Raw genomic sequence first — 1096466 nt, 5'->3', positions numbered from 1 at the left:
ATTATGTGCCCTATCAGAACTAATATTTTACTACTTCATGCATCTCAATTTCTTTTGTTATTTCAATGAAAATAAAATGCAATTCAATAAAAAATATGAATTTCTCATCGATTTTATGTTTAATAATGAACTTTCTTTTAACCTTTGCTGACATCTTTTCAATTAATACTTTAAAACAAAAAACCCTTTAATTTTGATGTTCTAGATCTGTGAGCTATCCTAATGATATGCACATGTGGTAGCATGGCCGAGCGGTCTAAAGCGCTGGATTAAGGCTTTGGAGGCGTGGGTTCAAATCCCTCTGCTGCCATATTTATTATACAAAGAGTAGGCCAGTTATTGATGTCAAACTGATTCTTTTTTTCCATTAGAAAGGATATTACCCAGCTGAAATTTGTTGGTGGAAGATTCCTCTAGCTACTCAACTGTTCATCATTGTTACAAGAGACTTCCCAAATGTTTTAAAAATGTTATCTGCTACCAGTCAAGATGAGCCAAAATTAAGTTGGCATGAAGTAATTAGAAGTAATATCATAACTAATATTTAATTACTGAGTTGTCTTATCATACAATTAGAGATGGAAATGTTGGCAACGTGACTCATTGGTATAAATTGATGGATTTATATTCCGATTTCTCTAACTTTCCTATCACTCTGGATTTTAATCTCAAAGCTGTCTATTTTAGGCATTTGAATAATACTTCAAAGTTGTTTGGATTCATCAGTTGCGCTAAATGAAGGAAATTTGAAGTCAAATATAATCATTACTTGTTAAATGTACCTGGCTAATTTTGCATTTTATCTCAGCTTTTCCTGACTTTGGGTAAAGTTTTGAATGACATTCCAGATATGAGAGCTAAAATATTTTAAAGTGTACTGCAGGTTGTAGGATGACAGAGGTATTCAAGCCGTTGGAATCAAATCCCACTGCTGCCATATTTATTCTCCAAGGAGAAGATCCAGTGATATATACCAAAGTGGTTTCCTAAAGTAGATAAGGTATAAAAGAAGCTAAATTTGGTTGCTGGAAGCACACCTTAAGCTGTCACATGCAGTAGTTTAAAACAATTTATCATCAACTGATGATTGATCAGATATTAACCAACTGAAAAGGAGAAGATCCAGTGACTTATATCAAAGTGGTTTCCTAAAGTATATAAGGTATGAAAGAAGCTACATTTGGTTGGTGGAAGCACACCTTAAGCTGTCACATGCAGTAGTTCAAAACAATTTATCATCAATTCATGATTGATCAGATATTAACCAACTGAAAAAGAATGGTGATAGTATCCTGCATTAGTCACCGAGTTCTAAACAGTTCATCATAGTTGCAACAGTCTTCTCAAACCTTTAAAATAATGATATCTGCTAACAGTAAAGATATTCAAATTTTAATTTTGCATGAAGTAATTATGTGCCCAATCAGAACTAATATTTTACTACTTCATGCATCTCAATTTCTTTTGTTATTTCAATGAAAATAAACAAAATGCAATTCAATAAAAAATATGAATTTCTCATCGATTTTATGTTTAATAATGAACTTTCTTTTAACCTTTGCTGACATCTTTTCAATTAATACTTTAAAACAAAAAACCCTTTAATTTTGATGTTCTAGATCTGTGAGCTATCCTAATGATATGCACATGTGGTAGCATGGCTGAGCGGTCTAAGGCGCTGGATTAAGGCTCCAGTCTCTTCGGAGGCATGGGTTCAAATCCCTCTGCTGCCATATTTATTATACAAAGAGTAGGCCAGTTATTGATGTCAAAGTGATTCTTTTTTTCCATTAGATAGGATATTACCCAGCTGAAATTTGTTGGTGAAAGATTCCTCTAGCTACTCAACAGTTCATCATTGTTACAAGAGACTTCCCAAATGTTTTAAAAATGTTATCTGCTAACAGTCAAGATGAGCCAAAATTAAGTTGGCATGAAGTAATTAGAAGTAATATCATAACTAATATTTAATTACTGAGTTGTCTTATCATACAATTAGAGATGGAAATGGTGGCAACGTGACTCATTGGTATAAATTGATGGATTTATATTCCGATTTCTCTAACTTTCCTATCACTCTGGATTTTAATCTCACAGCTGTCTATTTTAGGCATTTGAATAATACTTCAAAGTTGTTTGGATTCATCAGTTGCGCTAAATGAAGGAAATTTGAAGTCAAATATAATCATTACTTGTTAAATGTACCTGGCTTCTTTTGCATTTTATCTCAGCTTTTCCTGACTTTGGGTAAAGTTTTGAATGACATTCCAGATATGAGAGCTAAAATAATTTAAAGTGTACTTCAGGTTGTAGGATGACAGAGCTATTCAAGCTGTTGGAATCAAATCCCACTGCTGCCATATTTATTCTCCAAGGAGAAGATCCAGTGATGTATATCAAAGTGGTTTGCTAAAGTAGATAAGGTATAAAAGAAGCTAAATTTGGTTGGTGGAAGCACACCTAAAGCTGTCACATGCAGTAGTTTAAAACAATTTATCATCAACTGATGATTGATCAGATATTAACCAACTGAAAAGGACAAGATCCAGTGACTTATATCAAAGTGGTTTCCTAAAGTAGATAAGGTATAAAAGAAGCTACATTTGGTTGGTGGAAGCACACCTTAAGCTGTCACATGCAGTAGTTCAAAACAATTTATCATTAATTCATGATTGATCAGATATTAACCAACTGAAAAAGGATGGTGATAGTATCCTGCATTAGTCACCGAGTTCTAAACCGTTCATCATAGTTGCAACAGTCTTCTCAAACCTTTAAAATAATGATATCTGCTAACAGTAAAGATATTCAAATTTTAATTTTGCATGAATTAATTATGTGCCCTATCAGAACTAATATTTTACTACTTCATGCATCTCAATTTCTTTTGTTATTTCAATGAAAATAAAATGCAATTCAATAAAAAATATGAATTTCTCATCGATTTTATGTTTAATAATGAACTTTCTTTTAACCTTTGCTGACATCTTTTCAATTAATACTTTAAAACAAAAAACCCTTTAATTTTGATGTTCTAGATCTGTGAGCTATCCTAATGATATGCACATGTGGTAGCATGGCCAAGCGGTCTAAAGCGCTGGATTAAGACTCCAGTCTCTTCGGAGGCGTGGGTTCAAATCCCTCTGCTGCCATATTTATTATACAAAGAGTAGGCCAGTTATTGATGTCAAACTGATTCTTTTTTTCCATTAGAAAGGATATTACCCAGCTGAAATTTGTTGGTGGAAGATTCCTCTAGCTACTCAACTGTTCATCATTGTTACAAGAGACTTCCCAAATGTTTTAAAAATGTTATCTGCTAACAGTCAAGATGAGCCAAAATTAAGTTGGCATGAAGTAATTAGAAGTAATATCATAACTAATATTTAATTACTGAGTTGTCTTATCATACAATTAGAGATGGAAATGTTGGCAACGTGACTCATTGGTATAAATTGTTGGATTTATATTCCGATTTCTCTAACTTTTCTATCACTCTGGATTTTAATCTCACAGCTGTCTATTTTAGGCATTTGAATAATACTTCAAAGTTGTTTGGATACATCAGTTGCGCTAAATGAAGGAAATTTGAAGTCAAATATAATCATTACTTGTTAAATGTACCTGGCTTCTTTTGCATTTTATCTCAGCTTTTCCTGACTTTGGGTAAAGTTTTGAATGACATTCCAGATATGAGAGCTAAAATATTTTAAAGTGTACAGCAGGTTGTAGGATGACAGAGCTATTCAAGCTGTTGGAATCAAATCCCACTGCTGCCATATTTATTCTCCAAGGAGAAGATCCAGTGATGTATATCAAAGTGGTTTCCTAAAGTAGATAATGTATAAAAGAAGCTAAATTTGGTTGGTGGAAGCACACCTTAAGCTGTCACATGCAGTAGTTTAAAACAATTTATCATCAACTGATGATTGATCAGATATTAACCAACTGAAAAGGAGAAGATCCAGTGACTTATATCAAAGTGGTTTCCTAAAGTAGATAAGGTATAAAAGAAGCTACATTTGGTTGGTGGAAGCACACCTTAAGCTGTCACATGCAGTAGTTCAAAACAATTTATCATCAATTCATGATTGATCAGATATTAACCAACTGAAAAAGGATGGTGATAGTATCCTGCATTAGTCACCGAGTTCTAAACCGTTCATCATAGTTGCAACAGTCTTCTCAAACCTTTAAAATAATGATATCTGCTAACAGTAAAGATATTCAAATTTTAATTTTGCATGAATTAATTATGTGCCCAATCAGAACTAATATTTTACTACTTCATGCATCTCAATTTCTTTTGTTATTTCAATGAAAATAAACGAAATGCAATTCAATAAAAAATATGAATTTCTCATCGATTTTATGTTTAATAATGAACTTTCTTTTAACCTTTGCTGACATCTTTTCAATTAATACTTTAAAACAAAAAACCCTTTAATTTTGATGTTCTAGATCTGTGAGCTATCCTAATGATATGCACATGTGGTAGCATGGCCGAGTGGTCTAAGGCACTGGATTAAGGCTCCAGTCTCTTCGGAGGCGTGGGTTCAAATCCCTCTGCTGCCATATTTATTATACAAAGAGTAGGCCAGTTATTGATGTCAAAGTGATTCTTTTTTTCCATTAGATAGGATATTACCCAGCTGAAATTTGTTGGTGAAAGATTCCTCTAGCTACTCAACAGTTCATCATTGTTACAAGAGACTTCCCAAATGTTTTAAAAATGTTATCTGCTAACAGTCAAGATGAGCCAAAATTAAGTTGGCATGAAGTAATTAGAAGTAATATCATAACTAATATTTAATTACTGAGTTGTCTTATCATACAATTAGAGATGGAAATGTTGGCAACGTGACTCATTGGTATAAATTGATGGATTTATATTCCGATTTCTCTAACTTTCCTATCACTCTGGATTTTAATCTCACAGCTGTCTATTTTAGGCATTTGAATAATACTTCAAAGTTGTTTGGATTCATCAGTTGCGCTAAATGAAGGAAATTTGAAGTCAAATATAATCATTACTTGTTAAATGTACCTGGCTAATTTTGCATTTTATCTCAGCTTTTCCTGACTTTGGGTAAAGTTTTGAATGACATTCCAGATATGAGAGCTAAAATATTTTAAAGTGTACTGCAGGTTGTAGGATGACAGAGGTATTCAAGCCGTTGGAATCAAATCCCACTGCTGCCATATTTATTCTCCAAGGAGAAGATCCAGTGATATATACCAAAGTGGTTTCCTAAAGTAGATAAGGTATAAAAGAAGCTAAATTTGGTTGCTGGAAGCACACCTTAAGCTGTCACATGCAGTAGTTTAAAACAATTTATCATCAACTGATGATTGATCAGATATTAACCAACTGAAAAGGAGAAGATCCAGTGACTTATATCAAAGTGGTTTCCTAAAGTATATAAGGTATGAAAGAAGCTACATTTGGTTGGTGGAAGCACACCTTAAGCTGTCACATGCAGTAGTTCAAAACAATTTATCATCAATTCATGATTGATCAGATATTAACCAACTGAAAAAGAATGGTGATAGTATCCTGCATTAGTCACCGAGTTCTAAACAGTTCATCATAGTTGCAACAGTCTTCTCAAACCTTTAAAATAATGATATCTGCTAACAGTAAAGATATTCAAATTTTAATTTTGCATGAATTAATTATGTGCCCTATCAGAACTAATATTTTACTACTTCATGCATCTCAATTTCTTTTGTTATTTCAATGAAAATAAAATGCAATTCAATAAAAAATATGAATTTCTCATCGATTTTATGTTTAATAATGAACTTTCTTTTAACCTTTGCTGACATCTTTTCAATTAATACTTTAAAACAAAAAACCCTTTAATTTTGATGTTCTAGATCTGTGAGCTATCCTAATGATATGCACATGTGGTAGCATGGCCAAGCGGTCTAAAGCGCTGGATTAAGACTCCAGTCTCTTCGGAGGCGTGGGTTCAAATCCCTCTGCTGCCATATTTATTATACAAAGAGTAGGCCAGTTATTGATGTCAAACTGATTCTTTTTTTCCATTAGAAAGGATATTACCCAGCTGAAATTTGTTGGTGGAAGATTCCTCTAGCTACTCAACTGTTCATCATTGTTACAAGAGACTTCCCAAATGTTTTAAAAATGTTATCTGCTAACAGTCAAGATGAGCCAAAATTAAGTTGGCATGAAGTAATTAGAAGTAATATCATAACTAATATTTAATTACTGAGTTGTCTTATCATACAATTAGAGATGGAAATGTTGGCAACGTGACTCATTGGTATAAATTGTTGGATTTATATTCCGATTTCTCTAACTTTTCTATCACTCTGGATTTTAATCTCACAGCTGTCTATTTTAGGCATTTGAATAATACTTCAAAGTTGTTTGGATACATCAGTTGCGCTAAATGAAGGAAATTTGAAGTCAAATATAATCATTACTTGTTAAATGTACCTGGCTTCTTTTGCATTTTATCTCAGCTTTTCCTGACTTTGGGTAAAGTTTTGAATGACATTCCAGATATGAGAGCTAAAATATTTTAAAGTGTACTGCAGGTTGTAGGATGACAGAGGTATTCAAGCCGTTGGAATCAAATCCCACTGCTGCCATATTTATTCTCCAAGGAGAAGATCCAGTGATATATACCAAAGTGGTTTCCTAAAGTAGATAAGGTATAAAAGAAGCTAAATTTGGTTGCTGGAAGCACACCTTAAGCTGTCACATGCAGTAGTTTAAAACAATTTATCATCAACTGATGATTGATCAGATATTAACCAACTGAAAAGGAGAAGATCCAGTGACTTATATCAAAGTGGTTTCCTAAAGTATATAAGGTATGAAAGAAGCTACATTTGGTTGGTGGAAGCACACCTTAAGCTGTCACATGCAGTAGTTCAAAACAATTTATCATCAATTCATGATTGATCAGATATTAACCAACTGAAAAAGAATGGTGATAGTATCCTGCATTAGTCACCGAGTTCTAAACAGTTCATCATAGTTGCAACAGTCTTCTCAAACCTTTAAAATAATGATATCTGCTAACAGTAAAGATATTCAAATTTTAATTTTGCATGAAGTAATTATGTGCCCAATCAGAACTAATATTTTACTACTTCATGCATCTCAATTTCTTTTGTTATTTCAATGAAAATAAACAAAATGCAATTCAATAAAAAATATGAATTTCTCATCGATTTTATGTTTAATAATGAACTTTCTTTTAACCTTTGCTGACATCTTTTCAATTAATACTTTAAAACAAAAAACCCTTTAATTTTGATGTTCTAGATCTGTGAGCTATCCTAATGATATGCACATGTGGTAGCATGGCTGAGCGGTCTAAGGCGCTGGATTAAGGCTCCAGTCTCTTCGGAGGCATGGGTTCAAATCCCTCTGCTGCCATATTTATTATACAAAGAGTAGGCCAGTTATTGATGTCAAAGTGATTCTTTTTTTCCATTAGATAGGATATTACCCAGCTGAAATTTGTTGGTGAAAGATTCCTCTAGCTACTCAACAGTTCATCATTGTTACAAGAGACTTCCCAAATGTTTTAAAAATGTTATCTGCTAACAGTCAAGATGAGCCAAAATTAAGTTGGCATGAAGTAATTAGAAGTAATATCATAACTAATATTTAATTACTGAGTTGTCTTATCATACAATTAGAGATGGAAATGGTGGCAACGTGACTCATTGGTATAAATTGATGGATTTATATTCCGATTTCTCTAACTTTCCTATCACTCTGGATTTTAATCTCACAGCTGTCTATTTTAGGCATTTGAATAATACTTCAAAGTTGTTTGGATTCATCAGTTGCGCTAAATGAAGGAAATTTGAAGTCAAATATAATCATTACTTGTTAAATGTACCTGGCTTCTTTTGCATTTTATCTCAGCTTTTCCTGACTTTGGGTAAAGTTTTGAATGACATTCCAGATATGAGAGCTAAAATAATTTAAAGTGTACTTCAGGTTGTAGGATGACAGAGCTATTCAAGCTGTTGGAATCAAATCCCACTGCTGCCATATTTATTCTCCAAGGAGAAGATCCAGTGATGTATATCAAAGTGGTTTGCTAAAGTAGATAAGGTATAAAAGAAGCTAAATTTGGTTGGTGGAAGCACACCTAAAGCTGTCACATGCAGTAGTTTAAAACAATTTATCATCAACTGATGATTGATCAGATATTAACCAACTGAAAAGGACAAGATCCAGTGACTTATATCAAAGTGGTTTCCTAAAGTAGATAAGGTATAAAAGAAGCTACATTTGGTTGGTGGAAGCACACCTTAAGCTGTCACATGCAGTAGTTCAAAACAATTTATCATTAATTCATGATTGATCAGATATTAACCAACTGAAAAAGGATGGTGATAGTATCCTGCATTAGTCACCGAGTTCTAAACCGTTCATCATAGTTGCAACAGTCTTCTCAAACCTTTAAAATAATGATATCTGCTAACAGTAAAGATATTCAAATTTTAATTTTGCATGAATTAATTATGTGCCCTATCAGAACTAATATTTTACTACTTCATGCATCTCAATTTCTTTTGTTATTTCAATGAAAATAAAATGCAATTCAATAAAAAATATGAATTTCTCATCGATTTTATGTTTAATAATGAACTTTCTTTTAACCTTTGCTGACATCTTTTCAATTAATACTTTAAAACAAAAAACCCTTTAATTTTGATGTTCTAGATCTGTGAGCTATCCTAATGATATGCACATGTGGTAGCATGGCCAAGCGGTCTAAAGCGCTGGATTAAGACTCCAGTCTCTTCGGAGGCGTGGGTTCAAATCCCTCTGCTGCCATATTTATTATACAAAGAGTAGGCCAGTTATTGATGTCAAACTGATTGTTTTTTTCCATTAGAAAGGATATTACCCAGCTGAAATTTGTTGGTGGAAGATTCCTCTAGCTACTCAACTGTTCATCATTGTTACAAGAGACTTCCCAAATGTTTTAAAAATGTTATCTGCTAACAGTCAAGATGAGCCAAAATTAAGTTGGCATGAAGTAATTAGAAGTAATATCATAACTAATATTTAATTACTGAGTTGTCTTATCATACAATTAGAGATGGAAATGTTGGCAACGTGACTCATTGGTATAAATTGTTGGATTTATATTCCGATTTCTCTAACTTTTCTATCACTCTGGATTTTAATCTCACAGCTGTCTATTTTAGGCATTTGAATAATACTTCAAAGTTGTTTGGATACATCAGTTGCGCTAAATGAAGGAAATTTGAAGTCAAATATAATCATTACTTGTTAAATGTACCTGGCTTCTTTTGCATTTTATCTCAGCTTTTCCTGACTTTGGGTAAAGTTTTGAATGACATTCCAGATATGAGAGCTAAAATATTTTAAAGTGTACAGCAGGTTGTAGGATGACAGAGCTATTCAAGCTGTTGGAATCAAATCCCACTGCTGCCATATTTATTCTCCAAGGAGAAGATCCAGTGATGTATATCAAAGTGGTTTCCTAAAGTAGATAATGTATAAAAGAAGCTAAATTTGGTTGGTGGAAGCACACCTTAAGCTGTCACATGCAGTAGTTTAAAACAATTTATCATCAACTGATGATTGATCAGATATTAACCAACTGAAAAGGAGAAGATCCAGTGACTTATATCAAAGTGGTTTCCTAAAGTAGATAAGGTATAAAAGAAGCTACATTTGGTTGGTGGAAGCACACCTTAAGCTGTCACATGCAGTAGTTCAAAACAATTTATCATCAATTCATGATTGATCAGATATTAACCAACTGAAAAAGGATGGTGATAGTATCCTGCATTAGTCACCGAGTTCTAAACCGTTCATCATAGTTGCAACAGTCTTCTCAAACCTTTAAAATAATGATATCTGCTAACAGTAAAGATATTCAAATTTTAATTTTGCATGAATTAATTATGTGCCCAATCAGAACTAATATTTTACTACTTCATGCATCTCAATTTCTTTTGTTATTTCAATGAAAATAAACGAAATGCAATTCAATAAAAAATATGAATTTCTCATCGATTTTATGTTTAATAATGAACTTTCTTTTAACCTTTGCTGACATCTTTTCAATTAATACTTTAAAACAAAAAACCCTTTAATTTTGATGTTCTAGATCTGTGAGCTATCCTAATGATATGCACATGTGGTAGCATGGCCGAGTGGTCTAAGGCACTGGATTAAGGCTCCAGTCTCTTCGGAGGCGTGGGTTCAAATCCCTCTGCTGCCATATTTATTATACAAAGAGTAGGCCAGTTATTGATGTCAAAGTGATTCTTTTTTTCCATTAGATAGGATATTACCCAGCTGAAATTTGTTGGTGAAAGATTCCTCTAGCTACTCAACAGTTCATCATTGTTACAAGAGACTTCCCAAATGTTTTAAAAATGTTATCTGCTAACAGTCAAGATGAGCCAAAATTAAGTTGGCATGAAGTAATTAGAAGTAATATCATAACTAATATTTAATTACTGAGTTGTCTTATCATACAATTAGAGATGGAAATGTTGGCAACGTGACTCATTGGTATAAATTGATGGATTTATATTCCGATTTCTCTAACTTTCCTATCACTCTGGATTTTAATCTCACAGCTGTCTATTTTAGGCATTTGAATAATACTTCAAAGTTGTTTGGATTCATCAGTTGCGCTAAATGAAGGAAATTTGAAGTCAAATATAATCATTACTTGTTAAATGTACCTGGCTAATTTTGCATTTTATCTCAGCTTTTCCTGACTTTGGGTAAAGTTTTGAATGACATTCCAGATATGAGAGCTAAAATATTTTAAAGTGTACTGCAGGTTGTAGGATGACAGAGGTATTCAAGCCGTTGGAATCAAATCCCACTGCTGCCATATTTATTCTCCAAGGAGAAGATCCAGTGATATATACCAAAGTGGTTTCCTAAAGTAGATAAGGTATAAAAGAAGCTAAATTTGGTTGCTGGAAGCACACCTTAAGCTGTCACATGCAGTAGTTTAAAACAATTTATCATCAACTGATGATTGATCAGATATTAACCAACTGAAAAGGAGAAGATCCAGTGACTTATATCAAAGTGGTTTCCTAAAGTATATAAGGTATGAAAGAAGCTACATTTGGTTGGTGGAAGCACACCTTAAGCTGTCACATGCAGTAGTTCAAAACAATTTATCATCAATTCATGATTGATCAGATATTAACCAACTGAAAAAGAATGGTGATAGTATCCTGCATTAGTCACCGAGTTCTAAACAGTTCATCATAGTTGCAACAGTCTTCTCAAACCTTTAAAATAATGATATCTGCTAACAGTAAAGATATTCAAATTTTAATTTTGCATGAATTAATTATGTGCCCTATCAGAACTAATATTTTACTACTTCATGCATCTCAATTTCTTTTGTTATTTCAATGAAAATAAAATGCAATTCAATAAAAAATATGAATTTCTCATCGATTTTATGTTTAATAATGAACTTTCTTTTAACCTTTGCTGACATCTTTTCAATTAATACTTTAAAACAAAAAACCCTTTAATTTTGATGTTCTAGATCTGTGAGCTATCCTAATGATATGCACATGTGGTAGCATGGCCAAGCGGTCTAAAGCGCTGGATTAAGACTCCAGTCTCTTCGGAGGCGTGGGTTCAAATCCCTCTGCTGCCATATTTATTATACAAAGAGTAGGCCAGTTATTGATGTCAAACTGATTCTTTTTTTCCATTAGAAAGGATATTACCCAGCTGAAATTTGTTGGTGGAAGATTCCTCTAGCTACTCAACTGTTCATCATTGTTACAAGAGACTTCCCAAATGTTTTAAAAATGTTATCTGCTAACAGTCAAGATGAGCCAAAATTAAGTTGGCATGAAGTAATTAGAAGTAATATCATAACTAATATTTAATTACTGAGTTGTCTTATCATACAATTAGAGATGGAAATGTTGGCAACGTGACTCATTGGTATAAATTGTTGGATTTATATTCCGATTTCTCTAACTTTTCTATCACTCTGGATTTTAATCTCACAGCTGTCTATTTTAGGCATTTGAATAATACTTCAAAGTTGTTTGGATACATCAGTTGCGCTAAATGAAGGAAATTTGAAGTCAAATATAATCATTACTTGTTAAATGTACCTGGCTTCTTTTGCATTTTATCTCAGCTTTTCCTGACTTTGGGTAAAGTTTTGAATGACATTCCAGATATGAGAGCTAAAATATTTTAAAGTGTACAGCAGGTTGTAGGATGACAGAGCTATTCAAGCTGTTGGAATCAAATCCCACTGCTGCCATATTTATTCTCCAAGGAGAAGATCCAGTGATGTATATCAAAGTGGTTTCCTAAAGTAGATAATGTATAAAAGAAGCTAAATTTGGTTGGTGGAAGCACACCTTAAGCTGTCACATGCAGTAGTTTAAAACAATTTATCATCAACTGATGATTGATCAGATATTAACCAACTGAAAAGGAGAAGATCCAGTGACTTATATCAAAGTGGTTTCCTAAAGTAGATAAGGTATAAAAGAAGCTACATTTGGTTGGTGGAAGCACACCTTAAGCTGTCACATGCAGTAGTTCAAAACAATTTATCATCAATTCATGATTGATCAGATATTAACCAACTGAAAAAGGATGGTGATAGTATCCTGCATTAGTCACCGAGTTCTAAACCGTTCATCATAGTTGCAACAGTCTTCTCAAACCTTTAAAATAATGATATCTGCTAACAGTAAAGATATTCAAATTTTAATTTTGCATGAATTAATTATGTGCCCAATCAGAACTAATATTTTACTACTTCATGCATCTCAATTTCTTTTGTTATTTCAATGAAAATAAACGAAATGCAATTCAATAAAAAATATGAATTTCTCATCGATTTTATGTTTAATAATGAACTTTCTTTTAACCTTTGCTGACATCTTTTCAATTAATACTTTAAAACAAAAAACCCTTTAATTTTGATGTTCTAGATCTGTGAGCTATCCTAATGATATGCACATGTGGTAGCATGGCCGAGCGGTCTAAGGCGCTGGATTAAGGCTCCAGTCTCTTCGGAGGCGTGGGTTCAAATCCCTCTGCTGCCATATTTATTATACAAAGAGTAGGTCAGTTATTGATGTCAAACTGATTCTTTTTTTCGATTAGAAAGGATATTACCCTGCTGAAATTTGTTGGTGGAAGATTCCTCTAGCTACTCAACAGTTCATCATTGTTACAAGAGACTTCCCAAATGTTTTAAAAATGTTATCTGCTAACAGTCAAGATGAGCCAAAATTAAGTTGGCATGAAGTAATTAGAAGTAATATCATAACTAATATTTAATTACTGAGTTGTCTTATCATACAATTAGAGATGGAAATGTTGGCAACGTGACTCATTGGTATAAATTGATGGATTTATATTCCGATTTCTCTAACTTTTCTATCACTCTGGATTTTAATCTCACAGCTGTCTATTTTAGGCATTTGAATAATACTTCAAAGTTGTTTGGATACATCAGTTGCGCTAAATGAAGGAAATTTGAAGTCAAATATAATCATTACTTGTTAAATGTACCTGGCTTCTTTTGCATTTTATCTCAGCTTTTCCTGTCTTTGGGTAAAGTTTTGAATGACATTCCAGATATGAGAGCTAAAATATTTTAAAGTGTACAGCAGGTTGTAGGATGACAGAGCTATTCAAGCCACTGGAATCAATTCCCACTGCTGCCATATTTATTCTCCAAGGAGAAGATCCAGTGATATATACCAAAGTGGTTTCCTAAAGTAGATAAGGTATAAAAGAAGCTAAATTTGGTTGGTGGAAGCACACCTTAAGCTGTCACATGCAGTAGTTTAAAACAATTTATCATCAACTGATGATTGATCAGATATTAACCAACTGAAAAGGACAAGATCCAGTGACTTATATCAAAGTGGTTTCCTAAAGTATATAAGGTATGAAAGAAGCTACATTTGGTTGGTGGAAGCACACCTTAAGCTGTCACATGCAGTAGTTCAAAACAATTTATCATCAATTCATGATTGATCAGATATTAACCAACTGAAAAAGGATGGTGATAGTATCCTGCATTAGTCACCGAGTTCTAAACAGTTCATCATAGTTGCAACAGTCTTCTCAGACCTTTAAAATAATGATATCTGCTAACAGTAAAGATATTCAAATTTTAATTTTGTATGAAGTAATTATGTGCCCAATCAGAACTAATATTTTACTACTTCATGCATCTCAATTTCTTTTGTTATTTCAATGAAAATAAACAAAATGCAATTCAATAAAAAATATGAATTTCTCATCGATTTTATGTTTAATAATGAACTTTCTTTTAACCTTTGCTGACATCTTTTCAATTAATACTTTAAAACAAAAAACCCTTTAATTTTGATGTTCTAGATCTGTGAGCTATCCTAATGATATGCACATGTGGTAGCATGGCCAAGCGGTCTAAAGCGCTGGATTAAGACTCCAGTCTCTTCGGAGGCGTGGGTTCAAATCCCTCTGCTGCCATATTTATTATACAAAGAGTAGGCCAGTTATTGATGTCAAACTGATTCTTTTTTTCCATTAGAAAGGATATTACCCAGCTGAAATTTGTTGGTGGAAGATTCCTCTAGCTACTCAACTGTTCATCATTGTTACAAGAGACTTCCCAAATGTTTTAAAAATGTTATCTGCTAACAGTCAAGATGAGCCAAAATTAAGTTGGCATGAAGTAATTAGAAGTAATATCATAACTAATATTTAATTACTGAGTTGTCTTATCATACAATTAGAGATGGAAATGTTGGCAACGTGACTCATTGGTATAAATTGTTGGATTTATATTCCGATTTCTCTAACTTTTCTATCACTCTGGATTTTAATCTCACAGCTGTCTATTTTAGGCATTTGAATAATACTTCAAAGTTGTTTGGATACATCAGTTGCGCTAAATGAAGGAAATTTGAAGTCAAATATAATCATTACTTGTTAAATGTACCTGGCTTCTTTTGCATTTTATCTCAGCTTTTCCTGACTTTGGGTAAAGTTTTGAATGACATTCCAGATATGAGAGCTAAAATATTTTAAAGTGTACAGCAGGTTGTAGGATGACAGAGCTATTCAAGCTGTTGGAATCAAATCCCACTGCTGCCATATTTATTCTCCAAGGAGAAGATCCAGTGATGTATATCAAAGTGGTTTCCTAAAGTAGATAATGTATAAAAGAAGCTAAATTTGGTTGGTGGAAGCACACCTTAAGCTGTCACATGCAGTAGTTTAAAACAATTTATCATCAACTGATGATTGATCAGATATTAACCAACTGAAAAGGAGAAGATCCAGTGACTTATATCAAAGTGGTTTCCTAAAGTAGATAAGGTATAAAAGAAGCTACATTTGGTTGGTGGAAGCACACCTTAAGCTGTCACATGCAGTAGTTCAAAACAATTTATCATCAATTCATGATTGATCAGATATTAACCAACTGAAAAAGGATGGTGATAGTATCCTGCATTAGTCACCGAGTTCTAAACCGTTCATCATAGTTGCAACAGTCTTCTCAAACCTTTAAAATAATGATATCTGCTAACAGTAAAGATATTCAAATTTTAATTTTGCATGAATTAATTATGTGCCCAATCAGAACTAATATTTTACTACTTCATGCATCTCAATTTCTTTTGTTATTTCAATGAAAATAAACGAAATGCAATTCAATAAAAAATATGAATTTCTCATCGATTTTATGTTTAATAATGAACTTTCTTTTAACCTTTGCTGACATCTTTTCAATTAATACTTTAAAACAAAAAACCCTTTAATTTTGATGTTCTAGATCTGTGAGCTATCCTAATGATATGCACATGTGGTAGCATGGCCGAGCGGTCTAAGGCGCTGGATTAAGGCTCCAGTCTCTTCGGAGGCGTGGGTTCAAATCCCTCTGCTGCCATATTTATTATACAAAGAGTAGGTCAGTTATTGATGTCAAACTGATTCTTTTTTTCGATTAGAAAGGATATTACCCTGCTGAAATTTGTTGGTGGAAGATTCCTCTAGCTACTCAACAGTTCATCATTGTTACAAGAGACTTCCCAAATGTTTTAAAAATGTTATCTGCTAACAGTCAAGATGAGCCAAAATTAAGTTGGCATGAAGTAATTAGAAGTAATATCATAACTAATATTTAATTACTGAGTTGTCTTATCATACAATTAGAGATGGAAATGTTGGCAACGTGACTCATTGGTATAAATTGATGGATTTATATTCCGATTTCTCTAACTTTTCTATCACTCTGGATTTTAATCTCACAGCTGTCTATTTTAGGCATTTGAATAATACTTCAAAGTTGTTTGGATACATCAGTTGCGCTAAATGAAGGAAATTTGAAGTCAAATATAATCATTACTTGTTAAATGTACCTGGCTTCTTTTGCATTTTATCTCAGCTTTTCCTGTCTTTGGGTAAAGTTTTGAATGACATTCCAGATATGAGAGCTAAAATATTTTAAAGTGTACAGCAGGTTGTAGGATGACAGAGCTATTCAAGCCACTGGAATCAATTCCCACTGCTGCCATATTTATTCTCCAAGGAGAAGATCCAGTGATATATACCAAAGTGGTTTCCTAAAGTAGATAAGGTATAAAAGAAGCTAAATTTGGTTGGTGGAAGCACACCTTAAGCTGTCACATGCAGTAGTTTAAAACAATTTATCATCAACTGATGATTGATCAGATATTAACCAACTGAAAAGGACAAGATCCAGTGACTTATATCAAAGTGGTTTCCTAAAGTATATAAGGTATGAAAGAAGCTACATTTGGTTGGTGGAAGCACACCTTAAGCTGTCACATGCAGTAGTTCAAAACAATTTATCATCAATTCATGATTGATCAGATATTAACCAACTGAAAAAGGATGGTGATAGTATCCTGCATTAGTCACCGAGTTCTAAACAGTTCATCATAGTTGCAACAGTCTTCTCAGACCTTTAAAATAATGATATCTGCTAACAGTAAAGATATTCAAATTTTAATTTTGTATGAAGTAATTATGTGCCCAATCAGAACTAATATTTTACTACTTCATGCATCTCAATTTCTTTTGTTATTTCAATGAAAATAAACAAAATGCAATTCAATAAAAAATATGAATTTCTCATCGATTTTATGTTTAATAATGAACTTTCTTTTAACCTTTGCTTACATCTTTTCAATTAATACTTTAAAACAAAAAACCCTTTAATTTTGATGTTCTAGATCTGTGAGCTATCCTAATGATATGCACATGTGGTAGCATGGCTGAGCGGTCTAAGGCGCTGGATTAAGGCTCCAGTCTCTTCGGAGGCGTGGGTTCAAATCCCTCTGCTGCCATATTTATTATACAAAGAGTAGGCCTGTTATTGATGTCAAAGTGATTCTTTTTTTCCATTAGATAGGATATTACCCAGCTGAAATTTGTTGGTGAAAGATTCCTCTAGCTACTCAACAGTTCATCATTGTTACAAGAGACTTCCCAAATGTTTTAAAAATGTTATCTGCTAACAGTCAAGATGAGCCAAAATTAAGTTGGCATGAAGTAATTAGAAGTAATATCATAACTAATATTTAATTACTGAGTTGTATTATCATACAATTAGAGATGGAAATGTTGGCAACGTGACTCATTGGTATAAATTGTTGGATTTATATTCCGATTTCTCTAACTTTTCTATCACTCTGGATTTTAATCTCACAGCTGTCTATTTTAGGCATTTGAATAATACTTCAAAGTTGTTTGGATACATCAGTTGCGCTAAATGAAGGAAATTTGAAGTCAAATATAATCATTACTTGTTAAATGTACCTGGCTTCTTTTGCATTTTATCTCAGCTTTTCCTGACTTTGGGTAAAGTTTTGAATGACATTCCAGATATGAGAGCTAAAATATTTTAAAGTGTACAGCAGGTTGTAGGATGACAGAGCTATTCAAGCCACTGGAATCAAATCCCACTGCTGCCATATTTATTCTCCAAGGAGAAGATCCAGTGATGTATATCAAAGTGGTTTCCTAAAGTAGATAAGGTATAAAAGAAGCTAAATTTGGTTGGTGGAAGCACACCTTAAGCTGTCACATGCAGTAGTTTAAAACAATTTATCATCAACTGATGATTGATCAGATATTAACCAACTGAAAAGGACAAGATCCAGTGACTTATATCAAAGTGGTTTCCTAAAGTAGATAAGGTATAAAAGAAGCTACATTTGGTTGGTGGAAGCACACCTTAAGCTGTCACATGCAGTAGTTCAAAACAATTTATCATCAATTCATGATTGATCAGATATTAACCAACTGAAAAAGGATGGTGATAGTATCCTGCATTAGTCACCGAGTTCTAAACCGTTCATCATAGTTGCAACAGTCTTCTCAAACCTTTAAAATAATGATATCTGCTAACAGTAAAGATATTCAAATTTTAATTTTGCATGAATTAATTATGTGCCCTATCAGAACTAATATTTTACTACTTCATGCATCTCAATTTCTTTTGTTATTTCAATGAAAATAAACAAAATGCAATTCAATAAAAAATATGAATTTCTCATCGATTTTATGTTTAATAATGAACTTTCTTTTAACCTTTGCTGACATCTTTTCAATTAATACTTTAAAACAAAAAACCCTTTAATTTTGATGTTCTAGATCTGTGAGCTATCCTAATAATATGCACATGTGGTAGCATGGCCGAGCAGTCTAAGGCGCTGGATTAAGGCTCCAGTCTCTTCGGAGGCGTGAGTTCAAATCCCTCTTCTGCCATATTTATTATACAAAGAGTAGGTCAGTTATTGATGTCAAACTGATTCTTTTTTTCCATTAGAAAGGATATTACCCAGCTGAAATTTGTTGGTGGAAGATTCCTCTAGCTACTCAACAGTTCATCATTGTTACAAGAGACTTCCCAAATGTTTTAAAAATGTTATCTGCTAACAGTCAAGATGAGCCAAAATTAAGTTGGCATGAAGTAATTAGAAGTAATATCATAACTAATATTTAATTACTGAGTTGTCTTATCATACAATTAGAGATGGAAATGTTGGCAACGTGACTCATTGGTATAAATTGATGGATTTATATTCCGATTTCTCTAACTTTTCTATCACTCTGGATTTTAATCTCACAGCTGTCTATTTTAGGCATTTGAATAATACTTCAAAGTTGTTTGGATACATCAGTTGCGCTAAATGAAGGAAATTTGAAGTCAAATATAATCATTACTTGTTAAATGTACCTGGCTTCTTTTGCATTTTATCTCAGCTTTTCCTGACTTTGGGTAAAGTTTTGAATGACATTCCAGATATGAGAGCTAAAATATTTTAAAGTGTACAGCAGGTTGTAGGATGACAGAGCTATTCAAGCTGTTGGAATCAAATCCCATTGCTGCCATATTTATTCTCCAAGGAGAAGATCCAGTGATGTATATCAAAGTGGTTTCCTAAAGTAGATAAGGTATAAAAGAAGCTAAATTTGGTTGGTGGAAGCACACCTTAAGCTGTCACATGCAGTAGTTTAAAACAATTTATCATCAACTGATGATTGATCAGATATTAACCAACTGAAAAGGACAAGATCCAGTGACTTATATCAAAGTGGTTTCCTAAAGTAGATAAGGTATAAAAGAAGCTACATTTGGTTGGTGGAAGCACACCTTAAGCTGTCACATGCAGTAGTTCAAAACAATTTATCATCAATTCATGATTGATCAGATATTAACCAACTGAAAAAGGATTTTGATAGTATCCTGCATTAGTCACCGAGATCTAAACCGTTCATCATAGTTGCAACAGTCTTCTCAAACCTTTAAAATAATGATATCTGCTAACAGTAAAGATATTCAAATTTTAATTTTGCATGAATTAATTATGTGCCCTATCAGAACTAATATTTTACTACTTCATGCATCTCAATTTCTTTTGTTATTTCAATGAAAATAAACAAAATGCAATTCAATAAAAAATATGAATTTCTCATCGATTTTATGTTTAATAATGAACTTTCTTTTAACCTTTGCTGACATCTTTTCAATTAATACTTTAAAACAAAAAACCCTTTAATTTTGATGTTCTACATCTGTGAGCTATCCTAATGATATGCACATGTGGTAGCATGGCCGAGCGGTCTAAGGCGCTGGATTAAGGCTCCAGTCTCTTCGGAGGTGTGGGTTCAAATCCCTCTGCTGCCATATTTATTATACAAAGAGTAGGCCAGTTATTGATGTCAAACTGATTCTTTTTTTCCATTAGAAAGGATATTACCCAGCTGAAATTTGTTGGTGGAAGATTCCTCTAGCTACTCAACTGTTCATCATTGTTACAAGAGACTTCCCAAATGTTTTAAAAATGTTATCTGCTAACAGTCAAGATGAGCCAAAATTAAGTTGGCATGAAGTAATTAGAAGTAATATCATAACTAATATTTAATTACTGAGTTGTCTTATCATACAATTAGAGATGGAAATGGTGGCAACGTGACTCATTGGTATAAATTGATGGATTTATATTCCGATTTCTCTAACTTTTCTATCACTCTGGATTTTAATCTCACAGCTGTCTATTTTAGGCATTTGAATAATACTTCAAAGTTGTTTGGATACATCAGTTGCGCTAAATGAAGGAAATTTGAAGTCAAATATAATCATTACTTGTTAAATGTACCTGGCTTCTTTTGCATTTTATCTCAGCTTTTCCTGACTTTGGGTAAAGTTTTGAATGACATTCCAGATATGAGAGCTAAAATATTTTAAAGTGTACAGCAGGTTGTAGGATGACAGAGCTATTCAAGCTGTTGGAATCAAATCCCATTGCTGCCATATTTATTCTCCAAGGAGAAGATCCAGTGATGTATATCAAAGTGGTTTCCTAAAGTAGATAAGGTATAAAAGAAGCTAAATTTGGTTGGTGGAAGCACACCTTAAGCTGTCACATGCAGTAGTTTAAAACAATTTATCATCAACTGATGATTGATCAGATATTAACCAACTGAAAAGGACAAGATCCAGTGACTTATATCAAAGTGGTTTCCTAAAGTAGATAAGGTATAAAAGAAGCTACATTTGGTTGGTGGAAGCACACCTTAAGCTGTCACATGCAGTAGTTCAAAACAATTTATCATCAATTCATGATTGATCAGATATTAACCAACTGAAAAAGGATGGTGATAGTATCCTGCATTAGTCACCGAGATCTAAACCGTTCATCATAGTTGCAACAGTCTTCTCAAACCTTTAAAATAATGATATCTGCTAACAGTAAAGATATTAAAATTTTAATTTTGCATGAATTAATTATGTGCCCTATCAGAACTAATATTTTACTACTTCATGCATCTCAATTTCTTTTGTTATTTCAATGAAAATAAACAAAATGCAATTCAATAAAAAATATGAATTTCTCATCGATTTTATGTTTAATAATGAACTTTCTTTTAACCTTTGCTGACATCTTTTCAATTAATACTTTAAAACAAAAAACCCTTTAATTTTGATGTTCTAGATCTGTGAGCTATCCTAATGATATGCACATGTGGTAGCATGGCCGAGCGGTCTAAGGCGCTGGATTAAGGCTCCAGTCTCTTCGGAGGCGTGGGTTCAAATCCCTCTGCTGCCATATTTATTATACAAAGAGTAGGCCAGTTATTGATGTCAAACTGATTCTTTTTTTCCATTAGAAAGGATATTACCCAGCTGAAATTTGTTGGTGGAAGATTCCTCTAGCTACTCAACTGTTCATCATTGTTACAAGAGACTTCCCAAATGTTTTAAAAATGTTATCTGCTAACAGTCAAGATGAGCCAAAATTAAGTTGGCATGAAGTAATTAGAAGTAATATCATAACTAATATTTAATTACTGAGTTGTCTTATCATACAATTAGAGATGGAAATGGTGGCAACGTGACTCATTGGTATAAATTGATGGATTTATATTCCGATTTCTCTAACTTTCCTATCACTCTGGATTTTAATCTCACAGCTGTCTATTTTAGGCATTTGAATAATACTTCAAAGTTGTTTGGATTCATCAGTTGCGCTAAATGAAGGAAATTTGAAGTCAAATATAATCATTACTTGTTAAATGTACCTGGCTAATTTTGCATTTTATCTCAGCTTTTCCTGACTTTGGGTAAAGTTTTGAATGACATTCCAGATATGAGAGCTAAAATATTTTAAAGTGTACTGCAGGTTGTAGGATGACAGAGCTATTCAAGCCGTTGGAATCAAATCCCACTGCTGCCATATTTATTCTCCAAGGAGAAGATCCAGTGATATATACCAAAGTGGTTTCCTAAAGTAGATAAGGTATAAAAGAAGCTAAATTTGGTTGGTGGAAGCACACCTTAAGCTGTCACATGCAGTAGTTTAAAACAATTTATCATCAACTGATGATTGATCAGATATTAACCAACTGAAAAGGAGAAGATCCAGTGACTTATATCAAAGTGGTTTCCTAAAGTATATAAGGTATGAAAGAAGCTACATTTGGTTGGTGGAAGCACACCTTAAGCTGTCACATGCAGTAGTTCAAAACAATTTATCATCAATTCATGATTGATCAGATATTAACCAACTGAAAAAGGATGGTGATAGTATCCCTCATTAGTCACCGAGTTCTAAACAGTTCATCATAGTTGCAACAGTCTTCTCAGACATTTAAAATAATGATATCTGCTAACAGTAAAGATATTCAAATTTTAATTTTGCATGAAGTAATTATGTGCCCAATCAGAACTAATATTTTACTACTTCATGCATCTCAATTTCTTTTGTTATTTCAATGAAAATAAACAAAATGCAATTCAATAAAAAATATGAATTTCTCATCGATTTTATGTTTAATAATGAACTTTCTTTTAACCTTTGCTGACATCTTTTCAATTAATACTTTAAAACAAAAAAACCTTTAATTTTGATGTTCTAGATCTGTGAGCTATCCTAATGATAAGCACATGTGGTAGCATGGCCGAGCGGTCTAAGGTGCTGGATTAAGGCTCCTGTCTCTTCGGAGGCGTGGGTTCAAATCCCTCTGCTGCCATATTTATTATACAAAGAGTAGGCCAGTTAATGATGTCAAACTAATTCTTTTTTTCCATTAGAAAGGATATTACCCAGCTGAAATTTGTTGGTGGAAGATTCCTCTAGCTACTCAACAGTTCATCATTGTTACAAGAGACTTCCCAAATGTTTTAAAAATGTTATCTGCTAACAGTCAAGATGAGCCAAAATTAAGTTGGCATGAAGTAATTAGAAGTAATATCATAACTAATATTTAATTACTGAGTTGTCTTATCATACAATTAGAGATGGAAATGTTGGCAACGTGACTCATTGGTATAAATTGATGGATTTATATTCCGATTTCTCTAACTTTTCTATCACTCTGGATTTTAATCTCACAGCTGTCTATTTTAGGCATTTGAATAATACTTCAAAGTTGTTTGGATACATCAGTTGCGCTAAATGAAGGAAATTTGAAGTCAAATATAATCATTACTTGTTAAATGTACCTGGCTTCTTTTGCATTTTATCTCAGCTTTTCCTGACTTTGGGTAAAGTTTTGAATGACATTCCAGATATGAGAGCTAAAATATTTTAAAGTGTACAGCAGGTTGTAGGATGACAGAGCTATTCAAGCTGTTGGAATCAAATCCCATTGCTGCCATATTTATTCTCCAAGGAGAAGATCCAGTGATGTATATCAAAGTGGTTTCCTAAAGTAGATAAGGTATAAAAGAAGCTAAATTTGGTTGGTGGAAGCACACCTTAAGCTGTCACATGCAGTAGTTTAAAACAATTTATCATCAACTGATGATTGATCAGATATTAACCAACTGAAAAGGACAAGATCCAGTGACTTATATCAAAGTGGTTTCCTAAAGTAGATAAGGTATAAAAGAAGCTACATTTGGTTGGTGGAAGCACACCTTAAGCTGTCACATGCAGTAGTTCAAAACAATTTATCATCAATTCATGATTGATCAGATATTAACCAACTGAAAAAGGATGGTGATAGTATCCTGCATTAGTCACCGAGATCTAAACCGTTCATCATAGTTGCAACAGTCTTCTCAAACCTTTAAAATAATGATATCTGCTAACAGTAAAGATATTCAAATTTTAATTTTGCATGAATTAATTATGTGCCCTATCAGAACTAATATTTTACTACTTCATGCATCTCAATTTCTTTTGTTATTTCAATGAAAATAAACAAAATGCAATTCAATAAAAAATATGAATTTCTCATCGATTTTATGTTTAATAATGAACTTTCTTTTAACCTTTGCTGACATCTTTTCAATTAATACTTTAAAACAAAAAACCCTTTAATTTTGATGTTCTAGATCTGTGAGCTATCCTAATGATATGCACATGTGGTAGCATGGCCGAGCGGTCTAAGGCGCTGGATTAAGGCTCCAGTCTCTTCGGAGGCGTGGGTTCAAATCCCTCTGCTGCCATATTTATTATACAAAGAGTAGGCCAGTTATTGATGTCAAACTGATTCTTTTTTTCCATTAGAAAGGATATTACCCAGCTGAAATTTGTTGGTGGAAGATTCCTCTAGCTACTCAACTGTTCATCATTGTTACAAGAGACTTCCCAAATGTTTTAAAAATGTTATCTGCTAACAGTCAAGATGAGCCAAAATTAAGTTGGCATGAAGTAATTAGAAGTAATATCATAACTAATATTTAATTACTGAGTTGTCTTATCATACAATTAGAGATGGAAATGGTGGCAACGTGACTCATTGGTATAAATTGATGGATTTATATTCCGATTTCTCTAACTTTTCTATCACTCTGGATTTTAATCTCACAGCTGTCTATTTTAGGCATTTGAATAATACTTCAAAGTTGTTTGGATACATCAGTTGCGCTAAATGAAGGAAATTTGAAGTCAAATATAATCATTACTTGTTAAATGTACCTGGCTTCTTTTGCATTTTATCTCAGCTTTTCCTGACTTTGGGTAAAGTTTTGAATGACATTCCAGATATGAGAGCTAAAATATTTTAAAGTGTACAGCAGGTTGTAGGATGACAGAGCTATTCAAGCTGTTGGAATCAAATCCCATTGCTGCCATATTTATTCTCCAAGGAGAAGATCCAGTGATGTATATCAAAGTGGTTTCCTAAAGTAGATAAGGTATAAAAGAAGCTAAATTTGGTTGGTGGAAGCACACCTTAAGCTGTCACATGCAGTAGTTTAAAACAATTTATCATCAACTGATGATTGATCAGATATTAACCAACTGAAAAGGACAAGATCCAGTGACTTATATCAAAGTGGTTTCCTAAAGTAGATAAGGTATAAAAGAAGCTACATTTGGTTGGTGGAAGCACACCTTAAGCTGTCACATGCAGTAGTTCAAAACAATTTATCATCAATTCATGATTGATCAGATATTAACCAACTGAAAAAGGATGGTGATAGTATCCTGCATTAGTCACCGAGATCTAAACCGTTCATCATAGTTGCAACAGTCTTCTCAAACCTTTAAAATAATGATATCTGCTAACAGTAAAGATATTCAAATTTTAATTTTGCATGAATTAATTATGTGCCCTATCAGAACTAATATTTTACTACTTCATGCATCTCAATTTCTTTTGTTATTTCAATGAAAATAAACAAAATGCAATTCAATAAAAAATATGAATTTCTCATCGATTTTATGTTTAATAATGAACTTTCTTTTAACCTTTGCTGACATCTTTTCAATTAATACTTTAAAACAAAAAACCCTTTAATTTTGATGTTCTAGATCTGTGAGCTATCCTAAAGATATGCACATGTGGTAGCATGGCCGAGTGGTCTAAGGCGCTGGATTAAGGCTCCAGTCTCTTCGGAGGCGTGGGTTCAAATCCCTCTGCTGCCATATTTATTATACAAAGAGTAGGCCAGTTATTGATGTCAAACTGATTCTTTTTTTCCATTAGAAAGGATATTACCCAGCTGAAATTTGTTGGTGGAAGATTCCTCTAGCTACTCAACTGTTCATCATTGTTACAAGAGACTTCCCAAATGTTTTAAAAATGTTATCTGCTAACAGTCAAGATGAGCCAAAATTAAGTTGGCATGAAGTAATTAGAAGTAATATCATAACTAATATTTTAATTACTGAGTTGTCTTATCATACAATTAGAGATGGAAATGGTGGCAACGTGACTCATTGGTATAAATTGATGGATTTATATTCCGATTTCTCTAACTTTCCTATCACTCTGGATTTTAATCTCACAGCTGTCTATTTTAGGCATTTGAATAATACTTCAAAGTTGTTTGGATTCATCAGTTGCGCTAAATGAAGGAAATTTGAAGTCAAATATAATCATTACTTGTTAAATGTACCTGGCTAATTTTGCATTTTATCTCAGCTTTTCCTGACTTTGGGTAAAGTTTTGAATGACATTCCAGATATGAGAGCTAAAATATTTTAAAGTGTACTGCAGGTTGTAGGATGACAGAGCTATTCAAGCCGTTGGAATCAAATCCCACTGCTGCCATATTTATTCTCCAAGGAGAAGATCCAGTGATATATACCAAAGTGGTTTCCTAAAGTAGATAAGGTATAAAAGAAGCTAAATTTGGTTGGTGGAAGCACACCTTAAGCTGTCACATGCAGTAGTTTAAAACAATTTATCATCAACTGATGATTGATCAGATATTAACCAACTGAAAAGGAGAAGATCCAGTGACTTATATCAAAGTGGTTTCCTAAAGTATATAAGGTATGAAAGAAGCTACATTTGGTTGGTGGAAGCACACCTTAAGCTGTCACATGCAGTAGTTCAAAACAATTTATCATCAATTCATGATTGATCAGATATTAACCAACTGAAAAAGGATGGTGATAGTATCCCTCATTAGTCACCGAGTTCTAAACAGTTCATCATAGTTGCAACAGTCTTCTCAGACATTTAAAATAATGATATCTGCTAACAGTAAAGATATTCAAATTTTAATTTTGCATGAAGTAATTATGTGCCCAATCAGAACTAATATTTTACTACTTCATGCATCTCAATTTCTTTTGTTATTTCAATGAAAATAAACAAAATGCAATTCAATAAAAAATTTGAATTTCTCATCGATTTTATGTTTAATAATGAACTTTCTTTTAACCTTTGCTGACATCTTTTCAATTAATACTTTAAAACAAAAAAACCTTTAATTTTGATGTTCTAGATCTGTGAGCTATCCTAATGATAAGCACATGTGGTAGCATGGCCGAGCGGTCTAAGGCGCTGGATTAAGGCTCCAGTCTCTTCGGAGGCGTGGGTTCAAATCCCTCTGCTGCCATATTTATTATACAAAGAGTAGGCCAGTTAATGATGTCAAACTAATTCTTTTTTTCCATTAGAAAGGATATTACCCAGCTGAAATTTGTTGGTGGAAGATTCCTCTAGCTACTCAACAGTTCATCATTGTTACAAGAGACTTCCCAAATGTTTTAAAAATGTTATCTGCTAACAGTCAAGATGAGCCAAAATTAAGTTGGCATGAAGTAATTAGAAGTAATATCATAACTAATATTTAATTACTGAGTTGTCTTATCATACAATTAGAGATGGAAATGTTGGCAACGTGACTCATTGGTATAAATTGATGGATTTATATTCCGATTTCTCTAACTTTTCTATCACTCTGGATTTTAATCTCACAGCTGTCTATTTTAGGCATTTGAATAATACTTCAAAGTTGTTTGGATACATCAGTTGCGCTAAATGAAGGAAATTTGAAGTCAAATATAATCATTACTTGTTAAATGTACCTGGCTTCTTTTGCATTTTATCTCAGCTTTTCCTGACTGGGTAAAGTTTTGAATGACATTCCAGATATGAGAGCTAAAATATTTTAAAGTGTACAGCAGGTTGTAGGATGACAGAGCTATTCAAGCTGTTGGAATCAAATCCCATTGCTGCCATATTTATTCTCCAAGGAGAAGATCCAGTGATGTATATCAAAGTGGTTTCCTAAAGTAGATAAGGTATAAAAGAAGCTAAATTTGGTTGGTGGAAGCACACCTTAAGCTGTCACATGCAGTAGTTTAAAACAATTTATCATCAACTGATGATTGATCAGATATTAACCAACTGAAAAGGAGCAGATCCAGTGACTTATATCAAAGTGGTTTCCTAAAGTAGATAAGGTATAAAAGAAGCTACATTTGGTTGGTGGAAGCACACCTTAAGCTGTCACATGCAGTAGTTCAAAACAATTTATCATCAATTCATGATTGATCAGATATTAACCAACTGAAAAAGGATGGTGATAGTATCCTGCATTAGTCACCGAGTTCTAAACCGTTCATCATAGTTGCAACAGTCTTCTCAAACCTTTAAAATAATGATATCTGCTAACAGTAAAGATATTCAAATTTTAATTTTGCATGAATTAATTATGTGCCCTATCAGAACTAATATTTTACTACTTCATGCATCTCAATTTCTTTTGTTATTTCAATGAAAATAAACAAAATGCAATTCAATAAAAAATATGAATTTCTCATCGATTTTATGTTTAATAATGAACTTTCTTTTAACCTTTGCTGACATCTTTTCAATTAATACTTTAAAACAAAAAACCCTTTAATTTTGATGTTCTAGATCTGTGAGCTATCCTAATTATATGCACATGAGGTAGCATGGCCGAGCGGTCTAAGGCGCTGGATTAAGGCTCCAGTCTCTTCGGAGGCGTGGGTTCAAATCCCTCTGCTGCCATATTTATTATACAAAGAGTAGGCCAGTTATTGATGTCAAACTAGTTCTTTTTTTCCATTAGAAAGGATATTACCCAGCTGAAATTTGTTGGTGGAAGATTCCTCTAGCTACTCAACAGTTCATCATTGTTACAAGAGACTTCCCAAATGTTTTAAAAATGTTATCTGCTAACAGTCAAGATGAGCCAAAATTAAGTTGGCATGAAGTAATTAGAAGTAATATCATAACTAATATTTAATTACTGAGTTGTCTTATCATACAATTAGAGATGGAAATGTTGGCAACGTGACTCATTGGTATAAATTGATGGATTTATATTCCGATTTCTCTAACTTTTCTATCACTCTGGATTTTAATCTCACAGCTGTCTATTTTAGGTATTTGAATAATACTTCAAAGTTGTTTGGATACATCAGTTGCGCTAAATGAAGGAAATTTGAAGTCAAATATAATCATTACTTGTTAAATGTACCTGGCTTCTTTTGCATTTTATCTCAGCTTTTCCTGACTTTGGGTAAAGTTTTGAATGACATTCCAGATATGAGAGCTAAAATATTTTAAAGTGTACAGCAGGTTGTAGGATGACAGAGCTATTCAAGCTGTTGGAATCAAATCCCACTGCTGCCATATTTATTCTCCAAGGAGAAGATCCAGTGATGTATATCAAAGTGGTTTGCTAAAGTAGATAAGGTATAAAAGAAGCTAAATTTGGTTGGTGGAAGCACACCTTAAGCTGTCACATGCAGTAGTTTAAAACAATTTATCATCAACTGATGATTGATCAGATATTAACCAACTGAAAAGGACAAGATCCAGTGACTTATATCAAAGTGGTTTCCTAAAGTAGATAAGGTATAAAAGAAGCTACATTTGGTTGGTGGAAGCACACCTTAAGCTGTCACATGCAGTAGTTCAAAACAATTTATCATCAATTCATGATTGATCAGATATTAACCAACTGAAAAAGGATGGTGATAGTATCCCTCATTAGTCACCGAGTTCTAAACAGTTCATCATAGTTGCAACAGTCTTCTCAGACATTTAAAATAATGATATCTGCTAACAGTAAAGATATTCAAATTTTAATTTTGCATGAAGTAATTATGTGCCCAATCAGAACTAATATTTTACTACTTCATGCATCTCAATTTCTTTTGTTATTTCAATGAAAATAAACAAAATGCAATTCAATAAAAAATATGAATTTCTCATCGATTTTATGTTTAATAATGAACTTTCTTTTAACCTTTGCTGACATCTTTTCAATTAATACTTTAAAACAAAAAACCCTTTAATTTTGATGTTCTAGATCTGTGAGCTATCCTAATTATATGCACATGAGGTAGCATGGCCGAGCGGTCTAAGGCGCTGGATTAAGACTCCAGTCTCTTCGGAGGCGTGGGTTCAAATCCCTCTGCTGCCATATTTATTATACAAAGAGTAGGCCAGTTATTGATGTCAAACTAGTTCTTTTTTTCCATTAGAAAGGATATTACCCAGCTGAAATTTGTTGGTGGAAGATTCCTCTAGCTACTCAACAGTTCATCATTGTTACAAGAGACTTCCCAAATGTTTTAAAAATGTTATCTGCTAACAGTCAAGATGAGCCAAAATTAAGTTGGCATGAAGTAATTAGAAGTAATATCATAACTAATATTTAATTACTGAGTTGTCTTATCATACAATTAGAGATGGAAATGTTGGCAACGTGACTCATTGGTATAAATTGATGGATTTATATTCCGATTTCTCTAACTTTTCTATCACTCTGGATTTTAATCTCACAGCTGTCTATTTTAGGCATTTGAATAATACTTCAAAGTTGTTTGGATACATCAGTTGCGCTAAATGAAGGAAATTTGAAGTCAAATATAATCATTACTTGTTAAATGTACCTGGCTTCTTTTGCATTTTATCTCAGCTTTTCCTGACTGGGTAAAGTTTTGAATGACATTCCAGATATGAGAGCTAAAATATTTTAAAGTGTACAGCAGGTTGTAGGATGACAGAGCTATTCAAGCTGTTGGAATCAAATCCCATTGCTGCCATATTTATTCTCCAAGGAGAAGATCCAGTGATGTATATCAAAGTGGTTTCCTAAAGTAGATAAGGTATAAAAGAAGCTAAATTTGGTTGGTGGAAGCACACCTTAAGCTGTCACATGCAGTAGTTTAAAACAATTTATCATCAACTGATGATTGATCAGATATTAACCAACTGAAAAGGAGCAGATCCAGTGACTTATATCAAAGTGGTTTCCTAAAGTAGATAAGGTATAAAAGAAGCTACATTTGGTTGGTGGAAGCACACCTTAAGCTGTCACATGCAGTAGTTCAAAACAATTTATCATCAATTCATGATTGATCAGATATTAACCAACTGAAAAAGGATGGTGATAGTATCCTGCATTAGTCACCGAGTTCTAAACCGTTCATCATAGTTGCAACAGTCTTCTCAAACCTTTAAAATAATGATATCTGCTAACAGTAAAGATATTCAAATTTTAATTTTGCATGAATTAATTATGTGCCCTATCAGAACTAAAATTTTACTACTTCATGCATCTCAATTTCTTTTGTTATTTCAATGAAAATAAACAAAATGCAATTCAATAAAAAATATGAATTTCTCATCGATTTTATGTTTAATAATGAACTTTCTTTTAACCTTTGCTGACATCTTTTCAATTAATACTTTAAAACAAAAAACCCTTTAATTTTGATGTTCTAGATCTGTGAGCTATCCTAATTATATGCACATGAGGTAGCATGGCCGAGCGGTCTAAGGCGCTGGATTAAGGCTCCAGTCTCTTCGGAGGCGTGGGTTCAAATCCCTCTGCTGCCATATTTATTATACAAAGAGTAGGCCAGTTATTGATGTCAAACTAGTTCTTTTTTTCCATTAGAAAGGATATTACCCAGCTGAAATTTGTTGGTGGAAGATTCCTCTAGCTACTCAACAGTTCATCATTGTTACAAGAGACTTCCCAAATGTTTTAAAAATGTTATCTGCTAACAGTCAAGATGAGCCAAAATTAAGTTGGCATGAAGTAATTAGAAGTAATATCATAACTAATATTTAATTACTGAGTTGTCTTATCATACAATTAGAGATGGAAATGTTGGCAACGTGACTCATTGGTATAAATTGATGGATTTATATTCCGATTTCTCTAACTTTTCTATCACTCTGGATTTTAATCTCACAGCTGTCTATTTTAGGTATTTGAATAATACTTCAAAGTTGTTTGGATACATCAGTTGCGCTAAATGAAGGAAATTTGAAGTCAAATATAATCATTACTTGTTAAATGTACCTGGCTTCTTTTGCATTTTATCTCAGCTTTTCCTGACTTTGGGTAAAGTTTTGAATGACATTCCAGATATGAGAGCTAAAATATTTTAAAGTGTACAGCAGGTTGTAGGATGACAGAGCTATTCAAGCTGTTGGAATCAAATCCCACTGCTGCCATATTTATTCTCCAAGGAGAAGATCCAGTGATGTATATCAAAGTGGTTTGCTAAAGTAGATAAGGTATAAAAGAAGCTAAATTTGGTTGGTGGAAGCACACCTTAAGCTGTCACATGCAGTAGTTTAAAACAATTTATCATCAACTGATGATTGATCAGATATTAACCAACTGAAAAGGACAAGATCCAGTGACTTATATCAAAGTGGTTTCCTAAAGTAGATAAGGTATAAAAGAAGCTACATTTGGTTGGTGGAAGCACACCTTAAGCTGTCACATGCAGTAGTTCAAAACAATTTATCATCAATTCATGATTGATCAGATATTAACCAACTGAAAAAGGATGGTGATAGTATCCCTCATTAGTCACCGAGTTCTAAACAGTTCATCATAGTTGCAACAGTCTTCTCAGACATTTAAAATAATGATATCTGCTAACAGTAAAGATATTCAAATTTTAATTTTGCATGAAGTAATTATGTGCCCAATCAGAACTAATATTTTACTACTTCATGCATCTCAATTTCTTTTGTTATTTCAATGAAAATAAACAAAATGCAATTCAATAAAAAATATGAATTTCTCATCGATTTTATGTTTAATAATGAACTTTCTTTTAACCTTTGCTGACATCTTTTCAATTAATACTTTAAAACAAAAAACCCTTTAATTTTGATGTTCTAGATCTGTGAGCTATCCTAATAATATGCACATGAGGTAGCATGGCCGAGCGGTCTAAGGCGCTGGATTAAGACTCCAGTCTCTTCGGAGGCGTGGGTTCAAATCCCTCTGCTGCCATATTTATTATACAAAGAGTAGGCCAGTTATTGATGTCAAACTAGTTCTTTTTTTCCATTAGAAAGGATATTACCCAGCTGAAATTTGTTGGTGGAAGATTCCTCTAGCTACTCAACAGTTCATCATTGTTACAAGAGACTTCCCAAATGTTTTAAAAATGTTATCTGCTAACAGTCAAGATGAGCCAAAATTAAGTTGGCATGAAGTAATTAGAAGTAATATCATAACTAATATTTAATTACTGAGTTGTCTTATCATACAATTAGAGATGGAAATGTTGGCAACGTGACTCATTGGTATAAATTGATGGATTTATATTCCGATTTCTCTAACTTTTCTATCACTCTGGATTTTAATCTCACAGCTGTCTATTTTAGGCATTTGAATAATACTTCAAAGTTGTTTGGATACATCAGTTGCGCTAAATGAAGGAAATTTGAAGTCAAATATAATCATTACTTGTTAAATGTACCTGGCTTCTTTTGCATTTTATCTCAGCTTTTCCTGACTGGGTAAAGTTTTGAATGACATTCCAGATATGAGAGCTAAAATATTTTAAAGTGTACAGCAGGTTGTAGGATGACAGAGCTATTCAAGCTGTTGGAATCAAATCCCATTGCTGCCATATTTATTCTCCAAGGAGAAGATCCAGTGATGTATATCAAAGTGGTTTCCTAAAGTAGATAAGGTATAAAAGAAGCTAAATTTGGTTGGTGGAAGCACACCTTAAGCTGTCACATGCAGTAGTTTAAAACAATTTATCATCAACTGATGATTGATCAGATATTAACCAACTGAAAAGGAGCAGATCCAGTGACTTATATCAAAGTGGTTTCCTAAAGTAGATAAGGTATAAAAGAAGCTACATTTGGTTGGTGGAAGCACACCTTAAGCTGTCACATGCAGTAGTTCAAAACAATTTATCATCAATTCATGATTGATCAGATATTAACCAACTGAAAAAGGATGGTGATAGTATCCTGCATTAGTCACCGAGTTCTAAACCGTTCATCATAGTTGCAACAGTCTTCTCAAACCTTTAAAATAATGATATCTGCTAACAGTAAAGATATTCAAATTTTAATTTTGCATGAATTAATTATGTGCCCTATCAGAACTAAAATTTTACTACTTCATGCATCTCAATTTCTTTTGTTATTTCAATGAAAATAAACAAAATGCAATTCAATAAAAAATATGAATTTCTCATCGATTTTATGTTTAATAATGAACTTTCTTTTAACCTTTGCTGACATCTTTTCAATTAATACTTTAAAACAAAAAACCCTTTAATTTTGATGTTCTAGATCTGTGAGCTATCCTAATTATATGCACATGAGGTAGCATGGCCGAGCGGTCTAAGGCGCTGGATTAAGGCTCCAGTCTCTTCGGAGGCGTGGGTTCAAATCCCTCTGCTGCCATATTTATTATACAAAGAGTAGGCAAGTTATTTATGTCAAACTAGTTCTTTTTTTCCATTAGAAAGGATATTACCCAGCTGAAATTTGTTGGTGGAAGATTCCTCTAGCTACTCAACAGGTCATCATTGTTACAAGAGACTTCCCAAATGTTTTAAAAATGTTATCTGCTAACAGTCAAGATGAGCCAAAATTAAGTTGGCATGAAGTAATTAGAAGTAATATCATAACTAATATTTAATTACTGAGTTGTCTTATCATACAATTAGAGATGGAAATGTTGGCAACGTGACTCATTGGTATAAATTGATGGATTTATATTCCGATTTCTCTAACTTTTCTATCACTCTGGATTTTAATCTCACAGCTGTCTATTTTAGGTATTTGAATAATACTTCAAAGTTGTTTGGATACATCAGTTGCGCTAAATGAAGGAAATTTGAAGTCAAATATAATCATTACTTGTTAAATGTACCTGGCTTCTTTTGCATTTTATCTCAGCTTTTCCTGACTTTGGGTAAAGTTTTGAATGACATTCCAGATATGAGAGCTAAAATATTTTAAAGTGTACAGCAGGTTGTAGGATGACAGAGCTATTCAAGCTGTTGGAATCAAATCCCACTGCTGCCATATTTATTCTCCAAGGAGAAGATCCAGTGATGTATATCAAAGTGGTTTGCTAAAGTAGATAAGGTATAAAAGAAGCTAAATTTGGTTGGTGGAAGCACACCTTAAGCTGTCACATGCAGTAGTTTAAAACAATTTATCATCAACTGATGATTGATCAGATATTAACCAACTGAAAAGGACAAGATCCAGTGACTTATATCAAAGTGGTTTCCTAAAGTAGATAAGGTATAAAAGAAGCTACATTTGGTTGGTGGAAGCACACCTTAAGCTGTCACATGCAGTAGTTCAAAACAATTTATCATCAATTCATGATTGATCAGATATTAACCAACTGAAAAAGGATGGTGATAGTATCCCTCATTAGTCACCGAGTTCTAAACAGTTCATCATAGTTGCAACAGTCTTCTCAGACATTTAAAATAATGATATCTGCTAACAGTAAAGATATTCAAATTTTAATTTTGCATGAAGTAATTATGTGCCCAATCAGAACTAATATTTTACTACTTCATGCATCTCAATTTCTTTTGTTATTTCAATGAAAATAAACAAAATGCAATTCAATAAAAAATATGAATTTCTCATCGATTTTATGTTTAATAATGAACTTTCTTTTAACCTTTGCTGACATCTTTTCAATTAATACTTTAAAACAAAAAAACCTTTAATTTTGATGTTCTAGATCTGTGAGCTATCCTAATGATAAGCACATGTGGTAGCATGGCCGAGCGGTCTAAGGCGCTGGATTAAGGCTCCAGTCTCTTCGGAGGCGTGGGTTCAAATCCCTCTGCTGCCATATTTATTATACAAAGAGTAGGCCAGTTAATGATGTCAAACTAATTCTTTTTTTCCATTAGAAAGGATATTACCCAGCTGAAATTTGTTGGTGGAAGATTCCTCTAGCTACTCAACAGTTCATCATTGTTACAAGAGACTTCCCAAATGTTTTAAAAATGTTATCTGCTAACAGTCAAGATGAGCCAAAATTAAGTTGGCATGAAGTAATTAGAAGTAATATCATAACTAATATTTAATTACTGAGTTGTCTTATCATACAATTAGAGATGGAAATGTTGGCAACGTGACTCATTGGTATAAATTGATGGATTTATATTCCGATTTCTCTAACTTTTCTATCACTCTGGATTTTAATCTCACAGCTGTCTATTTTAGGCATTTGAATAATACTTCAAAGTTGTTTGGATACATCAGTTGCGCTAAATGAAGGAAATTTGAAGTCAAATATAATCATTACTTGTTAAATGTACCTGGCTTCTTTTGCATTTTATCTCAGCTTTTCCTGACTTTGGGTAAAGTTTTGAATGACATTCCAGATATGAGAGCTAAAATATTTTAAAGTGTACAGCAGGTTGTAGGATGACAGAGCTATTCAAGCTGTTGGAATCAAATCCCACTGCTGCCATATTTATTCTCCAAGGAGAAGATCCAGTGATGTATATCAAAGTGGTTTGCTAAAGTAGATAAGGTATAAAAGAAGCTAAATTTGGTTGGTGGAAGCACACCTTAAGCTGTCACATGCAGTAGTTTAAAACAATTTATCATCAACTGATGATTGATCAGATATTAACCAACTGAAAAGGACAAGATCCAGTGACTTATATCAAAGTGGTTTCCTAAAGTAGATAAGGTATAAAAGAAGCTACATTTGGTTGGTGGAAGCACACCTTAAGCTGTCACATGCAGTAGTTCAAAACAATTTATCATCAATTCATGATTGATCAGATATTAACCAACTGAAAAAGGATGGTGATAGTATCCCTCATTAGTCACCGAGTTCTAAACAGTTCATCATAGTTGCAACAGTCTTCTCAGACATTTAAAATAATGATATCTGCTAACAGTAAAGATATTCAAATTTTAATTTTGCATGAAGTAATTATGTGCCCAATCAGAACTAATATTTTACTACTTCATGCATCTCAATTTCTTTTGTTATTTCAATGAAAATAAACAAAATGCAATTCAATAAAAAATATGAATTTCTCATCGATTTTATGTTTAATAATGAACTTTCTTTGAACCTTTGCTGACATCTTTTCAATTAATACTTTAAAACAAAAAAACTTTTAATTTTGATGTTCTAGATCTGTGAGCTATCCTAATTATAAGCACATGTGGTAGCATGGCCGAGCGGTCTAAGGCGCTGGATTAAGGCTCCAGTCTCTTCGGAGGCGTGGGTTCAAATCCCTCTGCTGCCATATTTATTATACAAAGAGTAGGCCAGTTATTGATGTCAAACTGATTCTTTTTTTCCATTAGAAAGGATATTACCCAGCTGAAATTTGTTGGTGGAAGATTCCTCTAGCTACTCAACTGTTCATCATTGTTACAAGAGACTTCCCAAATGTTTTAAAAATGTTATCTGCTAACAGTCAAGATGAGCCAAAATTAAGTTGGCATGAAGTAATTAGAAGTAATATCATAACTAATATTTAATTACTGAGTTGTCTTATCATACAATTAGAGATGGCAATGGTGGCAACGTGACTCATTGGTATAAATTGATGGATTTATATTCCGACTTCTCTAACTTTCCTATCACTCTGGATTTTAATCTCACAGCTGTCTATTTTAGGCATTTGAATAATACTTCAAAGTTGTTTGGATTCATCAGTTGCGCTAAATGAAGGAAATTTGAAGTCAAATATAATCATTACTTGTTAAATGTACCTGGCTTTTTTTGCATTTTATCTCAGCTTTTCCTGACTTTGGGTAAAGTTTTGAATGACATTCCAGATATGAGAGCTAAAATATTTTAAAGTGTACAGCAGGTTGTAGGATGACAGAGCTATTCAAGCCGTTGGAATCAAATCCCACTGCTGCCATATTTATTCTCCAAGGAGAAGATCCAGTGATATATATCAAAGTGGTTTCCTAAAGTAGATAAGGTATAAAAGAAGCTAAATTTGGTTGGTGGAAGCACACCTTAAGCTGTCACATGCAGTATTTTAAAACAATTTATCATCAACTGATGATTGATCAGATATTAACCAACTGAAAAGGAGAAGATCCAGTGACTTATATCAAAGTGGTTTCCTAAAGTAGATAAGGTATAAAAGAAGCTACATTTGGTTGGTGGAAGCACACCTTAAGCTGTCACATGCAGTAGTTCAAAACAATTTATCATCAATTCATGATTGATCAGATATTAACCAACTGAAAAAGGATGGTGATAGTATCCTGCATTAGTCACCGAGTTCTAAACCGTTCATCATAGTTGCAACAGTCTTCTCAAACCTTTAAAATAATGATATCTGCTAACAGTAAAGATATTCAAATTTTAATTTTGCATGAATTAATTATGTGCCCTATCAGAACTAATATTTTACTACTTCATGCATCTCAATTTCTTTTGTTATTTCAATGAAAATAAACAAAATGCAATTCAATAAAAAATATGAATTTCTCATCGATTTTATGTTTAATAATGAACTTTCTTTTAACCTTTGCTGACATCTTTTCAATTAATACTTTAAAACAAAAAAACCTTTAATTTTGATGTTCTAGATCTGTGAGCTATCCTAATGATAAGCACATGTGGTAGCATGGCCGAGCGGTCTAAGGCGCTGGATTAAGGCTCCAGTCTCTTCGGAAGCGTGGGTTCAAATCCCTCTGCTGCCATATTTATTATACAAAGAGTAGGCCAGTTATTGATGTCAAACTAGTTCTTTTTTTCCATTAGAAAGGATGAAATTTATTGGTGGAAGATTCCTCTAGCTACTCAACAGTTCATCATTGTTACAAGAGACTTCCCAAATGTTTTAAAAATGTTATCTGCTAACAGTCAAGATGAGCCAAAATTAAGTTGGCATGAAGTAATTAGAAGTAATATCATAACTAATATTTAATTACTGAGTTGTCTTATTATACAATTAGAGATGGAAATGTTGGCAACGTGACTCATTGGTATAAATTGATGGATTTATATTCCGATTTCTCTAACTTTCCTATCACTCTGGATTTTAATCTCACAGCTGTCTATTTTAGGCATTTGAATAATACTTCAAAGTTGTTTGGATTCATCAGTTGCGCTAAATGAAGGAAATTTGAAGTCAAATATAATCATTACTTGTTAAATGTACCTGGCTTTTTTTGCATTTTATCTCAGCTTTTCCTGACTTTGGGTAAAGTTTTGAATGACATTCCAGATATGAGAGCTAAAATATTTTAAAGTGTACAGCAGGTTGTAGGATGACAGAGCTATTCAAGCCGTTGGAATCAAATCCCACTGCTGCCATATTTATTCTCCAAGGAGAAGATCCAGTGATATATATCAAAGTGGTTTCCTAAAGTAGATAAGGTATAAAAGAAGCTAAATTTGGTTGGTGGAAGCACACCTTAAGCTGTCACATGCAGTATTTTAAAACAATTTATCATCAACTGATGATTGATCAGATATTAACCAACTGAAAAGGAGAAGATCCAGTGACTTATATCAAAGTGGTTTCCTAAAGTAGATAAGGTATAAAAGAAGCTACATTTGGTTGGTGGAAGCACACCTTAAGCTGTCACATGCAGTAGTTCAAAACAATTTATCATCAATTCATAATTGATCAGATATTAACCAACTGAAAAAGGATGGTGATAGTATCCTACATTAGTCACCGAGTTCTAAACCGTTCATCATAGTTGCAACAGTCTTCTCAAACCTTTAAAATAATGATATCTGCTAACAGTAAAGATATTCAAATTTTAATTTTGCATGAATTAATTATGTGCCCTATCAGAACTAATATTTTACTACTTCATGCATCTCAATTTCTTTTGTTATTTCAATGAAAATAAACAAAATGCAATTCAATAAAAAATATGAATTTCTCATCGATTTTATGTTTAATAATGAACTTTCTTTTAACCTTTGCTGACATCTTTTCAATTAATACTTTAAAACAAAAAAACCTTTAATTTTGATGTTCTAGATCTGTGAGCTATCCTAATGATAAGCACATGTGGTAGCATGGCCGAGCGGTCTAAGGCGCTGGATTAAGGCTCCAGTCTCTTCGGAGGTGTGGGTTCAAATCCCTCTGCTGCCATATTTATTATACAAAGAGTAGGCCAGTTATTGATGTCAAACTAGTTCTTTTTTTTCCATTAGAAAGGATATTACCCAGCTGAAATTTGTTGGTGGAAGATTCCTCTAGCTACTCAACAGTTCATCATTGTTACAAGAGACTTCCCAAATGTTTTAAAAATGTTATCTGCTAACAGTCAAGATGAGCCAAAATTAAGTTGGCATGAAGTAATTAGAAGTAATATCATAACTAATATTTAATTACTGAGTTGTCTTATTATACAATTAGAGTTGGAAATGTTGGCAACGTGACTCATTGGTATAAATTGATGGATTTATATTCCGATTTCTCTAACTCTCATATCACTCTGGATTTTAATCTCACAGCTGTCTATTTTAGGCATTTGAATAATACTTCAAAGTTGTTTGGATTCATCAGTTGCGCTAAATGAAGGAAATTTGAAGTCAAATATAATCATTACTTGTTAAATGTACCTGGCTTCTTTTGCATTTTATCTCAGCTTTTCCTGACTTTGGGTAAAGTTTTGAATGACATTCCAGATATGAGAGCTAAAATATTTTAAAGTGTACAGCAGGTTGTAGGATGACAGAGCTATTCAAGCCACTGGAATCAAATCCCACTGCTGCCATATTTATTCTCCAAGGAGAAGATCCAGTGATATATACCAAAGTGGTTATCTAAAGTAGATAAGGTATAAAAGAAGCTAAATTTGGTTGGTGGAAGCACACCTTAAGCTGTCACATGCAGTAGTTTAAAACAATTTATCATCAACTGATGATTGATCAGATATTAACCAACTGAAAAGGAGAAGATCCAGTGACTTATATCAAAGTGGTTTCCTAAAGTATATAAGTTATGAAAGAAGCTACATTTGGTTGGTGGAAGCACACCTTAAGCTGTCACATGCAGTAGTTCAAAACAATTTATCATCAATTCATGATTGATCAGATATTAACCAACTGAAAAAGGATGGTGATAGTATCCTGCATTAGTCACCGAGTTCTAAACCGTTCATCATAGTTGCAACAGTCTTCTCAAACCTTTAAAATAATGATATCTGCTAACAGTAAAGATATTCAAATTTTACTTTTGCATGAACTAATTATGTGCCCTATCAGAACTAATATTTTACTACTTCATGCATCTCAATTTCTTTTTATTATTTCAATGAAAATAAACAAAATGCAATTCAATAAAAAATATGAATTTCTCATCGATTTTATGTTTAATAATGAACTTTCTTTTAACCTTTGCTGACATCTTTTCAATTAATACTTTAAAACAAAAAACCCTTTAATTTTGATGTTCTAGATCTGTGAGCTATCCTAATGATATACACATGTGGTAGCATGGCCGAGCGGTCTAAGGCGCTGGATTAAGGCTCCAGTCTCTTCGGAGGCGTGGGTTCAAATCCCTCTGCTGCCATATTTATTATACAAAGAGTAGGCCAGTTATTGATGTCAAACTGATTCTTTTTTTCCATTAGAAAGGATATTACCCAGCTGAAATTTGTTGGTGGAAGATTCCTCTAGCTACTCAACTGTTCATCATTGTTACAAGAGACTTCCCAAATGTTTTAAAAATGTTATCTGCTAACAGTCAAGATGAGCCAAAATTAAGTTGGCATGAAGTAATTAGAAGTAATATCATAACTAATATTTAATTACTGAGTTGTCTTATCATACAATTAGAGATGGAAATGTTGGCAACGTGACTCATTGGTATAAATTGATGGATTTATATTCCGATTTCTCTAACTTTCCTATCACTCTGGATTTTAATCTCACAGCTGTCTATTTTAGGCATTTGAATAATACTTCAAAGTTGTTTGGATTCATCAGTTGCGCTAAATGAAGGAAATTTGAAGTCAAATATAATCATTACTTGTTAAATGTACCTGGCTTCTTTTGCATTTTATCTCAGCTTTTCCTGACTTTGGGTAAAGTTTTGAATGACATTCCAGATATGAGAGCTAAAATATTTTAAAGTGTACAGCAGGTTGTAGGATGACAGAGCTATTCAAGCCACTGGAATCAAATCCCACTGCTGCCATATTTATTCTCCAAGGAGAAGATCCAGTGATATATACCAAAGTGGTTTCCTAAAGTAGATAAGGTATAAAAGAAGCTAAATTTGGTTGGTGGAAGCACACCTTAAGCTGTCACATGCAGTAGTTTAAAACAATTTATCATCAACTGATGATTGATCAGATATTAACCAACTGAAAAGGAGAAGATCCAGTGACTTATATCAAAGTGGTTTCCTAAAGTATATAAGGTATGAAAGAAGCTACATTTGGTTGGTGGAAGCACACCTTAAGCTGTCACATGCAGTAGTTCAAAACAATTTATCATCAATTCATGATTGATCAGATATTAACCAACTGAAAAAGAATGGTGATAGTATCCTGCATTAGTCACCGAGTTCTAAACAGTTCATCATAGTTGCAACAGTCTTCTCAAACCTTTAAAATAATGATATCTGCTAACAGTAAAGATATTCAAATTTTAATTTTGCATGAAGTAATTATGTGCCCAATCAGAACTAATATTTTACTACTTCATGCATCTCAATTTCTTTTGTTATTTCAATGAAAATAAACAAAATGCAATTCAATAAAAAATATGAATTTCTCATCGATTTTATGTTTAATAATGAACTTTATTTAACCGTTGCTGACATCTTTTCAATTAATACTTTAAAACAAAAAAACCTTTAATTTTGATGTTCTAGATCTGTGAGCTATCCTAATGATATGCACTTGTGGTAGCATGGCTGAGCGGTCTAAGGCACTGGATTAAGGCTCCAGTCTCTTTGGAGGTGTGGGTTCAAATCCCTCTGCTGCCATATTTATTATACAAAGAGTAGGCCAGTTATTGATGTCAAAGTGATTCTTTTTTTCCATTAGATAGGATATTACCCAGCTGAAATTTGTTGGTGAAAGATTCCTCTAGCTACTCAACAGTTCATCATTGTTGCAAGAGACTTCCCAAATGTTTTAAAAATGTTATCTGCTAACAGTCAAGATGAGCCAAAATTAAGTTGGCATGAAGTAATTAGAAGTAATATCATAACTAATATTTAATTACTGAGTTGTCTTATCATACAATTAGAGATGGAAATGTTGGCAACGTGACTCATTGGTATAAATTGAAGGATTTATATTTCGATTTCTCTAACTTTTCTATCACTCTGAATTTTAATCTCACAGCTGTCTATTTTAGGCATTTGAATAATACTTCAAAGTTGTTTGGATACATCAGTTGCGCTAAATGAAGGAAATTTGAAGTCAAATATAATCATTACTTGTTAAATGTACCTGGCTTTTTTTGCATTTTATCTCAGCTTTTCCTGACTTTGGGTAAAGTTTTGAATGACATTCCAGATATGAGAGCTAAAATATTTTAAAGTGTACAGCAGGTTGTAGGATGACAGAGCTATTCAAGCCGTTGGAATCAAATCCCACTGCTGCCATATTTATTCTCCAAGGAGAAGATCCAGTGATATATATCAAAGTGGTTTCCTAAAGTAGATAAGGTATAAAAGAAGCTAAATTTGGTTGGTGGAAACACACCTTAAGCTGTCACATGCAGTATTTTAAAACAATTTATCATCAACTGATGATTGATCAGATATTAACCAACTGAAAAGGAGAAGATCCAGTGACTTATATCAAAGTGGTTTCCTAAAGTAGATAAGGTATAAAAGAAGCTACATTTGGTTGGTGGAAGCACACCTTAAGCTGTCACATGCAGTAGTTCAAAACAATTTATCATCAATTCATGATTGATCAGATATTAACCAACTGAAAAAGGATGGTGATAGTATCCTGCATTAGTCACCGAGTTCTAAACCATTCATCATAGTTGCAACAGTCTTCTCAAACCTTTAAAATAATGATATCTGCTAACAGTAAAGATATTCAAATTTTAATTTTGCATGAATTAATTATGTGCCCTATCAGAACTAATATTTTACTACTTCATGCATCTCAATTTCTTTTGTTATTTCAATGAAAATAAACAAAATGCAATTCAATAAAAAATATGAATTTCTCATCGATTTTATGTTTAATAATGAACTTTCTTTTAACCTTTGCTGACATCTTTTCAATTAATACTTTAAAACAAAAAAACCTTTAATTTTGATGTTCTAGATCTGTGAGCTATCCTAATGATAAGCACATGTGGTAGCATGGCCGAGCGGTCTAAGGCGCTGGATTAAGGCTCCAGTCTCTTCGGAGGCGTGGGTTCAAATCCCTCTGCTGCCATATTTATTATACAAAGAGTAGGCCAGTTATTGATGTCAAACTAGTTCTTTTTTTCCATTAGAAAGGATATTACCCAGCTGAAATTTGTTGGTGGAAGATTCCTCTAGCTACTCAACAGTTCATCATTGTTACAAGAGACTTCCCAAATGTTTTAAAAATGTTATCTGCTAACAGTCAAGATGAGCCAAAATTAAGTTGGCATGAAGTAATTAGAAGTAATATCATAACTAATATTTAATTACTGAGTTGTCTTATCATACAATTAGAGATGGAAATGTTGGCAACGTGACTCATTGGTATAAATTGATGGATTTATATTCCGATTTCTCTAACTTTTCTATCACTCTGGATTTTAATCTCACAGCTGTCTATTTTAGGTATTTGAATAATACTTCAAAGTTGTTTGGATACATCAGTTGCGCTAAATGAAGGAAATTTGAAGTCAAATATAATCATTACTTGTTAAATGTACCTGGCTTCTTTTGCATTTTATCTCAGCTTTTCCTGACTTTGGGTAAAGTTTTGAATGACATTCCAGATATGAGAGCTAAAATATTTTAAAGTGTACAGCAGGTTGTAGGATGACAGAGCTATTCAAGCTGTTGGAATCAAATCCCACTGCTGCCATATTTATTCTCCAAGGAGAAGATCCAGTGATGTATATCAAAGTGGTTTGCTAAAGTAGATAAGGTATAAAAGAAGCTAAATTTGGTTGGTGGAAGCACACCTTAAGCTGTCACATGCAGTAGTTTAAAACAATTTATCATCAACTGATGATTGATCAGATATTAACCAACTGAAAAGGACAAGATCCAGTGACTTATATCAAAGTGGTTTCCTAAAGTAGATAAGGTATAAAAGAAGCTACATTTGGTTGGTGGAAGCACACCTTAAGCTGTCACATGCAGTAGTTCAAAACAATTTATCATCAATTCATGATTGATCAGATATTAACCAACTGAAAAAGGATGGTGATAGTATCCCTCATTAGTCACCGAGTTCTAAACAGTTCATCATAGTTGCAACAGTCTTCTCAGACATTTAAAATAATGATATCTGCTAACAGTAAAGATATTCAAATTTTAATTTTGCATGAAGTAATTATGTGCCCAATCAGAACTAATATTTTACTACTTCATGCATCTCAATTTCTTTTGTTATTTCAATGAAAATAAACAAAATGCAATTCAATAAAAAATATGAATTTCTCATCGATTTTATGTTTAATAATGAACTTTCTTTTAACCTTTGCTGACATCTTTTCAATTAATACTTTAAAACAAAAAACCCTTTAATTTTGATGTTCTAGATCTGTGAGCTATCCTAATTATATGCACATGAGGTAGCATGGCCGAGCGGTCTAAGGCGCTGGATTAAGACTCCAGTCTCTTCGGAGGCGTGGGTTCAAATCCCTCTGCTGCCATATTTATTATACAAAGAGTAGGCCAGTTATTGATGTCAAACTAGTTCTTTTTTTCCATTAGAAAGGATATTACCCAGCTGAAATTTGTTGGTGGAAGATTCCTCTAGCTACTCAACAGTTCATCATTGTTACAAGAGACTTCCCAAATGTTTTAAAAATGTTATCTGCTAACAGTCAAGATGAGCCAAAATTAAGTTGGCATGAAGTAATTAGAAGTAATATCATAACTAATATTTAATTACTGAGTTGTCTTATCATACAATTAGAGATGGAAATGTTGGCAACGTGACTCATTGGTATAAATTGATGGATTTATATTCCGATTTCTCTAACTTTTCTATCACTCTGGATTTTAATCTCACAGCTGTCTATTTTAGGCATTTGAATAATACTTCAAAGTTGTTTGGATACATCAGTTGCGCTAAATGAAGGAAATTTGAAGTCAAATATAATCATTACTTGTTAAATGTACCTGGCTTCTTTTGCATTTTATCTCAGCTTTTCCTGACTGGGTAAAGTTTTGAATGACATTCCAGATATGAGAGCTAAAATATTTTAAAGTGTACAGCAGGTTGTAGGATGACAGAGCTATTCAAGCTGTTGGAATCAAATCCCATTGTTGCCATATTTATTCTCCAAGGAGAAGATCCAGTGATGTATATCAAAGTGGTTTCCTAAAGTAGATAAGGTATAAAAGAAGCTAAATTTGGTTGGTGGAAGCACACCTTAAGCTGTCACATGCAGTAGTTTAAAACAATTTATCATCAACTGATGATTGATCAGATATTAACCAACTGAAAAGGAGAAGATCCAGTGACTTATATCAAAGTGGTTTCCTAAAGTAGATAAGGTATAAAAGAAGCTACATTTGGTTGGTGGAAGCACACCTTAAGCTGTCACATGCAGTAGTTCAAAACAATTTATCATCAATTCATGATTGATCAGATATTAACCAACTGAAAAAGGATGGTGATAGTATCCTGCATTAGTCACCGAGTTCTAAACCGTTCATCATAGTTGCAACAGTCTTCTCAAACCTTTAAAATAATGATATCTGCTAACAGTAAAGATATTCAAATTTTAATTTTGCATGAATTAATTATGTGCCCTATCAGAACTAAAATTTTACTACTTCATGCATCTCAATTTCTTTTGTTATTTCAATGAAAATAAACAAAATGCAATTCAATAAAAAATATGAATTTCTCATCGATTTTATGTTTAATAATGAACTTTCTTTTAACCTTTGCTGACATCTTTTCAATTAATACTTTAAAACAAAAAACCCTTTAATTTTGATGTTCTAGATCTGTGAGCTATCCTAATTATATGCACATGAGGTAGCATGGCCGAGCGGTCTAAGGCGCTGGATTAAGGCTCCAGTCTCTTCGGAGGCGTGGGTTCAAATCCCTCTGCTGCCATATTTATTATACAAAGAGTAGGCAAGTTATTTATGTCAAACTAGTTCTTTTTTTCCATTAGAAAGGATATTACCCAGCTGAAATTTGTTGGTGGAAGATTCCTCTAGCTACTCAACAGTTCATCATTGTTACAAGAGACTTCCCAAATGTTTTAAAAATGTTATCTGCTAACAGTCAAGATGAGCCAAAATTAAGTTGGCATGAAGTAATTAGAAGTAATATCATAACTAATATTTAATTACTGAGTTGTCTTATCATACAATTAGAGATGGAAATGTTGGCAACGTGACTCATTGGTATAAATTGATGGATTTATATTCCGATTTCTCTAACTTTTCTATCACTCTGGATTTTAATCTCACAGCTGTCTATTTTAGGTATTTGAATAATACTTCAAAGTTGTTTGGATACATCAGTTGCGCTAAATGAAGGAAATTTGAAGTCAAATATAATCATTACTTGTTAAATGTACCTGGCTTCTTTTGCATTTTATCTCAGCTTTTCCTGACTTTGGGTAAAGTTTTGAATGACATTCCAGATATGAGAGCTAAAATATTTTAAAGTGTACAGCAGGTTGTAGGATGACAGAGCTATTCAAGCTGTTGGAATCAAATCCCACTGCTGCCATATTTATTCTCCAAGGAGAAGATCCAGTGATGTATATCAAAGTGGTTTGCTAAAGTAGATAAGGTATAAAAGAAGCTAAATTTGGTTGGTGGAAGCACACCTTAAGCTGTCACATGCAGTAGTTTAAAACAATTTATCATCAACTGATGATTGATCAGATATTAACCAACTGAAAAGGACAAGATCCAGTGACTTATATCAAAGTGGTTTCCTAAAGTAGATAAGGTATAAAAGAAGCTACATTTGGTTGGTGGAAGCACACCTTAAGCTGTCACATGCAGTAGTTCAAAACAATTTATCATCAATTCATGATTGATCAGATATTAACCAACTGAAAAAGGATGGTGATAGTATCCCTCATTAGTCACCGAGTTCTAAACAGTTCATCATAGTTGCAACAGTCTTCTCAGACATTTAAAATAATGATATCTGCTAACAGTAAAGATATTCAAATTTTAATTTTGCATGAAGTAATTATGTGCCCAATCAGAACTAATATTTTACTACTTCATGCATCTCAATTTCTTTTGTTATTTCAATGAAAATAAACAAAATGCAATTCAATAAAAAATATGAATTTCTCATCGATTTTATGTTTAATAATGAACTTTCTTTTAACCTTTGCTGACATCTTTTCAATTAATACTTTAAAACAAAAAAACCTTTAATTTTGATGTTCTAGATCTGTGAGCTATCCTAATGATAAGCACATGTGGTAGCATGGCCGAGCGGTCTAAGGCGCTGGATTAAGGCTCCAGTCTCTTCGGAGGCGTGGGTTCAAATCCCTCTGCTGCCATATTTATTATACAAAGAGTAGGCCAGTTAATGATGTCAAAAAAATTCTTTTTTTCCATTAGAAAGGATATTACCCAGCTGAAATTTGTTGGTGGAAGATTCCTCTAGCTACTCAACAGTTCATCATTGTTACAAGAGACTTCCCAAATGTTTTAAAAATGTTATCTGCTAACAGTCAAGATGAGCCAAAATTAAGTTGGCATGAAGTAATTAGAAGTAATATCATAACTAATATTTAATTACTGAGTTGTCTTATCATACAATTAGAGATGGAAATGTTGGCAACGTGACTCATTGGTATAAATTGATGGATTTATATTCCGATTTCTCTAACTTTTCTATCACTCTGGATTTTAATCTCACAGCTGTCTATTTTAGGCATTTGAATAATACTTCAAAGTTGTTTGGATACATCAGTTGCGCTAAATGAAGGAAATTTGAAGTCAAATATAATCATTACTTGTTAAATGTACCTGGCTTCTTTTGCATTTTATCTCAGCTTTTCCTGACTTTGGGTAAAGTTTTGAATGACATTCCAGATATGAGAGCTAAAATATTTTAAAGTGTACAGCAGGTTGTAGGATGACAGAGCTATTCAAGCTGTTGGAATCAAATCCCACTGCTGCCATATTTATTCTCCAAGGAGAAGATCCAGTGATGTATATCAAAGTGGTTTGCTAAAGTAGATAAGGTATAAAAGAAGCTAAATTTGGTTGGTGGAAGCACACCTTAAGCTGTCACATGCAGTAGTTTAAAACAATTTATCATCAACTGATGATTGATCAGATATTAACCAACTGAAAAGGACAAGATCCAGTGACTTATATCAAAGTGGTTTCCTAAAGTAGATAAGGTATAAAAGAAGCTACATTTGGTTGGTGGAAGCACACCTTAAGCTGTCACATGCAGTAGTTCAAAACAATTTATCATCAATTCATGATTGATCAGATATTAACCAACTGAAAAAGGATGGTGATAGTATCCTGCATTAGTCACCGAGTTCTAAACCGTTCATCATAGTTGCAACAGTCTTCTCAAACCTTTAAAATAATGATATCTGCTAACAGTAAAGATATTCAAATTTTAATTTTGCATGAATTAATTATGTGCCCTATCAGAACTAATATTTTACTACTTCATGCATCTCAATTTCTTTTGTTATTTCAATGAAAATAAACAAAATGCAATTCAATAAAAAATATGAATTTCTCATCGATTTTATGTTTAATAATGAACTTTCTTTTAACCTTTGCTGACATCTTTTCAATTAATACTTTAAAACAAAAAAACCTTTAATTTTGATGTTCTAGATCTGTGAGCTATCCTAATGATAAGCACATGTGGTAGCATGGCCGAGCGGTCTAAGGCGCTGGATTAAGGCTCCAGTCTCTTCGGAGGCGTGGGTTCAAATCCCTCTGCTGCCATATTTATTATACAAAGAGTAGGCCAGTTATTGATGTCAAACTAGTTCTTTTTTTCCATTAGAAAGGATGAAATTTATTGGTGGAAGATTCCTCTAGCTACTCAACAGTTCATCATTGTTACAAGAAACTTCCCAAATGTTTTAAAAATGTTATCTGCTAACAGTCAAGATGAGCCAAAATTAAGTTGGCATGAAGTAATTAGAAGTAATATCATAACTAATATTTAATTACTGAGTTGTCTTATTATACAATTAGAGATGGAAATGTTGGCAACGTGACTCATTGGTATAAATTGATGGATTTATATTCCGATTTCTCTAACTTTCCTATCACTCTGGATTTTAATCTCACAGCTGTCTATTTTAGGCATTTGAATAATACTTCAAAGTTGTTTGGATTCATCAGTTGCGCTAAATGAAGGAAATTTGAAGTCAAATATAATCATTACTTGTTAAATGTACCTGGCTTTTTTTGCATTTTATCTCAGCTTTTCCTGACTTTGGGTAAAGTTTTGAATGACATTCCAGATATGAGAGCTAAAATATTTTAAAGTGTACAGCAGGTTGTAGGATGACAGAGCTATTCAAGCCGTTGGAATCAAATCCCACTGCTGCCATATTTATTCTCCAAGGAGAAGATCCAGTGATATATATCAAAGTGGTTTCCTAAAGTAGATAAGGTATAAAAGAAGCTAAATTTGGTTGGTGGAAGCACACCTTAAGCTGTCACATGCAGTATTTTAAAACAATTTATCATCAACTGATGATTGATCAGATATTAACCAACTGAAAAGGAGAAGATCCAGTGACTTATATCAAAGTGGTTTCCTAAAGTAGATAAGGTATAAAAGAAGCTACATTTGGTTGGTGGAAGCACACCTTAAGCTGTCACATGCAGTAGTTCAAAACAATTTATCATCAATTCATAATTGATCAGATATTAACCAACTGAAAAAGGATGGTGATAGTATCCTGCATTAGTCACCGAGTTCTAAACCGTTCATCATAGTTGCAACAGTCTTCTCAAACCTTTAAAATAATGATATCTGCTAACAGTAAAGATATTCAAATTTTAATTTTGCATGAATTAATTATGTGCCCTATCAGAACTAATATTTTACTACTTCATGCATCTCAATTTCTTTTGTTATTTCAATGAAAATAAACAAAATGCAATTCAATAAAAAATATGAATTTCTCATCGATTTTATGTTTAATAATGAACTTTCTTTTAACCTTTGCTGACATCTTTTCAATTAATACTTTAAAACAAAAAAACCTTTAATTTTGATGTTCTAGATCTGTGAGCTATCCTAATGATAAGCACATGTGGTAGCATGGCCGAGCGGTCTAAGGCGCTGGATTAAGGCTCCAGTCTCTTCGGAGGCGTGGGTTCAAATCCCTCTGCTGCCATATTTATTATACAAAGAGTAGGCCAGTTATTGATGTCAAACTAGTTCTTTTTTTTCCATTAGAAAGGATATTGCCCAGCTGAAATTTGTTGGTGGAAGATTCCTCTAGCTACTCAACAGTTCATCATTGTTACAAGAGACTTCCCAAATGTTTTAAAAATGTTATCTGCTAACAGTCAAGATGAGCCAAAATTAAGTTGGCATGAAGTAATTAGAAGTAATATCATAACTAATATTTAATTACTGAGTTGTCTTATTATACAATTAGAGTTGGAAATGTTGGCAACGTGACTCATTGGTATAAATTGATGGATTTATATTCCGATTTCTCTAACTCTCATATCACTCTGGATTTTAATCTCACAGCTGTCTATTTTAGGCATTTGAATAATACTTCAAAGTTGTTTGGATTCATCAGTTGCGCTAAATGAAGGAAATTTGAAGTCAAATATAATCATTACTTGTTAAATGTACCTGGCTTCTTTTGCATTTTATCTCAGCTTTTCCTGACTTTGGGTAAAGTTTTGAATGACATTCCAGATATGAGAGCTAAAATATTTTAAAGTGTACAGCAGGTTGTAGGATGACAGAGCTATTCAAGCCACTGGAATCAAATCCCACTGCTGCCATATTTATTCTCCAAGGAGAAGATCCAGTGATATATACCAAAGTGGTTATCTAAAGTAGATAAGGTATAAAAGAAGCTAAATTTGGTTGGTGGAAGCACACCTTAAGCTGTCACATGCAGTAGTTTAAAACAATTTATCATCAACTGATGATTGATCAGATATTAACCAACTGAAAAGGAGAAGATCCAGTGACTTATATCAAAGTGGTTTCCTAAAGTATATAAGTTATGAAAGAAGCTACATTTGGTTGGTGGAAGCACACCTTAAGCTGTCACATGCAGTAGTTCAAAACAATTTATCATCAATTCATGATTGATCAGATATTAACCAACTGAAAAAGGATGGTGATAGTATCCTGCATTAGTCACCGAGTTCTAAACCGTTCATCATAGTTGCAACAGTCTTCTCAAACCTTTAAAATAATGATATCTGCTAACAGTAAAGATATTCAAATTTTACTTTTGCATGAACTAATTATGTGCCCTATCAGAACTAATATTTTACTACTTCATGCATCTCAATTTCTTTTTATTATTTCAATGAAAATAAACAAAATGCAATTCAATAAAAAATATGAATTTCTCATCGATTTTATGTTTAATAATGAACTTTCTTTTAACCTTTGCTGACATCTTTTCAATTAATACTTTAAAACAAAAAACCCTTTAATTTTGATGTTCTAGATCTGTGAGCTATCCTAATAATATACACATGTGGTAGCATGGCCGAGCGGTCTAAGGCGCTGGATTAAGGCTCCAGTCTCTTCGGAGGCGTGGGTTCAAATCCCTCTGCTGCCATATTTATTATACAAAGAGTAGGCCAGTTATTGATGTCAAACTGATTCTTTTTTTCCATTAGAAAGGATATTACCCAGCTGAAATTTGTTGGTGGAAGATTCCTCTAGCTACTCAACTGTTCATCATTGTTACAAGAGACTTCCCAAATGTTTTAAAAATGTTATCTGCTAACAGTCAAGATGAGCCAAAATTAAGTTGGCATGAAGTAATTAGAAGTAATATCATAACTAATATTTAATTACTGAGTTGTCTTATCATACAATTAGAGATGGAAATGTTGGCAACGTGACTCATTGGTATAAATTGATGGATTTATATTCCGATTTCTCTAACTTTCCTATCACTCTGGATTTTAATCTCACAGCTGTCTATTTTAGGCATTTGAATAATACTTCAAAGTTGTTTGGATTCATCAGTTGCGCTAAATGAAGGAAATTTGAAGTCAAATATAATCATTACTTGTTAAATGTACCTGGCTTCTTTTGCATTTTATCTCAGCTTTTCCTGACTTTGGGTAAAGTTTTGAATGACATTCCAGATATGAGAGCTAAAATATTTTAAAGTGTACAGCAGGTTGTAGGATGACAGAGCTATTCAAGCCACTGGAATCAAATCCCACTGCTGCCATATTTATTCTCCAAGGAGAAGATCCAGTGATATATACCAAAGTGGTTTCCTAAAGTAGATAAGGTATAAAAGAAGCTAAATTTGGTTGGTGGAAGCACACCTTAAGCTGTCACATGCAGTAGTTTAAAACAATTTATCATCAACTGATGATTGATCAGATATTAACCAACTGAAAAGGAGAAGATCCAGTGACTTATATCAAAGTGGTTTCCTAAAGTATATAAGGTATGAAAGAAGCTACATTTGGTTGGTGGAAGCACACCTTAAGCTGTCACATGCAGTAGTTCAAAACAATTTATCATCAATTCATGATTGATCAGATATTAACCAACTGAAAAAGAATGGTGATAGTATCCTGCATTAGTCACCGAGTTCTAAACAGTTCATCATAGTTGCAACAGTCTTCTCAAACCTTTAAAATAATGATATCTGCTAACAGTAAAGATATTCAAATTTTAATTTTGCATGAAGTAATTATGTGCCCAATCAGAACTAATATTTTACTACTTCATGCATCTCAATTTCTTTTGTTATTTCAATGAAAATAAACAAAATGCAATTCAATAAAAAATATGAATTTCTCATCGATTTTATGTTTAATAATGAACTTTCTTTTAACCGTTGCTGACATCTTTTCAATTAATACTTTAAAACAAAAAAACCTTTAATTTTGATGTTCTAGATCTGTGAGCTATCCTAATGATATGCACATGTGGTAGCATGGCTGAGCGGTCTAAGGCACTGGATTAAGGCTCCAGTCTCTTCGGAGGCGTGGGTTCAAATCCCTCTGCTGCCATATTTATTATACAAAGAGTAGGCCAGTTATTGATGTCAAAGTGATTCTTTTTTTCCATTAGATAGGATATTACCCAGCTGAAATTTGTTGGTGAAAGATTCCTCTAGCTACTCAACAGTTCATCATTGTTACAAGAGACTTCCCAAATGTTTTAAAAATGTTATCTGCTAACAGTCAAGATGAGCCAAAATTAAGTTGGCATGAAGTAATTAGAAGTAATATCATAACTAATATTTAATTACTGAGTTGTCTTATCATACAATTAGAGATGGAAATGTTGGCAACGTGACTCATTGGTATAAATTGATGGATTTATATTCCGATTTCTCTAACTTTCCTATCACTCTGGATTTTAATCTCACAGCTGTCTATTTTAGGCATTTGAATAATACTTCAAAGTTGTTTGGATTCATCAGTTGCGCTAAATGAAGGAAATTTGAAGTCAAATATAATCATTACTTGTTAAATGTACCTGGCTTTTTTTGCATTTTATCTCAGCTTTTCCTGACTTTGGGTAAAGTTTTGAATGACATTCCAGATATGAGAGCTAAAATATTTTAAAGTGTACAGCAGGTTGTAGGATGACAGAGCTATTCAAGCCACTGGAATCAAATCCCACTGCTGCCATATTTATTCTCCAAGGAGAAGATCCAGTGATATATACCAAAGTGGTTTCCTAAAGTAGATAAGGTATAAAAGAAGCTAAATTTGGTTGGTGGAAGCACACCTTAAGCTGTCACATGCAGTAGTTTAAAACAATTTATCATCAACTGATGATTGATCAGATATTAACCAACTGAAAAGGAGAAGATCCAGTGACTTATATCAAAGTGGTTTCCTAAAGTATATAAGGTATGAAAGAAGCTACATTTGGTTGGTGGAAGCACACCTTAAGCTGTCACATGCAGTAGTTCAAAACAATTTATCATCAATTCATGATTGATCAGATATTAACCAACTGAAAAAGAATGGTGATAGTATCCTGCATTAGTCACCGAGTTCTAAACAGTTCATCATAGTTGCAACAGTCTTCTCAAACCTTTAAAATAATGATATCTGCTAACAGTAAAGATATTCAAATTTTAATTTTGCATGAAGTAATTATGTGCCCAATCAGAACTAATATTTTACTACTTCATGCATCTCAATTTCTTTTGTTATTTCAATGAAAATAAACAAAATGCAATTCAATAAAAAATATGAATTTCTCATCGATTTTATGTTTAATAATGAACTTTCTTTTAACCGTTGCTGACATCTTTTCAATTAATACTTTAAAACAAAAAAACCTTTAATTTTGATGTTCTAGATCTGTGAGCTATCCTAATGATATGCACTTGTGGTAGCATGGCTGAGCGGTCTAAGGCACTGGATTAAGGCTCCAGTCTCTTTGGAGGTGTGGGTTCAAATCCCTCTGCTGCCATATTTATTATACAAAGAGTAGGCCAGTTATTGATGTCAAAGTGATTCTTTTTTTCCATTAGATAGGATATTACCCAGCTGAAATTTGTTGGTGAAAGATTCCTCTAGCTACTCAACAGTTCATCATTGTTACAAGAGACTTCCCAAATGTTTTAAAAATGTTATCTGCTAACAGTCAAGATGAGCCAAAATTAAGTTGGCATGAAGTAATTAGAAGTAATATCATAACTAATATTTAATTACTGAGTTGTCTTATCATACAATTAGAGATGGAAATGTTGGCAACGTGACTCATTGGTATAAATTGAAGGATTTATATTTCGATTTCTCTAACTTTTCTATCACTCTGAATTTTAATCTCACAGCTGTCTATTTTAGGCATTTGAATAATACTTCAAAGTTGTTTGGATACATCAGTTGCGCTAAATGAAGGAAATTTGAAGTCAAATATAATCATTACTTGTTAAATGTACCTGGCTTTTTTGCATTTTATCTCAGCTTTTCCTGACTTTGGGTAAAGTTTTGAATGACATTCCAGATATGAGAGCTAAAATATTTTAAAGTGTACAGCAGGTTGTAGGATGACAGAGCTATTCAAGCCGTTGGAATCAAATCCCACTGCTGCCATATTTATTCTCCAAGGAGAAGATCCAGTGATATATATCAAAGTGGTTTCCTAAAGTAGATAAGGTATAAAAGAAGCTAAATTTGGTTGGTGGAAACACACCTTAAGCTGTCACATGCAGTATTTTAAAACAATTTATCATCAACTGATGATTGATCAGATATTAACCAACTGAAAAGGAGAAGATCCAGTGACTTATATCAAAGTGGTTTCCTAAAGTAGATAAGGTATAAAAGAAGCTACATTTGGTTGGTGGAAGCACACCTTAAGCTGTCACATGCAGTAGTTCAAAACAATTTATCATCAATTCATGATTGATCAGATATTAACCAACTGAAAAAGGATGGTGATAGTATCCTGCATTAGTCACCGAGTTCTAAACCGTTCATCATAGTTGCAACAGTCTTCTCAAACCTTTAAAATAATGATATCTGCTAACAGTAAAGATATTCAAATTTTAATTTTGCATGAATTAATTATGTGCCCTATCAGAACTAATATTTTACTACTTCATGCATCTCAATTTCTTTTGTTATTTCAATGAAAATAAACAAAATGCAATTCAATAAAAAATATGAATTTCTCATCGATTTTATGTTTAATAATGAACTTTCTTTTAACCTTTGCTGACATCTTTTCAATTAATACTTTAAAACAAAAAAACCTTTAATTTTGATGTTCTAGATCTGTGAGCTATCCTAATGATAAGCACATGTGGTAGCATGGCCGAGCGGTCTAAGGCGCTGGATTAAGGCTCCAGTCTCTTCGGAGGCGTGGGTTCAAATCCCTCTGCTGCCATATTTATTATACAAAGAGTAGGCCAGTTATTGATGTCAAACTAGTTCTTTTTTTCCATTAGAAAGGATGAAATTTGTTGGTGGAAGATTCCTCTAGCTACTCAACAGTTCATCATTGTTACAAGAGACTTCCCAAATGTTTTAAAAATGTTATCTGCTAACAGTCAAGATGAGCCAAAATTAAGTTGGCATGAAGTAATTAGAAGTAATATCATAACTAATATTTAATTACTGAGTTGTCTTATTATACAATTAGAGATGGAAATGTTGGCAACGTGACTCATTGGTATAAATTGATGGATTTATATTCCGATTTCTCTAACTTTCCTATCACTCTGGATTTTAATCTCACAGCTGTCTATTTTAGGCATTTGAATAATACTTCAAAGTTGTTTGGATTCATCAGTTGCGCTAAATGAAGGAAATTTGAAGTCAAATATAATCATTACTTGTTAAATGTACCTGGCTTTTTTTGCATTTTATCTCAGCTTTTCCTGACTTTGGGTAAAGTTTTGAATGACATTCCAGATATGAGAGCTAAAATATTTTAAAGTGTACAGCAGGTTGTAGGATGACAGAGCTATTCAAGCCGTTGGAATCAAATCCCACTGCTGCCATATTTATTCTCCAAGGAGAAGATCCAGTGATATATATCAAAGTGGTTTCCTAAAGTAGATAAGGTATAAAAGAAGCTAAATTTGGTTGGTGGAAGCACACCTTAAGCTGTCACATGCAGTATTTTAAAACAATTTATCATCAACTGATGATTGATCAGATATTAACCAACTGAAAAGGAGAAGATCCAGTGACTTATATCAAAGTGGTTTCCTAAAGTAGATAAGGTATAAAAGAAGCTACATTTGGTTGGTGGAAGCACACCTTAAGCTGTCACATGCAGTAGTTCAAAACAATTTATCATCAATTCATAATTGATCAGATATTAACCAACTGAAAAAGGATGGTGATAGTATCCTGCATTAGTCACCGAGTTCTAAACCGTTCATCATAGTTGCAACAGTCTTCTCAAACCTTTAAAATAATGATATCTGCTAACAGTAAAGATATTCAAATTTTAATTTTGCATGAATTAATTATGTGCCCTATCAGAACTAATATTTTACTACTTCATGCATCTCAATTTCTTTTGTTATTTCAATGAAAATAAACAAAATGCAATTCAATAAAAAAATATGAATTTCTCATCGATTTTATGTTTAATAATGAACTTTCTTTTAACCTTTGCTGACATCTTTTCAATTAATACTTTAAAACAAAAAAACCTTTAATTTTGATGTTCTAGATCTGTGAGCTATCCTAATGATAAGCACATGTGGTAGCATGGCCGAGCGGTCTAAGGCGCTGGATTAAGGCTCCAGTCTCTTCGGAGGCGTGGGTTCAAATCCCTCTGCTGCCATATTTATTATACAAAGAGTAGGCCAGTTATTGATGTCAAACTAGTTCTTTTTTTCCATTAGAAAGGATATTACCCAGCTGAAATTTGTTGGTGGAAGATTCCTCTAGCTACTCAACAGTTCATCATTGTTACAAGAGACTTCCCAAATGTTTTAAAAATGTTATCTGCTAACAGTCAAGATGAGCCAAAATTAAGTTGGCATGAAGTAATTAGAAGTAATATCATAACTAATATTTAATTACTGAGTTGTCTTATTATACAATTAGAGATGGAAATGTTGGCAACGTGACTCATTGGTATAAATTGATGGATTTATATTCCGATTTCTCTAACTCTCATATCACTCTGGATTTTAATCTCACAGCTGTCTATTTTAGGCATTTGAATAATACTTCAAAGTTGTTTGGATTCATCAGTTGCGCTAAATGAAGGAAATTTGAAGTCAAATATAATCATTACTTGTTAAATGTACCTGGCTTCTTTTGCATTTTATCTCAGCTTTTCCTGACTTTGGGTAAAGTTTTGAATGACATTCCAGATATGAGAGCTAAAATATTTTAAAGTGTACAGCAGGTTGTAGGATGACAGAGCTATTCAAGCCACTGGAATCAAATCCCACTGCTGCCATATTTATTCTCCAAGGAGAAGATCCAGTGATATATACCAAAGTGGTTATCTAAAGTAGATAAGGTATAAAAGAAGCTAAATTTGGTTGGTGGAAGCACACCTTAAGCTGTCACATGCAGTAGTTTAAAACAATTTATCATCAACTGATGATTGATCAGATATTAACCAACTGAAAAGGAGAAGATCCAGTGACTTATATCAAAGTGGTTTCCTAAAGTATATAAGTTATGAAAGAAGCTACATTTGGTTGGTGGAAGCACACCTTAAGCTGTCACATGCAGTAGTTCAAAACAATTTATCATCAATTCATGATTGATCAGATATTAACCAACTGAAAAAGGATGGTGATAGTATCCTGCATTAGTCACCGAGTTCTAAACCGTTCATCATAGTTGCAACAGTCTTCTCAAACCTTTAAAATAATGATATCTGCTAACAGTAAAGATATTCAAATTTTACTTTTGCATGAACTAATTATGTGCCCTATCAGAACTAATATTTTACTACTTCATGCATCTCAATTTCTTTTTATTATTTCAATGAAAATAAACAAAATGCAATTCAATAAAAAATATGAATTTCTCATCGATTTTATGTTTAATAATGAACTTTCTTTTAACCTTTGCTGACATCTTTTCAATTAATACTTTAAAACAAAAAACCCTTTAATTTTGATGTTCTAGATCTGTGAGCTATCCTAATGATATACACATGTGGTAGCATGGCCGAGCGGTCTAAGGCGCTGGCTTAAGGCTCCAGTCTCTTCGGAGGCGTGGGTTCAAATCCCTCTGCTGCCATATTTATTATACAAAGAGTAGGCCAGTTATTGATGTCAAACTGATTCTTTTTTTCCATTAGAAAGGATATTACCCAGCTGAAATTTGTTGGTGGAAGATTCCTCTAGCTACTCAACTGTTCATCATTGTTACAAGAGACTTCCCAAATGTTTTAAAAATGTTATCTGCTAACAGTCAAGATGAGCCAAAATTAAGTTGGCATGAAGTAATTAGAAGTAATATCATAACTAATATTTAATTACTGAGTTGTCTTATCATACAATTAGAGATGGAAATGTTGGCAACGTGACTCATTGGTATAAATTGATGGATTTATATTCCGATTTCTCTAACTTTCCTATCACTCTGGATTTTAATCTCACAGCTGTCTATTTTAGGCATTTGAATAATACTTCAAAGTTGTTTGGATTCATCAGTTGCGCTAAATGAAGGAAATTTGAAGTCAAATATAATCATTACTTGTTAAATGTACCTGGCTTCTTTTGCATTTTATCTCAGCTTTTCCTGACTTTGGGTAAAGTTTTGAATGACATTCCAGATATGAGAGCTAAAATATTTTAAAGTGTACAGCAGGTTGTAGGATGACAGAGCTATTCAAGCTGTTGGAATCAAATCCCACTGCTGCCATATTTATTCTCCAAGGAGAAGATCCAGTGATATATACCAAAGTGGTTTCCTAAAGTAGATAAGGTATAAAAGAAGCTAAATTTGGTTGGTGGAAGCACACCTTAAGCTGTCACATGCAGTAGTTTAAAACAATTTATCATCAACTGATGATTGATCAGATATTAACCAACTGAAAAGGAGAAGATCCAGTGACTTATATCAAAGTGGTTTCCTAAAGTATATAAGGTATGAAAGAAGCTACATTTGGTTGGTGGAAGCACACCTTAAGCTGTCACATGCAGTAGTTCAAAACAATTTATCATCAATTCATGATTGATCAGATATTAACCAACTGAAAAAGGATGGTGATAGTATCCTGCATTAGTCACCGAGTTCTAAACCGTTCATCATAGTTGCAACAGTCTTCTCAAACCTTTAAAATAATGATATCTGCTAACAGTAAAGATATTCAAATTTTAATTTTGCATGAATTAATTATGTGCCCTATCAGAACTAATATTTTACTACTTCATGCATCTCAATTTCTTTTGTTATTTCAATGAAAATAAACAAAATGCAATTCAATAAAAAATATGAATTTCTCATCGATTTTATGTTTAATAATGAACTTTCTTTTAACCTTTGCTGACATCTTTTCAATTAATACTTTAAAACAAAAAAACTTTTAATTTTGATGTTCTAGATCTGTGAGCTATCCTAATGCTAAGCACATGTGGTAGCATGGCCGAGCGGTCTAAGGTGCTGGATTAAGGCTCCAGTCTCTTCGGAGGCGTGGGTTCAAATCCCTCTGCTGCCATATTTATTATACAAAGAGTAGGCCAGTTATTGATGTCAAACTGATTCTTTTTTTCCATTAGAAAGGATATTACCCAGCTGAAATTTGTTGGTGGAAGATTCCTCTAGCTACTCAACTGTTCATCATTGTTACAAGAGACTTCCCAAATGTTTTAAAAATGTTATCTGCTAACAGTCAAGATGAGCCAAAATTAAGTTGGCATGAAGTAATTAGAAGTAATATCATAACTAATATTTAATTACTGAGTTGTCTTATCATACAATTAGAGATGGAAATGGTGGCAACGTGACTCATTGGTATAAATTGATGGATTTATATTCCGATTTCTCTAACTTTCCTATCACTCTGGATTTTAATCTCACAGCTGTCTATTTTAGGCATTTGAATAATACTTCAAAGTTGTTTGGATTCATCAGTTGCGCTAAATGAAGGAAATTTGAAGTCAAATATAATCATTACTTGTTAAATGTACCTGGCAAATTTTGCATTTTATCTCAGCTTTTCCTGACTTTGGGTAAAGTTTTGAATGACATTCCAGATATGAGAGCTAAAATATTTTAAAGTGTACAGCAGGTTGTAGGATGACAGAGCTATTCAAGCCACTGGAATCAAATCCCACTGCTGCCATATTTATTCTCCAAGGAGAAGATCCAGTGATATATACCAAAGTGGTTTCCTAAAGTAGATAAGGTATAAAAGAAGCTAAATTTGGTTGGTGGAAGCACACCTTAAGCTGTCACATGCAGTAGTTTAAAACAATTTATCATCAACTGATGATTGATCAGATATTAACCAACTGAAAAGGAGAAGATCCAGTGACTTATATCAAAGTGGTTTCCTAAAGTATATAAGGTATGAAAGAAGCTACATTTGGTTGGTGGAAGCACACCTTAAGCTGTCACATGCAGTAGTTCAAAACAATTTATCATCAATTCATGATTGATCAGATATTAACCAACTGAAAAAGAATGGTGATAGTATCCTGCATTAGTCACCGAGTTCTAAACAGTTCATCATAGTTGCAACAGTCTTCTCAAACCTTTAAAATAATGATATCTGCTAACAGTAAAGATATTCAAATTTTAATTTTGCATGAAGTAATTATGTGCCCAATCAGAACTAATATTTTACTACTTCATGCATCTCAATTTCTTTTGTTATTTCAATGAAAATAAACAAAATGCAATTCAATAAAAAATATGAATTTCTCATCGATTTTATGTTTAATAATGAACTTTCTTTTAACCGTTGCTGACATCTTTTCAATTAATACTTTAAAACAAAAAAAACTTTAATTTTGATGTTCTAGATCTGAGAGCTATCCTAATGATATGCACATGTGGTAGCATGGCTGAGCGGTCTAAGGCACTGGATTAAGGCTCCAGTCTCTTCGGAGGTGTGGGTTCAAATCCCTCTGCTGCCATATTTATTATACAAAGAGTAGGCCAGTTATTGATGTCAAAGTGATTCTTTTTTTCCATTAGATAGGATATTACCCAGCTGAAATTTGTTGGTGAAAGATTCCTCTAGCTACTCAACAGTTCATCATTGTTACAAGAGACTTCCCAAATGTTTTAAAAATGTTATCTGCTAACAGTCAAGATGAGCCAAAATTAAGTTGGCATGAAGTAATTAGAAGTAATATCATAACTAATATTTAATTACTGAGTTGTCTTATCATACAATTAGAGATGGAAATGTTGGCAACGTGACTCATTGGTATAAATTGAAGGATTTATATTTCGATTTCTCTAACTTTTCTATCACTCTGAATTTTAATCTCACAGCTGTCTATTTTAGGCATTTGAATAATACTTCAAAGTTGTTTGGATACATCAGTTGCGCTAAATGAAGGAAATTTGAAGTCAAATATAATCATTACTTGTTAAATGTACCTGGCTTTTTTTGCATTTTATCTCAGCTTTTCCTGACTTTGGGTAAAGTTTTGAATGACATTCCAGATATGAGAGCTAAAATATTTTAAAGTGTACAGCAGGTTGTAGGATGACAGAGCTATTCAAGCCGTTGGAATCAAATCCCACTGCTGCCATATTTATTCTCCAAGGAGAAGATCCAGTGATATATATCAAAGTGGTTTCCTAAAGTAGATAAGGTATAAAAGAAGCTAAATTTGGTTGGTGGAAGCACACCTTAAGCTGTCACATGCAGTATTTGAAAACAATTTATCATCAACTGATGATTGATCAGATATTAACCAACTGAAAAGGAGAAGATCCAGTGACTTATATCAAAGTGGTTTCCTAAAGTAGATAAGGTATAAAAGAAGCTACATTTGGTTGGTGGAAGCACACCTTAAGCTGTCACATGCAGTAGTTCAAAACAATTTATCATCAATTCATGATTGATCAGATATTAACCAACTGAAAAAGGATGGTGATAGTATCCTGCATTAGTCACCGAGTTCTAAACCGTTCATCATAGTTGCAACAGTCTTCTCAAACCTTTAAAATAATGATATCTGCTAACAGTAAAGATATTCAAATTTTAATTTTGCATGAATTAATTATGTGCCCTATCAGAACTAATATTTTACTACTTCATGCATCTCAATTTCTTTTGTTATTTCAATGAAAATAAACAAAATGCAATTCAATAAAAAATATGAATTTCTCATCGATTTTATGTTTAATAATGAACTTTCTTTTAACCTTTGCTGACATCTTTTCAATTAATACTTTAAAACAAAAAAACTTTTAATTTTGATGTTCTAGATCTGTGAGCTATCCTAATGCTAAACACATGTGGTAGCATGGCCGAGCGGTCTAAGGTGCTGGATTAAGGCTCCAGTCTCTTCGGAGGCGTGGGTTCATATCCCTCTGCTGCCATATTTATTATACAAAGAGTAGGCCAGTTATTGATGTCAAACTGATTCTTTTTTTCCATTAGAAAGGATATTACCCAGCTGAAATTTGTTGGTGGAAGATTCCTCTAGCTACTCAACTGTTCATCATTGTTACAAGAGACTTCCCAAATGTTTTAAAAATGTTATCTGCTAACAGTCAAGATGAGCCAAAATTAAGTTGGCATGAAGTAATTAGAAGTAATATCATAACTAATATTTAATTACTGAGTTGTCTTATCATACAATTAGAGATGGAAATGGTGGCAACGTGACTCATTGGTATAAATTGATGGATTTATATTCCGATTTCTCTAACTTTCCTATCACTCTGGATTTTAATCTCACAGCTGTCTATTTTAGGCATTTGAATAATACTTCAAAGTTGTTTGGATTCATCAGTTGCGCTAAATGAAGGAAATTTGAAGTCAAATATAATCATTACTTGTTAAATGTACCTGGCTTTTTTTGCATTTTATCTCAGCTTTTCCTGACTTTGGGTAAAGTTTTGAATGACATTCCAGATATGAGAGCTAAAATATTTTAAAGTGTACAGCAGGTTGTAGGATGACAGAGCTATTCAAGCCGTTGGAATCAAATCCCACTGCTGCCATATTTATTCTCCAAGGAGAAGATCCAGTGATATATATCAAAGTGGTTTCCTAAAGTAGATAAGGTATAAAAGAAGCTAAATTTGGTTGGTGGAAGCACACCTTAAGCTGTCACATGCAGTAGTTTAAAACAATTTATCATCAACTGATGATTGATCAGATATTAACCAACTGAAAAGGAGAAGATCCAGTGACTTATATCAAAGTGGTTTCCTAAAGTAGATAAGGTATAAAAGAAGCTACATTTGGTTGGTGGAAGCACACCTTAAGCTGTCACATGCAGTAGTTCAAAACAATTTATCATCAATTCATGATTGATCAGATATTAACCAACTGAAAAAGGATGGTGAAAGTATCCTGCATTAGTCACCGAGTTCTAAACCGTTCATCATAGTTGCAACAGTCTTCTCAAACCTTTAAAATAATGATATCTGCTAACAGTAAAGATATTCAAATTTTAATTTTGCATGAATTAATTATGTGCCCTATCAGAACTAATATTTTACTACTTCATGCATCTCAATTTCTTTTGTTATTTCAATGAAAATAAACAAAATGCAATTCAATAAAAAATATGAATTTCTCATCGATTTTATGTTTAATAATGAACTTTCTTTTAACCTTTGCTGACATCTTTTCAATTAATACTTTAAAACAAAAAACCCTTTAATTTTGATGTTCTAGATCTGTGAGCTATCCTAATGATATGCACATGTGGTAGCATGGCCGAGCGGTCTAAGGCGCTGGATTAAGGCTCCAGTCTCTTCGGAGGCGTGGGTTCAAATCCCTCTGCTGCCATATTTATTATACAAAGAGTAGGCCAGTTATTGATGTCAAACTAGTTCTTTTTTTCCATTAGAAAGGATATTACCCAGCTGAAATTTGTTGGTGGAAGATTCCTCTAGCTACTCAACAGTTCATCATTGTTACAAGAGACTTCCCAAATGTTTTAAAAATGTTATCTGCTAACAGTCAAGATGAGCCAAAATTAAGTTGGCATGAAGTAATTAGAAGTAATATCATAACTAATATTTAATTACTGAGTTGTCTTATCATACAATTAGAGATGGAAATGTTGGCAACGTGACTCATTGGTATAAATTGATGGATTTATATTCCGATTTCTCTAACTTTTCTATCACTCTGGATTTTAATCTCACAGCTGTCTATTTTAGGTATTTGAATAATACTTCAAAGTTGTTTGGATACATCAGTTGCGCTAAATGAAGGAAATTTGAAGTCAAATATAATCATTACTTGTTAAATGTACCTGGCTTCTTTTGCATTTTATCTCAGCTTTTCCTGACTTTGGGTAAAGTTTTGAATGACATTCCAGATATGAGAGCTAAAATATTTTAAAGTGTACAGCAGGTTGTAGGATGACAGAGCTATTCAAGCTGTTGGAATCAAATCCCACTGCTGCCATATTTATTCTCCAAGGAGAAGATCCAGTGATGTATATCAAAGTGGTTTGCTAAAGTAGATAAGGTATAAAAGAAGCTAAATTTGGTTGGTGGAAGCACACCTTAAGCTGTCACATGCAGTAGTTTAAAACAATTTATCATCAACTGATGATTGATCAGATATTAACCAACTGAAAAGGACAAGATCCAGTGACTTATATCAAAGTGGTTTCCTAAAGTAGATAAGGTATAAAAGAAGCTACATTTGGTTGGTGGAAGCACACATTAAGCTGTCACATGCAGTAGTTCAAAACAATTTATCATCAATTCATGATTGATCAGATATTAACCAACTGAAAAAGGATGGTGATAGTATCCTGCATTAGTCACCGAGTTCTAAACCGTTCATCATAGTTGCAACAGTCTTCTCAAACCTTTAAAATAATGATATCTGCTAACAGTAAAGATATTCAAATTTTAATTTTGCATGAATTAATTATGTGCCCTATCAGAACTAATATTTTACTACTTCATGCATCTCAATTTCTTTTGTTATTTCAATGAAAATAAACAAAATGCAATTCAATAAAAAATATGAATTTCTCATCGATTTTATGTTTAATAATGAACTTTCTTTTAACCTTTGCTGACATCTTTTCAATTAATACTTTAAAACAAAAAACCCTTTAATTTTGATGTTCTAGATCTGTGAGCTATCCTAATGATATGCACATGTGGTAGCATGGCCGAGCGGTCTAAGGCGCTGGATTAAGGCTCCAGTCTCTTCGGAGGCGTGGGTTCAAATCCCTCTGCTGCCATATTTATTATACAAAGAGTAGGCCAGTTATTGATGTCAAACTGATTCTTTTTTTCCATTAGAAAGGATATTACCCAGCTGAAATTTGTTGGTGGAAGATTCCTCTAGCTACTCAACTGTTCATCATTGTTACAAGAGACTTCCCAAATGTTTTAAAAATGTTATCTGCTAACAGTCAAGATGAGCCAAAATTAAGTTGGCATGAAGTAATTAGAAGTAATATCATAACTAATATTTAATTACTGAGTTGTCTTATCATACAATTAGAGATGGAAATGGTGGCAACGTGACTCATTGGTATAAATTGATGGATTTATATTCCGATTTCTCTAACTTTCCTATCACTCTGGATTTTAATCTCACAGCTGTCTATTTTAGGCATTTGAATAATACTTCAAAGTTGTTTGGATTCATCAGTTGCGCTAAATGAAGGAAATTTGAAGTCAAATATAATCATTACTTGTTAAATGTACCTGGCTTCTTTTGCATTTTATCTCAGCTTTTCCTGACTTTGGGTAAAGTTTTGAATGACATTCCAGATATGAGAGCTAAAATATTTTAAAGTGTACAGCAGGTTGTAGGATGACAGAGCTATTCAAGCCATTGGAATCAAATCCCACTGCTGCCATATTTATTCTCCAAGGAGAAGATCCAGTGATATATACCAAAGTGGTTTCCTAAAGTAGATAAGGTATAAAAGAAGCTAAATTTGGTTGGTGGAAGCACACCTTAAGCTGTCACATGCAGTAGTTTAAAACAATTTATCATCAACTGATGATTGATCAGATATTAACCAACTGAAAAGGAGAAGATCCAGTGACTTATATCAAAGTGGTTTCCTAAAGTATATAAGGTATGAAAGAAGCTACATTTGGTTTGTGGAAGCACACCTTAAGCTGTCACATGCAGTAGTTCAAAACAATTTATCATCAATTCATGATTGATCAGATATTAACCAACTGAAAAAGGATGGTGATAGTATCCTGCATTAGTCACCGAGTTCTAAACAGTTCATCATAGTTGCAACAGTCTTCTCAAACCTTTAAAATAATGATATCTGCTAACAGTAAAGATATTCAAATTTTAATTTTGCATGAAGTAATTATGTGCAAAATCAGAACTAATATTTTACTACTTCATGCATCTCAATTTCTTTTTATTATTTCAATGAAAATAAACAAAATGCAATACAATAAAAAATATTAATTTCTCATCGATTTTATGTTTAATAATGAACTTTCTTTTAACCTTTGCTGACATCTTTTCAATTAATACTTTAAAACAAAAAACCCTTTAATTTTGATGTTCTAGATCTGTGAGCTATCCTAATGATATGCACATGTGGTAGCATGGCCGAGCGGTCTAAGGCGCTGGATTAAGGCTCCAGTCTCTTCGGAGGCGTGGGTTCAAATCCAACTGCTGCCATATTTATTATACAAAGAGTAGGCCAGTTAATGATGTCAAATTGATTCTTTTTTTCCATTAGAAAGGATATTACCCAGCTGAAATTTGTTGGTGTAAGATTCCTCTAGCTACTCAACTGTTCATCATTGTTACAAGAGACTTCCCAAATGTTTTAAAAATGTTATCTGCTAACAGTCAAGATGAGCCAAAATTAAGTTGGCATGAAGTAATTAGAAGTAATATCATAACTAATATTTAATTACTGAGTTGTCTTATCATACAATTAGAGATGGAAATGTTGGCAATGTGACTCATTGGTATAAATTGATGGATTTATATTCCGATTTCTCTAAATTTCTTATCACTCTGGATTTTAATCTCACAGCTGTCTATTTTAGGCATTTGAATAATACTTCAAAGTTGTTTGGATTCATCAGTTGCGCTAAATGAAGGAAATTTGAAGTCAAATATAATCATTACTTGTTAAATGTACCTGGCTTCTTTTGCATTTTATCTCAGCTTTTCCTGACTTTGGGTAAAGTTTTGAATGACATTCCAGATATGAGAGCTAAAATATTTTAAAGTGTACAGCAGGTTGTAGGATGACAGAGCTATTCAAGCCACTGGAATCAAATCCCACTGCTGCCATATTTATTCTCCAAGGAGAAGATCCAGTGATATATACCAAAGTGGTTTCCTAAATTAGATAAGGTATAAAAGAAGCTAAATTTGGTTGGTGGAAGCACACCTTAAGCTGTCACATGCAGTAGTTTAAAACAATTTATCATCAACTGATGATTGATCAGATATTAACCAACTGAAAAGGAGAAGATCCAGTGACTTATATCAAAGTGGTTTCCTAAAGTATATAAGGTATGAAAGAAGCTACATTTGGTTTGTGGAAGCACACCTTAAGCTGTCACATGCAGTAGTTCAAAACAATTTATCATCAATTCATGATTGATCAGATATTAACCAACTGAAAAAGGATGGTGATAGTATCTTGCATTAGTCACCGAGTTCTAAACAGTTCATCATAGTTGCAACAGTCTTCTCAAACCTTTAAAATAATGATATCTGCTAACAGTAAAGATATTCAAATTTTACTTTTGCATGAACTAATTATGTGCCCTATCAGAACTAATATTTTACTACTTCATGCATCTCAATTTCTTTTTATTATTTCAATGAAAATAAACAAAATGCAATTCAATAAAAAATATGAATTTCTCATCGATTTTATGTTTAATAATGAACTTTCTTTTAACCTTTGCTGACATCTTTTCAATTAATACTTTAAAACAAAAAACCCTTTAATTTTGATGTTCTAGATCTGTGAGCTATCCAAATGATATGCACATGTGGTAGCATGGCCAAGCGGGCTAAGGCGCTGGATTAAGGCTCCAGTCTGTTCGGAGGCGTGGGTTCAAATCCCACTGCTGCCATATTTATTATACAAAGAGTAAGCCAGTTATTGATGTCAAACTGATTCTTTTTTTCCATTAGATAGGATATTACCCAGCTGAAATTTGTTGGTGAAAGATTCCTCTAGCTACTCAACAGTTCATCATTGTTACAAGAGACTTCCCAAATGTTTTAAAAATGTTATCTGCTAACAGTCAAGATGAGCCAAAATTAAGTTGGCATGAAGTAATTAGAAGTAATATCATAACTAATATTTAATTACTGAGTTGTCTTATCATACAATTAGAGATGGAAATGTTGGCAACGTGACTCATTGGTATAAATTGATGGATTTATATTCCGATTTCTCTAACTTTTCTATCACTCTGGATTTTAATCTCACAGCTGTCTATTTTAGGCATTTGAATAATACTTCAAAGTTGTTTGGATACATCAGTTGCGCTAAATGAAGGAAATTTGAAGTCAAATATAATTATTACTTGTTAAATGTACCTGGCTTCTTTTGCATTTTATCTCAGCTTTTCCTGACTTTGGGTAAAGTTTTGCATGACATTCCAGATATGAGAGCTAAAATATTTTAAAGTGTACAGCAGGTTGTAGGATGACAGAGCTATTCAAGCCGTTGGAATCAAATCCCACTGCTGCCATATTTATTCTCCAAGGAGAAGATCCAGTGATATATATCAAAGTGATTTCCTAAAGTAGATAAGGTATAAAAGAAGCTAAATTTGGTTGGTGGAAGCACACCTTAAGCTGTCACATGCAGTAGTTTAAAACAATTTATCATCAACTGATGATTGATCAGATATTAACCAACTGAAAAGGAGAAGATCCTGTGACTTATATCAAAGTGGTTTCCTAAAGTATATAAGGTATGAAAGAAGCTACATTTGGTTGGTGGAAGCACACCTTAAGCTGTCACATGCAGTAGTTCAAAACAATTTATCATCAATTCATGATTGATCAGATATTAACCAACTGAAAAAGGATGGTGATAGTATCCTGCATTAGTCACCGAGTTCTAAACAGTTCATCATAGTTGCAACAGTCTTCTCAGAAATTTAAAATAATGATATCTGCTAACAGTAAAGATATTCAAATTTTAATTTTGCATGAAGTAATTATGTGCCCAATCAGAACTAATATTTTACTACTTCATGCATCTCAATTTCTTTTTTTATTTCAATGAAAATAAACAAAATGCAATTCAATAAAAAATATGAATTTCTCATCGATTTTATGTTTAATAATGAACTTTCTTTTAACCTTTGCTGACATCTTTTCAATTAATACTTTAAAACAAAAAAACCTTTAATTTTGATGTTCTAGATCTGAGAGCTATCCTAATGATAAGCACATGTGGTAGCATGGCCGAGCGGTCTAAGGCGCTGGATTAAGGCTCCAGTCTCTTCGGAGGCGTGGTTTCATATCCCTCTCCTGCCATATTTATTATACAAAGAGTAGGCCAGTTATTGATGTCAAACTAATTCTTTTTTTCCATTAGAAAGGATATTACCCAGCTGAAATTTGTTGGTGGAAGATTCCTCTAGCTACTCAACAGTTCATCATTGTTACAAGAGACTTCCCAAATGTTTTAAAAATGTTATCTGCTAACAGTCAAGATGAGCCAAAATTAAGTTGGCATAAAGTAATTAGAAGTAATATCATAACTAATATTTAATTACTGAGTTGTCTTATCATACAATTAGAGATGGAAATGTTGGCAACGTGACTCATTGGTATAAATTGATGGATTTATATTCCGATTTCTCTAACTTTTCTATCACTCTGGATTTTAATCTCACAGCTGTCTATTTTAGGCATTTGAATAATACTTCAAAGTTGTTTGGATACATCAGTTGCGCTAAATGAAGGAAATTTGAAGTCAAATATAATCATTACTTGTTAAATGTACCTGGCTTCTTTTGCATTTTATCTCAGCTTTTCCTGACATTGGGTAAAGTTTTGAATGACATTCCAGATATGAGAGCTAAAATATTTTAAAGTGTACAGCAGGTTGTAGGATGACAGAGCTATTCAAGCTGTTGGAATCAAATCCCACTGCTGCCATATTTATTCTCCAAGGAGAAGATCCAGTGATGTATACCAAAGTGGTTTCCTAAAGTAGATAAGGTATAAAAGAAGCTAAATTTGGTTGGTGGAAGCACACCTTAAGCTGTCACATGCAGTAGTTTAAAACAATTTATCATCAACTGATGATTGATCAGATATTAACCAACTGAAAAGGAGAAGATCCAGTGACTTATATCAAAGTGGTTTCCTAAAGTAGATAAGGTATAAAAGAAGCTTCATTTGGTTGGTGGAAGCACACCTTAAGCTGTCACATGCAGTAGTTCAAAACAATTTATCATCAATTCACGATTGATCAGATATTAACCAACTGAAAAAGGATGGTGATAGTATCCTGCATTAGTCACCGAGTTCTAAACCGTTCATCATAGTTGCAACAGTCTTCTCAAACCTTTAAAATAATGATATCTGCTAACAGTAAAGATATTCAAATTTTAATTTTGCATGAATTAATTATGTGCCCTATCAGAACTAATATTTTACTACTTCATGCATCTCAATTTCTTTTGTTATTTCAATGAAAATAAACAAAATGCAATTCAATAAAAAATATGAATTTCTCATCGATTTTATGTTTAATAATGAACTTTCTTTTAACCTTTGCTGACATCTTTTCAATTAATACTTTAAAACAAAAAAACCTTTAATTTTGATGTTCTAGATCTGTGAGCTATCCTAATGATAAGCACATGTGGTAGCATGGCCGAGCAGTCTAAAGCGCTGGATTAAGGCTCCAGTCTCTTCAGAGGCGTGGGTTCAAATCCCTCTGCTGCCATATTTATTATACAAAGAGTAGGCCAGTTATTGATGTCAAACTGATTCTTTTTTTCCATTAGAAAGGATATTACCCAGCTGAAATTTGTTGGTGGAAGATTCCTCTAGCTACTCAACAGTTCATCATTGTTACAAGAGACTTCCCAAATGTTTTAAAAATGTTATCTGCTAACAGTCAAGATGAGCCAAAATTAAGTTGGCATGAAGTAATTAGAAGTAATATCATAACTAATATTTAATTACTGAGTTGTCTTATCATACAATTAGAGATGGAAATGGTGGCAACGTGACTCATTGGTATAAATTGATGGATTTATATTCCGATTTCTCTAACTTTCCTATCACTCTGGATTTTAATCTCACAGCTGTCTATTTTAGGCATTTGAATAATACTTCAAAGTTGTTTGGATTCATCAGTTGCTCTAAATGAAGGAAATTTGAAGCCAAATATAATCATTACTTGTTAAATGTACCTGGCTAATTTTGCATTTTATCTCAGCTTTTCCTGACTTTGGGTAAAGTTTTGAATGACATTCCAGATATGAGAGCTAAAATATTTTAAAGTGTACAGCAGGTTGTAGGATGACAGAGCTATTCAAGCCGTTGGAATCAAATCCCACTGCTGCCATATTTATTCTCCAAGGAGAAGATCCAGTGATGTATATCAAAGTGGTTTGCTAAAGTAGATAAGGTATAAAAGAAGCTAAATTTGGTTGGTGGAAGCACACCTTAAGCTGTCACATGCAGTAGTTTAAAACAATTTATCATCAACTGATGATTGATCAGATATTAACCAACTGAAAAGGAGAAGATCCAGTGACTTATATCAAAGTGGTTTCCTAAAGTAGATAAGGTATAAAAGAAGCTACATTTGGTTGGTGGAAGCACACCTTAAGCTGTCACATGCAGTAGTTCAAAACAATTTATCATCAATTCATGATTGATCAGATATTAACCAACTGAAAAAGGATGGTGATAGTATCCTGCATTAGTCACCGAGTTCTAAACCGTTCATCATAGTTGCAACAGTCTTCTCAAACCTTTAAAATAATGATATCTGCTAATAGTAAAGATATTCAAATTTTAATTTTGCATGAATTAATTATGTGCCCTATCAGAACTAATATTTTACTACTTCATGCATCTCAATTTCTTTTGTTATTTCAATGAAAATAAACAAAATGCAATTCAATAAAAAATATGAATTTCTCATCGATTTTATGTTTAATAATGAACTTTCTTTTAACCTTTGCTGACATCTTTTCAATTAATACTTTAAAACAAAAAACCCTTTAATTTTGATGTTCTAGATCTGTGAGCTATCCTAATGATATGCACATGTGGTAGCATGGCCGAGCAGTCTAAGGCGCTGGATTAAGGCTCCAGTCTCTTCGGAGGCATGGGTTCAAATCCCTCTGCTGCCATATTTATTATACAAAGAGTAGGCCAGTTATTGATGTCAAACTGATTCTTTTTTTCCATTAGAAAGGATATTACCCAGCTGAAATTTGTTGGTGGAAGATTCCTCTAGCTACTCAACTGTTCATCATTGTTACAAGAGACTTCCCAAATGTTTTAAAAATGTTATCTGCTAACAGTCAAGATGAGCCAAAATTAAGTTGGCATGAAGTAATTAGAAGTAATATCATAACTAATATTTAATTACTGAGTTGTCTTATCATACAATTAGAGATGGAAATGGTGGCAACGTGACTCATTGGTATAAATTGATGGATTTATATTCCGATTTCTATAACTTTCCTATCACTGTGGATTTTAATCTCACAGCTGTCTATTTTAGGCATTTGAATAATACTTCAAAGTTGTTTGGATTCATCAGTTGCGCTAAATGAAGGAAATTTGAAGTCAAATATAATCATTACTTGTTAAATGTACCTGGCTAATTTTGCATTTTATCTCAGCTTTTCCTGACTTTGGGTAAAGTTTTGAATGACATTCCAGATATGAGAGCTAAAATATTTTAAAGTGTACAGCAGGTTGTAGGATGACAGAGCTATTCAAGCCGTTGGAATCAAATCCCACTGCTGCCATATTTATTCTCCAAGGAGAAGATCCAGTGATATATACCAAAGTGGTTTCCTAAAGTAAATAAGGTATAAAAGAAGCTAAATTTGGTTGGTGGAAGCACACCTTAAGCTGTCACATGCAGTAGTTTAAAACAATTTATCATCAACTGATGATTGATCAGATATTAACCAACTGAAAAGGACAAGATCCAGTGACTTATATCAAAGTGGTTTCCTAAAGTATATAAGGTATGAAAGAAGCTACATTTGGTTGGTGGAAGCACACCTTAAGCTGTCACATGCAGTAGTTCAAAACAATTTATCATCAATTCATGATTGATCAGATATTAACCAACTGAAAAAGGATGGTGATAGTATCCTGCATTAGTCACCGAGTTCTAAACAGTTCATCATAGTTGCAACAGTCTTCTCAAACCTTTAAAATAATGATATCTGCTAACAGTAAAGATATTCAAATTTTAATTTTGCATGAAGTAATTATGTGCAAAATCAGAACTAATATTTTACTACTTCATGCATCTCAATTTCTTTTTATTATTTCAATGAAAATAAACAAAATGCAATACAATAAAAAATATTAATTTCTCATCGATTTTATGTTTAATAATGAACTTTCTTTTAACCTTTGCTGACATCTTTTCAATTAATACTTTAAAACAAAAAACCCTTTAATTTTGATGTTCTAGATCTGTGAGCTATCCTAATGATATGCACATGTGGTAGCATGGCCGAGCGGTCTAAGGCGCTGGATTAAGGCTCCAGTCTCTTCGGAGGCGTGGGTTCAAATCCAACTGCTGCCATATTTATTATACAAAGAGTAGGCCAGTTAATGATGTCAAACTGATTCTTTTTTTCCATTAGAAAGGATATTACCCAGCTGAAATTTGTTGGTGTAAGATTCCTCTAGCTACTCAACTGTTCATCATTGTTACAAGAGACTTCCCAAATGTTTTAAAAATGTTATCTGCTAACAGTCAAGATGAGCCAAAATTAAGTTGGCATGAAGTAATTAGAAGTAATATCATAACTAATATTTAATTACTGAGTTGTCTTATCATACAATTAGAGATGGAAATGTTGGCAACGTGACTCATTGGTATAAATTGATGGATTTATATTCCGATTTCTCTAAATTTCTTATCACTCTGGATTTTAATCTCACAGCTGTCTATTTTAGGCATTTGAATAATACTTCAAAGTTGTTTGGATTCATCAGTTGCGCTAAATGAAGGAAATTTGAAGTCAAATATAATCATTACTTGTTAAATGTACCTGGCTTCTTTTGCATTTTATCTCAGCTTTTCCTGACTTTGGGTAAAGTTTTGAATGACATTCCAGATATGAGAGCTAAAATATTTTAAAGTGTACAGCAGGTTGTAGGATGACAGAGCTATTCAAGCCACTGGAATCAAATCCCACTGCTGCCATATTTATTCTCCAAGGAGAAGATCCAGTGATATATACCAAAGTGGTTTCCTAAAGTAGATAAGGTATAAAAGAAGCTAAATTTGGTTGGTGGAAGCACACCTTAAGCTGTCACATGCAGTAGTTTAAAACAATTTATCATCAACTGATGATTGATCAGATATTAACCAACTGAAAAGGAGAAGATCCAGTGACTTATATCAAAGTGGTTTCCTAAAGTATATAAGGTATGAAAGAAGCTACATTTGGTTTGTGGAAGCACACCTTAAGCTGTCACATGCAGTAGTTCAAAACAATTTATCATCAATTCATGATTGATCAGATATTAACCAACTGAAAAAGGATGGTGATAGTATCTTGCATTAGTCACCGAGTTCTAAACAGTTCATCATAGTTGCAACAGTCTTCTCAAACCTTTAAAATAATGATATCTGCTAACAGTAAAGATATTCAAATTTTACTTTTGCATGAACTAATTATGTGCCCTATCAGAACTAATATTTTACTACTTCATGCATCTCAATTTCTTTTTATTATTTCAATGAAAATAAACAAAATGCAATTCAATAAAAAATATGAATTTCTCATCGATTTTATGTTTAATAATGAACTTTCTTTTAACCTTTGCTGACATCTTTTCAATTAATACTTTAAAACAAAAAACCCTTTAATTTTGATGTTCTAGATCTGTGAGCTATCCAAATGATATGCACATGTGGTAGCATGGCCAAGCGGGCTAAGGCGCTGGATTAAGGCTCCAGTCTGTTCGGAGGCGTGGGTTCAAATCCCACTGCTGCCATATTTATTATACAAAGAGTAAGCCAGTTATTGATGTCAAACTGATTCTTTTTTTCCATTAGATAGGATATTACCCAGCTGAAATTTGTTGGTGAAAGATTCCTCTAGCTACTCAACAGTTCATCATTGTTACAAGAGACTTCCCAAATGTTTTAAAAATGTTATCTGCTAACAGTCAAGATGAGCCAAAATTAAGTTGGCATGAAGTAATTAGAAGTAATATCATAACTAATATTTAATTACTGAGTTGTCTTATCATACAATTAGAGATGGAAATGTTGGCAACGTGACTCATTGGTATAAATTGATGGATTTATATTCCGATTTCTCTAACTTTTCTATCACTCTGGATTTTAATCTCACAGCTGTCTATTTTAGGCATTTGAATAATACTTCAAAGTTGTTTGGATACATCAGTTGCGCTAAATGAAGGAAATTTGAAGTCAAATATAATTATTACTTGTTAAATGTACCTGGCTTCTTTTGCATTTTATCTCAGCTTTTCCTGACTTTGGGTAAAGTTTTGAATGACATTCCAGATATGAGAGCTAAAATATTTTAAAGTGTACAGCAGGTTGTAGGATGACAGAGCTATTCAAGCCATTGGAATCAAATCCCACTGCTGCCATATTTATTCTCCAAGGAGAAGATCCAGTGATATATATCAAAGTGATTTCCTAAAGTAGATAAGGTATAAAAGAAGCTAAATTTGGTTGGTGGAAGCACACCTTAAGCTGTCACATGCAGTAGTTTAAAACAATTTATCATCAACTGATGATTGATCAGATATTAACCAACTGAAAAGGAGAAGATCCTGTGACTTATATCAAAGTGGTTTCCTAAAGTATATAAGGTATGAAAGAAGCTACATTTGGTTGGTGGAAGCACACCTTAAGCTGTCACATGCAGTAGTTCAAAACAATTTATCATCAATTCATGATTGATCAGATATTAACCAACTGAAAAAGGATGGTGATAGTATCCTGCATTAGTCACCGAGTTCTAAACAGTTCATCATAGTTGCAACAGTCTTCTCAGAAATTTAAAATAATGATATCTGCTAACAGTAAAGATATTCAAATTTTAATTTTGCATGAAGTAATTATGTGCCCAATCAGAACTAATATTTTACTACTTCATGCATCTCAATTTCTTTTTTTATTTCAATGAAAATAAACAAAATGCAATTCAATAAAAAATATGAATTTCTCATCGATTTTATGTTTAATAATGAACTTTCTTTTAACCTTTGCTGACATCTTTTCAATTAATACTTTAAAACAAAAAAACCTTTAATTTTGATGTTCTAGATCTGAGAGCTATCCTAATGATAAGCACATGTGGTAGCATGGCCGAGCGGTCTAAGGCGCTGGATTAAGGCTCCAGTCTCTTCGGAGGCGTGGTTTCATATCCCTCTCCTGCCATATTTATTATACAAAGAGTAGGCCAGTTATTGATGTCAAACTAATTCTTTTTTTCCATTAGAAAGGATATTACCCAGCTGAAATTTGTTGGTGGAAGATTCCTCTAGCTACTCAACAGTTCATCATTGTTACAAGAGACTTCCCAAATGTTTTAAAAATGTTATCTGCTAACAGTCAAGATGAGCCAAAATTAAGTTGGCATAAAGTAATTAGAAGTAATATCATAACTAATATTTAATTACTGAGTTGTCTTATCATACAATTAGAGATGGAAATGTTGGCAACGTGACTCATTGGTATAAATTGATGGATTTATATTCCGATTTCTCTAACTTTTCTATCACTCTGGATTTTAATCTCACAGCTGTCTATTTTAGGCATTTGAATAATACTTCAAAGTTGTTTGGATACATCAGTTGCGCTAAATGAAGGAAATTTGAAGTCAAATATAATCATTACTTGTTAAATGTACCTGGCTTCTTTTGCATTTTATCTCAGCTTTTCCTGACTTTGGGTAAAGTTTTGAATGACATTCCAGATATGAGAGCTAAAATATTTTAAAGTGTACAGCAGGTTGTAGGATGACAGAGCTATTCAAGCTGTTGGAATCAAATCCCACTGCTGCCATATTTATTCTCCAAGGAGAAGATCCAGTGATGTATATCAAAGTGGTTTCCTAAAGTAGATAAGGTATAAAAGAAGCTAAATTTGGTTGGTGGAAGCACACCTTAAGCTGTCACATGCAGTAGTTTAAAACAATTTATCATCAACTGATGATTGATCAGATATTAACCAACTGAAAAGGAGAAGATCCAGTGACTTATATCAAAGTGGTTTCCTAAAGTAGATAAGGTATAAAAGAAGCTACATTTGGTTGGTGGAAGCACACCTTAAGCTGTCACATGCAGTAGTTCAAAACAATTTATCATCAATTCACGATTGATCAGATATTAACCAACTGAAAAAGGATGGTGATAGTATCCTGCATTAGTCACCGAGTTCTAAACCGTTCATCATAGTTGCAACAGTCTTCTCAAACCTTTAAAATAATGATATCTGCTAACAGTAAAGATATTCAAATTTTAATTTTGCATGAATTAATTATGTGCCCTATCAGAACTAATATTTTACTACTTCATGCATCTCAATTTCTTTTGTTATTTCAATGAAAATAAACAAAATGCAATTCAATAAAAAATATGAATTTCTCATCGATTTTATGTTTAATAATGAACTTTCTTTTAACCTTTGCTGACATCTTTTCAATTAATACTTTAAAACAAAAAAACCTTTAATTTTGATGTTCTAGATCTGTGAGCTATCCTAATGATAAGCACATGTGGTAGCATGGCCGAGCAGTCTAAAGCGCTGGATTAAGGCTCCAGTCTCTTCAGAGGCGTGGGTTCAAATCCCTCTGCTGCCATATTTATTATACAAAGAGTAGGCCAGTTATTGATGTCAAACTGATTCTTTTTTTCCATTAGAAAGGATATTACCCAGCTGAAATTTGTTGGTGGAAGATTCCTCTAGCTACTCAACAGTTCATCATTGTTACAAGAGACTTCCCAAATGTTTTAAAAATGTTATCTGCTAACAGTCAAGATGAGCCAAAATTAAGTTGGCATGAAGTAATTAGAAGTAATATCATAACTAATATTTAATTACTGAGTTGTCTTATCATACAATTAGAGATGGAAATGGTGGCAACGTGACTCATTGGTATAAATTGATGGATTTATATTCCGATTTCTCTAACTTTCCTATCACTCTGGATTTTAATCTCACAGCTGTCTATTTTAGGCATTTGAATAATACTTCAAAGTTGTTTGGATTCATCAGTTGCGCTAAATGAAGGAAATTTGAAGCCAAATATAATCATTACTTGTTAAATGTACCTGGCTAATTTTGCATTTTATCTCAGCTTTTCCTGACTTTGGGTAAAGTTTTGAATGACATTCCAGATATGAGAGCTAAAATATTTTAAAGTGTACAGCAGGTTGTAGGATGACAGAGCTATTCAAGCCGTTGGAATCAAATCCCACTGCTGCCATATTTATTCTCCAAGGAGAAGATCCAGTGATGTATATCAAAGTGGTTTGCTAAAGTAGATAAGGTATAAAAGAAGCTAAATTTGGTTGGTGGAAGCACACCTTAAGCTGTCACATGCAGTAGTTTAAAACAATTTATCATCAACTGATGATTGATCAGATATTAACCAACTGAAAAGGAGAAGATCCAGTGACTTATATCAAAGTGGTTTCCTAAAGTAGATAAGGTATAAAAGAAGCTACATTTGGTTGGTGGAAGCACACCTTAAGCTGTCACATGCAGTAGTTCAAAACAATTTATCATCAATTCATGATTGATCAGATATTAACCAACTGAAAAAGGATGGTGATAGTATCCTGCATTAGTCACCGAGTTCTAAACCGTTCATCATAGTTGCAACAGTCTTCTCAAACCTTTAAAATAATGATATCTGCTAATAGTAAAGATATTCAAATTTTAATTTTGCATGAATTAATTATGTGCCCTATCAGAACTAATATTTTACTACTTCATGCATCTCAATTTCTTTTGTTATTTCAATGAAAATAAACAAAATGCAATTCAATAAAAAATATGAATTTCTCATCGATTTTATGTTTAATAATGAACTTTCTTTTAACCTTTGCTGACACTCTTTTCAATTAATACTTTAAAACAAAAAACCCTTTAATTTTGATGTTCTAGATCTGTGAGCTATCCTAATGATATGCACATGTGGTAGCATGGCCGAGCAGTCTAAGGCGCTGGATTAAGGCTCCAGTCTCTTCGGAGGCATGGGTTCAAATCCCTCTGCTGCCATATTTATTATACAAAGAGTAGGCCAGTTATTGATGTCAAACTGATTCTTTTTTTCCATTAGAAAGGATATTACCCAGCTGAAATTTGTTGGTGGAAGATTCCTCTAGCTACTCAACTGTTCATCATTGTTACAAGAGACTTCCCAAATGTTTTAAAAATGTTATCTGCTAACAGTCAAGATGAGCCAAAATTAAGTTGGCATGAAGTAATTAGAAGTAATATCATAACTAATATTTAATTACTGAGTTGTCTTATCATACAATTAGAGATGGAAATGGTGGCAACGTGACTCATTGGTATAAATTGATGGATTTATATTCCGATTTCTATAACTTTCCTATCACTCTGGATTTTAATCTCACAGCTGTCTATTTTAGGCATTTGAATAATACTTCAAAGTTGTTTGGATTCATCAGTTGCGCTAAATGAAGGAAATTTGAAGTCAAATATAATCATTACTTGTTAAATGTACCTGGCTAATTTTGCATTTTATCTCAGCTTTTCCTGACTTTGGGTAAAGTTTTGAATGACATTCCAGATATGAGAGCTAAAATATTTTAAAGTGTACAGCAGGTTGTAGGATGACAGAGCTATTCAAGCCGTTGGAATCAAATCCCACTGCTGCCATATTTATTCTCCAAGGAGAAGATCCAGTGATATATACCAAAGTGGTTTCCTAAAGTAAATAAGGTATAAAAGAAGCTAAATTTGGTTGGTGGAAGCACACCTTTAGCTGTCACATGCAGTAGTTTAAAACAATTTATCATCAACTGATGATTGATCAGATATTAACCAACTGAAAAGGACAAGATCCAGTGACTTATATCAAAGTGGTTTCCTAAAGTATATAAGGTATGAAAGAAGCTACATTTGGTTGGTGGAAGCACACCTTAAGCTGTCACATGCAGTAGTTCAAAACAATTTATCATCAATTCATGATTGATCAGATATTAACCAACTGAAAAAGGATGGTGATAGTATCCTGCATTAGTCACCGAGTTCTAAACCGTTCATCATAGTTGCAACAGTCTTCTCAAACCTTTAAAATAATGATATCTGCTAATAGTAAAGATATTCAAATTTTAATTTTGCATGAATTAATTATGTGCCCTATCAGAACTAATATTTTACTACTTCATGCATCTCAATTTCTTTTGTTATTTCAATGAAAATAAACAAAATGCAATTCAATAAAAAATATGAATTTCTCATCGATTTTATGTTTAATAATGAACTTTCTTTTAACCTTTGCTGACATCTTTTCAATTAATACTTTAAAACAAAAAACCCTTTAATTTTGATGTTCTAGATCTGTGAGCTATCCTAATGATATGCACATGTGGTAGCATGGCCGAGCAGTCTAAGGCGCTGGATTAAGGCTCCAGTCTCTTCGGAGGCATGGGTTCAAATCCCTCTGCTGCCATATTTATTATACAAAGAGTAGGCCAGTTATTGATGTCAAACTGATTCTTTTTTTCCATTAGAAAGGATATTACCCAGCTGAAATTTGTTGGTGGAAGATTCCTCTAGCTACTCAACTGTTCATCATTGTTACAAGAGACTTCCCAAATGTTTTAAAAATGTTATCTGCTAACAGTCAAGATGAGCCAAAATTAAGTTGGCATGAAGTAATTAGAAGTAATATCATAACTAATATTTAATTACTGAGTTGTCTTATCATACAATTAGAGATGGAAATGTTGGCAACGTGACTCATTGGTATAAATTGAAGGATTTATATTTCAATTTCTCTAACTTTTCTATCACTCTGCATTTTAATCTCACAGCTGTCTATTTTAGGCATTTGAATAATACTTCAAAGTTGTTTGGATACATCAGTTGCGCTAAATGAAGGAAATTTGAAGTCAAATATAATCATTACTTGTTAAATGGACCTGGCTAATTTTGCATTTTATCTCAGCTTTTCCTGACTTTGGGTAAAGTTTTGAATGACATTCCAGATATGAGAGCTAAAATATTTTAAAGTGTACAGCAGGTTGTAGGATGACAGAGCTATTCAAGCCGTTGGAATCAAATCCCACTGCTGCCATATTTATTCTCCAAGGAGAAGATCCAGTGATATATATCAAAGTGATTTCCTAAAGTAGATAAGGTATAAAAGAAGCTAAATTTGGTTGGTGGAAGCACACCTTAAGCTGTCACATGCAGTAGTTTAAAACAATTTATCATCAACTGATGATTGATCAGATATTAACCAACTGAAAAGGAGAAGATCCAGTGACTTAATCAAAGTGGTTTCCTAAAGTATATAAGGTATGAAAGAAGCTACATTTGGTTGGTGGAAGCACACCTTAAGCTGTCACATGCAGTAGTTCAAAACAATTTATCATCAATTCATGATTGATCAGATATTAACCAACTGAAAAAGAATGGTGATAGTATCCTGCATTAGTCACCGAGTTCTAAACAGTTCATCATAGTTGCAACAGTCTTCTCAAACCTTTAAAATAATGATATCTGCTAACAGTAAAGATATTCAAATTTTAATTTTGCATGAAGTAATTATGTGCCCAATCAGAACTAATATTTTACTACTTCATGCATCTCAATTTCTTTTGTTATTTCAATGAAAATAAACAAAATGCAATTCAATAAAAAATATGAATTTCTCATCGAATTTATGTTTAATAATGAACTTTCTTTTAACCTTTGCTGACATCTTTTCAATTAATACTTTAAAACAAAAAACCCTTTAATTTTGATGTTCTAGATCTGTGAGCTATCCTAATGATTTGCACATGTGGTAGCATGGCCGAGCGGTCTAAGGCGCTGGATTAAGGATCCAGTCTCTTCGGAGGCGTGGGTTCAAATCCCTCTGCTGCCATATTTATTATACAAAGAGTAGGCCAGTTATTGATGTCAAAGTGATTCTTTTTTTCCATTAGATAGGATATTACCCAGCTGAAATTTGTTGGTGAAAGATTCCTCTAGCTACTCAACAGTTCATCATTGTTACAAGAGACTTCCCAAATGTTTTAAAAATGTTATCTGCTAACAGTCAAGATGAGCCAAAATTAAGTTGGCATGAAGTAATTAGAAGTAATATCATAACTAATATTTAATTACTGAGTTGTCTTATCATACAATTAGAGATGGAAATGTTGGCAACGTGACTCATTGGTATAAATTGAAGGATTTATATTTCGATTTCTCTAACTTTTCTATCACTCTGCATTTTAATCTCACAGCTGTCTATTTTAGGCATTTGAATAATACTTCAAAGTTGTTTGGATACATCAGTTGCGCTAAATGAAGGAAATTTGAAGTCAAATATAATCATTACTTGTTAAATGTACCTGGCTTTTTTTGCATTTTATCTCAGCTTTTCCTGACTTTGGGTAAAGTTTTGAATGACATTCCAGATATGAGAGCTAAAATATTTTAAAGTGTACAGCAGGTTGTAGGATGACAGAGCTATTCAAGCCACTGGAATCAAATCCCACTGCTGCCATGTTTATTCTCCAAGGAGAAGATCCAGTGATATATACCAAAGTGGTTTCCTAAAGTAGGTAAGGTATAAAAGAAGCTAAATTTGGTTGGTGGAAGCACACCTTAAGCTGTCACATGCAGTAGTTTAAAACAATTTATCATCAACTGATGATTGATCAGATATTAACCAACTGAAAAGGAGAAGATCCAGTGACTTATATCAAAGTGGTTTCCTAAAGTATATAAGGTATGAAAGAAGCTACATTTGGTTGGTGGAAGCACACCTTAAGCTGTCACATGCAGTAGTTCAAAACAATTTATCATCAATTCATGATTGATCAGATATTAACCAACTGAAAAAGGATGGTGATAGTATCCTGCATTAGTCACCGAGTTCTAAACAGTTCATCATAGTTGCAACAGTCTTCTCAAACCTTTAAAATAATGATATCTGCTAACAGTAAAGATATTCAAATTTTACTTTTGCATGAACTAATTATGTGCCCTATCAGAACTAATATTTTACTACTTCATGCATCTCAATTTCTTTTTATTATTTCAATGAAAATAAACAAAATGCAATTCAATAAAAAATATGAATTTCTCATCGATTTTATGTTTAATAATGAACTTTCTTTTAACCTTTGCTGACATCTCTTCAATTAATACTTTAAAACAAAAAACCCTTTAATTTTGATGTTCTAGATCTGTGAGCTATCCTAATGATATACACATGTGGTAGCATGGCCGAGCGGTCTAAGGCGCTGGATTAAGGCTCCAGTCTCTTCGGAGGCGTGGGTTCAAATCCCTCTGCTGCCATATTTATTATACAAAGAGTAGGCCAGTTAATGATGTCAAACTGATTCTTTTTTTCCATTAGAAAGGATATTACCCAGCTGAAATTTGTTGGTGTAAGATTCCTCTAGCTACTCAACTGTTCATCATTGTTACAAGAGACTTCCCAAATGTTTTAAAAATGTTATCTGTTAACAGTCAAGATGAGCCAAAATTAAGTTGGCATGAAGTAATTAGAAGTAATATCATAACTAATATTTAATTACTGAGTTGTCTTATCATACAATTAGAGATGGAAATGTTGGCAACGTGACTCATTGGTATAAATTGATGGATTTATATTCAGATTTCTCTAACTTTCCTATCACTCTGTATTTTAATCTCACAGCTGTCTATTTTAGGCATTTGAATAATACTTCAAAGTTGTTTGGATTCATCAGTTGCGCTAAATGAAGGAAATTTGAAGTCAAATATAATCATTACTTGTTAAATGTACCTGGCTTCTTTTCCATTTTATCTCAGCTTTTCCTGACTTTGGGTAAAGTTTTGAATGACATTCCAGATATGAGAGCTAAAATATTTTAAAGTGTACAGCAGGTTGTAGGATGACAGAGCTATTCAAGCCACTGGAATCAAATCCCACTGCTGCCATATTTATTCTCCAAGGAGAAGATCCAGTGATATATACCAAAGTGGTTTCCTAAAGTAGATAAGGTATAAAAGAAGCTAAATTTGGTTGGTGGAAGCACACCTTAAGCTGTCACATGCAGTAGTTTAAAACAATTTATCATCAACTGATGATTGATCAGATATTAACCAACTGAAAAGGAGAAGATCCAGTGACTTATATCAAAGTGGTTTCCTAAAGTATATAAGGTATGAAAGAAGCTACATTTGGTTGGTGGAAGCACACCTTAAGCTGTCACATGCAGTAGTTCAAAACAATTTATCATCAATTCATGATTGATCAGATATTAACCAACTGAAAAAGGATGGTGATAGTATCCTGCATTAGTCACCGAGTTCTAAACAGTTCATCATAGTTGCAACAGTCTTCTCAAACCTTTAAAATAATGATATCTGCTAACAGTAAAGATATTCAAATTTTACTTTTGCATGAACTAATTATGTGCCCTATCAGAACTAATATTTTACTACATCATGCATCTCAATTTCTTTTTATTATTTCAATTAAAATAAACAAAATGCAATTCAATAAAAAATATGAATTTCTCATCGATTTTATGTTTAATAATGAACTTTCTTTTAACCTTTGCTGACATCTTTTCAATTAATACTTTAAAACAAAAAACCCTTTAATTTTGATGTTCTAGATCTGTGAGCTATCCTAATGATATGCACATGTGGTAGCATGGCCGAGCAGTCTAAGGCGCTGGATTAAGGCTCCAGTCTCTTCGGAGGCATGGGTTCAAATCCCTCTGCTGCCATATTTATTATACAAAGAGTAGGCCAGTTATTGATGTCAAACTGATTCTTTTTTTCCATTAGAAAGGATATTACCCAGCTGAAATTTGTTGGTGGAAGATTCCTCTAGCTACTCAACTGTTCATCATTGTTACAAGAGACTTCCCAAATGTTTTAAAAATGTTATCTGCTAACAGTCAAGATGAGCCAAAATTAAGTTGGCATGAAGTAATTAGAAGTAATATCATAACTAATATTTAATTACTGAGTTGTCTTATCATACAATTAGAGATGGAAATGGTGGCAACGTGACTCATTGGTATAAATTGATGGATTTATATTCCGATTTCTATAACTTTCCTATCACTCTGGATTTTAATCTCACAGCTGTCTATTTTAGGCATTTGAATAATACTTCAAAGTTGTTTGGATTCATCAGTTGCGCTAAATGAAGGAAATTTGAAGTCAAATATAATCATTACTTGTTAAATGTACCTGGCTAATTTTGCATTTTATCTCAGCTTTTCCTGACTTTGGGTAAAGTTTTGAATGACATTCCAGATATGAGAGCTAAAATATTTTAAAGTGTACAGCAGGTTGTAGGATGACAGAGCTATTCAAGCCGTTGGAATCAAATCCCACTGCTGCCATATTTATTCTCCAAGGAGAAGATCCAGTGATATATACCAAAGTGGTTTCCTAAAGTAGATAAGGTATAAAAGAAGCTAAATTTGGTTGGTGGAAGCACACCTTAAGCTGTCACATGCAGTAGTTTAAAACAATTTATCATCAACTGATGATTGATCAGATATTAACCAACTGAAAAGGAGAAGATCCAGTGACTTATATCAAAGTGGTTTCCTAAAGTATATAAGGTATGAAAGAAGCTACATTTGGTTGGTGGAAGCACACCTTAAGCTGTCACATGCAGTAGTTCAAAACAATTTATCATCAATTCATGATTGATCAGATATTAACCAACTGAAAAAGGATGGTGATAGTATCCTGCATTAGTCACCGAGTTCTAAACAGTTCATCATAGTTGCAACAGTCTTCTCAAACCTTTAAAATAATGATATCTGCTAACAGTAAAGATATTCAAATTTTACTTTTGCATGAACTAATTATGTGCCCTATCAGAACTAATATTTTACTACTTCATGCATCTCAATTTCTTTTTATTATTTCAATGAAAATAAACAAAATGCAATTCAATAAAAAATATGAATTTCTCATCGATTTTATGTTTAATAATGAACTTTCTTTTAACCTTTGCTGACATCTTTTCAATTAATACTTTAAAACAAAAAAACCTTTAATTTTGATGTTCTAGATCTGTGAGCTATCCTAATGATAAGCACATGTGGTAGCATGGCCGAGCGGTCTAAGGCGCTGGATTAAGGCTACAGTCTCTTCGGAGGCGTGGGTTCAAATCCTTCTGCTGCCCTATTTATTATACAAAGAGTAGGCCAGTTATTGATGTCAAACTAATTCATTTTTTTCCATTAGAAAGGATATTACCCAGCTGAAATTTGTTGGTGAAAGATTCCTCTAGCTACTCAACAGTTCATCATTGTTACAAGAGACTTCCCAAATGTTTTAAAAATGTTATCTGCTAACAGTCAAGATGAGCCAAAATTAAGTTGGCATGAAGTAATTAGAAGTAATATCATAACTAATATTTAATTACTGAGTTGTCTTATCATACAATTAGAGATGGAAATGTTGGCAACGTGACTCATTGGTATAAATTGATGGATTTATTTTCCGATTTCTCTAACTTTTCTATCACTCTGGATTTTAATCTCACAGCTGTCTATTTTAGGCATTTGAATAATACTTCAAAGTTGTTTGGATACATCAGTTGCGCTAAATGAAGGAAATTTGAAGTCAAATATAATTATTACTTGTTAAATGTACCTGGCTTCTTTTGCATTTTATCTCAGCTTTTCCTGACTTTGGGTAAAGTTTTGAATGACATTCCAGATATGAGAGCTAAAATATTTTAAAGTGTACAGCAGGTTGTAGGATGACAGAGCTATTTAAGCCGTTGGAATCAAATCCCACTGCTGCCATATTTATTCTCCAAGGAGAAGATCCAGTGATATATATCAAAGTGATTTCCTAAAGTAGATAAGGTATAAAAGAAGCTAAATTTGGTTGGTGGAAGCACACCTTAAGCTGTCACATGCAGTAGTTTAAAACAATTTATCATCAACTGATGATTGATCAGATATTAACCAACTGAAAAGGAGAAGATCCTGTGACTTATATCAAAGTGGTTTCCTAAAGTAGATAAGGTATAAAAGAAGCTACATTTGGTTGGTGGAAGCACACCTTAAGCTGTCACATGCAGTAGTTCAAAACAATTTATCATCAATTCATGATTGATCAGATATTAACCAACTGAAAAAGGATGGTGATAGTATCCTGCATTAGTCACCGAGTTCTAAACCGTTCATCATAGTTGCAACAGTCTTCTCAAACCTTTAAAATAATGATATCTGCTAACAGTAAAAATATTCAAATTTTAATTTTGCATGAATTAATTATGTGCCCTATCAGAACTAATATTTTACTACTTCATGCATCTCAATTTCTTTTGTTATTTCAATGAAAATAAACAAAATGCAATTCAAAAAAAATATGAATTTCTCATCGATTTTATGTTTAATAATGAACTTTCTTTTAACCTTTGCTGACATCTTTTCAATTAATACTTTAAAACTAAAAAAAAACCCTTTAATTTTGATGTTCTAGATCTGTGAGCTATCCTAATGATATGCACATGTGGTAGCATGGCCGAGCAGTCTAAGGCGCTGGATTAAGGCTCCAGTCTCTTCGGAGGCATGGGTTCAAATCCCTCTGCTGCCATATTTATTATACAAAGAGTAGGCCAGTTATTGATGTCAAACTGATTCTTTTTTTCCATTAGAAAGGATATTACCCAGCTGAAATTTGTTGGTGGAAGATTCCTCTAGCTACTCAACTGTTCATCATTGTTACAAGAGACTTCCCAAATGTTTTAAAAATGTTATCTGCTAACAGTCAAGATGAGCCAAAATTAAGTTGGCATGAAGTAATTAGAAGTAATATCATAACTAATATTTAATTACTGAGTTGTCTTATCATACAATTAGAGATGGAAATGGTGGCAACGTGACTCATTGGTATAAATTGATGGATTTATATTCCGATTTCTATAACTTTCCTATCACTCTGGATTTTAATCTCACAGCTGTCTATTTTAGGCATTTGAATAATACTTCAAAGTTGTTTGGATTCATCAGTTGCGCTAAATGAAGGAAATTTGAAGTCAAATATAATCATTACTTGTTAAATGTACCTGGCTAATTTTGCATTTTATCTCAGCTTTTCCTGACTTTGGGTAAAGTTTTGAATGACATTCCAGATATGAGAGCTAAAATATTTTAAAGTGTACAGCAGGTTGTAGGATGACAGAGCTATTCAAGCCGTTGGAATCAAATCCCACTGCTGCCATATTTATTCTCCAAGGAGAAGATCCAGTGATATATACCAAAGTGGTTTCCTAAAGTAGATAAGGTATAAAAGAAGCTAAATTTGGTTGGTGGAAGCACACCTTAAGCTGTCACATGCAGTAGTTTAAAACAATTTATCATCAACTGATGATTGATCAGATATTAACCAACTGAAAAGGAGAAGATCCAGTGACTTATATCAAAGTGGTTTCCTAAAGTATATAAGGTATGAAAGAAGCTACATTTGGTTGGTGGAAGCACACCTTAAGCTGTCACATGCAGTAGTTCAAAACAATTTATCATCAATTCATGATTGATCAGATATTAACCAACTGAAAAAGGATGGTGATAGTATCCTGCATTAGTCACCGAGTTCTAAACAGTTCATCATAGTTGCAACAGTCTTCTCAAACCTTTAAAATAATGATATCTGCTAACAGTAAAGATATTCAAATTTTACTTTTGCATGAACTAATTATGTGCCCTATCAGAACTAATATTTTACTACTTCATGCATCTCAATTTCTTTTTATTATTTCAATGAAAATAAACAAAATGCAATTCAATAAAAAATATGAATTTCTCATCGATTTTATGTTTAATAATGAACTTTCTTTTAACCTTTGCTGACATCTTTTCAATTAATACTTTAAAACAAAAAACCCTTTAATTTTGATGTTCTAGATCTGTGAGCTATCCTAATGATATACACATGTGGTAGCATGGCCGAGCGGTCTAAGGCGCTGGATTAAGGCTCCAGTCTCTTCGGAGGCGTGGGTTCAAATCCCTCTGCTGCCATATTTATTATACAAAGAGTAGGCCAGTTAATGATGTCAAACTGATTCTTTTTTTCCATTAGAAAGGATATTACCCAGCTGAAATTTGTTGGTGTAAGATTCCTCTAGCTACTCAACTGTTCATCATTGTTACAAGAGACTTCCCAAATGTTTTAAAAATGTTATCTGCTAACAGTCAAGATGAGCCAAAATTAAGTTGGCATGAAGTAATTAGAAGTAATATCATAACTAATATTTAATTACTGAGTTGTCTTATCATACAATTAGAGATGGAAATGTTGGCAACGTGACTCATTGGTATAAATTGAAGGATTTATATTTCGATTTCTCTAACTTTTCTATCACTCTGCATTTTAATCTCACAGCTGTCTATTTTAGGCATTTGAATAATACTTCAAAGTTGTTTGGATACATCAGTTGCGCTAAATGAAGGAAATTTGAAGTCAAATATAATCATTACTTGTTAAATGTACCTGGCTTTTTTTGCATTTTATCTCAGCTTTTCCTGACTTTGGGTAAAGTTTTGAATGACATTCCAGATATGAGAGCTAAAATATTTTAAAGTGTACAGCAGGTTGTAGGATGACAGAGCTATTCAAGCCACTGGAATCAAATCCCACTGCTGCCATGTTTATTCTCCAAGGAGAAGATCCAGTGATATATACCAAAGTGGTTTCCTAAAGTAGGTAAGGTATAAAAGAAGCTAAATTTGGTTGGTGGAAGCACACCTTAAGCTGTCACATGCAGTAGTTTAAAACAATTTATCATCAACTGATGATTGATCAGATATTAACCAACTGAAAAGGAGAAGATCCAGTGACTTATATCAAAGTGGTTTCCTAAAGTATATAAGGTATGAAAGAAGCTACATTTGGTTGGTGGAAGCACACCTTAAGCTGTCACATGCAGTAGTTCAAAACAATTTATCATCAATTCATGATTGATCAGATATTAACCAACTGAAAAAGGATGGTGATAGTATCCTGCATTAGTCACCGAGTTCTAAACAGTTCATCATAGTTGCAACAGTCTTCTCAAACCTTTAAAATAATGATATCTGCTAACAGTAAAGATATTCAAATTTTACTTTTGCATGAACTAATTATGTGCCCTATCAGAACTAATATTTTACTACTTCATGCATCTCAATTTCTTTTTATTATTTCAATGAAAATAAACAAAATGCAATTCAATAAAAAATATGAATTTCTCATCGATTTTATGTTTAATAATGAACTTTCTTTTAACCTTTGCTGACATCTCTTCAATTAATACTTTAAAACAAAAAACCCTTTAATTTTGATGTTCTAGATCTGTGAGCTATCCTAATGATATACACATGTGGTAGCATGGCCGAGCGGTCTAAGGCGCTGGATTAAGGCTCCAGTCTCTTCGGAGGCGTGGGTTCAAATCCCTCTGCTGCCATATTTATTATACAAAGAGTAGGCCAGTTAATGATGTCAAACTGATTCTTTTTTTCCATTAGAAAGGATATTACCCAGCTGAAATTTGTTGGTGTAAGATTCCTCTAGCTACTCAACTGTTCATCATTGTTACAAGAGACTTCCCAAATGTTTTAAAAATGTTATCTGTTAACAGTCAAGATGAGCCAAAATTAAGTTGGCATGAAGTAATTAGAAGTAATATCATAACTAATATTTAATTACTGAGTTGTCTTATCATACAATTAGAGATGGAAATGTTGGCAACGTGACTCATTGGTATAAATTGATGGATTTATATTCAGATTTCTCTAACTTTCCTATCACTCTGTATTTTAATCTCACAGCTGTCTATTTTAGGCATTTGAATAATACTTCAAAGTTGTTTGGATTCATCAGTTGCGCTAAATGAAGGAAATTTGAAGTCAAATATAATCATTACTTGTTAAATGTACCTGGCTTCTTTTCCATTTTATCTCAGCTTTTCCTGACTTTGGGTAAAGTTTTGAATGACATTCCAGATATGAGAGCTAAAATATTTTAAAGTGTACAGCAGGTTGTAGGATGACAGAGCTATTCAAGCCACTGGAATCAAATCCCACTGCTGCCATATTTATTCTCCAAGGAGAAGATCCAGTGATATATACCAAAGTGGTTTCCTAAAGTAGATAAGGTATAAAAGAAGCTAAATTTGGTTGGTGGAAGCACACCTTAAGCTGTCACATGCAGTAGTTTAAAACAATTTATCATCAACTGATGATTGATCAGATATTAACCAACTGAAAAGGAGAAGATCCAGTGACTTATATCAAAGTGGTTTCCTAAAGTATATAAGGTATGAAAGAAGCTACATTTGGTTGGTGGAAGCACACCTTAAGCTGTCACATGCAGTAGTTCAAAACAATTTATCATCAATTCATGATTGATCAGATATTAACCAACTGAAAAAGGATGGTGATAGTATCCTGCATTAGTCACCGAGTTCTAAACAGTTCATCATAGTTGCAACAGTCTTCTCAAACCTTTAAAATAATGATATCTGCTAACAGTAAAGATATTCAAATTTTACTTTTGCATGAACTAATTATGTGCCCTATCAGAACTAATATTTTACTACATCATGCATCTCAATTTCTTTTTATTATTTCAATTAAAATAAACAAAATGCAATTCAATAAAAAATATGAATTTCTCATCGATTTTATGTTTAATAATGAACTTTCTTTTAACCTTTGCTGACATCTTTTCAATTAATACTTTAAAACAAAAAACCCTTTAATTTTGATGTTCTAGATCTGTGAGCTATCCTAATGATATGCACATGTGGTAGCATGGCCGAGCAGTCTAAGGCGCTGGATTAAGGCTCCAGTCTCTTCGGAGGCATGGGTTCAAATCCCTCTGCTGCCATATTTATTATACAAAGAGTAGGCCAGTTATTGATGTCAAACTGATTCTTTTTTTCCATTAGAAAGGATATTACCCAGCTGAAATTTGTTGGTGGAAGATTCCTCTAGCTACTCAACTGTTCATCATTGTTACAAGAGACTTCCCAAATGTTTTAAAAATGTTATCTGCTAACAGTCAAGATGAGCCAAAATTAAGTTGGCATGAAGTAATTAGAAGTAATATCATAACTAATATTTAATTACTGAGTTGTCTTATCATACAATTAGAGATGGAAATGGTGGCAACGTGACTCATTGGTATAAATTGATGGATTTATATTCCGATTTCTATAACTTTCCTATCACTCTGGATTTTAATCTCACAGCTGTCTATTTTAGGCATTTGAATAATACTTCAAAGTTGTTTGGATTCATCAGTTGCGCTAAATGAAGGAAATTTGAAGTCAAATATAATCATTACTTGTTAAATGTACCTGGCTAATTTTGCATTTTATCTCAGCTTTTCCTGACTTTGGGTAAAGTTTTGAATGACATTCCAGATATGAGAGCTAAAATATTTTAAAGTGTACAGCAGGTTGTAGGATGACAGAGCTATTCAAGCCGTTGGAATCAAATCCCACTGCTGCCATATTTATTCTCCAAGGAGAAGATCCAGTGATATATACCAAAGTGGTTTCCTAAAGTAGATAAGGTATAAAAGAAGCTAAATTTGGTTGGTGGAAGCACACCTTAAGCTGTCACATGCAGTAGTTTAAAACAATTTATCATCAACTGATGATTGATCAGATATTAACCAACTGAAAAGGAGAAGATCCAGTGACTTATATCAAAGTGGTTTCCTAAAGTATATAAGGTATGAAAGAAGCTACATTTGGTTGGTGGAAGCACACCTTAAGCTGTCACATGCAGTAGTTCAAAACAATTTATCATCAATTCATGATTGATCAGATATTAACCAACTGAAAAAGGATGGTGATAGTATCCTGCATTAGTCACCGAGTTCTAAACAGTTCATCATAGTTGCAACAGTCTTCTCAAACCTTTAAAATAATGATATCTGCTAACAGTAAAGATATTCAAATTTTACTTTTGCATGAACTAATTATGTGCCCTATCAGAACTAATATTTTACTACTTCATGCATCTCAATTTCTTTTTATTATTTCAATGAAAATAAACAAAATGCAATTCAATAAAAAATATGAATTTCTCATCGATTTTATGTTTAATAATGAACTTTCTTTTAACCTTTGCTGACATCTTTTCAATTAATACTTTAAAACAAAAAACCCTTTAATTTTGATGTTCTAGATCTGTGAGCTATCCTAATGATATACACATGTGGTAGCATGGCCGAGCGGTCTAAGGCGCTGGATTAAGGCTCCAGTCTCTTCGGAGGCGTGGGTTCAAATCCCTCTGCTGCCATATTTATTATACAAAGAGTAGGCCAGTTAATGATGTCAAACTGATTCTTTTTTTCCATTAGAAAGGATATTACCCAGCTGAAATTTGTTGGTGTAAGATTCCTCTAGCTACTCAACTGTTCATCATTGTTACAAGAGACTTCCCAAATGTTTTAAAAATGTTATCTGCTAACAGTCAAGATGAGCCAAAATTAAGTTGGCATGAAGTAATTAGAAGTAATATCATAACTAATATTTAATTACTGAGTTGTCTTATCATACAATTAGAGATGGAAATGTTGGCAACGTGACTCATTGGTATAAATTGATGGATTTATATTCAGATTTCTCTAACTTTCCTATCACTCTGTATTTTAATCTCACAGCTGTCTATTTTAGGCATTTGAATAATACTTCAAAGTTGTTTGGATTCATCAGTTGCGCTAAATGAAGGAAATTTGAAGTCAAATATAATCATTACTTGTTAAATGTACCTGGCTTCTTTTGCATTTTATCTCAGCTTTTCCTGACTTTGGGTAAAGTTTTGAATGACATTCCAGATATGAGAGCTAAAATATTTTAAAGTGTACAGCAGGTTGTAGGATGACAGAGCTATTCAAGCCACTGGAATCAAATCCCACTGCTGCCATATTTATTCTCCAAGGAGAAGATCCAGTGATATATACCAAAGTGGTTTCCTAAAGTAGATAAGGTATAAAAGAAGCTAAATTTGGTTGGTGGAAGCACACCTTAAGCTGTCACATGCAGTAGTTTAAAACAATTTATCATCAACTGATGATTGATCAGATATTAACCAACTGAAAAGGAGAAGATCCAGTGACTTATATCAAAGTGGTTTCCTAAAGTATATAAGGTATGAAAGAAGCTACATTTGGTTGGTGGAAGCACACCTTAAGCTGTCACATGCAGTAGTTCAAAACAATTTATCATCAATTCATGATTGATCAGATATTAACCAACTGAAAAAGGATGGTGATAGTATCCTGCATTAGTCACCGAGTTCTAAACAGTTCATCATAGTTGCAACAGTCTTCTCAAACCTTTAAAATAATGATATCTGCTAACAGTAAAGATATTCAAATTTTACTTTTGCATGAACTAATTATGTGCCCTATCAGAACTAATATTTTACTACTTCATGCATCTCAATTTCTTTTTATTATTTCAATTAAAATAAACAAAATGCAATTCAATAAAAAATATGAATTTCTCATCGATTTTATGTTTAATAATGAACTTTCTTTTAACCTTTGATGACATCTTTTCAATTAATACTTTAAAACAAAAAACCCTTTAATTTTGATGTTCTAGATCTGTGAGCTATCCTAATGATAAGCACATGTGGTAGCATGGCCGAGCGGTCTAAGGCGCTGGATTAAGGCTACAGTCTCTTCGGAGGCATGGGTTCAAATCCTTCTGCTGCCCTATTTATTATACAAAGAGTAGGCCAGTTATTGATGTCAAACTAATTCATTTTTTTCCATTAGAAAGGATATTACCCAGCTGAAATTTGTTGGTGAAAGATTCCTCTAGCTACTCAACAGTTCATCATTGTTACAAGAGACTTCCCAAATGTTTTAAAAATGTTATCTGCTAACAGTCAAGATGAGCCAAAATTAAGTTGGCATGAAGTAATTAGAAGTAATATCATAACTAATATTTAATTACTGAGTTGTCTTATCATACAATTAGAGATGGAAATGTTGGCAACGTGACTCATTGGTATAAATTGATGGATTTATTTTCCGATTTCTCTAACTTTTCTATCACTCTGGATTTTAATCTCACAGCTGTCTATTTTAGGCATTTGAATAATACTTCAAAGTTGTTTGGATACATCAGTTGCGCTAAATGAAGGAAATTTGAAGTCAAATATAATTATTACTTGTTAAATGTACCTGGCTTCTTTTGCATTTTATCTCAGCTTTTCCTGACTTTGGGTAAAGTTTTGAATGACATTCCAGATATGAGAGCTAAAATATTTTAAAGTGTACAGCAGGTTGTAGGATGACAGAGCTATTTAAGCCGTTGGAATCAAATCCCACTGCTGCCATATTTATTCTCCAAGGAGAAGATCCAGTGATATATATCAAAGTGATTTCCTAAAGTAGATAAGGTATAAAAGAAGCTAAATTTGGTTGGTGGAAGCACACCTTAAGCTGTCACATGCAGTAGTTTAAAACAATTTATCATCAACTGATGATTGATCAGATATTAACCAACTGAAAAGGAGAAGATCCTGTGACTTATATCAAAGTGGTTTCCTAAAGTAGATAAGGTATAAAAGAAGCTACATTTGGTTGGTGGAAGCACACCTTAAGCTGTCACATGCAGTAGTTCAAAACAATTTATCATCAATTCATGATTGATCAGATATTAACCAACTGAAAAAGGATGGTGATAGTATCCTGCATTAGTCACCGAGTTCTAAACCGTTCATCATAGTTGCAACAGTCTTCTCAAACCTTTAAAATAATGATATCTGCTAACAGTAAAAATATTCAAATTTTAATTTTGCATGAATTAATTATGTGCCCTATCAGAACTAATATTTTACTACTTCATGCATCTCAATTTCTTTTGTTATTTCAATGAAAATAAACAAAATGCAATTCAAAAAAAATATGAATTTCTCATCGATTTTATGTTTAATAATGAACTTTCTTTTAACCTTTGCTGACATCTTTTCAATTAATACTTTAAAACTAAAAAAAAACCCTTTAATTTTGTGTTCTAGATCTGTGAGCTATCCTAATGATATGCACATGTGGTAGCATGGCCGAGCAGTCTAATGCGCTGGATTAAGGCTCCAGTCTCTTCGGAGGCATGGGTTCAAATCCCTCTGCTGCCATATTTATTATACAAAGAGTAGGCCAGTTATTGATGTCAAACTGATTCTTTTTTTCCATTAGAAAGGATATTACCCAGCTGAAATTTGTTGGTGGAAGATTCCTCTAGCTTCTCAACTGTTCATCATTGTTACAAGAGACTTCCCAAATGTTTTAAAAATGTTATCTGCTAACAGTCAAGATGAGCCAAAATTAAGTTGGCATGAAGTAATTAGAAGTAATATCATAACTAATATTTAATTACTGAGTTGTCTTATCATACAATTAGAGATGGAAATGGTGGCAACGTGACTCATTGGTATAAATTGATGGATTTATATTCCGATTTCTATAACTTTCCTATCACTCTGGATTTTAATCTCACAGCTGTCTATTTTAGGCATTTGAATAATACTTCAAAGTTGTTTGGATTCATCAGTTGCGCTAAATGAAGGAAATTTGAAGTCAAATATAATCATTACTTGTTAAATGTACCTGGCTAATTTTGCATTTTATCTCAGCTTTTCCTGACTTTGGGTAAAGTTTTGAATGACATTCCAGATATGAGAGCTAAAATATTTTAAAGTGTACAGCAGGTTGTAGGATGACAGAGCTATTCAAGCCGTTGGAATCAAATCCCACTGCTGCCATATTTATTCTCCAAGGAGAAGATCCAGTGATATATACCAAAGTGGTTTCCTAAAGTAGATAAGGTATAAAAGAAGCTAAATTTGGTTGGTGGAAGCACACCTTAAGCTGTCACATGCAGTAGTTTAAAACAATTTATCATCAACTGATGATTGATCAGATATTAACCAACTGAAAAGGAGAAGATCCAGTGACTTATATCAAAGTGGTTTCCTAAAGTATATAAGGTATGAAAGAAGCTACATTTGGTTGGTGGAAGCACACCTTAAGCTGTCACATGCAGTAGTTCAAAACAATTTATCATCAATTCATGATTGATCAGATATTAACCAACTGAAAAAGGATGGTGATAGTATCCTGCATTAGTCACCGAGTTCTAAACAGTTCATCATAGTTGCAACAGTCTTCTCAAACCTTTAAAATAATGATATCTGCTAACAGTAAAGATATTCAAATTTTACTTTTGCATGAACTAATTATGTGCCCTATCAGAACTAATATTTTACTACTTCATGCATCTCAATTTCTTTTTATTATTTCAATGAAAATAAACAAAATGCAATTCAATAAAAAATATGAATTTCTCATCGATTTTATGTTTAATAATGAACTTTCTTTTAACCTTTGCTGACATCTTTTCAATTAATACTTTAAAACAAAAAACCCTTTAATTTTGATGTTCTAGATCTGTGAGCTATCCTAATGATATACACATGTGGTAGCATGGCCGAGCGGTCTAAGGCGCTGGATTAAGGCTCCAGTCTCTTCGGAGGCGTGGGTTCAAATCCCTCTGCTGCCATATTTATTATACAAAGAGTAGGCCAGTTAATGATGTCAAACTGATTCTTTTTTTCCATTAGAAAGGATATTACCCAGCTGAAATTTGTTGGTGTAAGATTCCTCTAGCTACTCAACTGTTCATCATTGTTACAAGAGACTTCCCAAATGTTTTAAAAATGTTATCTGCTAACAGTCAAGATGAGCCAAAATTAAGTTGGCATGAAGTAATTAGAAGTAATATCATAACTAATATTTAATTACTGAGTTGTCTTATCATACAATTAGAGATGGAAATGTTGGCAACGTGACTCATTGGTATAAATTGATGGATTTATATTCAGATTTCTCTAACTTTCCTATCACTCTGTATTTTAATCTCACAGCTGTCTATTTTAGGCATTTGAATAATACTTCAAAGTTGTTTGGATTCATCAGTTGCGCTAAATGAAGGAAATTTGAAGTCAAATATAATCATTACTTGTTAAATGTACCTGGCTTCTTTTGCATTTTATCTCAGCTTTTCCTGACTTTGGGTAAAGTTTTGAATGACATTCCAGATATGAGAGCTAAAATATTTTAAAGTGTACAGCAGGTTGTAGGATGACAGAGCTATTCAAGCCACTGGAATCAAATCCCACTGCTGCCATATTTATTCTCCAAGGAGAAGATCCAGTGATATATACCAAAGTGGTTTCCTAAAGTAGATAAGGTATAAAAGAAGCTAAATTTGGTTGGTGGAAGCACACCTTAAGCTGTCACATGCAGTAGTTTAAAACAATTTATCATCAACTGATGATTGATCAGATATTAACCAACTGAAAAGGAGAAGATCCAGTGACTTATATCAAAGTGGTTTCCTTAAGTATATAAGGTATGAAAGAAGCTACATTTGGTTGGTGGAAGCACACCTTAAGCTGTCACATGCAGTAGTTCAAAACAATTTATCATCAATTCATGATTGATCAGATATTAACCAACTGAAAAAGGATGGTGATAGTATCCTGCATTAGTCACCGAGTTCTAAACAGTTCATCATAGTTGCAACAGTCTTCTCAAACCTTTAAAATAATGATATCTGCTAACAGTAAAGATATTCAAATTTTACTTTTCCATGAACTAATTATGTGCCCTATCAGAACTAATATTTTACTACTTCATGCATCTCAATTTCTTTTTATTATTTCAATTAAAATAAACAAAATGCAATTCAATAAAAAATATGAATTTCTCATCGATTTTATGTTTAATAATGAACTTTCTTTTAACCTTTGCTGACATCTTTTCAATTAATACTTTAAAACAAAAAACCCTTTAATTTTGATGTTCTAGATCTGTGAGCTATCCAAATGATATGCACATGTGGTAGCATGGCCAAGCGGTCTAAGGCGCTGGATTAAGGCTACAGTCTTTTCGGAGGCGTGGGTTCAAATCCCACTGCTGCCATATTTATTATACAAAGAGTAGGCCAGTTATTGATGTCAAACTGATTCTTTTTTTCCATTAGATAGGATATTACCCAGCTGAAATTTGTTGGTGAAAGATTCCTCTAGCTACTCAACAGTTCATCATTGTTACAAGAGACTTCCCAAATGTTTTAAAAATGTTATCTGCTAACAGTCAAGATGAGCCAAAATTAAGTTGGCATGAAGTAATTAGAAGTAATATCATAACTAATATTTAATTACTGAGTTGTCTTATCATACAATTAGAGATGGAAATGTTGGCAACGTGACTCATTGGTATAAATTGATGGATTTATTTTCCGATTTCTCTAACTTTTCTATCACTCTGGATTTTAATCTCACAGCTGTCTATTTTAGGCATTTGAATAATACTTCAAAGTTGTTTGGATACATCAGTTGCGCTAAATGAAGGAAATTTGAAGTCAAATATAATTATTACTTGTTAAATGTACCTGGCTTCTTTTGCATTTTATCTCAGCTTTTCCTGACTTTGGGTAAAGTTTTGAATGACATTCCAGATATGAGAGCTAAAATATTTTAAAGTGTACAGCAGGTTGTAGGATGACAGAGCTATTTAAGCCGTTGGAATCAAATCCCACTGCTGCCATATTTATTCTCCAAGGAGAAGATCCAGTGATATATATCAAAGTGATTTCCTAAAGTAGATAAGGTATAAAAGAAGCTAAATTTGGTTGGTGGAAGCACACCTTAAGCTGTCACATGCAGTAGTTTAAAACAATTTATCATCAACTGATGATTGATCAGATATTAACCAACTGAAAAGGAGAAGATCCTGTGACTTATATCAAAGTGGTTTCCTAAAGTAGATAAGGTATAAAAGAAGCTACATTTGGTTGGTGGAAGCACACCTTAAGCTGTCACATGCAGTAGTTCAAAACAATTTATCATCAATTCATGATTGATCAGATATTAACCAACTGAAAAAGGATGGTGATAGTATCCTGCATTAGTCACCGAGTTCTAAACCGTTCATCATAGTTGCAACAGTCTTCTCAAACCTTTAAAATAATGATATCTGCTAACAGTAAAGATATTCAAATTTTAATTTTGCATTTATTAATTATGTGCCCTATCAGAACTAATATTTTACTACTTCATGCATCTCAATTTCTTTTGTTATTTCAATGAAAATAAACAAAATGCAATTCAAAAAAAATATGAATTTCTCATCGATTTTATGTTTAATAATGAACTTTCTTTTAACCTTTGCTGACATCTTTTCAATTAATACTTTAAAACAAAAAACCCTTTAATTTTGATGTTCTAGATCTGTGAGCTATCCTAATGATATGCACATGTGGCAGCATGGCCGAGCAGTCTAAGGCGCTGGATTAAGGCTCCAGTCTCTTCGGAGGCATGGGTTCAAATCCCTCTGCTGCCATATTTATTATACAAAGAGTAGGCCAGTTATTGATGTCAAACTGATTCTTTTTTTCCATTAGAAAGGATATTACCCAGCTGAAATTTGTTGGTGGAAGATTCCTCTAGCTACTCAACTGTTCATCATTGTTACAAGAGACTTCCCAAATGTTTTAAAAATGTTATCTGCTAACAGTCAAGATGAGCCAAAATTAAGTTGGCATGAAGTAATTAGAAGTAATATCATAACTAATATTTAATTACTGAGTTGTCTTATCATACAATTAGAGATGGAAATGGTGGCAACGTGACTCATTGGTATAAATTGATGGATTTATATTCCGATTTCTATAACTTTCCTATCACTCTGGATTTTAATCTCACAGCTGTCTATTTTAGGCATTTGAATAATACTTCAAAGTTGTTTGGATTCATCAGTTGCGCTAAATGAAGGAAATTTGAAGTCAAATATAATCATTACTTGTTAAATGTACCTGGCTAATTTTGCATTTTATCTCAGCTTTTCCTGACTTTGGGTAAAGTTTTGAATGACATTCCAGATATGAGAGCTAAAATATTTTAAAGTGTACAGCAGGTTGTAGGATGACAGAGCTATTCAAGCCGTTGGAATCAAATCCCACTGCTGCCATATTTATTCTCCAAGGAGAAGATCCAGTGATATATACCAAAGTGGTTTCCTAAAGTAGATAAGGTATAAAAGAAGCTAAATTTGGTTGGTGGAATCACACCTTAAGCTGTCACATGCAGTAGTTTAAAACAATTTATCATCAACTGATGATTGATCAGATATTAACCAACTGAAAAGGAGAAGATCCAGTGACTTATATCAAAGTGGTTTCCTAAAGTATATAAGGTATGAAAGAAGCTACATTTGGTTGGTGGAAGCACACCTTAAGCTGTCACATGCAGTAGTTCAAAACAATTTATCATCAATTCATGATTGATCAGATATTAACCAACTGAAAAAGGATGGTGATAGTATCCTGCATTAGTCACCGAGTTCTAAACAGTTCATCATAGTTGCAACAGTCTTCTCAAACCTTTAAAATAATGATATCTGCTAACAGTAAAGATATTCAAATTTTACTTTTGCATGAACTAATTATGTGCCCTATCAGAACTAATATTTTACTACTTCATGCATCTCAATTTCTTTTTATTATTTCAATGAAAATAAACAAAATGCAATTCAATAAAAAATATGAATTTCTCATCGATTTTATGTTTAATAATGAACTTTCTTTTAACCTTTGCTGACATCTTTTCAATTAATACTTTAAAACAAAAAACCCTTTAATTTTGATGTTCTAGATCTGTGAGCTATCCTAATGATATACACATGTGGTAGCATGGCCGAGCGGTCTAAGGCGCTGGATTAAGGCTCCAGTCTCTTCGGAGGCGTGGGTTCAAATCCCTCTGCTGCCATATTTATTATACAAAGAGTAGGCCAGTTAATGATGTCAAACTGATTCTTTTTTTCCATTAGAAAGGATATTACCCAGCTGAAATTTGTTGGTGTAAGATTCCTCTAGCTACTCAACTGTTCATCATTGTTACAAGAGACTTCCCAAATGTTTTAAAAATGTTATCTGCTAACAGTCAAGATGAGCCAAAATTAAGTTGGCATGAAGTAATTAGAAGTAATATCATAACTAATATTTAATTACTGAGTTGTCTTATCATACAATTAGAGATGGAAATGTTGGCAACGTGACTCATTGGTATAAATTGATGGATTTATATTCCGATTTCTCTAACTTTCCTATCACTCTGTATTTTAATCTCACAGCTGTCTATTTTAGGCATTTGAATAATACTTCAAAGTTGTTTGGATTCATCAGTTGCGCTAAATGAAGGAAATTTGAAGTCAAATATAATCATTACTTGTTAAATGTACCTGGCTTCTTTTGCATTTTATCTCAGCTTTTCCTGACTTTGGGTAAAGTTTTGAATGACATTCCAGATATGAGAGCTAAAATATTTTAAAGTGTACAGCAGGTTGTAGGATGACAGAGCTATTCAAGCCACTGGAATCAAATCCCACTGCTGCCATATTTATTCTCCAAGGAGAAGATCCAGTGATATATACCAAAGTGGTTTCCTAAAGTAGATAAGGTATAAAAGAAGCTAAATCTGGTTGGTGGAAGCACACCTTAAGCTGTCACATGCAGTAGTTTAAAACAATTTATCATCAACTGATGATTGATCAGATATTAACCAACTGAAAAGGAGAAGATCCAGTGACTTATATCAAAGTGGTTTCCTAAAGTATATAAGGTATGAAAGAAGCTACATTTGGTTGGTGGAAGCACACCTTAAGCTGTCACATGCAGTAGTTCAAAACAATTTATCATCAATTCATGATTGATCAGATATTAACCAACTGAAAAAGGATGGTGATAGTATCCTGCATTAGTCACCGAGTTCTAAACAGTTCATCATAGTTGCAACAGTCTTCTCAAACCTTTACAATAATGATATCTGCTAACAGTAAAGATATTCAAATTTTACTTTTGCATGAACTAATTATGTGCCCTATCAGAACTAATATTTTACTACTTCATGCATCTCAATTTCTTTTTATTATTTCAATGAAAATAAACAAAATGCAATTCAATAAAAAATATGAATTTCTCATCGATTTTATGTTTAATAATGAACTTTCTTTTAACCTTTGCTGACATCTTTTCAATTAATACTTTAAAACAAAAAACCCTTTAATTTTGATGTTCTAGATCTGTGAGCTATCCAAATGATATGCACATGTGGTAGCATGGCCAAGCGGTCTAAGGCGCTGGATTAAGGCTCCAGTCTCTTCGGAGGCGTGGGTTCAAATCCCACTGCTGCCATATTTATTATACAAAGAGTAGGCCAGTTATTGATGTCAAACTGATTCTTTTTTTCCATTAGATAGGATATTACCCAGCTGAAATTTGTTGGTGAAAGATTCCTCTAGCTACTCAACAGTTCATCATTGTTACAAGAGACTTCCCAAATGTTTTAAAAATGTTATCTGCTAACAGTCAAGATGAGCCAAAATTAAGTTGGCATGAAGTAATTAGAAGTAATATCATAACTAATATTTAATTACTGAGTTGTCTTATCATACAATTAGAGATGGAAATGTTGGCAACGTGACTCATTGGTATAAATTGATGGATTTATTTTCCGATTTCTCTAACTTTTCTATCACTCTGGATTTTAATCTCACAGCTGTCTATTTTAGGCATTTGAATAATACTTCAAAGTTGTTTGGATACATCAGTTGCGCTAAATGAAGGAAATTTGAAGTCAAATATAATTATTACTTGTTAAATGTACCTGGCTTCTTTTGCATTTTATCTCAGCTTTTCCTGACTTTGGGTAAAGTTTTGAATGACATTCCAGATATGAGAGCTAAAATATTTTAAAGTGTACAGCAGGTTGTAGGATGACAGAGCTATTTAAGCCGTTGGAATCAAATCCCACTGCTGTCATATTTATTCTCCAAGGAGAAGATCCAGTGATATATATCAATGTGATTTCCTAAAGTAGATAAGGTATAAAAGAAGCTAAATTTGGTTGGTGGAAGCACACCTTAAGCTGTCACATGCAGTAGTTTAAAACAATTTATCATCAACTGATGATTGATCAGATATTAACCAACTGAAAAGGAGAAGATCCTGTGACTTATATCAAAGTGGTTTCCTAAAGTAGATAAGGTATAAAAGAAGCTACATTTGGTTGGTGGAAGCACACCTTAAGCTGTCACATGCAGTAGTTCAAAACAATTTATCATCAATTCATGATTGATCAGATATTAACCAACTGAAAAAGGATGGTGATAGTATCCTGCATTAGTCACCGAGTTCTAAACCGTTCATCATAGTTGCAACAGTCTTCTCAAACCTTTAAAATAATGATATCTGCTAACAGTAAAGATATTCAAATTTTAATTTTGCATGAATTAATTATATGCCCTATCAGAACTAATATTTTACTACTTCATGCATCTCAATTTCTTTTGTTATTTCAATGAAAATAAACAAAATGCAATTCAAAAAAAATATGAATTTCTCATCGATTTTATTTTTAATAATGAACTTTCTTTTAACCTTTGCTGACATCTTTTCAATTAATACTTTAAAACAAAAAAACCTTTAATTTTGATGTTCTAGATCTGTGAGCTATCCTAATGATAAGCACATGTGGTAGCATGGCCGAGGGGTGTAAGGCGCTGGATTAAGGCTCCAGTCTCTTCGGAGGCGTGGGTTCAAATCCCTCTGCTGCCATATTTATTATACAAAGAGTAGGCCAGTTATTGATGTCAAACTGATTCTTTTTTTCCATTAGAAAGGATATTACCCAGCTGAAATTTGTTGGTGGAAGATTCCTCTAGCTACTCAACAGTTCATCATTGTTACAAGAGACTTCACAAATGTTTTAAAAATGTTATCTGCTAACAGTCAAGATGAGCCAAAATTAAGTTGGCATGAAGTAACTAGAAGTAATATCATCACTAATATTTAATTACTGAGTTGTCTTATCATACAATTAGAGATGGAAATGTTGGCAACGTGACTCATTGGTATAAATTGATGGATTTATATTCAGATTTCTCTAACTTTTCTATCACTCTGGATTTTAATCTCACAGCTGTCTATTTTAGGCATTTGAATAATACTTCAAAGTTGTTTGGATACATCAGTTGCGCTAAATGAAGGAAATTTGAAGTCAAATATAATCATTACTTGTTAAATGTACCTGGCTTCTTTTGCATTTTATCTCAGCTTTTCCTGACTTTGGGTAAAGTTTTGAATGACATTCCAGATATGAGAGCTAAAATATTTTAAAGTGTACAGCAGGTTGTAGGATGACAGAGCTATTCAAGCTGTTGGAATCAAATCCCACTGCTGCCATATTTATTCTCCAAGAAGAAGATCCAGTGATGTATATCAAAGTGGTTTCCTAAAGTAGATAAGGTATAAAAGAAGCTAAATTTGGTTGGTGGAAGCACACCTTAAGCTGTCACATGCAGTAGTTTAAAACAATTTATCATCAACTGATGATTGATCAGATATTAACCAACTGAAAAGGAGAAGATCCAGTGACTTATATCAAAGTGGTTTCCTAAAGTAGATAAGGTATAAAAGAAGCTACATTTGGTTGGTGGAAGCACACCTTAAGCTGTCACATGCAGTAGTTCAAAACAATTTATCATCAATTCATGATTGATCAGATATTAACCAACTGAAAAAGGATGGTGATAGTATCCTGCATTAGTCACCGAGTTCTAAACCGTTCATCATAGTTGCAACAGTCTTCTCAAACCTTTAAAATAATGATATCTGCTAACAGTAAAGATATTCAAATTTTAATTTTACATGAATTAATTATGTGCCCTATCAGAACTAATATTTTACTACTTCATGCATCTCAATTTCTTTTGTTATTTCAATGAAAATAAACAAAATGCAATTCAATAAAAAATATGAATTTCTCATCGATTTTATGTTTAATAATGAACTTTCTTTTAACCTTTGCTGACATCTTTTCAATTAATACTTTAAAACAAAAAACCCTTTAATTTTGATGTTCTAGATCTGTGAGCTATCCTAATAATATGCACATGTGGTAGCATGGCCGAGCGGTCTAAGGCGCTGGATTAAGGCTCCAGTCTCTTCGGAGGCGTGGGTTCAAATCTCTCTGCTGCCCTATTTATTATACAAAGAGTAGGCCAGTTATTGATGTCAAACTGATTCTTTTTTTCCATTAGAAAGGATATTACCCAGCTGAAATTTGTTGGTGGAAGATTCCTCTAGCTACTCAACTGTTCATCATTGTTACAAGAGACTTCCCAAATGTTTTAAAAATGTTATCTGCTAACAGTCAAGATGAGCCAAAATTAAGTTGGCATGAAGTAATTAGAAGTAATATCATAACTAATATTTAATTACTGAGTTGTCTTATCATACAATTAGAGATGGAAATGTTGGCAACGTGACTCATTGGTATAAATTGATGGATTTATATTCCGATTTCTCTAACTTTCCTATCACTCTGGATTTTAATCTCACTGCTGTCTATTTTAGGCATTTGAATAATACTTCAAAGTTGTTTGGATTCATCAGTTGCGCTAAATGAAGGAAATTTGAAGTCAAATATAATCATTACTTGTTAAATGTACCTGGCTAATTTTGCATTTTATCTCAGCTTTTCCTGACTTTGGGTAAAGTTTTGAATGACTTTCCAGATATGAGAGCTAAAATATTTTAAAGTGTACTGCAGGTTGAAGGATGACAGAGCTATTATAGCCGTTGGAATCAAATCCCACTGCTGCCATATTTATTCTCCAAGGAGAAGATCCAGTGATATATACCAAAGTGGTTTCCTAAAGTAGATAAGGTATAAAAGAAGCTAAATTTGGTTGGTGGAAGCACACCTTAAGCTGTCACATGCAGTAGTTTAAAACAATTTATCATCAACTGATGATTGATCAGATATTAACCAACTGAAAAGGAGAAGATCCAGTGACTTATATCAAAGTGGTTTCCTAAAGTATATAAGGTATGAAAGAAGCTACATTTGGTTGGTGGAAGCACACCTTAAGCTGTCACATGCAGTAGTTCAAAACAATTTATCATCAATTCATGATTGATCAGATATTAACCAACTGAAAAAGGATGGTGATAGTATCCTGCATTAGTCACCGAGTTCTAAACAGTTCATCATAGTTGCAACAGTCTTCTCAAACCTTTAAAATAATGATATCTGCTAACAGTAAAGATATTCAAATTTTACTTTTGCATGAACTAATTATGTGCCCTATCAGAACTAATATTTTACTACTTCATGCATCTCAATTTCTTTTTATTATTTCAATGAAAATAAACAAAATGCAATTCAATAAAAAATATGAATTTCTCATCGATTTTATGTTTAATAATGAACTTTCTTTTAACCTTTGCTGACATCTTTTCAATTAATACTTTAAAACAAAAAACCCTTTAATTTTGATGTTCTAGATCTGTGAGCTATCCTAATGATATACACATGTGGTAGCATGGCCGAGCGGTCTAAGGCGCTGGATTAAGGCTCCAGTCTCTTAGGAGGCGTGGGTTCAAATCCCTCTGCTGCCATATTTATTATACAAAGAGTAGGCCAGTTAATGATGTCAAACTGATTCTTTTTTTCCATTAGAAAGGATATTACCCAGCTGAAATTTGTTGGTGTAAGATTCCTCTAGCTACTCAACTGTTCATCATTGTTACAAGAGACTTCCCAAATGTTTTAAAAATGTTATCTGCTAACAGTCAAGATGAGCCAAAATTAAGTTGGCATGAAGTAATTAGAAGTAATATCATAACTAATATTTAATTACTGAGTTGTCTTATCATACAATTAGAGATGGAAATGTTGGCAACGTGACTCATTGGTATAAATTGATGGATTTATATTCCGATTTCTCTAACTTTCCTATCACTCTGGATTTTAATCTCACTGCTGTCTATTTTAGGCATTTGAATAATACTTCAAAGTTGTTTGGATTCATCAGTTGCGCTAAATGAAGGAAATTTGAAGTCAAATATAATCATTACTTGTTAAATGTACCTGGCTAATTTTGCATTTTATCTCAGCTTTTCCTGACTTTGGGTAAAGTTTTGAATGACTTTCCAGATATGAGAGCTAAAATATTTTAAAGTGTACTGCAGGTTGAAGGATGACAGAGCTATTATAGCCGTTGGAATCAAATCCCACTGCTGCCATATTTATTCTCCAAGGAGAAGATCCAGTGATATATACCAAAGTGGTTTCCTAAAGTAGATAAGGTATAAAAGAAGCTAAATTTGGTTGGTGGAAGCACACCTTAAGCTGTCACATGCAGTAGTTTAAAACAATTTATCATCAACTGATGATTGATCAGATATTAACCAACTGAAAAGGAGAAGATCCAGTGACTTATATCAAAGTGGTTTCCTAAAGTATATAAGGTATGAAAGAAGCTACATTTGGTTGGTGGAAGCACACCTTAAGCTGTCACATGCAGTAGTTCAAAACAATTTATCATCAATTCATGATTGATCAGATATTAACCAACTGAAAAAGGATGGTGATAGTATCCTGCATTAGTCACCGAGTTCTAAACAGTTCATCATAGTTGCAACAGTCTTCTCAAACCTTTAAAATAATGATATCTGCTAACAGTAAAGATATTCAAATTTTACTTTTGCATGAACTAATTATGTGCCCTATCAGAACTAATATTTTACTACTTCATGCATCTCAATTTCTTTTTATTATTTCAATGAAAATAAACAAAATGCAATTCAATAAAAAATATGAATTTCTCATCGATTTTATGTTTAATAATGAACTTTCTTTTAACCTTTGCTGACATCTTTTCAATTAATACTTTAAAACAAAAAACCCTTTAATTTTGATGTTCTAGATCTGTGAGCTATCCTAATGATATACACATGTGGTAGCATGGCCGAGCGGTCTAAGGCGCTGGATTAAGGCTCCAGTCTCTTCGGAGGCGTGGGTTCAAATCCCTCTGCTGCCATATTTATTATACAAAGAGTAGGCCAGTTAATGATGTCAAACTGATTCTTTTTTTCCATTAGAAAGGATATTACCCAGCTGAAATTTGTTGGTGGAAGATTCCTCTAGCTACTCAACAGTTCATCATTGTTACAAGAGACTTCACAAATGTTTTAAAAATGTTATCTGCTAACAGTCAAGATGAGCCAAAATTAAGTTGGCATGAAGTAACTAGAAGTAATATCATCACTAATATTTAATTACTGAGTTGTCTTATCATACAATTAGAGATGGAAATGTTGGCAACGTGACTCATTGGTATAAATTGATGGATTTATATTCCGATTTCTCTAACTTTTCTATCACTCTGGATTTTAATCTCACAGCTGTCTATTTTAGGCATTTGAATAATACTTCAAAGTTGTTTGGATACATCAGTTGCGCTAAATGAAGGAAATTTGAAGTCAAATATAATCATTACTTGTTAAATGTACCTGGCTTCTTTTGCATTTTATCTCAGCTTTTCCTGACTTTGGGTAAAGTTTTGAATGACATTCCAGATATGAGAGCTAAAATATTTTAAAGTGTACAGCAGGTTGTAGGATGACAGAGCTATTCAAGCTGTTGGAATCAAATCCCACTGCTGCCATATTTATTCTCCAAGAAGAAGATCCAGTGATGTATATCAAAGTGGTTTCCTAAAGTAGATAAGGTATAAAAGAAGCTAAATTTGGTTGGTGGAAGCACACCTTAAGCTGTCACATGCAGTAGTTTAAAACAATTTATCATCAACTGATGATTGATCAGATATTAACCAACTGAAAAGGAGAAGATCCAGTGACTTATATCAAAGTGGTTTCCTAAAGTAGATAAGGTATAAAAGAAGCTACATTTGGTTGGTGGAAGCACACCTTAAGCTGTCACATGCAGTAGTTCAAAACAATTTATCATCAATTCATGATTGATCAGATATTAACCAACTGAAAAAGGATGGTGATAGTATCCTGCATTAGTCACCGAGTTCTAAACCGTTCATCATAGTTGCAACAGTCTTCTCAAACCTTTAAAATAATGATATCTGCTAACAGTAAAGATATTCAAATTTTAATTTTACATGAATTAATTATGTGCCCTATCAGAACTAATATTTTACTACTTCATGCATCTCAATTTCTTTTGTTATTTCAATGAAAATAAACAAAATGCAATTCAATAAAAAATATGAATTTCTCATCGATTTTATGTTTAATAATGAACTTTCTTTTAACCTTTGCTGACATCTTTTCAATTAATACTTTAAAACAAAAAACCCTTTAATTTTGATGTTCTAGATCTGTGAGCTATCCTAATAATATGCACATGTGGTAGCATGGCCGAGCGGTCTAAGGCGCTGGATTAAGGCTCCAGTCTCTTCGGAGGCGTGGGTTCAAATCCCTCAGCTGCCCTATTTATTATACAAAGAGTAGGCCAGTTATTGATGTCAAACTGATTCTTTTTTTCCATTAGAAAGGATATTACCCAGCTGAAATTTGTTGGTGGAAGATTCCTCTAGCTACTCAACTGTTCATCATTGTTACAAGAGACTTCCCAAATGTTTTAAAAATGTTATCTGCTAACAGTCAAGATGAGCCAAAATTAAGTTGGCATGAAGTAATTAGAAGTAATATCATAACTAATATTTAATTACTGAGTTGTCTTATCATACAATTAGAGATGGAAATGTTGGCAACGTGACTCATTGGTATAAATTGATGGATTTATATTCCGATTTCTCTAACTTTCCTATCACTCTGGATTTTAATCTCACTGCTGTCTATTTTAGGCATTTGAATAATACTTCAAAGTTGTTTGGATTCATCAGTTGCGCTAAATGAAGGAAATTTGAAGTCAAATATAATCATTACTTGTTAAATGTACCTGGCTAATTTAGCATTTTATCTCAGCTTTTCCTGACTTTGGGTAAAGTTTTGAATGACTTTCCAGATATGAGAGCTAAAATATTTTAAAGTGTACTGCAGGTTGAAGGATGACAGAGCTATTATAGCCGTTGGAATCAAATCCCACTGCTGCCATATTTATTCTCCAAGGAGAAGATCCAGTGATATATACCAAAGTGGTTTCCTAAAGTAGATAAGGTATAAAAGAAGCTAAATTTGGTTGGTGGAAGCACACCTTAAGCTGTCACATGCAGTAGTTTAAAACAATTTATCATCAACTGATGATTGATCAGATATTAACCAACTGAAAAGGAGAAGATCCAGTGACTTATATCAAAGTGGTTTCCTAAAGTATATAAGGTATGAAAGAAGCTACATTTGGTTGGTGGAAGCACACCTTAAGCTGTCACATGCAGTAGTTCAAAACAATTTATCATCAATTCATGATTGATCAGATATTAACCAACTGAAAAAGGATGGTGATAGTATCCTGCATTAGTCACCGAGTTCTAAACAGTTCATCATAGTTGCAACAGTCTTCTCAAACCTTTAAAATAATGATATCTGCTAACAGTAAAGATATTCAAATTTTACTTTTGCATGAACTAATTATGTGCCCTATCAGAACTAATATTTTACTACTTCATGCATCTCAATTTCATTTTATTATTTCAATGAAAATAAACAAAATGCAATTCAATAAAAAATATGCATTTCTCATCGATTTTATGTTTAATAATGAACTTTCTTTTAACCTTTGCTGACATCTTTTCAATTAATACTTTAAAACAAAAAACCCTTTAATTTTGATGTTCTAGATCTGTGAGCTATCCTAATGATATACACATGTGGTAGCATGGCCGAGCGGTCTAAGGCGCTGGATTAAGGCTCCAGTCTCTTCGGAGGCGTGGGTTCAAATCCCTCTGCTGCCATATTTATTATACAAAGAGTAGGCCAGTTAATGATGTCAAACTGATTCTTTTTTTCCATTAGAAAGGATATTACCCAGCTGAAATTTGTTGGTGTAAGATTCCTCTAGCTACTCAACTGTTCATCATTGTTACAAGAGACTTCCCAAATGTTTTAAAAATGTTATCTGCTAACAGTCAAGATGAGCCAAAATTAAGTTGGCATGAAGTAATTAGAAGTAATATCATAACTAATATTTAATTACTGAGTTGTCTTATCATACAATTAGAGATGGAAATGTTGGCAACGTGACTCATTGGTATAAATTGATGGATTTATATTCCGATTTCTCTAACTTTCCTATCACTCTGGATTTTAATCTCACTGCTGTCTATTTTAGGCATTTGAATAATACTTCAAAGTTGTCTGGATTCATCAGTTGCGCTAAATGAAGGAAATTTGAAGTCAAATATAATCATTACTTGTTAAATGTACCTGGCTAATTTTGCATTTTATCTCAGCTTTTCCTGACTTTGGGTAAAGTTTTGAATGACTTTCCAGATATGAGAGCTAAAATATTTTAAAGTGTACTGCAGGTTGAAGGATGACAGAGCTATTATAGCCGTTGGAATCAAATCCCACTGCTGCCATATTTATTCTCCAAGGAGAAGATCCAGTGATATATACCAAAGTGGTTTCCTAAAGTAGATAAGGTATAAAAGAAGCTAAATTTGGTTGGTGGAAGCACACCTTAAGCTGTCACATGCAGTAGTTTAAAACAATTTATCATCAACTGATGATTGATCAGATATTAACCAACTGAAAAGGAGAAGATCCAGTGACTTATATCAAAGTGGTTTCCTAAAGTATATAAGGTATGAAAGAAGCTACATTTGGTTGGTGGAAGCACACCTTAAGCTGTCACATGCAGTAGTTCAAAACAATTTATCATCAATTCATGATTGATCAGATATTAACCAACTGAAAAAGGATGGTGATAGTATCCTGCATTAGTCACCGAGTTCTAAACAGTTCATCATAGTTGCAACAGTCTTCTCAAACCTTTAAAATAATGATATCTGCTAACAGTAAAGATATTCAAATTTTACTTTTGCATGAACTAATTATGTGCCCTATCAGAACTAATATTTTACTACTTCATGCATCTCAATTTCTTTTTATTATTTCAATGAAAATAAACAAAATGCAATTCAATAAAAAATATGAATTTCTCATCGATTTTATGTTTAATAATGAACTTTCTTTTAACCTTTGCTGACATCTTTTCAATTAATACTTTAAAACAAAAAACCCTTTAATTTTGATGTTCTAGATCTGTGAGCTATCCTAATGATATACACATGTGGTAGCATGGCCGAGCGGTCTAAGGCGCTGGATTAAGGCTCCAGTCTCTTCGGAGGCGTGGGTTCAAATCCCTCTGCTGCCATATTTATTATACAAAGAGTAGGCCAGTTAATGATGTCAAACTGATTCTTTTTTTCCATTAGAAAGGATATTACCCAGCTGAAATTTGTTGGTGTAAGATTCCTCTAGCTACTCAACTGTTCATCATTGTTACAAGAGACTTCCCAAATGTTTTAAAAATGTTATCTGCTAACAGTCAAGATGAGCCAAAATTAAGTTGGCATGAAGTAATTAGAAGTAATATCATAACTAATATTTATTTACTGAGTTGTCTTATCATACAATTAGAGATGGAAATGTTGGCAACGTGACTCATTGGTATAAATTGATGGATTTATATTCAGCTTTCTCTAACTTTCCTATCACTCTGTATTTTAATCTCACAGCTGTCTATTTTAGGCATTTGAATAATACTTCAAAGTTGTTTGGATTCATCAGTTGCGCTAAATGAAGGAAATTTGAAGTCAAATATAATCATTACTTGTTAAATGTACCTGGCTTCTTTTGCATTTTATCTCAGCTTTTCCTGACTTTGGGTAAAGTTTTGAATGACATTCCAGATATGAGAGCTAAAATATTTTAAAGTGTACAGCAGGTTGTAGGATGACAGAGCTATTTAAGCCGTTGGAATCAAATCCCACTGCTGCCATATTTATTCTCCAAGGAGAAGATCCAGTGATATATACCAAAGTGGTTTCCTAAAGTAGATAAGGTATAAAAGAAGCTAAATTTGGTTGGTGGAAGCACACCTTAAGCTGTCACATGCAGTAGTTTAAAACAATTTATCATCAACTGATGATTGATCAGATATTAACCAACTGAAAAGGAGAAGATCCAGTGACTTATATCAAAGTGGTTTCCTAAAGTATATAAGGTATGAAAGAAGCTACATTTGGTTGGTGGAAGCACACCTTAAGCTGTCACATGCAGTAGTTCAAAACAATTTATCATCAATTCATGATTGATCAGATATTAACCAACTGAAAAAGGATGGTGATAGTATCCTGCATTAGTCACCGAGTTCTAAACCGTTCATCATAGTTGCAACAGTCTTCTCAAACCTTTAAAATAATGATATCTGCTAACAGTAAAGATATTCAAATTTTAATTTTGCATGAATTAATTATGTGCCCTATCAGAACTAATATTTTACTACTTCATGCATCTCAATTTCTTTTGTTATTTCAATGAAAATAAACAAAATGCAATTAAAAAAAATATGAATTTCTCATCGATTTTATGTTTAATAATGAACTTTCTTTTAACCTTTGCTGACATCTTTTCAATTAATACTTTAAAACAAAAAAACCTTTAATTTTGATGTTCTAGATCTGTGAGCTATCCTAATGATAAGCACATGTGGTAGCATGGCCGAGGGGTGTAAGGCGCTGGATTAAGGCTCCAGTCTCTTTGGAGGCGTGGGTTCAAATCCCTCTGCTGCCATATTTATTATACAAAGAGTAGGCCAGTTATTGATGTCAAACTGATTCTTTTTTTCCATTAGAAAGGATATTACCCAGCTGAAATTTGTTGGTGGAAGATTCCTATAGCTACTCAACAGTTCATCATTGTTACAAGAGACTTCACAAATGTTTTAAAAATGTTATCTGCTAACAGTCAAGATGAGCCAAAATTAAGTTGGCATGAAGTAACTAGAAGTAACATCATCACTAATATTTAATTACTGAGTTGTCTTATCATACAATTAGAGATGGAAATGTTGGCAACGTGACTCATTGGTATAAATTGATGGATTTATATTCCGATTTCTCTAACTTTTCTATCACTCTGGATTTTAATCTCACAGCTGTCTATTTTAGGCATTTGAATAATACTTCAAAGTTGTTTGGATACATCAGTTGCGCTAAATGAAGGAAATTTGAAGTCAAATATAATCATTACTTGTTAAATGTACCTGGCTTCTTTTGCATTTTATCTCAGCTTTTCCTGACTTTGGGTAAAGTTTTGAATGACATTCCAGATATGAGAGCTAAAATATTTTAAAGTGTACAGCAGGTTGTAGGATGACAGAGCTATTCAAGCCACTGGAATCAATTCCCACTGCTGCCATATTTATTCTCCAAGGAGAAGATCCAGTGATATATACCAAAGTGGTTTCCTAAAGTAGATAAGGTATAAAAGAAGCTAAATTTGGTTGGTGGAAGCACACCTTAAGCTGTCACATGCAGTAGTTTAAAACAATTTATCATCAACTGATGATTGATCAGATATTAACCAACTGAAAAGGAGAAGATCCAGTGACTTATATCAAAGTGGTTTCCTAAAGTATATAAGGTATGAAAGAAGCTACATTTGGTTGGTGGAAGCACACCTTAAGCTGTCACATGCAGTAGTTCAAAACAATTTATCATCAATTCATGATTGATCAGATATTAACCAACTGAAAAAGGATGGTGATAGTATCCTGCATTAGTCACCGAGTTCTAAACAGTTCATCATAGTTGCAACAGTCTTCTCAAACCTTTAAAATAATGATATCTGCTAACAGTAAAGATATTCAAATTTTAATTTTGCATGAAGTAATTATGTGCCCAATCAGATCTAATATTTTACTACTTCATGCATCTCAATTTCTTTTGTTATTTCAATGAAAATAAACAAAATGCAATTCAATAAAAAATATGAATTTCTCATCGATTTTATGTTTAATAATGAACTTTCTTTTAACCTTTGCTGACATCTTTTCAATTAATACTTTAAAACAAAAAAACTTTTAATTTTGATGTTCTAGATCTGTGAGCTATCCTAATCATAAGCACATGTGGTAGCATGGCCGAGCGGTCTAAGGCGCTGGATTAAGGCTCCAGTCTCTTCGGAGGCGTGGGTTCAAATCCTTCTGCTGCCCTATTTATTATACAAAGAGTAGGCCAGTTATTGATGTCAAACTGATTCTTTTTTTCCATTAGAAAGGATATTACCCAGCTGAAATTTGTTGGTGGAAGATTCCTCTAGCTACTCAACTGTTCATCATTGTTACAAGAGACTTCCCAAATGTTTTAAAAATGTTATCTGCTAACAGTCAAGATGAGCCAAAATTAAGTTGGCATGAAGTAATTAGAAGTAATATCATAACTAATATTTAATTACTGAGTTGTCTTATCATACAATTAGAGATGGAAATGTTGGCAACGTGACTCATTGGTATAAATTGATGGATTTATATTCCGATTTCTCTAACTTTCCTATCACTCTGGATTTTAATCTCACTGCTGTCTATTTTAGGCATTTGAATAATACTTCAAAGTTGTTTGGATTCATCAGTTGCGCTAAATGAAGGAAATTTGAAGTCAAATATAATCATTACTTGTTAAATGTACCTGGCTAATTTTGCATTTTATCTCAGCTTTTCCTGACTTTGGGTAAAGTTTTGAATGACTTTCCAGATATGAGAGCTAAAATATTTTAAAGTGTACTGCAGGTTGAAGGATGACAGAGCTATTATAGCCATTGGAATCAAATCCCACTGCTGCCATATTTATTCTCCAAGGAGAAGATCCAGTGATATATACCAAAGTGGTTTCCTAAAGTAGATAAGGTATAAAAGAAGCTAAATTTGGTTGGTGGAAGCACACCTTAAGCTGTCACATGCAGTAGTTTAAAACAATTTATCATCAACTGATGATTGATCAGATATTGACCAACTGAAAAGGAGAAGATCCAGTGACTTATATCAAAGTGGTTTCCTAAAGTATATAAGGTATGAAAGAAGCTACATTTGGTTGGTGGAAGCACACCTTAAGCTGTCACATGCAGTAGTTCAAAACAATTTATCATCAATTCATGATTGATCAGATATTAACCAACTGAAAAAGAATGGTGATAGTATCCTGCATTAGTCACCGAGTTCTAAACAGTTCATCATAGTTGCAACAGTCTTCTCAAACCTCTAAAATAATGATATCTGCTAACAGTAAAGATATTTTGCTTTTGCATGAACTAATTATGTGCCCTATCAGAACTAATATTTTACTACTTCATGCATCTCAATTTCTTTTTATTATTTCAATTAAAATAAACAAAATGCAATTCAATAAAAAATATGAATTTCTCATCGATTTTATGTTTAATAATGAACTTTCTTTTAACCTTTGCTGACATCTTTTCAATTAATACTTTATATTCCGATTTCTCTAACTTTTCTATTACTCTGGATTTTAATCTCACAGCTGTCTATTTTAGGCATTTGAATAATACTTCAAAGTTGTTTGGATACATCAGTTGCGCTAAATGAAGGAAATTTGAAGTCAAATATAATCATTACTTGTTAAATGTACCTGGCTTCTTTTGCATTTTATCTCAGCTTTTCCTGACTTTGGGTAAAGTTTTGAATGACATTCCAGATATGAGAGCTAAAATATTTTAAAGTGTACAGCAGGTTGTAGGATGACAGAGCTATTCAAGCCACTGGAATCAATTCCCACTGCTGCCATATTTATTCTCCAAGGAGAAGATCCAGTGATATATACCAAAGTGGTTTCCTAAAGTAGATAAGGTATAAAAGAAGCTAAATTTGGTTGGTGGAAGCACACCTTAAGCTGTCACATGCAGTAGTTTAAAACAATTTATCATCAACTGATGATTGATCAGATATTAACCAACTGAAAAGGAGAAGATCCAGTGACTTATATCAAAGTGGTTTCCTAAAGTATATAAGGTATGAAAGAAGCTACATTTGGTTGGTGGAAGCACACCTTAAGCTGTCACATGCAGTAGTTCAAAACAATTTATCATCAATTCATGATTGATCAGATATTAACCAACTGAAAAAGGATGGTGATAGTATCCTGCATTAGTCACCGAGTTCTAAACAGTTCATCATAGTTGCAACAGTCTTCTCAAACCTTTAAAATAATGATATCTGCTAACAGTAAAGATATTCAAATTTTAATTTTGCATGAAGTAATTATGTGCCCAATCAGATCTAATATTTTACTACTTCATGCATCTCAATTTCTTTTGTTATTTCAATGAAAATAAACAAAATGCAATTCAATAAAAAATATGAATTTCTCATCGATTTTATGTTTAATAATGAACTTTCTTTTAACCTTTGCTGACATCTTTTCAATTAATACTTTAAAACAAAAAAACCTTTAATTTTGATGTTCTAGATCTGTGAGCTATCCTAATGATAAGCACATGTGGTAGCATGGCCGAGCGGTCTAAGGCGCTGGATTAAGGCTCCAGTCTCTTCGGAGGCGTGGGTTCAAATCCTTCTGCTGCCCTATTTATTATACAAAGAGTAGGCCAGTTATTGATGTCAAACTGATTCTTTTTTTCCATTAGAAAGGATATTACCCAGCTGAAATTTGTTGGTGGAAGATTCCTCTAGCTACTCAACTGTTCATCATTGTTACAAGAGACTTCCCAAATGTTTTAAAAATGTTATCTGCTAACAGTCAAGATGAGCCAAAATTAAGTTGGCATGAAGTAATTAGAAGTAATATCATAACTAATATTTAATTACTGAGTTGTCTTATCATACAATTAGAGATGGAAATGTTGGCAACGTGACTCATTGGTATAAATTGATGGATTTATATTCCGATTTCTCTAACTTTCCTATCACTCTGGATTTTAATCTCACTGCTGTCTATTTTAGGCATTTGAATAATACTTCAAAGTTGTTTGGATTCATCAGTTGCGCTAAATGAAGGAAATTTGAAGTCAAATATAATCATTACTTGTTAAATGTACCTGGCTAATTTTGCATTTTATCTCAGCTTTTCCTGACTTTGGGTAAAGTTTTGAATGACTTTCCAGATATGAGAGCTAAAATATTTTAAAGTGTACTGCAGGTTGAAGGATGACAGAGCTATTATAGCCGTTGGAATCAAATCCCACTGCTGCCATATTTATTCTCCAAGGAGAAGATCCAGTGATATATACCAAAGTGGTTTCCTAAAGTAGATAAGGTATAAAAGAAGCTAAATTTGGTTGGTGGAAGCACACCTTAAGCTGTCACATGCAGTAGTTTAAAACAATTTATCATCAACTGATGATTGATCAGATATTGACCAACTGAAAAGGAGAAGATCCAGTGACTTATATCAAAGTGGTTTCCTAAAGTATATAAGGTATGAAAGAAGCTACATTTGATTGGTGGAAGCACACCTTAAGCTGTCACATGCAGTAGTTCAAAACAATTTATCATCAATTCATGATTGATCAGATATTAACCAACTGAAAAAGAATGGTGATAGTATCCTGCATTAGTCACCGAGTTCTAAACAGTTCATCATAGTTGCAACAGTCTTCTCAAACCTTTAAAATAATGATATCTGCTAACAGTAAAGATATTTTACTTTTGCATGAACTAATTATGTGCCCTATCAGAACTAATATTTTACTACTTCATGCATCTCAATTTCTTTTTATTATTTCAATTAAAATAAACAAAATGCAATTCAATAAAAAATATGAATTTCTCATCGATTTTATGTTTAATAATGAACTTTCTTTTAACCTTTGCTGACATCTTTTCAATTAATACTTTAAAACAAAAAACCCTTTAATTTTGATGTTCTAGATCTGTGAGCTATCCAAATGATAAGCACATGTGGTAGCATGGCCAAGCGGTCTAAGGCGCTGGATTAAGGCTCCAGTCTCTTCGGAGGCGTGGGTTCAAATCCCACTGCTGCCATATTTATTATACAAAGAGTAGGCCAGTTATTGATGTCAAACTGATTCTTTTTTTCCATTAGATAGGATATTACCCAGCTGAAATTTGTTGGTGAAAGATTCCTCTAGCTACTCAACAGTTCATCATTGTTACAAGAGACTTCAAAGTTGTTTGGATACATCAGTTGCGCTAAATGAAGGAAATTTGAAGTCAAATATAATCATTACTTGTTAAATGTACCTGGCTTCTTTTGCATTTTATCTCAGCTTTTCCTGACTTTGGGTAAAGTTTTGAATGACATTCCAGATATGAGAGCTAAAATATTTTAAAGTGTACAGCAGGTTGTAGGATGACAGAGCTATTCAAGCTGTTGGAATCAAATCCCACTGCTGCCATATTTATTCTCCAAGGAGAAGATCCAGTGATGTATATCAAAGTGGTTTCCTAAAGTAGATAAGGTATAAAAGAAGCTAAATTTGGTTGGTGGAAGCACACCTTAAGCTGTCACATGCAGTAGTTTAAAACAATTTATCATCAACTGATGATTGATCAGATATTAACCAACTGAAAAGGAGAAGATCCAGTGACTTATATCAAAGTGGTTTCCTAAAGTAGATAAGGTATAAAAGAAGCTACATTTGGTTGGTGGAAGCACACCTTAAGCTGTCACATGCAGTAGTTCAAAACAATTTATCATCAATTCATGATTGATCAGATATTAACCAACTGAAAAAGAATGGTGATAGTATCCTGCATTAGTCACCGAGTTCTAAACCGTTCATCATAGTTGCAACAGTCTTCTCAAACCTTTAAAATAATGATATCTGCTAACAGTAAAGATATTCAAATTTTAATTTTGCATGAATTAATTATGTGCCCTATCAGAACTAATATTTTACTACTTCATGCATCTCAATTTCTTTAGTTATTTCAATGAAAATAAACAAAATGCAATTCAATAAAAAATATGAATTTCTCATCGATTTTATGTTTAATAATGAACTTTCTTTTAACCTTTGCTGACATCTTTTCAATTAATACTTTAAAACAAAAAACCCTTTAATTTTGATGTTCTAGATCTGTGAGCTATCCTAATGATATGCACATGTGGTAGCATGGCCGAGCGGTTTAAAGCGCTGGATTAAGGCTCCAGTCTCTTCGGATGCGTGGGTTCAAATCCCTCTGCTGCCATATTTATTATACAAAGAGTAGGCCAGTTATTGATGTCAAACTGATTCTTTTTTTCTATTAGAAAGGATATTACCCAGCTGAAATTTGTTGGTGGAAGATTCCTCTAGCTACTCAACTGTTCATCATTGTTACAAGAGACTTCCCAAATGTTTTAAAAATGTTATCTGCTAACAGTCAAGATGAGCCAAAATTAAGTTGGCATGAAGTAATTAGAAGTAATATCATAACTAATATTTAATTACTGAGTTGTCTTATCATACAATTAGAGATGGAAATGTTGGCAACGTGACTCATTGGTATAAATTGATGGATTTATTTTCCGATTTCTCTAACTTTTCTATCACTCTGGATTTTAATCTCACAGCTGTCTATTTTAGGCATTTGAATAATACCTCAAAGTTGTTTGGATACATCAGTTGCGCTAAATGAAGGAAATTTGAAGTCAAATATAATTATTACTTGTTAAATGTACCTGGCTTCTTTTGCATTTTATCTCAGCTTTTCCTGACTTTGGGTAAAGTTTTGAATGACATTCCAGATATGAGAGCTAAAATATTTTAAAGTGTACAGCAGGTTGTAGGATGACAGAGCTATTTAAGCCGTTGGAATCAAATCCCACTGCTGCCATATTTATTCTCCAAGGAGAAGATCCAGTGATATATATCAAAGTGATTTCCTAAAGTAGATAAGGTATAAAAGAAGCTACATTTGGTTGGTGGAAGCACACCTTAAGCTGTCACATGCAGTAGTTCAAAACAATTTATCATCAATTCATGATTGATCAGATATTAACCAACTGAAAAAGGATGGTGATAATATCCTGCATTAGTCACCGAGTTCTAAACCGTTCATCATAGTTGCAACAGTCTTCTCAAACCTTTAAAATAATGATATCTGCTAACAGTAAAGATATTCAAATTTTAATTTTGCATGAATTAATTATGTGCCCTATCAGAACTAATATTTTACTACTTCATGCATCTCAATTTCTTTTGTTATTTCAATGAAAATAAACAAAATGCAATTAAAAAAAATATGAATTTCTCATCGATTTTATGTTTAATAATGAACTTTCTTTTAACCTTTGCTGACATCTTTTCAATTAATACTTTAAAACAAAAAAACCTTTAATTTTGATGTTCTAGATCTGTGAGCTATCCTAATGATAAGCACATGTGGTAGCATGGCCGAGGGGTGTAAGGCGCTGGATTAAGGCTCCAGTCTCTTTGGAGGCGTGGGTTCAAATCCCTCTGCTGCCATATTTATTATACAAAGAGTAGGCCAGTTATTGATGTCAAACTGATTCTTTTTTTCCATTAGAAAGGATATTACCCAGCTGAAATTTGTTGGTGGAAGATTCCTATAGCTACTCAACAGTTCATTATTGTTACAAGAGACTTCACAAATGTTTTAAAAATGTTATCTGCTAACAGTCAAGATGAGCCAAAATTAAGTTGGCATGAAGTAACTAGAAGTAATATCATCACTAATATTTAATTACTGAGTTGTCTTATCATACAATTAGAGATGGAAATGTTGGCAACGTGACTCATTGGTATAAATTGATGGATTTATATTCCGATTTCTCTAACTTTTCTATCACTCTGGATTTTAATCTCACAGCTGTCTATTTTAGGCATTTGAATAATACTTCAAAGTTGTTTGGATACATCAGTTGCGCTAAATGAAGGAAATTTGAAGTCAAATATAATCATTACTTGTTAAATGTACCTGGCTTCTTTTGCATTTTATCTCAGCTTTTCCTGACTTTGGGTAAAGTTTTGAATGACATTCCAGATATGAGAGCTAAAATATTTTAAAGTGTACAGCAGGTTGTAGGATGACAGAGCTATTCAAGCCACTGGAATCAATTCCCACTGCTGCCATATTTATTCTCCAAGGAGAAGATCCAGTGATATATACCAAAGTGGTTTCCTAAAGTAGATAAGGTATAAAAGAAGCTAAATTTGGTTGGTGGAAGCACACCTTAAGCTGTCACATGCAGTAGTTTAAAACAATTTATCATCAACTGATGATTGATCAGATATTAACCAACTGAAAAGGAGAAGATCCAGTGACTTATATCAAAGTGGTTTCCTAAAGTATATAAGGTATGAAAGAAGCTACATTTGGTTGGTGGAAGCACACCTTAAGCTGTCACATGCAGTAGTTCAAAACAATTTATCATCAATTCATGATTGATCAGATATTAACCAACTGAAAAAGGATGGTGATAGTATCCTGCATTAGTCACCGAGTTCTAAACAGTTCATCATAGTTGCAACAGTCTTCTCAAACCTTTAAAATAATGATATCTGCTAACAGTAAAGATATTAAAATTTTAATTTTGCATGAAGTAATTATGTGCCCAATCAGATCTAATATTTTACTACTTCATGCATCTCAATTTCTTTTGTTATTTCAATGAAAATAAACAAAATGCAATTCAATAAAAAATATGAATTTCTCATCGATTTTATGTTTAATAATGAACTTTCTTTTAACCTTTGCTGACATCTTTTCAATTAATACTTTAAAACAAAAAAACCTTTAATATTGATGTTCTAGATCTGTGAGCTATCCTAATGATAAGCACATGTGGTAGCATGGCCGAGCGGTCTAAGGCGCTGGATTAAGGCTCCAGTCTCTTCGGAGGCGTGGGTTCAAATCCTTCTGCTGCCCTATTTATTATACAAAGAGTAGGCCAGTTATTGATGTCAAACTGATTCTTTTTTTCCATTAGAAAGGATATTACCCAGCTGAAATTTGTTGGTGGAAGATTCCTCTAGCTACTCAACTGTTCATCATTGTTACAAGAGACTTCCCAAATGTTTTAAAAATGTTATCTGCTAACAGTCAAGATGAGCCAAAATTAAGTTGGCATGAAGTAATTAGAAGTAATATCATAACTAATATTTAATTACTGAGTTGTCTTATCATACAATTAGAGATGGAAATGTTGGCAACGTGACTCATTGGTATAAATTGATGGATTTATATTCCGATTTCTCTAACTTTCCTATCACTCTGGATTTTAATCTCACTGCTGTCTATTTTAGGCATTTGAATAATACTTCAAAGTTGTTTGGATTCATCAGTTGCGCTAAATGAAGGAAATTTGAAGTCAAATATAATCATTACTTGTTAAATGTACCTGGCTAATTTTGCATTTTATCTCAGCTTTTCCTGACTTTGGGTAAAGTTTTGAATGACTTTCCAGATATGAGAGCTAAAATATTTTAAAGTGTACTGCAGGTTGAAGGATGACAGAGCTATTATAGCCGTTGGAATCAAATCCCACTGCTGCCATATTTATTCTCCAAGGAGAAGATCCAGTGATATATACCAAAGTGGTTTCCTAAAGTAGATAAGGTATAAAAGAAGCTAAATTTGGTTGGTGGAAGCACACCTTAAGCTGTCACATGCAGTAGTTTAAAACAATTTATCATCAACTGATGATTGATCAGATATTGACCAACTGAAAAGGAGAAGATCCAGTGACTTATATCAAAGTGGTTTCCTAAAGTATATAAGGTATGAAAGAAGCTACATTTGGTTGGTGGAAGCACACCTTAAGCTGTCACATGCAGTAGTTCAAAACAATTTATCATCAATTCATGATTGATCAGATATTAACCAACTGAAAAAGAATGGTGATAGTATCCTGCATTAGTCACCGAGTTCTAAACAGTTCATCATAGTTGCAACAGTCTTCTCAAACCTTTAAAATAATGATATCTGCTAACAGTAAAGATATTTTACTTTTGCATGAACTAATTATGTGCCCTATCAGAACTAATATTTTACTACTTCATGCATCTCAACTTCTTTTTATTATTTCAATTAAAATAAACAAAATGCAATTCAATAAAAAATATGAATTTCTCATCGATTTTATGTTTAATAATGAACTTTCTTTTAACCTTTGCTGACATCTTTTCAATTAATACTTTAAAACAAAAAACCCTTTAATTTTGATGTTCTAGATCTGTGAGCTATCCAAATGATAAGCACATGTGGTAGCATGGCCAAGCGGTCTAAGGCGCTGGATTAAGGCTCCAGTCTCTTCGGAAGCGTGGGTTCAAATCCCACTGCTGCCATATTTATTATACAAAGAGTAGGCCAGTTATTGATGTCAAACTGATTCTTTTTTTCCATTAGATAGGATATTACCCAGCTGAAATTTGTTGGTGAAAGATTCCTCTAGCTACTCAATAGTTCATCATTGTTACAAGAGACTTCCCAAATGTTTTAAAAATGTTATCTGCTAACAGTCAAGATGAGCCAAAATTAAGTTGGCATGAAGTAACTAGAAGTAATATCATCACTAATATTTAATTACTGAGTTGTCTTATCATACAATTAGAGATGGAAATGTTGGCAACGTGACTCATTGGTATAAATTGATGGATTTATATTCCGATTTCTCTAACTTTTCTATCACTCTGGATTTTATTCTCACAGCTGTCTATTTTAGGCATTTGAATAATACTTCAAAGTTGTTTGGATACATCAGTTGCGCTAAATGAAGGAAATTTGAAGTCAAATATAATCATTACTTGTTAAATGTACCTGGCTTCTTTTGCATTTTATCTCAGCTTTTCCTGACTTTGGGTAAAGTTTTGAATGACATTCCAGATATGAGAGCTAAAATATTTTAAAGTGTACAGCAGGTTGTAGGATGACAGAGCTATTCAAGCCGTTGGAATCAAATCCCACTGCTGCCATATTTATTCTCCAAGGAGAAGATCCAGTGATATATATCAAAGTGGTTTCCTAAAGTAGATAAGGTATAAAAGAAGCTAAATTTGGTTGGTGGAAGCACACCTTAAGCTGTCACATGCAGTAGTTTAAAACAATTTATCATCAACTGATGATTGATCAGATATTAACCAACTGAAAAGGAGAAGATCCAGTGACTTACATCAAAGTGGTTTCCTAAAGTAGATAAGGTATAAAAGAAGCTACATTTGGTTGGTGGAAGCACACCTTAAGCTGTCACATGCAGTAGTTCAAAACAATTTATCATCAATTCATGATTGATCAGATATTAACCAACTGAAAAAGGATGGTGATAGTATCCTGCATTAGTCACCGAGTTCTAAACCGTTCATCATAGTTGCAACAGTCTTCTCAAACCTTTAAAATAATGATATCTGCTAACAGTAAAGATATTCAAATTTTAATTTTGCATGAATTAATTATGTGCCCTATCAGAACTAATATTTTACTACTTCATGCATCTCAATTTCTTTTGTTATTTCAATGAAAATAAACAAAATGCAATTCAATAAAAAATATGAATTTCTCATCGATTTTATGTTTAATAATGAACTTTCTTTTAACCTTTGCTGACATCTTTTCAATTAATACTTTAAAACAAAAAACCCTTTAATTTTGATGTTCTAGATCTGTGAGCTATCCTAATGATATGCACATGTGGTAGCATGGCTGAGCGGTCTAAGGCGCTGGATTAAGGCTCCAGTCTCTTCGGAGGCGTGGGTTCAAATCTCTCTGCTGCCATATTTATTAGACAAAGAGTAGGCCAGTTATTGATGTCAAACTGATTCTTTTTTTCCATTAGAAAGGATATTACCCAGCTGAAATTTGTTGGTGGAAGATTCCTCTAGCTACTCAACTGTTCATCATTGTTACAAGAGACTTCCCAAATGTTTTAAAAATGTTATCTGCTAACAGTCAAGATGAGCCAAAATTAAGTTGGCATGAAGTAATTAGAAGTAATATCATCACTAATATTTAATTACTGAGTTGTCTTATCATACAATTAGAGATGGAAATGTTGGCAACGTGACTCATTGGTATAAATTAATGGATTTATATTCCGATTTCTCTAACTTTTCTATCACTCTGGATTTTAATCTCACAGCTGTCTATTTTAGGCATTTGAATAATACTTCAAAGTTGTTTGGATACATCAGTTGCGCTAAATGAAGGAAATTTGAAGTCAAATATAATCATTACTTGTTAAATGTACCTGGCTTCTTTTGCATTTTATCTCAGCTTTTCCTGACTTTGGGTAAAGTTTTGAATGACATTCCAGATATGAGAGCTAAAATATTTTAAAGTGTACAGCAGGTTGTAGGATGACAGAGCTATTCAAGCCGTTGGAATCAAATCCCACTGCTGCCATATTTATTCTCCAAGGAGAAGATCCAGTGATATATTTCAAAGTGGTTTCCTAAAGTAGATAAGGTATAAAAGAAGCTAAATTTGGTTGGTGGAAGCACACCTTAAGCTGTCACATGCAGTAGTTTAAAACAATTTATCATCAACTGATGATTGATCAGATATTAACCAACTGAAAAGGAGAAGATCCAGTGACTTACATCAAAGTGGTTTCCTAAAGTAGATAAGGTATAAAAGAAGCTACATTTGGTTGGTGGAAGCACACCTTAAGCTGTCACATGCAGTAGTTCAAAACAATTTATCATCAATTCATGATTGATCAGATATTAACCAACTGAAAAAGGATGGTGATAGTATCCTGCATTAGTCACCGAGTTCTAAACCGTTCATCATAGTTGCAACAGTCTTCTCAAACCTTTAAAATAATGATATCTGCTAACAGTAAAGATATTCAAATTTTAATTTTGCATGAATTAATTATGTGCCCTATCAGAACTAATATTTTACTACTTCATGCATCTCAATTTCTTTTGTTATTTCAATGAAAATAAACAAAATGCAATTCAATAAAAAATATGAATTTCTCATCGATTTTATGTTTAATAATGAACTTTCTTTTAACCTTTGCTGACATCTTTTCAATTAATACTTTAAAACAAAAAACCCTTTAATTTTGATGTTCTAGATCTGTGAGCTATCCTAATGATATGCACATGTGGTAGCATGGCTGAGCGGTCTAAGGCGCTGGATTAAGGCTCCAGTCTCTTCGGAGGCGTGGGTTCAAATCCCTCTGCTGCCATATTTATTAGACAAAGAGTAGGCCAGTTATTGATGTCAAACTGATTCTTTTTTTCCATTAGAAAGGATATTACCCAGCTGAAATTTGTTGGTGGAAGATTCCTCTAGCTACTCAACTGTTCATCATTGTTACAAGAGACTTCCCAAATGTTTTAAAAATGTTATCTGCTAACAGTCAAGATGAGCCAAAATTAAGTTGGCATGAAGTAATTAGAAGTAATATCATCACTAATATTTAATTACTGAGTTGTCTTATCATACAATTAGAGATGGAAATGTTGGCAACGTGACTCATTGGTATAAATTGATGGATTTATATTCCGATTTCTCTAACTTTTCTATCACTCTGGATTTTAATCTCACAGCTGTCTATTTTAGGCATTTGAATAATACTTCAAAGTTGTTTGGATACATCAGTTGCGCTAAATGAAGGAAATTTGAAGTCAAATATAATCATTACTTGTTAAATGTACCTGGCTTCTTTTGCATTTTATCTCAGCTTTTCCTGACTTTGGGTAAAGTTTTGAATGACATTCCAGATATGAGAGCTAAAATATTTTAAAGTGTACAGCAGGTTGTAGGATGACAGAGCTATTCAAGCCGTTGGAATCAAATCCCACTGCTGCCATATTTATTCTCCAAGGAGAAGATCCAGTGATATATATCAAAGTGGTTTCCTAAAGTAGATAAGGTATAAAAGAAGCTAAATTTGGTTGGTGGAAGCACACCTTAAGCTGTCACATGCAGTAGTTTAAAACAATTTATCATCAACTGATGATTGATCAGATATTAACCAACTGAAAAGGAGAAGATCCAGTGACTTACATCAAAGTGGTTTCCTAAAGTAGATAAGGTATAAAAGAAGCTACATTTGGTTGGTGGAAGCACACCTTAAGCTGTCACATGCAGTAGTTCAAAACAATTTATCATCAATTCATGATTGATCAGATATTAACCAACTGAAAAAGGATGGTGATAGTATCCTGCATTAGTCACCGAGTTCTAAACCGTTCATCATAGTTGCAACAGTCTTCTCAAACCTTTAAAATAATGATATCTGCTAACAGTAAAGATATTCAAATTTTAATTTTGCATGAATTAATTATGTGCCCTATCAGAACTAATATTTTACTACTTCATGCATCTCAATTTCTTTTGTTATTTCAATGAAAATAAACAAAATGCAATTCAATAAAAAATATGAATTTCTCATCGATTTTATGTTTAATAATGAACTTTCTTTTAACCTTTGCTGACATCTTTTCAATTAATACTTTAAAACAAAAAACCCTTTAATTTTGATGTTCTAGATCTGTGAGCTATCCTAATGATATGCACATGTGGTAGCATGGCTGAGCGGTCTAAGGCGCTGGATTAAGGCTCCAGTCTCTTCGGAGGCGTGGGTTCAAATCCCTCTGCTGCCATATTTATTAGACAAAGAGTAGGCCAGTTATTGATGTCAAACTGATTCTTTTTTTCCATTAGAAAGGATATTACCCAGCTGAAATTTGTTGGTGGAAGATTCCTCTAGCTACTCAACTGTTCATCATTGTTACAAGAGACTTCCCAAATGTTTTAAAAATGTTATCTGCTAACAGTCAAGATGAGCCAAAATTAAGTTGGCATGAAGTAATTAGAAGTAATATCATCACTAATATTTAATTACTGAGTTGTCTTATCATACAATTAGAGATGGAAATGTTGGCAACGTGACTCATTGGTATAAATTGATGGATTTATATTCCGATTTCTCTAACTTTTCTATCACTCTGGATTTTAATCTCACAGCTGTCTATTTTAGGCATTTGAATAATACTTCAAAGTTGTTTGGATACATCAGTTGCGCTAAATGAAGGAAATTTGAAGTCAAATATAATCATTACTTGTTAAATGTACCTGGCTTCTTTTGCATTTTATCTCAGCTTTTCCTGACTTTGGGTAAAGTTTTGAATGACATTCCAGATATGAGAGCTAAAATATTTTAAAGTGTACAGCAGGTTGTAGGATGACAGAGCTATTCAAGCCACTGGAATCAATTCCCACTGCTGCCATATTTATTCTCCAAGGAGAATATCCAGTGATATATACCAAAGTGGTTTCCTAAAGTAGATAAGGTATAAAAGAAGCTAAATTTGGTTGGTGGAAGCACACCTTAAGCTGTCACATGCAGTAGTTTAAAACAATTTATCATCAACTGATGATTGATCAGATATTAACCAACTGAAAAGGAGAAGATCCAGTGACTTATATCAAAGTGGTTTCCTAAAGTATATAAGGTATGAAAGAAGCTACATTTGGTTGGTGGAAGCACACCTTAAGCTGTCACATGCAGTAGTTCAAAACAATTTATCATCAATTCATGATTGATCAGATATTAACCAACTGAAAAAGGATGGTGATAGTATCCTGCATTAGTCACCGAGTTCTAAACAGTTCATCATAGTTGCAACAGTCTTCTCAAACCTTTAAAATAATGATATCTGCTAACAGTAAAGATATTCAAATTTTAATTTTGCATGAAGTAATTATGTGCCCAATCAGATCTAATATTTTACTACTTCATGCATCTCAATTTCTTTTGTTATTTCAATGAAAATAAACAAAATGCAATTCAATAAAAAATATGAATTTCTCATCGATTTTATGTTTAATAATGAACTTTCTTTTAACCTTTGCTGACATCTTTTCAATTAATACTTTAAAACAAAAAAACCTTTAATTTTGATGTTCTAGATCTGTGACCTATCCTAATGATAAGCACATGTGGTAGCATGGCCGAGCGGTCTAAGGCGCTGGATTAAGGCTCCAGTCTCTTCGGAGGCGTGGGTTCAAATCCTTCTACTGCCCTATTTATTATACAAAGAGTAGGCCAGTTATTGATGTCAAACTAATTCATTTTTTTCCATTAGAAAGGATATTACCCAGCTGAAATTTGTTGGTGGAAGATTCCTATAGCTACTCAACAGTTCATCATTGTTACAAGAGACTTCCCAAATGTTTTAAAAATGTTATCTGCTAACAGTCAAGATGAGCCAAAATTAAGTTGGCATGAAGTAATTAGAAGTAATATCATAACTAATATTTAATTACTGAGTTGTCTTATCATACAATTAGAGATGGAAATGTTGGCAACGTGACTCATTGGTATAAATTGATGGATTTATATTCCGATTTCTCTAACTTTTCTATCACTCTGGATTTTAATCTCACAGCTGTCTATTTTAGGCATTTGAATAATACTTCAAAGTTGTTTGGATACATCAGTTGCGCTAAATGAAGGAAATTTGAAGTCAAATATAATCATTACTTGTTAAATGTACCTGGCTTCTTTTGCATTTTATCTCAGCTTTTCCTGACTTTGGGTAAAGTTTTGAATGACATTCCAGATATGAGAGCTAAAATATTTTAAAGTGTACAGCAGGTTGTAGGATGACAGAGCTATTCAAGCTGTTGGAATCAAATCCCACTGCTGCCATATTTATTCTCCATGGAGAAGATCCAGTGATGTATATCAAAGTGGTTTCCTAAAGTATTTAAGGTATAAAAGAAGCTAAATTTGGTTGGTGGAAGCACACCTTAAGCTGTCACATGCAGTAGTTTAAAACAATTTATCATCAACTGATGATTGATCAGATATTAACCAACTGAAAAGGAGAAGATCCAGTGACTTACATCAAAGTGGTTTCCTAAAGTAGATAAGGTATAAAAGAAGCTACATTTGGTTGGTGGAAGCACACCTTAAGCTGTCACATGCAGTAGTTCAAAACAATTTATCATCAATTCATGATTGATCAGATATTAACCAACTGAAAAAGGATGGTGATAGTATCCTGCATTAGTCACCGAGTTCTAAACCGTTCATCATAGTTGCAACAGTCTTCTCAAACCTTTAAAATAATGATATCTGCTAACAGTAAAGATATTCAAATTTTAATTTTGCATGAATTAATTATGTGCCCTATCAGAACTAATATTTTACTACTTCATGCATCTCAATTTCTTTTGTTATTTCAATGAAAATAAACAAAATGCAATTCAATAAAAAATATGAATTTCTCATCGATTTTATGTTTAATAATGAACTTTCTTTTAACCTTTGCTGACATCTTTTCAATTAATACTTTAAAACAAAAAACCCTTTAATTTTGATGTTCTAGATCTGTGAGCTATCCTAATGATATGCACATGTGGTAGCATGGCTGAGCGGTCTAAGGCGCTGGATTAAGGCTCCAGTCTCTTCGGAGGCTGCCATATTTATTAGACAAAGAGTAGGCCAGTTATTGATGTCAAACTGATTCTTTTTTTCCATTAGAAAGGATATTACCCAGCTGAAATTTGTTGGTGGAAGATTCCTCTAGCTACTCAACTGTTCATCATTGTTACAAGAGACTTCCCAAATGTTTTAAAAATGTTATCTGCTAACAGTCAAGATGAGCCAAAATTAAGTTGGCATGAAGTAATTAGAAGTAATATCATCACTAATATTTAATTACTGAGTTGTCTTATCATACAATTAGAGATGGAAATGTTGGCAACGTGACTCATTGGTATAAATTGATGGATTTATATTCCGATTTCTCTAACTTTTCTATCACTCTGGATTTTAATCTCACAGCTGTCTATTTTAGGCATTTGAATAATACTTCAAAGTTGTTTGGATACATCAGTTGCGCTAAATGAAGGAAATTTGAAGTCAAATATAATCATTACTTGTTAAATGTACCTGGCTTCTTTTGCATTTTATCTCAGCTTTTCCTGACTTTGGGTAAAGTTTTGAATGACATTCCAGATATGAGAGCTAAAATATTTTAAAGTGTACAGCAGGTTGTAGGATGACAGAGCTATTCAAGCCGTTGGAATCAAATCCCACTGCTGCCATATTTATTCTCCAAGGAGAAGATCCAGTGATATATATCAAAGTGGTTTCCTAAAGTAGATAAGGTATAAAAGAAGCTAAATTTGGTTGGTGGAAGCACACCTTAAGCTGTCACATGCAGTAGTTTAAAACAATTTATCATCAACTGATGATTGATCAGATATTAACCAACTGAAAAGGAGAAGATCCAGTGACTTACATCAAAGTGGTTTCCTAAAGTAGATAAGGTATAAAAGAAGCTACATTTGGTTGGTGGAAGCACACCTTAAGCTGTCACATGCAGTAGTTCAAAACAATTTATCATCAATTCATGATTGATCAGATATTAACCAACTGAAAAAGGATGGTGATAGTATCCTGCATTAGTCACCGAGTTCTAAACCGTTCATCATAGTTGCAACAGTCTTCTCAAACCTTTAAAATAATGATATCTGCTAACAGTAAAGATATTCAAATTTTAATTTTGCATGAATTAATTATGTGCCCTATCAGAACTAATATTTTACTACTTCATGCATCTCAATTTCTTTTGTTATTTCAATGAAAATAAACAAAATGCAATTCAATAAAAAATATGAATTTCTCATCGATTTTATGTTTAATAATGAACTTTCTTTTAACCTTTGCTGACATCTTTTCAATTAATACTTTAAAACAAAAAACCCTTTAATTTTGATGTTCTAGATCTGTGAGCTATCCTAATGATATGCACATGTGGTAGCATGGCTGAGCGGTCTAAGGCGCTGGATTAAGGCTCCAGTCTCTTCGGAGGCGTGGGTTCAAATCCCTCTGCTGCCATATTTATTAGACAAAGAGTAGGCCAGTTATTGATGTCAAACTGATTCTTTTTTTCCATTAGAAAGGATATTACCCAGCTGAAATTTGTTGGTGGAAGATTCCTCTAGCTACTCAACTGTTCATCATTGTTACAAGAGACTTCCCAAATGTTTTAAAAATGTTATCTGCTAACAGTCAAGATGAGCCAAAATTAAGTTGGCATGAAGTAATTAGAAGTAATATCATCACTAATATTTAATTACTGAGTTGTCTTATCATACAATTAGAGATGGAAATGTTGGCAACGTGACTCATTGGTATAAATTGATGGATTTATATTCCGATTTCTCTAACTTTTCTATCACTCTGGATTTTAATCTCACAGCTGTCTATTTTAGGCATTTGAATAATACTTCAAAGTTGTTTGGATACATCAGTTGCGCTAAATGAAGGAAATTTGAAGTCAAATATAATCATTACTTGTTAAATGTACCTGGCTTCTTTTGCATTTTATCTCAGCTTTTCCTGACTTTGGGTAAAGTTTTGAATGACATTCCAGATATGAGAGCTAAAATATTTTAAAGTGTACAGCAGGTTGTAGGATGACAGAGCTATTCAAGCCACTGGAATCAATTCCCACTGCTGCCATATTTATTCTCCAAGGAGAATATCCAGTGATATATACCAAAGTGGTTTCCTAAAGTAGATAAGGTATAAAAGAAGCTAAATTTGGTTGGTGGAAGCACACCTTAAGCTGTCACATGCAGTAGTTTAAAACAATTTATCATCAACTGATGATTGATCAGATATTAACCAACTGAAAAGGAGAAGATCCAGTGACTTATATCAAAGTGGTTTCCTAAAGTATATAAGGTATGAAAGAAGCTACATTTGGTTGGTGGAAGCACACCTTAAGCTGTCACATGCAGTAGTTCAAAACAATTTATCATCAATTCATGATTGATCAGATATTAACCAACTGAAAAAGGATGGTGATAGTATCCTGCATTAGTCACCGAGTTCTAAACAGTTCATCATAGTTGCAACAGTCTTCTCAAACCTTTAAAATAATGATATCTGCTAACAGTAAAGATATTCAAATTTTAATTTTGCATGAAGTAATTATGTGCCCAATCAGATCTAATATTTTACTACTTCATGCATCTCAATTTCTTTTGTTATTTCAATGAAAATAAACAAAATGCAATTCAATAAAAAATATGAATTTCTCATCGATTTTATGTTTAATAATGAACTTTCTTTTAACCTTTGCTGACATCTTTTCAATTAATACTTTAAAACAAAAAAACCTTTAATTTTGATGTTCTAGATCTGTGACCTATCCTAATGATAAGCACATGTGGTAGCATGGCCGAGCGGTCTAAGGCGCTGGATTAAGGCTCCAGTCTCTTCGGAGGCGTGGGTTCAAATCCTTCTGCTGCCCTATTTATTATACAAAGAGTAGGCCAGTTATTGATGTCAAACTAATTCATTTTTTTCCATTAGAAAGGATATTACCCAGCTGAAATTTGTTGGTGGAAGATTCCTATAGCTACTCAACAGTTCATCATTGTTACAAGAGACTTCCCAAATGTTTTAAAAATGTTATCTGCTAACAGTCAAGATGAGCCAAAATTAAGTTGGCATGAAGTAATTAGAAGTAATATCATAACTAATATTTAATTACTGAGTTGTCTTATCATACAATTAGAGATGGAAATGTTGGCAACGTGACTCATTGGTATAAATTGATGGATTTATATTCCGATTTCTCTAACTTTTCTATCACTCTGGATTTTAATCTCACAGCTGTCTATTTTAGGCATTTGAATAATACTTCAAAGTTGTTTGGATACATCAGTTGCGCTAAATGAAGGAAATTTGAAGTCAAATATAATCATTACTTGTTAAATGTACCTGGCTTCTTTTGCATTTTATCTCAGCTTTTCCTGACTTTGGGTAAAGTTTTGAATGACATTCCAGATATGAGAGCTAAAATATTTTAAAGTGTACAGCAGGTTGTAGGATGACAGAGCTATTCAAGCTGTTGGAATCAAATCCCACTGCTGCCATATTTATTCTCCATGGAGAAGATCCAGTGATGTATATCAAAGTGGTTTCCTAAAGTATTTAAGGTATAAAAGAAGCTAAATTTGGTTGGTGGAAGCACACCTTAAGCTGTCACATGCAGTAGTTTAAAACAATTTATCATCAACTGATGATTGATCAGATATTAACCAACTGAAAAGGAGAAGATCCAGTGACTTATATCAAAGTGGTTTCCTAAAGTAGATAAGGTATAAAAGAAGCTACATTTGGTTGGTGGAAGCACACCTTAAGCTGTCACATGCAGTAGTTCAAAACAATTTATCATCAATTCATGATTGATCAGATATTAACCAACTGTAAAAGAATGGTGATAGTATCCTGCATTAGTCACCGAGTTCTAAACCGTTCATCATAGTTGCAACAGTCTTCTCAAACCTTTAAAATAATGATATCTGCTAACAGTAAAGATATTCAAATTTTAATTTTGCATGAATTAATTATGTGCCCTATCAGAACTAATATTTTACTACTTCATGCATCTCAATTTCTTTAGTTATTTCAATGAAAATAAACAAAATGCAATTCAATAAAAAATATGAATTTCTCATCGATTTTATGTTTAATAATGAACTTTCTTTTAACCTTTGCTGACATCTTTTCAATTAATACTTTAAAACAAAAAACCCTTTAATTTTGATGTTCTAGATCTGTGAGCTATCCTAATGATATGCACATGTGGTAGCATGGCCGAGCGGTTTAAAGCGCTGGATTAAGGCTCCAGTCTCTTCGGATGCGTGGGTTCAAATCCCTCTGCTGCCATATTTATTATACAAAGAGTAGGCCAGTTATTGATGTCAAACTGATTCTTTTTTTCCATTAGAAAGGATATTACCCAGCTGAAATTTGTTGGTGGAAGATTCCTCTAGCTACTCAACTGTTCATCATTGTTACAAGAGACTTCCCAAATGTTTTAAAAATGTTATCTGCTAACAGTCAAGATGAGCCAAAATTAAGTTGGCATGAAGTAATTAGAAGTAATATCATAACTAATATTTAATTACTGAGTTGTCTTATCATACAATTAGAGATGGAAATGTTGGCAACGTGACTCATTGGTATAAATTGATGGATTTATATTCCGATTTCTCTAACTTTCCTATCACTCTGGATTTTAATCTCACTGCTGTCTATTTTAGGCATTTGAATAATACTTCAAAGTTGTTTGGATTCATCAGTTGCGCTAAATGAAGGAAATTTGAAGTCAAATATAATCATTACTTGTTAAATGTACCTGGCTAATTTTGCATTTTATCTCAGCTTTTCCTGACTTTGGGTAAAGTTTTGAATGACTTTCCAGATATGAGAGCTAAAATATTTTAAAGTGTACTGCAGGTTGTAGGATGACAGAGCTATTCTAGCCGTTGGAATCAAATCCCACTGCTGCCATATTTATTCTCCAAGGAGAAGATCTAGTGATATATACCAAAGTGGTTTCCTAAAGTAGATAAGGTATAAAAGAAGCTAAATTTGGTTGGTGGAAGCACACCTTAAGCTGTCACATGCAGTAGTTTAAAACAATTTATCATCAACTGATGATTGATCAGATATTAACCAACTGAAAAGGACAAGATCCAGTGACTTATATCAAAGTGGTTTCCTAAAGTAGATAAGGTATAAAAGAAGCTACATTTGGTTGGTGGAAGCACACCTTAAGCTGTCACATGCAGTAGTTCAAAACAATTTATCATCAATTCATGATTGATCAGATATTAACCAACTGAAAAAGGATGGTGATAGTATCCTGCATTAGTCACCGAGTTCTAAACCGTTCATCATAGTTGCAACAGTCTTCTCAAACCTTTAAAATAATGATATCTGCTAACAGTAAAGATATTCAAATTTTAATTTTGCATGAATTAATTATGTGCCCTATCAGAACTAATATTTTACTACTTCATGCATCTCAATTTCTTTTGTTATTTCAATGAAAATAAACAAAATGCAATTCAATAAAAAATATGAATTTCTCATCGATTTTATGTTTAATAATGAACTTTCTTTTAACCTTTGCTGACATCTTTTCAATTAATACTTTAAAACAAAAAACCCTTTAATTTTGATGTTCTAGATCTGTGAGCTATCCTAATGATATGCACATGTGGTAGCATGGCTGAGCGGTCTAAGGCGCTGGATTAAGGCTCCAGTCTCTTCGGAGGCGTGGGTTCAAATCCCTCTGCTGCCATATTTATTAGACAAAGAGTAGGCCAGTTATTGATGTCAAACTGATTCTTTTTTTCCATTAGAAAGGATATTACCCAGCTGAAATTTGTTGGTGGAAGATTCCTCTAGCTACTCAACTGTTCATCATTGTTACAAGAGACTTCCCAAATGTTTTAAAAATGTTATCTGCTAACAGTCAAGATGAGCCAAAATTAAGTTGGCATGAAGTAATTAGAAGTAATATCATAACTAATATTTAATTACTGAGTTGTCTTATCATACAATTAGAGATGGAAATGTTGGCAACGTGACTCATTGGTATAAATTGATGGATTTATATTCCGATTTCTCTAACTTTCCTATCACTCTGGATTTTAATCTCACTGCTGTCTATTTTAGGCATTTGAATAATACTTCAAAGTTGTTTGGATTCATCAGTTGCGCTAAATGAAGGAAATTTGAAGTCAAATATAATCATTACTTGTTAAATGTACCTGGCTAATTTTGCATTTTATCTCAGCTTTTCCTGACTTTGGGTAAAGTTTTGAATGACTTTCCAGATATGAGAGCTAAAATATTTTAAAGTGTACTGCAGGTTGTAGGATGACAGAGCTATTCTAGCCGTTGGAATCAAATCCCACTGCTGCCATATTTATTCTCCAAGGAGAAGATCTAGTGATATATACCAAAGTGGTTTCCTAAAGTAGATAAGGTATAAAAGAAGCTAAATTTGGTTGGTGGAAGCACACCTTAAGCTGTCACATGCAGTAGTTTAAAACAATTTATCATCAACTGATGATTGATCAGATATTAACCAACTGAAAAGGACAAGATCCAGTGACTTATATCAAAGTGGTTTCCTAAAGTAGATAAGGTATAAAAGAAGCTACATTTGGTTGGTGGAAGCACACCTTAAGCTGTCACATGCAGTAGTTCAAAACAATTTATCATCAATTCATGATTGATCAGATATTAACCAACTGAAAAAGGATGGTGATAGTATCCTGCATTAGTCACCGAGTTCTAAACCGTTCATCATAGTTGCAACAGTCTTCTCAAACCTTTAAAATAATGATATCTGCTAACAGTAAAGATATTCAAATTTTAATTTTGCATGAATTAATTATGTGCCCTATCAGAACTAATATTTTACTACTTCATGCATCTCAATTTCTTTTGTTATTTCAATGAAAATAAACAAAATGCAATTCAATAAAAAATATGAATTTCTCATCGATTTTATGTTTAATAATGAACTTTCTTTTAACCTTTGCTGACATCTTTTCAATTAATACTTTAAAACAAAAAACCCTTTAATTTTGATGTTCTAGATCTGTGAGCTATCCTAATGATATGCACATGTGGTAGCATGGCTGAGCGGTCTAAGGCGCTGGATTAAGGCTCCAGTCTCTTCGGAGGCGTGGGTTCAAATCCCTCTGCTGCCATATTTATTAGACAAAGAGTAGGCCAGTTATTGATGTCAAACTGATTCTTTTTTTCCATTAGATAGGATATTACCCAGCTGAAATTTGTTGGTGGAAGATTCCTCTAGCTACTCAACTGTTCATCATTGTTACAAGAGACTTCCCAAATGTTTTAAAAATGTTATCTGCTAACAGTCAAGATGAGCCAAAATTAAGTTGGCATGAAGTAATTAGAAGTAATATCATAACTAATATTTAATTACTGAGTTGTCTTATCATACAATTAGAGATGGAAATGGTGGCAACGTGACTCATTGGTATAAATTGATGGATTTATATTCCGATTTCTCTAACTTTCCTATCACTCTGGATTTTAATCTCACAGCTGTCTATTTTAGGCATTTGAATAATACTTCAAAGTTGTTTGGATTCATCAGTTGCGCTAAATGAAGGAAATTTGAAGTCAAATATAATCATTACTTGTTAAATGTACCTGGCTAATTTTGCATTTTATCTCAGCTTTTCCTGACTTTGGGTAAAGTTTTGAATGACATTCCAGATATGAGAGCTAAAATATTTTAAAGTGTACAGCAGGTTGTAGGATGACAGAGCTATTCAAGCCGTTGGAATCAAATCCCACTGCTGCCATATTTATTCACCAAGGAGAAGATCCAGTGATATATACCAAAGTGGTTTCCTAAAGTAGATAAGGTATAAAAGAAGCTAAATTTGGTTGGTGGAAGCACACCTTAAGCTGTCACATGCAGTATTTTAAAACAATTTATCATCAACTGATGATTGATCAGATATTAACCAACTGAAAAGGAGAAGATCCAGTGACTTATATCAAAGTGGTTTCCTAAAGTAGATAAGGTATAAAAGAAGCTACATTTGGTTGGTGGAAGCACACCTTAAGCTGTCACATGCAGTAGTTCAAAACAATTTATCATCAATTCATGATTGATCAGATATTAACCAACTGAAAAAGGATGGTGATAGTATCCTGCATTAGTCACCGAGTTCTAAACCGTTCATCATAGTTGCAACAGTCTTCTCAAACCTTTAAAATAATGATATCTGCTAACAGTAAAGATATTCAAATTTTAATTTTGCATGAATTAATTATGTGCCCTATCAGAACTAATATTTTACTACTTCATGCATCTCAATTTCTTTTGTTATTTCAATGAAAATAAACAAAATGCAATTCAATAAAAAATATGAATTTCTCATCGATTTTATGTTTAATAATGAACTTTCTTTTAACCTTTGCTGACATCTTTTCAATTAATACTTTAAAACAAAAAAACCTTTAATTTTGATGTTCTAGATCTGTGAGCTATCCTAATGATAAGCACATGTGGTAGCATGGCCGAGCGGTCTAAGGCGCTGGATTAAGGCTCCAGTCTCTTCGGAGGCGTGGGTTCAAATCCCTCTGCTGCCATATTTATTATACAAAGAGTAGGCCAGTTATTGATGTCAAACTAGTTCTTTTTTTCCATTAGAAAGGATATTACCCAGCTGAAATTTGTTGGTGGAAGATTCCTCTAGCTACTCAACAGTTAATCCTTGTTACAAGAGACTTCCCAAATGTTTTAAAAATGTTATCTGCTAACAGTCAAGATGAGCCAAAATTAAGTTGGCATGAAGTAATTAGAAGTAATAGCATAACTAATATTTAATTACTGAGTTGTCTTATCATACAATTAGAGATGGAAATGTTGGCAACGTGACTCATTGGTATAAATTGATGGATTTATATTCCGATTTCTCTAACTTTTCTATTACTCTGGATTTTAATCTCACAGCTGTCTATTTTAGGTATTTGAATAATACTTCAAAGTTGTTTGGATACATCAGTTGCGCTAAATGAAGGAAATTTGAAGTCAAATATAATCATTACTTGTTAAATGTACCTGGCTTCTTTTGCATTTTATCTCAGCTTTTCCTGACTTTGGGTAAAGTTTTGAATGACATTCCAGATATGAGAGCTAAAATATTTTAAAGTGTACAGCAGGTTGTAGGATGACAGAGCTATTCAAGCCACTGGAATCAAATCCCACTGCTGCCATATTTATTCTCCAAGGAGAAGATCCAGTGATGTATATCAAAGTGGTTTGCTAAAGTAGATAAGGTATAAAAGAAGCTAAATTTGGTTGGTGGAAGCACACCTTAAGCTGTCACATGCAGTAGTTTAAAACAATTTATCATCAACTGATGATTGATCAGATATTAACCAACTGAAAAGGACAAGATCCAGTGACTTATATCAAAGTGGTTTCCTAAAGTAGATAAGGTATAAAAGAAGCTACATTTGGTTGGTGGAAGCACACCTTAAGCTGTCACATGCAGTAGTTCAAAACAATTTATCATCAATTCATGATTGATCAGATATTAACCAACTGAAAAAGGATGGTGATAGTATCCTGCATTAGTCACCAAGTTCTAAACCGTTCATCATAGTTGCAACAGTCTTCTCAAACCTTTAAAATAATGATATCTGCTAACAGTAAAGATATTCAAATTTTAATTTTGCATGAATTAATTATGTGCCCTATCAGAACTAATATTTTACTACTTCATGCATCTCAATTTCTTTTGTTATTTCAATGAAAATAAACAAAATGCAATTCAATAAAAAATATGAATTTCTCATCGATTTTATGTTTAATAATGAACTTTCTTTTAACCTTTGCTGACATCTTTTCAATTAATACTTTAAAACAAAAAACCCTTTAATTTTGATGTTCTAGATCTGTGAGCTATCCTAATGATATGCACATGTGGTAGCATGGCCGAGCGGTCTAAGGCGCTGGATTAAGGCTCCAGTCTCTTCAGAGGCGTGGGTTCAAATCCCTCTGCTGCCATATTTATTATACAAAGAGTAGGCCAGTTATTGATGTCAAAGTGATTCTTTTTTTCCATTAGAAAGGATATTACCCAGCTGAAATTTGTTGGTGGAAGATTCCTCTAGCTACTCAACTGTTCATCATTGTTACAAGAGACTTCCCAAATGTTTTAAAAATGTTATCTGCTAACAGTCAAGATGAGCCAAAATTAAGTTGGCATGAAGTAATTAGAAGTAATATCATAACTAATATTTAATTACTGAGTTGTCTTATCATACAATTAGAGATGGAAATGGTGGCAACGTGACTCATTGGTATAAATTGATGGATTTATATTCCGATTTCTCTAACTTTCCTATCACTCTGGATTTTAATCTCACAGCTGTCTATTTTAGGCATTTGAATAATACTTCAAAGTTGTTTGGATTCATCAGTTGCGCTAAATGAAGGAAATTTGAAGTCAAATATAATCATTACTTGTTAAATGTACCTGGCAAATTTTGCATTTTATCTCAGCTTTTCCTGACTTTGGGTAAAGTTTTGAATGACATTCCAGATATGAGAGCTAAAATATTTTAAAGTGTACAGCAGGTTGTAGGATGACAGAGCTATTCAAGCCGTTGGAATCAAATCCCACTGCTGCCATATTTATTCTCCAAGGAGAAGATCCAGTGATATATACCAAAGTGGTTTCCTAAAGTAGATAAGGTATAAAAGAAGCTAAATTTGGTTGGTGGAAGCACACCTTAAGCTGTCACATGCAGTAGTTTAAAACAATTTATCATCAACTGATGATTGATCAGATATTAACCAACTGAAAAGGAGAAGATCCAGTGACTTATATCAAAGTGGTTTCCTAAAGTATATAAGGTATGAAAGAAGCTACATTTGGTTGGTGGAAGCACACCTTAAGCTGTCACATGCAGTAGTTCAAAACAATTTATCATCAATTCATGATTGATCAGATATTAACCAACTGAAAAAGAATGGTGATAGTATCCTGCATTAGTCACCGAGTTCTAAACAGTTCATCATAGTTGCAACAGTCTTCTCAAACCTTTAAAATAATGATATCTGCTAACAGTAAAGATATTCAAATTTTAATTTTGCATGAAGTAATTATGTGCCCAATCAGAACTAATATTTTACTACTTCATGCATCTCAATTTCTTTTGTTATTTCAATGAAAATAAACAAAATGCAATTCAATAAAAAATATGAATTTCTCATCGATTTTATGTTTAATAATGAACTTTCTTTTAACCTTTGCTGACATCTTTTCAATTAATACTTTAAAACAAAAAACCCTTTAATTTTGATGTTCTAGATCTGTGAGCTATCCTAATGATATGCACATGTGGTAGCATGGCCGAGCGGTCTAAGGCGCTGGATTAAGGCTCCAGTCTCTTCGGAGGCGTGGGTTCAAATCCCTCTGCTGCCATATTTATTATACAAAGAGTAGGCCAGTTATTGATGTCAAAGTGATTCTTTTTTTCCATTAGATAGGATATTACCCAGCTGAAATTTGTTGGTGAAAGATTCCTCTAGCTACTCAACAGTTCATCATTGTTACAAGAGACTTCCCAAATGTTTTAAAAATGTTATCTGCTAACAGTCAAGATGAGCCAAAATTAAGTTGGCATGAAGTAATTAGAAGTAATATCATAACTAATATTTAATTACTGAGTTGTCTTATCATACAATTAGAGATGGAAATGTTGGCAACGTGACTCATTGGTATAAATTGATGGATTTATATTCCGATTTCTCTAACTTTTCTATCACTCTGGATTTTAATCTCACAGCTGTCTATTTTAGGCATTTGAATAATACTTCAAAGTTGTTTGGATACATCAGTTGCGCTAAATGAAGGAAATTTGAAGTCAAATATAATCATTACTTGTTAAATGTACCTGGCTTCTTTTGCATTTTATCTCAGCTTTTCCTGACTTTGGGTAAAGTTTTGAATGACATTCCAGATATGAGAGCTAAAATATTTTAAAGTGTACAGCAGGTTGTAGGATGACAGAGCTATTCAAGCCACTGGAATCAAATCCCACTGCTGCCATATTTATTCTCCAAGGAGAAGATCCAGTGATATATACCAAAGTGGTTTCCTAAAGTAGATAAGGTATAAAAGAAGCTAAATTTGGTTGGTGGAAGCACACCTTAAGCTGTCACATGCAGTAGTTTAAAACAATTTATCATCAACTGATGATTGATCAGATATTAACCAACTGAAAAGGAGAAGATCCAGTGACTTATATCAAAGTGGTTTCCTAAAGTATATAAGGTATGAAAGAAGCTACATTTGGTTGGTGGAAGCACACCTTAAGCTGTCACATGCAGTAGTTCAAAACAATTTATCATCAATTCATGATTGATCAGATATTAACCAACTGAAAAAGGATGGTGATAGTATCCTGCATTAGTCACCGAGTTCTAAACAGTTCATCATAGTTGCAACAGTCTTCTCAAACCTTTAAAATAATGATATCTGCTAACAGTAAAGATATTCAAATTTTAATTTTGCATGAAGTAATTATGTGCCCAATCAGATCTAATATTTTACTACTTCATGCATCTCAATTTCTTTTGTTATTTCAATGAAAATAAACAAAATGCAATTCAATAAAAAATATGAATTTCTCATCGATTTTATGTTTAATAATGAACTTTCTTTTAACCTTTGCTGACATCTTTTCAATTAATACTTTAAAACAAAAAAACCTTTAATTTTGATGTTCTAGATCTGTGAGCTATCCTAATGATAAGCACATGTGGTAGCATGGCCGAGCGGTCTAAGGCGCTGGATTAAGGCTCCAGTCTCTTCGGAGGCGTGGGTTCAAATCCTTCTGCTACCCTATTTATTATACAAAGAGTAGGCCAGTTATTGATGTCAAACTAATTCATTTTTTTCCATTAGAAAGGATATTACCCAGCTGAAATTTGTTGGTGGAAGATTCCTCTAGCTACTCAACAGTTCATCATTGTTACAAGAGACTTCCCAAATGTTTTAAAAATGTTATCTGCTAACAGTCAAGATGAGCCAAAATTAAGTTGGCATGAAGTAATTAGAAGTAATATCATAACTAATATTTAATTACTGAGTTGTCTTATCATACAATTAGAGATGGAAATGTTGGCAACGTGACTCATTGGTATAAATTGATGGATTTATATTCCGATTTCTCTAACTTTTCTATCACTCTGGATTTTAATCTCACAGCTGTCTATTTTAGGCATTTGAATAATACTTCAAAGTTGTTTGGATACATCAGTTGCGCTAAATGAAGGAAATTTGAAGTCAAATATAATCATTACTTGTTAAATGTACCTGGCTTCTTTTGCATTTTATCTCAGCTTTTCCTGACTTTGGGTAAAGTTTTGAATGACATTCCAGATATGAGAGCTAAAATATTTTAAAGTGTACAGCAGGTTGTAGGATGACAGAGCTATTCAAGCTGTTGGAATCAAATCCCACTGCTGCCATATTTATTCTCCAAGGAGAAGATCCAGTGATGTATATCAAAGTGGTTTCCTAAAGTAGATAAGGTATAAAAGAAGCTACATTTGGTTGGTGGAAGCACACCTTAAGCTGTCACATGCAGTAGTTCAAAACAATTTATCATCAATTCATGATTGATCAGATATTAACCAACTGAAAAAGGATGGTGATAGTATCCTGCATTAGTCACCGAGTTCTAAACCGTTCATCATAGTTGCAACAGTCTTCTCAAACCTTTAAAATAATGATATCTGCTAACAGTAAAGATATTCAAATTTTAATTTTGCATGAATTAATTATGTGCCCTATCAGAACTAATATTTTACTACTTCATGCATCTCAATTTCTTTTGTTATTTCAATGAAAATAAACAAAATGCAATTCAATAAAAAATATGAATTTCTCATCGATTTTATGTTTAATAATGAACTTTCTTTTAACCTTTGCTGACATCTTTTCAATTAATACTTTAAAACAAAAAACCCTTTAATTTTGATGTTCTAGATCTGTGAGCTATCCTAATGATATGCACATGTGGTAGCATGGCCGAGCGGTCTAAGGCGCTGGATTAAGGCTCCAGTCTCTTCGGAGGCGTTGGTTCAAATCCCTTTGCTGCCCTATTTATTATACAAAGAGTAGGCCAGTTATTGATGTCAAACTGATTCTTTTTTTCCATTAGAAAGGATATTACCCAGATGAAATTTTTTGGTGGAAGATTCCTCTAGCTACTCAACTGTTCATCATTGTTACAAGAGACTTCTCAAATGTTTTAAAAATGTTATCTGCTAACAGTCAAGATGAGCCAAAATTAAGTTGGCATGAAGTAATTAGAAGTAATATCATAACTAATATTTAATTACTGAGTTGTCTTATCATACAATTAGAGATGGAAATGTTGGCAACGTGACTCATTGGTATAAATTGATGGATTTATATTCCGATTTCTCTAACTTTCCTATCACTCTGGATTTTAATCTCACTGCTGTCTATTTTAGGCATTTGAATACTACTTCAAAGTTGTTTGGATTCATCAGTTGCGCTAAATGAAGGAAATTTGAAGTCAAATATAATCATTACTTGTTAAATGTACCTGGCTAATTTTGCATTTTATCTCAGCTTTTCCTGACTTTGGGTAAAGTTTTGAATGACTTTCCAGATATGAGAGCTAAAATATTTTAAAGTGTACTGCAGGTTGTAGGATGACAGAGCTATTATAGCCGTTGGAATCAAATCCCACTGCTGCCATATTTATTCTCCAAGGAGAAGATCCAGTGATATATACCAAAGTGGTTTCCTAAAGTAGATAAGGTATAAAAGAAGCTAAATTTGGTTGGTGGAAGCACACCTTAAGCTGTCACATGCAGTAGTTTAAAACAATTTATCATCAACTGATGATTGATCAGATATTGACCAACTGAAAAGGAGAAGATCCAGTGACTTATATCAAAGTGGTTTCCTAAAGTATATAAGGTATGAAAGAAGCTACATTTGGTTGGTGGAAGCACACCTTAAGCTGTCACATGCAGTAGTTCAAAACAATTTATCATCAATTCATGATTGATCAGATATTAACCAACTGAAAAAGAATGGTGATAGTATCCTGCATTAGTCACCGAGTTCTAAACAGTTCATCATAGTTGCAACAGTCTTCTCAAACCTTTAAAATAATGATATCTGCTAACAGTAAAGATATTTTACTTTTGCATGAACTAATTATGTGCCCTATCAGAACTAATATTTTACTACTTCATGCATCTCAATTTCTTTTTATTATTTCAATGAAAATAAACAAAATGCAATTCAATAAAAAATATGAATTTCTCATCGATTTTATGTTTAATAATGAACTTTCTTTTAACCTTTGCTGACATCTTTTCAATTAATACTTTAAAACAAAAAACCCTTTAATTTTGATGTTCTAGATCTGTGAGCTATCCAAATGATATGCACATGTGGTAGCATGGCCAAGCGGTCTAAGGCGCTGGATTAAGGCTCCAGTCTCTTCGGAGGCGTGGGTTCAAATCCCACTGCTGCCATATTTATTATACAAAGAGTAGGCCAGTTATTGATGTCAAACTGATTCTTTTTTTCCATTAGATAGGATATTACCCAGCTGAAATTTGTTGGTGAAAGATTCCTCTAGCTACTCAACAGTTCATCATTGTTACAAGAGACTTCCCAAATGTTTTAAAAATGTTATCTGCTAACAGTCAAGATGAGCCAAAATTAAGATGGCATGAAGTAATTAGAAGTAATATCATAACTAATATTTAATTACTGAGTTGTCTTATCATACAATTAGAGATGGAAATGTTGGCAACGTGACTCATTGGTATAAATTGATGGATTTATTTTCCGATTTCTCTAACTTTTCTATCACTCTGGATTTTAATCTCACAGCTGTTTATTTTAGGCATTTGAATAATACTTCAAAGTTGTTTGGATACATCAGTTGCGCTAAATGAAGGAAATTTGAAGTCAAATATAATTATTACTTGTTAAATGTACCTGGCTTCTTTTGCATTTTATCTCAGCTTTTCCTGACTTTGGGTAAAGTTTTGAATGACATTCCAGATATGAGAGCTAAAATATTTTAAAGTGTACAGCAGGTTGTAGGATGACAGAGCTATTCAAGCCGTTGGAATCAAATCCCACTGCTGCCATATTTATTCTCCAAGGAGAAGATCCAGTGATATATATCAAAGTGATTTCATAAAGTAGATAAGGTATAAAAGAAGCTAAATTTGGTTGGTGGAAGCACACCTTAAGCTGTCACATGCAGTAGTTTAAAACAATTTATCATCAACTGTTGATTGATCAGATATTAACCAACTGAAAAGGAGAAGATCCAGTGACTTATATCAAAGTGGTTTCCTAAAGTAGATAAGGTATAAAAGAAGCTACATTTGGTTGGTGGAAGCACACCTTAAGCTGTCACATGCAGTAGTTCAAAACAATTTATCATCAATTCATGATTGATCAGATATTAACCAACTGAAAAAGGATGGTGATAGTATCCTGCATTAGTCACCGAGTTCTAAACCGTTCATCATAGTTGCAACAGTCTTCTCAAACCTTTAAAATAATGATATCTGCTAACAGTAAAGATATTCAAATTTTAATTTTGCATGAATTAATTATGTGCCCTATCAGAACTAATATTTTACTACTTCATGCATCTCAATTTCTTTTGTTATTTCAATGAAAATAAACAAAATGCAATTCAAAAAAAATATGAATTTCTCATCGATTTTATGTTTAATAATGAACTTTCTTTTAACCTTTGCTGACATCTTTTCAATTAATACTTTAAAACAAAAAAAACTTTAATTTTGATGTTCTAGATCTGTGAGCTATCCTAATGATAAGCACATGTGGTAGCATGGCCGAGGGATGTAAGGCGCTGGATTAAGGCTCCAGTCTCTTCGGAGGCGTGGGTTCAAATCCCTCTGCTACAATATTTATTATACAAAGAGTAGGCCAGTTATTGATGTCAAACTGATTCTTTTTTTCCATTAGAAAGGATATTACCCAGCTGAAATTTGTTGGTGGAAGATTCCTCTAGCTACTCAACAGTTCATCATTATTACAAGAGACTTCCCAAATGTTTTAAAAATGTTATCTGCTAACAGTCAAGATGAGCCAAAATTAAGTTGGCATGAAGTAACTAGAAGTAATATCATCACTAATATTTAATTACTGAGTTGTCTTATCATACAATTAGAGATGGAAATGTTGGCAACGTGACTCATTGGTATAAATTGATGGATTTATATTCCGATTTCTCTAACTTTTCTATCACTCTGGATTTTAATCTCACAGCTGTCTATTTTAGGCATTTGAATAATACTTCAAAGTTGTTTGGATACATCAGTTGCGCTAAATGAAGGAAATTTGAAGTCAAATATAATCATTACTTGTTAAATGTACCTGGCTTCTTTTGCATTTTATCTCAGCTTTTCCTGACTTTGGGTAAAGTTTTGAATGACATTCCAGATATGAGAGCTAAAATGTTTTAAAGTGTACAGCAGGTTGTAGGATGACAGAGCTATTCAAGCCACTGGAATCAATTCCCACTGCTGCCATATTTATTCTCCAAGGAGAAGATCCAGTGATATATACCAAAGTGGTTTCCTAAAGTAGATAAGGTATAAAAGAAGCTAAATTTGGTTGGTGGAAGCACACCTTAAGCTGTCACATGCAGTAGTTTAAAACAATTTATCATCAACTGATGATTGATCAGATATTAACCAACTGAAAAGGAGAAGATCCAGTGACTTATATCAAAGTGGTTTCCTAAAGTATATAAGGTATGAAAGAAGCTACATTTGGTTGGTGGAAGCACACCTTAAGCTGTCACATGCAGTAGTTCAAAACAATTTATCATCAATTCATGATTGATCAGATATTAACCAACTGAAAAAGGATGGTGATAGTATCCTGCATTAGTCACCGAGTTCTAAACAGTTCATCATAGTTGCAACAGTCTTCTCAAACCTTTAAAATAATGATATCTGCTAACAGTAAAGATATTCAAATTTTAATTTTGCATGAAGTAATTATGTGCCCAATCAGATCTAATATTTTTCTACTTCATGCATCTCAATTTCTTTTGTTATTTCAATGAAAATAAACAAAATGCAATTCAATAAAAAATATGAATTTCTCATCGATTTTATGTTTAATAATGAACTTTCTTTTAACCTTTGCTGACATCTTTTCAATTAATACTTTAAAACAAAAAAACCTTTAATTTTGATGTTCTAGATCTGTGAGCTATCCTAATGATAAGCACATGTGGTAGCATGGCCGAGCGGTCTAAGGCGCTGGATTAAGGCTCCAGTCTCTTCGGAGGCGTGGGTTCAAATCCTTCTGCTGCCCTATTTATTATACAAAGAGTAGGCCAGTTATTGATGTCAAACTAATTCATTTTTTTCCATTAGAAAGGATATTACCCAGCTGAAATTTGTTGGTGGAAGATTCCTCTAGCTACTCAACAGTTCATCATTGTTACAAGAGACTTCCCAAATGTTTTAAAAATGTTATCTGCTAACAGTCAAGATGAGCCAAAATTAAGTTGGCATGAAGTAATTAGAAGTAATATCATAACTAATATTTAATTACTGAGTTGTCTTATCATACAATTAGAGATGGAAATGTTGGCAACGTGACTCATTGGTATAAATTGATGGATTTATATTCCGATTTCTCTAACTTTTCTATCACTCTGGATTTTAATCTCACAGCTGTCTATTTTAGGCATTTGAATAATACTTCAAAGTTGTTTGGATACATCAGTTGCGCTAAATGAAGGAAATTTGAAGTCAAATATAATCATTACTTGTTAAATGTACCTGGCTTTTTTGCATTTTATCTCAGCTTTTCCTGACTTTGGGTAAAGTTTTGAATGACATTCCAGATATGAGAGCTAAAATATTTTAAAGTGTACAGCAGGTTGTAGGATGACAGAGCTATTCAAGCTGTTGGAATCAAATCCCACTGCTGCCATATTTATTCTCCAAGGAGAAGATCCAGTGATGTATATCAAAGTGGTTTCCTAAAGTAGATAAGGTATAAAAGAAGCTAAATTTGGTTGGTGGAAGCACACCTTAAGCTGTCACATGCAGTAGTTTAAAACAATTTATCATCAACTGATGATTGATCAGATATTAACCAACTGAAAAGGAGAAGATCCAGTGACTTATATCAAAGTGGTTTCCTAAAGTAGATAAGGTATAAAAGAAGCTACATTTGGTTGGTGGAAGCACACCTTAAGCTGTCACATGCAGTAGTTCAAAACAATTTATCATCAATTCATGATTGATCAGATATTAACCAACTGAAAAAGGATGGTGATAGTATCCTGCATTAGTCACCGAGTTCTAAACCGTTCATCATAGTTGCAACAATCGTCTCAAACCTTTAAAATAATGATATCTGCTAACAGTAAAGATATTCAAATTTTAATTTTGCATGAATTAATTATGTGCCCTATCAGAACTAATATTTTACTACTTCATGCATCTCAATTTCTTTTGTTATTTCAATGAAAATAAACAAAATGCAATTCAATAAAAAATATGAATTTCTCATCGATTTTATGTTTAATAATGAACTTTCTTTTAACCTTTGCTGACATCTTTTCAATTAATACTTTAAAACAAAAAACCCTTTAATTTTGATGTTCTAGATCTGTGAGCTATCCTAATGATATGCACATGTGGTAGCATGGCCGAGCGGTCTAAGGCGCTGGATTAAGGCTCCAGTCTCTTCGGAGGCGTGGGTTCAAATCCCACTGCTGCCATATTTATTATTCAAAGAGAAGGCCAGTTATTGATGTCAATGTGATTCTTTTTTTCCATTAGACCCAGCTGAAATTTGTTGGTGTAAGATTTCTCTAGCTACTCAACTGTTCATCATTGTTACAAGAGACTTCCCAAATGTTTTAAAAATGTTATCTGCTAACAGTCAAGATGAGCCAAAATTAAGTTGGCATGAAGTAATTAGAAGTAATACCATAACTAATATTTAATTACTGAGTTGTCTTATCATACAATTAGAGATGGAAATGTTGGCAACGTGACTCATTGGTATAAATTGATGGATTTATATTCCGATTTCTCTAACTTTCCTATCACTCTGGATTTTAATCTCACTGCTGTCTATTTTAGGCATTTGAATACTACTTCAAAGTTGTTTGGATTCATCAGTTGCGCTAAATGAAGGAAATTTGAAGTCAAATATAATCATTACTTGTTAAATGTACCTGGCTAATTTTGCATTTTATCTCAGCTTTTCCTGACTTTGGGTAAAGTTTTGAATGACTTTCCAGATATGAGAGCTAAAATATTTTAAAGTGTACTGCAGGTTGTAGGATGACAGAGCTATTATAGCCGTTGGAATCAAATCCCACTGCTGCCATATTTATTCTCCAAGGAGAAGATCCAGTGATATATACCAAAGTGGTTTCCTAAAGTAGATAAGGTATAAAAGAAGCTAAATTTGGTTGGTGGAAGCACACCTTAAGCTGTCACATGCAGTAGTTTAAAACAATTTATCATCAACTGATGATTGATCAGATATTGACCAACTGAAAAGGAGAAGATCCAGTGACTTATATCAAAGTGGTTTCCTAAAGTATATAAGGTATGAAAGAAGCTACATTTGGTTGGTGGAAGCACACCTTAAGCTGTCACATGCAGTAGTTCAAAACAATTTATCATCAATTCATGATTGATCAGATATTAACCAACTGAAAAAGAATGGTGATAGTATCCTGCATTAGTCACCGAGTTCTAAACAGTTCATCATAGTTGCAACAGTCTTCTCAAACCTTTAAAATAATGATATCTGCTAACAGTAAAGATATTTTACTTTTGCATGAACTAATTATGTGCCCTATCAGAACTAATATTTTACTACTTCATGCATCTCAATTTCTTTTTATTATTTCAATGAAAATAAACAAAATGCAATTCAATAAAAAATATGAATTTCTCATCGATTTTATGTTTAATAATGAACTTTCTTTTAACCTTTGCTGACATCTTTTCAATTAATACTTTAAAACAAAAAACCCTTTAATTTTGATGTTCTAGATCTGTGAGCTATCCAAATGATATGCACATGTGGTAGCATGGCCAAGCGGTCTAAGGCGCTGGATTAAGGCTCCAGTCTCTTCGGAGGCGTGGGTTCAAATCCCACTGCTGCCATATTTATTATACAAAGAGTAGGCCAGTTATTGATGTCAAACTGATTCTTTTTTTCCATTAGATAGGATATTACCCAGCTGAAATTTGTTGGTGAAAGATTCCTCTAGCTACTCAACAGTTCATCATTGTTACAAGAGACTTCCCAAATGTTTTAAAAATGTTATCTGCTAACAGTCAAGATGAGCCAAAATTAAGATGGCATGAAGTAATTAGAAGTAATATCATAACTAATATTTAATTACTGAGTTGTCTTATCATACAATTAGAGATGGAAATGTTGGCAACGTGACTCATTGGTATAAATTGATGGATTTATTTTCCGATTTCTCTAACTTTTCTATCACTCTGGATTTTAATCTCACAGCTGTTTATTTTAGGCATTTGAATAATACTTCAAAGTTGTTTGGATACATCAGTTGCGCTAAATGAAGGAAATTTGAAGTCAAATATAATTATTACTTGTTAAATGTACCTGGCTTCTTTTGCATTTTATCTCAGCTTTTCCTGACTTTGGGTAAAGTTTTGAATGACATTCCAGATATGAGAGCTAAAATATTTTAAAGTGTACAGCAGGTTGTAGGATGACAGAGCTATTCAAGCCGTTGGAATCAAATCCCACTGCTGCCATATTTATTCTCCAAGGAGAAGATCCAGTGATATATATCAAAGTGATTTCATAAAGTAGATAAGGTATAAAAGAAGCTAAATTTGGTTGGTGGAAGCACACCTTAAGCTGTCACATGCAGTAGTTTAAAACAATTTATCATCAACTGATGATTGATCAGATATTAACCAACTGAAAAGGAGAAGATCCAGTGACTTATATCAAAGTGGTTTCCTAAAGTAGATAAGGTATAAAAGAAGCTACATTTGGTTGGTGGAAGCACACCTTAAGCTGTCACATGCAGTAGTTCAAAACAATTTATCATCAATTCATGATTGATCAGATATTAACCAACTGAAAAAGGATGGTGATAGTATCCTGCATTAGTCACCGAGTTCTAAACCGTTCATCATAGTTGCAACAGTCTTCTCAAACCTTTAAAATAATGATATCTGCTAACAGTAAAGATATTCAAATTTTAATTTTGCATGAATTAATTATGTGCCCTATCAGAACTAATATTTTACTACTTCATGCATCTCAATTTCTTTTGTTATTTCAATGAAAATAAACAAAATGCAATTCAAAAAAAATATGAATTTCTCATCGATTTTATGTTTAATAATGAACTTTCTTTTAACCTTTGCTGACATCTTTTCAATTAATACTTTAAAACAAAAAAAACTTTAATTTTGATGTTCTAGATCTGTGAGCTATCCTAATGATAAGCACATGTGGTAGCATGGCCGAGGGATGTAAGGCGCTGGATTAAGGCTCCAGTCTCTTCGGAGGCGTGGGTTCAAATCCCTCTGCTACAATATTTATTATACAAAGAGTAGGCCAGTTATTGATGTCAAACTGATTCTTTTTTTCCATTAGAAAGGATATTACCCAGCTGAAATTTGTTGGTGGAAGATTCCTCTAGCTACTCAACAGTTCATCATTGTTACAAGAGACTTCCCAAATGTTTTAAAAATGTTATCTGCTAACAGTCAAGATGAGCCAAAATTAAGTTGGCATGAAGTAACTAGAAGTAATATCATCACTAATATTTAATTACTGAGTTGTCTTATCATACAATTAGAGATGGAAATGTTGGCAACGTGACTCATTGGTATAAATTGATGGATTTATATTCCGATTTCTCTAACTTTTCTATCACTCTGGATTTTAATCTCACAGCTGTCTATTTTAGGCATTTGAATAATACTTCAAAGTTGTTTGGATACATCAGTTGCGCTAAATGAAGGAAATTTGAAGTCAAATATAATCATTACTTGTTAAATGTACCTGGCTTCTTTTGCATTTTATCTCAGCTTTTCCTGACTTTGGGTAAAGTTTTGAATGACATTCCAGATATGAGAGCTAAAATGTTTTAAAGTGTACAGCAGGTTGTAGGATGACAGAGCTATTCAAGCCACTGGAATCAATTCCCACTGCTGCCATATTTATTCTCCAAGGAGAAGATCCAGTGATATATACCAAAGTGGTTTCCTAAAGTAGATAAGGTATAAAAGAAGCTAAATTTGGTTGGTGGAAGCACACCTTAAGCTGTCACATGCAGTAGTTTAAAACAATTTATCATCAACTGATGATTGATCAGATATTAACCAACTGAAAAGGAGAAGATCCAGTGACTTATATCAAAGTGGTTTCCTAAAGTATATAAGGTATGAAAGAAGCTACATTTGGTTGGTGGAAGCACACCTTAAGCTGTCACATGCAGTAGTTCAAAACAATTTATCATCAATTCATGATTGATCAGATATTAACCAACTGAAAAAGGATGGTGATAGTATCCTGCATTAGTCACCGAGTTCTAAACAGTTCATCATAGTTGCAACAGTCTTCTCAAACCTTTAAAATAATGATATCTGCTAACAGTAAAGATATTCAAATTTTAATTTTGCATGAAGTAATTATGTGCCCAATCAGATCTAATATTTTTCTACTTCATGCATCTCAATTTCTTTTGTTATTTCAATGAAAATAAACAAAATGCAATTCAATAAAAAATATGAATTTCTCATCGATTTTATGTTTAATAATGAACTTTCTTTTAACCTTTGCTGACATCTTTTCAATTAATACTTTAAAACAAAAAAAACTTTAATTTTGATGTTCTAGATCTGTGAGCTATCCTAATGATAAGCACATGTGGTAGCATGGCCGAGCGGTCTAAGGCGCTGGATTAAGGCTCCAGTCTCTTCGGAGGCGTGGGTTCAAATCCTTCTGCTGCCCTATTTATTATACAAAGAGTAGGCCAGTTATTGATGTCAAACTAATTCATTTTTTTCCATTAGAAAGGATATTACCCAGCTGAAATTTGTTGGTGGAAGATTCCTCTAGCTACTCAACAGTTCATCATTGTTACAAGAGACTTCCCAAATGTTTTAAAAATGTTATCTGCTAACAGTCAAGATGAGCCAAAATTAAGTTGGCATGAAGTAATTAGAAGTAATATCATAACTAATATTTAATTACTGAGTTGTCTTATCATACAATTAGAGATGGAAATGTTGGCAACGTGACTCATTGGTATAAATTGATGGATTTATATTCCGATTTCTCTAACTTTTCTATCACTCTGGATTTTAATCTCACAGCTGTCTATTTTAGGCATTTGAATAATACTTCAAAGTTGTTTGGATACATCAGTTGCGCTAAATGAAGGAAATTTGAAGTCAAATATAATCATTACTTGTTAAATGTACCTGGCTTTTTTGCATTTTATCTCAGCTTTTCCTGACTTTGGGTAAAGTTTTGAATGACATTCCAGATATGAGAGCTAAAATATTTTAAAGTGTACAGCAGGTTGTAGGATGACAGAGCTATTCAAGCTGTTGGAATCAAATCCCACTGCTGCCATATTTATTCTCCAAGGAGAAGATCCAGTGATGTATATCAAAGTGGTTTCCTAAAGTAGATAAGGTATAAAAGAAGCTAAATTTGGTTGGTGGAAGCACACCTTAAGCTGTCACATGCAGTAGTTTAAAACAATTTATCATCAACTGATGATTGATCAGATATTAACCAACTGAAAAGGAGAAGATCCAGTGACTTATATCAAAGTGGTTTCCTAAAGTAGATAAGGTATAAAAGAAGCTACATTTGGTTGGTGGAAGCACACCTTAAGCTGTCACATGCAGTAGTTCAAAACAATTTATCATCAATTCATGATTGATCAGATATTAACCAACTGAAAAAGGATGGTGATAGTATCCTGCATTAGTCACCGAGTTCTAAACCGTTCATCATAGTTGCAACAATCGTCTCAAACCTTTAAAATAATGATATCTGCTAACAGTAAAGATATTCAAATTTTAATTTTGCATGAATTAATTATGTGCCCTATCAGAACTAATATTTTACTACTTCATGCATCTCAATTTCTTTTGTTATTTCAATGAAAATAAACAAAATGCAATTCAAAAAAAAATATGAATTTCTCATCGATTTTATGTTTAATAATGAACTTTCTTTTAACCTTTGCTGACATCTTTTCAATTAATACTTTAAAACAAAAAACCCTTTAATTTTGATGTTCTAGATCTGTGAGCTATCCTAATGATATGCACATGTGGTAGCATGGCCGAGCGGTCTAAGGCGCTGGATTAAGGCTCCAGTCTCTTCGGAGGCATGGGTTCAAATCCCACTGCTGCCATATTTATTATTCAAAGAGAAGGCCAGTTATTGATGTCAATGTGATTCTTTTTTTCCATTAGACCCAGCTGAAATTTGTTGGTGTAAGATTTCTCTAGCTACTCAACTGTTCATCATTGTTACAAGAGACTTCCCAAATGTTTTAAAAATGTTATCTGCTAACAGTCAAGATGAGCCAAAATTAAGTTGGCATGAAGTAATTAGAAGTAATACCATAACTAATATTTAATTACTGAGTTGTCTTATCATACAATTAGAGATGGAAATGTTGGCAACGTGACTCATTGGTATAAATTGATGGATTTATATTCCGATTTCTCTAACTTTCCTATCACTCTGGATTTTAATCTCACAGCTGTCTATTTTAGGCATTTGAATAATACTTCAAAGTTGTTTGGATACATCAGTTGCGCTAAATGAAGGAAATTTGAAGTCAAATATAATCATTACTTGTTAAATGTACCTGGCTTCTTTTGCATTTTATCTCAGCTTTTCCTGACTTTGGGTAAAGTTTTGAATGACATTCCAGATATGAGAGCTAAAATATTTTAAAGTGTACAGCAGGTTGTAGGATGACACAGCGTTTTTCAAGCCACTGGAATCAAATCCCACTGCTGCCATATTTATTCTCCAAGGAGAAGATCCAGTGATATATATCAAAGTGGTTTCCTAAAGTAGATAAGGTATAAAAGAAGCTAAATTTGGTTGGTGGAAGCACACCTTAAGCTGTCACATGCAGTAGTTTAAAACAATTTATCATCAACTGATGATTGATCAGATATTAACCAACTGAAAAGGAGAAGATCCAGTGACTTATATCAAAGTGGTTTCCTAAAGTAGATAAGGTATAAAAGAAGCTACATTTGGTTGGTGGAAGCACACCTTAAGCTGTCACATGCAGTAGTTCAAAACAATTTATCATCAATTCATGATTGATCAGATATTAACCAACTGAAAAAGGATGGTGATAGTATCCTGCATTAGTCACCGAGTTCTAAACCGTTCATCATAGTTGCAACAGTCTTCTCAAACCTTTAAAATAATGATATCTGCTAACAGTAAAGATATTCAAATTTTAATTTTGCATGAATTAATTATGTGCCCTATCAGAACTAATATTTTACTACTTCATGCATCTCAATTTCTTTTGTTATTTCAATGAAAATAAACAAAATGCAATTCAATAAAAAATATGAATATCTCATCGATTTTATGTTTAATAATGAACTTTCTATTAACCTTTGCTGACATCTTTTCAATTAATACTTTAAAACAAAAAACCCTTTAATTTTGATGTTCTAGATCTGTGAGCTATCCTAATGATAAGCACATGTGGTAGCATGGCCGAGGGGTGTAAGGCGCTGGATTAAGGCTCCAGTCTCTTCGGAGGTGTGGGTTCAAATCCCTCTGCTGCCATATTTATTATACAAAGAGTAGGCCAGTTATTGATGTCAATGTGATTCTTTTTTTCCATTAGATAGGATATTACCCAGTTGAAATTTGTTGGTGAAAGATTCCTCTAGCTACTCAACAGTTCATCATTGTTACAAGAGACTTCCCAAATGTTTTAAAAATGTTTTCTGCTAACAGTCAAGATGAGCCAAAATTAAGTTGGCATGAAGTAATTAGAAGTAATATCATAACTAATATTTAATTACTGAGTGGTCTTATCATAAAATTAGAGATGGAAATGTTGGCAACGTGACTCATTGGTATAAATTGATGGATTTATATTTCGATTTCTCTAACTTTCCTATCACTTTGGATTTTAATCTCACAGCTGTCTATTTTAGGCATTTGAATAATACTTCAAAGTTGTTTGGATACATCAGTTGCGCTAAATGAAGGAAATTTGAAGTCAAATATAATCATTACTTGTTAAATGTACCTGGCAACTTTTGCATTTTATCTCAGCTTTTCCTGACTTTGGGTAAAGTTTTGAATGACATTCCAGATATGAGAGCTAAAATATTTTAAAGTGTACAGCAGGTTGTAGGATGACAGAGCTATTCAAGCCACTGGAATCAAATCCCACTGCTGCCATATTTATTCTCCAAGGAGAAGATCCATTGATATATACCAAAGTGGTTTCCTAAAGTAGATAAGGTATAAAAGAAGCTAAATTTGGTTGGTGGAAGCACACCTTAAGCTGTCACATGCAGTAGTTTAAAACAATTTATCATCAACTGATGATTGATCAGATATTAACCAACTGAAAAGGAGAAGATCCAGTGACTTATATCAAAGTGGTTTCCTAAAGTATATAAGGTATGAAAGAAGCTACATTTGGTTGGTGGAAGCACACCTTAAGCTGTCACATGCAGTAGTTCAAAACAATTTATCATCAATTCATGATTGATCAGATATTAACCAACTGAAAAAGGATGGTGATAGTATCCTGCATTAGTCACCGAGTTCTAAACAGTTCATCATAGTTGCAACAGTCTTCTCAAACCTTTAAAATAATGATATCTGCTAACAGTAAAGATATTCAAATTTTAATTTTGCATGAAGTAATTATGTGCCCTATCAGAACTAATATTTTACTACTTCATGCATCTCAATTTCTTTTGTTATTTCAATGAAAATAAACAAAATGCAATTCAATAAAAAATATGAATATCTCATCGATTTTATGTTTAATAATGAACTTTCTTTAAACCTTTGCTGACATCTTTTCAATTAATACTTTAAAACAAAAAACCCTTTAATTTTGATGTTCTAGATCTGTGAGCTATCCTAATGATATGCACATGTGATAGCATGGCCGAGTGGTGTTAGGCGCTGGATTAAGGCTCCAGTCTCTTCGGAGGCGTGGGTTCAAATCCCACTGCTGCCATATTTATTATGCAAAGAGTAGGCCAGTTATTGATGTCAAAGTGATTCTTTTTTTCCATTAGATAGGATATTACCCAGCTGAAATTTGTTGGTGAAAGATTCCTCTAGCTACTCAACAGTTCATCATTGTTACAAGAGACTTCCCAAATGTTTTAAAAATGTTATCTGCTAACAGTCAAGATGAGCCAAAATTAAGTTGGCATGAAGTAATTAGAAGTAATATCATAACTAATATTTAATTACTGAGTTGTCTTATCATACAATTAGAGATGGAAATGTTGGCAACGTGACTCATTGGTATAAATTGATGGATTTATATTCCGATTTCTCTAACTTTCCTATCACTCTGGATTTTAATCCCACAGCTGTCTATTTTAGGCATTTGAATAATACTTCAAAGTTGTTTGGATTCATCAGTTGCGCTAAATGAAGGAAATTTGAAGTCAATATAATCATTACTTGTTAAATGTACCTGGCTTCTTTTGCATTTTATCTCAGCTTTTCCTGACTTTGGGTAAAGTTTTGAATGACATTCCAGATATGAGAGCTAAAATATATTAAAGTGTACAGCAGGTTGTAGGATGACAGAGCTATTCAAGCCACTGGAATCAAATCCCACTGCTGCCATATTTATTCTCCAAGGAGAAGATCCAGTGATATATACCAAAGTGGTTTCCTAAAGTAGATAAGGTATAAAAGAAGCTAAATTTGGTTGGTGGAAGCACACCTTAAGCTGTCACATGCAGTAGTTTAAAACAATTTATCATCAACTGATGATTGATCAGATATTAACCAACTGAAAAGGAGAAGATCCAGTGACTTATATCAAAGTGGTTTCCTAAAGTAGATAAGGTATGAAAGAAGCTACATTTGGTTGGTGGAAGCACACCTTAAGCTGTCACATGCAGTAGTTCAAAACAATTTATCATCAATTCATGATTGATCAGATATTAACCAACTGAAAAAGGATGGTGATAGTATCCTGCATTAGTCACCGAGTTCTAAACAGTTCATCATAGTTGCAACAGTCTTCTGAAACCTTTAAAATAATGATATCTGCTAACAGTAAAGATATTCAAATTTTACTTTTGCTTGAACTAATTATGTGCCCTATCAGAACTAATATTTTACTACTTCATGCATCTCAATTTCTTTTTATTATTTCAATGAAAATAAACAAAATGCAATTCAATAAAAAATATGAATTTCTCATCGATTTTATGTTTAATAATGAACTTTCTTTTAACCTTTGCTGACATCTTTTCAATTAATACTTTAAAACAAAAAACCCTTTAATTTTGATGTTCTAGATCTGTGAGCTATCCAAATGCTATGTACATGTGGTAGCATGGCCAAGTGGTCTAAGGCGCTGGATTAAGGCTCCAGTCTCTTTGGAGGCGTGGGTTCAAATCCCACTGCTGCCATATTTATCATACAAAGAGTAGGCCAGTTATTGATGTCATTGTGATTCTTTTTTTCCATTAGATAGGATATTACCCAGCTGAAATTTGTTGTTGAAAGATTCCTCTAGCTACTCAACAGTTCATCATTGTTACAAGAGACTTCCCAAATGTTTTAAAAATGTTATCTGCTAACAGTCAAGATGAGCCAAAATTAAGTTGGCATAAAGTAATTAGAAGTAATATCATAACTAATATTTAATTACTGAGTTGTCTTATCATACAATTAGAGATGGAAATGTTGGCAACGTGACTCATTGGTATAAATTGATGGATTTATATTCCGATTTCTCTAACTTTTCTATCACTCTGGATTTTAATCTCACAGCTGTCTATTTTAGGCATTTGAATAATACTTCTAAGTTGTTTGGATACATCAGTTGCGCTAAATGAAGGAAATTTTAAGTCAAATATAATCATTACTTGTTAAATGTACCTGGCTTCTTTTGCATTTTATCTCAGCTTTTCCTGACTTTGGGTAAAGTTTTGAATGACATTCCAGATATGAGAGCTAAAATATTTGAAAGTGTACAGCAGGTTGTAGGATGACAGAGCTATTCAAGCCGTTGGAATCAAATCCCACTGCTGCCATATTTATTCTCCAAGGAGAAGATCCAGTGATATATATCAAAGTGGTTTCCTAAAGTAGATAAGGTATAAAAGAAGCTAAATTTGGTTGGTGGAAGCACACCTTAACCTGTCACATGCAGTAGTTTAAAACAATTTATCATCAACTGATGATTGATCAGATATTAACCAACTGAAAAGGAGAAGATCCAGTGACTTATATCAAAGTGGTTTCCTAAAGTAGATAAGGTATAAAAGAAGCTACATTTGGTTGGTGGAAGCACACCTTAAGCTGTCACATGCAGTAGTTCAAAACAATTTATCATCAATTCATGATTGATCAGATATTAACCAACTGAAAAAGGATGGTGATAGTATCCTGCATTAGTCACCGAGTTCTAAACCGTTCATCATAGTTGCAACAGTCTTCTCAAACCTTTATAATAATGATATCTGCTAACAGTAAAGATATTCAAATTTTACTTTTGCATGAACTAATTATGTGCCCTATCAGAACTAATATTTTACTACTTCATGCATCTCAATTTCTTTTTATTATTTCAATGAAAATAAACAAAATGCAATTCAATAAAAAATATGAATTTCTCATCGATTTTATGTTTAATAATGAACTTTCTTTTAACCTTTGCTGACATCTTTTCAATTAATACTTTAAAACAAAAAACCCTTTAATTTTGATGTTCTAGATCTGTGAGCTATCCTAATGATATACACATGTGGTAGCATGGCCGAGCGGTCTAAGGCGCTGGATTAAGGCTCCAGTCTCTTCGGAGGCGTGGGTTCAAATCCCTCTGCTGCCATATTTATTATACAAAGAGTAGGCCAGTTAATGATGTCAAACTGATTCTTTTTTTCCATTAGAAAGGATATTACCCAGCTGAAATTTGTTGGTGGAAGATTCCTCTAGCTACTCAACTGTTCATCATTGTTACAAGAGACTTCCCAAATGTTTTAAAAATGTTATCTGCTAACAGTCAAGATGAGCCAAAATTAAGTTGGCATGAAGTAATTAGAAGTAATATCATAACTAATATTTAATTACTGAGTTGTCTTATCATATAATTAGAGATGGAAATGTTGGCAACGTGACTCATTGGTATAAATTGATGGATTTATATTCCGATTTCTCTAACTTTCCTATCACTCTGGATTTTAATCTCACAGCTGTCTATTTTAGGCATTTGAATAATACTTCAAAGTTGTTTGGATACATCAGTTGCGCTAAATGAAGGAAATTTGAAGTCAAATATAATCATTACTTGTTAAATGTACCTGGCTTCTTTTGCATTTTATCTCAGCTTTTCCTGACTTTGGGTAAAGTTTTGAATGACATTCCAGATATGAGAGCTAAAATATTTTAAAGTGTACAGCAGGTTGTAGGATGACAGAGCTATTCAAGCTGTTGGAATCAAATCCCACTGCTGCCATATTTATTCTCCAAAGAGAAGATCCATTGATATATATCAAAGTGGTTTCCTAAAGTAGATAAGGTATAAAAGAAGCTAAATTTGGTTGGTGGAAGCACACCTTAACCTGTCACATGCAGTAGTTTAAAACAATTTATCATCAACTGATGATTGATCAGATATTAACCAACTGAAAAGGAGAAGATCCAGTGACTTATATCAAAGTGGTTTCCTAAAGTAGATAAGGTATAAAAGAAGCTACATTTGGTTGGTGGAAGCACACCTTAAGCTGTCACATGCAGTAGTTCAAAACAATTTATCATCAATTCATGATTGATCAGATATTAACCAACTGAAAAAGGATGGTGATAGTATCCTGCATTAGTCACCGAGTTCTAAACCGTTCATCATAGTTGCAACAGTCTTCTCAAACCTTTAAAATAATGATATCTGCTAACAGTAAAGATATTCAAATTTTAATTTTGCATGAATTAATTATGTGCCCTATCAGAACTAATATTTTACTACTTCATGCATCTCAATTTCTTTTGTTATTTCAATGAAAATAAACAAAATGCAATTCAATAAAAAATATGAATATCTCATCGATTTTATGTTTAATAATGAACTTTCTTTAAACCTTTGCTGACATCTTTTCAATTAATACTTTAAAACAAAAAAAACTTTAATTTTGATGTTCTAGATCTGTGAGCTATCCTAATGATAAGCACATGTGGTAGCATGGCCGAGGGGTGTAAGGCGCTGGATTAAGGCTCCAGTCTCTTCGGAGGCGTGGGTTCAAATCCCTCTGCTGCCATATTTATTATACAAAGAGTAGGCCAGTTATTGATGTCAAACTGTTTCTTTTTTTCCATTAGAAAGGATATTACCCAGCTGAAATTTGTTGGTGGAAGATTCCTCTAGCTACTTAGCAGTTCATCATTGTTACAAGAGACTTCCCAAATGTTTTAAAAATGTTATCTGCTAACAGTCAAGATGAGCCAAAATTAAGTTGGCATGAAGTAACTAGAAGTAATATCATCACTAATATTTAATTACTGAGTTGTCTTATCATACAATTAGAGATGGAAATGTTGGCAACGTGACTCATTGGTATAAATTGATGGATTTATATTCCGATTTCTCTAACTTTTCTATCACTCTGGATTTTAATCTCACAGCTGTCTATTTTAGGCATTTGAATAATACTTCAAAGTTGTTTGGATACATCAGTTGCGCTAAATGAAGGAAATTTGAAGTCAAATATAATCATTACTTGTTAAATGTACCTGGCTTCTTTTGCATTTTATCTCAGCTTTTCCTGACTTTGGGTAAAGTTTTGAATGACATTCCAGATATGAGAGCTAAAATATTTTAAAGTGTACAGCAGGTTGTAGGATGACAGAGCTATTCAAGCTGTTGGAATCAAATCCCACTGCTGCCATATTTATTCTCCAAGGAGAAGATCCAGTGATATATATCAAAGTGGTTTCCTAAAGTAGATAAGGTATAAAAGAAGCTAAATTTGGTTGGTGGAAGCACACCTTAACCTGTCACATGCAGTAGTTTAAAACAATTTATCATCAACTGATGATTGATCAGATATTAACCAACTGAAAAGGAGAAGATCCAGTGACTTATATCAAAGTGGTTTCCTAAAGTAGATAAGGTATAAAAGAAGCTACATTTGGTTGGTGGAAGCACACCTTAAGCTGTCACATGCAGTAGTTCAAAACAATTTATCATCAATTCATGATTGATCAGATATTATATAACTGAAAAAGGATGGTGATAGTATCCTGCATTAGTCACCGAGTTCTAAACCGTTCATCATAGTTGCAACAGTCTTCTCAAACCTTTAAAATAATGATATCTGCTAACAGTAAAGATATTCAAATTTTAATTTTGCATGAATTAATTATGTGCCCTATCAGAACTAATATTTTACTACTTCATGCATCTCAATTTCTTTTGTTATTTCAATGAAAATAAACAAAATGCAATTCAATAAAAAATATGAATTTCTCATCGATTTTATGTTTAATAATGAACTTTCTTTTAACCTTTGCTGACATCTTTTCAATTAATACTTTAAAACAAAAAACCCTTTAATTTTGATGTTCTAGATCTGTGAGCTATCCAAACGATATGTACATGTGGTAGCATGGCCGAGCGGTCAAAAGCGCTGGATTAAGGCTCCAGTCTCTTCGGAGGCATGGGTTCAAATCCCTCTGCTGCCATATTTATTATACAAAAAGTAGGCCAGTTATTGATGTCAATGTGATTCTTTTTTTCCATTAGATAGGATATTACCCAGCTGAAATTTGTTGGTGAAAGATTCCTCTAGCTACTCAACAGTTCATCATTGTTACAAGAGACTTCCCAAATGTTTTAAAAATGTTATCTGCTAACAGTCAAGATGAGCCAAAATTAAGTTGGCATGAAGTAATTAGAAGTAATATCATAACAAATATTTAATTACTGAGTGGTCTTATCATAAAATTAGAGATGGAAATGTTGGCAACGTGACTCATTGGTATAAATTGATGGATTTATATTCCGATTTCTCTAACTTTCCTATCACTTTGGATTTTAATCTCACAGCTGTCTATTTTAGGCATTTGAATAATACTTCAAAGTTGTTTGGATACATCAGTTGCGCTAAATGAAGGAAATTTGAAGTCAAATATAATCATTACTTGTTAAATGTACCTGGCTTCTTTTGCATTTTATCTCAGCTTTTCCTGACTTTGGGTAAAGTTTTGAATGACATTCCAGATATGAGAGCTAAAATATTTTAAAGTGTACAGCAGGTTGTAGGATGACAGAGCTATTCAAGCCACTGGAATCAAATCCCACTGCTGCCATATTTATTCTCCAAGGAGAAGATCCATTGATATATACCAAAGTGGTTTCCTAAAGTAGATAAGGTATAAAAGAAGCTAAATTTGGTTGGTGGAAGCACACCTTAAGCTGTCACATGCAGTAGTTTAAAACAATTTATCATCAACTGATGATTGATCAGATATTAACCAACTGAAAAGGAGAAGATCCAGTGACTTATATCAAAGTGGTTTCCTAAAGTATATAAGGTATGAAAGAAGCTACATTTGGTTGGTGGAAGCACACCTTAAGCTGTCACATGCAGTAGTTCAAAACAATTTATCATCAATTCATGATTGATCAGATATTAACCAACTGAAAAAGGATGGTGATAGTATCCTGCATTAGTCACCGAGTTCTAAACAGTTCATCATAGTTGCAACAGTCTTCTCAAACCTTTAAAATAATGATATCTGCTAACAGTAAAGATATTCAAATTTTAATTTTGCATGAAGTAATTATGTGCCCTATCAGAACTAATATTTTACTACTTCATGCATCTCAATTTCTTTTGTTATTTCAATGAAAATAAACAAAATGCAATTCAATAAAAAATATGAATATCTCATCGATTTTATGTTTAATAATGAACTTTCTTTAAACCTTTGCTGACATCTTTTCAATTAATACTTTAAAACAAAAAACCCTTTAATTTTGATGTTCTAGATCTGTGAGCTATCCTAATGATATGCACATGTGGTAGCATGGCCGAGTGGTGTTAGGCGCTGGATTAAGGCTCCAGTCTCTTCGGAGGCGTGGGTTCAAATCCCACTGCTGCCATATTTATTATGCAAAGAGTAGGCCAGTTATTGATGTCAAAGTGATTCTTTTTTTCCATTAGATAGGATATTACCCAGCTGAAATTTGTTGGTGAAAGATTCCTCTAGCTACTCAACAGTTCATCATTGTTACAAGAGACTTCCCAAATGTTTTAAAAATGTTATCTGCTAATAGTCAAGATGAGCCAAAATTAAGTTGGCATGAAGTAATTAGAAGTAATATCATAACTAATATTTAATTACTGAGTTGTCTTATCATACAATTAGAGATGGAAATGTTGGCAACGTGACTCATTGGTATAAATTGATGGATTTATATTCCGATTTCTCTAACTTTCCTATCACTCTGGATTTTAATACCACAGCTGTCTATTTTAGGCATTTGAATAATACTTCAAAGTTGTTTGGATTCATCAGTTGCGCTAAATGAAGGAAATTTGAAGTCAAATATAATCATTACTTGTTAAATGTACCTGGCTTCTTTTGCATTTTATCTCAGCTTTTCCTGACTTTGGGTAAAGTTTTGAATGACATTCCAGATATGAGAGCTAAAATATATTAAAGTGTACAGCAGGTTGTAGGATGACAGAGCTATTCAAGCCACTGGAATCAAATCCCACTGCTGCCATATTTATTCTCCAAGGAGAAGATCCAGTGATATATACCAAAGTGGTTTCCTAAAGTAGATAAGGTATAAAAGAAGCTAAATTTGGTTGGTGGAAGCACACCTTAAGCTGTCACATGCAGTAGTTTAAAACAATTTATCATCAACTGATGATTGATCAGATATTAACCAACTGAAAAGGAGAAGATCCAGTGACTTATATCAAAGTGGTTTCCTAAAGTAGATAAGGTATGAAAGAAGCTACATTTGGTTGGTGGAAGCACACCTTAAGCTGTCACATGCAGTAGTTCAAAACAATTTATCATCAATTCATGATTGATCAGATATTAACCAACTGAAAAAGGATGGTGATAGTATCCTGCATTAGTCACCGAGTTCTAAACAGTTCATCATAGTTGCAACAGTCTTCTCAAACCTTTAAAATAATGATATCTGCTAACAGTAAAGATATTCAAATTTTACTTTTGCTTGAACTAATTATGTGCCCTATCAGAACTAATATTTTACTACTTCATGCATCTCAATTTCTTTTTATTATTTCAATGAAAATAAACAAAATGCAATTCAATAAAAAATATGAATTTCTCATCTATTTTATGTTTAATAATGAACTTTCTTTTAACCTTTGCTGACATCTTTTCAATTAATACTTTAAAACAAAAAACCCTTTAATTTTGATGTTCTAGATCTGTGAGCTATCCAAATGATACGTACATGTGGTAGCATGGCCAAGCGGTCTAAGGCGCTGTATTAAGGCTCCAGTCTCTTCGGAGGCGTGGGTTCAAATCCCACTGCTGCCATATTTATTATACAAAGAGTAGGCCAGTTATTGATGTCAATGTGATTCTTTTTTTCCATTAGATAGGATATTACCCAGCTGAAATTTGTTGTTGAAAGATTCCTCTAGCTACTCAACAGTTCATCATTGTTACAAGAGACTTCCCAAATGTTTTAAAAATGTTATCTGCTAACAGTCAAGATGAGCCAAAATTAAGTTGGCATGAAGTAATTAGAAGTAATATCATAACTAATATTTAATTACTGAGTTGTCTTATCATACAATTAGAGATGGAAATGTTGGCAACGTGACTCATTGGTATAAATTGATGGATTTATATTCCGATTTCTCTAACTTTTCTATCACTCTGGATTTTAATCTCACAGCTGTCTATTTTAGGCATTTGAATAATACTTCTAAGTTGTTTGGATACATCAGTTGCGCTAAATGAAGGAAATTTGAAGTCAAATATAATCATTACTTGTTAAATGTACCTGGCTTCTTTTGCATTTTATCTCAGCTTTTCCTGACTTTGGGTAAAGTTTTGAATGACATTCCAGATATGAGAGCTAAAATATTTTAAAGTGTACAGCAGGTTGTAGGATGACAGAGCTATTCAAGCCGTTGGAATCAAATCCCACTGCTGCCATATTTATTCTCCAAGGAGAAGATCCAGTGATATATATCAAAGTGGTTTCCTAAAGTAGATAAGGTATAAAAGAAGCTAAATTTGGTTGGTGGAAGCACACCTTAACCTGTCACATGCAGTAGTTTAAAACAATTTATCATCAACTGATGATTGATCAGATATTAACCAACTGAAAAGGAGAAGATCCAGTGACTTATATCAAAGTGGTTTCCTAAAGTAGATAAGGTATAAAAGAAGCTACATTTGGTTGGTGGAAGCACACCTTAAGCTGTCACATGCAGTAGTTCAAAACAATTTATCATCAATTCATGATTGATCAGATATTAACCAACTGAAAAAGGATGGTGATAGTATCCTGCATTAGTCACCGAGTTCTAAACCGTTCATCATAGTTGCAACAGTCTTCTCAAACCTTTAAAATAATGATATCTGCTAACAGTAAAGATATTCAAATTTTACTTTTGCATGAACTAATTATGTGCCCTATCAGAACTAATATTTTACTACTTCATGCATCTCAATTTCTTTTTATTATTTCAATGAAAATAAACAAAATGCAATTCAATAAAAAATATGAATTTCTCATCGATTTTATGTTTAATAATGAACTTTCTTTTAACCTTTGCTGACATCTTTTCAATTAATACTTTAAAACAAAAAACCCTTTAATTTTGATGTTCTAGATCTGTGAGCTATCCTAATGATATACACATGTGGTAGCATGGCCGAGCGGTCTAAGGCGCTGGATTAAGGCTCCAGTCTCTTCGGAGGCGTGGGTTCAAATCCCTCTGCTGCCATATTTATTATACAAAGAGTAGGCCAGTTAATGATGTCAAACTGATTCTTTTTTTCCATTAGAAAGGATATTACCCAGCTGAAATTTGTTGGTGGAAGATTCCTCTAGCTACTCAACTGTTCATCATTGTTACAAGAGACTTCCCAAATGTTTTAAAAATGTTATCTGCTAACAGTCAAGATGAGCCAAAATTGAGTTGGCATGAAGTAACTAGAAGTAATATCATCACTAATATTTAATTACTGAGTTGTCTTATCATACAATTAGAGATGGAAATGTTGGCAACGTGACTCATTGGTATAAATTGATGGATTTATATTCCGATTTCTCTAACTTTTCTATCACTCTGGATTTTAATCTCACAGCTGTCTATTTTAGGCATTTGAATAATACTTCAATGTTGTTTGGATACATTATTTGCGCTAAATGAAGGAAATTTGAAGTCAAATATAATCATTACTTGTTAAATGTACCTGGCTTCTTTTGCATTTTATCTCAGCTTTTCCTGACTTTGGGTAAAGTTTTGAATGACATTCCAGATATGAGAGGTAAAATATTTTAAAGTGTACAGCAGGTTGCAGGATGACAGAGCTATTCAAGCTGTTGGAATCAAATCCCACTGCTGCCATATTTATTCTCCAAAGAGAAGATCCAGTGATATATATCAAAGTGGTTTCCTAAAGTAGATAAGGTATAAAAGAAGCTAAATTTGGTTGGTGGAAGCACACCTTAACCTGTCACATGCAGTAGTTTAAAACAATTTATCATCAACTGATGATTGATCAGATATTAACCAACTGAAAAGGAGAAGATCCAGTGACTTATATCAAAGTGGTTTCCTAAAGTAGATAAGGTATAAAAGAAGCTACATTTGGTTGGTGGAAGCACACCTTAAGCTGTCACATGCAGTAGTTCAAAACAATTTATCATCAATTCATGATTGATCAGATATTAACCAACTGAAAAAGGATGGTGATAGTATCCTGCATTAGTCACCGAGTTCTAAACCGTTCATCATAGTTGCAACAGTCTTCTCAAACCTTTAAAATAATGATATCTGCTAACAGTAAAGATATTCAAATTTTAATTTTGCATGAATTCATTATGTGCCCTATCAGAACTAATATTTTACTACTTCATGCATCTCAATTTCTTTTGTTATTTCAATGAAAATAAACAAAATGCAATTCAATAAAAAATATGAATTTCTCATCGATTTTATGTTTAATAATGAACTTTCTTTTAACCTTTGCTGACATCTTTTCAATTAATACTTTAAAACAAAAAACCCTTTAATTTTGATGTTCTAGATCTGTGAGCTATCCAAACGATATGTACATGTGGTAGCATGGCTGAGCGGTCAAAAGCGCTGGATTAAGGCTCCAGTCTCTTCGGAGGCGTGGGTTCAAATCCCTCTGCTGCCATATTTATTATACAAAAAGTAGGCCAGTTATTGATGTCAATGTGATTCTTTTTTTCCATTAGATAGGATATTACCCAGCTGAAATTTGTTGGTGAAAGATTCCTCTAGCTACTCAACAGTTCATCATTGTTACAAGAGACTTCCCAAATGTTTTAAAAATGTTATCTGCTAACAGTCAAGATGAGCCAAAATTAAGTTGGCATGAAGTAATTAGAAGTAATATCTTAACAAATATTTAATTACTGAGTGGTCTTATCATAAAATTAGAGATGGAAATGTTGGCAACGTGACTCATTGGTATAAATTGATGGATTTATATTCCGATTTCTCTAACTTTCCTATCACTTTGGATTTTAATCTCACAGCTGTCTATTTTAGACATTTGAATAATACTTCAAAGTTGTTTGGATACATCAGTTGCGCTAAATGAAGGAAATTTGAAGTCAAATATAATCATTACTTGTTAAATGTACCTGGCTTCTTTTGCATTTTATCTCAGCTTTTCCTGACTTTGGGTAAAGTTTTGAATGACATTCCAGATATGAGAGCTAAAATATTTTAAAGTGTACAGCAGGTTGTAGGATGACAGAGCTATTCAAGCCACTGGAATCAAATCCCACTGCTGCCATATTTATTCTCCAAGGAGAAGATCCATTGATATATACCAAAGTGGTTTCCTAAAGTAGATAAGGTATAAAAGAAGCTAAATTTGGTTGGTGGAAGCACACCTTAAGCTGTCACATGCAGTAGTTTAAAACAATTTATCATCAACTGATGATTGATCAGATATTAACCAACTGAAAAGGAGAAGATCCAGTGACTTATATCAAAGTGGTTTCCTAAAGTATATAAGGTATGAAAGAAGCTACATTTGGTTGGTGGAAGCACACCTTAAGCTGTCACATGCAGTAGTTCAAAACAATTTATCATCAATTCATGATTGATCAGATATTAACCAACTGAAAAAGGATGGTGATAGTATCCTGCATTAGTCACCGAGTTCTAAACAGTTCATCATAGTTGCAACAGTCTTCTCAAACCTTTAAAATAATGATATCTGCTAACAGTAAAGATATTCAAATTTTAATTTTGCATGAAGTAATTATGCGCCCTATCAGAACTAATATTTTACTACTTCATGCATCTCAATTTCTTTTGTTATTTCAATGAAAATAAACAAAATGCAATTCAATAAAAAATATGAATATCTCATCGATTTTATGTTTAATAATGAACTTTCTTTAAACCTTTGCTGACATCTTTTCAATTAATACTTTAAAACAAAAAACCCTTTAATTTTGATGTTCTAGATCTGTGAGCTATCCTAATGATATGCACATGTGGTAGCATGGCCGAGTGGTGTTAGGCGCTGGATTAAGGCTCCAGTCTCTTCGGAGGCGTGGGTTCAAATCCAACTGCTGCCATATTTATTATGCAAAGAGTAGGCCAGTTATTGATGTCAAAGTGATTCTTTTTTTCCATTAGATAGGATATTACCCAGCTGAAATTTGTTGGTGAAAGATTCCTCTAGCTACTCAACAGTTCATCATTGTTACAAGAGACTTCCCAAATGTTTTAAAAATGTTATCTGCTAACAGTCAAGATGAGCCAAAATTAAGTTGGCATGAAGTAATTAGAAGTAATATCATAACTAATATTTAATTACTGAGTTGTCTTATCATACAATTAGAGATGGAAATGTTGGCAACGTGACTCATTGGTATAAATTGATGGATTTATATTCCGATTTCTCTAACTTTCCTATCACTCTGGATTTTAATCCCACAGCTGTCTATTTTAGGCATTTGAATAATACTTCAAAGTTGTTTGGATTCATCAGTTGCGCTAAATGAAGGAAATTTGAAGTCAAATATAATCATTACTTGTTAAATGTACCTGGCTTCTTTTGCATTTTATCTCAGCTTTTCCTGACTTTGGGTAAAGTTTTGAATGACATTCCAGATATGAGAGCTAAAATATATTAAAGTGTACAGCAGGTTGTAGGATGAAAGAGCTATTCAAGCCACTGGAATCAAATCCCACTGCTGCCATATTTATTCTCCAAGGAGAAGATCCAGTGATATATACCAAAGTGGTTTCCTAAAGTAGATAAGGTATAAAAGAAGCTAAATTTGGTTGGTGGAAGCACACCTTAAGCTGTCACATGCAGTAGTTTAAAACAATTTATCATCAACTGATGATTGATCAGATATTAACCAACTGAAAAGGAGAAGATCCAGTGACTTATATCAAAGTGGTTTCCTAAAGTAGATAAGGTATGAAAGAAGCTACATTTGGTTGGTGGAAGCACACCTTAAGCTGTCACATGCAGTAGTTCAAAACAATTTATCATCAATTCATGATTGATCAGATATTAACCAACTGAAAAAGGATGGTGATAGTATCCTGCATTAGTCACCGAGTTCTAAACAGTTCATCATAGTTGCAACAGTCTTCTCAAACCTTTAAAATAATGATATCTGCTAACAGTAAAGATATTCAAATTTTACTTTTGCTTGAACTAATTATGTGCCCTATCAGAACTAATATTTTACTACTTCATGCATCTCAATTTCTTTTTATTATTTCAATGAAAATAAACAAAATGCAATTCAATAAAAAATATGAATTTCTCATCGATTTTATGTTTAATAATGAACTTTCTTTTAACCTTTGCTGACATCTTTTCAATTAATACTTTAAAACAAAAAACCCTTTAATTTTGATGTTCTAGATCTGTGAGCTATCCTAATGATATACACATGTGGTAGCATGTCCGAGCGGTCTAAGGCGCTGGATTAAGGCTCCAGTCTCTTCGGAGGCGTGGGTTCAAATCCCTCTGCTGCCATATTTATTATACAAAGAGTAGGCCAGTTAATGATGTCAAACTGATTCTTTTTTTCCATTAGAAAGGATATTACCCAGCTGAAATTTGTTGGTGGAAGATTCCTCTAGCTACTCAACTGTTCATCATTGTTACAAGAGACTTCCCAAATGTTTTAAAAATGTTATCTGCTAACAGTCAAGATGAGCCAAAATTAAGTTGGCATGAAGTAACTAGAAGTAATATCATCACTAATATTTAATTACTGAGTTGTCTTATCATACAATTAGAGATGGAAATGTTGGCAACGTGACTCATTGGTATAAATTGATGGATTTATATTCCGATTTCTCTAACTTTTCTATCACTCTGGATTTTAATCTCACAGCTGTCTATTTTAGGCATTTGAATAATACTTCAAAGTTGTTTGGATACATCAGTTGCGCTAAATGAAGGAAATTTGAAGTCAAATATAATCATTACTTGTTAAATGTACCTGGCTTCTTTTGCATTTTATCTCAGCTTTTCCTGACTTTGGGTAAAGTTTTGAATGACATTCCAGATATGAGAGCTAAAATATTTTAAAGTGTACAGCAGGTTGTAGGATGACAGAGCTATTCAAGCCACTGGAATCAAATCCCACTGCTGCCATATTTATTCTCCAAGGAGAAGATCCATTGATATATACCAAAGTGGTTTCCTAAAGTAGATAAGGTATAAAAGAAGCTAAATTTGGTTGGTGGAAGCACACCTTAAGCTGTCACATGCAGTAGTTTAAAACAATTTATCATCAACTGATGATTGATCAGATATTAACCAACTGAAAAGGAGAAGATCCAGTGACTTATATCAAAGTGGTTTCCTAAAGTATATAAGGTATGAAAGAAGCTACATTTGGTTGGTGGAAGCACACCTTAAGCTGTCACATGCAGTAGTTCAAAACAATTTATCATCAATTCATGATTGATAAGATATTAACCAACTGAAAAAGGATGGTGATAGTAATCTGCATTAGTCACCGAGTTCTAAACAGTTTATCATAGTTGCAACAGTCTTCTCAAACCTTTAAAATAATGATATCTGCTAACAGTAAAGATATTCAAATTTTAATTTTGCATGAAGTAATTATGTGCCCTATCAGAACTAATATTTTACTACTTCATGCATCTCAATTTCTTTTGTTATTTCAATGAAAATAAACAAAATGCAATTCAATATAAAATATGAATATCTCATCGATTTTATGTTTAATAATGAACTTTCTTTAAACCTTTGCTGACATCTTTTCAATTAATACTTTAAAACAAAAAACCCTTTAATTTTGATGTTCTAGATCTGTGAGCTATCCTAATGATAGGCAATTGTGGTAGCATGGCCGAGTGGTGTTAGGCGCTGGATTAAGGCTCCAGTCTCTTCGGAGGCGTGGGTTCAAATCCCACTGCTGCCATATTTATTATGCAAAGAGTAGGCCAGTTATTGATGTCAAAGTGATTCTTTTTTTCCATTAGATAGGATATTACCCAGCTGAAATTTGTTGGTGAAAGATTCCTCTAGCTACTCAACAGTTCATCATTGTTACAAGAGATTTCCCAAATGTTTTAAAAATGTTATCTGCTAACAGTCAAGATGAGCCAAAATTAAGTTGGCATGAAGTAATTAGAAGTAATATCATAACTAATATTTAATTACTGAGTTGTCTTATCATACAGTTAGAGATGGAAATGTTGGCAACGTGACTCATTGGTATAAATTGATGGATTTATATTCCGATTTCTCTAACTTTTCTATCAATCTAAATTTTAATCTCACAGCTGTCTATTTTAGGCATTTGAATAATACTTCAAAGTTGTTTGGATTCATCAGTTGCGCTAAATGATGGAAATTTGAAGTCAAATATAATCATTACTTGTTAAATGTACCTGGCTTCTTTTGCATTTTATCTCAGCTTTTACTGACTTTGGGTAAAGTTTTGAATGACATTCCAGATATGAGAGCTAAAATATTTTAAAGTGTACAGCAGGTTGTAGGATGACAGAGCTATTCAAGCTGCTGGAATCAAATCCCACTGCTGCCATATTTATTCTCCAAGGAGAAGATCCAGTGATATATATCAAATTGGTTTCCTAAAGTAGATAAGGTATAAAAGAAGCTAAATTTGGTTGGTGGAAGCACACCTTAAGCTGTCACATGCAGTAGTTTAAAACAATTTATCATCAACTGATGATTGATCAGATATTAACCAACTGAAAAGGAGAAGATCCAGTGACTTATATCAAAGTGGTTTCCTAAAGTATATAAGGTATGAAAGAAGCTACATTTGGTTGGTGGAAGCACACCTTAAGCTGTCACATGCAGTAGTTCAAAACAATTTATCATCAATTCATGATTGATCAGATATTAACCAACTGAAAAAGGATAGTGATAGTATCCTGCATTAGTCACCGAGTTCTAAACAGTTCATCATAGTTGCAACAGTCTTCTCAAACCTTTAAAATAATTATATCTGCTAACAGTAAAGATATTCAAATTTTAATCTTGCATGAACTAATTATGTGCCCTATCAGAACTAATATTTTACTACTTCATGCATCTCAATTTCTTTTGTTATTTCAATGAAAATAAACAAAATGCAATTCAATAAAAAATATGAATTTCTCATCAATTTTATGTTTAATAATGAACTTTCATTTAACCTTTGCTGACATCTTTTCAATTACTACTTTAAAACAAAAAACCCTTTAATTGTGATGTTCTAGATCTGTGAGCTATCCTAATGATAAGCACATGTGGTAGCATGGCCGAGCGGTCTAAGGCGCTGGATTAAGGCTCCAGTCTCTTCGGAGGCGTGGGTTCAAATCCCTCTGCTGCCATATTTATTATACAAAGAGTAGGCCAGTTATTGATGTCAAACTGATTCTTTTTTTCCATTAGAAAGGATATTACCCAGCTGAAATTTGTTGGTGGAAGATTCCTCTAGCTACTCAACAGTTCATCATTGTTACAAGAGACTTCCCAAATGTTTTAAAAATGTTATCTGCTAACAGTCAAGATGAGCCAAAATTAAGTTGGCATGAAGTAACTAGAAGTAATATCATCACTAATATTTAATTACTGAGTTGTCTTATCATACAATTAGAGATGGAAATGTTGGCATCGTGACTCATTGGTATAAATTGATGGATTTATATTCCGATTTCTCTAACTTTTCTATCACTCTGGATTTTAATCTCACAGCTGTCTATTTTAGGCATTTGAATAATACTTCAAAGTTGTTTGGATACTTCAGATGCGCTAAATGAAGGAAATTTGAAGTCAAATATAATCATTACTTGTTAAATGTACCTGGCTTCTTTTGCATTTTATCTCAGCTTTTCCTGACTTTGGGTAAAGTTTTGAATGACATTCCAGATATGAGAGCTAAAATATTTTAAAGTGTACAGCAGGTTGTAGGATGACAGAGCTATTCAAGCTGTTGGAATCAAATCCCACTGCTGCCATATTTATTCTCCAAGGAGAAGATCCAGTGATATATATCAAAGTGGTTTCCTAAAGTAGATAAGGTATAAAAGAAGCTAAATTTGGTTGGTGGAAGCACACCTTAACCTGTCACATGCAGTAGTTTAAAACAATTTATCATCAACTGATGATTGATCAGATATTAACCAACTGAAAAGGAGAAGATCCAGTGACTTATATCAAAGTGGTTTCCTAAAGTAGATAAGGTATAAAAGAAGCTACATTTGGTTGGTGGAAGCACACCTTAAGCTGTCACATGCAGTAGTTCAAAACAATTTATCATCAATTCATGATTGATCAGATATTAACCAACTGAAAAAGGATGGTGATAGTATCCTGCATTAGTCACCGAGTTCTAAACCGTTCATCATAGTTGCAACAGTCTTCTCAAACCTTTAAAATAATGATATCTGCTAACAGTAAAGATATTCAAATTTTAATTTTGCATGAATTAATTATGTGCCCTATCAGAACTAATATTTTACCACTTCATGCATCTCAATTTCTTTTGTTATTTCAATGAAAATAAACAAAATGCAATTCAATAAAAAATATGAATTTCTCATCGATTTTATGTTTAATAATGAACTTTCATTTAACCTTTGCTCACATCTTTTCAATTACTACTTTAAAACAAAAAACCCTTTAATTGTGATGTTCTAGATCTGTGAGCTATCCTAATGATAAGCACATGTGGTAGCATGGCAGAGAGGTCTAAGGCGCTGGATTAAGGCTCCAGTCTCTTTGGAGGCGTGGGTTCAAATCCCTCTGCTGCCATATTTATTATACAAAAAGTAGGCCAGTTATTGATGTCAAACTGATTCTTTTTTTCCATTAGAAAGGACAGCTGAAATTTGTTGGTGGAAGATTCCTCTAGCTACTCAACAGTTCATCATTGTTACAAGAGACTTCCCAAATGTTTTAAAAATGTTATCTGCTAACAGTCAAGATGAGCCAAAATTAAGTTGGCATGAAGTAATTAGAAGTAATATCATAACTAATATTTAATTACTGAGTGGTCTTATCATACAATTAGAGATGGAAATGTTGGCAACGTGACTCATTGGTATAAATTGATGGATTTATATTCCGATTTCTCTAACTTTCCTATCACTTTGGATTTTAATCTCACAGCTGTCTATTTTAGGCATTTGAATAATACTTCAAAGTTGTTTGGATACATCAGTTGCGCTAAATGAAGGAAATTTGAAGTCAAATATAATCATTACTTGTTAAATGTACCTGGCTTCTTTTGCATTTTATCTCAGCTTTTCCTGACTTTGGGTAAAGTTTTGAATGACATTCCAGATATGAGAGCTAACATATTTTAAAGTGTACAGCAGGTTGTAGGATGACAGAGCTATTCAAGCCACTGGAATCAAATCCCACTGCTGCCATATTTATTCTCCAAGGAGAAGATCCATTGATATATACCAAAGTGGTTTCCTAAAGTAGATAAGGTATAAAAGAAGCTAAATTTGGTTGGTGGAAGCACACCTTAAGCTGTCACATGCAGTAGTTTAAAACAATTTATCATCAACTGATGATTGATCAGATATTAACCAACTGAAAAGGAGAAGATCCAGTGACTTATATCAAAGTGGTTTCCTAAAGTATATAAGGTATGAAAGAAGCTACATTTGGTTGGTGGAAGCACACCTTAAGCTGTCACATGCAGTAGTTCAAAACAATTTATCATCAATTCATGATTGATAAGATATTAACCAACTGAAAAAGGATGGTGATAGTAATCTGCATTAGTCACCGAGTTCTAAACAGTTTATCATAGTTGCAACAGTCTTCTCAAACCTTTAAAATAATGATATCTGCTAACAGTAAAGATATTCAAATTTTAATTTTGCATGAAGTAATTATGTGCCCTATCAGAACTAATATTTTACTACTTCATGCATCTCAATTTCTTTTGTTATTTCAATGAAAATAAACAAAATGCAATTCAATATAAAATATGAATATCTCATCGATTTTATGTTTAATAATGAACTTTCTTTAAACCTTTGCTGACATCTTTTCAATTAATACTTTAAAACAAAAAACCCTTTAATTTTGATGTTCTAGATCTGTGAGCTATCCTAATGATAGGCAATTGTGGTAGCATGGCCGAGTGGTGTTAGGCGCTGGATTAAGGCTCCAGTCTCTTCGGAGGCGTGGGTTCAAATCCCACTGCTGCCATATTTATTATGCAAAGAGTAGGCCAGTTATTGATGTCAAAGTGATTCTTTTTTTCCATTAGATAGGATATTACCCAGCTGAAATTTGTTGGTGAAAGATTCCTCTAGCTACTCAACAGTTCATCATTGTTACAAGAGATTTCCCAAATGTTTTAAAAATGTTATCTGCTAACAGTCAAGATGAGCCAAAATTAAGTTGGCATGAAGTAATTAGAAGTAATATCATAACTAATATTTAATTACTGAGTTGTCTTATCATACAGTTAGAGATGGAAATGTTGGCAACGTGACTCATTGGTATAAATTGATGGATTTATATTCCGATTTCTCTAACTTTTCTATCAATCTAAATTTTAATCTCACAGCTGTCTATTTTAGGCATTTGAATAATACTTCAAAGTTGTTTGGATTCATCAGTTGCGCTAAATGATGGAAATTTGAAGTCAAATATAATCATTACTTGTTAAATGTACCTGGCTTCTTTTGCATTTTATCTCAGCTTTTCCTGACTTTGGGTAAAGTTTTGAATGACATTCCAGATATGAGAGCTAAAATATTTTAAAGTGTACAGCAGGTTGTAGGATGACAGAGCTATTCAAGCTGCTGGAATCAAATCCCACTGCTGCCATATTTATTCTCCAAGGAGAAGATCCAGTGATATATATCAAATTGGTTTCCTAAAGTAGATAAGGTATAAAAGAAGCTAAATTTGGTTGGTGGAAGCACACCTTAAGCTGTCACATGCAGTAGTTTAAAACAATTTATCATCAACTGATGATTGATCAGATATTAACCAACTGAAAAGGAGAAGATCCAGTGACTTATATCAAAGTGGTTTCCTAAAGTATATAAGGTATGAAAGAAGCTACATTTGGTTGGTGGAAGCACACCTTAAGCTGTCACATGCAGTAGTTCAAAACAATTTATCATCAATTCATGATTGATCAGATATTAACCAACTGAAAAAGGATAGTGATAGTATCCTGCATTAGTCACCGAGTTCTAAACAGTTCATCATAGTTGCAACAGTCTTCTCAAACCTTTAAAATAATTATATCTGCTAACAGTAAAGATATTCAAATTTTAATCTTGCATGAACTAATTATGTGCCCTATCAGAACTAATATTTTACTACTTCATGCATCTCAATTTCTTTTGTTATTTCAATGAAAATAAACAAAATGCAATTCAATAAAAAATATGAATTTCTCATCAATTTTATGTTTAATAATGAACTTTCATTTAACCTTTGCTGACATCTTTTCAATTACTACTTTAAAACAAAAAACCCTTTAATTGTGATGTTCTAGATCTGTGAGCTATCCTAATGATAAGCACATGTGGTAGCATGGCCGAGCGGTCTAAGGCGCTGGATTAAGGCTCCAGTCTCTTCGGAGGCGTGGGTTCAAATCCCTCTGCTGCCATATTTATTATACAAAGAGTAGGCCAGTTATTGATGTCAAACTGATTCTTTTTTTCCATTAGAAAGGATATTACCCAGCTGAAATTTGTTGGTGGAAGATTCCTCTAGCTACTCAACAGTTCATCATTGTTACAAGAGACTTCCCAAATGTTTTAAAAATGTTATCTGCTAACAGTCAAGATGAGCCAAAATTAAGTTGGCATGAAGTAACTAGAAGTAATATCATCACTAATATTTAATTACTGAGTTGTCTTATCATACAATTAGAGATGGAAATGTTGGCATCGTGACTCATTGGTATAAATTGATGGATTTATATTCCGATTTCTCTAACTTTTCTATCACTCTGGATTTTAATCTCACAGCTGTCTATTTTAGGCATTTGAATAATACTTCAAAGTTGTTTGGATACTTCAGATGCGCTAAATGAAGGAAATTTGAAGTCAAATATAATCATTACTTGTTAAATGTACCTGGCTTCTTTTGCATTTTATCTCAGCTTTTCCTGACTTTGGGTAAAGTTTTGAATGACATTCCAGATATGAGAGCTAAAATATTTTAAAGTGTACAGCAGGTTGTAGGATGACAGAGCTATTCAAGCTGTTGGAATCAAATCCCACTGCTGCCATATTTATTCTCCAAGGAGAAGATCCAGTGATATATATCAAAGTGGTTTCCTAAAGTAGATAAGGTATAAAAGAAGCTAAATTTGGTTGGTGGAAGCACACCTTAACCTGTCACATGCAGTAGTTTAAAACAATTTATCATCAACTGATGATTGATCAGATATTAACCAACTGAAAAGGAGAAGATCCAGTGACTTATATCAAAGTGGTTTCCTAAAGTAGATAAGGTATAAAAGAAGCTACATTTGGTTGGTGGAAGCACACCTTAAGCTGTCACATGCAGTAGTTCAAAACAATTTATCATCAATTCATGATTGATCAGATATTAACCAACTGAAAAAGGATGGTGATAGTATCCTGCATTAGTCACCGAGTTCTAAACCGTTCATCATAGTTGCAACAGTCTTCTCAAACCTTTAAAATAATGATATCTGCTAACAGTAAAGATATTCAAATTTTAATTTTGCATGAATTAATTATGTGCCCTATCAGAACTAATATTTTACCACTTCATGCATCTCAATTTCTTTTGTTATTTCAATGAAAATAAACAAAATGCAATTCAATAAAAAATATGAATTTCTCATCGATTTTATGTTTAATAATGAACTTTCATTTAACCTTTGCTCACATCTTTTCAATTACTACTTTAAAACAAAAAACCCTTTAATTGTGATGTTCTAGATCTGTGAGCTATCCTAATGATAAGCACATGTGGTAGCATGGCAGAGCGGTCTAAGGCGCTGGATTAAGGCTCCAGTCTCTTTGGAGGCGTGGGTTCAAATCCCTCTGCTGCCATATTTATTATACAAAAAGTAGGCCAGTTATTGATGTCAAACTGATTCTTTTTTTCCATTAGAAAGGACAGCTGAAATTTGTTGGTGGAAGATTCCTCTAGCTACTCAACAGTTCATCATTGTTACAAGAGACTTCCCAAATGTTTTAAAAATGTTATCTGCTAACAGTCAAGATGAGCCAAAATTAAGTTGGCATGAAGTAATTAGAAGTAATATCATAACTAATATTTAATTACTGAGTGGTCTTATCATACAATTAGAGATGGAAATGTTGGCAACGTGACTCATTGGTATAAATTGATGGATTTATATTCCGATTTCTCTAACTTTCCTATCACTTTGGATTTTAATCTCACAGCTGTCTATTTTAGGCATTTGAATAATACTTCAAAGTTGTTTGGATACATCAGTTGCGCTAAATGAAGGAAATTTGAAGTCAAATATAATCATTACTTGTTAAATGTACCTGGCTTCTTTTGCATTTTATCTCAGCTTTTCCTGACTTTGGGTAAAGTTTTGAATGACATTCCAGATATGAGAGCTAACATATTTTAAAGTGTACAGCAGGTTGTAGGATGACAGAGCTATTCAAGCCACTGGAATCAAATCCCACTGCTGCCATATTTATTCTCCAAGGAGAAGATCCATTGATATATACCAAAGTGGTTTCCTAAAGTAGATAAGGTATAAAAGAAGCTAAATTTGGTTGGTGGAAGCACACCTTAAGCTGTCACATGCAGTAGTTTAAAACAATTTATCATCAACTGATGATTGATCAGATATTAACCAACTGAAAAGGAGAAGATCCAGTGACTGATATCAAAGTGGTTTCCTAAAGTATATAAGGTATGAAAGAAGCTACATTTGGTTGGTGGAAGCACACCTTAAGCTGTCACATGCAGTAGTTCAAAACAATTTATCATCAATTCATGATTGATCAGATATTAACCAACTGAAAAAGGATGGTGATAGTATCCTGCATTAGTCACCGAGTTCTAAACCGTTCATCATAGTTGCAACAGTCTTCTCAAACCTTTAAAATAATGATATCTGCTAACAGTAAAGATATTCAAATTTTAATTTTGCATGAATTAATTATGTGCCCTATCAGAACTAATATTTTACCACTTCATGCATCTCAATTTCTTTTGTTATTTCAATGAAAATAAACAAAATGCAATTCAATAAAAAATATGAATTTCTCATCGATTTTATGTTTAATAATGAACTTTCTTTTAACCTTTGCTGACATCTTTTCAATTAATACTTTAAAACAAAAAACCCTTTAATTTTGATGTTCTAGATCTGTGAGCTATCCTAATGATAAGCACATGTGGTAGCATGGCCGAGGGGTGTAAGGCGCTGGATTAAGGCTCCAGTCTCTTCGGAGGCGTGGGTTCAAATCCCTCTGCTGCCATATTTATTATACAAAGAGTAGGCCAGTTATTGATGTCAAACTGATTCTTTTTTTCCATTAGAAAGGATATTACCCAGCTGAAATTTGTTGGTGGAAGATTCCTCTAGCTACTCAACAGTTCATCATTGTTACAAGAGACTTCCCAAATGTTTTAAAAATGTTATCTGCTAACAGTCAAGATGAGCCAAAATTAAGTTGGCATGAAGTAACTAGAAGTAATATCATCACTAATATTTAATTACTGAGTTGTCTTATCATACAATTAGAGATGGAAATGTTGGCATCGTGACTCATTGGTATAAATTGATGGATTTATATTCCGATTTCTCTAACTTTTCTATCACTCTGGATTTTAATCTCACAGCTGTCTATTTTAGGCATTTGAATAATACTTCAAAGTTGTTTGGATACTTCAGATGCGCTAAATGAAGGAAATTTGAAGTCAAATATAATCATTACTTGTTAAATGTACCTGGCTTCTTTTGCATTTTATCTCAGCTTTTCCTGACTTTGGGTAAAGTTTTGAATGACATTCCAGATATGAGAGCTAAAATATTTTAAAGTGTACAGCAGGTTGTAGGATGACAGAGCTATTCAAGCTGTTGGAATCAAATCCCACTGCTGCCATATTTATTCTCCAAGGAGAAGATCCAGTGATATATATCAAAGTGGTTTCCTAAAGTAGATAAGGTATAAAAGAAGCTAAATTTGGTTGGTAGAAGCACACCTTAACCTGTCACATGCAGTAGTTTAAAACAATTTATCATCAACTGATGATTGATCAGATATTAACCAACTGAAAAGGAGAAGATCCAGTGACTTATATCAAAGTGGTTTCCTAAAGTAGATAAGGTATAAAAGAAGCTACATTTGGTTGGTGGAAGCACACCTTAAGCTGTCACATGCAGTAGTTCAAAACAATTTATCATCAATTCATGATTGATCAGATATTAACCAACTGAAAAAGGATGGTGATAGTATCCTGCATTAGTCACCGAGTTCTAAACCGTTCATCATAGTTGCAACAGTCTTCTCAAACCTTTAAAATAATGATATCTGCTAACAGTAAAGATATTCAAATTTTAATTTTGCATGAATTAATTATGTGCCCTATCAGAACTAATATTTTACCACTTCATGTATCTCAATTTCTTTTGTTATTTCAATGAAAATAAACAAAATGCAATTCAATAAAAAATATGAATTTCTCATCGATTTTATGTTTAATAATGAACTTTCATTTAACCTTTGCTCACATCTTTTCAATTACTACTTTAAAACAAAAAACCCTTTAATTGTGATGTTCTAGATCTGTGAGCTATCCTAATGATAAGCACATGTGGTAGCATGGCAGAGCGGTCTAAGGCGCTGGATTAAGGCTCCAGTCTCTTTGGAGGCGTGGGTTCAAATCCCTCTGCTGCCATATTTATTATACAAAAAGTAGGCCAGTTATTGATGTCAAACTGATTCTTTTTTTCCATTAGAAAGGACAGCTGAAATTTGTTGGTGGAAGATTCCTCTAGCTACTCAACAGTTCATCATTGTTACAAGAGACTTCCCAAATGTTTTAAAAATGTTATCTGCTAACAGTCAAGATGAGCCAAAATTAAGTTGGCATGAAGTAATTAGAAGTAATATCATAACTAATATTTAATTACTGAGTGGTCTTATCATACAATTAGAGATGGAAATGTTGGCAACGTGACTCATTGGTATAAATTGATGGATTTATATTCCGATTTCTCTAACTTTCCTATCACTTTGGATTTTAATCTCACAGCTGTCTATTTTAGGCATTTGAATAATACTTCAAAGTTGTTTGGATACATCAGTTGCGCTAAATGAAGGAAATTTGAAGTCAAATATAATCATTACTTGTTAAATGTACCTGGCTTCTTTTGCATTTTATCTCAGCTTTTCCTGACTTTGGGTAAAGTTTTGAATGACATTCCAGATATGAGAGCTAACATATTTTAAAGTGTACAGCAGGTTGTAGGATGACAGAGCTATTCAAGCCACTGGAATCAAATCCCACTGCTGCCATATTTATTCTCCAAGGAGAAGATCCATTGATATATACCAAAGTGGTTTCCTAAAGTAGATAAGGTATAAAAGAAGCTAAATTTGGTTGGTGGAAGCACACCTTAAGCTGTCACATGCAGTAGTTTAAAACAATTTATCATCAACTGATGATTGATCAGATATTAACCAACTGAAAAGGAGAAGATCCAGTGACTGATATCAAAGTGGTTTCCTAAAGTATATAAGGTATGAAAGAAGCTACATTTGGTTGGTGGAAGCACACCTTAAGCTGTCACATGCAGTAGTTCAAAACAATTTATCATCAATTCATGATTGATCAGATATTAAACAACTGAAAAAGGATGGTGATAGTATCCTGCATTAGTCACCGAGTTCTAAACCGTTCATCATAGTTGCAACAGTCTTCTCAAACCTTTAAAATAATGATATCTGCTAACAGTAAAGATATTCAAATTTTAATTTTGCATGAATTAATTATGTGCCCTATCAGAACTAATATTTTACCACTTCATGCATCTCAATTTCTTTTGTTATTTCAATGAAAATAAACAAAATGCAATTCAATAAAAAATATGAATTTCTCATCGATTTTATGTTTAATAATGAACTTTCATTTAACCTTTGCTGACATCTTTTCAATTACTACTTTAAAACAAAAAACCCTTTAATTGTGATGTTCTAGATCTGTGAGCTATCCTAATGATAAGCACATGTGGTAGCATGGCCGAGCGGTCTACGGCGCTGGATTAAGGCTCCAGTCTCTTCGGAGGCGTGGGTTCAAATCCCTCTGCTGCTATATTTATTATACAAAAAGTAGGCCAGTTATTGATGTCAAACTGATTCTTTTTTTCCATTAGAAAGGATATTACCCAGCTGAAATTTGTTGGTGGAAGATTCCTCTAGCTACTCAACAGTTCATCATTGTTACAAGAGACTTCCCAAATGTTTTAAAAATGTTATCTGCTAACAGTCAAGATGAGCCAAAATTAAGTTGGCATGAAGTAACTAGAAGTAATATCATCACTAATATTTAATTACTGAGTTGTCTTATCATACAATTAGAGATGGAAATGTTGGCATCGTGACTCATTGGTATAAATTGATGGATTTATATTCCGATTTCTCTAACTTTTCTATCACTCTGGATTTTAATCTCACAGCTGTCTATTTTAGGCATTTGAATAATACTTCAAAGTTGTTTGGATACTTCAGATGCGCTAAATGAAGGAAATTTGAAGTCAAATATAATCATTACTTGTTAAATGTACCTGGCTTCTTTTGCATTTTATCTCAGCTTTTCCTGACTTTGGGTAAAGTTTTGAATGACATTCCAGATATGAGAGCTAAAATATTTTAAAGTGTACAGCAGGTTGTAGGATGACAGAGCTATTCAAGCTGTTGGAATCAAATCCCACTGCTGCCATATTTATTCTCCAAGGAGAAGATCCAGTGATATATATCAAAGTGGTTTCCTAAAGTAGATAAGGTATAAAAGAAGCTAAATTTGGTTGGTGGAAGCACACCTTAACCTGTCACATGCAGTAGTTTAAAACAATTTATCATCAACTGATGATTGATCAGATATTAACCAACTGAAAAGGAGAAGATCCAGTGACTTATATCAAAGTGGTTTCCTAAAGTAGATAAGGTATAAAAGAAGCTACATTTGGTTGGTGGAAGCACACCTTAAGCTGTCACATGCAGTAGTTCAAAACAATTTATCATCAATTCATGATTGATCAGATATTAACCAACTGAAAAAGGATGGTGATAGTATCCTGCATTAGTCACCGAGTTCTAAACCGTTCATCATAGTTGCAACAGTCTTCTCAAACCTTTAAAATAATGATATCTGCTAACAGTAAAGATATTCAAATTTTAATTTTGCATGAATTAATTATGTGCCCTATCAGAACTAATATTTTACCACTTCATGCATCTCAATTTCTTTTGTTATTTCAATGAAAATAAACAAAATGCAATTCAATAAAAAATATGAATTTCTCATCGATTTTATGTTTAATAATGAACTTTCATTTAACCTTTGCTCACATCTTTTCAATTACTACTTTAAAACAAAAAACCCTTTAATTGTGATGTTCTAGATCTGTGAGCTATCCTAATGATAAGCACATGTGGTAGCATGGCAGAGCGGTCTAAGGCGCTGGATTAAGGCTCCAGTCTCTTTGGAGGCGTGGGTTCAAATCCCTCTGCTGCCATATTTATTATACAAAAAGTAGGCCAGTTATTGATGTCAAACTGACTCTTTTTTTCCATTAGAAAGGACAGCTGAAATTTGTTGGTGGAAGATTCCTCTAGCTACTCAACAGTTCATCATTGTTACAAGAGACTTCCCAAATGTTTTAAAAATGTTATCTGCTAACAGTCAAGATGAGCCAAAATTAAGTTGGCATGAAGTAATTAGAAGTAATATCATAACTAATATTTAATTACTGAGTGGTCTTATCATACAATTAGAGATGGAAATGTTGGCAACGTGACTCATTGGTATAAATTGATGGATTTATATTCCGATTTCTCTAACTTTCCTATCACTTTGGATTTTAATCTCACAGCTGTCTATTTTAGGCATTTGAATAATACTTCAAAGTTGTTTGGATACATCAGTTGCGCTAAATGAAGGAAATTTGAAGTCAAATATAATCATTACTTGTTAATAGTACCTGGCTTCTTTTGCATTTTATCTCAGCTTTTCCTGACTTTGGGTAAAGTTTTGAATGACATTCCAGATATGAGAGCTAACATATTTTAAAGTGTACAGCAGGTTGTAGGATGACAGAGCTATTCAAGCCACTGGAATCAAATCCCACTGCTGCCATATTTATTCTCCAAGGAGAAGATCCATTGATATATACCAAAGTGGTTTCCTAAAGTAGATAAGGTATAAAAGAAGCTAAATTTGGTTGGTGGAAGCACACCTTAAGCTGTCACATGCAGTAGTTTAAAACAATTTATCATCAACTGATGATTGATCAGATATTAACCAACTGAAAAGGAGAAGATCCAGTGACTTATATCAAAGTGGTTTCCTAAAGTATATAAGGTATGAAAGAAGCTACATTTGGTTGGTGGAAGCACACCTTAAGCTGTCACATGCAGTAGTTCAAAACAATTTATCATCAATTCATGATTGATCAGATATTAAACAACTGAAAAAGGATGGTGATAGTATCCTGCATTAGTCACCGAGTTCTAAACCGTTCATCATAGTTGCAACAGTCTTCTCAAACCTTTAAAATAATGATATCTGCTAACAGTAAAGATATTCAAATTTTAATTTTGCATGAATTAATTATGTGCCCTATCAGAACTAATATTTTACCACTTCATGCATCTCAATTTCTTTTGTTATTTCAATGAAAATAAACAAAATGCAATTCAATAAAAAATATGAATTTCTCATCGATTTTATGTTTAATAATGAACTTTCATTTAACCTTTGCTGACATCTTTTCAATTACTACTTTAAAACAAAAAACCCTTTAATTGTGATGTTCTAGATCTGTGAGCTATCCTAATGATAACACATGTGGTAGCATGGCCGAGCGGTCTACGGCGCTGGATTAAGGCTCCAGTCTCTTCGGAGGCGTGGGTTCAAATCCCTCTGCTGCTATATTTATTATACAAAAAGTAGGCCAGTTATTGATGTCAAACTGATTCTTTTTTTCCATTAGAAAGGATATTACCCAGCTGAAATTTGTTGGTGGAAGATTCCTCTAGCTACTCAACAGTTCATCATTGTTACAAGAGACTTCCCAAATGTTTTAAAAATGTTATCTGCTAACAGTCAAGATGAGCCAAAATTAAGTTGGCATGAAGTAATTAGAAGTAATATCATAACTAATATTTAATTACTGAGTGGTCTTATCATACAATTAGAGATGGAAATGTTGGCAACGTGACTCATTGGTATAAATTGATGGATTTATATTCCGATTTCTCTAACTTTCCTATCACTTTGGATTTTAATCTCACAGCTGTCTATTTTAGGCATTTGAATAATACTTCAAAGTTGTTTGGATACATCAGTTGCGCTAAATGAAGGAAATTTGAAGTCAAATATAATCATTACTTGTTAAATGTACCTGGCTTCTTTTGCATTTTATCTCAGCTTTTCCTGACTTTGGGTAAAGTTTTGAATGACATTCCAGATATGAGAGCTAAAATATTTTAAAGTGTACAGCAGGTTGTAGGATGACAGAGCTATTCAAGCCACTGGAATCAAATCCCACTGCTGCCATATTTATTCTCCAAGGAGAAGATCCATTGATATATACCAAAGTGGTTTCCTAAAGTAGATAAGGTATAAAAGAAGCTAAATTTGGTTGGTGGAAGCACACCTTAAGCTGTCACATGCAGTAGTTTAAAACAATTTATCATCATCTGATGATTGATCAGATATTAACCAACTGAAAAGGAGAAGATCCAGTGACTTATTTCAAAGTGGTTTCCTAAAGTATATAAGGTATGAAAGAAGCTACATTTGGTTGGTGGAAGCACACCTTAAGCTGTCACATGCAGTAGTTCAAAACAATTTATCATCAATTCATGATTGATCAGATATTAACCAACTGAAAAAGGATGGTGATAGTATCCTGCATTAGTCACCGAGTTCTAAACAGTTCATCATAGTTGCAACAGTCTTCTCAAACCTTTAAAATAATGATATCTGCTAACAGTAAAGATATTCAAATTTTACTTTTGCATGAACTAATTATGTGCCCTATCAGAACTAATATTTTACTACTTCATGCATCTCAATTTCTTTTTATTATTTCAATGAAAATAAACAAAATGCAATTCAATAAAAAATATGAATTTCTCATCGATTTTATGTTTAATAATGAACTTTCTTTTAACATTTGCTGACATCTTTTCAATTAATACTTTAAAACAAAAAACCCTTTAATTTTGATGTTCTAGATCTGTGAGCTATCCTAATGATAAGCACATGTGGTAGCATGGCCGAGGGGTGTAAGGCGCTGGATTAAGGCTCCAGTCTCTTCGGAGGCGTGGGTTCAAATCCCTCTGCTGCCATATTTATTATACAAAAAGTAGGCCAGTTATTGATGTCAAACTGATTCTTTTTTTCCATTAGAAAGGATATTACCCAGCTGAAATTTGTTGGTGTAAGATTCCTCTAGCTACTCAACAGTTCATCATTGTTACAAGAGACTTCCCAAATGTTTTAAAAATGTTATCTGCTAACAGTCAAGATGAGCCAAAATTAAGTTGGCATGAAGTAATTAGAAGTAATATCATAACTAATATTTAATTACTGAGTGGTCTTATCATACAATTAGAGATGGAAATGTTGGCAACTTGACTCATTGGTATAAATTGATGGATTTATATTCCGATTTCTCTAACTTTCCTATCACTTTGGATTTTAATCTCACAGCTGTCTATTTTAGGCATTTGAATAATACTTCAAAGTTGTTTGGATACATCAGTTGCGCTAAATGAAGGAAATTTGAAGTCAAATATAATCATTACTTGTTAAATGTACCTGGCTTCTTTTGCATTTTATCTCAGCTTTTCCTGACTTTGGGTAAAGTTTTGAATGACATTCCAGATATGAGAGCTAAAATATTTTAAAGTGTACAGCAGGTTGTAGGATGACAGAGCTATTCAAGCCACTGGAATCAAATCCCACTGCTGCCATATTTATTCTCCAAGGAGAAGATCCATTGATATATACCAAAGTGGTTTCCTAAAGTAGATAAGGTATAAAAGAAGCTAAATTTGGTTGGTGGAAGCACACCTTAAGCTGTCACATGCAGTAGTTTAAAACAATTTATCATCAACTGATGATTGATCAGATATTAACCAACTGAAAAGGAGAAGATCCAGTGACTTATATCAAAGTGGTTTCCTAAAGTATATAAGGTATGAAAGAAGCTACATTTGGTTGGTGGAAGCACACCTTAAGCTGTCACATGCAGTAGTTCAAAACAATTTATCATCAATTCATGATTGATCAGATATTAACCAACTGAAAAAGGATGGTGATAGTATCCTGCATTAGTCACCGAGTTCTAAACAGTTCATCATAGTTGCAACAGTCTTCTCAAACCTTTAAAATAATGATATCTGCTAACAGTAAAGATATTCAAATTTTACTTTTGCATGAACTAATTATGTGCCCTATCAGAACTAATATTTTACTACTTCATGCATCTCAATTTCTTTTTATTATTTCAATGAAAATAAACAAAATGCAGTTCTATAAAAAATACTAATTTCTCATCGATTTTATGTTTAATAATGAACTTTCTTTTAACCTTTGCTGACATCTTTTCAATTAATACTTTAAAACAAAAAACCCTTTAATTTTGATGTTCTAGATCTGTGAGCTATCCTAATGATAAGCACATGTGGTAGCATGGCCGAGGGGTGTAAGGCGCTGGATTAAGGCTCCAGTCTCTTCGGAGGTGTGGGTTCAAATCCCTCTGCTGCCATATTTATTATACAAAGATTAGGCCAGTTATTGATGTCAAACTGATTCTTTTTTTCCATTAGAAAGGATATTACCCAGCTGAAATTTGTTGGTGGAAGATTCCTCTAGCTACTCAACAGTTCATCATTGTTACAAGAGATTTCCCAAATGTTTTAAAAATGTTATCTGCTAACAGTCAAGATGAGCCAAAATTAAGTTGGCATGAAGTAACTAGAAGTAATATCATCACTAATATTTAATTACTGAGTTGTCTTATCATACAATTAGAGATGGAAATGTTGGCAACGTGACTCATTGGTATAAATTGATGGATTTATATTTCGATTTCTCTAACTTTTCTATCACTCTGGATTTTAATCTCACAGCTGTCTATTTTAGGCATTTGAATAATACTTCAAAGTTGTTTGGATACTTCAGTTGCGCTAAATGAAGGAAATTTGAAGTCAAATATAATCATTACTTGTTAAATGTACCTGGCTTCTTTTGCATTTTATCTCAGCTTTTCCTGACTTTGGGTAAAGTTTTGAATGACATTCCAGATATGAGAGCTAAAATATTTTAAAGTGTACAGCAGGTTGTAGGATGACAGAGCTATTCATGCTGTTGGAATCAAATCCCAATGCTGCCATATTTATTCTCCAAGGAGAAGATCCAGTGATATATATCAAAGTGGTTTCCTAAAGTAGATAAGGTATAAAAGAAGCTAAATTTGGTTGGTGGAAGCACACCTTAACCTGTCACATGCAGTAGTTTAAAACAATTTATCATCAACTGATGATTGATCAGATATTAACCAACTGAAAAGGAGAAGATCCAGTGACTTATATCAAAGTGGTTTCCTAAAGTAGATAAGGTATAAAAGAAGCTACATTTGGTTGGTGGAAGCACACCTTAAGCTGTCACATGCAGTAGTTCAAAACAATTTATCATCAATTCATGATTGATCAGATATTAACCAACTGAAAAAGGATGGTGATAGTATCCTGCATTAGTCACCGAGTTCTAAACCGTTCATCATAGTTGCAACAGTCTTCTCAAACCTTTAAAATAATGATATCTGCTAACAGTAAAGATATTCAAATTTTAATTTTGCATGAATTAATTATGTGCCCTATCAGAACTAATATTTTACCACTTCATGCATCTCAATTTCTTTTGTTATTTCAATGAAAATAAACAAAATGCAATTCAATAAAAAATATGAATTTCTCATCGATTTTATGTTTAATAATGAACTTTCATTTAACCTTTGCTGACATCTTTTCAATTACTACTTTAAAACAAAAAACCCTTTAATTGTGATGTTCTAGATCTGTGAGCTATCCTAATGATAAGCACATGTGGTAGCATGGCCGAGCGGTCTAAGGCGCTGGGTTAAGGCTCCAGTCTCTTCGGAGGCGTGGGTTCAAATCCCTCTGCTGCCATATTTATTATACAAAAAGTAGGCCAGTTATTGATGTCAAACTGATTCTTTTTTTCCATTAGAAAGGATATTACCCAGCTGAAATTTGTTGGTGGAAGATTCCTCTAGCTACTCAACAGTTCATCATTGTTACAAGAGACTTCCCAAATGTTTTAAAAATGTTATCTGCTAACAGTCAAGATGAGCCAAAATTAAGTTGGCATGAAGTAATTAGAAGTAATATCATAACTAATATTTAATTACTGAGTGGTCTTATCATACAATTAGAGATGGAAATGTTGGCAACGTGACTCATTGGTATAAATAGATGGATTTATATTCCGATTTCTCTAACTTTCCTATCACTTTGGATTTTAATCTCACAGCTGTCTATTTTAGGCATTTGAATAATACTTCAAAGTTGTTTGGATACATCAGTTGCGCTAAATGAAGGAAATTTGAAGTCAAATATAATCATTACTTGTTAAATGTACCTGGCTTCTTTTGCATTTTATCTCAGCTTTTCCTGACTTTGGGTAAAGTTTTGAATGACATTCCAGATATGAGAGCTAAAATATTTTAAAGTGTACAGCAGGCTGTAGGATGACAGAGCTATTCAAGCCACTGGAATCAAATCCCACTGCTGCCATATTTATTCTCCAAGGAGAAGATCCATTGATATATACCAAAGTGGTTTCCTAAAGTAGATAAGGTATAAAAGAAGCTAAATTTGGTTGGTGGAAGCACACCTTAAGCTGTCACATGCAGTAGTTTAAAACAATTTATCATCAACTGATGATTGATCAGATATTAACCAACTGAAAAGGAGAAGATCCAGTGACTTATATCAAAGTGGTTTCCTAAAGTATATAAGGTATGAAAGAAGCTACATTTGGTTGGTGGAAGCACACCTTAAGCTGTCACATGCAGTAGTTCAAAACAATTTATCATCAATTCATGATTGATCAGATATTAACCAACTGAAAAAGGATGGTGATAGTATCCTGCATTAGTCACCGAGTTCTAAACAGTTCATCATAGTTGCAACAGTCTTCTCAAACCTTTAAAATAATGATATCTGCTAACAGTAAAGATATTCAAATTTTACTTTTGCATGAACTAATTATGTGCCCTATCAGAACTAATATTTTACTACTTCATGCATCTCAATTTCTTTTTATTATTTCAATGAAAATAAACAAAATGCAATTCTATAAAAAATATGAATTTCTCATCGATTTTATGTTTAATAATGAACTTTCTTTTAACCTTTGTTGACATCTTTTCAATTAATACTTTAAAACAAAAAACCCTTTAATTTTGATGTTCTAGATCTGTGAGCTATCCTAATGATAAGCACATGTGGTAGCATGGCCGAGGGGTGTAAGGCACTGGATTAAGGCTCCAGTCTCTTCGGAGGCGTGGGTTCAAATCCCTCTGCTGCCATATTTATTATACAAAGAGTAGGCCAGTTATTGATGTCAAACTGATTCTTTTTTTCCATTAGAAAGGATATTACCCAGCTGAAATTTGTTGGTGGAAGATTCCTCTAGCTACTCAACAGTTCATCATTGTTACAAGAGATTTCCCAAATGTTTTAAAAATGTTATCTGCTAACAGTCAAGATGAGCCAAAATTAAGTTGGCATGAAGTAACTAGAAGTAATATCATCACTAATATTTAATTACTGAGTTGTCTTATCATACAATTAGAGATGGAAATGTTGGCAACGTGACTCATTGGTATAAATTGATGGATTTATATTTCGATTTCTCTAACTTTTCTATCACTCTGGATTTTAATCTCACAGCTGTCTATTTTAGGCATTTGAATAATACTTCAAAGTTGTTTGGATACTTCAGTTGCGCAAAATGAAGGAAATTTGAAGTCAAATATAATCATTACTTGTTAAATGTACCTGGCTTCTTTTGCATTTTATCTCAGCTTTTCCTGACTTTGGGTAAAGTTTTGAATGACATTCCAGATATGAGAGCTAAAATATTTTAAAGTGTACAGCAGGTTGTAGGATGACAGAGCTATTCATGCTGTTGGAATCAAATCCCAATGCTGCCATATTTATTCTCCAAGGAGAAGATCCAGTGATATATATCAAAGTGGTTTCCTAAAGTAGATAAGGTATAAAAGAAGCTAAATTTGGTTGGTGGAAGCACACCTTAACCTGTCACATGCAGTAGTTTAAAACAATTTATCATCAACTGATGATTGATCAGATATTAACCAACTGAAAAGGAGAAGATCCAGTGACTTATATCAAAGTGGTTTCCTAAAGTAGATAAGGTATAAAAGAAGCTACATTTGGTTGGTGGAAGCACACCTTAAGCTGTCACATGCAGTAGTTCAAAACAATTTATCATCAATTCATGATTGATCAGATATTAACCAACTGAAAAAGGATGGTGATAGTATCCTGCATTAGTCACCGAGTTCTAAACCGTTCATCATAGTTGCAACAGTCTTCTCAAACCTTAAAAATAATGATATCTGCTAACAGTAAAGATATTCAAATTTTAATTTTGCATGAATTAATTATGTGCCCTATCAGAACTAATATTTTACCACTTCATGCATCTCAATTTCTTTTGTTATTTCAATGAAAATAAACAAAATGCAATTCAATAAAAAATATGAATTTCTCATCGATTTTATGTTTAATAATGAACTTTCATTTAACCTTTGCTGACATCTTTTCAATTACTACTTTAAAACAAAAAACCCTTTAATTGTGATGTTCTAGATCTGTGAGCTATCCTAATGATAAGCACATGTGGTAGCATGGCCGAGCGGTCTAAGGCGCTGGGTTAAGTCTCTTCGGAGGCGTGGGTTCAAATCCCTCTGCTGCCATATTTATTATACAAAAAGTAGGCCAGTTATTGATGTCAAACTGATTCTTTTTTTCCATTAGAAAGGATATTACCCAGCTGAAATTTGTTGGTGGAAGATTCCTCTAGCTACTCAACAGTTCATCATTGTTACAAGAGACTTCCCAAATGTTTTAAAAATGTTATCTGCTAACAGTCAAGATGAGCCAAAATTAAGTTGGCATGAAGTAATTAGAAGTAATATCATAACTAATATTTAATTACTGAGTGGTCTTATCATACAATTAGAGATGGAAATGTTGGCAACGTGACTCATTGGTATAAATTGATGGATTTATATTCCGATTTCTCTAACTTTCCTATCACTTTGGATTTTAATCTCACAGCTGTCTATTTTAGGCATTTGAATAATACTTCAAAGTTGTTTGGATACATCAGTTGCGCTAAATGAAGGAAATTTGAAGTCAAATATAATCATTACTTGTTAAATGTACCTGGCTTCTTTTGCATTTTATCTCAGCTTTTCCTGACTTTGGGTAAAGTTTTGAATGACATTCCAGATATGAGAGCTAAAATATTTTAAAGTGTACAGCAGGTTGTAGGATGACAGAGCTATTCAAGCCACTGGAATCAAATCCCACTGCTGCCATATTTATTCTCCAAGGAGAAGATCCATTGATATATACCAAAGTGGTTTCCTAAAGTAGATAAGGTATAAAAGAAGCTAAATTTGGTTGGTGTAAGCACACCTTAAGCTGTCACATGCAGTAGTTTAAAACAATTTATCATCAACTGATGATTGATCAGATATTAACCAACTGAAAAGGAGAAGATCCAGTGACTTATATCAAAGTGGTTTCCTAAAGTATATAAGGTATGAAAGAAGCTACATTTGGTTGGTGGAAGCACACCTTAAGCTGTCACATGCAGTAGTTCAAAACAATTTATCATCAATTCATGATTGATCAGATATTAACCAACTGAAAAAGGATGGTGATAGTATCCTGCATTAGTCACCGAGTTCTAAACAGTTCATCATAGTTGCAACAGTCTTCTCAAACCTTTAAAATAATGATATCTGCTAACAGTAAAGATATTCAAATTTTACTTTTGCATGAACTAATTATGTGCCCTATCAGAACTAATATTTTACTACTTCATGCATCTCAATTTCTTTTTATTATTTCAATGAAAATAAACAAAATGCAATTCAATAAAAAATATGAAATTCTCATCGATTTTATGTTTAATAATGAACTTTCTTTTAACCTTTGCTGACATCTTTTCAATTAATACTTTAAAACAAAAAACCCTTTAATTTTGATGTTCTAGATCTGTGAGCTATCCTAATGATAAGCACATGTGGTAGCATGGCCGAGGGGTGTAAGGCGCTGGATTAAGGCTCCAGTCTCTTCGGAGGCGTGGGTTCAAATCCCTCTGCTGCCATATTTATTATACAAAGAGTAGGCCAGTTATTGATGTCAAACTGATTCTTTTTTTCCATTAGAAAGGATATTACCCAGCTGAAATTTGTTGGTGGAAGATTCCTCTAGCTACTCAACAGTTCATCATTGTTACAAGAGACTTCCCAAATGTTTTAAAAATGTTATCTGCTAACAGTCAAGATGAGCCAAAATTAAGTTGGCATGAAGTAACTAGAAGTAATATCATCACTAATATTTAATTACTGAGTTGTCTTATCATACAATTAGAGATGGAAATGTTGGCATCGTGACTCATTGGTATAAATTGATGGATTTATATTCCGATTTCTCTAACTTTTCTATCACTCTGGATTTTAATCTCACAGCTGTCTATTTTAGGCATTTGAATAATACTTCAAAGTTGTTTGGATACTTCAGATGCGCTAAATGAAGGAAATTTGAAGTCAAATATAATCATTACTTGTTAAATGTACCTGGCTTCTTTTGCATTTTATCTCAGCTTTTCCTGACTTTGGGTAAAGTTTTGAATGACATTCCAGATATGAGAGCTAAAATATTTTAAAGTGTACAGCAGGTTGTAGGATGACAGAGCTATTCAAGCTGTTGGAATCAAATCCCACTGCTGCCATATTTATTCTCCAAGGAGAAGATCCAGTGATATATATCAAAGTGGTTTCCTAAAGTAGATAAGGTATAAAAGAAGCTAAATTTGGTTGGTGGAAGCACACCTTAACCTGTCACATGCAGTAGTTTAAAACAATTTATCATCAACTGATGATTGATCAGATATTAACCAACTGAAAAGGAGAAGATCCAGTGACTTATATCAAAGTGGTTTCCTAAAGTAGATAAGGTATAAAAGAAGCTACATTTGGTTGGTGGAAGCACACCTTAAGCTGTCACATGCAGTAGTTCAAAACAATTTATCATCAATTCATGATTGATCAGATATTAACCAACTGAAAAAGGATGGTGATAGTATCCTGCATTAGTCACCGAGTTCTAAACCGTTCATCATAGTTGCAACAGTCTTCTCAAACCTTTAAAATAATGATATCTGCTAACAGTAAAGATATTCAAATTTTAATTTTGCATGAATTAATTATGTGCCCTATCAGAACTAATATTTTACCACTTCATGTATCTCAATTTCTTTTGTTATTTCAATGAAAATAAACAAAATGCAATTCAATAAAAAATATGAATTTCTCATCGATTTTATGTTTAATAATGAACTTTCATTTAACCTTTGCTCACATCTTTTCAATTACTACTTTAAAACAAAAAACCCTTTAATTGTGATGTTCTAGATCTGTGAGCTATCCTAATGATAAGCACATGTGGTAGCATGGCAGAGCGGTCTAAGGCGCTGGATTAAGGCTCCAGTCTCTTTGGAGGCGTGGGTTCAAATCCCTCTGCTGCCATATTTATTATACAAAAAGTAGGCCAGTTATTGATGTCAAACTGATTCTTTTTTTCCATTAGAAAGGACAGCTGAAATTTGTTGGTGGAAGATTCCTCTAGCTACTCAACAGTTCATCATTGTTACAAGAGACTTCCCAAATGTTTTAAAAATGTTATCTGCTAACAGTCAAGATGAGCCAAAATTAAGTTGGCATGAAGTAATTAGAAGTAATATCATAACTAATATTTAATTACTGAGTGGTCTTATCATACAATTAGAGATGGAAATGTTGGCAACGTGACTCATTGGTATAAATTGATGGATTTATATTCCGATTTCTCTAACTTTCCTATCACTTTGGATTTTAATCTCACAGCTGTCTATTTTAGGCATTTGAATAATACTTCAAAGTTGTTTGGATACATCAGTTGCGCTAAATGAAGGAAATTTGAAGTCAAATATAATCATTACTTGTTAAATGTACCTGGCTTCTTTTGCATTTTATCTCAGCTTTTCCTGACTTTGGGTAAAGTTTTGAATGACATTCCAGATATGAGAGCTAACATATTTTAAAGTGTACAGCAGGTTGTAGGATGACAGAGCTATTCAAGCCACTGGAATCAAATCCCACTGCTGCCATATTTATTCTCCAAGGAGAAGATCCATTGATATATACCAAAGTGGTTTCCTAAAGTAGATAAGGTATAAAAGAAGCTAAATTTGGTTGGTGGAAGCACACCTTAAGCTGTCACATGCAGTAGTTTAAAACAATTTATCATCAACTGATGATTGATCAGATATTAACCAACTGAAAAGGAGAAGATCCAGTGACTGATATCAAAGTGGTTTCCTAAAGTATATAAGGTATGAAAGAAGCTACATTTGGTTGGTGGAAGCACACCTTAAGCTGTCACATGCAGTAGTTCAAAACAATTTATCATCAATTCATGATTGATCAGATATTAAACAACTGAAAAAGGATGGTGATAGTATCCTGCATTAGTCACCGAGTTCTAAACCGTTCATCATAGTTGCAACAGTCTTCTCAAACCTTTAAAATAATGATATCTGCTAACAGTAAAGATATTCAAATTTTAATTTTGCATGAATTAATTATGTGCCCTATCAGAACTAATATTTTACCACTTCATGCATCTCAATTTCTTTTGTTATTTCAATGAAAATAAACAAAATGCAATTCAATAAAAAATATGAATTTCTCATCGATTTTATGTTTAATAATGAACTTTCATTTAACCTTTGCTGACATCTTTTCAATTACTACTTTAAAACAAAAAACCCTTTAATTGTGATGTTCTAGATCTGTGAGCTATCCTAATGATAAGCACATGTGGTAGCATGGCCGAGCGGTCTACGGCGCTGGATTAAGGCTCCAGTCTCTTCGGAGGCGTGGGTTCAAATCCCTCTGCTGCTATATTTATTATACAAAAAGTAGGCCAGTTATTGATGTCAAACTGATTCTTTTTTTCCATTAGAAAGGATATTACCCAGCTGAAATTTGTTGGTGGAAGATTCCTCTAGCTACTCAACAGTTCATCATTGTTACAAGAGACTTCCCAAATGTTTTAAAAATGTTATCTGCTAACAGTCAAGATGAGCCAAAATTAAGTTGGCATGAAGTAACTAGAAGTAATATCATCACTAATATTTAATTACTGAGTTGTCTTATCATACAATTAGAGATGGAAATGTTGGCATCGTGACTCATTGGTATAAATTGATGGATTTATATTCCGATTTCTCTAACTTTTCTATCACTCTGGATTTTAATCTCACAGCTGTCTATTTTAGGCATTTGAATAATACTTCAAAGTTGTTTGGATACTTCAGATGCGCTAAATGAAGGAAATTTGAAGTCAAATATAATCATTACTTGTTAAATGTACCTGGCTTCTTTTGCATTTTATCTCAGCTTTTCCTGACTTTGGGTAAAGTTTTGAATGACATTCCAGATATGAGAGCTAAAATATTTTAAAGTGTACAGCAGGTTGTAGGATGACAGAGCTATTCAAGCTGTTGGAATCAAATCCCACTGCTGCCATATTTATTCTCCAAGGAGAAGATCCAGTGATATATATCAAAGTGGTTTCCTAAAGTAGATAAGGTATAAAAGAAGCTAAATTTGGTTGGTGGAAGCACACCTTAACCTGTCACATGCAGTAGTTTAAAACAATTTATCATCAACTGATGATTGATCAGATATTAACCAACTGAAAAGGAGAAGATCCAGTGACTTATATCAAAGTGGTTTCCTAAAGTAGATAAGGTATAAAAGAAGCTACATTTGGTTGGTGGAAGCACACCTTAAGCTGTCACATGCAGTAGTTCAAAACAATTTATCATCAATTCATGATTGATCAGATATTAACCAACTGAAAAAGGATGGTGATAGTATCCTGCATTAGTCACCGAGTTCTAAACCGTTCATCATAGTTGCAACAGTCTTCTCAAACCTTTAAAATAATGATATCTGCTAACAGTAAAGATATTCAAATTTTAATTTTGCATGAATTAATTATGTGCCCTATCAGAACTAATATTTTACCACTTCATGCATCTCAATTTCTTTTGTTATTTCAATGAAAATAAACAAAATGCAATTCAATAAAAAATATGAATTTCTCATCGATTTTATGTTTAATAATGAACTTTCATTTAACCTTTGCTCACATCTTTTCAATTACTACTTTAAAACAAAAAACCCTTTAATTGTGATGTTCTAGATCTGTGAGCTATCCTAATGATAAGCACATGTGGTAGCATGGCAGAGCGGTCTAAGGCGCTGGATTAAGGCTCCAGTCTCTTTGGAGGCGTGGGTTCAAATCCCTCTGCTGCCATATTTATTATACAAAAAGTAGGCCAGTTATTGATGTCAAACTGACTCTTTTTTTCCATTAGAAAGGACAGCTGAAATTTGTTGGTGGAAGATTCCTCTAGCTACTCAACAGTTCATCATTGTTACAAGAGACTTCCCAAATGTTTTAAAAATGTTATCTGCTAACAGTCAAGATGAGCCAAAATTAAGTTGGCATGAAGTAATTAGAAGTAATATCATAACTAATATTTAATTACTGAGTGGTCTTATCATACAATTAGAGATGGAAATGTTGGCAACGTGACTCATTGGTATAAATTGATGGATTTATATTCCGATTTCTCTAACTTTCCTATCACTTTGGATTTTAATCTCACAGCTGTCTATTTTAGGCATTTGAATAATACTTCAAAGTTGTTTGGATACATCAGTTGCGCTAAATGAAGGAAATTTGAAGTCAAATATAATCATTACTTGTTAAATGTACCTGGCTTCTTTTGCATTTTATCTCAGCTTTTCCTGACTTTGGGTAAAGTTTTGAATGACATTCCAGATATGAGAGCTAACATATTTTAAAGTGTACAGCAGGTTGTAGGATGACAGAGCTATTCAAGCCACTGGAATCAAATCCCACTGCTGCCATATTTATTCTCCAAGGAGAAGATCCATTGATATATACCAAAGTGGTTTCCTAAAGTAGATAAGGTATAAAAGAAGCTAAATTTGGTTGGTGGAAGCACACCTTAAGCTGTCACATGCAGTAGTTTAAAACAATTTATCATCAACTGATGATTGATCAGATATTAACCAACTGAAAAGGAGAAGATCCAGTGACTTATATCAAAGTGGTTTCCTAAAGTATATAAGGTATGAAAGAAGCTACATTTGGTTGGTGGAAGCACACCTTAAGCTGTCACATGCAGTAGTTCAAAACAATTTATCATCAATTCATGATTGATCAGATATTAAACAACTGAAAAAGGATGGTGATAGTATCCTGCATTAGTCACCGAGTTCTAAACCGTTCATCATAGTTGCAACAGTCTTCTCAAACCTTTAAAATAATGATATCTGCTAACAGTAAAGATATTCAAATTTTAATTTTGCATGAATTAATTATGTGCCCTATCAGAACTAATATTTTACCACTTCATGCATCTCAATTTCTTTTGTTATTTCAATGAAAATAAACAAAATGCAATTCAATAAAAAATATGAATTTCTCATCGATTTTATGTTTAATAATGAACTTTCATTTAACCTTTGCTGACATCTTTTCAATTACTACTTTAAAACAAAAAACCCTTTAATTGTGATGTTCTAGATCTGTGAGCTATCCTAATGATAACACATGTGGTAGCATGGCCGAGCGGTCTACGGCGCTGGATTAAGGCTCCAGTCTCTTCGGAGGCGTGGGTTCAAATCCCTCTGCTGCTATATTTATTATACAAAAAGTAGGCCAGTTATTGATGTCAAACTGATTCTTTTTTTCCATTAGAAAGGATATTACCCAGCTGAAATTTGTTGGTGGAAGATTCCTCTAGCTACTCAACAGTTCATCATTGTTACAAGAGACTTCCCAAATGTTTTAAAAATGTTATCTGCTAACAGTCAAGATGAGCCAAAATTAAGTTGGCATGAAGTAATTAGAAGTAATATCATAACTAATATTTAATTACTGAGTGGTCTTATCATACAATTAGAGATGGAAATGTTGGCAACGTGACTCATTGGTATAAATTGATGGATTTATATTCCGATTTCTCTAACTTTCCTATCACTTTGGATTTTAATCTCACAGCTGTCTATTTTAGGCATTTGAATAATACTTCAAAGTTGTTTGGATACATCAGTTGCGCTAAATGAAGGAAATTTGAAGTCAAATATAATCATTACTTGTTAAATGTACCTGGCTTCTTTTGCATTTTATCTCAGCTTTTCCTGACTTTGGGTAAAGTTTTGAATGACATTCCAGATATGAGAGCTAAAATATTTTAAAGTGTACAGCAGGTTGTAGGATGACAGAGCTATTCAAGCCACTGGAATCAAATCCCACTGCTGCCATATTTATTCTCCAAGGAGAAGATCCATTGATATATACCAAAGTGGTTTCCTAAAGTAGATAAGGTATAAAAGAAGCTAAATTTGGTTGGTGGAAGCACACCTTAAGCTGTCACATGCAGTAGTTTAAAACAATTTATCATCATCTGATGATTGATCAGATATTAACCAACTGAAAAGGAGAAGATCCAGTGACTTATTTCAAAGTGGTTTCCTAAAGTATATAAGGTATGAAAGAAGCTACATTTGGTTGGTGGAAGCACACCTTAAGCTGTCACATGCAGTAGTTCAAAACAATTTATCATCAATTCATGATTGATCAGATATTAACCAACTGAAAAAGGATGGTGATAGTATCCTGCATTAGTCACCGAGTTCTAAACAGTTCATCATAGTTGCAACAGTCTTCTCAAACCTTTAAAATAATGATATCTGCTAACAGTAAAGATATTCAAATTTTACTTTTGCATGAACTAATTATGTGCCCTATCAGAACTAATATTTTACTACTTCATGCATCTCAATTTCTTTTTATTATTTCAATGAAAATAAACAAAATGCAATTCAATAAAAAATATGAATTTCTCATCGATTTTATGTTTAATAATGAACTTTCTTTTAACATTTGCTGACATCTTTTCAATTAATACTTTAAAACAAAAAACCCTTTAATTTTGATGTTCTAGATCTGTGAGCTATCCTAATGATAAGCACATGTGGTAGCATGGCCGAGGGGTGTAAGGCGCTGGATTAAGGCTCCAGTCTCTTCGGAGGCGTGGGTTCAAATCCCTCTGCTGCCATATTTATTATACAAAAAGTAGGCCAGTTATTGATGTCAAACTGATTCTTTTTTTCCATTAGAAAGGATATTACCCAGCTGAAATTTGTTGGTGTAAGATTCCTCTAGCTACTCAACAGTTCATCATTGTTACAAGAGACTTCCCAAATGTTTTAAAAATGTTATCTGCTAACAGTCAAGATGAGCCAAAATTAAGTTGGCATGAAGTAATTAGAAGTAATATCATAACTAATATTTAATTACTGAGTGGTCCTATCATACAATTAGAGATGGAAATGTTGGCAACTTGACTCATTGGTATAAATTGATGGATTTATATTCCGATTTCTCTAACTTTCCTATCACTTTGGATTTTAATCTCACAGCTGTCTATTTTAGGCATTTGAATAATACTTCAAAGTTGTTTGGATACATCAGTTGCGCTAAATGAAGGAAATTTGAAGTCAAATATAATCATTACTTGTTAAATGTACCTGGCTTCTTTTGCATTTTATCTCAGCTTTTCCTGACTTTGGGTAAAGTTTTGAATGACATTCCAGATATGAGAGCTAAAATATTTTAAAGTGTACAGCAGGTTGTAGGATGACAGAGCTATTCAAGCCACTGGAATCAAATCCCACTGCTGCCATATTTATTCTCCAAGGAGAAGCTCCATTGATATATACCAAAGTGGTTTCCTAAAGTAGATAAGGTATAAAAGAAGCTAAATTTGGTTGGTGGAAGCACACCTTAAGCTGTCACATGCAGTAGTTTAAAACAATTTATCATCAACTGATGATTGATCAGATATTAACCAACTGAAAAGGAGAAGATCCAGTGACTTATATCAAAGTGGTTTCCTAAAGTATATAAGGTATGAAAGAAGCTACATTTGGTTGGTGGAAGCACACCTTAAGCTGTCACATGCAGTAGTTCAAAACAATTTATCATCAATTCATGATTGATCAGATATTAACCAACTGAAAAAGGATGGTGATAGTATCCTGCATTAGTCACCGAGTTCTAAACAGTTCATCATAGTTGCAACAGTCTTCTCAAACCTTTAAAATAATGATATCTGCTAACAGTAAAGATATTCAAATTTTACTTTTGCATGAACTAATTATGTGCCCTATCAGAACTAATATTTTACTACTTCATGCATCTCAATTTCTTTTTATTATTTCAATGAAAATAAACAAAATGCAGTTCTATAAAAAATACTAATTTCTCATCGATTTTATGTTTAATAATGAACTTTCTTTTAACCTTTGCTGACATCTTTTCAATTAATACTTTAAAACAAAAAACCCTTTAATTTTGATGTTCTAGATCTGTGAGTTATCCTAATGATAAGCACATGTGGTAGCATGGCCGAGGGGTGTAAGGCGCTGGATTAAGGCTCCAGTCTCTTCGGAGGTGTGGGTTCAAATCCCTCTGCTGCCATATTTATTATACAAAGATTAGGCCAGTTATTGATGTCAAACTGATTCTTTTTTTCCATTAGAAAGGATATTACCCAGCTGAAATTTGTTGGTGGAAGATTCCTCTAGCTACTCAACAGTTCATCATTGTTACAAGAGATTTCCCAAATGTTTTAAAAATGTTATCTGCTAACAGTCAAGATGAGCCAAAATTAAGTTGGCATGAAGTAACTAGAAGTAATATCATCACTAATATTTAATTACTGAGTTGTCTTATCATACAATTAGAGATGGAAATGTTGGCAACGTGACTCATTGGTATAAATTGATGGATTTATATTTCGATTTCTCTAACTTTTCTATCACTCTGGATTTTAATCTCACAGCTGTCTATTTTAGGCATTTGAATAATACTTCAAAGTTGTTTGGATACTTCAGTTGCGCTAAATGAAGGAAATTTGAAGTCAAATATAATCATTACTTGTTAAATGTACCTGGCTTCTTTTGCATTTTATCTCAGCTTTTCCTGACTTTGGGTAAAGTTTTGAATGACATTCCAGATATGAGAGCTAAAATATTTTAAAGTGTACAGCAGGTTGTAGGATGACAGAGCTATTCATGCTGTTGGAATCAAATCCCAATGCTGCCATATTTATTCTCCAAGGAGAAGATCCAGTGATATATATCAAAGTGGTTTCCTAAAGTAGATAAGGTATAAAAGAAGCTAAATTTGGTTGGTGGAAGCACACCTTAACCTGTCACATGCAGTAGTTTAAAACAATTTATCATCAACTGATGATTGATCAGATATTAACCAACTGAAAAGGAGAAGATCCAGTGACTTATATCAAAGTGGTTTCCTAAAGTAGATAAGGTATAAAAGAAGCTACATTTGGTTGGTGGAAGCACACCTTAAGCTGTCACATGCAGTAGTTCAAAACAATTTATCATCAATTCATGATTGATCAGATATTAACCAACTGAAAAAGGATGGTGATAGTATCCTGCATTAGTCACCGAGTTCTAAACCGTTCATCATAGTTGCAACAGTCTTCTCAAACCTTTAAAATAATGATATCTGCTAACAGTAAAGATATTCAAATTTTAATTTTGCATGAATTAATTATGTGCCCTATCAGAACTAATATTTTACCACTTCATGCATCTCAATTTCTTTTGTTATTTCAATGAAAATAAACAAAATGCAATTCAATAAAAAATATGAATTTCTCATCGATTTTATGTTTAATAATGAACTTTCATTTAACCTTTGCTGACATCTTTTCAATTACTACTTTAAAACAAAAAACCCTTTAATTGTGATGTTCTAGATCTGTGAGCTATCCTAATGATAAGCACATGTGGTAGCATGGCCGAGCGGTCTAAGGCGCTGGGTTAAGGCTCCAGTCTCTTCGGAGGCGTGGGTTCAAATCCCTCTGCTGCCATATTTATTATACAAAAAGTAGGCCAGTTATTGATGTCAAACTGATTCTTTTTTTCCATTAGAAAGGATATTACCCAGCTGAAATTTGTTGGTGGAAGATTCCTCTAGCTACTCAACAGTTCATCATTGTTACAAGAGACTTCCCAAATGTTTTAAAAATGTTATCTGCTAACAGTCAAGATGAGCCAAAATTAAGTTGGCATGAAGTAATTAGAAGTAATATCATAACTAATATTTAATTACTGAGTGGTCTTATCATACAATTAGAGATGGAAATGTTGGCAACGTGACTCATTGGTATAAATTGATGGATTTATATTCTGATTTCTCTAACTTTCCTATCACTTTGGATTTTAATCTCACAGCTGTCTATTTTAGGCATTTGAATAATACTTCAAAGTTGTTTGGATACATCAGTTGCGCTAAATGAAGGAAATTTGAAGTCAAATATAATCATTACTTGTTAAATGTACCTGGCTTCTTTTGCATTTTATCTCAGCTTTTCCTGACTTTGGGTAAAGTTTTGAATGACATTCCAGATATGAGAGCTAAAATATTTTAAAGTGTACAGCAGGCTGTAGGATGACAGAGCTATTCAAGCCACTGGAATCAAATCCCACTGCTGCCATATTTATTCTCCAAGGAGAAGATCCATTGATATATACCAAAGTGGTTTCCTAAAGTAGATAAGGTATAAAAGAAGCTAAATTTGGTTGGTGGAAGCACACCTTAAGCTGTCACATGCAGTAGTTTAAAACAATTTATCATCAACTGATGATTGATCAGATATTAACCAACTGAAAAGGAGAAGATCCAGTGACTTATATCAAAGTGGTTTCCTAAAGTATATAAGGTATGAAAGAAGCTACATTTGGTTGGTGGAAGCACACCTTAAGCTGTCACATGCAGTAGTTCAAAACAATTTATCATCAATTCATGATTGATCAGATATTAACCAACTGAAAAAGGATGGTGATAGTATCCTGCATTAGTCACCGAGTTCTAAACAGTTCATCATAGTTGCAACAGTCTTCTCAAACCTTTAAAATAATGATATCTGCTAACAGTAAAGATATTCAAATTTTACTTTTGCATGAACTAATTATGTGCCCTATCAGAACTAATATTTTACTACTTCATGCATCTCAATTTCTTTTTATTATTTCAATGAAAATAAACAAAATGCAATTCTATAAAAAATATGAATTTCTCATCGATTTTATGTTTAATAATGAACTTTCTTTTAACCTTTGTTGACATCTTTTCAATTAATACTTTAAAACAAAAAACCCTTTAATTTTGATGTTCTAGATCTGTGAGCTATCCTAATGATAAGCACATGTGGTAGCATGGCCGAGGGGTGTAAGGCACTGGATTAAGGCTCCAGTCTCTTCGGAGGCGTGGGTTCAAATCCCTCTGCTGCCATATTTATTATACAAAGAGTAGGCCAGTTATTGATGTCAAACTGATTCTTTTTTTCCATTAGAAAGGATATTACCCAGCTGAAATTTGTTGGTGGAAGATTCCTCTAGCTACTCAACAGTTCATCATTGTTACAAGAGATTTCCCAAATGTTTTAAAAATGTTATCTGCTAACAGTCAAGATGAGCCAAAATTAAGTTGGCATGAAGTAACTAGAAGTAATATCATCACTAATATTTAATTACTGAGTTGTCTTATCATACAATTAGAGATGGAAATGTTGGCAACGTGACTCATTGGTATAAATTGATGGATTTATATTTCGATTTCTCTAACTTTTCTATCACTCTGGATTTTAATCTCACAGCTGTCTATTTTAGGCATTTGAATAATACTTCAAAGTTGTTTGGATACTTCAGTTGCGCAAAATGAAGGAAATTTGAAGTCAAATATAATCATTACTTGTTAAATGTACCTGGCTTCTTTTGCATTTTATCTCAGCTTTTCCTGACTTTGGGTAAAGTTTTGAATGACATTCCAGATATGAGAGCTAAAATATTTTAAAGTGTACAGCAGGTTGTAGGATGACAGAGCTATTCATGCTGTTGGAATCAAATCCCAATGCTGCCATATTTATTCTCCAAGGAGAAGATCCAGTGATATATATCAAAGTGGTTTCCTAAAGTAGATAAGGTATAAAAGAAGCTAAATTTGGTTGGTGGAAGCACACCTTAACCTGTCACATGCAGTAGTTTAAAACAATTTATCATCAACTGATGATTGATCAGATATTAACCAACTGAAAAGGAGAAGATCCAGTGACTTATATCAAAGTGGTTTCCTAAAGTAGATAAGGTATAAAAGAAGCTACATTTGGTTGGTGGAAGCACACCTTAAGCTGTCACATGCAGTAGTTCAAAACAATTTATCATCAATTCATGATTGATCAGATATTAACCAACTGAAAAAGGATGGTGATAGTATCCTGCATTAGTCACCGAGTTCTAAACCGTTCATCATAGTTGCAACAGTCTTCTCAAACCTTAAAAATAATGATATCTGCTAACAGTAAAGATATTCAAATTTTAATTTTGCATGAATTAATTATGTGCCCTATCAGAACTAATATTTTACCACTTCATGCATCTCAATTTCTTTTGTTATTTCAATGAAAATAAACAAAATGCAATTCAATAAAAAATATGAATTTCTCATCGATTTTATGTTTAATAATGAACTTTCATTTAACCTTTGCTGACATCTTTTCAATTACTACTTTAAAACAAAAAACCCTTTAATTGTGATGTTCTAGATCTGTGAGCTATCCTAATGATAAGCACATGTGGTAGCATGGCCGAGCGGTCTAAGGCGCTGGGTTAAGGCTCCAGTCTCTTCGGAGGCGTGGGTTCAAATCCCTCTGCTGCCATATTTATTATACAAAAAGTAGGCCAGTTATTGATGTCAAACTGATTCTTTTTTTCCATTAGAAAGGATATTACCCAGCTGAAATTTGTTGGTGGAAGATTCCTCTAGCTACTCAACAGTTCATCATTGTTACAAGAGACTTCCCAAATGTTTTAAAAATGTTATCTGCTAACAGTCAAGATGAGCCAAAATTAAGTTGGCATGAAGTAATTAGAAGTAATATCATAACTAATATTTAATTACTGAGTGGTCTTATCATACAATTAGAGATGGAAATGTTGGCAACGTGACTCATTGGTATAAATTGATGGATTTATATTCCGATTTCTCTAACTTTCCTATCACTTTGGATTTTAATCTCACAGCTGTCTATTTTAGGCATTTGAATAATACTTCAAAGTTGTTTGGATACATCAGTTGCGCTAAATGAAGGAAATTTGAAGTCAAATATAATCATTACTTGTTAAATGTACCTGGCTTCTTTTGCATTTTATCTCAGCTTTTCCTGACTTTGGGTAAAGTTTTGAATGACATTCCAGATATGAGAGCTAAAATATTTTAAAGTGTACAGCAGGTTGTAGGATGACAGAGCTATTCAAGCCACTGGAATCAAATCCCACTGCTGCCATATTTATTCTCCAAGGAGAAGATCCATTGATATATACCAAAGTGGTTTCCTAAAGTAGATAAGGTATAAAAGAAGCTAAATTTGGTTGGTGTAAGCACACCTTAAGCTGTCACATGCAGTAGTTTAAAACAATTTATCATCAACTGATGATTGATCAGATATTAACCAACTGAAAAGGAGAAGATCCAGTGACTTATATCAAAGTGGTTTCCTAAAGTATATAAGGTATGAAAGAAGCTACATTTGGTTGGTGGAAGCACACCTTAAGCTGTCACATGCAGTAGTTCAAAACAATTTATCATCAATTCATGATTGATCAGATATTAACCAACTGAAAAAGGATGGTGATAGTATCCTGCATTAGTCACCGAGTTCTAAACAGTTCATCATAGTTGCAACAGTCTTCTCAAACCTTTAAAATAATGATATCTGCTAACAGTAAAGATATTCAAATTTTACTTTTGCATGAACTAATTATGTGCCCTATCAGAACTAATATTTTACTACTTCATGCATCTCAATTTCTTTTTATTATTTCAATGAAAATAAACAAAATGCAATTCAATAAAAAATATGAAATTCTCATCGATTTTATGTTTAATAATGAACTTTCTTTTAACCTTTGCTGACATCTTTTCAATTAATACTTTAAAACAAAAAACCCTTTAATTTTGATGTTCTAGATCTGTGAGCTATCCTAATGATAAGCACATGTGGTAGCATGGCCGAGGGGTGTAAGGCGCTGGATTAAGGCTCCAGTCTCTTCGGAGGCGTGGGTTCAAATCCCTCTGCTGCCATATTTATTATACAAAGAGTAGGCCAGTTATTGATGTCAAACTGATTCTTTTTTTCCATTAGAAAGGATATTACCCAGCTGAAATTTGTTGGTGGAAGATTCCTCTAGCTACTCAACAGTTCATCATTGTTACAAGAGACTTCCCAAATGTTTTAAAAATGTTATCTGCTAACAGTCAAGATGAGCCAAAATTAAGTTGGCATGAAGTAATTAGAAGTAATATCATAACTAATATTTAATTACTGAGTGGTCTTATCATACAATTAGAGATGGAAATGTTGGCAACGTGACTCATTGGTATAAATTGATGGATTTATATTCCGATTTCTCTAACTTTCCTATCACTTTGGATTTTAATCTCACAGCTGTCTATTTTAGGCATTTGAATAATACTTCAAAGTTGTTTGGATACATCAGTTGCGCTAAATGAAGGAAATTTGAAGTCAAATATAATCATTACTTGTTAAATGTACCTGGCTTCTTTTGCATTTTATCTCAGCTTTTCCTGACTTTGGGTAAAGTTTTGAATGACATTCCAGATATGAGAGCTAAAATATTTTAAAGTGTACAGCAGGTTGTAGGATGACAGAGCTATTCATGCTGTTGGAATCAAATCCCAATGCTGCCATATTTATTCTCCAAGGAGAAGATCCAGTGATATATATCAAAGTGGTTTCCTAAAGTAGATAAGGTATAAAAGAAGCTAAATTTGGTTGGTGGAAGCACACCTTAACCTGTCACATGCAGTAGTTTAAAACAATTTATCATCAACTGATGATTGATCAGATATTAACCAACTGAAAAGGAGAAGATCCAGTGACTTATATCAAAGTGGTTTCCTAAAGTAGATAAGGTATAAAAGAAGCTACATTTGGTTGGTGGAAGCACACCTTAAGCTGTCACATGCAGTAGTTCAAAACAATTTATCATCAATTCATGATTGATCAGATATTAACCAACTGAAAAAGGATGGTGATAGTATCCTGCATTAGTCACCGAGTTCTAAACCGTTCATCATAGTTGCAACAGTCTTCTCAAACCTTTAAAATAATGATATCTGCTAACAGTAAAGATATTCAAATTTTAATTTTGCATGAATTAATTATGTGCCCTATCAGAACTAATATTTTACCACTTCATGCATCTCAATTTCTTTTGTTATTTCAATGAAAATAAACAAAATGCAATTCAATAAAAAATATGAATTTCTCATCGATTTTATGTTTAATAATGAACTTTCATTTAACCTTTGCTGACATCTTTTCAATTACTACTTTAAAACAAAAAACCCTTTAATTGTGATGTTCTAGATCTGTGAGCTATCCTAATGATAAGCACATGTGGTAGCATGGCCGAGCGGTCTAAGGCGCTGGGTTAAGGCTCCAGTCTCTTCGGAGGCGTGGGTTCAAATCCCTCTGCTGCCATATTTATTATACAAAAAGTAGGCCAGTTATTGATGTCAAACTGATTCTTTTTTTCCATTAGAAAGGATATTACCCAGCTGAAATTTGTTGGTGGAAGATTCCTCTAGCTACTCAACAGTTCATCATTGTTACAAGAGACTTCCCAAATGTTTTAAAAATGTTATCTGCTAACTGTCAAGATGAGCCAAAATTAAGTTGGCATGAAGTAATTAGAAGTAATATCATAACTAATATTTAATTACTGAGTGGTCTTATCATACAATTAGAGATGGAAATGTTGGCAACGTGACTCATTGGTATAAATTGATGGATTTATATTCCGATTTCTCTAAATTTCCTATCACTTTGGATTTTAATCTCACAGCTGTCTATTTTAGGCATTTGAATAATACTTCAAAGTTGTTTGGATACATCAGTTGCGCTAAATGAAGGAAATTTGAAGTCAAATATAATCATTACTTGTTAAATGTACCTGGCTTCTTTTGCATTTTATCTCAGCTTTTCCTGACTTTGGGTAAAGTTTTGAATGACATTCCAGATATGAGAGCTAAAATATTTTAAAGTGTACAGCAGGTTGTAGGATGACAGAGCTATTCAAGCCACTGGAATCAAATCCCACTGCTGCCATATTTATTCTCCAAGGAGAAGATCCATTGATATATACCAAAGTGGTTTCCTAAAGTAGATAAGGTATAAAAGAAGCTAAATTTGGTTGGTGGAAGCACACCTTAAGCTGTCACATGCAGTAGTTTAAAACAATTTATCATCAACTGATGATTGATCAGATATTAACCAACTGAAAAGGAGAAGATCCAGTGACTTATATCAAAGTGGTTTCCTAAAGTATATAAGGTATGAAAGAAGCTACATTTGGTTGGTGGAAGCACACCTTAAGCTGTCACATGCAGTAGTTCAAAACAATTTATCATCAATTCATGATTGATCAGATATTAACCAACTGAAAAAGGATGGTGATAGTATCCTGCATTAGTCACCGAGTTCTAAACAGTTCATCATAGTTGCAACAGTCTTCTCAAACCTTTAAAATAATGATATCTGCTAACAGAAAAGATATTCAAATTTTAATTTTGCATGAAGTAATTATGTGCCCTATCAGAACTAATATTTTACTACTTCATGCATCTCAATTTCTTTTGTTATTTCAATGAAAATAAACAAAATGCAATTCAAAAAAAAATATGAATATCTCATCGATTTTATGTTTAATAATGAACTTTCTTTAAACCTTTGCTGACATCTTTTCAATTAATACTTTAAAACAAAAAACCCTTTAATTTTGATGTTCTAGATCTGTGAGCTATCCTAATGATATGCACATGTGGTAGCATGGCCGAGTGGTGTTAGGCGCTGGATTAAGGCTCCAGTCTCTTCGGAGGCATGGGTTCAAATCCCACTGCTGCCATATTTATTATGCAAAGAGTAGGCCAGTTATTGATGTCAAAGTGATTCTTTTTTTCCATTAGATAGGATATTACCCAGCTGAAATTTGTTGGTGAAAGATTCCTCTAGCTACTCAACAGTTCATCATTGTTACAAGAGACTTCCCAAATCTTTTAAAAATGTTATCTGCTAACAGTCAAGATGAGCCAAAATTAAGTTGGCATGAAGTAATTAGAAGTAATATCATAACTAATATTTAATTACTGAGTTGTCTTATCATACAATTAGAGATGGAAATGTTGGTAACATGACTCATTGGTATAAATTGATGGATTTATATTCCGATTTCTCTAACTTTCCTATCACTTTGGATTTTAATCTCACAGCTGTCTGTTTTAGGCATTTGAATAATACTTCAAAGTTGTTTGGATACATCAGTTGCGCTAAATAAAGGAAATTTGAAGTCAAATATAATCATTACTTGTTAAATGTACCTGGCTTCTTTTGCATTTTATCTCAGCTTTTCCTGACTTTGGGTAAAGTTTTGAATGACATTCCAGATATGAGAGCTAAAATATTTAAAAGTGTACAGCAGGTTGTAGGATGACAGAGCTATTCAAGCCACTGGAATCAAATCCCACTGCTGCCATATTTATTCTCCAAGGAGAAGATCCAGTGATATATACCAAAGTGGTTTCCTAAACTATATAAGGTATAAAAGAAGCTAAATTTGGTTGGTGGAAGCACACCTTAAGCTGTCACATGCAGTAGTTTAAAACAATTTATCATCAACTGATGATTGATCAGATATTAACCAACTGAAAAGGAGAAGATCCAGTGACTTATATCAAAGTGGTTTCCTAAAGTATATAAGGTATGAAAGAAGCTACATTTGGTTGGTGGAAGCACACCTTAACCTGTCACATGCAGTAGTTCAAAACAATTTATCATCAATTCATGATTGATCAGATATTAACCAACTGAAAAAGGATGGTGATAGTATCCTGCATTAGTCACCGAGTTCTAAACCGTTCATCATAGTTGCAACAGTCTTCTCAAACCTTTAAAATAATGATATCTGCTAACAGTAAAGATATTCAAATTTTAATTTTGCATGAATTAATTATGTGCCCTATCAGAACTAATATTTTACTAATTCATGCATCTCAATTTCTTTTGTTATTTCAATGAAAATAAACAAAATGCAATTCAATAAAAAATATGAATTTCTCATCGATTTTATGTTTAATAATGAACTTTCATTTAACCTTTGCTGACATGTTTTCAATTACTACTTTAAAACAAAAAACCCTTTAATTGTGATGTTCTAGATCTGTGAGCTATCCGAATGATAAGCACATGTGGTAGCATGGCCGAGTGGTCTAAGGCGCTGGATTAAGGCTCCAGTCTCTTAGGAGGTGTGGGTTCAAATCCCTCTGCTGCCATATTTATTATACAAAAAGTAGGCCAGTTATTGATGTCAAACTGATTCTTTTTTTCCATTAGAAAGGATATTACCCAGCTGAAATTTGTTGGTGGAAGATTCCTCTAGCTACTCAACAGTTCATCATTGTTACAAGAGACTTCCCAAATGTTTTAAAAATGTTATCTGCTAACAGTCAAGATGAGCCAAAATTAAGTTGGCATGAAGTAATTAGAAGTAATATCATAACTAATATTTAATTACTGAGTGGTCTTATCATACAATTAGAGATGGAAATGTTGGCAACGTGACTCATTGGTATAAATTGATGGATTTATATTCCGATTTCTCTAACTTTCCTATCACTTTGGATTTTAATCTCACAGCTGTCTATTTTAGGCATTTGAATAATACTTCAAAGTTGTTTGGATACATCAGTTGCGCTAAATGAAGGAAATTTGAAGTCAAATATAATCATTACTTGTTAAATGTACCTGGCTTCTTTTGCATTTTATCTCAGCTTTTCCTGACTTTGGGTAAAGTTTTGAATGACATTCCAGATATGAGAGCTAAAATATTTTAAAGTGTACAGCAGGTTGTAGGATGACAGAGCTATTCATGCTGTTGGAATCAAATCCCAATGCTGCCATATTTATTCTCCAAGGAAAAGATCCAGTGATATATATCAAAGTGGTTTCCTAAAGTAGATAAGGTATAAAAGAAGCTAAATTTGGTTGGTGGAAGCACACCTTAACCTGTCACATGCAGTAGTTTAAAACAATTTATCATCAACTGATGATTGATCAGATATTAACCAACTGAAAAGGAGAAGATCCAGTGACTTATATCAAAGTGGTTTCCTAAAGTAGATAAGGTATAAAAGAAGCTACATTTGGTTGGTGGAAGCACACCTTAAGCTGTCACATGCAGTAGTTCAAAACAATTTATCATCAATTCATGATTGATCAGATATTAACCAACTGAAAAAGGATGGTGATAGTATCCTGCATTAGTCACCGAGTTCTAAACCGTTCATCATAGTTGCAACAGTCTTCTCAAACCTTTAAAATAATGATATCTGCTAACAGTAAAGATATTCAAATTTTAATTTTGCATGAATTAATTATGTGCCCTATCAGAACTAATATTTTACCACTTCATGCATCTCAATTTCTTTTGTTATTTCAATGAAAATAAACAAAATGCAATTCAATAAAAAATATGAATTTCTCATCGATTTTATGTTTAATAATGAACTTTCATTTAACCTTTGCTGACATCTTTTCAATTACTACTTTAAAACAAAAAACCCTTTAATTGTGATGTTCTAGATCTGTGAGCTATCCTAATGATAAGCACATGTGGTAGCATGGCCGAGCGGTCTAAGGCGCTGGGTTAAGGCTCCAGTCTCTTCGGAGGCGTGGGTTCAAATCCCTCTGCTGCCATATTTATTATACAAAAAGTAGGCCAGTTATTGATGTCAAACTGATTCTTTTTTTCCATTAGAAAGGATATTACCCAGCTGAAATTTGTTGGTGGAAGATTCCTCTAGCTACTCAACAGTTCATCATTGTTACAAGAGACTTCCCAAATGTTTTAAAAATGTTATCTGCTAACAGTCAAGATGAGCCGAAATTAAGTTGGCATGAAGTAATTAGAAGTAATATCATAACTAATATTTAATTACTGAGTGGTCTTATCATACAATTAGAGATGGAAATGTTGGCAACGTGACTCATTGGTATAAATTGATGGATTTATATTCCGATTTCTCTAACTTTCCTATCACTTTGGATTTTAATCTCACAGCTGTCTATTTTAGGCATTTGAATAATACTTCAAAGTTGTTTGGATACATCAGTTGCGCTAAATGAAGGAAATTTGAAGTCAAATATAATCATTACTTGTTAAATGTACCTGGCTTCTTTTGCATTTTATCTCAGCTTTTCCTGACTTTGGGTAAAGTTTTGAATGACATTCCAGATATGAGAGCTAAAATATTTTAAAGTGTACAGCAGGTTGTAGGATGACAGAGCTATTCAAGCCACTGGAATCAAATCCCACTGCTGCCATATTTATTCTCCAAGGAGAAGATCCATTGATATATACCAAAGTGGTTTCCTAAAGTAGATAAGGTATAAAAGAAGCTAAATTTGGTTGGTGGAAGCACACCTTAAGCTGTCACATGCAGTAGTTTAAAACAATTTATCATCAACTGATGATTGATCAGATATTAACCAACTGAAAAGGAGAAGATCCAGTGACTTATATCAAAGTGGTTTCCTAAAGTATATAAGGTATGAAAGAAGCTACATTTGGTTGGTGGAAGCACACCTTAAGCTGTCACATGCAGTAGTTCAAAACAATTTATCATCAATTCATGATTGATCAGATATTAACCAACTGAAAAAGGATGGTGATAGTATCCTGCATTAGTCACCGAGTTCTAAACAGTTCATCATAGTTGCAACAGTCTTCTCAAACCTTTAAAATAATGATATCTGCTAACAGTAAAGATATTCAAATTTTACTTTTGCATGAACTAATTATGTGCCCTATCAGAACTAATATTTTACTACTTCATGCATCTCAATTTCTTTTTATTATTTCAATGAAAATAAACAAAATGCAATTCAATAAAAAATATGAATTTCTCATCGATTTTATGTTTAATAATGAACTTTCTTTTAACCTTTGCTGACATCTTTTCAATTACTACTTTAAAACAAAAAACCCTTTAATTTTGATGTTCTAGATCTGTGAGCTATCCTAATGGTAAGCACATGTGGTAGCATGGCCGAGGGGTGTAAGGTGCTGGATTAAGGCTCCAGTCTCTTCGGAGGCGTGGGTTCAAATCCCTCTGCTGCCATATTTATTATACAAAAAGTAGGCCAGTTATTGATGTCAAACTGATTCTTTTTTTCCATTAGAAAGGATATTACCCAGCTGAAATTTGTTGGTGGAAGATTCCTCTAGCTACTCAACAGTTCATCATTGTTACAAGAGACTTCCCAAATGTTTTAAAAATGTTATCTGCTAACAGTCAAGATGAGCCAAAATTAAGTTGGCATGAAGTAATTAGAAGTAATATCATAACTAATATTTAATTACTGAGTGGTCTTATCATACAATTAGAGATGGAAATGTTGGCAACGTGACTCATTGGTATAAATTGATGGATTTATATTCCGATTTCTCTAACTTTCCTATCACTTTGGATTTTAATCTCACAGCTGTCTATTTTAGGCATTTGAATAATACTTCAAAGTTGTTTGGATACATCAGTTGCGCTAAATGAAGGAAATTTGAAGTCAAATATAATCATTACTTGTTAAATGTACCTGGCTTCTTTTGCATTTTATCTCAGCTTTTCCTGACTTTGGGTAAAGTTTTGAATGACATTCCAGATATGAGAGCTAAAATATTTTAAAGTGTACAGCAGGTTGTAGGATGACAGAGCTATTCATGCTGTTGGAATCAAATCCCAATGCTGCCATATTTATTCTCCAAGGAGAAGATCCAGTGATATATATCAAAGTGGTTTCCTAAAGTAGATAAGGTATAAAAGAAGCTAAATTTGGTTGGTGGAAGCACACCTTAACCTGTCACATGCAGTAGTTTAAAACAATTTATCATCAACTGATGATTGATCAGATATTAACCAACTGAAAAGGAGAAGATCCAGTGACTTATATCAAAGTGGTTTCCTAAAGTAGATAAGGTATAAAAGAAGCTACATTTGGTTGGTGGAAGCACACCTTAAGCTGTCACATGCAGTAGTTCAAAACAATTTATCATCAATTCATGATTGATCAGATATTAACCAACTGAAAAAGGATGGTGATAGTATCCTGCATTAGTCACCGAGTTCTAAACCGTTCATCATAGTTGCAACAGTCTTCTCAAACCTTTAAAATAATGATATCTGCTAACAGTAAAGATATTCAAATTTTAATTTTGCATGAATTAATTATGTGCCCTATCAGAACTAATATTTTACCACTTCATGCATCTCAATTTCTTTTGTTATTTCAATGAAAATAAACAAAATGCAATTCAATAAAAAATATGAATTTCTCATCGATTTTATGTTTAATAATGAACTTTCATTTAACCTTTGCTGACATCTTTTCAATTACTACTTTAAAACAAAAAAACCTTTAATTGTGATGTTCTAGATCTGTGAGCTATCCTAATAATAAGCACATGTGGTAGCATGGCCGAGCGGTCTAAGGTGCTGGGTTAAGGCTCCAGTCTCTTCGGAGGCGTGGGTTCAAATCCCTCTGCTGCCATATTTATTATACAAAAAGTAGGCCAGTTATTGATGTCAAACTGATTCTTTTTTTCCATTAGAAAGGATATTACCCAGCTGAAATTTGTTGGTGGAAGATTCCTCTAGCTACTCAACAGTTCATCATTGTTACAAGAGACTTCCCAAATGTTTTAAAAATGTTATCTGCTAACAGTCAAGATGAGCCAAAATTAAGTTGGCATGAAGTAATTAGAAGTAATATCATAACTAATATTTAATTACTGAGTGGTCTTATCATACAATTAGAGATGGAAATGTTGGCAACGTGACTCATTGGTATAAATAGATGGATTTATATTCCGATTTCTCTAACTTTCCTATCACTTTGGATTTTAATCTCACAGCTGTCTATTTTAGGCATTTGAATAATACTTCAAAGTTGTTTGGATACATCAGTTGCGCTAAATGAAGGAAATTTGAAGTCAAATATAACCATTACTTGTTAAATGTACCTGGCTTCTTTTGCATTTTATCTCAGCTTTTCCTGACTTTGGGTAAAGTTTTGAATGACATTCCAGATATGAGAGCTAAAATATTTTAAAGTGTACAGCAGGTTGTAGGATGACAGAGCTATTCAAGCCACTGGAATCAAATCCCACTGCTGCCATATTTATTCTCCAAGGAGAAGATCCATTGATATATACCAAAGTGGTTTCCTAAAGTAGATAAGGTATAAAAGAAGCTAAATTTGGTTGGTGGAAGCACACCTTAAGCTGTCACATGCAGTAGTTTAAAACAATTTATCATCAACTGATGATTGATCAGATATTAACCAACTGAAAAGGAGAAGATCCAGTGACTTATATCAAAGTGGTTTCCTAAAGTATATAAGGTATGAAAGAAGCTACATTTGGTTGGTGGAAGCACACCTTAAGCTGTCACATGCAGTAGTTCAAAACAATTTATCATCAATTCATGATTGATCAGATATTAACCAACTGAAAAAGGATGGTGATAGTATCCTGCATTAGTCACCGAGTTCTAAACAGTTCATCATAGTTGCAACAGTCTTCTCAAACCTTTAAAATAATGATATCTGCTAACAGTAAAGATATTCAAATTTTAATTTTGCATGAAGTAATTATGTGCCCTATCAGAACTAATATTTTACTACTTCATGCATCTCAATTTCTTTTGTTATTTCAATGAAAATAAACAAAATGCAATTCAAAAAAAAATATGAATATCTCATCGATTTTATGTTTAATAATGAACTTTCTTTAAACCTTTGCTGACATCTTTTCAATTAATACTTTAAAACAAAAAACCCTTTAATTTTGATGTTCTAGATCTGTGAGCTATCCTAATGATATGCACATGTGGTAGCATGGCCGAGTGGTGTTAGGCGCTGGATTAAGGCTCCAGTCTCTTCGGAGGCGTGGGTTCAAATCCCACTGCTGCCATATTTATTATGCAAAGAGTAGGCCAGTTATTGATGTCAAAGTGATTCTTTTTTTCCATTAGATAGGATATTACCCAGCTGAAATTTGTTGGTGAAAGATTCCTCTAGCTACTCAACAGTTCATCATTGTTACAAGAGACTTCCCAAATCTTTTAAAAATGTTATCTGCTAACAGTCAAGATGAGCCAAAATTAAGTTGGCATGAAGTAATTAGAAGTAATATCATAACTAATATTTAATTACTGAGTTGTCTTATCATACAATTAGAGATGGAAATGTTGGCAACATGACTCATTGGTATAAATTGATGGATTTATATTCCGATTTCTCTAACTTTCCTATCACTTTGGATTTTAATCTCACAGCTGTCTGTTTTAGGCATTTGAATAATACTTCAAAGTTGTTTGGATACATCAGTTGCGCTAAATAAAGGAAATTTGAAGTCAAATATAATCATTACTTGTTAAATGTACCTGGCTTCTTTTGCATTTTATCTCAGCTTTTCCTGACTTTGGGTAAAGTTTTGAATGACATTCCAGATATGAGAGCTAAAATATTTAAAAGTGTACAGCAGGTTGTAGGATGACAGAGCTATTCAAGCCACTGGAATCAAATCCCACTGCTGCCATATTTATTCTCCAAGGAGAAGATCCAGTGATATATACCAAAGTGGTTTCCTAAACTATATAAGGTATAAAAGAAGCTAAATTTGGTTGGTGGAAGCACACCTTAAGCTGTCACATGCAGTAGTTTAAAACAATTTATCATCAACTGATGATTGATCAGATATTAACCAACTGAAAAGGAGAAGATCCAGTGACTTATATCAAAGTGGTTTCCTAAAGTATATAAGGTATGAAAGAAGCTACATTTGGTTGGTGGAAGCACACCTTAACCTGTCACATGCAGTAGTTCAAAACAATTTATCATCAATTCATGATTGATCAGATATTAACCAACTGAAAAAGGATGGTGATAGTATCCTGCATTAGTCACCGAGTTCTAAACCGTTCATCATAGTTGCAACAGTCTTCTCAAACCTTTAAAATAATGATATCTGCTAACAGTAAAGATATTCAAATTTTAATTTTGCATGAATTAATTATGTGCCCTATCAGAACTAATATTTTACTAATTCATGCATCTCAATTTCTTTTGTTATTTCAATGAAAATAAACAAAATGCAATTCAATAAAAAATATGAATTTCTCATCGATTTTATGTTTAATAATGAACTTTCATTTAACCTTTGCTGACATGTTTTCAATTACTACTTTAAAACAAAAAACCCTTTAATTGTGATGTTCTAGATCTGTGAGCTATCCGAATGATAAGCACATGTGGTAGCATGGCCGAGCGGTCTAAGGCGCTGGATTAAGGCTCCAGTCTCTTCGGAGGCGTGGGTTCAAATCCCTCTGCTGCCATATTTATTATACAAAAAGTAGGCCAGTTATTGATGTCAAACTGATTCTTTTTTTCCATTAGAAAGGATATTACCCAGCTGAAATTTGTTGGTGGAAGATTCCTCTAGCTACTCAACAGTTCATCATTGTTACAAGAGACTTCCCAAATGTTTTAAAAATGTTATCTGCTAACAGTCAAGATGAGCCAAAATTAAGTTGGCATGAAGTAATTAGAAGTAATATCATAACTAATATTTAATTACTGAGTGGTCTTATCATACAATTAGAGATGGAAATGTTGGCAACGTGACTCATTGGTATAAATTGATGGATTTATATTCCGATTTCTCTAACTTTCCTATCACTTTGGATTTTAATCTCACAGCTGTCTATTTTAGGCATTTGAATAATACTTCAAAGTTGTTTGGATACATCAGTTGCGCTAAATGAAGGAAATTTGAAGTCAAATATAATCATTACTTGTTAAATGTACCTGGCTTCTTTTGCATTTTATCTCAGCTTTTCCTGACTTTGGGTAAAGTTTTGAATGACATTCCAGATATGAGAGCTAAAATATTTTAAATTGTACAGCAGGTTGTAGGATGACAGAGCTATTCAAGCCACTGGAATCAAATCCCACTGCTGCCATATTTATTCTCCAAGGAGAAGATCCATTGATATATACCAAAGTGGTTTCCTAAAGTAGATAAGGTATAAAAGAAGCTAAATTTGGTTGGTGGAAGCACACCTTAAGCTGTCACATGCAGTAGTTTAAAACAATTTATCATCAACTGATGATTGATCAGATATTAACCAACTGAAAAGGAGAAGATCCAGTGACTTATATCAAAGTGGTTTCCTAAAGTATATAAGGTATGAAAGAAGCTACATTTGGTTGGTGGAAGCACACCTTAAGCTGTCACATGCAGTAGTTCAAAACAATTTATCATCAATTCATGATTGATTAGATATTAACCAACTGAAAAAGGATGGTGATAGTATCCTGCATTAGTCACCGAGTTCTAAACAGTTCATCATAGTTGCAACAGTCTTCTCAAACCTTTAAAATAATGATATCTGCTAACAGTAAAGATATTCAAATTTTACTTTTGCATGAACTAATTATGTGCCCTATCAGAACTAATATTTTACTACTTCATGCATCTCAATTTCTTTTTATTATTTCAATGAAAATAAACAAAATGCAATTCAATAAAAAATATGAATTTCTCATCGATTTTATGTTTAATAATGAACTTTCTTTTAACCTTTGCTGACATCTTTTCAATTAATACTTTAAAACAAAAAACCCTTTAATTTTGATGTTCTAGATCTGTGAGCTATCCTAATGATAAGCACATGTGGTAGCATGGCCGAGGGGTGTAAGGCGCTGGATTAAGGCTCCAGTCTCTTCGGAGGCGTGGGTTCAAATCCCTCTGCTGCCATATTTATTATACAAAGAGTAGGCCAGTTATTGATGTCAAACTGATTCTTTTTTTCCATTAGAAAGGATATTACCCAGCTGAAATTTGTTGGTGGAAGATTCCTCTAGCTACTCAACAGTTCATCATTGTTACAAGAGATTTCCCAAATGTTTTAAAAATTTTATCTGCTAACAGTCAAGATGAGCCAAAATTAAGTTGGCATGAAGTAACTAGAAGTAATATCATAACTAATATTTAATTACTGAGTTGTCTTATCATACAATTAGAGATGGAAATGTTGGCAACGTGACTCATTGGTATAAATTGATGGATTTATATTCCGATTTCTCTAACTTTTCTATCACTCTGGATTTTAATCTCACAGCTGTCTATTTTAGGCATTTGAATAATACTTCAAAGTTGTTTGGATACTTCAGTTGCACTAAATGAAGGAAATTTGAAGTCAAATATAATCATTACTTGTTAAATGTACCTGGCTTCTTTTGCATTTTATCTCAGCTTTTCCTGACTTTGGGTAAAGTTTTGAATGACATTCCAGATATGAGAGCTAAAATATTTTAAAGTGTACAGCAGGTTGTAGGATGACAGAGCTATTCATGCTGTTGGAATCAAATCCCACTGCTGCCATATTTATTCTCCAAGGAGAAGATCCAGTGATATATATCAAAGTGGTTTCCTAAAGTAGATAAGGTATAAAAGAAGCTAAATTTGGTTGGTGGAAGCACACCTTAACCTGTCACATGCAGTAGTTTAAAACAATTTATCATCAACTGATGATTGATCAGATATTAACCAACTGAAAAGGAGAAGATCCAGTGACTTATATCAAAGTGGTTTCCTAAAGTAGATAAGGTATAAAAGAAGCTACATTTGGTTGGTGGAAGCACACCTTAAGCTGTCACATGCAGTAGTTCAAAACAATTTATCTTCAATTCATGATTGATCAGATATTAACCAACTGAAAAAGGATGGTGATAGTATCCTGCATTAGTCACCGAGTTCTAAACCGTTCATCATAGTTGCAACAGTCTTCTCAAACCTTTAAAATAATGATATCTGCTAACAGTAAAGATATTCAAATTTTAATTTTGCATGAATTAATTATGTGCCCTATCAGAACTAATATTTTACCACTTCATGCATCTCAATTTCTTTTGTTATTTCAATGAAAATAAACAAAATGCAATTCAATAAAAAATATGAATTTCTCATCGATTTTATGTTTAATAATGAACTTTCATTTAACCTTTGCTGACATCTTTTCAATTACTACTTTAAAACAAAAAAACCTTTAATTGTGATGTTCTAGATCTGTGAGCTATCCTAATGATAAGCACATGTGGTAGCATGGCCGAGCGGTCTAAGGTGCTGGGTTAAGGCTCCAGTCTCTTCGGAGGCGTGGGTTCAAATCCCTCTGCTGCCATATTTATTATACAAAAAGTAGGCCAGTTATTGATGTCAAACTGATTCTTTTTTTCCATTAGAAAGGATATTACCCAGCTGAAATTTGTTGGTGGAAGATTCCTCTAGCTACTCAACAGTTCATCATTGTTACAAGAGACTTCCCAAATGTTTTAAAAATGTTATCTGCTAACAGTCAAGATGAGCCAAAATTAAGTTGGCATGAAGTAATTAGAAGTAATATCATAACTAATATTTAATTACTGAGTGGTCTTATCATACAATTAGAGATGGAAATGTTGGCAACGTGACTCATTGGTATAAATAGATGGATTTATATTCCGATTTCTCTAACTTTCCTATCACTTTGGATTTTAATCTCACAGCTGTCTATTTTAGGCATTTGAATAATACTTCAAAGTTGTTTGGATACATCAGTTGCGCTAAATGAAGGAAATTTGAAGTCAAATATAACCATTACTTGTTAAATGTACCTGGCTTCTTTTGCATTTTATCTCAGCTTTTCCTGACTTTGGGTAAAGTTTTGAATGACATTCCAGATATGAGAGCTAAAATATTTTAAAGTGTACAGCAGGTTGTAGGATGACAGAGCTATTCAAGCCACTGGAATCAAATCCCACTGCTGCCATATTTATTCTCCAAGGAGAAGATCCATTGATATATACCAAAGTGGTTTCCTAAAGTAGATAAGGTATAAAAGAAGCTAAATTTGGTTGGTGGAAGCACACCTTAAGCTGTCACATGCAGTAGTTTAAAACAATTTATCATCAACTGATGATTGATCAGATATTAACCAACTGAAAAGGAGAAGATCCAGTGACTTATATCAAAGTGGTTTCCTAAAGTATATAAGGTATGAAAGAAGCTACATTTGGTTGGTGGAAGCACACCTTAAGCTGTCACATGCAGTAGTTCAAAACAATTTATCATCAATTCATGATTGATCAGATATTAACCAACTGAAAAAGGATGGTGATAGTATCCTGCATTAGTCACCGAGTTCTAAACAGTTCATCATAGTTGCAACAGTCTTCTCAAACCTTTAAAATAATGATATCTGCTAACAGTAAAGATATTCAAATTTTAATTTTGCATGAAGTAATTATGTGCCCTATCAGAACTAATATTTTACTACTTCATGCATCTCAATTTCTTTTGTTATTTCAATGAAAATAAACAAAATGCAATTCAAAAAAAAATATGAATATCTCATCGATTTTATGTTTAATAATGAACTTTCTTTAAACCTTTGCTGACATCTTTTCAATTAATACTTTAAAACAAAAAACCCTTTAATTTTGATGTTCTAGATCTGTGAGCTATCCTAATGATATGCACATGTGGTAGCATGGCCGAGTGGTGTTAGGCGCTGGATTAAGGCTCCAGTCTCTTCGGAGGCGTGGGTTCAAATCCCACTGCTGCCATATTTATTATGCAAAGAGTAGGCCAGTTATTGATGTCAAAGTGATTCTTTTTTTCCATTAGATAGGATATTACCCAGCTGAAATTTGTTGGTGAAAGATTCCTCTAGCTACTCAACAGTTCATCATTGTTACAAGAGACTTCCCAAATCTTTTAAAAATGTTATCTGCTAACAGTCAAGATGAGCCAAAATTAAGTTGGCATGAAGTAATTAGAAGTAATATCATAACTAATATTTAATTACTGAGTTGTCTTATCATACAATTAGAGATGGAAATGTTGGCAACATGACTCATTGGTATAAATTGATGGATTTATATTCCGATTTCTCTAACTTTCCTATCACTTTGGATTTTAATCTCACAGCTGTCTGTTTTAGGCATTTGAATAATACTTCAAAGTTGTTTGGATACATCAGTTGCGCTAAATAAAGGAAATTTGAAGTCAAATATAATCATTACTTGTTAAATGTACCTGGCTTCTTTTGCATTTTATCTCAGCTTTTCCTGACTTTGGGTAAAGTTTTGAATGACATTCCAGATATGAGAGCTAAAATATTTAAAAGTGTACAGCAGGTTGTAGGATGACAGAGCTATTCAAGCCACTGGAATCAAATCCCACTGCTGCCATATTTATTCTCCAAGGAGAAGATCCAGTGATATATACCAAAGTGGTTTCCTAAACTATATAAGGTATAAAAGAAGCTAAATTTGGTTGGTGGAAGCACACCTTAAGCTGTCACATGCAGTAGTTTAAAACAATTTATCATCAACTGATGATTGATCAGATATTAACCAACTGAAAAGGAGAAGATCCAGTGACTTATATCAAAGTGGTTTCCTAAAGTATATAAGGTATGAAAGAAGCTACATTTGGTTGGTGGAAGCACACCTTAACCTGTCACATGCAGTAGTTCAAAACAATTTATCATCAATTCATGATTGATCAGATATTAACCAACTGAAAAAGGATGGTGATAGTATCCTGCATTAGTCACCGAGTTCTAAACCGTTCATCATAGTTGCAACAGTCTTCTCAAACCTTTAAAATAATGATATCTGCTAACAGTAAAGATATTCAAATTTTAATTTTGCATGAATTAATTATGTGCCCTATCAGAACTAATATTTTACTAATTCATGCATCTCAATTTCTTTTGTTATTTCAATGAAAATAAACAAAATGCAATTCAATAAAAAATATGAATTTCTCATCGATTTTATGTTTAATAATGAACTTTCATTTAACCTTTGCTGACATGTTTTCAATTACTACTTTAAAACAAAAAACCCTTTAATTGTGATGTTCTAGATCTGTGAGCTATCCGAATGATAAGCACATGTGGTAGCATGGCCGAGCGGTCTAAGGCGCTGGATTAAGGCTCCAGTCTCTTCGGAGGCGTGGGTTCAAATCCCTCTGCTGCCATATTTATTATACAAAAAGTAGGCCAGTTATTGATGTCAAACTGATTCTTTTTTTCCATTAGAAAGGATATTACCCAGCTGAAATTTGTTGGTGGAAGATTCCTCTAGCTACTCAACAGTTCATCATTGTTACAAGAGACTTCCCAAATGTTTTAAAAATGTTATCTGCTAACAGTCAAGATGAGCCAAAATTAAGTTGGCATGAAGTAATTAGAAGTAATATCATAACTAATATTTAATTACTGAGTGGTCTTATCATACAATTAGAGATGGAAATGTTGGCAACGTGACTCATTGGTATAAATTGATGGATTTATATTCCGATTTCTCTAACTTTCCTATCACTTTGGATTTTAATCTCACAGCTGTCTATTTTAGGCATTTGAATAATACTTCAAAGTTGTTTGGATACATCAGTTGCGCTAAATGAAGGAAATTTGAAGTCAAATATAATCATTACTTGTTAAATGTACCTGGCTTCTTTTGCATTTTATCTCAGCTTTTCCTGACTTTGGGTAAAGTTTTGAATGACATTCCAGATATGAGAGCTAAAATATTTTAAAGTGTACAGCAGGTTGTAGGATGACAGAGCTATTCAAGCCACTGGAATCAAATCCCACTGCTGCCATATTTATTCTCCAAGGAGAAGATCCATTGATATATACCAAAGTGGTTTCCTAAAGTAGATAAGGTATAAAAGAAGCTAAATTTGGTTGGTGGAAGCACACCTTAAGCTGTCACATGCAGTAGTTTAAAACAATTTATCATCAACTGATGATTGATCAGATATTAACCAACTGAAAAGGAGAAGATCCAGTGACTTATATCAAAGTGGTTTCCTAAAGTATATAAGGTATGAAAGAAGCTACATTTGGTTGGTGGAAGCACACCTTAAGCTGTCACATGCAGTAGTTCAAAACAATTTATCATCAATTCATGATTGATTAGATATTAACCAACTGAAAAAGGATGGTGATAGTATCCTGCATTAGTCACCGAGTTCTAAACAGTTCATCATAGTTGCAACAGTCTTCTCAAACCTTTAAAATAATGATATCTGCTAACAGTAAAGATATTCAAATTTTACTTTTGCATGAACTAATTATGTGCCCTATCAGAACTAATATTTTACTACTTCATGCATCTCAATTTCTTTTTATTATTTCAATGAAAATAAACAAAATGCAATTCAATAAAAAATATGAATTTCTCATCGATTTTATGTTTAATAATGAACTTTCTTTTAACCTTTGCTGACATCTTTTCAATTAATACTTTAAAACAAAAAACCCTTTAATTTTGATGTTCTAGATCTGTGAGCTATCCTAATGATAAGCACATGTGGTAGCATGGCCGAGGGGTGTAAGGCGCTGGATTAAGGCTCCAGTCTCTTCGGAGGCGTGGGTTCAAATCCCTCTGCTGCCATATTTATTATACAAAGAGTAGGCCAGTTATTGATGTCAAACTGATTCTTTTTTTCCATTAGAAAGGATATTACCCAGCTGAAATTTGTTGGTGGAAGATTCCTCTAGCTACTCAACAGTTCATCATTGTTACAAGAGATTTCCCAAATGTTTTAAAAATTTTATCTGCTAACAGTCAAGATGAGCCAAAATTAAGTTGGCATGAAGTAACTAGAAGTAATATCATAACTAATATTTAATTACTGAGTTGTCTTATCATACAATTAGAGATGGAAATGTTGGCAACGTGACTCATTGGTATAAATTGATGGATTTATATTCCGATTTCTCTAACTTTTCTATCACTCTGGATTTTAATCTCACAGCTGTCTATTTTAGGCATTTGAATAATACTTCAAAGTTGTTTGGATACTTCAGTTGCACTAAATGAAGGAAATTTGAAGTCAAATATAATCATTACTTGTTAAATGTACCTGGCTTCTTTTGCATTTTATCTCAGCTTTTCCTGACTTTGGGTAAAGTTTTGAATGACATTCCAGATATGAGAGCTAAAATATTTTAAAGTGTACAGCAGGTTGTAGGATGACAGAGCTATTCATGCTGTTGGAATCAAATCCCACTGCTGCCATATTTATTCTCCAAGGAGAAGATCCAGTGATATATATCAAAGTGGTTTCCTAAAGTAGATAAGGTATAAAAGAAGCTAAATTTGGTTGGTGGAAGCACACCTTAACCTGTCACATGCAGTAGTTTAAAACAATTTATCATCAACTGATGATTGATCAGATATTAACCAACTGAAAAGGAGAAGATCCAGTGACTTATATCAAAGTGGTTTCCTAAAGTAGATAAGGTATAAAAGAAGCTACATTTGGTTGGTGGAAGCACACCTTAAGCTGTCACATGCAGTAGTTCAAAACAATTTATCTTCAATTCATGATTGATCAGATATTAACCAACTGAAAAAGGATGGTGATAGTATCCTGCATTAGTCACCGAGTTCTAAACCGTTCATCATAGTTGCAACAGTCTTCTCAAACCTTTAAAATAATGATATCTGCTAACAGTAAAGATATTCAAATTTTAATTTTGCATGAATTAATTATGTGCCCTATCAGAACTAATATTTTACCACTTCATGCATCTCAATTTCTTTTGTTATTTCAATGAAAATAAACAAAATGCAATTCAATAAAAAATATGAATTTCTCATCGATTTTATGTTTAATAATGAACTTTCATTTAACCTTTGCTGACATCTTTTCAATTACTACTTTAAAACAAAAAAACCTTTAATTGTGATGTTCTAGATCTGTGAGCTATCCTAATGATAAGCACATGTGGTAGCATGGCCGAGCGGTCTAAGGTGCTGGGTTAAGGCTCCAGTCTCTTCGGAGGCGTGGGTTCAAATCCCTCTGCTGCCATATTTATTATACAAAAAGTAGGCCAGTTATTGATGTCAAACTGATTCTTTTTTTCCATTAGAAAGGATATTACCCAGCTGAAATTTGTTGGTGGAAGATTCCTCTAGCTACTCAACAGTTCATCATTGTTACAAGAGACTTCCCAAATGTTTTAAAAATGTTATCTGCTAACAGTCAAGATGAGCCAAAATTAAGTTGGCATGAAGTAATTAGAAGTAATATCATAACTAATATTTAATTACTGAGTGGTCTTATCATACAATTAGAGATGGAAATGTTGGCAACGTGACTCATTGGTATAAATAGATGGATTTATATTCCGATTTCTCTAACTTTCCTATCACTTTGGATTTTAATCTCACAGCTGTCTATTTTAGGCATTTGAATAATACTTCAAAGTTGTTTGGATACATCAGTTGCGCTAAATGAAGGAAATTTGAAGTCAAATATAACCATTACTTGTTAAATGTACCTGGCTTCTTTTGCATTTTATCTCAGCTTTTCCTGACTTTGGGTAAAGTTTTGAATGACATTCCAGATATGAGAGCTAAAATATTTTAAAGTGTACAGCAGGTTGTAGGATGACAGAGCTATTCAAGCCACTGGAATCAAATCCCACTGCTGCCATATTTATTCTCCAAGGAGAAGATCCATTGATATATACCAAAGTGGTTTCCTAAAGTAGATAAGGTATAAAAGAAGCTAAATTTGGTTGGTGGAAGCACACCTTAAGCTGTCACATGCAGTAGTTTAAAACAATTTATCATCAACTGATGATTGATCAGATATTAACCAACTGAAAAGGAGAAGATCCAGTGACTTATATCAAAGTGGTTTCCTAAAGTATATAAGGTATGAAAGAAGCTACATTTGGTTGGTGGAAGCACACCTTAAGCTGTCACATGCAGTAGTTCAAAACAATTTATCATCAATTCATGATTGATCAGATATTAACCAACTGAAAAAGGATGGTGATAGTATCCTGCATTAGTCACCGAGTTCTAAACAGTTCATCATAGTTGCAACAGTCTTCTCAAACCTTTAAAATAATGATATCTGCTAACAGTAAAGATATTCAAATTTTAATTTTGCATGAAGTAATTATGTGCCCTATCAGAACTAATATTTTACTACTTCATGCATCTCAATTTCTTTTGTTATTTCAATGAAAATAAACAAAATGCAATTCAATAAAAAATATGAATATCTCATCGATTTTATGTTTAATAATGAACTTTCTTTAAACCTTTGCTGACATCTTTTCAATTAATACTTTAAAACAAAAAACCCTTTAATTTTGATGTTCTAGATCTGTGAGCTATCCTAATGATATGCACATGTGGTAGCATGGCCGAGTGGTGTTAGGCGCTGGATTAAGGCTCCAGTCTCTTCGGAGGCGTGGGTTCAAATCCCACTTCTTCCATTTTTATTATGCAAAGAGTAGGCCAGTTATTGATGTCAAAGTGATTCTTTTTTTCCATTAGATGGGATATTACCCAGCTGAAATTTGTTGGTGAAAGATTCCTCTAGCTACTCAACAGTTCATCATTGTTACAAGAGACTTCCCAAATGTTTTAAAAATGTTATCTGCTAACTGTCAAGATGAGCCAAAATTAAGTTGGCATGAAGTAATTAGAAGTAATATCATATCTAATATTTAATTACTGAGATGTCTTATCATACAATTAGAGATGGAAATGTTGGCAACGTGACTCATTGGTATAAATTGATGGATTTATATTCCGATTTCTCTAACTTTCCTATCACTTTGGATTTTAATCTCACAGCTGTCTGTTTTAGGCATTTGAATAATACTTCAAAGTTGTTTGGATACATCAGTTGCGCTAAATGAAGGAAATTTGAAGTCAAATATAATCATTACTTGTTAAATGTACCTGGCTTCTTTTGCATTTTATCTCAGCTTTTCCTGACTTTGGGTAAAGTTTTGAATGACATTCCAGATATGAGAGCTAAAATATTTTAAAGTGTACAGCAGGTTGTAGGATGACAGAGCTATTCAAGCCACTGGAATCAAATCCCACTGCTGCCATATTTATTCTCCAAGGAGAAGATCCAGTGATATATACCAAAGTGGTTTCCTAAACTATATAAGGTATAAAAGAAGCTAAATTTGGTTGGTGGAAGCACACCTTAAGCTGTCACATGCAGTAGTTTAAAACAATTTATCATCAACTGATGATTGATCAGATATTAACCAACTGAAAAGGAGAAGATCCAGTGACTTATATCAAAGTGGTTTCCTAAAGTATATAAGGTATGAAAGAAGCTACATTTGGTTGGTGGAAGCACACCTTAAGCTGTCACATGCAGTAGTTCAAAACAATTTATCATCAATTCATGATTGATCAGATATTAACCAACTGAAAAAGGATGGTGATAGTATCCTGCATTAGTCACCGAGTTCTAAACCGTTCATCATAGTTGCAACAGTCTTCTCAAACCTTTAAAATAATGATATCTGCTAACAGTAAAGATATTCAAATTTTAATTTTGCATGAATTAATTATGTGCCCTATCAGAACTAATATTTTACTACTTCATGCATCTCAATTTCTTTTGTTATTTCAATGAAAATAAACAAAATGCAATTCAATAAAAAATATGAATTTCTCATCGATTTTATGTTTAATAATGAACTTTCATTTAACCTTTGCTGACATATTTTCAATTACTACTTTAAAACAAAAAACCCTTTAATTGTGATGTTCTAGATCTGTGAGCTATCCTAATGATAAGCACATGTGGTAGCATGGCCGAGCGGTCTAAGGCGCTGGATTAAGGCTCCAGTCTCTCGGAGGCGTGGGTTCAAATCCCTCTGCTGCCATATTTATTATACAAAAAGTAGGCCAGTTATTGATGTCAAACTGATTCTTTTTTTCCATTAGAAAGGATATTACCCAGCTGAAATTTGTTGGTGGAAGATTCCTCTAGCTACTCAACAGTTCATCATTGTTACAAGAGACTTCCCAAATGTTTTAAAAATGTTATCTGCTAACAGTCAAGATGAGCCAAAATTAAGTTGGCATGAAGTAATTAGAAGTAATATCATAACTAATATTTAATTACTGAGTGGTCTTATCATACAATTAGAGATGGAAATGTTGGCAACGTGACTCATTGGTATAAATTGATGGATTTATATTCCGATTTCTCTAACTTTCCTATCACTCTAAATTTTAATCTCACAGCTGTCTATTTTAGGCATTTGAATAATACTTCAAAGTTGTTTGGATACATCAGTTGCGCTAAATGATGGAAATTTGAAGTCAAATATAATCATTACTTGTTAAATGTACCTGGCTTCTTTTGCATTTTATCTCAGCTTTTCCTGACTTTGGGTAAAGTTTTGAATGACATTCCAGATATGAGAGCTAAAATATTTTAAAGTGTACAGCAGGTTGTAGGATGACAGAGCTATTCAAGCTGCTGGAATCAAATCCCACTGCTGCCATATTTATTGTCCAAGGAGAAGATCCAGTGATATATATCAAAGTGGTTTCCTAAAGTAGATAAGGTATAAAAGAAGCTAAATTTGGTTGGTGGAAGCACACCTTAAGCTGTCACATGCAGTAGTTTAAAACAATTTATCATCAACTGATGATTGATCAGATATTAACCAACTGAAAAGGAGAAGATCCAGTGACTTATATCAAAGTGGTTTCCTAAAGTAGATAAGGTATGAAAGAAGCTACATTTGGTTGGTGGAAGCACACCTTAAGCTGTCACATGCAGTAGTTCAAAACAATTTATCATCAATTCATGATTGATCAGATATTAACCAACTGAAAAAGGATGGTGATAGTATCCTGCATTAGTCACCGAGTTCTAAACAGTTCATCATAGTTGCAACAGTCTTCTCAAACCTTTAAAATAATTATATCTGCTAACAGTAAAGATATTCAAATTTTACTTTTGCATGAACTAATTATGTGCCCTATCAGAACTAATATTTTACTACTTCATGCATCTCAATTTCTTTTGTTATTTCAATGAAAATAAACAAAATGCAATTCAATAAAAAATATGAATATCTCATCGATTTTATGTTTAATAATGAACTTTCTTTAAACCTTTGCTGACATCTTTTCAATTAATACTTTAAAACAAAAAACCCTTTAATTTTGATGTTCTAGATCTGTGAGCTATCCTAATGATATGCACATGTGGTAGCATGGCCGAGTGGTGTTAGGCGCTGGATTAAGGCTCCAGTCTCTTCGGAGGCGTGGGTTCAAATCCCACTGCTGCCATATTTATTATGCAAAGAGTAGGCCAGTTATTGATGTCAAAGTGATTCTTTTTTTCCATTAGATAGGATATTACCCAGCTGAAATTTGTTGGTGAAAGATTCCTCTAGCTACTCAACAGTTCATCATTGTTACCAGAGACTTCCCAAATGTTTTAAAAATGTTATTTGCTAACAGTCAAGATGAGCCAAAATTAAGTTGGCATGAAGTAATTAGAAGTAATATCATAACTAATATTTAATTACTTAGTTGTCTTATCATACAATTAGAGATGGAAATGTTGGCAACGTGACTCATTGGTATAAATTGATGGATTTATATTCCGATTTCTCTAACTTTCCTATCACTTTGGATTTTAATCTCACAGCTGTCTGTTTTAGGCATTTGAATAATACTTCAAAGTTGTTTGGATACATCAGTTGCGCTAAATGAAGGAAATTTGAAGTCAAATATAATCATTACTTGTTAAATGTACCTGGCTTCTTTTGCATTTTATCTCAGCTTTTCCTGACTTTGGGTAAAGTTTTGAATGACATTCCAGATATGAGAGCTAAAATATTTTAAAGTGTACAGCAGGTTGTAGGATGACAGAGCTATTCAAGCCACTGGAATCAAATCCCACTGCTGCCATATTTATTCTCCAAGGAGAAGATCCAGTGATATATACCAAAGTGGTTTCCTAAACTATATAAGGTATAAAAGAAGCTAAATTTGGTTGGTGGAAGCACACCTTAAGCTGTCACATGCAGTAGTTTAAAACAATTTATCATCAACTGATGATTGATCAGATATTAACCAACTGAAAAGGAGAAGATCCAGTGACTTATATCAAAGTGGTTTCCTAAAGTATATAAGGTATGAAAGAAGCTACATTTGGTTGGTGGAAGCACACCTTAAGCTGTCACATGCAGTAGTTCAAAACAATTTATCATCAATTCATGATTGATCAGATATTAACCAACTGAAAAAGGATGGTGATAGTATCCTGCATTAGTCACCGAGTTCTAAACCGTTCATCATAGTTGCAACAGTCTTCTCAAACCTTTAAAATAATGATATCTGCTAACAGTAAAGATATTCAAATTTTAATTTTGCATGAATTAATTATGTGCCCTATCAGAACTAATAATTTACTACTTCATGCATCTCAATTTCTTTTGTTATTTCAATGAAAATAAACAAAATGCAATTCACTAAAAAATATGAATTTCTCATCGATTTTATGTTTAATAATGAACTTTCATTTAACCTTTGCTGACATCTTTTCAATTACTACTTTAAAACAAAAAACCCTTTAATTGTGATGTTCTAGATCTGTGAGCTATCCTAATGATAAGCACATGTGGTAGCATGGCCGAGTGGTCTAAGGCGCTGGATTAAGGCTCCAGTCTCTTCGGAGGCGTGGGTTCAAATCCCTCTGCTGCCATATTTATTATACAAAAAGTAGGCCAGTTATTGATGTCAAACTGATTCTTTTTTTCCATTAGAAAGGATATTACCCAGCTGAAATTTGTTGGTGGAAGATTCCTCTAGCTACTCAACAGTTCATCATTGTTACAAGAGACTTCCCAAATGTTTTAAAAATGTTATCTGCTAACAGTCAAGATGAGCCAAAATTAAGTTGGCATGAAGTAATTAGAAGTAATATCATAACTAATATTTAATTACTGAGTGGTCTTATCATACAATTAGAGATGGAAATGTTGGCAACGTGACTCATTGGTATAAATTGATGGATTTATATTCCGATTTCTCTAACTTTCCTATCACTCTAAATTTTAATCTCACAGCTGTCTATTTTAGGCATTTGAATAATACTTCAAAGTTGTTTGGATACATCAGTTGCGCTAAATGATGGAAATTTGAAGTCAAATATAATCATTACTTGTTAAATGTACCTGGCTTCTTTTGCATTTTATCTCAGCTTTTCCTGACTTTGGGTAAAGTTTTGAATGACATTCCAGATATGAGAGCTAAAATATTTTAAAGTGTACAGCAGGTTGTAGGATGACAGAGCTATTCAAGCTGCTGGAATCAAATCCCACTGCTGCCATATTTATTGTCCAAGGAGAAGATCCAGTGATATATATCAAAGTGGTTTCCTAAAGTAGATAAGGTATAAAAGAAGCTAAATTTGGTTGGTGGAAGCACACCTTAAGCTGTCACATGCAGTAGTTTAAAACAATTTATCATCAACTGATGATTGATCAGATATTAACCAACTGAAAAGGAGAAGATCCAGTGACTTATATCAAAGTGGTTTCCTAAAGTAGATAAGGTATGAAAGAAGCTACATTTGGTTGGTGGAAGCACACCTTAAGCTGTCACATGCAGTAGTTCAAAACAATTTATCATCAATTCATGATTGATCAGATATTAACCAACTGAAAAAGGATGGTGATAGTATCCTGCATTAGTCACCGAGTTCTAAACAGTTCATCATAGTTGCAACAGTCTTCTCAAACCTTTAAAATAATTATATCTGCTAACAGTAAAGATATTCAAATTTTACTTTTGCATGAACTAATTATGTGCCCTATCAGAACTAATATTTTACTACTTCATGCATCTCAATTTCTTTTGTTATTTCAATGAAAATAAACAAAATGCAATTCAATAAAAAATATGAATTTCTCATCGATTTTATGTTTAATAATGAACTTTCATTTAACCTTTGCTGACATCTTTTCAATTACTACTTTAAAACAAAAAACCCTTTAATTGTGATGTTCTAGATCTGTGAGCTATCCTAATGATAAGCACATGTGGTAGCATGGCCGAGCGGTCTAAGGCGCTGGGTTAAGGCTCCAGTCTCTTCGGAGGCGTGGGTTCAAATCCCTCTGCTGCCATATTTATTATACAAAAAGTAAGCCAGTTATTGATGTCAAACTGATTCTTTTTTTCCATTAGAAAGGATATTACCCAGCTGAAATTTGTTGGTGGAAGATTCCTCTAGCTACTCAACAGTTCATCATTGTTACAAGAGACTTCCCAAATGTTTTAAAAATGTTATCTGCTAACTGTCAAGATGAGCCAAAATTAAGTTGGCATGAAGTAATTAGAAGTAATATCATAACTAATATTTAATTACTGAGTGGTCTTATCATACAATTAGAGATGGAAATGTTGGCAACGTGACTCATTGGTATAAATTGATGGATTTATATTCCGATTTCTCTAACTTTCCTATCACTTTGGATTTTAATCTCACAGCTGTCTATTTTAGGCATTTGAATAATACTTCAAAGTTGTTTGGATACATCAGTTGCGCTAAATGAAGGAAATTTGAAGTCAAATATAATCATTACTTGTTAAATGTACCTGGCTTCTTTTGCATTTTATCTCAGCTTTTCCTGACTTTGGGTAAAGTTTTGAATGACATTCCAGATATGAGAGCTAAAATATTTTAAAGTGTACAGCAGGTTGTAGGATGACAGAGCTATTCAAGCCACTGGAATCAAATCCCACTGCTGCCATATTTATTCTCCAAGGAGAAGATCCAGTGATATATACCAAAGTGGTTTCCTAAAGTAGATAAGGTATAAAAGAAGCTAAATTTGGTTGGTGGAAGCACACCTTAAGCTGTCACATGCAGTAGTTTAAAACAATTTATCATCAACTGATGATTGATCAGATATTAACCAACTGAAAAGGAGAAGATCCAGTGACTTATATCAAAGTGGTTTCCTAAAGTATATAAGGTATGAAAGAAGCTACATTTGGTTGGTGGAAGCACACCTTAAGCTGTCACATGCAGTAGTTCAAAACAATTTATCATCAATTCATGATTGATCAGATATTAACCAACTGAAAAAGGATGGTGATAGTATCCTGCATTAGTCACCGAGTTCTAAACAGTTCATCATAGTTGCAACAGTCTTCTCAAACCTTTAAAATAATGATATCTGCTAACAGTAAAGATATTCAAATTTTACTTTTGCATGAACTAAATATGTGCCCTATCAGAACTAATATTTTACTACTTCATGCATCTCAATTTCTTTTTATTATTTCAATGAAAATAAACAAAATGCAATTCAATAAAAAATATGAATTTCTCATCGATTTTATGTTTAATAATGAACTTTCTTTTAACCTTTGCTGACATCTTTTCAATTAATACTTTAAAACAAAAAACCCTTTAATTTTGATGTTCTAGATCTGTGAGCTATCCTAATGATAAGCACATGTGGTAGCATGGCCGAGGGGTGTAAGGCGCTGGATTAAGGCTCCAGTCTCTTCGGAGGCGTGGGTTCAAATCCCTCTGCTGCCATATTTATTATACAAAGAGTAGGCCAGTTATTGATGTCAAACTGATTCTTTTTTTCCATTAGAAAGGATATTACCCAGCTGAAATTTGTTGGTGGAAGATTCCTCTAGCTACTCAACAGTTCATCATTGTTACAAGAGACTTCCCAAATGTTTTAAAAATGTTATCTGCTAACAGTCAAGATGAGCCAAAATTAAATTGGCATGAAGTAACTAGAAGTAATATCATCACTAATATTTAATTACTGAGTTGTCTTATCATACAATTAGAGATGGAAATGTTGGCAACGTGACTCATTGGTATAAATTGATGGATTTATATTCCGATTTCTCTAACTTTTCTATCACTCTGGATTTTAATCTCACAGCTGTCTATTTTAGGCATTTGTATAATACTTCAAAGTTGTTTGGATACTTCAGTTGCGCTAAATGAAGGAAATTTGAAGTCAAATATAATCATTACTTGTTAAATGTACCTGGCTTCTTTTGCATTTTATCTCAGCTTTTCCTGACTTTGGGTAAAGTTTTGAATGACATTCCAGATATGAGAGCTAAAATATTTTAAAGTGTACAGCAGGTTGTAGGATGACAGAGCTATTCAAGCCACTGGAATCAAATCCCACTGCTGCCATATTTATTCTCCAAGGAGAAGATCCATTGATATATACCAAAGTGGTTTCCTAAAGTAGATAAGGTATAAAAGAAGCTAAATTTGGTTGGTGGAAGCACACCTTAAGCTGTCACATGCAGTAGTTTAAAACAATTTATCATCAACTGATGATTGATCAGATATTAACCAACTGAAAAGGAGAAGATCCAGTGACTTATATCAAAGTGGTTTCCTAAAGTATATAAGGTATGAAAGAAGCTACATTTGGTTGGTGGAAGCACACCTTAAGCTGTCACATGCAGTAGTTCAAAACAATTTATCATCAATTCATGATTGATCAGATATTAACCAACTGAAAAAGGATGGTGATAGTATCCTGCATTAGTCACCGAGTTCTAAACAGTTCATCATAGTTGCAACAGTCTTCTCAAACCTTTAAAATAATGATATCTGCTAACAGTAAAGATATTCAAATTTTAATTTTGCATGAAGTAATTATGTGCCCTATCAGAACTAATATTTTACTACTTCATGCATCTCAATTTCTTTTGTTATTTCAATGAAAATAAACAAAATGCAATTCAAAAAAAAATATGAATATCTCATCGATTTTATGTTTAATAATGAACTTTCTTTAAACCTTTGCTGACATCTTTTCAATTAATACTTTAAAACAAAAAACCCTTTAATTTTGATGTTCTAGATCTGTGAGCTATCCTAATGATATGCACATGTGGTAGCATGGCCGAGTGGTGTTAGGCGCTGGATTAAGGCTCCAGTCTCTTCGGAGGCGTGGGTTCAAATCCCACTGCTGCCATATTTATTATGCAAAGAGTAGGCCAGTTATTGATGTCAAAGTGATTCTTTTTTTCCATTAGATAGGATATTACCCAGCTGAAATTTGTTGGTGAAAGATTCCTCTAGCTACTCAACAGTTCATCATTGTTACAAGAGACTTCCCAAATCTTTTAAAAATGTTATCTGCTAACAGTCAAGATGAGCCAAAATTAAGTTGGCATGAAGTAATTAGAAGTAATATCATAACTAATATTTAATTACTGAGTTGTCTTATCATACAATTAGAGATGGAAATGTTGGCAACATGACTCATTGGTATAAATTGATGGATTTATATTCCGATTTCTCTAACTTTCCTATCACTTTGGATTTTAATCTCACAGCTGTCTGTTTTAGGCATTTGAATAATACTTCAAAGTTGTTTGGATACATCAGTTGCGCTAAATAAAGGAAATTTGAAGTCAAATATAATCATTACTTGTTAAATGTACCTGGCTTCTTTTGCATTTTATCTCAGCTTTTCCTGACTTTGGGTAAAGTTTTGAATGACATTCCAGATATGAGAGCTAAAATATTTTAAAGTGTACAGCAGGTTGTAGGATGACAGAGCTATTCATGCTGTTGGAATCAAATCCCACTGCTGCCATATTTATTCTCCAAGGAGAAGATCCAGTGATATATATCAAAGTGGTTTCCTAAAGTAGATAAGGTATAAAAGAAGCTAAATTTGGTTGGTGGAAGCACACCTTAACCTGTCACATGCAGTAGTTTAAAACAATTTATCATCAACTGATGATTGATCAGATATTAACCAACTGAAAAGGAGAAGATCCAGTGACTTATATCAAAGTGGTTTCCTAAAGTAGATAAGGTATAAAAGAAGCTACATTTGGTTGGTGGAAGCACACCTTAAGCTGTCACATGCAGTAGTTCAAAACAATTTATCTTCAATTCATGATTGATCAGATATTAACCAACTGAAAAAGGATGGTGATAGTATCCTGCATTAGTCACCGAGTTCTAAACCGTTCATCATAGTTGCAACAGTCTTCTCAAACCTTTAAAATAATGATATCTGCTAACAGTAAAGATATTCAAATTTTAATTTTGCATGAATTAATTATGTGCCCTATCAGAACTAATATTTTACCACTTCATGCATCTCAATTTCTTTTGTTATTTCAATGAAAATAAACAAAATGCAATTCAATAAAAAATATGAATTTCTCATCGATTTTATGTTTAATAATGAACTTTCATTTAACCTTTGCTGACATCTTTTCAATTACTACTTTAAAACAAAAAAACCTTTAATTGTGATGTTCTAGATCTGTGAGCTATCCTAATGATAAGCACATGTGGTAGCATGGCCGAGCGGTCTAAGGTGCTGGGTTAAGGCTCCAGTCTCTTCGGAGGCGTGGGTTCAAATCCCTCTGCTGCCATATTTATTATACAAAAAGTAGGCCAGTTATTGATGTCAAACTGATTCTTTTTTTCCATTAGAAAGGATATTACCCAGCTGAAATTTGTTGGTGGAAGATTCCTCTAGCTACTCAACAGTTCATCATTGTTACAAGAGACTTCCCAAATGTTTTAAAAATGTTATCTGCTAACAGTCAAGATGAGCCAAAATTAAGTTGGCATGAAGTAATTAGAAGTAATATCATAACTAATATTTAATTACTGAGTGGTCTTATCATACAATTAGAGATGGAAATGTTGGCAACGTGACTCATTGGTATAAATAGATGGATTTATATTCCGATTTCTCTAACTTTCCTATCACTTTGGATTTTAATCTCACAGCTGTCTATTTTAGGCATTTGAATAATACTTCAAAGTTGTTTGGATACATCAGTTGCGCTAAATGAAGGAAATTTGAAGTCAAATATAACCATTACTTGTTAAATGTACCTGGCTTCTTTTGCATTTTATCTCAGCTTTTCCTGACTTTGGGTAAAGTTTTGAATGACATTCCAGATATGAGAGCTAAAATATTTTAAAGTGTACAGCAGGTTGTAGGATGACAGAGCTATTCAAGCCACTGGAATCAAATCCCACTGCTGCCATATTTATTCTCCAAGGAGAAGATCCATTGATATATACCAAAGTGGTTTCCTAAAGTAGATAAGGTATAAAAGAAGCTAAATTTGGTTGGTGGAAGCACACCTTAAGCTGTCACATGCAGTAGTTTAAAACAATTTATCATCAACTGATGATTGATCAGATATTAACCAACTGAAAAGGAGAAGATCCAGTGACTTATATCAAAGTGGTTTCCTAAAGTATATAAGGTATGAAAGAAGCTACATTTGGTTGGTGGAAGCACACCTTAAGCTGTCACATGCAGTAGTTCAAAACAATTTATCATCAATTCATGATTGATCAGATATTAACCAACTGAAAAAGGATGGTGATAGTATCCTGCATTAGTCACCGAGTTCTAAACAGTTCATCATAGTTGCAACAGTCTTCTCAAACCTTTAAAATAATGATATCTGCTAACAGTAAAGATATTCAAATTTTAATTTTGCATGAAGTAATTATGTGCCCTATCAGAACTAATATTTTACTACTTCATGCATCTCAATTTCTTTTGTTATTTCAATGAAAATAAACAAAATGCAATTCAAAAAAAAATATGAATATCTCATCGATTTTATGTTTAATAATGAACTTTCTTTAAACCTTTGCTGACATCTTTTCAATTAATACTTTAAAACAAAAAACCCTTTAATTTTGATGTTCTAGATCTGTGAGCTATCCTAATGATATGCACATGTGGTAGCATGGCCGAGTGGTGTTAGGCGCTGGATTAAGGCTCCAGTCTCTTCAGAGGCGTGGGTTCAAATCCCACTGCTGCCATATTTATTATGCAAAGAGTAGGCCAGTTATTGATGTCAAAGTGATTCTTTTTTTCCATTAGATAGGATATTACCCAGCTGAAATTTGTTGGTGAAAGATTCCTCTAGCTACTCAACAGTTCATCATTGTTACAAGAGACTTCCCAAATCTTTTAAAAATGTTATCTGCTAACAGTCAAGATGAGCCAAAATTAAGTTGGCATGAAGTAATTAGAAGTAATATCATAACTAATATTTAATTACTGAGTTGTCTTATCATACAATTAGAGATGGAAATGTTGGCAACATGACTCATTGGTATAAATTGATGGATTTATATTCCGATTTCTCTAACTTTCCTATCACTTTGGATTTTAATCTCACAGCTGTCTGTTTTAGGCATTTGAATAATACTTCAAAGTTGTTTGGATACATCAGTTGCGCTAAATAAAGGAAATTTGAAGTCAAATATAATCATTACTTGTTAAATGTACCTGGCTTCTTTTGCATTTTATCTCAGCTTTTCCTGACTTTGGGTAAAGTTTTGAATGACATTCCAGATATGAGAGCTAAAATATTTAAAAGTGTACAGCAGGTTGTAGGATGACAGAGCTATTCAAGCCACTGGAATCAAATCCCACTGCTGCCATATTTATTCTCCAAGGAGAAGATCCAGTGATATATACCAAAGTGGTTTCCTAAACTATATAAGGTATAAAAGAAGCTAAATTTGGTTGGTGGAAGCACACCTTAAGCTGTCACATGCAGTAGTTTAAAACAATTTATCATCAACTGATGATTGATCAGATATTAACCAACTGAAAAGGAGAAGATCCAGTGACTTATATCAAAGTGGTTTCCTAAAGTATATAAGGTATGAAAGAAGCTACATTTGGTTGGTGGAAGCACACCTTAACCTGTCACATGCAGTAGTTCAAAACAATTTATCATCAATTCATGATTGATCAGATATTAACCAACTGAAAAAGGATGGTGATAGTATCCTGCATTAGTCACCGAGTTCTAAACCGTTCATCATAGTTGCAACAGTCTTCTCAAACCTTTAAAATAATGATATCTGCTAACAGTAAAGATATTCAAATTTTAATTTTGCATGAATTAATTATGTGCCCTATCAGAACTAATATTTTACTAATTCATGCATCTCAATTTCTTTTGTTATTTCAATGAAAATAAACAAAATGCAATTCAATAAAAAATATGAATTTCTCATCGATTTTATGTTTAATAATGAACTTTCATTTAACCTTTGCTGACATGTTTTCAATTACTACTTTAAAACAAAAAACCCTTTAATTGTGATGTTCTAGATCTGTGAGCTATCCGAATGATAAGCACATGTGGTAGCATGGCCGAGCGGTCTAAGGCGCTGGATTAAGGCTCCAGTCTCTTCGGAGGCGTGGGTTCAAATCCCTCTGCTGCCATATTTATTATACAAAAAGTAGGCCAGTTATTGATGTCAAACTGATTCTTTTTTTCCATTAGAAAGGATATTACCCAGCTGAAATTTGTTGGTGGAAGATTCCTCTAGCTACTCAACAGTTCATCATTGTTACAAGAGACTTCCCAAATGTTTTAAAAATGTTATCTGCTAACAGTCAAGATGAGCCAAAATTAAGTTGGCATGAAGTAATTAGAAGTAATATCATAACTAATATTTAATTACTGAGTGGTCTTATCATACAATTAGAGATGGAAATGTTGGCAACGTGACTCATTGGTATAAATTGATGGATTTATATTCCGATTTCTCTAACTTTCCTATCACTTTGGATTTTAATCTCACAGCTGTCTATTTTAGGCATTTGAATAATACTTCAAAGTTGTTTGGATACATCAGTTGCGCTAAATGAAGGAAATTTGAAGTCAAATATAATCATTACTTGTTAAATGTACCTGGCTTCTTTTGCATTTTATCTCAGCTTTTCCTGACTTTGGGTAAAGTTTTGAATGACATTCCAGATATGAGAGCTAAAATATTTTAAAGTGTACAGCAGGTTGTAGGATGACAGAGCTATTCAAGCCACTGGAATCAAATCCCACTGCTGCCATATTTATTCTCCAAGGAGAAGATCCATTGATATATACCAAAGTGGTTTCCTAAAGTAGATAAGGTATAAAAGAAGCTAAATTTGGTTGGTGGAAGCACACCTTAAGCTGTCACATGCAGTAGTTTAAAACAATTTATCATCAACTGATGATTGATCAGATATTAACCAACTGAAAAGGAGAAGATCCAGTGACTTATATCAAAGTGGTTTCCTAAAGTATATAAGGTATGAAAGAAGCTACATTTGGTTGGTGGAAGCACACCTTAAGCTGTCACATGCAGTAGTTCAAAACAATTTATCATCAATTCATGATTGATTAGATATTAACCAACTGAAAAAGGATGGTGATAGTATCCTGCATTAGTCACCGAGTTCTAAACAGTTCATCATAGTTGCAACAGTCTTCTCAAACCTTTAAAATAATGATATCTGCTAACAGTAAAGATATTCAAATTTTACTTTTGCATGAACTAATTATGTGCCCTATCAGAACTAATATTTTACTACTTCATGCATCTCAATTTCTTTTTATTATTTCAATGAAAATAAACAAAATGCAATTCAATAAAAAATATGAATTTCTCATCGATTTTATGTTTAATAATGAACTTTCTTTTAACCTTTGCTGACATCTTTTCAATTAATACTTTAAAACAAAAAACCCTTTAATTTTGATGTTCTAGATCTGTGAGCTATCCTAATGATAAGCACATGTGGTAGCATGGCCGAGGGGTGTAAGGCGCTGGATTAAGGCTCCAGTCTCTTCGGAGGCGTGGGTTCAAATCCCTCTGCTGCCATATTTATTATACAAAGAGTAGGCCAGTTATTGATGTCAAACTGATTCTTTTTTTCCATTAGAAAGGATATTACCCAGCTGAAATTTGTTGGTGGAAGATTCCTCTAGCTACTCAACAGTTCATCATTGTTACAAGAGATTTCCCAAATGTTTTAAAAATTTTATCTGCTAACAGTCAAGATGAGCCAAAATTAAGTTGGCATGAAGTAACTAGAAGTAATATCATAACTAATATTTAATTACTGAGTTGTCTTATCATACAATTAGAGATGGAAATGTTGGCAACGTGACTCATTGGTATAAATTGATGGATTTATATTCCGATTTCTCTAACTTTTCTATCACGTTGGATTTTAATCTCACAGCTGTCTATTTTAGGCATTTGAATAATACTTCAAAGTTGTTTGGATACTTCAGTTGCACTAAATGAAGGAAATTTGAAGTCAAATATAATCATTACTTGTTAAATGTACCTGGCTTCTTTTGCATTTTATCTCAGCTTTTCCTGACTTTGGGTAAAGTTTTGAATGACATTCCAGATATGAGAGCTAAAATATTTTAAAGTGTACAGCAGGTTGTAGGATGACAGAGCTATTCATGCTGTTGGAATCAAATCCCACTGCTGCCATATTTATTCTCCAAGGAGAAGATCCAGTGATATATATCAAAGTGGTTTCCTAAAGTAGATAAGGTATAAAAGAAGCTAAATTTGGTTGGTGGAAGCACACCTTAACCTGTCACATGCAGTAGTTTAAAACAATTTATCATCAACTGATGATTGATCAGATATTAACCAACTGAAAAGGAGAAGATCCAGTGACTTATATCAAAGTGGTTTCCTAAAGTAGATAAGGTATAAAAGAAGCTACATTTGGTTGGTGGAAGCACACCTTAAGCTGTCACATGCAGTAGTTCAAAACAATTTATCTTCAATTCATGATTGATCAGATATTAACCAACTGAAAAAGGATGGTGATAGTATCCTGCATTAGTCACCGAGTTCTAAACCGTTCATCATAGTTGCAACAGTCTTCTCAAACCTTTAAAATAATGATATCTGCTAACAGTAAAGATATTCAAATTTTAATTTTGCATGAATTAATTATGTGCCCTATCAGAACTAATATTTTACCACTTCATGCATCTCAATTTCTTTTGTTATTTCAATGAAAATAAACAAAATGCAATTCAATAAAAAATATGAATTTCTCATCGATTTTATGTTTAATAATGAACTTTCATTTAACCTTTGCTGACATCTTTTCAATTACTACTTTAAAACAAAAAAACCTTTAATTGTGATGTTCTAGATCTGTGAGCTATCCTAATGATAAGCACATGTGGTAGCATGGCCGAGCGGTCTAAGGTGCTGGGTTAAGGCTCCAGTCTCTTCGGAGGCGTGGGTTCAAATCCCTCTGCTGCCATATTTATTATACAAAAAGTAGGCCAGTTATTGATGTCAAACTGATTCTTTTTTTCCATTAGAAAGGATATTACCCAGCTGAAATTTGTTGGTGGAAGATTCCTCTAGCTACTCAACAGTTCATCATTGTTACAAGAGACTTCCCAAATGTTTTAAAAATGTTATCTGCTAACAGTCAAGATGAGCCAAAATTAAGTTGGCATGAAGTAATTAGAAGTAATATCATAACTAATATTTAATTACTGAGTGGTCTTATCATACAATTAGAGATGGAAATGTTGGCAACGTGACTCATTGGTATAAATAGATGGATTTATATTCCGATTTCTCTAACTTTCCTATCACTTTGGATTTTAATCTCACAGCTGTCTATTTTAGGCATTTGAATAATACTTCAAAGTTGTTTGGATACATCAGTTGCGCTAAATGAAGGAAATTTGAAGTCAAATATAACCATTACTTGTTAAATGTACCTGGCTTCTTTTGCATTTTATCTCAGCTTTTCCTGACTTTGGGTAAAGTTTTGAATGACATTCCAGATATGAGAGCTAAAATATTTTAAAGTGTACAGCAGGTTGTAGGATGACAGAGCTATTCAAGCCACTGGAATCAAATCCCACTGCTGCCATATTTATTCTCCAAGGAGAAGATCCATTGATATATACCAAAGTGGTTTCCTAAAGTAGATAAGGTATAAAAGAAGCTAAATTTGGTTGGTGGAAGCACACCTTAAGCTGTCACATGCAGTAGTTTAAAACAATTTATCATCAACTGATGATTGATCAGATATTAACCAACTGAAAAGGAGAAGATCCAGTGACTTATATCAAAGTGGTTTCCTAAAGTATATAAGGTATGAAAGAAGCTACATTTGGTTGGTGGAAGCACACCTTAAGCTGTCACATGCAGTAGTTCAAAACAATTTATCATCAATTCATGATTGATCAGATATTAACCAACTGAAAAAGGATGGTGATAGTATCCTGCATTAGTCACCGAGTTCTAAACAGTTCATCATAGTTGCAACAGTCTTCTCAAACCTTTAAAATAATGATATCTGCTAACAGTAAAGATATTCAAATTTTAATTTTGCATGAAGTAATTATGTGCCCTATCAGAACTAATATTTTACTACTTCATGCATCTCAATTTCTTTTGTTATTTCAATGAAAATAAACAAAATGCAATTCAATAAAAAATATGAATATCTCATCGATTTTATGTTTAATAATGAACTTTCTTTAAACCTTTGCTGACATCTTTTCAATTAATACTTTAAAACAAAAAACCCTTTAATTTTGATGTTCTAGATCTGTGAGCTATCCTAATGATATGCACATGTGGTAGCATGGCCGAGTGGTGTTAGGCGCTGGATTAAGGCTCCAGTCTCTTCGGAGGCATGGGTTCAAATCCCACTTCTTCCATTTTTATTATGCAAAGAGTAGGCCAGTTATTGATGTCAAAGTGATTCTTTTTTTCCAGTAGATGGGATATTACCCAGCTGAAATTTGTTGGTGAAAGATTCCTCTAGCTACTCAACAGTTCATCATTGTTACAAGAGACTTCCCAAATGTTTTAAAAATGTTATCTGCTAACTGTCAAGATGAGCCAAAATTAAGTTGGCATGAAGTAATTAGAAGTAATATCATATCTAATATTTAATTACTGAGATGTCTTATCATACAATTAGAGATGGAAATGTTGGCAACGTGACTCATTGGTATAAATTGATGGATTTATATTCCGATTTCTCTAACTTTCCTATCACTTTGGATTTTAATCTCACAGCTGTCTGTTTTAGGCATTCTAATAATACTTCAAAGTTGTTTGGATACATCAGTTGCGCTAAATGAAGGAAATTTGAAGTCAAATATAATCATTACTTGTTAAATGTACCTGGCTTCTTTTGCATTTTATCTCAGCTTTTCCTGACTTTGGGTAAAGTTTTGAATGACATTCCAGATATGAGAGCTAAAATATTTTAAAGTGTACAGCAGGTTGTAGGATGACAGAGCTATTCAAGCCACTGGAATCAAATCCCACTGCTGCCATATTTATTCTCCAAGGAGAAGATCCAGTGATATATACCAAAGTGGTTTCCTAAACTATATAAGGTATAAAAGAAGCTAAATTTGGTTGGTGGAAGCACACCTTAAGCTGTCACATGCAGTAGTTTAAAACAATTTATCATCAACTGATGATTGATCAGATATTAACCAACTGAAAAGGAGAAGATCCAGTGACTTATATCAAAGTGGTTTCCTAAAGTATATAAGGTATGAAAGAAGCTACATTTGGTTGGTGGAAGCACACCTTAAGCTGTCACATGCAGTAGTTCAAAACAATTTATCATCAATTCATGATTGATCAGATATTAACCAACTGAAAAAGGATGGTGATAGTATCCTGCATTAGTCACCGAGTTCTAAACCGTTCATCATAGTTGCAACAGTCTTCTCAAACCTTTAAAATAATGATATCTGCTAACAGTAAAGATATTCAAATTTTAATTTTGCATGAATTAATTATGTGCCCTATCAGAACTAATATTTTACTACTTCATGCATCTCAATTTCTTTTGTTATTTCAATGAAAATAAACAAAATGCAATTCAATAAAAAATATGAATTTCTCATCGATTTTATGTTTAATAATGAACTTTCATTTAACCTTTGCTGACATATTTTCAATTACTACTTTAAAACAAAAAACCCTTTAATTGTGATGTTCTAGATCTGTGAGCTATCCTAATGATAAGCACATGTGGTAGCATGGCCGAGCGGTCTAAGGCGCTGGATTAAGGCTCCAGTCTCTCGGAGGCGTGGGTTCAAATCCCTCTGCTGCCATATTTATTATACAAAAAGTAGGCCAGTTATTGATGTCAAACTGATTCTTTTTTTCCATTAGAAAGGATATTACCCAGCTGAAATTTGTTGGTGGAAGATTCCTCTAGCTACTCAACAGTTCATCATTGTTACAAGAGACTTCCCAAATGTTTTAAAAATGTTATCTGCTAACAGTCAAGATGAGCCAAAATTAAGTTGGCATGAAGTAATTAGAAGTAATATCATAACTAATATTTAATTACTGAGTGGTCTTATCATACAATTAGAGATGGAAATGTTGGCAACGTGACTCATTGGTATAAATTGATGGATTTATATTCCGATTTCTCTAACTTTCCTATCACTCTAAATTTTAATCTCACAGCTGTCTATTTTAGGCATTTGAATAATACTTCAAAGTTGTTTGGATACATCAGTTGCGCTAAATGATGGAAATTTGAAGTCAAATATAATCATTACTTGTTAAATGTACCTGGCTTCTTTTGCATTTTATCTCAGCTTTTCCTGACTTTGGGTAAAGTTTTGAATGACATTCCAGATATGAGAGCTAAAATATTTTAAAGTGTACAGCAGGTTGTAGGATGACAGAGCTATTCAAGCTGCTGGAATCAAATCCCACTGCTGCCATATTTATTGTCCAAGGAGAAGATCCAGTGATATATATCAAAGTGGTTTCCTAAAGTAGATAAGGTATAAAAGAAGCTAAATTTGGTTGGTGGAAGCACACCTTAAGCTGTCACATGCAGTAGTTTAAAACAATTTATCATCAACTGATGATTGATCAGATATTAACCAACTGAAAAGGAGAAGATCCAGTGACTTATATCAAAGTGGTTTCCTAAAGTAGATAAGGTATGAAAGAAGCTACATTTGGTTGGTGGAAGCACACCTTAAGCTGTCACATGCAGTAGTTCAAAACAATTTATCATCAATTCATGATTGATCAGATATTAACCAACTGAAAAAGGATGGTGATAGTATCCTGCATTAGTCACCGAGTTCTAAACAGTTCATCATAGTTGCAACAGTCTTCTCAAACCTTTAAAATAATTATATCTGCTAACAGTAAAGATATTCAAATTTTACTTTTGCATGAACTAATTATGTGCCCTATCAGAACTAATATTTTACTACTTCATGCATCTCAATTTCTTTTGTTATTTCAATGAAAATAAACAAAATGCAATTCAATAAAAAATATGAATATCTCATCGATTTTATGTTTAATAATGAACTTTCTTTAAACCTTTGCTGACATCTTTTCAATTAATACTTTAAAACAAAAAACCCTTTAATTTTGATGTTCTAGATCTGTGAGCTATCCTAATGATATGCACATGTGGTAGCATGGCCGAGTGGTGTTAGGCGCTGGATTAAGGCTCCAGTCTCTTCGGAGGCGTGGGTTCAAATCCCACTGCTGCCATATTTATTATGCAAAGAGTAGGCCAGTTATTGATGTCAAAGTGATTCTTTTTTTCCATTAGATAGGATATTACCCAGCTGAAATTTGTTGGTGAAAGATTCCTCTAGCTACTCAACAGTTCATCATTGTTACCAGAGACTTCCCAAATGTTTTAAAAATGTTATTTGCTAACAGTCAAGATGAGCCAAAATTAAGTTGGCATGAAGTAATTAGAAGTAATATCATAACTAATATTTAATTACTTAGTTGTCTTATCATACAATTAGAGATGGAAATGTTGGCAACGTGACTCATTGGTATAAATTGATGGATTTATATTCCGATTTCTCTAACTTTCCTATCACTTTGGATTTTAATCTCACAGCTGTCTGTTTTAGGCATTTGAATAATACTTCAAAGTTGTTTGGATACATCAGTTGCGCTAAATGAAGGAAATTTGAAGTCAAATATAATCATTACTTGTTAATGTACCTGGCTTCTTTTGCATTTTATCTCAGCTTTTCCTGACTTTGGGTAAAGTTTTGAATGACATTCCAGATATGAGAGCTAAAATATTTTAAAGTGTACAGCAGGTTGTAGGATGACAGAGCTATTCAAGCCACTGGAATCAAATCCCACTGCTGCCATATTTATTCTCCAAGGAGAAGATCCAGTGATATATACCAAAGTGGTTTCCTAAACTATATAAGGTATAAAAGAAGCTAAATTTGGTTGGTGGAAGCACACCTTAAGCTGTCACATGCAGTAGTTTAAAACAATTTATCATCAACTGATGATTGATCAGATATTAACCAACTGAAAAGGAGAAGATCCAGTGACTTATATCAAAGTGGTTTCCTAAAGTATATAAGGTATGAAAGAAGCTACATTTGGTTGGTGGAAGCACACCTTAAGCTGTCACATGCAGTAGTTCAAAACAATTTATCATCAATTCATGATTGATCAGATATTAACCAACTGAAAAAGGATGGTGATAGTATCCTGCATTAGTCACCGAGTTCTAAACCGTTCATCATAGTTGCAACAGTCTTCTCAAACCTTTAAAATAATGATATCTGCTAACAGTAAAGATATTCAAATTTTAATTTTGCATGAATTAATTATGTGCCCTATCAGAACTAATAATTTACTACTTCATGCATCTCAATTTCTTTTGTTATTTCAATGAAAATAAACAAAATGCAATTCACTAAAAAATATGAATTTCTCATCGATTTTATGTTTAATAATGAACTTTCATTTAACCTTTGCTGACATCTTTTCAATTACTACTTTAAAACAAAAAACCCTTTAATTGTGATGTTCTAGATCTGTGAGCTATCCTAATGATAAGCACATGTGGTAGCATGGCCGAGCGGTCTAAGGCGCTGGATTAAGGCTCCAGTCTCTTCGGAGGCGTGGGTTCAAATCCCTCTGCTGCCATATTTATTATACAAAAAGTAGGCCAGTTATTGATGTCAAACTGATTCTTTTTTTCCATTAGAAAGGATATTACCCAGCTGAAATTTGTTGGTGGAAGATTCCTCTAGCTACTCAACAGTTCATCATTGTTACAAGAGACTTCCCAAATGTTTTAAAAATGTTATCTGCTAACAGTCAAGATGAGCCAAAATTAAGTTGGCATGAAGTAATTAGAAGTAATATCATAACTAATATTTAATTACTGAGTGGTCTTATCATACAATTAGAGATGGAAATGTTGGCAACGTGACTCATTGGTATAAATTGATGGATTTATATTCCGATTTCTCTAACTTTCCTATCACTCTAAATTTTAATCTCACAGCTGTCTATTTTAGGCATTTGAATAATACTTCAAAGTTGTTTGGATACATCAGTTGCGCTAAATGATGGAAATTTGAAGTCAAATATAATCATTACTTGTTAAATGTACCTGGCTTCTTTTGCATTTTATCTCAGCTTTTCCTGACTTTGGGTAAAGTTTTGAATGACATTCCAGATATGAGAGCTAAAATATTTTAAAGTGTACAGCAGGTTGTAGGATGACAGAGCTATTCAAGCTGCTGGAATCAAATCCCACTGCTGCCATATTTATTGTCCAAGGAGAAGATCCAGTGATATATATCAAAGTGGTTTCCTAAAGTAGATAAGGTATAAAAGAAGCTAAATTTGGTTGGTGGAAGCACACCTTAAGCTGTCACATGCAGTAGTTTAAAACAATTTATCATCAACTGATGATTGATCAGATATTAACCAACTGAAAAGGAGAAGATCCAGTGACTTATATCAAAGTGGTTTCCTAAAGTAGATAAGGTATGAAAGAAGCTACATTTGGTTGGTGGAAGCACACCTTAAGCTGTCACATGCAGTAGTTCAAAACAATTTATCATCAATTCATGATTGATCAGATATTAACCAACTGAAAAAGGATGGTGATAGTATCCTGCATTAGTCACCGAGTTCTAAACAGTTCATCATAGTTGCAACAGTCTTCTCAAACCTTTAAAATAATTATATCTGCTAACAGTAAAGATATTCAAATTTTACTTTTGCATGAACTAATTATGTGCCCTATCAGAACTAATATTTTACTACTTCATGCATCTCAATTTCTTTTGTTATTTCAATGAAAATAAACAAAATGCAATTCAATAAAAAATATGAATTTCTCATCGATTTTATGTTTAATAATGAACTTTCATTTAACCTTTGCTGACATCTTTTCAATTACTACTTTAAAACAAAAAACCCTTTAATTGTGATGTTCTAGATCTGTGAGCTATCCTAATGATAAGCACATGTGGTAGCATGGCCGAGCGGTCTAAGGCGCTGGGTTAAGGCTCCAGTCTCTTCGGAGGCGTGGGTTCAAATCCCTCTGCTGCCATATTTATTATACAAAAAGTAAGCCAGTTATTGATGTCAAACTGATTCTTTTTTTCCATTAGAAAGGATATTACCCAGCTGAAATTTGTTGGTGGAAGATTCCTCTAGCTACTCAACAGTTCATCATTGTTACAAGAGACTTCCCAAATGTTTTAAAAATGTTATCTGCTAACTGTCAAGATGAGCCAAAATTAAGTTGGCATGAAGTAATTAGAAGTAATATCATAACTAATATTTAATTACTGAGTGGTCTTATCATACAATTAGAGATGGAAATGTTGGCAACGTGACTCATTGGTATAAATTGATGGATTTATATTCCGATTTCTCTAACTTTCCTATCACTTTGGATTTTAATCTCACAGCTGTCTATTTTAGGCATTTGAATAATACTTCAAAGTTGTTTGGATACATCAGTTGCGCTAAATGAAGGAAATTTGAAGTCAAATATAATCATTACTTGTTAAATGTACCTGGCTTCTTTTGCATTTTATCTCAGCTTTTCCTGACTTTGGGTAAAGTTTTGAATGACATTCCAGATATGAGAGCTAAAATATTTTAAAGTGTACAGCAGGTTGTAGGATGACAGAGCTATTCAAGCCACTGGAATCAAATCCCACTGCTGCCATATTTATTCTCCAAGGAGAAGATCCAGTGATATATACCAAAGTGGTTTCCTAAAGTAGATAAGGTATAAAAGAAGCTAAATTTGGTTGGTGGAAGCACACCTTAAGCTGTCACATGCAGTAGTTTAAAACAATTTATCATCAACTGATGATTGATCAGATATTAACCAACTGAAAAGGAGAAGATCCAGTGACTTATATCAAAGTGGTTTCCTAAAGTATATAAGGTATGAAAGAAGCTACATTTGGTTGGTGGAAGCACACCTTAAGCTGTCACATGCAGTAGTTCAAAACAATTTATCATCAATTCATGATTGATCAGATATTAACCAACTGAAAAAGGATGGTGATAGTATCCTGCATTAGTCACCGAGTTCTAAACAGTTCATCATAGTTGCAACAGTCTTCTCAAACCTTTAAAATAATGATATCTGCTAACAGTAAAGATATTCAAATTTTACTTTTGCATGAACTAAATATGTGCCCTATCAGAACTAATATTTTACTACTTCATGCATCTCAATTTCTTTTTATTATTTCAATGAAAATAAACAAAATGCAATTCAATAAAAAATATGAATTTCTCATCGATTTTATGTTTAATAATGAACTTTCTTTTAACCTTTGCTGACATCTTTTCAATTAATACTTTAAAACAAAAAACCCTTTAATTTTGATGTTCTAGATCTGTGAGCTATCCTAATGATAAGCACATGTGGTAGCATGGCCGAGGGGTGTAAGGCGCTGGATTAAGGCTCCAGTCTCTTCGTAGGCGTGGGTTCAAATCCCTCTGCTGCCATATTTATTATACAAAGAGTAGGCCAGTTATTGATGTCAAACTGATTCTTTTTTTCCATTAGAAAGGATATTACCCAGCTGAAATTTGTTGGTGGAAGATTCCTCTAGCTACTCAACAGTTCATCATTGTTACAAGAGACTTCCCAAATGTTTTAAAAATGTTATCTGCTAACAGTCAAGATGAGCCAAAATTAAATTGGCATGAAGTAACTAGAAGTAATATCATCACTAATATTTAATTACTGAGTTGTCTTATCATACAATTAGAGATGGAAATGTTGGCAACGTGACTCATTGGTATAAATTGATGGATTTATATTCCGATTTCTCTAACTTTTCTATCACTCTGGATTTTAATCTCACAGCTGTCTATTTTAGGCATTTGTATAATACTTCAAAGTTGTTTGGATACTTCAGTTGCGCTAAATGAAGGAAATTTGAAGTCAAATATAATCATTACTTGTTAAATGTACCTGGCTTCTTTTGCATTTTATCTCAGCTTTTCCTGACTTTGGGTAAAGTTTTGAATGACATTCCAGATATGAGAGCTAAAATATTTTAAAGTGTACAGCAGGTTGTAGGATGACAGAGCTATTCAAGCTGTTGGAATCAAATCCCACTGCTGCCATATTTATTCTCCAAGGAGAAGATCCAGTGATATATATCAAAGTGGTTTCCTAAAGTAGATAAGGTATAAAAGAAGCTAAATTTGGTTGGTGGAAGCACACCTTAACCTGTCACATGCAGTAGTTTAAAACAATTTATCATCAACTGATGATTGATCAGATATTAACCAACTGAAAAGGAGAAGATCCAGTGACTTATATCAAAGTGGTTTCCTAAAGTAGATAAGGTATAAAAGAAGCTACATTTGGTTGGTGGAAGCACACCTTAAGCTGTCACATGCAGTAGTTCAAAACAATTTATCATCAATTCATGATTGATCAGATATTAACCAACTGAAAAAGGATGGTGATAGTATCCTGCATTAGTCACCGAGTTCTAAACCGTTCATCATAGTTGCAACAGTCTTCTCAAACCTTTAAAATAATGATATCTGCTAACAGTAAAGATATTCAAATTTTAATTTTGCATGAATTAATTATGTGCCCTATCAGAACTAATATTTTACTACTTCATGCATCTCAATTTCTTTTGTTATTTCAATGAAAATAAACAAAATGCAATTCAATAAAAAATATGAATTTCTCATCGATTTTATGTTTAATAATGAACTTTCATTTAACCTTTGCTGACATCTTTTCAATTACTACTTTAAAACAAAAAACCATTTAATTGTGATGTTCTAGATCTGTGAGCTATCCTAATGATAAGCACATGTGGTAGCATGGCCGAGCGGTCTAAGGCGCTGGATTAAGGCTCCAGTCTCTTCGGAGGCGTGGGTTCAAATCCCTCTGCTGCCATATTTATTATACAAAAAGTAGGCCAGTTATTGATGTCAAACTGATTCTTTTTTTCCATTAGAAAGGATATTACCCAGCTGAAATTTGTTGGTGGAAGATTCCTCTAGCTACTCAACAGTTCATCATTGTTACAAGAGACTTCCCAAATGTTTTAAAAATGTTATCTGCTAACAGTCAAGATGAGCCAAAATTAAGTTGGCATGAAGTAATTAGAAGTAATATCATAACTAATATTTAATTACTGAGTGGTCTTATCATACAATTAGAGATGGAAATGTTGGCAACGTGACTCATTGGTATAAATTGATGGATTTATATTCCGATTTCTCTAACTTTCCTATCACTCTAAATTTTAATCTCACAGCTGTCTATTTTAGGCATTTGAATAATACTTCAAAGTTGTTTGGATACATCAGTTGCGCTAAATGATGGAAATTTGAAGTCAAATATAATCATTACTTGTTAAATGTACCTGGCTTCTTTTGCATTTTATCTCAGCTTTTCCTGACTTTGGGTAAAGTTTTGAATGACATTCCAGATATGAGAGCTAAAATATTTTAAAGTGTACAGCAGGTTGTAGGATGACAGAGCTATTCAAGCTGCTGGAATCAAATCCCACTGCTGCCATATTTATTGTCCAAGGAGAAGATCCAGTGATATATATCAAAGTGGTTTCCTAAAGTAGATAAGGTATAAAAGAAGCTAAATTTGGTTGGTGGAAGCACACCTTAAGCTGTCACATGCAGTAGTTTAAAACAATTTATCATCAACTGATGATTGATCAGATATTAACCAACTGAAAAGGAGAAGATCCAGTGACTTATATCAAAGTGGTTTCCTAAAGTAGATAAGGTATGAAAGAAGCTACATTTGGTTGGTGGAAGCACACCTTAAGCTGTCACATGCAGTAGTTCAAAACAATTTATCATCAATTCATGATTGATCAGATATTAACCAACTGAAAAAGGATGGTGATAGTATCCTGCATTAGTCACCGAGTTCTAAACAGTTCATCATAGTTGCAACAGTCTTCTCAAACCTTTAAAATAATTATATCTGCTAACAGTAAAGATATTCAAATTTTACTTTTGCATGAACTAATTATGTGCCCTATCAGAACTAATATTTTACTACTTCATGCATCTCAATTTCTTTTGTTATTTCAATGAAAATAAACAAAATGCAATTCAATAAAAAATATGAATTTCTCATCGATTTTATGTTTAATAATGAACTTTCATTTAACCTTTGCTGACATCTTTTCAATTACTACTTTAAAACAAAAAACCCTTTAATTGTGATGTTCTAGATCTGTGAGCTATCCTAATGATAAGCACATGTGGTAGCATGGCCGAGCGGTCTAAGGCGCTGGGTTAAGGCTCCAGTCTCTTCGGAGGCGTGGGTTCAAATCCCTCTGCTGCCATATTTATTATACAAAAAGTAAGCCAGTTATTGATGTCAAACTGATTCTTTTTTTCCATTAGAAAGGATATTACCCAGCTGAAATTTGTTGGTGGAAGATTCCTCTAACTACTCAACAGTTCATCATTGTTACAAGAGACTTCCCAAATGTTTTAAAAATGTTATCTGCTAACTGTCATGATGAGCCAAAATTAAGTTGGCATGAAGTAATTAGAAGTAATATCATAACTAATATTTAATTACTGAGTGGTCTTATCATACAATTAGAGATGGAAATGTTGGCAACGTGACTCATTGGTATAAATTGATGGATTTATATTCCGATTCTCTAACTTTCCTATCACTTTGGATTTTAATCTCACAGCTGTCTATTTTAGGCATTTGAATAATACTTCAAAGTTGTTTGGATACATCAGTTGCGCTAAATGAAGGAAATTTGAAGTCAAATATAATCATTACTTGTTAAATGTACCTGGCTTCTTTTGCATTTTATCTCAGCTTTTCCTGACTTTGGGTAAAGTTTTGAATGACATTCCAGATATGAGAGCTAAAATATTTTAAAGTGTACAGCAGGTTGTAGGATGACAGAGCTATTCAAGCCACTGGAATCAAATCCCACTGCTGCCATATTTATTCTCCAAGGAGAAGATCCAGTGATATATACCAAAGTGGTTTCCTAAAGTAGATAAGGTATAAAAGAAGCTAAATTTGGTTGGTGGAAGCACACCTTAAGCTGTCACATGCAGTAGTTTAAAACAATTTATCATCAACTGATGATTGATCAGATATTAACCAACTGAAAAGGAGAAGATCCAGTGACTTATATCAAAGTGGTTTCCTAAAGTATATAAGGTATGAAAGAAGCTACATTTGGTTGGTGGAAGCACACCTTAAGCTGTCACATGCAGTAGTTCAAAACAATTTATCATCAATTCATGATTGATCAGATATTAACCAACTGAAAAAGGATGGTGATAGTATCCTGCATTAGTCACCGAGTTCTAAACAGTTCATCATAGTTGCAACAGTCTTCTCAAACCTTTAAAATAATGATATCTGCTAACAGTAAAGATATTCAAATTTTACTTTTGCATGAACTAATTATGTGCCCTATCAGAACTAATATTTTACTACTTCATGCATCTCAATTTCTTTTGTTATTTCAATGAAAATAAACAAAATGCAATTCAATAAAAAATATGAATTTCTCATCGATTTTATGTTTAATAATGAACTTTCATTTAACCTTTGCTGACATCTTTTCAATTACTACTTTAAAACAAAAAACCCTTTAATTGTGATGTTCTAGATCTGTGAGCTATCCTAATGATAAGCACATGTGGTAGCATGGCCGAGCGGTCTAAGGCGCTGGGTTAAGGCTCCAGTCTCTTCGGAGGCGTGGGTTCAAATCCCTCTGCTGCCATATTTATTATACAAAAAGTAAGCCAGTTATTGATGTCAAACTGATTCTTTTTTTCCATTAGAAAGGATATTACCCAGCTGAAATTTGTTGGTGGAAGATTCCTCTAACTACTCAACAGTTCATCATTGTTACAAGAGACTTCCCAAATGTTTTAAAAATGTTATCTGCTAACTGTCATGATGAGCCAAAATTAAGTTGGCATGAAGTAATTAGAAGTAATATCATAACTAATATTTAATTACTGAGTGGTCTTATCATACAATTAGAGATGGAAATGTTGGCAACGTGACTCATTGGTATAAATTGATGGATTTATATTCCGATTCTCTAACTTTCCTATCACTTTGGATTTTAATCTCACAGCTGTCTATTTTAGGCATTTGAATAATACTTCAAAGTTGTTTGGATACATCAGTTGCGCTAAATGAAGGAAATTTGAAGTCAAATATAATCATTACTTGTTAAATGTACCTGGCTTCTTTTGCATTTTATCTCAGCTTTTCCTGACTTTGGGTAAAGTTTTGAATGACATTCCAGATATGAGAGCTAAAATATTTTAAAGTGTACAGCAGGTTGTAGGATGACAGAGCTATTCAAGCCACTGGAATCAAATCCCACTGCTGCCATATTTATTCTCCAAGGAGAAGATCCAGTGATATATACCAAAGTGGTTTCCTAAAGTAGATAAGGTATAAAAGAAGCTAAATTTGGTTGGTGGAAGCACACCTTAAGCTGTCACATGCAGTAGTTTAAAACAATTTATCATCAACTGATGATTGATCAGATATTAACCAACTGAAAAGGAGAAGATCCAGTGACTTATATCAAAGTGGTTTCCTAAAGTATATAAGGTATGAAAGAAGCTACATTTGGTTGGTGGAAGCACACCTTAAGCTGTCACATGCAGTAGTTCAAAACAATTTATCATCAATTCATGATTGATCAGATATTAACCAACTGAAAAAGGATGGTGATAGTATCCTGCATTAGTCACCGAGTTCTAAACAGTTCATCATAGTTGCAACAGTCTTCTCAAACCTTTAAAATAATGATATCTGCTAACAGTAAAGATATTCAAATTTTACTTTTGCATGAACTAAATATGTGCCCTATCAGAACTAATATTTTACTACTTCATGCATCTCAATTTCTTTTTATTATTTCAATGAAAATAAACAAAATGCAATTCAATAAAAAATATGAATTTCTCATCGATTTTATGTTTAATAATGAACTTTCTTTTAACCTTTGCTGACATCTTTTCAATTAATACTTTAAAACAAAAAACCCTTTAATTTTGATGTTCTAGATCTGTGAGCTATCCTAATGATAAGCACATGTGGTAGCATGGCCGAGGGGTGTAAGGCGCTGGAATAAGGCTCCAGTCTCTTCGGAGGCGTGGGTTCAAATCCCTCTGCTGCCATATTTATTATACAAAGAGTAGGCCAGTTATTGATGTCAAACTGATTCTTTTTTTCCATTAGAAAGGATATTACCCAGCTGAAATTTGTTGGTGGAAGATTCCTCTAGCTACTCAACAGTTCATCATTGTTACAAGAGACTTCCCAAATGTTTTAAAAATGTTATCTGCTAACAGTCAAGATGAGCCAAAATTAAGTTGGCATGAAGTAACTAGAAGTAATATCATCACTAATATTTAATTACTGAGTTGTCTTATCATACAATTAGAGATGGAAATGTTGGCAACGTGACTCATTGGTATAAATTGATGGATTTATATTCCGATTTCTCTAACTTTTCTATCACTCTGGATTTTAATCTCACAGCTGTCTATTTTAGGCATTTGAATAATACTTCAAAGTTGTTTGGATACTTCAGTTGCGCTAAATGAAGGAAATTTGAAGTCAAATATAATCATTACTTGTTAAATGTACCTGGCTTCTTTTGCATTTTATCTCAGCTTTTCCTGACTTTGGGTAAAGTTTTGAATGACATTCCAGATATGAGAGCTAAAATATTTTAAAGTGTACAGCAGGTTGTAGGATGACAGAGCTATTCAAGCTGTTGGAATCAAATCCCACTGCTGCCATATTTATTCTCCAAGGAGAAGATCCAGTGATATATATCAAAGTGGTTTCCTAAAGTAGATAAGGTATAAAAGAAGCTAAATTTGGTTGGTGGAAGCACACCTTAACCTGTCACATGCAGTAGTTTAAAACAATTTATCATCAACTGATGATTGATCAGATATTAACCAACTGAAAAGGAGAAGATCCAGTGACTTATATCAAAGTGGTTTCCTAAAGTAGATAAGGTATAAAAGAAGCTACATTTGGTTGGTGGAAGCACACCTTAAGCTGTCACATGCAGTAGTTCAAAACAATTTATCATCAATTCATGATTGATCAGATATTAACCAACTGAAAAAGGATGGTGATAGTATCCTGCATTAGTCACCGAGTTCTAAACAGTTCATCATAGTTGCAACAGTCTTCTCAAACCTTTAAAATAATGATATCTGCTAACAGTAAAGATATTCAAATTTTACTTTTGCATGAACTAATTATGTGCCCTATCAGAACTAATATTTTACTACTTCATGCATCTCAATTTCTTTTTATTATTTCAATGAAAATAAACAAAATGCAATTCAATAAAAAATATGTATTTCTCATCGATTTTATGTTTAATAATGAACTTTCTTTTAACCTTTGCTGACATCTTTTCAATTAATACTTTAAAACAAAAAACCCTTTAATTTTGATGTTCTAGATCTGTGAGCTATCCTAATGATAAGCACATGTGGTAGCATGGCCGAGGGGTGTAAGGCGCTGGATTAAGGCTCCAGTCTCTTCGGAGGCGTGGGTTCAAATCCCTCTGCTGCCATATTTATTATACAAAGAGTAGGCCAGTTATTGATGTCAAACTGATTCTTTTTTTCCATTAGAAAGGATATTACCCAGCTGAAATTTGTTGGTGGAAGATTCCTCTAGCTACTCAACAGTTCATCATTGTTACAAGAGATTTCCCAAATGTTTTAAAAATGTTATCTGCTAACTGTCAAGATGAGCCAAAATTAAGTTGGCATGAAGTAACTAGAAGTAATATCATCACTAATATTTAATTACTGAGTTGTCTTATCATACAATTAGAGATGGAAATGTTGGCAACGTGACTCATTGGTATAAATTGATGGATTTATATTCCGATTTCTCTAACTTTTCTATCACTCTGGATTTTAATCTCACAGCTGTCTATTTTAGGCATTTGAATAATACTTCAAAGTTGTTTGGATACTTCAGTTGCACTAAATGAAGGAAATTTGAAGTCAAATATAATCATTACTTGTTAAATGTACCTGGCTTCTTTTGCATTTTATCTCAGCTTTTCCTGACTTTGGGTAAAGTTTTGAATGACATTCCAGATATGAGAGCTAAAATATTTTAAAGTGTACAGCAGGTTGTAGGATGACAGAGCTATTCATGCTGTTGGAATCAAATCCCACTGCTGCCATATTTATTCTCCAAGGAGAAGATCCAGTGATATATATCAAAGTGGTTTCCTAAAGTAGATAAGGTATAAAAGAAGCTAAATTTGGTTGGTGGAAGCACACCTTAACCTGTCACATGCAGTAGTTTAAAACAATTTATCATCAACTGATGATTGATCAGATATTAACCAACTGAAAAGGAGAAGATCCAGTGACTTATATCAAAGTGGTTTCCTAAAGTAGATAAGGTATAAAAGAAGCTACATTTGGTTGGTGGAAGCACACCTTAAGCTGTCACATGCAGTAGTTCAAAACAATTTATCTTCAATTCATGATTGATCAGATATTAACCAACTGAAAAAGGATGGTGATAGTATCCTGCATTAGTCACCGAGTTCTAAACCGTTCATCATAGTTGCAACAGTCTTCTCAAACCTTTAAAATAATGATATCTGCTAACAGTAAAGATATTCAAATTTTAATTTTGCATGAATTAATTATGTGCCCTATCAGAACTAATATTTTACCACTTCATGCATCTCAATTTCTTTTGTTATTTCAATGAAAATAAACAAAATGCAATTCAATAAAAAATATGAATTTCTCATCGATTTTATGTTTAATAATGAACTTTCATTTAACCTTTGCTGACATCTTTTCAATTACTACTTTAAAACAAAAAACCCTTTAATTGTGATGTTCTAGATCTGTGAGCTATCCTAATGATAAGCACATGTGGTAGCATGGCCGAGCGATCTAAGGCGCTGGGTTAACGCTCCAGTCTCTTCGGAGGCGTGGGTTCAAATCTCTCTGCTGCCATATTTATTATACAAAAAGTAGGCCAGTTATTGATGTCAAACTGATTCTTTTTTTCCATTAGAAAGGATATTACCCAGCTGAAATTTGTTGGTGGAAGATTCCTCTAGCTACTCAACAGTTCATCATTGTTACAAGAGACTTCCCAAATGTTTTAAAAATGTTATCTGCTAACAGTCAAGATGAGCCAAAATAAGTTGGCATGAAGTAATTAGAAGTAATATCATAACTAATATTTAATTACTGAGTGGTCTTATCATACAATTAGAGATGGAAATGTTGGCAACGTGACTCATTGGTATAAATTGATGGATTTATATTCCGAGTTCTCTAACTTTCCTATCACTTTGGATTTTAATCTCACAGCTGTCTATTTTAGGCATTTGAATAATACTTCAAAGTTGTTTGGATACATCAGTTGCGCTAAATGAAGGAAATTTGAAGTCAAATATAATCATTACTTGTTAAATGTACCTGGCTTCTTTTGCATTTTATCTCAGCTTTTCCTGACTTTGGGTAAAGTTTTGAATGACATTCCAGATATGAGAGCTAAAATATTTTAAAGTGTACAGCAGGTTGTAGGATGACAGAGCTATTCATGCTGTTGGAATCAAATCCCACTGCTGCCATATTTATTCTCCAAGGAGAAGATCCAGTGATATATATCAAAGTGGTTTCCTAAAGTAGATAAGGTATAAAAGAAGCTAAATTTGGTTGGTGGAAGCACACCTTAACCTGTCACATGCAGTAGTTTAAAACAATTTATCATCAACTGATGATTGATCAGATATTAACCAACTGAAAAGGAGAAGATCCAGTGACTTATATCAAAGTGGTTTCCTAAAGTAGATAAGGTATAAAAGAAGCTACATTTGGTTGGTGGAAGCACACCTTAAGCTGTCACATGCAGTAGTTCAAAACAATTTATCTTCAATTCATGATTGATCAGATATTAACCAACTGAAAAAGGATGGTGATAGTATCCTGCATTAGTCACCGAGTTCTAAACCGTTCATCATAGTTGCAACAGTCTTCTCAAACCTTTAAAATAATGATATCTGCTAACAGTACAGATATTCAAATTTTAATTTTGCATGAATTAATTATGTGCCCTATCAGAACTAATATTTTACCACTTCATGCATCTCAATTTATTTTGTTATTTCAATGAAAATAAACAAAATGCAATTCAATAAAAAATATGAATTTCTCATCGATTTTATGTTTAATAATGAACTTTCATTTAACCTTTGCTGACATCTTTTCAATTACTACTTTAAAACAAAAAACCCTTTAATTGTGATGTTCTAGATCTGTGAGCTATCCAAATGATAAGCACATGTGGTAGCATGGCCGAGCGATCTAAGGCGCTGGGTTAACGCTCCAGTCTCTTCGGAGGCGTGGGTTCAAATCTCTCTGCTGCCATATTTATTATACAAAAAGTAGGCCAGTTATTGATGTCAAACTGATTCTTTTTTTCCATTAGAAAGGATATTACCCAGCTGAAATTTGTTGGTGGAAGATTCCTCTAGCTACTCAACAGTTCATCATTGTTACAAGAGACTTCCCAAATGTTTTAAAAATGTTATCTGCTAACAGTCAAGATGAGCCAAAATTAAGTTGGCATGAAGTAATTAGAAGTAATATCATAACTAATATTTAATTACTGAGTGGTCTTATCATACAATTAGAGATGGAAATGTTGGCAACGTGACTCATTGGTATAAATTGATGGATTTATATTCCGAGTTCTCTAACTTTCCTATCACTTTGGATTTTAATCTCACAGCTGTCTATTTTAGGCATTTGAATAATACTTCAAAGTTGTTTGGATACATCAGTTGCGCTAAATGAAGGAAATTTGAAGTCAAATATAATCATTACTTGTTAAATGTACCTGGCTTCTTTTGCATTTTATCTCAGCTTTTCCTGACTTTGGGTAAAGTTTTGAATGACATTCCAGATATGAGAGCTAAAATATTTTAAAGTGTACAGCAGGTTGTAGGATGACAGAGCTATTCAAGCCACTGGAATCAAATCCCACTGCTGCCATATTTATTCTCCAAGGAGAAGATCCATTGATATATACCAAAGTGGTTTCCTAAAGTAGATAAGGTATAAAAGAAGCTAAATTTGGTTGGTGGAAGCACACCTTAAGCTGTCACATGCAGTAGTTTAAAACAATTTATCATCAACTGATGATTGATCAGATATTAACCAACTGAAAAGGAGAAGATCCAGTGACTTATATCAAAGTGGTTTCCTAAAGTATATAAGGTATGAAAGAAGCTACATTTGGTTGGTGGAAGCACACCTTAAGCTGTCACATGCAGTAGTTCAAAACAATTTATCATCAATTCATGATTGATCAGATATTAACCAACTGAAAAAGGATGGTGATAGTATCCTGCATTAGTCACCGAGTTCTAAACAGTTCATCATAGTTGCAACAGTCTTCTCAAACCTTTAAAATAATGATATCTGCTAACAGTAAAGATATTCAAATTTTAATTTTGCATGAAGTAATTATGTGCCCTATCAGAACTAATATTTTACTACTTCATGCATCTCAATTTCTTTTGTTATTTCAATGAATATAAACAAAATGCAATTCAATAAAAAATATGAATATCTCATCGATTGTATGTTTAATAATGAACTTTCTTTAAACCTTTGCTGACATCTTTTCAATTAATACTTTAAAACAAAAATCCCTTTAATTTTGATGTTCTAGATCTGTGAGCTATCCTAATGATATGCACATGTGGTAGCATGGCCGAGTGGTGTTAGGCGCTGGATTAAGGCTCCAGTCTCTTCGGAGGCGTGGGTTCAAATCCCACTGCTGCCATATTTATTATGCAAAGAGTAGGCCAGTTATTGATGTCAAAGTGATTTTTTTTTTCCATTAGATAGGATATTACCCAGCTGAAATTTGTTGGTGAAAGATTCCTCTAGCTACTCAACAGTTCATCATTGTTACAAGAGACTTCCCAAATGTTTTAAAAATGTTATCTGCTAACAGTCAAGATGAGCCAAAATTAAGTTGGCATGAAGTAATTAGAAGTAATATCATAACTAATATTTAATTACTGAGTTGTCTTATCATACAATTAGAGATGGAAATGTTGGCAACGTGACTCATTGGTATAAATTGATGGATTTATATTCCGATTTCTCTAACTTTCCTATCACTTTGGATTTTAATCTCACAGCTGTCTGTTTTAGGCATTTGAATAATACTTCAAAGTTGTTTGGATACATCAGTTGCGCTAAATAAAGGAAATTTGAAGTCAAATATAATCATTACTTGTTAAATGTACCTGGCTTCTTTTGCATTTTATCTCAGCTTTTCCTGACTTTGGGTAAAGTTTTGAATGACATTCCAGATATGAGAGCTAAAATATTTTAAAGTGTACAGCAGGTTGTAGGATGACAGAGCTATTCAAGCTGCTGGAATCAAATCCCACTGCTGCCATATTTATTGTCCAAGGAGAAGATCCAGTGATATATATCAAAGTGGTTTCCTAAAGTAGATAAGGTATAAAAGAAGCTAAATTTGGTTGGTGGAAGCACACCTTAAGCTGTCACATGCAGTAGTTTAAAACAATTTATCATCAACTGATGATTGATCAGATATTAACCAACTGAAAAGGAGAAGATCCAGTGACTTATATCAAAGTGGTTTCCTAAAGTAGATAAGGTATGAAAGAAGCTACATTTGGTTGGTGGAAGCACACCTTAAGCTGTCACATGCAGTAGTTCAAAACAATTTATCATCAATTCATGATTGATCAGATATTAACCAACTGAAAAAGGATGGTGATAGTATCCTGCATTAGTCACCGAGTTCTAAACAGTTCATCATAGTTGCAACAGTCTTCTCAAACCTTTAAAATAATTATATCTGCTAACAGTAAAGATATTCAAATTTTACTTTTGCATGAACTAATTATGTGCCCTATCAGGACTAATATTTTACTACTTCATGCATCTCAATTTCTTTTGTTATTTCAATGAAAATAAACAAAATGCAATTCAATAAAAAATATGAATTTCTCATCGATTTTATGTTTAATAATGAACTTTCATTTAACCTTTGCTGACATCTTTTCAATTACTACTTTAAAACAAAAAACCCTTTAATTGTGATGTTCTAGATCTGTGAGCTATCCTAATGATAAGCACATGTGGTAGCATGGCCGAGCGGTCTAAGGCGCTGGATTAAGTCTCCAGTCTCTTCGGAGGCGTGGGTTCAAATTCCTCTGCTGCCATATTTATTATACAAAAAGTAAGCCAGTTATTGATGTCAAACTGATTCTTTTTTTCCATTAGAAAGGATATTACCCAGCTGAAATTTGTTGGTGGAAGATTCCTCTAGCTACTCAACAGTTCATCATTGTTACAAGAGACTTCCCAAATGTTTTAAAAATGTTATCTGCTGTCAAGATGAGCCAAAATTAAGTTGGCATGAAGTAATTAGAAGTAATATCATAACTAATATTTAATTACTGAGTGGTCTTATCATACAATTAGAGATGGAAATGTTGGCAACGTGACTCATTGGTATAAATTGATGGATTTATATTCCGATTTCTCTAACTTTCCTATCACTTTGGATTTTAATCTCACAGCTGTCTATTTTAGGCATTTGAATAATACTTCAAAGTTGTTTGGATACATCAGTTGCGCTAAATGAAGGAAATTTGAAGTCAAATATAATCATTACTTGTTAAATGTACCTGGCTTCTTTTGCATTTTATCTCAGCTTTTCCTGACTTTGGGTAAAGTTTTGAATGACATTCCAGATATGAGAGCTAAAATATTTTAAAGTGTACAGCAGGTTGTAGGATGACAGAGCTATTCAAGCCACTGGAATCAAATCCCACTGCTGCCATATTTATTCTCCAAGGAGAAGATCCATTGATATATACCAAAGTGGTTTCCTAAAGTAGATAAGGTATAAAAGAAGCTAAATTTGGTTGGTGGAAGCACACCTTAAGCTGTCACATGCAGTAGTTTAAAACAATTTATCATCAACTGATGATTGATCAGATATTAACCAACTGAAAAGGAGAAGATCCAGTGACTTATATCAAAGTGGTTTCCTAAAGTATATAAGGTATGAAAGAAGCTACATTTGGTTGGTGGAAGCACACCTTAAGCTGTCACATGCAGTAGTTCAAAACAATTTATCATCAATTCATGATTGATCAGATATTAACCAACTGAAAAAGGATGGTGATAGTATCCTGCATTAGTCACCGAGTTCTAAACAGTTCATCATAGTTGCAACAGTCTTCTCAAACCTTTAAAATAATGATATCTGCTAACAGTAAAGATATTCAAATTTTAATTTTGCATGAAGTAATTATGTGCCCTATCAGAACTAATATTTTACTACTTCATGCATCTCAATTTCTTTTGTTATTTCAATGAATATAAACAAAATGCAATTCAATAAAAAATATGAATATCTCATCGATTGTATGTTTAATAATGAACTTTCTTTAAACCTTTGCTGACATCTTTTCAATTAATACTTTAAAACAAAAATCCCTTTAATTTTGATGTTCTAGATCTGTGAGCTATCCTAATGATATGCACATGTGGTAGCATGGCCGAGTGGTGTTAGGCGCTGGATTAAGGCTCCAGTCTCTTCGGAGGCGTGGGTTCAAATCCCACTGCTGCCATATTTATTATGCAAAGAGTAGGCCAGTTATTGATGTCAAAGTGATTTTTTTTTTCCATTAGATAGGATATTACCCAGCTGAAATTTGTTGGTGAAAGATTCCTCTAGCTACTCAACAGTTCATCATTGTTACAAGAGACTTCCCAAATGTTTTAAAAATGTTATCTGCTAACAGTCAAGATGAGCCAAAATTAAGTTGGCATGAAGTAATTAGAAGTAATATCATAACTAATATTTAATTACTGAGTTGTCTTATCATACAATTAGAGATGGAAATGTTGGCAACGTGACTCATTGGTATAAATTGATGGATTTATATTCCGATTTCTCTAACTTTCCTATCACTTTGGATTTTAATCTCACAGCTGTCTGTTTTAGGCATTTGAATAATACTTCAAAGTTGTTTGGATACATCAGTTGCGCTAAATAAAGGAAATTTGAAGTCAAATATAATCATTACTTGTTAAATGTACCTGGCTTCTTTTGCATTTTATCTCAGCTTTTCCTGACTTTGGGTAAAGTTTTGAATGACATTCCAGATATGAGAGCTAAAATATTTTAAAGTGTACAGCAGGTTGTAGGATGACAGAGCTATTCAAGCTGCTGGAATCAAATCCCACTGCTGCCATATTTATTGTCCAAGGAGAAGATCCAGTGATATATATCAAAGTGGTTTCCTAAAGTAGATAAGGTATAAAAGAAGCTAAATTTGGTTGGTGGAAGCACACCTTAAGCTGTCACATGCAGTAGTTTAAAACAATTTATCATCAACTGATGATTGATCAGATATTAACCAACTGAAAAGGAGAAGATCCAGTGACTTATATCAAAGTGGTTTCCTAAAGTAGATAAGGTATGAAAGAAGCTACATTTGGTTGGTGGAAGCACACCTTAAGCTGTCACATGCAGTAGTTCAAAACAATTTATCATCAATTCATGATTGATCAGATATTAACCAACTGAAAAAGGATGGTGATAGTATCCTGCATTAGTCACCGAGTTCTAAACAGTTCATCATAGTTGCAACAGTCTTCTCAAACCTTTAAAATAATTATATCTGCTAACAGTAAAGATATTCAAATTTTACTTTTGCATGAACTAATTATGTGCCCTATCAGGACTAATATTTTACTACTTCATGCATCTCAATTTCTTTTGTTATTTCAATGAAAATAAACAAAATGCAATTCAATAAAAAATATGAATTTCTCATCGATTTTATGTTTAATAATGAACTTTCATTTAACCTTTGCTGACATCTTTTCAATTACTACTTTAAAACAAAAAACCCTTTAATTGTGATGTTCTAGATCTGTGAGCTATCCTAATGATAAGCACATGTGGTAGCATGGCCGAGCGGTCTAAGGCGCTGGATTAAGTCTCCAGTCTCTTCGGAGGCGTGGGTTCAAATTCCTCTGCTGCCATATTTATTATACAAAAAGTAAGCCAGTTATTGATGTCAAACTGATTCTTTTTTTCCATTAGAAAGGATATTACCCAGCTGAAATTTGTTGGTGGAAGATTCCTCTAGCTACTCAACAGTTCATCATTGTTACAAGAGACTTCCCAAATGTTTTAAAAATGTTATCTGCTGTCAAGATGAGCCAAAATTAAGTTGGCATGAAGTAATTAGAAGTAATATCATAACTAATATTTAATTACTGAGTGGTCTTATCATACAATTAGAGATGGAAATGTTGGCAACGTGACTCATTGGTATAAATTGATGGATTTATATTCCGATTTCTCTAACTTTCCTATCACTTTGGATTTTAATCTCACAGCTGTCTATTTTAGGCATTTGAATAATACTTCAAAGTTGTTTGGATACATCAGTTGCGCTAAATGAAGGAAATTTGAAGTCAAATATAATCATTACTTGTTAAATGTACCTGGCTTCTTTTGCATTTTATCTCAGCTTTTCCTGACTTTGGGTAAAGTTTTGAATGACATTCCAGATATGAGAGCTAAAATATTTTAAAGTGTACAGCAGGTTGTAGGATGACAGAGCTATTCAAGCCACTGGAATCAAATCCCACTGCTGCCATATTTATTCTCCAAGGAGAAGATCCAGTGATATATACCAAAGTGGTTTCCTAAAGTAGATAAGGTATAAAAGAAGCTAAATTTGGTTGGTGGAAGCACACCTTAAGCTGTCACATGCAGTAGTTTAAAACAATTTATCATCAACTGATGATTGATCAGATATTAACCAACTGAAAAGGAGAAGATCCAGTGACTTATATCAAAGTGGTTTCCTAAAGTATATAAGGTATGAAAGAAGCTACATTTGGTTGGTGGAAGCACACCTTAAGCTGTCACATGCAGTAGTTCAAAACAATTTATCATCAATTCATGATTGATCAGATATTAACCAACTGAAAAAGGATGGTGATAGTATCCTGCATTAGTCACCGAGTTCTAAACAGTTCATCATAGTTGCAACAGTCTTCTCAAACCTTTAAAATAATGATATCTGCTAACAGTAAAGATATTCAAATTTTACTTTTGCATGAACTAATTATGTGCCCTATCAGAACTAATATTTTACTACTTCATGCATCTCAATTTCTTTTTATTATTTCAATGAAAATAAACAAAATGCAATTCAATAAAAAATATGAATTTCTCATCGATTTTATGTTTAATAATGAACTTTCTTTTAACCTTTGCTGACATCTTTTCAATTAATACTTTAAAACAAAAAACCCTTTAATTTTGATGTTCTAGATCTGTGAGCTATCCTAATGATAAGCACATGTGGTAGCATGGCCGAGGGGTGTAAGGCGCTGGATTAAGGCTCCAGTCTCTTCGGAGGCGTGGGTTCAAATCCCTCAGCTGCCATATTTATTATACAAAGAGTAGGCCAGTTATTGATGTCAAACTGATTCTTTTTTTCCATTAGAAAGGATATTACCCTGCTGAAATTTGTTGGTGGAAGATTCCTCTAGCTACTCAACAGTTCATCATTGTTACAAGAGACTTCCCAAATGTTTTAAAAATGTTATCTGCTAACAGTCAAGATGAGCCAAAATTAAGTTGGCATGAAGTAACTAGAAGTAATATCATCACTAATATTTAATTACTGAGTTGTCTTATCATACAATTAGAGATGGAAATGTTGGCAACGTGACTCATTGGTATAAATTGATGGATTTATATTCCGATTTCTCTAACTTTTCTATCACTCTGGATTTTAATCTCACAGCTGTCTATTTTAGGCATTTGAATAATACTTCAAAGTTGTTTGGATACTTCAGTTGCGCAAAATGAAGGAAATTTGAAGTCAAATATAATCATTACTTGTTAAATGTACCTGGCTTCTTTTGCATTTTATCTCAGCTTTTCCTGACTTTGGGTAAAGTTTTGAATGACATTCCAGATATGAGAGCTAAAATATTTTAAAGTGTACAGCAGGTTGTAGGATGACAGAGCTATTCAAGCTGTTGGAATCAAATCCCACTGCTGCCATATTTATTCTCCAAGGAGAAGATCCAGTGATGTATATCAAAGTGGTTTCCTAAAGTAGATAAGGTATAAAAGAAGCTAAATTTGGTTGGTGGAAGCACACCTTAACCTGTCACATGCAGTAGTTTAAAACAATTTATCATCAACTGATGATTGATCAGATATTAACCAACTGAAAAGGAGAAGATCCAGTGACTTATATCAAAGTGGTTTCCTAAAGTAGATAAGGTATAAAAGAAGCTACATTTGGTTGGTGGATGCACACCTTAAGCTGTCACATGCAGTAGTTCAAAACAATTTATCATCAATTCATGATTGATCAGATATTAACCAACTGAAAAAGGATGGTGATAGTATCCTGCATTAGTCACCGAGTTCTAAACCGTTCATCATAGTTGCAACAGTCTTCTCAAACCTTTAAAATAATGATATCTGCTAACAGTAAAGATATTCAAATTTTAATTTTGCATGAATTAATTATGTGCCCTATCAGAACTAATATTTTACTACTTCATGCATCTCAATTTCTTTTGTTATTTCAATGAAAATAAACAAAATGCAATTCAATAAAAAATATGAATTTCTCATCGATTTTATGTTTAATAATGAACTTTCATTTAACCTTTGCTGACATCTTTTCAATTACTACTTTAAAACAAAAAACCCTTTAATTGTGATGTTCTAGATCTGTGAGCTATCCTAATGATAAGCACATGTGGTAGCATGGCCGAGTGGTCTAAGGCGCTGGATTAAGGCTCCAGTCTCTTCGGAGGCATGGGTTCAAATCCCTCTGCTGCCATATTTATTATACAAAAAGTAGGCCAGTTATTGATGTCAAACTGATTCTTTTTTTCCATTAGAAAGGATATTACCCAGCTGAAATTTGTTGGTGGAAGATTCCTCTAGCTACTCAACAGTTCATCATTGTTACAAGAGACTTCCCAAATGTTTTAAAAATGTTATCTGCTAACAGTCAAGATGAGCCAAAATTAAGTTGGCATGAAGTAATTAGAAGTAATATCATAACTAATATTTAATTACTGAGTGGTCTTATCATACAATTAGAGATGGAAATGTTGGCAACGTGACTCATTGGTATAAATTGATGGATTTATATTCCGATTTCTCTAACTTTCCTATCACTTTGGATTTTAATCTCACAGCTGTCTATTTTAGGCATTTGAATAATACTTCAAAGTTGTTTGGATACATCAGTTGCGCTAAATGAAGGAAATTTGAAGTCAAATATAATCATTACTTGTTAAATGTACCTGGCTTCTTTTGCATTTTATCTCAGCTTTTCCTGACTTTGGGTAAAGTTTTGAATGACATTCCAGATATGAGAGCTAAAATATTTTAAAGTGTACAGCAGGTTGTAGGATGACAGAGCTATTCAAGCCACTGGAATCAAATCCCACTGCTGCCATATTTATTCTCCAAGGAGAAGATCCAGTGATATATACCAAAGTGGTTTCCTAAAGTAGATAAGGTATAAAAGAAGCTAAATTTGGTTGGTGGAAGCACACCTTAAGCTGTCACATGCAGTAGTTTAAAACAATTTATCATCAACTGATGATTGATCAGATATTAACCAACTGAAAAGGAGAAGATCCAGTGACTTATATCAAAGTGGTTTCCTAAAGTATATAAGGTATGAAAGAAGCTACATTTGGTTGGTGGAAGCACACCTTAAGCTGTCACATGCAGTAGTTCAAAACAATTTATCATCAATTCATGATTGATCAGATATTAACCAACTGAAAAAGGATGGTGATAGTATCCTGCATTAGTCACCGAGTTCTAAACAGTTCATCATAGTTGCAACAGTCTTCTCAAACCTTTAAAATAATGATATCTGCTAACAGTAAAGATATTCAAATTTTACTTTTGCATGAACTAATTATGTGCCCTATCAGAACTAATATTTTACTACTTCATGCATCTCAATTTCTTTTTATTATTTCAATGAAAATAAACAAAATGCAATTCAATAAAAAATATGAATTTCTCATCGATTTTATGTTTAATAATGAACTTTCTTTTAACCTTTGCTGACATCTTTTCAATTAATACTTTAAAACAAAAAACCCTTTAATTTTGATGTTCTAGATCTGTGAGCTATCCTAATGATAAGCACATGTGGTAGCATGGCCGAGGGGTGTAAGGCGCTGGATTAAGGCTCCAGTCTCTTCGGAGGCGTGGGTTCAAATCCCTCAGCTGCCATATTTATTATACAAAGAGTAGGCCAGTTATTGATGTCAAACTGATTCTTTTTTTCCATTAGAAAGGATATTACCCTGCTGAAATTTGTTGGTGGAAGATTCCTCTAGCTACTCAACAGTTCATCATTGTTACAAGAGACTTCCCAAATGTTTTAAAAATGTTATCTGCTAACAGTCAAGATGAGCCAAAATTAAGTTGGCATGAAGTAACTAGAAGTAATATCATCACTAATATTTAATTACTGAGTTGTCTTATCATACAATTAGAGATGGAAATGTTGGCAACGTGACTCATTGGTATAAATTGATGGATTTATATTCCGATTTCTCTAACTTTTCTATCACTCTGGATTTTAATCTCACAGCTGTCTATTTTAGGCATTTGAATAATACTTCAAAGTTGTTTGGATACTTCAGTTGCGCAAAATGAAGGAAATTTGAAGTCAAATATAATCATTACTTGTTAAATGTACCTGGCTTCTTTTGCATTTTATCTCAGCTTTTCCTGACTTTGGGTAAAGTTTTGAATGACATTCCAGATATGAGAGCTAAAATATTTTAAAGTGTACAGCAGGTTGTAGGATGACAGAGCTATTCAAGCTGTTGGAATCAAATCCCACTGCTGCCATATTTATTCTCCAAGGAGAAGATCCAGTGATGTATATCAAAGTGGTTTCCTAAAGTAGATAAGGTATAAAAGAAGCTAAATTTGGTTGGTGGAAGCACACCTTAACCTGTCACATGCAGTAGTTTAAAACAATTTATCATCAACTGATGATTGATCAGATATTAACCAACTGAAAAGGAGAAGATCCAGTGACTTATATCAAAGTGGTTTCCTAAAGTAGATAAGGTATAAAAGAAGCTACATTTGGTTGGTGGATGCACACCTTAAGCTGTCACATGCAGTAGTTCAAAACAATTTATCATCAATTCATGATTGATCAGATATTAACCAACTGAAAAAGGATGGTGATAGTATCCTGCATTAGTCACCGAGTTCTAAACCGTTCATCATAGTTGCAACAGTCTTCTCAAACCTTTAAAATAATGATATCTGCTAACAGTAAAGATATTCAAATTTTAATTTTGCATGAATTAATTATGTGCCCTATCAGAACTAATATTTTACTACTTCATGCATCTCAATTTCTTTTGTTATTTCAATGAAAATAAACAAAATGCAATTCAATAAAAAATATGAATTTCTCATCGATTTTATGTTTAATAATGAACTTTCATTTAACCTTTGCTGACATCTTTTCAATTACTACTTTAAAACAAAAAACCCTTTAATTGTGATGTTCTAGATCTGTGAGCTATCCTAATGATAAGCACATGTGGTAGCATGGCCGAGTGGTCTAAGGCGCTGGATTAAGGCTCCAGTCTCTTCGGAGGCGTGGGTTCAAATCCCTCTGCTGCCATATTTATTATACAAAAAGTAGGCCAGTTATTGATGTCAAACTGATTCTTTTTTTCCATTAGAAAGGATATTACCCAGCTGAAATTTGTTGGTGGAAGATTCCTCTAGCTACTCAACAGTTCATCATTGTTACAAGAGACTTCCCAAATGTTTTAAAAATGTTATCTGCTAACAGTCAAGATGAGCCAAAATTAAGTTGGCATGAAGTAATTAGAAGTAATATCATAACTAATATTTAATTACTGAGTGGTCTTATCATACAATTAGAGATGGAAATGTTGGCAACGTGACTCATTGGTATAAATTGATGGATTTATATTCCGATTTCTCTAACTTTCCTATCACTTTGGATTTTAATCTCACAGCTGTCTATTTTAGGCATTTGAATAATACTTCAAAGTTGTTTGGATACATCAGTTGCGCTAAATGAAGGAAATTTGAAGTCAAATATAATCATTACTTGTTAAATGTACCTGGCTTCTTTTGCATTTTATCTCAGCTTTTCCTGACTTTGGGTAAAGTTTTGAATGACATTCCAGATATGAGAGCTAAAATATTTTAAAGTGTACAGCAGGTTGTAGGATGACAGAGCTATTCAAGCCACTGGAATCAAATCCCACTGCTGCCATATTTATTCTCCAAGGAGAAGATCCATTGATATATACCAAAGTGGTTTCCTAAAGTAGATAAGGTATAAAAGAAGCTAAATTTGGTTGGTGGAAGTACACCTTAAGCTGTCACATGCAGTAGTTTAAAACAATTTATCATCAACTGATGATTGATCAGATATTAACCAACTGAAAAGGAGAAGATCCAGTGACTTATATCAAAGTGGTTTCCTAAAGTATATAAGGTATGAAAGAAGCTACATTTGGTTGGTGGAAGCACACCTTAAGCTGTCACATGCAGTAGTTCAAAACAATTTATCATCAATTCATGATTGATCAGATATTAACCAACTGAAAAAGGATGGTGATAGTGTCCTGCATTAGTCACCGAGTTCTAAACAGTTCATCATAGTTGCAACAGTCTTCTCAAACCTTTAAAATAATTGTATCTGCTAACAGTAAAGATATTCAAATTTTACTTTTGCATGAACTAATTATGTGCCCTATCAGAACTAATATTTTACTACTTCATGCATCTCAATTTCTTTTGTTATTTCAATGAAAATAAACAAAATGCAATTCAATAAAAAATATGAATTTCTCATCGATTTTATGTTTAATAATGAACTTTCATTTAACCTTTGCTGACATCTTTTCAATTACTACTTTAAAACAAAAAACCCTTTAATTGTGATGTTCTAGATCTGTGAGCTATCCTAATGATAAGCACATGTGGTAGCATGGCCGAGGGGTGTAAGGCGCTGGATTAAGGCTCCAGTCTCTTCGGAGGCGTGGGTTCAAATCCCTCTGCTGCCATATTTATTATACAAAGAGTAGGCCAGTTATTGATGTCAAACTGATTCTTTTTTTCCATTAGAAAGGATATTACCCAGTTGAAATTTGTTGGTGGAAGATTCCTCTAGCTACTCAACAGTTCATCATTGTTACAAGAGACTTCCCAAATGTTTTAAAAATGTTATCTGCTAACAGTCAAGATGAGCCAAAATTAAGTTGGCATGAAGTAACTAGAAGTAATATCATCACTAATATTTAATTACTGAGTTGTCTTATCATACAATTAGAGATGGAAATGTTGGCAACGTGACTCATTGGTATAAATTGATGGATTTATATTCCGATTTCTCTAACTTTTCTATCACTCTGGATTTTAATCTCACAGCTGTCTATTTTAGGCATTTGAATAATACTTCAAAGTTGTTTGGATACATCAGTTGCGCTAAATGAAGGAAATTTGAAGTCAAATATAATCATTACTTGTTAAATGTACCTGGCTTCTTTTGCATTTTATCTCAGCTTTTCCTGACTTTGGGTAAAGTTTTGAATGACATTCCAGATATGAGAGCTAAAATATTTTAAAGTGTACAGCAGGTTGTAGGATGACAGAGCTATTCAAGCTGTTGGAATCAAATCCCACTGCTGCCATATTTATTCTCCAAGGAGAAGATCCAGTGATATATATCAAAGTGGTTTCCTAAAGTAGATAAGGTATAAAAGAAGCTAAATTTGGTTGGTGGAAGCACACCTTAACCTGTCACATGCAGTAGTTTAAAACAATTTATCATCAACTGATGATTGATCAGATATTAACCAACTGAAAAGGAGAAGATCCAGTGACTTATATCAAAGTGGTTTCCTAAAGTAGATAAGGTATAAAAGAAGCTACATTTGGTTGGTGGAAGCACACCTTAAGCTGTCACATGCAGTAGTTCAAAACAATTTATCATCAATTCATGATTGATCAGATATTAACCAACTGAAAAAGGATGGTGATAGTATCCTGCATTAGTCACCGAGTTCTAAACCGTTCATCATAGTTGCAACAGTCTTCTCAAACCTTTAAAATAATGATATCTGCTAACAGTAAAGATATTCAAATTTTAATTTTGCATGAATTAATTATGTGCCCTATCAGAACTAATATTTTACTACTTCATGCATCTCAATTTCTTTTGTTATTTCAATGAAAATAAACAAAATGCAATTCAATAAAAAATATGAATTTCTCATCGATTTTATGTTTAATAATGAACTTTCATTTAACCTTTGCTGACATCTTTTCAATTACTACTTTAAAACAAAAAACCCTTTAATTGTGATGTTCTAGATCTGTGAGCTATCCTAATGATAAGCACATGTGGTAGCATGGCCGAGCGGTCTAAGGCGCTGGATTAAGGCTCCAGTCTCTTCGGAGGCGTGGGTTCAAATCCCTCTGCTGCCATATTTATTATACAAAAAGTAGGCCAGTTATTGATGTCAAACTGATTCTTTTTTTCCATTAGAAAGGATATTACCCAGCTGAAATTTGTTGGTGGAAGATTCCTCTAGCTACTCAACAGTTCATCATTGTTACAAGAGACTTCCCAAATGTTTTAAAAATGTTATCTGCTAACAGTCAAGATGAGCCAAAATTAAGTTGGCATGAAGTAATTAGAAGTAATATCATAACTAATATTTAATTACTGAGTGGTCTTATCATACAATTAGAGATGGAAATGTTGGCAACGTGACTCATTGGTATAAATTGATGGATTTATATTCCGATTTCTCTAACTTTCCTATCACTTTGGATTTTAATCTCACAGCTGTCTATTTTAGGCATTTGAATAATACTTCAAAGTTGTTTGGATACATCAGTTGCGCTAAATGAAGGAAATTTGAAGTCAAATATAATCATTACTTGTTAAATGTACCTGGCTTCTTTTGCATTTTATCTCAGCTTTTCCTGACTTTGGGTAAAGTTTTGAATGACATTCCAGATATGAGAGCTAAAATATTTTAAAGTGTACAGCAGGTTGTAGGATGACAGAGCTATTCAAGCCACTGGAATCAAATCCCACTGCTGCCATATTTATTCTCCAAGGAGAAGATCCATTGATATATACCAAAGTGGTTTCCTAAAGTAGATAAGGTATAAAAGAAGCTAAATTTGGTTGGTGGAAGCACACCTTAAGCTGTCACATGCAGTAGTTTAAAACAATTTATCATCAACTGATGATTGATCAGATATTAACCAACTGAAAAGGAGAAGATCCAGTGACTTATATCAAAGTGGTTTCCTAAAGTATATAAGGTATGAAAGAAGCTACATTTGGTTGGTGGAAGCACACCTTAAGCTGTCACATGCAGTAGTTCAAAACAATTTATCATCAATTCATGATTGATCAGATATTAACCAACTGAAAAAGGATGGTGATAGTGTCCTGCATTAGTCACCGAGTTCTAAACAGTTCATCATAGTTGCAACAGTCTTCTCAAACCTTTAAAATAATTGTATCTGCTAACAGTAAAGATATTCAAATTTTACTTTTGCATGAACTAATTATGTGCCCTATCAGAACTAATATTTTACTACTTCATGCATCTCAATTTCTTTTGTTATTTCAATGAAAATAAACAAAATGCAATTCAATAAAAAATATGAATTTCTCATCGATTTTATGTTTAATAATGAACTTTCATTTAACCTTTGCTGACATCTTTTCAATTACTACTTTAAAACAAAAAACCCTTTAATTGTGATGTTCTAGATCTGTGAGCTATCCTAATGATAAGCACATGTGGTAGCATGGCCGAGCGGTCTAAGGCGCTGGATTAAGGCTCCAGTTTCTTTAGAGGCGTGGGTTCAAATCCCTCTGCTGCTATATTTATTATACAAAAAGTAGGCCAGTTATTGATGTCAAACTGATTCTTTTTTTCCATTAGAAAGGATATTACCCAGCTGAAATTTGTTGGTGGAAGATTCCTCTAGCTACTCAACAGTTCATCATTGTTACAAGAGACTTCCCAAATGTTTTAAAAATGTTATCTGCTAACAGTCAAGATGAGCCAAAATTAAGTTGGCATGAAGTAATTAGAAGTAATATCATAACTAATATTTAATTACTGAGTGGTCTTATCATACAATTAGAGATGGAAATGTTGGCAACGTGACTCATTGGTATAAATTGATGGATTTATATTCCGATTTCTCTAACTTTCCTATCACTTTGGATTTTAATCTCACAGCTGTCTGTTTTAGGCATTTGAATAATACTTCAAATTTGTTTGGATACATCAGTTGCGCTAAATGAAGGAAATTTTCAGTCAAATATAATCATTACTTGTTAAATGTACCTGGCTTCTTTTGCATTTTATCTCAGCTTTTCCTGACTTTGGGTAAAGTTTTGAATGACATTCCAGATATGAGAGCTAAAATATTTTAAAGTGTACAGCAGGTTGTAGGATGACAGAGCTATTCAAGCCACTGGAATCAAATCCCACTGCTTCCATATTTATTCTCCAAGGAGAAGATCCAGTGATATATACAAAGTGGTTTCCTAAAGTAGATAAGGTATAAAAGAAGCTAAATTTGGTTGGTGGAAGCACACCTTAAGCTGTCACATGCAGTAGTTTAAAACAATTTATCATCAACTGATGATTGATCAGATATTAACCAACTGAAAAGGAGAAGATCCAGTGACTTATATCAAAGTGGTTTCCTAAAGTATATAAGGTATGAAAGAAGCTACATTTGGTTGGTGGAAGCACACCTTAAGCTGTCACATGCAGTAGTTCAAAACAATTTATCATCAATTCATGATTGATCAGATATTAACCAACTGAAAAAGGATGGTGATAGTATCCTGCATTAGTCACCGAGTTCTAAACAGTTCATCATAGTTGCAACAGTCTTCTCATATCTTTAAAATAATGATATCTGCTAACAGTAAAGATATTCAAATTTTAATTTTGCATGAAGTAATTATGTGCCCTATCAGAACTAATATTTTACTACTTCATGCATCTCAATTTCTTTTGTTATTTCAATGAAAATAAACAAAATGCAATTCAATAAAAAATATGAATTTCTCATCGATTTTATGTTTAATAATGAACTTTCTTTAAACCTTTGCTGACATCTTTTCAATTAATACTTTAAAACAAAAAAACCTTTAATTTTGATGTTCTAGATCTGTGAGCTATCCTAATGATAAGCACATGTGGTAGCATGGCCGAGGGGTGTAAGGCGCTGGATTAAGGCTCCAGTCTCTTCGGAGGCGTGGGTTCAAATCCCTCTGCTGCCATATTTATTATACAAAGAGTAGGCCAGTTATTGATGTCAAACTGATTCTTTTTTTCCATTAGAAAGGATATTACCCAGTTGAAATTTGTTGGTGGAAGATTCCTCTAGCTACTCAACAGTTCATCATTGTTACAAGAGACTTCCCAAATGTTTTAAAAATGTTATCTGCTAACAGTCAAGATGAGCCAAAATTAAGTTGGCATGAAGTAACTAGAAGTAATATCATCACTAATATTTAATTACTGAGTTGTCTTATCATACAATTAGAGATGGAAATGTTGGCAACGTGACTCATTGGTATAAATTGATGGATTTATATTCCGATTTCTCTAACTTTTCTATCACTCTGGATTTTAATCTCACAGCTGTCTATTTTAGGCATTTGAATAATACTTCAAAGTTGTTTGGATACATCAGTTGCGCTAAATGAAGGAAATTTGAAGTCAAATATAATCATTACTTGTTAAATGTACCTGGCTTCTTTTGCATTTTATCTCAGCTTTTCCTGACTTTGGGTAAAGTTTTGAATGACATTCCAGATATGAGAGCTAAAATATTTTAAAGTGTACAGCAGGTTGTAGGATGAAAGAGCTATTCAAGCTGTTGGAATCAAATCCCACTGCTGCCATATTTATTCTCCAAGGAGAAGATCCAGTGATATATATCAAAGTGGTTTCCTAAAGTAGATAAGGTATAAAAGAAGCTAAATTTGGTTGGTGGAAGCACACCTTAACCTGTCACATGCAGTAGTTTAAAACAATTTATCATCAACTGATGATTGATCAGATATTAACCAACTGAAAAGGAGAAGATCCAGTCACTTATATCAAAGTGGTTTCCTAAAGTAGATAAGGTATAAAAGAAGCTACATTTGGTTGGTGGAAGCACACCTTAAGCTGTCACATGCAGTAGTTCAAAACAATTTATCATCAATTCATGATTGATCAGATATTAACCAACTGAAAAAGGATGGTGATAGTATCCTGCATTAGTCACCGAGTTCTAAACCGTTCATCATAGTTGCAACAGTCTTCTCAAACCTTTAAAATAATGATATCTGCTAACAGTAAAGATATTCAAATTTTAATTTTGCATGAATTAATTATGTGCCCTATCAGAACTAATATTTTACTACTTCATGCATCTCAATTTCTTTTGTTATTTCAATGAAAATAAACAAAATGCAATTCAATAAAAAATATGAATTTCTCATCGATTTTATGTTTAATAATGAACTTTCATTTAACCTTTGCTGACATCTTTTCAATTACTACTTTAAAACAAAAAACCCTTTAATTGTGATGTTCTAGATCTGTGAGCTATCCTAACGATAAGCACATGTGGTAGCATGGCCGAGCGGTCTAAGGCGCTGGATTAAGGCTCCAGTCTCTTCGGAGGCGTGGGTTCAAATCCCTCTGCTGCCATATTTATTATACAAAAAGTAGGCCAGTTATTGATGTCAAACTGATTCTTTTTTTCCATTAGAAAGGATATTACCCAGCTGAAATTTGTTGGTGGAAGATTCCTCTAGCTACTCAACAGTTCATCATTGTTACAAGAGACTTCCCAAATGTTTTAAAAATGTTATCTGCTAACAGTCAAGATGAGCCAAAATTAAGTTGGCATGAAGTAATTAGAAGTAATATCATAACTAATATTTAATTACTGAGTGGTCTTATCATACAATTAGAGATGGAAATGTTGGCAACGTGACTCATTGGTATAAATTGATGGATTTATATTCCGATTTCTCTAACTTTCCTATCACTTTGGATTTTAATCTCACAGCTGTCTATTTTAGGCATTTGAATAATACTTCAAAGTTGTTTGGATACATCAGTTGCGCTAAATGAAGGAAATTTGAAGTCAAATATAATCATTACTTGTTAAATGTACCTGGCTTCTTTTGCATTTTATCTCAGCTTTTCCTGACTTTGGGTAAAGTTTTGAATGACATTCCAGATATGAGAGCTAAAATATTTTAAAGTGTACAGCAGGTTGTAGGATGACAGAGCTATTCAAGCCACTGGAATCAAATCCCACTGCTGCCATATTTATTATCCAAGGAGAAGATCCATTGATATATACCAAAGTGGTTTCCTAAAGTAGATAAGGTATAAAAGAAGCTAAATTTGGTTGGTGGAAGCACACCTTAAGCTGTCACATGCAGTAGTTTAAAACAATTTATCATCAACTGATGATTGATCAGATATTAACCAACTGAAAAGGAGAAGATCCAGTGACTTATATCAAAGTGGTTTCCTAAAGTATATAAGGTATGAAAGAAGCTACATTTGGTTGGTGGAAGCACACCTTAAGCTGTCACATGCAGTAGTTCAAAACAATTTATCATCAATTCATGATTGATCAGATATTAACCAACTGAAAAAGGATGGTGATAGTGTCCTGCATTAGTCACCGAGTTCTAAACAGTTCATCATAGTTGCAACAGTCTTCTCAAACCTTTAAAATAATTGTATCTGCTAACAGTAAAGATATTCAAATTTTACTTTTGCATGAACTAATTATGTGCCCTATCAGAACTAATATTTTACTACTTCATGCATCTCAATTTCTTTTGTTATTTCAATGAAAATAAACAAAATGCAATTCAATAAAAAATATGAATTTCTCATCGATTTTATGTTTAATAATGAACTTTCATTTAACCTTTGCTGACATCTTTTCAATTACTACTTTAAAACAAAAAACCCTTTAATTGTGATGTTCTAGATCTGTGAGCTATCCTAATGATAAGCACATGTGGTAGCATGGCCGAGCGGTCTAAGGCGCTGGATTAAGGCTCCAGTCTCTTTGGAGGCGTGGGTTCAAATCCCTCTGCTGCTATATTTATTATACAAAAAGTAGGCCAGTTATTGATGTCAAACTGATTCTTTTTTTCCATTAGAAAGGATATTACCCAGCTGAAATTTGTTGGTGGAAGATTCCTCTAGCTACTCAACAGTTCATCATTGTTACAAGAGACTTCCCAAATGTTTTAAAAATGTTATCTGCTAACAGTCAAGATGAGCCAAAATTAAGTTGGCATGAAGTAATTAGAAGTAATATCATAACTAATATTTAATTACTGAGTGGTCTTATCATACAATTAGAGATGGAAATGTTGGCAACGTGACTCATTGGTATAAATTGATGGATTTATATTCCGATTTCTCTAACTTTCCTATCACTTTGGATTTTAATCTCACAGCTGTCTGTTTTAGGCATTTGAATAATACTTCAAATTTGTTTGGATACATCAGTTGCGCTAAATGAAGGAAATTTTAAGTCAAATATAATCATTACTTGTTAAATGTACCTGGCTTCTTTTGCATTTTATCTCAGCTTTTCCTGACTTTGGGTAAAGTTTTGAATGACATTCCAGATATGAGAGCTAAAATATTTTAAAGTGTACAGCAGGTTGTAGGATGACAGAGCTATTCAAGCCACTGGAATCAAATCCCACTGCTTCCATATTTATTCTCCAAGGAGAAGATCCAGTGATATATACAAAGTGGTTTCCTAAAGTAGATAAGGTATAAAAGAAGCTAAATTTGGTTGGTGGAAGCACACCTTAAGCTGTCACATGCAGTAGTTTAAAACAATTTATCATCAACTGATGATTGATCAGATATTAACCAACTGAAAAGGAGAAGATCCAGTGACTTATATCAAAGTGGTTTCCTAAAGTATATAAGGTATGAAAGAAGCTACATTTGGTTGGTGGAAGCACACCTTAAGCTGTCACATGCAGTAGTTCAAAACAATTTATCATCAATTCATGATTGATCAGATATTAACCAACTGAAAAAGGATGGTGATAGTATCCTGCATTAGTCACCGAGTTTTAAACAGTTCATCATAGTTGCAACAGTCTTCTCATACCTTTAAAATAATGATATCTGCTAACAGTAAAGATATTCAAATTTTAATTTTGCATGAAGTAATTATGTGCCCTATCAGAACTAATATTTTACTACTTCATGCATCTCAATTTCTTTTGTTATTTCAATGAAAATAAACAAAATGCAATTCAATAAAAAATATGAATTTCTCATCGATTCTATGTTTAATAATGAACTTTCTTTAAACCTTTGCTGACATCTTTTCAATTAATACTTTAAAACAAAAAAACCTTTAATTTTGATGTTCTAGATCTGTGAGCTATCCTAATGATAAGCACATGTGGTAGCATGGCCGAGGGGTGTAAGGCGCTGGATTAAGGCTCCAGTCTCTTCGGAGGCGTGGGTTCAAATCCCTCTGCTGCCATATTTATTATACAAAGAGTAGGCCAGTTATTGATGTCAAACTGATTCTTTTTTTCCATTAGAAAGGATATTACCCAGTTGAAATTTGTTGGTGGAAGATTCCTCTAGCTACTCAACAGTTCATCATTGTTACAAGAGACTTCCCAAATGTTTTAAAAATGTTATCTGCTAACAGTCAAGATGAGCCAAAATTAAGTTGGCATGAAGTAACTAGAAGTAATATCATCACTAATATTTAATTACTGAGTTGTCTTATCATACAATTAGAGATGGAAATGTTGGCAACGTGACTCATTGGTATAAATTGATGGATTTATATTCCGATTTCTCTAACTTTTCTATCACTCTGGATTTTAATCTCACAGCTGTCTATTTTAGGCATTTGAATAATACTTCAAAGTTGTTTGGATACATCAGTTGCGCTAAATGAAGGAAATTTGAAGTCAAATATAATCATTACTTGTTAAATGTACCTGGCTTCTTTTGCATTTTATCTCAGCTTTTCCTGACTTTGGGTAAAGTTTTGAATGACATTCCAGATATGAGAGCTAAAATATTTTAAAGTGTACAGCAGGTTGTAGGATGACAGAGCTATTCAAGCTGTTGGAATCAAATCCCACTGCTGCCATATTTATTCTCCAAGGAGAAGATCCAGTGATATATATCAAAGTGGTTTCCTAAAGTAGATAAGGTATAAAAGAAGCTAAATTTGGTTGGTGGAAGCACACCTTAACCTGTCACATGCAGTAGTTTAAAACAATTTATCATCAACTGATGATTGATCAGATATTAACCAACTGAAAAGGAGAAGATCCAGTGACTTATATCAAAGTGGTTTCCTAAAGTATATAAGGTATGAAAGAAGCTACATTTGGTTGGTGGAAGCACACCTTAAGCTGTCACATGCAGTAGTTCAAAACAATTTATCATCAATTCATGATTGATCAGATATTAACCAACTGAAAAAGGATGGTGATAGTATCCTGCATTAGTCACCGAGTTCTAAACAGTTCATCATAGTTGCAACAGTCTTCTCAAACCTTTAAAATAATGATATCTGCTAACAGTAAAGATATTCAAATTTTACTTTTGCATGAACTAATTATGTGCCCTATCAGAACTAATATTTTACTACTTCATGCATCTCAATTTCTTTTTATTATTTCAATGAAAATAAACAAAATGCAATTCAATAAAAAATATGAATTTCTCATCGATTTTATGTTTAATAATGAACTTTCTTTTAACCTTTGCTGACATCTTTTCAATTAATACTTTAAAACAAAAAACCCTTTAATTTTGATGTTCTAGATCTGTGAGCTATCCTAATGATAAGCACATGTGGTAGCATGGCCGAGGGGTGTAAGGCGCTGGATTAAGGCTCCAGTCTCTTCGGAGGCGTGGGTTCAAATCCCTCTGCTGCCATATTTATTATACAAAGAGTAGGCCAGTTATTGATGTCAAACTGATTCTTTTTTTCCATTAGAAAGGATATTACCCAGCTGAAATTTGTTGGTGGAAGATTCCTCTAGCTACTCAACAGTTCATCATTGTTACAAGAGATTTCCCAAATGTTTTAAAAATGTTATCTGCTAACAGTCAAGATGAGCCAAAATTAAGTTGGCATGAAGTAACTAGAAGTAATATCATCACTAATATTTAATTACTGAGTTGTCTTATCATACAATTAGAGATGGAAATGTTGGCAACGTGACTCATTGGTATAAATTGATGGATTTATATTCCGAGTTCTCTAACTTTCCTATCACTTTGGATTTTAATCTCACAGCTGTCTATTTTAGGCATTTGAATAATACTTCAAAGTTGTTTGGATACATCAGTTGCGCTAAATGAAGGAAATTTGAAGTCAAATATAATCATTACTTGTTAAATGTACCTGGCTTCTTTTGCATTTTATCTCAGCTTTTCCTGACTTTGGGTAAAGTTTTGAATGACATTCCAGATATGAGAGCTAAAATATTTTAAAGTGTACAGCAGGTTGTAGGATGACAGAGCTATTCAAGCCACTGGAATCAAATCCCACTGCTGCCATATTTATTCTCCAAGGAGAAGATCCAGTGATATATACCAAAGTGGTTTCCTAAAGTAGATAAGGTATAAAAGAAGCTAAATTTGGTTGGTGGAAGCACACCTTAAGCTGTCACATGCAGTAGTTTAAAACAATTTATCATCAACTGATGATTGATCAGATATTAACCAACTGAAAAGGAGAAGATCCAGTGACTTATATCAAAGTGGTTTCCTAAAGTATATAAGGTATGAAAGAAGCTACATTTGGTTGGTGGAAGCACACCTTAAGCTGTCACATGCAGTAGTTCAAAACAATTTATCATCAATTCATGATTGATCAGATATTAACCAACTGAAAAAGGATGGTGATAGTATCCTGCATTAGTCACCGAGTTCTAAACCGTTCATCATAGTTGCAACAGTCTTCTCAAACCTTTAAAATAATGATATCTGCTAACAGTAAAGATATTCAAATTTTAATTTTGCATGAATTAATTATGTGCCCTATCAGAAGTAATAATTTACTACTTCATGCATCTCAATTTCTTTTGTTATTTCAATGAAAATAAACAAAATGCAATTCAATAAAAAATATGAATTTCTCATCGATTTTATGTTTAATAATGAACTTTCATTTAACCTTTGCTGACATCTTTCAATTACTACTTTAAAACAAAAAACCCTTTAATTGTGATGTTCTAGATCTGTGAGCTATCCTAATGACAAGCACATGTGGTAGCATGGCCGAGCGGTCTAAGGCGCTGGATTAAGGCTCCAGTCTCTTCGGAGGCGTGGGTTCAATTCCCTCTGCTGACATATTTATTATACAAAAAGTAGGCCAGTTATTGATGTCAAACTGATTCTTTTTTTCCATTAGAAAGGATATTACCCAGCTGAAATTTGTTGGTGGAAGATTCCTCTAGCTACTCAACAGTTCATCATTGTTACAAGAGACTTCCCAAATGTTTTAAAAATGTTATCTGCTAACAGTCAAGATGAGCCAAAAATAAGTTGGCATGAAGTAATTAGAAGTAATATCATAACTAATATTTAATTACTGAGTGGTCTTATCATACAATTAGAGATGGAAATGTTGGCAACGTGACTCATTGGTATAAATTGATGGATTTATATTCCGATTTCTCTAACTTTCCTATCACTCTAAATTTTAATCTCACAGCTGTCTATTTTAGGCATTTGAATAATACTTCAAAGTTGTTTGGATACATCAGTTGCGCTAAATGAAGGAAATTTGAAGTCAAATATAATCATTACTTGTTAAATGTACCTGGCTTCTTTTGCATTTTATCTCAGCTTTTCCTGACTTTGGGTAAAGTTTTGAATGACATTCCAGATATGAGAGCTAAAATATTTTAAAGTGTACAGCAGGTTGTAGGATGACAGAGCTATTCAAGCTGCTGGAATCAAATCCCACTGCTGCCATATTTATTGTCCAAGGAGAAGATCCAGTGATATATATCAAAGTGGTTTCCTAAAGTAGATAAGGTATAAAAGAAGCTAAATTTGGTTGGTGGAAGCACACCTTAAGCTGTCACATGCAGTAGTTTAAAACAATTTATCATCAACTGATGATTGATCAGATATTAACCAACTGAAAAGGAGAAGATCCAGTGACTTATATCAAAGTGGTTTCCTAAAGTAGATAAGGTATGAAAGAAGCTACATTTGGTTGGTGGAAGCACACCTTAAGCTGTCACATGCAGTAGTTCAAAACAATTTATCATCAATTCATGATTGATCAGATATTAACCAACGGAAAAAGGATGGTGATAGTATCCTGCATTAGTCACCGAGTTCTAAACAGTTCATCATAGTTGCAACAGTCTTCTCAAACCTTTAAAATAATTATATCTGCTAACAGTAAAGATATTCAAATTTTACTTTTGCATGAACTAATTATGTGCCCTATCAGGACTGATATTTTACTACTTCATGCATCTCAATTTCTTGTGTTATTTCAATGAAAATAAACAAAATGCAATTCAATAAAAAATATGAATTTCTCATCGATTTTATGTTTAATAATGAACTTTCATTTAACCTTTGCTGACATCTTTTCAATTACTACTTTAAAACAAAAAACCCTTTAATTGTGATGTTCTAGATCTGTGAGCTATCCTAATGATAAGCACATGTGGTAGCATGGCCGAGCGGTCTAAGGCGCTGGATTAAGTCTCCAGTCTCTTCGGAGGCGTGGGTTCAAATCCCTCTGCTGCCATATTTATTATACAAAAAGTAAGCCAGTTATTGATGTCAAACTGATTCTTTTTTTCCATTAGAAAGGATATTACCCAGCTGAAATTTGTTGGTGGAAGATTCCTCTAGCTACTCAACAGTTCATCATTGTTACAAGAGACTTCCCAAATGTTTTAAAAATGTTATCTGCTAACTGTCAAGATGAGCCAAAATTAAGTTGGCATGAAGTAATTAGAAGTAATATCATAACTAATATTTAATTACTGAGTGGTCTTATCATACAATTAGAGATGGAAATGTTGGCAACGTGACTCATTGGTATAAATTGATGGATTTATATTCCGATTTCTCTAACTTTCCTATCACTTTGGATTTTAATCTCACAGCTGTCTATTTTAGGCATTTGAATAATACTTCAAAGTTGTTTGGATACATCAGTTGCGCTAAATGAAGGAAATTTGAAGTCAAATATAATCATTACTTGTTAAATGTACCTGGCTTCTTTTGCATTTTATCTCAGCTTTTCCTGACTTTGGGTAAAGTTTTGAATGACATTCCAGATATGAGAGCTAAAATATTTTAAAGTGTACAGCAGGTTGTAGGATGACAGAGCTATTCAAGCCACTGGAATCAAATCCCACTGCTGCCATATTTATTCTCCAAGGAGAAGATCCAGTGATATATACCAAAGTGGTTTCCTAATCTATATAAGGTATAAAAGAAGCTAAATTTGGTTGGTGGAAGCACACCTTAAGCTGTCACATGCAGTAGTTTAAAACAATTTATCATCAACTGATGATTGATCAGATATTAACCAACTGAAAAGGAGAAGATCCAGTGACTTATATCAAAGTGGTTTCCTAAAGTATATAAGGTATGAAAGAAGCTACATTTGGTTGGTGGAAGCACACCTTAAGCTGTCACATGCAGTAGTTCAAAACAATTTATCATCAATTCATGATTGATCAGATATTAACCAACTGAAAAAGGATGGTGATAGTGTCCTGCATTAGTCACCGAGTACTAAACAGTTCATCATAGTTGCAACAGTCTTCTCAAACCTTTAAAATAATTGTATCTGCTAACAGTAAAGATATTCAAATTTTACTTTTGCATGAACTAATTATGTGCCCTATCAGAACTAATATTTTACTACTTCATGCATCTCAATTTCTTTTGTTATTTCAATGAAAATAAACAAAATGCAATTCAATAAAAAATATGAATTTCTCATCGATTTTATGTTTAATAATGAACTTTCATTTAACCTTTGCTGACATCTTTTCAATTACTACTTTAAAACAAAAAACCCTTTAATTGTGATGTTCTAGATCTGTGAGCTATCCTAATGATAAGCACATGTGGTAGCATGGCCGAGCGGTCTAAGGCGCTGGATTAAGGCTCCAGTGTCTTCGGAGGCGTGGGTTCAAATCCCTCTGTTGCTATATTTATTATACAAAAAGTAGGCCAGTTATTGATGTCAAACTGATTCTTTTTTTCCATTAGAAAGGATATTACCCAGCTGAAATTTGTTGGTGGAAGATTCCTCTAGCTACTCAACAGTTCATCATTGTTACAAGAGACTTCCCAAATGTTTTAAAAATGTTATCTGCTAACAGTCAAGATGAGCCAAAATTAAGTTGGCATGAAGTAATTAGAAGTAATATCATAACTAATATTTAATTACTGAGTGGTCTTATCATACAATTAGAGATGGAAATGTTGGCAACGTGACTCATTGGTATAAATTGATGGATTTATATTCCGATTTCTCTAACTTTCCTATCACTTTGGATTTTAATCTCACAGCTGTCTGTTTTAGGCATTTGAATAATACTTCAAATTTGTTTGGATACATCAGTTGCGCTAAATGAAGGAAATTTTAAGTCAAATATAATCATTACTTGTTAAATGTACCTGGCTTCTTTTGCATTTTATCTCAGCTTTTCCTGACTTTGGGTAAAGTTTTGAATGACATTCCAGATATGAGAGCTAAAATATTTTAAAGTGTACAGCAGGTTGTAGGATGACAGAGCTATTCAAGCTGCTGGAATCAAATCCCACTGCTGCCATATTTATTGTCCAAGGAGAAGATCCAGTGATATATATCAAAGTGGTTTCCTAAAGTAGATAAGGTATAAAAGAAGCTAAATTTGGTTGGTGGAAGCACACCTTAAGCTGTCACATGCAGTAGTTTAAAACAATTTATCATCAACTGATGATTGATCAGATATTAACCAACTGAAAAGGAGAAGATCCAGTGACTTATATCAAAGTGGTTTCCTAAAGTAGATAAGGTATGAAAGAAGCTACATTTGGTTGGTGGAAGCACACCTTAAGCTGTCACATGCAGTAGTTCAAAACAATTTATCATCAATTCATGATTGATCAGATATTAACCAACGGAAAAAGGATGGTGATAGTATCCTGCATTAGTCACCGAGTTCTAAACAGTTCATCATAGTTGCAACAGTCTTCTCAAACCTTTAAAATAATTATATCTGCTAACAGTAAAGATATTCAAATTTTACTTTTGCATGAACTAATTATGTGCCCTATCAGGACTGATATTTTACTACTTCATGCATCTCAATTTCTTGTGTTATTTCAATGAAAATAAACAAAATGCAATTCAATAAAAAATATGAATTTCTCATCGATTTTATGTTTAATAATGAACTTTCATTTAACCTTTGCTGACATCTTTTCAATTACTACTTTAAAACAAAAAACCCTTTAATTGTGATGTTCTAGATCTGTGAGCTATCCTAATGATAAGCACATGTGGTAGCATGGCCGAGCGGTCTAAGGCGCTGGATTAAGTCTCCAGTCTCTTCGGAGGCGTGGGTTCAAATCCCTCTGCTGCCATATTTATTATACAAAAAGTAAGCCAGTTATTGATGTCAAACTGATTCTTTTTTTCCATTAGAAAGGATATTACCCAGCTGAAATTTGTTGGTGGAAGATTCCTCTAGCTACTCAACAGTTCATCATTGTTACAAGAGACTTCCCAAATGTTTTAAAAATGTTATCTGCTAACTGTCAAGATGAGCCAAAATTAAGTTGGCATGAAGTAATTAGAAGTAATATCATAACTAATATTTAATTACTGAGTGGTCTTATCATACAATTAGAGATGGAAATGTTGGCAACGTGACTCATTGGTATAAATTGATGGATTTATATTCCGATTTCTCTAACTTTCCTATCACTTTGGATTTTAATCTCACAGCTGTCTATTTTAGGCATTTGAATAATACTTCAAAGTTGTTTGGATACATCAGTTGCGCTAAATGAAGGAAATTTGAAGTCAAATATAATCATTACTTGTTAAATGTACCTGGCTTCTTTTGCATTTTATCTCAGCTTTTCCTGACTTTGGGTAAAGTTTTGAATGACATTCCAGATATGAGAGCTAAAATATTTTAAAGTGTACAGCAGGTTGTAGGATGACAGAGCTATTCAAGCCACTGGAATCAAATCCCACTGCTGCCATATTTATTCTCCAAGGAGAAGATCCAGTGATATATACCAAAGTGGTTTCCTAATCTATATAAGGTATAAAAGAAGCTAAATTTGGTTGGTGGAAGCACACCTTAAGCTGTCACATGCAGTAGTTTAAAACAATTTATCATCAACTGATGATTGATCAGATATTAACCAACTGAAAAGGAGAAGATCCAGTGACTTATATCAAAGTGGTTTCCTAAAGTATATAAGGTATGAAAGAAGCTACATTTGGTTGGTGGAAGCACACCTTAAGCTGTCACATGCAGTAGTTCAAAACAATTTATCATCAATTCATGATTGATCAGATATTAACCAACTGAAAAAGGATGGTGATAGTGTCCTGCATTAGTCACCGAGTACTAAACAGTTCATCATAGTTGCAACAGTCTTCTCAAACCTTTAAAATAATTGTATCTGCTAACAGTAAAGATATTCAAATTTTACTTTTGCATGAACTAATTATGTGCCCTATCAGAACTAATATTTTACTACTTCATGCATCTCAATTTCTTTTGTTATTTCAATGAAAATAAACAAAATGCAATTCAATAAAAAATATGAATTTCTCATCGATTTTATGTTTAATAATGAACTTTCATTTAACCTTTGCTGACATCTTTTCAATTACTACTTTAAAACAAAAAACCCTTTAATTGTGATGTTCTAGATCTGTGAGCTATCCTAATGATAAGCACATGTGGTAGCATGGCCGAGCGGTCTAAGGCGCTGGATTAAGGCTCCAGTGTCTTCGGAGGCGTGGGTTCAAATCCCTCTGTTGCTATATTTATTATACAAAAAGTAGGCCAGTTATTGATGTCAAACTGATTCTTTTTTTCCATTAGAAAGGATATTACCCAGCTGAAATTTGTTGGTGGAAGATTCCTCTAGCTACTCAACAGTTCATCATTGTTACAAGAGACTTCCCAAATGTTTTAAAAATGTTATCTGCTAACAGTCAAGATGAGCCAAAATTAAGTTGGCATGAAGTAATTAGAAGTAATATCATAACTAATATTTAATTACTGAGTGGTCTTATCATACAATTAGAGATGGAAATGTTGGCAACGTGACTCATTGGTATAAATTGATGGATTTATATTCCGATTTCTCTAACTTTCCTATCACTTTGGATTTTAATCTCACAGCTGTCTGTTTTAGGCATTTGAATAATACTTCAAATTTGTTTGGATACATCAGTTGCGCTAAATGAAGGAAATTTTAAGTCAAATATAATCATTACTTGTTAAATGTACCTGGCTTCTTTTGCATTTTATCTCAGCTTTTCCTGACTTTGGGTAAAGTTTTGAATGACATTCCAGATATGAGAGCTAAAATATTTTAAAGTGTACAGCAGGTTGTAGGATGACAGAGCTATTCAAGCCACTGGAATCAAATCCCACTGCTGCCATATTTATTCTCCAAGGAGAAGATCCAGTGATATATACCAAAGTGGTTTCCTAAAGTAGATAAGGTATAAAAGAAGCTAAATTTGGTTGGTGGAAGCACACCTTAACCTGTCACATGCAGTAGTTTAAAACAATTTATCATCAACTGATGATTGATCAGATATTAACCAACTGAAAAGGAGAAGATCCAGTGACTTATATCAAAGTGGTTTCCTAAAGTAGATAAGGTATGAAAGAAGCTACATTTGGTTGGTGGAAGCACACCTTAAGCTGTCACATGCAGTAGTTCAAAACAATTTATCATCAATTCATGATTGATCAGATATTAACCAACTGAAAAAGGATGGTGATAGTATCCTGCATTAGTCACCGAGTTCTAAACCGTTCATCATAGTTGCAACAGTCTTCTCAAACCTTTAAAATAATGATATCTGCTAACAGTAAAGATATTCAAATTTTAATTTTGCATGAATTAATTATGTGCCCTATCAGAACTAATATTTTACTACTTCATGCATCTCAATTTCTTTTGTTATTTCAATGAAAATAAACAAAATGCAATTCAATAAAAAATATGAATTTCTCATCGATTCTATGTTTAATAATGAACTTTCTTTAAACCTTTGCTGACATCTTTTCAATTAATACTTTAAAACAAAAAAACCTTTAATTTTGATGTTCTAGATCTGTGAGCTATCCTAATGATAAGCACATGTGGTAGCATGGCCGAGGGGTGTAAGGCGCTGGATTAAGGCTCCAGTCTCTTCGGAGGCGTGGGTTCAAATCCCTCTGCTGCCATATTTATTATACAAAGAGTAGGCCAGTTATTGATGTCAAACTGATACTTTTTTTCCATTAGAAAGGATATTACCCAGTTGAAATTTGTTGGTGGAAGATTCCTCTAGCTACTCAACAGTTCATCATTGTTACAAGAGACTTCCCAAATGTTTTAAAAATGTTATCTGCTAACAGTCAAGATGAGCCAAAATTAAGTTGGCATGAAGTAACTAGAAGTAATATCATCACTAATATTTAATTACTGAGTTGTCTTATCATACAATTAGAGATGGAAATGTTGGCAACGTGACTCATTGGTATAAATTGATGGATTTATATTCCGATTTCTCTAACTTTTCTATCACTCTGGATTTTAATCTCACAGCTGTCTATTTTAGGCATTTGAATAATACTTCACAGTTGTTTGGATACATCAGTTGCGCTAAATGAAGGAAATTTGAAGTCAAATATAATCATTACTTGTTAAATGTACCTGGCTTCTTTTGCATTTTATCTCAGCTTTTCCTGACTTTGGGTAAAGTTTTGAATGACATTCCAGATATGAGAGCTAAAATATTTTAAAGTGTACAGCAGGTTGTAGGATGACAGAGCTATTCAAGCTGTTGGAATCAAATCCCACTGCTGCCATATTTATTCTCCAAGGAGAAGATCCAGTGATATATATCAAAGTGGTTTCCTAAAGTAGATAAGGTATAAAAGAAGCTAAATTTGGTTGGTGGAAGCACACCTTAACCTGTCACATGCAGTAGTTTAAAACAATTTATCATCAACTGATGATTGATCAGATATTAACCAACTGAAAAGGAGAAGATCCAGTGACTTATATCAAAGTGGTTTCCTAAAGTATATAAGGTATGAAAGAAGCTACATTTGGTTGGTGGAAGCACACCTTAAGCTGTCACATGCAGTAGTTCAAAACAATTTATCATCAATTCATAATTGATCAGATATTAACCAACTGAAAAAGGATGGTGATAGTATCCTGCATTAGTCACCGAGTTCTAAACAGTTCATCATAGTTGCAACAGTCTTCTCAAACCTTTAAAATAATGATATCTGCTAACAGTAAAGATATTCAAATTTTACTTTTGCATGAACTAATTATGTGCCCTATCAGAACTAATATTTTACTACTTCATGCATCTCAATTTCTTTTTATTATTTCAATGAAAATAAACAAAATGCAATTCAATAAAAAATATGAATTTCTCATCGATTTTATGTTTAATAATGAACTTTCTTTTAACCTTTGCTGACATCTTTTCAATTAATACTTTAAAACAAAAAACCCTTTAATTTTGATGTTCTAGATCTGTGAGCTATCCTAATGATAAGCACATGTGGTAGCATGGCCGAGGGGTGTAAGGCGCTAGATTAAGGCTCCAGTCTCTTCGGAGGCGTGGGTTCAAATCCCTCTGCTGCCATATTTATTATACAAAGAGTAGGCCAGTTATTGATGTCAAACTGATTCTTTTTTTCCATTAGAAAGGATATTACCCAGCTGAAATTTGTTGGTGGAAGATTCCTCTAGCTACTCAACAGTTCATCATTGTTACAAGAGATTTCCCAAATGTTTTAAAAATGTTATCTGCTAACAGTCAAGATGAGCCAAAATTAAGTTGGCATGAAGTAACTAGAAGTAATATCATCACTAATATTTAATTACTGAGTTGTCTTATCATACAATTAGAGATGGAAATGTTGGCAACGTGACTCATTGGTATAAATTGATGGATTTATATTCCGAGTTCTCTAACTTTCCTATCACTTTGGATTTTAATCTCACAGCTGTCTATTTTAGGCATTTGAATAATACTTCAAAGTTGTTTGGATACATCAGTTGCGCTAAATGAAGGAAATTTGAAGTCAAATATAATCATTACTTGTTAAATGTACCTGGCTTCTTTTGCATTTTATCTCAGCTTTTCCTGACTTTGGGTAAAGTTTTGAATGACATTCCAGATATGAGAGCTAAAATATTTTAAAGTGTACAGCAGGTTGTAGGATGACAGAGCTATTCAAGCCACTGGAATCAAATCCCACTGCTGCCATATTTATTCTCCAAGGAGAAGATCCAGTGATATATACCAAAGTGGTTTCCTAAAGTAGATAAGGTATAAAAGAAGCTAAATTTGGTTGGTGGAAGCACACCTTAAGCTGTCACATGCAGTAGTTTAAAACAATTTATCATCAACTGATGATTGATCAGATATTAACCAACTGAAAAGGAGAAGATCCAGTGACTTATATCAAAGTGGTTTCCTAAAGTATATAAGGTATGAAAGAAGCTACATTTGGTTGGTGGAAGCACACCTTAAGCTGTCACATGCAGTAGTTCAAAACAATTTATCATCAATTCATGATTGATCAGATATTAACCAACTGAAAAAGGATGGTGATAGTATCCTGCATTAGTCACCGAGTTCTAAACCGTTCATCATAGTTGCAACAGTCTTCTCAAACCTTTAAAATAATGATATCTGCTAACAGTAAAGATATTCAAATTTTAATTTTGCATGAATTAATTATGTGCCCTATCAGAAGTAATAATTTACTACTTCATGCATCTCAATTTCTTTTGTTATTTCAATGAAAATAAACAAAATGCAATTCAATAAAAAATATGAATTTCTCATCGATTTTATGTTTAATAATGAACTTTCATTTAACCTTTGCTGACATCTTTCAATTACTACTTTAAAACAAAAAACCCTTTAATTGTGATGTTCTAGATCTGTGAGCTATCCTAATGACAAGCACATGTGGTAGCATGGCCGAGCGGTCTAAGGCGCTGGATTAAGGCTCCAGTCTCTTCGGAGGCGTGGGTTCAATTCCCTCTGCTGACATATTTATTATACAAAAAGTAGGCCAGTTATTGATGTCAAACTGATTCTTTTTTTCCATTAGAAAGGATATTACCCAGCTGAAATTTGTTGGTGGAAGATTCCTCTAGCTACTCAACAGTTCATCATTGTTACAAGAGACTTCCCAAATGTTTTAAAAATGTTATCTGCTAACAGTCAAGATGAGCCAAAATTAAGTTGGCATGAAGTAATTAGAAGTAATATCATAACTAATATTTAATTACTGAGTGGTCTTATCATACAATTAGAGATGGAAATGTTGGCAACGTGACTCATTGGTATAAATTGATGGATTTATATTCCGATTTCTCTAACTTTCCTATCACTCTAAATTTTAATCTCACAGCTGTCTATTTTAGGCATTTGAATAATACTTCAAAGTTGTTTGGATACATCAGTTGCGCTAAATGAAGGAAATTTGAAGTCAAATATAATCATTACTTGTTAAATGTACCTGGCTTCTTTTGCATTTTATCTCAGCTTTTCCTGACTTTGGGTAAAGTTTTGAATGACATTCCAGATATGAGAGCTAAAATATTTTAAAGTGTACAGCAGGTTGTAGGATGACAGAGCTATTCAAGCTGCTGGAATCAAATCCCACTGCTGCCATATTTATTGTCCAAGGAGAAGATCCAGTGATATATATCAAAGTGGTTTCCTAAAGTAGATAAGGTATAAAAGAAGCTAAATTTGGTTGGTGGAAGCACACCTTAAGCTGTCACATGCAGTAGTTTAAAACAATTTATCATCAACTGATGATTGATCAGATATTAACCAACTGAAAAGGAGAAGATCCAGTGACTTATATCAAAGTGGTTTCCTAAAGTAGATAAGGTATGAAAGAAGCTACATTTGGTTGGTGGAAGCACACCTTAAGCTGTCACATGCAGTAGTTCAAAACAATTTATCATCAATTCATGATTGATCAGATATTAACCAACGGAAAAAGGATGGTGATAGTATCCTGCATTAGTCACCGAGTTCTAAACAGTTCATCATAGTTGCAACAGTCTTCTCAAACCTTTAAAATAATTATATCTGCTAACAGTAAAGATATTCAAATTTTACTTTTGCATGAACTAATTATGTGCCCTATCAGGACTAATATTTTACTACTTCATGCATCTCAATTTCTTGTGTTATTTCAATGAAAATAAACAAAATGCAATTCAATAAAAAATATGAATTTCTCATCGATTTTATGTTTAATAATGAACTTTCATTTAACCTTTGCTGACATCTTTTCAATTACTACTTTAAAACAAAAAACCCTTTAATTGTGATGTTCTAGATCTGTGAGCTATCCTAATGATAAGCACATGTGGTAGCATGGCCGAGCGGTCTAAGGCGCTGGATTAAGTCTCCAGTCTCTTCGGAGGCGTGGGTTCAAATCCCTCTGCTGCCATATTTATTATACAAAAAGTAAGCCAGTTATTGATGTCAAACTGATTCTTTTTTTCCATTAGAAAGGATATTACCCAGCTGAAATTTGTTGGTGGAAGATTCCTCTAGCTACTCAACAGTTCATCATTGTTACAAGAGACTTCCCAAATGTTTTAAAAATGTTATCTGCTAACTGTCAAGATGAGCCAAAATTAAGTTGGCATGAAGTAATTAGAAGTAATATCATAACTAATATTTAATTACTGAGTGGTCTTATCATACAATTAGAGATGGAAATGTTGGCAACGTGACTCATTGGTATAAATTGATGGATTTATATTCCGATTTCTCTAACTTTCCTATCACTTTGGATTTTAATCTCACAGCTGTCTATTTTAGGCATTTGAATAATACTTCAAAGTTGTTTGGATACATCAGTTGCGCTAAATGAAGGAAATTTGAAGTCAAATATAATCATTACTTGTTAAATGTACCTGGCTTCTTTTGCATTTTATCTCAGCTTTTCCTGACTTTGGGTAAAGTTTTGAATGACATTCCAGATATGAGAGCTAAAATATTTTAAAGTGTACAGCAGGTTGTAGGATGACAGAGCTATTCAAGCCACTGGAATCAAATCCCACTGCTGCCATATTTATTCTCCAAGGAGAAGATCCAGTGATATATACCAAAGTGGTTTCCTAATCTATATAAGGTATAAAAGAAGCTAAATTTGGTTGGTGGAAGCACACCTTAAGCTGTCACATGCAGTAGTTTAAAACAATTTATCATCAACTGATGATTGATCAGATATTAACCAACTGAAAAGGAGAAGATCCAGTGACTTATATCAAAGTGGTTTCCTAAAGTATATAAGGTATGAAAGAAGCTACATTTGGTTGGTGGAAGCACACCTTAAGCTGTCACATGCAGTAGTTCAAAACAATTTATCATCAATTCATGATTGATCAGATATTAACCAACTGAAAAAGGATGGTGATAGTGTCCTGCATTAGTCACCGAGTACTAAACAGTTCATCATAGTTGCAACAGTCTTCTCAAACCTTTAAAATAATTGTATCTGCTAACAGTAAAGATATTCAAATTTTACTTTTGCATGAACTAATTATGTGCCCTATCAGAACTAATATTTTACTACTTCATGCATCTCAATTTCTTTTGTTATTTCAATGAAAATAAACAAAATGCAATTCAATAAAAAATATGAATTTCTCATCGATTTTATGTTTAATAATGAACTTTCATTTAACCTTTGCTGACATCTTTTCAATTACTACTTTAAAACAAAAAACCCTTTAATTGTGATGTTCTAGATCTGTGAGCTATCCTAATGATAAGCACATGTGGTAGCATGGCCGAGCGGTCTAAGGCGCTGGATTAAGGCTCCAGTGTCTTCGGAGGCGTGGGTTCAAATCCCTCTGTTGCTATATTTATTATACAAAAAGTAGGCCAGTTATTGATGTCAAACTGATTCTTTTTTTCCATTAGAAAGGATATTACCCAGCTGAAATTTGTTGGTGGAAGATTCCTCTAGCTACTCAACAGTTCATCATTGTTACAAGAGACTTCCCAAATGTTTTAAAAATGTTATCTGCTAACAGTCAAGATGAGCCAAAATTAAGTTGGCATGAAGTAATTAGAAGTAATATCATAACTAATATTTAATTACTGAGTGGTCTTATCATACAATTAGAGATGGAAATGTTGGCAACGTGACTCATTGGTATAAATTGATGGATTTATATTCCGATTTCTCTAACTTTCCTATCACTTTGGATTTTAATCTCACAGCTGTCTGTTTTAGGCATTTGAATAATACTTCAAATTTGTTTGGATACATCAGTTGCGCTAAATGAAGGAAATTTTAAGTCAAATATAATCATTACTTGTTAAATGTACCTGGCTTCTTTTGCATTTTATCTCAGCTTTTCCTGACTTTGGGTAAAGTTTTGAATGACATTCCAGATATGAGAGCTAAAATATTTTAAAGTGTACAGCAGGTTGTAGGATGACAGAGCTATTCAAGCCACTGGAATCAAATCCCACTGCTGCCATATTTATTCTCCAAGGAGAAGATCCAGTGATATATACCAAAGTGGTTTCCTAAAGTAGATAAGGTATAAAAGAAGCTAAATTTGGTTGGTGGAAGCACACCTTAACCTGTCACATGCAGTAGTTTAAAACAATTTATCATCAACTGATGATTGATCAGATATTAACCAACTGAAAAGGAGAAGATCCAGTGACTTATATCAAAGTGGTTTCCTAAAGTAGATAAGGTATGAAAGAAGCTACATTTGGTTGGTGGAAGCACACCTTAAGCTGTCACATGCAGTAGTTCAAAACAATTTATCATCAATTCATGATTGATCAGATATTAACCAACTGAAAAAGGATGGTGATAGTATCCTGCATTAGTCACCGAGTTCTAAACCGTTCATCATAGTTGCAACAGTCTTCTCAAACCTTTAAAATAATGATATCTGCTAACAGTAAAGATATTCAAATTTTAATTTTGCATGAATTAATTATGTGCCCTATCAGAACTAATATTTTACTACTTCATGCATCTCAATTTCTTTTGTTATTTCAATGAAAATAAACAAAATGCAATTCAAAAAAAATATGAATTTCTCATCGATTTTATGTTTAATAATGAACTTTCTTTTAACCTTTGCTGACATCTTTTCAATTAATACTTTAAAACAAAAAAACCTTTAATTTTGATGTTCTAGATCTGTGAGCTATCCTAATGATAAGCACATGTGGTAGCATGGCCGAGGGGTGTAAGGCGCTGGATTAAGGCTCTAGTCTCTTCGGAGGCGTGGGTTCAAATCCCTCTGCTGCCATATTTATTATACAAAGAGTAGGCCTGTTATTGATGTCAAACTGATTCTTTTTTTCCATTAGAAAGGATATTACCCACCTGAAATTTGTTGGTGGAAGATTCCTCTAGCTACTCAACAGTTCATCATTGTTACAAGAGACTTCCCAAATGTTTTAAAAATGTTATCTGCTAACAGTCAAGAAGAGCCAAAATTAAGTTGGCATGAAGTAACTAGAAGTAATATCATCACTAATATTTAATTACTGAGTTGTCTTATCATACAATTAGAGATGGAAATGTTGGCAACGTGACTCATTGGTATAAATTGATGGATTTATATTCCGATTTCTCTAACTTTTCTATCACTCTGGATTTTAATCTCACAGCTGTCTATTTTAGGCATTTGAATAATACTTCAAAGTTGTTTGGATACATCAGTTGTGCTAAATGAAGGAAATTTGAAGTCAAATATAATCATTACTTGTTAAATGTACCTGGCTTCTTTTGCATTTTATCTCAGCTTTTCCTGACTTTGGGTAAAGTTTTGAATGACATTCCAGATATGAGAGCTAAAATATTTTAAAGTGTACAGCAGGTTGTCGGATGACAGAGCTATTCAAGCCACAGGAATCAAATCCCACTGCTGCCATATTTATTCTCCAAGGAGAAGATCCAGTGATATATATCAAAGTGGTTTCCTAAAGTAGATAAGGTATAAAAGAAGCTAAATTTGGTTGGTGGAAGCACACCTTAACCTGTCACATGCAGTAGTTTAAAACAATTTATCATCAACTGATGATTGATCAGATATTAACCAACTGAAAAGGAGAAGATCCAGTGACTTATATCAAAGTGGTTTCCTAAAGTAGATAAGGTATAAAAGAAGCTACATTTGGTTGGTGGAAGCACACCTTAAGCTGTCACATGCAGTAGTTCAAAACAATTTATCATCAATTCATGATTGATCAGATATTAACCAACTGAAAAAGGATGGTGATAGTATCCTGCATTAGTCACCGAGTTCTAAACCGTTCATCATAGTTGCAACAGTCTTCTCAAACCTTTAAAATAATGATATCTGCTAACAGTAAAGATATTCAAATTTTAATTTTGCATGAATTAATTATGTGCCCTATCAGAACTAATATTTTACTACTTCATGCATCTCAATTTCTTTTGTTATTTCAATGAAAATAAACAAAATGCAATTCAATAAAAAATATGAATTTCTCATCGATTTTATGTTTAATAATGAACTTTCTTTTAACCTTTGCTGACATCTTTTCAATTAATACTTTAAAACAAAAAACCCTTTAATTTTGATGTTCTAGATCTGTGAGCTATCCTAATGATAAGCACATGTGGTAGCATGGCCGAGCGGTCTAAGGCACTGGATTAAGGCTCCAGTCTCTTCGGATGCGTGGGTTCAAATCCCACTGCTGCCATATTTATTATACAAAGAGTAGGCCAGTTATTGATGTCAAAGTGATTCTTTTTTTCCATTAGATAGGATATTACCCAGCTGAAATTTGTTGGTGAAAGATTCCTCTAGCTACTCAACAGTTCATCATTGTTACAAGAGACTTCCCAAATGTTTTAAAAATGTTATCTGCTAACAGTCAAGATGAGCCAAAATTAAGTTGGCATGAAGTAATTAGAAGTAATATCATAACTAATATTTAATTACTGAGTTGTCTTATCATACAATTAGAGATGGAAATGTTGGCAACGTGACTCATTGGTATAAATTGATGGATTTATATTCCGATTTCTCTAACTTTTCTATCACTCTAAATTTTAATCTCACAGCTGTCTATTTTAGGCATTTGAATAATACTTCAAAGTTGTTTGGATACATCAGTTGCGCTAAATGAAGGAAATTTGAAGTCAAATATAATCATTACTTGTTAAATGTACCTGGCTTCTTTTGCATTTTATCTCAGCTTTTCCTGACTTTGGGTAAAGTTTTGAATGACATTCCAGATATGAGAGCTAAAATATTTTAAAGTGTACAGCAGGTTGTAGGATGACAGAGCTATTCAAGCCACTGGAATCAAATCCCACTGCTGCCATATTTATTCTCCAAGGAGAAGATCCAGTGATATATACCAAAGTGGTTTCCTAAAGTAGATAAGGTATAAAAGAAGCTAAATTTGGTTGGTGGAAGCACACCTTAACCTGTCACATGCAGTAGTTTAAAACAATTTATCATCAACTGATGATTGATCAGATATTAACCAACTGAAAAGGAGAAGATCCAGTGACTTATATCAAAGTGGTTTCCTAAAGTAGATAAGGTATGAAAGAAGCTACATTTGGTTGGTGGAAGCACACCTTAAGCTGTCACATGCAGTAGTTCAAAACAATTTATCATCAATTCATGATTGATCAGATATTAACCAACTGAAAAAGGATGGTGATAGTATCCTGCATTAGTCACCGAGTTCTAAACCGTTCATCATAGTTGCAACAGTCTTCTCAAACCTTTAAAATAATGATATCTGCTAACAGTAAAGATATTCAAATTTTAATTTTGCATGAATTAATTATGTGCCCTATCAGAACTAATATTTTACTACTTCATGCATCTCAATTTCTTTTGTTATTTCAATGAAAATAAACAAAATGCAATTCAAAAAAAATATGAATTTCTCATCGATTTTATGTTTAATAATGAACTTTCTTTTAACCTTTGCTGACATCTTTTCAATTAATACTTTAAAACAAAAAAACCTTTAATTTTGATGTTCTAGATCTGTGAGCTATCCTAATGATAAGCACATGTGGTAGCATGGCCGAGGGGTGTAAGGCGCTGGATTAAGGCTCCAGTCTCTTCGGAGGCGTGGGTTCAAATCCCTCTGCTGCCATATTTATTATACAAAGAGTAGGCCTGTTATTGATGTCAAACTGATTCTTTTTTTCCATTAGAAAGGATATTACCCAGCTGAAATTTGTTGGTGGAAGATTCCTCTAGCTACTCAACAGTTCATCATTGTTACAAGAGACTTCCCAAATGTTTTAAAAATGTTATCTGCTAACAGTCAAGAAGAGCCAAAATTAAGTTGGCATGAAGTAACTAGAAGTAATATCATCACTAATATTTAATTACTGAGTTGTCTTATCATACAATTAGAGATGGAAATGTTGGCAACGTGACTCATTGGTATAAATTGATGGATTTATATTCCGATTTCTCTAACTTTTCTATCACTCTGGATTTTAATCTCACAGCTGTCTATTTTAGGCATTTGAATAATACTTCAAAGTTGTTTGGATACATCAGTTGCGCTAAATGAAGGAAATTTGAAGTCAAATATAATCATTACTTGTTAAATGTACCTGGCTTCTTTTGCATTTTATCTCAGCTTTTCCTGACTTTGGGTAAAGTTTTGAATGACATTCCAGATATGAGAGCTAAAATATTTTAAAGTGTACAGCAGGTTGTCGGATGACAGAGCTATTCAAGCCACAGGAATCAAATCCCACTGCTGCCATATTTATTCTCCAAGGAGAAGATCCAGTGATATATATCAAAGTGGTTTCCTAAAGTAGATAAGGTATAAAAGAAGCTAAATTTGGTTGGTGGAAGCACACCTTAACCTGTCACATGCAGTAGTTTAAAACAATTTATCATCAACTGATGATTGATCAGATATTAACCAACTGAAAAGGAGAAGATCCAGTGACTTATATCAAAGTGGTTTCCTAAAGTAGATAAGGTATAAAAGAAGCTACATTTGGTTGGTGGAAGCACACCTTAAGCTGTCACATGCAGTAGTTCAAAACAATTTATCATCAATTCATGATTGATCAGATATTAACCAACTGAAAAAGGATGGTGATAGTATCCTGCATTAGTCACCGAGTTCTAAACCGTTCATCATAGTTGCAACAGTCTTCTCAAACCTTTAAAATAATGATATCTGCTAACAGTAAAGATATTCAAATTTTAATTTTGCATGAATTAATTATGTGCCCTATCAGAACTAATATTTTACTACTTCATGCATCTCAATTTCTTTTGTTATTTCAATGAAAATAAACAAAATGCAATTCAATAAAAAATATGAATTTCTCATCGATTTTATGTTTAATAATGAACTTTCTTTTAACCTTTGCTGACATCTTTTCAATTAATACTTTAAAACAAAAAACCCTTTAATTTTGATGTTCTAGATCTGTGAGCTATCCTAATGATAAGCACATGTGGTAGCATGGCCGAGCGGTCTAAGGCACTGGATTAAGGCTCCAGTCTCTTCGGATGCGTGGGTTCAAATCCCACTGCTGCCATATTTATTATACAAAGAGTAGGCCAGTTATTGATGTCAAAGTGATTCTTTTTTTCCATTAGATAGGATATTACCCAGCTGAAATTTGTTGGTGAAAGATTCCTCTAGCTACTCAACAGTTCATCATTGTTACAAGAGACTTCCCAAATGTTTTAAAAATGTTATCTGCTAACAGTCAAGATGAGCCAAAATTAAGTTGGCATGAAGTAATTAGAAGTAATATCATAACTAATATTTAATTACTGAGTTGTCTTATCATACAATTAGAGATGGAAATGTTGGCAACGTGACTCATTGGTATAAATTGATGGATTTATATTCCGATTTCTCTAACTTTTCTATCACTCTAAATTTTAATCTCACAGCTGTCTATTTTAGGCATTTGAATAATACTTCAAAGTTGTTTGGATACATCAGTTGCGCTAAATGAAGGAAATTTGAAGTCAAATATAATCATTACTTGTTAAATGTACCTGGCTTCTTTTGCATTTTATCTCAGCTTTTCCTGACTTTGGGTAAAGTTTTGAATGACATTCCAGATATGAGAGCTAAAATATTTTAAAGTGTACAGCAGGTTGTAGGATGACAGAGCTATTCAAGCTGCTGGAATCAAATCCCACTGCTGCCATATTTATTCTCCAAGGAGAAGATCCAGTGATATATATCAAAGTGGTTTCCTAAAGTAGATAAGGTATAAAAGAAGCTAAATTTGGTTGGTGGAAGCACACCTTAACCTGTCACATGCAGTAGTTTAAAACAATTTATCATCAACTGATGATTGATCAGATATTAACCAACTGAAAAGGAGAAGATCCAGTGACTTATATCAAAGTGGTTTCCTAAAGTAGATAAGGTATGAAAGAAGCTACATTTGGTTGGTGGAAGCACACCTTAAGCTGTCACATGCAGTAGTTCAAAACAATTTATCATCAATTCATGATTGATCAGATATTAACCAACTGAAAAAGGATGGTGATAGTATCCTGCATTAGTCACCGAGTTCTAAACCGTTCATCATAGTTGCAACAGTCTTCTCAAACCTTTAAAATAATGATATCTGCTAACAGTAAAGATATTCAAATTTTAATTTTGCATGAATTAATTATGTGCCCTATCAGAACTAATATTTTACTACTTCATGCATCTCAATTTCTTTTGTTATTTCAATGAAAATAAACAAAATGCAATTCAAAAAAAATATGAATTTCTCATCGATTTTATGTTTAATAATGAACTTTCTTTTAACCTTTGCTGACATCTTTTCAATTAATACTTTAAAACAAAAAAACCTTTAATTTTGATGTTCTAGATCTGTGAGCTATCCTAATGATAAGCACATGTGGTAGCATGGCCGAGGGGTGTAAGGCGCTGGATTAAGGCTCCAGTCTCTTCGGAGGCGTGGGTTCAAATCCCTCTGCTGCCATATTTATTATACAAAGAGTAGGCCAGTTATTGATGTCAAACTGATTCTTTTTTTCCATTAGAAAGGATATTACCCAGCTGAAATTTGTTGGTGGAAGATTCCTCTAGCTACTCAACAGTTCATCATTGTTACAAGAGACTTCCCAAATGTTTTAAAAATGTTATCTGCTAACAGTCAAGATGAGCCAAAATTAAGTTGGCATGAAGTAATTAGAAGTAATATCATAACTAATATTTAATTACTGAGTGGTCTTATCATACAATTAGAGATGGAAATGTTGGCAACGTGACTCATTGGTATAAATTGATGGATTTATATTCCGATTTCTCTAACTTTCCTATCACTTTGGATTTTAATCTCACAGCTGTCTATTTTAGGCATTTGAATAATACTTCAAAGTTGTTTGGATACATCAGTTGCGCTAAATGAAGGAAATTTGAAGTCAAATATAATCATTACTTGTTAAATGTACCTGGCTTCTTTTGCATTTTATCTCAGCTTTTCCTGACTTTGGGTAAAGTTTTGAATGACATTCCAGATATGAGAGCTAAAATATTTTAAAGTGTACAGCAGGTTGTAGGATGACAGAGCTATTCAAGCCACTGGAATCAAATCCCACTGCTGCCATATTTATTCTCCAAGGAGAAGATCCATTGATATATACCAAAGTGGTTTCCTAAAGTAGATAAGGTATAAAAGAAGCTATATTTGGTTGGTGGAAGCACACCTTAAGCTGTCACATGCAGTAGTTTAAAACAATTTATCATCAACTGATGATTGATCAGATATTAACCAACTGAAAAGGAGAAGATCCAGTGACTTATATCAAAGTGGTTTCCTAAAGTAGATAAGGTATAAAAGAAGCTACATTTGGTTGGTGGAAGCACACCTTAAGCTGTCACATGCAGTAGTTCAAAACAATTTATCATCAATTCATGATTGATCAGATATTAACCAACTGAAAAAGGATGGTGATAGTATCCTGCATTAGTCACCGAGTTCTAAACCGTTCATCATAGTTGCAACAGTCTTCTCAAACCTTTAAAATAATGATATCTGCTAACAGTAAAGATATTCAAATTTTAATTTTGCATGAATTAATTATGTGCCCTATCAGAACTAATATTTTACTACTTCATGCATCTCAATTTCTTTTGTTATTTCAATGAAAATAAACAAAATGCAATTCAATAAAAAATATGAATTTCTCATCGATTTTATGTTTAATAATGAACTTTCTTTTAACCTTTGCTGACATCTTTTCAATTAATACTTTAAAACAAAAAACCCTTTAATTTTGATGTTCTAGATCTGTGAGCTATCCTAATGATAAGCACATGTGGTAGCATGGCCGAGCGGTCTAAGGCACTGGATTAAGGCTCCAGTCTCTTCGGATGCGTGGGTTCAAATCCCACTGCTGCCATATTTATTATACAAAGAGTAGGCCAGTTATTGATGTCAAAGTGATTCTTTTTTTCCATTAGATAGGATATTACCCAGCTGAAATTTGTTGGTGAAAGATTCCTCTAGCTACTCAACAGTTCATCATTGTTACAAGAGACTTCCCAAATGTTTTAAAAATGTTATCTGCTAACAGTCAAGATGAGCCAAAATTAAGTTGGCATGAAGTAATTAGAAGTAATATCATAACTAATATTTAATTACTGAGTTGTCTTATCATACAATTAGAGATGGAAATGTTGGCAACGTGACTCATTGGTATAAATTGATGGATTTATATTCCGATTTCTCTAACTTTTCTATCACTCTAAATTTTAATCTCACAGCTGTCTATTTTAGGCATTTGAATAATACTTCAAAGTTGTTTGGATACATCAGTTGCGCTAAATGAAGGAAATTTGAAGTCAAATATAATCATTACTTGTTAAATGTACCTGGCTTCTTTTGCATTTTATCTCAGCTTTTCCTGACTTTGGGTAAAGTTTTGAATGACATTCCAGATATGAGAGCTAAAATATTTTAAAGTGTACAGCAGGTTGTAGGATGACAGAGCTATTCAAGCTGCTGGAATCAAATCCCACTGCTGCCATATTTATTCTCCAAGGAGAAGATCCAGTGATATATATCAAAGTGGTTTCCTAAAGTAGATAAGGTATAAAAGAAGCTAAATTTGGTTGGTGGAAGCACACCTTAACCTGTCACATGCAGTAGTTTAAAACAATTTATCATCAACTGATGATTGATCAGATATTAACCAACTGAAAAGGAGAAGATCCAGTGACTTATATCAAAGTGGTTTCCTAAAGTAGATAAGGTATGAAAGAAGCTACATTTGGTTGGTGGAAGCACACCTTAAGCTGTCACATGCAGTAGTTCAAAACAATTTATCATCAATTCATGATTGATCAGATATTAACCAACTGAAAAAGGATGGTGATAGTATCCTGCATTAGTCACCGAGTTCTAAACCGTTCATCATAGTTGCAACAGTCTTCTCAAACCTTTAAAATAATGATATCTGCTAACAGTAAAGATATTCAAATTTTAATTTTGCATGAATTAATTATGTGCCCTATCAGAACTAATATTTTACTACTTCATGCATCTCAATTTCTTTTGTTATTTCAATGAAAATAAACAAAATGCAATTCAAAAAAAATATGAATTTCTCATCGATTTTATGTTTAATAATGAACTTTCTTTTAACCTTTGCTGACATCTTTTCAATTAATACTTTAAAACAAAAAAACCTTTAATTTTGATGTTCTAGATCTGTGAGCTATCCTAATGATAAGCACATGTGGTAGCATGGCCGAGGGGTGTAAGGCGCTGGATTAAGGCTCCAGTCTCTTCGGAGGCGTGGGTTCAAATCCCTCTGCTGCCATATTTATTATACAAAGAGTAGGCCAGTTATTGATGTCAAACTGATTCTTTTTTTCCATTAGAAAGGATATTACCCAGCTGAAATTTGTTGGTGGAAGATTCCTCTAGCTACTCAACAGTTCATCATTGTTACAAGAGACTTCCCAAATGTTTTAAAAATGTTATCTGCTAACAGTCAAGATGAGCCAAAATTAAGTTGGCATGAAGTAATTAGAAGTAATATCATAACTAATATTTAATTACTGAGTGGTCTTATCATACAATTAGAGATGGAAATGTTGGCAACGTGACTCATTGGTATAAATTGATGGATTTATATTCCGATTTCTCTAACTTTCCTATCACTTTGGATTTTAATCTCACAGCTGTCTATTTTAGGCATTTGAATAATACTTCAAAGTTGTTTGGATACATCAGTTGCGCTAAATGAAGGAAATTTGAAGTCAAATATAATCATTACTTGTTAAATGTACCTGGCTTCTTTTGCATTTTATCTCAGCTTTTCCTGACTTTGGGTAAAGTTTTGAATGACATTCCAGATATGAGAGCTAAAATATTTTAAAGTGTACAGCAGGTTGTAGGATGACAGAGCTATTCAAGCCACTGGAATCAAATCCCACTGCTGCCATATTTATTCTCCAAGGAGAAGATCCATTGATATATACCAAAGTGGTTTCCTAAAGTAGATAAGGTATAAAAGAAGCTAAATTTGGTTGGTGGAAGCACACCTTAAGCTGTCACATGCAGTAGTTTAAAACAATTTATCATCAACTGATGATTGATCAGATATTAACCAACTGAAAAGGAGAAGATCCAGTGACTTATATCAAAGTGGTTTCCTAAAGTAGATAAGGTATAAAAGAAGCTACATTTGGTTGGTGGAAGCACACCTTAAGCTGTCACATGCAGTAGTTCAAAACAATTTATCATCAATTCATGATTGATCAGATATTAACCAACTGAAAAAGGATGGTGATAGTATCCTGCATTAGTCACCGAGTTCTAAACAGTTCATCATAGTTGCAACAGTCTTCTCAAACCTTTAAAATAATGATATCTGCTAACAGTAAAGATATTCAAATTTAATTTTGCATGAAGTAATTATGTGCCCTATCAGAACTAATATTTTACTACTTCATGCATCTCAATTTCTTTTGTTATTTCAATGAAAATAAACAAAATGCAATTCAATAAAAAATATGAATATCTCATCGATTTTATGTTTAATAATGAACTTTCTTTAAACCTTTGCTGACATCTTTTCAATTAATACTTTAAAACAAAAAAACCTTTAATTTTGATGTTCTAGATCTGTGAGCTATCCTAATGATAAGCACATGTGGTAGCATGGCCGAGGGGTGTAAGGCGCTGGATTAAGGCTCCAGTCTCTTCGGAGGCGTGGGTTCAAATCCCTCTGCTGCCATATTTATTATACAAAGAGTAGGCCTGTTATTGATGTCAAACTGATTCTTTTTTTCCATTAGAAAGGATATTACCCAGCTGAAATTTGTTGGTGGAAGATTCCTCTAGCTACTCAACAGTTCATCATTGTTACAAGAGACTTCCCAAATGTTTTAAAAATGTTATCTGCTAACAGTCAAGAAGAGCCAAAATTAAGTTGGCATGAAGTAACTAGAAGTAATATCATCACTAATATTTAATTACTGAGTTGTCTTATCATACAATTAGAGATGGAAATGTTGGCAACGTGACTCATTGGTATAAATTGATGGATTTATATTCCGATTTCTCTAACTTTCCTATCACTTTGGATTTTAATCTCACAGCTGTCTATTTTAGGCATTTGAATAATACTTCAAAGTTGTTTGGATACATCAGTTGCGCTAAATGAAGGAAATTTGAAGTCAAATATAATCATTACTTGTTAAATGTACCTGGCTTCTTTTGCATTTTATCTCAGCTTTTCCTGACTTTGGGTAAAGTTTTGAATGACATTCCAGATATGAGAGCTAAAATATTTTAAAGTGTACAGCAGGTTGTAGGATGACAGAGCTATTCAAGCCACTGGAATCAAATCCCACTGCTGCCATATTTATTCTCCAAGGAGAAGATCCATTGATATATACCAAAGTGGTTTCCTAAAGTAGATAAGGTATAAAAGAAGCTAAATTTGGTTGGTGGAAGCACACCTTAAGCTGTCACATGCAGTAGTTTAAAACAATTTATCATCAACTGATGATTGATCAGATATTAACCAACTGAAAAGGAGAAGATCCAGTGACTTATATCAAAGTGGTTTCCTAAAGTAGATAAGGTATAAAAGAAGCTACATTTGGTTGGTGGAAGCACACCTTAAGCTGTCACATGCAGTAGTTCAAAACAATTTATCATCAATTCATGATTGATCAGATATTAACCAACTGAAAAAGGATGGTGATAGTATCCTGCATTAGTCACCGAGTTCTAAACCGTTCATCATAGTTGCAACAGTCTTCTCAAACCTTTAAAATAATGATATCTGCTAACAGTAAAGATATTCAAATTTTAATTTTGCATGAATTAATTATGTGCCCTATCAGAACTAATATTTTACTACTTCATGCATCTCAATTTCTTTTGTTATTTCAATGAAAATAAACAAAATGCAATTCAATAAAAAATATGAATTTCTCATCGATTTTATGTTTAATAATGAACTTTCTTTTAACCTTTGCTGACATCTTTTCAATTAATACTTTAAAACAAAAAACCCTTTAATTTTGATGTTCTAGATCTGTGAGCTATCCTAATGATAAGCACATGTGGTAGCATGGCCGAGCGGTCTAAGGCACTGGATTAAGGCTCCAGTCTCTTCGGATGCGTGGGTTCAAATCCCACTGCTGCCATATTTATTATACAAAGAGTAGGCCAGTTATTGATGTCAAAGTGATTCTTTTTTTCCATTAGATAGGATATTACCCAGCTGAAATTTGTTGGTGAAAGATTCCTCTAGCTACTCAACAGTTCATCATTGTTACAAGAGACTTCCCAAATGTTTTAAAAATGTTATCTGCTAACAGTCAAGATGAGCCAAAATTAAGTTGGCATGAAGTAATTAGAAGTAATATCATAACTAATATTTAATTACTGAGTTGTCTTATCATACAATTAGAGATGGAAATGTTGGCAACGTGACTCATTGGTATAAATTGATGGATTTATATTCCGATTTCTCTAACTTTTCTATCACTCTAAATTTTAATCTCACAGCTGTCTATTTTAGGCATTTGAATAATACTTCAAAGTTGTTTGGATACATCAGTTGCGCTAAATGAAGGAAATTTGAAGTCAAATATAATCATTACTTGTTAAATGTACCTGGCTTCTTTTGCATTTTATCTCAGCTTTTCCTGACTTTGGGTAAAGTTTTGAATGACATTCCAGATATGAGAGCTAAAATATTTTAAAGTGTACAGCAGGTTGTAGGATGACAGAGCTATTCAAGCTGCTGGAATCAAATCCCACTGCTGCCATATTTATTCTCCAAGGAGAAGATCCAGTGATATATATCAAAGTGGTTTCCTAAAGTAGATAAGGTATAAAAGAAGCTAAATTTGGTTGGTGGAAGCACACCTTAACCTGTCACATGCAGTAGTTTAAAACAATTTATCATCAACTGATGATTGATCAGATATTAACCAACTGAAAAGGAGAAGATCCAGTGACTTATATCAAAGTGGTTTCCTAAAGTAGATAAGGTATGAAAGAAGCTACATTTGGTTGGTGGAAGCACACCTTAAGCTGTCACATGCAGTAGTTCAAAACAATTTATCATCAATTCATGATTGATCAGATATTAACCAACTGAAAAAGGATGGTGATAGTATCCTGCATTAGTCACCGAGTTCTAAACCGTTCATCATAGTTGCAACAGTCTTCTCAAACCTTTAAAATAATGATATCTGCTAACAGTAAAGATATTCAAATTTTAATTTTGCATGAATTAATTATGTGCCCTATCAGAACTAATATTTTACTACTTCATGCATCTCAATTTCTTTTGTTATTTCAATGAAAATAAACAAAATGCAATTCAAAAAAAATATGAATTTCTCATCGATTTTATGTTTAATAATGAACTTTCTTTTAACCTTTGCTGACATCTTTTCAATTAATACTTTAAAACAAAAAAACCTTTAATTTTGATGTTCTAGATCTGTGAGCTATCCTAATGATAAGCACATGTGGTAGCATGGCCGAGGGGTGTAAGGCGCTGGATTAAGGCTCCAGTCTCTTCGGAGGCGTGGGTTCAAATCCCTCTGCTGCCATATTTATTATACAAAGAGTAGGCCAGTTATTGATGTCAAACTGATTCTTTTTTTCCATTAGAAAGGATATTACCCAGCTGAAATTTGTTGGTGGAAGATTCCTCTAGCTACTCAACAGTTCATCATTGTTACAAGAGACTTCCCAAATGTTTTAAAAATGTTATCTGCTAACAGTCAAGATGAGCCAAAATTAAGTTGGCATGAAGTAATTAGAAGTAATATCATAACTAATATTTAATTACTGAGTGGTCTTATCATACAATTAGAGATGGAAATGTTGGCAACGTGACTCATTGGTATAAATTGATGGATTTATATTCCGATTTCTCTAACTTTCCTATCACTTTGGATTTTAATCTCACAGCTGTCTATTTTAGGCATTTGAATAATACTTCAAAGTTGTTTGGATACATCAGTTGCGCTAAATGAAGGAAATTTGAAGTCAAATATAATCATTACTTGTTAAATGTACCTGGCTTCTTTTGCATTTTATCTCAGCTTTTCCTGACTTTGGGTAAAGTTTTGAATGACATTCCAGATATGAGAGCTAAAATATTTTAAAGTGTACAGCAGGTTGTAGGATGACAGAGCTATTCAAGCCACTGGAATCAAATCCCACTGCTGCCATATTTATTCTCCAAGGAGAAGATCCATTGATATATACCAAAGTGGTTTCCTAAAGTAGATAAGGTATAAAAGAAGCTAAATTTGGTTGGTGGAAGCACACCTTAAGCTGTCACATGCAGTAGTTTAAAACAATTTATCATCAACTGATGATTGATCAGATATTAACCAACTGAAAAGGAGAAGATCCAGTGACTTATATCAAAGTGGTTTCCTAAAGTAGATAAGGTATAAAAGAAGCTACATTTGGTTGGTGGAAGCACACCTTAAGCTGTCACATGCAGTAGTTCAAAACAATTTATCATCAATTCATGATTGATCAGATATTAACCAACTGAAAAAGGATGGTGATAGTATCCTGCATTAGTCACCGAGTTCTAAACAGTTCATCATAGTTGCAACAGTCTTCTCAAACCTTTAAAATAATGATATCTGCTAACAGTAAAGATATTCAAATTTAATTTTGCATGAAGTAATTATGTGCCCTATCAGAACTAATATTTTACTACTTCATGCATCTCAATTTCTTTTGTTATTTCAATGAAAATAAACAAAATGCAATTCAATAAAAAATATGAATATCTCATCGATTTTATGTTTAATAATGAACTTTCTTTAAACCTTTGCTGACATCTTTTCAATTAATACTTTAAAACAAAAAAACCTTTAATTTTGATGTTCTAGATCTGTGAGCTATCCTAATGATAAGCACATGTGGTAGCATGGCCGAGGGGTGTAAGGCGCTGGATTAAGGCTCCAGTCTCTTCGGAGGCGTGGGTTCAAATCCCTCTGCTGCCATATTTATTATACAAAGAGTAGGCCTGTTATTGATGTCAAACTGATTCTTTTTTTCCATTAGAAAGGATATTACCCAGCTGAAATTTGTTGGTGGAAGATTCCTCTAGCTACTCAACAGTTCATCATTGTTACAAGAGACTTCCCAAATGTTTTAAAAATGTTATCTGCTAACAGTCAAGAAGAGCCAAAATTAAGTTGGCATGAAGTAACTAGAAGTAATATCATCACTAATATTTAATTACTGAGTTGTCTTATCATACAATTAGAGATGGAAATGTTGGCAACGTGACTCATTGGTATAAATTGATGGATTTATATTCCGATTTCTCTAACTTTTCTATCACTCTGGATTTTAATCTCACAGCTGTCTATTTTAGGCATTTGAATAATACTTCAAAGTTGTTTGGATACATCAGTTGCGCTAAATGAAGGAAATTTGAAGTCAAATATAATCATTACTTGTTAAATGTACCTGGCTTCTTTTGCATTTTATCTCAGCTTTTCCTGACTTTGGGTAAAGTTTTGAATGACATTCCAGATATGAGAGCTAAAATATTTTAAAGTGTACAGCAGGTTGTAGGATGACAGAGCTATTCAAGCTGTTGGAATCAAATCCCACTGCTGCCATATTTATTCTCCAAGGAGAAGATCCAGTGATATATATCAAAGTGGTTTCCTAAAGTAGATAAGGTATAAAAGAAGCTAAATTTGGTTGGTGGAAGCACACCTTAACCTGTCACATGCAGTAGTTTAAAACAATTTATCATCAACTGATGATTGATCAGATATTAACCAACTGAAAAGGAGAAGATCCAGTGACTTATATCAAAGTGGTTTCCTAAAGTAGATAAGGTATAAAAGAAGCTACATTTGGTTGGTGGAAGCACACCTTAAGCTGTCACATGCAGTAGTTCAAAACAATTTATCATCAATTCATGATTGATCAGATATTAACCAACTGAAAAAGGATGGTGATAGTATCCTGCATTAGTCACCGAGTTCTAAACCGTTCATCATAGTTGCAACAGTCTTCTCAAACCTTTAAAATAATGATATCTGCTAACAGTAAAGATATTCAAATTTTAATTTTGCATGAATTAATTATGTGCCCTATCAGAACTAATATTTTACTACTTCATGCATCTCAATTTCTTTTGTTATTTCAATGAAAATAAACAAAATGCAATTCAATAAAAAATATGAATTTCTCATCGATTTTATGTTTAATAATGAACTTTCTTTTAACCTTTGCTGACATCTTTTCAATTAATACTTTAAAACAAAAAACCCTTTAATTTTGATGTTCTAGATCTGTGAGCTATCCAAATGATATGCACATGTGGTAGCATGGCCAAGCGGTCTAAGGCGCTGGATTAAGGCTCCAGTCTCTTCGGAGGCGTGGGTTCAAATCCCACTGCTGCCATATTTATTATACAAAGAGTAGGCCAGTTATTGATGTCAAACTGATTCTTTTTTTCCATTAGATAGGATATTACCCAGCTGAAATTTGTTGGTGAAAGATTCCTCTAGCTACTCAACAGTTCATCATTGTTACAAGAGACTTCCCAAATGTTTTAAAAATGTTATCTGCTAACAGTCAAGATGAGCCAAAATTAAGTTGGCATGAAGTAATTAGAAGTAATATCATAACTAATATTTAATTACTGAGTTGTCTTATCATACAATTAGAGATGGAAATGTTGGCAACGTGACTCATTGGTATAAATTGATGGATTTATATTCCGATTTCTCTAACTTTTCTATCACTCTGGATTTTAATCTCACAGCTGTCTATTTTAGGCATTTGAATAATACTTCAAAGTTGTTTGGATACATCAGTTGCGCTAAATGAAGGAAATTTGAAGTCAAATATAATCATTACTTGTTAAATGTACCTGGCTTCTTTTGCATTTTATCTCAGCTTTTCCTGACTTTGGGTAAAGTTTTGAATGACATTCCAGATATGAGAGCTAAAATATTTTAAAGTGTACAGCAGGTTGTAGGATGACAGAGCTATTCAAGCTGTTGGAATCAAATCCCACTGCTGCCATATTTATTCTCCAAGGAGAAGATCCAGTGATATATATCAAAGTGGTTTCCTAAAGTAGATAAGGTATAAAAGAAGCTAAATTTGGTTGGTGGAAGCACACCTTAACCTGTCACATGCAGTAGTTTAAAACAATTTATCATCAACTGATGATTGATCAGATATTAACCAACTGAAAAGGAGAAGATCCAGTGACTTATATCAAAGTGGTTTCCTAAAGTAGATAAGGTATAAAAGAAGCTACATTTGGTTGGTGGAAGCACACCTTAAGCTGTCACATGCAGTAGTTCAAAACAATTTATCATCAATTCATGATTGATCAGATATTAACCAACTGAAAAAGGATGGTGATAGTATCCTGCATTAGTCACCGAGTTCTAAACCGTTCATCATAGTTGCAACAGTCTTCTCAAACCTTTAAAATAATGATATCTGCTAACAGTAAAGATATTCAAATTTTAATTTTGCATGAATTAATTATGTGCCCTATCAGAACTAATATTTTACTACTTCATGCATCTCAATTTCTTTTGTTATTTCAATGAAAATAAACAAAATGCAATTCAATAAAAAATATGAATTTCTCATCGATTTTATGTTTAATAATGAACTTTCTTTTAACCTTTGCTGACATCTTTTCAATTAATACTTTAAAACAAAAAACCCTTTAATTTTGATGTTCTAGATCTGTGAGCTATCCAAATGATATGCACATGTGGTAGCATGGCCAAGCGGTCTAAGGCGCTGGATTAAGGCTCCAGTCTCTTCGGAGGCGTGGGTTCAAATCCCACTGCTGCCATATTTATTATACAAAGAGTAGGCCAGTTATTGATGTCAAACTGATTCTTTTTTTCCATTAGATAGGATATTACCCAGCTGAAATTTGTTGGTGAAAGATTCCTCTAGCTACTCAACAGTTCATCATTGTTACAAGAGACTTCCCAAATGTTTTAAAAATGTTATCTGCTAACAGTCAAGATGAGCCAAAATTAAGTTGGCATGAAGTAATTAGAAGTAATATCATAACTAATATTTAATTACTGAGTTGTCTTATCATACAATTAGAGATGGAAATGTTGGCAACGTGACTCATTGGTATAAATTGATGGATTTATATTCCGATTTCTCTAACTTTTCTATCACTCTAAATTTTAATCTCACAGCTGTCTATTTTAGGCATTTGAATAATACTTCAAAGTTGTTTGGATACATCAGTTGCGCTAAATGAAGGAAATTTGAAGTCAAATATAATCATTACTTGTTAAATGTACCTGGCTTCTTTTGCATTTTATCTCAGCTTTTCCTGACTTTGGGTAAAGTTTTGAATGACATTCCAGATATGAGAGCTAAAATATTTTAAAGTGTACAGCAGGTTGTAGGATGACAGAGCTATTCAAGCTGCTGGAATCAAATCCCACTGCTGCCATATTTATTCTCCAAGGAGAAGATCCAGTGATATATATCAAAGTGGTTTCCTAAAGTAGATAAGGTATAAAAGAAGCTAAATTTGGTTGGTGGAAGCACACCTTAACCTGTCACATGCAGTAGTTTAAAACAATTTATCATCAACTGATGATTGATCAGATATTAACCAACTGAAAAGGAGAAGATCCAGTGACTTATATCAAAGTGGTTTCCTAAAGTAGATAAGGTATGAAAGAAGCTACATTTGGTTGGTGGAAGCACACCTTAAGCTGTCACATGCAGTAGTTCAAAACAATTTATCATCAATTCATGATTGATCAGATATTAACCAACTGAAAAAGGATGGTGATAGTATCCTGCATTAGTCACCGAGTTCTAAACCGTTCATCATAGTTGCAACAGTCTTCTCAAACCTTTAAAATAATGATATCTGCTAACAGTAAAGATATTCAAATTTTAATTTTGCATGAATTAATTATGTGCCCTATCAGAACTAATATTTTACTACTTCATGCATCTCAATTTCTTTTGTTATTTCAATGAAAATAAACAAAATGCAATTCAAAAAAAATATGAATTTCTCATCGATTTTATGTTTAATAATGAACTTTCTTTTAACCTTTGCTGACATCTTTTCAATTAATACTTTAAAACAAAAAAACCTTTAATTTTGATGTTCTAGATCTGTGAGCTATCCTAATGATAAGCACATGTGGTAGCATGGCCGAGGGGTGTAAGGCGCTGGATTAAGGCTCCAGTCTCTTTGGAGGCGTGGGTTCAAATCCCTCTGCTGCCATATTTATTATACAAAGAGTAGGCCAGTTATTGATGTCAAACTGATTCTTTTTTTCCATTAGAAAGGATATTACCCAGCTGAAATTTGTTGGTGGAAGATTCCTCTAGCTACTCAACAGTTCATCATTGTTACAAGAGACTTCCCAAATGTTTTAAAAATGTTATCTGCTAACAGTCAAGATGAGCCAAAATTAAGTTGGCATGAAGTAACTAGAAGTAATATCATCACTAATATTTAATTACTGAGTTGTCTTATCATACAATTAGAGATGGAAATGTTGGCAACGTGACTCATTGGTATAAATTGATGGATTTATATTCCGATTTCTCTAACTTTTCTATCACTCTGGATTTTAATCTCACAGCTGTCTATTTTAGGCATTTGAATAATACTTCAAAGTTGTTTGGATACATCAGTTGCGCTAAATGAAGGAAATTTGAAGTCAAATATAATCATTACTTGTTAAATGTACCTGGCTTCTTTTGCATTTTATCTCAGCTTTTCCTGACTTTGGGTAAAGTTTTGAATGACATTCCAGATATGAGAGCTAAAATATTTTAAAGTGTACAGCAGGTTGTAGGATGACAGAGCTATTCAAGCTGTTGGAATCAAATCCCACTGCTGCCATATTTATTCTCCAAGGAGAAGATCCAGTGATATATATCAAAGTGGTTTCCTAAAGTAGATAAGGTATAAAAGAAGCTAAATTTGGTTGGTGGAAGCACACCTTAACCTGTCACATGCAGTAGTTTAAAACAATTTATCATCAACTGATGATTGATCAGATATTAACCAACTGAAAAGGAGAAGATCCAGTGACTTATATCAAAGTGGTTTCCTAAAGTAGATAAGGTATAAAAGAAGCTACATTTGGTTGGTGGAAGCACACCTTAAGCTGTCACATGCAGTAGTTCAAAACAATTTATCATCAATTCATGATTGATCAGATATTAACCAACTGAAAAAGGATGGTGATAGTATCCTGCATTAGTCACCGAGTTCTAAACCGTTCATCATAGTTGCAACAGTCTTCTCAAACCTTTAAAATAATGATATCTGCTAACAGTAAAGATATTCAAATTTTAATTTTGCATGAATTAATTATGTGCCCTATCAGAACTAATATTTTACTACTTCATGCATCTCAATTTCTTTTGTTATTTCAATGAAAATAAACAAAATGCAATTCAATAAAAAATATGAATTTCTCATCGATTTTATGTATAATAATGAACTTTCATTTAACCTTTGCTGACATCTTTTCAATTACTACTTTAAAACAAAAAACCCTTTAATTGTGATGTTCTAGATCTGTGAGCTATCCTAATGATAAGCACATGTGGTAGCATGGCCGAGCGGTCTAAGGCGCTGGATTAAGGCTCCAGTCTCTTCGGAGGCGTGGGTTCAAATCCCTCTGCTGCCATATTTATTATTCAAAAAGTAGGCCAGTTATTGATGTCAAACTGATTCTTTTTTTCCATTAGAAAGGATATTACCCAGCTGAAATTTGTTGGTGGAAGATTCCTCTAGCTACTCAACAGTTCATCATTGTTACAAGAGACTTCCCAAATGTTTTAAAAATGTTATCTGCTAACAGTCAAGATGAGCCAAAATTAAGTTGGCATGAAGTAATTAGAAGTAATATCATAACTAATATTTAATTACTGAGTGGTCTTATCATACAATTAGAGATGGAAATGTTGGCAACGTGACTCATTGGTATAAATTGATGGATTTATATTCCGATTTCTCTAACTTTCCTATCACTTTGGATTTTAATCTCACAGCTGTCTATTTTAGGCATTTGAATAATACTTCAAAGTTGTTTGGATACATCAGTTGCGCTAAATGAAGGAAATTTGAAGTCAAATATAATCATTACTTGTTAAATGTACCTGGCTTCTTTTGCATTTTATCTCAGCTTTTCCTGACTTTGCGTAAATTTTTGAATGACATTCCAGATATGAGAGCTAAAATATTTTAAAGTGTACAGCAGGTTGTAGGATGACAGAGCTATTCAAGCCACTGGAATCAAATCCCACTGCTGCCATATTTATTCTCCAAGGAGAAGATCCAGTGATATATACCAAAATGGTTTCCTAAAGTAGATAAGGTATAAAAGAAGCTAAATTTGGTTGGTGGAAGCACACCTTAAGCTGTCACATGCAGTAGTTTAAAACAATTTATCATCAACTGATGATTGATCAGATATTAACCAACTGAAAAGGAGAAGATCCAGTGACTTATATCAAAGTGGTTTCCTAAAGTAGATAAGGTATGAAAGAAGCTACATTTGGTTGGTGGAAGCACACCTTAAGCTGTCACATGCAGTAGTTCAAAACAATTTATCATCAATTCATGATTGATCAGATATTAACCAACTGAAAAAGGATGGTGATAGTGTCCTGCATTAGTCACCGAGTACTAAACAGTTCATCATAGTTGCAACAGTCTTCTCAAACCTTTAAAATAATTGTATCTGCTAACAGTAAAGATATTCAAATTTTACTTTTGCATGAACTAATTATGTGCCCTATCAGAACTAATATTTTACTACTTCATGCATCTCAATTTCTTTTGTTATTTCAATGAAAATAAACAAAATGCAATTCAATAAAAAATATGAATTTCTCATCGATTTTATGTTTAATAATGAACTTTCATTTAACCTTTGCTGACATCTTTTCAATTACTACTTTAAAACAAAAAACCCTTTAATTGTGATGTTCTAGATCTGTGAGCTATCCTAATGATAAGCACATGTGGTAGCATGGCCGAGCGGTCTAAGGCGCTGGATTAAGGCTCCAGTGTCTTCGGAGGCGTGGGTTCAAATCCCTCTGTTGCTATATTTATTATACAAAAAGTAGGCCAGTTATTGATGTCAAACTGATTCTTTTTTTCCATTAGAAAGGATATTACCCAGCTGAAATTTGTTGGTGGAAGATTCCTCTAGCTACTCAACAGTTCATCATTGTTACAAGAGACTTCCCAAATGTTTTAAAAATGTTATCTGCTAACAGTCAAGATGAGCCAAAATTAAGTTGGCATGAAGTAATTAGAAGTAATATCATAACTAATATTTAATTACTGAGTTGTCTTATCATACAATTAGAGATGGAAATGTTGGCAACGTGACTCATTGGTATAAATTGATGGATTTATATTCCGATTTCTCTAACTTTCCTATCACTCTGGATTTTAATCTCACAGCTGTCTGTTTTAGGCATTTGAATAATACTTCAAATTTGTTTGGATACATCAGTTGCGCTAAATGAAGGAAATTTTAAGTCAAATATAATCATTACTTGTTAAATGTACCTGGCTTCTTTTGCATTTTATCTCAGCTTTTCCTGACTTTGGGTAAAGTTTTGAATGACATTCCAGATATGAGAGCTAAAATATTTTAAAGTGTACAGCAGGTTGTAGGATGACAGAGCTATTCAAGCCACTGGAATCAAATCCCACTGCTGCCATATTTATTCTCCAAGGAGAAGATCCAGTGATATATACCAAAGTGGTTTCCTAAAGTAGATAAGGTATAAAAGAAGCTAAATTTGGTTGGTGGAAGCACACCTTAACCTGTCACATGCAGTAGTTTAAAACAATTTATCATCAACTGATGATTGATCAGATATTAACCAACTGAAAAGGAGAAGATCCAGTGACTTATATCAAAGTGGTTTCCTAAAGTAGATAAGGTATGAAAGAAGCTACATTTGGTTGGTGGAAGCACACCTTAAGCTGTCACATGCAGTAGTTCAAAACAATTTATCATCAATTCATGATTGATCAGATATTAACCAACTGAAAAAGGATGGTGATAGTATCCTGCATTAGTCACCGAGTTCTAAACCGTTCATCATAGTTGCAACAGTCTTCTCAAACCTTTAAAATAATGATATCTGCTAACAGTAAAGATATTCAAATTTTAATTTTGCATGAATTAATTATGTGCCCTATCAGAACTAATATTTTACTACTTCATGCATCTCAATTTCTTTTGTTATTTCAATGACAATAAACAAAATGCAATTCAAAAAAAATATGAATTTCTCATCGATTTTATGTTTAATAATGAACTTTCTTTAACCTTTGCTGACATCTTTTCAATTAATACTTTAAAACAAAAAAACCTTTAATTTTGATGTTCTAGATCTGTGAGCTATCCTAATGATAAGCACATGTGGTAGCATGGCCGAGGGGTGTAAGGCGCTGGATTAAGGCTCCAGTCTCTTCGGAGGCGTGGGTTCAAATCCCTCTGCTGCCATATTTATTATACAAAGAGTAGGCCTGTTATTGATGTCAAACTGATTCTTTTTTTCCATTAGAAAGGATATTACCCAGCTGAAATTTGTTGGTGGAAGATTCCTCTAGCTACTCAACAGTTCATCATTGTTACAAGAGACTTCCCAAATGTTTTAAAAATGTTATCTGCTAACAGTCAAGAAGAGCCAAAATTAAGTTGGCATGAAGTAACTAGAAGTAATATCATCACTAATATTTAATTACTGAGTTGTCTTATCATACAATTAGAGATGGAAATGTTGGCAACGTGACTCATTGGTATAAATTGATGGATTTATATTCCGATTTCTCTAACTTTTCTATCACTCTGGATTTTAATCTCACAGCTGTCTATTTTAGGCATTTGAATAATACTTCAAAGTTGTTTGGATACATCAGTTGCGCTAAATGAAGGAAATTTGAAGTCAAATATAATCATTACTTGTTAAATGTACCTGGCTTCTTTTGCATTTTATCTCAGCTTTTCCTGACTTTGGGTAAAGTTTTGAATGACATTCCAGATATGAGAGCTAAAATATTTTAAAGTGTACAGCAGGTTGTCGGATGACAGAGCTATTCAAGCCACAGGAATCAAATCCCACTGCTGCCATATTTATTCTCCAAGGAGAAGATCCAGTGATATATATCAAAGTGGTTTCCTAAAGTAGATAAGGTATAAAAGAAGCTAAATTTGGTTGGTGGAAGCACACCTTAACCTGTCACATGCAGTAGTTTAAAACAATTTATCATCAACTGATGATTGATCAGATATTAACCAACTGAAAAGGAGAAGATCCAGTGACTTATATCAAAGTGGTTTCCTAAAGTAGATAAGGTATGAAAGAAGCTACATTTGGTTGGTGGAAGCACACCTTAAGCTGTCACATGCAGTAGTTCAAAACAATTTATCATCAATTCATGATTGATCAGATATTAACCAACTGAAAAAGGATGGTGATAGTATCCTGCATTAGTCACCGAGTTCTAAACAGTTCATCATAGTTGCAACAGTCTTCTCAAACCTTTAAAATAATGATATCTGCTAACAGTAAAGATATTCAAATTTAATTTTGCATGAAGTAATTATGTGCCCTATCAGAACTAATATTTTACTACTTCATGCATCTCAATTTCTTTTGTTATTTCAATGAAAATAAACAAAATGCAATTCAATAAAAAATATGAATATCTCATCGATTTTATGTTTAATAATGAACTTTCTTTAAACCTTTGCTGACATCTTTTCAATTAATACTTTAAAACAAAAAACCCTTTAATTTTGATGTTCTAGATCTGTGAGCTATCCTAATGATATGCACATGTGGTAGCATGGCCGAGCGGTCTTCGTCCCTGGATTAAGGCTCCAGTCTCTTCGGAGGCGTGGGTTCAAATCCCACTGCTGCCATATTTATTATACAAAGAGTAGGCTAGTTATTGATGTCAAAGTTATTCTTTTTTTCCATTAGATACGATATTACCCAGCTGAAATTTGTTGGTGAAAGATTCCTCTAGCTACTCAACAGTTCATCATTGTTACAAGAGACTTCCCAAATGTTTTAAAAATGTTATCTGCTAACAGTCAAGATGAGCCAAAATTAAGTTGGCATGAAGTAATTAGAAGTAATATCATAACTAATATTTAATTACTGAGTTGTCTTATCATACAATTAGAGATGGAAATGTTGGCAACGTGACTCATTGGTATAAATTGATGGATTTATATTCCGATTTCTCTAACTTTTCTATCACTCTAAATTTTAATCTCACAGCTGTCTATTTTAGGCATTTGAATAATACTTCAAAGTTGTTTGGATACATCAGTTGCGCTAAATGAAGGAAATTTGAAGTCAAATATAATCATTACTTGTTAAATGTACCTGGCTTCTTTTGCATTTTATCTCAGCTTTTCCTGACTTTGGGTAAAGTTTTGAATGACATTCCAGATATGAGAGCTAAAATATTTTAAAGTGTACAGCAGGTTGTAGGATGACAGAGCTATTCAAGCTGCTGGAATCAAATCCCACTGCTGCCATATTTATTCTCCAAGGAGAAGATCCAGTGATATATATCAAAGTGGTTTCCTAAAGTAGATAAGGTATAAAAGAAGCTAAATTTGGTTGGTGGAAGCACACCTTAACCTGTCACATGCAGTAGTTTAAAACAATTTATCATCAACTGATGATTGATCAGATATTAACCAACTGAAAAGGAGAAGATCCAGTGACTTATATCAAAGTGGTTTCCTAAAGTAGATAAGGTATGAAAGAAGCTACATTTGGTTGGTGGAAGCACACCTTAAGCTGTCACATGCAGTAGTTCAAAACAATTTATCATCAATTCATGATTGATCAGATATTAACCAACTGAAAAAGGATGGTGATAGTATCCTGCATTAGTCACCGAGTTCTAAACCGTTCATCATAGTTGCAACAGTCTTCTCAAACCTTTAAAATAATGATATCTGCTAACAGTAAAGATATTCAAATTTTAATTTTGCATGAATTAATTATGTGCCCTATCAGAACTAATATTTTACTACTTCATGCATCTCAATTTCTTTTGTTATTTCAATGAAAATAAACAAAATGCAATTCAAAAAAAATATGAATTTCTCATCGATTTTATGTTTAATAATGAACTTTCTTTTAACCTTTGCTGACATCTTTTCAATTAATACTTTAAAACAAAAAAACCTTTAATTTTGATGTTCTAGATCTGTGAGCTATCCTAATGATAAGCACATGTGGTAGCATGGCCGAGGGGTGTAAGGCGCTGGATTAAGGCTCCAGTCTCTTCGGAGGCGTGGGTTCAAATCCCTCTGCTGCCATATTTATTATACAAAGAGTAGGCCTGTTATTGATGTCAAACTGATTCTTTTTTTCCATTAGAAAGGATATTACCCAGCTGAAATTTGTTGGTGGAAGATTCCTCTAGCTACTCAACAGTTCATCATTGTTACAAGAGACTTCCCAAATGTTTTAAAAATGTTATCTGCTAACAGTCAAGAAGAGCCAAAATTAAGTTGGCATGAAGTAACTAGAAGTAATATCATCACTAATATTTAATTACTGAGTTGTCTTATCATACAATTAGAGATGGAAATGTTGGCAACGTGACTCATTGGTATAAATTGATGGATTTATATTCCGATTTCTCTAACTTTTCTATCACTCTGGATTTTAATCTCACAGCTGTCTATTTTAGGCATTTGAATAATACTTCAAAGTTGTTTGGATACATCAGTTGCGCTAAATGAAGGAAATTTGAAGTCAAATATAATCATTACTTGTTAAATGTACCTGGCTTCTTTTGCATTTTATCTCAGCTTTTCCTGACTTTGGGTAAAGTTTTGAATGACATTCCAGATATGAGAGCTAAAATATTTTAAAGTGTACAGCAGGTTGTAGGATGACAGAGCTATTCAAGCTGTTGGAATCAAATCCCACTGCTGCCATATTTATTCTCCAAGGAGAAGATCCAGTGATATATATCAAAGTGGTTTCCTAAAGTAGATAAGGTATAAAAGAAGCTAAATTTGGTTGGTGGAAGCACACCTTAACCTGTCACATGCAGTAGTTTAAAACAATTTATCATCAACTGATGATTGATCAGATATTAACCAACTGAAAAGGAGAAGATCCAGTGACTTATATCAAAGTGGTTTCCTAAAGTAGATAAGGTATAAAAGAAGCTACATTTGGTTGGTGGAAGCACACCTTAAGCTGTCACATGCAGTAGTTCAAAACAATTTATCATCAATTCATGATTGATCAGATATTAACCAACTGAAAAAGGATGGTGATAGTATCCTGCATTAGTCACCGAGTTCTAAACCGTTCATCATAGTTGCAACAGTCTTCTCAAACCTTTAAAATAATGATATCTGCTAACAGTAAAGATATTCAAATTTTAATTTTGCATGAATTAATTATGTGCCCTATCAGAACTAATATTTTACTACTTCATGCATCTCAATTTCTTTTGTTATTTCAATGAAAATAAACAAAATGCAATTCAATAAAAAATATGAATTTCTCATCGATTTTATGTTTAATAATGAACTTTCTTTTAACCTTTGCTGACATCTTTTCAATTAATACTTTAAAACAAAAAACCCTTTAATTTTGATGTTCTAGATCTGTGAGCTATCCAAATGATATGCACATGTGGTAGCATGGCCAAGCGGTCTAAGGCGCTGGATTAAGGCTCCAGTCTCTTCGGAGGCGTGGGTTCAAATCCCACTGCTGCCATATTTATTATACAAAGAGTAGGCCAGTTATTGATGTCAAACTGATTCTTTTTTTCCATTAGATAGGATATTACCCAGCTGAAATTTGTTGGTGAAAGATTCCTCTAGCTACTCAACAGTTCATCATTGTTACAAGAGACTTCCCAAATGTTTTAAAAATGTTATCTGCTAACAGTCAAGATGAGCCAAAATTAAGTTGGCATGAAGTAATTAGAAGTAATATCATAACTAATATTTAATTACTGAGTTGTCTTATCATACAATTAGAGATGGAAATGTTGGCAACGTGACTCATTGGTATAAATTGATGGATTTATATTCCGATTTCTCTAACTTTTCTATCACTCTAAATTTTAATCTCACAGCTGTCTATTTTAGGCATTTGAATAATACTTCAAAGTTGTTTGGATACATCAGTTGCGCTAAATGAAGGAAATTTGAAGTCAAATATAATCATTACTTGTTAAATGTACCTGGCTTCTTTTGCATTTTATCTCAGCTTTTCCTGACTTTGGGTAAAGTTTTGAATGACATTCCAGATATGAGAGCTAAAATATTTTAAAGTGTACAGCAGGTTGTAGGATGACAGAGCTATTCAAGCTGTTGGAATCAAATCCCACTGCTGCCATATTTATTCTCCAAGGAGAAGATCCAGTGATATATATCAAAGTGGTTTCCTAAAGTAGATAAGGTATAAAAGAAGCTAAATTTGGTTGGTGGAAGCACACCTTAACCTGTCACATGCAGTAGTTTAAAACAATTTATCATCAACTGATGATTGATCAGATATTAACCAACTGAAAAGGAGAAGATCCAGTGACTTATATCAAAGTGGTTTCCTAAAGTAGATAAGGTATAAAAGAAGCTACATTTGGTTGGTGGAAGCACACCTTAAGCTGTCACATGCAGTAGTTCAAAACAATTTATCATCAATTCATGATTGATCAGATATTAACCAACTGAAAAAGGATGGTGATAGTATCCTGCATTAGTCACCGAGTTCTAAACCGTTCATCATAGTTGCAACAGTCTTCTCAAACCTTTAAAATAATGATATCTGCTAACAGTAAAGATATTCAAATTTTAATTTTGCATGAATTAATTATGTGCCCTATCAGAACTAATATTTTACTACTTCATGCATCTCAATTTCTTTTGTTATTTCAATGAAAATAAACAAAATGCAATTCAATAAAAAATATGAATTTCTCATCGATTTTATGTATAATAATGAACTTTCATTTAACCTTTGCTGACATCTTTTCAATTACTACTTTAAAACAAAAAACCCTTTAATTGTGATGTTCTAGATCTGTGAGCTATCCTAATGATAAGCACATGTGGTAGCATGGCCGAGCGGTCTAAGGCGCTGGATTAAGGCTCCAGTCTCTTCGGAGGCGTGGGTTCAAATCCCTCTGCTGCCATATTTATTATTCAAAAAGTAGGCCAGTTATTGATGTCAAACTGATTCTTTTTTTCCATTAGAAAGGATATTACCCAGCTGAAATTTGTTGGTGGAAGATTCCTCTAGCTACTCAACAGTTCATCATTGTTACAAGAGACTTCCCAAATGTTTTAAAAATGTTATCTGCTAACAGTCAAGATGAGCCAAAATTAAGTTGGCATGAAGTAATTAGAAGTAATATCATAACTAATATTTAATTACTGAGTGGTCTTATCATACAATTAGAGATGGAAATGTTGGCAACGTGACTCATTGGTATAAATTGATGGATTTATATTCCGATTTCTCTAACTTTCCTATCACTTTGGATTTTAATCTCACAGCTGTCTATTTTAGGCATTTGAATAATACTTCAAAGTTGTTTGGATACATCAGTTGCGCTAAATGAAGGAAATTTGAAGTCAAATATAATCATTACTTGTTAAATGTACCTGGCTTCTTTTGCATTTTATCTCAGCTTTTCCTGACTTTGCGTAAATTTTTGAATGACATTCCAGATATGAGAGCTAAAATATTTTAAAGTGTACAGCAGGTTGTAGGATGACAGAGCTATTCAAGCCACTGGAATCAAATCCCACTGCTGCCATATTTATTCTCCAAGGAGAAGATCCAGTGATATATACCAAAATGGTTTCCTAAAGTAGATAAGGTATAAAAGAAGCTAAATTTGGTTGGTGGAAGCACACCTTAAGCTGTCACATGCAGTAGTTTAAAACAATTTATCATCAACTGATGATTGATCAGATATTAACCAACTGAAAAGGAGAAGATCCAGTGACTTATATCAAAGTGGTTTCCTAAAGTATATAAGGTATAAAAGAAGCTACATTTGGTTGGTGGAAGCACACCTTAAGCTGTCACATGCAGTAGTTCAAAACAATTTATCATCAATTCATGATTGATCAGATATTAACCAACTGAAAAAGGATGGTGATAGTATCCTGCATTAGTCACCGAGTTCTAAACCGTTCATCATAGTTGCAACAGTCTTCTCAAACCTTTAAAATAATGATATCTGCTAACAGTAAAGATATTCAAATTTTAATTTTGCATGAAGTAATTATGTGCCCTATCAGAACTAATATTTTACTACTTCATGCATCTCAATTTCTTTTGTTATTTCAATGAAAATAAACAAAATGCAATTCAATAAAAAATATGAATTTCTCATCGATTTTATGTTTAATAATGAACTTTCTTTTAACCTTTGCTGACATCTTTTCAATTAATACTTTAAAACAAAAAACTCTTTAATTTTGATGTTCTAGATCTGTGAGCTATCCTAATGATATGCACATGTGGTAGCATGGCCGAGCGGTCTTAGGCGCTGGATTAAGGCTCCAGTCTCTTCGGAGGCATGGGTTCAAATCCCACTGCTGCCATATTTATTATACAAAGAGTAGGCCATTTATTGATGTCAAAATGATTCTTTTTTTCCATTAGATAGGATATTACCCAGCTGAAATTTGTTGGTGAAAGATTCCTCTAGCTACTCAACAGTTCATCATTGTTACAAGAGACTTCCCAAATGTTTTAAAAATGTTATCTGCTAACAGTCAAGATGAGCCAAAATTAAGTTGGCATGAAGTAATTAGAAGTAATATCATAACTAATATTTAATTACTGAGTGGTCTTATCATACAATTAGAGATGGAAATGTTGGCAACGTGACTCATTGGTATAAATTGATGGATTTATATTCCGATTTCTCTAACTTTCCTATCACTTTGGATTTTAATCTCACAGCTGTCTATTTTAGGCATTTGAATAATACTTCAAAGTTGTTTGGATACATCAGTTGCGCTAAATGAAGGAAATTTGAAGTCAAATATAATCATTACTTGTTAAATGTACCTGGCTTCTTTTGCATTTTATCTCAGCTTTTCCTGACTTTGGGTAAAGTTTTGAATGACATTCCAGATATGAGAGCTAAAATATTTTAAAGTGTACAGCAGGTTGTAGGATGACAGAGCTATTCAAGCCACTGGAATCAAATCCCACTGCTGCCATATTTATTCTCCAAGGAGAAGATCCATTGATATATACCAAAGTGGTTTCCTAAAGTAGATAAGGTATAAAAGAAGCTAAATTTGGTTGGTGGAAGCACACCTTAAGCTGTCACATGCAGTAGTTTAAAACAATTTATCATCAACTGATGATTGATCAGATATTAACCAACTGAAAAGGAGAAGATCCAGTGACTTATATCAAAGTGGTTTCCTAAAGTAGATAAGGTATAAAAGAAGCTACATTTGGTTGGTGGAAGCACACCTTAAGCTGTCACATGCAGTAGTTCAAAACAATTTATCATCAATTCATGATTGATCAGATATTAACCAACTGAAAAAGGATGGTGATAGTATCCTGCATTAGTCACCGAGTTCTAAACAGTTCATCATAGTTGCAACAGTCTTCTCAAACCTTTAAAATAATGATATCTGCTAACAGTAAAGATATTCAAATTTAATTTTGCATGAAGTAATTATGTGCCCTATCAGAACTAATATTTTACTACTTCATGCATCTCAATTTCTTTTGTTATTTCAATGAAAATAAACAAAATGCAATTCAATAAAAAATATGAATATCTCATCGATTTTATGTTTAATAATGAACTTTCTTTAAACCTTTGCTGACATCTTTTCAATTAATACTTTAAAACAAAAAACCCTTTAATTTTGATGTTCTAGATCTGTGAGCTATCCTAATGATATGCACATGTGGTAGCATGGCCGAGCGGTCTTCGTCCCTGGATTAAGGCTCCAGTCTCTTCGGAGGCGTGGGTTCAAATCCCACTGCTGCCATATTTATTATACAAAGAGTAGGCTAGTTATTGATGTCAAAGTTATTCTTTTTTTCCATTAGATACGATATTACCCAGCTGAAATTTGTTGGTGAAAGATTCCTCTAGCTACTCAACAGTTCATCATTGTTACAAGAGACTTCCCAAATGTTTTAAAAATGTTATCTGCTAACAGTCAAGATGAGCCAAAATTAAGTTGGCATGAAGTAATTAGAAGTAATATCATAACTAATATTTAATTACTGAGTTGTCTTATCATACAATTAGAGATGGAAATGTTGGCAACGTGACTCATTGGTATAAATTGATGGATTTATATTCCGATTTCTCTAACTTTTCTATCACTCTAAATTTTAATCTCACAGCTGTCTATTTTAGGCATTTGAATAATACTTCAAAGTTGTTTGGATACATCAGTTGCGCTAAATGAAGGAAATTTGAAGTCAAATATAATCATTACTTGTTAAATGTACCTGGCTTCTTTTGCATTTTATCTCAGCTTTTCCTGACTTTGGGTAAAGTTTTGAATGACATTCCAGATATGAGAGCTAAAATATTTTAAAGTGTACAGCAGGTTGTAGGATGACAGAGCTATTCAAGCTGCTGGAATCAAATCCCACTGCTGCCATATTTATTCTCCAAGGAGAAGATCCAGTGATATATATCAAAGTGGTTTCCTAAAGTAGATAAGGTATAAAAGAAGCTAAATTTGGTTGGTGGAAGCACACCTTAACCTGTCACATGCAGTAGTTTAAAACAATTTATCATCAACTGATGATTGATCAGATATTAACCAACTGAAAAGGAGAAGATCCAGTGACTTATATCAAAGTGGTTTCCTAAAGTATATAAGCTATGAAAGAAGCTACATTTGGTTGGTGGAAGCACACCTTAAGCTGTCACATGCAGTAGTTCAAAACAATTTATCATCAATTCATGATTGATCAGATATTAACCAACTGAAAAAGGATGGTGATAGTATCCTGCATTAGTCACCGAGTTCTAAACCGTTCATCATAGTTGCAACAGTCTTCTCAAACCTTTAAAATAATGATATCTGCTAACAGTAAAGATATTCAAATTTTAATTTTGCATGAATTAATTATGTGCCCTATCAGAACTAATATTTTACTACTTCATGCATCTCAATTTCTTTTGTTATTTCAATGAAAATAAACAAAATGCAATTCAAAAAAAATATGAATTTCTCATCGATTTTATGTTTAATAATGAACTTTCTTTTAACCTTTGCTGACATCTTTTCAATTAATACTTTAAAACAAAAAAACCTTTAATTTTGATGTTCTAGATCTGTGAGCTATCCTAATGATAAGCACATGTGGTAGCATGGCCGAGGGGTGTAAGGCGCTGGATTAAGGCTCCAGTCTCTTCGGAGGCGTGGGTTCAAATCCCTCTGCTGCCATATTTATTATACAAAGAGTAGGCCTGTTATTGATGTCAAACTGATTCTTTTTTTCCATTAGAAAGGATATTACCCAGCTGAAATTTGTTGGTGGAAGATTCCTCTAGCTACTCAACAGTTCATCATTGTTACAAGAGACTTCCCAAATGTTTTAAAAATGTTATCTGCTAACAGTCAAGAAGAGCCAAAATTAAGTTGGCATGAAGTAACTAGAAGTAATATCATCACTAATATTTAATTACTGAGTTGTCTTATCATACAATTAGAGATGGAAATGTTGGCAACGTGACTCATTGGTATAAATTGATGGATTTATATTCCGATTTCTCTAACTTTTCTATCACTCTGGATTTTAATCTCACAGCTGTCTATTTTAGGCATTTGAATAATACTTCAAAGTTGTTTGGATACATCAGTTGCGCTAAATGAAGGAAATTTGAAGTCAAATATAATCATTACTTGTTAAATGTACCTGGCTTCTTTTGCATTTTATCTCAGCTTTTCCTGACTTTGGGTAAAGTTTTGAATGACATTCCAGATATGAGAGCTAAAATATTTTAAAGTGTACAGCAGGTTGTAGGATGACAGAGCTATTCAAGCTGTTGGAATCAAATCCCACTGCTGCCATATTTATTCTCCAAGGAGAAGATCCAGTGATATATATCAAAGTGGTTTCCTAAAGTAGATAAGGTATAAAAGAAGCTAAATTTGGTTGGTGGAAGCACACCTTAACCTGTCACATGCAGTAGTTTAAAACAATTTATCATCAACTGATGATTGATCAGATATTAACCAACTGAAAAGGAGAAGATCCAGTGACTTATATCAAAGTGGTTTCCTAAAGTAGATAAGGTATAAAAGAAGCTACATTTGGTTGGTGGAAGCACACCTTAAGCTGTCACATGCAGTAGTTCAAAACAATTTATCATCAATTCATGATTGATCAGATATTAACCAACTGAAAAAGGATGGTGATAGTATCCTGCATTAGTCACCGAGTTCTAAACCGTTCATCATAGTTGCAACAGTCTTCTCAAACCTTTAAAATAATGATATCTGCTAACAGTAAAGATATTCAAATTTTAATTTTGCATGAATTAATTATGTGCCCTATCAGAACTAATATTTTACTACTTCATGCATCTCAATTTCTTTTGTTATTTCAATGAAAATAAACAAAATGCAATTCAATAAAAAATATGAATTTCTCATCGATTTTATGTTTAATAATGAACTTTCTTTTAACCTTTGCTGACATCTTTTCAATTAATACTTTAAAACAAAAAACCCTTTAATTTTGATGTTCTAGATCTGTGAGCTATCCAAATGATATGCACATGTGGTAGCATGGCCAAGCGGTCTAAGGCGCTGGATTAAGGCTCCAGTCTCTTCGGAGGCGTGGGTTCAAATCCCACTGCTGCCATATTTATTATACAAAGAGTAGGCCAGTTATTGATGTCAAACTGATTCTTTTTTTCCATTAGATAGGATATTACCCAGCTGAAATTTGTTGGTGAAAGATTCCTCTAGCTACTCAACAGTTCATCATTGTTACAAGAGACTTCCCAAATGTTTTAAAAATGTTATCTGCTAACAGTCAAGATGAGCCAAAATTAAGTTGGCATGAAGTAATTAGAAGTAATATCATAACTAATATTTAATTACTGAGTGGTCTTATCATACAATTAGAGATGGAAATGTTGGCAACGTGACTCATTGGTATAAATTGATGGATTTATATTCCGATTTCTCTAACTTTCCTATCACTTTGGATTTTAATCTCACAGCTGTCTATTTTAGGCATTTGAATAATACTTCAAAGTTGTTTGGATACATCAGTTGCGCTAAATGAAGGAAATTTGAAGTCAAATATAATCATTACTTGTTAAATGTACCTGGCTTCTTTTGCATTTTATCTCAGCTTTTCCTGACTTTGCGTAAATTTTTGAATGACATTCCAGATATGAGAGCTAAAATATTTTAAAGTGTACAGCAGGTTGTAGGATGACAGAGCTATTCAAGCCACTGGAATCAAATCCCACTGCTGCCATATTTATTCTCCAAGGAGAAGATCCAGTGATATATACCAAAATGGTTTCCTAAAGTAGATAAGGTATAAAAGAAGCTAAATTTGGTTGGTGGAAGCACACCTTAAGCTGTCACATGCAGTAGTTTAAAACAATTTATCATCAACTGATGATTGATCAGATATTAACCAACTGAAAAGGAGAAGATCCAGTGACTTATATCAAAGTGGTTTCCTAAAGTATATAAGGTATAAAAGAAGCTACATTTGGTTGGTGGAAGCACACCTTAAGCTGTCACATGCAGTAGTTCAAAACAATTTATCATCAATTCATGATTGATCAGATATTAACCAACTGAAAAAGGATGGTGATAGTATCCTGCATTAGTCACCGAGTTCTAAACCGTTCATCATAGTTGCAACAGTCTTCTCAAACCTTTAAAATAATGATATCTGCTAACAGTAAAGATATTCAAATTTTAATTTTGCATGAAGTAATTATGTGCCCTATCAGAACTAATATTTTACTACTTCATGCATCTCAATTTCTTTTGTTATTTCAATGAAAATAAACAAAATGCAATTCAATAAAAAATATGAATTTCTCATCGATTTTATGTTTAATAATGAACTTTCTTTTAACCTTTGCTGACATCTTTTCAATTAATACTTTAAAACAAAAAACTCTTTAATTTTGATGTTCTAGATCTGTGAGCTATCCTAATGATATGCACATGTGGTAGCATGGCCGAGCGGTCTTAGGCGCTGGATTAAGGCTCCAGTCTCTTCGGAGGCATGGGTTCAAATCCCACTGCTGCCATATTTATTATACAAAGAGTAGGCCATTTATTGATGTCAAAATGATTCTTTTTTTCCATTAGATAGGATATTACCCAGCTGAAATTTGTTGGTGAAAGATTCCTCTAGCTACTCAACAGTTCATCATTGTTACAAGAGACATCCCAAATGTTTTAAAAATGTTATATGCTAACAGTCAAGATGAGCCAAAATTAAGTTGGCATGAAGTAATTAGAAGTAATATCATAACTAATATTTAATTACTGAGTTGTCTTATCATACAATTAGAGATGGAAATGTTGGCAACGTGACTCATTGGTATAAATTGATGGATTTATATTCCGATTTCTCTAACTTTTCTATCACTCTAAATTTTAATCTCACAGCTGTCTATTTTAGGCATTTGAATAATACTTCAAAGTTGTTTGGATACATCAGTTGCGCTAAATGAAGGAAATTTGAAGTCAAATATAATCATTACTTGTTAAATGTACCTGGCTTCTTTTGCATTTTATCTCAGCTTTTCCTGACTTTGGGTAAAGTTTTGAATGACATTCCAGATATGAGAGCTAAAATATTTTAAAGTGTACAGCAGGTTGTAGGATGACAGAGCTATTCAAGCTGCTGGAATCAAATCCCACTGCTGCCATATTTATTCTCCAAGGAGAAGATCCAGTGATATATATCAAAGTGGTTTCCTAAAGTAGATAAGGTATAAAAGAAGCTAAATTTGGTTGGTGGAAGCACACCTTAAGCTGTCACATGCAGTAGTTTAAAACAATTTATCATCAACTGATGATTGATCAGATATTAACCAACTGAAAAGGAGAAGATCCAGTGACTTATATCAAAGTGGTTTCCTAAAGTATATAAGGTATGAAAGAAGCTACATTTGGTTGGTGGAAGCACACCTTAAGCTGTCACATGCAGTAGTTCAAAACAAAATATCATCAATTCATGATTGATCAGATATTAACCAACTGAAAAAGGATGGTGATAGTATCCTGCATTAGTCACCGAGTTCTAAACAGTTCATCATAGTTGCAACAGTCTTCTCAAACCTTTAAAATAATGATATCTGCTAACAGTAAAGATATTCAAATTTTACTTTTGCATGAACTAATTATGTGCCCTATCAGAACTAATATTTTACTACTTCATGCATCTCAATTTGTTTTGGTATTTCAATGAAAATAAACAAAATGCAATTCAATAAAAAATATGAATTTCTCATCGATTTTATGTTTAATAATGAACTTTCATTTAACCTTTGCTGACATCTTTTCAATTACTACTTTAAAACAAAAAACCCTTTAATTGTGATGTTCTAGATCTGTGAGCTATCCTAATGATAAGCACATGTGGTAGCATGGCCGAGCGGTCTAAGGCGCTGGATTAAGGCTCCAGTCTCTTCGGAGGCGTGGGTTCAAATCCCTCTGCTGCCATATTTATTATACAAAAAGTAGGCCAGTTATTGATGTCAAACTGATTCTATTTTTTCCATTAGAAAGGATATTACCCAGCTGAAATTTGTTGGTGGAAGATTCCTCTAGCTACTCAACAGTTCATCATTGTTACAAGAGACTTCCCAAATGTTTTAAAAATGTTATCTGCTAACAGTCAAGATGAGCCAAAATTAAGTTGGCATGAAGTAATTAGAAGTAATATCATAACTAATATTTAATTACTGAGTGGTCTTATCATACAATTAGAGATGGAAATGTTGGCAACGTGACTCATTGGTATAAATTGATGGATTTATATTCCGATTTCTCTAACTTTCCTATCACTTTGGATTTTAATCTCACAGCTGTCTATTTTAGGCATTTGAATAATACTTCAAAGTTGTTTGGATACATCAGTTGCGCTAAATGAAGGAAATTTGAAGTCAAATATAATCATTACTTGTTAAATGTACCTGGCTTCTTTTGCATTTTATCTCAGCTTTTCCTGACTTTGGGTAAAGTTTTGAATGACATTCCAGATATGAGAGCTAAAATATTTTAAAGTGTACAGCAGGTTGTAGGATGACAGAGCTATTCAAGCCACAGGAATCAAATCCCACTGCTGCCATATTTATTCTCCAAGGAGAAGATCCAGTGATATATACCAAAGTGGTTTCCTAAAGTAGATAAGGTATAAAAGAAGCTAAATTTGGTTGGTGGAAGCACACCTTAAGCTGTCACATGCAGTAGTTTAAAACAATTTATCATCAACTGATGATTGATCAGATATTAACCAACTGAAAAGGAGAAGATCCAGTGACTTATATCAAAGTGGTTTCCTAAAGTATATAAGGTATGAAAGAAGCTACATTTGGTTGGTGGAAGCACACCTTAAGCTGTCACATGCAGTAGTTCAAAACAATTTATCATCAATTCATGATTGATCAGATATTAACCAACTGAAAAAGGATGGTGATAGTATCCTGCATTAGTCACCGAGTTCTAAACCGTTCATCATAGTTGCAACAGTCTTCTCAAACCTTTAAAATAATGATATCTGCTAACAGTAAAGATATTCAAATTTTACTTTTGCATGAAGTAATTATGTGCCCTATCAGAACTAATATTTTACTACTTCATGCATCTCAATTTCTTTTTATTATTTCAATGAAAATAAACAAAATGCAATTCAATAAAAAATATGAATTTCTCATCGATTTTATGTTTAATAATGAACTTTCTTTTAACCTTTGCTGACATCTTTTCAATTAATACTTTAAAACAAAAAACCCTTTAATTTTGATGTTCTAGATCTGTGAGCTATCCAAATGATATGCACATGTGGTAGCATGGCCAAGCAGTCTAAGGCGCTGGATTAAGGCTCCAGTCTCTTCGGAGGCGTGGGTTCAAATCCCACTGCTGCCATATTTATTATACAAAGAGTAGGCCAGTTATTGATGTCAAACTGATTCTTTTTTTCCATTAGAAAGGATATTACCCAGCTGAAATTTGTTGGTGGAAGATTCCTCTAGCTACTCAACAGTTCATCATTGTTACAAGAGACTTCCCAAATGTTTTAAAAATGTTATCTGCTAACAGTCAAGATGAGCCAAAATTAAGTTGGCATGAAGTAACTAGAAGTAATATCATCACTAATATTTAATTACTGAGTTGTCTTATCATACAATTAGAGATGGAAATGTTGGCAACGTGACTCATTGGTATAAATTGATGGATTTATATTCCGATTTCTCTAACTTTTCTATCACTCTGGATTTTAATCTCACAGCTGTCTATTTTAGGCATTTGAATAATACTTCAAAGTTGTTTGGATACATCAGTTGCGCTAAATGAAGGAAATTTGAAGTCAAATATAATCATTACTTGTTAAATGTACCTGGCTTCTTTTGCATTTTGTCTCAGCTTTTCCTGACTTTGGGTAAAGTTTTGAATGACATTCCAGATATGAGAGCTAAAATATTTTAAAGTGTACAGCAGGTTGTAGGATGACAGAGCTATTGAAGCCACTGGAATCAAATCCCACTGCTGCCATATTTATTCTCCAAGGAGAAGATCCAGTGATATATACCAAAGTGGTTTCCTAAAGTACATAAGGTATAAAAGAAGCTAAATTTGGTTGGTGGAAGCACACCTTAAGCTGTCACATGCAGTAGTTTAAAACAATTTATCATCAACTGATGATTGATCAGATATTAACCAACTGAAAAGGAGAAGATCCAGTGACTTATATCAAAGTGGTTTCCTAAAGTATATAAGGTATGAAAGAAGCTACATTTGGTTGGTGGAAGCACACCTTAAGCTGTCACATGCAGTAGTTCAAAACAATTTATCATCAATTCATGATTGATCAGATATTAACCAACTGAAAAAGGATGGTGATAGTATCCTGCATTAGTCACCGAGTTCTAAACCGTTCATCATAGTTGCAACAGTCTTCTCAAACCTTTAAAATAATGATATCTGCTAACAGTAAAGATATTCAAATTTTACTTTTGCATGAAGTAATTATGTGCCCTATCAGAACTAATATTTTACTACTTCATGCATCTCAATTTCTTTTTATTATTTCAATGAAAATAAACAAAATGCAATTCAATAAAAAATATGAATTTCTCATCGATTTTATGTTTAATAATGAACTTTCTTTTAACCTTTGCTGACATCTTTTCAATTAATACTTTAAAACAAAAAACCCTTTAATTTTGATGTTCTAGATCTGTGAGCTATCCAAATGATATGCACATGTGGTAGCATGGCCAAGCGGTCTAAGGCGCTGGATTAAGGCTCCAGTCTCTTCGGAGGCGTGGGTTAAAATCCCACTGCTGCCATATTTATTATACAAAGAGTAGGCCAGTTATTGATGTCAATGTGATTTTTTTTTTCCATTAGATAGGATATTACCCAGCTGAAATTTGTTGGTGAAAGATTCCTCTAGCTACTCAACAGTTCATCATTGTTACAAGAGACTTCCCAAATGTTTTAAAAATGTTATCTGCTAACAGTCAAGATGAGCCAAAATTAAGTTGGCATGAAGTAATTAGAAGTAATATCATAACTAATATTTAATTACTGAGTTGTCTTATCATACAATTAGAGATGGAAATGTTGGCAACGTGACTCATTGGTATAATTTGATGGATTTATATTCCGAATTCTCTAACTTTTCTATCACTCTGGATTTTAATCTCACAGCTGTCTATTTTAGGCATTTGAATAATACTTCAAAGTTGTTTGGATACATCAGTTGCGCTAAATGAAGGAAATTTGAAGTCAAATATAATCATTACTTGTTAAATGTACCTGGCTTCTTTTGCATTTTGTCTCAGCTTTTCCTGACTTTGGGTAAAGTTTTGAATGACATTCCAGATATGAGAGCTAAAATATTTTAAAGTGTACAGCAGGTTGTAGGATGACAGAGCTATTGAAGCCACTGGAATCAAATCCCACTGCTGCCATATTTATTCTCCAAGGAGAAGATCCAGTGATATATACCAAAGTGGTTTCCTAAAGTAGATAAGGTATAAAAGAAGCTAAATTTGGTTGGTGGAAGCACACCTTAAGCTGTCACATGCAGTAGTTTAAAACAATTTATCATCAACTGATGATTGATCAGATATTAACCAACTGAAAAGGAGAAGATCCAGTGACTTATATCAAAGTGGTTTCCTAAAGTATATAAGGTATGAAAGAAGCTACATTTGGTTGGTGGAAGCACACCTTAAGCTGTCACATGCAGTAGTTCAAAACAATTTATCATCAATTCATGATTGATCAGATATTAACCAACTGAAAAAGGATGGTGATAGTATCCTGCATTAGTCACCGAGTTCTAAACCGTTCATCATAGTTGCAACAGTCTTCTCAAACCTTTAAAATAATGATATCTGCTAACAGTAAAGATATTCAAATTTTACTTTTGCATGAAGTAATTATGTGCCCTATCAGAACTAATATTTTACTACTTCATGCATCTCAATTTCTTTTTATTATTTCAATGAAAATAAACAAAATGCAATTCAATAAAAAATATGAATTTCTCATCGATTTTATGTTTAATAATGAACTTTCTTTTAACCTTTGCTGACATCTTTTCAATTAATACTTTAAAACAAAAAACCCTTTAATTTTGATGTTCTAGATCTGTGAGCTATCCAAATGATATGCACATGTGGTAGCATGGCCAAGCGGTCTAAGGCGCTGGATTAAGGCTCCAGTCTCTTCGGAGGCGTGGGTTAAAATCCCACTGCTGCCATATTTATTATACAAAGAGTAGGCCAGTTATTGATGTCAAACTGATTTTTTTTTTCCATTAGATAGGATATTACCCAGCTGAAATTTGTTGGTGAAAGATTCCTCTAGCTACTCAACAGTTCATCATTGTTACAAGAGACTTCCCAAATGTTTTAAAAATGTTATCTGCTAACAGTCAAGATGAGCCAAAATTAAGTTGGCATGAAGTAATTAGAAGTAATATCATAACTAATATTTAATTACTGAGTTGTCTTATCATACAATTAGAGATGGAAATGTTGGCAACGTGACTCATTGGTATAAATTGATGGATTTATATTCCGATTTCTCTAACTTTTCTATCACTCTGGATTTTAATCTCACAGCTGTCTATTTTAGGCATTTGAATAATACTTCAAAGTTGTTTGGATACATCAGTTGCGCTAAATGAAGGAAATTTGAAGTCAAATATAATCATTACTTGTTAAATGTACCTGGCTTCTTTTGCATTTTATCTCAGCTTTTCCTGACTTTGGGTAAAGTTTTGAATGACATTCCAGATATGAGAGCTAAAATATTTTAAAGTGTACAGCAGGTTGTAGGATGACAGAGCTATTGAAGCCACTGGAATCAAATCCCACTGCTGCCATATTTATTCTCCAAGGAGAAGATCCAGTGATATATACCAAAGTGGTTTCCTAAAGTAGATAAGGTATAAAAGAAGCTAAATTTGGTTGGTGGAAGCACACCTTAAGCTGTCACATGCAGTAGTTTAAAACAATTTATCATCAACTGATGATTGATCAGATATTAACCAACTGAAAAGGAGAAGATCCAGTGACTTATATCAAAGTGGTTTCCTAAAGTATATAAGGTATGAAAGAAGCTACATTTGGTTGGTGGAAGCACACCTTAAGCTGTCACATGCAGTAGTTCAAAACAATTTATCATCAATTCATGATTGATCAGATATTAACCAACTGAAAAAGGATGGTGATAGTATCCTGCATTAGTCACCGAGTTCTAAACCGTTCATCATAGTTGCAACAGTCTTCTCAAACCTTTAAAATAATGATATCTGCTAACAGTAAAGATATTCAAATTTTACTTTTGCATGAAGTAATTATGTGCCCTATCAGAACTAATATTTTACTACTTCATGCATCTCAATTTCTTTTTATTATTTCAATGAAAATAAACAAAATGCAATTCAATAAAAAATATGAATTTCTCATCGATTTTATGTTTAATAATGAACTTTCTTTTAACCTTTGCTGACATCTTTTCAATTAATACTTTAAAACAAAAAACCCTTTAATTTTGATGTTCTAGATCTGTGAGCTATCCAAATGATATGCACATGTGGTAGCATGGCCAAGCGGTCTAAGGCGCTGGATTAAGGCTTCAGTCTCTTCGGAGGCGTGGGTTAAAATCCCACTGCTGCCATATTTATTATACAAAGAGTAGGCCAGTTATTGATGTCAATGTGATTTTTTTTTCCATTAGATAGGATATTACCCAGCTGAAATTTGTTGGTGAAAGATTCCTCTAGCTACTCAACAGTTCATCATTGTTACAAGAGACTTCCCAAATGTTTTAAAAATGTTATCTGCTAACAGTCAAGATGAGCCAAAATTAAGTTGGCATGAAGTAATTAGAAGTAATATCATAACTAATATTTAATTACTGAGTTGTCTTATCATACAATTAGAGATGGAAATGTTGGCAACGTGACTCATTGGTATAAATTGATGGATTTATATTCCTATTTCTCTAACTTTTCTATCACTCTAAATTTTAATCTCACAGCTGTCTATTTTAGGCATTTGAATAATACTTCAAAGTTGTTTGGATACATCAGTTGCGCTAAATGAAGGAAATTTGAAGTCAAATATAATCATTACTTGTTAAATGTACCTGGCTTCTTTTGCATTTTATCTCAGCTTTTCCTGACTTTGGGTAAAGTTTTGAATGACATTCCAGATATGAGAGCTAAAATATTTTAAAGTGTACAGCAGGTTGTAGGATGACAGAGCTATTCAAGCCACTGGAATCAAATCCCACTGCTGCCATATTTATTCTCCAAGGAGAAGATCCAGTGATATATACCAAAGTGGTTTCCTAAAGTAGATAAGGTATAAAAGAAGCTAAATTTGGTTGGTGGAAGCACACCTTAAGCTGTCACATGCAGTAGTTTAAAACAATTTATCATCAACTGATGATTGATCAGATATTAACCAACTGAAAAGGAGAAGATCCAGTGACTTATATCAAAGTGGTTTCCTAAAGTATATAAGGTATGAAAGAAGCTACATTTGGTTGGTGGAAGCACACCTTAAGCTGTCACATGCAGTAGTTCAAAACAATTTATCATCATATCATGATTGATCAGATATTAACCAACTGAAAAAGGATGGTGATAGTATCCTGCATTAGTCACCGAGTTCTAAACAGTTCATCATAGTTGCAACAGTCTTCTCAAACCATTAAAATAATGATATCTGCTAACAGTAAAGATATTCAAATTTTAATTTTGCATGAAGTAATTATGTGCCCTATCAGAACTAATATTTTACTACTTCATGCATCTCAATTTCTTTTGTTATTTCAATGAAAATAAACAAAATGCAATTCAATAAAAAATTTGAATTTCTCATCGATTTTATGTTTAATAATGAACTTTCTTTAAACCTTTGCTGACATCTTTTCAATTAATACTTTAAAACAAAAAACCCTTTAATTTTGATGTTCTAGATCTGTGAGCTATCCTAATGATATGCACATGTGGTAGCATGGCCGAGCGGTCTTAGGCGCTGGATTAAGGCTCCAGTCTCTTTGGAGGCATGGGTTCAAATCCCACTGCTGCCATATTTATTATACAAAGAGTAGGCCATTTATTGATGTCAAAATGATTCTTTTTTTCCATTAGATAGGATATTACCCAGCTGAAATTTGTTGGTGAAAGATTCCTTTAGCTACTCAACAGTTCATCATTGTTACAAGAGACATCCCAAATGTTTTAAAAATGTTATCTGCTAACAGTCAAGATGAGCCAAAATTAAGTTGGCATGAAGTAATTAGAAGTAATATCATAACTAATATTTAATTTCTGAGTTGTCTTATCATACAATTAGAGATGGAAATGTTGGCAACGTGACTCATTGGTATAAATTGATGGATTTATATTCCGATTTCTCTAACTTTTCTATCACTCTAAATTTTAATCTCACAGCTGTCTATTTTAGGCATTTGAATAATACTTCAAAGTTGTTTGGATACATCAGTTGCGCTAAATGAAGGAAATTTGAAGTCAAATATAATCATTACTTGTTAAATGTACCTGGCTTCTTTTGCATTTTATCTCAGCTTTTCCTGACTTTGGGTAAAGTTTTGAATGACATTCCAGATATGAGAGCTAAAATATTTTAAAGTGTACAGCAGGTTGTAGGATGACAGAGCTATTCAAGCTGCTGGAATCAAATCCCACTGCTGCCATATTTATTCTCCAAGGAGAAGATCCAGTGATATATATCAAAGTGGTTTCCTAAAGTAGATAAGGTATAAAAGAAGCTAAATTTGGTTGGTGGAAGCACACCTTAAGCTGTCACATGCAGTAGTTTAAAACAATTTATCATCAACTGATGATTGATCAGATATTAACCAACTGAAAAGGAGAAGATCCAGTGACTTATATCAAAGTGGTTTCCTAAAGTATATAAGGTATGAAAGAAGCTACATTTGGTTGGTGGAAGCACACCTTAAGCTGTCACATGCAGTAGTTCAAAACAAAATATCATCAATTCATGATTGATCAGATATTAACCAACTGAAAAAGGATGGTGATAGTATCCTGCATTAGTCACCGAGTTCTAAACAGTTCAACATAGTTGCAACAGTCTTCTCAAACCTTTAAAATAATGATATCTGCTAACAGTAAAGATATTCAAATTTTACTTTTGCATGAACTAATTATGTGCCCTATCAGAACTAATATTTTACTACTTCATGCATCTCAATTTGTTTTGTTATTTCAATGAAAATAAACAAAATGCAATTCAATAAAAAATATGAATTTCTCATCGATTTTATGTTTAATAATGAACTTTCATTTAACCTTTGCTGACATCTTTTCAATTACTACTTTAAAACAAAAAACCCTTTAATTGTGATGTTCTAGATCTGTGAGCTATCCTAATGATAAGCACATGTGGTAGCATGGCCGAGCGGTCTAAGGCGCTGGATTAAGGCTCCAGTCTCTTCGGAGGCGTGGGTTCAAATCCCTCTGCTGCCATATTTATTATACAAAAAGTAGGCCAGTTATTGATGTCAAACTGATTCTATTTTTTCCATTAGAAAGGATATTACCCAGCTGAAATTTGTTGGTGGAAGATTCCTCTAGCTACTCAACAGTTCATCATTGTTACAAGAGACTTCCCAAATGTTTTAAAAATGTTATCTGCTAACAGTCAAGATGAGCCAAAATTAAGTTGGCATGAAGTAATTAGAAGTAATATCATAACTAATATTTAATTACTGAGTGGTCTTATCATACAATTAGAGATGGAAATGTTGGCAACGTGACTCATTGGTATAAATTGATGGATTTATATTCCGATTTCTCTAACTTTCCTATCACTTTGGATTTTAATCTCACAGCTGTCTATTTTAGGCATTTGAATAATACTTCAAAGTTGTTTGGATACATCAGTTGCGCTAAATGAAGGAAATTTGAAGTCAAATATAATCATTACTTGTTAAATGTACCTGGCTTCTTTTGCATTTTATCTCAGCTTTTCCTGACTTTGGGTAAAGTTTTGAATGACATTCCAGATATGAGAGCTAAAATATTTTAAAGTGTACAGCAGGTTGTAGGATGACAGAGCTATTCAAGCCACAGGAATCAAATCCCACTGCTGCCATATTTATTCTCCAAGGAGAAGATCCAGTGATATATACCAAAGTGGTTTCCTAAAGTAGATAAGGTATAAAAGAAGCTAAATTTGGTTGGTGGAAGCACACCTTAAGCTGTCACATGCAGTAGTTTAAAACAATTTATCATCAACTGATGATTGATCAGATATTAACCAACTGAAAAGGAGAAGATCCAGTGACTTATATCAAAGTGGTTTCCTAAAGTATATAAGGTATGAAAGAAGCTACATTTGGTTGGTGGAAGCACACCTTAAGCTGTCACATGCAGTAGTTCAAAACAATTTATCATCAATTCATGATTGATCAGATATTAACCAACTGAAAAAGGATGGTGATAGTATCCTGCATTAGTCACCGAGTTCTAAACCGTTCATCATAGTTGCAACAGTCTTCTCAAACCTTTAAAATAATGATATCTGCTAACAGTAAAGATATTCAAATTTTACTTTTGCATGAAGTAATTATGTGCCCTATCAGAACTAATATTTTACTACTTCATGCATCTCAATTTCTTTTTATTATTTCAATGAAAATAAACAAAATGCAATTCAATAAAAAATATGAATTTCTCATCGATTTTATGTTTAATAATGAACTTTCTTTTAACCTTTGCTGACATCTTTTCAATTAATACTTTAAAACAAAAAACCCTTTAATTTTGATGTTCTAGATCTGTGAGCTATCCAAATGATATGCACATGTGGTAGCATGGCCAAGCAGTCTAAGGCGCTGGATTAAGGCTCCAGTCTCTTCGGAGGCGTGGGTTCAAATCCCACTGCTGCCATATTTATTATACAAAGAGTAGGCCAGTTATTGATGTCAAACTGATTCTTTTTTTCCATTAGAAAGGATATTACCCAGCTGAAATTTGTTGGTGGAAGATTCCTCTAGCTACTCAACAGTTCATCATTGTTACAAGAGACTTCCCAAATGTTTTAAAAATGTTATCTGCTAACAGTCAAGATGAGCCAAAATTAAGTTGGCATGAAGTAACTAGAAGTAATATCATCACTAATATTTAATTACTGAGTTGTCTTATCATACAATTAGAGATGGAAATGTTGGCAACGTGACTCATTGGTATAAATTGATGGATTTATATTCCGATTTCTCTAACTTTTCTATCACTCTGGATTTTAATCTCACAGCTGTCTATTTTAGGCATTTGAATAATACTTCAAAGTTGTTTGGATACATCAGTTGCGCTAAATGAAGGAAATTTGAAGTCAAATATAATCATTACTTGTTAAATGTACCTGGCTTCTTTTGCATTTTGTCTCAGCTTTTCCTGACTTTGGGTAAAGTTTTGAATGACATTCCAGATATGAGAGCTAAAATATTTTAAAGTGTACAGCAGGTTGTAGGATGACAGAGCTATTGAAGCCACTGGAATCAAATCCCACTGCTGCCATATTTATTCTCCAAGGAGAAGATCCAGTGATATATACCAAAGTGGTTTCCTAAAGTACATAAGGTATAAAAGAAGCTAAATTTGGTTGGTGGAAGCACACCTTAAGCTGTCACATGCAGTAGTTTAAAACAATTTATCATCAACTGATGATTGATCAGATATTAACCAACTGAAAAGGAGAAGATCCAGTGACTTATATCAAAGTGGTTTCCTAAAGTATATAAGGTATGAAAGAAGCTACATTTGGTTGGTGGAAGCACACCTTAAGCTGTCACATGCAGTAGTTCAAAACAATTTATCATCAATTCATGATTGATCAGATATTAACCAACTGAAAAAGGATGGTGATAGTATCCTGCATTAGTCACCGAGTTCTAAACCGTTCATCATAGTTGCAACAGTCTTCTCAAACCTTTAAAATAATGATATCTGCTAACAGTAAAGATATTCAAATTTTACTTTTGCATGAAGTAATTATGTGCCCTATCAGAACTAATATTTTACTACTTCATGCATCTCAATTTCTTTTTAGTATTTCAATGAAAATAAACAAAATGCAATTCAATAAAAAATATGAATTTCTCATCGATTTTATGTTTAATAATGAACTTTCTTTTAACCTTTGCTGACATCTTTTCAATTAATACTTTAAAACAAAAAACCCTTTAATTTTGATGTTCTAGATCTGTGAGCTATCCAAATGATATGCACATGTGGTAGCATGGCCAAGCGGTCTAAGGCGCTGGATTAAGGCTCCAGTCTCTTCGGAGGCGTGGGTTAAAATCCCACTGCTGCCATATTTATTATACAAAGAGTAGGCCAGTTATTGATGTCAATGTGATTTTTTTTTTCCATTAGATAGGATATTACCCAGCTGAAATTTGTTGGTGAAAGATTCCTCTAGCTACTCAACAGTTCATCATTGTTACAAGAGACTTCCCAAATGTTTTAAAAATGTTATCTGCTAACAGTCAAGATGAGCCAAAATTAAGTTGGCATGAAGTAATTAGAAGTAATATCATAACTAATATTTAATTACTGAGTTGTCTTATCATACAATTAGAGATGGAAATGTTGGCAACGTGACTCATTGGTATAATTTGATGGATTTATATTCCGAATTCTCTAACTTTTCTATCACTCTGGATTTTAATCTCACAGCTGTCTATTTTAGGCATTTGAATAATACTTCAAAGTTGTTTGGATACATCAGTTGCGCTAAATGAAGGAAATTTGAAGTCAAATATAATCATTACTTGTTAAATGTACCTGGCTTCTTTTGCATTTTGTCTCAGCTTTTCCTGACTTTGGGTAAAGTTTTGAATGACATTCCAGATATGAGAGCTAAAATATTTTAAAGTGTACAGCAGGTTGTAGGATGACAGAGCTATTGAAGCCACTGGAATCAAATCCCACTGCTGCCATATTTATTCTCCAAGGAGAAGATCCAGTGATATATACCAAAGTGGTTTCCTAAAGTAGATAAGGTATAAAAGAAGCTAAATTTGGTTGGTGGAAGCACACCTTAAGCTGTCACATGCAGTAGTTTAAAACAATTTATCATCAACTGATGATTGATCAGATATTAACCAACTGAAAAGGAGAAGATCCAGTGACTTATATCAAAGTGGTTTCCTAAAGTATATAAGGTATGAAAGAAGCTACATTTGGTTGGTGGAAGCACACCTTAAGCTGTCACATGCAGTAGTTCAAAACAATTTATCATCAATTCATGATTGATCAGATATTAACCAACTGAAAAAGGATGGTGATAGTATCCTGCATTAGTCACCGAGTTCTAAACCGTTCATCATAGTTGCAACAGTCTTCTCAAACCTTTAAAATAATGATATCTGCTAACAGTAAAGATATTCAAATTTTACTTTTGCATGAAGTAATTATGTGCCCTATCAGAACTAATATTTTACTACTTCATGCATCTCAATTTCTTTTTATTATTTCAATGAAAATAAACAAAATGCAATTCAATAAAAAATATGAATTTCTCATCGATTTTATGTTTAATAATGAACTTTCTTTTAACCTTTGCTGACATCTTTTCAATTAATACTTTAAAACAAAAAACCCTTTAATTTTGATGTTCTAGATCTGTGAGCTATCCAAATGATATGCACATGTGGTAGCATGGCCAAGCGGTCTAAGGCGCTGGATTAAGGCTCCAGTCTCTTCGGAGGCGTGGGTTAAAATCCCACTGCTGCCATATTTATTATACAAAGAGTAGGCCAGTTATTGATGTCAATGTGATTTTTTTTTTCCATTAGATAGGATATTACCCAGCTGAAATTTGTTGGTGAAAGATTCCTCTAGCTACTCAACAGTTCATCATTGTTACAAGAGACTTCCCAAATGTTTTAAAAATGTTATCTGCTAACAGTCAAGATGAGCCAAAATTAAGTTGGCATGAAGTAATTAGAAGTAATATCATAACTAATATTTAATTACTGAGTTGTCTTATCATACAATTAGAGATGGAAATGTTGGCAACGTGACTCATTGGTATAAATTGATGGATTTATATTCCGATTTCTCTAACTTTTCTATCACTCTGGATTTTAATCTCACAGCTGTCTATTTTAGGCATTTGAATAATACTTCAAAGTTGTTTGGATACATCAGTTGCGCTAAATGAAGGAAATTTGAAGTCAAATATAATCATTACTTGTTAAATGTACCTGGCTTCTTTTGCATTTTATCTCAGCTTTTCCTGACTTTGGGTAAAGTTTTGAATGACATTCCAGATATGAGAGCTAAAATATTTTAAAGTGTACAGCAGGTTGTAGGATGACAGAGCTATTGAAGCCACTGGAATCAAATCCCACTGCTGCCATATTTATTCTCCAAGGAGAAGATCCAGTGATATATACCAAAGTGGTTTCCTAAAGTAGATAAGGTATAAAAGAAGCTAAATTTGGTTGGTGGAAGCACACCTTAAGCTGTCACATGCAGTAGTTTAAAACAATTTATCATCAACTGATGATTGATCAGATATTAACCAACTGAAAAGGAGAAGATCCAGTGACTTATATCAAAGTGGTTTCCTAAAGTATATAAGGTATGAAAGAAGCTACATTTGGTTGGTGGAAGCACACCTTAAGCTGTCACATGCAGTAGTTCAAAACAATTTATCATCATATCATGATTGATCAGATATTAACCAACTGAAAAAGGATGGTGATAGTATCCTGCATTAGTCACCGAGTTCTAAACCGTTCATCATAGTTGCAACAGTCTTCTCAAACCTTTAAAATAATGATATCTGCTAACAGTAAAGATATTCAAATTTTACTTTTGCATGAAGTAATTATGTGCCCTATCAGAACTAATATTTTACTACTTCATGCATCTCAATTTCTTTTTATTATTTCAATGAAAATAAACAAAATGCAATTCAATAAAAAATATGAATTTCTCATCGATTTTATGTTTAATAATGAACTTTCTTTTAACCTTTGCTGACATCTTTTCAATTAATACTTTAAAACAAAAAACCCTTTAATTTTGATGTTCTAGATCTGTGAGCTATCCAAATGATATGCACATGTGGTAGCATGGCCAAGCGGTCTAAGGCGCTGGATTAAGGCTTCAGTCTCTTCGGAGGCGTGGGTTAAAATCCCACTGCTGCCATATTTATTATACAAAGAGTAGGCCAGTTATTGATGTCAATGTGATTTTTTTTTTCCATTAGATAGGATATTACCCAGCTGAAATTTGTTGGTGAAAGATTCCTCTAGCTACTCAACAGTTCATCATTGTTACAAGAGACTTCCCAAATGTTTTAAAAATGTTATCTGCTAACAGTCAAGATGAGCCAAAATTAAGTTGGCATGAAGTAATTAGAAGTAATATCATAACTAATATTTAATTACTGAGTTGTCTTATCATACAATTAGAGATGGAAATGTTGGCAACGTGACTCATTGGTATAAATTGATGGATTTATATTCCTATTTCTCTAACTTTTCTATCACTCTAAATTTTAATCTCACAGCTGTCTATTTTAGGCATTTGAATAATACTTCAAAGTTGTTTGGATACATCAGTTGCGCTAAATGAAGGAAATTTGAAGTCAAATATAATCATTACTTGTTAAATGTACCTGGCTTCTTTTGCATTTTATCTCAGCTTTTCCTGACTTTGGGTAAAGTTTTGAATGACATTCCAGATATGAGAGCTAAAATATTTTAAAGTGTACAGCAGGTTGTAGGATGACAGAGCTATTCAAGCCACTGGAATCAAATCCCACTGCTGCCATATTTATTCTCCAAGGAGAAGATCCAGTGATATATACCAAAGTGGTTTCCTAAAGTAGATAAGGTATAAAAGAAGCTAAATTTGGTTGGTGGAAGCACACCTTAAGCTGTCACATGCAGTAGTTTAAAACAATTTATCATCAACTGATGATTGATCAGATATTAACCAACTGAAAAGGAGAAGATCCAGTGACTTATATCAAAGTGGTTTCCTAAAGTATATAAGGTATGAAAGAAGCTACATTTGGTTGGTGGAAGCACACCTTAAGCTGTCACATGCAGTAGTTCAAAACAATTTATCATCATATCATGATTGATCAGATATTAACCAACTGAAAAAGGATGGTGATAGTATCCTGCATTAGTCACCGAGTTCTAAACAGTTCATCATAGTTGCAACAGTCTTCTCAAACCATTAAAATAATGATATCTGCTAACAGTAAAGATATTCAAATTTTAATTTTGCATGAAGTAATTATGTGCCCTATCAGAACTAATATTTTACTACTTCATGCATCTCAATTTCTTTTGTTATTTCAATGAAAATAAACAAAATGCAATTCAATAAAAAATTTGAATTTCTCATCGATTTTATGTTTAATAATGAACTTTCTTTAAACCTTTGCTGACATCTTTTCAATTAATACTTTAAAACAAAAAACCCTTTAATTTTGATGTTCTAGATCTGTGAGCTATCCTAATGATATGCACATGTGGTAGCATGGCCGAGTGGTCTTAGGCGCTGGATTAAGGCTCCAGTCTCTTTGGAGGCATGGGTTCAAATCCCACTGCTGCCATATTTATTATACAAAGAGTAGGCCATTTATTGATGTCAAAATGATTCTTTTTTTCCATTAGATAGGATATTACCCAGCTGAAATTTGTTGGTGAAAGATTCCTCTAGCTACTCAACAGTTCATCATTGTTACAAGAGACATCCCAAATGTTTTAAAAATGTTATCTGCTAACAGTCAAGATGAGCCAAAATTAAGTTGGCATGAAGTAATTAGAAGTAATATCATAACTAATATTTAATTTCTGAGTTGTCTTATCATACAATTAGAGATGGAAATGTTGGCAACGTGACTCATTGGTATAAATTGATGGATTTATATTCCGATTTCTCTAACTTTTCTATCACTCTAAATTTTAATCTCACAGCTGTCTATTTTAGGCATTTGAATAATACTTCAAAGTTGTTTGGATACATCAGTTGCGCTAAATGAAGGAAATTTGAAGTCAAATATAATCATTACTTGTTAAATGTACCTGGCTTCTTTTGCATTTTGTCTCAGCTTTTCCTGACTTTGGGTAAAGTTTTGAATGACATTCCAGATATGAGAGCTAAAATATTTTAAAGTGTACAGCAGGTTGTAGGATGACAGAGCTATTCAAGCTGCTGGAATCAAATCCCACTGCTGCCATATTTATTCTCCAAGGAGAAGATCCAGTGATATATATCAAAGTGGTTTCCTAAAGTAGATAAGGTATAAAAGAAGCTAAATTTGGTTGGTGGAAGCACACCTTAAGCTGTCACATGCAGTAGTTTAAAACAATTTATCATCAACTGATGATTGATCAGATATTAACCAACTGAAAAGGAGAAGATCCAGTGACTTATATCAAAGTGGTTTCCTAAAGTATATAAGGTATGAAAGAAGCTACATTTGGTTGGTGGAAGCACACCTTAAGCTGTCACATGCAGTAGTTCAAAACAAAATATCATCAATTCATGATTGATCAGATATTAACCAACTGAAAAAGGATGGTGATAGTATCCTGCATTAGTCACCGAGTTCTAAACAGTTCAACATAGTTGCAACAGTCTTCTCAAACCTTTAAAATAATGATATCTGCTAACAGTAAAGATATTCAAATTTTACTTTTGCATGAACTAATTATGTGCCCTATCAGAACTAATATTTTACTACTTCATGCATCTCAATTTGTTTTGTTATTTCAATGAAAATAAACAAAATGCAATTCAATAAAAAATATGAATTTCTCATCGATTTTATGTTTAATAATGAACTTTCATTTAACCTTTGCTGACATCTTTTCAATTACTACTTTAAAACAAAAAACCCTTTAATTGTGATGTTCTAGATCTGTGAGCTATCCTAATGATAAGCACATGTGGTAGCATGGCCGAGCGGTCTAAGGCGCTGGATTAAGGCTCCAGTCTCTTCGGAGGCGTGGGTTCAAATCCCTCTGCTGCCATATTTATTATACAAAAAGTAGGCCAGTTATTGATGTCAAACTGATTCTATTTTTTCCATTAGAAAGGATATTACCCAGCTGAAATTTGTTGGTGGAAGATTCCTCTAGCTACTCAACAGTTCATCATTGTTACAAGAGACTTCCCAAATGTTTTAAAAATGTTATCTGCTAACAGTCAAGATGAGCCAAAATTAAGTTGGCATGAAGTAATTAGAAGTAATATCATAACTAATATTTAATTACTGAGTGGTCTTATCATACAATTAGAGATGGAAATGTTGGCAACGTGACTCATTGGTATAAATTGATGGATTTATATTCCGATTTCTCTAACTTTCCTATCACTTTGGATTTTAATCTCACAGCTGTCTATTTTAGGCATTTGAATAATACTTCAAAGTTGTTTGGATACATCAGTTGCGCTAAATGAAGGAAATTTGAAGTCAAATATAATCATTACTTGTTAAATGTACCTGGCTTCTTTTGCATTTTATCTCAGCTTTTCCTGACTTTGGGTAAAGTTTTGAATGACATTCCAGATATGAGAGCTAAAATATTTTAAAGTGTACAGCAGGTTGTAGGATGACAGAGCTATTCAAGCCACTGGAATCAAATCCCACTGCTGCCATATTTATTCTCCAAGGAGAAGATCCAGTGATATATACCAAAGTGGTTTCCTAAAGTAGATAAGGTATAAAAGAAGCTAAATTTGGTTGGTGGAAGCACACCTTAAGCTGTCACATGCAGTAGTTTAAAACAATTTATCATCAACTGATGATTGATCAGATATTAACCAACTGAAAAAGGATGGTGATAGTATCCTGCATTAGTCACCGAGTTCTAAACCGTTCATCATAGTTGCAACAGTCTTCTCAAACCTTTAAAATAATGATATCTGCTAACAGTAAAGATATTCAAATTTTAATTTTGCATGAATTAATTATGTGCCCTATCAGAACTAATATTTTACTACTTCATGCATCTCAATTTCTTTTGTTATTTCAATGAAAATAAACAAAATGCAATTCAAAAAAAATATGAATTTCTCATCGATTTTATGTTTAATAATGAACTTTCTTTTAACCTTTGCTGACATCTTTTCAATTAATACTTTAAAACAAAAAAACCTTTAATTTTGATGTTCTAGATCTGTGAGCTATCCTAATGATAAGCACATGTGGTAGCATGGCCGAGGGGTGTAAGGCGCTGGATTAAGGCTCCAGTCTCTTCGGAGGCGTGGGTTCAAATCCCTCTGCTGCCATATTTATTATACAAAGAGTAGGCCAGTTATTGATGTCAAACTGATTCTTTTTTTCCATTAGAAAGGATATTACCCAGCTGAAATTTGTTGGTGGAAGATTCCTCTAGCTACTCAACAGTTCATCATTGTTACAAGAGACTTCCCAAATGTTTTAAAAATGTTATCTGCTAACAGTCAAGATGAGCCAAAATTAAGTTGGCATGAAGTAACTAGAAGTAATATCATCACTAATATTTAATTACTGAGTTGTCTTATCATACAATTAGAGATGGAAATGTTGGCAACGTGACTCATTGGTATAAATTGATGGATTTATATTCCGATTTCTCTAACTTTTCTATCACTCTGGATTTTAATCTCACAGCTGTCTATTTTATGCATTTGAATAATACTTCAAAGTTGTTTGGATACATCAGTTGCGCTAAATGAAGGAAATTTGAAGTCAAATATAATCATTACTTGTTAAATGTACCTGGCTTCTTTTGCATTTTATCTCAGCTTTTCCTGACTTTGGGTAAAGTTTTGAATGACATTCCAGATATGAGAGCTAAAATATTTTAAAATGTACAGCAGGTTGTAGGATGACAGAGCTATTCAAGCCACTGGAATCAAATCCCACTGCTGCCATATTTATTCTCCAAGGAGAAGATCCAGTGATATATACCAAAGTGGTTTCCTAAAGTAGATAAGGTATAAAAGAAGCTAAATTTGGTTGGTGGAAGCACACCTTAAGCTGTCACATGCAGTAGTTTAAAACAATTTATCATCAACTGATGATTGATCAGATATTAACCAACTGAAAAAGGATGGTGATAGTATCCTGCATTAGTCACCGAGTTCTAAACCGTTCATCATAGTTGCAACAGTCTTCTCAAACCTTTAAAATAATGATATCTGCTAACAGTAAAGATATTCAAATTTTACTTTTGCATGAAGTAATTATGTGCCCTATCAGAACTAATATTTTACTACTTCATGCATCTCAATTTCTTTTTATTATTTCAATGAAAATAAACAAAATGCAATTCAATAAAAAATATGAATTTCTCATCGATTTTATGTTTAATAATGAACTTTCTTTTAACCTTTGCTGACATCTTTTCAATTAATACTTTAAAACAAAAAACCCTTTCATTTTGATGTTCTAGATCTGTGAGCTATCCAAATGATATGCACATGTGGTAGCATGGCCAAGCGGTCTAAGGCGCTGGATTAAGGCTCCAGTCTCTTCGGAGGCGTGGGTTCAAATCCCACTGCTGCCATATTTATTATACAAAGAGTAGGCCAGTTATTGATGTCAATGTGATTTTTTTTTTCCATTAGATAGGATATTACCCAGCTGAAATTTGTTGGTGAAAGATTCCTCTAGCTACTCAACATTTCATCATTGATACAAGAGACTTCCCAAATGTTTTAAAAATGTTATCTGCTAACAGTCAAGATGAGCCAAAATTAAGTTGGCATAAAGTAATTAGAAGTAATATCATAACTTATATTTAATTACTGAGTTGTCTTATCATACAATTAGAGATGGAAATGTTGGCAACGTGACTCATTGGTATAAATTGATGGATTTATATTCCGATTTCTCTAACTTTTCTATCACTCTGGATTTTAATCTCACAGCTGTCTATTTTAGGCATTTGAATAATACTTCAAAGTTGTTTGGATACATCAGTTGCGCTAAATGAAGGAAATTTGAAGTCAAATATAATCATTACTTGTTAAATGTACCTGGCTTCTTTTGCATTTTATCTCAGCTTTTCCTGACTTTGGGTAAAGTTTTGAATGACATTCCAGATATGAGAGCTAAAATATTTTAAAGTGTACAGCAGGTTGTAGGATGACAGAGCTATTCAAGCCGTTGGAATCAAATCCCACTGCTGCCATATTTATTCTCCAAAGAGAAGATCCAGTGATATATATCAAAGTGGTTTCCTAAAGTAGATAAGGTATAAAAGAAGCTAAATTTGGTTGGTGGAAGCACACCTTAAGCTGTCACATGCAGTAGTTTAAAACAATTTATCATCAACTGATGATTGATCAGATATTAACCAACTGAAAAGGAGAAGATCCAGTGACTTATATCAAAGTGGTTTCCTAAAGTAGATAAGGTATAAAAGAAGCTACATTTGGTTGGTAGAAGCACACCTTAAGCTGTCACATGCAGTAGTTCAAAACAATTTATCATCAATTCATGATTGATCAGATATTAACCAACTGAAAAAGGATGGTGATAGTATCCTGCATTAGTCACCGAGTTCTAAACCGTTCATCATAGTTGCAACAGTCTTCTCAAACCTTTAAAATAATGATATCTGCTAACAGTAAAGATATTCAAATTTTAATTTTGCATGAATTAATTATGTGCCCTATCAGAACTAATATTTTACTACTTCATGCATCTCAATTTCTTTTGTTATTTCAATGAAAATAAACAAAATGCAATTCAAAAAAAATATGAATTTCTCATCGATTTTATGTTTAATAATGAACTTTCTTTTAACCTTTGCTGACATCTTTTCAATTAATACTTTAAAACAAAAAAACCTTTAATTTTGATGTTCTAGATCTGTGAGCTATCCTAACGATAAGCACATGTGGTAGCATGGCCGAGGGGTGTAAGGCGCTGCATTAAGGCTCCAGTCTCTTCGGAGGCGTGGGTTCAAATCCCTCTGCTGCCATATTTATTATACAAAGAGTAGGCCAGTTATTGATGTCAAACTGATTCTTTTTTTCCATTAGAAAGGATATTACCCAGCTGAAATTTGTTGGTGGAAGATTCCTCTAGCTACTCAACAGTTCATCATTGTTACAAGAGACTTCCCAAATGTTTTAAAAATGTTATCTGCTAACAGTCAAGATGAGCCAAAATTAAGTTGGCATGAAGTAACTAGAAGTAATATCATCACTAATATTTAATTACTGAGTTGTCTTATCATACAATTAGAGATGGAAATGTTGGCAACGTGACTCATTGGTATAAATTGATGGATTTATATTCCGATTTCTCTAACTTTTCTATCACTCTGGATTTTAATCTCACAGCTGTCTATTTTAGGCATTTGAATAATACTTCAAAGTTGTTTGGATACATCAGTTGCGCTAAATGAAGGAAATTTGAAGTCAAATATAATCATTACTTGTTAAATGTACCTGGCTTCTTTTGCATTTTGTCTCAGCTTTTCCTGACTTTGGGTAAAGTTTTGAATGACATTCCAGATATGAGAGCTAAAATATTTTAAAGTGTACAGCAGGTTGTAGGATGACAGAGCTATTCAAGCCACTGGAATCAAATCCCACTGCTGCCATATTTATTCTCCAAGGAGAAGATCCAGTGATATATACCAAAGTGGTTTCCTAAAGTAGATAAGGTATAAAAGAAGCTAAATTTGGTTGGTGGAAGCACACCTTAAGCTGTCACATGCAGTAGTTTAAAACAATTTATCATCAACTGATGATTGATCAGATATTAACCAACTGAAAAGGAGAAGATCCAGTGACTTATATCAAAGTGGTTTCCTAAAGTATATAAGGTATGAAAGAAGCTACATTTGGTTGGTGGAAGCACACCTTAAGCTGTCACATGCAGTAGTTCAAAACAATTTATCATCAATTCATGATTGATCAGATATTAACCAACTGAAAAAGGATGGTGATAGTATCCTGCATTAGTCACCGAGTTCTAAACCGTTCATCATAGTTGCAACAGTCTTCTCAAACCTTTAAAATAATGATATCTGCTAACCGTAAAGATATTCAAATTTTACTTTTGCATGAAGTAATTATGTGCCCTATCAGAACTAATATTTTACTACTTCATGCATCTCAATTTCTTTTTATTATTTCAATGAAAATAAACAAAATGCAATTCAATAAAAAATATGAATTTCTCATCGATTTTATGTTTAATAATGAACTTTCTTTTAACCTTTGCTGACATCTTTTCAATTAATACTTTAAAACAAAAAACCCTTTAATTTTGATGTTCTAGATCTGTGAGCTATCCAAATGATATGCACATGTGGTAGCATGGCCAAGCGGTCTAAGGCGCTGGATTAAGGCTCCAGTCTCTTCGGAGGCGTGGGTTAAAATCCCACTGCTGCCATATTTATTATACAAAGAGTAGGCCAGTTATTGATGTCAATGTGATTTTTTTTTTCCATTAGATAGGATATTACCCAGCTGAAATTTGTTGGTGAAAGATTCCTCTAGCTACTCAACAGTTCATCATTGTTACAAGAGACTTCCCAAATGTTTTAAAAATGTTATCTGCTAACAGTCAAGATGAGCCAAAATTAAGTTGGCATGAAGTAATTAGAAGTAATATCATAACTAATATTTAATTACTGAGTTGTCTTATCATACAATTAGAGATGGAAATGTTGGCAGCGTGACTCATTGGTATAAATTGATGGATTTATATTCCGATTTCTCTAACTTTTCTATCACTCTGGATTTTAATCTCACAGCTGTCTATTTTAGGCATTTGAATAATACTTCAAAGTTGTTTGGATACATCAGTTGCGCTAAATGAAGGAAATTTGAAGTCAAATATAATCATTACTTGTTAAATGTACCTGGCTTCTTTTGCATTTTATCTCAGCTTTTCCTGACTTTGGGTAAAGTTTTGAATGACATTCCAGATATGAGAGCTAAAATATTTTAAAGTGTACAGCAGGTTGTAGGATGACAGAGCTATTCAAGCCGTTGGAATCAAATCCCACTGCTGCCATATTTATTCTCCAAGGAGAAGATCCAGTGATATATATCAAAGTGGTTTCCTAAAGTAGATAAGGTATAAAAGAAGCTAAATTTGGTTGGTGGAAGCACACCTTAAGCTGTCACATGCAGTAGTTTAAAACAATTTATCATCAACTGATGATTGATCAGATATTAACCAACTGAAAAGGAGAAGATCCAGTGACTTACATCAAAGTGGTTTCCTAAAGTAGATAAGGTATAAAAGAAGCTACATTTGGTTGGTGGAAGCACACCTTAAGCTGTCACATGCAGTAGTTCAAAACAATTTATCATCAATTCATGATTGATCAGATATTAACCAACTGAAAAAGGATGGTGATAGTATCCTGCATTAGTCACCGAGTTCTAAACCGTTCATCATAGTTGCAACAGTCTTCTCAAACCTTTAAAATAATGATATCTGCTAACAGTAAAGATATTCAAATTTTAATTTTGCATGAATTAATTATGTGCCCTATCAGAACTAATATTTTACTACTTCATGCATCTCAATTTCTTTTGTTATTTCAATGAAAATAAACAAAATGCAATTAAAAAAAAATATGAATTTCTCATCGATTTTATGTTTAATAATGAACTTTCTTTTAACCTTTGCTGACATCTTTTCAATTAATACTTTAAAACAAAAAACCCTTTCATTTTGATGTTCTAGATCTGTGAGCTATCCAAATGATATGCACATGTTGTAGCATGGCCAAGCGGTCTAAGGCGCTGGATTAAGGCTCCAGTCTCTTCGGAGGCGTGGGTTCAAATCCCACTGCTGCCATATTTATTATACAAAGAGTAAGCCAGTTATTGATGTCAATGTGATTTTTTTTTTCCATTAGATAGGATATTACCCAGCTGAAATTTGTTGGTGAAAGATTCCTCTAGCTACTCAACAGTTCATCATTGATACAAGAGACTTCCCAAATGTTTTAAAAATGTTATCTGCTAACAGTCAAGATGAGCCAAAATTAAGTTGGCATGAAGTAATTAGAAGTAATATCATAACTAATATTTAATTACTGAGTTGTCTTATCATACAATTAGAGATGGAAATGTTGGCAACGTGACTCATTGGTATAAATTGATGGATTTATATTCCGATTTCTCTAACTTTTCTATCACTCTGGATTTTAATCTCACAGCTGTCTATTTTAGGCATTTGAATAATACTTCAAAGTTGTTTGGATACATCAGTTGCGCTAAATGAAGGAAATTTGAAGTCAAATATAATCATTACTTGTTAAATGTACCTGGCTTCTTTTGCATTTTATCTCAGCTTTTCCTGACTTTGGGTAAAGTTTTGAATGACATTCCAGATATGAGAGCTAAAATATTTTAAAGTGTACAGCAGGTTGTAGGATGACAGAGCTATTCAAGCCATTGGAATCAAATCCCACTGCTGCCATATTTATTCTCCAAAGAGAAGATCCAGTGATATATATCAAAGTGGTTTCCTAAAGTAGATAAGGTATAAAAGAAGCTAAATTTGGTTGGTGGAAGCAGACCTTAAGCTGTCACATGCAGTAGTTTAAAACAATTTATCATCAACTGATGATTGATCAGATATTAACCAACTGAAAAGGAGAAGATCCAGTGACTTATATCAAAGTGGTTTCCTAAAGTAGATAAGGTATAAAAGAAGCTACATTTGGTTGGTGGAAGCACACCTTAAGCTGTCACATGCAGTAGTTCAAAACAATTTATCATCAATTCATGATTGATCAGATATTAACCAACTGAAAAAGGATGGTGATAGTATCCTGCATTAGTCACCGAGTTCTAAACCGTTCATCATAGTTGCAACAGTCTTCTCAAACCTTTAAAATAATGATATCTGCTAACAGTAAAGATATTCAAATTTTAATTTTGCATGAATTAATTATGTGCCCTATCAGAACTAATATTTTACTACTTCATGCATCTCAATTTCTTTTGTTATTTCAATGAAAATAAACAAAATGCAATTCAAAAAAAATATGAATTTCTCATCGATTTTATGTTTAATAATGAACTTTCTTTTAACCTTTGCTGACATCTTTTCAATTAATACTTTAAAACAAAAAAACCTTTACTTTTGATGTTCTAGATCTGTGAGCTATCCTAACGATAAGCACATGTGGTAGCATGGCCGAGGGGTGTAAGGCGCTGAATTAAGGCTCCAGTCTCTTCGGAGGCGTGGGTTCAAATCCCTCTGCTGCCATATTTATTATACAAAGAGTAGGCCAGTTATTGATGTCAAACTGATTCTTTTTTTCCATTAGAAAGGATATTACCCAGCTGAAATTTGTTGGTGGAAGATTCCTCTAGCTACTCAACAGTTCATCATTGTTACAAGAGACTTCCCAAATGTTTTAAAAATGTTATCTGCTAACAGTCAAGATGAGCCAAAATTAAGTTGGCATGAAGTAACTAGAAGTAATATCATCACTAATATTTAATTACTGAGTTGTCTTATCATACAATTAGAGATGGAAATGTTGGCAACGTGACTCATTGGTATAAATTGATGGATTTATATTCCGATTTCTCTAACTTTTCTATCACTCTGGATTTTAATCTCACAGCTGTCTATTTTAGGCATTTGAATAATACTTCAAAGTTGTTTGGATACATCAGTTGCGCTAAATGAAGGAAATTTGAAGTCAAATATAATCATTACTTGTTAAATGTACCTGGCTTCTTTTGCATTTTGTCTCAGCTTTTCCTGACTTTGGGTAAAGTTTTGAATGACATTCCAGATATGAGAGCTAAAATATTTTAAAGTGTACAGCAGGTTGTAGGATGACAGAGCTATTCAAGCCACTGGAATCAAATCCCACTGCTGCCATATTTATTCTCCAAGGAGAAGATCCAGTGATATATACCAAAGTGGTTTCCTAAAGTAGATAAGGTATAAAAGAAGCTAAATTTGGTTGGTGGAAGCACACCTTAAGCTGTCACATGCAGTAGTTTAAAACAATTTATCATCAACTGATGATTGATCAGATATTAACCAACTGAAAAGGAGAAGATCCAGTGACTTATATCAAAGTGGTTTCCTAAAGTATATAAGGTATGAAAGAAGCTACATTTGGTTGGTGGAAGCACACCTTAAGCTGTCACATGCAGTAGTTCAAAACAATTTATCATCAATTCATGATTGATCAGATATTAACCAACTGAAAAAGGATGGTGATAGTATCCTGCATTAGTCACCGAGTTCTAAACCGTTCATCATAGTTGCAACAGTCTTCTCAAACCTTTAAAATAATGATATCTGCTAACCGTAAAGATATTCAAATTTTACTTTTGCATGAAGTAATTATGTGCCCTATCAGAACTAATATTTTACTACTTCATGCATCTCAATTTCTTTTTATTATTTCAATGAAAATAAACAAAATGCAATTCAATAAAAAATATGAATTTCTCATCGATTTTATGTTTAATAATGAACTTTCTTTTAACCTTTGCTGACATCTTTTCAATTAATACTTTAAAACAAAAAACCCTTTAATTTTGATGTTCTAGATCTGTGAGCTATCCAAATGATATGCACATGTGGTAGCATGGCCAAGCGGTCTAAGGCGCTGGATTAAGGCTCCAGTCTCTTCGGAGGCGTGGGTTAAAATCCCACTGCTGCCATATTTATTATACAAAGAGTAGGCCAGTTATTGATGTCAATGTGATTTTTTTTTTCCATTAGATAGGATATTACCCAGCTGAAATTTGTTGGTGAAAGATTCCTCTAGCTACTCAACAGTTCATCATTGTTACAAGAGACTTCCCAAATGTTTTAAAAATGTTATCTGCTAACAGTCAAGATGAGCCAAAATTAAGTTGGCATGAAGTAATTAGAAGTAATATCATAACTAATATTTAATTACTGAGTTGTCTTATCATACAATTAGAGATGGAAATGTTGGCAGCGTGACTCATTGGTATAAATTGATGGATTTATATTCCGATTTCTCTAACTTTTCTATCACTCTGGAATTTAATCTCACAGCTGTCTATTTTAGGCATTTGAATAATACTTCAAAGTTGTTTGGATACATCAGTTGCGCTAAATGAAGGAAATTTGAAGTCAAATATAATCATTACTTGTTAAATGTACCTGGCTTCTTTTGCATTTTATCTCAGCTTTTCCTGACTTTGGGTAAAGTTTTGAATGACATTCCAGATATGAGAGCTAAAATATTTTAAAGTGTACAGCAGGTTGTAGGATGACAGAGCTATTCAAGCCGTTGGAATCAAATCCCACTGCTGCCATATTTATTCTCCAAGGAGAAGATCCAGTGATATATATCAAAGTGGTTTCCTAAAGTAGATAAGGTATAAAAGAAGCTAAATTTGGTTGGTGGAAGCACACCTTAAGCTGTCACATGCAGTAGTTTAAAACAATTTATCATCAACTGATGATTGATCAGATATTAACCAACTGAAAAGGAGAAGATCCAGTGACTTACATCAAAGTGGTTTCCTAAAGTAGATAAGGTATAAAAGAAGCTACATTTGGTTGGTGGAAGCACACCTTAAGCTGTCACATGCAGTAGTTCAAAACAATTTATCATCAATTCATGATTGATCAGATATTAACCAACTGAAAAAGGATGGTGATAGTATCCTGCATTAGTCACCGAGTTCTAAACCGTTCATCATAGTTGCAACAGTCTTCTCAAACCTTTAAAATAATGATATCTGCTAACAGTAAAGATATTCAAATTTTAATTTTGCATGAATTAATTATGTGCCCTATCAGAACTAATATTTTACTACTTCATGCATCTCAATTTCTTTTGTTATTTCAATGAAAATAAACAAAATGCAATTCAATAAAAAATATGAATTTCTCATCGATTTTATGTTTAATAATGAACTTTCATTTAACCTTTGCTGACATCTTTTCAATTACTACTTTAAAACAAAAAACCCTTTAATTGTGATGTTCTAGATCTGTGAGCTATCCAAATGATATGCACATGTGGTAGCATGGCCAAGCGGTCTAAGGCGCTGAATTAAGACTCCAGTCTCTTCGGAGGCGTGGGTTCAAATCCCACTGCTGCCATATTTTTTATACAAAGAGTAGGCCAGTTATTGCTGTCAATGTGATTTTTTTTTTCCATTAGATAGGATATTACCCAGCTGAAATTTGTTGGTGAAAGATTCCTCTAGCTACTCAACAGTTCATCATTGTTACAAGAGACTTCCCAAATGTTTTAAAAATGTTATCTGCTAACAGTCAAGATGAGCCAAAATTAAGTTGGCATGAAGTAATTAGAAGTAATATCATAACTAATATTTAATTACTGAGTTGTCTTATCATACAATTAGAGATGGAAATGTTGGCAACGTGACTCATTGGTATAAATTGATGGATTTATATTCCGATTTCTCTAACTTTTCTATCACTCTGGATTTTAATCTCACAGCTGTCTATTTTAGGCATTTGAATAATACTTCAAAGTTGTTTGGATACATCAGTTGCGCTAAATGAAGGAAATTTGAAGTCAAATATAATCATTACTTGTTAAATGTACCTGGCTTCTTTTGCATTTTATCTCAGCTTTTCCTGACTTTGGGTAAAGTTTTGAATGACATTCCAGATATGAGAGCTAAAATATTTTAAAGTGTACAGCAGGTTGTAGGATGACAGAGCTATTCAAGCCGTTGGAATCAAATCCCACTGCTGCCATATTTATTCTCCAAGGAGAAGATCCAGTGATATATATCAAAGTGGTTTCCTAAAGTAGATAAGGTATAAAAGAAGCTAAATTTGGTTGGTGGAAGCACACCTTAAGCTGTCACATGCAGTAGTTTAAAACAATTTATCATCAACTGATGATTGATCAGATATTAACCAACTGAAAAGGAGAAGATCCAGTGACTTATATCAAAGTGGTTTCCTAAAGTAGATAAGGTATAAAAGAAGCTACATTTGGTTGGTGGAAGCACACCTTAAGCTGTCACATGCAGTAGTTCAAAACAATTTATCATCAATTCATGATTGATCAGATATTAACCAACTGAAAAAGGATGGTGATAGTATCCTGCATTAGTCACCGAGTTCTAAACCGTTCATCATAGTTGCAACAGTCTTCTCAAACCTTTAAAATAATGATATCTGCTAACAGTAAAGATATTCAAATTTTAATTTTGCATGAATTAATTATGTGCCCTATCAGAACTAATATTTTACTACTTCATGCATCTCAATTTCTTTTGTTATTTCAATGAAAATAAACAAAATGCAATTAAAAAAAAATATGAATTTCTCATCGATTTTATGTTTAATAATGAACTTTCTTTTAACCTTTGCTGACATCATTTCAATTAATACTTTAAAACAAAAAACCCTTTCATTTTGATGTTCTAGATCTGTGAGCTATCCAAATGATATGCACATGTTGTAGCATGGCCAAGCGGTCTAAGGCGCTGGATTAAGGCTCCAGTCTCTTCGGAGGCATGGGTTCAAATCCCACTGCTGCCATATTTATTATACAAAGAGTAAGCCAGTTATTGATGTCAATGTGATTTTTTTTTTCCATTAGATAGGATATTACCCAGCTGAAATTTGTTGGTGAAAGATTCCTCTAGCTACTCAACAGTTCATCATTGATACAAGAGACTTCCCAAATGTTTTAAAAATGTTATCTGCTAACAGTCAAGATGAGCCAAAATTAAGTTGGCATGAAGTAATTAGAAGTAATATCATAACTAATATTTAATTACTGAGTTGTCTTATCATACAATTAGAGATGGAAATGTTGGCAACGTGACTCATTGGTATAAATTGATGGATTTATATTCCGATTTCTCTAACTTTTCTATCACTCTGGATTTTAATCTCACAGCTGTCTATTTTAGGCATTTGAATAATACTTCAAAGTTGTTTGGATACATCAGTTGAGCTAAATGAAGGAAATTTGAAGTCAAATATAATCATTACTTGTTAAATGTACCTGGCTTCTTTTGCATTTTATCTCAGCTTTTCCTGACTTTGGGTAAAGTTTTGAATGACATTCCAGATATGAGAGCTAAAATATTTTAAAGTGTACAGCAGGTTGTAGGATGACAGAGCTATTCAAGCCATTGGAATCAAATCCCACTGCTGCCATATTTATTCTCCAAAGAGAAGATCCAGTGATATATATCAAAGTGGTTTCCTAAAGTAGATAAGGTATAAAAGAAGCTAAATTTGGTTGGTGGAAGCAGACCTTAAGCTGTCACATGCAGTAGTTTAAAACAATTTATCATCAACTGATGATTGATCAGATATTAACCAACTGAAAAGGAGAAGATCCAGTGACTTATATCAAAGTGGTTTCCTAAAGTAGATAAGGTATAAAAGAAGCTACATTTGGTTGGTGGAAGCACACCTTAAGCTGTCACATGCAGTAGTTCAAAACAATTTATCATCAATTCATGATTGATCAGATATTAACCAACTGAAAAAGGATGGTGATAGTATCCTGCATTAGTCACCGAGTTCTAAACCGTTCATCATAGTTGCAACAGTCTTCTCAAACCTTTAAAATAATGATATCTGCTAACAGTAAAGATATTCAAATTTTAATTTTGCATGAATTAATTATGTGCCCTATCAGAACTAATATTTTACTACTTCATGCATCTCAATTTCTTTTGTTATTTCAATGAAAATAAACAAAATGCAATTCAAAAAAAATATGAATTTCTCATCGATTTTATGTTTAATAATGAACTTTCTTTTAACCTTTGCTGACATCTTTTCAATTAATACTTTAAAACAAAAAAACCTTTAATTTTGATGTTCTAGATCTGTGAGCTATCCTAACGATAAGCACATGTGGTAGCATGGCCGAGGGGTGTAAGGCGCTGGATTAAGGCTCCAGTCTCTTCGGAGGCGTGGGTTCAAATCCCTCTGCTGCCATATTTATTATACAAAGAGTAGGCCAGTTATTGATGTCAAACTGATTCTTTTTTTCCATTAGAAAGGATATTACCCAGCTGAAATTTGTTGGTGGAAGATTCCTCTAGCTACTCAACAGTTCATCATTGTTACAAGAGACTTCCCAAATGTTTTATAAATGTTATCTGCTAACAGTCAAGATGAGCCAAAATTAAGTTGGCATGAAGTAACTAGAAGTAATATCATCACTAATATTAAATTACTGAGTTGTCTTATCATACAATTAGAGATGGAAATGTTGGCAACGTGACTCATTGGTATAAATTGATGGATTTATATTCCGATTTCTCTAACTTTTCTATCACTCTGGATTTTAATCTCACAGCTGTCTATTTTAGGCATTTGAATAATACTTCAAAGTTGTTTGGATACATCAGTTGCGCTAAATGAAGGAAATTTGAAGTCAAATATAATCATTACTTGTTAAATGTACCTGGCTTCTTTTGCATTTTGTCTCAGCTTTTCCTGACTTTGGGTAAAGTTTTGAATGACATTCCAGATATGAGAGCTAAAATATTTTAAAGTGTACAGCAGGTTGTAGGATGACAGAGCTATTCAAGCCACTGGAATCAAATCCCACTGCTGCCATATTTATTCTCCAAGGAGAAGATCCAGTGATATATACCAAAGTGGTTTCCTAAAGTAGATAAGGTATAAAAGAAGCTAAATTTGGTTGGTGGAAGCACACCTTAAGCTGTCACATGCAGTAGTTTAAAACAATTTATCATCAACTGATGATTGATCAGATATTAACCAACTGAAAAGGAGAAGATCCAGTGACTTATATCAAAGTGGTTTCCTAAAGTATATAAGGTATGAAAGAAGCTACATTTGGTTGGTGGAAGCACACCTTAAGCTGTCACATGCAGTAGTTCAAAACAATTTATCATCAATTCATGATTGATCAGATATTAACCAACTGAAAAAGGATGGTGATAGTATCCTGCATTAGTCACCGAGTTCTAAACCGTTCATCATAGTTGCAACAGTCTTCTCAAACCTTTAAAATAATGATATCTGCTAACAGTAAAGATATTCAAATTTTACTTTTGCATGAAGTAATTATGTGCCCTATCAGAACTAATATTTTACTACTTCATGCATCTCAATTTCTTTTTATTATTTCAATGAAAATAAACAAAATGCAATTCAATAAAAAATATGAATTTCTCATCGATTTTATGTTTAATAATGAACTTTCTTTTAACCTTTGCTGACATCTTTTCAATTAATACTTTAAAACAAAAAACCCTTTAATTTTGATGTTCTAGATCTGTGAGCTATCCAAATGATATGCACATGTGGTAGCATGGCCAAGCGGTCTAAGGCGCTGGATTAAGGCTCCAGTCTCTTCGGAGGCGTGTGTTAAAATCCCACTGCTGCCATATTTATTATACAAAGAGTAGGCCAGTTATTGATGTCAATGTGATTTTTTTTTTCCATTAGATAGGATATTACCCAGCTGAAATTTGTTGGTGAAAGATTCCTCTAGCTACTCAACAGTTCATCATTGTTACAAGAGACTTCCCAAATGTTTTAAAAATGTTATCTGCTAACAGTCAAGATGAGCCAAAATTAAGTTGGCATGAAGTAATTAGAAGTAATATCATAACTAATATTTAATTACTGAGTTGTCTTATCATACAATTAGAGATGGAAATGTTGGCAACGTGACTCATTGGTATAAATTGATGGATTTATATTCCGATTTCTCTAACTTTTCTATCACTCTGGATTTTAATCTCACAGCTGTCTATTTTAGGCATTTGAATAATACTTCAAAGTTGTTTGGATACATCAGTTGCGCTAAATGAAGGAAATTTGAAGTCAAATATAATCATTACTTGTTAAATGTACCTGGCTTCTTTTGCATTTTATCTCAGCTTTTCCTGACTTTGGGTAAAGTTTTGAATGACATTCCAGATATGAGAGCTAAAATATTTTAAAGTGTACAGCAGGTTGTAGGATGACAGAGCTATTCAAGCCGTTGGAATCAAATCCCACTGCTGCCATATTTATTCTCCAAGGAGAAGATCCAGTGATATATATCAAAGTGGTTTCCTAAAGTAGATAAGGTATAAAAGAAGCTAAATTTGGTTGGTGGAAGCACACCTTAAGCTGTCACATGCAGTAGTTTAAAACAATTTATCATCAACTGATGATTGATCAGATATTAACCAACTGAAAAGGAGAAGATCCAGTGACTTATATCAAAGTGGTTTCCTAAAGTAGATAAGGTATAAAAGAAGCTACATTTGGTTGGTGGAAGCACACCTTAAGCTGTCACATGCAGTAGTTCAAAACAATTTATCATCAATTCATGATTGATCAGATATTAACCAACTGAAAAAGGATGGTGATAGTATCCTGCATTAGTCACCGAGTTCTAAACCGTTCATCATAGTTGCAACAGTCTTCTCAAACCTTTAAAATAATGATATCTGCTAACAGTAAAGATATTCAAATTTTAATTTTGCATGAATTAATTATGTGCCCTATCAGAACTAATATTTTACTACTTCATGCATCTCAATTTCTTTTGTTATTTCAATGAAAATAAACAAAATGCAATTCAATAAAAAATATGAATTTCTCATCGATTTTATGTTTAATAATGAACTTTCATTTAACCTTTGCTGACATCTTTTCAATTACTACTTTAAAACAAAAAACCCTTTAATTGTGATGTTCTAGATCTGTGATTTATCCAAATGATATGCACATGTGGTAGCATGGCCAAGCGGTCTAAGGCGCTGAATTAAGGCTCCAGTTTCTTCGGAGGCGTGGGTTCAAATCCCACTGCTGCCATATTTATTATACAAAGAGTAGGCCAGTTATTGATGTCAATGTGATTTTTTTTTTTCCATTAGATAGGATATTACCCAGCTGAAATTGGTTGGTGAAAGATTCCTCTAGCTACTCAACAGTTCATCATTGTTACAAGAGACTTCCCAAATGTTTTAAAAATGTTATCTGCTAACAGTCAAGATGAGCCAAAATTAAGTTGGCATGAAGTAATTAGAAGTAATATCATAACTAATATTTAATTACTGAGTTGTCTTATCATACAATTAGAGATGGAAATGTTGGCAACGTGACTCATTGGTATAAATTGATGGATTTATATTCCGATTTCTCTAACTTTTCTATCACTCTGGATTTTAATCTCACAGCTGTCTATTTTAGGCATTTGAATAATACTTCAAAGTTGTTTGGATACATCAGTTGCGCTAAATGAAGGAAATTTGAAGTCAAATATAATCATTACTTGTTAAATGTACCTGGCTTCTTTTGCATTTTATCTCAGCTTTTCCTGACTTTGGGTAAAGTTTTGAATGACATTCCAGATATGAGAGCTAAAATATTTTAAAGTGTACAGCAGGTTGTAGGATGACAGAGCTATTCAAGCCGTTGGAATCAAATCCCACTGCTGCCATATTTATTCTCCAAGGAGAAGATCCAGTGATATATATCAAAGTGGTTTCCTAAAGTAGATAAGGTATAAAAGAAGCTAAATTTGGTTGGTGGAAGCACACCTTAAGCTGTCACATGCAGTAGTTTAAAACAATTTATCATCAACTGATGATTGATCAGATATTAACCAACTGAAAAGGAGAAGATCCAGTGACTTATATCAAAGTGGTTTCCTAAAGTAGATAAGGTATAAAAGAAGCTACATTTGGTTGGTGGAAGCACACCTTAAGCTGTCACATGCAGTAGTTCAAAACAATTTATCATCAATTCATGATTGATCAGATATTAACCAACTGAAAAAGGATGGTGATAGTATCCTGCATTAGTCACCGAGTTCTAAACCGTTCATCATAGTTGCAACAGTCTTCTCAAACCTTTAAAATAATGATATCTGCTAACAGTAAAGATATTCAAATTTTACTTTTGCATGAAGTAATTATGTGCCCTATCAGAACTAATATTTTACTACTTCATGCATCTCAATTTCTTTTGTTATTTCAATGAAAATAAACAAAATGCAATTAAAAAAAAATATGAATTTCTCATCGATTTTATGTTTAATAATGAACTTTCTTTTAACCTTTGCTGACATCTTTTCAATTAATACTTTAAAACAAAAAAACCTTTAATTTTGATGTTCTAGATCTGTGAGCTATCCTAACGATAAGCACATGTGGTAGCATGGCCGAGGGGTGTAAGGCGCTGCATTAAGGCTCCAGTCTCTTCGGAGGCGTGGGTTCAAATCCCTCTGCTGCCATATTTATTATACAAAGAGTAGGCCAGTTATTGATGTCAAACTGATTCTTTTTTTCCATTAGAAAGGATATTACCCAGCTGAAATTTGTTGGTGGAAGATTCCTCTAGCTACTCAACAGTTCATCATTGTTACAAGAGACTTCCCAAATGTTTTAAAAATGTTATCTGCTAACAGTCAAGATGAGCCAAAATTAAGTTGGCATGAAGTAACTAGAAGTAATATCATCACTAATATTTAATTACTGAGTTGTCTTATCATACAATTAGAGATGGAAATGTTGGCAACGTGACTCATTGGTATAAATTGATGGATTTATATTCCGATTTCTCTAACTTTTCTATCACTCTGGATTTTAATCTCACAGCTGTCTATTTTAGGCATTTGAATAATACTTCAAAGTTGTTTGGATACATCAGTTGCGCTAAATGAAGGAAATTTGAAGTCAAATATAATCATTACTTGTTAAATGTACCTGGCTTCTTTTGCATTTTGTCTCAGCTTTTCCTGACTTTGGGTAAAGTTTTGAATGACATTCCAGATATGAGAGCTAAAATATTTTAAAGTGTACAGCAGGTTGTAGGATGACAGAGCTATTCAAGCCACTGGAATCAAATCCCACTGCTGCCATATTTATTCTCCAAGGAGAAGATCCAGTGATATATACCAAAGTGGTTTCCTAAAGTAGATAAGGTATAAAAGAAGCTAAATTTGGTTGGTGGAAGCACACCTTAAGCTGTCACATGCAGTAGTTTAAAACAATTTATCATCAACTGATGATTGATCAGATATTAACCAACTGAAAAGGAGAAGATCCAGTGACTTATATCAAAGTGGTTTCCTAAAGTATATAAGGTATGAAAGAAGCTACATTTGGTTGGTGGAAGCACACCTTAAGCTGTCACATGCAGTAGTTCAAAACAATTTATCATCAATTCATGATTGATCAGATATTAACCAACTGAAAAAGGATGGTGATAGTATCCTGCATTAGTCACCGAGTTCTAAACCGTTCATCATAGTTGCAACAGTCTTCTCAAACCTTTAAAATAATGATATCTGCTAACAGTAAAGATATTCAAATTTTACTTTTGCATGAAGTAATTATGTGCCCTATCAGAACTAATATTTTACTACTTCATGCATCTCAATTTCTTTTTATTATTTCAATGAAAATAAACAAAATGCAATTCAATAAAAAATATGAATTTCTCATCGATTTTATGTTTAATAATGAACTTTCTTTTAACCTTTGCTGACATCTTTTCAATTAATACTTTAAAACAAAAAACCCTTTAATTTTGATGTTCTAGATCTGTGAGCTATCCAAATGATATGCACATGTGGTAGCATGGCCAAGCGGTCTAAGGCGCTGGATTAAGGCTCCAGTCTCTTCGGAGGCGTGGGTTAAAATCCCACTGCTGCCATATTTATTATACAAAGAGTAGGCCAGTTATTGATGTCAATGTGATTTTTTTTTTCCATTAGATAGGATATTACCCAGCTGAAATTTGTTGGTGAAAGATTCCTCTAGCTACTCAACAGTTCGTCATTGTTACAAGAGACTTCCCAAATGTTTTAAAAATGTTATCTGCTAACAGTCAAGATGAGCCAAAATTAAGTTGGCATGAAGTAATTAGAAGTAATATCATAACTAATATTTAATTACTGAGTTGTCTTATCATACAATTAGAGATGGAAATGTTGGCAACGTGACTCATTGGTATAAATTGATGGATTTATATTCCGATTTCTCTAACTTTTCTATCACTCTGGATTTTAATCTCACAGATGTCTATTTTAGGCATTTGAATAGTACTTCAAAGTTGTTTGGATACATCAGTTGCGCTAAATGAAGGAAATTTGAAGTCAAATATAATCATTACTTGTTAAATGTACCTGGCTTCTTTTGCATTTTATCTCAGCTTTTCCTGACTTTGGGTAAAGTTTTGAATGACATTCCAGATATGAGAGCTAAAATATTTTAAAGTGTACAGCAGGTTGTAGGATGACAGAGCTATTCAAGCCGTTGGAATCAAATCCCACTGCTGCCATATTTATTCTCCAAGGAGAAGATCCAGTGATATATATCAAAGTGGTTTCCTAAAGTAGATAAGGTATAAAAGAAGCTAAATTTGGTTGGTGGAAGCACACCTTAAGCTGTCACATGCAGTAGTTTAAAACAATTTATCATCAACTGATGATTGATCAGATATTAACCAACTGAAAAGGAGAAGATCCAGTGACTTACATCAAAGTGGTTTCCTAAAGTAGATAAGGTATAAAAGAAGCTACATTTGGTTGGTGGAAGCACACCTTAAGCTGTCACATGCAGTAGTTCAAAACAATTTATCATCAATTCATGATTGATCAGATATTAACCAACTGAATAAGGATGGTGATAGTATCCTGCATTAGTCACCGAGTTCTAAACTGTTCATCATAGTTGCAACAGTCTTCTCAAACCTTTAAAATAATGATATCTGCTAACAGTAAAGATATTCAAATTTTAATTTTGCATGAATTAATTATGTGCCCTATCAGAACTAATATTTTACTACTTCATGCATCTCAATTTCTTTTGTTATTTCAATGAAAATAAACAAAATGCAATTCAAAAAAAATATGAATTTCTCATCGATTTTATGTTTAATAATGAACTTTCTTTTAACCTTTGCTGACATCTTTTCAATTAATACTTTAAAACAAAAAAACCTTTAATTTTGATGTTCTAGATCTGTGAGCTATCCTAACGATAAGCACATGTGGTAGCATGGCCGAGGGGTGTAAGGCGCTGGATTAAGGCTCCAGTCTCTTCGGAGGCGTGGGTTCAAATCCCTCTGCTGCCATATTTATTATACAAAGAGTAGGCCAGTTATTGATGTCAAACTGATTCTTTTTTTCCATTAGAAAGGATATTACCCAGCTGAAATTTGTTGGTGGAAGATTCCTCTAGCTACTCAACAGTTCATCATTGTTACAAGAGACTTCCCAAATGTTTTAAAAATGTTATCTGCTAACAGTCAAGATGAGCCAAAATTAAGTTGGCATGAAGTAACTAGAAGTAATATCATCACTAATATTTAATTACTGAGTTGTCTTATCATACAATTAGAGATGGAAATGTTGGCAACGTGACTCATTGGTATAAATTGATGGATTTATATTCCGATTTCTCTAACTTTTCTATCACTCTGGATTTTAATCTCACAGCTGTCTATTTTAGGCATTTGAATAATACTTCAAAGTTGTTTGGATACATCAGTTGCGCTAAATGAAGGAAATTTGAAGTCAAATATAATCATTACTTGTTAAATGTACCTGGCTTCTTTTGCATTTTGTCTCAGCTTTTCCTGACTTTGGGTAAAGTTTTGAATGACATTCCAGATATGAGAGCTAAAATATTTTAAAGTGTACAGCAGGTTGTAGGATGACAGAGCTATTCAAGCCACTGGAATCAAATCCCACTGCTGCCATATTTATTCTCCAAGGAGAAGATCCAGTGATATATACCAAAGTGGTTTCCTAAAGTAGATAAGTTATAAAAGAAGCTAAATTTGGTTGGTGGAAGCACACCTTAAGCTGTCACATGCAGTAGTTTAAAACAATTTATCATCAACTGATGATTGATCAGATATTAACCAACTGAAAAGGAGAAGATCCAGTGACTTATATCAAAGTGGTTTCCTAAAGTATATAAGGTATGAAAGAAGCTACATTTGGTTGGTGGAAGCACACCTTAAGCTGTCACATGCAGTAGTTCAAAACAATTTATCATCAATTCATGATTGATCAGATATTAACCAACTGAAAAAGGATGGTGATAGTATCCTGCATTAGTCACCGAGTTCTAAACCGTTCATCATAGTTGCAACAGTCTTCTCAAACCTTTAAAATAATGATATCTGCTAACAGTAAAGATATTCAAATTTTACTTTTGCATGAAGTAATTATGTGCCCTATCAGAACTAATATTTTACTACTTCATGCATCTCAATTTCTTTTTATTATTTCAATGAAAATAAACAAAATGCAATTCAATAAAAAATATGAATTTCTCATCGATTTTATGTTTAATAATGAACTTTCTTTTAACCTTTGCTGACATCTTTTCAATTAATACTTTAAAACAAAAAACCCTTTAATTTTGATGTTCTAGATCTGTGAGCTATCCAAATGATATGCACATGTGGTAGCATGGCCAAGAGGTCTAAGGCGCTGGATTAAGGCTCCAGTCTCTTCGGAGGCGTGGGTTAAAATCCCACTGCTGCCATATTTATTATACAAAGAGTAGGCCAGTTATTGATGTCAATGTGATTTTTTTTTTCCATTAGATAGGATATTACCCAGCTGAAATTTGTTGGTGAAAGATTCCTCTAGCTACTCAACAGTTCATCATTGTTACAAGAGACTTCCCAAATGTTTTAAAAATGTTATCTGCTAACAGTCAAGATGAGCCAAAATTAAGTTGGCATGAAGTAATTAGAAGTAATATCATAACTAATATTTAATTACTGAGTTGTCTTATCATACAATTAGAGATGGAAATGTTGGCAACGTGACTCATTGGTATAAATTGATGGATTTATATTCCGATTTCTCTAACTTTTCTATCACTCTGGATTTTAATCTCACAGCTGTCTATTTTAGGCATTTGAATAATACTTCAAAGTTGTTTGGATACATCAGTTGCGCTAAATGAAGGAAATTTGAAGTCAAATATAATCATTACTTGTTAAATGTACCTGGCTTCTTTTGCATTTTATCTCAGCTTTTCCTGACTTTGGGTAAAGTTTTGAATGACATTCCAAATATGAGAGCTAAAATATTTTAAAGTGTACAGCAGGTTGTAGGATGACAGAGCTATTCAAGCCGTTGGAATCAAATCCCACTGCTGCCATATTTATTCTCCAAGGAGAAGATCCAGTGATATATATCAAAGTGGTTTCCTAAAGTAGATAAGGTATAAAAGAAGCTAAATTTGGTTGGTGGAAGCACACCTTAAGCTGTCACATGCAGTAGTTTAAAACAATTTATCATCAACTGATGATTGATCAGATATTAACCAACTGAAAAGGAGAAGATCCAGTGACTTATATCAAAGTGGTTTCCTAAAGTAGATAAGGTATAAAAGAAGCTACATTTGGTTGGTGGAAGCACACCTTAAGCTGTCACATGCAGTAGTTCAAAACAATTTATCATCAATTCATGATTGATCAGATATTAACCAACTGAAAAAGGATGGTGATAGTATCCTGCATTAGTCACCGAGTTCTAAACCGTTCATCATAGTTGCAACAGTCTTCTCAAACCTTTAAAATAATGATATCTGCTAACAGTAAAGATATTCAAATTTTAATTTTGCATGAATTAATTATGTGCCCTATCAGAACTAATATTTTACTACTTCATGCATCTCAATTTCTTTTGTTATTTCAATGAAAATAAACAAAATGCAATTCAATAAAAAATATGAATTTCTCATCGATTTTATGTTTAATAATGAACTTTCATTTAACCTTTGCTGACATCTTTTCAATTACTACTTTAAAACAAAAAACCCTTTAATTGTGATGTTCTAGATCTGTGAGCTATCCAAATGATATGCACATGTGGTAGCATGGCCAAGCGGTCTAAGGCGCTGAATTAAGGCTCCAGTTTCTTCGGAGGCGTGGGTTCAAATCCCACTGCTGCCATATTTATTATACAAAGAGTAGGCCAGTTATTGATGTCAATGTGATTTTTTTTTTCCATTAGATAGGATATTACCCAGCTGAAATTGGTTGGTGAAAGATTCCTCTAGCTACTCAACAGTTCATCATTGTTACAAGAGACTTCCCAAATGTTTTAAAAATGTTATCTGCTAACAGTCAAGATGAGCCAAAATTAAGTTGGCATGAAGTAATTAGAAGTAATATCATAACTAATATTTAATTACTGAGTTGTCTTATCATACAATTAGAGATGGAAATGTTGGCAACGTGACTCATTGGTATAAATTGATGGATTTATATTCCGATATCTCTAACTTTTCTATCACTCTGGATTTTAATCTCACAGCTGTCTATTTTAGGCATTTGAATAATACTTCAAAGTTGTTTGGATACATCAGTTGCGCTAAATGAAGGAAATTTGAAGTCAAATATAATCATTACTTGTTAAATGTACCTGGCTTCTTTTGCATTTTATCTCAGCTTTTCCTGACTTTGGGTAAAGTTTTGAATGACATTCCAGATATGAGAGCTAAAATATTTTAAAGTGTACAGCAGGTTGTAGGATGACAGAGCTATTCAAGCCGTTGGAATCAAATCCCACTGCTGCCATATTTATTCTCCAAGGAGAAGATCCAGTGATATATATCAAAGTGGTTTCCTAAAGTAGATAAGGTATAAAAGAAGCTAAATTTGGTTGGTGGAAGCACACCTTAAGCTGTCACATGCAGTAGTTTAAAACAATTTATCATCAACTGATGATTGATCAGATATTAACCAACTGAAAAGGAGAAGATCCAGTGACTTATATCAAAGTGGTTTCCTAAAGTAGATAAGGTATAAAAGAAGCTACATTTGGTTGGTGGAAGCACACCTTAAGCTGTCACATGCAGTAGTTCAAAACAATTTATCATCAATTCATGATTGATCAGATATTAACCAACTGAAAAAGGATGGTGATAGTATCCTGCATTAGTCACCGAGTTCTAAACCGTTCATCATAGTTGCAACAGTCTTCTCAAACCTTTAAAATAATGATATCTGCTAACAGTAAAGATATTCAAATTTTAATTTTGCATGAATTAATTATGTGCCCTATCAGAACTAATATTTTACTACTTCATGCATCTCAATTTCTTTTGTTATTTCAATGAAAATAAACAAAATGCAATTAAAAAAAATATGAATTTCTCATCGATTTTATGTTTAATAATGAACTTTCTTTTAACCTTTGCTGACATCTTTTCAATTAATACTTTAAAACAAAAAAACCTTTAATTTTGATGTTCTAGATCTGTGAGCTATCCTAACGATAAGCACATGTGGTAGCATGGCCGAGGGGTGTAAGGCGCTGCATTAAGGCTCCAGTCTCTTCGGAGGCGTGGGTTCAAATCCCTCTGCTGCCATATTTATTATACAAAGAGTAGGCCAGTTATTGATGTCAAACTGATTCTTTTTTTCCATTAGAAAGGATATTACCCAGCTGAAATTTGTTGGTGGAAGATTCCTCTAGCTACTCAACAGTTCATCATTGTTACAAGAGACTTCCCAAATGTTTTAAAAATGTTATCTGCTAACAGTCAAGATGAGCCAAAATTAAGTTGGCATGAAGTAACTAGAAGTAATATCATCACTAATATTTAATTACTGAGTTGTCTTATCATACAATTAGAGATGGAAATGTTGGCAACGTGACTCATTGGTATAAATTGATGGATTTATATTCCGATTTCTCTAACTTTTCTATCACTCTGGATTTTAATCTCACAGCTGTCTATTTTAGGCATTTGAATAATACTTCAAAGTTGTTTGGATACATCAGTTGCGCTAAATGAAGGAAATTTGAAGTCAAATATAATCATTACTTGTTAAATGTACCTGGCTTCTTTTGCATTTTGTCTCAGCTTTTCCTGACTTTGGGTAAAGTTTTGAATGACATTCCAGATATGAGAGCTAAAATATTTTAAAGTGTACAGCAGGTTGTAGGATGACAGAGCTATTCAAGCCACTGGAATCAAATCCCACTGCTGCCATATTTATTCTCCAAGGAGAAGATCCAGTGATATATACCAAAGTGGTTTCCTAAAGTAGATAAGGTATAAAAGAAGCTAAATTTGGTTGGTGGAAGCACACCTTAAGCTGTCACATGCAGTAGTTTAAAACAATTTATCATCAACTGATGATTGATCAGATATTAACCAACTGAAAAGGAGAAGATCCAGTGACTTATATCAAAGTGGTTTCCTAAAGTATATAAGGTATGAAAGAAGCTACATTTGGTTGGTGGAAGCACACCTTAAGCTGTCACATGCAGTAGTTCAAAACAATTTATCATCAATTCATGATTGATCAGATATTAACCAACTGAAAAAGGATGGTGATAGTATCCTGCATTAGTCACCGAGTTCTAAACCGTTCATCATAGTTGCAACAGTCTTCTCAAACCTTTAAAATAATGATATCTGCTAACAGTAAAGATATTCAAATTTTACTTTTGCATGAAGTAATTATGTGCCCTATCAGAACTAATATTTTACTACTTCATGCATCTCAATTTCTTTTTATTATTTCAATGAAAATAAACAAAATGCAATTCAATAAAAAATATGAATTTCTCATCGATTTTATGTTTAATAATGAACTTTCTTTTAACCTTTGCTGACATCTTTTCAATTAATACTTTAAAACAAAAAACCCTTTAATTTTGATGTTCTAGATCTGTGAGCTATCCAAATGATATGCACATGTGGTAGCATGGCCAAGCGGTCTAAGGCGCTGGATTAAGGCTCCAGTCTCTTCGGAGGCGTGGGTTAAAATCCCACTGCTGCCATATTTATTATACAAAGAGTAGGCCAGTTATTGATGTCAATGTGATTTTTTTTTTCCATTAGATAGGATATTACCCAGCTGAAATTTGTTGGTGAAAGATTCCTCTAGCTACTCAACAGTTCATCATTGTTACAAGAGACTTCCCAAATGTTTTAAAAATGTTATCTGCTAACAGTCAAGATGAGCCAAAATTAAGTTGGCATGAAGTAATTAGAAGTAATATCATAACTAATATTTAATTACTGAGTTGTCTTATCATACAATTAGAGATGGAAATGTTGGCAACGTGACTCATTGGTATAAATTGATGGATTTATATTCCGATTTCTCTAACTTTTCTATCACTCTGGATTTTAATCTCACAGCTGTCTATTTTAGGCATTTGAATAATACTTCAAAGTTGTTTGGATACATCAGTTGCGCTAAATGAAGGAAATTTGAAGTCAAATATAATCATTACTTGTTAAATGTACCTGGCTTCTTTTGCATTTTATCTCAGCTTTTCCTGACTTTGGGTAAAGTTTTGAACGACATTCCAGATATGAGAGCTAAAATATTTTAAAGTGTACAGCAGGTTGTAGGATGACAGAGCTATTCAAGCCGTTGGAATCAAATCCCACTGCTGCCATATTTATTCTCCAAGGAGAAGATCCAGTGATATATATCAAAGTGGTTTCCTAAAGTAGATAAGGTATAAAAGAAGCTAAATTTGGTTGGTGGAAGCACACCTTAAGCTGTCACATGCAGTAGTTTAAAACAATTTATCATCAACTGATGATTGATCAGATATTAACCAACTGAAAAGGAGAAGATCCAGTGACTTACATCAAAGTGGTTTCCTAAAGTAGATAAGGTATAAAAGAAGCTACATTTGGTTGGTGGAAGCACACCTTAAGCTGTCACATGCAGTAGTTCAAAACAATTTATCATCAATTCATGATTGATCAGATATTAACCAACTGAAAAAGGATGGTGATAGTATCCTGCATTAGTCACCGAGTTCTAAACCGTTCATCATAGTTGCAACAGTCTTCTCAAACCTTTAAAATAATGATATCTGCTAACAGTAAAGATATTCAAATTTTAATTTTGCATGAATTAATTATGTGCCCTATCAGAACTAATATTTTACTACTTCATGCATCTCAATTTCTTTTGTTATTTCAATGAAAATAAACAAAATGCAATTCAATAAAAAATATGAATTTCTCATCGATTTTATGTTTAATAATGAACTTTCATTTAACCTTTGCTGACATCTTTTTAATTACTACTTTAAAACAAAAAACCCTTTAATTGTGATGTTCTAGATCTGTGAGCTATCCAAATGATATGCACATGTGGTAGCATGGCCAAGCGGTCTAAGGCGCTGAATTAAGGCTCCAGTCTCTTCGGAGGCGTGGGTTCAAATCCCACTGCTGCCATATTTTTTATACAAAGAGTAGGCCAGTTATTGATGTCAATGTGATTTTTTTTTTCCATTAGATAGGATATTACCCAGCTGAAATTTGTTGGTGAAAGATTCCTCTAGCTACTCAACAGTTCATCATTGTTACAAGAGACTTCCCAAATGTTTTAAAAATGTTATCTGCTAACAGTCAAGATGAGCCAAAATTAAGTTGGCATGAAGTAATTAGAAGTAATATCATAACTAATATTTAATTACTGAGTTGTCTTATCATACAATTAGAGATGGAAATGTTGGCAACGTGACTCATTGGTATAAATTGATGGATTTATATTCCGATTTCTCTAACTTTTCTATCACTCTGGATTTTAATCTCACAGCTGTCTATTTTAGGCATTTGAATAATACTTCAAAGTTGTTTGGATACATCAGTTGCGCTAAATGAAGGAAATTTGAAGTCAAATATAATCATTACTTGTTAAATGTACCTGGCTTCTTTTGCATTTTATCTCAGCTTTTCCTGACTTTGGGTAAAGTTTTGAATGACATTCCAGATATGAGAGCTAAAATATTTTAAAGTGTACAGCAGGTTGTAGGATGACAGAGCTATTCAAGCCGTTGGAATCAAATCCCACTGCTGCCATATTTATTCTCCAAGGAGAAGATCCAGTGATATATATCAAAGTGGTTTCCTAAAGTAGATAAGGTATAAAAGAAGCTAAATTTGGTTGGTGGAAGCACACCTTAAGCTGTCACATGCAGTAGTTTAAAACAATTTATCATCAACTGATGATTGATCAGATATTAACCAACTGAAAAGGAGAAGATCCAGTGACTTATATCAAAGTGGTTTCCTAAAGTAGATAAGGTATAAAAGAAGCTACATTTGGTTGGTGGAAGCACACCTTAAGCTGTCACATGCAGTAGTTCAAAACAATTTATCATCAATTCATGATTGATCAGATATTAACCAACTGAAAAAGGATGGTGATAGTATCCTGCATTAGTCACCGAGTTCTAAACCGTTCATCATAGTTGCAACAGTCTTCTCAAACCTTTAAAATAATGATATCTGCTAACAGTAAAGATATTCAAATTTTAATTTTGCATGAATTAATTATGTGCCCTATCAGAACTAATATTTTACTACTTCATGCATCTCAATTTCTTTTGTTATTTCAATGAAAATAAACAAAATGCAATTAAAAAAAAATATGAATTTCTCATCGATTTTATGTTTAATAATGAACTTTCTTTTAACCTTTGCTGACATCTTTTCAATTAATACTTTAAAACAAAAAACCCTTTCATTTTGATGTTCTAGATCTGTGAGCTATCCAAATGATATGCACATGTGGTAGCATGGCCAAGCGGTCTAAGGCGCTGGATTAAGGCTCCAGTCTCTTCGGAGGCGTGGGTTCAAATCCCACTGCTGCCATATTTATTATACAAAGAGTAAGCCAGTTATTGATGTCAATGTGATTTTTTTTTTCCATTAGATAGGATATTACCCAGCTGAAATTTGTTGGTGAAAGATTCCTCTAGCTACTCAACAGTTCATCATTGATACAAGAGACTTCCCAAATGTTTTAAAAATATTATCTGCTAACAGTCAAGATGAGCCAAAATTAAGTTGGCATGAAGTAATTAGAAGTAATATCATAACTAATATTTAATTACTGAGTTGTCTTATCATACAATTAGAGATGGAAATGTTGGCAACGTGACTCATTGGTATAAATTGATGGATTTATATTCCGATTTCTCTAACTTTTCTATCACTCTGGATTTTAATCTCACAGCTGTCTATTTTAGGCATTTGAATAATACTTCAAAGTTGTTTGGATACATCAGTTGCGCTAAATGAAGGAAATTTGAAGTCAAATATAATCATTACTTGTTAAATGTACCTGGCTTCTTTTGCATTTTATCTCAGCTTTTCCTGACTTTTGGTAAAGTTTTGAATGACATTCCAGATATGAGAGCTAAAATATTTTAAAGTGTACAGCAGGTTGTAGGATGACAGAGCTATTCAAGCCGTTGGAATCAAATCCCACTGCTGCCATATTTATTCTCCAAAGAGAAGATCCAGTGATATATATCAAAGTGGTTTCCTAAAGTAGATAAGGTATAAAAGAAGCTAAATTTGGTTGGTGGAAGCAGACCTTAAGCTGTCACATGCAGTAGTTTAAAACAATTTATCATCAACTGATGATTGATCAGATATTAACCAACTGAAAAGGAGAAGATCCAGTGACTTATATCAAAGTGGTTTCCTAAAGTAGATAAGGTATAAAAGAAGCTACATTTGGTTGGTGGAAGCACACCTTAAGCTGTCACATGCAGTAGTTCAAAACAATTTATCATCAATTCATGATTGATCAGATATTAACCAACTGAAAAAGGATGGTGATAGTATCCTGCATTAGTCACCGAGTTCTAAACCGTTCATCATAGTTGCAACAGTCTTCTCAAACCTTTAAAATAATGATATCTGCTAACAGTAAAGATATTCATATTTTAATTTTGCATGAATTAATTATGTGCCCTATCAGAACTAATATTTTACTACTTCATGCATCTCAATTTCTTTTGTTATTTCAATGAAAATAAACAAAATGCAATTCAAAAAAAATATGAATTTCTCATCGATTTTATGTTTAATAATGAACTTTCTTTTAACCTTTGCTGACATCTTTTCAATTAATACTTTAAAACAAAAAAACCTTTAATTTTGATGTTCTAGATCTGTGAGCTATCCTAACGATAAGCACATGTGGTAGCATGGCCGAGGGGTGTAAGGCGCTGGATTAAGGCTCCAGTCTCTTCGGAGGCGTGGGTTCAAATCCCTCTGCTGCCATATTTATTATACAAAGAGTAGGCCAGTTATTGATGTCAAACTGATTCTTTTTTTCCATTAGAAAGGATATTACCCAGCTGAAATTTGTTGGTGGAAGATTCCTCTAGCTACTCAACAGTTCATCATTGTTACAAGAGACTTCCCAAATGTTTTAAAAATGTTATCTGCTAACAGTCAAGATGAGCCAAAATTAAGTTGGCATGAAGTAACTAGAAGTAATATCATCACTAATATTTAATTACTGAGTTGTCTTATCATACAATTAGAGATGGAAATGTTGGCAACGTGACTCATTGGTATAAATTGATGGATTTATATTCCGATTTCTCTAACTTTTCTATCACTCTGGATTTTAATCTCACAGCTGTCTATTTTAGGCATTTGAATAATTCTTCAAAGTTGTTTGGATACATCAGTTGCGCTAAATGAAGGAAATTTGAAGTCAAATATAATCATTACTTGTTAAATGTACCTGGCTTCTTTTGCATTTTGTCTCAGCTTTTCCTGACTTTGGGTAAAGTTTTGAATGACATTCCAGATATGAGAGCTAAAATATTTTAAAGTGTACAGCAGGTTGTAGGATGACAGAGCTATTCAAGCCACTGGAATCAAATCCCACTGCTGCCATATTTATTCTCCAAGGAGAAGATCCAGTGATATATACCAAAGTGGTTTCCTAAAGTAGATAAGGTATAAAAGAAGCTAAATTTGGTTGGTGGAAGCACACCTTAAGCTGTCACATGCAGTAGTTTAAAACAATTTATCATCAACTGATGATTGATCAGATATTAACCAACTGAAAAGGAGAAGATCCAGTGACTTATATCAAAGTGGTTTCCTAAAGTATATAAGGTATGAAAGAAGCTACATTTGGTTGGTGGAAGCACACCTTAAGCTGTCACATGCAGTAGTTCAAAACAATTTATCATCAATTCATGATTGATCAGATATTAACCAACTGAAAAAGGATGGTGATAGTATCCTGCATTAGTCACCGAGTTCTAAACCGTTCATCATAGTTGCAACAGTCTTCTCAAACCTTTAAAATAATGATATCTGCTAACAGTAAAGATATTCAAATTTTACTTTTGCATGAAGTAATTATGTGCCCTATCAGAACTAATATTTTACTACTTCATGCATCTCAATTTCTTTTTATTATTTCAATGAAAATAAACAAAATGCAATTCAATAAAAAATATGAATTTCTCATCGATTTTATGTTTAATAATGAACTTTCTTTTAACCTTTGCTGACATCTTTTCAATTAATACTTTAAAACAAAAAACCCTTTAATTTTGATGTTCTAGATCTGTGAGCTATCCAAATGATATGCACATGTGGTAGCATGGCCAAGCGGTCTAAGGCGCTGGATTAAGGCTCCAGTCTCTTCGGAGGCGTGGGTTAAAATCCCACTGCTGCCATATTTATTATACAAAGAGTAGGCCAGTTATTGATGTCAATGTGATTTTTTTTTTCCATTAGATAGGATATTACCCAGCTGAAATTTGTTGGTGAAAGATTCCTCTAGCTACTCAACAGTTCATCATTGTTACAAGAGACTTCCCAAATGTTTTAAAAATGTTATCTGCTAACAGTCAAGATGAGCCAAAATTAAGTTGGCATGAAGTAATTAGAAGTAATATCATAACTAATATTTAATTACTGAGTTGTCTTATCATACAATTAGAGATGGAAATGTTGGCAACGTGACTCATTGGTATAAATTGATGGATTTATATTCCGATTTCTCTAACTTTTCTATCACTCTGGATTTTAATCTCACAGCTGTCTATTTTAGGCATTTGAATAATACTTCAAAGTTGTTTGGATACATCAGTTGCGCTAAATGAAGGAAATTTGAAGTCAAATATAATCATTACTTGTTAAATGTACCTGGCTTCTTTTGCATTTTATCTCAGCTTTTCCTGACTTTTGGTAAAGTTTTGAATGACATTCCAGATATGAGAGCTAAAATATTTTAAAGTGTACAGCAGGTTGTAGGATGACAGAGCTATTCAAGCCGTTGGAATCAAATCCCACTGCTGCCATATTTATTCTCCAAAGAGAAGATCCAGTGATATATATCAAAGTGGTTTCCTAAAGTAGATAAGGTATAAAAGAAGCTAAATTTGGTTGGTGGAAGCAGACCTTAAGCTGTCACATGCAGTAGTTTAAAACAATTTATCATCAACTGATGATTGATCAGATATTAACCAACTGAAAAGGAGAAGATCCAGTGACTTATATCAAAGTGGTTTCCTAAAGTAGATAAGGTATAAAAGAAGCTACATTTGGTTGGTGGAAGCACACCTTAAGCTGTCACATGCAGTAGTTCAAAACAATTTATCATCAATTCATGATTGATCAGATATTAACCAACTGAAAAAGGATGGTGATAGTATCCTGCATTAGTCACCGAGTTCTAAACCGTTCATCATAGTTGCAACAGTCTTCTCAAACCTTTAAAATAATGATATCTGCTAACAGTAAAGATATTCATATTTTAATTTTGCATGAATTAATTATGTGCCCTATCAGAACTAATATTTTACTACTTCATGCATCTCAATTTCTTTTGTTATTTCAATGAAAATAAACAAAATGCAATTCAAAAAAAATATGAATTTCTCATCGATTTTATGTTTAATAATGAACTTTCTTTTAACCTTTGCTGACATCTTTTCAATTAATACTTTAAAACAAAAAAACCTTTAATTTTGATGTTCTAGATCTGTGAGCTATCCTAACGATAAGCACATGTGGTAGCATGGCCGAGGGGTGTAAGGCGCTGGATTAAGGCTCCAGTCTCTTCGGAGGCGTGGGTTCAAATCCCTCTGCTGCCATATTTATTATACAAAGAGTAGGCCAGTTATTGATGTCAAACTGATTCTTTTTTTCCATTAGAAAGGATATTACCCAGCTGAAATTTGTTGGTGGAAGATTCCTCTAGCTACTCAACAGTTCATCATTGTTACAAGAGACTTCCCAAATGTTTTAAAAATGTTATCTGCTAACAGTCAAGATGAGCCAAAATTAAGTTGGCATGAAGTAACTAGAAGTAATATCATCACTAATATTTAATTACTGAGTTGTCTTATCATACAATTAGAGATGGAAATGTTGGCAACGTGACTCATTGGTATAAATTGATGGATTTATATTCCGATTTCTCTAACTTTTCTATCACTCTGGATTTTAATCTCACAGCTGTCTATTTTAGGCATTTGAATAATTCTTCAAAGTTGTTTGGATACATCAGTTGCGCTAAATGAAGGAAATTTGAAGTCAAATATAATCATTACTTGTTAAATGTACCTGGCTTCTTTTGCATTTTGTCTCAGCTTTTCCTGACTTTGGGTAAAGTTTTGAATGACATTCCAGATATGAGAGCTAAAATATTTTAAAGTGTACAGCAGGTTGTAGGATGACAGAGCTATTCAAGCCACTGGAATCAAATCCCACTGCTGCCATATTTATTCTCCAAGGAGAAGATCCAGTGATATATACCAAAGTGGTTTCCTAAAGTAGATAAGGTATAAAAGAAGCTAAATTTGGTTGGTGGAAGCACACCTTAAGCTGTCACATGCAGTAGTTTAAAACAATTTATCATCAACTGATGATTGATCAGATATTAACCAACTGAAAAGGAGAAGATCCAGTGACTTATATCAAAGTGGTTTCCTAAAGTATATAAGGTATGAAAGAAGCTACATTTGGTTGGTGGAAGCACACCTTAAGCTGTCACATGCAGTAGTTCAAAACAATTTATCATCAATTCATGATTGATCAGATATTAACCAACTGAAAAAGGATGGTGATAGTATCCTGCATTAGTCACCGAGTTCTAAACCGTTCATCATAGTTGCAACAGTCTTCTCAAACCTTTAAAATAATGATATCTGCTAACAGTAAAGATATTCAAATTTTACTTTTGCATGAAGTAATTATGTGCCCTATCAGAACTAATATTTTACTACTTCATGCATCTCAATTTCTTTTTATTATTTCAATGAAAATAAACAAAATGCAATTCAATAAAAAATATGAATTTCTCATCGATTTTATGTTTAATAATGAACTTTCTTTTAACCTTTGCTGACATCTTTTCAATTAATACTTTAAAACAAAAAACCCTTTAATTTTGATGTTCTAGATCTGTGAGCTATCCAAATGATATGCACATGTGGTAGCATGGCCAAGCGGTCTAAGGCGCTGGATTAAGGCTCCAGTCTCTTCGGAGGCGTGGGTTAAAATCCCACTGCTGCCATATTTATTATACAAAGAGTAGGCCAGTTATTGATGTCAATGTGATTTTTTTTTTCCATTAGATAGGATATTACCCAGCTGAAATTTGTTGGTGAAAGATTCCTCTAGCTACTCAACAGTTCATCATTGTTACAAGAGACTTCCCAAATGTTTTAAAAATGTTATCTGCTAACAGTCAAGATGAGCCAAAATTAAGTTGGCATGAAGTAATTAGAAGTAATATCATAACTAATATTTAATTACTGAGTTGTCTTATCATACAATTAGAGATGGAAATGTTGGCAACGTGACTCATTGGTATAAATTGATGGATTTATATTCCGATTTCTCTAACTTTTCTATCACTCTGGATTTTAATCTCACAGCTGTCTATTTTAGGCATTTGAATAATACTTCAAAGTTGTTTGGATACATCAGTTGCGCTAAATGAAGGAAATTTGAAGTCAAATATAATCATTACTTGTTAAATGTACCTGGCTTCTTTTGCATTTTATCTCAGCTTTTCCTGACTTTGGGTAAAGTTTTGAATGACATTCCAGATATGAGAGCTAAAATATTTTAAAGTGTACAGCAGGTTGTAGGATGACAGAGCTATTCAAGCCGTTGGAATCAAATCCCACTGCTGCCATATTTATTCTCCAAGGAGAAGATCCAGTGATATATATCAAAGTGGTTTCCTAAAGTAGATAAGGTATAAAAGAAGCTAAATTTGGTTGGTGGAAGCACACCTTAAGCTGTCACATGCAGTAGTTTAAAACAATTTATCATCAACTGATGATTGATCAGATATTAACCAACTGAAAAGGAGAAGATCCAGTGACTTATATCAAAGTGGTTTCCTAAAGTAGATAAGGTATAAAAGAAGCTACATTTGGTTGGTGGAAGCACACCTTAAGCTGTCACATGCAGTAGTTCAAAACAATTTATCATCAATTCATGATTGATCAGATATTAACCAACTGAAAAAGGATGGTGATAGTATCCTGCATTAGTCACCGAGTTCTAAACCGTTCATCATAGTTGCAACAGTCTTCTCAAACCTTTAAAATAATGATATCTGCTAACAGTAAAGATATTCAAATTTTAATTTTGCATGAATTAATTATGTGCCCTATCAGAACTAATATTTTACTACTTCATGCATCTCAATTTCTTTTGTTATTTCAATGAAAATAAACAAAATGCAATTAAAAAAAAATATGAATTTCTCATCGATTTTATGTTTAATAATGAACTTTCTTTTAACCTTTGCTGACATCTTTTCAATTAATACTTTAAAACAAAAAACCCTTTCATTTTGATGTTCTAGATCTGTGAGCTATCCAAATGATATGCACATGTGGTAGCATGGCCAAGCGGTCTAAGGCGCTGGATTAAGGCTCCAGTCTCTTCGGAGGCGTGGGTTCAAATCCCACTGCTGCCATATTTATTATACAAAGAGTAAGCCAGTTATTGATGTCAATGTGATTTTTTTTTTCCATTAGATAGGATATTACCCAGCTGAAATTTGTTGGTGAAAGATTCCTCTAGCTACTCAACAGTTCATCATTGATACAAGAGACTTCCCAAATGTTTTTTTAAAATGTAATCTGCTAACAGTCAAGATGAGCCAAAATTAAGTTGGCATGAAGTAATTAGAAGTAATATCATAACTAATATTTAATTACTGAGTTGTCTTATCATACAATTAGAGATGGAAATGTTGGCAACGTGACTCATTGGTATAAATTGATGGATTTATATTCCGATTTCTCTAACTTTTCTATCACTCTGGATTTTAATCTCACAGCTGTCTATTTTAGGCATTTGAATAATACTTCAAAGTTGTTTGGATACATCAGTTGCGCTAAATGAAGGAAATTTGAAGTCAAATATAATCATTACTTGTTAAATGTACCTGGCTTCTTTTGCATTTTATCTCAGCTTTTCCTGACTTTGGGTAAAGTTTTGAATGACATTCCAGATATGAGAGCTAAAATATTTTAAAGTGTACAGCAGGTTGTAGGATGACAGAGCTATTCAAGCCGTTGGAATCAAATCCCACTGCTGCCATATTTATTCTCCAAAGAGAAGATCCAGTGATATATATCAAAGTGGTTTCCTAAAGTAGATAAGGTATAAAAGAAGCTAAATTTGGTTGGTGGAAGCAGACCTTAAGCTGTCACATGCAGTAGTTTAAAACAATTTATCATCAACTGATGATTGATCAGATATTAACCAACTGAAAAGGAGAAGATCCAGTGACTTATATCAAAGTGGTTTCCTAAAGTAGATAAGGTATAAAAGAAGCTACATTTGGTTGGTGGAAGCACACCTTAAGCTGTCACATGCAGTAGTTCAAAACAATTTATCATCAATTCATGATTGATCAGATATTAACCAACTGAAAAAGGATGGTGATAGTATCCTGCATTAGTCACCGAGTTCTAAACCGTTCATCATTGTTGCAACAGTCTTCTCAAACCTTTAAAATAATGATATCTGCTAACAGTAAAGATATTCAAATTTTAATTTTGCATGAATTAATTATGTGCCCTATCAGAACTAATATTTTACTACTTCATGCATCTCAATTTCTTTTGTTATTTCAATGAAAATAAACAAAATGCAATTCAAAAAAAATATGAATTTCTCATCGATTTTATGTTTAATAATGAACTTTCTTTTAACCTTTGCTGACATCTTTTCAATTAATACTTTAAAACAAAAAAACCTTTAATTTTGATGTTCTAGATCTGTGAGCTATCCTAACGATAAGCACATGTGGTAGCATGGCCGAGGGGTGTAAGGCGCTGGATTAAGGCTCCAGTCTCTTCGGAGGCGTGGGTTCAAATCCCTCTGCTGCCATATTTATTATACAAAGAGTAGGCCAGTTATTGACGTCAAACTGATTCTTTTTTTCCATTAGAAAGGATATTACCCAGCTGAAATTTGTTGGTGGAAGATTCCTCTAGCTACTCAACAGTTCATTATTGTTACAAGAGACTTCCCAAATGTTTTAAAAATGTTATCTGCTAACAGTCAAGATGAGCCAAAATTAAGTTGGCATGAAGTAACTAGAAGTAATATCATCACTAATATTTAATTACTGAGTTGTCTTATCATACAATTAGAGATGGAAATGTTGGCAACGTGACTCATTGGTATAAATTGATGGATTTATATTCCGATTTCTCTAACTTTTCTATCACTCTGGATTTTAATCTCACAGCTGTCTATTTTAGGCATTTGAATAATACTTCAAAGTTGTTTGGATACATCAGTTGCGCTAAATGAAGGAAATTTGAAGTCAAATATAATCATTACTTGTTAAATGTACCTGGCTTCTTTTGCATTTTGTCTCAGCTTTTCCTGACTTTGGGTAAAGTTTTGAATGACATTCCAGATATGAGAGCTAAAATATTTTAAAGTGTACAGCAGGTTGTAGGATGACAGAGCTATTCAAGCCACTGGAATCAAATCCCACTGCTGCCATATTTATTCTCCAAGGAGAAGATCCAGTGATATATACCAAAGTGGTTTCCTAAAGTAGATAAGGTATAAAAGAAGCTAAATTTGGTTGGTGGAAGCACACCTTAAGCTGTCACATGCAGTAGTTTAAAACAATTTATCATCAACTGATGATTGATCAGATATTAACCAACTGAAAAGGAGAAGATCCAGTGACTTATATCAAAGTGGTTTCCTAAAGTATATAAGGTATGAAAGAAGCTACATTTGGTTGGTGGAAGCACACCTTAAGCTGTCACATGCAGTAGTTCAAAACAATTTATCATCAATTCATGATTGATCAGATATTAACCAACTGAAAAAGGATGGTGATAGTATCCTGCATTAGTCACCGAGTTCTAAACCGTTCATCATAGTTGCAACAGTCTTCTCAAACCTTTAAAATAATGATATCTGCTAACAGTAAAGATATTCAAATTTTACTTTTGCATGAAGTAATTATGTGCCCTATCAGAACTAATATTTTACTACTTCATGCATCTCAATTTCTTTTTATTATTTCAATGAAAATAAACAAAATGCAATTCAATAAAAAATATGAATTTCTCATCGATTTTATGTTTAATAATGAACTTTCTTTTAACCTTTGCTGACATCTTTTCAATTAATACTTTAAAACAAAAAACCCTTTAATTTTGATGTTCTAGATCTGTGAGCTATCCAAATGATATGCACATGTGGTAGCATGGCCAAGCGGTCTAAGGCGCTGGATTAAGGCTCCAGTCTCTTCGGAGGCGTGGGTTAAAATCCCACTGCTGCCATATTTATTATACAAAGAGTAGGCCAGTTATTGATGTCAATGTGATTTTTTTTTTTCATTAGATAGGATATTACCCAGCTGAAATTTGTTGGTGAAAGATTCCTCTAGCTACTCAACAGTTCATCATTGTTACAAGAGACTTCCCAAATGTTTTAAAAATGTTATCTGCTAACAGTCAAGATGAGCCAAAATTAAGTTGGCATGAAGTAATTAGAAGTAATATCATAACTAATATTTAATTACTGAGTTGTCTTATCATACAATTAGAGATGGAAATGTTGGCAACGTGACTCATTGGTATAAATTGATGGATTTATATTCCGATTTCTCTAACTTTTCTATCACTCTGGATTTTAATCTCACAGCTGTCTATTTTAGGCATTTGAATAATACTTCAAAGTTGTTTGGATACATCAGTTGCGCTAAATGAAGGAAATTTGAAGTCAAATATAATCATTACTTGTTAAATGTACCTGGCTTCTTTTGCATTTTATCTCAGCTTTTCCTGACTTTGGGTAAAGTTTTGAATGACATTCCAGATATGAGAGCTAAAATATTTTAAAGTGTACAGCAGGTTGTAGGATGACAGAGCTATTCAAGCCGTTGGAATCAAATCCCACTGCTGCCATATTTATTCTCCAAGGAGAAGATCCAGTGATATATATCAAAGTGGTTTCCTAAAGTAGATAAGGTATAAAAGAAGCTAAATTTGGTTGGTGGAAGCACACCTTAAGCTGTCACATGCAGTAGTTTAAAACAATTTATCATCAACTGATGATTGATCAGATATTAACCAACTGAAAAGGAGAAGATCCAGTGACTTATATCAAAGTGGTTTCCTAAAGTAGATAAGGTATTATAGAAGCTACATTTGGTTGGTGGAAGCACACCTTAAGCTGTCACATGCAGTAGTTCAAAACAATTTATCATCAATTCATGATTGATCAGATATTAACCAACTGAAAAAGGATGGTGATAGTATCCTGCATTAGTCACCGAGTTCTAAACCGTTCATCATAGTTGCAACAGTCTTCTCAAACCTTTAAAATAATGATATCTGCTAACAGTAAAGATATTCAAATTTTAATTTTGCATGAATTAATTATGTGCCCTATCAGAACTAATATTTTACTACTTCATGCATCTCAATTTCTTTTGTTATTTCAATGAAAATAAACAAAATGCAATTCAATAAAAAATATGAATTTCTCATCGATTTTATGTTTAATAATGAACTTTCATTTAACCTTTGCTGACATCTTTTCAATTACTACTTTAAAACAAAAAACCCTTTAATTGTGATGTTCTAGATCTGTGAGCTATCCAAATGATATGCACATGTGGTAGCATGGCCAAGCGGTCTAAGGCGCTGAATTAAGGCTCCAGTTTCTTCGGAGGCGTGGGTTCAAATCCCACTGCTGCCATATTTATTATACAAAGAGTAGGCCAGTTATTGATGTCAATGTGATTTTTTTTTTCCATTAGATAGGATATTACCCAGCTGAAATTGGTTGGTGAAAGATTCCTCTAGCTACTCAACAGTTCATCATTGTTACAAGAGACTTCCCAAATGTTTTAAAAATGTTATCTGCTAACAGTCAAGATGAGCCAAAATTAAGTTGGCATGAAGTAATTAGAAGTAATATCATAACTAATATTTAATTACTGAGTTGTCTTATCATACAATTAGAGATGGAAATGTTGGCAACGTGACTCATTGGTATAAATTGATGGATTTATATTCCGATTTCTCTAACTTTTCTATCACTCTGGATTTTAATCTCACAGCTGTCTATTTTAGGCATTTGAATAATACTTCAAAGTTGTTTGGATACATCAGTTGCGCTAAATGAAGGAAATTTGAAGTCAAATATAATCATTACTTGTTAAATGTACCTGGCTTCTTTTGCATTTTATCTCAGCTTTTCCTGACTTTGGGTAAAGTTTTGAATGACATTCCAGATATGAGAGCTAAAATATTTTAAAGTGTACAGCAGGTTGTAGGATGACAGAGCTATTCAAGCCGTTGGAATCAAATCCCACTGCTGCCATATTTATTCTCCAAGGAGAAGATCCAGTGATATATATCAAAGTGGTTTCCTAAAGTAGATAAGGTATAAAAGAAGCTAAATTTGGTTGGTGGAAGCACACCTTAAGCTGTCACATGCAGTAGTTTAAAACAATTTATCATCAACTGATGATTGATCAGATATTAACCAACTGAAAAGGAGAAGATCCAGTGACTTATATCAAAGTGGTTTCCTAAAGTAGATAAGGTATAAAAGAAGCTACATTTGGTTGGTGGAAGCACACCTTAAGCTGTCACATGCAGTAGTTCAAAACAATTTATCATCAATTCATGATTGATCAGATATTAACCAACTGAAAAAGGATGGTGATAGTATCCTGCATTAGTCACCGAGTTCTAAACCGTTCATCATAGTTGCAACAGTCTTCTCAAACCTTTAAAATAATGATATCTGCTAACAGTAAAGATATTCAAATTTTAATTTTGCATGAATTAATTATGTGCCCTATCAGAACTAATATTTTACTACTTCATGCATCTCAATTTCTTTTGTTATTTAAATGAAAATAAACAAAATGCAATTAAAAAAAAATATGAATTTCTCATCGATTTTATGTTTAATAATGAACTTTCTTTTAACCTTTGCTGACATCTTTTCAATTAATACTTTAAAACAAAAAAACCTTTAATTTTGATGTTCTAGATCTGTGAGCTATCCTAATGATATGCAAATGTGGTAGCATGGCCGAGTGGTCTAAGGCACTGGATTAAGGCTCCAGTCTCTTCGGAGGCGTGGGTTCAAATCCCACTGCTGCCATATTTATTATACAAAGAGTAGGCCAGTTATTGATGTCAAACTGATTCTTTTTTTCCATTAGATAGGATATTACCCAGCTGAAATTTGTTGGTGAAAGATTCCTCTAGCTACTCAACAGTTCATCATTGTTACAAGAGACATCCCAAATGTTTTAAAAATGTTATCTGCTAACAGTCAAGATGAGCCAAAATTAAGTTGGCATGAAGTAATTAGAAGTAATATCATAACTAATATTTAATTTCTGAGTTGTCTTATCATACAATTAGAGATGGAAATGTTGGCAACGTGACTCATTGGTATAAATTGATGGATTTATATTCCGATTTCTCTAACTTTTCTATCACTCTAAATTTTAATCTCACAGCTGTCTATTTTAGGCATTTGAATAATACTTCAAAGTTGTTTGGATACATCAGTTGCGCTAAATGAAGGAAATTTGAAGTCAAATATAATCATTACTTGTTAAATGTACCTGGCTTCTTTTGCATTTTATCTCAGCTTTTCCTGACTTTGGGTAAAGTTTTGAATGACATTCCAGATATGAGAGCTAAAATATTTTAAAGTGTACAGCAGGTTGTAGGATGACAGAGCTATTCAAGCTGCTGGAATCAAATCCCACTGCTGCCATATTTATTATCCAAGGAGAAGATCCAGTGATATATATCAAAGTGGTTTCCTAAAGTAGATAAGGTATAAAAGAAGCTAAATTTGGTTGGTGGAAGCACACCTTAAGCTGTCACATGCAGTAGTTTAAAACAATTTATCATCAACTGATGATTGATCAGATATTAACCAACTGAAAAGGAGAAGATCCAGTGACTTATATCAAAGTGGTTTCCTAAAGTATATAAGGTATGAAAGAAGCTACATTTGGTTGGTGGAAGCACACCTTAAGCTGTCACATGCAGTAGTTCAAAACAAAATATCATCAATTCATGATTGATCAGATATTAACCAACTGAAAAAGGATGGTGATAGTATCCTGCATTAGTCACCGAGTTCTAAACAGTTCATCATAGTTGCAACAGTCTTCTCAAACCTTTAAAATAATGATATCTGCTAACAGTAAAGATATTCAAATTTTACTTTTGCATGAACTAATTATGTGCCCTATCAGAACTAATATTTTACTACTTCATGCATCTCAATTTGTTTTGTTATTTCAATGAAAATAAACAAAATGCAATTCAATAAAAAATATGAATTTCTCATCGATTTTATGTTTAATAATGAACTTTCATTTAACCTTTGCTGACATCTTTTCAATTACTACTTTAAAACAAAAAACCCTTTAATTGTGATGTTCTAGATCTGTGAGCTATCCTAATGATAAGCACATGTGGTAGCATGGCTGAGCGGTCTAAGGCGCTGGATTAAGGCTCCAGTCTCTTCGGAGGCGTGGGTTCAAATCCCTCTGCTGCCATATATATTATACAAAAAGTAGGCCAGTTATTGATGTCAAACTGATTCTATTTTTTCCATTAGAAAGGATATTACCCAGCTGAAATTTGTTGGTGGAAGATTCCTCTAGCTACTCAACAGTTCATCATTGTTACAAGAGACTTCCCAAATGTTTTAAAAATGTTATCTGCTAACAGTCAAAATGAGCCAAAATTAAGTTGGCATGAAGTAATTAGAAGTAATATCATAACTAATATTTAATTACTGAGTGGTCTTATCATACAATTAGAGATGGAAATGTTGGCAACGTGACTCATTGGTATAAATTGATGGATTTATATTCCGATTTCTCTAACTTTCCTATCACTTTGGATTTTAATCTCACAGCTGTCTATTTTAGGCATTTGAATAATACTTCAAAGTTGTTTGGATACATCAGTTGCGCTAAATGAAGGAAATTTGAAGTCAAATATAATCATTACTTGTTAAATGTACCTGGCTTCTTTTGCATTTTATCTCAGCTTTTCCTGACTTTGGGTAAAGTTTTGAATGACATTCCAGATATGAGAGCTAAAATATTTTAAAGTGTACAGCAGGTTGTAGGATGACAGAGCTATTCAAGCCACTGGAATCAAATCCCACTGCTGCCATATTTATTCTCCAAGGAGAAGATCCAGTGATATATACCAAAGTGGTTTCCTAAAGTAGATAAGGTATAAAAGAAGCTAAATTTGGTTGGTGGAAGCACACCTTAAGCTGTCACATGCAGTAGTTTAAAACAATTTATCATCAACTGATGATTGATCAGATATTAACCAACTGAAAAGGAGAAGATCCAGTGACTTATATCAAAGTGGTTTCCTAAAGTATATAAGGTATGAAAGAAGCTACATTTGGTTGGTGGAAGCACACCTTAAGCTGTCACATGCAGTAGTTCAAAACAAAATATCATCAATTCATGATTGATCAGATATTAACCAACTGAAAAAGGATGGTGATAGTATCCTGCATTAGTCACCGAGTTCTAAACAGTTCATCATAGTTGCAACAGTCTTCTCAAACCTTTAAAATAATGATATCTGCTAACAGTAAAGATATTCAAATTTTACTTTTGCATGAACTAATTATGTGCCCTATCAGAACTAATATTTTACTACTTCATGCATCTCAATTTCTTTTGTTATTTCAATGAAAATAAACAAAATGCAATTCAAAAAAAATATGAATTTCTCATCGATTTTATGTTTAATAATGAACTTTCTTTTAACCTTTGCTGACATCTTTTCAATTAATACTTTAAAACAAAAAAACCTTTAATTTTGATGTTCTAGATCTGTGAGCTATCCTAATGATAAGCACATGTGGTAGCATGGCCGAGGGGTGTAAGGCGCTGGATTAAGGCTCCAGTCTCTTCGGAGGCGTGGGTTCAAATCCCTCTGCTGCCATATTTATAATACAAAGAGTAGGCCAGTTATTGATGTCAAACTGATTCTTTTTTTCCATTAGAAAGGATATTACCCAGCTGAAATTTGTTGGTGGAAGATTCCTCTAGCTACTCAACAGTTCATCATTGTTACAAGAGACTTCCCAAATGTTTTAAAAATGTTATCTGCTAACAGTCAAGATGAGCCAAAATTAAGTTGGCATGAAGTAACTAGAAGTAATATCATCACTAATATTTAATTACTGAGTTGTCTTATCATACAATTAGAGATGGAAATGTTGGCAACGTGACTCATTGGTATAAATTGATGGATTTATATTCCGATTTCTCTAACTTTTCTATCACTCTGGATTTTAATCTCACAGCTGTCTATTTTAGGCATTTGAATAATACTTCAAAGTTGTTTGGATACATCAGTTGCGCTAAATGAAGGAAATTTGAAGTCAAATATAATCATTACTTGTTAAATGTACCTGGCTTCTTTTGCATTTTGTCTCAGCTTTTCCTGACTTTGGGTAAAGTTTTGAATGACATTCCAGATATGAGAGCTAAAATATTTTAAAGTGTACAGCAGGTTGTAGGATGACAGAGCTATTCAAGCCACTGGAATCAAATCCCACTGCTGCCATATTTATTCTCCAAGGAGAAGATCCAGTGATATATACCAAAGTGGTTTCCTAAAGTAGATAAGGTATAAAAGAAGCTAAATTTGGTTGGTGGAAGCACACCTTAAGCTGTCACATGCAGTAGTTTAAAACAATTTATCATCAACTGATGATTGATCAGATATTAACCAACTGAAAAGGAGAAGATCCAGTGACTTATATCAAAGTGGTTTCCTAAAGTATATAAGGTATGAAAGAAGCTACAATTGGTTGGTGGAAGCACACCTTAAGCTGTCACATGCAGTAGTTCAAAACAATTTATCATCAATTCATGATTGATCAGATATTAACCAACTGAAAAAGGATGGTGATAGTATCCTGCATTAGTCACCGAGTTCTAAACCGTTCATCATAGTTGCAACAGTCTTCTCAAACCTTTAAAATAATGATATCTGCTAACAGTAAAGATATTCAAATTTTACTTTTGCATGAAGTAATTATGTGCCCTATCAGAACTAATATTTTACTACTTCATGCATCTCAATTTCTTTTTATTATTTCAATGAAAATAAACAAAATGCAATTCAATAAAAAATATGAATTTCTCATCGATTTTATGTTTAATAATGAACTTTCTTTTAACCTTTGCTGACATCTTTTCAATTAATACTTTAAAACAAAAAACCCTTTAATTTTGATGTTCTAGATCTGTGAGCTATCCAAATGATATGCACATGTGGTAGCATGGCCAAGCGGTCTAAGGCGCTGGATTAAGGCTCCAGTCTCTTCGGAGGCGTGGGTTCAAATCCTTCTGCTGCCATATTTATTATACAAAGAGTAGGCCAGTTATTGATGTCAAACTGATTCTATTTTTCCATTAGAAAGGATATTACCCAGCTGAAATTTGTTGGTGGAAGATTCCTCTAGCTACTCAACAGTTCATCATTGTTACAAGAGACTTCCCAAATGTTTTAAAAATGTTATCTGCTAACAGTCAAGATGAGCCAAAATTAAGTTGGCATGAAGTAACTAGAAGTAATATCATCACTAATATTTAATTACTGAGTTGTCTTATCATACAATTAGAGATGGAAATGTTGGCAACGTGACTCATTGGTATAAATTGATGGATTTATATTCCGATTTCTCTAACTTTTCTATCACTCTGGATTTTAATCTCACAGCTGTCTATTTTAGGCATTTGAATAATACTTCAAAGTTGTTTGGATACATCAGTTGCGCTAAATGAAGGAAATTTGAAGTCAAATATAATCATTACTTGTTAAATGTACCTGGCTTCTTTTGCATTTTGTCTCAGCTTTTCCTGACTTTGGGTAAAGTTTTGAATGACATTCCAGATATGAGAGCTAAAATATTTTAAAGTGTACAGCAGGTTGTAGGATGACAGAGCTATTCAAGCCACTGGAATCAAATCCCACTGCTGCCATATTTATTCTCCAAGGAGAAGATCCAGTGATATATACCAAAGTGGTTTCCTAAAGTAGATAAGGTATAAAAGAAGCTAAATTTGGTTGGTGGAAGCACACCTTAAGCTGTCACATGCAGTAGTTTAAAACAATTTATCATCAACTGATGATTGATCAGATATTAACCAACTGAAAAGGAGAAGATCCAGTGACTTATATCAAAGTGGTTTCCTAAAGTATATAAGGTATGAAAGAAGCTACATTTGGTTGGTGGAAGCACACCTTAAGCTGTCACATGCAGTAGTTCAAAACAATTTATCATCAATTCATGATTGATCAGATATTAACCAACTGAAAAAGGATGGTGATAGTATCCTGCATTAGTCACCGAGTTCTAAACCGTTCATCATAGTTGCAACAGTCTTCTCAAACCTTTAAAATAATGATATCTGCTAACAGTAAAGATATTCAAATTTTACTTTTGCATGAAGTAATTATGTGCCCTATCAGAACTAATATTTTACTACTTCATGCATCTCAATTTCTTTTTATTATTTCAATGAAAATAAACAAAATGCAATTCAATAAAAAATATGAATTTCTCATCGATTTTATGTTTAATAATGAACTTTCTTTTAACCTTTGCTGACATCTTTTCAATTAAAACTTTAAAACAAAAAACCCTTTAATTTTGATGTTCTAGATCTGTGAGCTATCCAAATGATATGCACATGTGGTAGCATGGCCAAGCGGTCTAAGGCGCTGGATTAAGGCTCCAGTCTCTTCGGAGGCGTGGGTTAAAATCCCACTGCTGCCATATTTATTATACAAAGAGTAGGCCAGTTATTGATGTCAATGTGATTTTTTTTTTCCATTAGATAGGATATTACCCAGCTGAAATTTGTTGGTGAAAGATTCCTCTAGCTACTCAACAGTTCATCATTGTTACAAGAGACTTCCCAAATGTTTTAAAAATGTTATCTGCTAACAGTCAAGATGAGCCAAAATTAAGTTGGCATGAAGTAATTAGAAGTAATATCATAACTAATATTTAATTACTGAGTTGTCTTATCATACAATTAGAGATGGAAATGTTGGCAACGTGACTCATTGGTATAAATTGATGGATTTATATTCCGATTTCTCTAACTTTTCTATCACTCTGGATTTTAATCTCACAGCTGTCTATTTTAGGCATTTGAATAATACTTCAAAGTTGTTTGGATACATCAGTTGCGCTAAATGAAGGAAATTTGAAGTCAAATATAATCATTACTTGTTAAATGTACCTGGCTTCTTTTGCATTTTATCTCAGCTTTTCCTGACTTTGGGTAAAGTTTTGAATGACATTCCAGATATGAGAGCTAAAATATTTTAAAGTGTACAGCAGGTTGTAGGATGACAGAGCTATTCAAGCCGTTGGAATCAAATCCCACTGCTGCCATATTTATTCTCCAAGGAGAAGATCCAGTGATATATATCAAAGTGGTTTCCTAAAGTAGATAAGGTATAAAAGAAGCTAAATTTGGTTGGTGGAAGCACACCTTAAGCTGTCACATGCAGTAGTTTAAAACAATTTATCATCAACTGATGATTGATCAGATATTAACCAACTGAAAAGGAGAAGATCCAGTGACTTATATCAAAGTGGTTTCCTAAAGTAGATAAGGTATAAAAGAAGCTACATTTGGTTGGTGGAAGCACACCTTAAGCTGTCACATGCAGTAGTTCAAAACAATTTATCATCAATTCATGATTGATCAGATATTAACCAACTGAAAAAGGATGGTGATAGTATCCTGCATTAGTCACCGAGTTCTAAACCGTTCATCATAGTTGCAACAGTCTTCTCAAACCTTTAAAATAATGATATCTGCTAACAGTAAAGATATTCAAATTTTAATTTTGCATGAATTAATTATGTGCCCTATCAGAACTAATATTTTACTACTTCATGCATCTCAATTTCTTTTGTTATTTCAATGAAAATAAACAAAATGCAATTCAATAAAAAATATGAATTTCTCATCGATTTTATGTTTAATAATGAACTTTCATTTAACCTTTGCTGACATCTTTTCAATTACTACTTTAAAACAAAAAACCCTTTAATTGTGATGTTCTAGATCTGTGAGCTATCCAAATGATATGCACATGTGGTAGCATGGCCAAGCGGTCTAAGGCGCTGAATTAAGGCTCCAGTCTCTTCGGAGGCGTGGGTTCAAATCCCACTGCTGCCATATTTATTATACAAAGAGTAGGCCAGTTATTGATGTCAATGTGATTTTTTTTTTCCATTAGATAGGATATTACCCAGCTGAAATTTGTTGGTGAAAGATTCCTCTAGCTACTCAATAGTTCATCATTGTTACAAGAGACTTCCCAAATGTTTTAAAAATGTTATCTGCTAACAGTCAAGATGAGCCAAAATTAAGTTGGCATGAAGTAATTAGAAGTAATATCATAACTAATATTTAATTACTGAGTTGTCTTATCATACAATTAGAGATGGAAATGTTGGCAACATGACTCATTGGTATAAATTGATGGATTTATATTCCGATTTCTCTAACTTTTCTATCACTCTGGATTTTAATCTCACAGCTGTCTATTTTAGGCATTTGAATAATACTTCAAAGTTGTTTGGATACATCAGTTGCGCTAAATGAAGGAAATTTGAAGTCAAATATAATCATTACTTGTTAAATGTACCTGGCTTCTTTTGCATTTTATCTCAGCTTTTCCTGACTTTGGGTAAAGTTTTGAATGACATTCCAGATATGAGAGCTAAAATATTTTAAAGTGTACAGCAGGTTGTAGGATGACAGAGCTATTCAAGCCGTTGGAATCAAATCCCACTGCTGCCATATTTATTCTCCAAGGAGAAGATCCAGTGATATATATCAAAGTGGTTTCCTAAAGTAGATAAGGTATAAAAGAAGCTAAATTTGGTTGGTGGAAGCACACCTTAAGCTGTCACATGCAGTAGTTTAAAACAATTTATCATCAACTGATGATTGATCAGATATTAACCAACTGAAAAGGAGAAGATCCAGTGACTTATATCAAAGTGGTTTCCTAAAGTAGATAAGGTATAAAAGAAGCTACATTTGGTTGGTGGAAGCACACCTTAAGCTGTCACATGCAGTAGTTCAAAACAATTTATCATCAATTCATGATTGATCAGATATTAACCAACTGAAAAAGGATGGTGATAGTATCCTGCATTAGTCACCGAGTTCTAAACCGTTCATCATAGTTGCAACAGTCTTCTCAAACCTTTAAAATAATGATATCTGCTAACAGTAAAGATATTCAAATTTTAATTTTGCATGAATTAATTATGTGCCCTATCAGAACTAATATTTTACTACTTCATGCATCTCAATTTCTTTTGTTATTTCAATGAAAATAAACAAAATGCAATTAAAAAAAAATATGAATTTCTCATCGATTTTATGTTTAATAATGAACTTTCTTTTAACCTTTGCTGACATCTTTTCAATTAATACTTTAAAACAAAAAAACCTTTAATTTTGATGTTCTAGATCTGTGAGCTATCCTAATGATAAGCACATGTGGTAGCATGGCCGAGTGGTGTAAGGCGCTGGATTAAGGCTCCAGTCTCTTCGGAGGCGTGGGTTCAAATCCCTCTGCTGCCATATTTATTATACAAAGAGTAGGCCAGTTATTGATGTCAAACTGTTTCTTTTTTTCCATTAGAAAGGATATTACCCAGCTGAAATTTGTTGGTGGAAGATTCCTCTAGCTACTCAACAGTTCATCATTGTTACAAGAGACTTCCCAAATGTTTTAAAAATGTTATCTGCTAACAGTCAAGATGAGCCAAAATTAAGTTGGCATGAAGTAACTAGAAGTAATATCATCACTAATATTTAATTACTGAGTTGTCTTATCATACAATTAGAGATGGAAATGTTGGCAACGTGACTCATTGGTATAAATTGATGGATTTATATTCCGATTTCTCTAACTTTTCTATCACTCTGGATTTTAATCTCACAGCTGTCTATTTTAGGCATTTGAATAATACTTCAAAGTTGTTTGGATACATCAGTTGCGCTAAATGAAGGAAATTTGAAGTCAAATATAATCATTACTTGTTAAATGTACCTGGCTTCTTTTGCATTTTATCTCAGCTTTTCCTGACTTTGGGTAAAGTTTTGAATGACATTCCAGATATGAGAGCTAAAATATTTTAAAGTGTACAGCAGGTTGTAGGATGACAGAGCTATTCAAGCCACTGGAATCAAATCCCACTGCTGCCATATTTATTCTCCAAGGAGAAGATCCAGTGATATATACCAAAGTGGTTTCCTAAAGTAGATAAGGTATAAAAGAAGCTAAATTTGGTTGGTGGAAGCACACCTTAAGCTGTCACATGCAGTAGTTTAAAACAATTTATCATCAACTGATGATTGATCAGATATTAACCAACTGAAAAGGAGAAGATCCAGTGACTTATATCAAAGTGGTTTCCTAAAGTAGATAAGGTATGAAAGAAGCTACATTTGGTTGGTGGAAGCACACCTTAAGCTGTCACATGCAGTAGTTCAAAACAATTTATCATCATATCATGATTGATCAGATATTAACCAACTGAAAAAGGATGGTGATAGTATCCTGCATTAGTCACCGAGTTCTAAACAGTTCATCATAGTTGCAACAGTCTTCTCAAACCATTAAAATAATGATATCTGCTAACAGTAAAGATATTCAAATTTTAATTTTGCATGAAGTAATTATGTGCCCTATCAGAACTAATATTTTACTACTTCATGCATCTCAATTTCTTTTGTTATTTCAATGAAAATAAACAAAATGCAATTCAATAAAAAATTTGAATTTCTCATCGATTTTATGTTTAATAATGAACTTTCTTTAAACCTTTGCTGACATCTTTTCAATTAATACTTTAAAACAAAAAACCCTTTAATTTTGATGTTCTAGATCTGTGAGCTATCCTAATGATATGCACATGTGGTAGCATGGCCAAGCGGTCTAAGGCGCTGGATTAAGGCTCCAGTCTCTTCGGAGGCGTGGGTTCAAATCCCACTGCTGCCATATTTATTATACAAAGAGTAGGCCAGTTATTGATGTCAATGTGATTCTTTTTTTCCATTAGACAGGATATTACCCAGCTGAAATTTGTTGATGAAAGATTCCTCTAGCTACTCAACAGTTAATCATTGTTACAAGAGACTTCCCAAATGTTTTAAAAATGTTATCTGCTAACAGTCAAGATGAGCCAAAATTAAGTTGGCATGAATTAATTAGAAGTAATATCATAACTAATATTTAATTACTGAGTTGTCTTATCATACAATTAGAGATGGAAATGTTGGCAACGTGACTCATTGGTATAAATTGATGGATTTATATTCCGATTTCTCTAACTTTCCTATCACTCTGGAATTTAATCTCACAGCTGTCTATTTTAGGCATTTGAATAATACTTCAAAGTTGTTTGGATTCATCAGTTGCGCTAAATGAAGGAAATTTGAAGTCAAATATAATCATTACTTGTTAAATGTACCTGGCTTCTTTTGCATTTTATCTCAGCTTTTCCTGACTTTGGGTAAAGTTTTGAATGACATTCCAGATATGAGAGCTAAAATATTTTAAAGTGTACAGCAGGTTGTAGGATGACAGAGCTATTCAAGCCACTGGAATCAAATCCCACTGCTGCCATATTTATTCTTTAAGGAGAAGATCCAGTGATATATACCAAAGTGGTTTCCTAAAGTAGATAAGGTATAAAAGAAGCTAAATTTGGTTGGTGGAAGCACAGCTTAAGCTGTCACATGCAGTAGTTCAAAACAATTTATCATCAATTCATGATTGATCAGATATTAACCAACTGAAAAAGGATGGTGATAGTATCCTGCATTAGTCACCGAGTTCTAAACAGTTCATCATAGTTGCAACAGTCTTCTCAAACCTTTAAAATAATGATATCTGCTAACAGTAAAGATATTCAAATTTTAATTTTGCATGAAGTAATTATGTGCCCTATCAGAACTAATATTTTACTACTTCATGCATCTCAATTTCTTTTGTTATTTCAATGAAAATAAACAAAATGCAATTCAATAAAAAATATGAATTTCTCATCGATTTTATGTTTAATAATGAACTTTCTTTAAACCTTTGCTGACATCTTTTCAATTAATACTTTAAAACAAAAAACCCTTTAATTTTGATGTTCTAGATCTGTGAGCTATCCTAATGATATGCACATGTGGTAGCATGGCCGAGCGGTCTTAGGCGCTCCAGTCTCTTCGGAGGCGTGGGTTCAAATCCCACTGCTGCCATATTTATTATACAAATAGTAGGCCAGTTATTGATGGCAAAGTGATTCTTTTTTTCCATTAGATAGGATATTACCCAGCTGAAATTTGTTGGTGAAAGATTCCTCTAGCTACTCAACAGTTCATCATTGTTACAAGAGACTTCCCAAATGTTTTAAAAATGTTATCTGCTAACAGTCAAGATGAGCCAAATTTAAGTTGGCATGAAGTAATTAGAAGTAATATCATAACTAATATTTAATTACTGAGTTGTCTTATCATACAATTAGAGATGGAAATGTTGGCAACGTGACTCATTGGTATAAATTGATGGTTTTATATTCCGATTTCTCTAACTTTTCTATCACTCTAAATTTTAATCTCACAGCTGTCTATTTTAGGCATTTGAATAATACTTCAAAGTTGTTTGGATACATCAGTTGTGCTAAATGAAGGAAATTTGAAGTCAAATATAATCATTACTTGTTAAATGTACCTGGCTTCTTTTGCATTTTATCTCAGCTTTTCCTGACTTTGGGTAAAGTTTTGAATGACATTCCAGATAGGAGAGCTAAAATATTTTAAAGTGTACAGCAGGTTGTAGGATGACAGAGCTATTCAAGCTGCTGGAATCAAATCCCACTGCTGCCATATTTATTCTCCAAGGAGAAGATCCAGTGATATATATCAAAGTGGTTTCCTAAAGTAGATAAGGTATAAAAGAAGCTAAATTTGGTTGGTGGAAGCACACCTTAAGCTGTCACATGCAGTAGTTTAAAACAATTTATCATCAACTGATGATTGATCAGATATTAACCAACTGAAAAGGAGAAGATCCAGTGACTTATATCAAAGTGGTTTCCTAAAGTATATAAGGTATGAAAGAAGCTACATTTGGTTGGTGGAAGCACACCTTAAGCTGTCACATGCAGTAGTTCAAAACAATTTATCATCAATTCATGATTGATCAGATATTAACCAACTGAAAAAGGATGGTGATAGTATCCTGCATTAGTCACCGAGTTCTAAACAGTTCATCATAGTTGCAACAGTCTTCTCAAACCTTTAAAATAATGATATCTGCTAACAGTAAAGATATTCAAATTTTACTTTTGCATGAACTAATTATGTGCCCTATCAGAACTAATATTTTACTACTTCATGCATCTCAATTTCCTTTTATTATTTCAATGAAAATAAACAAAATGCAATTCAATAAAAAATATGAATTTCTCATCGATTTTATGTTTAATAATGAACTTTCTTTTAACCTTTGCTGACATCTTTTCAATTAATACTTTAAAACAAAAAACCCTTTAATTTTTGATGTTCTAGATCTGTGAGCTATCCTAATAATATACACATGTGGTAGCATGGCCGAGCGGTCTAAGGCGCTGGATTAAGGCTCCAGTCTCTTCGGAGGCGTGGGTTCAAATCCCTCTGCTGCCATATTTATTATACAAAGAGTAGGCCAGTTATTGATGTCAAACTGATTCTTTTTTTCCATTAGAAAGGATATTACCCAGCTGAAATTTGTTGGTGTAAGATTCCTCTAGCTACTCAACTGTTCATCATTGTTACAAGAGACTTGCCAAATGTTTTAAAAATGTTATCTGCTAACAGTCAAGATGAGCCAAAATTAAGTTGGCATTAAGTAATTAGAAGTAATATCATAACTAATATTTAATTACTGAGTTGTCTTATCATACAATTAGAGATGGAAATGTTGGCAACGTGACTCATTGGTATAAATTGATGGATTTATATTCTGATTTCTCTAACTTTCCTATCACTCTGGATTTTAATCTCACAGCTGTCTATTTTAGGCATTTGAATAATACTTCAAAGTTGTTTGGATTCATCAGTTGTGCTAAATGAAGGAAATTTGAAGTCAAATATAATCATTAATTGTTAAATGTACCTGGCTTCTTTTGCATTTTATCTCAGCTTTTCCTGACTTTGGGTAAAGTTTTGAATGACATTCCAGATATGAGAGCTAAAATATTTTAAAGTGTACAGCAGGTTGTAGGATGACAGAGCTATTCAAGCCACTGGAATCAAATCCCACTGCTGCCATATTTATTCTCCAAGGAGAAGATCCAGTGATATATACCAAAGTGGTTTCCTAAAGTAGATAAGGTATAAAAGAAGCTAAATTTGGTTGGTGGAAGCACACCTTAAGCTGTCGCATGCAGTAGTTTAAAACAATTTATCATCAACTGATGATTGATCAGATATTAACCAACTGAAAAGGAGAAGATCCAGTGACTTATATCAAAGTGGTTTCCTAAAGTATATAAGGTATGAAAGAAGCTACATTTGGTTGGTGGAAGCACACCTTAAGCTGTCACATGCAGTAGTTCAAAACAATTTAACATCAATTCATGATTGATCAGATATTAACCGACTGAAAAAGGATGGTGATAGTATCCTGCATTAGTCACCGAGTTCTAAACCGTTCATCATAGTTGCAACAGTCTTCTCAAACCTTTAAAATAATGATATCTGCTAACAGTAAAGATATTCAAATTTTACTTTTGCATGAAGTAATTATGTGCCCTATCAGAACTAATATTTTACTACTTCATGCATCTCAATTTCTTTTTATTATTTCAATGAAAATAAACAAAATGCAATTCAATAAAAAATATGAATTTCTCATCGATTTTATGTTTAATAATGAACTTTCTTTTAACCTTTGCTGACATCTTTTCAATTAATACTTTAAAACAAAAAACCCTTTAATTTTGATGTTCTAGATCTGTGAGCTATCCTAATAATATACACATGTGGTAGCATGGCCGAGCGGTCTAAGGCGCTGGATTAAGGCTCCAGTCACTTCGGAGGCGTGGGTTCAAATCCCTCTGCTGCCATATTTATTATACAAAGAGTAGGCCAGTTATTGATGTCAAAATGATTCTTTTTTTCCATTAGAAAGGATATTACCCAGCTGAAATTTGTTGGTGGAAGATTCCTCTAGCTACTCAACTGTTCATCATTGTTACAAGAGACTTCCCAAATGTTTTAAAAATGTTATCTGCTAACAGTCAAGATGAGCCAAAATTAAGTTGGCATGAAGTAATTAGAAGTAATATCATAACTAATATTTAATTACTGAGTTGTCTTATCATACAATTAGAGATGGAAATGTTGGCAACGTGACTCATTGGTATAAATTGATGGATTTATATTCCGATTTCTCTAACTTTCCTATCACTCTGGAATTTAATCTCACAGCTGTCTATTTTAGGCATTTGAATAATACTTCAAAGTTGTTTGGATTCATCAGTTGCGCTAAATGAAGGAAATTTGAAGTCAAATATAATCATTACTTGTTAAATGTACCTGGCTTCTTTTGCATTTTATCTCAGCTTTTCCTGACTTTGGGTAAAGTTTTGAATGACATTCCAGATATGAGAGCTAAAATATTTTAAAGTGTACAGCAGGTTGTAGGATGACAGAGCTATTCAAGCCACTGGAATCAAATCCCACTGCTGCCATATTTATTCTTTAAGGAGAAGATCCAGTGATATATACCAAAGTGGTTTCCTAAAGTAGATAAGGTATAAAAGAAGCTAAATTTGGTTGGTGGAAGCACAGCTTAAGCTGTCACATGCAGTAGTTCAAAACAATTTATCATCAATTCATGATTGATCAGATATTAACCAACTGAAAAAGGATGGTGATAGTATCCTGCATTAGTCACCGAGTTCTAAACAGTTCATCATAGTTGCAACAGTCTTCTCAAACCTTTAAAATAATGATATCTGCTAACAGTAAAGATATTCAAATTTTAATTTTGCATGAAGTAATTATGTGCCCTATCAGAACTAATATTTTACTACTTCATGCATCTCAATTTCTTTTGTTATTTCAATGAAAATAAACAAAATGCAATTCAATAAAAAATATGAATTTCTCATCGATTTTATGTTTAATAATGAACTTTCTTTAAACCTTTGCTGACATCTTTTCAATTAATACTTTAAAACAAAAAACCCTTTAATTTTGATGTTCTAGATCTGTGAGCTATCCTAATGATATGCACATGTGGTAGCATGGCCGAGCGGTCTTAGGCGCTCCAGTCTCTTCGGAGGCGTGGGTTCAAATCCCACTGCTGCCATATTTATTATACAAATAGTAGGCCAGTTATTGATGGCAAAGTGATTCTTTTTTTCCATTAGATAGGATATTACCCAGCTGAAATTTGTTGGTGAAAGATTCCTCTAGCTACTCAACAGTTCATCATTGTTACAAGAGACTTCCCAAATGTTTTAAAAATGTTATCTGCTAACAGTCAAGATGAGCCAAATTTAAGTTGGCATGAAGTAATTAGAAGTAATATCATAACTAATATTTAATTACTGAGTTGTCTTATCATACAATTAGAGATGGAAATGTTGGCAACGTGACTCATTGGTATAAATTGATGGTTTTATATTCCGATTTCTCTAACTTTTCTATCACTCTAAATTTTAATCTCACAGCTGTCTATTTTAGGCATTTGAATAATACTTCAAAGTTGTTTGGATACATCAGTTGTGCTAAATGAAGGAAATTTGAAGTCAAATATAATCATTACTTGTTAAATGTACCTGGCTTCTTTTGCATTTTATCTCAGCTTTTCCTGACTTTGGGTAAAGTTTTGAATGACATTCCAGATATGAGAGCTAAAATATTTTAAAGTGTACAGCAGGTTGTAGGATGACAGAGCTATTCAAGCTGCTGGAATCAAATCCCACTGCTGCCATATTTATTCTCCAAGGAGAAGATCCAGTGATATATATCAAAGTGGTTTCCTAAAGTAGATAAGGTATAAAAGAAGCTAAATTTGGTTGGTGGAAGCACACCTTAAGCTGTCACATGCAGTAGTTTAAAACAATTTATCATCAACTGATGATTGATCAGATATTAACCAACTGAAAAGGAGAAGATCCAGTGACTTATATCAAAGTGGTTTCCTAAAGTATATAAGGTATGAAAGAAGCTACATTTGGTTGGTGGAAGCACACCTTAAGCTGTCACATGCAGTAGTTCAAAACAATTTATCATCAATTCATGATTGATCAGATATTAACCAACTGAAAAAGGATGGTGATAGTATCCTGCATTAGTCACCGAGTTCTAAACAGTTCATCATAGTTGCAACAGTCTTCTCAAACCTTTAAAATAATGATATCTGCTAACAGTAAAGATATTCAAATTTTACTTTTGCATGAACTAATTATGTGCCCTATCAGAACTAATATTTTACTACTTCATGCATCTCAATTTCCTTTTATTATTTCAATGAAAATAAACAAAATGCAATTCAATAAAAAATATGAATTTCTCATCGATTTTATGTTTAATAATGAACTTTCTTTTAACCTTTGCTGACATCTTTTCAATTAATACTTTAAAACAAAAAACCCATTAATTTTGATGTTCTAGATCTGTGAGCTATCCTAATAATATACACATGTGGTAGCATGGCCGAGCGGTCTAAGGCGCTGGATTAAGGCTCCAGTCTCTTCGGAGGCGTGGGTTCAAATCCCTCTGCTGCCATATTTATTATACAAAGAGTAGGCCAGTTATTGATGTCAAACTGATTCTTTTTTTCCATTAGAAAGGATATTACCCAGCTGAAATTTGTTGGTGTAAGATTCCTCTAGCTACTCAACTGTTCATCATTGTTACAAGAGACTTGCCAAATGTTTTAAAAATGTTATCTGCTAACAGTCAAGATGAGCCAAAATTAAGTTGGCATTAAGTAATTAGAAGTAATATCATAACTAATATTTAATTACTGAGTTGTCTTATCATACAATTAGAGATGGAAATGTTGGCAACGTGACTCATTGGTATAAATTGATGGATTTATATTCTGATTTCTCTAACTTTCCTATCACTCTGGATTTTAATCTCACAGCTGTCTATTTTAGGCATTTGAATAATACTTCAAAGTTGTTTGGATTCATCAGTTGTGCTAAATGAAGGAAATTTGAAGTCAAATATAATCATTAATTGTTAAATGTACCTGGCTTCTTTTGCATTTTATCTCAGCTTTTCCTGACTTTGGGTAAAGTTTTGAATGACATTCCAGATATGAGAGCTAAAATATTTTAAAGTGTACAGCAGGTTGTAGGATGACAGAGCTATTCAAGCCACTGGAATCAAATCCCACTGCTGCCATATTTATTCTCCAAGGAGAAGATCCAGTGATATATACCAAAGTGGTTTCCTAAAGTAGATAAGGTATAAAAGAAGCTAAATTTGGTTGGTGGAAGCACACCTTAAGCTGTCGCATGCAGTAGTTTAAAACAATTTATCATCAACTGATGATTGATCAGATATTAACCAACTGAAAAGGAGAAGATCCAGTGACTTATATCAAAGTGGTTTCCTAAAGTATATAAGGTATGAAAGAAGCTACATTTGGTTGGTGGAAGCACACCTTAAGCTGTCACATGCAGTAGTTCAAAACAATTTAACATCAATTCATGATTGATCAGATATTAACCGACTGAAAAAGGATGGTGATAGTATCCTGCATTAGTCACCGAGTTCTAAACCGTTCATCATAGTTGCAACAGTCTTCTCAAACCTTTAAAATAATGATATCTGCTAACAGTAAAGATATTCAAATTTTACTTTTGCATGAAGTAATTATGTGCCCTATCAGAACTAATATTTTACTACTTCATGCATCTCAATTTCTTTTTATTATTTCAATGAAAATAAACAAAATGCAATTCAATAAAAAATATGAATTTCTCATCGATTTTATGTTTAATAATGAACTTTCTTTTAACCTTTGCTGACATCTTTTCAATTAATACTTTAAAACAAAAAACCCTTTAATTTTGATGTTCTAGATCTGTGAGCTATCCTAATAATATACACATGTGGTAGCATGGCCGAGCGGTCTAAGGCGCTGGATTAAGGCTCCAGTCTCTTCGGAGGCGTGGGTTCAAATCCCACTGCTGCCATATTTATTATACAAAGAGTAGGCCAGTTATTGATGTCAATGTGATTCTTTTTTTCCATTAGATAGGATATTACCCAGCTGAAATTTGTTGGTGAAAGATTCCTCTAGCTACTCAACAGTTCATCATTGTTACAAGAGACTTCCCAAATGTTTTAAAAATGTTATCTGCTAACAGTCAAGATGAGCCAAAATTAAGTTGGCATGAAGTAATTAGAAGTAATATCATAACTAATATTTAATTACTGAGTTGTCTTATCATACAATTAGAGATGGAAATTTTGGCAACGTGACTCATTGGTATAAATTGATGGATTTATATTCCGATTTCTCTAACTTTTCTATCACTCTGGATTTTAATCTCACAGCTGTCTATTTTAGGCATTTGAATAATACTTCAAAGTTGTTTGGATACATCAGTTGCGCTAAATGAAGGAAATTTGAAGTCAAATATAATCATTACTTGTTAAATGTACCTGGCTTCTTTTGCATTTTATCTCAGCTTTTCCTGACTTTGGGTAAAGTTTTGAATGACATTCCAGATATGAGAGCTAAAATATTTTAAAGTGTACAGCAGGTTGTAGGATGACAGAGCTATTCAAGCCGTTGGAATCAAATCCCACTGCTGCCATATTTATTCTCCAAGGAGAAGATCCAGTGATATATATCAAAGTGGTTTCCTAAAGTAGATAAGGTATAAAAGAAGCTAAATTTGGTTGGTGGAAGCACACCTTAAGCTGTCACATGCAGTAGTTTAAAACAATTTATCATCAACTGATGATTGATCAGATATTAACCAACTGAAAAGGAGAAGATCCAGTGACTTATATCAAAGTGGTTTCCTAAAGTATATGAGGTATGAAAGAAGCTACATTTGGTTGGTGGAAGCACACCTTAAGCTGTCACATGCAGTAGTTCAAAACAATTTAACATCAATTCATGATTGATCAGATATTAACCAACTGAAAAAGGATGGTGATAGTATCCTGCATTAGTCACCGAGTTCTAAACCGTTCATCATAGTTGCAACAGTCTTCTCAAACCTTTAAAATAATGATATCTGCTAACAGTAAAGATATTCAAATTTTACTTTTGCATGAAGTAATTATGTGCCCTATCAGAACTAATATTTTACTACTTCATGCATCTCAATTTCTTTTTATTATTTCAATGAAAATAAACAAAATGCAATTCAATAAAAAATATGAATTTCTCATCGATTTTATGTTTAATAATGAACTTTCTTTTAACCTTTGCTGTCATCTTTTCAATTAATACTTTAAAACAAAAAACCCTTTAATTTTGATGTTCTAGATCTGTGAGCTATCCTAATGATATGCACATGTGGTAGCATGGCCAAGCGGTCTAAGGCGCTGGATTAAGGCTCCAGTCTCTTCGGAGGCGTGGGTTCAAATCCCACTGCTGCCATATTTATTATACAAAGAGTAGGCCAGTTATTGATGTCAATGTGATTCTTTTTTTCCATTAGACAGGATATTACCCAGCTGAAATTTGTTGATGAAAGATTCCTCTAGCTACTCAACAGTTAATCATTGTTACAAGAGACTTCCCAAATGTTTTAAAAATGTTATCTGCTAACAGTCAAGATGAGCCAAAATTAAGTTGGCATGAAGTAATTAGAAGTAATTTCATAACTAATATTTAATTACTGAGTTGTCTTATCATACAATTAGAGATGGAAATGTTGGCAACGTGACTCATTGGTATAAATTGATGGATTTATATTCCGATTTCTCTAACTTTTCTATCACTCTGGATTTTAATCTCACAGCTGTCTATTTTAGGCATTTGAATAATACTTCAAAGTTGTTTGGATACATCAGTTGCGCTAAATGAAGGAAATTTGAAGTCAAATATAATCATTACTTGTTAAATGTACCTGGCTTCTTTTGCATTTTATCTCAGCTTTTCCTGACTTTGGGTAAAGTTTTGAATGACATTCCAGATATGAGAGCTAAAATATTTTAAAGTGTACAGCAGGTTGTAGGATGACAGAGCTATTCAAGCCGTTGGAATCAAATCCCACTGCTGCCATATTTATTCTCCAAGGAGAAGATCCAGTGATATATATCAAAGTGGTTTCCTAAAGTAGATAAGGTATAAAAGAAGCTAAATTTGGTTGGTGGAAGCACACCTTAAGCTGTCACATGCAGTAATTTAAAACAATTTATCATCAACTGATGATTGATCAGATATTAACCAACTGAAAAGGAGAAGATCCAGTGACTTATATCAAAGTGGCTTCCTAAAGTAGATAAGGTATAAAAGAAGCTACATTTGGTTGGTGGAAGCACACCTTAAGCTGTCACATGCAGTAGTTCAAAACAATTTATCATCAATTCATGATTGATCAGATATTAACCAACTGAAAAAGGATGGTGATAGTATCCTGCATTAGTCATGGAGTTCTAAACAGTTCATCATAGTTGCAACAGTCTTCTCAAACCTTTAAAATAATGATATCTGCTAACAGTAAAGATATTCAAATTTTAATTTTGCATGAAGTAATTATGTGGTATAAATTGATGGATTTATATTCTGATTTCTCTAACTTTCCTATCACTTTGGATTTTAATCTCACAGCTGTCTGTTTTAGGCATTTGAATAATACTTCAAAGTTGTTTGGATACATCAGTTGCGCTAAATGAAGGAAATTTGAAGTCAAATATAATCATTACTTGTTAAATGTACCTGGCTTCTTTTGCATTTTATCTCAGCTTTTCCTGACTTTGGGTAAAGTTTTGAATGACATTCCAGATATGAGAGCTAAAATATTTTAAAGTGTACAGCAGGTTGTAGGATGACAGAGCTATTCAAGCCACTGGAATCAAATCCCACTGCTGCCATATTTATTCTCCAAGGAGAAGATCCAGTGATATATACCAAAGTGGTTTCCTAAAGTAGATAAGGTATAAAAGAAGCTAAATTTGGTTGGTGGAAGCACACCTTAAGCTGTCACATGCAGTAGTTTAAAACAATTTATCATCAACTGATGATTGATCAGATATTAACCAACTGAAAAGGAGAAGATCCAGTGACTTATATCAAAGTGGTTTCCTAAAGTATATAAGGTATGAAAGAAGCTACATTTGGTTGGTGGAAGCACACCTTAAGCTGTCACATGCAGTAGTTCAAAACAATTTATCATCAATTCATGATTGATCAGATATTAACCAACTGAAAAAGGATGGTGATAGTATCCTGCATTAGTCACCGAGTTCTAAACAGTTCATCATAGTTGTAACAGTCTTCTCAAACCTTTAAAAAAAATGATATCTGCTAACAGTAAAGATATTCAAATTTTAATTTTGCATGAAGTAATTATGTGCCCTATCAGAACTAATATTTTACTACTTCATGCATCTCAATTTCTTTTGTTATTTCAATGAAAATAAACAAAATGCAATTCAATAAAAAATATGAATTTCTCATCGATTTTATGTTTAATAATGAACTTTCTTTAAACTTTTGCTGACATCTATTCAATTAATACTTTAAAACAAAAAACCCTTTAATTTTTATGTTCTAGATCTGTGAGCTATCCTAATGATATGCACATGTGGTAGCATGGCCGAGTGGTCTAAGGCACTGGATTAAGGCTCCAGTCTCTTCGGAGGCGTGGGTTCAAATCCCACTGCTGCCATATTTATTATACAAAGAGTAGGCCAGTTATTGATGTCAAAGTGATTCTTTTTTTCCATTAGATAGGATATTACCCAGCTGAAATTTGTTGGTGAAAGATTCCTCTAGCTACTCAACAGTTCATCATTGTTACAAGAGACTTCCCAAATGTTTTAAAAATGTTATCTGCTAACAGTCAAGATGAGCCAAAATTAAGTTGGCATGAAGTAATTAGAAGTAATATCATAACTAATATTTAATTACTGAGTTGTCTTATCATACAATTAGAGATGGAAATGTTGGCAACGTGACTCTTTGGTATAAATTGATGGAATTATATTCCGATTTCTCTAACTTTTCTATCACTCTAAATTTTAATCTCACAGCTGTCTATTTTAGGCATTTGAATAATACTTCAAAGTTGTTTGGATTCATCAGTTGCGCTAAATGAAGGAAATTTGAAGTCAAATATAATCATTACTTGTTAAATGTACCTGGCTTCTTTTGCATTTTATCTCAGCTTTTCCTGACTTTGGGTAAAGTTTTGAATGACATTCCAGATATGAGAGCTAAAATATTTTAAAGTGTACAGCAGGTTGTAGGATGACAGAGCTATTCAAGCTGCTGGAATCAAATCCCACTGCTGCCATATTTATTCTCCAAGGAGAAGATCCAGTGATATATATCAAAGTGGTTTCCTAAAGTAGATAAGGTATAAAAGAAGCTAAATTTGGTTGGTGGAAGCACACCTTAAGCTGTCACATGCAGTAGTTTAAAACAATTTATCATCAACTGATGATTGATCAGATATTAACCAACTGAAAAGGAGAAGATCCAGTGACTTATATCAAAGTGGTTTCCTAAAGTATATAAGGTATGAAAGAAGCTACATTTGGTTGGTGGAAGCACACCTTAAGCTGTCACATGCAGTAGTTCAAAACAATTTATCATCAATTCATGATTGATCAGATATTAACCAACTGAAAAAGGATGGTGATAGTATCCTGCATTAGTCACCGAGTTCTAAACAGTTCATCATAGTTGCAACAGTCTTCTCAAACCTTTAAAATAATGATATCTGCTAACAGTAAAGATATTCAAATTTTACTTTTGCATGAACTAATTATGTGCCCTATCAGAACTAATATTTTACTACTTCATGCATCTCAATTTCTTTTTATTATTTCAATGAAAATAAACAAAATGCAATTCAATAAAAAATATGAATTTCTCATCGATTTTATGTTTAATAATGAACTTTCTTTTAACCTTTGCTGACATGTTTTCAATTAATACTTTAAAACAAAAAAACCCTTTAATTTTGATGTTCTAGATCTGTGAGCTATCCTAATAATATACACATGTGGTAGCATGGCCGAGCGGTCTAAGGCGCTGGATTAAGGCTCCAGTCTCTTCAGAGGCGTGGGTTCAAATCCCTCTGCTGCCATATTTATTATACAAAGAGTAGGCCAGTTATTGATGTCAATGTGATTCTTTTTTCCATTAGATAGGATATTACCCAGCTGAAATTTGTTGGTGAAAGATTCCTCTAGCTACTCAACAGTTCATCATTGTTACAAGAGACTTCCCAAATGTTTTAAAAATGTTATCTGCTAACAGTCAAGATGAGCCAAAATTAAGTTGGCATGAAGTAATTAGAAGTAATATCATAACTAATATTTAATTACTGAGTTGTCTTATCATACAATTAGAGATGGAAATGTTGGCAACGTGACTCATTGGTATAAATTGATGGATTTATATTCCGATTTCTCTAACTTTCCTATCACTCTGGATTTTAATCTCACAGCTGTCTATTTTAGGCATTTGAATAATACTTCAAAGTTGTTTGGATTCATCAGTTGCGCTAAATGAAGGAAATTTGAAGTCAAATATAATCATTACTTGTTAAATGTACCTGGCTTCTTTTGCATTTTATCTCAGCTTTTCATGACATTGGGTAAAGTTTTGAATGACATTCCAGATATGAGAGCTAAAATATTTTAAAGTGTACAGCAGGTTGTAGGATGACAGAGCTATTCAAGCCACTGGAATCAAATCCCACTGCTGCCATATTTATTCTCCAAGGAGAAGATCCAGTGATATATACCAAAGTGGTTTCCTAAACTAGATAAGGTATAAAAGAAGCTAAATTTGGTTGGTGGAAGCACACCTTAAGCTGTCACATGCAGTAGTTTAAAACAATTTATCATCAACTGATGATTGATCAGATATTAACCAACTGAAAAGGAGAAGATCCAGTGACTTATATCAAAGTGGTTTCCTAAAGTATATAAGGTATGAAAGAAGCTACATTTGGTTGGTGGAAGCACACCTTAAGCTGTCACATGCAATAGTTCAAAACAATTTATCATCAATTCATGATTGATCAGATATTAACCAACTGAAAAAGGATGGTGATAGTATCCTGCATTAGTCACCGAGTTCTAAACAGTTCATCATAGTTGCAACAGTCTTCTCAAACCTTTAAAATAATGATATCTGCTAACAGTAAAGATATTCAAATTTTACTTTTGCATGAACTAATTATGTGCCCTATCAGAACTAATATTTTACTACTTCATGCATCTCAATTTCTTTTTATTATTTCAATGAAAATAAACAAAATGCAATTCAATAAAAAATATGAATTTCTCATCGATTTTATGTTTAATAATGAACTTTCTTTTAACCTTTGCTGACATGTTTTCAATTAATACTTTAAAACAAAAAAACCCTTTAATTTTGATGTTCTAGATCTGTGAGCTATCCTAATAATATACACATGTGGTAGCATGGCCGAGCGGTCTAAGGCGCTGGATTAAGGCTCCAGTCTCTTCAGAGGCGTGGGTTCAAATCCCTCTGCTGCCATATTTATTATACAAAGAGTAGGCCAGTTATTGATGTCAATGTGATTCTTTTTTCCATTAGATAGGATATTACCCAGCTGAAATTTGTTGGTGAAAGATTCCTCTAGCTACTCAACAGTTCATCATTGTTACAAGAGACTTCCCAAATGTTTTAAAAATGTTATCTGCTAACAGTCAAGATGAGCCAAAATTAAGTTGGCATGAAGTAATTAGAAGTAATATCATAACTAATATTTAATTACTGAGTTGTCTTATCATACAATTAGAGATGGAAATGTTGGCAACGTGACTCATTGGTATAAATTGATGGATTTATATTCCGATTTCTCTAACTTTCCTATCACTCTGGATTTTAATCTCACAGCTGTCTATTTTAGGCATTTGAATAATACTTCAAAGTTGTTTGGATTCATCAGTTGCGCTAAATGAAGGAAATTTGAAGTCAAATATAATCATTACTTGTTAAATGTACCTGGCTTCTTTTGCATTTTATCTCAGCTTTTCATGACATTGGGTAAAGTTTTGAATGACATTCCAGATATGAGAGCTAAAATATTTTAAAGTGTACAGCAGGTTGTAGGATGACAGAGCTATTCAAGCCACTGGAATCAAATCCCACTGCTGCCATATTTATTCTCCAAGGAGAAGATCCAGTGATATATACCAAAGTGGTTTCCTAAACTAGATAAGGTATAAAAGAAGCTAAATTTGGTTGGTGGAAGCACACCTTAAGCTGTCACATGCAGTAGTTTAAAACAATTTATCATCAACTGATGATTGATCAGATATTAACCAACTGAAAAGGAGAAGATCCAGTGACTTATATCAAAGTGGTTTCCTAAAGTATATAAGGTATGAAAGAAGCTACATTTGGTTGGTGGAAGCACACCTTAAGCTGTCACATGCAGTAGTTCAAAACAATTTATCATCAATTCATGATTGATCAGATATTAACCAACTGAAAAAGGATGGTGATAGTATCCTGCATTAGTCACCGAGTTCTAAACAGTTCATCATAGTTGCAACAGTCTTCTCAAACCTTTAAAATAATGATATCTGCTAACAGTAAAGATATTCAAATTTTACTTTTGCATGAACTAATTATGTGCCCTATCAGAACTAATATTTTACTACTTCATGCATCTCAATTTCTTTTTATTATTTCAATGAAAATAAACAAAATGCAATTCAATAAAAAATATGAATTTCTCATCGATTTTATGTTTAATAATGAACTTTCTTTTAACCATTGCTGACATCTTTTCAATTAATACTTTAAAACAAAAAACCCTTTAATTTTGATGTTCTAGATCTGTGAGCTATCCTAATGATATGCACATGTGGTAGCATGGCCAAGTGGTCTAAGGCGCTGGATTAAGGCTCAAGTCTCTTTGGAGGCGTGGGTTCAAATCCCTCTGCTGCCATATTTATTATACAAAGAGTAGGCCAGTTATTGATGTCAAACTGATTCTTTTTTTCCATTAGAAAGGATATTACCCAGCTGAAATTTGTTGGAGTAAGATTCCTCTAGCTACTCAACTGTTCATCATTGTTACAAGAGACTTCCCAAATGTTTTAAAAATGTTATCTGCTAACAGTCAAGATGAGCCAAAATTAAGTTGGCATGAAGTAATTAGAAGTAATATCATAACTAATATTTAATTACTGAGTTGTCTTATCATACAATTAGAGATGGAAATGTTGGCAACGTGACTCATTGGTATAAATTGATGGAATTATATTCCGATTTCTCTAACTTTCCTATCACTCTGGATTTTAATCTCACAGCTGTCTATTTTAGGCATTTGAATAATACTTCAAAGTTGTTTGGATTCATCAGTTGCGCTAAATGAAGGAAATTTGAAGTCAAATATAATCATTACTTGTTAAATGTACCTGGCTTCTTTTGCATTTTATCTCAGCTTTTCCTGACTTTGGGTAAAGTTTTGAATGACATTCCAGATATGAGAGCTAAAATATTTTAAAGTGTACAGCAGGTTGTAGGATGACAGAGCTATTCAAGCCACTGGAATCAAATCCCACTGCTGCCATATTTATTCTCCAAGGAGAAGATCCAGTGATATATACCAAAGTGGTTTCCTAAAGTAGATAAGGTATAAAAGAAGCTAAATTTGGTTGGTGGAAGCACACCTTAAGCTGTCACATGCAGTAGTTTAAAACAATTTATCATCAACTGATGATTGATCAGATATTAACCAACTGAAAAGGAGAAGATCCAGTGACTTATATCAAAGTGGTTTCCTAAAGTATATAAGGTATGAAAGAAGCTACATTTGGTTGGTGGAAGCACACCTTAAGCTGTCACATGCAGTAGTTCAAAACAATTTATCATCAATTCATGATTGATCAGATATTAACCAACTGAAAAAGGATGGTGATAGTATCCTGCATTAGTCACCGAGTTCTAAACAGTTCATCATAGTTGCAACAGTCTTCTCAAACCTTTAAAATAATGATATCTGCTAACAGTAAAGATATTCAAATTTTACTTTTGCATGAACTAATTATGTGCCCTATCAGAACTAATATTTTACTACTTCATGCATCTCAATTTCTTTTTATTATTTCAATGAAAATAAACAAAATGCAATTCAATAAAAAATATGAATTTCTCATCGATTTTATGTGTAATAATGAACTTACTTTTAACCTTTGCTGACATCTTTTCAATTAATACTTTAAAACAAAAAACCCTTTAATTTTGATGTTCTAGATCTGTGAGCTATCCTAATAAAATGCACATGTGGTAGCATGGCCAAGTGGTCTAAGGCGCTGGATTAAGGCTCCAGGCTCTTCGGAGGTGTGAGTTCAAATCCCACTGCTGCCATATTTATTATACAAAGACTCCAGTCTCTTCGGAGGCGTGGGTTCAAATCCCTCTGCTGCCATATTTATTATACAAAAAGTAGGCCAGTTATTGATGTCAAACTGATTCTTTTATTCCATTAGAAAGGATATTACCCAGCTGAAATTTGTTGGTGGAAGATTCCTCTAGCTACTCAACAGTTCATCATTGTTACAAGAGACTTCCCAAATGTTTTAAAAATGTTATCTGCTAACAGTCAAGATGAGCCAAAATTAAGTTGGCATGAAGTAATTAAAAGTAATATCATAACTAATATTTAATTACTGAGTGGTCTTATCATACAATTAGAGATGGAAATGTTGGCAATTTGACTCATTGGTATAAATTGATGGATTTATATTCCGATTTCTCTAACTTTCCTATCACTTTGGATTTTAATCTCACAGCTGTCTATTTTAGGCATTTGAATAATACTTCAAAGTTGTTTGGATACATCAGTTGCGCTAAATGAAGGAAATTTGAAGTCAAATATAATCATTACTTGTTAAATGTACCTGGCTTCTTTTGCATTTTATCTCAGCTTTTCCTAACTTTGGGTAAAGTTTGAATGACATTCCAGATATGAGAGCTAAAATATTTTAAAGTGTACAGCAGGTTGTAGGATGACAGAGCTATTCAAGCCACTGGAATCAATTCCCACTGCTGCCATATTTATTCTCCAAGGAGAAGATCCAGTGATATATACCAAAGTGGTTTCCTAAAGTAGATAAGTTATAAAAGAAGCAAAATTTGGTTGGTGGAAGCACACCTTAAGCTGTCACATGCAGTAGTTTAAAACAATTTATCATCAACTGATGATTGATCAGATATTAACCAACTGAAAAGGAGAAGATCCAGTGACTTATATCAAAGTGGTTTCCTAAAGTATATAAGCTATGAAAGAAGCTACATTTGGTTGGTGGAAGCACACCTTAAGCTGTCACATGCAGTAGTTCAAAACAATTTAACATCAATTCATGATTGATCAGATATTAACCAACTGAAAAAGGATGGTGATAGTATCCTGCATTAGTCACCGAGTTCTAAACAGTTCATCATAGTTGCAACAGTCTTCTCAAACCTTTAAAATAATGATATCTGCTAACAGTAATGATATTCAAATTTTACTTTTGCATGAACTAATTATGTGCCCTATCAGAACTAATATTTTACTACTTCATGCATCTCAATTTCTTTTTATTATTTCAATGAAAATAAACAAAATGCAATTCAATAAAAAATATGAATTTCTCATCGATTTTATGTTTAATAATAAACTTTCTTTTAACCATTGCTGACATCTTTTCAATTAATACTTTAAAACAAAAAACCCTTTAATTTTGATGTTCTAGATCTGTGAGCTATCCTAATGATATGCACATGTGGTAGCATGGCTGAGCGGTCTAAAGCGCTGGATTAAGGCTCCAGTCTCTTCGGAGGCGTGGGTTCAAATCCCTCTGCTGCCATATTTATTATAGAAAGAGTAGGCCAGTTAATGATGTCAAACTGATTCTTTTTTTCCATTAGAAAGGATATTACCCAGCTGAAATTTGTTGGTGTAAGATTCCTCTAGCTACTCAACTGTTCATCATTGTTACAAGAGACTTCCAAAATGTTTTAAAAATGTTATCTGCTAACAGTCAAGATGAGCCAAAATTAAGTTGGCATGAAGTAATTAGAAGTAATATCATAACTAATATTTAATTACTGAGTTGTCTTATCATACAATTAGAGATGGAAATGTTGGTAACGAGAATCATTGGTATAAATTGATGGATTTATATTCCGATTTCTCTAACTTTTCTATCACTCTGGATTTTAATCTCACAGCTGTCTATTTTAGGCATTTGAATAATACTTCAAAATTGTTTGGATACATCAGTTGCGCTAAATGAAGGAAATTTGAAGTCAAATATAATCATTACTTGTTAAATGTACCTGGCTTCTTTTGCATTTTATCTCAGCTTTTCCTGACTTTGGGTAAAGTTTTGAATGACATTCCAGATATGAGAGCTAAAATATTTTAAAGTGTACAGCAGGTTGTAGGATGACAGAGCTATTCAAGCCACTGGAATCAAATCCCACTGCTGCCATATTTATTCTCCAAGGAGAAGATCCAGTGATATATACCAAAGTGGTTTCCTAAAGTAGATAAGGTATAAAAGAAGCTAAATTTGGTTGGTGGAAGCACACCTTAAGCTGTCACATGCAGTAGTTTAAAACAATTTATCATCAACTGATGATTGATCAGATATTAACCAACTGAAAAGGAGAAGATCCAGTGACTTATATCAAAGTGGTTTGGTAAAGTATATAAGGTATGAAAGAAGCTACATTTGGTTGGTGGAAGCACACCTTAAGCTGTCACATGCAGTAGTTCAAAACAATTTATCATCAATTCATGATTGATCAGATATTAACCAACTGAAAAAGGATGGTGATAGTATCCTGCATTAGTCACCGAGTTCTAAACAGTTCATCATAGTTGTAACAGTCTTCTCAAACCTTTAAAAAAAATGATATCTGCTAACAGTAAAGATATTCAAATTTTAATTTTGCATGAAGTAATTATGTGCCCTATCAGAACTAATATTTTACTACTTCATGCATCTCAATTTCTTTTGTTATTTCAATGAAAATAAACAAAATGCAATTCAATAAAAAATATGAATTTCTCATCGATTTTATGTTTAATAATGAACTTTCTTTAAACTTTTGCTGACATCTTTTCAATTAATACTTTAAAACAAAAAACCCTTTAATTTTTATGTTCTAGATCTGTGAGCTATCCTAATGATATGCACATGTGGTAGCATGGCCGAGTGGTCTAAGGCCTGGATTAAGGCTCCAGTCTCTTCGGAGGCGTGGGTTCAAATCCCACTGCTGCCATATTTATTATACAAAGAGTAGGCCAGTTATTGATGTCAAAGTGGTTCTTTTTTTCCATTAGATAGGATATTACCCAGCTGAAATTTGTTGGTGAAAGATTCCTCTAGCTACTCAACAGTTCATCATTGTTACAAGAGACTTCCCAAATGTTTTAAAAATGTTATCTGCTAACAGTCAAGATGAGCCAAAATTAAGTTGGCATGAAGTAATTAGAAGTAATATCATAACTAATATTTAATTACTGAGTTGTCTTATCATACAATTAGAGATGGAAATGTTGGCAACGTGACTCATTGGTATAAATTGATGGAATTATATTCCGATTTCTCTAACTTTTCTATCACTCTAAATTTTAATCTCACAGCTGTCTATTTTAGGCATTTGAATAATACTTCAAAGTTGTTTGGATACATCAGTTGCGCTAAATGAAGGAAATTTGAAGTCAAATATAATCATTACTTGTTAAATGTACCTGGCTTCTTTTGCATTTTATCTCAGCTTTTCCTGACTTTGGGTAAAGTTTTGAATGACATTCCAGATATGAGAGCTAAAATATTTTAAAGTGTACAGCAGGTTGTAGGATGACAGAGCTATTCAAGCTGCTGGAATCAAATCCCACTGCTGCCATATTTATTCTCCAAGGAGAAGATCCAGTGATATATATCAAAGTGGTTTCCTAAAGTAGATAAGGTATAAAAGAAGCTAAATTTGGTTGGTGGAAGCACACCTTAAGCTGTCACATGCAGTAGTTTAAAACAATTTATCATCAACTGATGATTGATCAGATATTAACCAACTGAAAAGGAGAAGATCCAGTGACTTATATCAAAGTGGTTTCCTAAAGTATATAAGGTATGAAAGAAGCTACATTTGGTTGGTGGAAGCACACCTTAAGCTGTCACATGCAGTAGTTCAAAACAATTTATCATCAATTCATGATTGATCAGATATTAACCAACTGAAAAAGGATGGTGATAGTATCCTGCATTAGTCACCGAGTTCTAAACAGTTCATCATAGTTGCAACAGTCTTCTCAAACCTTTAAAATAATGATATCTGCTAACAGTAAAGATATTCAAATTTTACTTTTGCATGAACTAATTATGTGCCCTATCAGAACTAATATTTTACTACTTCATGCATCTCAATTTCTTTTTATTATTTCAATGAAAATAAACAAAATGCAATTCAATAAAAAATATGAATTTCTCATCGATTTTATGTTTAATAATGAACTTTCTTTTAACCTTTGCTGACATCTTTTCAATTAATACTTTAAAACAAAAAACCCTTTAATTTTGATGTTCTAGATCTGTGAGCTATCCTAATAAAATGCACATGTGGTAGCATGGCCAAGTGGTCTAAGGCGCTGGATTAAGGCTCCAGGCTCTTCGGAGGTGTGAGTTCAAATCCCACTGCTGCCATATTTATTATACAAAGACTCCAGTCTCTTCGGAGGCGTGGGTTCAAATCCCTCTGCTGCCATATTTATTATACAAAAAGTAGGCCAGTTATTGATGTCAAACAGATTCTTTTATTCCATTAGAAAGGATATTACCCAGCTGAAATTTGTTGGTGGAAGATTCCTCTAGCTACTCAACAGTTCATCATTGTTACAAGAGACTTCCCAAATGTTTTAAAAATGTTATCTGCTAACAGTCAAGATGAGCCAAAATTAAGTTGGCATGAAGTAATTAAAAGTAATATCATAACTAATATTTAATTACTGAGTGGTCTTATCATACAATTAGAGATGGAAATGTTGGCAATTTGACTCATTGGTATAAATTGATGGATTTATATTCCGATTTCTCTAACTTTCCTATCACTTTGGATTTTAATCTCACAGCTGTCTATTTTAGGCATTTGAATAATACTTCAAAGTTGTTTGGATACATCAGTTGCGCTAAATGAAGGAAATTTGAAGTCAAATATAATCATTACTTGTTAAATGTACCTGGCTTCTTTTGCATTTTATCTCAGCTTTTCCTAACTTTGGGTAAAGTTTGAATGACATTCCAGATATGAGAGCTAAAATATTTTAAAGTGTACAGCAGGTTGTAGGATGACAGAGCTATTCAAGCCACTGGAATCAATTCCCACTGCTGCCATATTTATTCTCCAAGGAGAAGATCCAGTGATATATACCAAAGTGGTTTCCTAAAGTAGATAAGTTATAAAAGAAGCAAAATTTGGTTGGTGGAAGCACACCTTAAGCTGTCACATGCAGTAGTTTAAAACAATTTATCATCAACTGATGATTGATCAGATATTAACCAACTGAAAAGGAGAAGATCCAGTGACTTATATCAAAGTGGTTTCCTAAAGTATATAAGCTATGAAAGAAGCTACATTTGGTTGGTGGAAGCACACCTTAAGCTGTCACATGCAGTAGTTCAAAACAATTTATCATCAATTCATGATTGATCAGATATTAACCAACTGAAAAAGGATGGTGATAGTATCCTGCATTAGTCACCGAGTTCTAAACAGTTCATCATAGTTGCAACAGTCTTCTCAAACCTTTAAAATAATGATATCTGCTAACAGTAAAGATATTCAAATTTTACTTTTGCATGAACTAATTATGTGCCCTATCAGAACTAATATTTTACTACTTCATGCATCTCAATTTCTTTTTATTATTTCAATGAAAATAAACAAAATGCAATTCAATAAAAAATATGAATTTCTCATCGATTTTATGTTTAATAATAAACTTTCTTTTAACCATTGCTGACATCTTTTCAATTAATACTTTAAAACAAAAAACCCTTTAATTTTGATGTTCTAGATCTGTGAGCTATCCTAATGATATGCACATGTGGTAGCATGGCCGAGCGGTCTAAAGCGCTGGATTAAGGCTCCAGTCTCTTCGGAGGCGTGGGTTCAAATCCCTCTGCTGCCATATTTATTATAGAAAGAGTAGGCCAGTTAATGATGTCAAACTGATTCTTTTTTTCCATTAGAAAGGATATTACCCAGCTGAAATTTGTTGGTGTAAGATTCCTCTAGCTACTCAACTGTTCATCATTGTTACAAGAGACTTCCCAAATGTTTTAAAAATGTTATCTGCTAACAGTCAAGATGAGCCAAAATTAAGTTGGCATGAAGTAATTAGAAGTAATATCATAACTAATATTTAATTACTGAGTTGTCTTATCATACAATTAGAGATGGAAATGTTGGTAACGAGAATCATTGGTATAAATTGATGGATTTATATTCCGATTTCTCTAACTTTTCTATCACTCTGGATTTTAATCTCACAGCTGTCTATTTTAGGCATTTGAATAATACTTCAAAGTTGTTTGGATACATCAGTTGCGCTAAATGAAGGAAATTTGAAGTCAAATATAATCATTACTTGTTAAATGTACCTGGCTTCTTTTGCATTTTATCTCAGCTTTTCCTGACTTTGGGTAAAGTTTTGAATGACATTCCAGATATGAGAGCTAAAATATTTTAAAGTGTACAGCAGGTTGTAGGATGACAGAGCTATTCAAGCCGTTGGAATCAAATCCCACTGCTGCCATATTTATTCTCCAAGGAGAAGATCCAGTGATATATATCAAAGTGGTTTCCTAAAGTAGATAAGGTATAAAAGAAGCTAAATTTGGTTGGTGGAAGCACACCTTAAGCTGTCACATGCAGTAGTTCAAAACAATTTATCATCAATTCATGATTGATCAGATATTAACCAACTGAAAAGGAGAAGATCCAGTGACTTATATCAAAGTGGTTTCCTAAAGTATATAAGGTATGAAAGAAGCTACATTTGGTTGGTGGAAGCACACCTTAAGCTGTCACATGCAGTAGTTCAAAACAATTTATCATCAATTCATGATTGATCAGATATTAACCAACTGAAAAAGGATGGTGATAGTATCCTGCATTAGTCACCGAGTTCTAAACAGTTCATCATAGTTGCAACAGTCTTCTCAAACCTTAAAAATAATGATATCTGCTAACAGTAAAGATATTCAAATTTTAATTTTGCATGAAGTAATTATGTGCCCTATCAGAACTAATATTTTACTACTTCATGCATCTCAATTTCTTTTGTTATTTCAATGAAAATAAACAAAATGCAATTCAATAAAAAATATGAATTTCTCATCGATTTTATGTTTAATAATGAACTTTCTTTAAACCTTTGCTGACATCTTTTCAATTAATACTTTAAAACAAAAAACCCTTTAATTTTGATGTTCTAGATCTGTGAGCTATCCTAATGATATGCACATGTGGTAGCATGGCCGAGCGGTCTAAGGCGCTGGATTAAGGCTCCAGTCTCTTTGGAGGCGTTGGTTCAAATCCCTCTGCTGCCATATTTATTATACAAAGAGTAGGCCAGTTATTGATGTCAAAGTGATTCTTTTTTTCCATTAGATAGGATATTACCCAGCTGAAATTTGTTGGTGAAAGATTCCTCTAGCTACTCAACAGTTCATCATTGTTACAAGAGACTTCCCAAATGTTTTAAAAATGTTATCTGCTAACAGTCAAGAAGAGCCAAAATTAAGTTGGCATGAAGTAATTAGAAGTAATTTCATAACTAATATTTAATTACTGAGTTGTCTTATCATACAATTAGAGATGGAAATGTTGGCAACGTGACTCATTGGTATAAATTGATGGATTTATATTCCGATTTCTCTAACTTTTCTATCACTCTGGATTTTAATCTCACAGCTGTCTATTTTAGGCATTTGAATAATACTTCAAAGTTGTTTGGATACATCAGTTGCACTAAATGAAGGAAATTTGAAGTCAAATATAATCATTACTTGTTAAATGTACCTGGCTTCTTTTGCATTTTATCTCAGCTTTTCCTGACTTTGGGTAAAGTTTTGAATGACATTCCAGTTATGAGAGCTAAAATATTTTAAAGTGTACAGCAGGTTGTAGGATGACAGAGCTATTCAAGCCGTTGGAATCAAATCCCACTGCTGCCATATTTATTCTTCAAGGATAAGATCCAGTGATATATATCAAAGTGGTTTCCTAAAGTAGATAAGGTATAAAAGAAGCTAAATTTGGTTGGTGGAAGCACACCTTAAGCTGTCACATGCAGTAATTTAAAACAATTTATCATCAACTGAGGATTGATCAGATATTAACCAACTGAAAGGGAGAAGATCCAGTGAGTTATATCAAAGTGGCTTCCTATAGTAGATAAGGTATAAAAGAAGCTACATTTGGTTGGTGGAAGCACACCTTAAGCTGTCACATGCAGTAGTTCAAAACAATTTATCATCAATTCATGATTGATCAGATATTAACCAACTGAAAAAGGATGGTGATAGTATCCTGCATTAGTCACCGAGTTCTAAACAGTTCATCATAGTTGCAACAGTCTTCTCAAACCTTTAAAATAATGATATCTGCTAACAGTAAAGATATTCAAATTTTAATTTTGCATGAAGTAATTATGTGGTATAAATTGATGGATTTATATTCTGATTTCTCTAACTTTTCTATCACTCTGGATTTTAATCTCACAGCTGTCTATTTTAGGCATTTGAATAATACTTCAAAGTTGTTTGGATACATCAGTTGCGCTAAATGAAGGAAATTTGAAGTCAAATATAATCATTACTTGTTAAATGTACCTGGCTTCTTTTGCATTTTATCTCAGCTTTTCCTGACTTTGGGTAAAGTTTTGAATGACATTCCAGATATGAGAGCTAAAATATTTTAAAGTGTACAGCAGGTTGTAGGATGACAGAGCTATTCAAGCGGTTGGAATCAAATCCCACCGCTGCCATATTTATTCTCCAAGGAGAAGATCCAGTGATATATATCAAAGTGGTTTCCTAAAGTAGATAAGGTATAAAAGAAGCTAAATTTGGTTGGTGGAAGCACACCTTAAGCTGTCACATGCAGTAGTTTAAAACAATTTATCATCAACTGATGATTGATCAGATATTAACCAACTGAAAAGGAGAAGATCCAGTGACTTATATCAAAGTGGTTTCCTAAAGTAGATAAGGTATAAAAGAAGCTACATTTGGTTGGTGGAAGCACACCTTAAGCTGTCACATGCAGTAGTTCAAAACAATTTATCATCAATTCATGATTGATCAGATATTAACCAACTGAAAAAGGATGGTGATAGTATCCTGCATTAGTCACCGAGTTCTAAACCGTTCATCATAGTTGCAACAGTCTTCTCAAACCTTTAAAATAATGATATCTGCTAACAGTAAAGATATTCAAATTTTAATTTTGCATGAATTAATTATGTGCCCTATCAGAACTAATATTTTACTACTTCATGCATCTCAATTTCTTTTGTTATTTCAATGAAAATAAACAAAATGCAATTCAATAAAAAATATGAATTTCTCATCGATTTTATGTTTAATAATGAACTTTCATTTAACCTTTGCTGACATCTTTTCAATTACTACTTTAAAACAAAAAACCCTTTAATTGTGATGTTCTAGATCTGTGAGCTATCCTAATGATAAGCACATGTGGTAGCATGGCCGAGCGGTCTAAGGCGCTGGATTAAGGCTCCAGTCTCTTCGGAGGTGTGGGTTCAAATCCCTCTGCTGCTATATTTATTATACAAAAAGTAGGCCAGTTATTGATGTCAAACTGATTCTTTTTTTCCATTAGAAAGGATATTACCCAGCTGAAATTTGTTGGTGGAAGATTCCTCTAGCTACTCAACAGTTCATCATTGTTACAAGAGACTTCCCAAATGTTTTAAAAATGTTATCTGCTAACAGTCAAGATGAGCCAAAATTAAGTTGGCATGAAGTAATTAGAAGTAATATCATAACTAATATTTAATTACTGAGTGGTCTTATCATACAATTAGAGATGGAAATGTTGGCAACGTGACTCATTGGTATAAATTGATGGATTTATATTCCGATTTCTCTAACTTTCCTATCACTTTGGATTTTAATCTCACAGCTGTCTGTTTTAGGCATTTGAATAATACTTCAAATTTGTTTGGATACATCAGTTGCGCTAAATGAAGGAAATTTTAAGTCAAATATAATCATTACTTGTTAAATGTACCTGGCTTCTTTTGCATTTTATCTCAGCTTTTCCTGACTTTGGGTAAAGTTTTGAATGACATTCCAGATATGAGAGCTAAAATATTTTAAAGTGTACAGCAGGTTGTAGGATGACAGAGCTATTCAAGCCACTGGAATCAAATCCCACTGCTGCCATATTTATTCTCCAAGGAGAAGATCCAGTGATATATACCAAAGTGGTTTCCTAAAGTAGATAAGGTATAAAAGAAGCTAAATTTGGTTGGTGGAAGCACACCTTAAGCTGTCACATGCAGTAGTTTAAAACAATTTATCATCAACTGATGATTGATCAGATATTAACCAACTGAAAAGGAGAAGATCCAGTGACTTATATCAAAGTGGTTTCCTAAAGTATATAAGGTATGAAAGAAGCTACATTTGGTTGGTGGAAGCACACCTTAAGCTGTCACATGCAGTAGTTCAAAACAATTTATCATCAATTCATGATTGATCAGATATTAACCAACTGAAAAAGGATGGTGATAGTATCCTGCATTAGTCACCGAGTTCTAAACAGTTCATCATAGTTGTAACAGTCTTCTCAAACCTTTAAAAAAAATGATATCTGCTAACAGTAAAGATATTCAAATTTTAATTTTGCATGAAGTAATTATGTGCCCTATCAGAACTAATATTTTACTACTTCATGCATCTCAATTTCTTTTGTTATTTCAATGAAAATAAACAAAATGCAATTCAATAAAAAATATGAATTTCTCATCGATTTTATGTTTAATAATGAACTTTCTTTAAACTTTTGCTGACATCTTTTCAATTAATACTTTAAAACAAAAAACCCTTTAATTTTGATGTTCTAGATCTGTGAGCTATCCTAATGATATACACATGTGGTAGCATGGCCAAGTGGTCTAAGGCGCTGGATTAAGGCTCCAGTCTCTTCGGAGGCGTGGGTTCAAATCCCTCTGCTGCCATATTTATTATACAAAGAGTAGGCCAGTTATTGATGTCAAACTGATTCTTTTTTTCCATTAGAAAGGATATTACCCAGCTGAAATTTGTTGGTGTAAGATTCCTCTAGCTACTCAACTGTTCATCTTTGTTACAAGAGACTTCCCAAATGTTTTAAAAATGTTATCTGCTAACAGTCAAGATGAGCCAAAATTAAGTTGGCATGAAGTAATTAGAAGTAATATCATAACTAATATTTAATTACTGAGTTGTCTTATCATACAATTAGAGATGGAAATGTTGGCAACGTGACTCATTGGTATAAATTGATGGATTTATATTCCGATTTCTCTAACTTTCCTATCACTCTGGATTTTAATCTCACAGCTGTCTATTTTAGGCATTTGAATAATACTTCAAAGTTGTTTGGATTCATCAGTTGCGCTAAATGAAGGAAATTTGAAGTCAAATATAATCATTACTTGTTAAATGTACCTGGCTTCTTTTGCATTTTATCTCAGCTTTTCCTGACTTTGGGTAAAGTTTTGAATGACATTCCAGATATGAGAGCTAAAATATTTTAAAGTGTACAGCAGGTTGTAGGATGACAGAGCTATTCAAGCCACTGGAATCAAATCCCACTGCTGCCATATTTATTCTCCAAGGAGAAGATCCAGTGATATATACCAAAGTGGTTTCCTAAACTAGATAAGGTATAAAAGAAGCTAAATTTGGTTGGTGGAAGCACACCTTAAGCTGTCACATGCAGTAGTTTAAAACAATTTATCATCAACTGATGATTGATCAGATATTAACCAACTGAAAAGGAGAAGATCCAGTGACTTATATCAAAGTGGTTTCCTAAAGTATATAAGGTATGAAAAAAGCTACATTTGGTTGGTGGAAGCACACCTTAAGCTGTCACATGCAGTAGTTCAAAACAATTTATCATCAATTCATGATTGATCAGATATTAACCAACTGAAAAAGGATGGTGATAGTATCCTGCATTAGTCACCGAGTTCTAAACAGTTCATCATAGTTGCAACAGTCTTCTCAAACCTTTAAAATAATGATATCTGCTAACAGTAAAGATATTCAAATTTTACTTTTGCATGAACTAATTATGTGCCCTATCAGAACTAATATTTTACTACTTCATGCATCTCAATTTCTTTTTATTATTTCAATGAAAATAAACAAAATGCAATTCAATAAAAAATATGAATTTCTCATCGATTTTATGTTTAATAATGAACTTTCTTTTAACCTTTGCTGACATCTTTTCAATTAATACTTTAAAACAAAAAACCCTTTAATTTTGATGTTCTAGATCTGTGAGCTATCCTAATAATATGCACATGTGGTAGCATGGCCAAGTGGTCTAAGGCGCTGGATTAAGGCTCCAGGCTCTTCGGAGGTGTGGGTTCAAATCCCACTGCTGCCATATTTATTATACAAAGACTCCAGTCTCTTCGGAGGCGTGGGTTCAAATCCCTCTGCTGCCATATTTATTATACAAAAAGTAGGCCAGTTATTGATGTCAAACTGATTCTTTTTTTCCATTAGAAAGGATATTACCCAGCTGAAATTTGTTGGTGGAAGATTCCTCTAGCTACTCAACAGTTCATCATTGTTACAAGAGACTTCCCAAATGTTTTAAAAATGTTATCTGCTAACAGTCAAGATGAGCCAAAATTAAGTTGGCATGAAGTAATTAAAAGTAATATCATAACTAATATTTAATTACTGAGTGGTCTTATCATACAATTAGAGATGGAAATGTTGGCAATTTGACTCATTGGTATAAATTGATGGATTTATATTCCGATTTCTCTAACTTTCCTATCACTTTGGATTTTAATCTCACAGCTGTCTATTTTAGGCATTTGAATAATACTTCAAAGTTGTTTGGATACATCAGTTGCGCTAAATGAAGGAAATTTGAAGTCAAATATAATCATTACTTGTTAAATGTACCTGGCTTCTTTTGCATTTTATCTCAGCTTTTCCTGACTTTGGGTAAAGTTTGAATGACATTCCAGATATGAGAGCTAAAATATTTTAAAGTGTACAGCAGGTTGTAGGATGACAGAGCTATTCAAGCCACTGGAATCAATTCCCACTGCTGCCATATTTATTCTCCAAGGAGAAGATCCAGTGATATATAGCAAAGTGGTTTCCTAAAGTAGATAAGTTATAAAAGAAGCTAAATTTGGTTGGTGGAAGCACACCTTAAGCTGTCACATGCAGTAGTTTAAAACAATTTATCATCAACTGATGATTGATCAGATATTAACCAACTGAAAAGGAGAAGATCCAGTGACTTATATCAAAGTGGTTTCCTAAAGTATATAAGCTATGAAAGAAGCTACATTTGGTTGGTGGAAGCACACCTTAAGCTGTCACATGCAGTAGTTCAAAACAATTTATCATCAATTCATGATTGATCAGATATTAACCAACTGAAAAAGGATGGTGATAGTATCCTGCATTAGTCACCGAGTTCTAAACAGTTCATCATAGTTGCAACAGTCTTCTCAAACCTTTAAAATAATGATATCTGCTAACAGTAAAGATATTCAAATTTTAATTTTGCATGAAGTAATTATGTGCCCTATCAGAACTAATATTTTACTACTTCATGCATCTCAATTTCTTTTGTTATTTCAATGAAAATAAACAAAATGCAATTCAATAAAAAATATGAATATCTCATCGATTTTATGTTTAATAATGAACTTTCATTTAACCTTTGCTGACATCTTTTCAATTAATACTTTAAAACAAAAAACCCTTTAATTGTGATGTTCTAGATCTGTGAGCTATCCTAATGATAAGCACATGTGGTAGCATGGCCGAGCGGTCTAAGGCGCTGGGTTAAGGCTCCAGTCTCTTCGGAGGCGTGGGTTCAAATCCCTCTGCTGCCATATTTATTATACAAAAAGTAGGCCAGTTATTGATGTCAAACTGATTCTTTTTTTCCATTAGAAAGGATATTACCCAGCTGAAATTTGTTGGTGGAAGATTCCTCTAGCTACTCAACAGTTCATCATTGTTACAAGAGACTTCCCAAATGTTTTAAAAATGTTATCTGCTAACAGTCAAGATGAGCCAAAATTAAGTTGGCATGAAGTAATTAGAAGTAATATCATAACTAATATTTAATTACTGAGTGGTCTTATCATACAATTAGAGATGGAAATGTTGGCAACGTGACTCATTGGTATAAATTGATGGATTTATATTCCGATTTCTCTAACTTTCCTATCACTTTGGATTTTAATCTCACAGCTGTCTATTTTAGGCATTTGAATAATACTTCAAAGTTGTTTGGATACATCAGTTGCGCTAAATGAAGGAAATTTGAAGTCAAATATAATCATTACTTGTTAAATGTACCTGGCTTCTTTTGCATTTTATCTCAGCTTTTCCTGACTTTGGGTAAAGTTTTGAATGACATTCCAGATATGAGAGCTAAAATATTTTAAAGTGTACAGCAGGTTGTAGGATGACAGAGCTATTCAAGCCACTGGAATCAAATCCCACTGCTGCCATATTTATTCTCCAAGGAGAAGATCCATTGATATATACCAAAGTGGTTTCCTAAAGTAGATAAGGTATAAAAGAAGCTAAATTTGGTTGGTGGAAGCACACCTTAAGCTGTCACATGCAGTAGTTTAAAACAATTTATCATCAACTGATGATTGATCAGATATTAACCAACTGAAAAGGAGAAGATCCAGTGACTTATATCAAAGTGGTTTCCTAAAGTATATAAGGTATAAAAGAAGCTACATTTGGTTGGTGGAAGCACACCTTAAGCTGTCACATGCAGTAGTTCAAAACAATTTATCATCAATTCATGATTGATCAGATATTAACCAACTGAAAAAGGATGGTGATAGTATCCTGCATTAGTCACCGAGTTCTAAACAGTTCATCATAGTTGCAACAGTCTTCTCAAACCTTTAAAATAATGATATCTGCTAACAGTAAAGATATTCAAATTTTAATTTTGCATGAAGTAATTATGTGCCCTATCAGAACTAATATTTTACTACTTCATGCATCTCAATTTCTTTTGTTATTTCAATGAAAATAAACAAAATGCAATTCAATAAAAAATATGAATATCTCATCGATTTTATGTTTAATAATGAACTTTCTTTAAACCTTTGCTGACATCTTTTCAATTAATACTTTAAAACAAAAAACCCTTTAATTTTGATGTTCTAGATCTGTGAGCTATCCTAATGATATGCGCATGTGGTAGCATGGCCGAGTGGTGTTAGGCGCTGGATTAAGGCTCCAGTCTCTTCGGAGGCGTGGGTTCAAATCCCACTGCTGCCATATTTATTATGCAAAGAGTAGGCCAGTTATTGATGTCAAGGTGATTCTTTTTTTCCATTAGATAGGATATTACCCAGCTGAAATTTGTTGGTGAAAGATTCCTCTAGCTACTCAACAGTTCATCATTGTTACAAGAGACTTCCCAAATGTTTTAAAAATGTTATCTGCTAACAGTCAAGATGAGCCAAAATTAAGTTGGCATGAAGTAATTAGAAGTAATATCATAACTAATATTTAATTACTGAGTGGTCTTATCATACAATTAGAGATGGAAATGTTGGCAACGTGACTCATTGGTATAAATTGATGGATTTATATTCCGATTTCTCTAACTTTCCTATCACTTTGGATTTTAATCTCACAGCTGTCCGTTTTAGGCATTTGAATAATACTTCAAAGTTGTTTGGATACATCAGTTGCGCTAAATGAAGGAAATTTGAAGTCAAATATAATCATTACTTGTTAAATGTACCTGGCTTCTTTTGCATTTTATCTCAGCTTTTCCTGACTTTGGGTAAAGTTTTGAATGACATTCCAGATATGAGAGCTAAAATATTTTAAAGTGTACAGCAGGTTGTAGGATGACAGAGCTATTCAAGCCACTGGAATCAAATCCCACTGCTGCCATATTTATTCTCCAAGGAGAAGATCCAGTGATATATACCAAAGTGGTTTCCTAAACTATATAAGGTATAAAAGAAGCTAAATTTGGTTGGTGGAAGCACACCTTAAGCTGTCACATGCAGTAGTTTAAAACAATTTATCATCAACTGATGATTGATCAGATATTAACCAACTGAAAAGGAGAAGATCCAGTGACTTATATCAAAGTGGTTTCCTAAAGTATATAAGGTATGAAAGAAGCTACATTTGGTTGGTGGAAGCACACCTTAAGCTGTCACATGCAGTAGTTCAAAACAATTTATCATCAATTCATGATTGATCAGATATTAACCAACTGAAAAAGGATGGTGATAGTATCCTGCATTAGTCACCGAGTTCTAAACCGTTCATCATAGTTGCAACAGTCTTCTCAAACCTTTAAAATAATGATATCTGCTAACAGTAAAGATATTCAAATTTTAATTTTGCATGAATTAATTATGTGCCCTATCAGAACTAATATTTTACTACTTCATGCATCTCAATTTCTTTTGTTATTTCAATGAAAATAAACAAAATGCAATTCAATAAAAAATATGAATTTCTCATCGATTTTATGTTTAATAATGAACTTTCATTTAACCTTTGCTGACATCTTTTCAATTACTACTTTAAAACAAAAAACCCTTTAATTGTGATGTTCTAGATCTGTGAGCTATCCTAATGATAAGCACATGTGGTAGCATGGCCGAGCAGTCTAAAGCGCTGGATTAAGGCTCCTGTCTCTTCGGAGGCGTGGGTTCAAATCCCTCTGCTGCCATATTTATTATACAAAAAGTAAGCCAGTTATTGATGTCAAACTGATTCTTTTTTTCCATTAGAAAGGATATTACCCAGCTGAAATTTGTTGGTGGAAGATTCCTATAGCTACTCAACAGTTCATCATTGTTACAAGAGACTTCCCAAATGTTTTAAAAATGTTATCTGCTAACTGTCAAGATGAGCCAAAATTAAGTTGGCATGAAGTAATTAGAAGTAATATCATAACTAATATTTAATTACTGAGTGGTCTTATCATACAATTAGAGATGGAAATGTTGGCAACGTGACTCATTGGTATAAATTGATGGATTTATATTCCGATTTCTCTAACTTTCCTATCACTTTGGATTTTAATCTCACAGCTGTCTATTTTAGGCATTTGAATAATACTTCAAAGTTGTTTGGATACATCAGTTGCGCTAAATGAAGGAAATTTGAAGTCAAATATAATCATTACTTGTTAAATGTACCTGGCTTCTTTTGCATTTTATCTCAGCTTTTCCTGACTTTGGGTAAAGTTTTGAATGACATTCCAGATATGAGAGCTAAAATATTTTAAAGTGTACAGCAGGTTGTAGGATGACAGAGCTATTCAAGCTGTTGGAATCAAATCCCACTGCTGCCATATTTATTCTCCAAGGAGAAGATCCAGTGATATATATCAAAGTGGTTTCCTAAAGTAGATAAGGTATAAAAGAAGCTAAATTTGGTTGGTGGAAGCACACCTTAAGCTGTCACATGCAGTAGTTTAAAACAATTTATCATCAACTGATGATTGATCAGATATTAACCAACTGAAAAGGAGAAGATCCAGTGACTTATATCAAAGTGGTTTCCTAAAGTATATAAGGTATAAAAGAAGCTACATTTGGTTGGTGGAAGCACACCTTAAGCTGTCACATGCAGTAGTTCAAAACAATTTATCATCAATTCATGATTGATCAGATATTAACCAACTGAAAAAGGATGGTGATAGTATCCTGCATTAGTCACCGAGTTCTAAACCGTTCATCATAGTTGCAACAGTCTTCTCAAACCTTTAAAATAATGATATCTGCTAACAGTAAAGATATTCAAATTTTAATTTTGCATGAATTAATTATGTGCCCTATCAGAACTAATATTTTACTACTTCATGCATCTCAATTTCTTTTGTTATTTCAATGAAAATAAACAAAATGCAATTCAATAAAAAATATGAATTTCTCATCGATTTTATGTTTAATAATGAACTTTCATTTAACCTTTGCTGACATCTTTTCAATTACTACTTTAAAACAAAAAACCCTTTAATTGTGATGTTCTAGATCTGTGAGCTATCCTAATGATAAGCACATGTGGTAGCATGGCCGAGCGGTCAAAGGCGCTGGATTAAGGCTCCAGTCTCTTCGGAGGCGTGGGTTCAAATCCCTCTGCTGCCATATTTATTATACAAAAAGTAGGCCAGTTATTGATGTCAAACTGATTCTTTTTTTCCATTAGAAAGGATATTACCCAGCTGAAATTTGTTGGTGGAAGATTCCTCTAGCTACTCAACAGTTCATCATTGTTACAAGAGACTTCCCAAATGTTTTAAAAATGTTATCTGCTAACAGTCAAGATGAGCCAAAATTAAGTTGGCATGAAGTAATTAGAAGTAATATCATAACTAATATTTAATTACTGAGTGGTCTTATCATACAATTAGAGATGGAAATGTTGGCAACGTGACTCATTGGTATAAATTGATGGATTTATATTCCGATTTCTCTAACATTCCTATCACTTTGGATTTTAATCTCACAGCTGTCTATTTTAGGCATTTGAATAATACTTCAAAGTTGTTTGGATACATCAGTTGCGCTAAATGAAGGAAATTTGAAGTCAAATATAATCATTACTTGTTAAATGTACCTGGCTTCTTTTGCATTTTATCTCAGCTTTTCCTGACTTTGGGTAAAGTTTTGAATGACATTCCAGATATGAGAGCTAAAATATTTTAAAGTGTACAGCAGGTTGTAGGATGACAGAGCTATTCAAGCCACTGGAATCAAATCCCACTGCTGCCATATTTATTCTCCAAGGAGAAGATCCATTGATATATACCAAAGTGGTTTCCTAAAGTAGATAAGGTATAAAAGAAGCTAAATTTGGTTGGTGGAAGCACACCTTAAGCTGTCACATGCAGTAGTTTAAAACAATTTATCATCAACTGATGATTGATCAGATATTAACCAACTGAAAAGGAGAAGATCCAGTGACTTATATCAAAGTGGTTTCCTAAAGTATATAAGGTATGAAAGAAGCTACATTTGGTTGGTGGAAGCACACCTTAAGCTGTCACATGCAGTAGTTCAAAACAATTTATCATCAATTCATGATTGATCAGATATTAACCAACTGAAAAAGGATGGTGATAGTATCCTGCATTAGTCACCGAGTTCTAAACAGTTCATCATAGTTGCAACAGTCTTCTCAAACCTTTAAAATAATGATATCTGCTAACAGTAAAGATATTCAAATTTTAATTTTGCATGAAGTAATTATGTGCCCTATCAGAACTAATATTTTACTACTTCATGCATCTCAATTTCTTTTGTTATTTCAATGAAAATAAACAAAATGCAATTCAATAAAAAATATGAATATCTCATCGATTTTATGTTTAATAATGAACTTTCTTTAAACCTTTGCTGACATCTTTTCAATTAATACTTTAAAACAAAAAACCCTTTAATTTTGATGTTCTAGATCTGTGAGCTATCCTAATGATATGCACATGTGGTAGCATGGCCGAGCGGTCTTAGGCCCTGGATTAAGGCTCCAGTCTCTTCGGAGGCGTGGGTTCAAATCCCACTGCTGCCATATTTATTATACAAAGAGTAGGCTAGTTATTGATGTCAAAGTGATTCTTTTTTTCCATTAGATAGGATATTACACAGCTGAAATTTGTTGGTGAAAGATTCCTCTAGCTACTCAACAGTTCATCATTGTTACAAGAGACTTCCCAAATGTTTTAAAAATGTTATCTGCTAACAGTCAAGATGAGCCAATATTAAGTTGGCATGAAGTAATTAGAAGTAATATCATAACTAATATTTAATTACTGAGTTGTCTTATCATACAATTAGAGATGGAAATGTTGGCAACGTGACTCATTGGTATAAATTGATGGATTTATATTCCGATTTCTCTAACTTTTCTATCACTCTAAATTTTAATCTCACAGCTGTCTATTTTAGGCATTTGAATAATACTTCAAAGTTGTTTGGATACATCAGTTGCGCTAAATGAAGGAAATTTGAAGTCAAATATAATCATTACTTGTTAAATGTACCTGGCTTCTTTTGCATTTTATCTCAGCTTTTCCTGACTTTGGGTAAAGTTTTGAATGACATTCCAGATATGAGAGCTAAAATATTTTAAAGTGTACAGCAGGTTGTAGGATGACAGAGCTATTCAAGCTGCTGGAATCAAATCCCACTGCTGCCATATTTATTCTCCAAGGAGAAGATCCAGTGATATATATCAAAGTGGTTTCCTAAAGTAGATAAGGTATAAAAGAAGCTAAATTTGGTTGGTGGAAGCACACCTTAACCTGTCACATGCAGTAGTTTAAAACAATTTATCATCAACTGATGATTGATCAGATATTAACCAACTGAAAAAGGATGGTGATAGTATCCTGCATTAGTCACCGAGTTCTAAACCGTTCATCATAGTTGCAACAGTCTTCTCAAACCTTTAAAATAATGATATCTGCTAACAGTAAAGATATTCAAATTTTACTTTTGCATGAAGTAATTATGTGCCCTATCAGAACTAATATTTTACTACTTCATGCATCTCAATTTCTTTTTATTATTTCAATGAAAATAAACAAAATGCAATTCAATAAAAAATATGAATTTCTCATCGATTTTATGTTTAATAATGAACTTTCTTTTAACCTTTGCTGACATCTTTTCAATTAATACTTTAAAACAAAAAACCCTTTAATTTTGATGTTCTAGATCTGTGAGCTATCCAAATGATATGCACATGTGGTAGCATGGCCAAGCGGTCTAAGGCGCTGGCTTAAGGCTCCAGTCTCTTCGGAGGCGTGGGTTCAAATCCCACTGCTGCCATATTTATTATACAAAGAGTAGGCCAGTTATTGATGTCAATGTGATTCTTTTTTTCCATTAGATAGGATATTACCCAGCTGAAATTTGTTGGTGAAAGATTCCTCTAGCTACTCAAAAGTTCATCATTGTTACAAGAGACTTCCCAAATGTTTTAAAAATGTTATCTGCTAACAGTCAAGATGAGCCAAGATTAAGTTGGCATGAAGTAATTAGAAGTAATATCATAACTAATATTTAATTACTGAGTAGTCTTATCATACAATTAGAGATGGAAATGTAGGCAACGTGACTCATTGGTATAAATTGATGGATTTATATTCCAATTTCTCTAACTTTTCTATCACTCTGGATTTTAATCTCACAGCTGTCTATTTTAGGCATTTGAATAATACTTCAAAGTTGTTTGGATACATCAGTTGCGCTAAATGAAGGAAATTTGAAGTCAAATATAATCATTACTTGTTAAATGTACCTGGCTTCTTTTGCATTTTATCTCAGCTTTTCCTGACTTTGGGTAAAGTTTTGAATGACATTCCAGATATGAGAGCTAAAATATTTTAAAGTGTACAGCAGGTTGTAGGATGACAGAGCTATTCAAGCCGTTGGAATCAAATCCCACTGCTGCCATATTTATTCTCCAAGGAGAAGATCCAGTGATATATATCAAAGTGGTTTCCTAAAGTAGATAAGGTATAAAAGAAGCTAAATTTGGTTGGTGGAAGCACACCTTAAGCTGTCACATGCAGTAGTTTAAAACAATTTATCATCAACTGATGATTGATCAGATATTAACCAACTGAAAAGGAGAAGATCCAGTGACTTATATCAAAGTGGTTTCCTAAAGTAGATAAGGTATAAAAGAAGCTACATTTGGTTGGTGGAAGCACACCTTAAGCTGTCACATGCAGTAGTTCAAAACAATTTATCATCAATTCATGATTGATCAGATATTAACCAACTGAAAAAGGATGGTGATAGTATCCTGCATTAGTCACCGAGTTCTAAACCGTTCATCATAGTTGCAACAGTCTTCTCAAACCTTTAAAATAATGATATCTGCTAACAGTAAAGATATTCAAATTTTAATTTTGCATGAATTAATTATGTGCCCTATCAGAACTAATATTTTACTACTTCATGCATCTCAATTTCTTTTGTTATTTCAATGAAAATAAACAAAATGCAATTCAAAAAAAATATGAATTTCTCATCGATTTTATGTTTAATAATGAACTTTCTTTTAACCTTTGCTGACATCTTTTCAATTAATACTTTAAAACAAAAAAACCTTTAATTTTGATGTTCTAGATCTGTGAGCTATCCTAATGATAAGCACATGTGGTAGCATGGCCGAGGGGTGTAAGGCGCTGGATTAAGGCTCCAGTCTCTTCGGAGGCGTGGGTTCAAATCCCTCTGCTGCCATATTTATTATACAAAGAGTAGGCCAGTTATTGATGTCAAACTGATTCTTTTTTTCCATTAGAAAGGATATTACCCAGCTGAAATTTGTTGGTGGAAGATTCCTCTAGCTACTCAACAGTTCATCATTGTTACAAGAGACTTCCCAAATGTTTTAAAAATGTTATCTGCTAACAGTCAAGATGAGCCAAAATTAAGTTGGCATGAAGTAACTAGAAGTAATATCATCACTAATATTTAATTACTGAGTTGTCTTATCATACAATTAGAGATGGAAATGTTGGCAACGTGACTCATTGGTATAAATTGATGGATTTATATTCCGATTTCTCTAACTTTTCTATCACTCTGGATTTTAATCTCACAGCTGTCTATTTTAGGCATTTGAATAATACTTCAAAGTTGTTTGGATACATCAGTTGCGCTAAATGAAGGAAATTTGAAGTCAAATATAATCATTACTTGTTAAATGTACCTGGCTTCTTTTGCATTTTATCTCAGCTTTTCCTGACTTTGGGTAAAGTTTTGAATGACATTCCAGATATGAGAGCTAAAATATTTTAAAGTGTACAGCAGGTTGTAGGATGACAGAGCTATTCAAGCTGTTGGAATCAAATCCCACTGCTGCCATATTTATTCTCCAAGGAGAAGATCCAGTGATATATATCAAAGTGGTTTCCTAAAGTAGATAAGGTATAAAAGAAGCTAAATTTGGTTGGTGGAAGCATACCTTAACCTGTCACATGCAGTAGTTTAAAACAATTTATCATCAACTGATGACTGATCAGATATTAACCAACTGAAAAGGAGAAGATCCAGTGACTTATATCAAAGTGGTTTCCTAAAGTAGATAAGGTATAAAAGAAGCTACATTTGGTTGGTGGAAGCACACCTTAAGCTGTCACATGCAGTAGTTCAAAACAATTTATCATCAATTCATGATTGATCAGATATTAACCAACTGAAAAAGGATGGTGATAGTATCCTGCATTAGTCACCGAGTTCTAAACCGTTCATCATAGTTGTAACAGTCTTCTCAAACCTTTAAAATAATGATATCTGCTAACAGTAAAGATATTCAAATTTTAATTTTGCATGAATTAATTATGTGCCCTATCAGAACTAATATTTTACTACTTCATGCATCTCAATTTCTTTTGTTATTTCAATGAAAATAAACAAAATGCAATTCAATAAAAAATATGAATTTCTCATCGATTTTATGTTTAATAATGAACTTTCTTTTAACCTTTGCTGACATCTTTTCAATTAATACTTTAAAACAAAAAAACCTTTAATTTTGATGTTCTAGATCTGTGAGCTATCCTAATGATAAGCACATGTGGTAGCATGGCCGAGGGGTGTAAGGCGCTGGATTAAGGCTCCAGTCTCTTCGGAGGCGTGGGTTCAAATCCCTCTGCTGCCATATTTATTATACAAAGAGTAGGCCAGTTATTGATGTCAAACTGATTCTTTTTTTCCATTAGAAAGGATATTACCCAGCTGAAATTTGTTGGTGGAAGATTCCTCTAGCTACTCAACAGTTCATCATTGTTACAAGAGACTTCCCAAATGTTTTAAAAATGTTATCTGCTAACAGTCAAGATGAGCCAAAATTAAGTTGGCATGAAGTAACTAGAAGTAATATCATCACTAATATTTAATTACTGAGTTGTCTTATCATACAATTAGAGATGGAAATGTTGGCAACGTGACTCATTGGTATAAATTGATGGATTTATATTCCGATTTCTCTAACTTTTCTATCACTCTGGATTTTAATCTCACAGCTGTCTATTTTAGGCATTTGAATAATACTTCAAAGTTGTTTGGATACATCAGTTGCGCTAAATGAAGGAAATTTGAAGTCAAATATAATCATTACTTGTTAAATGTACCTGGCTTCTTTTGCATTTTATCTCAGCTTTTCCTGACTTTGGGTAAAGTTTTGAATGACATTCCAGATATGAGAGCTAAAATATTTTAAAGTGTACAGCAGGTTGTAGGATGACAGAGCTATTCAAGCTGTTGGAATCAAATCCCACTGCTGCCATATTTATTCTCCAAGGAGAAGATCCAGTGATATATATCAAAGTGGTTTCCTAAAGTAGATAAGGTATAAAAGAAGCTAAATTTGGTTGGTGGAAGCATACCTTAACCTGTCACATGCAGTAGTTTAAAACAATTTATCATCAACTGATGACTGATCAGATATTAACCAACTGAAAAGGAGAAGATCCAGTGACTTATATCAAAGTGGTTTCCTAAAGTAGATAAGGTATAAAAGAAGCTACATTTGGTTGGTGGAAGCACACCTTAAGCTGTCACATGCAGTAGTTCAAAACAATTTATCATCAATTCATGATTGATCAGATATTAACCAACTGAAAAAGGATGGTGATAGTATCCTGCATTAGTCACCGAGTTCTAAACCGTTCATCATAGTTGTAACAGTCTTCTCAAACCTTTAAAATAATGATATCTGCTAACAGTAAAGATATTCAAATTTTAATTTTGCATGAATTAATTATGTGCCCTATCAGAACTAATATTTTACTACTTCATGCATCTCAATTTCTTTTGTTATTTCAATGAAAATAAACAAAATGCAATTCAATAAAAAATATGAATTTCTCATCGATTTTATGTTTAATAATGAACTTTCATTTAACCTTTGCTGACATCTTTTCAATTACTACTTTAAAACAAAAAACCCTTTAATTGTGATGTTCTAGATCTGTGAGCTATCCTAATGATAAGCACATGTGGTAGCATGGCCGAGCAGTCTAAAGCGCTGGATTAAGGCTCCTGTCTCTTCGGAGGCGTGGGTTCAAATCCCTCTGCTGCCATATTTATTATACAAAAAGTAAGCCAGTTATTGATGTCAAACTGATTCTTTTTTTCCATTAGAAAGGATATTACCCAGCTGAAATTTGTTGGTGGAAGATTCCTCTAGCTACTCAACAGTTCATCATTGTTACAAGAGACTTCCCAAATGTTTTAAAAATGTTATCTGCTAACTGTCAAGATGAGCCAAAATTAAGTTGGCATGAAGTAATTAGAAGTAATATCATAACTAATATTTAATTACTGAGTGGTCTTATCATACAATTAGAGATGGAAATATTGGCAACGTGACTCATTGGTATAAATTGATGGATTTATATTCCGATTTCTCTAACTTTCCTATCACTTTGGATTTTAATCTCACAGCTGTCTATTTTAGGCATTTGAATAATACTTCAAAGTTGTTTGGATACATCAGTTGCGCTAAATGAAGGAAATTTGAAGTCAAATATAATCATTACTTGTTAAATGTACCTGGCTTCTTTTGCATTTTATCTCAGCTTTTCCTGACTTTGGGTAAAGTTTTGAATGACATTCCAGATATGAGAGCTAAAATATTTTAAAGTGTACAGCAGGTTGTAGGATGACAGAGCTATTCAAGCCACTGGAATCAAATCCCACTGCTGCCATATTTATTCTCCAAGGAGAAGATCCAGTGATATATACCAAAGTGGTTTCCTAAAGTAGATAAGGTATAAAAGAAGCTAAATTTGGTTGGTGGAAGCACACCTTAAGCTGTCACATGCAGTAGTTTAAAACAATTTATCATCAACTGATGATTGATCAGATATTAACCAACTGAAAAGGAGAAGATCCAGTGACTTATATCAAAGTGGTTTCCTAAAGTATATAAGGTATGAAAGAAGCTACATTTGGTTGGTGGAAGCACACCTTAAGCTGTCACATGCAGTAGTTCAAAACAATTTATCATCAATTCATGATTGATCAGATATTAACCAACTGAAAAAGGATGGTGATAGTATCCTGCATTAGTCACCGAGTTCTAAACAGTTCATCATAGTTGCAACAGTCTTCTCAAACCTTTAAAATAATGATATCTGCTAACAGTAAAGATATTCAAATTTTACTTTTGCATGAACTAATTATGTGCCCTATCAGAACTAATATTTTACTACTTCATGCATCTCAATTTCTTTTTATTATTTCAATGAAAATAAACAAAATGCAATTCAATAAAAAATATGAATTTCTCATCGATTTTATGTTTAATCATGAACTTTCTTTTAACCTTTGCTGACATCTTTTCAATTAATACTTTAAAACAAAAAACCCTTTAATTGTGATGTTCTAGATCTGTGAGCTATCCTAATGATAAGCACATGTGGTAGCATGGCCGAGGGGTGTAAGGCGCTGGATTAAGGCTCCAGTCTCTTCGGAGGCGTGGGTTCAAATCCCTCTGCTGCCATATTTATTATACAAAGAGTAGGCCAGTTATTGATGTCAAACTGATTCTATTTTTTCCATTAGAAAGGATATTACCCAGCTGAAATTTGTTGGTGGAAGATTCCTCTAGCTACTCAACAGTTCATCATTGTTACAAGAGACTTCCCAAATGTTTTAAAAATGTTATCTGCTAACAGTCAAGATGAGCCAAAATTAAGTTGGCATGAAGTAACTAGAAGTAATATCATCACTAATATTTAATTACTGAGTTGTCTTATCATACAATTAGAGATGGAAATGTTGGCAACGTGACTCATTGGTATAAATTGATGGATTTATATTCCGATTTCTCTAACTTTTCTATCACTCTGGATTTTAATCTCACAGCTGTCTATTTTAGGCATTTGAATAATACTTCAAAGTTGTTTGGATACTTCAGTTGCGCTAAATGAAGGAAATTTGAAGTCAAATATAATCATTACTTGTTAAATGTACCTGGCATCTTTTGCATTTTATCTCAGCTTTTCCTGACTTTGGGTAAAGTTTTGAATGACATTCCAGATATGAGAGCTAAAATATTTTAAAGTGTACAGCAGGTTGTAGGATGACAGAGCTATTCAAGCTGTTGGAATCAAATCCCACTGCTGCCATATTTATTCTCCAAGGAGAAGATCCAGTGATATATATCAAAGTGGTTTCCTAAAGTAGATAAGGTATAAAAGAAGCTAAATTTGGTTGGTGGAAGCATACCTTAACCTGTCACATGCAGTAGTTTAAAACAATTTATCATCAACTGATGACTGATCAGATATTAACCAACTGAAAAGGAGAAGATCCAGTGACTTATATCAAAGTGGTTTCCTAAAGTAGATAAGGTATAAAAGAAGCTACATTTGGTTGGTGGAAGCACACCTTAAGCTGTCACATGCAGTAGTTCAAAACAATTTATCATCAATTCATGATTGATCAGATATTAACCAACTGAAAAAGGATGGTGATAGTATCCTGCATTAGTCACCGAGTTCTAAACCGTTCATCATAGTTGTAACAGTCTTCTCAAACCTTTAAAATAATGATATCTGCTAACAGTAAAGATATTCAAATTTTAATTTTGCATGAATTAATTATGTGCCCTATCAGAACTAATATTTTACTACTTCATGCATCTCAATTTCTTTTGTTATTTCAATGAAAATAAACAAAATGCAATTCAATAAAAAATATGAATTTCTCATCGATTTTATGTTTAATAATGAACTTTCATTTAACCTTTGCTGACATCTTTTCAATTACTACTTTAAAACAAAAAACCCTTTAATTGTGATGTTCTAGATCTGTGAGCTATCCTAATGATAAGCACATGTGGTAGCATGGCCGAGCAGTCTAAAGCGCTGGATTAAGGCTCCTGTCTCTTCGGAGGCGTGGGTTCAAATCCCTCTGCTGCCATATTTATTATACAAAAAGTAAGCCAGTTATTGATGTCAAACTGATTCTTTTTTTCCATTAGAAAGGATATTACCCAGCTGAAATTTGTTGGTGGAAGATTCCTCTAGCTACTCAACAGTTCATCATTGTTACAAGAGACTTCCCAAATGTTTTAAAAATGTTATCTGCTAACTGTCAAGATGAGCCAAAATTAAGTTGGCATGAAGTAATTAGAAGTAATATCATAACTAATATTTAATTACTGAGTGGTCTTATCATACAATTAGAGATGGAAATATTGGCAACGTGACTCATTGGTATAAATTGATGGATTTATATTCCGATTTCTCTAACTTTCCTATCACTTTGGATTTTAATCTCACAGCTGTCTATTTTAGGCATTTGAATAATACTTCAAAGTTGTTTGGATACATCAGTTGCGCTAAATGAAGGAAATTTGAAGTCAAATATAATCATTACTTGTTAAATGTACCTGGCTTCTTTTGCATTTTATCTCAGCTTTTCCTGACTTTGGGTAAAGTTTTGAATGACATTCCAGATATGAGAGCTAAAATATTTTAAAGTGTACAGCAGGTTGTAGGATGACAGAGCTATTCAAGCCACTGGAATCAAATCCCACTGCTGCCATATTTATTCTCCAAGGAGAAGATCCAGTGATATATACCAAAGTGGTTTCCTAAAGTAGATAAGGTATAAAAGAAGCTAAATTTGGTTGGTGGAAGCATACCTTAACCTGTCACATGCAGTAGTTTAAAACAATTTATCATCAACTGATGACTGATCAGATATTAACCAACTGAAAAGGAGAAGATCCAGTGACTTATATCAAAGTGGTTTCCTAAAGTAGATAAGGTATAAAAGAAGCTACATTTGGTTGGTGGAAGCACACCTTAAGCTGTCACATGCAGTAGTTCAAAACAATTTATCATCAATTCATGATTGATCAGATATTAACCAACTGAAAAAGGATGGTGATAGTATCCTGCATTAGTCACCGAGTTCTAAACCGTTCATCATAGTTGTAACAGTCTTCTCAAACCTTTAAAATAATGATATCTGCTAACAGTAAAGATATTCAAATTTTAATTTTGCATGAATTAATTATGTGCCCTATCAGAACTAATATTTTACTACTTCATGCATCTCAATTTCTTTTTATTATTTCAATGAAAATAAACAAAATGCAATTCAATAAAAAATATGAATTTCTCATCGATTTTATGTTTAATCATGAACTTTCTTTTAACCTTTGCTGACATCTTTTCAATTAATACTTTAAAACAAAAAACCCTTTAATTGTGATGTTCTAGATCTGTGAGCTATCCTAATGATAAGCACATGTGGTAGCATGGCCGAGGGGTGTAAGGCGCTGGATTAAGGCTCCAGTCTCTTTGGAGGCGTGGGTTCAAATCCCTCTGCTGCCATATTTATTATACAAAGAGTAGGCCAGTTATTGATGTCAAACTGATTCTATTTTTTCCATTAGAAAGGATATTACCCAGCTGAAATTTGTTGGTGGAAGATTCCTCTAGCTACTCAACAGTTCATCATTGTTACAAGAGACTTCCCAAATGTTTTAAAAATGTTATCTGCTAACAGTCAAGATGAGCCAAAATTAAGTTGGCATGAAGTAACTAGAAGTAATATCATCACTAATATTTAATTACTGAGTTGTCTTATCATACAATTAGAGATGGAAATGTTGGCAACGTGACTCATTGGTATAAATTGATGGATTTATATTCCGATTTCTCTAACTTTTCTATCACTCTGGATTTTAATCTCACAGCTGTCTATTTTAGGCATTTGAATAATACTTCAAAGTTGTTTGGATACTTCAGTTGCGCTAAATGAAGGAAATTTGAAGTCAAATATAATCATTACTTGTTAAATGTACCTGGCTTCTTTTGCATTTTATCTCAGCTTTTCCTGACTTTGGGTAAAGTTTTGAATGACATTCCAGATATGAGAGCTAAAATATTTTAAAATGTACAGCAGGTTGTAGGATGACAGAGCTATTCAAGCTGTTGGAATCAAATCCCACTGCTGCCATATTTATTCTCCAAGGAGAAGATCCAGTGATATATATCAAAGTGGTTTCCTAAAGTAGATAAGGTATAAAAGAAGCTAAATTTGGTTGGTGGAAGCACACCTTAAGCTGTCACATGCAGTAGTTTAAAACAATTTATCATCAACTGATGATTGATCAGATATTAACCAACTGAAAAGGAGAAGATCCAGTGACTTATATCAAAGTGGTTTCCTAAAGTATATAAGGTATAAAAGAAGCTACATTTGGTTGGTGGAAGCACACCTTAAGCTGTCACATGCAGTAGTTCAAAACAATTTATCATCAATTCATGATTGATCAGATATTAACCAACTGAAAAAGGATGGTGATAGTATCCTGCATTAGTCACCGAGTTCTAAACCGTTCATCATAGTTGCAACAGTCTTCTCAAACCTTTAAAATAATGATATCTGCTAACAGTAAAGATATTCAAATTTTAATTTTGCATGAATTAATTATGTGCCCTATCAGAACTAATATTTTACTACTTCATGCATCTCAATTTCTTTTGTTATTTCAATGAAAATAAACAAAATGCAATTCAATAATAAATATGATTTTCTCATCGATTTTATGTTTAATAATGAACTTTCATTTAACCTTTGCTGACATCTTTTCAATTACTACTTTAAAACAAAAAACCCTTTAATTGTGATGTTCTAGATCTGTGAGCTATCCTAATGATAAGCACATGTGGTAGCATGGCCGAGCGGTCAAAGGCGCTGGATTAAGGCTCCAGTCTCTTCGGAGGCGTGGGTTCAAATCCCTCTGCTGACATATTTATTATACAAAAAGTAGGCCAGTTATTGATGTCAAACTGATTCTTTTTTTCCATTAGAAAGGATATTACCCAGCTGAAATTTGTTGGTGGAAGATTCCTCTAGCTACTCAACAGTTCATCATTGTTACAAGAGACTTCCCAAATGTTTTAAAAATGTTATCTGCTAACAGTCAAGATGAGCCAAAATTAAGTTGGCATGAAGTAATTAGAAGTAATATCATAACTAATATTTAATTACTGAGTGGTCTTATCATACAATTAGAGATGGAAATGTTGGCAACGTGACTCATTGGTATAAATTGATGGATTTATATTCCGATTTCTCTAACATTCCTATCACTTTGGATTTTAATCTCACAGCTGTCTATTTTAGGCATTTGAATAATACTTCAAAGTTGTTTGGATACATCAGTTGCGCTAAATGAAGGAAATTTGAAGTCAAATATAATCATTACTTGTTAAATGTACCTGGCTTCTTTTGCATTTTATCTCAGCTTTTCCTGACTTTGGGTAAAGTTTTGAATGACATTCCAGATATGAGAGCTAAAATATTTTAAAGTGTACAGCAGGTTGTAGGATGACAGAGCTATTCAAGCCACTGGAATCAAATCCCACTGCTGCCATATTTATTCTCCAAGGAGAAGATCCATTGATATATACCAAAGTGGTTTCCTAAAGTAGATAAGGTATAAAAGAAGCTAAATTTGGTTGGTGGAAGCACACCTTAAGCTGTCACATGCAGTAGTTTAAAACAATTTATCATCAACTGATGATTGATCAGATATTAACCAACTGAAAAGGAGAAGATCCAGTGACTTATATCAAAGTGGTTTCCTAAAGTATATAAGGTATGAAAGAAGCTACATTTGGTTGGTGGAAGCACACCTTAAGCTGTCACATGCAGTAGTTCAAAACAATTTATCATCAATTCATGATTGATCAGATATTAACCAACTGAAAAAGGATGGTGATAGTATCCTGCATTAGTCACCGAGTTCTAAACAGTTCATCATAGTTGCAACAGTCTTCTCAAACCTTTAAAATAATGATATCTGCTAACAGTAAAGATATTCAAATTTTAATTTTGCATGAAGTAATTATGTGCCCTATCAGAACTAATATTTTACTACTTCATGCATCTCAATTTCTTTTGTTATTTCAATGAAAATAAACAAAATGCAATTCAATAATAAATATGAATATCTCATCGATTTTATGTTTAATAATGAACTTTCTTTAAACCTTTGCTGACATCTTTTCAATTAATACTTTAAAACAAAAAACCCTTTAATTTTGATGTTCTAGATCTGTGAGCTATCCTAATGATATGCACATGTGGTAGCATGGCCGAGCGGTCTTAGGCCCTGGATTAAGGCTCCAGTCTCTTCGGAGGCGTGGGTTCAAATCCCACTGCTGCCATATTTATTATACAAAGAGTAGGCTAGTTATTGATGTCAAAGTGATTCTTTTTTTCCATTAGATAGGATATTACCCAGCTGAAATTTGTTGGTGAAAGATTCCTCTAGCTACTCAACAGTTCATCATTGTTACAAGAGACTTCCCAAATGTTTTAAAAATGTTATCTGCTAACAGTCAAGATGAGCCAATATTAAGTTGGCATGAAGTAATTAGAAGTAATATCATAACTAATATTTAATTACTGAGTTGTCTTATCATACAATTAGAGATGGAAATGTTGGCAACGTGACTCATTGGTATAAATTGATGGATTTATATTCCGATTTCTCTAACTTTTCTATCACTCTAAATTTTAATCTCACAGCTGTCTATTTTAGGCATTTGAATAATACTTCAAAGTTGTTTGGATACATCAGTTGCGCTAAATGAAGGAAATTTGAAGTCAAATATAATCATTACTTGTTAAATGTACCTGGCTTCTTTTGCATTTTATCTCAGCTTTTCCTGACTTTGGGTAAAGTTTTGAATGACATTCCAGATATGAGAGCTAAAATATTTTAAAGTGTACAGCAGGTTGTAGGATGACAGAGCTATTCAAGCTGCTGGAATCAAATCCCACTGCTGCCATATTTATTCTCCAAGGAGAAGATCCAGTGATATATATCAAAGTGGTTTCCTAAAGTAGATAAGGTATAAAAGAAGCTAAATTTGGTTGGTGGAAGCACACCTTAACCTGTCACATGCAGTAGTTTAAAACAATTTATCATCAACTGATGATTGATCAGATATTAACCAACTGAAAAGGAGAAGATCCAGTGACTTATATCAAAGTGGTTTCCTAAAGTAGATAAGGTATGAAAGAAGCTACATTTGGTTGGTGGAAGCACACCTTAAGCTGTCACATGCAGTAGTTCAAAACAATTTATCATCAATTCATGATTGATCAGATATTAACCAACTGAAAAAGGATGGTGATAGTATCCTGCATTAGTCACCGAGTTCTAAACCGTTCATCATAGTTGCAACAGTCTTCTCAAACCTTTAAAATAATGATATCTGCTAACAGTAAAGATATTCAAATTTTACTTTTGCATGAAGTAATTATGTGCCCTATCAGAACTAATATTTTACTACTTCATGCATCTCAATTTCTTTTTATTATTTCAATGAAAATAAACAAAATGCAATTCAATAAAAAATATGAATTTCTCATCGATTTTATGTTTAATAATGAACTTTCTTTTAACCTTTGCTGACATCTTTTCAATTAATACTTTAAAACAAAAAACCCTTTAATTTTGATGTTCTAGATCTGTGAGCTATCCAAATGATATGCACATGTGGTAGCATGGCCAAGCGGTCTAAGGCACTGGCTTAAGGCTCCAGTCTCTTCGGAGGCGTGGGTTCAAATCCCACTGCTGCCATATTTATTATACAAAGAGTAGGCCAGTTATTGATGTCAATGTGATTCTTTTTTTCCATTAGAAAGGATATTACCCAGCTGAAATTTGTTGGTGGAAGATTCCTCTAGCTACTCAACAGTTCATCATTGTTACAAGAGACTTCCCAAATGTTTTAAAAATGTTATCTGCTAACAGTCAAGATGAGCCAAAATTAAGTTGGCATGAAGTAACTAGAAGTAATATCATCACTAATATTTAATTACTGAGTTGTCTTATCATACAATTAGAGATGGAAATGTTGGCAACGTGACTCATTGGTATAAATTGATGGATTTATATTCCGATTTCTCTAACTTTTCTATCACTCTGGATTTTAATCTCACAGCTGTCTATTTTAGGCATTTGAATAATACTTCAAAGTTGTTTGGATACATCAGTTGCGCTAAATGAAGGAAATTTGAAGTCAAATATAATCATTACTTGTTAAATGTACCTGGCTTCTTTTGCATTTTATCTCAGCTTTTCCTGACTTTGGGTAAAGTTTTGAATGACATTCCAGATATGAGAGCTAAAATATTTTAAAGTGTACAGCAGGTTGTAGGATGACAGAGCTATTCAAGCTGTTGGAATCAAATCCCACTGCTGCCATATTTATTCTCCAAGGAGAAGATCCAGTGATATATATCAAAGTGGTTTCCTAAAGTAGATAAGGTATAAAAGAAGCTAAATTTGGTTGGCGGAAGCATACCTTAACCTGTCACATGCAGTAGTTTAAAACAATTTATCATCAACTGATGACTGATCAGATATTAACCAACTGAAAAGGAGAAGATCCAGTGACTTATATCAAAGTGGTTTCCTAAAGTAGATAAGGTATAAAAGAAGCTACATTTGGTTGGTGGAAGCACACCTTAAGCTGTCACATGCAGTAGTTCAAAACAATTTATCATCAATTCATGATTGATCAGATATTAACCAACTGAAAAAGGATGGTGATAGTATCCTGCATTAGTCACCGAGTTCTAAACCGTTCATCATAGTTGCAACAGTCTTCTCAAACCTTTAAAATAATGATATCTGCTAACAGTAAAGATATTCAAATTTTAATTTTGCATGAATTAATTATGTGCCCTATCAGAACTAATATTTTACTACTTCATGCATCTCAATTTCTTTTGTTATTTCAATGAAAATAAACAAAATGCAATTCAATAAAAAATATGAATTTCTCATCGATTTTATGTTTAATAATGAACTTTCATTTAACCTTTGCTGACATCTTTTCAATTACTACTTTAATACAAAAAACCCTTTAATTGTGATGTTCTAGATCTGTGAGCTATCCTAATGATAAGCACATGTGGTAGCATGGCCGAGCGGTCTAAGGCGCTGGATTAAGGCTCCAGTCTCTTCGGAGGCGTGGGTTCAAATCCCTCTGCTGCCATATTTATTATTCAAAAAGTAGGCCAGTTATTGATGTCAAACTGATTCTTTATTTCCATTAGAAAGGATATTACCCAGCTGAAATTTGTTGGTGGAAGATTCCTCTAGCTACTCAACAGTTCATCATTGTTACAAGAGACTTCCCAAATGTTTTAAAAATGTTATCTGCTAACAGTCAAGATGAGCCAAAATTAAGTTGGCATGAAGTAATTAGAAGTAATATCATAACTAATATTTAATTACTGAGTGGTCTTATCATACAATTAGAGATGGAAATGTTGGCAACGTGACTCATTGGTATAAATTGATGGATTTATATTCCGATTTCTCTAACTTTCCTATCACTTTGGATTTTAATCTCACAGCTGTCTATTTTAGGCATTTGAATAATACTTCAAAGTTGTTTGGATACATCAGTTGCGCTAAATGAAGGAAATTTGAAATCAAATATAATCATTACTTGTTAAATGTACCTGGCTTCTTTTGCATTTTATCTCAGCTTTTCCTGACTTTGCGTAAAGTTTGGAATGACATTCCATATATGAGAGCTAAAATATTTTAAAGTGTACAGCAGGTTGTAGGATGACAGAGCTATTAAAGCCACTGGAATCAAATCCCACTGCTGCCATATTTATTCTCCAAGGAGAAGATCCAGTGATATATACCAAAATGGTTTCCTAAAGTAGATAAGGTATAAAAGAAGCTAAATTTGGTTGGTGGAAGCACACCTTAAGCTGTCACATGCAGTAGTTTAAAACAATTTATCATCAACTGATGATTGATCAGATATTAACCAACTGAAAAGGAGAAGATCCAGTGACTTATATCAAAGTGGTTTCCTAAAGTATATAAGGTATAAAAGAAGCTACATTTGGTTGGTGGAAGCACACCTTAAGCTGTCACATGCAGTAGTTCAAAACAATTTATCATCAATTCATGATTGATCAGATATTAACCAACTGAAAAAGGATGGTGATAGTATCCTGCATTAGTCACCGAGTTCTAAACCGTTCATCATAGTTGCAACAGTCTTCTCAAACCTTTAAAATAATGATATCTGCTAACAGTAAAGATATTCAAATTTTAATTTTGCATGAAGTAATTATGTGCCCTATCAGAACTAATATTTTACTACTTCATGCATCTCAATTTCTTTTGTTATTTCAATGAAAATAAACAAAATGCAATTCAATAAAAAATATGAATTTCTCATCGATTTTATGTTTAATAATGAACTTTCTTTTAACCTTTGCTGACATCTTTTCAATTAATACTTTAAAACAAAAAACCCTTTAATTTTGATGTTCTAGATCTGTGAGCTATCCTAATGATATGCACATGTGGTAGCATGGCCGAGCGGTCTTAGGCGCTGGATTAAGGCTCCAGTCTCTTCGGAGGCATGGGTTCAAATCCCACTGCTGCCATATTTATTATACAAAGAGTAGGCCATTTATTGATGTCAAAGTGATTCTTTTTTTCCATTAGATAGGATATTACCCAGCTGAAATTTGTTGGTGAAAGATTCCTCTAGCTACTCAACAGTTCATCATTGTTACAAGAGACTTCCCAAATGTTTTAAAAATGTTATCTGCTAACAGTCAAGATGAGCCAAAATTAAGTTGGCATGAAGTAATTAGAAGTAATATCATAACTAATATTTAATTACTGAGTTGTCTTATCATACAATTAGAGATGGAAATGTTGGCAACGTGACTCATTGGTATAAATTGATGGATTTATATTCCGATTTCTCTAACTTTTCTATCACTCTAAATTTTAATCTCACAGCTGTCTATTTTAGGCATTTGAATAATACTTCAAAGTTGTTTGGATACATCAGTTGCGCTAAATGAAGGAAATTTGAAGTCAAATATAATCATTACTTGTTAAATGTACCTGGCTTCTTTTGCATTTTATCTCAGCTTTTCCTGACTTTGGGTAAAGTTTTGAATGACATTCCAGATATGAGAGCTAAAATATTTTAAAGTGTACAGCAGGTTGTAGGATGACAGAGCTATTCAAGCTGCTGGAATCAAATCCCACTGCTGCCATATTTATTCTCCAAGGAGAAGATCCAGTGATATATATCAAAGTGGTTTCCTAAAGTAGATAAGGTATAAAAGAAGCTAAATTTGGTTGGTGGAAGCACACCTTAAGCTGTCACATGCAGTAGTTTAAAACAATTTATCATCAACTGATGATTGATCAGATATTAACCAACTGAAAAGGAGAAGATCCAGTGACTTATATCAAAGTGGTTTCCTAAAGTATATAAGGTATGAAAGAAGCTACATTTGGTTGGTGGAAGCACACCTTATGCTGTCACATGCAGTAGTTCAAAACAAAATATCATCAATTCATGATTGATCAGATATTAACCAACTGAAAAAGGATGGTGATAGTATCCTGCATTAGTCACCGAGTTCTAAACCGTTCATCATAGTTGCAACAGTCTTCTCAAACCTTTAAAATAATGATATCTGCTAACAGTAAAGATATTCAAATTTTAATTTTGCATGAATTAATTATGTGCCCTATCAGAACTAATATTTTAATACTTCATGCATCTCAATTTCTTTTGTTATTTCAATGAAAATAAACAAAATGCTATTCAAAAAAAATATGAATTTCTCATCGATTTTATGTTTAATAATGAACTTTCTTTTAACCTTTGCTGACATCTTTTCAATTAATACTTTAAAACAAAAAAACCTTTAATTTTGATGTTCTAGATCTGTGAGCTATCCTAATGATAAGCACATGTGGTAGCATGGCCGAGGGGTGTAAGGCGCTGGATTAAGGCTCCAGTCTCTTCGGAGGCGTGGGTTCAAATCCCTCTGCTGCCATATTTATTATACAAAGAGTAGGCCAGTTATTGATGTCAAACTGATTCTTTTTTTCCATTAGAAAGGATATTACCCAGCTGAAATTTGTTGGTGGAAGATTCCTCTAGCTACTCAACAGTTCATCATTGTTACAAGAGACTTCCCAAATGTTTTAAAAATGTTATCTGCTAACAGTCAAGATGAGCCAAAATTAAGTTGGCATGAAGTAACTAGAAGTAATATCATCACTAATATTTAATTACTGAGTTGTCTTATCATACAATTAGAGATGGAAATGTTGGCAACGTGACTCATTGGTATAAATTGATGGATTTATATTCCGATTTCTCTAACTTTTCTATCACTCTGGATTTTAATCTCACAGATGTCTATTTTAGGCATTTGAATAATACTTCAAAATTGTTTGGATACATCAGTTGTGCTAAATGAAGGAAATTTGAAGTCAAATATAATCATTACTTGTTAAATGTACCTGGCTTCTTTTGCATTTTATCTCAGCTTTTCCTGACTTTGGGTAAAGTTTTGAATGACATTCCAGATATGAGAGCTAAAATATTTTAAAGTGTACAGCAGGTTGTAGGATGACAGAGCTATTCAAGCTGTTGGAATCAAATCCCACTGCTGCCATATTTATTCTCCAAGGAGAAGATCCAGTGATATATATCAAAGTGGTTTCCTAAAGTAGATAAGGTATAAAAGAAGCTAAATTTGGTTGGTGGAAGCATACCTTAACCTGTCACATGCAGTAGTTTAAAACAATTTATCATCAACTGATGATTGATCAGATATTAACCAACTGAAAAGGAGAAGATCCAGTGACTTATATCAAAGTGGTTTCCTAAAGTAGATAAGGTATAAAAGAAGCTACATTTGGTTGGTGGAAGCACACCTTAAGCTGTCACATGCAGTAGTTCAAAACAATTTATCATCAATTCATGATTGATCAGATATTAACCAACTGAAAAAGGATGGTGATAGTATCCTGCATTAGTCACCGAGTTCTAAACCGTTCATCATAGTTGCAACAGTCTTCTCAAACCTTTAAAATAATGATATCTGCTAACAGTAAAGATATTCAAATTTTAATTTTGCATGAATTAATTATGTGCCCTATCAGAACTAATATTTTACTACTTCATGCATCTCAATTTCTTTTGTTATTTCAATGAAAATAAACAAAATGCAATTCAATAAAAAATATGAATTTCTCATCGATTTTATGTTTAATAATGAACTTTCATTTAACCTTTGCTGACATCTTTTCAATTACTACTTTAAAACAAAAAACCCTTTAATTGTGATGTTCTAGATCTGTGAGCTATCCTAATGATAAACACATGTGGTAGCATGGCCGAGCGGTCTAAGGCGCTGGATTAAGGCTCCAGTCTCTTCGGAGGCGTGGGTTCAAATCCCTCTGCTGCCATATTTATTATTCAAAAAGTAGGCCAGTTATTGATGTCAAACTGATTCTTTTTTTCCATTAGAAAGGATATTACCCAGCTGAAATTTGTTGGTGGAAGATTCCTCTAGCTACTCAACAGTTCATCATTGTTACAAGAGACTTCCCAAATGTTTTAAAAATGTTATCTGCTAACAGTCAAGATGAGCCAAAATTAAGTTGGCATGAAGTAACTAGAAGTAATATCATCACTAATATTTAATTACTGAGTTGTCTTATCATATAATTAGAGATGGAAATGTTGGCAACGTGACTCATTGGTATAAATTGATGGATTTATATTCCGATTTCTATAACTTTTCTATCACTCTGGATTTTAATCTCACAGCTGTCTATTTTAGGCATTTGAATAATACTTCAAAGTTGTTTGGATACATCAGTTGCGCTAAATGAAGGAAATTTGAAGTCAAATATAATCATTACTTGTTAAATGTACCTGGCTTCTTTTGCATTTTGTCTCAGCTTTTCCTGACTTTGGGTAAAGTTTTGAATGACATTCCAGATATGAGAGCTAAAATATTTTAAAGTGTACAGCAGGTTGTAGGATGACAGAGCTATTCAAGCCACTGGAATCAAATCCCACTGCTGCCATATTTATTCTCCAAGGAGAAGATCCAGTGATATATACCAAAGTGGTTTCCTAAAGTAGATAAGGTATAAAAGAAGCTAAATTTGGTTGGTGGAAGCACACCTTAAGCTGTCACATGCAGTAGTTTAAAACAATTTATCATCAACTGATGATTGATCAGATATTAACCAACTGAAAAGGAGAAGATCCAGTGACTTATATCAAAGTGGTTTCCTAAAGTATATAAGGTATGAAAGAAGCTACATTTGGTTGGTGGAAGCACACCTTAAGCTGTCACATGCAGTAGTTCAAAACAATTTATCATCAATTCATGATTGATCAGATATTAACCAACTGAAAAAGGATGGTGATAGTATCCTGCATTAGTCACCGAGTTCTAAACCGTTCATCATAGTTGCAACAGTCTTCTCAAACCTTTAAAATAATGATATCTGCTAACAGTAAAGATATTCAAATTTTAATTTTGCATGAAGTAATTATGTGCCCTATCAGAACTAATATTTTACTACTTCATGCATCTCAATTTCTTTTTATTATTTCAATGAAAATAAACAAAATGCAATTCAATAATAAATATGAATTTCTCATCGATTTTATGTTTAATAATGAACTTTCTTTTAACCTTTGCTGACATCTTTTCAATTAATACTTTAAAACAAAAAACCCTTTAATGTTGATGTTCTAGATCTGTGAGCTATCCAAATGATATGCACATGTGGTAGCATGGCCAAGCGGTCTAAGGCGCTGGATTAAGGCTCCAGTCTCTTCGGAGGCGTGGGTTAAAATCCCACTGCTGCCATATTTATTATACAAAGAGTAGGCCAGTTATTGATGTCAATGTGATTTTTTTTTTCCATTAGATAGGATATTACCCAGCTGAAATTTGTTGGTGAAAGATTCCTCTAGCTACTCAACAGTTCATCATTGTTACAAGAGACTTCCCAAATGTTTTAAAAATGTTATCTGCTAACAGTCAAGATGAGCCAGAATTAAGTTGGCATGAAGTAATTAGAAGTAATATCATAACTAATATTTAATTACTGAGTTGTCTTATCATACAATTAGAGATGGAAATGTTGGCAACGTGACTCATTGGTATAAATTGATGGATTTATATTCCGATTTCTCTAACTTTTCTATCACTCTGGATTTTAATCTCACAGCTGTCTATTTTAGGCATTTGAATAATACTTCAAAGTTGTTTGGATACATCAGTTGCGCTAAATGAAGGAAATTTGAAGTCAAATATAATCATTACTTGTTAAATGTACCTGGCTTCTTTTGCATTTTATCTCAGCTTTTCCTGACTTTGGGTAAAGTTTTGAATGACATTCCAGATATGAGAGCTAAAATATTTTAAAGTGTACAGCAGGTTGTAGGATGACAGAGCTATTCAAGCTGTTGGAATCAAATCCCACTGCTGCCATATTTATTCTCCAAGGAGAAGATCCAGTGATATATATCAAAGTGGTTTCCTAAAGTAGATAAGGTATAAAAGAAGCTAAATTTGGTTGGTGGAAGCACACCTTAAGCTGTCACATGCAGTAGTTTAAAACAATTTATCATCAACTGATGATTGATCAGATATTAACCAACTGAAAAGGAGAAGATCCAGTGACTTATATCAAAGTGGTTTCCTAAAGTAGATAAGGTATAAAAGAAGCTACATTTGGTTGGTGGAAGCACACCTTAACCTGTCACATGCAGTAGTTCAAAACAATTTATCATCAATTCATGATTTATCAGATATTAACCAACTGAAAAAGGATGGTGATAGTATCCTGCATTAGTCACCGAGTTCTAATCCGTTCATCATAGTTGCAACAGTCTTCTCAAACCTTTAAAATAATGATATCTGCTAACAGTAAAGATATTCAAATTTTAATTTTGCATGAATTAATTATGTGCCCTATCAGAACTAATATTTTACTACTTCATGCATCTCAATTTCTTTTGTTATTTCAATGAAAATAAACAAAATGCAATTCAAAAAAAATATGAATTTCTCATCGATTTTATGTTTAATAATGAACTTTCTTTTAACCTTTGCTGACATCTTTTCAATTAATACTTTAAAACAAAAAAACCTTTAATTTTGATGTTCTAGATCTGTGAGCTATCCTAATGATAAGCACATGTGGTAGCATGGCCGAGCGGTCTAAGGCGCTGGATTAAGGCTCCAGTCTCTTCGGAGGCGTGGGTTCAAATCCCTCTGCTGCCATATTTATTATACAAAAAGTAGGCCAGTTATTGATGTCAAACTGATTCTATTTTTTCCATTAGAAAGGATATTACCCAGCTGAAATTTGTTGGTGGAAGATTCCTCTAGCTACTCAACAGTTCATCATTGTTACAAGAGACTTCCCAAATGTTTTAAAAATGTTATCTGCTAACAGTCAAGATGAGCCAAAATTAAGTTGGCATGAAGTAATTAGAAGTAATATCATAACTAATATTTAATTACTGAGTTGTCTTATCATACAATTAGAGATGGAAATGTTGGCAACGTGACTCATTGGTATAAATTGATGGATTTATATTCCGATTTCTCTAACTTTCCTATCACTTTGGATTTTAATCTCACAGCTGTCTATTTTAGGCATTTGAATAATACTTCAAAGTTGTTTGGATACATCAGTTGCGCTAAATGAAGGAAATTTGAAGTCAAATATAATCATTACTTGTTAAATGTACCTGGCTTCTTTTGCATTTTATCTCAGCTTTTCCTGACTTTGCGTAAAGTTTGGAATGACATTCCAGATATGAGAGCTAAAATATTTTAAAGTGTACAGCAGGTTGTAGGATGACAGAGCTATTAAAGCCACTGGAATCAAATCCCACTGCTGCCATATTTATTCTCCAAGGAGAAGATCCAGTGATATATACCAAAATGGTTTCCTAAAGTAGATAAGGTATAAAAGAAGCTAAATTTGGTTGGTGGAAGCACACCTTAAGCTGTCACATGCAGTAGTTTAAAACAATTTATCATCAACTGATGATTGATCAGATATTAACCAACTGAAAAGGAGAAGATCCAGTGACTTATATCAAAGTGGTTTCCTAAAGTATATAAGGTATAAAAGAAGCTACATTTGGTTGGTGGAAGCACACCTTAAGCTGTCACATGCAGTAGTTCAAAACAATTTATCATCAATTCATGATTGATCAGATATTAACCAACTGAAAAAGGATGGTGATAGTATCCTGCATTAGTCACCGAGTTCTAAACCGTTCATCATAGTTGCAACAGTCTTCTCAAACCTTTACAATAATGATATCTGCTAACAGTAAAGATATTCAAATTTTAATTTTGCATGAAGTAATTATGTGCCCTATCAGAACTAATATTTTACTACTTCATGCATCTCAATTTCTTTTGTTATTTCAATGAAAATAAACAAAATGCAATTCAATAAAAAATATGAATTTCTCATCGATTTTATGTTTAATAATGAACTTTCTTTTAACCTTTGCTGACATCTTTTCAATTAATACTTTAAAACAAAAAACCCTTTAATGTTGATGTTCTAGATCTGTGAGCTATCCAAATGATATGCACATGTGGTAGCATGGCCAAGCGGTCTCAGGCGCTGGATTAAGGCTCCAGTCTCTTCGGAGGCGTGGGTTAAAATCCCACTGCTGCCATATTTATTATACAAAGAGTAGGCCAGTTATTGATGTCAATGTGATTTTTTTTTTCCATTAGATAGGATATTACCCAGCTGAAATTTGTTGGTGAAAGATTCCTCTAGCTACTCAACAGTTCATCATTGTTACAAGAGACTTCCCAAATGTTTTAAAAATGTTATCTGCTAACAGTCAAGATGAGCCAGAATTAAGTTGGCATGAAGTAATTAGAAGTAATATCATAACTAATATTTAATTACTGAGTTGTCTTATCATACAATTAGAGATGGAAATGTTGGCAACGTGACTCATTGGTATAAATTGATGGATTTATATTCCGATTTCTCTAACTTTTCTATCACTCTGGATTTTAATCTCACAGCTGTCTATTTTAGGCATTTGAATAATACTTCAAAGTTGTTTGGATACATCAGTTGCGCTAAATGAAGGAAATTTGAAGTCAAATATAATCATTACTTGTTAAATGTACCTGGCTTCTTTTGCATTTTATCTCAGCTTTTCCTGACTTTGGGTAAAGTTTTGAATGACATTCCAGATATGAGAGCTAAAATATTTTAAAGTGTACAGCAGGTTGTAGGATGACAGAGCTATTCAAGCTGTTGGAATCAAATCCCACTGCTGCCATATTTATTCTCCAAGGAGAAGATCCAGTGATATATATCAAAGTGGTTTCCTAAAGTAGATAAGGTATAAAAGAAGCTAAATTTGGTTGGTGGAAGCACACCTTAAGCTGTCACATGCAGTAGTTTAAAACAATTTATCATCAACTGATGATTGATCAGATATTAACCAACTGAAAAGGAGAAGATCCAGTGACTTATATCAAAGTGGTTTCCTAAAGTAGATAAGGTATAAAAGAAGCTACATTTGGTTGGTGGAAGCACACCTTAAGCTGTCACATGCAGTAGTTCAAAACAATTTATCATCAATTCATGATTTATCAGATATTAACCAACTGAAAAAGGATGGTGATAGTATCCTGCATTAGTCACCGAGTTCTAATCCGTTCATCATAGTTGCAACAGTCTTCTCAAACCTTTAAAATAATGATATCTGCTAACAGTAAAGATATTCAAATTTTAATTTTGCATGAATTAATTATGTGCCCTATCAGAACTAATATTTTACTACTTCATGCATCTCAATTTCTTTTGTTATTTCAATGAAAATAAACAAAATGCAATTCAAAAAAAATATGAATTTCTCATCGATTTTATGTTTAATAATGAACTTTCTTTTAACCTTTGCTGACATCTTTTCAATTAATACTTTAAAACAAAAAAACCTTTAATTTTGATGTTCTAGATCTGTGAGCTATCCTAATGATAAGCACATGTGGTAGCATGGCCGAGCGGTCTAAGGCGCTGGATTAAGGCTCCAGTCTCTTCGGAGGCGTGGGTTCAAATCCCTCTGCTGCCATATTTATTATACAAAAAGTAGGCCAGTTATTGATGTCAAACTGATTCTATTTTTTCCATTAGAAAGGATATTACCCAGCTGAAATTTGTTGGTGGAAGATTCCTCTAGCTACTCAACAGTTCATCATTGTTACAAGAGACTTCCCAAATGTTTTAAAAATGTTATCTGCTAACAGTCAAGATGAGCCAAAATTAAGTTGGCATGAAGTAATTAGAAGTAATATCATAACTAATATTTAATTACTGAGTTGTCTTATCATACAATTAGAGATGGAAATGTTGGCAACGTGACTCATTGGTATAAATTGATGGATTTATATTCCGATTTCTCTAACTTTCCTATCACTTTGGATTTTAATCTCACAGCTGTCTATTTTAGGCATTTGAATAATACTTCAAAGTTGTTTGGATACATCAGTTGCGCTAAATGAAGGAAATTTGAAGTCAAATATAATCATTACTTGTTAAATGTACCTGGCTTCTTTTGCATTTTATCTCAGCTTTTCCTGACTTTGCGTAAAGTTTGGAATGACATTCCAGATATGAGAGCTAAAATATTTTAAAGTGTACAGCAGGTTGTAGGATGACAGAGCTATTAAAGCCACTGGAATCAAATCCCACTGCTGCCATATTTATTCTCCAAGGAGAAGATCCAGTGATATATACCAAAATGGTTTCCTAAAGTAGATAAGGTATAAAAGAAGCTAAATTTGGTTGGTGGAAGCACACCTTAAGCTGTCACATGCAGTAGTTTAAAACAATTTATCATCAACTGATGATTGATCAGATATTAACCAACTGAAAAGGAGAAGATCCAGTGACTTATATCAAAGTGGTTTCCTAAAGTATATAAGGTATAAAAGAAGCTACATTTGGTTGGTGGAAGCACACCTTAAGCTGTCACATGCAGTAGTTCAAAACAATTTATCATCAATTCATGATTGATCAGATATTAACCAACTGAAAAAGGATGGTGATAGTATCCTGCATTAGTCACCGAGTTCTAAACCGTTCATCATAGTTGCAACAGTCTTCTCAAACCTTTACAATAATGATATCTGCTAACAGTAAAGATATTCAAATTTTAATTTTGCATGAAGTAATTATGTGCCCTATCAGAACTAATATTTTACTACTTCATGCATCTCAATTTCTTTTGTTATTTCAATGAAAATAAACAAAATGCAATTCAATAAAAAATATGATTTTCTCATCGATTTTATGTTTAATAATGAACTTTCTTTTAACCTTTGCTGACATCTTTTCAATTAATACTTTAAAACAAAAAACCCTTTAATTTTGATGTTCTAGATCTGTGAGCTATCCTAATGATATGCACATGTGGTAGCATGGCCGAGCGGTCTTAGGCGCTGGATTAAGGCTCCAGTTTCTTCGGAGGCATGGGTTCAAATCCCACTGCTGCCATATTTATTATACAAAGAGTAGGCCATTTATTGATGTCAAAGTGATTCTTTTTTTCCATTAGATAGGATATTACCCAGCTGAAATTTGTTGGTGAAAGATTCCTCTAGCTACTCAACAGTTCATCATTGTTACAAGAGACTTCCCAAATGTTTTAAAAATGTTATCTGCTAACAGTCAAGATGAGCCAAAATTAAGTTGGCATGAAGTAATTAGAAGTAATATCATAACTAATATTTAATTACTGAGTTGTCTTATCATACAATTAGAGATGGAAATGTTGGCAACGTGACTCATTGGTATAAATTGATGGATTTATATTCCGATTTCTCTAACTTTTCTATCACTCTAAATTTTAATCTCACAGCTGTCTATTTTAGGCATTTGAATAATACTTCAAAGTTGTTTGGATACATCAGTTGCGCTAAATGAAGGAAATTTGAAGTCAAATATAATCATTACTTGTTAAATGTACCTGGCTTCTTTTGCATTTTATCTCAGCTTTTCCTGACTTTGGGTAAAGTTTTGAATGACATTCCAGATATGAGAGCTAAAATATTTTAAAGTGTACAGCAGGTTGTAGGATGACAGAGCTATTCAAGCTGCTGGAATCAAATCCCACTGCTGCCATATTTATTCTCCAAGGAGAAGATCCAGTGATATATATCAAAGTGGTTTCCTAAAGTAGATAAGGTATAAAAGAAGCTAAATTTGGTTGGTGGAAGCACACCTTAAGCTGTCACATGCAGTAGTTTAAAACAATTTATCATCAACTGATGATTGATCAGATATTAACCAACTGAAAAGGAGAAGATCCAGTGACTTATATCAAAGTGGTTTCCTAAAGTATATAAGGTATGAAAGAAGCTACATTTGGTTGGTGGAAGCACACCTTAAGCTGTCACATGCAGTAGTTCAAAACAAAATATCATCAATTCATGATTGATCAGATATTAACCAACTGAAAAAGGATGGTGATAGTATCCTGCATTAGTCACCGAGTTCTAAACCGTTCATCATAGTTGCAACAGTCTTCTCAAACCTTTAAAATAATGATATCTGCTAACAGTAAAGATATTCAAATTTTAATTTTGCATGAATTAATTATGTGCCCTATCAGAACTAATATTTTAATACTTCATGCATCTCAATTTCTTTTGTTATTTCAATGAAAATAAACAAAATGCTATTCAAAAAAAATATGAATTTCTCATCGATTTTATGTTTAATAATGAACTTTCTTTTAACCTTTGCTGACATCTTTTCAATTAATACTTTAAAACAAAAAAAACTTTAATTTTGATGTTCTAGATCTGTGAGCTATCCTAATGATAAGCACATGTGGTAGCATGGCCGAGGGGTGTAAGGCGCTGGATTAAGGCTCCAGTCTCTTCGGAGGCGTGGGTTCAAATCCCTCTGCTGCCATATTTATTATACAAAGAGTAGGCCAGTTATTGATGTCAAACTGATTCTTTTTTTCCATTAGAAAGGATATTACCCAGCTGAAATTTGTTGGTGGAAGATTCCTCTAGCTACTCAACAGTTCATCATTGTTACAAGAGACTTCCCAAATGTTTTAAAAATGTTATCTGCTAACAGTCAAGATGAGCCAAAATTAAGTTGGCATGAAGTAACTAGAAGTAATATCATCACTAATATTTAATTACTGAGTTGTCTTATCATACAATTAGAGATGGAAATGTTGGCAACGTGACTCATTGGTATAAATTGATGGATTTATATTCCGATTTCTCTAACTTTTCTATCACTCTGGATTTTAATCTCACAGCTGTCTATTTTAGGCATTTGAATAATACTTCAAAATTGTTTGGATACATCAGTTGTGCTAAATGAAGGAAATTTGAAGTCAAATATAATCATTACTTGTTAAATGTACCTGGCTTCTTTTGCATTTTATCTCAGCTTTTCCTGACTTTGGGTAAAGTTTTGAATGACATTCCAGATATGAGAGCTAAAATATTTTAAAGTGTACAGCAGGTTGTAGGATGACAGAGCTATTCAAGCTGTTGGAATCAAATCCCACTGCTGCCATATTTATTCTCCAAGGAGAAGATCCAGTGATATATATCAAAGTGGTTTCCTAAAGTAGATAAGGTATAAAAGAAGCTAAATTTGGTTGGTGGAAGCATACCTTAACCTGTCACATGCAGTAGTTTAAAACAATTTATCATCAACTGATGATTGATCAGATATTAACCAACTGAAAAGGAGAAGATCCAGTGACTTATATCAAAGTGGTTTCCTAAAGTAGATAAGGTATAAAAGAAGCTACATTTGGTTGGTGGAAGCACACCTTAAGCTGTCACATGCAGTAGTTCAAAACAATTTATCATCAATTCATGATTGATCAGATATTAACCAACTGAAAAAGGATGGTGATAGTATCCTGCATTAGTCACCGAGTTCTAATCCGTTCATCATAGTTGCAACAGTCTTCTCAAACCTTTAAAATAATGATATCTGCTAACAGTAAAGATATTCAAATTTTAATTTTGCATGAATTAATTATGTGCCCTATCAGAACTAATATTTTACTACTTCATGCATCTCAATTTCTTTTGTTATTTCAATGAAAATAAACAAAATGCAATTCAATAAAAAATATGAATTTCTCATCGATTTTATGTTTAATAATGAACTTTCATTTAACCTTTGCTGACATCTTTTCAATTACTACTTTAAAACAAAAAACCCTTTAATTGTGATGTTCTAGATCTGTGAGCTATCCTAATGATAAGCACATGTGGTAGCATGGCCGAGCGGTCTAAGGCGCTGGATTAAGGCTCCAGTCTCTTCGGAGGCGTGGGTTCAAATCCCTCTGCTGCCATATTTATTATTCAAAAAGTAGGCCAGTTATTGATGTCAAACTGATTCTTTATTTCCATTAGAAAGGATATTACCCAGCTGAAATTTGTTGGTGGAAGATTCCTCTAGCTACTCAACAGTTCATCATTGTTACAAGAGACTTCCCAAATGTTTTAAAAATGTTATCTGCTAACAGTCAAGATGAGCCAAAATTAAGTTGGCATGAAGTAATTAGAAGTAATATCATAACTAATATTTAATTACTGAGTGGTCTTATCATACAATTAGAGATGGAAATGTTGGCAACGTGACTCATTGGTATAAATTGATGGATTTATATTCCGATTTCTCTAACTTTCCTATCACTTTGGATTTTAATCTCACAGCTGTCTATTTTAGGCATTTGAATAATACTTCAAAGTTGTTTGGATACATCAGTTGCGCTAAATGAAGGAAATTTGAAGTCAAATATAATCATTACTTGTTAAATGTACCTGGCTTCTTTTGCATTTTATCTCAGCTTTTCCTGACTTTGCGTCAAGTTTGGAATGACATTCCATATATGAGAGCTAAAATATTTTAAAGTGTACAGCAGGTTGTAGGATGACAGAGCTATTAAAGCCACTGGAATCAAATCCCACTGCTGCCATATTTATTCTCCAAGGAGAAGATCCAGTGATATATACCAAAATGGTTTCCTAAAGTAGATAAGGTATAAAAGAAGCTAAATTTGGTTGGTGGAAGCACACCTTAAGCTGTCACATGCAGTAGTTTAAAACAATTTATCATCAACTGATGATTGATCAGATATTAACCAACTGAAAAGGAGAAGATCCAGTGACTTATATCAAAGTGGTTTCCTAAAGTATATAAGGTATAAAAGAAGCTACATTTGGTTGGTGGAAGCACACCTTAAGCTGTCACATGCAGTAGTTCAAAACAATTTATCATCAATTCATGATTGATCAGATATTAACCAACTGAAAAAGGATGGTGATAGTATCCTGCATTAGTCACCGAGTTCTAAACCGTTCATCATAGTTGCAACAGTCTTCTCAAACCTTTAAAATAATGATATCTGCTAACAGTAAAGATATTCAAATTTTAATTTTGCATGAAGTAATTATGTGCCCTATCAGAACTAATATTTTACTACTTCATGCATCTCAATTTCTTTTGTTATTTCAATGAAAATAAACAAAATGCAATTCAATAAAAAATATGAATTTCTCATCGATTTTATGTTTAATAATGAACTTTCTTTTAACCTTTGCTGACATCTTTTCAATTAATACTTTAAAACAAAAAACCCTTTAATTTTGATGTTCTAGATCTGTGAGCTATCCTAATGATATGCACATGTGGTAGCATGGCCGAGCGGTCTTAGGCGCTGGATTAAGGCTCCAGTCTCTTCGGAGGCATGGGTTCAAATCCCACTGCTGCCATATTTATTATACAAAGAGTAGGCCATTTATTGATGTCAAAGTGATTCTTTTTTTCCATTAGATAGGATATTACCCAGCTGAAATTTGTTGGTGAAAGATTCCTCTAGCTACTCAACAGTTCATCATTGTTACAAGAGACTTCCCAAATGTTTTAAAAATGTTATCTGCTAACAGTCAAGATGAGCCAAAATTAAGTTGGCATGAAGTAATTAGAAGTAATATCATAACTAATATTTAATTACTGAGTTGTCTTATCATACAATTAGAGATGGAAATGTTGGCAACGTGACTCATTGGTATAAATTGATGGATTTATATTCCGATTTCTCTAACTTTTCTATCACTCTAAATTTTAATCTCACAGCTGTCTATTTTAGGCATTTGAATAATACTTCAAAGTTGTTTGGATACATCAGTTGCGCTAAATGAAGGAAATTTGAAGTCAAATATAATCATTACTTGTTAAATGTACCTGGCTTCTTTTGCATTTTATCTCAGCTTTTCCTGACTTTGGGTAAAGTTTTGAATGACATTCCAGATATGAGAGCTAAAATATTTTAAAGTGTACAGCAGGTTGTAGGATGACAGAGCTATTCAAGCTGCTGGAATCAAATCCCACTGCTGCCATATTTATTCTCCAAGGAGAAGATCCAGTGATATATATCAAAGTGGTTTCCTAAAGTAGATAAGGTATAAAAGAAGCTAAATTTGGTTGGTGGAAGCACACCTTAAGCTGTCACATGCAGTAGTTTAAAACAATTTATCATCAACTGATGATTGATCAGATATTAACCAACTGAAAAGGAGAAGATCCAGTGACTTATATCAAAGTGGTTTCCTAAAGTATATAAGGTATGAAAGAAGCTACATTTGGTTGGTGGAAGCACACCTTAAGCTGTCACATGCAGTAGTTCAAAACAAAATATCATCAATTCATGATTGATCAGATATTAACCAACTGAAAAAGGATGGTGATAGTATCCTGCATTAGTCACCGAGTTCTAAACCGTTCATCATAGTTGCAACAGTCTTCTCAAACCTTTAAAATAATGATATCTGCTAACAGTAAAGATATTCAAATTTTAATTTTGCATGAATTAATTATGTGCCCTATCAGAACTAATATTTTAATACTTCATGCATCTCAATTTCTTTTGTTATTTCAATGAAAATAAACAAAATGCTATTCAAAAAAAATATGAATTTCTCATCGATTTTATGTTTAATAATGAACTTTCTTTTAACCTTTGCTGACATCTTTTCAATTAATACTTTAAAACAAAAAAACCTTTAATTTTGATGTTCTAGATCTGTGAGCTATCCTAATGATAAGCACATGTGGTAGCATGGCCGAGGGGTGTAAGGCGCTGGATTAAGGCTCCAGTCTCTTCGGAGGCGTGGGTTCAAATCCCTCTGCTGCCATATTTATTATACAAAGAGTAGGCCAGTTATTGATGTCAAACTGATTCTTTTTTTCCATTAGAAAGGATATTACCCAGCTGAAATTTGTTGGTGGAAGATTCCTCTAGCTACTCAACAGTTCATCATTGTTACAAGAGACTTCCCAAATGTTTTAAAAATGTTATCTGCTAACAGTCAAGATGAGCCAAAATTAAGTTGGCATGAAGTAACTAGAAGTAATATCATCACTAATATTTAATTACTGAGTTGTCTTATCATACAATTAGAGATGGAAATGTTGGCAACGTGACTCATTGGTATAAATTGATGGATTTATATTCCGATTTCTCTAACTTTTCTATCACTCTGGATTTTAATCTCACAGATGTCTATTTTAGGCATTTGAATAATACTTCAAAATTGTTTGGATACATCAGTTGTGCTAAATGAAGGAAATTTGAAGTCAAATATAATCATTACTTGTTAAATGTACCTGGCTTCTTTTGCATTTTATCTCAGCTTTTCCTGACTTTGGGTAAAGTTTTGAATGACATTCCAGATATGAGAGCTAAAATATTTTAAAGTGTACAGCAGGTTGTAGGATGACAGAGCTATTCAAGCTGTTGGAATCAAATCCCACTGCTGCCATATTTATTCTCCAAGGAGAAGATCCAGTGATATATATCAAAGTGGTTTCCTAAAGTAGATAAGGTATAAAAGAAGCTAAATTTGGTTGGTGGAAGCATACCTTAACCTGTCACATGCAGTAGTTTAAAACAATTTATCATCAACTGATGATTGATCAGATATTAACCAACTGAAAAGGAGAAGATCCAGTGACTTATATCAAAGTGGTTTCCTAAAGTAGATAAGGTATAAAAGAAGCTACATTTGGTTGGTGGAAGCACACCTTAAGCTGTCACATGCAGTAGTTCAAAACAATTTATCATCAATTCATGATTGATCAGATATTAACCAACTGAAAAAGGATGGTGATAGTATCCTGCATTAGTCACCGAGTTCTAAACCGTTCATCATAGTTGCAACAGTCTTCTCAAACCTTTAAAATAATGATATCTGCTAACAGTAAAGATATTCAAATTTTAATTTTGCATGAATTAATTATGTGCCCTATCAGAACTAATATTTTACTACTTCATGCATCTCAATTTCTTTTGTTATTTCAATGAAAATAAACAAAATGCAATTCAATAAAAAATATGAATTTCTCATCGATTTTATGTTTAATAATGAACTTTCATTTAACCTTTGCTGACATCTTTTCAATTACTACTTTAAAACAAAAAACCCTTTAATTGTGATGTTCTAGATCTGTGAGCTATCCTAATGATAAACACATGTGGTAGCATGGCCGAGCGGTCTAAGGCGCTGGATTAAGGCTCCAGTCTCTTCGGAGGCGTGGGTTCAAATCCCTCTGCTGCCATATTTATTATTCAAAAAGTAGGCCAGTTATTGATGTCAAACTGATTCTTTTTTTCCATTAGAAAGGATATTACCCAGCTGAAATTTGTTGGTGGAAGATTCCTCTAGCTACTCAACAGTTCATCATTGTTACAAGAGACTTCCCAAATGTTTTAAAAATGTTATCTGCTAACAGTCAAGATGAGCCAAAATTAAGTTGGCATGAAGTAACTAGAAGTAATATCATCACTAATATTTAATTACTGAGTTGTCTTATCATATAATTAGAGATGGAAATGTTGGCAACGTGACTCATTGGTATAAATTGATGGATTTATATTCCGATTTCTATAACTTTTCTATCACTCTGGATTTTAATCTCACAGCTGTCTATTTTAGGCATTTGAATAATACTTCAAAGTTGTTTGGATACATCAGTTGCGCTAAATGAAGGAAATTTGAAGTCAAATATAATCATTACTTGTTAAATGTACCTGGCTTCTTTTGCATTTTGTCTCAGCTTTTCCTGACTTTGGGTAAAGTTTTGAATGACATTCCAGATATGAGAGCTAAAATATTTTAAAGTGTACAGCAGGTTGTAGGATGACAGAGCTATTCAAGCCACTGGAATCAAATCCCACTGCTGCCATATTTATTCTCCAAGGAGAAGATCCAGTGATATATACCAAAGTGGTTTCCTAAAGTAGATAAGGTATAAAAGAAGCTAAATTTGGTTGGTGGAAGCACACCTTAAGCTGTCACATGCAGTAGTTTAAAACAATTTATCATCAACTGATGATTGATCAGATATTAACCAACTGAAAAGGAGAAGATCCAGTGACTTATATCAAAGTGGTTTCCTAAAGTATATAAGGTATGAAAGAAGCTACATTTGGTTGGTGGAAGCACACCTTAAGCTGTCACATGCAGTAGTTCAAAACAATTTATCATCAATTCATGATTGATCAGATATTAACCAACTGAAAAAGGATGGTGATAGTATCCTGCATTAGTCACCGAGTTCTAAACCGTTCATCATAGTTGCAACAGTCTTCTCAAACCTTTAAAATAATGATATCTGCTAACAGTAAAGATATTCAAATTTTAATTTTGCATGAAGTAATTATGTGCCCTATCAGAACTAATATTTTACTACTTCATGCATCTCAATTTCTTTTTATTATTTCAATGAAAATAAACAAAATGCAATTCAATAATAAATATGAATTTCTCATCGATTTTATGTTTAATAATGAACTTTCTTTTAACCTTTGCTGACATCTTTTCAATTAATACTTTAAAACAAAAAACCCTTTAATGTTGATGTTCTAGATCTGTGAGCTATCCAAATGATATGCACATGTGGTAGCATGGCCAAGCGGTCTAAGGCGCTGGATTAAGGCTCCAGTCTCTTCGGAGGCGTGGGTTAAAATCCCACTGCTGCCATATTTATTATACAAAGAGTAGGCCAGTTATTGATGTCAATGTGATTTTTTTTTTCCATTAGATAGGATATTACCCAGCTGAAATTTGTTGGTGAAAGATTCCTCTAGCTACTCAACAGTTCATCATTGTTACAAGAGACTTCCCAAATGTTTTAAAAATGTTATCTGCTAACAGTCAAGATGAGCCAGAATTAAGTTGGCATGAAGTAATTAGAAGTAATATCATAACTAATATTTAATTACTGAGTTGTCTTATCATACAATTAGAGATGGAAATGTTGGCAACGTGACTCATTGGTATAAATTGATGGATTTATATTCCGATTTCTCTAACTTTTCTATCACTCTGGATTTTAATCTCACAGCTGTCTATTTTAGGCATTTGAATAATACTTCAAAGTTGTTTGGATACATCAGTTGCGCTAAATGAAGGAAATTTGAAGTCAAATATAATCATTACTTGTTAAATGTACCTGGCTTCTTTTGCATTTTATCTCAGCTTTTCCTGACTTTGGGTAAAGTTTTGAATGACATTCCAGATATGAGAGCTAAAATATTTTAAAGTGTACAGCAGGTTGTAGGATGACAGAGCTATTCAAGCTGTTGGAATCAAATCCCACTGCTGCCATATTTATTCTCCAAGGAGAAGATCCAGTGATATATATCAAAGTGGTTTCCTAAAGTAGATAAGGTATAAAAGAAGCTAAATTTGGTTGGTGGAAGCACACCTTAAGCTGTCACATGCAGTAGTTTAAAACAATTTATCATCAACTGATGATTGATCAGATATTAACCAACTGAAAAGGAGAAGATCCAGTGACTTATATCAAAGTGGTTTCCTAAAGTAGATAAGGTATAAAAGAAGCTACATTTGGTTGGTGGAAGCACACCTTAAGCTGTCACATGCAGTAGTTCAAAACAATTTATCATCAATTCATGATTTATCAGATATTAACCAACTGAAAAAGGATGGTGATAGTATCCTGCATTAGTCACCGAGTTCTAATCCGTTCATCATAGTTGCAACAGTCTTCTCAAACCTTTAAAATAATGATATCTGCTAACAGTAAAGATATTCAAATTTTAATTTTGCATGAATTAATTATGTGCCCTATCAGAACTAATATTTTACTACTTCATGCATCTCAATTTCTTTTGTTATTTCAATGAAAATAAACAAAATGCAATTCAAAAAAAATATGAATTTCTCATCGATTTTATGTTTAATAATGAACTTTCTTTTAACCTTTGCTGACATCTTTTCAATTAATACTTTAAAACAAAAAAACCTTTAATTTTGATGTTCTAGATCTGTGAGCTATCCTAATGATAAGCACATGTGGTAGCATGGCCGAGCGGTCTAAGGCGCTGGATTAAGGCTCCAGTCTCTTCGGAGGCGTGGGTTCAAATCCCTCTGCTGCCATATTTATTATACAAAAAGTAGGCCAGTTATTGATGTCAAACTGATTCTATTTTTTCCATTAGAAAGGATATTACCCAGCTGAAATTTGTTGGTGGAAGATTCCTCTAGCTACTCAACAGTTCATCATTGTTACAAGAGACTTCCCAAATGTTTTAAAAATGTTATCTGCTAACAGTCAAGATGAGCCAAAATTAAGTTGGCATGAAGTAATTAGAAGTAATATCATAACTAATATTTAATTACTGAGTTGTCTTATCATACAATTAGAGATGGAAATGTTGGCAACGTGACTCATTGGTATAAATTGATGGATTTATATTCCGATTTCTCTAACTTTCCTATCACTTTGGATTTTAATCTCACAGCTGTCTATTTTAGGCATTTGAATAATACTTCAAAGTTGTTTGGATACATCAGTTGCGCTAAATGAAGGAAATTTGAAGTCAAATATAATCATTACTTGTTAAATGTACCTGGCTTCTTTTGCATTTTATCTCAGCTTTTCCTGACTTTGCGTAAAGTTTGGAATGACATTCCAGATATGAGAGCTAAAATATTTTAAAGTGTACAGCAGGTTGTAGGATGACAGAGCTATTAAAGCCACTGGAATCAAATCCCACTGCTGCCATATTTATTCTCCAAGGAGAAGATCCAGTGATATATACCAAAATGGTTTCCTAAAGTAGATAAGGTATAAAAGAAGCTAAATTTGGTTGGTGGAAGCACACCTTAAGCTGTCACATGCAGTAGTTTAAAACAATTTATCATCAACTGATGATTGATCAGATATTAACCAACTGAAAAGGAGAAGATCCAGTGACTTATATCAAAGTGGTTTCCTAAAGTATATAAGGTATAAAAGAAGCTACATTTGGTTGGTGGAAGCACACCTTAAGCTGTCACATGCAGTAGTTCAAAACAATTTATCATCAATTCATGATTGATCAGATATTAACCAACTGAAAAAGGATGGTGATAGTATCCTGCATTAGTCACCGAGTTCTAAACCGTTCATCATAGTTGCAACAGTCTTCTCAAACCTTTACAATAATGATATCTGCTAACAGTAAAGATATTCAAATTTTAATTTTGCATGAAGTAATTATGTGCCCTATCAGAACTAATATTTTACTACTTCATGCATCTCAATTTCTTTTGTTATTTCAATGAAAATAAACAAAATGCAATTCAATAAAAAATATGAATTTCTCATCGATTTTATGTTTAATAATGAACTTTCTTTTAACCTTTGCTGACATCTTTTCAATTAATACTTTAAAACAAAAAACCCTTTAATGTTGATGTTCTAGATCTGTGAGCTATCCAAATGATATGCACATGTGGTAGCATGGCCAAGCGGTCTCAGGCGCTGGATTAAGGCTCCAGTCTCTTCGGAGGCGTGGGTTAAAATCCCACTGCTGCCATATTTATTATACAAAGAGTAGGCCAGTTATTGATGTCAATGTGATTTTTTTTTTCCATTAGATAGGATATTACCCAGCTGAAATTTGTTGGTGAAAGATTCCTCTAGCTACTCAACAGTTCATCATTGTTACAAGAGACTTCCCAAATGTTTTAAAAATGTTATCTGCTAACAGTCAAGATGAGCCAGAATTAAGTTGGCATGAAGTAATTAGAAGTAATATCATAACTAATTTTTAATTACTGAGTTGTCTTATCATACAATTAGAGATGGAAATGTTGGCAACGTGACTCATTGGTATAAATTGATGGATTTATATTCCGATTTCTCTAACTTTTCTATCACTCTGGATTTTAATCTCACAGCTGTCTATTTTAGGCATTTGAATAATACTTCAAAGTTGTTTGGATACATCAGTTGCGCTAAATGAAGGAAATTTGAAGTCAAATATAATCATTACTTGTTAAATGTACCTGGCTTCTTTTGCATTTTATCTCAGCTTTTCCTGACTTTGGGTAAAGTTTTGAATGACATTCCAGATATGAGAGCTAAAATATTTTAAAGTGTACAGCAGGTTGTAGGATGACAGAGCTATTCAAGCTGTTGGAATCAAATCCCACTGCTGCCATATTTATTCTCCAAGGAGAAGATCCAGTGATATATATCAAAGTGGTTTCCTAAAGTAGATAAGGTATAAAAGAAGCTAAATTTGGTTGGTGGAAGCACACCTTAAGCTGTCACATGCAGTAGTTTAAAACAATTTATCATCAACTGATGATTGATCAGATATTAACCAACTGAAAAGGAGAAGATCCAGTGACTTATATCAAAGTGGTTTCCTAAAGTAGATAAGGTATAAAAGAAGCTACATTTGGTTGGTGGAAGCACACCTTAAGCTGTCACATGCAGTAGTTCAAAACAATTTATCATCAATTCATGATTTATCAGATATTAACCAACTGAAAAAGGATGGTGATAGTATCCTGCATTAGTCACCGAGTTCTAATCCGTTCATCATAGTTGCAACAGTCTTCTCAAACCTTTAAAATAATGATATCTGCTAACAGTAAAGATATTCAAATTTTAATTTTGCATGAATTAATTATGTGCCCTATCAGAACTAATATTTTACTACTTCATGCATCTCAATTTCTTTTGTTATTTCAATGAAAATAAACAAAATGCAATTCAAAAAAAATATGAATTTCTCATCGATTTTATGTTTAATAATGAACTTTCTTTTAACCTTTGCTGACATCTTTTCAATTAATACTTTAAAACAAAAAAACCTTTAATTTTGATGTTCTAGATCTGTGAGCTATCCTAATGATAAGCACATGTGGTAGCATGGCCGAGCGGTCTAAGGCGCTGGATTAAGGCTCCAGTCTCTTCGGAGGCGTGGGTTCAAATCCCTCTGCTGCCATATTTATTATACAAAAAGTAGGCCAGTTATTGATGTCAAACTGATTCTATTTTTTCCATTAGAAAGGATATTACCCAGCTGAAATTTGTTGGTGGAAGATTCCTCTAGCTACTCAACAGTTCATCATTGTTACAAGAGACTTCCCAAATGTTTTAAAAATGTTATCTGCTAACAGTCAAGATGAGCCAAAATTAAGTTGGCATGAAGTAATTAGAAGTAATATCATAACTAATATTTAATTACTGAGTTGTCTTATCATACAATTAGAGATGGAAATGTTGGCAACGTGACTCATTGGTATAAATTGATGGATTTATATTCCGATTTCTCTAACTTTCCTATCACTTTGGATTTTAATCTCACAGCTGTCTATTTTAGGCATTTGAATAATACTTCAAAGTTGTTTGGATACATCAGTTGCGCTAAATGAAGGAAATTTGAAGTCAAATATAATCATTACTTGTTAAATGTACCTGGCTTCTTTTGCATTTTATCTCAGCTTTTCCTGACTTTGCGTAAAGTTTGGAATGACATTCCAGATATGAGAGCTAAAATATTTTAAAGTGTACAGCAGGTTGTAGGATGACAGAGCTATTAAAGCCACTGGAATCAAATCCCACTGCTGCCATATTTATTCTCCAAGGAGAAGATCCAGTGATATATACCAAAATGGTTTCCTAAAGTAGATAAGGTATAAAAGAAGCTAAATTTGGTTGGTGGAAGCACACCTTAAGCTGTCACATGCAGTAGTTTAAAACAATTTATCATCAACTGATGATTGATCAGATATTAACCAACTGAAAAGGAGAAGATCCAGTGACTTATATCAAAGTGGTTTCCTAAAGTATATAAGGTATAAAAGAAGCTACATTTGGTTGGTGGAAGCACACCTTAAGCTGTCACATGCAGTAGTTCAAAACAATTTATCATCAATTCATGATTGATCAGATATTAACCAACTGAAAAAGGATGGTGATAGTATCCTGCATTAGTCACCGAGTTCTAAACCGTTCATCATAGTTGCAACAGTCTTCTCAAACCTTTACAATAATGATATCTGCTAACAGTAAAGATATTCAAATTTTAATTTTGCATGAAGTAATTATGTGCCCTATCAGAACTAATATTTTACTACTTCATGCATCTCAATTTCTTTTGTTATTTCAATGAAAATAAACAAAATGCAATTCAATAAAAAATATGATTTTCTCATCGATTTTATGTTTAATAATGAACTTTCTTTTAACCTTTGCTGACATCTTTTCAATTAATACTTTAAAACAAAAAACCCTTTAATTTTGATGTTCTAGATCTGTGAGCTATCCTAATGATATGCACATGTGGTAGCATGGCCGAGCGGTCTTAGGCGCTGGATTAAGGCTCCAGTTTCTTCGGAGGCATGGGTTCAAATCCCACTGCTGCCATATTTATTATACAAAGAGTAGGCCATTTATTGATGTCAAAGTGATTCTTTTTTTCCATTAGATAGGATATTACCCAGCTGAAATTTGTTGGTGAAAGATTCCTCTAGCTACTCAACAGTTCATCATTGTTACAAGAGACTTCCCAAATGTTTTAAAAATGTTATCTGCTAACAGTCAAGATGAGCCAAAATTAAGTTGGCATGAAGTAATTAGAAGTAATATCATAACTAATATTTAATTACTGAGTTGTCTTATCATACAATTAGAGATGGAAATGTTGGCAACGTGACTCATTGGTATAAATTGATGGATTTATATTCCGATTTCTCTAACTTTTCTATCACTCTAAATTTTAATCTCACAGCTGTCTATTTTAGGCATTTGAATAATACTTCAAAGTTGTTTGGATACATCAGTTGCGCTAAATGAAGGAAATTTGAAGTCAAATATAATCATTACTTGTTAAATGTACCTGGCTTCTTTTGCATTTTATCTCAGCTTTTCCTGACTTTGGGTAAAGTTTTGAATGACATTCCAGATATGAGAGCTAAAATATTTTAAAGTGTACAGCAGGTTGTAGGATGACAGAGCTATTCAAGCTGCTGGAATCAAATCCCACTGCTGCCATATTTATTCTCCAAGGAGAAGATCCAGTGATATATATCAAAGTGGTTTCCTAAAGTAGATAAGGTATAAAAGAAGCTAAATTTGGTTGGTGGAAGCACACCTTAAGCTGTCACATGCAGTAGTTTAAAACAATTTATCATCAACTGATGATTGATCAGATATTAACCAACTGAAAAGGAGAAGATCCAGTGACTTATATCAAAGTGGTTTCCTAAAGTATATAAGGTATGAAAGAAGCTACATTTGGTTGGTGGAAGCACACCTTAAGCTGTCACATGCAGTAGTTCAAAACAAAATATCATCAATTCATGATTGATCAGATATTAACCAACTGAAAAAGGATGGTGATAGTATCCTGCATTAGTCACCGAGTTCTAAACCGTTCATCATAGTTGCAACAGTCTTCTCAAACCTTTAAAATAATGATATCTGCTAACAGTAAAGATATTAAAATTTTAATTTTGCATGAATTAATTATGTGCCCTATCAGAACTAATATTTTAATACTTCATGCATCTCAATTTCTTTTGTTATTTCAATGAAAATAAACAAAATGCAATTCAAAAAAAATATGAATTTCTCATCGATTTTATGTTTAATAATGAACTTTCTTTTAACCTTTGCTGACATCTTTTCAATTAATACTTTAAAACAAAAAAAACTTTAATTTTGATGTTCTAGATCTGTGAGCTATCCTAATGATAAGCACATGTGGTAGCATGGCCGAGGGGTGTAAGGCGCTGGATTAAGGCTCCAGTCTCTTCGGAGGCGTGGGTTCAAATCCCTCTGCTGCCATATTTATTATACAAAGAGTAGGCCAGTTATTGATGTCAAACTGATTCTTTTTTTCCATTAGAAAGGATATTACCCAGCTGAAATTTGTTGGTGGAAGATTCCTCTAGCTACTCAACAGTTCATCATTGTTACAAGAGACTTCCCAAATGTTTTAAAAATGTTATCTGCTAACAGTCAAGATGAGCCAAAATTAAGTTGGCATGAAGTAACTAGAAGTAATATCATCACTAATATTTAATTACTGAGTTGTCTTATCATACAATTAGAGATGGAAATGTTGGCAACGTGACTCATTGGTATAAATTGATGGATTTATATTCCGATTTCTCTAACTTTTCTATCACTCTGGATTTTAATCTCACAGCTGTCTATTTTAGGCATTTGAATAATACTTCAAAATTGTTTGGATACATCAGTTGTGCTAAATGAAGGAAATTTGAAGTCAAATATAATCATTACTTGTTAAATGTACCTGGCTTCTTTTGCATTTTATCTCAGCTTTTCCTGACTTTGGGTAAAGTTTTGAATGACATTCCAGATATGAGAGCTAAAATATTTTAAAGTGTACAGCAGGTTGTAGGATGACAGAGCTATTCAAGCCACTGGAATCAAATCCCACTGCTGCCATATTTATTCTCCAAGGAGAAGATCCAGTGATATATACCAAAGTGGTTTCCTAAAGTAGATAAGGTATAAAAGAAGCTAAATTTGGTTGGTGGAAGCACACCTTAAGCTGTCACATGCAGTAGTTTAAAACAATTTATCATCAACTGATGATTGATCAGATATTAACCAACTGAAAAGGAGAAGATCCAGTGACTTATATCAAAGTGGTTTCCTAAAGTATATAAGGTATGAAAGAAGCTACATTTGGTTGGTGGAAGCACACCTTAAGCTGTCACATGCAGTAGTTCAAAACAATTTATCATCAATTCATGATTGATCAGATATTAACCAACTGAAAAAGGATGGTGATAGTATCCTGCATTAGTCACCGAGTTCTAAACCGTTCATCATAGTTGCAACAGTCTTCTCAAACCTTTAAAATAATGATATCTGCTAACAGTAAAGATATTCAAATTTTACTTTTGCATGAAGTAATTATGTGCCCTATCAGAACTAATATTTTACTACTTCATGCATCTCAATTTCTTTTTATTATTTCAATGAAAATAAACAAAATGCAATTCAATAAAAAATATGAATTTCTCATCGATTTTATGTTTAATAATGAACTTTCTTTTAACCTTTTCTGACATCTTTTCAATTAATACTTTAAAACAAAAAACCCTTTAATGTTGATGTTCTAGATCTGTGAGCTATCCAAATGATATGCACATGTGGTAGCATGGCCAAGCGGTCTAAGGCGCTGGATTAAGGCTCCAGTCTCTTCGGAGGTGTGGGTTAAAATCCCACTGCTGCCATATTTATTATACAAAGAGTAGGCCAGTTATTGATGTCAATGTGATTTTTTTTTTTGCATTAGATAGGATATTACCCAGCTGAAATTTGTTGATGAAAGATTCCTCTAGCTACTCAACAGTTCATCATTGTTACAAGAGACTTCCCAAATGTTTTAAAAATGTTATCTGCTAACAGTCAAGATGAGCCAAAATTAAGTTGGCATGAAGTAATTAGAAGTAATATCATAACTAATATTTAATTACTGAGTTGTCTTATCATACAATTAGAGATGGAAATGTTGGCAACGTGACTCATTGGTATAAATTGATGGATTTATATTCCGATTTCTCTAACTTTTCTATCACTCTGGATTTTAATCTCACAGCTGTCTATTTTAGGCATTTGAATAATACTTCAAAGTTGTTTGGATACATCAGTTGCGCTAAATGAAGGAAATTTGAAGTCAAATATAATCATTACTTGTTAAATGTACCTGGCTTCTTTTGCATTTTATCTCAGCTTTTCCTGACTTTGGGTAAAGTTTTGAATGACATTCCAGATATGAGAGCTAAAATATTTTAAAGTGTACAGCAGGTTGTAGGATGACAGAGCTATTCAAGCCGTTGGAATCAAATCCCACTGCTGCCATATTTATTCTCCAAGGAGAAGATCCAGTGATATATATCAAAGTGGTTTCCTAAAGTAGATAAGGTATAAAATAAGCTAAATTTGGTTGGTGGAAGCACACCTTAAGCTGTCACATGCAGGTAGTTTAAAACAATTTATCATCAACTGATGATTGATCAGATATTAACTAACTGAAAAGGAGAAGATCCAGTGACTTATATCAAAGTTGTTTCCTAAAGTAGATAAGGTATAAAAGAAGCTACATTTGGTTGGTGGAAGCACACCTTAAGCTGTCACATGCAGTAGTTCAAAACAATTTATCATCAATTCATAATTGATCAGATATTAACCAACTGAAAAAGGATGGTGATAGTATCCTGCATTAGTCACCGAGTTCTAAACCGTTCATCATAGTTGCAACAGTCTTCTCAAACCTTTAAAATAATGATATCTGCTAACAGTAAAGATATTCAAATTTTAATTTTGCATGAATTAATTATGTGCCCTATCAGAACTATTATTTTACTACTTCATGCATCTCAATTTCTTTTGTTATTTCAATGAAAATAAACAAAATGCAATTCAATAAAAAATATGAATTTCTCATCGATTTTATGTTTAATAATGAACTTTCTTTTAACCTTTGCTGACATCTTTTCAATTAATACTTTAAAACCAAAAAACCTTTAATTTTGATGTTCTAGATCTGTGAGCTATCCTAACGATAAACACATGTGGTAGCATGGCTGAGTGGTCTAAGGCGCTGGATTAAGGCTCCAGTCTCTTCGGAGGCGTGGGTTCAAATCCCTCTGCTGCCATATTTATTATACAAAGAGTAGGCCAGTTATTGATGTCAAACTGATTCTTTTTTTTCATTAGAAAGGATATTACCCAGCTGAAATTTGTTGGTGGAAGATTCCTCTAGCTACTCAACAGTTCATCATTGTTACAAGAGACTTCCCAAATGTTTTAAAAATGTTATCTGCTAACAGTCAAAATGAGCCAAAATTAAGTTGGCATGAAGTAATTAGAAGTAATATCATAACTAATATTTAATTACTGAGTTGTCTTATCATACAATTAGAGATGGAAATGTTGGCAACGTGACTCATTGGTATAAATTGATGGATTTATATTCCGATTTCTCTAACTTTTCTATCACTCTGGATTTTAATCTCACAGCTGTCTATTTTAGGCATTTGAATAATACTTCAAAGTTGTTTGGATACATCAGTTGCGCTAAATGAAGGAAATTTGAAGTCAAATATAATCATTACTTGTTAAATGTACCTGGCTTCTTTTGCATTTTATCTCAGCTTTTCCTGACTTTGGGTAAAGTTTTGAATGACATTCCAGATATGAGAGCTAAAATATTTTAAAGTGTACAGCAGGTTGTAGGATGACAGAGCTATTCAAGCTGTTGGAATCAAATCCCACTGCTGCCATATTTATTCTCCAAGGAGAAGATCCAGTGATATATATCAAAGTGGTTTCCTAAAGTAGATAAGGTATAAAAGAAGCTACATTTGGTTGGTGGAAGCACACCTTAAGCTGTCACATGCAGTAGTTCAAAACAATTTATCATCAATTCATGATTGATCAGATATTAACCAACTGAAAAAGGATGGTGATAGTATCCTGCATTAGTCACCGAGTTCTAAACCGTTCATCATAGTTGCAACAGTCTTCTCAAACCTTTAAAATAATGATATCTGCTAACAGTAAAGATATTCAAATTTTAATTTTGCATGAATTAATTATGTGCCCTATCAGAACTAATATTTTACTACATCATGCATCTCAATTTCTTTTGTTATTTCAATGAAAATAAACAAAATGCCATTCAATAAAAAATATGAATTTCTCATCGATTTTATGTTTAATAATGAACTTTCTTTTAACCTTTGCTGCCATCTTTTCAATTAATACTTTAATACAAAAAACCCTTTAATTTTGTTCTAGATCTGTGAGCTATCCTAATGATAAGCACATGTGGTAGCATGGCCGAGCGGTCTAAGGCGCTGGATTAAGGCTCCAGTCTCTTTGGAGGTGTGGGTTCAAATCCCTCTGCTGCCATATTTATTATACAAAGAGTAGGCCAGTTATTGATGTCAAACTGATTCTTTTTTTCGAGCTAAAATTTGTTGGTGAAAGATTCCTCTAGCTACTCAACAGTTCATCATTGTTACAAGAGACTTCCCAAATGTTTTAAAAATGTTATCTGCTAACAGTCAAGAAGAGCCAAAATTAAGTTGGCATGAAGTAATTAGAAGTAATTTCATAACTAATATTTAATTACTGAGTTGTCTTATCATACAATTAGAGATGGAAATGTTGGCAACGCGCCTCATTGGTATAAATTGATGGATTTATATTCCGATTTCTCTAACTTTTCTATCACTCTGGATTTTAATCTCACAGCTGTCTATTTTAGGCATTTGAATAATACTTCAAAGTTGTTTGGATACATCAGTTGCGCTAAATGAAGGAAATTTGAAGTCAAATATAATCATTACTTGTTAAATGTACCTGGCTTCTTTTGCATTTTATCTCAGCTTTTCCTGACTTTGGGTAAAGTTTTGAATGACATTCCAGATATGAGAGCTAAAATATTTTGAAGTGTACAGCAGGTTGTAGGATGACAGAGCTATTCAAGCCGTTGGAATCAAATCCCACTGCTGCCATATTTATTCTCCAAGGATAAGATCCAGTGATATATATCAAAGTGGTTTCCTAAAGTAGATAAGGTATAAAAGAAGCTAAATTTGGTTGGTGGAAGCACACCTTAAGCTGTCACATGCAGTAATTTAAAACAATTTATCATCAACTGATGATTGATCAGATATTAACCAACTGAAAAGGAGAAGATCCAGTGACTTATATCAAAGTGGCTTCCTAAAGTAGATAAGGTATAAAAGAAGCTACATTTGGTTGGTGGAAGCACACCTTAAGCTGTCACATGCAGTAGTTCAAAACAATTTATCATCAATTCATGATTGATCAGATATTAACCAACTGAAAAAGGATGGTGATAGTATCCTGCATTAGTCACCGAGTTCTAAACAGTTCATCATAGTTGCAACAGTCTTCTCAAACCTTTAAAATAATGATATCTGCTAACAGTAAAGATATTCAAATTTTAATTTTGCATGAAGTAATTATGTGGTATAAATTGATGGATTTATATTCTGATTTCTCTAACTTTCCTATCACTTTGGATTTTAATCTCACAGCTGTCTGTTTTAGGCATTTGAATAATACTTCAAAGTTGTTTGGATACATCAGTTGCGCTAAATGAAGGAAATTTGAAGTCAAATATAATCATTACTTGTTAAATGTACCTGGCTTCTTTTGCATTTTATCTCAGCTTTTCCTGACTTTGGGTAAAGTTTTGAATGACATTCCAGATATGAGAGCTAAAATATTTTAAAGTGTACAGCAGGTTGTAGGATGACAGAGCTATTCAAGCCACTGGAATCAAATCCCACTGCTGCCATATTTATTCTCCAAGGAGAAGATCCAGTGATATATACCAAAGTGGTTTCCTAAAGTAGATAAGGTAAAAAAGAAGCTAAATTTGGTTGGTGGAAGCACACCTTAAGCTGTCACATGCAGTAGTTTAAAACAATTTATCATCAACTGATGATTGATCAGATATTAACCAACTGAAAAGGAGAAGATCCAGTGACTTATATCAAAGTGGTTTCCTAAAGTATATAAGGTATGAAAGAAGCTACATTTGGTTGGTGGAAGCACACCTTAAGCTGTCACATGCAGTAGTTCAAAACAATTTATCATCAATTCATGATTGATCAGATATTAACCAACTGAAAAAGGATGGTGATAGTATCCTGCATTAGTCACCGAGTTCTAAACAGTTCATCATAGTTGTAACAATCTTCTCAAACCTTTAAAAAAAATGATATCTGCTAACAGTAAAGATATTCAAATTTTAATTTTGCATGAAGTAATTATGTGCCCTATCAGAACTAATATTTTACTACTTCATGCATCTCAATTTCTTTTGTTATTTCAATGAAAATAAACAAAATGCAATTCAATAAAAAATATGAATTTCTCATCGATTTTATGTTTAATAATGAACTTTCTTTAAACTTTTGCTGACATCTTTTCAATTAATACTTTAAAACAAAAAACCCTTTAATTTTTATGTTCTAGATCTGTGAGCTATCCTAATGATATGCACATGTGGTAGCATGGCCGAGTGGTCTAAGGCACTGGATTAAGGCTCCAGTCTCTTCGGAGGCGTGGGTTCAAATCCCACTGCTGCCATATTTATTATACAAAGAGTAGGCCAGTTATTGATGTCAATGTGATTTTTTTTTTGCATTAGATAGGATATTACCCAGCTGAAATTTGTTGATGAAAGATTCCTCTAGCTACTCAACAGTTCATCATTGTTACAAGAGACTTCCCAAATGTTTTAAAAATGTTATCTGCTAACAGTCAAGATGAGCCAAAATTAAGTTGGCATGAAGTAATTAGAAGTAATATCATAACTAATATTTAATTACTGAGTTGTCTTATCATACAATTAGAGATGGAAATGTTGGCAACGTGACTCATTGGTATAAATTGATGGATTTATATTCCGATTTCTCTAACTTTTCTATCACTCTGGATTTTAATCTCACAGCTGTCTATTTTAGGCATTTGAATAATACTTCAAAGTTGTTTGGATACATCAGTTGCGCTAAATGAAGGAAATTTGAAGTCAAATATAATCATTACTTGTTAAATGTACCTGGCTTCTTTTGCATTTTATCTCAGCTTTTCCTGACTTTGGGTAAAGTTTTGAATGACATTCCAGATATGAGAGCTAAAATATTTTAAAGTGTACAGCAGGTTGTAGGATGACAGAGCTATTCAAGCCGTTGGAATCAAATCCCACTGCTGCCATATTTATTCTCCAAGGAGAAGATCCAGTGATATATATCAAAGTGGTTTCCTAAAGTAGATAAGGTATAAAATAAGCTAAATTTGGTTGGTGGAAGCACACCTTAAGCTGTCACATGCAGGTAGTTTAAAACAATTTATCATCAACTGATGATTGATCAGATATTAACTAACTGAAAAGGAGAAGATCCAGTGACTTATATCAAAGTTGTTTCCTAAAGTAGATAAGGTATAAAAGAAGCTACATTTGGTTGGTGGAAGCACACCTTAAGCTGTCACATGCAGTAGTTCAAAACAATTTATCATCAATTCATAATTGATCAGATATTAACCAACTGAAAAAGGATGGTGATAGTATCCTGCATTAGTCACCGAGTTCTAAACCGTTCATCATAGTTGCAACAGTCTTCTCAAACCTTTAAAATAATGATATCTGCTAACAGTAAAGATATTCAAATTTTAATTTTGCATGAATTAATTATGTGCCCTATCAGAACTATTAATTTACTACTTCATGCATCTCAATTTCTTTTGTTATTTCAATGAAAATAAACAAAATGCAATTCAATAAAAAATATGAATTTCTCATCGATTTTATGTTTAATAATGAACTTTCTTTTAACCTTTGCTGACATCTTTTCAATTAATACTTTAAAACCAAAAAACCTTTAATTTTGATGTTCTAGATCTGTGAGCTATCCTAACGATAAACACATGTGGTAGCATGGCTGAGTGGTCTAAGGCGCTGGATTAAGGCTCCAGTCTCTTCGGAGGCGTGGGTTCAAATCCCTCTGCTGCCATATTTATTATACAAAGAGTAGGCCAGTTATTGATGTCAAACTGATTCTTTTTTTTCATTAGAAAGGATATTACCCAGCTGAAATTTGTTGGTGGAAGATTCCTCTAGCTACTCAACAGTTCATCATTGTTACAAGAGACTTCCCAAATGTTTTAAAAATGTTATCTGCTAACAGTCAAAATGAGCCAAAATTAAGTTGGCATGAAGTAATTAGAAGTAATATCATAACTAATATTTAATTACTGAGTTGTCTTATCATACAATTAGAGATGGAAATGTTGGCAACGTGACTCATTGGTATAAATTGATGGATTTATATTCCGATTTCTCTAACTTTTCTATCACTCTGGATTTTAATCTCACAGCTGTCTATTTTAGGCATTTGAATAATACTTCAAAGTTGTTTGGATACATCAGTTGCGCTAAATGAAGGAAATTTGAAGTCAAATATAATCATTACTTGTTAAATGTACCTGGCTTCTTTTGCATTTTATCTCAGCTTTTCCTGACTTTGGGTAAAGTTTTGAATGACATTCCAGATATGAGAGCTAAAATATTTTAAAGTGTACAGCAGGTTGTAGGATGACAGAGCTATTCAAGCTGTTGGAATCAAATCCCACTGCTGCCATATTTATTCTCCAAGGAGAAGATCCAGTGATATATATCAAAGTGGTTTCCTAAAGTAGATAAGGTATAAAAGAAGCTACATTTGGTTGGTGGAAGCACACCTTAAGCTGTCACATGCAGTAGTTCAAAACAATTTATCATCAATTCATGATTGATCAGATATTAACCAACTGAAAAAGGATGGTGATAGTATCCTGCATTAGTCACCGAGTTCTAAACCGTTCATCATAGTTGCAACAGTCTTCTCAAACCTTTAAAATAATGATATCTGCTAACAGTAAAGATATTCAAATTTTAATTTTGCATGAATTAATTATGTGCCCTATCAGAACTAATATTTTACTACATCATGCATCTCAATTTCTTTTGTTATTTCAATGAAAATAAACAAAATGCCATTCAATAAAAAATATGAATTTCTCATCGATTTTATGTTTAATAATGAACTTTCTTTTAACCTTTGCTGCCATCTTTTCAATTAATACTTTAATACAAAAAACCCTTTAATTTTGTTCTAGATCTGTGAGCTATCCTAATGATAAGCACATGTGGTAGCATGGCCGAGCGGTCTAAGGCGCTGGATTAAGGCTCCAGTCTCTTTGGAGGCGTGGGTTCAAATCCCTCTGCTGCCATATTTATTATACAAAGAGTAGGCCAGTTATTGATGTCAAACTGATTCTTTTTTTCGAGCTGAAATTTGTTGGTGAAAGATTCCTCTAGCTACTCAACAGTTCATCATTGTTACAAGAGACTTCCCAAATGTTTTAAAAATGTTATCTGCTAACAGTCAAGAAGAGCCAAAATTAAGTTGGCATGAAGTAATTAGAAGTAATTTCATAACTAATATTTAATTACTGAGTTGTCTTATCATACAATTAGAGATGGAAATGTTGGCAACGTGCCTCATTGGTATAAATTGATGGATTTATATTCCGATTTCTCTAACTTTTCTATCACTCTGGATTTTAATCTCACAGCTGTCTATTTTAGGCATTTGAATAATACTTCAAAGTTGTTTGGATACATCAGTTGCGCTAAATGAAGGAAATTTGAAGTCAAATATAATCATTACTTGTTAAATGTACCTGGCTTCTTTTGCATTTTATCTCAGCTTTTCCTGACTTTGGGTAAAGTTTTGAATGACATTCCAGATATGAGAGCTAAAATATTTTGAAGTGTACAGCAGGTTGTAGGATGACAGAGCTATTCAAGCCGTTGGAATCAAATCCCACTGCTGCCATATTTATTCTCCAAGGATAAGATCCAGTGATATATATCAAAGTGGTTTCCTAAAGTAGATAAGGTATAAAAGAAGCTAAATTTGGTTGGTGGAAGCACACCTTAAGCTGTCACATGCAGTAATTTAAAACAATTTATCATCAACTGATGATTGATCAGATATTAACCAACTGAAAAGGAGAAGATCCAGTGACTTATATCAAAGTGGCTTCCTAAAGTAGATAAGGTATAAAAGAAGCTACATTTGGTTGGTGGAAGCACACCTTAAGCTGTCACATGCAGTAGTTCAAAACAATTTATCATCAATTCATGATTGATCAGATATTAACCAACTGAAAAAGGATGGTGATAGTATCCTGCATTAGTCACCGAGTTCTAAACAGTTCATCATAGTTGCAACAGTCTTCTCAAACCTTGAAAATAATGATATCTGCTAACAGTAAAGATATTCAAATTTTAATTTTGCATGAAGTAATTATGTGGTATAAATTGATGGATTTATATTCTGATTTCTCTAACTTTACTATCACTTTGGATTTTAATCTCACAGCTGTCTGTTTTAGGCATTTGAATAATACTTCAAAGTTGTTTGGATACATCAGTTGCGCTAAATGAAGGAAATTTGAAGTCAAATATAATCATTACTTGTTAAATGTACCTGGCTTCTTTTGCATTTTATCTCAGCTTTTCCTGACTTTGGGTAAAGTTTTGAATGACATTCCAGATATGAGAGCTAAAATATTTTAAAGTGTACAGCAGGTTGTAGGATGACAGAGCTATTCAAGCCACTGGAATCAAATCCCACTGCTGCCATATTTATTCTCCAAGGAGAAGATCCAGTGATATATACCAAAGTGGTTTCCTAAAGTAGATAAGGTAAAAAAGAAGCTAAATTTGGTTGGTGGAAGCACACCTTAAGCTGTCACATGCAGTAGTTTAAAACAATTTATCATCAACTGATGATTGATCAGATATTAACCAACTGAAAAGGAGAAGATCCAGTGACTTATATCAAAGTGGTTTCCTAAAGTATATAAGGTATGAAAGAAGCTACATTTGGTTGGTGGAAGCACACCTTAAGCTGTCACATGCAGTAGTTCAAAACAATTTATCATCAATTCATGATTGATCAGATATTAACCAACTGAAAAAGGATGGTGATAGTATCCTGCATTAGTCACCGAGTTCTAAACAGTTCATCATAGTTGTAACAGTCTTCTCAAACCTTTAAAAAAAATGATATCTGCTAACAGTAAAGATATTCAAATTTTAATTTTGCATGAAGTAATTATGTGCCCTATCAGAACTAATATTTTACTACTTCATGCATCTCAATTTCTTTTGTTATTTCAATGAAAATAAACAAAATGCAATTCAATAAAAAATATGAATTTCTCATCGATTTTATGTTTAATAATGAACTTTCTTTAAACTTTTGCTGACATCTTTTCAATTAATACTTTAAAACAAAAAACCCTTTAATTTTTATGTTCTAGATCTGTGAGCTATCCTAATGATATGCACATGTGGTAGCATGGCCGAGTGGTCTAAGGCACTGGATTAAGGCTCCAGTCTCTTCGGAGGCGTGGGTTCAAATCCCACTGCTGCCATATTTATTATACAAAGAGTAGGCCAGTTATTGATGTCAAAGTGATTCTTTTTTTCCATTAGATAGGATATTACCCAGCTGAAATTTGTTGGTGAAAGATTCCTCTAGCTACTCAACAGTTCATCATTGTTACAAGAGACTTCCCAAATGTTTTAAAAATGTTATCTGCTAACAGTCAAGATGAGCCAAAATTAAGTTGGCATGAAGTAATTAGAAGTAATATCATAACTAATATTTAATTACTGAGTTGTCTTATCATACAATTAGAGATGGAAATGATGGCAACGTGACTCATTGGTATAAATTGATGGAATTATATTCCGATTTCTCTAACTTTTCTATCACTCTAAATTTTAATCTCACAGCTGTCTATTATAGGCATTTGAATAATACTTCAAAGTTGTTTGGATACATCAGTTGCGCTAAATGAAGGAAATTTGAAGTCAAATATAATCATTACTTGTTAAATGTACCTGGCTTCTTTTGCATTTTATCTCAGCTTTTCCTGACTTTGGGTAAAGTTTTGAATGACATTCCAGATATGAGAGCTAAAATATTTTAAAGTGTACAGCAGGTTGTAGGATGACAGAGCTATGCAAGCTGCTGGATTCAAATCCCACTGCTGCCATATTTATTCTCCAAGGAGAAGATCCAGTGATATATATCAAAGTGGTTTCCTAAAGTAGATAAGGTATAAAAGAAGCTAAATTTGGTTGGTGGAAGCACACCTTAAGCTGTCACATGCAGTAGTTTAAAACAATTTATCATCAACTGATGATTGATCAGATATTAACCAACTGAAAAGGAGAAGATCCAGTGACTTATATCAAAGTGGTTTCCTAAAGTATATAAGGTATGAAAGAAGCTACATTTGGTTGGTGGAAGCACACCTTAAGCTGTCACATGCAGTAGTTCAAAACAATTTATCATCAATTCATGATTGATCAGATATTAACCAACTGAAAAAGGATGGTGATAGTATCCTGCATTAGTCACCGAGTTCTAAACAGTTCATCATAGTTGCAACAGTCTTCTCAAACCTTTAAAATAATGATATCTGCTAACAGTAAAGATATTCAAATTTTACTTTTGCATGAACTAATTATGTGCCCTATCAGAACTAATATTTTACTACTTCATGCATCTCAATTTCTTTTTATTATTTCAATGAAAATAAACAAAATGCAATTCAATAAAAAATATGAATTTCTCATCGATTTTATGTTTAATAATGAACTTTCTTTTAACCTTTGCTGACATCTTTTCAATTAATACTTTAAAACAAAAAACCCTTTAATTTTGATGTTCTAGATCTGTGAGCTATCCTAATGATATGCACATGTGGTAGCATGGCCAAGTGGTCTAAGGCACTGGATTAAGGCTCCAGTCTCTTTGGAGGCGTGGGTTCAAATCCCTCTGCTGCCATATTTATTATACAAAGAGTAGGCCAGTTATTGATGTCAAACTGATTCTTTTTTTCCATTAGAAAGGATATTACCCAGCTGAAATTTGTTGGTGTAAGATTCCTCTAGCTACTCAACTGTTCATCATTGTTACAAGAGACTTCCCAAATGTTTTAAAAATGTTATCTGCTAACAGTCAAGATGAGCCAAAATTAAGTTGGCATGAAGTAATTAGAAGTAATATCATAACTAATATTTAATTACTGAGTTGTCTTATCATACAATTAGAGATGGAAATGTTGGCAACGTGACTCATTGGTATAAATTGATGGATTTATATTCCGATTTCTCTAACTTTCCTATCACTCTGGATTTTAATCTCACAGCTGTCTATTTTAGGCATTTGAATAATACTTCAAAGTTGTTTGGATTCATCAGTTGCGCTAAATGAAGGAAATTTGAAGTCAAATATAATCATTACTTGTTAAATGTACCTGGCTTCTTTTGCATTTTATCTCAGCTTTTCCTGACTTTGGGTAAAGTTTTGAATGACATTCCAGATATGAGAGCTAAAATATTTTAAAGTGTACAGCAGGTTGTAGGATGACAGAGCTATTCAAGCCACTGGAATCAAATCCCACTGCTGCCATATTTATTCTCCAAGGAGAAGATCCAGTGATATATACCAAAGTGGTTTCCTAAACTAGATAAGGTATAAAAGAAGCTAAATTTGGTTGGTGGAAGCACACCTTAAGCTGTCACATGCAGTAGTTTAAAACAATTTATCATCAACTGATGATTGATCAGATATTAACCAACTGAAAAGGAGAAGATCCAGTGACTTATATCAAAGTGGTTTCCTAAAGTATATAAGGTATGAAAGAAGCTACATTTGGTTGGTGGAAGCACACCTTAAGCTGTCACATGCAGTAGTTCAAAACAATTTATCATCAATTCATGATTGATCAGATATTAACCAACTGAAAAAGGATGGTGATAGTATCCTGCATTAGTCACCGAGTTCTAAACAGTTCATCATAGTTGCAACAGTCTTCTCAAACCTTTAAAATAATGATATCTGCTAACAGTAAAGATATTCAAATTTTACTTTTGCATGAACTAATTATGTGCCCTATCAGAACTAATATTTTACTACTTCATGCATCTCAATTTCTTTTTATTATTTCAATGAAAATAAACAAAATGCAATTCAATAAAAAATATGAATTTCTCATCGATTTTATGTTTAATAATGAACTTTCTTTTAACCTTTGCTGACATCTTTTCAATTAATACTTTAAAACAAAAAACCCTTTAATTTTGATGTTCTAGATCTGTGAGCTATCCTAATAATATGCACATGTGGTAGCATGGCCAAGTGGTCTAAGGCGCTGGATTAAGGCTCCAGGCTCTTCGGAGGTGTGGGTTCAAATCCCACTGCTGCCATATTTATTATACAAAGACTCTCTTCGGAGGCGTGGGTTCAAATTCCTCTGCTGCCATATTTATTATACAAAAAGTAGGCCAGTTATTGATGTCAAACTGATTCTTTTTTTCCATTAGAAAGGATATTACCCAGCTGAAATTTGTTGGTGGAAGATTCCTCTAGCTACTCAACAGTTCATCATTGTTACAAGAGACTTCCCAAATGTTTTAAAAATGTTATCTGCTAACAGTCAAGATGAGCCAAAATTAAGTTGGCATGAAGTAATTAAAAGTAATATCATAACTAATATTTAATTACTGAGTGGTCTTATCATACAATTAGAGATGGAAATGTTGGCAATTTGACTCATTGGTATAAATTGATGGATTTATATTCCGATTTCTCTAACTTTCCTATAACTTTGGATTTTAATCTCACAGCTGTCTATTTTAGGCATTTGAATAATACTTCAAAGTTGTTTGGATACATCAGTTGCGCTAAATGAAGGAAATTTGAAGTCAAATATAATCATTACTTGTTAAATGTACCTGGCTTCTTTTGCATTTTATCTCAGCTTTTCCTGACTTTGGGTAAAGTTTGAATGACATTCCAGATATGAGAGCTAAAATATTTTAAAGTGTACAGCAGGTTGTAGGATGACAGAGCTATTCAAGCCACTGGAATCAATTCCCACTGCTGCCATATTTATTCTCCAAGGAGAAGATCCAGTGATATATACCAAAGTGGTTTCCTAAAGTAGATAAGTTATAAAAGAAGCAAAATTTGGTTGGTGGAAGCACACCTTAAGCTGTCACATGCAGTAGTTTAAAACAATTTATCATCAACTGATGATTGATCAGATATTAACTAACTGAAAAGGAGAAGATCCAGTGACTTATATCAAAGTTGTTTCCTAAAGTAGATAAGGTATAAAAGAAGCTACATTTGGTTGGTGGAAGCACACCTTAAGCTGTCACATGCAGTAGTTCAAAACAATTTATCATCAATTCATAATTGATCAGATATTAACCAACTGAAAAAGGATGGTGATAGTATCCTGCATTAGTCACCGAGTTCTAAACAGTTCATCATAGTTGCAACAGTCTTCTCAAACCTTTAAAATAATGATATCTGCTAACAGTAAAGATATTCAAATTTTACTTTTGCATGAACTAATTATGTGCCCTATCAGAACTAATATTTTACTACTTCATGCATCTCAATTTCTTTTTATTATTTCAATGAAAATAAACAAAATGCAATTCAATAAAAAATATGAATTTCTCATCGATTTTATGTTTAATAATGAACTTTCTTTTAACCTTTGCTGACATCTTTTCAATTAATACTTTAAAACAAAAAACCCTTTAATTTTGATGTTCTAGATCTGTGAGCTATCCTAATAATATGCACATGTGGTAGCATGGCCAAGTGGTCTAAGGCGCTGGATTAAGGCTCCAGGCTCTTCGGAGGTGTGGGTTCAAATCCCACTGCTGCCATATTTATTATACAAAGACTCCAGTTTCTTCGGAGGCGTGGGTTCAAATTCCTCTGCTGCCATATTTATTATACAAAAAGTAGGCCAGTTATTGATGTCAAACTGATTCTTTTTTTCCATTAGAAAGGATATTACCCAGCTGAAATTTGTTGGTGGAAGATTCCTCTAGCTACTCAACAGTTCATCATTGTTACAAGAGACTTCCCAAATGTTTTAAAAATGTTATCTGCTAACAGTCAAGATGAGCCAAAATTAAGTTGGCATGAAGTAATTAAAAGTAATATCATAACTAATATTTAATTACTGAGTGGTCTTATCATACAATTAGAGATGGAAATGTTGGCAATTTGACTCATTGGTATAAATTGATGGATTTATATTCCGATTTCTCTAACTTTCCTATCACTTTGGATTTTAATCTCACAGCTGTCTATTTTAGGCATTTGAATAATACTTCAAAGTTGTTTGGATACATCAGTTGCGCTAAATGAAGGAAATTTGAAGTCAAATATAATCATTACTTGTTAAATGTACCTGGCTTCTTTTGCATTTTATCTCAGCTTTTCCTGACTTTGGGTAAAGTTTGAATGACATTCCAGATATGAGAGCTAAAATATTTTAAAGTGTACAGCAGGTTGTAGGATGACAGAGCTATTCAAGCCACTGGAATCAATTCCCACTGCTGCCATATTTATTCTCCAAGGAGAAGATCCAGTGATATATACCAAAGTGGTTTCCTAAAGTAGATAAGCTATAAAAGAAGCAAAATTTGGTTGGTGGAAGCACACCTTAAGCTGTCACATGCAGTAGTTTAAAACAATTTATCATCAACTGATGATTGATCAGATATTAACTAACTGAAAAGGAGAAGATCCAGTGACTTATATCAAAGTTGTTTCCTAAAGTAGATAAGGTATGAAAGAAGCTACATTTGGTTGGTGGAAGCACACCTTAAGCTGTCACATGCAGTAGTTCAAAACAATTTATCATCAATTCATGATTGATCAGATATTAACCAACTGAAAAAGGATGGTGATAGTATCCTGCATTAGTCACCGAGTTCTAAACAGTTCATCATAGTTGCAACAGTCTTCTCAAACCTTTAAAATAATGATATCTGCTAACAGTAAAGATATTCAAATTTTACTTTTGCATGAACTAATTATGTGCCCTATCAGAACTAATATTTTACTACTTCATGCATCTCAATTTCTTTTTATTATTTCAATGAAAATAAACAAAATGCAATTCAATAAAAAATATGAATTTCTCATCGATTTTATGTTTAATAATGAACTTTCTTTTAACCTTTGCTGACATCTTTTCAATTAATACTTTAAAACAAAAAACCCTTTAATTTTGATGTTCTAGATCTGTGAGCTATCCTAATGATATGCACATGTGGTAGCATGGCCAAGTGGTCTAAGGCGCTGGATTAAGGCTCCAGTCTCTTTGGAGGCGTGGGTTCAAATCCCTCTGCTGCCATATTTATTATACAAAGAGTAGGCCAGTTATTGATGTCAAACTGATTCTTTTTTTTCATTAGAAAGGATATTACCCAGCTGAAATTTGTTGGTGGAAGATTCCTCTAGCTACTCAACAGTTCATCATTGTTACAAGAGACTTCCCAAATGTTTTAAAAATGTTATCTGCTAACAGTCAAGATGAGCCAAAATTAAGTTGGCATGAAGTAATTAGAAGTAATATCATAACTAATATTTAATTACTGAGTTGTCTTATCATACAATTAGAGATGGAAATGTTGGCAACGTGACTCATTGGTATAAATTGATGGATTTATATTCCGATTTCTCTAACTTTCCTATCACTCTGGATTTTAATCTCACAGCTGTCTATTTTAGGCATTTGAATAATACTTCAAAGTTGTTTGGATTCATCAGTTGCGCTAAATGAAGGAAATTTGAAGTCAAATATAATCATTACTTGTTAAATGTACCTGGCTTCTTTTGCATTTTATCTCAGCTTTTCCTGACTTTGGGTAAAGTTTTGAATGACATTCCAGATATGAGAGCTAAAATATTTTAAAGTGTACAGCAGGTTGTAGGATGACAGAGCTATTCAAGCCACTGGAATCAAATCCCACTGCTGCCATATTTATTCTCCAAGGAGAAGATCCAGTGATATATACCAAAGTGGTTTCCTAAACTAGATAAGGTATAAAAGAAGCTAAATTTGGTTGGTGGAAGCACACCTTAAGCTGTCACATGCAGTAGTTTAAAACAATTTATCATCAACTGATGATTGATCAGATATTAACCAACTGAAAAGGAGAAGATCCAGTGACTTATATCAAAGTGGTTTCCTAAAGTATATAAGGTATGAAAAAAGCTACATTTGGTTGGTGGAAGCACACCTTAAGGTGTCACATGCAGTAGTTCAAAACAATTTATCATCAATTCATGATTGATCAGATATTAACCAACTGAAAAAGGATGGTGATAGTATCCTGCATTAGTCACCGAGTTCTAAACAGTTCATCATAGTTGCAACAGTCTTCTCAAACCTTTAAAATAATGATATCTGCTAACAGTAAAGATATTCAAATTTTACTTTTGCATGAACTAATTATGTGCCCTATCAGAACTAATATTTTACTACTTCATGCATCTCAATTTCTTTTTATTATTTCAATGAAAATAAACAAAATGCAATTCAATAAAAAATATGAATTTCTCATCGATTTTATGTTTAATAATGAACTTTCTTTTAACCTTTGCTGACATCTTTTCAATTAATACTTTAAAACAAAAAACCCTTTAATTTTGATGTTCTAGATCTGTGAGCTATCCTAATAATATGCACATGTGGTAGCATGGCCAAGTGGTCTAAGGCACTGGATTAAGGCTCCAGGCTCTTCGGAGGTGTGGGTTCAAATCCCACTGCTGCCATATTTATTATACAAAGACTCCAGTCTCTTCGGAGGCGTGGGTTCAAATTCCTCTGCTGCCATATTTATTATACAAAAAGTAGGCCAGTTATTGATGTCAAACTGATTCTTTTTTTCCATTAGAAAGGATATTACCCAGCTGAAATTTGTTGGTGGAAGATTCCTCTAGCTACTCAACAGTTCATCATTGTTACAAGAGACTTCCCAAATGTTTTAAAAATGTTATCTGCTAACAGTCAAGATGAGCCAAAATTAAGTTGGCATGAAGTAATTAAAAGTAATATCATAACTAATATTTAATTACTGAGTGGTCTTATCATACAATTAGAGATGGAAATGTTGGCAATTTGACTCATTGGTATAAATTGATGGATTTATATTCCGATTTCTCTAACTTTCCTATCACTTTGGATTTTAATCTCACAGCTGTCTATTTTAGGCATTTGAATAATACTTCAAAGTTGTTTGGATACATCAGTTGCGCTAAATGAAGGAAATTTGAAGTCAAATATAATCATTACTTGTTAAATGTACCTGGCTTCTTTTGCATTTTATCTCAGCTTTTCCTGACTTTGGGTAAAGTTTGAATGACATTCCAGATATGAGAGCTAAAATATTTTAAAGTGTACAGCAGGTTGTAGGATGACAGAGCTATTCAAGCCACTGGAATCAATTCCCACTGCTGCCATATTTATTCTCCAAGGAGAAGATCCAGTGATATATACCAAAGTGGTTTCCTAAAGTAGATAAGTTATAAAAGAAGCAAAATTTGGTTGGTGGAAGCACACCTTAAGCTGTCACATGCAGTAGTTTAAAACAATTTATCATCAACTGATGATTGATCAGATATTAACCAACTGAAAAGGAGAAGATCCAGTGACTTATATCAAAGTGGTTTCCTAAAGTATATAAGCTATGAAAGAAGCTACATTTGGTTGGTGGAAGCACACCTTAAGCTGTCACATGCAGTAGTTCAAAACAATTTATCATCAATTCATGATTGATCAGATATTAACCAACTGAAAAAGGATGGTGATAGTATCCTGCATTAGTCACCGAGTTCTAAACAGTTCATCATAGTTGCAACAGTCTTCTCAAACCTTTAAAATAATGATATCTGCTAACAGTAAAGATATTCAAATTTTACTTTTGCATGAACTAATTATGTGCCCTATCAGAACTAATATTTTACTACTTCATGCATCTCAATTTCTTTTTATTATTTCAATGAAAATAAACAAAATGCAATTCAATAAAAAATATGAATTTCTCATCGATTTTATGTTTAATAATAAACTTTCTTTTAACCATTGCTGACATCTTTTCAATTAATACTTTAAAACATAAAACCTTTTAATTTTGATGTTCTAGATCTGTGAGCTATCCTAATGATATGCACATGTGGTAGCATGGCCAAGTGGTCTAAGGCGCTGGATTAAGGCTCCAGGCTCTTCGGAGGTGTGGGTTCAAATCCCACTGCTGCCATATTTATTATACAAAGACTCCAGTCTCTTCGGAGGCGTGGGTTCAAATTCCTCTGCTGCCATATTTATTATACAAAAAGTAGGCCAGTTATTGATGTCAAACTGATTCTTTTTTTCCATTAGAAAGGATATTACCCAGCTGAAATTTGTTGGTGGAAGATTCCTCTAGCTACTCAACAGTTCATCATTGTTACAAGAGACTTCCCAAATGTTTTAAAAATGTTATCTGCTAACAGTCAAGATGAGCCAAAATTAAGTTGGCATGAAGTAATTAAAAGTAATATCATAACTAATATTTAATTACTGAGTGGTCTTATCATACAATTAGAGATGGAAATGTTGGCAATTTGACTCATTGGTATAAATTGATGGATTTATATTCTGATTTCTCTAACTTTCCTATCACTTTGGATTTTAATCTCACAGCTGTCTATTTTAGGCATTTGAATAATACTTCAAAGTTGTTTGGATACATCAGTTGCGCTAAATGAAGGAAATTTGAAGTCAAATATAATCATTACTTGTTAAATGTACCTGGCTTCTTTTGCATTTTATCTCAGCTTTTCCTGACTTTGGGTAAAGTTTGAATGACATTCCAGATATGAGAGCTAAAATATTTTAAAGTGTACAGCAGGTTGTAGGATGACAGAGCTATTCAAGCCACTGGAATCAATTCCCACTGCTGCCATATTTATTCTCCAAGGAGAAGATCCAGTGATATATACCAAAGTGGTTTCCTAAAGTAGATAAGTTATAAAAGAAGCAAAATTTGGTTGGTGGAAGCACACCTTAAGCTGTCACATGCAGTAGTTTAAAACAATTTATCATCAACTGATGATTGATCAGATATTAACCAACTGAAAAGGAGAAGATCCAGTGACTTATATCAAAGTGGTTTCCTAAAGTATATAAGCTATGAAAGAAGCTACATTTGGTTGGTGGAAGCACACCTTAAGCTGTCACATGCAGTAGTTCAAAACAATTTATCATCAATTCATGATTGATCAGATATTAACCAACTGAAAAAGGATGGTGATAGTATCCTGCATTAGTCACCGAGTTCTAAACAGTTCATCATAGTTGCAACAGTCTTCTCAAACCTTTAAAATAATGATATCTGCTAACAGTAAAGATATTCAAATTTTACTTTTGCATGAACTAATTATGTGCCCTATCAGAACTAATATTTTACTACTTCATGCATCTCAATTTCTTTTTATTATTTCAATGAAAATAAACAAAATGCAATTCAATAAAAAATATGAATTTCTCATCGATTTTATGTTTAATAATAAACTTTCTTTTAACCATTGCTGACATCTTTTCAATTAATACTTTAAAACAGAAAACCCTTTAATTTTGATGTTCTAGATCTGTGAGCTATCCTAATGATATGCACATGTGGTAGCATGGCCGAGCGGTCTAAGGCGCTGGATTAAGGCTCCAGTCTCTTCGGAGGCGTGGGTTCAAATCCCTCTGCTGCCATATTTATTATAGAAAGAGTAGGCCAGTTAATGATGTCAAACTGATTCTTTTTTTCCATTAGAAAGGATATTACCCAGCTGAAATTTGTTGGTGTAAGATTCCTCTAGCTACTCAACTGTTCATCATTGTTACAAGAGACTTCCCAAATGTTTTAAAAATGTTATCTGCTAACAGTCAAGATGAGCCAAAATTAAGTTGGCATGAAGTAATTAGAAGTAATATCATAACTAATATTTAATTACTGAGTTGTCTTATCATACAATTAGAGATGGAAATGTTGGTAACGTGACTCATTGGTATAAATTGATGGATTTATATTCCGATTTCTCTAACTTTTCTATCACTCTGGATTTTAATCTCACAGCTGTCTATTTTATGCATTTGAATAATACTTCAAAGTTGTTTGGATACATCAGTTGCGCTAAATGAAGGAAATTTGAAGTCAAATATAATCATTACTTGTTAAATGTACCTGGCTTCTTTTGCATTTTATCTCAGCTTTTCCTGACTTTGGGTAAAGTTTTGAATGACATTCCAGATATGAGAGCTAAAATATTTTAAAGTGTACAGCAGGTTGTAGGATGACAGAGCTATTCAAGCTGTTGGAATCAAATCCCACTGCTGCCATATTTATTCTCCAAGGAGAAGATCCAGTGATATATATCAAAGTGGTTTCCTAAAGTAGATAAGGTATAAAAGAAGCTACATTTGGTTGGTGGAAGCACACCTTAAGCTGTCACATGCAGTAGTTCAAAACAATTTATCATCAATTCATGATTGATCAGATATTAACCAACTGAAAAAGGATGGTGATAGTATCCTGCATTAGTCACCGAGTTCTAAACCGTTCATCATAGTTGCAACAGTCTTCTCAAACCTTTAAAATAATGATATCTGCTAACAGTAAAGATATTCAAATTTTAATTTTGCATGAATTAATTATGTGCCCTATCAGAACTAATATTTTACTACATCATGCATCTCAATTTCTTTTGTTATTTCAATGAAAATAAACAAAATGCCATTCAATAAAAAATATGAATTTCTCATCGATTTTATGTTTAATAATGAACTTTCTTTTAACCTTTGCTGCCATCTTTTCAATTAATACTTTAATACAAAAAACCCTTTAATTTTGTTCTAGATCTGTGAGCTATCCTAATGATAAGCACATGTGGTAGCATGGCCGAGCGGTCTAAGGCGCTGGATTAAGGCTCCAGTCTCTTTGGAGGCGTGGGTTCAAATCCCTCTGCTGCCATATTTATTATACAAAGAGTAGGCCAGTTATTGATGTCAAACTGATTCTTTTTTTCGAGCTGAAATTTGTTGGTGAAAGATTCCTCTAGCTACTCAACAGTTCATCATTGTTACAAGAGACTTCCCAAATGTTTTAAAAATGTTATCTGCTAACAGTCAAGAAGAGCCAAAATTAAGTTGGCATGAAGTAATTAGAAGTAATTTCATAACTAATATTTAATTACTGAGTTGTCTTATCATACAATTAGAGATGGAAATGTTGGCAACGTGACTCATTGGTATAAATTGATGGATTTATATTCCGATTTCTCTAACTTTTCTATCACTCTGGATTTTAATCTCACAGCTGTCTATTTTAGGCATTTGAATAATACTTCAAAGTTGTTTGGATACATCAGTTGCGCTAAATGAAGGAAATTTGAAGTCAAATATAATCATTACTTGTTAAATGTACCTGGCTTCTTTTGCATTTTATCTCAGCTTTTCCTGACTTTGGGTAAAGTTTTGAATGACATTCCAGATATGAGAGCTAAAATATTTTGAAGTGTACAGCAGGTTGTAGGATGACAGAGCTATTCAAGCCGTTGGAATCAAATCCCACTGCTGCCATATTTATTCTCCAAGGATAAGATCCAGTGATATATATCAAAGTGGTTTCCTAAAGTAGATAAGGTATAAAAGAAGCTAAATTTGGTTGGTGGAAGCACACCTTAAGCTGTCACATGCAGTAATTTAAAACAATTTATCATCAACTGATGATTGATCAGATATTAACCAACTGAAAAGGAGAAGATCCAGTGACTTATATCAAAGTGGCTTCCTAAAGTAGATAAGGTATAAAAGAAGCTACATTTGGTTGGTGGAAGCACACCTTAAGCTGTCACATGCAGTAGTTCAAAACAATTTATCATCAATTCATGATTGATCAGATATTAACCAACTGAAAAAGGATGGTGATAGTATCCTGCATTAGTCACCGAGTTCTAAACAGTTCATCATAGTTGCAACAGTCTTCTCAAACCTTTAAAATAATGATATCTGCTAACAGTAAAGATATTCAAATTTTAATTTTGCATGAAGTAATTATGTGGTATAAATTGATGGATTTATATTCTGATTTCTCTAACTTTCCTATCACTTTGGATTTTAATCTCACAGCTGTCTGTTTTAGGCATTTGAATAATACTTCAAAGTTGTTTGGATACATCAGTTGCGCTAAATGAAGGAAATTTGAAGTCAAATATAATCATTACTTGTTAAATGTACCTGGCTTCTTTTGCATTTTATCTCAGCTTTTCCTGACTTTGGGTAAAGTTTTGAATGACATTCCAGATATGAGAGCTAAAATATTTTAAAGTGTACAGCAGGTTGTAGGATGACAGAGCTATTCAAGCCACTGGAATCAAATCCCACTGCTGCCATATTTATTCTCCAAGGAGAAGATCCAGTGATATATACCAAAGTGGTTTCCTAAAGTAGATAAGGTAAAAAAGAAGCTAAATTTGGTTGGTGGAAGCACACCTTAAGCTGTCACATGCAGTAGTTTAAAACAATTTATCATCAACTGATGATTGATCAGATATTAACCAACTGAAAAGGAGAAGATCCAGTGACTTATATCAAAGTGGTTTCCTAAAGTATATAAGGTATGAAAGAAGCTACATTTGGTTGGTGGAAGCACACCTTAAGCTGTCACATGCAGTAGTTCAAAACAATTTATCATCAATTCATGATTGATCAGATATTAACCAACTGAAAAAGGATGGTGATAGTATCCTGCATTAGTCACCGAGTTCTAAACAGTTCATCATAGTTGTAACAGTCTTCTCAAACCTTTAAAAAAAATGATATCTGCTAACAGTAAAGATATTCAAATTTTAATTTTGCATGAAGTAATTATGTGCCCTATCAGAACTAATATTTTACTACTTCATGCATCTCAATTTCTTTTGTTATTTCAATGAAAATAAACAAAATGCAATTCAATAAAAAATATGAATTTCTCATCGATTTTATGTTTAATAATGAACTTTCTTTAAACTTTTGCTGACATCTTTTCAATTAATACTTTAAAACAAAAAACCCTTTAATTTTTATGTTCTAGATCTGTGAGCTATCCTAATGATATGCACATGTGGTAGCATGGCAGAGTGGTCTAAGGCACTGGATTAAGGCTCCAGTCTCTTCGGAGGCGTGGGTTCAAATCCCACTGCTGCCATATTTATTATACAAAGAGTAGGCCAGTTATTGATGTCAAAGTGATTCTTTTTTTCCATTAGATAGGATATTACCCAGCTGAAATTTGTTGGTGAAAGATTCCTCTAGCTACTCAACAGTTCATCATTGTTACAAGAGACTTCCCAAATGTTTTAAAAATGTTATCTGCTAACAGTCAAGATGAGCCAAAATTAAGTTGGCATGAAGTAATTAGAAGTAATATCATAACTAATATTTAATTACTGAGTTGTCTTATCATACAATTAGAGATGGAAATGATGGCAACGTGACTCATTGGTATAAATTGATGGAATTATATTCCGATTTCTCTAACTTTTCTATCACTCTAAATTTTAATCTCACAGCTGTCTATTTTAGGCATTTGAATAATACTTCAAAGTTGTTTGGATACATCAGTTGCGCTAAATGAAGGAAATTTGAAGTCAAATATAATCATTACTTGTTAAATGTACCTGGCTTCTTTTGCATTTTATCTCAGCTTTTCCTGACTTTGGGTAAAGTTTTGAATGACATTCCAGATATGAGAGCTAAAATATTTTAAAGTGTACAGCAGGTTGTAGGATGACAGAGCTATGCAAGCTGCTGGAATCAAATCCCACTGCTGCCATATTTATTCTCCAAGGAGAAGATCCAGTGATATATATCAAAGTGGTTTCCTAAAGTAGATAAGGTATAAAAGAAGCTAAATTTGGTTGGTGGAAGCACACCTTAAGCTGTCACATGCAGTAGTTTAAAACAATTTATCATCAACTGATGATTGATCAGATATTAACCAACTGAAAAGGAGAAGATCCAGTGACTTATATCAAAGTGGTTTCCTAAAGTATATAAGGTATGAAAGAAGCTACATTTGGTTGGTGGAAGCACACCTTAAGCTGTCACATGCAGTAGTTCAAAACAATTTATCATCAATTCATGATTGATCAGATATTAACCAACTGAAAAAGGATGGTGATAGTATCCTGCATTAGTCACCGAGTTCTAAACAGTTCATCATAGTTGCAACAGTCTTCTCAAACCTTTAAAATAATGATATCTGCTAACAGTAAAGATATTCAAATTTTACTTTTGCATGAACTAATTATGTGCCCTATCAGAACTAATATTTTACTACTTCATGCATCTCAATTTCTTTTTATTATTTCAATGAAAATAAACAAAATGCAATTCAATAAAAAATATGAATTTCTCATCGATTTTATGTTTAATAATGAACTTTCTTTTACCTTTGCTGACATCTTTTCAATTAATACTTTAAAACAAAAAACCCTTTAATTTTGATGTTCTAGATCTGTGAGCTATCCTAATGATATGCACATGTGGTAGCATGGCCAAGTGGTCTAAGGCGCTGGATTAAGGCTCCAGTCTCTTTGGAGGCGTGGGTTCAAATCCCTCTGCTGCCATATTTATTATACAAAGACTCCAGTCTCTTCGGAGGCGTGGGTTCAAATTCCTCTGCTGCCATATTTATTATACAAAAAGTAGGCCAGTTATTGATGTCAAACTGATTCTTTTTTTCCATTAGAAAGGATATTACCCAGCTGAAATTTGTTGGTGGAAGATTCCTCTAGCTACTCAACAGTTCATCATTGTTACAAGAGACTTCCCAAATGTTTTAAAAATGTTATCTGCTAACAGTCAAGATGAGCCAAAATTAAGTTGGCATGAAGTAATTAAAAGTAATATCATAACTAATATTTAATTACTGAGTGGTCTTATCATACAATTAGAGATGGAAATGTTGGCAATTTGACTCATTGGTATAAATTGATGGATTTATATTCCGATTTCTCTAACTTTCCTATAACTTTGGATTTTAATCTCACAGCTGTCTATTTTAGGCATTTGAATAATACTTCAAAGTTGTTTGGATACATCAGTTGCGCTAAATGAAGGAAATTTGAAGTCAAATATAATCATTACTTGTTAAATGTACCTGGCTTCTTTTGCATTTTATCTCAGCTTTTCCTGACTTTGGGTAAAGTTTGAATGACATTCCAGATATGAGAGCTAAAATATTTTAAAGTGTACAGCAGGTTGTAGGATGACAGAGCTATTCAAGCCACTGGAATCAATTCCCACTGCTGCCATATTTATTCTCCAAGGAGAAGATCCAGTGATATATACCAAAGTGGTTTCCTAAAGTAGATAAGTTATAAAAGAAGCAAAATTTGGTTGGTGGAAGCACACCTTAAGCTGTCACATGCAGTAGTTTAAAACAATTTATCATCAACTGATGATTGATCAGATATTAACTAACTGAAAAGGAGAAGATCCAGTGACTTATATCAAAGTTGTTTCCTAAAGTAGATAAGGTATAAAAGAAGCTACATTTGGTTGGTGGAAGCACACCTTAAGCTGTCACATGCAGTAGTTCAAAACAATTTATCATCAATTCATAATTGATCAGATATTAACCAACTGAAAAAGGATGGTGATAGTATCCTGCATTAGTCACCGAGTTCTAAACAGTTCATCATAGTTGCAACAGTCTTCTCAAACCTTTAAAATAATGATATCTGCTAACAGTAAAGATATTCAAATTTTACTTTTGCATGAACTAATTATGTGCCCTATCAGAACTAATATTTTACTACTTCATGCATCTCAATTTCTTTTTATTATTTCAATGAAAATAAACAAAATGCAATTCAATAAAAAATATGAATTTCTCATCGATTTTATGTTTAATAATGAACTTTCTTTTAACCTTTGCTGACATCTTTTCAATTAATACTTTAAAACAAAAAACCCTTTAATTTTGATGTTCTAGATCTGTGAGCTATCCTAATAATATGCACATGTGGTAGCATGGCCAAGTGGTCTAAGGCGCTGGATTAAGGCTCCAGGCTCTTCGGAGGTGTGGGTTCAAATCCCACTGCTGCCATATTTATTATACAAAGACTCCAGTTTCTTCGGAGGTGTGGGTTCAAATTCCTCTGCTGCCATATTTATTATACAAAAAGTAGGCCAGTTATTGATGTCAAACTGATTCTTTTTTTCCATTAGAAAGGATATTACCCAGCTGAAATTTGTTGGTGGAAGATTCCTCTAGCTACTCAACAGTTCATCATTGTTACAAGAGACTTCCCAAATGTTTTAAAAATGTTATCTGCTAACAGTCAAGATGAGCCAAAATTAAGTTGGCATGAAGTAATTAAAAGTAATATCATAACTAATATTTAATTACTGAGTGGTCTTATCATACAATTAGAGATGGAAATGTTGGCAATTTGACTCATTGGTATAAATTGATGGATTTATATTCCGATTTCTCTAACTTTCCTATCACTTTGGATTTTAATCTCACAGCTGTCTATTTTAGGCATTTGAATAATACTTCAAAGTTGTTTGGATACATCAGTTGCGCTAAATGAAGGAAATTTGAAGTCAAATATAATCATTACTTGTTAAATGTACCTGGCTTCTTTTGCATTTTATCTCAGCTTTTCCTGACTTTGGGTAAAGTTTGAATGACATTCCAGATATGAGAGCTAAAATATTTTAAAGTGTACAGCAGGTTGTAGGATGACAGAGCTATTCAAGCCACTGGAATCAATTCCCACTGCTGCCATATTTATTCTCCAAGGAGAAGATCCAGTGATATATACCAAAGTGGTTTCCTAAAGTAGATAAGCTATAAAAGAAGCAAAATTTGGTTGGTGGAAGCACACCTTAAGCTGTCACATGCAGTAGTTTAAAACAATTTATCATCAACTGATGATTGATCAGATATTAACTAACTGAAAAGGAGAAGATCCAGTGACTTATATCAAAGTTGTTTCCTAAAGTAGATAAGGTATAAAAGAAGCTACATTTGGTTGGTGGAAGCACACCTTAAGCTGTCACATGCAGTAGTTCAAAACAATTTATCATCAATTCATAATTGATCAGATATTAACCAACTGAAAAAGGATGGTGATAGTATCCTGCATTAGTCACCGAGTTCTAAACCGTTCATCATAGTTGCAACAGTCTTCTCAAACCTTTAAAATAATGATATCTGCTAACAGTAAAGATATTCAAATTTTAATTTTGCATGAACTAATTATGTGCCCTATCAGAACTATTATTTTACTACTTCATGCATCTCAATTTCTTTTGTTATTTCAATGAAAATAAACAAAATGCAATTCAATAAAAAATATGAATTTCTCATCGATTTTATGTTTAATAATGAACTTTCTTTTAACCTTTGCTGACATCTTTTCAATTAATACTTTAAAACCAAAAAACCTTTAATTTTGATGTTCTAGATCTGTGAGCTATCCTAACGATAAACACATGTGGTAGCATGGCTGAGTGGTCTAAGGCGCTGGATTAAGGCTCCAGTCTCTTCGGAGGCGTGGGTTCAAATCCCTCTGCTGCCATATTTATTATACAAAGAGTAGGCCAGTTATTGATGTCAAACTGATTCTTTTTTTTCATTAGAAAGGATATTACCCAGCTGAAATTTGTTGGTGGAAGATTCCTCTAGCTACTCAACAGTTCATCATTGTTACAAGAGACTTCCCAAATGTTTTAAAAATGTTATCTGCTAACAGTCAAAATGAGCCAAAATTAAGTTGGCATGAAGTAATTAGAAGTAATATCATAACTAATATTTAATTACTGAGTTGTCTTATCATACAATTAGAGATGGAAATGTTGGCAACGTGACTCATTGGTATAAATTGATGGATTTATATTCCGATTTCTCTAACTTTTCTATCACTCTGGATTTTAATCTCACAGCTGTCTATTTTAGGCATTTGAATAATACTTCAAAGTTGTTTGGATACATCAGTTGCGCTAAATGAAGGAAATTTGAAGTCAAATATAATCATTACTTGTTAAATGTACCTGGCTTCTTTTGCATTTTATCTCAGCTTTTCCTGACTTTGGGTAAAGTTTTGAATGACATTCCAGATATGAGAGCTAAAATATTTTAAAGTGTACAGCAGGTTGTAGGATGACAGAGCTATTCAAGCTGTTGGAATCAAATCCCACTGCTGCCATATTTATTCTCCAAGGAGAAGATCCAGTGATATATATCAAAGTGGTTTCCTAAAGTAGATAAGGTATAAAAGAAGCTACATTTGGTTGGTGGAAGCACACCTTAAGCTGTCACATGCAGTAGTTCAAAACAATTTATCATCAATTCATGATTGATCAGATATTAACCAACTGAAAAAGGATGGTGATAGTATCCTGCATTAGTCACCGAGTTCTAAACCGTTCATCATAGTTGCAACAGTCTTCTCAAACCTTTAAAATAATGATATCTGCTAACAGTAAAGATATTCAAATTTTAATTTTGCATGAATTAATTATGTGCCCTATCAGAACTAATATTTTACTACATCATGCATCTCAATTTCTTTTGTTATTTCAATGAAAATAAACAAAATGCCATTCAATAAAAAATATGAATTTCTCATCGATTTTATGTTTAATAATGAACTTTCTTTTAACCTTTGCTGCCATCTTTTCAATTAATACTTTAAAACAAAAAAACCCTTTAATTTGATGTTCTAGATCTGTGAGCTATCCTAATAATATACACATGTGGTAGCATGGCCGAGCGGTCTAAGGCGCTGGATTAAGGCTCCAGTCTCTTCGGAGGCGTGGGTTCAAATCCCTCTGCTGCCATATTTATTATACAAAGAGTAGGCCAGTTATTGATGTCAATGTGATTCTTTTTTCCATTAGATAGGATATTACCCAGCTGAAATTTGTTGGTGAAAGATTCCTCTAGCTACTCAACAGTTCATCATTGTTACAAGAGACTTCCCAAATGTTTTAAAAATGTTATCTGCTAACAGTCAAGATGAGCCAAAATTAAGTTGGCATGAAGTAATTAGAAGTAATATCATAACTAATATTTAATTACTGAGTTGTCTTATCATACAATTAGAGATGGAAATGTTGGCAACGTGACTCATTGGTATAAATTGATGGATTTATATTCCGATTTCTCTAACTTTCCTATCACTCTGGATTTTAATCTCACAGCTGTCTATTTTAGGCATTTGAATAATACTTCAAAGTTGTTTGGATTCATCAGTTGCGCTAAATGAAGGAAATTTGAAGTCAAATATAATCATTACTTGTTAAATGTACCTGGCTTCTTTTGCATTTTATCTCAGCTTTTCCTGACTTTGGGTAAAGTTTTGAATGACATTCCAGATATGAGAGCTAAAATATTTTAAAGTGTACAGCAGGTTGTAGGATGACAGAGCTATTCAAGCCACTGGAATCAAATCCCACTGCTGCCATATTTATTCTCCAAGGAGAAGATCCAGTGATATATACCAAAGTGGTTTCCTAAACTAGATAAGGTATAAAAGAAGCTAAATTTGGTTGGTGGAAGCACACCTTAAGCTGTCACATGCAGTAGTTTAAAACAATTTATCATCAACTGATGATTGATCAGATATTAACCAACTGAAAAGGAGAAGATCCAGTGACTTATATCAAAGTGGTTTCCTAAAGTATATAAGGTATGAAAGAAGCTACATTTGGTTGGTGGAAGCACACCTTAAGCTGTCACATGCAGTAGTTCAAAACAATTTATCATCAATTCATGATTGATCAGATATTAACCAACTGAAAAAGGATGGTGATAGTATCCTGCATTAGTCACCGAGTTCTAAACAGTTCATCATAGTTGCAACAGTCTTCTCAAACCTTTAAAATAATGATATCTGCTAACAGTAAAGATATTCAAATTTTACTTTTGCATGAACTAATTATGTGCCCTATCAGAACTAATATTTTACTACTTCATGCATCTCAATTTCTTTTTATTATTTCAATGAAAATAAACAAAATGCAATTCAATAAAAAATATGAATTTCTCATCGATTTTATGTTTAATAATGAACTTTCTTTTAACCTTTGCTGACATCTTTTCAATTAATACTTTAAAACAAAAAAACCTTTAATTTTGATGTTCTAGATCTGTGAGCTATCCTAATGATATGCACATGTGGTAGCATGGCCAAGTGGTCTAAGGCGCTGGATTAAGGCTCCAGTCTCTTTGGAGGCGTGGGTTCAAATCCCTCTGCTGCCATATTTATTATACAAAGAGTAGGCCAGTTATTGATGTCAAACTGATTCTTTTTTTTCATTAGAAAGGATATTACCCAGCTGAAATTTGTTGGTGGAAGATTCCTCTAGCTACTCAACAGTTCATCATTGTTACAAGAGACTTCCCAAATGTTTTAAAAATGTTATCTGCTAACAGTCAAGATGAGCCAAAATTAAGTTGGCATGAAGTAATTAGAAGTAATATCATAACTAATATTTAATTACTGAGTTGTCTTATCATACAATTAGAGATGGAAATGTTGGCAACGTGACTCATTGGTATAAATTGATGGATTTATATTCCGATTTCTCTAACTTTCCTATCACTCTGGATTTTAATCTCACAGCTGTCTATTTTAGGCATTTGAATAATACTTCAAAGTTGTTTGGATTCATCAGTTGCGCTAAATGAAGGAAATTTGAAGTCAAATATAATCATTACTTGTTAAATGTACCTGGCTTCTTTTGCATTTTATCTCAGCTTTTCCTGACTTTGGGTAAAGTTTTGAATGACATTCCAGATATGAGAGCTAAAATATTTTAAAGTGTACAGCAGGTTGTAGGATGACAGAGCTATTCAAGCCACTGGAATCAAATCCCACTGCTGCCATATTTATTCTCCAAGGAGAAGATCCAGTGATATATACCAAAGTGGTTTCCTAAACTAGATAAGGTATAAAAGAAGCTAAATTTGGTTGGTGGAAGCACACCTTAAGCTGTCACATGCAGTAGTTTAAAACAATTTATCATCAACTGATGATTGATCAGATATTAACCAACTGAAAAGGAGAAGATCCAGTGACTTATATCAAAGTGGTTTCCTAAAGTATATAAGGTATGAAAAAAGCTACATTTGGTTGGTGGAAGCACACCTTAAGCTGTCACATGCAGTAGTTCAAAACAATTTATCATCAATTCATGATTGATCAGATATTAACCAACTGAAAAAGGATGGTGATAGTATCCTGCATTAGTCACCGAGTTCTAAACAGTTCATCATAGTTGCAACAGTCTTCTCAAACCTTTAAAATAATGATATCTGCTAACAGTAAAGATATTCAAATTTTACTTTTGCATGAACTAATTATGTGCCCTATCAGAACTAATATTTTACTACTTCATGCATCTCAATTTCTTTTTATTATTTCAATGAAAATAAACAAAATGCAATTCAATAAAAAATATGAATTTCTCATCGATTTTATGTTTAATAATGAACTTTCTTTTAACCTTTGCTGACATCTTTTCAATTAATACTTTAAAACAAAAAACCCTTTAATTTTGATGTTCTAGATCTGTGAGCTATCCTAATAATATGCACATGTGGTAGCATGGCCAAGTGGTCTAAGGCACTGGATTAAGGCTCCAGGCTCTTCGGAGGTGTGGGTTCAAATCCCACTGCTGCCATATTTATTATACAAAGACTCCAGTCTCTTCGGAGGCGTGGGTTCAAATTCCTCTGCTGCCATATTTATTATACAAAAAGTAGGCCAGTTATTGATGTCAAACTGATTCTTTTTTTCCATTAGAAAGGATATTACCCAGCTGAAATTTGTTGGTGGAAGATTCCTCTAGCTACTCAACAGTTCATCATTGTTACAAGAGACTTCCCAAATGTTTTAAAAATGTTATCTGCTAACAGTCAAGATGAGCCAAAATTAAGTTGGCATGAAGTAATTAAAAGTAATATCATAACTAATATTTAATTACTGAGTGGTCTTATCATACAATTAGAGATGGAAATGTTGGCAATTTGACTCATTGGTATAAATTGATGGATTTATATTCCGATTTCTCTAACTTTCCTATCACTTTGGATTTTTAATCTCACAGCTGTCTATTTTAGGCATTTGAATAATACTTCAAAGTTGTTTGGATACATCAGTTGCGCTAAATGAAGGAAATTTGAAGTCAAATATAATCATTACTTGTTAAATGTACCTGGCTTCTTTTGCATTTTATCTCAGCTTTTCCTGACTTTGGGTAAAGTTTGAATGACATTCCAGATATGAGAGCTAAAATATTTTAAAGTGTACAGCAGGTTGTAGGATGACAGAGCTATTCAAGCCACTGGAATCAATTCCCACTGCTGCCATATTTATTCTCCAAGGAGAAGATCCAGTGATATATACCAAAGTGGTTTCCTAAAGTAGATAAGTTATAAAAGAAGCAAAATTTGGTTGGTGGAAGCACACCTTAAGCTGTCACATGCAGTAGTTTAAAACAATTTATCATCAACTGATGATTGATCAGATATTAACCAACTGAAAAGGAGAAGATCCAGTGACTTATATCAAAGTGGTTTCCTAAAGTATATAAGCTATGAAAGAAGCTACATTTGGTTGGTGGAAGCACACCTTAAGCTGTCACATGCAGTAGTTCAAAACAATTTATCATCAATTCATGATTGATCAGATATTAACCAACTGAAAAAGGATGGTGATAGTATCCTGCATTAGTCACCGAGTTCTAAACAGTTCATCATAGTTGCAACAGTCTTCTCAAACCTTTAAAATAATGATATCTGCTAACAGTAAAGATATTCAAATTTTACTTTTGCATGAACTAATTATGTGCCCTATCAGAACTAATATTTTACTACTTCATGCATCTCAATTTCTTTTTATTATTTCAATGAAAATAAACAAAATGCAATTCAATAAAAAATATGAATTTCTCATCGATTTTATGTTTAATAATAAACTTTCTTTTAACCATTGCTGACATCTTTTCAATTAATACTTTAAAACATAAAACCCTTTAATTTTGATGTTCTAGATCTGTGAGCTATCCTAATGATATGCACATGTGGTAGCATGGCCGAGCGGTCTAAGGCGCTGGTTTAAGGCTCCAGTCTCTTCGGAGGCGTGGGTTCAAATCCCTCTGCTGCCATATTTATTATAGAAAGAGTAGGCCAGTTAATGATGTCAAACTGATTCTTTTTTTCCATTAGAAAGGATATTACCCAGCTGAAATTTGTTGGTGTAAGATTCCTCTAGCTACTCAACTGTTCATCATTGTTACAAGAGACTTCCCAAATGTTTTAAAAATGTTATCTGCTAACAGTCAAGATGAGCCAAAATTAAGTTGGCATGAAGTAATTAGAAGTAATATCATAACTAATATTTAATTACTGAGTTGTCTTATCATACAATTAGAGATGGAAATGTTGGTAACGTGACTCATTGGTATAAATTGATGGATTTATATTCCGATTTCTCTAACTTTTCTATCACTCTGGATTTTAATCTCACAGCTGTCTATTTTAGGCATTTGAATAATACTTCAAAGTTGTTTGGATACATCAGTTGCGCTAAATGAAGGAAATTTGAAGTCAAATATAATCATTACTTGTTAAATGTACCTGGCTTCTTTTGCATTTTATCTCAGCTTCTCCTGACTTTGGGTAAAGTTTTGAATGACATTCCAGATATGAGAGCTAAAATATTTTAAAGTGTACAGCAGGTTGTAGGATGACAGAGCTATTCAAGCCGTTGGAATCAAATCCCACTGCTGCCATATTTATTCTCCAAGGAGAAGATCCAGTGATATATATCAAAGTGGTTTCCTAAAGTAGATAAGGTATAAAAGAAGCTAAATTTGGTTGGTGGAAGCACACCTTAAGCTGTCACATGCAGTAGTTTAAAACAATTTATCATCAACTGATGATTGATCAGATATTAACCAACTGAAAAGGAGAAGATCCAGTGACTTATATCAAAGTGGTTTCCTAAAGTATATAAGGTATGAAAGAAGCTACATTTGGTTGGTGGAAGCACACCTTAAGCTGTCACATGCAGTAGTTCAAAACAATTTATCATCAATTCATGATTGATCAGATATTAACCAACTGAAAAAGGATGGTGATAGTATCCTGCATTAGTCACCGAGTTCTAAACAGTTCATCATAGTTGCAACAGTCTTCTCAAACCTTAAAAATAATGATATCTGCTAACAGTAAAGATATTCAAATTTTAATTTTGCATGAAGTAATTATGTGCCCTATCAGAACTAATATTTTACTACTTCATGCATCTCAATTTCTTTTGTTATTTCAATGAAAATAAACAAAATGCAATTCAATAAAAAATATGAATTTCTCATCGATTTTATGTTTAATAATGAACTTTCTTTAAACCTTTGCTGACATCTTTTCAATTAATACTTTAAAACAAAAAACCCTTTAATTTTGATGTTCTAGATCTGTGAGCTATCCTAATGATATGCACATGTGGTAGCATGGCCGAGCGGTCTAAGGCGCTGGATTAAGGCTCCAGTCTCTTTGGAGGCGTTGGTTCAAATTCCTCTGCTGCCATATTTATTATACAAAGAGTAGGCCAGTTATTGATGTCAAACTGATTCTTTTTTTCCATTAGAAAGGATATTACCCAGCTGAAATTTGTTGGTGGAAGATTCCTCTAGCTACTCAACAGTTCATCATTGTTACAAGAGACTTCCCAAATGTTTTAAAAATGTTATCTGCTAACAGTCAAGATGAGCCAAAATTAAGTTGGCATGAAGTAATTAAAAGTAATATCATAACTAATATTTAATTACTGAGTGGTCTTATCATACAATTAGAGATGGAAATGTTGGCAATTTGACTCATTGGTATAAATTGATGGATTTATATTCCGATTTCTCTAACTTTCCTATCACTTTGGATTTTAATCTCACAGCTGTCTATTTTAGGCATTTGAATAATACTTCAAAGTTGTTTGGATACATCAGTTGCGCTAAATGAAGGAAATTTGAAGTCAAATATAATCATTACTTGTTAAATGTACCTGGCTTCTTTTGCATTTTATCTCAGCTTTTCCTGACTTTGGGTAAAGTTTGAATGACATTCCAGATATGAGAGCTAAAATATTTTAAAGTGTACAGCAGGTTGTAGGATGACAGAGCTATTCAAGCCACTGGAATCAATTCCCACTGCTGCCATATTTATTCTCCAAGGAGAAGATCCAGTGATATATACCAAAGTGGTTTCCTAAAGTAGATAAGCTATAAAAGAAGCAAAATTTGGTTGGTGGAAGCACACCTTAAGCTGTCACATGCAGTAGTTTAAAACAATTTATCATCAACTGATGATTGATCAGATATTAACTAACTGAAAAGGAGAAGATCCAGTGACTTATATCAAAGTTGTTTCCTAAAGTAGATAAGGTATAAAAGAAGCTACATTTGGTTGGTGGAAGCACACCTTAAGCTGTCACATGCAGTAGTTCAAAACAATTTATCATCAATTCATAATTGATCAGATATTAACCAACTGAAAAAGGATGGTGATAGTATCCTGCATTAGTCACCGAGTTCTAAACCGTTCATCATAGTTGCAACAGTCTTCTCAAACCTTTAAAATAATGATATCTGCTAACAGTAAAGATATTCAAATTTTAATTTTGCATGAACTAATTATGTGCCCTATCAGAACTATTATTTTACTACTTCATGCATCTCAATTTCTTTTGTTATTTCAATGAAAATAAACAAAATGCAATTCAATAAAAAATATGAATTTCTCATCGATTTTATGTTTAATAATGAACTTTCTTTTAACCTTTGCTGACATCTTTTCAATTAATACTTTAAAACCAAAAAACCTTTAATTTTGATGTTCTAGATCTGTGAGCTATCCTAACGATAAACACATGTGGTAGCATGGCTGAGTGGTCTAAGGCGCTGGATTAAGGCTCCAGTCTCTTCGGAGGCGTGGGTTCAAATCCCTCTGCTGCCATATTTATTATACAAAGAGTAGGCCAGTTATTGATGTCAAACTGATTCTTTTTTTTCATTAGAAAGGATATTACCCAGCTGAAATTTGTTGGTGGAAGATTCCTCTAGCTACTCAACAGTTCATCATTGTTACAAGAGACTTCCCAAATGTTTTAAAAATGTTATCTGCTAACAGTCAAAATGAGCCAAAATTAAGTTGGCATGAAGTAATTAGAGGTAATATCATAACTAATATTTAATTACTGAGTTGTCTTATCATACAATTAGAGATGGAAATGTTGGCAACGTGACTCATTGGTATAAATTGATGGATTTATATTCCGATTTCTCTAACTTTTCTATCACTCTGGATTTTAATCTCACAGCTGTCTATTTTAGGCATTTGAATAATACTTCAAAGTTGTTTGGATACATCAGTTGCGCTAAATGAAGGAAATTTGAAGTCAAATATAATCATTACTTGTTAAATGTACCTGGCTTCTTTTGCATTTTATCTCAGCTTTTCCTGACTTTGGGTAAAGTTTTGAATGACATTCCAGATATGAGAGCTAAAATATTTTAAAGTGTACAGCAGGTTGTAGGATGACAGAGCTATTCAAGCTGTTGGAATCAAATCCCACTGCTGCCATATTTATTCTCCAAGGAGAAGATCCAGTGATATATATCAAAGTGGTTTCCTAAAGTAGATAAGGTATAAAAGAAGCTACATTTGGTTGGTGGAAGCACACCTTAAGCTGTCACATGCAGTAGTTCAAAACAATTTATCATCAATTCATGATTGATCAGATATTAACCAACTGAAAAAGGATGTTGATAGTATCCTGCATTAGTCACCGAGTTCTAAACCGTTCATCATAGTTGCAACAGTCTTCTCAAACCTTTAAAATAAAGATATCTGCTAACAGTAAAGATATTCAAATTTTAATTTTGCATGAATTAATTATGTGCCCTATCAGAACTAATATTTTACTACATCATGCATCTCAATTTCTTTTGTTATTTCAATGAAAATAAACAAAATGCCATTCAATAAAAAATATGAATTTCTCATCGATTTTATGTTTAATAATGAACTTTCTTTTAACCTTTGCTGCCATCTTTTCAATTAATACTTTAAAACAAAAAAACCCTTTAATTTGATGTTCTAGATCTGTGAGCTATCCTAATAATATACACATGTGGTAGCATGGCCGAGCGGTCTAAGGCGCTGGATTAAGGCTCCAGTCTCTTCGGAGGCGTGGGTTCAAATCCCTCTGCTGCCATATTTATTATACAAAGAGTAGGCCAGTTATTGATGTCAATGTGATTCTTTTTTCCATTAGATAGGATATTACCCAGCTGAAATTTGTTGGTGAAAGATTCCTCTAGCTACTCAACAGTTCATCATTGTTACAAGAGACTTCCCAAATGTTTTAAAAATGTTATCTGCTAACAGTCAAGATGAGCCAAAATTAAGTTGGCATGAAGTAATTAGAAGTAATATCATAACTAATATTTAATTACTGAGTTGTCTTATCATACAATTAGAGATGGAAATGTTGGCAACGTGACTCATTGGTATAAATTGATGGATTTATATTCCGATTTCTCTAACTTTCCTATCACTCTGGATTTTAATCTCACAGCTGTCTATTTTAGGCATTTGAATAATACTTCAAAGTTGTTTGGATTCATCAGTTGCGCTAAATGAAGGAAATTTGAAGTCAAATATAATCATTACTTGTTAAATGTACCTGGCTTCTTTTGCATTTTATCTCAGCTTTTCCTGACTTTGGGTAAAGTTTTGAATGACATTCCAGATATGAGAGCTAAAATATTTTAAAGTGTACAGCAGGTTGTAGGATGACAGAGCTATTCAAGCCACTGGAATCAAATCCCACTGCTGCCATATTTATTCTCCAAGGAGAAGATCCAGTGATATATACCAAAGTGGTTTCCTAAACTAGATAAGGTATAAAAGAAGCTAAATTTGGTTGGTGGAAGCACACCTTAAGCTGTCACATGCAGTAGTTTAAAACAATTTATCATCAACTGATGATTGATCAGATATTAACCAACTGAAAAGGAGAAGATCCAGTGACTTATATCAAAGTGGTTTCCTAAAGTATATAAGGTATGAAAGAAGCTACATTTGGTTGGTGGAAGCACACCTTAAGCTGTCACATGCAGTAGTTCAAAACAATTTATCATCAATTCATGATTGATCAGATATTAACCAACTGAAAAAGGATGGTGATAGTATCCTGCATTAGTCACCGAGTTCTAAACAGTTCATCATAGTTGCAACAGTCTTCTCAAACCTTTAAAATAATGATATCTGCTAACAGTAAAGATATTCAAATTTTACTTTTGCATGAACTAATTATGTGCCCTATCAGAACTAATATTTTACTACTTCATGCATCTCAATTTCTTTTTATTATTTCAATGAAAATAAACAAAATGCAATTCAATAAAAAATATGAATTTCTCATCGATTTTATGTTTAATAATGAACTTTCTTTTAACCTTTGCTGACATCTTTTCAATTAATACTTTAAAACAAAAAACCCTTTAATTTTGATGTTCTAGATCTGTGAGCTATCCTAATGATATGCACATGTGGTAGCATGGCCAAGTGGTCTAAGGCGCTGGATTAAGGCTCCAGTCTCTTTGGAGGCGTGGGTTCAAATCCCTCTGCTGCCATATTTATTATACAAAGAGTAGGCCAGTTATTGATGTCAAACTGATTCTTTTTTTTCATTAGAAAGGATATTACCCAGCTGAAATTTGTTGGTGGAAGATTCCTCTAGCTACTCAACAGTTCATCATTGTTACAAGAGACTTCCCAAATGTTTTAAAAATGTTATCTGCTAACAGTCAAGATGAGCCAAAATTAAGTTGGCATGAAGTAATTAGAAGTAATATCATAACTAATATTTAATTACTGAGTTGTCTTATCATACAATTAGAGATGGAAATGTTGGCAACGTGACTCATTGGTATAAATTGATGGATTTATATTCCGATTTCTCTAACTTTCCTATCACTCTGGATTTTAATCTCACAGCTGTCTATTTTAGGCATTTGAATAATACTTCAAAGTTGTTTGGATTCATCAGTTGCGCTAAATGAAGGAAATTTGAAGTCAAATATAATCATTACTTGTTAAATGTACCTGGCTTCTTTTGCATTTTATCTCAGCTTTTCCTGACTTTGGGTAAAGTTTTGAATGACATTCCAGATATGAGAGCTAAAATATTTTAAAGTGTACAGCAGGTTGTAGGATGACAGAGCTATTCAAGCCACTGGAATCAAATCCCACTGCTGCCATATTTATTCTCCAAGGAGAAGATCCAGTGATATATACCAAAGTGGTTTCCTAAACTAGATAAGGTATAAAAGAAGCTAAATTTGGTTGGTGGAAGCACACCTTAAGCTGTCACATGCAGTAGTTTAAAACAATTTATCATCAACTGATGATTGATCAGATATTAACCAACTGAAAAGGAGAAGATCCAGTGACTTATATCAAAGTGGTTTCCTAAAGTATATAAGGTATGAAAAAAGCTACATTTGGTTGGTGGAAGCACACCTTAAGCTGTCACATGCAGTAGTTCAAAACAATTTATCATCAATTCATGATTGATCAGATATTAACCAACTGAAAAAGGATGGTGATAGTATCCTGCATTAGTCACCGAGTTCTAAACAGTTCATCATAGTTGCAACAGTCTTCTCAAACCTTTAAAATAATGATATCTGCTAACAGTAAAGATATTCAAATTTTACTTTTGCATGAACTAATTATGTGCCCTATCAGAACTAATATTTTACTACTTCATGCATCTCAATTTCTTTTTATTATTTCAATGAAAATAAACAAAATGCAATTCAATAAAAAATATGAATTTCTCATCGATTTTATGTTTAATAATGAACTTTCTTTTAACCTTTGCTGACATCTTTTCAATTAATACTTTAAAACAAAAAACCCTTTAATTTTGATGTTCTAGATCTGTGAGCTATCCTAATAATATGCACATGTGGTAGCATGGCCAAGTGGTCTAAGGCACTGGATTAAGGCTCCAGGCTCTTCGGAGGTGTGGGTTCAAATCCCACTGCTGCCATATTTATTATACAAAGACTCCAGTCTCTTCGGAGGCGTGGGTTCAAATTCCTCTGCTGCCATATTTATTATACAAAAAGTAGGCCAGTTATTGATGTCAAACTGATTCTTTTTTTCCATTAGAAAGGATATTACCCAGCTGAAATTTGTTGGTGGAAGATTCCTCTAGCTACTCAACAGTTCATCATTGTTACAAGAGACTTCCCAAATGTTTTAAAAATGTTATCTGCTAACAGTCAAGATGAGCCAAAATTAAGTTGGCATGAAGTAATTAAAAGTAATATCATAACTAATATTTAATTACTGAGTGGTCTTATCATACAATTAGAGATGGAAATGTTGGCAATTTGACTCATTGGTATAAATTGATGGATTTATATTCCGATTTCTCTAACTTTCCTATCACTTTGGATTTTTAATCTCACAGCTGTCTATTTTAGGCATTTGAATAATACTTCAAAGTTGTTTGGATACATCAGTTGCGCTAAATGAAGGAAATTTGAAGTCAAATATAATCATTACTTGTTAAATGTACCTGGCTTCTTTTGCATTTTATCTCAGCTTTTCCTGACTTTGGGTAAAGTTTGAATGACATTCCAGATATGAGAGCTAAAATATTTTAAAGTGTACAGCAGGTTGTAGGATGACAGAGCTATTCAAGCCACTGGAATCAATTCCCACTGCTGCCATATTTATTCTCCAAGGAGAAGATCCAGTGATATATACCAAAGTGGTTTCCTAAAGTAGATAAGTTATAAAAGAAGCAAAATTTGGTTGGTGGAAGCACACCTTAAGCTGTCACATGCAGTAGTTTAAAACAATTTATCATCAACTGATGATTGATCAGATATTAACCAACTGAAAAGGAGAAGATCCAGTGACTTATATCAAAGTGGTTTCCTAAAGTATATAAGCTATGAAAGAAGCTACATTTGGTTGGTGGAAGCACACCTTAAGCTGTCACATGCAGTAGTTCAAAACAATTTATCATCAATTCATGATTGATCAGATATTAACCAACTGAAAAAGGATGGTGATAGTATCCTGCATTAGTCACCGAGTTCTAAACAGTTCATCATAGTTGCAACAGTCTTCTCAAACCTTTAAAATAATGATATCTGCTAACAGTAAAGATATTCAAATTTTACTTTTGCATGAACTAATTATGTGCCCTATCAGAACTAATATTTTACTACTTCATGCATCTCAATTTCTTTTTATTATTTCAATGAAAATAAACAAAATGCAATTCAATAAAAAATATGAATTTCTCATCGATTTTATGTTTAATAATAAACTTTCTTTTAACCATTGCTGACATCTTTTCAATTAATACTTTAAAACATAAAACCCTTTAATTTTGATGTTCTAGATCTGTGAGCTATCCTAATGATATGCACATGTGGTAGCATGGCCGAGCGGTCTAAGGCGCTGGATTAAGGCTCCAGTCTCTTCGGAGGCGTGGGTTCAAATCCCTCTGCTGCCATATTTATTATAGAAAGAGTAGGCCAGTTAATGATGTCAAACTGATTCTTTTTTTCCATTAGAAAGGATATTACCCAGCTGAAATTTGTTGGTGTAAGATTCCTCTAGCTACTCAACTGTTCATCATTGTTACAAGAGACTTCCCAAATGTTTTAAAAATGTTATCTGCTAACAGTCAAGATGAGCCAAAATTAAGTTGGCATGAAGTAATTAGAAGTAATATCATAACTAATATTTAATTGCTGAGTTGTCTTATCATACAATTAGAGATGGAAATGTTGGTAACGTGACTCATTGGTATAAATTGATGGATTTATATTCCGATTTCTCTAACTTTTCTATCACTCTGGATTTTAATCTCACAGCTGTCTATTTTAGGCATTTGAATAATACTTCAAAGTTGTTTGGATACATCAGTTGCGCTAAATGAAGGAAATTTGAAGTCAAATATAATCATTACTTGTTAAATGTACCTGGCTTCTTTTGCATTTTATCTCAGCTTTTCCTGACTTTGGGTAAAGTTTTGAATGACATTCCAGATATGAGAGCTAAAATATTTTAAAGTGTACAGCAGGTTGTAGGATGACAGAGCTATTCAAGCCGTTGGAATCAAATCCCACTGCTGCCATATTTATTCTCCAAGGAGAAGATCCAGTGATATATATCAAAGTGGTTTCCTAAAGTAGATAAGGTATAAAAGAAGCTAAATTTGGTTGGTGGAAGCACACCTTAAGCTGTCACATGCAGTAGTTTAAAACAATTTATCATCAACTGATGATTGATCAGATATTAACCAACTGAAAAGGAGAAGATCCAGTGACTTATATCAAAGTGGTTTCCTAAAGTATATAAGGTATGAAAGAAGCTACATTTGGTTGGTGGAAGCACACCTTAAGCTGTCACATGCAGTAGTTCAAAACAATTTATCATCAATTCATGATTGATCAGATATTAACCAACTGAAAAAGGATGGTGATAGTATCCTGCATTAGTCACCGAGTTCTAAACAGTTCATCATAGTTGCAACAGTCTTCTCAAACCTAAAAAATAATGATATCTGCTAACAGTAAAGATATTCAAATTTTAATTTTGCATGAAGTAATTATGTGCCCTATCAGAACTAATATTTTACTACTTCATGCATCTCAATTTCTTTTGTTATTTCAATGAAAATAAACAAAATGCAATTCAATAAAAAATATGAATTTCTCATCGATTTTATGTTTAATAATGAACTTTCTTTAAACCTTTGCTGACATCTTTTCAATTAATACTTTAAAACAAAAAACCCTTTAATTTTGATGTTCTAGATCTGTGAGCTATCCTAATGATATGCACATGTGGTAGCATGGCCGAGCGGTCTAAGGCGCTGGATTAAGGCTCCAGTCTCTTTGGAGGCGTTGGTTCAAATTCCTCTGCTGCCATATTTATTATACAAAGAGTAGGCCAGTTATTGATGTCAAAGTGATTCTTTTTTTCCATTAGATAGGATATTACCCAGCTGAAATTTGTTGGTGGAAGATTCCTCTAGCTACTCAACAGTTCATCATTGTTACAAGAGACTTCCCAAATGTTTTAAAAATGTTATCTGCTAACAGTCAAAATGAGCCAAAATTAAGTTGGCATGAAGTAATTAGAAGTAATATCATAACTAATATTTAATTACTGAGTTGTCTTATCATACAATTAGAGATGGAAATGTTGGCAACGTGACTCATTGGTATAAATTGATGGATTTATATTCCGATTTCTCTAACTTTTCTATCACTCTGGATTTTAATCTCACAGCTGTCTATTTTAGGCATTTGAATAATACTTCAAAGTTGTTTGGATACATCAGTTGCGCTAAATGAAGGAAATTTGAAGTCAAATATAATCATTACTTGTTAAATGTACCTGGCTTCTTTTGCATTTTATCTCAGCTTTTCCTGACTTTGGGTAAAGTTTTGAATGACATTCCAGATATGAGAGCTAAAATATTTTAAAGTGTACAGCAGGTTGTAGGATGACAGAGCTATTCAAGCTGTTGGAATCAAATCCCACTGCTGCCATATTTATTCTCCAAGGAGAAGATCCAGTGATATATATCAAAGTGGTTTCCTAAAGTAGATAAGGTATAAAAGAAGCTACATTTGGTTGGTGGAAGCACACCTTAAGCTGTCACATGCAGTAGTTCAAAACAATTTATCATCAATTCATGATTGATCAGATATTAACCAACTGAAAAAGGATGGTGATAGTATCCTGCATTAGTCACCGAGTTCTAAACCGTTCATCATAGTTGCAACAGTCTTCTCAAACCTTTAAAATAATGATATCTGCTAACAGTAAAGATATTCAAATTTTAATTTTGCATGAATTAATTATGTGCCCTATCAGAACTAATATTTTACTACATCATGCATCTCAATTTCTTTTGTTATTTCAATGAAAATAAACAAAATGCCATTCAATAAAAAATATGAATTTCTCATCGATTTTATGTTTAATAATGAACTTTCTTTTAACCTTTGCTGCCATCTTTTCAATTAATACTTTAATACAAAAAACCCTTTAATTTTGATGTTCTAGATCTGTGAGCTATCCTAACGATAAGCACATGTGGTAGCATGGCCGAGCGGTCTAAGGCGCTGGATTAAGGCTCCAGTCTCTTCGGAGGCGTGGGTTCAAATCCCTCTGCTGCCATATTTATTATACAAAGAGTAGGCCAGTTATTGATGTCAAACTGATTCTTTTTTTCGAGCTGAAATTTGTTGGTGAAAGATTCCTCTAGCTACTCAACAGTTCATCATTGTTACAAGAGACTTCCCAAATGTTTTAAAAATGTTATCTGCTAACAGTCAAGAAGAGCCAAAATTAAGTTGGCATGAAGTAATTAGAAGTAATTTCATAACTAATATTTAATTACTGAGTTGTCTTATCATACAATTAGAGATGGAAATGTTGGCAACGTGACTCATTGGTATAAATTGATGGATTTATATTCTGATTTCTCTAACTTCTCTATCACTCTGGATTTTAATCTCACAGCTGTCTATTTTAGGCATTTGAATAATACTTCAAAGTTGTTTGGATACATCAGTTGCGCTAAATGAAGGAAATTTGAAGTCAAATATAATCATTACTTGTTAAATGTACCTGGCTTCTTTTGCATTTTATCTCAGCTTTTCCTGACTTTGGGTAAAGTTTTGAATGACATTCCAGATATGAGAGCTAAAATATTTTGAAGTGTACAGCAGGTTGTAGGATGACAGAGCTATTCAAGCCGTTGGAATCAAATCCCACTGCTGCCATATTTATTCTCCAAGGATAAGATCCAGTGATATATATCAAAGTGGTTTCCTAAAGTAGATAAGGTATAAAAGAAGCTAAATTTGGTTGGTGGAAGCACACCTTAAGCTGTCACATGCAGTAATTTAAAACAATTTATCGTCAACTGATGATTGATCAGATATTAACCAACTGAAAAGGAGAAGATCCAGTGACTTATATCAAAGTGGCTTCCTAAAGTAGATAAGGTATAAAAGAAGCTACATTTGGTTGGTGGAAGCACACCTTAAGCTGTCACATGCAGTAGTTCAAAACAATTTATCATCAATTCATGATTGATCAGATATTAACCAACTGAAAAAGGATGGTGATAGTATCCTGCATTAGTCACCGAGTTCTAAACAGTTCATCATAGTTGCAACAGTCTTCTCAAACCTTTAAAATAATGATATCTGCTAACAGTAAAGATATTCAAATTTTAATTTTGCATGAAGTAATTATGTGGTATAAATTGATGGATTTATATTCTGATTTCTCTAACTTTCCTATCACTTTGGATTTTAATCTCACAGCTGTCTGTTTTAGGCATTTGAATAATACTTCAAAGTTGTTTGGATACATCAGTTGCGCTAAATGAAGGAAATTTGAAGTCAAATATAATCATTACTTGTTAAATGTACCTGGCTTCTTTTGCATTTTATCTCAGCTTTTCCTGACTTTGGGTAAAGTTTTGAATGACATTCCAGATATGAGAGCTAAAATATTTTAAAGTGTACAGCAGGTTGTAGGATGACAGAGCTATTCAAGCCACTGGAATCAAATCCCACTGCTGCCATATTTATTCTCCAAGGAGAAGATCCAGTGATATATACCAAAGTGGTTTGCTAAAGTAGATAAGGTATAAAAGAAGCTAAATTTGGTTGGTGGAAGCACACCTTAAGCTGTCACATGCAGTAGTTTAAAACAATTTATCATCAACTGATGATTGATCAGATATTAACCAACTGAAAAGGAGAAGATCCAGTGACTTATATCAAAGTGGTTTCCTAAAGTATATAAGGTATGAAAGAAGCTACATTTGGTTGGTGGAAGCACACCTTAAGCTGTCACATGCAGTAGTTCAAAACAATTTATCATCAATTCATGATTGATCAGATATTAACCAACTGAAAAAGGATGGTGATAGTATCCTGCATTAGTCACCGAGTTCTAAACAGTTCATCATAGTTGTAACAGTCTTCTCAAACCTTTAAAAAAAATGATATCTGCTAACAGTAAAGATATTCAAATTTTAATTTTGCATGAAGTAATTATGTGCCCTATCAGAACTAATATTTTACTACTTCATGCATCTCAATTTCTTTTGTTATTTCAATGAAAATAAACAAAATGCAATTCAATAAAAAATATGAATTTCTCATCGATTTTATGTTTAATAATGAACTTTCTTTAAACTTTTGCTGACATCTTTTCAATTAATACTTTAAAACAAAAAACCCTTTAATTTTTATGTTCTAGATCTGTGAGCTATCCTAATGATATGCACATGTGGTAGCATGGCCGAGTGGTCTAAGGCACTGGATTAAGGCTCCAGTCTCTTCGGAGGCGTGGGTTCAAATCCCACTGCTGCCATATTTATTATACAAAGAGTAGGCCAGTTATTGATGTCAAAGTGATTCTTTTTTTCCATTAGATAGGATATTACCCAGCTGAAATTTGTTGGTGAAAGATTCCTCTAGCTACTCAACAGTTCATCATTGTTACAAGAGACTTCCCAAATGTTTTAAAAATGTTATCTGCTAACAGTCAAGATGAGCCAAAATTAAGTTGGCATGAAGTAATTAGAAGTAATATCATAACTAATATTTAATTACTGAGTTGTCTTATCATACAATTAGAGATGGAAATGATGGCAACGTGACTCATTGGTATAAATTGATGGAATTATATTCCGATTTCTCTAACTTTTCTATCACTCTAAATTTTAATCTCACAGCTGTCTATTTTAGGCATTTGAATAATACTTCAAAGTTGTTTGGATACATCAGTTGCGCTAAATGAAGGAAATTTGAAGTCAAATATAATCATTACTTGTTAAATGTACCTGGCTTCTTTTGCATTTTATCTCAGCTTTTCCTGACTTTGGGTAAAGTTTTGAATGACATTCCAGATATGAGAGCTAAAATATTTTAAAGTGTACAGCAGGTTGTAGGATGATAGAGCTATTCAAGCTGCTGGAATCAAATCCCACTGCTGCCATATTTATTCTCCAAGGAGAAGATCCAGTGATATATATCAAAGTGGTTTCCTAAAGTAGATAAGGTATAAAAGAAGCTAAATTTGGTTGGTGGAAGCACACCTTAAGCTGTCACATGCAGTAGTTTAAAACAATTTATCATCAACTGATGATTGATCAGATATTAACCAACTGAAAAGGAGAAGATCCAGTGACTTATATCAAAGTGGTTTCCTAAAGTATATAAGGTATGAAAGAAGCTACATTTGGTTGGTGGAAGCACACCTTAAGCTGTCACATGCAGTAGTTCAAAACAATTTACCATCAATTCATGATTGATCAGATATTAACCAACTGAAAAAGAATGGTGATAGTATCCTGCATTAGTCACCGAGTTCTAAACAGTTCATCATAGTTGCAACAGTCTTCTCAAACCTTTAAAATAATGATATCTGCTAACAGTAAAGATATTCAAATTTTACTTTTGCATGAACTAATTATGTGCCCTATCAGAACTAATATTTTACTACTTCATGCATCTCAATTTCTTTTTATTATTTCAATGAAAATAAACAAAATGCAATTCAATAAAAAATATGAATTTCTCATCGATTTTATGTTTAATAATGAACTTTCTTTTAACCTTTGCTGACATCTTTTCAATTAATACTTTAAAACAAAAAAACCCTTTAATTTGATGTTCTAGATCTGTGAGCTATCCTAATAATATACACATGTGGTAGCATGGCCGAGCGGTCTAAGGCGCTGGATTAAGGCTCCAGTCTCTTCGGAGGCGTGGGTTCAAATCCCTCTGCTGCCATATTTATTATACAAAGAGTAGGCCAGTTATTGATGTCAATGTGATTCTTTTTTCCATTAGATAGGATATTACCCAGCTGAAATTTGTTGGTGAAAGATTCCTCTAGCTACTCAACAGTTCATCATTGTTACAAGAGACTTCCCAAATGTTTTAAAAATGTTATCTGCTAACAGTCAAGATGAGCCAAAATTAAGTTGGCATGAAGTAATTAGAAGTAATATCATAACTAATATTTAATTACTGAGTTGTCTTATCATACAATTAGAGATGGAAATGTTGGCAACGTGACTCATTGGTATAAATTGATGGATTTATATTCCGATTTCTCTAACTTTCCTATCACTCTGGATTTTAATCTCACAGCTGTCTATTTTAGGCATTTGAATAATACTTCAAAGTTGTTTGGATTCATCAGTTGCGCTAAATGAAGGAAATTTGAAGTCAAATATAATCATTACTTGTTAAATGTACCTGGCTTCTTTTGCATTTTATCTCAGCTTTTCCTGACTTTGGGTAAAGTTTTGAATGACATTCCAGATATGAGAGCTAAAATATTTTAAAGTGTACAGCAGGTTGTAGGATGACAGAGCTATTCAAGCCACTGGAATCAAATCCCACTGCTGCCATATTTATTCTCCAAGGAGAAGATCCAGTGATATATACCAAAGTGGTTTCCTAAACTAGATAAGGTATAAAAGAAGCTAAATTTGGTTGGTGGAAGCACACCTTAAGCTGTCACATGCAGTAGTTTAAAACAATTTATCATCAACTGATGATTGATCAGATATTAACCAACTGAAAAGGAGAAGATCCAGTGACTTATATCAAAGTGGTTTCCTAAAGTATATAAGGTATGAAAGAAGCTACATTTGGTTGGTGGAAGCACACCTTAAGCTGTCACATGCAGTAGTTCAAAACAATTTATCATCAATTCATGATTGATCAGATATTAACCAACTGAAAAAGGATGGTGATAGTATCCTGCATTAGTCACCGAGTTCTAAACAGTTCATCATAGTTGCAACAGTCTTCTCAAACCTTTAAAATAATGATATCTGCTAACAGTAAAGATATTCAAATTTTACTTTTGCATGAACTAATTATGTGCCCTATCAGAACTAATATTTTACTACTTCATGCATCTCAATTTCTTTTTATTATTTCAATGAAAATAAACAAAATGCAATTCAATAAAAAATATGAATTTCTCATCGATTTTATGTTTAATAATGAACTTTCTTTTAACCTTTGCTGACATCTTTTCAATTAATACTTTAAAACAAAAAACCCTTTAATTTTGATGTTCTAGATCTGTGAGCTATCCTAATAATATGCACATGTGGTAGCATGGCCAAGTGGTCTAAGGCACTGGATTAAGGCTCCAGGCTCTTCGGAGGTGTGGGTTCAAATCCCTCTGCTGCCATATTTATTATACAAAGAGTAGGCCAGTTATTGATGTCAAAGTGATTCTTTTTTTCCATTAGATAGGATATTACCCAGCTGAAATTTGTTGGTGAAAGATTCCTCTAGCTACTCAACAGTTCATCATTGTTACAAGAGACTTCCCAAATGTTTTAAAAATGTTATCTGCTAACAGTCAAGAAGAGCCAAAATTAAGTTGGCATGAAGTAATTAGAAGTAATTTCATAACTAATATTTAATTACTGAGTTGTCTTATCCTACAATTAGAGATGGAAATGTTGGCAACGTGACTCATTGGTATAAATTGATGGATTTATATTCCGATTTCTCTAACTTTTCTATCACTCTGGATTTTAATCTCACAGCTGTCTATTTTAGGCATTTGAATAATACTTCAAAGTTGTTTGGATACATCAGTTGCGCTAAATGAAGGAAATTTGAAGTCAAATATAATCATTACTTGTTAAATGTACCTGGCTTCTTTTGCATTTTATCTCAGCTTTTCCTGACTTTGGGTAAAGTTTTGAATGACATTCCAGATATGAGAGCTAAAATATTTTAAAGTGTACAGCAGGTTGTAGGATGACAGAGCTATTCAAGCCGTTGGAATCAAATCCCACTGCTGCCATATTTATTCTCCAAGGATAAGATCCAGTGATATATATCAAAGTGGTTTCCTAAAGTAGATAAGGTATAAAAGAAGCTAAATTTGGTTGGTGGAAGCACACCTTAAGCTGTCACATGCAGTAATTTAAAACAATTTATCATCAACTGATGATTGATCAGATATTAACCAACTGAAAAGGAGAAGATCCAGTGACTTATATCAAAGTGGCTTCCTAAAGTAGATAAGGTATAAAAGAAGCTACATTTGGTTGGTGGAAGCACACCTTAAGCTGTCACATGCAGTAGTTCAAAACAATTTATCATCAATTCATGATTGATCAGATATTAACCAACTGAAAAAGGATGGTGATAGTATCCTGCATTAGTCACCGAGTTCTAAACAGTTCATCATAGTTGCAACAGTCTTCTCAAACCTTTAAAATAATGATATCTGCTAACAGTAAAGATATTCAAATTTTAATTTTGCATGAAGTAATTATGTGGTATAAATTGATGGATTTATATTCTGATTTCTCTAACTTTTCTATCACTCTGGATTTTAATCTCACAGCTGTCTATTTTAGGCATTTGAATAATACTTCAAAGTTGTTTGGATACATCAGTTGCGCTAAATGAAGGAAATTTGAAGTCAAATATAATCATTACTTGTTAAATGTACCTGGCTTCTTTTGCATTTTATCTCAGCTTTTCCTGACTTTGGGTAAAGTTTTGAATGACATTCCAGATATGAGAGCTAAAATATTTTAAAGTGTACAGCAGGTTGTAGGATGACAGAGCTATTCAAGCCGTTGGAATCAAATCCCACCGCTGCCATATTTATTCTCCAAGGAGAAGATCCAGTGATATATATCAAAGTGGTTTCCTAAAGTAGATAAGGTATAAAAGAAGCTAAATTTGGTTGGTGGAAGCACACCTTAAGCTGTCACATGCAGTAGTTTAAAACAATTTATCATCAACTGATGATTGATCAGATATTAACCAACTGAAAAGGAGAAGATCCAGTGACTTATATCAAAGTGGTTTCCTAAAGTAGATAAGGTATAAAAGAAGCTACATTTGGTTGGTGGAAGCACACCTTAAGCTGTCACATGCAGTAGTTCAAAACAATTTATCATCAATTCATGATTGATCAGATATTAACCAACTGAAAAAGGATGGTGATAGTATCCTGCATTAGTCACCGAGTTCTAAACCGTTCATCATAGTTGCAACAGTCTTCTCAAACCTTTAAAATAATGATATCTGCTAACAGTAAAGATATTCAAATTTTAATTTTGCATGAATTAATTATGTGCCCTATCAGAACTAATATTTTACTACTTCATGCATCTCAATTTCTTTTGTTATTTCAATGAAAATAAACAAAATGCAATTCAATAAAAAATATGAATTTCTCATCGATTTTATGTTTAATAATGAACTTTCATTTAACCTTTGCTGACATCTTTTCAATTACTACTTTAAAACAAAAAAACCTTTAATTGTGATGTTCTAGATCTGTGAGCTATCCTAATGATAAGCACATGTGGTAGCATGGCCGAGTGGTCTAAGGCGCTGGATTAAGGCTCCAGTCTCTTCGGAGGCGTGGGTTCAAATCCCTCTGCTGCTATATTTATTATACAAAAAGTAGGCCAGTTACTGATGTCAAACTGATTCTTTTTTTCCATTAGAAAGGATATTACCCAGCTGAAATTTGTTGGTGGAAGATTCCTCTAGCTACTCAACAGTTCATCATTGTTACAAGAGACTTCCCAAATGTTTTAAAAATGTTATCTGCTAACAGTCAAGATGAGCCAAAATTAAGTTGGCATGAAGTAATTAGAAGTAATATCATAACTAATATTTAATTACTGAGTGGTCTTATCATACAATTAGAGATGGAAATGTTGGCAACGTGACTCATTGGTATAAATTGATGGATTTATATTCCGATTTCTCTAACTTTCCTATCACTTTGGATTTTAATCTCACAGCTGTCTGTTTTAGGCATTTGAATAATACTTCAAATTTGTTTGGATACATCAGTTGCGCTAAATGAAGGAAATTTGAAGTCAAATATAATCATTACTTGTTAAATGTACCTGGCTTCTTTTGCATTTTATCTCAGCTTTTCCTGACTTTGGGTAAAGTTTTGAATGACATTCCAGATATGAGAGCTAAAATATTTTAAAGTGTACAGCAGGTTGTAGGATGACAGAGCTATTCAAGCCACTGGAATCAAATCCCACTGCTGCCATATTTATTCTCCAAGGAGAAGATCCAGTGATATATACCAAAGTGGTTTCCTAAAGTAGATAATGTATAAAAGAAGCTAAATTTGGTTGGTGGAAGCACACCTTAAGCTGTCACATGCAGTAGTTTAAAACAATTTATCATCAACTGATGATTGATCAGATATTAACCAACTGAAAAGGAGAAGATCCAGTGACTTATATCAAAGTGGTTTCCTAAAGTATATAAGGTATGAAAGAAGCTACATTTGGTTGGTGGAAGCACACCTTAAGCTGTCACATGCAGTAGTTCAAAACAATTTATCATCAATTCATGATTGATCAGATATTAACCAACTGAAAAAGGATGGTGATAGTATCCTGCATTAGTCACCGAGTTCTAAACAGTTCATCATAGTTGTAACAGTCTTCTCAAACCTTTAAAAAAAATGATATCTGCTAACAGTAAAGATATTCAAATTTTAATTTTGCATGAAGTAATTATGTGCCCTATCAGAACTAATATTTTACTACTTCATGCATCTCAATTTCTTTTGTTATTTCAATGAAAATAAACAAAATGCAATTCAATAAAAAATATGAATTTCTCATCGATTTTATGTTTAATAATGAACTTTCTTTAAACTTTTGCTGACATCTTTTCAATTAATACTTTAAAACAAAAAACCCTTTAATTTTTATGTTCTAGATCTGTGAGCTATCCTAATGATATGCACATGTGGTAGCATGGCCGAGTGGTCTAAGGCACTGGATTAAGGCTCCAGTCTCTTCGGAGGCGTGGGTTCAAATCCCACTGCTGCCATATTTATTATACAAAGAGTAGGCCAGTTATTGATGTCAAAGTTATTCTTTTTTTCCATTAGATAGGATATTACCCAGCTGAAATTTGTTGGTGAAAGATTCCTCTAGCTACTCAACAGTTCATCATTGTTACAAGAGACTTCCCAAATGTTTTAAAAATGTTATCTGCTAACAGTCAAGATGAGCCAAAATTAAGTTGGCATGAAGTAATTAGAAGTAATATCATAACTAATATTTAATTACTGAGTTGTCTTATCATACAATTAGAGATGGAAATGTTGGCAACGTGACTCATTGGTATAAATTGATGGAATTATATTCCGATTTCTCTAACTTTTCTATCACTCTAAATTTTAATCTCACAGCTGTCTATTTTAGGCATTTGAATAATACTTCAAAGTTGTTTGGATACATCAGTTGCGCTAAATGAAGGAAATTTGAAGTCAAATATAATCATTACTTGTTAAATGTACCTGGCTTCTTTTGCATTTTATCTCAGCTTTTCCTGACTTTGGGTAAAGTTTTGAATGACATTCCAGATATGAGAGCTAAAATATTTTAAAGTGTACAGCAGGTTGTAGGATGACAGAGCTATTCAAGCTGCTGGAATCAAATCCCACTGCTGCCATATTTATTCTCCAAGGAGAAGATCCAGTGATATATATCAAAGTGGTTTCCTAAAGTAGATAAGGTATAAAAGAAGCTAAATTTGGTTGGTGGAAGCACACCTTAAGCTGTCACATGCAGTAGTTTAAAACAATTTATCATCAACTGATGATTGATCAGATATTAACCAACTGAAAAGGAGAAGATCCAGTGACTTATATCAAAGTGGTTTCCTAAAGTATATAAGGTATGAAAGAAGCTACATTTGGTTGGTGGAAGCACACCTTAAGCTGTCACATGCAGTAGTTCAAAACAATTTATCATCAATTCATGATTGATCAGATATTAACCAACTGAAAAAGGATGGTGATAGTATCCTGCATTAGTCACCGAGTTCTAAACCGTTCATCATAGTTGCAACAGTCTTCTCAAACCTTTAAAATAATGATATCTGCTAACAGTAAAGATATTCAAATTTTACTTTTGCATGAACTAATTATGTGCCCTATCAGAACTAATATTTTACTACTTCATGCATCTCAATTTCTTTTTATTATTTCCATGAAAATAAACAAAATGCAATTCAATAAAAAATATGAATTTCTCATCGATTTTATGTTTAATAATGAACTTTCTTTTAACCTTTGCTGACATCTTTTCAATTAATACTTTAAAACAAAAAAACCCTTTAATTTTGATGTTCTAGATCTGTGAGCTATCCTAATGATAAGCACATGTGGTAGCATGGCCGAGTGGTCTAAGGCGCTGGATTAAGGCTCCAGTCTCTTCGGAGGCGTGGGTTCAAATCCCTCTGCTGCTATATTTATTATACAAAAAGTAGGCCAGTTATTGATGTCAAACTGATTCTTTTTTTCCATTAGAAAGGATATTACCCAGCTGAAATTTGTTGGTGGAAGATTCCTCTAGCTACTCAACAGTTCATCATTGTTACAAGAGACTTCCCAAATGTTTTAAAAATGTTATCTGCTAACAGTCAAGATGAGCCAAAATTAAGTTGGCATGAAGTAATTAGAAGTAATATCATAACTAATATTTAATTACTGAGTGGTCTTATCATACAATTAGAGATGGAAATGTTGGCAACGTGACTCATTGGTATAAATTGATGGATTTATATTCCGATTTCTCTAACTTTCCTATCACTTTGGATTTTAATCTCACAGCTGTCTGTTTTAGGCATTTGAATAATACTTCAAATTTGTTTGGATACATCAGTTGCGCTAAATGAAGGAAATTTGAAGTCAAATATAATCATTACTTGTTAAATGTACCTGGCTTCTTTTGCATTTTATCTCAGCTTTTCCTGACTTTGGGTAAAGTTTTGAATGACATTCCAGATATGAGAGCTAAAATATTTTAAAGTGTACAGCAGGTTGTAGGATGACAGAGCTATTCAAGCCACTGGAATCAAATCCCACTGCTGCCATATTTATTCTCCAAGGAGAAGATCCAGTGATATATACCAAAGTGGTTTCCTAAAGTAGATAAGGTATAAAAGAAGCTAAATTTGGTTGGTGGAAGCACACCTTAAGCTGTCACATGCAGTAGTTTAAAACAATTTATCATCAACTGATGATTGATCAGATATTAACCAACTGAAAAGGAGAAGATCCAGTGACTTATATCAAAGTGGTTTCCTAAAGTATATAAGGTATGAAAGAAGCTACATTTGGTTGGTGGAAGCACACCTTAAGCTGTCACATGCAGTAGTTCAAAACAATTTATCATCAATTCATGATTGATCAGATATTAACCAACTGAAAAAGGATGGTGATAGTATCCTGCATTAGTCACCGAGTTCTAAACAGTTCATCATAGTTGCAACAGTCTTCTCAAACCTTTAAAATAATGATATCTGCTAACAGTAAAGATATTCAAATTTTACTTTTGCATGAACTAATTATGTGCCCTATCAGAACTAATATTTTACTACTTCATGCATCTCAATTTCTTTTTATTATTTCAATGAAAATAAACAAAATGCAATTCAATAAAAAATATGAATTTCTCATCGATTTTATGTTTAATAATGAACTTTCTTTTAACCTTTGCTGACATCTTTTCAATTAATACTTTAAAACAAAAAAACCCTTTAATTTTGATGTTCTAGATCTGTGAGCTATCCTAATAATATACACATGTGGTAGCATGGCCGAGCGGTCCAAGGCGCTGGATTAAGGCTCCAGTCTCTTCGGAGGCGTGGGTTCAAATCCCTCTGCTGCCATATTTATTATACACAGAGTAGGCCAGTTATTGATGTCAATGTGATTCTTTTTTCCATTAGATAGGATATTACCCAGCTGAAATTTGTTGGTGAAAGATTCCTCTAGCTACTCAACAGTTCATCATTGTTACAAGAGACTTCCCAAATGTTTTAAAAATGTTATCTGCTAACAGTCAAGATGAGCCAAAATTAAGTTGGCATGAAGTAATTAGAAGTAATATCATAACTAATATTTAATTACTGAGTTGTCTTATCATACAATTAGAGATGGAAATGTTGGCAACGTGACTCATTGGTATAAATTGATGGATTTATATTCCGATTTCTCTAACTTTCCTATCACTCTGGATTTTAATCTCACAGCTGTCTATTTTAGGCATTTGAATAATACTTCAAAGTTGTTTGGATTCATCAGTTGCGCTAAATGAAGGAAATTTGAAGTCAAATATAATCATTACTTGTTAAATGTACCTGGCTTCTTTTGCATTTTATCTCAGCTTTTCCTGACTTTGGGTAAAGTTTTGAATGACATTCCAGATATGAGAGCTAAAATATTTTAAAGTGTACAGCAGGTTGTAGGATGACAGAGCTATTCAAGCCACTGGAATCAAATCCCACTGCTGCCATATTTATTCTCCAAGGAGAAGATCCAGTGATATATACCAAAGTGGTTTCCTAAACTAGATAAGGTATAAAAGAAGCTAAATTTGGTTGGTGGAAGCACACCTTAAGCTGTCACATGCAGTAGTTTAAAACAATTTATCATCAACTGATGATTGATCAGATATTAACCAACTGAAAAGGAGAAGATCCAGTGACTTATATCAAAGTGGTTTCCTAAAGTATATAAGGTATGAAAGAAGCTACATTTGGTTGGTGGAAGCACACCTTAAGCTGTCACATGCAGTAGTTCAAAACAATTTATCATCAATTCATGATTGATCAGATATTAACCAACTGAAAAAGGATGGTGATAGTATCCTGCATTAGTCACCGAGTTCTAAACAGTTCATCATAGTTGCAACAGTCTTCTCAAACCTTTAAAATAATGATATCTGCTAACAGTAAAGATATTCAAATTTTACTTTTGCATGAACTAATTATGTGCCCTATCAGAACTAATATTTTACTACTTCATGCATCTCAATTTCTTTTTATTATTTCAATGAAAATAAACAAAATGCAATTCAATAAAAAATATGAATTTCTCATCGATTTTATGTTTAATAATGAACTTTCTTTTAACCTTTGCTGACATCTTTTCAATTAATACTTTAAAACAAAAAACCCTTTAATTTTGATGTTCTAGATCTGTGAGCTATCCTAATGATATGCACATGTGGTAGCATGGCCAAGTGGTCTAAGGCGCTGGATTAAGGCTCCAGTCTCTTCGGAGGCGTGGGTTCAAATCCCTCTGCTGCCATATTTATTATACAAAGAGTAGGCCAGTTATTGATGTCAAACTGATTCTTTTTTTCCATTAGAAAGGATATTACCCAGCTGAAATTTGTTGGTGTAAGATTCCTCTAGCTACTCAACTGTTCATCATTGTTACAAGAGACTTCCCAAATGTTTTAAAAATGTTATCTGCTAACAGTCAAGATGAGCCAAAATTAATTTGGCATGAAGTAATTAGAAGTAATATCATAACTAATATTTAATTACTGAGTTGTCTTATCATACAATTAGAGATGGAAATGTTGGCAACGTGACTCATTGGTATAAATTGATGGATTTATATTCCGATTTCTCTAACTTTCCTATCACTCTGGATTTTAATCTCACAGCTGTCTATTTTAGGCATTTGAATAATACTTCAAAGTTGTTTGGATTCATCAGTTGCGCTAAATGAAGGAAATTTGAAGTCAAATATAATCATTACTTGTTAAATGTACCTGGCTTCTTTTGCATTTTATCTCAGCTTTTCCTGACTTTGGGTAAAGTTTTGAATGACATTCCAGATATGAGAGCTAAAATATTTTAAAGTGTACAGCAGGTTGTAGGATGACAGAGCTATTCAAGCCACTGGAATCAAATCCCACTGCTGCCATATTTATTCTCCAAGGAGAAGATCCAGTGATATATACCAAAGTGGTTTCCTAAACTAGAAAAGGTATAAAAGAAGCTAAATTTGGTTGGTGGAAGCACACCTTAAGCTGTCACATGCAGTAATTTAAAACAATTTATCATCAACTGATGATTGATCAGATATTAACCAACTGAAAAGGAGAAGATCCAGTGACTTATATCAAAGTGGCTTCCTAAAGTAGATAAGGTATAAAAGAAGCTACATTTGGTTGGTGGAAGCACACCTTAAGCTGTCACATGCAGTAGTTCAAAACAATTTATCATCAATTCATGATTGATCAGATATTAACCAACTGAAAAAGGATGGTGATAGTATCCTGCATTAGTCACCGAGTTCTAAACAGTTCATCATAGTTGCAACAGTCTTCTCAAACCTTTAAAATAATGATATCTGCTAACAGTAAAGATATTCAAATTTTAATTTTGCATGAAGTAATTATGTGGTATAAATTGATGGATTTATATTCTGATTTCTCTAACTTTTCTATCACTCTGGATTTTAATCTCACAGCTGTCTATTTTAGGCATTTGAATAATACTTCAAAGTTGTTTGGATTCATCAGTTGCGCTAAATGAAGGAAATTTGAAGTCAAATATAATCATTACTTGTTAAATGTACCTGGCTTCTTTTGCATTTTATCTCAGCTTTTCCTGACTTTGGGTAAAGTTTTGAATGACATTCCAGATATGAGAGCTAAAATATTTTAAAGTGTACAGCAGGTTGAAGGATGACAGAGCTATTCAAGCCGTTGGAATCAAATCCCACCGTTGCCATATTTATTCTCCAAGGAGAAGATCCAGTGATATATATCAAAGTGGTTTCCTAAAGTAGATAAGGTATAAAAGAAGCTAAATTTGGTTGGTGGAAGCACACCTTAAGCTGTCACATGCAGTAGTTTAAAACAATTTATCATCAACTGATGATTGATCAGATATTAACCAACTGAAAAGGAGAAGATCCAGTGACTTATATCAAAGTGGTTTCCTAAAGTAGATAAGGTATAAAAGAAGCTACATTTGGTTGGTGGAAGCACACCTTAAGCTGTCACATGCAGTAGTTCAAAACAATTTATCATCAATTCATGATTGATCAGATATTAACCAACTGAAAAAGGATGGTGATAGTATCCTGCATTAGTCACCGAGTTCTAAACCGTTCATCATAGTTGCAACAGTCTTCTCAAACCTTTAAAATAATGATATCTGCTAACAGTAAAGATATTCAAATTTTAATTTTGCATGAATTAATTATGTGCCCTATCAGAACTAATATTTTACTACTTCATGCATCTCAATTTCTTTTGTTATTTCAATGAAAATAAACAAAATGCAATTCAATAAAAAATATGAATTTCTCATCGATTTTATGTTTAATAATGAACTTTCATTTAACCTTTGCTGACATCTTTTCAATTACTACTTTAAAACAAAAAAACCTTTAATTGTGATGTTCTAGATCTGTGAGCTATCCTAATGATAAGCACATGTGGTAGCATGGCCGAGTGGTCTAAGGCGCTGGATTAAGGCTCCAGTCTCTTCGGAGGCGTGGGTTCAAATCCCTCTGCTGCTATATTTATTATACAAAAAGTAGGCCAGTTATTGATGTCAAACTGATTCTTTTTTTCCATTAGAAAGGATATTACCCAGCTGAAATTTGTTGGTGGAAGATTCCTCTAGCTACTCAACAGTTCATCATTGTTACAAGAGACTTCCCAAATGTTTTAAAAATGTTATCTGCTAACAGTCAAGATGAGCCAAAATTAAGTTGGCATGAAGTAATTAGAAGTAATATCATAACTAATATTTAATTACTGAGTGGTCTTATCATACAATTAGAGATGGAAATGTTGGCAACGTGACTCATTGGTATAAATTGATGGATTTATATTCCGATTTCTCTAACTTTCCTATCACTTTGGATTTTAATCTCACAGCTGTCTGTTTTAGGCATTTGAATAATACTTCAAATTTGTTTGGATACATCAGTTGCGCTAAATGAAGGAAATTTGAAGTCAAATATAATCATTACTTGTTAAATGTACCTGGCTTCTTTTGCATTTTATCTCAGCTTTTCCTGACTTTGGGTAAAGTTTTGAATGACATTCCAGATATGAGAGCTAAAATATTTTAAAGTGTACAGCAGGTTGTAGGATGACAGAGCTATTCAAGCCACTGGAATCAAATCCCACTGCTGCCATATTTATTCTCCAAGGAGAAGATCCAGTGATATATACCAAAGTGGTTTCCTAAAGTAGATAAGGTATAAAAGAAGCTAAATTTGGTTGGTGGAAGCACACCTTAAGCTGTCACATGCAGTAGTTTAAAACAATTTATCATCAACTGATGATTGATCAGATATTAACCAACTGAAAAGGAGAAGATCCAGTGACTTATATCAAAGTGGTTTCCTAAAGTATATAAGGTATGAAAGAAGCTACATTTGGTTGGTGGAAGCACACCTTAAGCTGTCACATGCAGTAGTTCAAAACAATTTATCATCAATTCATGATTGATCAGATATTAACCAACTGAAAAAGGATGGTGATAGTATCCTGCATTAGTCACCGAGTTCTAAACAGTTCATCATAGTTGTAACAGTCTTCTCAAACCTTTAAAAAAAATGATATCTGCTAACAGTAAAGATATTCAAATTTTAATTTTGCATGAAGTAATTATGTGCCCTATCAGAACTAATATTTTACTACTTCATGCATCTCAATTTCTTTTGTTATTTCAATGAAAATAAACAAAATGCAATTCAATAAAAAATATGAATTTCTCATCGATTTTATGTTTAATAATGAACTTTCTTTAAACTTTTGCTGACATCTTTTCAATTAATACTTTAAAACAAAAAACCCTTTAATTTTTATGTTCTAGATCTGTGAGCTATCCTAATGATATGCACATGTGGTAGCATGGCCGAGTGGTCTAAGGCACTGGATTAAGGCTCCAGTCTCTTCGGAGGCGTGGGTTCAAATCCCACTGCTGCCATATTTATTATACAAAGAGTAGGCCAGTTATTGATGTCAAAGTTATTCTTTTTTTCCATTAGATAGGATATTACCCAGCTGAAATTTGTTGGTGAAAGATTCCTCTAGCTACTCAACAGTTCATCATTGTTACAAGAGACTTCCCAAATGTTTTAAAAATGTTATCTGCTAACAGTCAAGATGAGCCAAAATTAAGTTGGCATGAAGTAATTAGAAGTAATATCATAACTAATATTTAATTACTGAGTTGTCTTATCATACAATTAGAGATGGAAATGTTGGCAACGTGACTCATTGGTATAAATTGATGGAATTATATTCCGATTTCTCTAACTTTTCTATCACTCTAAATTTTAATCTCACAGCTGTCTATTTTAGGCATTTGAATAATACTTCAAAGTTGTTTGGATACATCAGTTGCGCTAAATGAAGGAAATTTGAAGTCAAATATAATCATTACTTGTTAAATGTACCTGGCTTCTTTTGCATTTTATCTCAGCTTTTCCTGACTTTGGGTAAAGTTTTGAATGACATTCCAGATATGAGAGCTAAAATATTTTAAAGTGTACAGCAGGTTGTAGGATGACAGAGCTATTCAAGCCACTGGAATCAAATCCCACTGCTGCCATATTTATTCTCCAAGGAGAAGATCCAGTGATATATACCAAAGTGGTTTCCTAAACTAGATAAGGTATAAAAGAAGCTAAATTTGGTTGGTGGAAGCACACCTTAAGCTGTCACATGCAGTAGTTTAAAACAATTTATCATCAACTGATGATTGATCAGATATTAACCAACTGAAAAGGAGAAGATCCAGTGACTTATATCAAAGTGGTTTCCTAAAGTATATAAGGTATGAAAGAAGCTACATTTGGTTGGTGGAAGCACACCTTAAGCTGTCACATGCAGTAGTTCAAAACAATTTATCATCAATTCATGATTGATCAGATATTAACCAACTGAAAAAGGATGGTGATAGTATCCTGCATTAGTCACCGAGTTCTAAACAGTTCATCATAGTTGCAACAGTCTTCTCAAACCTTTAAAATAATGATATCTGCTAACAGTAAAGATATTCAAATTTTACTTTTGCATGAACTAATTATGTGCCCTATCAGAACTAATATTTTACTACTTCATGCATCTCAATTTCTTTTTATTATTTCAATGAAAATAAACAAAATGCAATTCAATAAAAAATATGAATTTCTCATCGATTTTATGTTTAATAATGAACTTTCTTTTAACCTTTGCTGACATCTTTTCAATTAATACTTTAAAACAAAAAACCCTTTAATTTTGATGTTCTAGATCTGTGAGCTATCCTAATGATATGCACATGTGGTAGCATGGCCAAGTGGTCTAAGGCGCTGGATTAAAGCTCCAGTCTCTTCGGAGGTGTGGGTTCAAATCCCTCTGCTGCCATATTTATTATACAAAGACTCCAGTCTCTTCGGAGGCGTGGGTTCAAATCCCTCTGCTGCCATATTTATTATAGAAAGAGTAGGCCAGTTAATGATGTCAAACTGATTCTTTTTTTCCATTAGAAAGGATATTACCCAGCTGAAATTTGTTGGTGTAAGATTCCTCTAGCTACTCAACTGTTCATCATTGTTACAAGAGACTTCCCAAATGTTTTAAAAATGTTATCTGCTAACAGTCAAGATGAGCCAAAATTAAGTTGGCATGAAGTAATTAAAAGTAATATCATAACTAATATTTAATTACTGAGTGGTCTTATCATACAATTAGAGATGGAAATGTTGGCAATTTGACTCATTGGTATAAATTGATGGATTTATATTCCGATTTCTCTAACTTTCCTATCACTTTGGATTTTAATCTCACAGCTGTCTATTTTAGGCATTTGAATAATACTTCAAAGTTGTTTGGACACATCAGTTGCGCTAAATGAAGGAAATTTGAAGTCAAATATAATCATTACTTGTTAAATGTACCTGGCTTCTTTTGCATTTTATCTCAGCTTTTCCTGACTTTGGGTAAAGTTTGAATGACATTCCAGATATGAGAGCTAAAATATTTTAAAGTGTACAGCAGGTTGTAGGATGACAGAGCTATTCAAGCCACTGGAATCAAATCCCACTGCTGCCATATTTATTCTCCAAGGAGAAGATCCAGTGATATATACCAAAGTGGTTTCCTAAAGTAGATAAGTTATAAAAGAAGCTAAATTTGGTTGGTGGAAGCACACCTTAAGCTGTCACATGCAGTAGTTTAAAACAATTTATCATCAACTGATGATTGATCAGATATTAACCAACTGAAAAGGAGAAGATCCAGTGACTTATATCAAAGTGGTTTCCTAAAGTATATAAGGTATGAAAGAAGCTACATTTGGTTGGTGGAAGCACACCTTAAGCTGTCACATGCAGTAGTTCAAAACAATTTATCATCAATTCAAGATTGATCAGATATTAACCAACTGAAAAAGGATGGTGATAGTATCCTGCATTAGTCACCGAGTTCTAAACAGTTCATCATAGTTGCAACAGTCTTCTCAAACCTTTAAAATAATGATATCTGCTAACAGTAAAGATATTCAAATTTTAATTTTGCATGAAGTAATTATGTGCCCTATCAGAACTAATATTTTACTACTTCATGCATCTCAATTTCTTTTGTTATTTCAATGAAAATAAACAAAATGCAATTCAATAAAAAATATGAATTTCTCATCGATTTTATGTTTAATAATGAACTTTCTTTAAACCTTTGCTGACATCTTTTCAATTAATACTTTAAAACAAAAAACCCTTTAATTTTGATGTTCTAGATCTGTGAGCTATCCTAATGATATGCACACGTGGTAGCATGGCCGAGCGGTCTAAGGCACTGGATTAAGGCTCCAGTCTCTTTGGAGGCGTTGGTTCAAATCCCTCTGCTGCCATATTTATTATACAAAGAGTAGGCCAGTTATTGATGTCAAAGTGATTCTTTTTTTCCATTAGATAGGATATTACCCAGCTGAAATTTGTTGGTGAAAGATTCCTCTAGCTACTCAACAGTTCATCATTGTTACAAGAGACTTCCCAAATGTTTTAAAAATGTTATCTGCTAACAGTCAAGATGAGCCAAAATTAAGTTGGCATGAAGTAATTAGAAGTAATATCATAACTAATATTTAATTACTGAGTTGTCTTATCATACAATTAGAGATGGAAATGTTGGCAACGTGACTCATTGGTATTAATTGATGGATTTATATTCCGATTTCTCTAACTTTTCTATCACTCTGGATTTTAATCTCACAGCTGTCTATTTTAGGCATTTGAATAATACTTCAAAGTTGTTTGGATACATCAGTTGCGCTAAATGAAGGAAATTTGAAGTCAAATATAATCATTACTTGTTAAATGTTCCTGGCTTCTTTTGCATTTTATCTCAGCTTTTCCTGACTTTGGGTAAAGTTTGAATGACATTCCAGATATGAGAGCTAAAATATTTTAAAGTGTACAGCAGGTTGTAGGATGACAGAGCTATTCAAGCCACTGGAATCAAATCCCACTGCTGCCATATTTATTCTCCAAGGAGAAGATCCAGTGATATATACCAAAGTGGTTTCCTAAAGTAGATAAGTTATAAAAGAAGCTAAATTTGGTTGGTGGAAGCACACCTTAAGCTGTCACATGCAGTAGTTTAAAACAATTTATCGTCAACTGATGATTGATCAGATATTAACCAACTGAAAAGGAGAAGATCCAGTGACTTATATCAAAGTGGTTTCCTAAAGTATATAAGGTAGGAAAGAAGCTACATTTGGTTGGTGGAATCACACCTTAAGCTGTCACATGCAGTAGTTCAAAACAATTTATCATCAATTCATGATTGATCAGATATTAACCAACTGAAAAAGGATGGTGATAGTATCCTGCATTAGTCACCGAGTTCTAAACCGTTCATCATAGTTGCAACAGTCTTCTCAAACCTTTAAAATAATGATATCTGCTAACAGTAAAGATATTCAAATTTTAATTTTGCATGAAGTAATTATGTGCCCTATCAGAACTAATATTTTACTACTTCATGCATCTCAATTTCTTTTGTTATTTCAATGAAAATAAACAAAATGCAATTCAATAAAAAATATGAATTTCTCATCGATTTTATGTTTAATAATGAACTTTCTTTAAACTTTTGCTGACATCTTTTCAATTAATACTTTAAAACAAAAAACCCTTTAATTGTGATGTTCTAGATCTGTGAGCTATCCTAATGATAAGCACATGTGGTAGCATGGCCGAGTGGTCTAAGGCGCTGGATTAAGGCTCCAGTCTCTTCGGAGGCGTGGGTTCAAATCCCTCTGCTGCTATATTTATTATACAAAAAGTAGGCCAGTTATTGATGTCAAACTGATTCTTTTTTTCCATTAGAAAGGATATTACCCAGCTGAAATTTGTTGGTGGAAGATTCCTCTAGCTACTCAACAGTTCATCATTGTTACAAGAGACTTCCCAAATGTTTTAAAAATGTTATCTGCTAACAGTCAAGATGAGCCAAAATTAAGTTGGCATGAAGTAATTAGAAGTAATATCATAACTAATATTTAATTACTGAGTGGTCTTATCATACAATTAGAGATGGAAATGTTGGCAACGTGACTCATTGGTATAAATTGATGGATTTATATTCCGATTTCTCTAACTTTCCTATCACTTTGGATTTTAATCTCACAGCTGTCTGTTTTAGGCATTTGAATAATACTTCAAATTTGTTTGGATACATCAGTTGCGCTAAATGAAGGAAATTTGAAGTCAAATATAATCATTACTTGTTAAATGTACCTGGCTTCTTTTGCATTTTATCTCAGCTTTTCCTGACTTTGGGTAAAGTTTTGAATGACATTCCAGATATGAGAGCTAAAATATTTTAAAGTGTACAGCAGGTTGTAGGATGACAGAGCTATTCAAGCCACTGGAATCAAATCCCACTGCTGCCATATTTATTCTCCAAGGAGAAGATCCAGTGATATATACCAAAGTGGTTTCCTAAAGTAGATAAGGTATAAAAGAAGCTAAATTTGGTTGGTGGAAGCACACCTTAAGCTGTCACATGCAGTAGTTTAAAACAATTTATCATCAACTGATGATTGATCAGATATTAACCAACTGAAAAGGAGAAGATCCAGTGACTTATATCAAAGTGGTTTCCTAAAGTATATAAGGTATGAAAGAAGCTACATTTGGTTGGTGGAAGCACACCTTAAGCTGTCACATGCAGTAGTTCAAAACAATTTATCATCAATTCATGATTGATCAGATATTAACCAACTGAAAAAGGATGGTGATAGTATCCTGCATTAGTCACCGAGTTCTAAACAGTTCATCATAGTTGTAACAGTCTTCTCAAACCTTTAAAAAAAATGATATCTGCTAACAGTAAAGATATTCAAATTTTAATTTTGCATGAAGTAATTATGTGCCCTATCAGAACTAATATTTTACTACTTCATGCATCTCAATTTCTTTTGTTATTTCAATGAAAATAAACAAAATGCAATTCAATAAAAAATATGAATTTCTCATCGATTTTATGTTTAATAATGAACTTTCTTTAAACTTTTGCTGACATCTTTTCAATTAATACTTTAAAACAAAAAACCCTTTAATTTTTATGTTCTAGATCTGTGAGCTATCCTAATGATATGCACATGTGGTAGCATGGCCGAGTGGTCTAAGGCACTGGATTAAGGCTCCAGTCTCTTCGGAGGCGTGGGTTCAAATCCCACTGCTGCCATATTTATTATACAAAGAGTAGGCCAGTTATTGATGTCAAAGTTATTCTTTTTTTCCATTAGATAGGATATTACCCAGCTGAAATTTGTTGGTGAAAGATTCCTCTAGCTACTCAACAGTTCATCATTGTTACAAGAGACTTCCCAAATGTTTTAAAAATGTTATCTGCTAACAGTCAAGATGAGCCAAAATTAAGTTGGCATGAAGTAATTAGAAGTAATATCATAACTAATATTTAATTACTGAGTTGTCTTATCATACAATTAGAGATGGAAATGTTGGCAACGTGACTCATTGGTATAAATTGATGGAATTATATTCCGATTTCTCTAACTTTTCTATCACTCTAAATTTTAATCTCACAGCTGTCTATTTTAGGCATTTGAATAATACTTCAAAGTTGTTTGGATACATCAGTTGCGCTAAATGAAGGAAATTTGAAGTCAAATATAATCATTACTTGTTAAATGTACCTGGCTTCTTTTGCATTTTATCTCAGCTTTTCCTGACTTTGGGTAAAGTTTTGAATGACATTCCAGATATGAGAGCTAAAATATTTTAAAGTGTACAGCAGGTTGTAGGATGACAGAGCTATTCAAGCCACTGGAATCAAATCCCACTGCTGCCATATTTATTCTCCAAGGAGAAGATCCAGTGATATATACCAAAGTGGTTTCCTAAACTAGATAAGGTATAAAAGAAGCTAAATTTGGTTGGTGGAAGCACACCTTAAGCTGTCACATGCAGTAGTTTAAAACAATTTATCATCAACTGATGATTGATCAGATATTAACCAACTGAAAAGGAGAAGATCCAGTGACTTATATCAAAGTGGTTTCCTAAAGTATATAAGGTATGAAAGAAGCTACATTTGGTTGGTGGAAGCACACCTTAAGCTGTCACATGCAGTAGTTCAAAACAATTTATCATCAATTCATGATTGATCAGATATTAACCAACTGAAAAAGGATGGTGATAGTATCCTGCATTAGTCACCGAGTTCTAAACAGTTCATCATAGTTGCAACAGTCTTCTCAAACCTTTAAAATAATGATATCTGCTAACAGTAAAGATATTCAAATTTTACTTTTGCATGAACTAATTATGTGCCCTATCAGAACTAATATTTTACTACTTCATGCATCTCAATTTCTTTTTATTATTTCAATGAAAATAAACAAAATGCAATTCAATAAAAAATATGAATTTCTCATCGATTTTATGTTTAATAATGAACTTTCTTTTAACCTTTGCTGACATCTTTTCAATTAATACTTTAAAACAAAAAACCCTTTAATTTTGATGTTCTAGATCTGTGAGCTATCCTAATGATATGCACATGTGGTAGCATGGCCAAGTGGTCTAAGGCGCTGGATTAAAGCTCCAGTCTCTTCGGAGGTGTGGGTTCAAATCCCTCTGCTGCCATATTTATTATACAAAGACTCCAGTCTCTTCGGAGGCGTGGGTTCAAATCCCTCTGCTGCCATATTTATTATAGAAAGAGTAGGCCAGTTAATGATGTCAAACTGATTCTTTTTTTCCATTAGAAAGGATATTACCCAGCTGAAATTTGTTGGTGTAAGATTCCTCTAGCTACTCAACTGTTCATCATTGTTACAAGAGACTTCCCAAATGTTTTAAAAATGTTATCTGCTAACAGTCAAGATGAGCCAAAATTAAGTTGGCATGAAGTAATTAAAAGTAATATCATAACTAATATTTAATTACTGAGTGGTCTTATCATACAATTAGAGATGGAAATGTTGGCAATTTGACTCATTGGTATAAATTGATGGATTTATATTCCGATTTCTCTAACTTTCCTATCACTTTGGATTTTAATCTCACAGCTGTCTATTTTAGGCATTTGAATAATACTTCAAAGTTGTTTGGACACATCAGTTGCGCTAAATGAAGGAAATTTGAAGTCAAATATAATCATTACTTGTTAAATGTACCTGGCTTCTTTTGCATTTTATCTCAGCTTTTCCTGACTTTGGGTAAAGTTTGAATGACATTCCAGATATGAGAGCTAAAATATTTTAAAGTGTACAGCAGGTTGTAGGATGACAGAGCTATTCAAGCCACTGGAATCAAATCCCACTGCTGCCATATTTATTCTCCAAGGAGAAGATCCAGTGATATATACCAAAGTGGTTTCCTAAAGTAGATAAGTTATAAAAGAAGCTAAATTTGGTTGGTGGAAGCACACCTTAAGCTGTCACATGCAGTAGTTTAAAACAATTTATCATCAACTGATGATTGATCAGATATTAACCAACTGAAAAGGAGAAGATCCAGTGACTTATATCAAAGTGGTTTCCTAAAGTATATAAGGTATGAAAGAAGCTACATTTGGTTGGTGGAAGCACACCTTAAGCTGTCACATGCAGTAGTTCAAAACAATTTATCATCAATTCAAGATTGATCAGATATTAACCAACTGAAAAAGGATGGTGATAGTATCCTGCATTAGTCACCGAGTTCTAAACAGTTCATCATAGTTGCAACAGTCTTCTCAAACCTTTAAAATAATGATATCTGCTAACAGTAAAGATATTCAAATTTTAATTTTGCATGAAGTAATTATGTGCCCTATCAGAACTAATATTTTACTACTTCATGCATCTCAATTTCTTTTGTTATTTCAATGAAAATAAACAAAATGCAATTCAATAAAAAATATGAATTTCTCATCGATTTTATGTTTAATAATGAACTTTCTTTAAACCTTTGCTGACATCTTTTCAATTAATACTTTAAAACAAAAAACCCTTTAATTTTGATGTTCTAGATCTGTGAGCTATCCTAATGATATGCACACGTGGTAGCATGGCCGAGCGGTCTAAGGCACTGGATTAAGGCTCCAGTCTCTTTGGAGGCGTTGGTTCAAATCCCTCTGCTGCCATATTTATTATACAAAGAGTAGGCCAGTTATTGATGTCAAAGTGATTCTTTTTTTCCATTAGATAGGATATTACCCAGCTGAAATTTGTTGGTGAAAGATTCCTCTAGCTACTCAACAGTTCATCATTGTTACAAGAGACTTCCCAAATGTTTTAAAAATGTTATCTGCTAACAGTCAAGATGAGCCAAAATTAAGTTGGCATGAAGTAATTAGAAGTAATATCATAACTAATATTTAATTACTGAGTTGTCTTATCATACAATTAGAGATGGAAATGTTGGCAACGTGACTCATTGGTATTAATTGATGGATTTATATTCCGATTTCTCTAACTTTTCTATCACTCTGGATTTTAATCTCACAGCTGTCTATTTTAGGCATTTGAATAATACTTCAAAGTTGTTTGGATACATCAGTTGCGCTAAATGAAGGAAATTTGAAGTCAAATATAATCATTACTTGTTAAATGTTCCTGGCTTCTTTTGCATTTTATCTCAGCTTTTCCTGACTTTGGGTAAAGTTTGAATGACATTCCAGATATGAGAGCTAAAATATTTTAAAGTGTACAGCAGGTTGTAGGATGACAGAGCTATTCAAGCCACTGGAATCAAATCCCACTGCTGCCATATTTATTCTCCAAGGAGAAGATCCAGTGATATATACCAAAGTGGTTTCCTAAAGTAGATAAGTTATAAAAGAAGCTAAATTTGGTTGGTGGAAGCACACCTTAAGCTGTCACATGCAGTAGTTTAAAACAATTTATCGTCAACTGATGATTGATCAGATATTAACCAACTGAAAAGGAGAAGATCCAGTGACTTATCTCAAAGTGGTTTCCTAAAGTATATAAGGTAGGAAAGAAGCTACATTTGGTTGGTGGAATCACACCTTAAGCTGTCACATGCAGTAGTTCAAAACAATTTATCATCAATTCATGATTGATCAGATATTAACCAACTGAAAAAGGATGGTGATAGTATCCTGCATTAGTCACCGAGTTCTAAACCGTTCATCATAGTTGCAACAGTCTTCTCAAACCTTTAAAATAATGATATCTGCTAACAGTAAAGATATTCAAATTTTAATTTTGCATGAAGTAATTATGTGCCCTATCAGAACTAATATTTTACTACTTCATGCATCTCAATTTCTTTTGTTATTTCAATGAAAATAAACAAAATGCAATTCAATAAAAAATATGAATTTCTCATCGATTTTATGTTTAATAATGAACTTTCTTTAAACTTTTGCTGACATCTTTTCAATTAATACTTTAAAACAAAAAACCCTTTAATTTTTATGTTCTAGATCTGTGAGCTATCCTAATGATATGCACATGTGGTAGCATGGCCGAGTGGTTTAAGGCACTGGATTAAGGCTCCAGTCTCTTCGGAGGCGTGGGTTCAAATCCCACTGCTGCCATATTTATTATACAAAGAGTAGGCCAGTTATTGATGTCAAAGTGATTCTTTTTTTCCATTAGATAGGATATTACCCAGCTGAAATTTGTTGGTGAAAGATTCCTCTAGCTACTCAACAGTTCATCATTGTTACAAGAGACTTCCCAAATGTTTTAAAAATGTTATCTGCTAACAGTCAAGATGAGCCAAAATTAAGTTGGCATGAAGTAATTAGAAGTAATATCATAACTAATATTTAATTACTGAGTTGTCTTATCATACAATTAGAGATGGAAATGTTGGCAACGTGACTCATTGGTATAAATTGATGGAATTATATTCCGATTTCTCTAACTTCTCTATCACTCTAAATTTTAATCTCACAGCTGTCTATTTTAGGCATTTGAATAATACTTCAAAGTTGTTTGGATACATCAGTTGCGCTAAATGAAGGAAATTTGAAGTCAAATATAATCATTACTTGTTAAATGTACCTGGCTTCTTTTGCATTTTATCTCAGCTTTTCCTGACTTTGGGTAAAGTTTTGAATGACATTCCAGATATGAGAGCTAAAATATTTTAAAGTGTACAGCAGGTTGTAGGATGACAGAGCTATTCAAGCTGCTGGAATCAAATCCCACTGCTGCCATATTTATTCTCCAAGGAGAAGATCCAGTGATATATATCAAAGTGGTTTCCTAAAGTAGATAAGGTATAAAAGAAGCAAAATTTGGTTGGTGGAAGCACACCTTAAGCTGTCACATGCAGTAGTTTAAAACAATTTATCATCAACTGATGATTGATCAGATATTAACCAACTGAAAAGGAGAAGATCCAGTGACTTATATCAAAGTGGTTTCCTAAAGTATATAAGGTATGAAAGAAGCTACATTTGGTTGGTGGAAGCACACCTTAAGCTGTCACATGCAGTAGTTCAAAACAATTTATCATCAATTCATGATTGATCAGATATTAACCAACTGAAAAAGGATGGTGATAGTATCCTGCATTAGTCACCGAGTTCTAAACAGTTCATCATAGTTGCAACAGTCTTCTCAAACCTTTAAAATAATGATATCTGCTAACAGTAAAGATATTCAAATTTTACTTTTGCATGAACTAATTATGTGCCCTATCAGAACTAATATTTTACTACTTCATGCATCTCAATTTCTTTTTATTATTCAATGAAAATAAACAAAATGCAATTCAATAAAAAATATGAATTTCTCATCGATTTTATGTTTAATAATGAACTTTCTTTTAACCTTTGCTGACATCTTTTCAATTAATACTTTAAAACAAAAAAACCCTTTAATTTTGATGTTCTAGATCTGTGAGCTATCCTAATAATATACACATGTGGTAGCATGGCCGAGCGGTCCAAGGCGCTGGATTAAGGCTCCAGTCTCTTCGGAGGCGTGGGTTCAAATCCCTCTGCTGCCATATTTATTATACACAGAGTAGGCCAGTTATTGATGTCAATGTGATTCTTTTTTCCATTAGATAGGATATTACCCAGCTGAAATTTGTTGGTGAAAGATTCCTCTAGCTACTCAACAGTTCATCATTGTTACAAGAGACTTCCCAAATGTTTTAAAAATGTTATCTGCTAACAGTCAAGATGAGCCAAAATTAAGTTGGCATGAAGTAATTAGAAGTAATATCATAACTAATATTTAATTACTGAGTTGTCTTATCATACAATTAGAGATGGAAATGTTGGCAACGTGACTCATTGGTATAAATTGATGGATTTATATTCCGATTTCTCTAACTTTCCTATCACTCTGGATTTTAATCTCACAGCTGTCTATTTTAGGCATTTGAATAATACTTCAAAGTTGTTTGGATTCATCAGTTGCGCTAAATGAAGGAAATTTGAAGTCAAATATAATCATTACTTGTTAAATGTACCTGGCTTCTTTTGCATTTTATCTCAGCTTTTCCTGACTTTGGGTAAAGTTTTGAATGACATTCCAGATATGAGAGCTAAAATATTTTAAAGTGTACAGCAGGTTGTAGGATGACAGAGCTATTCAAGCCACTGGAATCAAATCCCACTGCTGCCATATTTATTCTCCAAGGAGAAGATCCAGTGATATATACCAAAGTGGTTTCCTAAACTAGATAAGGTATAAAAGAAGCTAAATTTGGTTGGTGGAAGCACACCTTAAGCTGTCACATGCAGTAGTTTAAAACAATTTATCATCAACTGATGATTGATCAGATATTAACCAACTGAAAAGGAGAAGATCCAGTGACTTATATCAAAGTGGTTTCCTAAAGTATATAAGGTATGAAAGAAGCTACATTTGGTTGGTGGAAGCACACCTTAAGCTGTCACATGCAGTAGTTCAAAACAATTTATCATCAATTCATGATTGATCAGATATTAACCAACTGAAAAAGGATGGTGATAGTATCCTGCATTAGTCACCGAGTTCTAAACAGTTCATCATAGTTGCAACAGTCTTCTCAAACCTTTAAAATAATGATATCTGCTAACAGTAAAGATATTCAAATTTTACTTTTGCATGAACTAATTATGTGCCCTATCAGAACTAATATTTTACTACTTCATGCATCTCAATTTCTTTTTATTATTTCAATGAAAATAAACAAAATGCAATTCAATAAAAAATATGAATTTCTCATCGATTTTATGTTTAATAATGAACTTTCTTTTAACCTTTGCTGACATCTTTTCAATTAATACTTTAAAACAAAAAACCCTTTAATTTTGATGTTCTAGATCTGTGAGCTATCCTAATGATATGCACATGTGGTAGCATGGCCAAGTGGTCTAAGGCGCTGGATTAAGGCTCCAGTCTCTTCGGAGGCGTGGGTTCAAATCCCTCTGCTGCCATATTTATTATACAAAGAGTAGGCCAGTTATTGATGTCAAACTGATTCTTTTTTTCCATTAGAAAGGATATTACCCAGCTGAAATTTGTTGGTGTAAGATTCCTCTAGCTACTCAACTGTTCATCATTGTTACAAGAGACTTCCCAAATGTTTTAAAAATGTTATCTGCTAACAGTCAAGATGAGCCAAAATTAAGTTGGCATGAAGTAATTAGAAGTAATATCATAACTAATATTTAATTACTGAGTTGTCTTATCATACAATTAGAGATGGAAATGTTGGCAACGTGACTCATTGGTATAAATTGATGGATTTATATTCCGATTTCTCTAACTTTCCTATCACTCTGGATTTTAATCTCACAGCTGTCTATTTTAGGCATTTGAATAATACTTCAAAGTTGTTTGGATTCATCAGTTGCGCTAAATGAAGGAAATTTGAAGTCAAATATAATCATTACTTGTTAAATGTACCTGGCTTCTTTTGCATTTTATCTCAGCTTTTCCTGACTTTGGGTAAAGTTTTGAATGACATTCCAGATATGAGAGCTAAAATATTTTAAAGTGTACAGCAGGTTGTAGGATGACAGAGCTATTCAAGCCACTGGAATCAAATCCCACTGCTGCCATATTTATTCTCCAAGGAGAAGATCCAGTGATATATACCAAAGTGGTTTCCTAAACTAGATAAGGTATAAAAGAAGCTAAATTTGGTTGGTGGAAGCACACCTTAAGCTGTCACATGCAGTAGTTTAAAACAATTTATCATCAACTGATGATTGATCAGATATTAACCAACTGAAAAGGAGAAGATCCAGTGACTTATATCAAAGTGGTTTCCTAAAGTATATAAGGTATGAAAGAAGCTACATTTGGTTGGTGGAAGCACACCTTAAGCTGTCACATGCAGTAGTTCAAAACAATTTATCATCAATTCATGATTGATCAGATATTAACCAACTGAAAAAGGATGGTGATAGTATCCTGCATTAGTCACCGAGTTCTAAACAGTTCATCATAGTTGCAACAGTCTTCTCAAACCTTTAAAATAATGATATCTGCTAACAGTAAAGATATTCAAATTTTACTTTTGCATGAACTAATTATGTGCCCTATCAGAACTAATATTTTACTACTTCATGCATCTCAATTTCTTTTTATTATTTCAATGAAAATAAACAAAATGCAATTCAATAAAAAATATGAATTTCTCATCGATTTTATGTTTAATAATGAACTTTCTTTTAACCTTTGCTGACATCTTTTCAATTAATACTTTAAAACAAAAAACCCTTTAATTTTGATGTTCTAGATCTGTGAGCTATCCTAATGATATGCACATGTGGTAGCATGGCCAAGTGGTCTAAGGCGCTGGATTAAGGCTCCAGTCTCTTCGGAGGCGTGGGTTCAAATCCCTCTGCTGCCATATTTATTATACAAAGAGTAGGCCAGTTATTGATGTCAAACTGATTCTTTTTTTCCATTAGAAAGGATATTACCCAGCTGAAATTTGTTGGTGTAAGATTCCTCTAGCTACTCAACTGTTCATCATTGTTACAAGAGACTTCCCAAATGTTTTAAAAATGTTATCTGCTAACAGTCAAGATGAGCCAAAATTAAGTTGGCATGAAGTAATTAGAAGTAATATCATAACTAATATTTAATTACTGAGTTGTCTTATCATACAATTAGAGATGGAAATGTTGGCAACGTGACTCATTGGTATAAATTGATGGATTTATATTCCGATTTCTCTAACTTTCCTATCACTCTGGATTTTAATCTCACAGCTGTCTATTTTAGGCATTTGAATAATACTTCAAAGTTGTTTGGATTCATCAGTTGCGCTAAATGAAGGAAATTTGAAGTCAAATATAATCATTACTTGTTAAATGTACCTGGCTTCTTTTGCATTTTATCTCAGCTTTTCCTGACTTTGGGTAAAGTTTTGAATGACATTCCAGATATGAGAGCTAAAATATTTTAAAGTGTACAGCAGGTTGTAGGATGACAGAGCTATTCAAGCCACTGGAATCAAATCCCACTGCTGCCATATTTATTCTCCAAGGAGAAGATCCAGTGATATATACCAAAGTGGTTTCCTAAACTAGATAAGGTATAAAAGAAGCTAAATTTGGTTGGTGGAAGCACACCTTAAGCTGTCACATGCAGTAGTTTAAAACAATTTATCATCAACTGATGATTGATCAGATATTAACCAACTGAAAAGGAGAAGATCCAGTGACTTATATCAAAGTGGTTTCCTAAAGTATATAAGGTATGAAAGAAGCTACATTTGGTTGGTGGAAGCACACCTTAAGCTGTCACATGCAGTAGTTCAAAACAATTTATCATCAATTCATGATTGATCAGATATTAACCAACTGAAAAAGGATGGTGATAGTATCCTGCATTAGTCACCGAGTTCTAAACAGTTCATCATAGTTGCAACAGTCTTCTCAAACCTTTAAAATAATGATATCTGCTAACAGTAAAGATATTCAAATTTTACTTTTGCATGAACTAATTATGTGCCCTATCAGAACTAATATTTTACTACTTCATGCATCTCAATTTCTTTTTATTATTTCAATGAAAATAAACAAAATGCAATTCAATAAAAAATATGAATTTCTCATCGATTTTATGTTTAATAATGAACTTTCTTTTAACCTTTGCTGACATCTTTTCAATTAATACTTTAAAACAAAAAACCCTTTAATTTTGATGTTCTAGATCTGTGAGCTATCCTAATAATATGCACATGTGGTAGCATGGCCAAGTGGTCTAAGGCGCTGGATTAAGGCTCCAGGCTCTTCGGAGGTGTGGGTTCAAATCCCACTGCTGCCATATTTATTATACACGCCTCCAGTCTCTTCGGAGGCGTGGGTTCAAATCCCTCTGCTGCCATATTTATTATACAAAAAGTAGGCCAGTTATTGATGTCAAACTGATTCTTTTTTTCCATTAGAAAGGATATTACCCAGCTGAAATTTATTGGTGGAAGATTCCTCTAGCTACTCAACAGTTCATCATTGTTACAAGAGACTTCCCAAATGTTTTAAAAATGTTATCTGCTAACAGTCAAGATGAGCCAAAATTAAGTTGGCATGAAGTAATTAAAAGTAATATCATAACTAATATTTAATTACTGAGTGGTCTTATCATACAATTAGAGATGGAAATGTTGGCAATTTGACTCATTGGTATAAATTGATGGATTTATATTCCGATTTCTCTAACTTTCCTATCACTTTGGATTTTAATCTCACAGCTGTCTATTTTAGGCATTTGAATAATACTTCAAAGTTGTTTGGATACATCAGTTGCGCTAAATGAAGGAAATTTGAAGTCAAATATAATCATTACTTGTTAAATGTACCTGGCTTCTTTTGCATTTTATCTCAGCTTTTCCTGACTTTGGGTAAAGTTTGAATGACATTCCAGATATGAGAGCTAAAATATTTTAAAGTGTACAGCAGGTTGTAGGATGACAGAGCTATTCAAGCCACTGGAATCAATTCCCACTGCTGCCATATTTATTCTCCAAGGAGAAGATCCAGTGATATATACCAAAGTGGTTTCCTAAAGTAGATAAGTTATAAAAGAAGCAAAATTTGGTTGGTGGAAGCACACCTTAAGCTGTCACATGCAGTAGTTTAAAACAATTTATCATCAACTGATGATTGATCAGATATTAACCAACTGAAAAGGAGAAGATCCAGTGACTTATATCAAAGTGGTTTCCTAAAGTATATAAGCTATGAAAGAAGCTACATTTGGTTGGTGGAAGCACACCTTAAGCTGTCACATGCAGTAGTTCAAAACAATTTATCATCAATTCATGATTGATCAGATATTAACCAACTGAAAAAGGATGGTGATAGTATCCTGCATTAGTCACCGAGTTCTAAACAGTTCATCATAGTTGCAACAGTCTTCTCAAACCTTTAAAATAATGATATCTGCTAACAGTAAAGATATTCAAATTTTACTTTTGCATGAACTAATTATGTGCCCTATCAGAACTAATATTTTACTACTTCATGCATCTCAATTTCTTTTTATTATTTCAATGAAAATAAACAAAATGCAATTCAATAAAAAATATGAATTTCTCATCGATTTTATGTTTAATAATAAACTTTCTTTTAACCATTGCTGACATCTTTTCAATTAATACTTTAAAACAAAAAACCCTTTAATTTTGATGTTCTAGATCTGTGAGCTATCCTAATGATATGCACATGTGGTAGCATGGCCGAGCGGTCTAAGGCGCTGGATTAAGGCTCCAGTCTCTTCGGAGGCGTGGGTTCAAATCCCTCTGCTGCCATATTTATTATACAAAGAGTAGGCCAGTTATTGATGTCAAACTGATTCTTTTTTTCCATTAGAAAGGATATTACCCAGCTGAAATTTGTTGGTGTAAGATTCCTCTAGCTACTCAACTGTTCATCATTGTTACAAGAGACTTCCCAAATGTTTTAAAAATGTTATCTGCTAACAGTCAAGATGAGCCAAAATTAAGTTGGCATGAAGTAATTAGAAGTAATATCATAACTAATATTTAATTACTGAGTTGTCTTATCATACAATTAGAGATGGAAATGTTGGCAACGTGACTCATTGGTATAAATTGATGGATTTATATTCCGATTTCTCTAACTTTCCTATCACTCTGGATTTTAATCTCACAGCTGTCTATTTTAGGCATTTGAATAATACTTCAAAGTTGTTTGGATTCATCAGTTGCGCTAAATGAAGGAAATTTGAAGTCAAATATAATCATTACTTGTTAAATGTACCTGGCTTCTTTTGCATTTTATCTCAGCTTTTCCTGACTTTGGGTAAAGTTTTGAATGACATTCCAGATATGAGAGCTAAAATATTTTAAAGTGTACAGCAGGTTGTAGGATGACAGAGCTATTCAAGCCACTGGAATCAAATCCCACTGCTGCCATATTTATTCTCCAAGGAGAAGATCCAGTGATATATACCAAAGTGGTTTCCTAAACTAGATAAGGTATAAAAGAAGCTAAATTTGGTTGGTGGAAGCACACCTTAAGCTGTCACATGCAGTAGTTTAAAACAATTTATCATCAACTGATGATTGATCAGATATTAACCAACTGAAAAGGAGAAGATCCAGTGACTTATATCAAAGTGGTTTCCTAAAGTATATAAGGTATGAAAGAAGCTACATTTGGTTGGTGGAAGCACACCTTAAGCTGTCACATGCAGTAGTTCAAAACAATTTATCATCAATTCATGATTGATCAGATATTAACCAACTGAAAAAGGATGGTGATAGTATCCTGCATTAGTCACCGAGTTCTAAACAGTTCATCATAGTTGCAACAGTCTTCTCAAACCTTTAAAATAATGATATCTGCTAACAGTAAAGATATTCAAATTTTACTTTTGCATGAACTAATTATGTGCCCTATCAGAACTAATATTTTACTACTTCATGCATCTCAATTTCTTTTTATTATTTCAATGAAAATAAACAAAATGCAATTCAATAAAAAATATGAATTTCTCATCGATTTTATGTTTAATAATGAACTTTCTTTTAACCTTTGCTGACATCTTTTCAATTAATACTTTAAAACAAAAAACCCTTTAATTTTGATGTTCTAGATCTGTGAGCTATCCTAATGATATGCACATGTGGTAGCATGGCCAAGTGGTCTAAGGCGCTGGATTAAGGCTCCAGTCTCTTCGGAGGCGTGGGTTCAAATCCCTCTGCTGCCATATTTATTATACAAAGAGTAGGCCAGTTATTGATGTCAAACTGATTCTTTTTTTCCATTAGAAAGGATATTACCCAGCTGAAATTTGTTGGTGTAAGATTCCTCTAGCTACTCAACTGTTCATCATTGTTACAAGAGACTTCCCAAATGTTTTAAAAATGTTATCTGCTAACAGTCAAGATGAGCCAAAATTAAGTTGGCATGAAGTAATTAGAAGTAATATCATAACTAATATTTAATTACTGAGTTGTCTTATCATACAATTAGAGATGGAAATGTTGGCAACGTGACTCATTGGTATAAATTGATGGATTTATATTCCGATTTCTCTAACTTTCCTATCACTCTGGATTTTAATCTCACAGCTGTCTATTTTAGGCATTTGAATAATACTTCAAAGTTGTTTGGATTCATCAGTTGCGCTAAATGAAGGAAATTTGAAGTCAAATATAATCATTACTTGTTAAATGTACCTGGCTTCTTTTGCATTTTATCTCAGCTTTTCCTGACTTTGGGTAAAGTTTTGAATGACATTCCAGATATGAGAGCTAAAATATTTTAAAGTGTACAGCAGGTTGTAGGATGACAGAGCTATTCAAGCCACTGGAATCAAATCCCACTGCTGCCATATTTATTCTCCAAGGAGAAGATCCAGTGATATATACCAAAGTGGTTTCCTAAACTAGATAAGGTATAAAAGAAGCTAAATTTGGTTGGTGGAAGCACACCTTAAGCTGTCACATGCAGTAGTTTAAAACAATTTATCATCAACTGATGATTGATCAGATATTAACCAACTGAAAAGGAGAAGATCCAGTGACTTATATCAAAGTGGTTTCCTAAAGTATATAAGGTATGAAAGAAGCTACATTTGGTTGGTGGAAGCACACCTTAAGCTGTCACATGCAGTAGTTCAAAACAATTTATCATCAATTCATGATTGATCAGATATTAACCAACTGAAAAAGGATGGTGATAGTATCCTGCATTAGTCACCGAGTTCTAAACAGTTCATCATAGTTGCAACAGTCTTCTCAAACCTTTAAAATAATGATATCTGCTAACAGTAAAGATATTCAAATTTTACTTTTGCATGAACTAATTATGTGCCCTATCAGAACTAATATTTTACTACTTCATGCATCTCAATTTCTTTTTATTATTTCAATGAAAATAAACAAAATGCAATTCAATAAAAAATATGAATTTCTCATCGATTTTATGTTTAATAATGAACTTTCTTTTAACCTTTGCTGACATCTTTTCAATTAATACTTTAAAACAAAAAACCCTTTAATTTTGATGTTCTAGATCTGTGAGCTATCCTAATAATATGCACATGTGGTAGCATGGCCAAGTGGTCTAAGGCGCTGGATTAAGGCTCCAGGCTCTTCGGAGGTGTGGGTTCAAATCCCACTGCTGCCATATTTATTATACACGCCTCCAGTCTCTTCGGAGGCGTGGGTTCAAATCCCTCTGCTGCCATATTTATTATACAAAAAGTAGGCCAGTTATTGATGTCAAACTGATTCTTTTTTTCCATTAGAAAGGATATTACCCAGCTGAAATTTATTGGTGGAAGATTCCTCTAGCTACTCAACAGTTCATCATTGTTACAAGAGACTTCCCAAATGTTTTAAAAATGTTATCTGCTAACAGTCAAGATGAGCCAAAATTAAGTTGGCATGAAGTAATTAAAAGTAATATCATAACTAATATTTAATTACTGAGTGGTCTTATCATACAATTAGAGATGGAAATGTTGGCAATTTGACTCATTGGTATAAATTGATGGATTTATATTCCGATTTCTCTAACTTTCCTATCACTTTGGATTTTAATCTCACAGCTGTCTATTTTAGGCATTTGAATAATACTTCAAAGTTGTTTGGATACATCAGTTGCGCTAAATGAAGGAAATTTGAAGTCAAATATAATCATTACTTGTTAAATGTACCTGGCTTCTTTTGCATTTTATCTCAGCTTTTCCTGACTTTGGGTAAAGTTTGAATGACATTCCAGATATGAGAGCTAAAATATTTTAAAGTGTACAGCAGGTTGTAGGATGACAGAGCTATTCAAGCCACTGGAATCAATTCCCACTGCTGCCATATTTATTCTCCAAGGAGAAGATCCAGTGATATATACCAAAGTGGTTTCCTAAAGTAGATAAGTTATAAAAGAAGCAAAATTTGGTTGGTGGAAGCACACCTTAAGCTGTCACATGCAGTAGTTTAAAACAATTTATCATCAACTGATGATTGATCAGATATTAACCAACTGAAAAGGAGAAGATCCAGTGACTTATATCAAAGTGGTTTCCTAAAGTATATAAGCTATGAAAGAAGCTACATTTGGTTGGTGGAAGCACACCTTAAGCTGTCACATGCAGTAGTTCAAAACAATTTATCATCAATTCATGATTGATCAGATATTAACCAACTGAAAAAGGATGGTGATAGTATCCTGCATTAGTCACCGAGTTCTAAACAGTTCATCATAGTTGCAACAGTCTTCTCAAACCTTTAAAATAATGATATCTGCTAACAGTAAAGATATTCAAATTTTACTTTTGCATGAACTAATTATGTGCCCTATCAGAACTAATATTTTACTACTTCATGCATCTCAATTTCTTTTTATTATTTCAATGAAAATAAACAAAATGCAATTCAATAAAAAATATGAATTTCTCATCGATTTTATGTTTAATAATAAACTTTCTTTTAACCATTGCTGACATCTTTTCAATTAATACTTTAAAACAAAAAACCCTTTAATTTTGATGTTCTAGATCTGTGAGCTATCCTAATGATATGCACATGTGGTAGCATGGCCGAGCGGTCTAAGGCGCTGGATTAAGGCTCCAGTCTCTTCGGAGGCGTGGGTTCAAATCCCTCTGCTGCCATATTTATTATAGAAAGAGTAGGCCAGTTAATGATGTCAAACTGATTCTTTTTTTCCATTAGAAAGGATATTACCCAGCTGAAATTTGTTGGTGTAAGATTCCTCTAGCTACTCAACTGTTCATCATTGTTACAAGAGACTTCCCAAATGTTTTAAAAATGTTATCTGCTAACAGTCAAGATGAGCCAAAATTAAGTTGGCATGAAGTAATTAGAAGTAATATCATAACTAATATTTAATTACTGAGTTGTCTTATCATACAATTAGAGATGGAAATGTTGGCAACGTGACTCATTGGTATAAATTGATGGATTTATATTCCGATTTCTCTAACTTTTCTATCACTCTGGATTTTAATCTCACAGCTGTCTATTTTAGGCATTTGAATAATACTTCAAAGTTGTTTGGATACATCAGTTGCGCTAAATGAAGGAAATTTGAAGTCAAATATAATCATTACTTGTTAAATGTACCTGGCTTCTTTTGCATTTTATCTCAGCTTTTCCTGACTTTGGGTAAAGTTTTGAATGACATTCCAGATATGAGAACTAAAATATTTTAAAGTGTACAGCAGGTTGTAGGATGACAGAGCTATTCAAGCCGTTGGAATCAAATCCCACTGCTGCCATATTTATTCTCCAAGGAGAAGATCCAGTGATATATATCAAAGTGGTTTCCTAAAGTAGATAAGGTATAAAAGAAGCTAAATTTGGTTGGTGGAAGCACACCTTAAGCTGTCACATGCAGTAGTTTAAAACAATTTATCATCAACTGATGATTGATCAGATATTAACCAACTGAAAAGGAGAAGATCCAGTGACTTATATCAAAGTGGTTTCCTAAAGTAGATAAGGTATAAAAGAAGCTACATTTGGTTGGTGGAAGCACACCTTAAGCTGTCACATGCAGTAGTTCAAAACAATTTATCATCAATTCATGATTGATCAGATATTAACCAACTGAAAAAGGATGGTGATAGTATCCTGCATTAGTCACAGAGTTCTAAACCGTTCATCATAGTTGCAACAGTCTTCTCAAACCTTTAAAATAATGATATCTGCTAACAGTAAAGATATTCAAATTTTAATTTTGCATGAATTAATTATGTGCCCTATCAGAACTAATATTTTACTACTTCATGCATCTCAAATTCTTTTGTTATTTCAATGAAAATAAACAAAATGCAATTCAATAAAAAATATGAATTTCTCATCGATTTTATGTTTAGTAATGAACTTTCATTTAACCTTTGCTGACATCTTTTCAATTACTACATTAAAACAAAAAACCCTTTAATTGTGATGTTCTAGATCTGTGAGCTATCCTAATGATAAGCACATGTGGTAGCATGGCCGAGCGGTCTAAGGCGCTGGATTAAGGCTCCAGTCTCTTTGGAGGCGTGGGTTCAAATCCCACTGCTGCCATATTTATTATACAAAGAGTAGACCAGTTATAGATGTCAAACTGATTCTTTTTTTCCATTAGATAGGATATTACCCAGCTGAAATTTGTTGGTGAAAGATTCCTCTAGCTACTCAACAGTTCATCATTGTTACAAGAGACTCCCCAAACATTTTAAAAATGTTATCTGCTAACAGTCAAGATGAGCCAAAATTAAGTTGGCATGAAGTAATTAGAAGTAATATCATAACTAATATTTAATTACTGAGTTGTCTTATCATACAATTAGAGATGGAAATGTTGGCAACGTGACTCATTGGTATAAATTGATGGATTTATATTCCGATTTCTCTAACTTTTCTATCACTCTGGATTTTAATCTCACAGCTGTCTATTTTAGGCATTTGAATAATACTTCAAAGTTGTTTGGATACATCAGTTGCGCTAAATGAAGGAAATTTGAAATCAAATATAATCATTACTTGTTAAATGTACCTGGCTTCTTTTGCATTTTATCTCAGCTTTTCCTGACTTTGGGTAAAGTTTTGAATGACATTCCAGATATGAGAGCTAAAATATTTTAAAGTGTACAGCAGGTTGTAGGATGACAGAGCTATTCAAGCCGTTGGAATCAAATCCCACTGCTGCCATATTTATTCTCCATGGAGAAGATCCAGTGATATATATCAAAGTGGTTTCCTAAAGTAGATAAGGTATAAAAGAAGCTAAATTTGGTTGGTGGAAGCACACCTTAAGCTGTCACATGCAGTAGTTTAAAACAATTTATCATCAACTGATGATTGATCAGATATTAACCAACAGAAAAGGAGAAGATCCAGTGACTTATATCAAAGTGGTTTCCTAAAGTAGATAAGATATAAAAGAAGCTACATTTGGTTGGTGGAAGCACACCTTAAGCTGTCACATGCAGTAGTTCAAAACAATTTATCATCAATTCATGATTGATCAGATATTAACCAACTGAAAAAGGATGGTGATAGTATCCTGCATTAGTCACAGAGTTCTAAACCGTTCATCATAGTTGCAACAGTCTTCTCAAACCTTTAAAATAATGATATCTGCTAACAGTAAAGATATTCAAATTTAAATTTTGCATGAAGTAATTATGTGCCCTATCAGAACTAATATTTTACTACTTCATGCATCTCAATTTCTTTTGTTATTTCAATGAAAATAAACAAAATGCAATTCAATAAAAAATATGAATTTCTCATCGATTTTATGTTTAATAATGAACTTTCTTTAAACCTTTGCTGACATCTTTTCAATTAATACTTTAAAACAAAAAACCCTTTAATTTTGATGTTCTAGATCTGTGAGCTATCCTAATGATATGCACATGTGGTAGCATGGCCGAGCGGTCTAAGGCGCTGGATTAAGGCTCCAGTCTCTTTGGAGGCGTGGGTTCAAATCCCACTGCTGCCATATTTATTATACAAAGAGTAGGCCAGTTATTGATGTCAAAGTGATTCTTTTTTTCCATTAGATAGGATATTACCCAGCTGAAATTTGTTGGTGAAAGATTCCTCTAGCTACTCAACAGTTCATCATTGTTACAAGAGACTTCCCAAATGTTTTAAAAATGTTATCTGCTAACAGTCAAGATGAGCCAAAATTAAGTTTGTATGAAGTAATTAGAAGTAATATCATAACTAATATTTAATTACTGAGTGGTCTTATCATACAATTAGAGATGGAAATGTTGGCAACGTTACTCATTGGTATAAATTGATGGATTTATTTTCCGATTTCTCTAACTTTCCTATCACTTTGGATTTTAATCTCACAGCTGTCTATTTTAGGCATTTGAATAATACTTCAAAGTTGTTTGGATACATCAGTTGCGCTAAATGAAGGAAATTTGAAGTCAAATATAATCATTACTTGTTAAATGTACCTGTCTTCTTTTGCATTTTATTTCAGCTTTTCCTGACTTTGGGTAAAGTTTGAATGACATTCCAGATATGAGAGCTAAAATATTTTAAAGTGTACAGCAGGTTGTAGGATGACAGAGCTATTCAAGCCACTGGAATCAAATCCCACTGCTGCCATATTTATTCTCCAAGGAGAAGATCCAGTGATATATACCAAAGTGGTTTCCTAAAGTAGATAAGTTATAAAAGAAGCTAAATTTGGTTGGTGGAAGCACACCTTAAGCTGTCACATGCAGTAGTTTAAAACAATTTATCATCAACTGATGATTGATCAGATATTAACCAACTGAAAAGGAGAAGATCCAGTGACTTATATCAAAGTGGTTTTCTAAAGTATATAAGGTATGAAAGAAGCTACATTTGGTTGGTGGAATCACACCTTAAGCTGTCACATGCAGTAGTTCAAAACAATTTATCATCAATTCATGATTGATCAGATATTAACCAACTGAAAAAGGATGGTGATAGTATCCTGCATTAGTCACCGAGTTCTAAACAGTTCATCATAGTTGCAACAGTCTTCTCAAACCTTTAAAATAATGATATCTGCTAACAGTAAAGATATTCAAATTTTAATTTTGCAGGAAGTAATTATGTGCCCTATCAGAACTAATATTTTACTACTTCATGCATCTCAATTTCTTTTGTTATTTCAATGAAAATAAACAAAATGCAATTCAATAAAAAATATGAATTTCTCATCGATTTTATGTTTAATAATGAACTTTCTTTAAACCTTTGCTGACATCTTTTCAATTAATACTTTAAAACAAAAAACCCTTTAATTTTGATGTTCTAGATCTGTGAGCTATCCTAATGATATGCACATGTGGTAGCATGGCCGAGCGGTCTAAGGCGCTGGATTAAGGCTCCAGTCTCTTTGGAGGCGTGGGTTCAAATCCCACTGCTGCCATATTTATTATACAAAGAGTAGACCAGTTATAGATGTCAAACTGATTCTTTTTTTCCATTAGATAGGATATTACCCAGCTGAAATTTGTTGGTGAAAGATTCCTCTAGCTACTCAACAGTTCATCATTGTTACAAGAGACTTCCCAAACATTTTAAAAATGTTATCTGCTAACAGTCAAGATGAGCCAAAATTAAGTTGGCATGAAGTAATTAGAAGTAATATCATAACTAATATTTAATTACTGAGTTGTCTTATCATACAATTAGAGATGGAAATGTTGGCAACGTGACTCATTGGTATAAATTGATGGATTTATATTCCGATTTCTCTAACTTTTCTATCACTCTGGATTTTAATCTCACAGCTGTCTATTTTAGGCATTTGAATAATACTTCAAAGTTGTTTGGATACATCAGTTGCGCTAAATGAAGGAAATTTGAAATCAAATATAATCATTACTTGTTAAATGTACCTGGCTTCTTTTGCATTTTATCTCAGCTTTTCCTGACTTTGGGTAAAGTTTTGAATGACATTCCAGATATGAGAGCTAAAATATTTTAAAGTGTACAGCAGGTTGTAGGATGACAGAGCTATTCAAGCCGTTGGAATCAAATCCCACTGCTGCCATATTTATTCTCCATGGAGAAGATCCAGTGATATATATCAAAGTGGTTTCCTAAAGTAGATAAGGTATAAAAGAAGCTAAATTTGGTTGGTGGAAGCACACCTTAAGCTGTCACATGCAGTAGTTTAAAACAATTTATCATCAACTGATGATTGATCAGATATTAACCAACAGAAAAGGAGAAGATCCAGTGACTTATATCAAAGTGGTTTCCTAAAGTAGATAAGATATAAAAGAAGCTACATTTGGTTGGTGGAAGCACACCTTAAGCTGTCACATGCAGTAGTTCAAAACAATTTATCATCAATTCATGATTGATCAGATATTAACCAACTGAAAAAGGATGGTGATAGTATCCTGCATTAGTCACAGAGTTCTAAACCGTTCATCATAGTTGCAACAGTCTTCTCAAACCTTTAAAATAATGATATCTGCTAACAGTAAAGATATTCAAATTTAAATTTTGCATGAAGTAATTATGTGCCCTATCAGAACTAATATTTTACTACTTCATGCATCTCAATTTCTTTTGTTATTTCAATGAAAATAAACAAAATGCAATTCAATAAAAAATATGAATTTCTCATCGATTTTATGTTTAATAATGAACTTTCTTTAAACCTTTGCTGACATCTTTTCAATTAATACTTTAAAACAAAAAACCCTTTAATTTTGATGTTCTAGATCTGTGAGCTATCCTAATGATATGCACATGTGGTAGCATGGCCGAGCGGTCTAAGGCGCTGGATTAAGGCTCCAGTCTCTTTGGAGGCGTGGGTTCAAATCCCACTGCTGCCATATTTATTATACAAAGAGTAGGCCAGTTATTGATGTCAAAGTGATTCTTTTTTTCCATTAGATAGGATATTACCCAGCTGAAATTTGTTGGTGAAAGATTCCTCTAGCTACTCAACAGTTCATCATTGTTACAAGAGACTTCCCAAATGTTTTAAAAATGTTATCTGCTAACAGTCAAGATGAGCCAAAATTAAGTTTGTATGAAGTAATTAGAAGTAATATCATAACTAATATTTAATTACTGAGTGGTCTTATCATACAATTAGAGATGGAAATGTTGGCAACGTTACTCATTGGTATAAATTGATGGATTTATTTTCCGATTTCTCTAACTTTCCTATCACTTTGGATTTTAATCTCACAGCTGTCTATTTTAGGCATTTGAATAATACTTCAAAGTTGTTTGGATACATCAGTTGCGCTAAATGAAGGAAATTTGAAGTCAAATATAATCATTACTTGTTAAATGTACCTGTCTTCTTTTGCATTTTATTTCAGCTTTTCCTGACTTTGGGTAAAGTTTGAATGACATTCCAGATATGAGAGCTAAAATATTTTAAAGTGTACAGCAGGTTGTAGGATGACAGAGCTATTCAAGCCACTGGAATCAAATCCCACTGCTGCCATATTTATTCTCCAAGGAGAAGATCCAGTGATATATACCAAAGTGGTTTCCTAAAGTAGATAAGTTATAAAAGAAGCTAAATTTGGTTGGTGGAAGCACACCTTAAGCTGTCACATGCAGTAGTTTAAAACAATTTATCATCAACTGATGATTGATCAGATATTAACCAACTGAAAAGGAGAAGATCCAGTGACTTATATCAAAGTGGTTTTCTAAAGTATATAAGGTATGAAAGAAGCTACATTTGGTTGGTGGAAGCACACCTTAAGCTGTCACATGCAGTAGTTCAAAACAATTTATCATCAATTCATGATTGATCAGATATTAACCAACTGAAAAAGGATGGTGATAGTATCCTGCATTAGTCACCGAGTTCTAAACAGTTCATCATAGTTGCAACAGTCTTCTCAAACCTTTAAAATAATGATATCTGCTAACAGTAAAGATATTCAAATTTTAATTTTGCAGGAAGTAATTATGTGCCCTATCAGAACTAATATTTTACTACTTCATGCATCTCAATTTCTTTTGTTATTTCAATGAAAATAAACAAAATGCAATTCAATAAAAAATATGAATTTCTCATCGATTTTATGTTTAATAATGAACTTTCTTTAAACCTTTGCTGACATCTTTTCAATTAATACTTTAAAACAAAAAACCCTTTAATTTTGATGTTCTAGATCTGTGAGCTATCCTAATTATATGCACATGTGGTAGCATGGCCGAGCGGTCTAAGGCGCTGGATTAAGGCTCCAGTCTCTTTGGAGGCGTGGGTTCAAATCCCACTGCTGCCATATTTATTATACAAAGAGTAGACCAGTTATTGATGTCAAAGTGATTCTTTTTTTCCATTAGATAGGATATTACCCAGCTGAAATTTGTTGGTGAAAGATTCCTCTAGCTACTCAACAGTTCATCATTGTTACAAGAGACTTCCCAAACGTTTTAAAAATGTTATCTGCTAACAGTCAAGGTGAGCCAAAATTAAGTTGGCATGAAGTAATTAGAAGTAATATCATAACTAATATTTAATTACTGAGTTGTCTTATCATACAATTAGAGATGGAAATGTTGGCAACGTGACTCATTGGTATAAATTGATGGATTTATATTCCGATTTCTCTAACTTTTCTATCACTCTGGATTTTAATCTCACAGCTGTCTATTTTAGGCATTTGAATAATACTTCAAAGTTGTTTGGATACATCAGTTGCACTAAATGAAGGAAATTTGAAGTCAAATATAATCATTACTTGTTAAATGTTCCTGGCTTCTTTTGCATTTTATCTCAGCTTTTCCTGACTTTGGGTAAAGTTTGAATGACATTCCAGATATGAGAGCTAAAATATTTTAAAGTGTACAGCAGGTTGTAGGATGACAGAGCTATTCAAGCCACTGGAATCAAATCCCACTGCTGCCATATTTATTCTCCAAGGAGAAGATCCAGTGATATATACCAAAGTGGTTTCCTAAAGTAGATAAGTTATAAAAGAAGCTAAATTTGGTTGGTGGAAGCACACCTTAAGCTGTCACATGCAGTAGTTTAAAACAATTTATCATCAACTGATGATTGATCAGATATTAACCAACTGAAAAGGAGAAGATCCAGTGACTTATATCAAAGTGGTTTCCTAAAGTATATAAGGTATGAAAGAAGCTACATTTGGTTGGTGGAAGCACACCTTAAGCTGTCACATGCAGTAGTTCAAAACAATTTATCATCAATTCATGATTGATCAGATATTAACCAACTGAAAAAGGATGGTGATAGTATCCTGCATTAGTCACCGAGTTCTAAACCGTTCATCATAGTTGCAACAGTCTTCTCAAACCTTTAAAATAATGATATCTGCTAACAGTAAAGATATTCAAATTTTAATTTTGCATGAAGTAATTATGTGCCCTATCAGAACTAATATTTTACTACTTCATGCATCTCAATTTCTTTTGTTATTTCAATGAAAATAAACAAAATGCAATTCAATAAAAAATATGAATTTCTCATCGATTTTATGTTTAATAATGAACTTTCTTTAAACCTTTGCTGACATCTTTTCAATTAATACTTTAAAACAAAAAACCCTTTAATTTTGATGTTCTAGATCTGTGAGCTATCCTAATGATATGCACATGTGGTAGCATGGCCGAGCGGTCTAAGGCGCTGGATTAAGGCTCCAGTCTCTTTGGAGGTGTGGGTTCAAATCCCACTGCTGCCATATTTATTATACAAAGAGTAGACCAGTTATTGATGTCAAACTGATTCTTTTTTTCCATTAGATAGGATATTACCCAGCTGAAATTTGTTGGTGAAAGATTCCTCTAGCTACTCAACAGTTCATCATTGTTACAAGAGACTTCCCAAACATTTTAAAAATGTTATCTGCTAACAGTCAAGATGAGCCAAAATTAAGTTGGCATGAAGTAATTAGAAGTAATATCATAACTAATATTTAATTACTGAGTTGTCTTATCATACAATTAGAGATGGAAATGTTGGCAACGTGACTCATTGGTATAAATTGATGGATTTATATTCCGATTTCTCTAACTTTTCTATCACTCTGGATTTTAATCTCACAGCTGTCTATTTTAGGCATTTGAATAATACTTCAAAGTTGTTTGGATACATCAGTTGCGCTAAATGACGGAAATTTGAAGTCAAATATAATCATTACTTGTTAAATGTACCTGGCTTCTTTTGCATTTTATCTCAGCTTTTCCTGACTTTGGGTAAAGTTTTGAATGACATTCCAGATATGAGAGCTAAAATATTTTAAAGTGTACAGCAGGTTGTTGGATGACAGAGCTATTCAAGCCGTTGGAATCAAATCCCACTGCTGCCATATTTATTCTCCAAGGAGAAGATCCAGTGATATATATCAAAGTGGTTTCCTAAAGTAGATAAGATATAAAAGAAGCTAAATTTGGTTGGTGGAAGCACACATTAAGCTGTCACATGCAGTAGTTTAAAACAATTTATCATCAACTGATGATTGATCAGATATTAACCAACTGAAAAGGAGAAGATCCAGTGACTTATATCAAAGTGGTTTCCTAAAGTAGATAAGGTATAAAAGAAGCTACATTTGGTTGGTGGAAGCACACCTTAAGCTGTCACATGCAGTAGTTCAAAACAATTTATCATCAATTCATGATTGATCAGATATTAACCAACTGAAAAAGGATGGTGATAGTATCCTGCATTAGTCACCGAGTTCTAAACCGTTCATCATAGTTGCAACAGTCTTCTCAAACCTTTAAAATAATGATATCTGCTAACAGTAAAGATATTCAAATTTTAATTTTGCATGAATTAATTATGTGCCCTATCAGAACTAATTTTTTACAACTTCATGCATCTCAATTTCTTTTGTTATTTCAATGAAAATAAACAAAATGCAATTCAATAAAAAATATGAATTTCTCATCGATTTTATGTTTAATAATGAACTTTCTTTAAACCTTTGCTGACATCTTTTCAATTAATACTTTCAAACAAAAAACCCTTTAATTTTGATGTTCTAGATCTGTGAGCTATCCTAATGATATGCACATGTGGTAGCATGGCCGAGCAGTCTAAGGTGCTGGATTAAGGCTCCAGTCTCTTAGGAGGCGTGGGTTCAAATCCCACTGCTGCCATATTTATTATACAAAGAGTAGGCCAGTTATTGATGTCAAAGTGATTCTTTTTTTCCATTAGATAGGATATTACCCAGCTGAAATTTGTTGGTGAAAGATTCCTCTAGCTACTCAACAGTTCATCATTGTTACAAGAGACTTCCCAAATGTTTTAAAAATGTTATCTGCTAACAGCCAAGATGAGCCAAAATTAAGTTGGCATGAAGTAATTAGAAGTAATATCATAACTAATATTTAATTACTGAGTTGTCTTATCATACAATTAGAGATGGAAATGTTGGCAACGTGACTCATTGGTATAAATTGATGGATTTATATTCCGATTTCTCTAACTTTTCTATCACTCTGGATTTTAATCTCACAGCTGTCTATTTTAGGCATTTGAATAATACTTCAAAGTTGTTTGGATACATCAGTTGCGCTAAATGAAGGAAATTTGAAATCAAATATAATCATTACTTGTTAAATGTACCTGGCTTCTTTTGCATTTTATCTCAGCTTTTCCTGACTTTGGGTAAAGTTTTGAATGACATTCCAGATATGAGAGCTAAAATATTTTAAAGTGTACAGCAGGTTGTAGGATGACAAAGCTATTCAAGCCGTTGGAATCAAATCCCACTGCTGCCATATTTATTCTCCATGGAGAAGATCCAGTGATATATATCAAAGTGGTTTCCTAAAGTAGATAAGGTATAAAAGAAGCTAAATTTGGTTGGTGGAAGCACACCTTAAGCTGTCACATGCAGTAGTTTAAAACAATTTATCATCAACTGATGATTGATCAGATATTAACCAACAGAAAAGGAGAAGATCCAGTGACTTATATCAAAGTGGTTTCCTAAAGTAGATAAGGTATAAAAGAAGCTACATTTGGTTGGTGGAAGCACACCTTAAGCTGTCACATGCAGTAGTTCAAAACAATTTATCATCAATTCATGATTGATCAGATATTAACCAACTGAAAAAGGATGGTGATAGTATCCTGCATTAGTCACAGAGTTCTAAACCGTTCATCATAGTTGCAACAGTCTTCTCAAACCTTTAAAATAATGATATCTGCTAACAGTAAAGATATTCAAATTTAAATTTTGCATGAAGTAATTATGTGCCCTATCAGAACTAATATTTTACTACTTCATGCATCTCAATTTCTTTTGTTATTTCAATGAAAATAAACAAAATGCAATTCAATAAAAAATATGAATTTCTCATCGATTTTATGTTTAATAATGAACTTTCTTTAAACCTTTGCTGACATCTTTTCAATTAATACTTTAAAACAAAAAACCCTTTAATTTTGATGTTCTAGATCTGTGAGCTATCCTAATGATATGCACATGTGGTAGCATGGCCGAGCGGTCTAAGGCGCTGGATTAAGGCTCCAGTCTCTTTGGAGGCGTGGGTTCAAATCCCACTGCTGCCATATTTATTATACAAAGAGTAGGCCAGTTATTGATGTCAAAGTGATTCTTTTTTTCCATTAGATAGGATATTACCCAGCTGAAATTTGTTGGTGAAAGATTCCTCTAGCTACTCAACAGTTCATCATTGTTACAAGAGACTTCCCAAATGTTTTAAAAATGTTATCTGCTAACAGTCAAGATGAGCCAAAATTAAGTTTGTATGAAGTAATTAGAAGTAATATCATAACTAATATTTAATTACTGAGTGGTCTTATCATACAATTAGAGATGGAAATGTTGGCAACGTGACTCATTGGTATAAATTGATGGATTTATTTTCCGATTTCTCTAACTTTCCTATCACTTTGGATTTTAATCTCACAGCTGTCTATTTTAGGCATTTGAATAATACTTCAAAGTTGTTTGGATACATCAGTTGCGCTAAATGAAGGAAATTTGAAGTCAAATATAATCATTACTTGTTAAATGTACCTGTCTTCTTTTGCATTTTATTTCAGCTTTTCCTGACTTTGGGTAAAGTTTGAATGACATTCCAGATATGAGAGCTAAAATATTTTAAAGTGTACAGCAGGTTGTAGGATGACAGAGCTATTCAAGCCACTGGAATCAAATCCCACTGCTGCCATATTTATTCTCCAAGGAGAAGATCCAGTGATATATACCAAAGTGGTTTCCTAAAGTAGATAAGTTATAAAAGAAGCTAAATTTGGTTGGTGGAAGCACACCTTAAGCTGTCACATGCAGTAGTTTAAAACAATTTATCATCAACTGATGATTGATCAGATATTAACCAACTGAAAAGGAGAAGATCCAGTGACTTATATCAAAGTGGTTTTCTAAAGTATATAAGGTATGAAAGAAGCTACATTTGGTTGGTGGAAGCACACCTTAAGCTGTCACATGCAGTAGTTCAAAACAATTTATCATCAATTCATGATTGATCAGATATTAACCAACTGAAAAAGGATGGTGATAGTATCCTGCATTAGTCACCGAGTTCTAAACAGTTCATCATAGTTGCAACAGTCTTCTCAAACCTTTAAAATAATGATATCTGCTAACAGTAAAGATATTCAAATTTTAATTTTGCAGGAAGTAATTATGTGCCCTATCAGAACTAATATTTTACTACTTCATGCATCTCAATTTCTTTTGTTATTTCAATGAAAATAAACAAAATGCAATTCAATAAAAAATATGAATTTCTCATCGATTTTATGTTTAATAATGAACTTTCTTTAAACCTTTGCTGACATCTTTTCAATTAATACTTTAAAACAAAAAACCCTTTAATTTTGATGTTCTAGATCTGTGAGCTATCCTAATTATATGCACATGTGGTAGCATGGCCGAGCGGTCTAAGGTGCTGGATTAAGGCTCCAGTCTCTTTGGAGGCGTGGGTACAAATCCCACTGCTGCCATATTTATTATACAAAGAGTAGACCAGTTATTGATGTCAAAGTGATTCTTTTTTTCCATTAGATAGGATATTACCCAGCTGAAATTTGTTGGTGAAAGATTCCTCTAGCTACTCAACAGTTCATCATTGTTACAAGAGACTTCCCAAACGTTTTAAAAATGTTATCTGCTAACAGTCAAGATGAGCCAAAATTAAGTTGGCATGAAGTAATTAGAAGTAATATCATAACTAATATTTAATTACTGAGTTGTCTTATCATACAATTAGAGATGGAAATGTTGGCAACGTGACTCATTGGTATTAATTGATGGATTTATATTCCGATTTCTCTAACTTTTCTATCACTCTGGATTTTAATCTCACAGATGTCTATTTTAGGCATTTGAATAATTCTTCAAAGTTGTTTGGATACATCAGTTGCGCTAAATGAAGGAAATTTGAAGTCAAATATAATCATTACTTGTTAAATGTACCTGGCTTCTTTTGCATTTTATCTCAGCTTTTCCTGACTTTGGGTAAAGTTTTGAATGACTTTCCAGATACGAGAGCTAAAATATTTTAAAGTGTACAGCAGGTTGTAGGATGACAGAGCTATTCAAGCCGTTGGAATCAAATCCCACTGCTGCCATATTTATTCTCCAAGGAGAAGATCCAGTGATATATATCAAAGTGGTTTCCTAAAGTAGATAAGGTATAAAAGAAGCTAAATTTGGTTGGTGGAAGCACACCTTAAGCTGTCACATGCAGTAGTTTAAAACAATTTATCATCAACTGATGATTGATCAGATATTAACCAACTGAAAAGGAGAAGATCCAGTGACTTATATCAAAGTGGTTTCCTAAAGTAGATAAGGTATAAAAGAAGCTACATTTGGTTGGTGGAAGCACACCTTAAGCTGTCACATGCAGTAGTTCAAAACAATTTATCATCAATTCATGATTGATCAGATATTAACCAACTGAAAAAGGATGGTGATAGTATCCTGCATTAGTCACCGAGTTCTAAACCGTTCATCATAGTTGCAACAGTCTTCTCAAACCTTTAAAATAATGATATCTGCTAACAGTAAAGATATTCAAATTTTAATTTTGCATGAATTAATTATGTGCCCTATCAGAACTAATATTTTACAACTTCATGCATCTCAATTTCTTTTGTTATTTCAATGAAAATAAACAAAATGCAATTCAATAAAAAATATGAATTTCTCATCGATTTTATGTTTAATAATGAACTTTCTTTAAACCTTTGCTGACATCTTTTCAATTAATACTTTAAAACAAAAAACCCTTTAATTTTGATGTTCTAGATCTGTGAGCTATCCTAATGATGTGCACATGTGGTAGCATGGCCGAGCGGTCTAAGGCGCTGGATTAAGGCTCCAGTCTCTTTGGAGGCGTGGGTTCAAATCCCACTGCTGCCATATTTATTATACAAAGAGTAGACCAGTTATTGATGTCAAAGTGATTCTTTTTTTCCATTAGATAGGATATTACCCAGCTGAAATTTGTTGGTGAAAGATTCCTCTAGCTACTCAACAGTTCATCATTGTTACAAGAGACTTCCCAAACGTTTTAAAAATGTTATCTGCTAACAGTCAAGATGAGCCAAAATTAAGTTGGCATGAAGTAATTAGAAGTAATATCATAACTAATATTTAATTACTGAGTTGTCTTATCATACAATTAGAGATGGAAATGTTGGCAACGTGACTCATTGGTATAAATTGATGGATTTATATTCCGATTTCTCTAACTTTTCTATCACTCTGGATTTTAATCTCACAGCTGTCTATTTTAGGCATTTGAATAATACTTCAAAGTTGTTTGGATACATCAGTTGCGCTAAATGAAGGAAATTTGAAGTCAAATATAATCATTACTTGTTAAATGTACCTGGCTTCTTTTGCATTTTATCTCAGCTTTTCCTGACTTTGGGTAAAGTTTTGAATGACATTCCAGATATGAGAGCTAAAATATTTTAAAGTGTACAGCAGGTTGTTGGATGACAGAGCTATTCAAGCCGTTGGAATCAAATCCCACTGCTGCCATATTTATTCTCCAAGGAGAAGATCCAGTGGTATATATCAAAGTGGTTTCCTAAAGTAGATAAGGTATAAAAGAAGCTAAATTTGGTTGGTGGAAGCACACCTTAAGCTGTCACATGCAGTAGTTTAAAACAATTTATCATCAACTGATGATTGATCAGATATTAACCAACTGAAAAGGAGAAGATCCAGTGACTTATATCAAAGTGGTTTCCTAAAGTAGATAAGGTATAAAAGAAGCTACATTTGGTTGGTGGAAGCACACCTTAAGCTGTCACATGCAGTAGTTCAAAACAATTTATCATCAATTCATGATTGATCAGATATTAACCAACTGAAAAAGGATGGTGATAGTATCCTGCATTAGTCACCGAGTTCTAAACCGTTCATCATAGTTGCAACAGTCTTCTCAAACCTTTAAAATAATGATATCTGCTAACAGTAAAGATATTCAAATTTTAATTTTGCATGAATTAATTATGTGCCCTATCAGAACTAATATTTTACAACTTCATGCATCTCAATTTCTTTTGTTATTTCAATGAAAATAAACAAAAATGCAATTCAATAAAAAATATGAATTTCTCATCGATTTTATGTTTAATAATGAACTTTCTTTAAACCTTTGCTGACATCTTTTCAATTAATACTTTAAAACAAAAAACCCTTTAATTTTGATGTTCTAGATCTGTGAGCTATCCTAATGATATGCACATGTGGTAGCATGGCCGAGTGGTCTAAGGAGCAGGATTAAGGCTCCAGTCTCTTTGGAGGCGTGGGTTCAAATCCCTCTGCTGCCATATTTATTATACAAAGAGTAGGCCAGTTATTGATGTCAAAGTGATTCTTTTTTTCCATTAGATAGGATATTACCCAGCTGAAATTTGTTGGTGGAAGATTCCTCTAGCTACTCAACAGTTCATCAAATGTTACAAGAGACTTCCCAAACATTTTAAAAATGTTATCTGCTAACAGTCAAGATGAGCCAAAATTAAGTTGGCATGAAGTAATTAGAAGTAATATCATAACTAATATTTAATTACTGAGTTGTCTTATCATACAATTAGAGATGGAAATGTTGGCAACGTGACTCATTGGTATAAATTGATGGATTTATATTCCGATTTCTCTAACTTTTCTATCACTCTGGATTTTAATCTCACAGCTGTCTATTTTAGGCATTTGAATAATACTTCAAAGTTGTTTGGATACATCAGTTGCGCTAAATGAAGGAAATTTGAAGTCAAATATAATCATTACTTGTTAAATGTACCTGGCTTCTTTTGCATTTTATCTCAGCTTTTCCTGACTTTGGGTAAAGTTTTGAATGACATTCCAGATATGAGAGCTAAAATATTTTAAAGTGTACAGCAGGTTGTTGGATGTCAGAGCTATTCAAGCCGTTGGAATCAAATCCCACTGCTGCCATATTTATTCTCCAAGGAGAAGATCCAGTGATATATATCAAAGTGGTTTCCTAAAGTAGATAAGGTAAAAAAGAAGCTAAATTTGGTTGGTGGAAGCACACATTAAGCTGTCACATGCAGTAGTTTAAAACAATTTATCATCAACTGATGATTGATCAGATATTAACCTACTGAAAAGGAGAAGATCCAGTGACTTATATCAAAGTGGTTTTCTAAAGTATATAAGGTATGAAAGAAGCTACATTCGGTTGGTGGAAGCACACCTTAAGCTGTCACATGCAGTAGTTCAAAACAATTTATCATCAATTCATGATTGATCAGATATTAACCAACTGAAAAAGGATGGTGATAGTATCCTGCATTAGTCACCGAGTTCTAAACAGTTCATCATAGTTGCAACAGTCTTCTCAAACCTTTAAAATAATTATATCTGCTAACAGTAAAGATATTCAAATTTTAATTTTGCAGGAAGTAATTATGTGCCCTATCAGAACTAATATTTTACTACTTCATGCATCTCAATTTCTTTTGTTATTTCAATGAAAATAAACAAAATGCAATTCAATAAAAAATATGAATTTCTCATCGATTTTATGTTTAATAATGAACTTTCTTTAAACCTTTGCTGACATCTTTTCAATTAATACTTTAAAACAAAAAACCCTTTAATTTTGATGTTCTAGATCTGTGAGCTATCCTAATGATATGCACATGTGGTAGCATGGCCGAGCGGTCTAAGGCGCTGGATTAAGGCTCCAGTCTCTTTGGAGGCGTGGGTTCAAATCCCACTGCTGCCATATTTATTATACAAAGAGTAGGCCAGTTATTGATGTCAAAGTGATTCTTTTTTTCCATTAGATAGGATATTACCCAGCTGAAATTTGTTGGTGAAAGATTCCTCTAGCTACTCAACAGTTCATCATTGTTACAAGAGACTTCCCAAATGTTTTAAAAATGTTATCTGCTAACAGTCAAGATGAGCCAAAATTAAGTTTGTATGAAGTAATTAGAAGTAATATCATAACTAATATTTAATTACTGAGTGGTCTTATCATACAATTAGAGATGGAAATGTTGGCAACGTGACTCATTGGTATAAATTGATGGATTTATTTTCCGATTTCTCTAACTTTCCTATCACTTTGGATTTTAATCTCACAGCTGTCTATTTTAGGCATTTGAATAATACTTCAAAGTTGTTTGGATACATCAGTTGCGCTAAATGAAGGAAATTTGAAGTCAAATATAATCATTACTTGTTAAATGTACCTGTCTTCTTTTGCATTTTATTTCAGCTTTTCCTGACTTTGGGTAAAGTTTGAATGACATTCCAGATATGAGAGCTAAAATATTTTAAAGTGTACAGCAGGTTGTAGGATGACAGAGCTATTCAAGCCACTGGAATCAAATCCCACTGCTGCCATATTTATTCTCCAAGGAGAAGATCCAGTGATATATACCAAAGTGGTTTCCTAAAGTAGATAAGTTATAAAAGAAGCTAAATTTGGTTGGTGGAAGCACACCTTAAGCTGTCACATGCAGTAGTTTAAAACAATTTATCATCAACTGATGATTGATCAGATATTAACCAACTGAAAAGGAGAAGATCCAGTGACTTATATCAAAGTGGTTTTCTAAAGTATATAAGGTATGAAAGAAGCTACATTTGGTTGGTGGAAGCACACCTTAAGCTGTCACATGCAGTAGTTCAAAACAATTTATCATCAATTCATGATTGATCAGATATTAACCAACTGAAAAAGGATGGTGATAGTATCCTGCATTAGTCACCGAGTTCTAAACAGTTCATCATAGTTGCAACAGTCTTCTCAAACCTTTAAAATAATGATATCTGCTAACAGTAAAGATATTCAAATTTTAATTTTGCAGGAAGTAATTATGTGCCCTATCAGAACTAATATTTTACTACTTCATGCATCTCAATTTCTTTTGTTATTTCAATGAAAATAAACAAAATGCAATTCAATAAAAAATATGAATTTCTCATCGATTTTATGTTTAATAATGAACTTTCTTTAAACCTTTGCTGACATCTTTTCAATTAATACTTTAAAACAAAAAACCCTTTAATTTTGATGTTCTAGATCTGTGAGCTATCCTAATTATATGCACATGTGGTAGCATGGCCGAGCGGTCTAAGGTGCTGGATTAAGGCTCCAGTCTCTTTGGAGGCGTGGGTACAAATCCCACTGCTGCCATATTTATTATACAAAGAGTAGACCAGTTATTGATGTCAAAGTGATTCTTTTTTTCCATTAGATAGGATATTACCCAGCTGAAATTTGTTGGTGAAAGATTCCTCTAGCTACTCAACAGTTCATCATTGTTACAAGAGACTTCCCAAACGTTTTAAAAATGTTATCTGCTAACAGTCAAGATGAGCCAAAATTAAGTTGGCATGAAGTAATTAGAAGTAATATCATAACTAATATTTAATTACTGAGTTGTCTTATCATACAATTAGAGATGGAAATGTTGGCAACGTGACTCATTGGTATTAATTGATGGATTTATATTCCGATTTCTCTAACTTTTCTATCACTCTGGATTTTAATCTCACAGATGTCTATTTTAGGCATTTGAATAATTCTTCAAAGTTGTTTGGATACATCAGTTGCGCTAAATGAAGGAAATTTGAAGTCAAATATAATCATTACTTGTTAAATGTACCTGGCTTCTTTTGCATTTTATCTCAGCTTTTCCTGACTTTGGGTAAAGTTTTGAATGACTTTCCAGATACGAGAGCTAAAATATTTTAAAGTGTACAGCAGGTTGTAGGATGACAGAGCTATTCAAGCCGTTGGAATCAAATCCCACTGCTGCCATATTTATTCTCCAAGGAGAAGATCCAGTGATATATATCAAAGTGGTTTCCTAAAGTAGATAAGGTATAAAAGAAGCTAAATTTGGTTGGTGGAAGCACACCTTAAGCTGTCACATGCAGTAGTTTAAAACAATTTATCATCAACTGATGATTGATCAGATATTAACCAACTGAAAAGGAGAAGATCCAGTGACTTATATCAAAGTGGTTTCCTAAAGTAGATAAGGTATAAAAGAAGCTACATTTGGTTGGTGGAAGCACACCTTAAGCTGTCACATGCAGTAGTTCAAAACAATTTATCATCAATTCATGATTGATCAGATATTAACCAACTGAAAAAGGATGGTGATAGTATCCTGCATTAGTCACCGAGTTCTAAACCGTTCATCATAGTTGCAACAGTCTTCTCAAACCTTTAAAATAATGATATCTGCTAACAGTAAAGATATTCAAATTTTAATTTTGCATGAATTAATTATGTGCCCTATCAGAACTAATATTTTACAACTTCATGCATCTCAATTTCTTTTGTTATTTCAATGAAAATAAACAAAATGCAATTCAATAAAAAATATGAATTTCTCATCGATTTTATGTTTAATAATGAACTTTCTTTAAACCTTTGCTGACATCTTTTCAATTAATACTTTAAAACAAAAAACCCTTTAATTTTGATGTTCTAGATCTGTGAGCTATCCTAATGATGTGCACATGTGGTAGCATGGCCGAGCGGTCTAAGGCGCTGGATTAAGGCTCCAGTCTCTTTGGAGGCGTGGGTTCAAATCCCACTGCTGCCATATTTATTATACAAAGAGTAGACCAGTTATTGATGTCAAAGTGATTCTTTTTTTCCATTAGATAGGATATTACCCAGCTGAAATTTGTTGGTGAAAGATTCCTCTAGCTACTCAACAGTTCATCATTGTTACAAGAGACTTCCCAAACGTTTTAAAAATGTTATCTGCTAACAGTCAAGATGAGCCAAAATTAAGTTGGCATGAAGTAATTAGAAGTAATATCATAACTAATATTTAATTACTGAGTTGTCTTATCATACAATTAGAGATGGAAATGTTGGCAACGTGACTCATTGGTATAAATTGATGGATTTATATTCCGATTTCTCTAACTTTTCTATCACTCTGGATTTTAATCTCACAGCTGTCTATTTTAGGCATTTGAATAATACTTCAAAGTTGTTTGGATACATCAGTTGCGCTAAATGAAGGAAATTTGAAGTCAAATATAATCATTACTTGTTAAATGTACCTGGCTTCTTTTGCATTTTATCTCAGCTTTTCCTGACTTTGGGTAAAGTTTTGAATGACATTCCAGATATGAGAGCTAAAATATTTTAAAGTGTACAGCAGGTTGTTGGATGACAGAGCTATTCAAGCCGTTGGAATCAAATCCCACTGCTGCCATATTTATTCTCCAAGGAGAAGATCCAGTGGTATATATCAAAGTGGTTTCCTAAAGTAGATAAGGTATAAAAGAAGCTAAATTTGGTTGGTGGAAGCACACCTTAAGCTGTCACATGCAGTAGTTTAAAACAATTTATCATCAACTGATGATTGATCAGATATTAACCAACTGAAAAGGAGAAGATCCAGTGACTTATATCAAAGTGGTTTCCTAAAGTAGATAAGGTATAAAAGAAGCTACATTTGGTTGGTGGAAGCACACCTTAAGCTGTCACATGCAGTAGTTCAAAACAATTTATCATCAATTCATGATTGATCAGATATTAACCAACTGAAAAAGGATGGTGATAGTATCCTGCATTAGTCACCGAGTTCTAAACCGTTCATCATAGTTGCAACAGTCTTCTCAAACCTTTAAAATAATGATATCTGCTAACAGTAAAGATATTCAAATTTTAATTTTGCATGAATTAATTATGTGCCCTATCAGAACTAATATTTTACAACTTCATGCATCTCAATTTCTTTTGTTATTTCAATGAAAATAAACAAAAATGCAATTCAATAAAAAATATGAATTTCTCATCGATTTTATGTTTAATAATGAACTTTCTTTAAACCTTTGCTGACATCTTTTCAATTAATACTTTAAAACAAAAAACCCTTTAATTTTGATGTTCTAGATCTGTGAGCTATCCTAATGATATGCACATGTGGTAGCATGGCCGAGTGGTCTAAGGAGCAGGATTAAGGCTCCAGTCTCTTTGGAGGCGTGGGTTCAAATCCCTCTGCTGCCATATTTATTATACAAAGAGTAGGCCAGTTATTGATGTCAAAGTGATTCTTTTTTTCCATTAGATAGGATATTACCCAGCTGAAATTTGTTGGTGGAAGATTCCTCTAGCTACTCAACAGTTCATCAAATGTTACAAGAGACTTCCCAAACATTTTAAAAATGTTATCTGCTAACAGTCAAGATGAGCCAAAATTAAGTTGGCATGAAGTAATTAGAAGTAATATCATAACTAATATTTAATTACTGAGTTGTCTTATCATACAATTAGAGATGGAAATGTTGGCAACGTGACTCATTGGTATAAATTGATGGATTTATATTCCGATTTCTCTAACTTTTCTATCACTCTGGATTTTAATCTCACAGCTGTCTATTTTAGGCATTTGAATAATACTTCAAAGTTGTTTGGATACATCAGTTGCGCTAAATGAAGGAAATTTGAAGTCAAATATAATCATTACTTGTTAAATGTACCTGGCTTCTTTTGCATTTTATCTCAGCTTTTCCTGACTTTGGGTAAAGTTTTGAATGACATTCCAGATATGAGAGCTAAAATATTTTAAAGTGTACAGCAGGTTGTTGGATGTCAGAGCTATTCAAGCCGTTGGAATCAAATCCCACTGCTGCCATATTTATTCTCCAAGGAGAAGATCCAGTGATATATATCAAAGTGGTTTCCTAAAGTAGATAAGGTAAAAAAGAAGCTAAATTTGGTTGGTGGAAGCACACATTAAGCTGTCACATGCAGTAGTTTAAAACAATTTATCATCAACTGATGATTGATCAGATATTAACCTACTGAAAAGGAGAAGATCCAGTGACTTATATCAAAGTGGTTTTCTAAAGTATATAAGGTATGAAAGAAGCTACATTCGGTTGGTGGAAGCACACCTTAAGCTGTCACATGCAGTAGTTCAAAACAATTTATCATCAATTCATGATTGATCAGATATTAACCAACTGAAAAAGGATGGTGATAGTATCCTGCATTAGTCACCGAGTTCTAAACAGTTCATCATAGTTGCAACAGTCTTCTCAAACCTTTAAAATAATTATATCTGCTAACAGTAAAGATATTCAAATTTTAATTTTGCAGGAAGTAATTATGTGCCCTATCAGAACTAATATTTTACTACTTCATGCATCTCAATTTCTTTTGTTATTTCAATGAAAATAAACAAAATGCAATTCAATAAAAAATATGAATTTCTCATCGATTTTATGTTTAATAATGAACTTTCTTTAAACCTTTGCTGACATCTTTTCAATTAATACTTTAAAACAAAAAACCCTTTAATTTTGATGTTCTAGATCTGTGAGCTATCCTAATTATATGCACATGTGGTAGCATGGCCGAGCGGTCTAAGGCGCTGGATTAAGGCTCCAGTCTCTTTGGAGGCGTGGGTTCAAATCCCACTGCTGCCATATTTATTATACAAAGAGTAGACCAGTTATTGATGTCAAAGTGATTCTTTTTTTCCATTAGATAGGATATTACCCAGCTGAAATTTGTTGGTGAAAGATTCCTCTAGCTACTCAACAGTTCATCATTGTTACAAGAGACTTCCCAAAAGTTTTAAAAATGTTATCTGCTAACAGTCAAGGTGAGCCAAAATTAAGTTGGCATGAAGTAATTAGAAGTAATATCATAACTAATATTTAATTACTGAGTTGTCTTATCATACAATTAGAGATGGAAATGTTGGCAACGTGACTCATTGGTATAAATTGATGGATTTATATTCCGATTTCTCTAACTTTTCTATCACTCTGGATTTTAATCTCACAGCTGTCTATTTTAGGCATTTGAATAATTCTTCAAAGTTGTTTGGATACATCAGTTGCGCTAAATGAAGGAAATTTGAAGTCAAATATAATCATTACTTGTTAAATGTACCTGGCTTCTTTTGCATTTTATCTCAGCTTTTCCTGACTTTGGGTAAAGTTTTGAATGACATTCCAGATACGAGAGCTAAAATATTTTAAAGTGTACAGCAGGTTGTAGGATGACAGAGCTATTCAAGCCGTTGGAATCAAATCCCACTGCTGCCATATTTATTCTCCAAGGAGAAGATCCAGTGATATATATCAAAGTGGTTTCCTAAAGTAGATAAGGTATAAAAGAAGCTAAATTTGGTTGGTGGAAGCACACCTTAAGCTGTCACATGCAGTAGTTTAAAACAATTTATCATCAACTGATGATTGATCAGATATTAACCAACTGAAAAGGAGAAGATCCAGTGACTTATATCAAAGTGGTTTCCTAAAGTAGATAAGGTATAAAAGAAGCTACATTTGGTTGGTGGAAGCACACCTTAAGCTGTCACATGCAGTAGTTCAAAACAATTTATCATCAATTCATGATTGATCAGATATTAACCAACTGAAAAAGGATGGTGATAGTATCCTGCATTAGTCACCGAGTTCTAAACAGTTCATCATAGTTGCAACAGTCTTCTCACACCTTTAAAATAATGATATCTGCTAACAGTAAAGATATTCAAATTTTAATTTTGCATGAAGTAATTATGTGCCCTATCAGAACTAATATTTTACTACTTCATGCATCTCAATTTCTTTTGTTATTTCAATGAAAATAAACAAAATGCAATTCAATAAAAAATATGAATTTCTCATCGATTTTATGTTTAATAATGAACTTTCTTTAAACCTTTGCTGACATCTTTTCAATTAATACTTTAAAACAAAAAACCCTTTAATTTTGATGTTCTAGATCTGTGAGCTATCCTAATGATATGCACATGTGGTAGCATGGCCGAGTGGTCTAAGGCGCTGGATTAAGGCTCCAGTCTCTTTGGAGACGTGGGTTCAAATCCCACTGCTGCCATATTTATTATACAAAGAGTAGGCCAGTTATTGATGTCAAAGTGATTCTTTTTTTCCATTAGATAGGATATTACCCAGCTGAAATTTGTTGGTGGAAGATTCCTCTAGCTACTCAACAGTTCATCATTGTTACAAGAGACTTCCCAAATGTTTTAAAAATGTTATCTGCTAACAGTCAAGATGAGCCAAAATTAAGTTGGCATGAAGTAATTAGAAGTAATATCATAACTAATATTTAATTACTGAGTTGTCTTATCATACAATTAGAGATGGAAATGTTGGCAACGTGACTCATTGGTATAAATTGATGGATTTATATTCCGATTTCTCTAACTTTTCTATCACTCTGGATTTTAATCTCACAGCTGTCTATTTTAGGCATTTGAATAATACTTCAAAGTTGTTTGGATACATCAGTTGCGCTAAATGAAGGAAATTTGAAGTCAAATATAATCATTACTTGTTAAATGTACCTGGCTTCTTTTGCATTTTATCTCAGCTTTTCCTGACTTTGGGAAAAGTTTTGAATGACATTCCAGATATAAGAGCTAAAATATTTTAAAGTGTACAGCAGGTTGTAGGATGACAGAGCTATTCAAGCCGTTGGAATCAAATCCCACTGCTGCCATATTTATTCTCCAAGGAGAAGATCCAGTGATATATATCAAAGTGGTTTCCTAAAGTAGATAAGGTATAAAAGAAGCTAAATTTGGTTGGTGGAAGCACACCTTAAGCTGTCACATGCAGTAGTTTAAAACAATTTATCATCAACTGATGATTGATCAGATATTAACCAACTGAAAAGGAGAAGATCCAGTGACTTATATCAAAGTGGTTTCCTAAAGTATATAAGGTATGAAAGAAGCTACATTTGGTTGGTGGAAGCACACCTTAAGCTGTCACATGCAGTAGTTCAAAACAATTTATCATCAATTCATGATTGATCAGATATTAACCAACTGAAAAAGGAAGGTGATAGTATCCTGCATTAGTCACCGAGTTCTAAACAGTTCATCATAGTTGCAACAGTCTTCTCACACCTTTAAAATAATGATATCTGCTAACAGTAAAGATATTCAAATTTTAATTTTGCATGAAGTAATTATGTGCCCTATCAGAACTAATATTTTACTACTTCATGCTTCTCAATTTCTTTTGTTATTTCAATGAAAATAAACAAAATGCAATTCAATAAAAAATATGAATTTCTCATCGATTTTATGTTTAATAATGAACTTTCTTTAAACCTTTGCTGACATCTTTTCAATTAATACTTTAAAACAAAAAACCCTTTAATTTTGATGTTCTAGATCTGTGAGCTATCCTAATGATATGCACATGTGGTAGCATGGCCGAGCGGTCTAAGGCGCAGGATTAAGACTCCAGTCTCTTTGGAGGCGTGGGTTCAAATCCCACTGCTGCCATGTTTATTATACAAAGAGTAGGCCAGTTATTGATGTCAAAGTGATTCTTTTTTTCCATTAGATAGGATATTACCCAGCTGAAATTTGTTGGTGGAAGATTCCTCTAGCTACTCAACAGTTCATCAAATGTTACAAGAGACTTCCCAAATGTTTTAAAAATGTTATCTGCTAACAGTCAAGATGAGCCAAAATTAAGTTGGCATGAAGTAATTAGAAGTAATATCAGAACTAATATTTAATTACTGAGTTGTCTTATCATACAATTAGAGATGGAAATGTTGGCAACGTGACTCATTGGTATAAATTGATGGATTTATATTCCGATTTCTCTAACTTTTCTATCACTCTGGATTTTAATCTCACAGCTGTCTATTTTAGGCATTTGAATAATACTTCAAAGTTGTTTGGATACATCAGTTGCGCTAAATGAAGGAAATTTGAAATCAAATATAATCATTACTTGTTAAATGTACCTGGCTTCTTTTGCATTTTATCTCAGCTTTTCCTGACTTTGGGTAAAGTTTTGAATGACATTCCAGATATGAGAGCTAAAATATTTTAAAGTGTACAGCAGGTTGTAGGATGACAGAGCTATTCAAGCCGTTGGAATCAAATCCCACTGCTGCCATATTTATTCTCCATGGAAAAGATCCAGTGATATATATCAAAGTGGTTTCCTAAAGTAGATAAGGTATAAAAGAAGCTAAATTTGGTTGGTGGAAGCACACCTTAAGCTGTCACATGCAGTAGTTTAAAACAATTTATCATCAACTGATGATTGATCAGATATTAACCAACTGAAAAGGAGAAGATCCAGTGACTTATATCAAAGTGGTTTCCTAAAGTAGATAAGGTATAAAAGAAGCTACATTTGGTTGGTGGAAGCACACCTTAAGCTGTCACATGCAGTAGTTCAAAACAATTTATCATCAATTCATGATTGATCAGATATTAACCAACTGAAAAAGGATGGTGATAGTATCCTGCATTAGTCACCGAGTTCTAAACCGTTCATCATAGTTGCAACAGTCTTCTCAAACCTTTAAAATAATGATATCTGCTAACAGTAAAGATATTCAAATTTAAATTTTGCATGAAGTAATTATGTGCCCTATCAGAACTAATATTTTACTACTTCATGCATCTCAATTTCTTTTGTTATTTCAATGAAAATAAACAAAATGCAATTCATTAAAAATATGAATTTCTCATCGATTTTATGTTTAATAATGATCTTTCTTTTAACCTTTGCTGACATCTTTTCAATTAATACTTTAAAACAAAAATCTCTTTAATTTTGATGTTCTAGATCTGTGAGCTATCCTAATGATAAGCACATATGGTAGCATGGCCGAGCAGTCTAAGGCGCTGGATTAAGGCTCCAGTCTCTTCGGAGGCATGGGTTCAAATCCCTCTGCTGCCATATTTATTATACAAAGAGTAGGCCAGTTATTGATGGCAAAGTGGTTCTTTTTTTTCACTAGAAAGGATATTACCCAGCTGAAATTTGTTGGTGGAAGATACCTCTAGCTACTCAACAGTTCATCATTGTTACAAGAGACTTCCCAAATGTTTTAAAAATGTTATCTGCTAACAGTCAAGATGAGCCAAAATTAAGTTGGCATGAAGTAATTAGAAGTAATATCATAACTAATATTTAATTACTGAGTTGTCTTATCATACAATTAGAGATGGAAATGTTGGCAACGTGACTCATTGGTATAAATTGATGGATTTATATTCCGATTTCTCTAACTTTCCTATCACTCTGGATTTTAATCTCACAGCTGTCTATTTTAGGCATTTGAATAATACTTCAAAGTTGTTTGGATACATCAGTTGCGCTAAATGAAGGAAATTTGAAGTCAAATATAATCATTACTTGTTAAATGTACCTGGCTTCTTTTGCATTTTATCTCAGCTTTTCCTGACTTTGGGTAAAGTTTTGAATGACATTCCAGATATGAGAGCTAAAATATTTTAAAGTGTACAGCAGGTTGTAGGATGACAGAGCTATTCAAGCCACTGGAATCAAATCCCACTGCTGCCATATTTATTCTCCAAGGAGAAGATCCAGTGATATATATAAAAGTGGTTTCCTCAAGTAGATAAGGTATAAAAGAAGCTAAATTTGGTTGGTGGAAGCACACCTTAAGCTGTCACATGCAGTAGTTTAAAACAATTTATCATCAACTGATGATTGATCAGATATTAACCAACTGAAAAGGAGAAGATCCAGTGACTTATATCAAAGTGGTTTCCTAAAGTATATAAGGTATGAAAGAAGCTACATTTGGTTGGTGGAAGCACACCTTAAGCTGTCACATGCAGTAGTTCAAACCAATTTATCATCAATTCATGATTGATCAGATATTAACCAACTGAAAAAGGATGGTGATAGTATCCTGCATTAGTCACCGAGTTCTAAACAGTTCATCATAGTTGCAACAGTCTTCTCACACCTTTAAAATAATGATATCTGCTAACAGTAAAGATATTCAAATTTTAATTTTGCATGAAGTAATTATGTGCCCTATCAGAACTAATATTTTACTACTTCATGCATCTCAATTTCTTTTGTTATTTCAATGAAAATAAACAAAATGCAATTCAATAAAAAATATGAATTTCTCATCGATTTTATGTTTAATAATGAACTTTCTTTAAACCTTTGCTGACATCTTTTCAATTAATACTTTAAAACAAAAAACCCTTTAATTTTGATGTTCTAGATCTGTGAGCTATCCTAATGATATGCACATGTGGTAGCATGGCCGAGCGGTCTAAGGCGCTGGATTAAGGCTCCAGTCTCTTTGGAGGTGTGGGTTCAAATCCCACTGTTGCCATATTTATTATACAAAGCGTAGGCCAGTTATTGATGTCAAAGTGATTCTTTTTTTCCATTAGATAGGATATTACCCAGCTGAAATTTGTTGGTGAAAGATTCCTCTAGCTACTCAACAGTTCATCATTGTTACAAGAGACTTCCCAAATGTTTTAAAAATGTTATCTGCTAACAGTCAAGATGAGCCAAAATTAAGTTGGCATGAAGTAATTAGAAGTAATATCATAACTAATATTTAATTACTGAGTTGTCTTATCATACAATTAGAGATGGAAATGTTGGCAACGTGACTCATTGGTATAAATTGATGGATTTATATTCCGATTTCTCTAACTTTTCTATCACTCTGGATTTTAATCTCACAGCTGTCTATTTTAGGCATTTGAATAATACTTCAAAGTTGTTTGGATACATCAGTTGCGCTAAATGAAGGAAATTTGAAGTCAAATATAATCATTACTTGTTAAATGTACCTGGCTTCTTTTGCATTTTATCTCAGCTTTTCCTGACTTTGGGTAAAGTTTTGAATGACATTCCAGATATGAGAGCTAAAATATTTTAAAGTGTACAGCAGGTTGTAGGATGACAGAGCTATTCAAGCCGTTGGAATCAAATCCCACTGCTGCCATATTTATTCTCCAAGGAGAAGATCCAGTGATATATATCAAAGTGGTTTCCTAAAGTAGATAAGGTATAAAAGAAGCTAAATTTGGTTGGTGGAAGCACACCTTAAGCTGTCACATGCAGTAGTTTAAAACAATTTATCATCAACTGATGATTGATCAGATATTAACCAACTGAAAAGGAGAAGATCCAGTGACTTATAACAAAGTGGTTTCCTAAAGTATATAAGGTATGAAAGAAGCTACATTTGGTTGGTGGAAGCAGACCTTAAGCTGTCACATGCAGTAGTTCAAAACAATTTATCATCAATTCATGATTGATCAGATATTAACCAACTGAAAAAGGATGATGATAGTATCCTGCATTAGTCACCGAGTTCTAAACAGTTCATCATAGTTGCAACAGTCTTCTCAAAACTTTAAAATAATGATATCTGCTAACAGTAAAGATATTCAAATTTTAATTTTGCATGAAGTAATTATGTGCCCTATCAGAACTAATATTTTACTACTTCATGCATCTCAATTTCTTTTGTTATTTCAATGAAAATAAACAAAATGCAATTCAATAAAAAATATGAATTTCTCATCGATTTTATGTTTAATAATGAACTTTCTTTTAACCTTTGCTGACATCTTTTCAATTAATACTTTAAAACAAAAAACCCTTTAATTTTGATGTTCTAGATCTGTGAGCTATCCTAATGATATGCACATGTGGTAGCATGGCCGAGCGGTCTAAGGTGCTGGATTAAGGCTCCAGTCTCTTTGGAGACGTGGGTTCAAATCCCACTGCTGCCATATTTATTATACAAAGAGTAGGCCAGTTATTGATGTCAAAGTGATTCTTTTTTTCCATTAGATAGGATATTACCCAGCTGAAATTTGTTGGTGGAAGATTCCTCTAGCTACTCAACAGTTCATCATTGTTACAAGAGACTTCCCAAATGTTTTAAAAATATTATCTGCTAACAGTCAAGATGAGCCAAAATTAAGTTGGCATGAAGTAATTAGAAGTAATATCATAAATAATATTTAATTACTGAGTTGTCTTATCATACAATTAGAGATGGAAATGTTGGCAACGTGACTCATTGGTATAAATTGATGGATTTATATTCCGATTTCTCTAACTTTTCTATCACTCTGGATTTTAATCTCACAGCTGTCTATTTTAGGCATTTGAATAATACTTCAAAGTTGTTTGGATACATCAGTTGCGCTAAATGAAGGAAATTTGAAGTCAAATATAATCATTACTTGTTAAATGTACCTGGCTTCTTTTGCATTTTATCTCAGCTTTTCCTGACTTTGGGTAAAGTTTTGAATGACATTCCAGATATGAGAGCTAAAATATTTTAAAGTGTACAGCAGGTTGTAGGATGACAGAGCTATTCAAGCCATTGGAATCAAATCCCACTGCTGCCATATTTATTCTCCAAGGAGAAGATCCAGTGATATATATCAAAGTGGTTTCCTAAAGTAGATAAGGTATAAAAGAAGCTAAATTTGGTTGGTGGAAGCACACCTTAAGCTGTCACATGCAGTAGTTTAAAACAATTTATCATCAACTGATGATTGATCAGATATTAACCAACTGAAAAGGAGAAGATCCAGTGACTTATAACAAAGTGGTTTCCTAAAGTATATAAGGTATGAAAGAAGCTACATTTGGTTGGTGGAAGCACACCTTAAGCTGTCACATGCAGTAGTTCAAAACAATTTATCATCAATTCATGATTGATCAGATATTAACCAACTGAAAAAGGATGGTGATAGTATCCTGCATTAGTCACCGAGTTCTAAACAGTTCATCATAGTTGCAACAGTCTTCTCAAAACTTTAAAATAATGATATCTGCTAACAGTAAAGATATTCAAATTTTAATTTTGCATGAAGTAATTATGTGCCCTATCAGAACTAATATTTTACTACTTCATGCATCTCAATTTCTTTTGTTATTTCAATGAAAATAAACACAATGCAATTCAATAAAAAAAATGAATTTCTCATCGATTTTATGTTTAATAATGAACTTTCTTTTAACCTTTGCTGACATCTTTTCAATTAATACTTTAAAACAAAAAACCCTTTAATTTTGATGTTCTAGATCTGTGAGCTATCCTAATGATATGCACATGTGGTAGCATGGCCGAGCGGTCTAAGGTGCTGGATTAAGGCTCCAGTCTCTTTGGAGATGTGGGTTCAAATCCCACTGCTGCCATATTTATTATACAAAGAGTAGGCCAGTTATTGATGTCAAAGTGATTCTTTTTTTCCATTAGATAGGATATTACCCAGCTGAAATTTGTTGGTGGAAGATTCCTCTAGCTACTCAACAGTTCATCATTGTTACAAGAGACTTCCCAAATGTTTTAAAAATGTTATCTGCTAACAGTCAAGATGAGCCAAAATTAAGTTGGCATGAAGTAATTAGAAGTAATATCATAACTAATATTTAATTACTGAGTTGTCTTATCATACAATTAGAGATGGAAATGTTGGCAACGTGACTCATTGGTATAAATTGATGGATTTATATTCCGATTTCTCTAACTTTTCTATCACTCTGGATTTTAATCTCACAGCTGTCTATTTTAGGCATTTGAATAATACTTCAAAGTTGTTTGGATACATCAGTTGCGCTAAATGAAGGAAATTTGAAGTCAAATATAATCATTACTTGTTAAATGTACCTGGCTTCTTTTGCATTTTATCTCAGCTTTTCCTGACTTTGGGTAAAGTTTTGAATGACATTCCAGATATGAGAGCTAAAATATTTTAAAGTGTACAGCAGTTTGTTGGATGACAGAGCTATTCAAGCCGTTGGAATCAAATCCCACTGCTGCCATATTTATTCTCCAAGGAGAAGATCCAGTGATATATATAAAAGTGGTTTCCTAAAGTAGATAAGGTATAAAAGAAGCTAAATTTGGTTGGTGGAAGCACACCTTAAGATGTCAAATGCAGTAGTTTAAAACAATTTATCATCAACTGATGATTGATCAGATATTAACCAACTGAAAAGGAGAAGATCCAGTGACTTATAACAAAGTGGTTTCCTAAAGTATATAAGGTATGAAAGAAGCTACATTTGGTTGGTGGAAGCACACCTTAAGCTGTCACATGCAGTAGTTCAAAACAATTTATCATCAATTCATGATTGATCAGATATTAACCAACTGAAAAAGGATGGTGATAGTATCCTGCATTAGTCACCGAGTTCTAAACAGTTCATCATAGTTGCAACAGTCTTCTCAAAACTTTAAAATAATGATATCTGCTAACAGTAAAGATATTCAAATTTTAATTTTGCATGAAGTAATTATGTGCCCTATCAGAACTAATATTTTACTACTTCATGCATCTCAATTTCTTTTGTTATTTCAATGAAAATAAACAAAATGCAATTCAATAAAAAATATGAATTTCTCATCGATTTTATGTTTAATAATGAACTTTCTTTTAACCTTTGCTGACATCTTTTCAATTAATACTTTAAAACAAAAAACCCTTTAATTTTGATGTTCTAGATCTGTGAGCTATCCTAATGATATGCACATGTGGTAGCATGGCCGAGCGGTCTAAGGTGCTGGATTAAGGCTCCAGTCTCTTTGGAGACGTGGGTTCAAATACCACTGCTGCCATATTTATTATACAAAGAGTAGGCCAGTTATTGATGTCAAAGTGATTCTTTTTTTCCATTAGATAGGATATTACCCAGCTGAAATTTGTTGGTGGAAGATTCCTCTAGCTACTCAACAGTTCATCATTGTTACAAGAGACTTCCCAAATGTTTTAAAAATGTTATCTGCTAACAGTCAAGATGAGCCAAAATTAAGTTGGCATGAAGTAATTAGAAGTAATATCATAACTAATATTTAATTACTGAGTTGTCTTATCATACAATTAGAGATGGAAATGTTGGCAACGTGACTCATTGGTATAAATTGATGGATTTATATTCCGATTTCTCTAACTTTTCTATCACTCTGGATTTTAATGTCACAGCTGTCTATTTTAGGCATTTGAATAATACTTCAAAGTTGTTTGGATACATCAGTTGCGCTAAATGAAGGAAATTTGAAGTCAAATATAATCATTACTTGTTAAATGTACCTGGCTTCTTTTGCATTTTATCTCAGCTTTTCCTGACTTTGGGTAAAGTTTTGAATGACATTCCAGATATGAGAGCTAAAATATTTTAAAGTGTACAGCAGGTTGTAGGATGACAGAGCTATTCAAGCCGTTGGAATCAAATCCCACTGCTGCCATATTTATTCTCCAAGGAGAAGATCCAGTGATATATATAAAAGTGGTTTCCTCAAGTAGATAAGGTATAAAAGAAGCTAAATTTGGTTGGTGGAAGCACACCTTAAGCTGTCACATGCAGTAGTTTAAAACAATTTATCATCAACTGATGATTGATCAGATATTAACCAACTGAAAAGGAGAAGATCCAGTGACTTATATCAAAGTGGTTTCCTAAAGTAGATAAGGTATAAAAGAAGCTACATTTGGTTGGTGGAAGCACACCTTAAGCTGTCACATGCAGTAGTTCAAAACAATTTATCATCAATTCATGATTGATCAGATATTAACCAACTGAAAAAGGATGGTGATAGTATCCTGCATTAGTCACCAAGTTCTAAACAGTACATCATAGTTGCAACAGTCTTCTCAAAACTTTAAAATAATGATATCTGCTAACAGTAAAGATATTCAAATTTTAATTTTGCATGAAGTAATTATGTGCCCTATCAGAACTAATATTTTACTACTTCATGCATCTCAATTTCTTTTGTTATTTCAATGAAAATAAACAAAATGCAATTCAATAAAAAATATGAATTTCTCATCGATTTAATGTTTAATAATGAACTTTCTTTTAACCTTTGCTGACATCTTTTCAATTAATACTTTTAAACAAAAAACCCTTTAATTGTGATGTTCTAGATCTGTGAGCTATCCTAATGATATGCACATGTGGTAGCATGGCCGAGCGGTCTAAGGTGCTGGATTAAGGCTCCAGTCTCTTTGGAGACGTGGGTTCAAATCCCACTGCTGCCATATTTATTATACAAAGAGTAGGCCAGTTATTGATGTCAAAGTGATTCTTTTTTTCCATTAGATAGGATATTACCCAGCTGAAATTTGTTGGTGGAAGATTCCTCTAGCTACTCAACAGTTCATCATTGTTACAAGAGACTTCCCAAATGTTTTAAAAATGTTATCTGCTAACAGTCAAGATGAGCCAAAATTAAGTTGGCATGAAGTAATTAGAAGTAATATCAGAACTAATATTTAATTACTGAGTTGTCTTATCATACAATTAGAGATGGAAATGTTGGCAACGTGACTCATTGGTATAAATTGATGGATTTATATTCCGATTTCTCTAACTTTTCTATCACTCTGGATTTTAATGTCACAGCTGTCTATTTTAGGCATTTGAATAATACTTCAAAGTTGTTTGGATACATCAGTTGCGCTAAATGAAGGAAATTTGAAGTCAAATATAATCATTACTTGTTAAATGTACCTGGCTTCTTTTGCATTTTATCTCAGCTTTTCCTGACTTTGGGTAAAGTTTTGAATGACATTCCAGATATGAGAGCTAAAATATTTTAAAGTGTACAGCAGGTTGTAGGATGACAGAGCTATTCAAGCCATTGGAATGAAATCCCACTGCTGCCATATTTATTCTCCAAGGAGAAGATCCAGTGATATATATCAAAGTGGTTTCCTAAAGTAGATAAGGTATAAAAGAAGCTAAATTTGGTTGGTGGAAGCACACCTTAAGCTGTCACATGCAGTAGTTTAAAACAATTTATCATCAACTGATGATTGATCAGATATTAACCAACTGAAAAGGAGAAGATCCAGTGACTTATATCAAAGTGGTTTCCTAAAGTAGATAAGGTATGAAAGAAGCTACATTTGGTTGGTGGAAGCACACCTTAAGCTGTCACATGCAGTAGTTCAAAACAATTTATCATCAATTCATGATTGATCAGATATTAACCAACTGAAAAAGGATGGTGATAGTATCCTGCATTAGTCACCGAGTTCTAAACAGTTCATCATAGTTGCAACAGTCTTCTCACACCTTTAAAATAATGATATCTGCTAACAGTAAAGATATTCAAATTTTAATTTTGCATGAAGTAATTATGTGCCCTATCAGAACTAATATTTTATTACTTCATGCATCTCAATTTCTTTTGTTATTTCAATGAAAATAAACAAAATGCAATTCAATAAAAAATATGAATTTCTCATCGATTTTATGTTTAATAATGAACTTTCTTTAAACCTTTGCTGACATCTTTTCAATTAATACTTTAAAACAAAAAACCCTTTAATTTTGATGTTCTAGATCTGTGAGCTATCCTAATGATATGCACATGTGGTAGCATGGCCGAGCGGTCTAAGGTGCTGGATTAAGGCTCCAGTCTCTTTGGAGGCGTGGGTTCAAATCCCACTGCTGCCATATTTATTATACAAAGAGTAGGCCAGTTATTGATGTCAAAGTGATTCTTTTTTTCAATTAGATAGGATATTACCCAGCTGAAATTTGTTGGTGAAAGATTCCTCTAGCTACTCAACAGTTCATCATTGTTACAAGAGACTTCCCAAATGTTTTAAAAATGTTATCTGCTAACAGTCAAGATGAGCCAAAATTAAGTTGGCATGAAGTAATTAGAAGTAATATCAGAACTAATATTTAATTACTGAGTTGTCTTATCATACAATTAGAGATGGAAATGTTGGCAACGTGACTCATTGGTATAAATTGATGGATTTATATTCCGATTTCTCTAACTTTTCTATCACTCTGGATTTTAATGTCACAGCTGTCTATTTTAGGCATTTGAATAATACTTCAAAGTTGTTTGGATACATCAGTTGCGCTAAATGAAGGAAATTTGAAGTCAAATATAATCATTACTTGTTAAATGTACCTGGCTTCTTTTGCATTTTATCTCAGCTTTTCCTGACTTTGGGTAAAGTTTTGAATGACATTCCAGATATGAGAGCTAAAATATTTTAAAGTGTACAGCAGGTTGTAGGATGACAGAGCTATTCAAGCCGTTGGAATGAAATCCCACTGCTGCCATATTTATTCTCCAAGGAGAAGATCCAGTGATATATATCAAAGTGGTTTCCTAAAGTAGATAAGGTATAAAAGAAGCTAAATTTGGTTGGTGGAAGCACACCTTAAGCTGTCACATGCAGTAGTTTAAAACAATTTATCATCAACTGATGATTGATCAGATATTAACCAACTGAAAAGGAGAAGATCCAGTGACTTATATCAAAGTGGTTTCCTAAAGTAGATAAGGTATGAAAGAAGCTACATTTGGTTGGTGGAAGCACACCTTAAGCTGTCACATGCAGTAGTTCAAAACAATTTATCATCAATTCATGATTGATCAGATATTAACCAACTGAAAAAGGATGGTGATAGTATCCTGCATTAGTCACCGAGTTCTAAACAGTTCATCATAGTTGCAACAGTCTTCTCACACCTTTAAAATAATGATATCTGCTAACAGTAAAGATATTCAAATTTTAATTTTGCATGAAGTAATTATGTGCCCTATCAGAACTAATATTTTATTACTTCATGCATCTCAATTTCTTTTGTTATTTCAATGAAAATAAACAAAATGCAATTCAATAAAAAATATGAATTTCTCATCGATTTTATGTTTAATAATGAACTTTCTTTAAACCTTTGCTGACATCTTTTCAATTAATACTTTAAAACAAAAAACCCTTTAATTTTGATGTTCTAGATCTGTGAGCTATCCTAATGATATGCACATGTGGTAGCATGGCCGAGCGGTCTAAGGTGCTGGATTAAGGCTCCAGTCTCTTTGGAGGCGTGGGTTCAAATCCCACTGCTGCCATATTTATTATACAAAGAGTAGGCCAGTTATTGATGTCAAAGTGATTCTTTTTTTCAATTAGATAGGATATTACCCAGCTGAAATTTGTTGTTGAAAGATTCCTCTAGCTACTCAACAGTTCATCATTGTTACAAGAGACTTCCCAAATGTTTTAAAAATGTTATCTGCTAACAGTCAAGATGAGCCAAAATTAAGTTGGCATGAAGTAATTAGAAGTAATATCATAACTAATATTTAATTACTGAGTTGTCTTATCATACAATTAGAGATGGAAATGTTGGCAACGTGACTCATTGGTATAAATTGATGGATTTATATTCCGATTTCTCTAACTTTTCTATCACTCTGGATTTTAATCTCACAGCTGTCTATTTTAGGCATTTGAATAATACTTCAAAGTTGTTTGGATACATCAGTTGCGCTAAATGAAGGAAATTTGAAGTCAAATATAATCATTACTTGTTAAATGTACCAGGCTTCTTTTGCATTTTATCTCAGCTTTTCCTGACTTTGGGTAAAGTTTTGAATGACATTCCAGATATGAGAGCTAAAATATTTTAAAGTGTACAGCAGGTTGTAGGATGACAGAGCTATTCAAACCGTTGGAATCAAATCCCACTGCTGCCATATTTATTCTCCAAGGAGAAGATCCAGTGATATATATAAAAGTGGTTTCCTCAAGTAGATAAGGTATAAAAGAAGCTAAATTTGGTTGGTGGAAGCACACCTTAAGCTGTCACATGCAGTAGTTTAAAACAATTTATCATCAACTGATGATTGATCAGATATTAACCAACTGAAAAGGAGAAGATCCAGTGACTTATATCAAAGTGGTTTCCTAAAGTAGATAAGGTATAAAAGAAGCTACATTTGGTTGGTGGAAGCACACCTTAAGCTGTCACATGCAGTAGTTCAAAACAATTTATCATCAATTCATGATTGATCAGATATTAACCAACTGAAAAAGGATGGTGATAGTATCCTGCATTAGTCACCGAGTTCTAAACAGTTCATCATAGTTGCTACAGTCTTCTCAAAACTTTAAAATAATGATATCTGCTAACAGTAAAGATATTCAAATTTTAATTTTGCATGAAGTAATTATGTGCCCTATCAGAACTAATATTTTACTACTTCATGCATCTCAATTTCTTTTGTTATTTCAATGAAAATAAACAAAATGCAATTCAATAAAAAATATGAATTTCTCATCGATTTTATGTTTAATAATGAACTTTCTTTTAACCTTTGCTGACATCTTTTCAATTAATACTTTAAAACAAAAAACCCTTTAATTTTGATGTTCTAGATCTGTGAGCTATCCTAATGATATGCACATGTGGTAGCATGGCCGAGCGGTCTAAGGTGCTGGATTAAGGCTCCAGTCTCTTTGGAGACGTGGGTTCAAATACCACTGCTGCCATATTTATTATACAAAGAGTAGGCCAGTTATTGATGTCAAAGTGATTCTTTTTTTCCATTAGATAGGATATTACCCAGCTGAAATTTGTTGGTGGAAGATTCCTCTAGCTACTCAACAGTTCATCATTGTTACAAGAGACTTCCCAAATGTTTTAAAAATGTTATCTGCTAACAGTCAAGATGAGCCAAAATTAAGTTGGCATGAAGTAATTAGAAGTAATATCATAACTAATATTTAATTACTGAGTTGTCTTATCATACAATTAGAGATGGAAATGTTGGCAACGTGACTCATTGGTATAAATTGATGGATTTATATTCCGATTTCTCTAACTTTTCTATCACTCTGGATTTTAATCTCACAGCTGTCTATTTTAGGCATTTGAATAATACTTCAAAGTTGTTTGGATACATCAGTTGCGCTAAATGAAGGAAATTTGAAGTCAAATATAATCATTACTTGTTAAATGTACCTGGCTTCTTTTGCATTTTATCTCAGCTTTTCCTGACTTTGGGTAAAGTTTTGAATGACATTCCAGATATGAGAGCTAAAATATTTTAAAGTGTACAGCAGGTTGTAGGATGACAGAGCTATTCAAGCCGTTGGAATCAAATCCCACTGCTGCCATATTTATTCTCCAAGGAGAAGATCCAGTGATATATATAAAAGTGGTTTCCTCAAGTAGATAAGGTATAAAAGAAGCTAAATTTGGTTGGTGGAAGCACACCTTAAGCTGTCACATGCAGTAGTTTAAAACAATTTATCATCAACTGATGATTGATCAGATATTAACCAACTGAAAAGGAGAAGATCCAGTGACTTATATCAAAGTGGTTTCCTAAAGTAGATAAGGTATAAAAGAAGCTACATTTGGTTGGTGGAAGCACACCTTAAGCTGTCACATGCAGTAGTTCAAAACAATTTATCATCAATTCATGATTGATCAGATATTAACCAACTGAAAAAGGATGGTGATAGTATCCTGCATTAGTCACCAAGTTCTAAACAGTACATCATAGTTGCAACAGTCTTCTCAAAACTTTAAAATAATGATATCTGCTAACAGTAAAGATATTCAAATTTTAATTTTGCATGAAGTAATTATGTGCCCTATCAGAACTAATATTTTACTACTTCATGCATCTCAATTTCTTTTGTTATTTCAATGAAAATAAACAAAATGCAATTCAATAAAAAATATGAATTTCTCATCGATTTAATGTTTAATAATGAACTTTCTTTTAACCTTTGCTGACATCTTTTCAATTAATACTTTTAAACAAAAAACCCTTTAATTGTGATGTTCTAGATCTGTGAGCTATCCTAATGATATGCACATGTGGTAGCATGGCCGAGCGGTCTAAGGTGCTGGATTAAGGCTCCAGTCTCTTTGGAGACGTGGGTTCAAATCCCACTGCTGCCATATTTATTATACAAAGAGTAGGCCAGTTATTGATGTCAAAGTGATTCTTTTTTTCCATTAGATAGGATATTACCCAGCTGAAATTTGTTGGTGGAAGATTCCTCTAGCTACTCAACAGTTCATCATTGTTACAAGAGACTTCCCAAATGTTTTAAAAATGTTATCTGCTAACAGTCAAGATGAGCCAAAATTAAGTTGGCATGAAGTAATTAGAAGTAATATCAGAACTAATATTTAATTACTGAGTTGTCTTATCATACAATTAGAGATGGAAATGTTGGCAACGTGACTCATTGGTATAAATTGATGGATTTATATTCCGATTTCTCTAACTTTTCTATCACTCTGGATTTTAATGTCACAGCTGTCTATTTTAGGCATTTGAATAATACTTCAAAGTTGTTTGGATACATCAGTTGCGCTAAATGAAGGAAATTTGAAGTCAAATATAATCATTACTTGTTAAATGTACCTGGCTTCTTTTGCATTTTATCTCAGCTTTTCCTGACTTTGGGTAAAGTTTTGAATGACATTCCAGATATGAGAGCTAAAATATTTTAAAGTGTACAGCAGGTTGTAGGATGACAGAGCTATTCAAGCCGTTGGAATGAAATCCCACTGCTGCCATATTTATTCTCCAAGGAGAAGATCCAGTGATATATATCAAAGTGGTTTCCTAAAGTAGATAAGGTATAAAAGAAGCTAAATTTGGTTGGTGGAAGCACACCTTAAGCTGTCACATGCAGTAGTTTAAAACAATTTATCATCAACTGATGATTGATCAGATATTAACCAACTGAAAAGGAGAAGATCCAGTGACTTATATCAAAGTGGTTTCCTAAAGTAGATAAGGTATGAAAGAAGCTACATTTGGTTGGTGGAAGCACACCTTAAGCTGTCACATGCAGTAGTTCAAAAAAATTTATCATCAATTCATGATTGATCAGATATTAACCAACTGAAAAAGGATGGTGATAGTATCCTGCATTAGTCACCGAGTTCTAAACAGTTCATCATAGTTGCAACAGTCTTCTCACACCTTTAAAATAATGATATCTGCTAACAGTAAAGATATTCAAATTTTAATTTTGCATGAAGTAATTATGTGCCCTATCAGAACTAATATTTTATTACTTCATGCATCTCAATTTCTTTTGTTATTTCAATGAAAATAAACAAAATGCAATTCAATAAAAAATATGAATTTCTCATCGATTTTATGTTTAATAATGAACTTTCTTTAAACCTTTGCTGACATCTTTTCAATTAATACTTTAAAACAAAAAACCCTTTAATTTTGATGTTCTAGATCTGTGAGCTATCCTAATGATATGCACATGTGGTAGCATGGCCGAGCGGTCTAAGGTGCTGGATTAAGGCTCCAGTCTCTTTGGAGGCGTGGGTTCAAATCCCACTGCTGCCATATTTATTATACAAAGAGTAGGCCAGTTATTGATGTCAAAGTGATTCTTTTTTTCAATTAGATAGGATATTACCCAGCTGAAATTTGTTGGTGAAAGATTCCTCTAGCTACTCAACAGTTCATCATTGTTACAAGAGACTTCCCAAATGTTTTAAAAATGTTATCTGCTAACAGTCAAGATGAGCCAAAATTAAGTTGGCATGAAGTAATTAGAAGTAATATCAGAACTAATATTTAATTACTGAGTTGTCTTATCATACAATTAGAGATGGAAATGTTGGCAACGTGACTCATTGGTATAAATTGATGGATTTATATTCCGATTTCTCTAACTTTTCTATCACTCTGGATTTTAATGTCACAGCTGTCTATTTTAGGCATTTGAATAATACTTCAAAGTTGTTTGGATACATCAGTTGCGCTAAATGAAGGAAATTTGAAGTCAAATATAATCATTACTTGTTAAATGTACCTGGCTTCTTTTGCATTTTATCTCAGCTTTTCCTGACTTTGGGTAAAGTTTTGAATGACATTCCAGATATGAGAGCTAAAATATTTTAAAGTGTACAGCAGGTTGTAGGATGACAGAGCTATTCAAGCCGTTGGAATGAAATCCCACTGCTGCCATATTTATTCTCCAAGGAGAAGATCCAGTGATATATATCAAAGTGGTTTCCTAAAGTAGATAAGGTATAAAAGAAGCTAAATTTGGTTGGTGGAAGCACACCTTAAGCTGTCACATGCAGTAGTTTAAAACAATTTATCATCAACTGATGATTGATCAGATATTAACCAACTGAAAAGGAGAAGATCCAGTGACTTATATCAAAGTGGTTTCCTAAAGTAGATAAGGTATGAAAGAAGCTACATTTGGTTGGTGGAAGCACACCTTAAGCTGTCACATGCAGTAGTTCAAAACAATTTATCATCAATTCATGATTGATCAGATATTAACCAACTGAAAAAGGATGGTGATAGTATCCTGCATTAGTCACCGAGTTCTAAACAGTTCATCATAGTTGCAACAGTCTTCTCACACCTTTAAAATAATGATATCTGCTAACAGTAAAGATATTCAAATTTTAATTTTGCATGAAGTAATTATGTGCCCTATCAGAACTAATATTTTATTACTTCATGCATCTCAATTTCTTTTGTTATTTCAATGAAAATAAACAAAATGCAATTCAATAAAAAATATGAATTTCTCATCGATTTTATGTTTAATAATGAACTTTCTTTAAACCTTTGCTGACATCTTTTCAATTAATACTTTAAAACAAAAAACCCTTTAATTTTGATGTTCTAGATCTGTGAGCTATCCTAATGATATGCACATGTGGTAGCATGGCCGAGCGGTCTAAGGTGCTGGATTAAGGCTCCAGTCTCTTTGGAGGCGTGGGTTCAAATCCCACTGCTGCCATATTTATTATACAAAGAGTAGGCCAGTTATTGATGTCAAAGTGATTCTTTTTTTCAATTAGATAGGATATTACCCAGCTGAAATTTGTTGGTGAAAGATTCCTCTAGCTACTCAACAGTTCATCATTGTTACAAGAGACTTCCCAAATGTTTTAAAAATGTTATCTGCTAACAGTCAAGATGAGCCAAAATTAAGTTGGCATGAAGTAATTAGAAGTAATATCATAACTAATATTTAATTACTGAGTTGTCTTATCATACAATTAGAGATGGAAATGTTGGCAACGTGACTCATTGGTATAAATTGATGGATTTATATTCCGATTTCTCTAACTTTTCTATCACTCTGGATTTTAATCTCACAGCTGTCTATTTTAGGCATTTGAATAATACTTCAAAGTTGTTTGGATACATCAGTTGCGCTAAATGAAGGAAATTTGAAGTCAAATATAATCATTACTTGTTAAATGTACCAGGCTTCTTTTGCATTTTATCTCAGCTTTTCCTGACTTTGGGTAAAGTTTTGAATGACATTCCAGATATGAGAGCTAAAATATTTTAAAGTGTACAGCAGGTTGTAGGATGACAGAGCTATTCAAACCGTTGGAATCAAATCCCACTGCTGCCATATTTATTCTCCAAGGAGAAGATCCAGTGATATATATAAAAGTGGTTTCCTCAAGTAGATAAGGTATAAAAGAAGCTAAATTTGGTTGGTGGAAGCACACCTTAAGCTGTCACATGCAGTAGTTTAAAACAATTTATCATCAACTGATGATTGATCAGATATTAACCAACTGAAAAGGAGAAGATCCAGTGACTTATATCAAAGTGGTTTCCTAAAGTAGATAAGGTATAAAAGAAGCTACATTTGGTTGGTGGAAGCACACCTTAAGCTGTCACATGCAGTAGTTCAAAACAATTTATCATCAATTCATGATTGATCAGATATTAACCAACTGAAAAAGGATGGTGATAGTATCCTGCATTAGTCACCGAGTTCTAAACAGTTCATCATAGTTGCTACAGTCTTCTCAAAACTTTAAAATAATGATATCTGCTAACAGTAAAGATATTCAAATTTTAATTTTGCATGAAGTAATTATGTGCCCTATCAGAACTAATATTTTACTACTTCATGCATCTCAATTTCTTTTGTTATTTCAATGAAAATAAACAAAATGCAATTCAATAAAAAATATGAATTTCTCATCGATTTTATGTTTAATAATGAACTTTCTTTTAACCTTTGCTGACATCTTTTCAATTAATACTTTAAAACAAAAAACCCTTTAATTTTGATGTTCTAGATCTGTGAGCTATCCTAATGATATGCACATGTGGTAGCATGGCCGAGCGGTCTAAGGTGCTGGATTAAGGCTCCAGTCTCTTTGGAGACGTGGGTTCAAATACCACTGCTGCCATATTTATTATACAAAGAGTAGGCCAGTTATTGATGTCAAAGTGATTCTTTTTTTCCATTAGATAGGATATTACCCAGCTGAAATTTGTTGGTGGAAGATTCCTCTAGCTACTCAACAGTTCATCATTGTTACAAGAGACTTCCCAAATGTTTTAAAAATGTTATCTGCTAACAGTCAAGATGAGCCAAAATTAAGTTGGCATGAAGTAATTAGAAGTAATATCATAACTAATATTTAATTACTGAGTTGTCTTATCATACAATTAGAGATGGAAATGTTGGCAACGTGACTCATTGGTATAAATTGATGGATTTATATTCCGATTTCTTTAACTTTTCTATCACTCTGGATTTTAATCTCACAGCTGTCTATTTTAGGCATTTGAATAATACTTCAAAGTTGTTTGGATACATCAGTTGCGCTAAATGAAGGAAATTTGAAGTCAAATATAATCATTACTTGTTAAATGTACCTGGCTTCTTTTGCATTTTATCTCAGCTTTTCCTGACTTTGGGTAAAGTTTTGAATGACATTCCAGATATGAGAGCTAAAATATTTTAAAGTGTACAGCAGGTTGTAGGATGACAGAGCTATTCAAGCCGTTGGAATCAAATCCCACTGCTGCCATATTTATTCTCCAAGGAGAAGATCCAGTGATATATATCAAAGTGGTTTCCTAAAGTAGATAAGGTATAAAAGAAGCTAAATTTGGTTGATGGAAGCACACCTTAAGCTGTCACATGCAGTAGTTTAAAACAATTTATCATCAACTGATGATTGATCAGATATTAACCAACTGAAAAGGAGAAGATCCAGTGACTTATATCAAAGTGGTTTCCTAAAGTAGATAAGGTATAAAAGAAGCTACATTTGGTTGGTGGAAGCACACCTTAAGCTGTCACATGCAGTAGTTCAAAACAATTTATCATCAATTCATGATTGATCAGATATTAACCAACTGAAAAAGGATGGTGATAGTATCCTGCATTAGTCACCGAGTTCTAAACCGTTCATCATAGTTGCAACAGTCTTCTCACACCTTTAAAATAATGATATCTGCTAACAGTAAAGATATTCAAATTTTAATTTTGCATGAAGTAATTATGTGCCCTATCAGAACTAATATTTTACTACTTCATGCATCTCAATTTCTTTTGTTATTTCAATGAAAATAAACAAAATGCAATTCAATAAAAAATATGAATTTCTCATCGATTTTATGTTTAATAATGAACTTTCTTTAAACCTTTGCTGACATCTTTTCAATTAATACTTTAAAACAAAAAACCCTTTAATTTTGATGTTCTAGATCTGTGAGCTATCCTAATGATATGCACTTGTGGTAGCATGGCCGAGCGGTCTAAGGCGCTGGATTAAGGCTCCAGTCTCTTTGGAGGCGTTGGTTCAAATCCCTCTGCTGCCATGTTTATTATACAAAGAGTAGGCCAGTTATTGATGTCAAAGTGATTCTTTTTTCCCATTAGATAGGATATTACCCAGCTGAAATTTGTTGGTGGAAGATTCCTCTAGCTACTCAACAGTTCATCAAATGTTACAAGAGACTTCCCAAATGTTTTAAAAATGTTATCTGCTAACAGTCAAGATGAGCCAAAATTAAGTTGGCTTGAAGTAATATCATAACTAATATTTAATTACTGAGTTGTCTTATCATACAATTAGAGATGGAAATGTTGGCAACGTGACTCATTGGTATAAATTGATGGATTTATATTCCGATTTCTCTAACTTTTCTATCACTCTGGATTTTAATCTCACAGCTGTCTATTTTAGGCATTTGAATAATACTTCAAAGTTGTTTGGATACATCAGTTGCGCTAAATGAAGGAAATTTGAAATCAAATATTATCATTACTTGTTAAATGTACCTGGCTTCTTTTGCATTTTATCTCAGCTTTTCCTGACTTTGGGTAAAGTTTTGAATGACATTCCAGATAGGAGAGCTAAAATATTTTAAAGTGTACAGCAGGTTGTAGGATGACAGAGCTATTCAAGCCGTTGGAATCAAATCCCACTGCTGCCATATTTATTCTCCATGGAGAAGATCCAGTGATATATATCAAAGTGGTTTCCTAAAGTAGATAAGGTATAAAAGAAGCTAAATTTGGTTGGTGGAAGCACACCTTAAGCTGTCACATGCAGTAGTTTAAAACAATTTATCATCAACTGATGATTGATCAGATATTAACCAACTGAAAAGGAGAAGATCCAGTGACTTATATCAAAGTGGTTTCCTAAAGTAGATAAGGTATAAAAGAAGCTACATTTGGTTGGTGGAAGCACACCTTAAGCTGTCACATGCAGTAGTTCAAAACAATTTATCATCAATTCATGATTGATCAGATATTAACCAACTGAAAAAGGATGGTGATAGTATCCTGCATTAGTCACCGAGTTCTAAACCGTTCATCATAGTTGCAACAGTCTTCTCAAACCTTTAAAATAATGATATCTGCTAACAGTAAAGATATTCAAATTTAAAATTTGCATCAAGTAATTATGTGCCCTATCAGAACTAATATTTTACTACTTCATGCATCTCAATTTCTTTTGTCATTTCAATGAAAATAAACAAAATGCAATTCAATAAAAAATATGAATTTCTCATCGATTTTATGTTTAATAATGAACTTTCTTTTAACCTTTGCTGACATCTTTTCAATTAATACTTTAAAACAAAAATCCCTTTAATTTTGATGTTCTAGATCTGTGAGCTATCCTAATGATATGCATATGTGGTAGCATGGCCGAGCAGTCTAAGGTGCTGGATTAAGGCTCCAGTCTCTTTGGTGACGTGGGTTCAAATCCCACTGCTGCCATTTTTATTATACAAAGAGTAGGCCAGTTATTGATTTCAAAGTGATTCTTTTTTTCCATTAGATAGGATATTACCCAGCTGAAATTTGTTGGTGGAAGATTCCTCTAGCTACTCAACAGTTCATCATTGTTACAAGAGGCTTCCCAAATGTTTTAAAAATGTTATCTGCTAACAGTCAAGATGAGCCAAAATTAAGTTGGCATGAAGTAATTAGAAGTAATATCATAACTAATATTTAATTACTGAGTTGTCTTATCATACAATTAGAGATGGAAATGTTGGCAACGTGACTCATTGGTATAAATTGATGGATTTATATTCCGATTTCTCTAATTTTTCTATCACTCTGGATTTTAATCTCACAGCTGTCTATTTTAGGCATTTGAATAATACTTCAAAGTTGTTTGGATACATCAGTTGCGCTAAATGAAGGAAATTTGAAGTCAAATATAATCATTACTTGTTAAATGTACCTGGCTTCTTTTGCATTTTATCTCAGCTTTTCCTGACTTTGGGTAAAGTTTTGAATGACATTCCAGAAATGAGAGCTAAAATATTTTAAAGTGTACAGCAGGTTGTAGGATGACAGAGCTATTCAAGCCATTGGAATCAAATCCCACTGCTGCCATATTTATTCTCCAAGGAGAAGATCCAGTGATATATATCAAAGTGGTTTCCTAAAGTAGATAAGGTATAAAAGAAGCTAAATTTGGTTGGTGGAAGCACACCTTAAGCTGTCACATGCAGTAGTTTAAAACAATTTATCATCAACTGATGATTGATCAGATATTAACCAACTGAAAAGGGGAAGATCCAGTGACTTATATCAAAGTGGTTTCCTTAAGTAGAAAAGGTATGAAAGAAGCTACATTTGGTTGGTGGAAGCACACCTTAAGCTGTCACATGCAGTAGTTCAAAACAATTTATCATCAATTCATGATTGATCAGATATTAACCAACTGAAAAAGGATGGTGATAGTATCCTGCATTAGTCACCGAGTTCTAAACAGTTCATCATAGTTGCAACAGTCTTCTCACACCTTTAAAATAATGATATCTGCTAACAGTAAAGATATTAAAATTTTAATTTTGCATGAAGTAATTATGTGCCCTATCAGAACTAATATTTTACTACTTCATGCATCTCAATTTCTTTTGTTATTTCAATGAAAATAAACAAAATGCAATTCAATAAAAAATATGAATTTCTCATCGATTTTATGTTTAATAATGAACTTTCTTTAAACCTTTGCTGACATCTTTTGAATTAATACTTTAAAACAAAAAACCCTTTAATTTTGATGTTCTAGATCTGTGAGCTATCCTAATGATATGCACTTGTGGTAGCATGGCCGAGCGGTCTAAGGCGCTGGATTAAGGCTCCAGTCTCTTTGGAGGCGTTGGTTCAAATCCCTCTGCTGCCATGTTTATTATACAAAGAGTAGGCCAGTTATTGATGTCAAAGTGATTCTTTTTTCCCATTAGATAGGATATTACCCAGCTGAAATTTGTTGGTGGAAGATTCCTCTAGCTACTCAACAGTTCATCAAATGTTACAAGAGACTTCCCAAATGTTTTAAAAATGTTATCTGCTAACAGTCAAGATGAGCCAAAATTAAGTTGGCTTGAAGTAATATCATAACTAATATTTAATTACTGAGTTGTCTTATCATACAATTAGAGATGGAAATGTTGGCAACGTGACTCATTGGTATAAATTGATGGATTTATATTCCGATTTCTCTAACTTTTCTATCACTCTGGATTTTAATCTCACAGCTGTCTATTTTAGGCATTTGAATAATACTTCAAAGTTGTTTGGATACATCAGTTGCGCTAAATGAAGGAAATTTGAAATCAAATATTATCATTACTTGTTAAATGTACCTGGCTTCTTTTGCATTTTATCTCAGCTTTTCCTGACTTTGGGTAAAGTTTTGAATGACATTCCAGATAGGAGAGCTAAAATATTTTAAAGTGTACAGCAGGTTGTAGGATGACAGAGCTATTCAAGCCGTTGGAATCAAATCCCACTGCTGCCATATTTATTCTCCATGGAGAAGATCCAGTGATATATATCAAAGTGGTTTCCTAAAGTAGATAAGGTATAAAAGAAGCTAAATTTGGTTGGTGGAAGCACACCTTAAGCTGTCACATGCAGTAGTTTAAAACAATTTATCATCAACTGATGATTGATCAGATATTAACCAACTGAAAAGGAGAAGATCCAGTGACTTATATCAAAGTGGTTTCCTAAAGTAGATAAGGTATAAAAGAAGCTACATTTGGTTGGTGGAAGCACACCTTAAGCTGTCACATGCAGTAGTTCAAAACAATTTATCATCAATTCATGATTGATCAGATATTAACCAACTGAAAAAGGATGGTGATAGTATCCTGCATTAGTCACCGAGTTCTAAACCGTTCATCATAGTTGCAACAGTCTTCTCAAACCTTTAAAATAATGATATCTGCTAACAGTAAAGATATTCAAATTTAAAATTTGCATCAAGTAATTATGTGCCCTATCAGAACTAATATTTTACTACTTCATGCATCTCAATTTCTTTTGTCATTTCAATGAAAATAAACAAAATGCAATTCAATAAAAAATATGAATTTCTCATCGATTTTATGTTTAATAATGAACTTTCTTTTAACCTTTGCTGACATCTTTTCAATTAATACTTTAAAACAAAAATCCCTTTAATTTTGATGTTCTAGATCTGTGAGCTATCCTAATGATATGCATATGTGGTAGCATGGCCGAGCAGTCTAAGGTGCTGGATTAAGGCTCCAGTCTCTTTGGTGACGTGGGTTCAAATCCCACTGCTGCCATTTTTATTATACAAAGAGTAGGCCAGTTATTGATTTCAAAGTGATTCTTTTTTTCCATTAGATAGGATATTACCCAGCTGAAATTTGTTGGTGGAAGATTCCTCTAGCTACTCAACAGTTCATCATTGTTACAAGAGGCTTCCCAAATGTTTTAAAAATGTTATCTGCTAACAGTCAAGATGAGCCAAAATTAAGTTGGCATGAAGTAATTAGAAGTAATATCATAACTAATATTTAATTACTGAGTTGTCTTATCATACAATTAGAGATGGAAATGTTGGCAACGTGACTCATTGGTATAAATTGATGGATTTATATTCCGATTTCTCTAATTTTTCTATCACTCTGGATTTTAATCTCACAGCTGTCTATTTTAGGCATTTGAATAATACTTCAAAGTTGTTTGGATACATCAGTTGCGCTAAATGAAGGAAATTTGAAGTCAAATATAATCATTACTTGTTAAATGTACCTGGCTTCTTTTGCATTTTATCTCAGCTTTTCCTGACTTTGGGTAAAGTTTTGAATGACATTCCAGAAATGAGAGCTAAAATATTTTAAAGTGTACAGCAGGTTGTAGGATGACAGAGCTATTCAAGCCATTGGAATCAAATCCCACTGCTGCCATATTTATTCTCCAAGGAGAAGATCCAGTGATATATATCAAAGTGGTTTCCTAAAGTAGATAAGGTATAAAAGAAGCTAAATTTGGTTGGTGGAAGCACACCTTAAGCTGTCACATGCAGTAGTTTAAAACAATTTATCATCAACTGATGATTGATCAGATATTAACCAACTGAAAAGGGGAAGATCCAGTGACTTATATCAAAGTGGTTTCCTTAAGTAGAAAAGGTATGAAAGAAGCTACATTTGGTTGGTGGAAGCACACCTTAAGCTGTCACATGCAGTAGTTCAAAACAATTTATCATCAATTCATGATTGATCAGATATTAACCAACTGAAAAAGGATGGTGATAGTATCCTGCATTAGTCACCGAGTTCTAAACAGTTCATCATAGTTGCAACAGTCTTCTCACACCTTTAAAATAATGATATCTGCTAACAGTAAAGATATTAAAATTTTAATTTTGCATGAAGTAATTATGTGCCCTATCAGAACTAATATTTTACTACTTCATGCATCTCAATTTCTTTTGTTATTTCAATGAAAATAAACAAAATGCAATTCAATAAAAAATATGAATTTCTCATCGATTTTATGTTTAATAATGAACTTTCTTTAAACCTTTGCTGACATCTTTTGAATTAATACTTTAAAACAAAAAACCCTTTAATTTTGATGTTCTAGATCTGTGAGCTATGATATGCACATGTGGTAGCATGGCTGAGCGGTCTAAGGCGCTGGATTAAGGCTCCAGTCTCTTTGGAGGCGTGGGTTCAAATCCCACTGCTGCCATATTTATTATACAAAGAGTAGGCCAGTTATTGATGTCAAAGTGATTCTTTTTTTCCATTAGATAGGATATTACCCAGCTGAAATTTGTTGGTGGAAGATTCCTCTAGCTACTCAACAGTTCATCATTGTTACAAGAGACTTCCCAAATGTTTTAAAAATGTTATCTGCTAACAGTCAAGATGAGCCAAAATTAAGTTGGCATGAAGTAATTAGAAGTAATATCATAACTAATATTTAATTACTGAGTTGTCTTATCATACAATTAGAGATGGAAATGTTGGCAACGTGACTCATTGGTATAAATTGATGGATTTATATTCCGATTTCTTTAACTTTTCTATCACTCTGGATTTTAATCTCACAGCTGTCTATTTTAGGCATTTGAATAATACTTCAAAGTTGTTTGGATACATCAGTTGCGCTAAATGAAGGAAATTTGAAGTCAAATATAATCATTACTTGTTAAATGTACCTGGCTTCTTTTGCATTTTATCTCAGCTTTTCCTGACTTTGGGTAAAGTTTTGAATGACATTCCAGATATGAGAGCTAAAATATTTTAAAGTGTACAGCAGGTTGTAGGATGACAGAGCTATTCAAGCCGTTGGAATCAAATCCCACTGCTGCCATATTTATTCTCCAAGGAGAAGATCCAGTGATATATATCAAAGTGGTTTCCTAAAGTAGATAAGGTATAAAAGAAGCTAAATTTGGTTGGTGGAAGCACACCTTAAGCTGTCACATGCAGTAGTTTAAAACAATTTATCATCAACTGATGATTGATCAGATATTAACCAACTGAAAAGGAGAAGATCCAGTGACTTATATCAAAGTGGTTTCCTAAAGTAGATAAGGTATAAAAGAAGCTACATTTGGTTGGTGGAAGCACACCTTAAGCTGTCACATGCAGTAGTTCAAAACAATTTATCATCAATTCATGATTGATCAGATATTAACCAACTGAAAAAGGATGGTGATAGTATCCTGCATTAGTCACCGAGTTCTAAACCGTTCATCATAGTTGCAACAGTCTTCTCAAACCTTTAAAATAATGATATCTGCTAACAGTAAAGATATTCAAATTTTAATTTTGCATGAAGTAATTATGTGCCCTATCAGAACTAATATTTTACTACTTCATGCATCTCAATTTCTTTTGTTATTTCAATGAAAATAAACAAAATGCAATTCAATAAAAAATATGAATTTCTCATCGATTTTATGTTTAATAATGAACTTTCTTTAAACCTTTGCTGACATCTTTTCAATTAATACTTTAAAACAAAAAACCCTTTAATTTTGATGTTCTAGATCTGTGAGCTATCCTAATAATATGCACATGTGGTAGCATGGCCGAGCGGTCTAAGGCGCTGGATTAAGGCTCCAGTCTCTTTGGAGGCGTTGGTTCAAATCCCACTGCTGCCATATTTATTATACAAAGAGTAGGCCAGTTATTGATGTCAAAGTGATTCTTTTTTTCCATTAGATAGGATATTACCCAGCTGAAATTTGTTGGTGAAAGATTCCTCTAGCTACTCAACAGTTCATCATTGTTACAAGAGACTTCCCAAATGTTTTAAAAATGTTATCTGCTAACAGTCAAGATGAGCCAAAATTAAGTTGGCATGAAGTAATTAGAAGTAATATCATAACTAATATTTAATTACTGAGTTGTCTTATCATACAAGTAGAGATGGAAATGTTGGCAACGTGACTCATTGGTATAAATTGATGGATTTATATTCCGATTTCTCTAACTTTTCTATCACTCTGGATTTTAATCTCACAGCTGTCTATTTTAGGCATTTGAATAATACTTCAAAGTTGTTTGGATACATCAGTTGCGCTAAATGAAGGAAATTTGAAGTCAAATATAATCATTACTTGTTAAATGTACCTGGCTTCTTTTGCATTTTATCTCAGCTTTTCCTGACTTTGGGTAAAGTTTTGAATGACATTCCAGATATGAGAGCTAAAATATTTTAAAGTGTACAGCAGGTTGTAGGATGACAGAGCTATTCAAGCCATTGGAATCAAATCCCACTGCTGCCATATTTATTCTCCAAGGAGAAGATCCAGTGATATATATCAAAGTGGTTTCCTAAAGTAGATAAGGTATAAAAGAAGCTAAATTTGGTTGGTGGAAGCACAGCTTAAGCTGTCACATGCAGTAGTTTAAAACAATTTATCATCAACTGATGATTGATCAGATATTAACCAACTGAAAAGGAGAAGATCCAGTGACTTATATCAAAGTGGTTTCCTAAAGTAGATAAGGTATAAAAGAAGCTACATTTGGTTGGTGGAAGCACACCTTAAGCTGTCACATGCAGTAGTTCAAAACAATTTATCATCAATTCATGATTGATCAGATATTAACCAACTGAAAAAGGATGGTGATAGTATCCTGCATTAGTCACCGAGTTCTAAACCGTTCATCATAGTTGCAACAGTCTTCTCAAACCTTTAAAATAATGATATCTGCTAACAGTAAAGATATTCAAATTTTAATTTTGCATGAATTAATTATGTGCCCTATCAGAACTAATATTTTACTACTTCATGCATCTCAATTTCTTTTGTTATTTCAATGAAAATAAACAAAATGCAATTCAATAAAAAATATGAATTTCTCATCGATTTTATGTTTAATAATGAACTTTCTTTAAACCTTTGCTGACATCTTTTCAATTAATACTTTAAAACAAAAAACCCTTTAATTTTGATGTTCTAGATCTGTGAGCTATCCTAATGATATGCACTTGTGGTAGCATGGCCGAGCGGTCTAAGGCGCTGGATTAAGGCTCCAGTGGAGGCGTAGGTTCAAATCCCTCTGGAGGCGTAGGTTCAAATCCCTCTGCTGCCATGTTTATTATACAAAGAGTAGGCCAGTTATTGATGTCAAAGTGATTCTTTTTTCCCATTAGATAGGATATTACCCAGCTGAAATTTGTTGGTGGAAGATTCCTCTAGCTACTCAACAGTTCATCAAATGTTACAAGAGACTTCCCAAATGTTTTAAAAATGTTATCTGCTAACAGTCAAGATGAGCCAAAATTAAGTTGGCATGAAGTAATTAGAAGTAATATCATAACTAATATTTAATTACTGAGTTGTCTTATCATACAATTAGAGATGGAAATGTTGGCAACGTGACTCATTGGTATAAATTGATGGATTTATATTCCGATTTCTCTAACTTTTCTATCACTCTGGATTTTAATCTCACAGCTGTCTATTTTAGGCATTTGAATAATACTTCAAAGTTGTTTGGATACATCAGTTGCGCTAAATGAAGGAAATTTGAAATCAAATATTATCATTACTTGTTAAATGTACCTGGCTTCTTTTGCATTTTATCTCAGCTTTTCCTGACTTTGGGTAAAGTTTTGAATGACATTCCAGATATGAGAGCTAAAATATTTTAAAGTGTACAGCAGGTTGTAGGATGACAGAGCTATTCAAACCGTTGGAATCAAATCCCACTGCTGCCATATTTATTCTCCATGGAGAAGATCCAGTGATATATATCAAAGTGGTTTCCTAAAGTAGATAAGGTATAAAAGAAGCTAAATTTGGTTGGTGGAAGCACACCTTAAGCTGTCACATGCAGTAGTTTAAAACAATTTATCATCAACTGATGATTGATCAGATATTAACCAACTGAAAAGGAGAAGATCCAGTGACTTATATCAAAGTGGTTTCCTAAAGTAGATAAGGTATAAAAGAAGCTACATTTGGTTGGTGGAAGCACACCTTAAGCTGTCACATGCAGTAGTTCAAAACAATTTATCATCAATTCATGATTGATCAGATATTAACCAACTGAAAAAGGATGGTGATAGTATCCTGCATTAGTCACCGAGTTCTAAACCGTTCATCATAGTTGCAACAGTCTTCTCAAACCTTTAAAATAATGATATCTGCTAACAGTAAAGATATTCAAATTTAAAATTTCCATCAAGTAATTATGTGCCCTATCAGAACTAATATTTTACTACTTCATGCATCTCAATTTCTTTTGTTATTTCAATGAAAATAAACAAAATGCAATTCAATAAAAAATATGAATTTCTCATCGATTTTATGTTTAATAATGAACTTTCTTTTAACCTTTGCTGACATCTTTTCAATTAATACTTTAAAACAAAAATCCCTTTAATTTTGATGTTCTAGATCTGTGAGCTATCCTAATGATATGCACATGTGGTAGCATGGCCGAGCAGTCTAAGGTGCTGGATTAAGGCTCCAGTCTCTTTGGAGACGTGGGTTCAAATCCCACTGCTGCCATTTTTATTATACAAAGAGTAGGCCAGTTATTGATTTCAAAGTGATTCTTTTTTTCCATTAGATAGGATATTACCCAGCTGAAATTTGTTGGTGGAAGATTCCTCTAGCTACTCAACAGTTCATCATTGTTACAAGAGGCTTCCCAAATGTTTTAAAAATGTTATCTGCTAACAGTCAAGATGAGCCAAAATTAAGTTGGCATGAAGTAATTAGAAGTAATATCATAACTAATATTTAATTACTGAGTTGTCTTATCATACAATTAGAGATGGAAATGTTGGCAACGTGACTCATTGGTATAAATTGATGGATTTATATTCCGATTTCTCTAACTTTTCTATCACTCTGGATTTTAATCTCACAGCTGTCTATTTTAGGCATTTGAATAATACTTCAAAGTTGTTTGGATACATCAGTTGCGCTAAATGAAGGAAATTTGAAGTCAAATATAATCATTACTTGTTAAATGTACCTGGCTTCTTTTGCATTTTATCTCAGCTTTTCCTGACTTTGGGTAAAGTTTTGAATGACATTCCAGATATGAGAGCTAAAATATTTTAAAGTGTACAGCAGGTTGTAGGATGACAGAGCTATTCAAGCCGTTGGAATCAAATCCCACTGCTGCCATATTTATTCTCCAAGGAGAAGATCCAGTGATATATATCAAAGTGGTTTCCTAAAGTAGATAAGGTATAAAAGAAGCTAAATTTGGTTGGTGGAAGCACACCTTAAGCTGTCACATGCAGTAGTTTAAAACTATTTATCATCAACTGATGATTGATCAGATATTAACCAACTGAAAAGGAGAAGATCCAGTGACTTATATCAAAGTGGTTTCCTAAAGTAGATAAGGTATGAAAGAAGCTACATTTGGTTGGTGGAAGCACACCTTAAGCTGTCACATGCAGTAGTTCAAAACAATTTATCATCAATTCATGATTGATCAGATATTAACCAACTGAAAAAGGATGGTGATAGTATCCTGCATTAGTCACCGAGTTCTAAACAGTTCATCATAGTTGCAACAGTCTTCTCACTCCTTTAAAATAATGATATCTGCTAACAGTAAAGATATTAAAATTTTAATTTTGCATGATGTAATTATGTGCCCTATCAGAACTAATATTTTACTACTTCATGCATCTCAATTTCTTTTGTTATTTCAATGAAAATAAACAAAATGCAATTCAATAAAAAATATGAATTTCTCATCGATTTTATGTTTAATAATGAACTTTCTTTAAACCTTTGCTGACATCTTTTCAATTAATACTTTAAAACAAAAAACCCTTTAATTTTGATGTTCTAGATCTGTGAGCTATCCTAATGATATGCACATGTGGTAGCATGGCCGAGTGGTCTAAGGCGCTGGATTAAGGCTCCAGTCTCTTTGGAGGCTTGGGTTCATATCCCACTGCTGCCATATTTATTATACAAAGAGTAGGCCAGTTATCGATGTCAAAGTGATTCTTTTTTTCCATTAGATAGGATATTACCCAGCTGAAATTTGTTGGTGAAAGATTCCTCTAGCTACTCAACAGTTCATCATTGTTACAAGAAACTTCCCAAATGTTTTAAAAATGTTATCTGCTAACAGTCAAGATGAGCCAAAATTAAGTTGGCATGAAGTAATTAGAAGTAATATCATAACTAATATTTAATTACTGAGTTGTCTTATCATACAATTAGAGATGGAAATGTTGGCAACGTGACTCATTGGTATAAATTGATGGATTTATATTCCGATTTCTCTAACTTTTCTATCACTCTGGATTTTAATCTCACAGCTGTCTATTTTAGGCATTTGAATAATACTTCAAAGTTGTTTGGATACATCAGTTGCGCTAAATGAAGGAAATTTGAAGTCAAATATAATCATTACTTGTTAAATGTACCTGGCTTCTTTTGCATTTTATCTCAGCTTTTCCTGACTTTGGGTAAAGTTTTGAATGACATTCCAGATATGAGAGTTAAAATATTTTAAAGTGTACAGCAGGTTGTAGGATGACAGAGCTATTCAAGCCGTTGGAATCAAATCCCACTGCTGCCATATTTATTCTCCATGGAGAAGATCCAGTGAAATATATCAAAGTGGTTTCCTAAAGTAGATAAGGTATAAAAGAAGCTAAATTTGGTTGGTGGAAGCACACCTTAAGCTGTCACATGCAGTAGTTTAAAACAATTTATCATCAACTGATGATTGATCAGATATTAACCAACTGAAAAGGAGAAGATCCAGTGACTTATATCAAAGTGGTTTCCTAAAGTAGATAAGGTATAAAAGAAGCTAAATTTGGTTGGTGGAAGCACACCTTAAGCTGTCACATGCAGTAGTTTAAAACAATTTATCATCAACTGATGATTGATCAGATATTAACCAACTGAAAAGGAGAAGATCCAGTGACTTATATCAAAGTGGTTTCCTAAAGTAGATAATGTATAAAAGAAGCTACATTTGGTTGGTGGAAGCACACCTTAAGCTGTCACATGCAGTAGTTCAAAACAATTTATCATCAATTCATGATTGATCAGATATTAACCAACTGAAAAAGGATGGTGATAGTATCCTCCATTAGTCACCGAGTTCTAAACCGTTCATCATAGTTGCAACAGTCTTCTCAAACCTTTAAAATAATGATATCTGCTAACAGTAAAGATATTCAAATTTAAATTTTGCATGAAGTAATTATGTGCCCTATCAGAACTAATATTTTACTACTTCATGCATCTCAATTTCTTTTGTTATTTCAATGAAAATAAACAAAATGCAATTCAATAAAAAATATGAATTTCTCATCGATTTTATGTTTAATAATGAACTTTCTTTAAACCTTTGCTGACATCTTTTCAATTAATACTTTAAAACAAAAAACCCTTTAATTTTGATGTTCTAGATCTGTGAGCTATCCTAATGATATGCTCATGTGGTAGCATGGCCGAGCGGTCTAAGGCGCTGGATTAAGGCTCTAGTCTCTTTGGAGGCGTGGGTTCAAATCCCACTGCTGCCATATTTATTATACAAAGAGTAGGCCAGTTATTGATGTCAAAGTGATTCTTTTTTTCCATTAGATAGGATATTACCCAGCTGAAATTTGTTGGTGAAAGATTCCTCTAGCTACTCAACAGTTCATCATTGTTACAAGAGACTTCCCAAATGTTTTAAAAATGTTATCTGCTAACAGTCAAGATGAGCCAAAATTAAGTTGGCATGAAGTAATTAGAAGTAATATCATAACTAATATTTAATTACTGAGTTGTCTTATCATACAATTAGAGATGGAAATGTTGGCAACGTGACTCATTGGTATAAATTGATGGATTTATATTCCGATTTCTCTAACTTTTCTATCACTCTGGATTTTAATCTCACAGCTGTCTATTTTAGGCATTTGAATAATACTTCAAAGTTGTTTGGATACATCAGTTGCGCTAAATGAAGGAAATTTGAAGTCAAATATAATCATTACTTGTTAAATGTACCTGGCTTCTTTTGCATTTTATCTCAGCTTTTCCTGACTTTGGGTAAAGTTTTGAATGACATTCCAGATATGAGAGTTAAAATATTTTAAAGTGTACAGCAGGTTGTAGGATGACAGAGCTATTCAAGCCGTTGGAATCAAATCCCACTGCTGCCATATTTATTCTCCAAGGAGAAGATCCAGTGATATATATCAAAGTGGTTTCCTAAAGTAGATAAGGTATAAAAGAAGCTAAATTTGGTTGGTGGAAGCACACCTTAAGCTGTCACATGCAGTAGTTTAAAACAATTTATCATCAACTGATGATTGATCAGATATTAACCAACTGAAAAGGAGAAGATCCAGTGACTTATATTAAAGTGGTTTCCTAAAGTAGATAAGGTATAAAAGAAGCTACATTTGGTTGGTTGAAGCACACCTTAAGCTGTCACATGCAGTAGTTCAAAACAATTTATCATCAATTCATGATTGATCAGATATTAACCAACTGAAAAAGGATGGTGATAGTATCCTGCATTAGTCACCGAGTTCTAAACCGTTCATCATAGTTGCAACAGTCTTCTCAAACCTTTAAAATAATGATATCTGCTAACAGTAAAGATATTCAAATTTTAATTTTGCATGAATTAATTATGTGCCCTATCAGAACTAATATTTTACAACTTCATGCATCTCAATTTCTTTTGTTATTTCAATGAAAATAAACAAAATGCAATTCAATAAAAAATATGAATTTCTCATTGATTTTATGTTTAATAATGAACTTTCTTTAAACCTTTGCTGACATCTTTTCAATTAATACTTTAAAACAAAAAACCCTTTAATTTTGATGTTCTAGATCTGTGAGCTATCCTAATGATATGCACATGTGGTAGCATGGCCGAGCGGTCTAAGGCGCTGGATTAAGGCTCCAGTCTCTTTGGAGGCGTGGGTTCAAATCCCACTGCTGCCATATTTTTTATACAAAGAGTAGGCCAAAGTGATTCTTTTTTTCCATTAGATAGGATATTACCCAGCTGAAATTTGTTGGTGAAAGATTCCTCTAGCTACTCAACAGTTCATCATTGTTACAAGAGACTTCCCAAATGTTTTAAAAATGTTATCTGCTAACAGTCAAGATGAGCCAAAATTAAGTTGGCATGAAGTAATTAGAAGTAATATCATAACTAATATTTAATTACTGAGTTGTCTTATCATATAATTAGAGATGGAAATGTTGGCAACATGACTCATTGGTATAAATTGATGGATTTATATTCCGATTTCTCTAACTTTTCTATCACTCTGGATTTTAATCTCACAGCTGTCTATTTTAGGCATTTGAATAATACTTCAAAGTTGTTTGGATACATCAGTTGCGCTAAATGAAGGAAATTTGAAGTCAAATATAATCATTACTTGTTAAATGTACCTGGCTTCTTTTGCATTTTATCTCAGCTTTTCCTGACTTTGGGTAAAGTTTTGAATGACATTCCAGATATGAGAGTTAAAATATTTTAAAGTGTACAGCAGGTTGTAGGATGTCAGAGCTATTCAAGCCGTTGGAATCAAATCCCACTGCTGCCATATTTATTCTCCATGGAGAAGATCCAGTGATATATATCAAAGTGGTTTCCTAAAGTAGATAAGGTATAAAAGAAGCTAAATTTGGTTGGTGGAAGCACACCTTAAGCTGTCACATGCAGTAGTTTAAAACAATTTATCATCAACTGATGATTGATCAGATATTAACCAACTGAAAAGGAGAAGATCCAGTGACTTATATCAAAGTGGTTTCCTAAAGTAGATAAGGTATAAAAGAAGCTAAATTTGGTTGGTGGAAGCACACCTTAAGCTGTCACATGCAGTAGTTTAAAACAATTTATCATCAACTGATGATTGATCAGATATTAACCAACTGAAAAGGAGAAGATCCAGTGACTTATATCAAAGTGGTTTCCTAAAGTAGATAATGTATAAAAGAAGCTACATTTGGTTGGTGGAAGCACACCTTAAGCTGTCACATGCAGTAGTTCAAAACAATTTATCATCAATTCATGATTGATCAGATATTAACCAACTGAAAAAGGATGGTGATAGTATCCTGCATTAGTCACCGAGTTCTAAACCGTTCATCATAGTTGCAACAGTCTTCTCAAACCTTTAAAATAATGATATCTGCTAACAGTAAAGATATTCAAATTTAAATTTTGCATGAAGTAATTATGTGCCCTATCAGAACTAATATTTTACTACTTCATGCATCTCAATTTCTTTTGTTATTTCAATGAAAATAAACAAAATGCAACTCAATAAAAAATATGAATTTCTCATCGATTTTATGTTTAATAATGAACTTTCTTTTAACCTTTGCTGACATCTTTTCAATTAATACTTTAAAACAAAAATCCCTTTAATTTTGATGTTCTAGATCTGTGAGCTATCCTAATGATAAGCACATATGGTAGCATGGCCGAGCAGTCTAAGGCGCTGGATTAAGGCTCCAGTCTCTTCGTATGCATGGGTTCAAATCCCTCTGCTGCCATATTTATTATACAAAGAGTAGGCCAGTTATTGATGGCAAAGTGATTTTTTTTTTCCCATTAGAAAGGATATTACCCAGCTGAAATTTGTTGGTGGAAGATTCCTCTAGCTACTCAACAGTTCATCATTGTTACAAGAGACTTCCCAAATGTTTTAAAAATGTTATCTACTAACAGTCAAGATGAGCCAAAATTAAGTTGGCATGAAGTAATTAGAAGTAATATCATAACTAATATTTAATTACTGAGTTGTCTTATCATACAATTAGAGATGGAAATGTTGGCAACGTGACTCATTGGTATAAATTGATGGATTTATATTCCGATTTCTCTAACTTTCCTATCACTCTGGATTTTAATCTCACAGCTGTCTATTTTAGGCATTTGAATAATACTTCAAAGTTGTTTGGATACATCAGTTGCGCTAAATGAAGGAAATTTGAAGTCAAATATAATCATTACTTGTTAAATGTACCTGGCTTCTTTTGCATTTTATCTCAGCTTTTCCTGACTTTGGGTAAAGTTTTGAATGACATTCCAGATATGAGAGTTAAAATATTTTAAAGTGTACAGCAGGTTGTAGGATGACAGAGCTATTCAAGCAGTTGGAATCAAATCCCACTGCTGCCATATTTATTCTCCAAGGAGAAGATCCAGTGATATATATCAAAGTGGTTTCCTAAAGTAGATAAGGTATAAAAGAAGCTAAATTTGGTTGGTGGAAGCACACCTTAAGCTGTCACATGCAGTAGTTTAAAACAATTTATCATCAACTGATGATTGATCAGATATTAACCAACTGAAAAGGAGAAGATCCAGTGACTTATATCAAAGTTGTTTCCTAAAGTAGATAAGGTATAAAAGAAGCTACATTTGGTTGGTGGAAGCACACCTTAAGCTGTCACATGCAGTAGTTCAAAACAATTTATCATCAATTCATGATTGATCAGATATTAACCAACTGAAAAAGGATGGTGATAGTATCCTGCATTAGTCACCGAGTTCTAAACCGTTCATCATAGTTGCAACAGTCTTCTCAAACCTTTAAAATAATGATATCTGCTAACAGTAAAGATATTCAAATTTAAAATTTGCATCAAGTAATTATGTGCCCTATCAGAACTAATATTTTACTACTTCATGCATCTCAATTTCTTTTGTCATTTCAATGAAAATAAACAAAATGCAATTCAATAAAAAATATGAATTTCTCATCGATTTTATGTTTAATAATGAACTTTCTTTTAACCTTTGCTGACATCTTTTCAATTAATACTTTAAAACAAAAATCCCTTTAATTTTGATGTTCTAGATCTGTGAGCTATCCTAATGATATGCATATGTGGTAGCATGGCCGAGCAGTCTAAGGTGCTGGATTAAGGCTCCAGTCTCTTTGGTGACGTGGGTTCAAATCCCACTGCTGCCATTTTTATTATACAAAGAGTAGGCCAGTTATTGATTTCAAAGTGATTCTTTTTTTCCATTAGATAGGATATTACCCAGCTGAAATTTGTTGGTGGAAGATTCCTCTAGCTACTCAACAGTTCATCATTGTTACAAGAGGCTTCCCAAATGTTTTAAAAATGTTATCTGCTAACAGTCAAGATGAGCCAAAATTAAGTTGGCATGAAGTAATTAGAAGTAATATCATAACTAATATTTAATTACTGAGTTGTCTTATCATACAATTAGAGATGGAAATGTTGGCAACGTGACTCATTGGTATAAATTGATGGATTTATATTCCGATTTCTCTAACTTTTCTATCACTCTGGATTTTAATCTCACAGCTGTCTATTTTAGGCATTTGAATAATACTTCAAAGTTGTTTGGATACATCAGTTGCGCTAAATGAAGGAAATTTGAAGTCAAATATAATCATTACTTGTTAAATGTACCTGGCTTCTTTTGCATTTTATCTCAGCTTTTCCTGACTTTGGGTAAAGTTTTGAATGACATTCCAGAAATGAGAGCTAAAATATTTTAAAGTGTACAGCAGGTTGTAGGATGACAGAGCTATTCAAGCCATTGGAATCAAATCCCACTGCTGCCATATTTATTCTCCAAGGAGAAGATCCAGTGATATATATCAAAGTGGTTTCCTAAAGTAGATAAGGTATAAAAGAAGCTAAATTTGGTTGGTGGAAGCACACCTTAAGCTGTCACATGCAGTAGTTTAAAACAATTTATCATCAACTGATGATTGATCAGATATTAACCAACTGAAAAGGAGAAGATCCAGTGACTTATATCAAAGTGGTTTCCTTAAGTAGAAAAGGTATGAAAGAAGCTACATTTGGTTGGTGGAAGCACACCTTAAGCTGTCACATGCAGTAGTTCAAAACAATTTATCATCAATTCATGATTGATCAGATATTAACCAACTGAAAAAGGATGGTGATAGTATCCTGCATTAGTCACCGAGTTCTAAACAGTTCATCATAGTTGCAACAGTCTTCTCACACCTTTAAAATAATGATATCTGCTAACAGTAAAGATATTAAAATTTTAATTTTGCATGAAGTAATTATGTGCCCTATCAGAACTAATATTTTACTACTTCATGCATCTCAATTTCTTTTGTTATTTCAATGAAAATAAACAAAATGCAATTCAATAAAAAATATGAATTTCTCATCGATTTTATGTTTAATAATGAACTTTCTTTAAACCTTTGCTGACATCTTTTGAATTAATACTTTAAAACAAAAAACCCTTTAATTTTGATGTTCTAGATCTGTGAGCTATGATATGCACATGTGGTAGCATGGCTGAGCGGTCTAAGGCGCTGGATTAAGGCTCCAGTCTCTTTGGAGGCGTGGGTTCAAATCCCACTGCTGCCATATTTATTATACAAAGAGTAGGCCAGTTATTGATGTCAAAGTGATTCTTTTTTTCCATTAGATAGGATATTACCCAGCTGAAACTTGTTGGTGGAAGATTCCTCTAGCTACTCAACAGTTCATCATTGTTACAAGAGACTTCCCAAATGTTTTAAAAATGTTATCTGCTAACAGTCAAGATGAGCCAAAATTAAGTTGGCATGAAGTAATTAGAAGTAATATCATAACTAATATTTAATTACTGAGTTGTCTTATCATACAATTAGAGATGGAAATGTTGGCAACGTGACTCATTGGTATAAATTGATGGATTTATATTCCGATTTCTTTAACTTTTCTATCACTCTGGATTTTAATCTCACAGCTGTCTATTTTAGGCATTTGAATAATACTTCAAAGTTGTTTGGATACATCAGTTGCGCTAAATGAAGGAAATTTGAAGTCAAATATAATCATTACTTGTTAAATGTACCTGGCTTCTTTTGCATTTTATCTCAGCTTTTCCTGACTTTGGGTAAAGTTTTGAATGACATTCCAGATATGAGAGCTAAAATATTTTAAAGTGTACAGCAGGTTGTAGGATGACAGAGCTATTCAAGCCGTTGGAATCAAATCCCACTGCTGCCATATTTATTCTCCAAGGAGAAGATCCAGTGATATATATCAAAGTGGTTTCCTAAAGTAGATAAGGTATAAAAGAAGCTAAATTTGGTTGGTGGAAGCACACCTTAAGCTGTCACATGCAGTAGTTTAAAACAATTTATCATCAACTGATGATTGATCAGATATTAACCAACTGAAAAGGAGAAGATCCAGTGACTTATATCAAAGTGGTTTCCTAAAGTAGATAAGGTATAAAAGAAGCTACATTTGGTTGGTGGAAGCACACCTTAAGCTGTCACATGCAGTAGTTCAAAACAATTTATCATCAATTCATGATTGATCAGATATTAACCAACTGAAAAAGGATGGTGATAGTATCCTGCATTAGTCACCGAGTTCTAAACCGTTCATCATAGTTGCAACAGTCTTCTCAAACCTTTAAAATAATGATATCTGCTAACAGTAAAGATATTCAAATTTTAATTTTGCATGAAGTAATTATGTGCCCTATCAGAACTAATATTTTACTACTTCATGCATCTCAATTTCTTTTGTTATTTCAATGAAAATAAACAAAATGCAATTCAATAAAAAATATGAATTTCTCATCGATTTTATGTTTAATAATGAACTTTCTTTAAACCTTTGCTGACATCTTTTCAATTAATACTTTAAAACAAAAAACCCTTTAATTTTGATGTTCTAGATCTGTGAGCTATCCTAATAATATGCACATGTGGTAGCATGGCCGAGCGGTCTAAGGCGCTGGATTAAGGCTCCAGTCTCTTTGGAGGCGTTGGTTCAAATCCCACTGCTGCCATATTTATTATACAAAGAGTAGGCCAGTTATTGATGTCAAAGTGATTCTTTTTTTCCATTAGATAGGATATTACCCAGCTGAAATTTGTTGGTGAAAGATTCCTCTAGCTACTCAACAGTTCATCATTGTTACAAGAGACTTCCCAAATGTTTTAAAAATGTTATCTGCTAACAGTCAAGATGAGCCAAAATTAAGTTGGCATGAAGTAATTAGAAGTAATATCATAACTAATATTTAATTACTGAGTTGTCTTATCATACAAGTAGAGATGGAAATGTTGGCAACGTGACTCATTGGTATAAATTGATGGATTTATATTCCGATTTCTCTAACTTTTCTATCACTCTGGATTTTAATCTCACAGCTGTCTATTTTAGGCATTTGAATAATACTTCAAAGTTGTTTGGATACATCAGTTGCGCTAAATGAAGGAAATTTGAAGTCAAATATAATCATTACTTGTTAAATGTACCTGGCTTCTTTTGCATTTTATCTCAGCTTTTCCTGACTTTGGGTAAAGTTTTGAATGACATTCCAGATATGAGAGCTAAAATATTTTAAAGTGTACAGCAGGTTGTAGGATGACAGAGCTATTCAAGCCATTGGAATCAAATCCCACTGCTGCCATATTTATTCTCCAAGGAGAAGATCCAGTGATATATATCAAAGTGGTTTCCTAAAGTAGATAAGGTATAAAAGAAGCTAAATTTGGTTGGTGGAAGCACAGCTTAAGCTGTCACATGCAGTAGTTTAAAACAATTTATCATCAACTGATGATTGATCAGATATTAACCAACTGAAAAGGAGAAGATCCAGTGACTTATATCAAAGTGGTTTCCTAAAGTAGATAAGGTATAAAAGAAGCTACATTTGGTTGGTGGAAGCACACCTTAAGCTGTCACATGCAGTAGTTCAAAACAATTTATCATCAATTCATGATTGATCAGATATTAACCAACTGAAAAAGGATGGTGATAGTATCCTGCATTAGTCACCGAGTTCTAAACCGTTCATCATAGTTGCAACAGTCTTCTCAAACCTTTAAAATAATGATATCTGCTAACAGTAAAGATATTCAAATTTTAATTTTGCATGAATTAATTATGTGCCCTATCAGAACTAATATTTTACTACTTCATGCATCTCAATTTCTTTTGTTATTTCAATGAAAATAAACAAAATGCAATTCAATAAAAAATATGAATTTCTCATCGATTTTATGTTTAATAATGAACTTTCTTTAAACCTTTGCTGACATCTTTTCAATTAATACTTTAAAACAAAAAACCCTTTAATTTTGATGTTCTAGATCTGTGAGCTATCCTAATGATATGCACTTGTGGTAGCATGGCCGAGCGGTCTAAGGCGCTGGATTAAGGCTCCAGTCTCTTTGGAGGCGTAGGTTCAAATCCCTCTGCTGCCATGTTTATTATACAAAGAGTAGGCCAGTTATTGATGTCAAAGTGATTCTTTTTTCCCATTAGATAGGATATTACCCAGCTGAAATTTGTTGGTGGAAGATTCCTCTAGCTACTCAACAGTTCATCAAATGTTACAAGAGACTTCCCAAATGTTTTAAAAATGTTATCTGCTAACAGTCAAGATGAGCCAAAATTAAGTTGGCATGAAGTAATTAGAAGTAATATCATAACTAATATTTAATTACTGAGTTGTCTTATCATACAATTAGAGATGGAAATGTTGGCAACGTGACTCATTGGTATAAATTGATGGATTTATATTCCGATTTCTCTAACTTTTCTATCACTCTGGATTTTAATCTCACAGCTGTCTATTTTAGGCATTTGAATAATACTTCAAAGTTGTTTGGATACATCAGTTGCGCTAAATGAAGGAAATTTGAAATCAAATATTATCATTACTTGTTAAATGTACCTGGCTTCTTTTGCATTTTATCTCAGCTTTTCCTGACTTTGGGTAAAGTTTTGAATGACATTCCAGATATGAGAGCTAAAATATTTTAAAGTGTACAGCAGGTTGTAGGATGACAGAGCTATTCAAACCGTTGGAATCAAATCCCACTGCTGCCATATTTATTCTCCATGGAGAAGATCCAGTGATATATATCAAAGTGGTTTCCTAAAGTAGATAAGGTATAAAAGAAGCTAAATTTGGTTGGTGGAAGCACACCTTAAGCTGTCACATGCAGTAGTTTAAAACAATTTATCATCAACTGATGATTGATCAGATATTAACCAACTGAAAAGGAGAAGATCCAGTGACTTATATCAAAGTGGTTTCCTAAAGTAGATAAGGTATAAAAGAAGCTACATTTGGTTGGTGGAAGCACACCTTAAGCTGTCACATGCAGTAGTTCAAAACAATTTATCATCAATTCATGATTGATCAGATATTAACCAACTGAAAAAGGATGGTGATAGTATCCTGCATTAGTCACCGAGTTCTAAACCGTTCATCATAGTTGCAACAGTCTTCTCAAACCTTTAAAATAATGATATCTGCTAACAGTAAAGATATTCAAATTTAAAATTTCCATCAAGTAATTATGTGCCCTATCAGAACTAATATTTTACTACTTCATGCATCTCAATTTCTTTTGTTATTTCAATGAAAATAAACAAAATGCAATTCAATAAAAAATATGAATTTCTCATCGATTTTATGTTTAATAATGAACTTTCTTTTAACCTTTGCTGACATCTTTTCAATTAATACTTTAAAACAAAAATCCCTTTAATTTTGATGTTCTAGATCTGTGAGCTATCCTAATGATATGCACATGTGGTAGCATGGCCGAGCAGTCTAAGGTGCTGGATTAAGGCTCCAGTCTCTTTGGAGACGTGGGTTCAAATCCCACTGCTGCCATTTTTATTATACAAAGAGTAGGCCAGTTATTGATTTCAAAGTGATTCTTTTTTTCCATTAGATAGGATATTACCCAGCTGAAATTTGTTGGTGGAAGATTCCTCTAGCTACTCAACAGTTCATCATTGTTACAAGAGGCTTCCCAAATGTTTTAAAAATGTTATCTGCTAACAGTCAAGATGAGCCAAAATTAAGTTGGCATGAAGTAATTAGAAGTAATATCATAACTAATATTTAATTACTGAGTTGTCTTATCATACAATTAGAGATGGAAATGTTGGCAACGTGACTCATTGGTATAAATTGATGGATTTATATTCCGATTTCTCTAACTTTTCTATCACTCTGGATTTTAATCTCACAGCTGTCTATTTTAGGCATTTGAATAATACTTCAAAGTTGTTTGGATACATCAGTTGCGCTAAATGAAGGAAATTTGAAGTCAAATATAATCATTACTTGTTAAATGTACCTGGCTTCTTTTGCATTTTATCTCAGCTTTTCCTGACTTTGGGTAAAGTTTTGAATGACATTCCAGATATGAGAGCTAAAATATTTTAAAGTGTACAGCAGGTTGTAGGATGACAGAGCTATTCAAGCCGTTGGAATCAAATCCCACTGCTGCCATATTTATTCTCCAAGGAGAAGATCCAGTGATATATATCAAAGTGGTTTCCTAAAGTAGATAAGGTATAAAAGAAGCTAAATTTGGTTGGTGGAAGCACACCTTAAGCTGTCACATGCAGTAGTTTAAAACTATTTATCATCAACTGATGATTGATCAGATATTAACCAACTGAAAAGGAGAAGATCCAGTGACTTATATCAAAGTGGTTTCCTAAAGTAGATAAGGTATGAAAGAAGCTACATTTGGTTGGTGGAAGCACACCTTAAGCTGTCACATGCAGTAGTTCAAAACAATTTATCATCAATTCATGATTGATCAGATATTAACCAACTGAAAAAGGATGGTGATAGTATCCTGCATTAGTCACCGAGTTCTAAACAGTTCATCATAGTTGCAACAGTCTTCTCACTCCTTTAAAATAATGATATCTGCTAACAGTAAAGATATTAAAATTTTAATTTTGCATGATGTAATTATGTGCCCTATCAGAACTAATATTTTACTACTTCATGCATCTCAATTTCTTTTGTTATTTCAATGAAAATAAACAAAATGCAATTCAATAAAAAATATGAATTTCTCATCGATTTTATGTTTAATAATGAACTTTCTTTAAACCTTTGCTGACATCTTTTCAATTAATACTTTAAAACAAAAAACCCTTTAATTTTGATGTTCTAGATCTGTGAGCTATCCTAATGATATGCACATGTGGTAGCATGGCCGAGTGGTCTAAGGCGCTGGATTAAGGCTCCAGTCTCTTTGGAGGCTTGGGTTCATATCCCACTGCTGCCATATTTATTATACAAAGAGTAGGCCAGTTATCGATGTCAAAGTGATTCTTTTTTTCCATTAGATAGGATATTACCCAGCTGAAATTTGTTGGTGAAAGATTCCTCTAGCTACTCAACAGTTCATCATTGTTACAAGAAACTTCCCAAATGTTTTAAAAATGTTATCTGCTAACAGTCAAGATGAGCCAAAATTAAGTTGGCATGAAGTAATTAGAAGTAATATCATAACTAATATTTAATTACTGAGTTGTCTTATCATACAATTAGAGATGGAAATGTTGGCAACGTGACTCATTGGTATAAATTGATGGATTTATATTCCGATTTCTCTAACTTTTCTATCACTCTGGATTTTAATCTCACAGCTGTCTATTTTAGGCATTTGAATAATACTTCAAAGTTGTTTGGATACATCAGTTGCGCTAAATGAAGGAAATTTGAAGTCAAATATAATCATTACTTGTTAAATGTACCTGGCTTCTTTTGCATTTTATCTCAGCTTTTCCTGACTTTGGGTAAAGTTTTGAATGACATTCCAGATATGAGAGTTAAAATATTTTAAAGTGTACAGCAGGTTGTAGGATGACAGAGCTATTCAAGCCGTTGGAATCAAATCCCACTGCTGCCATATTTATTCTCCATGGAGAAGATCCAGTGAAATATATCAAAGTGGTTTCCTAAAGTAGATAAGGTATAAAAGAAGCTAAATTTGGTTGGTGGAAGCACACCTTAAGCTGTCACATGCAGTAGTTTAAAACAATTTATCATCAACTGATGATTGATCAGATATTAACCAACTGAAAAGGAGAAGATCCAGTGACTTATATCAAAGTGGTTTCCTAAAGTAGATAAGGTATAAAAGAAGCTAAATTTGGTTGGTGGAAGCACACCTTAAGCTGTCACATGCAGTAGTTTAAAACAATTTATCATCAACTGATGATTGATCAGATATTAACCAACTGAAAAGGAGAAGATCCAGTGACTTATATCAAAGTGGTTTCCTAAAGTAGATAATGTATAAAAGAAGCTACATTTGGTTGGTGGAAGCACACCTTAAGCTGTCACATGCAGTAGTTCAAAACAATTTATCATCAATTCATGATTGATCAGATATTAACCAACTGAAAAAGGATGGTGATAGTATCCTCCATTAGTCACCGAGTTCTAAACCGTTCATCATAGTTGCAACAGTCTTCTCAAACCTTTAAAATAATGATATCTGCTAACAGTAAAGATATTCAAATTTAAATTTTGCATGAAGTAATTATGTGCCCTATCAGAACTAATATTTTACTACTTCATGCATCTCAATTTCTTTTGTTATTTCAATGAAAATAAACAAAATGCAATTCAATAAAAAATATGAATTTCTCATCGATTTTATGTTTAATAATGAACTTTCTTTAAACCTTTGCTGACATCTTTTCAATTAATACTTTAAAACAAAAAACCCTTTAATTTTGATGTTCTAGATCTGTGAGCTATCCTAATGATATGCTCATGTGGTAGCATGGCCGAGCGGTCTAAGGCGCTGGATTAAGGCTCTAGTCTCTTTGGAGGCGTGGGTTCAAATCCCACTGCTGCCATATTTATTATACAAAGAGTAGGCCAGTTATTGATGTCAAAGTGATTCTTTTTTTCCATTAGATAGGATATTACCCAGCTGAAATTTGTTGGTGAAAGATTCCTCTAGCTACTCAACAGTTCATCATTGTTACAAGAGACTTCCCAAATGTTTTAAAAATGTTATCTGCTAACAGTCAAGATGAGCCAAAATTAAGTTGGCATGAAGTAATTAGAAGTAATATCATAACTAATATTTAATTACTGAGTTGTCTTATCATACAATTAGAGATGGAAATGTTGGCAACGTGACTCATTGGTATAAATTGATGGATTTATATTCCGATTTCTCTAACTTTTCTATCACTCTGGATTTTAATCTCACAGCTGTCTATTTTAGGCATTTGAATAATACTTCAAAGTTGTTTGGATACATCAGTTGCGCTAAATGAAGGAAATTTGAAGTCAAATATAATCATTACTTGTTAAATGTACCTGGCTTCTTTTGCATTTTATCTCAGCTTTTCCTGACTTTGGGTAAAGTTTTGAATGACATTCCAGATATGAGAGTTAAAATATTTTAAAGTGTACAGCAGGTTGTAGGATGACAGAGCTATTCAAGCCGTTGGAATCAAATCCCACTGCTGCCATATTTATTCTCCATGGAGAAGATCCAGTGATATATATCAAAGTGGTTTCCTAAAGTAGATAAGGTATAAAAGAAGCTAAATTTGGTTGGTGGAAGCACACCTTAAGCTGTCACATGCAGTAGTTTAAAACAATTTATCATCAACTGATGATTGATCAGATATTAACCAACTGAAAAGGAGAAGATCCAGTGACTTATATTAAAGTGGTTTCCTAAAGTAGATAAGGTATAAAAGAAGCTACATTTGGTTGGTTGAAGCACACCTTAAGCTGTCACATGCAGTAGTTCAAAACAATTTATCATCAATTCATGATTGATCAGATATTAACCAACTGAAAAAGGATGGTGATAGTATCCTGCATTAGTCACCGAGTTCTAAACCGTTCATCATAGTTGCAACAGTCTTCTCAAACCTTTAAAATAATGATATCTGCTAACAGTAAAGATATTCAAATTTTAATTTTGCATGAATTAATTATGTGCCCTATCAGAACTAATATTTTACAACTTCATGCATCTCAATTTCTTTTGTTATTTCAATGAAAATAAACAAAATGCAATTCAATAAAAAATATGAATTTCTCATTGATTTTATGTTTAATAATGAACTTTCTTTAAACCTTTGCTGACATCTTTTCAATTAATACTTTAAAACAAAAAACCCTTTAATTTTGATGTTCTAGATCTGTGAGCTATCCTAATGATATGCACATGTGGTAGCATGGCCGAGCGGTCTAAGGCGCTGGATTAAGGCTCCAGTCTCTTTGGAGGCGTGGGTTCAAATCCCACTGCTGCCATATTTTTTATACAAAGAGTAGGCCAAAGTGATTCTTTTTTTCCATTAGATAGGATATTACCCAGCTGAAATTTGTTGGTGAAAGATTCCTCTAGCTACTCAACAGTTCATCATTGTTACAAGAGACTTCCCAAATGTTTTAAAAATGTTATCTGCTAACAGTCAAGATGAGCCAAAATTAAGTTGGCATGAAGTAATTAGAAGTAATATCATAACTAATATTTAATTACTGAGTTGTCTTATCATATAATTAGAGATGGAAATGTTGGCAACATGACTCATTGGTATAAATTGATGGATTTATATTCCGATTTCTCTAACTTTTCTATCACTCTGGATTTTAATCTCACAGCTGTCTATTTTAGGCATTTGAATAATACTTCAAAGTTGTTTGGATACATCAGTTGCGCTAAATGAAGGAAATTTGAAGTCAAATATAATCATTACTTGTTAAATGTACCTGGCTTCTTTTGCATTTTATCTCAGCTTTTCCTGACTTTGGGTAAAGTTTTGAATGACATTCCAGATATGAGAGTTAAAATATTTTAAAGTGTACAGCAGGTTGTAGGATGTCAGAGCTATTCAAGCCGTTGGAATCAAATCCCACTGCTGCCATATTTATTCTCCATGGAGAAGATCCAGTGATATATATCAAAGTGGTTTCCTAAAGTAGATAAGGTATAAAAGAAGCTAAATTTGGTTGGTGGAAGCACACCTTAAGCTGTCACATGCAGTAGTTTAAAACAATTTATCATCAACTGATGATTGATCAGATATTAACCAACTGAAAAGGAGAAGATCCAGTGACTTATATCAAAGTGGTTTCCTAAAGTAGATAAGGTATAAAAGAAGCTAAATTTGGTTGGTGGAAGCACACCTTAAGCTGTCACATGCAGTAGTTTAAAACAATTTATCATCAACTGATGATTGATCAGATATTAACCAACTGAAAAGGAGAAGATCCAGTGACTTATATCAAAGTGGTTTCCTAAAGTAGATAATGTATAAAAGAAGCTACATTTGGTTGGTGGAAGCACACCTTAAGCTGTCACATGCAGTAGTTCAAAACAATTTATCATCAATTCATGATTGATCAGATATTAACCAACTGAAAAAGGATGGTGATAGTATCCTGCATTAGTCACCGAGTTCTAAACCGTTCATCATAGTTGCAACAGTCTTCTCAAACCTTTAAAATAATGATATCTGCTAACAGTAAAGATATTCAAATTTAAATTTTGCATGAAGTAATTATGTGCCCTATCAGAACTAATATTTTACTACTTCATGCATCTCAATTTCTTTTGTTATTTCAATGAAAATAAACAAAATGCAACTCAATAAAAAATATGAATTTCTCATCGATTTTATGTTTAATAATGAACTTTCTTTTAACCTTTGCTGACATCTTTTCAATTAATACTTTAAAACAAAAATCCCTTTAATTTTGATGTTCTAGATCTGTGAGCTATCCTAATGATAAGCACATATGGTAGCATGGCCGAGCAGTCTAAGGCGCTGGATTAAGGCTCCAGTCTCTTCGTATGCATGGGTTCAAATCCCTCTGCTGCCATATTTATTATACAAAGAGTAGGCCAGTTATTGATGGCAAAGTGATTCTTTTTTTCCCATTAGAAAGGATATTACCCAGCTGAAATTTGTTGGTGGAAGATTCCTCTAGCTACTCAACAGTTCATCATTGTTACAAGAGACTTCCCAAATGTTTTAAAAATGTTATCTACTAACAGTCAAGATGAGCCAAAATTAAGTTGGCATGAAGTAATTAGAAGTAATATCATAACTAATATTTAATTACTGAGTTGTCTTATCATACAATTAGAGATGGAAATGTTGGCAACGTGACTCATTGGTATAAATTGATGGATTTATATTCCGATTTCTCTAACTTTCCTATCACTCTGGATTTTAATCTCACAGCTGTCTATTTTAGGCATTTGAATAATACTTCAAAGTTGTTTGGATACATCAGTTGCGCTAAATGAAGGAAATTTGAAGTCAAATATAATCATTACTTGTTAAATGTACCTGGCTTCTTTTGCATTTTATCTCAGCTTTTCCTGACTTTGGGTAAAGTTTTGAATGACATTCCAGATATGAGAGTTAAAATATTTTAAAGTGTACAGCAGGTTGTAGGATGACAGAGCTATTCAAGCAGTTGGAATCAAATCCCACTGCTGCCATATTTATTCTCCAAGGAGAAGATCCAGTGATATATATCAAAGTGGTTTCCTAAAGTAGATAAGGTATAAAAGAAGCTAAATTTGGTTGGTGGAAGCACACCTTAAGCTGTCACATGCAGTAGTTTAAAACAATTTATCATCAACTGATGATTGATCAGATATTAACCAACTGAAAAGGAGAAGATCCAGTGACTTATATTAAAGTGGTTTCCTAAAGTAGATAAGGTATAAAAGAAGCTACATTTGGTTGGTGGAAGCACACCTTAAGCTGTCACATGCAGTAGTTCAAAACAATTTATCATCAATTCATGATTGATCAGATATTAACCAACTGAAAAAGGATGGTGATAGTATCCTGCATTAGTCACCGAGTTCTAAACCGTTCATCATAGTTGCAACAGTCTTCTCAAACCTTTAAAATAATGATATCTGCTAACAGTAAAGATATTCAAATTTTAATTTTGCATGAATTAATTATGTGCCCTATCAGAACTAATATTTTACAACTTCATGCATCTCAATTTCTTTTGTCATTTCAATGAAAATAAACAAAATGCAATTCAATCAAAAATATGAATTTCTCATTGATTTTATGTTTAATAATGAACTTTCTTTAAACCTTTGCTGACATCTTTTCAATTAATACTTTAAAACAAAAAACCCTTTAATTTTGATGTTCTAGATCTGTGAGCTATCCTAATGATATGCACATGTGGTAGCATGGCCGAGCGGTCTAAGGCGCTGGATTAAGGCTCCAGTCTCTTTGGAGGTGTGGGTTCAAATCCCACTGCTGCCATATTTATTATACAAAGAGTAGACCAGTTATTGATGTCAAAGTGATTCTTTTTTTCCATTAGATAGGAAATTACCCAGCTGAAATTTGTTGGTGAAAGATTCCTCTAGCTACTCAACAGTTCATCATTGTTACAAGAGACTTCCCAAATGTTTTAAAAATGTTATCTGCTAACAGTCAAGATGAGCCAAAATTAAGTTGGCATGAAGTAATTAGAAGTAATATCATAACTAATATTTAATTACTGAGTTGTCTTATCATACAATTAGAGATGGAAATGTTGGCAACGTGACTCATTGGTATAAATTGATGGATTTATATTCCGATTTCTCTAACTTTTCTATCACTCTGGATTTTAATCTCACAGCTGTCTATTTTAGGCATTTGAATAATACTTCAAAGTTGTTTGGATACATCAGTTGCGCTAAATGAAGGAAATTTGAAGTCAAATATAATCATTACTTGTTAAATGTACCTGGCTTCTTTTGCATTTTATCTCAGCTTTTCCTGACTTTGGGTAAAGTTTTGAATGACATTCCAGATATGAGAGTTAAAATATTTTAAAGTGTACAGCAGGTTGTAGGATGACAGAGCTATTCAAGCCGTTGGAATCAAATCCCACTGCTGCCATATTTATTCTCCATGGAGAAGATCCAGTGATATATATCAAAGTGGTTTCCTAAAGTAGATAAGGTATAAAACAAGCTAAATTTGGTTGGTGGAAGCACACCTTAAGCTGTCACATGCAGTAGTTTAAAACAATTTATCATCAACTGATGATTGATCAGATATTAACCAACTGAAAAGGAGAAGATCCAGTGACTTATATCAAAGTGGTTTCCTAAAGTAGATAAGGTATAAAAGAAGCTAAATTTGGTTGGTGGAGCACACCTTAAGCTGTCACATGCAGTAGTTTAAAACAATTTATCATCAACTGATGATTGATCAGATATTAACCAACTGAAAAGGAGAAGATCCAGTGACTTATATCAAAGTGGTTTCCTAAAGTAGATAATGTATAAAAGAAGCTACATTTGGTTGGTGGAAGCACACCTTAAGCTGTCACATGCAGTAGTTCAAAACAATTTATCATCAATTCATGATTGATCAGATATTAACCAACTGAAAAAGGATGGTGATAGTATCCTGCATTAGTCACCGAGTTCTAAACCGTTCATCATAGTTGCAACAGTCTTCTCAAACCTTTAAAATAATGATATCTGCTAACAGTAAAGATATTCAAATTTAAATTTTGCATGAAGTAATTATGTGCCCTATCAGAACTAATATTTTACTACTTCATGCATCTCAATTTCTTTTGTTATTTCAATGAAAATAAACAAAATGCAATTCAATAAAAAATATGAATTTCTCATCGATTTTATGTTTAATAATGAACTTTCTTTTAACCTTTGCTGACATCTTTTCAATTAATACTTTAAAACAAAAATCCCTTTAATTTTGATGTTCTAGATCTGTGAGCTATCCTAATGATAAGCACATATGGTAGCATGGCCGAGCAGTCTAAGGCGCTGGATTAAGGCTCCAGTCTCTTAGGAGGCATGGGTTCAAATCCCTCTGCTGCTATATTTATTATACAAAGAGTAGGCCAGTTATTGATGGCAAAGTGATTCTTTTTTTCCATTAGAAAAATTTGTTGGTGGAAGATTCCTCTAGCTACTCAACAGTTCATCATTGTTACAAGAGACTTCCCAAATGTTTTAAAAATGTTATCTACTAACAGTCAAGATGAGCCAAAATTAAGTTGGCATGAAGTAATTAGAAGTAATATCATAACTAATATTTAATTACTGAGTTGTCTTATCATACAATTAGAGATGGAAATGTTGGCAACGTGACTCATTGGTATAAATTGATGGATTTATATTCCAATTTCTCTAACTTTCCTATCACTCTGGATTTTAATCTCACAGCTGTCTATTTTAGGCATTTGAATAATACTTCAAAGTTGTTTGGATACATCAGTTGCGCTAAATGAAGGAAATTTGAAGTCAAATATAATCATTACTTGTTAAATGTACCTGGCTTCTTTTGCATTTTATCTCAGCTTTTCCTGACTTTGGGTAAAGTTTTGAATGACATTCCAGATATGAGAGTTAAAATATTTTAAAGTGTACAGCAGGTTGTAGGATGACAGAGCTATTCAAGCAGTTGGAATCAAATCCCACTGCTGCCATATTTATTCTCCAAGGAGAAGATCCAGTGATATATATCAAAGTGGTTTCCTAAAGTAGATAAGGTATAAAAGAAGCTAAATTTGGTTGGTGGAAGCACACCTTAAGCTGTCACATGCAGTAGTTTAAAACAATTTATCATCAACTGATGATTGATCAGATATTAACCAACTGAAAAGGAGAAGATCCAGTGACTTATATTAAAGTGGTTTCCTAAAGTAGATAAGGTATAAAAGAAGCTACATTTGGTTGGTGGAAGCACACCTTAAGCTGTCACATGCAGTAGTTCAAAACAATTTATCATCAATTCATGATTGATCAGATATTAACCAACAAAAAAGGATGGTGATAGTATCCTGCATTAGTCACCGAGTTCTAAACCGTTCATCATAGTTGCAACAGTCTTCTCAAACCTTTAAAATAATGATATCTGCTAACAGTAAAGATATTCAAATTTTAATTTTGCATGAATTAATTATGTGCCCTATCAGAACTAATATTTTACAACTTCATGCATCTCAATTTCTTTTGTTATTTCAATGAAAATAAACAAAATGCAATTCAATAAAAAATATGAATTTCTCATAGATTTTATGTTTAATAATGAACTTTCTTTAAACCTTTGCTGATATCTTTTCAATTAATACTTTAAAACAAAAAACCCTTTAATTTTGATGTTCTAGATCTGTGAGCTATCCTAATGATATGCACATGTGGTAGCATGGCCAAGGGGTCTAAGGCGCTGGATTAAGGCTCCAGTCTCTTTGGAGACGTGGGTTCAAATCCCACTGCTGCCATATTTATTATACAAAGAGTAGGCCAGTTATTGATGTCAAAGTGATTCTTTTTTTCCATTAGATAGGATATTACCCAGCTGAAATTTGTTGGTGGAAGATTCCTCTAGCTACTCAACAGTTCATCATTGTTACAAGAGACTTCCCAAATGTTTTAAAAATGTTATCTGCTAACAGTCAAGATTAGCCAAAATTAAGTTGGCATGAAGTAATTAGAAGTAATATCATAAATAATATTTAATTACTGAGTTGTCTTATCATACAATTAGAGATGGAAATGTTGGCAACGTGACTCATTGGTATAAATTGATGGATTTATATTCCGATTTCTCTAACTTTTCTATCACTCTGGATTTTAATCTCACAGCTGTCTATTTTAGGCATTTGAATAATACTTCAAAGTTGTTTGGATACATCAGTTGCGCTAAATGAAGGAAATTTGAAGTCAAATATAATCATTACTTGTTAAATGTACCTGGCTTCTTTTGCATTTTATCTCAGCTTTTCCTGACTTTGGGTAAAGTTTTGAATGACATTCCAGATATGAGAGCTAAAATATTTTAAAGTGTACAGCAGGTTGTAGGATGACAGAGCTATTCAAGCCGTTGGAATTAAATCCCACTGCTGCCATATTTATTCTCCAAGGAGAAGATCCAGTGATATATATCAAAGTGGTTTCCTAAAGTAGATAAGGTATAAAAGAAGCTAAATTTGGTTGGTGGAAGCACACCTTAAGCTGTCACATGCAGTAGTTTAAAACAATTTATCATCAACTGATGATTGATCAGATATTAACCAACTGAAAAGGAGAAGATCCAGTGACTTATATCAAACTGGTTTCCTAAAGTAGATAAGGTATAAAAGAAGCTAAATTTGGTTGGTGGAAGCACACCTTAAGCTGTCACATGCAGTAGTTCAAAACAATTTATCATCAATTCATGATTGATCAGATATTAACCAACTGAAAAAGGATGGTGATAGTATCCTGCATTAGTCAACGAGTTCTAAACCGTTCATCATAGTTGCAACAGTCTTCTCAAACCTTTAAAATAATGATATCTGCTAACAGTAAAGATATTAAAATTTTAATTTTGCATGAATTAATTATGTGCCCTATCAAAACTAATATTTTACAACTTCATGCATCTCAATTTCTTTTGTTATTTCAATGAAAATAAACAAAATGCAATTCAATAAAAAATATGAATTTCTCATCGATTTTATGTTTAATAATGAACTTTCTTTAAACCTTTGCTGACATCTTTTCAATTAATACTTTAAAACAAAAACCCTTTAATTTTGATGTTCTAGATCTGTGAGCTATCCTAATGATATGCACATGTGGTAGCATGGCCGAGCGGTCTAAGGCGCTGGATTAAGGCTCCAGTCTCTTTGGAGGCGTGGGTTCAAATCCCACTGTTGCCATATTTATTATACAAAGAGTAGGCCAGTTATTGATGTCAAAGTGATTCTTTTTTTCCATTAGATAGGATATTACCCAGCTGAAATTTGTTGGTGAAAGATTCCTCTAGCTACTCAACAGTTCATCATTGTTACAAGAGACTTCCCAAATGTTTTAAAAATGTTATCTGCTAACGGTCAAGATGAGCCAAAATTAAGTTGGCATGAAGTAATTAGAAGTAATATCATAACTAATATTTAATTACTGAGTTGTCTTATCATACAATTAGAGATGGAAATGTTGGCAACGTGACTCATTGGTATAAATTGATGGATTTATATTCCGATTTCTCTAACTTTTCTATCACTCTGGATTTTAATCTCACAGCTGTCTATTTTAGGCATTTGAATAATACTTCAAAGTTGTTTGGATACATCAGTTGCGCTAAATGAAGGAAATTTGAAGTCAAATATAATCATTACTTGTTAAATGTACCTGGCTTCTTTTGCATTTTATCTCAGCTTTTCCTGACTTTGGGTAAAGTTTTGAATGACATTCCAGATATGAGAGCTAAAATATTTTAAAGTGTACAGCAGGTTGTAGGATGACAGAGCTATTCAAGCCGTTGGAATCAAATCCCACTGCTGCCATATTTATTCTCCAAGGAGAAGATCCAGTGATATATATCAAAGTGGTTTCCTAAAGTAGATAAGGTATAAAAGAAGCTAAATTTGGTTGGTGGAAGCACACCTTAAGCTGTCACATGCAGTAGTTTAAAACAATTTATCATCAACTGATGATTGATCAGATATTAACCAACTGAAAAGGAGAAGATCCAGTGACTTATATCAAAGTGGTTTCCTAAAGTAGATAAGGTATAAAAGAAGCTAAATTTGGTTGGTGGAAGCACACCTTAAGCTGTCACATGCAGTAGTTTAAAACAATTTATCATCAACTGATGATTGATCAGATATTAACCAACTGAAAAGGAGAAGATTCAGTGACTTATCTCAAAGTGGTTTCCTAAAGTAGATAAGGTATAAAAGAAGCTACATTTGGTTGGTGGAAGCACACCTTAAGCTGTCACATGCAGTAGTTCAAAACAATTTATCATCAATTCATGATTGATCAGATATTAACCAACTGAAAAAGGATGGTGATAGTATCCTGCATTAGTCACCGAGTTCTAAACCGTTCATCATAGTTGCAACAGTCTTCTCAAACCTTTAAAATAATGATATCTGCTAACAGTAAAGATATTCAAATTTAAATTTTGCATGAAGTAATTATGTGCCCTATCAGAACTAATATTTTACTACTTCATGCATCTCAATTTCTTTTGTTATTTCAATGAAAATAAACAAAATGCAATTCAATAAAAAATATGAATTTCTCATCGATTTTATGTTTAATAATGAACTTTCTTTTAACCTTTGCTGACATCTTTTCAATTAATACTTTAAAACAAAGATCCCTTTAATTTTGATGTTCTAGATCTGTGAGCTATCCTAATGATAAGCACATATGGTAGCATGGCCGAGCAGTCTAAGGCGCTGGACTAAGACTCCAGTCTCTTTCGAGGCATGGGTTCAAATCCCTCTGCTGCCATATTTATTATACAAAGAGTAGGCCAGTTATTGATGGCAAAGTGATTCTTTTTTTCCATTAGAAAGGATATTACCCAGCTGAAATTTGTTGGTGGAAGATTCCTCTAGCTACTCAACAGTTCATCATTGTTACAAGAGACTTCCCAAATGTTTTAAAAATGTTATCTGCTAACAGTCAAGATGAGCCAAAATTAAGTTGGCATGAAGTAATTAGAAGTAATATCATAACTAATATTTAATTACTGAGTTGTCTTATCATACAATTAGAGATGGAAATGTTGGCAACGTGACTCATTGGTATAAATTGATGGATTTATATTCCGATTTCTCTAACTTTTCTATCACTCTGGATTTTAATCTCACAGCTGTCTATTTTAGGCATTTGAATAATACTTCAAAGTTGTTTGGATACATCAGTTGCGCTAAATGAAGGAAATTTGAAGTCAAAAATAATCATTACTTGTTAAATGTACCTGGCTTCTTTTGCATTTTATCTCAGCTTTTCCTGACTTTGGGTAAAGTTTTGAATGACATTCCAGATATGAGAGCTAAAATATTTTAAAGTGTACAGCAGGTTGTAGGATGACAGAGCTATTCAAGCCGTTGGAATCAAATCCCACTGCTGCCATATTTATTCTCCAAGGAGAAGATCCAGTGATATATATCAAAGTGGTTTCCTAAAGTAGATAAGGTATAAAAGAAGCTAAATTTGGTTGGTGGAAGCACACCTTAAGCTGTCACATGCAGTAGTTTAAAACAATTTATCATCAACTGATGATTGATCAGATATTAACCAACTGAAAAGGAGAAGATCCAGTGACTTATATCAAAGTGGTTTCCTAAAGTAGATAAGGTATAAAAGAAGCTAAATTTGGTTGGTGGATGCACACCTTAAGCTGTCACATGCAGTAGTTTAAAACAATTTATCATCAACTGATGATTGATCAGATATTAACCAACTGAATAGGAGAAGATTCAGTGACTTATCTCAAAGTGGTTTCCTAAAGTAGATAAGGTATAAAAGAAGCTACATTTGGTTGGTGGAAGCACACCTTAAGCTGTCACATGCAGTAGTTCAAAACAATTTATCATCAATTCATGATTGATCAGATATTAACCAACTGAAAAAGGATGGTGATAGTATCCTGCATTAGTCACCGAGTTCTAAACCGTTCATCATAGTTGCAACAGTCTTCTCAAACCTTTAAAATAATGATATCTGCTAACAGTAAAGATATTCAAATTTAAATTTTGCATGAAGTAATTATGTGCCCTATCAGAACTAATATTTTACTACTTCATGCATCTCAATTTCTTTTGTTATTTCAATGAAAATAAACAAAATGCAATTCAATAAAAAATATGAATTTCTCATCGATTTTATGTTTAATAATGAACTTTCTTTTAACCTTTGCTGACATCTTTTCAATTAATACTTTAAAACAAAAATCCCTTTAATTTTGATGTTCTAGATCTGTGAGCTATCCTAATGATAAGCACATATGGTAGCATGGCCGAGCAGTCTAAGGCGCTGGACTAAGACTCCAGTCTCTTTCGAGGCATGGGTTCAAATCCCTCTGCTGCCATATTTATTATACAAAGAGTAGGCCAGTTATTGATGGCAAAGTGATTCTTTTTTTCCATTAGAAAGGATATTACCCAGCTGAAATTTGTTGGTGGAAGATTCCTCTAGCTACTCAACAGTTCATCATTGTTACAAGAGACTTCCCAAATGTTTTAAAAATGTTATCTGCTAACAGTCAAGATGAGCCAAAATTAAGTTGGCATGAAGTAATTAGAAGTAATATCATAACTAATATTTAATTACTGAGTTGTCTTATCATACAATTAGAGATGGAAATGTTGGCAACGTGACTCATTGGTATAAATTGATGGATTTATATTCCGATTTCTCTAACTTTTCTATCACTCTGGATTTTAATCTCACAGCTGTCTATTTTAGGCATTTGAATAATACTTCAAAGTTGTTTGGATACATCAGTTGCGCTAAATGAAGGAAATTTGAAGTCAAATATAATCATTACTTGTTAAATGTACCTGGCTTCTTTTGCATTTTATCTCAGCTTTTCCTGACTTTGGGTAAAGTTTTGAATGACATTCCAGATATGAGAGCTAAAATATTTTAAAGTGTACAGCAGGTTGTAGGATGACAGAGCTATTCAAGCCGTTGGAATTAAATCCCACTGCTGCCATATTTATTCTCCAAGGAGAAGATCCAGTGATATATATCAAAGTGGTTTCCTAAAGTAGATAAGGTATAAAAGAAGCTAAATTTGGTTGGTGGAAGCACACCTTAAGCTGTCACATGCAGTAGTTTAAAACAATTTATCATCAACTGATGATTGATCAGATATTAACCAACTGAAAAGGAGAAGATCCAGTGACTTATATCAAAGTGGTTTCCTAAAGTAGATAAGGAATAAAAGAAGCTAAATTTGGTTGGTGGAAGCACACCTTAAGCTGTCACATGCAGTAGTTCAAAACAATTTATCATCAATTCATGATTGATCAGATATTAACCAACTGAAAAAGGATGGTGATAGTATCCTGCATTAGTCAACGAGTTCTAAACCGTTCATCATAGTTGCAACAGTCTTCTCAAACCTTTAAAATAATGATATCTGCTAACAGTAAAGATATTAAAATTTTAATTTTGCATGAATTAATTATGTGCCCTATCAGAACTAATATTTTACAACTTCATGCATCTCAATTTCTTTTGTTATTTCAATGAAAATAAACAATATGCAATTCAATAAAAAATATGAATTTCTCATCGATTTTATGTTTAATAATGAACTTTCTTTAAACCTTTGCTGACATCTTTTCAATTAATACTTTAAAACAAAAACCCTTTAATTTTGATGTTCTAGATCTGTGAGCTATCCTAATGATATGCACATGTGGTAGCATGGCCGAGCGGTCTAAGGCGCTGGATTAAGGCTCCAGTCTCTTTGGAGGCGTGGGTTCAAATCCCACTGCTGCCATATTTATTATACAAAGAGTAGGCCAGTTATTGATGTCAAAGTGATTCTTTTTTTCCATTAGATAGGATATTACCCAGCTGAAATTTGTTGGTGAAAGATTCCTCTAGCTACTCAACAGTTCATCATTGTTACAAGAGACTTCCCAAATGTTTTAAAAATGTTATCTGCTAACAGTCAAGATGAGCCAAAATTAAGTTGGCATGAAGTAATTAGAAGTAATATCATAACTAATATTTAATTACTGAGTTGTCTTATCATACAATTAGAGATGGAAAGGTTGGCAACGTGACTCATTGGTATAAATTGATGGATTTATATTCCGATTTCTCTAACTTTTCTATCACTCTGGATTTTAATCTCACAGCTGTCTATTTTAGGCATTTGAATAATACTTCAAAGTTGTTTGGATACATCAGTTGCGCTAAATGAAGGAAATTTGAAGTCAAATATAATCATTACTTGTTAAATGTACCTGGCTTCTTTTGCATTTTATCTCAGCTTTTCCTGACTTTGGGTAAAGTTTTGAATGATATTCCAGATATGAGAGCTAAAATATTTTAAAGTGTACAGCAGGTTGTAGGATGACAGAGCTATTCAAGCAGTTGGAATCAAATCCCACTGCTGCCATATTTATTCTCCAAGGAGAAGATCCAGTGATATATATCAAAGTGGTTTCCTAAAGTAGATAAGGTATAAAAGAAGCTAAATTTGGTTGGTGGAAGCACACCTTAAGCTGTCACATGCAGTAGTTTAAAACAATTTATCATCAACTGATGATTGATCAGATATAACCAACTGAAAAGGAGAAGATCCAGTGACTTATATCAAAGTGGTTTCCTAAAGTAGATAATGTATAAAAGAAGCTACATTTGGTTGGTGGAAGCACACCTTAAGCTGTCACATGCAGTAGTTCAAAACAATTTATCATCAATTCATGATTGATCAGATATTAACCAACTGAAAAAGGATGGTGATAGTATCCTGCATTAGTCACCGAGTTCTAAACCGTTCATCATAGTTGCAACAGTCTTCTCAAACCTTTAAAATAATGATATCTGCTAACAGTAAAGATATTTAAATTTAAATTTTGCATGAAGTAATTATGTGCCCTATCAGAACTAATATTTTACTACTTCATGCATCTCAATTTCTTTTGTTATTTCAATGAAAATAAACAAAATGCAACTCAATAAAAAATATGAATTTCTCATCGATTTTATGTTTAATAATGAACTTTCTTTTAACCTTTGCTGACATCTTTTCAATTAATACTTTAAAACAAAAATCCCTTTAATTTTGATGTTCTAGATCTGTGAGCTATCCTAATGATAAGCACATATGGTAGCATGGCCGAGCAGTCTAAGGCGCTGGATTAAGGCTCCAGTCTCTTCGGAGGCATGGGTTCAAATCCCTCTGCTGCCATATTTATTATACAAAGAGTAGGCCAGTTATTGATGGCAAAGTGATTCTTTTTTTCCATTAGAAAGGATATTACCCAGCTGAAATTTGTTGGTGGAAGATTCCTCTAGCTACTCAACAGTTCATCATTGTTACAAGAGACTTCCCAAATGTTTTAAAAATGTTATCTACTAACAGTCAAGATGAGCCAAAATTAAGTTGGCATGAAGTAATTAGAAGTAATATCATAACTAATATTTAATTACTGAGTTGTCTTATCATACAATTAGAGATGGAAATGTTGGCAACGTGACTCATTGGTATAAATTGATGGATTTATATTCCGATTTCTCTAACTTTCCTATCACTCTGGATTTTAATCTCACAGCTGTCTATTTTAGGCATTTGAATAATACTTCAAAGTTGTTTGGATACATCAGTTGCGCTAAATGAAGGAAATTTGAAGTCAAATATAATCATTACTTGTTAAATGTACCTGGCTTCTTTTGCATTTTATCTCAGCTTTTCCTGACTTTGGGTAAAGTTTTGAATGACATTCCAGATATGAGAGCTAAAATATTTTAAAGTGTACAGCAGGTTGTAGGATGACAGAGCTATTCAAGCCGTTGGAATCAAATCCCACTGTTGCCATATTTATTCTCCAAGGAGAAGATCCAGTGATATATATCAAAGTGGTTTCCTAAAGTAGATAAGGTATAAAAGAAGCTAAATTTGGTTGGTGGAAGCACACCTTAAGCTGTCACATGCAGTAGTTTAAAACAATTTATCATCAACTGATGATTGATCAGATATTAACCAACTGAAAAGGAGAAGATCCAGTGACTTATATCAAAGTGGTTTCCTAAAGTAGATAAGGTATAAAAGAAGCTAAATTTGGTTGGTGGAAGCACACCTTAAGCTGTCACATGCAGTAGTTTAAAACAATTTATCATCAACTGATGATTGATCAGATATTAACCAACTGAAAAGGAGAAGATCCAGTGACTTATCTCAAAGTGGTTTCCTAAAGTAGATAAGGTATAAAAGAAGCTACATTTGGTTGGTGGAAGCACACCTTAAGCTGTCACATGCAGTAGTTCAAAACAATTTATCATCAATTCATGATTGATCAGATATTAACCAACTGAAAAAGGATGGTGATAGTATCCTGCATTAGTCACCGAGTTCTAAACCGTTCATCATAGTTGCAACAGTCTTCTCAAACCTTTAAAATAATGATATCTGCTAACAGTAAAGATATTCAAATTTAAATTTTGCATGAAGTAATTATGTGCCCTATCAGAACTAATATTTTACTACTTCATGCATCTCAATTTCTTTTGTTATTTCAATGAAAATAAACAAAATGCAATTCAATAAAAAATATGAATTTCTCATCGATTTTATGTTTAATAATGAACTTTCTTTTAACCTTTGCTGACATCTTTTCAATTAATACTTTAAAACAAAAATCCCTTTAATTTTGATGTTCTAGATCTGTGAGCTATCCTAATGATAAGCACATATGGTAGCATGGCCGAGCAGTCTAAGGCGCTGGACTAAGACTCCAGTCTCTTTCGAGGCATGGGTTCAAATCCCACTGCTGCCATATTTATTATACAAAGAGTAGGCCAGTTATTGATGTCAAAGTGATTCTTTTTTTCCATTAGATAGGATATTACCCAGCTGAAATTTGTTGGTGGAAGATTCCTCTAGCTACTCAACAGTTCATCATTGTTACAAGAGACTTCCCAAATGTTTTAAAAATGTTATCTGCTAACAGTCAAGATGAGCCAAAATTAAGTTGGCATGAAGTAATTAGAAGTAATATCATAAATAATATTTAATTACTGAGTTGTCTTATCATACAATTAGAGATGGAAATGTTGGCAACGTGACTCATTGGTATAAATTGATGGATTTATATTCCGATTTCTCTAACTTTTCTATCACTCTGGATTTTAATCTCACAGCTGTCTATTTTAGGCATTTGAATAATACTTCAAAGTTGTTTGGATACATCAGTTGCGCTAAATGAAGGAAATTTGAAGTCAAATATAATCATTACTTGTTAAATGTACCTGGCTTCTTTTGCATTTTATCTCAGCTTTTCCTGACTTTGGGTAAAGTTTTGAATGACATTCCAGATATGAGAGCTAAAATATTTTAAAGTGTACAGCAGGTTGTAGGATGACAGAGCTATTCAAGCCGTTGGAATTAAATCCCACTGCTGCCATATTTATTCTCCAAGGAGAAGATCCAGTGATATATATCAAAGTGGTTTCCTAAAGTAGATAAGGTATAAAAGAAGCTAAATTTGGTTGGTGGAAGCACACCTTAAGCTGTCACATGCAGTAGTTTAAAACAATTTATCATCAACTGATGATTGATCAGATATTAACCAACTGAAAAGGAGAAGATCCAGTGACTTATATCAAAGTGGTTTCCTAAAGTAGATAAGGAATAAAAGAAGCTAAATTTGGTTGGTGGAAGCACACCTTAAGCTGTCACATGCAGTAGTTCAAAACAATTTATCATCAATTCATGATTGATCAGATATTAACCAACTGAAAAAGGATGGTGATAGTATCCTGCATTAGTCAACGAGTTCTAAACCGTTCATCATAGTTGCAACAGTCTTCTCAAACCTTTAAAATAATGATATCTGCTAACAGTAAAGATATTAAAATTTTAATTTTGCATGAATTAATTATGTGCCCTATCAGAACTAATATTTTACAACTTCATGCATCTCAATTTCTTTTGTTATTTCAATGAAAATAAACAATATGCAATTCAATAAAAAATATGAATTTCTCATCGATTTTATGTTTAATAATGAACTTTCTTTAAACCTTTGCTGACATCTTTTCAATTAATACTTTAAAACAAAAACCCTTTAATTTTGATGTTCTAGATCTGTGAGCTATCCTAATGATATGCACATGTGGTAGCATGGCCGAGCGGTCTAAGGCGCTGGATTAAGGCTCCAGTCTCTTTGGAGGCGTGGGTTCAAATCCCACTGCTGCCATATTTATTATACAAAGAGTAGGCCAGTTATTGATGTCAAAGTGATTCTTTTTTTCCATTAGATAGGATATTACCCAGCTGAAATTTGTTGGTGAAAGATTCCTCTAGCTACTCAACAGTTCATCATTGTTACAAGAGACTTCCCAAATGTTTTAAAAATGTTATCTGCTAACAGTCAAGATGAGCCAAAATTAAGTTGGCATGAAGTAATTAGAAGTAATATCATAACTAATATTTAATTACTGAGTTGTCTTATCATACAATTAGAGATGGAAATGTTGGCAACGTGACTCATTGGTATAAATTGATGGATTTATATTCCGATTTCTCTAACTTTTCTATCACTCTGGATTTTAATCTCACAGCTGTCTATTTTAGGCATTTGAATAATACTTCAAAGTTGTTTGGATACATCAGTTGCGCTAAATGAAGGAAATTTGAAGTCAAATATAATCATTACTTGTTAAATGTACCTGGCTTCTTTTGCATTTTATCTCAGCTTTTCCTGACTTTGGGTAAAGTTTTGAATGATATTCCAGATATGAGAGCTAAAATATTTTAAAGTGTACAGCAGGTTGTAGGATGACAGAGCTATTCAAGCAGTTGGAATCAAATCCCACTGCTGCCATATTTATTCTCCAAGGAGAAGATCCAGTGATATATATCAAAGTGGTTTCCTAAAGTAGATAAGGTATAAAAGAAGCTAAATTTGGTTGGTGGAAGCACACCTTAAGCTGTCACATGCAGTAGTTTAAAACAATTTATCATCAACTGATGATTGATCAGATATAACCAACTGAAAAGGAGAAGATCCAGTGACTTATATCAAAGTGGTTTCCTAAAGTAGATAATGTATAAAAGAAGCTACATTTGGTTGGTGGAAGCACACCTTAAGCTGTCACATGCAGTAGTTCAAAACAATTTATCATCAATTCATGATTGATCAGATATTAACCAACTGAAAAAGGATGGTGATAGTATCCTGCATTAGTCACCGAGTTCTAAACCGTTCATCATAGTTGCAACAGTCTTCTCAAACCTTTAAAATAATGATATCTGCTAACAGTAAAGATATTTAAATTTAAATTTTGCATGAAGTAATTATGTGCCCTATCAGAACTAATATTTTACTACTTCATGCATCTCAATTTCTTTTGTTATTTCAATGAAAATAAACAAAATGCAACTCAATAAAAAATATGAATTTCTCATCGATTTTATGTTTAATAATGAACTTTCTTTTAACCTTTGCTGACATCTTTTCAATTAATACTTTAAAACAAAAATCCCTTTAATTTTGATGTTCTAGATCTGTGAGCTATCCTAATGATAAGCACATATGGTAGCATGGCCGAGCAGTCTAAGGCGCTGGATTAAGGCTCCAGTCTCTTCGGAGGCATGGGTTCAAATCCCTCTGCTGCCATATTTATTATACAAAGAGTAGGCCAGTTATTGATGGCAAAGTGATTCTTTTTTTCCATTAGAAAGGATATTACCCAGCTGAAATTTGTTGGTGGAAGATTCCTCTAGCTACTCAACAGTTCATCATTGTTACAAGAGACTTCCCAAATGTTTTAAAAATGTTATCTACTAACAGTCAAGATGAGCCAAAATTAAGTTGGCATGAAGTAATTAGAAGTAATATCATAACTAATATTTAATTACTGAGTTGTCTTATCATACAATTAGAGATGGAAATGTTGGCAACGTGACTCATTGGTATAAATTGATGGATTTATATTCCGATTTCTCTAACTTTCCTATCACTCTGGATTTTAATCTCACAGCTGTCTATTTTAGGCATTTGAATAATACTTCAAAGTTGTTTGGATACATCAGTTGCGCTAAATGAAGGAAATTTGAAGTCAAATATAATCATTACTTGTTAAATGTACCTGGCTTCTTTTGCATTTTATCTCAGCTTTTCCTGACTTTGGGTAAAGTTTTGAATGACATTCCAGATATGAGAGCTAAAATATTTTAAAGTGTACAGCAGGTTGTAGGATGACAGAGCTATTCAAGCCGTTGGAATCAAATCCCACTGTTGCCATATTTATTCTCCAAGGAGAAGATCCAGTGATATATATCAAAGTGGTTTCCTAAAGTAGATAAGGTATAAAAGAAGCTAAATTTGGTTGGTGGAAGCACACCTTAAGCTGTCACATGCAGTAGTTTAAAACAATTTATCATCAACTGATGATTGATCAGATATTAACCAACTGAAAAGGAGAAGATCCAGTGACTTATATCAAAGTGGTTTCCTAAAGTAGATAAGGTATAAAAGAAGCTAAATTTGGTTGGTGGAAGCACACCTTAAGCTGTCACATGCAGTAGTTTAAAACAATTTATCATCAACTGATGATTGATCAGATATTAACCAACTGAAAAGGAGAAGATCCAGTGACTTATCTCAAAGTGGTTTCCTAAAGTAGATAAGGTATAAAAGAAGCTACATTTGGTTGGTGGAAGCACACCTTAAGCTGTCACATGCAGTAGTTCAAAACAATTTATCATCAATTCATGATTGATCAGATATTAACCAACTGAAAAAGGATGGTGATAGTATCCTGCATTAGTCACCGAGTTCTAAACCGTTCATCATAGTTGCAACAGTCTTCTCAAACCTTTAAAATAATGATATCTGCTAACAGTAAAGATATTTAAATTTAAATTTTGCATGAAGTAATTATGTGCCCTATCAGAACTAATATTTTACTACTTCATGCATCTCAATTTCTTTTGTTATTTCAATGAAAATAAACAAAATGCAACTCAATAAAAAATATGAATTTCTCATCGATTTTATGTTTAATAATGAACTTTCTTTTAACCTTTGCTGACATCTTTTCAATTAATACTTTAAAACAAAAATCCCTTTAATTTTGATGTTCTAGATCTGTGAGCTATCCTAATGATAAGCACATATGGTAGCATGGCCGAGCAGTCTAAGGCGCTGGATTAAGGCTCCAGTCTCTTCGGAGGCATGGGTTCAAATCCCTCTGCTGCCATATTTATTATACAAAGAGTAGGCCAGTTATTGATGGCAAAGTGATTCTTTTTTTCCATTAGAAAGGATATTACCCAGCTGAAATTTGTTGGTGGAAGATTCCTCTAGCTACTCAACAGTTCATCATTGTTACAAGAGACTTCCCAAATGTTTTAAAAATGTTATCTACTAACAGTCAAGATGAGCCAAAATTAAGTTGGCATGAAGTAATTAGAAGTAATATCATAACTAATATTTAATTACTGAGTTGTCTTATCATACAATTAGAGATGGAAATGTTGGCAACGTGACTCATTGGTATAAATTGATGGATTTATATTCCGATTTCTCTAACTTTCCTATCACTCTGGATTTTAATCTCACAGCTGTCTATTTTAGGCATTTGAATAATACTTCAAAGTTGTTTGGATACATCAGTTGCGCTAAATGAAGGAAATTTGAAGTCAAATATAATCATTACTTGTTAAATGTACCTGGCTTCTTTTGCATTTTATCTCAGCTTTTCCTGACTTTGGGTAAAGTTTTGAATGACATTCCAGATATGAGAGCTAAAATATTTTAAAGTGTACAGCAGGTTGTAGGATGACAGAGCTATTCAAGCCGTTGGAATCAAATCCCACTGTTGCCATATTTATTCTCCAAGGAGAAGATCCAGTGATATATATCAAAGTGGTTTCCTAAAGTAGATAAGGTATAAAAGAAGCTAAATTTGGTTGGTGGAAGCACACCTTAAGCTGTCACATGCAGTAGTTTAAAACAATTTATCATCAACTGATGATTGATCAGATATTAACCAACTGAAAAGGAGAAGATCCAGTGACTTATATCAAAGTGGTTTCCTAAAGTAGATAAGGTATAAAAGAAGCTAAATTTGGTTGGTGGAAGCACACCTTAAGCTGTCACATGCAGTAGTTTAAAACAATTTATCATCAACTGATGATTGATCAGATATTAACCAACTGAAAAGGAGAAGATCCAGTGACTTATCTCAAAGTGGTTTCCTAAAGTAGATAAGGTATAAAAGAAGCTACATTTGGTTGGTGGAAGCACACCTTAAGCTGTCACATGCAGTAGTTCAAAACAATTTATCATCAATTCATGATTGATCAGATATTAACCAACTGAAAAAGGATGGTGATAGTATCCTGCATTAGTCACCGAGTTCTAAACCGTTCATCATAGTTGCAACAGTCTTCTCAAACCTTTAAAATAATGATATCTGCTAACAGTAAAGATATTCAAATTTAAATTTTGCATGAAGTAATTATGTGCCCTATCAGAACTAATATTTTACTACTTCATGCATCTCAATTTCTTTTGTTATTTCAATGAAAATAAACAAAATGCAATTCAATAAAAAATATGAATTTCTCATCGATTTTATGTTTAATAATGAACTTTCTTTTAACCTTTGCTGACATCTTTTCAATTAATACTTTAAAACAAAAATCCCTTTAATTTTGATGTTCTAGATCTGTGAGCTATCCTAATGATAAGCACATATGGTAGCATGGCTGAGCAGTCTAAGGCGCTGGACTAAGACTCCAGTCTCTTTCGAGGCATGGGTTCAAATCCCACTGCTGCCATATTTATTATACAAAGAGTAGGCCAGTTATTGATGTCAAAGTGATTCTTTTTTTCCATTAGATAGGATATTACCCAGCTGAAATTTGTTGGTGGAAGATTCCTCTAGCTACTCAACAGTTCATCATTGTTACAAGAGACTTCCCAAATGTTTTAAAAATGTTATCTGCTAACAGTCAAGATGAGCCAAAATTAAGTTGGCATGAAGTAATTAGAAGTAATATCATAAATAATATTTAATTACTGAGTTGTCTTATCATACAATTAGAGATGGAAATGTTGGCAACGTGACTCATTGGTATAAATTGATGGATTTATATTCCGATTTCTCTAACTTTTCTATCACTCTGGATTTTAATCTCACAGCTGTCTATTTTAGGCATTTGAATAATACTTCAAAGTTGTTTGGATACATCAGTTGCGCTAAATGAAGGAAATTTGAAGTCAAATATAATCATTACTTGTTAAATGTACCTGGCTTCTTTTGCATTTTATCTCAGCTTTTCCTGACTTTGGGTAAAGTTTTGAATGACATTCCAGATATGAGAGCTAAAATATTTTAAAGTGTACAGCAGGTTGTAGGATGACAGAGCTATTCAAGCCGTTGGAATTAAATCCCACTGCTGCCATATTTATTCTCCAAGGAGAAGATCCAGTGATATATATCAAAGTGGTTTCCTAAAGTAGATAAGGTATAAAAGAAGCTAAATTTGGTTGGTGGAAGCACACCTTAAGCTGTCACATGCAGTAGTTTAAAACAATTTATCATCAACTGATGATTGATCAGATATTAACCAACTGAAAAGGAGAAGATCCAGTGACTTATATCAAAGTGGTTTCCTAAAGTAGATAAGGAATAAAAGAAGCTAAATTTGGTTGGTGGAAGCACACCTTAAGCTGTCACATGCAGTAGTTCAAAACAATTTATCATCAATTCATGATTGATCAGATATTAACCAACTGAAAAAGGATGGTGATAGTATCCTGCATTAGTCAACGAGTTCTAAACCGTTCATCATAGTTGCAACAGTCTTCTCAAACCTTTAAAATAATGATATCTGCTAACAGTAAAGATATTAAAATTTAAATTTTGCATGAATTAATTATGTGCCCTATCAGAACTAATATTTTACAACTTCATGCATCTCAATTTCTTTTGTTATTTCAATGAAAATAAACAATATGCAATTCAATAAAAAATATGAATTTCTCATCGATTTTATGTTTAATAATGAACTTTCTTTAAACCTTTGCTGACATCTTTTCAATTAATACTTTAAAACAAAAACCCTTTAATTTTGATGTTCTAGATCTGTGAGCTATCCTAATGATATGCACATGTGGTAGCATGGCCGAGCGGTCTAAGGCGCTGGATTAAGGCTCCAGTCTCTTTGGAGGCGTGGGTTCAAATCCCACTGCTGCCATATTTATTATACAAAGAGTAGGCCAGTTATTGATGTCAAAGTGATTCTTTTTTTCCATTAGATAGGATATTACCCAGCTGAAATTTGTTGGTGAAAGATTCCTCTAGCTACTCAACAGTTCATCATTGTTACAAGAGACTTCCCAAATGTTTTAAAAATGTTATCTGCTAACAGTCAAGATGAGCCAAAATTAAGTTGGCATGAAGTAATTAGAAGTAATATCATAACTAATATTTAATTACTGAGTTGTCTTATCATACAATTAGAGATGGAAATGTTGGCAACGTGACTCATTGGTATAAATTGATGGATTTATATTCCGATTTCTCTAACTTTTCTATCACTCTGGATTTTAATCTCACAGCTGTCTATTTTAGGCATTTGAATAATACTTCAAAGTTGTTTGGATACATCAGTTGCGCTAAATGAAGGAAATTTGAAGTCAAATATAATCATTACTTGTTAAATGTACCTGGCTTCTTTTGCATTTTATCTCAGCTTTTCCTGACTTTGGGTAAAGTTTTGAATGATATTCCAGATATGAGAGCTAAAATATTTTAAAGTGTACAGCAGGTTGTAGGATGACAGAGCTATTCAAGCAGTTGGAATCAAATCCCACTGCTGCCATATTTATTCTCCAAGGAGAAGATCCAGTGATATATATCAAAGTGGTTTCCTAAAGTAGATAAGGTATAAAAGAAGCTAAATTTGGTTGGTGGAAGCACACCTTAAGCTGTCACATGCAGTAGTTTAAAACAATTTATCATCAACTGATGATTGATCAGATATTAACCAACTGAAAAGGAGAAGATCCAGTGACTTATATCAAAGTGGTTTCCTAAAGTAGATAAGGTATAAAAGAAGCTAAATTTGGTTGGTGGAGCACACCTTAAGCTGTCACATGCAGTAGTTTAAAACAATTTATCATCAACTGATGATTGATCAGATATTAACCAACTGAAAAGGAGAAGATCCAGTGACTTATATCAAAGTGGTTTCCTAAAGTAGATAATGTATAAAAGAAGCTACATTTGGTTGGTGGAAGCACACCTTAAGCTGTCACATGCAGTAGTTCAAAACAATTTATCATCAATTCATGATTGATCAGATATTAACTAACTGAAAAAGGATGGTGATAGTATCCTGCATTAGTCACCGAGTTCTAAACCGTTCATCATAGTTGCAACAGTCTTCTCAAACCTTTAAAATAATGATATCTGCTAACAGTAAAGATATTCAAATTTAAATTTTGCATGAAGTAATTATGTGCCCTATCAGAACTAATATTTTACTACTTCATGCATCTCAATTTCTTTTGTTATTTCAATGAAAATAAACAAAATGCAACTCAATAAAAAATATGAATTTCTCATCGATTTTATGTTTAATAATGAACTTTCTTTTAACCTTTGCTGACATCTTTTCAATTAATACTTTAAAACAAAAATCCCTTTAATTTTGATGTTCTAGATCTGTGAGCTATCCTAATGATAAGCACATATGGTAGCATGGCCGAGCAGTCTAAGGTGCTGGATTAAGGCTCCAGTCTCTTCGGAGGCATGGGTTCAAATCCCTCTGCTGCCATATTTATTATACAAAGAGTAGGCCAGTTATTGATGGCAAAGTGATTCTTTTTTTCCATTAGAAAGGATATTACCCAGCTGAAATTTGTTGGTGGAAGATTCCTCTAGCTACTCAACAGTTCATCATTGTTACAAGAGACTTCCCAAATGTTTTAAAAATGTTATCTACTAACAGTCAAGATGAGCCAAAATTAAGTTGGCATGAAGTAATTAGAAGTAATATCATAACTAATATTTAATTACTGAGTTGTCTTATCATACAATTAGAGATGGAAATGTTGGCAACGTGACTCATTGGTATAAATTGATGGATTTATATTCCGATTTCTCTAACTTTCCTATCACTCTGGATTTTAATCTCACAGCTGTCTATTTTAGGCATTTGAATAATACTTCAAAGTTGTTTGGATACATCAGTTGCGCTAAATGAAGGAAATTTGAAGTCAAATATAATCATTACTTGTTAAATGTACCTGGCTTCTTTTGCATTTTATCTCAGCTTTTCCTGACTTTGGGTAAAGTTTTGAATGACATTCCAGATATGAGAGCTAAAATATTTTAAAGTGTACAGCAGGTTGTAGGATGACAGAGCTATTCAAGCCGTTGGAATCAAATCCCACTGCTGCCATATTTATTCTCCAAGGAGAAGATCCAGTGATATATATCAAAGTGGTTTCCTAAAGTAGATAAGGTATAAAAGAAGCTAAATTTGGTTGGTGGAAGCACACCTTAAGCTGTCACATGCAGTAGTTTAAAACAATTTATCATCAACTGATGATTGATCAGATATTAACCAACTGAAAAGGAGAAGATCCAGTGACTTATATCAAAGTGGTTTCCTAAAGTAGATAAGGTATAAAAGAAGCTACATTTGGTTGGTGGAAGCACACCTTAAGCTGTCACATGCAGTAGTTCAAAACAATTTATCATCAATTCATGATTGATCAGATATTAACCAACTGAAAAAGGATGGTGATAGTATCCTGCATTAGTCACCGAGTTCTAAACCGTTCATCATAGTTGCAACAGTCTTCTCAAACCTTTAAAATAATGATATCTGCTAACAGTAAAGATATTCAAATTTTAATTTTGCATGAATTAATTATGTGCCCTATCAGAACTAATATTTTACAACTTCATGCATCTCAATTTCTTTTGTTATTTCAATGAAAATAAACAAAATGCAATTCAATAAAAAATATGAATTTCTCATCGATTTTATGTTTAATAATGAACTTTCTTTAAACCTTTGCTGACATCTTTTCAATTAATACTTTAAAACAAAAAACCCTTTAAATTTGATGTTCTAGATCTGTGAGCTATCCTAATGATATGCACATGTGGTAGCATGGCCGAGCAGTCTAAGGTGCTGGATTAAGGCTCCAGTCTCTTTGGAGACGTGGGTTCAAATCCCACTGCTGCCATATTTATTATACAAAGAGTAGGCCAGTTATTGATGTCAAAGTGATTCTTTTTTTCCATTAGATAGGATATTACCCAGCTGAAATTTGTTGGTGGAAGATTCCTCTAGCTACTCAACAGTTCATCATTGTTACAAGAGACTTCCCAAATGTTTTAAAAATGTTATCTGCTAACAGTCAAGATGAGCCAAAATTAAGTTGGCATGAAGTAATTAGAAGTAATATCATAAATAATATTTAATTACTGAGTTGTCTTATCATACAATTAGAGATGGAAATGTTGGCAACGTGACTCATTGGTATAAATTGATGGATTTATATTCCGATTTCTCTAACTTTTCTATCACTCTGGATTTTAATCTCACAGCTGTCTATTTTAGGCATTTGAATAATACTTCAAAGTTGTTTGGATACATCAGTTGCGCTAAATGAAGGAAATTTGAAGTCAAATATAATCATTACTTGTTAAATGTACCTGGCTTCTTTTGCATTTTATCTCAGCTTTTCCTGACTTTGGGTAAAGTTTTGAATGACATTCCAGATATGAGAGCTAAAATATTTTAAAGTGTACAGCAGGTTGTAGGATGACAGAGCTATTCAAGCCGTTGGAATTAAATCCCACTGCTGCCATATTTATTCTCCAAGGAGAAGATCCAGTGATATATATCAAAGTGGTTTCCTAAAGTAGATAAGGTATAAAAGAAGCTAAATTTGGTTGGTGGAAGCACACCTTAAGCTGTCACATGCAGTAGTTTAAAACAATTTATCATCAACTGATGATTGATCAGATATTAACCAACTGAAAAGGAGAAGATCCAGTGACTTATATCAAAGTGGTTTCCTAAAGTAGATAAGGAATAAAAGAAGCTAAATTTGGTTGGTGGAAGCACACCTTAAGCTGTCACATGCAGTAGTTCAAAACAATTTATCATCAATTCATGATTGATCAGATATTAACCAACTGAAAAAGGATGGTGATAGTATCCTGCATTAGTCAACGAGTTCTAAACCGTTCATCATAGTTGCAACAGTCTTCTCAAACCTTTAAAATAATGATATCTGCTAACAGTAAAGATATTAAAATTTAAATTTTGCATGAATTAATTATGTGCCCTATCAGAACTAATATTTTACAACTTCATGCATCTCAATTTCTTTTGTTATTTCAATGAAAATAAACAATATGCAATTCAATAAAAAATATGAATTTCTCATCGATTTTATGTTTAATAATGAACTTTCTTTAAACCTTTGCTGACATCTTTTCAATTAATACTTTAAAACAAAAACCCTTTAATTTTGATGTTCTAGATCTGTGAGCTATCCTAATGATATGCACATGTGGTAGCATGGCCGAGCGGTCTAAGGCGCTGGATTAAGGCTCCAGTCTCTTTGGAGGCGTGGGTTCAAATCCCACTGCTGCCATATTTATTATACAAAGAGTAGGCCAGTTATTGATGTCAAAGTGATTCTTTTTTTCCATTAGATAGGATATTACCCAGCTGAAATTTGTTGGTGAAAGATTCCTCTAGCTACTCAACAGTTCATCATTGTTACAAGAGACTTCCCAAATGTTTTAAAAATGTTATCTGCTAACAGTCAAGATGAGCCAAAATTAAGTTGGCATGAAGTAATTAGAAGTAATATCATAACTAATATTTAATTACTGAGTTGTCTTATCATACAATTAGAGATGGAAATGTTGGCAACGTGACTCATTGGTATAAATTGATGGATTTATATTCCGATTTCTCTAACTTTTCTATCACTCTGGATTTTAATCTCACAGCTGTCTATTTTAGGCATTTGAATAATACTTCAAAGTTGTTTGGATACATCAGTTGCGCTAAATGAAGGAAATTTGAAGTCAAATATAATCATTACTTGTTAAATGTACCTGGCTTCTTTTGCATTTTATCTCAGCTTTTCCTGACTTTGGGTAAAGTTTTGAATGATATTCCAGATATGAGAGCTAAAATATTTTAAAGTGTACAGCAGGTTGTAGGATGACAGAGCTATTCAAGCAGTTGGAATCAAATCCCACTGCTGCCATATTTATTCTCCAAGGAGAAGATCCAGTGATATATATCAAAGTGGTTTCCTAAAGTAGATAAGGTATAAAAGAAGCTAAATTTGGTTGGTGGAAGCACACCTTAAGCTGTCACATGCAGTAGTTTAAAACAATTTATCATCAACTGATGATTGATCAGATATTAACCAACTGAAAAGGAGAAGATCCAGTGACTTATATCAAAGTGGTTTCCTAAAGTAGATAAGGTATAAAAGAAGCTAAATTTGGTTGGTGGAGCACACCTTAAGCTGTCACATGCAGTAGTTTAAAACAATTTATCATCAACTGATGATTGATCAGATATTAACCAACTGAAAAGGAGAAGATCCAGTGACTTATATCAAAGTGGTTTCCTAAAGTAGATAATGTATAAAAGAAGCTACATTTGGTTGGTGGAAGCACACCTTAAGCTGTCACATGCAGTAGTTCAAAACAATTTATCATCAATTCATGATTGATCAGATATTAACCAACTGAAAAAGGATGGTGATAGTATCCTGCATTAGTCACCGAGTTCTAAACCGTTCATCATAGTTGCAACAGTCTTCTCAAACCTTTAAAATAATGATATCTGCTAACAGTAAAGATATTCAAATTTAAATTTTGCATGAAGTAATTATGTGCCCTATCAGAACTAATATTTTACTACTTCATGCATCTCAATTTCTTTTGTTATTTCAATGAAAATAAACAAAATGCAACTCAATAAAAAATATGAATTTCTCATCGATTTTATGTTTAATAATGAACTTTCTTTTAACCTTTGCTGACATCTTTTCAATTAATACTTTAAAACAAAAATCCCTTTAATTTTGATGTTCTAGATCTGTGAGCTATCCTAATGATAAGCACATATGGTAGCATGGCCGAGCAGTCTAAGGTGCTGGATTAAGGCTCCAGTCTCTTCGGAGGCATGGGTTCAAATCCCTCTGCTGCCATATTTATTATACAAAGAGTAGGCCAGTTATTGATGGCAAAGTGATTCTTTTTTTCCATTAGAAAGGATATTACCCAGCTGAAATTTGTTGGTGGAAGATTCCTCTAGCTACTCAACAGTTCATCATTGTTACAAGAGACTTCCCAAATGTTTTAAAAATGTTATCTACTAACAGTCAAGATGAGCCAAAATTAAGTTGGCATGAAGTAATTAGAAGTAATATCATAACTAATATTTAATTACTGAGTTGTCTTATCATACAATTAGAGATGGAAATGTTGGCAACGTGACTCATTGGTATAAATTGATGGATTTATATTCCGATTTCTCTAACTTTCCTATCACTCTGGATTTTAATCTCACAGCTGTCTATTTTAGGCATTTGAATAATACTTCAAAGTTGTTTGGATACATCAGTTGCGCTAAATGAAGGAAATTTGAAGTCAAATATAATCATTACTTGTTAAATGTACCTGGCTTCTTTTGCATTTTATCTCAGCTTTTCCTGACTTTGGGTAAAGTTTTGAATGACATTCCAGATATGAGAGCTAAAATATTTTAAAGTGTACAGCAGGTTGTAGGATGACAGAGCTATTCAAGCCGTTGGAATCAAATCCCACTGCTGCCATATTTATTCTCCAAGGAGAAGATCCAGTGATATATATCAAAGTGGTTTCCTAAAGTAGATAAGGTATAAAAGAAGCTAAATTTGGTTGGTGGAAGCACACCTTAAGCTGTCACATGCAGTAGTTTAAAACAATTTATCATCAACTGATGATTGATCAGATATTAACCAACTGAAAAGGAGAAGATCCAGTGACTTATATCAAAGTGGTTTCCTAAAGTAGATAAGGTATAAAAGAAGCTACATTTGGTTGGTGGAAGCACACCTTAAGCTGTCACATGCAGTAGTTCAAAACAATTTATCATCAATTCATGATTGATCAGATATTAACCAACTGAAAAAGGATGGTGATAGTATCCTGCATTAGTCACCGAGTTCTAAACCGTTCATCATAGTTGCAACAGTCTTCTCAAACCTTTAAAATAATGATATCTGCTAACAGTAAAGATATTCAAATTTTAATTTTGCATGAATTAATTATGTGCCCTATCAGAACTAATATTTTACAACTTCATGCATCTCAATTTCTTTTGTTATTTCAATGAAAATAAACAAAATGCAATTCAATAAAAAATATGAATTTCTCATCGATTTTATGTTTAATAATGAACTTTCTTTAAACCTTTGCTGACATCTTTTCAATTAATACTTTAAAACAAAAAACCCTTTAAATTTGATGTTCTAGATCTGTGAGCTATCCTAATGATATGCACATGTGGTAGCATGGCCGAGCAGTCTAAGGTGCTGGATTAAGGCTCCAGTCTCTTTGGAGACGTGGGTTCAAATCCCACTGCTGCCATATTTATTATACAAAGAGTAGGCCAGTTATTGATGTCAAAGTGATTCTTTTTTTCCATTAGATAGGATATTACCCAGCTGAAATTTGTTGGTGGAAGATTCCTCTAGCTACTCAACAGTTCATCATTGTTACAAGAGACTTCCTAAATGTTTTAAAAATGTTATCTGCTAACAGTCAAGATGAGCCAAAATTAAGTTGGCATGAAGTAATTAGAAGTAATATCATAACTAATATTTAATTACTGAGTTGTCTTATCATACAATTAGAGATGGAAATGTTGGCAACGTGACTCATTGGTATAAATTGATGGATTTATATTCCGATTTCTCTAACTTTTCTATCACTCTGGATTTTAATCTCACAGCTGTCTATTTTAGGCATTTGAATAATACTTCAAAGTTGTTTGGATACATCAGTTGCGCTAAATGAAGGAAATTTGAAGTCAAATATAATCATTACTTGTTAAATGTACCTGGCTTCTTTTGCATTTTATCTCAGCTTTTCCTGACTTTGGGTAAAGTTTTGAATGACATTCCAGATATGAGAGCTAAAATATTTTAAAGTGTACAGCAGGTTGTAGGATAACAGAGCTATTCAAGCCACTGGAATCAAATCCCACTGCTGCCATATTTATTCTCCAAGGAGAAGATCCAGTGATATTTACCAAAGTGGTTTCCTAAAGTAGATAAGGTATAAAAGAAGCTAAATTTGGTTGGTGGAAGCACACCTTAAGCTGTCACATGCAGTAGTTTAAAACAATTTATCATCAACTGATGATTGATCAGATATTAACCAACTGAAAAGGAGAAGATCCAGTGACTTATATCAAAGTGGTTTCCTAAAGTATATAAGGTATGAAAGAAGCTACATTTGGTTAGTGGAAGCACACCTTAAGCTGTCACATGCAGTAGTTCAAAACAATTTATCATCAATTCATGATTGATCAGATATTAACCAACTAAAAAGGATGGTGATAGTATCCTGCATTAGTCACCGAGTTCTAAACAGTTCATCATAGTTGCAACAGTCTTCTCAAACCTTTAAAATAATGATATCTGCTAACAGTAAAGATATTCAAATTTTAATTTTGCATGAAGTAATTATGTGCCCTATCAGAACTAATATTTTACTACTTCATGCATCTCAATTTCTTTTGTTATATCAATGAAAATAAACAAAATGCAATTCAATAAAAAATATGAATTTCTCATCGATTTTATGTTTAATAATGAACTTTCTTTTAACCTTTGCTGATATCTTTTCAATTAATACTTTAAAACAAAAAACCCTTTAATTTTGATGTTCTAGATCTGTGAGCTATCCTAATGATATGCACATGTGGTAGCATGGCCAAGGGGTCTAAGGCACTGGATTAAGGCTCCAGTCTCTTTGGAGACGTGGGTTCAAATCCCACTGCTGCCAAATTTATTATACAAAGTGTAGGCCAGTTATTGATGTCAAAGTGATTCTTTTTTTCCATTAGATAGGATATTACCCAGCTGAAATTTGTTGGTGGAAGATTCCTCTAGCTACTCAACAGTTCATCATTGTTACAAGAGACTTCCCAAATGTTTTAAAAATGTTATCTGCTAACAGTCAAGATGAGCCAAAATTAAGTTGGCATGAAGTAATTAGAAGTAATATCATAACTAATATTTAATTACTGAGTTGTCTTATCATACAATTAGAGATGGAAATGTTGGCAACGTGACTCATTGGTATAAATTGATGGATTTATATTCCGATTTCTCTAACTTTTCTATCACTCTGGATTTTAATCTCACAGCTGTCTATTTTAGGCATTTGAATAATACTTCAAAGTTGTTTGGATACATCAGTTGCGCTAAATGAAGGAAATTTGAAGTCAAATATAATCATTACTTGTTAAATGTACCTGGCTTCTTTTGCATTTTATCTCAGCTTTTCCTGACTTTGGGTAAAGTTTTGAATGACATTCCAGATATGAGAGCTAAAATATTTTAAAGTGTACAGCAGGTTGTAGGATGACAGAGCTATTCAAGCCGTTGGAATTAAATCCCACTGCTGCCATATTTATTCTCCAAGGAGAAGATCCAGTGATATATATCAAAGTGGTTTCCTAAAGTAGATAAGGTATAAAAGAAGCTAAATTTGGTTGGTGGAAGCACACCTTAAGCTGTCACATGCAGTAGTTTAAAACAATTTATCATCAACTGATGATTGATCAGATATTAACCAACTGAAAAGGAGAAGATCCAGTGACTTATATCAAAGTGGTTTCCTAAAGTAGATAAGGTATAAAAGAAGCTAAATTTGGTTGGTGGAAGCACACCTTAAGCTGTCACATGCAGTAGTTCAAAACAATTTATCATCAATTCATGATTGATCAGATATTAACCAACTGAAAAAGGATGGTGATAGTATCCTGCATTAGTCAACGAGTTCTAAACCGTTCATCATAGTTGCAACAGTCTTCTCAAACCTTTAAAATAATGATATCTGCTAACAGTAAAGATATAAAAATTTTAATTTTGCATGAATTAATTATGTGCCCTATCAGAACTAATATTTTACAACTTCATGCATCTCAATTTCTTTTGTTATTTCAATGAAAATAAACAAAATGCAATTCAATAAAAAATATGAATTTCTCATCGATTTTATGTTTAATAATGAACTTTCTTTAAACCTTTGCTGACATCTTTTCAATTTATACTTTAAAACAAAAACCCTTTAATTTTGATGTTCTAGATCTGTGAGCTATCCTAATGATATGCACATGTGGTAGCATGGCCGAGCGGTCTAAGGCGCTGGATTAAGGCTCCAGTCTCTTTGGAGGCGTGGGTTCAAATCCCACTGCTGCCATATTTATTATACAAAGAGTAGGCCAGTTATTGATGTCAAAGTGATTCTTTTTTTCCATTAGATAGGATATTACCCAGCTGAAATTTGTTGGTGAAAGATTCCTCTAGCTACTCAACAGTTCATCATTGTTACAAGAGACTTCCCAAATGTTTTAAAAATGTTATCTGCTAACAGTCAAGATGAGCCAAAATTAAGTTGGCATGAAGTAATTAGAAGTAATATCATAACTAATATTTAATTACTGAGTTGTCTTATCATACAATTAGAGATGGAAATGTTGGCAACGTGACTCATTGGTATAAATTGATGGATTTATATTCCGATTTCTCTAACTTTTCTATCACTCTGGATTTTAATCTCACAGCTGTCTATTTTAGGCATTTGAATAATACTTCAAAGTTGTTTGGATACATCAGTTGCGCTAAATGAAGGAAATTTGAAGTCAAATATAATCATTACTTGTTAAATGTACCTGGCTTCTTTTGCATTTTATCTCAGCTTTTCCTGACTTTGGGTAAAGTTTTGAATGACATTCCAGATATGAGAGCTAAAATATTTTAAAGTGTACAGCAGGTTGTAGGATGACAGAGCTATTCAAGCCGTTGGAATCAAATCCCACTGCTGCCATATTTATTCTCCAAGGAGAAGATCCAGTGATATATATCAAAGTGGTTTCCTAAAGTAGATAAGGTATAAAAGAAGCTAAATTTGGTTGGTGGAAGCACACCTTAAGCTGTCACATGCAGTAGTTTAAAACAATTTATCATCAACTGATGATTGATCAGATATTAACCAACTGAAAAGGAGAAGATCCAGTGACTTATATCAAAGTGGTTTCCTAAAGTAGATAAGGTATAAAAGAAGCTAAATTTGGTTGGTGGAAGCACACCTTAAGCTGTCACATGCAGTAGTTTAAAACAATTTATCATCAACTGATGATTGATCAGATATTAACCAACTGAAAAGGAGAAGATCCAGTGACTTATCTCAAAGTGGTTTCCTAAAGTAGATAAGGTATAAAAGAAGCTACATTTGGTTGGTGGAAGCACACCTTAAGCTGTCACATGCAGTAGTTCAAAACAATTTATCATCAATTCATGATTGATCAGATATTAACCAACTGAGAGAGGAAGGTGATAGTATCCTGCATTAGTCACCGAGTTCTAAACCGTTCATCATAGTTGCAACAGTCTTCTCAAACCTTTAAAATAATGATATCTGCTAACAGTAAAGATATTCAAATTTAAATTTTGCATGAAGTAATTATGTGCCCTATCAGAACTAATATTTTACTACTTCATGCATCTCAATTTCTTTTGTTATTTCAATGAAAATAAACAAAATGCAATTCAATAAAAAATATGAATTTCTCATCGATTTTATGTTTAATAATGAACTTTCTTTTAACCTTTGCTGACATCTTTTCAATTAATACTTTAAAACAAAAATCCCTTTAATTTTGATGTTCTAGATCTGTGAGCTATCCTAATGATAAGCACATATGGTAGCATGGCCGAGCAGCCTAAGGCGCTGGATTAAGGCTCCAGTCTCTTCGGAGGCATGGGTTCAAATCCCTCTGCTGCCATATTTATTATACAAAGAGTAGGCCAGTTATTGATGGCAAAGTGATTCTTTTTTTCCATTGGAAAAATTTGTTGGTGGAAGATTCCTCTAGCTACTCAACAGTTCATCATTGTTACAAGAGACTTCCCAAATGTTTTAAAAATGTTATCTACTAACAGTCAAGATGAGCCAAAATTAAGTTGGCATGAAGTAATTAGAAGTAATATCGTAACTAATATTTAATTACTGAGTTGTCTTATCATACAATTAGAGATGGAAATGTTGGCAACGTGACTCATTGGTATAAATTGATGGATTTATATTCCAATTTCTCTAACTTTCCTATCACTCTGGATTTTAATCTCACAGCTGTCTATTTTAGGCATTTGAATAATACTTCAAAGTTGTTTGGATACATCAGTTGCGCTAAATGAAGGAAATTTGAAGTCAAATATAATCATTACTTGTTAAATGTACCTGGCTTCTTTTGCATTTTATCTCAGCTTTTCCTGACTTTGGGTAAAGTTTTGAATGACATTCCAGATATGAGAGTTAAAATATTTTAAAGTGTACAGCAGGTTGTAGGATGACAGAGCTATTCAAGCCGTTGGAATCAAATCCCACTGCTGCCATATTTATTCTCCATGGAGAAGATCCAGTGATATATATCAAAGTGGTTTCCTAAAGTAGATAAGGTATAAAAGAAGCTAAATTTGGTTGGTGGAAGCACACCTTAAGCTGTCACATGCAGTAGTTTAAAACAATTTATCATCAACTGATGATTGATCAGATATTAACCAACTGAAAAGGAGAAGATCCAGTGACTTATATCAAAGTGGTTTCCTAAAGTAGATAAGGTATAAAAGAAGCTACATTTGGTTGGTGGAAGCACACCTTAAACTGTCACATGCAGTAGTTCAAAACAATTTATCATCAATTCATGATTGATCAGATATTAACCAACTGAGAAAGGAAGGTGATAGTATCCTGCATTAGTCACCGAGTTCTAAACCGTTCATCATAGTTGCAACAGTCTTCTCAAACCTTTAAAATAATGATATCTGCTAACAGTAAAGATATTCAAATTTAAATTTTGCATGAAGTAATTATGTGCCCTATCAGAACTAATATTTTACTACTTCATGCATCTCAATTTCTTTTGTTATTTCAATGAAAATAAACAAAATGCAATTCAATAAAAAATATGAATTTCTCATCGATTTTATGTTTAATAATGAACTTTCTTTTAACCTTTGCTGACATCTTTTCAATTAATACTTTAAAACAAAAATCCCTTTAATTTTGATGTTCTAGATCTGTGAGCTATCCTAATGATAAGCACATATGGTAGCATGGCCGAGCAGTCTAAGGCGCTGGATTAAGGCTCCAGTCTCTGCCGAGGCATGGGTTCAAATCCCTCTGCTGCCATATTTATTATACAAAGAGTAGGCCAGTTATTGATGGCAAAGTGATTCTTTTTTTCCATTAGAAAAATTTGTTGGTGGAAGATTCCTCTAGCTACTCAACAGTTCATCATTGTTACAAGAGACTTCCCAAATGTTTTAAAAATGTTATCTACTAACAGTCAAGATGAGCCAAAATTAAGTTGGCATGAAGTAATTAGAAGTAATATCATAACTAATATTTAATTACTGAGTTGTCTTATCATACAATTAGAGATGGAAATGTTGGCAACGTGACTCATTGGTATAAATTGATGGATTTATATTCCGATTTCTCTAACTTTCCTATCACTCTGGATTTTAATCTCACAGCTGTCTATTTTAGGCATTTGAATAATACTTCAAAGTTGTTTGGATACATCAGTTGCGCTAAATGAAGGAAATTTGAAGTCAAATATAATCATTACTTGTTAAATGTACCTGGCTTCTTTTGCATTTTATCTCAGCTTTTCCTGACTTTGGGTAAAGTTTTGAATGACATTCCAGATTTGAGAGCTAAAATATTTTAAAGTGTACAGCAGGTTGTAGGATGACAGAGCTATTCAAGCCACTGGAATCAAATCCCACTGCTGCCATATTTATTCTCCAAGGAGAAGATCCAGTGATATTTACCAAAGTGGTTTCCTCAAGTAGATAAGGTATAAAAGAAGCTAAATTTGGTTGGTGGAAGCACACCTTAAGCTGTCACATGCAGTAGTTTAAAACAATTTATCATCAACTGATGATTGATCAGATATTAACCAACTGAAAAGGAGAAGATCCAGTGACTTATATCAAAGTGGTTTCCTAAAGTATATAAGGTATGAAAGAAGCTACATTTGGTTAGTGGAAGCACACCTTAAGCTGTCACATGCAGTAGTTCAAAACAATTTATCATCAATTCATGATTGATCAGATATTAACCAACTAAAAAGGATGGTGATAGTATCCTGCATTAGTCACCGAGTTCTAAACAGTTCATCATAGTTGCAACAGTCTTCTCAAACATTTAAAATAATGATATCTGCTAACAGTAAAGATATTCAAATTTTAATTTTGCATGAAGTAATTATGTGCCCTATCAGAACTAATATTTTACTACTTCATGCATCTCAATTTCTTTTGTTATTTCAATGAAAATAAACAAAATGCAATTCAATAAAAAATATGAATTTCTCATCGATTTTATGTTTAATAATGAACTTTCTTTTAACCTTTGCTGATATCTTTTCAATTAATACTTTAAAACAAAAAACCCTTCAATTTTGATGTTCTAGATCTGTGAGCTATCCTAATGATATGCACATGTGGTAGCATGGCCAAGGGGTCTAAGGCGCTGGATTAAGGCTCCAGTCTCTTTGGAGACGTGGGTTCAAATCCCACTGCTGCCATATTTATTATACAAAGAGTAGGCCAGTTATTGATGTCAAAGTGATTCTTTTTTTCCATTAGATAGGATATTACCCAGCTGAAATTTGTTGGTGGAAGATTCCTCTAGCTACTCAACAGTTCATCATTGTTACAAGAGACTTCCCAAATGTTTTAAAAATGTTATCTGCTAACAGTCAAGATGAGCCAAAATTAAGTTGGCATGAAGTAATTAGAAGTAATATCATAACTAATATTTAATTACTGAGTTGTCTTATCATACAATTAGAGATGGAAATGTTGGCAACGTGACTCATTGGTATAAATTGATGGATTTATATTCTGATTTCTCTAACTTTTCTATCACTCTTGATTTTAATCTCACAGCTGTCTATTTTAGGCATTTGAATAATACTTCAAAGTTGTTTGGATACATCAGTTGCGCTAAATGAAGGAAATTTGAAGTCAAATATAATCATTACTTGTTAAATGTACCTGGCTTCTTTTGCATTTTATCTCAGCTTTTCCTGACTTTGGGTAAAGTTTTGAATGACATTCCAGATATGAGAGCTAAAATATTTTAAAGTGTACAGCAGGTTGTAGGATGACAGAGCTATTCAAGCCGTTGGAATTAAATCCCACTGCTGCCATATTTATTCTCCAAGGAGAAGATCCAGTGATATATATCAAAGTGGTTTCCTAAAGTAGATAAGGTATAAAAGAAGCTAAATTTGGTTGGTGGAAGCACACCTTAAGCTGTCACATGCAGTAGTTTAAAACAATTTATCATCAACTGATGATTGATCAGATATTAACCAACTGAAAAGGAGAAGATCCAGTGACTTATATCAAAGTGGTTTCCTAAAGTAGATAAGGTATAAAAGAAGCTAAATTTGGTTGGTGGAAGCACACCTTAAGCTGTCACATGCAGTAGTTCAAAACAATTTATCATCAATTCATGATTGATCAGATATTAACCAACTGAAAAAGGATGGTGATAGTATCCTGCATTAGTCAACGAGTTCTAAACCATTCATCATAGTTGCAACAGTCTTCTCAAACCTTTAAAATAATGATATCTGCTAACAGTAAAGATATTAAAATTTTAATTTTGCATGAATTAATTATGTGCCCTATCAGAACTAATATTTTACAACTTCATGCATCTCAATTTCTTTTGTTATTTCAATGAAAATAAACAAAATGCAATTCAATAAAAAATATGAATTTCTCATCGATTTTATGTTTAATAATGAACTTTCTTTTAACCTTTGCTGACATCTTTTCAATTAATACTTTAAAACAAAAATCCCTTTAATTTTGATGTTCTAGATCTGTGAGCTATCCTAATGATAAGCACATATGGTAGCATGGCCGAGCAGTCTAAGGCGCTGGATTAAGGCTCCAGTCTCTTCGGAGGCATGGGTTCAAATCCCTCTGCTGCCATATTTATTATACAAAGAGTAGGCCAGTTATTGATGGCAAAGTGATTCTTTTTTTCCATTAGAAAAATTTGTTGGTGGAAGATTCCTCTAGCTACTCAACAGTTCATCATTGTTACAAGAGACTTCCCAAATGTTTTAAAAATGTTATCTACTAACAGTCAAGATGAGCCAAAATTAAGTTGGCATGAAGTAATTAGAAATAATATCATAACTAATATTTAATTACTGAGTTGTCTTATCATACAATTAGAGATGGAAATGTTGGCAACGTGACTCATTGGTATAAATTGATGGATTTATATTCCGATTTCTCTAACTTTCCTATCACTCTGGATTTTAATCTCACAGCTGTCTATTTTAGGCATTTGAATAATACTTCAAAGTTGTTTGGATACATCAGTTGCGCTAAATGAAGGAAATTTGAAGTCAAATATAATCATTACTTGTTAAATGTACCTGGCTTCTTTTGCATTTTATCTCAGCTTTTCCTGACTTTGGGTAAAGTTTTGAATGACATTCCAGATATGAGAGCTAAAATATTTTAAAGTGTACAGCAGGTTGTAGGATGACAGAGCTATTCAAGCCACTGGAATCAAATCCCACTGCTGCCATATTTATTCTCCAAGGAGAAGATCCAGTGATATTTACCAAAGTGGTTTCCTCAAGTAGATAAGGTATAAAAGAAGCTAAATTTGGTTGGTGGAAGCACACCTTAAGCTGTCACATGCAGTAGTTTAAAACAATTTATCATCAACTGATGATTGATCAGATATTAACCAACTGAAAAGGAGAAGATCCAGTGACTTATATCAAAGTGGTTTCCTAAAGTATATAAGGTATGAAAGAAGCTACATTTGGTTAGTGGAAGCACACCTTAAGCTGTCACATGCAGTAGTTCAAAACAATTTATCATCAATTCATGATTGATCAGATATTAACCAACTAAAAAGGATGGTGATAGTATCCTGCATTAGTCACCGAGTTCTAAACAGTTCATCATAGTTGCAACAGTCTTCTCAAACATTTAAAATAATGATATCTGCTAACAGTAAAGATATTCAAATTTTAATTTTGCATGAAGTAATTATGTGCCCTATCAGAACTAATATTTTACTACTTCATGCATCTCAATTTCTTTTGTTATTTCAATGAAAATAAACAAAATGCAATTCAATAAAAAATATGAATTTCTCATCGATTTTATGTTTAATAATGAACTTTCTTTTAACCTTTGCTGATATCTTTTCAATTAATACTTTAAAACAAAAAACCCTTCAATTTTGATGTTCTAGATCTGTGAGCTATCCTAATGATATGCACATGTGGTAGCATGGCCAAGGGGTCTAAGGCGCTGGATTAAGGCTCCAGTCTTTTTGGAGACGTGGGTTCAAATCCCACTGCTGCCATATTTATTATACAAAGAGTAGGCCAGTTATTGATGTCAAAGTGATTCTTTTTTTCCATTAGATAGGATATTACCCAGCTGAAATTTGTTGGTGGAAGATTCCTCTAGCTACTCAACAGTTCATCATTGTTACAAGAGACTTCCCAAATGTTTTAAAAATGTTATCTGCTAACAGTCAAGATGAGCCAAAATTAAGTTGGCATGAAGTAATTAGAAGTAATATCATAACTAATATTTAATTACTGAGTTGTCTTATCATACAATTAGAGATGGAAATGTTGGCAACGAGACTCATTGGTATAAATTGATGGATTTATATTCTGATTTCTCTAACTTTTCTATCACTCTGGATTTTAATCTCACAGCTGTCTATTTTAGGCATTTGAATAATACTTCAAAGTTGTTTGGATACATCAGTTGCGCTAAATGAAGGAAATTTGAAGTCAAATATAATCATTACTTGTTAAATGTACCTGGCTTCTTTTGCATTTTATCTCAGCTTTTCCTGACTTTGGGTAAAGTTTTGAATGACATTCCAGATATGAGAGCTAAAATATTTTAAAGTTTACAGCAGGTTGTAGGATGACAGAGCTATTCAAGCCGTTGGAATTAAATCCCACTGCTGCCATATTTATTCTCCAAGGAGAAGATCCAGTGATATATATCAAAGTGGTTTCCTAAAGTAGATAAGGTATAAAAGAAGCTAAATTTGGTTGGTGGAAGCACACCTTAAGCTGTCACATGCAGTAGTTTAAAACAATTTATCATCAACTGATGATTCATCAGATATTAACCAACTGAAAAGGAGAAGATCCAGTGACTTATATCAAAGTGGTTTCCTAAAGTAGATAAGGTATAAAAGAAGCTAAATTTGGTTGGTGGAAGCACACCTTAAGCTGTCACATGCAGTAGTTCAAAACAATTTATCATCAATTCATGATTGATCAGATATTAACCAACTGAAAAAGGATGGTGATAGTATCCTGCATTAGTCAACGAGTTCTAAACCATTCATCATAGTTGCAACAGTCTTCTCAAACCTTTAAAATAATGATATCTGCTAACAGTAAGATATTAAAATTTTAATTTTGCATGAATTAATTATGTGCCCTATCAGAACTAATATTTTACAACTTCATGCATCTCAATTTCTTTTGTTATTTCAATGAAAATAAACAAAATGCAATTCAATAAAAAATATGAATTTCTCATCGATTTTATGTTTAATAATGAACTTTCTTTTAACCTTTGCTGACATCTTTTCAATTAATACTTTAAAACAAAAATCCCTTTAATTTTGATGTTCTAGATCTGTGAGCTATCCTAATGATAAGCACATATGGTAGCATGGCCGAGCAGTCTAAGGCGCTAGATTAAGGCTCCAGTCTCTTCGGAGGCATGGGTTCAAATCCCTCTGCTGCCATATTTATTATACAAAGAGTAGGCCAGTTATTGATGGCAAAGTGATTCTTTTTTTCCATTAGAAAAATTTGTTGGTGGAAGATTCCTCTAGCTACTCAACAGTTCATCATTGTTACAAGAGACTTCCCAAATGTTTTAAAAATGTTATCTACTAACAGTCAAGATGAGCCAAAATTAAGTTGGCATGAAGTAATTAGAAGTAATATCATAACTAATATTTAATTACTGAGTTGTCTTATCATACAATTAGAGATGGAAATGTTGGCAACGTGACTTATTGGTATAAATTGATGGATTTATATTCCGATTTCTCTAACTTTCCTATCACTCTGGATTTTAATCTCACAGCTGTCTATTTTAGGCATTTGAATAATACTTCAAAGTTGTTTGGATACATCAGTTGCGCTAAATGAAGGAAATTTGAAGTCAAATATAATCATTACTTGTTAAATGTACCTGGCTTCTTTTGCATTTTATCTCAGCTTTTCCTGACTTTGGGTAAAGTTTTGAATGACATTCCAGATATGAGAGCTAAAATATTTTAAAGTGTACAGCAGGTTGTAGGATGACAGAGCTATTCAAGCCACTGGAATCAAATCCCACTGCTGCCATATTTATTCTCCAAGGAGAAGATCCAGTGATATTTACCAAAGTGGTTTCCTCAAGTAGATAAGGTATAAAAGAAGCTAAATTTGGTTGGTGGAAGCACACCTTAAGCTGTCACATGCAGTAGTTTAAAACAATTTATCATCAACTGATGATTGATCAGATATTAACCAACTGAAAAGGAGAAGATCCAGTGACTTATATCAAAGTGGTTTCCTAAAGTATATAAGGTATGAAAGAAGCTACATTTGGTTAGTGGAAGCACACCTTAAGCTGTCACATGCAGTAGTTCAAAACAATTTATCATCAATTCATGATTGAACAGATATTAACCAACTAAAAAGGATGGTGATAGTATCCTGCATTAGTCACCGAGTTCTAAACAGTTCATCATAGTTGCAACAGTCTTCTCAAACATTTAAAATAATGATATCTGCTAACAGTAAAGATATTCAAATTTTAATTTTGCATGAAGTAATTATGTGCCCTATCAGAACTAATATTTTACGACTTCATGCATCTCAATTTCTTTTGTTATTTCAATGAAAATAAACAAAATGCAATTCAATAAAAAATATGAATTTCTCATCGATTTTATGTTTAATAATGAACTTTCTTTTAACCTTTGCTGATATCTTTTCAATTAATACTGTAAAACAAAAAACCCTTCAATTGTGATGTTCTAGATCTGTGAGCTATCCTAATGATATGCACATGTGGTAGCATGGCCAAGGGGTCTAAGGCGCTTGATTAAGGCTCCAGTCTTTTTGGAGACGTGGGTTCAAATCCCACTGCTGCCATATTTATTATACAAAGAGTAGGCCAGTTATTGATGTCAAAGTGATTCTTTTTTTCCATTAGATAGGATATTACCCAGCTGAAATTTGTTGGTGGAAGATTCCTCTAGCTACTCAACAGTTCATCATTGTTACAAGAGACTTCCCAAATGTTTTAAAAATGTTATCTGCTAACAGTCAAGATGAGCCAAAATTAAGTTGGCATGAAGTAATTAGAAGTAATATCATAACTAATATTTAATTACTGAGTTGTCTTATCATACAATTAGAGATGGAAATGTTGGCAACGTGACTCATTGGTATAAATTGATGGATTTATATTCTGATTTCTCTAACTTTTCTATCACTCTGGATTTTAATCTCACAGCTGTCTATTTTAGGCATTTGAATAATACTTCAAAGTTGTTTGGATACATCAGTTGCGCTAAATGAAGGAAATTTGAAGTCAAATATAATCATTACTTGTTAAATGTACCTGGCTTCTTTTGCATTTTATCTCAGCTTTTCCTGACTTTGGGTAAAGTTTTGAATGACATTCCAGATATGAGAGCTAAAATATTTTAAAGTGTACAGCAGGTTGTAGGATGACAGAGCTATTCAAGCCGTTGGAATTAAATCCCACTGCTGCCATATTTATTCTCCAAGGAGAAGATCCAGTGATATATATCAAAGTGGTTTCCTAAAGTAGATAAGGTATAAAAGAAGCTAAATTTGGTTGGTGGAAGCACACCTTAAGCTGTCACATGCAGTAGTTTAAAACAATTTATCATCAACTGATGATTGATCAGATATTAACCAACTGAAAAGGAGAAGATCCAGTGACTTATATCAAAGTGGTTTCCTAAAGTAGATAAGGTATAAAAGAAGCTAAATTTGGTTGTTGGAAGCACACCTTAAGCTGTCACATGCAGTAGTTCAAAACAATTTATCATCAATTCATGATTGATCAGATATTAACCAACTGAAAAAGGATGGTGATAGTATCCTGCATTAGTCAACGAGTTCTAAACCATTCATCATAGTTGCAACAGTCTTCTCAAACCTTTAAAATAATGATATCTGCTAACAGTAAAGATATTAAAATTTTAATTTTGCATGAATTAATTATGTGCCCTATCAGAACTAATATTTTACAACTTCATGCATCTCAATTTCTTTTGTTATTTCAATGAAAATAAACAAAATGCAATTCAATAAAAAATATGAATTTCTCATCGATTTTATGTTTAATAATGAACTTTCTTTTAACCTTTGCTGACATCTTTTCAATTAATACTTTAAAACAAAAATCCCTTTAATTTTGATGTTCTAGATCTGTGAGCTATCCTAATGATAAGCACATATGGTAGCATGGCCGAGCAGTCTAAGGCGCTGGATTAAGGCTCCAGTCTCTTCGGAGGCATGGGTTCAAATCCCTCTGCTGCCATATTTATTATACAAAGAGTAGGCCAGTTATTGATGGCAAAGTGATTCTTTTTTTCCATTAGAAAAATTTGTTGGTGGAAGATTCCTCTAGCTACTCAACAGTTCATCATTGTTACAAGAGACTTCCCAAATGTTTTAAAAATGTTATCTACTAACAGTCAAGATGAGCCAAAATTAAGTTGGCATGAAGTAATTAGAAGTAATATCATAACTAATATTTAATTACTGAGTTGTCTTATCATACAATTAGAGATGGAAATGTTGGCAACGTGACTCATTGGTATAAATTGATGGATTTATATTCCGATTTCTCTAACTTTCCTATCACTCTGGATTTTAATCTCACAGCTGTCTATTTTAGGCATTTGAATAATACTTCAAAGTTGTTTGGATACATCAGTTGCGCTAAATGAAGGAAATTTGAAGTCAAATATAATCATTACTTGTTAAATGTACCTGGCTTCTTTTGCATTTTATCTCAGCTTTTCCTGACTTTGGGTAAAGTTTTGAATGACATTCCAGATATGAGAGCTAAAATATTTTAAAGTGTACAGCAGGTTGTAGGATGACAGAGCTATTCAAGCCACTGGAATCAAATCCCACTGCTGCCATATTTATTCTCCAAGGAGAAGATCCAGTGATATTTACCAAAGTGGTTTCCTCAAGTAGATAAGGTATAAAAGAAGCTAAATTTGGTTGGTGGAAGCACACCTTAAGCTGTCACATGCAGTAGTTTAAAACAATTTATCATCAACTGATGATTGATCAGATATTAACCAACTGAAAAGGAGAAGATCCAGTGACTTATATCAAAGTGGTTTCCTAAAGTATATAAGGTATGAAAGAAGCTACATTTGGTTAGTGGAAGCACACCTTAAGCTGTCACATGCAGTAGTTCAAAACAATTTATCATCAATTCATGATTGATCAGATATTAACCAACTAAAAAGGATGGTGATAGTATCCTGCATTAGTCACCGAGTTCTAAACAGTTCATCATAGTTGCAACAGTCTTCTCAAACATTTAAAATAATGATATCTGCTAACAGTAAAGATATTCAAATTTTAATTTTGCATGAAGTAATTATGTGCCCTATCAGAACTAATATTTTACTACTTCATGCATCTCAATTTCTTTTGTTATTTCAATGAAAATAAACAAAATGCAATTCAATAAAAAATATGAATTTCTCATCGATTTTATGTTTAATAATGAACTTTCTTTTAACCTTTGCTGATATCTTTTCAATTAATACTTTAAAACAAAAAACCCTTCAATTTTGATGTTCTAGATCTGTGAGCTATCCTAATGATATGCACATGTGGTAGCATGGCCAAGGGGACTAAGGCGCTGGATTAAGGCTCCAGTCTTTTTGGAGACGTGGGTTCAAATCCCACTGCTGCCATATTTATTATACAAAGAGTAGGCCAGTTATTGATGTCAAAGTGATTCTTTTTTTCCATTAGATAGGATATTACCCAGCTGAAATTTGTTGGTGGAAGATTCCTCTAGCTACTCAACAGTTCATCATTGTTACAAGAGACTTCCCAAATGTTTTAAAAATGTTATCTGCTAACAGTCAAGATGAGCCAAAATTAAGTTGGCATGAAGTAATTAGAAGTAATATCATAACTAATATTTAATTACTGAGTTGTCCTATCATACAATTAGAGATGGAAATGTTGGCAACGTGACTCATTGGTATAAATTGATGGATTTATATTCTGATTTCTCTAACTTTTCTATCACTCTGGATTTTAATCTCACAGCTGTCTATTTTAGGCATTTGAATAATACTTCAAAGTTGTTTGGATACATCAGTTGCGCTAAATGAAGGAAATTTGAAGTCAAATATAATCATTACTTGTTAAATGTACCTGGCTTCTTTTGCATTTTATCTCAGCTTTTCCTGACTTTGGGTAAAGTTTTGAATGACATTCCAGATATGAGAGCTAAAATATTTTAAAGTGTACAGCAGGTTGTAGGATGACAGAGCTATTCAAGCCGTTGGAATTAAATCCCACTGCTGCCATATTTATTCTCCAAGGAGAAGATCCAGTGATATATATCAAAGTGGTTTCCTAAAGTAGATAAGGTATAAAAGAAGCTAAATTTGGTTGGTGGAAGCACACCTTAAGCTGTCACATGCAGTAGTTTAAAACAATTTATCATCAATTCATGATTGATCAGATATTAACCAACTGAAAAGGAGAAGATCCAGTGACTTATATCAAAGTGGTTTCCTAAAGTAGATAAGGTATAAAAGAAGCTAAATTTGGTTGGTGGAAGCACACCTTAAGCTGTCACATGCAGTAGTTCAAAACAATTTATCATCAATTCATGATTGATCAGATATTAACCAACTGAAAAAGGATGGTGATAGTATCCTGCATTAGTCAACGAGTTCTAAACCATTCATCATAGTTGCAACAGTCTTCTCAAACCTTTAAAATAATGATATCTGCTAACAGTAAAGATATTAAAATTTTAATTTTGCATGAATTAATTATGTGCCCTATCAGAACTAATATTTTACTACTTCATGCATCTCAATTTCTTTTGTTATTTCAATGAAAATAAACAAAATGCAATTCAATAAAAAATATGAATTTCTCATCGATTTTATGTTTAATAATGAACTTTCTTTTAACCTTTGCTGACATCTTTTCAATTAATACTTTAAAACAAAAATCCCTTTAATTTTGATGTTCTAGATCTGTGAGCTATCCTAATGATAAGCACATATGGTAGCATGGCCGAGCAGTCTAAGGCGCTGGATTAAAGCTCCAGTCTCTTCGGAGGCATGGGTTCAAATCCCTCTGCTGCCATATTTATTATACAAAGAGTAGGCCAGTTATTGATGGCAAAGTGATTCTTTTTTTCCATTAGAAAAATTTGTTGGTGGAAGATTCCTCTAGCTACTCAACAGTTCATCATTGTTACAAGAGACTTCCCAAATGTTTTAAAAATGTTATCTACTAACAGTCAAGATGAGCCAAAATTAAGTTGGCATGAAGTCATTAGAAGTAATATCATAACTAATATTTAATTACTGAGTTGTCTTATCATACAATTAGAGATGGAAATGTTGGCAACGTGACTCATTGGTATAAATTGATGGATTTATATTCCGATTTCTCTAACTTTCCTATCACTCTGGATTTTAATCTCACAGCTGTCTATTTTAGGCATTTGAATAATACTTCAAAGTTGTTTGGATACATCAGTTGCGCTAAATGAAGGAAATTTGAAGTCAAATATAATCATTACTTGTTAAATGTACCTGGCTTCTTTTGCATTTTATCTCAGCTTTTCCTGACTTTGGGTAAAGTTTTGAATGACATTCCAGATATGAGAGCTAAAATATTTTAAAGTGTACAGCAGGTTGTAGGATGACAGAGCTATTCAAGCCACTGGAATCAAATCCCACTGCTGCCATATTTATTCTCCAAGGAGAAGATCCAGTGATATTTACCAAAGTGGTTTCCTCAAGTAGATAAGGTATAAAAGAAGCTAAATTTGGTTGGTGGAAGCACACCTTAAGCTGTCACATGCAGTAGTTTAAAACAATTTATCATCAACTGATGATTGATCAGATATTAACCAACTGAAAAGGAGAAGATCCAGTGACTTATATCAAAGTGGTTTCCTAAAGTATATAAGGTATGAAAGAAGCTACATTTGGTTAGTGGAAGCACACCTTAAGCTGTCACATGCAGTAGTTCAAAACAATTTATCATCAATTCATGATTGATCAGATATTAACCAACTAAAAAGGATGGTGATAGTATCCTGCATTAGTCACCGAGTTCTAAACAGTTCATCATAGTTGCAACAGTCTTCTCAAACATTTAAAATAATGATATCTGCTAACAGTAAAGATATTCAAATTTTAATTTTGCATGAAGTAATTATGTGCCCTATCAGAACTAATATTTTACTACTTCATGCATCTCAATTTCTTTTGTTATTTCAATGAAAATAAACAAAATGCAATTCAATAAAAAATATGAATTTCTCATCGATTTTATGTTTAATAATGAACTTTCTTTTAACCTTTGCTGATATCTTTTCAATTAATACTTTAAAACAAAAAACCCTTCAATTTTGATGTTCTAGATCTGTGAGCTATCCTAATGATATGCACATGTGGTAGCATGGCCAAGGGGTCTAAGGCGCTGGATTAAGGCTCCAGTCTTTTTGGAGACGTGGGTTCAAATCCCACTGCTGCCATATTTATTATACAAAGAGTAGGCCAGTTATTGATGTCAAAGTGATTCTTTTTTTCCATTAGATAGGATATTACCCAGCTGAAATTTGTTGGTGGAAGATTCCTCTAGCTACTCAACAGTTCATCATTGTTACAAGAGACTTCCCAAATGTTTTAAAAATGTTATCTGCTAACAGTCAAGATGAGCCAAAATTAAGTTGGCATGAAGTAATTAGAAGTAATATCATAACTAATATTTAATTACTGAGTTGTCTTATCATACAATTAGAGATGGAAATGTTGGCAACGTGACTCATTGGTATAAATTGATGGATTTATATTCCGATTTCTCTAACTTTCCTATCACTCTGGATTTTAATCTCACAGCTGTCTATTTTAGGCATTTGAATAATACTTCAAAGTTGTTTGGATACATCAGTTGCGCTAAATGAAGGAAATTTGAAGTCAAATATAATCATTACTTGTTAAATGTACCTGGCTTCTTTTGCATTTTATCTCAGCTTTTCCTGACTTTGGGTAAAGTTTTGAATGACATTCCAGATATGAGAGCTAAAATATTTTAAAGTGTACAGCAGGTTGTAGGATGACAGAGCTATTCAAGCCACTGGAATCAAATCCCACTGCTGCCATATTTATTCTCCAAGGAGAAGATCCAGTGATATTTACCAAAGTGGTTTCCTCAAGTAGATAAGGTATAAAAGAAGCTAAATTTGGTTGGTGGAAGCACATCTTAAGCTGTCACATGCAGTAGTTTAAAACAATTTATCATCAACTGATGATTGATCAGATATTAACCAACTGAAAAGGAGAAGATCCAGTGACTTATATCAAAGTGGTTTCCTAAAGTAGATAAGGTATAAAAGAAGCTAAATTTGGTTGGTGGAAGCACACCTTAAGCTGTCACATGCAGTAGTTCAAAACAATTTATCATCAATTCATGATTGATCAGATATTAACCAACTGAAAAAGGATGGTGATAGTATCCTGCATTAGTCAACGAGTTCTAAACCATTCATCATAGTTGCAACAGTCTTCTCAAACCTTTAAAATAATGATATCTGCTAACAGTAAAGATATTAAAATTTTAATTTTGCATGAATTAATTATGTGCCCTATCAGAACTAATATTTTACAACTTCATGCATCTCAATTTCTTTTGTTATTTCAATGAAAATAAACAAAATGCAATTCAATAAAAAATATGAATTTCTCATCGATTTTATGTTTAATAATGAACTTTCTTTTAACCTTTGCTGACATCTTTTCAATTAATACTTTAAAACAAAAATCCCTTTAATTTTGATGTTCTAGATCTGTGAGCTATCCTAATGATAAGCACATATGGTAGCATGGCCGAGCAGTCTAAGGCGCTGGATTAAGGCTCCAGTCTCTTCGGAGGCATGGGTTCAAATCCCTCTGCTGCCATATTTATTATACAAAGAGTAGGCCAGTTATTGATGGCAAAGTGATTCTTTTTTTCCATTAGAAAAATTTGTTGGTGGAAGATTCCTCTAGCTACTCAACAGTTCATCATTGTTACAAGAGACTTCCCAAATGTTTTAAAAATGTTATCTACTAACAGTCAAGATGAGCCAAAATTAAGTTGGCATGAAGTAATTAGAAGTAATATCATAACTAATATTTAATTACTGAGTTGTCTTATCATACAATTAGAGATGGAAATGTTGGCAACGTGACTCATTGGTATAAATTGATGGATTTATATTCCGATTTCTCTAACTTTCCTATCACTCTGGATTTTAATCTCACAGCTGTCTATTTTAGGCATTTGAATAATACTTCAAAGTTGTTTGGATACATCAGTTGCGCTAAATGAAGGAAATTTGAAGTCAAATATAATCATTACTTGTTAAATGTACCTGGCTTCTTTTGCATTTTATCTCAGCTTTTCCTGACTTTGGGTAAAGTTTTGAATGACATTCCAGATATGAGAGCTAAAATATTTTAAAGTGTACAGCAGGTTGTAGGATGACAGAGCTATTCAAGCCACTGGAATCAAATCCCACTGCTGCCATATTTATTCTCCAAGGAGAAGATCCAGTGATATTTACCAAAGTGGTTTCCTCAAGTAGATAAGGTATAAAAGAAGCTAAATTTGGTTGGTGGAAGCACACCTTAAGCTGTCACATGCAGTAGTTTAAAACAATTTATCATCAACTGATGATTGATCAGATATTAACCAACTGAAAAGGAGAAGATCCAGTGACTTATATCAAAGTGGTTTCCTAAAGTATATAAGGTATGAAAGAAGCTACATTTGGTTAGTGGAAGCACACCTTAAGCTGTCACATGCAGTAGTTCAAAACAATTTATCATCAATTCATGATTGATCAGATATTAACCAACTAAAAAGGATGGTGATAGTATCCTGCATTAGTCACCGAGTTCTAAACAGTTCATCATAGTTGCAACAGTCTTCTCAAACATTTAAAATAATGATATCTGCTAACAGTAAAGATATTCAAATTTTAATTTTGCATGAAGTAATTATGTGTCCTATCAGAACTAATATTTTACTACTTCATGCATCTCAATTTCTTTTGTTATTTCAATGAAAATAAACAAAATGCAATTCAATAAAAAATATGAATTTCTCATCGATTTTATGTTTAATAATGAACTTTCTTTTAACCTTTGCTGATATCTTTTCAATTAATACTTTAAAACAAAAAACCCTTCAATTTTGATGTTCTAGATCTGTGAGCTATCCTAATGATATGCACATGTGGTAGCATGGCCAAGGGGACTAAGGCGCTGGATTAAGGCTCCAGTCTTTTTGGAGACGTGGGTTCAAATCCCACTGCTGCCATATTTATTATACAAAGAGTAGGCCAGTTATTGATGTCAAAGTGATTCTTTTTTTCCATTAGATAGGATATTACCCAGCTGAAATTTGTTGGTGGAAGATTCCTCTAGCTACTCAACAGTTCATCATTGTTACAAGAGACTTCCCAAATGTTTTAAAAATGTTATCTGCTAACAGTCAAGATGAGCCAAAATTAAGTTGGCATGAAGTAATTAGAAGTAATATCATAACTAATATTTAATTACTGAGTTGTCCTATCATACAATTAGAGATGGAAATGTTGGCAACGTGACTCATTGGTATAAATTGATGGATTTATATTCTGATTTCTCTAACTTTTCTATCACTCTGGATTTTAATCTCACAGCTGTCTATTTTAGGCATTTGAATAATACTTCAAAGTTGTTTGGATACATCAGTTGCGCTAAATGAAGGAAATTTGAAGTCAAATATAATCATTACTTGTTAAATGTACCTGGCTTCTTTTGCATTTTATCTCAGCTTTTCCTGACTTTGGGTAAAGTTTTGAATGACATTCCAGATATGAGAGCTAAAATATTTTAAAGTGTACAGCAGGTTGTAGGATGACAGAGCTATTCAAGCCATTGGAATTAAATCCCACTGCTGCCATATTTATTCTCCAAGGAGAAGATCCAGTGATATATATCAAAGTGGTTTCCTAAAGTAGATAAGGTATAAAAGAAGCTAAATTTGGTTGGTGGAAGCACACCTTAAGCTGTCACATGCAGTAGTTTAAAACAATTTATCATCAATTCATGATTGATCAGATATTAACCAACTGAAAAGGAGAAGATCCAGTGACTTATATCAAAGTGGTTTCCTAAAGTAGATAAGGTATAAAAGAAGCTAAATTTGGTTGGTGGAAGCACACCTTAAGCTGTCACATGCAGTAGTTCAAAACAATTTATCATCAATTCATGATTGATCAGATATTAACCAACTGAAAAAGGATGGTGATAGTATCCTGCATTAGTCAACGAGTTCTAAACCATTCATCATAGTTGCAACAGTCTTCTCAAACCTTTAAAATAATGATATCTGCTAACAGTAAAGATATAAAAATTTTAATTTTGCATGAATTAATTATGTGCCCTATCAGAACTAATATTTTACTACTTCATGCATCTCAATTTCTTTTGTTATTTCAATGAAAATAAACAAAATGCAATTCAATAAAAAATATGAATTTCTCATCGATTTTATGTTTAATAATGAACTTTCTTTTAACCTTTGCTGACATCTTTTCAATTAATACTTTAAAACAAAAATCCCTTTAATTTTGATGTTCTAGATCTGTGAGCTATCCTAATGCTAAGCACATATGGTAGCATGGCCGAGCAGTCTAAGGCGCTGGATTAAAGCTCCAGTCTCTTCGGAGGCATGGGTTCAAATCCCTCTGCTGCCATATTTATTATACAAAGAGTAGGCCAGTTATTGATGGCAAAGTGATTCTTTTTTTCCATTAGAAAAATTTGTTGGTGGAAGATTCCTCTAGCTACTCAACAGTTCATCATTGTTACAAGAGACTTCCCAAATGTTTTAAAAATGTTATCTACTAACAGTCAAGATGAGCCAAAATTAAGTTGGCATGAAGTAATTAGAAGTAATATCATAACTAATATTTAATTACTGAGTTGTCTTATCATACAATTAGAGATGGAAATGTTGGCAACGTGACTCATTGGTATAAATTGATGGATTTATATTCCGATTTCTCTAACTTTCCTATCACTCTGGATTTTAATCTCACAGCTGTCTATTTTAGGCATTTGAATAATACTTCAAAGTTGTTTGGATACATCAGTTGCGCTAAATGAAGGAAATTTGAAGTCAAATATAATCATTACTTGTTAAATGTACCTGGCTTCTTTTGCATTTTATCTCAGCTTTTCCTGACTTTGGGTAAAGTTTTGAATGACATTCCAGATATGAGAGCTAAAATATTTTAAAGTGTACAGCAGGTTGTAGGATGACAGAGCTATTCAAGCCACTGGAATCAAATCCCACTGCTGCCATATTTATTCTCCAAGGAGAAGATCCAGTGATATTTACCAAAGTGGTTTCCTCAAGTAGATAAGGTATAAAAGAAGCTAAATTTGGTTGGTGGAAGCACACCTTAAGCTGTCACATGCAGTAGTTTAAAACAATTTATCATCAACTGATGATTGATCAGATATTAACCAACTGAAAAGGAGAAGATCCAGTGACTTATATCAAAGTGGTTTCCTAAAGTATATAAGGTATGAAAGAAGCTACATTTGGTTAGTGGAAGCACACCTTAAGCTGTCACATGCAGTAGTTCAAAACAATTTATCATCAATTCATGATTGATCAGATATTAACCAACTAAAAAGGATGGTGATAGTATCCTGCATTAGTCACCGAGTTCTAAACAGTTCATCATAGTTGCAACAGTCTTCTCAAACATTTAAAATAATGATATCTGCTAACAGTAAAGATATTCAAATTTTAATTTTGCATGAAGTAATTATGTGCCCTATCAGAACTAATATTTTACTACTTCATGCATCTCAATTTCTTTTGTTATTTCAATGAAAATAAACAAAATGCAATTCAATAAAAAATATGAATTTCTCATCGATTTTATGTTTAATAATGAACTTTCTTTTAACCTTTGCTGATATCTTTTCAATTAATACTTTAAAACAAAAAACCCTTCAATTTTGATGTTCTAGATCTGTGAGCTATCCTAATGATATGCACATGTGGTAGCATGGCCAAGGGGTCTAAGGCGCTGGATTAAGGCTCCAGTCTTTTTGGAGACGTGGGTTCAAATCCCACTGCTGCCATATTTATTATACAAAGAGTAGGCCAGTTATTGATGTCAAAGTGATTCTTTTTTTCCATTAGATAGGATATTACCCAGCTGAAATTTGTTGGTGGAAGATTCCTCTAGCTACTCAACAGTTCATCATTGTTACAAGAGACTTCCCAAATGTTTTAAAAATGTTATCTGCTAACAGTCAAGATGAGCCAAAATTAAGTTGGCATGAAGTAATTAGAAGTAATATCATAACTGATATTTAATTACTGAGTTGTCTTATCATACAATTAGAGATGGAAATGTTGGCAACGTGACTCATTGGTATAAATTGATGGATTTATATTCTGATTTCTCTAACTTTTCTATCACTCTGGATTTTAATCTCACAGCTGTCTATTTTAGGCATTTGAATAATACTTCAAAGTTGTTTGGATACATCAGTTGCGCTAAATGAAGGAAATTTGAAGTCAAATATAATCATTACTTGTTAAATGTACCTGGCTTCTTTTGCATTTTATCTCAGCTTTTCCTGACTTTGGGTAAAGTTTTGAATGACATTCCAGATATGAGAGCTAAAATATTTTAAAGTGTACAGCAGGTTGTAGGATGACAGAGCTATTCAAGCCGTTGGAATCAAATCCCACTGCTGCCATATTTATTCTCCAAGGAGAAGATCCAGTGATATATATCAAAGTGGTTTCCTAAAGTAGATAAGGTATAAAAGAAGCTAAATTTGGTTGGTGGAAGCACACCTTAAGCTGTCACATGCAGTAGTTTAAAACAATTTATCATCAACTGATGATTGATCAGATATTAACCAACTGAAAAGGAGAAGATCCAGTGACTTATATCAAAGTGGTTTCCTAAAGTAGATAAGGTATAAAAGAAGCTAAATTTGGTTGGTGGAAGCACACCTTAAGCTGTCACATGCAGTAGTTCAAAACAATTTATCATCAATTCATGATTGATCAGATATTAACCAACTGAAAAAGGATGGTGATAGTATCCTGCATTAGTCAACGAGTTCTAAACCATTCATCATAGTTGCAACAGTCTTCTCAAACCTTTAAAATAATGATATCTGCTAACAGTAAAGATATTAAAATTTTAATTTTGCATGAATTAATTATGTGCCCTATCAGAACTAATATTTTACAACTTCATGCATCTCAATTTCTTTTGTTATTTCAATGAAAATAAACAAAATGCAATTCAATAAAAAATATGAATTTCTCATCGATTTTATGTTTAATAATGAACTTTCTTTTAACCTTTGCTGACATCTTTTCAATTAATACTTTAAAACAAAAATCCCTTTAATTTTGATGTTCTAGATCTGTGAGCTATCCTAATGATAAGCACATATGGTAGCATGGCCGAGCAGTCTAAGGCGCTGGATTAAGGCTCCAGTCTCTTCGGAGGCATGGGTTCAAATCCCTCTGCTGCCATATTTATTATACAAAGAGTAGGCCAGTTATTGATGGCAAAGTGATTCTTTTTTTCCATTAGAAAAATTTGTTGGTGGAAGATTCCTCTAGCTACTCAACAGTTCATCATTGTTACAAGAGACTTCCCAAATGTTTTAAAAATGTTATCTACTAACAGTCAAGATGAGCCAAAATTAAGTTGGCATGAAGTAATTAGAAGTAATATCATAACTAATATTTAATTACTGAGTTGTCTTATCATACAATTAGAGATGGAAATGTTGGCAACGTGACTCATTGGTATAAATTGATGGATTTATATTCCGATTTCTCTAACTTTCCTATCACTCTGGATTTTAATCTCACAGCTGTCTATTTTAGGCATTTGAATAATACTTCAAAGTTGTTTGGATACATCAGTTGCGCTAAATGAAGGAAATTTGAAGTCAAATATAATCATTACTTGTTAAATGTACCTGGCTTCTTTTGCATTTTATCTCAGCTTTTCCTGACTTTGGGTAAAGTTTTGAATGACATTCCAGATATGAGAGCTAAAATATTTTAAAGTGTACAGCAGGTTGTAGGATGACAGAGCTATTCAAGCCACTGGAATCAAATCCCACTGCTGCCATATTTATTCTCCAAGGAGAAGATCCAGTGATATTTACCAAAGTGGTTTCCTCAAGTAGATAAGGTATAAAAGAAGCTAAATTTGGTTGGTGGAAGCACACCTTAAGCTGTCACATGCAGTAGTTTAAAACAATTTATCATCAACTGATGATTGATCAGATATTAACCAACTGAAAAGGAGAAGATCCAGTGACTTATATCAAAGTGGTTTCCTAAAGTATATAAGGTATGAAAGAAGCTACATTTGGTTAGTGGAAGCACACCTTAAGCTGTCACATGCAGTAGTTCAAAACAATTTATCATCAATTCATGATTGATCAGATATTAACCAACTAAAAAGGATGGTGATAGTATCCTGCATTAGTCACCGAGTTCTAAACAGTTCATCATAGTTGCAACAGTCTTCTCAAACATTTAAAATAATGATATCTGCTAACAGTAAAGATATTCAAATTTTAATTTTGCATGAAGTAATTATGTGCCCTATCAGAACTAATATTTTACTACTTCATGCATCTCAATTTCTTTTGTTATTTCAATGAAAATAAACAAAATGCAATTCAATAAAAAATATGAATTTCTCATCGATTTTATGTTTAATAATGAACTTTCTTTTAACCTTTGCTGATATCTTTTCAATTAATACTTTAAAACAAAAAACCCTTCAATTTTGATGTTCTAGATCTGTGAGCTATCCTAATGATATGCACATGTGGTAGCATGGCCAAGGGGTCTAAGGCGCTGGATTAAGGCTCCAGTCTTTTTGGAGACGTGGGTTCAAATCCCACTGCTGCCATATTTATTATACAAAGAGTAGGCCAGTTATTGATGTCAAAGTGATTCTTTTTTTCCATTAGATAGGATATTACCCAGCTGAAATTTGTTGGTGGAAGATTCCTCTAGCTACTCAACAGTTCATCATTGTTACAAGAGACTTCCCAAATGTTTTAAAAATGTTATCTGCTAACAGTCAAGATGAGCCAAAATTAAGTTGGCATGAAGTAATTAGAAGTAATATCATAACTAATATTTAATTACTGAGTTGTCTTATCATACAATTAGAGATGGAAATGTTGGCAACGAGACTCATTGGTATAAATTGATGGATTTATATTCTGATTTCTCTAACTTTTCTATCACTCTGGATTTTAATCTCACAGCTGTCTATTTTAGGCATTTGAATAATACTTCAAAGTTGTTTGGATACATCAGTTGCGCTAAATGAAGGAAATTTGAAGTCAAATATAATCATTACTTGTTAAATGTACCTGGCTTCTTTTGCATTTTATCTCAGCTTTTCCTGACTTTGGGTAAAGTTTTGAATGACATTCCAGATATGAGAGCTAAAATATTTTAAAGTTTACAGCAGGTTGTAGGATGACAGAGCTATTCAAGCCGTTGGAATTAAATCCCACTGCTGCCATATTTATTCTCCAAGGAGAAGATCCAGTGATATATATCAAAGTGGTTTCCTAAAGTAGATAAGGTATAAAAGAAGCTAAATTTGGTTGGTGGAAGCACACCTTAAGCTGTCACATGCAGTAGTTTAAAACAATTTATCATCAACTGATGATTCATCAGATATTAACCAACTGAAAAGGAGAAGATCCAGTGACTTATATCAAAGTGGTTTCCTAAAGTAGATAAGGTATAAAAGAAGCTAAATTTGGTTGGTGGAAGCACACCTTAAGCTGTCACATGCAGTAGTTCAAAACAATTTATCATCAATTCATGATTGATCAGATATTAACCAACTGAAAAAGGATGGTGATAGTATCCTGCATTAGTCAACGAGTTCTAAACCATTCATCATAGTTGCAACAGTCTTCTCAAACCTTTAAAATAATGATATCTGCTAACAGTAAGATATTAAAATTTTAATTTTGCATGAATTAATTATGTGCCCTATCAGAACTAATATTTTACAACTTCATGCATCTCAATTTCTTTTGTTATTTCAATGAAAATAAACAAAATGCAATTCAATAAAAAATATGAATTTCTCATCGATTTTATGTTTAATAATGAACTTTCTTTTAACCTTTGCTGACATCTTTTCAATTAATACTTTAAAACAAAAATCCCTTTAATTTTGATGTTCTAGATCTGTGAGCTATCCTAATGATAAGCACATATGGTAGCATGGCCGAGCAGTCTAAGGCGCTGGATTAAGGCTCCAGTCTCTTCGGAGGCATGGGTTCAAATCCCTCTGCTGCCATATTTATTATACAAAGAGTAGGCCAGTTATTGATGGCAAAGTGATTCTTTTTTTCCATTAGAAAAATTTGTTGGTGGAAGATTCCTCTAGCTACTCAACAGTTCATCATTGTTACAAGAGACTTCCCAAATGTTTTAAAAATGTTATCTACTAACAGTCAAGATGAGCCAAAATTAAGTTGGCATGAAGTAATTAGAAGTAATATCATAACTAATATTTAATTACTGAGTTGTCTTATCATACAATTAGAGATGGAAATGTTGGCAACGTGACTCATTGGTATAAATTGATGGATTTATATTCCGATTTCTCTAACTTTCCTATCACTCTGGATTTTAATCTCACAGCTGTCTATTTTAGGCATTTGAATAATACTTCAAAGTTGTTTGGATACATCAGTTGCGCTAAATGAAGGAAATTTGAAGTCAAATATAATCATTACTTGTTAAATGTACCTGGCTTCTTTTGCATTTTATCTCAGCTTTTCCTGACTTTGGGTAAAGTTTTGAATGACATTCCAGATATGAGAGCTAAAATATTTTAAAGTGTACAGCAGGTTGTAGGATGACAGAGCTATTCAAGCCACTGGAATCAAATCCCACTGCTGCCATATTTATTCTCCAAGGAGAAGATCCAGTGATATTTACCAAAGTGGTTTCCTCAAGTAGATAAGGTATAAAAGAAGCTAAATTTGGTTGGTGGAAGCACACCTTAAGCTGTCACATGCAGTAGTTTAAAACAATTTATCATCAACTGATGATTGATCAGATATTAACCAACTGAAAAGGAGAAGATCCAGTGACTTATATCAAAGTGGTTTCCTAAAGTATATAAGGTATGAAAGAAGCTACATTTGGTTAGTGGAAGCACACCTTAAGCTGTCACATGCAGTAGTTCAAAACAATTTATCATCAATTCATGATTGATCAGATATTAACCAACTAAAAAGGATGGTGATAGTATCCTGCATTAGTCACCGAGTTCTAAACAGTTCATCATAGTTGCAACAGTCTTCTCAAACATTTAAAATAATGATATCTGCTAACAGTAAAGATATTCAAATTTTAATTTTGCATGAAGTAATTATGTGCCCTATCAGAACTAATATTTTACTACTTCATGCATCTCAATTTCTTTTGTTATTTCAATGAAAATAAACAAAATGCAATTCAATAAAAAATATGAATTTCTCATCGATTTTATGTTTAATAATGAACTTTCTTTTAACCTTTGCTGATATCTTTTCAATTAATACTTTAAAACAAAAAACCCTTCAATTTTGATGTTCTAGATCTGTGAGCTATCCTAATGATATGCACATGTGGTAGCATGGCCAAGGGGTCTAAGGCGCTGGATTAAGGCTCCAGTCTTTTTGGAGACGTGGGTTCAAATCCCACTGCTGCCATATTTATTATACAAAGAGTAGGCCAGTTATTGATGTCAAAGTGATTCTTTTTTTCCATTAGATAGGATATTACCCAGCTGAAATTTGTTGGTGGAAGATTCCTCTAGCTACTCAACAGTTCATCATTGTTACAAGAGACTTCCCAAATGTTTTAAAAATGTTATCTGCTAACAGTCAAGATGAGCCAAAATTAAGTTGGCATGAAGTAATTAGAAGTAATATCATAACTAATATTTAATTACTGAGTTGTCTTATCATACAATTAGAGATGGAAATGTTGGCAACGAGACTCATTGGTATAAATTGATGGATTTATATTCTGATTTCTCTAACTTTTCTATCACTCTGGATTTTAATCTCACAGCTGTCTATTTTAGGCATTTGAATAATACTTCAAAGTTGTTTGGATACATCAGTTGCGCTAAATGAAGGAAATTTGAAGTCAAATATAATCATTACTTGTTAAATGTACCTGGCTTCTTTTGCATTTTATCTCAGCTTTTCCTGACTTTGGGTAAAGTTTTGAATGACATTCCAGATATGAGAGCTAAAATATTTTAAAGTTTACAGCAGGTTGTAGGATGACAGAGCTATTCAAGCCGTTGGAATTAAATCCCACTGCTGCCATATTTATTCTCCAAGGAGAAGATCCAGTGATATATATCAAAGTGGTTTCCTAAAGTAGATAAGGTATAAAAGAAGCTAAATTTGGTTGGTGGAAGCACACCTTAAGCTGTCACATGCAGTAGTTTAAAACAATTTATCATCAACTGATGATTCATCAGATATTAACCAACTGAAAAGGAGAAGATCCAGTGACTTATATCAAAGTGGTTTCCTAAAGTAGATAAGGTATAAAAGAAGCTAAATTTGGTTGGTGGAAGCACACCTTAAGCTGTCACATGCAGTAGTTCAAAACAATTTATCATCAATTCATGATTGATCAGATATTAACCAACTGAAAAAGGATGGTGATAGTATCCTGCATTAGTCAACGAGTTCTAAACCATTCATCATAGTTGCAACAGTCTTCTCAAACCTTTAAAATAATGATATCTGCTAACAGTAAAGATATTAAAATTTTAATTTTGCATGAATTAATTATGTGCCCTATCAGAACTAATATTTTACAACTTCATGCATCTCAATTTCTTTTGTTATTTCAATGAAAATAAACAAAATGCAATTCAATAAAAAATATGAATTTCTCATCGATTTTATGTTTAATAATGAACTTTCTTTTAACCTTTGCTGACATCTTTTCAATTAATACTTTAAAACAAAAATCCCTTTAATTTTGATGTTCTAGATCTGTGAGCTATCCTAATGATAAGCACATATGGTAGCATGGCCGAGCAGTCTAAGGCGCTGGATTAAGGCTCCAGTCTCTTCGGAGGCATGGGTTCAAATCCCTCTGCTGCCATATTTATTATACAAAGAGTAGGCCAGTTATTGATGGCAAAGTGATTCTTTTTTTCCATTAGAAAAATTTGTTGGTGGAAGATTCCTCTAGCTACTCAACAGTTCATCATTGTTACAAGAGACTTCCCAAATGTTTTAAAAATGTTATCTACTAACAGTCAAGATGAGCCAAAATTAAGTTGGCATGAAGTAATTAGAAGTAATATCATAACTAATATTTAATTACTGAGTTGTCTTATCATACAATTAGAGATGGAAATGTTGGCAACGTGACTCATTGGTATAAATTGATGGATTTATATTCCGATTTCTCTAACTTTCCTATCACTCTGGATTTTAATCTCACAGCTGTCTATTTTAGGCATTTGAATAATACTTCAAAGTTGTTTGGATACATCAGTTGCGCTAAATGAAGGAAATTTGAAGTCAAATATAATCATTACTTGTTAAATGTACCTGGCTTCTTTTGCATTTTATCTCAGCTTTTCCTGACTTTGGGTAAAGTTTTGAATGACATTCCAGATATGAGAGCTAAAATATTTTAAAGTGTACAGCAGGTTGTAGGATGACAGAGCTATTCAAGCCACTGGAATCAAATCCCACTGCTGCCATATTTATTCTCCAAGGAGAAGATCCAGTGATATTTACCAAAGTGGTTTCCTCAAGTAGATAAGGTATAAAAGAAGCTAAATTTGGTTGGTGGAAGCACACCTTAAGCTGTCACATGCAGTAGTTTAAAACAATTTATCATCAACTGATGATTGATCAGATATTAACCAACTGAAAAGGAGAAGATCCAGTGACTTATATCAAAGTGGTTTCCTAAAGTATATAAGGTATGAAAGAAGCTACATTTGGTTAGTGGAAGCACACCTTAAGCTGTCACATGCAGTAGTTCAAAACAATTTATCATCAATTCATGATTGATCAGATATTAACCAACTAAAAAGGATGGTGATAGTATCCTGCATTAGTCACCGAGTTCTAAACAGTTCATCATAGTTGCAACAGTCTTCTCAAACATTTAAAATAATGATATCTGCTAACAGTAAAGATATTCAAATTTTAATTTTGCATGAAGTAATTATGTGCCCTATCAGAACTAATATTTTACTACTTCATGCATCTCAATTTCTTTTGTTATTTCAATGAAAATAAACAAAATGCAATTCAATAAAAAATATGAATTTCTCATCGATTTTATGTTTAATAATGAACTTTCTTTTAACCTTTGCTGATATCTTTTCAATTAATACTTTAAAACAAAAAACCCTTCAATTTTGATGTTCTAGATCTGTGAGCTATCCTAATGATATGCACATGTGGTAGCATGGCCAAGGGGACTAAGGCGCTGGATTAAGGCTCCAGTCTTTTTGGAGACGTGGGTTCAAATCCCACTGCTGCCATATTTATTATACAAAGAGTAGGCCAGTTATTGATGTCAAAGTGATTCTTTTTTTCCATTAGATAGGATATTACCCAGCTGAAATTTGTTGGTGGAAGATTCCTCTAGCTACTCAACAGTTCATCATTGTTACAAGAGACTTCCCAAATGTTTTAAAAATGTTATCTGCTAACAGTCAAGATGAGCCAAAATTAAGTTGGCATGAAGTAATTAGAAGTAATATCATAACTAATATTTAATTACTGAGTTGTCCTATCATACAATTAGAGATGGAAATGTTGGCAACGTGACTCATTGGTATAAATTGATGGATTTATATTCTGATTTCTCTAACTTTTCTATCACTCTGGATTTTAATCTCACAGCTGTCTATTTTAGGCATTTGAATAATACTTCAAAGTTGTTTGGATACATCAGTTGCGCTAAATGAAGGAAATTTGAAGTCAAATATAATCATTACTTGTTAAATGTACCTGGCTTCTTTTGCATTTTATCTCAGCTTTTCCTGACTTTGGGTAAAGTTTTGAATGACATTCCAGATATGAGAGCTAAAATATTTTAAAGTGTACAGCAGGTTGTAGGATGACAGAGCTATTCAAGCCGTTGGAATTAAATCCCACTGCTGCCATATTTATTCTCCAAGGAGAAGATCCAGTGATATATATCAAAGTGGTTTCCTAAAGTAGATAAGGTATAAAAGAAGCTAAATTTGGTTGGTGGAAGCACACCTTAAGCTGTCACATGCAGTAGTTTAAAACAATTTATCATCAATTCATGATTGATCAGATATTAACCAACTGAAAAGGAGAAGATCCAGTGACTTATATCAAAGTGGTTTCCTAAAGTAGATAAGGTATAAAAGAAGCTAAATTTGGTTGGTGGAAGCACACCTTAAGCTGTCACATGCAGTAGTTCAAAACAATTTATCATCAATTCATGATTGATCAGATATTAACCAACTGAAAAAGGATGGTGATAGTATCCTGCATTAGTCAACGAGTTCTAAACCATTCATCATAGTTGCAACAGTCTTCTCAAACCTTTAAAATAATGATATCTGCTAACAGTAAAGATATTAAAATTTTAATTTTGCATGAATTAATTATGTGCCCTATCAGAACTAATATTTTACTACTTCATGCATCTCAATTTCTTTTGTTATTTCAATGAAAATAAACAAAATGCAATTCAATAAAAAATATGAATTTCTCATCGATTTTATGTTTAATAATGAACTTTCTTTTAACCTTTGCTGACATCTTTTCAATTAATACTTTAAAACAAAAATCCCTTTAATTTTGATGTTCTAGATCTGTGAGCTATCCTAATGATAAGCACATATGGTAGCATGGCCGAGCAGTCTAAGGCGCTGGATTAAAGCTCCAGTCTCTTCGGAGGCATGGGTTCAAATCCCTCTGCTGCCATATTTATTATACAAAGAGTAGGCCAGTTATTGATGGCAAAGTGATTCTTTTTTTCCATTAGAAAAATTTGTTGGTGGAAGATTCCTCTAGCTACTCAACAGTTCATCATTGTTACAAGAGACTTCCCAAATGTTTTAAAAATGTTATCTACTAACAGTCAAGATGAGCCAAAATTAAGTTGGCATGAAGTCATTAGAAGTAATATCATAACTAATATTTAATTACTGAGTTGTCTTATCATACAATTAGAGATGGAAATGTTGGCAACGTGACTCATTGGTATAAATTGATGGATTTATATTCCGATTTCTCTAACTTTCCTATCACTCTGGATTTTAATCTCACAGCTGTCTATTTTAGGCATTTGAATAATACTTCAAAGTTGTTTGGATACATCAGTTGCGCTAAATGAAGGAAATTTGAAGTCAAATATAATCATTACTTGTTAAATGTACCTGGCTTCTTTTGCATTTTATCTCAGCTTTTCCTGACTTTGGGTAAAGTTTTGAATGACATTCCAGATATGAGAGCTAAAATATTTTAAAGTGTACAGCAGGTTGTAGGATGACAGAGCTATTCAAGCCACTGGAATCAAATCCCACTGCTGCCATATTTATTCTCCAAGGAGAAGATCCAGTGATATTTACCAAAGTGGTTTCCTCAAGTAGATAAGGTATAAAAGAAGCTAAATTTGGTTGGTGGAAGCACACCTTAAGCTGTCACATGCAGTAGTTTAAAACAATTTATCATCAACTGATGATTGATCAGATATTAACCAACTGAAAAGGAGAAGATCCAGTGACTTATATCAAAGTGGTTTCCTAAAGTATATAAGGTATGAAAGAAGCTACATTTGGTTAGTGGAAGCACACCTTAAGCTGTCACATGCAGTAGTTCAAAACAATTTATCATCAATTCATGATTGATCAGATATTAACCAACTAAAAAGGATGGTGATAGTATCCTGCATTAGTCACCGAGTTCTAAACAGTTCATCATAGTTGCAACAGTCTTCTCAAACATTTAAAATAATGATATCTGCTAACAGTAAAGATATTCAAATTTTAATTTTGCATGAAGTAATTATGTGCCCTATCAGAACTAATATTTTACTACTTCATGCATCTCAATTTCTTTTGTTATTTCAATGAAAATAAACAAAATGCAATTCAATAAAAAATATGAATTTCTCATCGATTTTATGTTTAATAATGAACTTTCTTTTAACCTTTGCTGATATCTTTTCAATTAATACTTTAAAACAAAAAACCCTTCAATTTTGATGTTCTAGATCTGTGAGCTATCCTAATGATATGCACATGTGGTAGCATGGCCAAGGGGTCTAAGGCGCTGGATTAAGGCTCCAGTCTTTTTGGAGACGTGGGTTCAAATCCCACTGCTGCCATATTTATTATACAAAGAGTAGGCCAGTTATTGATGTCAAAGTGATTCTTTTTTTCCATTAGATAGGATATTACCCAGCTGAAATTTGTTGGTGGAAGATTCCTCTAGCTACTCAACAGTTCATCATTGTTACAAGAGACTTCCCAAATGTTTTAAAAATGTTATCTGCTAACAGTCAAGATGAGCCAAAATTAAGTTGGCATGAAGTAATTAGAAGTAATATCATAACTAATATTTAATTACTGAGTTGTCTTATCATACAATTAGAGATGGAAATGTTGGCAACGTGACTCATTGGTATAAATTGATGGATTTATATTCCGATTTCTCTAACTTTCCTATCACTCTGGATTTTAATCTCACAGCTGTCTATTTTAGGCATTTGAATAATACTTCAAAGTTGTTTGGATACATCAGTTGCGCTAAATGAAGGAAATTTGAAGTCAAATATAATCATTACTTGTTAAATGTACCTGGCTTCTTTTGCATTTTATCTCAGCTTTTCCTGACTTTGGGTAAAGTTTTGAATGACATTCCAGATATGAGAGCTAAAATATTTTAAAGTGTACAGCAGGTTGTAGGATGACAGAGCTATTCAAGCCACTGGAATCAAATCCCACTGCTGCCATATTTATTCTCCAAGGAGAAGATCCAGTGATATTTACCAAAGTGGTTTCCTCAAGTAGATAAGGTATAAAAGAAGCTAAATTTGGTTGGTGGAAGCACATCTTAAGCTGTCACATGCAGTAGTTTAAAACAATTTATCATCAACTGATGATTGATCAGATATTAACCAACTGAAAAGGAGAAGATCCAGTGACTTATATCAAAGTGGTTTCCTAAAGTAGATAAGGTATAAAAGAAGCTAAATTTGGTTGGTGGAAGCACACCTTAAGCTGTCACATGCAGTAGTTCAAAACAATTTATCATCAATTCATGATTGATCAGATATTAACCAACTGAAAAAGGATGGTGATAGTATCCTGCATTAGTCAACGAGTTCTAAACCATTCATCATAGTTGCAACAGTCTTCTCAAACCTTTAAAATAATGATATCTGCTAACAGTAAAGATATTAAAATTTTAATTTTGCATGAATTAATTATGTGCCCTATCAGAACTAATATTTTACAACTTCATGCATCTCAATTTCTTTTGTTATTTCAATGAAAATAAACAAAATGCAATTCAATAAAAAATATGAATTTCTCATCGATTTTATGTTTAATAATGAACTTTCTTTTAACCTTTGCTGACATCTTTTCAATTAATACTTTAAAACAAAAATCCCTTTAATTTTGATGTTCTAGATCTGTGAGCTATCCTAATGATAAGCACATATGGTAGCATGGCCGAGCAGTCTAAGGCGCTGGATTAAGGCTCCAGTCTCTTCGGAGGCATGGGTTCAAATCCCTCTGCTGCCATATTTATTATACAAAGAGTAGGCCAGTTATTGATGGCAAAGTGATTCTTTTTTTCCATTAGAAAAATTTGTTGGTGGAAGATTCCTCTAGCTACTCAACAGTTCATCATTGTTACAAGAGACTTCCCAAATGTTTTAAAAATGTTATCTACTAACAGTCAAGATGAGCCAAAATTAAGTTGGCATGAAGTAATTAGAAGTAATATCATAACTAATATTTAATTACTGAGTTGTCTTATCATACAATTAGAGATGGAAATGTTGGCAACGTGACTCATTGGTATAAATTGATGGATTTATATTCCGATTTCTCTAACTTTCCTATCACTCTGGATTTTAATCTCACAGCTGTCTATTTTAGGCATTTGAATAATACTTCAAAGTTGTTTGGATACATCAGTTGCGCTAAATGAAGGAAATTTGAAGTCAAATATAATCATTACTTGTTAAATGTACCTGGCTTCTTTTGCATTTTATCTCAGCTTTTCCTGACTTTGGGTAAAGTTTTGAATGACATTCCAGATATGAGAGCTAAAATATTTTAAAGTGTACAGCAGGTTGTAGGATGACAGAGCTATTCAAGCCACTGGAATCAAATCCCACTGCTGCCATATTTATTCTCCAAGGAGAAGATCCAGTGATATTTACCAAAGTGGTTTCCTCAAGTAGATAAGGTATAAAAGAAGCTAAATTTGGTTGGTGGAAGCACACCTTAAGCTGTCACATGCAGTAGTTTAAAACAATTTATCATCAACTGATGATTGATCAGATATTAACCAACTGAAAAGGAGAAGATCCAGTGACTTATATCAAAGTGGTTTCCTAAAGTATATAAGGTATGAAAGAAGCTACATTTGGTTAGTGGAAGCACACCTTAAGCTGTCACATGCAGTAGTTCAAAACAATTTATCATCAATTCATGATTGATCAGATATTAACCAACTAAAAAGGATGGTGATAGTATCCTGCATTAGTCACCGAGTTCTAAACAGTTCATCATAGTTGCAACAGTCTTCTCAAACATTTAAAATAATGATATCTGCTAACAGTAAAGATATTCAAATTTTAATTTTGCATGAAGTAATTATGTGCCCTATCAGAACTAATATTTTACTACTTCATGCATCTCAATTTCTTTTGTTATTTCAATGAAAATAAACAAAATGCAATTCAATAAAAAATATGAATTTCTCATCGATTTTATGTTTAATAATGAACTTTCTTTTAACCTTTGCTGATATCTTTTCAATTAATACTTTAAAACAAAAAACCCTTCAATTTTGATGTTCTAGATCTGTGAGCTATCCTAATGATATGCACATGTGGTAGCATGGCCAAGGGGACTAAGGCGCTGGATTAAGGCTCCAGTCTTTTTGGAGACGTGGGTTCAAATCCCACTGCTGCCATATTTATTATACAAAGAGTAGGCCAGTTATTGATGTCAAAGTGATTCTTTTTTTCCATTAGATAGGATATTACCCAGCTGAAATTTGTTGGTGGAAGATTCCTCTAGCTACTCAACAGTTCATCATTGTTACAAGAGACTTCCCAAATGTTTTAAAAATGTTATCTGCTAACAGTCAAGATGAGCCAAAATTAAGTTGGCATGAAGTAATTAGAAGTAATATCATAACTAATATTTAATTACTGAGTTGTCCTATCATACAATTAGAGATGGAAATGTTGGCAACGTGACTCATTGGTATAAATTGATGGATTTATATTCTGATTTCTCTAACTTTTCTATCACTCTGGATTTTAATCTCACAGCTGTCTATTTTAGGCATTTGAATAATACTTCAAAGTTGTTTGGATACATCAGTTGCGCTAAATGAAGGAAATTTGAAGTCAAATATAATCATTACTTGTTAAATGTACCTGGCTTCTTTTGCATTTTATCTCAGCTTTTCCTGACTTTGGGTAAAGTTTTGAATGACATTCCAGATATGAGAGCTAAAATATTTTAAAGTGTACAGCAGGTTGTAGGATGACAGAGCTATTCAAGCCATTGGAATTAAATCCCACTGCTGCCATATTTATTCTCCAAGGAGAAGATCCAGTGATATATATCAAAGTGGTTTCCTAAAGTAGATAAGGTATAAAAGAAGCTAAATTTGGTTGGTGGAAGCACACCTTAAGCTGTCACATGCAGTAGTTTAAAACAATTTATCATCAATTCATGATTGATCAGATATTAACCAACTGAAAAGGAGAAGATCCAGTGACTTATATCAAAGTGGTTTCCTAAAGTAGATAAGGTATAAAAGAAGCTAAATTTGGTTGGTGGAAGCACACCTTAAGCTGTCACATGCAGTAGTTCAAAACAATTTATCATCAATTCATGATTGATCAGATATTAACCAACTGAAAAAGGATGGTGATAGTATCCTGCATTAGTCAACGAGTTCTAAACCATTCATCATAGTTGCAACAGTCTTCTCAAACCTTTAAAATAATGATATCTGCTAACAGTAAAGATATAAAAATTTTAATTTTGCATGAATTAATTATGTGCCCTATCAGAACTAATATTTTACTACTTCATGCATCTCAATTTCTTTTGTTATTTCAATGAAAATAAACAAAATGCAATTCAATAAAAAATATGAATTTCTCATCGATTTTATGTTTAATAATGAACTTTCTTTTAACCTTTGCTGACATCTTTTCAATTAATACTTTAAAACAAAAATCCCTTTAATTTTGATGTTCTAGATCTGTGAGCTATCCTAATGCTAAGCACATATGGTAGCATGGCCGAGCAGTCTAAGGCGCTGGATTAAAGCTCCAGTCTCTTCGGAGGCATGGGTTCAAATCCCTCTGCTGCCATATTTATTATACAAAGAGTAGGCCAGTTATTGATGGCAAAGTGATTCTTTTTTTCCATTAGAAAAATTTGTTGGTGGAAGATTCCTCTAGCTACTCAACAGTTCATCATTGTTACAAGAGACTTCCCAAATGTTTTAAAAATGTTATCTACTAACAGTCAAGATGAGCCAAAATTAAGTTGGCATGAAGTAATTAGAAGTAATATCATAACTAATATTTAATTACTGAGTTGTCTTATCATACAATTAGAGATGGAAATGTTGGCAACGTGACTCATTGGTATAAATTGATGGATTTATATTCCGATTTCTCTAACTTTCCTATCACTCTGGATTTTAATCTCACAGCTGTCTATTTTAGGCATTTGAATAATACTTCAAAGTTGTTTGGATACATCAGTTGCGCTAAATGAAGGAAATTTGAAGTCAAATATAATCATTACTTGTTAAATGTACCTGGCTTCTTTTGCATTTTATCTCAGCTTTTCCTGACTTTGGGTAAAGTTTTGAATGACATTCCAGATATGAGAGCTAAAATATTTTAAAGTGTACAGCAGGTTGTAGGATGACAGAGCTATTCAAGCCACTGGAATCAAATCCCACTGCTGCCATATTTATTCTCCAAGGAGAAGATCCAGTGATATTTACCAAAGTGGTTTCCTCAAGTAGATAAGGTATAAAAGAAGCTAAATTTGGTTGGTGGAAGCACACCTTAAGCTGTCACATGCAGTAGTTTAAAACAATTTATCATCAACTGATGATTGATCAGATATTAACCAACTGAAAAGGAGAAGATCCAGTGACTTATATCAAAGTGGTTTCCTAAAGTATATAAGGTATGAAAGAAGCTACATTTGGTTAGTGGAAGCACACCTTAAGCTGTCACATGCAGTAGTTCAAAACAATTTATCATCAATTCATGATTGATCAGATATTAACCAACTAAAAAGGATGGTGATAGTATCCTGCATTAGTCACCGAGTTCTAAACAGTTCATCATAGTTGCAACAGTCTTCTCAAACATTTAAAATAATGATATCTGCTAACAGTAAAGATATTCAAATTTTAATTTTGCATGAAGTAATTATGTGCCCTATCAGAACTAATATTTTACTACTTCATGCATCTCAATTTCTTTTGTTATTTCAATGAAAATAAACAAAATGCAATTCAATAAAAAATATGAATTTCTCATCGATTTTATGTTTAATAATGAACTTTCTTTTAACCTTTGCTGATATCTTTTCAATTAATACTTTAAAACAAAAAACCCTTCAATTTTGATGTTCTAGATCTGTGAGCTATCCTAATGATATGCACATGTGGTAGCATGGCCAAGGGGTCTAAGGCGCTGGATTAAGGCTCCAGTCTTTTTGGAGACGTGGGTTCAAATCCCACTGCTGCCATATTTATTATACAAAGAGTAGGCCAGTTATTGATGTCAAAGTGATTCTTTTTTTCCATTAGATAGGATATTACCCAGCTGAAATTTGTTGGTGGAAGATTCCTCTAGCTACTCAACAGTTCATCATTGTTACAAGAGACTTCCCAAATGTTTTAAAAATGTTATCTGCTAACAGTCAAGATGAGCCAAAATTAAGTTGGCATGAAGTAATTAGAAGTAATATCATAACTGATATTTAATTACTGAGTTGTCTTATCATACAATTAGAGATGGAAATGTTGGCAACGTGACTCATTGGTATAAATTGATGGATTTATATTCTGATTTCTCTAACTTTTCTATCACTCTGGATTTTAATCTCACAGCTGTCTATTTTAGGCATTTGAATAATACTTCAAAGTTGTTTGGATACATCAGTTGCGCTAAATGAAGGAAATTTGAAGTCAAATATAATCATTACTTGTTAAATGTACCTGGCTTCTTTTGCATTTTATCTCAGCTTTTCCTGACTTTGGGTAAAGTTTTGAATGACATTCCAGATATGAGAGCTAAAATATTTTAAAGTGTACAGCAGGTTGTAGGATGACAGAGCTATTCAAGCCGTTGGAATCAAATCCCACTGCTGCCATATTTATTCTCCAAGGAGAAGATCCAGTGATATATATCAAAGTGGTTTCCTAAAGTAGATAAGGTATAAAAGAAGCTAAATTTGGTTGGTGGAAGCACACCTTAAGCTGTCACATGCAGTAGTTTAAAACAATTTATCATCAACTGATGATTGATCAGATATTAACCAACTGAAAAGGAGAAGATCCAGTGACTTATATCAAAGTGGTTTCCTAAAGTAGATAAGGTATAAAAGAAGCTAAATTTGGTTGGTGGAAGCACACCTTAAGCTGTCACATGCAGTAGTTCAAAACAATTTATCATCAATTCATGATTGATCAGATATTAACCAACTGAAAAAGGATGGTGATAGTATCCTGCATTAGTCAACGAGTTCTAAACCATTCATCATAGTTGCAACAGTCTTCTCAAACCTTTAAAATAATGATATCTGCTAACAGTAAAGATATTAAAATTTTAATTTTGCATGAATTAATTATGTGCCCTATCAGAACTAATATTTTACAACTTCATGCATCTCAATTTCTTTTGTTATTTCAATGAAAATAAACAAAATGCAATTCAATAAAAAATATGAATTTCTCATCGATTTTATGTTTAATAATGAACTTTCTTTTAACCTTTGCTGACATCTTTTCAATTAATACTTTAAAACAAAAATCCCTTTAATTTTGATGTTCTAGATCTGTGAGCTATCCTAATGATAAGCACATATGGTAGCATGGCCGAGCAGTCTAAGGCGCTGGATTAAGGCTCCAGTCTCTTCGGAGGCATGGGTTCAAATCCCTCTGCTGCCATATTTATTATACAAAGAGTAGGCCAGTTATTGATGGCAAAGTGATTCTTTTTTTCCATTAGAAAAATTTGTTGGTGGAAGATTCCTCTAGCTACTCAACAGTTCATCATTGTTACAAGAGACTTCCCAAATGTTTTAAAAATGTTATCTACTAACAGTCAAGATGAGGCAGAATTAAGTTGGCATGAAGTAATTAGAAGTAATATCATAACTAATATTTAATTACTGAGTTGTCTTATCATACAATTAGAGATGGAAATGTTGGCAACGTGACTCATTGGTATAAATTGATGGATTTATATTCCGATTTCTCTAACTTTCCTATCACTCTGAATTTTAATCTCACAGCTGTCTATTTTAGGCATTTGAATAATACTTCAAAGTTGTTTGGATACATCAGTTGCGCTAAATGAAGGAAATTTGAAGTCAAATATAATCATTACTTGTTAAATGTACCTGGCTTCTTTTGCATTTTATCTCAGCTTTTCCTGACTTTGGGTAAAGTTTTGAATGACATTCCAGATATGAGAGCTAAAATATTTTAAAGTGTACAGCAGGTTGTAGGATGACAGAGCTATTCAAGCCACTGGAATCAAATCCCACTGCTGCCATATTTATTCTCCAAGGAGAAGATCCAGTGATATTTACCAAAGTGGTTTCCTCAAGTAGATAAGATATAAAAGAAGCTAAATTTGGTTGGTGGAAGCACACCTTAAGCTGTCACATGCAGTAGTTTAAAACAATTTATCATCAACTGATGATTGATCAGATATTAACCAACTGAAAAGGAGAAGATCCAGTGACTTATATCAAAGTGGTTTCCTAAAGTATATAAGGTATGAAAGAAGCTACATTTGGTTAGTGGAAGCACACCTTAAGCTGTCACATGCAGTAGTTCAAAACAATTTGTCATCAATTCATGATTGATCAGATATTAACCAACTGAAAAAGGATGGTGATAGTATCCTGCATTAGTCAACGAGTTCTAAACCGTTCATCATAGTTGCAACAGTCTTCTCAAACCTTTAAAATAATGATATCTGCTAACAGTAAAGATATTAAAATTTTAATTTTGCATGAATTAATTATGTGCCCTATCAGAACTAATATTTTACTACTTCATGCATCTCAATTTCTTTTGTTATTTCAATGAAAATAAACAAAATGCAATTCAATAAAAAATATGAATTTCTCATCGATTTTATGTTTAATAATGAACTTTCTTTTAACCTTTGCTGATATCTTTTCAATTAATACTTTAAAACAAAAAACCCTTCAATTTTGATGTTCTAGATCTGTGAGCTATCCTAATGATATGCACATGTGGTAGCATGGCCAAGGGGACTAAGGCGCTGGATTAAGGCTCCAGTCTTTTTGGAGACGTGGGTTCAAATCCCACTGCTGCCATATTTATTATACAAAGAGTAGGCCAGTTATTGATGTCAAAGTGATTCTTTTTTTCCATTAGATAGGATATTACCCAGCTGAAATTTGTTGGTGGAAGATTCCTCTAGCTACTCAACAGTTCATCATTGTTACAAGAGACTTCCCAAATGTTTTAAAAATGTTATCTGCTAACAGTCAAGATGAGCCAAAATTAAGTTGGCATGAAGTAATTAGAAGTAATATCATAACTAATATTTAATTACTGAGTTGTCCTATCATACAATTAGAGATGGAAATGTTGGCAACGTGACTCATTGGTATAAATTGATGGATTTATATTCTGATTTCTCTAACTTTTCTATCACTCTGGATTTTAATCTCACAGCTGTCTATTTTAGGCATTTGAATAATACTTCAAAGTTGTTTGGATACATCAGTTGCGCTAAATGAAGGAAATTTGAAGTCAAATATAATCATTACTTGTTAAATGTACCTGGCTTCTTTTGCATTTTATCTCAGCTTTTCCTGACTTTGGGTAAAGTTTTGAATGACATTCCAGATATGAGAGCTAAAATATTTTAAAGTGTACAGCAGGTTGTAGGATGACAGAGCTATTCAAGCCGTTGGAATTAAATCCCACTGCTGCCATATTTATTCTCCAAGGAGAAGATCCAGTGATATATATCAAAGTGGTTTCCTAAAGTAGATAAGGTATAAAAGAAGCTAAATTTGGTTGGTGGAAGCACACCTTAAGCTGTCACATGCAGTAGTTTAAAACAATTTATCATCAATTCATGATTGATCAGATATTAACCAACTGAAAAGGAGAAGATCCAGTGACTTATATCAAAGTGGTTTCCTAAAGTAGATAAGGTATAAAAGAAGCTAAATTTGGTTGGTGGAAGCACACCTTAAGCTGTCACATGCAGTAGTTCAAAACAATTTATCATCAATTCATGATTGATCAGATATTAACCAACTGAAAAAGGATGGTGATAGTATCCTGCATTAGTCAACGAGTTCTAAACCATTCATCATAGTTGCAACAGTCTTCTCAAACCTTTAAAATAATGATATCTGCTAACAGTAAAGATATAAAAATTTTAATTTTGCATGAATTAATTATGTGCCCTATCAGAACTAATATTTTACTACTTCATGCATCTCAATTTCTTTTGTTATTTCAATGAAAATAAACAAAATGCAATTCAATAAAAAATATGAATTTCTCATCGATTTTATGTTTAATAATGAACTTTCTTTTAACCTTTGCTGACATCTTTTCAATTAATACTTTAAAACAAAAATCCCTTTAATTTTGATGTTCTAGATCTGTGAGCTATCCTAATGCTAAGCACATATGGTAGCATGGCCGAGCAGTCTAAGGCGCTGGATTAAAGCTCCAGTCTCTTCGGAGGCATGGGTTCAAATCCCTCTGCTGCCATATTTATTATACAAAGAGTAGGCCAGTTATTGATGGCAAAGTGATTCTTTTTTTCCATTAGAAAAATTTGTTGGTGGAAGATTCCTCTAGCTACTCAACAGTTCATCATTGTTACAAGAGACTTCCCAAATGTTTTAAAAATGTTATCTACTAACAGTCAAGATGAGCCAAAATTAAGTTGGCATGAAGTAATTAGAAGTAATATCATAACTAATATTTAATTACTGAGTTGTCTTATCATACAATTAGAGATGGAAATGTTGGCAACGTGACTCATAGGTATAAATTGATGGATTTATATTCCGATTTCTCTAACTTTCCTATCACTCTGGATTTTAATCTCACAGCTGTCTATTTTAGGCATTTGAATAATACTTCAAAGTTGTTTGGATACATCAGTTGCGCTAAATGAAGGAAATTTGAAGTCAAATATAATCATTACTTGTTAAATGTACCTGGCTTCTTTTGCATTTTATCTCAGCTTTTCCTGACTTTGGGTAAAGTTTTGAATGACATTCCAGATATGAGAGCTAAAATATTTTAAAGTGTACAGCAGGTTGTAGGATGACAGAGCTATTCAAGCCACTGGAATCAAATCCCACTGCTGCCATATTTATTCTCCAAGGAGAAGATCCAGTGATATTTACCAAAGTGGTTTCCTCAAGTAGATAAGGTATAAAAGAAGCTAAATTTGGTTGGTGGAAGCACACCTTAAGCTGTCACATGCAGTAGTTTAAAACAATTTATCATCAACTGATGATTGATCAGATATTAACCAACTGAAAAGGAGAAGATCCAGTGACTTATATCAAAGTGGTTTCCTAAAGTATATAAGGTATGAAAGAAGCTACATTTGGTTAGTGGAAGCACACCTTAAGCTGTCACATGCAGTAGTTCAAAACAATTTATCATCAATTCATGATTGATCAGATATTAACCAACTAAAAAGGATGGTGATAGTATCCTGCATTAGTCACCGAGTTCTAAACAGTTCATCATAGTTGCAACAGTCTTCTCAAACATTTAAAATAATGATATCTGCTAACAGTAAAGATATTCAAATTTTAATTTTGCATGAAGTAATTATGTGCCCTATCAGAACTAATATTTTACTACTTCATGCATCTCAATTTCTTTTGTTATTTCAATGAAAATAAACAAAATGCAATTCAATAAAAAATATGAATTTCTCATCGATTTTATGTTTAATAATGAACTTTCTTTTAACCTTTGCTGATATCTTTTCAATTAATACTTTAAAACAAAAAACCCTTCAATTTTGATGTTCTAGATCTGTGAGCTATCCTAATGATATGCACATGTGGTAGCATGGCCAAGGGGTCTAAGGCGCTGGATTAAGGCTCCAGTCTTTTTGGAGACGTGGGTTCAAATCCCACTGCTGCCATATTTATTATACAAAGAGTAGGCCAGTTATTGATGTCAAAGTGATTCTTTTTTTCCATTAGATAGGATATTACCCAGCTGAAATTTGTTGGTGGAAGATTCCTCTAGCTACTCAACAGTTCATCATTGTTACAAGAGACTTCCCAAATGTTTTAAAAATGTTATCTGCTAACAGTCAAGATGAGCCAAAATTAAGTTGGCATGAAGTAATTAGAAGTAATATCATAACTAATATTTAATTACTGAGTTGTCTTATCATACAATTAGAGATGGAAATGTTGGCAACGTGACTCATTGGTATAAATTGATGGATTTATATTCTGATTTCTCTAACTTTTCTATCACTCTGGATTTTAATCTCACAGCTGTCTATTTTAGGCATTTGAATAATACTTCAAAGTTGTTTGGATACATCAGTTGCGCTAAATGAAGGAAATTTGAAGTCAAATATAATCATTACTTGTTAAATGTACCTGGCTTCTTTTGCATTTTATCTCAGCTTTTCCTGACTTTGGGTAAAGTTTTGAATGACATTCCAGATATGAGAGCTAAAATATTTTAAAGTGTACAGCAGGTTGTAGGATGACAGAGCTATTCAAGCCGTTGGAATTAAATCCCACTGCTGCCATATTTATTCTCCAAGGAGAAGATCCAGTGATATATATCAAAGTGGTTTCCTAAAGTAGATAAGGTATAAAAGAAGCTAAATTTGGTTGGTGGAAGCACACCTTAAGCTGTCACATGCAGTAGTTTAAAACAATTTATCATCAACTGATGATTGATCAGATATTAACCAACTGAAAAGGAGAAGATCCAGTGACTTATATCAAAGTGGTTTCCTAAAGTAGATAAGGTATAAAAGAAGCTAAATTTGGTTGGTGGAAGCACACCTTAAGCTGTCACATGCAGTAGTTCAAAACAATTTATCATCAATTCATGATTGATCAGATATTAACCAACTGAAAAAGGATGGTGATAGTATCCTGCATTAGTCAACGAGTTCTAAACCATTCATCATAGTTGCAACAGTCTTCTCAAACCTTTAAAATAATGATATCTGCTAACAGTAAAGATATTAAAATTTTAATTTTGCATGAATTAATTATGTGCCCTATCAGAACTAATATTTTACAACTTCATGCATCTCAATTTCTTTTGTTATTTCAATGAAAATAAACAAAATGCAATTCAATAAAAAATATGAATTTCTCATCGATTTTATGTTTAATAATGAACTTTCTTTAAACCTTTGCTGACATCTTTTCAATTAATACTTTAAAACAAAAAACCCTTTAATTTTGATGTTCTAGATCTGTGAGCTATCCTAATGATATGCACATGTGGTAGCATGGCCGAGCGGTCTAAGGCGCTGGATTAAGGCTCCAGTCTCTTTGGAGGCGTGGGTTCAAATCCCACTGCTGCCATATTTATTATACAAAGAGTAGGCCAGTTATTGATGTCAAAGTGATTCTTTTTTTCCATTAGATAGGATATTACCCAGCTGAAATTTGTTGGTGAAAGATTCCTCTAGCTACTCAACAGTTCATCATTGTTACAAGAGACTTCCCAAATGTTTTAAAAATGTTATCTGCTAACAGTCAAGATGAGCCAAAATTAAGTTGGCATGAAGTAATTAGAAGTAATATCATAACTAATATTTAATTACTGAGTTGTCTTATCATACAATAAGAGATGGAAATGTTGGCAACGTGACTCATTGGTATAAATTGATGGATTTATATTCCGATTTCTCTAACTTTCCTATCACTCTGGATTTTAATCTCACAGCTGTTTATTTTAGGCATTTGAATAATACTTCAAAGTTGTTTGGATACATCAGTTGCGCTAAATGAAGGAAATTTGAAGTCAAATATAATCATTACTTGTTAAATGTACCTGGCTTCTTTTGCATTTTATCTCAGCTTTTCCTGACTTTGGGTAAAGTTTTGAATGACATTCCAGATATGAGAGCTAAAATATTTTAAAGTGTACAGCAGGTTGTAGGATGACAGAGCTATTCAAGCCGTTGGAATCAAATCCCACTGCTGCCATATTTATTCTCCAAGGAGAAGATCCAGTGATATATATCAAAGTGGTTTCCTAAAGTAGATAAGGTATAAAAGAAGCTAAATTTGGTTGGTGGAAACACACCTTAAGCTGTCACATGCAGTAGTTTAAAACAATTTATCATCAACTGATGATTGATCAGATATTAACCAACTGAAAAGGAGAAGATCCAGTGACTTATATCAAAGTGGTTTCCTAAAGTAGATAAGGTATAAAAGAAGCTAAATTTGGTTGGTGGAAGCACACCTTAAGCTGTCACATGCAGTAGTTTAAAACAATTTATCATCAACTGATGATTGATCAGATATTAACCAACTGAAAAGGAGAAGATCCAGTGACTTATCTCAAAGTGGTTTCCTAAAGTAGATAAGGTATAAAAGAAGCTACATTTGGTTGGTGGAAGCACACCTTAAGCTGTCACATGCAGTAGTTCAAAACAATTTATCATCAATTCATGATTGATCAGATATTAACCAACTGAAAAAGGATGGTGATAGTATCCTGCATTAGTCACCGAGTTCTAAACCGTTCATCATATTTGCAACAGTCTTCTCAAACCTTTAAAATAATGATATCTGCTAACAGTAAAGATATTCAAATTTAAATTTTGCATGAAGTAATTATGTGCCCTATCAGAACTAATATTTTACTACTTCATGCATCTCAATTTCTTTTGTTATTTCAATGAAAATAAACAAAATGCAATTCAATAAAAAATATGAATTTCTCATCAATTTTATGTTTAATAATGAACTTTCTTTTAACCTTTGCTGACATCTTTTCAATTAATACTTTAAAACAAAAATCCCTTTAATTTTGATGTTCTAGATCTGTGAGCTATCCTAATGATAAGCACATATGGTAGCATGGCCGAGCAGTCTAAGGCGCTGGATTAAGGCTCCAGTCTCTTCGGAGGCATGGGTTCAAATCCCTCTGCTGTCATATTTATTATACAAAGAGTAGGCCAGTTATTGATGGCAAAGTGATTCTTTTTTTCCATTAGAAAAATTTGTTGGTGGAAGATTCCTCTAGCTACTCAACAGTTCATCATTGTTACAAGAGACTTCCCAAATGTTTTAAAAATGTTATCTACTAACAGTCAAGATGAGGCAGAATTAAGTTGGCATGAAGTAATTAGAAGTAATATCATAACTAATATTTAATTACTGAGTTGTCTTATCATACAATTAGAGATGGAAATGTTGGCAACGTGACTCATTGGTATAAATTGATGGATTTATATTCCGATTTCTCTAACTTTCCTATCACTCTGAATTTTAATCTCACAGCTGTCTATTTTAGGCATTTGAATAATACTTCAAAGTTGTTTGGATACATCAGTTGCGCTAAATGAAGGAAATTTGAAGTCAAATATAATCATTACTTGTTAAATGTACCTGGCTTCTTTTGCATTTTATCTCAGCTTTTCCTGACTTTGGGTAAAGTTTTGAATGACATTCCAGATATGAGAGCTAAAATATTTTAAAGTGTACAGCAGGTTGTAGGATGACAGAGCTATTCAAGCCACTGGAATCAAATCCCACTGCTGCCATATTTATTCTCCAAGGAGAAGATCCAGTGATATTTACCAAAGTGGTTTCCTCAAGTAGATAAGATATAAAAGAAGCTAAATTTGGTTGGTGGAAGCACACCTTAAGCTGTCACATGCAGTAGTTTAAAACAATTTATCATCAACTGATGATTGATCAGATATTAACCAACTGAAAAGGAGAAGATCCAGTGACTTATATCAAAGTGGTTTCCTAAAGTATATAAGGTATGAAAGAAGCTACATTTGGTTAGTGGAAGCACACCTTAAGCTGTCACATGCAGTAGTTCAAAACAATTTGTCATCAATTCATGATTGATCAGATATTAACCAACTGAAAAAGGATGGTGATAGTATCCTGCATTAGTCAACGAGTTCTAAACCGTTCATCATAGTTGCAACAGTCTTCTCAAACCTTTAAAATAATGATATCTGCTAACAGTAAAGATATTAAAATTTTAATTTTGCATGAATTAATTATGTGCCCTATCAGAACTAATATTTTACAACTTCATGCATCTCAATTTCTTTTGTTATTTCAATGAAAATAAACAAAATGCAATTCAATAAAAAATATGAATTTCTCATCGATTTTATGTTTAATAATGAACTTTCTTTAAACCTTTGCTGACATCTTTTCAATTAATACTTTAAAACAAAAAACCCTTTAATTTTGATGTTCTAGATCTGTGAGCTATGATATGCACATGTGGTAGCATGGCTGAGCAGTCTAAGGTGCTGGATTAAGGCTCCAGTCTCTTTGGAGGCGTGGGTTCAAATCCCACTGCTGCCATATTTATTATACAAAGAGTAGGCCAGTTATTGATGTCAAAGTGATTCTTTTTTTCCATTAGATAGGATATTACCCAGCTGAAATTTGTTGGTGAAAGATTCCTCTAGCTACTCAACAGTTCATCATTGTTACAAGAGACTTCCCAAATGTTTTAAAAATGTTATCTGCTAAGAGTAAAGATGAGCCAAAATTAAGTTGGCATGAAGTAATTAGAAGTAATATCATAACTAATATTTAATTACTGAGTTGTCTTATCATACAATAAGAGATGGAAATGTTGGCAACGTGACTCATTGGTATAAATTGATGGATTTATATTCCGATTTCTCTAACTTTCCTATCACTCTGGATTTTAATCTCACAGCTGTCTATTTTAGGCATTTGAATAATACTTCAAAGTTGTTTGGATACATCAGTTGCGCTAAATGAAGGAAATTTGAAGTCAAATATAATCATTACTTGTTAAATGTACCTGGCTTCTTTTGCATTTTATCTCAGCTTTTCCTGACTTTGGGTAAAGTTTTGAATGACATTCCAGATATGAGAGCTAAAATATTTTAAAGTGTACAGCAGGTTGTAGGATGACAGAGCTATTCAAGCCGTTGGAATCAAATCCCACTGCTGCCATATTTATTCTCCAAGGAGAAGATCCAGTGATATATATCAAAGTGGTTTCCTAAAGTAGATAAGGTATAAAAGAAGCTAAATTTGGTTGGTGGAAGCACACCTTAAGCTGTCACATGCAGTAGTTTAAAACAATTTATCATCAACTGATGATTGATCAGATATTAACCAACTGAAAAGGAGAAGATCCAGTGACTTATATCAAAGTGGTTTCCTAAAGTAGATAAGGTATAAAAGAAGCTAAATTTGGTTGGTGGAAGCACACCTTAAGCTGTCACATGCAGTAGTTTAAAACAATTTATCATCAACTGATGATTGATCAGATATTAACCAACTGAAAAGGAGAAGATCCAGTGACTTATCTCAAAGTGGTTTCCTAAAGTAGATAAGGTATAAAAGAAGCTACATTTGGTTGGTGGAAGCACACCTTAAGCTGTCACATGCAGTAGTTCAAAACAATTTATCATCAATTCATGATTGATCAGATATTAACCAACTGAAAAAGGATGGTGATAGTATCCTGCATTAGTCACCGAGTTCTAAACCGTTCATCATAGTTGCAACAGTCTTCTCAAACCTTTAAAATAATGATATCTGCTAACAGTAAAGATATTCAAATTTAAATTTTGCATGAAGTAATTATGTGCCCTATCAGAACTAATATTTTACTACTTCATGCATCTCAATTTCTTTTGTTATTTCAATGAAAATAAACAAAATGCAATTCAATAAAAAATATGAATTTCTCATCGATTTTATGTTTAATAATGAACTTTCTTTTAACCTTTGCTGACATCTTTTCAATTAATACTTTAAAACAAAAATCCCTTTAATTTTGATGTTCTAGATCTGTGAGCTATCCTAATGATAAGCACATATGGTAGCATGGCCGAGCAGTCTAAGGCGCTGGATTAAGGCTCCAGTCTCTTCGGAGGCATGGGTTCAAATCCCTCTGCTGCCATATTTATTATACAAAGAGTAGGCCAGTTATTGATGGCAAAGTGATTCTTTTTTTCCATTAGAAAAATTTGTTGGTGGAAGATTCCTCTAGCTACTCAACAGTTCATCATTGTTACAAGAGACTTCCCAAATGTTTTAAAAATGTTATCTACTAACAGTCAAGATGAGGCAAAATTAAGTTGGCATGAAGTAATTAGAAGTAATATCATAACTAATATTTAATTACTGAGTTGTCTTATCATACAATTAGAGATGGAAATGTTGGCAACGTGACTCATTGGTATAAATTGATGGATTTATATTCCGATTTCTCTAACTTTCCTATCACTCTGAATTTTAATCTCACAGCTGTCTATTTTAGGCATTTGAATAATACTTCAAAGTTGTTTGGATACATCAGTTGCGCTAAATGAAGGAAATTTGAAGTCAAATATAATCATTACTTGTTAAATGTACCTGGCTTCTTTTGCATTTTATCTCAGCTTTTCCTGACTTTGGGTAAAGTTTTGAATGACATTCCAGATATGAGAGCTAAAATATTTTAAAGTGTACAGCAGGTTGTAGGATGACAGAGCTATTCAAGCCACTGGAATCAAATCCCACTGCTGCCATATTTATTCTCCAAGGAGAAGATCCAGTGATATTTACCAAAGTGGTTTCCTCAAGTAGATAAGGTATAAAAGAAGCTAAATTTGGTTGGTGGAAGCACACCTTAAGCTGTCACATGCAGTAGTTTAAAACAATTTATCATCAACTGATGATTGATCAGATATTAACCAACTGAAAAGGAGAAGATCCAGTGACTTATATCAAAGTGGTTTCCTAAAGTATATAAGGTATGAAAGAAGCTACATTTGGTTAGTGGAAGCACACCTTAAGCTGTCACATGCAGTAGTTCAAAACAATTTATCATCAATTCATGATTGATCAGATATTAACCAACTGAAAAAGGATGGTGATAGTATCCTGCATTAGTCAACGAGTTCTAAACCGTTCATCATAGTTGCAACAGTCTTCTCAAACCTTTAAAATAATGATATCTGCTAACAGTAAAGATTTTAAAATTAAAATTTTGCATGAATTAATTATGTGCCCTATCAGAACTAATATTTTACAACTTCATGCATCTCAATTTCTTTTGTTATTTCAATGAAAATAAACAAAATGCAATTCAATAAAAAATATGAATTTCTCATCGATTTTATGTTTAATAATGAACTTTCTTTAAACCTTTGCTGACATCTTTTCAATTAATACTTTAAAACAAAAAACCCTTTAATTTTGATGTTCTAGATCTGTGAGCTATGATATGCACATGTGGTAGCATGGCTGAGCAGTCTAAGGCGCTGGATTAAGGCTCCAGTCTCTTTGGAGGCGTGGGTTCAAATCCCACTGCTGCCATATTTATTATACAAAGAGTAGGCCAGTTATTGATGTCAAAGTGATTCTTTTTTTCCATTAGATAGGATATTACCCAGCTGAAATTTGTTGGTGAAAGATTCCTCTAGCTACTCAACAGTTCATCATTGTTACAAGAGACTTCCCAAATGTTTTAAAAATGTTATCTGCTAAGAGTAAAGATGAGCCAAAATTAAGTTGGCATGAAGTAATTAGAAGTAATATCATAACTAATATTTAATTACTGAGTTGTCTTATCATACAATAAGAGATGGAAATGTTGGCAACGTGACTCATTGGTATAAATTGATGGATTTATATTCCGATTTCTCTAACTTTCCTATCACTCTGGATTTTAATCTCACAGCTGTCTATTTTAGGCATTTGAATAATACTTCAAAGTTGTTTGGATGCATCAGTTGCGCTAAATGAAGGAAATTTGAAGTCAAATATAATCATTACTTGTTAAATGTACCTGGCTTCTTTTGCATTTTATCTCAGCTTTTCCTGACTTTGGGTAAAGTTTTGAATGACATTCCAGATATGAGAGCTAAAATATTTTAAAGTGTACAGCAGGTTGTAGGATGACAGAGCTATTCAAGCCGTTGGAATCAAATCCCACTGCTGCCATATTTATTCTCCAAGGAGAAGATCCAGTGATATATATCAAAGTGGTTTCCTAAAGTAGATAAGGTATAAAAGAAGCTAAATTTGGTTGGTGGAAGCACACCTTAAGCTGTCACATGCAGTAGTTTAAAACAATTTATCATCAACTGATGATTGATCAGATATTAACCAACTGAAAAGGAGAAGATCCAGTGACTTATATCAAAGTGGTTTCCTAAAGTAGATAAGGTATAAAAGAAGCTAAATTTGGTTGGTGGAAGCACACCTTAAGCTGTCACATGCAGTAGTTTAAAACAATTTATCATCAACTGATGATTGATCAGATATTAACCAACTGAAAAGGAGAAGATCCAGTGACTTATCTCAAAGTGGTTTCCTAAAGTAGATAAGGTATAAAAGAAGCTACATTTGGTTGGTGGAAGCACACCTTAAGCTGTCACATGCAGTAGTTCAAAACAATTTATCATCAATTCATGATTGATCAGATATTAACCAACTGAAAAAGGATGGTGATAGTATCCTGCATTAGTCACCGAGTTCTAAACCGTTCATCATAGTTGCAACAGTCTTCTCAAACCTTTAAAATAATGATATCTGCTAACAGTAAAGATATTCAAATTTAAATTTTGCATGAAGTAATTATGTGCCCTATCAGAACTAATATTTTACTACTTCATGCATCTCAATTTCTTTTGTTATTTCAATGAAAATAAACAAAATGCAATTCAATAAAAAATATGAATTTCTCATCGATTTTATGTTTAATAATGAACTTTCTTTTAACCTTTGCTGACATCTTTTCAATTAATACTTTAAAACAAAAATCCCTTTAATTTTGATGTTCTAGATCTGTGAGCTATCCTAATGATAAGCACATATGGTAGCATGGCCGAGCAGTCTAAGGCGCTGGATTAAGGCTCCAGTCTCTTCGGAGGCATGGGTTCAAATCCCTCTGCTGCCATATTTATTATACAAAGAGTAGGCCAGTTATTGATGGCAAAGTGATTCTTTTTTTCCATTAGAAAAATTTGTTGGTGGAAGATTCCTCTAGCTACTCAACAGTTCATCATTGTTACAAGAGACTTCCCAAATGTTTTAAAAATGTTATCTACTAACAGTCAAGATGAGGCAAAATTAAGTTGGCAAGAAGTAATTAGAAGTAATATCATAACTAATATTTAATTACTTAGTTGTCTTATCATACAATTAGAGATGGAAATGTTGGCAACGTGACTCATTGGTATAAATTGATGGATTTATATTCCGATTTCTCTAACTTTCCTATCACTCTGAATTTTAATCTCACAGCTGTCTATTTTAGGCATTTGAATAATACTTCAAAGTTGTTTGGATACATCAGTTGCGCTAAATGAAGGAAATTTGAAGTCAAATATAATCATTACTTGTTAAATGTACCTGGCTTCTTTTGCATTTTATCTCAGCTTTTCCTGACTTTGGGTAAAGTTTTGAATGACATTCCAGATATGAGAGCTAAAATATTTTAAAGTGTACAGCAGGTTGTAGGATGACAGAGCTATTCAAGCCACTGGAATCAAATCCCACTGCTGCCATATTTATTCTCCAAGGAGAAGATCCAGTGATATTTACCAAAGTGGTTTCCTCAAGTAGATAAGGTATAAAAGAAGCTAAATTTGGTTGGTGGAAGCACACCTTAAGCTGTCACATGCAGTAGTTTAAAACAATTTATCATCAACTGATGATTGATCAGATATTAACCAACTGAAAAGGAGAAGATCCAGTGACTTATATCAAAGTGGTTTCCTAAAGTATATAAGGTATGAAAGAAGCTACATTTGGTTAGTGGAAGCACACCTTAAGCTGTCACATGCAGTAGTTCAAAACAATTTATCATCAATTCATGATTGATCAGATATTAACCAACTGAAAAAGGATGGTGATAGTATCCTGCATTAGTCAACGAGTTCTAAACCGTTCATCATAGTTGCAACAGTCTTCTCAAACCTTTAAAATAATGATATCTGCTAACAGTAAAGATTTTAAAATTAAAATTTTGCATGAATTAATTATGTGCCCTATCAGAACTAATATTTTACAACTTCATGCATCTCAATTTCTTTTGTTATTTCAATGAAAATAAACAAAATGCAATTCAATAAAAAATATGAATTTCTCATCGATTTTATGTTTAATAATGAACTTTCTTTAAACCTTTGCTGACATCTTTTCAATTAATACTTTAAAACAAAAAACCCTTTAATTTTGATGTTCTAGATCTGTGAGCTATGATATGCACATGTGGTAGCATGGCTGAGCAGTCTAAGGCGCTGGATTAAGGCTCCAGTCTCTTTGGAGGCGTGGGTTCAAATCCCACTGCTGCCATATTTATTATACAAAGAGTAGGCCAGTTATTGATGTCAAAGTGATTCTTTTTTTCCATTAGATAGGATATTACCCAGCTGAAATTTGTTGGTGAAAGATTCCTCTAGCTACTCAACAGTTCATCATTGTTACAAGAGACTTCCCAAATGTTTTAAAAATGTTATCTGCTAAGAGTAAAGATGAGCCAAAATTAAGTTGGCATGAAGTAATTAGAAGTAATATCATAACTAATATTTAATTACTGAGTTGTCTTATCATACAATAAGAGATGGAAATGTTGGCAACGTGACTCATTGGTATAAATTGATGGATTTATATTCCGATTTCTCTAACTTTCCTATCACTCTGGATTTTAATCTCACAGCTGTCTATTTTAGGCATTTGAATAATACTTCAAAGTTGTTTGGATACATCAGTTGCGCTAAATGAAGGAAATTTGAAGTCAAATATAATCATTACTTGTTAAATGTACCTGGCTTCTTTTGCATTTTATCTCAGCTTTTCCTGACTTTGGGTAAAGTTTTGAATGACATTCCAGATATGAGAGCTAAAATATTTTAAAGTGTACAGCAGGTTGTAGGATGACAGAGCTATTCAAGCCGTTGGAATCAAATCCCACTGCTGCCATATTTATTCTCCAAGGAGAAGATCCAGTGATATATATCAAAGTGGTTTCCTAAAGTAGATAAGGTATAAAAGAAGCTAAATTTGGTTGGTGGAAGCACACCTTAAGCTGTCACATGCAGTAGTTTAAAACAATTTATCATCAACTGATGATTGATCAGATATTAACCAACTGAAAAGGAGAAGATCCAGTGACTTATATCAAAGTGGTTTCCTAAAGTAGATAAGGTATAAAAGAAGCTAAATTTGGTTGGTGGAAGCACACCTTAAGCTGTCACATGCAGTAGTTTAAAACAATTTATCATCAACTGATGATTGATCAGATATTAACCAACTGAAAAGGAGAAGATCCAGTGACTTATCTCAAAGTGGTTTCCTAAAGTAGATAAGGTATAAAAGAAGCTACATTTGGTTGGTGGAAGCACACCTTAAGCTGTCACATGCAGTAGTTCAAAACAATTTATCATCAATTCATGATTGATCAGATATTAACCAACTGAAAAAGGATGGTGATAGTATCCTGCATTAGTCACCGAGTTCTAAACCGTTCATCATAGTTGCAACAGTCTTCTCAAACCTTTAAAATAATGATATCTGCTAACAGTAAAGATATTCAAATTTAAATTTTGCATGAAGTAATTATGTGCCCTATCAGAACTAATATTTTACTACTTCATGCATCTCAATTTCTTTTGTTATTTCAATGAAAATAAACAAAATGCAATTCAATAAAAAATATGAATTTCTCATCGATTTTATGTTTAATAATGAACTTTCTTTTAACCTTTGCTGACATCTTTTCAATTAATACTTTAAAACAAAAATCCCTTTAATTTTGATGTTCTAGATCTGTGAGCTATCCTAATGATAAGCACATATGGTAGCATGGCCGAGCAGTCTAAGGCGCTGGATTAAGGCTCCAGTCTCTTCGGAGGCATGGGTTCAAATCCCTCTGCTGCCATATTTATTATACAAAGAGTAGGCCAGTTATTGATGGCAAAGTGATTCTTTTTTTCCATTAGAAAAATTTGTTGGTGGAAGATTCCTCTAGCTACTCAACAGTTCATCATTGTTACAAGAGACTTCCCAAATGTTTTAAAAATGTTATCTACTAACAGTCAAGATGAGGCAAAATTAAGTTGGCATGAAGTAATTAGAAGTAATATCATAACTAATATTTAATTACTGAGTTGTCTTATCATACAATTAGAGATGGAAATGTTGGCAACGTGACTCATTGGTATAAATTGATGGATTTATATTCCGATTTCTCTAACTTTCCTATCACTCTGAATTTTAATCTCACAGCTGTCTATTTTAGGCATTTGAATAATACTTCAAAGTTGTTTGGATACATCAGTTGCGCTAAATGAAGGAAATTTGAAGTCAAATATAATCATTACTTGTTAAATGTACCTGGCTTCTTTTGCATTTTATCTCAGCTTTTCCTGACTTTGGGTAAAGTTTTGAATGACATTCCAGATATGAGAGCTAAAATATTTTAAAGTGTACAGCAGGTTGTAGGATGACAGAGCTATTCAAGCCACTGGAATCAAATCCCACTGCTGCCATATTTATTCTCCAAGGAGAAGATCCAGTGATATTTACCAAAGTGGTTTCCTCAAGTAGATAAGGTATAAAAGAAGCTAAATTTGGTTGGTGGAAGCACACCTTAAGCTGTCACATGCAGTAGTTTAAAACAATTTATCATCAACTGATGATTGATCAGATATTAACCAACTGAAAAGGAGAAGATCCAGTGACTTATATCAAAGTGGTTTCCTAAAGTATATAAGGTATGAAAGAAGCTACATTTGGTTAGTGGAAGCACACCTTAAGCTGTCACATGCAGTAGTTCAAAACAATTTATCATCAATTCATGATTGATCAGATATTAACCAACTGAAAAAGGATGGTGATAGTATCCTGCATTAGTCAACGAGTTCTAAACCGTTCATCATAGTTGCAACAGTCTTCTCAAACCTTTAAAATAATGATATCTGCTAACAGTAAAGATTTTAAAATTAAAATTTTGCATGAATTAATTATGTGCCCTATCAGAACTAATATTTTACAACTTCATGCATCTCAATTTCTTTTGTTATTTCAATGAAAATAAACAAAATGCAATTCAATAAAAAATATGAATTTCTCATCGATTTTATGTTTAATAATGAACTTTCTTTAAACCTTTGCTGACATCTTTTCAATTAATACTTTAAAACAAAAAACCCTTTAATTTTGATGTTCTAGATCTGTGAGCTATGATATGCACATGTGGTAGCATGGCTGAGCAGTCTAAGGCGCTGGATTAAGGCTCCAGTCTCTTTGGAGGCGTGGGTTCAAATCCCACTGCTGCCATATTTATTATACAAAGAGTAGGCCAGTTATTGATGTCAAAGTGATTCTTTTTTTCCATTAGATAGGATATTACCCAGCTGAAATTTGTTGGTGAAAGATTCCTCTAGCTACTCAACAGTTCATCATTGTTACAAGAGACTTCCCAAATGTTTTAAAAATGTTATCTGCTAAGAGTAAAGATGAGCCAAAATTAAGTTGGCATGAAGTAATTAGAAGTAATATCATAACTAATATTTAATTACTGAGTTGTCTTATCATACAATAAGAGATGGAAATGTTGGCAACGTGACTCATTGGTATAAATTGATGGATTTATATTCCGATTTCTCTAACTTTCCTATCACTCTGGATTTTAATCTCACAGCTGTCTATTTTAGGCATTTGAATAATACTTCAAAGTTGTTTGGATGCATCAGTTGCGCTAAATGAAGGAAATTTGAAGTCAAATATAATCATTACTTGTTAAATGTACCTGGCTTCTTTTGCATTTTATCTCAGCTTTTCCTGACTTTGGGTAAAGTTTTGAATGACATTCCAGATATGAGAGCTAAAATATTTTAAAGTGTACAGCAGGTTGTAGGATGACAGAGCTATTCAAGCCGTTGGAATCAAATCCCACTGCTGCCATATTTATTCTCCAAGGAGAAGATCCAGTGATATATATCAAAGTGGTTTCCTAAAGTAGATAAGGTATAAAAGAAGCTAAATTTGGTTGGTGGAAGCACACCTTAAGCTGTCACATGCAGTAGTTTAAAACAATTTATCATCAACTGATGATTGATCAGATATTAACCAACTGAAAAGGAGAAGATCCAGTGACTTATATCAAAGTGGTTTCCTAAAGTAGATAAGGTATAAAAGAAGCTAAATTTGGTTGGTGGAAGCACACCTTAAGCTGTCACATGCAGTAGTTTAAAACAATTTATCATCAACTGATGATTGATCAGATATTAACCAACTGAAAAGGAGAAGATCCAGTGACTTATCTCAAAGTGGTTTCCTAAAGTAGATAAGGTATAAAAGAAGCTACATTTGGTTGGTGGAAGCACACCTTAAGCTGTCACATGCAGTAGTTCAAAACAATTTATCATCAATTCATGATTGATCAGATATTAACCAACTGAAAAAGGATGGTGATAGTATCCTGCATTAGTCACCGAGTTCTAAACCGTTCATCATAGTTGCAACAGTCTTCTCAAACCTTTAAAATAATGATATCTGCTAACAGTAAAGATATTCAAATTTAAATTTTGCATGAAGTAATTATGTGCCCTATCAGAACTAATATTTTACTACTTCATGCATCTCAATTTCTTTTGTTATTTCAATGAAAATAAACAAAATGCAATTCAATAAAAAATATGAATTTCTCATCGATTTTATGTTTAATAATGAACTTTCTTTTAACCTTTGCTGACATCTTTTCAATTAATACTTTAAAACAAAAATCCCTTTAATTTTGATGTTCTAGATCTGTGAGCTATCCTAATGATAAGCACATATGGTAGCATGGCCGAGCAGTCTAAGGCGCTGGATTAAGGCTCCAGTCTCTTCGGAGGCATGGGTTCAAATCCCTCTGCTGCCATATTTATTATACAAAGAGTAGGCCAGTTATTGATGGCAAAGTGATTCTTTTTTTCCATTAGAAAAATTTGTTGGTGGAAGATTCCTCTAGCTACTCAACAGTTCATCATTGTTACAAGAGACTTCCCAAATGTTTTAAAAATGTTATCTACTAACAGTCAAGATGAGGCAAAATTAAGTTGGCAAGAAGTAATTAGAAGTAATATCATAACTAATATTTAATTACTTAGTTGTCTTATCATACAATTAGAGATGGAAATGTTGGCAACGTGACTCATTGGTATAAATTGATGGATTTATATTCCGATTTCTCTAACTTTCCTATCACTCTGAATTTTAATCTCACAGCTGTCTATTTTAGGCATTTGAATAATACTTCAAAGTTGTTTGGATACATCAGTTGCGCTAAATGAAGGAAATTTGAAGTCAAATATAATCATTACTTGTTAAATGTACCTGGCTTCTTTTGCATTTTATCTCAGCTTTTCCTGACTTTGGGTAAAGTTTTGAATGACATTCCAGATATGAGAGCTAAAATATTTTAAAGTGTACAGCAGGTTGTAGGATGACAGAGCTATTCAAGCCACTGGAATCAAATCCCACTGCTGCCATATTTATTCTCCAAGGAGAAGATCCAGTGATATTTACCAAAGTGGTTTCCTCAAGTAGATAAGGTATAAAAGAAGCTAAATTTGGTTGGTGGAAGCACACCTTAAGCTGTCACATGCAGTAGTTTAAAACAATTTATCATCAACTGATGATTGATCAGATATTAACCAACTGAAAAGGAGAAGATCCAGTGACTTATATCAAAGTGGTTTCCTAAAGTATATAAGGTATGAAAGAAGCTACATTTGGTTAGTGGAAGCACACCTTAAGCTGTCACACGCAGTAGTTCAAAACAATTTATCATCAATTCATGATTGATCAGATATTAACCAACTGAAAAAGGATGGTGATAGTATCCTGCATTAGTCAACGAGTTCTAAACCGTTCATCATAGTTGCAACAGTCTTCTCAAACCTTTAAAATAATGATATCTGCTAACAGTAAAGATATTAAAATTTTAATTTTGCATGAATTAATTATGTGCCCTATCAGAACTAATATTTTACAACTTCATGCATCTCAATTTCTTTTGTTATTTCAATGAAAATAAACAAAATGCAATTCAATAAAAAATATGAATTTCTCATCGATTTTATGTTTAATAATGAACTTTCTTTAAACCTTTGCTGACATCTTCTCAATTAATACTTTAAAACAAAAAACCCTTTAATTTTGATGTTCTAGATCTGTGAGCTATCCTAATGATATGCACATGTGGTAGCATGGCCGAGCGGTCTAAGGCGCTGGATTAAGGCTCCAGTCTCTTTGGAGGCGTGGGTTCAAATCCCACTGCTGCCATATTTATTATACAAAGAGTAGGCCAGTTATTGATGTCAAAGTGATTCTTTTTTCCATTAGATAGGATATTACCCAGCTGAAATTTGTTGGTGAAAGATTCCTCTAGCTACTCAACAGTTCATCATTGTTACAAGAGACTTCCCAAATGTTTTAAAAATGTTATCTGCTAACAGTCAAGATGAGCCAAAATTAAGTTGGCATGAAGTAATTAGAAGTAATATCATAACTAATATTTAATTACTGAGTTGTCTTATCATACAATTAGAGATGGAAATGTTGGCAACGTGACTCATTGGTATAAATTGATGGATTTATATTCCGATTTCTCTAACTTTTCTATCACTCTGGATTTTAATCTCACAGCTGTCTATTTTAGGCATTTGAATAATACTTCAAAGTTGTTTGGATACATCAGTTGCGCTAAATGAAGGAAATTTGAAGTCAAATATAATCATTACTTGTTAAATGTACCTGGCTTCTTTTGCATTTTATCTCAGCTTTTCCTGACTTTGGGTAAAGTTTTGAATGACATTCCAGATATGAGAGCTAAAATATTTTAAAGTGTACAGCAGGTTGTAGGATGACAGAGCTATTCAAGCCGTTGGAATCAAATCCCACTGCTGCCATATTTATTCTCCAAGGAGAAGATCCAGTGATATATATCAAAGTGGTTTCCTAAAGTAGATAAGGTATAAAAGAAGCTAAATTTGGTTGGTGGAAGCACCCCTTAAGCTGTCACATACAGTAGTTTTAAACAAATTATCATCAACTGATGATTGATCAGATATTAACCAACTGAAAAGGAGAAGATCCAGTGACTTATATCAAAGTGGTTTCCTAAAGTAGATAAGGTATAAAAGAAGCTAAATTTGGTTGGTGGAAGCACACCTTAAGCTGTCACATGCAGTAGTTTAAAACAATTTATCATCAACTGATGATTGATCAGATATTAACCAACTGAAAAGGAGAAGATCCAGTGACTTATCTCAAAGTGGTTTCCTAAAGTAGATAAGGTATAAAAGAAGCTACATTTGGTTGGTGGAAGCACACCTTAAGCTGTCACATGCAGTAGTTCAAAACAATTTATCATCAATTCATGATTGATCAGATATTAACCAACTGAAAAAGGATGGTGATAGTATCCTGCATTAGTCACCGAGTTCTAAACCGTTCATCATAGTTGCAACAGTCTTCTCAAACCTTTAAAATAATGATATCTGCTAACAGTAAAGATATTCAAATTTAAATTTTGCATGAAGTAATTATGTGCCCTATCAGAACTAATATTTTACTACTTCATGCATCTCAATTTCTTTTGTTATTTCAATGAAAATAAACAAAATGCAATTCAATAAAAAATATGAATTTCTCATCGATTTTTTGTTTAATAATGAACTTTCTTTTAACCTTTGCTGACATCTTTTCAATTAATACTTTAAAACAAAAATCCCTTTAATTTTGATGTTCTAGATCAGTGAGCTATCCTAATGATAAGCACATATGGTAGCATGGCCGAGCAGTCTAAGGTGCTGGATTAAGGCTCCAGTCTCTGCCGAGGCATAGGTTCAAATCCCTCTGCTGCCATATTTATTATACAAAGAGTAGGCCAGTTATTGATGGCAAAGTGATTCTTTTTTTCCATTAGAAAGGATATTACCCAGCTGAAATTTGTTGGTGGAAGATTCCTCTAGCTACTCAACAGTTCATCATTGTTACAAGAGACTTCCCAAATGTTTTAAAAATGTTATCTACTAACAGTCAAGATGAGCCAAAATTAAGTTGGCATGAAGTAATTAGAAGTAATATCATAACTAATATTTAATTACTGAGTTGTCTTATCATACAATTAGAGATGGAAATGTTGGCAACGTGACTCATTGGTATAAATTGATGGATTTATATTCCGATTTCTCTAACTTTCCTATCACTCTGGATTTTAATCTCACAGCTGTCTATTTTAGACATTTGAATAATACTTCAAAGTTGTTTGGATACATCAGTTGCGCTAAATGAAGGAAATTTGAAGTCAAATATAATCATTACTTGTTAAATGTACCTGGCTTCTTTTGCATTTTATCTCAGCTTTTCCTGACTTTGGGTAAAGTTTTGAATGACATTCCAGATATGAGAGCTAAAATATTTTAAAGTGTACAGCAGGTTGTAGGATGACAGAGCTATTCAAGCCACTGGAATCAAATCCCACTGCTGCTATATTTATTCTCCAAGGAGAAGATCCAGTGATATTTACCAAAGTGGTTTCCTCAAGTAGATAAGGTATAAAAGAAGCTAAATTTGGTTGGTGGAAGCACACCTTAAGCTGTCACATGCAGTAGTTTAAAACAATTTATCATCAACTGATGATTGATCAGATATTAACCAACTGAAAAGGAGAAGATCCAGTGACTTATATCAAAGTGGTTTCCTAAAGTATATAAGGTATGAAAGAAGCTACATTTGGTTAGTGGGAGCACACCTTAAGCTGTCACATGCAGTAGTTCAAAACAATTTATCATCAATTCATGATTGATCAGATATTAACCAACTAAAAAGGATGGTGATAGTATCCTGCATTAGTCACCGAGTTCTAAACAGTTCATCATAGTTGCAACAGTCTTCTCAAACCTTTAAAATAATGATATCTGCTAACAGTAAAGATATTAAAATTTTAATTTTGCATGAATTAATTATGTGCCCTATCAGAACTAATATTTTACAACTTCATGCATCTCAATTTCTTTTGTCATTTCAATGAAAATAAACAAAATGCAATTCAATAAAAAATATGAATTTCTCATCGATTTTATGTTTAATAATGAACTTTCTTTAAACCTTTGCTGACATCTTTTCAATTAATACTTTAAAACAAAAAACCCTTTAATTTTGATGTTCTAGATCTGTGAGCTATCCTAATGATATGCACATGTGGTAGCATGGCCGAGCGGTCTAAGGCGCTGGATTAAGGCTCCAGTCTCTTTGGAGGCGTGGGTTCAAATCCCACTGCTGCCATATTTATTATACAAAGAGTAGGCCAGTTATTGATGTCAAAGTGATTCTTTTTTTCCATTAGATAGGATATTACCCAGCTGAAATTTGTTGGTGAAAGATTCCTCTAGCTACTCAACAGTTCATCATTGTTACAAGAGACTTCCCAAATGTTTTAAAAATGTTATCTGCTAAGAGTAAAGATGAGCCAAAATTAAGTTGGCATGAAGTAATTAGAAGTAATATCATAACTAATATTTAATTACTGAGTGGTCTTATCATACAATTAGAGATGGAAATGTTGGCAACGTGACTCATTGCTATAAATTGATGGATTTATATTCCGATTTCTCTAACTTTCCTATCACTCTGGATTTTAATCTCACAGCTGTCTATTTTAGGCATTTGAATAATACTTCAAAGTTGTTTGGATACATCGGTTGCGCTAAATGAAGGAAATCTGAAGTCAAATATAATCATTACTTGTTAAATGTACCTGGCTTCTTTTGCATTTTATCTCAGCTTTTCCTGACTTTGGGTAAAGTTTTGAATGACATTCCAGATATGAGAGCTAAAATATTTGAAAGTGTACAGCAGGTTGAAGGATGACAGAGCTATTCAAGCAGTTGGAATCAAATCCCACTGCTGCCATATTTATTCTCCAAGGTGAAGATCCAGTGATATATATCAAAATGGTTTCCTAAAGTAGATAAGGTATAAAAGAAGCTAAATTTGGTTGGTGGAAGCACACCTTAAGCTGTCACATGCAGTAGTTTAAAACAATTTATCATCAACTGATGATTGATCAGATATTAATCAACTGAAAAGGAGAAGATCCGGTGACTTATATCAAAGTGGTTTCCTAAAGTAGATAAGGTATAAAAGAAGCAACATTTGGTTGGTGGAAGCACACCTTAAGCTGTCACATGCAGTAGTTCAAAACAATTTATCATCAATTCATGATTGATCAGATATTAACCAACTGAAAAAGGATGGTGATAGTATCCTGCATTAGTCACCAAGTTCTAAACAGTTCATCATAGTTGCAACAGTCTTCTCAAACCTTTAAAATAATGATATCTGCTAACAGTAAAGATATTCAAATTTTAAGTTTGCATGAAGTAATTATGTGCCCTATCAGAACTAATATTTTACTACTTCATGCATCTCAATTTCTTTTGTTATTTCAATGAAAATAAACAAAATGCAATTCAATAAAAAATATGAATTTCTCATCGATTTAATGTTTAATAATGAACTTTCTTTTAACCTTGGCTGACATCTTTTCAATGAATACTTTAAAACAAAAAACCCTTTAATTTTGATGTTCTAGATCTGTGAGCTATCCTAATGACAAGCACATGTGGTAGCATGGCCGAGCGATCTAAGGCGCTGGATTAGGGCTCCAGTCTCTTCGGAGGCGTGGGTTTTAAAAATGTTGTCTGCTAACAGTCAAGATGAGCCAAAATTAAGTTGGCATGAAGTAATTAGAAGTAATATCATAACTAATATTTAATTACTGAGTGGTCTTATCATACAATTAGAGATGGAAATGTTGGCAACGTGACTCATTGCTATAAATTGATGGATTTATATTCCGATTTCTCTAACTTTCCTATCTCTCTGGATTTTAATCTCACAGCTGTCTATTTTAGGCATTTGAATAATACTTCAAAGTTGTTTGGATACATCAGTTGCGCTAAATGAAGGAAATCTGAAGTCAAATATAATCATTACTTGTTAAATGTACCTGGCTTCTTTTGCATTTTATCTCAGCTTTTCCTGACTTTGGGTAAAGTTTTGAATGACATTCCAGATATGAGAGCTAAAATATTTTAAAGTGTACAGCAGGTTGAAGGATGACAGAGCTATTCAAGCCGTTGGAATCAAATCCCACTGCTGCCATATTTATTCTCCAAGGTGAAGATCCAGTGATATATATCAAAGTGGTTTCCTAAAGTAGATAAGGTATAAAAGAAGCTAAATTTGGTTGGTGGAAGCACACCTTAAGCTGTCACATGCAGTAGTTTAAAACAATTTATCATCAACTGATGATTGATCAGATATTAATCAACTGAAAAGGAGAAGATCCATTGACTTATATCAAAGTGGTTTCCTAAAGTAGATAAGGTATAAAAGAAGCTAAATTTGGTTGGTGGAAGCACACCTTAAGCTGTCACATGCAGTAGTTCAAAACAATTTATCATCAATTCATGATTGATCAGATATTAACCAACTGAAAAAGGATGGTGATAGTATCCTGCATTAGTCACCGAGTTCAAAACAGTTAATCATAGTTGCAACAGTCTTCTCAAACCTTTAAAATAATGATATCTGCTAACAGTAAAGATATTCAAATTTTAATTTTGCATGAAGTAATTATGTGCCCTATCAGAACTAATATTTTACTACTTCATGCATCTCAATTTCTTTTGTTATTTCAATGGAAATAAACAAAATGCAATTCAATAAAAAATATGAATTTCTCATCGATTTTATGTTTAATAATGACCTTTCTTTTAACCTTTGCTGACATCTTTTCAATTAATACTTTAAAACAAAAAACCCTTTAATTTTGATGTTCTAGATCTGTGAGCTATCCTAATGATAAGCACATGTGGTAGGATGGTCGAGCGATCTAAGGCGCTGGATTAAGGCTCCAGTCTCTTCGGAGGCGTGGGTTCAAATCCCACTGCTGCCATATTTATTATGCAAAGAGTAGGCCAGTTATTGATGTCAAATTGATTCTTTTTTTCCATTAGAAAGGATATTACCCAGCTGAAGTTGGTTGGTGGAAGATTCCTATAGCTACTCAACAGTTCATCATTGTTACAAGAGACTTCCCAAATGTTTTAAAAATGTTATCTGCTAACAGTCAAGATGAGCCAAAAATAAGTTGGCATGAAGTAATTAGAAGTAATATCATAACTAATATTTAATTACTGAGTGGTCTTATTATACAATTAGAGATGGAAATGTTGGCAACGTGACTCATTGGTATAAATTGATGGATTTATATTCCGATTTCTCTAACTTTCCTATCACTCTGGACTTTAATCTCACAGCTGTCTATTTTAGGCATTTGAAAAATACTTCAAAGTTGTTTGGATACATCAGTTGCACTAAATGAAGGAAATCTGAAGTCAAATATAATCATTACTTGTTAAATGTACCTGGCTTCTTTTGCATTTTATCTCAGCTTTTCCTGACATTGGGTAAAGTTTTGAATGACATTCCAGATATGAGAGCTAAAATATTTTAAAGTGTACAGCAGGTTGTAGGATGACAGAGCTATTCAAGCCGTTGGAATCAAATCCCACTGCTGCCATATTTATTCTCCAAGGAGAAGATCCAGTGATATATATCAAAGTGGTTTCCTAAAGTAAATAAGGTATAAAAGAAGTTAAATTTGGTTGGTGGAAGCACACCTTAAGCTGTCACATGCAGTAGTTTAAAACAATTTATCATCAACTGATGATTGATCAGATATTAATCAACTGAAAAGGAGAAGATCCGGTGACTTATATCAAAGTGGTTTCCTAAAGTAGATAAGGTATAAAAGAAGCAACATTTGGTTGGTGGAAGCACACCTTAAGCTGTCACATGCAGTAGTTCAAAACAATTTATCATCAATTCATGATTGATCAGATATTAACCAACTGAAAAAGGATGGTGATAGTATCCTGCATTAGTCACCAAGTTCTAAACAGTTCATCATAGTTGCAACAGTCTTCTCAAACCTTTAAAATAATGATATCTGCTAACAGTAAAGATATTCAAATTTTAAGTTTGCATGAAGTAATTATGTGCCCTATCAGAACTAATATTTTACTACTTCATGCATCTCAATTTCTTTTGTTATTTCAATGAAAATAAACAAAATGCAATTCAATAAAAAATATGAATTTCTCATCGATTTAATGTTTAATAATGAACTTTCTTTTAACCTTGGCTGACATCTTTTCAATGAATACTTTAAAACAAAAAACCCTTTAATTTTGATGTTCTAGATCTGTGAGCTATCCTAATGACAAGCACATGTGGTAGCATGGCCGAGCGATCTAAGGCGCTGGATTAGGGCTCCAGTCTCTTCGGAGGCGTGGGTTTTAAAAATGTTGTCTGCTAACAGTCAAGATGAGCCAAAATTAAGTTGGCATGAAGTAATTAGAAGTAATATCATAACTAATATTTAATTACTGAGTGGTCTTATCATACAATTAGAGATGGAAATGTTGGCAACGTGACTCATTGCTATAAATTGATGGATTTATATTCCGATTTCTCTAACTTTCCTATCTCTCTGGATTTTAATCTCACAGCTGTCTATTTTAGGCATTTGAATAATACTTCAAAGTTGTTTGGATACATCAGTTGCGCTAAATGAAGGAAATCTGAAGTCAAATATAATCATTACTTGTTAAATGTACCTGGCTTCTTTTGCATTTTATCTCAGCTTTTCCTGACTTTGGGTAAAGTTTTGAATGACATTCCAGATATGAGAGCTAAAATATTTTAAAGTGTACAGCAGGTTGAAGGATGACAGAGCTATTCAAGCCGTTGGAATCAAATCCCACTGCTGCCATATTTATTCTCCAAGGTGAAGATCCAGTGATATATATCAAAGTGGTTTCCTAAAGTAGATAAGGTATAAAAGAAGCTAAATTTGGTTGGTGGAAGCACACCTTAAGCTGTCACATGCAGTAGTTTAAAACAATTTATCATCAACTGATGATTGATCAGATATTAATCAACTGAAAAGGAGAAGATCCATTGACTTATATCAAAGTGGTTTCCTAAAGTAGATAAGGTATAAAAGAAGCTAAATTTGGTTGGTGGAAGCACACCTTAAGCTGTCACATGCAGTAGTTCAAAACAATTTATCATCAATTCATGATTGATCAGATATTAACCAACTGAAAAAGGATGGTGATAGTATCCTGCATTAGTCACCGAGTTCAAAACAGTTAATCATAGTTGCAACAGTCTTCTCAAACCTTTAAAATAATGATATCTGCTAACAGTAAAGATATTCAAATTTTAATTTTGCATGAAGTAATTATGTGCCCTATCAGAACTAATATTTTACTACTTCATGCATCTCAATTTCTTTTGTTATTTCAATGGAAATAAACAAAATGCAATTCAATAAAAAATATGAATTTCTCATCGATTTTATGTTTAATAATGACCTTTCTTTTAACCTTTGCTGACATCTTTTCAATTAATACTTTAAAACAAAAAACCCTTTAATTTTGATGTTCTAGATCTGTGAGCTATCCTAATGATAAGCACATGTGGTAGGATGGTCGAGCGATCTAAGGCGCTGGATTAAGGCTCCAGTCTCTTCGGAGGCGTGGGTTCAAATCCCACTGCTGCCATATTTATTATGCAAAGAGTAGGCCAGTTATTGATGTCAAATTGATTCTTTTTTTCCATTAGAAAGGATATTACCCAGCTGAAGTTGGTTGGTGGAAGATTCCTATAGCTACTCAACAGTTCATCATTGTTACAAGAGACTTCCCAAATGTTTTAAAAATGTTATCTGCTAACAGTCAAGATGAGCCAAAAATAAGTTGGCATGAAGTAATTAGAAGTAATATCATAACTAATATTTAATTACTGAGTGGTCTTATTATACAATTAGAGATGGAAATGTTGGCAACGTGACTCATTGGTATAAATTGATGGATTTATATTCCGATTTCTCTAACTTTCCTATCACTCTGGACTTTAATCTCACAGCTGTCTATTTTAGGCATTTGAAAAATACTTCAAAGTTGTTTGGATACATCAGTTGCACTAAATGAAGGAAATCTGAAGTCAAATATAATCATTACTTGTTAAATGTACCTGGCTTCTTTTGCATTTTATCTCAGCTTTTCCTGACATTGGGTAAAGTTTTGAATGACATTCCAGATATGAGAGCTAAAATATTTTAAAGTGTACAGCAGGTTGTAGGATGACAGAGCTATTCAAGCCGTTGGAATCAAATCCCACTGCTGCCATATTTATTCTCCAAGGAGAAGATCCAGTGATATATATCAAAGTGGTTTCCTAAAGTAAATAAGGTATAAAAGAAGTTAAATTTGGTTGGTGGAAGCACACCTTAAGCTGTCACATGCAGTAGTTTAAAACAATTTATCATCAACTGATGATTGATCAGATATTAATCAACTGAAAAGGAGAAGATCCAGTGACTTATATCAAAGTGGTTTCCTAAAGTAGATAAGGTATAAAAGAAGCTACATTTGGTTGGTGGAAGCACACCTTAAGCTGTCACATGCAGTAGTTCAAAACAATTTATCATCAATTCATGATTGATCAGATATTAACCAACTGAAAAAGGATGGTGATAGTATCCTGCATTAGTCACCGAGTTCTAAACAGTTCATCATAGTTGCAACAGTCTTCTCAAACCTTTAAAATAATGATATCTGCTAACAGTAAAGATATTCAAATTTTAAGTTTGCATGAAGTAATTATGTGCCCTATCAGAACTAATATTTTACTACTTCATGCATCTCAATTTCTTTTGTTATTTCAATGAAAATAAACAAAATGCAATTCAATAAAAAATATGAATTTCTCATCGATTTAATGTTTAATAATGAACTTGCTTTTAACCTTGGCTGACATCTTTTCAATGAATACTTTAAAACAAAAAACCCTTTAATTTTGATGTTCTAGATCTGTGAGCTATCCTAATGACAAGCACATGTGGTAGCATGGCCGAGCGATCTAAGGCGCTGGATTAGGGCTCCAGTCTCTTTGGAGGCGTGGGTTTTAAAAATGTTGTCTGCTAACAGTCAAGATGAGCCAAAATTAAGTTGGCATGAAGTAATTAGAAGTAATATCATAACTAATATTTAATTACTGAGTGGTCTTATCATACAATTAGAGATGGAAATGTTGGCAACGTGACTCATTGCTATAAATTGATGGATTTATATTCCGATTTCTCTAACTTTCCTTTCTCTCTGGATTTTAATCTCACAGCTGTCTATTTTAGGCATTTGAATAATACTTCAAAGTTGTTTGGATACATCAGTTGCGCTAAATGAAGGAAATCTGAAGTCAAATATAATCATTACTTGTTAAATGTACCTGGCTTCTTTTGCATTTTATCTCAGCTTTTCCTGACTTTGGGTAAAGTTTTGAATGACATTCCAGATATGAGAGCTAAAATATTTTAAAGTGTACAGCAGGTTGAAGGATGACAGAGCTATTCAAGCCGTTGGAATCAAATCCCACTGCTGCCATATTTACTCTCCAAGGTGAAGATCCAGTGATATATATCAAAGTGGTTTCCTAAAGTAGATAAGGTAAAAAAGAAGCTAAATTTGGTTGGTGGAAGCACACCTTAAGCTGTCACATGCAGTAGTTTAAAACAATTTATCATCAACTGATGATTGATCAGATATTAATCAACTGAAAAGGAGAAGATCCAGTGACTTATATCAAAGTGGTTTCCTAAAGTAGATAAGGTATAAAAGAAGCTAAATTTGGTTGGTGGAAGCACACCTTAAGCTGTCACATGCAGTAGTTCAAAACAATTTATCATCAATTCATGATTGATCAGATATTAACCAACTGAAAAAGGATGGTGATAGTATCCTGCATTAGTCACCGAGTTCTAAACAGTTAATCATAGTTGCAACAGTCTTCTCAAACCTTTAAAATAATGATATCTGCTAACAGTAAAGATATTCAAATTTTAATTTTGCATGAATTAATTATGTGCCCTATCAGAACTAATATTTTACTACTTCATGCATCTCAATTTCTTTTGTTATTTCAATGGAAATAAACAAAATGCAATTCAATAAAAAATATGAATTTCTCATCGATTTTATGTTTAATAATGACCTTTCTTTTAACCTTTGCAGACATCTTTTCAATTAATACTTTAAAACAAAAAACCCTTTAATTTTGATGTTCTAGATCTGTGAGCTATCCTAATGATAAGCACATGTGGTAGCATGGTCGAGCGATCTAAGGCGCTGGATTAAGGCTCCAGTCTCTTCGGAGGCGTGGGTTCAAATCCCACTGCTGCCATATTTATTATGCAAAGAGTAGGCCAGTTATTGATGTCAAATTGATTCTTTTTTTCCATTAGAAAGGATATTACCCAGCTGAAGTTGGTTGGTGGAAGATTCCTTTAGCTACTCAACAGTTCATCATTGTTACAAGAGACTTCCCAAATGTTTTAAAAATGTTATCTGCTAACAGTCAAGATGAGCCAAAAATAAGTTGGCATGAAGTAATTAGAAGTAATATCATAACTAATATTTAATTACTGAGTGGTCTTATTATACAATTAGAGATGGAAATGTTGGCAACGTGACTCATTGGTATAAATTGATGGATTTATATTCCGATTTCTCTAACTTTCCTATCACTCTGGACTTTAATCTCACAGCTGTCTATTTTAGGCATTTGAAAAATACTTCAAAGTTGTTTGGATACATCAGTTGCACTAAATGAAGGAAATCTGAAGTCAAATATAATCATTACTTGTTAAATGTACCTGGCTTCTTTTGCATTTTATCTCAGCTTTTCCTGACATTGGGTAAAGTTTTGAATGACATTCCAGATATGAGAGCTAAAATATTTTAAAGTGTACAGCAGGTTGTAGGATGACAGAGCTATTCAAGCCGTTGGAATCAAATCCCACTGCTGCCATATTTATTCTCCAAGGAGAAGATCCAGTGATATATATCAAAGTGGTTTCCTAAAGTAAATAAGGTATAAAAGAAGTTAAATTTGGTTGGTGGAAGCACACCTTAAGCTGTCACATGCAGTAGTTTAAAACAATTTATCATCAACTGATGATTGATCAGATATTAATCAACTGAAAAGGAGAAGATCCAGTGACTTATATCAAAGTGGTTTCCTAAAGTAGATAAGGTATAAAAGAAGCTACATTTGGTTGGTGGAAGCACACCTTAAGCTGTCACATGCAGTAGTTCAAAACAATTTATCATCAATTCATGATTGATCAGATATTAACCAACTGAAAAAGGATGGTGATAGTATCCTGCATTAGTCACCGAGTTCTAAACAGTTCATCATAGTTGCAACAGTCTTCTCAAACCTTTAAAATAATGATATCTGCTAACAGTAAAGATATTCAAATTTTAAGTTTGCATGAAGTAATTATGTGCCCTATCAGAACTAATATTTTACTACTTCATGCATCTCAATTTCTTTTGTTATTTCAATGAAAATAAACAAAATGCAATTCAATAAAAAATATGAATTTCTCATCGATTTAATGTTTAATAATGAACTTGCTTTTAACCTTGGCTGACATCTTTTCAATGAATACTTTAAAACAAAAAACCCTTTAATTTTGATGTTCTAGATCTGTGAGCTATCCTAATGACAAGCACATGTGGTAGCATGGCCGAGCGATCTAAGGCGCTGGATTAGGGCTCCAGTCTCTTTGGAGGCGTGGGTTTTAAAAATGTTGTCTGCTAACAGTCAAGATGAGCCAAAATTAAGTTGGCATGAAGTAATTAGAAGTAATATCATAACTAATATTTAATTACTGAGTGGTCTTATCATACAATTAGAGATGGAAATGTTGGCAACGTGACTCATTGCTATAAATTGATGGATTTATATTCCGATTTCTCTAACTTTCCTTTCTCTCTGGATTTTAATCTCACAGCTGTCTATTTTAGGCATTTGAATAATACTTCAAAGTTGTTTGGATACATCAGTTGCGCTAAATGAAGGAAATCTGAAGTCAAATATAATCATTACTTGTTAAATGTACCTGGCTTCTTTTGCATTTTATCTCAGCTTTTCCTGACTTTGGGTAAAGTTTTGAATGACATTCCAGATATGAGAGCTAAAATATTTTAAAGTGTACAGCAGGTTGAAGGATGACAGAGCTATTCAAGCCGTTGGAATCAAATCCCACTGCTGCCATATTTACTCTCCAAGGTGAAGATCCAGTGATATATATCAAAGTGGTTTCCTAAAGTAGATAAGGTAAAAAAGAAGCTAAATTTGGTTGGTGGAAGCACACCTTAAGCTGTCACATGCAGTAGTTTAAAACAATTTATCATCAACTGATGATTGATCAGATATTAATCAACTGAAAAGGAGAAGATCCAGTGACTTATATCAAAGTGGTTTCCTAAAGTAGATAAGGTATAAAAGAAGCTAAATTTGGTTGGTGGAAGCACACCTTAAGCTGTCACATGCAGTAGTTCAAAACAATTTATCATCAATTCATGATTGATCAGATATTAACCAACTGAAAAAGGATGGTGATAGTATCCTGCATTAGTCACCGAGTTCTAAACAGTTAATCATAGTTGCAACAGTCTTCTCAAACCTTTAAAATAATGATATCTGCTAACAGTAAAGATATTCAAATTTTAATTTTGCATGAATTAATTATGTGCCCTATCAGAACTAATATTTTACTACTTCATGCATCTCAATTTCTTTTGTTATTTCAATGGAAATAAACAAAATGCAATTCAATAAAAAATATGAATTTCTCATCGATTTTATGTTTAATAATGACCTTTCTTTTAACCTTTGCAGACATCTTTTCAATTAATACTTTAAAACAAAAAACCCTTTAATTTTGATGTTCTAGATCTGTGAGCTATCCTAATGATAAGCACATGTGGTAGCATGGTCGAGCGATCTAAGGCGCTGGATTAAGGCTCCAGTCTCTTCGGAGGCGTGGGTTCAAATCCCACTGCTGCCATATTTATTATGCAAAGAGTAGGCCAGTTATTGATGTCAAATTGATTCTTTTTTTCCATTAGAAAGGATATTACCCAGCTGAAGTTGGTTGGTGGAAGATTCCTTTAGCTACTCAACAGTTCATCATTGTTACAAGAGACTTCCCAAATGTTTTAAAAATGTTATCTGCTAACAGTCAAGATGAGCCAAAAATAAGTTGGCATGAAGTAATTAGAAGTAATATCATAACTAATATTTAATTACTGAGTGGTCTTATTATACAATTAGAGATGGAAATGTTGGCAACGTGACTCATTGCTATAAATTGATGGATTTATATTCCGATTTCTCTAACTTTCCTATCACTCTGGATTTTAATCTCACAGCTGTCTATTTTAGGCATTTGAAAAATACTTCAAAGTTGTTTGGATACATCAGTTGCACTAAATGAAGGAAATCTGAAGTCAAATATAATCATTACTTGTTAAATGTACCTGGCTTCTTTTGCATTTTATCTCAGCTTTTCCTGACATTGGGTAAAGTTTTGAATGACATTCCAGATATGAGAGCTAAAATATTTTAAAGTGTACAGCAGGTTGTAGGATGACAGAGCTATTCAAGCCGTTGGAATCAAATCCCACTGCTGCCATATTTATTCTCCAAGGAGAAGATCCAGTGATATATATCAAAGTGGTTTCCTAAAGTAAATAAGGTATAAAAGAAGTTAAATTTGGTTGGTGGAAGCACACCTTAAGCTGTCACATGCAGTAGTTTAAAACAATTTATCATCAACTGATGATTGATCAGATATTAACCAACTGAAAAGGAGAAGATCCAGTGACTTATATCAAAGTGGTTTCCTAAAGTAGATAAGGTATAAAAGAAGCTAAATTTGGTTGGTGGAAGCACACCTTAAGCTGTCACATGCAGTAGTTTAAAACAATTTATCATCAACTGATGATTGATCAGATATTAACCAACTGAAAAGGAGAAGATCCAGTGACTTATCTCAAAGTGGTTTCCTAAAGTAGATAAGGTATAAAAGAAGCTACATTTGGTTGGTGGAAGCACACCTTAAGCTGTCACATGCAGTAGTTCAAAACAATTTATCATCAATTCATGATTGATCAGATATTAACCAACTGAAAAAGGATGGTGATAGTATCCTGCATTAGTCACCGAGTTCTAAACCGTTCATCATAGTTGCAACAGTCTTCTCAAACCTTTAAAATAATGATATCTGCTAACAGTAAAGATATTCAAATTTAAATTTTGCATGAAGTAATTATGTGCCCTATCAGAACTAATATTTTACTACTTCATGCATCTCAATTTCTTTTGTTATTTCAATGAAAATAAACAAAATGCAATTCAATAAAAAATATGAATTTCTCATCGATTTTATGTTTAATAATGAACTTTCTTTTAACCTTTGCTGACATCTTTTCAATTAATACTTTAAAACAAAAATCCCTTTAATTTTGATGTTCTAGATCTGTGAGCTATCCTAATAATAAACACATATGGTAGCATGGCCGAGCAGTCTAAGGCGCTGGATTAAGGCTCCAGTCTCTTCGGAGGCATGGGTTCAAATCCCTCTGCTGCCATATTTATTATACAAAGAGTAGGCCAGTTATTGATGGCAAAGTGATTCTTTTTTTCCATTAGAAAAATTTGTTGGTGGAAGATTCCTCTAGCTACTCAACAGTTCATCATTGTTACAAGAGACTTCCCAAATGTTTTAAAAATGTTATCTACTAACAGTCAAGATGAGGCAAAATTAAGTTGGCAAGAAGTAATTAGAAGTAATATCATAACTAATATTTAATTACTTAGTTGTCTTATCATACAATTAGAGATGGAAATGTTGGCAACGTGACTCATTGGTATAAATTGATGGATTTATATTCCGATTTCTCTAACTTTCCTATCACTCTGAATTTTAATCTCACAGCTGTCTATTTTAGGCATTTGAATAATACTTCAAAGTTGTTTGGATACATCAGTTGCGCTAAATGAAGGAAATTTGAAGTCAAATATAATCATTACTTGTTAAATGTACCTGGCTTCTTTTGCATTTTATCTCAGCTTTTCCTGACTTTGGGTAAAGTTTTGAATGACATTCCAGATATGAGAGCTAAAATATTTTAAAGTGTACAGCAGGTTGTAGGATGACAGAGCTATTCAAGCCACTGGAATCAAATCCCACTGCTGCCATATTTATTCTCCAAGGAGAAGATCCAGTGATATTTACCAAAGTGGTTTCCTCAAGTAGATAAGGTATAAAAGAAGCTAAATTTGGTTGGTGGAAGCACACCTTAAGCTGTCACATGCAGTAGTTTAAAACAATTTATCATCAACTGATGATTGATCAGATATTAACCAACTGAAAAGGAGAAGATCCAGTGACTTATATCAAAGTGGTTTCCTAAAGTATATAAGGTATGAAAGAAGCTACATTTGGTTAGTGGAAGCACACCTTAAGCTGTCACACGCAGTAGTTCAAAACAATTTATCATCAATTCATGATTGATCAGATATTAACCAACTGAAAAAGGATGGTGATAGTATCCTGCATTAGTCAACGAGTTCTAAACCGTTCATCATAGTTGCAACAGTCTTCTCAAACCTTTAAAATAATGATATCTGCTAACAGTAAAGATATTAAAATTTTAATTTTGCATGAATTAATTATGTGCCCTATCAGAACTAATATTTTACAACTTCATGCATCTCAATTTCTTTTGTTATTTCAATGAAAATAAACAAAATGCAATTCAATAAAAAATATGAATTTCTCATCGATTTTATGTTTAATAATGAACTTTCTTTAAACCTTTGCTGACATCTTTTCAATTAATACTTTAAAACAAAAAACCCTTTAATTTTGATGTTCTAGATCTGTGAGCTATCCTAATGATATGCACATGTGGTAACATGGCCGAGCGGTCTAAGGCGCTGGATTAAGGCTCCAGTCTCTTTGGAGGCGTGGGTTCAAATCCCACTGCTGCCATATTTATTATACAAAGAGTAGGCCAGTTATTGATGTCAAAGTGATTCCTTTTTTCCATTAGATAGGATATTACCCAGCTGAAATTTGTTGGTGAAAGATTCCTCTAGCTACTCAACAGTTCATCATTGTTACAAGAGACTTCCCAAATGTTTTAAAAATGTTATCTGCTAACAGTCAAGATGAGCCAAAATTAAGTTGGCATGAAGTAATTAGAAGTAATATCATAACTAATATTTAATTACTGAGTTGTCTTATCATACAATTAGAGATGGAAATGTTGGCAACGTGACTCATTGGTATAAATTGATGGATTTATATTCCGATTTCTCTAACTTTTCTATCACTCTGGATTTTAATCTCACAGCTGTCTATTTTAGGCATTTGAATAATACTTCAAAGTTGTTTGGATACATCAGTTGCGCTAAATGAAGGAAATTTGAAGTCAAATATAATCATTACTTGTTAAATGTACCTGGCTTCTTTTGCATTTTATCTCAGCTTTTCCTGACTTTGGGTAAAGTTTTGAATGACATTCCAGATATGAGAGCTAAAATATTTTAAAGTGTACAGCAGGTTGTAGGATGACAGAGCTATTCAAGCCGTTGGAATCAAATCCCACTGCTGCCATATTTATTCTCCAAGGAGAAGATCCAGTGATATATATCAAAGTGGTTTCCTAAAGTAGATAAGGTATAAAAGAAGCTAAATTTGGTTGGTGGAAGCACCCCTTAAGCTGTCACATACAGTAGTTTAAAACAATTTATCATCAACTGATGATTGATCAGATATTAACCAACTGAAAAGGAGAAGATCCAGTGACTTATATCAAAGTGGTTTCCTAAAGTAGATAAGGTATAAAAGAAGCTAAATTTGGTTGGTGGAAGCACACCTTAAGCTGTCACATGCAGTAGTTTAAAACAATTTATCATCAACTGATGATTGATCAGATATTAACCAACTGAAAAGGAGAAGATCCAGTGACTTATCTCAAAGTGGTTTCCTAAAGTAGATAAGGTATAAAAGAAGCTACATTTGGTTGGTGGAAGCACACCTTAAGCTGTCACATGCAGTAGTTCAAAACAATTTATCATCAATTCATGATTGATCAGATATTAACCAACTGAAAAAGGATGGTGATAGTATCCTGCATTAGTCACCGAGTTCTAAACCGTTCATCATAGTTGCAACAGTCTTCTCAAACCTTTAAAATAATGATATCTGCTAACAGTAAAGATATTCAAATTTAAATTTTGCATGAAGTAATTATGTGCCCTATCAGAACTAATATTTTACTACTTCATGCATCTCAATTTCTTTTGTTATTTCAATGAAAATAAACAAAATGCAATTCAATAAAAAATATGAATTTCTCATCGATTTTTTGTTTAATAATGAACTTTCTTTTAACCTTTGCTGACATCTTTTCAATTAATACTTTAAAACAAAAATCCCTTTAATTTTGATGTTCTAGATCAGTGAGCTATCCTAATGATAAGCACATATGGTAGCATGGCCGAACAGTCTAAGGCGCTGGATTAAGGTTCCAGTCTCTGCCGAGGCATGGGTTCAAATCCCTCTGCTGCCATATTTATTATACAAAGAGTAGGCCAGTTATTGATGGCAAAGTGATTCTTTTTTTCCATTAGAAAGGATATTACCCAGCTGAAATTTGTTGGTGGAAGATTCCTCTAGCTACTCAACAGTTCATCATTGTTACAAGAGACTTCCCAAATGTTTTAAAAATGTTATCTACTAACAGTCAAGATGAGCCAAAATTAAGTTGGCATGAAGTAATTAGAAGTAATATCATAACTAATATTTAATTACTGAGTTGTCTTATCATACAATTAGAGATGGAAATGTTGGCAACGTGACTCATTGGTATAAATTGATGGATTTATATTCCGATTTCTCTAACTTTCCTATCACTCTGGATTTTAATCTCACAGCTGTCTATTTTAGGCATTTGAATAATACTTCAAAGTTGTTTGGATACATCGGTTGCGCTAAATGAAGGAAATCTGAAGTCAAATATAATCATTACTTGTTAAATGTACCTGGCTTCTTTTGCATTTTATCTCAGCTTTTCCTGACTTTGGGTAAAGTTTTGAATGACATTCCAGATATGAGAGCTAAAATATTTGAAAGTGTACAGCAGGTTGAAGGATGACAGAGCTATTCAAGCAGTTGGAATCAAATCCCACTGCTGCCATATTTATTCTCCAAGGTGAAGATCCAGTGATATATATCAAAATGGTTTCCTAAAGTAGATAAGGTATAAAAGAAGCTAAATTTGGTTGGTGGAAGCACACCTTAAGCTGTCACATGCAGTAGTTTAAAACAATTTATCATCAACTGATGATTGATCAGATATTAATCAACTGAAAAGGAGAAGATCCGGTGACTTATATCAAAGTGGTTTCCTAAAGTAGATAAGGTATAAAAGAAGCAACATTTGGTTGGTGGAAGCACACCTTAAGCTGTCACATGCAGTAGTTCAAAACAATTTATCATCAATTCATGATTGATCAGATATTAACCAACTGAAAAAGGATGGTGATAGTATCCTGCATTAGTCACCAAGTTCTAAACAGTTCATCATAGTTGCAACAGTCTTCTCAAACCTTTAAAATAATGATATCTGCTAACAGTAAAGATATTCAAATTTTAAGTTTGCATGAAGTAATTATGTGCCCTATCAGAACTAATATTTTACTACTTCATGCATCTCAATTTCTTTTGTTATTTCAATGAAAATAAACAAAATGCAATTCAATAAAAAATATGAATTTCTCATCGATTTAATGTTTAATAATGAACTTTCTTTTAACCTTGGCTGACATCTTTTCAATGAATACTTTAAAACAAAAAACCCTTTAATTTTGATGTTCTAGATCTGTGAGCTATCCTAATGACAAGCACATGTGGTAGCATGGCCGAGCGATCTAAGGCGCTGGATTAGGGCTCCAGTCTCTTCGGAGGCGTGGGTTTTAAAAATGTGGTCTGCTAACAGTCAAGATGAGCCAAAATTAAGTTGGCATGAAGTAATTAGAAGTAATATCATAACTAATATTTAATTACTGAGTGGTCTTATCATACAATTAGAGATGGAAATGTTGGCAACGTGACTCATTGCTATAAATTGATGGATTTATATTCCGATTTCTCTAACTTTCCTATCTCTCTGGATTTTAATCTCACAGCTGTCTATTTTAGGCATTTGAATAATACTTCAAAGTTGTTTGGATACATCAGTTGCGCTAAATGAAGGAAATCTGAAGTCAAATATAATCATTACTTGTTAAATGTACCTGGCTTCTTTTGCATTTTATCTCAGCTTTTCCTGACTTTGGGTAAAGTTTTGAATGACATTCCAGATATGAGAGCTAAAATATTTTAAAGTGTACAGCAGGTTGAAGGATGACAGAGCTATTCAAGCCGTTGGAATCAAATCCCACTGCTGCCATATTTATTCTCCAAGGTGAAGATCCAGTGATATATATCAAAGTGGTTTCCTAAAGTAGATAAGGTATAAAAGAAGCTAAATTTGGTTGGTGGAAGCACACCTTAAGCTGTCACATGCAGTAGTTTAAAACAATTTATCATCAACTGATGATTGATCAGATATTAATCAACTGAAAAGGAGAAGATCCATTGACTTATATCAAAGTGGTTTCCTAAAGTAGATAAGGTATAAAAGAAGCTAAATTTGGTTGGTGGAAGCACACCTTAAGCTGTCACATGCAGTAGTTCAAAACAATTTATCATCAATTCATGATTGATCAGATATTAACCAACTGAAAAAGGATGGTGATAGTATCCTGCATTAGTCACCGAGTTCAAAACAGTTAATCATAGTTGCAACAGTCTTCTCAAACCTTTAAAATAATGATATCTGCTAACAGTAAAGATATTCAAATTTTAATTTTGCATGAAGTAATTATGTGCCCTATCAGAACTAATATTTTACTACTTCATGCATCTCAATTTCTTTTGTTATTTCAATGGAAATAAACAAAATGCAATTCAATAAAAAATATGAATTTCTCATCGATTTTATGTTTAATAATGACCTTTCTTTTAACCTTTGCTGACATCTTTTCAATTAATACTTTAAAACAAAAAACCCTTTAATTTTGATGTTCTAGATCTGTGAGCTATCCTAATGATAAGCACATGTGGTAGCATGGTCGAGCGATCTAAGGCGCTGGATTAAGGCTCCAGTCTCTTCGGAGGCGTGGGTTCAAATCCCACTGCTGCCATATTTATTATGCAAAGAGTAGGCCAGTTATTGATGTCAAATTGATTCTTTTTTTCCATTAGAAAGGATATTACCCAGCTGAAGTTGGTTGGTGGAAGATTCCTATAGCTACTCAACAGTTCATCATTGTTACAAGAGACTTCCCAAATGTTTTAAAAATGTTATCTGCTACCAGTAAAGATGAGCCAAGATTAAGTTGCCTTGAAGTAATTAGAAGTAATATCATAACTAATATTTAATTACTGAGTGGTCTTATCATACAATTAGAGATGGAAATGTTGGCAACGTGACTCTTTGGTATAAATTGATGGATTTATATTCCTATTTCTCTAACTTTCCTATCTCTCTGGATTTTAATCTCACAGCTGTCTATTTTAGGCATTTGAAAATACTTCAAAGTTGTTTGGATACATCAGTTGCACTAAATGAAGGAAATTTGAAGACAAATATAATCATTACTTGTTAAATGTACCTGGCTTCTTTTGCATTTTATCTCAGCTTTTCCTGACTTTGGGTAAAGTATTGAAAGACATTCCAGATATGAGAGCTAAAATATTTTAAAGTGTACAGCAGGTTGTAGGATGACAGAGCTATTCAAGCCGCTGGAATCAAATCCCACGGCTGCCATATTTATTCTCCAAGGAGAAGATCCAGTGATATATATCAAAGTGGTTTCCTAAAGTAGATAAGGTATAAAAGAAGCTAAATTTGGTTGGTGGAAGCACACCTTAAGCTGTCACATGCAGTAGTTCAAAACAATTTATCATCAATTGATGATTGATCAGATATTAACCAACTGAAAAGGAGAAGATCCAGTGATATATATCAAAGTGGTTTCCTAAAGTAGATAAGGTATAAAAGAAGCTAAATTTGGGAGGTGGAAGCACACCATAAGCTGTCACATGCAGTAGCTCAAAACAATTTATCATGGTTTTAATAGTTTTCTCAAACCTCTTTTAGAACTATCTAAAATGTATTGTTGCTCTCAAAAAGTGGCTTTGAATATCTCTGCGATCTACATTATGCATCTAGCAAGCAGCTCAATTTTTGAATATGTCAGTTAAAACAAACAAAAAGTAACTGAGAAAATAAAAAAATCAGTTCTCATCAATATTACCAAGTAAAACATGGATGTTTTTACCTTTCACTGAATTCTTGTATTAGCATATTGTATATCATTTCCTAGACTTTTAACATGACACTTCTTTCCAAGTGTCGCTTTAAAACAAAATTAAACATTTAGTTTGCATCAATCTTAATTATATGAAAGATCTGAGAGATAAGAACTCCATGTGTGCCAGTGAAAGCATGGCCGAGCAGTCTAAGGCGCTGGATTTAGGCTCCAGTCTCTTTGGAGGCGTGGGTTCAAATCCCACTGCTGCCAATCTTATTTTCCAAAGAACTGATGATTGATCAGATATTAACCAACTGAAAAAGGTTGGTGATAGTATCCTGCATTAGCCACCTAGTTCTAAACAGTTCATCATAGTTGCAACAGTCTTCTCAAACCTTTAAAATAATGATATCTGCTAACAATAAAGATATTCAAATTTTAATTTTGCATGAAGTAATTATGTGCCCTATCAGAACTAATATTTTATTACTTCATGGATCTCAATTTCTTTTGTTATTTCAATGAAAATAAACAAAATGCAATTCAATAAAAAATATGAATTTCTCATCGATTTTATGTTTAATAATGAACTTTCTTTTAACCTTTGCTGACATCTTTTCAATTAATACTTTAAAACAAAAAAACCCTTTAATTTTGATGGTCTAGATCTGTGAGCTACCCTAACAACATGCACATGTGGTAGCATGCCTGAGCAGTCTAAAGCGCTGGATTAAGGCTCAAGTCTCTTTAGAGGCATGGGTTCAAATCCCACTGCTGCCATCTTTCTTATACAAAGTGTAGGCCAGTTATTGATGTCAAAGTGATTCTTTTTTTCCATTAGATAGGATATTACCCAGCTGAAGTTGGTTGGTGGAAGATTCCTCTAGCTACTCAACAGTTCATCATTGTTACAAGAGATGTCCCAAATGTTTTAAAAATGTTATCTGCTAACAGTAAAGATGAGCCAAAATTAAGTTGGCATGAAGTAATTAGAAGTAATATCATAACTAATATTTAATTACTGAGTGGTCTTATCATACAATTAGAGATGGAAATGTTGGCAACGTGACTCATTGGTATAAATTGATGGATTTATATTCCTATTTCTCTAACTTTCCTATCTCTCTGGATTTTAATCTCACAGTTGTCTATTTTAGGCATTTTAATAATACTTCAAAGTTGTTTGGATACATCAGTTGCACTAAATGAAGGAAATTTGAAGACAAATATAATCATTACTTGTTAAATGTACCTGGCTTCTTTTGCATTTTATCTCAGCTTTTCCTGACTTTGGGTAAAGTATTGAAAGACATTCCAGATATGAGAGCTAAAATATTTTAAAGTGTACAGCAGGTTGTAGGATGACAGAGCTATTCAAGCCGCTGGAATCAAATCCCACTGCTGCCATATTTATTCTCCAAGGAGAAGATCCAGTGATATATATCAAAGTGGTTTCCTAAAGTAGATAAGGTATAAAAGAAGCTAAATTTGGTTGGTGGAAGCACACCTTAAGCTGTCACATGCAGTAGTTCAAAACAATTTATCATCAATTGATGATTGATCAGATATTAACCAACTGAAAAGGAGAAGATCCAGTGATATATATCAAAGTGGTTTCCTAAAGTAGATTATGTATAAAAGAAGCTAAATTTGGGTGGTGGAAGCACACCATAAGCTGTCACATGCAGTAGCTCAAAACAATTTATCATGGTTTTAATAGTTTTCTCAAACCTCTTTTAGAACTATCTAAAATGTATTGTTGCTCTCAAAAAGTGGCTTTGAATATCTCTGCGATCTACATTATGCATCTAGCAAGCATCTCAATTTTTGAATATGTCAGTTAAAACAAACAAAAAGTAACTGAGAAAATTAAAAAATCAGTTCTCATCAATATTACCAAGTAAAACATGGATGTTTTTACCTTTCACTGAATTCTTGTATTAGCGTATTGTTTATCATTTCATAGACTTTTAACAAGACACTTCTTTCCAAGTGTCGCTTTAAAACAAAATTAAACATTTAGTTTGCATCAATCTTAATTATATGAAAGATCTGTGAGATAAGAACTCCATGTGTGCCAGTGGTAGCATGGCTGAGCAGTCTAAGGCGCTGGATTTAGGCTCCAGTCTCTTTGGAGGCGTGGGTTCACACACCACTGCTGCCAATCTTATTTTCCAAAGAACTGATGATTGATCAGATATTAACCAACTGAAAATGGTTGGTGATAGTATCCTGCATAATCTACCAAGTTCTAAACAGTTACTCATAGTTGCAACAGTCTTCTCAAACCTTTAAAATAATGATATCTGCTAACATTAAAGATATTCAAATTTTAATTTTGCATGAAGTGATTATGTGCCCTATCAGAACTAATATTTTATTACTTCATGCATCTCAATTTCTTTTGTTATTTCAATGAAAATAAACAAAATGCAATATAATAAAAAATATGAATTTCTCATCGATTTTATGTTTAATAATGAACTTTCTTTTAACCTTTGCTGACATCTTTTCAATTAATACTTTAAAACAAAAAAACCCTTTAATTTTGATGTTCTAGATCTGTGAGCTACCCTAACAACATGCACATGTGGTAGCATGGCCGAGCAGTCTAAGGCGCTGGATTAAGGCTCGAGTCTCTTCGGAGGCGAGGGTGCAAATCCCACTGCTGCCATCTTTATTATACAAAGAGTAGGCCAGTTATTGATGGCAAAGTGATTCTATTTTTCCATTAGATAGGATATTACCCAGCTGAAGTTGGTTGGTGGAAGATTCCTCTAGCTACTCAACAGTTCATCATTGTTACAAGAGACTTCCCAAATGTTTTAAAAATGTTATCTGCTACCAGTAAAGATGAGCCAAGATTAAGTTGCCTTGAAGTAATTAGAAGTAATATCATAACTAATATTTAATTACTGAGTGGTCTTATCATACAATTAGAGATGGAAATGTTGGCAACGTGACTCTTTGGTATAAATTGATGGATTTATATTCCTATTTCTCTAACTTTCCTATCTCTCTGGATTTTAATCTCACAGCTGTCTATTTTAGGCATTTGAAAATACTTCAAAGTTGTTTGGATACATCAGTTGCACTAAATGAAGGAAATTTGAAGACAAATATAATCATTACTTGTTAAATGTACCTGGCTTCTTTTGCATTTTATCTCAGCTTTTCCTGACTTTGGGTAAAGTATTGAAAGACATTCCAGATATGAGAGCTAAAATATTTTAAAGTGTACAGCAGGTTGTAGGATGACAGAGCTATTCAAGCCGCTGGAATCAAATCCCACGGCTGCCATATTTATTCTCCAAGGAGAAGATCCAGTGATATATATCAAAGTGGTTTCCTAAAGTAGATAAGGTATAAAAGAAGCTAAATTTGGTTGGTGGAAGCACACCTTAAGCTGTCACATGCAGTAGTTCAAAACAATTTATCATCAATTGATGATTGATCAGATATTAACCAACTGAAAAGGAGAAGATCCAGTGATATATATCAAAGTGGTTTCCTAAAGTAGATAAGGTATAAAAGAAGCTAAATTTGGGAGGTGGAAGCACACCATAAGCTGTCACATGCAGTAGCTCAAAACAATTTATCATGGTTTTAATAGTTTTCTCAAACCTCTTTTAGAACTATCTAAAATGTATTGTTGCTCTCAAAAAGTGGCTTTGAATATCTCTGCGATCTACATTATGCATCTAGCAAGCAGCTCAATTTTTGAATATGTCAGTTAAAACAAACAAAAAGTAACTGAGAAAATAAAAAAATCAGTTCTCATCAATATTACCAAGTAAAACATGGATGTTTTTACCTTTCACTGAATTCTTGTATTAGCATATTGTATATCATTTCATAGACTTTTAACATGACACTTCTTTCCAAGTGTCGCTTTAAAACAAAATTAAACATTTAGTTTGCATCAATCTTAATTATATGAAAGATCTGAGAGATAAGAACTCCATGTGTGCCAGTGAAAGCATGGCCGAGCAGTCTAAGGCGCTGGATTTAGGCTCCAGTCTCTTTGGAGGCGTGGGTTCAAATCCCACTGCTGCCAATCTTATTTTCCAAAGAACTGATGATTGATCAGATATTAACCAACTGAAAAAGGTTGGTGATAGTATCCTGCATTAGCCACCTAGTTCTAAACAGTTCATCATAGTTGCAACAGTCTTCTCAAACCTTTAAAATAATGATATCTGCTAACAATAAAGATATTCAAATTTTAATTTTGCATGAAGTAATTATGTGCCCTATCAGAACTAATATTTTATTACTTCATGGATCTCAATTTCTTTTGTTATTTCAATGAAAATAAACAAAATGCAATTCAATAAAAAATATGAATTTCTCATCGATTTTATGTTTAATAATGAACTTTCTTTTAACCTTTGCTGACATCTTTTCAATTAATACTTTAAAACAAAAAAACCCTTTAATTTTGATGTTCTAGATCTGTGAGCTACCCTAACAACATGCACATGTGGTAGCATGCCTGAGCAGTCTAAAGCGCTGGATTAAGGCTCAAGTCTCTTTAGAGGCATGGGTTCAAATCCCACTGCTGCCATCTTTCTTATACAAAGTGTAGGCCAGTTATTGATGTCAAAGTGATTCTTTTTTTCCATTAGATAGGATATTACCCAGCTGAAGTTGGTTGGTGGAAGATTCCTCTAGCTACTCAACAGTTCATCATTGTTACAAGAGATGTCCCAAATGTTTTAAAAATGTTATCTGCTAACAGTAAAGATGAGCCAAAATTAAGTTGGCATGAAGTAATTAGAAGTAATATCATAACTAATATTTAATTACTGAGTGGTCTTATCATACAATTAGAGATGGAAATGTTGGCAACGTGACTCATTGGTATAAATTGATGGATTTATATTCCTATTTCTCTAACTTTCCTATCTCTCTGGATTTTAATCTCACAGTTGTCTATTTTAGGCATTTTAATAATACTTCAAAGTTGTTTGGATACATCAGTTGCACTAAATGAAGGAAATTTGAAGACAAATATAATCATTACTTGTTAAATGTACCTGGCTTCTTTTGCATTTTATCTCAGCTTTTCCTGACTTTGGGTAAAGTATTGAAAGACATTCCAGATATGAGAGCTAAAATATTTTAAAGTGTACAGCAGGTTGTAGGATGACAGAGCTATTCAAGCCGCTGGAATCAAATCCCACTGCTGCCATATTTATTCTCCAAGGAGAAGATCCAGTGATATATATCAAAGTGGTTTCCTAAAGTAGATAAGGTATAAAAGAAGCTAAATTTGGTTGGTGGAAGCACACCTTAAGCTGTCACATGCAGTAGTTCAAAACAATTTATCATCAATTGATGATTGATCAGATATTAACCAACTGAAAAGGAGAAGATCCAGTGATATATATCAAAGTGGTTTCCTAAAGTAGATTATGTATAAAAGAAGCTAAATTTGGGTGGTGGAAGCACACCATAAGCTGTCACATGCAGTAGCTCAAAACAATTTATCATGGTTTTAATAGTTTTCTCAAACCTCTTTTAGAACTATCTAAAATGTATTGTTGCTCTCAAAAAGTGGCTTTGAATATCTCTGCGATCTACATTATGCATCTAGCAAGCATCTCAATTTTTGAATATGTCAGTTAAAACAAACAAAAAGTAACTGAGAAAATTAAAAAATCAGTTCTCATCAATATTACCAAGTAAAACATGGATGTTTTTACCTTTCACTGAATTCTTGTATTAGCGTATTGTTTATCATTTCATAGACTTTTAACAAGACACTTCTTTCCAAGTGTCGCTTTAAAACAAAATTAAACATTTAGTTTGCATCAATCTTAATTATATGATAGATCTGTGAGATAAGAACTCCATGTGTGCCAGTGGTAGCATGGCCGAGCAGTCTAAGGCGCTGGATTTAGGCTCCAGTCTCTTTGGTGGCGTGGGTTCACATACCACTGCTGCCAATCTTATTTTCAAAAGAACTGATGATTGATCAGATATTAACCAACTGAAAATGGTCGGTGATAGTATCCTGCATTAGCCACCAAGTTCTAAACAGTTCATCATAGTTGCAACAGTCTTCTCAAACCTTTAAAATAATGATATCTGTTAACAATAAATATATTCAAATTTTAATTTTGTATGAAGTAATTATGTGCCCTACCAGAACTAATATTTTATTACTTCATGGATCTCAATTTCTTTTGTTATTTCAATGAAAATAAACAAAATGCAATTCAATAAAAAATATGAATTTCTCATCGATTTTATGTTTATTAATGAACTTTCTTTTAACCTTTGCTGACATCTTTTCAATTAATACTTTAAAACAAAAAAACCCTTTAATTTTGATGCTCTAGATCTGTGAGCTACCCTAACAACATGCCCATGTGGTAGCATGGCTGAGCAGTCTAAAGCGCTGGATTAAGGCTCAAGTCTCTTTAGAGGCATGGGTACAAATCCCACTGCTGCCATCTTTCTTATACAAAGTGTAGGCCAGTTATTGATGTCAAAATGATTCTTTTTTTCCATTAGATAGGATATTACCCAGCTGAAGTTGGTTGGTGGAAGATTCCTCTAGCTACTCAACAGTTCATCATTGTTACAAGAGACGTCCCAAATGTTTTAAAAATGTTATCTGCTAACAGTAAAGATGAGCCAAAATTAAGTTGGCATGAAGTAATTAGAAGTAATATCATAACTAATATTTAATTACTGAGTGGTCTTATCATACAATTAGAGATGGAAATGTTGGCAACGTGACTCATTGGTATAAATTGATGGATTTATATTCCTATTTCTCTAACTTTCCTATCTCTCTGGATTTTAATCTCACAGTTATCTATATTAGGCATTTTAATAATACTTCAAAGTTGTTTGGATACATCAGTTGCACTAAATGAAGGAAATTTGAAGACAAATATAATCATTACTTGTTAAATGTACCTGGCTTCTTTTGCATTTTATCTCAGCTTTTCCTGACTTTGGGTAAAGTATTGAAAGACATTCCAGATATGAGAGCTAAAATATTTTAAAGTGTACAGCAGGTTGTAGGATGACAGAGCTATTCAAGCCGCTGGAATCAAATCCCACTGCTGCCATATTTATTCTCCAAGGAGAAGATCCAATGATATATATCAAAGTGGTTTCCTAAAGTAGATAAGGTATAAAAGAAGCTAAATTTGGTTGGTGGAAGCACACCTTAAGCTGTCACATGCAGTAGTTCAAAACAATTTATCATCAATTGATGATTGATCAGATATTAACCAACTGAAAAGGAGAAGATCAAGTGATATATATCAAAGTGGTTTCCTAAAGTAGATAATGTATAAAAGAAGCTAAATTTGGGTGGTGGAAGCACACCATAAGCTGTCACATGCAGTAGCTCAAAACAATTTATCATGGTTTTAATAGTTTTCTCAAACCTCTTTTAGAACTATCTAAAATGTATTGTTGCTCTCAAAAAGTGGCTTTGAATATCTCTGCGATCTACATTATGCATCTAGCAAGCATCTCAATTTTTGAATATGTCAGTTAAAACAAACAAAAAGTAACTGAGAAAATTAAAAAATCAGTTCTCATCAATATTACCAAGTAAAACATGGATGTTTTTACCTTTCACTGAATTCTTGTATTAGCGTATTGTTTATCATTTCATAGACTTTTAACAAGACACTTCTTTCCAAGTGTCGCTTTAAAACAAAATTAAACATTTAGGTTGCATCAATCTTAATTATATGAAAGATCTGTGAGATAAGAACTCCATGTGTGCCAGTGGTAGCATGGCTGAGCAGTCTAAGGCGCTGGATTTAGGCTCCAGTCTCTTTGGAGGCGTGGGTTCACACACCACTGCTGCCAATCTTATTTTCCAAAGAACTGATGATTGATCAGATATTAACCAACTGAAAATGGTCGGTGATAGTATCCTGCATTATCTACCAAGTTCTAAACAGTTACTCATAGTTGCAACAGTCTTCTCAAACCTTTAAAATAATGATATCTGCTAACATTAAAGATATTCAAATTTTAATTTTGCATGAAGTGATTATGTGCCCTATCAGAACTAATATTTTATTACTTCATGCATCTCAATTTCTTTTGTTATTTCAATGAAAATAAACAAAATGCAATATAATAAAAAATATGAATTTCTCATCGATTTTATGTTTAATAATGAACTTTCTTTTAACCTTTGCTGACATCTTTTCAATTAATACTTTAAAACAAAAAAACCCTTTAATTTTGATGTTCTAGATCTGTGAGCTACCCTAACAACATGCACATGTGGTAGCATGGCCGAGCAGTCTAAGGCGCTGGATTAAGGCTCGAGTCTCTTCGGAGGCGAGGGTGCAAATCCCACTGCTGCCATCTTTATTATACAAAGAGTAGGCCAGTTATTGATGGCAAAGTGATTCTATTTTTCCATTAGATAGGATATTACCCAGCTGAAGTTGGTTGGTGGAAGATTCCTCTAGCTACTCAACAGTTCATCATTGTTACAAGAGACTTCCCAAATGTTTTAAAAATGTTATCTGCTACCAGTAAAGATGAGCCAAGATTAAGTTGCCTTGAAGTAATTAGAAGTAATATCATAACTAATATTTAATTACTGAGTGGTCTTATCATACAATTAGAGATGGAAATGTTGGCAACGTGACTCATTGGTATAAATTGATGGATTTATATTCCTATTTCTCTAACTTTCCTATCTCTCTGGATTTTAATCTCACAGCTGTCTATTTTAGGCATTTGAATAATACTTCAAAGTTGTTTGGATACATCAGTTGCACTAAATGAAGGAAATTTGAAGACAAATATAATCATTACTTGTTAAATGTACCTGGCTTCTTTTGCATTTTATCTCAGCTTTTCCTGACTTTGGGTAAAGTATTGAAAGACATTCCAGATATGAGAGCTAAAATATTTTAAAGTGTACAGCAGGTTGTAGGATGACAGAGCTATTCAAGCCGCTGGAATCAAATCCCACTGCTGCCATATTTATTCTCCAAGGAGAAGATCCAGTGATATATATCAAAGTGGTTTCCTAAAGTAGATAAGGTATAAAAGAAGCTAAATTTGGTTGGTGGAAGCACACCTTAAGCTGTCACATGCAGTAGTTCAAAACAATTTATCATCAATTGATGATTGATCAGATATTAACCAACTGAAAAGGAGAAGATCCAGTGATATATATCAAAGTGGTTTCCTAAAGTAGATAAGGTATAAAAGAAGCTAAATTTGGGAGGTGGAAGCACACCATAAGCTGTCACATGCAGTAGCTCAAAACAATTTATCATGGTTTTAATAGTTTTCTCAAACCTCTTTTAGAACTATCTAAAATGTATTGTTGCTCTCAAAAAGTGGCTTTGAATATCTCTGCGATCTACATAATGCATCTAGCAAGCAGCTCAATTTTTGAATATGTCAGTTAAAACAAACAAAAAGCAACTGAGAAAATAAAAAAATCAGTTCTCATCAATATTACCAAGTAAAACATGGATGTTTTTACCTTTCACTGAATTCTTGTATTAGCATATTGTATATCATTTCATAGACTTTTAACATGACACTTCTTTCCAAGTGTCGCTTTAAAACAAAATTAAACATTTAGTTTGCATCAATCTTAATTATATGAAAGATCTGAGAGATAAGAACTCCATGTGTGCCAGTGAAAGCATTGCCGAGCAGTCTAAGGCGCTGGATTTAGGCTCCAGTCTCTTTGGAGGCGTGGGTTCAAATCCCACTGCTGCCAATCTTATTTTCCAAAGAACTGATGATTGATCAGATATTAACCAACTGAAAAAGGTTGGTGATAGTATCCTGCATTAGCTACCAAGTTCTAAACAGTTCATCATAGTTGCAACAGTCTTCTCAAACCTTTAAAATAATGATATCTGTTAACAATTAATATATTCAAATATTAATTTTGCATGAAGTAATTATGTGCCCTATCAGAACTAATATTTTATAACTTCATGGATCTCAATTTCTTTTGTTATTTCAATGAAAATAAACAAAATGCAATTCAATAAAAAATATGAATTTCTCATCGATTTTATGTTTATTAATGAACTTTCTTTTAACCTTTGCTGACATCTTTTCAATTAATACTTTAAAACAAAAAAACCCTTTAATTTTGATGTTCTAGATCTGTGAGCTATCCTAACTATATGCACATGTGGTAGCATGGCTGAGCGGTCTAAGGCGCTGGATTAAGGCTCCAGTCTCTTCGGAGGTGTGGGAACAAATCCCACTGCTGCCATTATACAAAGAGTAGGCCAGTTATTGATGTCAAAGTGATTCTATTATTCCATTAGATAGGATATTACCCAGCTGAAGTTGGTTGGTGGAAGATTCCTCTAGCTACTCAACAGTTGATCATTGTTACAAGAGACTTCACAAATGTTTTAAAAATGTTATCTGCTAACAGTAAAGATGAGCCAAAATTAAGTTGCCATGAAGTAATTAGAAGTAATATCATAACTAATATTTAATTACTGAGTGGTCTTATCATACAATTAGAGATGGAAATGTTGGCAACGTGACTCATTGGTATAAATTGATGGTTTTATATTCCTATTTCTCTAACTTTCCAATCTCTCTGGATTTTAATCTCACAGCTGTCTATTTTAGGCATTTGAATAATACTTCAAAGTTGTTTGGATACATCAGTTGCACTAAATGAAGGAAATTTGAAGACAAATATAATCATTACTTCTTAAATGTACCTGGCTTCTTTTGCATTTTATCTCAGCTTTTCCTGACTTTGGGTAAAGTTTTGAATGACATTCCAGATATGAGAGCTAAAATATTTTAAAGTATACAGCAGGTTGTAGGATGACAAAGCTATTCAAGCCGCTGGAATCAAATCCCACTGCTGCCATATTTATTCTCCAAGGAGAAGATCCAGTGACATATATCAAAGTGCTTTCCTAAAGTAGATAAGGTATAAAAGAAGCTAAATTTGGGAGGTGGAAGCACACCATAAGCTGTCACATGCAGTAGCTCAAAACAATTTATCATGGTTTTAATAGTTTTCTCAAACCTTTTTTAGAACTATCTAAAATGTATTGTTGCTCTCAAAAAGTGGCTTTGAATATCTCTGCGATCTACATTATGCATCTAGCAAGCATCTCAGTTTTTGAATATGTCAGTTAATACAAACAAAAATTAACTGAGAAAATAAAAAATCAGTTCTCATCAATATTACCAAGTAAAACATGGATGTTTTTACCTTTCACTGAATTCTTGTATTAGCATATTGTATATCATTTCATAGACTTTTAACATGACACTTCTTTCCAAGTGTCGCTTTAAAACAAAATTAAACATTTAGTTTGCATCAATCTTAATTATATGAAAGATCTGTGAGATAAGACCTCCATATGTGCCAGTGGTAGCATGGCCGAGCAGTCTAAGGCACTGGATTTAGGCTCCAGTCTCTTCGGAGGCATGGGTTCAAATCCCACTGCTGCCAATCTTATTTTCCAAAGGATTGATGATTGATCAGATATTAACCAACTGAAAAAGGTTGGTGATAGTATCCTACATTAGCCACCTAGTTCTAAACAGTTCATCATAGTTGCAACAGTCTTCTCAAACCTTTTAAATAATGATATCTGCTAACAATAAAGATATTCAAATTTTAATTTTGCATGAAGTAATTATGTGCCCTATCAGAACTAATATTTTATTACTTCATGCATCTCAATTTCTTTTGTTATTTCAATGAAAATAAACAAAATGCAATTCAATAGAAAATATGAATTTCTCATCGGTTTTATGTTTAATAATGAACTTTCTTTTAACCTTTGCTGACATCTTTTCAATTAATACTTTAAAACAAAAAAACCCTTTAATTTTGATGCTCTAGATCTGTGAGCTACCCTAACAACATGCACATGTGGTAGCATGGCTGAGCAGTCTAAAGCGCTGGATTAAAGCTCAAGTCTCTTTAGAGGCATGGGTTCAAATCCCACTGCTGCCATCTTTCTTATACAAAGTGTAGGCCAGTTATTGATGTCAAAGTGATTCTTTTTTTCCATTAGATAGGATATTACCCAGCTGAAGTTGGTTGGTGGAAGATTCCTCTAGCTACTCAACAGTTCATCATTGTTACAAGAGACGTCCCAAATGTTTTAAAAATGTTATCTGCTGACAGTAAAGATGAGCCAAAATTAAGTTGGCATGAAGTAATTAGAAGTATTATCATAACTATTATTTAATTACTGAGTGGTCTTATCATACAATTAGAGATGGAAATGTTGGCAACGTGACTCATTGGTATAAATTGATGGATTTATATTCCTATTTCTCTAACTTTCCTATCTCTCTGGATTTTAATCTCACAGTTGTCTATTTTAGGCATTTTAATAATACTTCAAAGTTGTTTGGATACATCAGTTGCACTAAATGAAGGAAATTTGAAGACAAATATAATAATTACTTGTTAAATGTACCTGGCTTCTTTTGCATTTTATCTCAGCTTTTCCTGACTTTGGGTAAAGTATTGAAAGACATTCCAGATATGAGAGCTAAAATATTTTAAAGTGTACAGCAGGTTGTAGGATGACAGAGCTATTCAAGCCACTGGAATCAAATCCCACTGCTGCCATATTTATTCTCCAAGGAGAAGATCCAGTGATATATATCAAAGTGGTTTCCTAAAGTAGATAAGGTATAAAAGAAACTAAATTTGGTTGGTGGAAGTACACCTTAAGCTGTCACATGCAGTAGTTCAAAACAATTTATCATCAATTGATGATTGATCAGATATTAACCAACTGAAAAGGAGAAGATCCAGTGATATATATCAAAGTGGTTTCCTAAAGTAGATAATGTATAAAAGAAGCTAAATTTGGGTGGTGGAAGCACACCATAAGCTGTCACATGCAGTAGCTCAAAACAATTTATCATGGTTTTAATAGTTTTCTCAAACCTCTTTTAGAACTATCTAAAATGTATTGTTGCTCTCAAAAAGTGGCTTTGAATATCTCTGCGATCTACATTATGCATCTAGCAAGCATCTCAATTTTTGAATATGTCAGTTAAAACAAACAAAAAGTAACTGAGAAAATTAAAAAATCAGTTCTCATCAATATTACCAAGTAAAACATGGATGTTTTTCCCTTTCACTGAATTCTTGTATTAGCGTATTGTTTATCATTTCATAGACTTTTAACAAGACACTTCTTTCCAAGTGTCGCTTTAAAACAAAATTAAACATTTAGTTTGCATCAATCTTAATTATATGAAAGATCTGTGAGATAAGAACTCCATGTGTGCCAGTGGTAGCATGGCCGAGCTGTCTAAGGCGCTGGATTTAGGCTCCAGTCTCTTTGGAGGCGTGGGTTCACACACCACTGCTGCCGATCTTATTTTCCAAAGAACTGATGATTGATCAGATATTAACCAACTGAAAATGGTTGGTGATAGTATCCTGCATTATCTACCAAGTTCTAAACAGTTCCTCATAGTTGCAACAGTCTTCTCAAACCTTTAAAATAATGATATCTGCTAACATTAAAGATATTCAAATTTTAATTTTGCATGAAGTGATTATGTGCCCTATCAGAACTAATATTTTATTACTTCATGCATCTCAATTTTTTTTGTTATTTCAATGAAAATAAACAAAATGCAATTCAATAAAAAAATATGAATTTCTCATCGGTTTTATGTTTAATAATGAACTTTCTTTTAACCTTTGCTGACATCTTTTCAATTAAAACTTTAAAACAAAAAAACCCTTTAATTTTGATGTTCTAGATCTGTGAGCTACCCTAACAACATGCACATGTGGTAGCATGGCCGAGCAGTCTAAGGCGCTGGATTAAGGCTCGAGTCTCTTCGGAGGCGAGGGTGCAAATCCCACTGCTGCCATTTTTATTATACAAAGAGTAGGCCAGTTATTGATGGCAAAGTGATTCTATTTTTCCATTAGATAGGATATTACCCAGCTGAAGTTGGTTGGTGGAAGATTCCTATTGCTACTCAACAGTTCATCATTGTTACAAGAGACTTCCCAAATGTTTTAAAAATGTTATCTGCTACCAGTAAAGATGAGCCAAGATTAAGTTGCCTTGAAGTAATTAGAAGTAATATCATAACTAATATTTAATTACTGAGTGGTCTTATCATACAATTAGAGATGGAAATGTTGGGCAATGTGACTCATTGGTATAAATTGATGGATTTATATTCCTATTTCTCTAACTTTCCTATCTCTCTGGATTTTAATCTCACAGCTGTCTATTTTAGGCATTTGAATAATACTTCAAAGTTGTTTGGATACATCAGTTGCACTAAATGAAGGAAATTTGAAGACAAATATAATCATTACTTCTTAAATGTACCTGGCTTCTTTTGCATTTTATCTCAGCTTTTCCTGACTTTGGGTAAAGTTTTGAATGACATTCCAGATATGAGAGCTAAAATATTTTAAAGTATACAGCAGGTTGTAGGATGACAAAGCTATTCAAGCCGCTGGAATCAAATCCCACTGCTGCCATATTTATTCTCCAAGGAGAAGATCCAGTGATATATATCAAAGTGGTTTCCTAAAGTAGATAATGTATAAAAGAAGCTAAATTTGGGTGGTGGAAGCACACCATAAGCTGTCACATGCAGTAGCTCAAAACAATTTATCATGGTTTTAATAGTTTTCTCAAACCTCGTTTAGAACTATCTAAAATGTATTGTTGCTCTCAAAAAGTGGCTTTGAATATCTCTGCGATCTACATTATGCATCTAGCAAGCATCTCAGTTTTTGAATATGTCAGTTAATACAAACAAAAATTAACTGAGAAAATAAAAAATCAGTTCTCATCAATATTACCAAGTAAAACATGGATGTTTTTACCTTTCACTGAATTCTTGTATTAGCATATTGTATATCATTTCATAGACTTTTAACATGACACTTCTTTCCAAGTGTCGCTTTAAAACAAAATTAAACATTTAGTTTGCATCAATCTTAATTATATGAAAGATCTGTGAGATAAGACCTCCATATGTGCCAGTGGTAGCATGGGCCGAGCAGTCTAAGGCACTGGATTTAGGCTCCAGTCTCTTCGGAGGCATGGGTTCAAATCCCACTGCTGCCAATCTTATTTTCCAAAGGATTGATGATTGATCAGATATTAACCAACTGAAAAGGTTGGTGATAGTATCCTGCATTATCTACCAAGTTCTAAACAGTTCCTCATAGTTGCAACTGTCTTCTCAAACCTTTAAAATAATGATATCTGCTAACATTAAAGATATTCAAATTTTAATTTTGCATGAAGTGATTATGTGCCCTATCAGAACTAATATTTTATTACTTCATGCATCTCAATTTCTTTTGTTATTTCAATGAAAATAAACAAAATGCAATTCAATAAAAAATATGAATTTCTCATCGGTTTTTTGTTTAATAATGAACTTTCTTTGAACCTTTGCTGACATCTTTTCAATTAATACTTTAAAACAAAAAAACCCTTTAATTTTGATGTTCTAGATCTGTGAGCTACCCTAACAACATGCACATGTGGTAGCATGGCCGAGCAGTCTAAGGCGCTGGATTAAGGCTCGAGTCTCTTCGGAGGCGAGGGTGCAAATCCCACTGCTGCCATTTTTATTATACAAAGAGTAGGCCAGTTATTGATGGCAAAGTGATTCTATTTTTCCATTAGATAGGATATTACCCAGCTGAAGTTGGTTGGTGGAAGATTCCTCTAGCTACTCAACAGTTCATCATTGTTACAAGAGACTTCCCAAATGTTTTAAAAATGTTATCTGCTACCAGTAAAGATGAGCCAAGATTAAGTTGCCTTGAAGTAATTAGAAGTAATATCATAACTAATATTTAATTACTGAGTGGTCTTATCATACAATTAGAGATGGAAATGTTGGCAATGTGACTCATTGGTATAAATTGATGGATTTATATTCCTATTTCTCTAACTTTCCTATCTCTCTGGATTTTAATCTCACAGCTGTCTATTTTAGGCATTTGAATAATACTTCAAAAGTTGTTTGGATACATCAGTTGCACTAAATGAAGGAAATTTGAAGACAAATATAATCATTACTTCTTAAATGTACCTCTCTTCTTTTGCATTTTATCTCAGCTTTTCCTGACTTTGGGTAAAGTTTTGAATGACATTCCAGATATGAGAGCTAAAATATTTTAAAGTGTACAGCAGGTTGTAGGATGACAGAGCTATTCTAGCCGCTGGAATCAAATCCCACTGCTGCCATATTTATTCTCCAAGGAGAAGATCCAGTGACATATATCAAAGTGCTTTCCTAAAGTAGATAAGGTATAAAAGAAGCTAAATTTGGGTGGTGGAAGCACACCATAAGCTGTCACATGCAGTAACTCAAAACAATTTATCATGGTTTTAATAATTTTCTCAAACCTCTTTTAGAACTATCTAAATGTATTGTTGCTCTCAAAAAGTGGCTTTGAATATCTCTGCGATCTACATTATGCATCTAGCAAGCAGCTCAATTTTTGAATATGTCAGTTAAAACAAACAAAAAGTAACTGAGAAAATAAAAAAATCAGTTCTCATCAATATTACCAAGTAAAACATGGATGTTTTTACCTTTCACTGAATTCTTGTATTAGCGTATTGTTTTATCATTTCATAGACTTTTAACATGACACTTCTTTCCAAGTGTCGCTTTAAAACAAAATTAAACATTTAATTTGCATCAATCTTAATTATATGAAAGATCTGTGAGATAAGAACTGCATGTGTGCAAGTGGTAGCATGGCCGAGCAGTCTAAGGTGCTCGATTTAGGCTCCAGTCTCTTCGGAGGCGTGGGTTCAAATCCCACTGCTGCCAATCTTATTTTCCAAAAAACTGATGATTGATCAGATATTAACCAACTGAAAAAGGTTGGTGATAGTATCCTGCATGAGCTACCAAGTTCTAAACAGTTCATCATAGTTGCAACAGTCTTCTCAAACCTTTAAAATAATGATATCTGTTAACAATAAATATATTCAAATTTTAATTTTGCATGAAGTAATTATGTGCCCTATCAGAACTAATATTTTATTACTTCATGGATCTCAATTTCTTTTGTTATTTCAATGAAAATAAACAAAATGCAATTCAATAAAAAATATGAATTTCTCATCGATTTTATGTTTATTAATGAACTTTCTTTTAACCTTTGCTGACATCTTTTCAATTAATACTTTAAAACAAAAAAACCCTTTAATTTTGATGTTCTAGATCTGTGAGCTATCCTAACTATATGCACATGTGGTAGCATGGCTGAGTGGTCTAATGCGCAGGATTAAGGCTACAGTCTCTTTGGAGATGTGGGTACAAATCCCACTGCTGCCATTATACAAAGAGTAGACCAGTTATTGATGTCAAAGTGATTCTATTTTTCCATTAGATAGGATATTACCCAGCTGAAGTTGGTTGGTGGAAGATTCCTCTAGCTACTCAACAGTTGATCATTGTTACAAGAGACTTCCCAAATGTTTTAAAAATGTTATCTGCTAACAGTAAAGATGAGACAAAATTAAGTTGTCATGAAGTAATTAGAAGTAATATCATAACTAATATTTAATTACTGAGTGGTCTTCTCATACAATTAGAGATGGAAATGTTGGCAACGTGACTCATTGGTATAAATTGATGGATTTATATTCCTATTTCTCTAACTTTCCTATCTCTCTGGATTTTAATCTCACAGCTGTCTATTTTAGGCATTTGAATAATACTTCAAAGTTGTTTGGATACATCAGTTGCACTAAATGAAGGAAATTTGAAGACAAATATAATCATTACTTCTTAAATGTACCTGGCTTCTTTTGCATTTTATCTCAGCTTTTCCTGACTTTGGGTAAAGTTTTGAATGACATTCCAGATATGAGAGCTAAAATATTTTAAAGTATACAGCAGGTTGTAGGATGACAAAGCTATTCAAGCCGCTGGAATCAAATCCCACTGCTGCCATATTTATTCTCCAAGGAGAAGATCCAGTGACATATATCAAAGTGCTTTCCTAAAGTAGATAAGGTATAAAAGAAGCTAAATTTGGGAGGTGGAAGCACACCATAAGCTGTCACATGCAGTAGCTCAAAACAATTTATCATGGTTTTAATAGTTTTCTCAAACCTTTTTTAGAACTATCTAAAATGTATTGTTGCTCTCAAAAAGTGGCTTTGAATATCTCTGCGATCTACATTATGCATCTAGCAAGCATCTCAGTTTTTGAATATGTCAGTTAAAACAAACAAAAATTAACTGAGAAAATTAAAAAATCAGTTCTCATCAATATTACCAAGTAAAACATGGATGTTTTTACCTTTCACTGAATTCTTGTATTAGCATATTGTATATCATTTCATAGACTTTTAACATTACACTTCTTTCCAAGTGTCGCTTTAAAACAAAATTAAACATTTAGTTTGCATCAATCTTAATTACATGAAAGATCTGTGAGATAAGAACTCCATATGTGCCAGTGGTAGCATGGCCGAGCAGTCTAAGGCACTGGATTTAGGCTCCAGTCTCTTCGGAGGCATGGGTTCAAATCCCACTGCTGCCAATCTTATTTTCCAAAGGATTGATGATTGATCAGATATTAACCGACTGAAAAAGGTTGGTGATAGTATCCTGCATTAGCCACCTAGTTCTAAACAGTTCATCATAGTTGCAACAGTCTTCTCAAACCTTTTAAATAATGATATCTGTTAACAATAAATATATTCAAATTTTAATTTTGCATGAAGTAATTATGTGCCCTATCAGAACTAATATTTTATTACTTCATGGATCTCAATTTCTTTTGTTATTTCAATGAAAATAAACAAAATGCAATTCAATAAAAAATATGAATTTCTCATCGATTTTATGTTTATTAATGAACTTTCTTTTAACCTTTGCTGACATCTTTTCAATTAATACTTTAAAACAAAAAAACCCTTTAATTTTGATGTTCTAGATCTGTGAGCTATCCTAACTATATGCACATGTGGTAGCATGGCTGAGTGGTCTAATGCGCTGGATTAAGGCTACAGTCTCTTCGGAGATGTGGGTACAAATCCCACTGCTGCCATTATACAAAGAGTAGACCAGTTATTGATGTCAAAGTGATTCTATTTTTCCATTAGATAGGATATTACCCAGCTGAAGTTGGTTGGTGGAAGATTCCTCTAGCTACTCAACAGTTGATCATTGTTACAAGAGACTTCCCAAATGTTTTAAAAATGTTATCTGCTAACAGTAAAGATGAGCCAAAATTAAGTTGTCATGAAGTAATTAGAAGTAATATCATAACTAATATTTAATTACTGAGTGGTCTTCTCATACAATTAGAGATGGAAATGTTGGCAACGTGACTCATTGGTATAAATTGATGGATTTATATTCCTATTTCTCTAACTTTCCTATCTCTCTGGATTTTAATCTCACAGCTGTCTATTTTAGGCATTTGAATAATACTTCAAAGTTGTTTGGATACATCAGTTGCACTAAATGAAGGAAATTTGAAGACAAATATAATCATTACTTCTTAAATGTACCTGGCTTCTTTTGCATTTTATCTCAGCTTTTCCTGACTTTGGGTAAAGTTTTGAATGACATTCCAGATATGAGAGCTAAAATATTTTAAAGTATACAGCAGGTTGTAGGATGACAAAGCTATTCAAGCCGCTGGAATCAAATCCCACTGCTGCCATATTTATTCTCCAAGGAGAAGATCCAGTGACATATATCAAAGTGCTTTCCTAAAGTAGATAAGGTATAAAAGAAGCTAAATTTGGGAGGTGGAAGCACACCATAAGCTGTCACATGCAGTAGCTCAAAACAATTTATCATGGTTTTAATAGTTTTCTCAAACCTTTTTTAGAACTATCTAAAATGTATTGTTGCTCTCAAAAAGTGGCTTTGAATATCTCTGCGATCTACATTATGCATCTAGCAAGCATCTCAGTTTTTGAATATGTCAGTTAAAACAAACAAAAATTAACTGAGAAAATTAAAAAATCAGTTCTCATCAATATTACCAAGTAAAACATGGATGTTTTTACCTTTCACTGAATTCTTGTATTAGCATATTGTATATCATTTCATAGACTTTTAACATTACACTTCTTTCCAAGTGTCGCTTTAAAACAAAATTAAACATTTAGTTTGCATCAATCTTAATTATATGAAAGATCTGTGAGATAAGAACTCCATATGTGCCAGTGGTAGCATGGCCAAGCAGTCTAAGGCACTGGATTTAGGCTCCAGTCTCTTCGGAGGCATGGGTTCAAATCCCACTGCTGCCAATCTTATTTTCCAAAGGATTGATGATTGATCAGATATTAACCAACTGAAAAAGGTTGGTGATAGTATCCTGCATTAGCCACCTAGTTCTAAACAGTTCATCATAGTTGCAACAGTCTTCTCAAACCTTTTAAATAATGATATCTGCTAACAATAAAGATATTCAAATTTTAATTTTGCATGAAGTAATTATGTGCCCTATCAGAACTAATATTTTATTACTTCATGCATCTCAATTTCTTTTGTTATTTCAATGAAAATAAACAAAATGCAATTCAATAAAAAATATGAATTTCTCATCGGTTTTATGTTTATTAATGAACTTTCTTTTAACCTTTGCTGACATCTTTTCAATTAATACTTTAAAACAAAAAAACCCTTTAATTTTGATGCTCTAGATCTGTGAGCTACCCTAACAACATGCACATGTGGTAGCATGGCTGAGCAGTCTAAAGCGCTGGATTAAAGCTCAAGTCTCTTTAGAGGCATGGGTTCAAATCCCACTGCTGCCATCTTTCTTATAAAGTGTAGGCCAGTTATTGATGTCAAAGTGATTCTATTTTTCCATTAGATAGGATATTACCCAGCTGAAGTTGGTTGGTGGAAGATTCCTCTAGCTACTCAACAGTTCATCATTGTTACAAGAGACGTCCCAAATGTTTTAAAAATGTTATCTGCTGACAGTAAAGATGAGCCAAAATTAAGTTGGCATGAAGTAATTAGAAGTAATATCATAACTAATATTTAATTACTGAGTGGTCTTATCATACAATTAGAGATGGAAATGTTGGCAACGTGACTCATTGGTATAAATTGATGGATTTATATTCCTATTTCTCTAACTTTCCTATCTCTCTGGATTTTAATCTCACAGTTGTCTATTTTAGGCATTTGAATAATACTTCAAAGTTGTTTGGATACATCAGTTGCACTAAATGAAGGAAATTTGAAGACAAATATAATCATTACTTGTTAAATGTACCTGGCTTCTTTTGCATTTTATCTCAGCTTTTCCTGACTTTGGGTAAAGTATTGAAAGACATTCCAGATATGAGAGCTAAAATATTTGAAAGTGTACAGCAGGTTGTAGGATGACAGAGCTATTCAAGCCGCTGGAATCAAATCCCACTGCTGCCATATTTATTCTCCAAGGAGAAGATCCAGTGATATATATCAAAGTGGTTTCCTAAAGTAGATAAGGTATAAAAGAAACTAAATTTGGTTGGTGGAAGCACACCTTAAGCTGTCACATGCAGTAGTTCAAAACAATTTATCATCAATTGATGATTGATCAGATATTAACCAACTGAAAAGGAGAAGATCCAGTGATATATATCAAAGTGCTTTCCTAAAGTAGATAAGGTATAAAAGAAGCTAAATTTGGGAGGTGGAAGCACACCATAAGCTGTCACATGCAGTAGCTCAAAACAATTTATCATGGTTTTAATAGTTTTCTCAAACCTCTTTTAGAACTATCTAAAATGTATTGTTGCTCTCAAAAAGTGGCTTTGAATATCTCTGCGATCTACATTATGCATCTAGCAAGCAGCTCAATTTTTGAATATGTCAGTTAAAACAAACAAAAAGTAACTGAGAAAATTAAAAAATCAGTTCTCATCAATATTACCAAGTAAAACATGGATGTTTTTACCTTTCACTGAATTCTTGTATTAGCATATTGTATATCATTTCATAGACTTTTAACATGACACTTCTTTCCAAGTGTCGCTTTAAAACAAAATTAAACATTTAGTTTGCATCAATCTTAATTATATGAAAGATCTGTGAGATAAGAACTCTATGTGTACCAGTGGTAGCATGGCCGAGCAGTCTAAGGCGCTGGATTTAGGCTCCAGTCTCTTTGGAGGCGTGGGTTCAAATCCCACTGCTGCCAATCTTATTTTCCAAAGAACTGATGATTGATCAGATATTAACCAACTGAAAATGGTTGGTGATAGTATCCTGCATTATCTACCAAGTTCTAAACAGTTCCTCATAGTTGCAACAGTCTTCTCAAACCTTTAAAATAATGATATCTGCTAACATTAAAGATATTCAAATTTTAATTTTGCATGAAGTGATTATGTGCCCTATCAGAACTAATATTTTATTACTTCATGCATCTCAATTTCTTTTGTTATTTCAATGAAAATAAACAAAATGCAATATAATAAAAAATATGAATTTCTCATTGATTTTATGTTTAATAATGAACTTTCTTTTAACCTTTGCTGACATCTTTTCAATTAATACTTTAAAACAAAAAAACCCTGTAATTTTGATGTTCTAGATCTGTGAGCTACCCTAACAACATGCACATGTGGTAGCATGGCCGAGCAGTCTAAGGCGCTGGATTAAGGCTCGAGTCTCTTCGGAGGCGAGGGTGCAAATCCCACTGCTGCCATCTTTATTATACAAAGAGTAGGCCAGTTATTGATGGCTAAGTGATTCTATTTTTCCATTAGATAGGATATTACCCAGCTGAAGTTGGTTGGTGGAAGATTCCTCTAGCTACTCAACAGTTCATCATTGTTACAAGAGACTTCCCAAATGTTTTAAAAATGTTATCTGCTACCAGTAAAGATGAGCCAAAATTAAGTTGCCTTGAAGCAATTAGAAGTAATATCATAACTAATATTTAATTACTGAGTGGTCTTATCATACAATTAGAGATGGAAATGTTGGCAACGTGACTCATTGGTATAAATTGATGGATTTATATTCCTATTTCTCTAACTTTCCTATCTCTCTGGATTTTAATCTCACAGCTGTCTATTTTAGGCATTTGAATAATACTTCAAAGTTGTTTGGATACATCAGTTGCACTAAATGAAGGAAATTTGAAGACAAATATAATCATTACTTCTTAAATGTACCTCTCTTCTTTTGCATTTTATCTCAGCTTTTCCTGACTTTGGGTAAAGTTTTGAATGACATTCCAGATATGAGAGCTAAAATATTTAAAAGTATACAGCAGGTTGTAGGATGACAGAGCTATTCTAGCCGCTGGAATCAAATCCCACTGCTGCCATATTTATTCTCCAAGGAGAAGATCCAATGACATATATCAAAGTGCTTTCCTAAAGTAGATAAGGTATAAAAGAAGCTAAATTTGGGAGGTGGAAGCACACCATAAGCTGTCACATGCAGTAGCTCAAAACAATTTATCATGGTTTTAATAGTTTTCTCAAACCTCTTTTAGAACTATCTAAAATGTATTGTTGCTCTCAAAAAGTGGCTTTGAATATCTCTGCGATCTACATTATGCATCTAGCAAGCAGCTCAATTTTTGAATATGTCAGTTAAAACAAACAAAAAGTAACTGAGAAAATAAAAAAATCAGTTCTCATCAATATTACCAAGTAAAACATGGATGTTTTTACCTTTCACTGAATTCTTGTATTAGCATATTGTATATCATTTCATAGACTTTTAACATGACACTTCTTTCCAAGTGTCGCTTTAAAACAAAATTAAACATTTAGTTTGCATCAATCTTAATTATATGAAAGATCTGTGAGATAAGAACTCCATGTGTGCCAGTGGTAGCATGGCCGAGCAGTCTAAGGTGCTGGATTTAGGCTCCAGTCTCTTTGGAGGTGTGGGTTCAAATCCCACTGCTGCCAATCTTATTTTCCAAAGAAATGATGATTGATCAGATATTAACCAACTGAAAAAGGTTGGTGATAGTATCCTGCATTAGCTACCAAGTTCTAAACAGTTCATCATAGTTGCAACAGTCTTCTCAAACCTTTAAAATAATGATATCTGTTAACAATAAATATATTCAAATTTTAATTTTGCATGAAGTAATTATGTGCCCTATCAGAACTAATATTTTATTACTTCATGGATCTCAATTTCTTTTGTTATTTCAATGAAAATAAACAAAATGCAATTCAATAAAAAATATGAATTTCTCATTGATTTTATGTTTATTAATGAACTTTCTTTTAACCTTTGCTGACATCTTTTCAATTAATACTTTAAAACAAAAAAACCCTTTAATTTTGATGTTCTAGATCTGTGAGCTATCCTAACTATATGCACATGTGGTAGCATGGCTGAGCGGTCTAAGGCGCTGGATTAAGGCTCCAGTCTCTTTGGAGGTGTGGAAACAAATCCCACTGCTGCCATTATACAAAGAGTAGGCCAGTTATTGATGTCAAAGTGATTCTATTTTTCCATTAGATAGGATATTACCCAGCTGAAGTTGGTTGGTGGAAAATTCCTCTAGCTACTCAACAGTTGATCATTGTTACAAGAGACTTCACAAATGTTTTAAAAATGTTATCTGCTAACAGTAAAGATGAGCCAAAATTAAGTTGCCATGAAGTAATTAGAAGTAATATCATAACTAATATTTAATTACTGAGTGGTCTTATCATACAATTAGAGATGGAAATGTTGGCAACGTGACTCATTGGTATAAATTGATGGATTTATATTCCTATTTCTCTAACTTTCCTATCTCTCTGGATTTTAATCTCACAGCTGTCTATTTTAGGCATTTGAATAATACTTCAAAGTTGTTTGGATACATCAGTTGCACTAAATGAAGGAAATTTGAAGACAAATATAATCATTACTTCTTAAATGTACCTGGCTTCTTTTGCATTTTATCTCAGCTTTTCCTGACTTTGGGTAAAGTTTTGAATGACATTCCAGATATGAGAGCTAAAATATTTTAAAGTATACAGCAGGTTGTAGGATGACAAAGCTATTCAAGCCGCTGGAATCAAATCCCACTGCTGCCATATTTATTCTCCAAGGAGAAGATCCAGTGACATATATCAAAGTGCTTTCCTACAGTAGATAAGGTATAAAAGAAACTAAATTTGGTTGGTGGAAGCACACCTTAAGCTGTCACATGCAGTAGTTCAAAACAATTTATCATCAATTGATGATTGATCAGATATTAACCAACTGAAAAGGAGAAGATCCAGTGATATATATCAAAGTGGTTTCCTAAAGTAGATAATGTATAAAAGAAGCTAAATTTGGGTGGTGGAAGCACACCATAAGCTGTCACATGCAGTAGCTCAAAACAATTTATCATGGTTTTAATAGTTTTCTCAAACCTCTTTTAGAACTATCTAAAATGTATTGTTGCTCTCAAAAAGTGGCTTTGAATATCTCTGCGATCTACATTATGCATCTAGCAAGCATCTCAGTTTTTGAATATGTCAGTTAAAACAAACAAAAATTAACTGAGAAAATTAAAAAATCAGTTCTCATCAATATTACCAAGTAAAACATGGATGTTTTTACCTTTCACTGAATTCTTGTATTAGCGTATTGTTTATCATTTCATAGACTTTTAACATGACACTTCTTTCCAAGTGTCGCTTTAAAACAAAATTAAACATTTAATTTGCATCAATCTTAATTATATGAAAGATCTGTGAGATAAGAACTCCTTGTATGCAAGTGGTAGCATGGCCGAGCAGTCTAAGGTGCTCGATTTAGGCTCCAGTCTCTTCGGAGGCGTGGGTTCAAATCCCACTGCTGCCAATCTTATTTTCCAAAAAACTGATGATTGATCAGATATTAACCAACTGAAAAAGGTTGGTGATAGTATCCTGCATTATCGACCAAGTTCTAAACAGTTCCTCATAGTTGCAACAGTCTTCTCAAACCTTTAAAATAATGATATCTGCTAACATTAAAGATATTCAAATTTTAATTTTGCATGAAGTGATTATGTGCCCTATCAGAACTAATATTTTATTACTTCATGCATCTCAATTTCTTTTGTTATTTCAATGAAAATAAACAAAATGCAATATAATAAAAAATATGAATTTCTCATCGATTTTATGTTTAATAATGAACTTTCTTTTAACCTTTGCTGACATCTTTTCAATTAATACTTTAAAACAAAAAAACCCTTTAATTTTGATGTTCTAGATCTGTGAGCTACCCTAACAACATGCACATGTGGTAGCATGGCCGAGCAGTCTAAGGCGCTGGATTAAGGCTCGAGTCTCTTCGGAGGCGAGGGTGCAAATCCCACTGCTGCCATCTTTATTATACAAAGAGTAGGCCAGTTATTGATGGCAAAGTGATTCTATTTTTCCATTAGATAAGATATTACCCAGCTGAAGTTGGTTGGTGGAAGATTCCTCTAGCTACTCAAAAGTTCATCATTGTTACAAGAGACTTCCCAAATGTTTTAAAAATGTTATCTGCTACCAGTAAAGATGAGCCAAAATTAAGTTGCCTTGAAGCAATTAGAAGTAATATCATAACTAATAATTAATTACTGAGTGGTCTTATCATACAATTAGAGATGGAAATGTTGGCAACGTGACTCATTGGTATAAATTGATGGATTTATATTCCTATTTCTCTAACTTTCCTATCTCTCTGGATTTTAATCTCACAGCTGTCTATTTTAGGCATTTGAATAATACTTCAAAGTTGTTTGGATACATCAGTTGCACTAAATGAAGGAAATTTGAAGACAAATATAATCATTACTTCTTAAATGTACCTCTCTTCTTTTGCATTTCATCTCAGCTTTTCCTGACTTTGGGTAAAGTTTTGAATGACATTCCAGATATGAGAGCTAAAATATTTTAAAGTGTACAGCAGGTTGTAGGATGACAGAGCTATTCTAGCCGCTGGAATCAAATCCCACTGCTGCCATATTTATTCTCCAAGGAGAAGATCCAGTGACATATATCAAAGTGCTTTCCTAAAGTAGATAAGGTATAAAAGAAGCTAAATTTGGGAGGTGGAAGCACACCATAAGCTGTCACATGCAGTAGCTCAAAACAATTTATCATGGTTTTAATAGTTTTCTCAAACCTTTTTTAGAACTATCTAAAATGTATTGTTGCTCTCAAAAAGTGGCTTTGAATATCTCTGCGATCTACATTATGAATCTAGCAAGCATCTCAGTTTTTGAATATGTCAGTTAAAACAAACAAAAATTAACTGAGAAAATTAAAAAATCAGTTCTCATCAATATTACCAAGTAAAACATGGATGTTTTTACCTTTCACTGAATTCTTGTATTAGCATATTGTATATCATTTCATAGACTTTTAACATTACAGTTCTTTCCAAGTGTCGCTTTAAAACAAAATTAAACATTTAGTTTGCATCAATCTTAATTATATGAAAGATCTGTGAGATAAGAACTCGATATGTGCCAGTGGTAGCATGGCCGAGCAGTCTAAGGCACTGGATTTAGGCTCCAGTCTCTTCAGAGGCATGGGTTCAAATCCCACTGCTGCCAATCTTATTTTCCAAAGGATTGATGATTGATCAGATATTAACCAACTGAAAAAGGTTGGTGATAGTATCCTGCATTAGCCACCTAGTTCTAAACAGTTCATCATAGTTGCAACAGTCTTCTCAAACCTTTTAAATAATGATATCTGCTAACAATAAAGATATTCAAATTTTAATTTTGCATGAAGTAATTATGTGCCCTATCAGAACTAATATTTTATTACTTCATGCATCTCAATTTCTTTTGTTATTTCAATGAAAATAAACAAAATGCAATTCAATAAAAAATATGAATTTCTCATTGATTTTATGTTTATTAATGAACTTTCTTTTAACCTTTGCTGACATCTTTTCAATTAATACTTTAAAACAAAAAAACCCTTTAATTTTGATGTTCTAGATCTGTGAGCTATCCTAACTATATGCACATGTGGTAGCATGGCTGAGCGGTCTAAGGCGCTGGATTAAGGCTCCAGTCTCTTTGGAGGTGTGGAAACAAATCCCACTGCTGCCATTATACAAAGAGTAGGCCAGTTATTGATGTCAAAGTGATTCTATTTTTCCATTAGATAGGATATTACCCAGCTGAAGTTGGTTGGTGGAAAATTCCTCTAGCTACTCAACAGTTGATCATTGTTACAAGAGACTTCACAAATGTTTTAAAAATGTTATCTGCTAACAGTAAAGATGAGCCAAAATTAAGTTGCCATGAAGTAATTAGAAGTAATATCATAACTAATATTTAATTACTGAGTGGTCTTATCATACAATTAGAGATGGAAATGTTGGCAACGTGACTCATTGGTATAAATTGATGGATTTATATTCCTATTTCTCTAACTTTCCTATCTCTCTGGATTTTAATCTCACAGCTGTCTATTTTAGGCATTTGAATAATACTTCAAAGTTGTTTGGATACATCAGTTGCACTAAATGAAGGAAATTTGAAGACAAATATAATCATTACTTCTTAAATGTACCTGGCTTCTTTTGCATTTTATCTCAGCTTTTCCTGACTTTGGGTAAAGTTTTGAATGACATTCCAGATATGAGAGCTAAAATATTTTAAAGTATACAGCAGGTTGTAGGATGACAAAGCTATTCAAGCCGCTGGAATCAAATCCCACTGCTGCCATATTTATTCTCCAAGGAGAAGATCCAGTGACATATATCAAAGTGCTTTCCTACAGTAGATAAGGTATAAAAGAAACTAAATTTGGTTGGTGGAAGCACACCTTAAGCTGTCACATGCAGTAGTTCAAAACAATTTATCATCAATTGATGATTGATCAGATATTAACCAACTGAAAAGGAGAAGATCCAGTGATATATATCAAAGTGGTTTCCTAAAGTAGATAATGTATAAAAGAAGCTAAATTTGGGTGGTGGAAGCACACCATAAGCTGTCACATGCAGTAGCTCAAAACAATTTATCATGGTTTTAATAGTTTTCTCAAACCTCTTTTAGAACTATCTAAAATGTATTGTTGCTCTCAAAAAGTGGCTTTGAATATCTCTGCGATCTACATTATGCATCTAGCAAGCATCTCAGTTTTTGAATATGTCAGTTAAAACAAACAAAAATTAACTGAGAAAATTAAAAAATCAGTTCTCATCAATATTACCAAGTAAAACATGGATGTTTTTACCTTTCACTGAATTCTTGTATTAGCGTATTGTTTATCATTTCATAGACTTTTAACATGACACTTCTTTCCAAGTGTCGCTTTAAAACAAAATTAAACATTTAATTTGCATCAATCTTAATTATATGAAAGATCTGTGAGATAAGAACTCCTTGTATGCAAGTGGTAGCATGGCCGAGCAGTCTAAGGTGCTCGATTTAGGCTCCAGTCTCTTCGGAGGCGTGGGTTCAAATCCCACTGCTGCCAATCTTATTTTCCAAAAAACTGATGATTGATCAGATATTAACCAACTGAAAAAGGTTGGTGATAGTATCCTGCATTATCGACCAAGTTCTAAACAGTTCCTCATAGTTGCAACAGTCTTCTCAAACCTTTAAAATAATGATATCTGCTAACATTAAAGATATTCAAATTTTAATTTTGCATGAAGTGATTATGTGCCCTATCAGAACTAATATTTTATTACTTCATGCATCTCAATTTCTTTTGTTATTTCAATGAAAATAAACAAAATGCAATATAATAAAAAATATGAATTTCTCATCGATTTTATGTTTAATAATGAACTTTCTTTTAACCTTTGCTGACATCTTTTCAATTAATACTTTAAAACAAAAAAACCCTTTAATTTTGATGTTCTAGATCTGTGAGCTACCCTAACAACATGCACATGTGGTAGCATGGCCGAGCAGTCTAAGGCGCTGGATTAAGGCTCGAGTCTCTTCGGAGGCGAGGGTGCAAATCCCACTGCTGCCATCTTTATTATACAAAGAGTAGGCCAGTTATTGATGGCAAAGTGATTCTATTTTTCCATTAGATAAGATATTACCCAGCTGAAGTTGGTTGGTGGAAGATTCCTCTAGCTACTCAAAAGTTCATCATTGTTACAAGAGACTTCCCAAATGTTTTAAAAATGTTATCTGCTACCAGTAAAGATGAGCCAAAATTAAGTTGCCTTGAAGCAATTAGAAGTAATATCATAACTAATAATTAATTACTGAGTGGTCTTATCATACAATTAGAGATGGAAATGTTGGCAACGTGACTCATTGGTATAAATTGATGGATTTATATTCCTATTTCTCTAACTTTCCTATCTCTCTGGATTTTAATCTCACAGCTGTCTATTTTAGGCATTTGAATAATACTTCAAAGTTGTTTGGATACATCAGTTGCACTAAATGAAGGAAATTTGAAGACAAATATAATCATTACTTCTTAAATGTACCTCTCTTCTTTTGCATTTCATCTCAGCTTTTCCTGACTTTGGGTAAAGTTTTGAATGACATTCCAGATATGAGAGCTAAAATATTTTAAAGTGTACAGCAGGTTGTAGGATGACAGAGCTATTCTAGCCGCTGGAATCAAATCCCACTGCTGCCATATTTATTCTCCAAGGAGAAGATCCAGTGACATATATCAAAGTGCTTTCCTAAAGTAGATAAGGTATAAAAGAAGCTAAATTTGGGAGGTGGAAGCACACCATAAGCTGTCACATGCAGTAGCTCAAAACAATTTATCATGGTTTTAATAGTTTTCTCAAACCTTTTTTAGAACTATCTAAAATGTATTGTTGCTCTCAAAAAGTGGCTTTGAATATCTCTGCGATCTACATTATGAATCTAGCAAGCATCTCAGTTTTTGAATATGTCAGTTAAAACAAACAAAAATTAACTGAGAAAATTAAAAAATCAGTTCTCATCAATATTACCAAGTAAAACATGGATGTTTTTACCTTTCACTGAATTCTTGTATTAGCATATTGTATATCATTTCATAGACTTTTAACATTACAGTTCTTTCCAAGTGTCGCTTTAAAACAAAATTAAACATTTAGTTTGCATCAATCTTAATTATATGAAAGATCTGTGAGATAAGAACTCCATATGTGCCAGTGGTAGCATGGCCGAGCAGTCTAAGGCACTGGATTTAGGCTCCAGTCTCTTCAGAGGCATGGGTTCAAATCCCACTGCTGCCAATCTTATTTTCCAAAGGATTGATGATTGATCAGATATTAACCAACTGAAAAAGGTTGGTGATAGTATCCTGCATTAGCCACCTAGTTCTAAACAGTTCATCATAGTTGCAACAGTCTTCTCAAACCTTTTAAATAATGATATCTGCTAACAATAAAGATATTCAAATTTTAATTTTGCATGAAGTAATTATGTGCCCTATCAGAACTAATATTTTATTACTTCATGCATCTCAATTTCTTTTGTTATTTCAATGAAAATAAACAAAATGCAATTCAATAAAAAATATGAATTTCTCATCGGTTTTATGTTTAATAATGAACTTTCTTTTAACCTTTGCTGACATCTTTTCAATTAATACTTTAAAACAAAAAAACCCTTTAATTTTGATGCTCTAGATCTGTGAGCTACCCTAACAACATGCACATGTGGTAGCATGGCTGAGCAGTCTAAAGCGCTGGATTAAAGCTCAAGTCTCTTTAGAGGCATGGGTTCAAATCCCACTGCTGCCATCTTTCTTATAAAGTGTAGGCCAGTTATTGATGTCAAAGTGATTCTATTTTTCCATTAGATAGGATATTACCCAGCTGAAGTTGGTTGGTGGAAGATTCCTCTAGCTACTCAACAGTTCATCATTGTTACAAGAGATGTCCCAAATGTTTTAAAAATGTTATCTGCTGACAGTAAAGATGAGCCAAAATTAAGTTGGCATGAAGTAATTAGAAGTAATATCATAACTAATATTTAATTACTGAGTGGTCTTATCATACAATTAGAGATGGAAATGTTGGCAACGTGACTCATTGGTATAAATTGATGGATTTATATTCCTATTTCTCTAACTTTCCTATCTCTCTGGATTTTAATCTCACAGTTGTCTATTTTAGGCATTTGAATAATACTTCAAAGTTGTTTGGATACATCAGTTGCACTAAATGAAGGAAATTTGAAGACAAATATAATCATTACTTGTTAAATGTACCTGGCTTCTTTTGCATTTTATCTCAGCTTTTCCTGACTTTGGGTAAAGTATTGAAAGACATTCCAGATATGAGAGCTAAAATATTTTAAAGTGTACAGCAGGTTGTAGGATGACAGAGCTATTCAAGCCGCTGGAATCAAATCCCACTGCTGCCATATTTATTCTCCAAGGAGAAGATCCAGTGATATATATCAAAGTGGTTTCCTAAAGTAGATAAGGTATAAAAGAAACTAAATTTGGTTGGTGGAAGCACACCTTAAGCTGTCACATGCAGTAGTTCAAAACAATTTATAATCAATTGATGATTGATCAGATATTAACCAACTGAAAAGGAGAAGATCCAGTGATATATATCAAAGTGGTTTCCTAAAGTAGATAATGTATAAAAGAAGCTAAATTTGGGTGGTGGAAGCACACCATAAGCTGTCACATGTAGTAGCTCAAAACAATTTATCATGGTTTTAATAGTTTTCTCAAACCTCTTTTAGAACTATCTAAAATGTATTGTTGCTCTCAAAAAGTGGCTTTGAATATCTCTGCGATCTACATTATGCATCTAGCAAGCATATCAATTTTTGAATATGTCAGTTAAAACAAACAAAAAGTAACTGAGAAAATTAAAAAATCAGTTCTCATCAATATTACCAAGTAAAACATGGATGTTTTTCCCTTTCACTGAATTCTTGTATTAGCGTATTGTTTATCATTTCATAGACTTTTAACAAGACACTTCTTTCCAAGTGTCGCTTTAAAACAAAATTAAACATTTAGTTTGCATCAATCTTAATTATATGAAAGATCTGTGAGATAAGAACTTCATGTGTGCCAGTGGTAGCAAGGCCGAGCAGTCTAAGGCGCTGGATTTAGGCTCCAGTCTCTTTGGAGGCGTGGGATCACACACCACTGCTGCCGATCTTATTTTCCAAAGAACTGATGATTGATCAGATATTAACCAACTGAAAATGGTTGGTGATAGTATCCTGCATTATCTACCAAGTTCTAAACAGTTCCTCATAGTTGCAACAGTCTTCTCAAACCTTTAAAATAATGATATCTGCTAACATTAAAGATATTCAAATTTTAATTTTGCATGAAGTGATTATGTGCCCTATCAGAACTAATATTTTATTACTTCATGCATCTCAATTTCTTTTGTTATTTCAATGAAAATAAACAAAATGCAATATAATAAAAAATATGAATTTCTCATCGATTTTATGTTTAATAATGAACTTTCTTTTAACCTTTGCTGACATCTTTTCAATTAATACTTTAAAACAAAAAAACCCTTTAATTTTGATGTTCTAGATCTGTGAGCTACCCTAACAACATGCACATGTGGTAGCATGGCCGAGCAGTCTAAGGCGCTGGATTAAGGCTCGAGTCTCTTCGGAGGCGAGGGTGCAAATCCCACTGCTGCCATCTTTATTATACAAAGAGTAGGCCAGTTATTGATGGCAAAGTGATTCTATTTTTCCATTAGATAAGATATTACCCAGCTGAAGTTGGTTGGTGGAAGATTCCTCTAGCTACTCAAACGTTCATCATTGTTACAAGAGACTTCCCAAATGTTTTAAAAATGTTATCTGCTACCAGTAAAGATGAGCCAAAATTAAGTTGCCTTGAAGCAATTAGAAGTAATATCATAACTAATATTTAATTACTGAGTGGTCTTATCATACAATTAGAGATGGAAATGTTGGCAACGTGACTCATTGGTATAAATTGATGGATTTATATTCCTATTTCTCTAACTTTCCTATCTCTCTGGATTTTAATCTCACAGCTGTCTATTTTAGGCATTTGAATAATACTTCAAAGTTGTTTGGATACATCAGTTGCACTAAATGAAGGAAATTTGAAGACAAATATAATCATTACTTCTTAAATGTACCTCTCTTCTTTTGCATTTCATCTCAGCTTTTCCTGACTTTGGGTAAAGTTTTGAATGACATTCCAGATATGAGAGCTAAAATATTTTAAAGTGTACAGCAGGTTGTAGGATGACAGAGCTATTCTAGCCGCTGGAATCAAATCCCACTGCTGCCATATTTATTCTCCAAGGAGAAGATCCAGTGACATATATCAAAGTGCTTTCCTAAAGTAGATAAGGTATAAAAGAAGCTAAATTTGGGTGGTGGAAGCACACCATAAGCTGTCACATGCAGTAACTCAAAACAATTTATCATGGTTTTAATAATTTTCTCAAACCTCTTTTAGAACTATCTAAATGTATTGTTGCTCTCAAAAAGTGGCTTTGAATATCTCTGCGATCTACATTATGCATCTAGCAAGCAGCTCAATTTTTGAATATGTCAGTTAAAACAAACAAAAAGTAACTGAGAAAAGAAAAAAATCAGTTCTCATCAATATTACCAAGTAAAACATGGATGTTTTTACCTTTCACTGAATTCTTGTATTAGCGTATTGTTTATCATTTCATAGACTTTTAACATGACACTTCTTTCCAAGTGTCGCTTTAAAACAAAATTAAACATTTAATTTGCATCAATCTTAATTATATGAAAGATCTGTGAGATAAGAACTCCTTGTATGCAAGTGGTAGCATGGCCGAGCAGTCTAAGGTGCTCGATTTAGGCTCCAGTCTCTTCGGAGGCGTGGGTTCAAATCCCACTGCTGCCAATCTTATTTTCCAAAAAACTGATAATTGATCAGATATTAACCAACTGAAAAAGGTTGGTGATAGTATCCTGCATTATCGACCAAGTTCTAAACAGTTCCTCATAGTTGCAACAGTCTTCTCAAACCTTTAAAATAATGATATCTGCTAACATTAAAGATATTCAAATTTTAATTTTGCATGAAGTGATTATGTGCCCTATCAGAACTAATATTTTATTACTTCATGCATCTCAATTTCTTTTGTTATTTCAATGAAAATAAACAAAATGCAATATAATAAAAAATATGAATTTCTCATCGATTTTATGTTTAATAATGAACTTTCTTTTAACCTTTGCTGACATCTTTTCAATTAATACTTTAAAACAAAAAAACCCTTTAATTTTGATGTTCTAGATCTGTGAGCTACCCTAACAACATGCACATGTGGTAGCATGGCCGAGCAGTCTAAGGCGCTGGATTAAGGCTCGAGTCTCTTCGGAGGCGAGGGTGCAAATCCCACTGCTGCCATCTTTATTATACAAAGAGTAGGCCAGTTATTGATGGCAAAGTGATTCTATTTTTCCATTAGATAAGATATTACCCAGCTGAAGTTGGTTGGTGGAAGATTCCTCTAGCTACTCAAACGTTCATCATTGTTACAAGAGACTTCCCAAATGTTTTAAAAATGTTATCTGCTACCAGTAAAGATGAGCCAAAATTAAGTTGCCTTGAAGCAATTAGAAGTAATATCATAACTAATATTTAATTACTGAGTGGTCTTATCATACAATTAGAGATGGAAATGTTGGCAACGTGACTCATTGGTATAAATTGATGGATTTATATTCCTATTTCTCTAACTTTCCTATCTCTCTGGATTTTAATCTCACAGCTGTCTATTTTAGGCATTTGAATAATACTTCAAAGTTGTTTGGATACATCAGTTGCACTAAATGAAGGAAATTTGAAGACAAATATAATCATTACTTCTTAAATGTACCTCTCTTCTTTTGCATTTCATCTCAGCTTTTCCTGACTTTGGGTAAAGTTTTGAATGACATTCCAGATATGAGAGCTAAAATATTTTAAAGTGTACAGCAGGTTGTAGGATGACAGAGCTATTCTAGCCGCTGGAATCAAATCCCACTGCTGCCATATTTATTCTCCAAGGAGAAGATCCAGTGACATATATCAAAGTGCTTTCCTAAAGTAGATAAGGTATAAAAGAAGCTAAATTTGGGTGGTGGAAGCACACCATAAGCTGTCACATGCAGTAACTCAAAACAATTTATCATGGTTTTAATAATTTTCTCAAACCTCTTTTAGAACTATCTAAATGTATTGTTGCTCTCAAAAAGTGGCTTTGAATATCTCTGCGATCTACATTATGCATCTAGCAAGCAGCTCAATTTTTGAATATGTCAGTTAAAACAAACAAAAAGTAACTGAGAAAATAAAAAAATCAGTTCTCATCAATATTACCAAGTAAAACATGGATGTTTTTACCTTTCACTGAATTCTTGTATTAGCGTATTGTTTATCATTTCATAGACTTTTAACATGACACTTCTTTCCAAGTGTCGCTTTAAAACAAAATTAAACATTTAATTTGCATCAATCTTAATTATATGAAAGATCTGTGAGATAAGAACTGCATGTGTGCAAGTGGTAGCATGGCCGAGCAGTCTAAGGTGCTGGATTTAGGCTCCAGTCTCTTCGGAGGCGTGGGTTCAAATCCCACTGCTGCCAATCTTATTTTCCAAAGAACTGATGATTGATCAGATATTAACCAACTGAAAAAGGTTGGTGATAGTATCCTGCATTATCTACCAAGTTCTAAACAGTTCCTCATAGTTGCAACAGTCTTCTCAAACCTTTAAAATAATGATATCTGCTAACATTAAAGATATTCAAATTTTAATTTTGCATGAAGTGATTATGTGCCCTATCAGAACTAATATTTTATTACTTCATGCATCTCAATTTCTTTTGTTATTTCAATGAAAATAAACAAAATGCAATTCAATAAAAAATATGAATTTCTCATCGGTTTTATGTTTAATAATGAACTTTCTTTTAACCTTTGCTGACATCTTTTCAATTAATACTTTAAAACAAAAAAACCCTTTAATTTTGATGTTCTAGATCTGTGAGCTACCCTAACAACATGCACATGTGGTAGCATGGCCAAGCAGTCTAAGGCGCTGGATTAAGGCTCGAGTCTCTTCGGAGGCGAGGGTGCAAATCCCACTGCTGCCATTTTTATTATACAAAGAGTAGGCCAGTTATTGATGGCAAAGTGATTCTATTTTTCCATTAGATAGGATATTACCCAGCTGAAGTTGGTTGGTGGAAGATTCCTCTAGCTACTCAACAGTTCATCATTGTTACAAGAGACTTCCCAAATGTTTTAAAAATGTTATCTGCTACCAGTAAAGATGAGCCAAGATTAAGTTGCCTTGAAGTAATTAGAAGTAATATCATAACTAATATTTAATTACTGAGTGGTCTTAACATACAATTAGAGATGGAAATGTTGGCAATGTGACTCATTGGTATAAATTGATGGATTTATATTCCTATTTCTCTAACTTTCCTATCTCTCTGGATTTTAATCTCACAGCTGTCTATTTTAGGCATTTGAATAATACTTCAAAAGTTGTTTGGATACATCAGTTGCACTAAATGAAGGAAATTTGAAGACAAATATAATCATTACTTGTTAAATGTACCTGGCTTCTTTTGCATTTTATCTCAGCTTTTCCTGACTTTGGGTAAAGTATTGAAAGACATTCCAGATATGAGAGCTAAAATATTTTAAAGTGTACAGCAGGTTGTAGGATGACAGAGCTATTCAAGCCGCTGGATTCAAATCCCACTGCTGCCATATTTATTCTCCAAGGAGAAGATCCAGTGATATATATCAAAGTGGTTTCCTAAAGTAGATAAGGTATAAAAGAAACTAAATTTGGTTGGTGGAAGCACACCTTAAGCTGTCACATGCAGTAGTTCAAAACAATTTATCATCAATTGATGATTGATCAGATATTAACCAACTGAAAAGGAGAAGATCCAGTGATATATATCAAAGTGGTTTCCTAAAGTAGATAATGTATAAAAGAAGCTAAATTTGGGTGGTGGAAGCATACCATAAGCTGTCACATGCAGTAGCTCAAAACAATTTATCATGGTTTTAATAGTTTTCTCAAACCTTTTTTAGAACTATCTAAAATGTATTGTTGCTCTCAAAAAGTGGCTTTGAATATCTCTGCGATCTACATTATGCATCTAGCAAGCATCTCAATTTTTGAATATGTCAGTTAAAACAAACAAAAAGTAACTGAGAAAATTAAAAAATCAGTTCTCATCAATATTACCAAGTAAAACATGGATGTTTTTCCCTTTCACTGAATTCTTGTATTAGCGTATTGTTTATCATTTCATAGACTTTTAACAAGACACTTCTTTCCAAGTGTCGCTTTAAAACAAAATTAAACATTTAGTTTGCATCAATCTTAATTATATGAAAGATCTGTGAGATAAGAACTCCATATGTGCCAGTGGTAGCATGGCCGAGCAGTCTAAGGCGCTGGATTTAGGCTCCAGTCTCTTTGGAGGCGTGGGTTCACACACCACTGCTGCCAATCTTATTTTCCAAAGAACTGATGATTGATCAGATATTATCCAACTGAAAATGGTTGGTGATAGTATCCTGCATTATCTACCAAGTTCTAAACAGTTCCTCATAGTTGCAACAGTCTTCTCAAACCTTTAAAATAATGATATCTGCTAACATTAAAGATATTCAAATTTTAATTTTGCATGAAGTGATTATGTGCCCTATCAGAACTAATATTTTATTACTTCATGCATCTCAATTTCTTTTGTTATTTCAATGAAAATAAACAAAATGCAATTCAATAAAAAATATGAAGTTCTCATCGGTTTTATGTTTAATAATGAACTTTCTTTTAACCTTTGCTGACATCTTTTCAATTAATACTTTAAAACAAAAAAACCCTTTAATTTTGATGTTCTAGATCTGTGAGCTACCCTAACAACATGCACATGTGGTAACATGGCCGAGCAGTCTAAGGCGCTGGATTAAGGCTCGAGTCTCTTCGGAGGCGAGGGTGCAAATCCAACTGCTGCCATTTTTATTATACAAAGAGTAGGCCAGTTATTGATGGCAAAGTGATTCTATTTTTCCATTAGATAGGATATTACCCAGCTGAAGTTGGTTGGTGGAAGATTCCTCTAGCTACTCAACAGTTCATCATTGTTACAAGAGACTTCCCAAATGTTTTAAAAATGTTATCTGCTGACAGTAAAGATGAGCCAAGATTAAGTTGCCTTGAAGTAATTAGAAGTAATATCATAACTAATATTTAATTACTGAGTGGTCTTATCATACAATTAGAGATGGAAATGTTGGCAATGTGACTCATTGGTATAAATTGATGGATTTATATTCCTATTTCTCTAACTTTCCTATCTCTCTGGATTTTAATCTCACAGCTGTCTATTTTAGGCATTTGAATAATACTTCAAAAGTTGTTTGGATACATCAGTTGCACTAAATGAAGGAAATTTGAAGACAAATATAATCATTACTTCTTAAATGTACCTCTCTTCTTTTGCATTTTATCTCAGCTTTTCCTGACTTTGGGTAAAGTTTTGAATGACATTCCAGATATGAGAGCTAAAATATTTTAAAGTATACAGCAGGTTGTAGGATGACAGAGCTATTCTAGCCGCTGGAATCAAATCCCACTGCTGCCATATTTATTCTCCAAGGAGAAGATCCAGTGACATATATCAAAGTGCTTTCCTAAAGTAGATAAGGTATAAAAGAAGCTAAATTTGGGAGGTGGAAGCACACCATAAGCTGTCACATGCAGTAGCTCAAAACAATTTATCATGGTTTTAATAGTTTTCTCAAACCTCTTTTAGAACTATCTAAAATGTATTGTTGCTCTCAAAAAGTGGCTTTGAATATCTCTACGATCTACATTATGCATCTAGCAAGCAGCTCAATTTTTGAATATGTCAGTTAAAACAAACAAAAAGTAACTGAGAAAATAAAAAAATCAGTTCTCATCAATATTACCAAGTAAAACATGGATGTTTTTACCTTTCACTGAATTCTTGTATTAGCATATTGTATATCATTTCATAGACTTTTAACATGACACTTCTTTCCAAGTGTCGCTTTAAAACAAAATTAAACATTTAGTTTGCATCAATCTTAATTATATGAAAGATCTGTGAGATAAGAACTCCATGTGTGCCAGTGGTAGCATGGCCGAGCAGTCTAAGGCGCTGGATTTAGGCTCCAGTCTCTTTGGAGGCGTGGGTTCAAATCCCACTGCTGCCAATCTTATTTTCCAAAGAACTGATGATTGATCAGATATTAACCAACTGAAAATGGTTGGTGATAGTATCCTGCATTATCTACCAAGTTCTAAACAGTTCCTCATAGTTGCAACAGTCTTCTCAAACCTTTAAAATAATGATATCTGCTAACATTAAAGATATTCAAATTTTAATTTTGCATGAAGTGATTATGTGCCCTATCAGAACTAATATTTTATTACTTCATGCATCTCAATTTCTTTTGTTATTTCAATGAAAATAAACAAAATGCAATATACTAAAAAATATGAATTTCTCATTGATTTTATGTTTAATAATGAACTTTCTTTTAACCTTTGCTGACATCTTTTCAATTAATACTTTAAAACAAAAAAACCCTTTAATTTTGATGTTCTAGATCTGTGAGCTACCCTAACAACATGCACATGTGGTAGCATGGCCGAGCAGTCTAAGGCGCTGGATTAAGGCTTGAGTCTCTTCGGAGGCGAGGGTGCAAATCCCACTGCTGCCATCTTTATTATACAAAGAGTAGGCCAGTTATTGATGGCAAAGTGATTCTATTTTTCCATTAGATAGGATATTACCTAGCTGAAGTTGGTTGGTGGAAGATTCCTCTAGCTACTCAACAGTTCATCATTGTTACAAGAGACTTCCCAAATGTTTTAAAAATGTTATCTGCTACCAGTAAAGATGAGCCAAAATTAAGTTGCCTTGAAGCAATTAGAAGTAATATCATAACTAATATTTAATTACTGAGTGGTCTTATCATACAATTAGAGATGGAAATGTTGGCAACGTGACTCATTGGTATAAATTGATGGATTTATATTCCTATTTCTCTAACTTTCCTATCTCTCTGGATTTTAATCTCACAGCTGTCTATTTTAGGCATTTGAATAATACTTCAAAGTTGTTTGGATACATCAGTTGCACTAAATGAAGGAAATTTGAAGACAAATATAATCATTACTTCTTAAATGTACCTCTCTTCTTTTGCATTTTATCTCAGCTTTTCCTGACTTTGGGTAAAGTTTTGAATGACATTCCAGATATGAGAGCTAAAATATTTTAAAGTATACAGCAGGTTGTAGGATGACAGAGCTATTCTAGCCGCTGGAATCAAATCCCACTGCTGCCATATTTATTCTCCAAGGAGAAGATCCAGTGACATATATTATTATTATTATTATTATTATTATCCTTTATTTATATGGCGCCACAAGGGTTCTGCAGCGCCTGACAAAGTACAGAAACAAATGAGCACACAAGACAACAGCTATTAACAGTACAGACAATGCAGTGCAAGTACATGATTTATATACATTGCTGCATAACACCTAAATAAGCAGCAGGATGTCAGTAATCAGTTTTAGGTGCCATTGTGAATGAAAGTAAAAGTAAGGCAAGAAGAAGCACGTGAGGAAAGAGGGCCCTGCTCGCGAGAGCTTACATTCTGAGGGGAGGGTCAGACAAACAGGGGTGACACAGATGGGCTAGATAGTGAGGAAGGAGCATAGAGTAGTGGGTTAGGATGAGCGCTGGAAAGCATTGACGAAGAAATGGGTCTTGATGGCCCATTTGAAGATTAAGAGACAGGAAGCCAAGTGATGAAGGAATTTTGCAGGAGCAGTGGTGTCAGAGGGGTAAATCCAGGGTTTGGTGATGGCTAGGAGAATCCAGGCATTGCAGATGAAGTGCTCATGAACGGAGACCAGTTTATTATAGACAAAACTGGCTTTCCAGAGGGAACAGGAGAGAGGGACAGAGTTAAGAGGTGAGAGGAGAATGAGATTATTAGGGTTGATATATATCAAAGTGCTTTCCTAAAGTAGATAAGGTATGAAAGAAGCTAAATTTGGGAGGTGGAAGCACACCATAAGCTGTCACATGCAGTAGCTCAAAACAATTTATCATGGTTTTAATAGTTTTCTCAAACCTCTTTTAGAACTATCTAAAATGTATTGTTGCTCTCAAAAAGTGGCTTTGAATATCTCTGCGATCTACATTATGCATCTAGCAAGCAGCTCAATTTTTTAATATGTCAGTTAAAACAAACAAAAAGTAACTGAGAAAATAAAAAAATCAGTTCTCATCAATATTACCAAGTAAAACATGGATGTTTTTACCTTTCACTGAATTCTTGTATTAGCATATTGTATATCATTTCATAGACTTTTAACATGACACTTCTTTCCAAGTGTCGCTTTAAAACAAAATTAAACATTTAGTTTGCATCAATCTTAATTATATGAAAGATCTGTGAGATAAGAACTCCATGTGTGCCAGTGGTAGCATGGCCGAGCAGTCTAAGGCGCTGGATTTAGGCTCCAGTCTCTTTGGAGGCGTGGGTTCAAATCCCACTGCTGCCAATCTTATTTTCCAAAGAAATGATGATTGATCAGATATTAACCAACTGAAAAAGGTTGGTGATAGTATCCTGCATTAGCTACCAAGTTCTAAACAGTTCATCATAGTTGCAACAGTCTTCTCAAACCTTTAAAATAATGATATCTGTTAACAATAAATATATTCAAATTTTAATTTTGCATGAAGTAATTATGTGCCCTATCAGAACTAATATTTTATTACTTCATGGATCTCAATTTCTTTTGTTATTTCAATGAAAATAAACAAAATGCAATTCAATAAAAAATATGAATTTCTCATTGATTTTATGTTTATTAATGAACTTTCTTTTAACCTTTGCTGACATCTTTTCAATTAATACTTTAAAACAAAAAAACCCTTTAATTTTGATGTTCTAGATCTGTGAGCTATCCTAACTATATGCACATGTGGTAGCATGGCTGAGCGGTCTAAGGCGCTGGATTAAGGCTCCAGTCTCTTTGGAGGTGTGGAAACAAATCCCACTGCTGCCATTATACAAAGAGTAGGCCAGTTATTGATGTCAAAGTGATTCTATTTTTCCATTAGATAGGATATTACCCAGCTGAAGTTGGTTGGTGGAAAATTCCTCTAGCTACTCAACAGTTGATCATTGTTACAAGAGACTTCACAAATGTTTTAAAAATGTTATCTGCTAACAGTAAAGATGAGCCAAAATTAAGTTGCCATGAAGTAATTAGAAGTAATATCATAACTAATATTTAATTACTGAGTGGTCTTATCATACAATTAGAGATGGAAATGTTGGCAACGTGACTCATTGGTATAAATTGATGGATTTATATTCCTATTTCTCTAACTTTCCTATCTCTCTGGATTTTAATCTCACAGCTGTCTATTTTAGGCATTTGAATAATACTTCAAAGTTGTTTGGATACATCAGTTGCACTAAATGAAGGAAATTTGAAGACAAATATAATCATTACTTCTTAAATGTACCTGGCTTCTTTTGCATTTTATCTCAGCTTTTCCTGACTTTGGGTAAAGTTTTGAATGACATTCCAGATATGAGAGCTAAAATATTTTAAAGTATACAGCAGCTTGTAGGATGACAAAGCTATTCAAGCCGCTGGAATCAAATCCCACTGCTGCCATATTTATTCTCCAAGGAGAAGATCCAGTGACATATATCAAAGTGCTTTCCTAAAGTAGATAAGGTATAAAAGAAGCTAAATTTGGGTGGTGGAAGCACACCATAAGCTGTCACATGCAGTAGCTCAAAACAATTTATCATGGTTTTAATAGTTTTCTCAAACCTTTTTTAGAACTATCTAAAATGTATTGTTGCTCTCAAAAAGTGGCTTTGAATATCTCTGCGATCTACATTATGCATCTAGCAAGCATCTCAGTTTTTGAATATGTCAGTTAAAACAAACAAAAATTAACTGAGAAAATTAAAAAATCAGTTCTCATCAATATTACCAAGTAAAACATGGATGTTTTCACCTTTCACTGAATTCTTGAATTAGCATATTGTATATAATTTCATAGACATTTAACATGACACTTCTTTCCAAGTGTCGCTTTAAAACAAAATTAAACATTTAGTTTGCATCAATCTTAATTATATGAAAGATCTGTGAGATAAGAACTGCGCATGTGCCAGTGGTAGCATGGCCGAGTGGTCTAAGGCACAGGATTTAGGCTCCAGTCTTTTCGGAGGCATGGGTTCAAATCCTACTGCTGCCAATCTTATTTTCCAAAGGATTGATGATTGATCAGATATTAACCAACTGAAAAAGGTTGGTGATAGTATCCTGCATTAGCCACCTAGTTCTAAACAGTTCATCATAGTTGCAACAGTCTTCTCAAACCTTTTAAATAATGATATCTGCTAACAATAAAGATATTCAAATTTTAATTTTGCCTGAAGTAATTATGTGCCCTATCAGAACTAATATTTTATTACTTCATGCATCTCAATTTCTTTTGTTATTTCAATGAAAATAAACAAAATGCAATTCAATAAAAAATATGAATTTCTCATCGGTTTTATGTTTAATAATGAACTTTCTTTTAACCTTTGCTGACATCTTTTCAATTAATACTTTAAAACAAAAAAACCCTTTAATTTTGATGTTCTAGATCTGTGAGCTACCCTAACAACATGCACATGTGGTAGCATGGCCGAGCAGTCTAAGGCGCTGGATTAAGGCTCGAGTCTCTTCGGAGGCGAGGGTGCAAATCCCACTGCTGCCATCTTTATTATACAAAGAGTAGGCCAGTTATTGATGGCAAAGTGATTCTATTTTTCCATTAGATAGGATATTACCCAGCTGAAGTTGGTTGGTGGGAGATTCCTCTAGCTACTCAACAGTTCATCATTGTTACAAGAGACTTCCCAAATGTTTTAAAAATGTTATCTGCTACCAGTAAAGATGAGCCAAGATTAAGTTGCCTTGAAGTAATTAGAAGTAATATCATAACTAATATTTAATTACTGAGTGGTCTTATCATACAATTAGAGATGGAAATGTTGGCAATGTGACTCATTGGTATAAATTGATGGATTTATATTCCTATTTCTCTAACTTTCCTATCTCTCTGGATTTTAATCTCACAGCTGTCTATTTTAGGCATTTGAATAATACTTCAAAAGTTGTTTGGATACATCAGTTGCACTAAATGAAGGAAATTTGAAGACAAATATAATCATTACTTCTTAAATGTACCTCTCTTCTTTTGCATTTTATCTCAGCTTTTCCTGACTTTGGGTAAAGTTTTGAATGACATTCCAGATATGAGAGCTAAAATATTTTAAAGTGTACAGCAGGTTGTAGGATGACAGAGCTATTCTAGCCGCTGGAATCAAATCCCACTGCTGCCATATTTATTCTCCAAGGAGAAGATCCAGTGACATATATCAAAGTGCTTTCCTAAAGTAGATAAGGTATAAAAGAAGCTAAATTTGGGTGGTGGAAGCACACCATAAGCTGTCACATGCAGTAGCTCAAAACAATTTATCATGGTTTTAATAGTTTTCTCAAACCTCTTTTAGAACTATCTAAAATGTATTGTTGCTCTCAAAAAGTGGCTTTGAATATCTCTGCGATCTACATTATGCATCTAGCAAGCAGCTCATTTTTTTAATATGTCAGTTAAAACAAACAAAAATTAACTGAGAAAATAAAAAAATCAGTTCTCATCAATATTACCAAGTAAAACATGGATGTTTTTACCTTTCACTGAATTCTTGTATTAGCGTATTGTTTATCATTTCATAGACTTTTAACATGACACTTCTTTCCAAGTGTCGCTTTAAAACAAAATTAAACATTTAATTTGCATCAATCTTAATTATATGAAAGATCTGTGAGAGAAGAACTGCATGTGTGCAAGTGGTAGCATGGCCGAGCAGTCTAAGGTGCTCGAGTTAGGCTCCAGTCTCTTCGGAGGCGTGGGTTCAAATCCCACTGCTGCCAATCTTATTTTCCAAAAAACTGATGATTGATCAGATATTAACCAACTGAAAAAGGTTGGTGATAGTATCCTGCATTAGCTACCAAGTTCTAAACAGTTCATCATAGTTGCAACAGTCTTCTCAAACCTTTAAAATAATGATATCTGTTAACAATAAATATATTCAAATTTTAATTTTGCATGAAGTAATTATGTGCCCTATCAGAACTAATATTTTATTACTTCATGGATCTCAATTTCTTTTGTTATTTCAATGAAAATAAACAAAATGCAATTCAATAAAAAATATGAATTTCTCATCGATTTTATGTTTATTAATGAACTTTCTTTTAACCTTTGCTGACATCTTTTCAATTAATACTTTAAAACAAAAAAACCCTTTAATTTTGATGTTCTAGATCTGTGAGCTACCCTAACAACATGCACATGTGGTAGCATGGCCGAGCAGTCTAAGGCGCTGGATTAAGGCTCGAGTCTCTTCGGAGGCGAGGGTGCAAATCCCACTGCTGCCATCTTTATTATACAAAGTGTAGGCCAGTTATTGATGGCAAAGTGATTCTATTTTTCCATTAGATAGGATATTACCCAGCTGAAGTTGGTTGGTGGAAGATTCCTCTAGCAACTCAACAGTTCATCATTGTTACAAGAGACTTCACAAATGTTTTAAAAATGTTATCTGCTAACAGTAAAGATGAGCCAAGATTAAGTTGCCTTGAAGTAATTAGAAGTAATATCATAACTAATATTTAATTACTGAGTGGTCTTATCATACAATTAGAGATGGAAATGTTGGCAACGTGACTCATTGGTATAAATTGATGGATTTATATTCCTATTTCTCTAACTTTCCTATCTCTCTGGATTTTAATCTCACAGCTGTCTATTTTAGGCATTTGAATAATACTTCAAAGTTGTTTGGATACATCAGTTGCACTAAATGAAGGAAATTTGAAGACAAATATAATCATTACTTCTTAAATGTACCTGGCTTCTTTTGCATTTTATCTCAGCTTTTCCTGACTTTGGGTAAAGTTTTGAAGGACCTTCCAGATATGAGAGCTAAAATATTTTAAAGTGTACAGCAGGTTGTAGGATGACAGAGCTATTCAAGCTGCTGGAATCAAATCCCACTGCTGCCATATTTATTCTGCAAGGAAAAGATCCAGTGATATATATCAAAGTAGTTTCCTAAAGTAGATAAGGTATAAAAGAAGCTAAATTTGGTTGGTGTAAGCACAACTTAAGATGTCACATGCAGTAGTTCAAAACAATTTATTATGGTTTTAATAGTTTTCTCAAACCTTTTTTAGAACTATCCAAAATGTATTGTTGCTCTCAAAAAGTGGCTTTGACTATCTCTGCTATCTACATTATGCATCTAGCAATCATCTCAATTTTTGGATATGTCAGTTAAACCAAACAAAAAGTAACTGAGAAAATAAAAAAATCTGTTCTCATCAATATTACCTAATACGTATTTTATAACTTTATGCATCTCAAATTCTTTTGTTACTTCATCGAAAATAAACAATTGGCTGGCTGAAGTCCCTAATTGGGACTGTCAGAATACTTGAAAACCCATCCTGGAGTATGGTGCTTGAAGCCTCCACTTAGTTTGAGGCACTTGCCACTCCTCCAAATGCTATGGTCTTATTTGTTAATAGAGCTGAAGCAGAACCCCTCACTGGGGTGACAGACTAGAGTCCTTTACTGGGACAAGCAATATCCAGGCTGGAACCATAATGGGCAGAATTTGTGCTGGAGTTGATACAGGCAGAATCTGAACTGAAACTGGAATGGGCAGAATCCAAGCTGAGACCGGATTGGGCACTGTAGACCTCTCCTGGTGTTAGCAACTCAGACACCCCCTCTGGGGTTTGCAGACCAGCTTTCCTTCGTTGAGTTTGGAAGATGAAAATTTTTTCTTTAGACCTATGGATGGGACCGGATGGAGTCCAGAGGATTTTGAATCAGTTGGAACCGAAGGAGACTGAACCAGACATACAGATGGAACTGGATTGAGTCCAGAGGAACTTGAATCAGATGGGACAGATGGAGGTTTTGGACCAATGACGGGAACTGGATAAGGGTCCAGAGGTATTTGAAATAGCTGGGACCAAAGGACTTTTTGGACCAACGGATGGAACCAGATTAGGTCCAGAGGTGTTTGAAGTGTCTGGGACTGAAGGAGCTTTTGGACCAACAGATGGGACCAGATGGAGTCCAGAGGAACTTGAATCAGTTGGAACCAAAAGAGGCTGAACCAGACATACAGATGGACCCGGATTGGGTCCAGAGGAACTCTAATTGGCTGGAACTGAAGGATACTGCACTGTACATACAGAAGGAACCTGATTGAGTCCAGAGAAACTTGAATCAGCTGGGACCAAATGAGTTTTTGGACCAATGGATGGTACCAGATAAGGGTCCAGAGGTATTTGAAATGGCTGGGACCAAAGGAGTTTTTGGACCAACAGATGGAACCAGATTGGGTCAAGAGGCATTTGAATCAGCTGGGACCAGAGGTTTGGACCAATGGATGGAACCGTATTGGGTCCAGAGGTATTTGAATTAGCTGGACCAAAGAAAGATTATACTGGGTGGTACCAGAGCAAACAGAATCCTGGCTGGAACAGGTGGAATGCAAACTAGAAGTTGAGGAACTTAAAGACAAAGTTGAGAAGGCAGCATTCAAACCAGTGACTAATTTTGTTTCACCTTGAATCTCACATGGACTTATAAGAGCAGATGCCCATTCTAAAACTTCAGATGCCCATTCTTAGGACTGCAGAAGGCTCACAGGTAGGCTTCGAGACATGACACTGAGATTTGTGAACATCTTTGGCTTGTGAAGAGTAAAATCTTGAATGAGATGTTTAGCATTTTCGCAATACAAGCAGAGATTAAATTACCTATGTCACTTGCATTCAGCCTCAGAGAGTTTGGACCATGGGTATCTCTGATGAACATCTTCTCTTAACAAAGGAAGAGGGGGTCTTGGTTCTTAAGGAGCCCTGTTCAAATAATTTTGTGGTCACTGGACATGACAAAGCAGGCTTAACTGATTCTGTAGTATTCCTGAGGAGTTTAGGTATCACAAAAAGAATGGTCAAAAGTTGTTGTTTGTTTGTGGAACTGGGGATGGGTAAATGCCTATTTGAGAAGTGGGTGGTGTGTATGCAAAGCTGGCAGGCCTGAAGAGATCTCTTGACATGTGAATAGAGGCTTCCCTGACTGGGAATCAAACCGGGGTCTCAGCAGAGAGAGGCCAGAACATAACCACTAGACAACCAGGGATGTCGGTGTTGTTGATGGTATGATGTATGTAGCTAAGAAGAGATTAAGAGTAGATTAACCAAACTGAACTGGGTTGTTACTTGATTATAATGAAAGAACACTTCTTACTTGGTTCTGTAGTCCAGGACACTTGAGTGTCAGATCTTGGCAGAAGTATTTACTATGCTTGGACTGGGTTTGCTCTGTAGTCTGGGAGCACTCTAAAGATGACAGGACCGGATACAGACCAAACACTGGTATGGATGGTAGCTGTGAAATAATCTAGAAAAAAAACAAGAACAGCTGCCAGAAACAATGAAGCCTGCATCTCACAGGAATAATAGTGGATACACAAAATGAGCTCAGGGAGTGAGCAGGCTGGCCACAGGAGTGGTAAGTGACCCAATGGCAGGGATAATAAGCCCAGGTTGTGACAACCATAAGATCCAGCAGACACTCCAGAAGGAAATTTGTATGTACCTAAATGTTGGAGGGGTATAATTTTGTCAGAATTCCATGCAAATAAACTGTTCAAGCATCCTAGTAAATCAAAGACTTTGAAGTTGCTGTCCTGTTCAGTCTGGTGGCCAACCATTACTCAGGATGTCAAAGAATTTGTTTAAGTGTGTGAAATTTGTGCCAAGAATAAAAGTCATCAAACACTTCCTGCAGGACAACTTATGCCTTTGGCTGTTCCCACCAAAACATGGTTGCATATTTCAATGGATTTTATTGTTGAATTGCTCAGATTCTGCAGTTGTGATACCATTTGGGTGGTGGGGGACTGCTTCAGCAAGATGGCTCATTTTGTCCCACTGACCAAGCTTCCTTCGCCTAAAGAACTTGCTTCATCATTTATCAAGCATATCATTAAATTACATGACTTGACGGTGGACAACGTTTCTGAGAGGGGTACCCAGTTAATCACCTAGTTTTGGAAATCATTTTGTTCAGCACTGGGAAATAGACTGAGTTTGTCATCTGGATACCACCCACAGTGGAATGGTCAGACAGAATGAGTAAATCAGTCGTTAGAACAATATCTGAGATGTTAACTTCTAAGCTTCAAAACATCTGGGTGGAGCATTTACCGCTGGTGGAGTTCACTTATAACAATGCATGTCATTCATCCACTGAAGTTTCTCTGTTTATTTGCATCTATGGATATCGGGCCTGATTCATCATGGAACACGACTGCAACAGCATACGCAGATCGGCCAATGTTGCGTACTGTGCATGCGTATGTATAGCAGTGCATGTGCAGGAATTAGCACTGCGATCGCATTGAGGGGGTCATTCAGACCCGCTCGCGAATGAAGGTTGCTCACTAGTGGGTCGATGTTGGGTGAATGCGCATGCGCACGACGGAGGGAGCTCCGTCATGCGCATGCGTGAGACCCGGCGAGTGACGAGGAATACGTCGCTCGGGGTCTCGCACCAAAGGGGGCGTGCTGTCGATGGTGACTGACAGCTTGCCCCCTTTGGTGGGTGTGCCGGGGGCGTGGCTGCCAGACGGAGGCGTTCCCATGGGAACGCCTACCGTCTGAGTCTGGCCCACTGACATCAGTAATGTTGTCAGTGGGAGTGATTTTGGCTCTGATAGAGCCAAAATCACTCCTGGGCTTGCGGCAGCAAGACCCTACCGCAGGGTCTCGTCGCAAGTCCGATGGTCGCGATGGTCAAAGACCATCGTGACCATCATCATGGACGCTTGCATAAGCTGTGGGTGGTAACCCACAGCTATGCGAGCGTCCAAAAGGCAGCTCCACATTTAAATAGGACGGCCCTGATTCAGAGCGAGCACTCTGGTCAGAGTGTTCAGCTCTGAATCAGGCCCTGAGATCACTTATGCAGACACAAAGCCATCATAGAGCAAGGGACATGAGTGTTTTGGGGTGGTGATGGGGGAGTGGTCGGAGAAACACAGGGAAGCCAGTCCATTTGAATACTGTTGCATGGGCGCGCATAAATTAACCATGGCATACGCAGCTTGTGTACTCACTGTGTGTGATTAGAATTGCAATTTCTCAATCATGTCAGAGCTGCTGTAATTGTGTATCAGGGTCCGATGTTACTCGATGGTACTGATGCGCACACAGAGCTGAAAGGGTACCATAGAACAAAGCTTGAGATGGGAACAATAGCAGGTGCTATCTATCACAGTGATTATAAGCAAAGTGGATGACAGGTGCACAGAATACCACTGAGCAAATTTTGTTACACAGGTATGAACGCATGGACACTTCTGCAAGGCATACTTTTGCATATTTCTGCAAACTGTGTGAAATGTACTGTACTGTCTTGTGAGGTTTTCTCAGTGCACTTTTATTTCAATGCAAGTTACTAGCACAAATTGATTTTAAAATAAGATTGCTACACATTTCTCTCACCTTTGCCAAAGACATTTATAGTTTTGTTACAAAATGTTTTTTTAACTTACTTTACACTTGTACACTTCACATTTCTTTGTCATAGTATCATTACTTAGAATATTGGCATATTTTGCTGTTATAATGTAGTATTATACTGTATATAAATCCAAACACGTATAAACCAAATCCTTTATAAAAACACTAGATAATGTGTCAGTATACTATTAAATTTCATGCTTATATAATAGTACTAACAAGGTAGAATTAGGTATTTATAAACCAAAAAACACAGACATATCGGAGTTTGTGCCATTTTTTTTTATTATTTATGTTAATAAATTGTTGTTAAATTTAAAATTGGCATTCATTTAAGAAGAAACATAAATATTTGGCATTTTTCCATACAAGAATTTACAGAAGGATTTGTAGGGGTAACACACTTGCAGATGTTTGATGTTCCTCCTCCACTTCATCCAACACAATAATCATCTCCAAGGCACATCAAAGAGGCAATGTCCAGATTCCATAGTAGTCCAAAATTCAAATAGATCATGGAATGATCTGGATTGAAATTGCCAAAAAAGTTAATTCTGTGTGTTGACACTTCGAAGCAGACTCAAGACCTGGCTTATCCTGGATCTGGGTGGACCTTCATGTACCCTGCCCAGAGCTGGTTCCTGGCTGGGCAGGGCACAAGTTTGCCCTTGGAGCTCGCAGGTAGTCCTTATTTTATTTCCACAGATCTTGGTGAATTTCTCTTAGAACAAAGGTGTCATGTCTGACTCCATGGAATCCCCTACTAAAGGACTAAGAGGGTCATTCAGACCCGGTCGTTAGAGCCGATGCGCTTGGACCAGGTCGATGGCCCCCACAGAGCATGCGCACGACGGCGCCGGTGCCGTCGTGCGCATGCGTGAGACCCGCTATGACCGGGTCTCGATCCAAAGGGGGCGAGCTGTCGATGTTGATTGACAGCTCGCCCCATTTGGAAGGTGGGCCGGGGGGGTGGCAGCCCAAATGGAGGCATTCCCATGGGAACGCCTACCATTTGGGGGAGTCCCCACTGACATCACTAGTGATGTCAGTGGAGAGCTTCCGGCTCAGAGCCAGAAGCTCTCCGGGCTTACGACAAGGGAGGCCCTACCCTAGGGTCTCATCGTAAGCCCCGATGGTCGCGATGGTCTCTCACCATTGCGACCATCACCGGAGCGGTCGTTAGAGCTGTGGGTGTTAACCCACAGCCTAACGACCACAACAGAGGTGGGCGGTCAGGATGCAAGCGGCCGGCCAGTTTCTGAGCGACCACTTGCATCCTCCGACCACCTCTGAATGAGGCCCTAAAAGCTGTGGTCCCAGGTTCAGGGAGAAATCGGAGGTGAGGGGCCTGGATGTACGTTCTCCTCATCCACAAGTATCGAATGTTGATGAGACCTGACCAAGGGTGCAGAATCTAACCTGCCGGGGATGTTTACCAAAGACCCCTCCAAGCAGGATATGGGTTTCAGCTGCTCCCAGCAAGCAGGTCGTGGTCCTTTGGTCAGGTATCCGATACGAGTGGGAAATAGAGAAAGGTATACTGCTATGGCCCACTGGGAGTACGGTTTCTATACCTACAGGTACAGAGTAGGCACAAAGGGAATTGCTTCCTGAAGTGATACAATGGGAGACCAGAGGAAAGATCCACAGAGGAGTAGGACACTCTGACGGCACTGGAGGAGGGTGGTGATTGAGCAGACTGGGAGAGTGCTGAATGCACAGAGTGCAGATACTGGAGCACCGTTGGTACAGGAGGTGGACTCAGAGATATTACTAGAATGGAGGTGCACTGAGTATATAACGTGTGAATCCAGACACCAGAGAGGGGTTTGGTGGTTGTACTCGGTTGGTGTGTACTGAGTACATAGTGTGCGAATCCAGATGCACCAGAGAGTGGCTCAGCAATTGTACTCAATAGTGTGTACTGAGTACACAACATGCGAATCCTAGATGCACCAGAGAGTGGTTTAGTGGTTGTACTGGGTAGTGTGTACTGAGTACACAATGTGTGACTCCAGACGCACCAGAGAGTGGTTCGGTAGTTGTACTCAATGATGTGTACTGAGTACACAGCGTGCGAATCCAAATGCACTGGAGAGTGGTACAGAGATGATAATAGAAATAACTTGAGAGTAAGGAACAGGAACCTGGAACAGAATGACAAGCATACACCAGAAGTGACGATGTTGCACAGGCAACTTCCTGGTGTCCAGAGCCTAGTTATATACCCTAAGGTAGCAGTTCATAGGAGATCGGTGACTGAGACCATGCAACCATTGGTTAAAGGAACAGTCAGGTGAGAAAGCCTATCACGGCAGTGCCCATGACGGCAACCTCGGAAACCAAGACACAGAGCTGCACAAGGAAGTCCAAGGGCACATAAGGCAAAATCCTCAGCACGTCACCCACCACTGCACCTGACATCTGACCACAAGAGAAGTCAGAGGAAGCCGGTGCAGTGGTGAGTAACAGCTGATCCTAGGCTGAACCCTGACAGAAGGTTCTCTCCCACATGCTGGTCCAGATCGTGTCATGCATTGACTCAATGGCTGCAGTCTGTCTCTCCACTGCCACCCTAAGCCCATTGATGACCTCTACCAGGGAGGTAGTGGTGGATGGGGGTGACACTGATGGTCTCCCCCCCATCCGACTGCAGCCCTTGATAGTAGTCGTCTGTACGCAAGTAATAGACAATCAACAATTGGCTATAAAACCAGGCTCTGAAGGCAGACACACTATTTGTCATTCAAACCTCCTAGATGCTGCCCATGCGAAGAAATGCACATGCTACTGGTAAGACACCTGTCTATGTGTTAAGTGGTTATAGGAATTTTAAATAGAGGGTGCTATAGCTTACCTAAATCATAACCAGTGAGTGTCAAACATTGCCATTTTAATGTAGATAGCCAATCAGAAAGTACCAGAGTCTTTATAAAGTATGCTTGCTTCACATGGCGGGAGTTCCACATCCTCACAGAGGTGATGGACTACCATCTGGGGCATGCAGTGCCCTACACGGGCAATGCTATAAAAGTCATGGCCTACTGCGAGGTGCCGATGAGTCTCCGCAGGTTCATTAGCTGATGCACTATAGTACAGTTAGAAAGGTGATGAAGTGACCTGCGGCATTGCCAACCATACCTCCTGCCCCGACTGCGGGCCCTTATTGTGCATAGTAAGTATGCATAACTAACAGTATGCATGTAAGTGTGAATAGCGGTATGCATGTAAGTGCAAATGTTAGCACGCACAGTGCGGGTGTACTGCAGATTGCCTGTGTATGCATGTGTATGATGCTGGAACTGATAATATGGTACTGCCATTTTGAAATAGCTTGTATTTGCTGCACTATGTAATCCAAATGCATTCTTTCTCATAACATATTTATGATATCTACAAGCTGTAGAATTACTTAGTGCATATTAACATATACCTATGTGTATGTACAGTATATGTATACATTATATTGATCTTGCATGATATTTAAGATATTTTCTATACATTATATATATATATAGTACTGTGCAAAAGTTTTAGGTAGGTGTGGAAAAAATGCTGCAAAGTAAGAATGCTTTCAAAAATAGAAGTGCTCGGATGAACATACATCTCGTAATTATGCCCTTAGGCTATATGGAATTCATAATTTGCTCATAAGGTACTCATTTATCACCAATTTTCTAACATTCACAAAAAGGGCCAACTATAATAGAGTGCGCGTTTGATAAAAGTGCGAATTTTGCACTCACCCAATGTAATAGGGTATGAGTTCATGCAAAATCACTTTTTGTTCACTTTTCCACAATTCACCATTTCCAAACTCACATCCAGATGTTTTCCCATTGTAAAGATACAACTGGCCCAATGAAATACTCTCCAAAAAGTAGACCAGGTTCAGATAGGTGAGTTCAATCTATCAATAACTGTAATTTCACATCTGAGGCATATTTACACAGAAAAACACCATTAACAATAACTCCAAGCCTATATAAACCACACCTACATCAATTTCACCTGTGTGGGTGTAGCAATGGTGTTTTTTCTAACTTCATATGAGCTGTATGTGTCTGGGATTCTTAGTTTGGACAAGATGCGCAGGAGGAGGGTCCAGGAGTGCAACCAGATCTAGGTCCCTATTAGGTGGTCAGCGATGCCCAGCTTTGTATTCTCAGTGTGGTTACAGGTTGTGAGGTTACCCAGGGTCTTACCATGATGCCTATACCATGCGCCAGTCAGCCCTGTGGGAGAAGTTTGATGTAGCACAGATGCCAGAGGGCTAGCTATTAGGTAGGTTTTGCTTGCTGTACACAATTCATTTAATATACTGTACATGTATTAGCTTTTACTACAGTTCAACAAGGAAGCATATGCTTACAGGCAAAGAGGTTTGTTTGGTACAATGCTATATTTTTATTATTTTGGTATTTACCTGTTTATCCCTTATAAATTAGGTATCGTGTAGCTTTAAATGCTGTAAACTGTAGGTGCTACTGTTCCATATCATGTTCAGCATTATTTTTTTATTATTTTATCCTTCGTTTAGTGTGTTACTAACTTTTTTTTTTATTTAATATCAATGTCCAGGCGATTCATGATATTCACACAAAAAATGGGTTTTACATTCTAAGAAGCTCAAACATTTGTTCTTGTCAAAGGCAAATAGTACCCATGTGCCTAGCTTGTACACTGTAATCATGTATACCTTGCTGTTAAAGTAAAAACCTAACATAACTCTTACAAACATCTTTTCAATATGGGGATATTTTTCCCAATTTAAATACATTACTAGAATAACAATTTAAAATATAACAATGATAAATATGAGCCCAAACGATGAATAACATTACTACATGCACCATACAGTTCCTTCTTCCCTACCTATGCCTTTACTTGCACCACCAGGTGTGTGCACGCTGTACCAGGGGATAGTGGTGTCATTTGTAAACATATTAATTACACTGGACACTGAATGAGCCTACTATGCAGCCCTACTAACTCATTTGTTAAAGATCTAAAAAGTGGCTTGGTTACACACCTACTTGTTAGAGACACCTCTAGCAAGGCATTTTTAAATATTTAACTCAATCATTGTTCTGGTGTGCTGCGCCACTAGGTTAACATGTTTACATTTAGCTAGCTCATGAGTCTGGTCCGTTATTATTTTGTTTTCTGTTTGAGTAAGTCTTACCTTTTTGTTGTTTGGAAACTTTGAAGTGACACAGCAACCTACACAATATTTCTTGTGGTATGTTGCCTGTGGTGTGGTCAGTTGTTGTTGCAGGGAATATTGACTCACCAATGGTGGTGTGTCTTCTGCAGGCAGAAGTCAATCCACTGGCGTTACTAGTATCTGGTTAACCTTTATGCCCAACTGGTTCCGGTGGAAGTGGACTTGATGGTCACAGTTCTTTGTTTTGATTGATAAGTATTCCTAAACATTTTTTACTAAATGCACTGTCCTTAATAATGTTAACCTGCCAAGGCATGCATGTGCAACAGATAACCTTTCTTCTGTACAGGTGTTTCAACTTTCAAGTAATGTTTTCTTTAGGATCATGTAAACCAACCTATTACTTATGATGTACAGTAGATGTTCTTGTTGTTATGTCACATTTATGTTAGTGAATGTGTGCCTTACTGGCCCATGTGTGCTTATTTTGGTTCTTAAAACTTATTTTTTTCCTTTAAATCAACAGCTCAATATCCAGTTTGATACGTGGACATGTCTTCTTGCCAGGATCCTGCTGTTTTAATCCATATGTAGCTGCTGAAAATGGTTTAAGTGTACCTATTTCCTTTTAAACATTTTCAATTGTATCTGTTGGTGAATGCACATTCTATTTTATCGCTTTCAAATAAATATTTTATTAAAATTTTTCTCTCTGTCATATTAATAATTCAGTTAATAATGTGTATAAATAAATTGATGTCGACTGTGAGTTAGACATTCATGCAAAGCTGAACGCACATAGCTACATTGTTTGTGGGTCTGCAACTGTGCAACACCCCTATTATTTGCATGTGTAGAATGGTTCTTAACATCCGTCCTGTCTACACCCCTAGACCGCTGCTTGATTGTCTCCACACTTTTGAAAATGCCAATTACACTCCCTCAATATATGTAAATGTGTATATTCTGGTTTATTATCTAAACATTATACATTATTTGTAGGGGTATGGCATTCCCTATGAGGCCACACCCCTTGCTGTGAGTCCACACCCCTTGTTATGTGGTCACACCCACTTTTCTAGGAACTCGCTCTCGCGCGCAAAGTACACACCTTCCCCTATCGTGGTGCCCCCCGCCTGTCATTTTGTTCTGGATCCGCCCCTGCCCCTAGGTAAAATCTGTCACTGATCAGGTGTGTACCCGGCGTTAGACTTATGTAAACTGTAATAATTTTTTTTTTTTTCGAATCTTTACTATACTTAAAATTGAGCATAACTTTGTATTTTAAGTAATTGTTTGCATTTGTACATACAGTGACAGAACTATGCTTATGTGCATTTTGTTTTTGGTTTTTTTTCAAATGCAGAACTACAGTAAGTGGCAATAGACACTTTTGGCAGAGATAAGGCAGATTAAGACATATCTGGGCCACATACAAGGCTCTGTTGACCATTTGTTAAATTTTTTGGAGTACATTTTTATTTCTTTTTTTAAGCTAAAAAAATCTTTTAAAAAATGTCCTAAAATGAAAAAAATAAATATTGTTTGTTTGCATATATCACGTGTTGTGTCATTATTATAGGTTAGCTTAGTATAGCTTAGACGTGAAGATCTGGTAACAATGGGGGTGATTCAGCAGTGGACAGAGGAGCTGATTCAGACCTGCTCGCTAGGATGCATTCGCTCATAGCTGGCTGATGTTCGCATTCTGCGCATGTATATGCATCGTGAAACAGTGCGAGAGATCAGGAAGCATTCGCTTGCTGCTCATAGACACCCCAGCAGAGTGAGAGACAGGAGAAGCCATTTGTGGGTGGTGACAGGGGCTGGCTATTAACAATGGGGGAGTGGACTTGCGAACGCAGGCGTGCCAGAGCACCTTAATGCCATTTTAGAGGCATGCATAAATAACAGGCAGTGTCAGAATACACGTCACCTTGTTGTATTTCACACTGAACTGCTTGCGGTAGGGTATGGTCTGCCTCAAGCACTGCGATCGCATCCGAAGGTACCCAATGTACCTATGGTTACATACACTTCCTGTACTTTTTATGCCGTGACACAATTCTGAATGTCTAAACCTACAGACTTTTTAAATAAGACATGTGATCAATTTATAAGCTGACAATTTGCTGTTCATGATATATTCTTTACGCTGAAATTCATATAATGTCTGTTTTATGTCACCAATCAATGTAATTTAGAACTTTGTTGTAACTGAATTTTATGTGTATCTATTCTAAACTTGATTGAATCTGATTGTTATCAATAAACTAGAGGTTATTTATATATAATTTATTCTACTAGTTTATGCTTGTTGTGGATAACCAGGGCAGTTTTTTTCTATATGCTTGTTTATTGTAGGGTTTTCAATTTCCATTGTCTTAACTGCAGCAGGCATTCCCCCACAGGTGTAATTCATACTTGCCTACTCTCCCGGAAGTTGCCAGAGGCTCCTGATTTTTTGGGTAACCCCCCCGCAACCCCCCCCCCCCCCGCTAGAGTAGGCACTTCTACCGCATCCTGCCCACTTCCTAGTGAAATGGGAAGAATGGGAAGAAGTTTCATGGCAATTGCAGGTTCCAGAATAGAGGGCGGGGCTTATTGATGCAATTCTACAAGAATTGTGTCCTTTGGTCCCACCCCTAATTAAATATGCATTATTCATGGTAATTGACTGATGGTTGGGGCTAAATGACGCTGTACGTCAGTCCCCGCCTCCCATTGCCGCCCACCGGCATGTATGGTGTAATTTAGGCACTGAGAATTTTAGTTCTTATCATCCCCAATACACTGTCACAACCCGGGCTTGTTACCCATGCTGCTGGGTCACTTACCGCTCCTGTGGCCAGCCAGCTCGCTCCCTGAGCTTAGTTCATACGTCCACTGTCATTCCTGTGAGACACAGGCTTCATTGTTTCTGGCCTGCTAGGCCCAGCTCACATCCAGCCAGCCCCGAATTACTGCTGTCCCAATCACCTGATTGATCCGGCCAGTCACTAGCCTGTCTTTGTGAGCTGGGAACATCTGACGCTGTTCCTCCAATCCTGGCTAACCCTGGGGTATATATTCCAGCTTCTGGCTCTCAGTCATTGCCAGTACAATGTCTAGCTCAGTCCCTCAATTTTGCTCCGATTACATTTGTTTGTTATCTTGCTAGTGCTGTTCTGATTATATTTGTTGTACTAACTTTTATTGCCATTCTACTTGTGTGTAATCAGCATCTCAAGTTCCACAGATAATTCCAGCCTGTTATTGTTTGCTGAATCTGCTCTACACCTGTGCAAAGCATACACCTGTCTGCTTAGGTAATATCAGCCGTTTCTGCTTCCCTGATTCCATTCCTGATTATTCCACAGCTACCATCCATTCCAGTGTTTGGTCTGTGTCCGGTGTTGTCATCTTTAGAGTGCTCCCAGACTACAGAGAAAACCCAGTCCAAGCCTGATAAATATGTTTGCCAAGATCTGCAACTCAAGTGTCCTGGACTACAGAACCAAGTAAGAAGAGTTTCTTTATTATCAAGTAACAACCCAGTTCAGTTTGGTTAATCTTCTGCTACATAAGTCATACCTTCAAAAACACCGAAGTCCCTAGGTTCGATCCGGTATCGATTCCCGGTCAGGGAGGCAACTACTCATATGTCAAGAGGTCTCCTCAGGCCCGCCAGCTTTGCTTACACACCTCCCACTTCTCAAACAGACATCTACCCAACCCCGGTTCCACAATAAACACAAACATGACAGTTTGTACTGGACAAATGGATCTGGCCGAAAGGATTCGTCTAGAACCGGACCTTCTAAACAATATTGCAGGATGCCTGGAGAGAAAGAGATCTCAGTGCCCTATGTGACATAGTGACAGCAATGTTCTATGTGTCAAAAGGATCTCAGTGCTCTGTGTGACAGAGTAATCTTTTTGAACCTTATATTCTTTAAAAAATAATTTTATTTTTTCAAACAATTTAAACAAACATCAAATAAACAATTTGAGCAGCACAGCAAAATAAGTACAACAAATAAAATAAAACAGGTCAAGATGAGTATAAGATAAAAAAACAATATTAACTGGCATCTTAAGGTATACCTGTTCAACAATCATTACACATAACATAATAAATAAAATATAAAAAAACTTCCATAATATATAACAGGTTTACATGAATAAAAGGAAGTGGAAAATAAAAAAGGGGAAAGATACCGGCACACCTCACATGCAGCATAAATAAATGATGTGACTATGACAGCACCAATCATTCTGCCCAATCTCGAATCCATCTATTCCATTTATCAGGAAATTTGGACATAGAGTTATGAGACTTAAACATATGTTTTTCATGCTTCATCACATCATTCACTAAAACTCTACATTTTAACGGGTCAGGGGAATCACTTGAAAAACGGACCATGCTATTACCACTTTGGCTAAAGTAGAGAGACACATGATATAGCGATACAATATTGATAAGTGTGTTTCTTCTAGATCAAGAGCAAACAGACAAATTCTAGAAGGTAAAGGTGGAAGAAAGGGAGCTATAAGCAATATATCCTTCCAAACTTTTTCCCAAAAAGAATAAACTAGCAGACAAACCCACAACAAGTGCCAAAATCCAGCATTCTCCTCCTGACATCTAGGGCAGAAGGAGTCTTCTCTAATGCCAGCATGCTGCAAGGATACAGGTGTATGATACACTCTATGCAAAACATAAAAGTGTACTTGTTGATATTGAACACAGAAAGTAGTAAATTTAATCGAACCCAAAATTTGTGACCAATGCTCATCAGAGATCAAATTTATATCAATCTCCCACTGCAATTTAAGAGGAGTAAGCAGCTCTGGGAGAAATTTAATATTGAGGCTGGCATAAACAGAAGATACCTTACCCTAAGTACCCAAAGTAGGCACTAAATATTTAATGGGTGAAGGTAAGAGTATAGGAGTGATACAGGTAAACTGTGCTTGTATGGCGTGTCGTAATTGCAGATATCTAAAAAAAGCTGTAGTGGAAATACTAAATTCACTCTGCAATTGCTGAAAAGACTTAAATTTCCCTTCACTACACAGTTGACCTAAAGCTGTAACACATTTTAAAAGCCATATGTTATCCAACGACAACTGAAGCTATTCCAGATATGAATTTTTAAACTACAGGGGAGAATCTGCATCTAAGTTGGACCAAACAAAATGTCAGGATGCGGCCTGGGATCAGCCACTACTCACCACTGTGCCGGCGTTATTTAGCTTAGGTGTTCAGTCGCCAGGGGTGGAGCTGACTGGTGGGCTGAGTATTCTTCCTGGGGTCTGCTAAGGCTTTCGTGCATGTGTCCTGGTTTGTGGTTCCCGTGGTGGCGGGCATGGGTGCAGCCACGTTGGTCCGTATCACCTGACTAGTCTCTCCCAAAGGTAGTCCTGCGGTCACTCAACTGATCTTCTGATCCAATGACCAACTACCTAAGGGTATTTAGTCTGAGTCCAGGAACAGGAAGCTGTTGTTCAACTTCGCTTATCCAATGGCTGTGATTATTAGCTGTTGCAGCTTTCCAAGTTCCACGTTCTTTCCTACCAGTGTTATATCCTAGTGTTTGAATTCACTCCTAGCTTTATACTATTTATTTCCAGTTACTCCTTCTAGTGCTTCTCAGGATCAGACTCTTCCAGTGATTTGTTCAGTACTTGTATCTGTGCTGAAACTCCAGCACTAATCAGTGTTTAGTTCTCCTGTGTATATGTCAGCACCTGTCTCTGTGCTGAAACTCGAGTTTAACAACTTCTGCACCAGTTCTGCATCTGGATCACCACTGTGTGTAGTCAGTACAGCATCTGTGTGCTGACTTCAAGTGTCATACTCCTGTGCCTGTGTCTGGATCACCAGCATGTGTACTCAGTACAGCATTTGTGTAATGACTCCTAGTGCCACTCTTATATACACTCCTGTGTCCGGATCATCAGAGATACTCTCTACTGCAAGCCCTTGCTGGGATCTTCAGTGTTCTCATGTTTCAAGTTTCCTTCATTGTAGTCCAGTGTACAAACTCACAGTATTCTTTACATTAATTATCCTGTATATTCATTCCTGCTATTCTCCCAGTCTCCTCGTCACTCCCAGGTACCTGACTAGAGAGCCGCGACTTGCTCATTTGGTGCAGCAAAACCCAAATCCCAATAGGAGGGGTCACTGGTGAAGACCACCAAGTGATTAGACTCTGCGCCTCTGGTCAGGTCGAGCCAACACCTGTATTTGACCAATAAAGAGGACATTATTATTGACACCCCATCAGTTGCCTCCTAGCCACCCTAACCCCCAGGCTCCCAGTCCTCCAACTGAGGAATTCCTTGTAGCAGAACATTACACAAAAAGAGTATGAGTGTATTGCCAAATCAACAAAGCTTGATGAAGGAGAGAGGGCAAACCAGTAACAGTTATACCAGATAGTAAAATTAGAATATTACTCTTCGATATTGCCTGGAGCCTGTATCTCACAAGGAAGCCACACACTCCAAAAAATATACTGGTAGGTTAATTGGCTCCCAACACAAATTAACCCTTAGTGCGTATGTGTGTGCACATGTGATAAGGAATATAGACTGTAAGCTCCACTGGGGCAGGGACTGATGTGAGTGGCCAAATATTCTCTGTAAAGCGCTGCAGAATATGTGTACACTATAACTGGTAATAAATAAAAGAAATAATGGACACCCTACAGATGGAACACTGAGAAACACCTAAAATGGAGGCCACAGAGGGACTCACCGGACCAGGGATTTGGCAGGGGAACAACAGCCATCAACGCCCCCTTTACACCACCAGCAGCCACAAGCAGACTGAGGGAATCCAGCAGTGTACTGAGAGAGAGCACGGTTGGAATGGAAACACACAGGGCCGGAGGTTCAGGCGCAGCAGCAGGCCTCACTGTATACTGCCACAAGTAGGTAAGTCACAGCACTCCAGAGGTTTCAAGACAGAGCACTGAAAGATGTAGGAGGGAGTCACATGCCAGCTGAGAGGGAGCTAGCCCTAAGCCACCAGGGGAACAGGAGATAAGCCAGATCTTCTGCAGGAGCTACAGCAGTGTGCTGCTAGTCCATGCTGTCCATTGGTCTAAAAATGTTTTGATAATTTCCAACAGTTGTTCAGATTAATTGGTCTCATCCAGATATATGTCTGTATGCTGGAAGTGCATCTCCGGAGTTTAACATTTTTAGGAATACACCAAAGGGTAATTTTTCTGCAAAAAAAAAAACTTTATTGGGGCACACTTACAAAATGTATAAGTTGTGTATAAGGATGCACCATTTGGTATTACAATGTGCACAGATGCTAAAAGTTGGCATCTCAGTCTGTGCACATTCGGCCAAATGGATGTACACAAGGGAATTTGTTTGTACAGCATTTGCATAAACTCACAGATGGGCATCCCCCAATAGACACTGCTGTGTGTGCTTTTGCATGCGACTCAGAATCAGCCCCTTATTCTTCATTGACACATTCTAAAAAATTGATGGAGATAATACTTCAAATGTGAGAGAACTAAGAAGTTTTTTACTAGTTACATAGGGCCTAAGTCGCACCTTGCATGCATCCCGATTAGGGAGGCCAATTTTGGCCATTTTTTCAATCCTGAATCCCGGAATTGCAAAATGCTCAATCCCGGGACACCCACATCCCTGGGATTGAGTTGGTCAATAAAAATATTATTTATTCGGTACCTTTTCTAAGATAAAAAAAATATAAAACTGTCATGCTGCACCACTGCACCCCCAAGATATAAAATAACTTCACTGATTTACCCTCTTCTAGTCTGACTACAGTGATAGTCCACTCCTCTCTTGTCTCTTCATCCTCCTCTCCAAAAGAGCAGCTACAGAGGGGTGCCCAGTGCCAAGGCTGCAGGCACGTTCTCACTAGGTGTGGGGCTGGGCTGGGCTGGGTGGTGTTGAAGCACTGGATTGACTAGCACTTGCAGGGCTGCAGCAGGGCTCCCTCCTCCTCCCGTCCCTCAGAGTCCTGACTCCAATCTATAAAGTCCAGGGCTGGCCATAACTTTTGAGACAGACAGGCTCGCTCAGGCTCAGCTCAGCCACACCACACCATTGCTCACTGCCTGTGCTGCTGAGTGAGCAGTCCACCTCCATCCTCCACTTAAGATGGCTGGTAAGTGCGGCTTAAGGTGATGGCCAGCATGCAGCTGCGCTGCACATCGTGATCTCTGATGTTACGGGGCACTGCAAACACACCAGGGCAGTGTCTGAGCTGAGTGCTCAGATGCTCAGTGATGCCCGACATAAAGAAGTAATAAGAAGCAGCCTCCAATCCTGGGATTCAAATGCCAGAAATTTTAGGCTCAAATTCCAGGATCCTGCCAATTCCGATCCCAGTATTGGCCATCAGAGGGCCTGATTCAGTGATGGACACAATGCCAATGTTTACGCAGTTGTGTGATTATCGTGAACTGCACATGTGTTTAAGTCGCACTATGCATGTGTCATGATACATTACCATAGTCGTCAGCAGTAACTATTTAATCGCAGTGTTATTGACAGTCAGGAAGCATTTGGGGAAAGTAACAGGGAGTATCAGCAAAGAATGCAGACCTGTCACATTCAGGGGCGTGTCACATTGTGCATCTGCAATCCCATGTGCAAGAAATATGGCTCTGGTATCTCAGTTACTGCGCCCATTCTGCGCGACCATTGGGTTATAAGGAGGGCCTCTAGACTGCACACCCTAATAGTAATGAAAGGTGCCATCATGCTGAGATTTTAAAGTGACATATACAAAAAACAGAGTTGCAGATGCACTATGCGATCATTACTGTATACATTTAAATTTATTATATAGAATTTCAGAGGTAGTTTGCATATCAATGGCCACTGATACGGGCCTGCCCACAAGCGTCAAGGTCACCTCATTGAGCAGGACCCTAACACTCTGGGGTTCACATCTGGAACGCGGGCACCCCAAAAGTCTGCCCAGCCAAAGACCTCCCCAGGGCATCACACGAAAAAAAGGGTGACAGTGAAGTGTTAAAGTATCAGGTGTGTAAAGTAATATTCGGAAATCCTGCTAACAGCAATACCTGGCATATCCAGAGGTCCTGCTGCAGCATGACCCGTGTTCCTGAGTTCCTAGTGTGAAACCTTTGCCTCCAAGTTACAAGGTCATTCCACGCTACTCCAGTGCAGAATCAGTTCCAAGTTACAAGGTCATTCCTTGCTACTCCAGTGCGGAGTCAGTTCCAAGTTCCATGTTCATTCCACGCTACTCCAGTGCAGAGTCAGTTCCAAGTTACAAGGTCATTCCACGCTACTCCAGTGCGGAGTCAGTTCCAAGTCCATTCCACTCTACTCCAGTCCGGAGTCAGATCCAGGTTCCAAGTTATCCATTCCACTCTACTAAAGTCCGGAGTCAGATCCAACTCCAAGTTCCAAGTTCATTCCATATTGCTCTAGTCCGGAGCCAACTCCAAGTTCCAAGTTCATTCCATATTGCTCCAATCCGGAGCCAACTCCAAGTTCCGAGTTCATTGCTCCAGTCCGGAGCCAACTCCAAGTTTCAATTTCATTCCACATTACTCCAGTCCAGAGTCTATTCCAAGTTCCAAGTTCAATCTACATTACTCCAGTCCATAGCCAAATCCAAGTTGATTCTCCATACGGCTTCCCAGCCACACCAGGTCTACCTATTGATATCCCATCCAGCTCAGCAAGCATTCCTGCCGGTCCCAGTCCGGTTCCTCCAAGTTTCCCTCTGGTTCCACTCCAGCGTTACCTGTTCCTGTCATTTATCATCAAAGGCAGTTCTCACTGCCATACAATTCCTATGCAAACAGAGTTATTTACATTATCCATGGTTGCAGTCAAGCCGATCTCCGCTGAATCCACTTCAACACCTGAGTCAGGTAATTCTCAGACTCCAACCGTGACACATGGACAGATGTCCTGACATTTCCTCTAGAATATTCTGGTATAACTAAGAATTCATTGTTCAATCAATTATGGCAAGTAGTCCTGGGCCAGTTGCATCAAAACAGGCCCAAACCATGATACCACCACCACCGTCTTTCACAGATGGTATGAGGTTTTTATGCTGGAATGAAGTGTTCTCCTTTAAACTAAAAAGCTCTATTTTGGACTCATCTGTCCAGAAAACATTGTTCTGGCTTGTCCAGGTGATCTTTAGAAAACTGTAGATGGGCAGCAATGTTCTTTTTGGAGAGCAGTGGCTTTCTCCTTGCAATCCTGCCATGCACACCATTGTTGTTCAGTGTCCTCCTGATGGTGGACACATGAACAAGAACATTAGCTAATGTAAGAAAGGCCTTCAGTTGCTTAGAGGTTACCTTGGGTTCCTTTGTGACTTGAAAACTATTAGACGCCTTTGCTCTTGGAGTATTCTTTGTTGGTCAACCACTCCTGGGGATGGTGATAATCATCTGGAATTTCCTACATTTGTACACAATCTGTCTGACTGTTAATTGGTGGAGTCCAAAGTCTTTAGAGATGGTTTTGTAACCTTTTCTAGTCTGATGAGCTAGAAAAGTTGTTGATAACTCTTCTTCTGAGGTCCTCAGAAATCTCCTTGATGATACTACACTTCCAAAAACATGTGTTGTGAACATCATACTTTGATCAGACTTTGGCAAATATGTAAAGAAAACAGAAAAAAGACAGGGGCACACCTAAATAAAATATAACTTTTAATAAGTACTGTATATAAAATATAGAATAATCTGAAAAAACACATATGTGAGTCTCAAAGAAAAAGAGACTCACAAACAGAGCCTTATGGGTCTGTCAATATATAGTATGAATAGAGCAACAGGTAAAATTGTTGTTAGTGAAAATTACACAAAAAAAATTACACACACAGTGTACGTAAGAGTGATGTCAGTGGTTAAGTCAATATAACCACTTAGAGAATCACGGCGAAATATTGAAAAATGTGAATAAATAAGGTGAAAATAACATAGATTATATCTAAAATAACATCATGACCAATACATGTGCCTGTAATTACATAAATGCAGACATGATAATCATACAATCTGAGGCATCCCTCATACACCTGGGAATAAGTTTTATCCAGCTCAGTGTGAAATTAACATAGGTCAATGGCCACCACGGCCATTTTCCCGGCATTCTGCGCATGCGCAATAGACTCCGGGCACACTCTAGTGAACGGAATCTACTAATGCTCCGGTGGCTGGCCAGCCGCATCAGTCGGCTGCCAGCCACCGGGAAGAGAGGAGGGGGCCCCACACGGGGAGTGCACATGGGCCCCCTACTTTCTTAAGATGCCCCTGACCCATCCTATGAAAGTATAAATGAGCATTACTACACAAAGTGCAAGCTAAGGTTCCACTGGAAATCCTGTCCTGTCACTTTGAATCACAGGTATCTATCTATCTCTCCCCAGCCCTCTCACCAGCCATGACACAGCCGATACTCTGCAATACTTTGTAACAGAGTAGAGCTTTGAGTCTGAGGCTGGTCTATTGTTCCTTCACTGTGCCATTGCACGGGACTCCCAGTTAGATGCACAGCAGGACTGGGGACAGTAGATCCCAATGCATATAAATACATAATTTTCTCCTTTCTCCAGCATCACTGACCTATGTTAATTTCACACTGAGCTGGTTAAAACTTATTCCCAGGTGTATGAGGGATGCCTCAGATTGTATGATTATCATGTCTGCATTTATGTAATTACAGGCACATGTATTTGTCATGATGTTACTTTAGATGTAATGTATGTTTTCTTCACCTTATTTATTCATTCACATTTTTCAATATTTCACTGTCATACTCTAAGTGGTTATATTGACTTAACCACTGACATCACTCTTACATACACTGTGTGTGATTTTTTTGTTATTTTCACTAACAACAATTTTACCTGTTGCTCTATTCATACTATATATTGACAGACCCAAAAGGCTCTGTTTGTGAGTCTTTTTTTCTTTGAGACTCGCATATGTGATTTTCCAGATATTGCGTTATTTAAACTCATTATTCTATATTTTATATTCAGTACTTATTAAAAGTTATATTTTACTGAGGTGTGCCCCTGTCTTTCAGGAGTACTTTTTTCTATTTTCTTTACATAATTGCCTAGGTGTTTGCTCCTAGGGTGCACCCTCTCAATATTTTGAGCACCATAAGTTCATATACCTATCGCAGTTTTTCTATTACAATAGTACCTTCTCTGTGCTGCATATCACCATTCCCCTCTTGTCCCATTCCCCTATTATCTTGACATTTGATCAGACCAGGCTTGCCTACCCTCCCGATTTTCGGGTGCCGCTCCCGGCCCCCTGGAAAGGCAGGCAAGCCTCCCGGAAGTCTCACACCCTCCCCACCTCCCCCCTGAAAGAAACAGAAATCCCTGCAGCGGGGGGCCCGGTGACACGATTCGCACAGAATCGCGTCATCGTGGCCCCGCCCCCTGCTGCGCAATGCCGAAAATCACGGCATTGTGAAGAGGGGGCGGAGTCACGATGACGCGATCGTGCGGCTCCACCCCCAGTGTGACCCAGAATGGCTGCCCCACCCCGGCCCCGCCCCCCGCTATTAGCCGACAATCAGCTCCCTCCCGGAAGGCTGGAGCTGATTGTCGGCAAGTATGGATCAGATCCCTGTTCTTTTAAAAATACAGTTTGTCCACTCACACCTGATTGTTATTCCATAGATTGAAAATACCTGTCTCTAATATTACCTTCAAAATATTCACATACTTTTTCCACTCACAGATGCGTGATATTGGATTATTTTCCTAAAAAAAAACTGAGCATGTCTAATTTTTTTGTCTCATTTGATTTGGTTCTCTTTATCTACTTTTAGGACTTGTTTGAAAATCTGAGGTAGTTTTAGGCCAAATTTCAGCAGAAATATAGAAAATTATAAAGGGTTCACAAACTTTCAAGCACCACTGTATATACTAATAAAGTTATGAGAGGATGCTGTAGCTAAATGTCTTATGCTTTATTTAGAATATAAAGTCAGTATACAGAGTACCAACTAATCCTGAGTTTCAGCTCTTTGCAGTTCACATATTAACAGACTGAACACATAGCGGCATTTTCAATTGGCCAAGAGATTTTAGCCACAAAACTATCGCAAGCAATTTTTTATTAACGCGGCTATGTGCGCTCGCGATTATCGTGCTATCCAATTAAAAAAAATTTGTGTGATAATTTTTTCTGCAAAAAAAACTGGTACATTAAAAATTAGAGAACAGTCTGTACTCTAAATAATGTCAAACAAATATTGGATAAAAGCACTGTCCCAAAGAAAAATATGTTGAGCTTTTAAATTGTTTCCAATGGCTGATTTGTGCATTTTTTAATAGCAGTGAAATTATTATAGAAAGCATTTTTGGTTAATATAAATGCTTTCATTAAATTTGAGGTGCATAAAATTGTCAGTAAGTTTATTTTTGAGTCATATGAAGCCACTTTAAAAAAAAATGTAAACACTTGTTACTTCCAAGGATAAAACCTCTATATACCTGTCCCACATCTTTGAGCCCATTAGTCTTCTGAATTTCACCCCAATAATGAGGTGTAATTATTTGTCCAATTAAGTTAATTGAAAACTTCTAATTGACTAATTGATCATTAGGAGGGTCTCTCAGGGGTTCTGAACCAAGTCATGACATTTTACCTTAAAATAACAATTTTCCCGACTTTGCACCTGCTCTGAAGCTGCAAGAAAAAGGCCGCATTAATTACCTGGTCTAAAATTCTTGCAGCTAATTGAATAGGAAAAAGCTGTTCACCATGCCAAAATTACTTGCGCCGTGTGACAAAAAAGCTTGCTGCGAATTGAATATGCTCCTTTATGCACTAAGGTGACCAGTAGCCCTCCATTTTTCTGGCTACAAATTTGAACCAACCTTTTCTTTATATAGCAATTTTCTGGACTATAAGGTGTGTTTACCTGGCTTGGGCATTTGTACTTATATGAAGTATTATCCATTCTGGCAAAATTAACTGTACTTATTATTGTTTTATTATCTGTTTATATTTATTCTTAGACCTATGTACATTTGCTTCTATCCAATTTCTAAGGTCCAGCAAAAGCTGTGTAGAGGAGGGGCCATCAGCAGGAAGATAGAGGAAAGCAGCCCATGGCCCCTGGGAGAGGATAACTATATGCAGCCAACTGCACTCCTTCACTCTTTCTCCACTTACTCAGATTTACAAAATGTTCCTCATTCCTACCCGGCTCCGGCAGCTGAACCATGGCTGCACAGGGGAGGGTTCTGACTACCCAGACCCCCCCCCCATGAAAGACCAATTTTTTACATCTGCACTGTCTGCAGAGAGGGGGCAGGGCCAATATGGCTAGCCATGCACCCATTCCCATATTCCCATGACTAACAGCATTCTGCTTTGAGGGGGCAGGGCCTAAGTATGCGAGGTGCCCACCCCAATCAGCTGCCTACAGCTGCTGCAGCATTAAAAGTGTAAGTTGGTATGTATGTTAGTGTGTATGTATCATATACAATTTACACGGACTGACCCTCTCCCATTACCATAAGGGGAAATTGATCCAGAGAGGTTTTTGGGATAAAAATCAGTTGACTATTGGGAGGAACAATAAATATTTTTGTAAACAGTGGTGTCAGATTTTAAACCAGTGCAACTTTGATCTGATATTACTGGTTAAACTAAAATAATGGTTTTAAGGACATTTTCCTTAATTACCGTTATTTTAGTATTCATGAAGACACTTAAAACAGGAGATATCACTGATATCTCCTGGTTAAGTCTGCCTGCGTTAATTATGCTATTCATGAAATTCCGAAAATTATGTATTTTTGGAATTTGATGGTGTTACTATATGTCACTGTCGGTGGAGTATAGCAGGTCACACTTACCTGCTGTCATCTGGGCAGGTACTCCCCTGGCCCCCTCCATCACTCTGGTCACTTCTCAGGCTCCATCTGCTGTGCTGACACTGGCCCTCAGTCAGAGCCGCTCATAAGCGGCCGCTCGTTCGTAGACAGCCGATGTTGTCCAACCACGCATGTGTCGGTGTAACAGTGCGCATGTGCGTACGTCTGATTGCGGTCATTTTTTCAGTCGATCGGAGAACAGCGAACAGGAAGTGACATGTCAAATGTGATTGACAGAACTGTCCGTTTTGGGGCGGTGACGGGGGTGGAGATTGAAAAACGCAGGCGTGTCGAGGCGTTTTTTGGGCATACATAAATTTTTATGCGAGTGCCAAATGTGAACGGAACAAGTGATACGTCACTGTCTGATCCACTTTCCATTAAGACTGCTCGCTCAGCTTGTGGTCTGGTATAGTCTACCGCAATGACGATAGTCTCTTCGTACTTCCCTTGGCACATCGATGGTCTTGCGATTTATCAATTAAGGCCACAAAAACAATCATCTTTGAATTGCAAAAATGCTTGTAAGGTGTTTAGCAAATAGACGTTTTTTAGTAGCTAAAAACCAAACCCAGGTGAACTACTCAGCTGCTAATTTCTGGGTCATACAATCAATTAGCTAACAAATTTAATTTTGCGTGTTTTTGAAATATTTGGAAGGTTTTTTTTTTTAGGGAAACAATATTGTATGCATGTTTGTTATTTCTCTTCATTTTTTTGGGGCCAAGAAAACAATCGTCCTTTTGTTTTTTGCTAAGTGTTAATTAAAACTCATAAATTGTTTTTAACCCTTGTTTTTTTTCTCAAAATTAATGTTTATATTTCCGTTGGATTGTTTGTAATTTTGTTTGCGGGATTACCTTTTAACCAGTTTTGGAATAAATTAACAATAGAATTTTGCAGATTTTCTACAGAATTTTATTAAATCTTTTATTTTATTTCTTTTGTTTTTTGCATAAAAATTTTTTGATAATGTAAAAACAAATAACAAATGTTTTTAGCAACACACAAACAAAATAAGTGGCATTTGAAATCCACAAACAAACAAAATTAAAAAACAATTCACAAGAAAGGAGAGGGAGGTTTTGGGCATTAAGGAATATGGGACAAACACAGAGATGGATTGTGGGAAAATTAGCCAGTGCTGTCATCGCCTTTTGGGCCGTTTGGCCAGGGTAGGGAGGGAGCCTGAACGGGTCCGGGATGTCCTTTGGCTGGCCTGGCCAGAGGCAGATGTTGTGGCCTCTGGACTAGGCATAGGGCTAGGCACATTTGGAGGGATGGCTGTTGTTGTGCCAGAGGTGGAGGGTCCTGATCTTCCGGCAGGACAGGAGGCTGGCTCCAACATGTGCTGGTGAATGAGCTGCTCCAGGGCATTTGCAATTCTGATGTTTGCCCCAGTATGTTGCGCCAGGGCATTTGCAATTCGCACGTTGGCCGCAGTATTTTCCTCAAGGGTGTCCGCCACCCGTAGCAGATTGGCGTCCATCCTCAGCAGAATCTCGGTGTGCTGATCCGTTTTAACATTGAGATCAGTGAGGAGGGCCACTGCCTGCGAGGGGGAATGCCCTGGACTGTCTGCCACAGGGTCCCCAGCCGGATCTACTGCTTCCTCCCCTGCAGAGCCAGAAGAAATTCTGCGGCCAAAGCTCACCTCTGGAGCAGACTCATCCACCTGTGTCTCTGTGAGAAAAAAGAGAAAAGAGTAACATTATAATCTAGATATTGTCAAAAACACATTTCTGAGTTGTTAACATTACAACATTTACCTGGGGCAACATGAGGAGCCGCAAAGTCTGGCATGTCAGTATCCATGTTCGACACGCCAAACACCTCCTCATCCTGCACCCACCCCTGGGCCATCTCCTCCAAATCTGTGAGCTCCAGTGACACAGGGGTGGGACCCCTACCTGTCCCCCCTGCATGCCTAGCCCTATCAGCCAGTTTTTGCTTAAGCCGATATTTGAAGTCGCTCCATCTGTGGGTTAAAAAGTTGGCATTATTCCTGCAGTATTTTGATCTGTAAACACTTTTTACTAAAATGTAGTTTTTACGTACCGACGTTTGACCTCCCGGGTTGAACGTTCAAACTCACCCACCCTATTGACAGCACTGGCTATGTCATCCCACATTTTCCATTTCTGGCTTGCACCCATATTCCTTGGTGCCTGTGGCAGGTTGTCATTGCACATTTGCACCAAAACCTCCATCTCCTTTCTTGTGAATTGTGGCTGCCTTTTTTTTTTTGCTTAGTTGGCCTACTAGGCCCAGCAGCCTCTTCCATGGCATCCTCAACACCTTTTTTTAAAATGAAAATAAAATTTATAATGTAAAATGTTCCCAAAATTATTGTTAAACATAATCATTTAGCCCAAAAAAGACAAATACTTACCTGGCGCCTCTTGGCCAGTGCTTTGCTGCTCTGTAGTCATTTTTGAACTTCAGTTCTCACTACAGCAGACCGATTTGGGTTTTCAGTGACGTTTTTATACATGCGTCAGCATTATTCGGCTGCATCATTGATTGTGCGCTCCTATTGTCCGTCCTTTATTTGATCGGGAAAATAAAGACTATTTATGGCTTGGTGTGACTCCATTCAAGGTGGCATTATTGGATTGTTGGAGGTTTTGCAGTGTAGTGGATTGTTGGTACTTGGTGGTTGTTTCGAAGGAGTAGTTGTTATTTGTTATATTTATGGTTTTTTTTTCTTACTTGTTTTTTTTTCCGTTAGCATTTTTGCGTTTTTTTGGGAAATTTTTATTTGAATTTTTGAGTAAGTATTTCAAAAATCCACCTAAAAAATTAATAGTAAATAGTTTCCAATATTTTTACAGTTATTTTGGCAGTGACCCAGTGATGTTTTATAACTTTGGGATATTTGTCTGTTTTTGGTAAGTGTTTTTGGTTTTATGAATTTACAAATTTCGATGTGTTGGTCTTAGCATATGTTTCACTAAGTAATGATTTTTTTTCTGTGGAAAATCATGTCTTACCACTAAATGTAGTGTACTATTTCGCGAAATAATGTGTTTTTTTAACTGTAAAAGTAGCGTACTATTTAGCGAACTAATGTGTCCTTATTTAACTGTAAAAGTAGCGTACTATTTAGCGAACTAATGTGTCCTTAATTAACTGTAAAAGTAGCGTACTATTTAGCGAACTAATGTGTCCTTATTTAACTGTAAAAGTAGCGTACTATTTAGTGAACTAATGTGTCCTTATTTAACTGTAAAAGTAGCATACTATTTAGCAAAATAATGTGTACTTATTTAACTGTAAAAGTAGCGTACTATTTAGCGAACTAATGTGTCCTTATTTAACTGTAAAAGTAGCGTACTATTTAGCAAAATAATGTTTTTTTGCTTTTAACTGTAAAAGTAGCGTACTATTTTGAGAACTAATGTGTGCTCCCTTCTATATTTTTTGTAAACTATATTTGTTTTCATTCATAGTTTATTAAATTAATCTTAAAAATATTTTCTACTTTTGAAATGTAGGTTGGTTTGCACATGACACGTCCCAGGCCTGTAAGCATCTTTGGTTTGCTTTGAAAAGATAAGTATATTTTTCTTAACACATTTGTCTAAAACAATAACTACCTGGCTTAACATTTCAGGTTGATGTTGGTCGTATTATATTGGCCATGGTTCCAGAACCCGACCAACCTCAACTTCATCCCAGGAATAGGCCTCGTAGGCGTGCAAGGCCCCAGATATATAGAACATGGGTCACCCTTTTTGGAATGCCAGATGATGAGGTGTTAAGGCGATGCCGTCTTCCGCCCCAAATCATCATAGACACTCTCTCATTAATAGAGAGTGATCTTGAACTGCAAATTGTCATTCCTACAGCAATACCACATCTTACGCAATTAATGTTGGTGTTACATTTTTGTGCCTCAGGATCCTTTCAAACCACTGTGGGAATAGTCGCTGGAATATCCCAATCCTCCTTTTCAAGGATCCTGAGGGCAGTGATGGCGGCACTTTTTAAACACTTCCATCATTTTATTAAAATGCCATTGGATATGGGTTCCCTTAATGTGGCGAAGGCAAATTTTTACCAAATTGCTGGCTTCCCACACATCATAGGGGTTGTGGATGGCACTCACATACCACTTCAGCCTCCAGCAAGGCTGGAGGCTATATTTAGAAACCGAAAGCACTTTCACTCGATGAATGTAATGGTGGTATGTGATGCCTCCCTCCAGATCCTGTCCATGAATACCAAATTCCCAGGCAGTGCACATGATTCCTTCGTCATCCGGCAATCAGGGATTTGGCACAAATTAAACAACCTACAATCTGGTGATGCGTGGCTTCTGGGTAAGTTGACACCTTCTGTTGAAACCAATGCAAAGCTAGTTACACAATGGTCCTGATGTTGTTTTTTATATTTTCACAGGAGACAGTGGTTACTCTTGCATGCCCTGGCTGCTCACTCCTTATTTGGTTCCCACACCAGGGCCACAAAGTCAGTATAATTCTGCACTTACAGCCACCAGGCAGGTGGTGGAGTGCTGTATCGGCCTTTTAAAAGGCCGATTCAGATGCCTCCACCGCTCTGGTGGCGACCTCATGTATTTGCCGGCTATGGTTTCAAAAATTGTGGTCCTGTGTGGGATATTTCACAACATTGCCATAAGGAGTGGTGTCCCAATGCAGCCAGAGGATGCCTTGCCTGAGGACGGCCCCCCGAGGTTGGTCAGAGGTCAGTATGTGGGTGAGCCATACGCGATGAAGCTGTTGCCAGATTTTTTAGGTAATTATTTCAACAAATTTATTTAATTGCCACAATGTAGACATGTAATATTTTATTGTTCACTTTTAACTATTTTTTTTTTTCATTTTTTTTAATCCCTAAAATGACCATAAAAATCCATGCCTACTACCTGATCAACACAAATGACTTTATGTGGACACATTGGATATAACTTCGGGAACAATGATTTCTTCTCCTCATTTGTGGATTCATGTTGGCATGCTACTTCTTCAAACAGTTCCTGATTTTGTTTTTTGTGGGTTTTGGTGTTGTTTTGACTTGTGTGTGTGTTTTCAATGTTTGTATTTATTGTGTCAATTCACTTGGTGTTTATTATTTGTGTGCATTAAATTTTTTTTGACGTTAACCAACCATTTCCATCGTAAATTACAACCTAGTGTAACCTGTTTCACAAAATGCAAACTTGCTTAATGGCTAATCCTGTAATTTCTTAAATTGTACAGTTTTGTACCCTGCTTTGTTGCTAAAAACAAACACCAAAGGTATTATGGTGAATCAGTATGTTTTCTAATCTAGGCCTAAGCAGGTTTGTTTTAATTTTTACATTACCCCCAAAAAAGAAAAAACAATTTTTGCCGATAATTCTACAAACCTATTGGTATTGTTAGGTGTTTAATGTTCCAGCTTACATACTTACTTGAGCTTTCTACAATCAAATTTACATTTCTTAAAAACTCAGGGTAAAAGAGTAGATTTATGTAAGGTTCAACAATCTAAGATTTACAGACAAGGAATGAGACTTAAATTAATCAAAAAAAAATTTGTACAAATTTTTTGGTGAAAATCAAAAAAATTTGTGGTGCAGGAGTGACAAAATATGGTCCAATGCCACAAGCATGGCAACGACATGGCCCCTCACAATCACCAAGCCAGCAGAAATTTCAGCGTTACGCCTCTGGACCTCTGTGGGTTAAAATGTGCGGATTACTAAAATGACACCTTAATTTAGATGTTAAAAAAAAATCAGACTATACAAAAAAAACAAAAAAAAAACATGACCAAAACAAAAGGCAAAACGAAAAGATTCTAAAAAAAAAATGGAAAAATAAAGGAAACAAAATAAAAAAAACTAGATTTACAACTACGCAAAATACGTCATTTGTTGGTACCGTACACAAGAAAGACACAAGTATGAGTGTTTGGACATGTGTCATATGTGTAAGGGGAAAACATCCTGGACATTGTTTCACTAAGATATATATAAAAAACATTAGAAATACTTTACAATTTTGAACTGCACAGGCAAAAGGACAACATCAACCAAAATTTAAATAAGGAAAAAACAACCATAGATTAAAAGGGAAACATACAGGTCAAAATGGAGCCCCGAAATCCTCATCAGAGGTGGGCCAGTGGATAACGAATGGAGGAGCCGTAATTTGGGAGGAAGTTGAGGGTGAGGAAAAGAGAGGGGGGTGAAGGGAGGGTGAAGTTGAAGGGATGTGAGTGTGAGGAGAGGGAGGGGACTCACGGTCGGCCAGGTCTGGGGTGGAGGGGGAATTTGGGGAAGAGTGGGCAGAGGATGTTTGGGTGGGAGTGGGGGATAGAGGACGAGCCCGACATATGCGCCGTCGTAGTCTGCGCTCAGCCCCTAAATGATGTAAAAAAAATTATTTTTATTAAATTTTTAATTTTTAGTGCAAAAATTTTAGACCCCCCCCCCAAAAAAAGGGCTATACTGTAAACATGCACACGCAGGTAGGTCCAAAATAAAGAAACAGGGCTATACTGTAAACATGCACACGCAGGTAGGTCCAAAATAAAGAAACAGGGCTATACTGTAAACATGCACACGCAGGTATGCTTATATTGTAAAATTAAACAAAACAAAAACTTACTTTGATGTATCTGCAGACGCAAATTGGCCAACAGGCGTGGGGATCTGTGCCTCAGATCCGACCACCTGCGTTCCAGTTGGCCGATATTTCGGCGATAGCCCATGGAACGCAGGCGGCGGCGCACATCCGCGTAGGCCATACGCTTGCGGAGGTTGGTGATGGGGGGCAGATCCTCGGTGATTCTCTGGTCCATAACCTCAGTGAGGACCAGGAACTCACGCATACAAAAAGCTGAGGCTCTCATGATGGCAATGATTTTTTTTTTAACAAAACAGTTTTAATAAAGGTCCTAGAAAAATTATGATTGGCTAATGTACTTTGTAAATTAACAGGAACCATTCTATTGGTTATTGTATGAGTCATGTGACCTACACCCTCCCAAATATAATGTGAGTTATGATAGGCTTGATGCAGTGACATGCGTAAGCTAATTTAAATATCAAAAATAAAGTTGGAAAATCGGCCTATAAAAAAACGCAAAACAATAGTAGCATTCAAACAAACTTTTAATTTTGAACAACCATCCCCTTGGTCCAACCGTACGTATTCTGCGGAAGCAATGACACACACTAACAATAATAAAGTTTATTGACATTGAAAAAAAAAAACGGATTGCAAACATGTGAATAACAATTAAGCTAATTAATATAGTGATTGCCATTAATCGATTCAAGTATGTTTGCTGAATGAAATAGCAGGCAATCGAAAACTGACAGGGCCACTTCCGGAAGTGACTTGTGCGAGCGTTCCCTGCAACCAAAGAGGAAACGGACGGTCGCTAATTTGAACATTCGCTAGCTAGAGGAGGGGTTGGGAGACTATGGGGCGGAAAAATAGCTACGAGCGAATATACGACCGAACGCTTGAATTTAAATATTTCCGCTCGTACGGCGGACGAGCGAACAGCCACTTGCGTCCGGGTCTGAATCAGGCCCACTGTGTTCTCCAGGTAGAACACAGTAAAGTTTAGAAAAAAAACTTTTTTTTTTCTAAACTTTACTGTGTTCTGCCGGGAGAACACAGTGTCAGCACAGCAGATGGAGCCTGAGCCGGCTGCAGTGGCCAGGTAAGTGGAGGACAGGGGGGAGGTGAGCGGAGGGGGGGAGGGGGACACAATTACCGCATCTGTAAGGCAGTGCTGCGCATGTGCTGCTTTTACAGATGTAACAGCGTATACATATACATACACATACATATACACGTATATTTCCCAAAAAGCTGTCATCGCAAAAATGACAGCTTTTCCGAATAGATACTTATGGAGAGGAAGAATGATAAATTCCTCCAGTAATTAGGTAGATCTACATGCGAGTTCTAAACCTAATACCCTCCAGAAAATTTTTAGTTATGATGAATAGGCCCCTGTGTCTGATGAGTCTGCTTTACCAAATGCCCTTTACAAAATGGGTCAGGACTTTGTTCAACGTGGGTATGACCCAAAAGAAATTGATGATGCTATTGCCAGATGTTTGACAGGGACTCTTTATTGCAGACATCTAATAAGGACACGAAAGTAGACCATCTGGTATTTACAAATACTTTTTCCATTTCCTCTGTCTGCATGAGGGACTCAATTGTGAAACATTGGCATATTGTGAAATCAGACCCTGTGATAGGGGAAGATTACCAGGATTTTCCCTTGTTGCATATAAGAGAAATAGAAAAAAAAGGGATTTTCCCTCTAGCACACTGCAGCAAAATCAACAAAAATACTTGAATCCTACATGATAATAGAAATTCCGAGGTATTGTTTACATACATTTGCAAATATATGAATAAGCGCTGGGCCAACGTCAAGGCTCCTCTATACCAGCATCCCTAACATTATGGGGTTCACGTCCGAGATGCAGGGAACCCCAAAAGAATCCAGCCAAGGACTATCCCCAGGGCATCACACGAAAAACGGAAAAAAGGTGAAAGTGAAGTGTAAAGTTAGTTGTGTAAAGATAAATCAATAAGTGTTAATGGTAAGGGGTTAAAATTACATAAATAATAGACAAACAAATAGAAAGGTGATTAAAAAATATCTATGTGAATTAAGTGGTGATGCCCTAAAAAAAGGCCCAGCCAGAACAACTTCGGGGGGCCCATGCCCAAACGCTCACCTCAAAATAATTGTTGCTACCTAATAGTAGCACCCACTCTGGGTCATATAATTACAAATTAATGTACTTAACAGTACATGTATAAGCTGAGAGCAGACTCACCTAGAAGGTACCCCAGAAACCTCCTAATGGCACTATTCAGACCAACACATCCTCCCAATGCTGGCTCCTTTCATGCCTCACAAAACTGCAAACAAAAAGTATGGTGGTCGCTCACATCAACTTAATGACATTGCACAGGTGCTTGTAAAGGGTGGGGTTTACACTGAGCTACAGAAAAAAAAAGTGATTTTCCCTCCAGCACACTGCAGCAAAATCAACAAAAATACTTGAATCCTACATGATAATAGAAATTCAGAGGTATTGGTTTAAATACATTTGCAAATAAATGAATAAGCGCTGGGCCAACGTCAAGGCTCCTCTATACCAGCATCCCTAACATTATGGGGTTCACGTCCGAGACGCAGGGGACTCCAAAAGAATCCAGCCATATAAGAGAAGTCAGAATCTGAAAGATTTGGTGACATTTTCTAATGTGAGTCTGACGGTAATGAGGAATAATAGGTTGTCCTTAGAGAATGGTTCATTCCGGTGTAGTGGATGTGTTAATAGCCTATACATAACTGTTGATGACACATTTAGACATAATGCGGCATATCATATACCCTAAGACAGTGGTCTCCAACGTTAATTTAGGTGTGAGCTACTTTAGTAAAATGAAAGCTCCTGAAGAGCTTCTAAAATTGTAGAAAAAAAATCTGGCTAATAACCAAACAATTGAATGTAATTTAATGAAAAATAAAAAAATGTTTTATAGAAAGCAACAATGCATATAATTATAATAGTGATATTGTTGTAATTTGTAAATAACATTTAAGCACAGGCACATTTCACTGTTAATTACCAGCTCCAAGGAGGCACGTGCAGTAGAGGAGCTGGAAGGGAGTCACTTGCTCCACTGTAGCATAGACGCCAAAGGTGGATCCATGGGGAAGCAAGTTAGGTGATTTCTGTAGAGGCTGTGGCAATCACCTGATGTGCTTCCCTGTCGCTCCACCAATGGCGTTGATGCCATGGGGGAGCACACATCAGCCGTCACTTCCACCTAGTTGACTCTGCATTACTGTAGCTAGGTGACCTACCAAAATTAAGACCGCGTGCTACCGGTAGCTCGTGAGCTACAGGTTGGAGACCACTGCCCGAATGACGTGAAATTAAATATGTTGTTTATGCAATTTTGTGCCCCTGCCAGAAGGTATACATTGGAAAGACAATGCAGATGCTAAAAGAGCGTATACGATGCATCGCTTCTCTATTAAAAAAGCAGCTTCAGGCACAGACCAGAGCATAACACCTGTGGCTAGACATTTTTTTTAGTATGGACAAGACTTTTGTTTCATGCCCATTGAGCATATACAATCTTGTAAGAGACAGGGAGACCAAAATAAAATCTTGTTATCAAGAGAATGTAAATTCATCTATTAATTCAACACCATTAATCCTTATGGTCTTAATGAAGGCGTGCCCCCTCCCAGCCCAAAAGAACAACCAGCCTGGGCTTTGGAGCCCCGGTACTGGTTGTGCTAAATACAGGGGACAAATGATGTAGGGGTCCCCTGTATGAAGCACAACCAGCACCGGGATTTTCAGAACCAGTCCTGGTTGCAAAAATACAGGGGACAAAAGACGTAGGGGTCCCATGTATTAAGCGCAACTAGCACTGAGCTCTGAGTTGGTCTTGGTTCTAGAAATACAAGTGAAAAAAATGTGTAGGGTCCCCCTGTATTATCCAGAACCAGCACCGATTTCACCGGGTCCCCCAGCCAAAGCATCATGCCTGACCGCTAGTCAGCCCAGGCCAGGTATCTCTGGTGAGCTGGGGATCCCCCCAATAGAGTGATCCCCCTCTCCAGGGCACCCCAGGCTGATAACCCAGCACTATCCCCGGCAGCCCTGGGTGGTGGGTGACAGGGTTGATTGTTTAGTGAGGTGCATTTGTTGATAGTAAAAATATTGTCTTTTGCTGTGGAACTGCAGGACCCAGCAAGCCTCCCCCACATGCTGGTACTTGGAGAACCACAAGTTCCAAATTAAATATTAAGAGACACAAGACACACACATCGTTGAAAGTAAAATTTTATTAAAACATACATGCACTTTTTGAAATTTAAAGATGGCCGCCGCGAGCCAATTGGTGATTGACTCGCTACGTCATCGCCCCGCCCCCTCGGCTAGCTTATATATGCTAGCGTGAGGCAACAACACGACAGTCCAACGGCAGGGAGGCAGCAGAGAAGAGCTGCCAAAGAAAGAAGATGCTGGGGAAGCCCGGATGGGCAGCGCCCTCCAGAAGAAGATGCTGTGGAAGTCCTGGGGGAGGCGGCAGCCATGTAAAAGATCTTAAAGGCTGCAGGCCACCCAGGTAAAGGTGCAGGAAAACAAATGATTAAAACAATCAAAGACTTTGTTTTATTTTAATATTTCTTTTATGGGGGTACTATAGGTACCAGCGGGCCCTTAATACCCACCGTTTGCTGGTACTTGTGGTTCTCCAAGTACCAGCATGCGGGGGAGGCTTGCTGGGACCTGTAGTCCTACCGCAAAAGACAATATTTTAACTTTCATATACACCACACTACACTATCAACCTGGCACCCACCGGCCAGGGTGCCGGGGATAGCCCCAGGCTATCAGTCCAGGCTTGGGGTGCCCTGGAGAGGGGGACCCCTTTATGGGAGGGCCCCCAACTCTCTAGGGATCCCTGGCCTTGGGTGACTAGTGGTCAGGGATGATGCTTCGGTGGGGGAACCATTAAATGGGCTCCCCTGGTTGTGGCATTACCCCCATGCTAGAAAAAGTTTGATTCTGGTTCTGAAATTTACAAGGGAGTCCTATGCATTTTTCCCCTGCATTTCCAGAACCAGGACCGGCTCAATACAGGGGACCCCCTACGTCGTTGTCACATGTATTTTGGCAAAAAGAACTGGTTCTGAAAAGCCTGGTGCTGGTTGTGCCTCATACGGGGGACCCCTACGTCATTTGTCCCCTGTACTTAGCACAACCAGTATTGGGTCTCCAGAGCCCGGGGCTGGTTGTTCTTTTGGGGAAGGGGCACGCGTTTTATATATATATATTAGGGGTGTGCACCGGCCACTTTTCGTGTTTTGTGTTTTGGTTTTGGATCTGGATCTTTCTTCGTGTTTTGGATCTGGATTGGTTTTGCCAAAACCACCCTTCCATGTTTTGGGTTCTGGGTTTTGTGTTTTGGATCTGTATTTTTTTTTAAAAAAGCATAAAAACAGCTAAAATCACAGAATTTGTGTGTTTTTCTGCTCCTATGCTATTATTAACCTCAATAGCCTTAATTTACACTCATTTCCAGTTTATTCTGAACACCTCACACCTCACAATAGTGTTTTTATATCCAAAAGGTTGCACCGAGGTAGCTGGATGACTATGCTAAGAGATATGAGTGGGCGGCACAAACACGTGGTCCATCTAGGAGTGACACTGCAGTGGCAGACAGGATGGCAGTTTGAAAAACTAGGCCCCAAACTGTACATAATGCAAAGAAAAAAAAGAGGTGCAAGATGGAATTGTCCTCCCACCCACCCTTATGTTGTATAAACAGGACATGCACACTTTAACAAACCAAACATTTCAGCACCAGGGACTATGGCTGAAATGATTGGTTCGTTTGGGCCCCCACAAAACAAGCTGGCAATTAATCTGTCCCTGCACAAACTGGCTCTACGGAGGCAAGATGTCGTCCTCATCCTCCGATTCTTCACCCTCTTCAGTGTTGTGTACATCCTCATCCTCACAGAGTATTAATTCGTCCCCACTGGAATCCACAACCACAGGTCCCTCTGTACGTTCTGGAGGCTGGTCTCCCTGGAAGAGTTGATAATTCATTTTATGATCATCTTCTCCACATTTTGTGGAAGCAACCTCCTACGCCTTTTGCTGACAAGGTTCCCGGCTGCACTAAACACTCTTTCGGAGTACACACAGGAGGGGGGGCAACTCAGGTAAAATAGAGCCAGTTTGTACAGGGACCTCCAAATTGCTTCTTTTTCCTGCCAGTACAGGTACGGACTGTCTGACATGCCTACTTGGATGCTGTCACCGATGTAATCCTTTAACAGACAGACGCACGCTTGTCGCTGCTGCTTTAAGGATGCAGGTGCGGCTACAGCCCACACATTTCACAAAGACAGAAAAAAAAAGAATAATATTTTTATTGTTTGTGGAGCGCACTTTGAGGGTGTCACCACCCTTTAACAGACAGACACACGCTTGTCGCTGCTGCTTTAAGGATGCAGATGCGGCTACAGCCCACACATTTCACAAAGACAGAAAAAAAAATACGAATTTTTTTATTGTTTGTGGAGCGCACTTTGAGGGTTACACCACCCTTTAACAGACAGACGCACGCTTGTCGCTGCTGCTTTAAGGATGCAGGTGCGGCTACAGCCCACACATTTCACAAAGACAGAAAAAAAAATAAGAATTTTTTTTATTGTTTGTGGAGCGCACTTTGAGGGTTACACCGCCCTTTAACAGACAGATGCACGCTTGTCGCTGCTGCTTTAAGGATGCAGGTGCGGCTACAACCCACACATTTCACAAAGACAGAAAAAAAAATAAGAATTTTTTAATTGTTTGTGGAGCGCACTTTGAGGGTTACACCACCCTTTGACAGACGCACGCTTGTCACTGCTGCTTTAAGGATGCAGGTGCGGCTACAGCCCACACATTTCACAAAGACAGAAAAAAAAATAAGAATTTTTTAATTGTTTGTGGAGCGCACTTTGAGGGTTACACCACCCTTTAACAGACAGACGCACGCTTGTCGCTGCTGCTTTAAGGATGCGGGTGCGGCTACAACCCACACATTTCACAAAGACAGAAAAAAAAGAATATTTTTATTGTTTGTGGAGCACACTTTGAGGGTTACACCACCCTTTAACAGACAGACGCACGCTTGTCGCTGCTGCTTTGAGGATGCAGGTGGAATCTAGACGGGATTTGGAACCGGGGACACACTACCTCCATCAATTGTCTAAATCCCACTGCACTAATGGCGGATACCGGACCCACGTCTAACACCAACATAGCAGTCAAGGCCTCAGTTATACGTTTTGCTTCAGGATGACTGCTGTCGTACTTCATCCTCATCGCTAGGGACTGTTGGAGGGTCAATTGTTTAGTAAAAGTGGTGGTGTTCCTACTTCCTCTCTGGGATGATGAACAACTCCCAGCAGCAGCAACAGCACTAGGAGGAAGTGGTTCTTGATCTTTCCCTATTTTATTTTTATCAGAGAAACTTTGGTCCTCCATTTATGTTATATTGATATATACGTGCGGCTAAAGCGCACACAAACACAGAAAATATTTTTTTATTTTTGCTGGAGAGTAGTGCACTTTGTGGGTTACACCACCCTTTAAGAAATGAGCCAGCCGGCTCTTTACTTATGGGACACAGGCGCACGCTTGGCGCTGCTCCTTTGTTGATGCACGTCCAGCCACAGTGCACACAAGTCACAAACACAGAAAATATTTTGTTATTTGGTTTAGAGTGTACTTTGGGGGTTACAGCACCCTTTAACGGTCAAGCAAGCCGGCCCTTTACTTATGACACAGGCGCACGCTTGGCACTACTTTGTTGATGCACGTGCGGCTACTGCGCACACAATTCACAAACACAGAAAATATTTTGTTATTTGGTTTAGAGTGTACTTTGGGGGTTACAGCACCCTTTAACGGTCAAGCCAGCCGGCCCTTTACTTATGACACAGGCGCACGCTTGGCACTACTTTGTTGATGCATGTGCGGCTACTGCGCACACAATTCACAAACACAGAAAAAATATTTTGTTATTTGGTTTAGAGTGTACTTTGGGGGTTACAGCACCCTTTAACGGTCAAGCCAGCCGGCCCTTTACTTATGACACAGGCGCACGCTTGGCACTACTTTGTTGATGCACGTGCAGCTACTGCGCACACAATTCACAAACACAGAAAAAAAATATTTTTTTTGGTTTGGACTGGAGTGTACTTTGGGGGTTACACCACCCTTTAACGGTCAAGCCAGCCGGCCCTTTACTTATGACACAGGCGCACGCTTGGCACTACTTTGTTGATGCACGTGCGGCTACTGCGCACACAATTCACAAACACAGAAAATATTTTTTTATTTGTTTTGGACTGGAGTGTACTTTGGGAGTTACAGCACCCTTTAACGGTCAAGCCAGCTGGCCCTTTACTTATGACACAGGCGCACGCTTGGCACTACTTTGTTGATGCACGTGCGGCTACTGCGCACACAATTCACAAACACAGAAAATATTTTGTTATTTGGTTTAGAGTGTACTTTGGGGGTTACAGCACCCTTTACCGGTCAAGCCAGCCGGCCCTTTACTTATGACACAGGCGCACGCTTGGCACTACTTTGTTGATGCACGTGCGGCTACTGCGCACACAATTCACAAATACAGAAAAAATATTTTGTTATTTGGTTTGGAGTGTACTTTGGGGGTTACAGCACCCTTTAACGGTCAAGCCAGCCGGCCCTTTACTTATGACACAGGCGCACGCTTGGCACTACTTTGTTGATGCACGTGCGGCTACTGCGCACACAATTCACAAACACAGAAAATATTTTTTTCTTTGGTTTGGACTGGAGTGTACTTTGGGGGTTACAGCACCCTTTAACGGTCAAGCCAGCCGGCCCTTTACTTATGACACAGGCGCACGCTTGGCACTACTTTGTTGATGCACGTGCGGCTACTGCACACACAATTCACAAACACAGAAAAAATATTATTTTTTTAGCACTTGGGGGGAGCACCCCTGATGGACAGAGCACCCCCTGGACAAGACTACAGCACCCCTTTAGGACTGGGACACTGCACAGGACTTTGGAGTGGACACAGCCCCTATGGAGAACTGACTGCACAACACAGTCCAGCCAGCCCCTATGGACTTTGAAGTAGTGGACACAGCCCCTATTAACAACAGCAGCACAGCACAACACAGCCAGCCCCTATGGACTTTGAAGTAGTGGACAACAGCAGCACAGCGCAGCACAGCACAGCACAACACTACTCTGCACTACACTACACTACACAGCCCAGCCAGCCCTAACTCCCACCCTCCCTCTTCACTGTCCACAGCCGAGTGAGAAAATGGCGCCAACGCGGGTACCTTATATAGGATCCAAAACCCGCGAGACCCGGAAGGCGGGATGATGACGTTTTGCCCCGATTTCAGATCCGAGTCATGCGGGAAAAGTCGAGCCTGACTCGGATCGGCCTCGGATCGGGGGGGCTCGGGGGGGGTTCGGATTTCAGAAATCCGAACCCGCTCACCCCTAATATATATATATATATATATATATATATATATATATACAAGTCAATGTCACCCGGCACTCCTAAGGCAGCTGACACCTTGAGTATATATTATTGGGTGCCTTCCTTTAGGAATATACAATACCCCCTTCCACATCCAGACAAATGAAGAAGCACTCCAAGACTTGCGTGTAAAACATGTAATAGAAACAATCAACGTTTCGGGGTCAGTCACCCCTTCGTCAGGACACATGCTTGTGACAGTCACAGTGCGCATTAAATGCCATACAATAGCAAATCAAATCAAGAGTCACCCGTCCTCCCGCGGGTCACCGGCGTCCTGCAGCTGCCGCGCCTCGGGGAGCAGGGGTTACCATGGTACCACTGTATCCATAACACCGGATACCAACAAGTGAAATCAAACAGCAATATGCTGTAAGACACAAAAAACATAAAAACAAATACTTAAAAGTTATTAATACTGTAACAACTAATTATCATCTGTGAATAAAACTATTACAGTGTAATGCAACTTATACATACAAGGTGAACGCACCATACAAAATACTACGCATGATAAAATATTATTGACATCTCTGCTGCTACTATTAAGATAGATGGTATCCATCTGAACGAAACCCAAAAAAACTGAAAAAAAATGTTTTGTGTGTGAAATACTTAATCATATGTGCATATGACATTTGAATACTGATGTGAACCAAATGTATGGTATCCATACCTTTCATAAATCCCCTCCTCAATACAAAACAATGCTGTGCTAAAACTAGAAAACTATACCAATTGCCTGTGTCCTGCTGCATAGCATACATATACACTGAATGGATACTTTAAATGTCACTATTAGTTAGCTCTGCATTGAAATATATCATGATTCTGAACTAAAAACCTATAATCTCATCTGGTCCAATAACATCTAAACAAACATAGTTACTATAGAAAAACTATAATGCCAGAAAATTATAATCCAGTTGTGATGTCAACTGTAAACAACATCTCCTGGTCCATTATACATATATATTTGTTATTGACTATGATGTATGTAACTGGTAAGATACCATCTAAAGGAAACAACTGATACTCAAAGCCTCATTCAAACCACTCGGACTAACTGTGTCCAACCGAAATATCCACTTACATTCTAATTGTAGGAGTTTCCTTGACCTGTCACCCCTCCGTAAGGACGGTGGTGCATGGTCAATGATCCGATATCTTAACGTAGCTATGTTGTGTCTGGCTTCCGCAAAGTGTCTGGCTACTGCTTGTTCGCTAGTGCCAGACACTAATACAGCACGGATGGCAGCCCTGTGTTGAGCCATCCTCTCTTTAAATCGCCTATCTGTCTTGCCCACGTAGTTTAAACCACATGGGCAAGACAGAAGGTCTACCACAAACATGGATGAACATGTCAAGGGGTACTTGATGGAAAAAGATCTACCCGTATGAGGATGCGAGAACGTCCTACCTGCAACCATGTATGTGCATGTGGCACAACCTGTGCACTTATAACAACCACCTTTCTTCAAAGTACCAGGATATGTTTGCCAACCAGTTATATCTGTATGCACTACAAGGTCTTTAATGTTGGGTCCCCTAGAAAAACTGGGCATGATTTTAACTTGTTTTAAGCTCTGTAACTCTGGGTCTGTGGTTACTATAGGCCACAATTCTTTATCTTTTTTGTTAGTACAATAGCTTTTGTTGTTAAACTTGTTGACCCAAGGTAAACCCTTTTTGTCCTTCTGTGGGCATGGTCTAATGCGTAACAATTCTTCCCGACATTTTTCTGAAAAAATACATAATATGGCAAATCTCAGACATATGGTCATAGGCCACATCCCAGTGAATCCATGGGGAGGTAATAGACATAGAGCCCTATTACAACTTGAAACAAAATGGATATATTTGCTAGATACTGTCAAACTCAAGGGTCTGAATGACCATTTGTCTTTTTCAGCTTTCTTTTAAATTTTTCTCTATTGTGTGCCTTTTTCGGTGAGGTGGTTGGCATTGGTGTGTTGTAGGACTCTAACAGCTTTATATATATCCTAGGCATTACATGCACTATAGCACCTTTTAGGTTTACTTATTGATAATTTCCATCTTAAAAACACTGTTGCGTCAGTGCTGTGCTATGTACTTAAAAATATATATGAAGATATTCGCATTTGCCCTTATGTATTGTTAGTAATGTGTTCTACTCGGGGTACATCTTTCTTTGCCTGAAAAACCTCCTTTGACACACCATTATGCAGATACACTGTTACACTGTGTCTCAACCATGTTTTTTAATGTTTATGTTGTCTGTCAGTTTAAAGTCTCAATGTTTTATTGTTGTGAGTAGCGTAGTCTGGTTGCCCTGATGACGTCATCGTCATGAGACGCGGACAGAGAGGGAGACGGAAGCAGAGCTGCGGGCAATCAGGCACAACGGGTGAGATATCAAGGGTATATAAGGTACGATTTATTACACTTTCTTTGTATGTCCTGATGACGAGTTTTCCATTAAACTCGAAACGTTGACCCAGTGACTAGCTTCTGGCTACGATTTTTATTTACAAGACCGGAGAGTGACACTGATCCTGTTTGCTGCCTATATATAAGGCAGGACACATGTTCCCTTCGTGGGATGTATGGGGGTATAACGGTATGTTTGTTATCACGCTGTTGCTGTTCTTGATAAAAGTCAAATTGACTGAAACGTTGAACGCAGACCTTGTGGAGTATTATATTTACCGTGGAGTGCCGGGCGTTATCTAATTATATATATATATATATATATACACACACGCACATACCTGCCCCTCGCCCTGTCTGTGACCAGGGGGTTTATTTACTAAAATTCGATTTGGGAATAATTTTTATGAATCTCTTAAATGAACTGAAATCGAATTGAGGGCTCGATTCAGACCCGCAAGATAGATGCGTTCGCACACAGCGAAAATATGCAAATCCGCAATCGCACGGCAAGGCATTAGCACGCCCACTTTGTCTTGGCGTGCGATCGCAGTGTGTATGCAGATGCCCACCAGCCTGTCTTAAGACGCCCACTTATGCACGTCATCTCCAGGATGTGTATGCAACCATCGGTAACGTTGAGTACCATCGGAAGCAAATGCAGCACTTGTGGTTGACCATACCCTACCGCAAGCACTGCGAGTGCTTCGGTGTGTAAAACAACGTGTACTAGTACGCTGCATCTTAATTATGCACGCCTCTAAAATGGCGTTAAGATGCTTAGGCACGCCTGTGTTGACACCACCACTCCCCCATTTCCGTCAACCATCCCGTCACCACCCACAAACGGCTTCTCCTGTCACTCATTCTAGTGAGCTATCTATGCACAGTAAGCGAACGCTTCCTGATTACATGGACTATTTTGCGTACGCGCATTGCGATGTATTTTACTAAGATTCTATTTTGCATTCGATTTTCAAATTGAATTCGATTTTGTTTCATTTTAAGAATGCATTTGATGTTCGATTTTGCATGTTCATGTACAAATCGAACTTCAAATCCCCCTCCAAATCGAGCTTCAAATCCCCAAATGAATAGACCTTCTTCATGCTTTCATTTTTAGCATGAGCAGGTCTGATTGACACAGATGCATGCATACATCAGTGAAATACATGCACGTATCTTAGGGTAAAAAGCTTTATATGTGTTTGTTTAAAAAAAAAAGACATGGGGTACCCCCTAAAACAACAACCAGTCCTGGACTTTTCATAGCCAGTCCTGGTTGTGTAAATACAGGGAAAACAATGCGTAGGATTCCCCTGTACTTAGGGCAACCAGCACCAGGCTCTGAGCCTGTCCTGGTTCTGGAAATACAGGGAAAAAAATGCGTAGGGTTCCCCTGTAATTTCCATAACAAGCACCTGGCTAATTCTAGCGGGGGGTAATGCCACAGCCAGGAAAACCCTATCACCGGGTCCCCGGCCAAAGCATTACCCCTAACCGCTAGTGAGCCCAGGCCTGGGATCCCTGGGGAGTTGGGGACCCCCCAATAAAGGGGTCCCACTCTCCAGGGCACCCCAGGCCTAGGCTGAGAGCCCGGGCTATCCCTGGCAGCCCTGGGCAGTGGATGCCGGATTGATTGTGTAAAATGTTTAAAAATATAAGTGTAAACATTGCCTTTAACAGTAGAACTTCTGGATAACAAGCACCAAAAATCTGTGCTTTAGACACTGGTATGTCATTCCGGTTCATCTATTCGCAGTACAGAGGAGACGCGGCAAGCTCTCACGCAGCTTACAGCCACACGCACTGTCATTCTTGGTCACATTATACAGCCGGACCATCGGAAGCCAATGCGAGAGCCAATGGATACTGCCGGCGCAGGGCTACCTGATTCGAGCTGCCACTTGGAACCATTCAGCTGATCAGGTACTTATAACGCGGCTGTTTGTCGTGACACTGCAGGAGACTTCACTTAACCAAAACATAGGTATCTTATCCTGTGGAGACGGACATTACTCAATGAGATATTAAATCTGTGTGCACACCATCTATCACGGATTCTTCCATTTCTCCAATTGAAAGTTTTAAACAGCAAATCAATGAACATATATGTATCATAAAGAGATCTACTATACAATTTCCTTAGTATGATATATTCTTGTGGGACAATATTTTATATATTACATTGATTATTTGAATGATAGCCTGGATTGATATCCAGACACCTATCAGCAGTTTATTTATCAGTTAATTAGCATGCTATGGATTTTCATTGTTTTGTTACTATGTATATTTGTATGACTTTTCATATGTGATTAAAACCAAAGTTTATTGGTAAATCCTGACTGCTATATAGTTTTTCTGCCATCTCACAATTTGGGTATCTAGAGCGCAGCCCCTTTTGTCTGTTGTTTAAAGGGATATTATAACAACCCTACATCAACCTCCAAGGAAAATAAAGTAAGCCTCATCTGAGCACACGCAAATCCGGCTTCATGCAACAATTTGGAAACTCCATTCTAGACAGCCTGCCTGCATGTTCCAATCTCACACTGCAAAGTTTGATGAATAGCGATAGTGGTGACACTATCCTTAACTCCTACTATCCACATATCTGCAGTAAATGCGCCAGACCACTAGATGGCGCCAGATTGACTCATCGCCGCTCTACGTGACGGATACTTTGTTATTCTGGTCATGTGACAGAGAAGCCCTGCCCAACGCATCGGCGCTTGTTGCTAGGTGGGGTGACGTCACAGACACTGGGGTGACAGCAGCCTCTCGCTGGGGTTATTTTCCGGGCCGGAGCGGGGTCAGCGGAATCCGCAGTAATCCTCTGTCACCGAGCGGCTGGGGTGTGCGTGAGAGGCGGGGACACCGAACGCAGCTCCTGAGCCGTCACCCCAGCCCCGTTTTGTGAGCTCTGACAGCGGATGGCAACTGTGAGCGGATGGTGAAAAGTGCGCCCGAGGTCAGAGGCTGATTGCGGGCAGGAGGAGCGGGCCTGAGCGCTGTCATGGAGCTGAGAGTCGGGAACAGGTACCGGCTGGGCCGGAAGATCGGCAGCGGCTCTTTCGGAGACATTTATTTAGGTGAGAAACGAATATTTGGGTAAAGCCAGGAACTGGGGCCCATAGGGGTGTTGGGGCTCCTATGTGACCCGGCGGTTTCGGGTCCCTGGAATCTGGTCCCTGCTGGCCCTGTATTCTGTATCTGTGTAGTATTGCTGTGGGTTAGGCCCAGGCTCAGGATGCTGGTGGGGGAGGGGTCTGCACCCTCCCCGACTCCTCACTCGGGTGTGTATATGGTGTACTTGGGAATGGATCCCCCTTGTTATTTTAGGGCTGGATCAGGTACACTGGTGGGTGCTGAGCACTATTAGGGATTCTCCTGACAGCTAAATAAACCTCTTTGGAAGAAATAGTGCAGCTGCTGGTGATTTGTGGGTGATGGGATTCTCCTTACAGTTGGGGAGAGGTGGTGCTTGGTATCGCCATAACATGTTTCAGCAGAGGTGTTCTAGTCTTTTAGCTGTCAAGATATCTGGATATAGAGTACAATGTATCTTGGGCAGTAGTCTCGTGTATGTTAAAGGTTAGTTGATTTTGTTTTGTCTTTTTATGTGTAATATTAGACCAGTTCCTAAATCTTATCTGTTACAGTTGGGAAATAATACTTTATAATGTGTATATCAGGAATAATATAATAAGTGTGTGGTGAGCTAGATAAGATGATCCTCTGTCTGTCTGTGTGTGTGTGTGTGTGTGTGTGTGTTTTTTTTGTTTTTGTTTTTTTTAGATTTTATTAGATTTTTTTTTTTTTTTTTTATATGGCAGTTTTTGTGAATGCGTGATTCTCCTTCCTTATTTGGTATCTTTAAAACCGGCACACACTAGATAATGTTTAGGATGCCCGACCTTGTCAGCAGCGGGACCCGGTGGGGATGCCGACATCTGCAAGTGCATACACCTGCACTAAAGATATCGCCTGTTGGAACTGCATGCAGGGCCGATGGAGGGTGTCGCGCGCATCGTCAGCGTCGTAGCGGGTACACACTAGATGATGTGCCCAATATGTCGCTCTGAGCTGCCGTCTAGTGTGTACCTGGCATTAGTGCAAACAAGGTCCTTGAACTTATTTAGGTTTGTAATACCCCTTTCACACACTGCAAAAAACCCAGGTTTTTGCTATGTGTGATTGCAAACGAGTTGGATTGAAGTCCCGGGTCCACGACCCTGCTCTGTACTAGGGCCGGGAGCTGAGACTCGGGAAATTCACAAGTTGATATTTGCTGCGTCGACGGTATGTAAAAGGGGTATTAATAGTGCTGACCTTTTCAAGGCGATTCAATTAAGGGTGAGGTATATAGTGCTGGAAAGTTGGTCCTAGAACTATGCAATTCACCTCGCAGTTTATTCCGACTACAATCACTTAAGTCGGAGAATACCAGATCTCATGAATTAACCTGGGCGTTTAGTCGCGAGAACTGGCATTCTCTGACTACAGTGTCGGTTGTGAGGCTGTTAGCGGTGCGCTTAGCCGTAAAACAGCCTCGCAGCCGACACTTTACCCTCCTGAGGTTGCGAGGAGAAATCCTTTAGTCTCCCTAACAGCGCACTGAATTGGATAGCTCTGGGAGCTCCCTCCCAGCCTTATAAACAGCGCGATGAATTGAATCAGCCCCTTTCGTGTGTTTTCATAATTTCATTTGGTAATGATGCAGTGTGTGTGTGTGTGTGTGTGTGTGTATATATATATATATATATATATATCTATTTTAAAAATGGCTTTTGTCTGTTTTTTGGTTAACATTTTAATTTACTACGTGTATTTGTACAAGTCTTATCTTGTGGGTACACTGTGTATATGTGTGTGTGTGTGTGTGTATACATATATATATATATATATATATATATATAATGTATATGTGTGTGTGTAGCTTTAGTTGGACATTTACCAGGTTGTAATCCAGGTCCTACTTTGGTTTAAGAGTGAGCTTTGCATATCTTGTGGCAGGAAAAAAAAGTAGAGATACAGAAAAATACCAAGTAGTTCTGTTGGTTTTGCACTTCCCCGTTGGCTACACCCCCTTGTATTGTTCTATTTGTAACTTGGCTACACTAGTGTACACTAATGAGATCTGGGAGGTAGTAATGATTCATCCTTATGATGGGTGATATTATTTTTATAGGCTGCTATGGAGTTTGTACCCTGGAAATGACACATAACTTAAAGGACTGTTCTTGTCTAATCTAGTCAGTTCCCAGCCTGTTGCCTGTGTAATCATATCCTGCTCAGCTAACAATGTCATTTTATATATATATATATATATATAATTTGCAGGAACTGACATTGCAGCAGCCGAGGAAGTTGCCATCAAACTCGAATGTGTGAAAACGAAACATCCCCAGCTCCATATTGAGAGCAAGATCTATAAAATGATGCAGGGAGGAGGTGAGTGTTAAAGGGACCTGTGAGACTGCTACCTGTCACTTCACTAGAATATAGTGTCATCAATGAAGTGTGAGGTACTTTGTGCCTGATGCCTCAGTAATGACGCTAGTTCCTAGTGAGTAGATGGGCTAAAAGTGTAACATGTTGCGCTTATACAATGTCCAACCTGTCCAGGATATGTGTATTCAATTTTTACTACATTGTTTACTTTCTAGTGGGAATCCCAAATATAAAATGGTGTGGCGCAGAAGGCGACTACAACGTCATGGTCATGGAATTGCTGGGACCAAGCCTTGAAGATCTTTTCAACTTTTGCTCCAGAAAATTTAGCTTAAAAACAGTGCTGCTACTTGCCGACCAGATGGTAAGGAACTGCACAAAGCTCTGCTCCATTGTAGAATCCAGTTACATTTGCATAGATTGAAAGTATGCCACAAAGTCAGGAGGAATCAAAGCCCTTACATTTTATTTTACCAATGTATTTTTTTTTTCCCTTAAATACCATTCTCCCAACAGATCAGCTATCTGAACTGGTTTGTCTGCTGCTTTATCCTGTTGTGTTCTAGATTCCCCTTTAACAATAAGAGAGTTTAAGACTTTAAGTCATTATTTTTTTTGTTGTTTTATTGATACTTCTGTGGCCTCTATCAACATAGAAAGGGTTGGGGATATTTTGTTTCCGTGTAGAAAAAAAAATAGATGCCACTAAGAGAGTTTAAACAGCACAGTTGCACTCAAGCAAACAAAATGACTACTAATATTTACATACCTGTATGTAAAAGTTTTAGGAGATTATCCAAATGTAAAATATTTGAGATAAGCTTGTGATCCTGGGTAGAGATGTTTCTTCCACACACCAACTTTCTGTGGATAATCCCATTATAGGACACTGTAGTCAGTCTTAATCTCATGTGATAAAATGGCTGACAATGGTAAACAATAGCTAGCAAATGCAAATAGAACATTGCATAACTAAAAGCCAGTCAAAGTGGAGAACATTTTGCATGTATGTTTGTTTTACCCGATCTAATGCTGGGTGCACACAGGACGATCTAATCAGCGAACGATATCGCTGAACGATCTCCCTTGAAATTCCTTGTGTGCTCGATGAACGATATTGTTCATCCACACACCAAAGATATCATCAGCGACCAACGATTGTTCTCCCATATAGAAAATGAACGATATCATCCAGATTGGCCGGCATGCATGGATGTTATCGTCCAGCGGGAGCGTGCATCACTGGTCGTTCATTTGCATACACACTGAACGATATGAACAATATATCGTTGAACGTTATCGTTTAAAGATATTGTCTCGTGTGTATGCACCATAAGACTAGGTACACCCTGAACAATATGTGCCCAGCGACGAGATGATGGAACGATAAATTGCACCGTCTGTACACACTGCACAATGCTGTGTAGGATGGGGTGATGGGCCCTTCCATGCTGCATTTAGCAGCATGGCGTTGTTCTTTACATCGTCCAATCTGACACGCAGCACAGCACATGTGAAGAAGCAATGAACGGCACACATCAACACGCGATTGAGTGTACACACTATGCCATGTGAACGATATGTTATTCCAATTTGCCTCAAAACGACATATTGTCCAATATATCGCCTAACGTAGGGGTAAGCAAAAGACTGCTCCCTAGCTGTTGTAGAACTACACATCCCAGCATGCCCTGCCACAGTTTTGCTATTTGGCCAGGCTAAAACTGGTGTAAGGCATGCTGGGATGTGAGAGATTGCAGCTGTGATGGCATTTGCATCCATCTTTGAATCAGTCCCTCAGTGCAGACTGTCATTTGTGGGCTGTGCAGGTATTCATGAGAATGAGTCTTTATCAGGTCATTATGGCATGAAAGGAGGGTTTTCCAGTGAATGCATTGACTACATTTTGAGCACTGGTTCAGCCCACAGGATGGCTGTCTCTACTACGTTACACCAGAGAATTGGAATTTTTTAAGAAAAATAACTGTGTAGAAAAACATCAGTCTGAGATATTGGTAACATAGATAACATTTCTTCCACAAGCTGCTCCCAAGCAGCAGGATGAAATGGCTGCCAAATATAGAGACAGCTGTGTTTGAACATGATTGTGATGGCTTTAGTTTATGGCCTTAAGGAAGGGTCAGATGCTAGCATTTTGTTGTTCTGCTTTTGTTTAAGAGGAAGCTTGTAATATATTTCCATGTGGCTATATCTGTAGAACGAAACCGAATAGAACAGGGCTTGACCAATGTTTCTAAAATCTAGGAGCCAGGTCCCGTTTTTTCTGATTCCAAATTGAATACGGCACGCAATGGACTTTTCGCCTGTAATTGAATATGGCCCTAAGGGTGAGAAGCTTGAATTGTGTTCTGAATGGGACAGGGAGCCCAATGTAAGGCTTGTAGGAGAGGGGAGGCCAATGTAGAACGTTTGGAGAGGTAGATGAGCCGAGCAGCAGCATTAAGGACAGATTGGAATGGAGAGAGGTGGGTGTCGGGGTGGCCAGATAGGAGGAGTTTACAGTAGTCCAATCTGGAGATAACCAGTGAGTGGATGATCCTAAAAATATTTTTGAGATGGATACTGCAGGACTGCAAAAATGTGCCGAATGTGAGGTTTGAAGGAGGGGGATAATTGAAGGATAACTCCAAGACAATGCACTTAGGGGCTAGCGGAAATGGTTGTGCCATCAATAGATAATGAAATTGTGGGAACAGATTATGCGGGAGGGTTAGTGTTTCCGCTAGATTGCGGGAAGGTCAGGACGCGGAGCGTCCGGCTACAGAGTATCTGTGCTTTGCGAAGGCGCTCGTGTGCCAGAAAGGAGGTGTGGTATATCGGGGAACACGCCATAATTCGTCACACTTTGGTTAGTGCCCAGCACTTACGGAGGTGTTGGGCTTCCCCTAAGCTCTCCCCTCACGGTGAAAAGATGCCGTGTTGAGGAGAGAGCTCACCGCAGCTTTTCCCACCCGTGGGACACTGCCCGCGGGTGGGAAAGGCACAGGGCAGGTTGTTTTAGTGGGGCGCCGCTCAAAGGGCAGGGCGATTTTTTTTTATTTATTTATTTTTCCCCCCCCCTCTTAAAATTGGGTAGGGTGCGGTGCCACATTAAAACAGCCTAGCGGGAACAGTAAGGGTGGGAAAATGATCAGCTCAGTCTTAGGCTGCGTACACACCTATAGATATATCTGTCCAACATGTCTGGTGGGAAGGAAAATCTGGTAATTTATAATGGCAAATAACCATAGAAATTTGCTCCCAAGCACTGGAAACAGACCAGATTTTTTTTCCCACCAGACAGATATATCGATAGAAGCATTAGACCTGTTCCTGTTAAGTTTAATAAAGTACTGGGACAACTATGAAGAGATAGCAGAGAGACTGTTGGAGATATATGAGTGAGGGGAGATATCAGAAGGGTAAAGGTAGATCTGAGTATTATCAGCGGGATACATTTAGGAAGCCGGCGGCCGCAATCCCGACCGCCGGCTTCCCGAATCCACTATCCCGCCTAGGGATAAATGACCGGCGTCTAAAATCTAGATTTAGGAAGCCGGCGTCCGGCATCCCGTTCGAAGGGGTGCCGGGCGCCGAGAGCGGACAGCCGCTGGGGGGGAGGGTTAGGTTTAGGGCACCCGGGGGGGACTTGGGGTTAGGCACCCCCTGGGGGACTTAGGTTTAGGCAGCGGGGAAGGGAGGGTTAGGAGGTTTGTTAGGTCAGTAAGTACTTACCTTAGGAACTATCGGGATTTCCAGCGCTGTCGGGCTTCCGCTACCGGGCTCTGCTGTTTTGTCGGGCTGCCGCAGCCGGGAATCGAACCGCCGCTCATGCGGCAGCCGGCTATTCATACCGAATGCTTATCAGCATAGAGATGATATTGGAGGCCAAGAGAGCTGATTAGTTCACTCAAAGAGGATATATAAAGGGAGAATAGGGGTACAGAACCTTGGGGAACACCTACCGTTAGTGAAAGTGGGGGGAAGTGGAGTCATTAGAGGAGACAGCGAAGGAAAGGTAGGAGGACAGCCAGGAAAGGGCAGTGCCACGTAGACCAAAGGGAGTGAAGGATTTGCTTGAGGAGAGTGTGGTCCACAATGTCAAAAACAGAAGAGAGGTCGAGAAGAATGAGCATAGAGTAGTGACCCTTAGATTTGGCAGCAAATAGGTAAATGCTGACTTTCGGGATGGCAGTTTCAATGGTGTGGAGAGGACGGAAGCCAGACTGGAATGGGTCAATCCGGGAGTGGAAAGAAATAAACTTTGGTAAGGCAGTTGTAAACAATACGCTCTAAGAGTTTGTAGGCTTATGGTGGTGCTCCCTGAAACAGCCATCCGCACCCTTGGGCCGCGTTGTCCTGGGAGGGGTTGGGAAGTTCCATAAAACAATCACCGGTGAGTGTATAGATGCTGTGCTGCATGGAGAGCATGTGGGCAGCCCAGCAGCACAGGAACCGTGTCTCAAGGGCATGCCCTCTTTGAGTGACCATGACCCCTTTTTTGAGTGTACGGAAGTTCCCTGAATAAATAGCCGTCCGGCTCCTAGAATGAACACTGAGATCTCACTCCTATCGAGCATCTGGGACGTGATTAAAAAAAAATAAAAATGTCTGAGCTATGGAGTCCCCACCTCACTATGGAGTCCCCACCTCACTATGGAGTGATGTCGTTTACGTAGGATGGATCCATACAAATGGATTATGTAGGGGGTGATTGAACATGAAAAAAAAAACCAGTGTTTGGGCTCTTCCTGTAACCGGCTGCTTCTAACAAACAGCTGTTTTTCAATATTATACAGATATGACAAGCTCTATTATGCGCTTATATCTCTAATGTATACAATTTTCGGAAGCAGCAGCTAGACCTGCTGCTCTAAGGGGCCATTTAATTAGATGGGTGCAAGATAGAGTTGGCTGGTTTAAACCATGTTTAAAACCAAATGTTTTAAAAAAACCTCTGGTTTTTCATTATGGTGTAACTTCTTTAAAAAAAAAAAAAAAAGTTAATAAAAGGTAATCCCCCCTGGTATTTCACATTCTTGTTGCTTGTAGTCTTCATTTGAGTGTGCTGAACCAATACAGTAAATTTCTACTTCAGGGTCCATAGGGGGTCCACAGGGTTGACCTTGGGGTATAGGTTGGGAACCAAATCCGGGCACCACGCAGTTAAAGCTTTTAGCTCCCAGGATGCACTGGGTCCACTCTCCCTATAACCCCACCCCCAAGCCAGAGGCACCTCAGTTTAAGTTGGTGCCCGGCCGGAGTCGGGTCACCGTTAGCGCAGGGGGAGCTGATTAGCAGCCCCTAAGCTTATTTTATTTTTTTAGGGACAAAGTTTTTTCCATGGACTTTGGACTCTTCAGAGCGGCAGCGTCGGACTGTCCATAGGACGTCTAAGCTGCCGCTCCGTCACCCCGCTGGCGCTGAGACGCCAGTACAGATCTGGGGATCTCAGCGGGACCCCAGAGTCTGTACTAGCCGGACTCTGTGGGCGCCCAGGACTGCTGCCGGATCCACGGGGAGCAGGTAAGGTCGCGGATCACCGCTTGCGGTGATCCGCGCATTTCAAATGCAGTCCTGTGCCTCCGGTCTCAGGGGACAGACCGGAGGCGCCGGCAGTGGCGGCGGGCCCCCCATACCCCGTGTGTCCACTAGACCACCAGGGACTTAACGATCGGTGCAGGGAGCCGGCGTCCCGGGGGTTAATAGCCGGCCAGGGGAGGCAGCCTTCCCTGTTACAGCGGCTCCTCCCCTCAGCTCAGCGCGCCTTTCAGTATCCATAGTCTGGCGTCGCTGAGCTGCTTCCTCCGCGGGCCACGCTTCCTCTGAGGTCTCCAGCGGCCATTTTATCTCTGTGGTGCAGCAGAAATCTCTCAGGATGGCAGTTGGTCCAGTCCCCCTGCGTACCTCACCATCAGGTCAGTGTACACAGCGCTGTAGCCTTCCCAGACACTGAATCTGGGTAAGTTGAATGCAGTGTAATAGTGCAGTATATTATATGACATGTTTATGTATATATGTATATATCTGCATTGTATGTGACTTATGCTAGTGCTGACTGTACTTTATTCTCTCACCTGTCAGTGTATATCTATCCCTTTTCTTTATCTGCCCTAATACAGCTGTACTTAGGGTGGTTCTGAGACCTCACATTTATATACTTGTTAATATTTGTGTGGTTTGTCACATACTGTTGCGTGCTGCACGTTGCCATATTTTAGATGGAACTGTGTGTTGCATACGCTGAAAATGGGTCCCTGCAGCTAATTTTTGGCATCAGTCAGGACCAGTATAGTGCTGCTTAATATTTCCGCCAAGATTGGTCAGATATGTCTGACCAGGAGATAGAGCGTTATACTGCACCCATTTTTACTATCCTGCAAGTCATGTGCTGCAGGTGTTAGTGCGGAGGATTTGACTCATAAAGGGTTCTGTATGTGGCGTCATCTGGTGCTGGCCTCTTTCACGACCCCCTTGGGCGGTTTGTTTTCTCGGGATCCTCTCAATTGCGGATCGCCGGGCGGGCCCCATTGTTGTACCTCACTTGGGGTTACTTCACCATACTGCCCTTTTCATCTCAGGGTATCTCGCAGCTTCTTGCACTCTTCCCCTGTGACACAGACTACCGCTCCCTGCAGGGGTTTTTCGCAGTATATGAATTCCCCCTGGTGCCACAATAGTCTGTCATTCCCCTTGCAGGGATTACCACAACAGCCACCCTGGGTGGATGTCGTTTTCTACGAAACGCTAATTGGCGTGGTTGACGCCCTGTGGTTACTTCCCAGTTGGCTCTGCCGTGAACTGGGTCCTGTTTGGGGCTCTTTCCCTCTTACACGGGGGGAAGCCTATTTCAGGTATTATTATCCCTGCTTTAGGGCTGGTAGCAGGTCCATTCTGGTTAGAGTGAATGTTGACCTGCACCTGTATCATACACCCTCAGTATTGCGTGCCTTCGGGTTCCCTGTTGCTGACTAGCGGGTGGATCGCATAGCGGGACTCTGGCTGTTGCCAGATAGGAGGTGTTACAACAGTGTTTGGCCTCCTGTCCCAAATTCCCTGAGGGTCATCACGAGCCCCTCCTGGGGTGGATGGGCGTGTTACTCGTCTGATTACAGACGTTACTACGCCTCCCATTCCTGCGTGGTCGGATTCTTCGGATCCGTAGGTGGTAACTCTGCCTGAAATCAGTATACTTGCTTTCAGGAGTTGTTACCCATCCTACCATGGCTATAGCATGGTTGGTTAATACTATTGCATATTGGGTTGATGCATTTGTAACGTTTTTTCCCCTCCAACACGTCGGGGGTTCAAATGTATTTGGTCGCTCACGTAATATATGCTGTTGTCATAGGTGGAAATGCCTATATTGGATACCAGTCTCCTAACTTTCAGAGTTCCGGCTGCGACTGTATCCTCCGTAATACCCTATGGCTGCGCTCTGGGAATGCAGAGGTGCAGATACCATCTTTAGGGTTGATATTGTTTGGTCCTGACCTTGACAAGATTGTAGTAACATTGGCAGTATTACTAACGACAAGTTTACCGCTTTCAGCTATGCCCACTACAAGGCCTCAGACTAAGTCTGTTAAGTCTTTTTTGTCCTCTGGGTCAGCCTAAAGGTCTGTTTCTTCGTAGACTGTCGGCATCTACAAGGGCCGACATATCCAGTACCGAGAAGGCCTGGACTGCCAGCCGATGCTGCTTCTGAACCTACGGATATCTCTTCAGCCTGACGGGACAGGCCTACAACTGGGAGATACCGATTTTCTCAGTTCGCCCGGTATTAGTGTCAAGTTGCCGCGGCTACGTTGGTAGGAGGGTACGCCCTCTTTACAAGGGCCTTACAGATCCAGAAAGCTATGCAGTTGTTGCGGTAAGCGGAGCTAATTAGGCCATCCCCACTATCTCAGTGATGGACTGGTTGTTCTGCTTTCTTTCTGGTGCGGTGGCTGAATGGTCCTCTTTGGCCTATTCTCTGTCTCAATTCCCTGAACCAGTTCCTAAAGCTACCTGGGCTCAGGAGGAAATCCCTATGCTCCATCATACGATGTTTGGAACCTGGGGACTTTATGGTATCACTGGATATACAGGACGCGTGCCTACGGGTACTTACAGAGACCTTTCCTCAGCATGGGCTGAGGTTTGCTGTATCACAGCAACACTTACAATTTTTCGGGCTCTGCCTGTTGGGACTGTCCTCAGCCCCACAGGGGTTTACCAGCGTTTTGTATTTTCTGACAGTTCTTCTGTTCAGTATATCCCAATGCTCCTGTACCTGGACGGCCTCCTGCTCTTAGCGGGATCACCAGGGTACTTTACGGCCAGGTCAGGATGACTGTGGCTTCTTCAGGGTGCAGACGTTTAATCAACGGGGAAAAAGTCCTCCCTGCATCCCTCTCTGGGTATTCTTCATCTAGGATCCCTGCTGGATTCTCAGAATCTGAGAATTCTTCTGGCGTAAGACGGAATCTCCTCTCTTCCATTTAGGAGTACATGGTTGTCTGCGCAGTCGACAGATGTCTTTACACTCTGGGATGCATGGTGGAATGGGCTCAGTTCCATTCCAGGCCTTTCCATAATTGGCTCATCTCCAGATGGAACGAGTTTTTTCTGTCGGATAACTGTTCAAACGATGATGCTCTCTCCGGAGGCAAGTCGGTCCCTGTCCGGGTGGCTATGGCCATCTCGTCCAGGGTTTTCTTTGCTATGGACAGTGTCTGGATCGAATCCTTTTCAGTGCAGTTGGACGTCTGTCGATTCCACCCTGTCAATTAACTTACTCTGGCATAACTCTTGTTTCCCGGTGAACCTGAAAAGGTTCAGTCCGACAGGGTCAGGACAGTGGCTTCCTTTTTAGCAACACTGTTCGTTGGGTGGCAATGACAGGTATGTCACATATTCGGACATAGTCCGAGGGTCTCCTCCCGACCATCTCGGCAGCGTTCATTTCAGGAGCTCTCCATTGGGAAGCGGGAGTCCTCAGCCGTCACGACGTGCATCCCGGGGACTAGTCTCTTCCCCAAGAGAGGTTTCATCTCCTGGTGAGCAGGGGGGGCCCCCCTGAGGTGACCCTCATGGCCTTCTGACTTTATCACACTATGGTGTTAAAGTCCAGCTCTGGGGATTCTGAAGCAACCTTCAGCGACTCTTTGTCGGTGAAGTGGTCCTTCCACTTTGTGTACCTGTGTTCTCCGGTCTCCCTTCTTCCTCGAGGTCTTTGGAAGTGTTTTCAATCGAGACGGAGATGCTTTCCTGCTAGTGGCTCCTGATTGCCCCAGATGTCAGGGGTACTTGGATCTTCGGAGTCTCTACATCGCTACTCCATCCCTGATGCTTCACTGCCCGGACCTGTTGTCTCAGGGTCCTTGGTTTTGCCTTGGAGCTGGGTCGTTTGTCTTTGACTGTGTCCTTACAGTGGTCTTACGGCTTCCCTGGCTTTGTCATCGTTGGAATGATTAGAGCACATGGATCAGCTTTTGCTGGGACCTACCACAAACTGTGGCAGCCATAAATCTTATGGTATTGTACCTGTCGATACAATCCTCCGGTGTCCAGGATTTCCAGATATTCTGGCATTCCTTCCGGCTGGCTTGGGTTTCACACTTGGCCTGGTCTTCCTGACAGTGCGGATCTCTACACTGTCAGTATGGTTAAGATATGGAATTGCTCCACTCTGGTATCCAGTTCATCCTTTGGAGTGTTTTCTTGATTATGCCTCCATTTGTCCTCCCTAGGGACTCCTTGGGAGTAAGTAGTGGTTCTTCGTTACCTCCGGGGACAGTCAATGGAACCGCTGGTTGTGATAGCCATTACATGGTCTATTGCTTCGGCTCTCTCTTTCTCTCAGGGTGTTTATATCAACCAGGAGAGTGTCTGAATTGGGAGCGTTCTCATGTGGCTCTCTCTTCTGGAGGGCATCATGTCAGGGTGGGAGTTGCTCTCGCCCTGTGTTTCTTCTTAGTGGTTTTCAGGTTCCATATTATTCTGGAACTTATGGTACGGCCATTCTGTCCCCAGTCCTCTCGGCTGGTGTGGCCTCATTGACTGTGGTCTGGCCTCTTTGGATTTATGTGATCCGTTCAGGTTCCTTACGGAAATCGGACTCCTTATTGGTGGTCTGAGATTTCTGGTTTTCACAGGAAAGGATGGCCGGCCTATAACCAAATGTTGGCTGGAGGGCCTCGTAGGTCTTCCTCAGGGGCCTACCCATGGGTAGGCCTTCCTGTTGTTGATGCTTGTTTTTTCTCGGGCCATGTGACCCTCGTGTGCGGCTCGCTGTGGCGACTCGGCTGTTTTGCCTTACTAGGTGGCCACGTGGTCTTCTGTCCACACCTTTTTAAGGTTCTAGGCATTGGTTTCCTTTGCCTCTCAGGATGCTTCCTTTTTGGCGACGGATTCTCCTCTCAGCACAGGAGCGTCCCCACCCTTGGTTGAACTGCTTTGGGACATCCCCAAGGTCAACCCTGTGGACCCCCTATGGACCCTGAAGTAGAAAACAAGAGATATGGTAAGAACTTACCTTTGTTATCTCTGTTTCTACGAAGTCCATAGGGTCCACAGGGCGCCCGCCCTGACGCACCTGGCTTCATATGGGCTGTGTGGCTGGTCACCGGTTTTCCGGCTCCCATTTCTGTGAGTATGGTTATTGAGTGTTCCAGTTTTCTCTCTCTTTTTCTCTCCTCCTCCGGCCTTTGGCTACTTACAAACTGAGGTGCCTCTGGCTTGGGGGTGGGGTTATAGGGAGAGTGGACCCAGTGCATCCTGGGAGCTAAAAGCTTTAACTGCGTGGTGCCCGGATTTGGTTCCCAACCTATACCCCAAGGTCAACCCTGTGGACCCTATGGACTTCGTAGAAACAGAGATAACAAAGGTAAGTTCTTACCATATCTCTTGTTTTACACACAACAGAGAAACAGGGTCGGAGGGTGAACCAGACCAGAGAAGTACTAAATCTGCCTAGCATCACGTAAGACTCCTAAAACTGCCGCCCTAACAATCCTATAGGACAGGAAAAAACTAACATTCTCAATCTTAGGGTAATCAACTCCAACACATTAAGAAGGAATACACAGACTAACACATCATGGGTTAATTTCCTTCATGTTTTTTTCAATTCAAAACCTTCAGTCCTACTGAGATGAGTGGAAGGAAGAAAGAATTGGGGTTGGTACACACCTAAACGACCGGCAATCACATGCTATCGCATGGGAGCATGCAAATCGGGCATATACACACTGCACAATATGCCCGATTTTTGTCATTCCGATCTGGCCAAATCGGGCCGATTATCATTCATGCGTGTACCCACCCTTAGTCTGGCTCTCTTTAGATGAGATAAAAAAAAATGCTAAAACCTTTGGATTGTCAATGCTAGAAAGCATTAAGGTGTAGATTTAATAAAGCTCGGAGATATAAATTTGTTAGATAAAGCACCAACCCAGTCAGCTCCTGTCGTCATTTTTCAAACACAGCCTGTATAGTAAAAGAAGAATAAGGCTGTGCTTGTGTGATGCAATAAATGAAACAAATAGAACTAGCAGTCTGCTATGATGCACATAAAGAGGGGGTTGCAGCTGGTGCACGTACGATAACAAGTTTACTACACGCTTGTATGTATTGTTAACCTAAAAACAACATAAGGGTACCTGCGCCTACCGCTTAAATTGAGTAACCACAATATATTTTAATTTAATCTGGTTTTATTAGTACAAAGATCAATAGTTATATTAAAAAAGCGGCGTACATTAAATATATAAAAATTAATCAAAAACTGTATATATAAAAATATCACAATGTGCCTAGTACTGCTATACACACCTAACAAACCATATACACATAGAAAAGAGTAAAATGAGGGGTCCTATATAAGGATATAGCTCCAATAAAAATAGCAAATGTCCACACTGTATTAAGTGTATTGGTAGTAACTCCAGATATGATTATTACCAGTCCTCCGAGGACACCCTCCTATTCCCAGATAACATGGGCTGTATGGGTGTGGAGGGGGTCTGTGGATAGGGACAGACCTCTATTTCAATAAATGGCCGGTCCTACAAATAGTCTGCTAGGTAGGGGTGGTACCTTGTGACAGGTAGGAGCTGATCAGTTGGTGCTTTATCTCACAGTCTTATCTCTCTCCAAGCTTTAGTAAATCTGGTTTAAACTAAATAAAATGGTTTAAACCCCCCCAAAAAAAGCAACTTTTTTTTTTACCAACTTTGGTGCCGGCATGCCAATCATTTATCCAGCAACTTGCGACCACCACTTTGTATAATTTTTCCTCACACCCCATAGAGGTTCACTGGAACATTTGCAATGTATCTGTACCGTAACTGGGTGTGATGTGCCCTCGCAGCATAGCCTAAGGACACACACTTTACTTACCACTGTGAAACAATCTGTAACATAGAGTACCATCGCAGCCTCTCGCACAAGCTTTGACCTTACTCGCACGCTATCAGCCCTCAGGCTGTGTAGGCCATCGCAATGGATAATTTATGCACTCCCCTGCAACGCCCGACCACCCACATACTGCACTTCCTGTCAATCACTCTGTGACGGGTCTGCATAGTCATTTAGATCAGTTCCGAACTCAATGGCTAGTTTGTGCACTGCGATTCATGCGCAGTACGCAACAATCGGCCAATTGCGTGTGTAATCGCACTTGTGTACAGTGGTGAATCGGGCCCAGAGTCGTCCTGCAAAAATGGCAGATTTTGCAGCAGGATTTCAAACTGTGATTTTACTTGAGACAAAACCAGGTTGGTTGGTTTCTATTAATCCTTATAGCTAAAAGTACTAAATTCAACTAGTTGAATTAGACAACTGTTAAAATAATCTGTAGTTTTAGAGGATATTTAGATTTTTTTTTTATTTATTTGACTCCTAGATGTGTTCTTGATTATTTTACAGATTAGTCGCATCGAATATATTCATTCCAAAAACTTTATCCATCGTGATGTTAAACCTGATAATTTTCTGATGGGACTTGGTAAGAAAGGAAACCTGGTTTACATCATTGACTTTGGTCTTGCAAAGAAATATCGAGATGCTCGAACACACCAGCATATACCCTACCGTGAAAACAAGAACTTAACAGGCACTGCCCGATATGCATCCATAAACACTCACCTTGGAATAGGTAAGTATGTGAACTGTGGTCTCCCATGTAGCATCTAACATACTCATTGTTCTAATTTTGCACAATATGTAACTTAGGCCCGTATTTAATTAGGAGCAAAAAGCCGAGATCTGCAAAAAAGTATCGCCGATTGCGACTTTTTGCCAGGCGGAAACTTTTCTCTGTATTCAATTCCATCCGCTTTTTGCGTACGCAGAAACGCAATGCAATATTATAGGCGAAAAAGATTCGCCTCTGAATAGCAGGAGAAAAGAAGTACAACATTTTTTTATTTAGAGGTGCACAGGTGGGGAAACCACTGAGAACCTTTGGGACAAGTCCCCAAAAGATAACTGCGTCAAAAAATCCCTGAAAAAAAAAAAAAGGTAAGGCTCACTTCTAAAAAGTGGTTTGAATTTGGGGACGAAAAAGTACAAAGTGGGGATACAAACATAAAAGTAGCAAAGTATGGGTGAGGTGTTTTTTATTATTGCAGGTGTTTGCTGAAGGTGCGTTTTTTTTTTTTTACATTTCTTATAACTTCACTTTAGCAACTTTTAAATATGCTAGCACCCATTTTCAAGTACCCCAAATTTGACAGGTCTACTTTTCTCCAAAAAATACTGCTTAATGCTATTCTTCACCACTTGTGCAAAGATGCTAATTAGAGGTAATTGTACCAACTTAAGTACCCCAGATAGTTTAATTAGGGCAAATCTGGCACTACTACATTGATCCCCAATGTTTCTGCATGATTGGGGGATTCAGCCGGATTTCCCCGATTCTGACACCACTCGCCTGTTCTGACTTTGCATGTCTCCGTGTTTGCATCTTTTGGAATTGAATAGGGCGAATCGGGGTTAGCGCACGATAAGTTTCCATGGCTAAAATACGCGATGTAGTCAAAGTCCGACATGCAAAACTTTATCGTGTATGCAAAACTAATAGAATACGGGCCTTAGACTTATTGTAGATTTCTCTGTAATGTGTTTTATGGAGCATGCACATGGTCATATTTGTCAGATGAACGATTTTACCAAAGTTCTTGAACGATTGAACGATTTTTGACTGCATTAAAATGAATGGAATCGTCCAAGTCTGACTGCAAACACATCAGATGTCAGATATCGTTATCTGACAAACGGAAACGCGCATCGTTCATCGTCCATCGTTCAGATATGTCAGATTTTCCTTCAGATATGAACGATTTTTACAATCGTTATCGTTAAGATCTGAAGAAAAATCTGACCATGTGTATGCATCATTACAGCCTTTAAGCTATTCTAAATTCTATTAGATTACTACTTCAGTATCTGAAGTTTGGAACTTGGACCATTAGAATGGTCTCATATAGACCCATTTGCCCTCCACCTAACTCACCATTTTAGTTGAAACTGGAGAATAAATGCTTTGATCAATGCACTGATCCGCCACAAAAAAAAGCATTGCTTGTGGATGATTTTCTCATATATGTATGTATGTATGTGTGTGTGTGTGTGTGTGTATATGTATATATATATGTATGTATGTATGTATGTATGTGGCAAAGCTTGGAAATTTAGTTCAAAAAGTGTACATCGGTAGTAAATTTCTCAGCTTCATTGTTTGCCATGTGCTGTTTAATTTGTACTTGTTGTGGCTGAAGTCCAGTAAGGTTACATTAATGACTTTGTAGATTGTGCATCCATAGTTCTAATTTAAGTAAAGAAACTTGAGGCTACCCCATCTTAGAGAGGACCCCTTCCTACTTAGTTGATTTTTCCCACTGGAACGTTTATCGCCCCTCCACCATTCCATTAACGTGTGTGCTTTCTCGCTAGACTGCGGGCAGGGCTGGCTGGGGAGGGGCCGTGTCCTTGTGATGCCCCTACACTTTGTCACACTTGGGGGACTGCCCAGCACTTAGAGGTGCAGGGCCTCCCCCAAGCTCTCCCCTCACAGTGAATAAATGCCGTGCGCATGTGCACGCCTTCTTTTCACCCGACGCCAAAAGGGCAGGGCGCATTTTGCCCTTTGAAAGTCGTGCTGGGTGGCGGCGCCCCACTAAAACAGCCTAGTGGGAACGCAATAAATCACTCACACACACACACACACTTACACGTTCACAAACTGCAACTGCTTTTTTCATTTTTTATTTAACTTTCTCACTTAGAACAATCTCGTAGGGATGATCTGGAGTCCCTGGGTTATGTGCTGATGTATTTCAATCTGGGTTCCCTTCCATGGCAAGGACTAAAAGCAGCCACAAAGAGGCAAAAATATGAACGCATCAGTGAGAAAAAGATGTCAACGCCAATAGAGGTCCTGTGTAAAAGTTATCCATGTAAGTTACTGGGTGGAGAGACGTACCTCTTTCACATTGCTCTGATGGCACTAGATTAAACCTACTCATATCTCCCCCCCCCCCCTTAATTACTCTTTATTGCTCATCCTTCTCACACACGTTCACGTCCCTATTAAAGTGGTCAATGCTAATTTCCACAGTAGACGTAGTTTTCCAAATATAAGGGAAATGTTTTGGAAGAGTTACACATGCATATTTGTTCCCCTGTAGAGCAGTAGCTCCTTCTAGAGATGGTCATTTATTTACTTATTAAGTTCCTTTATATAGCGCAGCATATTCCATTGCGCTTTACAATTGGAAACATTAATAGAACAAAACTGGGTAATAACAGACGGATATATTTATAGAGTGCTGTATTTGTCTAAGACACTCTGTTTTGTGTTGGTGGCCAGCTGCTATACAGATGCATAGGCAGCCAAAACTATGGTTAGCAATTCACCAACTCTGCCTATGTAATTGTGACTTTGGCACTGTTACTGTAAGGATTTGGATGTTTATCATTATTTATTTTTTTTCCCCCTCTGTTTCTAGCTGAGTTTGCCACCTACCTAAATTTCTGTCGGTCTCTACGTTTCGATGATAAACCAGACTACTCCTACTTAAGGCAATTATTCAGGAACCTGTTCCACCGTCAAGGCTTCTCCTATGACTACGTGTTTGACTGGAACATGTTGAAATTTGTGAGTACCATGCACTCTACATGCCAGTGTTAGAGATGGTCCATTTCTAATTGCTTCTGTTATCTTCCTTATGCTATAATCCTATATATACTAATAGTGTAAATTGGGTATATGCAATTCTACTTCAGTTGGTGTCTGCTTTTTTGTTATGTTTTAGTTCGAAGGTAAATGCTCAATATGGCGGTCAGTGGGTAAGACTGCTTTACTATTTATGAACAGTTGCATCAGACAAATGGAATTATGCTTTAGCAAAACACTCAAATACAAATAGATCGGATTATGGAGTACATTCTCCTTGTGTGTATTCTGATCCTCCACCTGTATGTTTTCTGTAGGGAGGCCCTGTGTAAATGGGGACATTTTGTCTTTCTAGCGCTGCTGTGTCACGCTGAGGCTTGGTCCCTGTGGCAACAGAGAGCCCTAAATGAGCTCTGCTCTGGTGGCCTACACTGGGATCTAATTGCCCTCCTAGAATGACATGCGTGGGGACCAGCTATTAGAGCAGCGCTAAACAGGCTGCCCTGTGGGTACATGTGTCCCTCAAAGCCAGCACATGCAGTCCCCCGCTCCTGCCTCCTTTGTTGTAATTTAGTTTTATATTAGTCCCTGGTGGCCCACCGGTCACTTACCTTGTCCCGACGGCAGCAGAGGCTTCCAGGTTCCAGTGGTAATGTGACAGTCATCTGATGCACCAGCATTTCGGCACCTACAGTCCCCTTAACCCTTCTTTTAGTGTCTAACCCTAATGTCCTGTAGCCTAACCCAAACCCTAATTCTGGAAAGTAAAAGTCCGATTGTTAGAGATCTGCGCATGTGTGCTCGCAGTGCCCCTAAGCCGCAGCATGACTGATGAGCTACGCCCATTTAAGGGCGGGTTGGCCTGCGACAATGCACATTTCCTGGCTTTTGCTGAGCAGTTCTGCTGCTTATTCTGAGTAAGCTTAAATATACTCAGATGGGTAATGACTGCTGCATCTTAGAACAGCAATGCTGTTGAGGCATTTTGTTTGTTTTTTTTACCCCCGCAGACGCCTCCTGCAGCATTACAATATTTTCTCATTGTCCATAGATGCAGCAACAATGAGAATAGCATACAACTATCAGGCCTAATGTCAGCATTTCTCAGAATGTGGACGTGTTGCTTGTCGACATAATGTGGATATTATGAATGAATGTTGACATTGTTATTATCGACCAAATTATTACAAAATATATATTCAATCTTCATGATACTGATGTTATGCCTTGCTGTACCAGGGGCAAAAACATCAGGGATTGGGTCATGAAGACAGATTTTTTCGGGCTTAATAAATGCACTACCAGTAATTTTCTTACTAAGAAGAATGGGTGCTACAAATGTCATAATTGCCTAACATGTCGTTACGTGATTGTGGGCACTTCCTTCTGTCATCCCTGTAGTGGAAAAAGATTTTCCATTCGGCATGTATTAAGTTGTACTGCTAACTTTATTGTCTTTCTGATCCTGTGTCCTTGCGGACTAGGATACGTAGGTAAAACAGAGGACACTTCGTGAGCACATGGCTATGCACCGCTCATCTACTATACGAACGGCTAATGACAGAGGTAGGAGTGACCAGTCGGTAGCGTGTCACTTTGCGCAGGCTGTCTACAATTTATCAACTCTACGGTACATTATTATAGACAATGTCCCTGAGTCCATTAGGGGCGGGGATAGGTCTCTTAAACTTTTAAGATGTGAAACACGCTGGAATTACCGTCTTGGTACTTTGGCCCCAAGAGGTCTGAATGAGACTAGGTTTGCACTGCCTTTTTGATAATTTCATGACCCATATATGTGCTACCTTTATTATTCTAGTGCTTTGTAGTTTGGGTTATTATTTTTTGTTATGTCTATGTATTTCACTATGGCAACGGACACCAAGTGATGACGCTTGTGGTGGGCGTCTACTTCCTCTCTCGGTTGCCGCTGCTGTTTCACGTGGTATGGGGATTACTATAAGGTAAATGCTTGTTATTGATACGCATTGCCCTGATGATGATGTAATAAACTGCATCGAAACGTTGGAATTGTACCTGCTAACTTATTGTCAGTATCTATTCGAGTGCCGCCGTTCTTCCGAAGTGTGTGTGTGTGTGTGTGTGTGTGTGTGTGTGTGTGTGTGTGTGTGTGTATATATATATATTATATGTGGATAATATTTGCGCTTTCACTTGATAGATCTGTCCATTTTATAAGCACCCATCTTCCATTGGATGGCATGGAGGTGTAATTTTTTTATATTCCTCCGCTCCTCCACAGCATGTGCCTGAATGCAGACAGCACACAAAGACTTCTAACACAGACACCCTCTTGTGAGGGAGCTCCTCAGCAGTAAAGCAGCAGTCTTGGAGACACCACCTGCACTCTGGGCCAGGCTCTTGTGTCATCCTCCCCCTATATTTGTGTGTTGTGTATTTGCAGGGTCTGTGCTTGGGGGTTGGTGTTGATTTTGCTGATGTATTTTTTCATAACTGCCAGTCTTTGCATTATTGCCAGTCTTTGCACTATTTTCCCTGCTATTGCATTGTTTTTGTTTTAACTGCATTACTATAATATACTAGCCATTCTCAATCTTAAGTCTCTGAACGTTCAATTACGGAAGGCCGAGATTGATTCACTCCAATCGGGTGAGGGTAAGTTCCTGGTGTCCATGGACATTAGGGTAGCTTGCTTCCACATTCCCATTTGGGAGCCTCACCAGACCTTCCTGTGGTTTGCAATGCAGGATGCTCATTAGCAATTCAAGGCCCTACCCTTTGGTTTCTGGACCGCCCCTCAGGTTTTCACAAAGGTGATAGTGGCCATGGTGGTGCACCTTAGCTCGCTGGGTATCACCATTGTTGCGTATCTCAACTATCTTCTCATCAAGGCTGCTTCCTCAGAGATCCTTCAGTCCCATGTTTATCTGTTGCTCTGTATGTTGATCTCTCGCATTTGTATAATGAACTTCAAAAAGTCCAACCTTGATCTTTTGCAGCAGATGATTTTCCTGGGCATACTGATGGACACCTTCCTGAAAAAAAGGTCCTTTTGTCCCAGGAAGAGAGTGTGGCTGTCCAAGCCTTGCTACTCATGGTCCTGCGGAAGAAAACTTGTGTCCTCCTTCTTTGCAGTTTAGTTCGGACAATTCCATTCCCGGGAACTTCAGTTGGATCTGTTGTCTAAGTGGGACAGGTCACATGTCCACAGTCTCTCATCGGGCTCATCTGTCCCTTCTCTGGTGGCTGGACTCCAGACATCTCTGAGATGGTTGCCCCTTTATCATTTTGGACTGTATTTTGGTGACTACAGGCGCCAGTCCTCCGGGTCTAGTGAGCTGTGGTTTTTCAGTTCCAGGGTGTTTGGTCCTCTCAGGAGAGGTCCCTACCCATAAAAGTTCTGGTACTCGAGGCTATTTTCCAAGCCCAATCTGCAGGGATCTCCTGTGAAAGTCCAGCTGGCCAACGCCATAGAAATAATTAACTATATATGATCTGCGCTGAAGGTATTTAGAAATAACAGAACAAATGTAGCTAAACAACAATAAATTGCATGGACTTATATACTATTATCACATTAATAAAAAGGATAATTAGATTGTGTGCACAATTACACCGTATTATAATTCCAATAATGGAAGAGAGGTACATAAAACACAATATAACAACAATGTTGCAATATTTAGCAGCAGGTTTCCGGACTGAAGTTCCTTATAATACATGAATGTAATTCCATTGAGAGAGTTCACTGTATCAACCGCAGACGCTGCAACAATAATAAGTTAGCACGGAGTGTGGCCAAGGTATTCTTGAAAACATGCAATGAAGTTAAAATCGGAATTTGAGTGAGGAACACTTCTGAGGTCTTCAATTCCAATGAGGGATAATTCAAATGGTTCAGTTGGAAGTAGTTTTTAGTCAGATATGTATACTCCAATATACTGTATTTCTACAATGTCCCATCCACAGTTAAAAAGCCTGGTGTATACACCCGCTTCCAATAAGGCAACTGCAGTTTAGAAGAACAAGCCGTCCATCCAAATCAGCGTAAGCCGTGTGCCTTGGTTTATCAGACCCTCCGTCCGAGCGTCCTCTGAACATACAGGGAGCAGTACTCCTGTTAATGGCTGTGTAGTCCCGGCTGGGTAAGTATGAAAGGCAAATAACACTTGATAAGATGAACAAAATGTGGAGTCCTTAACGTGTTTCGTCACGCCCACGTGACTCTCTGAAAAGGTGTGACTCCACAGTATCCAGTAAGCCTATTTAGGCTCTGACAGAATCAATGTCACATAATTGATTAAATAATCATGATCAAGTATATGAGGATAACCTTGGCCAAGGATATCCTCACATACTTTGATCATGATTAGTTCATCAAGTGTTATTTGCCTTTCGTACTCCGCACCTGCCCGGCTGGGACTACACAGCCATTAACAGGAGGATTGCTCCCTGTATGTTCCGATGACACTCTGATGAAGGGTCTACACTGATTCTTTTAACCCGACTATTGGGCCCAGCGACAAGCCGTGTGGTCAGCTTAATGTTTTCTAGCTGATATGTGTTTTGCTTCTTTCCGCTTTCTCTTTTGCTAGCCCATATATGTTGATCAAAGGGAGATAATCAATTCAGTGGGTCCAATGGACAAAGGAGGGCTTTCTATAAGAGTTGAACTTGATTTTATAGTCCTTTTTTTTGTTTTTCTTTTTGTTTCAGTTATAGGAGTATGGTTTTGTGTGTTATTTATATCCACTGTCAGGCTAGTGACTAACAATCGATTCAAACGGTAGTCTTACTGTGCCAGGAATTCCTATGTATCATTTGGGCCGAGCGCACATAGGTCTTATAAATGGTTGTCGTTTTGTTTTCTTCCTTCAGGGTGCAAGCCGTGCTGCTGAAGATGCAGAGCGTGAAAGGAGAGAGCGGGAAGAGAGGCTAAGACATACACGAAATCCTGCAGCTCGGGGTCTACCCTCTACTGCTTCAGGTAGACTAAGAGGCACCCAGGAAGTAACTCCACCCACACCCCTCACACCCACCTCCCACACAGGTATGTCTCACCCGGTTATATGTAATGGCTTGTCATTTTGAAATCCAACTTTCGTGGATCTATGTAAAGGTATAAGTAATAAATACATGTCAATTGTTGTGTTAAAAAAAAATTAGAGGGAATAGTGGCTGTCTCCCAAGTTCTGTTTTCGGAAAGACCATATACCATTTCTAACTCAATTTTCGGCTCATGTATACAGGTTAGTGTCACAGTGCTGGTTATGCACCCCTAATTCTTTTATTATACTCCCATTAAGTATTCCACTAAGGCAGGATTTTTTTAAACACATTAAGGGGCCTATTTATTTTCACTAATTGGCCCATTACACATGGTTTCTGCATGTTTTAAGATACTGGCCCATTTCAATCTATCAGTAAATCATTTAAATGTGTTGTCACTCCCACATTACAAAATGTATCAGCAAAATTACAATGCAAAAAAAACTCACAGCTTAATAAAATTACATAAAATATACAAGTAAGAATTTAGACTAAAAATCAAAGTCGGGGAAAAAGCTATTCCGCAACCTGCTAGGACAGCACCTAACATGCTTACCAGAGGGCAATAGGGAGAATAGAGAATGACACGGGTGGTTAGAATCGGCAATGATCTTATTCGCTTTTGGCAAACATTTCTTCCAATCTAGGTAAGGATTGGTCACCACCCTAACTAATGATCCACCACCTGAACATTTGGAATTCCCATACCATACAGTGATGGAGTACGTTAAGACTCCCAATAACACAACAGAAACTTTACAAGTAACAGCCTTGGTAAACCACTTGCTCTAAGTCTTTGGCATTGCTGAGCCTTCCCAACTACCCTTGAGATATGTGAAGATCATCTGAAAAATAGCTCTTAAGAACCTAAATCCACTAACCCTCTCTAGCTCTGAGCCATTCAAGATAGGGCTTGGGGGAGGCAATTTTCCTAGTCCTCCTAAAATCTATCACCATCTCCTTGGTTTTCTTGCTATAAAAAAAAGCAGCTTGTTATCCTCTCTCCACTTTACAAGTTGCACCTCTTCTTCCCTATAACTAATATCATCCCCATCACTAATCAAACCCACTATCGTGGTGACATTTTGAAAATTTTACAATAGGATTACATTCTGTACTTTACACACAATCCTGATGTGTACAGAGAATGTAAAAGGGGACTTAGTACACAACCTTGGGGTACTCCTGTATTCACAATAGTTGAAGACGACTACAGGTCACCTAATCTACCTGACTGTGAACGGTCAGTCAAGAAGTCCAACAACCAATTACATATGGGTACATAACCAACTGCCCAAAGCTTTGCAATTAGTATAGACTGCACAATAGTATTGAAGGCAGAACTGTAATCCACAAACAGTTTTGCATATGAATCCCTATTCTCTAGGTGACTTAACACCTTGTTGAGAACCATAAGAAGCGGCATCCTCAGTTGATCTATATGCAAATTGGTAGCAATCAAAATTTTCAGGATGCCACCCTTAAGGTGTTCCAAAACCATTTGCTCAAAGCACTTCATAATAAATGACATGAGGGCAATGGGACGATAGTCATTTAAACCAGATACAGATGTGGATTTAGGGACAAGGATGATCATAGTTGTTTTAAAATCTCTTTGGACAACACCCTGAGTAAGCAAAAAAAAATCATAGTAAAAATACCCGCTAATTGGTCGGCACACTCAAGCAAAACCCTTCCCGGGATAGTCTGGACCTGCTGTCTTACCAAACGTTGGACTCTGTTAAGTTCCAAGAGTTGACTAATGGGGGATCGCATATTTTCTACTTCATCGTCTAGGGGACACTGGAGGCTTCATGACAGTGGGGTATAGATGTGTGCTAAGTGGGAGCTGGCACTTTAAATTTTAAAAATGTGACTAGCTCCTCCCCCTCTATACCCCTCTCAAAGCTCAGTCTTAGTTTGTGCCCGAGGGGAGCTGGTAGTGTTATACACTTCTCCTAAGGGTTATGTCTTTAGTTTTATTAGTAGCGCTGCTGTGCTGAAGAAATGAATGAAATAGGACAGGCAGCGACTGCCTGTCTGCATCGTTGGAGCTGCCAGGGGGACTCACTTGCAATTGCTCGCAGTTCGCCTGTGGTCCCCGACTACAGAGATCACTGTCTCTACAAAAGGGGTTCTGCATGCCGTAGCGTGCATCTAGGCACTCCACTAGTCAAACTGGCAGCGGAGGCAGTTACGTGTATATAACCTGGCTCCCCGACTTGTGGGGTAGCCAGGTTCATCGGCAGTGTTTTATAGCAGCAGGCTGCTCTGAGTAGCAGGGCAGCCAAGCGGCATCATTCTATGTGTGAGGTCTCCCTCACACAGCGTGCTTCACAGTTCAGATTAAACGCTATAGTGGGGGACGGAGTCTAACTCTGGAGTCCTGCTTCTTCCTCCCAGCGGCCTCAGTGCTTCTTTGAAGCGTGCTGGCGGCCATTACACTTTGGACACTGACTGCTGCAATAACAAAAAAAGCTGCTGCATGAGACTGATAGCCTGACCTAAACTTGTAAGGGAACAGTGGGGTTTAGGCTTGTCAGGAGAGCATTTATGGCAGAAAGTAATTACTTTCACATCAGTGATTGCTTGTTATTAATGCCTAGCGTTTTGTGCTATTAGGACAAGTGTGATACACCTTACCGAAGCCCTTCTGTCCTGCCTCTAAACCTATCTCAGGCTCTACCTGACCTTTTCCACTACACTTTACGGTTTGTGTGGATTCTGTATACGTACCATGGCTGGAAGGGGCTCTAAGGCATCTCAGAAGTCCTTTACCTGCACAGTGTGTGCTGAGAAGTTTACACAGGGGCAGTCATCTAACTCCCTTTTGTGTGACAATTGTGATCCTGAACAGCAAGCTTCTCGGATGTCAGAATCGCCGTCTTGGTCGATGCAGTTTTCATCTGTTACGTCGCATCTCTGCTGAGCTGGAGGCTTCTCAAAAGGAGAGAAGCTTCCAGGTCAGCTACTCTAGAAGAACCGGCATGGGTGCGGTACTTGGCTAAATCAATGGAAGGGATCACAAAATCCATGGCTCCTTCCAGTGCCACGGCAACGGGACCCTTTCCACAGGTCTCAAAAAAGAGACCGTTACCCTCAGTCCTCCAGTCGGAGGAGGAGGATATGCCAGTTCTAGAAGAGGGCGAATATGCTCCAGATTCGCCTGAAGAGATCCCAGAGGAACCTGAGCTTGTATCCGACGTGATAGAGGCGTTCATTTCTGCAGTCAGCCAGGTATTGCAGATAAAGGAGGAGTACGAGGGTCCTGCACGGCAGTCTTTTTAAAATTGAAATTCCAGTTTCAGACGAGCTGGATTCTCTTCTGATGTCAGCTTTGGTACATTCGGATAAAAAATTTCAGATGACGGTCCGGCGGTTATTATCCTTTTACCCTTTTCCTGCAGATAGCAGAAAATCTTAAGACTCCTCCTACAGTAGACCCTTCGGTCTTGCGTCTGTCTAAGACTACACTACTGGTCCCTTGAGCCATGTCTTTGAAGGAAACACAGGATTAGAGAATACTCTCCAATCCATTTATACAGCTGCAGGGGTGACTCTGCATCCTGCGATTGTAAGCTGCTGGACTAACAAAGCTATAGAGTTTTGGGCAAGACAATTGGCTGACGGGATAAGAGACCAGCTACCGGTGGAGGAACTTATTCCTTTGGCAGAGCATATAGGTGAAGCTGCAGCTTACCTTGGAGAGGCGTTCAGGAATGTTTGCAATCTTGCCTCTAGAGCTACAGCTCTGGTGGTTTCAGCGAGAAGTGCGCTTTGGCTTAAACAATGACAGGCAGATGCTGAATCAAAGAAAGCTGTGGAAGCTCTTCCCTTCATGGGAAGTGTCTTATTTGGAGCAGAACTAGATAAATGGATTTCTCAGGCTACTGGGGGTAAATCCACTTATCTTCCGTCTGCGGCTCTGTCTCCTAGAAGATCTTACTATGGACCCTTGTTTCGGTCCTTTCGTGTCCCGAGACATTCCTATGGTCGCTTCAGATCCCGTGGTTCCATAGGACGTGGCAGAACCGCAGCAACAGCTACACAACAGGAGGTTAAGTCCACTAACAAACCTAGTGCATGACAGGCTTCCCTCTCACCTGGGGGACCTCATCACCCACGGATACAAGCTCGACTTTCAGTTTCAGCCTCCCCCCACGGTTTTTCACTTTCCTACGACAAGATTGTTGTATTACAAAAGGTGATAAACTAATATCCGCGTGGGTTTTGGTCCATGTTCCCAAGTCTCAGACCGGGCAGGGTTTCTAATCCAGTTAGCTTGTAGTTCCAAAGCTGGACCTTGGTCAGAGCTATTCTGAACTTGAAGGATCTCAATCCCTACTTGAGGATATTAAAGTTCAAGATGAAGTCCCTGCAGTCGGTTATTGCAGGACCTGGAGGAAGCCGAATTCATGGTTTCTCTAGATATAAAGGACGTCTATCTGGCCACTTCATCAGCCGTTTCTGAGGTTCGCCATTCAGAACTCACATTTCCAGTTTTATTCCTTACCCTTCGGCTTGTCTTCAGCCCCGGGGTATTCGCGAAGGTCGCGGCAGTGATGATGGGTATCCTTCGGCAACAAGGGATCACGATTATCCCTTACCTCGGAATTGCGGGCAGTGTTCTACGCTCTTGCCGGGGGGCCCGCAGTCAAGAGTACAGTCTGACAACGCCACAGCAGTGGCGTACATAAATCAACAGGGCAGCACCCGAAGTCGGGCTACAATGGAAAAGATAAGCTGCATCCTGAGCTGGGCAGAAAAGTTTTTCAGTGGCGATTTCAACATTCTTCAAACCAGGCGTCGACCATTGGGAGGCAGATTACCTCAGCCGACAGGACGTGCACCCAGGAGAATGGGCGCTCCATCCTCATGTGTTTCAACAACTTGTCCACTAGGTCTTCCACAAGTCAACCTCATGGCGTCAAGACAAAAATCTTCAACAACCTCGGTACTGCTCTCTGATGACAGACCCCAAGGCAATGACTGTCAACACCTTGAAGATTCCATTTTGTCTGTCTGTTCCCACCTTTTCCCCTTCTCCCTCGGACTCTACAACGCATGAAAAGGGAGAGGTGCAAGGTTCTCCAAGTGGTTCCAGATTGGCCTCGCAGAGATTGGTATTCCAATCTACGTCTTCTGCTGATCGACGATCCGTGGCACCTCCCTCTGAGAGACTATCTTTTACTACAGGGTCCTTTGGTCTGTCCAGACTTGAAGTGGCTACATTTGATAGTGTGGCTGTTGAAAGGGCCATCCTACGTAGGAAAGGGATCCCATCCAGGATAATCCCTACTATACTTCGAGCCCGGCAAGAAGTTACTTCGAAGCATTACCACCGCATTTAGAAGGCTTATGCTTCAAGGTGTGAACGGCGGGGTTCGCCTACTACAGAATTTAAACTAGCCAGACTCCTGCTTTTTCTGCAAGCAGGCTTCTTGGCCGAACTACGTCTGGGTTCCCTGAAGGTTCAGGTTTCAGCACTGTTTGTACTTTTTCAGAAGACGCTAGACTTGATTCCGGATGTTCACACCTTTCTACAAGGAGTTATATGGTTACAACCACCCTTTGTACCTCCTACGGCTCCATGTGATTTGGATCTGGTCCTTTCCTTCTTGCAGTCTTCTCTGTTCAAACCTTTGGAGACTGTGCAGTTTTTAAATACCTTTCATGGAAGGTGGTACTTCTACTTGCGCTGGCCTCAGCCAGACAGGTGTCAGAGCTTGGGGCTCTATCCTGTCGTCGTCCTTACTTGGTATTCAATTCGGATAGGGCAGAACTCTGGCCCTGATTCAGAGCCGGACGCTCTGACAGAGCGCTCGCTCTGAATCAGGGCCGTCCCTCTGAATTTTAGAGCGGCCTCCTGGCGAGCGGGTCTGAATTAGGCCCTCTGTACGAGAATGGAATTCCTTCCCAAAGTGGTTTTGGCTTTCCACATCAGCCAGCCTATTGTGGTGCCGGTTTTTCCACAGGATTCACCAACTTCAAGATCCTTGGATGATGTTAGAGCTCTTCGGATTTATGTGAAAAGGACTGCAGCTATACGTAAAACAGACGCTCTGATTGTTTTATAGAACGCTGCTCGTCCTGGTTGGCCAGCTTCCAAACAGACGCTTGCTCACTGGATTCATCTGACTATCAGACAGGCATATATGGCCTCCAAGGAGCCTCCTTTTTTCTATTACAGTGCATTCCACTCGTTTGGTTTCCATGGTGTTGCTTTGACGGCGCAGTATGACTGTGCTGTTTTGCAGGATTCTCAGCGCTCTCTCCCATCCGTGATGGGAGCTCTGGGACGTCCCCACTGTCATGAAGACTCCAGTGTCCCCTATTGGATGAAGGAGAAAACTGGATTTTGGTACTTAGCGATAAATTCCTTTCTCCGATTTCATAGGGGACACTGGACACCCACCCTGCGCTGTTCCTTCCTGCCATGGTTGCATCATTATCTGTTACAACCATTTAAGGTTTTCCTTGTTTTACGGTTATTCTAATCTTTCTACACTTCCGTGTTGTAATGATTGTGTACTTGTTTCACCTCCTCCTCTTCCGTTCATTTTTGTTTATCCGGCTTTCCTTGGGCACGGTTTCCTAAGACTGAGCTTGGAGGGGGTAAAGAGGGGGAGGAGCTAGTCACAATTTTTTTTTATTTTTTTTATTTATAGTGATAGCTCCCACTTAGCACATGTCTATACCCCACTGTCATGAAGCCTCCAGTATCCCCAATAGAATCTGAGAAAGGGATTTATCGGTAAGTACCAAAATCCTGTTTTTGACTTAAGGGTCAAATTAGCCGCCTCAAACCGTGCATAAAATTTGTTAAACTCATCCACCGAATGACTCACTGCCTTAAGGATACCAGAGTCGGAGACCTTTTAATCGGTTATATGCTTGATCCCCTGCCACATAGACCTTGAGTCACCAGATTCCCTAAAGTGACTCTCAATCCTTTTATAATAAGCCTCCTTGGCCAATCGGATGCATTTCTTCAAGTTTGACCAAGCTCTTTTATATTCTATGCTATCATTAGATCTAAAGGCTCTATCTCTAGTTCTTAACAGGAAACAGACCTTGCCATCCATCTGTGGTTTTTGGTTTGTGAATACACAAATTGCCTTTTTTTTTTTTTTTGTATTTTCTATTTTTATTAAAGTTTACAAATAGATACAAACAATAATAAAAAGAAAACAGATTACACTTACAACGAAGTGCACAAATATTCAGAAATCAAATCAATATCTATAGCATAAATTAAGCAACAAATTGCCTTTTTATACGTAAAGCTTTCTATACAACAATTCAAATACAATAAGACCTATAGAAGCCAACAGATATATTTGAACCCACCTTTGCCTCCTGTAAAAACAGATCCCAATCGGTACATTCTAGGCAGCCCTAAAGTTTTAATAAGGCACAATCAAGCCAGACAGTAACATTCTTAATAACATGACTGGATCGGCTAATCAATGTATGATATGTTGGTACCAGAAAGAGGGAAAGCTGATCTGACTGCCCAATGTGGGGGCACAGGAGGGTCTTTAACACTTTATATACATGGACCAATGTATTATCACCACACGTTGGTAAGCCCACATTCTGCGTAAACTTAGGTAAAACCGACTTCAAATTAGCCTGATTTAAAGTCACCGGCAACGATAAAGGCACAGTCTGGATGTGCAGTCTGTTTAGAAATGGCATTATACAAGTTATCCAGTTAATCCAATGACATTAGTTTGAGGAGGTATATATACTGCAGCCAAAATGACTGCAAAAAAACTCCCGGGCAAAAAAAATGGCCTACATTACACATTCATTATTAGGAGCCCGATAGATGCAATGCATAGAAAGAGGGCTACTCTAGTCATTTCTGCCATGCTCCTGGCACAACCACACCAGACTGGGCTTTCCCTGACATGGTCACATCTTGTGCGACCAGTCAGAAATACCTACTAGGCGGCTGCTGGAAGCGAATCTTCTAGCAGCCCCCTATGTCAGAGGGACCTGCTGGAAAACCTGCCACTACCATTACAAGCAGGGATCCAGCAATTTCTTTACAGCACCGCTACAAACCAATATCCATCTGTTTCCGCGACTGTGGCTATAACCTCCTGTCTCCCCATTGCCAGTCAGCCGCTAGCCTTCCCAGCACTCGCAGCCTTTCACATGGTAGAGACGCCGATCTCGCCGTGTGGACACAGCATTAGTGCGGGATTGCTGCTGGAAGCTAACGGGCCGATGATCTATTATTGGACACTGCCATCCGGATAAGCAGCCCTATTTATAAGTCCTATAATTACTGGGCTACCAAGGGATTACACCGGAATCATTGTGCAGATACAAGAGTGAGAAACCATATACCTTATTCAATAACATTACGGACATTACCGCAACTATCAGCTGGCCACAGTGATCCGGCACCCAACGGGACCCCCTTTCGTGCCTTCAATAGATGCAGCCGTGCCTTCAGTAGATGCTGTGTTCTGATCACTGTGGCCAGCAGTGATCTGACAGGCTGCGTGAACCCCCTCCCGGTGTGGCTGCCTGCTCAATGGCCCGGGCAGCCGGCAGCAGTGTCACCCCCACCCCGTTCATCTCCGGCGCGGCTGTGACTCCTAGAAGCAGGCAGCAGCCGCGGTTGCTGCTCTGTCTCAAGCCGGCGGCACTCACACCCCCCTCCTCCCTGGCAGCCACGTCGGCTAAAGCTCTGGCGCAGCCAGCAGCACCTCCCCCGGACCGGCTACCTAGGCCAGTGCTGTTCCCAGCCTCTTCGCCCAGCCACAACTCCGCCTCTACCTGTCGTCTCTCCCCTCCCCCCGTGTACCGATCACTGCTGGTCACAGTGATCGGGCATTGTGCATGAATTGTCACATAATATAATATAAAAAAATATATGTATCTATCTGTCGGTGGCTGTGATCTCAAACAATCGATGGTTTCTATTGATAGTTGACCCATCGGCTATCGATGGTACAGCTGTCAACGGCCATCATTACAGTATACCATCAAAACTGCTATTTTTATAGTATATAGTATTTTAAAATTTTAAATTGTGTTGGATAAGTTTTAAAAATATGTTCTTGACCTGATTCAGTCATGAAAAAAAAAAAACTAGCATTTTGGAGAAAAAAAATTGTCAGTTAAGTGGTTAAAGTCCACTGTCACCTGCTTTCTACAGACACACAAAAGCCAGAGCATTGAGATTTCGGAGTAGCAAAGTTACTCTCTGTGGGAATCCTAAGCCCCAGTGAGTACAGGTAATGAACGTGTTTGCATCCCTGCCCTTTAGGTTTTTATACCTTCTGTTTCCCACACCTCCCTAAATATAGAGCGGGATTTGGGCCCTTTTTTTTTTTTTTCCATCCCCAGTCTCCAAAATGGGGCTGATACAATCAGAGTTACTAAGCTGAGAGATTGACGTCCCGCCCAGGGGTTAAACCACTTTAAGCTACATCTCAGCCTGGAAGCTGGGGAATAAAACAGATTCAAGGTATGTTACCGGTTGGGGTGCCAGGGCATAAACTCTTTTGAAGGAGTGGGTGACTGCTTACACATAACTTGACATTACCTTGTGCCTCTTTTGCTCAGGATGTCCGTTTTTTTGTGTGGCTGTTATTAAATTTCCACCAGCACACATGGAACTTTTAAAAACGGCTCTTAAGACAATTCTAATGCAGGCTTAAACCTTTTTTATTTTTCCACTAGCACCTGGTGCCCACCTTTCCGTCACAGGGCCGTTTTCAATTAGCGGCGGAAACGGACGTTTTTTTTCACCATAGGTGAAAACGCAATTGGTGGAAAAAAAAACTGAAACGTTTTCTACATCCCAGATCAGGGAGAAATAAAAAAGCAAACTCTCTATTTTTGGTTAAAACTGTGGGGATTTCTTTCAGAACCCTTTGGACACACACACACCCCCCCCCTTTTGGTTAAAAATGTGGGGATTTCTTTCAGAACCCTTTGGACACCCCCTCCCCCAACCCCCCCCCCCCCCCCCCTCCCCAATGATAGTTGAACGGAAAAAAAAATCGTAAGTTGCGCACTTTGGTGAAAAATGACCGCTGAAATTTCGGTACATTTTTTTCTTTTCCCGTGAAAAATGCGTTGAATGTGTTGGGGCTGGTATTTCGGAGGACCATAAGGATTGCGTCAAGTGTTCTAAACAAAAATTTTGACTGAAATTTCAACGGTCGTTTTTCACCAAAATACGCAACTTACGATTTTTTTTCCCGCTAAAATATCTTTAAGGGGGGCTGTCCAAAGGGTTCTGTAAGGAATCCCTACATTTTTACCCAAAACTAGGGTTTTGCATTTTTTCATTTTTTTTCTCGCCTGCCCTAGGCTGGAGAAAAGTGTTTTTGGGGTTTTTTTTACAGTTTTTAGGTGAAAAACGTCCGTTTTCGCCGTTGGTGAAATCTGCTGCGATATAAGCCGATCGGACGGCCGTTTTAGCCAACAGCGAAAACTGACTATTTCGCCTGTAATTGAATTCCCCCCACAGTTGGAAAAGTTTTAAGTGATCTCTTAACTATAAAGTACATGAATAGTTAACCATTTTAAAAATAGTTATTTGGAAATCTACATTTTAAAAAGTATATATACTTCCCTTTTGGTTGTATTCATTATAAAAACTACAAATCTAGCATTAAGGTTTTTGTAAAAAAAAAAATGTTCACAAGTGCTGTGTAACTATTATGTGACCAGTTGGGATGTAGTAGTTATTCCTGCTTATCCCGGCTATTGGGATGCCGGTGCTCTGTATGCCTGCGCCGGGTTCTCGTCAGTAAGTGATAGGGTTAGGCACTAAGGGGAGGGAGATTAGGTTTAGGCTTCTGGGAGGGAGGGGGATGGGAAGGAGGGTATACTTGCCATACCCAACCAGATATCTGTACTGTTATTTGCAGTGACAATGTTAAGGTTTTGTGGCTCTAAACTGCCTTGCGGTATACCTAGAGTACCTGGTTCTAGTTCTGATTTTCTAGCAGAGGTGATCTTGTGATTAGTACAACTTCTTATTGTATAATGTACTATGTAAAGTAAATAAGATTTGTTTTAATCTATCACTAGCTATTTGGTTACACATCGTGTGGGCAATCAATTATCGCATGCTAGAAAATAAAAATAAAAAGTGGTACATCTGAAAGAATAATAACACTAACCATTTAGTAATTTCACAGACATGTCTATTTAATGAAGCAAAGTAATCTTGTGGCTGTGTAACTGTACTGCCAATGTATATAACTGACCATAAAAGTCTCAAGTATAAGGTCTTTGGTGCAAAGTTTGTATTGTAAAGTTTGCTTGTCACAATATCTGAATGTTAGGTGGCTGCGTAGTTTGCGGTTACCTATGCCTTAACATATATTGTTTGCTTTAACAGCTAACACCTCCCCCCGACCTGTGTCTGGTATGGAACGGGAACGGAAAGTGAGTATGAGACTGCATCGTGGTGCTCCTGTTAATGTCTCCTCGTCCGACCTAACTGGCAGACAAGATACCTCTCGCATGTCAACTTCACAGGTATGTATTAGAATTCTGGGGCTTATAGAATAGGGGAAAAGTCGCTTCTTGCTTCTCAGCTTGCTACCTAGCCAGGGCGTGACTGATTCCTTCATCTCCGCAATGCTGTCCTTTTATTGCCAGGGGTTAAAGAAAAGGTTTAAAGGGAAAATCTAACACTCATTTCTAAGTACGTAAACATATTGATTTTTTTAGAGCTGTTCTGGGCTGTTAAAATGTATTTGCCAATAAAAGTAAAGTTCTCCATAAAACCTTGTTTTTAATGTATTTAAGATGGTTCGGGTTTACTTTTCATTGACCCTTTTTTATTAGGGCTTTTTCACCTTTTAATAGATAATGGTTTATGTTTAACCCATTCTCTTGTGCTCTTTTAACTAATGAAAAATACATAAGGACACACTAAAATGCGAAAACATGACTTTTAAGACCTGACCTGAAATTGTCAACTTCTGCGAATGAATATATCCCCTGGCCTGCAGTTCCTCCTTCATTTGTTTTTGGGCCATTAAAAAAAATAAAGGGCACATCCTCGGAGATGAAAAGATCCAGTTACAAAAGAGAGAATGGACTAAACACTCCTCTGTTTCCTAGGGAATTTCTGCAGACTCATCTTAACTGTAAATACAGTCAGGTGCATAAATATTTGGACATTGACAGAATTTTCATATTTTGGCCTCTGGCTTTGAAATGAAACAAACAAGATGTACTTTAACTGCAGACTTTCAGATTTAATTTGAGGGTAATTACATCCAAATCAGGTGAACGGTGTAGGAATTACAACGGTTTCTATATGTGCCTCCTACTTTTTAAGGGGCCATAAGTAATGGGACTACCAACTCAAAAGCTATTTCATGGACAGGTGTGGGCTGTTCCCTCGTTATTTCATTATCAATTAAACAGGTAAAAGGTCTGGAGTTGATTCTAGGTGTGACATTTGCATTTGGAATCAGTTGCTGTCGACTCTCAATATGAGATCCAAAGAGCTGTCACTATCAGTGAAGCAAGCCATCATTAGGCTGAAAAATCAAAACAAACCCATCAGAGAGATAGCAAAAACATTAGGTGTGGCCAAATCAACTGTTTGGAACATTCTTAAAAAGAAAGAACGCACCGAAGAGCTCAACAACACCAAAAGACCCGGAAGACCACGGAAAACAACTGTGGTGGATGACAGAAGAATTATTTCCCTGATGAAGAAAAACCCCTTCACAACAGTTGGCCAAATCAAGAACACTCTCCAGGAGGTAGGTGTATATGTGTCAAAGTCAACAATCAAGAGAAGACTTCACAAGAGTGAATATAGAGGGTTCACCACAATAAACCATTGGTGAGCAACAAAAACAGGAAGACCAGATTAGAGTTTGCCAAACAACATCTAAAAAAGCCATTACAGTTCTGGAACAACATCCTATGGAAAGATGAGACAAAGATCAACTTGTACCAGAGTGATGGGAAGAGAAGAGTATGGAGAAGGAAAGGAACTGCTCATGATCCAAAACATACCACCTCATCAGTGAAGCTTGGTGGTGGTAGTGTCATGGCGTGGGCATGTATGGCTGCCAATGGAACTGGCTCCCTTGTATTTATTGATGTGACTGCTGGCAAAAGCAGCAGATTGAATTCTGAAGTGTTTCGGGCAATATTATATGCTCATATTCAGTCAAATGCTTCAGAACTCATTGGACGGCGCTTCACAGTGCAGATGGACAATGACCTGAAGCATACTGCAAAAGCAACCAAAGAGTTTTTTTTTTTTAAGGCTAAAAAGTAGAATGTTATGCAATAGCCAAGTCAATCCTCTGACCTGAATCCGATCGAGCATGCATTTCACTTGATGAAGACAAAACTGAAGGGAAAATGCCCCAAGAACAAGCAGGAATTGAAGACATTTGCAGTAGAGGCCTGGCAGAGCATCACCAGGGATGAAACCCAGCGTCTGGTGATGTCTATGCGTTCCAGACTTCAGGCTGTAATTGCCTGCAAAGGATTTGCAACAATGTATTAAAAAGTGAAAGTTAGATTTAGGATTGTTTAGTTTGTCCCATTACTTTTGGCCCCTTTAAAAAGTGCGAGGCACATATAGAAACCGTTGTAATTCCTACACCGTTCACCTGATTTGGATGTAATTACCCTCAAATTAAATCTGAAATTCTGCAGTTAAAGCACATCTTGTTTGTTTCAGTATTTCAAAGCCATTGTGGTGGTGAATAGAGGCCAAAATATGAAAATTCTGTCAATGTCCCAATATATGCACCTGACTGTATATTATACATTTAACGTCTTGCATGAAAAACATGAGCGGTGCTGTCCTTATGTGCAATATTTGAATTCTGGTGTGAGCACTATGGATGCAAATATATAAATGTAATTTATTAAACTACTTGATATCATTCAGATGACTTACCTATTTGTTGCTCTTTAACGTCAAATACTGGTAGGGGAGAATCGTCAAAAAGGCGCGGGGGAGATTTATACGCCCTATAGCAACTAATGGATGGCAAACTCCTGTGTCCTTCAACCACTTACGGACCACACACTTGCATCCCTAGTAATCATATGGAATTCTGCAAGTAACTAAGTGCAAGGCAAATTTATACATAGTAGGTTTCAGGTTAATTAGTAGGGCAAGCTAAGTGGTTTCATAGGTAGAGCATGCAATAGGACACTGGGTTTAGAGGGGTATGGTGTTATCAAGAATCCTAGGGTCTCTTGATAAATTCCATTGACATGTACTTCATGTAGTTATAAGAAACAAAATGGAGTCTAGTCAGAGATCCTCCATTTCTTGGCCACTGCTTTTTACTTCTTTCTGGCTGGCGCTCTGTGGTGTATGCTAAAAACACAAAGCAAATGTACATCTTAAGCACAATTACCTCTGCTGGGTTGTTGGGACAGTGACGAGCAGCTGTCTTTTCCCCACCTCAGAATAGCATTCCTTTCGAACATCATGGCAAGTAGCTGCTCGCCCCAGTCTTTCGGTTGAAGGCAGCACTGGGTGAGTGTTCTTTAGAAAGCATCCCTATGAAATGCAGCCATTGCACTTTAAAAAGCACATATGGAGTACAGTAAATAGATAACATTACTTTATGACCAGATGTGAAATGTGTTTTTTGGGAAAATGGTTTGTACTTTTACTCTTTGCATTTGTTTTTATTTTATACTAATCTATTTAGCTGAGCTTTTTTATTATTTCTGGAGTTATAAATTTATTAACTATATCACAATATAATGAAAAATTGTGTCCGATGCTAATACTGAATAGAAAGCCAGCAGATTTTCTGGCTGAGCAATCGCAAAGTCCCACAAAAAAGAAGTTGTCTATTATCAATGCGGTCCAACATTTTGGACGCGCCATGTAGTATGGTGACAACATAAATGGATACATGTAGTTTGCCAAGCACTATAGTGTATACCTATAAAAAACATCAACATAGTATAGTTTTACGTTTTAAAGTGCTCAGTTTGACAATGCTGTATATAGGAGACCCATGGTATTCAGCACTATGCCCACAATATAGGCTTGATGCCTACCCTATATATCCCTGTGTGCCCTAAATAGCCTTATACCCACCACTTACAGAGCACATTCAGTCATATACAGCTATGTGCACATCTTTATAACTTCAAGTCCTTCCAACCACATAACATCCTTTGCCTAGAATAACCCATGTGCCATTAGTCCTGTCATCCATGTACAGTCCATTTCTCAGCACAACCGCTTCATAAAGATCTGTGCCCCAAGCATTACACTCTCATACCAGCCATATACACTGAGCGGCCAAATTATTATGACCACCGAGTTAGTACTTTGTTGGGCCACATTTTGCCCCTAATACATCTTCACTGTTCTCGCCAAATATTTTTGCCAGCCAGTTGGCATCAGAAAGTAGGCAGGTGTGGGCCTTTGCAATAATGAAATGTTGAAATTTTAAACTTTGTTGATTTAAATCAATAGTTCCCATACTGTTTAAACCCCCTCCATGTCTCTCCCTTTGCAGCCCCCCTCTTCCATGTCTCTCATTGCAGCCCCTCCACCCTTATTTACCTTTAGTAGCAATTGCCAGTGCACCGTTTCAGCTCCTCAGATCAGCCAGGACCCCATTCATCAACAGGCAGCCTTGCTGGCTGTTGCTCACGACTGACAGCTCCCACGCATTCCTACACGCTTGCATCCCCTGCGCTCCACTCCCCAACCTGACCCTCTCCCACTGTGCAAAAAAGAAAACGAAATCAGACAGCCTCGTTAGGCCAACAGCCGCGGCACCCTGGTGACAGCGCTGCAGCACCCCAGGGAGCCGCGGCATACAGATGGAGATCCACTTCTATGGATTAACATTTTATATATTCTTCTCTAAAGGTGCCCATCCACTAGCCGATTATATTGTACGATTGCACGATTACGACATCGTAATCGTGCAATCGCTCTGTAATCTGCCGCAAATCGTGCATCAAATGTCGTAAATGGCCAGCGATGCGCGCTCCGGCTGGTCGTTTCCGACCTCAAACATCGGCCGAACATGCAGTCGAGTCTGCCGATAACGACAGATTAGCCATGTTCAGGGATGATTGATATGCCTACACTGAGCGATCAATCGTTGAGTGTATGCACTGCACCCCCTAGGGCAGGGGTCAGAACTTTTTTACCTTTTTACCCCAAAATATATTTAGATACGCCGACGTTACCCCCTTGATTTGAAAGGAAGGAAATCCTATAGTAGTGCCCCTGTAGCGCCGCTTGTACAAAAAAATAAACACTTGCCTTAATCCCCGCTCCTGCATCCGCCGCCGTCCTGTCCGCCCGGCTTCAGAAGAGAACTCCAGCCTCCGGCTAACGCGGCACTGCAGGGAAGGAGCCGGGCACCCGCTTGTAATAACCTCTGTGTCCGGGTGACCTCCAGCCCGGCGCCGGGTGTCCGGCTTAGAGCCTCCCTGCGGCGCCGGGCTGGAGGTCACTGGCGCTAGGTGCAGCGGGTCACCCGGTTCGCGTGCACCTCCAGCTCTGCGTCCATTACCCCATGTGGGGTAATTTACCCCTGTTCCCCGACCACTGCCCTAGGGGAACGACGGTACGATTACGATGTCGTAATCGTACCGTCTTTCCCTGATCTGCTAGTGGATGGGAATGTTTGGAGGCCCAGTTGTCTGCAGCTTTTTCATAATCAGTCTGTAGGATCTGGTCTTTCTAGTGCAGAGTTCCCAAACTGCCATTACAGTTCATGTTTTAAGGATATCCATGCTTGAGCACAGGTGACTTAATTAGTACCACGATCAGTATTCTTTAACCTTCTGGAATCAGGCATGGTTATCCTTAAAACCTGGACTGTAATGCCGGAGTTTGGGAAACTCTGCTCTAGTAAAATCCGCTTCAGATTTAGTGTGCTCTGCTTCATGGAATTCCTTAAGCAGGTTTTTATTCATTTTAGAATAGAAAATCCTCTTTCACTTCAGCTGCACTTACAGGCAGTGGCTGCTCCTACCTATTGGGTAAGAGGGGCTGCCAGTTCGGCAGTACAGAGACAGTCCTGGCACCTACGTAATGGATCTAGCATGCGCCAGGACTAGCGTATGCGCACAAGCAGTGGTGGGATTGACTCATGCACACAAGCAAGGACTGCATCAACTTCTAGAGACTGCATTGGCTGCCATCCCTAGAAACTGGGTAGGGTTATGGGAAAGGCAGAGGAGTGGCTTCCTTTTGCGAGTGCTCTCCTCCTGGGATTGTCTATCCTGTGTGTGATTAGCAGATAGTGCTTCCAAAGGGAAGGGAAGCGTAGCCAGTGCACGGATTCACTGGCTCACTGGGGGTAAATACCCCACTGCTTACAGGTATAATTGGTCCAATAGCAGCTAAATTCGAAAAAGATTCTTTGACCGTAGTTGTTGAAAATGTAGATTTTTTTTATTTATTTTTTTCAATAGCACTAGTTCAAATAATGTTGATGCAACTGCGCATTCTAGTTTACTATTATCATAGTTCAAGATTGCAGGACTTCCATTTTTAGAATAATGCTCAAAAAGAATCACACAAGTCTCATTTTGATCAAGGCTCTATGTATGGAAAACTCCTGCAAACCTGGATATGATTAACATGTCTGGAAATCTTCCTTCTAGGTGGTTAACAACTGTGCCTATGTATTTACCGTAGATCTACACTGTTTAATCCTGATAAGCGATGTTTAGAGAAACATTTTTCATGCGAAACAGACTGATTCATAAGATGGAGCACCCTCGTCTGCACTGTGCTTGTTTGAAATCTGTCTCTGTTGTGACTTTAATTTCTCTTAAAAGAACAGCAATCTAAAGTTTTATTTATTTAAACTCTTACTCATTATGGGTAACATCTGGCTGATGTTTTCAACAGCACCCACACACTGCCCAACTGTGGGGTTTTTTTAGACACATGTTTTAACAGCACCTAGATACTGCCCCCACTTGTAGGCTGAACTGATAGCCAGCCCAGATGCTGCCCCACTTCCGTGACTACACAAAATGCCTGAAACGCAGAGAGTGTACACGGGAGGACCCTGTGTTTCTTTAATCGGCAACCGCACCCTTTTATACTGGGGGAGGGATCTTGTCTGACGCCGTCCAGAACTGTCAAGCGGCCAGTAAATCGTGATGCAATGACTTTACTTTATGAAACATCCGTGCAGTGCCGCATCAGTGCCTGGTGGCAGTAGATTTTTGCCAAACGGACTGGTCAAGAAAGAAAGCGTGGGAAGAACACTGGGTTCGATTTTCTTCTAGACATGGTTTCTACTAACTCGATATATTTCCAGGGAAATATTAGCCCAAATCCGATTTAAAAAAAAAAAAAAAAAGATGCAGCTCAATTTAACTACTTGCCTTTTTAGGTCAGCAAGGTTAACCATTAACGGTCAGCAATGACTGAAGCTGGATACACATCAGATGATGTGTACCCAGCCCAAGGTCGCAGGCGACTAGACCCATCAGCTGGCAAGTGCATAAACACTTGCCGATGACTGGTTCATTCTGCAGCATGGCATTGTTGGCGACATCCCGTCGGCCCTGCAGTAGGGCCGACGGGAGATGTAGTTAACGACCCAGGGGAGCACACTAGACGATGTATTAGGGTACACCCTAGATGATGTACTCAATATGTTGCTCTGATCCGAAGGATTGGACGACCTATCTAGTGTGTACCCAGCTTAACACAGCTGAATTTCACAATTGTTATCCAAGTGCAATCTATTCCTCCTTATAAAATATACTGGACTGTGTGTAGCGTTCCTGCTAGGCTGTTTTAGCGGGGTTCCGTGCCCTGCCCTTTTTGCAGCGCCCCACTAAAGCAACATGGTGGGTGTCCTCCTCACCTGTGGGCTGCAGTGTCCTGCGGGTGGGAAAAATAGCGGTGCAGCAATCGCCACCAGTGAATAGATGCAGGGCATCGCCATCTATTCACACAGAGAGGAGATCTTGGGGGCAGCCCGGTCTGTCCGTAAGTGCCGTGTACGCCCCCAAGAGTAATGAAAAGACCTGTCCCCTTTTCTCCTGACCATGCCCCTTTTCGGGGCACACGCCTTCGCCACGCACTACAATGTCCTTTCCAGGTCTGGCGCTGGACCTAGAGCGAACACTACTGTTTATAATATACAGTTGTTCTTGTAAGTTTGTGATCCATTCAGAATTTTCTATATTTCTGATGAAATTTTGGCCTAAAACTACCTCAGTCTTAAAAGTAGATAGAGAACCAAATCAAACAAATTAGACAAAAATTAGACGTGCTCATTTTATCAAAAAATGAGCCTGTACATCTTGTATGTTCTGTGGCCGCAGACATTCGAAAGTTTTTTTTTTTGTTTGTTTGTTTTTTAATATTCATGGAATCGAATTTTATAAAGCGTTCAATTGGTCTGTATTTTATATGATTGTGTTTTGGGTAGTAACCTTAGGATAGTCATAAATGTTTGTATATTTTATTTCAGCAGTTTATCACAGTGGTCTTGTTTGTTTTGTGTGTTTGCTACAGGATTGGCTGCTTTTTAACTTAGACATACCTTCCATTTTTGTTGTCTCTTACTATATCGCGCCTACTTCCCACCTTCTTTTTCCTATAGCTTTTCAATAGCCCATTTATTTCAGTAGAGTTTCCAACATATGAAGAAACTATTAAAACCAGTCAACAATTGAAATTAATGTGATAAATTCTGGTAATACCTAAACAGTACAGCCTGCCATATAACACTCAGTTATAGGTTTATTATAAAAAATAAAATAGTCCCAGTATGGGAGAGATCTCCCCCCTACCTGGCTTACAAACATTGAGAGACAACTTACATAAAAATGAGAGGGGTCCTCTCTTTCAAATGATTGGGCCTCTTAGTACTTATTATGTGATCACCATAGAATATGACACTGCACTTCGAAAAACATAAGGTTCCCATGGATGGACTCACCTCAGTTAATGCGGTAAGTTTTCGAATGTAAAAAATTGCAGGTCTTGGTGGGGCACAATATTATTCTTAAATAGCCAGCAAAGCAGGAACCACATGTAAATAAAACCTATCTTTGTTAATATATGGGAAAGAGTGTTTTAGATCACCATTTTTTCAGGATCTTGCACCCAAATGTTATTTGCCGTGTTAGAGTAAAAAGACCACTGGTATTATCTGATAATGCATGGTCTTCTGAAAACAACAATGCATCATTTGTGTGGCTCCTGCTTGAAAATATAAGCAATATTGTTGGTAAAACGTGACTGGCATAAACTTAAAAAAATTGGCTCAACACAGGACTGAACCCTCAGCAGCAAAGGGGTTAAATAAGATCATAAATGCCATAACATACTTCAAAAGCGTATATTCAGCTATTAATGACATGTGTTGAGCTGTTATATCCTGCAGCAGCCACTGTAATCAGCACCAATGACAGTAAAATCTAATAATCCTCAGGCCATGGAGGGCTTGGTCTGCAATTAGAGCAAACGCATATGTTTTAGCATAAATGGGCAAACATTTGCTGATTTAATATCTAGAATCTAGCAGGACCTTTTTAAGGTGCCAGGTACATGTGCAGCAACTGAAATCTATAGGAAATGCTCCCAATCATTAGTTCGCAGCAGTAACAGATTCTCTGTCTACCTGGCTCTGGTATTTATAAAACCCAGACATACAGTTAAGCTGCTATCAAAGCAAGACGAGACGGGTATTAACGTGGTCTAAGTAACTTATGATAGCGCGACAGACGGTATCATTCCTAAAGTAGGGGGTTAGCCTAAAATGAACTGTTGTGAATTCCAAGAACTGATGACAACATATGCTGTGATTATTAGAACTAGCAATGTTGACAGTAATTTTGGTTTTAGCTTTTTTTTTTTTTTCAACTATTGCTTTGGATGTCTTTAATTTTAAATACATAACTTTTTGTTATGTGTAATGATATAATGCTTGCTTGAATTCGATTGTGTGGCCTTTGGCTCAGTGGGGGCTTAGTGCAAGCTCTTGTCTCTGAGCAGGCTTTAAATTGCAAATCTTGAGCTGTAAAGCTCTCTAGCAAACATGCTTTTCCCTTTCCTGTTTATTACTGTGATCAGGACAATAATAATATTGATAAAGGAAAGTTGGGATGGCCTAAAACTTGTATCTTGCGTTTGGTGTGGAGTGTGCACATTTTTGTATAACTGCTTACACATCAATTGGAAAAGCATGTATACTGTATGTAATCCAATAAAACAACCAGTCTTGCAGGTACAGCCGGTTTTGTTTTGCATGTCATTCATATATATAATTTTTTTTATTTATTTTTTTTCAGTTAGTTTTATAAAGATTAATATTTTTTTACTTTTAAAGATGTGTTGATGGAGGGGAAAAATATATGTAACAAATTCCATAGTTTAACTGGAGTTCTGAAGGTCATTTTCACCTTATGTTAGCATTGCATGATATGGTGCAATCTATGTTCTGTAGCTTTGGAGATTAATTTCCGTTGAACTATGTCCTAGTAATATTGGTATAGGCGAGAACTCCTGTAGGTAGCCATTTCTTACCTGACAAGTATTCTATGACAGCAGGCATATATACAGGGGCTCCCATGCCTATCCTGTACTTGTGTGTGCCTCTTCTCAAGTACCGCATCATTCTACCAACTGGGAAGATGACTCCAGCCCTGGCTGAGCGGGATAGTTTGGTGGTTTTCTTCTTTCCCCCCCCCCCCCCCCTCGAGCAGACATGTTTACGGTCTAATTAAATATTTTGAGCAGAAAGAACTGCTACAATTCCTGGTGCTATTAATAGATATATTAATAATCAAAGATCAGCTGCAAGTAATGGCGGTTGGGTTAGGACCACAGAGAGAAACCTCTGGTAAAACACATATTGCATATATAATGATTACTGCGCAGAGTTTTGAAATATATACAGTTGTAAACACAATTGTTTTGTAAATAGATCTGCTCTCTAATAGGAACACATGAGGCTTGTTTTAATAAAGCATTAATCTGGTTTACTTAAGTAAAAAATGAGCACTTATAAGAGACAAATGTTTCAATAAACAAATAACATTTCAAAGGTAGTGAAAGTGATTGTAATTATAACCTAAATCCAAGCCACAAAAAATAAGCTAGTTTGTTGCAATAAACAACTTGATTTTCAATAAGCATCTATTTCAGCACCGCAATAAAATAAATTAATCTGTTTTAGTCAATGCAGTCTCTAATTCATATGTATAGAAACATGCTAATCGAATGAATACACTGTCACACAATGGTACTCCGTACATTAATATATGGCCCCCATAACACAAGGTAACCCCCAGTTTATAGAGTCTTGATTGTCTGTTTTCATTAGCACAATATCTGCAGAGTCCTCTCTTGTGCAGTCATGTGTATGATATAGATATATAAAAATAATATGGACCCCATAGCAGCTGTATCAATGAAATCGCTGGCATAAGAAAGCTTGTCATACAAATTATTTTATTAATGGCATTTGGATGACCTTGTAATGAGTCAGACTGCTTAGACTAATGAGGAGAGGCCTTTACTGTAGCTTATATTAGATGCTTAATCCAAGAGGGTGTATCTAACCAATAGTAGGAAAAAGGCAGAGTCTCAGAATCAACATTGTGGGCCTGATTCACACCCGCTCGAGAGCGCTGAGCGCTCGCAAGCGGGTCAATGTTGCCCTAGTGCGCATGTGCACGACGGAGGGAGCTCCGTCGTGCGCATGTGCGAGACCCGAATAGCGACGGCCAAGCCGTCGCTATGGGTCTCGCACCAAAGGGGGCGTGCTGTCGATGGTGATTGACAGCACGCCCCCTTTGGTGAGTGTGCCGGGGGCGTGGCTGCCCAGACGGAGGCGTTCCCAGTGGGCCAAAAGCACTCCGGGCTTGCGGCATACGAGACCCTACTGCAAGGGTCTCGTTGCAAGCCCGATGGTCTTGACCATCGCGGCCATCTTTTTGGCCGCTTGCATAAGCTGAGGGTGGTCACCCACAGCTATGCGAGCGGCCAGGAGGCCGCTCCAGTAATAGGTAGGACGGCCGTGATTCAGAGCGAGCGCTCTTGTCAGAGCGTCCGGCTCTGAATCAGGCCTTGTGTGTTTTATGTATGTTTTTTTTCTCTAGTAAATGTCCAAAACGTTGTTCCTATTAAATTGTGATGGTAATGAATAATTTAGAGAAATGTGAAATTTTCCATCATTAACTACATTTAGTGTCTAATGCAGTTCTGGTTAAATTGTTCTTAAAGTGGGTTTATTGCCTACACATATTGGAGGTAGCCCTTTTGTGTGCTTAACAAGTATTTAAGAGAAGGGATTCTATTGGGTCAATGCAATTAGGAACGAGTTTGCGAAATTGAGTTTGTATCAAGAAACTTGCATGAATGCGCGCACCCGGGAAATTAGAAGAATTCATTAGAATTGCCAATATGCAGGTCTCGCTGAGAAACTGTGCGACTTTTCTTCACAATGGGACCTCAGAGAAGTGCATGAAAAAAAACAACTGAGATAGCAGGAACATATAGCAGGCTGTTAGTGGACATGAGAAAAGTTGTAATGGTTCTTAAAAGGCATCAAATGCATAGTTTGTGCACTTTTTATTAATGGTTAAAAATTATAGGAGGCAAGTGTATTTCAGCAAATATATAGTCTTTCCAGCATTTTGGGGTACAGAAAACTGTCTGTGTGGTAATTTTTCAGTGTTATTCCAACTGTATACAAACCTGTATAAAAAACACTTACCTCTCATCTGCAAGTTCAAAAACCTCTCTTCCGTCAATAAAACATTCATCCACACAACAGCCCACATAATTTACTCCCCCACACACCTGTCCCACATCATTTACACCGCCTGGATCTTGTCCCACATCATTTACACCTCCAGGATCCTGTCCCACATCATTTACACCTCCGCATACCTGTCCCACATCATTTACACCTCCGCATACCTGTCCCACATCATTTACACCTCCACATACCTGTCCCCACATCAATTACACCTCCGCATACCTGTCCCCACATCAATTACACCTCCGCATACCTGTCCCCACATCAATTACACCTCCGCATACCTGTCCCCACATCATTTACACATCCGCATACCTGTCTCCACATCATTTACACCTCCCATGTATCATTTAGCCGGGATCCAGTCAAGATGTCGGACATCAGTATAAATATTGCAGGTTAGAGTTAGACTGGGTCAAGGGGGGTTAGGGTTAAACTGCAGGGAGGGTAATTAGGCACCACCAGGGGGACGTTAGGGTTAGGCTCCGACCGGGGATGATTAGGTTTAGGGTGCGGGGAGGTTAGGGTTAGGCACCATTAGGGGAGGGTTAGAGGGGGGGTTAGGTTACTTACCGGCCCCTGTCGGAATCTTCACTATCGGGATGCCGCTGTCTGTCTTCTGACCGCCGGCATCCCGTCCGCCTGTATATCATACCGTTTCCATTTAACCCATTATTGAGCTTTCTAGAGAAATTCACATGAAAACTGACATGTCTTTATTGGCCAAATTATGCTTCTGCACCGTCCTGATATTTTTAATTTTAAAGATTTTTCCCTACCTTTTCACCTGCACAGACAAAAAAGCACGAATTTCCGCTGAAAAATCAATGCTAGTCTGGAATTGAATTTGCTAAGATGGCTCGCAGGACCCAACTCGCACCTAATTGAATTGACCCCCTAGATTTACTAGGAGTTAGTGATGACATTGGGATGTGTGATCAAGCCTATGCATTCTCTAGGAATTAGTTTGGCTGCCTCCATTGTGTATAGTTGACATACTGTTTAATTTTATTTGATATTTATTAATATTTGTATCCCTGCATTGCAGATTCCCAGTCGGGTTGCTTCCAGCGGTTTCCCTTCTACAGTCCACCGATGAACACACATTCCCTGTGGAGGGTGGATAAATGCATGGCTAATCTTTCAATGATTTCACTAGCAAAACAAAAAAAAAAACCTAATTTGGAAAATGTCACAACCACAACTACAAAACCCCGAATTTGAAGCAACCAAATCAAAATGGAGCTTTACGTGCTTTTTACCAAGATTATATTGTGAGCAATTACCAGCTGGTGAAGTGGCGTTATTGGAGGAGTGAGATGCTCTTAGCAGAACTTTTGAGCACCAGTTCAAGAGTAGACTTATTAAGCGCCAAATACAGAATTGCCATTTTATTTTACTTTTCAGGGGCCCTTTTTATTCTTCTGTATCGATTATATGGTTTTGTATCTGTTTTTTTTGTTAAACAATTTTACCTGTATAAATGTGCCAGATCTGTCCGTTTTGCTTCCGCATGTGAGAAGAGCTGAGGTTCAGTGGCAGTGATATTACTGTTGAGAGAGCATGTAAGTACAGATGGGCTTAATTTAATTTTGTTGTTTTTGTTTGTTTTTCTCCCTTCCCTTTTACTGGTTTTAGTTTAGTGAAAAACAAGTTTTTTTTGTTTTTGTTTTTTTTTGTTCCCCCCTTTTTATTTTGTTTTGTTTTTATTGGTTAATAAAGCATTCCTATGCACACCTAATTAAACCGCTTCTTCAAAAAGTTCAGCAGAGCACTGTTCTTGGAGCACTTGCGTTCATTTATATCGCGTCAACATTTTTGCGTTCTCTGCATTTTTTTTTTTTTTTTTTACTGAAATGACTCAATGCTTTTAGGAGGTTTTTAGGTTTGTCACCCACCTCCTTTCTTCAGTGGTGGTACTTTTAGAACATGTTAATGGTCTTGTAAAGAAGATGCCTGTGACTCCACATTGGCAAAATTCAATATATTTTTTTTTTCTTATTTTGTAGCATTGCCATCCTGGAGGGTATGGTATTAAGCATCGCGGTATCGCCGTAGCAGGTAAAAGGTGAAGGCCACTAAGTGTTTGTCGAAGTAACTGAATTGTTAAACTTGTTCATATAATCAGCACAGGCCCTTGATAAAGATGTAATATCATAGGACCAGTTACCCATCCGTGGGTTGTGCAATATTAACGAATGTCTAAATTTTGTGAGGTGGGTGGGAGATGGGGTGGGTTTCAAATGTTTGATGTGGTCTTCAGCTGTGATTTTTAAAGGTAAAATTTCTTCATTCAGTAGACTTCACAATACTTTAATGGTACAGGGTGCAGTCTGGTAGATGGATATTTACAATAGGTAAGGCTTTGTGTTTATTACTGAGTATTTCTAAAATGTGAGGATTGTAATGGAAGGAGTTGTCTGTGTACGCTAGTTAACATGTAATACTTTACGCATGTCCCATGTTCTCTGTACAATTCTTCACAATGTGCTTTCTCTGTAAATATCTGTGAATGTCCCGTTAACTAACCAATTTTTTCTAACCACTGTACACAAGGTCGTATTTCTTTACATACTGTCTGAAAGCATAGTAAATTAAAATCGAGGGGAGTGCCCATTCCCCCATATGCCATAATGACAGAAGGATTTTCTTGGAGACATAATAAATCCTGTACATTGATACTTATTGCTCAGAAAACAACTTGTATCACTACTGTATTTGTGTACTTTACAAAGTGTGTAAATAATAAATTCGTAACTTCTACATTTCTCTTGCATTTTTATTCATTTTGGTTATTATTTTACAACTAATTGTAGTATGAGAAAATGGAACCTGAGCTTTGCATTGCCAGCACTTTACACCTGTAGACAGTTTCATCCCACAGTTGCCCAAAGATAAATTTAGTACTGTGTAGTTCTGTTCTACTTGAATCATTTTTTTTTGTATTGCAAACTCTTGATAAATGTATTATTTTAGTTAAAAATATTACTGACCAACATTGTATAATATACTCACATGCCGTCTGGTCCAACATGAAATATATATTTAAGGTTTTAAATTAATTTCTAAACCCTTTGCGCAGCATGTATAATTCTCTGCTGGACATTAACTTATCTGATGCAGCGACAGCCATTTTAACACACAGGGAATGTAAGCCAATGAAATACACATACAAAATAAGGATGGTGAGAAGCACAGATAAATACACCTAGTAGCCCCTACAAGAGGTGAAAGGCTAGAGGTCCAAGGTTGGGAATCAGTGGTGTAAAGGCTCATACACATTAAACGATATGCTCCATGAGCGATATCGTTAAGTGTTTCCCCTGCACTGCCGGGCTCAATGTCGTTGACGACATTGAGAATACACACTGAACGATATCGTTCAGTGACGGCACCCTCCCTCATCCCTGTACTTGCAGCACCTGATGATGATATAGTCAGGTTGCTCTGCAAAATACTGAAAGACATAGTTTAACGATCCATGTGAGCGCGCATTGTTAACTCTGTCTTGCATACACACTGGAAGATATTGAACGCGATGAACAATATCGTTCATATTGTCCAACTTATCGTCTAGTGTGTATGCAGCATTAGAGGTAGATTTATACCCCTTTCACACGCAGCCTAAATACCCAGGTTTGTGCCGATGCGCGCACACATACCAACCCATGACTAAACTAATGTGAAAGGGGCCAACCTGGGTCAGTCTCACGAGTCCGCGACCCTGCTCGGTAGCAGGGCTATTCTCTGGTCCGACACAGCTCGCCTATAGTGATGGCATGACCCGGTTTGCTGTGACCACACCCCTCTGAAGAAATCCTTAATGGAAGAAACGCGTTAGTATTTTGGTATAACGCTGACACCAGATTACTTGTTGCTGGCAAAAAAATATTCTCGTGGATCTTGCGTTCCTCCTCCTGCTGCCGCTATACACATGGACTCCAGCGCAAGTGAGGACCAATACCCACACCGCTCTTTCAGCTAAGAAATAGCTGAGCTGTCAGCCGACATCCCGCTCATGTTATGTCAGGGCCCGGCAGATACAATGTGTGAACTGGAAGTTCCTCATACGGACTTCTTAGTACAGCCCATCAGCATATTAACCAGCTATCGAACAGGAGCTGCACGTGCAAATCAAGGTTCAGTGAAACCCCACTATATGCTTGAAATCTGTACCACAGGAAAGTGACTATCTTGTAAATCCTACAGCTTTAAACGGTGCTTGCTTTATAAGGCTGTATAGAACCAACTCACATACAGCGTGCATATCTAACAGCAGGGTCTGAGGATCCTCACTCAGATATCCCACGATAACACTGGTGTACGGACATTTGTGTCTGGATATTTTCTATTAAAATAACCCAAAGTGACTATTGAAGAAGGGTATTCTGGAAATGTCCTATTAACTTTTTAATGCATATTTATTTAGCTGGATGCGGCTGAGTGTTATATATAATATGAAATATTAGAGCACAAAAAGGGGGCGCCACATCGTGTATCAAATATAGACAAAAGTTTTATTACATAAAAAACAAAGACTCCAGGTCAGCGTGCGTACCAAAGTAGGCAGTCTAAAACCACCGCAAGCATAAACAGTGAGATAACAATAAGGCTGGTGTTTCACCCGAACGTCTCCAGGATCTATTCCAGCCAGTCAAGCAGTAACAGAGGGTCACGCCAGGCCAAGCCCCAACATGTTTCGTCCTTGGACTTCGTCAGGAGGCTGGCTGGCGTTGTTCAGAAGAGGGTTTAAATAGCAGTTCTTGCTCCCATTAAGCAGGTGTATCTTCTTATACCAATTAATTAACTGCTTGTCACAGATTGCAACAGTGTTAATTTAAAAAGTAAAACTACTACAGCACATGTATGAACATATTTGCATCATTACAAAATACGATTAAAACATAAATATGCTATCTAATAATAACAGGATACTAAAATCAATGTATCTGCAAGATAAAAAAATTAAATAAAAACATGTTAAAACTGCATACACAGATATATAAACCAAAGAAACTATATCAAATAAGGAATAATCAGTCCCATTATAAACAAGTGGACAAAGGTAAAACAATTCATTCCCTTAAAAACGGGGTAATATCATACCCCTCATTTAACCCATTGGGGTGCAGAGTATTTAAGGTGATAATCCAAAAGGATTCTCTTTTGGCTAATATGTTTTCCCTATTACCACCCTTCATATCTGGTCGAATATGTTCTAGTCCCATAAATTTCAACGCTGCTGGATTATTACTTTGCCATTTTTTAAAATGCCTGGGTACACTATGGTTTTCTACACCATTTTATATATTTCTAAGATGTTCTAATATCCTAATTTTTAAAACACTTTGTTTTACCCACACAAAATTTTCCACACCCACATATTAATAAATAGATTACAAAAGTGGTGTTACAAGTAATGAAATGTTTGACCTTAAATTCTTTTCCTGCATTGCTCCTGAAAATTTTTTGTCTATTCAAACCATGAGGACATACTTTGCAGTTACCACAAGTGAAAAATCCCTCAGTTTTCATGAAGGATCCAGATGCATTTGTTCCCCTATCAACAATCATAGGAAGCAAACTAGGGGATAAAAAGGATTTCAGAGTGCGAGCTCTCCTAAAAATAACGTCAGGTTTTTCTGGCATAATAGTAGATAAAATTGGATCCATTCTTATAATGTGCCAGTATTTATTCAAAATTTTATATACCTCCTGACTAGAAGAACTAAATTCAGTGATGAACGAACATTTAGTATTCTCTGTATCCTTCTTCACTACACTTTTATTATTGTTATAACTAATTAGATTTTTTCTTTCTAAAGTCCTGGCTCTTTCAATGGCAGCATTAATTAAAGCAGTAGGATAGCCCTTTTCTAAAAATCTCTGCCTGTAAACTTCAGCAAGTTCATTAAATTTAACAAGGGAACTACAATTACGTCTCAACCTTACTAGCTGTGAAAAAGGTAAATTTTTCTTCCATCTATTATGATGGCAGCTACGATAGTCTAAATAACTATTGCAGTCTACCTTCTTAAAAAATGTGTGTGTCTGTAACTCATTATTACCCTGAGCACATGTTTCAATGGTTAAAACCAAGTCTAAAAATTAAATTTCTTTATTATTAAAATTCGATGTAAAACTAAGATTAAAATCATTAATATTCAAACACCTTACAAAATCATCAAAGCTATCTTTATCACCCCTCCAAATCACTAAGATATCATCGATATAGCGTTTAAATAAAATAATATTATCATGATAGGGGTTTTATGTCAATATATGTTGTTGTTCCCACTCTCCCATGTATAAATTCGCCAGACTGGGTGCACAGATCGTCCCCATCGCACAACCGCAAGTCTGGAGATAAAACGCATCTAGAAAGGTAAAATAATTGTGTTTGAGTACAAATTCAAGACAATCTCTTATAAAAGTAATTTTTGCTAAAGTCATCATGGGATCCAGCTTTAACACATTAAAAATGCTGGTCAAGCATTTCTCATGGGGGATAGAAGTATATAATGATTCCACATCAATTGTCCCCCAACAATAATCGTCTTTTCAATTAAACGTATCTAACATTTGCAGAACATGTGTTGAATCTTTGATATAGGTATCTAATTGGACTACATATGGTTTTAAAAAAATATCCACGTATTCTGAAATTCTGGCACTCAAGGAATTTATCCCAGACACAATCGGGCGACCCGGCGGTACGTCCCGATTCTTGTGTACCTTGGGTAAATAATATATATTTGCTCTACGCGGATATATATTAAACAAATAATCATATTCATCGTTAGTTAAAACTTGTGAATTTAACCCATGGTCCACCAAAACTTTTAATTCATTTAAAAACTCTTTTGTAGGATCCCCTTTAAGTTTTATGTAGGATTTATCATCTGCTAAAAGTCTAAACATCTCTTTCTCATAATCAGCCCGGTCTAGAATGACTGTACCCCCTCCCTTATCGGCCTTTTTAATAACCAAGTTTTTATTTTCTACCAATTTTTTCAAAGAAAGATTTTCTGCTGCTGTTAAATTCTTCCTCTGATTAACAGTAGTGCTGCATAATTGCTCCAAATCCTTCTTTACTAATTGTGAAAACATATCAATGTATGAGCCCCTCAATTCTACAGGGTAAAAAACAGACTTATTTTTTAGACCAGAAGATGACACTATTTTATCTTGTTCATAATTTCTTAAAGGGGCAAGGGATTTATTATTTTGCCTAATAAAATGTCTTTTTAAAGTCATTTTCCGAGCAAACAGACTTAAGTCTATCTGAAGATTAACATTTTTACTAACAACATTAGGGGCATATGATAACCCTTTTGACAATAATTGTTCATCAGAACGAGAAAGTGGAATTTTTGATAAGTTAAAAATACCTGTCACATTCGGTTCTATAATATCATTCTTTTTTTGTGAGGTTCCCTTTCCCCCTCTTTTACCTCGTCTTCGCAGAATCTTTTTTTGAACACGGGGGTATATTGTTCTCGATCCATATTTCCCAGGAACACCTCCCTTTTTCATCCTCCTAAAAAAGGCCTTTTAATTACAGGTGAAAATTCTTTGTCACGAAATGTGTTCAAAGTACTAAACCTGTTTTTTAGGGGAAAAGGGTAAAGGCTGGGTGATCTATTCAAATTTTTACGTGCTTTGTCCTTACTGACTTTTTGCCACCGAGGTGGTAACTGTTCCCACTGTTTTTTAACTCTTGGAGAATCCAGCCTGGGAATCACCTCTGGTTTCCCTATTCTCCATGCGGGTACTGTACTCTGTTTCAAAGCAGGCCGTAAATTAAAATTCTCAGACTCTGCTTTATCCACTTTTTTGGTTAAGTACTGATTAAATTCACTAAATTCATTTGTATCCTTTACAGGCTCCATTTGTTGTTCTAAAAGGGACATTTCTTTTTCTAGCTCCTCTAGCATTTTTTTTCTTCTCATAGACAATTAACCTCATCAGACAAAAGTTGTATTACATAAAAAAAAAAACAAAGACTCCAGGTCAGCGTGCGTACCAAAGTAGGCGGTCTAAAACCACCACAAGCATAAACAGTGAAATAACAATAAGGCTGGTGTTTCACCCGAACGTCTCCAGGATCTATTCCAGCCAGTCAAGCAGTAACAGAGGGTCACGCCAGGCCAAGCCCTAACATGTTTCGTCCTTGGACTTCGTCAGGAGGCTGGCTGGCGTTGTTCAGAAGAGGGTTTAAATAGCAGTTCTTGCTCCCATTAAGCAGGTGTATCTTCTCATACAAATTAATTAACTGCTTGTCACAGATTGCAACAGTGTTAATTTAAAAACGTTGAAATTTATGGGACTAGAACATATTCGACCAGATATGAAGGGTGGTAATAGGGAAAACATATTAGCCAAAAGAGAATCCTTTTGGATTATCACCTTAAATACTTTGCACCCCAATGGGTTAAATGAGGGGTATGATATTACCCCGTTTTTAAGGGAATGAATTGTTTTACCTTTGTCCACTTGTTTATAATGGGACTGATTATTCCTTATTTGATATAGTTTCTGTGGTTTATATATCGGTGTATGCAGTTTTAACATGTGTTTATTTAATTTTTTTATCTTTCAGATACATTGATTTTAGTATCCTGTTGTTATTAGATAGCATATTTATATGTTTTAATCATATATTTTGTAATGATGCAAATATGTTCATACATGTGCTGTAGTAGTTTTACTTTTTAAATTAACACTGTTGCAATCTGTGACAAGCAGTTAATTAATTTGTATAAGAAGATACACCTGCTTAATGGGAGCAAGAACTGCTATTTAAACCCTCTTCTGAACAACGCCAGCCAGCCTCCTGACGAAGTCCAAGGACGAAACATGTTGGGGCTTGGCCTGGCGTGACCCTCTGTTACTGCTTGACTGGCTGGAATAGATCCTGGAGACGTTCGGGTGAAACACCAGCCTTATTGTTATCTCACTGTTTATGCTTGCGGTGGTTTTAGACTGCCTACTTTGGTACGCACGCTGACCTGGAGTCTTTGTTTTTTATGTAATAAAACTTTTGTCTATATTTGATGCACGATGTGGCGCCCCCTTTTTGTGCTCTAATATTTCAGATTTCCACCCAGTCGGATCTGGGTCTGTGTGAGGGGAAGACGCCGGCTGATTGCTGTGGCTGCTGGCCTGTGCACTATTAAGATTTCAATTGAAACCAAAAAGACACAGTCCAGTGTGTCTCTGTGAAATCACTTCAGGACTGTGGTATCCTGTCCTATTTCATTGACTATTTTGTACTAGCGCACTGACTTTTTTTTGTTGTTTTTTATATATATATATATATATATATATATATATATATATATATATACACACACACACACACAAATAGTCAATAGGGTGGCACTCCCATATAATAACACTTCTCCGGTGCCTTCTGTGTAAGCGCCCACAGGAGCTCCAACATATATCACCCGGTCGGCGGCACTCGGTCTCAAAGAAAGTCACTTGCAGCAGGTAACTGATATTAACGTTTCGATGTTTATTCCATCGTCTTCAGAATATAAATAAAACAACAAGCAATACTCACTTAAATACCGTCACCACCATGTGCACAGCCAAAGCCTCCGGAAGCAGCTCAGCGGCGCCCTCATACTGACGTCACCAGTGCGTCCAGTTGTCTTGGTAACCAATCGTGATTTTAAAACAAAACACAGAGCAACAACATACTGTAGACGTACACCAATAATACATATCGTATATTATGGATACAAGCATCCATTTAATCTCCTCATGTATGTCATATAAACTTTAAGATTTGTGTTGGACCAATATATCACACACACACACACACACACAGTGGTGGCCAAAATTGCGGACACTTTTTGAATTTGAAAGTTTTTCACCTTCGAATGCTTAATAAAACTGTTACACTTCATGCAGTGCAATGATTCATATATAAAATGAAGAAATTTAGTGCTGAATTCAACACAATTAACAAAGGTCAAATATTTGCATTACAAGGGAAGTTCTGCAGTGAAAACAACACCTAGGGTGAAAATCCATGTGCACTTATGATGTTACTGTCCTATCAGTATTTCGTTGGGTATCCTTTATTTTTCAAGACAGCAGCACAGCTGGCATTGAGCCAACCAATGTTTGGAGCTCTTCCTTCTTTATTATGTGATGCCATGAGACAATTACAGCCTCAATTAATTGTCTTTTATTGGACCAACGCCTCGGACGTACCAGTTTTTTCAAACTGAACCACAAATGTTCTATGGGGTTCAGGTCTGGGCTATTTCCTGGCCATCACAGCAGCTGTATGTAATTCTCCGTGAACCACTGTTTGCATATATGTGCAGGGAGCTAAATCCTGCTGGGAAAAAAATCTCTGATAGAAGGTAGAAGTTTTGGTTGTAGGATGGTGTCAATGTACTTTCTGCTGTTCAGTGTGCCATCTATGACATAAAGGCGGCCTATAGCATCTGCTGTCATACATGCCCAGATCATAACACTTGTAGGATTCTTTGTTGTCGCTTGAATGCAGTCTGGATATACCTCTTCCCCGTTGCGACGTCTCACATATTTTCTCCCATCGCTATCAAATATCGATATCTTAGTTTCGTCACTCCAGATCACTTGTTTCCACTGACCTTCTGTCCATGTAATGTGTTTGTTTGCCCACTGTACTCGTTTCTGCCGCTGCTTTTTATTTAGCAATGGTTTTGTTCAGGGAATCCTACCTTTTAGGCCAACCTCCGTTAGTCTTCTCCGTACCGTTCTTGCTCTGCCAAAAACACCAGTTGAACTCAGTTCACTGCTAATGGCCGCAGATGACATCCATCTGTCCCCTGACACAAATTAGTTTTATTCTTCATCAACAGCTGTTATGCACTTTTTCCGGCCTTTTCCTTCTTTGTTTTGTATAGATTGTGTTTCCTGATAGCGGAAACAAAACTTTCGTACTCCTGATGTTGTCACATTCCCACCAACTTCTCTCGCAATTGCTGCATACGAAAGACCATTTACACGTAACACCACAATCCTGGATCTCTTCCTGGGTGACATTGTTGTATTTATTTTTTACACCCTCAATAGCACTAAGCAATACACACAAACATCCAACCATAATTGCACTTCAGTAACCAACTTTATTTTGCAAAATGAAACAGCCAAACAGACCTTTCCCCAATTTTGAACATGACCTTGCACCTGCCAATAAACAACAGCTGGTTGGTTCTCAGAACGACGATTCCAATTGGTTGGTAGTAGCTGTTACTACAATACGCTTCTTGAATCTCGCGTATCTGTGCTTTTTTGTCTGACAAAGCAGCATAACTTCCCTTGTAATGCAAATATTCGACCTCTGTTTATTGTGTTGAATTCAGCATCAAATTTCCTTTCATTTGATAAATGAATCATTGCACTGCGTGAAGTGAAACAGTTTTTTATAAGCATTCGAAGTTGAAAAACATTCAAATTTCAATGTGTCCGCAATTTTGGCCACCAGCGTGTGTATATGTGTGTGTATATATATATATATATATGTGTGTGTGTATGTATATGTATATGTATATATATATATATATATATATATATATATATATATATATATATAAGCATTGAGCTCTATTAGAACTCAGTCATAGACTTTTAGCTATTCTGTTTTCTGCAGATCCTTTTCAGGATTGCTATTCGTTACTAGAAACAATGTTTAATTTCTTATATGTTTGATTCAATGTGTGTCATTTATTGTACATGTCCATTGCTGTGATTAGTTGAGTCTTTAAGAATAGATACTGAATATTAAATTATTACATACAGTGCATCTGGAAAGTATTCACAGCGCTTCACTTTTTACACATTTTGTTATGTTACATTATTCCAAAATGGAATAAATTCATTTTTGTCCTCAAAATTCTACACACAATACCCCATAATGACAATGTGTAAAAAGTTTGTTTGAGATTTTTGCAAATTTAATGAAGAAAATAAAAACACTAAGAAATCACATGTACATAAGTATTCACAGCCTTTGCCATGAAGCTCAAAATTGAGCTCAGGTGCATATTGTTTCCACTGATCATCCTTGAGATGTTCCTACAGCTTACCTGTGGTAAATTCAGTTGGTTGGACATGGTTTTGAAAGGCATACACCTGTCTATATAATTGACAGTGCATGTCAGAGCACAAACCAAGCATGAAGTCCAAGGAATTGTCTGTAGACCTCTGAGACAGGATTGTCTTGAGGGACAAATCTGGGGAAGGGTACAGAAAAATATCTGCTGCTTTTGAAGGTCCCAATGAGCACAGTGGCCTCCATCATCCGTAAATGGAAGAAATTCGTAACCAGCAGCACTCTTCATAGAGTTGGCCAGCCGTCTAAACTGAGCTATCATGGGAGAAGGTCCCTAGTCAGGGAGGTGACCAAGAACCCGATGGTCACTCTGTCAGAGATACAGCATTCCTCTGTGGAGAGACGAGAACCTTCCAGAAGGACAACATCTCTGCAGCAATCCACCAATCAGGCCTGTATGGTAGAGTGCCCGACGGAAGCCACTCCTTAATAAAAAGCACATAGTATCCCGCCTGGAATTTGCCAAAATGCATCTAAAGGACTCTCAGACCATGATATACAAAATTCTCTGGTCAGACGAGACAAAGATTGAACTTTTTGGCTTCAATGCCAGGCGTTCTGTTTGGAGGAAACCAGGCACCGCTCATCACCAAGCCAATACCATCCATACAGTGAAGCATGTTTGTGGCAGCATCATGCTGTGGGGATGGTTTTAAGTGGCAGGAACTGGGAGACTAGTCAGGATAGAGGGAAAGATGAATGCAGCAATGTACAGAGACATCCTGGATGAAAACCTGCTCCAGAGCGCTCTTGACCTCAGACTGGGGCTGCGATTCATCTTTCAGCAGGACAACGACCCTAAGCACACAGCCAAGATATCAAAGGAGTGGCTTCAGGACAACTCTGTGAATGTCCTCGAGTGGCCCAGACTTGAATCCGATTGAATATGTCTGGAGAGATCTGAAAATGGCTGTGCACCAACGCTTCTCATCAAACCAGATGGAGCTTGAGAAGTGCTGCAAAGAGGAATGGGCGAAACTGCCCAAAGATAGGTGTGCCAAGCTTGTGGCATCATATTCAAAAAGACTTGAGGCTGTAATTGCTGCCAAAGGTGCATCAACAAAGTATTGAGCAAAGGCCGTGAATACTTATGTACATGTGATGTCTTAGTTTTTTTTTTAGTATATAAATTAGCAAAACTATAAAAAAAAGAAAAAAAAACACTTTACACGTTCTCATTATTGGGAATTGTGTAGAATTTTGAGGATAAAAATTAATTTATTCCATTTTGGAATAAGGCTGTAACATAACAAAATGTGGAAAAAGTGAAGCGCTGTGAATACTTTCTGGATGCACTGTATTTTCTCATTGCACACCTAGACTGAATGTACTTTTTTTTTTTTTACTATAGATTATATACGTATACATTTGTTTTATATTGGATACAAGTTTAAGCGCCGTTATTTCTTTTGTTCTTTAGTTATACATTGGGTTGCAACCATTTAACTGCTGCCAAAAGGTATCCTATTTTTATATACATTACAATCATTGTTCACATTTTTTTCATATTTATCTTTATTTATTCTTCTTCAGTTCCAAGCGCCAGGGGCTATACATATTTCTATTTTTGCTATTTTCTAGCATGCAATGGAGAAATGATAGCTAGAAGCTGATGTTATGGACAACACAGTTTCATTTGGTGAGCTTTAGTAAATCTACCCATAAGTAGCTTAATTGACTGCTGTCTAAAGTGGACCATAGTGTATGTATGTATATGTGTGCAATAATAATAATAATAATAAAAAAAAATATATATATATATATATATATATATATATATATGGGTCGTTCCATGGTAACTCATGTTACAAAGTAACATAGCAAACACTATCTCTCTCTCTCTCTCTACTAAGAAAAGGAAATCGGTGCGCTTTTATCAGTCATCTCTACAATTTTCTTGTGGAACTACAGGTCCCAGTGGCTGTTGTACGTGGTCTGCAACAATGTTTAGTTAGGTGCTTCGTATCAAAGTAACATCCACATGAATGGTAGGACCCAAGGTTTCCCAGCAGAACATTGTCCAAAGCATCACACTGCCTTTGCCGGCTTCCCATAGTACATCCTTGCGCCATCTCTTCCCCAATTCCTCAGGCTATAAAAGAAAACATGATTCACCATCATCTTCCATTGCTCCCTGCTTGGGTTCTGATGCTCACATGTCCATTTTAGGTGCTTTCAGTGGAGGACAGAGGTAGTAATGGGCACTCTGACCAGTCTGCAGCTATGCAGCCCCATTTGCAGCAAGCTGCAATGCACTGTGTGTTCTGACACATTTCTACAATTGCCAGCATTAACTGTTTAAGCAATTTTGCTACAGTAGCTCTTCTGTGGGATAGGACCAGGCCGGCTAGGCTTCGCTTCCCCACGTGCGTAAATTAGCCCTGGGCGCGCAAACTCTGTTGCCGGTTCACCTGTCGTCCTTCTTTGGACCACTTTTGGTAGGCACTAACCACTGCATACCATGAACACCCCACAAAACCTGCCGTTTTGAAGATGCTCTGACCCAGTAGTCTAACCATCACAATTTGGCCCTTGTCAAAGGGGGTCAGTCAAATTAGTTGTACTTTACAGCAGTCCGAATTCGCATTAAAAGTGCTTGCAGCCCCATAGGACCGTGACTAAAATTGTGCAAATTCGGGCTCAGAGCGGTCCGCGATATGCGTTTTCAGACCGTGGCAACAGCAACTCTCACCCTTTGCTGACAAATGGATAGACCCCAAAGTCGCTCAGAGCCTTACGCTTTCCTATTTTTTTTTCCTGCCTCCAACACATAAACTTCAACTATCTCTGTTGGGATTTGTCTGATACACAATCACTTCAGCATAGAACCTACGTGTAGCTTTTGTTTTGCCACACAAGTTGAGCAAAGAAAAATATTCTGTGGGAACAGTTTCCAACCGAGACGCACACAAACAAGTAAGTGCGGATTACAGAGAATAACCTTCTAGCTTAAATGAGAGTCTCTACTTAACATCTTATTTATAGGTTGTCAACTCTAACCCGCAGCAAGCTTTGTAGATTTTATACAGAATAAAAAAAAAAAATAATAATTGGATTTAAATGACACTTTCCTGTAACCACACTAACTTCCCCGTTTGGTATCTATCAATATGGGTTCTCCCATATTTTCATGCTATATGTACAATTACTGTAATAAATGTATGTGGATATTTCTGCAATATGATCTATACGGCTTTCCTCTTACATTGTTTGTATAAACCAAATACTTTACTACTCCCATTCTCTGTGAATTCAGCTATACTCTGCAGGGGTTGGGTACACGATCCCAGAGCACAGAATTCCGGCAGGCGGAATCCCGATGGTTGAAATGCTGACACCTGCAGGTAAGTAAACTTACCGTAACCCTCAGCTCTTGCAGCCTAACCCTACCCCTCCCATCCCGCAGCCCTACCCTAAAACTTACCTTCAGAATTGCGGCCGCCGGGATTGTGGAACCGGGCGTCTGATCCTTGTCGGGATTCCGGCATCAGTATTGCGGGATCTAATGTACATCCATTCTACAGTTTGCCTGCTCTTGTTTCATTGTCAAATAAAAAATGGCTGAGCTGATCACAAAGTGCATTTTCTGTTCCTTCTATATTCGTCCATGAACTGAAGCACTGTGGCAGTAATTTGTTGATTTATTTTTTTAATCCCTAAGACAGACGGCATTAGGCATCTATGTTCTGGCTCTAAAAGAGGCTTAATCACAGAATATCAGCTGGGCAAAAACCATATGACAGACGTAGTCCTTTAAAACCTTCCACTGATGCATTTTCAGTAATTGACACTGGCAACCCAGCAGAATATATTGTACTTGCGGAAGCTGGTTACATATTTCCTAATATCCAGGAGTTTTCTTACCTAGAAATGAAGCTACTGTACATATGGACACATTTGTGTGGAGCTCACCTGATGTCCCTGTGAATATGTAAACCGTTATATGTAACTATAGAGAGATGTGTGAGGATTGGATATATTTTGAAGTGCAGGGTATGTATGTATGTATATATAATATATATATATCCCTTGACGGAGGCTGCTAGCTTATATGCATTGATCAATTCATGAACCAAAACTCCACTGTTTATTATTATTGTTTGTTATTATGGTGAATGTAGAGCCCTTGTGATTTTTATTTAAACAATGTTGTCACATACCATCTTGCACCCCAAATTTAGTAATGGTGAGTGCCACGGATTGGTGCTATATATACTATATGTATGTATATATTATTTATTTATTTTAAATTTTTTTCAAATACATAGCTGGATAAAAGAATGTGCGTACAGTATATTGTGCAAATGTTGCCAAAACAGTCCAGTGAGGTGGTTAAAAAAAAATGTACAGAGTTTGTCCACAAATTGGTCTAAAGCAGTGGTTCTCAAACTCGGTCCTCAGGACCCCACACAGGTCACATTTTCCAGGTCACCCAGCAGGAGCACAGTTGTATTCATTACTCACTGACACATTTTGAAAGATCCACAGCTGAAGCTAATTATTTCTCTTGTGATTGTGAGACCTGCAAAACATGCACCGTGTGGGGTCCTGAGGACCGAGTTTGAGAACCTGTGGTCTAAAGGCATCCAAGTGGGGTCAAATACATAGTATCCTGTATAGTTCAAGGTTGGTATGGTATGTTACATAAAAATTCCACTATAACTCTTCAATCTTCCCCACCGCCTGCCTCAGAGCCTCATTCAGAGATGTACACCATTCCAATATTTACGCAGTTTAGCTATTTATCGGTCAACTGCGCATGCAGATGGTGATAAATCTGGGGAGGATAGGTAGATTTGAGTATCATCCGCATACAGATGGTACTAAAATCCGAAAGAGCGGATTGGTTTGCCAAGAGAGGCGGTATAGATTGAGAATAGCAAAGGACCTAACAGAGCCTTACAGCACTCCAGCTGATAGAGGTAGCGAAGAGGAGGCAGAATCAGAAAAACGAACAGTAAAAGAGTGATCAGATACTGTAGGTAGGAAGAGAACCAAGATATAGAGCTGTGTCCTTAAGACCTAGAGATTGTAGTGTTTGTATGAGAAGAGAGTGGTCAACAGTGTCAAAAGCAGCAGAGAGATCTAGAAGAATTAGGAATGAGTAATGGCCTTTAGCCTTGGCAGTGATCAGATCATTTACTACCTTAGTCAGTGCTGTCTCTGTGGAGTGTTGGGAACGAAAGCCAGACTGAAGTGGGTCCAATAAATTGTGCGAGTTAAGGAAGTGTGTGAGGCGGGTGTAGACAAGTCTCTCAAGTAGCTTGGAGGGGCATGGGAGCTGGGAGATAGGACGGTAATTTGAGAGAGCATTAGGGTCAGAATGGGAGTAATCACGGCATGCTTGAACAGTGATGGAAAGATACCAGTAGAGAGAGAGATAACAGATTTTAGTTAGCATTGGGATGAGCACAGGAGACAGAGCTTTACTGATTTGTGAGGGTATAGGACAGTGGTGGCGAACCCTGGCACTCCAGCTGCTGTGGGACTACATATCCCAGCATGCCCTGCCACAGTTTTAGCATTCCCTAATAGCAAAACTCTGGCAGTGCATGCTGGGATATGTAGTCCCACAGCAGCTGGAGTGCAAGGGTTAGCCACCACTGGTATAGGATCTAGAGGAGAGGTAATAGAGTAGGAGGATGTTGCATCTGACATAATGTACTGTATATCAATGTCCATGTAATTTTGTGCGGAGAATCCAAATATACCATCAGAAATTTTATATCACATAAGGTTTTTAAGATACTTTAATTTTGAAATTCTAATTTTTCAAAATAAATCACAGTAAGTGCTCAGCAAGGCTCCCCTCTGCCTGCGCTATGTGGTATGCATCCTGCCCAGACTCCTCAACTTCCTCTATGTGCTGGTCCTGGGAGAGAACCCTCCTCTTAGCGCTGGATGCCATTTTGCTTGCTGGCTCCTGTCTCAGCTCCCAGCTGGCGTGCAGAGGGGGGGGAAGAAAAGCTGGGTACACACTTGCCGATGTTTTCCCAGACAATATGTCGGCCTAACATATCATACCATGGGTACACATTGATATTTACAACTCCATGTGTGGCACTCAGTGGACTTGTAAATAAAGAGAATAGCACATCTTGTGCAGCAACGTTTCGGGCTTTGTTCGCCCATCGTCAGGCTACATATAAATACCACTTTTGGAAGAAAAGTCTGAGTGGTCTACAGGACCGCTCTGTCATGGTGAACAATTAGTAAAGGTGACCTGTGAAACAAAGGCACTCAGTTCCAATTCTCTTCAAGATGAAGAGATAGCCAGGAGGAACACAGTTTTCCACATAAGTCATTTGAGGTCCATAGAATCTAAAGGCTCATAAGGATGATGCTGAAGTGTCCATAGACCTAGAACTGGTTCCCAAGAGGCAAATGGGGGCTGGATGTGGAGCACTCCCTGGAGGAAGGTCTGCATAGCAGGGAGGGCTGCAATCCTTATTTTGGAAATTGTGTGGGCAGAGACATGTACTTTAAAGGAAGATAGGTCCAATCCCACCTGCAAGGAGGACAGTATCCTGGAATGGCGGAAAACTAGGATCCAGATTCTGGAGAGCACACTGGGAGAAATAAGATCTCCACACCTGGTAAGACCCCCCTAGCAAAAATAGATTTCCTAGGACAGCAGCATCAGAGAAACCCCTGACCTTCAGGAGGGCCGTCTCAACAGCCACCTAGTCAGTCAGGTGAGGAAGATCCTGGTACAAGAAAAAACCCTGACAGAGAAGACACCAAGATGGAGCCACAGATCTGTATAGCACACTCAGCGCAGCCAATCTGGAACAAGCAGGATGGTCTACCCTCCTTCCTACTTCAGCTTGCGGAGAATCCAAGGCAGCAGGGACACCGAAGGGAAGAGTATATGAAAGTAAATGTCCAGCTGGCGGACAACACATGCACCAGAATGGCTCCCAGGTTTTGCATCCTGGAGCACTACCAGGTCAGCTTGTGATTCTGAGGGGAAGCCATCATGTCTATGGACAGGTGGCCCCAACAGTCCACCAGTCGTTGGAAGACCTTGGGATGAAGACACCATTCTCCTGCGTGGACATCCTAACGGCTGAGGTAGTTCGCCTCCCATTTTTAATTTCCAGTGATGTAAACTGCCAACAGAGCTAGGAAAAACCTTTCCGCCTTGTTGGTTTAACCGAACCTTGACCAGACAGCCTTGGAAAGGGGGTCTGGCATGGTACAAGGCCTGCATCTCATTTGGAGTTCCAAGATGTTAATCGGAAGCTGGGATTTTACCCCCCTAGAAAGTTGATGTGAGAGCAACTGCTGCCCAACCCGAGGCTGGCATCTCTCTTGTAAACAGAGTCCAATCTTGAACTGAAGTGCTGACAGCACAAGATTTAGATCCCAAGGCTCTATGGGATGCCCATAAGGTGGCTGTATATGTTATACTTCCTGCAGAAAAGTCTCCACTTCTGCAATTAAAGCCAATTTTCTCTAAAAATAGATTAGCTTCCCTTATTTGTACAATAAGGGAAGCTAACATAAGACCCAACTCGAGGCCTGCCTGTTGAAAAGATTCTTGTTAAAGAAAAAGACGAATAAGAAACTTCCTCCTTATTACAGTCATCAAGCAATATAACATTTCCAGACTCTAATTGTAAGACATTTTCTTCAGGCTCTGAGTATAGTCTGAGACTGAATAACACAAATCTAGGCACTATAAAAAATTAAAATGCAAGAAAAAGGTATACAATATGTTCCTTTTTTGTAAAGGTATTATTAGTAGATGCTTGTAGCCTTATTCTTGTGCTTCTTGACTGTTTAGTTATTGTGTCCATAGAACAAATTAAATAAAAATTAAAATATACACGCTGTAGTAATGTCTCTCAAATGTCAATTAATATAAAGGAAAAGAATAGGTATAGAAATTCAATGTAGATCTTGTGTTATCACACAGATGATTGGGAATGGCGTACCCAAACTCACAATTAGACACCCGATGTGAAGCTCAAAAAGGTTTCTTTCTTGTTTTTACATCGTGTGCAGCCTCCACCTAGGAGAAATACAATAAAAGGGTAGCAGGGCCGGCTCCAGGGGTTGGAGCACCCTCTGCCGGCCCTTAATAATGCACCCTTACAAAATTTGGGTGTGTGGCCTAATTACCACAGGCCACGCCCCATATTGTGACATTATTTGGAGGCGTGCGCGCATGGCACGCCTCCAAATAACGTCAGGCTGGGGGTAAAGTCCAGCACTCAGTCACTGGCTGGGCTTCCCCCAGCCCTCTCCAGTCAGTGAATGGATGCCGCGCACATTCTCCGGGGGTCTGGCGGCGGTGGGGGTCCCCTACCTCCCGATTTGACCACCTGTGGGCCACTTCGCTGAGATTGGGATGCTGGGGAGGGGTGCACCGCCCTGGTCGAACACCCCTAGAGCCGGCCCTGAAGGGTAGCATACCCTGACTCACTCGTTAACAGGTAGAAACAAGTATATAAAGGTTTGTTTAGATTTAGAAATGGATGCAATGATTGTGTACCACACTCCCGGTTTGAATGTGTAAACACTCGGTTTCTTTTAAATCCACTCAGTGTTAATTATGTCTTTCCATCATATTCAGTTTAATATACAGTATAAAGACAGACCAAAAAAAAAAATGAGTGTAATCCAATGTGCATAATAGAAAAAGTTGCTTTTATACATATTCCCTCCATAGTTGGGGTAAAATACACAGATTCCATCCTAAACCTGAGTCCTTAGTCTTGTATTTAAGGCTTTTAAATTTAGTCTGTGACTGTACCATTCTCTTTGACATTCTGGTACGGAGACAACTCCTGAGTCCTGAAGAGTCACAACTGCCTGCTCTAAAGCCAGACACTTCTGTCTGTCATATGGTACTGCTGAAAAGTACCTTCTTGGTGGTAGACCTGAAAGATTGAGAATGTTACCTCTATTATACCAGTCACGTGTATAAGAGGACTATGGCCCTGATTCGGAGCCGGACGCTCTGACCAGAGCGCTCGCTCTGAATCAGGGCCCTCCTCCATTAATATGGAGCGTCCTCCTGGACGCTCGTATAGCTGTGGGTCACCACCCACAGCATATACGAGCGTGCAAAAAGATGGTCGCGATGGTCTTGACCATCGCAACCATCGGAACTGCGAGTTAAAGCCTGCGGTTGGGTTTCCCAACTGCAAGGCCAGGAGTGATTTTAGCTCTATCAGAGCGAAAATCACTCCCACTGACATCACTAGTGATGTCAGTGGGGCCGGCTTCAGACGGTAGGCGTTCCCTTGGGAACGCCTCTGTCTGGCAGGCACGCCCACCAAAGGGGGCGTGCTGTCAGTCACCATCGACAGCACGCCCCCTTTGATGAGACACTCCGAGCGAAGGAAAGTCCTTCGCTCGCCGGGTCTCGCGCATGCGCACGACGGAGCTCCCTCCGTCGTGCGCATGCGCAGTGGGAAACATCGACCCACTTGCGAGCGTACTGCCGCTCGCGAGTGGGTCTGAATGACCCCCTATCTCCACTGGTTCCTGAATGACAGTGGACGGGCACCCACAACAGACACTTTTGGGTGTTTGCTCTTCCTATCATGTTGACTTAACCTGAAGCCTAGGCATATTATCCTGCCTGCTTCCTATTCATCCTACTTTGTTTGTCTTCATTGATCCATCCTCTATTTCCAAAACCTCGGAACAAGGGTGCCTTTCCCCTGGTCTGAAAGGATATGGCTGTTCTGTTTAAAATGGTGGATAAAAGGATCAATCCTTAGATTTACCAGATCTTCCTAATGGAAAAAATGAGTTTTTACCTCATGTGGACTCAGAAATTATTCTATCTAATTCTGAATCAATCAACAACTTTCCCTCAAAGCTTTCTAAAAAAAAAAAAATGTGTCTCGGAATCTGCATTCTAAGATCTTAACCTTAAAATGCGTCTAGCCACAATCACAAGTCCAGGACTCCTTGACTGTACTAAACACGCATCTAAAAGCAGCTTCCCCCAAATAATCTGTTTCTACTTTGTTCAGTTATTTTCTATGGCTGAGCAGATTACTACTGACTGTATCCCCTCTCTATCAAAAGGTCAGTCACTTCTCCATTGCCTTAGCTACCGAAGCTGAAGCAATGCTGGTTCTTAATGCTGCCCCTGCAGCAACATAAATAGAATTGAATACCCAAGGCTTCTTTAAGCGAGGACCCATCTGGAATAGGGATAGCTGTGGCCTTAGATAAAGAAGAGACAGGAACATCCACCCTTGGCAAATGTTCTCTGTAAGCTATTTCGCTGTCTGGAAAAAGGATACATAGAAGGAAACCTGTGTGGAATCTGAAATTTCTTATCAGGATTAAGCCATGGTTCGGCTACTACTTCTGACATCCTTTCTAGCCATAGGTCCCATGGTCCAGGACTTCCAAGAAGAAAGACTTTGAACCATGCTAGTCCATCTTAGACTAATTCTAATTTGGATCAGTTACTTTGGTACTCTGACTAGACACAAGATTAGACAGCTCTGCTCACATAACAGAAGCTATGGAAAGAGCAAAAGACCTAGCCCAAGCTGGTTCCTCCACAGGGCCAGTGGGGACCTCTGCAACCAGTCACTGATCATTGGCATCCTTGCAAGCTGCACAGTGAACATGCATGCCAACACTAGGCAATTTAGCCTGACAACTTGAACAAAAATCATGCAAACTAGTTTTCCCTCCTCCAGGTTTAGCCTTGGAAGTACTCCTTTTTCAGACATTTTTAACAAGAATATCAATAAGGGGGGAAATAAATACCACAAAGCACAGTATTATACTGAGAAATCAATCAGCATATATACAAATAGAATAAATATCTGATTAGAAGAAAAAAAAAAAAAAAAAAGATTTGTCAGATACCCATGCCAGACTTGCAGCCATGTAGTCGATGAGAGGAGTTGGACGCGAGGAGCTTTACAGCAGCCGTCAGTAGATCCTCTTCTCGGGTGTTTGACTGTACCATGTGTTGCAACTCCTCCGGGTTGCCTGATGATCAGCCTTACCACAGCGTATTAACCCTTTTGGTTAAGGGTAGGAACTGGGCGCATCCACTCCAACTTTTTGTAGGGTGACAGAGGAGGCCATTGCTAGTTTAGGGGGGTGGGTTTTATACACAAAATTACATGGGAAGGCATAGGTCATATAATAGGTAGAGAAGCAAGATCACAAAAATAGCTACACGAAAATATGACAGTGCAATCATAATATGAAAATATACAAGATGAGATGGACAAGCATTTGTTGTGGATGACCTATGTCACAAAGGGTAGAAAGAAAACAGCTACCCACATATTATAAATGTATAGATATACAGGTAAGTGAAAGGTAAGTAGAAGAGGGGAGGTTGGAGGATGGATGCCTAATCCAGGTCTCCTGTATGCAGTAGAGAAGTGAAAAAGCTTTTCACAGAAAAATACAGGGCTCCATGGGGCGTAGAGCTATTATAGAGTAATTTGTAAGAGGTATTATGCAAATAAGCAGACATTTTCTCCATGAAAGCCAAGTGCCAAATTTTATTCAGGAGCTGTTGGGGAGGGGGGGGGTTTGAGGGTCTGGGCATTTCCAATGTTCAGCAATTAGGCTTCTAGCCGCATTTATGATCCGCGAAGAGAGCATGTCAGCATATTTATCCAATCCCCCTAGTAAGCAGCCAAGGAGAAATTACCGATTTGGATATTGGTATTTTAAGTACCCCGAAAAGAAGACGAGCTACCCCTTCCCAAAATTGAGCTCTTTGTGCATGACCACCAAATATGCAAAGAAGAAACCAACACCCACCACATCTCCTCCAACACTCATCCGAAGCAAAACCGTGCCTCCAGCATAATCTAGTAGTTACTAAATACCACCCATAATAGATCTTTTATACGTTCTCCTTAACCAAGGAGAGCATAGAAGACCTAGAAACCTTTTGCTCACCACGGACTAAGTGTCTTCATCTGAAGTTCATGGTTTGGTGTGACGGGCTGCTTAGCATGGAGAGGACAGATATAAGTCCCCTCAGGAGAAGACTATTGATGCATAAAGAGGGAGTTAAAGAGCTATTGCTGGAGCAAGGGGGGTGTCTATAAAATGTCGCATTTGAAGATAAGCAAAAAGTCCAATAGTGGGCATCCCAAATTTGCTCTGTAAAGAACCCAGAGAAGCACATCTGCCACATTTGAGAAGATCAGACCTCCCTTGATCCACAGGTAAAAAAAAAAAAAAAAAAGTCTGACAGAGAGGATTTTGCCAGAGGGGATGATGGAGGACGGATGAGATATGGGCCCTCATTCAGAGGCGCTCGCAAAATGCGAGCGCTCGTACTGAATGTGGGCGGCCGCTTGTATTTTGAAGTGCGGCCACCTGGTCGCAAGCTAAGCTGTGGGTTACCACCCACAGCTTTATCGACCGACCAGGTTTATGGTCGCCTTGGTCAAGACCATCGCGACCATCGGGGCTTGCAACGAGACCCTAAGGTTGGGACTCGACAACCGCAAGCCCCAGGGAGCTTCCTGCTCTGATGTCAGTGCAGCCGCCCACAAAACGGCAGGCGTGCCTTAAGGAACGCCTCCAGCCGGCATTTGGGATGGCAGTTGATGTGGCTCAGCTATTTGAATTTTGGACTGCGCTGCAGCCACACCTCTGGTTCCCACCATTAGTAATGGGACAACAGTTAAAAACGAATGCATGGAGGTTTGAGTCTCCATACAAACTGAACAAACCATCTATGCAGTTGTAACAGTGTAGAGCTAGGGGAATAGATGTATTAAGCCTTGGAGAGAGATAGAGTAAAGTAATGTGCGCTGATACCGCTTCTCCCCCATGTATGATTGGGGGTTTGGGCGCTATGCGCCCCTGTCATTATCGGCGCTGCCATCTCTAAGATAGCAGTGCCGATAGCCTGGGCTGTATATGAACGATCAGTTCACCTGACCGTTCTGCCCGCTGCAGCTGTCGCTATCGACAGCTGCAGCCTGGCGATGTCCTATCCCCACAGCAGGGACAGCGCTGTCCTTGCTGAGGTGGCTGCCGGCTCCAGGGCTGCACGCGGGATCTCGCGATACTTGAGAGATCCCGAACATGCTCAGTGGAGCCAGCCGAGACAGAGACACAGTGCATCAGCACTAGACTGATGCGCTGTGTACTCAGACAGGGATCGACCAAGTTCCGACACTCGCCCAGCCGAAGCTAGGGCCAATAAAAGGACCAACTTCCAAGTTAAATATTTAAAATCTACGTACTTCAAAGACTCAAACGTGGATGACTGCAGGAAGGATAACACGAGGTTCAGGTCCCACTGATCCGTTGGAGGCACAAAGGGGGGGCTGAACCCTAAGCACCCCTTGAAAAAAGGTTTGTACCTCTAGAATCAGAGCTAGGCGACACAGGAAAAAAATGGAAAGAGCAGAAATCTGCACTTTAAGCGATCCCAGCCGTAGTCCCGCGCCAAGCCCCTTTTGAAGAAAAAGAAGAAGACGCGGCAAATGAAAAGAAGAAGTGAAATATCCAAGACTCTCCGACCAGGAGATATAAGCCTTCCAAATGTGATAATGCGCAGCTGTAACTGGTTTCCGAGCTCTAAGCATGGTAGGAATGACCACCCTCGTAATACCCTGGCGTCTTAGGATGGCGGTCTCAACAGCCACGCCGTCAAACGAAGCAGACGTAAAGTCGGGTATACGAACGGACTCTGCTCCAGAAAATCTGACCGCAGTGGAAGGGGCCAAGGTTTGTCTACTAGAAAGAGTAGAACATCTGAATACCAAGTTCGACGAGGCCAATTCGGAGCCACTAGGATGACTGGACGACTCCCGTTTGATCCGCTTGAGGAAGAAGCGGACAGGTAGACAGGGCTGTACAGCCAAGGAATCAGTAAAGCATGCACTCCCACCACTGCTGGATCCCTGGTCCTGGAGCAGTAAAGGGGTAGCTGTCGATTTGACCAGGACACCATTAGATCGATATGTGGCCTCCCCCATCGGTGAACTAGTTGAAGGAAGACCTCAAGATGCAGGGACCACTCACTGGGGTGAAGATCCTGATGACTGAGGTTGTCCGCTTCCCAGTTGTCGACTCTCGGAATAAAAAGACTGCAGAGATGGCCTTGACGTGTCTTTCGGCCCACAGAAGAATGCGGCTGGCCTCTCTCATTGCCAGACGTCTGCGAGTTTCTCCTTGTCGAATTATGTACACCACAGCCATGGCGTTGTCGGATTGTATCCGAACCAGAAGGCCTTGTAGTAGATGAGCAGCATGTATCCAGGCCCAGTAGACTGCCCGCAGCTCGGGAATGTTGATCGGTAAGAGGGATTCCTGCTGCGACCAACACCCCTGGGAGTGACTGTCCAAGAGCACAGCTCCCCATCCGCAGAGGCTGGCATCCGTGGTGACCAGGGTCCAATTCCAAAGCGTCGACCCGCTATCAGACGGTCTGTCCGGAGCCACCAGAGTAATAATATGCAGGTCTGAGGAGACCCCATAGGTGTGAGCCCGACCATTGAGAAAGAAGATCTAATTGAAAAGTTCTGGTGAGAAATCTGCCAAATCAGATGGCCTCGAAGGAAGTCACCATCTTCCCTAGGAGACGAATGCAAAGATGCATCAAACGAACCAGATCCTGAATGGCTATGGCCTTGTCCATAGGCAGAAAGATCCGAAGTAGGATTGTGTCCAGAATCATACCCAGGAATTTAAGTTACTGAGACTTTTGGAAGTTAACAATCCAGCCATGTTGTATAAGAATCTGATGTGTAAGAAACACATCTCTTCGGAAGGACTTCTGCCGACCGATCCTTGATAAGCAAGTCGTCCAGGTACGGGACAATCGTTACTCCTTAAGAGCGCAGATGAGGCACCATTACGGCCATCACCTTGGTGAATACTCTGGGAGCAGACAAGAGACCGAATGGCAGGGCTTGAAATTGGTAATGAGTCTCCCTAATGGCAAATCTGAGGAAAGCCTGGTGAGGCTCCCAAATCGGAACATGCAGTGTCCTTGATGTCTAATGACACCAAAAACTCTCCTGCTTCTAGTCCCGCAATCACAGAATGAAGGCACTCCATCTTGAACCTGTGAAAGGAGAGACACTGGTTCAAGGACTTGAGATTTAGAATGGGTCTGACTGACCCATTCGGCTTTGGAACCACAAAAAGGTTTGAGTAAAACCCCTTGTTTCTTTGTGCCAACAGCACCGGAACCAGAACTTCGGCTACCAGAAGTTTGTTGATTGCCTGTTTCAAAGGATCGACAGGGAACCTGGTTGTGAAAAATCGAACTGGAGCAGTGAAGGCAAACTCTATCTTGTATCCATGAGATACCAGATTCTGGACCTACTTGTCAGTACAAGTCTGCCTCCAAGCCTCCGAGAAACGCTGGAGACGAGCAACCAACTTGGAATCCCCGAGGTGAGATGGAAGCCCATCATTCCACAGGTTTACCTGCTGGCTTGGGATCTGAACGGCGGGCACTGGCCATCTGACGCGACCTCCTTGACCTGCTGAAGATGAACCTCGAGGTCGACCTTGAAATCTCGATGGAGCTCGAAAGGAGTGAAAAGAAGGCCCTTTAAAACGAGTGACGTGGAGGAGGTGCTGACGTAGGTAGAAAGGTACTCTTACCCCCAGTGGCTAGTGGGATCCACTTGTCCAACTCTGGACCAAATAAAATATCACCTATGAAGGGAAGAGCTTCAACCGCTCTTTTAGACTCAGCGTCCGAATGCCAAGCACGAAGCCAAAGTGCTCAGCAAGCAGCGATGGCCGAAGCAGAGATTCTAGCTCCTACCTGGCCGATATCTCTGGAGGCATCTCCCAAGTATACTGCTGATGCTTGAATATGCTCCGCCAAGATATTCAGATCTGTCCGCGAAGTTTTCTACTTTAAACCTTCCACCAATTGTTCCGTCCCCTTCTCCACTGCCTTGTTGACCCAAGAACCAACCAAGGCCAGAGAAGTGCGCCTGCAGCAGTATAAATGGATTTAATGCAGTTTAAAATTTCCGCTCTTAGCTTTCCTTCAACATAGCTACTGGCCTGGGACTGGAAGTGTTGTTTTCTTCGACAGACGAGACACTGAAGAATCCACAGATGGCAGCATCTCCCATCGCCTTCTATTCTCTGTAGGAAAAGGATAAAGGGAGAAAAACCGCCTAGGTATCTGGAACTTACGGTCTGGATTCTGCCAGGTCGCTGCCATCTGTTCATCTAACTTACCGGAAACCGGAAAGGTAACTGAAGACTTCTGTTTCTTAGCAAACAATGAATCATCCAATGATTCTAGCGTCTCGGGGTCAGAAATGTGAAGTACCTCCCTCACAGCCATAAGCGCTTCGATACACTGCGCTGCTTCCGGTTCCTGCAAAGCAGCCTCTATATCAGATTTGTCTAGCATCTCCCCTTCCTCCTGAGAAGAGTGATTTGCTTCAGAATCCTCATCCGACTGGAGAACAGTTGGAAGTGTCCTCTTTTTGGACGGCCGACATAGGAGACTTAGACACAGAACCCATAACCTGGGTAAGGCTATTCACGGAGCGGGCTAGTTCGTGAGCCCACGCTGGTTCTGTAGCAAGAAAGAAAGGAAGGGTGAGAGGTACCAGAACTATCTCTGGCAGCCTCCCGTTCCCTACGTGAAGCGGCTAATTCTGATGTAAGCTGGGCCGTGACCCCTGCCAAATTATCTGTTAAGGAGGGCCTGACAGTATGTGCTGTGTTCGTACTATCAGCCTCACAAGCCTCGCACAGGGAAGACCCGTCGGATCGAGCATGGGTAAATTTTTCTGCACCTAGTGCAGGCATACAGTTTCTGTAAAGCAGTCTTGTCTGTGGCCTTGGAAGACATTCTCACAGACAAGCCACACACACTCACACCCACACACTGGGCCTGATTCAGAGCCACTCGCTCTGAATCAGGGCCGGGCTTTTTTTTTTGGTGCGGCCTCTTGGCCACTCGCATAGCTGTGGGTGACCACCCACGGCTATAGTGAGCGGCCATGATGATGGTCACGATGGTGAAAACCATCGCGACCATTGGGCTTGCGACGAGACCCTTGTGGTAGGGTCTCGTTCATCGCAAGCCCCAGAGAGCTTTTGGCTCTACCAGAGCCGGAAGCTCTCCACTGACATCACTTGTGATGTCAGTGGAGCCGCCCCCAAACGGCAGGCGTTCTCATGGGAACGCCTCCGTTTGGGCAGCCACCCCCCCCCGGCCCGCCCACCAAAGGGGGCGAGCTGTCACTCAACATCGACAGCTCGCCCCCTTTGGTGCGAGACCCGGAGTGTCCATCGCTAGCCGGGTCTCGTGCATGCGCACGACAGAGCCGGCTCCGTCGTGCGCATGCACTGTGGGCCACCATCGACCCAGTTGCAAGCGCTCAGCGCTTGCGACCGGGTCTGAATCAGGCCCACAGTTCAGTAGATAATGTGCAAACTGAGGCAGTTGGAGCAACAGATGGGGAGGAGCAGAATTTCAATAATAACTCATTTATGGGGTGAAAAATCCCACTATAATACAATAATAAAATCAGATGGAGAGGAGCAGAATTTCAATAATAATGCTACTCAATTTATAAGGGGAAAATCCCACTATACAATGTAAAAACAGATGGGGAGGATTAATTAAATATAATGCAACCCCACTGCAGAACTCACAGACCCCTTTGCAGACTGGAGCTGGAATGTGGGCTAGCACCCTAGCAGAAGTCTCTAGCAAAAGATGGCGCGGCTCCTAGTGAGCAGAGCACGCCAATACCGCTGGGCAGTAAGTAAGCTCCGCCTTCTATCTCAGGTATGCCGTCTTAAGCGGCCGTGCAGGAGAACAACCCGGCGCCTGTGTTCTATAGCTAAAGCACCGGCACAGCAAGACTGACAGCCACGCTGAGGCGGCTCATTGCTAGAGGATCACCCTGCGCTGGTGCAGTCATTATCGCAAGACAGACAGCCGCGCTGTAGCGGTGTCTAAGTGCCCCCATCAATACCGTCGCCGGAGCTTCTGCAATACAAGCCCCGGCGCGGCTACAATTGATAGCTCTGCCACGCAGAAGACAGGGAGCACCTATAGTGACAATGTCACTTGCCCAGCTAGCCATTAACACTTCTCCCGCTAATCAGGAGAGAGTGCTTGGTAGCGAGGGGAAAGTGTGGGGACCCGGACACAAGCCGGTTTCAGCTGTGGCGGGCCCCGCTGAGTCTGTGGAGTCAATTATAATGACCCCTCCATAAGGGTGACCGGACACAGGCTGCTGTAGCCCTGGCGGCTCCCACGGTGCAGGCAGACTGTCCTCAATGCTTATTTCAACTTATTTTTTATATGAAATTTAACTATAGGGCTGGAGACAGCCCCATGTGCACCAACTCATTCTAAAAACTGGGGCTGATGGGGCATAGAGGGGGAGGAGCCAGCCACAGTTTTAGATTTTTAAAGTGCCAGGGCTCTACTCTACCACAGTCTATACCCCACTGTCATGAAGCTCCAGTGTCCCCTAGTGGATGAAGGAGAAATTCTATTTACACACATAAAAAAAAAATATTTATTTATTTATTTTTTCTAACCTACTCCTTCAGCAATTAACTTAAAACTGAGGAAGGGGTTGGAGCTTACATACCCTGAACACTTAACCAGTTAAGTGCTAGCTCCTTAACCCTCACTACACACCACAGTCAAGAGTGTCCCCCAGATGGAGGAAGGAGAAAACTAGGGTGTTATGAGTATGGTAATACACCCGGCAAGTAAAGGATGTTATGCTACAGATGGGAAAGTTTTATAAACGCCTATGCAGATGGCAGACAAAGGAAGAGATCAGTAACGGAAGTTAAAGTACCTACACACAGGAAAGAAGAACAAATATAGAAGCAGACAAGTCAGAGGCACTGTATCATATAATCTACAGATGTGTCCTCATACACCTAGCCACAAGACGCCTGGCACGAGTGACTTGCCAGATCTTGTGTGACTCTGCTAGTTCCTAGCGTCTTTTTCACTCTAAAAATGCACCTTAGAAGCAATGTCATGCGACAAAGACACACCACACTGATTCATTTGATATATCTGCGATCCACTGAATTTGTATACGAAGAACAGAACTGGCTTAGAAAAAAATCGTAGCCCTTCGTATATAGATTCAGACTCTTGCCTTAGTCGCTTCACATTTCATCTGAGGCGCATTTTCAGGCAAAAAGCTGCTCAGCACCAGCAGTCGCACGGGACCTGGCGCACCAAGAAATGAGGACACATCTGTATGTTGAATTTTTTTTTTTTATATTATATATGTACAGTGTGTAAGATTGATATTGAATATTTTGTACAAGTATAATATAAACACAATGCAAGCAAAATAATTGGACAGATCTATATACATGGTAATTGGGGATTATTTATAGCAATTATTAAGTGTATAACAGTACAGGTTCAGATTAGTGACTCAAGCAAATAACTGTATGCAGACTTCTCTTGCAGTGTTTTAATAAGAGCTTATGTGCAATTCAGCATATTTGTAAACACAAAAACAAGAGATATGGTAAGAACTTACCTTTGTTATCTCTGTTTCTACGAAGTCCATAGAGTCCACAGGGTTGACCTTGGGGTATAGCTGGATCTGAAGCTTTAGCTGCTCCCAGGATGCTGTTGGGTCCATCATCCTCTATACCCCGCCCCCGAGCCACAGGCACCTCAGTTGGTAAGCAGCCCAGGCCGGAGGAGGAGACTAAACAGAGAGAAGGAAGACTGGAACACACAAGAAAACCATACTCACAGAAATGGGACACGGAAAACCGGTGAACAGCAACACAGCCCATTTGAAGCCAGGTGCGTCAGTGCGGGCGCCCTGTGGACCCTATGGACTTCGTAGAAACAGAGATAACAAAGGTAAGTTCTTACCATATCTCTTGTTTTCTACTTCAAGGTCCATAGGGGGTCCACAGGGTTGACCTTGGGGATGTCCCAAAGCAGTTCAACTAAGGGCGGGGACGCTCCTGTGCAGAAAGGAGAATCCTGCACCCAAAGGACGCATCCTGAGAGGCAAAGGTGTCAAACGCATAAAACATCAAAAACGTCTGAACGGAAGACCAAGTGGCTGCCTTGCACTGTGGAGGCACCATGTCTAGCAGCCCAAGAAGGACCCACAGACCGTGTTGAATGAGCCTTAACAGAGGCTGGAACAGGTAAACCTTCCTGTACATAAGCCTCACAGAATAACAGAACAAAACCAATGGGCAACAGTTTGTTTGTTGGCAGGCCAACCCCTCTTATGAAAACCAAAGAGGACAAACAAAGAATCGGACCTTCTTACAGAAGCAGTCCGATCCACATAAACTCAGAGCACGGACAACGTCCAACGAAACCTCACCAGCTCCTTTGATAAAGCAGATCATGCGAAACGCGCGTCAGATCACACGGGCACGCGATGCATAGCGTGACCTGGGTTTTTTAATTATGTGTTTCTTACTGTAATATGTTGTTTATGTTGAATACCGAGTAACACGATCTAATTAAAGAGTTATCACAAGCCGCCAGACAGAGCGGTGGGTTAGGAGACGGCTCGTGTACAAACAAATCACGGAAGTGTAAAGCTCCCTAATGAGAGCAGTGAATATTCATAAAGTAGCCAGAACGTAATATGTTACTATGTTGCCAGTAAAGAACTGCTAGATTAAGCAGCAGATCAGGGCACTGTTCATGTTCTAATAGACTACCGAGGTGCAGAGTTCAGTAATGAGAGCAGTGAATATTCATGAGAGAATCTAAACGGACAATATTACTGTGTTGTGAGTTGAGCTATAAAATCAAATAATAAAAACTCTTGTATATCACAGCTGAAATTATTCTAACACCCTTTAGGTGCCATAATACAGCACTGTGGTGTATCAGGAGACTGTGGGTATACCAGAAGACTGTGAGAGTGTAGAGCTCTAAAAATAGAACATTAAATATCCAATGATGCAGTTGGAAGAAACCATGTTACATTGTTACTAACTGGGCCAACATACTTTGCTGGATCACTTATATATAAATCAGCAGTTAGACATCATCATACATTAGGAGACAACTCTGCAAGAACAGACTCTCAGCTCAGTAAATAGAGAGCAGTGATTATTTAATGTCATAGTCGGCAGGATAGTGACATACTGTCATGAGCTTAGCTACCACACATGGTCTGAATACCCATTTACCAGTTGGGTGGTTTTGAATCACCCCCTATCGAACTGTAATATTGTAGGTGTCAGTGTCCACCCATTTGTACTATAGTCCAATAGATTACATTGAGGTATTTGGATTTTAGTGAATTGATTGAGTGCTGTCTGGCACCAGTCTCTTCAATAAACCACCAATATCTATCTCATATAGGGTTTAATCATGATACGAGACGTTTACTGGTGAGACATTCAGCATTGAACTATATTGTGTGGAATGAATATGCCCATAGTGGTTACATAGTATATTTATAAGATTACCACACAATACTTATTACTAGAGAACACTTATTTTATATATTTAGTATTATATTTCGCCATTGTTTTTTTAATTTAAGGACGTAATAAAAGTTATGTTTTATTAATTGTATGGTCACTTGAGTTCATCATGATTAATCCGTGAGTGCCCCGACATAGGAATACTTTGCTTCTTTTGTTCATTTCACAAAGCCTCAGCAGCTGTAAGATCAGGTGACTGAAAAGCAGGCACCACAAGTTCCTGATTGATGTGGAACTTGGAGACTAGTTTAGGCAAAAACTCAGGACGAGTGCGAAGCAACGCTCTGTCCTGGTGAAAAATTAAGAAGGGGGGACTACAGGAAAGCACCCCCAACTCAGATACCCTCCTGGCTGAAGCAATTGCCGGGAGAAAAACAGTCTTAAGTGTTAACCACTCGAGGTCAACCGACTCAAGAGGCTCAAAAGGATGTCCCTGCAGGACCCGAAGAACCACCGCCAAGTCCCACGGAGCCACTGGAGGCACAAAGGGAGGCTGGATTCTAAGAACACCCTGGAAAAAGGTGTGAACATCCGGCAGCGTAGCGATCCTACGTTGGAACCACACAGACAGAGCCGACACATGAACCTTCAGGGAGGCCAGACGTAAGCCTAGGTCAAGACCTGACTGAAGAAAAGCCAAAATCCTAGAAACCCTGAACACCTGAGGATCAAAGTTTCTGGACTCACACCACTGAAAGTAAGTGTGCCACACCCTGTGGTAAATCCGAGCTGAGGCAGGTTTACGCGCCCTCAGCATGGTACTGATGACAGAGCTTGAAAACTCCCGTGACCTTAAGACGGCTGTCTCAAGAGCCACGCCGTCAAAGACAGTTGACCCAGATCCGGGTAAAGGCAGGGCCCCTGAGACAGCAGGTCCCGACGCTGAGGTAGAAGGTACGGAACGTCGATGGACAAGCTCTTGAGATCGGAGTACCAAGGACGTCTGGGCCATGCTGGAGTCACCAGCAGAAACATGCCTCCGTCCTGTTTGATTTTTCTTAGCACCCGAGGCAGCAGGGAGTTCGGAGGAAACAGGTACGCTAGGTGAAATGTCCATTTCACCGACAGCGCGTCCACCTGACTTGTGCCTGCGTCCCTTGTCCTTGAGCCGTAAACGGGCAACTTGTAGTTGTGACGGGAAGCCATCAGGTCCAACTCTGGCAGTCCCCATTTGTCCACGAGAAGTTGAAACACCTCCGGGTGAAGCGACCATTCCCCTGGGTGCACGTCGTGACGGCTGAGGAAGTCCGCCTCCCAGTTGAGGACTCCCGGGATGAAGACTGCCGAGATTGCAGGAAGGTGGCTCTCCGCCCAAGCCAGTATGCAAGACACCTCCAACATCGCCGCTCGACTGCGAGTTCCTCCCTGGTGATTGATGTACGCCACCGTGGTGGCGTTGTCGGATTGCACCTGTACCGCCCTTCCGTGAAGAGCGGTGCCTGACGACAGCAGAGCCCTGTACACGGCAAGCAGCTCCAGAACGTTTATGGGAAGAACTGCTTCCTCTGCAGACCAACGGCCATGAAGAGACAACGAGCTGGTCACTGCCCCCCAACCCCGGAGACTGGCATCTGTCGTAAGTAGAACCCAGTCCGAGATCCAAAAGGGTCGACCCTCGATGAGATGAGCTGGCTGAAGCCACCAAGCTAGAGACTGGCGCACTTCCGGGCACAAGACCAGCGTCTCGGATCGGATCCGGTGAGGTAACCCATTCCATTCGGACAGAATCTGCCCCTGCAGAGACCTGGAATGGAGCTGGGCAAATTCCACCATGTCGAATGCCGACACCATAGATCCCAGGACTCTCATTGCTGAGTGGACCGACACCCTGCAACTGCTCAGGCAACTGTGTATCCTCAGTTGTAGGGAGGACACCTTTTCTGGAGTCAGAAAAATCCTTTGTTGACGAGAATCCAGAAGGGCTCCCAAATGGACCATCCGTTGTGATGGGATCAGAGATGACTTGTTCCAATTTATCAACCACCCGTGTGCCTGAAGACAAGCAATGGTCAGGTGGAGATGTCGAAGAAGTACCTCCAGGGAGCTCGCCAGCAGAAGAAGATCGTCCAGATACGGCAGCAGCCGTATACCCTGGCCCCGAAGGTGGGCGGCCATAATTGCCATCACCTTGGTGAACACTCTCGGAGCCGTGGAAAGGCCAAAAGGCAACGCCCGAAACTGGTAGTGATGTTGCAGGATAGCAAACCTCAGATGCCGCTGGTGTGCAGGTGCTATGGGCACATGGAGATAGGCTTCCTGGATATCCAGGGAGACCATGTAATCCCCGGGATCCATCTCCAGAATGGTGGTACGTAACGTTTCCATCCTGAACTTGGGAACTCTGAGGTATTTGTTCAGAGACTTCAAATTCAGGATAGGGCGATGAGAACCATTGGGCTTCTGTACCAGAAACAGAGTAGAATAGTACCCCGTCCCGCGTTGAGACTGCGGAACGGGAACAATGACCCCTGCTTGTAGCAAGGATTGTATAGCCACCTGAATCTGGGAAGCTTTGGTCTTGTCCAGAGAAGGACTCGTGCAAAAAAACTGGTGGGGCGGCCTGAACCAAAAAGACAGGGCGTACCCCTGAGAGACTACTTCTCGAACCCAGGCATCCGTGGTGGTATTGTGCCAACACTGGTCGAATTGGAGAAGTCGGCCTCCCACTCTGAGGTCCCCCAGAGGGGGAGGCAAAAACAAGAAAACAAAATAAAAAATAAACTACCTTGCCTTGAGCTCACTGGCATAGTTTTAGATTTTAGTCACACACAACAGTCTAAAAAGTCAACCTTCCCGTTTGGCCCGATACTAAAGCAGTGTTTGCTGTAAATGTGACCTAATTTCCTTGAGCACTCTTGTTTTCCATTCAATCAAACAAAACAATACCATAACAATTCCAATAATTCACAATTCTCAATCAAAAGAAGCCCTCTGCCTGCTCATAACCATAGCCGTAGTGGCATGTAGGAGAATTGTAAACGCACACTCTGCGCCTTCCTGAGTTACATAAGGTTATATGATTAGGCAGTTACAGTGTTCAGCAATGAAATGCAGTAGATCAGAGTAGTTTAGAACAAAATAAGCATTCTGTCAGATCTCACAAATAGCTTTTCGCATGTGCGAATAAATAAATTGTACAATCCATTGTTTAAAAATATGTGTTTATATATACATATAATTTACTCACTTCTCAGTGCAAATACCAAATACAACCAAAATCGAATATCACAAAAACAGAGATTCCATAAATAAAATGATAAATATCAGCGATTTACAATACACACACTGTAAAAATAAAGAAAAAAAATATATATATATCTAAAAACGTATTAACCCAAGCAAGTAATAAAAAAAAGCATGATGGGTCATTACAACAGTTTACAAGTATAATAGTATAATCTTAACCATTTTAGATTACTTCAAAAACGGGACTCTGCTCTGCCACACTATGCATGTACTGTTTTGTGGCTGATCAATAACTGGCACAGCCCTAAAACTAATCTAGAACAATTTCCTATATGTCCATCAGCCGTCACACACATGTCTCTGGGTTAGTCACAACTTCACCATTTTTTTCTTTTTCCCCCTCTTTCAATAACTCTTCTACGTCTGCCAATTCTTCCTTCTTGTTCTCAAGTGCTTTGTCTTCGGATTTATTGATCTCGCCTATTTCTGCCACCTCCTCTTTACAGTGTGGTTCATCCGGTTTTTTCTTGATGCAGAAGAAATTGCCGCTTGTTAAAACCAGTGCAGAAGTGACTACTTCAACACCGGCAATGATAAAAACGAACATGTATCTTCCAGTTGCGTCCAAAATTTTACCTACAAATGACAAGGGAAAAGCAAACGTATCTGAGTACAAAATAATGGTAAACACAAATCCTATATAGAAGGATTTTTTTATTTTTAAGCAAGCGTTTGGAGGAATGTATGTGAACAAGTTATTCTGTAACCATTTCTTTAAGGCCTTTTTTCACTTTTAGTTATCACTAGTTCCTGAATAATTATCTACAATTTTCATGATCTGTGGGCAACAAGTGACTAATAGGTCTGGATTTTGTTTGGCCGATTCTCCATAGACCAGAGGTGGGGAACCTTTTTTCTGCCGAGGGCCATTTTGATATATATATATAATATTACTTGCGGGCCTGGTGTAGGCCATGCTCCCTCTGTGTGATGTCACATAGGGGTGGGGCTACAATTGCTGGTAATTACAGCAATGCCAGGAGTATCCAGAGGATGCTCCGGGGAGCTGTAAGGGCAGTGGTGTGACCGTCTGCAGCGTCCTATGGACGCTCCATGCGGCACTGCTGCATAGATTCTGGCTGCAGGGGGGCCATTCTAGACACCCTGCTAGCCAGATGAGGCTAGCAAAAAAAAGCTCAGCGGGCCATCTCAAATGATTCCAAGGGCCTTATACAGCCCCCAGGCCTGAGGTTCCCCGTCCCTGCCATAGACTAAAAAATGAGGGCCCTATATTGGTCCCATTGTGAAAACAAGTTGGATATATGACATCTGTTCCATATAGGGGAGTGTGGAATTATCATTCCATGCGGTTGGGAGATACTGCTCTATCACTAACTTTCATACAGACTACATTATGGTCTCTACTCCCAACCCCACATGACATTGGGCCTGATTCACAAATTGCACAACCGCAGGGAAGCAGCTGTGCAATACCGTCCAACTCAAATGCAAATGCAGCAGGAGGCGTCTGTAGGAAATAGACACGTCCTTGCAGCATCTGCGATTTGAGTGCTGCTTCCATAGACACTGCCTCGAATCACCATCGCTACCATCAGTGGCGATGGTTGCTCCTTTGGCCAGGCTGCCTAAGCTGAGAATTATGGTGCGTACACGCGGTACGATCAGTCAGCAATAATATCGATGACTGATCGTCCTGCACCTTCCCGGTGTGCTGGATGTTCATTATCGATCATCCAGCACACCACCAACGACGGGCCGGGTCCCTATGTAACCTGGTCGATACTGCATGCAAGGGCGATGGTCGATCGAGTTATTGTCCATACGTGCCCGTGCATCGCTGGTCGTTTGAGGATTGGTAGGTACCAAAAAATTAACGATAATGATATGGTCGATATAGTCATCGTTCATATTGTGCATTTTAATCGTACAGTGGGCCTAATTCAGACCCGCGAGCGCTCAGGCGGGTCGATGGTGCCCTAATGCGCATGCGCACGACGGAGGGAGCTCCATCGTGCGAATGCGCGAGACCCGCATAGCGACAGCCAAGCTGTCGATATCGGTCTCGCACCAAAGGGGGCGTGCTGTCGATGGTGACCATCGCGACTATCTTTTTGGCCGCTCGCATAAGCTGTGGGTGGTCACCCACAGCTATGCGAGCGGCCAGGAGGCCGCTCCATTTTTAGGTAGGAGGACCCTGATTCAGAGCGAGCGCTCTGGTCAGAGCGTCCGGCTCTGAATCAGGCCCTGTGTGTACGCACCATTACTCAGCCTGGCCAGTTCCTGGCAGCCTGCGAAGCTAGGAAATTTGCATCCACCAACGCAGACCCTGGCCTCGTCCCTCCCTGAAAATAGTGGATACACGCCCCCGTTTCCAGGAATGCTGACCAGACACGCCCCTCACTCCTCCCCCACCAAATGCTGCAGCATAAAAGTCGTGCTGCGACTTGCGAGCAGAATCGCAGAAGCCGGTCTGCACATGCAAAGAACGAGTACTGCGCATGCACAGACCCCAAAATAGCGGAGATGTACGCAAACCATTAGATTTTTGCACATCTCTGAATCAGGCCCAATGTCCCTTGTACACAAGTGCCTACCAAAGGATGAGCAAATGCACCTCCTGACATCTGTGCTGCTTTGCGAAATCAGATGTTATCAGCTACAGGTTTTTCTATTCGTGGCCACATCAAAAAAGGATACACATGGACAAGCAGAAGATGAAGGGCCAGATTCACATACGTACACAAAAGCAATGGTTTATGTACAAACCCGATAGTTGGGCGCATGCGCTGGACCTGTTCTGCGCATGTATAGAACGGGTCCTGTGTGATTGCACGCAGTGCCACCAAGAAGTTTGGCGAAGAGGGTAGCGGGTAGAGGGTGGTGATGGCCTGCGTTCCCTGAAATGGGGTTGAGTTGCTCTCGTTTCCTGGGAGAGCAGAGGCCAGGGTCTGCATCGGCGGACCCAGATTTCCTGGCCTTGCAAGTGGGCATGTACAGAACGGGTCCTGCATGATCGCATGCAGTGCCACCAAGATGTTTGGGGGAGGGGAGACTGCAGGGATGGCCTACTTTCCCAGAAACAGGGAGAGATGCCCTTTTTTTTCCTGGAAGTGCAGAGGCCAGGGTCTGCGTCAGAGGACGCAGATTTCCTGGCCTTGGAAGCGGGTAGAAGATGGTCAGACTGAGTAAGCTTCAGCTTACTCAGGTGGCCGATGCTGAAAACATTGCGACCGATGTTGATCCGATGCTGCATCTTTGGACGCAGCACTCGGATCGCAGATGCTGTCAGGAGGCTTCTTTTTCCATCAAATGCCTCCTTCAGCATTACACATCGCTTCTGTGTCCAGAGACGCAGCAGTTATATGTTCTGCATCCATCTTTAATTCAGGCCCGAAGACCAATAAGATGAGGTCCATGCCATAAATACATTAAATTGGTAGAATTGTTACTGGACTGTAATGCAATAGCTGTAACACATTCCAGACCTGAGTGTACTTGTGACTGAAGCAATACCCTAACATTAGGTTTCATTGTTACATTAATAAAACAAAAAGATAACTTAATGGACAATTTTCTTAACCAAAGTAGCAATCATAAACAACAAAATTTACCTGCGGATGGTGGTCCAATAAGGACAGCTATAGCTTCCGCCATAAGCACCAGTCCAATAGCACTGGAGAACTTGTGTGTGCCAACAATTGCCATGAGGACTTCAAATTGCAGAGCACCAACCATCCCATATGAAATACCAAAGAAGATGCAGAAAACAACCAGACCTGCGTAGGTATCTGCCATGGAGCCCATCAGATCTGCGAAACCATTAAAAATCATAGCAAAGCCTAAAAAATAGACACAGCGTGGTCGGACCCACTTCAGCCCAGCGAGAACACCACAGGTGGGCCGTGCAAATATATCAATAAATCCAAGCACGGTGAGAAGGAAAGCTGCCTTGGTGTCTTGCGTCCCAAGGTCTTTTGCATAGCTCACCACAAACACCGGTGGTACAAAGAGTCCTAAAACCATAATAGAAGCAGCTACAGTGTAGATGACAAAGCCTCTGTCCTTGAACACTGTAAAGTCCAGAAGCTTTTTAGGTTTGGTTTGTTTTACTTGTTTGGTCTCCTCATTTTCTTTCTTTGGGGGTTCCAGTGGCCTCATTAGGGCACCACATACACAGCAGTTAAGGAGCAGGCCCCCAAGTATAAGAAACCCACCACGCCAGCCAAACTCATACTGCAGCACTTGCCCCAGAGGAGATAGGGCACAGAGGAATACCGGGCTCCCAGCAGCCGCTAATCCATTGGCCAGTGGGCGGCGTTTGTCAAAGTATCGATTTAACATGATGAGTGAAGGCTGGAAATTCAGTGCTAGACCTAAACCTGTTACAAAACAATAACAGTGCAAAATTAAAATGTAATCAAGGTTAAATAATACGGTTGACAGGCATGATTGCTATATAATGTATAATACTATTTGTTAGTTACATTTTTCTAGCTGGAGATCTTTATAATACACATAAAATAACCACCATTGGAGTTATACTGTGAACAGATAATTACACTATCGTTGTATAATAGCACAGTGTTGAAAATTCTCCTTGTATACCCCCTATTAAAGTGCATATGTTACTAATACACAGTGCAAGTAACTATCAATGGCTTAGACAATACTCATGAAAATGCAACCTATCAATTCACAGTGGATCATAAATACCATTCTCTTTAAAGAGTACCAGTAGAATAAAGTTATTATTAGCTAAAATCAGCCATGTTCTTTAAGTGTTTCAACCTTTGACACATATGGCTATACAGGGATTGAGTCCAAAGGCCTGCTGGAGAAAAAAAATGTTTTACCATTTGCATCCTGCCCCATCCTTGGATCATTAGCTCAAGTTCACACTAGCTGGTAGTTGGAAGGTGGGTGGGCAGTGAAGACTATTAAATAATTGGATCAGTGCGAATAAGAGTCCCTCACTCCCCACTATCCCATTTCATTCTTCCAGGCTGGCAGTGCACCTAGATAATTTGCTTTCTCTTTACTACTAATGGAAGAGAGGTGGGCAAGAGGTCATACAGCCAATGAGCTGAAGGTGGGTCAGGTTGTGAGTGCGCAAACATAGGTTTCTAACTGAAGCCCTGCACGGCCTTTGGTATACTTTGCTACTCATCTAAATATTGAAAACCTCTACGTACCAGTACCACTAAAACTTATTTCACAGGCAACTACTGGGTTACTGTTGAAAGTGATCCAGTAATTCCTTATTCTACTACATTATTGTGTCTTCTTCACCCACAGATCCATAATGGCAATCATCAAAACAGATTCAGATTTAAAAGGTCTAGGTGAAATAAAATGATAATTATGCAAATCCAACTGCCTTCAAAAAGCTACACTACAGATTTCATACACAAAGACAAATTTAGGGATCAGGCCACCCTCGGGCACAATATTATTTGCCCCCACCCTGCTCCCTCAGGTTCCGCCCCCTGATCCTGAAACCTCCTGGAAGAGAGGAGAGGAATTAGAAAGGCAGACCCCAACCTCCCGCTGCTTGCAACCCCCCCCCCCCCCTTCCCCTGCTGCTCTAAATAAAAATTGTAAAAAGTATCAGCGGCTCTGATGCGGTGGGTGGGCAACCTCCTGTGCTATCCCCAGCAAGACACAGGCCTAGTGGGAAATCTGCCACTGTTTATAGAATACCCTCCAAAGCATGTATAGTAAATATGATCTATACTATTTGCTCTACGTGATCATTATGTAGAGGTACTGCTGTAACTTACCTGTGAGGACTCCAGCAGTGAGGTAGATCGTGATGATACTTGTACAAAAAGATGCACACACCATCCCAAGTGAGGCACAAAGACCGCCAACCATCATTACTGGCCGGCACCCAAACCGGTTCACACAGATACTGCACAAAGGACCTGCACAATAAGAAACTGGGGAATCAATTTCAATCCAAAAGAAAACAAGTACACATAAAAGCTTAATTTAGAAGGGTTTTTTTTTTTATTTTTTAACATGTGACAGGATGGTGCATTCATACCACGAGTGATTCCACCTTTGTCAGTGGCGTTAGTTCATCCCAGATGCCTGGAGGCAAGTTCTAATTTGTTGCCCGCCCCCTCTCACAGCCGCTGACACTGTAATGTAGCAATTTACATGCAGGCAGGCTATAGATAGGCGGCAGCCGATGGTCTGACATGGAGCTCTCCACTAGTGTATGGTGGCTTCTCAGGTGCCGGGAAGGGATGCCATGTATTGGGCGGCCGTGACGGTACACTCCGGGTATATAATTACAGCACTAAGTGGGGTGAATATGTTGTGGACAAATGAGGAGGTGCCTCTTCAGATCTGGAGCCCGGCGGAAGCGGCTCCAAAGTCTCCCATAGTTCTGCCGCTGACCCTTGTGTTGGGCATTCACTATACAATTATCTGTCAGACATCTGTCCAATCTGGCTGGTCAGAATGAAAACCTGGTAATGTATGAGAGCAAATGATATGCGGCCATATGGTCCCAAACACTGGAAAACGGACAAAAACGATCATTTGATTTAACCAATTTGTCTGAACGACCATTTTTGTCTGTTTTCCAGTGTTTGTTAGGAAATAGTCGATTGTCATTTGTTCCCATACACTACCAGGTTTTCAGTTCAAAAAGCCAGATTGGACAGATGTCTGACAGATAACTGTATAGTGTATGCCCAGCATTACTATGAAGTTTACCCAATTCATATGTATATATGCAATAACAGAACTTTTCTGGCTGTGCTTCTGTTCTACAGCATTAAAAATCACTGCTCCTGTAATAGCCTGATCAGCCAGTTTAACAGCCGCACCCTCTAACAGTAAAGCCATTTGTTTACCAGTAATTAGGGTAGATTATACTTGTTTACTGTTTTTGATGGACAGGTTAAGCCGGTCACTAAAAAATGGATTAGATCTGGGGCGGGGGGTCTGTATGTGTGTGTCTGTGTGCCTCAGAGGCAGATCTATGCCCAGCTAACCACATTGTATAAACTGCTAATGAGAATAGATTTAGCATATTTATGTACTCAATACTAACAGTTACACAATGCTGAAAAGAATCACCCACAAGGAGAATTGTAGCAGTAAATCAACTTGGAAAGTCTGTTGCATAGCACGTACAAAACATACAGGATCAGAAATGTATCTTCAGGGTGAAATAGGTCAGGTTGACATCTATGGAAATACATTTGCTGCATTCCAGTCAGATATAAGATATCCAAATTATACCTGCTTCACCAGGGTTGTCTGCTTGGGTTTTCCTGCGATTTTTAGAATTGCAGTAACCTAGGTTCAACTAATAAGCTGATGTTAAAAGTATGATTAGCAGAAATGCAATAAGGTTTCTCAATTGGAGAACAGGTGGAAAAAAAAAAAAAAGCAGAATATTGGGAGACATGTTCCAGTAACGGCTAAAACAATTTGCACAAAATACGGCGCTGCCCACGGTAGCTACAGATTTGATTTAATTTCTAAACTTAAAAAATAAATGTCAAGGTTATGCCCCAGCATAAAATACCTATTGATTCCTTCTACATAATGGCTGACTGCTTGTGAGACAGGCTGCCAGTCCAGCTGTCTTCAGCTTACAGGCCTGCAGCACTATCAATCTGTCATCACTCGGTAGCCAGACACTATACTAGGCCGGATTACATGGCCTTTATCCTGGTTAGGCTCACCCAGGTCGTTTAGAAAAACACAAAAACAAACGTCATGCAGGCTTCTGCATCAGACCTAACTACTGTCTGCTTCCAGCAAATGCAAAATGTTTTTTTTATACAGAATACGGATTCAAAAAGTAGCACAAAGAAAAGAGATTTGCAATGTTCAAAATAGAGTATGACACATCCCATTTTGAATATTTAAAATAAAGTCAACTATGAAAGTGTTGATATGTTTTCCAAAGACACATTAACATACACACAAGCTTAGCTGCCAGCAAAATACGCGCCTTGGAGTTGTTTTATGAGGCTGCATACAAAGTGGGTTCAAAAGGCAGAACTGAAGCATTAATGAAATTCTGTGTGTAATGTTCTAGTCGTAGCTTTATGACGTAATTAGACATTTCATGAATGACACGTGCAATTTTAGCATGAGGCTACAACATTCATACCGTTTAGCGTATAAAAATAACTGCTAGGGACAGTGAGCCCGATACAGACCCGCTCGCTAGATGTGTTCACACGCAGCCGTCAGCTGCCAAAGTATGCGATCGCACGGCAAGACATTAGCACGTCCACTATGTCTTGGCGTGCGATCGCAGTGCGTATGTAGATGCCCACCAGCCCACTTTCCCTTAGTAATACACGTCATCTCCAGGAAGGGTTTTAAACAATCGGTAACGTCGGACCCATACGCAGCACTTGTGGCTTACCATGCCCTACCGCAAGCACTTCAGTGTGCAACTTAGCCATGTCACGTGTGTTATGACGCTACGTCTTAATTATGCACGCCTCTGAAACAGCGTTAAGATGCACAGAAACGCCTGCGTTCGCAACACCACACCCCCATTTCCATCGACCAACCCGTCACCACCCACAAAAGGCTCATCCTGTCACTCATTCTTGCGAGGCGTCTGTGCACAAGGGGCAATTGCTTCGCGATTGCAGTGACTGGTTCGCACATTGCGTATTACATGCATGCGCAGATTGCAAATATCGGCAGGCTGCGTGCGAACGCATCTTAGCGAGCGGGTCTGAAATAGGCCCTTAATCCCTACCCATGTACCTATACCAGGAGGGATCAGAAAATCCCTATTGTACCTTCTGTATTTGCTCCATGCACAGCATGAAAGGAATATAACAGAGTGTAGCAAGGCTGACATGCTGGAACATTGGCCCTCATTCAGAGCCACTCGCTAGCGGCAGTACGCTCGTTCCGAGCGATGTTCGCACATCTGCGCATGCGTACGGATCATTATACGCATGCGCGAACCAGTCAGTGCGGCCGAAATTCATGTGCTCGCAATATAGCGAATGCCTGCTATTTTGAGTGACAGAATGAGGCGTATGTGGGTGGTAACAGGGGAAGGTGCTTGAAAATGGGGAGTGGAGATCAGAACGCAGGCGTGCTTAAAGGTCAAAACGGGCGTTTTATGGGTGTGCATAATTAATACAGCAGCGTCATTGAGCACGTCACTGGGTTATTTTATAGCCAGAACTGCTCGCAAGATTGTGGTAGCAAAAACCAGCCACAAGAATAGCGAGCAGTTCATACGCTGGTCGATGTACTCGATTAATCTAATAAATAGCGGACATGACGTATGGTGCGAGCGGCCAGGGGGCGTTTTTAACAAATAAACGAGCGTATGTATTGCTCGCTCGTTCAGACTTAGAGGTGTGAACAGACTGCAATTTGCGAACGGATCATTTAGCCACCCCTTGTTTTTGAACGAACGACCACAAATAGCGAACGGGTCTGAATCAGGCCCGTAGCCCTGTAGAAGAAACCTTTGTTCCTCCACCTGGGACTTTTTCCAGACTACATTATGCACCTTTCTTCTTTGCAGTGCAAACAAAGATGGGAATAGGAGTCACATAAACACCAGTAAGCTCCATGTCATCTGGCAAAATAGCAATTTGCTTGTAATCAATTCCATTATCTTTATTTTAGCAAAATTAAGTTAGTTTAGAAATAGAGAAGCCTCAAAAAGGAAGTCCATATTTAGAAGAGGGGGTATTAATGCACCCAATGTCCCCTGTCATCCCCATACCTTCTATCACAAATCAAAGTCCCTCAGTCCTTTATTATGTGTTTCTTATGCCGAGTACACACTGACAGATACATTGGCTGATCAATTGATCGGCCAATGTATCTGCTGCCAGTCGGCCCGTGTGTGCCCGCCATAGGTCGATGAACGTCAGCGTTCACCGACATAACGCATTGGCTGTGCTGCACAGCCGATGGACAGATACACATCTGTCCATAGGCAAGTGTGTACGGGCGGTCTACACACACAGCAGCAGCCGCAGGGGGGGGGACCCGCCCCTCCCCGGCCACCGGGATACGCCCCCGACATGCCCCCTGGTCGCCGGGAACCGCAGCAAGTCACAGATGATGGCCGTTCAGTGTGTACGAACGACCGTAATCTGCGGATATATCTGTCAGGTGTGTACCCACTTTTACTCTACATAACGCCACCATCTCATCAATATGTCCATTTGGAAAACTTCCACTAGGTCTCAAAATCTAAGACATAGTCCATATATACAATCACACTTATCCTACCTTTCTGAAACTCACCTGTCCCATACAGCATAGCAAGTAGGATAGAAGATATCCAAGCTGTGTCACTGTAGCCAATGCCAAATTCCCTGATAAGTTCCTTAAAAAATACACTGACTGCTTTGGGAAAAGCATAGGAGAAACCAGTGATGACAAAACAGCCAAAGAGGACTGCCCAGCCCCAGCCGCCATCAGGGGCCTTTACTGTAGATGGATTGTCGTCTATAACCACTGCTCCCATGGTGCACTAATCTTCTCACCTGTAACAAGTGAGACACAGAACATTACTACTTGGATGCTGCAATTCTCCAGAGACTGGAACTGCCCAGGATTCAAGGAAACCTGCAAATGAACAGGCAGGATGTTAACACTTTAATGAAAATAAAGGTTTACATAACCTAAAACAGATTTAGAACAACATTAGCACAATAATATATAAAAGTATTCAGGGTTTTATTTGGATTGACCTTGGTTTACACAAGGAGTGTGAAAATGTTACTGACAGTGGCACTATCACACTAATACCAACACCCATAACCCAAGCCCCATCCTTAACTGGCTCAGGTATGTACATAGTTAACCTTTACGATAAATAACACACTGGCAGCATATTTAAGTCTCTAGACCTGATTCAGATGTGATAGCTACTGTAGCCGCAACTACATATTTATACTAATGCTGCGGTGCTAATACACTGTGCACCATATAAACTGTGAACCATATAAACTGTGAATAGAATTACAAATACATCTGTTTGAACTTCCACTGTAGCTGAATATAAGCTTGCATAGATAGGATTTTGATTTGATCAAGTTCCGTAATATCGGATACTTCTACTCTTTGCAATCAAACTGTACTTTATGTTTCACAAATATAACTAGATGTAGGTTCCCTGCAGTCACCTAAGGTGGTTTATAATGGCTTTATGAACTCTATCTCCTACTTCCACTCTAATGAATTTGGCTAGTAAAATGTCAGTCATAAACAGGATGAACTGTTATGGTGCATACACACGTAGCGATTTAAAAGGAAGATTTGAAAGAGATCGATACAGTTATCTTTCAAATCTTTCTTTTAAATGGTCCCTACCAAGTTACCTTCGACTAGCGATGCGCGGCCTTGTATGGACAATAGCGATATCGTTCATCGGGTGTCCATGCCGGTTAACTTGCTCGATATCGAGCAAGTTACTATAGGGACTCGCGCCGCTATAGTCGACGGTAAAGTTGGTGGTGTGCTCGATGATCGAAATTGATCATCCAGCATACCAGGGAGGGTGCATAACGATCTGTCAGCGATATCGCATCACTGACAGATCGCTACGCGTGTACGCACCATTACTTCACACAGTCGCCAACATTTTAAACTAGTTCCCAGGAACAATTTGGTGTGGAGTCTTTATACACAAGCACATCACACTTATGCTGGGCATATGCTAATATTGGTGTATCACTCAGATAATTGTACTGTGTATGTGCACAACTGATCCAAAAACATCAATTGGTTGGCATGCCGGATCGTCATTGCATGTCCATCAGCTGGAGAAGACCGCTGACATTAAAGGACATTTGAAGAGACGAGTGGATGAAGGTGTTATGAAACAATTTTCAGAAAAATTTAATTTTTTTGGGATGAAGGTGTTATGACCGCGGGATCATAGTAACAATGTTATTTTAAAAGTTAGTCTATTTACAGATATATTTTGTTCATTTAAAAGTCCCATGTACAATTCAGGTCAAATGTATCTTTAACTGCAAATATCTCAGTTTCTTCTAACAGTAACATAATACCTTCACCCGCTCGCCTCTTCAATTCTTCTTAGTAATAGCTGGGTACTTAGCGTTCCATAGGTGCCTATGGCAGTGTAATATCCTAGCCTGCTCTTAGCAGTAGCAGCCTGAAGGCACATATATACGGAGAAGCAATATGTATGGATATTATTTTTCTGCCTTTTTTGTTTGGCCCCCTTATATCCACTTAGTTTATGGACCCCAAAGTACCAACCAATCAGCTCCTTTCAATATTCAAACACAACCTGTAAAATGACAGAAGCTGATATGGAGAGAGCTAAAGTACTAACCATTTACCTATCTTCAAGCTTTGATAAATCTCCGCCAATGTATGCCCAGCTTCAATCACCATCGGGTCAGTTTGGGGTTTAGTGATTTCATAAAAACATTAATTTTTGCATTTTAAACACATCCAAAATGCAGGAAGCAGAATTTGGATGTATGCCTATTTTCAAAGCTGAAAACCAGGAAGAAATCCTTAGAATCCAAGAGCATTGCTGGTCAGTTGGCTTCTATGCTTTACTTTATTTAGAAACATACTTTCCTACTATCCCTGAAGTTCCTGAAAGAAACGGTTGACAGACCTCCCGCGTCCCGTCCACTTCTGCAGTAAATGTAAAATGGGTAGATCTCTGAAGACATGATTGCATTATTGTGGCCCCACCTCCTGCTGCAAAAAGCATCAAACCACAGCATTTTGCAGCAGGGGTGGGGCCTCAATGAGAGTATTCACGGCACAACACACCCCGATTGCTCCAGAGACATCCCCCTCCTGAATCACCAGAGACAAGGCCCACAAAGTCAAAAATTGTGTTTAGAAATGACAATAAGGAGACAGTCTACATTATTATTTCTACAGTAATGCATAGAAATTTATAAAGGTATTCTGGTTACTGGATGGTACTTAATACATCGGTATGATCTTTATTTCAGCAGTGCTGTAGCTAATCAACCAGAGTTTCACATTTATTTGTTTATTAACACTAGCAGTGCCAGCACATTCTGCACTTTACAACTCGGAACTAGGAACAAATCAAGACTGAGTGATAAACAGACAAAGAGGTGAAAGGGCCCTGCTCACAATCTTACTGACCAAGGAGGGACTCCTAATATGTCAGGATATAAATTATTATTCTATAAATGGATAGACTCTACAACATTTTATGACCTCTGGGGACAATAAATAATTTATTTGTGATTTCCTTGCATTAAGCATGCTATAAAAGGGTCATTTAGCTCTGTGGCCCCACAGAGAAACCTCTAACAACTTTAGGTGCGTATCCACTAGCAGATAGTGTAACGACAGTAACATTGTAATCGTACGGTCGTTCCTCTTCCCCTGCAGTCCCTACACTGAACGATATATTGTTCAGTGTAGGCATCCTCCCTCATCCCTGAATATGCCCAAGCTGTAGTTATCGGCAGATTGACCGTCATGTTCAGGCGATGATTGATGTCGAAAACGACCAGCGGGAGTGCGCATCGCTGGTCGCTTTCGACATTTTCATGCCCGATTTGTGAACAATTAATGAGCGATTGAACAATAACGATGTTGTTCAATCACTCAATTTAATTGCCTAGTGGATACACGGCATTAAGGGGTTCATATATCAACTGGCCGATTCTCCCGATTTACCATTCTAATTTGGCGATTCCCGATCTCAGTTTCTCGGACGATCGGCAAAATCCAACATGTTAGACTTTGCTGATCATCCGCAAAATAGAGCATTGTGCAAATAGATTCTCTTGATGTATGGGTCCCTTTCAGCCAGTTCAAGCCTGATCAGACAATAAAATGAGCCATCAGGGCAGACCAGCTGTGAAGTATGGCATTTGCTACATGAAAAGACTTGGTAAGTAAAACATGTACAGTTGCTTTATTTTAAAATAGTGACAAGATTCAAAATAAGTTTTCTAATTTCACAAAAAGCAATAGAGTGATTGGATGTATACAACAATCCCATTATGTCTGCAAAAAGAGTGTTCCTGCTTTTTTGCTCAATAACCCAAACCACTTTGCATGAAACCATCTTGGTTTGTAAACAGCATCTATATTAATAATTCACACTGTTTTGCTCTGTGTCTGAGGCTTGTGGAGCTGAACAACCATTTGTGTCAGAATAAAAAATAAACAACTAAGCCTATATCAAATCTAGTCCTTTTCTAAACTGTGTAAAGGCAGGATGAGATTCACACACAGGCCTGTTAAAAATATAACCAAAGATTAGGCAGAAATATGTTGCTATTAAGAGGTAACAAAAATAAACATGACTTGCAAAACTCTTTTCACGTTGCAATGTCGGGTCGCATTCTGGATTTGTTCGACGGGAGACTTGCCACCCAGCAACAGCTGGTGGGTTAGGTGCAAGCCTCCCGACTACGCTGAGAAGGTAAAGTGAAAGAAACTTTCATTTACCTTCTCGCACAGGCCTGGGGAGCGGTCAGCGCTGAATCCACGGGACGCGCATGCGCATCACATGCACGGCTCAAGCAGGTCACAGTAGCGATAAGCCCCGCCCCCTGAGTCAGATTTTTCCTCAGCGTGGAAAATGTAGGACACAGTGTCTGTGTCTGCCACATACACATGCATCCCAGGGGCGTATCTATAATGGGTGCAGGGTGTGCGTGGCACACGGGCCCCTGGGTCCAGGGGGGCCCTGTAACGCACACCCTGCACCCATAGTATTACCTACCTCATCGTAGTCCCACGTCGGCGCGGGGGTCCGGCGCTGTACAAACAACTGGAAAATGGCCGCCGCTGCTATTTTCCCATCGTTTGCGCATACGCAGTACAGGGAAAATGTTCGTAGTCCCCTGCTCATTCATATAAAAGTTACCAGTTACCCCTCCATGGACTGGGAGTCGGAGGAGGTCACAAGAACCAGTGCGTCCTCTCGCAGAGGCGAACACAGTGACCTGCAGATGGCCCAGTTAGCCTTAGCAGGCAGAATGCCACCTTCCAAATTATATATGTCTCATTGGGCTCTCAGCGAGCGCTCCCAGGTATATCAGTTTGCTCCATTGGCCTTTAGAACCGCCCTCATTAAGGAGGACGAGATGGTTCTCTGCAACCATATTGGCATTCCAGACATTCCTACCCTGTTCGCTCCGGAGATCGATCCAGCTCTTGCGTCACTAGTCGGGGATAAAGCCCAGAGTGACACTATAGATAAGTTGCTGAGAAGATTCAGTTTAAAGTCTCAGACACTGCTGGGCCATTTGTCTTAGACAAGGCGGAGAAAATAAGGAGTCTCTAGCGGCTTCCAAGACTCCCTGGTTGCTTCCAAAATTGCCCTCTTAAAGGCTATTAGCAGGGCTACATTAATGATTGGTCAAACATTCCACTTCATATCCAATACCCGCAGAACGCTCTGTTTAGCTAGTGCGGCTCTGACCAACCTAGCTCCAAGGCCTGTGGATGTTCCCAACCTGACAGACTGCGACATATTTGGTCCCGACTTTATAGATGAGGTGAAAGTCCGCTATAAAGCTTGTAAATCCTTTGCAGATCTGCAGGGCCTCCACGCTCCAAAATGGCCCTTTTGCCAGGAGGGTCATTCTATCAGAGCCAGCAGTTCGACCTGAGATCAGCGAGGTGCCCCCACAGCACCTAGGGGAGATTTCTCTCGGACACGAGTGGCAAGAGGCGCAGTGTCAGGCAACTCCAACTCCTCCAGGAAAGTCAGAGGATACAGTAAGTCGCTTCTGTACAACCACTTCCACCTGTCTTTCTCAAGCAACAGATATCTGGAAGCAGATTACGACAGACAGGTGGTTGCTAAAGATCATGGAAAATGGTCTGTCCCTCCCCCTTTTTCGATTTCCACACCAGGTATTCCCCTGCACAAAGAATGCCAGTCCTCTGCTAAATGGGGTCCTATCCCTAGTGTTACATCAAGGCAAAATTGAGCTAGCGGACATGCCCAAAAAGGGTTGGGTCAGTCACCTTTTTCCCCGTGAAGAAACAAGGTACCTACCATTTTAAACGTCAAATCCATGAACAGTACATAAAACCTCGTTCCTTCTGAATGGAGGGCCTAGCAGACGTGCCTTTCCTGCTCATCAGGAACGACTTTTGTATCAAAATATATCTCAAAGAGGCCTTTCATACAATCCAAGTTCACCCGAACCACAGGAGACTCCTGAGATTCCTCTGGAACGATACCTTCTATCAGTGATGGTGTTTACCTGTCCAACGCCCCATACACGTTCACCCACCTCATGAAGGCTGTTGTGACACACCTCCATCAGAAGGGGAGTCCGCTGTGTCATCTACTTGGACGATCTCCTGGTTATCCACCCAGAGAAGTTGTTCTCTCTCACAGGGACATCCTTTTGTCTCTCCTTCAGAATTTAGGTTTCACAGTGAACGTAGACAAATCAGTTTTGACACCTTGTCAATCAATCATTTTTCTGTGGTTTCTCAGATTCCCCTTCTTTCTCAGTCTCTGTTCCCTCAGAAAAATGGAGAAACATTCAAGCCTTCGTAACCCAGGTCATTCGCCACCAGCTTTCCATGAGAGATTTAGCCAAGGTCATAGGGAAGATCAGAGCGCAGGATCCAGGTTTCATCCATTCTCCCCTCATATACAGACATTCTCAACACCTTCTTTCCTGTCTCCTTCAACAAGGATTTACTTGGTCAAATGTCATTCCCCTACCTCCCACAGTTCACAGGGAGATTCTCAGTTGGACAACCCTTCCGCTACCTCATCCAAGACCCCATTTATCCCCTCCCCCAGAAATCGTCATTACCACCGACACCTCTCTTGAAGACTGGGGAGCATTCACAAAACAAAAAGCGGTAAGGGGGAGATGGCCTGCTCGGGATCAACAGCCCACATCAACCTTTTGGAGTGAAGGGCTGCCAAATTAAACCTATCATCTCTAGTTCCTTCGAATAATCAAGAGATCTTGGTTCAGCTCTGCCTGGACAACAGGAATGCAGTCTCTTACCGCAACAAAATGGGAGTCACAAGTTTCCGCATCCTCTGTCAAGAGGCAGTAGACATCTGGAACTGAGCGGTGCATCGATCCATACTCTTCTCTGCCGTATATAACACTAAAGTTAAGATGCGCTAAAAATGCACCTTCAGCAAACACCTGCAATAGAACAAAAATAACTCCCCCATACTTGCAGACCCCCAAAAGTCTATTTCCTAGTTTTTGCGTTTGTACCCCCACTTTGTACTTTTCCGCCCCCATTTTCAAAGTGCTTTTTTTGGGGTGTTTCTCTTTTTTTTACACAGTTATCCTTTGGGGGGGCTGTCCAAAGGGTGCAGAGTGGTTTCTGCACCATTGCACCCCCTAACCACAATTCACGCCAAAACCGCAGGGAATTCATAGGCAAAACTTTTTCACTTATTACATTGCATTGACTTTCCGCGTACGCGAAAAGTCTTTACAATTGAATACAGCGAATAGTTTCCGCCTGTCGAAGAGACACAATCGGCGATACTTTTTCGCCGATCACGGCTTTTCGCACCTAATTGAATACGGGCCCAAATTTGAAACAGGCCTAGCCTCAGCCATGACACGCTTATATGGCTCGGCCCTTTCGCTTTTACTCTCTGGCCTTACAGAAAATACCTTTCCAGGCCATCGTTCCACTGAAACTGCCCTCACGAAAGTCAGCAATGACCGTATGGTGAACAAGCCCGTTGTGGTGAAACACGTGTCGAGTCAGTCACTCCCCACTGCAGGAGGGAGCAGCACGGTAGCAGGGTGTCAGGCACGATCCTTCAGTCATTTTAACTCAGGTACTCTTCTTCAGGTGGGTCGTAACCTGGTCCGGTGGCGCATTTAGATTTCTGCAATGCTTTCAGCAACAGACACTGCCTAACACCACGTACGGATCGGTGTCCCCCACCTCTCCCTTTATTTTCTATCGGAGTTATTCCTGATCCCTCTCTCATCCAGGTGTCCGCCCATAGAAGACCCTGGACAGCAGAGGGGACCAGGTACTTGTACTCCGTACTTACTATTTACATTTGTATGGGGTTATGTGACACTACATGATATTTGCCTATAGTAATGTATAATATTTAAGTATGTCATCCGGGATTGCTATCCTGATATAAATCAGTATCAGGTCATCTGGGATATTTACGCCAACAGGGTAGTCTTTGCTCTCCCCTTTTTTCAGAGTACTCTGCTAGCATTTCATGTGTATATTTATATATTGTTGGTTACATTGAGGTAGTATCCAACCCGGCAATAGGATTAATTTGTTGCAAGCAGGGGATCATTTGCATATGTGTTTGTGTTTGGCCATACATGGTATATGAATTTGGGATGATACTCAGCAGACACGCTATTATCACACTCAATTTATAGATTTATCTCAAATGACCAAGTGGTTATTATTACATACAGTTCTAATTTATGAGTTATTTCCAATTATTATTTAAAATTTTTATATGTCATACGAACTGTACCTGACCCTGCTATTATAATATATTATGTACACATCAGGAGCTATATGAGCATATGAATTCAAACAAGCATAGTCACCACATACTTTATGCTAATTCTTATAATAGATATATTTTTATAAGTTCATGAGATTAATTGCTAAGGGAGCTCAATTAGATATTTTATAAATGAGCACAACAAATCCCTATTCTTTTATTGGAAATATATTAAAAGCTAATTTTTAATTATACTAACAAATCATTTATGTACAAAAGAGTGCTCCACGAAGGAATCACTATACTGATGATTGGTTTTTCCAATTATTGTTACTTTTTGATGTTGGTAGTCTGCCACCAGCTGTTACTAGGTGTCAAGCCTCCCGACGAACAAACACTAGTTTGCAGGAACTATGATCTGCAAACTCTCTTTGTTCTAGGGAATAGGATTGCCACCTAGCAACAGCTCCCACCCTACCCACCCTGTTATCTTGTTAGGTCTATTGGTTGTGTTCTCTAAGCTTCAGTATTTTATACCTGATCCATCTCTGGTTTCAGGTGCTCCTAGAGGACAGAAGTAGCAGCAGGCCCAACCACCTAAATAACAGAAGTAGCCTAGTCCTTCTCTTTGGAAGTTCTCCCACGTTCGTGGGGGCCTAAATTACGTTCCTCGTCCAAGAAAATACGATGCTTCCTCCTTCTACCCATTCCCAGTTGGTCTCCTAAGCATGTTTATGTTCACACTTACAAGGTTTCAGGTAAGCTTAGTTTTCTGCATCTATATGGTCTTCGGTCTCCTTTGTTTGTACGGTACAGGAATTAGGTTGACCTCAGTCTAGTTGTTCTACTCAGATTGCCATCTGTATAATTTAAAAAAAATCTGACTCAGGGGGCGGGGCTTAGTGCTACGGTGAGCTGTGCGAGCGACCTGCCAGAGCCGTGCATGCGATGTACACATGACATGCATGTGCGTCCCACGTCTACAACGCTTCCCGCTCCCCAGGCCTGTGCGAGACAGTAAGTGAAAGTTTCTTTCGCTTTATCTGCTCAGCGTAGTCGGGAGACATCCCTTTCAGACAGGCGGACAAACTCTGCTTATTGCTGGTCACCGCCACCACGTACTGAGCCAGCATCTGGAGAAGAGATCATTCCATGGGATTTGGATTTTCAGCACATCAGATCCCGACCTCCCGATTACAGTAGTGTTTGTATCCTTTTATTCAGCTAAAGGCCCCCATACACCAGCGACTGATCGGGCAATCTGTTGGCTTGTGTATGGGGGCCTTTACACTCCTGCATACACACACTATACAATTCATCTGGCCAATCACCCAATTATCGGCTGATTACTATTATTGTGGCAATCAGCCAATTATCTACTGATTGGCCCGATAATTGTTTAGCGTGTACCCAGCTTAACCACAATAAAATAAAAGGTATGGCCACCACTAAGTACAGGTCCACATACACCAGCGACTGGCTGTCACATATTCAGCGATCCCCAAATACTGGAGTTGGGGGATTTCACGGATTTGCAGATCACGATCAAAATATGATCATTATTTCAAATCGGTGACTTTTAACATGTAGAATTCACCGATCCTCTGACGGATTGGCAAACATCGATAGCCGCCGGTCTGCATTTCCATTCTGATCCGATGATCAGCCGAATTGTCAGTAGACGTATGGGCCCCTTAACACATCTATTATCCTACGATTCATTCTTGATTCTAGATATTAGACTACAAACAAAATGATAAATGTGAAATTATGCAGCCTGCCCTATAGGGATTATGTGGATACAGGAACAGTACTTATCTTTATAAAAATGTAGGATCTCAGCGACAGGAATATAAACAGTACCACACTATTGCTTAGCATATTTTTGTACTAGGTGTATTGTTCAAGAGTTTCATTATGAAGTTCCTCAAAATAAAGGGGTTTTTACCAGTCACCTACACATGCAGTTGTGGATACGCTCTCTTGGCTGAATGGCCAATCTCTAATAAGCAGGCAATGAGGGATCGCTCCCCTTCCCAGCAGGCTGTGCAGCTGCAAAGCCTAACTACTATAAGTCTTACCTATTCGAAGGCCCCACCAAAGGAAAAAACAGAAAAGTCAATTGCCATTATGCTAGAAGGTTAAGTACTATGAACACACCACTAGCTATTATTAACCCATCTCAGAACTGTCATTTCTGGAATGCTCCCGGTCCACTGCCAAAAATGATTTCTGGGTCAGAGTGGGTGTCCTTTAAGTGACATTAACACCCTCCAAATAAATAATTCTCAGATGAACACTAAAAATAAATTGTACCCTGTACTGATAACAGCCTCCCTATTTTTGGGTGCTTGCTCTTTAGGCTGGAAAGTGGCCTGGCATTTTAGAATGCCTTTACTCTTTGTGGAGTTCATGCAGGGTTGCACAAACAAAATGTGTACAATTTTTGCTTTTTTCTTCAACAAATACATTCTGCACTTCCAACTTCTTGCACTTAGGGATGCAGAACAGGGGTTGCAAAGCTAGTAAACACCGCCAAAACGTAATAATGGCGTGTTCGCAGGAAATGTATCCCATGCTGACCACAGGAAAGACAAACATGTGCCTTTTTGGAGGCAGATCATTTGTCCAAACTGGGATTTGATGATGACCATCAGTCACTTTTGATTGGCTGAATTTTCCGAATCCCTGCCACCTCTGCTAATGCTATAGTAATGTGGTTGCCTCAATCAATTCACAATAAAAGTGATATTTGCAATAAAGCATATTTACATTTGGAATTAAATTTTAGCGTTTACTACTACCATTGTAAAGCCACAATTCCTGGTGTAAACCAGGCACATACACTAGTGTTCTCTCCAGAAGTAGAAAAGGTGCATATGTTACCCTTACAAAGTTATATGCATCTCGCTTATATGGCCCTCTCTGCAGACTAAGCTAAATTTTCTTTTTTCCAGGGTCATTTTGCACTTTCAACTTGGGTCTAAATTTTGTCAGACACAGCATGAGCCTCTTGGGGGTCTATTTACTAATACCCCTTTCAGACATACAACCCGGGAAATTTCCTGTTCAGACCCAGGAATTTCTCCTGTGCAAATTCCCTGGTATTTGGTCGAGACCCCCCTTTCACACTACAATGTCTACCTGGGAAATTCCCAGGTAGACCCCTTTCAGACAAGAGCAGGGTTTTCTGCTTACCTGCCTCTTCTCTGCAGTCTGCTCCTCCTAGCCTATCCCCTCTCTGGCTGATGATGATGATGTCATCATTCAGCTGCCGGAAGCCGGCCAATCATAATGCAGATTTTTTTATTATTATTATTATTATTATTAATATATTTTTTTTCATTTATTTTAATTCCCTGATGGTCCAGCGGGAATGCTGGTGGCCCGCTATGGCTGGGACCAGTCGGCGGTCTCCAGCACGGGTGTCCCCGGCGTCCGGCTGGGGTCCTTTGTCGCTGACACAGTGACCGGCGTGGTGGGTGGCCCGCTGTGGCAGAGACCCGCCGGCGGGTGTCCCCACGTCCTGTACTAACAATTATTAATACAGATCCGTTGACTGCTACTAAACATCTACTCCATACTCCACTACCATAATCTGACCGAATTGATGCTTATTGATCTATGTAAAAGTGGTCGGCATATCCCAATTGTTTATAATATATATTGATATTTTTTATATATTTTTTACATGTCTGTCTGTTATACATTTTTTATATAGGTCAGGCCGGATCCGTGCTGTAATTTGTGGCAATTAGCCTTATTAACCATTCTACCTGTACTAAAATGATTTGATTGATCTAATGTATATTTGATTGTTTTATATAGAATAAATTTATTTTTTAAACCAGCAGCCAATTACTAGCGCTCCTATTATTTTTATATCTAGTCCCCACTGTCCGGCTGGGGTTCTCTGTACACAGCCGGCCGGCGCTGGGGGTGGTGAGCAGCAGCGCTGAGCGTCCTATAGAATGCAGTGTCCTTAGCTAGATGCATTTTGATATAGGTTTCACTTTAGTTACAATAAACCTTGATTATGGAAACTAGCATATATTAATCCTAAATGCACCATGGTACACCAGCAAGATCTATCATGGTAACATATGTCTTTGCCATAGCAACTAGTAATAAGTAGCATGCAAATTAACAAACCTATATTAGTTTCAGCTAGGTGACCAGTGGCCACCTGTTACTTTGGGGGAGGGGCAAGGGCTAGCATTGTGATGGGCAGTGGTGCTTTAGAGAATCAATCCAGTGTCGTAACTAGAGCTGTGTGAAAGGGACTCATTTAGGTTAATTTGGTTACGTGTGAGCGATTATGGGGTATCAGTTGCTAAAATTTCTACATAAGGCTTCAGGAGTAATCTTTTAGGGAGAATTACAGTTTTCCCCTATTCATCCCAGATAGCCTGTTCAGGGTTAACACACTTGTAAAACAGATGCTTAAAAAAACATGTCTGATCTATTGGTCAGATCATTAGTTACAGGTACATGACCTGGAGTGGGCCTACCACATCCAGTGGCAAACGCAAGATTTCTTAAGGCGGGTTTCCAAATGCTTCATTTTAGAGTGAGTGTGGCTAGTCCATGAAGAGGGCATAATTAGCACTTATTCAGCTTTACGTCATACAAAGTGTATTATGTGTCATAATTCTAGTATATACAGGACCAGTGATCACAGTTTGCTATTAAGTAGGGCCATCCTGCCTGAGCTGAATGTTTTTTATTTCAGATGTGGGCACCATTCCCGAGCATTGGAGCAAGTCCCGATCTCTGGGGGAGCAGCAGAACCTAGCACTGCCCTGGACATATATCTACATATTGGGCTCGTTATGCACTGGATAGTGTATTATTATCCAGTATTAATAATTAAGCCTATAGATAGTCTATAGCAGTGCACCCCTAACATGGATGTTTTCTAGATCTCCTAGTTGGCGCATAGGTGTATTTATTACTGGCTAACACATGTTAAAAGATCCACAGGTGTTACTAATTATTTAATTTGTGATACTGAGAAAAACATGCAAAGCTAGTAAAATTCTACTATATTACTATTTCTATTGTGGTCATGGTGTGGGTTGGGCTGGGGGAGGAGGGTTTCCAGGCAACCGGAAGCCCCCCCTGCGTTTGCCTATGACATCTGCAGCAATCATGGAACCTACTACACTCTGACAAAACATGATCATAATTGCCATTAGACTAGGTTCTCCTTTTTATTTATTAAGTATAGCAAATGACAAATACCATGTCAAAAACAAAAACAGTCAAAATCATCAATAGGCAAAATAGCACCACCAAAATTCTTCTAGAACTAAAAATAATAAACACAGCGTTGTTAATAATAATAATAATAATAATAATAATAATAATAATAATAATAATAATAATAAGTAATAATTATTATCTACTTGCTTTGAACAGACTAAAAACAAAGATTATAAGTAGCATTTCCTAACACTAAGGTTCCAAAATACCAAATAAATAAATTAAGACATGTTAACACATAAACAAAAGTGCACGATAAAAGCAAAAACAAGCATTAGTTTCTTTGGTTGTGTCTACAGAACACTAACACCACTGCAGGAGATAAAAAACATTATGACAAATCTCTCTATCACACACCAACCATTGCACAACAACCCGCTCCCAATATCTCAGCTCCTGCCACTCTGTACCTGATCTATATCACAATCTCCCTCCTGGAGCACAGATCAGCTTCCTCAGCAGCAGCACTTGACATAGAGCGCTTCAGTCTATCTAGCTATTACTCCATCTAAGGATCCCCATTCCCAGGCACCTGTGGCAGATGCAGCCGCTCTGGCTTGTCTCTCTCCGGCTCTGCTGCTGCCTCTCGGAGCTCTGCACGTCCTCAAGTGACGTCACGGGACACAACAGCAACGACTAGTATCACACGTAGGGGAATCTGAAGGTCACTGATAAAAAAGCAGCATCCTGTCTGCTGGTGGATATATACAGCATCTCCTGGCCTGACATGGGGGAGGGTCCGGGCCGGGTCACACCAGAGAAATCGGGGGTGGGGTGCCTTAAGGCAGGGCCTGTGTATCTACATTCTGGCCACCCTGTAATGCGACATTATCATTTAAGGTGTGGGAAATATAACATTGGTAAGATGGTAAAAAGAGATGGAAAACTAGAGCCCTCTAGGTCATGACGGACACACGTGTATGTATATAAATATATATATATATATCTACACACACGTACACATATACACCAATGTAGAGCCAGCACTCCACTGTGAAGGGTTATACTTGTGCAGGTGCCCTCAGGTGTTTGAAGTAACCAAAATATAGGAAAGCCAACTGCGGCACTCAAGGGACCTTGTAAAGAAGACTCCAGACACCAACAGGTCTAAAGGTCTGATTCAGACCCGGTCGCAAGGCTGCGTTCGCACGTAGCTGTCCGCATCCAAAGTATGCAAATCAAGTGATCGCTAGCAAGACATTAGCATGCCCACTGTTTTGCCGTGCGATCACAGTATGAAATTAGACGCCCACCAGCCTGACACAAGATGCCCACTTTCTCTTAGTAACATACGTCATCTCCAGAAAGTGTATTAAACAATCGGTACCATCGGCTGACATAGGATCCATACACAGCACTTGTGGTTGACTGCAAGCACTGCGAGTGCTGCTGTGTGTAATTCAGCCATGAGACGTGTATGCTTACGATGCATCTTAATTATGCATGCCCCTGAAACCGCGTTCAGATGCACAGGCACACCTCCGTTCGCACCACCACACCCCCGTTACCATCGAACACCCCTTGTCACCACCCACAAATGGCACGTCCTGTCACTCATGCTTGTGGAGTGTCTATGTACTGTCTGCGAACACTTCCTGATCGCAACGACCGGTTCGCGCACAAGCACTACGTCTTGTACGCATGCGCAGATTGCAAACATCGGCTGGCTACGTGTGAACGCAGCCTTGCGACCGGGTCTAAGTTCGATGTTTCAGTCTCATCGACTTTTATCAAGAAAAGTCGGTGAGACTGAAAACTTAGACCTGTCGGTGTCTGGAGTCTTCTTTACAAGGTCCTGTGAGTTCTGCAGTTTGCTTTTTATATTCACAAAGGCCCTCATTCAGAGCCGTACGCTCTGAGCAGAGCGCACGCTCTGAATGAGGGCCGCCCTCCATAATTATGGAGCGTCCTCCTGGACGCTCGTATAGCTGTGGGTCACCACCCACAGCCTATACGAGCGTGCAGTTTGATGGCCGCGATGGTCGTGACCATAGCGACCATCGCCACTGCGAGCCGGAGCCTGCGGTTGAGGTTTTCAACCGCAAGGCCCGGAGTGATTTTGGCTCTATCAGAGCCAAAATCACTCCCACTGACAGTGGGCCGGCTTCTGACGGTAGGCGTTCCCTTGGGAACGCCCCCGTCAGGGAGGCACGCCCACCAAAGGGGGCGTGCTGCCAATCAGCATCGACAGCACGCCCCCTTTGATCAGACACAACGAGCGAAGGAAAGTCCTTCGCTCGTCGCGTCTGGCGCATGCGCACGACGGAGCTCCCTCCGTCGTGCGCATGCTCAGTGCAGACCATCGACCCACTTGCGAGCGGACAGCCGCTCGCGAGTGGGTCTGAATCAGGCCCAAAGTCTGCTGCTCCAGTTTTTTATGATGGCACTTTGCATATACTCCAGAATGTCATGAAGAGTGATCAGATGATTTGCAATTAATTGCAAAGTCCCACTTTGCCATGACAATGAACTTAGGGCCCAATTCAGACCCACTCGCTAGTATGTGTTTGCACGCACCCAGCCGATGTTTGCAATCTGCGTATGCACCGCATTGTGCATGCGCAAACCAGTCCGAGCGATCAGGAAGCGTTTGCTCGCTGCGCATAGACAGCCCAGCTGAATGAGTAACAGGAGAAGCCGTTTGTGGGTGGTGACGGGCTGGTCACTAGAAACGGGGGAGTGGAGGTGCAAACGCAGGCATGCCTGAGCGTCTTAACCCCGTTTCAGAGGCGAGCATAATTAAGAGGCAGCATCATAGTACACGTTTGGCTGAATTTTACACTGAAGGGCTCGCAGTGCTTGCGGTAGGGTATGGTCAACCACAAGTGCTGCATATGCATCCGATGGTTACCGATGCGTACACTTCCTGGAGATGACATGTATTAGTGGACGTCTTAAGACAGGCTGGTTGGAGTCTGCATACACAGAGCGATTGCACGCCAAGACATAGTGGGTGTGCTAATGCCTTGCCATGCGATCGCCTGCCTTCGCGGATTTGCATACGCTGGCTGCGTGCGAACGCATCTAGCGAACGGGTCTGAATTGAGCCCTGAATCCCAAAAACAACATTTCCACTGCATTTCAGCCCTGCCACAAAAGGACCAGCTGATATAATTTCAGTGATTCTCTCGTTAACACAGGTGAGCATGTTGACAAGGACAAGGCTGGAGATCACTCAGTCATGCTGATTGAGTTAGAATAACAGACTGAAAGCTTTAAAAGGAGGGTGGAGCTTGAAATCATTGTTCTTTCTCAGTTAACCATGGTTACCTGCAAGGAAATACGTGCAGTCATCATTGCTTTTCATAAAGAGGGCTTCACAGGCAAGGATATTGCTGCTAGTAAGATTGCACCTGAATCAACCATTTATTGGATCATCAAGAACTTCAAAGAGAGAGGTTCAAAAGTTGTGAAGGCGGCTGCAGGGCGCCCAAGAACGTCCAGCAAGCGCCAGGATCGTCTCAGATGCGGGATTGGGGCACCACCAGTGCAGAGCTTGCTGAGGAATGGCAGCAGGCAGGTGTGAATGCATCTTCACGCACAGTGAGGTGACGACTTTTGGAGGATGGCCTGGTGTCAAGAAGGGCAGCAAAGAAGCCACTTCTCTCCAGGGATTGGACTGCTGAGGACTGGGGTAAAGTTATTTTCTCTGATGAATCCCCTTTCAGATTGTTTGGGGCATCTGAAAAAACGCTTGTCTGGAGAAGGAAAGGTGAGTGCTACCATCAGTCCTATGTCATGCCAACAGTAAAGCATCCCGAGACCATTCATGTGTGGGGTTGCTTCTCAGCCAAGGGAGTGGGCTCACTCACAATTTTACCTAAGAACACAGCCATAAATAAAGAATGGTACCAAAACATCCTCCAAGAGCAACTTCTCCCAACCATCCAAGAACAGTTTGGTGACAAACAATACCTTTTCCAGTATGATGGAGCACCTTGCCATAAGGCAAAAGTGATACCAAGCGGCTCGGGGAACAAAACATAGAAATTTTGGGTACATGGCCAGGAAACTCCACAGGCCTTAATCCCATTGAGAATTTGTGGTCAATACTCAAGAGGTGGATGGACAAGCAAAAACCCACACATTTTGACAAACTCCCAAGCATTGATTAGGCAAGAATGGGCGACCATCAGTCAGTATGTGGCCCTGAAGTTGATTGACAGCATGCCAGGGTGAATTGCAGAGGTCTTGAAAGAGAAGGGTCAACACTGCAAATATTGACTCTTTGCATAAACTTAATGTAAATGTCAATAAAAGCCCTTGACACTTATGAAATGCTTGTAATTTTACTTCAGTATAACATAGTAACATCTGACAAAAAGGTCTAAAAACACTGAAGCAGCAAACTTTGTAAAATCCAATACTTTTGCCATTCTCAAAACTTTTGGCCATGGCTGTGTATATATATATCTTCTGAAGGACCAGAAAGTGCCTTACATTGCTGGCAGATATATATATCTATATATATATATAAAATCCGGTAATTCGGCACTTGACTGACTGTAGCCAAAAATAGTTTGGGTGCCCTACTGTGGGTGGGATACAATGCTGGCATCTCCTATGGAGCTGTATGGGTCCCAATAGAAAGAATGTAGGCGGCACTCCAATAGTAGAAAAGGCTTATACGCAAGTCCTGATGAAAACATCCGCCGTTAACTTGAAACGTTGACACTGTTTGTGCAAAGATGTTTCTAATTTAATACAAGTTCACTTTTTTTCTACTATCGGAGTGCCGCCTACCTTCTTTCTATTGGGACCCATACAGTTCTGTAGGAGATACCAGCATTATGTGTGTATATATATATATATATATATCCCAGCAATGTAAGGCACTCTCTGGTCCTTCAGAAGCTATATGATAAGTCTCCTGCTATGCATCAACGTTTCGGATCTTTAATCCATCGTGAGGATGCGTTACAGCATACCTGACGATAGATTAAACGTCCAGAGAGTGCCTTATATTGCTAGGGGATATTTACATTATTTTGGTAAAGTGCACCACAGCTGTTGAACTGTCTATTTGCATTGGGGTGCCTCTCTTCTGGATGATATATATATTATATATTTCTCAATTATTATGGTCATTGTGATAATAGAGGTTTATATATCTGCCTATTTCTCTAGATAGGAATGTCCAGCTATGTGGAAAATGGCCAAAACATCCTATGAAAGGGAAATGCATTATTATTATTTTATTTAAAGCACTACTATATTCTCTGTTGGAAAATAAAGCAACTTTTTGTTACAGTGGAGGAATATAACAAAATATGCTCACTAAGTTGTGTAAGGCCATGTGCAGAGCCATTTATTAATGATCGCGTTTGCAATGCTATCTAGGCATGACATTAACGCCCATGATCGCATCGTAAGATGCAATCATAGCGCCAGAATCTATAAACTGGCGCACACAGGGTCAGTGGCTCCGAAAGGACCCTGTCCCTGCGAGGTGGCCAGGGGTACTGCGCATGCGCAGTCCCGCAAACTATACAAATGCCGCCATTCCCGGGGAAGACTAATTATGTGATGTGTAGCACATATGCTTCAGGAGCTAACGCCATCTTCAGATGACGTTTGCTACGGGGGGCAATCTCCGGAATGCATCACATTCCGGGAAGTTAGTAAATTTGGCAGCATTGCATCCCCCAATAAGAAATGGGGGATGTGGCTGGCAGCGAAAATGGAGGGATTGCAGCAGGTATCAGAGATATCTGCTGCGGTCCCTCTGTCTTACATGTGGGGGAAACATAATATTTGCAGTTAACCACTAAAAACAGGTGTTTTCGGGGATTAAACCGCAAATATACAATGATAAATGGGCCCCTTAGGCTGGTTCTCTACTGGCATTAGGAAAATGCTAACTTGCACTTGCAGTCCATGGAGACTCAGGACCTTATTCAGAGGCGGCCGTACGGTCTACGACCGCACGGCCGCCTCGATGTTTTGCCAGTGCGCATGGGAACGCCTACCGTTTGGGGGAGGCCCCACTGACATCACTAGTGATGTCAGTGGAGAGCTTCCGGCTCTGACAGAGCCAGAAGCTCTCAGGGGCTTACGACAAGTGAGACCCTACCCTAGGGTCTCGTCGTAAGCCCCGATGGTCTCTGACCATCACCCGAGCGGTCGTTAGAGCTGTGGGTGTAAACCCACAGCCTAACGAACGAAACAGAGGCGGGCGGTCAGGATGCAAGCGGCCGCCCAGTTTCTGAGCGACCGCTTGCATCCTCCGACCGCCTCTGAATGAGGGCCTCAATGCAGTACACTCTACTCATGCGAGTAATGGAGCAAGGAACATTCATAAGATGACGATGTTCTGGCCAGTAATGTAAGCAAAAGTTAACTTGTCATTGGGACCAATCGGTTCCATCCCCATCCAGTTTTCTAGTGATTTTTTTCTGCCAGTGGTTCATGAAAAAAAAGCAGCGTTTTCCCCCACACTATATTTCTCTGGCGGTCTGTCCAGCGAAATTTCCCTGCTGTCCGGCACTGTGGCACAGCTGAAATTCGCGCTACACTCATCTTCCACATAGAAAGTGGAGGCAAGACTCTCCTACCTGGTGTCCACCAAACAGTAAGTGAGATGCCAAAGCGGGGGACAGGGCTGTAGAGAGTCGACCCAGGTGAAAGGACATGGCCTAATTGTGGAAGGTGTGACCCTTTAGAAAAAAAGAACAAAAACAAAAGAGGCGCTGCACTCTGGGGAGAGGGGTACTGTGAGCCCCTCAGCCCAGCGCAAATCCAGGGGGGGGCGGAATCAGTGTGATCGCTCCCCTCACAGGCAGAGGAGTAGAGACTGCTGCCCAGCACATGCCAGGTAAGAGGGAGGGTGGGTGGCGTCGGACCAGGGCCCCTCCAACAAGCACGGGCCATTACTACCCGCTACCCCCCCCCTCGGCACCCCTGGCACAAGAGGGTGCATGATGGGCTGCTGCTTACCTGCTGTGATAGGGTTCAGTCTGCCACCGATCTGAGTAAACCATCTTCTCCCTGACTGCCTTATAACGATGCCCACAAAATAACACTGCTAAAGAATATAATATTATGACAAGTCATCTGTAATGTTGGCTAGGACAATCCTGCCATTCTACAAGGTCTGACCAAATTATCATGATGTCAGTGGGGCCGCCCCCAAACGGCAGGCTTTCCTTCGGGAACGCCTTCGTTTGGTCAGCCACCCCACCCCCCCCACCGACACGCCTGCCAAACGGGGTGAGCTGTCAATCAACATCGACAGCCGCCCCTTTTGGATGCGAGCACTGGAGTGATTTCTCGCTCACTCCGGGGCTCGCATGTGCGCACTGCCCGGCCATCGACCCGCTAGTAAGCGCATGGCGCTTGCGAGCGGGTCTGAATCAGGCCTTATGTACCAAGCACCAAAAAGTCTGTATTTTTTCCGCATCAGTCCGCTAAAGCTTTCTTCAGATGACTTTAAACTTTCTCTGACAGCCCAACACAAGGATGAAGTGGTATCAGCATACACAGCTAACGTCAGCACATATGAATCATGTTGTGACTCAGCAAAGGATCCAGCAAACCCTCTACAGCTGCACTGGATCCCATGTAAAAGACAAGAAACTCCTATATCGGTAAATTAGTGAGATTGGTGTCAGTGAATAATTTTTTTTAAAAACTATAAAAAATAGAAATAAAAAGCTCAGATGACAGCTCTTTTTTCAGATTTTTAGTAAATGAAATTGGTACATTCAGAGAAAAAGACAGTTACATATATTAAAGTCTACAAGGTATTGCATTGTATAAAAGGGTTAAGGGGCCTATCCATTACGCGACCTGAAAAACTGAACGTCTAGCTATCAGTCCTTCAGGTCGCCAGGTGCGGTGCCCGCACTGAACGGCGTTCACTGAACATCATTCAGTGCAGGAGACCGACCTCCTATCTGCGAACATGTGGAACCTGACAAGCATCGTCAGGTTGACCAGCATGTTCGGCAGATAGTCAGGGTCGGCAAGGACTCAGCATGCACGCGCATCGCTGGTCCTTGTCGGCTATTCATTAGACGACTTTCTGAACGATGCGTCCAAAACCTCCTGAAGAATAATATTTGTGAATAAGTCCTGTAATGTCATGAGACCTGTGATCTATGAAACCGGTTTTCCATAGCCTCTGGGCAGGGTGGCTTATAAATTGTAGCAGGTGATCTCAGAGGAAACCAGCATAAATCCTACGGAGAAGGAAAAGTAAAATCACAGTGGCCTTGAATAGTCAAATGGAACAGAAGGTGCTACTGCTAACATAAGCCGATGCAGAGAGACTACAGTACTACCTCACTTTGCCTTAGCACATCATGCATGAATTCCTTCTTCCTGCACATGCCCAGATCAATGAGCGAATGCATATTCAGATATGTGACCCATACCAGACAAAACAACAAGTTGTGGATCCACAATCCGCTTCTCCAACTCCTGGCGCTCAAGCTGAGTTAAATACAGGTTATAACGCGCGCGCGTGTGTGTATATATATATATATATATTATATATATATATATATATAGCAACGGCTATTGCACTCCTTCATTAGATGTTGCAGTGCTTTTATAATAGATCCTATTGTCTGGGAAGATTGCGAGCAATTCAAGTAAGAGAGCACAAGCCATTTATGATTGAGGAAAAAGTTTATACATTGTTTTGGAAATTTATCCCCAGCTATTACCCCTTACTTTTTTCTTGTTTTACACCTGTCTTATATATCCACTTAACTTAAACATGTGCAAAATTGCAGAAAAAGAGACTAAGGGCTATTTCACACCGGCCGGCAAAAACTGTCCAAGGCAGGCCGTTTTTTTGCCGGCAATCAGTTCCTTTCACATGTAATGGCTTTGAGCCGTTTTTAATGTTGTGGTTAGTTATCTTAATGTAGTAGGCATGCGCAGCAGCAGCAGATGGAGTTGTGGGTGAGAGCCCCTGTTCCTGCGTGTGCCAGATGATACATTCCGGCGAGAGGATCGCAACTTGCAATGTGATCATTAACCAATGGGGCCCTATTAGTTCTATGACTTTTAGTTGAATTGTTACATGTATATTTAATGAGTGTATGAATTACTATTTAGGATACAACTAAACTGTGATTTTTTTATGAATGGTTATTATATAAATTATGCATCAATAAACATATATATGTTATTACATTTGAGCCTCAATGTTTTCTTATGCGGGAGCAAACTTTCTTATTGATTTTTATTACTTATTTATTATTCAATTTAACTAGAGCAGTGATGTTTCTGTTTCTCTGGTAACTCTGCGACATACGCCTGCTTTTGCTTGGATGGGTGGGAAGGGACGGGATGGTACAATAAGGGCACGTTCAATAAATGTAAACGTATACAGTTTAGAAAAAGATGCATTTACAATGTGTTATGTGCAGTGGTGTAGGTGTACAGGGGCAGGTGCTAACAGTGTATGATAATTAGAATGATGATGGTCCACAGCACCATCGAACTGCTTGTGATTGGATGTTTGCAAATGTTCAGCAGATGCTTATTGGTGCTTTATGTATTGTGTGCGCATTTAAGCTAAAAAAAAAAAATTTCTGAACACAATATGGGGGATATTTTAAGCCAAGAAATTACAGAGAATCTATAAGTTTTATTGATGCATAATAGCAAGTGAATTTGTTACACATACAAGAAATGATTTAGAGCAGTGATTCTCAACTCCAAGGGGTATATTTACTAAGTTGCAGGTTTTTAGAAGTGGAGATGTTGCCCATAGCCACCAATCATATTCTACTTAACATTTATCTATCACCTACTAGAACACAGGTTCTCAAACTCAGTCCTCAGGACCCCAAATATTACATGTTTTCCAGGTCTCCTCACAGAATCTTTCAAAATGTGTCAGTGAGTAATGAACACACCTGTGCACCTGCCAGGTGACCTGGAAAACATGTGCTGTGTGGGGTCTTGAGAACAGAGTTTGAGAACCTGTGTTCTAGAAGATAATAGTTAGAATCTGATTGGTTGCTATGGGCAACACCTCCACTTCTAAAAACCTGAACTTTATTAAATATACACTCAACACTAATGTACCCCAACAGGTCATGATTTGAGGATTGCTCTCTTTGGAAGTAGCAAATAGATTAACTCACCTGTGTATGATTAAATAATTCCACAAAACATGACTTGGTGGTACTTGAAGACTGGAGGGGAGATGCACTGTGCTACACTATTCCTAAGTGACCTGAGGCTCTCTACCTGTTGCAAAACTACATATCTCAGCATGCTGTCGGAGGTACTCTATGTACTTCAAAAGTGCCCAGATAACAAGATTGTTTTTTATTGTGTGCTGTGTGGGGTTTTATTGAATGCTTTAATCAAAATCTATTTGCTGTATTTGTGGCAGTGTATCATATCAATAGTTTGCCAGCTTAATTTAGGACAGTCATTGCTACCGCATTCAGTGACATGTACATAAATGAATGGCCAGTTGTAGTATGCTACGAAATATGATCACATCCACCACTGCTAATCTTGACAAATTTACTGTCAGAGTTGATGACAGTTTACTTGCAGGTGGCCAGGAATGCCCAATATTTCCATTCTCTGTAAACCAGAGATAGATTTACTCATACATATGCTTGTGTGTATTGCAGCCAAGGTGTTCCATATTCCATTATTAATCCTTTCATCCTATCTCTTTATCCCTGCCTGGGAGAAATACTGGAAAACTAACTGTTGGCGGATGTTTACATGTGTGTAAGGTTTATTTGTATGTGTTTTAAACTGCAAGGAAATTTTAGTTTGGCAAAGGATTGGCCATTGATAGTTAAAAACTATTGATGGTTAATGAGAGAAGACTGATGGTATCAGCATTTATGGCAAAGATTAAAATACTTCACAGAAAGGGTAGTAGATAAGTGGAATAGCCTCCCATCAGAGGTGGTAGAGGCTAAGATAGTAGAGCAGTTTAAACATGCATGGGATAGACATAAAGATATCTTTCAGAAGAAGTAAGGATCAATAAGGGTTGGGGCAGACTAAATGGACCAAGTGGTTCTTATCTGCTGTCAAATTCTATGTTTCTATGTTTAAATGAACTTATTCACTGATTGCTTCATCAGACACTAATACAGGGAAAAGAAACAAACACCATATGATTTCATTTTAACTTCATTTTATAATGTTCTGAAATAGTCATATCTGTTACATTTAAACAGTCTGAGAGATGCAATTGTTAAGTTTTAAGCCTTGTATGCAGCCCCCAACATACCTGTTTATATTAGAAGATGAATTATACCAAATATAACCTACAGCAGATGGTCAGTATTGCTGAATCTCTCATGTGTCAGAATTACAACACATAACCTTGTTAGCCACGGTTGCCAGGCCAGATATGTAATGACCTGTAAGTGTAGTCTCAGGCGAGGACCACAGCAGTCAGATTGTAGGATAATTGTTTTCTGTCTTGCAGTTAGGAAATTACAGTTCTATACAAATTCTAAAACTATTTATTGACACAACAAAACTTTTACATCTGAACTTTATAAAGAGCTTTTACAACATACAGACATTCCTCACTTAACAACCTACTCGTTTAACAACCGTTTGGACTTACGACTAGCACTCTGACCAGCTGGAACCCATAGTTCAATGACTAAAATGTTATTTTGAAGATTTGTTTTTTTATAACTTTAATTGTACTGTACAGTATGTAAGAGTTATGCAAAGTAAAACAGTTACAGTATCAAGTTTGAGTTTCCTTTAGACCTTTTCTTTATTCAGAATACATAAAAATGATTACCTCCTGGTTCCTCGTTTAGTGACCAATTCATTAAACGACCTAGTAGTAGGAACGGAACTTGGTTATTAAGTGAGGAATGTCTGTACTTGCCAACATTGTGGCTGCCCCTTGCCAGGGTTGGCGATGTGGGGGAGTGGTGCGGCTAAGTGGGTGATGCGGGGGGAGGCGTAATGTCACAATCACATCATCATGGCCCTGCCCTCTCTAATATGCCAGCATTGTGAAATGGGGGACAGGGCCACAGTGACACCATTCAACGCAAATCACAACATCAGCTGTATGGACCGCCCATTTCACTCAGGAAGCAGCAGGTGGCCTCCAGGAACTTGACCACTAATCTGGGCATCTTGAAGAGCCACACAAGATTCAAGAGTAGGCAAGTATGTTTTTACATTCACTTTTACCCACAGACCTTAAACTTTTACCATGATGGATAAATAAAGGCTGACTTTGCACAAATACTGGGCAGCTTTGTTTTTACACTGAAATTTAGAAATGAGCTAGGTAGGAGTTGGAGACTCCCTTAATAGCACTAAATCTTTGTCCACAAGGATTCAAGATAGCTACTTAGCAGACATCTGTTTGAAACTCTCTCCTCCGATCAGCCAATCATGGCTTGCTGTGAGCCATCCAATCAGGAGTCTGGGCGGTGAGCCACATCATCACTTCGAACCCTTTCGCATAGCTGCCACACGTGGCAACAGTACAGTTTGAAGGCAGGCAGATAAAAAGAACAATCTCTAGAGGTGAAAAGCTCTGACGGCCACAGAAGAGTCCTGAAGATGCCATGCACAAGCCAGAATACTGCGGGGTCAACAGGAGAAGATGGGCCGGTGGCAGCTGATCCTTGAGGACGGCAGACGTCTGCAGGTGGTGGATGGGAAAAGAGATACACAGTACGTAGCCCCCCACTGCAGCTTCCGTGGAATATCACTACCTACCTTTCCCGACAAAAAGGCACACCTGTTTTCCCGACAAAAATGCATCCATTTTTCACAAAGCCCCTGTACAATCAATAGGGCACAAGGCCATGAATAGCAGCAAAGGGCTTAAAGCCCTCTAAAGTTAAGAGAGCACAAGATCCTAGCGATAACCTTAAGCAGGCTGACTGATGATGATAAATGGGCCCCTTAACCCTATTTGCGGGATATTCCCCAAAAACACCCATTTTCTGGGGCCAACAGTAAATAATTAGTATCTCCCAGATGTATTGTGGAGGGATCGCAGCAGATATCTCCTGTATCTGCTATGGTGCCTCCATTTCCAACAAGAGCCAACTCGCATATGCAATGCTGTTGGAGGGATGCGATGCTGTTGGATTTACCAAGTGCATTCCAGAGCTTGGCATCCACAGCGAACGCCATCTAACAATGGGGCATCCAGGTTGGTGCTGTAGAGGGCATGGTGGTGGCAATGGTCGGAGGTGCAGGGGGGTGGTGGTGCAATCATGTTATTTGCGGCCTTGTCCCCGCTATATAATGCAGAAATGTCAGGTATTGTAAAGCAGGGGGTGGGGCTATGATGACAGAATTCAACGCAAATTGTGTCATTAGACCATCCGGACCACCGACTTTCTCTAGGGAAGTGCGGGGGCCGGGAGTGGCACACGATTTTCGGGAGCCTCCCAGCCATTGTTCTAGAGTCAGCAAGTATGCGCCACCGGGACATTTGGGAGATGAGCACCCTGCAAGGGTACCCCTCTACAGCCTTTACACTACAATGGAGCATTTTGCATACTTGCCTACCCTCCTGGAAGTCGTGGGTGGCTCATGATTTTTCAGGTAACCCTCCACACCCCCAGAAGGGTAGGCACTTCTCCTAGTGAAGTGGGCAGAGTGGGGAGAATATTACTGGCGTTCGGCAGTTCCATGCATTGGGGGAGGGGCCTAATGATGGGATCATATGAGAATCGCATCATTTGGCCCTGTCCCCTATTTTAAAGATCTGGCGTCCGCAACGAATTCCTGCAAAGTAGTGGGGCTTAATTACACAACCTGTCCGCCCCCCCCCCCACCAACTCCACCCACCTGCTTCTCCTCCCCATGCTTCTCCCGGGGAGGAGAATTTATAAGTCGGCAAGTATGTGTTATTGTGAGGAGGGCTGGATTACCAATTATACAGCCTAGGCCACAGGTTCTCAAACTCGGTCCTCAGGACCCTAAACAGTGTATGTTTTCCAGGTCTCCTCACAGAATCACAAGTGAAATAATTAGCTCCACCAGTAGAACTGTTAAAATGTATCAGTGAGTAATGAATACACCTGTGCAGCTGCTTAGTGACAGTGGCTGAACTATAGGAGACAATGGAGGCGCCTGCCGCCGGGCGCTAGCACTGAAGGGGCACCTCCTCCATTGCCCACAATATATTCACCCCACTTAGGGCTGTAAATATGTATCTGGAGTGTACCGTCATGGCCGCCCAATACATGGCACCTCTTCTCGGCACCTGAGAAGCTACCATAACCATATACTAGTGGAGGGCTCCGTGTCAGACCATCAGATGCTGCTTCAGTCTATCTATAGCCTGTCCCCGCTCATTGATTTCGCTGTTTCTCAGCAGCTTCTCATGCCAGTGTGACTCTGACGCCCTGCTCACCCACAACTCCCCGTCCCACTCCTCCCTGGTGGCAGCTCTATCAGAGGACCTGTGCTGCGAGCCCGAGCACAAGCGCAGCTGCAGATCTTCCAGGAGCTGGATGTCAACAAGGATGCACCAGACATGAACTTACGCCACTACTTGGTGACCTGGAAAACGTGTACTGTGTGAGTTTAGAACTTTTGTGGCACAGTGTGTCCTTGTGAGCCTGCCAATCAAGTATTGCTATTTATATTTAATAAATTTAAAAAAGAAGAAAAAAAAACGGTACCAGGTGAGAAAGGGGTCTACAAATTCTGATTGCTACCAGGGTCAGGCAGTGTGAAAAAGATGCTGGCCTATTGAATCATCCTCGATCACAGACTAAGGGATATATATTTACTAAGGTGCAGATTTTTAGAAGTGGAGATGTTGCCCATAGCAACCAATCAGATTCTACTTAACATGCTAGATAAATGTTAAGTTGAATCTGATTGGTTGCTAAGGGCAACATCTCCATTTCTAAAAACCCGCACTTTAGTAAATATACCCCTAAGCATCAGGGATCAGAGGAATATGTGCTGCACCCTGGTTTGAGGGAATTATTGCCTCTGTAGTTGTAAGTAAGGTTATTGTTAGAAGAATTGCACAAATTTTGGATTTACAACTGTACAATTGTTTTAGAACTACACAAATTGTATAAAACTAAAAACTATATTATGCCCTGGTGTACTCTGTATTCATTCATACTATACAGGCATTACAGTAAACAGGAAGTTAGCATGCAAAGTACAGTAGCATTCAGTTCTTGTGAACAGCGTTATGGTGAAACTCAGGAAAAGACAATTATGTCTGGTGTGTCCTATTTATGTAACTATTGCAGCTGCAAAAGAAAATAAAGATAAACTCCCTTTACAAACTCATTGAATGATAGAGTACATTTCTGCAGCAGCTGTAAATGTGTAATTATTTATGTCTTTCCACCAAGAGACACAGAGGGCCTGATTCAGAGCCGCTCGTAAGCGGCCGCTCGTTCGCTCTGAGCGATGTTCGCACATCTGCGCATGTATAATGGGTCGTAATGTGCATGCACCAACTAAAACGGGGAGTGGAGATCCGAACGCAGGCGTGCCAAACAGTCAAAACGGGCGTTTTAAGGGTGTGCATAACTAACAAAGCAGCGTCATCGGCCACGTCACTTGGTTGTCTCTTAGCCTGAACTGTTCGCATGATTGCGGTAGGAAAATCCAACCACAAGCACTGCGAGCAGTTCAGACGCCTTTCGATGTACTCGATTAATCTAATAAATAGCGGAGATGACGTATGATGCAAACGGCAAGGGGGCGTTTTTACAAAATAGCGAGCGCATATTTTGTTCGCTCGCTCGGACATAGAGGCGGCAACAGACCGCAAAGAGCGAGCGCTCTATTTAAATATCCGGCCCCTTTTTCTGAACGAGCGAGCGCAAATAGCGTCCGGCTCTGAATCAGGCCCAGAGTACAAAAGCAGGGCTGACCAACAGAAAGCATACTTGCCAACTCTTCCTGATTGTCACTTGTCAGGCAGACTGGCTGAAATAGCAGCAATCTCCCTGACTCCCTGAAGAGTCTAGTAATCTCCCTGACTGCACTTTACCCCGATTATGTAGCTGTTATATAAAAAAGAAAATAGAGATATATACATTCAAATGGGATCATAAGCATCATTTCCCTGCATTATAAGGCACAATGATCCCTATGGCTACATGCATTTTCTGTAATATATCAGCGTGTTTTCACCAACAAAGAGATCTTACTAACTGCTTTGGGGCTCATTTACATTTGGATGTAAAGCAGTTTTATGACACGCATCTCAGAAGTAGCAGTACATGTCCAATTTACAATTTAACGCGGGCTCATAGGTGTTGCTGTCACAATCTCCCTGAAATACTTTTTCAAAAGCAGGCAAGTATGACAGAAAGTCCACTGATTCGATGCAACCTTCCAAGACTTCTTGTTGACCATCGTTCTTGACAACTTCAACACTCTACTGTACTGTATTACATTCTTTTCACAGTAACCACATACTTGCCTACCCTCAAGAAAATTGGTCTCCCGCCTACACCGGACCCCCCACCCGCGCACAATCACCAGACCCCCCGCACCAGTCTCGAACACCCAGGCAACAGAGGGGCCAATGATGCGATTCGCACTGAATCGTGTAATTGTGACCCTGCTCCACAATGGCAGTAATCTCGGTATTGTGTAGCGGGGGCGTGGCCATGGTGATGCAATCACGTCACCAGTGGCAAACGCAGGATTTTTAAGGGGGGTATATTAGATTATATATATATAATCTGTGTACACACATACAGTCAGGTGCATAAATATTGGGACTGACAGAATTTTCATATTTTGGCCTCTATCACCACCACAATGGCTTTGAAATGAAACAAACAATATGTGCTTTAACTGCAGACTTTCAGATTTAATTTGAGGGTAATTACATCCAAATCAGGTGAACGGTGTAGGAATTACAACGGTTTCTATATGTGCCTCCCACTTTTTAAGAGGCCAAAAGTAATGGGACAAACTAAACAATCCTAAATCTAACTTTCACTTTTTAAAGCCTGAAGTCTGTAACGCATAGACATCACCAGATGCTGGGTTTCATCCCTGGTGATGCTCTGCCAGGCCTCTACTGCAAATGTCTTCAGTTCATGTTAGTTCTTGGGGCATTTTCCCTTCAGTTTTGTCTTCATCAAGTGAAATGCATGCTCAATCGGATTCAGGTCAGGGGATTGACTTGGCCATTGAATAACATTCCACTTTTTAGCCTTAAAAAACTCTTTGGTTGCTTTTGCAGTATGCTTCGGATCATTGTCCATCTGCACTGTGAAGCGCCATTCAATGACTTCTGAAGCATTTGACTGAATATGAGCATATAATATTGCCCAAAACGCTTCAGAATTCATTCTGTTGCTTTTGTCAGCAGTCACATCATCAATAAATACAAGGGAACCAGTTCCGTTGGCAGCCATACATGCCCACGCCATGACACTACCACCACCATGCTTCACTGATGAGGTGGTATGTTTTGGATCATGAGCAGTTCCTTTCCTTCTCCATACTCTTCTCTTCCCATCACTCTGGTACAAGTTGATCTTTGTCTCATCTGTCCATAGGATGTTGTTCCAGAACTGTAATGGCTTTTTTAGATGTTGTTTGGCAAACTCTAATCTGGTCTTCCTGTTTCTGAGGCTCACCAATGGTTTACATCTTGTGGTGAACCCTCTATATTCACTCTTGTGAAGTCTTCTCTTGATTGTTGACTGTGACACATATACATCTACATCCTGGAGAGTGTTCTTGATTTGGCCAACTGTTGTGAAGGGGTTTTTCTTCACCAGGAAAATAATTATTTTGTCATCCACCACAGTTGTTTTCCGTGGTTTTCCAGGTCTTTTGGTGTTGCTGAGCTCTCCGGTGCATTCTTTCTTTTTAAGAATGTTCCAAACAGTTGATTTGGCCACACCTAATGTTTTTGCTATCTCTCTGATGGGTTTGTTTTGATTTTTCAGCCTAATGATGGCTTGCTTCACTGATAGTGACAGCTCTTTGGATCTCATATTGAGAGTCGACAGCAACTGATTCCAAATGCAAATGTCACACATAGAATCAACTCCAGACCTTTTACCTGCTTAATTGATAATGAAATAACAAGGGAATAGCCCACACCTGTCCATGAAATAGCTTTTGAGTTGATAGTCCCATTACTTTTGGCCCCTTAAAAAGTGGGAGGCACATATTGAAACTGTTGCAATTCCTACACCGTTCACCCAATTTGGATGTAATTACCCTCAAATTAAATCTGAAAGTCTGCAGTTAAAGAACATTTTGTTTGTTTCATTTCAAAACCATTGTGGTGGTGAATAGAGGCCAAAATATGAAAATTCTGTCAATGTCCCAATATTTATGGACCTGACTGTATATACATACTTGCACACAGCATGCATACATTCATACATACACACAGTATATATACACACACACAGCATTAATATATATATATATATATATATATATATATATATATACATATATACATACATACATACATACATACACATCAGTATACTTACCGAGGGCTGAGGAGGGAGAAGGATGGTCACCGCTGGAGCCCATGTGAGCAGAGCTGCTGCTGCTCGGCATGCATAGTAGCTCCCTCCCGGCTGAAGACGTAGGACTTGGAGCTGAGCCAGGCCTGGAGAATCTGCACCAGGACGACGGCCACAGCAATGAGAGCTGCGGCCTTCACGAACCGGGAGCACTCGCACAGCATGACGGGAGACACCGGGAGCAGTGACCGGGAGACACAGCTGCCCATCAGAGCAGCGTGCACTGCTGAATAGGGCCCATAGTAAGCAATTAAATGCAGCAGTAGGGCCATCCTGCTTGAGATGAATGTTTTTATTTCAGATGTGGGCACCATTCCAGAGCATTGGAGCAAGTCCGGGAGTCTGGGGGAACAGCAGAGGAACCCAGCACTGCCCTGGACATATATGTACATATTGGTCTTCTTATGCACTGGATAGTGTATTATTATACAGTATTAATAATTAATCCTATTGATGGTCTATAGCAGTGCACCCCTAACAGTGCATGTTTTGCAGATCTCCTAGTTGGTGCACAGGTGTATTTATTACTGACAGACACATGTTAAAAGATCCATAGGTAGTGCTAATTATTTCATTTGTGATACTGAGCAGAACATACAGCACTAGTAAAATTCTATTATATTACTATTTCTATTGTGGTTATGGTGTGGGCTGGGTTTCCAGGCAATCGAAACAACCCTCCCCCCTGTGTTTGCCTATGCATGGGGCAGGTTCAAGTGTAGATACTAATGATGATGGTTGTAGCAGTAACAGTGGTCGGAGCAGCTTCCTATTTGAAGCCGCACCGATCCCTGCAGTACTTTATAATACATCCCGATGATGTAATCGCATTCTGCTATGCGATCATGGGTTCTGATATCGTGCCCAGATCACATTGTAAATGCGTTAATGATAAATTAGCCCCTACCGGTGGCTTTACATTAACTGCATTTCCTGTACAAATGACTCAGTATAAATTGCTTACTTAGGAATTTACTCTCCTGTACCCCAACAGCAAAATCCTGCTCTCATCCTTGTGTGTAGTTTGTTGAAAGATATACTGCTGCATTTATGAAGCACTTAAGATAAAATACAAGAATATTTTAATATATCCAAATAATGTCATGTAGGAATCATTAGGTTCACATGTACTCCAGACTTCCTGTCTGTAGGCCTATAGAGTGACTGGGGACGGCAGAATGAATGACTTTTTTGGGGGGGAGTACAACGGACTCCAGTGAGAGTAACCATCATGGGCATACCTATAATAAGTTCAGGATGTACACCCTCATAGGCAAACGCAGGGGGATTTCCGTCTGCCTGGAAACCCCCCTCCCCAGCACACATCATGACCACAATAGAAATAGTAATATAATACAATGTTACTAGTGCTGCATGTTCTTCTCAGTATCACAAATGAAATGATTAGCACCACCTGTGGATCTTTTAAAATGTGTCGCCAGTAATAAATATACCTGTGCACCAACTAGGAGATGTGGAAAACATGCACTGTTAGGGGTGCATTGCTATAGACCATCAACAGGGTTATTTGTTACTGTATATAAGGAGACCAATATGTACATATATGTCCAGGGCAGTGCTAGGTAATTCAGCTACTCCCCCAGACTCCCAGACTTGCTCCAATGCTCTGGAATGATGCCCACATCTGAAAAAAAAAACATTCTGCTCACACAGGATGGACCTTCTGCCGCATATAATGGATTACTTTGATCGCTGATCCTGTATGTGCTGGAATTATGACACACAATATACTTTGTATGACTCATATTAAAGCTGGATAAGTGCTAATTATACCCTCTTCATGGACTGGCCACACTCGTTCTAAAATCAAGCATTTGGAAACCCCCCTCTAGAAATCCTGCGTTTGCCACTGACCCTGCACAAAGACAAATGCTGCCACTAGGAGGGTGCTTGGTGGCAGGAGACAGGGAAGGGCACAGCATCAGCGTCATGACGGGGTAACGGGGGGGGGGGAGTTTATGGAGACCTGTAAATTTGTTTTTTTAGTTAATTGACAGGCAGTGGTGCGGGCAGTTTAAAAAGTATTAATAGGCGCTTGTGCACCATTTTTTTGTATCCTCTGACCCACGGGTCTGGTACAGATGTCCCCTTTGTTCCTCGCCGGCGCCGGGCCTGAGCACCAGTTCTATTCAGCACCAAGTTGGTTATTTTCTTAATTGTAAGCCATAAAGCCATACCAATTAAGTTTATTTAAGTTCAGCATTCCAAAACATTGTTTGCCACCACTTATTTATTTATTTATTTTTAGAAGTAATGGACTGCTGATAGTGACATGGATATTAGTTAAATAATGATCCAGAAGGTTTTAAAGATTGTGGTTTTAAACTTAATAATGAATAATTACTTGGATATTCACAGCTCCTTTAAACCTGTCTCTACTTTTAATGCAACATATGCTAGGGGTTCGTGTATTGATACATTTTGTACTTTGCAGGATATAAATACATTGACAATATCCAAATTGCTAGCAAGGGGCAATCTTAATCATAATGAGAAAACAACATTCCAACAACTTTGCTGCATCTGTACTATAGTATTATAATAATAAAGGAATTGAGCAACACAATGGCACAGTGGGGAGCAATGTGGTCTCTCAGTAATGGGGTCATAGCTTGATTCCCACTCGGCCCTATTAGCTTAGACCTTGTATGTTCTCCCCATGTTATAATAAAATGTCCCTATAGATTGTAAGCAGGACGCTTTCCCCTTTGTCACCTATATATTATTATGCTAACTGACCACTTGAATTATGTATCTATGTAACTTTAAATGCTATCGTTGGTTTTATCCACTTGTGCAGCATAAAGGAACCTTTGTGGCACCTTATAAAATATAATAATAATAATAATAATAATAATAATAATAATAATAATAATATTTTAACTGATCATCTTACTTACAAAATCTTAAAACAAATCCCACTGAGACAACTAAAGATAATTGTTTAAAACACCAAAAATTCCATCCTTCCACCAAGTACCTCACATTCAAAAGAGGTTTACAAAGCTACTAGAATCAATGGGCCTTATTCAGACCCGGTCGCGAGCGCTGAGCGCTCGCAACCAGGTCGATGTTTGCCCACTGGGCATGCGCACATCAGAGCCGGCTCCAAAGTGCGCATGCGCGACACCGGGCTAGCGACGGGCGCTCCGTTTCTACGGGTCTCGTACCAATGGTGATTGACAGCTCGCCACGTTTTTGAGGCGGGCAGGGGGGTGGCCGGCCAAACGGAGGCGTTCCCGACGGAACGCTTGCCATTTGGGGGCGGCCCCACTGACATCAGCAGTGATGTCAGTGGGGAGCTTCCTGCTCGATCAGAGCAGGAAGCTCCCTGGGGTTTGCGCTTGCCGAGACCCAACCTTAGGGTCTCGTCGCAAGCCCAGATGGTCGCGATGGTCCTGACCATCGCGACCATCAACCTGGTCGCTTGCTAGAGCTGTGGGTGGTAACCCACAGCTTAGCTTTCGACCAGGAGGCGGCACTTCACACCACAAGCGGCCGCCCTCATTCAGAGCGACCGCTTGTATATAGCGATCGACTCTGAATGAGGGCCAATATTCGTTGCTGCACTCATCGACCACCAGCTTACTGTGTGGTGATCTCACACTCCTCAGGGAAACACTGGACAGTGAACCTGATTCAGACCCGGTCGCTAAGTTGCGCTCGCTCTCTCTGAGCGATTTTTGCATGTCTGCGCATGCGTATAATTCGCAGTGCGCGTGCGCAAGCCATTCTTTGCGATATGATTTTGGTTGCTCGTAAGCCACTATCAGGTCGCTGCTTTGAATGACATAGTGCCATTTGTGGGTGGTAACAGGGGAAGGTGCTTGGGAACGAGGGAGTGGATGTGCGAACGCAGGCATGTCAGGCAGCCAAAACGCCGTTTAAAGCACATGCATAATTAGCAAAGTAGCGTCATTGCACATGTCACCTGCATGTATTTCAGGCCGCACTCATGGCAGTGCTTGTGGCGGGGAAAGGCAACTTCAAGGGCTGCGAGCAGCTCCAATGGCTCTCGATGTTACCGATTAATCCTACGTGTGTTACGAGTGGAAAGGGGACGTCTTTAAACACTAGCGAGCGCTCATTGCCATAGCTCGCTAAGACATAGAGGGCATCCTTACGAGACGCAGTGCGAACGCTTAATTTAAATATCCGGCTCCTTTTTGCCAGCGAGCGACCGCATCTTGCGAGCGGGTCTAAAAGAGCTCCAGTCCTATCCTTTCTCTGGATGCTCTGTCGCCCCCCCACCCCAGATGCCATGAGTAAATGATTAGAGGGGGGCTGATTTCATCTCACTACTCACTGGCCTATTACATAAATAGTAGCCTTGTCTTAATTCCTGTGCAGGTGATAGTTCCTGCTTTGCTGTAGCTGAACCAACAAATGTGTGTCCTATTACTTGGTTTATCTTTTGAATTCTGCTAACTTCTATTGTCCCTGACTGTGGCATGTTCACTGACTGAGTTTGTCTGCCACCAGCCCTGACCCAACATTGTTTAAACCATTATATTCTGTCCTTCACCAGTATTGTTCATCTGTTATTGCCAGTCTGCCTCCAACCCTGAACCTGTCTTTTTTAACTTTTACTGTCTGCCTACCATCAGCCCTGATCTAGCATTATGCAATAACGCTTGTCTGTCTCTGCTGTCAGCCCTGATCCAGCATTGCCTATCTCTATATGCTCTTTACTGCCAGCTCTGACTGAAGATTGTAGTTTCTACATAGTTGTCTGCTATCTATCCTATTTTACCCTAGCATCTGTCTGCTATGGCCTTCCTTCTGTGTCCGCTCACTAGTACTCCGTTATTGAACATTCTGCATAGTGTCCTTTCCATCTCTAAACATCAGCAATACCATGTGGTTTTAAGCCTTTATTTCCTGGAATCGAAGACCATCCAAGTACAGGTATGCAAATATAGCTTTAAGAGAAAGTCAGCTTGCTAAATGTGAAGCCGTTATTACACAACACTGTGAAGATCCATTGGGCTTTATTTGCAAAGCACCGACTTTTGTAAGCCGCTGCTTCCCGGCGGGTTGCAGGTGAAAAATTTTAAACGGCACCCGCAGATGGTGTAAATCATGACGGGTTTTCACTGGCTGCAGGTGCTGTTTTAAATTTTCACCTGCAACCCACCATCATTTCATATATACAATCTTTTACATCTCCTCATATATTTTAATATTTTTCTACAGTCTATAGCAGAGGTTTCCAAACTCCGCCACTACAGTGCAGGTTTAAAGGATATCCATGCTTGAGCCCAGATGGTTAAATCAAATTGACTGAGGTGCTAAATAAGTCACATGCTCAAGCATGGATATTCTTAAAACCTGTACTGTAATGGCAGAGTTTGGGAACCTCTGGTCTATAGTATATTCTTTGTTATCAATTACAAAGGATTCTACCATGATCAGTGGCGTCCCTCCCCACGGTGTCACACGGTGCGGGGAGGGACGATATGTGCGTGGCGCAGCCGCACACCGCCTTAGAGGGGCGTGACCACTGAGAAGGGGCGTGGCCACACGAGAATGCGGAGTGGTCACGCGGTCCGAACCCCAGTGCCTATTACTTGGGGGTGATGGGGGGGTGCAGGAAGTCCCTGTGTGGAGCGACGGCCAGCTCCCTCAGTGACTTAATGCTACAGTGCAGCACCCGGCTCCTGTCAGTGAGGGGGAGTTTGCACCTTGGTGTCACCCCTCGGCAAGTGACACCAGAGTGCGGATCGCACCCCCCTTATGACGCCACTGACCATAATTATTACAAAATTTTAGTGCTTTTTATGGGAACAAAATATTTTGATAATGTGATTCAGTCACTGATCATATACAATGGGCCGTATTCAACTTGGAGCGAAAAGCCGTTTTCGGTGCTTTTTATGGGAACAAAATATTTTGATAATGTGATTCACTCACTGATCATATACAATGGGCCGTATTCAACTTGGAGCGAAAAGCCGTTTTCGGCTAAACTTTTTCACCAATGACATAATTTTCGCCAATTTCATTTATCCCCGTATTCAATTTTAGCGTCTTTTCACCAGTGCGAAAACGCAATGCAATGTAATAGGCGGAAAAAAGGGCAGAATTGGGGTTTTGGGGTGCAATGTTTCGGAACCACCCTGCACCCTTTGGACACCCTCCCTGACGCTAACTGCATCAAAAAAATGCAAAAAAAATAAAAAAACACAAAGGGCACCCCAAAAGAGCACTTTGAAAACATGGGCGAAAAAAATCAAAGTGGTGGTACAAATTCAAAAACTAGAGAAATAGCCTTTGGGGGGTCTGCAAGTATGGGGGAGGTGTATTTTTGATTGCAGGTGTTTGCTGAAGGTGCATTTTTGGCGCTTTTTAATGCTTGACTTTAGCAACTTTAAAATATGCTTGCACCCATTTTCATGTACCCCAAATTTGATGGGAATACTTATTTTCCACCCCAAAAATTGCAAAATGCTATTCTTCACTACTTGCTCAAAGACGCTAAATAGCGCCTATTGAGACCATCTAAAAACACCAAATACCTTTACCAGGGCTATTCGGGGGTACCCAAAGTGATCCCCCATGTCAGAGCATCTGTAAGGGGGTGTCAGGCTGATTTCCCCAAAACTGACAGAACTTTTTGCCGATTTCGAATTCGCAGGGTCCCGTTTTCGCACATTTGAAATTGAATACGGGGAAACGAGGGGACGAGTGATACTTTTTCGTCGGCAAAACCTCATATATAGGCGAAAAGTCCGGCCTCAGACTTTTCGCTTCAAATTGAATATGGGCCAATGTATTAAAGCAGTTTTATGGTCCTTACATCAATCTCTGCTTCTGGAGTAAAATTTCTCTTTTTAATGGTATGTATTAATTTTATACTGACATATTAGTTGGGGACCTTTATTAAAAACATCAGTTAAGTATTATAAAAAAGGAATTGATAATGCAAAAAAAGTAAATACTCAAAATTGACCCACTATTAAGTGAAAACCCCAAGTTTATGTATACTAGTGCACTTAACACGGAGTGAGAAAAAATATGTTGGACCCATAATTTAGGAATAAAATCAAAATAACAGTCATCAAAATGGCTTGGCAGTTTGTGGGAAAATGAGCACTTGTTGTTGCACCAAGTTCAATTGTGCTAGGTGTTGTGCAGAGCAGTGCACCATCTTCTTCTTGTCTGGAGGTTCAGGTGCGATACCTACCATCTCCCTCAAGGGCGCTCTTGTATAGGTCACATCAGTAAGACGCTCAACTACTGAATCTATGAACACCAGTAGCATATTACCATCAAAACTATCATGCAATCTCTATAGAAGTTCATGATTGCAATACTATTTATCTAAAAAAATCAACACATTTTATTGCAAATATCCATCTTGATGATCAGGAAGGTAGCAGAGACTGTACAGGGGAGAGAGAGAGATTTTAATTCCCTCCCCTGTGTTTGTTCACCTTCTCCTGCACATTTTTTTACTTTATTTAGCTTTCTTGTCCACTCTTTATTTTATGTAAGCCCATTTTTATTTTATTTGCTGGATCCCTTTAAACCCAATATATGCTACCGCTATATTAGTAACATATTTACATTTTGAGAGCTGTTTGAGCGTCGACTGTCTAGAAAGAAGGTCACATTGCATTCAACACAACTGCCAACCTTCTTCTTGCATGCGAAAATGTCATAAAGGTAAAGTTCATCGTATCTCCAATGCCACGATGCAATAGACTCCGAACGCACGGCCCTGCCATCCCCGGGATAGCGTGTTATTGGAGGAGCTGTCCTGGCTCACTTGCTTTGATAGATCCTATCAATCTATTTAGCATAAGCTTAGTTGTAAGTTTACATACTTTTTTTTTATTCTTATGCTCCTAAGTGAATAGTACTGTCCTTTAAAGTTGTGTGTTGATAAGAATTTCACTTTTTCATTAAAGAATGTATAATATTATTAGCCCCATTATTGGAGACTTTAATTTACTACACAATCAACACTCTCTTGGCCAAGCGTCTGGACAAGTATTATGGGTGGATGCCTGTGCTTGATTTATTATTCGGGAGTTTTTCCAGACTCTGGAGTGACTCTAGGGGGTAAATTTACTAAGATTCGAGTTTGGTCGAGATGGCAATCTCGGGTGAGTTTAGGCATGTTTTTCATCTCACAAATTTACTTAAGACTAACTCTGGTGAGTTTGGGAGAGATTTCTTTATTCTCACTCGTAAAACTTGGGTGAGATCGCAAACTCGACCCACGGGGGACCCACATGTAACCAGGCAATGAGCGGCCACTATATGTAAAGCGGCTTCTGATTGGCTGGCGGTCCGTGGGAATTCCCGAGGAAGCCCGTCAGCTGTAATTCGCAAAGTATTGGTGTGTGTGTGTGACAACACATACCAATACTTGTCCGTATGGGTTCGGTTTTTCGGTTTGTTATGTTGCCAAGACCCCTGGATGCTACTGAGAGCAGCGCGAGGATGGAGGTGAGTATCAGGTCTTTATTCCAGGTACATCCAAATGGGATCTACATGGGACATGGGGATAGACCAGCTGGCAACCGGTTAGTATGTGTGAGTGAGGTAGGTGTGTAATAAAGTTTACTTTAGATGGTGTGTGTACAGTCTTTTTTTAACTATTTATTTTGCAGTGGAGGTACGGGTGCTGGCCGCCTGCTGGCACTTGTAGTTCCACAAGTGCAAAAGGACAGGCATGCTGGCACCTGTAGCTCCACTGTAAAATACAATAGTTTATAACTATTTAACACATTATTACCCCTGTACCAACAGCCCAGGGGTGCGTGGAAGAGCCCCGGGCTTCAGCCAAAACCTGGGGTTTAGGGAGAGGGGGGACCCCTTCTTGTGTGGGTCCCTATCTCCCCTGAGATTCCCGGCTTGGTTTCACCGGCTTGGGGTGCGAATGCTTTGGCCATGGAGAACCGGTAATAGGGTCTCCTGGCTGTGGCATTACACCCCGGTCAGTTTGGGTACGGTGCTGGTTTTAAATATAGGGGGAGCCCTATGCAATTTTTTACCCCCTATATTTAAAACCAGCACTGGCCCTGCAGCCAGGTTCTTGTTCCTAATTACGGTGGAACCCTACTAGTTTTGTTCCCCATAATTTTAGGAACCAGGACATGCTGAGCAGTCAGGGGAAGGTTATGCTTTTGGCTGGGGGACCCTACGTCATTTTTTTATTACAGGTACAACACACAAGCAGCCTTCACATATCTCACTGATATGTGCAGGTTGCTTGTTCGGGAGAGTTTTGCAGAGAGAAGACACTGCAATCTCGGGTGAGTAAACTCATCTAAACTTGCTACTCGGGGGAGAAATCTCGATCTGCTTCACCATCAGCCAACTCACTTTCAACTAAACTAACTTCTTAGTAAATTTGCAAGTTTCAGCTATGCTAATCGAATTTAAAAAATAAACTCTATTCTTAGCAAATTTACCTCTAGTTCTGTAAGACTATCAGATGTTATATTTAGTCAATTGTCATCTTACCATGCGCATGTGCATGTTTATTTAGTATGCTCTGATGTAGTCTATTTTTAATATAAACAAGAATATTCAAACCTGCGCTTCAATGAATGTGTCTAGCAGCTGGTAAACTAAAAGGGAATACACTATTTTCTTACAGCAACTTATTTAAAATCGAAAAATAGGAAACCAGCTCAATTCATTTAAAGGTGTTTCATAATCAAACTGAAATGTGCAAAGCAATGTCCCCTGCTATTGGCCTGATGATCCCTTTCTTAAAAAAAAACAAATTTAGATTTAAAAACAAAAACAAATTTAAGGGGAGCACCAAAAGGACTTTTTGCCTTGGGCTCTCCTTGGTCTAGAACTGGCCCTGACCCCACTGAGTGGGAGCAGTGCAGGGGTGGATTGGGCCGCCGGGCCGTTTCCCGCTGGGCCGGCCACATTGTTCCCTTTAGGGGCTGCCACCCAGCCCGCCCTTCATTCACCCCTATTCCACTACAGCTGGCCGGGCTGCCGCGATCGGAGCACAGCTCCGATTGGGCAGCGCACTGATGTAAACAAATAAAATGGCCGATGGGGGAGCTGCTGCGCATGCACAGCGGCAGCTCCTCCCATTAGCCTTGTGGAGCCCGTCAGTTACTACAGACGACTCCGCCTACAGCTCGTCAGCGGCCCACCCCCTCTCCAGCTCCTTCCCTGCAGTGCACACATGACACACAGGACCCGGTGCTGACCTGCTATCCTGCCAAGACCAGTTTCATGTGAGTTAGCCTGTATACATAATATGGGCCAGTCCCGTTAGTGGTCGGTGGCCGCCCAGCCAGCCGTTCAGTGACTCACTCTTTCCACGGGCCTCCACTCCCAGTCCAGCTGTGTGTATATATGTATATATATATACACACACACGCACACACACATATATATATAGATTCAAAGGACTTGCACTCACACCTATCTTAGCAAGCCAACGTGGGGGTGCCACAAGGATTTTTTAAGATCCAAAAATAGAAAACGATTGTCATAGACAAGGGCACTCTCCAAGTAAAAACACACCAAAAAATGCTGTTTATTTAGGCTATATGTAGCCGTCCTTGAATACAAAAATTGTCAATAATCCAGATATATGTCTAGATAAATGTCGTCAACGTTTCGGTCCCTGACGGAACTTCCTCAGGACATTACATCATACGTGAATTGAAAAACAATTTAGTCATCTATCACAATAATATCTGTGGAAAAAAAACACAAAACAAAAACACACAGGCTTAGTCTCTCAGGCTTCAAACTCCATGGCAAAAATAAAAAATAAAGAATAAACAAATTTACCAAACTGATATCAGATATACAACTACACTATATTTCAATGGAAATAGAAATAACATAAATCGAAAAACACCGGTACAATATAAAATACATAATATAAAATATACCATACTGTGTCACAAATAATTCCAATCTCCATTAGAAAAGTGTGCCACACAGAACACTACATTGATATATATACAATATATACTTTCTATTTATATACCTCATCACATACACATCATATGAACACAAGGAAAGGCAAATAGGCAAATACCATTAATCACTCCTATAGATCACTAGTAACTCAAACAGTATGTGTGCAGTCATCAAGTCACCCCTGATCACTAAATAATCAATTCCTGATGCAACATATATACCATAGAAATGTAGAATATACCTGAATCAGGTGGTAAAAAACAATCAATGCAGCCACACTCTGCAATTCACAGGGACCAGCGAGTGTACACAGCAAACTCCAATGGTCCAGTACAACTAAACACAAAAAAATGAGAAGACAAATATTAAACATGTCACCGGACAATCTAAGTACCCGCTATTGTCGTACAAGGAACAACATAAGTGAACTTACCAACACGGAACAGAGATGCAGCCTGCAAACACTCTCTCACTCAAAACGCCTGCTTCCATACGTCACGTGACATGCACGCCTGCATTAGAATATGTAACTATCCTCCTTTGCCATGGAAACGCGCAAGCTTGCGTTCCATGATGGCTCTATAAACACCAGCCATTGAAGTCAGGTGAGCCCCACCTGCGTCGCATGTATACAACGCAATCTCAGTACAGTCCACCTGTATACATAAAGTATCATCCTAAAAACCGTGAGATGTCACGAGCTGGCTCTACTAATGTGCCTGCCTGCCTACAATAAACTAACCACGGGGCTGATCCATTCAAAACTTAGCTCAAACCAGCTTTACCTAGCTCAAACCCGATCGTGACAGTCACTGCCCACATGAAATAATAAGATTAGTGGGTGACCTCTCTTACCAAATCAGTAGATGAAAAAAAGAAAGGTAAGTGGTACCAATGCCACGTATTGAAGCCCGAGACCAAATACCCATACCAACACTAACAAGACGTACCATGATAACAAATAGTTAAATAGTGGCATGTACATATTCTCACAGGCCCATCCAATACAATTGTCCGCATAAGAAAAATATAATGTTGCCTCTATACATAAAATATATATATATATGATGTGTGCAAACAAAATGAAAAAATATAATAAAAAAAATTATTATATAAAAAAATATATATTGAAAAAAATATATGAAACAAAATGTAAATTAGTAAATATGAATAATGCAAAATAAAAATTAAAAGACGATAGTCAAGAAATTAAAAACAAATTAGAAAATTGCACTCCACCACAGAACACCTCTAAAATGGGTATAGTGAAATAATAAAAAATAAACAAAAAACATGAAACAAAAATGTGTGTGAAAAAACAAAAACACAAATTCAACCAGATATTCACAAGAATATTATTAAAGAAAGCCAAACCTCAAGAAACACCACAGTTAAAAATCCATACAACCAAAATAAAAATGTGCTAAAGAAATACATTAAGTGAATTATACTTATTAAGGCCCTTAGGGGCCACAGTGTCCAATCGATGTATCCAATAGCTTTCGCGTTGTTTCAAAAACTGAAGTCTATCGCCACCAAATCTTGGAGGAGGAATCCAATCAATGAGCTTACACTTCAGACTTGCCACCTGGTGTTTTTGGTCGAAAAAGTGTCTGGCTACCGGCTTATCCGAGGACCCCGTGCTTAATGCTGCCCGGATGCAGGCCCGATGGTTAGCCATACGGTCTCGAAATTTACGAGACGTGAGACCCACGTAGTGTAATCCACAGGGACAAATCAAAATATAAATCAGATGATTCAATGCGCAATGTAAATGGTACTTGATGTTCATTTTCTTGCCTGAATGGGGATGTGGAAAAGAGGGACCTGTCAGCATTGAAGTACATGTGATGCAAGAATAACAGGAAAAACTTCCAGGTCTTGCAGTCATGATGTTCTGAATAGGAGTGTTGTCATTCGGATAGATAGTCGGTCGCAACAACAGCTGCTTAAGACTAGGTCCCCTCTTGTAAGCCATCATGGGAGGTCCCATATTTTTAAATGGTAATTGTCTATCGCTTGATACAATCGGCCAGTGTCTTCTTAATACCTTTTGAGTGGTGAATGCATGATTATCGTACTTAGTAATGAAAATCCGACGATGCTTTTTAGAAGCGCCGGAGGCTACCTCAGTGCAAGATGTTGCAAAAGTCTTTTGTGCTTGTCTCAAACAATGTTCTAAATTGTCAGACTTGTATCCTCTCTCCTTAAATTTATTTCTCATTTCATGTAGCTGCCTGTCCCTATTAGTGGGGTCACTGTTTATCCTCATCACTCTCAGGTACCGCGAAATAGGCAAATTGTTTTTCAATGCTGGAGGGTGAAAACTCGTCGGCCACAATGCTAAATTTCTATCCGTTGGGTTCTGGTACAATGAAGTGCCCAAACGCCCATTCTCCTTGGTAATGGCCACAGCGAGAAAATTTATAGTAGTGTCATCAATCTGGAAAGTAAATCTGATGGGACTGGATAATCCATTTAACGTATCAACCATGTCAATGAATGCTTCTTTGGTACCATTCCAGAGTATAAAAATGTCATCAATGAACCTGCGATAGAACTTGATATAAGCACCGTACTGAGGATAAATAAATTCTGACTCGTACCTGGCCATGTAAAGGTTAGCAAAGGCCATGGCCAAATTTGACCCCATTGCGGTCCCCGACAGTTGCAAATAATAGGAGTCTTTGTATAAAAAATGATTATGATACAATACTAGGCTAGCAAGGTCCACTAGGTTGGTATATGTGCTCCCATGCGGTTCTGTAACTGAAGCTTAATGGTCTCTAGACCTCCCACATGAGGAATGACAGTGTATAAAGAATTTACATCCATGGTCCCCAAAAGCACTTTGTCACTTACAGGCCCAATATTCTCCAATTGTTTAAGAAAATCTCCAGTGTCGCGGATGTAACTAGGACAAGTATGTACAAATGGTTGTAAAGCCAAGTCCAAAAATATCGCCAAAGGCTGTAATACAGAGCCCTGAGCCGCGATAATCGGCCTCCCAGGGGGGTTGACAAGGGACTTATGGATCTTCGGTAATGTATATAAGATTGGGCACTTGGGTTTGTCCACAGTTATAAAATTTAATTCATCCCTGTCTAGCCATCTCTGTTGTAATCCTTGAAAGAGAACTTGGTCCACTTTAGATTTAATCTGATTAATTGGATTGGATTCAAGTCACCGATAAACTGAGGGATCGGATAACTGCCTCATAACTTCAGTGTCATATTTATCCCAATCCAGCACCACAATGGCGCCCCCTTTATCTGCTGTATGGATAACCAAATTAGAATTTTCCCGAAGTGCCGTTAATGCTTGCCTCTCTGCGACAGATATATTGTCATAAAGCTTAGTTGGTTGAGCCGTGGACATGTCATTTTCAACCAATCTCAAATACGTCTTCAGACTAGTATTGCTGGATTGGGGATCGAAGTTTGATTTACTTTTAAATGGTTTGATATCCTGAACGTTAGACCTGTCTGAGAAAAATTCTTTTAATCTTAAATTCCTCCCGAATTTGTATAAGTCAATAGTGCTGTCAAATTCCCGATGTTTAAATGTGGGAACAAACGAAAGACCCTTTGCAAGCAACCTGATCTCAGGATCATTTAAAATATAACTGGACAAATTTATAACATTGTCTACATTCTCCTTCGTCGTCCCCTCCTTTTTATATCTACCACTCCGCGGGTGTGGCCTCCGATTTCTATTTCTCCAATTTCTCTGATTTCTGTGGATGTATTGTCCCTGTTGGGACCTTGTTCTAAAAAACCTCCCCGACTCTTAAAACTCCTAGTGTCGTATGACTCTTGGTCAGAGGCCGAAAAGGATGACCCAGATTCAGTAGGGAAATACGGTTGACGTCTTCTCCTGGAATTCCGCGTCAGACGGTTGCCTCTCCCAGGGTTACTATCTCCAAGAAGCCAGCGGTATACTGTATGGGATTGGTAATCAGTAGTGACAGTGGATAACTTTTTTCTTTTGAATGATGTTAAATCCTTCGTGTATTCATTAATCTGGTTTTGCAATCTCTCAATCCAATCAGCACTTTTATCGGACTTAAGTATAGACAATGCTGTTAAATTAATTTGTTCTGTTTCAACCTTTACCTTGGCTAATTCGTTACTTGCTTCCGCAATTACCAAAACTATAAGGTCTAATGAGCATTTATTAAGAATACCACACCAGCGGCTACAAAATACTGGATTATTACGTCCAAGTGTAGGAATATTGGAAATGCGGAATCCTCTAGGTATATGCTTTCGATGGTGATACTCTGAGAGGAACTGTCCGTGAAGTGATAAATCAATTTCATGTCTCCGTAGCTTAAGCACTTTATAAAAAACATCAGCAGAAGTTTCAGCTGGCAGTGTATCAAAATCCAATTTATCAAATAAAAGCCACTCAACTTCATCATCAGTAAAAGAGACAATACCTTGCTCGGCTTGAGATAACAGTCCTTCATCCATGAGATTTATGCCACCTGAGGCCATCATGCTAGTGTAGACAGGATATTGGAAATGACCAAACTGTGTATCCTATAAGTGTTCCGATTTCCACTAGAAATTTTTTTTTTATATACAGGTGGGTGTCAAGACTGGTGCTAGCCTCAAACTGGCGAGAACCATATATATATGATACATATGTGTGATATATATATATTACTGTTCATATATACATATATTATGTATATGGTAATTATGTATATTTACTTTATATAATATTAATGTATACAGTACAGTTTTGCAGTGAATATATATATATATATATATATATATATATATAGCCTTGGCCAGTGTAAGGTGCGGCACTCTGCACCATTACAGGAATTGACAAACAGATATGATCAACGTTTAAGTGTTGGTAACACTATCGTCAGCATTCTGAAGATAGTGTTACTAACACTGAAACGTTGATCATATGAGTTTGTCTATGCCTGTTATTGCATACCAAGGGCCACGCCTTACTACTGTGTGTGTATATAAGGAGAGGGGGCTGCACAGTGATATATGAGGAGGAAATAATACACTTCCCAGTGCATGCTGGGAGCTCCTCATATGTGCCTTTGTTTTGTGGGTACAAGTCTTGTTTTGAGTGTTCTGTCACAACTTCCAAAAAAAATTTTTTTTTTTTAAATCTGCTTTGCCTTCTTATATCATTTAGTAATGTATGCTCTGATGTGCCTGACTATATGGTCAATGCATAATATAATTCCATCATATTCGTGCTTGATGCTCTGAGCCAGATCAGTGTGTGCGAAGGGATTTTGGAGAGAAGTGGGAGGCAGATGGGTCAGAGCGGCGGGCAGTCCTTTTAATATATATATAAGGGGCTAGGGATGTGGCACCCCAAGGGATGGGGATGGTAGAGTGCCTAGGAGGGTGAGTTCCACCACCTCTCTAGGACCACTTTAAGCACTGAACTAATGGCACTACAATGTGGTATAATGTGTACTGGGGCCAATGTGGTATTATGTGTACTGGTGCACTACAATGTGCATAATGTTTACTGGGGCACTACAATGTGGCATTATGTGTATTGGGCACTACAATGTGGCATAAAGTGAGCAACCACTGCACAGAGAGATGTTTCGCTAGAAGCATTGGAGGCTGTCAAAATGTTGCTATGGGATCCACAAAGTTTTAGTTACATCCCTATCCCTCTCCCTCTTGATAATATCTCCCTCTCCCATGTTCCCCAAGTTATTGTCTGTGTGTCATCCTTGACCCTGCTTTTGCTTCTCCACCGCTTCCCCTCCCACATCCAATCCTTCTCACAAACCTTCCATTTCCACGTCCATAATATTTCCAAGAAATATTTGTCACCCTGGAAGCTTTGAAAACTCTTATTCATGCTCTCATCATCTCTTGTCTAGACTATTGCAATCTATTTTATGGCCTTCCCATATCTGACCCCTCTTCAATCTATCCTTAAGGGGTCTATGTACTAAGCAGTGATAAGAGACAGAGTGAAAAGTGATAATTCTGTGATAATGTGCCAGCAAATCAGCTCCCAACTGTCATTTTTCAAACACAGCCTTTGAGATGACAGTTGGGAGCTGATTGGCTGGCACCTTATCACTGCTTAGAACATAGACCCCTGAGTCTGCTATCCACCTCATTTTCCTGTCTCGTCATTGTATCTCTGCTGCCTCCCACTACAAGGTCACTTCTTTGGTACCCTAAAGTCCTGTGTTTCTCAGCGGACCACACCCCTTTTTACCTTAAAAAATGTAAACTTGTCATTGTCATAAGCTAAGTGTGGCTACAAGAACTCTTAATGTGAGGAATCCGTTAGTGGGAAGGATGCAATAAGACAGACATCAATCCAATCCTATTTTCAAACATGACCTCTAATACAAAAAGGAAAGAATTGCAAGGACAGAGCCAATAAATCATTACTTGCCTTACATCATCTATTCTATTTAGCAGTCTGTGGCAGTGCCTCTGTTGTGTTAGAGACAAATGATCTAATGACAAATAAGGGACAGTCTGCATTTCAATTAAACTCAGGCATCTGTGTTTTATCATCAGATTTGTATTTCTTTACCTTAACAATAAGGGCAGATGCTGGCTCCATACAGCAAAACATTCCATGGTAGCCCCATAACACTGGAAACATAACCAGATAAGGTTGAATCTGGTGCTCTATCTTATCTATACATGGGACCAGTGGCGGCTCCAGAGGTGGGGCTGAAGCCAGGGCCGGATTAACGGGGGGGCGACAGGGGCGATAGTCCCTGGGCACCCACACCTGGAGGGCCCCCACACCTCAGGGAGTTAAAGTGAACCAGAGGAGACGGAACCAGTTCTGCCTCCTCCTGCCAACCTAACCCCGGAGCCGCAAGGAGGCACCATTTGCCGGACGCCCGCTGATTGTAACCAGCAGGTGCCCGGCTCACTCCCCGCAGCGGGAGCCGGAGACTGGACTGGAGGGCTCCGGCTCACGCAGTGCACTATGGGAGAGACATCGTCGTCTCTCCCATGGTGCAGAGCAGCAGCCGAGTGATGTGGACGGCAGCAGGAGCGGGGCTTAAGGTAAGTAATAGCTCTTTTTTTTTCTTTTTCTTTTTTAGTGCAAGAGGCTATTGTACTGGTGGCATTACTCGGGGGGGTGGGGGGAGCATTACTACTGGGGGCATTACTCGAGCATTACTACTGGGGGCATTACTCGGGAGGAGGCATTACTACTAGAAACATTACTCGGGGGAGAGGAGCATTACTACTGAGGGCATTACTTGGGGGGGAGCATTACTACTATGGGAATTTCTCAAGGGGGAGCATTACTACTGGGGGCATTACTCGGGGGAGAGCATTACTACTGGGGGCATTACTCGGGGGGAGCACATTACTACTGGGGGAATTACTCGGGGGGAGCATTGCTAATGGGGGCATTACTCGGGGGGGCGCATTACTACTGGGGGCATTACTCGGGGGGGTAGCATTACTACTGGGGGCATTACTCGGGGGGAGCATTACTACTGGGGGCATTACTCGGGGGGAGCATTACTACTGGGGGCATTACTCGGGGGAGGAGCATTACTACTGGGGGCATTACTCGGGGGGGTGCATTACTACTGGTGGCAATACTCAGAGGGTGGCATTACTACTGGGGGCATTACTCGGGGGGGAGCATTACTACTAGGGGCATTACTCAGGGGGGGAGCATTACTACTGGGGGCATTACTCAGGAGGGGGCATTACTACTAGGGGAATTACTCGGGGGGAACATTACTACTGGGGGCATTACTCGGGGGGGAGCATTACTGGGGCATTACTTGGGGGGGAGCATTACTACTGGGGGGATTTATACAGAGGGTACTACCACAGGGGCCATGACTACTGGGGGCATTACTACTGGGGGCACAACTACAGGGGTATTACTACTGAGGGCATTTAGACAGGGGGCATTACTATTGGGCACACACAGGGGGCATGACTACTGGGTGGTATTACTATTGGGGGCACAACTACAGTGGTATTACTACTGGGGGTATTTATACAGGGGGCATTACTATTTGGGACACTACCACAGGGGGCATTACTACTTGGGGCATAGCTAATGGGGGCACTACTAATGGGAGAATTGCATAGGGAGCACTACTATTGGGTGCGCTGCATAAAGAGCACCACTACTGTGGGCACTAACACTACTGAGGTCCCCACTGCGCATACCCCCAGTTCGTCACATTTAATAAGGGCCCCCACATGTTTGTTGCCCAGGGGCCCCCACAGACCTTAATCCGGCCCTGGCTGCAGCGCAGTCCAAAATTCAAATAGGGGAGCCACCCCAACTGCCATTTCAAACACTGCCAAACTTAGATGGCTGGGACTCACTGGTAGTTGAAGTGGCTCCCCTATTTGAATTTTGGACTGCGCTGCAGCCCCACGCCTGAAGTCGCCACTGCATGGGACCATTTCCTTGAAAATTCTCTTTAATGCACCATTAAATGGACTTTAACCTTTTTTTTATCTACATCTCTATTTATCTAATGTAAATATTAGAGAATGGAAATGCATACCTCTCAACTGCCCCGCTTTTGGCGGGAGAGTCCCGCTTTTCAGGAACCATCCCATTTGCGGGGGGAGTTTGGGGGAGCATTGTCACATAGCAGAGCAGCGGGTAAATAGATGCTGAGAGCATGCGCATGGCATCTGTTCATAGCGTGGGGAGAGCCCTGAGGGCTCCCAAACATCTCCGGGAGTGCTGGACACGCCCCTTTTTCAGATGTGTGCTGGATCTCGACTTCAAGAGTGTCAGTGAAGATGTTGAGAGGTATGGGTTTGGCCTTTACTAGGTGAAAAATTGGACAAAAAGCTAACAAGGAGGTAGCAGACAGTACTTCTTTAGTTTGCTCATAGTCTGCATTGAGATAAAATATAAAAGTTTGGGGCTTTTTATATAAGGGTGAAAAGCCCTATATCTCATTTTTGCTGCATATAGGACATCAAGAGGTCGATGCTGGTGCCAGCATTGCTCTTGCCAGTGTTAAGCACACTAGGGGGTAAATTTACTAAAGTGACAGTTTTTAGAAGTGAGTTTTAAAAGTGATGTTTCCCATAGCAACCAATCAGATTCTACTTGACATTTAAATAGCACCTTCTAGAAGATAATAGCTAGAATCTGATTGGTTGCTATGGGCAACATGAATTTTAAAACTCACTTCTAAAAACTCTCACTTTAGTAAATTTACCCCTAACAGTTAGATTCTTAGGTTCTTGTTGGCGATTGCTTCCCTGTTCAAAGCATGCAATAACATAAATAAAAAAAATGACAAAAGTACTTAATTATTAAATTTTTAAAAATAATAATAATTTTGAATATTATAAAATATTTTTTAGTTTAGCTTTGTTTTATATCTTTTCTAACTAATTTTATTTTGTTTCCATAAAGTAGAACTGACAGCCCAAGTCACGATGGCAAATATCCCTTCAAACTGGCACAAGGAAACTGTAACAGTTACAGTACTCTCTTTAGAGAGAGTAATCATTCACATCCTTCCCTGCCTGAGTGAAGTTTAAACTATGGCCCTCATTCAGAGCCGTACGCTCTGAGCAGAGCGCACGCTCTGAATGAGGGCCGCCCTCCATAATTATGGAGCGTCCTCCTGGACGCTCGTATAGCTGTGGGTCACCACCCACAGCCTATACGAGCGTGCAGTTTGATGGCCGCGATGGTCGTGACCATCGCGACCATCGAAACTGCGAGCCGGAGCCTGCGGTTGAGGTTTTCAACCGCAAGGCCCGGAGTGATTTTGGCTCTATCAGAGCCAAAATCACTCCCACTGACATCACTAGTGATGTCAGTGGGCCGGCTTCTGACGGAAGGCGTTCCCTTGGGAACGCCCCCATCAGGGAGGCACGCCCCCGGCACGCCCACCAAAGGGGGCGTGCTGTCAATTAACATCGACAGCACGCCTCCTTTGATCAGACACAACGAGCGAAGGAAAGTCCTTCGCTCGTCGCGTCTGGCGCATGCGCACGACGGAGCTCCCTCCGTCGTGCGCATGCTCAGTGCAGACCATCGACCCACTTGCGAGCGGACAGCCGCTCGCGAGTGGGTCTGAATCAGGCCCTATATTTCTCCTACCACACAGACTGAACAATATGTATGGTACTGTGCATAAGGCCACATGTACAAATAATTTGTATTATTTTATTATTATTTATAAGGCGCCACAAGGGTTCCATAGCACTGTACAAGGGCATAAAACTAACAAGAAATATAAGTACAGACAGTATATAAATTCACATAGACACATAAAATAGTAATTTTAGAATGCAGTGGTAGGGGCCTATGCTTAAGGGGTGTGGTCAGCCACCAAAGGGGTGTGATCAGCCACCACAGAGCATTGGCTAATCTTTAGATCAGGGATGGAACCTTTTTTCTGCTGAGGGCCATTTTGATTTAGAAAATATTATTTGCGGGGCCGGTGCAGGCCACGACCCCGCCGTGTGATGTCACACGGGGCGGGGCCACAATCTCAGGTGATTACAGCAATGCTCAGGATGCTTCGGGGAGCTGTAAGGTCAGCAGTGTGACCATCTGAAGCTTCCTAAGGCTGCTCCAGGCGGTATTGATACATAGATTCTGGCTGCAGGGTGCCATTCTAGGCACCCTGCTAGCTAGATGAGGCTAGCAGAGTAAAGCTCAGAGGGCCTGACCAAATGATCCCACGGGTATTATACGGCCCCTGGGCCTGAGGTTCCCCATCTCTGCTTTAGATAATCCATGGTCTGGGCCTCTTTTATAAATATTTATAGTAAATACTGACAATAGTGAATGCAACATAGTCCTGGGAATGCAGTAAAATGTAACATTTGTATAAAATGTAAGCACATGATGGTGATCCTGTTAATATACAAAAAAATGAATGCACTGTACATGTGATAGTGAACCCCAGTCCTGACCAGCCAGTGTCTAAAACTGAACTGCATTAATTCTAGTAAAGGCAAAATACATGCCATTGTAAAAGAAAAAACTATTTAAATTGTCTTAGCTCTCACCAGTGAGATGACTAAAGGTGGGTACGATATAGGTAACAATCCGATATCGTTAACAATTCCCTTGAACTCCTCAACACTCGCAGACAAACAATATTGCGTTGTAAAAACGATCAAACGATATAGATGGGTCATTAACTGCAAATCGTTAACGATATATCGTTTAGTAGCAAACAACCTCACGATGCATCTGCTGGAATTTAAATAATGGGAGGGCTTAACTACGGGGTATATAAAGCAGGCGCCATTTTAGGTCCGTGCGCTTCTGCTCTGTGACTAGTGAGGCTTGGTGTATACCTGCTGAACGCTGTACATTGCTATTGTGCTCTGCTTTGTTTTGCCTGGCTCAACAAAGTGTGTTTATCCTGCATTCTATTCTGTATTCTATCATGCATTCTGTGGTGATGGATTCCTATTGCTATTCACTTCTGCTAGCCTATGGTTATATGAAGCAGAGAGGGATCAGGAAAGGAGGAGGGTGAGGTCTTGCTGGATGAAGGAGTGGCTGATGAGCAGGGACACTCATTCCCACATGCCGCGGTTGATAGAGATTAGGGAGAACAATCCAGACGAAAACTGCAACTCCTTCCAGGAGTTGCTGCGTCTAGTGACCCCCTATATCTGGAGGCAGAATACTAATATGCGGAGGGCCATCCCTACTGAGGAGAGGCTGATTGCTACCCTGAGGTTCCTGGCTACAGGAAGGTCACTGGAAGACCTGAAGTTTGGGCATCATCATCCCGGAGACCTGCAAAGCCATTGTGAATGTGCTGAAGTACCAATATTTTAGGGTAAGTAAAAACACTACACGTTTTTCTTGTGCAAGAAAATGTTTTTTTCTTTTTTCACACAAATGTAAACAATCTACAACCAACATGGCTGCATTTTGTAAACAAGTCAACCAACATGGCTGCATTTTGTAAACAAGTCAACCAACATGGCTGCATTTTGTAAACGAGACAACCAATAAGGCTGCTTATGTCTAAATTTAACATAATGTTATAACATCATGTTATAACAATATTAAAACTGCATTATCAACAAGTTTTATCTGTCCCAATAGCTATGCTGCTCTATGATATATGGTGGGTCTCACGCCGAATTGAAACATATGGCGCAAGTCCAGATTGAGGCCCCGGCTTCCAACAATCTGTCCTTACGACATGTGTTTAGTAACCATGTCCAATCAGTGTCATTACCACCATATATCATAGAGTAGCTATTGGTAGAGATAAAACTTGTTGATAATTGTTTGAGAAAATTTAAATTTTGGATTGCATCTCAAAAATCCAAAAATTGAGGCAGCCCATCGTATGCCTCCAGCATGGCTCTGTAGACAGCCTCTGTGTATGTGGGTGGGTATGTGGGTTGGAGAGCAGGGTAAGTGGGTTGGGTAGTAGGGTAAGTGGGTTGGACCCATCACTGTAGTGGGCCGGTAGGTGGCTGGGAAGTTATACTGTGATGGGGAGAGACCAATGACCTGAACAGGCTGGGGCAGAGGCTCATCAGTAAGCCATGTGGTCCTGGCCAGCTGTTTGGTTTTTCCCCATATTATCCCCCATACAAGAGACGCTCAAAGTGAATCTTCTGAAACGGATCCATAACTCGTATCAAACTTGCTATATGGGTGCTTAGGTTGTGAAAATTGCCTTGCGGTTTTCATAGCGCCTGTTCCACCTGCTTCAGAAGTAGAAATGACGTTGACTGATAGGTCATTGCTTTGCTCTGATATCTCCTCTTGCTTGGTGGTTGACTTGATTCACCCTTGCTTTCAGTCACGGTAGCCATTTGGGGGGTAGGGCTGAGGTTCAGGTCTGGTGTAGAAGACTGTTAGAGGGGAGAAAAAAGTTGCATAAATATCATGTTGTAAATAATTTTTTTTAATTTTTTTATTCTAGTTTCCATCAACGGTGGAGGAGTGGAAAGCCATCGCTGATGAATTTGTTACGCATTGCAATTTCCCAAACTGCAGGGGAGAAATTGATGGAAAGCATATCCGCATAACCCCACCTGCCAACAGCGGATCTTATTACTACAATTATAAAAAAAAATTTAGTATTGTTCTGATGGCGGTGGTGAATGCCAACTACGAGTTCATCTTTGTTGATGTTGGCAAGAATGGCCATGCTTTGTCTTTGAAACAAACCGTATTCTAAAAGAGGCTCACCTCCAAGACCCTAAACTTGCCATCTGTGGAGGAAACGAAGCACGGCCTCAATTTTATATTTGTGGCCGATGAGGCGTTTGGACTACATGAACACTTAATGAAGCCATACACTCAAAGGGGCCTGACCAAAGAGAAGCGCATATATAAGAACAGGCTATCCAGGGCATGGCGGATTGTAGAGAACACCTTTGGCATCCTGGGTAATCGATTCTGCATCTTCCACACCGCCAGCAACATAGCGTGGACAAAATTGATTGGGTAGTCTTGGCATGCTGTGTCCTGCACAACTTTCTAAGGCGCAAAACTACCCACCAAAGGACATCAGGCACAGCTATGCCAGATGACCATGACCAGCCAGAGGAGACTCCTATTGCCCTCTGTGTGAGCACCTGGAAATCTGGAAACAATGGGGACTGCGTGAGCTAAAGAGGTCAGGGAGCAATACCTGGCCTATTTTAATGGAGTGGAGGCCATGGCAGAAGGACTGTCTCCAATGAACTATTGTGGACAATTTGGCACTGTGAATGGACTTTATTTAAAAACATTTGGCATAGTGTTTATGCGCTGTATTTGTACTTACACATTGAAAGAAGACAGTTCACTCGCTTCTTCTGTGTCCTCTCCTGCCTCTTCTGCCACGTTCTCCACTATCAGACACTGGGATGGTCTTTGCGGGTCCTGATCATGAAAGAACCGGAGCAGGTCGTAGTACCATAACTATGACCTATATACATCCTCTGCCTTCTTGTTGGTATAGTCTTTCGACTTGACCTTCCACAAACAGTCATGGTTGTGGTAAGTCTCCAAGAACCCTGCTAAGAATTTGTGCTCTTTTGCGCTTGATATAATTCTGTAAATAAAAAGGAAAAATTGTTTAAGATACACTTGTTATTTTAATATTTTTACTGTTTTAATGTTTTTACTGGTTTAATGTTTTTACTATTTGAATGTTTTTTTTACTGTTTGAAATATTTTAAATGTTGACCTGTTTATTGTTTGTTATATTTTATACATTAAACCAGTATAATGTATAAATTATCAGTTTATTCATGTAGCTCATGGACATCGTTTCTGCAAATATGTGGTCTTTTGGAAACCAGGGAGGAAAATAGAAAAAAATTATTTCAAACATGATATTTTTCAACTTTTCTTAGATTTATAAAAAAATTATATATATATATATATATATATATATATATACATATATATATATATATACACATACACACAACAAAACATGCCTGTCTTTTTCTAAAATATGAACATCTGGCAGGGAGCTAATACTAGAGGTGAGAAATGCCTCGGAACTGTTCCTATCCTATTGTTTGTGCTATCGGGGAATCTGTTCTCAGTGCACCCTATGGGGACGACGATTGCTATGGAGAGGAGGCCAGTGTAGCAGTGAGACGGAACTGGATTGGAGTTGTAGTTGCTATGGAAACGCGGCCAGGATTAGCGGTGAGGCCTGAATTGGTTGCTATGGAGCCGAGGCCTGAGCGAGGCGGTGCAGCCTAGAATCTTAAACAGGAATTGTGACAGTGATTACAGCGGCTTCTTTAAAACTGCGGAATCACGATCTGCGGAGGTGAGGACACGTAATAGTGACCATGTGTACTGTCCGGGCTTTCTGGTAGATGCACATAATATCACTGCATCAGTTACTGATTGCTGACTCAGTCTGGCCCCTAGGTTGATGTACTCTGACAGTATCAGGTCTGTACAGTTCTGTTTATAGGCTGTATATGTACATATCTTTCGTAAACTACAAATGATAGATATGTTGTGCAGAAGTAAATATAACTCATTTAACTGTATTCAGCGAACAGCATTAACAGAACACTTTTAGGGGTCATTTTATTCCTTGCAAAGAGTGCGAGTTGCCGTTGCAATGGCGTTAAAGCGCAGGCATGGACCGGCACCTTGCACCCTTCGCGAACCCAAATTCGCTTAATTTTGCTCAGAGCCCTATGGGGCTGCGAGCACTTTTAGGTGAATCCGGGTTGCTGTCAAGCGCGGCCATTGTCATACTGACTCGCACCTGCGAGTACATTGCATGGAATAGGATTGATCCCTTTGATTGTATTGTCTCCATGCGCCTCTTTCGTTTTGTGCTTATCAAATTATGCAATATACTACCCTCTCCGCAGACTAAAGAGGATCAGCAAATTGATGAGGCATTTCATATTGGGGATGGATATTTATAATAGATGGTTTATTACCATCAATGTTTTTGTTGCGATGGAAGTGTTTTTTCCATTTATTGGCATCTTTCCGATGTTAGCCACCATCGAATGATATGGTAGACTACCATATCATTCGATGGTGGCTAACATCGGAAAGATGCCAATAAATGGAAAAAACACTTCCATCGCAACAAAAACATTGATGGTAATAGTGATGATCTTCTGATGTAAAATATGGTCTGGCCACAGCGATACCACAGGTCTCTTTTGCGCACACACAAGCCGGGATTTCTGCGCATGCGTAAACCATCATGATTGTACTTCCATCTAATGGCTTTTTAATGCAAAGATTAGTTACCATTGCATCAGAAGATTTGGTGTTGGAAGCCTGACCACCACTCCAGACCCTCCAACATAACCCCTTCAATCAGGTGGACTTCCCACCTAATTTATGATTGCAGTCACCTGTGTTGAACTACAGTAGTTAACTGATGAGAAGGGTTTTTCAACGCAGGTGACGGCAATTATAAATTAAAAGGTAAGTCAAGGAGCATTGTGTACCCGATGGAACAGGTCATGTTGGAGGGTCTGCCATTCCATAATAGGCTTCTGATGTTCATCCCTATATTCAGTGGTTCTCAAACTCGGTCCTCAGGACCCCACACAGTACACGTTTTGCAGGTGCACAGGTGTACTCATTACTCACTGACACATTTTAAAAGATCCACAGGTGGAGCTAATTATATCACTTGTGCAGGGCCGGTGCAAGGTTTCCGGGCGCCCCAGGCAACATTTTACCAACCGCCCCTGCTCCCTCCAATTCATAATATGCCACGCATCAGTCTCCCCAGTTAAATAACATGCCTCACAGCAGTGTCCCAAGTTCATAATATACTATATAGAATATTACTAACAGCAGAGCGCCACAATCATAATGTATCTCTTAACACGGCTGCAAATTCATAATATGCCACACAGCTGTGCCACAAATTCATTATATGCCACTCTGCCTTGAATTAAGCCATTCATTTTTTTTTTTGTGGACTCGGCGGCGCCCTCCAGTGGCCGATGCCCTTAGGCGGTTGCCTAATGGTAGCATCGGCCCTGCACTTGTGATTCTGTGAGGAGACCTGGAAAACATGCACTGTTTGGGGTCCTGAGGACAGAGCTTGAGAACCTGTGCTATATCGTCCTCAGGACCCCAAACAGTGCATGTTTTCCAGGTTTCCTCACAGAATCACAAGTGAAATAATTAGCTCCACCTGTAGCTCTTTTAAAATGTGTCAGTGAGTAATGAATGCACCTGGGTGACCTGCAAAACATGAACTGTGTGGGGTCCTAAGGACAGAGTTTGAGAACCACTGGTATAATGGAATTGATATAATTTTAAATTATAAAATACACTTAAGTTTTGAATGAACTTAAACACAACAAATTCATTATGTTTATAAAACACCAATTTGGTTATTTTCATGACAACACATGACAACACTTACGGCTTCAGTATAAACCGTGTTGCACCCCCCCCATAGGCATAAGCAGGGGGGGTTCCGGTTGCCTGGAAACCACCCTCTCCCAGCCCACACCATGATGACCACAATAGAAATAGCTTATAATACTAAAGATATATGTTTTTAAGATCCTCTCAGTGTCACAAATTAAATTACTAGCACCACCTGTTTTTTTTAAATATGTGAGCAGTGATCGACGTGAGGATATGGAGGGAGCCTATATGCGTGTGCAAACAAAATGGGTGTGGCCATGCATCTAGAGGGGTGTGGCCACTTAACACGGGGTCGTGTCAGCATTTCCTTAATGTCTCGCGCCACCCCTGCTTCTCTTCCACTTTCCCTTACTTGCCTCCTGCATCACTCATACTCTCTATCCCTGTTTAACCCTGCACTTTTCACTCCCTGCTTCTGGTGAGGCACACAGGGGTGGGGCAGTGAGGGAGGACTGCGCACACAGGGGGACAGGAAGGGAGGACTGTATATATACAAGGGACATTGAGGGGGGACAGTCTATGTACAGTAAGTGATATGCCCGGGATATACATATATATGTCACCTTTTTCCTCCTCCTGCTGTGGCTGCTCCTAGTCACTCCCCCGCTGCTCGGTTCCATCCTCCAGCTCCTCCTCGTAGTCCTGGCAGATGTCTATGCACTGCGCCAGGCGGGCCCGGTTCTGGGACATGGAGAGCGGCTGCACATAGGTCTCTGAGCCATCCAGCCCCACCACCTGCTTCTCCGCACAGGACGCGATGCTGAACTCACATCTGGAGTGGCTGAGCCAACGGAGCTGTGGCCTCTGTTGTTCTGCTGCTCAGCTGTCTCTCCTTGGCCGGCAGACGTCCAGGGCCATTAGCTGAAGAGGAACTAGGCTCAGCCGGTAGGCCTTGCCCACCATGTGGGCGGTGGCAGCAAGTGATGTCACGCATCACAATGAGGGAGAGGAGCTGTAGGGGCAGAGCTAAAAGGCACACAGAGTGGATCTTATCTCTGTGCCAGGCTCCACTGTGATAATCACAGACTGACAAGGGGGCCCTGCCAGTTGTTAAGGCCCGCAGTGACTGACCGGCCAGCATACTATAATGAGTCACTCAGACTCATTATTAGTACTGCTAAAGCCACCGGCTGCGGGTCCTTTCACTGCTGCAGGCAGTGCTGAAATCTTGTAAAAAAAAGTTTAGTGCTTGTAGTGCCGGTATGTCATACCGTTGCATACCGGCACACTTTGAACACTGTGTGTGAGCAAGTAATGAATACACTTGTGCACCAACTAGGAAATCTGGAAAACATGCACTCTAAAGGGTGCATTGATATAGACCAGTGGTTCGCAAACTCGATCCTCAGGACCCCAAACAGTGCACGTTTTCCAGGTTACTCAGCTGGTGCACAGGTGTATTCATTACTCACTGACACATGTTAAAAGATCCACAGGTGGAGCTAATGTCTAACTTGTGAATCTGTGAGGAGAAATGGAAAACATGCACCGTTTGGTGTCCTGAGGACTGAGTTTGAGAACCTGTGATGTAGACCATCTATAGGGTCAAATATTAATACGGTATAATACACAGTCCAGTGCATAAGGAGATCAATGTGTACATATATGTTCAGGGCAGTGCTTGGTTCTTCTGCTGCTCCCCAGACTCCCAAACTTGGATGGCCCTACTGCTGCATCTAATGGCATACTGTGATCGTTGGCCTGTATATGTTAGAATTACATACTGTACACTGTACTTGGTATGACGTATATTTTGACTGGTAAAGTGCTAATCATGCCCTTCTCATGGACTGGCCACACTTGGTCTAAAATCAAGCATTTGGAAACCCCCATCTAGAAATCCTGCGTTTGACACTGCCAACTTCATATCTCATTTGCATGGGCATGTGTGATATGGAAAACTGGCAGCATGTGGTTGGTGGTGTTACGTTTCCTCTATGCTTAATTTGTTGTGTCCTACATAGCTGGGTTGTCAACATTTCATGTACATTTTCATCGTCCATGCTGCAATCCTTTTTGTAAAAAAAATTTAACTGTGGTGCTAGCTACATATTATAAAAGGAGAAAAATAAACTTGTCCTCAAAGGTTTAGGTGTGAAAAATAGAGATGTTGATATTTTCACAAATACTTAAGTATGGGCCTGATTCAGAGCCGGACGCTATTTGCGCTCGCTCGGTCAGAAAAAGGGGCCGGCTATTTAAATTGAGCGCTCGCTCTTTGCGGTCTGTTGACGCCTCTATGTCTGAGCGAGCGAACGAAACATGCGCTCGCTATTTTGTAAAGACGCCCCCTGACCGCTCGCATCATACGTCATCTCCGCTATTTATTTGATTAATCGAGTACATCGAAAGGCATCTGAACTGCTCGCAGTGCTTGTGGTAGGTTTATCCTACCGCAATCATGCGAACAGTTCAGGCTAAGAGACAACCAAGTGACGTGGTCGATGACTCTGCTTTGTTAATTATGCACACCCTTAAAACGCCCGTTTTGACCATTTGGCACGCCTGCGTTCGGATCACCACTCCCCGTTTTCAAGCACCTTCCCCTGTTACCACTCACATACGCCTCATCCTGTCACTCAAATTAGCAAGCACTCGCTATTTTGCGAGCGCTCGATTTCCGACCGCAATGACTGGTTGGCGCATGCGCATTACAACCCATACGCATGCGCAGTTGTGCGAACATCGCTCGGAGCGAACGAGCGGCCGCTTGAGAGCGGCTCTGATCAGGCCCTATGTACGCACTGTGCGATTGTTTTTGATCAAACCAATAATTGGGTAAATTTTCAATTGAAATGAAATACCTGGTGAATTTGCATATGTCCGCCCACAATGACATAATGGATGACATAGTGACAGGACAACATAGGAAATATGGGCAGGTTAATGTGAATGTACACACACTGCTTGATATCGGGAAATTGAGACCGAGATTTTCGGTCTTGACCGACAAATTGGATAATCAAAAGAATGCTTTTGTGAATGTTTTCTACCTGTTTATGGGTGAAACGCTGAAACGATAGTTCATACACACTATGCAATAATTGGGCCAAACAGCCGATTATTGGCAAATAGGCCCAATAGTTGTAGAGTGTGTACCTAGCTTTAGTCCTGGAAAAGAGCAAACAAATAGAAATGCAACACTAGTGTTAACCATCGATAGATTGATGCCGATGTTAGATGGTTATCATCACTGTGGGGCCACCAGTGAAGGAAAGATGGGGATATGCAGCTGCGGCAACACACCATAGACAGTTTCTCAACGACAATTAGAAACCTTTGATCATTGATGACCGAACCGTCGATGGACTTATGTGTATCCACTAGTAAGTTATCAACAATGCTATACATATTGTTGTCAGACTTTCTTTCTCTTTCGCTCATATAGCATTAGCTCACATTTATTACCAGACTGAGGATTTAGGTGAAAAGCTCATTGGGTCATACGCAGAAAAAAGTATTTCAGTTCAGCCGGCCATTCTGTGCAACCAAAGGGTTACTGTGATGGTCGATTATTGTCCAATTTGCGGGCAACTGCCAATAGCCGCAACTGCCGGCACTTCTGCTGCCACCTCTGACCCTTGTACCTCTTTTACACCGGAGCTAAAACCCGGGTTTTTGAAGGGTTAACCGGGCAGCTCCCTGGTGTAATAGGGGAGAGGGTTGGATCGCCGGGTCGAGTGACCCGGCAATCCAACCCAGGTAACGAGCAGGTTTTAACACGGGCTTAGCCCGTGAAACCCTGCTGTGAGAACAGCGCAGTCCGGGTCACGATGACCTGGAGTGCGCTGCTAGCCGGCCAAATGGTCTGGCTTCAGTGGCGCTTGGATATGACATCATCTCCAAGCGACCACTTTCACTCCGGAAAAGCCGGGTCTATGCAGACCCGACTCCGGTGTGTGCGGCGCCGACTCGGGAATATCCGACCGCAGGGTCTTGTTGCAAGCCCGATGGTTGCGATGGTCAAAGACCATCATCATGGCAGCTCGCTATAGCTGTGGGTGGTCACCCACAGCTATATGAGCGGCTAGGAGGCCGCTCCATGTTTAGGGAGAAGGGCCCTGATTCAGAGCGAGCGCTCTGGTCAGAGCGACCGGCTCTGAATCAGGCTCTTTGTTCCAACTCTGGGTCAGACCTGGAATTTAGGGGGAAAAGGGGTATTAATCTGTGGATTCAATAATTAGGCCTCTTGAGAGAACAGCTCATTAAGCACTGGGCCCCATGTGTCTTAATGACATACTAGAATTCAATGAGCTGTTTACCTAAAATCTTAGCCTGTTTATAACATTTTTAGAATTAAATTAAATTGATATTAAAGCTATTCCTGCATAATATGTTTTGTGTCTGCCAGCAGTGATGGGCTCAATTATAGTGAATAGGAGCTGGGATATACAAAATAATGTAAATGTAAGGTTAATATGGACATTTTAAGTATATCTTTTAGAATCTTTAATATGAGATATTTGTGAATTCCACTTAACTTTTTAAATTAATTGAATCTCTTCCCACAAAGCTCCTCCAATCACAATGACTGCCTAAAATATTGCTTCCTGCTCAAAAGACAAGAACAAGAAGATCTGAATGCACCTTCTCTTCATTCCATTTCACAAATGAACAGAAAGTATCTACGCAGTCAGTTGATTGCTGTCTCCTGTGCTCATCCCAGCTTTTACTAACATCTGTAATCTCTCCCTCTATCTCCCTAATCCCTCCACGATATTTCCATATTTATTCTAGCAGTTATATATTGCTCATATTCTGAAAAATACCAGATTACTATTCCATCTCCCTTCCAAAATATATAAAGTGTTTACCTACAGTCACAACCGATCTGATTGTCAAAAGTCAGGCTTTTGTACCCAACGCTACTCTGAGATAAGGTGCTCATTTATTTCATCACTGCTGAGTCTAAAGCTGGATACACACTGACAGATACATTGGCCGATCAATTGATTGGCCAATGTATCTGCTGCCCGTCGGGCAGTGTGTACCTGCGATATGTTGGGGAACGTCGGCGTTCACCGACATATCGCATTGGCTGTGCTGCACAGCCGATGGACAGATATGTCTGCAGACATATCTGTCCATCGGCCGGTGTGTGCGGGCGGTCGGCAGACCACCCATACACACAGAGCGGCAGCCGCAAGGAGGAGGGTGGGACACGCCCCCTGGTCGCCGGGACCTGCGGGCAGACACAGATGATGGCTGTTCAGTGTGTACAAACAATTATCATCTGCAGATATATCTGTATAGTGTGTACCCACCATAACAGCAGCCACTTTTAATTCATCAGGTTTTCTTAACTGCAATTTACTTTATTGGCCACTTGCTTTTCATGAGAAAGAAATGAAGTAATTTTAAGGAAAGTGTCCCACACCTTGGGCCTGATCGCAACTGCAACAGCGCACTTGAATATACAGCATAAAAAAGGAATAGAACCTTACGCCAAATCTGTTCTGCAACAGCGCACTTAGTTGGCCGATTGTTGTGTACTGCGCGTGCGCGAAGGCTACACTGCGATAGCACTGCAATTATGCAGAGCACGGTAAACCATCGCAGAGCAGTGATTGCACAATACGCGCTATAGCGCGTTTTTACGCTATACAGGTAGTGAGTGACTCTGTTTGTAAAAACGACCGGGTCCCATAGGTCCTTGTCGCGAGTCCCTCACTTGTGTGCTTGCCGCAGAGCAGCCAATCACTTCTGGTGGTGATTGGCTGCTGCGGCGCACACACAGCGGGCGCAGCAGCCAATCACTGCCGGCAGCATTCACCAATCGCCGCCGGCGGAATCTCATGATTCAATCGCTGCCAGCTGTGCATTCCATCTGACGTCCGCGCTGCTCTCGGTGTAGGGGCGGCGGATCATGCCTTCTCCTACCTTACCCCAGTGGTAGTGGATGGTACGCAGTCGAGAAGCTGGCGGACCTAATCCCGACAGCCAGCTTCCCGACTGCTTTATCCCGGCAAGGGTTAAATGATAGGCGCCTAAATCTAGACTGTCATTTTACCGACGCCCGGCATCCCGACCGAAGTGATGCCGGGTGCCGCTGCGGACAGCTGCACCGGGGTGGGTGGCGAGGGTTAGGTTTAGGGCTCCAGGGGGGAAACTTAGGGTTCAGCTAGGGGGAGGGAGGGTTAGGCACCCTCGGGGGGGATTTAGGGTTAGGCACCCCCCGGGGGTCTTAGGTTTAGGCGGTGGGGAAGGGGGGATTAGGGTTAGGCACTGGGGGAGGTTAGGGTTAGGCACCCCTAAGTAGGGTTGGGGGGGGTAGGTTAGGTTAGTAAATACTTACCTTGGGACGATCTGGATTTTCAGCCATGTCGGCCAGCCACTGTCGGGATTTGAACCACCGGACCAGAGGTAATTCATACCGATTCCGTAGTGGATATATCCCCTTCAGTAGAAGGACCCTGATGTCATCATTCGCCCATGTGACTGTGTAGGCAGTATCACTTTTACTGACCGCAGGTAAGTGGTACTTATATTTATTTTAGCACAGGAGGCAATACGCTGCAGCACCCACTAGTGCCCTGTTTGACTTGTGTCCTATTATAATAATAGTGGAGCAAACTATTGTACACCTTCTGCTCTCCCGTGTAGTCTCCTCTCCCACCCCTGTGCCCCCCGTTCTCCTTTTCCCTTCTGCCCTCCTGTGTACTCTACCCTCCCACCTGTTCCCCATTTATGTACTCCTTCTGCTCTCCAGCTCCATTGTGCCCCCTATTCCCCTCTCCCCATGTCTGTACCCCTTTTGCTCTCTTGTGTACTCTGCCCTCCCACCTGTGCCCCCTATTCCCCTCTCCCCATGTCTCTACCCATTCTGCTCTCCTGTGTACTCCGCCCTCCCACCTCTGTGTCCCCTGTTCCCCTCTCCCCCATGTCTGTACCTGCTCTGCTCTCCCGTGTACTCTGCCCTCCCACCTGTGCCCCCTGTTCCCCTCTCTCCATTTCTGTACCCCTTCTACTGTCCTGTGTACTCTCCCCTCCCACCCCTGTTCCCTTCTCCCCATGTCACTCTCAGTGCAAAATATGGGCTATAGCGCGTTTTTTACGCGCTCCAGGCAGTGAGGCATAAATTGTGATGGGACCCAGACACTGTGTGGTGTAGGACCCCAATTATTTAAAGTGAGGGGTCCCTGTGATCCACATTTTTTTTTCGTTCAGCGCGATCACTGGCAGAGTGAGTGACAGGTAGTCAGCGTTTGAAGGTGACGGGGGATGGTTGGAGAAACGCAGGCGTGCCTGTCCATTTGAATTGTGTTACATGGACATGCATGTGTGGGTCATTTACACGTTAATCTATTGACATTTTTGGGAGGAACGGTGAAACCTCTTAAGGTGCCCACACATTTGAATGTTGAGCCCCTGTTTGTCTACTTAAAGGGCAAACTTCAGTCCTGGCGCCGGCTCCCTCTTACCGTTACTGGTAGAATTAACTTAATAAAGATGGTGGTGCAGCCAAAATTTGTGTACGTTTTGCAGCATTCTCCTGTTTTTATTACAGATACTTTGTTTAGGCGTTTGAATAGTCTTCTTTCTTCATTGGTCTGGGTGAATTGTCGACCACGTATTCAACTGGCAGCTCTGACCCGATCTAGGTCTGGGGGAGGTTTGGCTCTTCCAAATTTCAAATTTTATTATTATGCAGCGCAGATGGCACATATACGGTTATGGCTTCAAGATGACTCCCCTAATGCCCTGCACGTTTTGTTGGTTTCTCAGATTTTCCCTAACTTTACACCATTGCAGGCCTTGTTTGCGGGTAGAATTATACAGAAAGGCCCTTCCCTGTTGATGCAAGCTATTAAGATATGGAAATTGGTATCTAGTATTCTACAGTTTACGGGATTAGATCCAGACACTTCTCTATGTAGTTATCATATATTACCTGAACTGGCCTCTTTACAGCTTGAGGTGACATGGGGTTCTAACGGTGTAACTACATTGGGTCATTTATATGACACTTCAATTCTTAAATCTTTTGCAAAACTCCAAGAAGCTCATCATCTCCCTCAATCATATTTATATAGATATTTACAATTACGGCATGCTCTCTCGGCTCAATTTTCAGATGGCCCTCCTCTAATTCAAATATCCCCATTGAAGTCATTCCTTTTATCTTTAGGTCCCCGGAAGACGCTTTCTTACTTATACTCCTATATATTGTCTTCTTATCATAAGGATAGTTTACCACATCTTAGATCAAAGTGGGAGAGAGATATTGGCCTTATAACTGATACGGAATGGGATAATGCTGTAGAAGCTCCTCGTATTTCCACGACTTCTATAAGATTTCAACAGATTCAACTGTTTATTCTACACCGTACCTATTTAACTCCTGTTCGTTTGCTAAAATTTGGGGGGAGAGCATCTGACATATGCCCTGTAGTAAATAAGTAAGTGTAAAATTAGTAACGGTACTTTCTGACACCTTCTATGGGATTGTCCGGTGGTTAGCACTTTTTGGAATAAGGTTCTGAGAGTTTTGTCCAATACAGGTATTGCTCCCACTTTAGCTACGCCATTGACGTGCTGTTTAGGCTCTATGGACGATGAGGTAGTGGACAGATATCTTAAACAATACATTGTCAATATGTGTACACTAGCTAAGGTATGTGTGGCTCGGTTGTGGATGGCTCCTACAGGACCAGATTATAATGCTTGGCTGTCCTTGGTCCGTACCACTGTTGAACATGAAAAACATGTGTTTATTTGTCGCAAAGCTGAGAAGAAGTATGAACGTATCTGGAGCAGTTGGCTTAAATCCTGTTATGCCCGTGCATTGCCTAATGATTGACCGGTATATTATTGTTAGGATAATGAGGTAGATTATTACTTTGTTGGAGGTAATGTGCTGTGTGATAAGTTGAGAATTTATTGGGATCTAGTTGATTTTGCCAATTTTTCAGGTGTTATTTTTGACAATATTCCAATATTTGTATAGTGTGGTATTTTTTTATTTATTTTCTATGTTTTGTGTGTGTATATATATATATATATGTATGTATGTATATATATTCTCTATGTTTATTGTTTTGGTATACACATTAATATTATATTTTTTATAAGCAATGGATCTGGGATGAAGTTTGTAGATCTAGGTTTTATATTCCAGATACTGTTATTTGATTATGTATTTATGTGTATATGTGTATAAGTATGTATGTATGTATGTGCGTGTGTATGTATATGTGTGTATATATATATATATATATATATATATATATATATATGTTATTATTATTATTTTTATTTTTTTATTATATATTTTTTATTATTTCTTTTGTTTGGTTATTTGTTAATGTATTTCTATAAACCAATAAAAATTTACTCAATTTAAAAAAAAAAAAGGTGCCCACACATGGCACGATCCCAGAGCCAACATATTGGGTGGTCCCTACACACTGGGCGATCTGGTGCTCGACATGCTGGCCCCTGCCGCATAGTGCTGCATGGGATCATCAGCCGCATCGCTTGATCTTTCTGCATGTTCAAAAGATGAGGTGAAGCGACTGACGACCCCATGGGAGCGCGCAATGCACATATAGTGCATACACACGGAACAATATTGCTGATTTATCATTCCGATCCGTCGGATCGTTAGCAATATCGTTCCGTGGGGCCTTCACTATTGATCTGCTGGCGGTAGTCCTTGGTGTATTGCACAAAGTTCAGATTCTACCTATATATTTTAGACTCATTTTCTTCACAAAATATCCTTCTATTGCTATTTCGGATTGGCATTCTCTACATTTGTGGTCAGTGGGGGCGATTCAGCGCATTTTCGCAGCCGTCATGGGCAAGGTATACAAATTCCGTGATTGCAGCGCAAGGCTTAAGGACGCCCTCTATGTCTTAGACAGCGACGGCAGAGAGAACGCATGCTGGTCTAAAGATGCCCCCTTTTCCTTAGCAGCATATGTCATCTCCAGGAAGTGTATGTAATATCAGTAACATCGAGAGCCATCGGAGCTGCTCGTAGCCCTTGAGGTAGACCCTACCCTTCCGCAAGCACTGCGATCACTGCAGGCTGAAATACAACCAGGTGACGTGTACAATGACGCCTCCATGCTAATTATGCACCCACATGAAACATCGTACGCACAGGCACGCAGCGTTCACACCCCTGTTTTCATAGACCTTCCCCTGACACCACCCACAAACGGCACTGTCACTCAAAGTAACGCTCAGTCTGTGTACTTCGAGCGCCTGATTCCTGATCGCTAAGACTGGCTTGCGCGGTCGCACTGCGGCTTATACACATGTGCAGAAAGCAAAAATCGTCCAGCTATGAGCAAACGCAGCGTGGCCTCCAGGTCTGAATCGGGCCCAGTGACTTAATCACTTTGTTATATTCAGATTGGATAACGAAACTCTACCAACCTTATATCAAGATATCTCATAAAGCAACCTCCCTGGTCTACCCTAGATTTTTGCTTCTAATCCATACTCATTATCCACTTCCATTCTTGGTAACAGGCCTTTTCTTAGGCTGCGCCCATTCAATAGAGTTCTCTACCTATTATTATAAGACTTTCCCTAGCTTTTAGCCTACCAGCTTTCCCTAAGAGTCTGCTCAATACAGGAAATCGTAAGACATCACAATGATGGTTTTATAGCAGGAATGGACAATAAGCAGCTCTCTAGCTGTTGTGAAAATACACATCCCAGCATGACCTGACACAGTTTTATTATCAGGGCATGCTAAAACTGTGGCAGGGCATGCTGGGATGCGTAGTTCCACAACATCTGGATGGCTGCTTATTGCCCATACCTGTTTTAAAGGGACTCCCTTAAGAGTAGGATAACCCATGCTGCTACAAGAGAAATCTGTGTCTCATTTTTGGATGTGGTATAACATGACGACATTCAGAATGTCGACACGGTATTAACGTCAACATTCAGGATGTTGACATGTTCACAATGAGGACATTTAACATGTCAACAATCACAATGAGAATGTCAACTATTTTACTTTAAAGCTGGATACAAATTGGGCGATATATTGGGCGTTCAATCGAACGCATCAGCTGTGCAGCACAGCAGATGGCCGAAATATCTGCAGATATATTGGTGTGTCTGTGGTGTGTACAGGCGACCCACCGATCAAGTGTACACATGTGTGCAGGGACCCGACAGTGAGTGACAGATTAACTGGGCAGGAAAATTTAAATTTAAATGCCCACCCAGTTGTAACGTAAGGCCCAAGCACATAGGACGGGCGATTGGTAAGTGTATATGCAATTACCGATCGTCAGATAGCTTTACAGCACCCTAACCTTAATATGTTCATAATATCAACATTTTGTCGACATGTTGACATTCTGAACAGACATGCTAAATGTGGTGACTAGATACCCAGGTATCCCCATCTGTTTGCTCTAATAGATTCATCATCCTGCACATAATCTAAATTGTGGTGTGTCAACAAGCAGAGTTTCTGTAGCTCTAGCCAGACGCTGGCTATAGAAAGCTATACTTAATCTCTATTAATAATTCACTGCCTCTGCACACATGTGCTCCAGTCAAACCGCGATATTCAGTATGAAACAGAAATAATCTGTATACGCATACGTTTACTTTGTGTTGTAAATATGAAACCCACAACACAGATTAAATGGTTAAAAGATTTAATTAAAAAAATGTTTATATATAGGCAACCATCAAATATGTTATTTCCCTGCACAGCTTCTCCTTACTACATGGGCATTGGCTGATCTCAGACAGCCCATCGTGCATCCTCCCATTCGGCATCTCACTTACTGGGGGAGATGTATCATGCTCAGAAGCGGTATCAGCGCACGTTATGTGCGCTGATACCGCTTCTCCCTGATGTATGATTGGGCTTTGGGCAATAAATGACAGGGGCGCTATACGTCCCTGTCATTATCGGCACTGCTATCTACAAGACAGCTGCGCCGTTAGCCTGGGCCATGTATGAACGGTCAGATCGCCTGACTCTTCGGCCCGCTGTCGCTATCGACAGCTACAGCCTGGTCCTGCCCTATCCCTACAGCAGGCACAGCGCTGTCCCTGCTGCAGCGGCTGCCGGCTCCAGACTGTACGCGGGGATCTCGCGATATTTGCGAGATCCCGCACATGCCCAGTGGAGCCGGCCAGGACTGACACACAGCGCATCAGCACTAGGCTGATGCGCTGTGGTCACTAGCAGGTAGAGCCGGAGGGGGGGGGGGTTAATGCTCCCCCTCTCCGGCCGATGAGATGTTCACACATCTCATCGGTAGTGCTTCCTGCTTCGCCTCGGTAAAGAGGTGAAGCGGGAAGCGTTATAGCGGCACGTTATAGTACATCTACCCCACTGTTAGTACAATGCTTGCCTCCAGTGCAGGGTTCCCCGGGGTCGAGGTGGAGGGGGGAGACCAGCATCCTCCTTCAGGCGAGGGCGGGTCCAACAGGGAGGGCCAGGGTCAGGGTGGAGGGGGCCAAAATGCGCCTTCGGGCAAGGACAGCTCAGAGCAGTGAGCTGCACTATGACGTGGCCAATAAGTTATGCTGTACTGACGTTTCTATATGTAATGTCGGTGCAGCTGGACTTTGGCTACGTCACAGTGCTTGGCAGCAGGGAAAGTTTACCGGGCGTACCGTCTGAGAAATATAGCATAGGGAGAACACTGTTAAAGCATTTAATTCTAAGATTTCATGTTTGCATCGCCCCCAATAGCATTACAGAAGGTCTTATTATAACCATTCTTACCATCATGTCCGATATGCTGTAACATCCAATGTATAGACCTTTATTACAATTATTTTAATTCTTTTTTGTTTTTTATAAACAGCACTGTACCCACTGCACATGCACATCTCAGAATGATGCCAGAAGAGCTAGAATTAGCTGAGCTGCTCGCTACAAAAGAACAAGAGTGGAAAGCGCTTCAGCAACGGCAGATTCTCTTTCTCCAGCAGAGTCTTAAGGACTCACAGAAAAACCTCCAGCAGCAAAATGAGAAATTTGACCGTCTCAAACAGGATTTCACCCATAACTTCAGAGTGCTCCGTGAAAGAGACCGTGAGCTGGAACAGTATGAAGTGATGTACAATCGTTTGAAGGTTGTAGAGAATGCAAAGCAGTCTGAAATCAGCGATCTAAAGATACAGATTGAGAAGCTGCAGCAAGAGATTCAGAGAGAGAGGAAGAAGTATGATGACTTACAAAACCACCATCAGCGGAAATTGAAAGAACACCAGATAGACCTAGATCGAATAAACAGGTAGTGTGCATATGTCCACTTCAATAACGCCCACATAATCTTTATTGCTATTTCTTTTCTTTTTTTTTTTAATTGAGCAATTTTTATTGAAGTTTTTTGAATACACACCCCAAAAATAATATTAATAATAGTAAAAGCGACAAGCATGGAAAGAGAAAATGTGGCATACATACACATTTAAGGCAGAGTACAATTTGAAGACGTATTATTCAGAACAGGATATGTATACAACCCCAAATAACAGAAGGAAAACATTCCAAGTACCCGAAGGCGCCATTCCGGTCCTCGGTGCCGGAGGCCAATAAGGAATATAAGAGGTGCATAAAAAAAAAAATTAAAAAAAGGGGAAATCTTACACAATTACCCCTCCAGAAAAATATCTAAATAAACTAACCACTTATCAAGTCTGTAAATTTTTTCCAAAATAAAAAATAAGCTAACCATGCCTGCCAAATAATAAAACTAAACAAAACAAATACACCCAAAGCAAACCTCACCTATAACCCCCCACTCTGTATAACCTAACCCCAACTCAGATATACCTGGATCCCACGATACCCTCCCCCCTAACTACACTAACCTATTACTAACAAATCATATAGGATGCGTACAATCTTTAGGATGCGTACATTCACCTGTCTTCAGTGTGGCTTGCGTCTATGAGACCTCCACCAATCTGCTTACACTGCAGACTTGCAAAAGTCCTATACTGGGGGCAAGAGATCTGTCTATAATTAGCACTAAGGACCACATAATACTTATCTTACTTGCAGCCTAGTTACACCCACTCAGTTGCAAGTGGAGATGTGGCAGAGATGTGAACTATGAATTGCTGTAGTTTCTGAAAGTCGCGTATTCTCAGCCACAGGACATGCACAATGCAAAAAACAGCAAGATCCATCCGCAGAAGGGACTTGTGTGCAAAGCTGAACCAGGCCTCTTGTATGAGCCATATAAATGACACACTGTAACCTTATGACCTGCCCCTGTACCTACTAACCACTTGCACAACTTTTCCATAAAGCCTCTGCTACTTAACTCTGTATTATAGACTCCTATGTCCTATAGACTTCTATCTTGCAATTATAGCTGCCAGTATTGCGTACTGGGATTTAATGTCTAGCTACTTCTATCTTCCCACAGCAGTCATTGTTTCCATATCCTATAGCCTTTTTTGTGGGAAATCCACATTTTCTGTTAGCAAGATGAGGATGGCATAATGATTTCTGGGTTCCCATTTTGACACCATTGTGGGTGACACTCGCTGAGTCATTCTATGCTGGTGGGCAAAACTAATTTCTATTGTCATTGATACATTTCCAAGAATAGCATTGACCTGCAGAAAGTAATGTGTAATTGCATGTCATATCAACCTGAGCTACAGCTGCAAGAACCAGATTACTTTTCACACTAGCAGAGTACTCCTGCATTTGTCAGCTCCCTCTTATAGGCATACTGTAGCCATTGGCATTTTGCAGGAAATACCATTCAGGAAGTACAAGAGAAAGACTGTCATAACATTGATTCTTGTCCCTAAAGGTATAAAAATAAAACAAAATAATAAAAATAGAATAAACTCTTTAATCTTTTAAAACAAGAAAAATAAAACTTTGGAACACATTTGAATCACAATCCTTAGTAAAAATTAACCTTATGAACAATTAGAAATAATTCAAATAAACTTAGTCTTAATGAGATCACTCTTGGCTGACCTCAAGGAAGGTGCTGAACCAGGTGGAGTATGATTATGCCATACGCACGTGTACTCACTGCGCTAGGGCTCTCTGCACTAAACCGCCACCACTACTCAAACTGGCATAGTCTCAACTCTAGCTACACGATACGGAAACTTGCGTGCAGTGGGGGGAATTCAATTCAGTGCGATGTAGAATAGCTGCGGGAGAGAGCTCCCGCAGCTATTCAATACAACGCGCTGTTTGGGCGGGCAAAGGATTTCTTCTCGCACCCCCCCTGGGGATGCGAAGAGAAATCCGACAAAAGTGCTGGGCGCGCAGCTGTTTGCCAGCTTAGAGCAACGCTAACAACTGCACGCACGGCACTTTAGTCAGAGAATTCCGGTTATCGCGCCTTAACACCCAGGTTAATTCGCGAGAACTGGCATTCTCTGACTTACCTGCTTTACGACGAGGCACAAAGCGCATTGAATTGAATAGCTGCGGGAGCTCCCCCCGCGGCTATTCATCAACGCGCTGAATTGAATTGCCACCAATATTTTTTTTAAAGTTATTTAAGTTTAGATCTTGCTGGGGTATGTCACACCTTACCTAGTTCACCGAAGGTAACGCAACTAAGGTAAAATATGCACAACATAATATAGCTGCTTGTGTGTGAGTCCCAAGCAGAGTTACTATGTTGGATTAATAGGAAAGAGAAATGTGCAGCACTGATAATAGATTCAATTTAATGAATATTAAATTAAGAACAATAATACATTCATAAAATTGAAATAAAATTATTATTATTTATGATAATAAATAGAGGTCCATAATGCGACCTCACAATGCAGGCATGATAATATCCTATAGGCACTTGTTACTGCAGCTTTGGAAAAAAATGGACACTGAAAAAAAGTCTTGCAGATATACCAGGCACTTATCAATTGGACACTACTTAGGAACTGTACTGAAGTACCATATTGGACTTGGGACGCTGTCTTGGTTCCAGCATTTATTTTCCAGAGGCTTTTCCGTGCGTTGGATGTTCGCCGGTGTGATACCATCGCTAATTCCTTGGGACCCTCGTTTCATCTAATACAAGCTGGTAAACCATTCTCCCACTGTTGGATTTACAATTCTATTCCAAGTTCCTTCTGCAAGACTTTTTTTCAGTGTCCATTTTTTTCCAAAGCTGCAGTAACAAGTGCCTATAGGATATTATCATGCATGCATTGTGAGGTCGCATTATGGACCTCTATTTATTATCATAGTGGATCCAAATAATTTTATTTCAATTGTATGAATGTATTATTGTTCTTAATTTAATATTCATTAAATTGCATCTATTATCAGCGCTGCACATTTCTCTTTCCTATTGCTTCACAGGAGGCTGACTACCTCCCTTTCTGCAGCTGCTGGAAAAACCTCTCACCTCAGCGCCCTATCTACTATTTTTATAGTTTTTTCCTTGCTTACTATGTTGGATATGTTGTAATGAGTTCAGTAATGTCTTCTTCCTCTTCCAACTAGAACTAATGAGACCTATTACATTAAAGTAAATCCTCTCACCAGTCTGGCACAAACAGGTTTTGAGGGTTCATAGGAAATATTGTTCAATTTCTTCTTCAGGGTCCATAGGGTCCACAGGGAGACATTGGGGTGTAGGTGGGAAATGGAGGACCGGACACCAACAGCAAAGCTTTTCAATCCCAGGATGCGCCGGTCTTTCCCCCTATACCCCGCATGTTGGTCCCAGATTTGGGTTTAAATACCTTGTGAAAACCGGAAGTAACGGGCCGGGGAAAAACTGGACTAATTTCACAAGGTATTTAAACCCAGATCTGGGACCAAAATTTCACCTACCCTTGAAAAAGTACCCACATGGGATGAAACGCGTTGGGCATTACCACAATTGAGAAACACGACTTTTATATTTTTACCCTCAGACCATATATATGTATGTATGTATGATCTGTATATGTATTACTGAATTCTCTCTGACACCCATTTTGCCGCAGGCAGGCATGAGTGCAGAGCAATAAATGTATTTTTACCTTCCATACACATAGTGTTCTGTTAAGGTAGTGTTGGACCCTGTTTCCCCTGCCCCTTACACCCACACCAAACAACTACACAAGAGAGTACACTTGGTGGACCAGCAGGATTACGTCAACACCTGGGTAAGTCCTACATGCTACCTATCTTCTGCACCATAGTGTCCATCAGCACCTGATACTGCGGTTTGTTTTGTGAATTCTTGAGGTGGAGTGGCAGTTTCCTGATACAGAAACCATTTGGAGAGGGGAGAATACATCGTTATTACACTACTGTACACCAGGAACTTTAACATCATCCTGTCACGACCAGGGTTTCTCGGCTTGCCGGCCGGCAGGCAATACCTGTGAGGATGCTATGGCGAGGGGCGTCTGGCGGTGGCGCTGGTGTCTGGCGGGGTGCATTGGCTGTGCGTAGTCCTGTGCGGGCATGCTGTCACTCTGGTCTGGTTTAGGCTTGGTGGTGCTTCCGTTCCGCTCTTGTATGGGCGCTGCCATCTTGCCTTCGGACATGTGACCTAGTCGCCCTATCCTGGTGTGTCACATGCTCTCTCTGGCATGTCACAGTGCGGCACTGGGTATTTAAGGGAGTGCAGAGCTTCCTTTCATTGCCAGTGCAACATGTTTCTCAGCGAGAGCTGAGAGAGAGTTCCTGTGCTCATTCACCTTTCTGTTGGGATCATTACCTAGCTTGCTTCACCCTGCCTGTCCCAGCCCCACTGAATTCTCCTGCCTCCTCCATTGCCTCTCCCTTGCCTGAGTACCTGTGTCAGCTGTTACCCTGCATCTTGCCTCCACTTGCATTTCCTCTGGACATTATTTCTTCAGCCTGCAATTCATTTCAGCCTCACAAAACCTGGAATACTGGACTGCCTTCTGTTATCACTACCTGGACTTTTTTCCAATTGCCTAACTACAGTTCCCAAGTGCACTTTAGTGCTATACCCGGACTTTTTGTTTTGCCACATTCAAGTCTGTTAAGCCACTCAATAAAAACTCCACGTTTATTTTTAAATCTGCTTCAGTGTCTGCTCCTATTACCACCCCGGGCCCACAACAAAACCAGAACCTCACACATCCAGCTTAATTTTAACTCACATACAGATGTACATACTGCCTAGAGTTTTAGCATACCGGTATTCATCACCAGGACTGAAGTTATAAGAACACCCCCACCCTACAGTACTCTACAGGTGGTTCACACCAAGACTGTGATATCTAGAATTTGTAATCAAGACTATAGACTATAACATACCAACTACTAATTATTCTCAAATTTGTTGACATAGGTCTGTACACCACATTAAATACGCCAGGAGTGCATACCACAGATCACCACCACATAATGATAAAATAGGATCCCAGAGCGGGGACACCACACTATAAATTTTTACATGCAGATGGGCCTTCCTGTGCTACAGTCTCTGCTCATTCTACTCCTACTCGCTCTTTGGGTCCCTCATGGGCAGCCCGGGGTGGCGCCTCAGCTGAACAGCAATGCAAGGTGGCCACCTGGTCTTCTGTCCACACCTTTCTTAGGTTTTATGCCTTTGATTCATTTGCCTCTCAGGATGCTTCCTTCGGGCGTAGGGTACTCCTATCAGCGCAGGAGCGTTCCCACCCTTGAACAACTGCTTTGGGATATCCCCAATGTCTCCCTGTGGAGCCCTATAGACCCTGAAGAAGAAAATGAGCGCTGTGATAAAACTTACCTTTGTTAACTCTCTTTCTTTGAAGTCCATAGAGTCCACAGGGCACCCGTCCTGACGCACCTGGCTTCTATTGGTTTCTTCTATTGGTCACTTGTTTCGTTCTCTGTGTGATTTTTCATTGTACCAGTCTTCCTTCTCTCCTGTCCTGCTCCTGCCTTGGGCTTGTTAACAAACTGAAGTGTCCTCAGGCTGTGGGCGGGGTATAGGGGGAAGGACCGGAGCATCCAGGGATTGAAAATCTTTGCTGTTGATGTCCGGTCCTTCAGATCCCACCTACACCCCGAAGTCTCCCTGTGGACCCTATGGACTTTGAAGAAAGAGAGTTCACAAAGGTAAGTTTTACCATAACTCTCATTTTCATTAAGTAAGATTGTGAAATGTTTTTTTTACCCAGTGTGTACAGTATAAAATAACAGTATTATTAAAGTACTTTGCACTGCAATGGCTGGAACAATATTTAATGTTTTTTTTTTTTAAAGTAAATTCTTTTTATGTCTAAGTCTAACTGAGGAAATTTATATACTATAGCAATCTATTGTGTGCTTCCAACTTTGTGGCAACAGATTGGGGAAAGCGTGGTCCATCAAAGATTGGTTTGCCGTGAATGGTCTGCTTTGAACCATTCCCTTCAACCCTTTTGAACACCTTTGGGGTGAATTGGAAAGGCAACTGCAAGCCAGGCTGTATCACTCAACATGGGTGTCTGACCTCACTAATGTTTTTGTGGATGAATTGATGTGAATCGCTGTAGCCATGTTCCAAAATCTAGTGGGAGCCTTCAAAGAAGATTGGAGGTTGTTCTAGCAGCAAAGGAAGGACCATATTCATGCCCATGGTTTTGAAATGAGACATTCAACAAGCGGATGTTTTTGTTATGTTTGGATGTCTACATTATTGCTGGCCATGTAGTGTAGTTGAATATGAAAATAGAGAAGATCTCCTAAATGTTTGAATATCGTCATCTCTTTTTCAGATTATAGGTGGTTCCTTTTTTAACTGTACATGATATAAACAAAGTCACATACCATCTGTATGCTAAATTATTCAGCTACTATTGACCTATAGCCACTGACTTACTCACTACCTGCTAAAATGTATCTCTTTATGCTGTTACAGCTCAAAAAATAGCAATATTGATCTTCTTCGGGAGGAGTATGAGAAAGTAAAGCGCCAGCTGGAGAGGAAAATCGAGGAGGTGCAAGGAGACCTGACCCTACAGAGACAGGTGAGACGTGGTACACATCCATTCTCATAGCACTTTCTGACCTTTCCGAAATCTCATTATTTGGAGGTGAACAGCTGTGTGGTGCTGTAACAATTGCATGCTGCAGCTTATTGATCGCAGTTCCGGCCACCCAACACCTCCCCCTTTTTTAAGCTCTTTGGCTGTTCAGTAAATCATCCAGTCTGAAAGTCAGCTAGGCAGCTGCAGTTCCCAGTCTGGCAACCTGCCTAAATACATTGTTGGTGACAGAGTGTAACGAGAGTGCAGATGTACTAGAATGCAGACTGGAAACAGCGTTGATCTCTGTAACCTTGAGGTATCAAAGAAAGGTCACATTTAATAGCGGTATGTTTGGACACCGTGGGCTGACAGACCTTTCCTTTGGCCTATGTGTCCTTACTGAAAGTACAAATGACAACTAAGGTGCGGGTAGGGGCTGCTCGATAGAAAGGTCAGCAGGCATTGTGGGGAAATATGATGTCGCTGTTTTAAGGCCTACTTTCAACTCAATTACACATATATCAAAAGATTTCCTTTCTGCAATTCCAAATGAAACAATATGAAATTACTTTTATCTTGTAGAACAGGCACAGACACTCTCCTCAGCCAAATGTAAGAAAATTATGACCTATCTCTAACAACATGAGTGATATATCATTTTTACAAGAAACCCATTCAAAGCTGCACTAGCACATAGTAAATTACTAAGATGGCCCCTCCCCTAGTTTGAGCCTCAGTGGATGCACCTTGCAGATGGTAGTGCTCCCATCCTCCCCTCCTCATGACTTCTAATGAACCATCCAATAACAAGAGGGGGACTGGGGGTGAGCAGCAGGATGTATGGAATTGGTCCTCTCAATCACACCCTCCGCTGACATTTTTAGTTGGTTCGCTAAATTGATTTGCTGCTTCTGTGCTCCAGGACCGGCAAAGCCCCTGCAACAAATGGACGTTTGCAGCAGCCCCTAGTGGTTGTGCAGTGCCAATAACAGCACAACATTAGAACCTGACTATGGAGCATGGTTAATTTAAACTGAATTAACATCAAAGGGAAGCTTGAACGTCTCCTTCTCGGACATAGGACTGCTGCTCCAGAGGTAGAGGAGACTCCGCACCTGCGACTTCCTTAGGAGCAATCCTAGGAGCTTCCGGATACATTTTCTATATTATTTCACCCTGTACTTGTTTTTATTTTTTGCTTTGTCTATTAAATTGTTTTAACACAATACATTATTAGCTCTGCTCTGTGTCTGGCAGCCAAATATAGCAGGAGCATGTAAGGAGCAGAGCGACATTATTCCTTGTATTCCTAACAACACCAATGACTCTGAACACAGTGGGGCCTGACCACCACGTACAACGGATCTGCCAATTCATTAGATGTATAAATCGTATGGTAAATATGCTTCCTTATTATAAATGACTTTACCATTGTGGGCCCCATTTTTTCACACACGCATATATTCCCCTCATCTGGCACACCAGTTCGTTTAACATACACTTCCCACCTACACCTCAGTTTATCCCATATGATGAATTAATCTTCAAGATTGTACAGTCAGGTGCATAAATATTGGGACATTGACAGAATTTTCAGATTTTGGCCTCTATTCACCACCACAATGGCTTTGAAATGAAAAAAACAAGATGTGCTTTAACTGCAGACTTTCAGATTTAATTTGAGGGTAATAACATCCAAATCAGGTGAACGGTGTAGGAATTACAACCGTTTCTATATGTGCCTCCCACTTTTTAAGGGGCCATAAGTAATGGGACTATCAACTCAAAAGCTATTTCATGGACAGGTGTGGGCTATTCCCTCATTATTTCATTATCAATTAAGCAGGTAAAAGGTCTGGAGTTGATTCTAGGTGTGACATTTGCATTTGGAATCAGTTGCTGTCGACTCTCAATATGAGATCCAAAGAGCTGTCACTATCAGTGAAGCAAGCCATCATTAGGCTGAAAAATCAAAACAAACCCATCAGAGAGATTCCAAAAATATTAGGTGTGGCCAAATCAACTGTTTGGAACATTCTTAAAAAGAAAGAACGCACCGGAGAACTCAGCAATACCAAAAGACCCGGAAGACCACGGAAAACAACTGTGGTGGATGACAAAATAATTATTTCCCTGGTGAAGAAAAACCCCTTCACAACAGTTGGCCAAATCAAGAACACTCTCCATGAGGTAGGTGCATATGTGTCAAAGTCTACAATCAAGAGAAAACTTCACAAGAGTGAATATAGAGAGTTCACCACAAGATGTAAACCATTGGTGAGCCGCAAAAACAGGAAGACCAGATTAGAGTTTGCCAAACAACATCTAAAAAAGCCATTACAGTTCTGGAACAACATCCTATGGACAGATGAGACAAAGATCAACTTTTACAAGAGTGATTGGAAGAGAAGAGTATGGAGAAGGAAAGGAACTGCTCATGATCCAAAACATACCACCTCATCAGTGAAGCATGGTGGTGGTAGTGTCATGGCGTGGGCATATATGGCTGCCAATGGAACTGGTTCCCTTGTATTTATTGATGATGTGACTGCTGACAAAAGCAGCAGAATGAATTCTGAAGTGTTTCGGGCAATATTATATGCTCATATTCAGCCAAATGCTTCAGAACTCATTGGACGGCACTTCACAGTGCAGATGGACAATGACCCGAAGCATACTGCAAAAGCAACCAAAGAGTATTTTAAGGCTAAAAAGTGGAATGTTATGCAATGGCCAAGTCAATCCCCTGACCTGAATCCGATTGAGCATGCATTTCACTTGATGAAGACAAAACTGAAGGGAAATTGCCCCAAGAACAAGCAGGAACTGAAGACATTTGCTGTAGAGGCCTGGCAGAGCATCACCAGGGATGAAACCCAGCGTCTTGTGATGTCTATGCATTCCAGACTTCAGGCTGTAATTGCCTGCAAAGGATTTGCAACAAAGTATTAAAAAGTGAAAGTTAGATTTAGGATTGTTTAGTTTGTCCCATTACTTTTGGTCCCTTAAAAAGTGGGAGGCACATATAGAAACCATTGTAATTCCTACACCGTTCACCTGATTTGGATGTAATTACCCTCAAATTAAATCTGAAAGTCTGCAGTTAAAGCACATCTTGTTTGTTTCATTTCAAAGCCATTGTGGTGGTGAATAGAGGCCAAAGTATGAAAATTCTGTCAATGTCCCAATATTTATGCACCTGACTGTATATACCTGCCAATGCTGTATAGAATGATATACCTGGTATGGTATATGTAGAATGTTGGTATTGCCAGATTGTCATCAGTCGGTATGTTGACAATGGGGTTTCCTATTCACTTATTGTAAGCTCTTTCGGTGATGCATGGACGATGAAGTGGACCAGCACATGTGCAGGAATTACCTATCAGTAAAGGTAAAACTACACTGATTTGTTGATTGAATATATAGAATTTGATTTGTTAACTGCATATATCTCCATGTAAGGTTAGAGGCTTGTATGTGTTTATTGCTGAAATATGAATTCGTAGACCGTTAAAACAGATGATGCTCCTACAGTATAATAAACTCTAATTTCAATCTTGATATTGAACATGAAAGCAGTTGTTGCACCTCGCCTTCATATTATTTAAACAACACTGGGAGAATAATGAAGTAACCTACACCAATAAAGGGATCCAGATGAGACTAAGGATGTAAATGCATCTGGTATGATCTCACAATCTCAGGCCTTGCTGCAGTATGTTTGATTCATTGTTGGCAAACACAGGGAAAAAATGATGTATTGCAGCCTGAATTTAGAAGTATTGTTTTGTGTTGTAAATTGCTTGTATTCTATATTTATACAGCGCATTACAGAAAATGTCCAATCATTCACATCAGTCATTGCCTCACAATTATTCACATCAGTCATTGGAGCTTACTCTACCTCACTAGCATCAACCTATCAGTGTGCTTTTAGTCTGTGGAAGGAAAAATTGCTAGATCAGGGAGGGCATACATGCTCTGTAAGGCAGCAATGCTGAGCACTGTGCAGCCATGCCTCTCCACTGTCTGGGGTGTTCTCTGCTCTGGTGCTCCTAGTACAGTCTGGTCTGTATTTCAGCAGTTTGTTGCATCAGCTGAGTGTGCTAGAAGCACCAGAGCAGAGAGCAACACCCCAGGCAGGAAAGAGGAACTGCATGGGTTATGACAGGTGCTAGGTGCTAGAATAAACACTACACATCGATAAGTATCTAGACCTGGGGTTGTCAAAATACTGGTCGGAACCCATCAGAAAATCAGGTCCGGAATGGGTTTTTCACCCCCTGCAGAACCAGCATGCTTTTTACTGAGCAACACAGCACAAGGAGGCATGCAGCTCTGTAAGGAAGCTCTGTGGCATCACAAAATGAATGAGATGGTAATGGACTTCCCCCCCCTATCCAAAGCTGCTCGCTGCTCTTACACATATGTACGATTACTGTGCAGTAACTTACACTTGACTTTTCTGTGGCCCTTGAAATTTGACCAAAATCTTCAATGGGTCCCCAGCTGAAACAATTGCCCACCCCTAATCTAAAATGTCCTACACAGTGTTAAAAACTAGGCTAAGGCATTGTTTCATGATTTCCTATTATTACATATGAGTATACCTTTGATCAGAGGAATCCTTTTTGCCTGATTCAGACCCGCTCGCTAGATGCGGCCGATCGCTCCCTGAATATGTAAATTCATCTAAGTGATGTCAATACAGGCGCTCGCACGGCAAGGCATAAGCACGCCCACTTTGTCTTGGCGAGCGATCACTTTGTGTTTCCAGACGCCCACCAGTCTGTCTTTAGCCGCCAAATGTCATCGCCAGGAAGTATATATAACCATCAGTACATCGGGTTCCACCGCGAGCACTACAGTGTAAAATTGAACCAGGTGACGTGTACTATGACGCTGCCTGTTAATTATGCACGCCTCTGAAATGGCGTTGAAACACTCTGGCACGCCGGCGTCTGCAACTCCACTCCCCCGTTACTACTGCCCTGCCCCTGTTACCACCCACAAATAGCCTCTACTGTCACTCATTCCACTAGGCTGTCTTTGCAGGGCGAGCGAGCACATTCCGATCGCTCGCACTAGTTTGTGCACGCGCACTGCGAACTACATGCATGCACACATTAGCTGACATCGTCTGCAACGAGCAGCCGCTTGCTAGCGAGCAGGTCTGAATCAAGCACATTGTACAGATAGTGTACAAAAAATACATCTGTAAGCCTGTCATAAAGATAAAAACAAGCTTCCCATAGTCTACAACCAATAATTAAATAATTACTGGGATGGGCCAAAAAATCTTAAAATGCAAAGAACACGCACATTTATATTTCGCCTTAACCACATTTAGGTTTCCATGAAAGTCTACAAGCCAGTCAAATGTTAATTAAGTCTTTATATTTGATCACCCATATGCACGACTCAGAATCACACAGAGGCCTTGATTCAGAGCCGGACGCTCTGACAGAGCGCTCGCTCTGAATCAGGGCCGTCCCTCTGAATTTTAGAGCGGCCTCCCACAGTTAAAGCGAGCAGCCAAAAAGATGGTCGCGATGGTCAAGACCATTGGGCTTGCGACGAGACCCTTGTGGTAGGGTCTCGTTGCCGCAAGCCCTGGAGTGCTTTCGGCTCTATCAGAGCCGAAAGCACTCCCACTGACATCACTTGTGATGTCAGTGGGGCCGGCCCCAGACGGTAGGCGTTCCCATGGGAACGCCTCCGTCTGGCCAGCCACGCCCCCGGCACGACCACCAAAGGGGGCGTGCTGTCACTCAACATTGACAGCACGCCCCCTTTGTAGCGAGACCCATAACCGTCGCTATCCGGGTATCGCGCATGCGCACGACGGAGCCGGCTCCCTCGTGCGCATGCGCACTTGGCCAACATCGACCTGCTTGCGAGCGCTCGCGAGCCGGTCTGAATTAGGCCCAGAGTTCTAGCTACTGTACATGCCCATGTCAGTCCCACAAGACGGTGCTCGAATTGTTGCCACCCTGTAAAACCCAATTTCATGTAAAGACAGATCCTGCCAAGTTCCGTATGACTCAGAATAGGACAGACACGTGCAATAATCATAAATTCGCATCTGCACATACGCTGTATGCGAAAACTCACCTTTAGCATCCGTGCACTGAGAATCATTGGACTCAGAATGCGCACGGTAGAGTGCTGGGCCGACTTAGTTACGTTTAGCTGAGTTATACATTGGCTTTATATAAATATGCAGCTATGTTCTATTTATTATCATTTCCACTAAAGAACATTTGTTGTTACAATTAAATACAATGGAGGTACAGATGCCAGCAGCTTCTACAACTGCCACGGGGCCGGCTTGCTGGGACCTGTAGTCCCACTATAAAGAACAATATTATTCATTTCTTTTGCACAATTACCCCAGCAAACACTGCCACCAGGGGCGCGAGGAAGAGCCCTGGGCTGTGTGTCTCTATGCTAAAGTGCACAGGTTCTCAAACTCGGTCCTCAGGACCCCACACAGTACATGTTTTCCAGGTCTGCTCACAGAATCATAAGTGAAATAAATAGCTCAACCTATGAATCTGTTAAAATGTGTCAGTGAGTAATGACTAACCCTGTGCACCTGCTGGGTGACCTGGAAAACATGACCTGTGTGGGGTCCTGAGGACCGAGTTTGAGAACCACTGCTATAGTGTAAGCCCCTCGGCTGGTTCTACGTGGTGCTGGTTACTGGAAATACGGGGGAACCTCCACCATTTTTCATCCAGATTTTTACACTTTATTTACAATACACACAAAAGCACTGCACAGATCTGACTGATCTGTGCAGTGCTTGAGCACAACAGTCTGCTCACAGGAACTTCTATTCATTTCTTCTATTCTGCTCCGTGTTCTAACGTGTTTTTAAACATGATTTTTAGTAAATCCATGAGTTCTATTTCTGTCTGTGGAAAGTACCGCATGTTAGTTCGATGGTCTATTGCAGTGGTGGCGAACCCTGGCACTCCAGCAGCTGTGGGACTACATATCCCAGCATGCACTGCCAGAGTTTTGCTATTTGGGAATGTGCTAAAACTGTGGCAGTGCATGCTGGGATATGTAGTCCCACAGCAGCTGGAGTGCCAGGGTTCATCATATTGACTTCTATTTGCGTGTTTGGTCATTTATCTCTGTTTAGGATCATGTTTTTGCTCTCGTGTTTGCCTTTAGTAAGTCTCAGAGTTACAAAATCAGGGGTAACTCGCACAAGAATGCAATGCAATGCCTGACACGATGCTTAGTAAATGTATCCGTTTAGTGCTGTACTTTTATAATCTTATTACATTTTGTCTTTATAGTTGCAGTCATGTTGACCAACACATTGCGAATATGTTTATATTTGCCTTGCAGGAACTGTCTTTGGAGTTTGACTGTGAAATGAAGAAACGTGAGCACGAGTTTCGTTTAAGTCTGGATAAGATGAGCACTGTAGTTTTGTCTCATGAACTCCAGGTATAAATTAACTACTAAATAAATTACATGGAGCCTATCGTAATAAATGTTACAAGCTTAGCACAAGGCTATGAGAGAGAGTCAGGTAACGGTAACAGGCAGCTGGTACCAGACGGCTGTGTGTCAGAGGGACAGATTGCAGGCAGCACAGGTAAGGTTAGACACAAGGCTTGGAGGTAAGAAGAGCCGGTCATGCATAGATTGCAAGTTGTACTGAGGTTTGACTGCAGCAACTATCAGCTGGGAGAGAGAGGAGTTTTTGAATTTCAAAGTAGGTTCTGGTTGGTGTGGGCTGCAACCTAGTAGCTGGCCAGCATATAGAGAGGGGAATGGCATTTTAGCTAGGTATAGGGTTAGCCAATGTTGATTCAGTTTTTGCTCATTACGCATCTTGCAGGATTTCACGTCTGGGCCCTGGCATTAAATGATACTGTATCAAAACAGTAACTGGGTCACAGTACCTTAATTAAACTATTAGTAACTCGATTTGTGTAAGCAATATGTACCTGTAGAAATATAACACATTACTTATTTTATTAACATGTTACGTTTTTCAATGTAATTTTTTTCATTGAGAAACGATTTGTACGAAAATTGTTCGTTGGCATCAAATAAATGTGTGGTATTGCCCATAGCAACCAATTAGATTAAAATGCCTTATTTTCTAGTGCAGATTTGAAATGGAAATACTTACTATGGGAAATTCCACTTTTCTTGAACCAATTTTAATGTTCCCATATGATTTATCAAAAAGGTACTATTAAGTACGGGCTCAGTTTCCGTATGAGGTGATGATCTATCTCTAATCTTACACTCATAAGTTTATTATGGATAGATCTCGCTCCTTGCCCAGACTGCTGAACAGTAAGATGTGGTAAAACTGAAAGATCAAAACATTTTGCAATCATGCTTAATGGCCAGGTCAGTTACCATCACCATCCAAATCAACATCAGATAAATCCCCTAGTGATATTGATTGGGATTTCAACTCTTTTGGGCCCATGTGCATGTGTTGGCACGTCTATTCAGTTTTAAATTTGTACATGCTACTCTGTTCTTATATCATTCCATATGGAATGGATTATTACCATTGTGGAGCTCTCTACTACAAGACTGATCCGTGACATCATTCCACCTTCTTCTCTATTTGTCTCTTTTGTTTTTGTTGTTATTGTCGTCTGTGCCCAAGGTTAAGTTACTGACCAAAGAGTTGGATGTTTTGAGGAAAATGGAAATGAAAGGAGCAGAGTCAGTCCAGGAAATGGAATCGGCCAATCAGATCCTGCAGGAGGCGCTGAAACTAAAGGAATTTGAAATTAAAGATTTATCTGCTGTCAAAGATGCTCGGTTTGTGCTACACACAGAAATCTACTAGTGCTTCTGTGCAGAGTGATGTGATGGGGTGGGAATAGAGAATTAATTTACATGAAAAATAATCACACTTTTGAGTAGTGGGTAATAGATTTAGATAATTATGTTCTTTTTTTAAAATAAAAATAAATATATGACTATTAATGGATTTATTGCGATTGTTGACATTGTCTTACATTACAAATTTGATTCCCAGAAATCCAACGTCTATTACAGTTGTTTTACAGGGCTACTGCCCTGATATTGAAGAACTAAAAATAGATTTTTTTTTTTATAGTAAGATAACAGTTTTTTCAACTTAGTCATTTAGTATGACATTGGAAAAATATATAAATAATGGTGCATACACACGGGACGATCGTCAACGATAACGATATAGTTGAACGATCTCACGGGTGTGCTGGATGATTGATATCGATCATCCAGCACACCACCAACCCGCCAACAACCCGCGATCAACGATCCCGGGTCCCTATAGCAACCTGGTCAATATCGACCAGGTTGGCTTGCGAGCACGGTTGATGGACAATATCTTTATCGTCCATACGTGCGCGCGCATCGCAGGTCGTTGGAGGCACCAAAAAATGCACGATATGAACGATAATGATATGATCTATATCGTTATCGTTCATATCGTGCATTTTAGTCGTACCGTGTGTACGCACTATAAGACTTTCCCCTAGCTCCCATACCCAACACTCACTCAGAATTCCTGCCTAGATCTCTGGCAGGGTCGTTGGTAGTGTATCACTTTCATTATGATCAGACACTAGGAACTGCCTAATTAGAATTTCAAATAATGAAAGGATGTGAATAATCGGAAAGTCATTTTACCATTTGTGATATTGGATAGTGACCTACTACATGATATATTCCTTTTCTGGAATAGTTTTTTTTATTTGTTTATCAATTTCCCTTATTTGAAAGAGAGAGAAAAATTTAATATTAAAGAATGACTGAATTCCAGCATTAAACAATATAATATGTGCACCGTGATGGTGAAATTGGCAGGTCACAGGGTCTGTCATGCCACATCTCCTCAAAGTGACTGCACTCATCTTTTCTGCACTGTCCTATGCGGGATTGACTTCAGCAGTCTGTAATGACATAGGGATGCAATAACAAATCACTAGGGCCCCATAGCAGAATTTGGGGTGTGGGCTATGCAGTTTATTGTGCTGGTGGTCCTGTGATTTGTTCTTACACCCTCAGTTACATCCCCATTCAAATACAGACATCTGAAGCCCTCCCACATCTTCCAATATTGCACTGAGACTACAGTTATTTTGAATTGATGGGACATGACTGGCCCTGTCCACACAAAGCAAGTCTATAAGCCTGTCATTCACTCTCTGCCCTGTTAGAGAAGCACCTCACTTATGGCAGTTTGATGTAGAGGCTTGTAATAAATCAGGGTAGACATATTTAGTTATGTATAGACATACTTGCCAACTCTCCCTCATTGTCAGCGAGACTCCCTGAAATAGCAACAATCTCCATGTCTCCCTGAAGAGTCCAACAATCTCCCTGATTGCACCTTATCCCCATTATGTAGCTGTTATATAAAAAAAAATCCCCAGAGATATATACATTCAAATGGGATCATTAGTATAATTTCCCTGCATTGGTTATAAGGCACAATGATCCCTATGGTTACATGTATTTTCTGAGAAGTATCAGTGTGTTTTCATCAACACGTAGATTTTAGTAACTGCTTTGGGGCTCATTTACATGTGGATGTAAGTAAATTTTATGACACGCCCCTCAGATGTAGCTGTACACGCCCACTTTACCGCCGCTATCATAGGTCCTTCTTTCACAATCTCCCTGAAATGCTTTTTCAAAAGTAGGCAAGTATGTGTATAGGGCTATGGCTACACTTATTTTTAAAAGAGTGAGCGTTGTTTTTCCTTCCACTGCATTCAGGAACTTAAAGAATGAAATCCAACTCCACATTACTTTGATGAGCACTGTGCTCAAGTTGGAGGGCATAACCTCTGGCAGGTGTTGTAGCAATGGTACTCCATCATTGTGACTTGCTCATTTAGAAGTTTTAATAAGAAATAACTTCAACTGTATGTTTGCATTCTAGAATAACAGATTTGGCAGACCAACTAGAATCCATGCAGCATCAGTTGAAAAGAAAAGAAGAGACATTTCAAAGAAAGTAAGTTAGTAACACAGAACTCATGTAATTGCGGCCTAGTAAGTATTCATAACTGAGAGAAAGGTGTGTTGAACAGTTGAGTTGTTTGAATGTGGAAAATTGGTATTAATTCACATTGGTGAAAAAGAACATTTTAAATATTTTAATTGATTTAGTAAAACAAATGCCTGAATTAATTGACAGTTGAATAGGATAGTTAAGAAGCATAATTAATTACTGAAAAAAGGGGGATTAATGGAAGACATAGGAATGTTGGTAATCATCCTTATGAGTTTCTTACTTGTGTTCATTGTGGAAAGTTTGCTGTCAAAGAGAGGGGTGGAGGCTAAGGGGTAAATTTACTAAAGTGCAGGTTGATAGAAGTGGAGGCGTTTCCCTTAGCAACCAATCAGATAAATAGAAGAATCTGATTGGTTGATATGGGCAACACCTCCACTTAATAAGCCTGCACTTTAGTAAATATAACCCTAAGTCCCTATTTAAAGCCCTCTCTCATTTGCTGACATTTGAGCTGGCATGCCAATTAAATTGGTGGCACTTTAGCATTGTGTGGCACATTTGTTTCCCATTTAGCTATGTGGAGCATTTTTAAATGCTAACAACACATCATGTTCATGGGTTTTGATGGTGCATTAAATGGTGCGTGCAGAGGTCCTAGTAACCCATATATAACTCAATACAATAAAAAATAACAGGTTCTATGCTAAGTGAGCTCTAGTGTAGGAAAGGCAAGAGGGGACACACATTAAAAACAAAAAAACTGTTTCTCTAAATTGGTGCAGCTTTTTGTGTGATTGCCTGTAGAGATATTTACCCATTATATCTACCCTTCCCTGAATAGCTCCTGATAGAGGGTACATATATTCGTATGTAAACATAGAACATTCCTTCTAATATGAAAATAACCCCACCTACAAAATCTTCACTTAAATATGAAGTAAAAAGAAAATCTAAAATATCAGTTCAAAGTGCTAACTATGACTATCATATAAAAGAAAACACAAAATGTGAATTCAATTCTAATACTGTGGACACCATAATCAAAATCTAAAGGCGAAAGTGTAAAAATATAATTCAGTTTGATTATTTTGCAAAAGGAAAAAAAACCTGTTTCAAGCAACATTTACTTAACCCCTTCACTGCGAGTGGAGCTCATTATCCACATATACCGTGAACCTGCAGATAACCAGTCCCACTCATCGTCCACAGCAAAGTTCCCAAGTTCTTCCCACAAATGATTAGTCCCCTCCAGCACTGACCAAGCAAATGAATATAAACGCTGAAGTGTGGTGTTGAGCGAAAAATATTAAATATATTGCACATAAACCATAGAGTATTGCATGTGCTAGTACATAATTTAATCATAGGAATAAAGCAATTAATATTAATAAATATAACACAATCTAAAAACATTCAGAAAAATGTATGAAAAAAATACATTATGAGGGGACCTTGTTCAAATATAGTCTTCCTTAAGATAAATAGATCCGATAATGTATAAAAATATAAGGTTAAAAATAATGTTTTGTAAATTAGCTACAATCCTTGTCTTCCAAAATAGAAAGAAATGCTGAGCAGAATTTCCAATATTGAAAGTTTGTGTCTTTACATAAGAAACAAAGGGCCTGATTCAGACCCACTCGCGAGCGGCTGTCCGCTCGCAAGTGGGTCGATGTTCTGCACTGAGCATGCGCACGACGGAGGGAGCTCCGTCGTGCGCATGCGCCAGACGCGACGAGCGAAGGACTTTCCTTCGCTCGTTGTGTCTGATCAAAGAGGGCGTGCTGTCGATGTTGATTGACAGCACGCCCCCTTTGGTGGGCGTGCCGGGGGGCGTGCCTCCCTGACGGGGGCGTTCCTCAGGGAACGCCTACCGTCAGAAGCCGGCTCACTGACATCACTAGTGATGTCAGTGGGAGTGATTTTGGCTCTGATAGAGCCAAAATCACTCCGGGCCTTGCGGTTGAAAACCTCAACCGCAGGCTCCGGCTCGCAGTTTCGATGGTCGCGATGGTCAAGACCATCGCGGCCATCAAACTGCACGCTCGTATAGGCTGTGGGTGGTGACCCACAGCTATACGAGCATCCAGGAGGACGCTCCATAGTTATGGAGGACGGCCTTCATTCAGAGCGTCCCCCCCGGGAGCCCTAAACCTAACTCTTCCCCCCCCGCTTCTGTCCGCTCGCGGCGCCCGGCATCACTACGATCGTGATGCCGGGCGCCGGTCTCCCGGCATCTGGGAAATGCGGGCGTCTACATCTAGACGCCCGGCATTTCACCCATGCCGGGATAAGACAGTCGGGAAGCCGGCTGCCGGTATTTAGGCAGTCGGCTTCCCGATTGCCTCCCATTATTTTGTACCAGCATTAAGTAATAGTAACCATGTGAGAGACAATCAGTCAATCAACTGCACTGCAAATAGCTGATATTACCGGTAGTTGGGGTGAGTGTAAATAGACGTCTACTGACTGCGAGACCATCGGAAATATGAGTAATCCTCCGATTGCCCCTTGCAGCTCCGTAGCCAAGCCTAGGAAGTGGCCTCTGCACTCCCAGAAAATGGAACGGAGGCCGGACCACCACCAAACGGCCACAGACTGCTGCGGCTCGGGGGAACTGTGAGATCTGTCGCAGAGGGAGACCTGCACATGCGCAGTACAGAATCTGCGCATGCATAAGTCTTTTTTTAATTGGAGCAGTACACAAACCATCAGGTTTGCGTACTACTCTGAATCGGGCCCAGGAAGCGTTTAAATCGAGACAGCAAAAATTTAAAAGAAAAAGCATTTTCACTTCAAGTGCAGATTTCTTTTTTCCCTAAACATGCTTAATACTATTTTGGAAAGTTTGATAATTATCGAAACAAGAACCACAAAGTATTTATTTGTGGTGTTTGTAAGAAAAAAAATGACGATTGCTTTTGGTTCCATTTGGGTTAAATGTTTTTTACATGTTAGAATGTATAAAAGACTAAAAGTATTTTCTGAAAACACAAAGTCTGAAAAAAACATAATTTGTGTGGGTACTGCATATAAAAAATGAGTGATGTTTGCATGAGACGGGTGCCAACGTCAGAAAATGGCCTCCGCACAAGGGTGAGAGAACTCTCAGCAGCGAAGGGGTTACAACAGGTCCCCAACATGTATATAGTCCAAAATCAATGAATGTTAGAAATAAACTAATAAAAATATATTGGACCACAGCAGATACAGGAGGAGGACACAGGTCCTGCTCAACAGTCTTTTTTTCTAAAGAAACAAAGACAGGCTATTGCATTTCCAGTTTCAGAAGAGCTGGATTCTCTTCTGATGTCAGCTTGGGTACATCCGGATAAAAAATTTCAGATGTCCCGGCGGTTATTATCCTTTTACCCTTTTCCTGCAGATAGGAGAAAATCTTGTGAGACTCCCCCTACAGTAGATCCATCAGTATTGCGGCTGTCTAAGAAGACTACGCTACTGGTTTGTGGGGCCACGTCTTTGAAAGACACATCGGACAGGAGATTGGAGAATACTCTCAAGTCCATTTATACAGCTGCAGGTGTGACACTGCGTCCTGCGATTGTAAGCTGCTGGAAAACAATTGGCTGACTGGATGAGAGATCGGCTACCGGTGGAGGACCTTATTCCATTAGCAGAGCATATAGGAGAAGCGCCCAAAGACGTTTGCAATATCGCCTCTAGAACGATTTTGGCACGTAAGGCGCTGTGGCTTAAACAATGGCAGGCGGATGCAGAATCAATTAAAGCTGTGGAAGCACTTCCATTTACGGGAAGCGTATTTGGAGCGGAGCTAGATAAATGGATTTCTCAAGCTACTGGTGGTAAATCCACTTATCTTCCATCTGCAGCTCCTCATCCTCATAGAAGATCTTACTCGGGAGACTCGTTTTGGTCCTTTCGTGCTCCAGGACATTCACGCGGTCGCTTCAGAGAAGGACCATCAACTTCCCGTGGTTCCAGAGGACGTGGCAGAGCCGCAACAACACCTGCTCAAAAGGAGGTTAAGCCCACTACGAAGCCTAGTGCATGACTGGCTTCCCTCTCATCTGGGGGACTCCAGGGTGGGAGCACATCTTCGGGACTTCAGAGAAGTATGGACGGAATCTTGCAGAGAGGCTTGGGTCCAGATCTCATTTACTTAGAGTCTATCCAAACTGGAACATCACAGAATAGGGAAACTAATTCAGATGAGAGAGGAAGAGTGTCCACAAAAAAATAGACTCATACATAGAGGGAGGGAGGGTCACACATACAGATGTGTCCACATACGTCTATCCTCTGTGTCCGTGTGCGAACTAGCCTGTTCGTTCGGGTTATGGTACGCAGACTACATGTAGTGTGTACGCAGACCCTTCCGAAATTGATTGACAGGAAGTGCCGTTTGTGGGTGGTGACGGGGGGTGGTCAGGCGAGCACAGGCATTATAATGCCGTTATAGGGGCATGCATAATTAAGGCAGTGCGGCGGCATACGCAGCCATACTGTAAGCTGTACACAGGACGTGGCCAAATTCCTGCGGCAGGTAAGGCCAGCCACTATTATGCTAATGATTCCGATGGTTCTCGATGTTATCAATGTTTACGCTATCTTGCGTGTTGATCAGGCTGTGAGAAAAGGGAGATGGGCGGCTTAGTATGGGGCTTGGGCGTCTGCATCTTGTACTGTGGTCTCCATGCGTATGCTTTTTTGAATGATTACATATTTTTATATTATGTACATTCTATGTAGAGAAAAAGGCAAAAAATATCCTGAACCCTGTTACTCTTAAGGCCCACATGGTGTGATATAGTAGCCGATCCAACAGATTGGAACGATATCGCTGCTATATCATTCCGTGTGTGGGTATGATATCGGCCAGTGCGCACTCCCGTGGGTTCGTGCATCACTCCTCCGGTTCTTTCTGCATGTTCAGTTGATCTGGAGGAGCGATGTACGATCCCATGCAGCACAATGTGGGTGGGGGAGGGGGGTGCCGGCATATCGGGCGGTCGGCCACCCGATCGCTTCATGTGTGGGAACCGCCTGATATGTTGGCCATCGGATCGGCCGTCGCATCTCAAGGTGCATATTGCACCGTGCATGGGGCCCTTTACACATCTAATAAAACCTCCAGAAATATACGTTTGCATATATTCAAATTATAGCTGACAATCATCGGCAGGTTATTTTAGCCTTTGGTAGGTAGCTCTCTTTTATTATCAGATGTAAGTTTGTGTTTTGTGTAGATCATCACACATATATTTTTATATCAATATTTACTTTTGAGCAGGATTCAGGAAATGAAGAGACGTTTGATATAATAGAAGGCGGATTGTTTTTGTTTCACTAAATTGGAGTGTGTTGGATAAACAGAGTGCTTCCAACAAATGACAGTGTATCTCAGTATAATAAACTAGTATAACCTCAGTCTACGCTCCCTCTTCCCTCCATTTCTCCAAAAACAATACCCCCCTTTATCGGCTGCGTACTCACCCTCCCCTCCTCTGCTGCTCAGTCCAAACAACACACCCCCTCCAGCCCTATTGTGCCACCATCTCTTTGTCGGCGTCGTGCATCCAGGGTGCACGTTGTTGCGTATTCTACAATTATTATATAGATAATGCAATTTATTGCACTTACAAGCAAGTAACCTGTTAGTCACATAGAAATATAGAAGCTTTGTTATAAACACTTAAGGCTGCTTCCCACCATACACCATTGGGCACAGGTTGAGTCAGCAGCTACATATTTCAAAAGACACTTTAATCTACAGATAGAACTCGTGTCTAATCAGCCTGTAGAAAAGTTGTTTTCAAAACGCTTCACTGCTTCCACAGATTTAGGTCAACCTGGATTGATATGCAGATGGTACAGGACAGCCTACTGTGGGTCTGATGCAGAGTTGCAGGCTAATCCAGGTCCTGTCTCGCTGTGCATGCTCTGTAGCTGAGCAGACAGATCTACTGGTGATTCTGAGTCACATGAAGCTCAGTCACATCTCTACTTGCAGGTGAATGGGTTTAACTGGGTGGCAATGCTGCATTTGGATGTAGGCTTAATTTAGGGAGGGCATGCAGACCTAACAGCGGGCTAAGCTATGTTGTGCATACGCAGAGATCAGTTTGATTTCATACCGATATCAAGCACTGAAGATAGGGCTGGTGCAAGTGCGTGCTGATAATGATGGCTATGAAGACAAATGTCTAAGTAACTCGGCATTAGGGCAAATATCCACATTAGTTCCATGCAATTGCATTCCGCAAGCTGCTACAATGTTTTTAAACAAAAATATTGCGCATAAAATTAACGCAGGACTTCACTGGTCAGAATTCGGCGGCTAATTGAATCGGTAACTAAGAGACATACATTTCTATTAGAGTGTAATTATTCTAGTAGCACAGACCCTGGATAACATACTGTAAATCATTATTCCATGCTGCCTGTAGTGCTGAATTCATTTACATAGCTCTCAACATGTTTTTTATGAAAGAGTGATGTCGGTATGATGGTGTGCCCGCGAGCCTGGGGCATGTCTGGTACTTCTGAGATGCTAAGCTGCCCATTCTTCTATCCTAAAAATTTCCCACACAAAGAGGCACCATGTTATGCTGAGACATACCTCCCTACTTCCTGCAATTGTGCCAACCTCATTATAGTCCCATTCTCCCCCAATATTGTGACTGTCCTGCCAAAATCAAAACAATTGAGAGGCAGGCCTTTTTTCTACTCTATACTTTATATGTACCCAATGCCAAGCCCTCTGGTGGCTGTTATGTGACATAAAAAGAAATTCTTTGTTTTAAAAGGGGAGTCTCCTCTTTAAGGCAGAGCAAAAGATAATTACCACTGTTCACTTATATATACTGCATGGTCAGTGTTCTAAATATGAACTTAACAGTTTATCCCTACAGTCAACATAAATCCAACTTAAGCTCTAAAACTGTCCTAACAGTGATCTTGTAGCAGTATAGGTAACCTCTCGATGTAATTTGTACTAGTACAAATGTAAAGATTTTTTTTCTAGCATGCTTTTAATACATTCTACATATGTGCCCACATACATCTATCCTCCGTGCGCCACACTTAACGTGGGAGCTCAGTTTGATTCGCTAGCGCCGAGCGTCTTTTCATGCATATTTTTACCTTCATATGCGTCTTATTCGTACAACAATGTGAATACATAGCACAAGCAGCTTCTTCTGATTACAATGATATGCAGCATGCCTATGTTCTGTGTGTGGCTGCAGGTGTATCTGCATGCTGAACTCTACGTTACAGTGTTACAGCCGCTGACACTGTAATGCTGCCCATCCACTAGGCGATTAAACCTAACGATTGAGTGATAACGACCGTCGTTATCGCTCAATTGCTTGAAAATCATGTGCAAATCGTGTAGTACAATGCCCTAAATGACCAGCGATGCACGATCACGACGGTCGTTTCAGTCGTCCTGTTTTGCCCGTCAATCCGTCGTTATTGGGCATCGTTATCGTTCAATCATTCACATTTTCAATGCTGCAACGACCTACCATAACATATATAGATTTAAATAAAAATTTCAGCCCACTTTTATTAACAACTGGTTTGAAAATTGTTGGTCTATGGTCTTTGGTCGTTTTGTGCAATTGTTCACAAATCGTTCATGCACATGAACAATAAATTGATGAACGATTTGTGAAAATCTTTTGATCTTTCATCTTTCAAAGACAAGTCTGCTAGTGGATGGGCAGCTTAACTGAGTGTTTCACATGCAGATACACCCGCACTCGCTCAGAGATCATAGGCATGCTGCATATCATTCTAATGAGCAGAAGCTGCTTGTGCTATCTATTCCCATATTTGTGCAAATAAGACGCATGTAAAAGGTAAAGAGACGCACAAAAAGACGCTTGGTGCTACCGAGTCACGCCACAGCATGGCGCGACAAGTAGGGCTGTGTAACACGCCAGGAGGCTAGATGTATGTGGAACCATTTGTACTTCTGACATTGGGCCTGATTCAGCAAGGAACGCACGGGTGCAGATGCACACACCCGGTCGCTGCGAGAATATGCTAATGATTGCATACACACAGCAATCACAGCACAAAGATGCAGACGCCCAGCACTACATAATGCCGCCCCCTTTACCCTCCGCTAACGTCCGTACTAATGCACAAGGCTGAGAAAACATCGGGAACATCGAGTAACGTCAGATCCGCACACAGACAATTAGTTTCGCGTACGCGATAAAGTTTTGCATGCAGGACTTTTCGCCTACATCGCGTATTTTAGCCGCGGAAACTTATCGTGTGCGTACCCGTGATTTGCCCTATTCAGTTCTAAAGAGACGTGAAAACGGAGACACGCGAAGTCAGTATAGGCGAAAAGTGGTGTCAGAATCGGGGAAATCAGCCTGAAGCCCCCAAAAAGATGCAGAAACATTGGGGATCAATGCAGTAGTGCCCGATTAGCCCTAATACAACTGTTTGGGGTATTTAAGTTCACACATTTGCCACTAATTAGCATATTTGCACAAGTGGTTAAGAATAGCATAAAGCATTGTTTTTTGGAGAAAATAAGTAGTCCTGTCAAATTTTGGTTACCTGAAAATGGGTGCAAGCATCTTTTAACATCAGTGCAGTTGTAATAATTGCGAAATTCTACCATCATAAAAGCACCTGCAATCCCAAAAACACTTGGCCCCTTCTTAGAGCACCCCCAGAACCTTATTTCACTAGTTTGCGAAGTTGTCCTCCCACTTTGTGCTTTTTCACCCCCAAATTCAAAATACTTTTTGAGGGTGTTCCTCACTTTTTTTTTATTTTTTTATGGTATCCTTTGGGGGGCTGTCCCAAGGGTGGTGAGAGGTTTCCCCACCTTTGCACCCCAAAAGAGGCAAATCTTTTTCGCCTATTATTGCATTGACTATTCCGCGTACGTGAAAAGCGGATGGAATTGAATATGGAGATAAATTTCCGCCTGGCGAAAAGTCGCAATCGCCGATATATTTTTTTCGCGGATCTCGGCTTTTCGCTTCTAATTGAATACGACCCTAAAGGTAGACCTAACCCTGCCGCAGGAGTTGAAAGACTTCCTCCATGCAGAAGGACGCCATGCTGCATCTGGCATCTCGGTGGCTAATTTATGTGCGCCCCTGTAACGGCCAACCACTCCCCGTAACCCTCCACAAATGGCACTGCCTGTCAATCCCTTTTCCCTGGGTCTGAGTATTCACTGCGCTCACCTTTGTGGACGGAGTGAGCGGTTTCCCGCACTGCGACCCAGATACATGCGCAGACCACAAACATCTACCTATTGCGTGCGTCTGCATCCATGCGTTCCTTGCTGAATCGGGCCCATAGTCATATAATTATTGTCAAGTTAAGTATTTGATCAGAAATGTACATTTTTTTGATAACACATAAGCTTACCTTAGGCTATGCAATGTCAGACCGGGGACTTAGAGATATACAGTAAATAGTTACAGTCCACTCTTGATCAGAGGCAGCTAATAACTAAGTATTCTCTCCATGTACTGACTGTTATTGTGACATCACAAAGACTATGATTTATGTCAGTGACATCATCTAATCCAAGCTGTTCTCAGCCTGCCTGCGTGTTATCAGCTAATGGAGGGAAATCACATGGCTGATGCTGTTTTTACATATTATTGGGTAGTACTATTTTGCTTTGTGAAGACTTATAAGCTTATCAGGTGTTTATGTAATATACCGAAAAATGGAATTGGCCCCTGCGCAACAAACAGTAACACCAGTTAGCAGCCCACCTTCTCATAACAAAAAAGAATTGCCTTCCTTCTATATATGAATGATGGATACAAAAGGTTTTGTGAGATGATCTGCCACTTAGATCACAGACCATGGCCCTCATTCAGAGCCATACGCTCTGAGCAGAGCGCACGCTCTGAATGAGGGCCGGGCTCCATTTTCATGGAGCGTCCTCCTGGACGCTCGTATAGCTGTGGGTCACCACCCACAGGCTATACGAGCGTGCTTTTTGATGGCCGCGATGGTCGAGACCATCGCGACCATCGAAATTGCGAGCCGGAGCCTGCGGTTGAGGTTTTCAACCGCAAGCTCCGGAGTGATTTTGGCTCTATCAGAGCCAAAATCACTCCCACTGACATCACTAGTGATGTCAGTGGGCCGGCTTCTGACGGGAGGCGTTCCCGTGGGAACGCCCCCGTCAGGGAGGCACGCCCCCGGCACGCCCACCAAAGGGGGCGTGCTGTCAATCAACATTGACAGCACGCCCCCTTTGATCGGACACAACGAGCGAAGGACTTTCCTTCGCTCGTCGCGTCTGGCGCATGCGCACGACGGAGCTCCCTCCGTCGTGCGCATGCTCAGTGCATAACATCGACCCACTTGCGAGCGGACAGCCGCTCGCGAGTGGGTCTGAATCAGGCCCCATGTTCTCAATAATGAAGTCAGTATTTTACATGTAAAATAATATAAAAGTGTATTAGAGTATAAATAAGATTACCTCTGAATTAGTCCACACTTTTGGGGTTATGTTAAGAGATCCCTTTATTCTAAAGATGAGGTTCCACACGCACGGATGCACCAGCGGACCCGGAACTTCAGCCTGTACCTAACAGCACCACTTGCCATCAGCAGGAGGGAGCATTTCCTGTGACTCCTTTGATTTGCGACTATCTGGAAGACGTCTGGGGGGGACCTCCAACATTTATTTTGCACATGTTTCTTAATCATTTTGTGAGTGTCATTTTAATTTGTATGGATTAAGGGCTTGATTCAGAGATGAACGCTCTGACCAGAGCGCTCGCTCTGAATCAGGGCCCTCCTCCATGAAAATGGAGCGGCCTCCTGGACGCTCGTATAGCTGTGGGTGACCACCCACAGCTATAGCGAGCGTCCATGATGATGGTCGCGATGGTCTTGACCATCGCGACCATCGGGCATGCGACGGAGACCCTGCGGTAGGGTCTCACTGCCGCAAGCCCTGGAGTGAATTTGGCTCTATCAGAGCCAAAATCACTCCCACTGACATCAATAGTGATGTCAGTGGGGCCGGCTTGAGACGGTAGGCGTTCCCATGGGAACGCCTCCGTCTGGCAGGCACGCCCACCAAAGGGGGAGACCTCAGGCTGTGTCTGGTAGCGCAGTGGCTAATTTATGCACGCCCCTGCAACAGCGTTGAGACGCACTGGGGCATGCCTGCGTTCGCCAGTCCACCCTTGTCACCACCCACAAATGGCACTTCCTGTCAATCACTTTGCTCTGGGTCTGCGTAGCCTCTGCAGACGCAGTTCCTATCACAATTGCTAGATCGTGCACTGCGATTCATGTGCAGTGCTAATTAATCGACTGATTGTGTTCGAATTAGCAACTGCTTTCCTTGCTGAATCAGGCCCTCAGACCACAACCCAGGGGTGCCTGGTAGGAGCTATATATCTTCCAGGTGCTTGACCCCTGGTATAAAATACACACTGATAATTATGAGCTGCTTCTGATGATAGAGTGTCTAGAACCCTTCTGATGCTGTGTAATTATTATTGTGGTTACTGCAGTCTATTCACATTATTTGTTTGACATTTGCATTCTGTCTGTTGCAGTGAAAGAAAATTCCCATTTGACTTTTAAAGTTTGGCAAAACACATGTCAGTGTTTGTTTGATCTTAATTAGGACTTTTATATAGTCTTTTTGTAGCTATATTTAAATGTATTTTAGGTGGTAAATGCATCTTTAGTATATATTAGTAACACTATCCAGTTGTTATGAATATGACACTAGATTAAAGTACAATATTCTGTTCATATTCGTCACTATACTTTATAACTGGCATCTACTACTAACACAGTCTTCTGGCATAAGCCAGGCATATTTGCTGCCATTTTATCCTAGCGTCATTCTGGCACATGTATAACTGTTCTGACGAACGCCAGGTGCATATACTACCATTTTATCATAGCCTCAGCCTGGTGCATATACAACTGTTCTCACATGGCAAACGCCTGCCACATATGATAACCCTGTAGGGGTTGTAGTCGAAATGCCGACCGCCGGCTTCCCAACTGTCAAATCCCGGCAGGGGACTAATGGCTTCAAAATCCCGATGCCTATCATCCCTACGATGGGATCCCGACACCCGGCACACCAAAGCGAAGGTAAGCCGGGCAGCGGGAGCGAACAGCCGCGGGGGGGAGGGTTAGGTACGCCCCAGGAGGGTTAAGGTCAGGCTAGGGGAAGAGTGGGTTAGGGTTTAGAACCCCCCCCCGGGAGGGTTAGGTTTAGGGTGCAGGGAGGGAGGGTTAGGTTTAGGCACTTATGGGGGGAGGTTAGGGTTAGGCACTAGGGGAGGAAGTTAGGGTTAGGCACTAGGGGAGGAAGTTAGGGTTACGCACTAGGGGAGGAAGTTAGGGTTAGGCACTAGGGGAGGAAGTTAGGGTTAGGCACCCCTAAAGGAGGGTTAGGTATAGTAAAAAAAAAAATTACCTATCGGGATCTTGTCATGCCGGTCTTCCGGCGTCGGGATTTGAACCATACCGATTCCCTTTGTGGAGCTGGACACAAGTTGTTTCCAGCTCAACATAATGCACAAAATGCATTTTTTTTAGGTTGCATTTTACACCTACATTATTCACGCAAATTAGTCCAACTCCATGCAATCCCCATAGTGATGTGTCCTCAGCACCTGACCTTTTTTGAGCCTCAGGGCATGAGATGCGTGACGTGAGTTAGACGCAACGAATAGCTAGTTTTGGACTTTTGCTCTTTAGCATCTTTTTTGCATCACAGCTGTACACAAACAGAATTGTAGTGGCTTAGAATTTGTTACTGTCACGATTGTGAGAAAAGTACAATGTTTGTGATTGTGACAGTGTTGCATGGCTCAGTCATATTGGTCCCTGGTCTCCTGACTCATTTCTCAGATTAGCTTCCTTGTTGCACAGCTATATCACACAAGTCCGCTAGTTATGTACAGGGAATACGTACTTTGTGCTTTTAATGCATTAGCAGTACAAAAATAATCAAGTTGATGTCATAGTCGGAGGTTTTAGTGTATAAAAAATCAGGACAAGCCGTTATCAAGGTAGAACATAGAGAGATTAGAAAATATCCTATTAGCAGTGTGTATAGCGTTGTTAGTCAGTGTGCATTGAAGGGCTTGGGTCAACTGTTGACCGAAAAGTAAACAAGGCACATTGTTCTTGGTTTCACTTGAATATACACAATGCAGATAATGCGCTGAATACACATTGACCATATAAGTGCTGTAGTTAGGAGCAATCACAGCCTGTCAGTAAGAGGAACTATTCCGAGCGTTCTAGTATCAGAGGTACAGAGTGCTAGGGCATATAAAGTCCTACTGGTTGATCTAAAACCAAAAGAATAAATAGAACAGTATAATCATTAGTGGATAGACATAACTCAGTAATTAGAAGAGATTAGAAAGAGGTTTTGCAATTAACGTAAAGGATATAGAAAATAAAGATACAAAGCACAGGAGTCTGTGATTTATGTGCAAATAAGAGCACTTAGATGCTTTGAGGTGGATATAAATGATCTCTCTTTATAAAAGTAGCTTTGTGAATGAGAGGTGATATATTTGAAAGATTTATTTCATCAAAGGAAAGAGTATTATATAAATTGAGATTAAGCATAACCAAATTTGCCTAATGCAATTAGTGGAATAAAGTGTGAAATATCTCACATTGTGCATTGAACAATCCTGTCTAGTGGGAATATGTATTCAATTATGTGGGGAGGTTTATGAATAATATATAAATATATAAATAAGAATATTACTGCCTCCCCTCGTTACTTTTTTCTAATTATTCATAAAGATGTATGGTAATAACCACAGCCATGCAAATTCACTGTGAAATTTTCCATATCGCATATATAAACATAAGGGGGCTCTAGATTCCTGGCGCTAAAAGAGTTAACATTCTGGGCCGGCTGCAAGTGAAGGGGAAGGAGGCACTTACTTGCTTGGTGGCTCCAAATGGAAAATACATTTTAAACACATAAACTATTACAGTGCTGGCTCTGAAGGAGAACTATTACAATAATGCCTGCATTTTATTATAGATGCAGGGATGCTTTTCATTAAAACCAAGAAGCATGTATTAATATCACTAAACACGCACAAATATAAAATAGTTGCTGCTATTTCTAAGCTTCTACGGAGTCAGACATTGCTGCTCACATTACCATGTCAGGGCTAGTACTGCATAAGAGCCCCCTTTGCCCCAGAGCAGAAATTGTTTGTTTCATGATGCTGTGAACAAGATTTTGGTCCATATTGACACGGTAGCGTCAAGCACTTGCTACAGTCAGTTGGCTGCACATTCATGTTCCAAGTCTTCAGTTTCATCACATCCCAAAGTTGGTGTGCTGGATTGGGTATACATTTATGAAGCCGGCGGACGGAATGCCAACTGCCGGCTTCTAGACTACTTAATCCCGGCGAGGGTTAAATGACAGGCGTCTAAATCTAGAAAATATTGTAATGTTAGCAAAGATCACCCGGGCATAAAGATTCCCACTACTGCCTTCTTACCTGCGTGCAACGACGCATACCTGCGCAAATATCGGTAATATCGCCGCACATTGGTGGCCATCTTACCCTTGCGGAAGCTCTGACGTGCCGCAGCCCTGGGGGCTCTTTGGACATGCAGAGCAGTGGCTAATTTATGCACGCCCATGTAATGGAGTTTGAACGGACAGATACGCCTGCGTTTCTCAGACTAAAAATAAACATAACACATGACTGAAACCAAAAGTTAAACAGATAAAATAAGTGAACAGCATCCTAATGTGCAACTGTGCAAAAAGGAAAATCATGTAAAGGTACCGAGTGACGGTTATTTAATAAAAAAAAAAAATAAGGAAAAAGGTTAACTAAAAAAAAAAAAAAAAAATGAAGAATACAAAATTCAATTCAGGATATAAAGACATTTATTAAATACAAGGTAAGAGAGGTTAAATAAAGCTATTCCACATAATGACTTAGTTAAGGCCTTTGGGGGTAACTGCTTAGCTTCATGATCCTAGAGGCTTCTTTCCTTAGTAGTAGATTATTATTAATATTCTTATCCTTTACTTATATGGCACCACAAGGGGTTCGCAGATTCGATATGTCGCCTCCCCTTGTCGTGTGTATGTTTGTAATGTGTGAATGTATGTAATGTTAATTAGAGTTGAGTTTGGGTTTTCTTTGTTGTGCTTTTCAATACATTATATTAATGTGACCACATAGAATTATGTCTTAGTATTACTCTTCTTGATTATAACATGAATATGCTGGAAAACTTCCCAATATTTTATGAAACCCTTAAAATAACATTAAACTATAATTTCATATACAGTGTATGCCAAATGTGTTAATAATGATAATTTTTATTTTTAGAACATATTCATATAATTTGCGAAATTTTATTTCTTAACCACAAAGGAGATTTTTTTCAGATAGAACATAAATGGACCGTAGACCGTGCAATATTAAATCTAGGAGAGAGAGGAGCTGATGACTGAGTGTTCACTCCAAGCACTGACTGTTATACTCTGGCTGAGTGACATCACAAAGACTACTATCATGTAATCCAGTGACATATTCAGCCTAGTCCAAGCAGTTCTTAATTAGACTTCACGTTAGCACGGGAAGGAGGAAAATTACATGGCATTCCAATGGCTGCCGAAGCTGTTTTTATATATTAGTCCTAATTTGTGTTCCTAGTCTTCTAACCTATAAATTTGCCTGTGCATGTTAAATTTGTCCTGTCCCTGCAACACAACTTGGTCTTGCAAAGGTGTATGATTGATTTACTCCTAACTTAAAAGAGGCCCAATATTTGCTACAGTATATATACTTTCTGTCACATTTAAAGTGTGCATACACATTCCACCCAAGTGTCCTGATCCTGTCTCAGTCCTGATTAGCAAGCCTTGAAAGGGGCAGAGCTTCACCCATAAGAGGTTATTTTTGGGCAGGGTTTAGACAGATCAGGCAGGGGCATATTTGTTTTGATTTTGCATGTGTACATTTTGGGAGCTGTACACATACATATGATATGAAATGCATAGCTGGAATATCCTAATTGTCATTTTTAGGATCCAGTAGTTTCTTAAGTTGTTTTTGGCCATTACAGCTGATCCTTTCTGCCTAATGTATAGTGACCACTGTATGTAAACACTCATTTATGGCTCATACGCTATACTTTGGTGAGTGGTAGTAAAATATTGATAATGGTTACTTAATACTGTTGTATAAAATGTATTAAGCAGACTGACGTTCCCAATTTGATACTTTAAAGACCCCACTTGTTAATGATTCATTGGCAGACATGAGCAGCTAGACCATTTAGCCCGTGAGAAGGAGTCAGCACTGGGGTCCATGAAGGAAGCTCACAATGAGCAGGTACAGCAGCTGAAGAAACACATGAAAGAACTGCAGATGTGTGTAGAGACCCTGCAGATGGAGCAGCATAGAGTGCAGTGCAATCAGCAAGCAGTGCTGGCAGAAAAAGACAGCGCCATTGAAAAGTGAGTAACCACAGTAGCAATACTAAACATTACACCGAATGTTCTACAGCTGTGCACACTGTAAGCATATTGAGATTATATTAGTGGGATCCAGGTTTATTACAGCAACCTGTGAAGTTGATAAATTTAAATAAATCGCTTCCCCACATTCCCCATTCTGTTTAACCCTGTACTGGCTATGCTGGGCAGCCAATACAGGGGTAAGACAGAAATAAATATATGTATATATATATATATCACAGTCCCAGCACAGGAAAACCTAGACGTTTTCTAATATACATACTGCTATAGGAAATGTGTGATTTACATGTGCCGATATATGAATGCATTTACTTACATATAGTATAATATACTTTACAAATTATAGCATTTAATCCTACATTTCTTGAATATATTACATGTCCCCTAAATCAGTTAGGTTATGCTGCATCTGTCAGTTAGTGATCCAGAGAAAACAATGTGATGATTTCCAAGAAACGGACTAGTCTCCATGTTGTCTTTTTTTCTCTTGACTGATAATGAGATGAGTGTAAGCTGGGCGGCGTTAATGTAATCATCCATAATACCTTGATGTGAAAGTGATGGTACACAGGGACATGCTTGTCAGAAGAGCAGGAGGGCATTTCCCACATTCCGCGTTGTTTTACAAATAAGTAAAAAAATAGCGACACATGCTCCTTGCTTTGTGGCTATTAGTGCAGTCAGCAGTATATAATCGCAGTGTATAGCCAAGCATAGCCTGTCACCATATCATACCATTTTGACATGATTGTGTATCAAGTGGGCAATACATGTCCCAATATTATAAAAGGTAATTAGGCTGTAAATGTCTGCTCAAAAATGGGCACAACTGTGTCTGAATAAAAGTTTGTTATGATAACCTTCCTTGAGGGTATATTGTGCAGTACCAGTCTTCAAATGATAGGTGGCAGTAGTGCTTTTAGCATTAGGAAAAAATGGAAAACACAGGGTGGAATCCAATCAATTCAAAGTGATCATATATGTTACAGTATCGAAATCCTTTTTTTTTTTGGGGGTTATTTTTACAAAGTACTTGAGGAAAAGAGGAGATTCATCAAAGGAGATATATCATTGTGTATATATAGATTGTTTATAACTAGTTTTAATGATGATGAGGCTTGAAAGTTTGCTTGAAGATCTCAGTAGAGTAGTTTTTGTTTTTCTTTCCATCTCTTCTCAATTTTTTTTTCTCTGCGAGTTCTCTCTTCAGTCTTCTCCAATTCCGATCATATATTCCCAGTGCAGTATGTGGCCCAATGATAATGAATATGTTTGGTGCTATTTGGAGTGGGACATGATGTTAAAGAGATGCTAATGCAGCTGCTATGCGAAAATATGCAAGTGTCACAGACGCCGGGAGATTTATTGAGCTGCCCATCTGCGGCTATGCAAATCCAAGCCTCTGTGTACAAAGACACAGAATTGTTGCAGATGATTCCATTATCGCAGTCCTCAGTGAGCCTATGGCCCTGCAGAATGGCCATGGGAACTGAGATTCCGGAGCCATATGTCATGAGTACAGGATCACAGATACAGGCTGTGACAGGCCTGTGCTCTTTGCTGCCGCTCCCTGTGGCCTCCCCCTAGCGCTCCCCTACTGTCAATCACACTGCAAGTAAGTAGTCACTGTTACGGAATACGGTATTGTACCTTGTTACATGCGCAGTGCAACTTATACAAAAACTGCGTTTTACTGAAAATCGCTGAACTCCGTAATCTTCGGCATAGCGTCCAACTCTGAATCGGGCCCGTAGAGCTGGCAAAGATTTGTCAGACACAACCTCCCGTTTATGCATAGCCTGCTATTCAACTATAACTAGCATTTACATGCCCCATGCTCGGCACTGCAAAAACAGATAAAGCAAAGAGCATTGGTGGTGACAGTATCAGTCCCTTTAGTTATATTTACTTTGCTTATAGCTGCTGGCATTGTCCAGCGTGGCAACAGTTAGCTCATTAACTCATGAGGCACAAAATTTAGTCTTGTCGTCAAACTCTCATTTTTATCTCATGTTAATAATCACAGTGCTGCTTTTCCTGGTGCTGTTAGCCAATCTCCCTCTGTGCATGACGTCATGTGCTCTGGGAGCGGGACCGGAACAGGGCACCAGGCCTCCTTGTTACGCCACTGGAAATAGGTTTTGGGAATCCATTTTAAAGTGAACATTGGGGCTGCAGCATTGTGATACTCAGACTTCTGGTCGCAGTGTACTAAAGACACTAGCCTCCTCCTTTTGAATATACTTACTTTTTGACCATTCTGTAAACAATAACAGCCAGGATTGGTCACAATAGGAAGAATCAATGTCTGCATAGCCCACATTACCAATGGGTCATAGCATGTTATACCTACTGCCTCTCAGGACTATTAACGCTATTTAAATATATCTAAACCTATATAAATTCTTAACAGCATGAAAAATATCAAAGTAATCCAATAAGCTAGAATAGGTAGACCACAGGCACTAAGTGTGAAGGCACTACCTACTGTGCAGGCTGAGGCTAGGAGATCTGAACGCACTCCGGTGTGGCACCTCAGACAAACTGTGCCCACCTCCTTCAGTCCAGTATACTGTAAGCGGCCAATGTTCCAACACACTGAGCCTATGCACCATGTGAGAGGTATAGATGATTATTCAGCATGAGCCATGACCAGGCATCAGTACCCTGGGGGCAGGGGATGTTATGCCCCCTGCACACTACCTACCTGATAAGAAATACTGAGGGTCATATGCAGTTATTGCTGTGATATACTGTACTATTTTGTTATCTCACACTTATAGGTAACTAAGTTGGCCAGGAGGATAAGGGCTACACACAAGGCATAGATGTAACTGCATTAGAACAGTGTACAATGTTAAAGGGATAATCATCCTGAGACCATTCATGTGTGTGGTTGCTTCTCAGCCAAGGGAGTGGGCTCACTCACAATTTTGCCTAAGAACACAGCCATGAATAAAGAATGGTACCAAAACATCCTAAAAGAGCAACTTCTCCCAACCATCCAAGAACAGTTTGGTGACGAACAATGCCTTTTCCAGCATGATGGAGCACCTTGCCATAAGGCAAAAGTGACAACTAAGTGGCTCAGGGAACAAAACATTGAAATTTTGAGTCCATGGCCTGGAAACTCCCCAGACCTTAATCCCATTGAGAACTTGTGGTCAATCCTCAAGAGGTGGATGGACAAACAAAACCCCACAAATCCTGACAAACTCCAGGCATTGATTAGGCAAGAATGGGCGACCATCAGTCAGTATGTGGCCCAGAAGTTGATTGACAGCATGACAGGGCGAATTGCAGAGGTCTTTAAAAAGAAGGGTCAACACTGCAAATATTGACTATTTGCATAAACTTAATGTAATTGTCAATAAAAGCCCTTTACACCTATAAAATGCTTGTAATTTTACTTCTGTATACCATAGTAACATCTGACAAAAAGGTCTAAACACACTGATGCAGCAAACTTTGTGAAAACCAATACTTGTGTCATTCTCAAAACTTTTGGCCATGGCTGTAGACTACAGACCTAATATTGGTGTGATTAATGCACTGTCTGTGTGGATAGACATTTTTTAAATATACAGTAATTTGAAGGTGTGGAATAGACTCAGAGTACAAGTCGGAGTGTGATAAAGTATTTGGATAGTGCCATTGGGTTGCGGTATATAAATTGGTGGCTTTCTAAATGGTGCGGAATTTACCATTGGAGGGAAGATTATAACATAATCCAAACTGAGATAATATCATTACAACTGCATATGGGATAGTATTAATAAAGTATCGTATAGGCAAGACAAACTCTTTGGCGCAGATACAATAAATGCAGCAATTTGTCAGACAATATGAGTCACCTCACTCATTAATAATCTTTAACATTATTTATAGTATTAATAAAGGTTGCAATTTCTAAGTGCAACAAACATTCATTTTAAATCACTTCATTACCTCTGTTTATTACACACTTTAATTTATCTTAATTTTGTGCTTAGTTTAGGAGGATTTCTTAGATAGAACCTGAATCAATAAATATATGCTATTATTTTAAATATTACGTAATAAAGTTCAAGGCTTCTTAACAGACAACATACAGTATAACCAACAGTTCACATACATATGGACATATAATCCAATATCTGGTAAGAGAGCATGAAGGTAAAGTAGAATAAAACAGGAAACTGATACCTTTTTTTGGAAATGAAACAGTCCAGCCAAACTGAGGTGAAGAAAATGCTTTTCATTTAATTAAGTTTTGTTCCATAAATGTATTTTTCTACCCGTTTAAAGGCTAATGGATGAGACTACCACACTGAAGGCTGGCTGGGATTCTTACATCGCCCAAGTATCCAAAGACACTGTAAATAAGGACCTTCGGCTTCAGTCCTTGCAGGAGGGGGAGGAGAAGCTGAAAGCTCAGATCAGTAAATACCAGAAGGACATTGAGAGGTAGGTGCGAGTTAGGCACATTGAGAGGTAGGTGCGAGTTAGGCACATTGAGAGGTAGGTGCGAGTTAGGCACAAACTGTGATTTGGTTGGCCAACTTGGTTAATAGGCCACTTTGACCATTCAGTGTATAGTACATTGGGTTGTCTTTACTTGGTTGACAGGGTACACAGACTTTATTTGGAAGTTTGTTTTTTTAGACCAGCCTCCCACTGGGTGTAAAAGGATGTCCCGCTTCTGAACTTCAAAGTGTCCAGGGCTCTCCCTGGCCTAACACAAAACAGGTTTGGTGTATAAGTTTAATGAAAATAATTTTCTCAATACCTTCAAACCGCTTCTCTCACTGCCCTGGTGCTTGATCTACATCAGCTATTAGACTATTAGAGAAGCTCTGTCTGTCCGGCCTGGATAAGGTGCTGCAACATTTAGGTACTGCAATTCTAAAAGAAACAAATAGTATGTTGCAGAATTATTAGGCTTGTGGTGGTGCTTGTTGGCAGGAAATACATCAGTAGATGCAGTAGTGACCAGCATATAATTACTCCCAAGTAGTAAACTTGATCAAACATATACTGCCATCCTGTGTACCCATTATTGTAACATTGCCAGCCTGTTTACTTATATGCCTCTCCCTCTGCCTTGTGACATGATGCTGTTTCCATATGTCAATTGCCCTGATTGATTGACTCCTGACTTGTTTGATTTCTTGATTTCTTTAATAAAAACATAACGGGAAAAAATGCCAACCTGTGTATCTATTACCATAAAAATGCCAGCCTGTGTGCCTATGGCTGCAACATTGCCAGCTTGTGTACACATTTCTGTAGTGTTGCCAGCCTGTGTCTCCATCACACTTTCTCCATCATCGTACCATTGTCAGTTGTTGTCTACATCACATTTACATTGCCAACCAGTGTCACTCTCATAGTACCATTGCCAGCCTCTGTCCCCATCACAGTAACATTAGCAGCCTTTACCCCATCTACATTTTTGTATAACTCCTACTCCACAGTCTTTTTTCCATTCCAGTGATTACAACATTATAAGCTATAATATAACCTCCTTAATGTCTGTTTAGCAGTTCACACAAGCTGAGGTGAGGACCCCCCCACACACACGCACGCACACGGCTCTCAGTGGGTGTTAGGGACAGAAGGATAGAAAGGAGGTGGCCCAGAAGCGAGAGAGGAGAGGGGACAAGGTGAGAGGAAAGAGAGGAGGGTCACGAGAGAGAGAAGGGGCAAGGTGGCACACAGAGGAGGGGTCCTGGGAGTGAGAGAGAGAGGACAAGGTGGCACACAGAGAAGAGGGGTCTCAGGAGTGAGAGAAAAAGGTCAAGGTAGCAGGAAAGAGAGGATGGGACAAGGTGCCACACAGAGGAGTGGACCTAAGAGTGAGAGAGAGGAGAGGGGATAAGGTGGTAGGGCAGAGAGGAGAGGTCCCAGGAGTAAGGAAAGGGAACAAGGTGCCAGAACAGCGAGGAGTCGTCTCAGGAGAAAGAGAGGAGAGGGGACAAGGTTGCAGGACACAGAGGAAGAGTCCCAGGAGAAAGGGAGAGGGGATAAGGTGGCAAGGCAGAAAGGAGTGGTCCCAGGAGAAAGGAGAGGGCACAAGGTGCCAGATGAGAGAGTCATGGTTGGAGGAGAGAGAGAGAGGAAGGGTCAAAGGAGAGAGAGAAAAAAAAAAAACAACCACTGCAGGAACAGGTTATTTGTAAGTAAAATTAGATGGTTGGCCCAACTGAGTTAAGCAAACTATTGCTTCACATTGAGGCACTGTGATTGGATGACAGGTTTTTTGTGTATGCGGACAGATATCTCAGCCTGGGGTTTGATTACTTTTATGATCTACAAATCTAGATGTAAAATTAATTTCTGTTAAAAATATAGCCACCTCGTGCCCTCAGAAATGTTTTTTTGCATCCTTGATAAAGAACATAAAAGACAAAACTGCAAGCGCTAATACCTGCTATTTAGATCGTATTGATCTCTACATGCAGATAAACCCAATAAAAAGCCAGCACCAGTGATAAAGAACCACTGCCCAATTATATTATCTGTAATGACCAGGCCATAGCCAACAGGCACAAAGAACATCTCTAGGTTGTTTATTTGAATGAAATAGTGTTGACAATCTTATCGTGGGGCAAAGTGACATACAACATACAATAGGACACCCTGGTCCATTCTTGCTTATCTCTGGTGAAACAAGCATACAATTATAGACATAAAATGCTACTTTTTTACGTGATTAATTCTTATCTAAATTGCGTTTTAAAGAAAATACTTTTATTTAAGAATTATTATTTTTTGCAAAGCCTCCACCAGGAGACTGAACTGATTAATTGAATATGCGACACTTGCGATTGAGTCTGAATCTGTATACGAAGTGGTACAGTGCAGCTTTTATCCACAACAAGTTTCATAGTGCTTCATTTACAGACCCTGTCGCACACAGATATATAAGTGTTGCATATGAAATGACTCAGTGCAGGCTTCTGGTGCATCTTAGTTGCATTGTGTCTAAGATGCATTTTCGGTCAAAAAAGACACTCTGCGTAAGTAGAGTTGTACAGGACCTGGCGGCTCACTTGCACCAGGTGTCTAACTACATATGTCAAACACTGCATAATTGGGATATAGTTGATATACCGACGGCCAACAAACCGTCTGTCTAAATACCTGCGTCTAAATCCTGACACGGGACTAAAGACAGGCGTCTAAATACTGACACCCGTCTAGATCCCGACGCCGGAATCTCGTGACACGGCTTCCCAAACCAAGGTAAGCCAGCCCGTTTTAGCTGCGGAGGGGGGGATTAGGTTTAGGCAATTAGGGTTAGGCTGCGGGGAGGGGGGGGTTAGGGTTAGGCACCTCCGGGGGGAGGTTAGGGTTAGGTACCCCCCCGGGGAGGGTTAGGATTAGGGTGCGGGGAGAGGGGGTTAGGATTAGGCACCTCCGGGGGGAGAGTTAGGATTAGGCACCCCCCGGGGAGATTAGGATTAGGCACCACTAAGGGAGGGCTAGGAGGGAGAGAGGGATAAGGTTAGTGTACTTAAGGGGAGGGGCCCTAGATTGCACACCCTAAGCACAATATGAGGTGCTACCTGCTGATTGTAGTGCTGCAAGCATAAAGAGACAAATGTAAGTGCACACTCTAACCATGCTGAACCTAATAATATAACTGCTAAATAGCATCAAAGAGGTTCTCTACATAATAATGGCCATAATTATGGGCCTGCCCACCGCATCCAGGTGACCTCTATCAGGCAGGTCCCTAACACTCCTATGGAACAAATATAGGGAACCCAGCAGAACCGCCCCATGGCTCACACTAGTGTGAGATTAAAGTGAGGGTTAAAGAATAATAAAGAAAGCCTATGTGTTAAGTCCTACATAAGTAGGAGGTTATAATAAAAAGTGTATAAAGTGCTACATATATAAAAAACAAACTAAAGAAGTGAAAAAGTGTACATTATCATGCCATGAAGCAGTCCAGCTACACCAGCCCAGAGAGCCCCGCACCCCAGTACCAGTCCCAAAACTGACACACAGCATATATATAATAGGTCTTACCCTCACTGTGCCTCATTAGATGTGAAGTTTTGGAGTGCAAGGACTCCTTGCTAATTAAAAACTCACAGGAACAGGTAGGAGGGGTGCTAATCAAGGTGGAAAGAGACTCGTCCTTCCAGTGTACATACATACACACAGTACGAAATACATAGGGGGAGGGGCCCTAGATTGCACACCCTAAGCACAATGTGAGGTGCTACCTGCTGAGACTTGTAGCACTGTGTTAAGGACCTGCCTGATAGAGGACACCTAATAATTATGGCCATTATTATGCAAAGAACCTCTTTGATGCTATTTAGCAGTTATATTATTAGGATCAGCATAGTTAGAGTGTGCACTTCCATCTGTCTCTTTATGCTTGCAGGGTTAGTGTACTTACCTGCCCCTGTCGGGAACTCTTAGCATTGGGATTCTGGCGTCGGTATTTCAGTAGCCCCCGGGATATTATACCCAACCCTGCATAATTGCCACAAGTCTTACACATTCAGTTATATACCCACTGTGACCTGTAGGTGTCACTACTTCTTTCACTATTATTACAATATATAATTATTTTTATACATACTACTTTATTTTCTGAAAGTTGTTAGGGTATTTTCTCAAAGTGGCCATTTAAATTTAGTGCAGATGAAAGAAAATTTTTGGTAACATATGTAAAATGTATTAATAAATTTCAGAATTAAATGATTGGCAGATTTCATGTGAATACTGTTGTAGTATATCCTGATACTGGTTACAGGGCTGCAAAACTGTGGGCTTCCCCTTTTGATGGAAGTGGGAGGGAACATTCCTAGTAATAAAGGTGTAATGCCTAGAATCAGTGTAAAATCTTTTTTTTATGGTTAACTCCTTGTCGCCCAGGTTACACTGTACTTTGGTGATTTTGCTTAACATTGGTGAAATGAGGATAATTTGTTTTACTTTGTCCAAGTGCTTTTTGTTACCCTTTTCTACCAAGTAGCCATGCCTGGCTGTGTCTGTAGTGCTTATATAGATTTTTACAGGCCATTCTTTTCCCACCAGGTACCAGCAGCAGATGGCATGCTCATTGGACAGGGAACGTATGTTTGAGCAGGCTAAAGTGCAGGCTGAGCTGGACTGTCAGAAGCGTTGTGAGCAGGCAGAGAAAGCCCAGTATCAGAAATCGGAGAAATTGATAGAAAGTCTCAGTGGAGCTAAGGAACAGGTAGGTGGCCAGGGATTAAAACCTGTTTACTTTTCATGGCCACAAGTGCGCCTGCACCTGTCCTCTGGGTGACACAGACTGTTTGTCTGCACACATTATAGGAATATTTTCTGCATTCAGCAGAACTTAGAATATAGACAAAAAAAAAAAAAAGAATATTATTTAGGTATTGTTCACCATCTGATTTGCTTTTCGCATTGTTAGTGTCCAAGCATGCTTATTAGGCCTTAAGAGCGCATACTACATATTTAAAATGAATTTGAGTGTGTACTGGACTTAGTGCAGTCTGAGTAAAAGAATGATTGCAGAGTAGAGTTAATATAAAATACAATTCTTGAGTAAACAGTCTAAAAATCTGTACCCTCCCCCCTTTGTCTAGTACATCCTGCAATAATGCCTTTAGTAGTATTGTAAATTATTTTCTGGTGTTTGCTGGAGATACTATACATGGGGGCAACCATTACAGAGGTACATGGGGGCAACCATTACAGAGGTACATGGGGGCAACCACTACAGAAGTACATGGGGGCAACCACTACAGAGGTACATGGGGGCAAGTACTACAGAGGTACATGGGGGCAACCACTACAGAGGTACATGGGGGCAACCACTACAGAGGTACATGGGGGCAACCACTACAGAGGTACATGGGGGCAACCACTACAGAGGTACATGGGGGCAACCACTACAGAGGTACATGGGGGCAACCATTACAGAGGTACATGGGGGCAACCACTACAGAGGTACATGGGGGCAACCACTACAGAGGTACATGGGGGCAACCACTGCAGAGGTACATGGGGGCAACCACTACAGAGGTACATGGGGGCAACCACTACAGAGGTACATGGGGGCAACCACTACAGAAATGCATTGTGGTGACCACAGCAGGGGTGCAGAGTGGTGATCACAGCAGGAGTGCAGACTGGTGACCACAGCAGGAGTGCAGACTGGTGACCACAGCTGGGGTGCAGAGGGGTGACCACAGCAGGGGTGCAGAGGGGTGACCACAGCAGGGGTACAGAGTGGTGACCACAGCAGGGTTACAGATTGGTGACCACAGCAGGAGTGCAGAGTGGTGACCACAGCAGGGGTGCAGAGGGGTGACCACAGCAGGGGTGCAGAGGGGTGACCACAGCAGGGGTGCAGAGTGGTGACCACAGCAGGGGTGCAGAGGGGTGACCACAGCAGGGGTACAGAGTGGTGACCACAGCAGGGGTGCACTGTGGTTACCACAGCAGGGGTACAAAGTGGTGACCACAGCAGGGTTGTAGAGTGGTGACCACAGCAGGGTTGTAGAGTGGTGACCACAGCAGGGGTGCAGAGTGGTGACCACAGCAGGGGTACAGAGTGGTGACCACAGCAGGGGTGCAGAGTGGTGACCACAGCAGGGGTACAGAGTGGTGACCACAGCAGGGGTGCAGAGTGATGACCACAGCAGGGGTGCAGAGGGGTGACCACAGCAGGGGTGCAGAGGGGTGACCACAGCAGGGGTGCAGAGGGGTGACCACAGCAGGGGTGCAGAGGGGTGACCACAGCAGGGGTGCAGAGTGGTGACCAAAGCAGGGGTGCAGAGTGGTGACCACAGCAGGGGTGAATAGCTTGTTACCAACTAACTTTACTCTAAAATATTTTTGGTACATTATTTGCGATGAAAAGGTTTTTTATATATACAGCTAGAGGCTGAACTGAAGGAAAGGGAGAGGAGACTGGGAGAGCTTCAAGTCTTGGTGAACACTCTTTCTTGGGAGAGGGATAAGGCTGTGAGCATCAGCAGGAAAACTGGAGTACTGACAGACCCAGGACAAGAGGTACAATATAAATATCTCTTCATTCTATCATGATGGCATCCCTCATACTAAGGGCATGTGCATTACTGGTCACGTGTGGACAGTAAATGCTGTTAAATGTCTTACAAAGCAGCAAAGTTCTGTGAGAAGAAAGATCCATTTCCCTGCAGTGCTAAGTGTGTTTGCTGGACTATCGAGTTACTGGAGTAACCAGTGTGTTACAGCAAAAGGTTTTACTGCTTCTAGAAGCTGCAGCGATCCCATGTTACAAATGACTTAATGGGAAGATATGATGGCTGTTAATCTTATCTAGTCTATAAAACAAATCTTTCTAATGGCGCTGTAATGGATTGGGGAAGAAATCTTATCAGTTAGAGAGGTGTTGTATTTATTTGTGTTATAACCAGTAGTTTCTAAGCCGGTAAATTTCTCTTCATTCCTTAATCTTACCCCTAAGGCCGGTATCCAATTAGCCGCGGTAAATCACTGCGGCTAATTACCTCGGCCGGGGCTATCCAATGCCGGCACTTATCAGGGGAAACCAAATCTGTGATAAGAGGCTGTGTTTCTCACGATCGTGGCAGTGAAAATAGATCTGCGAATGTTTTCGTGAGATAAACAGAAAGTTTTCAGACGTAAAAAACTGTGTTTAATTGGATAGCACGAAAAAACAATCAGCGAAAAAGACCTAAAAGTCGTCGAAAATAAACAGTTTTTTGCGTTCAAAATTTTTTTGCAGCTAATTGGATATGGGCCATAGATGGAGATTTCTGTCCTGGAGTCCAAGCATTCACAGCAGCATTGATTTTAAACTACATGATAGAAATTTGGGGGTTCCTCTCACAATATCTGCTCCGGTTAGAAGTATTAACATATCAACAGCTTAATATGATCGGGTTAGCACAGCAAATTTAGGTAATTACTTCAGATGCCCTCACCCTGTTGTCAGTATTTATAATAATCCTCTTCTATTCTAGACTTAAGCCGCCCATACACGGTGCAATAGGCACTGTGCAGCGCGACGGGGGATCCGATGTCCGACATATCGGGCGGTCCCCACACACGGTGCGATCGGGTGGCCGACCGCCCGATATGCCGGCTCCTTTCTCCCCCACCCGCATAGCGCTGCATGGGATCGCACATCGCATCCACTGATCGACTGTTCCTGCAATAAGATCAGGGGGTGCGATGTACGACCCCACGGGTGCACGCTCGGTCCGGCATCATGCTCATACACGGTGCGATATAGCAGCCAAATCGTACCAATCCGTCGGATCGCCTGCTTTATCGCACCGTGTATGGCCCGCTTTACTCTATATGCCACTTGTTTGTCTCCATAATGCAACATATATATCAGTGCTGTACATAAGCCTCAATGTGTATCTAATTTTATGGGCACTTTTGGGCCTCTTGTTAGCATTTGAATGATTTTTGCCAATACAGTTTCACCCTATATTATTTGATATATGATCTGGGTTATTCTGACTGTACATGTAAATTGTTGTCAAGATTTCATAAAAACAGTGGATGTCCTGTACTAAGCACAAAATGACTAGAGGTGCTTTTTGATTTTCACAAATTATTAGATGAGGAACGAGAATGAACTCCTATGAGTCAGTGTGATTACCAGGTTAGGAATAACCTTACCTGCAAAGTCTGACTCTGAAAAATAAGTAAATTATCAGTTGGTTAGACATAATCTTTTAAAGAAACACTTGAATATGAAAACTAGAGATATGCGCCGACCCCTGTGTTTTGGTTTTGGATCTGGATCTCCCCTGGTTTTGGATCTGGATTGGTCTTGCCAAAACCTCACCTCCGTGTTTTTTTTTCGTGTTTTGGTTTTGGATCTGGATTTTTTTCTTAAAAAATTATAAAAACAGCTAATATCACATAAAATGGGCCTGTTTTTTGTTCCTACAGTATAATTAACCTCAATAACATTTATTTCCAGTCATTTCCAATCAATTTTGACCACCTCACAATATTATTTGCTTCATCTACTTAAGGCCCAAAGGGTACATCCAGCTAGCTGGCTGACTAAGCTAAGGCACACAGTGAGCGGCACTAACATGTGGCAGTTCAGCTTCTAATTTCCAACACGGATACAGTGTGTTATACAGTATGTGTTGGATACACCAATAGTACACTTACTGTGACAGCAGTGTTGGCAGAGCGGGGTTGCTGACAGTGTCCTCAGTACATGGAATGGCAGTGCTGCGGTGCTGGCAGTGTCCTCAGTACATGGAATGGCAGTGCTGCGGTGCTGGCAGTGTCCTCAGTGAAGGGTACCGGTGATGTCGGCAGTGCGGGAGTACCAGCGGTGTCTTTAGTGCAGGTTTGCTGGCTGTGTCGGCAGTGCCAGGGTGCCAGCGGTGTCCTCATTGCAGGTTTGGTGACTGTGTCGGCAGTGCGGGGGTTGCTGGCGGTGTCCTCAGTACATGGAATGGCAGTGTTCTCAGTGTAGGGTACCGGCGGTGTTGGCACAGCGGGGGTGCCAGCGGTGTCCTCAGTGCAGGTTTGCTGACTGTGTCGGCAGTGCAGGGGTGTTCTCAATGCAGAGTGCCGGCGGTGTCGGCAGAGCGGGGGTACCAGCGGTGTCCTCAGTGCAGGTTTGCTGACTGTGTCGGCAGTGCAGGGGTGCTGGTGGTGTCCTCAGTGTGGGAGTGTCGGCAGTGTGGGGGTCGCTGCGCTCGGATCGCCCCGGATCCCCGAAATTCGGATGGGTTTGGATCTCTGAGATCCGAACCCACTCATCTCTAATGAAAACACATATTACAGTATGGGACTTTCATACATAGGCTGCGACAGGTGTGATTGTCTTGGACACCAATCACACTGAACATCCAATAACAAAGGGGAGATACAACAATAAAGATTGGCAATTGCAGAAACACATGCTATTGGCTGGAACATCAGTGACATATTGTAACATGATTGGGGTGAATAGTAGGGGAACATCTCTCTTGTCACATATGCTCCCCCACCATTCACTTATTGTCACGTGTCACTACCGCTGGAGAACCCCATGTCATCCCCCTCCACACACTACTATGACACACACACACATACACATAGTACACTACCGCTGGAGTACCCCATGTCATCCCCCTCCACACACTACTATGACACACACACACATACACATAGTACACTACCGCTGGAGTACCCCATGTCATCCCCCTCCACACATTATTATGACACACACACATACACGTAGTACACTACTGCTGGAGTACCTCATGTCATCCCCCTACACACATTACTATGACACACACGTAGTACACTACCGCTGGAGTACCCCATGTCATCCCCCTCCACACATTACTATGACACACCCACATACACGTAGTACACTACTGCTGGAGTACCTCATGTCATCCCCCTACACACATCACTATGACACACACACACGTAGTACACTACCGCTGGAGTACCCCATGTCATCCCCCTCCACACATTACTATGACACACACACACACGTAGTACACTACCCCTGGAGAACCCCATGTCATCCCCCTCCACACATTATTATGACACACACATATACACGTAGTACACTACTGCTGGAGTACCTCATGTCATCCCCCTCCACACATTATTATGACACACACATACACGTAGTACACTACTGCTGGAGTACCCCATGTCATCCCCCTCCACACATTACTATGACACACACACATACACGTAGTACACTACTGCTGGAGTACCCCATGTCATCCCCCTCCACACATTACTATGACACACACACATACACGTAGTACACTACTGCTGGAGTACCTCATGTCATCCCCCTACACACATTACTATGACACACACACACACGTAGTACACTACTGCTGGAGTACCCCATGTCATCCCCCTCCACACATTACTATGACACACACACATACACGTAGTACACTACTGCTGGAGAACCCCATGTCATCCCCCTCCACACATTATTATGACACACACACACACACGTAGTACACTACTGCTGGAGTACCTCATGTCATCCCCCTCCACACATTACTATGACACAAACACACGTAGTACACTACTGCTGGAGAACCCCATGTCATCCCCCTCCACACACTACTATGACACACACACACATACTCGTAGTACACTACTGCTGGAGAACCCCATGTCATCCCCCTCCACACACTACTATGACACACACACACATACTCGTAGTACACTACTGCTGGAGTACCTCATGTCATCCCCCTCCACACATTACTATGACACACACACACACGTAGTACACTACTGCTGGAGTACCTCATGTCATCCCCCTCCACACATTACTATGACACACACACACACGTAGTACACTACTGCTGGAGTACCTCATGTCATCCCCCTCCACACATTACTATGACACACACACACACGTAGTACACTACTGCTGGAGAACCCCATGTCATCCCCCTCCACACACTACTATGACACACACACACATACACGTAGTACACTACTGCTGGAGTACCTCATGTCATCCCCCTACACACATTACTATGACACACACACACGTAGTACACTACCGCTGGAGTACCCCATGTCATCCCCCTCCACACACTACTATGACACACACACATACACGTAGTACACTACTGCTGGAGTACCTCATGTCATCCCCCTACACACATCATTGTGACACACACACACGTAGTACACTACCGCTGGAGTACCCCATGTCATCCCCCTCCACACATTACTATGACACACACACACATACACGTAGTACACTACTGCTGGAGTACCTCATGTCATCCCCCTCCACACACTACTATGACACACACACATACACACATAGTACACTACCGCTGGAGTACCCCATGTCATCCCCCTCCACACATTACTATGACACACATACACACGTAGTACACTACTGCTGGAGTACCTCATGTCATCCCCCTACACACATCACTATGACACACATACACACGTAGTACACTACTGCTGGAGTACCTCATGTCATCCCCCTCCACACATTACTATGACACATACACGTAGTACACTACCGCTGGAGTACCCCATGTCATCCCCCTCCACACACTACTATGACACACACACATACACATAGTACACTACTGCTGGAGTACCCCATGTCATCCCCCTCCACACATTACTATGACACACACACATACACGTAGTACACTACCACTGGAGTACCTCATGCCATCCCCCTCCACACATTACTATGACACACACACATACACGTAGTACACTACTGCTGGAGTACCCCATGTCATCCCCCTCCACACATTACTATGACACACACACACACACACACACACACACGTAGTACACTACCACTGGAGTACCTCATGCCATCCCTCTCCACCCAGGCACACTTGAATATATCTATCATGAATTTTCAAACAGCAAAAAGGGGAATCCTGAAATGTTATTTTGCAGTCTGTGAATTAAGCAGAATACTGTTAAAAATAATCAAATTTATTACTATAATATGGATTAAAAGCAGCTATTTTCAATTTTGTTCACACATGCCGCTAAATTCAATAATAAGCTAATGTTATCAATACAAACAGAATAAATCACAAAAACACATGCATTTTGCTCTCACTATTAATGTCATGTTGTTCAAGTGTTCCAAAATAGGGGTTTTTTTGCGTGTCCAATGGTCGTAGCACGAGCACAGTCCCGGTGTAAAACTGTTTGTGACAGCCTCAGGATAACCCTCCCCTGTCAGTAAAGGATATATGTAGGACTGCGGGCCAAGTGTGATAGGGTGTAGCAAATATACTTAAAACGGCTGAGTTTAATAAGGCAAAACCTGGTTGGTTTGCCTTATTAAACATTGGCAATTTAAATTTATCTCAAGACCCCTTTTTTCAACATTATATGCATGTGTGTACCAACTAGGACAATGATGTGTTCCAATGTGAACTCTGTGATCCATGATAAGCAAAGGACTCGGGGTGTTTATGATTTCAGGATGTATGTAATGTTTCTTCTGGAATGTCTATAGAATGTAAGCTTGCGAGCAGGGTCCTCTTACCTCTATGTCTGCCTGATATTACCTGGTGTTCTTTTATCACTGTTTGTTCCCAATTGTAAAGCACAACAGAGTATCCTGTTGCTATATAAGTGACTCACTCAGGTAACGTCACTGCTGCCAGGTCTCATAACCATATATGGGTACATCAGTATCCAACCGTCTCAAAGTTTTTGGGACTGGAAGTTGTTCTTCCCATGCGCTACATTTAATTTGTAAAATCATGGAACCTGTTGACTTGGTTCAGGTCCCTTTTCTTAGCCAAGGTACCCCTTTTTCAATAACATTGATAGGTCCCTATTTTTTTCACCACGGTATTAGACATAGTGGCACCATACCATATGGGGTAAGAGGTAAGGGGATAGTCTCTTCACTCCCCATGCAGCTCCCTTCTTTGGAGCCAACACTGAATTCTTTCATAGGTGTCCAATATTTGCGTCTTCACAGACACTTGGAGGCATGGCAGACTTTCCATCAGGTGAAATTCAGAAGTTGCAAGAACAAAATACAGAACTGCGTGAAGTGATCGGCCAGATGAGGAAAGAGATGGAATCCTTATGCGAGCAGATTTCACCTTCAGCACATGAACGGTCAGAACCTCCAACCAGAGACGCTTCAGGGAACGTGATCTCCGCTGGTAGATTCTTCAATAAAGAACACAAAACTTTCTCACTGTATATTACCCCAAAGAATAATGCACCTCTCCATGTGATTGATCTGCTTCCATGTAATTGTGTCTTTAGATTATGTAAGGTCACTTGAAAATGAGATCAGTAATCTAAAACAGAATAACAGACTGATGGAGGAGCAGCTACAGGAAGCTTTGTCAGCAAAGGACCATCCTAACGTACCTTCCACAGCAAAGCCGGTTTCACCAGACAACATCTACATCCAAAACCACATCAGCAGCTTGAATGAAACCATTGGTAACAACAAAAATCTGCAATACCATGAAAATCAAAATGATGTGTTTTAGTACAGCAAATGAGAATTATTGGGTTAAGGATGAAGAAAAAGCCTTTAGGGAGGCAGAATAGTCCAGCTTGAACCTGAAGAAGTGTGAAATGTTCTGGAGTCATGCAGGCAGAATACAGTATAATGAAGTTGTATGTACAGATAGTCTTACCCAGTAAGGCATTTTGTGGGGCATGACTCATAGGACAACTGTTGCTGACACAATTTGTCAGATCAACCTCTATCAAGACAGCTTCAGGCCGTGAAGTATCCCCCAAAATAAACCTTAAATACTAGCTCAGAGGAGGTGTGGTTTTGAAATAACAAGATATGCAGTGTTCCCCCCTTAAGGAAATCATCAACAATGACTTAAGAGAGCTAAAAGGTATTCCTCTCCAACTTATTTAGTTGGTTAGATACAATCTGAAATGGTTTGTATCTAATTGTACGGTATTCACAGGTGAATAAAGACTCTCCTACGCATACATCCTGCCCCCAAGGCCATGTCTTCTGCCCGACATCATCAGGCACTGTAGCAGGTATACTGCTGAAGCCAGGAGATGATTCTGCATTGGCTCCCTCTTCCCCTGAGAGAGGATTCTGGGGCTAATTCAGTTTAGGACAGAATTGCAAAGCTGCACGCAGGCAACTATGCAATTCCATCCTTGCTAATATGCTGTCAATCAGGCAGAGGCATAGACGGGGCTGCGTGTGATTACACAAGACCCGTTCTGCACATTCGTATAATCGGAAATCTGCGATCAGCAACATACGTGCAATGCTAAATCAGCCCCTGTGTTAGAATATATCTAACCAACTAAGAAAGTTAGACATGTACATGTGTTTGCAGAATATACCCTTTGGGTGTATTATATGGAAGTGGGAAGCCGCAGCTGACGTTTCCTTCAGGGAGAATTTGATATTATAAAAGTAAATATGTAATACAGTACACAGCATACAGCCCAAACATTAAATAATGTGACTGAACTAGGTTTACCCAATATTTTTTTTTCAGGAGCTTTGAGAGCTGACAAAGTCGCATCAGCTGCAGCTGCTAAGAGACTGGAGGCAAGAACAGCTCATTTAGACTCATTGGTTGGAGAACTCACACAGAAGGTAACTTCTAACCTGGCATCTGACCACATGTTGCAGCAATTCTAATGAAAACATTTGCTGAAATTAAAAATATTGCACTGGTGTGATATCGGCTTACAGATGTTTCATCGTATGTTTCCTTAGGTCCAGCAGAAACAGTCAGAAGTCAATCAGCTGCAGTTTCAGCTGAATAGTGAGACACGTCAGAGCCAGGCTACGATCTCTAGCCTCCAGCAGAGACAGTCTGAACTAGTACTGCAGCTTACTGAGGCCCGAAAGGAGGCAGAAGAATATTTTAAAGGAAATCTAAAGCAGAACCTTGAATCTGTTGGACTGGGGAATGAAGTTAAGATCGCATCTGAACTATAATGCACTTATTACTGACAGTTGTTGGCTGATTTGAGGATGTAGTCTATTAAAGCACTAGGTGTTAGGGATACTCGGACACAAAGGGGTATATTTACTAAAGGTCGATTTTAATAGATTAAAAATCGTTCTAAATCGATCAACATCGATGTGTTTCTGGGCCTAAATCACAAATTTACTAACACTTAAAAAAAAAATTGTCTGTTAGTAAATGTGTGATTTAGCCCCAGAAACGCAACATCGATGTTAATCAACCTTCAGTAAATATACCCCAAAGTCGTATTAATATCCATTCATTACACAATATGACTGACTTCACATCTGTAGGCGATGAGCAGCCATTAAAGCCAACTTCCATGACGAATGCACACAAAAATGGGCCATTCAGTGGGCGTGTTATAGGAATGTCATGGGTGTGTCGATGAAAGCGACTATGTACACAGACACACAAGCATAGGAGGCCATAGTCAGATGGAGTAACTGCAGTTGCCATAGGGCCTGTGCAAATTTCAGTTGTGTCACTAATGGTGGCGCATAAGGACATACCAATCGGTATTACTGCATCTTAAATGGTTATAACCATTTTGGTTGTCAGATTTCAGGCCATTTTCTAACCACTCTAATAAAGTGCTCCTCATGCCCCTTGATATGCCTCAGAGCCCTCTTTTATTACCAAATATGTCTCAGAGCCCCTAATGCCCTCACATGCCAACCTAGAGTCCTCTCGTGCCCCTTTATATGCCTCAAAGCCCCTCCTGTGTGTCTGCAGCCCCACTTAGTCTCACTCTTTCAGGATTGGTTAGAAGAAGGATAGTTGAGCCTCCATGTGTGTAACCTGCCGATAGGCCCCAGCAGCGGTGACGCAAGTCTCGCAAGACCATGGCTACCGCTATGGGAGCCAATCAGCGGCCAACTACTGCTGCCATTAGCTGCCAAGTCCAGATGTTTTGTGGATTCCCGGGACATTCGCTGTACGGGATTACCACCCATCCGGACTCCGGACAATCTGGCAGATTTCTGGACTGTCTGGAGTAATTACGGATGTCATTATGGATGGGTGGTAACCCCATGCTTTATATGGTCACAGAACTCCTCAGTGACTTCTAATACCCATATCAGTTACAGCAGGGCTCAACAAATTTTTGTAAAATCTAGGAGCCATCTTAAAAGTTTAGGAGCCAGACCATCGTCCATTACCAAAATATATGAAAGCTTGTATAGACCACCACACATGACCTTTCAGTGCCCCTCAACCTAGTAGTAAGCCCCCTGTAATAGTGCCCCCAGTAGTAAGCCCCCTTTAATAGTGCCCCCAGTAGTAAGCCCTCTGTAACTTGGAAAACTCGGTTGCCAAGAGTAAAATCTTTGTCGCCATGGCGACCGGGATTTGACGAGCCCTGATTTACAGTTAGCATTATTTTGTATATGAACTGTTTAAGCTAGGCTACAGGAAATACTGTCCCTACAATTAATAGAATTAGTGAGTTTAAAAACCACTTAATGTAGAAATTCTTATGTTACAATTCTATGTAAAAGTTTCCAGTCATGCAAGTGATGCAGTTAATGGATGTTTTATATCGGCTCACGTCTATTTTATATTCTCAATGTTTGTTGACTGTGAGCTGCTATAATGAAAACTTACAAGGGAAGCAGCATGTGCACTAATTAGGGAGATAAACAACAGAGAGCAATGATCAGGTTTAATAACGTTTTTTCTTTTGTTTATTTTTGAAATCTTAATATGTAAACTGGTAATGGGGTGTTTTATATATATATTAAACATACCACATGACTTAGTTCAATTTTTTTTTATATCATTTGAAGTTATGTCTTTGTTACACGTAGGTTTCTGCACTAAAGTTGGAGCTGGCGAGCCAGCGAGTGCCCGTGGTTCTCAGCGAGGTATGTGTTTACATTGTGTTGTCTTTTACCCTGAGGTTCACATGTTTTCCTATTTCAGGTTGTGATACTGCCAAGCTGCAGGTGTATATTTATCTAGAAGCCCTGGGGAACATGCCATCAAGACAGTCTCTATATTTGCTCCAAATGTCTAGATATGTTTAACCATTTCCATCAAAGTAATTATTTACAGTCTGTTGGTAAACAATATACTGCTCTATTTTTTTTTTTCTAGAGTGAAACTGTGAAAGAACTCCGTAAAGAGATTCTAGCCCTACACCAGCAGCTAGCTGCCCTCACATCAAGGGGTGGTCCTGCAGACCCTTATATGCTGCGAAACAAACTAAAGGAAGCAGTGAAGAAAATTTCCCAGCTCAGTCAGGAAAAGCAGCAGCTGATTGACATTGGGAACAGGCTGCGTGCAGAGCTGGCATCGGCAGAAGGTGAAGACCACAAGGCAGTTAGTATGGTTGGACAGTTGTAGTTCATTACACATGTGGCAGGCAGCAAAAAAAAAGGCTAGTTAAAAAAAATTATAATTAAAGTATATAACAGTACAAAGGATGTAATTTCACAGATATTAGTTTGGTGGCTGTCAGGTAAGCTAAAGTCTTTTTTACTTGTGTTATATATTCCATAAACATCACTAAAACTTGGCACAAAGTAGTGGATTACCTGGTAACTGTAGTAGGCTGTATGGGACTGTATTTACATCAGCATGTTTGTGTTATGGTGCCAGTGGCGTATCTATAATGGGTGCAGTGTGTGCGAGGCACACGGGTCCCCTAACCGCACACCCTGCACCCGTATTATTTTAAACTTACCTGTCTGTGGTCCCGCGGTGGGTTTCAGCGCTGCTCTGAATACCAGAAAATGCCCGCTGTAGCCATTTTTCCGGCGTTCTGCGCATGCGCAGTAGACTCCGGGCACACTCTAGTGCCCGGAGTCTACTAATGATCCGGTGGCTGGCCAGCCGCGTCAGTCGGCTGCCGGCGCCCGGGAAGAGAGGAGGGGGCCCCGCAGGGAGTGCACACGGGCCCCCTCCTCTCCTAAGACACCCCTGTATGGTGCATACACACGGTCAGACTTGCTAGAGGAACGATTTTACCAACGATTTAATGAACGACGAACGATTTCTGATAACAATTAAATGAATGAAATCGTCCAAATCTGACTGCAAACACAGTCGATGTCAGATATCGTTATCTGACATGCGGGCACACGCATCGTTGGCCGATGGATGCCCTACATGTCAAAGATATGAACGACTGAATGATTTTTACAATCGTTATCGGTCATATCTGATAAGAAATCTGACCGTGTGTATGCACCATAAGATATGTTTGATGTTTTACATCAATGAAACACAATTTCCAGTAATAGACTATTCCCCTTTGCAGAAAATGCACCAAAGCCTTCCATCCAGCCTGTTCAGGAAACTCCTCCCGCCATATTACAAGCACCAAAATCACAGGGTCGCCTTTCAGCTTTGGAGAGTCTTCAGTACCAGTTAACATCCCAGGTAATCAAAGCAATTGTTCCCTTCAGTATTTGGCAATAACACATTTTTAAATTATGTATTAAAACCTGCACAAACCTTTTTCCTAAAAAGGTTTCTGCAAAATTTGAAATGATAAATATCTGTTCCCTTCCGAAAGCATGTTTACACTCATTGTATATGTATTGCAAATAGAATAATGTTTCATCACATGATATGTAACTACTTGCAAGGACCCACGGAGAAAGTTGTTTTAATATGTTAATATGTTTGTTTTGGGACGTATCACATTGTTTCCGCTGATCTCATTTATAGGAATTACAATTTGCTCAGTACCAGAAGCCCATGTCCACTAAGGATCCAACCAGTGCCATGCTCCTCTCAGTAAGTCTGCCATTTTGTACAGAGCATGTCTCTTACCTACAGGCCTACATACAGACATATACACTGCCCCTCACTTCCTAACTGCTTCTCCCACGGTGGCATCTCAGCTAAGGGATGGGACTGAGAACTTGTTCCACAGATTTAATAACTTCTTGTTGCAGCTGTGGAGTTTTTTTCTATTATTATTTATTTATTTGTATTTTCAGTTTAGCATTACAGATGCTTAAAGAGAACATGAAATAAATGCTAAGACAGAGATAAGTAATAAACATGTGAAATACTAAAAGTGAGACAAGTAAAACATGGTCAAACAAAGAAAAATACTAATCTAGATAAGGAAAGGAAGGGGTGAGGCAAAGAAAGGAGGGGGAGTTTGCCCGGGGTCGAAAGAAAAAGTAAGGTACCAAAGTGGGAGAAATGACAAAGCCCTAACCATCCATATAGCTATGCAGCAAATGAGATCTATTAGGGAAGAGAGTAATTAAACGAGGAGATCCATAATATTTCCAGCAGCAGCATTGGTGGGGAGGGGCTGGGTTAAAGTAAGCTAAGGACTCCAAATTTGGATAAATCTGGATAATTTATTATGAAGGTAAGCCGTTATCTTTTCCATAGCGGGTATATGCCATATTTTGTTGATAACTGCTTGTAGGCAGGGAGGGTCAGGATACTTCTAATGAGAAGCTATAAGGCATTTAGCTGCATTAATTTTCTGGGAGACTAATTTATCTGAAAGTCTATCTGAATATGTAATAGGGACCCCAGGAGAAAAGTCCATGGATCTCTGACAATCGTTGAATTAGTCGCTTTACTCACTAGAGACCTGCCACCGCATCCCAGAAAACCACAATCTTTGGGCATGACCACCAGATGGGCTGTAATATTTTATTCAATCTGGCCGGGTACCATGTACCAAGGGTATTAAACCTTATATGCACTATCTTTCATTTGTGTAGCGATAGACGATTTATAGATCCTTTCTCGGATTGTGGACCATGAGTCCTCCGGGGGGTCCCCCAAGTAATTTTTTCTACTGTAAGTCGTATTTCGGAATGGGGGATCCCAAGACTGTAAAAGTAGGGTGTATAAAAACAAAATAATACCCGTCATGAGAGTTGTGGAGTTTTTATTAAGCTTTTGAGGTTGCGTGTTACTTTTTATGCTGCAGGAAAACAGTGATTACAGTTTGCACAAATAGTGCTCATTACTAAGTGTTATAAAAGTGTTCCCTCAATAACGTGTAATCCACTTGGTGTTACACATATGTCGCACATTTTAATGAGACAACAAGCTACATTATAATGTGCAAGAAAAATACAAAGACTACCAGGTATTACCAGTACACACTGTCCTGTCAATGGCAATGTTTCTTTATAATTCATTTTGTGAGATTTAGGCTATGTATGGATAAAGCAGGTTGGTTTAACTGTCCATGTCCTGAGTCTCACGATGTGTCCGTCTGTCTCCACCCCCCGTTGTATAGCAGCCAGCTTTCAATAGTTCATTGTGCGTTTTCCTTCTCAACCCTGTTCCCCTTGGCACAGAGTCCAGATGTCAGACTGCCATATTCCTCACAACCCTGCCAGTGCTAGTCTGCCTCATACCCATATAATCTGCCTATACTGAGACACACTCAAGGCTGCTCTTTATTAACAGCTCACACTTTGTCCCATATACGAGGATTGTTCAAAAAGTAATGCCTAAATGCTCACAACTCAAATTTTATTACAGATACAGATTTGAAAATTTGCAGTAAAATACTTTGAAGTCTTAGTAACAGAATGACTCTACTCTAAAAATTCACCATCTGCCCTCAAACATTTTCTCCACCTCTCAACCCAAGCTGTGAATCCACTTTGGAAAAATTCAAGTGGTTGGTGTTTGACCCAGGAACATATGGCATTTTTAACAACCGTTATGTCTTCAAAATGTTGACCACGGAGACAGTATTTGAGAGGGCCAAACAGATGAAAGTCAGAAGGGGCCAAATCAGGACTGTATGGTGGTTGTTGCATTATTGCCCACCCCATTTTGGAAATGGCCACAGATGTTGCCATCGAAGTGTGAGGTCTGACATTGTCATGGTGTAAGATGACATTTGACAGTCGAATTGTTGACCTTTTTTGCGGATGGCTTCTTTCAGCTTCTTAAGTGTAATAATGTATCACTGTTGATTGATCGGTTTTGTTCCGAGTAATCGATGAGAATAACACCTCAGCAATCCCAGAAGAATGTGGCCATGACTTTGTTTTAAATTTTTTTGGCCTAGGTGAACTTAGGTGTTTCCATTGCTTTAATTGGGCCTTTGTTTCTGGGTCATAAAGGAATAACCAGGTCTCATCTCCTGTAATGACATCTTCCAAAAACATCTCAGGGTTGGCTTCAAAGTTGGTCAAAAGGTCATTGCACACTTCCACCCTCTGGGCCTTATGATCCCTGGTTAATTGCTTTGGAACCCATATAGCACACATTACGATATCCCAAATCATTGATTAGTGTTTCTACAGTGCCATGGCTACATTCCAGTTCATCACTGATATCTCTGATGGTCACACAATGGTCTTTCTGAATCATGGCATCGACTTTGTGTCGGTTCTCTGCTGTCACTGCAGTTGATGGTCTGCCACCACGAGGTTTGTCACACACGGCCGATCTCCCGATTGAAGACGCTTCATCCACCTTCTGACATTGCTATAGTCAATTGTACGCTCACCATACACTTTTTTCAGTCTTCTGTGGATTTCTGTAGCACTGCAGCCTTCTTTTTCCAGAAATTCAATGACGGCTCTTTGTTTCATCTTAGATTCCATGGTATTTATTGGACTACCTAAACAAAACTACATATATAGTTAGCAGACATTTTAAAGTACAACTGACAAAGTTTCAAATAAATGTTGCGTCTTATTTCAGAGTTATGAGCATTTAGGCATTACTTTTTGAACAACCCTCGTACCTTCATGTTTCTTGGAGTCTGTCCAGACAATTTGCATCTTTTATGTTGGCTCACTACTACTGTTAGTGACATGGCCCTTAGGCCTTCCAGCCAATGATCATTGTACTGTAGGCACATATGTGTTTTTACTATTTATACATTAGGATTAGAAACCATGTTCTTAAAAGTTGATTAAAGAAACATTGGTCTTGAAGGCTCATTGTTGCTTATTAGAAAACAGAACATGATTTGTAGTAGAACCTTTTCAGCACCTGACTTTGTATTTGAATAATAGCTCCGACAGCATAATGGGCATTTGTGCTTTAATGATGAAGTCCTAGTGACTGACCCAGCCAGTCTTCACCACTAAATGATGGGAGAAGAGGGATAAAAATGTCTGTATCTTATAGAATGTTATTACCCTATCCTGCATGGATAATTACATGATAAGAAATAATAGTGTTTTCATATGATCCTATTTATTGAATTAATCATTGCTTAAATCTGAAACCTGCTTCCTTTAATATCTTATAGTTGTCTGCCTCCGATAATGCAAAACCTACACGAAAAGAGAACATATCTCCTTCACCACGTGGTCGCCATATGTCGGGTGCTCGTTCCATTCATTCCGCAGCCTCCTGGAAAGAGGGCGACACATCTTTGCAGGATGTATGGAAAATATTGGATATGGGATCAAGTCCTTCCTTGATCAGCTCTGAGGAAAGCAATCAACATGGTGAGAATGGAACTTAATTATGCATTTTGATTTATTCAGTAAGAGAACTGAAATATTAATTTCACCCAAATATTCCTCAATCTGTCTCTTGAACACATATACGTAATACAGAATCATCCTGGAGCACCTAGTTCATTCCTTAACTTACACATGTGTCCTAGTCTGGGCCTCACTTCAGTCATGTCTCAAATAAATATTTTCCAAGTTTGTCCAAAGTAGCTCCTAAGTAATACTGTATATATGCATTTCCTCATTCACACCTGAGGAGGTACGGGGTGTTTAAACCATTCAGGAAACTATAGAGTGCAAGCTTTGAAGTAGAGATTCATTAATGGGCAGTGGCAGGAATGCATTGGATACTGCACCTTATCTGTGAAAATAGTTGTTTGATGATCTACTTAAATGATCTGTCTTTGTTGGAGATTGGGGATATTATAAGCCATTTCTGATTTTGCGTAACAGACTGCGAGCTTATTCTAGCCGCAGAAATAGAAAAATAATCTGTACTTTTTTCACCATTTTGAAGCCAGAGCAGTGAAATGAGATACCAGGGTGGAAAGAGGGTGTTCCTTGCTGTGTTCTATATAGAGCCATTTCCACAGCACAAAAGCACCTTGTTTTTGCATGGCATCATAGCTGGTAACCACACAATTTGCCCCTCTCTTTGCACTTCGGTATACCTGGCTAGGTACACTTTACCTAATGTAGAAATAAAAAAAGTTTCAATCACATTAAAGTGTTAAATGTAATAAAGAGTGTCAAGCAGGGTACACACTAACTGATGTGTGTACCCAGTGATGTCGCCGACTATCCCAGCGCCGACGGGCCGACATATCGGGCGGTTCGTACACACTGGGCGATCTGGTGCCTGACCGACCTCTATGTCGCCCCCCCCCTCCCCAAGCAGAGTGTTGCATGGAATTGGCAGCCGCAGCGCCTGATCTTACATGCAGTACAAAAGATCAGGCAATGAGGCTGAGGACCCCACCGGAGCGCACACTACACAATGTACTGCATACACACTAAACATTTTTAACGATTTGTCGTTCCGATGTGTCGGAATTGGACAATTCGTTAAAGATATTGTGTAGTGTGTAGGGGCCATTAGTGTCTCCTCATTCGTATGATTAAATTAAGCCAAAAGCAAGAATAAACCAAACAATATTATGAGATATACTGAAGCGTTTTACTCCGTATTGTGTTTCGTGTAAAGCAGTAGGAGTTGGACCGTGATATAATGCAAACATACACCTTGATATATACTGGGGGGGGGCATCTAGGTAATGAATCATTGGCATATTTGCATATTAATGAAAATTACACAGACAGTGTAATGGTTAGCATTACAGCACTGAGGTCTTGGGTTTGATAACCTCCACAACCCTAACTGTGTGGAGTTTGTATATTTTCCCTGTGCTTGTGTGGGTTTCCTCCCACACTCCAAAGCTATACTGGTAGGTTGATTGGCTCACAACAAAAAAAGTAACTTGTGTGTGTACTTGTGGTAGGGAATATAGATTGCAAGCTCCACTGGGCAGGGACTGATGTGAATGGCCACATTTTCTTTATAAAGTGCTGTATAGATAACTTGGAATAAATTAATAGTAAATGAGGTCCAATGTAGTAAAAGAAAACAAAACGATATCCTCTTACTTAGTGGTGACCTCTTTATCCGGTGCAAGACATGTATATGTGACCCTGCTTGTACAACACCATTGATCACACTGCTCAGGTTTACAGATGCAAAATGGGGATGTACATTTGTGTATGCGCTGACCACGAAGACTATACACGTTATGTTGTACTGCGGACACACTTCCAAATCTAATGAAAAGGATGTTACTAGAAAGATGACTTTGAAGCATTACAACATTTAAATGAAATTTTCCTGTAATCAGGCACTACTATTTATTTATTTATTTTAAAAGACTGTTTATTGAAAATAATTTTTTTAGAAATCGTAACAGTAGAGAATGGAGTAGGGTACAAAAAGAAAAATAGGGAAAGGGTAGGGGAAAATGCAGCCAACAGTAATATATGTGCACAATATATATATTGGATGTTGACCAAAGGACAGCACAACAATAAAACAATTGCAGAATTGCCACAGTAAGCGTTCACAGGCGGTCTGATCTCCAAGCAGAACACTCAATAGGATAGAGACCAATTGAGAGATGTGGTGTGGCTTCATAGTAATCTAGCCAAAGGGACCAAATTGCATAAAAACTGACCAGGGTGTTAGCAATCTAATAAGAGAGAGGTTTCATTTATGAAAATAATTTTATATGTAGCACTACTGGTCCCAGCAAACCCTGGCAACCATAAACTGCTTGTGCTTTTTGTAACTTTCATAACCAACTTTATGTGCTAGTGCGGGCCTACATCCCCTGGAGATACACTACCATGCTGACTAGACTGGGGCTGTATCCCATTACGAAAGAGCATCCTCACACTGTGTGTAGCTCTGTTCTAGTGTAACAAGACCATCCAGTCATAGCCTGGTGCAGATTGTGGGTTTTGCTGGGAGACCCAAGCCTGCCTGTCCTCCCGCATTTGTGCCAATAAGCCCAGGCTTTGAGCACTATTCATTTTTATAAAACTGCAAAGTTCCATTCCTGAGATCATCACTAACAGAACATATGTTTGCTCCAGGGGTCGAATACCAGCAAAAGATGCTCCTGGTAACAGGCAGATCTGTAACTATATCAACCTCCGATTGTCTCAAGTATGCGAACACGTCCTTACTGTACTTGGCCAATGCATGTTCTGCTGACGAGGCATGGTTTAATAGCATGAAAGGAATGTCTACTAGTGGTGTCTACTGGTGGTGTGGAGTCCCGTCTTAAAGAGATACAAGGAAGGACATAAGTGAGAAAAGGCCTGGGGGAAGGACAGGGTTGCCACAAAAGGGAATAAATACAGAGGGTGGTAGGTCAAATTGGAGATCTTGCCCATATGACTAGGTAGAGGAGGATCACTGGATGTGTGAGAGCAACGGGGATCTCTGGGTTGACATCTGCTGAAGAAGTTGAGGGGAGGTTTTGCCATTGAGCACACTGAGCCAGCCGAGCTGCGTAATAATACAATGTAAGGATGCTCAGGCCACCTGCCCCTATGTGAGTGCCGAAAAAATGTGAGCTTGGATAGTTTGACCATTCCCGGCAGTCCAGTCATTCTTAATGTAGTTCAAAAGGAGAGGATAATTGACCTGGTAAAGGTCTTCGACCTTCTTTGGTAGCATAACCCCCAGGTATCTGAGCTGATTTGAATACCATTTAAAAGGAAAGTTAAGTTGCAGTAGCTTATTTTGCTTCAAAGGTGACCAAGAAGTCTATTACATCTGTCTTGGTTGTATTTAACTTGAAATTTGAATGGGCAGAGAATTGTTGAATCCTACGAAGTACATTGTGGGGTGAGATCAGAGGATTTGTCACAGACAGCAGAATGTCATCAGCATAGTATTATATTTTGTAATTTGATCTAATTTTAGTGGTCAAGCTCAAAAGCCAGGTCACAGATAAGGGAAGATAGCGGGCACCCCTGTCTGGTGCCATTGTTTATAAGTATGGGAGGGAGTGGAGGGGGCGCACCATTAACCTGAACTGAAGCCGAGGAGCTACAGTACATATCCCTGTAGTATTTTGTTATGTCTTCTATAGTTACTCTCCTGTGAACATTAGACATAATGCGCTATAGAAAATATTACATGTATAGGTGATACAAGAGGTTTATTTTATTGTTTAAAGCAGGGATGTGGAACCTCAGGCCCAGGAAGCTGTATAAGGACCCCGGAATCATTTGGTCTGGCCCTCTGAGCTTTTTTCTGCTGGCCTCATCTGGCTAGCAGGGTGCCTAGAATGGCCCCCTGCAGCCAGAATTTATGTAGCAGAGCCGCCTGGAGCATCCTAAGGACACTTCAGACAGTCACACCGCTGCCCTTACAGCTCCCCGGGGCATCCTCAGGCATTGCAGTAGTCACCGGCAGTTGTTGCCCCGCCGCTATGTGACATCACACGGAGGTGGAGTGGCCTGCATCGGGCCCACGAATAGTGTTATATATATCAAAATGGCCTTCGGCAGGTTCCCCACCCCTGGCTTAAGGGACATATCAAAATGATCATTATTTTGTAAGCAGCCTGCTATCTGAGAGCCATATGCTTCAAAAGTTACTGACAAATAATAGCAAGTACATCAACATTGTGTGGTAAATCACATACTTCATTGGAGTGACCAGTTCTATTTAATGGAGAGTTTCAATTTCCTTTGAATTGCTAGAAATCTCTTTCCCTATCTAGTAAAACCACAGAGGTCCCTTTCCAGAATCCTTGCAATTACCAAGGTGCAACTCAGCTCAGTCTCCTTGTTGTTGCAACACGGCTCATTGGACAAAATGCAGATTGGTGGGGCCACAGAGTGTGCTCTTTACCTAGCCAACCAAAGCAGTAACTAAGCAAGGTTAATCTCTTATCTGTCCATATACTGATGTGCTGTGAATATTGAGAACTCACTCTTTCCTTGAACTCCAGTATTAATATTTGACCTGGTCCTTACCACCTGTGTTTTGCAACACTAAGGCACAATACACAGACCATGACTTTCATTGGCCTGCTGCATGATTGCATCACACAGATTGCAGCTGTCATTGGGTTATCTGTGCACTTCCCCATCAGACACAATGTCAACAGTGTTCACATCAGGCTATTGGGCTATAATGAGCTATCGTCTGGGTGAAATGCCACACATTGCTGAGTATTAGTAAATCATTTACCAGCGTAAACCTCTCCTGAGTCTACTGCACACAAACTCAGCCTCATGTGAGGATGACAATTCTACAGCATTTGTATGCTATCCTAGGCTATTTATATATATATATATATATATATATATATATATAATGCAAATTGTCTAGTGCAAACATAGACCATTAAGATTTTATTTTAAGGTCTTATAGTGTGTCGGTAAGATTACCAAAGTAATGAAATAACACTTCACATTATTTATAATTAATCCATTCCTCTTTCTGATGTGTATCTTGTTTTGTTTTGTTTTATTTAGACATGTAGGGGTCAATCTACTATAGTGAGAGTTTCTAGAAGTGAGTTTTAGAAAAGATGTTGCCCGTAGAAACCAATCAGATTCTAGCTATTATCTTCTAGAAGGTGCTAGTTAAATGTTAAGTAGAATCTGATTGGTTGCTATGGGCAACATCTCTTCTAAAACTCACTTCTCACTTTAGTAAATTTACCCTTTATACTGCACAGTTTCTTAATGAGCATTTATGGTCTAATGATCTTACTAATTTGTATATGTCTTACACACAGTGGTTTGTACAAGAGGCCAGCCAGGACCAGGGAATCCAAGTAAAATAACATCTTCATTGAACACGTTAAGAAAAAGTCCTGAGAAAATCCGCAACCCAGTGATCAGACCCACAAAGAGTCGCGGTTCCCACAACACCCCAAAAATTCGGAACTATAATATGAGAGACTAATGAAATGGCTGAACTTTCACGGGGAGACTGCTGTCCTCATCTTGTAGTCCAAACGCACTATTACATCTCTATCCAATGGATAGTTTTATTAGCAATACATATAATAAAAAAACATTTATATAACATATAAATATAAATGTTTATTTTGATTAAATCAAACAAGTGATTAAATATATGTAATGTTCTGTGCTAGCATCAATTTGAAGGTATACTGTAGTTGGTTATTTTAAAGGTTTCGTGAAAATCTTTTTCTTGGATACACTGCACTGGGAATAGCAGATACTGTATATACACCAGAAGTTCTTTAATATAGTTTTTGTTTTTTTGGATTTGTTTTTAGACCTGGTTTTATTTAAAGAACAACAACTAAGTAACACAAAGGGCTTATGTAATAGCCTGCTAGATTCTAGTGAGTCTGGCCATATTTTTAAAGTGCCATTCATTTAAATGAAAACATCAACCTGGTGTTGCTCTTAAAATAATTGTCACTTTAAAAATACGGTCAGACTTGCGGGAGTCTCACCAGAACCGGCATCTTGCAGGCTATTACATAAACCCCAAAGTCTTTCCCATACATATTATGCATATAGGGACAAAATGTTCACATTTGCTCCAGCAAGCCTAGTACTTAAGAGGTCAAAATAAAGGGATGGAACAAAGGGCCTGATTCAGACCCGGTCGCAAGCGCTGAGCGCTCGCAACCGGGTCGATGGTGGCCCAGAGCGCATGCGCACGACAGAGCCGGCTCCGTCGTGCTCATGCGCGAGACTCGGATAGCGACGGGCAATCCGTCGCTCCGGGTCTCGTACCAAAGGGGGCGTGCTGTCGATGTTGAGTGACAGCACGCCCCCTTTGGTGGGCAGGCCCGGGGGAGTGGCTGCCCAAACGGAGGCGTTCCCATGTGAACACCTCCGTTTGGGGGCGGCCCCACTGACATCACGAGTGAAGTCAGTGGGAGAGATTTCGGCTCTGTTAGAGCCGAAATCTCTCTGGGGCTTGCAGCAACGAGACCCTACCACAAGGGTCTCGTCGCAAGCCTAATGGTCGCGATGGTCTTGACCATCGCGACCATCTTCCTGGCCGCTCGCTATAGCTGTGGGTGGTCACCCACAGCTATGCGAACGGCCAGGAGGCCGTTTCTTTTTTTTTTAAAAAAGACCGGCCCTGATTCAGAGTGAGCGCTCTGTCAGAGCATCCGGCTCTGAATCAGGGCCAAAGTGTCCAGGCCCCTCTTATAATGGGCCCAGTGACATAATGCAGAGGTCTGAGCTGAAAATAATTGCGATAATGCAGCTACTTACCACTTGCAGCGATAGGTTGGAGCAAGAGTTTGCTCAACAGACTATCAAATAAATGGGATGTAGTTGAAATACCGACGGCCGGGAAGCCGTCTGTCTAGCTCCCGACATGGGACTAAAGACAGGCGTCGAAATACTGACTCCCGTCTAGATCCCGTTGCAGGAATCTCGACAGACGGCTTCCCAAACGAAGCTAAGCAGGC

At 35.7% G+C, this 1096466-nt stretch overlaps 3 protein-coding genes, 1 long non-coding RNA gene and 339 other non-coding genes across 346 annotated transcripts; 341 read left to right on the top strand and 2 right to left on the bottom strand.

Annotated features, from left to right (window-relative positions):
• Positions 1 to 4493: 4493 nt before the first annotated feature.
• TRNAL-AAG (transfer RNA leucine (anticodon AAG)) lies at positions 4494 to 4575 on the top strand. The gene has a single exon. It is a non-coding gene; the product is annotated as a tRNA-Leu (tRNA).
• A 5602-nt stretch (positions 4576 to 10177) lies between these two features.
• TRNAL-AAG (transfer RNA leucine (anticodon AAG)) lies at positions 10178 to 10259 on the top strand. Its single transcript has one exon. It is a non-coding gene; the product is annotated as a tRNA-Leu (tRNA).
• Positions 10260 to 13019: 2760 nt separating this feature from the next.
• On the top strand, positions 13020 to 13101 carry TRNAL-AAG (transfer RNA leucine (anticodon AAG)). The gene has a single exon. It is a non-coding gene; the product is annotated as a tRNA-Leu (tRNA).
• A 2764-nt stretch (positions 13102 to 15865) lies between these two features.
• Positions 15866 to 15947, top strand: TRNAL-AAG (transfer RNA leucine (anticodon AAG)). The gene has a single exon. It is a non-coding gene; the product is annotated as a tRNA-Leu (tRNA).
• A 1341-nt stretch (positions 15948 to 17288) lies between these two features.
• Positions 17289 to 17370, top strand: TRNAL-AAG (transfer RNA leucine (anticodon AAG)). The gene has a single exon. It is a non-coding gene; the product is annotated as a tRNA-Leu (tRNA).
• A 2764-nt stretch (positions 17371 to 20134) lies between these two features.
• On the top strand, positions 20135 to 20216 carry TRNAL-AAG (transfer RNA leucine (anticodon AAG)). Its single transcript has one exon. It is a non-coding gene; the product is annotated as a tRNA-Leu (tRNA).
• A 1341-nt stretch (positions 20217 to 21557) lies between these two features.
• Positions 21558 to 21639, top strand: TRNAL-AAG (transfer RNA leucine (anticodon AAG)). Its single transcript has one exon. It is a non-coding gene; the product is annotated as a tRNA-Leu (tRNA).
• Positions 21640 to 24403: 2764 nt separating this feature from the next.
• TRNAL-AAG (transfer RNA leucine (anticodon AAG)) lies at positions 24404 to 24485 on the top strand. Its single transcript has one exon. It is a non-coding gene; the product is annotated as a tRNA-Leu (tRNA).
• A 1341-nt stretch (positions 24486 to 25826) lies between these two features.
• Positions 25827 to 25908, top strand: TRNAL-AAG (transfer RNA leucine (anticodon AAG)). The gene has a single exon. It is a non-coding gene; the product is annotated as a tRNA-Leu (tRNA).
• Positions 25909 to 27250: 1342 nt separating this feature from the next.
• On the top strand, positions 27251 to 27332 carry TRNAL-AAG (transfer RNA leucine (anticodon AAG)). The gene has a single exon. It is a non-coding gene; the product is annotated as a tRNA-Leu (tRNA).
• Positions 27333 to 28671: 1339 nt separating this feature from the next.
• On the top strand, positions 28672 to 28753 carry TRNAL-AAG (transfer RNA leucine (anticodon AAG)). Its single transcript has one exon. It is a non-coding gene; the product is annotated as a tRNA-Leu (tRNA).
• Positions 28754 to 30094: 1341 nt separating this feature from the next.
• Positions 30095 to 30176, top strand: TRNAL-AAG (transfer RNA leucine (anticodon AAG)). Its single transcript has one exon. It is a non-coding gene; the product is annotated as a tRNA-Leu (tRNA).
• Positions 30177 to 31515: 1339 nt separating this feature from the next.
• TRNAL-AAG (transfer RNA leucine (anticodon AAG)) lies at positions 31516 to 31597 on the top strand. The gene has a single exon. It is a non-coding gene; the product is annotated as a tRNA-Leu (tRNA).
• A 1341-nt stretch (positions 31598 to 32938) lies between these two features.
• TRNAL-AAG (transfer RNA leucine (anticodon AAG)) lies at positions 32939 to 33020 on the top strand. The gene has a single exon. It is a non-coding gene; the product is annotated as a tRNA-Leu (tRNA).
• A 1339-nt stretch (positions 33021 to 34359) lies between these two features.
• Positions 34360 to 34441, top strand: TRNAL-AAG (transfer RNA leucine (anticodon AAG)). Its single transcript has one exon. It is a non-coding gene; the product is annotated as a tRNA-Leu (tRNA).
• A 1341-nt stretch (positions 34442 to 35782) lies between these two features.
• On the top strand, positions 35783 to 35864 carry TRNAL-AAG (transfer RNA leucine (anticodon AAG)). The gene has a single exon. It is a non-coding gene; the product is annotated as a tRNA-Leu (tRNA).
• Positions 35865 to 37205: 1341 nt separating this feature from the next.
• TRNAL-AAG (transfer RNA leucine (anticodon AAG)) lies at positions 37206 to 37287 on the top strand. Its single transcript has one exon. It is a non-coding gene; the product is annotated as a tRNA-Leu (tRNA).
• Positions 37288 to 40040: 2753 nt separating this feature from the next.
• On the top strand, positions 40041 to 40122 carry TRNAL-AAG (transfer RNA leucine (anticodon AAG)). The gene has a single exon. It is a non-coding gene; the product is annotated as a tRNA-Leu (tRNA).
• A 1343-nt stretch (positions 40123 to 41465) lies between these two features.
• Positions 41466 to 41547, top strand: TRNAL-AAG (transfer RNA leucine (anticodon AAG)). The gene has a single exon. It is a non-coding gene; the product is annotated as a tRNA-Leu (tRNA).
• Positions 41548 to 44310: 2763 nt separating this feature from the next.
• On the top strand, positions 44311 to 44392 carry TRNAL-AAG (transfer RNA leucine (anticodon AAG)). Its single transcript has one exon. It is a non-coding gene; the product is annotated as a tRNA-Leu (tRNA).
• A 1341-nt stretch (positions 44393 to 45733) lies between these two features.
• TRNAL-AAG (transfer RNA leucine (anticodon AAG)) lies at positions 45734 to 45815 on the top strand. Its single transcript has one exon. It is a non-coding gene; the product is annotated as a tRNA-Leu (tRNA).
• Positions 45816 to 47154: 1339 nt separating this feature from the next.
• Positions 47155 to 47236, top strand: TRNAL-AAG (transfer RNA leucine (anticodon AAG)). The gene has a single exon. It is a non-coding gene; the product is annotated as a tRNA-Leu (tRNA).
• Positions 47237 to 48577: 1341 nt separating this feature from the next.
• On the top strand, positions 48578 to 48659 carry TRNAL-AAG (transfer RNA leucine (anticodon AAG)). The gene has a single exon. It is a non-coding gene; the product is annotated as a tRNA-Leu (tRNA).
• Positions 48660 to 50000: 1341 nt separating this feature from the next.
• TRNAL-AAG (transfer RNA leucine (anticodon AAG)) lies at positions 50001 to 50082 on the top strand. The gene has a single exon. It is a non-coding gene; the product is annotated as a tRNA-Leu (tRNA).
• A 1330-nt stretch (positions 50083 to 51412) lies between these two features.
• Positions 51413 to 51494, top strand: TRNAL-AAG (transfer RNA leucine (anticodon AAG)). Its single transcript has one exon. It is a non-coding gene; the product is annotated as a tRNA-Leu (tRNA).
• A 1343-nt stretch (positions 51495 to 52837) lies between these two features.
• On the top strand, positions 52838 to 52919 carry TRNAL-AAG (transfer RNA leucine (anticodon AAG)). Its single transcript has one exon. It is a non-coding gene; the product is annotated as a tRNA-Leu (tRNA).
• Positions 52920 to 57105: 4186 nt separating this feature from the next.
• Positions 57106 to 57187, top strand: TRNAL-AAG (transfer RNA leucine (anticodon AAG)). The gene has a single exon. It is a non-coding gene; the product is annotated as a tRNA-Leu (tRNA).
• Positions 57188 to 58518: 1331 nt separating this feature from the next.
• Positions 58519 to 58600, top strand: TRNAL-AAG (transfer RNA leucine (anticodon AAG)). The gene has a single exon. It is a non-coding gene; the product is annotated as a tRNA-Leu (tRNA).
• Positions 58601 to 61365: 2765 nt separating this feature from the next.
• On the top strand, positions 61366 to 61447 carry TRNAL-AAG (transfer RNA leucine (anticodon AAG)). The gene has a single exon. It is a non-coding gene; the product is annotated as a tRNA-Leu (tRNA).
• Positions 61448 to 65634: 4187 nt separating this feature from the next.
• TRNAL-AAG (transfer RNA leucine (anticodon AAG)) lies at positions 65635 to 65716 on the top strand. Its single transcript has one exon. It is a non-coding gene; the product is annotated as a tRNA-Leu (tRNA).
• Positions 65717 to 67057: 1341 nt separating this feature from the next.
• TRNAL-AAG (transfer RNA leucine (anticodon AAG)) lies at positions 67058 to 67139 on the top strand. The gene has a single exon. It is a non-coding gene; the product is annotated as a tRNA-Leu (tRNA).
• Positions 67140 to 68481: 1342 nt separating this feature from the next.
• TRNAL-AAG (transfer RNA leucine (anticodon AAG)) lies at positions 68482 to 68563 on the top strand. The gene has a single exon. It is a non-coding gene; the product is annotated as a tRNA-Leu (tRNA).
• A 7035-nt stretch (positions 68564 to 75598) lies between these two features.
• On the top strand, positions 75599 to 75680 carry TRNAL-AAG (transfer RNA leucine (anticodon AAG)). The gene has a single exon. It is a non-coding gene; the product is annotated as a tRNA-Leu (tRNA).
• An 8457-nt stretch (positions 75681 to 84137) lies between these two features.
• On the top strand, positions 84138 to 84219 carry TRNAL-AAG (transfer RNA leucine (anticodon AAG)). The gene has a single exon. It is a non-coding gene; the product is annotated as a tRNA-Leu (tRNA).
• A 1342-nt stretch (positions 84220 to 85561) lies between these two features.
• On the top strand, positions 85562 to 85643 carry TRNAL-AAG (transfer RNA leucine (anticodon AAG)). The gene has a single exon. It is a non-coding gene; the product is annotated as a tRNA-Leu (tRNA).
• A 5617-nt stretch (positions 85644 to 91260) lies between these two features.
• TRNAL-AAG (transfer RNA leucine (anticodon AAG)) lies at positions 91261 to 91342 on the top strand. Its single transcript has one exon. It is a non-coding gene; the product is annotated as a tRNA-Leu (tRNA).
• A 1342-nt stretch (positions 91343 to 92684) lies between these two features.
• TRNAL-AAG (transfer RNA leucine (anticodon AAG)) lies at positions 92685 to 92766 on the top strand. The gene has a single exon. It is a non-coding gene; the product is annotated as a tRNA-Leu (tRNA).
• Positions 92767 to 95532: 2766 nt separating this feature from the next.
• TRNAL-AAG (transfer RNA leucine (anticodon AAG)) lies at positions 95533 to 95614 on the top strand. The gene has a single exon. It is a non-coding gene; the product is annotated as a tRNA-Leu (tRNA).
• Positions 95615 to 99806: 4192 nt separating this feature from the next.
• Positions 99807 to 99888, top strand: TRNAL-AAG (transfer RNA leucine (anticodon AAG)). Its single transcript has one exon. It is a non-coding gene; the product is annotated as a tRNA-Leu (tRNA).
• Positions 99889 to 104076: 4188 nt separating this feature from the next.
• On the top strand, positions 104077 to 104158 carry TRNAL-AAG (transfer RNA leucine (anticodon AAG)). Its single transcript has one exon. It is a non-coding gene; the product is annotated as a tRNA-Leu (tRNA).
• Positions 104159 to 105500: 1342 nt separating this feature from the next.
• TRNAL-AAG (transfer RNA leucine (anticodon AAG)) lies at positions 105501 to 105582 on the top strand. Its single transcript has one exon. It is a non-coding gene; the product is annotated as a tRNA-Leu (tRNA).
• A 1340-nt stretch (positions 105583 to 106922) lies between these two features.
• Positions 106923 to 107004, top strand: TRNAL-AAG (transfer RNA leucine (anticodon AAG)). Its single transcript has one exon. It is a non-coding gene; the product is annotated as a tRNA-Leu (tRNA).
• Positions 107005 to 109769: 2765 nt separating this feature from the next.
• Positions 109770 to 109851, top strand: TRNAL-AAG (transfer RNA leucine (anticodon AAG)). The gene has a single exon. It is a non-coding gene; the product is annotated as a tRNA-Leu (tRNA).
• A 1342-nt stretch (positions 109852 to 111193) lies between these two features.
• On the top strand, positions 111194 to 111275 carry TRNAL-AAG (transfer RNA leucine (anticodon AAG)). Its single transcript has one exon. It is a non-coding gene; the product is annotated as a tRNA-Leu (tRNA).
• Positions 111276 to 114040: 2765 nt separating this feature from the next.
• TRNAL-AAG (transfer RNA leucine (anticodon AAG)) lies at positions 114041 to 114122 on the top strand. The gene has a single exon. It is a non-coding gene; the product is annotated as a tRNA-Leu (tRNA).
• A 1342-nt stretch (positions 114123 to 115464) lies between these two features.
• TRNAL-AAG (transfer RNA leucine (anticodon AAG)) lies at positions 115465 to 115546 on the top strand. The gene has a single exon. It is a non-coding gene; the product is annotated as a tRNA-Leu (tRNA).
• A 1339-nt stretch (positions 115547 to 116885) lies between these two features.
• Positions 116886 to 116967, top strand: TRNAL-AAG (transfer RNA leucine (anticodon AAG)). Its single transcript has one exon. It is a non-coding gene; the product is annotated as a tRNA-Leu (tRNA).
• A 5139-nt stretch (positions 116968 to 122106) lies between these two features.
• TRNAL-AAG (transfer RNA leucine (anticodon AAG)) lies at positions 122107 to 122188 on the top strand. Its single transcript has one exon. It is a non-coding gene; the product is annotated as a tRNA-Leu (tRNA).
• A 2347-nt stretch (positions 122189 to 124535) lies between these two features.
• Positions 124536 to 124617, top strand: TRNAL-AAG (transfer RNA leucine (anticodon AAG)). The gene has a single exon. It is a non-coding gene; the product is annotated as a tRNA-Leu (tRNA).
• Positions 124618 to 127376: 2759 nt separating this feature from the next.
• Positions 127377 to 127458, top strand: TRNAL-AAG (transfer RNA leucine (anticodon AAG)). The gene has a single exon. It is a non-coding gene; the product is annotated as a tRNA-Leu (tRNA).
• A 2764-nt stretch (positions 127459 to 130222) lies between these two features.
• TRNAL-AAG (transfer RNA leucine (anticodon AAG)) lies at positions 130223 to 130304 on the top strand. The gene has a single exon. It is a non-coding gene; the product is annotated as a tRNA-Leu (tRNA).
• A 1341-nt stretch (positions 130305 to 131645) lies between these two features.
• TRNAL-AAG (transfer RNA leucine (anticodon AAG)) lies at positions 131646 to 131727 on the top strand. Its single transcript has one exon. It is a non-coding gene; the product is annotated as a tRNA-Leu (tRNA).
• A 4168-nt stretch (positions 131728 to 135895) lies between these two features.
• TRNAL-AAG (transfer RNA leucine (anticodon AAG)) lies at positions 135896 to 135977 on the top strand. Its single transcript has one exon. It is a non-coding gene; the product is annotated as a tRNA-Leu (tRNA).
• Positions 135978 to 140165: 4188 nt separating this feature from the next.
• Positions 140166 to 140247, top strand: TRNAL-AAG (transfer RNA leucine (anticodon AAG)). Its single transcript has one exon. It is a non-coding gene; the product is annotated as a tRNA-Leu (tRNA).
• A 1341-nt stretch (positions 140248 to 141588) lies between these two features.
• On the top strand, positions 141589 to 141670 carry TRNAL-AAG (transfer RNA leucine (anticodon AAG)). The gene has a single exon. It is a non-coding gene; the product is annotated as a tRNA-Leu (tRNA).
• Positions 141671 to 143011: 1341 nt separating this feature from the next.
• Positions 143012 to 143093, top strand: TRNAL-AAG (transfer RNA leucine (anticodon AAG)). Its single transcript has one exon. It is a non-coding gene; the product is annotated as a tRNA-Leu (tRNA).
• A 1341-nt stretch (positions 143094 to 144434) lies between these two features.
• Positions 144435 to 144516, top strand: TRNAL-AAG (transfer RNA leucine (anticodon AAG)). The gene has a single exon. It is a non-coding gene; the product is annotated as a tRNA-Leu (tRNA).
• A 1341-nt stretch (positions 144517 to 145857) lies between these two features.
• Positions 145858 to 145939, top strand: TRNAL-AAG (transfer RNA leucine (anticodon AAG)). The gene has a single exon. It is a non-coding gene; the product is annotated as a tRNA-Leu (tRNA).
• Positions 145940 to 149960: 4021 nt separating this feature from the next.
• On the top strand, positions 149961 to 150042 carry TRNAL-AAG (transfer RNA leucine (anticodon AAG)). Its single transcript has one exon. It is a non-coding gene; the product is annotated as a tRNA-Leu (tRNA).
• Positions 150043 to 154228: 4186 nt separating this feature from the next.
• Positions 154229 to 154310, top strand: TRNAL-AAG (transfer RNA leucine (anticodon AAG)). The gene has a single exon. It is a non-coding gene; the product is annotated as a tRNA-Leu (tRNA).
• Positions 154311 to 155636: 1326 nt separating this feature from the next.
• On the top strand, positions 155637 to 155718 carry TRNAL-AAG (transfer RNA leucine (anticodon AAG)). Its single transcript has one exon. It is a non-coding gene; the product is annotated as a tRNA-Leu (tRNA).
• Positions 155719 to 159904: 4186 nt separating this feature from the next.
• Positions 159905 to 159986, top strand: TRNAL-AAG (transfer RNA leucine (anticodon AAG)). Its single transcript has one exon. It is a non-coding gene; the product is annotated as a tRNA-Leu (tRNA).
• Positions 159987 to 162742: 2756 nt separating this feature from the next.
• TRNAL-AAG (transfer RNA leucine (anticodon AAG)) lies at positions 162743 to 162824 on the top strand. Its single transcript has one exon. It is a non-coding gene; the product is annotated as a tRNA-Leu (tRNA).
• Positions 162825 to 164165: 1341 nt separating this feature from the next.
• Positions 164166 to 164247, top strand: TRNAL-AAG (transfer RNA leucine (anticodon AAG)). The gene has a single exon. It is a non-coding gene; the product is annotated as a tRNA-Leu (tRNA).
• A 1342-nt stretch (positions 164248 to 165589) lies between these two features.
• On the top strand, positions 165590 to 165671 carry TRNAL-AAG (transfer RNA leucine (anticodon AAG)). Its single transcript has one exon. It is a non-coding gene; the product is annotated as a tRNA-Leu (tRNA).
• Positions 165672 to 167012: 1341 nt separating this feature from the next.
• TRNAL-AAG (transfer RNA leucine (anticodon AAG)) lies at positions 167013 to 167094 on the top strand. The gene has a single exon. It is a non-coding gene; the product is annotated as a tRNA-Leu (tRNA).
• A 2764-nt stretch (positions 167095 to 169858) lies between these two features.
• TRNAL-AAG (transfer RNA leucine (anticodon AAG)) lies at positions 169859 to 169940 on the top strand. Its single transcript has one exon. It is a non-coding gene; the product is annotated as a tRNA-Leu (tRNA).
• Positions 169941 to 172706: 2766 nt separating this feature from the next.
• Positions 172707 to 172788, top strand: TRNAL-AAG (transfer RNA leucine (anticodon AAG)). Its single transcript has one exon. It is a non-coding gene; the product is annotated as a tRNA-Leu (tRNA).
• Positions 172789 to 174129: 1341 nt separating this feature from the next.
• TRNAL-AAG (transfer RNA leucine (anticodon AAG)) lies at positions 174130 to 174211 on the top strand. Its single transcript has one exon. It is a non-coding gene; the product is annotated as a tRNA-Leu (tRNA).
• A 4188-nt stretch (positions 174212 to 178399) lies between these two features.
• TRNAL-AAG (transfer RNA leucine (anticodon AAG)) lies at positions 178400 to 178481 on the top strand. The gene has a single exon. It is a non-coding gene; the product is annotated as a tRNA-Leu (tRNA).
• A 1341-nt stretch (positions 178482 to 179822) lies between these two features.
• On the top strand, positions 179823 to 179904 carry TRNAL-AAG (transfer RNA leucine (anticodon AAG)). Its single transcript has one exon. It is a non-coding gene; the product is annotated as a tRNA-Leu (tRNA).
• A 2757-nt stretch (positions 179905 to 182661) lies between these two features.
• Positions 182662 to 182743, top strand: TRNAL-AAG (transfer RNA leucine (anticodon AAG)). The gene has a single exon. It is a non-coding gene; the product is annotated as a tRNA-Leu (tRNA).
• Positions 182744 to 184084: 1341 nt separating this feature from the next.
• On the top strand, positions 184085 to 184166 carry TRNAL-AAG (transfer RNA leucine (anticodon AAG)). The gene has a single exon. It is a non-coding gene; the product is annotated as a tRNA-Leu (tRNA).
• A 1341-nt stretch (positions 184167 to 185507) lies between these two features.
• Positions 185508 to 185589, top strand: TRNAL-AAG (transfer RNA leucine (anticodon AAG)). Its single transcript has one exon. It is a non-coding gene; the product is annotated as a tRNA-Leu (tRNA).
• Positions 185590 to 186923: 1334 nt separating this feature from the next.
• Positions 186924 to 187005, top strand: TRNAL-AAG (transfer RNA leucine (anticodon AAG)). The gene has a single exon. It is a non-coding gene; the product is annotated as a tRNA-Leu (tRNA).
• A 1341-nt stretch (positions 187006 to 188346) lies between these two features.
• TRNAL-AAG (transfer RNA leucine (anticodon AAG)) lies at positions 188347 to 188428 on the top strand. The gene has a single exon. It is a non-coding gene; the product is annotated as a tRNA-Leu (tRNA).
• Positions 188429 to 191185: 2757 nt separating this feature from the next.
• On the top strand, positions 191186 to 191267 carry TRNAL-AAG (transfer RNA leucine (anticodon AAG)). Its single transcript has one exon. It is a non-coding gene; the product is annotated as a tRNA-Leu (tRNA).
• A 2757-nt stretch (positions 191268 to 194024) lies between these two features.
• On the top strand, positions 194025 to 194106 carry TRNAL-AAG (transfer RNA leucine (anticodon AAG)). The gene has a single exon. It is a non-coding gene; the product is annotated as a tRNA-Leu (tRNA).
• A 4189-nt stretch (positions 194107 to 198295) lies between these two features.
• On the top strand, positions 198296 to 198377 carry TRNAL-AAG (transfer RNA leucine (anticodon AAG)). Its single transcript has one exon. It is a non-coding gene; the product is annotated as a tRNA-Leu (tRNA).
• A 2758-nt stretch (positions 198378 to 201135) lies between these two features.
• TRNAL-AAG (transfer RNA leucine (anticodon AAG)) lies at positions 201136 to 201217 on the top strand. Its single transcript has one exon. It is a non-coding gene; the product is annotated as a tRNA-Leu (tRNA).
• A 1341-nt stretch (positions 201218 to 202558) lies between these two features.
• Positions 202559 to 202640, top strand: TRNAL-AAG (transfer RNA leucine (anticodon AAG)). The gene has a single exon. It is a non-coding gene; the product is annotated as a tRNA-Leu (tRNA).
• Positions 202641 to 205397: 2757 nt separating this feature from the next.
• On the top strand, positions 205398 to 205479 carry TRNAL-AAG (transfer RNA leucine (anticodon AAG)). The gene has a single exon. It is a non-coding gene; the product is annotated as a tRNA-Leu (tRNA).
• Positions 205480 to 208236: 2757 nt separating this feature from the next.
• TRNAL-AAG (transfer RNA leucine (anticodon AAG)) lies at positions 208237 to 208318 on the top strand. The gene has a single exon. It is a non-coding gene; the product is annotated as a tRNA-Leu (tRNA).
• Positions 208319 to 212507: 4189 nt separating this feature from the next.
• On the top strand, positions 212508 to 212589 carry TRNAL-AAG (transfer RNA leucine (anticodon AAG)). The gene has a single exon. It is a non-coding gene; the product is annotated as a tRNA-Leu (tRNA).
• Positions 212590 to 215354: 2765 nt separating this feature from the next.
• On the top strand, positions 215355 to 215436 carry TRNAL-AAG (transfer RNA leucine (anticodon AAG)). The gene has a single exon. It is a non-coding gene; the product is annotated as a tRNA-Leu (tRNA).
• A 2764-nt stretch (positions 215437 to 218200) lies between these two features.
• On the top strand, positions 218201 to 218282 carry TRNAL-AAG (transfer RNA leucine (anticodon AAG)). The gene has a single exon. It is a non-coding gene; the product is annotated as a tRNA-Leu (tRNA).
• Positions 218283 to 219623: 1341 nt separating this feature from the next.
• TRNAL-AAG (transfer RNA leucine (anticodon AAG)) lies at positions 219624 to 219705 on the top strand. Its single transcript has one exon. It is a non-coding gene; the product is annotated as a tRNA-Leu (tRNA).
• Positions 219706 to 225316: 5611 nt separating this feature from the next.
• On the top strand, positions 225317 to 225398 carry TRNAL-AAG (transfer RNA leucine (anticodon AAG)). Its single transcript has one exon. It is a non-coding gene; the product is annotated as a tRNA-Leu (tRNA).
• Positions 225399 to 226739: 1341 nt separating this feature from the next.
• Positions 226740 to 226821, top strand: TRNAL-AAG (transfer RNA leucine (anticodon AAG)). The gene has a single exon. It is a non-coding gene; the product is annotated as a tRNA-Leu (tRNA).
• Positions 226822 to 228163: 1342 nt separating this feature from the next.
• Positions 228164 to 228245, top strand: TRNAL-AAG (transfer RNA leucine (anticodon AAG)). Its single transcript has one exon. It is a non-coding gene; the product is annotated as a tRNA-Leu (tRNA).
• A 2764-nt stretch (positions 228246 to 231009) lies between these two features.
• On the top strand, positions 231010 to 231091 carry TRNAL-AAG (transfer RNA leucine (anticodon AAG)). Its single transcript has one exon. It is a non-coding gene; the product is annotated as a tRNA-Leu (tRNA).
• Positions 231092 to 232432: 1341 nt separating this feature from the next.
• Positions 232433 to 232514, top strand: TRNAL-AAG (transfer RNA leucine (anticodon AAG)). The gene has a single exon. It is a non-coding gene; the product is annotated as a tRNA-Leu (tRNA).
• A 1342-nt stretch (positions 232515 to 233856) lies between these two features.
• Positions 233857 to 233938, top strand: TRNAL-AAG (transfer RNA leucine (anticodon AAG)). The gene has a single exon. It is a non-coding gene; the product is annotated as a tRNA-Leu (tRNA).
• A 4187-nt stretch (positions 233939 to 238125) lies between these two features.
• Positions 238126 to 238206, top strand: TRNAL-AAG (transfer RNA leucine (anticodon AAG)). The gene has a single exon. It is a non-coding gene; the product is annotated as a tRNA-Leu (tRNA).
• A 1341-nt stretch (positions 238207 to 239547) lies between these two features.
• On the top strand, positions 239548 to 239629 carry TRNAL-AAG (transfer RNA leucine (anticodon AAG)). The gene has a single exon. It is a non-coding gene; the product is annotated as a tRNA-Leu (tRNA).
• Positions 239630 to 240970: 1341 nt separating this feature from the next.
• Positions 240971 to 241052, top strand: TRNAL-AAG (transfer RNA leucine (anticodon AAG)). The gene has a single exon. It is a non-coding gene; the product is annotated as a tRNA-Leu (tRNA).
• Positions 241053 to 243817: 2765 nt separating this feature from the next.
• On the top strand, positions 243818 to 243899 carry TRNAL-AAG (transfer RNA leucine (anticodon AAG)). The gene has a single exon. It is a non-coding gene; the product is annotated as a tRNA-Leu (tRNA).
• Positions 243900 to 245240: 1341 nt separating this feature from the next.
• On the top strand, positions 245241 to 245322 carry TRNAL-AAG (transfer RNA leucine (anticodon AAG)). Its single transcript has one exon. It is a non-coding gene; the product is annotated as a tRNA-Leu (tRNA).
• A 2764-nt stretch (positions 245323 to 248086) lies between these two features.
• TRNAL-AAG (transfer RNA leucine (anticodon AAG)) lies at positions 248087 to 248168 on the top strand. The gene has a single exon. It is a non-coding gene; the product is annotated as a tRNA-Leu (tRNA).
• Positions 248169 to 249509: 1341 nt separating this feature from the next.
• On the top strand, positions 249510 to 249591 carry TRNAL-AAG (transfer RNA leucine (anticodon AAG)). The gene has a single exon. It is a non-coding gene; the product is annotated as a tRNA-Leu (tRNA).
• Positions 249592 to 250933: 1342 nt separating this feature from the next.
• TRNAL-AAG (transfer RNA leucine (anticodon AAG)) lies at positions 250934 to 251015 on the top strand. The gene has a single exon. It is a non-coding gene; the product is annotated as a tRNA-Leu (tRNA).
• A 4187-nt stretch (positions 251016 to 255202) lies between these two features.
• TRNAL-AAG (transfer RNA leucine (anticodon AAG)) lies at positions 255203 to 255283 on the top strand. The gene has a single exon. It is a non-coding gene; the product is annotated as a tRNA-Leu (tRNA).
• Positions 255284 to 256624: 1341 nt separating this feature from the next.
• Positions 256625 to 256706, top strand: TRNAL-AAG (transfer RNA leucine (anticodon AAG)). Its single transcript has one exon. It is a non-coding gene; the product is annotated as a tRNA-Leu (tRNA).
• A 1340-nt stretch (positions 256707 to 258046) lies between these two features.
• Positions 258047 to 258128, top strand: TRNAL-AAG (transfer RNA leucine (anticodon AAG)). Its single transcript has one exon. It is a non-coding gene; the product is annotated as a tRNA-Leu (tRNA).
• Positions 258129 to 262316: 4188 nt separating this feature from the next.
• TRNAL-AAG (transfer RNA leucine (anticodon AAG)) lies at positions 262317 to 262398 on the top strand. Its single transcript has one exon. It is a non-coding gene; the product is annotated as a tRNA-Leu (tRNA).
• Positions 262399 to 268008: 5610 nt separating this feature from the next.
• Positions 268009 to 268090, top strand: TRNAL-AAG (transfer RNA leucine (anticodon AAG)). Its single transcript has one exon. It is a non-coding gene; the product is annotated as a tRNA-Leu (tRNA).
• A 4186-nt stretch (positions 268091 to 272276) lies between these two features.
• Positions 272277 to 272358, top strand: TRNAL-AAG (transfer RNA leucine (anticodon AAG)). The gene has a single exon. It is a non-coding gene; the product is annotated as a tRNA-Leu (tRNA).
• Positions 272359 to 275118: 2760 nt separating this feature from the next.
• Positions 275119 to 275200, top strand: TRNAL-AAG (transfer RNA leucine (anticodon AAG)). The gene has a single exon. It is a non-coding gene; the product is annotated as a tRNA-Leu (tRNA).
• Positions 275201 to 279384: 4184 nt separating this feature from the next.
• On the top strand, positions 279385 to 279466 carry TRNAL-AAG (transfer RNA leucine (anticodon AAG)). Its single transcript has one exon. It is a non-coding gene; the product is annotated as a tRNA-Leu (tRNA).
• Positions 279467 to 282231: 2765 nt separating this feature from the next.
• On the top strand, positions 282232 to 282313 carry TRNAL-AAG (transfer RNA leucine (anticodon AAG)). The gene has a single exon. It is a non-coding gene; the product is annotated as a tRNA-Leu (tRNA).
• A 1341-nt stretch (positions 282314 to 283654) lies between these two features.
• TRNAL-AAG (transfer RNA leucine (anticodon AAG)) lies at positions 283655 to 283736 on the top strand. Its single transcript has one exon. It is a non-coding gene; the product is annotated as a tRNA-Leu (tRNA).
• Positions 283737 to 285077: 1341 nt separating this feature from the next.
• On the top strand, positions 285078 to 285159 carry TRNAL-AAG (transfer RNA leucine (anticodon AAG)). The gene has a single exon. It is a non-coding gene; the product is annotated as a tRNA-Leu (tRNA).
• Positions 285160 to 287922: 2763 nt separating this feature from the next.
• TRNAL-AAG (transfer RNA leucine (anticodon AAG)) lies at positions 287923 to 288004 on the top strand. The gene has a single exon. It is a non-coding gene; the product is annotated as a tRNA-Leu (tRNA).
• A 1341-nt stretch (positions 288005 to 289345) lies between these two features.
• Positions 289346 to 289427, top strand: TRNAL-AAG (transfer RNA leucine (anticodon AAG)). The gene has a single exon. It is a non-coding gene; the product is annotated as a tRNA-Leu (tRNA).
• Positions 289428 to 290768: 1341 nt separating this feature from the next.
• On the top strand, positions 290769 to 290850 carry TRNAL-AAG (transfer RNA leucine (anticodon AAG)). The gene has a single exon. It is a non-coding gene; the product is annotated as a tRNA-Leu (tRNA).
• A 1340-nt stretch (positions 290851 to 292190) lies between these two features.
• TRNAL-AAG (transfer RNA leucine (anticodon AAG)) lies at positions 292191 to 292272 on the top strand. Its single transcript has one exon. It is a non-coding gene; the product is annotated as a tRNA-Leu (tRNA).
• A 1342-nt stretch (positions 292273 to 293614) lies between these two features.
• On the top strand, positions 293615 to 293696 carry TRNAL-AAG (transfer RNA leucine (anticodon AAG)). The gene has a single exon. It is a non-coding gene; the product is annotated as a tRNA-Leu (tRNA).
• An 8455-nt stretch (positions 293697 to 302151) lies between these two features.
• On the top strand, positions 302152 to 302233 carry TRNAL-AAG (transfer RNA leucine (anticodon AAG)). Its single transcript has one exon. It is a non-coding gene; the product is annotated as a tRNA-Leu (tRNA).
• Positions 302234 to 310688: 8455 nt separating this feature from the next.
• TRNAL-AAG (transfer RNA leucine (anticodon AAG)) lies at positions 310689 to 310770 on the top strand. The gene has a single exon. It is a non-coding gene; the product is annotated as a tRNA-Leu (tRNA).
• Positions 310771 to 312110: 1340 nt separating this feature from the next.
• Positions 312111 to 312192, top strand: TRNAL-AAG (transfer RNA leucine (anticodon AAG)). The gene has a single exon. It is a non-coding gene; the product is annotated as a tRNA-Leu (tRNA).
• A 1341-nt stretch (positions 312193 to 313533) lies between these two features.
• Positions 313534 to 313615, top strand: TRNAL-AAG (transfer RNA leucine (anticodon AAG)). The gene has a single exon. It is a non-coding gene; the product is annotated as a tRNA-Leu (tRNA).
• Positions 313616 to 314955: 1340 nt separating this feature from the next.
• TRNAL-AAG (transfer RNA leucine (anticodon AAG)) lies at positions 314956 to 315037 on the top strand. Its single transcript has one exon. It is a non-coding gene; the product is annotated as a tRNA-Leu (tRNA).
• A 1341-nt stretch (positions 315038 to 316378) lies between these two features.
• TRNAL-AAG (transfer RNA leucine (anticodon AAG)) lies at positions 316379 to 316460 on the top strand. Its single transcript has one exon. It is a non-coding gene; the product is annotated as a tRNA-Leu (tRNA).
• Positions 316461 to 317800: 1340 nt separating this feature from the next.
• On the top strand, positions 317801 to 317882 carry TRNAL-AAG (transfer RNA leucine (anticodon AAG)). The gene has a single exon. It is a non-coding gene; the product is annotated as a tRNA-Leu (tRNA).
• A 1340-nt stretch (positions 317883 to 319222) lies between these two features.
• On the top strand, positions 319223 to 319304 carry TRNAL-AAG (transfer RNA leucine (anticodon AAG)). Its single transcript has one exon. It is a non-coding gene; the product is annotated as a tRNA-Leu (tRNA).
• A 1341-nt stretch (positions 319305 to 320645) lies between these two features.
• TRNAL-AAG (transfer RNA leucine (anticodon AAG)) lies at positions 320646 to 320727 on the top strand. Its single transcript has one exon. It is a non-coding gene; the product is annotated as a tRNA-Leu (tRNA).
• A 1340-nt stretch (positions 320728 to 322067) lies between these two features.
• Positions 322068 to 322149, top strand: TRNAL-AAG (transfer RNA leucine (anticodon AAG)). The gene has a single exon. It is a non-coding gene; the product is annotated as a tRNA-Leu (tRNA).
• Positions 322150 to 323489: 1340 nt separating this feature from the next.
• Positions 323490 to 323571, top strand: TRNAL-AAG (transfer RNA leucine (anticodon AAG)). The gene has a single exon. It is a non-coding gene; the product is annotated as a tRNA-Leu (tRNA).
• Positions 323572 to 324912: 1341 nt separating this feature from the next.
• On the top strand, positions 324913 to 324994 carry TRNAL-AAG (transfer RNA leucine (anticodon AAG)). The gene has a single exon. It is a non-coding gene; the product is annotated as a tRNA-Leu (tRNA).
• Positions 324995 to 326335: 1341 nt separating this feature from the next.
• TRNAL-AAG (transfer RNA leucine (anticodon AAG)) lies at positions 326336 to 326417 on the top strand. The gene has a single exon. It is a non-coding gene; the product is annotated as a tRNA-Leu (tRNA).
• Positions 326418 to 327757: 1340 nt separating this feature from the next.
• TRNAL-AAG (transfer RNA leucine (anticodon AAG)) lies at positions 327758 to 327839 on the top strand. The gene has a single exon. It is a non-coding gene; the product is annotated as a tRNA-Leu (tRNA).
• Positions 327840 to 329180: 1341 nt separating this feature from the next.
• TRNAL-AAG (transfer RNA leucine (anticodon AAG)) lies at positions 329181 to 329262 on the top strand. Its single transcript has one exon. It is a non-coding gene; the product is annotated as a tRNA-Leu (tRNA).
• Positions 329263 to 332024: 2762 nt separating this feature from the next.
• On the top strand, positions 332025 to 332106 carry TRNAL-AAG (transfer RNA leucine (anticodon AAG)). The gene has a single exon. It is a non-coding gene; the product is annotated as a tRNA-Leu (tRNA).
• A 2762-nt stretch (positions 332107 to 334868) lies between these two features.
• Positions 334869 to 334950, top strand: TRNAL-AAG (transfer RNA leucine (anticodon AAG)). Its single transcript has one exon. It is a non-coding gene; the product is annotated as a tRNA-Leu (tRNA).
• Positions 334951 to 336291: 1341 nt separating this feature from the next.
• TRNAL-AAG (transfer RNA leucine (anticodon AAG)) lies at positions 336292 to 336373 on the top strand. Its single transcript has one exon. It is a non-coding gene; the product is annotated as a tRNA-Leu (tRNA).
• Positions 336374 to 337714: 1341 nt separating this feature from the next.
• Positions 337715 to 337796, top strand: TRNAL-AAG (transfer RNA leucine (anticodon AAG)). The gene has a single exon. It is a non-coding gene; the product is annotated as a tRNA-Leu (tRNA).
• A 1341-nt stretch (positions 337797 to 339137) lies between these two features.
• Positions 339138 to 339219, top strand: TRNAL-AAG (transfer RNA leucine (anticodon AAG)). The gene has a single exon. It is a non-coding gene; the product is annotated as a tRNA-Leu (tRNA).
• Positions 339220 to 341981: 2762 nt separating this feature from the next.
• Positions 341982 to 342063, top strand: TRNAL-AAG (transfer RNA leucine (anticodon AAG)). The gene has a single exon. It is a non-coding gene; the product is annotated as a tRNA-Leu (tRNA).
• Positions 342064 to 343404: 1341 nt separating this feature from the next.
• Positions 343405 to 343486, top strand: TRNAL-AAG (transfer RNA leucine (anticodon AAG)). Its single transcript has one exon. It is a non-coding gene; the product is annotated as a tRNA-Leu (tRNA).
• A 1341-nt stretch (positions 343487 to 344827) lies between these two features.
• Positions 344828 to 344909, top strand: TRNAL-AAG (transfer RNA leucine (anticodon AAG)). Its single transcript has one exon. It is a non-coding gene; the product is annotated as a tRNA-Leu (tRNA).
• A 1341-nt stretch (positions 344910 to 346250) lies between these two features.
• On the top strand, positions 346251 to 346332 carry TRNAL-AAG (transfer RNA leucine (anticodon AAG)). Its single transcript has one exon. It is a non-coding gene; the product is annotated as a tRNA-Leu (tRNA).
• A 1343-nt stretch (positions 346333 to 347675) lies between these two features.
• Positions 347676 to 347757, top strand: TRNAL-AAG (transfer RNA leucine (anticodon AAG)). Its single transcript has one exon. It is a non-coding gene; the product is annotated as a tRNA-Leu (tRNA).
• A 1342-nt stretch (positions 347758 to 349099) lies between these two features.
• TRNAL-AAG (transfer RNA leucine (anticodon AAG)) lies at positions 349100 to 349181 on the top strand. The gene has a single exon. It is a non-coding gene; the product is annotated as a tRNA-Leu (tRNA).
• Positions 349182 to 350523: 1342 nt separating this feature from the next.
• Positions 350524 to 350605, top strand: TRNAL-AAG (transfer RNA leucine (anticodon AAG)). Its single transcript has one exon. It is a non-coding gene; the product is annotated as a tRNA-Leu (tRNA).
• A 2764-nt stretch (positions 350606 to 353369) lies between these two features.
• TRNAL-AAG (transfer RNA leucine (anticodon AAG)) lies at positions 353370 to 353451 on the top strand. The gene has a single exon. It is a non-coding gene; the product is annotated as a tRNA-Leu (tRNA).
• A 1341-nt stretch (positions 353452 to 354792) lies between these two features.
• Positions 354793 to 354874, top strand: TRNAL-AAG (transfer RNA leucine (anticodon AAG)). The gene has a single exon. It is a non-coding gene; the product is annotated as a tRNA-Leu (tRNA).
• Positions 354875 to 356217: 1343 nt separating this feature from the next.
• TRNAL-AAG (transfer RNA leucine (anticodon AAG)) lies at positions 356218 to 356299 on the top strand. Its single transcript has one exon. It is a non-coding gene; the product is annotated as a tRNA-Leu (tRNA).
• A 1342-nt stretch (positions 356300 to 357641) lies between these two features.
• TRNAL-AAG (transfer RNA leucine (anticodon AAG)) lies at positions 357642 to 357723 on the top strand. Its single transcript has one exon. It is a non-coding gene; the product is annotated as a tRNA-Leu (tRNA).
• Positions 357724 to 359065: 1342 nt separating this feature from the next.
• Positions 359066 to 359147, top strand: TRNAL-AAG (transfer RNA leucine (anticodon AAG)). The gene has a single exon. It is a non-coding gene; the product is annotated as a tRNA-Leu (tRNA).
• Positions 359148 to 361912: 2765 nt separating this feature from the next.
• Positions 361913 to 361994, top strand: TRNAL-AAG (transfer RNA leucine (anticodon AAG)). Its single transcript has one exon. It is a non-coding gene; the product is annotated as a tRNA-Leu (tRNA).
• Positions 361995 to 363335: 1341 nt separating this feature from the next.
• TRNAL-AAG (transfer RNA leucine (anticodon AAG)) lies at positions 363336 to 363417 on the top strand. The gene has a single exon. It is a non-coding gene; the product is annotated as a tRNA-Leu (tRNA).
• A 1179-nt stretch (positions 363418 to 364596) lies between these two features.
• Positions 364597 to 364678, top strand: TRNAL-AAG (transfer RNA leucine (anticodon AAG)). The gene has a single exon. It is a non-coding gene; the product is annotated as a tRNA-Leu (tRNA).
• A 1180-nt stretch (positions 364679 to 365858) lies between these two features.
• Positions 365859 to 365940, top strand: TRNAL-AAG (transfer RNA leucine (anticodon AAG)). Its single transcript has one exon. It is a non-coding gene; the product is annotated as a tRNA-Leu (tRNA).
• A 2764-nt stretch (positions 365941 to 368704) lies between these two features.
• Positions 368705 to 368786, top strand: TRNAL-AAG (transfer RNA leucine (anticodon AAG)). Its single transcript has one exon. It is a non-coding gene; the product is annotated as a tRNA-Leu (tRNA).
• A 4186-nt stretch (positions 368787 to 372972) lies between these two features.
• Positions 372973 to 373054, top strand: TRNAL-AAG (transfer RNA leucine (anticodon AAG)). The gene has a single exon. It is a non-coding gene; the product is annotated as a tRNA-Leu (tRNA).
• Positions 373055 to 374395: 1341 nt separating this feature from the next.
• Positions 374396 to 374477, top strand: TRNAL-AAG (transfer RNA leucine (anticodon AAG)). The gene has a single exon. It is a non-coding gene; the product is annotated as a tRNA-Leu (tRNA).
• Positions 374478 to 377239: 2762 nt separating this feature from the next.
• Positions 377240 to 377321, top strand: TRNAL-AAG (transfer RNA leucine (anticodon AAG)). The gene has a single exon. It is a non-coding gene; the product is annotated as a tRNA-Leu (tRNA).
• A 5612-nt stretch (positions 377322 to 382933) lies between these two features.
• Positions 382934 to 383015, top strand: TRNAL-AAG (transfer RNA leucine (anticodon AAG)). The gene has a single exon. It is a non-coding gene; the product is annotated as a tRNA-Leu (tRNA).
• Positions 383016 to 384355: 1340 nt separating this feature from the next.
• Positions 384356 to 384437, top strand: TRNAL-AAG (transfer RNA leucine (anticodon AAG)). Its single transcript has one exon. It is a non-coding gene; the product is annotated as a tRNA-Leu (tRNA).
• Positions 384438 to 390047: 5610 nt separating this feature from the next.
• TRNAL-AAG (transfer RNA leucine (anticodon AAG)) lies at positions 390048 to 390129 on the top strand. The gene has a single exon. It is a non-coding gene; the product is annotated as a tRNA-Leu (tRNA).
• A 1341-nt stretch (positions 390130 to 391470) lies between these two features.
• Positions 391471 to 391552, top strand: TRNAL-AAG (transfer RNA leucine (anticodon AAG)). Its single transcript has one exon. It is a non-coding gene; the product is annotated as a tRNA-Leu (tRNA).
• Positions 391553 to 392892: 1340 nt separating this feature from the next.
• TRNAL-AAG (transfer RNA leucine (anticodon AAG)) lies at positions 392893 to 392974 on the top strand. Its single transcript has one exon. It is a non-coding gene; the product is annotated as a tRNA-Leu (tRNA).
• Positions 392975 to 394314: 1340 nt separating this feature from the next.
• TRNAL-AAG (transfer RNA leucine (anticodon AAG)) lies at positions 394315 to 394396 on the top strand. The gene has a single exon. It is a non-coding gene; the product is annotated as a tRNA-Leu (tRNA).
• Positions 394397 to 395738: 1342 nt separating this feature from the next.
• TRNAL-AAG (transfer RNA leucine (anticodon AAG)) lies at positions 395739 to 395820 on the top strand. The gene has a single exon. It is a non-coding gene; the product is annotated as a tRNA-Leu (tRNA).
• Positions 395821 to 397160: 1340 nt separating this feature from the next.
• On the top strand, positions 397161 to 397242 carry TRNAL-AAG (transfer RNA leucine (anticodon AAG)). Its single transcript has one exon. It is a non-coding gene; the product is annotated as a tRNA-Leu (tRNA).
• A 1342-nt stretch (positions 397243 to 398584) lies between these two features.
• Positions 398585 to 398666, top strand: TRNAL-AAG (transfer RNA leucine (anticodon AAG)). Its single transcript has one exon. It is a non-coding gene; the product is annotated as a tRNA-Leu (tRNA).
• Positions 398667 to 400006: 1340 nt separating this feature from the next.
• TRNAL-AAG (transfer RNA leucine (anticodon AAG)) lies at positions 400007 to 400088 on the top strand. Its single transcript has one exon. It is a non-coding gene; the product is annotated as a tRNA-Leu (tRNA).
• A 1342-nt stretch (positions 400089 to 401430) lies between these two features.
• TRNAL-AAG (transfer RNA leucine (anticodon AAG)) lies at positions 401431 to 401512 on the top strand. The gene has a single exon. It is a non-coding gene; the product is annotated as a tRNA-Leu (tRNA).
• A 1342-nt stretch (positions 401513 to 402854) lies between these two features.
• Positions 402855 to 402936, top strand: TRNAL-AAG (transfer RNA leucine (anticodon AAG)). Its single transcript has one exon. It is a non-coding gene; the product is annotated as a tRNA-Leu (tRNA).
• A 2763-nt stretch (positions 402937 to 405699) lies between these two features.
• TRNAL-AAG (transfer RNA leucine (anticodon AAG)) lies at positions 405700 to 405781 on the top strand. Its single transcript has one exon. It is a non-coding gene; the product is annotated as a tRNA-Leu (tRNA).
• Positions 405782 to 407122: 1341 nt separating this feature from the next.
• On the top strand, positions 407123 to 407204 carry TRNAL-AAG (transfer RNA leucine (anticodon AAG)). The gene has a single exon. It is a non-coding gene; the product is annotated as a tRNA-Leu (tRNA).
• A 1341-nt stretch (positions 407205 to 408545) lies between these two features.
• TRNAL-AAG (transfer RNA leucine (anticodon AAG)) lies at positions 408546 to 408627 on the top strand. The gene has a single exon. It is a non-coding gene; the product is annotated as a tRNA-Leu (tRNA).
• A 2766-nt stretch (positions 408628 to 411393) lies between these two features.
• TRNAL-AAG (transfer RNA leucine (anticodon AAG)) lies at positions 411394 to 411475 on the top strand. Its single transcript has one exon. It is a non-coding gene; the product is annotated as a tRNA-Leu (tRNA).
• Positions 411476 to 412816: 1341 nt separating this feature from the next.
• On the top strand, positions 412817 to 412898 carry TRNAL-AAG (transfer RNA leucine (anticodon AAG)). The gene has a single exon. It is a non-coding gene; the product is annotated as a tRNA-Leu (tRNA).
• A 1340-nt stretch (positions 412899 to 414238) lies between these two features.
• On the top strand, positions 414239 to 414320 carry TRNAL-AAG (transfer RNA leucine (anticodon AAG)). Its single transcript has one exon. It is a non-coding gene; the product is annotated as a tRNA-Leu (tRNA).
• A 1341-nt stretch (positions 414321 to 415661) lies between these two features.
• TRNAL-AAG (transfer RNA leucine (anticodon AAG)) lies at positions 415662 to 415743 on the top strand. Its single transcript has one exon. It is a non-coding gene; the product is annotated as a tRNA-Leu (tRNA).
• Positions 415744 to 418336: 2593 nt separating this feature from the next.
• On the top strand, positions 418337 to 418418 carry TRNAL-AAG (transfer RNA leucine (anticodon AAG)). The gene has a single exon. It is a non-coding gene; the product is annotated as a tRNA-Leu (tRNA).
• A 1342-nt stretch (positions 418419 to 419760) lies between these two features.
• TRNAL-AAG (transfer RNA leucine (anticodon AAG)) lies at positions 419761 to 419842 on the top strand. The gene has a single exon. It is a non-coding gene; the product is annotated as a tRNA-Leu (tRNA).
• A 2592-nt stretch (positions 419843 to 422434) lies between these two features.
• On the top strand, positions 422435 to 422516 carry TRNAL-AAG (transfer RNA leucine (anticodon AAG)). Its single transcript has one exon. It is a non-coding gene; the product is annotated as a tRNA-Leu (tRNA).
• Positions 422517 to 423858: 1342 nt separating this feature from the next.
• Positions 423859 to 423940, top strand: TRNAL-AAG (transfer RNA leucine (anticodon AAG)). Its single transcript has one exon. It is a non-coding gene; the product is annotated as a tRNA-Leu (tRNA).
• A 1342-nt stretch (positions 423941 to 425282) lies between these two features.
• TRNAL-AAG (transfer RNA leucine (anticodon AAG)) lies at positions 425283 to 425364 on the top strand. The gene has a single exon. It is a non-coding gene; the product is annotated as a tRNA-Leu (tRNA).
• Positions 425365 to 427518: 2154 nt separating this feature from the next.
• Positions 427519 to 427600, top strand: TRNAL-AAG (transfer RNA leucine (anticodon AAG)). The gene has a single exon. It is a non-coding gene; the product is annotated as a tRNA-Leu (tRNA).
• Positions 427601 to 428943: 1343 nt separating this feature from the next.
• TRNAL-AAG (transfer RNA leucine (anticodon AAG)) lies at positions 428944 to 429025 on the top strand. Its single transcript has one exon. It is a non-coding gene; the product is annotated as a tRNA-Leu (tRNA).
• Positions 429026 to 430367: 1342 nt separating this feature from the next.
• On the top strand, positions 430368 to 430449 carry TRNAL-AAG (transfer RNA leucine (anticodon AAG)). Its single transcript has one exon. It is a non-coding gene; the product is annotated as a tRNA-Leu (tRNA).
• Positions 430450 to 434698: 4249 nt separating this feature from the next.
• TRNAL-AAG (transfer RNA leucine (anticodon AAG)) lies at positions 434699 to 434780 on the top strand. Its single transcript has one exon. It is a non-coding gene; the product is annotated as a tRNA-Leu (tRNA).
• Positions 434781 to 444111: 9331 nt separating this feature from the next.
• Positions 444112 to 444193, top strand: TRNAL-AAG (transfer RNA leucine (anticodon AAG)). Its single transcript has one exon. It is a non-coding gene; the product is annotated as a tRNA-Leu (tRNA).
• A 1342-nt stretch (positions 444194 to 445535) lies between these two features.
• On the top strand, positions 445536 to 445617 carry TRNAL-AAG (transfer RNA leucine (anticodon AAG)). The gene has a single exon. It is a non-coding gene; the product is annotated as a tRNA-Leu (tRNA).
• A 2824-nt stretch (positions 445618 to 448441) lies between these two features.
• TRNAL-AAG (transfer RNA leucine (anticodon AAG)) lies at positions 448442 to 448523 on the top strand. The gene has a single exon. It is a non-coding gene; the product is annotated as a tRNA-Leu (tRNA).
• A 2764-nt stretch (positions 448524 to 451287) lies between these two features.
• Positions 451288 to 451369, top strand: TRNAL-AAG (transfer RNA leucine (anticodon AAG)). Its single transcript has one exon. It is a non-coding gene; the product is annotated as a tRNA-Leu (tRNA).
• A 1341-nt stretch (positions 451370 to 452710) lies between these two features.
• Positions 452711 to 452792, top strand: TRNAL-AAG (transfer RNA leucine (anticodon AAG)). Its single transcript has one exon. It is a non-coding gene; the product is annotated as a tRNA-Leu (tRNA).
• Positions 452793 to 455394: 2602 nt separating this feature from the next.
• Positions 455395 to 455476, top strand: TRNAL-AAG (transfer RNA leucine (anticodon AAG)). The gene has a single exon. It is a non-coding gene; the product is annotated as a tRNA-Leu (tRNA).
• A 1341-nt stretch (positions 455477 to 456817) lies between these two features.
• TRNAL-AAG (transfer RNA leucine (anticodon AAG)) lies at positions 456818 to 456899 on the top strand. The gene has a single exon. It is a non-coding gene; the product is annotated as a tRNA-Leu (tRNA).
• Positions 456900 to 459664: 2765 nt separating this feature from the next.
• TRNAL-AAG (transfer RNA leucine (anticodon AAG)) lies at positions 459665 to 459746 on the top strand. The gene has a single exon. It is a non-coding gene; the product is annotated as a tRNA-Leu (tRNA).
• A 2766-nt stretch (positions 459747 to 462512) lies between these two features.
• Positions 462513 to 462594, top strand: TRNAL-AAG (transfer RNA leucine (anticodon AAG)). The gene has a single exon. It is a non-coding gene; the product is annotated as a tRNA-Leu (tRNA).
• A 2765-nt stretch (positions 462595 to 465359) lies between these two features.
• TRNAL-AAG (transfer RNA leucine (anticodon AAG)) lies at positions 465360 to 465441 on the top strand. The gene has a single exon. It is a non-coding gene; the product is annotated as a tRNA-Leu (tRNA).
• Positions 465442 to 468206: 2765 nt separating this feature from the next.
• On the top strand, positions 468207 to 468288 carry TRNAL-AAG (transfer RNA leucine (anticodon AAG)). The gene has a single exon. It is a non-coding gene; the product is annotated as a tRNA-Leu (tRNA).
• A 1341-nt stretch (positions 468289 to 469629) lies between these two features.
• Positions 469630 to 469711, top strand: TRNAL-AAG (transfer RNA leucine (anticodon AAG)). Its single transcript has one exon. It is a non-coding gene; the product is annotated as a tRNA-Leu (tRNA).
• Positions 469712 to 471051: 1340 nt separating this feature from the next.
• On the top strand, positions 471052 to 471133 carry TRNAL-AAG (transfer RNA leucine (anticodon AAG)). Its single transcript has one exon. It is a non-coding gene; the product is annotated as a tRNA-Leu (tRNA).
• Positions 471134 to 472474: 1341 nt separating this feature from the next.
• TRNAL-AAG (transfer RNA leucine (anticodon AAG)) lies at positions 472475 to 472556 on the top strand. The gene has a single exon. It is a non-coding gene; the product is annotated as a tRNA-Leu (tRNA).
• Positions 472557 to 473898: 1342 nt separating this feature from the next.
• On the top strand, positions 473899 to 473980 carry TRNAL-AAG (transfer RNA leucine (anticodon AAG)). Its single transcript has one exon. It is a non-coding gene; the product is annotated as a tRNA-Leu (tRNA).
• A 1340-nt stretch (positions 473981 to 475320) lies between these two features.
• On the top strand, positions 475321 to 475402 carry TRNAL-AAG (transfer RNA leucine (anticodon AAG)). Its single transcript has one exon. It is a non-coding gene; the product is annotated as a tRNA-Leu (tRNA).
• A 2764-nt stretch (positions 475403 to 478166) lies between these two features.
• On the top strand, positions 478167 to 478248 carry TRNAL-AAG (transfer RNA leucine (anticodon AAG)). Its single transcript has one exon. It is a non-coding gene; the product is annotated as a tRNA-Leu (tRNA).
• A 2764-nt stretch (positions 478249 to 481012) lies between these two features.
• Positions 481013 to 481094, top strand: TRNAL-AAG (transfer RNA leucine (anticodon AAG)). The gene has a single exon. It is a non-coding gene; the product is annotated as a tRNA-Leu (tRNA).
• Positions 481095 to 482435: 1341 nt separating this feature from the next.
• On the top strand, positions 482436 to 482517 carry TRNAL-AAG (transfer RNA leucine (anticodon AAG)). The gene has a single exon. It is a non-coding gene; the product is annotated as a tRNA-Leu (tRNA).
• A 1341-nt stretch (positions 482518 to 483858) lies between these two features.
• Positions 483859 to 483940, top strand: TRNAL-AAG (transfer RNA leucine (anticodon AAG)). Its single transcript has one exon. It is a non-coding gene; the product is annotated as a tRNA-Leu (tRNA).
• A 1340-nt stretch (positions 483941 to 485280) lies between these two features.
• TRNAL-AAG (transfer RNA leucine (anticodon AAG)) lies at positions 485281 to 485362 on the top strand. Its single transcript has one exon. It is a non-coding gene; the product is annotated as a tRNA-Leu (tRNA).
• A 1341-nt stretch (positions 485363 to 486703) lies between these two features.
• On the top strand, positions 486704 to 486785 carry TRNAL-AAG (transfer RNA leucine (anticodon AAG)). Its single transcript has one exon. It is a non-coding gene; the product is annotated as a tRNA-Leu (tRNA).
• Positions 486786 to 488127: 1342 nt separating this feature from the next.
• TRNAL-AAG (transfer RNA leucine (anticodon AAG)) lies at positions 488128 to 488209 on the top strand. Its single transcript has one exon. It is a non-coding gene; the product is annotated as a tRNA-Leu (tRNA).
• A 1340-nt stretch (positions 488210 to 489549) lies between these two features.
• TRNAL-AAG (transfer RNA leucine (anticodon AAG)) lies at positions 489550 to 489631 on the top strand. The gene has a single exon. It is a non-coding gene; the product is annotated as a tRNA-Leu (tRNA).
• A 2764-nt stretch (positions 489632 to 492395) lies between these two features.
• Positions 492396 to 492477, top strand: TRNAL-AAG (transfer RNA leucine (anticodon AAG)). Its single transcript has one exon. It is a non-coding gene; the product is annotated as a tRNA-Leu (tRNA).
• Positions 492478 to 495241: 2764 nt separating this feature from the next.
• Positions 495242 to 495323, top strand: TRNAL-AAG (transfer RNA leucine (anticodon AAG)). Its single transcript has one exon. It is a non-coding gene; the product is annotated as a tRNA-Leu (tRNA).
• A 2767-nt stretch (positions 495324 to 498090) lies between these two features.
• Positions 498091 to 498172, top strand: TRNAL-AAG (transfer RNA leucine (anticodon AAG)). The gene has a single exon. It is a non-coding gene; the product is annotated as a tRNA-Leu (tRNA).
• Positions 498173 to 499348: 1176 nt separating this feature from the next.
• Positions 499349 to 499430, top strand: TRNAL-AAG (transfer RNA leucine (anticodon AAG)). Its single transcript has one exon. It is a non-coding gene; the product is annotated as a tRNA-Leu (tRNA).
• A 2135-nt stretch (positions 499431 to 501565) lies between these two features.
• On the top strand, positions 501566 to 501647 carry TRNAL-AAG (transfer RNA leucine (anticodon AAG)). The gene has a single exon. It is a non-coding gene; the product is annotated as a tRNA-Leu (tRNA).
• Positions 501648 to 502989: 1342 nt separating this feature from the next.
• Positions 502990 to 503071, top strand: TRNAL-AAG (transfer RNA leucine (anticodon AAG)). Its single transcript has one exon. It is a non-coding gene; the product is annotated as a tRNA-Leu (tRNA).
• Positions 503072 to 504247: 1176 nt separating this feature from the next.
• TRNAL-AAG (transfer RNA leucine (anticodon AAG)) lies at positions 504248 to 504329 on the top strand. The gene has a single exon. It is a non-coding gene; the product is annotated as a tRNA-Leu (tRNA).
• Positions 504330 to 506464: 2135 nt separating this feature from the next.
• Positions 506465 to 506546, top strand: TRNAL-AAG (transfer RNA leucine (anticodon AAG)). The gene has a single exon. It is a non-coding gene; the product is annotated as a tRNA-Leu (tRNA).
• Positions 506547 to 507888: 1342 nt separating this feature from the next.
• On the top strand, positions 507889 to 507970 carry TRNAL-AAG (transfer RNA leucine (anticodon AAG)). The gene has a single exon. It is a non-coding gene; the product is annotated as a tRNA-Leu (tRNA).
• A 1342-nt stretch (positions 507971 to 509312) lies between these two features.
• On the top strand, positions 509313 to 509394 carry TRNAL-AAG (transfer RNA leucine (anticodon AAG)). Its single transcript has one exon. It is a non-coding gene; the product is annotated as a tRNA-Leu (tRNA).
• Positions 509395 to 510791: 1397 nt separating this feature from the next.
• On the top strand, positions 510792 to 510873 carry TRNAL-AAG (transfer RNA leucine (anticodon AAG)). Its single transcript has one exon. It is a non-coding gene; the product is annotated as a tRNA-Leu (tRNA).
• A 1402-nt stretch (positions 510874 to 512275) lies between these two features.
• TRNAL-AAG (transfer RNA leucine (anticodon AAG)) lies at positions 512276 to 512357 on the top strand. The gene has a single exon. It is a non-coding gene; the product is annotated as a tRNA-Leu (tRNA).
• Positions 512358 to 513699: 1342 nt separating this feature from the next.
• Positions 513700 to 513781, top strand: TRNAL-AAG (transfer RNA leucine (anticodon AAG)). Its single transcript has one exon. It is a non-coding gene; the product is annotated as a tRNA-Leu (tRNA).
• A 1402-nt stretch (positions 513782 to 515183) lies between these two features.
• Positions 515184 to 515265, top strand: TRNAL-AAG (transfer RNA leucine (anticodon AAG)). The gene has a single exon. It is a non-coding gene; the product is annotated as a tRNA-Leu (tRNA).
• Positions 515266 to 516667: 1402 nt separating this feature from the next.
• On the top strand, positions 516668 to 516749 carry TRNAL-AAG (transfer RNA leucine (anticodon AAG)). Its single transcript has one exon. It is a non-coding gene; the product is annotated as a tRNA-Leu (tRNA).
• Positions 516750 to 517925: 1176 nt separating this feature from the next.
• Positions 517926 to 518007, top strand: TRNAL-AAG (transfer RNA leucine (anticodon AAG)). Its single transcript has one exon. It is a non-coding gene; the product is annotated as a tRNA-Leu (tRNA).
• A 2135-nt stretch (positions 518008 to 520142) lies between these two features.
• TRNAL-AAG (transfer RNA leucine (anticodon AAG)) lies at positions 520143 to 520224 on the top strand. The gene has a single exon. It is a non-coding gene; the product is annotated as a tRNA-Leu (tRNA).
• A 1341-nt stretch (positions 520225 to 521565) lies between these two features.
• TRNAL-AAG (transfer RNA leucine (anticodon AAG)) lies at positions 521566 to 521647 on the top strand. Its single transcript has one exon. It is a non-coding gene; the product is annotated as a tRNA-Leu (tRNA).
• Positions 521648 to 523049: 1402 nt separating this feature from the next.
• Positions 523050 to 523131, top strand: TRNAL-AAG (transfer RNA leucine (anticodon AAG)). Its single transcript has one exon. It is a non-coding gene; the product is annotated as a tRNA-Leu (tRNA).
• Positions 523132 to 524532: 1401 nt separating this feature from the next.
• TRNAL-AAG (transfer RNA leucine (anticodon AAG)) lies at positions 524533 to 524614 on the top strand. Its single transcript has one exon. It is a non-coding gene; the product is annotated as a tRNA-Leu (tRNA).
• A 1179-nt stretch (positions 524615 to 525793) lies between these two features.
• TRNAL-AAG (transfer RNA leucine (anticodon AAG)) lies at positions 525794 to 525875 on the top strand. The gene has a single exon. It is a non-coding gene; the product is annotated as a tRNA-Leu (tRNA).
• Positions 525876 to 527216: 1341 nt separating this feature from the next.
• TRNAL-AAG (transfer RNA leucine (anticodon AAG)) lies at positions 527217 to 527298 on the top strand. Its single transcript has one exon. It is a non-coding gene; the product is annotated as a tRNA-Leu (tRNA).
• Positions 527299 to 528640: 1342 nt separating this feature from the next.
• Positions 528641 to 528722, top strand: TRNAL-AAG (transfer RNA leucine (anticodon AAG)). The gene has a single exon. It is a non-coding gene; the product is annotated as a tRNA-Leu (tRNA).
• A 4248-nt stretch (positions 528723 to 532970) lies between these two features.
• Positions 532971 to 533052, top strand: TRNAL-AAG (transfer RNA leucine (anticodon AAG)). Its single transcript has one exon. It is a non-coding gene; the product is annotated as a tRNA-Leu (tRNA).
• Positions 533053 to 534231: 1179 nt separating this feature from the next.
• TRNAL-AAG (transfer RNA leucine (anticodon AAG)) lies at positions 534232 to 534313 on the top strand. The gene has a single exon. It is a non-coding gene; the product is annotated as a tRNA-Leu (tRNA).
• A 1341-nt stretch (positions 534314 to 535654) lies between these two features.
• On the top strand, positions 535655 to 535736 carry TRNAL-AAG (transfer RNA leucine (anticodon AAG)). The gene has a single exon. It is a non-coding gene; the product is annotated as a tRNA-Leu (tRNA).
• A 1342-nt stretch (positions 535737 to 537078) lies between these two features.
• TRNAL-AAG (transfer RNA leucine (anticodon AAG)) lies at positions 537079 to 537160 on the top strand. The gene has a single exon. It is a non-coding gene; the product is annotated as a tRNA-Leu (tRNA).
• Positions 537161 to 538563: 1403 nt separating this feature from the next.
• Positions 538564 to 538645, top strand: TRNAL-AAG (transfer RNA leucine (anticodon AAG)). The gene has a single exon. It is a non-coding gene; the product is annotated as a tRNA-Leu (tRNA).
• A 2602-nt stretch (positions 538646 to 541247) lies between these two features.
• On the top strand, positions 541248 to 541329 carry TRNAL-AAG (transfer RNA leucine (anticodon AAG)). The gene has a single exon. It is a non-coding gene; the product is annotated as a tRNA-Leu (tRNA).
• Positions 541330 to 543464: 2135 nt separating this feature from the next.
• TRNAL-AAG (transfer RNA leucine (anticodon AAG)) lies at positions 543465 to 543546 on the top strand. Its single transcript has one exon. It is a non-coding gene; the product is annotated as a tRNA-Leu (tRNA).
• Positions 543547 to 544888: 1342 nt separating this feature from the next.
• On the top strand, positions 544889 to 544970 carry TRNAL-AAG (transfer RNA leucine (anticodon AAG)). Its single transcript has one exon. It is a non-coding gene; the product is annotated as a tRNA-Leu (tRNA).
• Positions 544971 to 548546: 3576 nt separating this feature from the next.
• Positions 548547 to 548628, top strand: TRNAL-AAG (transfer RNA leucine (anticodon AAG)). The gene has a single exon. It is a non-coding gene; the product is annotated as a tRNA-Leu (tRNA).
• A 1342-nt stretch (positions 548629 to 549970) lies between these two features.
• Positions 549971 to 550052, top strand: TRNAL-AAG (transfer RNA leucine (anticodon AAG)). The gene has a single exon. It is a non-coding gene; the product is annotated as a tRNA-Leu (tRNA).
• Positions 550053 to 551395: 1343 nt separating this feature from the next.
• TRNAL-AAG (transfer RNA leucine (anticodon AAG)) lies at positions 551396 to 551477 on the top strand. Its single transcript has one exon. It is a non-coding gene; the product is annotated as a tRNA-Leu (tRNA).
• Positions 551478 to 552820: 1343 nt separating this feature from the next.
• On the top strand, positions 552821 to 552902 carry TRNAL-AAG (transfer RNA leucine (anticodon AAG)). The gene has a single exon. It is a non-coding gene; the product is annotated as a tRNA-Leu (tRNA).
• Positions 552903 to 554243: 1341 nt separating this feature from the next.
• TRNAL-AAG (transfer RNA leucine (anticodon AAG)) lies at positions 554244 to 554325 on the top strand. Its single transcript has one exon. It is a non-coding gene; the product is annotated as a tRNA-Leu (tRNA).
• A 2153-nt stretch (positions 554326 to 556478) lies between these two features.
• On the top strand, positions 556479 to 556560 carry TRNAL-AAG (transfer RNA leucine (anticodon AAG)). Its single transcript has one exon. It is a non-coding gene; the product is annotated as a tRNA-Leu (tRNA).
• A 1342-nt stretch (positions 556561 to 557902) lies between these two features.
• On the top strand, positions 557903 to 557984 carry TRNAL-AAG (transfer RNA leucine (anticodon AAG)). Its single transcript has one exon. It is a non-coding gene; the product is annotated as a tRNA-Leu (tRNA).
• A 1342-nt stretch (positions 557985 to 559326) lies between these two features.
• TRNAF-AAA (transfer RNA phenylalanine (anticodon AAA)) lies at positions 559327 to 559408 on the top strand. Its single transcript has one exon. It is a non-coding gene; the product is annotated as a tRNA-Phe (tRNA).
• A 2823-nt stretch (positions 559409 to 562231) lies between these two features.
• On the top strand, positions 562232 to 562313 carry TRNAL-AAG (transfer RNA leucine (anticodon AAG)). Its single transcript has one exon. It is a non-coding gene; the product is annotated as a tRNA-Leu (tRNA).
• Positions 562314 to 563655: 1342 nt separating this feature from the next.
• TRNAL-AAG (transfer RNA leucine (anticodon AAG)) lies at positions 563656 to 563737 on the top strand. The gene has a single exon. It is a non-coding gene; the product is annotated as a tRNA-Leu (tRNA).
• A 1342-nt stretch (positions 563738 to 565079) lies between these two features.
• Positions 565080 to 565161, top strand: TRNAF-AAA (transfer RNA phenylalanine (anticodon AAA)). The gene has a single exon. It is a non-coding gene; the product is annotated as a tRNA-Phe (tRNA).
• A 2823-nt stretch (positions 565162 to 567984) lies between these two features.
• TRNAL-AAG (transfer RNA leucine (anticodon AAG)) lies at positions 567985 to 568066 on the top strand. Its single transcript has one exon. It is a non-coding gene; the product is annotated as a tRNA-Leu (tRNA).
• A 1342-nt stretch (positions 568067 to 569408) lies between these two features.
• On the top strand, positions 569409 to 569490 carry TRNAL-AAG (transfer RNA leucine (anticodon AAG)). Its single transcript has one exon. It is a non-coding gene; the product is annotated as a tRNA-Leu (tRNA).
• Positions 569491 to 570831: 1341 nt separating this feature from the next.
• Positions 570832 to 570913, top strand: TRNAL-AAG (transfer RNA leucine (anticodon AAG)). The gene has a single exon. It is a non-coding gene; the product is annotated as a tRNA-Leu (tRNA).
• Positions 570914 to 572255: 1342 nt separating this feature from the next.
• On the top strand, positions 572256 to 572337 carry TRNAL-AAG (transfer RNA leucine (anticodon AAG)). The gene has a single exon. It is a non-coding gene; the product is annotated as a tRNA-Leu (tRNA).
• Positions 572338 to 573679: 1342 nt separating this feature from the next.
• TRNAL-AAG (transfer RNA leucine (anticodon AAG)) lies at positions 573680 to 573761 on the top strand. The gene has a single exon. It is a non-coding gene; the product is annotated as a tRNA-Leu (tRNA).
• A 1401-nt stretch (positions 573762 to 575162) lies between these two features.
• Positions 575163 to 575244, top strand: TRNAL-AAG (transfer RNA leucine (anticodon AAG)). Its single transcript has one exon. It is a non-coding gene; the product is annotated as a tRNA-Leu (tRNA).
• Positions 575245 to 576586: 1342 nt separating this feature from the next.
• On the top strand, positions 576587 to 576668 carry TRNAL-AAG (transfer RNA leucine (anticodon AAG)). The gene has a single exon. It is a non-coding gene; the product is annotated as a tRNA-Leu (tRNA).
• Positions 576669 to 578010: 1342 nt separating this feature from the next.
• Positions 578011 to 578092, top strand: TRNAL-AAG (transfer RNA leucine (anticodon AAG)). The gene has a single exon. It is a non-coding gene; the product is annotated as a tRNA-Leu (tRNA).
• A 1401-nt stretch (positions 578093 to 579493) lies between these two features.
• Positions 579494 to 579575, top strand: TRNAL-AAG (transfer RNA leucine (anticodon AAG)). The gene has a single exon. It is a non-coding gene; the product is annotated as a tRNA-Leu (tRNA).
• A 1341-nt stretch (positions 579576 to 580916) lies between these two features.
• On the top strand, positions 580917 to 580998 carry TRNAL-AAG (transfer RNA leucine (anticodon AAG)). Its single transcript has one exon. It is a non-coding gene; the product is annotated as a tRNA-Leu (tRNA).
• A 1341-nt stretch (positions 580999 to 582339) lies between these two features.
• TRNAL-AAG (transfer RNA leucine (anticodon AAG)) lies at positions 582340 to 582421 on the top strand. The gene has a single exon. It is a non-coding gene; the product is annotated as a tRNA-Leu (tRNA).
• Positions 582422 to 583761: 1340 nt separating this feature from the next.
• On the top strand, positions 583762 to 583843 carry TRNAL-AAG (transfer RNA leucine (anticodon AAG)). The gene has a single exon. It is a non-coding gene; the product is annotated as a tRNA-Leu (tRNA).
• A 1341-nt stretch (positions 583844 to 585184) lies between these two features.
• TRNAL-AAG (transfer RNA leucine (anticodon AAG)) lies at positions 585185 to 585266 on the top strand. Its single transcript has one exon. It is a non-coding gene; the product is annotated as a tRNA-Leu (tRNA).
• Positions 585267 to 586606: 1340 nt separating this feature from the next.
• On the top strand, positions 586607 to 586688 carry TRNAL-AAG (transfer RNA leucine (anticodon AAG)). The gene has a single exon. It is a non-coding gene; the product is annotated as a tRNA-Leu (tRNA).
• A 1340-nt stretch (positions 586689 to 588028) lies between these two features.
• On the top strand, positions 588029 to 588110 carry TRNAL-AAG (transfer RNA leucine (anticodon AAG)). Its single transcript has one exon. It is a non-coding gene; the product is annotated as a tRNA-Leu (tRNA).
• Positions 588111 to 589451: 1341 nt separating this feature from the next.
• On the top strand, positions 589452 to 589533 carry TRNAL-AAG (transfer RNA leucine (anticodon AAG)). Its single transcript has one exon. It is a non-coding gene; the product is annotated as a tRNA-Leu (tRNA).
• A 1341-nt stretch (positions 589534 to 590874) lies between these two features.
• Positions 590875 to 590956, top strand: TRNAL-AAG (transfer RNA leucine (anticodon AAG)). Its single transcript has one exon. It is a non-coding gene; the product is annotated as a tRNA-Leu (tRNA).
• A 1340-nt stretch (positions 590957 to 592296) lies between these two features.
• Positions 592297 to 592378, top strand: TRNAL-AAG (transfer RNA leucine (anticodon AAG)). The gene has a single exon. It is a non-coding gene; the product is annotated as a tRNA-Leu (tRNA).
• A 1341-nt stretch (positions 592379 to 593719) lies between these two features.
• Positions 593720 to 593801, top strand: TRNAL-AAG (transfer RNA leucine (anticodon AAG)). Its single transcript has one exon. It is a non-coding gene; the product is annotated as a tRNA-Leu (tRNA).
• A 2766-nt stretch (positions 593802 to 596567) lies between these two features.
• Positions 596568 to 596649, top strand: TRNAL-AAG (transfer RNA leucine (anticodon AAG)). Its single transcript has one exon. It is a non-coding gene; the product is annotated as a tRNA-Leu (tRNA).
• Positions 596650 to 597989: 1340 nt separating this feature from the next.
• TRNAL-AAG (transfer RNA leucine (anticodon AAG)) lies at positions 597990 to 598071 on the top strand. Its single transcript has one exon. It is a non-coding gene; the product is annotated as a tRNA-Leu (tRNA).
• A 1341-nt stretch (positions 598072 to 599412) lies between these two features.
• TRNAL-AAG (transfer RNA leucine (anticodon AAG)) lies at positions 599413 to 599494 on the top strand. Its single transcript has one exon. It is a non-coding gene; the product is annotated as a tRNA-Leu (tRNA).
• A 2766-nt stretch (positions 599495 to 602260) lies between these two features.
• Positions 602261 to 602342, top strand: TRNAL-AAG (transfer RNA leucine (anticodon AAG)). The gene has a single exon. It is a non-coding gene; the product is annotated as a tRNA-Leu (tRNA).
• Positions 602343 to 603683: 1341 nt separating this feature from the next.
• TRNAL-AAG (transfer RNA leucine (anticodon AAG)) lies at positions 603684 to 603765 on the top strand. Its single transcript has one exon. It is a non-coding gene; the product is annotated as a tRNA-Leu (tRNA).
• A 1341-nt stretch (positions 603766 to 605106) lies between these two features.
• Positions 605107 to 605188, top strand: TRNAL-AAG (transfer RNA leucine (anticodon AAG)). Its single transcript has one exon. It is a non-coding gene; the product is annotated as a tRNA-Leu (tRNA).
• Positions 605189 to 607952: 2764 nt separating this feature from the next.
• Positions 607953 to 608034, top strand: TRNAL-AAG (transfer RNA leucine (anticodon AAG)). Its single transcript has one exon. It is a non-coding gene; the product is annotated as a tRNA-Leu (tRNA).
• A 1341-nt stretch (positions 608035 to 609375) lies between these two features.
• On the top strand, positions 609376 to 609457 carry TRNAL-AAG (transfer RNA leucine (anticodon AAG)). Its single transcript has one exon. It is a non-coding gene; the product is annotated as a tRNA-Leu (tRNA).
• A 1341-nt stretch (positions 609458 to 610798) lies between these two features.
• On the top strand, positions 610799 to 610880 carry TRNAL-AAG (transfer RNA leucine (anticodon AAG)). The gene has a single exon. It is a non-coding gene; the product is annotated as a tRNA-Leu (tRNA).
• Positions 610881 to 613644: 2764 nt separating this feature from the next.
• TRNAL-AAG (transfer RNA leucine (anticodon AAG)) lies at positions 613645 to 613726 on the top strand. Its single transcript has one exon. It is a non-coding gene; the product is annotated as a tRNA-Leu (tRNA).
• A 1341-nt stretch (positions 613727 to 615067) lies between these two features.
• TRNAL-AAG (transfer RNA leucine (anticodon AAG)) lies at positions 615068 to 615149 on the top strand. Its single transcript has one exon. It is a non-coding gene; the product is annotated as a tRNA-Leu (tRNA).
• A 1341-nt stretch (positions 615150 to 616490) lies between these two features.
• TRNAL-AAG (transfer RNA leucine (anticodon AAG)) lies at positions 616491 to 616572 on the top strand. Its single transcript has one exon. It is a non-coding gene; the product is annotated as a tRNA-Leu (tRNA).
• Positions 616573 to 619336: 2764 nt separating this feature from the next.
• TRNAL-AAG (transfer RNA leucine (anticodon AAG)) lies at positions 619337 to 619418 on the top strand. The gene has a single exon. It is a non-coding gene; the product is annotated as a tRNA-Leu (tRNA).
• Positions 619419 to 620759: 1341 nt separating this feature from the next.
• On the top strand, positions 620760 to 620841 carry TRNAL-AAG (transfer RNA leucine (anticodon AAG)). The gene has a single exon. It is a non-coding gene; the product is annotated as a tRNA-Leu (tRNA).
• Positions 620842 to 622182: 1341 nt separating this feature from the next.
• On the top strand, positions 622183 to 622264 carry TRNAL-AAG (transfer RNA leucine (anticodon AAG)). Its single transcript has one exon. It is a non-coding gene; the product is annotated as a tRNA-Leu (tRNA).
• Positions 622265 to 630696: 8432 nt separating this feature from the next.
• TRNAL-AAG (transfer RNA leucine (anticodon AAG)) lies at positions 630697 to 630778 on the top strand. The gene has a single exon. It is a non-coding gene; the product is annotated as a tRNA-Leu (tRNA).
• Positions 630779 to 632119: 1341 nt separating this feature from the next.
• Positions 632120 to 632201, top strand: TRNAL-AAG (transfer RNA leucine (anticodon AAG)). Its single transcript has one exon. It is a non-coding gene; the product is annotated as a tRNA-Leu (tRNA).
• Positions 632202 to 634984: 2783 nt separating this feature from the next.
• On the top strand, positions 634985 to 635066 carry TRNAL-AAG (transfer RNA leucine (anticodon AAG)). The gene has a single exon. It is a non-coding gene; the product is annotated as a tRNA-Leu (tRNA).
• Positions 635067 to 637992: 2926 nt separating this feature from the next.
• Positions 637993 to 638074, top strand: TRNAL-AAG (transfer RNA leucine (anticodon AAG)). Its single transcript has one exon. It is a non-coding gene; the product is annotated as a tRNA-Leu (tRNA).
• A 1341-nt stretch (positions 638075 to 639415) lies between these two features.
• Positions 639416 to 639497, top strand: TRNAL-AAG (transfer RNA leucine (anticodon AAG)). The gene has a single exon. It is a non-coding gene; the product is annotated as a tRNA-Leu (tRNA).
• Positions 639498 to 643828: 4331 nt separating this feature from the next.
• TRNAL-AAG (transfer RNA leucine (anticodon AAG)) lies at positions 643829 to 643910 on the top strand. The gene has a single exon. It is a non-coding gene; the product is annotated as a tRNA-Leu (tRNA).
• A 1341-nt stretch (positions 643911 to 645251) lies between these two features.
• On the top strand, positions 645252 to 645333 carry TRNAL-AAG (transfer RNA leucine (anticodon AAG)). The gene has a single exon. It is a non-coding gene; the product is annotated as a tRNA-Leu (tRNA).
• A 2765-nt stretch (positions 645334 to 648098) lies between these two features.
• Positions 648099 to 648180, top strand: TRNAL-AAG (transfer RNA leucine (anticodon AAG)). Its single transcript has one exon. It is a non-coding gene; the product is annotated as a tRNA-Leu (tRNA).
• A 2926-nt stretch (positions 648181 to 651106) lies between these two features.
• Positions 651107 to 651188, top strand: TRNAL-AAG (transfer RNA leucine (anticodon AAG)). Its single transcript has one exon. It is a non-coding gene; the product is annotated as a tRNA-Leu (tRNA).
• Positions 651189 to 652529: 1341 nt separating this feature from the next.
• On the top strand, positions 652530 to 652611 carry TRNAL-AAG (transfer RNA leucine (anticodon AAG)). The gene has a single exon. It is a non-coding gene; the product is annotated as a tRNA-Leu (tRNA).
• Positions 652612 to 655525: 2914 nt separating this feature from the next.
• TRNAL-AAG (transfer RNA leucine (anticodon AAG)) lies at positions 655526 to 655607 on the top strand. Its single transcript has one exon. It is a non-coding gene; the product is annotated as a tRNA-Leu (tRNA).
• A 2907-nt stretch (positions 655608 to 658514) lies between these two features.
• TRNAL-AAG (transfer RNA leucine (anticodon AAG)) lies at positions 658515 to 658596 on the top strand. Its single transcript has one exon. It is a non-coding gene; the product is annotated as a tRNA-Leu (tRNA).
• A 1340-nt stretch (positions 658597 to 659936) lies between these two features.
• On the top strand, positions 659937 to 660018 carry TRNAL-AAG (transfer RNA leucine (anticodon AAG)). Its single transcript has one exon. It is a non-coding gene; the product is annotated as a tRNA-Leu (tRNA).
• A 4510-nt stretch (positions 660019 to 664528) lies between these two features.
• On the top strand, positions 664529 to 664610 carry TRNAL-AAG (transfer RNA leucine (anticodon AAG)). The gene has a single exon. It is a non-coding gene; the product is annotated as a tRNA-Leu (tRNA).
• Positions 664611 to 667535: 2925 nt separating this feature from the next.
• Positions 667536 to 667617, top strand: TRNAL-AAG (transfer RNA leucine (anticodon AAG)). The gene has a single exon. It is a non-coding gene; the product is annotated as a tRNA-Leu (tRNA).
• Positions 667618 to 668957: 1340 nt separating this feature from the next.
• On the top strand, positions 668958 to 669039 carry TRNAL-AAG (transfer RNA leucine (anticodon AAG)). The gene has a single exon. It is a non-coding gene; the product is annotated as a tRNA-Leu (tRNA).
• A 5932-nt stretch (positions 669040 to 674971) lies between these two features.
• On the top strand, positions 674972 to 675053 carry TRNAL-AAG (transfer RNA leucine (anticodon AAG)). Its single transcript has one exon. It is a non-coding gene; the product is annotated as a tRNA-Leu (tRNA).
• A 2925-nt stretch (positions 675054 to 677978) lies between these two features.
• On the top strand, positions 677979 to 678060 carry TRNAL-AAG (transfer RNA leucine (anticodon AAG)). The gene has a single exon. It is a non-coding gene; the product is annotated as a tRNA-Leu (tRNA).
• Positions 678061 to 679400: 1340 nt separating this feature from the next.
• TRNAL-AAG (transfer RNA leucine (anticodon AAG)) lies at positions 679401 to 679482 on the top strand. The gene has a single exon. It is a non-coding gene; the product is annotated as a tRNA-Leu (tRNA).
• Positions 679483 to 682407: 2925 nt separating this feature from the next.
• On the top strand, positions 682408 to 682489 carry TRNAL-AAG (transfer RNA leucine (anticodon AAG)). Its single transcript has one exon. It is a non-coding gene; the product is annotated as a tRNA-Leu (tRNA).
• A 1340-nt stretch (positions 682490 to 683829) lies between these two features.
• On the top strand, positions 683830 to 683911 carry TRNAL-AAG (transfer RNA leucine (anticodon AAG)). Its single transcript has one exon. It is a non-coding gene; the product is annotated as a tRNA-Leu (tRNA).
• A 1340-nt stretch (positions 683912 to 685251) lies between these two features.
• On the top strand, positions 685252 to 685333 carry TRNAL-AAG (transfer RNA leucine (anticodon AAG)). The gene has a single exon. It is a non-coding gene; the product is annotated as a tRNA-Leu (tRNA).
• A 4314-nt stretch (positions 685334 to 689647) lies between these two features.
• TRNAL-AAG (transfer RNA leucine (anticodon AAG)) lies at positions 689648 to 689729 on the top strand. The gene has a single exon. It is a non-coding gene; the product is annotated as a tRNA-Leu (tRNA).
• A 2746-nt stretch (positions 689730 to 692475) lies between these two features.
• On the top strand, positions 692476 to 692557 carry TRNAL-AAG (transfer RNA leucine (anticodon AAG)). Its single transcript has one exon. It is a non-coding gene; the product is annotated as a tRNA-Leu (tRNA).
• An 8401-nt stretch (positions 692558 to 700958) lies between these two features.
• Positions 700959 to 701040, top strand: TRNAL-AAG (transfer RNA leucine (anticodon AAG)). Its single transcript has one exon. It is a non-coding gene; the product is annotated as a tRNA-Leu (tRNA).
• A 5574-nt stretch (positions 701041 to 706614) lies between these two features.
• TRNAL-AAG (transfer RNA leucine (anticodon AAG)) lies at positions 706615 to 706696 on the top strand. The gene has a single exon. It is a non-coding gene; the product is annotated as a tRNA-Leu (tRNA).
• Positions 706697 to 709442: 2746 nt separating this feature from the next.
• TRNAL-AAG (transfer RNA leucine (anticodon AAG)) lies at positions 709443 to 709524 on the top strand. Its single transcript has one exon. It is a non-coding gene; the product is annotated as a tRNA-Leu (tRNA).
• A 2745-nt stretch (positions 709525 to 712269) lies between these two features.
• Positions 712270 to 712351, top strand: TRNAL-AAG (transfer RNA leucine (anticodon AAG)). Its single transcript has one exon. It is a non-coding gene; the product is annotated as a tRNA-Leu (tRNA).
• A 5574-nt stretch (positions 712352 to 717925) lies between these two features.
• On the top strand, positions 717926 to 718007 carry TRNAL-AAG (transfer RNA leucine (anticodon AAG)). Its single transcript has one exon. It is a non-coding gene; the product is annotated as a tRNA-Leu (tRNA).
• Positions 718008 to 723581: 5574 nt separating this feature from the next.
• TRNAL-AAG (transfer RNA leucine (anticodon AAG)) lies at positions 723582 to 723663 on the top strand. The gene has a single exon. It is a non-coding gene; the product is annotated as a tRNA-Leu (tRNA).
• A 5575-nt stretch (positions 723664 to 729238) lies between these two features.
• TRNAL-AAG (transfer RNA leucine (anticodon AAG)) lies at positions 729239 to 729320 on the top strand. The gene has a single exon. It is a non-coding gene; the product is annotated as a tRNA-Leu (tRNA).
• A 1341-nt stretch (positions 729321 to 730661) lies between these two features.
• Positions 730662 to 730743, top strand: TRNAL-AAG (transfer RNA leucine (anticodon AAG)). Its single transcript has one exon. It is a non-coding gene; the product is annotated as a tRNA-Leu (tRNA).
• Positions 730744 to 733646: 2903 nt separating this feature from the next.
• TRNAL-AAG (transfer RNA leucine (anticodon AAG)) lies at positions 733647 to 733728 on the top strand. Its single transcript has one exon. It is a non-coding gene; the product is annotated as a tRNA-Leu (tRNA).
• A 2903-nt stretch (positions 733729 to 736631) lies between these two features.
• On the top strand, positions 736632 to 736713 carry TRNAL-AAG (transfer RNA leucine (anticodon AAG)). The gene has a single exon. It is a non-coding gene; the product is annotated as a tRNA-Leu (tRNA).
• Positions 736714 to 739616: 2903 nt separating this feature from the next.
• Positions 739617 to 739698, top strand: TRNAL-AAG (transfer RNA leucine (anticodon AAG)). Its single transcript has one exon. It is a non-coding gene; the product is annotated as a tRNA-Leu (tRNA).
• A 2903-nt stretch (positions 739699 to 742601) lies between these two features.
• TRNAL-AAG (transfer RNA leucine (anticodon AAG)) lies at positions 742602 to 742683 on the top strand. The gene has a single exon. It is a non-coding gene; the product is annotated as a tRNA-Leu (tRNA).
• Positions 742684 to 745592: 2909 nt separating this feature from the next.
• On the top strand, positions 745593 to 745674 carry TRNAL-AAG (transfer RNA leucine (anticodon AAG)). The gene has a single exon. It is a non-coding gene; the product is annotated as a tRNA-Leu (tRNA).
• A 2924-nt stretch (positions 745675 to 748598) lies between these two features.
• On the top strand, positions 748599 to 748680 carry TRNAL-AAG (transfer RNA leucine (anticodon AAG)). Its single transcript has one exon. It is a non-coding gene; the product is annotated as a tRNA-Leu (tRNA).
• Positions 748681 to 762297: 13617 nt separating this feature from the next.
• Positions 762298 to 762379, top strand: TRNAL-AAG (transfer RNA leucine (anticodon AAG)). The gene has a single exon. It is a non-coding gene; the product is annotated as a tRNA-Leu (tRNA).
• A 5563-nt stretch (positions 762380 to 767942) lies between these two features.
• TRNAL-UAG (transfer RNA leucine (anticodon UAG)) lies at positions 767943 to 768024 on the top strand. Its single transcript has one exon. It is a non-coding gene; the product is annotated as a tRNA-Leu (tRNA).
• A 3705-nt stretch (positions 768025 to 771729) lies between these two features.
• TRNAL-UAG (transfer RNA leucine (anticodon UAG)) lies at positions 771730 to 771811 on the top strand. Its single transcript has one exon. It is a non-coding gene; the product is annotated as a tRNA-Leu (tRNA).
• A 7325-nt stretch (positions 771812 to 779136) lies between these two features.
• Positions 779137 to 779218, top strand: TRNAL-UAG (transfer RNA leucine (anticodon UAG)). Its single transcript has one exon. It is a non-coding gene; the product is annotated as a tRNA-Leu (tRNA).
• Positions 779219 to 779646: 428 nt separating this feature from the next.
• TRNAF-AAA (transfer RNA phenylalanine (anticodon AAA)) lies at positions 779647 to 779728 on the top strand. Its single transcript has one exon. It is a non-coding gene; the product is annotated as a tRNA-Phe (tRNA).
• Positions 779729 to 786222: 6494 nt separating this feature from the next.
• On the top strand, positions 786223 to 786304 carry TRNAL-UAG (transfer RNA leucine (anticodon UAG)). The gene has a single exon. It is a non-coding gene; the product is annotated as a tRNA-Leu (tRNA).
• Positions 786305 to 787948: 1644 nt separating this feature from the next.
• Positions 787949 to 788030, top strand: TRNAL-UAG (transfer RNA leucine (anticodon UAG)). The gene has a single exon. It is a non-coding gene; the product is annotated as a tRNA-Leu (tRNA).
• Positions 788031 to 788458: 428 nt separating this feature from the next.
• On the top strand, positions 788459 to 788540 carry TRNAF-AAA (transfer RNA phenylalanine (anticodon AAA)). The gene has a single exon. It is a non-coding gene; the product is annotated as a tRNA-Phe (tRNA).
• Positions 788541 to 789840: 1300 nt separating this feature from the next.
• TRNAL-UAG (transfer RNA leucine (anticodon UAG)) lies at positions 789841 to 789922 on the top strand. The gene has a single exon. It is a non-coding gene; the product is annotated as a tRNA-Leu (tRNA).
• Positions 789923 to 791572: 1650 nt separating this feature from the next.
• TRNAL-UAG (transfer RNA leucine (anticodon UAG)) lies at positions 791573 to 791654 on the top strand. Its single transcript has one exon. It is a non-coding gene; the product is annotated as a tRNA-Leu (tRNA).
• A 3538-nt stretch (positions 791655 to 795192) lies between these two features.
• On the top strand, positions 795193 to 795274 carry TRNAL-UAG (transfer RNA leucine (anticodon UAG)). Its single transcript has one exon. It is a non-coding gene; the product is annotated as a tRNA-Leu (tRNA).
• Positions 795275 to 798812: 3538 nt separating this feature from the next.
• On the top strand, positions 798813 to 798894 carry TRNAL-UAG (transfer RNA leucine (anticodon UAG)). The gene has a single exon. It is a non-coding gene; the product is annotated as a tRNA-Leu (tRNA).
• A 428-nt stretch (positions 798895 to 799322) lies between these two features.
• On the top strand, positions 799323 to 799404 carry TRNAF-AAA (transfer RNA phenylalanine (anticodon AAA)). Its single transcript has one exon. It is a non-coding gene; the product is annotated as a tRNA-Phe (tRNA).
• A 4762-nt stretch (positions 799405 to 804166) lies between these two features.
• Positions 804167 to 804248, top strand: TRNAL-UAG (transfer RNA leucine (anticodon UAG)). Its single transcript has one exon. It is a non-coding gene; the product is annotated as a tRNA-Leu (tRNA).
• A 3546-nt stretch (positions 804249 to 807794) lies between these two features.
• TRNAL-UAG (transfer RNA leucine (anticodon UAG)) lies at positions 807795 to 807876 on the top strand. Its single transcript has one exon. It is a non-coding gene; the product is annotated as a tRNA-Leu (tRNA).
• A 2286-nt stretch (positions 807877 to 810162) lies between these two features.
• TRNAL-UAG (transfer RNA leucine (anticodon UAG)) lies at positions 810163 to 810244 on the top strand. Its single transcript has one exon. It is a non-coding gene; the product is annotated as a tRNA-Leu (tRNA).
• A 50469-nt stretch (positions 810245 to 860713) lies between these two features.
• On the top strand, positions 860714 to 911183 carry CSNK1D (casein kinase 1 delta). 2 transcript variants are annotated; one of them, XM_088474960.1, is made up of 10 exons: positions 860714 to 861100; positions 863352 to 863462; positions 863678 to 863826; positions 876375 to 876603; positions 878735 to 878905; positions 879458 to 879606; positions 884485 to 884656; positions 896036 to 896175; positions 899101 to 899170; positions 909469 to 911183. In XM_088474960.1, exons 1-9 carry the CDS (start codon positions 861025 to 861027, stop codon positions 899131 to 899133), a joined length of 1230 nt encoding a protein of 409 aa, XP_088331086.1. In that variant the 5' UTR covers positions 860714 to 861024; the 3' UTR covers positions 899134 to 899170; positions 909469 to 911183. The 2 variants fall into 2 exon arrangements, with proteins under 2 accessions (XP_088331086.1, XP_088331077.1); XM_088474951.1 differs by lacking the exon at positions 899101 to 899170.
• A 34010-nt stretch (positions 911184 to 945193) lies between these two features.
• On the bottom strand, positions 945194 to 969638 carry SLC16A3 (solute carrier family 16 member 3). Of its 2 annotated transcripts, none has more exons than XM_088473330.1 (5): positions 969307 to 969638; positions 955450 to 955691; positions 950961 to 951104; positions 948792 to 949559; positions 945194 to 945795 (listed from the first exon to the last, which is right to left on the bottom strand). In XM_088473330.1, exons 2-5 carry the CDS (start codon positions 955670 to 955672, stop codon positions 945506 to 945508), a joined length of 1425 nt encoding a protein of 474 aa, XP_088329456.1. In that variant the 5' UTR covers positions 955673 to 955691; positions 969307 to 969638; the 3' UTR covers positions 945194 to 945505. The 2 variants fall into 2 exon arrangements, with proteins under 2 accessions (XP_088329456.1, XP_088329457.1); XM_088473331.1 differs by having other exon boundaries at positions 969429 to 969638.
• Positions 969639 to 1010769: 41131 nt separating this feature from the next.
• LOC148540942 (uncharacterized) lies at positions 1010770 to 1014092 on the bottom strand. The gene is made up of 3 exons (XR_015878816.1): positions 1014037 to 1014092; positions 1012076 to 1012345; positions 1010770 to 1011155 (listed from the first exon to the last, which is right to left on the bottom strand). It is a non-coding gene; the product is annotated as an uncharacterized LOC148540942 (long non-coding RNA).
• Positions 1012879 to 1095200, top strand: CCDC57 (coiled-coil domain containing 57). 2 transcript variants are annotated; one of them, XM_088474935.1, is made up of 20 exons: positions 1012879 to 1013080; positions 1027983 to 1028414; positions 1034973 to 1035081; positions 1042450 to 1042551; positions 1043741 to 1043898; positions 1046015 to 1046089; positions 1062384 to 1062584; positions 1066893 to 1067051; positions 1071648 to 1071810; positions 1073487 to 1073621; positions 1080058 to 1080247; positions 1080354 to 1080536; positions 1081580 to 1081680; positions 1081804 to 1082004; positions 1083871 to 1083927; positions 1084160 to 1084367; positions 1085325 to 1085446; positions 1085738 to 1085806; positions 1089273 to 1089474; positions 1094796 to 1095200. In XM_088474935.1, the coding sequence occupies exons 2-20, from the start codon at positions 1028014 to 1028016 to the stop codon at positions 1094963 to 1094965; spliced, it is 3006 nt and encodes a 1001-aa protein (XP_088331061.1). In that variant the 5' UTR covers positions 1012879 to 1013080; positions 1027983 to 1028013; the 3' UTR covers positions 1094966 to 1095200. The 2 variants fall into 2 exon arrangements, with proteins under 2 accessions (XP_088331061.1, XP_088331060.1); XM_088474934.1 differs by lacking the exon at positions 1012879 to 1013080 and adding an exon at positions 1013103 to 1013208.
• The last annotated feature ends 1266 nt before the right edge of the window (positions 1095201 to 1096466 follow it).

This window comes from Taudactylus pleione, unplaced genomic scaffold (genome assembly GCF_031769625.1).
Source record: "Taudactylus pleione unplaced genomic scaffold, aTauple2 ptg000016l, whole genome shotgun sequence".
NCBI lineage: Eukaryota > Metazoa > Chordata > Amphibia > Anura > Myobatrachidae > Taudactylus > Taudactylus pleione.
The sequence above is the reverse complement of the archived record's forward strand: the minus strand, read 5'-3'. Positions and strand labels throughout refer to the sequence as shown.

Bases quoted from the DNA above. Each gene is read 5' to 3' on its own strand.
- CSNK1D (XM_088474951.1), top strand. From the start codon at position 861,025: ATGGAGCTGAGAGTCGGGAACAGGTACCGGCTGGGCCGGAAGATCGGC. The intron at 861,101-863,351 runs GTGAGAAACGAA...TATAATTTGCAG, and splicing joins TTTCGGAGACATTTATTTAG to GAACTGACATTGCAGCAGCC. The intron at 863,463-863,677 runs GTGAGTGTTAAA...TTTACTTTCTAG, and splicing joins TAAAATGATGCAGGGAGGAG to TGGGAATCCCAAATATAAAA.
- SLC16A3 (XM_088473330.1), bottom strand. From the start codon at position 955,672: ATGGGAGCAGTGGTTATAGACGACAATCCATCTACAGTAAAGGCCCCT. The intron at 951,105-955,449 runs GTGAGTTTCAGA...CTTATTGTGCAG, and splicing joins TGCTATGCTGTATGGGACAG to GTCCTTTGTGCAGTATCTGT. The intron at 949,560-950,960 runs GTAAGTTACAGC...GTTTTGTAACAG, and splicing joins CACTGCTGGAGTCCTCACAG to GTTTAGGTCTAGCACTGAAT.
- CCDC57 (XM_088474934.1), top strand. From the start codon at position 1,013,189: ATGTACTCTGACAGTATCAG. The intron at 1,073,622-1,080,057 runs GTACAATATAAA...GCGTCTTCACAG, and splicing joins TGACAGACCCAGGACAAGAG to ACACTTGGAGGCATGGCAGA. The intron at 1,089,475-1,094,795 runs GTGAGAATGGAA...TCTTACACACAG, and splicing joins TGAGGAAAGCAATCAACATG to TGGTTTGTACAAGAGGCCAG.